General features: G+C 43.6%; 5 protein-coding genes and 2 long non-coding RNA genes across 17 annotated transcripts; 3 read left to right on the top strand and 4 right to left on the bottom strand.

The window, feature by feature from the left end:
- Positions 1–37,093: 37,093 nt before the first annotated feature.
- STXBP5L (syntaxin binding protein 5 like) lies at positions 37,094–816,404 on the bottom strand. 9 transcript variants are annotated; one of them, XM_029578332.1, is made up of 28 exons: positions 814,220–816,404; positions 739,893–739,990; positions 695,421–695,502; positions 684,669–684,769; positions 603,910–604,044; positions 589,711–589,774; positions 577,142–577,225; positions 531,583–531,706; positions 468,327–468,405; positions 425,506–425,660; positions 415,899–415,971; positions 401,694–401,841; positions 365,831–365,898; positions 337,484–337,524; positions 322,788–323,005; positions 312,777–312,955; positions 278,130–278,255; positions 258,494–258,645; positions 257,035–257,106; positions 237,749–237,814; positions 159,446–159,616; positions 133,693–133,794; positions 123,414–123,653; positions 98,763–99,120; positions 82,810–82,975; positions 80,505–80,616; positions 57,870–58,090; positions 37,094–39,658 (listed from the first exon to the last, which is right to left on the bottom strand). In XM_029578332.1, the coding sequence occupies exons 1-28, from the start codon at positions 814,445–814,447 to the stop codon at positions 39,617–39,619; spliced, it is 3,705 nt and encodes a 1,234-aa protein (XP_029434192.1). In that variant the 5' UTR covers positions 814,448–816,404; the 3' UTR covers positions 37,094–39,616. The 9 variants fall into 9 exon arrangements, with proteins under 9 accessions (XP_029434192.1, XP_029434191.1, XP_029434190.1 ...); XM_029578331.1 differs by having other exon boundaries at positions 133,693–133,791; positions 237,743–237,814; XM_029578330.1 differs by having other exon boundaries at positions 237,743–237,814.
- Positions 816,405–894,320: 77,916 nt separating this feature from the next.
- GTF2E1 (general transcription factor IIE subunit 1) lies at positions 894,321–1,004,222 on the bottom strand. The gene is made up of 5 exons (XM_029578162.1): positions 1,004,008–1,004,222; positions 970,650–971,110; positions 902,269–902,470; positions 899,131–899,360; positions 894,321–897,157 (listed from the first exon to the last, which is right to left on the bottom strand). The coding sequence occupies exons 2-5, from the start codon at positions 971,095–971,097 to the stop codon at positions 896,712–896,714; spliced, it is 1,326 nt and encodes a 441-aa protein (XP_029434022.1). The 5' UTR covers positions 971,098–971,110; positions 1,004,008–1,004,222; the 3' UTR covers positions 894,321–896,711.
- Positions 961,263–972,413, top strand: LOC115076575. 2 transcript variants are annotated; one of them, XR_003852801.1, is made up of 3 exons: positions 961,263–961,316; positions 971,719–972,060; positions 972,158–972,413. It is a non-coding gene; the product is annotated as an uncharacterized LOC115076575 (long non-coding RNA). The 2 variants fall into 2 exon arrangements; XR_003852800.1 differs by having other exon boundaries at positions 971,719–972,413.
- Positions 1,004,223–1,004,246: 24 nt separating the features above from the next.
- RABL3 (RAB, member of RAS oncogene family like 3) lies at positions 1,004,247–1,014,529 on the top strand. Of its 2 annotated transcripts, none has more exons than XM_029578164.1 (8): positions 1,004,247–1,004,657; positions 1,007,550–1,007,641; positions 1,008,234–1,008,363; positions 1,009,545–1,009,620; positions 1,011,287–1,011,437; positions 1,012,163–1,012,234; positions 1,013,319–1,013,357; positions 1,014,132–1,014,529. In XM_029578164.1, the coding sequence occupies exons 1-8, from the start codon at positions 1,004,612–1,004,614 to the stop codon at positions 1,014,195–1,014,197; spliced, it is 672 nt and encodes a 223-aa protein (XP_029434024.1). In that variant the 5' UTR covers positions 1,004,247–1,004,611; the 3' UTR covers positions 1,014,198–1,014,529. The 2 variants fall into 2 exon arrangements, with proteins under 2 accessions (XP_029434024.1, XP_029434023.1); XM_029578163.1 differs by lacking the exon at positions 1,009,545–1,009,620 and adding an exon at positions 1,009,680–1,009,794 and having other exon boundaries at positions 1,004,445–1,004,657.
- On the bottom strand, positions 1,006,903–1,025,802 carry LOC115076576. The gene is made up of 3 exons (XR_003852802.1): positions 1,025,609–1,025,802; positions 1,017,733–1,017,807; positions 1,006,903–1,007,430 (listed from the first exon to the last, which is right to left on the bottom strand). It is a non-coding gene; the product is annotated as an uncharacterized LOC115076576 (long non-coding RNA).
- A 10,825-nt stretch (positions 1,025,803–1,036,627) lies between these two features.
- On the top strand, positions 1,036,628–1,073,534 carry HGD (homogentisate 1,2-dioxygenase). The gene is made up of 14 exons (XM_029578845.1): positions 1,036,628–1,036,779; positions 1,051,689–1,051,760; positions 1,052,846–1,052,934; positions 1,054,333–1,054,438; positions 1,056,385–1,056,444; positions 1,058,342–1,058,433; positions 1,059,546–1,059,580; positions 1,061,312–1,061,391; positions 1,064,685–1,064,784; positions 1,066,460–1,066,584; positions 1,067,413–1,067,517; positions 1,069,469–1,069,595; positions 1,070,394–1,070,575; positions 1,072,470–1,073,534. Exons 1-14 carry the CDS (start codon positions 1,036,759–1,036,761, stop codon positions 1,072,611–1,072,613), a joined length of 1,338 nt encoding a protein of 445 aa, XP_029434705.1. The 5' UTR covers positions 1,036,628–1,036,758; the 3' UTR covers positions 1,072,614–1,073,534.
- Positions 1,073,535–1,082,739: 9,205 nt separating this feature from the next.
- On the bottom strand, positions 1,082,740–1,097,615 carry NDUFB4 (NADH:ubiquinone oxidoreductase subunit B4). The gene is made up of 3 exons (XM_029579274.1): positions 1,097,400–1,097,615; positions 1,084,774–1,084,920; positions 1,082,740–1,082,905 (listed from the first exon to the last, which is right to left on the bottom strand). Exons 1-3 carry the CDS (start codon positions 1,097,574–1,097,576, stop codon positions 1,082,843–1,082,845), a joined length of 387 nt encoding a protein of 128 aa, XP_029435134.1. The 5' UTR covers positions 1,097,577–1,097,615; the 3' UTR covers positions 1,082,740–1,082,842.
- Between the last annotated feature and the right edge of the window lie 12,638 nt (positions 1,097,616–1,110,253).

The raw sequence follows: 1,110,253 nt of genomic DNA on the forward strand, positions 1-1,110,253 counted from the left end.
AAAAAAATGTTACGTGCTTAGCACTGATTTTCAACAGTGGGCACCTAGCTTATGCCCTGATTCACTAAGACTTTTCTCCCATGCTGGGCCTGATTTTCAAAGCATTTACTCGCATAAAACCCATATCCCTTTATGTGCCCAGATCAGTCCAGATGCCTGAGTTTTGCCTCCCTGCCAGCAGATGGAGACAAAGTTTCACTGAAACTGTGCATAACCCAGTTTGCTACCTGCAGTCCCTCAGTATTTCTCTGTCTCCAGCAGATGGTAGATGGTGTAAAACCTGCAGTTTGAAGAGAAAAAATAAAAAAGATTACAAGACAAAATTTTTGGATCCTCCCAGGGGGCTGTGAGGTTCTGGGGGGGGCCATCCCTCCTGGTTTGAGTTGGATGAGCAGGGGGTTGGTGACCCTTCTGATAGCTCGGTCTGGTGGTCCGTGGTGTGGACATGTGGTGGTCCAGTTCCCTCATCCCCCATGAGACAGCGGTGGAATCTACTGGCAATTCTGCACTGCAAGCCCAGTGGAACAGGGAGTTATCCCTTTTATACGGTTTGTCCTGGGCTGGGTTGCTAAAGTTTGGTGAAAGGAGACTGATGTAGCCAGTGGTCTGGCTCTTTTCTGATCTGCCATGCTGTCTGTGCTTCCGGAACCTGAACCTCTGCACCAAAGGAAGGTATTGGTTTCTGTGTATCGTTATTTGTTCTCGGAGAGCTCAGCGATGAGGCTTTTCAGCAGCTTCTCTGCCTGCAGAGGAGACCGTGTGCTGACTTTGTGGCACCAAGGGACTGTTCCCTTGCTTGCCCTTGAGGTGCTGGTGGTGCCGCAGGTGCGGGGAGTAACAGCATGTACATGTGGCAAAAGCAGCATGGCGTTCAGGGGTCTGCGTCAAGCATGACTGCACTGGTAGAACAAGCCTTGCAGGTGATGGGGTCTACCGTTGAGGCTTTCCCGACAGCATGGAAACGGCAGCCATTTCCGATTCCCTAGCAGCATCGGCAGGAGAATCCCCTCTTCAACTGTCACCGGCGGTTCCCTGTCCCGCAGAGGCATTTGCACTAAGGAGGAGTCTCTGATTCTGTTAGAAGTCTCCTGCTGGTTTTAATTTGCTTATGCGCAAAGCATGTTTAGCGGGATGCTGGCTCTTGGCCCCAGTCTCCATGAATTCTCGGCCAGTCAAGAGGCCTAAGCTGTTAAGAAACTCTTCAGGCTGATGACTTTTGATGTGGGATGTTAAATTGGTCTGGACCTAAATGCACTGAAAGTGCAGGCAGGATTTGCTTACCAGTGTGGTAGGCCATGGCACAGTTCTTTTTCCGCATGCATAGGTGTGTGCATGCATTCCTGCTGCATGGCAGTTGCGTGCATAAGGCCGTGGCCTAGATTTAAGCGCATATGTCTGTGACCTACACCTGTATTCTTACCTGTGTTTTGCATCTGGTTGTTTTGCTTTCATTCCTGTACTCGCCTAACCCTGCTACTAGCTTTACTCTGTAGTGCAACAATGCCTCCTTTTCTCGGAGATTGCGCCTTAACATATCAAACAGAAGTCCACTCATATGTTTCCCTCTCATCCACTCATCAAACCACACACCACAAAACCCCTCACAAAAACAGAAGACTCATCCCTATACACACCATCACTCGCACTCAAGCTATCAGCCTCTCTCTCATTTCCATTATCCTTTTCAACGCACAATCTCTTCAAAAGAAAACCCATCTTCTACAAGACATTCTCACTGATTCTAATCCAGAAATATGCGCTGTCACTGAAACCTGGTTCAAACAACATGACACTCCCCTCATCAACCAATTACCCTTAGATATCTATGATGTTTTCTCAATCCCGAGGAAGAAGAAGAGAGGAGGCGGCTTACTCCTGGCTGTAAAAAAGGACCTCCAACTTTTGTCCCATAAATGTGACATCCCATATCAATACGAAATTGGCTTCTTCAAATCAAAATCACTCCAATTGTGTCTCATTTATACCCCCCCCCTCCGGTCTCCTAGAGAAAGATTCATCACCCCTTATTGAATTCTTTGCAAACGCACTATCACCTGACGTACCCACGATCCTCCTAGGAGATTTTAATTTACACGTGGATACCTCACCACAATCCCCTGCCTGTGAAGCTTTCCTTTCTTCACTCGAAGCTATGGGCTTCCAACAGATAGTGAACTCTCCCACACACAAAGCTGGCCACACCCTTGATCTGATTTTTATCAACTCCCCCATCAGCATAACCAATCCTCCATTATGTATGGCAGTACCATGGTCTGATCACTCCTTAATCAAGACTAAACTTACACTTCCTCAAAGCTCCATTTCCGCGCCCCGTCAGCCCATATCTTTCAAATTTCGTAAATCCTGCGATGTAGAGACCATCACACTAGCATGCTCAGACATAGACAAGCAAATTGACCTATCATCCCCAGATAATGCATTCTCCTCCTGGGTTAACCTCACCCTCAGCATTGCCAATGAACATTGCCCCCTAATAACAAAAACTGTCAACCCCAACCGTAAAAATAGGAAACCCTGGTACACGCCTGTCCTCAGAAATCTTAAAATCCAACTCAGAGCTGCGGAAAGGTCATGGCGCAAACACCAATCCCCCGCAACCAAAATTCTCTACTATCAACGTATGCACGAATATAGAAATTCCATCCTACAATCTAAACGGGAATACTACGTCAAAAAAATAAATGGTCTGCAATATAACCCCAAGGCTCTTTTCACTATGGTTGCTGACCTGACTTCTCCCACACACACGCAACAACCGGCTAACTCCTCTAAAAATCGTTGCAACGAGTTAGCACAATTTTTTAAAAACAAGGTATTTTCCATCACGGCATTGTGTGATGGCTGAATGAAGCCCTTGCTTCTACATACATTTGTGGGGGTTGCCCAGTTCCTGATGGTCTGAAGGCGCATTTGCTACGCTCTCAGGTGGCGTCTTGGGCCGAGAGTCAGTGTGTTTCACCTCAAGAAATTTGCAGAGCAGCGACTTGGAAATCTTTGCACACTTTTGCCAAGCATTATCATTTGGACGTTCGCGCTCCAGACGTGGACTCTTTCGGCAGTAGTGTACTGAGGGCGGGACTCTCCGGATCCCACCCCAATTAGGTTAGCTTGGGTACATCCCAGCAGTCTGGACTGATTCTGGTATGTACAGGGAAAGGAAAATTAGTTCTTACCTGTTAATTTTCGTTCCTGTAGTACCATGGATCAGTCCAGACGCCTGCCCAGATGTTCTGTTTCCGGAGAGTCCGCTATTACTTACCTTGGATAGGTTTTCTTATACTTCTCCTATGCAAGGTTTAGGAGACTCTGAAGATTGTTCGTTATCTGTTCTTTTCATGTATATAGTTGAACTAGTCCTTGATTATCCTTGTTCATGAGTCTCTGCTTTGTTATTCAAAATACTAGAGGATCGCAGGAGGCACCCTGGGATATTAGGAGGTGCCAAGAACTTTCTCTCTGACTCCACCTGCTGGAAGGGAGACATAACCCAGCAGTCTGGACTGATCCATGGGACTACAGGAACGAAAATTAACAGGTAAGAACTAATTTTCCTTTGCTGCCCTTACTATGTTATTTGATTGACATACCTGTTCCAACTGATTCCTCCAGCTCTGGTAAGTTTGTGTATTTTAATCAGCAATAGTGATTTCAAATTCCTAAAACTGATCTTCCTTGTATGCTTAATACCTATAAATTCTACACCTATTAATGTTTCCATAACGAGTATATCTTGTTTGAATATTAGGTGACTTAATGCATAGATATATTTCTGCATTCCTACTCTGTACTCTCCTTTCTTCCTCTTGGGTACTCTGACACTATTAAAAAGGTTTAATTGCCATGATGTGTCTCTCTAGGTTTCCATAATTGCTGTATCTAGCCTTCCTGTATTGTCTGTCAGTTCCAATTCCCCTTCTTTATTGGTCATGCTTCTTGTGATAGCACTCAAGCATGGTTAATAGTGTTTGTGCATCACTGAATAAATCGGGCAGCAGAAGTGAGATATTGCTGGAAGAGTTCGTTCAATTAACTGTATTAATGTATTATGGTGTGAAAGTTAATTTGCTTCAAAAAAGAGCTTCCTAGAAAGAAATAGTCGTTTCCTCAAACTAGTAGTAATTAATCCCTTTGTTTAATACTCTTCCTTTTTATTTTGCAAAGAAACTACCAGGTTTCTGCACAGGCTTCACATTGAACTCATCTGTTCTGCATTTTCAGAAGTGGGAAATTAAGATTGTGTTACTCTTCCAGAAATCGTTTTTTGATTGTTTTATTATAATGGCATATCTTTCTTTGGAACATTTATTTGGATTTCTATCAAATTTGTATGCCACCTGTACAAACAAATGCTCCGGAATGGTAACTGCAATACTGTAAACCACAGTAAAACAAAATTGAAATAATCACAATGTCAATGAAGAAACCTCATATGAACAAATAAACTAATAATTAATAAATAGTTAAAATAAATAACTCCAGAAATTACATACAACCATACTCCACACTACCCAAGTTCCATAATTACTCCTAAAAAGCTTCCTGAAACAAAGGCCGTCTTCCTTAGTGTTCGGGTAGGTCAATCCCAATATGTGGGTTATGCACCTCTGCCAGCAAATGGAGATGGAGCAAAAATCACGGTTATATAGTCCCACCCTGACATCAGCCTGCCAGTATTCTCCATCTTCCAAAGATGGTGGGCTTGTATTTCCCTTCAGGGGATTGCCTGTGATTAGAAAAAAAAAAAAGCAACAGGAAGACAGCAGGAGAAGGGTCTATTTCCTCAGCGTTTGGCTGTTCAGCTCATGTTTCTGGGTAGTTCTGTGAGGTGAGGAGAGAGCGCAGGCATAGCTGGTTGAGCAGCCGTTTGGCTATGCTGCGCTTACAGGCTTCTCCCATTTTGGCGTGCAATAGGTCATGGGGTACTTTTGTGCACTTTTTTGCTGCATACCATCGATGCTTGCGTGTGCCATAAGCGACCTTTAAAGGAGGACGCGTCTTAGTGGATTTATACCCCTTGGATACACAGGCCAGAGAGCAGTTGCGTTTCCTGAAAGTGGATACCTTGGTGTGTTTTGTCATGAAACATACCACCATTCTGGTAGAGGGAGGTGTGGCTCTAAAGGATGCTGAGGATAAGACATAAGAACATAAGAAATTGCCATGCTGGGTCAGACCAAGGGTCCATCAAGCCCAGCATCCTGTTTCCAACAGAGGCCAAACCAGGCCACAAGAACCTGGCAATTACCCAAACATTAAGAAGATCCCATGCTACCGATGCAATTAATAGCAGTGGCTATTCCCTAAGTAAACTTGATTAATAGCCGTTAATGGACTTCTCCTCCAAGAACTTATCCAAACCTTTTTTGAACCCAGCTACACTAACTGCACTAACCACATCCTCTAGCAACAAATTCCAGAGCTTTATTGTGCGTTGAGTGAAAAAGAATTGTCTCCGATTAGTCTTAAATGTGCTACTTGCTAACTTCATGGAATGCCCCTAGTCCTTCTATTATTCGAAAGTGTAAATAATCGATTCACATCTACTCGTTCAGACCTCTCATGATATTAAAGACCTCTATCATATCCCCCCTCAGCCGTTTCTTCTCCAAGCTGAGCAGCCCTAACCTCTTCAGCCTTTCCTCATAGGGGAGCAGTTCCATCCCTTTTATCATTTTGATTGCCCTTCTCCATCGCAAGTATATCTTTTTTTAGATGCGGCGACCAGAATTGTACACAATATTTAAGGTGTGGTCTCACCATGGAGGATTAATGCTATCCTGAAGCAAGCCTTTGAGGCAGTGACAATGTTGCAAATTGCTTCTTGTTGTGCCTTAGTAGCTTGGGCTACCTTGCGGCTTTGTTAAGAATCTGGTGGCATTGAGTTCAATTTAGGACCTATGATAGAACTGGAGGCCGCCTTCTTAGCAGATGCGGGCTTTGACTTGGTACCACAGCCGCCAGAGGAGCTGCTTCAGTTATTGCGGCCAGGCAACAGCTGTAGCTGTGCAACTGGTCTGCAGATTCTATTTTAAGGTCCAATCTGACTAAGCTGCCTTTCAAAGGATCACTTTTGTTTGGCAGTGAATTGGAAAGAATGGAAAGTAAATGAGAGACCCAGGTTCCGGGTTTTCTGGAGGATAAGAAGCCAGTTTCCCAGATTTCTCAGTTGAGTGGCCAGTCTTGATACTTTTAGCTTTTTCGGCCATTTAGGGGAGGTTTTCCCCAGAGATCCATTCCCTTCCGCAGATCTTAGTCCTTTTGCTCCCGAGGTCCTCGAAAGGATACGGTCTCTGGAGGCAGAGCCCTTCGGTCTTCCCAATGAAGGTTTGCAAGCTCACCTAGTGGTGTGGGGTATAGGTGGTCATTTATCCTGGTTTTATCACAGGTGGGCCCAGATTACTTCAGATTAGTGGGTTCTTGAAGTGGTTCGAAATGGCTATGCTCTAGAATTTCTTTGCATTCATCCAGCTGCCTTAATGGTCTCTCCATACAACTCCCCTCAGAAAAGGGTAGAAGTGGAAGCGACATTACAACAGCTGTTGATTCTGCGGTGATCCCCGTTCCTGAATCATAGCAAAATATATAGGCTGCTATTCCATTTATTTTGTCCTGCCAAAAAGGAAAGGTCATTTTGGTGCATACTGGATCTCAAGGGCATCAACCAACATCTATGAGCCACACATTTCAGGATGGAAATGGTGTGCTCTGTCATAATGGCGGTTCAAGCAGGGGAGTGCCTCACGTCTCTGGATCTGACAGAGGTGTATCTGCGTATTCTCATCCAGCCAGAACATCAGTAGTTCCTCTGATTTGCCATCCTGTATCATCATTACCAGTTTCAGGCCTTGCCTTTCGGACTAGCCACTAAGCTCAAAACCTTTTCCAAGGTCAAGGTAGTGGTTGTGATGTCCCTTCGTAAGGAGTGCACTCTAGGTCTCCCCTATCTGGTCGACTGGGTGATTCGAGCCAAGACATTGGAAGATTGTTTTTGCATTTCCCGCAGGGTGGTTTTCTTGCTAGGCTGGGTGGTGAATATGGCCAAGAGCAATTTGCAGCTGTCTCAGACCCTGGAGTATCCCAGGGTTTGATTCTATAGAAGGCAGGGAAGAGTGTTTCTGCCGGAGTTTCAGATCCACTCATTGATGCTTCAAGTCCGATTCCTGTGGAACTCTTCGTCTGACTGTGTGGTCTATCTGTAGGTCCTGGGGTTGATGGCTACCACATTAGAAGTGGTTCCCTGAGCAAGAGCACATATACACCCTCTCCACTTTGCTTTGCTCTCCTGATGGAGTTCATAGTCGCAGAACTATGTAGTGAGGCTTCCTTAGAGGTGAAATCCCAGTTGAACTAATGGTTACACGCAGACCATCTCAGGAAGAGAATTTCCCTGATGACACGACAGATGTGAGCCGCTGGGGGGGGGCTCACTGTCAGGAGCTGGTGGTGTAAGGGTGCTGGAATGCAGTGCAGCGGTAGTGGAACATCAACATACTGGAGGCACAAGCAGTTCAGTTGATGTGCCTACAGGTCGCTGAGCAACTAGAGGCTAGGCAGTCTGGATAATATCCAATAATGCAACAACAGTGACTTAATCATCAGGGTGGAACCAAGAGCTGGCAGGTGTCGGAGGAGATAGATGCGCTTATGGAATGGGCAGAGCAGTATCTCCTAAGCATATCCATCTCTCACATTGCCGGAAAGGGCAATATCGGAGCCAATTTCCTTAGCAGGAGAAACTTTGACCCAGGAATACAAGGCCTTTCAGCTTCTGGTAGACTGCTGGGGCCTACCAGATCTTGACCTGTTGGCAAACTTCAACAACACGAAAGTTGCACGCTTCTTCAGTTGCAGGTGGGACCCAAAAGCGATAGGCAGAGATGCTCTCATTCAGAAGTGGCTATATGGCGCCCTGCTGAATGCGTTCTTGCCTTGGCCTTTGGTAGGCATGCTGGTACAGAAGATTGCAAGTCAAACCAACACCATCCTTTAATGGCTCTGGATTGGGCACAAAGCCCATGGTACGCCGATCTCCAGAGTCTTCTGGTGGCAGTCTCCTCCAGCTATTGTCTCAAACAGATCTGTTATGTCAGGGGCCCATTGTGCATGAGGATCTGATTCGGTTCTATCTTATGGTTTTGTTCATTGAAAGGTTTCGGCTGTTGAAGCGCGGTTATTCGTCTTCTGTAATTTCAACTCTTCTTCGGGCCTGGAAATTTTCTACTTCTCTAACATACATTAGAGTTTGGAGGGTCTCTGAGGCCTGGTGTTCTGAGCGAGGTACTCAACCACTCAAGATGGATATTCCTTTGATTTGGGAATTTTTACAGGATGGCTTATTTAAGGGGTTGTCCCTTAATACCTTGAAGATTCAAGTTGCAGCACTGGCTTGTTAATGGGGAAGAATCACTGAAGTGCCTTTGTCTTCCCATTTGGACATGTGCTGTTTCTTGTGGAGAGTTAAACGTCTTTGTCCCCCCTTGCAGTTTTGGTGTCTTTGTGGGATTTTAACTTGGTTCTTGAGTTTCAACCGCTGCGTACTCTTTCCTTGTGGCTGCTTACTTTGAAGACAGTGTTTGGTAACAATCTGTTTGGCACATCGGGTCTCTGAGCTGCAGGCTCTTTCCTGCCGTGAGCCTTTTCTCCGTATGACTTCGGCTTTGACTTGCCTTTGCCCAAAGTGTTTTGGACTTTCATTTAAATCAGTTCATTTCTCTGCCTGCCTTGGACAGGGACAGAGATGAAGCTGAGTACCGCCTTTTGCATTTCTTGGACGTCAGGCGTCATTTGCTGCAGTACTTGGAAATGACTAAGACTGTTGGAAGTCTGATCGCCTTTTTGTGCTCCATGGTAGATGTCAGCAGGAGCACCAGCAATGCGGGCAATGATTGCCTGCTAGGTTAAGGAGGTCATTATGGCAGCCTATGTGGCTGCCAAGGTTTCTTTACTGAAGCAGATTAGACCACATTTCATGAGGGCTCAGGTGGTATCGTGGGTGGAGCTTTGTTGTTGCCTGCTCACATTTGCTGAGCGGCGACATGGTCGTCTTTGCACACCTTCGCCAAGCATTACCACTTGGATGTTAAGGCTAGGGAGGACGCCACTTTTGCCCAGGCAGTTTTGACTGGGCTACTGGCAGCCTCCTACCCTTTACGAGTTTAGGTTTTGTACATCCCACTCATTGGGATTGACCTACCTGAACGCTAAGGAAGGAGAAATTACTACTTACCTGTTATCAATCTGCTACCTGATGGGAGGAGCAATCAGATAGGAGTTAGCAATCTGTTATAGTTATGGTGGATCCTTGGGCAGGTGGCAGATGACCACGCACCGGGGGAAGATCCCAAGAGGGACCACCGGTCAGGCTCAGAGTTTGGAGACAGACACACACTAGTTCTTTTATTAAACCATATAAGGAACCACCAGAGGTGGCAGTAGTGAGCTGGAAAGCCCGGCTGGGCTGTAGTCCCTCAGATACTGGAACAGCGATCCCTGGAGGCTGAGCTGTAGAGAAACTGAGATATAGTGAGTAGGCAGGGTATGCAGATGGTAACACTCACACAATGTCCCAATAAAAGCCCAGGAGCTGGAATGTATAGGCCCTCGAGGAGCGAGTACCTGGTTCCAGGGAAAGCTCAGAGAGAACGATGGCAACTCACTGATGTAGTTGATATAGATGGTAGTGATGACTTACAGGCAGAAGAGTATATGAAGCAAGTCTGGGAACAAGGGCCCTTGAGGAGCGAGTACCGGTTCCAGACTGTCACCTGAAAAACAAAGGAGAGAGCGAGGCCACCGAGGAGCGGGTACCTCTGGTAAGACCGAGGAGGCAGAGTAGCTTAGGTAACGAAACCCTTGCTAACTTGATGTGTTAGCAAATACTGAGACCTTAAATATCCGTCATGGGTGACGTCATCTTCGGGGGACGCCTCCGAGGTTCGCGCCATAGCCGGTACTTCAGTCAGGGCTGTGCCGCGCGCCCCTAGGCCTCCAGGAACATGGCGGATGGCAGCATCGAGCTGGTCTGGGAATGCCCAAAGACTTGTGGCAGAACGACACGGCAGCCAATCTTCCCGCGGACGGAGAGGGAGGCACCAGAGAGGTAAGGAGGGCGGAGAGAGGGCGTCGGGCACCGACGGACACAACATTACCTTATAATTTCCTTTCCTTTAGTGAAGGTTAGGTTAATCCCAGACCTGCCTTCGGCTGCCAGAGTTGGATTTTGTGGTTAGCCTTCTCAGTGCGAGCTATACAGAGTATGATTCCTGCTCTTCATAATAACTGGTAAGTGTCTTCTCTAGCCCTTAGTTTGCTAGATATGTTCCTTCTTTTGGCTGAACTCAGTGTTCCTGTTGGTTGAGAAACACGAATGGTGGCCTGTTGCTAAGAGTTTAATCAGGTTTGTTCAGTTTGGCTTTTCCAGATAATACTGGGGGGCTGAGATCGGTGTTGGACTATATAGCTTTGACATCAGCTTTTGCTCCATCTCCATCTGTTGGCAGAGGTGCATAACCCACTCATTGAGATTGACCTACCCTTCACTAAATTCAGGTAAGTAGTAATTTCTCCATTGTTTTCCTAAAAACCAAAGAGGTAGATCCTAAAAAAGTACGTGCGCGCGTACTTTTGTTCGCGCAACCGGCGCCAACAAAAGTATGCCGGATTTTATAAGATACGCGTGTATCTTATAAAATCCAGCGTTGGCGCGCGCAAGGCTGCGCAAAATCGGCAGCCTGCGCGCGCCGAGCCACACAGCCTGCCTCCGTTCCCTCCGCGTCCCCCCACCTTCCCCTCCCTTCCCCTATCTAACCTACCCCCCCAGCCCTACCTAAATCCCCCCCCTACCTTTGTTGTGCAAGTTACACCTGCCACCTCGGCATCCCCCGGCACAGGCCGCAGTGCCGGGGAACTCGAGACTGCCCTCCTGACCCACCCCCGAACCGTCGCCATGCCCCCGGTCCGCCCCCTTACCCTGGACATGCCCCCAGACACGCCCCCCCGCCCCTTTTACATATGGTAGCAAAATCAGTTGCTAGCTCTGTTTCAACTTAAAAAAACATGTGCTGTTTAATATGCCTTTCAAACTTAACCTCGGTACTAGGGTGGGTGCGAGGGCAATACTCTGCTGGACAAAAAGGGAGATGGCAAAGGCATGCTGCTTCTTAAATTGCCAGCTGATGTCATCAGGAACTGCCAGGATTCCTCCTGCTGGACTGCATGGCCGGCCATGTCATCTTGACTACTCTTTGACGTGACGAGAAGGGGGAGGAGCCCTTGGGGGGGCTTCAGCAGGCCAGCCCCCCACCTGAGTATGGTGGGGTGTGGGAGGCTAAGAGCTTGCATGCCGCACCAAGCTAGCTACAGGCTCTGGGCAGGGCACAGGCCCGTGTTTTAACAATGCATTCAGTAGTCACTCTAATCTGCTTGTAACAAATGCATGGATTTTGGTAGCAAAATCAGTTGCTAGCTTTGTTTCAACTTAAAAAAACATGTGCATACCACAACCCAATGAGGCATAGAGTCCACCCTTCATCTACCTGAACCCCTATATTATGGATTTGATGTTTTGCTGGAAAAGAAACCCCTTCTATCAGTTGTACACGGTCTCATTTTAAAGACATGGCTAACTAAAGTGTAAAACTTGCATTTTCACTGTATTAAGTTTAAGCCAGCTTCTGACCATCCAGTCATTAAGAGCAGTCAAACAAGATGACATGTTCCTCAAGATTTTACCAAATGGTAGATAAAGACCAATTGGTCTATCAAGTCTGCTTAGTTTTTCTGGTCTATACTGCCAACGATATTAGGCTGCCAGCCATAGAAGCTTGACTGTCTGTAAGATAGTGCTCCTTATCCAAGTTTTATCTTCTTTGCTTCTCCACCATTTTGGGTAGATGAGCATACAATTTGCTATACTTAATCCTTTGCCATTCTATTCCCCATGTTCTTCCACCAAGTTTTATAATCTAAACAGTTACCAAAACTAGTGAGGCTATTGCCCTTACATCTGGCCACCTATCTCCCCATGGCCTTACTGGATGGTACCTGACCACTATCAACCCAGTTGGTTTCTGGGGCGTTATAGTCTAGTGTTTCCATTCTGGCTACTTTGTGGCCTACAGGGCTGCCATCACATTTTCTTTATCACTCCCCCTTGCCTCTGTTTTAAGGGTGTGAACAGTGGATAGGTCCCAAGCATGCTTCAGTTCAGTCTTGGTTGCCAATATTTCTGCTGGCAAGCTGTGCCAGGCATCTGTCACTTTCTCAGTAAATAAATATTTTCTTATGTTTTCTCTGAAACTTCTTTCCTGCAACTTCAGATCATGGTATCTAGTCCTTGAATTTCCTTTCTGATCTGTTGTGCTGTAATGTATTGCTTCCATCGTTTAGAGAGGTTAACATGTTACTGTAAACTGGGGAATGAGGCTTGAGGAGAAGATGCAGGATTACTGTAACAGCAGTCAAAACATCATGGGAGAAATTTTCAGGTTTTTTTGTGGGTAAAGTGTGTTGACTAATGGAAAATCACCTCCTTCTCTGTATGTGGGGAAAAGGGATGGGGTGTGAACAGGAATTTCATTTTGAACTCTCCATGTGTACTTAGCCCCTGCAAAGTATGCGGTATAAAGAATCCTTTTGACACCATGGGAGGGTTTCCTTTTGAAAACTGCTTTGCACCCACAGTGACTGAAAATGCCCCACTGTCTTTTCTAAGGGACTGATAGGTCACGTGCTTTCACATGCTTCATCCCGATTTCACTTATCAAACTTTAATACTATAGTTTTAATTCTTTCCTATGCTATATTTTACATGTTCATAAAATTTATGTTAAAGTGCAACACTTCTATTTGATCCATAATCTCGACATATGTTGCTCATGATATGACTGACAGTCGAACCTCAGCAAAATAAACAAATCCATCACAATTAAACTGCAGTTTAGAGCAAATGGGAAGATGAACGGCACTGGCCATGCTGGAGGCAGCTTATGTATGAATTCATTTTAAGGACAGCCTGATTCTTGCTATTTATAAGCCATTACATTTCTCTCGTGATTTTCTTAAGATATTGCCATGTCTGGGAATGAGAGTTACTTATTGCTCAGCTAGGCTTTAACTGATGTAGGGGAAGCAAGTTCGCAAAGAGTCAACATATTGACTGGATTGAAATAAACATGAATAAACATGAAATCTACATGAATTGCTTTGTCTTGCTGTTCCATAGCTGTAGCAATGCTTCTAAGTATTCCCTCTTTTCTTCTATTCTCGCTGTACTGGAAATAGTGTTAGTGGATCAGGCTTTCAGATTGCAAGCGCTTTGATGTAAGTACTTTGTTACCATGTGATTTATTTTGTACAGTGCCATGAAGAATGCATGCTATGGAAAACAGCCGTATCTCTTTCTCATGGCAATATTATAATAGTTTTGAATGCCCAGAAATTGTAGTTCAGCTCCGTGCTTTTTTTTTTTTCTTTTTCAAACCAGGCCTCCTTTTCCTCTAAGTGAGCTGACTTGAGGGTACATAATGGTGCATATTTCTTGCAGGGTCACATGGTAAATCATTCCTTGATCCATGCCTCCAGCAGTTAGACTGTAAATGAAAACATACAGGAACAATTTTTACAGTTTGGTTATAAACAGATTCTTTTGTTCTTGGGATCTGTTTAACTTTGAGCCCCCCGATTTACAGAGGACAATTAGAGAAATGCGCCAATTTAATTCATAGCCTGCAGTGTTTTGTTCATTCAGAAATCTCTAAATCGAAATAGGAAAATGACTTGGCTTTCCCTTCTGAAAGAGAACCGTGCTCTGCCTACAGGGTGCTCATCTTTCCCTTCCCTTCAGTGTCTTTGCTTCTTGTGCCTCTTGTACATTGGAAAGGGGAAACCGTAGGATTTTCAGTACTGTTATCTCTCTGATGTCAAATCTTGTAATGAGTGGTGCATTTCTGCTTTTCAAACATATAAACAGGGGTATACAAATCCATTTCTCAGGGACCACAAATGCATTTCATTTTCAGGCTGGCTGCAATGAATATTCATGAGCTAATTAGCATGCACTTGGATTAAAAAACATTGATTTGCATTGCTTGGCTATCCGGGCCTTATGCAGTCCTTCAGATCTGGAGTTGTGGTTCCTTTTTTATAAAGAAATATAAACAGTGTCTTCAGTTGTTACTAGAAGATGAGACAAATGTCCCAGGAAGATTCCTGCTATGAAATAGATTTCCCTTTACATCGCTGAGGATGAGGGAAAATATTTAAATTGGACTAGCCTTCAACATTTGATGAAAGATTACCAGATTGTTTGTTACTGGATAGCTGGTTTCATCATTCTTCCTTTCAATGGAAATTTGGTATGCTGTATTTATTTTTGCTGAGAAAGAAATGTATCTGTATCTGTAGCAAGGTAGGTCTTATAATCATCTTGCCTTCGTAGCGCAGGAAATCAAACAGCCAAGGCTATTTTATGTTTTTTAAAATCAGTTTTAAGGTAAGTTCTTTTCCCCCCACATACATGGCAAATCTTGATAGAAAGCATTAACATTATGCACTAAAACTTATACAACATATACAATACATATATATATATTTATATAGAACATTCTATGTACAAATATATACAATTTTATAGAGATCTCTACAGACTACAAGAAAATGGACAATTATAGTCACAGAATTGCTGAGCCTTAACAGAAAAATAGTAATTTAGAACTTTTGAAAATGATGCAGAATATGTAGTTATTAACAAGCTACAGAAATGATACAATTCTGAAGGGTTTTCTCATCATTAATCTGAAATGCTCATTACAAGAACAATTAAGGAAAAGCTGGGAATTTTGTCTTTTTTAAATGTACTTTCTTCCCACACTGATGCAAAAGATTATGGTCGGACTGACACTATTTCTGTTGTATTTTGTAGGTTTAGTGGCAAAAAGATGACTGGAATTAACAAAGTAATGATAACCTTGAGCTTCTAGTGCAGTCTTCATGTAGCTTTAAGCTAGGTAAGATCACAAATATTGAAATCTATTTGATATTTACTTTCCCTGTATTGTTTTGAAATGTAACTCCACTTTCCTCACTCCCAAAGAAGGCAGAGGTGCAGAGTGATGCACTTAAGGTAATCAGTGATAACTATTCTGAAAGGTCTGTTCTGTAGATTCCTCAGCTAAATAAATGAATCAATGTCTGGAGATTTTCAGCTTGTGACACTTTTTTTCCTGCTGCCAAAAAATACTAATCAGGACAGTTTGTGAGATTTAATCCTCTGCCTGATATTTTAAGAAGGGGCAAAATGTGTTTTCCATAACCCATGATGGTGGCCTTTTCAGTCAGATTAGGGAAAAACACTGTCTGAACTTTAAAAGTTCACAGTTTATTAATTTGAAAAAAAAAATGCAGCATGGTGTGGAAACAAGCCAATGAGATTTAATTGGAGACCTCACATTCACAGGAAATGGCATTCTTGCTCTGGAATATTTGTAATTTATCCTTTTCTCCTCCTTCCCTGCTATCACTTAATGTTTTGGTTTGTTTTTTAAAGAGGACGTGCACAGTGTCCTCATGTATGAAACATGTTGTCAATAGTACCCATTAAATGCACAAAATGGAATAAATTAACCTCTCTTCTTTAAAGAAGAGGCCAATCACCCATTGCAGAGATGGGTTCCAGAGCTTGAAGTGCTGTCTTAGGTATGTGCAGGATAGTATATGCCTCAGTTTGAGTTTTTCTCACCAAGATGTGTGGCACTCAACATTTTAAAAACGATTCTAGCATATTTACAGGTAAACCTCAGTCCTTTCTGCCTTGTCTAATTTCCTAGCTAGGTTTTATTTTTACTGTCATGTCAAATGGGTCTGTTTTGAGTTGTGGCCCCCTTTAGGCCCCCAGTCATATATATTTTTTAATTCAGATCCTTATCTTTTCATTTTTTTTTATTTCACTGCATCTGTTTTTCATGATGTCTGAAAAGAAGACCAGAGGTTTCAAATGTTGTCTGGCCTGCTGGCAGACTCTGCCCATCATTGATCATCACAAGACCTGCTACAAGTGTCTGGGAGAGGATCACAGTATGTCCCATTGTAACATCTGCTCAAGAATGTTACTAAGGGCTATTGAGATCCACAAGATGATACTCCTGTCTTATCCTGAAGACCAAAAGAAGTCTGATCCACTGAATTGATGTAAAAGGACCAAAAAGAAGTATCAGCTGTACTGGTGCTAAAGCCTAAGGATAGAAAAAGGATTGAAACCAATTTCAATCTCCCAGCCAGTGCTGAACATTAGGCTCCAATTACTTCAGCACAAAGTCAAAGGGATGTGTTGTCTAAGGCTCATCTAAGAAGATGACTCATTGACACTGATCCTCTCCTATGCACAGCTCAGAGAGAAGGGTGGTTGTGGAGCTGCTCCCTGACCCCTGCAGAGGTGATAATTCTACCTCTTATCCAGTGAACATGCTTTGGTTGCTGGAGGTACAGCTTCAAGCTTTCAGCATCCACTTAAGGGACCATGAAGGTCAGCCCATTTGTTGAATCCTGTAGTCTATTTGACTCTGAAGTTTTCAAGGAAAAACTGCAGAGAAGAATAACAGAAATGGATTGTCTAGCATATGAAGAGCACGGAGCAGTATGCATTGCTAACTTTATAGCACTTGGAATGTTGGGTAACCCTTCAACTGCTGACACTCCATCAGCACCAAGTGTCTCTGTATCATTGATCTCGTGATGCTAAGAGCCTAGTTCAGTATCAAGCACACAGAATCAAAGCCAAACAGGCTAAGATAAAAGCTTCCCCAGTGCTTTATAGTTCATTAGCCTGACAGCTCTGAGAGTTGGCCTTCAGTGTCAAGATGCAGTCAATTCATGGGTTAGCGTCATTTTAGAAGTAATCTCCAGTTTTTCAACAATGACTCTGAGAAGTCATAAGGGTCTCCCAACAGGTCAGAAGAATTACATTCTGAAAAATAAAACTCTTCAGGATATATGTAGGAGAATGTGAGAAACTCCATCCTCTGTATTCCCGGCTGGCAAGAAGGCAGTTACCAAGTATATCTAGAGCAGCGGATCTCAACTGGTGTGACATGACACAGCAGTGTGTGTTGCCAAGCACATGCAGGTGTGTTGCCACAGTTCCCAGTCTCCCGCTGAGCCAGCTGCTCCCCCTGCTCTAGTGAAATAGGAACTCATTATCTGCCCGGGCTTAAAATGCTGATAGCCCGGGCAGAGACCATGCTAGTGTGTGCAGCTTCGGCCCAAAGAAGAGACGTGCGGCCTGAAGAAGAGCAGCGGAGCAAAAGAGGAGCAACCTCAGCCCCCGCAGCCGATAGGACTCCTTTCTTGAGGCTGTGAGGGCTGGAAGTGGAGGAGGCTGCTACTGTCACTAGTTCGGTGATGGGAGAGAGAGAGAGTGTGAGTGAGCAAGCATATGTGTTTGAGATTCTATGTGTGTGTGAGAGAGAGACAGCATGTATGTAAGTGAGTGATTGAGAGCCTGTATGTGAAAGTGTGTGATTGAGAGCCTGTATGTGTGAGAGAGATCATGTGTATGTATGAATAAGAGCCTGTCAGCCAAATTTTAAATCCCCCCCCCCTCCACCGTGCTCAAAAAAGGGGGTTACGCGTATGGCTGGGCCTTGCACACATCTTCAAAAGGGCCCAGCCCCGTTACACACTGAAGTGCTGGGCCCAGTTAAAGGGGCGGGGCTGGAGGCGGCTGGTATAGCAGCTATTTGCCGCTGTACCGGGGAATGGAGCAGTAGCAACTTGCGCGTGCCTGCTGATCCTTCCCCCATTTGCTGCAACAACAACAAAAAAAAAAAAGACAGGTAGGAGAAAGGGTTTAGGGGGTGGGGTAGAGAGGGGAAGGGAGGTTAGGGTAGGGGGTAGGGAAGTTCCCTCCCAGTCCGCTCCTTAATTGGAGCGGACTGGGAGGGAACTGGAGAAGGCCTCGATGTGTCGCCGCGTGGAAATTGCAATTCTGTACACCCTCTTGCGCGCGCCGCTCATATTTTATAACGCGCGCAGGTTATAAAATATGCGCGTCCATAAAAATCTTCCCGAGTAAGCGAGAGAGCAGGAGTGTCTGTGTGTGATTGAGAGCCAGTGTGAGAGAGAGAGAGAGAGAGCTTGTGTGTGACAAAGTGAGGAGAAAGTTGCAAGCAAACCATCCCTCCTTCTGCTAATTCAAAACAATCTCAGGGCACCTGGATATCAAATGTTCCCAGGTCTGCAAAGCATTTTTTTATCCTTATTTTTCATTACTGTGTCTTTGTGTCTGCTATTTTGAAATATTTTATTGGTATCTAGAAATTTTTGATATAAGTTTTTAATTAGCGGATATTCCATTCATCAGCTATTTTGAAATCTGTTCTTTTTGTTAGTTTGGTTTTACTGCTATTGATTTTATATTTCTTGATTTGTTTTGAGGACTGGTGATGTTTCTTTTTTTCCTTTGTTACACTGCATACAGTCTCTCTGGCTTGTTGCGGTTTCCAATTCAGTTTTTGTTTGCATGCTTCTAGTTATGTGTTTTGGTCTCTTTATTCTTTGTTAGGTGAGGGTCTGCACATGTGACTGAGGTGAAGTATTCTGCTGGCGTGTAGTTTTAGGGCTCTATAGCAGCCTGACTTGGTCGGTTTTCCTAATAGGAGATGTATTGGTGTCTTAATACCTGGTGTAATATTTTCAGTGTTGCCTTTTCGTAGGTAAGGTGGGTACTGTTTGAGTGCTGGAAATTGGTGTTTTGGTATGGGATGTTTACTATTTATGAAATTTCTGTTCAGAGTTCTTGTCTTTCCCTTGTGTCATTCTTAATAAAAATAATACTGGGTCTTTATTTTTTATTTCTGCTATGAATTGTAATGAGCAGTGTGTCATACATGTGAGTGTGCTCTGTCAGGTGTGTCACAATGGGAAAAAGGTTGAGAACCACTGGTCTAGAGAACTGAGAGATGCAAGTGGCCCCAATTGCTGCATCAGTCTGTGGTGGTGAAATCTGTCCTTTAAAAGGTCTGAGAAGTCCAAATCACGTGCCTCAGTGCCCCCTGGGCATAGGGTTGCTAACTAACTGGAATGTAACCATCTAGTTAAAGAACATGCAACTGACAGGTAGCAGAATGGTAGCAACCCAGATTTAGAAGTGAAGGAAAGCAGATACAGGAGCCCAGTATCAGCAGCTACTTCCTCTGCCTGTGATGCCTGTTGCTGCAAGGACAGGAGTGGGAGGGATTGTAGTAGTACAATAGCAGTTTTCTGTGCTTCTAATACTTCACACTGTTGCCCTTAACGAGGAAGAAGAGAGCTACTCCAACATCAAGAAGCAAGCTGTGCGTTATTAGTGGAGAGGGAGGAGTTGAATACAAAAAGCAGGTGACATGAAGATGGGAGTGAATGTTGAATATTAGGAGGGTGACTAGAAGGGGGTAAATGCATGGGAGAGTGATGAGAAGGTGATGCAGGATAAGAAGTGTGAGGATAGGAGAACCTACATGTAACAGGTATTTTTCAAACAGGATGACCATAAGAAGCAGGGACATAAAACACACTGGCAAAAAAGCTGAGGCACCAGCTAAACCTTCGCAAGTGGTCCGTTAGTCAGAGTGTAGCATGATCTTTTGGTGGGGAACTCCTGAGCTAGGTGTGTTCTCAACAGCTCAGAATAGGAAGGTGCCAGCATTGTGCTCCAGAAGGATATCAAAAAACAAATGAGCATCAATGTCTTTTCCCTTCATTGGGGGAAGCAATTTCTGTACCTGTATTCTCCAGTCCCTCTGATGGCAAATGCAGAAGAGACTAGAGGACTATGATTCTCATAACTTCCTCTTGGCCAAGACAGCATTAGTTGCCAGTCCTGATTTCATCCATAAAGGAAACGACATTTTTCAGCTCCGAACTGAGAATTATTATTTAACCCTATTCTCTTGCTCTCATAGTCTGGATGTTGAGAGGGAAGTAATATTAGTCTCCAATAATATGACTCAAAACTTCTGGTTTTTAGAAAGGAATCCTCTAGATCATGATTGTAAGTGGAGGCAGTTTTCTGTTTGTTTATGACAAGATTCTAAATACTTTTTCCTATCTTATATAACAAATGCTTGAATTTCTTCTGGGAGTAGCCTAGTGTTTAGAGCAGCAGGCTACAAATCAGGAAAGCCAGGGTTCAAATCCCACTGCTGCTCCTTGTGACCTTGAACAATCTAATAGGGTCATTCATCATCATCATAATACATGCGATAATCGTATTATCACATGGCGCGAATGCAGATTTTTAGAAGGGGAGGGATTTGGGCAGGATTAATTAAAATGAGGGGCAATTTCACCCAGTTTTAACACTGGAAATAACTACATCTTTTTTCCCTGGCATTAAGCTGTGTGATATGCCCGAAATGGCCTTAACGCAATTTGCGATAAATTTTGCAAATTGCATTTCGGCCATTTCTGGGGAGTGGAGTGGAGGAGGGAGAGAGCGAACCTCTGGGGAGGCCTTGACAGTATTCAACTATTTATATTTCTATAGGAGGGCCAGCTAATAGCTCAAGGTGAGGTGTTGGTGGTGGTTTAGGGGCCAGTTTGACATGCAGAGCGAGACATATGAACTGCACAGTACTCCTCGGTAAAGATTTGACATCATTTGGAGTGAGGAAAGTCTCACAAAGATAAGATTTCTACAGTGTTCTCTCGCCCTAGCTTGGGATGTCAAATCTTCACCAAGGTGTACTGTGCAGTTCGTATGTCTCACTCTGCATGTCAAACTGGCCCCTAAACCCTAACCCACCACCATTACCTCACCTCGCGCTATTAGCTGGCCCTCCTACAGAGATATAAATAGGTGTCTACTATGAAGGCCTTATAAATAGTCTCTCTCAATAAATACTTAAGTGGAGTTGATGCATACCATCATCGTTTCTGTAAATTGTAAGATTTATGTGGGGCTTCCTTCATTTTGAAACCGCCTATCAGTCCACTCGCATTGTCTTGGAACCACATTATGGTATTAATATAATGGATGAAAGCCCCATTCAAGCCTCTGGCTTTTTGTGAACTAAAGTACATGACCTGGAAGGTTGTTTTTTTGGCAGTGGTCACTTCAGCATACAAAGTCAAGGAGTTTTTGGCTTTACATAGTAACACAGTAGATGACAGCAGAAAAAGACCAAGAAGCTCACCGGTTTGTCCACTTATTCACTCCACACTACTAAAGATACATCCCAGCTGTTTGCCATGGAGTGCGACAGCCTGCAAAATGTCTCCTTATCCAGGAGTGTTTTTTTTTTTTTTAATCTTCCTCAGTTGTATTCCATGGTCAAAGATAGATAAGCATACAAGATTGCCACTTAGTTCTCTCCAGCACCCCACCTTTTCATTGTCTAACCACAAAGATCCATGTGCTTAAATAGCCAGCAATACTAGCATGGGCATTGTTCGAATAGCCAGTTTCTTAGGTCCCCTATGTAGCCTGCCAGACTTGCTGCACGAGTACCTGAGTTTCCACTGGTCTTCTAGTTATTTCTGTATTTGCAACTTGCTGCCAGACAGACTCAGTTGCTAGTTTGATTCTATCATCACAATCTGATCTAAATAGCTGCCATTTCTAGTGAGTTCCTAGTCTCCTGCCTAGCCTGCCTGCCTGCCAGACAGACTCAGCTGTGCGAGCACCCAAGTTTCATCAGCATTTCTAGTTAGTAAGGTACTTAGAGCTTATCAGTCAGGCACAGCCAATAGTTCTATCATGGCAGTCTGTTAGATAAACCTGGTCCTGTGGTTGTCTGTTTTTCTGCTAGGATTTATAACTTTTCATATTAACCATTTTGCCATTCATTCTGGGTACCCCTTCATTCATTCTTTAATCAGCCATGTACAACTATTTAAACACCTAATCTCATGACACTAGGTTGTGCTTTCTGCTCTCTCTTCACTTATAGCAACTAAGGCTTCTTCTTAGGATGTGTGTGTAGCACTACCTGTTATGAAAAAATTTAGTATAAGGTGGATAAGATACTAAGTTCCTGCTTAAAATAGTGATGGACTTTCATGTTGAGTCAATCATCCTCCCAACAATTTTTCCAAGGTCACATGCTGATAAAGGTGAACAAGTTTTTGCACTTGGAATGAGATGGCTCTTTTGCAATTTAGTCTGAAGTAGACTAAAGACCTTTAGAAAGTCCACCCAGCTTGTTTTTTTCTAATTAAAAAAAAATGTAGCCAAATTTTTATATTTTATACTTTTTTTTTTTTTTTGGCGTGATTAGGCCATACAAAGTGGCTAATCATGTTTTGCTCCAATTAGCCTGGGATTACATCATCAAAAAGAACCTTTTCCAGCTGAACAAGAGATGACATCCTTCATTTATGTCCTTGCAGGTTTGACCTTAGATGGGCACATCAGGACCATAGCTGCAGCTATGGCCTTTCTCAGGTAAGCCTCTGTAGAAGAGATTTGCAGGGCAGAGAGACAAAGTTCTGTCCCCACATTCACACCCTATTACTCCTATATACTGACTCTCAATGTGAAGCAAGTTGGAGAGTTGATTCTTCAGGGTGTTTTTGAGGGTTAGAGACCAACTCTTCCTCCTAGCTCGTTTTTATTTTATTTATGTAGCTAAACTTACTCTGAATTTCAGCAAGAGCTTCCAAAGTACAGAATAATACTATTAAATAAAATAAATAAACACAATTAGCAGCCAATGTAATAAGCTCTGGTAAACCTTCTGTGGGTTTTTGCACAGGGTATTACGTGTTTTCCCGTGCTAATCTTATGCATATATGTAATAACTCATTTAGTGTGGAAACAATGCGTGCACAAACCTGCAAAAAAAAAGACAGCTGGTTTAGTGCAAGTCCATGCAAATGGCATGAAAAAGAGGGGCAATTAACTATTCTCAGGCAAAGCAGAGAGCTGCTCTGTCAGAGAGAAAGGTAAATGCGGGGTTTTTTTTTACACTGGTTTTTTAGCATCTGGGTCATTTACATTTATTGCATTTATAAACCACCTAACACTAAGAAGGCCTAGCTAGTGAGAGCAGGAGTTACGTTTAAGCATGTGTCTGAGATACATAAGCCATGCCAACCCTGATGCATATTTGAGTGAACATAAGAAATTGCCATGCTGGGTCAGACCAAGGGTCCATCAAGCCCAGCATCCTGTTTCCAACAGAAGCCAAACCAGGCCACAAGAACCTGACAATTACCCAAACACTAAGAAGATCCCATGCTACTACTGATGCAATTACTAGCAGTGCATATACATCAGAATATACCTCAGCGTAGTAAGCCATGCCAACTGTATAGTTCTGATTGCATATTTGCCTTTATCCATACCGACATATGAGGAGCAAGTGGGCACTGTATCGTGTGGAAGGTATACTGTGTGCCCTGATTTTGAAAGAACCTAAAAAGTGAAGTTACCTTTGGAGTAGAGTTTTAATTCTAAACAATGTATTGCATGTATTTTATCTTTTGTTATCTTTGATCCCATGCCTGTGTTCTAGGTTTGAAATGAAATCTGCAACAGTTCTATTAGCAGCTATAATTTAGTGTATATTTTTTCCCGCGACTGTATTGGGGCTTATGCAGGTATTGGTGTATTAGGTATTCCATGGGTTTTTTGTGCGTATCTCATTTGCATGTCATCCTCTTATTACATCTTGGAGGTGCCTGCTTTTGCCACAAGCACTAAAAAAAATACGTGTTGAAAAATAGCACCAATTTCACTGTGGGTCTTAGTACATCATCCCCCTAGTTGTCTTTTTTTAAAGGGACTTTTAACTCAACCATGTAGGTGAACTTGTTTTAGCTAGCGAGTCCCATCTTTGTGACCGAGGAACTGAGTTTTATGCTGTGTACCATACATGCTTAGAGAACTCTTCAAGAATTTCTTAGAAAGCTCTGGAAACCATTTCTCAATGCTGAGTTCTGATGGCTTTGCCCTTTGTCAGACTGGTGATTCTCCTATCTTAAGAGAACACCTGTTAAAGGTAAGCAACTTAATTTTTGCAGATAATCAGCTTAGAAAAGAGGATGAAACGCTACTTAAGATAAGGAAGTACAAGCTATAAATATAGAGTCCATCATTAACTCCTTGCAGTTAACTGAATGTAGAAATGTTATTTATTTATTTATTTAAAGGATTTATATACCGGAGGTTCCTGTATAATATACATATCACCCCGGTTTACAAGGAATGGTAATTATCGCTTCATATAGCGGTTTACATTGAACATGTTAGTTACCCCGTTTCTAACCTGCTGTGTACTCACAATTTGGCCGCGTAAGTCTAACCCGCGATTCACTATCTGTTATGTAAAATACTCACTTGGCCTCATTAAAGCCATCACTCTTGGATTATGCCAGTTGTTACAATCTCAGCTTTATTTTTTTGGATAATTGTAACCAATTTGGTTAAAAGTGCTATGTAAATGCATAAATAGATAAAATTACAATGCAGATATAGCAGCACTTTAGTTTGTTTTCATATTGCTCTCTATTAATGCTGTTGTGTGGACATTCTTCTAATTCAACAGAAAACAACAGAAAACTTCTACTTGCTGGATTTCCAGGTTAGCATTCTGATTAGCTCACTACCAATGCAAATGCTTTCCTTAGTCAGATTTGAGATCTGATTTTATTGCTCAGGCTGAGGAATCTATGATGTTAGAACTTGGGAAGATGAATTTATTGTCTGTCTGGCATTATGGAAACAAATGTGCCAGTTTCTGATCCTTGCTCAACTACCTTGGGAGCAAAAGGAGTTTTAAAAGAAGCTAAAAGCTATTGATGGACATGTCAGAGCCACAGTAGTGCGTTCATTCCAATTTTGCCTCTGTTGACACCTTAGGGTAGTTTGGATAGGGATAAGCTATAGCCGACTTTTCTCAAGCTTGGTGCAGAAGGCTCCTATAAATTTGTTTAGGTAGCTGGGTCATATATTCTCATGGACTGTGAAACACAGTACTTAGGGTTTTTTGCTGGGTACAGAGTGCCTAACTCCTTGCTATCAGGCCGATACAGTAAAGCGCGGCCGCAGTTACCCCGTTTCTAACCCGCTGTGTACTCACAATTTGGCCGAGTAAGTCTAACCCGCGATTCACTATCTGTTTTTACCGATCCTTACCGCTTCTTTAACTCGACGCGTTTCCCTTTCCGCCCGCGACATGTATATGTATGTAAACGATCCGATTACGGCGTGTGCGCATGCGCCTTCGCTGCCTTGAGCGCCCATATTGGACCTACAGGCGTGCACGTATTCACCTTCGCCGGCGGGACTGCTGAAGCCGCTCTCTCTCGCCGCCCTTCTACTTGTACTGCTGCTGCTGGGGGCTTGCGTGGCCGTGGCCCGGGCAAGTGAGCGGGGGCTGGGGGAAAGTTTGGGACTGTGAAATTTCATCTCTGTCTGCTGGGGCTTGGATTGGGTTGGGTTGGTTTGGGACTGTGAAATTTCGTCTCTGCTGGGGGTTGGTTTGGGACTGTGAAATTTCATCACTCTCTGCTGGGGTTTGGCTTGGATTGGATTGGGTTGGTTTGGTTTGGGACTGTGAAATTTCGTCTCCCTTGTCCGTCCGAAGGAGGGTGCTTTGTTGCCCTCCCTGCCTCCGATCGCCGGCTGCTGGGGCTTGCTGGCGTTGGGCGCTCAAGGCAGCGGGGTCTGTAGGAGAACCATCCACTTCCTGGTACCTATCATTTCAAACGACATTTGAAATGACAGGTACCAGCGCACCCAGGATACTGTATAGGCCCTGTATAGCACCTATACAGTAAAATGGATTGCGCTTCATGGACGCGCGTTGGATGCGGCTTGCATTTGCATGCTATTTAAATACAGTATCGAGCGGTAGGTGATCCGAACTGTGCGTGCGGCAAAAGTGGGTGTGCCGGGCACTAACGCACCTCTTTCTACCGCACCTTACTGTATCGGCCCGTATGAATGCCAATCTCACAGGCTGATACAGTAAGAATCGCGGGAGAGCGGGCGCTCCCATGTTCAGTGCCCACTCTCCCGACACACACCCAGCCACCTCTCCTGGGCACACAGTTCTTTAATTAAATGAGGGGCCTCACTAATAAGGAGGCGCTAGGGACAATAGCATGTCCCTAGCGCCTCATTAGCGTAGTGGTGGCTGTTAGCGGTTCCCGATAACTGATGCTGTATTTTACCGGTGTTGGTTTCCGAACCTGCTGACAGCCACGGTTAGGAAAACAAACGCCGGTAAAATTGAACGTCCGTTTTTCTAACCGCTGACCAGTGGGCAGATTTTTTTTTATTTTTTAATTTTTGGTTCCTCCGACTTAATATCACTAGGATATTAAGTTGGAGGGTGTACAGAAAAGCAGAAAATACTGCTTTTCTGTACACTTTTCTGGGTTACTCAGAAATTGGCCGCACATTTTACTTTCAGTATCCCAGGGACTAGCTAATAGCAACATCAGCATGCATTTGCATGTGATGAGCGCTGTTAGTTTTCAGGGGGGTTGGCAATGCGTTTTCGACACGCTAAACCCCTTACTGTATAAAGGATAATAGATGCGCATCAAAAATACGCAGTCCATCGCATGCTTAACAGTGCGCTCAGCTGAGCACACCGTTCTGTAAATGCAGTATGTTCAGATAGCTTGCTCAATTCTTAAGGAAAATTCTTTTGCAGAGAAAAGGAAGTTAGACTAATATTTTCAAGTACAGAATATAAAAGCATGTGATGGTATTCTTGTTTTGACTTTCAAGCATTTCATTACAGCCATATCAGCTGTAATGTTTTGTAATGTTAATTTGACCGATATAGATGTTGGAGGTATTTAAGAGCTGAGCTTAATGGATCTCATAGCCTTCTTGTGTTTATCTGTATGTGTGTGCATGCAACTGTATGCTTCATCGAACAGAGCATATTCTAAATATACAAAATGGCTGCTAAGATCCAGCTATGAATAAAATTAGGCCTTGTGACATTATAGTAGAAATAATGGATAGGTAGCTTCCTGTCGCTTCCAGTCCAATGCTATTTATTTGTTACAGTGAAATTTATTTATTTATTTATTTATTTGAAGCTTTTATATACCGAGGTTTAGCGCATGCCTTCACCCCGGTTTACATTGAAACGAAACAATGATACATAGAACAAATAGTGAAACAAAAGTATATATAACAGGTCATGGAGCAGGTTGTAACAGGAAATAACTAAAATAGTTTAAGCCAAATAACGAAAATGAATATAGAAACGAAAAACGAGGAAGGTTATATACAATAGAGGGGGAGGCAGTGGGAGGAGGAAGGGGTAAATATCTGCGGAAAAGAGAAGAGGGGAGAAGTAGGTGGAGGCTTAAGGCATCATAATTGTAATTTGCTTAAGTCATCATTGAAAGTCTGGCTGAAGATCCAGGTTTTCAGTTCTTTTTTGAATGCTTTATTATCGATGATATTGGTTAGGTAGTATGGTAGGGCATTCCAGAGTTTTGGCCCAGCTATGGAGAGAGCTCTATTTCTGGTGTTCGTAAGCTTTGCCATGGGATATGTGGGTATTTCGAGAAGTCGTTTGTCAGAAGTTCTGGTGTTCCGTTGAGGTTTGTGGGGGTGGAACATTTTACTGACTGCAGAGTTATCTGTATTGTGTACTGCGTTATGGATGATCGTCAGGGTTTTGTATTCTATTTTCTGAATGATTGGTAGCCAGTGTAGACTTTTTAATACTGGGGTGATGTGATCCGATTTTTTATTTCCGGTCAGTACTCTAGCAGCGGCATTTTGCAGTAACTGTACTGGTTTTATGGTGGATTTGGGGAGACCTAGTAACATTGAGTTGCAATAGTCTAGGCTGCTGAAGATCAGGGATTGTAGTACTGTTCGGAATTCTTGATGGTGGAGGAGCGGTTTTAGGTGTTTTAGTACATGAAGTTTATAGAAACCTTCCTTGGTTTTGGTTGCTATGTTTGTTTTTAGGTTAAGATCTTTGTCGATCCATACGCCGAGGTCCTTTGTTAAGCTTTTTAGAGGTATGGAGATGTTGATTAGAAGAGAGTTGAGGGAGATGGTTTGGTCTGAGACGTTTCTTCCAATGAGGATACATTCAGTTTTATTCATGTTTAGGCATAATTTTAACTTGTTGAGCATATTACTAATTGTGGTTAGGTGTTTGGCAGCAGTGCGGAGAGCGTCTTCTATTGAGTTGGTGATAGGGATGATGAACTGAATGTCATCGGCGTACAGAAAGAAAGTTATTCCAAGACTGGAGATGAGGTGGCAGAGAGGGATTAGGTAGATGTTAAAGAGGGTGGCCGAAAGGGCAGAACCTTGTGGTACACCGGTGTCTAGAGGGAGGGGTTTTGATGAGATGTTATTCATAGTGACCTTGAAGGATCTGTTATTTAGGAAGGAGGTGAACCATTTGAGGGTGGTGTCGGAGAGGCCGATGTTTGTGAGGCTAGATAGAAGGATTTTGTGATCAACAGTATCGAATGCCGCGGAGAGGTCTAGGAGTATTAGGAGGTGGTTAATCTTGATGTCAGCACTTCTTAGAATTTCATTGGATAGATTGGCGAGAAGTGTTTCTGTGCTGTGATTTTTTCTAAATCCGTGTTGATTCGCGTGTAGTATGTTGTTTGATTCAAGGTGTTCGTTTAGTTGGGATAAAGCAGCTTTTTCTGTCAATTTACAAATGACAGTACAAAACATTTGTCAGTTGAATCCCCAAATAACTTTGCACTTTTATGACATTAGATTTGGAAACAGGGTGGTCTTATTTCTCTTCATATCTGCCGCAGCAGAAGAAAAGATTGGTTTATATTTATACCCACCAGACTGAGGCACAAAACTTTGTGTGACCTATGTACTGAATATGTTTGGAAATTGACTATAAAAATGAAGATCAATCTGCTTACAAACTCTGATGAATAATTTGAGCTGCAACTGCGGTCAGGTAAGTGAGACTTGTTCTTCATGGAGAAGTAGGACGAAATTCATCCACACAAGTGGGCAACTTTATCGATTGCGCCAATGCAGGACATGCTTTCTGTGAGTATTCCCATGTAGCTGCTGAAGTGAAAAGATGTTTTGCTCTGTCTTAACCACTTGTGGTAATTTGTTGGATTTTGATTTTCAAATTATTTTCCTTGCATGTCATTTTCTCCTGAGTCTTTTTTAAAAAAAAAAATTGAAATTAGAATGTCTAGATTTTTTAGAATTAGTTTAACTCTTATTTTCTTCACTTTCTGTTAATCGTGTCAGGGAAGAGAACGTCCAATCTGTGGATAAAATGCAGCCACAAAATGTTCAGCCGCAACTTTCTTATCTGTCTTCACTACTTGGGTCCTTTGCATGATATGACTAATTGTGCAGCATGTGGAATAATGTTCCTCTTGAGTGCTTTGCTTCAGAGAACTCAAGCTAAAGCAGCGGTTCTAAATTGGTATGTTGTGACACACGAAGTCTATCACTACACTTCCCGGCCCCCGCTGGCTCAGCTGCTCCCCCTGCCCCAGCGAGATGCAAACTCTTCCTCCGCCTAGGCTTGAAATGCTGATAGCCCAGGTGGAATGTGGCAGGAGAGCTGGAGCCAGTGGCACCAAGCAGGATGCTCTTTTCTTCCCACCCTCCACATTCTGGAAGAGGTGTGCAGTGGTCGCACGCGCAGGAAGGGGAAGAGACCATGCTAAGGTACAAGTGCGTGCAGCATGGCCCGGAGCAATATTAGCTCCTGCAGCCAGTGGGACTCCTTTCTCTAGGCCAGGAGGGTTATAAGAAGAGGCGGCTGCTGCTGCCGCTAGTGAGTGAGAAAGCGAGCATGTGTGATTGAGAGCCTGTGTGTGAGAGTGCATGTGTGTGTGTGGGTGTGAGAACTTGTTTGTGTGAGAGAGAGCATGTGTGTATGTGATTGAGAACCTGTATATGTGAGAGAGAGCACATATGTCTGTGAGTAATTGAGAGCCTATGTAAGTGAGAGACCTTGTGTGTGACTAAGAGGGGAAAGTTTCAAGCAAACCCCTCTCCTGCTTATTCACAACAATGTCAGGGCACCTGCAAATCCAATGTTCCCAGAAATGGAGAGCAGAGCATTTTTTTAATCCTTATTTTTAATTATTGGGTCTTTGTGTCTGTTTTGAAATATTTTATTGGTGTCTATAAATTTTTTATATAAGTTTTTAATTATTGGGTATTCCATTCATCATCTGTTTTGAAATAATCTGTTCTTTTTATTATGGTTTTACTGCTATTGATTTTATATTTCTTGTTTGTTTTATGAGGATTAGTGATGGTTCTCTTTTTCCTTTGTTGCATTGCATACAGTCTCTGGCTTGTAGTTTCTAGTTCAGTTTTTGTCTGCGTGTTTCTATTATGCTATATATCTCTTTATTCTTTGTTAGGCGCGGGTCTGCACATGTGACTAAGGTGAGGCAAATTGTTGGCATGTAGCTTCTGTGTATTTTATCTGATGTTTATATTCCGCTTTTCAGCACTTCAGAGCGGTTTACATTCAGGTACTGTAGTTATTTCTCTGTCCCCAGAGGGTTCACAATCTAAGCTTGTATCTGAGGCAATGGAGGGTAAAGTGACTTGCACAAGAAGCAGCAGTTTTGAACCTGGTCTCCCTGTAGGGCTCTAAAGCAGCCTGGTTTGTTCTGTTTTCCTAATAGGAGAAGTATTGGTTACTGTTTGAATGCTGGAAGTTGGGGCTATTCTGGTATGGCAGTTTATTATTTATGTAACTTCTTTTCTGAGAGAGTACCCTTATCTTTCCCTTATGTCACTCTTAACAATAAAAGTAATACAGGACCTTTTTTTTAAACTTCCATCGTGGATGGTAAAGAGCAGTATGTCAGAGATGTGATGATTTAATATTTTCACCCTCAATGAACTATTACCACAGAGGTCCTCAAGATAATTCACAGATGATATCACCTAAATTTTAAACCTGTTTTTCACCCATCTTCGCTTTACCCAACATCCAATTTAACCAGACTAACTCCAAATCTGAGCAAACTGCTAAGGAGCAGTTCTAATTCAAGATTTTCTTATCCCAAAAAGGTCAGGGGTTCTTTGCCCTATTCTGTATCTCAGGAACCTAAACAAAAACATCAAAAGAGAAAAATTCAAGATTAATTCACTCAGCACCATCTTTCCTCATTGGAAGTTGACAATTGGCTAATGAACTTAGCTCTGAAGGATGCTTCTTAAATGCATATTTCCATTCACGCTGATAACAGGAGCTATCTATGTTTCTCAGTAGCAGAGAAACATTATCAACACTGCATTCTCCCATTTGATCTAACAGCAGCTCCAAGGGTATTTACCAAATGCCTTGCAGTTGTAGTTGCCTATGGCAGGAGAAAGAATGCTTTTGTTTTTCCATATTTAGACGATTGGCTAATATTCTGCAGTTCCTCAAAAGAAGTGAAGCCTAGTGGTTAGAGCAGTGGACTGTGAACCAGGAGACCAGGGTTCGAGCCCTGCTGTCGCTCCTTGTGACCTTGGGCACTTTACCCTCCATTGCCTCAGGTACAAAACTTAGATTGTAAGCCCTCTGGGGATAGAGAAATACCTACAGAACCTGAATGTAAACCGGTGTGATATCTCAATTTAGATCAAATGTCGGTATATAAAAACAATAAATAAATAAACTTCATATTATGTTCTACACCCTCCTATCACTAAGTAGTGAACTTCCAAAAATCCCATCGGAATAATCAATTTGATTATGTATTCAAGTATGCTTCTATACAGGACAAGGATTTCCTTCCCTCTTCCAAAGAGGAACACCCTATTCCTGCACAGTGCACATTCTTTGGTTAGAGCAGTGGACTGTGAAGAAGAGACGGCTGAGGGGGGATATGATAGAGATTTAAGATCATGAGAGGTCTTGAACGAGTAGATGTGACTCGGTTATTTACACTTTCGAATAATAGAAGGACTAGGGCGCATTCCATGAAGTTAGCAAGTAACACATTTAAGACTAATTGGAGAAAATTCTTTTTCACTCAACGCACAATAAAGCTCTGGAATTTGTTGCCAGAGAAGGTAGTTAGTGCAGTTAGTGTAGCTGGGTTCAAAAAAGGTTTGGATAAGTTCTTGGAGGAGAAGTCCATTAATGGCTATTAATCAATTATACTTAGGGAATAGCCACTGCTATTAATTGCATCAGTAGCATGGGTTCTTCTTAGTGTTTGGGTAATTGCCAGGTTCTTGTGGCCTGGTTTTTGGCCTCTGTTGGAAACAGGATGCTGGGCTTGATAGACCCTTGGTCTGTCCCAGCATGGCAATTTCTTATGTTCTTATGTTCTTTGTCTAACTGGGTATCAGTATGTGTCAGAACATTCATGAAAATGTTAGGCCACAAGTTGTGTCACACATTTGCAGATGAGGGAAGCACAGTGGCACCTGAGCTTCATTGGAACCAACATTGGCTGTCAATGTCTCACAGGTTATGTCTCGGGGCTTCATGGAGGGGGCGGGTCAGGGGCGGGCCGGGGCGACTCTGGGGGTGTGGCAATGGTTCGGGGTGGGCCGGGAGGGTGGTCCCGAGTCCCCCCGCACTGCGGCCTGTGTCGGGGGATGCGGAGGCGGCGTGTGCAAGTTACGCCTTCTTCAAGCAGGCGTAACTTGCACAACAAAGGTAGGGGGGGGATTTAGGTAGGGCTGGGGGGTGGGGTAGATAGGGAGGGGAAGGTGGGGGGACGTGGAAGGAAAGTTCCCTCCGAGGCCGCTCCGATTTCGGAGCGGCCTCGGAGGGAACGGAGGCAGGCTGTGTGGCTCGGCACGTGCAGGCTGCTGATTTTGCGTGGCTCGGTGCGCACAAGCTGCCGATTTTGCGCAGTCTTGCGCGCGCTGACCCCAGATTTCATAAGATATGTGCGTATCTTATAAAATCCAGCTTACTTTTGTTCTCGCTGGTTGCGCGAACAAGTACACGCGTGCGTACTTATTTAAGATCTACCTCAATGTGTGTTAATTCCAATGCACCAGGGTTCATGCTGTAGAAAAGGAGAGACATGTTTTTCTATAGTTCTCAGAAAGGAGCTCTTGAATATTTAAGAGCCACTGCTGGTGGAGAAGGTTTTCATGGGTAATGATTCAGATGGACTGAATCAAATCACGGTGAACCTAGAAGATGTGGTAGGCCTGATTGACAAACTGAAGAGGAGTAAATCACCTGGACGGGATGGTATACACCCCAGAGTTCTGAAGGAACTAAAAAAATGAAATTTCAGACCTATTAGTAAAAATTTGTAACTTATCATTAAAATCATCCATTGTACCTGAAGACTGGAGGATAGCAAATGCAACCCCAATATTTAAAAAGGGCTCCAGGGGCAATCTGGGAAACTACAGACCGGTTAGCCTGACTTCAGTGCCAGGAAAAATAGTGGAAAGTGTTCTAAACATCAAAATCACAGAACATATATAAAGACATGGTTTAATGGAACAAAGTCAGCATGGCTTTACCCAGGGCAAGTCTTGCCTCACAAATCTGCTTCACTTTTTTGAAGGAGTTAATAAACATGTGGATAAAGGTGAACCGGTAGATATAGTATACTTGGATTTTCAGAAGGTGTTTGACAAAGTTCCTCATGAGAGGCTTCTAGGAAAAGTAAAAAGTCATGGGATAGGTGGCGATGTCCTTTCGTGGATTGCAAACTGGCTAAAAGACAGGAAACAGAGAGTAGGATTAAATGGGCAATTTTCTCAGTGGAAGGGAGTGGATAGTGGAGTGCCTCAGGGATCTGTATTGGGACCCTTACTTTTCAATATATTTATAAATGATCTGGAAAGAAATACGACGAGTGAGAATCAAATTTGCAGATGACACAAAATTGTTCAGAGTAGTTAAATCACAAGCAGATTGTGATAAATTGCAGGAAGACCTTGTGAGACTGGAAAATTGGGCATCCAAATGGCAGATGAAATTTAATGTGGATAAGTGCAAGGTGATGCATATAGGGAAAAATAACCCATGCTATAATTACACAATGTTGGGTTCCATATTAGGTGCTACAACCCAAGAAAGAGATCTAGGTGTCATAGTGGATAACACATTGAAATCGTCGGTGCAGTGTGCTGCGGCAGTCAAAAAAGCAAACAGAATGTTGGGAATTATTAGAAAAGGAATGGTGAATAAAACGGAAAATGTCATAATGCCTCTGTATTGCTCCATGGTGAGACCGCACCTTGAATACTGTGTACAATTCTGGTCACCGCATCTCAAAAAAGATATAATTGCGATGGAGAAGGTACAGAGAAGGGCTACCAAAATGATAAGGGGAATGGAACAACTCCCCTATGAGGAAAGACTAAAGAGGTTAGGACTTTTCAGCTTAGAGAAGAGACGACTGAGGGGGGATATGATAGAGGTGTTTAAAATCATGAGAGGTCTAGAACGGGTAGATGTGAATCGGTTATTTACTCTTTCGGATAGTAGAAAGACTAGGGGGCACTCCATGAAGTTAGCATGGGGCACATTTAAAACTAATCGGAGAAAGTTCTTTTTTACTCAACGCACAATTAAACTCTGGAATTTGTTGCCAGAGAATGTGGTTAGTACAGTTAGTATAGCTGTGTTTAAAAAAGGATTGGATAAGTTCTTGGAGGAGAAGTCCATTACCTGCTATTAAGTTCACTTAGAGAATAGCCACTGCCATTAGCAATGGTTACATGGAATAGACTTAGTTTTTGGGTACTTGCCAGGTTCTTATGGCCTGGATTGGCCACTGTTGGAAACAGGATGCTGGGCTTGATGGACCCTTGGTCTGACCCAGTATGGCATTTTCTTATGTGCTTATGTTCTCTTGTTGCTATAAGTTGCTGAGGGCAGAACATAGGTGCTAATCTGGATTTGAGTATCAGGCAGTGGTGACGCTTCTGGCTCACATCTGATCAAGTCTAATGCCAAACGAGTTGGGAAATACTGCCTTAGTGGACGCAGTTGTCGCTTTCAACCTGATGGATGGTCTCATCACCCCATCATGGTATGGTTTCTCTTTCAACTCTAGGAAACAGTACAGGTGGATCTCTTTGCAGCTCTGTTCAACCACACACTCTCTTTCTACCTTTTAATTTCAAAATAATTTCAAGTTAAGAAAGGACATAAGGAAGATGATTTTGATAGCTCCCTTTTGTCCACGTCAAATATGGTTTCTATGGCTTCAAATACTATGACTCAACCAGTACATCTTCAAATATTCCCAAGTCTCTTAAAACAAAACAGTGGATCACTTCTCCCCATCCTTCAGTCTAGGCCACGATCTAAACATAGGCAACATCTGCAATTACAGGGGCACAAACTTTTGAAGGCACCAATTGCCTAAGCTGAAGAGGAACCCTGCTCGTGCTTGCTTTACAGTTGTGTGTCAGCACTACTTCAAAAACAAAAACTTGCCATGGCACATTTGGCCCTACTGTACTCTGCGAGGGGGGGAATCCTGTGCCTTCGTTTCCATCCTACCTATGGGTATAAAAATCTTAAATCCAGTCCTGCCTGGAAGGAAGTTAGCCTTAAAAGATCCTCTCCTATGCACCTATATTTTTCCCTCTCGGCTGCCTTTTTCCAGCCTTTGTAAAAGCTTCAGTAGGGATGAACTTGGAAAATGTCACATAAACTTAGTTTGTTGCATTGATCGTTGTCCTGGAGCCTCGCACACGAGCCGGCTGCCAGCATGCGCAACTTACTTCAGGGCCTGACGACGTAAGTTGTGAAATTTAAAAAAAAAAGAAAGGTAGGAAATAGGGGTTGGAGAGGGGAAGGGAAGTTAGGGTAGGGGATAGGGAAGTTCCCTCCCAAGTCAGCTCCTTAATTTGAGTGGACTGGGAGGGAACTGGGGAAGGCCAAAATGTGGCACCGTGCGAGGTTGGCAAAAATCCTACCCCTCTTGCGCACGGCCCATCGATTTTATAACCAAATCAACGCGTGCGTGCAGCTATTAAAATCTACCCCATATTATTTTTCATGATATTTATATAAAATTCTGTACACCTCTTAGAACATGTGGAATTTGTTGTATATAAACCTTGGAAATAAAATACTCAAAGTTCCTGCGCTGGTGTAAACTTCATGGGTACTTTTTACCCACAAGGTCCATACCAATAATCAAAGCAAAAAGTATGGGGGTAGGATTGCTTTGATTATTGGCCCTGGAAAAAGTACCCAGAAAGATTTATGCTTGCTTTTTCTGCAGGTACTTTTTTCCAGGCAAAATGTGCATAATTTTGAAAATCCAAAAATATGCACATTGTTCCTTTCCCTGATCTAACCCTATCCGCAGGAACACAACCACCGTATTCAGGTAAAAGTATGTGTGGTGATTAATAATGCACCTACTTTTACGTGCATAGAAAATGGATGATTTTCAAAAAAAAAAATCCATTTCTGCAGGGAAACATTCAGTATACAACTTTCCTATGAGAAGATTGTAAGATTAAAATATATTTTTTAAGATAAAATAGCAAGCAGAATTGTGGATAGTGATACATACTCAGATGTAGATATGTATTAAGTGTAATGGGTGAGGGGTGCTCACACAGTCTGTGGTTCTGTGCAACACACAGTAAAGCAAAATCTTTAGCAGTCTAAAAAAGCTCTGGACAATGCACAACAAAGGTAAATAACATAATATACAAAAGACAAATGTCCTTGGTGTCGTCTGATAATGTTGCCTAAATATGTGACTGACTTTCCTGCTGGTGCTTAGAGAGTATTGAGGCACTGATAAGTCAAAGGTAATTAAGACCTGGGAATGCAAATAGCATAGCACAATCTTTAATAAAAATGGGCTCAAAAGTTTAGTATAATTTCCTAGTATAACAGTACACTGGTGGTAGGCATTGCTGAATTATAGAATTAAAAAAAAAAGATTTAAAAAATGTTTTGCCTTGAACCTTTAAATTATCTGTAGAATAGCTGTTTCCCAGATGGTAACTACACACGTAGGGTTTTGTTTTTTTAATCTTAAAGATATATCCCATTCTCCACAGATGAGCACGATGAATCAATCATACTAGTGAGTGATGTCATCTGATGGCACCGTGTCTGCCTTAGCACGTTCAGTTGAAATCCGCTCTACTGTGGCTGATTATCCTGCTGGCTGTGGAGTACATCTCATTACAGGTAAGCAACTCTTTTATCCTTAAATGTTCATATGCAGCCTTTTCAAGCATCTGAGTTTGATTTCTGGCTCAATCTTCTTAGGATAACTCCAATTCAACACTCTGCTAAAATAGCAGAATGCAGTCCTAGCAGCCCAGTGGCTAGCAAAGTGGGAAGTATGGGGTTTATTTCTAGTGTGGGCTTAGAGTTCTCCATCCTGACACTGTTTCTAAAGTAGAAACACAATCCCCAGAATGTGAGGAGATGGTAGGCCAAGTAATACATAGGCAACATCCGGCTGGTTGAAGAGTAGATCTGGAGATTGTGTCCCCATACTATACAGACTACTGAAGAAGATAAACACTGTAAATTTTTTTAAATATGCATTTACATGTTAGTAGAGGTACAAATCAACCAGTTTACAACAGATTACAGAATTCTTAAAATTCCCTTCCTAATTTGCAATTTATTGTATCAATACTTCTGGCATAGTTCCAACTCAGTAATTTCTCCTGAGGAAAATCCCCCAATGTCTAAAGAGGAAAGAAAATTAGACCTGTAGGAATTAATCTCAGCCCAAATACATCTTTAATATATATATATATAGATTTAGACAATGTATACAGTAAATACCTTATCTAGGAAGTGGTGAAAAAGTGTGTGTATGTTAGTTTGCATATGTATTCTATCCAAATGAAATGGTACAGCACCTTGAGATAATTATATATAGTCAAATCTAATTTAAATTATTTTATACATATTGTATTGTTAATTCTATCGTGGTCATTCCTAGGATAAATGGATATCAGCAACAAACATTTCTTTGGTAGTCTACCAAATTATTTTCTGACCTGAATAATAAAGCTTGAAAAATGGATATTTTTCAAGCTTTATTCTTCAGGCATATTCTTGCACATGAGCTTAAGATGATAAAAGAAAGAAACATTTACAGACAAAGAACAGAATAGGAATGTTTAATAGCAAGAAACATTAGTTCCTGGCTGCCCTAACTTTTGGGCATCTTATATAAAGTAAAAAGGTGATAGGCAGAATGGAAAATGCATTTATATGAAAACTTTATAAATCCTTATGTTAACAGTAGGCTTAGATACCAGGAAATTTCTTGAATGGCAGCTTCAGTTCTGTTTTTACCTGCTTTTATTACTGAGAGCCACTAAGGGTACATAAATGTACTGCTATTTCAGTCTTTGGATTATGAATACTAATTTTCTACATGGTAGTCTGCCAGATATACAAATAAGACTAATATTTTTCTCTCAAAGAATAAGTTGGAATGTTCTTACTAGAGATAGCCACAAAGTGAGATACCAGACTGTACAAAGGCAAAAATATTAACTTCCACCTTCATACTTTCTTTTTCACCATAGCTATATAAAAACGTGATGTAAACCTTTTGAGGCATTCTAGCTGGTATAGCTGGTCAGCGAATAACAATTTGGGCTGGAGCCACTTCATCCACAGTTGATAAACCTTATGTTATGACAGCTACAAATCCTGAAATCTAGATACTGGAGGAAGCTTTAGTAATCAGGTTATCAGCATTGACCTGTAGCAGGACAGTATGATTATAAACTACAGTACAGTCCCTTTCAATTACTTCTTATATGCATAATTTCACAACTGTATATTGCCTTTAAATTTATGGTTCAGAGCATTTCCTAAATTTGTCAAACATGACTAAATGTTTAACATTCCTCTTACATGTTGAGATGCTATGACAAAATCTTTCCACAGGACAAGGAAGATGTTGCTAATTGCATTTAATTTTTGGTCAAGGAGTTCTGAATAATTTGTGGAACTTCATGTAGTATGTAAGTGCTGTATTTCTTCCAATGATATTCCAGCATATGACCATCTTTAGTAATGCAAAGTATTTTGACAAAAGCATAAACTACATCTTCCTTTGGAAAGGGGCACTAGGGAGTGGAAGCAATGGTTTCTCAGGAAAACAAAAGAACAGCAACTAAAGAGAAAATGTAAACCAAACTAAATTCTATTATGAATGATGGACATGCTTACAAAGTACTGATTGTTTGCAATGCAGATTTTAAAAATAGAACAATTTTCTTTTTTTTAATATTTTTTCTTAATCTAGAAATGAATCCCCTTTTTGTCATAACATGCTTTTTCTGAGATGACAATTTGTCATGCAAATTTTTTGAAACTTTGTTTTGTTTTCATAAGTGCATTAACATTCTACTTTGTACAAGTTTTTTTTTCTTTTATCAGAAATGATTCTTCATGGTTTTCAAATATAAATCCTTGGAAAATTGACATGCTCTGCTGACCATTCAATTCCTTTTGGAAAACAGGAAGAAACTCAAGAATTAAAGGATCCAGTCCTCTGCCCTTTAAACTTTTCCGTGCTTACTGTGTGGTAAGTTTCCTTTGTAGTGAAATCAAACAAATGCTTTATTGGAGAATGATGTTTTCCAGTCAGGTGATGCTTAGCTTCAGGAAAATCCTCCAATTCCTTGTTAGTCATTTTCAACAAAGGAAGTACCATGGTTGAAAAAAGTTTAAAATTGGTACCATTTCTTGTCTTTGTATTTCAGCATCAACTGTAGCAGATACAAAAGGAAACAATATCAATGGTGACTAACATTTACCTAACTTTTCTAACCCCTTTGATAGAATACCTTGGAGAATGCAATAGCTTTTATTGGATGAACCAAAAGAAATTTGATACATTAATTAATGTGCATTAGTTTTTGAGGCCTTGGAGATCCTTTCTTCAGCTATCCAAAGTATCAAGCCCTAAAAACTATGCTTTAATGCCATTATATCATTCTTGGCATTTATCTCAAACAATATCACAGTCACCAAAGTTTCCTGGGACCAATTTAGCAACACATTCTAGTCCAACCCTTTTCATAAAGTGTCAAGTTAAATTAGACAGAAAAGACGGAGGATGAGTGGTATTTACAATATAGGCATGTTAGTATATTCTGCAAAAAGCAACAGTAATGAGGGTGGGAAATATCAGTAGAAGAGGACTGGAAGGCTCATCTGCATACTGTTCCCAGCATCCTCCAGGAGAGAGGACGCTAGAGGTCACAACAAGCGATCCAGGTTTCAAACTGCACAGCCCCAGCTTCCAGAGACCCCGCACCCTTTGCAGTAGAAGAGGACTGAAAGCGCGTGCCATTAGGAGTGCGAATCTGAAACCTCTCAATCCTTTGAGTGAAGATCAACTTAATGGTAGTTGAAATAGCTTTGGGAAATCTGAGAACTAAAAAAAAAAAAAGTTTGTAGAGAGGTGTAATAGGGATATGTTCTTTAGAGTTTGTGTTTGAGATAATAAGCAAGGCAGAGGGAGTTAATTCTAGTATTTCTTTCCCTCCCACCTACCCCTAGCTCAACCCTTGATTTTTAGGCAAGAGACACTCTCATTAAAAATCAATCAGGCTCTTATCTTTCAGACACTTGAAAGGTTTTAATGATCCAAAGACTACGACAAACCTTTTCCATCGGAAAAAAATCAGCAGAACCAGGGGTCACGATTTGAAACTCCAGGGAGGAAGACTCAGAACCAATGTCAGGAAGTATTTCTTCACGGAGAGGGTGGTGGATGCCTGGAATGCCCTTCTGGAGGAAGTGGTGAAGACCAAAACTGTGAAGGATTTCAAAGGGGCGTGGGATAAACACTGTGGATCCATAAAGTCTAGAGGACATGAATGAAGAGTGGGTGGCTCACGGGAATGACGGCTACTGCCTGGAGATAATACCCTTATTCAATAAACATTCACACAGTTAATGCGACTCCAACAATGCTCTAAACTTCAACGGCAAGAGGAAAAGTGGAAAAAAGGATTTGCATTCACAAAAAAGTGGGGAGTAGCTTGCTTGTTACGGCGGTTACTACCCCAAACCAAATAAGCCTGATACTTCACTTTTAATACATATCCAGCATAGCTCTCTGCTTCAATGGCAGGGGGAATGAAGAAAAGTGGATCTATATCCAGACAACAACCAACAAGGACTGAATTACATAGTCTGAGTAAACAAAAGCATGGGTGTAGCTTGCTATTGTGTCGGTTACTACCCCTAGCTAAGCTAGATATTCATTTAGATGCAGTTCCAACACTGTTCTCTACATTAATGGTGGGGGTGGAAGGGAAATAGAACAAAAAGGTTACTAAGAGCCAAGACTAACAGAAGTATGAGGAAAAAAAAAAGTGCAAAGCTTGCTGGGCAGACTGGATGGGCCGTTTGGTCTTCTTCTGCCGTCATTTCTATGTTTCTATATTGCACCATCCCTTATTGAGAGTTTAATCATCCCCTTGTAGGTCACTAGCAGATTAATTAGTGAATACACCTATAAATTTAAAGTACTCTATTCCACCTCCCTTAACAACCTAAACTTAACAAGGAAGGCAACAAAATTAAGATGAAGGCAGCAGTCCAGCAGCATGATGGGGGCTTTCCAGTCTTTTGCATTGAGTGTCACATTTATGATTTTTTACCCACCGGTGAGAGGTTTGTATGTGTGCACCTGGTGCAAAGAGCTCCTGGCTCTCGGAGAATAAGTCTGATCACTGGAGGCTATAGTGGCAGACCTGGAGGAGCTGAGACAGTCAGAGAGGTACATTGATGAGATCTTCAGGGTCATAGTAGCCAAGACCCAAATCCAGTCTGGCAGCCCCAGATCAGAAAGGTCTCCCGGTTGGAGAGTATCACCCTGGTGTAGCAGGAAATGATCGTGTAGCAAGGATATGCTCTGCAGGTGATACGGTGTCCTCTTGCACTGAGGACACGTTTCCCAGGGCTATAGGCCAGGAAGGAAAGGTTAGATTAGCCATCATAGTTGGTGATTCGATTATTAGAAATGTAGAAGTCTTTCAGGGTCTTGAGCCTTATGTTATTAGATAAAAAACAAACACCCTCACTATCATGTTATTACAAGCAGCTACGAACCTGCATAAGATTTGACCCAAGCCCGCTGTTAGCTGAACGATGGAATGCTGACGGAGTTTTTAGCATCTCTGATACCATGATCCGATCCAGTTTCCTCTCAATATCTACAGTGTCACTTAACATGTACTTCCATGAAATGCAGTATAAGTTCCTATGGAGGGCGTTCATTTCCACCACACTTGCCTTTCACTCTCATTTGGTTCCCTCGTCATTGTGTGGGAAGTGTAGGTGGGTGGAAGGTTCGCTCTCCCATTTGTTCTGGGGATGCTGTCATATTAAATGGTTTTGGAATAAGATTGTACGATATTTGACGGAACTTTTGGGCATTACCATAACACCCTTACCTCAGTTGTTGCTATTTGACTGTATTCCACCCTCACTGGTCCGCAGCCTGGGCTTGTGCACCTTTGTTAAAAAAGCATGTTACGTAGGGAAGAAACTCATATTACTAAACTGGAAGGTTCCGGTTCCACCCTCCTTTTGGGCATGGCGAAATCATCTACATCGGATGATGCAGATGGACTGTATGACTTTGAAAGAATCCCCTGCTCTTCGACAGAGGTTCGTGCAGATATGGGATGCATATATCCAATCTTTGCCGCATCGACCCAAGAGTTTGATTTTAAACAATTAATGGTGTGCCTTATGCTATTTCCTTAAGGTGCTGGTGCCCCCTCGTAATACTGTATCGCCTATAATGGCTCCTTCCCTTGCTGGTCCCCAAAGGAAAAGGGGGGGGGGGGGGGGGGAGGAAGATCTGAGCGAGGGGGAAATGGATTGGTCACAATGCTACCTTTGTACGTTCTGCTATGATAATCTGTGTGGCTGCATAAGGATCCATGTATCTATTGCAGTGGTTGTAAGTGTTTTATTTGCAAAACAATAAAAATGGTTAAACAAAGAGCAGAAATGTAGATAGCCGGGTGGCTGGTGGACATGAGGACCACCTGGTAACTGGCCTGCCTGGTGCGAAGGTGGCAGACCTCATCCGTCACTGCTGGGGAGGAGCCAACTGTCATTGTAAACGTGAGCACCACCAACATAGGAAAATGTGGGCGGGAAGTTCTGGAAGCCAAATTTAGGATTTTAGATAGAAAGCTGAACTCCAGACCCTCCCTATTCCACATGCAGGTCCACAGAGGCAGGCAGAGCTATGGAGTCTCAATACGTGGATGACACGATGCTGCAGGGAAGAGGGATTTAGTTTTGTAAGGAACTGGATAAGCTTTTGGGGAAGGGGGGAGACTTTTCCAAAAGGACAGGTTCCACCTTAACCACAGTGGAACCAGGCTGCTAGTGCTAACTTTAAAAAGGAGATGGAGCAGTTCCTGGATGGAATAAATAACTGCTTCTTGGAGCAATTGGCTCAGGAACCAATGAGAGGGAGCTATTTTAGATTTATTTCTTAGTGGAGTGTGGGATTTGGTGTGAGTGGTGTGGGGCCACTTGGCAATAGTGATCATAACATGATCAAATTTGAATTAATGCTGGAAGGGGGATAATATATAAATCTACAGGTCTAACACTAATTTTTCAAAAGGGAAACTTTGATAAAATGAGGAAAATAAAAAAAAACTGAAAGGTGGGGCTGCAAAGGTTAAAAGTGAACAAAAGTGTAGACATTGTATAATAATATAATCTTAGAAGTGCAGTCCAGATGTTTTCCACACATTAAGAAAGGTGGAAGGAAGGCAAAACGATTACTGGCATGGTTAAAAGGTAAAGTGAAAGAGGCTATTTTATCCAAAAAAATCCTTCAAAAATTGGAAGGAGGATTCATCTGAAGAAAATTGGAAAAAGCTTAAGCATTGTCAAGTTAAGTGTAAAACATTGATAAAGCAGGCTAAAAGACAATTTGAAATGAAGTTGGCCATAGAGGCAAAAACTCATAATAAAAACGTTTTAAAACATATCCAAAGCAAGAAACCTGTGAGGGAGATGGCTGGACCATTAGATGACTGAGGGGTTAAAGAGGATCTTAGGGAAGATAAAGCCATTGCAGAAAGACTCAGTGAATTCATTACTTTCTGTTTACTGATGATGTTAGGGAGATACCGGTGCCAGAGATGGTTTTCAAGGGTGATGAGTCAGATGAACTGAACCAAATCACTGTGAACCTGGAAGATGTAGTAGGCTAGATTGACAAACTAAAGAGTAGCAAATCACCTGGACCGGATTGTATGCACCCCAGGGTTCTGAAGGAACTAAAAAATGAAATTTCAGATCTATTAGTTAAAATTTGTACCCTATCATTAAAATCAACCATTGTACCTGTAGACTGAAGGGTGGCCAATGTAACCCCAATATTTAAAAAGGGCTCCCTCTCCTTTTCTTGCTCAGTATATTATTAGTAAAACTGCATCTCAGTGCCATTGCCACTTACCACCTTCAAGAGGATGGAAAGCCAATCTACACATATTTTCTGGTACAGAAGTTCATGAAATATTTGTAGAATAAGAGACCACCAGTTGCCAAGCCACCAATGCCATAGGATGTCAATGTTGTTTTGGTGCAACTGATGAAGCCTCATTATGTTATGATTATGCCTGCTACACAGCCTTCCCTCCAGCAGCCTTGCTTACAGCCACTCTAGCCGCCTCCTTACTAATCATTTGACTCTGTATTTCAAGACGTTTTTAGCCCAGCCCCTCCAAGCACTCCTTGCATGTTCGAGTCTCCTTGGATCTTTGACCTGGCCATCCTTGCTTCTTTGTATTTTTGTGTCTTTTGGCCTTTTGGGCCTCCCGGCCTTGCTCTGTGGCCTTCCCAGCCTTCCTTTGTGGCCTCTTGGGCCTTTGTGTTCCACCTTGCAGCTTTTGGGCCTTCTAGGTTCACCTAGCCCTGCTTTGTGCCTTGTTTGGGCCTTCTTGTTTATTATTTTCTTGTCTTTGTCTAGTCATGTCCAGTCCAGTCCTTGACCTGCCCTGTCCAGTACAGTATCTGTCTCCAGCCGGTGCCTGGTTCCAACTCACAGCCTGTGCCTAGCTCCAGCTCCAGTCCTACTTCTAGGCAGGTTCCAGTTAAGTCTTGCCTGCCATGAGAACCCAAGGGCTCAATCTGTGGTAGAGGTTGCTGGTACAGGCAGAAGATCCAGTCTGGCCCTGATCCCAGCCTGCCTGACCGTGACACACTATGAGCCATTAGAGTCAGCTTCCATAAAGTTTCTTACCTGGAAAGTGGCATTTCCAGTTGCTATCACTTCGGCTAGAAGAATCGATGACCTACAAGTGTTGGTTCAGTACTCTCCATACCTACAGTTTTTTCACAACAGGATGGTGCTCCGCACTCATGCTGCCAAAAATGATTTTGGCTTGCCATTTAAATCAAGCTATTATTTTGCCACGTTCTTTCCAAGACCTCAAGCACATAAAGGGGAGAAGCCCCTCCATTTATTGGACTGTAAAAGGACTTGGCTTCTTATTTAAAGTGAACTCAACCACATTGGCAGACTTCTCACCTTTTTATCTCTTATGATGCTTACAAACTGGGAATAGTTGTTGCCAAGCACACATTGTCTAATTGGCTAGCAGACTGCATCACAGATTGCTATGCTGTGGCTGGTCTTCAGATCCCACACTCTGTCGAGATTCATCAAGAAAGAACCACAGTTACCTCAGTGGCATACTTAAGAGCCACTTTCAGTGAAGACATCTGCAAAGCTGTAACTTTGCCATCAGGTCACACCTTCATATCGCATAACTTTCTAGACCAGTGGTTCTCGACCTTTTTTCGGCCGTGACACACCTGACAGATGGTTCTCACTTGTGTGACACACTGAACATGTGACAGTCACGGGGCAAAATGTAAATATACATTCTGCATCCTCAGGAACCCAGTCGACCCCCAAAAATGGGTGCAGAGTAGAACTAGGGCGCATTACCCCTACAGCTCACCATACAAAAAAAGATATTCTGGATCTGATGACATCTCAGTAAGAGCAAAACAAACTCTATTGGCAGGCATAATACCCCTCCTTATGACAGTAATTTACCACTACAACTATTTAACCAGGCCCTAAACACTAATACACCTCCTATTAGGAAAACAGAGCAAGCCAAGCTGCTATAGATAGATACCCACTTAGAAATAATTGTAAAACTATACTAATAAATGTTACAAAACAGCTGATGGACAGAATAACATCCAACAATTAAAAACTCGTAAAAATGATTAAAAATTGTCCAAATATCAATGAAATATTTCAAACAGCAGACACATAACATAATACCCAATAATTAAAATGGCAGTCAATCAAGAAAAATAAACTTAAAAAGCTGCCTTCACTTACCCTCTCCAGCAACTCTCCTACTCCTTTCCCTTGCAGGCCAATAGCACTCACCAGAAGCAGCAGTGGCTGCTGAAGCTCTGTCCTCCAGAGTCCTCTTCCTTAGGGCCTACAACCAGTCACAACCAGTTTCTGTCTCACATAGACCAGTAACTTCCATAACTAGTATCTCTTCCTCACATACACACCAGTCACCTCCCTGACCAGTCTCTGTCTCTCTCTCACACACAGTTACCTCCCTGACCAGTCTGTCACACACACACCAGTCATCTTCCTGACCAGTCTGTCTCTCTCACAGAAACACATCACCTCTGACAAGTCTCTCTCTCTCTCTCTCTCAATCACACACATGCTCTGTCACTTACATACAAGCTCAAATTTACTCTGTCACTTACAACCACACACACACACACTGCCACTCATGCACCCATTGTACCACACACACACAAATGTGCCACTCACACAGCCAGGCACCCATTCTACCACACACACACACACACACGCTGTCACTCATGCACCCAGGCACTCATTCTACCATACACATACAAGCTCACATGGAGCCTCTTCTCATTGTTTGGCCCAATAAACCTGGCCTCCACTTATCAGCCGCCGCTGGCTTGACCTCCGGCGGCTTGCAGCGTCTCTCCAGCTGCCTCCGGCAGTGTGCAGGGTCTCTCCATTCTTCAGCCGCCGGCAGCATCTCACCATTATTCGGCCCCGCTGGCGGCAGCGCGCAGCGTCTCACCATTATTCAGCCCCGCTGGCGGCAGCGCGCAGCGTCTCACCATTATTCTGCCCCGCCGGCGGCGGTGCACAGGTCTCTCCACTCTTCAGCCGCCAGCAGCGTCTCTCCATTCTTCGGCCCCACCGGTGGCAGCACACAGATCTCTCCACTCTTCAGCCGCCAGCGGCGGCACACAGGTCTCTCTACTCTTCGGCCCTGCCGACCTGGCCTCTAACAGTGGCGCGCAGCATCTCTCCATTCTTCAGCCCCGCCCCTAGGGAGAAGGGAAGCACAAGCAGGGCAGTGGAACAGCGGGAGCCGCGACACACCTGCTGGTGCTTGGCGACACACCAGTTGAGAACCGCTGTTCTAGACAATCTGTCCAGAAATGACAGTAGCTTTGGGCAAGCAATTTGTGCAGCCTGTTCACCAAATAGTCCATTCTTCATAGAGGGGTCTGGATTGCTTTTTTTTTTTTTTTTTTTTAGTAAGCGCTTCATCACTCACCCGTCAGCTTGAGACTTTCCAAGTGTCATGGCTAATTCAGCCTTGCTTGTTGATGAAGAAAGCAAGTTTACTTACTATAGATGGGGTTCTCTGTAGATAGCAAGATGAACTAGCCATGTTTAATACCAGCCCACATCTCTGGAGAGTTAACTACCTAACTAAAACTAAGCTCTACAATCGACTGAGGGGCATATGAGGCAGTGTGCATGCAGGAGCTCCCATGTATGATCAGTAGTAAAACTTTACAGAGCTAAAGAGAGAGATCCATTTGGTGCCATCATCCAATCTTTGGTAAAAGAAAAATACAATCATGTCACCCCATTTCTTCTGGATTTGCATTGATTCTGTCTCCTTATGGATACAGTTGGGTGTTTAACGTTCAAGGCCCTTTGTTGGGGCATCTCCTCATCTCTTGACAGCTTTCAGGTTCCTTATTACCCTCAGCAATTGCTGCATTCCTCTCAACAAGCACTATTAGTATTACCTTCCCCAAAGGATATCAGGCTGGAAAGAACCAGGGAAGTCTGTTTTTCTTTAGCACCTAGTCTTTGGAACTCTTTTCCACTGGCTCTCCATTTGGAGAAAGATTATTTGAGTTTAGGAAGGCCTTGAGACCTACCTGTTTTTATTTTCAAGCCTTTCCCTTCAACTAGGAGCCCATACTCAGTACCTTACATTATGCTGATTGATGGATTGTCTTTTATTGTTTGTCTTTATTAATTGATTTTGAGATTTGATTCTTGTTTTTATTTTTTTTTATTCTTGCATTGGTTTATTATTTTGTTTTATTTCATACCTATTTAGGATTATGTTATTTCCTTTTGTTTTGTTTTTATTTCAGTGTATTTATTCTGTTACTTTATGTTTTTGAAAATTTCAGTTTGTACATGGCAGTTTACATGGGTACGATTTTCAATTAATAAAGTAATAAGTAAACTAAATTAAACTAAATGTGTCATGACTAATTCATCCTACTTTCTATAGAGACCCCCATTTATAGCAGCAAACTCACTTTACACTTCAGGCAGACCTTGAAGCCACTGGTCCACTTCTTTGATATGGTAAGAAAAATAAATATAGAAAAATCAAAAGATGAAGAAATCTTCAAAAAGATAGGCAACCAGAGAGCTTGAAAAAATTGTCTGAAATAGATTGCTAAGTGCTTGTGACTGGAAAAGAAACAAAATCCCTTATGACAACTAGCAGAATAATGTATAAGTAAAGAAAACTAAAAAAAAAATGCCAAAAAACAGTCTAAGATTTTTTTTGGGTGATAACACAAACATAGAAATTATGGCAGAAAAGGACCAAATGGGCCATTCAGTCTGCCCAGTAAGCTTATGGTTGTATCTGCTGCGCTGAGCAGGTTACCCCCATGCTTATCAGTCTTCCAAACCATAAAAGTCAGGGCCCTCATTCGTTACTATCTGAATCTAATTCCCTATAATTCCTTGCCATTGGAGCAGAGAGCAATAATGGAGTTGCATTAACAGTATGTAGGCTTATTGGTTAATGGTAGTAACCACTGCAACAGAAAGTTACTACTATATTTGTTTCCCCAGACCATAAATGTCGGGGGCCTCGTTGGTTGCTGTCTGAATCCCATTCCCCTTTTCACCTGCTGTTGAAGCAGAGAGCACTGATGGAGTTGCATTTACAGTATGTAGACTAATTGGTTAAGGATAGTAACCGCCGCAACAGCAAGTTACCCCCATGCACTCTTTTCTTCATTTCCATCCTTTAGTTTTAAAGGATCCACTGTGTTTATCCCGTGCCCCTTTGAATACTTTCACTGTTTTAGTCTTCACCATCTCCTCTGGAAGGGCATTCCAAGCATCCACCACCCTCTCCATGAAGAAATATTTCCTGGCATTGGTTCTGAGTTGTCCTTCCTCAAGTTTCATTTCGTGACCCCTAGTTCTACTGATTTCTTTCCAATTGAAGAGGTTTGATGATTTTGCATTATTGAAATCTTTCAGGTATCTGAAGATCTGTATCATATCTCCCCTGCACCTCCTCTCTTCCAGAGTATACATATTCAGATCCTTCAGCCTCTTCTGATAGGTCATTGATATAGACCCCACACCATTTTGGGTGCTCTTCTCTGGAGCGCTTCCATCCTATCTTTATCGTCCTTTAGATACAGACTCCAGAACTGAACACAGTACTCCAAATGAGGCCTCACCAAGGACCTGTACAAGGGCATTATCATCTCCTTTTTCTTACTGGCTATTCCTCACTAGGCAGCCCAGAGTTCTTCTGGCTTTAGCTATCGCCTTGTCACATTAACATAAGAAATGCCATACTAGGTCAAACCAAGGGTCCATCAAGCCCAGTATCCTGTTCCAACAGTGGCCAATCCAAGTCACAAGTACCTGGCAAGTACCAAGCATTAGATAGATCACAAGCTACTATTGCTTATTAATTACCATCATAGTAGTTTATGGATTTATCTTCTAGGAACTTAGCCAAACATTTTTTAAACCCAGTTATACTATCTGCTGTAACCACATCCTCTGGCAATGAATTCCAGAGCTTAACTATGTGCTGGGTGAAAAAGAATTGTCTTCGATTTGTTTTAAATAAGCTACTTGCGAACTTCAAGGAGTACCCCCTGGTCCTTCTATTATCTGAGAGAGATTTACATTAACTTATTCAAGTCCTTTCATGATTTTGTAGACTTCTATCATATGCTCCCTCAGTTGTCTGTTCATCAAACTGAGTTCAAAAACAACCAGGACGAGTAAGCTATAGAAATATCAAAACTGAAAGAACCCTTACACACACATTTATTGCGCCAATTTTTCTGAGGTCTTTTTTCCTCCTTAATAAGGATATTTTTAATTTTTGGCGCAATAAATGTGTGTGTAAGGGTTCTTTCAGTTTTGTTCTTCAAACTGAAAAGCCCTAACTTCTTTAGCCTTTCCTCATAGAGTAGCCATTCCATGCCCATTATCATTTTGGTCACCCTTCTTTGCATTTTCTCTAGTGTAGCTTTATCCTTTTTGAGATGTGGTGACCAGAACTGCACACAATTTTCAAGGTGCGGTCTCACCATGGAATGCTATAGAGGCATGATGACATCCTCCATTTTCTTTTCCATTCCCTTCTTAATAATTTCTAACATTCTGTTTGTTTTTTGTTTGCCACAGCACACTGGGCCAATGATTTCATTATCCACTATGATGCCTAGATCTTTTTCCTGGGTGGTAACTCCTAAGATAGAACCTAAGATTGTGTAACTACAGCAAGGGTTATTTTTCCCTATATGCATCACTTTGCATTTGTCCACGTTAAATTTCATCTGCCATTTGGAAGCCCAATCTTCCAGTCTCGCAAGGTCTTCCTGTAATTCATCATAATCTGCTTGAGATTTAACTACTCTGCATAATTGTGTCATCCACAAATTTGATTATCTCACTCGTTATATTTATAAATGATTTGGAAAGAGGTATATTAAAAAGCACTGGTCCAAGTACAGATCCCTGAGGCAATCCACTGTTTACTTTTCCATTGTGAAAACTGACCATAAGAACATAAGAAAATGCCATACTGGGTCAGACCAAGGGTCCATCAAGCCCAGCATCCTCTTTCCAACAGTGGCCAATCCAGGCCATAAGAACCTGGCAAGTACCCAAAAACTAAGTCCATTCCATGTTACCATTGCTAATGGCAGTGGCTATTCTCTAAGTGAACTTAATAGCAGGTAATGGACTTCTCTTCCAAGAACTTATCCAATCCTTTTTTAAACACAGCTATACTAACTGCACTAACCACATCCTCTGGCAACAAATTCCAGAGTTTAATTGTGCGTTGAGTAAAAAAGAACTTTCTCCGATTAGTTTTAAATGTGCCCCATGCTAAATAACTGATTCACATCTACCCGTTCTAGACCTCTCATGATTTTAAACATCTCTATCATATCCCCCCCTCAGCCATCTCTTCTCTAAGCTGAAAAGTCCTAACCTCTTTAGTCTTTCCTCATAGGGGAGCTGTTCCAGTCCCCTTATCATTTTGGTAGCCCTTCTCTGTACCTTCTCCATCGCAATAATATCTTTTTTGAGATGCGGCGACCAAATTTGTACACAGTATTCAAGGTGTGGTCTCACCATGGAGCGATACAGAGGCATTATGACATTTTCCAGTTTATTCACCATTCCCTTTCTAATAATTCCCAACATTCTGTTTGCTTTTTTGACTGCCGCAGCACACTGAACCGACGATTTCAATGTGTTATCCACTATGACACCTAGATCTCTTTCTTGGGTTGTAGCACCTAATATGGAACCCAACATTGTGTAATTATAGCATGGGTTATTTTTCCCTATATGCATCACCTTGCACTTATCCAAATTAAATTTCATCTGCCATTTGGATGCCCAATTTTCCAGTCTCACAAGGTCTTCCTGCAATTTATCACAATCTGCTTGTGATTTAATTACTCTGAACAATTTTGTGTTATCTGCAAATTTGATTATCTCACTCGTCGTATTTCTTTCCAGATCATTTATAAATATATTGAAAAGTAAGGGTCCCAATACAGATCCCTGAAGCACCCCACTGTCCACTCCCTTCCACTGAGAAAATTGTCCATTTAATCCTATTCTCTGTTTCCCGTCTTTTAGCCAGTTTGCAATCCATGAAAGGACATCGCCACCTATCCCATGACTTTTTACTTTTCCTAGAAGCCTCTCAAGAGGAACTTTGTCAAACACCTTCTGAAAATCCAAGTACACTACATCTACCGGTTCACCTTTATCATAGAAACATAGAAACATAGAAATGACGGCAGAAGAAGACCAAATGGCCCATCTAGTCTGCCCAGCAAGCTTCACACATATTTTCTCTCATACTTATCTGTTTCTCTTAGCTCTTGGTTCTATTTCCCTTCCATCCCCACCTTTAATGTAGAGAGCAGTGATGGAGCTGCATGTTTATTAACTCCTTCAAAAAAGTGAAGCAGATTTGTGGGGCAAGATTTGCCTTGGGTAAAGCCATGCTGACTTTGTTCCATTAAACCATGTCTTTCTATATGTTCTGTGATTTTGATGTTTAGAACACTTTCCACTATTTTTCCTCGCACTGAAGTCAGGCTAACTGGTCTGTAGTTTCCCGGATTGCCCCTGCAGCTCTTTTTAAATATTGGGGTTACATTTGCTATCCTCCAGTCTTCAGGTACAATGGATGATTTTAATGATAGGCTACAAATTTTTACTAATAGGTCTGAAATTCCATTTTTTAGTTGCTTCAGAACTCTGGGGTGTATACCATCCGGTCCAGGTGATTTACTACTCTTCAGTTTGTCAATCAGGTCTACCACGTCTTCTAGGTTCATCGTGATTTGATTCAGTCCATCTGAATCATTACCCATGAAAACCTTCTCCATTACGGGTACCTCCCCAACATCCTCTTCAGTAAACACCGAAGCAAAGAAATCATTTAATCTTTCCGCGATGGCCTTATCTTCTCTAAGTGCCCCTTTAACCCCTCGATCATCTAATGATCCAACTGACTCCCTCACAGGCTTTCTGCTTCGGATATATTTTAAAAAGTTTTTACTGTGAGTTTTTGCCTCTACAGCCAACTTATTTTCAAATTCTCTCTTAGCCTGTCTTATCAATGTCTTACATTTAACTTGCCAATGTTTATACTTTATCCTATTTTCTTCTGTTGGATCCTTCTTCCAATTTTTGAATGAAGATCTTTTGGCTAAAATAGCTTCTTTCACCTCCCCGTTTAACCATGCCAGTAATCACTTTGCCTTCTTTCCACCTTTCTTAATGTGTAGAATACATCTGGACTGTGCTTCTAGAATGGTATTTTTTCTCTTAGCATTTCACTGTCCTTCTCACCATCTTGACCAGGTGGATGGTAGTATACTCCTATCACTATAGTCTTCCCCGACACACAAGGGATTTCTACCCATAAAGATTAAATTTTGTATTTAGTCTCATGCAGGATGTTTATCCTGTTGGACTCTATGCCATCCCTGACATAAAGCGCCACACCTCCTCCCGGGTGCTCCTCTCTGTCATTGCGATATAATTTGTACCCCGGTATAGCACTGTCCCATTGGTTATCCTCTTTCCACCATGTCTCTGAGATGCCAATTAAGTCTATGTCATCATTCACTGCTATACATTCTAATTCTCCCATCTTACTTCTTAGACTTCTGGCATTAGCATACAAACATTTCAAAATTTGTTTTTTGTTTGTATTTTCATTCTGCTTTATAATTGATAGGGATAAGTTAGAATGTTTTAGCTCAGGTGAGTTTTTAGTTACAGGCACTTGGGACTATTTTTCTAATTATTGGAACCTCACTGTAGGGATGCCCTGATTCTAATGCATCATTAGTATCCTTTGAAGATACCTCTCTCCGAACCATGTGCTGCTGAGCGACTGTCGGCTTTCCCCTTTGTTCTAGTTTAAAAGCTGCTCTATCTCCTTTGTAAAAGGTTAGTGCCAGCAGTGTGGTTCCACCCTGGTTAAGGTGGAGCCCATCCCTTCGGAAGAGACACCCCCTTCCCCAAAAGGTTCCCCAGTTCCTAACAAAACCGAATCCCTCTTCCTTGCACCATCGTCTCATCCACGCATTGAGACTCCAGAGCTCTGCCTGCCTCTGGTGACCTGCGCATCGAACAGGGAGCATTTCAGAGAATGCTACCCTGGAGGTTCTGGATTTAATCTTTCTACCTAAGAGCCTAAATTTGGCTTCCAGAACCTCCCTCCCACATTTTCCTATGTTGTTGGTGCCCACATGTACCACGACAGCCGGCTCCTCCCCAGCACTGTCTAAAATCCTATCTAGGTGACGCATGAGATCCGCCACCTTCGCACCAGGTAGGCATGTTACCAGGCGATCCTCACGCCCACCAGCCACCCAGCTATCTACATTCCTAATAATCGAATCACCAACTATGATGGCCGAGACCTAACCCTTCCCTCCTGGGCAGTAGGCCTTGGGGAGATATCCTCAGTGCGAAAGGACAATGCATCACCTGGAGAGCAGGTCCTTGCTACAGGATCCTTTCCTGCTGCACCTGGTTGATGCTCTCCCATCATGAGACCTTCTTCCTCCAAGGCAGCACCAGGGCTGCCAGTCTGAAGTTGGGACATTTAATCCTACTTTCTGTTTCCTGTTTTTTAACCAGCTTCCAATCCACAAAAGGACATCACATCCTGTCGCATGACTTTTTAATTTTCTTAGAAGCTTCTCATACGGGACTTTGTCGAATGCCTTCTGAAAATTCAAATACACCACATTTACCGGTTCACCTCTGTCCATGTGTTTATTTACTCCTTCAAAAAAATGTAGGAGATTTGTGAGGCAAGACTTCCCCTTGGATAAATCCATGTTGGCTGTGTCCCATTAAACCATGTCTATCTAAATTAAATGTTTTGTGATTTTATTCTTTATTTTTCCCAGCACTGAAGTCAGGGTCACCGGTCTATAGTTTCCCAGATCAACCCTGGATCCCTTTTTAAATATAGGTGTTACATTGGCCATCTTCCAATCTTCAGGTACATCAGATGATTTTAATGATAGGTGAGAAATTAATTGAAATAAGTCTGAAATTTCATTTTTTAGTTCTTTCAGAAACCTGGGGTGTAAACCATCCGGTCCAGGTGATTTACTCAACTTCAGTCTGTCAGTCAGGCCTACCACATCTTCTAGGTTCACCGTGATTTGATTCAGTTGATCTGAATCACTATCTATGAAAACCTTCTCCGGAACAGGTATCTCTCCAACATCCTCTTCAGTGAACACTGGAGCAAAGAAGTTGTTTAATCTTTCCGCGATGGCCTTATCTTCTGTAAGTATCCCTTTAACCCCTTGATCATCCAACAGTCCAACCGACTCCCTTGCAGGTTTTCTGCTTCGGATATATTTTAAAAGTTTTTTTGTGCGTTTTTGCCTCTATGGCCAACTTCTTTTTACATTCTCTCTTAGCCTGTCTTATCAATGTTTTACATTTAACTTGCCAATGCTTATGCTTTATCCTGTTTTTTTCTGAAGAATCCTTCTTCCAATTTTTGAATGAAGATCTTTTGGCTAAAATATCCTCTTTCACATCACCTTTTAAGCATGCTGGTAATTTTGCCTTCTTTCCTCCTTTCTTATTGCATGGAATACTTCTGGACTGTGCTTCTAGGATGATATTTTTTAACAATGTCCATGCCTGTTGCATACTTTTTACCTTTGTAGCTGCACCTTTCAGTTTTTTTTCTAACTATTATTCTCATTTTATCAAAGTTTCCCTTTTGAAAGTTTAGTGCTAGAGCCATGTATTTACTTACTGTCCTCCTTCCAGTCATTAATTCAAATTTGATCATATTGCGATCACTATTGCCAAGCAGCCCCACCACCGTTACCTCTTTCACCAAATCCTATGCTCCACTGAGAATTAGATCTAAAATTGCTCCCTCTCTTGGTTCCTGAACCAATTGCTCCATAAAACTGTCATTTATTCCATCCAGGAACGTTATCTCTCTAGCATGTCCTGATGTTACATTTACCCAGGCAATACTGGGGTAATTGAAATCTCCCATTATTAATGCATTACCAGTTTGGTTAGCTTCCCTAATTTCTCTTAGCATTTCACTGTCCGTCTCACCATCCTGGCCAGTTGGTTGGAAGTATACTCCTCACTGTACTCTTTCCCCAACACACAAGGGATTTCTACCCAGAAAGATTCTATTATGCATTTAGTCTCATGCAGGATCTTTATCCTATTGGACTGTATGGCATTCTGGACATAAAGTGCCACCCCACCACGAAGATGCTCCTCTCTGTCATTGTGATGTAATTTGTACCCCGGTATAGTGCTATCCCATTGGTTATCCTCTTTCCACCATGTCTCTGAGATGCCAATTTAAGTCTATGTCATCATTACTGCTATACACTCTAATTCTCCCATCTTACTTAGATGTCTCGCATTAGCATACACAAGCACCACAGAGGAGCCAATGCTGCACTCCAACTATAATATCCAAGTCACCAGGGAGATGCAGAAACAAAGTCAGTCCCAAACTTCAAAATTTGTATGAACAAATATTTAATTCATTATATCAGCAACTCCATTGCTTAAAAGACGCAAACGTTTATTAACACGGCGTCCCCGGCGTGACTCGCATTAGCATACAAACATTTCAAAGTGTGTTTTTTTGTTTTTATTTACAATTTGCTTTTCAGATAACAGGGATAAATTGGAATCTTTTAGTTCAGGTTAATTTTTAATTATAGGCACTTGGACTACTTTTCTTATTATTGGAACCTCTCTGTATTGATGCCTTAAATCTAATGCAGCATTAGTATCCTTTGAAGATACCTACCTCCGATCTATGCGTTGCTGAGCGACTGTTAGCTTTCCACTTTGTTCTAATTTAACAGCTGCTCTATCTCCTTTTTAAATGTTTGTGCCTGCAGCCTGGTTCCACTCTGGTTAAGGTGCAACCCATCCCTTCGGAAAAGCTCCCCCTTCCCCTAAAGGTTCCCCAGTTCCTTACAAAACTGAATCCCTCTTCCTTGCACCATCATCTCATCCACACATTGAGACTCCAGAGCTCTGCCTGCCTCTGGGGACCGTGTTTGGAACAGGGAGCTTCTCAGACAATGCTACCTTGGAGATTCTGAATTTCAGCTTTCTACCTAAGAGCCTTAATTTGGCTTCCAGAACCTCCCTCTCATATTTTTCTTTGTCATTGGTGCCCACATGTATGACGACAGCCGGCTCCTCCCCAGCACTGTCTAAAATCCTATCTAGGTGACGCATGAGGTCCGCCACCTTCGCATCAGGTAGGCATGTTACCAGCCAATCCTCACGCCCACCACCCACCCAGCTGTCTACATTACTAATAATCAAATCACCACATTGTCTACATTCCTAATAATCAAATTGCCACATTGTTTCACCATCTTCAGATCTCTAGACACTATTACCCTAAGAGCTCTCTCCTGGTCTGTTCACATCAGTCTTATTTACATCCCTCACATACAACTCTTTTGGATTACCACACACCAGATGCATGACTCCCAGTTGCCAAATCTTCGACCAGTCTTCCACTGAAAGCTAACATTTCTAGTGTCTCCAGCAGACAAAAGTGAATTAAGCAGTGCAGGAATTCCCACACATAAGCATTAAAAGCCTTTTTAAGCCTTTCTAGTTAGATCTGGAACAGATATGTTTGTCACTGACTGAAACTATATAGCCCACCTATTTTGACTGTGGGAACTGCTTGTCTTCAGAGAAAAGTTAAAAGTTTTAAAAAATCATTCACATTTAGTAATTTCACATGCACATCAAACTGTTCTGCTGCTCCAATAAAGATTCCATACCTCGTGTGCATGTTTAGAAAAAGCTTCTGCACTAGCCATCATGGCAGCAGTCTTGTCTTCTAATTCTCCTAGTCTTTGCCCCCTTTCATCTAAAGCAATGCGAGCCCGAGCCAAATCTCCTACTGCTCCTGAGGCAGCTCCTTTCACACCTTCAATTCCACCTGGTCCTGGAATGTGTTGAGCAAGACTCCTGGAGGCTTTTCCTGCTGAAGCTTCACCAACTGTAAAGAAAATCAAACAGTTACACATCATCTATTATGAAATTTGTAAAAGTTTTGTGATTGATGCTCTAAGAGAGAAATAGCAATCAAAATTCCTGATTGTTAACCCTCTAATGGAAAATAGTACAATAGATCTTTTCATTATGATAATTAGTCAGCTGAATCCTGGAATAATGGGCAATAATTTATTAGCTATAATTTTATATGTTTGATGATATTCTGTTTTAACATTATAAACTATCTGCAGTACAGTATCTCCATAAAGACTCAGAATTGGAAAATAAATCACTGCACTACTTGAAAGCATATGAGGAGGAAAAAAACCAAAAGTAAAATAATTGCCAGCATTGTATATATTTTTTCTCCATGGATAAGCAAGACAATCAGCCACACATGTAGGCTACATCATCTGATGGCACTGAGATTGCAAGGCTCTCTCACAGTTCAGAAAAACTCGGGTGGTCTTTCTGAGCATACATGGCACTTCTCGCACAGTCACCACTACACATCTTTCCTTGGTCTTTGTTAGGTCCATATTCAAAAGCATTTAGCTGGCTAACTCAGAAGTTAAAAAAAAAAAAATATATATAAAAAAGTGGATGTCATTGGTTTTGAAGGAATCCGGGACTTTAGCATATTAAGAAAATTCAAGAAAAATACGGAGTTGGTTGGAAGTTAATGATTATACATGCATTACAGTGCTGGGGCACTATTAAATATATGAAACTGCTAACCCATCCCAAAAAGTTTTTTTTCATAAATATGCTAAAAGATTTTTCAAACTTTAAAGTATATCGGAGCCAGAGATTGCTAGTGAGTTAACCTTTTAGATCCTGCTCATTGAAGGAATTATTTCCTGATGCCCCTTTTTACATATCTTAGTTAATTAGACCAAAATATGGTATAAATATGGTATAAAGCAAAATTGCTTACCTTGTAATAGGTGTTATCCCAGGTCAGCAGGATGTAGTCCTCACATATGGGTGACATCGATAATGGAGCCCTATACAGAAAAACTTCTGTCAAAGTTAATATAAACTTTTGACTGGCACAGTGTGCCCAGTGAGCATGCTCAGCATGCCATGATATTCTCAGCCACAGGGGTATCCCTTCAGTAGCTTTTGTAGCAATCAGCATTAGCCAAAAATAAAATAAAACGTAACTGACCCAACTCCGTGGGGTGGCGGGTGGGTTTCATGAGGACTACATCCTGCTGTCCTGGGATAACACCTATTACAAGGGAAGCAATTTTGCTTTATCCCAGGACAAGCAGGATGCTAGTCCTCGCATATGGGTGAATAGCAAGCTAGAGGCTGAGTCATTTTGAAGTGAAGCAACAGTGAAGTACTGCTGTTGAAATGAATCAGCCGAAGAACACAGCAGATTGGATGTAGAAGGAGTTGGGATTAAACTGAAAACAAATTTTTTAAAGACAGATTGTCCATAGGCTGAATCTTGTCATCCTTCTTTATCCAGACAGTAATGAGCTGCAAAGGTGTGAAGAGAACTCCATGTTGCTGCTTTACATATGTCAAGAATTGGCACTGAACGATAGTGTGCTACTGAGGTTGACATTGCTCTTACTGAGTGTGCCTTTACTCGCCCTTGGAGAGGAAGGCCTGCTTTTTCATAGCAAAACTGTATGCAATCTGCTAGCCAATTGGATAGAGTATGTTTACCCACTGTTTTACCCAGTTTATTTGGGTCATAAGAAACAAAGAGTTGGGTGGATTTCCTGTGGACTAAGGTGCGGGTTAAGTAAAAAGATAATGCACGTTTACAGTCCAAGGTATGTAAGGTCCTTTCCCCTTGGTGAGAATGTGGCCTTGGAAAGAAGGTGGGTAAAACTATGGATTGATTCAAGTGGAATTCCGTAACTACTTTGGGAAGGAATTTTGGATGTGTACGGAGAACCACTCTATCATGTAGAAACTTCGTATAAGGTGCGTACATGACAAGTGCTTGTAACTCACTAACTGTGTTCTAGCCGAGGTAATGGCTATGAGGAAGATAGTCTTCCATGTGAGAAATTTAAGATGAGTTCGAAAGGAGAACGCATAAGCCTTGTTAAGACCAGATTCAGGTCCCATTCTGTGACTGGTGGCCGAATTTGTGGCTTAAGTTGAGTTAAACCTCTCATAAATCTACTGACGAGAGGTTGTTTTGAGATTGGTGCATCTCCCATCTTGTTATGGTAAGCAGAGATTGCACTTAAGTGTACCCGTACAGATGAAGTCTGGAGACAAGATTCTGAAAGATGGTATAAATAGTTTAGAAGAGAAGATGTGGAGCAAGTGAAAGGATCAGTATTTTTTTGTTTGCACCACAAGGTGAATAGTTTCCATTTGGAAGAATAATTCTTCCGGGTGGAGGGTTTACAAGATTGAAGGGTTGCAGGATCAAGCTTTCAACATCCATGCTGTCAGGGATAGGGATTGCAGGTTGGGATGACGCAACCGGCCTTGATCCTGAGTTATGAGTGTGGGAGCTATCCCTAGGCAAATTGGTTCTTTGATCAAGAGATCTAGAAGTATGGGAAACCAAACTTGCCAAGGCCAATATGGGGCTATGAGTATCATGGACCCCTTGTCTTGTCGTAGCTTCACTAGAGTTCTGGTTATGAGCGGTATTGGGGGATACGCGTATAGAAGGCCTGAGTTCCAGTGGCAAGCAAAGGCGTCCCTGGGTAAGTGGTTTGTCTGCTTGAACAGGGAACAGTAATTGCTCACTTTGTAATTCAGTTGAGATGCAAAGAGGTCTATTGTTGGTTGGCCCCAACATTGAAATATTTTGGTCGCCATTTCTGGATCCAGAGACCATTCGTGAGGCTGGAAATGACGGCTGAGGTGATCCGCCACTACATTGTGAATGCCTGCCAGATAAGTGGCCCGTAGAAGCATTGAGTGTGCTAGGGCCCAGTCCCAAATCTGTGCAGCTTCTTGACAAAGGAGATACGAGCCCGTACCTCCCTGTTTGTTGATGTACCACATGGCTACTGTGCTGTCCGTTTGGATTAAAACAGTCTTGTGTGACAGGCAGTCCTTGAACGCTTCATCTGGAATTAGTTTTTAAGGACTACTTTACGAATCATTCCCGCCGGAGACGATAGTGTAGACGTTGATGTTGAAGGGAGCAACTGAAGGCGAAATAGTTGCTGCATTTTCTCCATCCGGAGTCATCGTCCTTTTGGTGTCATCTCGGCGCACTTTTGACAAAATTGGACATCATGGTCCCCGCCAAGACAGAGCACACACTCTAAGTGTGGGTCTGTGATGGACATAGTTCTGCAACAATTAGGGCATTTTTTGAAGCCCGTAGCCATGGTTAGTCGGACAGCCGTCGACTACTAGGCTAAAAAAGACGGAACGGAACCGACGGCAAAAAGAAAAAACTTACCGTGATGGAATTTTATGGGAGACCCTTGCGGAAAGAAGTTTTTCTAAGCTTTTTATGAGGTATGGTAAATTTACCACACAGGACTCCAAATTAACCGCGAGGCTAACGGCTCCACGGAAAAAAGAAGACTGAAGGGAGACCCCTGTGGCTAAGAATATCATGGCATGCTGAGCATGCTCAGTGGGCACACTGTGCCAGTCAAAAGTTTATAGAAACTTTGACAGACGTTTTTCCATATAGGGCTCCATTATCGATGTCACCCATATGTGAGGACTACATCCTGCTTGCCCTGGGATAAAAAAATTTGCAAGTAATTAAAAGTATATGAAAAAATGTTCCACGTGTGGAACGTTGGTACCTAAAAGGTTAAAAACATTTCATGAAACTGTGTTTAAATCAATTTTTGTCTTGATATTGCTGTGATAGGACATTAGGGTTCTATTAGATTGATTATAACTCAGAAGTTAGCCAGCTAAATGAATATTTGGGTACATCTCTGGCTAAATTCTACCATCCTAAAGTTAGGAAGCTAGAATTTAGCTGGCTAAATTAGGGGCGTTCTGGGGGTGTAACTGGGAGCAGTTGAGTTAGCCAGCTAAGTTAACCGGCTAACTCCAATATTCAGAATTAGCCGGATGACATAGCCAGCTAAGTACCAGATTCACTAAAGGTTTTTCCCCATAGATACAAAATGAGAGAAAAGTCTTAATGAATCTGGCCTAAGTCTGGTTGGACCAAACAGCTGTTCTAATGTTAGATGGCTATAGTTAGCCGCCTGATAGCCGGCTTTATTCAGTAGTGCGATTTTACTACTGAATATACTTTCAAATCCAGCTAACTTTGCTAAAGGGACTGTGTCTGAATATGGACCTCTTTATTTCCACTCTTGTAAAGGGATGCATGTTTGCTCTTTTTTTCATAAGCCATTCATTAACATTATTTCCTCTCATACTTTATTTTTTCTTTCCTTGTTGATTTAATTTGTTTTTTATTTTGCAACTCTCAAAGAATCTTATTACTTTCAATTTCTCTGAAATTGAGTTCAACTTTGCTGTCTGTCATAGTGAAGAGAGCTGAAACTAACAGGCCTTTAAAAGATCTCTACACTATTCCTATAAGATATCTATCTGATTGCATCATTACTGTATTTGCTGCTTAGGACTGTCTCATGGTGTTTCTATCTGTACTCAAATGTCTCCCAAGGCCAAAAGATCCAGTGTTAAACTCAACAGAATTTTTGAATTCCCCTCAACGGTCCAGGCAGCGAAAGGGAAATAATCATTAGCTAGGGGACCATCAAATCAAAAAAGGCAAACTTCTCTCATGATATGACTTGCAGAAGTCTTGGCACCATGCCCCCTATTCTAAAGAGGGCGAAAACATGTGCACTTTGGTGTCAAAGGATTCCGGATTAAAATAGACCCTGGTGATGCTGACAAAACATCGGTGACATCATTCTTTGGTGCAGAATTTTCACAGCACCATCAACAAGCAAAGAACCATATATTTGTCAGCAACATAGTAATGACAGCAGAAAAGGACCAAATGGTCCATCCAGTCTGCCCAGCAAGCTTCTTATGATAATATCTGCCATGTCATATAGATTACCCCTAAGTTTCTCTTAAGGTAGTCTGTGCAGTTACAAGCAAATGTCAAACCCATAAAAAATTACTGCTAGCAACATTTTTACTGGGTCTGGAACCTGCCTGAAAATTCAGGCAATGTTGACTTGGCTATGGAAGTAGTCAAGTGCTTTTTGCCTTATGTCTGCATATCAGTACCATAGACCATAAAGATCGGGGCCCTTGTTGGTTGCCATCTGAATCCAATTCCCTGTCCTGCCCCCTGCCATCAAAACAGACAGTGATGTTGCATCAAAAGTATCAAGGCTTTTTGATTCAGGGTAGTAATCGCCGTGCTTCTGCTAAGGGTAGTAACTGTCGCACCGAGCAGGTTACCCCCCATGTACGCTTCATGTCTATCCTCTAGCATTTAGGGACCCACGGTGTTTAGCCCAAGCCCCTTTGAATTGATTGTTTTTGTCTTCACCACTTCCTCCGGAAGGGCATTCTAGGCATCCACCACTCTCTTTGTGAAGAAATATTTCCTGAAGTTGGCTTTGAGTCTTCCCCCCTGAAATTTCATTTCATAACCTCTATGTTTCCTTTCAAATGAAAAAGGTTCAAAGTTCATGCATCATTCAAACCTTTCATGTCTGTATCATATCTCCCCTGCACCTCCTCTCTTCCAGGGTACTTCAGCCTCTTCTCATAAGTCATTTGATGAAGACCCCACACCATTATGGTCGCCATTTTCTGGACCGCCTCTATCCTGTGTGTGAATGTATGAGAGCTAATATCCACTTTTCAGTACTGAGATAGAAATATCTGTCTTGATTAACCAAAGGTCAGTTTATTCTGAATCTACTTCTGCTAAATAATTCATGCCCATTCTAGTTCCAGAATTGAATAGTTCATCTGCAGCAGGGGTCCCTAAACTGTGGTCCACATGTTTCTTGAAGGGCAATCTTGCCCAGCCTGCTAGAGACTTGCTCTGCAGGTCAATTTAGCCGCAGCTAGGAAAGATTTACATTTTTTTGTGTTTTGTTTTTTTTCAACCATACTCAACAGCAGAAGAAGTAGGAAGAGCTGGTAGGGTCCCCCAGCCCCCATTAGCCAGACAGAGAGTCTTGCGTGGTGTCAAAAGCAAAAGTGCTGTTGGGATTCCCAACCTCCTGTGGTACTGGCCCCCTATTGCAGCAGGAGATTATGTTTGCTTCAGCATAACTTCTGCTGCTGCACACACCAGGCTACCATGGAGCCTATCGTGCAGCGACCAAAAAGAGGTAGGACCCAGCGGACCCCATCCTGCTGGTGGCTGAAGAAAAGATCCAGGCTCTCAGAGTCTGTGTGGGTGTTTGTGTGAGCCTGGGGCTGTGTGTGAATGTGTGAGAGCCTGTTTGTGTGCGAGAGAAGAGCCTGTGTTGTGAGTAGGTGTTTGAGAGAGAGGGTGAGAGGAGGAAAAATTGTGAGGGGAGAGAGGGTGGAGGAGAGGGGTGATGAAGCTGAAGGAAGAAGAAAGCAAGAGTGTATAGGCAGTGTGGGTGGTAGAGAATATGCCATGAATGCATCTCCCTACCATTCACCCCTTTTCCTGTCCCCAGGGAGCGATACAGATGGTGAAGAAGGGGGGGGGGGGGGGGGGGGGGGGGGGGGGGGGGGGGGGGGGTCGTCAGGCAGTAGGGTTGCTAACTTCCTATGAATATTTTTACCTTATCTGTCGTATCGCTGTGGGAACCTTGCTGCCCATCTCCCCTCTTGTGCAGCATTTCAAATCACTGAAAGAGCCAGATTCCAAGGGACAACCCCTTTTCAGCTCTCTCATATGGCAATCTCGTATATGGCACTTTGTTCAAAAATTCTGGGGACCACTGCTCTACAGGATTCCTTCTTCTAAACGGCCATCATCCCCTGTGTGGCTTGACTTTTTAAAAAAATATTTTATCAATATACCAGATTCTCCATCTTCTCTATCACAATTAGAGTTAATTTCTCCTGTTTTGGAATCCTGCAAACCTTTTTCACCTTATAAAGCCAGGCATGAAATCCTACAAACTAAATCACAAATAAAGTCTCAAGATTCACCTTCATCCAAAGAATCACCACCACCTATTCCAGTTTTATTTTATTCCTATATTGTTATCTGACTTAAGAAGGGTCACAATCGTCATACCATTCTGACAATAAAAGTTCTACTGGGTTTCCATCAGCTCCATCTCCACATATTCCCAGAAGTACATCTCTGCTGGAGTATGCGCTAAATTCTCCTTTTGTCCAAAAAACAGCAAAAAAAAAAAACATTCCTTACAAGAAGATGCAGAACTGAGAGAAGATATATTTGGTATACTAAAATATATTCAAGCTCCAAAATAAGTAGTGGCTGTTCTGGTTCATAGAGTACTACAAGAACTCCAAAGCAGAATGTAGGAAACTTCCTTGTCTACATTACCAGTAGCAAGAAAGTTGTGGAGGTACTGTTCCAGAGACTATTTTCAAGGGTGATGATTCAGATGAACAATCAATTCACGGTGAATCTTGAAGATGATGTAGGCCAGATTGCCAAACTGAAGAGTAGCAAATAGCCATACCAGATAGTATACACCCCAAGTTCTGAAAGAACTCAAAAGTAAAATTTCAGATCTGTTATTAGTAATTTTTAACCTATCATTAAAATGTCCATTGTACCTGAAGACTGGAGGGTGGCCAATGTAACCCTGATATTTAAAAAGGGCTCCAGGGGTGATCCAGGAAACTATAGACTTTTAAGCCTGACTTCAGTGTTGGGAAAAAGTTTGTAAACTAGTCTAAAGAACAACATCACAGAATGTATAGATAGGCATAGTTTAATGGGAAGCAGCCAGCATGGATTTTCCCAAGGGAAGTCTTGCATCAGAAATCTGCTGCATTGTTATGAAGGAGTTAATAAACACGTGGATAAAGTTGAGCTGGTAGATGTAGCATATCTGGATTTTCAGAAGGCGTTTGACAAAGTCCCCCATGAGTGGCTTCTAAGAAAATTAAAAAGTCATGGGATAGGAGGCAATGAACTCTTATGGATTGAAGACTGGTTAAAAGACAGGAAACAGAGTGTAGGATTAAATGGTACCTTTTTGCAGCGGGGAAAGGTAAACAGTGGAGTGCCTCGGGTCTGTTCTTGGACCGGTGCATTTTTAACATATTTATAAATGATCTGGAAAGGAGTACAATGAGTGAGGTGATCAAATCTGCAGATGACACAAAATTATTCAGAGTAGTTAAATCACAAGCAATTTGTGATAAAATGCAGGAAGACCTCACAAGACTGGAAGATTGGGTGACCATACGGCAGATGAAATATAATGTGGATAAGTGTAAGGTGATGCATATAGGGAAAAATAGCCCATGCTGTAGTTACACAATGTTAGGTTCCATATCAGGAGTTACCACCAGGAACAAGATCTGGGCATCATAGTTAATATTACACTGAAATCGTTGGCTCAGTGTGTTAGTATGTTAGGAATTATTAGGAAGGGAATGGCAAATAAAACAGATGTCATAATTTATTTATTTATAATTTTTATATACCGATGTTCCTGTATAATATACATATCACACTGGTTTACAAGGAACTAAAACTGTCGCATCAGGGGCGGAATTCATTGGAACAAATAGCAATAAAGAACATGCATAATGCCTCTATCGCTCCATGGTGAAACCGCACCTTGAATACTTGTACAATTCTGGTCGCCACATCTTTCAAAAGATAAAGTTGCACTGGAGAAAGAGCATGGAATGGCTCCCCTATGAGGAAAGGCTAACGAGGTTAGGGGTGTTCAGCTTGGAAAAGAGACAGCTGAAGGGGGATATAATAGAGGCCTACAAAATCATGAATGGACTTGAAAGGGTAAATGTGAATTGGTTATTTACTCTTGGATAATATAAGGTCGAGGGCACTCTATAAAGTTAGCAAGTAGCACATTTAAAACAAATCAAAGAAAATTATTTTTCATTCAACACATTATTAAGCTCTGTAATTCATTGCCAGAGGATATAGTTAATGCAGTTAGCTTATCTGGGTTTAAAAAAGGTTTGGACAAGATTTATTTATTTATTTATTTATTAGAATTTATTTATTTATTTATTTATTTTCTGGAGAAGTCCATGAACTATTAATCAAGTTGACTTGGGGAATAGCCACTGCTTATTACCGGAATTAGTAACATAAGATCTATAAGTTTGGGTACTTGCCAGGTACTTGTACCCTTGATTGGCCACTGTTGGAAGCAGGATGCTGGGCTTGATTGATCCTCGGTCTGATCCAATGTGGCAACTTCTTAACCCTGGTTTCTGTTTTCAGTCCATCTACTAGGCAGCGCTTCTCAACCAGTGTGTCGCCAAGCACCGGCTGGTGTGTCGCGTGTTCCCAGTCTCTCCCACTGCTCTTCCTTCCCTGCTGCCATTGCTGCCGGGCTATCAGCTCGTTCAAGCCCAGTGGGAACGGTAGCAGTGCTAAAAGAAGCTGTGGCACCCGTGGCTGGCCTTTTCTTCTTCCTGCGCCTGCCCCCCCCCCCGTGACCCGGAACAGGAAGTGATACGCGGTGCGCGGGAAGAAGAAAGAGCCGTGCCGCGTGATAAAGTAGCGGCGGCGGCTGCAGCATCGGCCCCCGAGCAATTGAAGCAGCCGGTAATTGAGAAAGGAGACAGCAGCATGAGCCTCCCGCGGCAGATGGGATTCTACTTTCTTGGCTTGCGGGGGCTGGAGGAGGAGGCTGCTGCAGCTACCATTTGTGCTGGGGGGGGGGGGGGGGAGAGGAAGTGAGTGAGAGAGAGAGAAGCAGCCAGCCAGCCAGTGTGTAAGTGAGAGAATGTATTTGAAAGCATGTGTGTGTGATTGAGAGAAACTGGTCAGAGAGCTGATGTGTGTGTGTATATTGAGAGACAATGAAAGTGACTGCTCAAGGAGATGACTGATGTGTATGTGAGAGCGTGAGACAGTCAGGGATGTGACTGATGTGTGTGTGTGTGTGAAAGAGAAAAAGCATGGAAGTGAGAAATCTGGGTATGTGAGAAAGCATGGGAGTAAGAAGCCTGGTGTTGTGGGGGTGTGTGTGAAAGAAAGCATGGGAGTGAGAAGCCTGATTATGTGAGAGAGAGCATGGGAGTGGGAAGCCTGTGTGTGTGTGTATGCATGAGAGAGAGACTGGTTGGTAAGGTGACTGTGTGAGAGAAAGAGACTGGTGTGTGTGAATGTGAAAGAAAAAATGTGATTCAGGGAATGAGAAGCCTGCAGTGGAGAGCGAGCATGGAAATGAGAGAGAGACTAGTGAGAGTGTGTGTGTGTGTGTGTCTAACAGAGAGAAAGTGATTATGGGAATGAGAAGCCTGTGCACGTGAAGAGAGTGAGCATGGGAGTGAGAAAACTGGGTGTGTGTGAGACACAGCATGGGAGGGAGAAGCCTGTATATGTAAGACAGAACATGAAAGTGGGAAGCCTGTGTGTATGCATGAGAGAGATCAGGTGACTGGTGTGTGAGTGTGAGAGAGAGAGAGAGAAAGAAAGAAAGTGATTATGGGAATGAGAAGCCTGTGCATGTGAAGAGTGAGCATGGGAGTAAGAAACGTGTGTGTGAGACACAGCATGGGAGTGAGAAGCCTGTAATATCTGAAAGAGAACATGGGAGTGGGAAGCCTGTGTGTGTGTATGCATGAGAGAGATCAGGTGACTGGTGTGTGTGTGTGAGAGAGAGAGAGAAAGTGATTATGGGAATGAGAAGCCTGTGGCGAGAACAAGCAAGATCAAAATCATAGAGCATATAGAAAGACATGATTTAATGGAACACAGTCAACACGGATTTACCCAAGGGAAGTCTTGCCTAACAAATCTGCTTCATTTTTTTTGAAGGGGTTAATAAACATGTGGATAAAGATGAACTGGTAGATGTAGTGTATTTGGATTTTCAGAAGGCGTCTGACAAAGTCCCTCATGAGAGGCTTCTATGAAAACTAAAAAGTGATGGGATAGGAGGCGATGTCCTTTCATGGATTACAAACTGGTTAAAAGACAGGAAACAGAGAATAGGACTAAATGGTCAATTTTCTCAGTGGAAAAGGGTAAACAGTGGAGTGCCTCAGAGATCTGTACTTGGACCGTGCCTTTCAATATATATATATAAATGATCTGGAAAGGAATATGACGAGTGACATTATCAAATTTGCGGATGATACAAAATTATTCAGAGTAGTTAAATCACAAGCAGATTGTGATACATTACAGGAGGACCTTGCAAGACTGGAAGATTGGGCATCCAAATGGCAGATGAAATTTAATGTGGACAAGTGCAAGGTGTTGCATATAGGGAAAAATATCCCTTGCTGTAGTTACACGATGTTAGGTTCCATATTAGGAGCTACCACCCAGGAAAAAGATCTAGGCATCATAGTGGATAATACTTTAAAATCGTCGGCTCAGTGTGTGCAGCAGTCAAAAAAGCAAACAGAATGTTAGGAATTATTAGGAAGGAAATGGTTAATAAAACAGAAAATGTCATAATGCCTCTATATCGCTCCATGGTGAGACCACACCTTGAATACTGTGTACAATTCTGGTCGCCGCATCTCAAAAAAGATACAGTTGCGATTGAGAAGGTACAGAGAAGGGCAACCAAAATGATAAAAGGAATGGAGCAGCTCCCCTATGAGGAAAGGCTGAAGAGGTTAGGGATGTTCAGCTTGGAGAAGAGACGGCTGGGGGGGGGGGGGGGGGGGGGAGGATATGATAGAGGTCTTTAAGATCATGAGAGGTCTTGAAGGAGTAGATGTGACTCGGTTATTTACACTTTCGAATAATAGAAGGACTAGGGGGCATTCCATGAAGTTAGCAAGTAGCACATTTAAGACTAATCAGAAAAAAATCTTTTTCACTCAACGCACAATAAAGCTCTGGAATTTGTTGCCAGAGGATGTGGTTAGTGCAGTTAGTGTAGCTGGGTTCAAAAAAGGTTTGGATAAGTTCTTGGAGGAGAAGTCCATTAATGGCTATTAATCAAGTTTACTTAGGGAATAGCCACTGCTATTAATTGCATCAGTAGCATGAGATGATCTTAGTGTTTGGATAATTGCCAGGTTCTTGTAGCCTGGTTTGGCCTCTGTTGGAAACAGGATGCTGGGCTTGATGGACCCTTGGTCTGACCCAGCATGGCAATTTCTTATGCTCTTCTTATGGGAGTGAGAGACTGATGAGTGTGTGTGAGACAGAGAAATTAATTATGAGAGTGAGAAGCCCGTATATGTAAATAGAACACGGGAGTGGGAAGCCTGTGTGTGTGTATGGCATGAGAGAAACTGTTCAGGAAGGTGACTGGTGTGTGTGTGTGTCAAAGACTGTTTGGGAGATGATTGGTGTGTGAGAGACAGAAACTGGTCATGGGGGCATGACTGGTATGGTGTGTGTGTATGTGAGAGACATGGGCACTAAGGAAGAGGACCATGAGTATAGAGCTTAGCCTCTACTGCTGCTTCTGCTGTTTGCTATGGCCTGCATGGAAGAGGAGTAGGAGAGCTGCTGGAGGGGGTAAGTAAAGGTGGGTTTTAAAGTTTATTTTTCTTGATTGACTGCCATTTTAATTATTTAATATTATGTGATGTGTCTGCTTTTTTTGAAATATTTTATTGGTGTTTGGAGAATTTTTAATAGTTTTTATGAGTTTTTAATTGTTGGATGTTATTCTGTTCATAGCTGTTTTGAAACATTTCTTCTCCTTATTAGTATAGTTTTACAATTATTTCTGTGTGGGGATCTATAGCTGATTGCTAGTTCTGTTTTCCTAATAAGAGGTGTATTGGTTTTTAGGGCCTGATTTAATATTTGTAGTGTTGCCTTTTCATAGATAGGGTTGCTCCTGTTGGAATGTATTCCACAATACAGGTGTAACTGTGTGCGGATTAGTTTATGTGCATTACTATAGATCCTGGGAGTATGTTAGGTCTGTTCTGTGTCTGTTACCGAGATGAGATATTTTACTAGCATGTAAGCGTTTTATCAGTCTTATTTGTTGTGTTTTCTCAAGAGGACATGCATTGGTGGTAAACTGCTGTCTTTTCATGAGTATTGAGCCTGGAAGTAGAAGGAGTTTGAGTTGCTGTTACTGAGATGATACCAGAATATCTTTTTTGTAGGGTGAGTTGTATGGGGAATGTCATATTGTGGGGGTTCCCGTGGATGCAAACTGTACTTTTACATCTAGCCCCGTGACGATCATGGGTCAGTGTGTCACGCATGTGAGAACCATCTGTCAGGTGTGTCCCGACAGAAAAAAGGTTGAGAACCACTGTATTAGGCTATTTCTCCAATCCATTGGCTCTTACACTCTACTAGCTTTACTCACTACCTTGTCCTGCTATCTGTTACGGTCGTGGACCCTTGGGCCGGCTGAAACTGTAGATGGTAAACTGTGGGAACCTACAGGAAGCATCACAGCCGGAAGTTCACCACTGGAAGTCCGTGGTCCCCCCAAGAGAAGCCCGTAGGAACCCAAACCTCTTGGACTTAGGCAGATCCTATGTGACCAAAGATCTGGGCAGCGGCCGACGAGATGGACGATGAGGCCGGCTGAGTCCAGGAGGCTGGATGGATCTTCACCCTCGGAAGTCCGTGGCTCTCCCAGGAGGAGGAGCCCGTGAGAGCCCGAGCTGCTGGGACTTAGGAGAATCCTCGGGGCCAGAAAGTACCGGATACCGGAGGTGATGGAAGAGGCTGAAGACAGAGTCCAAGGACGAAGCCGGGTCAGAAACCAGAAGTCAGAAGACAAACCAAAGCCAGGGGCGGAAGCTGAAGACGTAGTCAGGGAACGGAGCCAGGCCAGAAGTCAGAAGATAAACCAAAGCCAGGGGCAGAAGCTGAAGACATAGTCAGGGAACGGAGCCAGGTCAGAAGCCAGAAGTCAGCAGAGACGATCCAGAGTCCAAACGCAGCAACTAGTGACTCAGGGGAACTGAGCGAACCTCGTTGCAAGGCGAGGTTTAGGCCAAGCTGCAGGGTTTAAATACCCAACACAAAATTCAGCTGAAACGGAACTCTGGTGAAGTAGCGTTGAGCAACCTTCATAAATAGCCTCAGTATATTTGTGGCTTATTGGTTGAAGCCTGTAACATTCCGGGCAAGTATAATCATAGGTTGCAACACGCTTTAGTAGCACCAGTAGGTGCTGAAACTGTGACACTGACACTGTGCAATTTTAAGAACACTAGTGTGTGTGCACTTATCTTTGTTCGAACGCAGGAGAAGGGCAAGAAAGTCCTGAAGCGTGGCCTCCGACACCGTGGTGTTTCGGAGTCTGTTACTCCATCAGGGACCTTCAGGAAGAGATGAGCCTTCAAATATTTCTGCGTGTAAAGATAAAATAATCAGAGTTCTTATATGCTTTACTGCTAAAGATGCAAGGGCTCGGTTTGGAAATTGAAACTTACTCCGCTGTGTCCCGGTCAGTATGCAAATTCTGAGACGGCGATTATCTGTGCGCTGATGAAGGTCCCTGATGAAGGAGTAACAGACTCCGAAACACCACGGTGTCGGAGGCCACGCTTCAGGACTTTCTTGCCCTTCTCCTGCGTTCGAACAAAGATAAGTGCACACACACTAGTGTTCTTAAAATTGCACAGTGTCAGTGTCACAGTTTCAGCACCTACTGGTGCTACTAAAGCGTGTTGCAACCTATGATTATACTTGCCCGGAATGTTACAGGCTTCAACCAATAAGCCACAAATATAATGAGGCTATTTATGAAGGTTGCTCAACGCTACTTCACCAGAGTTCCGTTTCAGCTGAATTTTGTGTTTTGTATTGATTCTAGTTTTCAGCTGACATCACGGGTTTAAATACCCTGAAGCATCTGATGTCATCCTGAGGGCGTCCCCCGAGTTTCCCACGCTGGCCCTTTAAATACTGAACCCCTGCGCGTGCGCACGCTTAGGGGGAGGGGCCAGACGCGATGGGACCCTGCGTCTCCCTCGAGGAGGGAGCGCCGCGACTGAGGCCTGGGAAGGCCGAATCAGCAGCTCAGTGGCCCGGCTGGCATAGAGGTGAGTGAAGGACCCGGGGCACGGCCTGGGGCCGTAACAGTACCCCCCCTCCTACGCCCCCTTCCCGGGGGTCCGGGCTTAGCAGGGTGAGCCAAGTGGAACTGACGGAGGAGGGACTTGTCCAGGATATGAGAAGAAGGCTCCCAGGAATTTCCTCCGGGCCGTACCCCTCCCAGGAGAGGAGGTATTCCCACCAGAGACGGTGGAACCGAACGTCCAGAACATCCTTTACCGTATAGGTGACGTCTGCTTTGGCTTCAGTGGCGGTAGGTTCCGGAGGTTTGGCATGAAATATGGAGAGTACCACTGGCTTAAGCAAAGACACGTGGAACACGTTGTGGATCCTCAGGGTGGATGGCAGCCGTAACCGATAGGAGACTGCCCCTACTCGCTCCACTACCGTGAACGGGCCAATGTACCTGGGGGCCAGACGCATAGAGGGAGTCCGTAAGTGGATTTCCTGGTACTCAACCAAACTCTCTGCCCCGGAAGGAAGGTCGGAGCAGGCCGTCATGACCTATCTGCATATCTTTTGGCCTTGGCTGCCATCAAATGGAGTTTCTCCTGGGTGGAACTCCAGAGGTTGCACAACTGTCGCGCTGTAAGTTGAACTGCAGGGGACGGTACCGTCAAAGGCAATGGCAGGGAAGGCCTCAGGGTCTTCCCATAGACTAGCTGGAACGGGGACTGGTTGGTTGCAGAGTGCTTATGGCGGTTATAAGAGAACTCTGCCCATGGTAGCAGGGTGACCCAATCATCCTGGAGGTCCCCCATGAAGGGCCGGAGGAAGGCATTTAAAGACCTATTAGTACGCTCGGCTTGCCCATTGCCTTGAGGGTGGAAGGCTGTAGTTAAGTCGAGTTGCACACCAAACCTCCTGCAAAGGGCCTTCCAATATTTTGCAGTAAACTGCGGACCATGGTCAGAGGCTATGTGCAAAGGGAGTCCATGTAGACGGATGATATGTTGCGTAAAAAGGGTAGCCAATTTGGGCTCCGTAGGCAGCTTAGCAAGAGGCACGAAGTGGGCCATCTTCGAGAAGCGGTCGACCGTGACCCAAATCACAGTCTTCCCATCAGAGGCGGGCAGATCCACAATAAAGTCTGTAAACAGGTGAGTCCAGGGCTCAGTAGGAATGGGTAGCAGTTGGAGGAGCCCCCAGGGGTGTCCATGTAAGGGTTTCTGCTGGGCACAGGTAGGGCACGACTGGATATAGAGTCGGACGTCCTTCTTAACCTGTGGCCACCAGTAGAACTCCGTCAGATGTTCCAAGGTCCTGGCAGTTCCTGGGTGTCCGGCAGTCAGGGAATCATGGGCCCATGCTAAGACTCTCCTCTGGGAACGAGAGGGCACCACAGTCTTACCGGCCAGAAGAACTTTGGCCGGGTCCAGAATGTACTGAGGCAGGTTGATAGTATCGTCTGTCTCCGTCGTGCGGGAAAGAGCATCCGCTCGGACATTCTTGGACGCCAGTCGGTAACTGAGGGAAAAATTGAAACGGCTGAAAAAGAGAGACCAGCGCATCTGCCATGGGTTGAGACGCTGGGCGTGGCACAGATGCTCCAGGTTCTTATGGTCTGTGTAAATGATTACTGGGTGCTGGGCCCCCTCCATCCATTGGCGCCATTCTTCGAAAACTAGTTTGATAGCCAGTAGCTCTTTATCCCCTATGCCGTAATTCTTCTTGGCAGGCGAAAACTTGCGTGAATAGTAGGAACACGGCAGGGGTTTGCTTCCATTGGACAGCTGGCTTAGAACGACCCCGACTGCTATGTCGGAGGTGTCGACCTCCACGATGAACTGACGTTGAGGGTCGGGGTAGCGGAGGCAGGTGTCTTGGAGGAATGCGTCTCAATTCCTGAAAGGCTTGTAGAGCCGTCGTCTGCCAGTTCCTGGCGTCGGCCCCCTTCTGGTGAGGGCAGTCAGTGGAGCCACCATTTGAGAATAGTAGGGAATAAATTGCCGATGAAAATTGGCAAACCTGAGGAACCGCTGAAGCGCTTTGACTCCCACCGGTTGGGGCCAATCTTTGATGGCCGCGACCTTCTCTGGGTCCATATGGAACCCTGTGGAGGATACGATGTACCCCAGGAAGGGCAGTGATTCTTGCTCGAACTGGCATTTCTCGAGTTTCGCATACAGGCGTTTCTCTGGCAGTTTCTGCAGCACTTGGCGAACATTGTGACGGTGCATCTCCAAGTCCCTGGAATATATTAGTACATCGTTGAAGTAGACAATTACGGAGGTATGTAACATCTCCCTTAGGGCCTCGTTCATGAGGTTTTGAAAAACCGCCGGGGCATTGCAGAGACCGAAGGGCATGACCAAGTATTCATATTGGCCATTCCTTGTGTTAAATGCGGTCTTCCATTCGTCACCTGGACGAATCCTCACCAGATTATAGGCCCCGCAGAGATCCAGTTTTGTGAAGACCTTGGCCCCCTGAAGTCTATCCAGGAGTTCTGGAATCAAGGGTAGAGGGTACCGGTCACGGCGAGTAATGCTGTTCAGGCCACAGTAATCTATCCAGGGCCGAAGAGAGCCGTCCTTCTTAGCTATGAAGAAGAACCCCGCTCCAGCCGGGGATTTGGACGGTCGAATGAATCCCCAGTCCAGGTTCTCTTGGATATACATGGACATGGCCTGCGTCTCGGGGAGAGACAACGGGTACACCAGTCCTCTTGGCGGCGTGGTACCCGGAAGCAAGTTAATTGCACAGTCGAAAGGGCGGTGCTCCGGGAGGATCTCGGCTTTCTCCTTGGAAAAGACATCAAGGTAGTCCTGATAGTGGGGCGGCAACGCCAACAATGTTGTCAGGAGAGGTATCTGTGGTCGCGGAACAGCTGTCAAGCAAGAGCCGAAGCACAAAAGCCCCCAGGATGCCACCTGGAGGGTCTCCCAACAGATTACGGGAGTGATTCCACAGCCAAGGTAGTCCCAGGATGACCGGGTGCATAGACCTCTCCAGGATGAGAAATGAAATCTCTTCTACATGCTTGATACCCGTGCATAGCGTGAGAGGCCTGGTACGAGTAGAGATAGCCCCAGGGAGGAGTTTCCCTTGAATGGAGGACACACGAAGGGAAGGCCTCTGGGGTTGGACTCCAATCTGGAGTTGCTGGACTAAGTCCTTGAGGATGAAGTTTCCCCCGGCTCCAGAGTCTATCAGAGCTAGCATATCGAACTCTTCTTCGGGAAGGAGCAAGGTCACCGGGATGGTGCACGGGGGAGGCAGAGGAGGTGTGACCTACAGTTAGCTCCCCGATTGTCCCGAGCGTTTCCCGGAAACTCGCTACATCGAGCAAGGAAATGGCCCTTTCTGCCGCAATACAGGCACAGGCTCAGGGACTGATGTCTTCTCCTCTCTTCTTGAGAGATAGGCCCCCGGCCTACCTGCATGGGTTTGGACTCTAGAACCCCCGGAGAGGCCAAAGGGGAGTGCCCGCTTCGGAAAGGTGTGGTTCCAGAGCTCCCGGGTCTGTGAGCAGGCCTCCTCTCCCGGAACTGGCGTTGGACACCTCAATCCACGTGGCCCGCCAGATCAATGAGATCGTTCAAGTCGTCCGGGAGATCTCTGGCCGCCAACTCATCCTGAAGTCTCGGGGAGAGACTTTCCAAAAAGATGCCATGCAGGCTATAACTTCCCAAGTTCAATTCGGCAGCAAGGGTCTGGAAGTCCACGGCGTGTTCAGCCAAAGGCCTGTTACACTGACGCAGCTGGAACAGTTCAGATGCAGCAGTAGGTCTGCGGGATGACTCATCAAATATCCATCGAAAAGAGGAGACAAATTGTACCAGATTGGCTAGGCGGGAGTCCTGATGCTCCCACAGTATGGAGGCCCAAGCCAAGGGTCTCCCATCTAACAGGGAGATAATATAGCTCGTCTTGACCCGGTCCATCGGGAATTGAACTGGAAGCAAATTGAAGTGAATATAGCACTGGTTCAAGAACCCTCGGCAAAGCTTCGCGTCTCCTGAGTACCATGAGGGTGCTGGCATCTGTATGGGTACCACTGGTCCGGTATTGGTCTCCGCTCCAGGTACCGGGGAACTGGAAGCAGTGGCTCTGCCAATGCGGTTGGCTAGCCCCTGCACTGTTACCCTCAGGGAGTCGAGGCAAGTTTGCTGCTTTTGCAGCCTCTGTGCAATACCCAGGATGGCTTTCAAGCCTGCAAGATCAAGCGTCACAGCCGGGAGGCGGCGCTGAAGATACTCCGGAGAAGACTTCACCACTGGAAGTCCATGGTCCCCCCAGGAGGAGCCCGTAGGAACCCGGACCTCTTGGACTTAGGCGGGATCCTATGTGATCAAGGATCCTGGCAGCGGCCGACGAGATGGACGATGAGGCCAGCTGAGCCCAGGAGGCTGGATGGATCTTCACCCTCAGAAGCCCGCGGCTCCCCATGTGAGGAGCCTGTGAGAGCCCGAGCCACTGGGACTTAGGAGAATCCTCTGGGCCAGCAAGTACCGGATGCCTGAGGTGATGGAAGAGGCTGAAGTTGGAGTCCAAGGACGAAGTCAGGTCAGAAGCCAGAAGTCAGAAGACAAACCAAAGCCAGGGACGGAAGCTGAAGACGTAGTCAGGGAACGGAGCCAGGTCAGAAGCCAGAAGTCAGCAGAGATGATCCAGAGTCCAAACGCAGCAACTAGTGACTCAGAGGAACTGAGCTAACCTCGTTGCAAGGCGAGGTTTAGGCCAAGCTGCAGGGTTTAAATACCCTGCAGGTTCTGACATCATCCTGAGGGCGTCCCCAGAGTTTCTTGCACTGGCCCCTTTAAATACCGAACCCCTGCGTGCGCGCCTAGGGGGCGGGGCCAGATGCGATGGGACGCCGGCGTCTCCCTCAAGGAGGGAGCGCCGCGGCTGAGGCCTGGGAAGGCCGAATCGGCAGCGCAGCGGCCCGGGCCGGCCTCAAGGTGAGTGCATGGCCCGGGGCCGTAACACTATCTTGAAGCCATCAGATATAACAACTCTTGGATGCTACTATTTGTGGTCATGTCCTCCATCGTGCATTGCTCCCATGATTTGTATAACCTAAATGCACAAGACTGCATTGTGGCATTAAATCTCACCTATTACTTGAGGGAATCATTACAATACAAAAAACTCATCTTCTAAATTCAATAATCAATTAATGAAAGCAACTTATTAAAATATATCACAAAAATTTAATATCAAATGTACAATGAAATTGAACTTGATACATATATTGTCATATGACAAACCTCTGAGAACTAACTATTCTAAAAATCATTCACACACATGCATTCATACTTGCAAACACAGCTACAAAGTACAATTTGAGAATTACATTAACTGTGAAAACACTAAGTATTAAACAGGAAAAAAGCTCAAACTAGAACTCCTATTCAAGAAGAAAAAACAATTGTAATCACTTCACTGAATGACAGTTTTTCATTGGAAACTAATATGATTAAACTTCACCAAATAAACAATATAACAAATTGTAAACAATTTTTTAAAACATTGTAGCCTATTTTGCAATGTTACAAAATACTCAATGCAAAATTGAAAATAGATGTCCTAAATAGGTAAATCACATCTCGATGTTTGCAGCTGATAAATTGCATCCCATGTCTCAGTATTTCAAGTTGATGGATTACTGCCTACTGTTACAAACTGAGGTATGACATCCCAACAAAGAAATAATTCTCTTTATTTCACCACATGGGCCTTCCTTTTGTGATATATTAAATCTCACCTGCCACATTGTTGTCATGTCAAGGGGTTGTTTTTTTTTGTTTTAGATCTTTCATCTTTTTTTGTGTACTATCAATCTAGAATATTTATCTGTTTATTCAGGAAACTAGGAAATTAATATAATTATCATAAAATGTTTAAATTAGCTATTAAATAAGATAGCAATAATAAAACAGGGTCATATTTTCAACAATAACTAGTTTAGCAGCAGCAGATAAAATGGAGATGAAATGTATTGGAGATAAATTAATATGATCTAATTCATTCTCATAATACCAGTGTAGCTTAGATTTGGAAATGTAGTTCTACTTATTTTTATTCAGAAAGGAAGATTTCTGGTTTTCTCTGCTTTCTGTAACCCTAGGAGTTTTCTGTATCTTCATACAAAATCAGTAAATTAAAATATATGAAAAGTAAAATAGGACAAAAGAATTCATTGGCCATTCTGTTTAAGAATAAAGAAAATTTCTAGGCCCCTAGCTGGTAATCAAAATGCAAAAAATGTCTTTAAAATTAGAGTAAATATAAATAGTGCTCAGGGCAGCACCTGGAAAAAGTCTGAGAACAGAATACTAGCAACCAAAAGTTAAACATGAGTGTAAGTATAGCCTCCAGTTTCTCGATTCAACAGGAAAAAAAACTTTTGCAATGAAATTGCAGGAGATAAGTTTTAAATTGATATGAACTGTTCACTTGTACAAGTATAATAAAAGTACATCAAATTCTGCATGATTTGAATCTGGAAGATGATACAAAATATACATACAAGTAGATTTCCTAAATATTAGGAAGCCTTTTGTTAATGAATGATAATGAAAATAAAGGGGTAGATTTAAAAAAACTGCGCCCGTGCGTACTTTTGTTCACGTGACCGGTGCAAACAAAAGTACGCCGGATTTTAATAGATACGCGCATAGCCGCGTGTATCTTTTAAAATCCTGGGTTGGCGCGCGCAAGGCTGCGCAAAATCGGCAGCCTGCACGCGCCGAGCCGCACAGCCTGCCTCCGTTCCCTCCACTTCCCCCCCCCCCCCACCTTTGTTGAACAAGTTACGCCTGCCCGCACCGGCCGCTGGTGCCCGATTCCCCAGCCGGGAGGAGTTTCAGAGGCCTCAGCCACGCCCCCAAAACGCCCCGGACCAGAACCATGCCCGCGGCCCCGCCCACGAATTACATGCCGCCGTGACACGCCCCCGACACGCGCGTCCTGAGGCTTGTGCGCAAGGCCGAGCCTATTCAACATAGACTCGGTGCACGCAGGGGGAACTTGGGGCAGGTTTTCAGGGGGTATGTGCGTATCTTACGTGCATACCCCTTTGAAAATCTGCCCCAAAATACCGGTGAGTTTTTTGCTAGCTCTATCCTTTCACGAGCTTTACTTATTGCAGCAAGGTTAAATGTACTCAAACTGTGAATCAGCACAGATAACCCACAGCGAGGAAAGGCAATTTTTAGCCCTTGATTTTACCCAGGTAAGTACTTAGTTATCCAGGTAAAATGTTTTGTATGTTTGATATGCACATGTATGTTGTTGCTTAAAAGGTTTGAGTCATGCCGAAATACTTCTCATGGCAACAACTGAGAATCTGTTTTGTTAGGATCAACACTGCATTTAGATTTGGATGGTTAAGCAAAATGCAATTGTGTAGCATCAGTAAATATTTGAGAAAAAAACCACTTACAGAGCTCCTCTCTATCAAAAGTTTGTCCACTTCCACCAAACAGCCCCTTAAGAAATCCTCTATTTTGAGCTTCTGGAGTTTCTACTGGTGTAAACAAATCTGCAAGCATATCCTAAACAAAAGGAAAGAGTAAAGGAAATTGTAGACAAAGTTTCAAATGTTTGCAGTAAAACGTATTCATAGTTCTGTGGTACTGCCTTTCAGAACCCACACAGGTCCCTTTTTTCAGATGCAATGTCAAGAAGGGAGCTAACCAGTATCAAAAGTTGACATAGCATCTTTGAATACTTTTTATATTGGTCCAATAAACTGTTATCATAACCTGCAAAAAAACCCCCACCCCAAAACAAAACAAGTTTTCACCAGTATAAACAAGACTCCTAGAACTCTGCACTAACAAATGCTATAGTTTAAGGGCATTTCTGAAAATCTGAACAGTATCAAAGATCAAAGAAATCAATATTTTCAAAAGAGAGGCAAAGTAATCTATTCTAATAATTTCTGCAAGAGCTATGAACAAGAGTTTGACCATTTCAAACAAACATTGACAGTTGGGGGCTGGGAATCAGGCCCATGCTCCATGTTTTTTTGTTTAAAAAAAAAAAGAGGTTATCACCACTTAACAGCTATATTCTTTTGAATATAGCCAGTTAAGGCTAAAGTTATCTGGGACACATTCCCATATGACTTTAGACCTTCTCCTGGGCATGGCTAAAACTGGCCAATAAACTTACTCAGTTTATTTCCTAATATCAGAGTTAGCTGGATATGTTTCTCAGCTATCTCATCCCTGCCCTGTAATGCCCATTACTTATTTGGCTAACCTTTTAGCTGGATTATGACTTAGGATAAAAGTTAGCTGGATAAGTACAGGGTATATTGAAAATTTGGCATCAGGCGGGATATCTTGCAAGTTACAGCCTTACTGTTTCTAAATATAAGAACAGTGTGCCCATGGCCTACATAACTGTATTATGTCATTTCTTCTTTTGCCCTGAGAAGCCAGGAAAAATTAATTTGTGCCTTGAATGAGAAAAAAAAAACAAAGCTCCAAAATGTATTTGATTTTGGAGAAAAGAGGTGAAAATATATGAGAAGGTATCAAGTAATTAGAAAAATAAAAAATATGCCTATATATATATATACGAAAAACTCCCTACTTTATTATTTAAAGGAGGAGTCGTGTCATATGCTAGCTTTGATTGTCTCAAAGAATCACCAAAGGAAATATAAATGCCTATTTGATTATTAAAATGTATATATAAAATGTTGTTCAGGTGTTCACTGGAATGACAACTGTGGAGGATAGAAATTTAACACCTTTACAAATATGCAATCCATTCAAATATCTTAGAATGCACAAGCATTTTCCAGTGAAAAGGGAATAGATTCAAAAGGGAGGAAAAGATCAGGAGTAATATAAACAAAACATTTTTTCACAAGAAAGGGTAGTGGATGCATGGAACAGTGGAGGTGATGGCCAAAGCAATAGATTTCAAAAAAATATAGACTAATTACTGAGGATCTTTTAGTTGCAAGCATGTGAGGGAAAACCTTAGACTGGATAGGTTCTGCAGTATTGTATTAGGAACAGGCAATCTAGATGTTCTGTGCAATCCTTATCTGCTATTTTCTATAATTCTGTTTCAATAAAAAGGTAGATGCCAGGTGTATCAAATATTGTAAATGGTAAAATTATATTACATTTTGGTTATATTAACCTACTTGTACTGTGATTGATTTTCTACAAGCCTGCAATATATTTCAAAGTTTTATTATAACCAAATCTAAATTTCAAATTTAGCTTTAAGAACAAGGGGGAGAAGAGGAAAGCAAAATGGCTGGTATGAATGGATGCTTACAGAGGATGCTTCTATTGTGCATCTAAACTTCTATATAATACATTTGTCAGGCATCAAGGACAAGACTAGGAAAGGGAAGGTGGTCTACCTTTGAGCAATACTTTTTATCATCTGAAATCACAGGCAGGACATTTGCTTGAACAACATACCTGTAACAGAATTTCCACTTTAAGCTTTAACAGCAGTGCCCTCATTTTAAGTCACCCTGTTCTCCATATTTATAAACCACTACCATAAATGAGGAACATGTCATAGAATTATTACATTTAAATTAATAAATGTTTTGCAATCTATAAAATAAAATTCCCAGATAGGAAAAAGTAAGTTGGAGAAACAGGAGGAATATAATATTACATTAATTTAAATGTACACTTATAGACTAATACAGTATGATCTCTAAGCTAAAGACATATAATAAACATTAATACAAAAGCTATCCCTACCTGTAGATTGTCACACATCTCCTGACTGTAAGTTATTCGCTGGATTTCTGTAGGGGAAGTGAGATACAGTGCTTGTCCTTCGTTGGTGAAACAAAATGTCCGTGCTATCCTCATGTCTGTTACAGGCAAATAATTTACATCCAGCATTGGGCGAAGGCTTGGCAAGCTGGAAAAGTAATTAATGTACATGGAAGCTAATTTATTTATGTTATGTACATATTGAGACAATTCTTAAGTATATAATTTATTAAAGGTTTTAACACATAGTGCACCACATTTTAAAGATCTTCTGTTTTAACATTTGTCATTAACCTATTGATATGCAAAATATTCATAGATGGATTTCAATAGATTTTGAATTTTTCAAAATTGACTTTACTTTCCAGGGGGAAATTGACTGAACTTCATATAGCACATTTTTCGATGCCCTGGCGTTTCCAGGTTGCCTTGCCCCTTGGACAGTTTCTTTATATTTTACAAGATATACAATCCCCATCCAACTTCATATTTGGCACACACCTGAAGCTTGATTCTAACTAATGAGTCTCTTGGCTTGCCTTACCAGTAATTAAAAAAGTTGGTAAGATTAGTGCTACTTCACTAGTGACCCAAAGGCCTCCCACTCATTCAATGCAGGCCTTGCTAGCTGCCCAGAGTCCGGGGCTAGCCAGGCACGGCGTGCATGGTTGCTGCTCCCCACCCTTCCCTTTCCTACTGCCCTCAGTGCTGCATGGCCCTCCTCCCTATTTCCTGACACTGGTAAAAAGAAGGCACAATGATGCGCTTGAGGGCATGTGGCCAGTGGGAAGGGAGATGCCCGGTGCGTGTGTGTGTGTGTGTGTGTGTGTGTGTGTGGGGCGGGGGTGTTTAAGCTGCTTTGTGACCTACCAGCCCCCCCCCCCCCCTTTTTCACTGAGCCAGCTTCCAAGTCAGCTTCACAGCGATTTTCCATCATGACAGTTTTTTCAGCTGTAAACGACGCATTGTGTTCCCCTCATGCATTGGTGAGGAGTTGCGTGCATGTGCCAGAGTTGGCTGTGTCAGTGGTGTGTTGTCAGCCTGCTAGCAGCCCTGAATCGCCATTACTGAGGAAGAACAGTAGCAGCAACCCAATAGAGCCCAGGCAGCTTTCCATAGCAGTTCTGAATCAAAGCAGCATGTAGAGGGACAGAAGCAGCAGCCCCAAATCGCGGCAGCTGGAGGGACAGAAGCAGCAGCCAGAAGAGCAGCAGTTCAGAATTGTGGCAGCACAAGGAGAGACAGAAGCAGCAGCCCAGAATCATGGTAGCCTGTGGGACAGAAACTGCAGCCCAAAAAGGAATAAAAATATACATGGCTTCCAGCACTCTCTTGAGATCGGGTGGGCACCTTCACGACATCAAATGTACAAGACAGCACAACATCTTGGGGGGAGGTCCAAACCAAGCAGGGGTGTAAGGTGAACCAACCATTCCAGAAGGTTATGGCCGAACAAACAGACCAACCATTGGCTGCAATGCAACAGACCACAAGTGAACTGGGACCAGAAGAGGCCACATTATGAGGAAGGCAGCAGCGGCACATTATACTAGCAACCCTTCTTACTTCCAATCAAAGGCGATTTGAATAGGCAGTGAGCGGGCAAGCTACAGCCTCAATGAATGGGGATGCAGCATCTTATATCCAGGGTGGACCAGCACAGTGGATGGACCATGGCAAAAACAGCAGGTGGGCACCTACCATGGCAGCATGCAGTGGCCCTTGGGGCCAGAGTGGAGGCTCAGTGGCCCATCGACAATGCACTTGCCACCGCAGGGGCCACAGCATGGCCAACAAATGTGCATCCTGTGTACCTGGCCGTTTATCCCAATGAACCCCAGACTTTGGGACCATGGTCTGGACCCTCTCAATCAGGTCTATCCAGTAACGAGCGGTAGGAAGAGCTGCGTTAGTGCCCGGCGCACCCGGTTGTCTCACGCACAGTGCAGCTCACCTACCCCTCGATCCTGTATGTAAATAGCTTGCAAATGCAAGCTGCGTCTAAGAAGCGTCCGTGAAGCGTTAGGCCCGCGCAACCCATTTTACTGTATAGAGCGCCTATACAGTATCCTGGGTGCGTGGGCCTAACGCTTCACGGCCATGCTGGTATCTGTCATTTCAAATGTCATTTGAAATGACAGATACCAGGAAGTCGGGATTGCCAGTCCCCTCTCCCCTCCTCCCGAAGCAGGGCGCGAAAAGCTGCCTTGCTCCGGGAGGGAAGAAGGGACTGGCAGTACGAAGCGGTGAAGCGACTTACTTTTTGCAGCCCCCTCCGGACATCAGACGACCTCTCCTGCCTCCAGCTGCTCGCGAAGATGGACACCTGCACGGCCACTGAAGACGTGGCATCACGGCATGTGACGTCACGTCTTCAGCATCCGTGCAGGCGTCCATCTTCGTGAGCAGCTGGAGGCAGGAGAGGTCGCTTTACACTGCCAGTCCCTTCTTCCCTCCTCCCGAAGCAGGGCGCGAAAAGCAGCCTTGCTCCAGGAGGAGGGAAGAAGGGACTGGCAGTGTAAAGTGGCGAAGTGACTTACTTTTTGCATCCCCCTCTGGACATCGGACGACCTCTCCTGCCTCCAGCTGCTCGCGAAGATGGATGCCTGCACGGACGCTGAAGACGTGACGTCACGACGTTTGGCGTCACGGCATGTGATGTCATGTCTTCAGCGGCCGTGCAGGCGTCCATCTTCGCGAGCAGCTGGAGGCAGGAGAGGTCGTCCGATGTCCAGAGGGGGGTGCAAAAAGTAAGTCGCTTCGCTGCTTTACACTGCCAGTCCCTTCTTCCCTCCTCCCGGAGCAAGGCTGCTTTTCGCACCCTGCTTCGGGAGGAGGGGAGAGGGGACTGACATGGGGGAAGCCACGATGTCCGGAGGGGGGCTGCAAAAGTAAGTCGCTGAGCGTAGGATTGCCCGTCCTCTCCCCTCTCTCTCTTGCAACTTTTTTTTTCGCTTTTTTTTTGCTTCCGGAGGGGAGAGGACTGGGGCTGCCCCGGAGACCAGCATCCATGGACGCGGCCAGGGCAGGTGAGCGGGGGCTGGGGGAAAGCTTTCCGCTTACCCTTACCCCTGCCTCTAATGCAGGGGTAAGGGTAGGCGGTAAGTTAGCAGGTTAAACGCACGGCAAAACGGCAGGGTAAAATAGCGATAGTCGGGGCGCGGGTTACTGGATGCTAGGGAATAGCTAATTCGCTCATTTACATACAATATACATGCCGCGTGCGGAAGGGGTTGCCCGGGGATTTTAGGACTCGGTAAGGGTAGGTTAAAGGGGGTTGTGGATCGCAGGAAGGGCTAACTCGGCCGGAAAGTGAGTAGAACGCGGGTTAGGAGCGGGGTAAACGCGGCCGCACTTTACTGGATAGACCTGAATGGCAGTTGGCCAGCATAGTGCAGGAAGTTGAGGGTAGATCTCAGTCGACTATGAATGCAGTGCCAGGCATTGTCGCAACTCAGGTTAGCCACCAGACAGTTGGAGAGGATGAGTCCTCTTGGGCCGTAGACAGCAGCAGGCAAGATGTGACAGATGAGCCGGCCTGGCAAACACAGGGTGGACCTTGTGGAGCCGATAGACTGACAACCATTGTTATAACCAATGCATCGTTGAATCAGGAGAATGGAACCCTTAGTGGTGAGTTGGGGGGGGACGGGACCCGGGGGACATTGTGATAGGGCAGGCAGATCGTAAGAAGGAAAATGAGGAAAAGAGCCAGGTCAGGATCCAGTTTAGATAGCTCTTCGAACCCTTTAGACTCTGACATCACCTCTGATACTAGTCCAGCCAGACCCTCCAATGAAGCATCAAGAGGACACCCAGCCTTAACGAGCTTTTGCAACTATGGGAAAGTGTACCAAAGCACTGCGCAAAAAAGTTAGGAAGCATACATATATAAATTTATTCAGATTATTGGAGGAAAGGAGGAAGAGAGGCGATAGGCAGAAGGATAAGAAGGGTGGTCAACCACCAGGGCAAAACCATCCAATGTCATCAATTGGACGAGAGCTGTTATGAGTGATGAAATTAGACGAGAGCTTTTATGAGAATGTCAACTGTCATCTGCATAGATGAAGTGCTTGAGGTGGAGTTTTGAGAGGAGGGTGGTAAGGGGAAGCATGTAGATATTAAAGAGGGTGGAGGAGAGGGAAGAGCCCTGGGGAACACCTTGGGGGAGACTAATGGGTTCAGATTCATTGTTATCAACTAGGACGGTGAAGAAGCGATTTTGGAGATAGGATTGTATCCAGGATAGTGCGATTCCAGAAATCCCAATGCTACTGAGGATGTTGAGGAGGATAGAGTGGTTGACGGTGTCAAACGCAGCAGAAATGTCTAGCATGGCAATCAGATAGGAGGATCCTGAGTCGGTTCCTCTGATAAGAGTGTCAGAAAGAGAGAGTAGCAGGGTTTCGGTACTTAAATGCTTCCTGAAACCATGTTGGGTAGATGGGAGAATGTTATGTTGTTCAAGGTGGAGAGAGAGGCGAGAGTTAACTAGTTTTTCAAGAATTTTGGCGAGTAGGGGCAGGTTGGAAACCGGTCTGTAGTTGGACAGTGTGGCAGGATCGAGATTGGGTTTTTTGAGTAGCGGTTTTACTACTGCTTGTTTGAGGAAGTTAGGAACTGTGCCTTGCTCAAGGGAGCAGTTGAAAATGTTGGATAGGGGTTTGGCAATAACTTTGGGTATAGATAGGAGAAGCTTAGAGGGGATAGTTTCAGAGGGATGAGAGGAGGGTTTCATCTTTCTTAGTATGTTCTCAACTTCTAAGGAGGAAGTTGAGTCGAAAACGGAAAGATTTGCTGCAGAGCTGATACTGGGAAGAGGAACATTGTTGTTATTGTGTGAGAAGTGTGCCGTGATGAATGCAACTTTATCTCTGAAAAAGTGCGCTAAATCGTTGCATCGGTTCTTGTGGGGGGTTGCTGGTTGCTGGGTGTGGGAGGGAGTGGTAAGGTCCGTAACCATAGTAAAGAGGGCCTTGGGGTTGTGTTGGAGACCATGTATTTTTCTGGCATAATAATCGCGTTTAGTATGGAGGATGGCATTTCTGTATTCGTGCATGCGTTGGTAATAGGTGGTCTTGGCTGCAGGGGAGAGGTGTTTGCGCCAGCACCTCTCGGCAGCTCTAAGCTGAGTTTTAAGCATTTTGAAATCATGTGTGTACCAGGGTTTTCTGTTTCTACGGTTTGGGTTGAGTGTTTTAGTTATGATAGGGCAATGCTTGTTTGCAATGTTGTGTGTGATGTTAACCCAAGAGGAGAAGGCGTTATCTGGGGAGGAGAGGTCAATTTGACTGTCTAAGTCAGAGCATGCTTGTGTAATAGTTTCCACATTACAGGTTTTACGGTATCTAAAGGATATGGGCTGGGAAGGTAATGTGGGTGAGGCTTGCGGGAGAGTGAGTTTAGTAAGAATCAAGGAATGATCAGACCAGGGTACTGCCAGGCATGAGGAGGGATTGCTTATGTTGATGGGTGAGTTGATGAAAATCAGATCTAGGGTGTGGCCAGCTTTGTGTGTAGGGGATTGAACAATTTGGTAGAAACCCATAGCTTCGAGGGAGGAAATGAAGGCTTCACAGGCCGGGGATTGTGGGCGGGCATCCACGTGTAAGTTAAAGTCTCCAAGGAGAATCGTGGGTATGTCATTAGAAAGGGAATTAGCAAAGAATTCAATAAGGGGGGATGAATCTTTCTCTAGTAGTCCAGGGGGGGTGTAAATAAGACAGATTTGAAGTGACTTAGATTTGAAAAGACCTACTTCGTACTGTTTTGGGAGATCGCACTTCTGGGATAGAAGTTGGAGCTCCTTTTTTACCGCTAAGAGTAGGCCACCCTCCTCTCTTCTTTTTACGTGGGATTGAGAAAATGTCGTAGTTGTCAGTGGGCAGTTGGTTGATGAGGGGTGTATCATGTTGTTTAAACCAGGTTTCAGTAACAGCACATATTGCTGGCTTTGAGTCGGTGAGAATGTCATGTAGGAGATGGGTTTTCTTCTGAAGGGATTGGGCATTGAGCAAAATGATGGAAATGAGTGAGAGACTGATGGCTTGTTTGCGGGTGAAAGTGGGGATCATGATAAGCCTTCTTTTGTTGTGTGTGATCTTGTATTGTGTGGTCTGAGAGAAACTTAAGGGCGAATTTTTTGAGTGGTGTCCGATTTGGTAGGATAATGAGCAGTCGCAGATTAAAGGAGGCATTGTTAACTGAAAGGTTGGGCCAAAACTAAACACTTAGAAATTATAGATTATTCAAAACGTATGTTTTGAATATAGAATTGGTGCTGCTGGATTATATAGAATTGGTGGATTATATAGAATTATATAGATTATATAGAATTGGATTATATAGAATTGATTATATAGAATTATATAGAATTGGTGCTGCTGGATTCATGAAATGAGCATAAAACTCAAACACCTTGCAACCAAAATCATCAAGGATTTTATGGTCTTTTCCAGGAGGATTTTTGGAGTGTAGTCTAGTCTTTTTTGGGTTTCTTCATAGCAGATTTTACCACTACAGAGGCAGTTGTACCATTCTGTAATGAGGAGAATTTCACATGCAAAAGTTCAGATTTATTTTATGGGAAACTGGCAATCCTGAGAATGGGGACTCATGTTTTATCCATAATGATGACCAGCACTGAATTTATTTATTTATTTATTTCAAAACTCTTCTATACCGTCGTTAAGTTAGGTAACCATCACAACGGTTTACATAAAGGCATGATAAAGTAAAATATGAGTGGTATAGATTACAAATTAAACATGTGCCATCATATTACGGTAACATTTTAGTATAATAAACTATGTGTATAAGTTAAGCCTATCTGTTTGTTAGGAAATATTAGGCGGTTCGAATTTAACATTAAGATACATTTTTAGGTTAAAAACAACAACTGTTTGCTTGGTGCAACCATTTCAATCAACTGTATTTCTCCTTCTCTTTACAAAAAGCTTGTTTAAAGAGCCAGGTTTTCAAGTTGGTTCTGAATATTTTAAAATCTCTCTGCAGCCTTATCTCGAGTGGCATGGTGTTCCATAGCACAAGACCAGCCAGTGACATTGCTCTCTCTCTTACTTGAGTGAGGCGTGCTGATTTAACAGAGGGGACGGTTACTAGAGCCTTATTAGCAGATCTCAGGTTTCTGTGCGGGACATGTACGCGCAGTGCTGTGTTAAGCCAGTCGGCTTTTTCATCGTGGATTAGCTTGTGAATTATACATAATGACTTATATTGAATTCTTTGTTCAATTGGAAGCCAGTGTAGTTCGGCGAGTGTTCCAGTAATGTGGTCACTTCCTTTTTTGCCAGTCAAAATTCTAGCTGCGGAATTTTGCAATATTTGCAGTGGCCTAATCGTCGATTGTGATAGCCTTAATAGCAAGGAGTTACAATAGTCTGTAGAACTGTGCGAAAATTGTTTAGCGTTAGCAGGGGTTTCAGTCTTCTCAGGGTCATTAGTTTACCGTATCCTTCTTTTAATTTCTGTGAGATGTGCTGTTTCATGTTTAACTCATGGTCAATTATTACCCCTAGATTCCGTACTTTTATTGCTAACTCCACGGCTTGATTATTTTTGATTGTGATTGTAGGTTGTATAGGATGTATGTTTTTGCGTTCAAGGTGTAAGAATTCAGTTTTGTCGATGTTTATTACCAGTTCCCTTTGGTTTAGGAGCTGTTTGATTATTTCAAGATACATATTGGCTAGTTTCATTGTTTCTTCAATGGTGTATACAATCGATAACAGTAGTTGTATATCGTCTGCATATATGTAATGAATTATTACAAGTCCTGCTAGTAGATGGCATATTGGCTTCAGCTGTGTCAATGCTTCACTGGACTTTGTATCATGTGTCACATGTTCCGGTGCAGTTCTTGATGCACGTATATACTGGAACTTTGATGCTACCTGTGCCTGTTTCTGCATAGCTTTTAAATGCACGGCCACAGGTTTTTGAACAGCGCCAATCGTAGACTGGATCACAGCTTTTGCCATAGTGCTCAACTTATTGCACATCCGGCCCTTTTTGAAATCCTTCGTTGAGTTACTCTTCATCAGGTCTATCAATGATGCAAGCCTATGCCGGCTCGGATGATGGGTTTTTTGGCCTGGAGACAATTGTGTTGAGCAATTGTCTAGGGTTGGAGGTGATAGAGCATAGCTACCGGTTTGTGACAATGCCTGGTCCTTTTCCCTTAATTTAGCTATTTTTGCTGCCCATTGTCTTTAAGCATGTGGGGGGATCCATCCACAGTTGCGGCAAGAAGATTAGTCATGGTCAGTACCCAGAAAGATACAACAGTAATTATGTCCATATGATGACCACATTTGGCAGTATTTGAATCCAGGCACCTTCCTGTACATAGCAGCGATGAAAAGTGCTATTTTGAGGTTTGGTTTCATGAAGAAGTGAAAAAAGATCTGAGGAGAAGATACGGAGAGACATTCCCACACAATCATATGAAGTGAGGAATAAACGAAACTGAGGAGAATTGCAGGAATGCATGGGAACAGCTGCACATTCTCAGGACAGCAATGCTCTGCAGTCTTGGAGAGATAGCTCTGCCCCATGCATCGGATGATGTCACCCAGAAAGCATGCTAATGCCTGCTTATCAATGGAAAAACATTTGCTGCTTTAGTCATAAACATTAATGACAATTCCAGTTCCTTCTGGGGAGGATCCTGGGATGCAACTTTAACCTAGATGCATTAAGCCATGATGTTTTTTCACAGGAGTGTTCCCATTATCCAGGGGGAGGATCATCACAATGGGGGACCCCCTCCACCGAAAAAACATTGTGGTTGTCTTGTGGTGGTGGTCTGTATTGCAGCGAAATACCATGGGGCAAAACAATGCGGCATTGGCCCTTTAGGTGTGATGGTGACCCCAACCTCATGGGACTGCCATTACCTTAAAGGACCAATGCCAAAAAAAGGCAGTAAAAATAAATAAAAAAACTGGTGGGGGTCAAAGCTGACCTCCTGCCTAACCTGAGGCCACCACTCTAGGTGGCTCTGACCACCAAAATATTTAAAAAGTCAATGTTGTTGTGCAACATGCCCCCCCATCCAAATTAAAGTATGTTCCCCCACCCCCTTTCCTTAGAAATAAGAGCTGGCACTGCCCCCCCCCCCCCCAATGGCCAAACCAAATCCTTGGGGGTATAGGGAACTGCTGCCCCAACCCCCAAACTTATAAAAGTCAGTGTCAAGTGGCGCCCTTCCCTCCCAATCTCCCAAATCCACTCCCATTCCCCTAAACCTTAAAATGTTGAAATGGATCCCACATTTTTTTGCCATGGGTAGCTCTGGCAGTAGCCTAGGGCAATGCCACCTGATGTGAGCGATTAGGGGGCATTGCTCATAGATAAATGTCATCCTACCCCTAATGGTCAGCAGTGTCACACTATCTGCAGCAAGCCCCAGTAGCTTTTTATGCTCCCATATCCTAAAATAGTTCCATGCCCAACATCTTCCAGCAGCAGCAATGGTGGGTATATGACTGCTGCCTCGTCTTTCCAACTGCTACTGAATCACCCGTACTATTGGCTCAGTCTGCCCACTGCACCCAGCCACTTTCTCCTCAGCAGTAGCAACAGACATGGGTGGTAGTGCTGACACTTGCTTGATTAGGGTAAACCTGAAACAATTTTTGCTACTTCTCAGCAGACCAGCACTCCTTCCTCATTCTATTTAAAAATAAAAATGAAATAAGTCACCAATCTACAACAATAAACTGAAACAATCTTGCCCTCCCCCTTACTTTTACTCTTTCTAGCCATCTTTCTATGTATTTCCATCTCTCTACAAATAGTTCCTGGAAATGGGTCCTTTTATAGGCTCCATTTGTGCTGACATCAAATTTTTATATCAACTTTCTGCTGCAAGATTAATGAGCTCTCTAAACACTTTTTCTGGTACTTGGACTGGAAGCATTGAAATAAATTAATCAGATATCAGATTGTTTTGGGGGTTTTTTTGTAAAAATTGTGGACAACAGGCTCTTGATTAGAATGTTAACACATAAAATTAAATCTTTTCTGAAAGTAATGGATAAACCTCTGCTCCAAGTTCTGATATGGTATCTATCTTTCCTCCTTCCAAATTTTCTCATTTTCAAATACTAAAAAAATGCAAAGCTTTTTTCCTTTGAATTTTATCCTTTTCACTTTTCCAGTATTTCTCCATTACCCAGACTGAAATCTGTGCTTTCTAGTTACTCAAATATGCCACCCCACAATTGTTTTTTCCATTATTTGAACTTTATGGTAATTTTATTATATCTGCTATTGATAGTATAAAGCATTTTGGGATGTTCTTCCTGAAAGCATATAAAATGCTACATTTGCATTTAAATATTCTCTAATGGGCTGGATTTAAAAGCAAAGCAATCAATTCAAACTAGCTGTGCTTTCCATCTTACCTCTGACTTAAAGGCTAATATTGCATTTCCAGAAACTTCTGTTTTTGCAAGGAAAAAAAAGGACTTTTCAAATTTTGGAGGTGAGGTGACTATTAGAGGGCTTAGTTTGACTGCTTTAAAATGAAGTTTTCCATAGAGGATGATAGCTAAGTTGCTTACCTATAACAGGTATTCTCTGTAGATAGCATAAATAAATCAGCCACATAAGTTGGTGATGTCATCCAATGGTGCCAAGATGAAGTTCTTTCAGAGTTCAGAAAACTGAAGTTTTTTTGTAATTTACAGACCTACTAGTACAGCCACCCACCACATAATGTCTCCTCGGTCCTTTTACTAAGCTATTTGTTAAATCTAAATGGGAGGCAGGAGGGATTGTGTGCCTGATTTATCCTGTCTATGGAGAACAATTGTTACAGGTGAGCAAGCTAGTTTTCTCTGTGGACAAGTAGGATAAAGTCAGCCACAAAAGTGGGAACTCCCAAGCTGAGGGTTGTATATGATTAGTTCTACATTTCAATAGATCATTGCACTCTATATTTCTGGGTGGAGGGATGAGTTGAAGGAATATATTAAATAAGTTTTGAAAAACTGATGTCTTGATGGGAATCATTTTCTAGGCAGTCATGAGCAGTGAAAATATGGATGAAAGACTAAGCAGCAGCTTTGTGGATATATTTTATTGAAGCAGAGAAAATATATGCTAACGAAGCTGCAATAGCCTTAATCTGATGTCTTTTCACCATACTATGAAAGTTTAGTCCTGACTGATTGTTGGAATAAAATACAGAGATACAAATTGAGAGTCCTCCTTGTAACTGAAAAACTTCACTTAACTGGGTTAAAAGAAAACAGCTTTGAGAACTTCCTGTGGGATTTTGCTCATTCCAAATAGAAGATTAAAATTATTTTACAGTCCAATTTATGAGAGCTTGCTTACTCTTTTGGATGTATGGTCTCTTTCGCCTTTTTTCATAGGGGAATTGTTCCATCCCTTTATCATTTTGGTTGCCCTTCTCTGTACTTTTTCTAATTCTGCTATATCTTTCTTGAGATGTGATGACCAGAACTACATATGATATTCAAGATGAGGTAGCACCATGGAGCAATACAGAGGCATTATGATTCTATGTTTTATTTTCTATTCCTTTCCTAATAATCCCTAGCATTCTATTGGTATCTCCTCGAACAGCAGTCTTGTCTCCTATAAGGGTGGTGCTGACCCTCTCCAGAAGTAGGGAGTTGTTGTTTTATGGCAGAAATGCTTCCACTAGAAAAAATGGATGATTTTAGCCTTTCAGCAGCTATAGACTACAGTCTTTACAGGTAAGAATGCATATATTGAACCAAATGCAACACATGCTATTCTGGAGTTGAAAATGATTGCTTTAATACCTTCTTTATTATATTATCCAGCTTCTTGGCATTATTATCTAGAAGGGTGTTAAAATGTCTTACGGTGTTTAGCTTTTTTCAAAGCTGATTCTACTACTAGTGTTTGAGGTTGGAGCAGGACCTTGTGATATCCCACAGATATATTTGAGATCAAACTTTCTTGCTGCAGAAAGTATAAACAGAAGATAGCTGCCACATTATTTCTTGAAGTTCCTGAAGCAGCATATATACTGAAATTGCTATTTGACTAGGTACTTGGATGTATTTGGGCAAACAATATATCTTCTCTAGGTTTGATATTTTGTAATTTGAATGAATTTTTTTCTTTTTTTTTTTAGCTGAACACATTCTTGAAATTCTTTCCCTTTACAGCTTTGCAGCCTGAAAGATAAAAAAAGACTAAAAAAAAGAAAATCACCAAAAACCTATTTACTGCAGATTTCCCATCAGCCCCCTAACCAGGATTATGATCCCCCCCCTTCCATTAAGCAGCAGTATTTATCAGCATTAATCCAATATTGTTAACCTGTATTTTCATGTTTGTTCTTTACTATTTTGACATTAATGTGGTTTGATGCTGATGACTCACACACGCAGTATGATGTCATCACATTGCCAAAAGAGTGGGCTATTTAAGTTACCATCTTGGTTTGATTCGGTCTCTGTCCCTGACACATTTAAATAATTTGCTGAGACCTCGTGTCCTATAGAAGAGGTTTGCTGTTCCACCATCTCTGAGATAAGTAATTTATTTCTATATTTTCACCTGTAATTTTTGTTTTCTGCCTATAGAAATTTAGAGACTTTGCAGCAACACAATTGGGCATTAATGATTTTCCATAGTGACTCCTGAAGAAGCAACTTTGTGCTTGTGAAACACCGGCTGTTGTTGGGTCTACTACACTACAATACTTATATATGGACAGACGGACAGACAGACGGAAAATTTGCCTTTCATTAGACCCTTTTGGGCTAAATAAAAACTGATTTTTGAAACACCTCCTTGTTCTTTTTACAAACCGCAAATGATTGAAAGGTCCGGGCGGCTTTAACTTTTACAGTAAAGCACGCCGTCAGGCTTGCTGATGCAGTTTTAAAATTTATAATTTAAAATTTGAAGTGAATTGGAATACAGCTGGATTATAATTGTTAATTCAATCCTTTTGTTATTTTTGGTACAATTGATATACAAGATTGACTTTAGCTCCTTGTGGTGTTTGTTTGAAATTTTAGATTTAACATCTTGATAGCATTTTTTTACATTTTCAATTCTATGGTGGGTCACAAGCTATCTTGTAAGAGCACAGATTGAACATCAGACAATTTCTCCGTCTTTTGACTCAAATTTACAATTTGCTGAGATGGGCCAAAACAGAAGTTTCTTGGATTTGCATCCTACTGTTCATATTATTGATAGACAAAATCAAAGAGGACAAAGTATGCTCCATGAAGAACAGGACAGTCCAGATACTATCTGAAATGATAGGAGAGGGCTTAGGCATAAGTGGCCTTACAACTGCAGCCTCTGCAGACATACCTGAGCCTTGGATGGAAAATGAATCAGGCACTAGGTATAGGAGGCCTTACAAGTGGAGCCTCCACAGACATATCTGAGCCTTGGGTGGAAAATGACTCAGGCAAAGAAGACCACAGAACTAAGCCATACACTGCCATCCTCAAGGCTGTATTCTTTATCTCCTTCACTCTGAACTCCATTCCAGTCAGTATCTGGCAAAGATATTCCTTTGGTCATCAAAAGCCTCCCCTGTACTTCTTTCCAGACAGCAACTGGAGCCACTGGAGAAGGAGGGATTCTGCCATAAGGATTGAGAAACTTCCCCGAATGATTCTAGCCGCTGCTCTGCTCCTTCAGATGCAGTGACAATGAGACCCTCTCCTGATACCAATGGGGATGGAAGAAACAACTCTGGAATCACCACTTGATGCATCAGGCCTGGCTAAGGAGTAGTAGGTGAACATTCCACAGCTTCCCCTTGGTGTTATGTCATAATCAGGCCAAAAGGAAAAGGTAAAACAATTATCAGGCCAATACAGTAAAAGTCGCGGCGTGCGCACAGGCCACTCTTCTGTGCGCGCGATTCAGTATTCAATTGAGGGCCCGCAGTAAAAAGAGGCGCTAGGGACACTAGTGCGTCCCTAGTACCTCTTTTTTGACAGGAGCGGCGGCTGTCAGCGAGTTTGACAGCCAACGCTCAATTTTGCCGGCATCAGTTCTCAAACCCGCTGACAGCCATGGGTTCGGAAACTGGACGCCGGCAAAATTGATCGTCCAGTTTTCAATCTGCAAGCCGCGGGCTGATTTAAAATTTTTTTTTTAATTAAAAATTATTTTTTCTTTTGGGACCGCCGACTTAATATCGCCATGATATTAAGTCGGAGGGTGTACAGAAAAGCAGCTTTTACTGCTTTTCTGTACACTTCCCTGGCGCCGGCAGAAATTAGCGCCTACCTTTGGGTAGACGCTAATTTCTGAAAGCAAAAATTGCGGCTTGGCTGCACATTTTACTTACTGAATCATGCGGGAATAACTAATAGGGCCATCAACATGCATTTGCATGTTGCGGGCACTATTAGTTTTGGGGGGGTTGGCCGCGCGTATTCGACGCGCTATTACCCCTTACTGAATAAAGGGTAAAGCTAGCGCGTCAAAAACACGCTTCCAAACGCGTATTGTATCGGCCTGTATGTGATTGCAGATCTCCTCTTTACCAGTCTCTTGACCAGTCTTCTCACAGCACCATTTTGAGCAACTTTGATACTGTTTGTCTATATCTTAGTGTTCCTTTTATGTATGCTCTTATGTACCCTGCCTGAACTTTGGAGGCTGTGGGTTATAAGTAATTTTAAATAAAAATAAAATAAAATAAATGTCATGTCCTCAGGGGCAGATGAACTCTTAGTATGCTGAGAGAGATCTGATGAAAAACTGTTGGTTTCATAAGAACATAAGAAATTGCCATACTGGGTCAGACCAAGGGTCCATCAAGCCCAGCATCCTGTTTCCAACAGTGGCCAATCCAAGCTACAAGTACCTGGCAAGAACCCAAAAACTAAATATAATCCCACGCTACTGATGCTAGTAATAGCAGTGGCTATTTTCTAAGTCAACTTGATTAATAGCAGGTAATATACTTCTTATCCAAACCTTTTTTAAACCCAGCTACACTAAATGCACTAACAACATCCCCTGGCAACAAATTCCAGAGTTTAATTGTGTGTTAAATGAAAAAGAATCTAATCCGATTAGTTTTAAATGTGCTACATGCTAACTTCATGGAGTGCCCCCTAGTCCTTCTATTATCCAGTTCACATTTACCCATTCTAGACCTCTCATGATTTTAAAGACCTCTATCATACCCTCCCCCCACCACCCTAGCTGTCTCTTCCCCAAGCTGAACAGCCCTAACCTCTTTAGTCTTTCCTGATAGGGGAACTGTTCCATCCCTTTAATTTTTATTTATTTATAGAGTTATGTATACCATCGTTCGGTATTGCCATCACAACAGTTTACATGTTTCCATTAAGTTAACAATCTTATGAAACGTGATATGTGCAATGTAGTATTAGAGGAGTCATGGGGTAGTTAATATATTAACAGCGGTCTTTTTTTTTTTTTTTTTTTTTTATCATTTTGGTCGCCCATCTCTGTATCTTCTCCATCAGCTGAATGGAATGAGAGAAAGGCATAAGATGACAGTGAGCCTTCCTAAACTCAGACAATGGACAGTTATATGGGAAGGTCCACACATGCATTGAGAGAGCTTTTTCTCTCTCATACCATCTGAGGACATTACCCACTTGTGTGGCTGACTTTATCCTACTTATCTATGGAGAAGATGCAGTTACATTACAAATGTATGGTAATTTTTTCTTAGCTGTAATTAGAAAGAAGGTTTATTTAAGACATCTGCCATCAAGCATCAGTGACTTTATATTGCATTTACATTAATGTTTGAGTTTTAAAATTGAAAGATGGCATAACTAAATATTTATTAAAATACTAACTTGCTAGTGTTCATATAATATTCTTCAACCTCTTTAGAATTCTCTTAGTCTACTATCATTTTCAAATGATTACAAAGAGAATACCTCATTGTCATGATATGTCCATTGGCACAAAAGCATGCCAAGCAGATGTTGGTGCACATGGTCACTACATCTGCCCGTAGTATGAATGATGTTTCTGTGATGTTGTGCACATAAAGGCATGTCTGGGAAGGCAGCGAGAATACTTTGGCTTGTTTTTCTGAGCAGATGACTGCAAACTGATGTTCTCCCATATCCTGAGAGGAAGAAGGTGAAAATGTGACCAGTTTTCTTTTTCTTTTCTCATTGTCATCTGTACTGTTTGGGTCCCTCCAGACTTCATAGGGTGAGTGTATTATCCCTCCCAGGCAGTCCAAACAAGAGAATGTAAGTACTGCTCCTTTCAGCATCAACATTGTACCTGTAATAAAGAAGGTTACATTACATCTGCATAAGCTGTTTTAATGAAATTTCCCAAATGAGCTAAACCTCACTAGTACACAATGTAATATTTTTTTTTATCATAATAAACCCACTGAAGCAGGATAAGCATGTTTTCAGACTATATATTTTCTGAAGTATATAGTAGGGAATTAGTAATTAATTAGTAATTAATATCCTTGAGGGTCAGGGTGCTTGTATTGCCCAACCATAGCTTTAATCAGCTACTAATTGGTTCAGTTCCTGCTTGCCTCATTCTTTGTGAAGACAAAGCACATTCTTTTTTTTGCAAAACAGGTTGAGTTATGACTCAGGCTATTAAGAGTGCTTGTTATTTATGAATTTACTTTTTTTTTTTGAAAGAGTAAAACTATGATTCAAACATTTAAAAATAAGTGAAAACATTCATCAGGACAACAGCAATTGCATGAAAATAAAACAGTAATTGCAGTTTTACATCTACTTTCCATCTATAAATTCAATTGTTTACTTCCACTTTTGTGAAATGTTAAGGTTACACACACAAAAAAAGATTAAGACAGGTAACTGCCTCTTGGCTCTAATACTATTAATTATGCCACATTACATCACAAGTATAATTACTAAGCACTGAAAAACATTTTTTTAAATTGTAGACACCAAAATATTACAATTACCAGTAAAATACTCTAAAGCTAGGTTCAAATGGTCAGCACTGGGCAAAATCTATTGATATGTTTTAACAAGGGATTTTTCTACCAATTTTCAAAGCAAAAGTATATGTGTACTTTCACTTTGAAACTTGCTGCAGATACAAAGTACATACAGACATTTGCATGTGTTATTTCTGCAGATATATTTGTCATGGAAAAACACCACCTATACATTTGAAAATATAATCTATAGCTGCTATTTTCCTCCTGTGATCTAAACAAGCCTCTAAAGGCAAGTTGCCACTGAAGGCAACTTTCTATAGCTAATTTACATGGCCTTGAAAATGTTCCTGTATATTATTAGTGTACACTGCACAGAGGCATTGCCATGAGTGGGCCTGGGGTGGGCCACCTAACCAGAGCTGTCTGACCAGGAAGAGGGCCAGAGCCTAGAGCAGCAATGCCATCGTGGGATCCCATCCCCATGACGGCGAAGAGGAAGGCTGGAGCACTAAGGCCGTTGAGGGATCCCACCCCACGATGGTGAAGAGGGCCGGAGCAGTAAGGCCGTCGTGGGATCCCATCATCGTGCCAGCGGAAGTAGGAGTTTGGCTGTGCCTAATGAAAAGGCCCTGTGTGTGTGAGAATGGGAGCCTGGGTGTGGGTGTGTGTGAGTGAGAATGGGAGCCTGAGTGTGCATCTGCTGTGGGTGAGAATGGGAGCCTGAGTGTGCGTCTGTCTGTGGGTGAGAATGGGAGCCTGAGTGTGCATCTGTGTGTATAAGAATGGGAATAGAGGGTGGTGTTGAGAGAACAAGAGCTTGTTGTGGTAGAACATGTGAGAGTTATGTCCAAATTTTAAAAGGGCCTCATGCATAAATTTCGGGGGTTACGTACGTGGCCGGGCCTTACGAGCACAGCGCGTTTTAGAACAGGCCCAGCCATGAGCGAATTCCCTGATACACGCTGAAGTACCAGCCTGTCTGAAAGGGGCAGGCAGGGGGTTTGTTGGCAGCTGGCCAACTGGAGGAGCAGTAAGTATTGAAAAAAAAAAAAAGGAGTTAGGATTAGGAGTCGGGGAGGAAAGGGGAAAAGGGAGTTAGGGTAGGTAGGGGTAAAGGAAAGTTCCCTCCTAATCCATTCCTTAATTGGAGCGGACTGGGAGGGAACTGGGCAAAGACCTGATCAAGTTGCCGCGCATATTATAGAAAATTCCCCACCCTGCGCGCGCATGGATGTTAAAATCCAGTGTCCATGTGCGCGCGGATATCATATTTTATAACATGCGCACACCGACCCGCGCATGTTATAAAATGATCATGTCCATGTGCGTGCACTGGGAACCGCCCCATACGGATGCGTGAGCGCTCCTTTTAAAATCGACCCCTAAGAGTTTGTGTGTGTATGGTAGAGCATGCGAGAGTGAGAGCTTATGTGTGTGTATAGTAGAGCATATTAGAGTGACAGCTTGTATGTGTGTGTGTGTGAGTGTGAGGGTAGAGAATGTGAGAGTGAGAGCTTGTGTGTGTGAGGGAGTCTGTAAGAGAAAGCATGAGCCTGTGTGTGTGTGTGAGGGGAGGAAGGGAAGAAGATAGTAGGAGAAGAAACAGAACGAGAAGAATGACCCTGAAAAGGAATTAGGAAATGACTGACAAGGAAAAAGTGGGAAAAAAGAGATTGGGACCAACTGATTAGAAAAAATACAAAGAGATAAAAAAGGTAAAAAAAATATTTTGAGATTTTAGCAATTGGAATATGCCATCTTTGGGAAAGCAAAATTGCTTACCTGTAATAGGTGTTATCCCAGGGCAGCAGGATGTAGTCCTCACGTATGGGTGATGTCACTGGATGGAGCCCTATCACGGAAAACTTTCTGTTAAAGTTTCTAGAAACTTTTGACTGGCACACTGAGCATGCCATGATCCCTCGAACCACAGGGGTCTCCCTTCAGTCTCATTTGTAGCAATAAGCTTTAGCCAAAAAATAAAATAATAAAATGTTTTGGACCCAATGCCGCGGAATGGCGGGTGGGTTTCGTTAGGACTACATCTTGCTGTCCTGGGATAACACCTATTACAGGTAAGCAATTTTGCTTTATCCCAGGACAAGCAGGATGATAGCCTCACATATGGGTGATTAGCAAGCTACAGGCTGAGTCATCTTTGTTTTGGACCAACAGCGTACAACTTGTGCAACGGGCACAACAACTGGTGTACTTTTGGAAAAATGAGGAAGCCTGAAATCACAGCAGTTGGATGTGGAAGGAGTTGGGATTATACTAGAAATAAGTTCTTTAAGACAGATTGTCCAAAGGCTGAATCTTGTCGTCCTTCCTTCTCCAAGCAGTAATGGGCTGCAAATGTGTGAAGAGAGCTCCATGTTGCAGCTTTGCAGATGTCAGCAATCGGCACAGAATGATAGTGTGCTACTGAGGTTGCCATTGCTCTGAGTGCGCCTTTACTCGTCCTTGGAGAGAAAGGCCTGCATTTTTATAGCAGAAGTCTATACAGTCTGCTAGCCAGTTAGAGAGTGTTTGTTTGCCCACTGCCATACCCGGTTTGTTTTTGTCAAAAGAAACAAAGAGCTGGGTGGATTTCCTATGGACTCTAGTGTGGTCTAAATAATACGCTAGCGCGCGTTTGTAGTCCAAGGTGTGTAAAACTCTTTCACCTTGGTGAGAGTGAGGTTTTGGAAAGAATGTGGGCAAATTTACAGATTGATTCAAGTGGAAATCTGTAACCACTTTGGGAAGGAATTTAGGTTGAGCACGGAGTACCACTCGGTCATGAAGGAACCTGGTATAGGGAGAGTATGTTACAATTGCTTGTAACATACTCACAAATGCATGTTGCTGGCCCTATTAGGTATTCCCGCTCGATTCAGAAAGCAAAATGTGCAGCCAAGCCACACATTTTGCTTTCAGAAATTAGCGCCTACCCAAAGGTAGGTGCTAATTTCTGCCGGCACGGGAGGTCCCGAAAGTTAAAAAAAGTAAAAAAAAAAAAATTGAAATAGGCCCGTGGTTCGCGGGTTGAAAACCGGACGCTCAATTTTGCCGGTGTCCGGTTTCCGAACCTGTGGCTGTCAGTGGGCTCGAGAACCGAAGCCGGCAAAATTGAGCGTCTGCTGTCAAACCCGCTGACAGCCGCTGCTCCTGTCTGAAAAGAGGTGCTAGAACGCGCTAGATGTAATAGCTACTAGGAAGAGAACTTTCCATGTAAGAAATTTAACATCGCAGGAATCCATGGGCTCAAAAGGAGAACACATGAGCCTTGTTAGGACTACATTAAGGTCCCATTCTGTGACTGGTAGCTGTAATGGAGGTTTAAGCTGAATTAAACTTCTCACAAATCTACTGACAAGAGGTTGTGCTGATACTGGTGCATCCCCTACTCCATTATGGTAAGCTGAGATAGCATTCAAATGCACCCTTATGGACGAAGTCTGGAGACCAGAGTCTGAAAGTTGCCAGAGATAGGAAAATGGATCAGTACTTTTTTGCGTATACCACATGGTGAATCTTTTCCACTTACGACGATAGGATTTTCGTGTGGAAGGCTTTCGTGAAGCCACAAGCACTTGAGAGACATTAATTGAAAGATTGAGTGGTTGCAGGATTAAGCTTTCAACATCCAGGCTGTGAGGGATAGGGTCTGAAGGTTGGGATGGCGCAACCTGCCCTGGTACTGAGTTATGAGAGTGGGAGCTGTGCCCAGGCGAATTGGTTCCCTGATCGAGAGGTCGAGGAGTATGAGAAACCATACTTGCCGAGGCCAATAAAGGGCTAGGAGTATCATTGACCCTTTGTCCTGTTGTAGCTTCACTAGAGTTTTGGTTATTAGTGGTATCGGGGGATACACGTATAGAAGGCCTGAGTTCCAGGGGTGAGCAAAGGCGTTCTTGGCTAACTGGTTTCTCTGTTTGTGCAGGGAGCAGAATCTGTCCACTTTGTGATTTATTTCAGATGCAAAGAGGTCCATTGTTGGTTGACCCCAACGTTGGAATAGCCTGATTGCTACTGAAGAATCCAGGGACCACTCGTGGGGTTGGAACTGACGACTGAGGCAGTCTGCAAGTACTTTGTGAATGCCCACCAGATAAGTGGCCCGGAGAAACATGGAATGTGTCAGGGCCCAGTCCCAAATTTGTGCAGTTTCTTGGCAAAGGAGATAAGAGCCCATGCCTCCTTGTTTGTTCAGGTACCTCATGGCAACTGTGTTGTCTGTTTGTATTAGCACAGTCTTGTGTGAAAGGCAGTCCTTGAATGCATAGAGAGCATAACGTATAGCTCGAAGCTCCAAGAAGTTTATTTGGAAAGTTGCTTCGAGTGTTGTCCAAGTACCTTGAGTCTGAAGATCTCCTGTATGTGCTCCCCAACCAAAGGTGGATGCATCTGTAGTTAAGGTTACTTGTGGAACTGGTTGCTGGAAAGGTAGGCCTTCGAGCAAATTGTTCATGTTCGCCCACCAGAGGAGAGATGAACGTAACTGTTGGGATATTTGAATTGGAGACGACAGTGGTTGAATAGCTTGGAGCCACTGAGATTTCAATGTCCATTGAGTTATTCTCATGGCTAATCTGGCCATAGGAGTGACATGAACTGTGGAAGCCATGTGGCCGAGCAGAGTGAGGAACTGATGGGCTGTTGCTGTTCGCTTTGTGCGCAGAGCGTTCGCTAAAGTGGACAGTCTCTGCACGGTCTTTTGGGAGGAAGGCAATTCTGTTCTGATGAATTGTAGAAAGCAACATGGTAAGAGGTGGGATTTTGGGTAGTTTATTAGAAATCCCAATGAGTGAAGCAGATTGATGGTTAGTTTGAGAGATTGGAATGCTGCCTGCCTTGAATGGCTTTTGATAAGCCAGTCGTCTAGATACGGAAAGACATGTATTTCCATCTTGCGTAAATGGGCCACTGCCACTGCTAGGCACTTTGTGAATACTCTGGGTGCCGAGGCAAGTCCGAATGGCAGAACCCGGTACTGAAAATTTTGATGACCCACCAGGAAACGCAGGTACTTGCGATGAGGGGGAAAAATTGGTATGTGAGCGTAAGCATCTTGAAGGTCCAAAGAACAGAGCCAGTCTCCTGACTGAAGAAGGGGAAGCATGGTGTCTAAGGATACCATTCTGTACTTTTCCTTCCATAGAAATTTGTTGAGATTTCAGAGGTCTAAGATAGGACGCAGGCCTCCTGTTTTCTTTGGAATGAGAAAATATCGGGAGTAGAATCCTCTGCCCTGCTGAGGTCGGGGAACTGGTTCCACGACCCTGGTTCTCAGGCGGGTGGACAATTCTGCTTGCAGAAGTGTGGAATGATCCTTGTGTACCCAAAGTGAGCTTGGTGGAAAATCTTTGGGCATTGTGAGAAAATCCAGATGGTAACCTTGATGTATAATGGAGAGTACCCATTGATCTGTTGAGATGTTTGACCAATTGGGAAGGAAGAAGGAGATCCGACCTCCTACTGGTAGATTTGGGGCCAGTTTGGTGGAGTGGCTGCTATCCTCTGGCAGGTTTTTCAAAAACCTGTTGCAGGGTCTGTTTGAGGGGGAGGTTGTGGCCTAGGTGCCCTCGGCTGTCTAGATTGACCTCTCTGGGACGGTCTTGATACCCTACCGTGAGGTGCTGGAGGATAGTATTTTCATGGTTTGTAATAGGGTTTTCTAGTGTCTTTCCTGACTGTTCGTCGTGCAGAAGATGGTGTGTCTGTTTGAACAGCGGTGAGTTGCCGTAGAGTCTCAGAATGTTTTTTTAATTGTGCCACTGCAGCTTGTACTTTATCTCCAAAGAGGTTTTCTCCTGTACAAGGCAGGTCTGCCAATTTGTCTTGAATTTCAGACTGAGGTCAGAAGCCTTTAACTAGGCCCATCCATAGGCACTAATTCCTGTTGCAGCCATCCTGGACAATGTTTCAAAACAGTCATAAGCTGCATGGACTTAGTGCTTCCCTGCCTCTAGACCCTTATGAATGATGTTAGTAAGGGAATCTTGGTATTGTTGAGGGAGTGACTCAGTCAATTCTTGTATTTGTTTCCACAAACTGCGCTGATATTGAGTCATATACAACTGATATGACTCAATTCTTGAGACCAGCATTGACCCTTGGAACATTTTCTGGCCAAGAGTATCTAGAAATTTTTGTTCCTTCCCAGGAGGCGTCGACGAGTGAGGGCAAATTCTCTGATTTCTTTCGGGCAGATTCCACCACTACAGACTGGTGTGGGAGCTGAGGTTTCTGGAAACCTGGTATGTACTGAATCAGGTAAGTGGCTCCGTTTGTTTACTGGTAGTATAGAACAAGGGTGCTCCCACAACCTATGCTGAAGATCCACAAGTACTTCATGCACAGGGATTGCCAGAACTTCTTTAGGAGGATCTACAAATTGCAAAACTTCAAGGGTTTTCTGTCTGGTGTCCTCTTTTGCTTCTAACTGAAATGGTATGGTATCTGCCATTTCCTTCACAAAATTTGAAAAAGAGAGGTCCTCTGGTGGTGATTTTCTTCTCTCTTCCGGTAGGGATGGATCTGATAGAATATCCTCCGATGAAGAATCTGTGTTTTCTTTCTCCCAGATATCTGAAGAAGGTCGCCGTGAAGGAGTGGAGTGAGGAATAAAAAGACGCATTGAAGGCTTCATCGGCGGCATCGATGGTGGAAGGAAGGGAACTGATGGAGAAGTCGGGAGTCTCGGCTGTGAAATACCCGAGGGTCCCGGGATTGGTTCGGGCATCGAGGAATCCCTCGAGGCATCATCGTCCCTGGGGTTGGAAACAGGAGTTTTCATACCCGATGGTGATGGTTGCTTTGGAAAGGCACTGATAAGGGCGTCGAGCCTATCGAGTATCGGTGCTAACAGGGAAAGGTCCGGTGTCAGCATCAGTGTCGATGGTCCCAGGTCTCGCAGAGCATCTTTTACTGCCTGGCGGATTAAACCGTCCAGTTCCTCCCATATAGCTGGTGAGGTCAGATCAGCTATAGGGGGTGACAGAGAAGGCGGAACCGGCTCTTCCACAGATCCCTGTGGTGGCACGGTACCCGGCACCGATATCTATGGGGATCACCTTGGAGTGAGAGGCATCAAGGGTATCGATGGTTCTTCCACGCGAGATCTTTTTGGTGATGATTCGATGAGCATCGAGAGAGCTCTAGGAGTCGAACCGACATCGGGCGTCAAAGTTCGTCGATGATGGTGGCGATGTTTTTCTCGATGATTGGAGGTCTGCTTCTTGAGCCCTGATGTAGATTTTGTGGATGACCAAGACGGAGTCTGAGACGATCGGTCACCGCTGCCATCCGGACGACGTTTAGTTTTAAGAACTAATTTCTTCACCGCTCCAGCTGGAGACGTCTGAGTCGATGTCGATGTTGACAGAAGTAATTGAAGATGGAAGAGATGTTCCATCTTCTCCAGATGTGCCCGTCTGCCTTTGGCTGTCATCTCAGCGCACTCTGGACATGTTGTTACGTTATGTCCCTCGCCCAGGCACAAAACACACTTGACATGCGGGTCGGTGATGGACACGGTGCGAGGGCAATTCGGGCATTTTTTGAAACCCGTTGTTGTTTCAAAGGCCGGACAGCCGTCAACGGCCATGTGAAGAGAAAATTATCGACCAGAGGAACTTTTGTACTCAACGACTGGTAGTGAAAGGGAGACCCCTATGAAGGGGGAAATTTGAAAAATTTTGAAACTTTTCCTGTCAGGAAAAAATTGTGTGAAAACTATCACACAGGGCTCCTTCACTGCGAGGCTAATAGCAGCGCGGAAAAAAGAAGACTGAAGGGAGACCCCTGTGGCTCGAGGGATCATGGCATGCTGAGCATGCTCAGTGGGCTCCGTGTGCCAGTCAAAAGTTTCTAGAAACTTTGACAGAAAGTTTTCCGTGATAGGGCTCCATCCAGTGACGTCACCCAATATGTGAGAACTATCATCCTGCTTGTCCTGGGATAATGTGCATTTCTTATATTTTTGTATTTTGCTCTTTCTTCAGTATTCCACTGTTAAGAGTCTAGTTTCTCAGACTTTCTATTTCAGTTTTGCTGCATGTTTGTTTCTAATTTGTAGTCTCCTCTTTCTATATTAGGTAAGGGTCTGTCTTTGTTTTGCTTGTGTGTGACTAAAATGCAGTATTTCTGCTAGTGTGTAGTTTATCTGTAGTAGTTCAGCTTGTTCTGTTATTATAGGTGATGTATTAATGTTCTAAGGCCTGGTGTACTATTTGCATTACTGCTTTTTTTTTTATTATTTTTTTTTTTTATAAGGTTGCTGTTATTTGAGTCCTGAGAGTCAGTTCTGTGACTGTATGGTATGACAAGGTTCTAGATGTCTTTTTTTTTTTTTTTTTTTGCTGGAGTTTGTTACTTCACAAAATGTTTAGAAGTGGAGGGATATTTTTTGCTGAGATGACACCAAGATTTGAATATATTTTTTCATGTTGGTTGCAACGTGATTATGATTAATGTTCTGATAATTAATGCTATTTTATTGTAATTATGATGATTTCTGGCTTTCTTTTTATTACAGGATTGGATCTGTTTGTTTTCTTTGCTTTTTGCATGATATACTTGTGCATTTATAGACTGCAATAAATATAAAATAAATTAATACAGATTAATAAGGAATTTTGAATGCTGGTAAGTGCTTGAAATAATTGAGGTAAAATGTTTTAAAGTTTCATGCATCATGTATAATGGCTGTTGTAAACTACTTAGAAAGCCATTGTAGGGTGCAGTATATGGCATTATTTATCAATAAGAATACAACTAGTAGGTCTTAGACCTGCATGCCTACAGCCCACCAATGTTAATCTTGTGCTCACCCAAAAAATCAGTTCTGGCTACGCCATTGACAATGCATCTTATTTTGTGAGAAAGATATAGTCAACATCTGAAATAATGAACGTTTCAACTCATGACAGTAACCACTTAATATGTGTTGTAGGTATAGAAATTATTTTAGGACATAATTAAAAAAACACTTTTTCTAATTCTGTGCCTACAGAAAAATTATTTATTGAATAAGGTCCTTAAATTCTTATTGTCCTATTCCATTATGATCTCTCAATATGAATAGACTTCAAATGTTTAACCATATATTTCTGTCAATAACAAAGCCTGCCAAATATTGTCCAAATTTTCCCACAAAACAGGCTTATCAGCATCTGGTTAAAAATCTGTAAAACATCTGTAAAACTCTGTGTTCCTCATAGGGATAACCTGCACAGAGCGGCATTTACTACCCTTAACAGAAGGCATGGGGGTAACCAGCATGGAGTGGCAGTTACTACTCTTAACAAAAGGCTTGGAGATAAGGATAGTAACTGCTTCTCCATACAGGTTAACAGAAGGTATGGAGTAACCTACACAATGCGGCAGTTGCTACCCTTAACAGAAAACACAGGAGTAACCTGCAAGGAGCAGCAGTTACTATTTATTTATTTATTTATTTATTTAACGTTTCTTTTATACCGATGACCGTTCGCACATCGCATCGGTTTACAGTGAACAAAAAACCATTGGGCGGAGCCCTTACAAATAACAGATAACATAGTAAACTAGGCAACATATAAATAATATTTGGGAGGAGCCCTTACAAGAAATACAAACATCAATGAGTAAATGCTATGGGGATATGCTATGGGATTGAACTATAACAGAAACTATATACAAGTTAGTGCACAGTACCAAATCAGCAGGCAAAAAGGCGTTCATACCAGGATATCAGAAAAAACATCAGAAAAACATTTGTAGGGGGAAATTATGTGATAGGGGGTGAGATGGAGTAGGCTTGCTGGAAGAGCCAGGTTTTAAGTTTCTTTTTGAAGGCGGGGGTATGGGTCTCAATGCGAATATCATGTGGCAGTGAGTTCCATATAGTTGGGCCGGCAAGGGAAAAAGCTCTGTTCATGGTGGAGGAGAGTTTAAAAGGTTTGATGGATTGGGCATGGAGTGTTCCTTGGAGTGCTGGGCGGGTGGGTCTCTTGGAGGTACGGGGTAGGAGGGGGGGGTTAATCCAGTTGAGGTTGGAGTTTACTAGACTCTTGTGTATGATCGAGAGAGTTTTATAAATAATTCGTGACTGTATAGGGAGCCAGTGTAATTCAATAAGTGTGGGGGTGATATGATCACTTTTCTTTTACTACCCTTAACAGAAGGCATGGGGGTAACCAGAATGGAGCGGCAGTTCCAATCCCTAACAAAGCATATGGGGATAAGCTACAGAGCAGCAATTACTATCATAAGAAACTTGCTAGGCAGACTGGCTGGACCATTTGGCTTTATCTGCCATCATTACTATTTTACTATGTTATTCAAACAACACTGAGGACATTTTTCAAAGTTATTGACTAAGGCAAATTGTCTGAAAATTGCCCTTTCTGAATCTGGCTAAAAGTTCATGTGAGCAGGGTCAGTGCTTCCATTAGGAAAACTAAGCGGTAACCTAGCACTCCAAATTTTGGAGGTGGTAAAATCAAGCCAGTGCAAAGCCCAGAGCTACTGGTAGAGCAAATCCCACCAGCAGCCAAAAATTAGGAAGAGGGCAGGGCCACTGGCAGAGCTTCCCACCAGTGGCCGAAGAAGAGGCACAGGGCCATTGTAGCTAAAGAATGCAAGAGGCGTCCTGGAACCTTCACATTAGGAGGGATGAGAAAGAGTGAAATGAATGCTGGGAAAGTGCAGAAGAATAGACAGAGTTATGGACAGTTGGGGGGTGAGGCAGAGAAAAAGAGAAGGTGAAGTGGGTGGGGAATGAGAATGTGTGCTTCTAGTTGTGGTATGGCAAGAGTGTGTGTGTGCTGAGCAGGTGGGTGGAGAGTGTGAGTGGGTGACTGGGTACAGAAAGCGAGAAGGTGTTGACAGGGAGGGCATATAGAAAGAAGGTGCTGAGTAGTTAGAATTGAGAAAGATTGGGCGGATGAGAGTGAAGAGACAGTGGATGCTAGCACTGCAGAAAGGGCAAAGAGAATGGGATATTTCTAATATGCTTGGCATGGGAGTGGACATACGAGCATGCCATACTGGGTCAGACCAAGGGTCCATCAAGCCCAGCATCCTGTTTCCAACAGTAGCCAATCCAGGCCATAAGAATCTGGCAAGTACCCAAACACTAAGTAAAACCCATGCTACTGATGCCAGTAATAGCAGTGGCAATTCCCTAAGTCAACTTAATTAATAGCAGGACTTCTCCTCCAAGAACTTATCCAATCCTTTTTTAAACACAGCTATACTAACTGCACTAATCACATCCCCTGGCAACAAATTCCAGAGTTTAATTGTGCGTTGAGTGAAAAAGAACTTTCTCCGATTAGTTTTAAAATGTGGCATATTCTAACTTCATGGAGTGCCTCCTAGTCTTTCTATTATCCGAAAGAGTAAATAACTGATTCACATTTACCCGTTCTAGACCTCTCATGATTTTAAACACCTCTATCATATCCCCCCCTCAGCCGTCTCTTCTCCAAGCTGAAAAGTCCTAACCTCCTTAGCCTTTCCTCATAGGGAGCTGTTCCATCCCATTTATTATTTTGGTTGCTCTTCTCTGTATCTTCTCCATCGCAACTATATCTTTTTTGAGATGCGGTGACCAGAATTGTACACAGTATTCAAGGTGCGGTCTCACCATGGAGCGATACAGAGGCATTATGACATTTTCCGGTCTATTAACCATTCCCTTCCTAATAATTCCTAACATTCTATTTGCTTTTTTGACTGCTGCAGCACACTGAGTTGACAATTTCAATGTATTATCCACTATGACACCTAGATCTTTTTCCTGGGTGGTAGCTCCTAAAATGGAACCTAACTTCATGTAACTACAGCATGGATTATTTTTCCCTATATGTATCACCTTGCACTTGGCCACATTAAATTTCATCAGCCATTTGGATGCCCAATCTTCTAGTCTCGCAAGGTCCTCCTGCAATTTCTCACAATCTGCTTGTGATTTAACTACTCTGAATAATTTTCTATTATCTGCAAATTTGATTACCTCACTCTTCTTATTCCTTTCCAGATCATTAATAAATATATTGAAAAGTACTGGTCCAAGTACAGATCCCTGAGGCACTCCACTGTTTACCCTTTTCCACTGAGAAAATTGACCATTTAATCCTACTCTCTGTTTCCTGTCTTTCAACCAGTTTGTAATCCACGAAAGGACACCGAAACCTATCCCATGACTTTTTAGTTTCCTTAGAAGCCCTCTCATGAGGGACTTTGTCAAACGCCTTCTGAAAATCCAAATACACTATATCTACTAGCTCACCTTTATCCACATGTTTATTAACCCCTTCAAAAAAATGAAGCAGATTTGTGAGGCAAGTCTTGCCTTGGGTAAATTCATGCTGACTGTATTCCATAAACCATGTTTTTCTATACACTCTGTGATTTTGATCTTTAAAATAGTTTCCAGTATTTTTCCTGGCACTGAAGTCAGGTTCACTGGTCTATAGTTTCCTAGATCACCCCTGAAGCCCTTTTTAAATATTGGGGTTACATTGGCCACCCTCCAGTCTTCAAGTACAATGGATTATTTTAATGATAGTTTACAAATTTCAACTAATAAGATCTGAAATTTCATTTTTTAGTTCCTTCAGAACCCTGGGGTGCATACCATCTGGTCCAGGTGATTTTCTACTCTTTAGTTTGTCAATCTGGACTACTACTTCTTCCAGGTTCACAGTGATTTGATTCAGTTCATCTGAATCATCACCCTTGAAAACCATCTCTGGAACTGGTATCTCCCCAATATCCTCATTAGTAAACACAGAAGCAAAGAATTCATTTAGTCTTTCTGCAATGGTCTTACCTTTTCTAAGAGCCCCTTTAACCCCTCGGTCATCTAAAGGTCCAACCAACTCCCTCACAGGTTTCTTGCTTCGGATATATTTTAAAAAGTTTTTATTATGAGTTTTTGCTTCTAAGGCCAACTTTATTTCAAATTCTTTCTTAGCCTGCCTTATCAATGTTTTTCCTATTTTCTTCAGATGGATCCTTTTTCCAGTTTTTGAAGGATGTTTTTTGGCTAAAATATCCTTTCACCTCACCTTTAAACCATGCTGGTAATCATTTTGCCTTCCTTCCATCTTTCTTAATGCATGGAATACATCTGGACTGCACTTCTAAGATTGTATTTTTAAACATTGTCCATGCCTGTTGTACACTTAACTTTGCAGCTGCACCTTTCAGTTTTTTTTCTGTTTTCCTTATTTTATAAAAGTTTCCCTTTTGAAAATTTAGTTTTAGAGCTGTAGATTTACATATTGTCCCCCTTTTAGTCCTTAGTTCAAATTTGATCATGTTATGATCACTATTGCCAAATGGACCCACCACCGTTACCTCTCTCACCAAATCCTGTGCTCCACTAAGTATTAAATCTAAAATAGCTCCCTCTCTTGTTGGTCCCTAAACCAATTGCTCCATGATGCAGTCATTTATTCCATCCAGGAATGTTATGTGTCTAGCATGTCCTGATGTTACATTTACCCAGTCAATATTGGGATAATTGAAATCTCCCATTTTTACTGCACTGCCATATTGGTTAGCTTCCCTGGTCTATGTTAGCATTTCGTTATCTATCTGATCATTTTGGCCAGGTGGACGATAGTATACTCCTATCACTATACTTGTACCCAACACACATGGGATTTCTACCCTTATAGATTCTACTAAGCATTTAGTCTCTTGTATGATCTTTATCCTGCTGGATTCTGTACCCTCCCGGACATAAAGTGCTAAAGCCCCCACCAAGCTGATCTTCCCTATCATTGCAGTAAGATTTGTACCATAATATAGCACTGTCCCATTGGTTATCCTCCTTCCACCAGGTCTCAGATGCCAATTATGTCTGTCTATCTCATCATTCTCTGCTATACATTCTAATTCTCCCATCTTACTTCTTAGACTTCTGGCGTATAGACATTTCAAAGTGCATTTTTTGTTTGTATTAACAACCTTCTTTTCAGTTGATATGGATAATTTGGAATTATTTAGCTCAGGTAATTCTTTACTTATAGGCATATGGGCTACTTTTGCTTTTATTGGAACCTCTCTGTTGATATTCCCTAACTCTCCTCTTTCATTACATTCTTCCAAACCACACACTGCTGAGTGACTGTTGGCTTTCATAAGAACATAAGTAACATAATAACATAACATGCTTTCTCAATTGCAGGCCCGCTTCTATGGAACACCCTACCAATTGAACTTAGACTTGAATCATCCACACAAACTTTTAAGAAAGATCTGAAAACATGGCTTTTTATAAAAGCTTTCTCAATATCTTAAAAATAAATATTTACCTAATTCATTTTAATTATCTCTGATCATTTCTCTCTCTCTTCTATCTTCTTTAATTTTCTCCCTTATTTTATATAATTATTTCACATTATATTTTTTCTTCCTTTTGTTAAATGTGAACCGATGTGATGACTTTTGTTGAATATCGGCATACAAAAACTAATAAATAAATAAATAAGACATTGCCATGCTGGGTCAGACCAAGGGTCCATCAAGTCCAGTATCCTGTTTCCAGCAGAGGCCAAACCACGCCACAAGAACCTGGCAATTACCCAAACACTAAGAAGATCCCATGCTATTGATGCAATTAATAGCAGTGGCTATTCCCTAAGTACTTCTCCAAGAACTTATCCAAACCTTTTTTGAACCCAGCTACACTAACTGCACTAACCACATTCTCTGGCAACAGATTCCAGAGTTTAATTGTGCGTTGAGTGAAAAAGAATTCCCCCCCCTTCTAGTTTAAAAGCTGCTCTATCTCCTTTTTGAAAGTTAGTGCCAGCAGCCTGGTTTCATTCTGGTTAAGGTGGAGCCTGTCCTTTCAGAAAAGTCTCCCCCTTCCCCAAAAGGTTGTCCAGTTCCTTACAAAACTGAATCCCTTTTCCTTGCACCATCATCTAATCCATGCATTGAGTCTCTGGAGCTCTGCCTGCCCTGGGGACCTGCACGTGAAACAGGAAGCATTTCAGAAAATGTCACCCTGGAAGTTCTGGATTTCAGTTTTCTATCTAAAATCCTAAATTTGGCTTCCAGAACCTCCCTCCCTCATTTTCCTATGTCGTTAGTGGCCACATGAACCACGATAGCTGGCTCCTCCCCAGCATCGTCTATAATCCTGTCTAGGTCTCGCGTGAGGTCCACCACCTTCGCACTAAGCAGGCAACTTACCAGGTGGTCCTCACATCCACCAGCCACCCAGCTATCTACATTTCTAATAATTGAATCACCAGCTATGATGGCCAACCTAACCCTTCCCCTCCTGGGCAGGTGCCCTGGGAGACTTGTCCTCAGTGTGAGAGGATAACTCATCACTGGAGATCAGTTCCTTGCTATAGGATCACTTCCTGCTACACCAGGGTAATGCTATTCATCAGCTTCTGGTAACTTATTCTGGCTGTCTTACCCCTCCATAAAAATTTAAACATGGATTTGAGCAATGCCAAATCTGAATTACGCAGCCATCATGGCAACATATGTAAATTATATAATAGCTTAGATAATATTTTCAACAAGGCACCTCACCCCATAAGTGAGACAGGCAAATTGATCCATGTATTTAATTGACTCTGTATTGCCATTATATTCTCCACTATGTTTAAATCATTGTTTTAATATTTTAATCATTAAATTATTGTTATTGTTCAATGTTCAAGGATTGTATTATATTTTATTGTTCTATGTATTATATGTTATTGTTCAATGTTCTTTGTAAAAAAAACCCCGGTCTGACCTCCCAGACCAGGGCCATCTTTTCGTTTCATGTAAACCGGACTGATTTGTATTGTATACAGGAATTCCAGTATATAAAAATTAAAAATAAATAAATAAATATAATTTAGCAAGATTTCATGATATCCAAACCCCTAAATATTTAATCTTATCCATCGCCTATTGAAAGGGGAAGTCTCCATGCCACTCAGGTTTAACATCTCATCCAACGCTAGCACTTCAGATTTTTCACAATTAATTTTCAAACCAGCAAATTTTTGAAACTGATGAAATAGCGCCTGTGTTTTTGGCACACTTTTGTATGCATAGCTAACAAATAACAGCATATCAGAGAACATCACTATTTTAAACTCCTTCCCACCTATTTTTATCCCCTGAAATCAGAGTGCCTTCCTTAATTGTATAGCTATGGGATCTATAGCTAATACAAACAGCAAAGGTGACAGAGGGCAGCCCTGCTGCATCCCCCTTCCTAGTAGGAAACTCCTGGAAGCTGATCCATTGATAAGAATTCTAGCTGAAGGGTTACTATATAATATATAATATAACCATTTTACAACAGTCCCTGTAAACCTAAACTTCTCCACAGCGCAAAATATATACTCCCAAATCAATTAATCAAAAACTTTTTCCGCATCTAAGTTTAATATAAGGGCCCATTTAGTATGATCCTGCAATATGGCCGCTATCAGCCTGCGGACATTTTTCAAACCATGCTTCCCTCAAACAAATCCTGTCTGATCCTCGGCCACCAACACTGGAAGGACCAATCCAATACATGCTAATAAAATAGAGGCCAACAGCTTAAGATCAACATTAATTAATGAGCTTGGCCTATAAGATTTAACATCATGGGGATCTTTACCTTTTTTAGGAAGTACAATTACTAACAATTGATTTAATTTTCATTTCATTTATTAAAATTTATTAATTGCCTAACACAAGTAGGCCTAGGCGATATACAATGCATACATACATAATAAAAACATATAATTAACATATACATAACACACAATCTTTAGTTTCACAGAAACTAAAATAACCAATACCATATAAAGGTACTTAGGTATACATTAGCTCTAGATCGTATCTCCTATACCTCGCAGCTTAATATAAGCATTATTCTCACTTACATTTCTCTATCATACATTATAAGCACGAAGGAGCAAATACTCTTAATAGATATTAAAATTTTTTTACATCATCTAAAGACCGGAGTTCAAATGGAATAAGATTCCACTGAGCTGGTGCAGCGATGGAAAAGGAGGTCTCCCTAGTACAGAACAAGTGTACTTGTCGAACCAATGGAATTTCTAAAAGATTCAACTGGGATGATCTTAAACCTCTTACAGGTTTATAAATCTGTAATAAAGCGTTTAGCCAATACAAAGAATCTGAAGCAAGAAGCTTAAAGACAATCATAACAATTTTGAATACAATACGATCAGTTACTGGTAACCAATTAAGTCTACACAAGATGGGAGAAATGTGCTCAAAACGCTTTGAATGTGAAACAAGCCTTGCAGCTGAGTTCAACAAGAGTTGTAGCGAATGTAATGTCACTTTAGGTAATCCAATGTAAAGACTATTACAATAATCTACATGCAGGAAGATAATCGCTCGTACCACTGTAAGAAAATCATAATCATACAGCAAATACCGTAAACCTGCAAGCAACCGAAGTTTAAAAAAAACAGTTTTAATGAGAGATCTGATCTGAGGTTTAAACGAAAGTGTTGAATCAAGTAACACACCCAAACTCATGATAGGCTTAATAAGAGAAAATGAAATATTATCAATAGAAATCGAATCATGGAGAGGTGTAGAATGAGGCCGATGAATCAATAAGATATTGGTCTTATTCGTGTTTAGCAAAAGTTTATTTTGTCTTAACCAGCGCTTAATAGTATTCATATATAAATGAAGAGTGTCAACTGTTCCTTGCCACGAATTTTGAACTTTTATGTAAAACTGAATGTCATCAGCGTAAATCTTAAAGCCATCTGTAATGATGGCCAACAGTTTTGCAATGGGGGTGAGATATATATTAAATAACATTGCCGACAAGGCAGAGCCTTGCGGGACCCCAGCTTTCAACAGTTGAGGTGAAGAAGATAGATGATTGAATCTAATAGACTGAAAACGATCAGAAAGATAACTATTGAACCATGCAAGAACTGTTCCAGAAATACCACATTCTTGAAGATGATCCATAGAATCAAACGCAGATGTAATATCAAGAGAAACCAAGAGGAACTGTTGTCCTCCATCAAGACTCCGTTTGATGGAGTTAACCAATGAAATGAGAAGTAATTCAGTACTTAAGACCAAGATGAAATCCAAATTGATGGGGGCTCATTGATTCATATCAGTGGCAATATTCCACAAGTCCACTATAGAATTATAAAATTTTGCCAAAGTTTTCAATATTCCATACTGCAAAATTTTGTAGTATTCGGAGCCCAGCCCATTAAGGCCAGCTGCCTTCCCCAATTTCAATCTACATTATAGGGATATTTAAAGCTTCGGATTGGGGCGTAGTTTTGCTCACTCAAAATTAGAGAAAAATTCCTGCCAGATCCTCTCATCTACTCTCTGTGATCTATACAAATTCTGAAAAAATGACAGAAAATTCTTCTCTATGATTTGCGAATCACACCCCAGCTGACCATTCTCATCTTTTACTCCTATAAATTACTGACCTTTACTGCTTAATTTGCTAAGTTGGCAAGTAATTTGCTAGGTTTATTTCCATATTTGTACAGTTTAAATCTAAAAAATGTAAGTGATTTTTGTGCTTTTTGAAATAAGCTATTCAGAGCCATCCTATTTTGATCCCAGATTCTCTTATCATCCTCACATACCGTTTCTACATATTTACTTTGTTATGTTTGGACTAACTGAGACATTATGAATTTCTGCGTTTCTGATTTTGTTTGTTTAGAAACACATGCAACAATATGCCCTCTCATTACCATTTTACTAGCTTCTCACACCACTGCCTCTCTGTTCTGCTCATTGTCACTAAAATCTACATACTCCTTCCAGCATGTTCTTAAATATTCCTGGAATTTTTGATCATGGTACAAACTAGAACTCATCCTCCAGTTCATTGCCTTTTGCCCTGAATCTCCCAATTTGAGGCTAACCAGTACCGGAGCATGATCTGAAAAGCATATAGTCCCAATTTTAGAATCTTTTACTAAAGAAAAATAGCTCCTCTGAGATCAATAAATAATCTAGTCTCAAGAAGCTTTTATGTGGGTTGGAGCAAAACATGAAGTCTCCAGGATGGAGTGTCCACCAGATCTCTACCAGGGCCAGTTCTGCATTCATAAAGTTCACTCCCATGATATTATGAGCCTGTTTATGTACTCTTGTTGGTTTACAATAAATTCTTACATCCGCAACTGTGTTGAAATCTCCCCCCACTATTAATGTATAGTCAGAGAACCAAAGCAGTACAGAAATCAGCTCTTCAAAAAAGGTATGAGTATATATATATTAGGGGCATATAAATTACAGATACCCTCCATCTTCGACCTGGTAGTCTAGTTGAAAAGGTGTTTGCTTATATAGGGGAACAGCCACTCCTCTTCGTCTATGCATGTAGGAAAAGGAGTATCACAACCAACCCAATCTCTTTTCAGCTTAACATGTTCTTTGCTCAGGTGACTTTCTTGTAGCATAATATGCGCTTTGTGCTTCTTAAACATATCAAGCAGCTTTTCTGCTTCACTGGGGAATGGATCCATGTCCACATTTTACGTATACATATTCACTTCAGCCATATTTGTTAAAATAGCATAGAATGATACCTGTCTCCGCTACTACGGAGAAAGTGATGTACCAAAAGCTGTGCCCAAGTGCTGCTCAGCTTCGACACTTAGGAGAATGATAATGGGATTCCATTCTTGTGTGGCCAGTCTTTCTCCTCTCAACCTCATATACTCGTAAGCCTCCCTGCACCTCTGCAGCCCCTAATATCAACATCCACACCCATTTGTACAACCATTCACGCCCCCCTCCCCCGTTCCTCCCCTCCCATAAATCACATTGTTCCCCTGTGCTCTCCAAGGGATCACACCCCATAACAACATTCTTCTTCTTCCTAGGGTTGCCAACTGTTCAGTTTCGGAATGGACAGCCAGGTTTTCAGGCATTCTGTATAGTGTCCAGTCAGAGGTACAGACCGGATGCTAAGTGTCCGGTTTTTCAGGTGGATCCTCTTTTTTACCACAGCCTCTTAGTAAGAGGAAGAGAAAGACATGTCGGGGTCTATCGGAGGAGAGCTGTGCTGTATCCCTGCCTCCTTTCCCATGGTGGACAGCACAGCCCTCAGCTCCCAGTGGTTCTGCAGATACATAGATACACTGTTTAGGCAGTTCACTGGCAGGATTTAAAATGTATGCAAATGAAGGGGTAACATTCCCCACCCCCCGGTCCTCGTGTCCAGTCCTAGTCTATGGAAAAGTTGGCAACCCTAGTTGCTCCCCCTAATAATGAATGCTTAACCCAAAGTAATAACAAAACAATATTTCACATATCAGTAGATAAATCGAATGTCAGCTAGAGTAAAACAAAACTTCTTAATCAACTTCTCATAATTTAAGAATCCTCTGAAACAGTTCTCTTAATGCCTCAAGCCTCCAGAAACAAATTAAAAAAAAACAAAACACATATGTTTTGTATGATGGCAATCACACAAGAGTTCTTCGCTGTCTCCAATTATATAAGCTCAACTGCTGCTATGTTTTAGAAGCACAAGGACATGCAGGCCTCAATTGTCTCATCTGCTCAATCAGTTACTTGTATGCTCTATGGAAAAGCCTCAGCCGCCACTTTATCCAGGAACATCTGCACACGGTCTTCATAGTGTACTCTTAATTTAGCCAAGTACAATAAAGCAAACCTTATACCTTTTCCTTGTAGCTTGGAACAGATCTGCACCATTTCCTTCTCTGCTGCTACTACCTACTGAGAAAAATTGTTGAATAGGAACAGTTTGTGGCCATCTTGCTCCAGAACTCCTCTTTTATAGTAAGCTTGCATTAGTCTAACTTTGTGAGTCCAATTAAGAATGCGAGCGATTGTTCACAAACAATCTGGGCCTCCTGGCCAGCAAGGCCCAGCTCACGTGGCAGCCATACTTCAAACAACACTGCAAACTCTGCATCCTTTACAGATTCCAGCACCCCAATTAAGCAAATATTATTCTGTGGCCTTGATTTTCCTTATCCTCGATTTGATCTTCCAAGCGCTTGTATCAATTTTGTAAGGCAGTAATTTGCTGCTCCACTTGTGTCAAACTGTCATCTTGTGCAGATATTCTTTGCTCAGCCATCTCCATATGCTGTGACTGGGCCTCGAAATTTCCCTTAATTTCGTCCATTCCGGCCTGTAATGTAATCAATGGGTTGTTCAAGGCAGCTTCCACTGCTTTCGTTATCTGTTGCAGCATCTTGCCGACATGACAGTAACCACTTTTTCACCCGGATCGCTCATGGCCTAAGGCATGTCACTGGTTTGTGCTTTCTCTTTAATACCACGCTGTGGTTTGGCACTCATATCCCAGTCAAAATCTTAGGCCAGCCCAAACAGCCCACTTGTTAAAGGCTTCCACCAGCTTGACAAATTGCCACACTTCCAAAGATTATAGCCAGCAAAATGCAATAATAAGGGGGAAACAACTGGGAGCTCTCTGCAATCAAGCTAGGTAGAGAGTATATTGTACAAATCAATTCTTCTTTGACCTTTCATCAATCCAAATGACAGAAAATCTTCACTGATGTCAACTGTGCTTGTTCGTACCTCTGACTGTGCAAGTCAAACTGCCCCCCAAACCTACCCCACCCCTCAAACCTCACTCCAAGTTATTAGTGACCCCTCTTACAGTGGTATAAATAGCAAACTTATGTGTGAGCCTAGTCTACACAGTCTTTTTTTCTCCAGCAGCCCAAACAGCCTTGCTTATCAACAGAAAAAGTATCTGCATACTTTCCCTTTTGAAAATTATTCCACCAAAATTATCTACACACAGTTACACCTGATAAATTGTGCGTGAAAAAGTTTTGGGAAATTTTATACATCTACTTTTGAAAATACATAAGTATGCACGGTAAGAGTAAATCCTGCCCTGGGAACACCTTTACTCAGTCCCGGTAAATTTATGCATGAACAGGAAATATGTGTGCAATTTTACCTGCATCAGTAGGCAATTTTGTAAAAGGCCATTTCTGCACATAACACATTTTTACCCATAAACGTCCCTTAGAAAATTACCCTCAGGGATGGTAATTTTCAAATGGGCGAGCGGGCACACAGATACCCATGTGTGTCGGAGTGCACCCAGAGGTGCAGCAATTTTATAACATGCGTGTACAGAGGCGTGCATGTAATAAAACAGCCTAAGTACGGGTATCTGTGTGCCTAATTTTAAGCTTGTGCACACCCAGCAGCATAAGTCAGGTTATGGATGTGTAATTGAGAGTATTTTATAACAGACGCGCATCCAGCCGATGACCAGTTTCACCACTTCATCCACCAGTTTGCCCAGTGTTCAGCTAGGTCCTCCCAACCACACTAGTTCTTTAGCTGCCCTCCCCCCAGTTACCCCAGACTCCTTTTACACCTCATAGATGTCTGTAATTTTTTTTTTTTTTTTAAGACTTACTCCTCCTCTATAGCAGAAGTAAAAGAACACGGCACTGGATCTGGGAATGCGCTAAGGTGCGTAGGTACTTCCATGCACATCTCTTGGCCCACTCCTCACCCATACCACAATCACATGCTTTCCCCTTTTGCCTCCGATGCGTGAATATCATGCATCGGGACTTGTGCGCTCATGTGAGCAGCTTTTAAAATTGGGTGAACACGAGCATGTCCTGCATGCGTGCCCATCTACCAATTTTGGCGTGTACCCAGTTTTTAAAATTCACCTTTAAGTGTATGGTCATGGTTTATTTTTGATTCAGACGATTTTTCCAAGTGTCTGTTTTAGTGGTAATCTTTTAGCTATCTATCCAAGAGCAAAGTTATCCCAAGGTATCTAAACCTTTATCTCAATTTATATTTCAAATCATGATTTTCATGTTAGCTAGGTATGAAAGCATTTTATTTAGTAAATGACAGCAGATAAATACCAAATTGGCCAATCCAGTCTGCTCAGTTAAGTTTCTTCCACTTTGGGTAGACAAGCATATAAATTTCTATATTAAACCCAACACCAACAGCCCCAATCTAGTCTTTCACCTAACCTTTCAGCCCTTTTTCTACCACTGCCATCCATATCTGTTCCAATCATCCCTGCCAGTACCTCCATTGGTAGACCATTTCAAGCCTTCTCATCTTCAACTTTGATTCTTATAATATTTAATTCAACACCCAGGCCTCCCTCAATGTCTTATATCAAGTTTTGTAATAATCCCTACCGCCACCAAAATTAAGCTGTTTTAAAAAAAATCTAGCTTCTCCATATCATTGAAGTTTCAGTTTTAGCCTAATACAATGATGGTGAACTGCAGACCTCGAGGCCTACAAACAGACCAGGTTTTCAAGATATCTACAATGAATATGCATGAGAAAGATTTGCATGCACTGGCCTATTTGTGGCACTCAAATAGACCTGGCCTATTTGTGGCACTCAAGGACTGGAGTTCACCATCACTAGCCTAATACAATCTTACCACTGCTGTTTAGAATTGTAATCACTGCTCTATATAGGTTACCGTATTATAGTGATGGTGAACTCCAGTCCTGAAGACCTGACCTGTTTGTGGCACTCGAGGACTGGAGTTTGCCATCACTGCCCTATTATCTAATATCCACTTATATCATGACAGAGTATACTTAAATAAAACAGCGTGAATATAAATAATAGAAAAAGAGCTCTTACCACTGGGAGATACCATGACAGGCTCAAAGTACCTTTGCTCCTCTGTGGAAGGTAGGTTAAGGGAAATGATTAACACCATACCAAGGCTTGTTCCAACCCACAGACATGGCGAGACCACTGCTTCATTCTTACGTGCAAAAGACTCCGTGAAGCACAGCGCTGTAATGGCTTCCTTAGATTCCTTATCAATGCTGGAGACACTAGAGCTTCGTGAGCGACTAAAAGAGTTTTCACGGGTTTCTGCATAAATATAGGAAATAACACACACACATATATCAGTTTTGGAGCCTTAATAAAATATGTGCAACTGTGTATTTGAAAAGTATGGGGCAAATTTTAAAAGCCCTACGCGCACCGAGCCTATTTTGCATAGGCCCAGCGACGAGCGCAAGCCCCGGGACGTGCGTATGTCCCGGGGCTTGAGAAAAGGGACGGGGGCGTGGCCAGAGGCCTCCGTAGGGCCTCTAGGCCGAGGGATCGCGTGCTGGCACTCAACCAGCGTGCGCAACCTACACCTGCCCAGAGGCAGGCACAACTTGCTAAATAAAGGGGGGGGGGGGTTAGGGAGGGCTGGGGGGCGGGTTAGGTAGGGGAAGGTGGGCAGAGGGAACAGGGAAAGCCATCGGGGCTCCCCTAGGGCTCGGCGTGCGCAAGATGCACAAGTGTGCACCCCCTTGTGCGTGCTGACCCCGGATTTTATAACATGCGCGCAGCTGTGTGTGCATGTTATAAAATCAGGCGTAGATATTAAAAATGACTCTAGCGGGCAGATTCAGTAAAATCCGCGGGAGAGCGCACAGGCCACTCGCCTGTGCGTGCGATACAGTATTTAAATGAGGCCCGGCAGTAGAAATGGGCAAAAGGAGGCGCTAGGGACAGTAGCGCGTCCCTAGCGCCTCCTTTTTGACAGGAGTGACGGCTATCAGTGGGTTTGACAGCCAACGCTCAATTTTGCTGGCGTCTGTTCTCGAGCCCGCTGATAGCCACGGGCTCGGAAACCGGACACCGGCCAAATTGAGCATCCGGTTTTTGACCCGACAGCCGCCTTCAAATTATTTATTTATTTATTTATTTTTACTCTTCGGGACCTCCGACTTAATATCGCCATGATATTAAGTCGGAGGGTGCACAGAAAAGCAGTTTTTACTGCTTTTCTGTGCACTTTCCCGGTGCTGGAAGAAAGCAAATGTTGCTTACCTGATGTAACAGGTGTTCTCACAGGACAGCAGGATGTTAGTCCTCACAAATGGGTGACATCGAGGATGGAGCCCACCACGGAAAACTTCTGTCAAAGTTTAAACAGAACTTTGACTGGCCCCTACTGGGCATGCCCAGCAAGGCACTGACCCTGCAGCCAGCAGGGGTCTCCCTTCAGTCTGATTTTCAAAGCTACAGGCAGTGCCTAGAAAGTAAAAACAAAACGAACCCAACACCGCGGGGTGGCGGGCGGGTTTCGTGAGGACTAACATCCTGCTGTCCTGTGAGAACACCTGTTACATCAGGTAAGCAACATTTGCTTTCTCACAGGACAAGCAGGATGGTTGTCCTCACAAATGGGTGAGTACCGAGCTGAGGATGTCCTGACTTGCACCAAATGCACCCAACGACGTGCAACAGGCAGTACAAGTGGGGTGGAATTTGGGAAAGGGCATCCGCACCCTACCGGGAAGGTGGAAGGGTGTTGGTACATCAGGTTGGAAAAAGGTTACGCAAGACAGATTGGCCGAAGATGGAGTCCTGTCTTCCAGCTTTGTCCAAACAATAGTGGGCTGCAAAGGTATGGAGAGAACTCCAGGTTGCAGCCCTGCAGATGTCAGGAAGCGGCACCGATCGAAGGTGTGCCACTGACGTAGCCATGGCCCTCACAGAGTGTGCTTTGACACGGTCTTGGAAAGGAATGCCAGCCTGCTCATAGCAGAAAGAAATGCAGTCCGCCAACCAGGAGGAAAGAGCCTGCTTACCCACAGGTTGTCCTAACTTGTTAGGATGGAAAGAGACGAATAATTGAGTGCTCTTCCTGTGAGAAACTGTACGGTCTAGGTAAAAGGCTAGAGCTCGTTTACAGTCTAGGGTATGCAGGGTCTGTTCTCCAGAGTTGGAGTGGGGCCTGGGAAAAAAGATAGGTAGTATGATGGATTGATTGATATGAAACTCAGAAACTACCTTAGGTAAAAATTTAGGGTGAGTGCGGAGTACCGCCCGGTCCTGCAGGAGTTTAGTGTAAGGCGGATAGGTAACTAGGGCCTGTAATTCACTAACCCTGCGAGCTGAAGTGATAGCCAAAAGGAATAACACTTTCCATGTGAGATACTTTAACTCACAGGAGTGCAGAGGTTCGAAAGGAGGTTTCATTAGACGACCAAGAACCAGATTAAGGTCCCAGGATGGGGCCGGAGGCCGTAAGGGTGGCTTCAGATGGAGCAAGCCTTTAAGAAAACGTGTTACTAGGGGTTGTACTGAAATAGGGACACCCTGTACACCTTTATGGAAGGCGGCTACCGCACTGACATGCATCCTAATGGAAGAGGTTTTAAGACCTGATTCAGAGAGATGCCATAAATAGTCCAAGAATTTGGAAATTGGACAGGAAAGGGGATCAAGGGACTGAGAAGTGCACCATGATGTGTACCTTTTCCATTTGTATGAGTAAGACTTTCTTGTGGAAGGCTTTCGTGAAGCTATCAGGACTCGAGAAACGGAATCTGAAAGGTTGAAAGGCTGAAGGACTAACCTTTCAACATCCATGCCGTCAGGGACAAGGCTTGGAGGTTGGGATGGAGGAGGCATCCGTCGTTTTGAGTGAGCAGATGCGGGTCCTTTCCCAGAGGAATGTGCCTGCGGATGGAGAGATCCTGGAGTATTGGAAACCATACTTGGCGTGGCCAGTAAGGTGCTATCAGGATCATGGTTCCTCCGTCCTGGCGTAGCTTCACGAGAGTCTTTGACACAAGAGGAAGTGGGGGGAATGCGTAGAGCAGACCGGTTGTCCACTTGAGGGAGAATGCATCCCTCGGCCGAGAGTTCTGGCTCCGAATGAGAGAGCAGTAATCGTCCACTTTGTGGTTCTGAGGGGACGCAAAGAGGTCTATGCGGGGAGAACCCCACTTGTGAAACAGAGAGGTCGCTATCAGAGGATCGAGTGACCACTCGTGCGGTCGGAAGACACGGCTCAGCCGGTCTGCCAATACATTGTCTACTCCCGGCAGGTAAGTGGCCCTGAGGTACATAGAGTGGGAGAGGGCTTCCGCCCAGATCTGCGCAGCTTCCTGACACAGAAGGAAGGAGCCTGTGCCTCCCTGCTTGTTTATGTACCACATGGCCACTTGGTTGTCCGTCTGGATTAAGATTATCTGATGAAAGAGATGATCTTTGAAAGTGCGGAGCGCATAGCGGATTGCTCGAAGTTCCAGGAAATTGATCTGGTGTTCGGCTTCCTCGTTGGACCATAACCCTTGGGTTTGAAAATTGTCCACATGGGCCCCCCAACCGATGTGGGAAGCGTCGGTGGTTAGGATAACTTGCGGATCCGGTGGAAGAAAGGGTAAGCCCTGAAGGAGGTTGACCTGAGTCGTCCACCAAGTTAAGGATAGGCGCAGCGCTTGTGTGACTGTGATTATGGAGGACAGAGGCTGAAAAGCTTGAATCCATTGTTGTCGTAGAGTCCATTGTGTTACCCTCATGGCTAGTCTGGTCATGGGAGTGACTTGAACCGAGGATGCCATGTGTCCTAGGAGAACTAGGAATTGGCGAGCTGTGGCAGTGTCTTGAGACTGGAGCTGGTGAGCTAGGGACATGAGAGTTTGGACCCGTTGTAGCGGAAGGTAGGCCTTTGCCTGTAAGGTGTCCAAGTCTGCCCCAATGAAAGATAAGGTTTGAGATGGGACGAAGCAAGATTTCTCGTAATTGACAAGAAACCCTAAGGAAAGGAGTGTGTTGATTGTCAATTGTAGGGAGGACCGGGCAATCTGAGGGGTGGAGGCCCTGATCAGCCAGTCGTCCAGATAGGGGTATACGTGGACACCTTCCTTCCTGAGGAATGCTGCTACAACTACGAGGCATTTGGTGAAGACCCGTGGAGCAGATGCCAGACCGAAAGGCAGTACTCGGTATTGATAATGGTCGCGGCCTACGAGAAACCGCAGATATTTGCGATGGGATTGTGTTATCGCAATATGGGTATAAGCTTCCTTGAGGTCGAGGGAGCATAGCCAATCCCCTTTCTGCAGCAGAGGGAGTAACGTGCCCAGGGTTACCATCTTGAACTTTTCTTTTTGCAGATACTTGTTGAGGGCTCGAAGGTCTAAAATTGGACGTAGCCCTCCTGATTTCTTTGGAATTAGGAAGTATCTGGAATAGAATCCCTTGCCTCGTTGAGAGGGAGGAACGAGTTCTATAGCATTTGATTGCAGAAGAAGAGATACTTCCTGTTGTAATTGAGCCAAATGGCTGGATAGACTCCACGCTTGAAGCGGCGGGGAGTCTGCCGGAAGAGTTATGAAATTGAGGTGGTAACCCTGTGCGATAATCGCCAGCACCCACTGGTCTGAGGTAATCCGTATCCAATGCTGTAGAAAGTGGCACAGACGACCCCCTACAGGGATGTGGAGGAGTGGGATATGGCATGTGCTCCGAGTCGGGAAGTCAAAGGCCTGCCGCAGGCCCGGGGGGTGGGGCTACAGCAGGTCTTTGTTTCCGAGGTTGGCGTGGCTGAGGTCTGGTGGAGGATCGAGCCGGACGAGGCCTAGTCGACGGAGGGTAATAACGACGTGGCCGAAAGAATGACTTTTTGGAGTCCTTCTTAGGTGGTGGTTTGGAGGATACCTCAGATGGAACAGACGAAAGTTGTTTCAACGTCTCGTGGTGATCCTTCAATTCCGCCACAATTTGTTGAATCTGTTCTCCGAACAGATTATCCCCTAAGCAGGGTAAATCGGCTAGACGATCCTGAACCTCTGGGCGAAGGTTGGATGATTTTAACCAAGCCCAACGTCTGGCTGAGATGGCAGTAGCTGAGACTTTCGTGGAAGCATCGAAGATATCGTAGGCCGTTCGGATCTCGTGCTTCCCAGCTTCAAATCCTTTGTGAAGGAGGGCTTGAAGCTGTGGCTGGTATTGGTCCGGTAAGGTGTCAGCGTAGTCCTGCATTTGTTTAAGGATAGCTCTGTTGTACTGAGTCATATAAAGTTGGTATGAAGCTATACGAGATATCAACATAGCCCCATGATACACTTTCCTTCCCACACTATCAAGAAATTGGTTGTCCTTGATAGGGGGAGTGGAAGAGTGTGGCTTTAAACGCTTGGCTTTCTTTTGCGCAGACTCAACTACAACAGAGCGATGATCCAGTTGAGACTTCTGAAATCCTGGTGCTGACTGAACGAGGTAGGTTGAGTCAGCTTTTTTATTGACTGGTGACACAGATGAAGGTGATTCCCAGTTTTTCTTTAAAAGATCCAGAAATACTTGGTGAATGGGGATGGAAGCGATGATCTTGGGGGCATCCAGAAATTGGAGCAGCTCCATCATTTGGTGCCTGTCATCGGTCTCAGATTGCAGCTGAAAAGGCACAACTTCTGACATCTCCTTTACAAAATTTATAAAGGAGAGATCTTCAGGAGGAGATCGTTTTCTACTCTCTGTAGGAGATGGTGGGGATGGTAAATCTGTATCTGAAGATGAATCATCACCCCAGGTATCATAAGGATCATGTAAGGTTTGCTGTCCTGAAGGACCTGGTAGAGGATCCAAAGGCATCGATGGAACCGGTGCTGCAAGCGGAACAGTGAACGGCATCGAGGGCTTCGGGGCCACCGATGGAATCGGTGCCGATCTTGGAATCGATGGAGCCGAAGGATAAATCGGTGGAAAGGTATGTGAAGGCACCGATGGAACGACACCGGACGGAGGAATCCGGAACGGTGTTTCTCCTGTCGATGAATGTCCTTCCGGAGATGATGGTGTAGTCGGTGCTAATGAAATCACCGATGGAAGGGCGCGCATAAGTGCCTCCATACGATTTAGTATCGGTGCCAACGCTTCCACTATAGGCTCGGTGGTCGGTTCCATCCTCGGTGGCAGAGTCGGTGCTGAGGTCGGTGCCTGAGGCGGTGCCGGAATCGGTGCCGGAGGCGGTGCCGGTGGAGGCTGGAATCTTCGCATCGCATTCTCGATGGCCTCCTGGACCAGCCGGTCCAGTTCTGCCCGGAGACCAGGGGTAAGCATACCCGGCTCGACGGGAGAGGGAGGCTGAGGCAGGGCCGGAGGGACCACCGTAACCGGTGGGATCACGGCCCCCGCACCCCGGGAGGGTGAGGGTTTCCTCGGTGCCTGCGAACGAGACGTGGACGGTGCCAGGTCCGACCGAGGCTTTTTCTTCGGTGGCTCGGCCTGTTCAGAGGTCGATGGTTGCGGATCCTCGACGGGCCGAGACTTGTGCCGTCGATGGCGATGCTTATCCTTCCGATCTCCTCGGTCATCCGGGGAGGGGACAGGAGTCGACGGCCGAGAAGTCATCGATGGTGGACGGTCACCGGCGGGTTGGCGATGGTGGTGCAACTTCGACGGTGCCGGTTCCGATGACGTCGATGCTATCGATGGCGTTGGGGTGGGTGCATGGAAGAGGAGCCCCATCTTCTCCATCCTGGCCTTGCGACCCTTAGGTGTCATTAAGGCACATTTGGTGCAAGTCAGGACATCATGCTCACTACCCAAACATAAAACACAAACCCTATGGGGGTCAGTGATGGACATAGTCCGGGTACAATCCGGACATCGACGGAACCCCGTCGCCATGGCTTAAGGCCAAATTTAGGCGCGGGCTCAGTAAGTTCCCACAGGCCTCAAGGGCCAAAATCGACGGCCGCCGATTAAAAAAGGGAAAAAACTTACCGGTTTCCGCGAAAGTGACAAAAATTTGTCGAAGGGAGACCCCTGAGGGGCAAATTTTCTTCGGATAGAAAAATACCGAATTCCTGTCAGGAACGTGGTAAGAGAGCTCCTTTCACCGCGTGGCAACTGCTGCGCGGAAAAAAGAAGACTGAAGGGAGACCCCTGCTGGCTGCAGGGTCAGTGCCTTGCTGGGCATGCCCAGTAGGGGCCAGTCAAAGTTCTGTTTAAACTTTGACAGAAGTTTTCCGTGGTGGGCTCCATCCTCGATGTCACCCATTTGTGAGGACAACCATCCTGCTTGTCCTGTGAGAAATTAGCGCCTACCTTTGGGTAGGCGCTAATTTCTGAAAGTAAAATGTGCGGCTTGGCTGCACATTTTACTTTCTGAATTGCGCGCGAATACCTAATAGGGCCATCAACATGCATTTGCATATTGAGGACGCTATTAGGTTCGGCAGGTTGAACGCGCGTCCAGTGGCAGATTAACAGTGCGCTCCGTCGGAGCGCACTGTACTGTATCGGCCCATAGGTATGACAATTAGTTTTCAGTTTTTAAGCAACTTCCCTCAGTTCCTCTACATACCTAGGAGCAGCTTTGTTTTCAAGAATGTTGCAAACTCACTCTTGTACACCAGATTCCATATTAGATATATGTCATGACATCATTATGAAGGTCATGAACCAGCTGGGTCCTATTCTATCAGAGGTCATTTGTGACACTGTTACAAATATGATTGTTTCCACAGATTTACAGGTGCTGCTTAAATAATTAAAAAAAATAATGATTTAATTTGAATATTTTTAGTTGATAAAAGGTAAATTTTATTTTCTGTTGTATGCTTTTAAAATATTGCACATTATATGGCATAAACAGCTTAACAATTCTAAACTGTAAAGCTGATAGAAAAATCAGTATTCTGAATTGGATGCCGATTAGTCTTAAATTAGGAAAGAGCTGATCAAAGATGTGTTAAAAGTAATTAATTAGGCTACAGTCTATCAGTTACACTTCTTCAGCTGCCTCCTTGGTTCTATGATCTCAGTGCTATTTAGTGGACTGGACAGTGGCATCAGGTGTGGTGTGACAAGTGTTTATCTTTTACCCACATATATAAAATAGTGGTGCAGTGCAATTTACTTTTCATCACATCCAGGAAAATTACAATTTAGACATTCTAAATAACAGGTAAAAAGAAAAATATAAACATTTCAAAGTGCCAGTCACAAACAGCAGAGATATTTTCCTTCTAAATACAGTATAAACAAAGTAAAATAGGATGATACCATTTATTGAACTGTATAATGCTTGACTAGCTTTTGGGAGCTAGAAATCCCTTCCTATTTGGACCTGAAGAAGGGGGTGCAGCTCTTGAAAGTGAGTCAAGTATTGTATTGTTAGTACAGTAAAAAAGGCATCACTTTATATTATTTTTTGATCATTAACCTTTATTTCTGTGCATTTAAGTGGCTAACAGCAACTGCACTAATTTCTCCTATAAGAAATCTGCTGCATTGAGCTTTTACCTTTTTATTCAGGTCTTTGTGATGTATTGGTTTAAAACTACACAGCAGAGTAAGTTCTGATTTCAGGATGAATTTAAAATGAAATCATTTGAAACAAAGCTGTATAAATGTCAGCATTGGGCACGGATGTTAACAATTACAATAAATACAAAACCAATAAACCCAACCCTCAAAAAAAGTATATAATTTTTAATTTTCAATTAAATATATGAACAAGGTATATTTTCTTACAAAATTTTTTTTTGTGGATAGGGCATAACTCTCATTCAAATAGGCTAAATGTTGCATTGTTTTACAGCAATCTCCAAAGCCTATATATTTTTTTAATCATCAAGTTTTTGCCTCCACCCTCCTTAAAAATTTTTTTTATTTTTAGTCTCTGTGAAACAAGTGAATTAAGTGTTCATAAAAACAATACACTTATCATGAATGGTGAGTAGTGCAATCTCCAAAAATCTTAATAACTCAAATGTCACAGTAGGCGTTGGGGATGTGTTGGTGAGAGGCATGGAGTTAATATGGAGCTTGACTACAAAAACTTGGATTGAGTAAAAATTAAAATTACAAGTGGAAAAGTCAAGATAATAAGAAGAAAGAGGCTGTTCCCTGATGTAGAAGTGATGACTTCCGAAATGTGGACTGTGTTGGTTTAGTCCTCTTCTTTGAATTAAGATTTTTGGAGATGCACTACTCAACATTCAAGATAAGGAATCTAGTCTTTATATAACTTCTCTATTTTAGTTATTGTCAGTTCCCCATGTATAAAATACTTAAACTGTTTAGTTCAACAACATGTCAAAATTAAATTTTGAGATTAAAGTTGTTGCTGCTGAGAAAGAATCCAGTTATGCTTTTTACAAGACCTTTAATAATGAATCTGGAAATACTTTGAAAAGACCTCTTGCAGCCATAAGGATACTTTCTCAGAGAACTCTGCATTACTGGCTCTCTGCTACCTATGATATATGCTTAAAAGGCAGCTCAGTGATGGACTTAGTTTAAATCGAATCAAGATGTTGACTTAAAGTGGCGTTTACACCAAGACATTCCTGTGTATAAACTGTAACAATCTTATACTGAAGCAGGTTTACAGGACTTTTCTTTTGTTTCTTCATTATGCCCATCTAAAAATTGCTCTTTGTTGGGAAAATATCAATTTACCAGTAACATTGTATTCTACGGCAATGGTAATGTCTCCATCATAGAACTGGCAAAATTTACTGTCCCTGTTATGACTATATGGAGACAGAGATGCCATATTTGGAAATGGATCTAAATTTCCCATGTACTACAGTGTACTTATTCTCCTAGGCAAATAGGACAACAGCAAATATATTTTAAATTCATGTCAAACAAGAAATAAATGCATTTTTCTTGAATGTAAAACAACAGAATGCTTGCTTTTTGACTCAGTTGTAAATCCTTACTTCTTTCAGCTCAGCCGGAACTAGTACTAGATTCTAGCACTATGAGCCTTCACTGACAATTACTTAGGACTTTTTCACCTATTTTAATAAACTCTCCCATTGTCTGTTCAGTGCCTCATGGAAGCCATGCACTAGGAGTCCTCCAGGCCCTTTGAATTATGGATTCTAAATTCAGCCACCAGATGTCACCTTTGAGGACCATGACTTCCTTTGACCCAGGGGCTGATTTCTTTCCATTTGTGTCATTTGCTATGCTTCACGGCTTTGCTGTTATAGAAACATTCTCATTAGAAGCAATAAATAAGTAGAGAAGCACTTTAGAATTACTATTCAAGTCCTGTGGCTATCCCTTCACCTCACTGTGACAGAAAACACACAGTGTAACAGATAAACAGCTATCACACATGCAGACAGAAACAATGCAAGTGTTTTGGTCTTACCTTTCTCAATCCATGTGCAAGCAGAATAGTTGTACTCGTCATTTGAGAATGTACTGACTCCATGTAATTGCTGAAGCATTGCCCGTCTGGAAATGTAACCTACTGCCACAAAAATGCATGCATTGCAAAAGGACAGGAACAATTGAGCCAACCTTGTCATCACAGTTCTTTGAAAGTAGCCAAGCAGTTTAAAGTGCACTCTCTTTTTTACTGCCAGCAAACCTGAACGCAGGGCACTGGTGATTTTAGAAGAACAAGTTGTATTTATTATTTTACACTGAATGCTAGACATATTATCATAACATGATTAGACTATGAAGAAGAATCAGAGATAAAAAGGATGAAAAGAAGGAATTAAGCATGTAGATAATAAATATTTTTTAATGCTTAAGTAAAAAGGATTAAAGGAAAGTGATACATTTGACAAAAGTAAAAAAAACAAAAGGTCAGTTAAAATGAAAAACTGCTTTAAAATGTGGATGTTGCCAATTTTATGCAGCTTAAAATTTAATTATTGTGGGATTTGATATCATAAATACTTCATTTGCACAATAGGTAACTGAAAAGGTATTAAGTTTTCTTTTTAAAAAATACCTTCTCCAACATTAGGTTATTAGCACATAATTAATCAAGGCTTTAATTTTTTAAGATACATAAGGTAGAATTGACATAGATATCATAGGTAAACATTATTTTACAGAGTTTCTAAAAAAAAATCTTAATTTTTAATTATTTTTTTGTGGTAAAACAATTTCAGATCAATCAGCAGCTGAGAAAAAACTTTTTGTTCCAGAAACAATTAGCAGGCTAGCATTTAATGTTGAATGTTACTGCTTGCTATTAAGTCAAAGTTATTCAACTGCAATCCTTAAGGGCAACAAACAAGTATGGTTTTAATGGTAATCAAATATGCACATTAGTCTGGGCATTGGACCATGCATATGCAAGGAGCTGATGAATATTCAATATGATTATTCTGGAACCCTGACTTGTTTGTGGCCCTCAAGGATTGCAGCCGAAAGCAAAACTGCTTAACTGTAGCAAACATTCTCTGTAGACAGTGGGACAAAGCAGCACGAGCAGAATGATGTCATCTGACGGTATTCAAGATGGAAAACTCATGCACAGACGTTCCTGTACAGCTGCCATTACACGAGTTAACTTTCAACTCTACAGGGGAGGAAGTTGGGATTCTGTAGCAGATTTATCCGGCTGTCTACTCCTGTTACTGGTAAGCAACTTTGTTTTCTCCATGGACAAGCAGGACTGTAATCGGCCACACAAATGAAGACTCCCAAGCTGAGGGTTGCATGTAAATCTTCATTATGGGGGTAATTTTCAAAAGGATTAAAACTAAGTTTTACACATGTAAATGCACTTTACATGTGTAAGTGAGCTTTTGAAAATTGCTACAATTTATGCTATTGAATTGTCAATAGGTTTTACACACAAGTGTATTTTAAATGGGCAACTTTCAAATAAATGTGTGAGCACTCAAGTACACAGCTATATGGACACACGCTCATATATTGTATATCGTGCATGCAATTGCATGCAGACGATATAAAATGTGTAAATCTACCCAACAGGGTGAACAGGGGATGAACTGGTAAAACTGGGAATAGGATTGGCATGAACCCCTTTTAAAATCCCCCAATTTACACAGTAGAAGTGGGATTTGCACACCCATATGCATTCACTTAAAGTTTGGCATGTGTGTGTGGCCAGGCTAGTTTATAACATGTGCGCAAGTTACAAAACAGCTCGTCCCTAGGCATGGGCTCATGCCTGCACGACTGTTTGAAAATTACCGCTCTTATGAGCAGATATTGATTACAGAGTTGACTTGAAAATCTGTTTTTGCCATACTTCCTAGTAATTTTGCATCTTTACCAGGAGTATATGAATCAGATTTAGAATGCTTCGCTTTCTTCATAGCTAATTTGACCACCACCAATTCATGCAGGAGTTGTCCTTTTTGATGACTAGGACAGGGTTGTACCTTGTACTTGAGGTCCAACGTTCTTACAGGCAGTGTAGATAATGGTGTTTGCCACATTCTTACCTGAATTTCTTGCAGTAGTTTATGTGCTGATAGTGCCAACACCTGTTTAGGGGTTTGGAAATATTTTAGAGTACTAGAACTACGAACCAATTCTGGAACTAGAATTGATATAGACTCCTTAGTTTAAGAAAGAATTTATATATTTGTTTGGTTGGTACCAACGTCTGACTCTTGGTGTCAAGACATAAGTGGCGCTGACAAGCATGGGTCCTTTGTTGATGGTGCCAGGGAGGCCTCAGCACCGAGAAGCAGAGGTGTCTATTCTCTATGCCAAGGAGTCATTGGCATGGACAAGACCCATTTCAATTTGAGGAATGCAATTTCTCTCCTTCCTTGATAGAGGAGGAATGACTGCACCAAGACTTAAGAAAGTCATGACACTTAGCATGAGAGGACTCTGACAGTTTTGTTTTAGGCACTGGTCCCTCAGCTGGTTGCTTTCTCTGTTACTGTAGAAGCTTGAGGAAAGCTTAAATATTCTTTAGGTGTCAAACTTCTAAACTTTAAAGACTGGGTGACATTTGAGTACAGGCATGACAATGGGGGCTATCATTGGTTGGCTCTAAACAGTGAAGGCAATAGTCAATCCAATAAGGAGATTTTATAGAAACATTTGGGATACCATTTGAAGCCCCTTTTATTGTCTGCCATAGCAAACAGGACTGAAGTTAAGCCAAACTCAATTTTTCTAAGTTTAAAAAAAACAGGGCTTTTTCTTTTTTCTTTCAGGAGGCTCACAAAAAATAGAAAAACAAAATACAAAAGACTAACAATGAAAATAATAAATTGTACCAACTGAAAATATGATGAGCAGTTCATTAGCACAAAATCATGTCCTTTCACCAGAGCAGAAAAAAAAAATCTGAAGAGACTCGTGCAGTGGTAGCTGCATCGAAAACCTTGTGCATGCTCAGAAAGACCTCTGAGAATGCCCTGTTGAACTCAGGTAGCTTTTCCATCTTGGAACTGTCAGATGTCATCCTGTTTATGTAGCTGATTCCTGTCCTGCTTCTCCATGGAGAATATTCCTTCTCTATACACAGATATTACAGCACTGGCATTATTTATCCCCATGTCATAATTCTCCATTCCTTATGAAATAATAAAGTCAGTTTTTTGTTAAATGAAACTAGTGACAAATAATTATCAGACACAAATGAAAAGTTAGTTTCATGCCTAAAGAGTTTCAGAAATTTTTTCTTGAAAATCTAGGTTTAACTGTTACATTCATAATATATTATAATAGTATTAACACTGTTGCCATCCCCTAGAACCTTACATAAAAAGGTGTCCCTTTAATGTCATAGCAAAATTATTTCATCTTTTAAAGGCCCACTTTGGTTGACCTTTAAGGAACTTTTGGCTCTGGTATACTGACTTTTCCTGTAATGTTTATGGCACCCCTATTTTTACCATACCTATCCCTCTACTGAGCAGTTATCACCCTCTCTGTTAAAAACCTGTGATTCTAGAAGCCCCAAACAAAGTCTGGTTTTCAAGTTATCCACAATGATTATGCATGAGATATCTGCATGTATTAGATAAAAAAAGTTTAATTTGCATATTTTGGTTACTCTGAATACCAGAGCTGTTTGGGAGCCATATGGACAGTAGAAGAGAACAATGATTCATACTGCTTAGAGTAACACATTCAAAGTAATTTATCATTTAAGACTGCTAGTTCTGGGGGTCTTTCTTGTCCAGTTCATCTGATCTTGCTCAGCAAATAGAAAAAAACCCCCACCTCACAGCAGCATTCAAAGTAACTGATTTCCTATACTATTTCCAGGAAAAGTAGAAACTGAGGATGGATGCAGGAAAAATAAAAGAAGCAGAAAAATCTTTGTAGAGCATCATGAGTTTTTCATAGCATTGTACTATAATGATTATAATCCAGTTAATTTTGAAAAGAAAATGAAAACACATTGGAAACTAGAATATGCACATAATGGCCAAAAACACTTAAAAGTAGAATTGTCTACTTATCCATTTTAATATATATTTTATTTCTCACATTGGGCCTGATTTTCAAAAGTGTTTACATGCTTAAAACTGGGTGTAATATATATTACCCATATAAATGGGCTTTTAAAAATTGCTACAATATATACTATTGAATTATCCATCGGATTTACCCACATAAGTGCACTTTACGAGCGTAAATGGTTTTAAAAGGTATGTTGCATTTACATGCGTAACTCCTTTGAAAATAAAGGAGTTTGGAAAGCTATTTGGAAAGTCAATATTACATAGTTGAAAATGCCTATGTATTACAATTTATTAGTGACATATTTGCTTCATATGTATTTACTTTATAGGTGTTTAACTTCATGAACCTATGTTGTAATAGTTTATTTTGCAATATTCTTTTAGTAACCTTAAAACATTACTTATAATTTCAATGTTTGAAAAATGATTTTGACAAAACACAAACATTAAACAAAACCATCAAGGGCAATGCTTCAGTAACACAGAGGAGTGAAAGGATAGGATTGGACATCAAAGGGTATTCAGACATTAAAAGAACACTGCGCACACAGGTTAAGAAGGCAACACACTTTTGCTGGGTGCTATTCTACAGCTGCAGATTAAAGCAAGCCATTAGACAGTAGGAGAATTTTTAAACATGCATAGCTCATATAGAGGTTTAAATGCTATGAAAAACAATTAGTTATTAACTCTCCCAGTTTCAGGCAGAACTATAAATACAGTATCTATTTTAAAATAAGGTAATTGTGATTTTTGTTTTTTTTGCTTCAATATGGTTTACTGCAGCCTTAGTATAAAACATAAGAGATAATTTTCAAAGCAATCTATCCCAGATAATAATACTTAATGTAGTTAGACTTATTTGTGGTACACTATCTATCTGCTGCTTACCCCCCCCTCCCCCATCTCACGCCCCCAGGGTCAGATGCTGAGGAAGGAAGGAGGCAGGTAGTAGGGTTGGCAACTTGCTAGAAATGTGTTTACTGATATCCTATCTTCCATAGTTCTGTGGGAATCCTGCCCCCGATCTCCTCCCCCTTTTGTAGTATTTCAAATTGCTGAAAGGGACAGATTTCAAAGGGGAACCCCCTGATCAAAACTCCAAAGGGGACTCCCTCCTCACCCAGCCCTCAGTGATTTGAAATGTTGCATGTGAGCCTTTCGTTAAAAAAGGCGTTAGGGACAGTAGCACGTCCCTAACGCCTCCTTTTTGACAGGAGCGGCGGCTATCAGCGGGTTTGACAGCCGACGCTCAATTTTGCCGGCGTCGGTTCTCGAGCCCACTGACAGCCACGGACTCGGAAACCGGACGCCGGCAAAATTGAGCATCCAGTTTTCGACCCGACAGTCGCTGGCCGACTTCCAATTTTTTTTTTTTTTTAACTTTTTTTTTACTCTTTGGGACCTCCGACTTAATATCGCCATGATATTAAGTAGGAGGGTGCACTTTCCCGGTGCCGGAAGAAATTAGCGCCTACCTTTGGGTAGGCGCTAATTTCTGAAAGTAAAATGTGCGGCTTGGCTGCACATTTTACTTTCTGAATTGCGCGTGAATACCTAATAGGGCCATCAACATGCATTTAATCCTCCTCTTCATGCTCTCCTGATGAAACTTCCTTTTTCACCCCTCCCTGCTCTCTCACTTGATTCATTAAGTTCATTGAAAATGTTCTCCTCACTATTCTGTTATTCAACTACTAAGAAAAAATGTTTACTGTTCACAATACTCTACTGTTCCCAACTACCATGTTAACTCCATTTGATTGTATGCTAATTGCATATTTTGTAAACCGTTATGATGGCTCTACCGAATACCGGTATATAAAACTCTACAAACAAATAAATAAATAAATATGCATGATGAGGGCGCTATTAGGTTCGGCGGGTTGGACGCGCGTTTTCCGCCCTTTACTGAATAAGGGGTAAGGGAAAACACACGTCCAATCGCGGGTTAACAGTGCGCTCCGCCGGAGCGCACTGTACTGTATTGGTCTGTAACAGAGGCATGGGAGAGAGACACCCAAACTTCCAGAAGTGACCTTACTGTGCTGCTTTCCTGGGACCTTTTAACAAGATTATGGAAAGGATAGTCAACTCTCAACTCCTTGAATATCTCGATAACAATAACTTTCTGCATCGGCCCAGTTTGGATTCCGTAAGCACCTTAACACTGAAACTCTCCTACTCGCCCTCTCTGATCACATTATCAAAGGTCTGGACCAAGGCAAGTGCTTCCTCCTAATTCTCCTCGATATATCTGCTGCCTTTGATACTATCGTTCACAACCACCTACTCTCTCGGCTTTCTGAAATAGTCATCTCAGGTCTGGCCCTTCTATGGTTCAAATCCTACTTATCCAACAGAAAATTTGCCGTTAAAATTGGTAACTCGAGCTCAGCACTCTACCCTCTTTCCCAAGGTGTCCCACAAGGTTCCTCCCTTTCTTTCACTTTATTCAACATTTACCTTACACCCCTCTGTCGATTACTAACCGACCTTGGCCTTAAATTTTATCTCTACGCTGATGACATCCAAATAGTCATCCCCATTCACGACTCCCTAACCGACGCCTTGATGCACTGGAATAGATGCCTCACCTCCATAAACAACCTCTTCACTAACCTTCATCTCTCCTTAAATACTAACAAAACTGAACTTCTACTCATATCTCATCTCCAACCCCCGAAACCACTGATTTCCAATGACCCGGCCTTTACTGCCTTTTCCTCCCAGCCTTGTGTAAGAGACCTGGGGGTCCTCCTGGCCCAGCAACTAAACCTAAAAAAAAATATATCAACGCTATCCTCAAAGAAGGCTTTTTTAAGCTCAACATTCTCAAAAAACTCAGACCTCTGCTCCATTATCATGATTTCCGGACTGTCATTCAAGCCACTCTCACCTCCAAGATTGACTATTGCAACTCCTTGCTGCTGGGGCTTCCTTACTCCACCATAAAACTCCTGCAAATGTTCCAAAATGCAGTTGCCAGGGTCATTACTAACACGCGGAAATCAACACATATCACCCCTATACTCAAAGACCTCCACTGGCTCCCCATCCCCTCCCAAACCCTCTCTTATAATTCACAAATCCATCTACTCCTACAATTCCAATTGGCTAGATGATCCCTTCCACCTCACATGCTCAAACAGACCTACTATGACCAAAAATAAAGGAACCCTCCAAGTACCCTCCCTCAAAAAGGCTCATCTCTCATCCACAAGGGCTCGTGCAATCTCCATTGCAGGTCCTAAACACTGGAACGCACTACCTGCTCCACTCCGCCTTGAACCCTGTACCTCAAAATTCAGAAAAAAATTAAAGACCTGGCTGTTCAGGCAAGCTTTCCCCGACTAGTCATCACACACAGCACAGTTACCTAACTCCTTTTATACCTTGTATAGCTTAACCGCATCTCCTGTAGTTCTTTTCCTTTAGTTTTACCCCTGTACATAATTTAACCCCTGTACATATTTTAACCCCTACCATCCCTTATGCATATCTTGTACATATCGTTATTCACCATTTCTCGATATCATACGTTATTGTGTTTTGTTTTCACCTTATTTCTCACTGTCTTTTGGTTCGTATCCCCCTACCCACCCCTGTTCATTGTATTTTTCTACCTGTCAGTTCAATTGTAAACCGGTATGATGTGGTTCACTAATGTCGGTATAAAAAAAATTTTGAAATAAATAAATTAAAGGAAAAGTATTGAACTGCATTATTATTGTAACCACTGCTTTTGATATATCTCTGCTGCATTGCTTTCTGAAACATGACTGAGCACATAATAAAATTAGTTCTGGAATCTACAGTTGTATTGACTCAGGGTATGAGTGTAGCATTGTGTGTCTTGGGGTAGTGAAATGCCTGGGGAATACTGGCCTTGTCTTACCATACCTATACAATGAACTTTTAACAAATCCATTACAGGTAAGCAACTGTGCTTTAACTAAGTAGAAAAGTTAGAGAAACTGTAATAATTTTTTTCCCATAAAGAAAAAAAAACTTTTAGAGAACATTTTTTTTCAAATGCTTTAAAGAAAAGATGCTAAGGGGGTCCATTTACAAAGTTCAATTGAGTTGAATGCATGATAAGACCAATTATCATGTGTTCTAATTATCTCAATTCACTAAAAAATGATAGTATTCACCTGAATGTTTACACAATTTATACCCAGACATATTTGGTGGGAATGTCCAGTAGTGAAAGCTTACTGGGATATAATTTTGGATTTAATGCATGAAATTGGTTAAAAGTGATGAGAGATCTCTTGTTTCTGTTACTACATTGTTCTGATATGCAGCAGGATTCTACCCAGTTGATACTTCAACAGATTACTGTACTGGCAAGATGTGAAATAGTCCACAACTTGAGAAATATCGGGGCACCTCAGAATCACTAAAGGCTTATGGATGGTAATTAAGAAACCAATTAGCCTTGGTGCTTTTGATACAACTGCAATATCACTCTCCGCTTTGATGGCGGGGGAAGGGAGAGGAAGGGGTATTGGATTCTGAATACAGCCAATGCTGGGCCCTGACATTCACGGTCTGGTGTAATGATATGCTGACAGGACTGCTTTTACGGCCACATCAAAAAACAAAGCATGTTCAAGCAGCATTGTGTAATTTATCAGGAAGGCTCTCTGCTTTGGGTGGGGGGGGGGGGGGGGGGAGAGAGGGGAGAGGTGTATTGGATTCCGAAGACAGCCAATGCTCGTCTCCAACTTTTAGGGTCTGGGGTACTGGTACACTGACATTAGGGATAAAACACAGGATTGATTCTACAGCCAAGTCCAAAAGCAAAGCATGTTCAAGCAGCATTATCTGAATTATCAGGAAAGCTGCTCACCACGTAAAAATGTCATTAAAGGTAATTTGGTTATGGGTTTGACAGTTGCTTGGTTTTGAATGTAAATATTTCTATCCTTAACATAAGGCATGGGGGTAACCTGCATGAAGCAGCTGTTACTACCCTTAACAGAGACATGGGGATAATCTGCACGAAGCAGCAGTTACTAGCATAAAAAATTTGCTGAGCAGACTGGATGGACCATTTGGTCTTTTTCTGCCAACATTTTTATGTTTCTATATATGTTTCTAAGTAAGGAGCAAGTACTTCGTAGGTTGGAGAGAATATACTACCTGAACAAGTTAACAGCATTAAAGAGAGACACTTTAAAGAGATTGGAAATGAGCTGGAATTCTTATGAACTGTGGAAAAGTACAAAAGGCATAACAGGGTCAGATCAGAAGGAAAGCTGCAGTCAGGAGACTCAAGTACATTAAGATTATTCTAGGTTGTTTGTGAGAACAATATACAAGACTGCATAATAATGATGCTTAGGTCAGGAGGGAGAGGGGGGAGGGAGGGTGAGAGGAAATAGTCTTACAGGAAACAGTGTATTAATGGTTAATATATTGTGTTTAAAGGCTATTAAATGCTTATTACATGTACAGTATGTTGATGCACAGGTGCACTGTGTGGTGTATTATGTTTTTGTGGACTCAATAAAAATTGTCAGTTAGAAAAAAAATGATAGTATAGAAATACCTTCTACTAAGCTATTTTTGTTTTACACAACTGCAGTCTTATCATGACATACTATAACTTCCATTCAAATGAATGGAAATGCAATCAAACCCAAAATTACCACAAATTTAAATAGTTTATTGTTATTCATTAAAAAGCAAAAGATGAGAGATCACATGGTGCAATGTAGGGGATGGGTGTGATTTCCCTTCTCAGTGCTTGCCTCCAAAATCTTACCCCATCTGCACCTGTAAATTAACTTTTTTTCATAGCTTCCCTTGTCTAACAGACAGTCTCTCATTTCCGAGTTCATCCGAGCTTGGACCATGAGGTCTCACTTCACAAAGAAAGAAAAAGAGAAGGACAAGCTGCGGGCCTCAGAAACCCAGGCCACAATGTAAGCGGAGCCTCCCGACTTGCCTGCTCCGACGGCACTAGCGGACATTAAGTTGGCAGTTACTGAGGCTCTGGGACCCGTACTTAAGACTATCTCCACTAAATTGTCAGAGCTATCTGCTGCTATTGCGGGATACGAAACCTGATTTTCTGAGGTTGAGCGGCGCGTGTCTGACATGCAAGATGGCCTCCTCACTTCCCAGACAGACATCTCAGAGCGTAAGGAGTCTCTCACCAAACATACTGAGCAGCTAGAGGACCTCGAAAATAGATTGTGCAGGTCCAACCTGCACTTTATTGGTCTCCCCGAATCCTTGGAGGACCAGAGTCTCCCCTCCTTTTTGGAAACCTGGTTGAGTAACGAACTGGGCCTGTCATGTGCGCACACCGACTTGGGTCTAAGGCGGTAGCGGCATCGCGTCCATGGGTGGTCATTGCTAAAATTTTCAATTATGCCCATAAGTGTAATATTTTACAGGCGACTCGTGCAGGTAAAATGCTTACCTATGAAAACCACCATGGTGCTTTGTAATTTGTATGCTCCCAATAATTATAACCTGAGATTTTTTTTTAGAGAGCTTTACAGTCTACTTCTTCCCTATATGGAGGATGCTATTATTGTGAGGGTGGATTTTAATACTATTATAGACAGATCTCATGGCTCGCAGAAAGATGCCTCTACAGGAAAGGGCCCCTTATATATTTGGAACAGTCTTTGCACTTGCTGGATGCATGGCAAGTTCTGCATCCGACAGAAAAAGATTACTCATCTTTCTCGTGCCCATGCCACTTTATCTCAGTTAGATTATTTTTTTAATTAGCACCCATACATTTTCCAAACTTAGTGATGCAGGTATGGCTGATATAATTATTTCTGACCACGCCCCAGTCTGGGTGGATTTACAGATTTCCTCAATCCTGCCTTCTCCATCTCATCTGATGATCACTGGTGCTCAGCTGAGCACCCACCTGGACATTAGAGACATTATCCCTGTTAGTGAGCACTAGGTCAAGTATAACTCCCTCCCTCATGGTTTCCATTACCATTTGTTTGAGCAGTGCCCCTTGCAGGGCATCCACTAACTCTCTATTTCTTGTAAATTCCGCAGAAGGGATTCTCCAGTCTACATCCGACAGAATAAAATCTCTAAGCAGCAACACTTCTCCCTTCTTTTCCACCTTTTGGATGTCTTTGACCAGATCTCTGTCTAGTTTTGTTTGAATTGGAAGCTTATAGACTACACCAGTAAAAATAGAACCACTATCTTTTTTTTTTTTTTTAGGACTGTCTATGATGCTTCTTTTCCACCCCATGTCCCTTGCAATTCAGTTGCTTGGATACTGTTTTTGACACAAAGAGCTGCTCTTATGTTCTTATGTCCTTCCCCCTTGTCTGTCCTTCCTTATCAAGTTATAGTCAAGGATGGCCATGTCCCAATCATGAGACTTAGTGAACAAGGTCTCTGTAACAGCAACTATGTCCAGCTGAGAATTCTCAAATTGTGCATCTTTGTATAGATTCTCTACCAAAATTAATCGATTTCTAATTCCGAGATTGAGAGCCTCTTATTAGTACTAAGTCTCTTTTAGATCATTGTCCAATTTGGATTTTGAATAGTCTGAAGGAAGAGTTTATTAATCCTTTAACTGCATTAGTTAATATGTCTCTAGCTAAAGGTATTGTTCCTGAAATTCTGAAAAAAAATCTATTGTATGTCATGCTCCCATAAAGAGTATTTTATTTATTTAAAATCTTTTCTATACCGTCGTTTGGTCATGCGCCATCACAACGGTTTACAGAAAGGCACATATATTTAATGTTCAGCTTGTGTCATACTATCTTACAAAGTGCCAATATAGTTTCGGTTACATGTTTTAATAATACAATCTATATGAAAGGTGACATGGATCTTGTCCATATATATGATTAATAGGGTAAACTCCATTTAGATCAACCTTCAAGTTATCAGCAATTTCTGTTTAACTTTCATTGGGGAAACTTTTAGAAAAAGTAGTTATGACTCAATTGAATGATTATCTGCAAAGAAATGATGGCTTATATACATTTAATGTGGTTTCAGATTACATCATAACACTGAAACCTTATTAGTTTCTGTGAATGATTATTTGCTGCATAAACTTGTTTCAGGCATTGCTGTGATTGCAGTTTACCTTGATATCACTGTGGCTTTTGATTCAGTTAATCACTGGATATTACTTGCCAGGCTGCAGCAGCTAGGGTTAGGTACGGTTGTTATTCGGTGGTTTGAGTCTTATCTACAGAATTGTAGACAACAATTTAGATTAGATTCTTCAAGTTACTCTTGGTTTACCATTAATACTGGGGTTCCACAGCATTCTACCGTATCTTCTTTTTTATTCAATATTTATCTTTTACCTTTATATTTTGTATTGGATTCTTTGGATAACTATTTTTGTTGCTATGCAGATTATCTACAGCTGTATTTCCCAGCTGGTGTTAATCTGAGTCGGACTGAGTAATGCTGCTACTTTTCTTCAGGCCATCTCTGATTGGATGACTGAAAATGATCTTGTGCTAAATACTCTGAAATCAGAAGCCATATGGATTTCTAGAGCTAATTAACCTACTAATCTTGTCTCTCTTGATTTTATGGGTGGCAGTACTAAATTTGTTCATCGAATTTGCAATTTGGATCTTTGTTTTGATTCCAGGTTGGAGTATACCAATCAACTGAGGTCTGTATTATCCAAGGAGTATTTCAGTTCGAAATTATTATGACACATTAGACCTTTTTTAGATTTTTCTGATTTTCTGATTGTAGTTCAGCTCCCCTATGAGGAAAGACTAAAGAGCCTAGGGCTGTTCAGCTTGGAGAAGAGATGGCTGAGGGGGGATGTGATACAGGTGTTTAAAATCATGAGAGGTCTAGAACAGGTAAATGCGCATTGGTTATTTACTCTTTCGGATAATAGAAGGACTAGGGGGGTACTCAATGAAGTTAGCATGGGGCACATTTTAAACTAATCGGAGAAAGTTCTTTTTCACTCAATGCACAATTAAACTCTGGAATTTGTTGCCAGGGGATGTGGTTAGTGCAGTTAGTTTAGCTGGGTTTAAAAAAGGATTGGATAAGTTCTTGGAGCAGAAGTCCATTACCTGCTATTAATTAAGCTGACTTAGAAAATAGCCACTGCTATTACTAGCAACAGTAGCATGGGATAGACTTAGTTTTTAGGTACTTGCCAGGTTCTTATGGCCTGGATTGGCCACTGTTGGAAACAGGATGCTAGGCTTGATAGACCCTTGGTCTGACCCAGTATGGCATGTTCTTATGTTTTATTATGACAACTGTTTATTATTGTAATCCCTTGTATACTGGCCTGCCCAAAGCTAAATTGCCTGCTTTACAACTTTTGCAAAATTCATCAGCCTGCCTTATTACTAAGATTCTAATTCAAAAACACATATCTCCTATTTTGCAACATTTGCATTGGCTGCCTGTATTGCAGCATTTAAAATTTAAGGTTCTTATTTTTAGTACATCACTGCTGTGACCCTCATCAGTGCAAAGCCTATCTTAGAGAAACTGCAGCCACAAATTGCTTTGGCTAATAACTATGCCTGCATCAGCCTGGACAAAATCGAAGAGAAGCTGCCCATCCTCCTGCAGCCCACTAATAAGGCTATTGCTGACATGGTGGCTGGTGCAAAAGAAGCTGTGACAAGTGCCAAGGACACTGTTGCCCATACAATCACTGGAGTGGTGGACAAGACCAAGGGAGCTGTACAGGAGAGCATGGAAATGACAAAGGCTGTTGTGACTGGCAGCATTAACACGGTTCTGGGAAGCCACATGGTGCAGGTGGTGAGCACTGGGGTAGATGCTGCACTGAAAGTCTGAGGCTTTTGTGGATCACTATCTCCCACTGACTGAAGAGGAAGCAGCAAAAGAAGCTACCAGACTTGAAGCTGGCACCCAGAAGCCAAGTTATTACACCAGACTGGAGTCACTGTCTTCCAAGGTTTGCAGGCAAGCTTATGAGCAGGCCTTGACCAGAATCAAAGATGCTAAAGGCAGGAGCCTGGATGTCCTCTCCCAGCTCCACCATACCAGTGATCTGATGAAGTATGCATATAAAAACCTATCAAATGCCAACAAGAGATTGCATGAGGCCCAAGACAGGCCCATGGAAGAAAAGCACAGGACAGGATGGAGAAGCTTCCAGCACTGAGCAGATGGTGTCTAGCTTCTTGGCTATTGCCCAGGACCTGTCTCACCAGCTTCAAACCACCTCCCTCACTCTGGTATCTGGCATCCAAGATCAGGCCTATCACACTACCACTATGGCTAGAAACATCTACCAGAAGTTCCACTCTGCTGCCTCCTTCAGAGATGTGTCTGACCAACTCCTAACCACCAGCAAAGGACAGCTAAAGCAGCCAACCGCTCAGAATTTAAGAAACTACTAAAAACTCATCTTTTCTCCAGTGCATATAATCTATATTAAAATCTTCACACAACATTACAGTATATAACTTCAATTTGTTCAATCTTGTTTGTACTAAGTATTGTAATTATGTTTTAATATGTGACCAAATTATGTATGTTTGAATATGTGAACCGCCTAGACGGATAGTTTACCTTCCCATTGTGCGGTATATAAAACTTTTAAATAAATAAATATGGATGCCCCTATATATTTGTCAGAGCTTTTCCATCCTTATATACCCTCTAGAGTTTTATGTTCATCTAGCTCCCTTCTTCTTGAGGTCCCTGATTTCAAAGTGTTACATTTGCAATCCACTCGAATGCGTGCTTTATCTTCAGTTGGCCTGATCCTTTGGCATTCACTACCTAAGAAATTAAGGCAAATACATGATTTTTTTTTTTTTAATATTTAATCTTTATTGCATTTTGCTTAATTTACAGGAAATTCTTTCAATGTATCTCATATTCCATCCAGGTAACAATAAAGGAACTTATCCATACATTCTAAGAAATCAGTAACATATACAGAAAAACTTATACATTATGTTACCTGGTCATATGTACATTGAACCATTATTAATATTAAGAAATGTGGGGAGATCAAGGGTGATTATAGCGGATAATAATATAAGAAATTAAGCATAAGAAATAAGCTGATTAACTGTGATTAACACCGATATTATACCTATTTCCAGCTACCTTAGGATTCTCCCTAGGATTGTGACGAGGAATCTAAATAAGTACGTAATTGCACTGGGTCTGTAAATACATACTTTACATCTCCACAGTATAGTAAACAGCGACAAGGAAATCATAATAAAAAAGGTACTCCTCTCTCTACTACCTCCTTCCTCATTTCTAAAAACTTTTTTCGCTTTATTTGTGTCGTCCTAGCAATGTCAGGGAAGCTACGAATAGGCTGACCAAAGAATTTCATATTTTGAAATCTAAAATACTGTTTCAGGACATTATCCCTATCTAATCTTGATGTAAACTGGACCAATAAAGTGGTTCTCAAAGCTATATCCATTTCAAATGACTTTCCCAAAAAGTCAGTTATATCCAAACTTTCTTCCCCCTGTTTTTCTTGCTGTTTGAAATTTTCACTCTCACCAGATCGCTGAACTTGATAGTAAACTGTTGATATTAATGGAATTTTTTCCAATGGAAACTTTAATACGTTCACAAAATAACTCTTCAATAAGTCCATAGGCGATTGTAATTTAGTTTTGGGGAAATTCAGAAAGTGCAAATTTGCTCTCTTAGATAGGTTTTCCTGAAACTCCATTTTGTTCTCAAACAATTTCTCTGATTTTATAAGGTTTACTTGTACTACTTTGATTTTTTTCACTTTACCTTCCAAAATTAAAGTTCTTTTATCAAGCGATGTTATCTTTTCTTCCACTTCGCTGGTTTTATTCATAGCTTCTTTCATCGTTAAAGTGTTTATAGATTTCTGTATTACAATTAAGATATTCTTTATTTCCTCCAGGGAGGGAGCTAGAACAGAGGTAGTGTTAAGAAGGGATATATTGCTCATCGCAACTCCTACCTCCAAAGGGCCTTCACCACTCATTTTTCGATCTTCCAGGCATTGTTGTTGAAGCTCTTTTTCGCGGTCCCTGGAACCCGTTTCAATCGGGTTCACTGAGGAGTGATTTTCTTCTCCTCTCGGGGTTCCATTTTGTGAAGATAAAATTTTCTCAAAAGGATCCGCTATATTAATTGTTCTTATTGGTGGGTCCGGAGTCGCTGGATATCCCGGGCTCAGTGATGTTTCGAATGTCAGAGGGCTCAGCTGCTGCTCCATGCCTGCCCCAACGACAACAACTTCCGGGTCCAAAGTCGGCGTTTTTGCGAAAGCAGCTTCGATCTTCATCTGTCTCATGGATTCCGGCATAGAGGTAATTTCTTGCACCCGAGCTTTCCTCTTAGTATGTGGCATGTTCAAAATAGGCTCAGAGGAAATCTTTTGAGGTCTAGCTAGAGGAAAGTATTCAGAGATCAGAAGCTGCAATCCGCACGTCCTCACAGGTCAGCGGCCATCTTGATCTTCCAAATACATGATTTCAAGGTGTTTAGAAAGCATTTGAAAAGCATTCTGTTTTGTGAGGAATTTCCGTCATAAGCATATGGCTAAATGATGTTTAATGAATTTATTTTATGTAAATTGTAATCTGAGATTTGTTATTTTATTGATTGTAATTCGCCTAGTCTGATAGTATCATTACAGGTGAAACATAACTATTAAAATAAATAAATAAAATAAAGTCCACTTCCACCATTAAGGCCTGCAGGTCTGGAATTTTATTGCCCAGATTACTAGAATTTGTGGTTATAGCTTCCAACTTTTCTCTCTAGAATTGCTGCTCTTCTAGTCATCTTTTCTGCTATTTTGAGCTGATTGAATTTGTTGTTTTTGCCTCCCAATTCCTTATTGTCATGGCAATTTCTTTGGCCACCTCCTACCCCTGCCCTTCTAGTTTAAATGCCTGATAATGTATGCTCTGAATTTCTTGCTTAGCATCCTCTTTCCAGTCAAGAACAAATGTAGACTATCCTTACAGTATAACCTTTTACTGCTTCATACATGACCCCAGCCATCAATATAACTTGTTTTACAGCATGTTTTGAGCCAGACAAAGTTATCTATATTGCAGAGCCTTTCATTCCCCTTTTCATGAACAGGTAGTAATTCTGAAAATGCAATGGTCTTTGCCATGTGTCTAATCTTCTTCCCTAGGGTTTGGACTTCTTTCTGTACTTCAAAGATATCATGTCTAGCAAGGTCATTGGTTCCCAGATTAATTATAACATTGCTACTGGAGTCACTACTTTCTTCAGTAATTGTGTTGACTATCTGGTTGGTATTTCTACTGGTTGAGAATCCTGGAAGGCATTTAACTGTATCTCCATCAAAATTATTTCCCAAATTGGTTCCTCTGATGACAGGGTCTCCCAGCAGAAGCAGCTTCATTTTATGATCTTTGATAATGAGAAAAAGTTGTGTTGATGATTTTTTTACTGATTTACTCAATCGAGACATTTAATTGAATGTTTGAAAAGACTAAGCAGAAGAAAATATAGTTCTATGAGGTGATTTGTTGGTGAAACTTTGATATATTTTGGATCCCTCTGTAAAACATAATATTTTAGTGCGTTGGATAAGGGTTTCTGAGTACACTGGGTGACTACATACCTTTCAGCATCACCTCATTTTCCATTCCTGAGTTTCTTTATTATCCAATGCAGAAAAGGTATTATGTATGGGTAACGGTGAGGAGCGTGTTTTTTCATCACAGGCCTTATTCTGCCAGTGCCACTGTAATCCATTTATTCCTGGGTTTCTGAATCCTGGATGTCTGACTTCTCTGTGGGACTAGTGATGGATATTCAGGATGCTGCACAGTTGGGGAAATTGGGGGGTAGATTTTCATACATACGTGCAGGCGTACATGTGCATGCGCTACCCGGCGTGCACACATGTATGCCCAATTTTATAACATGTGCGCGCAAGTTATAACATGTGCGCGCAAGTTATAAAATCGGGGGTTGGTGCACCCTACACGCGCCGATGCCCACGGGCTTTCCCTGTTTCCCCTAATCTGACCTTCCCACCCCTTCCCCTAACCTATCTCCCCCCCCAGCCCTATCCTAGGGCTGGGGGTGGCAGCTCTGATATCCGGCAAGTTGAGAGACCAGGTGGTGTCCAACTGGCGGGGCTGATGTAATCTGGATATCATGTAATCTCCCACGGGAGCGTGAGCGGTAAAAGTCTTACCCGCATTTCTGTGTGCTGTACAAGAAAATGTTGAGACCTGTCGCCAGGCCTCGAGGTGGATTTGCAATTGAGGCAGTGTTTGCTGGATCTTGTGTTTAGCAGATCAGCGAATGCATCTGGGATTTCGGTCCTTAATTAGGAACCAGAAGCCAGAGTATTAATCAGTACAGAGTCTCGTTGCTGACAACGGGAGGATGTCCTCATGGAATCCCAAATGATTGGTAGAGAAGTTCTCTTGGTATTGTGTTCGACATAGCTGGCAATAGTGATATGTGACATTAATACAGTTCTTGGAAGACAAGACAACCTAGAACCTTTTGAACCATATGGCTCGATTTAGAGAACAGATGAAGAGTAAGGCCTGCTTTCTCATAACAAAACTGAATGCATTCTGCTAGCCAGTTTGACAAGGTATGTTTTCCTACTGCTTTACCTGGCTTGTTTGGATCATAAGATAGAAACAGTTGATTGGATTTCCTTTGGACTGTAGTGCAGTTTAAGTAGAAAGATAGTGCACATTTACAGTCCAAGGTATGTAAGGCTCTTTCTCCTTGGTGAGAGTGAGGCTTTGGAAAGAATGTCGGTAAAACTATAGATTGGTTTAGGTGGAATTCCTTGACTACCTTAGGAAGGAATTTGGGCTGAGTACGGAGGACCACCCTGTCATGTAGGAACTTTGTAAAGGGTTCGTATGTGACAAGTGCTTGTAGTTCACTGACTCTCCTAGCTGATGTAATGGCTATGAGGAAGACAGTTTTCCATGTAAGAAATTTAATGTGTCACAGGTGTCTATGGGTTCAAATGGGGAACGCATGAGCCTGGTTAATACTACGTTCAGGTCCCACTGAATGCTTGGGGAATGAAGTGGAGGTTTAAGGTGAGTTAAACCTTTCATAAACTTACTGACGAGAGGCTGTGTAGAGATAGGTGTGTCTCCTAGCTTGTCATGATAAGCTGAGATTGCACTCAAATGTACTCTTACAGATGAAGTCTGAAGACCAGAGTCTAAAAGATGGTATAGGTAATCTAGTAGTGAGGTAGTGGGGCAAGTGAAAGGATCTATAGATTTCTGAGTGCACCACAATGTAAACCATTTCCATTTGTAGGAATAATTCTTTCTAGTGGAAGGTTTACGTGAAGCTATAAGCACTTGAGATATAGTGGTTGGAAGGTTGAGTGGTTGTAAGATCAAGTTTTCAACATCCATGCTGTCAGGGACAGGGATTGAAGGTTGGGATGGTGCAACTGACCCTGATCCTGAGTTATGAGATTGGGAGCTACTCCCAGGCGAATTGGATCCCTGACTGAAAGGTCTAGGAGTGTGGGAAACCATACTTGTCGAGGCCAGTGTGGGGCTATGAGTATCATGGTCCCTTTGTCCTGTTGTAGCTTCACTAGAGTTTTGGTTATGAGCGGTATCGGTGGATACGCATATAACAGGCCTGAGTTCCAATGGCGAGCAAAGGCGTCCTTTGGTAGGCTGTTCTCTTGCCGGAGCAGAGAGCAGTAATTGTTCACTTTGTAGTTCAGGTGAGATGCAAAGAGGTCTATTGTTGGTTGACCCCAGCGTTGGAAGATCTTGGTTGCTATCGCTGGATCCAAGGAACTGACGACTTAGGCGATCTACCACTATGTTGTGGATGCCTGCTAGGTAAGTGGCTCGTAGAAGAATGGAGTGTGCTAGGGCCCAGTCCCAAATCTGAGCTGCTTCTTGACAAAGGAGGTAGCAACCTGTTCCCCCTTGTTTGTTGATGTACCACATGGCTACTGTGTTGTCCGTTTGGATCAGAACAGTCTTGTGTGAAAGGCAGTCCTTGAACGCATGTAGCGCATAATGTATAGCTCGAAGCTCCAGGAAGTTTATTTGAAAAGTAGCTTCGGCTTTTGTCCACGTCCCTTGAGTCTTGAGATGACCAATGTGTGCACCCCATCCTAAGGTGGACGCATCTGTAGTTAAGGTCACTTGTGGAACTGGTTGCTGGAAAGGCAGACCTTTGAGCAAATTGTCCATTGAAGTCCACCAGAGGAGGGAGGCACGTAGTTCCTGTGTTAACTGAATGGGAGTGGACAATGGTTGAATGGCCTGAAGCCACTGAGATTTGAGTGTCCATTGCATTAGTCGCATGGTCAGTCTGGCCATGGGAGTGACGTGTACTGTGGAGACCATGTGACCGAGTAGGGTGAGGCACTGATGAGCTGTAACTTGAGAGTGAGTGCGGAGAGAGTGTGGCAGGAGAACGAGTGTTTGAGCACGGTCTCTTGGAAGAAAAGCTTTTGCTGTGATGGTGTTTAAATCTGCACTGATGAATTGTAGAAGGTGAGATGGCGTGAAATGGGATTTCTGGTAATTGATGAGAAACCCCAAGGAGTGAAGCAAGTTGACTGTGAGCTTGAGGGAATTGAGAGCTCCTTCCTGTGTCTGACTCCTGATGAGCCAATCGTCCAAGTAAGGGAATACATGCACTCTGTCTGTGAAGATGTGCCACCGCTACTGCTAGACACTTTGTGAACACTCGAGGTGCTGAAGCTAGGCCGAATGGGAGCACTCTGTATTGAAAATGTTGTCCTTCGACCAGAAATCGCAGGTATTGGCGATGAGGAGGAAAGATGGGAATGTGAGCGTAGGCGTCTTGAAGATCCAGGGAGCAGAGCCAATCCCCTTTTTGAAGAAGAGGTAGCATGGTGCCTAACAATACCATCCTGAATTTTTCTTTTTTAAGAAATTTGTTGAGATTCCCGAGATCCAGGATTGGACGTAGGCCTCCGGTTTTCTTTGGCATGAGGAAATAGCGGGAGTAGAATCCTCTGCCCTGCTGAGGCCTGGGAACTGGTTCTATGGCCCTGGCTCTCAGAAGGGTGGATAATTCTGTTCTTAGGATTTTGGAGTGGTGGATCACTGTCCAAGATGTGATGGGTGGAGTTTCTTTTGGCACAGTGAGAAAATCCAATCGGTACCCTTGAGCTGTAATTGAGAGCACCCATTGGTCTGTTGTTATGGAGGTCCAGGTATGATGGAAATAGGTTATGCGACCTCCGACTGGTATTTGTGGAAGTGGATTGTGGGAGGGGTCTCTGCTCTCTGGTTGCATTTCAAAAGCCTGATGTTGATGCAGTCTGAGCAGGTGGTTGAGGCCTAGCAGGCCTTTGTCGAGACTGAGGACGCTGAGTTGGACGAGCTTGTCTTGCCCGGCTTGTTGGTGGGTAGTAGCGTCGTTGGCGGTAGTAAGGCTTCCTGACATCTCTTCTAGGAAGTCTTCTAGAAGGTGGTTGTGACTCTTGAGGAATCAGTGATAATTGCTTGAGAGTTTCCATGTGGTCCTTTATGGTGGCCACTGCTTCCTTAACCTTGTCTCCGAATAGGTTCTCACCCAAACAAGGAAGGTCGGCTAATCTCTCTTGAACTTCTGGCCGTAACTCAGAAGCTTTCAGCCAAGCCCATCTACGAGCCGTGATTCCTGAGGCTGACAATCGAGAAGCGGTCTCAAAGCTGTCGTATGTAGCTCTGACTTCGTGCTTGCCTGCTTCTAGGCCCTTATGCATGAGTTGTGAGAAAGGTTCATGAAATTGCTCTGGAAGATCCTGGGTAAGGCCTTCTACCTGCATCCAGAGGTTACGTTGATATTGATTCATGAATAACTGGTATGAATTTATTCTTGAGACCAACATAGCACCTTGAAAGACCTTTCTGCCTAGACTATCCAGGAATCGACTTTCTTTTCCTGGTGGTGTGGAAGCATATGTTTTGAGCCTTTTAGCCTTTTTCTGGGCTGACTCAACTACCACCGACTGGTGTGGTAGTTGAGATTTTTGAAATCCAGGAATTGGCTGGACTAAGTATGTAGCATCTGCTCGCTTATTGACTGATGCTACTGATCCAGAGTGCTCCCACAATCTGTACATGAGCTCCTGCAGCACCTCATGTACTGGTATAGCCAGTATTTCCTTGGGTGGATCTACAAACTGTAGCACCTCTAATGTCTTCTGTCTGGAGTCAATTTCAGAGAGAAGCTGAAAAGGTATAGTCTTCCGACATGTCTTTTACAAAACTGGAGAAAGAAAGATCTTCCGGAGATGACTTTCTCCTATCTTCTGGAGGTGAAGGCTGAGATAAGATGTCCTTGTCTGTAGAGACATCTGAGTCAGAGTCAGTTGCAGTGTCTCTTGGATGACCTGATGGTCTAAAAGGCATCGATGGAATGGAAGGAAATCCTGGAGATTGTGGTCTCCGAGGTGGTACAATGCCAGAAGGACCTGGTATTGGTTCTGGCATCGTGCCCTCATCCATATCTTGGGGCTTCTTGGATACAGCCTGGATTAGGGTGTCCAACTTCTCCATCAGAGGCTGAAGAATAGAGACCTCTGGAATCGGCATCGATAGTTTAATCGGTGCTGGCGGTGGAATCGGCATCAAGGGCATCGGTGTCGGAACCGGAATAGGCATCGAGGGCATCGGTGCCGGAATGGCCGGTGACATCGGTATCGAGGACGGAATATCCATTGGTACCGGAATCGGCGTCGATGGCATCGCTGGTGTCGAAGGTTGTGGCCTCTATCGCTTTGAGGAATGCGTCCCGTACCGCTTGACGTATGTAAACATTAAGTTCCGCCCACATGGATGGTGAGATCAGAGCAGCCATGGGGGGAGGCGGTAGTGGCGATGCCGGTACCTCCTCAGAGCCCTGAGAAGGTATGGTTCCCTGCACCGGTATCGGCGGGGATCGCCTTGGACATACAGGCTCCGAAGCCTGTACGTCCAACAGAGGTTTCTTAGCCGTCGATTCCGTCTCCGTCGATGGCACCACGGGTATCGGGTCGGTGGTCGACGTGTGCGGCCTTCGATGCCGATGGCGATGCTTTTCTTTTTCTTTGGCCTTTGCGCTTCCCGATGTCGATGCCCTTGACGATGGAGAGGGGGAGGAAAGAAAAGCATCTCCCAACTCATCTGGGACTCGCTTCTTTAACACCACCTTACGAATCAATCCAGCCGGAGACGATTGCGTTGAGGATGATGCTGCAGGTAAAAGTTGAATTTTGAACAGCTGTTCCATCTTCTCCATCCGGAGTCGACGTCCCTTCGATGTCATGGCGGCACATAAGGGGCAGGCCCTAACATCGTGGTTCTCACCAAGGCAAAGAACACAGTCTTGGTGGGGGTCTGTAATAGACATATTTCTGGTGCACTTAGGGCACTTTTTGAATCCCGAAGCCATTCTCAGGTCGGACAGCCATTGACGACCGATGACCAGGAAAAAAGACGGTCAAAAAGAACGGTACAGAACCACGAAATAAGGAAAAACTTACCGCGATGGTATACTAAAAGGGAGACCCTTGCGGCTGAAGTTTTTCGAACTTTTTCTAAAGTTTAATGTTGTGGAGAATTCTCCACAGGACTCCTAGTAACCGCGAGGCTAACGGCTCTGTGGAAAAAAGAAGACTGAAGGGAGACCCCTGTGGCAGGGAATATCATGGCATGCTGGGCATGCTCAGTAGGCACTCTGGTGCCAGTCAAAAGTTTCATAGAAACTTTGAAAGAAGTTTTTCCGTACATAGGGCTCCATTACTGATGTCACCCATATGTGAGACTAGCATCCTGCTTGTCCTGGGATAAGCCCAATACTTTTTTGCTGTTTTTTTAAAATAACAAACACAGCTACTTAATACAGACTTGCAATATCAATAGCTTGTTCATGCCATGGTAACCAAGTAACACAGCTACTGCAACACATTGTACAAGGGTCTAACAGACAAGGCACTCCGCAGACTCCAGATAATACAAAACTCCGCTGCACGGCTGATAGGATAAAAATTGCATGACCATATCATGCCTGTGCTACACAAGCTACGCTGGCTGCCAATATGGATACAAAACAAACTTCAAAATTTGGACCCTGGATCTACCTACTTGAGCAACAGGCTCTTCTCATCCATACCTTCCAAATTCTGAAGATCCTCACTTGCTCCATATCTACTCTGTTGCCAAAGGAAATCAAAAGAACAAATACACACAATAGATCCTTCTCAGCAGAAGTTGAACTCTCTCCCAGAATAGCTCTGACAAATACATGACTACTCTTACTTCAGGAAGCAAATAAAAACCTGGCTTTTCTATTAAGCCTTTAATGCTAACCTCGGAACTCAAAGCTGCTAAATTGACTATGGGAAACTATCTGGCATTCACCCTAAATGCCTTAAATATGCTGCTACAATCTAGAGTTTTGCTATGGAGCTATTTATTTTTGATGTTGGAGTTTAGCCATGATTGTTGATCTATTTAGAGTAAGGACTTAAGCGACCTTATTTTGTTTAACTGTATTATAATTTTGCTGTTTTTAAAATTTGTTTATACCTTTGTAATATGACGCTACAAATGACCCATTTGTAAGCTAATATCTTAATATGCTGTAACCTGCTTTGAATGAATGTAATAAATAAGTCCACAGTACTGCTACTATGCCACTGGGCCAGAGTAGCACAACTTAGTTTTGAAAAATACACAAAACAAGGATTTCAGATGTCTTTTTTTTTTTTTTGCAAAGATTTCTTAGGAAAAATCCCCTTGAATAGAAGTAAATGGTTGTAACCATGGCACACTTCCTTTTTTCTTTTTAATTCATCATACTCATGCCTTAATACTAACATCTAATCTTTAACTTTGACACTTTTACTCAATGAGTTAATGGTAGCTCTGCTGTAAATAAATTCAGATTGACCACCATGCACCGAGCAATAAACATTTTGCTGGGTATTGTTAATAAACAGGGATGATCAAAACTTTTATTATGATTTTTCTTCATTATTCAACAATGATATCCATAGGCACAGAATAGGAAAAACAAATTAGAAAATATGTCAGAAAAATAAAAATAGTAAAAATAAAATATTGACTTATCTTACAGAAAATCTGCATAACCTAGCATGGATTACTTTTCCCTCTTGACACAAGAATTATTTGGTTTAGGTTTCTGAAGTTAGGCACACTAACCCATCTCCCTTTTGAAATTCTTAATGTGATCCAGTATTGAAAGACTCAGCATGATAATATCCAACAGGAAGATTTGGGAACTGATTAGCAGTTAGAAGTCCACCTGTCACTTATGTAGCTAATACTGTTTTATGCAATTTTAGATTCATTTTTCTAAAATATTATTAGTAAAAATTGGTAGAATTAACTGATATATTCATATTTCATAAATAGGTAATAAGACTGGGACAGTTTCAGACAGTTCAATTCTAATCAAGACATTTTTGCACTTTAGTGAACACAGTAACATGAAATATATTCTAAACACTAGAGGAAACTGCTCTTCGTTAGGCATCATGCTACCTACTACTAAGAATGAATACAGTATTTTGGGTATTTTGGAGAGAAACACAGACAGGGATCATGGCAACTATAACTAGTTCAAAGCATGTATATTAATTTAGTGACAGAAGATCAGGGTAACTGGTTGCTAGTTTGCTTTTACAAATTTTAGGAGATTGACTCTGGATAGGCATATTGAGGCACCCACCTTCAGTTGTGACAGGGAGGGAAATCTCCATGCATGCAGCAGATTGTGCTTTTCGAAATGGAGGTCTTCCAGGTCCTCGCCGATTTGATTTTGTAACATCAGCACTAGAAAGGCGTTTTCCAGTGCTGCAGGTCTGGGAAGTTGGACTTGTACAATGCCCATTAACATGATCTGTAAAGAATATGATGTAGAGTAAGGCCCAAATTTCATAGCTGAAACAATTTTATGCAAACAAAATATTTAATTTCATTGTAACATCAATCTTATTGTATTTCAGGTAAGAGAAGAATTTCCATAATGTATCATTTTTGCCACATTTTTGGGGAAAAACTGTTTAATCAAGTTAAAAATCAAGGCAAGACTGTTGAAAGGTAAAGGATCTCTCTTTTCTGATGATGGAACTACCTTTATTTTTCAATATTTATTTAAAAATGAAATTATTTTAAAAGAAAAATATTTAAGTAAAAACAATCACCTGAAAGTAAGAAATTAATTTAAGGTCAACAACTGGCTGAGTACAGTTTGCCCTATAAAAAATCACAAAAAAAAAATCACAGAACACCACAAATAAGAGAAAAATGAAAATGTCACATATGTTTTATGGTAAGTAGTATGTATTAGGAAAGGAATGGAGAATAAAATGAAAAGTGTCATAATGCCTCTGTATAAAAACAAATTAAAACCTTTTTATTTAATTTAGCTTATTTTTAATATTTTATGTGATACATACTTCCGTTTTAATTTTATAATGTTATTGCCTTTTATGTTATTTTAACTAAGTTTTATTTTCAATGATTATTCTTATATTATTTTCTCTGCTTAACTTTGTATTTATGTTAATTTTATTATTATGTATGTTTTTATGTTCATCGCCTAGGCCTTTCTGTATTGGGCGATTCATAAATCCAATAAATGTAAATGTAAGTTCCAAGGTGAGGCTGCACCTGGAGTACTGTGTGTAGTTTTGGTTGCCGCATCTCAAAAAATAAATAGTTGCATTGGAAAAGGTATAGAGAAGGGTGACCAAAATGATAAAAGAGATGGAATGGCTCCCCTATGAGCAAACGCTAAAGAGGTTAGGACTATTCAGCTTGGAGAAAAGATCGCTAAGGGAGAATATGATGGTCCCACAAAGCAGACCAGAAGATGGTCTATCGAAGCCAGAAGACAAACAGAAGCAAGACAGATCAGTCGTTTTAGGGGGTCATTTATCAAAGTGCTATATGGCGTTTTCGCATGCGTTAAGGCATTTTTGCATGCAAAAAATGCATTTAACGCATGCGAAAACGCCATTAACGCGTGTGAAAGCACCATAAAACATGGTGCAATGCAAATGAGAAAAAGGGGAGGATATTGGAGCGGGATTTTTCGCACGGCTTTAACACAAATTTTAACTACACCTTTTTCATTTGCGTAAAGTGTGTGAGAGAGGAGAGAGAGAGAGAAAGCGAGAGCCTAGCCATAATCCCCTCACACTAGATAGGTATTTATTTCTCTATGGGAGGCCCACCTAGTAACAGGAGGTGAGGTTTAGGTAATAGTGTAGGAGTTAGGAGCCACTTTGACATTCAAAGTGAGATGTACAAACAGAACAGAGCTCTCTTGTGAAGATTTGATGACCTTCGGAGTGAGGAAACTCACCCAGAGTCTTCAGAGTGAGGTTTCCTCACTCCGAAGGTCATCAAATCTTCACAAGAGAGCACTATTCTGTTCGTACATCTCACTTTGAATGTCAAAGTGGCCCCTAACCCCTACACTAATACCTAAACCTCACCTCAAGTTACTAGGTGGGCCTCCCATAGAGATATAAATACATATCTAGTGTGAGGGGATTATGGCTAGTCTCTCTCTCTCAAAACTACTAAACATGGTCCCCCCAGTGGTTGTATGTAGGAAATACAATTCTGGCACTTATCACAATATGTGCTCTCTTAGCTGTTCCCATAGGTATTAGCGCAAACTGCGATAAACTGCCTATTACCATAAAACACGCCCCTTTTCCTATCGCATGCGATATTTAGTGCATTTTGATAAATCCAGGCCTTAGCTTGAAGATATGTATTGCACATATATTTAAAGAGAGGCCAACTCTGGCTGGGTTTCGCACAGCGGCTGCGTCATGGGCTTGTTTTTTGTTTTTTTTTTAGAAAATGTTGCACTTTTTTTTTTTTTTAAGTAGGTAAGAATCAAATTTTGCTAGATGCAATTTCTGATTTATTTTTTTTTATCACTGGATAGGTTTCCAGCAAGATTCAACTCCAAATATTGTGCTTTTTTCAACTCTGCCTTTCAAAAGATTTTGCACAACAGAAAGTATCTCTACCGTAGCTTATTTCTGTGGACTACCAATTTAAAAAAAAAAAAAAGGTACAACATTTTCTAAAAAACAAGCTCCTGACTTAGCTGTTGTGTGAAACTCGGCCAGAGTTGGGCTCTGTTTAAATACATGTGCCAATAAATATCTTCAAGCTAAGGCGACTGGTTTGTCTTCTTCTGGTTGCCTAAGGGAGAATATGATACAGGTCTATAAAATCATGAGTTGATTAGAACTGGTACATGTAAATTGGTTATTTACTCTTTAAAAAAAATACAAAAACTAGGGGGACACTCCATGAAGTTATTAAGTAGCATATTGAAAACAAATCAGAGAAAATTATTTTTCACTCAACCCACAATTAAGCTCTGGAATGCACTGCCAGAGGATGTGGTTAATGCAGTTAGCATAGCTGGGTTTAAAACAAGGTTTTGACAAGTTCCTGGAGAAAAAGTCAATAAGCTTATTAACTAAGTAGACAAGGACGGTAACTTTCAAACCGGTGCACTCAAGGATGTGGCCATTTTATAACATGCACATGTATGTTATAAAATAGACTGTCCGTGCACATATGTGTGACAAATTTTAAGTGGGCGTGTGCCTGTGCGTGCAAATGCCACTTCTACCATGTAAATCAGGGGATTTTAAAAGAGGCGCGTTTTACCAGTTCATCCCCAGTTCAGAGACAGGTCCTCCAAAACCCCTTAGTTTAAAAGTCTTCACTTCCCCCATTTATCCCTGACCTTTAAAACCCTGTAGATCTGCCTATTTTTCTTTTTTTTTTTTTTTAACTTTTAAGTCATTCATAGCAGTAGTAAAGTTACACAGCAGGGGGCCTCGGCGTGCACTGGATCACAAGTATTTACACATGCATCTCAGCATCACTCCCAGAAACACTCATACCCTGCCCAGATCACACCCATCCCTCACCTCTTTTTGAAAACTTTCGAGATGTGCGCACTGTGGGAGATATGCGTGTATCTGGGCAGCTTTTAAAATCTGTTCAGTGTGCACAAGCTCAACATATTCACGCATCCCCTGATTAATGCATGTGCCAGGCTTTTAAAATTCACCTTTTAGGGAATGTGTGTTTAGAATGGGAATACTTAATTTCTTTAGAGATGTTTACACATGATTTGAGATAAGGAAGACAGAACTGCACTCATTAGCATAAATATGCAGTAATAAAACTCAATTACATGATGATAATGAATAGAAACAGAGGTCCATATGGAGTAAGCTGGTCAGCAGAAAAGTTATTCAAGAAAAGTAACTTTAATCAGATATTCAGCAGATCTTACCTGGATAAATATTCCGTTGAATATACCCAACAAAGTTATCCAGGTAACTTTACATCTGGTATTTATCCAACCAGATTTACCTGGTTAACTTTGTCCAGGTACTGCCCTGACAAAGTAAAACTGTGCTCCAGGAACGCTCTTAGCAACACCTCTTTTAATCCAGGTAAAACAGTGATTTAACCAGAGACTGGAGGGAAATATTGAAATCTTAGGGCATGATTTTACTCGCATTTATGCAAGTAAAACTGGGTTTTATTCAAGTAAAAGCATTTTACTTGAGTAAGTGGGCTTTTGAAAATTGCTACAATATATGCCTTTGAATTGTCCATATGATTTACTCAAGTAAGTACATTTTATTCAAATGGCTTTTGAAAATTGCTATGATAGTATGTTACATTTACATGCATAATTCCTTTGAAAATTAACCCTTTAGGTTTTGTCTGGCTAACTCCAAAGGTTAGCCAGACATAACTTCAATTTTTTCATGTGACTATATAAAAAATATATAGTAACATGGAACTCTGTTAAATAAATAACTGAATATATGTAATAAACAAATTAAGCTATCATAGAAAATTCATAGTAGTATATTATAGGACATTTCAAACCAAAACTTATAGAAGCCTTTCATTTCATTACTTTTCAAAGAAATAACTGTCACATGAATAATTTTGTGAGTTATTAGTATGAGTTAAGTATTTTTTATTGCACTGGGAATATGGATGCCTCATAATTTCTATATCTTTTCCAACAGGACAGAAGAGTACATTGTACAGATTAATACTGAAGGGGTTACTGTATGACAACTACATGGGTGTGCCATTTAATGGAATTCCCTGTAATAATTACTACTGATAATTTCATATCCCTATTTCTTTCTAAGACAGTGATCTTCCACATCTACTCTGTAGATCTCCTATAGTTTCCTTTTATCATCCATTGACTAACACATTTTCTGCAAGTCAGTTGTAAAGAATTTGACTTCTGTGTCAAGGCTATTATCTCCATAACATGCCTGAGCCTTGACAGTAAGACCATCAGACAAGAGATTTAAACTAAGATTTCCTGTGCTGCAGCATGTAAACTAAACTGGCACAATTAGTATTAGTTTATAGCAGAGGTTCTCAACCCAGTGCTTGGGATACACCTAGCCATTCAGATTTATAGGATATCCACTATGAATATGCATTACATAGATTTGCATACAATGAAGGCAGTGCATGCACAGCTATCTCATGCATATTCATTGTGGATATCCTGAAAACCTGATTGGCTAGATGTATCCCAAGAACTGGGTTGAGAACCACTGGTCCCCAAACTATGATTTGCCACGCTTTTCCTTCCAGCAGCTAGATCCAGCCCGTGGAAGGTGTTTCTCCCTGCCCAAAGGCTGGTGGGATTTCCCAGCTTCTGCCAGTGGTAGAAGAGCATGACAGACTTGCAGAGATGAAGAGAGCTGCTGACAGGGAGGCTAGGCCCTGCTAGCAAAACTTCAAAATGATGTAGGCTGAAAGATTGTGAAGCGAAGGAAGAGGAGTAAAGGAAAGAAGGGAAGGAGGGGCAAGGTCTGAATAAAAGTGGAGGTGGAAGGGAAGGAAGGAGAGGACTGTCAGAGAGAAAGGCAGCAAGAGGAGGGGAGGAAGTGTGAGTGATGGGAGGGATAAGGATTGAATGAGAGAAGAGAGGAGGAGAGAGTACCCCACTGTATTGGAGATAGTAAGTAGGAAAAAAGAACATGAGGGTCAGGTAGTCCCTACATAAAATGGATCACTGCTAAGGGCCACACATATACTGCTTGTTTATATACAATGAAATATTATAGCTAACTATTTTGCTTAGTAAGAAACTGACAAGTACAGAATGAGACATTTCTTACATTAGACATATTAGACATCTTATGTGTTAGACATATGAAACTGCATTGAGATGTTAGGATAACATGGAGGCATTTTCCACTGACAGAAAGGCCATCTCTGCTACCATTTTAGAACTTAGAGGGATCAGAACCAGATAGTTGTGATGGCTAGGAAGTGACAGTGTCAGAAAGTCCATCTGCAGATTAGAGAAGACAGACACCATTGGCCACAAGCCCAGCCATGGACAATGGTTCATAATGGCCAAAGGTCCAGAAATGAGGAACTACCTCTGACCAAAATAGAGCAGAATAGAGTTTTTGTAGCTTTCTTAGAATATAAGTCGAGCGGCGAAGGTTTACTGAGCCGCGAGTATAACATGGGGGCAACTGCGAGAGGCTGGCAGGCGCAGAGAGGGATGGAGGGGGAAGGGTTGGAGCACAGGACAGAAAGTGCGGGAAAAAGGGTAGGAAGAGTTAGGGTAATAAGGGGTGGGGAGTAGAGGGGGCTCAGGGTGATTTAAATGTGAGGCATAGGATTGGTTAAAGCCTATGACGTGGGGTGATCAGGCAGCAGTTGCAGCGAGAGCGGCAGGGCTGAAGCATGAGTTCTTTAGTGCTGCGAGCAGTCAAGGAAAGTACCTTATAAGATACTTTGAGGGGAGGAATGAGGCGAGGGAGCGATAGAGGCCGGAGAGGTGCAGGAAAAGTTATGGCGAAAGCGAGCGGCAGCGGCACGGTCCGTGCTGCCGACCAGGCAGAGACGGAGCAGGCCTAGCCAGCCAGGAGCCAGGGCGGGGGACAGACCCAGTTAGGAGGTAGGAGGCGAAAGCAACTTTCCATATTTCCTGAAATACAGCTCAGCCCGGGGGTAAGCGGAGGCTTGCCCCAACGGAACTTTGAACATCTTCGCTGCTGTTGCCGGACGAGGGACGCTTCCTGCTTCCGGGAGGAGGCGGGACCCGGACTCTTACCTATAAATTGCAGTTTGTTGCTGAGCTCCACCGAGGTAGGAGGCGAAAGCAACTTTCCATATTTCCTGAAATACAGCTCAGCCCGGGGGTAAGCGGAGGCTTGCCCCAACGGAACTTTGAACATCTTCGCTGCTGTTGCCGGATGAGGGGCGCTTCCTGCTTCCGGGAGGAGGCGGGACCCGGACTCTTACCTATAAATTGCAGTTTGTTGCTGAGCTTCACCGAGGTAGGAGGCGAAAGCAACTTTCCATATTTCCTGAAATACAGCTCAGCCCGGGGGTAAGCGGAGGCTTGCCCCAACGGAACTTTGAACATCTTCGCTGCTGTTGCCGGATGAGGGGCGCTTCCTCCTTCCGGGAGGAGGCGGGACCCGGACTCTTACCTATAAATTCTCATTCTGCTGCGGCGCGCAGCAGAGCCGGCGCGCTGCTGAAGCCGCGCGCGCTAAAGGGGCACATGGTTAAGCAGGGCTTCGCCGGATTCGCTGGATTTCTGGACCTTGTCTATATGATCCGATAAGTATTGAACTTTGCAGATACCCTCCTATCTCCAAGAAGTGTTTATTCTTGTATATTATTGTTTATGCATCTTCCAACACATTTTGTGCTCTAAGTGTGTATTATCTTATCCCCGACATGCCACACACTAAAAGGAAGGCTAGGCTATGGCCTTCCAGTGATGTGGTAAATACAGAGGGTGGGCAAAAAACTGTGTTGGAATGGCTAGATCCCCAAATTCCCCCATGTGGGCTGGCCGCTGAAGGAGAGTCACTGGAACGGGGTGCCTCTCCTCTGGCCATAGAGGCATCATTAAGCCCGGGGGCTCCGGCACCACCATCTCCCCCCGGTAGAGAGGGTGTAATAACCACAACTCAGATAGGGGGTTGTCAAGGGGATATATTAAACTCACCAGAGGTAGAGAATAGAACCGCTCAGTTAAAAGGTATGTCCGAATTAAATCCGGAATATAATGAAAGACCTCAAGTTAGTTTTTTGCAAAGTTCCCCAAAGGAGTATAGTACACCAAAAGATGGTAAATCTGATAAAGAAAAGAAAGAAAGTATCAAGGTAGTTATTGATGTTGAGAAAGTTTTAAAAAAACCTACATGCATTACTCTAGAAACATTGTGGATGCGGGGGTTTTTATGTTTAGCTAGTGTGGTGGGACATTACCAGCCGGAATTACATGGGGCGCTTCTTGCTTATTGTGACAGTATTCTTGGAGCTTACAGGAAAGGTTGGGCATGGCTCAATTATGATGAGAAATTTAGAGAAAAAATGGCGGGAAATAAGTTAATGAGCTGGGGGGCACAGGATATTAACCTATGGCTCACCCAGATGACTAACAAAGGGTCGGTTACGGGTAGAGCAGGGGGAGGAGCAAGGGCAGGGGCAGAGGTAGCGGGGGAAGGTGGGGGTGCGGGAGCCGGGGGGGAGATAGGGCGCGGAGGTATAGTGGAGAGTAGGGAGGATAGGAAAGCAGGGGGCGGGAAGGATGTATGCTGGAGGTACAACCGTGGCTCCTGCCTTTTTCCGGTTTGTAAATTTAGACATGCGTGTGCTACGTGTAAGGGGGCGCATCCAAGTAGTAAATGCGCGCAGACAGCAGTTAAAGCGGCGGTAAGAGGGTCTAAGTAAATAAATAAATAAATAAGAACAAGTTAAATAAGAGGGGGGGGCATATATATATATTAAAAAAAAAAGGATAAAAGAGGGGAGCAGGGAAGGGAAAGGGGAGGATAGGGCATTCAGGGTGTAGAGAGAGAGACATTGCGAGGTCTTAACAATTCACTTTTCCTAAAGGCTGGGCAGAGGCCGAGAGATGGTCGGGCGCAGCGAACCGGTCGAGGAGCGTGGATGAAGAAGAATGGGATTTAATTCGGAGTTCGGTGGCGCCCAATACATGGGCAGCGTACGTCAAAGGAAACCAGAATGTGACAGAATATTTGAGTCAAATGGGGTGGCGGACAGGGCAAGTGTCGGAAGACATGTTAGTCCGATTCGTGTTGGGTGCAAGGAGGGATGGGTACACAGTGGCTTCCGTAAGGGCGTACTTAGCCGGCTTTACCTTTTTTCAGAAGTTAAGGGGAGCCGGAGAACCGTTACGCAGTTTTCAGATCAAAAAAGTGCTAAATGGTTGGAAAAGGTATTTAGGAGGGGGTAAGGATAAGAGGTTGCTAATTAGATATCAGTTTTCTACGGTATTAGGACGAGTGTGTTGGTCAAATTTCGAAGTTGTGTTATTTCAAGTGGCATTTTCATGGGCATTTTTTGGGGCACTGCGTATAGGGGAGTTGATAGCGAAATCCAGGAAGAGCACGGGTTGAGAGCTCAAAACGTGTACATTGGCGAAAGGGAAGTTGTAATATTCTTGCATAGGTCAAAAATGGATCAAGGGGGTAGGGGAAGTTATATACGGCTGTTGCCGGTATCGGAGGAAGGAGTGTGCCCAGTTACTATGACTAAGAATTATCGGCGTTCGAGGCCGGAGAGAGTTGGGCCTTTCTTGGTACATGAGGAGAGCTCAGGGCTGACACAATACCAATTTTCGCAAGTGTTGCGTTACGTAGTGCGGAAGATAGGAAAAGAGCCAGGTCTGTACAGTTCACACTCCTTCCGGATCGGAGCGGCTACCACGGTGGTGGAAGCAGGTGTCCCGGTGGTGGCCATCAAGAAGTTGGGTAGATGGAGTTCGAATGCATACAAGTGTTATATCAGGAGAGAGAACGTATAGCGGGGTATTGCGTGGGGGTAGGTTACGTGGCAAAGGGGTTCGCATTATAAAAAGGGGGGAAGGGGGAGAAAGGATGATAATTGATGATGTCTTTTCTACTGCAGAGCGCATGGGGAGGAGTCCTGGGATGGGATGCACCTGGATCGTGGGCCATTCTTTCATACGCAGAGCACAACGCCACGCCTTGAAACGCCCTTATGGTGAACAATTGGAGATGGAAAGGCTAGGATGGAAGTTAGCCTGTTACAGCAAGAGAGGCATATAGTGGGACGAGCTGCGGTCTTTTGTCAAGGACAGAGTGGAGATATGGGGGACACCGGATATACTAATTATTCATTTAGGGGGGAAGGATATGGGCCAGAAGACATGCCGATCTTTGCTCACGTGCATTAAAAAAGATTTGTCACAGTTTTTTGTTTTTTTTTTAATTTTATTTTTAATTGCATTTCAATTTTTACAAACAGAAAAAGAAACAATAGAATAATCTCACAATCGTCTGATCCATATAAGGAATTGCTTCCTTATACTAAAAGGTATTAAATATTATCCTATACAGGAAATTTGTATTTGAAATTAGAGAGCAATTTAAAGTTAAGTATACATATGGAGCACTATATAGAAACTATTAAAAGTGAAGTCACTTAACACCATTGTTGTTCCCACACTTTAAATATATTCCCCCACTTTGAACCTTTCATGAATAATCATGAATGAGTATCTAAATACGTTCGAAGCTGTTCTGGAAAGTTGAAGACATATCTAGCCTCTCTATGTTTAATGAAACATCTGCAGGGATACTTTAAATTAAATTGTGCATCTTTTTCCAACACTTCCTTTCGCATATCGATAAACTTCTTCCGTCTCATCTGCGTAGTGTGTACCACGTCAGGAAAAATTCTTATGGGGTATCCATAAAATTCACTTTTCTGATATTTAAAATGCTTTTTCAAAACAGTATCTCTTTCTATAATAGAGAGAAATTGAAATAGCAATGTAGCTCTAGCATCAATTTTTGATTCAAACGATTTCTCTAGAAAATCTGTTAGATTTAAATTATCTTTATCTTCCAAATTTTTTCCCTCCTGGAATTGCTGGATGTAATAAATTTTAGAGATAACAGGCAATGAATTTTCTGAGTAATTTAAAATATTTTTCAGGTAACTATTAAATAAATCAAGTGGTGTAACCAAATGAGTTTTTGGAAAATTCAATAGCCTGAGATTTAATTTCCTATTTTGATTTTCAAGCATTTCAAATTTTCTTTCATACTCTTCAACTGATTTAATCAAATTAGATTGAACCTTGTGGATATCACCCAATTTCTGATCAAAAACATTTGCATTTTTTTCCAAATGTACAATTTTTTCTTGTGTATATGTACTCTTTTTCAAAGCATCCTGCACAGTTAAAGTTAAACTATTAATAGACTTTTGTAAGTTCAACATCATTATCCCTAATTCTTACATGCAAAATTTTTGAGAAACAATGACTGAAATGTCCTCAATACCAGATAGCTGTAACTCTGCTCTTGAATGCTCAAAGGTTCCAGCAAGTCCTGCTGTCAGTGGTGGAGATTGTACCTTATGATCTTCTTGACTTTGTAGTTCTATATCAGAAGTTTTAGCCATATTCGGAGCATCTCCTTGATTATCAATTAAACATTGACCCGCAACAGATTTTACAGCAGGAGGGACTGGTTTCTCTGGGGCCCCGGGGGTTAACGACGTCTCATTAGCCAAATAGATCTTTTCTTGCTCCTGAACTGGTCTATTAGCGGCCCCCTCCGGAGTAAATGTGGAAGCAATTTGAAAACACTCAACAATACTAGGTTGTGTCATTTTGTTTGGAGTAGATGTTGTTGAAAGCTCTCTCAATTTCGCCTTCCTCTTGGTATAAGGCATGGCTACTAATTGTTACTTTACTTAAAATATTCCCAGCAACAGTTCAACCAAACAAAGTGTATTCAAATTAACAACATAATACTCTACTTAACTTTATCTTGTTCTCTGCGGCCGCGGAAATACGTTAGCCTCCGTTCAACTCCATCCAAATCCGGGCTAAGCCGGGCAAAGCCGCGTGCCCCTTGGCTGTGCACGGCTTAGCCGACGCGCCGGCGTAGGCTGGATTTTAAAGCCTACCTGGCTCCTCCTCCCGATGATGTCACCAATACCTGGATGTAGGAAGTAAACGCGGTCAGCAGACCGCTTAACAGCAAGGCTCACCAAGGTAAGGCAAAAGAATGTCACAGGCCTCTCAGCAGTCAGACCCCGATTTAGGAAAAGTCCTGGCAGCCAAAAAAGATTTGTCACAGTTTATGAGCTGTTGGCCGAACATGAGAATTGGTTGGTCAGACATAATAGTAAGATTAAAACATAAAGAGGAAACAATTTGGAACACAGGGGTTAAAAAATTGAACCGGCAGATGGGCAAGTGGATGGGGTGGGAAGGGGGTTTCTGGATTAGACATAGATGGTCATGGGAGTGCGAGGCAGGGCTTTTCAGTGGGGATGGGGTGCATTTGTCTGAGATAGGTATGGATTTATTTAACAATCAGTTACAAGAGGGGTTGGAACAGGTGATTAGGAAATGGCAATAGCCGCAGTTGGGGGAACGATCCGATAGTAAATCGGTCGTTTGTGGCGGAAAACCCGAGCCCAGTTTACGAGTTACATGTTTAAAGGGGGAGTTGGGGAGAGGGGGAAGGGGGGTACCCTGCGTAGCCAAGGGGGGGGGGGGCTGCTACGCGGGAAGACGAGAGCCCGGGGATAAAGGTTCTCAGTGGAGCCAGCTCTCGCTGGCCCGTGGCGGAGCAGGCGGGGGAAGGGATGCTCCACCATTGGGGTTTGAAGGTGGTGGAGACTGGGGCAAGAGGGGGGAAAAGACAAGAAGGGGACGTTGAGAGTCAGTTATTTTGTAAGGGCTCGGCTTATGTCTAAATTAATAAACTGCGGCCTATTTGAAAGCCATACAAGTGTGATGTGTTGTTATTGGGGGGGCGAGCCTGGACAGCAGACGAGTGTAAGTGTTGCATCCCATGTTAACAGTTTTATAATATTTCAGTTAAATACAGAAACTGTTCTGAAATCTTACTTTAAATGCCTTTCCTTTGAGTATTTTACAAGAGAGAAATATATTTTCCCTTACAATAAGAAGAGACTATGGCAGCTTGAGCGGTCAGTGGCTTGGGTACAACCAGAGAAAACCACCAGTAGACTCTGGCTGTGCTTCAGTGCTATTTTATTTACAGTGAATTTAAACATACAAAATGGCCACTGGACTTTACTTCGGATACTTCAGGACAAGAAATGCAAACAAAAAGCAGACAGTGCAGCAGTTCATTTTAATCTCAGGAGAGTGCAGGCAATACACAGTATTTTATAATAGCAGCAACAAGCAGCAGCCCAGCTTAACTGTGGTCTCAAAAACAATAGTACAGTTCACCTTAGTTTCAGGGAACAGATTGTCTTCAACATAGCAAGTCTTGGCATATGGGAACTCTCTCCAGGCTACCTAGGCCCTTACTAAGCCTTCTAGGCCCTGAGGTCCTATGCTGTGGTGAAGGGCACTTACATTCACCCAGGATTTCCTGCAGGTTTCACCCTTAAGGAGGACCGGGTGGGATAGCTGTGCCGGTCCTTTAAGGTAGACTGAGGGAGTCTCTTATATACACTCCCTCACATACCCTGCCCCTCAGCTCTGCTTTGCCAGGATGAGTGTTTGCCTGTATAAGGGACACTCTCTTAACAGGAAATCTGCATTCACATTTTCCTTTCCTGCAGTGTTGGATCTTGAAATTGAAAGGCTGCAGGGCCAGGAATCACCTCATCACTCTTGCATTGGATTCTTTGTTCCTATTGATCCATAAGAGCGGTTGATTGCCCATTAGAAGCATAAACTGCCACCCCAGCAGATAGTAGCACAAAACCTCTAAAGCCCACTTGACCTCCAAGGCCTCCTTTCAACCATTGAGTACCGTCTCTCACATGGCATCAGCTTCTGGCTGAAGTACACCACAGCATATTCTTGGTCATCCTTCTTCTGGGACAAAACGGCCTCCAAGCTGACTTCTGAGGCATCGGTTTGCACCATAAAAGGTTCGGTGATGTCCAGGCTGACCAGGACCGGTTCAGAACTTATTGCTTCCTTCAGGGTTCTGAAGACCTTCTCTGCTTCCTCTGACCACTGGACCTTCCCTGGTACTTTACCAGTAGCCTTGTGAGAGGCTCTGCCTTCTCTGAATAGTTAGGTATAAGCCTCCTATAATATCTAGTAAAGCCTAAAAACGCTCTCACTTTTACCTTTGTTTGTGGGATTAGCACCCATGTGATCTCCTTGATCTTTCTGGTCTGCAGATAGACCTTCCCCAGTGTATAGCCAATATACTGGAACTCTTGACCACATAGCACACATTTCTTGGGATTAACCATCAGCCCTGCTTTCTTCAGACTGTGTAATACAGCCTGGAGTTAGCTAAGATGGGTCTTCCAGTCGTGGCTGTAGATTACGATGTCATCTCGGTAGGCAGCTGCATATCCTTGATATGGGCGGAGCAGGCGGTCGACCAATCATTGAAACATGGAAGGGGTGCCTTGAAGGCCAAACGGGAAATACTGTCAACTGGATCAGCCCTATAAGTGTAGAGAATGCAGTCTTCTCTTTCGTCAAAGGTGTGAGAGGCACCTACCAATACCCTTTCTTAAGATTGAGAGTAGAGATTAACTGGGATGATCCCAGCTGCTCAATCAGTTTATCCACTCGTGGCATTGGATATGAGTCAAGTTTTGAGACCGTTAATCTTTTTGAAGTTAATACAGAACCTGATGCTGCCATCTGGCTTAGGCACCAATTCAATGGGTGAGGACCACTCACTGTTGGACTCCTCTATTACGCTGAGCTGGAGTTTCTCTTCACTTTGGCCTCGATGACATGGTGCCTGGCCTCGGGGATCCGATAAGGTCGCTGGTGTACCACCACTCCAGGGGACATATCATCATCAAGTTGTACCAGCTGGGTATGACCCGGCAGTTTCGAGAAGATCTCCTTGTTTTTCTCTACCAACTGCTTCAAGTCAGCTGTGTTCAGTGGACGGCTCTTCTCCGAAGGGTACTTGGGCTTGGTCCAGTTTTATTCCAATCTCTGGGCCAAATTCTCCTTTCTGAACCATGCCACACTCTTGGGGCACCCATTTCTTCAGGAGGTTTATGTGCTAGATTTAGTTCTTCTTTTGCTTATCAGGCTGAGCTATCTTGTAGTCCCCACAGGCCTTGTTTTCTCTAGGACTTCATAGGGTCCTTGCCAACAGGCTAACAGCTTGCTTTCTGATGATGACAAGAGGACAAGGACCCGGTCTCCTGATTGGAATATTTGCTGGAGTGTGGGGCAATTATAAGCTCGAGCTTGAGAATTATGAGCCTTTTCCAGACACAATTGAACCACCTTGCCAGCCTTCTTTAGATAATCTTGTACTCTGAGCACATAGTCCACTATGTTCTGCCTGGAATTCACTTCTGCTTCCCAGGTCTCGCAAGCTATATCCAGAATTTCTCTCAGTCTCCTTCTGTATAGTAACTCAAACAGGGAGAACCCCTCTGAGCTTTGTGGTACTTTGCAGATTGCGAACAGCACATAGTGTGTTAGTATGTCCCAGTTTTCCCCCATCTTCATTCACAAACTTTCTTAACATCTGTTTGAGCATCTGATTGAAGCACTCGACCAGGCCATCCATCTGTGGGTTATACACCGAGGTCTGGAGAGTCTTTATTTTGAGCAAGATGCAGAGTTGTTTAATGACCTTGGAGATGAAAGGGGTACCCTGATCAGTCAGGATCTCCTTGGATAGCTCAAGTCATGAGAAAACCTCTATTAAAGTGGTCACCCCCTTTGGTGTTTTCATATTCCGTAAGGGCACTGTTTCCGGATACCTGGTGGCGTAGTCCTGTATGGTGAGAATGTATTTGTTTCCTCGGGTCGTTCTCTCTTGAGGCCCTACAGGATCAATGCCCACCATTTCAAAGGGGGTCTCTATGATTGGCATTGGTATGGTGGTGCTGCTCGTATCCCAGCAGGCTTTGTGAGCTGACAGGTAGGGCAGGACTGGCAATACCACTACACCTGTTTATGAAGGCCTGGCCAATGGAATTGAGCCTGTATCTTTTCCCAGGTCTTTTCCTCTCCCAGGTGAGCCCCCAGAAGATAACTGTGAGCTAACTGCATGACCTGTTGACAATAGAGTTTGGGAACCAGGAGTTTTTCGATCATCTCCCCTTCCACACTTCCCTTTGTAACTCTGTACAACAGATAAGAACACAAGAAATGCCATACTGGGTCAGACCAAGGGTCCATCAAGCCTGTTTCCTGTTTCCTACAGTGGCCAATCCAAATCACATGTACCTGGCAAGTACCCAAAAATAAGCTGCTACTGCTTATTTATTACCGTAATAGCAGTTTATGGATTTAACCTCTAGGAACTTACCTAAACCTTTTTTAAACCCAGTAACACTAACTGTTGAAACCACATCCCCTGGCAATGAATTCCAGAGTTTAACTATGTGCTGAGTGAAAAATAATTCTTTGATTTGTTTTAAATGAGCCACTTACTAACTTAATGGAGTGCCCCCTGGGCCTTCCATTATCTGAGAGAGTAAATAACCGATTTGCAATAACTTGTTCAAGTCCTTTCATGATTTTGTAGACTTGTATCATATCCCACCTAGGGCATCTCTTTTCCAAACTGAACAGCCCTAGCCTTTCCTTATAGGGCAGCCATTCCATGCCCCATATAATTTTGGTCACCCTTCTCCGTACAGCTATATCCTTTTTGAGATGCGGTGACCAGAATTGCACACAGTATTCAAGGTGGAGTCTCACCATGGAGCGACATAGAGGCATTATGACATCCTCTGTTTTATTTTCCATTCCCTTCCTAATAATTCCTAACATTATTTGCTTTTTTGATCGCCACAGCACACTGGGCCAATGATTTCAATGTATTATCCACCGACGCCTAGATCTCTTTTCTGGTTGGTAACTCCTAAGATAGAACATAACATTATATCTACAGCAAGGGTTATTTTTCCCTATGTGCATCACTTTGCACTTGTCCACATTAAATTTCATCTGCCATTTGGAAGCCCAGTCTTCCAGTCTTACAAGGTCCTCCTGCAATTCATCACAATCCGCTTGATATTTAAGTACTCTGCATAATTTTGAGTCGTCCAAAATTTTCATCACCTCACTCGTCGTACCCCTTTCCTGATCATTTATAAGTATATAAAAAAAGCACTGGTACAGATCCCTGAGGCACTCCACTGTTTACCTTTTTCCACTGTGAAAACTGACCATTTAATCCTACTCTCTGTTTTCTGTCTTTTAACCAGCTTGCAATCCACAAAAGGACATCGCCTCCTATCCTATGACTTTTTAGTTTTCTTAGAAGCCTCTCATGCGAATGCCTTCTCATGCGAATGCCTTCTGGAAATCCAAATATAACACCTACCAGTTCACCTTTGTCCACATGTTTATTCACCCCTTCAAAAAAATGTTGGAGATTTGTGAGCCAAGACTTCGCTTGAGTAAATCCATGTTGGCTGTGTCCCATCAAACTGTGTCTAAATAAATGTTTTGTGATTTTATTCTTTATAACAATTTCCATGATTTTTCCCAGCACTGAAGTCAGGCTCACCGATCTATAGTTTCCCAAATCACCACTGGTTCCCTTTTTAAATATAGGGGTTACATTGGTCACCTTTCAATGTTTAGGTACATCGGATGATTTTAATGATAGGTTACAATTTTTTTACTAATAGTTCTGAAATTTCATTTTTTTAGTTCTTTCAGAACCCTGGGGTGTATACCATCTGTCCCTGATTTACTACGCTTCAGTTTGTCAATTGGGCCTACCACATCTTACAGGTTCAACATGATTTGGTTCAGTTGATCAGAATCATCACCCATGAAAACCTTCTCTGGAATGGGTCTCTCCCCAACATCCTCTTCAGTAAAGACTGAAGCAAAGACATCATTTAATCTTTCCACGATGGCCTTATCTTCTCTACGTGCCCCTTTAACCCCTTGCTCATCCAACGGTCCAACTCCCTTGCAGGCTTTTTCTGCTTCGGATATATTTTAAAAAGATTTTATTGTGAGTTTTTGCCTCTATGGCCAATTTATTTTCAAATTTTCTCTTAGCCTGTCTTATCTTATCAATGTCTTACATTTAACTTGCCAATGCTTATGCTTTATCCTATTTCCTTCTGAAGGATCCTTCTTCCAATTTTTGAATGAAGATCTTGTGGCTAAAATAGCCTCTTTCACCTTACCTTTTAACAATGCTGGTATTTGTTATGCCTTCCTTCCACCTTTCTTAATGCATGAAATACATCTGGTCTGTGCTTCTAGGATCGTATTTTTTTTTAACAATGTCCATGCCTGTTGCCTTTTCACCATAAAACAGGGAGGGACAGGGTCTGAACTCTGAGAACCCAGGACTACCTTCCCGTCCACCCATTGTATATGCTTGCAGGCCCACTTAAAGGGTTCATTCTCCCTCTGAGCTTGCCTAAAGTTCCCTGGATCACCCCGTTCCCACTCTAAGAAACCCGGTAAGAAGTTCTGGGTGGGTGATTGTTCTCCCTCTGACTCCTTCTCCCTGGCAGTCTCTAAGTTAGCAGCATAAGTATATTTGTCCTACCAGCATTGCCTCCAGGGCTTAGTAGTCAGAGTCTTTGTGAAAAAGATCAGGTCCTCCAATGGAAAGAGCTTTGGGAATGCCAACTCTTCAGGGTCATGACTGGATGAACTTGCATTAGGCTGAGTCAAGAGAGACTTGAAGTTTGGACAGTCCCATCCAATGTTCATAGGGTATGGAAGCCATGGGAGAACCCCACTTCCACTATTATCTCTTGACTGGCTGGGGTCTTCAGGCATTCCAGCTGGTGGGATATTGTTGTTGGTCCCCATATATACATGCCAGGCTCTCTACTTTATTATAGTCAATTTGGACTCGCTTCATCAGGTCCATCCGTATGAGCATTTTCACTCTCCTGGAGTCAACTAGCACATGTGTTGGGACACCATCCAACTCAACCAGGATCACAAACTTAGAAACTCCCTGGCTAGAGATATCTATGAAGTTACAACAGTGTGGACTACATTAACGTCCATTGCTTCATCTTCCCTGTGAGGACAGTCTTTGCGAAATGGCCTCTTTTGCCACAACTGAAGCATGGTGGCCCAACAAAGGATTGCAGGTGGGGTGAACCATCTAGCCACACTGGCTCTGCTGATAATCAAGACCTCTGAGACTCAGATGACCCCTATCCAGGTTGAGGAGTTTCTGTCAAGGACCTGGCGGTTTGGACACGGTTTGGCCTGATGATAGGCCTTTGCCTCTTCCTTGGCCATTTCAACCTTGAGACCAGGATGCCAGCAAACCTACTGTCTCATGGGTGGGTTGAGGCTATCCTGGAACTGTTCCAGCAGTACTGTATTCGCTATCTCCACTCCGGTTTTCCCATCTGGGTGCAGCCATTTCCAAGCGGCATCCTTAAGCCGGTGGAACAGGTTCGTAGGGTTCTCTCCCGCCTGTAGAGCTCCCTGTCAAAATCACTGTCGATATGCCTCTGGGGTGAACCCTACTCATTCTAGAATCACTGCCTTGACTTCCAGGTAAGTGGCTGTACCATCCGGATTAGTTTTTTGATAGGCATCTTGACTCAGTCCGGTCAGTAAATTCCCCATATATGTAGCCCACCGGTCTTCTGGCCATCCTTCCAGTCTTGTGGTGCGCTCAAAGTTCTTCAAAAAGCCATCTGGGTCTTTGCCTGGGGACATCTTGAGGAGTGTCGGTGCCACTGGAGGCGGACAGGTGACTGCCATTTGCACCGCTTGGGCTATCTGCATTAGGGCTGTATGCTGCTGCGTCACTTGCTCTTGCAATGCCTGCTGCTGGGTAATTTGTGCTTGCAGGGCAGTTTTGCAGCTGCTGCTGGCCAGTTGCCAGGATATGGACCACTTGCTCCATTTTAATTACATCTCCAGCGATAGGAGAGAAAAAAAAACCTGCTGGCCTCTCTGGCCCTTACTGACTCCTTGACCCCGACTGACAGACAGGGATAGCCTCCTTGGCCTGTGCACAAGCTGGGTTGGACCTGGGAGGCTCCAAGAAAAGAGGGGAAACCCCCCCCTGAAAAGGAGGGTTTTTTTTTCTGCTGTGTAGTTGTGGATCTTTGTGTGTGCTTCACGCTTTAGGCAAGTTATCCCACTTCTTACACTATATGTGGTAGCTCAAACAGTCAGTGGGTTTGGTACAGCCAGAAGAAACCTCAGTAGACTGGCTGTGCTTCAGTGCTCTTTATTTACAGTGAATTTAAACAAAATGGCCACCAGCCTTCACTTCAAAATCTTCAGAACAAGAAATGCAAACAAAAAGCAAACTGTGCAGCAGTTCCCCTTAATCTCAGGAGAGTGCAGGCAATACACAGTCTTTTATAACAGCAACAAGCAGCAGGCCAGCTTAAATGCAGTCTCAAATAGTAGTACAGCTCACTAACTTCAGGGAATAGTTAGTCTTCAGACATTGCAAGTTATAGCACATGGAAACTCACTCCATGTTCTCCGGGGCCTGAGGTTTTATCCTCTGAGGAAAGGCTCTTCCCTTTACTCAGGATTCCCTATGGCTCTTTATTTTAAGGGGAACCACGCATGATAGCTGTGCCTGGTCCTTTAAGGTAGATTGAGGGATATTAAGAAGACATACTGTTGTTCGGAAAGAGGAAATAACTACAGTGAGTTCAGACAGCTGAGGATTGAGGAAGTCATTTCTGTTTTAGTGAAAGATGAGCCCAAGATGGGTATAAGACATCTTGCATGTAGCTTATAGATCTCCTCCCTTTGCCCACTTTCTTCCTAGTTGGGGTGGTAATAGTATGGCCAAGAACAAAGCAAATTAAACTGCATCTGCACAGTCGGAAAGCCCTAGACTGTTAGCCCAGACGTAGCTTTCATCCCACATCTGGATGGTAGCACAGCATTAGTTCCACAATTAAGGGTATATAAATTAGGGGTCTGGAAGTAGCCTTTTGTACCGAGTGGACAACAGATCCCAATTACTGTTCACGTGACTACAGTGCCCAATGCATCACCTCCTCTCCAAGATCTTTCTTTTTAAACATTGCTGAGGGTGAAAGAGGGAAATTATTACTCAGAGAAGTGCCTACTGTATATATCTTTTTTTCCTGGTAATTCCTATAAGTGGTCAGGTGTATATATTCTCTTTCATATGTTATTGCATTTATTTACTCGGTTATTTGCTAGGCTAAGATATAATCTGAATGCTTTGCTGCTACATTGTTGATTTTCATTGCTATAATTTTTGGGGAAGTGTTTGCTGTGAGTTATGTTACTGCTATTAGTTCTTATGTAGAAATAAAGCTCACATGTATTCTTTTGACAATTTCTTTTAGTGTGTGTGCCTTTGTCCTGTATAATGTGGCGGATAAAACATCCCACCCCATGGCCACACTACACCCACATCACACACCTGCACTTCAAGGCAGATATAGGGGAATGCATAGGACAGGGTAGACAATTTAAGAAAAATCTAGAAATATTATTGTCACTCTGTCACACCACTGGGAACGTATCTGCCCTTTCCTAGCATTCCAAATCATCAAAAAGACCAGACAAGCTGCCCCTCCCAGCCAAAGTTTGAGAGTGAGAACCCCACCTCCCCCCAGCACTCTCTATTTGAATTGCTCTAAATGGCCCCTTCCCTTGAAAAGTTTTGGGACCTTTGGTCTACAGAGTTAGTCAACTGAAAATAGTAACTATAATGTCTTTACCAGTAGGGAGGAAAACTTTAAAACATGTGCGTGCACGTACCATTATATGTGTATATATGGGCACACACAAAACTGCTCCGGTATTTTATAACCTGTGCATATACGATGCATGAAAGTTTATAAAATAAGCGTAAATGTACCCAGGAACATGCATGTGCATGTAAAAAAATACGTTAATACATTTTTGCACTTGTCCGGCTAAATTCAGAGTTATCCGACTAAGTAGCGGCATTGATCCAGAGAAGCACTGATTTATTTGGCTGTCTTAAAAATGGCTCTCAGATTGCTGGATAAATCTACAAAGTGCTTATCTGGCTAAATTATATAGCAGATTTTGGGTGGGAGGTCTAGGTAAATGGGCAGGAATTCAGGTTAAAGTGCTAGAGGATCTAGGTGAACTGGAGGAGGATTTGTGAACTGGCAGAGGAATTGGTGGTGATTCCAAGTATGCACGCAAGTATTTTCTAAATGGTATACATGCATACTTTATAAAATATCTGATTCTGTATATAAATCAGGGATTTTATGCATCCATTTTTTTTAAGCTCCTAAAATATACATGCGTATGTTTATAAAATAGGTAAAGAAAGTATGCATTTACTTGCACTGGAAATATTCACACATACTGAAATATATGCATGTACTCTCAGAGCAGAAATACATAATATTTTATAAACCTTGCAGCTCATACTGCACAGTTTATAAAATACTAGTAATTAATCTCTGTGCATCCATCTAAACATATAAATACTGTGTCGTGGATAGGTTTTAAAGTTAGGCTTCCTATGCATGGATGAGAATATAGTGACAGGAAGAGTGCTTTAGATTTGTTAAGAACTGGGGAACATTCTAAAGAAGGTGAGGGGGCTGTTCTGACAGGATAGGCTCCACTTTAACCAGGGCGGAACCCAGCAGCTGGTGCTAACATTTAAAAAAGAAATAGAATAGCTTTTAAATTAGATCATGAGGGAAAGTCGATAGACATTCAGAAGCTCATGGTTCAGAGGAAAGTGTTTTCCAAAGATACTTGCAAAACAGGGAAGCTAGAATATCCCAGTGAGATTTTGTGTTTTCTATATATTTTTACATTTCAGTTTGTTCGTTGGTCATGAAATCGGCTAATCCAGTCCATGCATCCATCCATGGATATGTGATTGACAGCAATATTCCTGCCACTTTCCAGTTAAAAATGGCACAGTCTCAATCTGTTCTTGCTGACAGGAGCATTCAGCGTTTGTATGCCTTCTCCATCAGTTTGAGATGCCCTGCTGATCTTCATTACAACTATACAGTGGTAATATGTAAACCTTCTCTACATTATAGATTTTAATAAATGCAATAGACTTGGGTTGAGGTTTGAATTCATGTTTATTTGGAACACACACTTTCAAGTTCTCATTTCTTCACATTCCGTCAAGAGTAAGCAGCAAAATCAAGCCCAGCTTAACAGAAGTCAACATGCCTAAACAAGACGTGATATACATTCAAAGGTATCATTTTAATACAGTTTTTCAAACTTTTTTCAATTCTTTTCATGTTTATTCCATTTATACTATAGATAACTGTCACAAATAAGATTTGAAGGTATATAAACAATTATGTACATTAGAGATATATTTTCTTTTGGCTCTGGAATTGTGCTTACCTTATGATCTGTTTGAGTCAAAATACACTGCACTTCACTAAAATTTGTCACTCTGCTTGAGTCCTTTCATCATTAAAATACAAATTTTCATCAAAATCTATACTATCAAATAAGATTTGACAACGGGATCATTTCACTGAGGTTCGTGCGGCAGAGGCAGTCGGCAGGAACACAGCAGCTCAACAATGCCATTGAGGAGTGAGCTGATTTTTAGCAATAAAGTAAAGGTGCAGTTCATTGATTAAACAATTTTTTTTAATATCACTGTTATTCAATCTTCATAGCTAAGTTTTTCAACTAGATTTTGTAAAAAGTTTTTAGTTTAATTTAGTATGAACTCTCTTTGTTGGTAGGATTTGAAACAGAGTCTTTTCAAAAACAACAGTCTCCAGCTTAGCTTAGCTTGGGTGATTTGTATAATCAGTAGACTAAGGGCCGGATTTTAAAAGGGTTATGCTCGTAACCGGTCCTGCGCACGCCGGGCCTATAGCCCAGGGGCTTGCAAAAAGGGGCGGGGAATGGGGAGTCCGGGGGGGGGGGGGGGGCAGAGGCCTCTGACACAGCAGCCATTTGCCGCTATGTCAAAGGATTGCATGCCGGCAGGCGCAAAAGGTGAAATAAAGATTTGGGGGGGGGGGGGGGGGGAGAGTAGGGCTGGGGGGGGGAAAGGTTAGGAGAAGGGGTAGGAAGGTTAGCTTAGGGGGAGGGAACAGAGGAAGGCAGCACGGCTCAGCACACGCAAGGTGCACAATTGTGCGCCGATCCCTGATTTTATAACTTGCGCGCGCCTGCAAGTTATAAAATCGGGTGCAGATGTGCGCGTGCCGGGTAGCACATGCATGTTATAAAATCTATCCCTAAAGGTCTATTTTTCCATCTTATTGGCTAATGTGACAAATCTTCTCTTAACAATATCATAAAGCCCTGTCTAACAACTATGTTACTTTTTAGAAGCTTTGGGGCAGATTTTCAAAGGGATACGTGCATAACCCCCGAAAAGCTGCCCCTTCCACCCCCTGCGCATGCCGATCCAGGATTTTATAACTTGTGAGCGCTTGCAAGTTATAAAATTGGGTGTACATGTGCACGTGCCCGGTAGCACATGCATGTTGTAAAATCTATCCCTAAAGGTCTATTTTTCCATCTTATTGGCTAATGTGTCAAATCTTCTCTTAACAATATCATAAAGCCCTGTCTCAAACAACTATGTTACTCTTTAGAAGCTTTAGGGCAGATTTTCAAAGGGTTACGCGCGTAACCCCCGAAAAGCTGCCCCTTCCACTCCCTGCACGCCCCGAGCCTATCTTGCATAGGCTCGGCGGCGCGCGCAAGCCCCGGGACACGCGTAAGTCCTGGGGCTTTCCTGGGGGGGCGTGTCGGGGGGGGGGTGTTGTGGGAGGCATGTCATCGGGGGCAGGGCCGCGGGCGTGGTTCCAGCCCAGGGGACGTGGCCACGGCCTCCGGACCGGAACATGGTGCGCCGGTAGCTGGACAGTACACGCAAGTTACACCTGCCTTAGGCAGGTGTAACTTGTAAAACAAAGGTGGGGTGAATTAGTTAGGGCTGGGGGGTGGGTTAGATAGGGGAAGGGAAGGGAAGGTGGGGGGGCCGGAAGGAAAGTTCCCTCAGAGGCCGCTTGGAGGGAAAGGAGGATGGCTGCGCGGCTCGTCAAGCACAGGCTGCTGATTTTGTGCAGCCTTGCGTGCGCCGACCCTGTATTTTATAACATGCGCGCGGCAGCGTGCGCATGTTATAAAATCGGGAGTAGATTTGTTCGCGCCGGGTTGCGCGAACAAATCTACTCCCATGCCCACCTTTTAAAATCTACCCCTTTATGTTTAGCAATCAAAGAGGATGTATGTTTTCAGTGTACATTCCAAAGATTCAAGCATACATTTAGGAGATAATATATCTCATTTTATTTTTTAGAACTTTGGAGAACATTGAACTCATATCTATGTGACAGTTTGTTCTTCCAGAAGATATCTTTTTGGACTATGTCTTAAGCACAACCAATAATCAGTGGACATTCTCAGCATCCTATGTTACTGCTGATGAAGAAATGGTTATTTTGAAATTCTGGACCAGTGTCTGGGATGGTCAGCTTTGACAAAAGTTAAGTAATTAAGTTTTCATGTGCAATAATGGAAAATTCTTAAAAACAATATATAAGACCAAGTTATTGAAATCTGCTATAAAACAGATATATCAGCCAGGTAGCTCATGCATGCTGTCTGATGCATTATTCTGATAATCTATGTTAACTTATTTTAAAAAAAGTAGACTGCTTGAAACTATTAAGCGATCAGTTTTGTTCTAATATGGCTTTTGAAGTGCCATGTGAACTGTCATATCTCCCAATACAAGATTTAAGCAGTGGAAGTAACATGGAGTGAAAAAGGCTCAAACGTTGGTCTGAAGAATATGCGCCTGTACACCTCTATTTTTGCCCTTCATATTTGTCCCATTGTTATATTTCTATCCCCTACAATCACTAATTATAGAGGCCAAGTCCATCCAACATAACTATGAAAAGATTTGATAGCTCTTGTCCAGTTTTGTCAAACTGAAAGAAAGTCAGTAAAAGAATTTTATTTTCACTTTTTCAGAAATTATGTCAACATAACAAATCACTAGGTACATCTGTTCTTACTGAATTGAATTGAAAATGAAGTGAAAAATAACTGCAAAGTACCTTGAAGTCTGTACATTTTCAAGAATAATTTTTCTTCACCTGAAATGCCATCAATGAGACTTGCTCAATTTGAATATAAGGACCAAAATAATAGCAATGATCTTTTTCATTTTTGATTCAGGTATGCTCTTGCATAATTAATCCTAAAATGTTACTATTCTGAAGTTCATAAAGCCTTATAATTGTTTGATGAAATACAGAGTTATACTTAGCTAGGTACTACACAACTGCTATAGCATGTATTGAAACTAATTGTCAATATTCCTTTTTCATGTTAATTTCTCACAGCATGTACTCATCTATCATCTTCATTACAGACAATCTTCCCTTCATTTCAATTCATTTTGTTGAGTTTAATATATGCTTATTGTATAATCTGTGAGTATGCAATTTTTCATTGAGATACTTCCAGTAATTATAGCTTTTCTTTATTAATTTGGGTGCCATATCTGAGCTGTATAATTTGCAGCAGAATCAAAAAGCAGCATCAACTTTCTTTTTGTATACCAGCTAATTTCTTTTAACCCTTTTTCCATTGGGTAATCTCTGCATCTATAAGTCTTCTGAAAAATGTCAATTGTTATTCACTTTGAAAAAACTAACTACCTGATATTTTGACAGTACCTCTCTTCACTAAATTGTCAATAAAATCTGGCCAACTGGCAGAATCATATAGATCTTTAGTAGAACTAGCATCAGCTGAACTGACAATTTTAACAGCATGTACACATTTTGCACTATTGTCCTCTTTCTCAGCCTTGGCACAAGCTAAACAAATAGTACCACCACAGTCATTGAAGTCTATTAATTCATAATTTACCCCCTAAGAACATATCATAAGAACTGTCATACTGGGTCAGACCAAGGATTCATTAAGCCCAGTATCTTGTTTCCAACAGTGGCTAAGCCAGGTCACAAGTACTTGACAGGATTTCAAATATTAGATAGATCCCATGCTGCTTATGCTCAGGGATAAGCCGTAGCTTTCCCCAAGTCTGCCTGGTTATAACTGTTCATGGACTTTTCTCCAGGAACTTGTCCAAACCACTTTTAAACCCAGCTATGCTGACTGCCTTTGAAATCATCCAGCAATGCATTTCAGAGCTTAATTATGCATTGAGAGAAAAATACTGGTTGGTACCAAAGAAAGGAGTGAAGGCAAGTGAATTAGCTCATTCTATGTTTTCTGCAAATAGAACAAATTAATACATTTCTTGTGAGCTGATTGGTAGTATTATGTTAGATCTTGTGGGAGCACTGAGGAAAGGATCACCTTGCTGGTGGCTGAAGAAAATCAGTAAGTACTGCTTTGGGAAATTTTAGAACTTAAAATGTTTTGGGGAGAAGTAAACTACTGGGGCATATTCTATAATGTGTTTGAATGTCTGTATTAAATAGCTAGTCAGAAGGCAGGCAGAAGTCAGGAGTTTGGGTGTTTTGATTTCCCTCCCTCCCGCCCACCCCTCGCTCATCCTTTGATTTATGGGTAGGAGACACTTTCACCTAAAAAAATAATAATTGGCCTTTTAACTTAAAACAAAGGATTGCCCCAGGCCTTATCAAGAGTTTAATCATTCCCTTGTAGGTCAGTACCAAATAAATAGTGAATACACTAATAAATTTAAAGGACTCAAATTGTATGCATCCCTACCACAACAACTTAAACTTAATTAGGAACTGAACAAAATTAAGATGAAGGCAGCAATCCAGCAGCAAGAGGGGGGGCCTTTCAGTTTTTTGCATCAAGTGTCACATGTATGACTTTTTACCCGCCAGTGAGAGGTTGTATGTGTGCACCCAGTGCAAAGAGCTCCTGTCCCTAAGAGAAGAGTCTGATCTCTGGAGGCTAGAGTGGCAGACCTGGACGAGTTAGAGGCAGTCAGAGAGGTATACAGATGAGACCTTCAGGGACTTAGCAGCCAAATCCCAACTCCAGTCTGGCAGCCTTGGTGCTGCCTTGGAGGAGGCAGGTCTCCTGGTTGGAGAGTATTAACCTGGTGAAGCAGGAAGTGACCCTGTAGCAAGGACCTGCTTTCCAGATATATAAAAACCTTTCAAATAAATAAATAAATAAATAATCCACAGTATAAGTATACTTATATACCAGAGCATCCCTGTGTGTGCCTGTGCGTGTAAGTATTTATACACAAATTTCAAGGTTAAATCTAGGAAAGCTCATGCCCCACCGCTTTTTCAGAACATTTCATTTGTACATGTAGCAGATTTGTGCGTACATGGGCGGCTTTTAAAATCCACTCAGCACACGTAGGCTCGACTTGTGCCGGTATCTCTTGGTTTTGGCATGCGCCAGACTTTTAAAATTCATCTTTTAGTATATAGTATATGCTTGTGTGGTTATTTTATACACACTGGAAGTTGGATGTATTTGTTTTTTTGTTACTGTCATAGACCTAGGACCAGTCTTACTTGTGGCCTTCAGTCTGGCTCACAGGCTGACAAAAGTTGGTCTTCCCTGCTCTAAAGTAATCACAAGTAATTTAATTTGCATAATCATTTAATTTGACTTTACTAGCCTAATGATCTAATCTAGTGGTTTAGAAATGATTTGCAAAAAGTGTTCACATAAAATGAATATTAGACAAAATGCTGAATGCTGCCAACAGAGCTGTATGGATTAAAGCAGGGGGTCCCCAAACTACAGCCTGCTGAGTTCGTTCTACCAGCCCATCATTAATTTTCTTGGCATGGCCGAATGTGGCCTGTGGAGAATGCGTGTTGGGGGCAGAAATGTGGCATAGTGGTGCCAGCATTCCCCAAGCCATTAGAGTAGGTGGGATCTGCACCCTCAAAGAACATCACTGACAAGGAGGCCAGGCCTCACCAGCAGGACAAGAGGAAGACAGATGTGCCACTTAAGAAAAATGCTGGGCGGGGATGTGTGAGTGAAGGGAAGAGAAGGGATGTGAGAGAGGGATGAGAGTGAAGAGAGGGGAGGGGTGAAAGAGGGAGGGGAAGGGAGTGAATTAGAGGAAAAATGGGAGAGAGGTAATGAGAAGGAGAAGAGAGGGAATGAGAGGTGATGAGTGAGAAGGGAGGGGAAAAAGATGTATAGGAGGGAAGGGGCAAGGAATGAATGAAAGGAATGAGTGGGAAGAATGAGATGAGGGAATGAGAGGGAAGGGAGGGAACAAGTAAGATGGAGGGAAAGGGGGTGCGCAACATACTCACATATATATGCATCTCAGGGAGCAGATAAAGGGGGAAGGAGAAGTCAGGGTACTTGGTTTCTTGTGGTGTGGCAGAGTTGACAACTTCAGAGAAAGCAAAACTGCTTACCTTGTAAAAGGTGTTATCCCAGGACAGCAGGATGTAGTCCTCACATATGGGTGACGTCACTGACGGAGCCCTATTGCGGGAAAACTTTCTGTCAAAGTTTCTAGAAACTTTTGACTGGCCCTGTGAGGCCACTGAGCATGCCCAGCATGCCATGATATTCTCTGCCACAGGGGTCTCTCTTCAGTCTCGTATGTAGCAATAAGCTTTAGCAAAAATAAAGTAATAAAGGTTTGAGACCCAACTCCGCGGGGTGGTGGGTGGGTTTCATGAGGGCTAAATCCTGCTGTCCTGGGATAACACCTATTACAAGGTAAGCAATTTTGCTTTATCCCAGGACAAGCAGGATGCTAGTCCTCACAGATGGGTGATTAGCAAGCTAGAGGCAGAGTCATTTTGTAGTGAAGCAACACTGGAGTATTGTTGTTGAAATGAGGCAGCCGAAGATCACAGCAGGTTGGTTATAGAAGGAGTTGGGATTAAACTGGAAACAAGTTCTTTAAGACAGATTGTCCATAGGCTGAATCTTGTTGGCCTTCTTTGTCCAAACAGTAGTGAGCTGCAAAAGTGTGACGAGAACTCCATGTTGCTGCTTTACAGATGTCAAGGGTTGGCACTGAACGATAGTGTGCTACTGAGGTTGACATTGCTCTTCTGAATTTGCCTTTACTCGCCCTTGGAGAGGAAGGCCTGCTTTTTCATAGCAAAACTGTATGCAATCTGCTAATCAGTTAGACACTGTATGTTTGCCCACTGTTTTACCCAGTTTGTTTGGATCATAAGAAACAAACAGTTGAGTAGATTTCCTATGGACTGCAGTGCGGTCTAAGTAAAAAGCGAGTGCACGTTTACAGTCCAAGGTGTGTAAGGCTCCTTCTCCTTGATGAGAATGAGGCCTTGGAAAGAATGTTGGTAAAACTATGGATTGGTTCAATGGAATTCCGTAACTACCTTGGGGAGGAATTTTGGATGTGTTCGGAGAACCACTCTGTCATGAAGGAATTTTGTGTAAGGTGAGTACGTGACAAGTGCTTGTAACTCACTAACCCTCCTAGCAGATGTAATTGCTATGAGGAAGATAGTTTTCCATATGAGAAATTTAAGTTCTCAGGAATTCATGGGTTCAAAGGGAGAACACTTGAGTCTTGTTAAGACCAGATTCAGGTCCCATTCTGTGACTGGTGGCCGAATTGGTGGTTTAAGGTGAGTTAAACCTCTCATGAACCTAGTGACGAGAGGTTGCGTGGATATAGGTGCATCTCCCATCTTGTTATGGTAAGCCGAGATTGCACTTAAATGTACCCTAACAGATGAAGTCTGAAGACCAGAGTCTGAAAGATGACATAAATAGTCTAATAGAGAAGTTGTGGGGCAGGAAAAAGGATCAATACTCTTTTGCCTACACTACAAAGTAAACCTTTTCCATTTTGAAGAATAGTTCTTTCGTGTGGAAGGTTTGCATGAAGCTAGAAGCACTTGAGATACATTGGATGAAAGATTGAGTGGTTGTAAAATCAAGCTTTCAACATCCATGCTGTCAGGGAGAGGGATTGAAGGTTGGGATGGCGCAACTGACCCTGATCCTGAGTTATGAGAGTGGGAGCTACACCCAGGCGAATTGGATCTCTGATCGAGAGGTCTAGAAGTGTGGGAAACCATACTTGTCGAGGCCAATACGGGGCTATGAGTATCATGGACCCCTTGTCTTATTGTAGCTTCACAAGAGTTTTGGTTATGAGCAGTATTGGAGAATACGCGTATAGTAGGCCTGAGTTCCAAGGGCGAGCAAAGGCGTCCTTGGCTAGCTGGTTTTTCTGTTTGTGTAAAGAACAGAATTTGTCCACTTTGTGATTCAGGTGTGATGCAAAGAGGTCTATTGTTGGATGACCCCAACGTTGAAAGATCCTGGTCGCTACTGAGGGATCCAGGGACCATTCGTGTGGTTGGAATTGACGGCTGAGTCAATCCACTAGTATATTTTGAATGCCTGCCAGATAAGTGGCCCGGAGAAACATTGAGTGTGTTAGGGCCCAGGCCCAAATCTGTGCAGCTTCTTGACAAAGGAGATACGAGCCCATACCTCCCTGTTTGTTGATGTACCACATGGCTAATGTGTTGTCCGTTTGGATTAGAACAGTCTTGTGTGAAAGGCAGTCCTTGAACGCATGCAGCGCATAACGTATAGCTCGAAGCTCCAGGAAATTTATTTGATATGTTGCTTAGAGTTTTGTCCAAGTACTCTGGGTTTGGAGATTGTCTATGTGAGCTCCCCAACCCAAGGTGGATGCATCTGTAGTTAAAGTTATCTATGGGACTGGTTGCTGAAAGGGTAGGCCTTTTCGCAAGTTGTCCATGTTTGTCCACCAAAGTAGAAATAATCTTAGTTGGTGGGTCACTTGAATTGGATAATGTAGTGGTTGAATGGCTTGGATCAATTGTGATCTTAGAGTCCATTGGGTAACTCTCATGGCGAGCCATGCCATAGGAGTGACATGAACTGTAGAGGCCATGTGGCCTAGTAAGGTTAGAAACTGATGAGCTGTCGCTTGTTTCTGTGAGTAAATGGATTTTGCCAGGAGTGAAAATGTCTTTGCCCGATCTTTGGGTAGAAAGGCTCTTGATAGGATAGTGTTTAAGTCTGCACCTATGAATTGAAGTAGGTGAGATGGAGTAAGGTGGGATTTTTGATAGTTGATGAGAAAACCCATGGAGTGAAGTAGAGAAATTGTTCGACTGAGAGAAGTGAGAGCTCCTTGTTGAGATTGACTTATGATGAGCCAGTCGTCTAAATATGGAAATACATGGACACTTTCCTTGTGCAAATGACCTGCAATTACTGCCAAACATTTTGTGAATACTCTGGGAGCAGAGGCAAGACCGAATGGCAGAACTCTGTATTGGAAATGTTGATGACCGACCATGAAGTTCAGGTACTTGCGATGAGGAGGGAATATTGGAATGTGAGCGTAAGCGTCTTGAAGATCCAGAGAACAAAGCCAATCTCCTGTTTGAAGAAGTGGAAGCATGGTACTTAGAGAGACCATCCTGAACTTTTCTTTCTTCAGAAATTTGTTGAGATTTCTGAGGTCTAGGATGGGACGTAGGCCTCCGGTTTTCTTTGAATGAGGAAATAACGGGAGTAGAATCCTCTGCCCTGCTGAGTCCGGGGCACTAGTTGTATAGCCCTGGTTCTCAGAATGTTTGTACATGAATTAGCTGAGATTCTTGCTGTAGAAAAAATCTTGGTAGAGATTCTGGTGGAATTGAGAGGAAATTGAGTTTGTAATCTCGAGAGACTATGGAGAGTACCCATTGGTCTGATGTAATTCTTAGCCAATGATTGTGAACATAGGATATTCTGCCTCCTACTGTAGGTCTGGTCAAGGATTTAGGAGATGGATTTGTTCTCTGGTTTGTGTTTCAAAAGCCTGCAGCTGGCCCTGTCTGTGGAGGAGGTTGCGGGCAAGTAGTTCTTGGTTGCCTGGCCTGGGAACGTTGTTGCGGCCTAGTGGACCTGCCCCTGGATGCTTGGGGGTAGTACCTTCTTTGCCGGTAGTATGAGTGTCTGGGTTCTCGCCTAGGAGGACGACGAGGAGGCTGTGTAGAAGGTTCTTGTGGGACCTGTGATAATTGACGTAAGGTCTCTGTATGTTTTTTTAGTTGTTGCACAGCATCCTGGACTTTTGAACCAAAAATGTTATCCCCAAGACATGGCAAGTCAACAAGTTTATCTTGGACTTCAGGCCTAAGGTCAGAGGCCTTAAGCCATGCCCATCGTCGAGCGCTAATCCCAGCAGCTGCTGTTCTGGAAGCCATCTCGAAATTATCGTAGGCCGCCTGACTTCATGTTTCCCGGCCTTTATGAATTATGGCCTGTGCTGCTTCCTGAAATTGTGATGGTAAAGATGTAGTGAATTCCTCTATCTGCTTCCACAGATTCCTCTGATACTGTGTCATGTAAAGTTGATAAGAGGAAATTTTGGCATTCAGGATAGCCCCTTGATACACCTTCCTACCCAGGGAATCGAGAAACCTGTTATCTTTGCCTGGGGGGGTTGAAGAATGTGGACGAATATGTTTGGATTTCTTCTGGGCAGATTCCACTACCACGGATTGGTGTGGTAACTGTGATTTTTGATATCCTGGAGCAGACTGCACTAAGTATGTGGTGTCTACTCGTTTGTTGACAGCAGAGACAGAACATGGGTGCTCCCAGATACAATGCTGTAGATCCAGAAGTACCTCATGTATTGGGATAGCCAATACTTGTTTTGGTGGGTTAACAAACTGAAGTACTTCCAAAGTTTGTTGCCTTGTATCTTCTTCCACAACCAACTTAAAGGGTATGGTATCTGCCATCTCTTGTATGAAGGTGGAAAAGGACAAATCCTCTGGTGGGGACTTTTTTCTTTGTTCTGGAGGTGAAGGCTCTGACATGAATTCCTCAGAGGAGGTGTCAGTATGCTGATCATCCCAGGAGTCATTTTGATCTTCCCTATATGGAGATAGTGGGGAAGATCTGGGTGGAAGATGAAGGCCCGAAGGTCCTGGCTGTGGATCATCCGAGGGTATTACTGGAGAAGTGTCCTCTAATGTTTTTGGTGGAAGGGTATCGAGGACATCTTGGTATCTTTTCAAGAGACTTTGAAAAAATGCCAAATCATATTGTTCTGGAGCTTCAGATAGCGGCTGCATCGATGGCATGGAAGTTGGTATCGATGCAGGTGTCGATGGAGGTGCTAGCAATGGTGTTGAAGAAGTTAACGGTGCTGGCATCGAGATTGGCCTCGATGAACCCGTCGGTATCTGTGCATAAATCAACGTCGACGCCGTAATCAACCTCGGTGTGGGCATTGATTTCGAGCCTGGCACTGGCATCGACACCGGCAAGTTTACCAGCATCGGTGCTGCGGGCACCGGCATCGGCGGGAGCACCAGAGTTGTTTGTTGTTCCTGAAGAGCCTGGATGACTGCTTGTCTGATAAGGACAGACAATTCCGGCATTACAACTGATGGAGTCAGAGCAGTTGTACGCAGTGGCGGAGGCTGTGGTGGCAGATCCTGCACAGAGCCCTGTGGAGGTTCCTGTGTCGATGGTTCCTGAGGAACAGGCCCAGGTGTAGTAGGAACTGATGTATCTTGGCTCCGTGGCCGCTTTGCTGGCGATTCTTCTGGGGGAAGAGAAGACTCCGACGTTGATGGACATCGGTGTTTTGTCTTGTGTTGGTCGATGGACTTCAGTGATGCCGTCGATGACGCCAGGGAGGGATGGTCCCCTGATTCTCCCGGGCGATGTTTTTTGAGTAAGACACGTTTAGTAGCTCCGGCCGGAGACGATTTCGATGATGTCGAAGGAGATAGAAGAAGTTGAAGGTGGAACAGATGTTCCATTTTCTCTTGACGAACTTTTTTTCCTTTTACTGTCATCTCCATGCATTCTGGGCAGGTATTGACGTCGTGTTTTTCACCGAGAGACATCACACACTCGAGGTGTGGTCTGTGATGGACATTGTCCGGTTACATATAGGGCATTTTTTGAAGCCCGTAGCCATTTTGGATCGACAGCCGTCGATGAGAAAAATGAGAATTCTTGAGAAAAAAATTATTTTACTCTTAAGAGTAAAATATGAGACAGAGGTACTCACCAGCCGGTAGAGAACCCCGAGAGATCCCGATGGGAGAAAATATGTTTTGAAATATGTGACTTTTCAGTCAGAAATTGTTGTGAGAGACTCGCAATGGCTCCTGCTCCACGATGCCTACAGCAGCACGGAAAAACGAAGACTGAAGGGAGACCCCTGTGGCAGAGAATATCATGGCATGCTGGGCATGCTCAGTGGCCTCACAGGGCCAGTCAAAAGTTTCTAGAAACTTTGACAGAAAATTTTCCAGCAATAGGGCTCTGTCAGTGACGTCACCCATCTGTGAGGACTAGCATCCTGCTTGTCCTGGGATAAATATAAATTACTGGCACTACTACACACACTGGGAACCATTACCCCCTCCCTTTCCCAGCATTTCAAATGCCAGACATGCCCCTCCTCCTTCCCCCTGCCACCCCACTCAGCAAATCACTGACCCTCTTGGTGATTTGAAATTTCCTATGTGGACCTTCCCTTGAATTAAAGGGTGGATTTAAATGAAAGCCTTTAAGAAAACAAAGCCTTCAAAAATTAAATCTCGATATCTCATAGATCACTTGAGAAGGTTTTGCCAAATAAATATGGAAACTTAAAACTGCTGACTTTTGCCTACCGTACCAAGATCAGTCTTAAGATCTGTTGGCAGACTTAACTTTCTTGATCCTTTAACTGAAAAAACAGAAAAAGGAGAAAGGTAGTTGTTAAACATTAAAGGAAAATGAATAGACAGGATGAAGGAAATCAACATGACATAATATGTATACTTCATCATGTCGCAGCTCTGTGTACATTCTGGTAATATTTGGGTACATCAAAGGTGCCTCAGATGGTTCAATGAACATTAGAAATTGTTCCTCTCTTGTATTTTGCTGCCCATCTCCTGAAGCACTACTATAAGACATGTAGCACTAAGAATCTAAATGTATTAGGAAGGGATATGAATTAGAATTAAATACAATTATTCTGGTATTCATTGAGCTATTTTGGTTATTCTTGTGCATAAAAATATTGCTGAAAATTAAGTGCCTTTCAGCTTTCTGTTATCTGGATAACACATTGAAATCGTCGGTACAGTGTGCTGCGGCAGTCAAAAAAGCAAACAATGTTGGGAATTATTAGAAAAGGAATGGTGAATAAAACAGAAAATGTCATAATGCCTCTGTATCGCTCCATGGTGAGACCGCACCTTGAATACTGTGTACAATTCTGGTCGCCACATCTCAAAAAAGATATAATTGCGATGGAGAAGGTACAGAGAAGGGGAATGGAACAACTCCCCTATGAGGAAAGACTAAAGAGGTTAGGACTTTTCAGCTTGGAGAAGAGACGACTGAGGGGGGATATGATAGAGGTGTTTAAAATCATGAAAGGTCTAGAACGGGTAGATGTGAATCAGTTATTGACCCAGTATGGCACTCCATGAAGTTAGCATGGGGCACATTTAAAACTAATCGGAGAAAGTTCTTTTTTACTCAATGCACAATTAAACTCTGGAATTTGTTGCCAGAGAATGTGGTTAGTGCAGTTAGTATAGCTGTGTTTAAAAAAGGATTGGATAAGTTCTTGGAGGAGAAGTCCATTACCTGCTATTAAGTTCACTTAGAGAATAGCCACTGCCATTAGCAATGGTTACATGGAATAGACTTAGTTTTTGGGTACTTGCCAGGTTCTTATGGCCTGGATTGGCCACTGTTGGAAACAGGATGCTGGGCTTGATGGACCCTTGGTCTGACCCAGTATGGCATTTTCTTATGTTCTTATAGTTAAACAATTCAGTCAAAAGCTGAATTCTCCAAAGACAAGTAGGATGCTAAGCCCTCACATGTGGGTGATGTCATCTGACATATCTTCAGGAGAATTAAATCCAGTCTATTTGCATTGCGATACCCAGAAGCTGCATTGACTGCTGACGGCACATCGACAGTGGGAGAGCAATGATCACCTTCAACACTGAGCAGCCATAGGGGCCAGGGAGATAGGCCATTATCCAGCTTCTTCCACCTGAAGTAAGCCAAGCACTCCACTTCTTCTATTCTGGCATTGAGTGAAAGTTAAGAATCATTAGCACTTGCCTCCACCTGTGTGCTATGCTAGGAGAGGGGAAATTCTGGCTGCTGCCTTGAATCCCCAAAGCATTCCCATACAGAGGACAGCTCATTCTTGCAGCATTCTTGGGAACTGCAACAGATTCCAAGGGCAAGCCATTAATCTTCCTCAAATGACCCAGGAAGACATGGACTCTCTTCCTGCTTCCCAGGCAGTCTTGGTATCATCAGCTTTTGAGCAGGAAATGGACAGAAGAATCCAAGAAGTGCTGGATCAAAAGAAAGTGGGCAGGGGTGCATCAGCATCAGTAGCCTTACAGAGGACCAATCTCTGCTGGAGACTCTTAGAGCATCTGGTGGGAGAAGCCCCAATGCCAGTTCCCAGACCATCGAAGCAACATCAGTTGTATACATCTTACTTTCCAGAGCATTTCTGGGGCATTCATCAAGGTTTAGAGCCCAGCAGACAAGAGCTATCCTGAGACCTTGTCTGCTAGCTAGATGCAAGCTCAGGCCACACTACCATTCTGGTTCAAACTCTGAGTATTCTTGAGGGTACAATTATGATCTGGAGGCTTCTCTGAGTAGGAGTCAATAGATCTCCCTTCTGTCCCCTCTCCTTCACAGGAAAGGTAGTGGTCTGCTCCAGAGGACTTCTCCTTCTCTGACTTTCTAAAATGAGTAGCAATTACAATTCCATTCAATTTGCAAAATGAGGAAGAAGTATCCAGGGTCAAAATATCAAGAAGGCTCCCAGATTCAAGAAGCTACAACTGCTTCATCAGTCAACTGTGATAGAATTCATCCTCAAGAAGGCCAAGAGGCTTAGAAACCATTCTTTGATGCCCCTAGGGAAGGATTCCCATACCTTTGACCTTATTGGGAGGAAGATTTATCAGTGAGCTATACTTCATACTTGCATAGCTTCCTATTAGTTCCTTATGAGCCATTATATGCAAAACAACTTGAAAGATATGAAGGGATTATCATAGCATCTCCCTCACAAGTATGTTTCCTTGGAGACATTAGTGGAACAAGGGGATGGAGCTCGGAAAATACATGGTCCAGTTGACATTTGATGTTTTCAAGACAGAAGCAAAAGTGTTTGCACCCACAGACTTACATGACTGCAGGCCTCAGACAAAATGTCCAAGACAGGCTCACTAACATGCCTTACAAATAGTGAGAATCTCTTTGGAGATAAAATCAAGAAAGCAGTGGGTCAAATGGAAGACTACAGTGCTATACTTCAGACCCTCTTCATCTAGATAGTATTCAAATGAGGCATCAAAGAGTCCTTTCTATTTGACTGTTTGGTAGAATTAGATGCTATTTTATTTTGTGTTTACTGTTTTATTTTAATTTATGTATGTGTTTTATTCAGGCTGGCACATTTATTTATTTATTTATTTAAAATTTTTATATACCGGCATTCATGTTGCAAACACATCATGCCGGTTTACATATAACAGGGGTGTACAGTAAACAATTCAATAACCTATTTGTGTAGAAGGAAGCAGTTACAAATAACAAGGTAATAGAACTGGGAGGAGAGAAGAAAAGATAGAGAATAACATTAGGTATAGGTATTTACATTAGTAATAACATTTTTACATGTGGAAGTGGTAGAATCTGGCTGAATAGAATTAATCGGTGTCCGGGAAAGCTTTTTTAAACAGCCAGGTCTTAAGTCTCTTCCTGAAGGTTGGGAGGCTGGGCTCCTGTCTAAGGTCCGGTGGGATGGAGTTCCATAGAAGGGGGCCGGCTGTTGAAAAGGCCCGATCTCTCAAGGTAATGTGTTTGGTAGTTTTGGCTGGGGGCACTTGAAGAGATCCTCTGAGTGTGTCTCTTGTTGGTCTGGAGGAGTTATAAATTTGGAATGGGACTTGTAAGTCGAGTGGGGTGTGTTGATGGATGGTTTTGTATATTATGGAAAGAGATTTGTAGAGGATTCTAAAGTGAACAGGCAACCAGTGGAGATCTTTTAGGATTGGAGATATATGGTCCCTCCTCCTGGAGTTTGTCAGTAATCTTGCCGCAGCGTTTTGTAACATCTGGAGGGGTCTAGTATAGGAGGAAGGTAGGCCCAGAAGGATAGAGTTACAGTAATCGATCTTAGAAAAAATGATAGCTTGTAGAATGGTTCTGAAGTCCTGAGTGTGGAAGAGTGGTCTAATTCTTTTCAGAACTTGGAGTTTGTGGAAACAGTCCTTGGTGGTTCTGTTGATGTAAGCTTTAAGGTTCATCCGGTTATCAATTAATACTCCTAGATCTCTCACCTGTGTAGTAGTTGGGATAGTTGGAGGATTAGAGATGGCATTATTATCTGGGGAGATGAGAAGCAGTTCTGTTTTAGAGGAGTTTAAAACTAGGTTTAGGTTAGCCAGGAGATGTTTAATTTCGAAGAGACAGTTGATTAAGCAGATATTTTTTTAGGCTTTTAATAAGCTTTATATTGTGTTTCTTATAAGATTGTTTGTTTGAATTAAGATGGCATTTTATGTCATGTTTATTGTTTTGTTTTAATTTATTTGTCTTATTGTTTTACTAACCTGTTTTAATCTAGGTATTTTTCACATGTATATTGCCTAGCACCTAGGCGATTAATACATCTGAACAAAGATAATTAGAGCAAGGAAGTATCGTTCTCAAACATCTCATCCCTATCAACAGCAGGGACCACACTCTCATCCCAGAAGGCCCCAAAGCCATACACAAGGTTTTTGGCTGGATGGAGGAAGACATAGCCAAGATCCCAGTATCTATGTTGGAGAACTTTCTTGTCAGATAAAGGCTGAGGTTTTACATAAGACATTAACCCAGAGTAATCTCAGATACTTGGGTTCTCAGAATAATCAAGAACTGCTACAGAATACATCTATTGGAAAATCCACCAAATCACCTACTGAGAAATTCTTGATTTGCTTCGCAACATCAGGAACGGCTACAAAAGAAACTTTCCTCCCTTTTAGAGGCCAATGTTGTTGAACCAGTTACACCAGGGGAAAGATGGCAAGGGTTTTATTCCAAGAACTTCATGATACAGAAAAAAAGTGGGGAACTCTGTTCCATCCTAGACCTAAGGGCTTTGAACAAATTCCTGGTAAAGGAAAATTTCATAAAAGGGGTCATAAGAACATAAGAAGTTGCCATACTGGGTCAGACCGAGGGTCTATCAAGCCCTGCATCCTGTTTCCAACAGTGGCCAATCCAGGTTACAAGTACCTGTCAAGTACCCAAACATTACATAGATCACTTGCTACTAATGCCAGTAATAGCAGTAGCTATTCCCTAAGTCAACCTGATTAATAGCAGTTAATGGACTTCTCCTTCAGGAACTTATCCAAACCATTTTAAGCCCAGCTATATTAACTGCCCTAACTACATCCTCTGGCAAGAAATTCCAGAGCTTAATTTTATTTATTTATTTAAATTCTTTTAAAATACCGATGCTCAAGACAATGTCTTATTGTACTGGTTTACAATAGAACTAGGGGAAAACCAATAAACACGGAAAAGAAGGACAAAGTTACAATAAACAGGGGGTGTAAAACATGGCTGTTAGAAATGAAAGAATAGTTAAACAAATTCCACTAGAGGGAGAACTAAAGTAAGCAGAGAGCAAACTGATTCAATAGTAGAAATATGAATTTGGTTAACATAGTGGTGCTGTTTTAGCAAGTTGTTTAAATAAGTAGTTTCTAGCTTAACAGTTCCTTTATGTAGGGTGCATAGGACGCAAACGAGGGGGGCAAGGGAGGGCAGGGACTGGAAGGGGCGGTAGGGTGAGATAACTGGATGAACAGGGTAGGGAGGTACTAGGGAGAGGGGTGAGAGTCAGTGCTGGATGAAGAAAGGCTCCTTCAGCGGTATGCTTGGGCGAACAGCCAGGTTTTCAATTTCTTTCTGAAGGAAAGATGGCATTGTTCCTGGCGTAGGTCTGGGGGAAGTGAATTTCAATGATACGGTCCAGCAGTGGATAGTGCTCGTTTTTGGATGGAGTTGTGAATAGAGGATTTGTTCTGGGGAGCCTGGAGAGAGCTTTTGTATGCGGATCTGATTGGTCTTGAAGAAGAGTGGAGTTTGAGGGGGATGGTAAGTTGGAGTGAGGATTGCTGATAGATGGTTTTGTGAATGATGGTCAGTGTCTTGAAGAGTATTCTAAAGTGGATGGGTAGCCAGTGTAGGATTTTTAGAATCGGAGTGATGTGGTCCTTACGACGGGCGTTTGTAAGGATCCTGGCTGCGGCGTTTTGCAGCATCTGCAGTGGTTTAGTAGGGGAGGCTGGGAGACCGAGGAGTTGTGCGTTGCAGTAATCGATTTTTGCGAACAGAATGGCTTGAAGGACTGAGCGAAAGTCGTGAAAGTGTAGGAGAGGTCTTAGCTGCTTTAGGACCTGTAGCTTGTAGAAGCCTTCCTTTGTGGTAGAATTGATGAACTTTTTGAAGTTCATTCTAGAGTCAAGAGTGGCCCCAGGGTCTCTCACCTGGCTTGCTAGTGGTATAGTTGTGAAGCTGGTGAGGGGGTTGTTATCACTGGGGGAGATGACAAGGAGTTCTGTTTTGGACGTATTAAGAACCAGGTTTAGACTAGAGAGAAGGAGATTAATGGCATGAAGGCAACTGTTCCAAAAGTTTAGTGTATTGGAGATGGGATCCGTGATGGGGATTAGGATCTGCATGTCGTCGGCGTATATAAAATGGGTGAGGTTGAGGCTCTTGAGTAAGTGGCATAGGGGGACTAGATAGATGTTAAACAGGGTAGGGGAAAGTGAAGAGCCCTGGGGTACTCCTTGTTTGGAAGGAACGGAGTGGGATTCTTTATCGTTTATTCTTAAATAAATATTTGATCTTATTAGGATGGCTGTTGAGAAAGGATTTAAACCAGAGGAGTGCGGAGCCTGAGATTCCTATTTCCATCAGGCAGTTGATGAGGATTGTGTGGTTGACTGTGTCGAACGCCGTTGAAATGTCAAGAAGAGCTAGCAGGTAGGACTGGCCCTTGTCAAGGCCCATCAAGATGTTGTCCGTTAATGAGAGTAGGAGTGATTCTGTGTTTCGGCGTTTCTTGAATCCAAATTGAGAAGGATAGAGAATGTTATGGGAGTCAAGGTAATCTGTAAGTCGGATGTTGACCAATTTTTCCATTAACTTGGCTATAAAAGGTAAGTTGGCAATGGGGCGAAAATTTATAGGGTTCGCTGGGTCCAGGTTGTTTTTTTTTAGTAAGGGTTTCAGAGAAGCAGTTTTTAATGAGTCCGGGACAGATCCTTGAGTGAGGGAGCAATTAATGATGTCGGCTAGTGGTTTGGCAATAGTGTCAGGAATGGTGAGCAGTAGTTTGGTAGGTATTTGATCTGTTGGATGTGATGAAGGCTTCATTTTCTTGATTATAGATTCGATTTCCAAGGATGATGTGGGATCGAAAGATTCTAGTGACTGATTGTGGATCGTTGTGGAGTAGTTTTGGCTAGGTGTGAGCTGGGTGTTTGAAGTTGAGTTAGATATTATCAAAGGCGTGAGTAAGTTTTTTATTTTGTTGTCAAAGAAGACTGCCAGCTCTGTAGATTTGTTTTGGGCTTCATCTTCTGGGATGATTGGAGGAACAGGGGTGGTAAGGGCTGCAACATATGAGAAAAGAGTTTTCGGGTTGTATAGGAAGCCGTGTATTTTTTTGGCGTAGATGTCCCGCTTGGTGCAAAGAATGGAGGTCCTGTAATAATTCATTGCGGTTTTGTATGAGGCCTGTGTGGTAGGGGAGGGATCCTTCCGCCAGCGTTGTTCTTTATGTTGCAAGTCTTGTTTGAGTTTTCTTAATTCTGTTGAGAACCAGGGTTTTTTGTTAGTGCGGGCAGGATTGATAACTTTGTAAGACATGGGGCAGATTTTATCTGCTACTGATCGCGTGATAGATGGCCAAGAGTTTATGGTGGTGTCTGCATCGGTGAGGTCCACGTTAGTTAGGTCCTTGGCAAGGCCGTTGCTGAGGGCATCCATGGAACAAGGTTTTCTGAATTGGATAGAGGATTTAGGGATGATGGGAGTCTGTTTTTTCTTTATTGATAGTTCAGTAGATATCAGCGAGTGATCTGACCATGGGATAGGTGTGCAAGTAGGCGGGGAAGTGGGTGAGATGGATTCATTTATGAAAATGAGGTCTAACGTGTGGCCCGCTTTGTGCGTGGGTTTGTTTATAATTTGTTTGAAGCCCATGGCCTGGAAGGAGGAAAGAAGGGCTTCGCAACTGGCGGTAGGAGAAGGGGAGTCAACATGGATGTTGAAATCTCCTAAAAAGATAGCTGGGGAATTTGTATTGATGTGTTTGGCTACAGTTTCAATGAGAGGTGATGGGTCGGACTCTAAGAACCCAGGGGGGGCGTAGATGAGGCAGATTTGAAGCTGGGTGGATTTGAATAATCCGATTTCCAGTTTGCTCGTCGATGTAAAGGCTTGCTGGGATATTCTCAGATCTTTTTAGCGGCCAGCAGTAATCCTCCCCCTCTTTTTTTCGGTCTTGGGATAGAAAAGAAGTCGTATAGTTGTGTTGGTAGTTGGTTGATGAGGGCTGTATCTGTGTTTTTCAACCAGGTTTCGGTAATAGCGAAGAGGTCCGGTTGTGTGTCCAAGAGGAGGTCGTTGAGCAAGTGAGATTTTTTTGCGAGGGATTGGGAGTTGAGAAGAGTTAAGGTGATTAATGACAGACCTAGGAATTGGGTTAGAGGGGAGATCATGATAGGAATCAGAGAACTCTTTGAGCGTTGAAGATTGAGTCTATGTGGATTATTTCTGTTGAAGCGTGAGTGTGGGATAATAGGAATATGGTAGGTTTGTAGCATGTTGTCTTTTTGGAAGGGTTTTTGGAAGATAGTATGAACTGAGGAGAGAAATTAAGGTTTCTAGAAGCGAGGAGTACTGGATGGATGCTGGGGGAGATGAGCGCTGGGTGGTTTGTTGGTGGTAGGTTGTGGAAGGTGGTGGGACTGAGGACGATTTGGCTAGGGGGGCTTCTTAGCTCAATTTTGATTAGCTGTCGTGAGTTGTCTCCCGTCAGAGTAACTAGGAGTTCTTGTGTGATCAAAACGTACCTTGAGTAAGGTCTTATTCTCCGGATGTTGTTGGAAGTAGTGATAGCAGAGATTGCCTGAGAGATAGGACCGGATTGAGGTTAATGCATAAATATTAATTGTGGGAAATTGACTTTGCGGCGAAAGGGAGCAGCGGAAGGGTTTAAAGCGGCTTCTCTCAGGGGCTGCACAAAGGGGCGCACAAAGGGGTCTGCCCCTTTGACGCGTTCCTTCGGCGCGTGGCGCCTGTGGAGCCTTTTAATTTAAAGCCCCTCTCTGGTATGTGGTTGGTAGGCTGGAGGGCTCGGTGATTGGCCGGTTTTCTGGCGTCGGCGGGGCGATAGAAGGGCTGTACGGAGGGACGGCGCAGGCACAGTCGCCACGTGGTCGGCGTCGGGTTTGCCGCGGGTAGGGGAAAATTTTAATTGTGCATTGAGTGAAAATTCTTTTTCACAATTTGTTTTAAATGTGCTACTTGTTAACTTCGTGGAATGCCTCCTAGTCCTTCTGTTATCTGAAAGAGTAAATAACTGATTCTATTTACCCGTTCTACAGCTCTTATGAATTTATAGACCTCTATCATATCCCTCCTAAGCCATCTCTTCTCCAAGATGAACCGCCCTAACCTCTTTAGCCTTTCCTCATAGGGGAGCTGATCCATCCCCTTTATCATTTTTGTTGCCCTTCTCTGTGCAACTTCTTCTCCAGTGCAACTATACTTTTTTTTTTGAGATGTGGCAACCAGAATTGCACACAGTACTCAAGGTGTGGTCTCACCATGGAGTGAAAGAGAGGCATTATTTATTTTTAAACATATTTTACTCGCCCTTCCTATTGTGATGTGCAAAGGGTTTCTGAGGGGAAAAACCCGGACTCGATCACTTCAGGGAGAGCCCGGGGCAGAGACAGACAACAGAGGCTACAGGGGAATCAGGGCAAGACTACATTTCCCAGGTTCTTTGAGCCAAGGATAAGCCAATGGGAAAAAGGAGAGAGGCTTGATTATACACCTGAGAATGGCACTCGGGGAATGCACATACCTGAACCCATGATGACGGAGAAGCTCCTCAGAGAAGGAGGAAGTCATGGAAGTAGAGGTCCCCACAGTGGAAACTGCTAGCACCGACATGGAAACAGAGTAAGTGGGATTACTCTAAGTTTTGTTTGATTCTTTTGCCTGGTTTGTCTTTTTTTTTTTTTTTTTTTTAAGGACTGGGAGGACCATGGCCTACAGCACAACTGAGGGGAGAAGGAGAGTGTTGTGCTACTGCCTAGCAGGGCAGTTTGCTTGCTGGAAGGCTAAGCTCATTTGTCTCTCCCAATGAACTGTGGGGCTCTGGAAACTTGTGTAGGTTTTTTAATTTTTGAACTGTAAAGGTGTGGTGGACACAAACCTTTTGTTATTTATTTATTTAACCGTTTTATATACCGAATTTCTTGTAAGAGGTTACAAATCAAAACGGTTTACATTGTAACAGAAACAGTGCCTCAAAGAGTGCAATTACTTAAAACAAAGGAATACAGAACTAGGATCATGAAACTATTGAGCAAACCAGGGTATAAATCAAACTATGATACAAGGCTGGTAGGGTTATGGTTAGGTTAAGACCATGGTATTGGCTAAGGACCTTGGGATTGGGGCTATAGTAGGACATATAGTGATTTATCTATATCGAGAAAAAGGCAGGCAAGAGTCAATGGATTACTAGTGATAGAACTGATTTAATTCATCTGGCGACTGATTTAAGCAAAGGCCTGCTTGAAAAGCCAGGTTTTGAGTCTTTTCTTAAATGTGACCGGGCAGTGTTCCAGCCGGAGGTCTGGTGGAAGAGAATGCCAATGTGTTGGTCCAGAGGCTGAGATGGCTCTCTTACTTAATGAGGTTTTTAAAAGGGGGACCTGGAGTGTGTCTTTATATGCTGCTCTTACTGGCCTGGATGGTAAGTGCGGTCGGAGAGGGATCTCGAGTTCTAGTGGGGTGATGTTGTAGAGAGCTTTGTGAGTAATGGTGAGAGCTTTGTACAAGATTCTGTATTTGATCGGGAGCCAGTGGAGGTTCATCAGGATGGGAGTAATGTGGTCCCTTTTTTTTTAGTCCTGGTAAGAATTCTGGCTGCTGCATTTTGCAGCATCTGTAATGGTTTGATAGTAATGGCAGGAAGGCCGATCAGAAGAGAGTTACAGTAATCTACTTTTGAGAAGATGATTGCCTGGAACACAGTACGGAAGTCATGGAAGTGGAGGAGAGGTCTCAATCGTTTTAATACTTGAAGTTTGAAAAAACAGTCCTTAGTTGTGTTGTTGATGAAACTTTTGAGGCTCAGTTGTTTATCCAAGATGACTCCTAAGTTTCTGACTTGGGGGGAGAAGTTAGGAAGGGTTGTGGAATGCAGGTTGGGCAGTGTGATATTTCCGTCGTGAGAGATGAATAGGAGTTCTGTTTTGTTAGTGTTCAAGATCAAGTTGAGGCTTGATAGAAGGCTGTTAATAGACTTAAGGCAGGTATCCCAGAAGACAAGGGTTTTGTTTAATGATTCTGTGATCGGAAGAAGGATTTGAACATCGTCCGTGTAAAGATAATAAATTAGATTTAGTTTGGAGAGGAGTTGGCAGAGAGGGAGCAGGTAGATGTTGAAGAGGGTTGGGGATAAGGAGGAGCCTTGAGATACACCCAAAGTAGAGCAGACGGGGTGGGACTCTTTGTTGTTAATTTTGACCTTGTATGTCCTGTTTTGAAGGAACGACCTGAACCAGCTAAGGGTGGTGCCTTTGATGCCAATGTCCGATAACTGATCTAAGAGAAAGGAGTGGTTCACCGTGTCGCCGCAGAAAGGTCGAGGAGAATGAGAAGACAAGGTTGTTTTTTGTCTAGATTCATGAGTATGGTGTCTGTTAGTGTGATTAAGAGGGATTCAGTTTTGTGGGATTTTCTGAATCCGTACTGATTAGGGTGGAGGATTTTGTTGTTGTTCAAGTATTCTGTGAGTTGCTGATTTACTATTCTTTCCAATATTTTGGCTAGGAATGGAAGGTTTGCAATAGGGCGGAAATTGGCTGGGTCGTCCGGTGATAGATTAGGTTTTTTCAGCAACGGTTTTAGGATAGCAAGTTTAAGGGGGTCAGGGACATGGCCCTGTGATAAGGAACAATTTATAATCTCTGCAATACGTTTCGAGATGGTACTGGGTATGGAGATGAGTAGATTGGATGGCATTGTGTCCAAAGGGTGAGATGCAGGTTTGAGCTTTTTGAGAATGATTTCTCAAAAAGCTTTTTGTTCTTGCATTGTTGTGGGACAGAGCTAGAGAATCTTAATGTGGTGCATGGAGTCCTGCAGAGTGAAACTGCCTGGGGGAGTCTGACCTGCGGACAGCTGAGCTGGGGATTCTCCCCGACTGATGCCTTGGGACACTATATTGAGGGCAGGGCACAATAAAACACACATAATAGGTAACAGTTAAAAAACAACATTACAATAAAACTTAAAACGTGTTAGGAATACAAGTTAGCATCGCTTTGCTGACAGAGTTATGTACACTGGAAGAGGCTAAGGGTGAAAGAAGCCAGGGAGACTATATGTTGCTAGCCTGATTAAAAAATGATTTTTTGACTAGATATGTTTTTAGTGGGTTTTTTTTTTTTAATGAAGTTTCTTTCATGGAGGTTCCTCAATTCTTTTGGTAAGATGTTCCAGAGAAGTGGGCCTGCTGAAAAAAATGTACTCCCTCTTGTTTCGTCAAGATGGGCTATTTTTGGGGAAGGAACATCGAGGAAGGTTTGACTTGAAGATCTTAATGATTTAACAGGGGCATGGATTTTTAATACAGATGAGATCCAGGGAGAGTAAAAATTATGAAAAGAAGAGTGTATGATCATGGCCAATTTGTACTGAATGCGGTATGATATTGGGAGCCAGTGGAGGGATTCAAGTACATGGGTGATGTGATTACAAGTTGGAATTCCTGAGGAGCCTGGCTGCAGAGTTTTGTATAATTTGTAGTGAACAAATAGCTTATGCTGGGAGGCCAATGAGGAAAGAGTTACAGTATTCAGTACTAAAAAAATGAACGTGATTGCAGAACACAGCAAAAATCATCGTTTTAAGGAGTGGTTTGTGATGACAAAGAAGTCTTAATTTGCAAAAGGAGGTCTGAGTGACCATTCTGATATAATCACACATGGAAAGGGCAGGTTACGGATATTTTGGGAGAGAGTAATGGTCTGATTATCAAACTGAAAGTTAGTTGGAGTATTTGGGATTAGGAAAAGTGATAAAATGATAATTTCAGTTTTTGAAATGTTGATAATTTATTTTTATTAAGACAGGAAAGAAGAAATGATTCTGTCTGAGCCCATGTTTCTTTGAGGGGAAAAAAGAATGATATGTTGTCAGCGTAAAGTTTTAATGGACCCCAAGGTTGGCTAGGACCCAGCATAAAGGTGTTAGGTAAATATTGAACAGGGCTGCTGAAAACACAGAACCCGGAGGGACACCAGAATCAAGTGAAACCCAAGAGGAGGAATGGGAATTAATATGGACTTATTGGGTCCTATTGGAGAGATATGAGGTGAACCAGGATAGAACAGAACAGAGTAACCCAAAGGAGTGCAGTATAGAAAGAAGAATTTGGTGATCCACTGGGTCAAATGCAGAAGAAATATCAAGAAGACATAAGAGAAAAGCTGTATCCCAATTAAGGCCAGTGGAGTAACGAGGGGGGGGGGGGCTAAAGGCCCCAGGCGCCAGGCTGTAGGAGGCAGCTGGGGGCAAGGCATCCCATCCAGGAAGAAGAGGAGGCCCGCGGCCACCAGGGTAGCCTACCCTGACCAGCAGCAGAAGAGGAGGCGGCCTGCAGCTGCCTAGAGTGCAGGGGGGCGCCGCCAGCAGCAGTGAGCCAGGACATTCCGCATACTGTGGGGGAAGGTGCATGCAGCTGAACAGCCATTTCTTCACCCCCCAATACAGCACTTACTTTTAAGAACGCTGTGCCCAGGAAGAGAAGAGCTGTTGCACCTGTTCTGGGTGTCCCTTCTCTCAGGGCCTTCCTTGTAGGCCGGGAGGGGGTGGGGAGAGAAGGCAAATCCAGACAAATCTGCAGCCTTCTCTCCCCCCCCCCCCCCCCCCCCCCCGGCCTTTAAGGAGGGCCCTGAGAGAAGGGACACCCAGAACAGGTGCAACAGCTCTTCTTCTCTTCCCTGTGCAGCCCATATCCCCTCCCTCCAAGGAACAGCAGGCTGGAAGAAGAAACGTTTGCAGTGAGAACAGGGTGGCTGCAGGGTCGCCAGATGCAATGACCTCCTTTCACCTCCCCTCCAACAGTGAGAAGCACAACCACAGGCTGCAAGAAGCTCCAGCCTCCTTCCCCTTCCTCCCAGTGAGGGTCAGCATGATTGAAGGGCCACTAGTAATATTGGATTTCCCCCAGTTTGGCACCAGTCAGGAGCAACAGCCCACAGGGCTGCAAGAATCGTCGGCCTCCTTCCTCCTCCCGTGCATCACTGAGGAATAGCGCAGCCAGGGACCTCAAGAAGCAGCACTGCAACTCCCTCCCATAGGAGCAGAAAAAACACTGCTTGGAGGCTAGAACAATCTGGAGGGCCATGGGGGCTAAACAAAGAGGCTGCTGCTGCTGTCCCTTGTGCATCCAGACTTGAAAACAAATAGAAGAGCATATGTTTCTGTATATATGATTGAGAGCGAGCAATCCAGCGTGTGTGTGTATGATTGAGAGAGAGAGCAAACAAGTATGCATGTGTGTGTAAGACAGAGTACAAACAAACATGTATGATAGGGAGAGCATGAACAAGCATGTGTGTGTATGCAGAGCGTGAACAAGTGAGTGTGTGGGGGTGTGATACAGACAGTGTGAGCAAGTGTATATGTTGGTATGAAACAGAGCTTGAATAAGCGTATGTGTGAGAGAGAGAACGAGCATTGTGTGTATATGTTTGAGAGAGCATGTGTGTGTGTGCATATGATAGATACTGAATGAGCATGTGTGTATATGATTTGAGAGAAAGCACAAACATATGTGTGCAAGAGAGTGTGAACAAGTATGTGTGTATGACTGCGAGAGCGAATGAGCATGTCTGTGTGTATGATTGAGAGAGAGTGAACAAGTGTGTGGCAGTGTGTATATGAGTGAGAGAGAGCAAATGAGCATGTTTGTGTATATGTATGAGGAGCATGTGAGAGAGAGACAATCCATGACAATCTCATGGCATCTGGAAATCAAAAGTTCTCAGGTATGGAAAGCAGGGGAGTTTTTCTTATCCTTATTCATTATAATTCTTGGATGTTATTTGAGGCATCTGCCATTTTGATATTTTATAGGCATTTGGAAAAGATTTTATATGAGTTTTTAATTATTGGATATTTTGTCAGCTGTTCTGAAATATTTATTCCTTTTATTAGTATTTTACAATTATAATGTTTTATATTTCCTGATGTTATTGATGTTTTATGAAGAATGGTAATGTTTCCATTTTTCTATTTATTCACCATATACACAGTATAGCTTGTTTCAGTTTTCAATTCAGTTTTTTCTGTATTGTTTCTATTTGTACTATCCCATTATTCTGTATTTGGTGAGGGTCTGTCTGTGTTCTGCATGGATGACAGATGAGGTATTTTACTAGTATGTAGTTTCTCTTTAGGGATCTAGAGCAGTCTGGCTTGTTCTGTTTTCCTAATAGAAGGTGTATTGGTATTTCAGGGTCTGGAATAATATTTGCAGTGTTGGCTTTTTTGATAGATAATGTTGTTACTGTTTGAGTGCTGGCAGTTGGTGCTGTTTGTTATGGGAGGTTTACTATATGGTAATTGTAATTCAGTTTACTCATGGCTTTCTGAAGGCCATGCCCACACTCAACATGCCTTATTATAGGCTTGGAGATCTTCATTTAAAATTTTTATTTTATTTTTCCCAGGTATTTATCAGTATTATTACAAGAACAAAAATATTTACCCACATAATGAGTCATTTTTTCTCCAATTTTGTTTTTGTGGTAATAAATAATTCATGCCTAGGAAAAATGAAATAAATCTGAAAATAAAGGTCCTACATAGGCCTAATATGCCATATGGGATTTAAGTGTCTTTTGTTATTTATTTATTTTTTCAGCGTTTTCTGGTTGGCACTACAGCAGTACATGTAAATATAATTTTTATTTTTTTGGTATGGCATGGGATGTGGAGTCTGGTTTCTTGGGATTTCCAGTTCAGTTTTTGTCTGCATAATTCTAATTTGTAGTCACTTATTCTGTAATTGCTGACGGTCTGTGATTATCATCATGAATTAAAAGCCCATACTCCTTATTGCTTAACTGGGGATGTGTAGGTTTTAGTTGTATGGGTTGGGCGGTTTATTACCTGTAATCTGATGTACTATTTATGTTTTATGTATTGATGGATTAGTTGTTGTACCTTGCTTTAAACATTTGAGGAAGTGAGCAACACATTTTTAAATAGATATAAGGTAAAGATTACTAATCATTTGGATAGAGGTTAATACTCAGTTCTATTAGAGGATAAGGACTGCATCCATACAGATTGAAGGGTCACACATTTGAAACTGAGGTCACACTTATAGATTACAATAAAAATAAGAATAGTGTGTGTGTATGTGTGTGTGTGTGTGTGTTTTTTTTTTTTTTTTTAATAAAAATAATCCAGGGTTGTCCCAGTGGCCCAGCTGCTAAGTACTATTCACTGCCATGCAGAAGATACTTGGTTTGATCTTGGGGTCAGATCTTCTGCTCCTTGGGTTGGCCAAAACTGGGGATGTTGCAGAGGCCATGTTCATAGCCCCCAGAGAGGAAGGAGTCATGATCATTGCCTAAGGTGGACATCTAGGCGTAGATATTCAAAAGCCATTTAGACAGATAATGGGGGCATTCCCGAGGAAGGAGGTAGATATTCTGGAGAGGAGCAGAGTTAGCTGGTTAAGTTAGGGTAGAACTAAAGTTAGCCAGATAGACATAGCTGATTAACTTTAACATAGCCGAGTATATTCAGTGGTGTGGCTAGTTAAGCTAGCTGGATGTGTCTATCTGGCTAACTTACTGTTGCATCTGTCGGTCTCAGACGGCTTCGACCTCTGTGCCTCACCTTTCTTCCTTCTCTCTCCTCAAGCCTTGGGAAGATGGCTGCTGCTGCGTCTTATTGCCGCTCTCTCCAGCGTCCCCGGAACGGCAATGGTGTTCACCATGGATTTCTTGAGGGCCTCCTAGGGTGCACGTGTACACGACACCCACGTCTTTATCCACGTCATGGCAGGAACCTCAGGGGCGTCCCCTCCATCACGACATCCTGGTATTTAGCCTGCCCTTTGTTTGCTAACAAACAGGCCTATACAGTAAAGCGCGGCCATGGTTACCCTGCTTCTAACCCGCTTTCTACTCACAATTTGGCTGCGTTAGTCCAACCCGCGATTCACTATCCCTTTTAACCCATCTTTACTGCTTCTTTAAATCAACAGGTAACCCCTTCCGCCCGCGGCATGATTATGGTATGTAAACGATCGGATTAGCTATTCCCTCCCATACAGTAACGTGCGCCCCGATTATCGCCTTTTTAACCTGCAGTTTTGCCACGTGTTTAACCTGCTAATTTACCTCCTACCCTTACCCCTGCATTAGTGTGGAGCATCAGGTCAGAGAGACGAAATTTATTGGGCAAACGACCCTCTCACCCCCGGGGTCAAGACCTTTAGAGGAGCCAGGATCAGGCAAACTTTCCCTCAGCCCCCGCTCACCTGCCCTGGTTGCGTCCATGGGTACCGATCTCCCATGCGGGCGCGCTGACAGCTCCGGAGCAGGAAAGAAGGACCTGTTTTCCAAGCATAACCTCTAAACCTCCATAACTAAACTCTTGCCTGCCCAACCTAAAATCCAATGCACCGGGAAAGCCACTCTTCAGGATCGGGCAAATTTTCCCCCAGCCCCCGCTCACCTGCCCTGGCCGCGTCCATGGGTGCCGGTCTCTGGAGCAGCCCCAGTCCTCTCTCCCCTCCTCCTGGGGGCAGCCGGTGGCGAGAGCGGCTTCAGCAGCCCGGGGCAGATCGGATGCTCCCCATGTGAGGCGCGGCTTCCAGCAGCCCTCACCGGCGATGGTGAATGAGCGCACGCCGTGACCTGAGCGCCCGGCTGGATATCCGAGGTCACCGTGTGTGCTCATGGCAGCGAAGGTGCATGAACGCACGCCATGACCTGAGCGCCCAGATGGATGTCAGAGGTCACGGCGTGCGCTCATGTGCTCATTCACCATCGTCGGCGAGGGCTGCTGGAAGACGCGCCTCGCATGGGGAGCGCCCGATCCGCCCCGGGCTGCTGAAGCCGCTCTCGCTCTCGCCGCCGGCTGCCCCCGGGAGGAGGGAAGAGAGGACTGGGGCTGCTCCGGAGACCGGCACCCATGGATGCGGCCAGGGCAGGTGAGCGGGGGCTGGGGGAAAGTTTGCCCGATCCTGAAGCGTGGCTTTCCCGGTGAGTTGGATTTTAGGTTGGGCAGGCAAGAGTTTAGGCTGGCTGATACTTCTCTGATCCTTTTCTTTTGCTTTAAGTTGGGATCCACTTCCTGGTACCTGTCATTTCAAATGTCATTTGAAATGACATTTGAAATGACAGGTACCAGCGCACCTAGGATATTGTATAGGCGCTGTATAGCGCTCTATACAGTAAAATGGAGTGTGCTTCATGGACGGCTTGCATTTGCATGCTATTTAAATACTGTATCGAGCAGTATGTGATCCGAACTGTGCGCGTGGCAAACGAGCGGGCGGCCGGCACTGCCGCACTTTTTCTACCGCGTCCTTACTGTATCAGCCTGAAACTGAGTTAGCAAGGATTGGAATGCCTCTAGTCTAAGCTGCTCTGCCGCTTCCTAGCTGCAGCGGGAAGCTCTCTCTCTGCCCTTCAGGGTATTTCATCGCTAACCTAGGTACCCACTCCTTGGGGACCCTTATGATCTCTTATAGGTACCTATCTGGGATATCGGGTACTTGCTCCTCGAGGGCCTGCTCTTCCTACTCTGGTGCCTTACTAATCTACTTTTGCATGCCAGGATCATCATCAAATACAGCTATCTACTTCAGTGAGTAACTAGCCTTCAGGCCGATTCAGTAAAGACCGCGGGAGAGCGAGCAAACGCCCGCTCTCCCGGCGTGCGCACAGGCCACTCGCTTGTGCGCGCGATACAGTATTCAAATGAGGCCTGGCGGTAGAAACTGGCAAAAGGAGGAGCTAGGGACACTAGCGTGTCCCTAACGCCTCCTTTTTGATAGGAGCAGCGGCTGTCAGCAGGTTTGACAGATGACGCTCAATTTTGCTGGCGTCTGTTCTCGAGCCCGCTGACAGCCACGGGCTCGGAAACCGGACGCCGGCAAAATTGAGCATCCGGTTTTCGACCCGACAGCCACCGGCCGACTTCCAATTTTTTTTTTTTTAACTTTTTTTTTTACTCTCCGGGATCTCCGACTTAATATCGCCATGATATTAAGTTGGAGGGTGCACAGAAAAGCAGTTTTTACTGCTTTTCTGTGCACTTTCCCGGTGCCGGAAGAAATTAGCGCCTACCTTTGGGTAGGCGCTAATTTCTAAAAGTAAAATGTGCGGCTTGGCTGCACATTTTACTTTCTGAATCACGTGCGAATACCTAATAGCGCCCTCAACATGCATTTGCATGTTGAGGGCGCTATTAGGTTCGGCGGGTTGGACGTGCGTTTTCCGCCCCTTACTGAATAAGGGGTAAGGGAAAACGCGCGTCCAATGGCAGGTACTGTATTGGCCTGTTTATCAGTCTGTCTCACCTTCAGCTTCAGCGCTCAGAGCCTGCATCTGGGACTTTCCTCTACTCCCTTGTGCTGCCTACCATCTACTCGAGTGTGGGACTGGTCTCCTCTGCTGAGGAACCCTGGACTACTTCTACTGGGTTACCCTCACTGCTGCCTCCCCCTGGGCAGTACCACCAAGCTGTATAATAAATACAAATTCTCTGTGCCTGCGTGTATAGAGTCTAGCCTAGTACTGTGGTTCCTCATGGAGCTCCTCCCCTTGGGAATGTCCATCACCACAGTACCCAAGATTCCACTCTAACACCTCAAAACTATAACAGATTGCTAACTCCATGGATTCGGCTCAGCTCACTGCTTTGCAGGCCATTCCGGGTCTGGCCCAGTGAATCTCCGAACAACAGAATTCATTGGACAACTTGACTGTTGCCTTTAACCACTTACACGCACAGATGAATACACAGACTACCGCAGGTACAGAAGTTACACTGCCAGAAGTGACGGTCAAGACTACAGTGCCTCTATCTGCTCCAACATTTATTTATTTATTTGAAACTTTTATATACCGGCATTAGTATGCAAACATCATACCGGTTCACATTGTAACTAATAGGCTGAAAGTACAATCAACAGGGAGGGGAAACGGGAGGGATTAAATACATAGAGCAGAAGGCATTGAGAATTACAAGCATTAATATAAACTGTAACAGGCTATTTACAAGGTCTATATATATATATAAAGTCTTAAGTGTAACAGGCTAATTACAAAAGTCTATATACAAATGGGTTCAATTTAGGTAGGGGCTGTTCGTGGAGTGGAAGGGGGTGAAAGGGGGTGAAAGGGGGGGAAGATTAATCTGGGTAGGCTTGTTGGAAGAGCCACGTCTTTAGTTTTTTTCTGAACTTGGAGTAGCATGGCTCAAGTCTGAGTGTGGTCGGGAGGGCGTTCCATTGTTTAGGGCCTGCAATGGAGAGTGCGCGATCCCTTGTGGCGGAGAGGTGGGCTTTTTTTAAAGGGGGTATTGAGAGGGTGCCTTTGTTGACAGATCGAATGGGTCGTTCAGAGCGTATGGGACAAAAGGGTTCATCAAGCCAGTTAGAGTTGTAGGAGTAGATGGATTTGTGTACTATGGTTAAGATTTTAAAGAGAATACGGGATGCGATGGGGAGCCAGTGGAGGTCTTTGAGTATAGGGGTGATGTGATCAGCTTTCCGTGAATTGGTGATAACCCTGGGGATTGCATTTTGGAACATTTGTAAGGGTTTTGTAGTGGAGGAGGGTAGTCCGAGGAGGAGGGCATTACAGTAGTCTAGCTTTGAGGAAAGGGTAGCTTGGATGACAGTATGGAAATCATGATAGTGGAGGAGGGGTCTGAGTTTCTTTAGAATACTGAGCTTGAAGAAACCTTCTTTGAGGATGGAGTTGATCTGTTTTTTTAGATTGAGTTGCTGATCAAGAATTACCCCAAGGTCTCTTACAGTAGGTTGGGACGTTATGGTGCTGAAAGCTGGGTTGTTGGAGATCAGGGGTTTAGGAGGTAGGTGTGGAGAGATAAGGAGCAGCTCTGTTTTGGAGGAGTTTAGAGCAAGGTGGATGTTGGTAAGGAACATGCTTCGCGGGTGAAGTTTGGAAAGGTAGAGGATTTATCAATCAATATTGCATGCACTTTTCTCTGCAACCTAACCATTTTCCTACAGTGTATGCCAAGACCACCTATATCCTTTTGTATCTGGATGGAAGAGTGCTGGCTTGGGCCTCACCACTGTGGGAGCACCCTATCCTGAAGATCTTGCTGGGTTTCTTGAACTGTTGAAATCAGTATTCGATGACCCTGCCAACAGCAGGATCAACTTTGGTTCATCTACAACAAGGTATTTATTTATTTATTTAAAAACCTTTCTATACCATCGCTAAGTTATATACCATCGCAACGGTTTACAAATAGACACATAGACTAAGGTAAGTAAATGTAGGGTATCTTACATTCTAACAGGTGCCAATAAAGTTCGGTTACAATTTCATAAATAAAATCATTATTTGAGTAAACCTTTACCAGACTTTGCCATTGAATTCAAGACGTTGACTTCTGAATTACTTGGGACCCTAGGTGCCTAAAAACCCTCTTCTTTGAAGGCCTGAACTCCTGGTTGAAAGATGAGCTGGTAGCTCGTGAGATGCCTGGAACCTTAGCAGAACTGATGAAGTTGGCAGCAAAGATTGATCGTTGACTTCGCGACAAGGTTCAAGAGGTCAAGAATCCCAGAAGACCACTCCAGGGAGAGACTCGAGTCAAGTCTGTACCCCGGCCTACACTCCCAGGTCCTGTGGCTGGCGAAAAAGAACCAATGCAATTGGGCCACAGTCATTTGACTTCTAAAGAGAGACGAACTCGAAAGAGGTTGGGACTATGCATGTATTGTGGACAAAGTTGGTCATGCTGTCCAAACATGTCATATATGTCTGGGAAACTGGCAGACCTAAGCCCTGTGGGAGGACTCTTCTTAGGTCTAACTGCACCCTCTCCTCCACTCTCTCTTCCAGTATCCTTAATCTGCGGGCCTCTAGAATACCAGACCCTTGCCTTAGTGGACTCTGGGGCAGGGGGGAATTTCATTTTGAAACATCTAGTGGAACATTTTCGGATCCCCACCACTACCATGACGTCTCCATTACTTTTGTCCTCTATTCATGGAGAGCCCTTACCGGGCGAAGTAACCCTGCTTACAGAATTAGTGAGCTTACGTACCAGTGCTCTTCATACAGAGACTATTTCCTTCTTTGTCCTAGAGAAGGCCATGCATCCTTTGGTACTTGGGCTACCGTGGCTGCAGAAACATATGCCACAATTCAACTGGGCCACTCTGGAGCTTTCACGTTGGGGTCCAGATTGTCATGGCAAATGCTTGATCGAAGTCTCTCCAATACCATGTATGCCGTTGTTGCCTGGGTTACCGCCTCAATATGCATCTTACCAAGATGTATTCTCAAAAGAAGCTGCTGATGTGTTGCCTCCACACAGATCATACGACTGTGCAATTAATTTGAAGCCAAATACGGAACCACCCAAAGGAAAGGCTTACTCCCTTCTCCATGGTAGAGAATAAAGTGATGTCAGAATACATCCAGGAGAATCTCCAGAAAGGCTTCATAAGACCTTCCAAGTCTCCTGCCGGCGCAGGATTTTTCTTCGTGGGGAAGAAGGATGGAAAATTACGTCAATGCATTGACTACAGAGGTCTGAATGAGATCACCATAAAGGACTGCTATCCCTTACCACTCATCTTGGAGCTATTAGACAGGTTACAGGGAGCCAAGATATTCTCCAAGCTTGACCTCAAGGGAGCGTATAATTTAGTTTGCATCTGCTCTGGCGATGAATGGAAGATGGCTTTTAATACCTAGGATGGACACTTTGAATACCTGGTGATGCCCTTCGACGTGTGCAATGCCCCGGCTGTCTTCCAAAACATGATGAACGATATTCTGCGTGATCTACTCTACTAATGTGTCATTGTCTACTTAGATGGCATCTTGATATTTTCCCAGGACCTGCAATCCCGTCAGGAAGATGTCAAAAGAGTTCTGCAGAGACTTCGCGAGAACCATTTGTACGCCAAGTTGACTAAATGCGAATTCCATAAGGAATCCGTGTCCTTCATGGGATACATTGTCTCAAACAAAGGTTTCCAAATGGACCCTCAGAAGCTTGAGAATATAAAAAAAATGGACTCAACCCACTGGCCTAAAAGCTCTAAGACGATTTTTCGGATTTACCAACTACTACAGGACCTTCATCAAAAATTACTCTTCACTGACTGTTCCATTAACAGCAATGACTAAGAAGGGAGCCAACATTGCCACTTGGTCTACGGAAGCTGTGACAGCATTTCAGAAGTTAAAAGACGTCTTCTCAAGCAAACCATGTCTCCGCCATGCGGACCCTACATGACTCTTCATTGTGGAAGTCGATGCCTCTGATGTAGGCATGGGGGCCGTGCTAAGCCAGACCAGTGATGCTAAGATCTTGCACCCCTGCTCTTTCTTTTCCCGACACTTCTCGCCAGCGGAGAAGAATTACAGCATTGGGGATAAAGAACTGTTGGCAATAAAAATGGCATTTGAAGAATGGCACCCTTGGCTTGAAGGTGCACATCAGATGACTGTTTACACTGATCACAAAAATTTGGAGTGCCTCCGTCACGCTCAACCATAGACAGGCGAGGTGGTCCCTGTTCTTCAACAGATTTGACTTTGTGCTGAAATATCACCCTGGTGATAAAAATATCAGAGCAGATGCATTATCTCACTCTTTTCTCTCAGAGGACATACCTGATGAACCCCAACATATCATTGATCCGAAGAAAGTTATTCTCACAGCCACACATCCGGTACCCCCGAGCAAGACCATTGTACCCTGCAATCTAAGAAAGAAATTGCTAACATGGGCTCACGATTCGAAACTGGCCGGACACCTTGGTCAATGGAGAACTTTGGCTAAGCTACAGAAGTACTATTGGTGGCCCACCATGAAAGAAGACACTCTTGCGTATGTCGCTTCCTGTTCCAATTGTGCCAGACAGAAACCTCCGCCCGGATGTCCTTGGGGCCTATTTTAACCCTTGTCAGCACCGGATGAGCCCTGGACCCACATCGCAACAGATTTTGTGGTGGACTTGCTACTTTCTGGAGGTAACAATACCATCTGGGTTACAGTGGATTGATTTTCAAAGATGGCTCACTTCGTGGCGCTCCCTGGCTTGCCTTCAGCCACGCAACTTGCCTTCAGCCATGGAACTTGCCTACACGGCATGCCTAAATACATTGTTTCTGACAGAGGAGCTCAATTTACAGCTAAATTCTGGAAAGCCTTGTGTAAGAAATTCAACATCACACTTGACTTCACCTCAGCCTTTCTTCCTTCTCTCTCCTCAAGCCTTGGGAAGATGGCTGCTGCCGCGTCTTCATGCCGCTCTCTCCGGCGACCCTGGAACGGTGACTGTGTTCGCCATGGATTTCCTGAGGACCTCCTAGGGTACGCACGCACACGCCACCCACGTCTTTATCTACGTCAGGGTGGGAATTTCGGGGGCGTCCTCTCCAAGTGACATCACAACATCCTGGTAGTTAGCTTGCCCTTCGTTTGCTAACAAACTGAATGGCCAAACCGAGAGTCGAATGGCCAAACCGAGAGAATTTATTTATTTATTTAACAGTTTTATATACCGACCTTCATAGTAAATAACCATATCGGATCGGTTTACAATTAACAAGAATAAAAAACTGGGGTAACTATTCAAGTAAACGAAAGATAAACAGTAAGTAGGAATGAGTCAAAGTTACAATCAACAGGGAAGAGAACTTGGAAGCTTGCAACAAGCTGGAAAGAAGATAAGGCAGGAAATAAATATGAAGTGATGCCATAGGGCGTATGGGTTAAAGCTTAATGGTGCTTTAACCTGGGAGAGTCAGAGTCCATTCGTGAGTATAATCATCATAACGGGTAAGCGTGAAGGACAACTAGTGATTGTCTGGTGGGTCGGTGAAGGCTTGGTGAAAGAGCCAGGTTTTAAGTCTTTTTTTAAAAGTTAACAGGCAAGGCTCCACTCTGAGACTTGAAGGGATGCTATTCCAGATAGATGGGCCAGCTATCGAAAAAGCTCTGTCTTTGGTCATCGAGAGGCGTGAAGCTTTAGTAGGGGGAAATTTCAGGGTGCCTTTGAGAGTATCTCTAGTTGGTCTGTTAGAGGAGTGGAGTTTGAATGGGATTTCCAGGTCGAGTTTAAGATGATGATGGATAGTTTTATGAATTACGGTGATTGATTTATGAATAGAATATTTATGAATATTATTTATATTTATGAATATTTATGAATATTATAATATTTATGAATATTATGAATAGAATATTTATGAATAGAATGAATAGAACCCTCAAACAGTTCCTCCGCGCCTATGTCAGTTCTCGACAGATTGACTGGGCTGAACTGTTGCCATGGGCTGAATTCACCATCAATTTGCATCCAGCATCATCTACTGGATCTACACCTTTTGAAGTGGTCTACGGACGACAAACATTACCACCTTTACCACTTCCTCCTCGGCAGCTCAATCTACTGCCAAAGATATACAGCAGCTCTGGAAAGAGACTAAAGAGATGCTCCAAAAAGCAGGACAAAGAGCAAAGAAAGGCTATGACACTCACCAAAGCAGGGCTCCTGAATTTCAGGCTGGTGATTAAGTCTGACTGTCTACCAAACATCTGAGACTCAAGCTTTCATCTGCTCGATTTGCTCCACGCTTTGTTGGGCCCTTTCCTATTCTCTGATGATTGAGCTCACTCTCCTATAGTCTGAAACTTCCTCCAGCTATGAAGATTCATAATGCATTCCATGTTTCGCTGCTGAAACCGCTTGTTCTTAGCGAGTTTTCCACCAAGGCACCTGAACCTACTCCTGTTGATGCAGAAGAAGACTGAATACAATGTTGATGCCATCCTTGATGTAAGAAAGAGAGGCAGAGTTTGGGAATACCTCCTGTCATGGGAGGGATATGGACCTGAAGAAAACTCTTGGAACCATTGGCTAATATCATGGACAAAGAGATGCTTCGTCAATTTCATCGATCGCATCCTCAAAAACCTAGACCAGGTAGGGGGTCTGGAGGGGGCCCTTTGAAGGGGGGGTACTGTTGCGTCCATCTGTCTCAGATGGCTTCGACCTCTGTGCCTCACCTTTCTTCCTTCTCTCTCCTCAAGCCTTGGGAAGATTGCTGCTGCCGCGTCTTCATGCCGCTCTCTCCGGCGACCCTGGAACGGTGACTGTGTTCGCCATGGATTTCCTGAGGACCTCCTAGGGTACGCACGCACACGCCACCCACGTCTTTATCTACGTCAGGGCGGGAATTTCGGGGGCGTCCTCTCCAAGTGACATCACAACATCCTGGTAGTTAGCTTGCCCTTCGTTTGCTAACAAACTGAGTTAGCAAGGATTGGAATGCCTCCGGTCTAAGCTGCTCTGCTGCTTCCTAGCTGCTGTGGGAAGCTCTCTCTCTGCCCTTCAGGGTATTTCATTGTTAACCTCGGTACCCGCTCCTCGGGGGCCCTTATGCTCTCTTATAGGTACCTATCTGGGATATCGAGTACTCGCTCATAGAGGGCCTGCTCTTCCTACTCTGGTGCCTTACTGATCTACTTCTGCCTGCCAGGATCATCATCAAATACAGCTATCTACGTCAGTGAGTAACTAACCTTATCAGTCTCCATAAGACGCACATACATTTTCCCCCCACTTTTGGGGGAAAAAAAGTGCGTCTTATGGAGCGAAAAATACGGTAATTTAAAAAAAAAAAAAAAAGGTTTTTATTCATTTTCTAAAGGTCTTAAGAGAATCACACTGCTTGATGTCTATTGGGAATGAATTCCAGAGGGTTGGTCCTGCCACTGAAAATACACATTCACGAGTGATGTGGAGACGGGCTGTTTCTGGAGATGCAATTTCTAGAAGGCCTCGCTGAGAGGAAAATAGTAGTTGAGTAGGTTGATAAAATTTCAGGATAGTGTTTGCCCAGTGGCAAGAGTGGTCGTTAAGAAGTTTAAAAATTAGCATGTCTAAAGGAAAATTGGTTCTTATCTGCTAATTTTCGTTCTTGTAATACCACAGATTAGTCCATACAAGCGGGTTTTATTCATCACTACCAGCAGATGGAGGTAGAGAACAAAACTTTGGGTTCTGATGTACGAGAGTGCCACCTGCAGTCCCCTCAGTATTAATCAATACCCAAACCAAGATAAATAAAATAAAGAGCAAATGAGGCTCCCAACATGGATGCCCCTGACCAATTAGATAAAAATGCAGAAAACATTAAACTGAGAACTCAAAGCCAAAAAATGACAAATCTGCTTTGCAAATAACTACAATACAATAGAATTTCTGCTAGAATGGCTCTTATGGCATCATATATTAAAGATGTGAATGACCATCATATAATGTCTGCTGTGTCAATGGCTGTTTCAGTAAAGCCTTTTCTGGCACAGGGACCTGGTACTTATGGTGCAACTGGCTCTTATGGTAAAGCTTTAGAGCACAATATCCAGCTTAATCATCGGTCATTCACTGGAAATGTCCTTATAGTGGCTTATAAATAGCTGTAATTGCAAATATCACGGGATAGTGCACATATGAAAATCATATAATGTGCACTTATCTTCTTTGCTGTGGGCCTGAAGGTGATCCTCCTCTTTGCTGTGGTCCTGAAGGTGATCACCTTCAGGCCCACAGCAAAGAAGATAAGTGCACATTATATGATTTTCATTGTGCACTATCCCATGATATTTGCAATTACAGCTATTTATAAGCCACTATAAGGACATTTCCAGTGAATGACCAATGATTAAGCTGGATATTGTGCTCTAAGGGCCAGATTTTCAAAGGGGTACACGCGTACCCCCGAAAACCTGGCCCAAACTCCCTCTGCGTGCGCCGAGCCTATCTTGAGTAGGCTCGGCGGCGCGCGCAAGTCCCAGGGCTTTCCTGTGGGGGGGGCGTTCCGGGGGCGTGTCGGGGGGATGTGTCGCGGCCGGCGCGTCATCGAGGGTGTTCTGGGGGGCATGTCGGGGGGGCGTGTCGCGGCCGGCGTGTGGCCACGGCCTCCGGACCGGACCCTGATGCGCCAGCGGCCGGCCCAACGCGCGCAAGTTACGCCTGTTTTGAGTAGGCGTAACTTGTACAACAAAGGTGTGTGTGTGTGTGTGTGTGGGGGGTTTAGATAGGGCCGGGGGGGTGGGTTAGGTAGGGGAAGGGAGGGGAAGGTGGGGGGAGACCGAAGGAAAGTTCCCTCCGAGGCCGCTCCGATTTTGAAGCGGCCTCGGAGGGAACGGAGGCAGGCTATGCAGCTCGGCGTGCGCAGGCTGCCGATTTTGGGCAGCCTTGCGCGCACCGACCCCGGATTTTAATGGATACGCGCATATCTATTGAAATCCCGCGTACTCTTGTTTGCACCTGGTGCACGAACAAAAGTACACGTGTGCGCAAATTTATAAAATCTACCCCTAAGGCTTTACCATAAGAGCGAGTTGCACCATAAATACCAGGTCCCTGTGCCAGAAAAGGCTTTACTGAAACAGCCATTGACTCAGCAGACATTATATGATGGTCATTCACATCTTTAATATATGATGTCATAAGAGCCATTCTAGCAGAATTTCTATTCTATTGTTTAATTCTAAAGTTTCTGCTTTATATTGGGGTTCTTTTATTTCTTGTTTGCAAATAACTACAGCAGTAGACCAAGCAGTCTTTCGGCAGAGATCCTCAGGGCAGGCCTCTGGACTGATCTGTGGTATTACAGGAACGAAAATTAGCAGGTAAGAACCAATTTTCCTTTCCTGAACATACCCAGATCAGTCCAGACAAGCGGGATGTACCAAAGCCCTCTTATATTGGGCGGGAACCCGAAAGACCCGCTCGAAGAACACTCTCCCCAAAAAGGAGTGTTCCGGGGCCTGCACATCCAAACAATAATGCTTGGTAAAAGTGTGCAATGAGGACCACACCGTAGCTCTACAGATCTCCTGTGGAGACACCAGCTGACACTCAGCGCAAGACATCACCTGAGCTCGAGTCGAATGACCTCTAAGCCCCACTGGAACTGCTCTTCCTTTGGATACATAAGATGCAGAGCTTGTCTCTTTCAACCAACAAGACAAAGATGCCTTAGATGCCTTTTCGCCCTTCTTTGCTCCCCCAAACAGGATGAACAAATGATCCGAATGACGGAAAGCATTAGTGACTTTCAAGTAACGCAATACCACTCATCTCACATCCTAAAGATGAAGCTCCCGACCCATCGAGGGATCCCTATTCCAATCCAGAAACCCAGGTAACTCCACTGATTGGTTCACATGAAAAACCGACACCACCTTAGGAAGAAATGAAGGCACCATTTGCAAGGACACCTTATCTGACGATATCCAGAGGAACGGATCATGGCACGAAAGCGCTTGCAATTCAGAAATCCTTCTAGCCGAACAGATAGCTACCAAAAAGACTGTCTTCAGAGTAAGGATCTTCAAAGATGTCTGGCTCAGAGGCTCCTCGCAAAGGGCCTGCAACGCGAGATTGAGGTTCCATTCCGGACAAATGCAACGCAGAGGTGGACGGAGATGCTTGACTCCCCATAGAAAACGCACCACATCCGGATGGGAAGCCAAGGCCTTCCCCTGTATTCTCCCAGACAGCCCAAAGTGGAAACCTGGGCTCAAAGGGAACTATGGGCTAATCCTTTGGATAAACCCTCCTGCAAAAAGGACAAAATATGGGACACCAAAACATGAAGGGGGGGTCCAATCCCTGTTGTGTCCACCCAGGCCTCAAATACCTTCCATACCCTGGAATAGGCTCACAAGGTAGAAGGGCATTGCACTTGGAGAAGTGTGGCAATTACAGGTTCTGAATACCCTCTCACACGCAATCGCCTCCTCTCAAAAGCCAGGCCATGAGGCAGAAGTGATCCTCCCGATCGGAAAATATAGGACCCTGACTAAGGAGATCCGGTAGGTGGGTCAGGCGTAGCGGACTGTCCACTGCTAGATGCACCAGATCCGTGAACCACAGGCAGCGACGCCACTCTGAAGCCACCATTATCACTGACCCCGAGTGACCCTCACCTGAGCACCTTCGCTATCAGCAGCCACGGAGGGAAGACATACAGGAGGACCCCGGCGGCCACAGACATTCCAGGGCATCGAGCCCCATCGCCCCGGACTCTCTCCAGCGGCTGAAGAACCTTTGCATTTTGGCATTGACACTTGTTGCCATGAGATTGAACTGCGGGGTCCCCCACCGTCGCAGAGAAGCTTACAGGCCCACCGAGAGAGTTCCCACTCTCTCAGATCCAACTGTTGTCGGCTTAGGTAATCCGCTTGGTCATTGTTGACTCCTGTGACATGGCGATTCCCTCGAGATGAAGCTCTGCCCATTCGAACAGCAGCTGAGCCTCCTGCACTACTGCAGAACTCTTGGTTCTGTCCTGGCGGTTGATGTAAGCTACTGTGGTCGAGTTGTCCAAGAAAACTCGCACCATCCGATCGCGGATCAAGGGTAGAAACTGCTCTAGAGCTCTGCATACTGCTCTCATCTCCAGGTGGATGGACCACGCCTGCTCTGATGCCGACCAAAGGCCCTGAGCAGACTTGCCCAGACAAAACCGCTCCCCAGCTCTGAAGACTGGCATCCATGGTGACCACCACCCAATCCGGGCCCTCAAGAGGCATTCTCTTCTCCAGATTGCTCCGTGTCATCCACCAGGGCAGACTGGACCTGGCCGGCTCCGTCAGAGATAGGGGCAGAAAATATTGTTGTGACAGAGTATTCCAACGGGGCAACAGCGCTCTCTGTAGCAGCCTCAAGTGGGCAAACGCCCAGGGCACGAGTTCCAATGTGGATGCCATCGAGCCCAGGACCTGTAAATAATCCCAGACCTTCGGCGCCTGTAGATGTAGATCTGTCCCTGAATCTTGAGGCGACAGTTTTAGTTCCTTGTAAACCGGTGTGATATGTATTTTATACAGGAACATCGGTATATAAAAATAAATAAATAAATAAATAAATAAATAAATCAATCAATCTTGTTACCCTGTCATCTGTGAGAAACACTCTGCTCCGCTGGGTGTCAAAACGGGCTCCCAAGTATTCGAGGGAATGGGAGGGGACCAGATGACTCTTCTGCACATTTATGACCCAGCCCAGAGATTCCAGGAATGACCGAACTCGGTCCACGAACCGCATACACTCCTCTAGTGTCTTCACTCAGATCAGCCAGTCGTCCAAGTACAGGTGTACCAGAAACCCCTCCTGTTGCAGAGCCGCCGCCACTATTATAGTCACCTTCGTAAAGGTCCGCGGGGTGGTGGCCAGTCCGAAAGGAAGCGCTTGAAACTGATAGTGCTGTCCAGAACCATGAATCTGAACATAAGAACATAAGAAAATGCCATACTGGGTCAGACCAAGGGTCCATCAAGCCCAATCCAGGCCATACGAACCTGGCAAGTACCCAAAAACTAAGTCTATTCCATGTTACCATTGCTAATGGCAGTGGCTATTCTCTAAGTGAACTTAATAGCAGGTAATGGACTTCTCCTCCAAGAACTTATCCAATCCTTTTTTAAACACCGCTATACTAACTGCACTACCCACATCCTCTGGCAACAAATTCCAGAGTTTAACTGTGTGTTGAGTAAAAAAGAACTTTCTCCGATTAGTTTTAAATGTGTCCCTTGCTAACTTCATGGAGTGCCCCCTAGTCTTTCTACTATCCGAACGAGTAAATAACCGATTCACATCTACCCGTTCTAGACCTCTCATGATTTTAAACATCTCTATCATATCCCCCCCTCAGCCGTCTTTTCTCCAAGCTGAAAAGTCCTAACCTCTTTAGTCTTTCCTCATAAGAGAGCTGTTCCATTCCCCTTATCATTTTGGTAGCCCTTCTCTGTACCTTCTCCATCGCAATTATATTTTTTTGAGATGCGGCGACCAGAATTGTACACAGTATTCAAGGTGCGGTCTCACCACGGAGCGATACAGAGGCATTATGAAATTTTCCATTTTATTCACCATTCCCTTTCTAATAATTCCCAACATTCTGTTTGCTTTTTTGACTGCCGCAGCACACTGAACCGACGATTTCAATGTGTTATCTACTATGACACCTAGATCTCTTTCTTGGGTTGTAGCACCTAATATGGAACCCAACATTGTGTAATTATAGCATGGGTTATTTTTCCCTATATGCATCACCTTGCACTTATCCACATTAAATTTCATCTGCCATTTGGATGCCCAAATGGATATGATAGAGGTGTTTAAAATCATGAGAGGTCTAGAACGGGTAGGTGTGAATCGGTTATTTACTCTTTCGGATAGTAGAAAGACTAGGGGGGGCACTCCATGAAGTTAGCATGGGGCACATTTAAAACTAATCGGAGAAAGTTCTTTTTTACTCAACGCACAATTAAACTCTGGAATTTGTTGCCAGAGGATGTGGTTAGTGCAGTTAGTATAGCTGTGTTTAAAAAAGGATTGGATAAGTTCTTGGAGGAGAAGTCCATTACCTGCTATTAAGTTCACTTAGAGAATAGCCACTGCCATTAGCAATGGTAACATGGAATAGACTTAGTTTTTGGGTAATTGCCAGGTTCTTATGGCCTGGATTGGCCACTGTTGGAAACAGGATGCTGGGCTTGATGGACCCTTGGTCTGACCCAGTATGGCATTTTCTTATGTTCTTATGTTCTAATTTTCCAGTCTCACAAGGTCTTCCTGCAATTTATCACAATCTGCTTGTGATTTAACTACTCTGAACAATTTTGTGTCATCTGCAAATTTGATTATCTCACTAGTCGTATTTCTATCCAGATCATTTATAAATATATTGAAAAGTAAGGGTCTCAATATAGATCCCTGAGGCACTCCACTGTCCACTCCCTTCCACTGAGAAAATTGTCCATTTAATCCTACTCTTTGTTTCCTGTCTTTTAGCCAGTTCGCAATCCACGAAAGGACATCGCCACCTATCCCATGATGTTTTACTTTTCCTAGAAGCCTCTCATGAGGAACTTTGTCAAGCGCCTTCTGAAAATCCAAGTACACCAACATGTGGATAAAGGTTCACCTTTATCCACATGTTTATTAACTCCTTCAAAAAAGTGAAGCATATTTGTGAAGCAAGACTTGCCCTGGGTAAAGCCATGCTGACTTTGTTCCATTAAACCATGTCTTTCTATATGTTCTGTGATTTTGATGTTTAGAACACTTTCCACTATTTTTCCTGGCACTGAAGTCAGGCTAACCGGTCTGTAGTTTCCCGGATCGCCCCTGGAGCTATCCTCCAGTCTTCAGGTACAATGGATGATTTTAATGATAGGTTACAAATTTTTACTAATAGGTCTGAAATTTCATTTTTTAGTTCCTTCAGAACTCTGGGGTGTATACCATCCGGTCCAGGTGATTTACTACTCTTCAGTTTGTCAATCAGGCCTACCACATCTTCTAGGTTCACCATGATTTGATTCAGTCCATCTGAATCATTACCCATGAAAACCTTCTCCATTACGGGTACCTCCCCAACATCCTATTCAGTAAACACCGAAGCAAAGAAATCATTTAATCTTTCCGCGATGACCTTATCTTCTCTAAGTGCCCCTTTAACCCCTCGATCATCTAACGGTCCAACTGACTCCCTCACAGGCTTTCTGCTTCGGATATATTTAAAAAAGTTTTTACTGTGAGTTTTTGCCACTACAGCCAACTTCTTTTCAAATTCTCTCTTAGTCTGTCTTATCAATGTCTTACATTTAACTTGCCAACGTTTATGCTTTATCCTATTTTCTTCTGTTCGATCCTTCTTCCAAATTTTGAATGAAGATCTTTTGGCTAAAATAGCTTCTTTCACCTCCCCTTTTAACCATGCCGGTAATTGTTTTGCCTTCTTTCCACCTTTCTTAATGTGTGGAATACATCTGGACTGTGCTTCTAGAATGGTATTTTTTAACAATGACCATGCCTCTTGGACATTTTTTACTTTTGTAGGTGCTCCTTTCAGTTTTTTTCTAACAATTTTTCTCATTTTATCAAAGTTTCCCTTTTGAAAGTTTAGCATGAGAGCCTTGGATTTGCACACTGTTCCTGTTCCAGTCATTAAATCAAATTTGATCATATTATGATCACTATTGCCAAGCGGCCCCACCACCATTACCTCTCTCACCAAGTCATTGCTCCACTGAGAATTAGATCTAAAATTGCTCCCTCTCTCGTTGATTCCTGAACCAATTGCTCCATAAAGCTATCATTTATTCCATCCAGGAACGTTATCTCTCTAACGTGTCCCGATGATACATTTACCCAGTCAATATTGGGGTAATTGAAGTCTTGAAGAACAACAAGTGCAGATCAAATTCTTGGAGCCAAATGTTTAAACATTTCCTGTTCAAAGTGCAGTACCAGCCTGAGTGGTGTATGGGTAATTGAAGTCTCCCATTATTACTGCACTACCAATTTGGTTAGCTTCCCTAATTTCTCTTAGCATTTCACTGTCAGTCTCACCATCTTGACCAGGTGGACGGTAGTATACTCCTATCACTATAGTCTTCCCCAACACACAAGGGATTTCTACCCATAAAGATTCAATTTTGTATTTAGTCTCATGCAAGATGTTTATCCTGTTGGACTCTATGCCATCCCAGACAAAGCACCACACCTCCTCCCGGGTGCTCCTCTCTGTCATTGCGATATAATTTGTACCCCCGTATAGCACTGTCCCATTGGTTATCCTCTTTCCACCATGTCTCAGATGCCAATTAAGTCTATGTCATCATTCACTGCTATACATTCTAATTCTCCCATCTTACTTCTTAGACTTCTGGCATTAGCATACAAACATTTCAAAGTTTGTTTTTTGTTTGTATTTTCATTCTGCTTTTTAATTGATAGGGATAAGTTAGAGTTTTTTTAGCTCAGGTGAGTTTTTAGTTACAGGCACTTGGACTATTTTTCTAATTATTGGAACCTCACTGTCGGGTTGCCCTAATTCTAATGCATCATTAGTATCCTTTGAAGATACCTCTACCCGAACCATGCGCTGCTGAGCGACTGTTGACTTTCCCCTTTGTTCTAGTTTAAATGCTGCTCTATCTCCTTTTTAAAGGTTAGTGCCAGCAGTCTGGTTCCACCCTGGTTAAGGTGGAGCCCATCCCTTCGGAAGAGACTCCCCCTTCCCCAAAAGGTTCCCCAATTCCTAACAAAACTGAATCCCTCTTCCTTGCACCATCGTCTCATCCACGCATTGAGACTCTGAAGCTCTGCCTGCCTCTGGTGACCTGTGCGTGGAACAGGGAGCATTTCAGAGAATGCTACCCTGGAGGTTCTAGATTTAAGCTTTCTACCTAAGAGCCTAAATTTGGCTTCCAGAACCTCCCTCCCACATTTTCCTGTGTCGTTGGTGCCCACATGTACCACGACAGCCGGCTCCTCCCCAGCACTGCTAAAATCCTATCTAGGTGATGCGTGAGGTCTGCCACCTTCGCACCAGGTAGGCATGTTACCAGGTGATCCTCACGCCCACCAGCCACCCAGCTATCTACATTCCTAATAATCGAATCACCAACTATGACGGCCAACCTAACCCTTTCCTCCTGGGCAGTAGGCCTTGGGGAGATATGCTCAGTGCGAAAGGACAATGCATCACCTGGAGAGCAGGTCCTTGCTACAGGATCCTTTCCTGCTGCACCTGGTTGGTGCTCTCCCCTCATGAGACCTTCTTCCTCCAAGGCAGCACCAGGGCTGCCAGTCTGAAGTTGGGACTTGACTACTATGTCCCTGAAGGTCTCATCTATATACCTCTCTGTCTGCCTCAGCTCCTCCAGGTCTGCCACTCTAGCCTCCAGAGATCGGACTCATTCTCTGAGAGCCAGGAGCTCTTTGCATTGCATGCACATGTACATGTACAACTTCTCACCGGTGGGTAAAAAATCATACATGTTTTAGGTTGCTATGGGAGTAGGAATGTGTCTAACGTCCTTTAAATGTATTAGTGAATTCACTATGTGTCTGGTAGTGGCCTACCGGGGTCTGATCGAATTCTCAATAAAGTTTTTGTTGATTTTTTTTTTTTTTTTGAGAAAGTGGCACCTGCCTATAAATTAAGGGATGAGCGAGGGTTGGGAAATACACACAGTCTAACTTCAGTTAATCAGCTACAGTGACTCACTGCTCTCTTGATTAACAAATGTTGGTACCTATTCAAACCAAGTCACACTACCTCAACACCTTTCCAAGGTGAGTAACTGGACTGAACCTTTCAACCTTTTTACTTAGGTATACACTGCTCCTAGCTTATTTCTAGCTTCTGGCTACTTTTTTTGTTTTTTTCTAAATACACTCAGTTCTGCTTGCTAGCTGCCTTACAGACTTTTAGAAATAAACATACTACCTACTGCTTACTAGCTGCCTAACTGACTGACTATTTAAAAATACAGTCTAACTTGTTTATTCACTGTCTTACTGACTATTAAAAGCACAAACACACTAAATAGTATTCCCAAATAGTTAACTTTGCCCCAATACTTTTAAGAAAGATAATGTCCGAAGCAAAAACTTACTGATTCCTTTCAGCCACCAGCAAGGTGATCCTCTCCTCTCAGTGTTCCCACTGGAGTGCCTCTAACTTCAGTTAGTCAGCTAGAGTGATTCAGTGCTCTCTTGATTAACAAATGTTGGTACCTATTCAAACCAAGTCACACTACCTCAACACCTTTCCAAGGTGAGTAACTGGACTGAACTTTTCAACCTTTTTACTTAGGTATACACTGCTCCTAGCTTATTTCTAGCTTCTGGCTACTTTTTTTTTTGTTTTTTTTAAAATACACTCAGTTCTGCTTACTAGCTGCCTTACAGACTTTTAAAAATGAACACACTACCTACTGCTTACTAGCTGCCTAATTGACTATTTAAAAATACAAACAGTCTAACTTGTTTATGAGGATCTGTTATGGACATGGTGCAATTGCAGTCCGGGCACAGATGGAACCCAGACGCCATGGCCATGAAAAACTCGAACCGCGGTACGGTCGATAGCCAGTAGGCCGCAAGGGCCAAACTCGACGGGAATCGACCGAAAATGGCTACAAACTTACCAGAGTACCCCGGACTCAAAAATTTGAAGGAGGAACCCCTGTGGGGGTATAAAACATTTTAATAATTCCGTGAGGAAAATTCCTGTCAGGAATCTCTGTGGAGCTCCTTAACCGCGTGGCTACTGCTGCGTGGAAAAAAAGAAGACTGAAGGGGAACTGAAGTGGAACCCCTGCTGGCTGCAGGGTTAGTGCCATGCTGGGCATGCCCAGTAGGTGCCAGTCAAAGTTCTGGAAACTTTGACAGAAGTGTTCCGTGATTGGGCTCCATCCTGTGATGTCACCATATGTGAGGACTACCATCCTGCTTGTCCTGTGAGAACATTGATGCTTCTGGGATCTTCAGCGACAACCTATTGGTGCTGGAAGTGGATGGTCCCATTGTTTCTAATGCTGCTAGGGATTTGGCGCTATGCCTCTTCAATGTTGATGGCACTGATTGAGACCTCTTCCTAATTTTCTACTGTTCTGCATGGGAGCCAGGCCAATCGTGTCTATGGTGCTTAGGAGACTCTGACCTAATACCTTTTAGGTATTAGTCTGCCTGAGTTTTTTCTCTTTGAGGGGGAATACATTTGATATTTAACTTAAGCTCTCTCTATGAAAGCATTCAGGGGGACATTCTTCCACATACAGAAAAATTAGTTATATCATGTGTGGAATCAAGGCATTGATGCAGGTACAGGCTGGACATCTTGTGCATGCATTTAGAATAGAGTTGAAAGGGTTTTTTTTTAACCTGATCTGGATCTTTTCTCAGACAGTTTTAGATAAGAGACAAAAAGAAATGAATACATTTTTTTAGGCTGCTCAAAGAAAAATAAAAAGCTGAAAGAAAAAAGAAAACAAAAAATGCCAAATAAAATCTGCAAAAACACAAACTACAGCAGCAACTGAGAAAACAAAATATTCTCTTTCTCATCGGTGAAATAAAAAGGACTAAGGAAGCTCCCATGGTTGTAGCTGCGTGGGAACATCTATGCATATTCATGCTTTTAGATCTTTCAGAGCTCTATACAGAACACCTTACATTTCAGCGCAGTGTGGTGACATCACCCACTTGTGTGGCTGGATTTGATGGACTTCTTCACAGAGAAAGCCAATTTATGATTTGCTTTTGTTATTTTACCTGATTTCTTTTCCAAAATCTCTCATCCCTATGAATACATCCATCTCTACACCTCAAAAAAAATATAAACTACAAATATATGAACACAATCTGGAATTCAGAACTAAGTAGTATAACAGTAAATGTGTTGAGACAATAAAATCCCTACTGCCATCACCAGAGACATAAAAAAAAAAACAACCCACCACAGACTCCATTTTGTAAAATTTGTTTATTCCCTTTCTTTCGTTTTATGCTTCCAGCACACTACAAATATTAATCCTAACTCTTTCCATCTTGCTTATCCTCTTTGCGATTAGTCCCTTTAATGGTGGTAATTTTCCAAAGGATTTGTGTGTGTAAAACTGGGTTTTACTCAAGTAAGCACACTTTAATTGAGTAAATGGCTTTTGAAAATTGCTATGATAGTATATTACCTTTGGGGCGGATTTTAAAAAGCATTTACATGCGTAAATCTGGGTTTTACGCATGTAAATGCACTTTACTCGAGTAAGTGGGCTTTTGAAAATTGCTACAATATATGCCATTGAATCGTCCATAGGATTTATTCGCATAAGTGCACTTTACGTGAGTAAATGGCTTTTGAAAATTGCTACAATAGTAGTAACATTTATGCGCGTAACTCCTTTGAAAATTACCCCCTTTATGTGCATAATTCCTGTGAAAATTACCTCCAGGGACGGTAACTTTCAAACCGACGCACAGGCTCACAATAGCGCATGTACGTTGGCCCATGCCCAGGGATGCAGCCATTTTATAACTTGTACATGTATATGTGCGGATGTTATAAAATAGCCTTGCTGCGCGCGCATGTGTGTACCTAATTTTAAGTGTGCATGCACATAGGTGCACAAATTCTGCTTCTACCACGTAGGTTGGACGATTTTAAAAGGAATGCGCGCCCATGCCATTGCCAATTAATCAGTTCGTCCACCAGTTTACCCAGTTAACAACTAAGTCCTCCAACTCTCCTCCCGCTTTATTAGTCTACACTTCCCAGAGTTACCCCAGACACTTTAAACCCCTTAGAAATGGCTCGATCCTTTATTTTATAACTTACACGTAATCCATAGCAGAAGTAAAGTTATGTGGTGGGGACAATGGCGTGCGACGAGGCACATAAATATTTACATGCGCATCTCTTGGCCAGGCCTCAAAATCCCTTGCCCAGCCCCTTTTTAGAAACTTTTGAGATGTGCATGCAGTGGGATATATGTGCATATCTGGGCAGTTTTGAAAATACTTTCGGCATTGCGAGCCAGACTTCTTTGTGCATCCTCTAATTGATGCGCACATTGGGCTTTTAAAATTTTTTTAATTTAGCACACAAATGGGGCTTTGAAAATTGCTACTTTTATAAACATAATTCCTTTGAAATTTAAATGAATTTTCAAAAAGACTACAACTGCTATGATATATGCTACTTTTAAACAAATAAATCATTTTGAAAATTACCTCCAAAAAGGTTGACTATGGTAAAATTGCTGAGAAACATTAAATAGCCTGGGATAGAGTAAATTGCAACACCAGGAATCATCATGCACAATCTCTTGGTATTATATCTATTTTTTTAAAATAAATTATATATATATATATATATATATATTAGATGTGCATATTAGGAAACAAGTTATTTGGCTAAAGTTAGTCAGATAACTTGTCCAGGATATCCAGCAGAGATTGCCAATTAAGCACTATGCTGAATATACTCAGATAAAATCTTACTTAGCTGGACATAGTTAGCTGGCTAACTTTAGGACTGCTCTCCACACAACTAAACTCTGCTAGATAACCCTTAATATCAGAGTTATCTTGCTAATTTAACTCTATCCCAAAATGCTCCTAAATGCCTCCGACTTATCCAAATAAGCTTTCTCAAGCAAAGTCAGTAGCTGAATATACCTGGATTTAGTTGGAGGTATTGGCAGCAGCAGGAAATTTAAAAAAAAAAAGGGGTTTGTCTGGTTAAGTCAAGAACATAACTGAATAAAACCTGTTGAATGTGGACCTCATAGTATTTCTTAGACAGAGGTCGTTTTAGGAGACAGGAGAGAGAGAGGGGAGATATGATAGCAACATTCATATCCTCAAAGGTATAAAGGCACAAAAAGCAAACATTTTTCAATAGAAAAAGTTCTAGAAACATTTTTCTGAGGACTCAGAAATAACATTAGAAAATATTTCTTCATAGAACGTGTGGATGGATGGATGGAAGTAGAGGACATAAAAACAGCAAAATTTTAAAAAATTCAGAGTTAAGCACAGAGCAAGGGTGGCCAACTCCAGACCTCAGGAGCCACAAACAGGCCTGATTTTCAGGATATCCATAAAGAATATATATGAGAGATATTTGCAAACAATAGAGAATGTCCATGGAAATCTCTCTCATGCATATTCATTACAGATATCCTAATAACCAGACCTCTTTGTGGCTCCCGAGGACCAGAATTAGCTACTCCTGGCACAGAGGATCCCCTAAAGGAGTAGAGAGAATGAAAAATGATTTAAGAAAGCTTGAAGAGTGGTCGGGTATTTGGCAGCTGGCTTTCAATGCCAAGAAGTACAGAGTCATGCATCTGGGATACGGTAATCCAAAAGAGCTGTATGTGTAGTGAAAGATTGATGTGCACAGACCAAGAGGTAACCTGCACAGAGCAACAATTACTAGCCCTAACAGATAGCAATGGATTACTTCCCTTAACCAATAAGCCTTGATGCTTTTGATGCAATTACAATATCACTCTCCACTTTGACAGCAGTGGTGGTAGAAGAGGAATTGGATTCAGATGACAACTAACATGGGCCCGGACTTTTATGGTCTGGGGTACTGATATGCAGACATAAGTGAAAAAGTACAGGAGTGCTTCTAAGGCCAATTCCATAAGCAAAACACATCAGCACGGTCTGAATTTTCAGGAAGGCTCATCAAATAACTGTACGTAATGGCAATTGTTAAGAAAAATATAGGGTAATCTGCATGGCATGGCAGATACCACCATAAGAAGCTTGCTGGGCAGACTGGGTGTCCCATTTGGCCCTTTTCTGCTATTATTACTATGTTACTATGTTAATTGACAAGCAGGAAAGGAAAAGCTAACTTTGGTCTATGAAACTGTGAAAGAAAGAAAATTGGACTGACTACATGGAACTTAATGGCACTTTTATGCAATCATTTTCTATGGGTAATAAAAAAAAATTCAGAAACTACTTCATTTGCTGCTCTATAATTGACAAGTAGTTCTAAAAGCTGTTTCTAATAGTAACATGGGATGAAATTTTAAATCTGCAAATATTCTAGCTTCCAGATATGTTTGTCTTCATTATTTTGCAACACAGAGCTTTAAGACAAAAATCACCAAACTCATCTCTTATTATGCCTTTTGATTGTTTTAATTACTCCTTAGTTTTACTGTTTAAAGTAAGCCAGATATAGAAGAGATTCAGAAATACAGATAATTTAGATACAGTATGGTAAAAACTGACAAATGATTTATGAGACTTCATATAAAGTTGTAAAAAAAGAAAAAAGTTTTTTTTTCCCTCTCACTGAATTGTACTCATTTATCTTGGATGAAAAAGAAACCGTGAAGAGTGCTTTTCACATCTCCTTCATAACAGTTTGTGGCATACTTCCAGGTCATTCAGAGACTAATGTAAGGTGTTAGAGCTTTATCACATTGTCTCCTATATCCTGAAATAATAACTAGGAAGTTGACTATATTTAAAGCCGTATGTAGCTAAACTCTAGAATTTAGCTGCATAAGTCGGGGGCATTCCAGGGGCGGGTGGGAGGCATTTCTGGGTGGGCCGAGTTAACCACATAACTTATGCAGTTAACTCTGGTCACGCCATAGGGCTGTCCTAAAGTTGGCCGGATATACCTAACTGGCTAACTCTAAGATAGCTTGGGATATTCAGCGGTGCAGTAATGCCACTGAATATCCCCATTAAGTTAGCTGGATAGCTCCAATCAACTAACTTACTAGATTCCTCAAAAAGTGTTAATAATGCATCGGGAGTATCACGTGGTACAGTAAACTTAGCATGCCCTGCGATAATACCTATTTTCACATCTTGCGCTGAGAGAGAGAGAAAATCTATCTACAAGGCCCTCATAGTAGTGAAGTATTTATAACTCTATAGGAGGCAACACAAACAATAGATGCCAAGTAATGTCCGTTGATAATCTTTATTCGGAGACTTGTTAATCCAATAAAAAGACTCCCGACGAGTTTCACCCCCACACGGGGGCTGCCTCAGGGGCTGTATAAGAAATATCTAATATGCGTGTCATGATTCTCTCAAACCAATGAATTTTCAAAAGGACTGTGAATCAGAGTGGAATATCAACAGCGTGACTGGTCTTCTGCAGGATGTAATAGACAGTTTGATGAAGACAGTTATTTGAATGCACTGTGATGCACACCAAGGCTACTGACACTCAAGGCTAAGGACGTTTCCTACGCGCTGTTTGATATACTGTCTTGATCCACACGTCTTTAGCCTTGAGTGTTAGTAGCCTCGGCGCTACTGAACTGTCTATTACGTCCTGCAGAAGACCAGTCACGCTGTTGATATTCCACTCATTCACAGTCCTTTTGAAAATTCATTGGTTTGAGAGAATCATGACACGCATATAAGATATTTCTTATACAGCCCCTGAGGCAACCCCCGTGTGGGGGTGAAACTCTGCCTGAGTTGGGAGTCTTTTTATTGGATTAACAAGTCTCCGAATAAAGATCATCAACGGACATTACTTGGCATCTATTGTTTGTGTTGCCCCCACGGCTTTTTTTAGATCGCCTACCTCCTTGTTTTATCAACCCTAACTCTATAGGAGGGCCATCTAATAGGTTGAGGTTAGGGTTGATTTAGAGGCCAGTATTTATACTTGGCAGGAGGAGATACAAGCACTGAGTCACTGAATCAACCCCCAATATGTCAATATTAAAAAAAAAAAAAAAAAAAAAAAAAAAGTATTGTGAAACTTCTCACAAAATATTTTCAAAGGTTTTTTTCTGTTATGAAAATTACAAGAAGAAACTTAAAAATGAACATGAGAGATCTTAGCATCTAAAAGAACCAAAGATTTTATCACTATCCTAACTTAACTTTGAGTTATATTCAGTCTTCGCTTAGTTCACCTATTATTGTACTGGCTGACTGATTCTGTGCTAGATAGAGAGAAAATTCTTACTTCATTTGCTTGTCTTTAAGCTAGCAATTGTTAGTGTTAGAAATTAGTGAAGGATGAGATGAGTGGATCTTTACTGACTCCCTAAAGAGATGACAATCACCTTTACCTGAAGTTGGAGATTTGCAGCGTTCAAGCTCCAGGGAAACTGGACTGTCATTTAATTCAGTCAGGCCTGTAACAAAAAAAAATACATATTCAAGTTAAAATCTACTTTGACACTGCAGTGCTTCTGGATAACTTCACTGTATCTGTGTGCTCACAGAAATCCTGAAAGGTACATAAGTGTTCATACGAATCAAATACATCTATTCCACCTGAATACAAACAATATAAAAAATTATTTAGCATGTCTTCAGCTTCAGATGCAAGGAAACAGGGAAAAAGGCACACAAACACTGAAGTGAAAAGAAAGGAAACAGAATACTGTAGCTGATAAAATATTCTCTTGCACTAAAATAGCAAGGATTTTTTTTCCTCCCTTTCGTCTCTGATAATTCAAAGAAGTCCAAATGAAATAGAAAAATCCCAATAGATTAAAGATTAGATATTTTAACTCTGTGGTTCATAATACTGAAGCTTGGGGGTCATAAACAGGTCTGGTTTTCAGGGTAACCATGATATGCAACTTAACCTTAGCTCAAATAAATAAATACAAATATTCATTAATTGTATTAACATCTAGTAGCTACTATTTGTGCATTCTCCACCTTTGGTAATAGATTGGTTAAAGACAGTTTGATATCAAAAGATTTACTGATTTGGTTTGAATCCTTTCATAAAATTGCTAAGTGTACTCTTAATAAGAATATAAGATTTGCCAAAGATCCATCAAGCCTAGTATCCTGTTTCCAACAGTTGCCAATCCAGGTCACAAGTATCTGGCAGGATCCCAAGGGGTAGATAGATACCATGTTGCTTAGCACAGGGAAAAGAAGTGGATTTCTGCAACTCCATTTTAATAATGGTTTATGGACTTTTCCTCCAGGAATTTGTCGAAACCTTTTTAAACACAGTTGTACTAGTAGCTTTCAACACATCCTCTGGCAACAAATTCCAGAGCTTAATTATGCATTGAGTAAAAAAATATTTTTTCATATTAGGTTTTAGTGACGTTTAACTCATTCCACTCCACTCCTTATTTTATAGACCTCTGTCATATCTCCTTTCAGCCATCTCTTCTACAAGCTGGAGTCCTAACCTCTAGCCTTTCCTCATAGGGGACACATTCCATCCTCTTTATCATTTTGCTTGACCTTCTTTGTACCTTTTCTAATTCTGCTATATCTGTTTTGAGATGTGGTGACCAGAACTGCACACAAGACTCAAGATAAAGTTGCACCATGGAGCGATACAGAGGCATTATGATATCCTATGTTTTATTCTCTATTCCTTTCCTAATAATTCACAGCATTCTATTTGCTTGCTTGGCTGCTGCAGCACACTGAGCAGAAGATTTCAACGTAATATCAACAATGATACCTAGATTGTTTTCCTGAATGGCGACTCCTAAAGTGGAACCTTCCATTGTGTAGCTATAATTTGGGTTATTCTTCCCTAAGTGCATCACTTTGCACTTGCCCACATTAAATTTCATTTGCCATTTGCATGCCCAGTCTCCCAGTTTTGCAAGGCCCTTTTGCAATTTCTCACAATATTTAACAACTTTGAATAATTTGGTATCATAGGCAAATTTGATCACCTCATTCGTTGTTCCCATTTCCAGGTCATTTATAAATATATTAAAAAGCAGTGATCTCAGAATGGATCTCTGGGGCACTCCACTATTCACCTTTCTCCATTGGGAAAATTTACCATTTAGCCTTACTCTCTGTTTCTATCTTTTAACCAGTTCTCAATCCATTATAGCACACTATCCATTACTTTTTAATTTCCATAGAAGTCTCTCATGAAGGACTTTGTCAAATGCTTTCTGAAAATCCAGATACACCTTTATCAACTGGCTTACCTTTATCCACATGTTTATTTATGCCCTCAAAAAATGCAGATTGGTGAGGCAAGACTTCCCTTGGCCAAATCCATGTAGACTTTGTCCCATTAAACTATGCCTAACTATATTTTCAGTAATTTTGATCTTTATAATAGCTTCTACCATTTTGCCTGGGACAGTCAGACTCTCTGGTTTGTAGTTTCCTGGATCCCTTTTTAAAAATTGGCATTACATTGGCTACCTTCCAGTCTTCAGGGCAGAAGACTGGCAGGATCACAATTCTTGGTCTCTAAGTCAGCTAGTCTGAGAGGGGAGATTTGATTCTTTTGAGATTCTCAAGACAGAATTTCATTGATCTGCACCACAGTATTTATAGATGGTTACTGCTGAAACTGTACTTATGCCAGTGGAATATCTGAAGGACCTGAAGAAGTCATCTAAGGTATATCATTGGTATGATGTGGTCTTGGCCTCTACAAAACAGGCAGCGACTTTTTACAATTTAATATAGAAGGGTAATAATAAGCACTGTGTAAGAACTGAAAAGGTGTGGGAAAGAGAATTGTCTAAGGAATTAGAGGAGAAGCAATGGTCCCTTTTTTGGGTAAATCACTGAGAGTCTCAATTACTCAGTCTTTTTTTTTTTTTTATAGCACATCAAGATTGGGTAACTCTGATATTCAGAGTTAGCCAGATAACTTTTCCAGCTAAGTCTGGTGACACCAAAGAGCTGTCCTAAAGGTAGCCAGGAAACATTATTTGGCTAACTAGGATAGTTGGCTATATTTAATAGTACAGCTGAACTATTGCATATACCTCCAAAATTAGCCAGATAAGTTTCTTTGGTTAACTTTGCTATCCAGACAGTGACTGTATATGAGGTAATCAAATTTGCAGATGACACAAAATTATTCAGAGTAGTTAAAGCACAAGCGGATTGTGATAAATTGCAGGAGGACCTTGTGAGACTGGAAAATTGGGCATCCAAATGGCAGATGAAATTTAATGTGGATAAATGCAAGGTGATGCATATAGGGAAAACCTCCCCCCCATGCTATAGTTACATGATGTTAAGTTCCATATTAGTAACTACCACCCACGAAAGAGATCTAGGCGTCATAGTGCATAATACATGGAAATCGTCGGCTCAGTGTGCAGCAGCAGTCAAAAAAACAAACAGAATGTGAGGAATTATTAGGCAGGGAATGATGAATAAAACGGAAAATGTCATAATGCCTCTGTATCAATCCATGGTGAGATTGCACCTTGAATACTGTGTACAATTCTGGTTTCCGCATCTGAAAAAAGATATAGTTGCGATGGAGAAGGTACAGAGAAGGGCAACCAAAATGATAAAGGGGATGGAACAGCTCCCCTATGAGGAAAGACTAAAGAGGTTAGGACTGTTCAGCTTGGAGAAGAGACGGCTAAGGGGGGATATGACAGAGGTGTTTAAAATCATGAGAGGTCTAGAACGGGTAAATGTGAATCGATTATTTACTCTTTCAGGTAATAGAAGGACTAGGGGGCACTGCCTGAAGTTAGCATGTAACATTTAAAACTAATCAGAGAAAGTTCTTTTTCACTCAATGCACAATTAAACTCTGGAATTTGTTGCCTGATGTGAGGAGTGTGGTGTTCTTCCTTGTTTAGTTAAGTTTCCACTCATTCTGGACTTTTTGCAGGATGGGTTGAATAAAGGATTGGGCCTTAATTCCTTGAAGGTGCAGTTTGCGGCTCTTGTTTTAGAGACCCAGTGAATGGTGGTTCCTTATTGTCTCATCCTGATGTGGCCCGTTTTTTGAAGTGAGTGAAGCATCTTAGGCCTCCCTTGAGGTTACCATTTCCATTGTGAAGTCTTAATTTGGTGATGGATTTCTTGGCGGGTCCTATGTTCCAACCACTGCGTAGCATTTCCTTGTGGTTATTGACCTTGAAGATAGTGTTCCTGGTTGCTATATGTTCTGCGCATCAAATTTCTGAGCTGCAGGCCTTGTCTTGCCGGGAGCCATTCCTTTGGGAGACTCCAGGTGCATTACAGCTGCATACTGTTCCATCCTTCTTGCCCAAAGTGATCTCAGAATTTCATTTGAATCAGTCCATTTCCTTGCCGTCCCTAGATAAGGTCAGGGATGTGGAGGAGTATCGCCTCCTGTGCTCCTTGGATGTCAAGAGACTTATCGTGTGGTATCTGGAAATTTCTGAACCTTTCTGGAAGAGGATCGCCTGTTTGTCCTCCATGGCAGAAGTAAGCACGGTGCTCTAGCTTCGCGGGCTACAATAGCTCACTGGTTAAAGGAGGTGGTCACGGCCGTGTATGTGGATGCTAAAAAGTTGCTACCTACACAAGTTCGGGATCATTCCACTAGGGCTCAGGCAGTGTTATGGGCGGAGATTAGATTGTTGCCTCCCATCGATATTTGCCGAGCTGCAACGTGGTCCTCCTTACATACTTTTTCCAGGTTTTATTGTCTGGATGTGCCGGCCTGGGAGGATGCAGCCTTTGCACATGCGGTGTTGACTGGACTGTGGGCAGTCTCCCACCCTGTTGGGAAGTAGCTTTGGTACATCCCACTGGTCCTGAGTACATCTATCCACCAGCTAGGAAATGGAGAAATTACTTACTGATAATTTTGCTTTCCTTAGTGTAGACAGATGGACTCAGCTTCCCACCCTCGGCTGCCACATGAATGTGTCAATAGTCCTGCTGTTGGGCTCCTGGTCCCAAGGGATTACTGGTAAGTGCTCATCCAGTCCCTAGATTGGGGTACCTAGATTCTTATGTAAGTTCAATGTTTCTTGTAGGTTGAGTACAGTAATGCTTGCTTGCTTTTAATTAAATTTTTGGCTAGTCTGTCCACAGTTGCTTTTGAAGAGAATACTGGCAGGCTGGGATCACTGCAGGAGTATATATACTGTGACGTCAGCCCTCCCCATTTCCATCTGCTGGCAAGGGAGCATAACCCACTGGTCCTGAGTCCATCTGTCTACACTAAGGAAAATTAAATTATCAGGTAAGTAATTTCTCCATTAGAAATTGTGCTTTCAGGCCAAAGGTTGGTGGGGCCATGGCCCCTGCAGCCCACCCCATTCTGATGCCTGTGGTGCACATAAATGAAGGAATGTGATATACAAATGAGGCTTTACTTGGCGTGTGCTAAATTAATGCAGTATGATCTCCTTCACATGTTTCCTAAAGCTGAAAATTTAGAAATTTCTTCAGACCAAATGTTAGCTTTCTAGCATGTATGGTACAGTACATAAAGGGTTCAGCTGTCAGTAAGCATTGTGGGTTCAAGATGTGTCTGTGACAGAAATAGAGAACTGCACAGGGGAAAGAGAGTATAAGGGGAGAGCAAGACAGAGGCAGAATAGATGGTGGTAGAAATAAGAGAGAAATACAGACGGAGGAGGGGAGAGCTGAGAGGGGCAGAAAGGCATCAGGCAAGGTGGATGTGATCAGCAGAGAAAAGTAGGCAGCGTCAGCCATGCATTTTTAGGCTCAGGACAACTTTAATGGGGCCTGCAACAGGAAGAAGCAGAGGAAATAATAATCCATATGTTCCATTCTGCCATTAGAGCCCTATATCAGAAGATTAAATCTGACATTGATTCACAATCAGCCAGGTCTCATGTCATAGCTAAGCTTGTCAAATTGTTCAGCTTGTTACATTTTCTTGTCTGTGAGCCTTTTCAAAGCACAGTAGCTGCAGTTGGTGGAATGCAGCAAATCACTTTCTCCAGATCTTTTTACCAAGCACTGTAAACCCTGTACAGGAGGGATTATCTTTCATTGGAAATGAACCAGAAAATTACTATTTTGTTTCTTTTCCATTTTTTATTGAAAAAAAAAAAAGAATGAAATATTTATTTTTATTTATTTTTAAGCACTTCAGTTCCATCCCTGCTGTGAGAAACAACCCCTCTGGGAAGCCTTCTCCATCTTCTCCCACTTCCCAAATCCCCCTCCCTATCCTGCATCTTACTTCAACCTGGCTGGAAAAAAAGAGCAGGAGCGATCCCCAGTTACCATTTTGGTTTATGGCTATACTCCAAAATGGTGCCAGCCTCTGGCTGGCCAGCACTATTTTTGATTATAGCACCGGCAAAGCAAGAGCAACTGGGGATCACTCCTGTCCCTTTGTTGCCAACAGACAGTGCTGGATTTAGACAGAATACTTCATTTCAATCACACATACAGAACACAGACGAACCCTCATCAAATACAGAATAAAGCAATCATAAAACAAAAACATGCAGACAAAAACTGAAATGGAAACTGCAACAAGTCAGACTCTGTATGCAGTGCAACAATAGAAAACCAAACATTATCTTCATTCCTCAAAGCAAACAATAAAATAAAAAAATATAAATTAATATTAGTAGAATACAAATAAAAAGAATATTTCAAAACTGACAAATAGAATGATATCCAATAATTAAAGACTCACATAAAACTTTTCCAAATACCAATAAAAATTCAAAACAGCAGACACAACCACCATCTAATAATTAAAATTAATAAGGATAAAAAAAATCCTCCACTCCTCATATCTAGGAACTTCCATTTTCCAGATACCCTGAAATTAACAGGGGATGGGAGTGGGGTTGTTGTGCACAAATTTTCTCCTCTTTAACACACATGCTTCCTTTCACTCACATTTTTCTTACTCTGAAAGCACAAGTGGCAGCAAAAGCCTCCTTCAGCCCTTGTGGCCGACGGGACTCTTCCTTTATCTTTGGGCTGAGGTGATCTCTACTGTTTCTTTTATTTTATCTCTATAAGGATTATTTCCTATGCATGGAGCATATGCTAGCTTTTTATGAACATCCTCATGAAGACCCCCAAACCCAAAGCCATGCTATCCTTCTAGCTCCTTTGGTTATTGCAGAAGTCCTGGAGAAAGTATCATGTACATCATAAGCTGAACAAATGAAATACTTTTCACATGCCTCTCATTCCTCTAAAGTAGCTTCCTACAGATGCAAAATAGTCCATTGCCTCTGTAGGAAACTGGTGGGACATATTATGTAGCTTTTGCAACAAATTATACCCATAGTAGACCATGCAGAGTAGATGAACAACTATTCCTGATGTCAAAATAGCCAACTAGAAAATCTTTTTTTGCCATGCTATCTTACTAATTTTGCAACTTTACTAGAGTGAGTGAATCTTGAAATGTTTTGTTTACTTTAGAGCTGATTCCACTACCACAGATTCATGTGGGAGCTGAACATTTAGGTGACTAGAACTGGGTTATACTTTGTACTTCATGTCCAACTTTTTTGCCACATTTTTGCTTGGAGCTCCTGTAATACCTTATGTACTGTGCTACCTTAGGGCCTTGGATATATTTTGATACTCCAAAAATGTTTTCTCTAGACTGTTTCTTCCTGCAAATTAAGTGGGATAGCTTTTGCCATTTTTTTGCAGTAAAGCTGGATATACCGTTATTTATTTTATTTATTTATGAACTTTTAATATTCCAACATTCGTAGGACACATCATACCGGTTTACAATCAACTCATGTAGAAAGGAAAGAGAAATTACAAATAACAGGGAGGGGGGAAGGGGAGCAGAGATGGAAGGCGAGAGAGGGGGGTAGGGTGAAAGTAGGCTCATGAGGAGCGTGAAGAACATAGGAAGTAGAGAGAGAGAAAGGAAGAAATACATAGGAACTATAATAATGGAATTAACAATCATAACCTTCCAATAATTACATACTCAGAGTATCATATCATAACATATCCAATAATTACAAAGTCAATAATTACATCTATATAAATAAAAATGTTAAATAGTTTGGACAAAATCGCTAATCTCAGAAACCACTGAACCGATTGCTTTCAAATTTGGACACAACCTTCATTTCGCATACGGGAAGGCTCTTCTGTACTTACATTACAGATATGTCACACGTGTGACAGGTAAAATAAGTTTAAAGATTTTTTCGAGAAAACAGCGACATCTGCTGGACGTAAGCGCCATCTGTTACACCTTACACTAACACACACTACACTAACCATTTCGCCAGTCCAGGTCCACGTTTCACTTCCATTTTAACACATTCGTGCACTTTTTTCGCCGGATGATAACTATTTCACAAAACCTGACAGAAGTCCGGGAGGCCAGGACCGGTCCGGGACACATCTCTTGCACTATGGCCGTCGGCTGCTAGCAATCAACATGGCGCCGACAGCCCTTTCCCTTACTATGCCACTCGGGGACACCAATGGCAGCAGTAGCCCATGTGACATAGTAAGGGCAAGGGCCCCTCAGCGCCATTTTCAGGACTGGCAGCCAGCAGCCCTTTGCCCTTACTATGTCAGAGGACCTACCGCTGCCATTGCTCCCCCCCACTGACATAGTAAGGGCAAAGGGCCTTCGGAACCCGTTTCAGTGCTCACAGCCGACGGACCAACGCCAATACATCGCTCCCGGACCGCTCCTGAATTCCCGCTCCACCGACTGACATTTTTATCAGGTCTCGGGGGGTCTGGAGGGTGGGGGGTGGTAATGAATTTATTGTGAACATCTTGGGGAGGGGTCACGAGGGGGGGCAGGTTTCATTCATTCGGCAACTCTGGGGGTGGGCAGGCTACTGTTTTTCGCAGGGCTGGGGGAGGGGGGCAGGAGAGTGTGGAGTGGTTAGTTTAAGAGAACGTTTCTCATAGGGTTGTTTTTTGGGGGAAGGGGGAGGTTCACACACAAATACATACACTAAACTTGCATGATCTCTGGAACGCACCAAAATAGCCCTCCCCAGACCACAAAACAAATTTGGGAGTGCAAATTTGGTTAGGCACTCCCCTATTTGGCTACATAACACGCACAGACGCCCAGGGACAGACCACATGTAGCACCAACAATTTTAATTTCCCGGGTCTTGGGGGGGGGGGGGCAGGAGGGTGGGGGGTTATTATTTGATTTAAAGGGTTGGGATTGGGTTGGTTTTTTTTGGGATGGGGGGTTTCCACAGAAATAGAAAGACAAATGTTTTCTGATCTGAAGGGTAGGCAGTAGGCGGGGAGAGGTGACAGTGAGGGGAGGGAGAATGAGGGGGGAGGTGAGTGTCAGGGGAGGGAGAATGAGGGGAGAGGTGAGTGTGAGGGGAGAGAGTTGGAGTGGGGACAGGGGAGGGGGTGAGTGACCAAGGGGGAGGAGGATGAGTGACTGAGGTAAATGAGCAAGGGGGAAGGAGGGAAAAGAACCTGACTCTGCCACTGCAACGCATGGCAGGGTACCGCTAGTAGGCAATAATTACATAGTCAACATATCCGTAGGCTACATCATTGTTAGTGGATAACTGTGCAGGAAGCGGTTGTGGGGGGGGGGGTAGGAAGGGGGTTTAGGTTTGATTGGCATCAGGGTAGGCCTATAAGAAAAGCCAAGTTTTGATGCTTTTTTGAAGTTGTATAAGGAGAGTTCTAGGTGGAGAGATATGGGGAGTGAGTTCCACAGGGTGGGGCCAGCGATGGTAAATGCTCTTTCTCTGGTGAGGGAGAGATGAGCAGTCTTGAGGGGAGGTGTGTGGAGGGTGCTAGCGAGGGTAGCTCTGGAGGGGCGATTGGAGGCACAGAAGCGGGCATTTCCTTGAGCCATGCAGGGTTGTTTTTGTAAAGCACATTATGAAGAACGGTGAGGGTTTTGTATTTTATACAGAAGGGGATGGGAAGCCAGTGCAGATCTTTTAGGACTGGGGAGATGTGTTCTCTTTTGCGGGTGTCAGTGATGATTCTTGCCATGGAGTTCTGCAGGATTTGTAATGGTTTAATTGTAGAGTAAGGGAGACCTAGAAGAAGGGAGTTGCAGTAATCTAATTTTGATAGAATGGTAGACTGCAAAACTAGGCGGAAGTCTTGGGCGTGTAGGAGGGGTTTCAGTTTTTTGAGGATGTGGAGTTTATAGAAACCCCCTTTTAGTAGTGCTTTGATATGGGGTTTGAAGTTAAGATGTTGATCTAGTACAACACCTAGGTCTCTTACAGATGACAAGAGGGGGTGGGTAGGGGTGGAGACGTTGGATGCGAGCTGTGATGTGAGTTCAGGATTGTTGGATATGAGCAGGATTTCTGTTTTGGTTGCATTAAGTGCAAGCTGGATGTTGGCTAGCAGTACTTTGATGGAGGCTAGGCAGGATTCCCAGAAATGCAGGGTGTCCTTGAGGGTTTTTTGAATGGGGATGAGGATCTGCACATCATCCGCATACAGGAAGAAGTTAAGACCTAGGTCGGAAAGCAGATGGCATAGAGGGAGGAGATAGATGTTAAAAAGGGTGGAGGATAGGGAGGATCCTTGGGGAACCCCTTGCATGAGGGGGATGTGTGGGGATTCTGAATTGTCAATTTTGACTAGGTATTCTCTGTGGGTGAGATAGGAGGTGAACCATAAGAGCAATGTGCCAGAAATGCCTATCTTGGATAGCCGGGATAGAAGGATTTGGTGGTTGACTGTGTCGAAGGCAGCAGAGATATCTAGGATGGCGAGTAAGTATGAGTTTCCTTGGTCCATGCCTATATGAATGGTGTTGGTGATTGCTAGGAGGTGGTTTTCAGTATTACGACCTTTACGGAAGCCAAATTGAGATGGGTGCAGAATGTCGTAGTCTTCAAGATAGTCAGAGAGTTGTGTATTGACTACCTTTTCAAGGATTTTGGATACAAAAGGCAGGTTAGATACGGGCCGGTAGCTGGAGGGGTCGTTGGTGTCTAAGGTGGGTTTTTTAAGGAGGGGCTTGATGATAGCGAGTTTAAGGGGGTCTGGGACTGTGCCAAATGTAAGTGAGCAGTTGATTAGATCAGCTAGGAGTTTGGTTATGGAAGTGGGTATGGAGAGGAGGGTTTTAAAGGGTATGGTGTCAGCTGTGTGGGAAGAAGGTTTCATCTTTTTTAGAATAGTTTCTAAAATTGAATTGTTAGTTGTGGATTTTGGCTGCGTAGAAATCCTTTTTGGCTTGGATGGTGGCTTGACGGTAATTGTGCAATGAGTGTTTGAATATTGATTTGCGAGTGGGGGAAGGATGTTTTCGCCAGGTGTGCTCTTTCAATCTAAGGTCCTGTTTGATCATTTTGAGTTCATTAAAAGTGTACCATGGCTTTTTGTCTGTAATTGATATTGGTATTTTTTTGTGTATTATGGGGCAGATTTCGTCGGCTATCTTGGTGTTGATATTGTTCCAAGATTGCAAGGCTGTATCTGGACTGGTGAGGTCAAGGTTCTTATCTGCTTTGTGAAAGGCAAGGGTAAGATCCTCCGAAGAACAGTGCTTACGGAAGGCAATGGTCTTACTAGAGGCATTGGTTTTATTCTGTAAGCGCAAGCTTGTGGGTGAGGTGTGCATTAATAATGAAATGGTCGGACCAGGGGATGGGGGTGGCAGTGGGGGTGCTGGGTGATGTGATGTGAGCTTTGACAAAGAGAAGGTCGAGGGTGTGACCGGCTTTATGTGTGGGAGAGGTGATGAGCTGTCTGAAGACTAAGGCCTGGAAGGTGATCAAGAGGGTTTCACAGGCTGGTGTGATAGGGCTGATGTCCGCATGGAGGTTGAAATCTCCGAGAATGACTGCAGGGGTGTCAGATTTAATGTTGTTTGTTATGTATTCTATGATGGGGAATGGGTCATGTTCAAGTAGACCTGGGGGGGCATAGATGAGGCAGATCTGCAGGGCCTTAGATTTAAAAAGCCCAATTTCTAATCTGGAGGGTGGATGTGAGGGATGGAGTTTGAGGTTGAGGTGTTTTTTAGCCGCTAGGAGTAGACCTCCCCCTCTTTTCTTGTGTCGTGGGATAGAGAAGATATCGTAGGTCTGTAAAGGGATTGATGAAGACCTGATCTGTGTCTTTTAACCAAGATTCGGTAATGGCACATATGGCTGAATAATAAATTGACCATGTCCTTAGGCAAAAATGTACTTCCGAAAGACTTCAGTGAGAGGTCTGATGGCAGGCCAGTTGATTTGTCATTGCCTCAATGGAATGACAAAGATCCCCATGATGATTATGATTCTTCCTAAAAGCATGATAGTGTTATAGGTTGCTCCTCTGAGGTTAACACACCTTTGGATGAATGTGAACTTTGAAATTTGAAATGAGCATCAAGGTGTAAAATATTTTACTTGGTTTGATATGGTTGAATAATAAATTGAGTTTCAGACTCTTGGGCCCAAATATTGCAAAATAGGTGATTGGTGAGATGTGTGAGAATGTGGAGCGCTAGGAATGTTGGTTTCAAATTGTAAAAGCTCAACCAACCAACCAATCCTCAACCCTAAGTCCAGCTACATCCTTCTCACAAAAGGGATGGTGTTCCACCACTGGAAGAAGAGTCCCCATGGAATAACTATCTGATTCTGGAACTAGAATTGGCATAGACTTAGAATCAGAAAGGTGTACTGTTTTTGACTGTTTGGCACCATCAGAGTCTTTGCACTGATAAGTAGATGGTACTGACAAGGATAAAGATCCTTTGCTTGTTGATGGTGATGGAGATGATTCAGCACCGAGGAGCAGCAGTTTCTTAATTCTTTGGGCAGAGGAGTCATTGCTACAGACTGAGCCTGCCTTGGCGCCTAGTTACTTTGGTGCCGAGGGGTGCAGTTCCTCTCCTTGTTTCATAAAGGAGGAATGATGAATGTAAGGAGACTTCTGAGAGTCATGGCACTTAGCATGTGAGGACTCTGAATTTGTTTTTGCTGGTCCCTCAGATGGATGCTTCCTCTTCTCTGTTGTAGAAGTTTGAGGAGAATGCAAACATTCTTTAAGCATCAAACTTCTGAATCATAGAACTCTGGGTGACATTCAGACATACGCAGCACAGTTAGGGACATTGTGGAATGGCCACAAACAGCAAAGACAACAATAATGAAGATGAAATATAAATACTTTTATACGGACATTTGGGGCACCTTTTGAAGTATGGTTTCTTGCCTGCCATAGCAAAAAAGGCCAAAGGTAAATGAAACTTAGTTTTTAAAAATTGAGAGAAAGCTGATTTTTTTGGGGGGGGGGGAAGACTCTGTGGAAAACAAAACATAAGAAAATTCCAAAACAAGAATAACACTAAAATTATGAACATAATAAAACGATACCGACCAAAAAAACAAAAACAAAAGAAGTGTCTAGTTTGAAGAGAGCAAAATGTGCATCCTTTCACTAGAGCATACGAAAAAATATTGAAGAAACTTATAGAGGCAGCTACACAAAAACTTTAGCGCATGCTCAGAAAGACCACAAAGATCTGAGAAAGTTTTTACATCTCAGTGCCATCGAATAATATCACCCACTTGTGTGGATGATTACTGTCCTGCTTATCCATGGGAAAAAAACATATTGATGTGAGTAGTTTCAGGTTATATGACATTTAAAGCTTTTCCTCTTGTAGAGCACACTTTTAGCTTTCTTACATCTGCCTGAGTCCTGAATTATGACAATTTAATCACTATATCAAAGTGATTCCTCTCATGGTAAAATAAGACCAAGATAGGCATTTCAATTTGCTATTCATATATTTGCTCTAGGTTTGACTTTTCAGGTAGAAAATATATGAGAAAAATATTTTCCACTGGCTTCCTCACTTCCTTCTTACTGATCACTTAAAGTTATGCCTTGTTACAGTGGCTATTTTTCAGGGCAAATAGACAACTTGCTTCTTTAGCTCTATCTTAATTACTATTCTGTGATTCAGTTCCTCTGATAGCTAGTAAATAAATCACTGAGTTCACTTGGGGTGTGCACTAAATAAATTGTTTTTTGTTTTGTGTCATGGTTTCATTTTGTTTCATATTTATTTTTGTTTCATTTATTTGAAACAAAATAAGCATCAAAGGGACATCTAATTGGAAAAGAAAAAAGGCAACTAAGGGGCTGGGTTCCCCCCACCCCCAGCAACTCAAGTCATCAAAATTTTAAGATTGAAACCTTCTTCCTCGGCTTTCCCCTTTGACCCCCTCCCCAGATGCCTTTTACACCTGTTGGGTCTTCAAAGAGAAATTCAGGCAGGAGCAATCCCCAGTCACTCCTGTCCTGCTGGGCCTCATTTGAAAATGGCACTAGTTGAACATTAGCCAGCACCATTTTGTTGTAGAGCCATACAACAAGATGATACAGGCATTTTCAAATTGGGACCCAGCAGGGCAGGGATCCCTCCAGACCTATTTGGTCTTCAGAGTCCCCACTAAAGTGGTAAAAGACATTTGGGGGGGGGGGGGGGGTAGGGGTAGATTAGGAGAATTTCAATTTTTAAATTTCAGCAGCGTAGTTTGGATAGGGCTAGACTGAGCTGGGGCAGGTGCCTGATATTTTTTAAAATGAAACAACATTCAAGACATTTCTCTGGGAGTTCTGTTTCATTCTGAAATATGTAACAAAACAGGCTGCTTTGTTGCATTTTCCATGTAATTTAAAAAAGAATTCTAGGGCTATGCATTCAATCTCAAACACTACATCCCATGGGCAACATTCCTGTGGTTCTTAATGTACTTATGCATCTCTGCAATAAAAAATATTTACAATGAAAAACTACATGCATATTTGAAACCTGCAATTGTTTATTGCTTTAAAAGTATGTATTCTTTCTTGGTATACAAATGAGAAAAGTGATGATCATTTATTACAAAGTATATATGATGGAGCATGGATAACATTAATGGCCTGGGTAGTAAGCACTCCAAAAATACTTCCTGCTACCTCTTCCCCATTCCACAAAATATGTGTAGCAAAATCATTAAACCTGCAATTATCTGCATTCTGCTCTGTGTCCCAAAGATAATCACTCTGTTAGCAATGATACAAGAACAGATAAAAGACATTCTGCAGTAAACAAAGCGAGGAAGATATGCAAAAGCCATTTAGATGGATAACTGGCCATGCTGCTGAATATCCCCATTAAGTTAGCCGGATAGCTATATCCGGCTAACTTAACTAGCCACTCTGTGGCTGAATATTGACCTCAGCATTTTCAATACTAGGTAAATGATAATTTAATGCTCTCTCTGGCACCTATGTCTCAGGGAAATAGTGCACTAAGTTTGAGAACAAACATCTTAAGAAATGATATGTAGACAATTATCTGATATTTACTAAATGTTAATTGTGTTAACAGATTTCAAGTCATGCAATAAATATAGGTTTCCACTCTTAAGTTATGCTTCTATGGTTTTCCAAGCTTCTGCCAGAGAACTGAAGGTGCATCTTTTGGCTGATAGTTGGTGATGAAAAGAGAAACATTATAACAAAATCTCTTCTAAAATGCAGTTTGTTGAAAATAGCAGAACCCTAAAATGTACTTTAACACACAAAGGTCACAGATGCCAAATTTCAGGCTTTGCCAATCAATATGGTCAGACTACCAGTTAAATGATTTAGCATTTGACACCAGAATATTTATTGGTTTTACCTACCTTTCATAAAGTCTTTTAATATTTGCTTTAATATTTGCTTATCAATAGGTCTCATGTAAATCTAATCCTTTAGTAATGACATTTCTTTCACATAGTCATAACACTTCTATATGCAATTAGGTTAAGCAGAATTGTTTACCTGTAACAGGTGTTTTCCGAGGACAGCAGGATGTTAGTCCTCACACATGGTGACATCATTAGAAGGAGCCCAATACAGAAAACTTATGTTAAAGTTTCTAGAAACTTTGACTAGGTACAAGTACCATGCCCAGCATGCCCTGTAACATGCATCCACGCAGGGCTCCTCTTCAGTCTCGTAACCTAGAATTACGATTAAAATTAAAAAATAGGAGAAACTCAACTCTGCAGGTTGGTGGGCAGGTTTCGTGAGGACTAACATCTTGCTGTCTTTGGAGAACACCCGTTACAGGTAAGCAATTCAGCTTTCTCAGAAGACAAGCAGGATGGTAGTCCTCACACATAGATGAATCCCTAGCTACAGGCTGCTCCCCAACACAAAAGGGGACCAACAGACACCAACCAGGTGCTAACGGGCATACAACACCAGTGCCCCTGGTTAACAGAGGGGGAGACAACCTGAACCAGCTCCCCCAACAGGCCCTAGGTTGGGAGAGCTGGGTTCTACATCTCAAACAGGATCCAGAGGACAGACTAGCTGAATCTACTGTCATGTCGGCCATCCCTATCCAGACAGTAATGGGATGTGAATGTATAGAGAGAACTCCATATTGCAGCCTTGCAGATCTCCTCCATGGGAACTGCTTGTAAGTGGGCCACCAATGCTGCTATGGCTCTGACAGAATGAGCCTTGACATGACCCCCAAGGTGCAATCCGGCCTGGGTATAATAGAAGGAGATGCAATCTGTTAGCCAATTGGATATTGTCTGTTTGGCAATGGCAATGGCAATGCCCAGCCTATTCCTATCAAAAGAAACAAAAAGTTGGGTGGACTGTCTATGGGCTTCTGTCCACTCCAGGTAGAAGGCTAAGGCTCACTTGCAGTCCAAACCGTGCAGTGCTTATTTGCCTTGATCGCTCGAAGCTCCAGGAAGTTGATTTGACAAGAACGATCCTGAGCAGACAACAGTACTTAGGTGCCGAGCCCATCTACATGAGCTCCACACCCCAAGGTAGATGCATCCGTGGTTAGCACAATTAGAGTAGGGAGACTCTGAAAGGAAATCCCTCGTTCCGGATTGGAAAGTCCCCGCTACCAAGACAAGGAGTCCTTGGGACACGGGGTGACTCAGATGCAATCCTGGAGGCTCTGAGTGAACCGACGAAAGAAATAATTTCTTGGCCCCAGCCTCGACAGTCTCCTGGATGAGGACGACGGGTCTGGAGAGCTGGCGGAGAGTTGTTGGAGGGTTTCATGATGGTCCCAGAATTGGGCCACAGCATCCTTCACCCTATCTCTGAAGACATTCTCTCCAGTGCATGGCACATCAGCGAGTCATTCCTGTACCTCTGCCCTGAAGTCCAAGGCCTGCAGCCATGACAGACTGTGGGCACCGATTCCCACTGCAGAGACCCTTGATGCTGTTTTGAAAACATCATAGGTCACATGGACCTCGTGTTTCCCACAGTCCAAACCTTTGTGCACCAGCAGCATGAGGGTGTCTTGCTGCTGTTGAGACAGCTGCTCAGCCACTTCCTACACCTGTTTTCAGATGTCCTGTGAATATTGGCTCATGTAGAAGCGATGTGGGAAATTAGTATGGCAACCTGGAACACCTTCCTTCCAAGAGCATCGAACCCCGGAAGTGCTGAGGAATGGGTCCGAAAGTGCTTGGCCCTCTTGAGGGTGGACTCAAACTACCACCAACTGATGGGGCAGATGACACTTATCAAATCCGGCAGCCTTTTGGGCAAGGTAAAACCTATCTGCCTTCTTATTCACAGGAGGCATTGTGAGAGGGTGTTCCCAAATCCTCAGTAGCAACTCTATAAGGATCTTGTGCACTGGGGCTGCCACAATATCCTTAGGAGGCTCCATTAGTTGAAGAACTGCAAGCATTTTGTGCCTGGCATCTTCTTCAGTCAAAAGCTGGAATGGGATCGCCTCCGCCATCACCCTGACAAACCCTGCAAAGGTTATGTCCTCAGGTGGAGACCTGCTTCACTCCTTTGGAGGAGAAAGGTCTGTTGGGAGACCACCCAAATCCTCGGAGGATGACTCAGTCTGATCATCCCCCAGGGGTCATAGGGACCCTCTTCCTCACTGTATACCACAGGGTATGCAGGCACTGACAGGACTGGATGGGGGACTATAGGCCTCGGCATCTCCACCTGTCTCTACAGAGCTTCCTACTCAGAGGAACTGGCGATGAGCAGCGATCGGTAGGGGGAGGCCTCAATGCCCTGCTGGGCACCGGTGCCACCCTGTGAACCGATGCCAGCTGGATCGGTAAGGCACCCATGAGCACATTGAGCTTCTCCAGAAGCAGAATGAGGATGGGTGGCACCAGCTCTGCTGCCATCGGGTGCCACAGGACTGAAGCCCTGCATCGCCGCTCCACTATTGCTGGATGATGCTCAAGCTTTCTCAAACGTTGCCAATGCCAACATTGACTGGGAGGAAGGAGGGGTGGCCAGATTTTCCTCAGACCCACGAGGGGCATTGGTGACTAGCACCAGGACTGTTGGAGACCGTTGCAGGCTCCGGGCATCAATGGAGGTTGAGTGCTCTTCGCCACAAGGGTCACTTCGGGGGCATCACGGCAAAAGTCAATGCGTCTCCATGACTGGCATTGTGATTAGATAGGGACCAGTGCCGATGCTTTTTGGTCTTCCCATGATGCTCGTCCCAGTCTTTCCCTGGTTCAGAGGTTGATGAACCCGATATCCTCAGCTCAGAGGAGATTTTCAATGGTCAGTCTCTGGCGCCCCTATCCACTAGTGACCTATGGAACAGACTGTCCCCGCTGATGTCTATGGCGTGGAGTCCATCGGTGTGGCTCTGAGGTCCTCTGATGCAGATGCCGCTGATGGTGATGACTTGGACTTCTTCAACCCAAAGAGGTGGTTCATTTTGTCGAGTCGAAGCAGATGTCCCTTCGGGGTCATCTGGGCGTACAAGCGGCAACCCTGGACGTCATGCGATGCCCCCAGGCACAGGATGCAAACATCATGAGGATCGGTGTTCAACATGGTCCTCAGGCCTGGGGGCATCAGTAGAAACCAGACGCGGCCAAGAGGGGTGAAACAAATGGGAAAAGTCAGAACAATGGTGGTGGGCGTCGATGGAAGATGGGCACCGAGGCACTACCAGCATGGGGGGAACTAACTGCGAAAGGAAACTTACCCAAACATTGAAATCCCTGACCTGCGGCACTACGGGGAGGCACTGAGAGGGACCTGGTGACAGACCGAAGGAAAAAGATCATGAAAAACCACAAAACTGAAGTTTTCCACAAGGCAAAAGCCAAAATTTTTAGAGCTAAATCAAACTGAGAGGCTCACAGCTCTGTGGCAAAAAAACTAAACTGAAGAGGGATCCCGCGTGGATGCATGGAATACAGCATTCTGGGCATGCTCAATGTGCCTAGTCAAAATTTCTAGAAACTTTGCCATAAGTTTTCCGCATCAGGTTCTATCTGATGATGTCACCCATGTGTGAGGACTACCATCCTGCTTGTCCTCGGAGAATATTTATTAAGGATTTTTTTGTCTTGGTTGCACATTATACAGAACACACAGCAATATAAAAAAATCATCGTTTGTTATTATTGTAATTTATATATATTTTTAATTCAAGACACCTCTTTTTCAAAACAAAGGATGTTGATATCACTAGCATGTCACATTGAAAAGATGCTAGAAACTGGGCATACTATATCATTATTATCTCTTGCAATGTTTGTGTAACAAACATTTCTGAATGTAACACATCAAACAGAATGCATTTCTTTTAAAATTAAACAAAAAATATGCAGGCATGCTGAATGTGTTCATAGAAACACATTACTGTGCAGGCTTATCATGACCGTCATGGAACCTTGTGTCTAACTTTTATGAAACTTACTCTGATAGGAAGTACGGATCCGTTTCGTTAAATCTGGGTAAAAGTTAGACAGGCCACGCATGCAAAAGTTGTCTTTTGGAACATGCCAGAACATCAGCAGCAGCAGCAGCAGGCAGAGAAAAGAAAGAAAAACAGTCTAAAGTGAAAGGAGGTGATATTTATAACCAGCATCTTAAACAGCCAGAGGTAAAGATCTTTCTGCAGGGACTTCTCCTCAGGTCAGAAGACCATGTATGTCAAAAGAAAAGATAATCATAAAAAATTAAAGAAGTGGTGTGTGAATGGTGGGAAAGCAATTAATGTCTTAGAATATAATTGTAATTATGTATGTATGGTTTGATGAAGAACAGTGCAACTATAATTATAGAATCAATAACTTAATATTGTATGCTAGCGTGAATGACTATTAACACATTATTCTGCAACCCGAAATTCTCTAAAGTTTAACAGTAGGGGAGATAGCTATCATTGGGTAGACATTTCAGCTGTATAAACAATTATTCATTCATTTAAATTGTGTTTAAAATAAGTCCTCTAGCTGGTATAAAGATGGATTTGGAAGGTTAGTGCTGATTTAAAGTCAGTCTCTCAATTTAAAACTTAAAAAGCTTTATTACCTGAGCACCTTCTATTAGGATTCTAACAAAAAGATACATTTTAAATATTAAATCATTCATTTAACATCTGAAGATATAAAGAATTAATTTAATCTCTTGTAAAAATGTACTCTGTGTTGTACATTAACCAAAAGGATTGTAAAATATAATTTGAACCTTCTGTTAGAAATGCTGATTTATATATATTTCCTACAGGCAAAGAGTGAAAAATAACCTTTTGATAAATTAGTTTTATCCTACGATACACTTTGATGTTAGTTGAATATATTATTGATGGATTCTAACATGTAATAAAAAACACATTTGTAAGGACTGAGTAATACTACTACAGGTTAATTCGTTAACTCCTAATTTGTTTGTCTAACAGGAACCAGACTTACAAGAAGCATTTTTAGAAGTTTAACTTTATTAATGCTTAGGAACTATCACTTGCAATTTCATAACAATGATATTTTGGAAATGCTCCATTTCTTAGCCATCCACTACAATTCTGTACTTAGCCTCAAAGAATGAAGCTTGACAGATGCCACTTATTTCTTACAATAATGAACCTACATACTTAACTATATGAAGCATTCTGTAACCAAAAGACAAGTAATCGAGCAATTTTGCACACCCACAATATGAGGGAAGAATGCTCTAGTGGATGGCACTAGACTGTCAAATGATTTATATTTTTAAATGCTTCTTGTGGGATTCAACAGGAGATTGAATTTAACCTTCATCCCATGTTATATTGGGTTGGACCTGGCAGTTTATCATGCAATATAAAAGCACTGTAAAAAGCTGCAGGCAGGAAAGAAAAAGGGAAAAACAAATAAAGTCTTTGTGGTATACCTTACCTGCTGTAAACTGTTTGTTCTTGCGTGGAGAACGGGGCTGACGCTGGTAAGGATCACTTGAACCATACAGGTCAGTCGTTCCCATGCTCAACAATAATGTTTTCTGCATAAAATCCACAACTGCCAGCCCATTACAGTTTCCAAATGCAACTCTAAGAAAAAAACAAAAACAACCCAGTTATTAAACTACATATCTTATATAATAAATGAGTTGCCATTGTTAGCCAAAGTAATTCACTAATAATCTCACGTTCTTTTGAATTTATACACCATTTTCTTCTTCAGCCTACCCAGAATGACTATCATTTCAGATGTTTCAGAACCACTTAGAAGACTCCTCCCCCAGAGTGGAACTCTTCAGCTCCCTCCTGATGGCATCAGCTCTAAGACACATTTGTACCCTGCCAGACAGGAAGCCCACAGTTGAATGATCTGTGCATCAGTACTGCAACTACCCTTCTTTATTACCATTATATTGAAGATTTGCCATATATCACAGAAACTGAAAACACATATTAGCAAACTTAAATGTGAATATAAGACATTGAATTATTTTAAGGTAGAATACAAAATGTCATTTCATTAAGCTATATCCTTCTTGCAACATTTCAAAAGTGCACATAGTAAATAATATTCATAGTTGGTCAATAAAAAAAACAACAACCTGTACTGCTATGTCCCTAATTTTGTTTTTTTTAAGTGGTCCCTTCTAGGTCTCCTGAATACATGGAAGTAGGAGCAATGCCATAAATTACCTCACATGGAAAAAGATATGATTAATCAGTTCATCCAATGTGTGATGACTCAGATGAGCATGAAGTAATTTAGGTTAACACAATTGCTCTAAATGTTAGAATGGAATTGCAGGAAAGTTGCTTAAAGACTGAGGGATAGATATTCAAAATCCATTTAGATGGATAACGGGCTATGCTGATTTTTTTTCTTTTAAAAGCTTACCCAGCTATATTCTAACCGGAAAATTCATTATCCGGCTAAAATATAGCTGGTTAAGTTGGGGTGTTCCAGGGTGGGCAATAGGCATTCCCAGGAGGAGAGAAGTTAGCCAGTTAGGTTAACCACACAACTCCAATATTCAGAGTTATCTGGTTAATGTAACTGGCTAACTCTAGCCGTGCCGTAGGGCCGGTCTAAAGTTAGCCAGATACACCTATCCAGCTAACTTTAAGATATCCGGGTATATTCAGTGGTGCTGCTGCGCCGCTGAATATCCCACTTAAGTTAGCCAGATAAGTGTATGCGGCTAACTTAACTAGCAGCTCAGAGGCTGAATACAGACCCCTTAAAAAATAAGTAGCAACACAGGATGGGTATATTACTACCTGTTTTGTGTACTTCTGAAATACCATATTGGCCCAATAAAAAGATGGCCTTATATATAATACAACCTTTTTATATTTGGGCCAAAACAGAAATAAAGTTTGAGGAATTTGACCTTATGCTCAGGATAGCTGGCCCCCTTTCTGTGCACATTATACAAGTGGATATACCCAACTTGCAGACCCCAGAGTTCCTGGCAACAAATCTTCCTCTTTTCAATGCTCCAGGAAACTTTTCAAATTCAGGCTGTTACCTTTCATTTCCTAGCAACAGAGATGGAAATGGGGTGGGAAAGTAGTGGTGGCTGCTGTAGTCGGTGAGTAGAGTGGTTCTGGGATTTGTGAGCTGTTCCAGGCTAGCTTATTTATTTATTTATTTATTTATGGTTTTTATATACCGGAAGTTCCTGTATAATATACATATCACTCCGGTTCACAGATAACAGATAACTATCGCCGGGATGGCGGTTTACATGGAACATATCGAACAGTAAATCTATTATAAAGTAGAATACAAACTAAGATCTACTAAGAACACATAAATAAAGCAAATAAACATTACAAAATTGCTGTGGGATGGGAGGGTTGTTATTCTTCCTGCTCTTAGCTCTCTGGGAAAGCTTGTAGGAAGAGCCAAGTCTTGAGTTTCACTTTGAACGTGGAATGGCACGGCTCAAGGCGGAGGTCTGGTGGTAGTGAGTTCCAGAGCGAAGGGCCCGCTGTGGATAGTGCGCGTTTCCTCAGGGAGGATTTTGCTGGTTGGGTGATCATTCTGTTCTGATATGCCCTTCTGGTTGGCTTTTTAGAAGTGTGTAGTTGGAGCTGGAAGGTTAAGTTGAGTGGAGAGATGCTATGTAGGGCCTTATGAATCATCATGCTGGTTTTGAACTGTATCCTGTATTTAATGGGGAGCCAGTGGAGATGCTGGAGGATCGGGGTGATATGGTCCCTTTTTTTGGCGTTGGTGAGAATTCTTGCTGTGGCATTCAAGACCATCTGGAGGGGTTTGGTGGTGCAGGCGGGAAGGCCCAGCAGGAGTGAATTGCAGTAGTCCAATTTCGGGAGAATGATGGCCTGGAGTACTGTGCGGAAATCCCTGTAGCGGAGAAGTGGCTTTAGTTTCTTTAAAACTTGTAATTTAAAGAAGCATTCTTTTGTGGTGTTATTTACGAATTTGTTGAGGTTGAGTCTGTTGTCTAGGAGTACACCCAGATCTCTGACTTGAGGTGAGGTGGTGTATCCTCACCTCAAGTCAGAGATCTCTGACTTGAGGTGAGGTGGTGTATCCTGAGGTGTCTAGAGGATTGCAGGCGGTGGTTGGGGCAGATTGTTCCGGTGCTATAATAAGAATTTCCGTTTTGTTTGTGTTTAGAACTAAGTTGAGACTGGCTAGTAGATCGTTGATGGTTGAGAGGCATTTATTCCAGTAATCCATGGTTTTGTGTATAGTATCCGTTATAGGGATGAGTATTTGTATGTCATCCGCGTATAGAAAATGGATTAGATTGAGGTTAGTAAGTAGATGACAGAGTGGGAGGAGATAAATGTTGAAGAGGGTGGGGGAGAGTGAGGATCCTTGTGGTACCCCCATTTTGGATTGAATGGGGTGAGACTCCTTGTTGTTTATCTTGACTTTGTATGTTCTGTTCTCAAGGAAGGATTTAAACCAGTTGAAAGCTGCTCCTGTTATGCCGATGTCTGTTAGCCGTTGTAGTAGGCTAGAGTGGTTCACGGTGTCGAACGCTGAGGAGAGATCCAGAAGTGCGAGGAGGCAAGGTTGGCCTTTTTCCAGATTGAAGATAATGTTGTCCGATAGTGTGGCTAACAGAGATTCGGTGTTCTTTGTCTTCCGGAATCCAAATTTGTTAGTGGTGAGGATATTGTTGTCATCAAGGAATTCTGAGAGTTGTCTGTTAACCACTTTCTCCATGATTTTAGCCAACATAGGAAGGTTTGCTATAGGTCTGTAGTTAGCAGGATCCGAAGTGGGAAGGTTGGGTTTTTTGAGGAGAGGTTTGAGCATTGCCAACTTGAGTTGGTCGGGAACTTGGCCTTGAGCAAGGGAACGGTTAATGATGTCTGCAACTGGCTTGGCAATGATGTCGGGGATTGAACTCAGCAGGTTTGATGGAATATGATCTAGCGGGTGAGAGGATGGTTTTATCTTCTTAAGGATGTTCGCTATTTCTAAGGTGGACGTGGGTTCAAGAGTTTCGAGTGCTGCTGTGTATGTGTTGGGTTGAGGAATTTGTGGGCTGTGGTTGCTTGCGTAGCTTGTGTGCAGAGATGGCCCTTTGAGAGGGGCTACGAGTGAGGTGATTTTGTTGTCAAAGAATTCGGCTAGTTCATTAGCTTTTTTAAGAGCTTGGTCATCTGGGATGCTAGGTCCGGGAGGTTTGGTGAGTGCTGAGACATAAGAGAAGAGGGCTCTTGAATCGAATGAGAAGTGGTGTATCTTTTTGGAGAAGAATTCTTTCTTGGTTTTGTTGATTTCGTTTCTATATGAATTGAGGCATGCTTTGTAGGTGAGGAGGGTATGTTCAGATTCAGAACTCCACTCTTGCCAGACTGAAGGGGCCACTGCTTCCCCCCAGAGTGCTGCTAAAGACTCATTTTCTGCTGGATCCAGCACTGCACTGCTGCTTCCTCCCTGTGAATATGACTAGGTAGGTTCTGAGAAAAAAAATTCCAACCCTCTCCTCATTCCCATCTTATATGGGCCAATGCATCAGAATTTCCATGTAATAAATGTGACATCCCCCAGCCCTTATAAGGAGGTCAAACTTCTAAGTCCTGCTGAGCACTGATCCACTCACTGCAAGGCTGTAGACACAGTTTCTGTGATGGGGACAAGCTTAAACTGTAGGACCCTAAAGAGGACCACTCTCCAAAAATGAAACAGTCTTCACTCTAAAAGTTGTGTTCCAAACAAAAAAGATATTTACAAAGCCAAATTATATACAATAAAGTACACACAAAAATCAAAAGAAGAAGAAAAAAAAAACCCAGACCTTTAAATTCCACAAGCAACAAGAATGAAAGTCCAGTTCCTTATGCTGCTTAAGTGAATTTAAAAAAAAACACAGTTTTCTTGGTATTCCCAAACAAGACTTCTCCAATGGAATACTAGAGACTCTTCTCAAAAAGTACTCACAGATGACAGGATTGAGCAGAAAGATCCTCTTCTTGATGTCCAAGGTTTGAATATTCCTGGGGTTAACCAGTCACATGCAGAAAAGGATATCCCTCGTCTGCGAATCCAATGAAGTCCAAGGTATCTTATTTGAATGGTTTGATATCACGTATAAGATACAGAGAAGTCACACAAAGACCCAAATTTTGAATTTCAAAAATACATACTGACAAAATGGGGATGTACCTGGATAAAGAACTAGAAGACTGGGAGAAAATGGGCGAGGTGGAACAACAGTGGGCCAAATTAAAAGGAGCTATTACTAAGGAAACAAATCTATATGCTAGAAAAGTAAGCAAAAGTACAAGGAAAAAACCAATTTGGTTCTCAAAGGAGGTGGCTATAAAAATAAAGGCAAAAAGATTAACATTCAGGAAGTATCGATGTGGAAAATCCGGGGCGAGCCACTTTATCTTCGGTTTATAATTCTCTGATTCGTACTGAAGATAAAGGAGATTTTACTTGGGCAAAAGATCTGGGTATATTGTTACCCATGGCTACATTTACCACATGCATGGCCGGGGTAGCTAAGTTCAGGAAGTGTAAAAGATCCCAAAAAGAGGAACACAGGGAAAAATACCTGGTGAAACAGAGATATGAAGAAAGAAATCAGAAAAATAAAAGATCAAATGGAAGAAAGGACTGCCAAAGAGCTAAAGAGAGGTGACTACATTTTTCAGATATAAGAGAAAAAGAAGGAAAGCCTGACGTAGTATAGAGAAACTGAAAGATGACAAGGAGCAATGTGTAGAGACAAAGAAATGGCAGAAATATTAAACAAATACTTCAGTTCGGTATTCACTAAAGACGACCCTGGAGAAGGACCGTCGCTGGTTGACAAGACCGTAGAAAGGAATGGGTTAGACACAACTCCTTTTACAGAAGAGAACGTATGGGAAGAGCTAGGAAAACTGAAATGGACAAGTCCATGGGGCCGGATGAGGTACATCCCAGGAAACTATGGGAACTCGAAGATGTCCTGGCTGGTCCACTGAATGACCTGTTCAATAGATAAGAGTGGTTCTGGTCCTGCTTCATAAGAGTGGTAGCAGAGAGGAGTCTGGAAATTACAGGCTGGTTAGCCTCACCTTGGTGGTAGGAAAATTAATGGAGGCACTGCTGAAAGAAAGAATACTGAACTATCTACAATCCAGTAAGTTCCTGGACCCGAGGCAGCATGGATTCATCAGACAAATCTGAATGATTTTTTGGTTGGGTGACTAGAGAATTGGATCAAGGAAGAGTGCTTGATGTGATCTACTTGGATTTCAGCAAAGCTTTTGATATGGTCTCATATAGGAGACTTGTGAATAAATTGAGAAGCTTGGGAGTGAGCACGAAGGTGGTGGTATGGATTACAAACTGGTTGACTAATAGGAGACCGCGTGTAATGGTAAATGGAATCCACTCTGAAGAAAATGCCGTATTAAGCGGAGTGCCACTGTGATCGGTATTGGGACTGGTTCTGTTCAATATCTTGTGAGTGAAATTGCAAAAGGGATAGAAAGTAAAGTTTGTCTGTTTGTCGATGATACTAAGATTTGCAACAGAATGGACATGCCTGAAGGAACAGAGAGAAAGAAAAGTGATTTATGAAAGCTTGAAGAGTGGTTGAAGATTTGGCAGCTGGGATTCAATGCCAAGAAGTGCAGAGTCATGCATCTGGGATGCAGTAATACAAACAAGTTGCATGTTGATGGGAGGTGGGGTGGTGGACGATTTAAGTGCACAGGCCAAGAGAGGGATCTTGGGGTGATAGTGTCTGGGGGTCTGAAGATGCCAAAGTAATGTGACAAGGCAATAGCTAAAGCCAGAAGAAGGCTAGGCTGCATAGAGAAATAACCAGTAAGAAAAAGAAGGTGAATCTGCCCTTGTACAGATCCTTGGTGAGGCCTCACCCTGAGTACCATATTCAGTTCTGGAGCCCTCATCTCAAAAGGGATAGAGACAGGATGGAGGCAGTCCAGAAAAGGGCGACCAAAATGGTGTGGGGTGAATATCGGAAGACCTATGAGGAGAGGGTGAAGGATCTGAATATGTATATCCCAGAAGAGAGGAGGTGCAGGGCAGATATGGTACAGACCTTCATTTAAACCTCTCAGGTATCTGAAGTACAAACGTCACTTTTCTGTTGGTAAGAAATCAGTAGAACTAGGGTCACAAAATGAAACTCCAGGAGGATGTCTCAGAACCAACATCAGAAAATATTTTTTCACAGAGAGGGTAGTGGATACCTGGAATGCCCTCCTGGAGGAGGCAGTGAAGACAAAGACAGTGAAAGAATTCAAAGGGGCATGGGATAAACACTGTGGATCCCTAAAGGCTAGAGGATGGAAATTAAGAAAAGATTGCATGGGAGTAATTTGCTGGTGCGGTGGTTACTAGCCTTAACCAATAAGCCTGGATAGTGTTGATATAACTCAATCATTATTCTCTGCTTCAATGACAAGGGGGAAAGGGGATTTGGGTTCAGACAGAACTGAGAGCCCGACTTTTACAGACTGAGAAACTATTAAGCTGAGTGTAACTTGCTGGTGCGCCTGTTAATAGCCTTAGGGCCGTATTTTAAAAGCCCTGTGCGCGTAAATCCGGCTGGATTTACGCACGCAGGGCACTCGCGCTCCGGCACACCTATTTTGCATTCGCTGCCGGCACGCATAGCCCTGGGACGCACGCAAGTCCCGGGGCTTCGTAAAAGGGGCATGTCCGGGGCGGGACCAGGGGCATGGCGCCGGCCCGGGGGCATGGTCAAGGCCTCCGGACCAGCCCCCGGGTCGGGTGATGGCGCGCCAGCAGCCTGCTGGCGTGTGCAGATTTACACCTGCTTTCGGCAGGCGGAAATCTGCCAACAAAGGTAGGGGGGTGGGTTAGGTAGGGGAAGGAAGGGGAAGGTGAGGGGAGGTGGAAGGAAAGTTCCCTCCGAGACCGCTCCGATTTCGGAGCGGCCTCAGAGGGAACAGGCAGCGCGTACCGGGCTCGGCGCGCGCAGGTTGCACAAATGTGCACCCCCTTGCGTGCGCCGACCCCGGATTTTATAAGATACGCGCGTATCTTATAAAATCCAGCGTACTTTTGTTCGCACCTGGTGCACTAACAAAAGTACGCACGCGCATAAATTTATAAAATCTACCCCTTAATCAATAAATCCTGATACCTTTGATGCAACTCCAACATTGCTCTCTGCTTCAACAGCAAGGGGAAAAAGGGAATTGGATTCAGACAGCAACCAATGAAGGTCTGAGGAACTGATGTGCAGACATAAGGGAAAAAAATACAGGACTTTTTCTACAGCCAAGACCATAAGCAAAGCATGTTTAAGCAGCATTGTCTGAATTTTCAAAAAGGCTCATCACCCAGTAAAAATGTTGCTTGCAGTACATTTTTATGGGTTATCATAAGACTTGGGGATAACTGCACAAAGCAGCAGTTGCTACCCTGTATTAAGAGAAACATGGGGTTTTTTAAAACGTTCGTAGAATGACTCGTAGAATGGTGATTATGACTACTTTTTTCCAATATATGAATGTAACTATCTATACCTGTAGGATTATTGCCTCCTGTGTATAGGACTTTCTTTTATTTTCTTTTTTATTTTAATTTGCCACCTTTTCATAAGGTGAAACCAAGTGCTGAGGATTCTCAATCCTGATAGCTTGCATGCCTTGGTATTACTGATAAAGACTGATAGTGAGCTGGTCTCACATTCAAAATAAAAAGTGAACTTTGCCTTAGACTATTGAATTGGTAATCAAGATTTTTCTTAAACCAACAGATCAATTATTCCTCATCCCAAGAATTAGATCTTTCCCAGACAGAAGTTCTCTGATATATAGAACTAGGGATTCCCTTCTCTAGTAAATGTCCTTGTAAATATATAATTAACAGAGTGCTAGGTATATTTTCTATTAATCCTCCTAACATTCTCCCTTTATGTTAATGTTACATGAGCGGGGGAGGGGGGGAATTAGGAGGGATAAGCTAAGGGAAACTTGGAATTAAACTGATATACAATGTGATTGTACACTGGAAAGTTTCAATGATATGTACATATGCTAAAAAGTTCAATTAAAAAGATTAAAAAAAAAAAAAAAAGACTAATGGATGAGCTTTATTTATAGCTTGCTATGAGAATTTACCACTGTTTTTCCTTTCCTTTGTAGTTTATTTATTTACTTATTTTTTAATAGATATGATGTAGTGGTATCCATCTAACTTTGAAGATTAAATGCAGCATATTTCCTATATTGGAATATATATTATGTAATTCTTGATTCAATAAATAATCCTTGTACATATTGTATGCTAGTAAATATTACAATAAGACAGACTAATTTGAAATCCTCTCTTATAGAAGAGGAACCTTTGTTGCCCAGACTTGGCTCATGAATCTGATTAAAAAATGTTGTATTTGCACTCATATGCAGGTCACTGTGGCTGAAGGAACTCAGGTTCTTGGTTATTTCAAAGGCTATTTTAAGCATATCTGCTCACCTCTTCTATCATGGTATAGGTTAAAGAGAGAGAGAAAGGGCCATGGCCAGCGAGCAGCATTCTCAGGTACTTGAACAAATAGCCCCATTAAGCTGAAAGGGGAGATCCTTTTAAAAGCCCCTAGGCTGGAGCTTCCCTTCAGTTTCCAGAACCTGTAATGAGAATTTCAGCTTTGGTTGAAGCTATGGAGTAATCTGGATTTGCAGCCTCTCGACATCCATAGCATTTATTTTGGCTTCCTCTCCTGATGTCTACCAACATATTGAAACCTAAACTTATCCTAGCTCTCTTGGACTGCTGTGCTTGTTAAAACTGGAAGGAAATCATATTACTAACAGGAATCTATAGATATTTCCACTACATCTTGTTGCTTATGCAACACACAACACATCTGGTATAAATAAAGGAAAGGAAGCAGGTTAAACTGTGTCTAAACTTTCTGGTTTCCAAGTGTGTAGATCCTGTCTTTGGAAGAGGCTTTTTTTTTTTTTTTAAATTTTAAACAAAAGTGACTATGCTGTAGAGTGATCAGAATGTGTGGCTTTCAAAATGGCAGCTGCAATGATTCTACCATCAAGATCATGAACCCTTCTATGATGGGTAAGTGGCAATCTGATTTAAATGCTTATGCTGGAGTCAGTACTTCGCCTCATACTTGGCACAGCTTTTGAATGCTCACTAGATTTTCTTCCCCATGGAGAAAGACAGGGCAGGCTGCTGTTATCTCCTGCAGTATGAATGCTCGTACAGCCAGCACACCACTGAATTTACTCAGACATCGCAGCTGCATAGGGAATTGTGCTTTAACACACTTAAAGCATAAACTCTGAAACTCAAGTTAAAATCTTTTTTAAAAATGGAAAGTTTTGATGCTCTGATGGAGTCTTACCTTATCAAAGTACTGGCTCTGGCTTTATTGCTCATTAAACTTTTGTTTTTTTAGGGAGCAAAGCTTTCTTCAGACTGAGCAGAAGTACTGCTCAAATACAGTAAGGAAAAATCAGAGTTTCTTCTTTTTGCTTTGTTAAAGCTGAATTCTTACCAGAAAGCTCTGCTGAATCCTCTGCTATAAGATAGGGAGCATAACTTGAAAAGGGCTCACACATCCCTGTCTCGCAGGCAGTAACATGGCCCATGAGCTATAACAGTAGCCTCTTCTTTTTTTGGCTAAAAAAGTGAAAATCCAAAGTCTATCATTAGTTAATAAAAATCCTGCTGCACTATCAGGTGGTCTTCCAACAGCTGGTAAAGCCTTGAAAAATGTTTAATATGTTTTAGCTCAAAATCTGGCACTTTTCACTCTAGTAAAATCATTCACTTGATTTCTGGATGTAAGGTAAAGGAAAATTAGTTCTTACCTGTTAATTTTTGTTCCTGTACTACCACGGATCAGTCCAGACCATGGGGTTGAGCCTCCTGTCCAGCAGATGGAGACAGACCAAAACTGAAAGGGTATCCTATATCAGGACAGAGCCTACCCTGCAGCCCTTCAGTATAACCATTATCAAAGCAGAAAAGTATAAAGATACACAGTAATGGATCAAGCAAGTAATGAGAGAACTCGAGCAAGTAACAAGAGAACTCAGAAACTTTAACAATTGCAAACATTGAATGGACCCTGTAGGAGAACGCTCTTGTCTGAATGTCCATTGTCAAAGAGATGCTTCCGGTGCCTCTAATTAGAATCACGAATGAACAACATGCCGCATCCTGCACAAAGAGGAAGGAAGCTTCGGACGGACGGCAGGAAGTATAGGGAAGGGTGTCTGGACTGATCTGTGGTACTACAGGAATGAAAATTAATAGGTAAGAACTAATTTTCCTTTCCCTGTATGTACTTGGATCAGTCCAGACCGTGGGATGTACCAAAGCTTCCCTAAACAGGGTGGGACTGAGACAGTCCCGCTCGAAGCACCTGCCAACCAATGGAACCAAATACTGGCGCCTGGACATCCAGGCGGTAATGTCGAGCAAAGGTATTCAGGGATTTTCATGTAGCGGCCCTGCATATTTCCTGCGGTGAAACAGATTGACTCTCAGCCCAAGAAGTAGCTTGAGACCGCAAGGAATGAGCCTTTAGGCCCTCCGGAACCACCCGACCTTGGCAAATATAGGCCGACGAGATCGTCTCCTTCAACCACCGAGCGATCGTAGTCTTAGAAGCCTGGTTGCCCCTATTTGGACCACTCCACAAGACAAAGAGGTGATCGGAGACCCGAAACTCATTTGTGACCTGGAAGTAACGCAGGAGGACGTGCTTTACATCAAGGCGGCGAAGATCCCTCCCGACGGAACCCGCTATATTCGCAGGAGAGAACACGGGAAGCTCCACCGACTGATTGACATGAGAGGAAGAAACAACCTTAAGCAAGAAGGAGGGCACAGTCTTGAGAGAAACTCCAGAATCAGAAAACCGCAAAGAGGGCTCCCGACAGGACAATGCTTGGATCTCCGACACATGTCTGGCGGAGCATATAGAAACCAGGAAAACTGTCTTGAGCGTCAGGTCCTTAAGGGTAGCCCGACAGAGAGGTTCGAAAGGAGCCTCACAAAGACTCCACGAAGGACAAATGGCTCAGACGAGCGGCTTCAAATGCTTGACACCCTTGAGAAAACGGACAACATCCGGGTGAGATGCTATGGGGTGACCATCAACGTTACCTAAGAGAGCCGAGCGCGGACACTTGGACGCGCAACAAGCTGAGAGAGAGACCCTAGGAGAGGCCCTTCTGGAGGAAGGAAAGAATCATAGAAACTGGAGCAGAACGAGCCGAGACACCCGATTCTGCACAGATATTTTCAAAAACCTTCCAAACACGGACATAGGCGAGTGAGGTAGAAGTCTTGCGGGCGTGCAATAGAGTGGATATAACTTCTTCTTTGTATTCCTTCTTTCTTAGTCTCCGCCGTTCAAAAGCCAGGCCGCTAGACAGAAGCGATCCGCCTGGTCGAAAAATACGGGACCCTGCTGGAGCAGACACAGAAGATGACTGAGATGGAGAGGGCCGCCCGTCGCCAGATTTACCAGATCCGCGAACCATGGTCTGAGGGACCATTTGGGAGCTACAAGGATGACCGGACCCCTATGAAGTTCTACTCTTCTGAGGACCTTTCCCACTAGGGGCCAAGGAAGGAACACGTAAAGAAGGATGTTGCGGGGCCAAGGAAGGACTAGAGCATCTACTCCTTCCGAGCAGTGCTCCCTCCAGCGGCTGAACAGCCTGGGAGCTTTGGCATTGCCCAAGGTTGCCATCAGGTCCAGGTGAGAAGGGCCCCACCTGCCGACAATCAGCTCCATTGCTCCGGACAACTCCCACTCGCCCGGATTGAGACGCTGTGGACTCAAGAAATCAGCTTGCACATTCTCCTTGCCAGCTATGTGAGAAGCTGCCAGGCGCTCCAGGTGGCGCTCTGCCCAGGCAAAGAGCTTGCTGGCTTCTAGGGCCACCAGGCAACTCTTGGTGCCCCCCTGTCGATTGATATAAGCCACCGTGGTGGAATTGTCCGAGAGCCCTGCAGCGAATCAGCGGGAGGAAGGCTTTGAGAGCCAGACGAACTGCCCTGGCCTCCAGGCGATTGATGTGCCAGCGGGACTGGACTGGGGACCACTTTCCCTGATGAGATTGAGACTGGCAGATTGCGCCCCACCCGGAGAGGCTGGCATCTGTCGTTACTACAATCCATTGTGGAGTCTGTAAGAATATTTCTTTCAGAAGGTGCTTGAGCGATAGCCACCACTGTATGTCGCTGATGGTAGAGTCAGAGAGTGGGAGAGTCATCCAAAACCATTCCGAGACCGGTTTCCAATGGGATAGCAAAGCTTTCTGTAATGGACACATATGCGTAAAAGCCCAGGGGACCAGATTGATAGTGGAAGCCATGGTCCCCAGAACTTGAAGGTAATCCCACGCTGTAGGAAGAGGCATGAGAAGGAGATTCCAGACCTGGTCCATCAGCTTGCACGCTTGAACGTCCGGAAGGAATACCTTGCTGACTCAGGTAATGAAGTGAGCCCCCAGGAATTCCAAGACCTGGGAGGGCCACAGATTGCTCTTGGGAAATTTGACTATCCACCCCAGCGAAGTGAGTAGAGCTAGGACTCGGTCGACTGCCAGCTTGCATAGAGTCTCCGACATGGCCCGCACTAGCCAATCGTCCAAATAAGGATGGACCAGGACTCCTTCCCATTGGAGAGCGGCTGCCACCACCACCATGACCTTGGTAAATGTGCGTGGTGCTGTGGCAAGGCCGAAGGGCAGAACCTGGAACTGAAAGTGCTGGCCCAAGATGTCGAAACGGAGATACCTCTAATGCTCGGCCCAGATTGGGATGTGTAAGTAGGCCTCCGTCAAGTCCAGGGAGGCCAGATATTCTCTGGGGTGAACAGCCGCTATTACTGCCCTCAGGGTCTCCATCCGAAAATGAAGCACCTTGAAGGCTCGGTTGACCCTCTTGAGGTCCAAAATAGGGTGGAAAGAACCGTCCTTTCGGAACCATGAAGTCAATGGAATACTGGCCGGTGCCTTGTTCCTCCATGGGGACTGGGACTATGGCCCCCAGCCCTTGCAGTCTGGAGAGAGTCTGGGATACGGCAGCCTACTTCCGATGTCTGCATGGGGAGACTAGGTGCAGAACCAGTAGGTCTCGAACAAATTCTAAAGCATAGCCTTTCTCGATTATCTCGAGGACCCACTGATCCAATGTGATTTTGGCCCATTCCTTGAGGAAAAGAGATAGACGACCACCTAAGTTTGGAACGGAGGAACGGGCCAGCCAAATCTCATTGGGAGGTGGGCTTGGCAGTGGAATGCCGTGGGATGCCATCTTGGAAGGCGCAGTGGCCTCGAAAGGACTGAGACCAGGACTGAGATCTGGAGGAGTTTCCCCTAGAGAAAGCCCCTCTCGCCTGAGCATTATATCTCCGCTGACCCCGGAAGCGGGTACGTGTAGGGAAGAAGGCTCTTGACTGTTTCGGGCGGTCCTCAGGTAGTTTATGAACCTTGTTCTCACCCAAGGATTTAATAAGCTGCTCCAGGTCCTCGCCAAAAAGCAACTTACCTTTAAAAGGAAGCATGCCCAACTGCGTCTTGGAAGAGGAGTCAGCCGACCAATTCCAGAGCCAGAGGAGCCGTCTGGCCGAAACCGCTGAAGCCATCGCTTTCGCCTGGACGCGGAACAAGTCATAAAGGGCATCTGCCCCATATGCTATAGTGCCTTCCAACCTTTCAGCCTGCTCTGCCTCTGCAGATGGGAGGTCCTGGGTGCTGAGCAATTGTTGAACCCACCTAAGGCTTGCCCGCTGCATGAGACTGCTGCAGATCGACGCCCAAACTCCCAAGACCAAGACTTCTAAGATGCGCTTGAGAAATAATTCTAACTTGTGGTCTTGAACATCCTTCAGGGCCGTAGCACCCACCACCGCAATGGTGGTGAGCTTAGTGACTGCAGACACAGAAGAATCCACCTTAGGGATTTTTAGCATGTCCAGGCACTCCTCGGGGAGAGGATAGAGCTTGTCCATAGCCCTCCCCACTCGAAGCCCCGACTCGGGAGCGTCCCATTCCTGGAGAAGCATCAGCTTGTGCATGGGATGGAAGGGGAAAGTGTGCGGAAGAGCCCTGAGTCCCGCCAGGACCGGGTCCACGCAAGCCGGCATCGCGGCCGTTAGCACATCCACTGAAGGACTCTCAATTCCCAGCTCCTGAATGATAAAATGAATAAGCGGATCCAGTTCTTCTCTTTGAAATAAGCAAAGAACTCGCGGGTCATCCCCCTCCGGGGGTGGGGGTGGGGTGTCCCCGTCAACTCCGCATCCGGGGCCGGAACCTCCAAAGGAGCAGGAGGATCAGGGGGGGGGGGGCATCCGAGGAGTTTTAGGGGCAGGGTCCACCTCCTCTTGCAAACTAGCTAAGTAAGATTTGTGCATGAGAAGCACAAATTCAGAAGAGAAACGAGGTCTGGACTTCCCAGAGGGGGGGAGGGGAAGGATTGGGGAGGGGGGTTCAGTACCTTCACCAGGAGACTGCACGGGGCTCAAATCGGGGGCGAGATAGTAAAATCAGGCTCCTCTGTGTCCTGCAGCCCAGTAACAGGAGCTGCCGATATCCCCAAGATGGCCATCGTTCCCGCGGTTTGCCGACCCGGGAACGGCCTTGGCCATGCGTTTAGTAGACCTGCCCTGGGGTACTGATCTATTCGCTGCCGAGGAGGGGCCCTCTCCCCCCGGCAGACACCCCGAACACAGGCTCCCCGCAGGCAAGGTATAAGTTAGAATGCAGCATGAAAGGAACCGCAAGGCAGAGAGAAAAAAATCACAATCAGCTGAGCTGCAGTGCTTGAGGGAGCGGGAGCAGGAGAATGAACTTTGTTGGCTTCTGTCTCTCAATTACAGCTGCCGAGGTAAGACTTGCACCTGATTGACTAACTTTTTTTTTTTGTTTAACTGAGTAGTGCAGGGGAATGAATCGTCCCTGCTGGCAGTGCCGGGGAATAAAACATCCCGGGAGAGAGACAGCTGTGTAGGGGGGAGTGACTGGACCACCTGTATCACCCCCACAGCCAAGGTACACCGGGAATAGGGAGCCTAGGCTGTATCAAACAAGGGGCCAAGACCCCCTAAGCTCCCCAAGAGCGAGGAGACAGAACTGTCTCCTGAGAAAAAAAAACAGAGTCCAACTTTTTTTTTTTTAAACTTAATTTCAAGAAACAATACTACTTGCTTGATCCTGTCAGAATTAGAATAAGAAAAGCCCCACAAGCAAGGGCTAAGGAAGAAACCAGGGAACCGCAGGGTGAGCTGCCTGCATCTGCTGGAGACAGACAAATACTGAAGGGCTGCAGGGTAGGCTTTGTCCTGATTTGGATACCCTTTCAGTTTTGGTCTGTCACCATCTGCTGGACAGGAGGCTCAACCCCAAGGTCTGGACTAATCCGGGTACGTACAGGGAAAGGAAATTTGAGGCACTATTATACTTTTTATAATAGAATACGTATTCTCTGATAGCTCAGATTTTTGTTCTGCGAGTCATAGAGATTTATTAACCTGTGTAATTAAAGGTTATATTTCATATGGAATAAATTAATTATTGCCTTCTCATCTTTATCTGCAATATATTCTCCTTCCTCTGGGGAATCATAATCTCTCAGTATTTGGGCCTTTTACTTATTTAAAAACATAATCACTATTGGCTTTAAATCTTGTTCTTTTGGCTTGTTCGCTATGCGGAAAGGATAAGTATTAGATTGCACTGGGTTATTCAGCACAGTAATCTACTGAAACAAAACAATTAAATGTTGCCATGTTTTAAAGGCAAACTCAATGAAATCATAAAATTCTGAGGTCTGAAAATCTGAAGTTTTCTGGCTTGAACACAGATAATTAGGCCTTGGAATCTTCTCACATGGATCTATATTCTCAGTGAAAGTAGGCTGTATCCCTGCTGAAACAACATATTTTGAATTTAATATGGCTCCCGCAACTGTTTCAATGTCAGTGTGTTTAGATTTACCTGATTTTGAGGAAGATTGCTTTTTGCTGCTTATAAGGTGCTCCTTTTAAAAAATTTTTGTCTACCCTGATTTTGTTTGCACACCTGAAGTTGACTCTGAAGAAGCACAAGCAGTGCAAATTGTGGAGCTCTCTGAAGCAGCGCAATCACAAACACAACGGAAGTTTAATTCAGGCATTTCAGCCTCCTTCAAATATTTATCTTGAAAGCAGATAAAACTTATGTAGTCTTACCTTAAGGCAGGGGTCAGGAACCTTTTTGGCTAAGAGAGCCATAAACGCCACATATTTTAAAATGTAATTCCATGAGAGCCATACAATATGTTTAAAACTAAATACAAGTAAATGTGTGCATTTTATGTAAGATCACACTTTTAAAGTACAATAAGTCTCTGAAAATATTACACCAGGCCTTAAGACACCAATACATCTCCTATTAGGAAAACAGACCAAGTCAGGCTGCTATAGAGTCCTACACAGAAACTACACGCCAGCAGAAAACCTCACCTGAATCACGTGCTGTCCCTCACCTAACATAGAATAAAAAGACCAAAACGCATAACAAGAAGCATGCAGAAAAAACTGAATTGGAAACTGCAACAAGCCAGAGTCTCTGTATGCAGTGTAACAAAGGAAAAAAGAAACATCATCCATCCTTATAAAACAAATCAAGAAATATAAAATCATCAGCAGTAAAACTGTACTAACAAAAAGAACATATTTCGAAACAGCTGATGAGTGGAATATCCAATAATTAAAAACTCATATAAAACATTTCCAGATACCAACAAAATATTTCAAAATAGCAGACACAAAGACCCAGTAATGAAAAATAATAAGGATACAAAATTTTTTTTGCTCTGCATACCTGGGAACGTTTGATATCCAGGTGTCCTGAGATTGTTCTGAATTAGCAGGAGGAGGGGTGGTTTGCTTGGAACTTTCTCCTCTCTCAGTCACATACCAGCGCTCTCTCTCACACTGGCTCTCAATGACACACTATACACACATGCTCTCAGTATTCACATATACACATGTTTTTTCTCTCTCACTTATATAGGCTCTTAATTACACATTTACACACATGCTGTCTATCTTTTCACGCTTACACACACACACACAGGCTTTCAATCACATAAATACATGCTGTCTTTTTCTCTCACACACAGACTCTCATTCACATGCTTACAAACATGTCCTCTCTTTCTCTCATTTACACACAGGCTCTCAATCACATACTCACATGCTCCCTCACCTAAATCAGCTCTCAATCACACACAGACACACATGGTCTCTCTCTCTCATTTAAACACAGGCTCTCAATCACATACTCACATGCTCCATCACCTAAACCAGCTCTCAATCACACACAGACACACATGATCTCTCTCTTACTTATACACACAGGCTCTTAATCATACATACACATGATTTCTCTCACACACAAAGGATCTCAATCATACACACATACTCTTTCACACAAACAGGTTTTCAATCACAAACTTACACATACAGGTTCCCAATGGTAAACTTACATTCATGCTCTCTCTCTCTCTCACAGGCAGGCTCTCAATCACAGACATACTCTCTTTCACATGTACAGGCTCTCAATCATTCACATACATGCAATCTCACACACACATACACACACACACACATACGTCCCCCCTGTGGCCCGGAAAAGGAAGTGGAGAGTATCGGGTGCCTGCGCGGAAGAGGCCACGCTAGTGCACTCGGCATCGGCCCGAAGAAAAGAAGACTGCAGCGCGGCTCGGAGGAAAATGAAGAGCTTCAACCGCGGCCGATGGGACTCCGCCTCCGCGAGGGCTGAAAATGAAGGAGGTTAGCGTTGAGAGGAGGCTGCTGCTGCCGCGAGTTCCCGGGGTGGGGTCTCCCAACGCTAACCTCCTTCATTTTCAGCCCTCGCGGAGGCGGAGTCCCATCGGCCGCGGTTGAAGCTCTTCATTTTCCTCCGAGCCGCGCTGCAGTCTTTTTTTCTTCGGGCCGATGCCGAGCGCACTAGCGTGGCCTCCTCTTGCCGCGCAGGCACCCGATACTCTCCACTTCCTCTTCCGGGCCGCGGCGGGGGGGGGGGGGGGGGGAAGAAGAGAGCACGCCGGTGCCGCTGACTCCAGCTGTCCTGCCGCGTTCCGCCCGGGCTGACAGCATTTTAAGCCCGGGCGGAGGAGGACCGGGGAGCAGCTGGGTCAGCGGGAAAGTGTGGCGACTGTCTGCGAGCCAGATGCAGCCCTCAAAAGAGCCATATCTGGCTCGCGAGCCATGGGTTCCCGACCCCTGCCTTAAGGTATGTGTAAGCTATTTGTGGAAAATGTTTTTTTTTTGTGTGTGAAGGAAGGAAAAGCTCAAAGAGAGACTTCATTGATTAAATGGCAATAGAATTGAACTGTGCTCAACCATGTCCTCTGATGAGAGAGCAATTAAAAAGTGGGCTCACTTCTTAAGCTTTCTAGTTGGGAGCCTGGCCCTAATAGAGAGATGCCCAAAAAAGGAAGCTATCCTTATTAAATGTTTTAAAAGGGTTTCTGTTACACCAAGAAGAACCTCACAGCAGTTGGAATACACTACCTTAAGAGTTCCATCAGTGCTTAATAACACCAGTGATGTCAAACATAATTAAATGGACACTCTACTTCCAACAGCAGCGAGAGAAGGGATTAATCCCAAGCATTTTCTGAACAGATGTAGCACAAAGACAAGGTAATTCTTTTCTTTGTAAGCAAAATGCTAATAAATTACTAAATGACTAGAATAAGTCATTTTCTTTTAATCATTTTATTTAAATATACACTACAAAACTATTAAAGATCAAGTGAAATATTATCTGAAAAGAAAGAATGGAAATGCAGAATAACCATAAGGAAGCAACTTATCAAATACTAATCAAGACAAAAATCTAGGTTTCATGGTATTATAGTATATGACGGCAGAGAAAGGCCAAAATAGTCCATCTAGTCTGCCCAGCAAGTCTTTTAGTGTATTAGAAACTGCAGCTTTTCAGTTTTGAGGTTGCTGTCTACACTTCATGGGAACATCAGGATAAAATGAAATATAGAATAAATCCATATAATATGATCTTAAACTACTTACAGTCCGTAGGCAGAATTTACAGCAAGACTGGTGATTTGCTGTGGAGGCTCACCATCCACCCATACCAACTGAATTACTAGTTCTGCTTGGTATCCAGGAGGCATCCTTACAGAGCGAGTCTTAACACTATAAAAGAAAAATATTCATTTCTTTATTTAATTAGATGAGAAGGCATTCTCAGAGTCAATGGTGAATGAGGTTGAACTACAGGCAGACAGTCATAGTTTTTTGTAACAATTACAAATTAAATATTAAAAACCACCATAAAATGTAAAAGTTGTATAAGAACATAAGAAATTGCCATGCTGGGACAGACCAAGGGCCCATCAAGCCCAGCATCCTGTTTCCAACAGAGGCCAAAAACCAGGCCACAAGAACCTGGCAATTACCCAAACACTAAGAAGAACCCATGCTACTGATGCAATTAATAGCAGTGGCTATTCCCTAAGTATAATTGATTAATAGCCATTAATGGACTTCTCCTCCAAGAACTTATCCAAACCTTTTTTGAACCCAGCTACACTAACTGCACTAACTACCTTCTCTGGCAACAAATTCCAGAGCTTTATTGTGCATTGAATGAAAAAGAATTTTCTCCGATTAGTCTTAAATGTGTTACTTTGCTAACTTCATGGAATGCCCCCTAGTCCTTCTATTATTCGAAAGTGTAAATAACCGAGTCACATCTACTCGTTCAAGACCTCTCATGATCTTAAAGACCTCTATCATATCCCCCCTCAGCCGTCTCTTCTCCAAGCTGAACAGCCCTAACCTCTTCAGCCTTTCCTCATAGGGGAGCTGTTCCATCCCCTTTATCATTTTGGTGCCCTTCTCTGTACCTTCTCCATCGCAACTATATCTTTTTTGAGATGCGGCGACCAGAATTGTACACAGTATTCAAGGTGCGGTCTCACCATGGAGCGATACAGAGGCATTATGACATTTTCCGTTCTATTAACCATTCCCTTCCTAATAATTCCTAACATTCTATTTGCTTTTTTGACTGCTGCAGCACACTGAGCCAACGATTTTAAAGTATTATCCACTATGATGCCTAGATCTTTTTCCTGGGTGGTAGCTCCTAACATGGAACCTAACATCGTGTAACTACAGCAAGGGTTATTTTTCCCTATGTGCATCACCTTGCACTTGTCCACATTAAATTTCATCTGCCATTTGGATGCCCAATCTTCCAGTCTTGCAAGGTCCTCCTGTAATGTATCACAGTCTGCCTGTGATTTAACTACTCTGAATAATTTTGTATCATCCGCAAATTTGATAACCTCACTCGTCGTATTCCTTTCCAGATCATTTATATATATATTGAAAAGCACCGGTCCCAATACAGATCCCTGAGGTACTCCACTGTTTACCCTTTTCCACTGAGAATATTGACCATTTAATCCTACTCTCTGTTTCCTGTCTTTTAACCAGTTTGTAATCCACGAAAGGACATCGCCTCCTATCCCATGACTTTTTAGTTTTCGTAGAAGCCTCTCATGAGGGACTTTGTCAAACGCCTTCTGAAAATCCAAATACACTACATCTACCGGTTCACCTTTATCCACATGTTTATTAACCCCTTCAAAAAAATGAAGCAGATTTGTTAGGCAAGACTTCCCTTGGGTAAATCCATGTTGACTGTGTCCCATTAAATCATGTCTTTCTATATGCTCTACAATTTTGATCTTGAGAATAGTTTCCACTATTTTTCCCGGCACTGAAGTCAGGCTCACTGGTCTATAATTACCCGGATCGCCCCTGGAGCCTTTTTTAAATATTGGGGTTACATTGCCCACCCTCCAGTCTTCAGGTACAATGGATGATTTTAATGATAGGTTACAAATTTTAACTAATAGATCAGAAATTTCATTTTTGAGTTCCTTCAGAACCCTAGTATAAATTAGAGATGATGGGCTCAGTATTCAAAGATAATTTGAATACTATAATTTATCTGGCTAACTTAGAAGGGCCATGCTGCTGACTATAAAATGATAAGTTCTAGTTTGACAGATTAATTATATCCGGATAACTTTAGACCTGCTAATGAGCATAGTTGGCTATTCAGTCCCTATTTATCCAGCTAAGTATAACTAAATATATCGGCCTCATTACCATCACACAGCACTATCTATCCTAATAAACGAAGCTTGACAGACGTGCCGCAAATGCGCAGTAGAGAGCAGCTCTACTGCGCATGTGCAGCACAGAGAGCTCAGGTAGGGCACATCAGACAGAGGTCTCTCATCACGCGAGGCAGCAGCATAACTCAGAAAGAGTCAGAGCAGGGAGAAATCGAACGCGCGATGCAGACACAGAGTCAGAGCAGGGAGAAATTCCTCTGAGACCTAATCCACAACCCCTTCCCGCTTTCTCAACCCTTTTAAACTGTTTTTGTTTTGACTATCACCCAGGGGCATGAACGGGGGGGGGGGGGGGGAAGGGGACTAAAGCAGTGCATAAACTTACTTGCAGGGATCCCGGGTTCTCACAGGGAGAAATTCCTGCTCTGACTCTGTGCCCATGTCGCGTGTTCAATTTCTCCCTGCTCTGGACTCTTCCTGAGTTATGCTGCCGCCTCACGCGATGAGAGACCTCTGGCTGACGTGCCCTGCCGCATCGCTTTCTCTCTGCTCTGACTCTGCATGAGTTACGCTGCTGCCTCGCGTGATCTGTTTCTGCATTCTGTGGCCCTAAATGAGACCGCCACCGCCAGCACACGCATCAGAAGGCTGGAAAAAAATGACAGCCACAGCGAGAACCGGGATCCCTGCAAGTAAGTAAGTTTATGCACTGCTTTAGTCCCCTTCCCCCCCCCCCCCCCCACGCATGCCCCTGGGTGATAGTCAAAACAAAAACAGTTTAGAAGGGTTGAGAAAGCGGGAAGGGGTTGTGGATTAGGTCTCAGAGGAAAGAAACAGAAGATGACAGTGAATGGAAGTGGAATGACTCAGAAGTTTTGCTAAAGAAAAAAAAAAAAGGAAGAGGAGTAGGACTGAGGGAGACGGAAGTGGATGTGGATAAGGTGACAGGGAAAGGAAAGGGAAGATAAGATAAGAGGGAATCTATCCTAATAAACGAAGCTTGACCGACGTGCCGCAAATGTGCAGTAGAGAGCAGCTCTACTGCGCATGTGCGGGCAAGCACGTTGGTCTCAGCAAGCGTCAGCTGGATATCAACATGGCGGCGTCGAGCGTCAGCGACGAGGAATGGCAACGGCGGCAGCGAGCATGAGCTGGATATCAACATGGCGGCAGCAATGAGGAGCGGCGGCAGCAACGAGGAATGGTGGCCAGTAGCGAGGAAGGAGAGAGTGAGAGGGAGGGAAGTGAGGGGGAGGTGAGAGAAGGATGTGAATAAGTGGAAGGGTAAGACGTTGTGGAGCAGAGAAAAAGGGAGTGGAGGAGGGCTGAGGGAGAGGGGATGGGATTGAGAGAGGGTGGGGAGTGACTGAGGGAAGGGGAGGGAGGTGAGAGTGAGGGGAGGGAGGCAGTGGGAGACAGAGGGTGAGTAAGACTGAGTGGAGGGAAGGGGGTGAGTGAACGAGGGGAAGGGGGAGTGAGGGAGAAAAAGTGTAGAAGGGTGTTGTGTTCGAAAATGGACTGAAAAAAAAATTCATGTTGCCCGTTTTAACGGGCTTAACGGCTTGTTTACTAATAAAATATACAATTTGGGGACAATTTTCAAAATAGTTGTGTAATTGTAAGTTGCATGGGTACTTTTGTACCCATACACCTTCTAGTTCATTTTCAAAGAGAAAGTGCCTAAGTAGTTTATTTTTAAAAATGAGCCACAAGATATATGAGTAACAAAGCTGAGTACTTTGCACCTGTCTTATTTGTGAGCTAACTACATCCTGAAAAATACACAAACATTTGAAAATGAAATATATGTATGTATTTGCCCAAATACACTACCTGGAATGCCTATTTTTTCAGTGGCTAAATATAGCCATATTGTGAAATAGTACAGCTATATTTGGTGACTGTGCCCAGAGCAATTTAGGTATCAAGATCCCTTCGATATTTAACTTCCTCAAGAAGAGAAGTATGTTACATATTTGCAAGCACAAATTGAAATTAAGTATCCCATAGCAATTTACAATGGATTAAATTAATACTACTCTACTATACAAAAGCACACTATCCACCAAATAAAAAATACATTGAAATTCACAGAAATATTATGATAGGTACTGAATGCCACCATGGTAAAATAGATTGTTCAATTACTTTTGATGAACTACTCATTCCCATGGGCATGCATGTGGCCCAGCTCTGTTTCTAACCCAGGTTAACATATCCCAGTTCAGATATAGAACTCATATGGTTACAGATTCTGACCATAACTGATATGGAAGTCAATATTTAAAACAATTTGTCTGGCTAACTTTAAGAGTTAGCTGGACTATCTGGGGTTTAATTTTTAAACATTTTATTGAAGAAAAGCCAAAATACAAGCAAACAAACCTGCAGTGTGTGGTGATTTCTAACATGCACTACACATAACTATATTGGGTACAATGTTAACATTTTCACACAATGTAAAGACATTTATATGAAAAGATACAACAATCACATACCTCCCCCAGTCTCTACCCTCTCCAACCCCCCCCCCCCCCCTTTCCCATGGCTGATAATAAATCCTAGAAAGGAATTAGAATTCCATGTCCATTGCTGGTTTAGAGAAATACTAATTATTTATTTATTTAGTTAGTTATTGAGTTTTATATACCGTCATTCGGTTTCGCCATCATAAAGGTTCACAAAAATACGAAGGTTACAAGGTTAAGGGGGATAAACAGGGTTTCAAAAAGGTTCAAACTGTTGTTAAACATAGGGGTATCTTATGCAAGTTAGTTACTGTTCTGTTTTATGTTTCACTTCTTAGTTATAATACATAGTTGTGATGAGTTTCATTTATTCATTTATTCTTCAGGTTGGAGTGGAGGGAGATGTTGTGTTGTTCATTGGGTGAGTTGGTATGCTTTGTTGAACAACCATGTTTTTAGATCTTTTAGGAAGGTTTTTAGGTTTTCTTGAGTTCTGAGTTCAGTTGGGAGGGAGTTCCAGAGTTTTGGGCTACCTAGGGAAATTGCTTTCTTTTGGGTTGAGGTGAGTTGATTGGAACGCATAGGTGGTGTTTTTAGCAGTCCCTTATTTGATGATCTGAGGTTTCTGTTTGGGGTATGTAGTTTTATAGAGGAGCTTAGCCAATTTTCTTGTTTTTCATATATAACTTTATGTAGGATGGATAGAACTTTGTATTCAATCCTGAATCCAGTGTAGTGAAATAAGTGTTGGAGTGATGTGGTCGTGCATTTTAGATCCAGTGAGGATTCTTGCAGCTGCGTTCTGTAGGATCTGGAGTGGGCGAATAGTGTTTAGAGGTAAGTTGAAAAGGAGTGAGTTACAGTAATCTATGTTGGAGAAAATTAGTAATTGAAGGACTGATCTGAAGCCCTTGTTGGAAAGAAAAGGTTTTAAATGACGGAGTTTAAGTAGTTTATGATATCAGTCTTTGATTTTTGTTGTGATATGGTTTTTGAAAGAAAGTTCCCTGTCTATTACTCCGAGGTTGCGAGCATGATTGATTGGAGATATAACCGTATTTTGGTTCGTTAGGTTGAGTGGTGGTATTTGAGGACAGTTGTTCCTTCTGTCTAATAAGATCATTTCAGTCTTGTCGAAGTTGAGGATGAGTTTTAAGTTGGTTAGTATTTCCTTTATACTGTTTAGGTAAGTGGCTGTTAATTTGTATGTTTCTTCTAGTGATTTTTTTATTGGGATTAATATTTGAATATCATCAGCATAGATGAAGTGGGTCAGATTGAGATTTGATAGGAAGTGGCATAATGGCAGCCGATAGATGTTAAAGAGCGTCGCTGACAGAGCGGATCCTTGGGGAACTCCAGTGTTTAGATTGATTTTCTTTGAGAGGGAATCATTGAGTAGCACTTGGTAGGATCTTTGTGATAGGTAAGAGGAGAACCGTTGTAGGGTTGTTCCTTAGCTCCAATTTCAGATAGATAGTCAATCATGATAGAGTGGTTTACTGTATCGAAGGCTGCAGATAGGTCGAGTAGGATTAGAAGGTAACTGTGGCCTTTTTCAAAACCTTTGAGTACGAAGTCGTTCATTGCTAGTAGTAGTATCTCAGTGTTCAGTTGCTTTCTGAAGCCAAATTGAGCGGGTAGCAGGATGTTGTTTTCTTCTAGGTGGTCAGTGAGCCATGTGTGGACAACTTTCTCAATAGTTTTGGCAATGAATGGGAGGTTTGATATGGGTCGGTAGTTCAGTGGGTTTTCTAGATCAAGATTATTCTTTTTCAGAATGGGTTTGATGATTGCAGATTTTAATAATTCTGGGTAGTTTCCTTCCGTGAGGGAAAGGTTTACGATTTCAGTTATGGTCTTAGTTATTGGTGGTTCGAGATTTATCGTTGTAATGGGTATGGCGTCAATAGGGTGTTTGGCTGGGTTCATTTTTTTAATGATCATTTGGACTTCCAAAGAAGATGCTGTCTCAAAGTTGGGCCAGCTTTTTGTTTGAATGTTCGGAATTTTCTGGTCTTGTGAGTCATTTTTTAGGTTGTTCTTTATGAGGATTTTGATTTTTTCATTAAAGAAGTCTGCAAAGTCGTTACTGGTGATCTTTGGTGTTGATTGTGGCTGATCATCGCAAGATGACTTGGTTAGGCTTTTTACTATGTTGAAGAGCATCTTAGGGTTTTATTGGTATTTGGTTATTTTGTTAGTGTGGAAATCTTTTTTTGTTTTATGGATGAGTTTTTTGTATTCTGCTAGTTGTGCTCTGTATGCATTTAGTAGTGTGGTTGTTTTGTTTTTTCTCCATGATTTCTCTTTTTTTCTGAGTTTCCGTTTGGCTGCTCTGATGTTTTCATTGTACCAAAGGTTCTGATTTTTTGGTTCTTTTATAGTTTTCTTTATTATGGGATTTATCTTATCTGCTATGGTTCTCATTATGGTGATCCAGGATGATGTTGCATTTTCTGTGTTTGATAGGTCTATGTTTGTTAGTTCAGTTTGAAGATTTGCTTGAAGAGTTTTGATGCAGAAAGGTGGACCTTTCTGCATCAAAAAAGGATTTGGTTGTGCTTTTTCTTGTTGTGAGTTTACAATTTGAATATAAGTTTGCGTGGATTATAGAGTGGTCTAACCATGGTATTTTTGTTATCTTAGTTTGGTGGTTTGACCAAAAATTGGTGTTGATGAAGACTAGGTCTAGTGTGTGACCTGCTTTGTGCGTTGGGCCATTGATAATTTGATTGAGACCCAGTGATGATAGCGCATCAATGATTGAGGAGTAGGCAGGAGAGAGGGTGCAGTGTCTATGTGTAAATTGAAGTCACCAAGAATAATTATGGGTTTGTTAATTGATATTTTGGTCAGGAAAAATTCAATAAGTGGTGAGCAGTTTTTATCGAGAGTATTAGGGGGCAGTATACCAGACAAATTTGTATATGTGGAGAATCAAATAGTGCAATTTCCAGTGGAGAGCAGTTGCTTATTGTAATTAATTTCATCTGTAGGTTTTTTTTGATGATTAGCATAAGGCCACTGCCTTTCTTTTTAGGTCTGGGTAAAGAAAAAGTTCTGTAGGTAGAGTTATTGATTTGGTTGATTAGTACTGTATCTGTGTTTTTTGCCCATGTTTCTGTGATGGCTATGAAATCTGTTTTTTTTATCTTGGAGAAGGTAGTTGACAATTGGTATTTTTTTGATTATAGATTGAGCATTAAAGAGTAGGAAAGAAAGTATTAAGTAGCTGCTGAGAGATTTGTTGTTGTTGCGAGTAATGGTTGAGTGTTGATATTTATGTTTTATTTTTGTTTTCGTTCCTCTGTCGTTCCAATTGTTGTAAGCATTTTGGTCATTTCTGTTGATCTTACAGTCTTTGGGGGGTTGATGGTTTGCCATTTTTTGGTCATTCGGGTGGTATCAAGAGATTGAGTACTGCTAGCACTGAGGTTTGCAAGAAGGGGTGCAGAAAGGGGAGTCCCCCTTTTTCGCACCCCTTCGGCATGCGATGCACGGCGCGCGACGCCTGGTGGTGTCGCTCTTTTTGCGCTCTGGCGCTGGTGACGTTGGGTGGGTGGGTGGGCGGGGCTCCCGATCGCGGGCCTCCCGCTGTCTTTGTACAGTTTTTAAAAGGCTCCTGCCTTTCTCTTTTTTTCTTTTACCTGTTCTTGCCGGTTATTATTATATAATTATGATAAAATTATTATAAGTGCAGTTCATTCATCACAGAACTATGATCTCTGGCAGGAACTATCTGAAGATAATCATTCTATATCTCTAAAAAGAAACGTTTAATGCTGAAATGATCATCCCATTGCAACTTTTTCAATCAACAGATTATGAAAGGCATTCCTCCACATTCAGAATGAGGGAGCTTCTATTGATTTCTACATAGTAAGAACACTCTTCTTCCCCACCAGAAGAGCTTTATGCAAAAGAACCTTAGTGTTTTTGGCCCACACTTGAAAAGACGAGGTCTCATCAAGTAAGACCCCCTCAGAATAAAAAGACAATGGATTGTTCTGTTAATTCCAAGAAACCATGAATCCCATCCCAAAATTTACCTATTATCATGCATGTCCAAAAACAACGATCCAGCATACCTCATGACAGCTTAAATCAGAGACATACATCTGTATCCACAAAATCAGAGAGAAGCATGAGCAGGAGAAATATAAGACCTTTTTTAAAAATGTAAATTGCATTTCCCACAGATCAGCATTAGCAACAAAAGTAGGAAGATAGATTGTAATTGTAAATCCGTAAGCATGAGGGTTCGATCTCTCTTCCACTTCTCCAGTAAAATTTTGCACTGGGCGGAGCAATAACAAGGATATGAATAGTCTGGAGATTATTACCCTCTCAGAGTCTAACAACTGAGAGGAAGGTAGGCCCATAACATAGTGTCTCAATTACAGATAGGCAAAATAATTTTTGGCAATAAGTTCAAAAGATTGTTTGAGATCCTGAAATGATATCATCAATCCATCTGTATCAATCACCCGAAGTATATTTATCTATTTTTATTCTATTTTTTAGCACTTCAAAGCAGGGGCGATCTCGGAAACTACAGACCGGTTAGCCTGACTTCAGTGCCAGGAAAAATAGTGGAAAGTGTTCTAAACATCAAAATCACAGAACATATAGAAAGACATAGACATGGTTTAATGGAACAAAGTCAGCATGGCTTTACCCAAGGCAAGTCTTGCCTCACAAATCTGCTTCACTTTTTTGAAGGAGTTAATAAACATGTGGACAAAGGTGAACCGGTAGATGTAGTATACTTGGATTTTCAGAAGGCATTTGACAAAGTTCCTCATGAGAGGCTTCTAGGAAAAGTAAAAAGTCATGGGATAGGTGGCAATGTCCTTTCGTGGATTGCAAACTGGCTAAAAGACAGGAAACAGAGAGTAGGATTAAATTCATATTAGGTGCTACAACCCAAGAAAAAGATCTAGGCATCATAGTGGATAACACATTGAAATAGTCGGTTCAGTGTGCTGCGGCAGTCAAAAAAGCAAACAGAATGTTGGGAATTATTAGAAAGGGAATGGTGAATAAAACGGAAAATGTCATAATGCCTCTGTATCGCTCCATGGTGAGACCGCACCTTGAATACTGTGTACAATTCTGGTCACCGCATCTCAAAAAAGATATAATTGTGATGGAGAAGGTACAGAGAAGGGCGACCAAAATGATAAAGGGAATGGAACAGCTCCCCTATGAGGAAAGACTAAAGAGGTTAGGACTTTTCAGCTTGGAGAAGAGACGGCTGAGGGGGGATATGATAGAGGTGTTTAAAATCATGAGAGGTCTAGAATGGGTAGATGTGAATCGGTTATTTACTCTTTCGGATAATAGAAAGACTAGGGGGCACTCCATGAAGTTAGCATGTGGTACATTTAAAACTAATCAGAGAAATTTCTTTTTTACTCAACGCACAATTAAACTCTGGAATTTGTTGCCAGAGGATGTGGTTAGTGCAGTTAGTATAGCTGTGTTTAAAATAGGATTGGATAAGTTCTTGGAGGAGAAGTCCATTACCTGCTATTAAGTTGACTTAGAAAATAGCCACTGCTATTACTAGCAATGGTAACATGGAATAGACAGTTTTTGGGTACTTGCCAGGTTCTTATGGCCTGGATTGGCCACTGTTGGAAACAGGATGCTGGGCTTGATGGACCCTTGGTCTGACCCAGTATGGCACGTTCTTATGTTCTTACATTCAGGTGCTGTAGGTATTTCCCTATCCCCAGAGGGCTTACAATATAAGAAAGTAATTTAAAAAAGCAATTACATGCTTAAAATTGGATTGTTTCAAGTGTAAATGCACTTTATCCATGTAAGTGGGTTTTTGAAAATTGCTACAGTATATGCCATTGAAATGTCCATAGGATTTACCCTTGTAAGTGCACTTTAAGGGCCGGATTTTCAAAGGGTTACACTCGCTGGGCCTATTTTCAAAAGGCCCGGGGATGCGTGTAAGTCCTGGGGATTTACTAATGGAGAGGGAAGGGGGCGGGGGGTGGGGTCAGAGGCTCCAGGCACAGCGGCCATTAGCTGCTGTGCCAGGGATCACGCGCCAGCAGTTGGCCAGCGCATGCAACTTACTTCAGCCCCAGAGCTGAAGTAAGTTTTGAAACAAAACCAAGAAGTCAATAAAGGTAGAGGGGGGGGGGTGGAAAGGGCGGGGGAAATCGGGGGAGGTAGGGGAAAGAAAGGGAAGGTGGGGTGGGGGGAAGGGAATGGGGGAAGAGAGCACGGCTTGGTACGCGCAAGGTGCACAATTGTGCACCCCCTTGTGCGCGCCGACCCCCGATTTTATAATTTCCATGCGCCAGGTAGCGCCCGCACACACCTTTTTAAAATCTACCCCAAGGGTGTAAATGGCATTTTAAAATTACTACAACAGTATTTACATTAACGCATATAAATCCTTTTGAAAATTACCATTTAAGTAATGGTTTTAGAAGCACAGTCCAGATGTATTCCATGCATTAAGAAAGGTGGAAGGATGTCAAACAATTGCCAGCATGGTTAACAAGTGAGGTGAAAGAGCGTATTTTAGCCAAAATATCTTCATTCAAAAATTGGAAGAAGGATCCATCAAGAAAATAGGATAAAGCATGGATGACATCACCGGCAAGGACGGCCAGAATCTGAGGTCCGCGACCCCCCTCTCAGGTTTCCCCGATAGCCCCATGCAGCAGCGGCGATTCTCAAACATCTGCGCCGGGGCAGGCTTCTAAAAGGTTAGGGCCTCCGGAGACAAGCCTTCAGTGCCCCTGGGATGGTAGACGGTGGCGGCTGCAGTGAAGAAAAGGCGTGCATGGCGAAATGAGCACAAGATGGCAGCCGGCTGACCTTCCGACCTACCCCCACTACCCGCAAGTATAAGTCAGCGATTTGGCAGCGATTCCACCTGGGCGGCCCTTTCCAGCTTTGCGTCGCCACAGGAGACCCTCAAGGAGCTGCAGGCGCCAAGGATCACAGTCGGAGCCGGGCAGTGTGTGTTCCACGTGGCCAAGGTAGCGGCCGCCTCCGTGAGTTTTTCACCTTAATATACTGAGCGATCCAACGTCCATTGGGACTTGAGAAGGAGCCTGGGTGCCCTACTCCCAAGTATACTGCTACTGGCCTCACTCTCCCTTATTTCTTACCTGGACTTACATCTCAACGCTGAACCCCTGCATGGCTAGGATTCGCACACAGAATCGCCGGGGTCACTGGCACTGACAGGGCCAGGTCAACAGCTGGGGAACTGAGTCCCAAGGTTCTGCTCCCCCAACTAGAGAACCCATCCTGGTACACACCTATCGGAATCCCTTGTAACTGGTGCTCTAGTCCCTTGCTGGCCCGGGGGCCCCGGTCACACTTGTGACATGTGGGCAATACGACAGAGAAGCATTCGCAAAAGCATTGCCTGCTGTCCCCGCTCCACCACCACCTCCATGATGGCAGAGGCTCCTGCTGACAAAGGTACTGGACTCGCTTTCAGAAGATGCTCTGCTACAGATCTCCCAGAGTGTCACCACAGCCTTGGATCTTCGTCTCACCAAAATAGAAGCCTCTATGGAGGATATTAAATTGGCCTTGGAGGGCCAAACCAAAAGGTTGGATGAGGCAGAACATGTCTTGTCTGACCATGGCGACCACCTACTAGAGTCGGAGCGCCATGTGGCAGATCTCCAGACCACCCAGGGGCCGTTACTGGCCAAGATTGAGGATTTGGAAGACCGCAGCCAAAGGAATAATATCAGGATCATCGGCCTGCCCGAGTCAGTAAAGGAAGGGGAGCTTCCCGTCTTGATAAAGAAATGGCTACTAGCACAGATGGGCCTGGAATTCACTGCAGACCCTCTGATATGCGAGCGGGTTCACCGCGTCGGGCTGATGCGCGAGGGTGCTGCAAGGCCTCGGCCGGTGTTGGCAAGAATACTGAACTGGGCCCATAAAACCAAAATCATGCAGGCTTTCAAACAACAGGCAGGCATAGAGTATCAAGGCCACAAGATTCTTCTATTCAACGACTTCTCAGCTAACACGACAGCGCAGCGGAAAACCATGTCGCCGGCATGCACTGAGCTACATAAGCGGAGCATTAGGTTTGGCCTGCTCTACCCAGCTAAGCTGCATGTCTTTCATGACAACAAAGTTTTCTTTACTTCCAAAGAGGAGGCGGAAGGCTTCATTGCTACCTTGCCGTGCATCGGCGGAGAGTGAGGGAACCTACGTGCTTGACTTCGCCCCTTCAGCTATAGCTATAGAGATGTTTTCTGCTGGCGACTGAACTTCTACGGTTCTACGGTTTGTTAACTGCCAAATTGCAGATCCCACCTCATATCTACATGTTTGTAAGCTGATGTGGGAGGGGGGGGCCTATGATCCTCTGTATTGTTAATGTTTCCTACAGTTTAGGAACTTTAAGGGTCCAGGGTACAGTGGGTCTACATATGTTACTGACATTTTGAAATGTTGCACTATCTTATATTGTTGCTGTTGCATGGGGCTGATGGGAGGGTTGGGGGTGGGGTGCTTCTCTCTGCCCCTCAAGTTATATGGTGGGGGGGGGGGATTGGCTTTGAGCCTCTTGCATGAGTGAATGTGGGTTGGATAGTGTGTGTATCTGTGTGGGTGTAACTGGGAGGTATGCTTGGCGACTCTTGTGATCAGGAGTTACAGGGGTCCTGTGGGGGGGGGGGGGGGGGGGGGAAGGGAGTGGAGGAGACCTACTGAGACTAGGGAAGGTGGAGTATGGAAAATATTGGCACATGTTCTTGTAGCTTAGGCTGGAAAGCTACAGGACTGCGTATGGTACGGATTTCGGGCCCTATTTTAGGGCCCCGCAAGTAATGTTAAGCATGGTTGGTTGGAATGGCAAAGGTTAAAGTGACTACACTGAATGTGGATGGTATCCATTCCTCCATCAAGCGGAAAGACTCGTTACTCAATTTAACCGCATGCACTCACAAGAAGTATTTTTTTTTGCAGGAAACCCACTTATGCGATGCTGAGCACCAAAAACTTAAAAAAGAGTGGGTGGGCCAATGCCTTTACTCTTCTTACATGGCCTGTAAGCGGGGTGTGGTTCTCCTCTTCCACAAACAGCTGCCATTCCAAATCACTAGAACTTGCCATGACAAGGAGGGCCGTTATGTGCTAGCAGCCAGGGTTCTTGACCAGCAGAAGGTGGTATTTTGCAATGTTTACGCCCCTAACATTTATTCCCAAGATTTTTTTCTCTCACCTGGTGGGCTTATTGGCCAAATTTTCTGACGATGATCTAGTGATTGGGGGGGGGGGGGGATTTTAATGTAGTGGCCAATAAGCAGCTCGACTGTAAGCCGACTAAGCCTACCACTGCTAATGACCAGCACTTGGGGGTAAACTTTTTATGTACTGAATTGTAACTCATGGATGTGTGGCACGTCTTACATCCCGGTGATCTCGATTTTACCTTTTTCTCTAATCCCGATCAGATGTATTCCCACCTGGACTACTTACTGGTCTCAGACAGGTGGTTTTCCAGAGTGGAGGAGGCGAACATAGGGGTCATGTCCTTATCTGATCATGCTCCTGTAACAGTCCTTTTGAACTGTGGGCGGGGCCCAAGGCCCTCCTTCTCCTGGCACATGCGACCAGATCTCTATCTCAATCAGGAATTTCACACTCATTTACAGCGCTGCTGGAAGGAATATGCAACAATTAATGACACCCCCGGACATAACGGTGGCTATGTTATGAGAGGCCGGGAAAATGGTTATGCGTGGGGAAATTATAGCTTATGTAGCTAAGACTAATCGGCAGCGTAATGCTGAAATAGACTCACAAAGGTTCTCAAGGATGCGCAACAGAGACAAGTGGTTGATATGACCCCAGAAACTAAGGGCCAGGCTGACCAGGCGCAGGAAGCTCTAAATTGCCTTCTCCACCAGCGGGCATCTAAATCCCTTAGGTACTATCAATACCAGCTGTATAAGTACGGTAACCGCACTAGAAAACTACTGGCTAACTTAGTGCGGCCTCGAGATCATGGGAGGGCAGTTGTGGTTATCCGGGATCGGCATGGTCGCCATCGAACCGCCCATCTTGAATTTTATCAGTAACTATACGCGGAAAAGCCCCAAGACCCGGTGACTACCAAGGCCTTGTTCCAAATGCTCCCATGTCCGTGGTTGGCTCCAGAGCAACTGAGGACCCTTAATGTCCCTATTAGTGAACAGGAAGTGCATGCGGCCATACAAAAGTTAAAACTGGGCAAAGCAGCTGGTCAGGACGGCTTGGGCTCCGAATTTTATAAAATTCTTGCTACTGACTCCCCTTCACAAATTTTACAATGAATTGCTAAGACCTTAACTTGCTGTCCGCTGCCTTAAATCACTCGGACATAGTGGTTCTGCCAAAGCCTGACAAAGACCTGTCGGAAGTGGGCTCTTACAGGCCCATTTCCTTATTTAATATTGATATTAAACTATTAGCAACTATCTTGGCGGCGAGGTTGAGTGGTCTTCTTCCCTCTCTTATTCATGGGGATCAGACGGGGTTTGTTCGGGGTCGTCAGGGGATGCTCAACATATGGCGCCTGATTGCGTCTCCTAGTTACAATTCAAGAGAGGAGGCAGTGATCCTTAGTTTAGATGCTGAAAAGGCGTTTGACTCTTTCGAGGGAGTATTTGTTTTGGGTGTTGCATCAGTATGGGATCTCAGGAGCATTTCATGGGGGAGCGGCTTACTGACACTTACCACTACTGTGAGCCTGGTCTATTAAATCGAATGACCGCCCCCAGTCACCAATGAGTCTTATTCAAACAAGCGAGAGTGCGTGCCGAGCGCTGACCTTCCCCAGAATACTACTTCACCCCTGTATTCGCTCATGGCGGTGGCTACACTTGCAGGGAGACAGGCCGGGGATAGTCTCAATGTTGATGCCATTGTTGGGAAATGTGAGTTTTGTGCCGGGATGGGATTGTATCAATTTTGGGCTCAAAAGGGCGTAGTATACGCTTTTCATTTTTATGATCATGATGCATATGTATTGTTAGACTATGCTACTCTGAGTGCCAATTATCAGTTACCTAACAAACATTTCTTTGCATACTTGCAAGCACGGCACTACCTGTCATCTTTGCAGTGGACATCGGAGGCCCGGGCGGCTGAATCAGCATTTGCTAAGGTGTTTGACACAGTTCTTCTCACTAACACTATATCCGGATGGGTCTTACAGACGGAAAGTCAGCTAGAACACCTGGCAACCAAATGGTCAAACGAGCTCGCCATGCCATTCACTCCTAAGTACATGGAACAGTGTTTTACGGCAATACATAGGCAGGTTACGGACATCGGGCTTCGAGAAGTCCAGTTCAAAATCTTGCATCGCATTTACTGTACTTGGACTGGTGCTTTTCAATATATATATATAAATGATTTGGAAAGGAATACAACAAGTGAGGTTATTAAATTTGCGGATGATACAAAATTATTCAGAGTAGTTAAATCACAAGCAGACTGTGATACATTACAGGAGAACCTTGCAAGGCTGGAAGATTGGGCATCCAAATGGCAGATGAAATTTAATGTGGACAAGTGCAAAGTGTTGCATATAGGGAAAAATAACCCTTGCTGTAGTTACACGATGTTAGCTTCCATATTAGGAGCTACCACCCAGGAAAAAGATCTAGGCATCATAGTGAATAATACTTTAAAATCGTCGGCTCAGTGTGCTGCAGCAGTCAAAAAAGCAAACAGAATGTTAGGAATTATTAGGAAGGGAATGGTTAATAAAACGGAAAATGTAATAATGCCTCTATCGCTCCATGGTGAGACCGCACCTTGAATACTGTGTACAATTCTGGTCGCCGCATCTCAAAAAAGATATAGTTGCGATGGAGAAGGTACAGAGAAGGGCAACCAAAATGATAAAGGGGATGGAATAGCTCCCCTATGAGGAAAGGCTGAAAAGGTTAGGGCTGTTCAGCTTGGAGAAGAGATGGCTGAGGGGGGATATGATAGAGGTCTTTAAGATCATGAGTGGTCTTGAATGAGTAGATGTGAATCGGTTATTTACACTTTCGAATAATAGAAGGACTAGGGGGCTTTTCATGAAGTTAGCAAGTAGCACATTTAAGACTATTCAGAGAAAAATCTTTTTCACTCAATGCACAATAAAGCTCTGGAATTTGTTGCCAGAGGATGTGGTTAGTGCAGTTAGTGTAGCTGGGTTCAAAAAAGGTTTGGATAAGTTCTTGGAGAAGAAGTCCTTTAACGGCTATTAATCAAGTTTACTTAGGGAATAGCCACTGCTATTAATTGCATCAGTAGCATGGGATCTTCTTAGTGTTTGGGTAACTGCCAGATTCTTGTGGCCTGGTTTGGCCTCTGTTGGAAACAGGATGCTGGGCTTGATGGACCCTTGGTCTGACCCAGCATTGCAATTTCTTATGTACTGATGTTCTTCGCTTCCAGATGGGCTGCACGGACTTCCCTCTCTGTATAAAATGCAGAACAGATGAGAGCACGCTCCTGCATCGTCTCTTTCGCCGCTCTACTCTGACCGCTTTTTGAGGACCAATATTGGATGTTATCTTAAAATGCACTGCAGTCCCGGTGCTCGCAACTGGGCAGTTCTTGTTGTCTAGCCTACAGGCCTGTTCTGCTGTGGTCAATTGCTCGAAATTTAGCAGAGGGCCGTCCTTTTGGCCTGTTGCATCATACTCTCCGACTGGGCAGCACCGGACATGTCCCAGTCTATCTTAGCCTGGTTTCAGAGAATGGCTTCAATTCTCCAACTCTAATGTCTGGACTTTGTGCTGGGCAAATGTAAACCCGATAAACTGTACCAAGCTTGTTGGCAAGCTTGTGCTCGCCTGTTGCCAACGAATGTTCAAGAAGGATTACGAAACTAATGGATATGATTCTGGTTGGATGTAATCCCTAGTCGCTGTAGGAGGGGGGATGAGGGGTGGGGGGGAGGAGCCTGTGGCGCTATGAGTGATGTGAGGTCTGAATGGTGATGAATGGGTTAGAGGTGTTGGAAGGTATTGTGGGAAGGGCTGGGAGTAATGAAAAGGTAAAATGTGTTGGGAAGGATAAAGTATAAGCAGTAACAAGTTAAATGTAAATCATTGATAAGACAGGCTAAGAGAGAATTTGAAAATAAGTTGGCTGTAGAGGCAAAAACTTAAAAAAATATATCTGAAGCAGAAAGCCTGTGAGGAAGTCTGTTAGACCATTAGATGATTGAGGAGTTAAAGGGGCACTTATGGAAGATACGGCCACTGTGGAAAGACTAAACAAATTCTTTGCTTCGGTGGACAGTTTTCAAAGATGACGATTCAGATGAACTCAAGTATATCATGGTGAACTTGGAATGTAATAGGCCAGATTGCTGGAAAATATCAGCCCGGGGGACTTTTTTCAAAATGAGTCTGACCTCCTTGTGCACTTTCCCTGCAGCATGTGTTTCAACAGTTCCCAAAAGTATGCCAGACTAACCCTTCATAGATATCATGTTACCTGGAGCCTGGCTGAATTTAGTCAAAAAATCTTCAACATAAATGCCATATTTTTCCTAAATAACTAAGTAATAGAATACATGCTAGACCAGAGGTGAGCAAATGGAGCTGTGTGCCCTCTTCCATCCATGCAATCGGTTGCCATCTGCCTGTAAGTCTAGTTACATCTCTCATATATATCTTGGATTCATGGTCTAGTATTAAAGTCTCTTGCCAACCAATCAGTTCTTGAACCAAATGCCAAGTAATATGACAAACCACACTGTCAGCCAGTGTCAGACACACACACAGTCTCTCAGATACAAAGACGTTCTCACACACACACACACACACACACACACACACACACTCTTGCTCTCAGTGGATGGGTGTGTCAGAGAAAGTGTGTGTACTGGTGTCTTTCTGTGTCAGGAAGAAAGACACCCACTCTCTCTTTCTCTCTCTCTCTCTGAAACACACATTCTGCCATTGTGCTGCTGCTGCTCATATGCTCACACAGTGAGTGCCTCTGCTCCAGTACTGCCACATGATTCTCTAAAAAGTTTTTGCTTGCTGTCAGCCCTTCCCCAGCCTGCAGGTGCACTCATCCTTTCCCTTTCCCACCCAAACTCCAGGAGGCTCACTGTTTCCATAGCCAGGTGACCCTTTCAGGAGGAAAGCCCAGCCTACAGAAGTCTCCCCAACACTGCATAGGAACTTCCTCTTGGCTCACTTCATCCCATTTTGTGACTGAGGCTTGCCTCCACTTCTCCATACCTCCCACCACCATTCCAGTGCATTTCCATTGGCTTTTATAGTTCCCCAGGCTCTGCCCTGCCCACCCACCTATTACAGCAGGCCCTAAAACACAAATACATCTGATATTAGGATATCGGAACAAGCCAAGCTATTATAGATCCCTACATAGAAACTACACACTAGCAGAATACCTCACCTCAATCACACACGCAGAACACATAGACCCTCCCCAAATACAGAATAAAGAGACAAAGTTTAACTAGAAACATGCAAACAAAAACTGAATTGGAAACCATAACAAGATAGACTCTGTATGCAGTGCAATGATGGAAAAACAGAAACATCATCATTCCTCATTAAACATCAAACAATAAAATCAAGATTTATAAACCATCGATCATAATGGTAAAACCATACTCATAAAAAGATTAGATATGTTAAAGCAACTGATGAACAGAATATTGAGTGATTAAAAATATATAACTGGTTTTTTTTTAAATTTTCCAATCAATAAAATATTTCAAAACAGCAGACACATCAAATAATACCTATAATTAAAACTAAGGCTAAAAAAAAATCCTTTACTCTCCATACCTGGGAAGTTTAGATTCCAGTCATCCTCAGATTGTCATGGATTAGTCAGGGATAGGATGAATGCACAAACTTTCTCCTCTCTTATTTATACACACTTTCTAACATATATGATCATTCTCACACAAACTCCCTTATATTCTCTCTCACATACATACTATACTGACTGGCTCACAAACTCTGGCTCATATACATGCTTTGGAAAATACAGCAAGACTGACTATTATGCAGTGCAACAATGGAAAAACGCAGAAAAGCAAATGTTGCTTACCTGTAACAGGTGTTCTCACAGGATAGCAGGATGTTAGTCCTCACATATGGGTGACATCACAGGATGGAGCCCAATCACGGAAAACTTCTGTCAAAGTTTCCAGAATTTTGACTGGCCCCTACTGGGCATGCCCAGCATGGCACTAACCCTGCAGCCAGCAGGGGACCCCCTTCAGTCTTGTTTAAAAGCTACAGGAAGTGCCGAAAAATAAAATAAGAAACATAACGAACCCAATACCGCGTGGTGGGTTTCATGAGGACTAACATCCTGCTGTTCTGTGAGAACACCTATTACAGGTAAGCAACATTTGCTTTCTCACAGGACAAGCAGGATGGTAGTCCTCACATATGGGTGAGTACTAAGCTGAGGATATCTGAGAAATGCACCAAATGCATTGGTTTACGACCCCACCCACCAGAGAAATTTTGAGAGAGCCCTATGCATCAGGTACGAATACCTGTACAACCCCAAAGCGCTCTTTTGTTATGTCTCAGGCCTCACCAAACCCATCCCGCACACGATACCAGACTCTGAAGCCCCCGCTAAATGTGAAGAACTGGCACAATACTTCAACAGCAAAATAGCAAACTTCCTCTCTAGGTTCACCAACTCCTTGCACCCCCCATCATCTGGGATTGGCCGTTCTACTGCATCATTAAGCTCCCTGGACCTTACTTCCTCCAAAGAAGTTGAATCCAACCTAAATACATTTAAACCTACCTCCCACCCCACCAATACTATCCCCACCAAAGCACTCCTTTCTGTCCCTAACTCCATTGCCAGAGCAATATCTGACATCATTAATTGCTCCCTCTCCACAGGCATAGTCCCCGACACTCTTAAGCAGGCAGTGGTTAAACCCCTCCTTAAGAAACTTTCACTAGACCCGAAAGACCCTGCAAATTTCCGCCCCATCTCAAATCTCCCGTTTATAGCCAAAATTATGGAAAGAATTGTCAATACCCAACTCACGGACTACCTTGAGGACCACAAGATCCTTCGCACCTCACAATTTGGCTTCCATAAACATTTTAACACGGAATCACTCCTACTCACCCTTTCCGACCACCTCCTCAGAGGCATGGACCAAGGGAACAGTTACCTTCTCGATATTCTCTGCAGCACTTGACACCATATGCCATAACCACCTCCTCACCCGCCTAAAAGACATTGGCATTTCAGGCTTAGCTCTCCTATGGTTCACATCCTACCTCTCTAACAGAAAATTTTCTGTTAAAATAGGTAATGCCATATCCGCCCCTCACCCTCTCTTGCAAGGAGTTCCACAGGGTTCCTCTCTCTCGTCCACCCTCTTCAACATCTACCTCACCCCCCCTCTGCCATCTACTCTCAGATCTCAAACTAAAATTGTATCTATATGCCGTAGATGTTCAAATCATCATACCGATCCACACCACTATCTCAGACGCCTTAAAGCATTGGAAAACCTGCCTTACAATCAACTCCCTCCTCACCAACCTCCACCATGCCCTAAACACCAACAAAACTGAACTACTATATATTTCTCATCACACTACTCCTAAACTTTCCTTTGCTATCGACCCAGCCTTCAAGACCATCTCTGCGCAACCAGCTGTAAGAGACCTTGGAGTCCTCTCCTTGACCAACAATTAAACCTGAAGAAATATGTCAGCTCCATCCTTAAAGGAGGTTTCTTTAAACTCAATGTTCTAAAAAAACTCAAGCCCTTACTTCACTCCCATGACTTCCATACAGTGATCCAAACCACCCTCTCATCTAAACTGGACTATTGCAATTCACTCTTCTTAGGACTCCCTTATTCCACCATAAAACCTCTCCAAATGCTCCAAAACGCTATGGCAAGAATCATAACATACGTCCGCAAAACAGACCACATTACCCCCATTCTCGAAGACCTACACTGGCTCCCCATCCCCTCCCGTATCCTCTATAAAACGCTCACCATCATTCACAAAGCCATCTACTCTCAACACTCCAATTGGCTCGACCTTCCCTTCACTTCTGCACACCCGAATCGCCCCACTAGAACAATCAACAAAGGATCCCTTCACGTGCCCTCTCAAAACAGCACACCTCTCATCCACAAGGGAACGTGCCCTCACAATCGCAGGCCCCTCACGTTGGAACTCCCTGCCCTCTAATCTCAGTCTCGAACCATGTTACCTTAAATTTAGAAAGAAACTCAAAACATGGTTGTTTAAACAGGCCTTTCCTGATTAACAGCTTCTCCCCTCAGTAACCATCCATTTGACTCCCTTACCTAGATATTCTGTTGTACTTATACATTGTACTTACGTATGTATATAATTCCAAACAATTATGATTTTACCCATATCGATATGTATTGATAGTTACTTATGTTAAGAAGTTTCTCTTCAGTTGCTCTATCTTTCTATACTGACTTATGCATGCTCCCTGCCCTCATTGTTTTTTTAGTCCTTGTTACATGTATTTTCAAACATTTCATTACAATGTGAACGGGTGTGATGTACCCACTAATGCCTGTATAGAAAAGGTTTAAATAAATAAATAGATATATAGGAAGCAACTGAAACATATACTGCCATTTTGGAAAAATAACTATTTTGAAAAGGTTGATTCTACCCACCCGAGACAAGAGCAGTGATTGCCAATGAAATAATTTTGTTTTAGTTTGGGAAATTAAAGGAACAATATTTAATTTATATAGCTTCCCAGGATCATAAAGAAGAATAATCCCGAGGTATCGAAAAGAACCTTCAGACCACCTTAAGGGGAAGTTCCACTTCCATAAATTTCACACTGAGGGCAGGGTTCCAAGAGCTTCCAATTTTTCAAAATTTAATTTGAACCCTGATATCCCACCAAAAAGGAAAACTCCCTCAACAGTTCTGTACGAATTAAGAACTAGATTAGTGAGATGAACCAGATGGACATCTGCAAAGGCAGCATATCTTTAAATACAAATCTCTCCAAAGCTACCCCCTCAGTTCCCTCTGAGAACTGAATTCACTGTAGTAAAAAGAGAGAACAAATAAAAGTGGAGATAAGGGACATCCCTGATGTGTTCTCCTCTGTAATCCAAATTCTTCTATCCACCATTAATTAAAAGAACAGCTTGGCAATCAGAATATAACATTTGTATTGCCTTCCCAAAATTACCCAGTAAGCCCACTTTTGTAGAACCACAAAAGGGTAACATCAGTCCACTCGATCAAATACCTTCTCTGCAACAAAGTTCACCAGTAATGATTCCTCATGAGACTGTTGTACAGTACAATAAGGCTAATATTTTCCTTGAAATTTGAAATCTACTAGATAAGGGAAGCCCTGACCGACGTGCCACAAATGCGCAGTAGAGAGCAGCTCTACCGCGCATGCGCGGGCGAGCACGTCGGCCAGGTTTGCCTATTTACAAAAATGGCGCTGGGAGGACCCGTAGCGGCAGCGGCGGCGAGGACCAGGACCTGTAGTGGCGGCGGCGCGCACGCGCGCACCATCCAAAGGCATTGTGAATGAGGAGGGGAGTTGACTGAGGGAGGGAGGAGAGAGTGAGGTGAGAAGGAGTGGGAGGGAGAATAGAGGAGGAGAGGGGGAAGGGAGAATGAGGGGGAAGTGGAAGGGAGAGGGGAGGGAGAATGAGGGGGGAGGGGGAAGGGAGAGGAGGGGGAGGGAGAATGAGGGGAAGGTTGAAGGGAGAATGAGGGGAAGGTCGAAGGGAGAATGAGGGGAAGGGAGAATGAGAGGGAGGGGAAGGTGGAAGGGAGGGGAAGGGAGAATGAGGGGAAGGTGGAGGTGGAAGGGAGAATGAGGGGAAGGGAGAATGAGGGGGGAGGTGGGAGGGAGAATGAGGGGGAAGGAAATGGACTGAAAAATTTTTTTTTAATGTAGCCCATTGTTACGGGCTTAACGGCTAGTAATAAATATATTAGTCACTGAATATTTATGTCTCACGAACCCAACCTGATTATCTAAAATCAAGCCGGGGAGCATAGGAGCCACTCTCTCTGCCATTATCTTGGCTAGTAATTTCAAATCTAAATTGAGAAGTGAAATGGACCGATATGATTCAGGCTTATACAGATCCTTGCCTGGTTTAGGAATTAAAGCAATTAATGCTTTATTTTGATCATATTGGAGTGTCCCTGTTTCTATTGACTGTTCATACATAGAGGCTAAAGGTGAAACTACTTGTCCCTGAAGGAACTTAAACTCCTAAAAGCATCCGGTCTGGGGGGCCTTATGAAGCTGAGCTTGTTGAATTCTCAATTTAATTTTTGGACTGTAATAAGGGCATTAAGACTAGCTATTTGCAGTTTCAATAGATGATGTATACAAATACCATCTAAATATTGCTTAATAAGATCTTGATTCACAGGCTTAAGTGAAGAGAGTTTGAAAACATTTAAAAAAGATCTCATGAATTTGCTTTTTCATATGAACTACTGTGCCTGAATGATCTTTAACTGCCACTATAAAGTTTTGCACTTTCTGCTTCTTAATCAGGGAAGTAATTTTACCTGATTTATTCCCATATTGGAAAAGTTTAAATTTATAGTGGAAGAGCGATCTCTTAGCCTGTTGATGTATATATGAACTGAAGGCTGCTTGTGAGGCAAGATAACTTGTCCTCACTGCCTCTGTACATTGATCGGCCAATAACTTCAATTTCTGAAATTTTTTCTCTAATTTAGAATTTTATTATCTAGATCTTTTTTATACTCTACCATGAATACAATCATTTCCCCTCTCATAACGGCCTTGGCCGTATTCCAATAGAGAAGCAGGGTGCACCTGTGTTCAACTTTGTTTCTGGAATTTCGCCAACTTTTTCAGAGAAATATTTCATGACATTGGTTCTGAGTTGTCCTCCCTGGAGTTTTATTTCATAACCCCTAGTTCTTCTGATTTCTTTCTAATGGAAAAAGTTTGTCGTTGATTGTGCATCATTAAAACCTTTCAGGTATCTGAAAATCTGTATCATATCTCATCTGTACCTCCTCGCCTCCAGGGTACAAGTCATTTGATGGAGACCCACCACCATTTTGGCCACCCTTCTCTGAACCACCTCCATCCTGTCTCTGTCCCTTATGAGAAACGGTCTCCAGAACTGAACACAGTACTCCAGGTGAGGCCTCACCAAGGACCTGTACAAGGGGATTCTCACTTCCTTTTTCTTACTGGTTATTCCTCTCTCAATGCAGCCCAGCATACTTCTGGCTTTGCTATCGTCTTGTCACATTGCTTCGCAGTCTTCAGATCACTAGACACTATCACCCCAAGGTCTCTCTTTTGTTCCATGCACAACAGCCCTTCACCAACATCACATACAGCTTTTTTGTATTACCATACCCCAGATGTATGGTTCTGCACTTCTTGGCATTGAATCCCAGCTGCCAAATCTTCGACCACCATTCAAGCTTCCTTAAATCTCTTCTCATTCTCTCTATTCCTGCCAGTGTGTCCACTCTGTTGCAGATCTTAGTATCACCCGAAAATAGACAAACTTTACCTTCTATCCCTTCCACAATGTCGCTTACAAAGATATTGAACAGAACCGGTCCCAACACTGATCCCTGTGGCACTCCACTTAACACCATTTTCTCTTCAGAGCAGGTTCCATTTACCATCACACGCTGTCTTCTATCTGTCAACCAGTTTGTAATCCACGCCACCACTTTGGCGCTCACTCCCAAGCTTCTCATTTTATTAATGAGTCTTCCATGTGGGACCATATCAAAAGCTTTACTTAAAATCCAAGTAAATCACATTGAGCACTCTTCCCTGATCCAATCTAGTCACCCAATCAAAAAAATCAATCAATCAGATTCATATGACAGGACCTTCCCCTGGTGAATCCATGCTGTCTCAGATCGAGCAACCCACTGGATTGTAGATAGTTCACTATCCTTTCCTTCAGCAGAGTCTCCATTAATTTTCCCACCACTGAGGTGAAGCTAACCAGCCTATAGTTTCCAGCCTCCTCTCTGCTCTCACTCTTGTGAAGCAGGATCACCACTACTCTTCTCCAATCACTAGGCACCACTCCTGTTTCCAAGGATCTATTGAACAGGTCACACAGTGGACCTGCCAGCACATCTCTGAGCTCTCTTAGTATCCTGGGATGAACCTCATCAGGCCCCATGGTTTTGTCCACTTTCAGTTTTCCTAGCTCTTCCTATACATTCTCGTCTGTAAATGGCGTTTCGTCTACTCCACCCCCTTCCACAGTCTTGTAAACTAGCGACAGTCCTTCTCCCGGGTCTTGATTAATATTTCTGCCATTTCTTCACCTCTCTCCACACATTGATCCTGGTCACCTTTCAATTTCACTATACCTCTTCGGACCTTTCTCCTTTATCTGATGTATCTGAAGAATGTTTTTTCACCTCGCTTTACCTCTTTGGCAATCCTCTCTTCTGCCAGACATTTTGCTTTCTTGATTACTTTCTTTGTTTCCCTAAGTTTTACTAGATATTCTTCCCTGTGTTCCTCTTTTTGGGATCCTTTTTAATTCTTGAATGCTGCTTTTTTTGCTTTTATTACTTCAGCCACCTCCTTCAAGAACCAAATTGGTTTCTTATTTCTCTTACTTTTGTTTACTTTTCTAACAAATAGATTTGTTGCTCCCTTTAGTTTGGTCCACTGTTGTTCCACCTCTCCCATTTTCTCCCAGTCTTCTAGTTCTACCTCCAGGTATGTCCCATTTCAACAAAGTCTGTATTTTTGAAAGTCAAAAATCAGGTCTTCGTGTGACTTCTCCGTATCCTATTTGCGATGTCAAACCATACTAGTTGATGATCACTGGTGCTGAGGTGGGCACTCACATGGACATTAGAGACATTCTCCCCCATTAGTGAGCACTAGGTCGAGTATAACTCCCTCCCTCATGGGTTCCATTACCATTTGTTTGAAGAGTGCCCCTTGCAGAGCATCTATCTCTCCATTTCTGGTCAATTCTGCGGAAGGGATTTTCCAGTCTATGTCCGGCAGATTAAAGTCTCCAACAATCAACACTTCTCCTTTCTTTCCCACCTTTTGGATGTGTTCTACCAGATCTCTGTCTAGTTCTTCCATTTGAGTCAGAGGCCTGTAAAACACACCAGTAAAAATGGATGCATCCTCGGTGTACTTCCCCACTTAATGTTATGGTTTTGAGGTGTTGGAGTAGATTCTTGGGTACTGCGGTGATGGCCACTCCCACAGGGAGGAGCCCCGTGAGGAACCGCAGTACTAGGCTAGACTCTATACACGCAGATACAGAGAATTTGTATTTATTATACAGCTTGATGGTACTACCCAGTGAAAGGCAGCAGTGAGGTAACCCAGTAGAAGTAGTTCAGGGTTCCTCAGCAGAGGAGACCAATTATATCTTTTTTGAGATGCGGCGACCAGAATTGTACACAGTATTCAAGGTGGGGTCTCACCATGGAGCGATACAGAGGCATTATGATATTTTCCATTTTATTCACCATTCCCTTCCTAATAATTCCTAACATTTTGTTTGCTTTTTTGACTGCCACAGCACACTGAACCGATGATTTCAATGTGTTATCCACTATGATGCCTAGATCTGTTTCTTAGGTGGTAGCACCTAATATGGAACCTAACATCATGTAACTACAGCAAGAGTTATTTTTCCCTATATGCATTCACCTTGCACTTGTCCACATTAAATTTCATCTGCCATTCGGATGCCCAATCTTCCAGTCTTGCAAGGTCTTCCTGCAATTTATCACAATCCACTTGTGATTTAACTACTCTGAATAATTTTGTATCATCCGCAAATTTGATAACCTCACACTCATCGTATTCCTTTCCAGATCATTTATATATATTTTGAAAAGCACCGGTCCAAGTACAGATCCCTGAGGCACTCCACTGTTTACCCTTTTCCACTGAGAAAATTGACCATTTAATCCTACTATCTTTTTCCTGTCTTTTAACAAGTTTGTAATCCACGAAAGGACATCGCCTCCTATCCCATGACTTTTTAGTTTTCTTCGAAGCCTCTCATGAGGGACTTTGTCAAACGCCTTCTGAAAATCCAAATACATTACATCTACCGGTTCACCTTTATCCACATGTTTATTATTCCCTCCAAAAAAGTGAAGCAGATTTGTTAGGTAAGACTTCCCTTGGGTAAATCCATGTTGACTGTGTTCCATTAAACCATGTCTTTCTATATGCTCTATGATTTTGATCTTGAGAATAGTTTCCACTATTTTTCCCGGCACTGAAGTCAGGCTCACTGGTCTATAGTTACCCAGATCACCCCTGGAGCCTTTTTTAAATATTGGGGTTACATTGGCCACCCTCCAGTCTTCAGGTACAATGGATTATTTTAATGATAGGTTACAAATTTTAACTAATAGATCAGAAATTTCATTTTTGAGTTCCTTCAGTACCCTAGGATGCATACCATCCGGTCCAGGTGATTTGCTACTCTTTAGTTTGTCAATCTGGCCCACTTCATCTTCCAGGTTCACAGTGATTTCATTCAGTTCATCTGACTCATCACCCCTGAAAACCATCTCCGGAACTGGTATCTCCCCAACATCCTCATTAGTAAACACAGAAGCAAAGAATTCATTTAGTCTTTCTGCAATGGCCTTATCTGCCCTAAGAGCCCCTTTAACCCCTCTGTCATCTACTCACCTACTCACTCACAGATTTCTTGCTTCGGATATATTTTTAAAAGTTTTTATGAGTTTTTGCCTCTGTGGCCAACTTCAATTCAAATTCTCTCTTTCGCCAGAGATAGTCCAAAAACTTCATGGTGGAACAGGTAAAGGGATCGAGTGACTGAACAGAACACCATGATTTAAATCTGTTCCATTTGTAAAGGTAAGATTTTCTCGTGGAAGGCTTTCATGAAGCAATAAGGACATGGTAAACTGGCTCCGAAAGGTTGAGTGGCTGAAGAATCAACCTTTCAACATCCAGGCCATCAGGGATAAGGCCTGAAGATTGTGGTGGTGCAAGCACCCATTGTTCTGAGTGATCAGAAGTGGGTCCGTTCCCAAGGGAATGCGCCTGCAAATGGAGAGGTCCTGAAGAATCAACACCTCACTGGCCATGCCAAGTGTGATTTCCATCAGGATCATGGTTCCCTTCTCCTGACTTAGCTTCACAAGAGTCTTTGAGAGAAGCGGAAGTGGAGGGAAGGCATATAAGAGACCGGTTGCCCATGAGAGGGAGAATGCATCTCTTGGGTGTGAGTGTTGACTGCGAGTGAGAGAGCAAAAGTTCTCTACTTTGCAGTTTTGAGGTGACACAGAGAGGTCTATGCGGGGGTAACCCCAACGTTGGAATATTGAGTCCGCAACAGTGGGGTTGATGGACCACTCGTGCGGTCGAAAGGCACGACTCAGCTTGTCCGCCAACACATTGTCCACTCCCGGCAAGTAGGTAGCCCTGAGGTACATTGAGTGGGAGAGGGCCTCCGCCCATATCTGTGCCGCTTCCTGACACATTGGGTAGGAGCCCATCCCTCCCTGTTTGTTGATGTACCACATGGCCACCTGGTTGTCCGTATGAATCAGGATGACCTGGTTGGAAAGATGATCCTGAAATACCCTGAGAGCATATCTGATTGCTCGTAGCTCCAGGAAATTGATTTGGTGTTTGGATTCCTCTGGAGACCAAGCTCCTTGGGACTGCAAATTGGCAACATGTACTCCCCAGCCGAGGTTGGAAGCATCGGTGATGAGAATTATTTGAGGGTCTGGAGCCTGGAAGGGTAGGCCTTGGAGGAGATTGATCTGATTTTTCCACCAGGCTAGAGACTGACGAAGTGGGTCAGTGATGTGGACAATGGTCGACGGTGGTTGGATGGATTGAGTCCACTGTGACCTTAGAGTCCACTGCATGACACTCATGGCCAAGCGGGCCATTGGAGTAACCTGTACTGAGAACACCATGTGTCCCAGCAGGATGAGGAAGTGGCGTGCAGTCGAGCGGTGCTGAGACCGTAGCTGGTGTGCGAGAGAAATGAGAGTGAGAGCTCGCTCTTGAGGCAATAATGCCTTTGCTTGAAAGGTGTCCAAGTCTGCCCCTATGAAGGACAAAGTTTGAGTTGGGACTAAGCAGGATTTCGTGTAGTTGACAAGAAATCCTAGCGAAATCAGAGTGTGTAAGGTGAGGTGCAGGGATGACCGAGCAGCCTGCTGAGTGGGAGCCCTGATTAACCAATCATTGAGATAGGGGTAGACGTGAACACCTTGAGTCCTAAGGAAGGCTGCTACTATTACGAAACACTTGGTGAAGACTCGTGGTGCAGTTGCCAGGCCGAACGGTAGCACTCTGTACTGATGGTGCTTGGGGCCTACCAGAAATCTCAGAAATCTGTGATGAGATGGAGTTATCGCAATGTGTGTGTACGCATCCTGGAGATCTAGAGAGCAGAACCAGTCTCCTCTTTGCAGAAGAGGAAGGAGGGAACCCAAGGTTACCATCTTGAACTTTTCTTGCTGGAGGTACTTGTTGAGGGCACATAGGTCCAGAATTGGACGAACACCGCCTGACTTTTTGGAGATTAGAAAGTACCGGAAATAGAATCCTAGGCCTTGTTGGGAGTAGGGCATTGGTTCTATTGCTCTGGACTGGAGGAGGAGGGAAACCTCCTGTTCCAGGAGTGGTGAGTGGTCGATGTTCTCCACATCAGCTGAGGTGGGGAATCCAGTGGGATGGAGAGAAAGTTCAGGTGATAACCCTGAGAGATTATGGCAAGGAACCACTGGTCTGAGATGATTGCGTGCCATCTGTTGTTGAAATAGCACAATCGACCCCCCACTGGTATCTGAGGCAGTAGAAGCTGGCTGCTGCTCTCTATGCAGGAGTCAAAAGCCAGAAGCAGGGCCCAGCTGAGGAGCTGGTTGCGGCTTTTGTTTCCAAGGCTGATGAGACTGGGCCTTTTGGAAAGGTCTCGTGGAACGAGTTCTAGACGGTGGTGGATAGTACTTCTTTGGATGGAAGAATGACTTTTTAGTATCCTTCCTGAATGGTTGTTTGGAGGAATACTCAGAAGGCATCAGAGAGAGTTGGTGAAGGGTCTCATGATGCTCTTTGAGTTCAGCCACCGTCCGCTGGATCTGTTCGCCAAACAGATTGTCCGATCTGCCTTGCATAGGAGACAATCTGTCTTGTACTTCAGGGTGCAAGTCTGAAGACTTAAGCCAAGCCATCTTCTTGTAGAAATGGCAGCTGCAGGTACCCTGGAAGCGGTGTCGAAGATATCGTAAGAGGATCTTATTTCATGCTTCCCTGCTTCAAAACCCTTGTGTACCAGGGTTTGAAGCTGTTCCTGGAATTGCTGAGGCAGGGACTCTGCAAAGTCCTGTATCTGTTTGAATAAGACCCTATTATACTGGGTCATATACAGCTGGTAAGAGGCGATCCGAGAGATGAGCTTTGATCCCTGGAAGACACACCGGCCAATGGCATCCGAATTTCTTTTCCTTGGGGGGAAGGAAGAGTGGGGTTTTGAGCATTGTGCTCTCTTTTGGGCAGACTCAACTACCACGGATTGGTGATACAGCTGAGGTTTCTGGAAACCTGGGGCTGACTGGACCAAGTAAGTGGTATCTGGTATTCAACAGGTATTCAACCTTATTATCTTCTCCTTCTCCTCCTCCTTTAGCCAACTTCCCCTTTGGATTGAATCCCCTCAAGGCCACCTCTTTCTACCTGCACACTTTGTTTCTTTCCTAGTTATGTTTATTCCAAGTTATTCTCCTCCTTGTTCTTTGTAAGACATATTAATGTCATTATTTATTGCCTGTTAGAATGTAAACCGGAGTGATAAGTAACTCTGTTACCTGAACCTCGGTATAAAAAAAGTTATAAATAAATAAATAAATAAATCTGCCTTTCGGTTGACTGGAGCTACTGAACCAGGGTGTTCCCAGTTCTTTTTGAGAAGATCCAAAAGAACCTGATGAATAGGGATGGAGATTATTTCTTTGGAAGCATCCAGGAATTGTAACAGCTCCAACATTTGGTGCCTATCATCTTGTACAGTCTGTAATTGGACGGAACCAACTCAGACATTTCCTTCACAAAATTTATGAAGGACAAGTCCTCTGGAGGAGAATGCTTCCTGCTTTCCGTAGGAGGAGGAGATGGTAAATCATCGGTGTCTTGAGATGAATCGTCAGTCCAGTCATAAGAATCAGCACCTGTCCCTCTAGGAACCTGAGAAGGACGGGACGATGGTATTCCTGAAGGTCCTGGTCTAGGCTCTGAAGGCATCGAGGGAAGTACTGGAGGCACCGATGAAGGCATCGAGGGTACCGATGGATGGATCGGCATTGATGGCTGAGGCATCGGCAGGACTCCCGATGGAGGAATACGGAATGGTGTTTCTCCTCCCGATGAAAGAGTAAGTGGAGAAGGCACCGGAGCCACTGGTGACCCAGGATCCATTGGTGGAAAAGCGGCTATAAGCGCTTCCATCTTTGAGAGCAGCGGTGCCAATGCTGCTGGAATGGGATCGGTGGTCGGTTCCACAATCGGCATCGGTGTCGGCGGAACTTGGAACCTATGCATCACCTTATCTATGGCCTTCTGAACCATCCGGTCCAGCTCTTCACGGAGACCTAGAGCAAGCAGCCCTGGTTCCGGAAGGGAAGGAGGCAGAGGCATAGCCGGAGGGACCATCGTTAAAGGCGGAGTCGCGGCTCCTGATACCCGTCCGGGTGGGGGTTGCCTCGGTGACCCGGTCCCAGAAAGGTTCGATGCCTTTTCTGGAAAGGGTTTCATCGATGGCAGCTCGGACGATGGCGAAGTCGATGATTTTCCTTCATCGATGGTCTGAGGCTTTCGGTGTCGATGCCGATGTTTCTCTCTATGATCCCCTTGATCTTGAGGGGGAGTAGAGGTTGTCAATGGCCGGGAAGTCGTTGATGCCAGACGGTCACCGGCCGGTGCCCGATGCTGGCGTGAAGTGGACGGCGTCGATGCAATGGGCGTCGGAGTTTGGGAACAAAAGAGAAGTTCCATTTTCTCCATTCTGGCTTTGCGACCTTTTGGTGTCATTAAGGCACATTTGGTGCAAGTCAGGACATCATGCTCGCACCCAAGGCAGATTACACAGACTTTATGAGGGTCTGTTATGGACATGGCATGAGTACAGTCTGGGCACCGATGGAATCCCGCCGCCATTGCTTTTGAAAAAATTGAACCGCTGTGCGGTCGACGGTCAGTAGGCCGCGAGGGCCAAACTCGATGGGAATCGACTGGAACCAGGTAAAAAACTTACTGGAGTACCGCGGAAGCAAAAATTCAAAAAGGGAACCCCTGTGGGGTCTGAAAGTTTGTAGTAGTTCCGTGAGGAAAATTCCTGTCAGGAATCTCTGAGGAGCTTCTTAAACTGCGTGGCTACTGCTGCGTGGAAAAAAGAAGACTGAAGGGGGACCCCTGCTGGTTGCAGGGTTAGTGCCATCCTGGGCATGCCCAGTAGGTGCCAGTCAAAGTTCTAGAAACTTTGACAAAAGTGTTCCGTGATTGGGCTCTATCCTATGATGTCACCCATATGTGCGGACTACCATCCTGCTTGTCCAGTGAGAAATATTTTTACACTGTTCTATATTTGTCTGTCATTCATCACACTGCCTGTTCCTGTTATAAACCAACAGTTTAAAAAACAGTTTTACTATAAAATCATACATATAACCGAGGATCAAGTTTGCAGGTAGGCATTCAAGTTTTGACTAATAACAATCACATTCCTTTCCACATACAGTGCTACTAAATGCTATAAAAAAAAAAAAAAGTATAATGTAGCAGAGCATTAATTAAAATAAAACAATAAAACTTGCTATAAAAATTGTGCTTAGAATTTGGCTCAATATAAGGTAATTATTGTAATATAGCTAGAACAGTACTTGTACCTTAGCAAACTGGCAATCCCAGGGCTGGTTCTTCCATTAGACAAACGAAATAATCCAAGAACAGATTTTCGATTATGGTGTCCATAGGCAGAAAATCAGAGGCAGAGAGCAGCAGGGAGTCACGGTTTTTAGGCACCCTAGCATGTGATTATGTTGCTCATGTCTAAGTCCAGTCATGAGATGGTCACTTACAATGCTACAATTTTGGGGGCAGCAGGAGTGGGGTGGCTTATCTTAGGCAGCAGAAAACAGCTGTACTGCTTACTGTTCCAGTCCCTCCCCACCCCAGACAGTGAGCAGAGAACAGAAGGGAAGGGAGGTAAGTCTGGAGTGCACAGAGCACAGCACAGGAGTGCTACACTACTCTCTAATCCATTCCCTCCCTTCCTATTGCTGCCCACCCTCTTCCCCTTTTGTCTACAGGGAACAGGAGGAGAGGGGGTGAGGATGGAGTAGACAGCAGAGCAAAGTAGCATTCAGGTTTTGTCTTATATTTCAATTCCTAATTTGTGGTCACTTATTTTGTATTTGGTAAAGTCTCCATCAGCAGCAGCCCATCCCCCAGCTCCAGGTGAGTATCATTATATGTATGCGCACATGCAGACACAAACCATGATGCTCTCCCAGAGTCCCTAATATATATATATTTTTTTATTACAGGCAGATGATAATTCATTCTCTAAACCAATGGTATTCACTCTTAGCCCTCAGGGCCACCAACAGTTGGTTTTCAGGGTATCCCTAATGAATATGCATGAGATAGATTTGCATGCACATCGCCTCCATTGTATGGAAATCTCTCTCATACATATTCATTAGGAATATCCTGAAAACTTAACCAGTTGGCAGTACTGCTCTAAATCAATAACAATACTACTTTCTCAAACATTCTACCAAATGGTAGATTTTAAAACATATTTATGTCCACTTGTTACTAATGACCCTTTCCTAATATCTAATTTTTCAGATCATAAATAGGGATAAAAAATTTATCTTCATTCAGTTTATCAGATAGGCATTAAAATACATTCTGCTAGTATTCTTCCAAATTAAATCATCTACAAGTTAAGAAATTATAATTAAAATGGAAACATAAATCTCTAGATAGATGCTTGTTCTTACTTGAGACATGGGACACTGTCTTTCATCATTCCTTCACATGTCACAGCATTTGCACTCCCTGAAAGGTTTTGACTCTTTAAAGACAAAGGTTGAAAACAGGGTTCTGGAAAGGGAGGAACTGCATCAGGCTCAGGAGTGATGATGTCTTCTACATCACACTGCAGTCGCACCTCTAAGGACTTAATAAAAAAACAAACAATAATTTTTCTGTTTATTTTCAAACAAGATTTTGCATAAAAGTAAAAATAAAGATCAAACAAGTTGTAAGTGATACCATTTTATTGTACAAACATATTGCCCGCAACTTGTTTTTTACATTTATTACTTTTATGTAGAAAGTAAAGTCAAATATATATAATACTGCTCTAGTTACCCTAAGCACCAACAATCCAGAGTATTTTCTGATATTTTACAAAATTAAGGTTAAGCAAATTTATCTTTTTTAAGAAATCACAATACATAAACAGGTGAATTTTCAAAGGAGTTAAACGTCAATGTAAAATACTATTATAGCAATTTTCAAAAGCATTTACCTGTTAAGTGCATGTAACGTAGATAAAATATATTGACAATTTATTGACATATATTGTAGCAATTTTCAAAAGCCCACTTACACAGAAAAAGCAAGTGTTGCTTACCTGTAACAGGTGTTCTCTCAGGACAGCAGGATGTTAGTCCTCACATATGGGTGACATCAAAGATGTTTAAAATCATATTTAAAATCATGAGAGGTCTAGAACGGGTAGATGTGAATCGGTTATTTACTCTTTCGGATAATAGAAAGACTAGGGGACACTCCATGAAGTTAGCATGGGGCACATTTAAAACTAAGCGGAGAAAGTTCATTTTTACTCAACGCACAATTAAACTCTGGAATTTGTTGCCATAGAATGTGGTTAGTGCAGTTAGTATAGCTGAGTTTAAAAAAGGATTGGATAAGTTCTTGGAGGAGAAGTCCATTACCTGCTATTAAGTTCACTTAGAGAATAGCCACTGCCATTAGCAATGGTAACATGGAATAGACTTAGTTTTTGGGTACTTGCCAGGTTCTTATGGCCTGGATTGGCCACTGTTGGAAACAGGATGCTGGGCTTGATGGATCCTTGGTCTGACCCAGTATGGCATTTTCTTATGTTCTTAAAGGATGGAGCCCTGAACGGAAAACTTTTCTGTCAAAGTTTCTACAAAGCTTTGACTAACACTGGCACACTGAGTGCACTGAGCATGCTCAGCCTGCAATTATCCCTGTGACTACAGGTGTCTCCCTCAGTCTCGTCTTACAGCTAAAAGCGCAAGTGAAACTAAAATAAAAGTAAAAACATATACAGACCCAACTCCGCGGGGTGGGTTTCGTGAGGACTAACATCCTGCTGTCCTGTGATAAAGCAAAATTGCTTACCTTGTAATAGGTGTTATCCCAGGACAGCAGGATGTAGTCCTCACATATGGGTGACATCACCGATGGAGCCCTATTCCGGAAAAACTTCTGTCAAAGTTTCTAGAAACATTTGACTGGCACAGTGGGGCAGATTTTATAAATCTGCGCACACGCGTACATTTGTTCGCACACCAGGCGCGAACAAGAGTACGCGGGATTTCAATAGATATGTGCGTAGCCGCGCGTATCCATTAAAATCTGGGGTTGGCGCGCGCAAGGCTGCCCAAAATAGTCAGCCTGCGAGCGCTGAGCCGCTCAGCCTGCCTCCGTTCCCTCCGAGGCCGCTCCGAAATTGGAGCGGCCTCAGAGGGAACTTTCCTTCGCCCTCCCCCCACCTTCCCCTCCCTTCCCCTACCTAGCCCCCCCCCCACCTCTATCACGAAAGTTACGCCTTCTCGAAGCAGGCGTAACTTTGCACGCGCTGGGCCGGCTGCCGCGCTCCATGTTCCGGTCCGGGGGCTGGTCCGGAGACTGCGGCCACACCCCCGGGCCGAAACCATGCCCGCGGCACTGCCCCCGGATGACGAGCGGATCATGACACGCCCCTGAAACGCGCCCCCCCCCCCAGGAAAGCCCCGGGACTTATGTGCGTCCCAGGGCTTTGCGCGCGCCGGAAGCCTATGCAACATAGGCTCGGCGCACGCAGGGGGTGTTTGGGCCAGGTTTTCAGGGGGTACGCGCGTATCTTACGCACATACCCCTTTGAAAATCTGGCCCAGTGTGCCCACTGAGCATGCTCGGCATGCTATGATATTCTCAGCCACAGTGGTCTCCCTTCAGTCTCGTTTGTAGCAATGAGCGTTAGCCAAAAATAAAATAATAAAACGTATTGGCCCCAACTCCGCGGGGTGGCGGGTGGGTTGCGTGAAGACTATATCCTGCTGTCCTGGGATAACACCAATTACAAGGTAAGCAATTTTGCTTTATCCCAGGACAAGCAGATACTAGTCCTCACATATGGGTGATTAGCAAGCTAGAGGCTGAGTCATTTGTAGTGAAGCAACAGAATGTATTGTTGTTGAAAATGAGGCAGCCGAAGATCACAGCAGATTGGATGTAGGAGTTGGGATTATACTGGAAACAAGTTTTTTAAGACAGATTGTCCTTAGGCTGAATCTTGTTGTCCTTCTTTGTCCAAACAGTAATGAGCTGCAAAGGTGTGAAGAGAACTCCATGTTGCTGCTTTACATATGTCAAGAATTGGCACTGAACGATAGTGTGCTACTGAGGTTGACATTGCTCTTACTGAGTGAGCCTTTATTCGCCCCTGGAGAGGAAGGCCTGCTTTTTCATAACAAAATTGTATACAATCAGCAAGCCAATTAGATAGAGTTTGCTTGCCCACTGCTTTTCCAGGTTTGTTTGGATCAAAAGAAACAAAAAGCTGGTTGGATTTCCTATGGGCCGTGGTGTGATCTAAGTAGTACGCAAGCGCACGCTTACAGTCCAAGGTGTGTAAAAGCCCTCTTTCCTTGATGAGAGTGCGGTTTTGGGAAGAAAGTAGGCAAGATGATGGATTGATTCAAGTGGAATTCCATAACTACCTTGGGGAGAAATTTTGGGTGTATACGAAGTACCACTCTGACATGTAAGAATTTTGTGTAGGGTGAGTATGTGACAAGTGCTTGTAACTCGCTAACCCTTCTCACAGATGTGATGGCTATTAATAGTCTTCCAAGTGAGAAATTTATCATCACAGGAATCCATGGGTTCCAAAAGGAGAACGCATGAGTCTTGTTAAGACCAGATTCAGGTCCCATTCTGTGACTAGTGGCCGAATTGGTGGTTTGAGGTGAATTAACCCTCTCAAAAATCTATTGACAAGGGGATGTATGGATATTGGTGCATCTCCCATCTTGTTATGGTAAGCTGAGATTGCACTTAAGTGTACTCTGACAGATGAGGTCTGTAGACCAGAGTCTGAGAGATGCCAGAGATAGTCTAACAAAGATGATGTAGTGCAGGAAAAAGGGTCCACACTGTTTTGTGTGCACCATGTGGTAAACTTTTTCCATTTAACACGATAGTTCTTTCGTGTGGAGGGTTTTCGTGAAGCTACAAGCACTTGAGAGACATTAGTTGAAAAATAAGTGGTTGTAGGATTAAGGTTTCAACATCCATGCTGTGAGGGATAGGGATTGAAGGTTGGGGTTACGCAACCTGCCCTGATCCTGAGTTATGAGAGTGGGAGCTACACCCAGGCGAATTGGTTCCCTGATCGAGAGGTCTAGAAGTGTGGGAAACCATACTTGTCGAGGCCAGTACGGGGCTATGAGTATCATGGACCCCTTGTCCTGCTGTAGCTTCACTAGAGTTTTGGTTATGAGCGGTATCGGAGGATACGCGTATAGAAGGCCTGAGTTCCAAGGGCGAGCAAAGGCGTCCTTGGCTAGTTGGTGATTCTGTCTGTGCAGAGCGCAGTAACTGTCCACTTTGTGATTCAGGTGTGACGCAAAGAGGTCTATTGTTGGTTGTCCCCCAACGTTGAAATATCCTGGTCACTACTAAGGGATCCAGGGATCATTCGTGTGGTTGGAACTGGCAACTGAGTCGATCTGCCACTACGTTATGAATGCCTGCCAGATAAGTGGCCCGGTAAAACACTGAGTATGTTTGGGCCCAGTCCCAAATTTGGGCAGCTTCTTGACAAAGGAGATATGAACACATACCTCCCTGTTTGTTGATGTACCACATGGCTACTGTGTTGTCCTTTTGGATCAGAACAGTCTTGTGTGAAAGGCAGTCCTTGAACGCATGCAGCGCATAACGTATAGCTCAAAGTTCCAGGAAATTGATTTGAAATGTTGCTTCGAGTTTTGTCCAAGTATCTTGGGTTTGGAGATTGTTTATGTGAGCTCCCCAACCCAAGGTGGATGCATCTGTAGTTAAAGTTATTTGTGGGACTGGTTGTTGGAAGGGTAGGCCCTTGCGCAAATTGTCCTTGTTCGCCCACCAAAGTAGAGAAGAACGTAGCTGGTGGGTCACTTGAATTGGAGAAGACAGTGGTTTAATGGCTTGGATCCATTGTGACCTTAAAGTCCATTGCGTTACCCTCATGGCTAACCTTGCCATAGGAGTGACATGAACTGTGGATGCCATGTGGCCTAGTAAGGTTAGAAACTGATGAGCTGTTGCTTGTTTCTTTGAATGAATCGAGTTTGCCAGAAGGGAGAGTGTGTCTGCCTGATCCTCGGGTAGAAAGGCCTTTGAGAGGATGGCGTTCAATTCTGCTCCTATGAATTGAAGCAGGTGAGATGGAATGAGATGGGACTTTTGATAATTGATGAGAAAGCCCATGGAGTAAAGTAGAGTAATGGTTCGACTGAGAGATGCCAGAGCCAGTCGTCTAGATAGAGAAAAACATGGACACTTTGTTTGTGCAAGTGTGCTGCTATTACTGCCAGACATTTGGTGAATACTCTGGGAGCAGAGGCGAGTCCGAATGGTAGTACTCTGTACTGGAAATGCTGATGACCCACCATGAAGCGCAGATACTTATGATGAGGGGGGAATATTGGAATGTGAGCGTAAGCGTCTTGAAGATCCAGAGAACAAAGCCAATCTCCTGTTTGAAGAAGTGGAAGCATGGTGCCTAGAGAAACCATCCTGAACTTTACTTTCTTCAGAAATTTGTTGAGATTTCTGAGGTCTAGGATGGGACGTAGGTCTCCGGGTTTCTTTGGAATGAGGAAATAACGGGAATAGAATCCTCTGCCCTGCTGAGTTCGGGGCACTGGCTCTACCGCTCTGGCTCTCAGAAGGGTGGATAATTCTACTTGTAATTGGGTTATGTGATTTTCGGTTAGAGAAAGAAATTTTGGAGGAGAATCTTTTGGATTTGAGAGGAAATTGAGTTGGTCTGTTATTTGTAACCAATGGTTGTAAAAAGAGGATACTCGATCTCCTACTGGAAGTTGTGGATGAGGATTGGAGAGATGGCTTCGGTCTCTGGGAAAAATCTCAAAAGCCAGCAGCCGGTCCCGTCTGTGGCGGAGGTTGAGGCTTGGCTGCCCTAGGTTGTCTGGGCTGAGGTCTTTGTTGCGGCCTAGAAGATCTGCTCTTAGATGTTGGAGGGTAATACCGCTTCTGTCGGTAGAAGGGTCTTCTAGGTTCTTTCCTTTGAAGCCTACGAGTTGACTGTGTAGTCAGATCCTGCGGAATCAATGAAAGTTGTTGCAGGGTTTCTGTGTGCTCTTTTAATTGAGCAACCGCATCTTGTACCTTGGAACCAAAAAGGTTATCACCAAGACATGGGAGGTCAACCAATTTTTCTTGGACTTCAAGCCTGAGGTCCGAGGCTTTAAGCCATGCCCAATGTCTTGCACTTATACCCAATGCAGCCACTCTGATTGCTGTTTCAACGCCATCATAGGCAGCACGGACCTCCTGCTTGCCTGCCTCCAGCCCTTTGTGGATAATTGTTTGGGCTGCTTCTTGATGATATTGTGGCAATGATGGTTTAAGCTCCTGCATCTGCTTCCATAGATTTCCTTGGTACTGAGTCATGTATAATTGATAAGAGGATATATTAGAATTTAACATGGCTCCTTGATACACCTTCCTTCCCAGGGAATCCAAGAATCTGTGGTCCTTTCCCGGGGGAATTGAAGAATGTGGTCTTATCCTCTTTGACTTCTTTTGTGCAGATTCTACCACCACCGATTGGTGTGGAAGCTGTGACTTTTGGTAGCCAGGAGCAGACTGCACCAAATATGTTGTGTCCATTCTTTTGTTTACAGCAGGCACTGAGCATGGATGCTCCCAAAGCCGATGCTGAAGGTCCAGAAGGACATCATGGACCGGTACGGCTACTACTTGCTTTGGATGGTCTACAAATTGGAGAACCTCCAATGTTTGTTGCCTTGAATCTTCTTCCGTCACAGGGATGGTGTCCGCCATTTCCTGGATGAAATTGGTGAATGATAAATCCTCCAGTGAAGATTTCTTTCTTGGGTCTGGAGGTTAAGGATCTGACATGAAATCCTCAGATGAGGTGTCTGTGTGTCCCTCGTCCCAAGTGTCATATGGATCTTCTCTAGGAGATGGAGAAGATCTAGGCGGACGAGGAAGTCCTGAAGGACCTGGTTGCGGGACATCGAAGGGTGACCCTTCAGGCTGTTCTTTGAGGCTTGGAAGAGCTCCGACTACCTCATCAAATCTCTTCATTATGAGCTGATAGAGTGCCAGTTCTGGATGTCCTGAGTCCCCAGATGAGATTGGCATCGGGACCGGAATCGAAGATGGCATCTGTATCATCGGTGGTCATGCCAGTATTACTTTCGCTGGCATCAGTGTAGGCACCGGTATCGACGGAATCGTCGGCATCGGTATAGGTACCTGCATCGATGGAATCGTCGGCATCAGTGTAGTCACCGGCTTCGGTGCAAGCAACGGCATCGGTAATGGTACCAGCATCGGTTCGGGAACCGGCATCGGTGAAGGCGCCGGAATAGGCATCTGCTCCTTAAGGGCCTGGAGCACCGCTTGCCGGATAAAATCCGACAATTCCTGCGGAACAGCTGGTGCAGGCAGAGCAGCTGAACGCGGTGGCGGTGGAGGCGTCGATACCCCTTCCACAGAGCCCTGTGGAGGTTCAACTATCGGTATTTCTTCAGAAGGTGAAGGCCCCAGCGCCGAGGGTAGCGGTGTTTCCTGAAGTTTGAGCCACTTAGCGGTCGGTTCCTCTGGGGAGAGAAGCGCCGCTGGAGTTGATGTGTGCCGATGTCTGTGATGGTGTTTTGGTCAGTGTTCGACTACTGACCTTGTCGATGCCGATGGATGATCTCTGGACCCCTCCAGACGACGTTTTTTCAATATTATTCGTTTTGAAACTCCGGCTGGAGACAATTTTGTTGATGTTGAGGGAGAAGGCAGAAGCTGAAGGTGAAAAAGATGTTCCATCTTCTCTTGGCGAAGTTTTCTTCCTTTGGGAGTCATCTCTGCACGTTTAGGGCAGGTTGAGACATCATGTTTGTCCCCCAAACAAAGGATGCACTCGAGGTGTGGATCTGTAATGGACATTGCCCGATTACAGACAGGACATTTTTTAAATCCGGTAGCCATTTTCTATCGACAGCCATCGATGAAATGAGGGAAAAAGTTATGAGAAAAAAGTTTTTACTCAGGGAGTAAAAACGAGACTACAATTACTCACCAGCCAGTGGAAATCTGAGAGAGATCCCTTGTGGGAGAAAAAGAATGAGAAAAAAAAGTGACTTTTCAGTCAGTAAACACTGTGAGAAAACTCACAAGGCTCCTTGCTCCATGATGCTTACAGCAGCGTGGAAAAAACAAAGACTGAAGAGAGACCCCTGTGGCAGAGAATATCATGGCATGCTGGGCATGCTCAGTGGCCTCACAGGGCCAGTCAAAAGTTTCTAGAAACTGACAAAGTTTTCCCTCATAGGGCTCCATCAATGATGCCACCCACATGTGAGGACTAGCATCCTGCTTGTCCTGGGATAAATGACATTATTGAAAGAATCCTGGAACTGTTGGGTAAAAGATTCAGATAATTCTTGCAGTTGTTTCCACAGATTACGTTGGTACTGCATCATATAAAGCTGATATGATGCAATTCTGGAAACCAGCATTGAGCCTTGGAACATCTTTCGTCCAATGGTATCCAAAAATCTGTGCTCCTTCCCAGGAGGATTAGATGAATGTGGCTTGATTCTCTTAGATTTCTTTTGGGCCAAATCTACTACCACAGATTGGTGAGATAGCTGCGGCTTCTGAAACCCTGGAATGTGCTGTACCAAATAGGTGGCATCAGTCCGTTTATTGACAGGTGGTATGGTACAAGGGTGTTCCCATAACCTATGTTGTAATTCCACTAGCACCTCATGCACTGGTATTGCAAGGGCTTCTTTCGTAGGATCCACAAATTGAAAAACTTCCAGTGTTTTCTGTCTGGTATCTCCCTCCGATACTAACTGGAAAGGGAGGCGAGGGATCTGATAGGACATCCTCTGATGAAGTATCAGTGTCTGCATCATCCCAGGTGCCCGAGGATGGAATTGACCCTGGCATCGATGCCCATCGATGGAATCGACCTGGCATTGATGCCATGGACAATGGCATCGATGGAAATGTCCTGGGCATCGATGACATTGATAAAATAAACAATGGCATCGATGGAAATTACCCTGGCATCGATGGAAGTGCCCTGGGTGATGATGGCATCGACGACACAAAGGTGTGGGTCGATAGCACCCATTCGGGTGATGATGGCACCGATGAAACCCAAGGAAACATCAGTGCCATGGATGAAAAACATGGATGGCACTGATAGAAACGATGCAGGGACCGATGGCATCAGTGTACCGTGGGGGGAGGGGTACAGACGGCATCTAAGAATCCAGGATGGTCTGAAGGGGGTACCGACGGTAGCGATGGGGGCATCGACTGCGCGAGGGTACCGAGGAAATCGAAGGACCTGAAATCGACAGGGGCCCTGGCGGCAACGGAAATCATGGAAGTCCCTGTCCCAGTAGCGCTAATAACCAGGCAGAGTGTCACAGAGGGACACTCGCAGGCTATGTGTGGCTAATTGAAAACATAGGGAGAGGGAAGGCCGCAGTCGGTTGGCAGGCCAGGGAAGTGACAGGAACCGACCGAAAAAACAGGGCATAGTACTCACCGAGCGTCGAATAAACGTACACGAAGGGAGACCAGTGCAGGGAAAAGTGTTTGTGAAGTAAAAGTTTAAGTGTTTTCGTAAGGAAAAAGTTTTAGAATTTCTCACAGAGCTCCTAACCGCTATGCTTACTGCAGAGTGGAAAAAAGAAGACTAAGGGAGACACCTGTGGCTCACAGGGATAATTGCAGGCTGAGCATGCTCAGTGCACTCAGTGTGCCAGTGTCAGTCAAAGCTTTGTAGAAACTTTGACAGAAACGTTTTCCATACAGGGCTCCATCCTGTGATGTCACCCATATGTGAGGACTACCATCCTGCTTGTCCTGTGAGTAAAATGTAGCTGCGGTACGGTCGATGGCCAATAGGCCGCAAGGGCCAAACTCGACGATAATCGACGGAAAAATGGGTAAAAACTTACTGGAGTACCACGGCTTGGAAAAGTTAAAGGAGAGACCCCTGTGGGGCAAATTAACTTTTAGCAATTCCGTGAGGAAAATTCCTGTCAGGAATCTCTGCAGAGCTCCTAAACCGTGAGGCTACTGCTGCGCAGAAAAAAGAAGACTGAAGAGGGACCCCTGCTGGATGCAGGGTTAGTGCCATGCTGAGCATGCCCAGTAGGGGCCAGTCAAAGTCCTGGAAACTTTGACAAAAGTGTTTCGTGATTGGGCTCCATCCTGTGATGTCACCCATATGTGAGGACTACCATCTTGCTTGTCCTGTGAGAATGTTTTATTCTTTATACACATTTTAAAACCCTACATATACATATATATTTTTATTGATAAAGATATGCTTGGTACTCTAGCAGGAATTCTGGATTTAATTATGTAAATAAACTCAGCCTATTGGTTTCAAAACAAAATCTTAATTGTTTATTTAATTTCTATTCCATTTAGTGTTTTAAGGTCAACAAAGTATATTTCAAAAGACTTACCACTATTTCTGTTGTGACTTCATGTCTGCTAAATCTGTAAATGATAACATAGGCAGAAACTCCTGCCACACAGAATATTCTGCTTTCAGGGCACAAAGAGATCATCTGAATAGCAAACGGATCCTCTTCTACAATTTCTGCTGTTTGCTTTCCTTCTCCAGGCTTTTGTTTTTCAAATACCTTTGAAGTTTTCAACTTATACAACATTTGCAGAGTTGCTGTAAAATAATGAAAAATATTTCAAATATTACTTTCCAATAATAAAGTCTTCATTTTTTACTGGTTTTCTTTTTTCTGATTAATTCCACAAACATAACATCATCTACAATTTTAATTTTTATTTATTTTTTACTTTTAGAAGTTACAAAATTTTGAGCAAAGGCATTGCTAGGAATTTGGGTCCATATGGTCTCCCCTGAGATTTTGATAACTAAATTTTGATAACGGTGGTCCACCGTTATGGAACTCCATCCCTCCCGACCTCAGACAGGAGCCCTGCCTCCCCACCTTTAGAAAAAGACTTAAGACTTGGCTGTTTAAGCAAGCTTTCCCGGACTCCAATTAATAAGAACATAAGAACATAAGAAAATGCCATACTGGGTCAGACCAAGGGTCCATCAAGCCCAGCATCCTGTTTCCAACAGTGGCCAATCCAGGCCATAAGAACCTGGCAAGTACCCAAAAACTAAGTCTATTCCATGTTACCATTGCTAATGGCAGTGGCTATTCTCTAAGTGAACTTAATAGCAGGTAATGGACTTCTCCTCCAAGAACCTATCCAATCCTTTTTTAAACACAGGTATACTAACTGCACTAACCACATCCTCTGGCAACAAATTCCAGAGTTTAATTGTGCGTTGAGTAAAAAAGAACTTTCTCTGATTAGTTTTAAATGTGCCCCATGCTAACTTCATGGAGTTCCCCCTAGTCTTTCTACTATCCGAAAGAGTAAATAACTGATTCACATCTACCTGTTCTAGACCTCTCATGATTTTAAACACCTCTATCATATCCCCCCTCAGTCGTCTCTTCTCCAAGCTGAAAAGTCCTAACCTCTTTAGTCTTTCCTCATAGTGGAGCTGTTCCATTACCCTTATCATTTTGGTAGCCCTTCTCTGTACCTTCTCCATCGCAATTATATCTTTTTTGAGATGAGGCGACCAGAATTGTACACAGTATTCAAGGTGCGGTCTCACCATGGAGCGATACAGAGGCATTATGACATTTTCCGTTTTATTCACCATTCCTTTTCTAATAATTCCCAACATTCTGTTTGCTTTTTTGACTGCCGCAGCACACTGTACCGACAATTTCAATGTGTTATCCACTATGACACCTAGATCTCTTTCTTGGGTTGTAGCACCTAATATGGAACCCAACATTGTGTAATTATAGCATGGGTTATTTTTCCCTATATGCATCACCTTGCACTTATCCACATTAAATTTCATCTGCCATTTGGATGCCCAATTTTCCAGTCTCACAAGGTTTTCCTGCAATTTATCACAATCTGCTTGTGATTTAACTACTCTGAACAATTTTGTGTCATCTGCAAATTTGATTATCTCACTCGTCGTATTTCTTTCCAGATCATTTATAAATATATTGAAAAGTCAGTGTCCCAGTACAGATCCCTGAGGCACTCCACTATCCACTCCCTTCCACTGAGAAAATTGCCCATTTAATCCTACTCTCTGTTTCCTGTCTTTTAGCCAGTTTGCAATCCACGAAAGGACATCGCCACCTATCCCATGACTTTTTACTTTTCCTAGAAGCCTCTCATGAGGAACTTTGTCAAACGCCTTCTGAAAATCCAAGTATACTATATCTACCGGTTCACCTTTATCCACATGTTTATTAACTCCTTAAAAAAAGTGAAGCAGATTTGTGAGCAAGACTTGCCCTGGGTAAAGCCATGCTGACTTTGTTGCATTAAACCATGTCTTTCTATATGTTCAGTGATTTTGATGTTTAGAACACTTTCCACTATTTTTCCTGGCACTGAAGTCAGGCTAACCGGTCTGTAGTTTCCCGGATCGCCCCTGCAGCCATTTTTAAATATTGGGGTTAAATTTGCTATCCTCCAGTCTTCAGGTACAATGGATGATTTTAATGATACGTTACAAATTTTTACTAATAGGTCTAAAATTTCATTTTTTAGTTCCTTCAGAACTCTGGGGTGTATACCATCTGGTCCAGGTAATTTACTACTCTACAGTTTGTCAATCAGGCCTACCACATCTTCTAGGTTCACCGTGATTTGATTCAGTTCATCTGAATCATTGCCCATGAAAACCTTCTCCATTATGGGTACCTCCCCAACATCCTCTTCAGTAAACACCGAAGCAAAGAAATCATTTAATCTTTCTGCGATGGTCTTATCTTCTCTAAGTGCCCCTTTAACCCCTCGATCATCTAACGGTCCAACTGACTCCCTCACAGGCTTTCTGTTTCGGATATATTTAAAAAAGTTTTTACTGTGAGTTTTTGCTTCTACAGCCAACTTCTTTTCAAATTCTCTCTTAGCCTGTCTTATCAATGTCTTACATTTAACTTGCCAATGTTTATGCTTTACCCTATTTTCTTCTGTTGGATCCTTCTTCCAATTTTTGAATGAAGATCTTTTGGCTAAAATAGCTTCTTTCACTTCCCCTTTTAACCATGCCGGTAATCGTTTTGCCTTCTTTCCACCTTTCTTAATGTGTGGAATACATCTGGACTGTGCTTCTAGAATGGTATTTTTTAACAATGACCACGCCTCTTGGACATTTTTTACTTTTGTAGCTGCTCCTTTTAGTTTTTTTCTAACAATTTTTCTCATTTTATCAAAGTTTCCCTTTTGAAAGTTTAGCATGAGAGCCTTGGAGTTGCACACTGTTCCTTTTCCAGTCATGGTGTAGGGCATTAATGCCCTACACCATCATCATACATTATACAGTCAGCTCAGTGTCACCTCTTTGTAAATCATTTTTGACGTTATTAACCTTTTCTTTATTTCCCTCTTCTCCCAGTTTAACAGTCCTTGTTATTTGTAACTGCTTTCTTCTGCACTATAGTTCCAGTTCGATGTCTATTTTTGCACACCTGTTCAAATGAAAACCAGCATGATGTGATTGTATCATGAGTGCCGGTATATAAAAACCTTAAATAAATAAATAAAATAAAAATAAATAAATTAAAGGATCATGATTAGCAGGTGCACATTTCTGCAGCAATTTTCAAAAGAAAAATATGCTTTTACTTCCCCTTTGAAATTGGTGCATAGCCAGCCCATAGGTAAAAGTACATATTGACTCTCCAACAATGCAGGCAGATTTAAAAATTGTTCCAGTAATAAGCATCAAATTTGACAATCACTACAGTGAGCAGACATGTTGCTAGGTACTTGAAAGACATGGGGTACAGGCCCATGGAGTTTCAGCCCATATGGTCTCTCTCTCAGATTTTGATAATTAAATTCAGCTTTCATGAACAGCTTCCCATCCCCACCTCTATGCTGAGAATAATTCTGTAAAACTCAGGACATTACTGTTACTCAGATCTTGCTGGTTTTATGGGGAAAATTAAAAAAATTGTTTTTTGTTTTTTTTATCAAGGGACTCACACCAGCTCTGTTCCATTTGGTGAGGCATGCCTTGTTTTTATAAATGTATTTAATTTTCCACTACCTCTCTCCATACAGTATAACAATAAACTACAGAGAGAACATACAACAATACTTACAACTGTTGAAGTCATTCACAGCCCGGTCCACTGGGTAAGAGAGATTGTGTATCAGTCTGAAGTTATCATCTTGTCAAAGAGCGGGAGGTTGAAGGGACCTGCTACCCTGCCTAGACTAATTTCCACCCCCAGATTTTCTCTCACTATCGGGCCGATGCAGTATGGTGCGCTTGACCGAGCGCACAGTTAGGCCCCGTTTGGCCGCGCGTTTTCAATGCGCTATTTTTACCACTTATACAATAAGGGGTAATAGCACGTGGAAAACGCACGGCCAACCCCCTGAAACTAATAGCACCCGCAACATGCAAATGCATGTTGATGAGCCTATTAGTTAGTCCCGCGTGATCCAGAAAGTAAAATGTGCTGCCAAGCCGCACATTTTACTCTCAGAAATTAACTCCTGCCAAAGGCAGGTGTTAATTTCGGCCAGCACTGGGAAAGTGTACAGAAAAGCAGAAAAAACTGCTTTTTGGGAGGCCCCAAAAATAAAAAATTATATATAAAAAAAAAAAAAAAGCTGCAGCTCGCAAGTTGGAAGACAACAGACGCCAGTAAAATTAAGCGCCGGCTGTCAAACCCGCTGACAGCCGCTGCTTCTGCCAATAAGGCGGCGCTAGGGATGCGCTAGTGTCCCTAGCACCTCCTTATTACCATGGGCCCTCATTTGAATACTAAATTGGGCCCAGGAGAGTGGCCTAGGCACGTGTTGGGAGAGTAGGTGCTCGCCTCGGAGTGTCAGCTCTCCTGCGCATTTTACTGTATCGGCCCGTATGTCAGCGAACCTGTTGCGGAGTGTGCATTTGCATGTTGGGCAGGGTTCACAGGACCCTCATATGAGATTCTAAAGCCCTCCTTGAAACCTTGGTGTGAAGTAAAGGCTGCATATCTATTGGGATAGAGGCTAAGACCCGAAGCCAATCACTCCTAAATGACTGGAGTCGGGGCTCACGATTAAGGGCTACTTGCCCCTGCCGCTTGGGGCTTTCTTGGTACACTTAGTGTCAGGGTGACCAGTGGCGCGGGTGGAGCAGATGTGCTTGTACTTGCAATCCTTTGTTGTACTGCCAACAAGCTTCCGCCGTGGGGTCGACTGCCCGCCCCCGCCCCCTGAGCACAAAAGGAGCGATTATGTGCTTGTGTTTCCAAATTGCGTGCTATCATGTGTCAGCCACTACTCGACGTCTTGTTCACCCCATGACATGCATGGTGTATCGGCCATCCTTTCTCTGAATAGCTCGTCATAATTCAACCAAATACCTTGTAGGTGGAGTGGGTACTGACAATGGTGTCTAAGACCACAAAGCTAAGTTCTGCAAGGGATAGAAACATAGAAATGACGGCAGAAGAAGACCAAACGGCCCATCCAGTCTGCCCAGCAAGCTTCACACATTTTTTCTCATACTTTTATTTTTTATTTATTTGTGTTTTTCTATACCGGCATTCACGGAAGTTCGTATCATGTCGGTTTACATAAAACAAGGGGTGAGCAATACATTATAACGTACATAGCTAAAACGTAAGAGTATACATTACAAAAGTATAACAAGTGCATAGAAGAAAAAAGTTACAATAAAACAGGGGTTATTCTAACTGGGATTAGAGTTAGAGGAGAGATAAAAAGTTTAACAAGAAGTAAAACCTTGTAGTGATTGGTTGGTATTATCTGTTTCAGTTTAATAGAAGATGCTCAGTGTTGCTGCATTTGATGGAGTGAATCATTAAGGGTCCGGAAATGCTTTCATGAACAGCTTTTAAGTCTCTTCCTGAAGGTTGGAAGACATGGTTCCTGTCGTAATTCTAAGGGGATTGAGTTCCATAGTGGGGGACCTGCTGTGGAGAAGGCCCGATCTCTCAATGTTATATGCTGGGTGGTAATGTTGTGAGGTACTTGTAGATATTCTCTATATGCTTCTCTGATGGGTCTGTTGGAGGAGTGTTTTTTGAGAGCTATTTGTAGATGGAGTGGAGCCAGTCCATGGATATTTTTGTAGATTGTGGTGAGGGACTTATGAATTATTCTGTAGTGGATTGGTAACCAGTGAAGGTCTTTGAGGACTGGTGTAATGTGATCTCTTCTCCTTTTGTTTGTTAGAATTCTTGCTGCCGTGTTCTGTATCATTTGGAGAGGTTTAGTGTGGGATGATGGGAGGCCTAGTAGGATAGAGTTGCAGTAATCAATTTTCGCAAATATTATTGCTTGGAGCACTGTTCTATAATCATGGAAATGAAATAGGGGTTTTATTCTTTTTAATACGTGCAGTTTGTGGAAGCAGTCTTTGGTTGTTTGGTTGATAAACGATTTTAAATTTAGCCGGTTGTCTATAGAAACTCCTAAATCTCTTACTTTTGAGATTTGCAAGTTGGCTGGCGGGTTTGTAGTGATTTTGCAATTATCTGGAGAGATTAGCATGAATTCGCTTTTTGATTGGTTTAGAATAAGATTTAAGCTGGATAAGAAATCGTTAATTTCTTGAAAACAGTTTTCCCAAAGTTCTAGAGCTTTAGTGATGGATTCTTTGATGGGGATCACAATCTGGACATCGTCGGCGAATATGAAGTGTTTTAGGTTCAATTTGTTTAGCAGTTGGCAAAGCGGGAGAAGGTATAAGTTGAAAAGTGTTGGTGAGAGAGAGGAACCCTGAGGAACTCCTTGTGAAGATGGGTATCTGGGGGATTCTTTGTTGTGGATTTTAACTTTGAAACCTCTGTTTTCTAAGAATGTCTTGAACCATGTTAGTGCTGATCCTGCAATACCGATGTTCGCCAGTTGCTTTAGTAATATGGCGTGGTTAACAGTATCGAAAGCTGCCGATAGATCCAATAAAATCAGTAGGAAGGCCTGTCCTTTGTCGAGGCCCAATATAATGTAGTCAGTCAGTGAGATTAGAAGGGATTCTGTGCTTGAAGCTTTTCTGAAACCAAATTGAGTAGGGAATAGAATTTTGTGTTCTTCTATGTATTCAGATAGTTGTGTGTTAACTAGTTTCTCCATCACCTTGGCAATGAAAGGCAGATTGGAGATTGGACGGAAGTTGTTAGGATCTTTGGGGTCCAAGTTAGGCTTCTTGAGGAGCGGTTTAATGGATGCTAGTTTGAGGTCGTCTGGATAGAAACCCTGGGTGAATGAGCAGTTTATGATGTCCGCTAGGGTTTTGGTTATGGTGTCCGGGATTAGCAGTAGTAGTTTAGATGGGATCTGGTCTAGTGGATGAGATGAGGGTTTCATTTTCTTAAGAAGTGTTTGGATCTCTGAGGAAGTGGTGAGTTCAAGAGACTGGAGGGAGATGTCTTTATTATGGAGTGCGTAATTGCTGGCTGGTGTGCCTGTATTAGGCTTTAATTGTGTTAGCAGGTTTGTGATTTTCTTACTGAAGAAGAATGCCAGCTCATCAGCTTTTGTTTGAGCTTGGTTAGGTTTCTCTTATCTGTTTCTCTTAGCTCTTTGGTTCTAACCAAAGAGCTAAGAGAAACTTATCTGTTTCTCTTAGCTCTTTGGTTCTATTTCCCTTCCACCCCCACCATTAATGTAGAGAGCAGTGATGGAGCTGCATCCAAGTGAAATATCAAGCTTGATTAGTTAGGGGTAGTAGGGGAAGTAACCGCCGCAATAAGCAAGCTACACCCATGCTTATTTGTTTTACCCAGACTATGTTATTCAGCCCTTATTGGTTGTTTTTCTTCTCCCCTGCCATTGAAGCAGAGAGCTATGCTGGATATGCATGAAGTATCAGTTTTTCTTCTCCCCTGCCGTTGAAGCAGAGAGCTATGCTGGATATGCGTGAAGTATCAGTTTTTCTTCTCCCCTGCCATTGAAGCAGAGAGCTATGCTGGATATGCGTGAAGTATCAGTTTTTCTTCTCCCCTGCCGTTGAAGCAGAGAGCTATGCTGGATATGCGTTGAAAGTGAAGTATCAGGCTTATTTGGTTTGGGGTAGTAACCGCCGTAACAAGCCAGCTACTCCCCGCTTTGTGAGTGCGAATCCTTTTTTCCACATTTCCTCTTGCTGTTGTAGCTTAGAGCGATGTTGGAGTCACAGTAACCATGTGTATGTTTATTGAATAAGGGTATTATCTCCAGGCAGTAGCCGTCATTCTGGCGAGCCACCCACTCTTTATTGACGGCCTCTTGATTTTATGGATCCACAGTGTTTATCCCACGCCCCTTTGAAGTCCTTCACAGTTCTGGTCTTCACCACTTCCTCCGGAAGGGCATTCCAGGCATCCACCACCCTCTCCGTGAAGAAATACTTCCTGACATTGGTTCTGAATCTTCCTCCCTGGAGCTTCAAATCGTAACCCCTGGTTCTGCTGATTTTTTTCCTACGGAAAAGGTTTGTCGTTGTCTTTGGATCATTAAAACCTTTCAAGTATCTGAAAGTCTGTATCATATCACCTCTGCTCCTCCTTTCCTCCAGGGTGTACATATTTAGATTCTTCAATCTCTCCTCATAAGTCATTTGATGAAGACCTTCCACCTTTTTGGTCGCCCTTCTCTGGACCGCCTCCATCTTGTCTCTGTCTCTTCGGAGATACGGTCTCCAGAACTGAACACAATACTCCAGGTGAGGTCTCACCAAGGACCTGTACAAGGGGATAATCACTTCCCTTTTCTTACTCGATATTCCTCTCTCTATGCAGCCCAGCATTCTTCTGGCTTTAGCTATCGCCTTGTCACATTGTTTCGCCGACTTCAGATCATTAGACACCATCACCCCAAGGTCTCTCTCCTGCTCCGTGCACATCAGCCTTTCTGCCCCCATCGAATACAGTTCATTCGGATTTCCACTCCCCATATGCATGACTCTGCACTTCTTGGCATTGAATGTCAGCTGCCATATCTTCGACCACTCTTCCATCTTCCTTAAATCCCATCTCATTCTCTCCACTCCTTCTGGCGTGTCCACTCTGTTGCAGATCTTAGTGTCATCCGCAAAAAGACATACCTTACCTTCTATCCCTTCCGCAATGTCACTCACAAAGATATTGAAAAGGACCGGTCCCAACACCGATCCCTGCGGTACACCGCTTAAAATCGCTCTCTCTTCAGAGAGAGTTCCATTTACCATCACACATTGTCTTCTGTCCGTCAACCAGTTTGCAATCCAGGCCACCACCTCGGCACTCACTCCTAAGCTTCTCATTTTATTCACCAGTCTCCTGTGCGGGACAGTGTCAAAAGCTTTGCTGAAGTCCAAGTAGATGACATCGAGTGCTCTTCTTGATCCAATTCCTTGGTTACCCAGTCAAAAAAGTCAATCAGATTTGTCTGACAGGATCTTCCAATGGTGAATCCATGCTGCCTCTGGTCCAGCAATTCTCCCGACTGTAGATAGTTCACTATTCTCTCTTTCAACAGTGACTTCATTACTTTTCCCACCACCGAAGTGAGGCTAACCGGTCTGTAGTTACCAGCCTCTTCTCTGTTCCCACTCTTGTGAAGTGGGACCACCACCGCTCTCCTCCAATCATTCGGCACCACTCCCGTTTCTAGGGATCTATTGAACAGGTCACACAGCGGACCCGCCAGCACATCTCTGAGCTCCCTCAGTATTCTGGGATGAACTTCATCAGGCCCCATGGCTTTGTCCACTTTCAGTTTCACCAGCTCTTCCCATACATTTTCTACTGTAAATGGAGTTACATCTACTCCATTCCCCTCCAGTTTCTTGTTAACTAGTGACGGTCCTTCTCCAGGGTTCTCTTTAGTGAACACAGAACTGAAGTATTCATTTAATATTTCTGCCATTTCTTCGTCTCTCTCCACACATTGATCCTTTCCACCTTTCAATTTCACTATACCACTTTGAACTTTTCTCTTTTCACTGATGTATCTGAAAAATGTTTTGTTACCACTCTTTACCTCTTTGGCAATCCTCTCTTCCGTTTGACTTTTTGCCATCTTGATTAATTTCTTTGTCTCCCTCAGTTCTACCAGATATTCTTCTTTGTGCTCCTCCTTTTGGGATCTTTTATATTTCTTGAACGCTGTTCTTTTAGCCTTTATTTTGTCAGCCACCTCCTTTGAGAACCAGATAGGTTTCATTTTTCTTTTGCTTTTCTTTACTTTTCTAACATATAGATTAGTTGCCTTGGTAATTGATCCTTTTAGATTTGTCCACTGTTGATCCACATCTCTCTCGTTTTCCCAGCCTTTTAGTTCTTCCTCCAGGTACTTCCCCATTTCATCAAAGTCTGTGTTTTTGAACATCAAAACTTGGGTTTTTGTGCTTCTTTTCAGTGTCCTTTTTGTGATATTAAACCATACCGTTTGATGATCACTGGTGCTGAGGTGGGCACCCACCTGGACGTCTGAGACATTATCTCCATTAGTGAGCACTAAGTCGAGTATAGCTCCTTCTCTCGTGGGTTCCATTACCATTTGTTTGAACAAAGCTACTTGCAGGGCATCTACTATTTCTCTACTATTATTAGATTCTGCAGATGGGATTCTCCAGTCTACATCTGGCATATTAAAGTCTCCAACGATCACCACTTCTCCTTTCTTTGCTATCCTGTGGATGTCTTCAACCAGATCTCTGTCCAGCTCTTCCTTTTGGTTTGGAGGCCTGTAAACCACTCCAATAAAAATGGATGCCCCATCTTTTTTTAAGTTGGCCCATAGTGCTTCTTCTTTGCCCCATCTTCCTTGCAGCTCAGATGCTTGGATATTGTTTCTGACATAAAGAGCCACTCCTCCCCCTTTCCTATCCTCTCTGTCCTTCCTTAACAAGTTATAGCCTGGTATTGCCGTATCCCAGTCATGAGATTCCGTAAACCACGTTTCCGTGACAGCAACAACGTCCAAGTCCACCTCCACCATTAGGGCTTGCAGATCTGGGATTTTATTACCCAAACTACGAGCATTTGTGCTCATAGCTTTCCAGCTTTCTTTGTTCAGGTTACTGCTGTTCCTGGACTCCTTTTGTGACCTATTTAGTTGAGTTTTGTTATCCACTTTTCTCTTTGCATTTGTGCAAGGGAAGAGATTAATGCCTCTGATGACAGAGTCATTCATCACTGTGAGCTTTTTCCTTTGGTTTCTGATCTGGAATTTCTGTATGCACTGGGTTTTTTCTCTCTTTTCCGATAACATTTCAATCTTTTTCTCAAGGACTTCTTCAGAATTCAATACGGCATTTTGTACTTGTTGCACTTGATACAGTGTGTGTCTACGGAACACAGGTCTTATTCTACCAGAGCCCACTGTAATACTTTTTAAGTTCCTTAATGGCCTGTGTGAGTGGGGGGATAGAGTTGTGGGCTGCACAGCTTTCAATAATGGGTGTCTGTGGGTTACAGGTCTTATCCTACCTGAGCCCACAGTAAATCTCTTTTTTCTTGAGTTTTGGTTATTCAGTGGTAAGTGGAAATTATTTCCTGAATAATGTACCGTGGCTGAGACTCTCTTTATTGAAGGTAATTGAGCTTTAAAGTCATCCAGCTCCTTTTCCAAGGTAGAGAGTTTTGAACAAAAGGGGCAAGCCTTAAGTTTCCATATGATTACCCTCAATATAAAGGCTCCACAGCAGTTGCATTGAATAGCACTCATTTAGGTATGTTATTTGATTGGTACACCTAAGGAATAATCAATTTACTAATTTATCTGGTTGCCTATTATGAAGTTAGGATGACTACATTAGAAATACAAACCTAGGGGTGGGTGGGCAGAGGGGTAGGGTGGGAGGGAGTTAAACAGTTTATACCTAGGTCAAGCTGGGTAGGGGGCAAGACACTTTCTGAAAGTTTACTTGTCCTTTAGCTAGTAAATGATCCCACAGAAACAGATTATAATAACAGCTATATAATTAGAGAGATACAGGGAATTTATTTTTTTTTTGTGTGTGGGTTTTTTGAATTTTACAATAATCTAATATCAAGAAACCAAACAGATCAGTATACAATATAATCAAGAAACCAAACTGATTAGTATAATAGAAAGGGATTTGAAATCACAGAGCAGTTTTCTACACAGAAGCAAACCAATATCAAGGAACCACAGATTAATATACAATACTAGAATAAAAAGGGATTATGAAACACAGAGCAGTATTTCCAAAAACTAGTATCTTATCTGCACTGAAACAGTTGGCTCTTCTCCTGGGCTGTGCACAGTCTGTATTGTTTCTGCTGGCTCACAAGTTAGCTACCTCTAGCCACTGAGTGAGCCACACCCAAACTGGCTATATCTGGACTCTTCTGGAACTGGTCCTCTAGCTAGTAAATGTAAAAGATCCTGGAACTGGTCCTCTAGCTAGTAAATGTAAAAGATCCCACAGCACTTATAATCCCAAAATGAAACAGTTTATACCTAGGTCAAGCTGGGTAGGGCAAGACACTTCCTGAAAGTTTACTTGTCCTTTAGCTAGTAAATGATCCCACAGAAAGATTATGTTAGGCATGCAAAGGATGTTAGGATGTTAGGATATTAGGCATGCAAAAGATCGCACCCAGTTGTTAATGTTCCTCAGGACCCGCAGAAGCTTTTGTGCAGTTTGTGATCCTTGTGTGACCCTGTCACCTTCTTACGCCCTTCCAGCAAGCTAAAAATATCAACATACTGGCGATGGTGTATGCAGCATCAGAATGAACACGGAAGGCCCTGTTACAACTGCTTTGTCATGTTTAGTGCTGGCAGGCTGGTATTAATGGTAATGGCGCTCCACAAGCACTCTGCTACTGATGACCCCCGGGAACTAGGGGAAGATGTAGATGAGGCACTCCTGTTGCCCGAGGAGTCAGAGTGACAGGAGTGCATCCTACTCTATCTTATGCCTCCTTTCGCTTTTGTCATGCTCCACAGGGGGCTTGGCCTTAATGGCCTCTGCCGGAGGATGGGACACCCTCTCAACCCCTGGCAGATGTTCAGGGGATTCCTAGCCCTGTGCGCTGATGTGACCCTGCTGGACTCACTTGCAGCAGTCAGCGGCGCCGCAGGCTGCACACTGGGGCATGGTCCAGATTCTCAACTGTGACACTCTGTAGGGCCAGTTGGTTCGGGGTACTGGAGCTCTCGAGTGCAGGGTAGACCAGGGCAGAGAGCGGGGAAACTGACGTCATGGGCTCTTGTGGTTCTGGCACACTGGTTCCCATGGCGTAGCTGGAGTTCCATCGACTAGTACCAGGAGGGATACCTGGCTGCCAATGTGGTTGGGCTCCCTGGTAAAAACTAAGAGGTCCTGGATATAGCCAGGCTGGCCATGGTGGAGGGACTGCCTCTGTGGTCCTCCATCCTGGTGCCTGGGGGCTATATGGGAACGCAGTGAGCTGTGCTGTTCGCTAGGTCACTGGGGTTTGGCGTCGGGCTGAGGTCTCCATCTGGCTCTTCCTCGGGCTGCCCTGGGTTTCCCCCATCCCGCACCCCCTCCCCCCAGGGGTTATCAGCCGGTGGAGCACCTGGAAATTCCTCCCCATGTGGTACTGGGCACCCCGGATCCCCTCATTAGGGTGGATGGCACGTCGAAGCTCTAGTCCTGCAACCATGACCATATGCCATGGCTGAGCTAAAGGTGCTGCGACTCTTAAAGGGCCCCGGGAAGAGCCAATACAGATAGGACCTACCTCGTTGAGGTCTGGCCACAGGACATTGGATCTCCTTCTTGGCTACCACCCTTGGAAGGAACAAAGGTGGAGAAATTGGCCCGCGGTCTCGAAGAACAGGCAGCGGGATATGAACCCTGGTTCCCCTTGTTCGTAGCCTGTCCCTTTACCACTAGGATACTCCTTGCTTCCTCTTGCTGCCGTCTCTTTTTTTTTTTTTGCCAAATAACCAAATTGCAAATAACCAATTGTTAGGCAGCAGTTCCCAAGCGAGGCAGCCATGAGGAGGGACAGGAAGCAAAAGGGACTAGGGCACTGTGCCCCGGCCAGATGCTTTCCCTCCGCACAGCTGCCCCTACCGCGTGGGACGGCCCGGGGCCAGAGTTGGCCAATGAGCCATCCCCAAGATACCTCACGCCCCTCCCCCCCCTTCTACGAGACCACCCTCCGTTCCCCCCAATGACGCGGCTGGGACCGGGCATGCTCTCTTTGGCTGGGGCAGACATCGGCACGCGTGGGCCGCTTCATCGGCCCAGTCGATGTTACGCGTGGGCATGCAGGCCACGTCTTCCTTCCACCCCCCTGGCGTTCAGGGTGCCAGATTATCGGCGGCGTCTGCGCATGGTGCAGCACCGCATCTTTTTCTTTTTACTGTAACTTTTTTCTAGTACCTTAACTATAGTACTTACATATACTGCTAAAGAGCATAATATTTACAGTACTAATAATGAGTAATTAACACTGCATTATGGCCCAGATTTTAAAAGGCCTACACGTGCCAGGTCTATTTTAAAAGTCCCGGCCACGTATGTAAGTCCCGGGGCTTCGAGAAAGGGGAGGGGGCGGGGAGGGTGTAGAGGCCCCCGGCACAACAGCCATTTACCGCTGTGCCGGGGAAATGTGTGCCGGTGCATGCAAACTGCGCCTGCCCCAAGGCAGGCGTAAGAGGTAAGAAATACATTTTAGGGGGGGGGTTAGATTAGGGCTAGGGGGCGGGAAGGTTAGGGGAAGGGGTAGGAAGGATAGATTAGGGGGTAGGGAAGTTCCCTTCCTGGCCGATCCTAAATTGGAGCGGCCTGGGAGGGAACGGGGGAAGGCTGCGGGCGGCGGCACGCGCAAGTTGCACTAATGTGCACCCCCTTGCACATGGACGCGCTCGCGCACGGCTTAAAATCTACCCCTATATATGCAAACTCAAAATCTTATTGGAATTGTTTACAAACATGTTAGCAGGTGGAAGGATTTAAAGTGAATCTGGCTGGGAGCTTGAAGTTATTCAGAGTTTAGCATACACAATATAATAAAATTTAGATCACGTAAAATATCTTCAAATTTACTAGCACATTATGAGAAATAACCTTATTTTGTCTGCTGAAGAAAATAAAAACTCAACATAAAAGGAACATACTAAAAAAAACCAAAAACAAAATACTTACTCGCTGAAGCATCCCAAAACTTTATCGATCCATCTGCATGTCTAAGTAAAACAAAAAATACATTAACATTTAATTAAAATAATACTATTTCAACTGCATGTTTTATGGTTAATACTGATGAAAGATTGCATTAGTCTATCAGGTTTAGTTTTCTTATTTTGATACAAGTCAAAATCAAGATTACATTTCAAACTTTTATCAGTCATCTCCATTCTTCCTAGCTCTTTTTTTCCTTACTTGAAGATTCCAATACATCCATGGACTGATTTTCCAACATGTTCTCACTATTAAGCCTCACAAATCTTGTTTCTACTTTTCCACTGTGTTATGCTAAAATAATGGTCATGGGGCTTTTCAGTTTCTAGAGCTCCTACCTGGAAAAAACAGAGTGACCTCCCTCCCAATTTTAACTTTTTACATGATCCCATTAATCTATTCTTAAAAGCATCAGAGTAGCTCATATCATAGCAATTTTCAAAAGTACATTTATACACATACTGGTTGATTTTTAAAACCCGTAACTCACGCTGAAGCCAGGAGATATAAGCGTGACTCGGCATGGCGCACGCTATGCAAATTTTAGAACCTGCGCGGGTATGCGCATATCTCCCACTATGCGCACAAATCTTAAAAATCAAAAAAGCGTGGGGTGTGGGAGAGGTTGGGTGGGGCATAGACGGGTCATGGGCAATCCAAGTCTGTAAAATGAAGTCAGCACGTAAGTATTTACATACACAAGCATATGCTGGGGTCCCCTACCGTGTAACTTTACTTCTGCTATGGATGGCATGTAAGTCATGTAACAAAAAAATATAGGCTAAATCAGCAAGGTTTTAAGGGTGAAGGCTATTAGGGTACAAGGGATGCAAGTTAGCTAGAGGGATTATTAGGAAATTCTCTCCTTTACTGGGGTGAACTGGGAAAAAGGGCTATTCTGTCAGCAGCATTAACTACTAAAATTCTTCCAACTTGCGCGCTTAAGGCGGCATTTGCACATCAATATAAAATGATGCGCACATGTACGTGCATACAGCCATTTTTATAACACACACCCATATGTTATAAAATTGCTGCATTCATGTGTGTGCGTGCGGGTCTTAAGATTCACTTCATAAAACCTTTTCTTTTTTTTTGTGTGTTTTTCATTTTTGGAAGTTTTAATTTTTTTTTTTTGTTTTTTCATTCTCATTTGTTTTTTGTTTTTATAAAGTATTGCAAATAATGCAAACTACTTGCAAACAGTGCACACACTATTTGCAATACTCTGCCGAAAACAAATGAGAATGAAAATTTTCATTTTTGGAAGGTTAAATTAATTTCATTTGATACAAAACAAAAATGGGCACATTTGTCCCATTTTCTATTTTTGTTTCAAACAAATGCATAGCCCTATTGTTTTGTTGGGCATCTCTAGTTTATCCAGCCTAGTTTTTCCACCCTTCCTTCTTGGTTACACTGGGGAGTTTTGTCCTCAAAATAAAATAGAAATAAAATTTCTCCTCCCACCCCACCTCTTTTCTGGTTCTACACCTTATTCTTTTGATGTATACCTCTAGGATCCCAATCTAGTTCTCCCACCATGTTTTCTTATTTACACTGGGGTGTTTTGTTCCCAAAAAAATAATATTAAGAAGAAAAATACAAGTTTCTCTTCCCACTCCAACTCTATTCTTGTTCTAACACATAGTAAAACAGTAAGTGATGGCAGAAAGAGACCCAATTGGTCCATCCAGTCTGACCAACAAGTTTGTTTTTATTTTATATAATTAATTTTATTCCCTATGGTGTTTTAACTACTACTTCGTGAAGGTCATCCCAATTAACATGGGTTAACCCTTTTCTTCATCCTTGTCCTTTAGCCACTAGGCATCCCCTGAGTTTATCCCATTATCTCCAATCTTCACAAGTACAGATCACTAGAACCTCAGTGAGAATCTGGAAGGGCACACGATATTACCAAAAAGTCACACAGGATACTTCCTCTTGCTCTGACTGGAGAAAAAAGTACAGGAATAAATGCATCTCAGAAAAGACACAAACATAATTCAGCATGACAGCATGAATTCTCCTGTGTATGAGCAAAGTGCTAGTAACATCATGCGCACAAGGGAAAAGCAGAGAAATCATACAACAGAAGAAAGATGTGTACATGATGTATGTGAAATATTCCTCAGGGATCCTGTAATTCAAATTACCGTGGAAATCTGATACTGAAGACAGACAATTATATATATATATATATATATATATATATATATATATATATATATATACACACACACACACACACACACACATATACATACACACACACATCAGGGTAGATTTTATAAATTTGCGCACACGCGTACTTTTGTTCGCGCACCAGGCGCGAACAAGAGTATGCAGGATTTCAATAAATACGCACTTAGCCGCGTGTATCCATTAAAATCCGGGTCGGCACGTGCAAGGCTGCCCAAATCAGCAGCCTGTGCGCGCCGAGCAGCCTGCCTCCGTTCCATGTGACAGGGGCTATCGGTGCCATTGGTCGGCCCCTGTCACATGGTAGGTGCACTGGATGGCCCGCTCCATTTTTAAAGATGGCGCCAGCCACCCATTGCTCCTACCATGTGACAGGGACCGGCCAATGGCACAGATACCCTGTCACATGCTAAGGGCAAAGGGCCATTGGCGCCATTTTGTTTACTGGCAGCCGACGGCCCGAGCACGGGAGAATGCTCCCGGGACCCTCACTGGACCACCAGGTTTTAAAAATTATTTTTTTGGGGGGGGGGGGTCCAGAGGGTGGGGGGATACTAACAAACTCATTTTAAAGAGTCGGCTGTATTTTTTGGTTATCGGCTCGGGCGCAACCGATAAAAAAAAAAACCCGGACTACAAGATAAAAATTTCACGAAGTGAATCGGAACTGGAATCCGAACCGATACCAGTTCCGATTCACATCTCTAGCTGCTATATTCCCTGATCCTACATCTTAAGAGTCTTTCTTCTTCTCAGCACTACTACCATACCCAGAGACCTTTCACCTTGAAGGTCTTGCTGTCACTCTGCCTTGTTGTCATACCCTAAGCTCTGCACCCTGGGGTGCTCTTGAAATTGTGGGGTACTGCTTTGTACCTCTCATGGTGCCTTGGTGTGCTGATGCGGTGTTGCTTTATCCCTTTAACGGTGCCTTGGAGTTTTTCCTGCCACCTTTTCTGCTTTGTTTTCCCTTCACAGTGCCTTAGGATTTTTCTGCCACTTTGCATTTCATGCTGCCTTCAAGGGTTCATTCTACATTCAATATCCTTACCTGCACAGACTGACTGAATACTCAATCTTTGTCAATGTCATTCCATCCTTGAAATGACTCCAAATTACAGCAGGTACACAGTATGAAATAGCCTTTGGCCATCTTGCAAAAGTCCAAATAGTCCTCCTGCAACCAGCACTCTTTAGTAAGATTATTAAGAACATAAGAACTTGCCATGCTGTGTCAGACCAAGGGTCCATCAAGCCCAGCATCCTGTTTCCAACAGAGGCCAAAACCAGGCCACAAGAGCCTGGCAATTACCCAAACACTAAGAAGAACCCATGCTACTGATGCAATTAATAGCAGTGGCTATTCCCTAAGTAAAATTGATTAATAGCCATTAATGGACTTCTCCTCCAAGAACTTATCCAAACCTTTTTTGAACCCAGCTACACTAACTGCACTAACCACATCCTCTGCCAAAAAATTCCAGAGCTTTATTGTGCGTTGAGTGAAAAAGCAAAATCGTTAACCTGTAATAGGTGTTATCCCAGGACAGCAGGATGTAGTCCTCACATATGGGTGACGTCACTAACGGAGCCCTAGTGCGGGAAAAACTTCTGTCAAAGTTTCTAGAAACTTTTGACTGGCACTGTGAGGCCACTGAGCATGCCCAGCATGCCATGATATTCTCTACCACAGGGGTCTCACTCTAGTCTCATATGTAGCAATAAGCTTTAGCAAAAACTAAAATAATAAAAGGTAACATACCCAACTCCGCAGGGAGGCGGGTGGGATCTGTGAGGACTACATCCTGCTGTCCTGAGATAACACCTATTACAAGGTAAGCAATTTTGCTTTATCCCAGGACAAGCAGGATGCTAGTCCTCACATATGAGTGACTAGCAAGCTAGAGGCGGAGTCATTTTGTAGTGAAGTAACACTGAAGCACTGTTGTTGAAAATGAGTCAGCCGAAGATTACAGCAGGTTGGATGTGGAAGGAGTTGGGATTAAACTGGAAACAAGTTCTTTAAGACAGATTGTCCGTAGGCTGAATCTTGTCGTCCTTCTTTGTTCAAACAGTAATGAGCTGCAAAGGTGTGAAGAGAACTCCATGTTGCTGCTTTACAAATGTCAAGGATTGGAACTGAGCGATAGTGTGCTACTGATGTTGACATTGCTCTTACTGAATGTGCTTTTACTCGCCCTTGGAGAGGAAGGCCTGCTTTTTCATAGCAAAACTGTATGCAATCTGCTAGCCAGTTGGATAGAGTATGTTTTCCCACTGCTTTACCCGGTTTGTTTGGATCAGAGGAAACAAAGAGTTGATTGGATTTCCTGTGGACTGCAGTGCGGTTTAAATAAAAAGACAGTGCACGCTTACAGTCCAAGGAATGTAAGGCCCGTTTTCCTTGGTGAGAATGAGGCCTTGGGAAGAATGTGGGTAAAACTATGGATTGGTTCAAGTGGAATTCCGTAACTACCTTGGGGAGGAATTTTGGATGTGTTTAGAGAACCACTCTGTCATGTAGGAATTTCGTGTAGGGTGATACGTGACAAGTGCTTGTAACTCACTAACCCTTCTAGCTGATGTAATGGCTATGAGGAAGATAGTTTTCCATGTGAGAAATTTTAGATTACAGGAATCTATGGGTTCGAAAGGAGAACGCATGAGCCTTGTCAATACCAAATTCAGATCCCATTCTGTGACTGGAGGCCAATTGGTGGTTTGAATTGAGTTAAACCTCTCATAAACCTGCTGATAAGAGGTGGTGTGGAGATTGGTGCATCTGCTATCTTGTTATGGTAAGCAGAAATTGCACTTAAATGTACTCTTGCTAGGGATGTGAATCGTTTTTTGACGATTTAAAATATCGTCCGATATATTTTAAATCATCAAAAATCGTTAGGGCCACGATACAATACCAATTCCCCCGATTTATCGTCAAAAAATCGTAAATCGGGGAAGGGGGAGGGCAGGAAAACCGGCACACTAAAACTCCCTAAAACCCACCCCCGACCCTTTAAATTAAATCCCCCACCCTCCCGAACCCCCCCCAGATGCCTTAAATTACCTGGGGGTCTAGCGGCGGTCCGGAACGGCCTCCTGCAATTGAATCGTGTTGTCTTCAGCCGGTGCCATTCTGCGCCGCCATTTTGCAAAATGGCGGCGGCCATAGACCAACACGATTCGACTGCAGGAGGTCGTTCCGGACCCCCGCTGGACTTTTGGCAAGTCTTGTGGGGGTTAGAAGGCCCCCCCCAAGCTGGCCAAAAGTCCCTGGGGGTCCTGCGGGGGTCCGGGAGCGATTTCCTGCCGCGAATCGTTTTCCGTACGGAAAATGGCGCCGGCAGGAGATCGACTGCAGCCGGGGTCTGGACCCCCCGCTGAACGACCTCCTGCAGTCGATCTCCTGCCGGCGCCATTTTCCGTACGGAAAACGATTCGCGGCAGGAAATCGCTCCCGGACCCCCGCAGGACCCCCAGGGACTTTTGGCCAGCTTGGGGGGGGCCTTCTAACCCCCACAAGACTTGCCAAAAGTCCAGCGGGGGTCCGGAACGACCTCCTGCAGTCGAATCGTGTTGGTCTATGGCCGCCGCCATTTTGCACAGCCATTTTGAAAAATGGCGGCGCAGAATGGCGCCGGCTGAAGACAACACGATTCAATTGCAGGAGACCATTCCGGACCGCTGCTGGACCCCCAGGTAATTTAAGGCATTGGGGGGGGGGGGGGGGGTTCGGGAGGGTGGGGGATTTAATTTAAAGGGTCGGGGGTGGGTTTTAGGGGGTTTTAGTGTGCCGGTTTTCCTGCCCTCCCCCTTCCCCCGATTTAGCTACGGACCGCCGCTGGACCCCCAGGTAATTTAAGGCATTGGGTGGGGGATTTAATTTAAAGGGTCGGGGTGGGTTTTAGGGGGTTTTAGTGGGCCGGTTTTCCTGCCCTCCCCCTTCCCCCGATTTAGCTGCGGACCGCCGCTGGACCCCCAGGTAATTTAAGGCATTTGGGGGGGGGTTCGGGAGGGTGGGGGATTTAATTTAAAGGGTCGGGGGTGGGTTTTAGGGGGTTTTAGTGTGCCAGTTCACGATTTTAACGATTTTCACGATATTCTAAACACCCAAACGGCGACGATACGATTCCCTCCCCCTCCCAGCCGAAATCAATCGTTAAGACGATCGAGGACATGATTCACATTTCTAACCCTTACAGATGAAGTCTGGAAACCAGATTCTGAAAGATGGTATAAATAGTCTAGAAGAGAAGTCGTGGGGCAGGGGAAGGGATCAATATTCGTTTGTTGGCACCACAAAGTAAATCTCTTCCATTTGGAAGCGTAGTTTTTTTTGTGTGGAAGGTTTACGTGAAGCTATAAGCACTTGAGAGATATAGGTTGAAAGACTGAGTGGTTGTAAGATCAAGCTTTCAACATCCATGCTGTCAGGGATAGGGATTGGAGGTTGGGATGGCGCAACCGACCCTGATCCTGAGTTATGAGAGTGGGGGCTACTCCCAGGCGAATGGGATCCCTGACTGAGAGGTCTAGAAGTGTGGGAAACCATACTTGTCGAGGCCAATATGGGGCTATGAGTATCATGGACCCCTTGTCCTGTTGTAGCTTCACTAGAGTTTTGATTAGTTATTAATTTATTAATTATTTTTATATACCGACATTTGATCTCAATTGAGATATCACACCGGTTTACATTCAGGTACTGTAGGTATTTCTCTATCCCCAGAGGGCTTACAATATAAGTTTTTGTACCTGAGGCAATGGAGGGTAAAGTGACTTGCCCAAGGTCACAAGGAGCGACAGCAGGACTCGAACCCTGGTCTCCTGGTTCATGGTCCACTGCTCTAACCACTAGAGGATACGCGTATAGTAGGCCTGAGTTCCACGGGCGAGCAAAGGCGTCCTTGGCTGGCTGATTCTTCTGTTTGTGTAGAGAACAGAATTTGTCCACTTTGTGATTCAGGTGTGATGCAAAGAGGTCTATTGTTGGTTGTCCCCAATGTTGAAAGATCCTGGTCGCTACTGAGGGATCCAGGGACTATTCGTGTGGTTGGAACTGACGACTGAGTCAATCTGCACTAAATTGTGGATGCCTGCCAGATAAGTGGCCCGGAGAAACATTGAATGGTTCAGGGCCCAGTCCCAAATCTGTGCAGCTTCTTGACAAAGGAGATACCAGCCCGTACCTCCCTGTTTGTTGATGTACCACATGGCAACTGTGTTGTCTATTTGTTTGAGAACAGTCTTGTGTGAAAGGCAATTCTTGAATGTATGTAGCTCATAACGTATAGCTCGAAGCTCTAGGAAATTGATTTGAAATGTTGCTTCGAGCTTTGTCCAAGTTCCTTGAGTTTGGAGATTGTCTATGTGAGCACCCAAACCCAAGGTGGATGCATCTGTAGTTAAAGTTATCTGTGGGACTGGTTGTTGGAAGGGTAGGCCCTTGCGCAAATTGTCCTTGTTTGCCCACCAAAGTAGAGATGAACGCAGCTGGTGGGTTACTTGAATTGTAGAATGCAGTGGTTGAATGGCTTGGATCCAATGTGATCTTAAAGTCCACTGGGTAACTCTCATGGCGAGCCTTGCCATAGGAGTGACATGAACTGTGGAGGCCATGTGCCCTAGTAAGGTTAGAAACTGATGAGCTGTTGCTTGTTTCTGTGAGTGAATTGAGTTTGCCAGTAAAGAAAGCGTTTCTGCTCGATCTTCGGGTAGAAAAGCCCTTGAGAGGATGGTGTTCAATTCTGCTCCTATGAATTGAAGCAGGTGTGACGGTGTGAGATGGGACTTTTGATAATTGATGAGAAAGCCCATGGAGTGAAGTAGAGCAATTGTTCGATTGAGGGAAGCTATTGCTCCTTGTTGAGATTGACTTCTGATGAGCCACTGCTCATGGACACTTTCCTTGTGTAATTGTGCTGCTATTACTGCCAGACATTTGGTGAATACTCTGGGAGCAGAGGCAAGTCCGAATGGCAGTACCCTGTATTGGAAATGTTGATGGCCTACCACGAAGTGCAGATATTTGCGATGAGGAGGGAATATTGGAATGTGAGCATAAGCATCTTGAAGATCCAGAGAACAAAGCCAATCCCCTTTTTGAAGAAGTGGAAGCATGGTGCCCAGAGAAACCATCCTGAACTTTTCATTTTTGAGAAATTTGTTGAGATTTCTAAGGTCTAGGATGGGGCGTAGGCCTCCGGTTTTCTTTGGAATGAGGAAATAACGGGAGTAGAATCCTCTGCCCTGCTGAGACCAGGGCACCGGTTCTACAGCCCTGGATTTCAGAAGGGTGGATAATTCTACTTGTAACTGAAACATGTGAATTTTGTTGAGGTGACCGTGAGTCGGCGGAAATTCTGTGGGGATTGAGAGGAAATTAAGTTGGTGTCCTCGAGATATTATGGACAGAACCCATTGATCCGTTGTTATTGTTATCCAATTGTTGTAAAATTTGGATAATCTGCCTCCTACTGGGAGTTCTGGTCGAGGATTTATGGAAAGGCTGAGTTCTCTGGATATAGTTTTAAAAACCCGCCACAGGACATGTTTGTGTAGCAGGCTGGGGCCTAGGTGCTCTCTGCTGACGAGGCTGTGCTCTTTGTTGGGTTCTGGATTGTCTGGGCCTAGTTGCAGGAGGATAAAATCTTTTTTGACGATAATAGGGTCTTCTCATGTCTCTCCTTTGAGTTCTGTGGGTGGCATGTGCAGTGGGGTCCTGAGGGAGGGAGGACAGCTGTCGTAAGGTCTCATTATATTCTTTTAATTGAGACACCGCTTCTTGTACTTTTGTACCAAATAAATTGTCCCCTGTACAGGGGAGGTCCACCAATTTATCTTGGACCTCTGGCCTAAGGTCTAAAGCCTTAAGCCAGGCCCACCTCCTGGCACTTAAGCCCAAAGCTGCAACTCTTGATGCTGTTTCGAAAGAATCATATGCAGCTCTTACTGCGTGTTTACCAGCTTCAAAAGCTTTATTTATGATGTTTTGTGCAGGTTCTCTATATTCTTGTGGAAGAGATGGGATAAAGTCCTCCATTTGCTTCCAGAGGTTTCTCTGGTATTGGGTGATGTATAATTGATAGGAGGCTATCCTAGAATTGAGCATTGCACCCTGAAACACCTTGCTTCCTAGAAAATCTAGAAATCTGTTGTCCTTTCCAGGAGGATTGGAAGAGTGAACTCTTGTCCTCTTAGCCTTTTTCTGTGCAGATTCTACAACTACTGAAGTATGTGGTAATTGGGATTTCTGATAGCCAGGCGTGGCTTGAACCAAGTATGTTGAGTCCATCCTTTTGTTGACTGAGGGAACAGAACAGGGATGTTCCCACAGTCGGTGCTGAAGCTGTAGGAGGACATCATGTATAGGTATTGCCATGATTTGTTTAGGAGGGTCGACAAATTGTAGCACCTCAAGTGTTTGATGGCGGAGATCCTGTTCTGACTAACTTAAAAGGGATAGAGTCAGCCATGTCCTGTACAAAAGTAGAGAAGGTAAGATCCTCTGGAGGGGATTGTTTCCTAGGGTGTGGTGGGGAAGGATCAGACATAAAGGTTTCAGAAGTATCTGATGCAGTATCACTCCATGTGTCATAATCTGGAGTGTCCTGTAGTGTCTTCCCAGTTGTTGGTGGAGGAGGCAATCCAGAGGGCCCTAGTAGGGGGTCCTGAGGAGAAGAGTCCTCTTCCTGTGGATTTGAGGGCAAAGAGTCCAGTAAATCCTGGTATTTCTTTTGTATTACTGAATACAATGCTGCTTCAGATGACACTGGGGGTCCAGGAGGAAGCGGCATAGTCTGTGTTGTGTGCGGCATCGATGGTATCGAGGATTTCGATGTATGTGTCGATGGTATCGTCGATATTCCAGTTCTTCTATGAGACAGCGCCGTAGTAGCAATAGGCACCGATATTTGAACAGAGGATGTAGTTAGCATCAATGTAATCTCCGAAGAGAGAGAAGGCATCGACATCGGTATCGATGGAATTTTTGATGTTCGTGGCATCGATGATTCTTGTGGCATCGGGAAGGTTCCTGGCTTCAGGAAGGTTCCCGGTATCGGCGCCGTCAATGGCAGTATATCGGTCACTGGCACTGGTTGTACCGGCATCGGTGACGTCGTAGGTAAGGGAGACGTCACCGGCATCGGCGATGTCGCCGGCATCGGTGTAGTCACCAGTAGGTGCTCTTTTATGGCCTGCAGTACCGCTTCCTTGATAAATTATGTCAAGTCTTGTGGTACCGGGGAAGCAATCGACACCGGTGGAGGCGGAGACATCACTACCTGTGGTGTAACTGATTCTACTGAGGTAGGCCTAGTAGGCATCGAGGTGTCTTTATGCTTAGGCATTTTTCGCTCGGTTCATCGTGGGAAGATATGGTCGGTGATGTCGAGGCATGCCGATGACGGTGTTTATGTCGAGGCCTTACCTCCGTAGCCGAACGTATCGATGCAGTCGATGGTGTGGGCGAGGATCTGTCTTCCGAACCGTCCGGTCGGTGCTTTTTTAATAAAACTTTTTTGGGAGCTCCTACCGGTGATGACTTCGATGAAGTCGATGGTGAAGGAATCAACTGTAGACAGAAAAGTTGTTCTATTTTTTCCTGTCGCAATTTTTGTCCTTTGGGTGTCATCTCTTGGCACTGCTGGCAAGAAATGTTGTGTTTTTCACCCAAGCAGTGTACGCATTCTAGATGCGGATCTGTAATCAACATAATTACAAGTCGGGCATTTTTTGAATCCCGACGCCATAGTGTCACCGACAGCCGTCGATGACTGAGAAAAATCGAAAAAGCGTTGTTAATAAAAATAAACGCTAGATTACCTCACCAGCCGGTGAAGAAGAGAATCGAGTGAGATCCCATGAGGGAGAGATTGTGAAAAAATGACTTTTTTTAGTCAAAATCTGAGAGTAATCTCAGAGGGCTCCGGTAACCGTGATGCTGACAGCAGCGCAGAAAAACGAAGACTAGAGTGAGACCCCTGTGGTAGAGAATATCATGGCATGCTGGGCATGCTCAGTGGCCTCATAGGGCCAGTCAAAAGTTTCGAGAAACTTTGACAGAAGTTTTTCCCGCACTAGGGCTCAGTTAGTGACGTCACCTATATGTGAGGACTAGCATCCTGCTTGTCCTGGGATAAAGAATTTTCTCCGATTAGTCTTAAATGTGCTACTTGCTAACTTCATGGAATGCCCCCTAGTCCTTCTATTATTCGAAAGTGTAAATAACCGAGTCACATCTACTCGTTCATGACCTCTCATGATCTTAAAGACCTCGATCATAGCCCCCTTCAGCCATCTCTTCTCCAAGCTGAACAGCCCTAACCTCTTCAGCCTTTCTTCATAGGGGAGCTGTTCCATCCCCTTTATCATTTTGGTTGCCCTTCTCTGTACCTTCTCCATCGCAATGATATCTTTTTTGAGATGTGGCGACCAGAATTGTACACAGTATTCAAGGTGCGGTCTCACCATGGAGTGATACAAAGGCATTATGACATTTTCCGTTCTATTAACCATTCCCTTCCTAATAATTCTTAACATTCTATTTGCACAATGAAGGAGCTACCACATAGAATGCCCTTGACCAAAATTTCTGCAGATGTTCTTTCACAGTTGTAACAACTAACATCTTGCAGAGAATGTAAGTTCTGCACCAGAACATACAGCACCACATTTGCTATTTGTTGTGTTTCCCGGCTGCGGCAGGGCTCGTGGCCGGCTTCACTCACCCCCGATGCCCAGGTCCCAAACCTGGCCCTTCCTCCTTGTCAGCGGTAGGCAGTCACCTATGCGCTTGCGCTGCTGCTACGCTTCCTCGCTCCTCCGGCAGCTCCGTGGGCTCCGGTCCCAGTCAGGTCTCCCCACGTGCGTCGAGGGGAGACACCGCAATCTCCTAGTTCCGGCCTGCCCACCTTAGGTGTGCGGGCACCTTCGCTGATTTTAAAGGGGCCGTGGGAAACCCTCCTGCAACCCCAGATTATGTCTCTCAGCCTTGCTATATAAGGCGGGCTCTGCCATTCAGTCTTTGCCTTGCCAACAGGTCTCCACACTTCCTGTTATGTACTTAGTTTCTGCTTGTTCGTGTTCCTGTTTCAGTACCTGCTGCAATGTTTGTGTTCCTGCTCCAGTACTTGCTCCTGTGCCAGTGTTCATGTTCCAGTACCTGATCCTGTTCCAGTCTTTGTGTTCCAGTTCCAGCTTCCTGTTCCCGCTACCCTTTGAACTGATTCCTTGGCTTTGACCCTCACTTATACCTGACTACTCTCTGGATGGATTCCTTGGTTTTGACCCTCAATTGTACCTGACCTTGTCTTCAGCCACTTGTCCTGACCTCAGCTTGAACCTGACCTTGTCTTCAGCCGCCTGCCCTGACCTCAGCTTGAACCTGATCTCGTCTCCAGCTAATTGTCTTTGGACTTGGCCTACTTTTAGGCACCTGCCTACTCACAAGCCTGGACTTAACCTTGTTCCTAATCGCTTGCCTGCTTCTGTCTGTCCGGGCTTCTGGACCCTGGCCTTGCCTTCGACTTTGTTCCTTCAGAACCTGCGCCTCTGCTGCTTCCTGGCACCCTGCCTTGGACACTCTCTCTGGGATCAACCACACAGAGGCCCGCCTAAGACCAGCCGGCCCCAGTACCCAAGGGCTCAACTTGCGGGGAACGAGGGCTGGTATTGGCGAAGCTCCAGTTGGCCTCCGCTTCCCGTTCGGACCCACCTCCCAATGGTAGGGACCTGTGGGAGTTTCCCCATAGGTAGTACCAACACCACCTTGGGCTAAGGGTCCACCTCTGCAACACTACTGACAGGATCTTAAACTGGATCCACTATTCTACTGGCAGCCAATGCGATTGGATTAACAAGGGAATCACATGGTTTTTGTACAATAACTCTCCTAAAATCTTTGCTGCTGTGTTCTGGATTAGCTGCAACTTTTGTTTTCTCAGGTGTAGTCCTCAGTTGGGGAATACCTAGCTACAGGTTGCGTTCAACTGAAAAAGGGGAGGGTGGTGTGACATTTAGAAAACAATGCCAATAGGCAAAGTGTTTTTGATGCAACAGGCAAATTCCTCATTTTATCCGTATTTTTTCTTAAGGCAGCCTGGAAACAATAGACCCAAGGGGAATGGAGTTAGAATCTAAACCTCAAATAGACTTCTCAGTACAGAATGACCAAATCTACTGCCACACTGCGAGTCTATCTATACAGTAATGGGATGTGAATGTATAGACTGAACTTCACATTGCAGCCTTGCAGATCTCTTCCCTGGAGGTTGATTTTCGGGGGCCACAAACACCTCCATGGCTCTATTCTACAAGTCTTGACATACCCATCCAGAGTCAGATCTGCCTGGGCATAACAAAAAGAGGTGCAATCTGCTATTCAATTCAATAGACTGATTGACAACAGCAGTACCAGATCTGTTGGGATCAAAAGACATAAAAAGCTGGGTGGACTTTCTAAGGGGTTCAGTCCTCTCTAGATAGAAGACTAAAGCTCTTTTGCAATCCAAACTATGCAAGACTTATTAACCTTTGTGGATATGTGGCCTGGGAAAGAATGTTGGAAGGACAACTGACTAGTTAAGGTGGAAGTCCAACACTACCTTATGCAGGAACTTAGGGTAGTTCTAGCCACACATTCTATGATGAAAAAAAGCTTAGTCTAAAATACTTAAGCCACTAGGGCCTCAGCTTACTGACTCTGCATGCCAATGTGGCTGCTATAAAAAAAAAGACCTTCTAGCTCAGGTACTTCAGCTCACAAGAGTCTAATGGCTCAAAAGGAGTTTTTATCAACTGGGCCATGGTGAGGACCCAAAACACAGTGGGAGACTTGAGTTCAGAATGGCCCCTCTTACAATGGTATGAAAAGTTGACTAATATGCGTGCCTCCCCAGAAGCTGGCTCTGTCTCTCACTCCCCCTCTCCTTCCCTTGAAATGGGATTGGTGATAAATATTGTAAGTCCCGTTTTGGGCACAACACCAGGAAAAAAGGTGTAGTTAAATCATGCGATAGCATGTATTACGTTATTGCATGCAACATTAAACACCTCTCATTTTCATAAACTCTTTTGACTAAATTATTAGAATTTGCATATGCATCTCGCAATGAGTTATCACAACCATTATGGCGTTATCGAGGACGTTGGGGGCCTAACACCTGCGATAAGGCCCTAACGCGATTTGATGAATGACTCCCCCCCCCTTAGATCATCAAACACAGGAGGTTATTTTTAATTTTCCTTTTAAATACAAAGTCTCCAAGACTCCTATCTAGCAAGCTATGGTATTCACCCTCTAGCCAGAGTTTCTCGATCCCATCCCATGATGAGAGCAGAGTTGTTTTCATATTTTTTTGTCATTCCCCTAATAGTTTGGAGATACTTTTCTAAAAGTGGTATTTGACAAATTCTAATTATATCCCCAGAGCCCAATGTGTCAGCTCTACGGGCTCACTAGCTGCTGAAAAATCTAAGGAACAAAGAGAAAGCAGAGTTGCTTACTTGTAATAGGTGTTCTCACAGGACAGCAAGATATTAATCCTCACATATGGGTGACATCATCAGGATGGAGCCCAATCACGGAATACTTTTGTCAAAGTTTCTAGAACTTTGACTGGCACCTAACTGGGCATGCTCAGCCATGCACTGACCCTGCACCCAGCAGAGGTCCCCCTTCAGTCTCATCTTATAGTAAAGAGTACGTGCGAAAAATAAAATAAGAAATGTAAACGAACCCAACTCCGTGGGGTGACTGGTGGGTTTCGTGAGGACTAACATCCTGCTGTCCTATGAGAACACCTGTTACAGGTAAGCAACTCTGCTTTCTCACAGGACAAGCAGGATGGTAGTCCTCACATATGGGTGAGTACAGACCTGAGGATGCCGAACAATGCACCAAATGTACCCAAGCCGTGCAACAGGCACAACAACAGGCACAACAACAGGGGTGGAAATTTGGAAGGAGAGCATCCTGGAAGGATGTTGGGAAGTTAAACAGAAAACAAGTTGCGTAGGACAGACTGGCCAAAGATGTGTGCCAGCCTTATCCAAGCAATAATGTGTGCCAGCCTTATCCAAGCAATAATGGGCTGCGAAGGTATGGAGAGAACTCCAGGGAGCAGCCTTACAAATATCAGTAAGTGGCACCGACTGGAGATGTGCTACTGATGTCGCCATGGCCCTAACAGAGTGTGCTTTTACATGGTCTTGTAGAGGAATGCCTGCTTACTGGTAACAAAAAGAAATGCAGTCTGCTAACCAGGAGGAGAGTCTGCTTTCCCACAGGATGTCCCAATTTGATGGTTTCGAAAGAAACAAATAATTGAGTGGATTTCCTGTGGGCAGACGTGCAGTCTAGATAAAAGGCTAGGGCACATTTGCAATCCAAGGAATGCAGAGCCTATTCTCCTAGGTTTGAATGGGGCCTGGGAAAAAAGGTAGGTAGGATAATAGATTGATTGATATGAAATTCTGACACTACCTTTGGTAAAAATTTAGGGTGAGTGCGGAGCACTACCCTGTCATGCAGAATTTTAGTGTAAGGTGGGTAGGTAACTAATGCCTGCAATTCACTAACTCTGCGAGCGGAGGTGATAGCGAGAAGGAAAACTACTTTCCACGTGAGATAACGGAGATCACGTGAGTGGAGAGGCTCAAACTGAGGTTTCATGAGCCGTCCCAAAACCACGTTAAGGTCCCATGCAGGGGCCGGAGGGCGCAGTGGAGGTTTTAGGTAGAGCAAACCTCTCATAAAGCGTGTTACTAAGGGTTGTGTCGAAATAGAAACATCCCCCCCCCCACTTTTATGAAACACGGCTACCGTACTGATATGCACCCTGATGGAGGAGGTCTTTAAGCCTGACTCCGACAAGTGCCAGAGATAGTCCAGAAACTTCACTGTGGGACAAGTGAAGGGGTCTAAGGACATAGATGTACACCATATTGTAAACCTCTTCAATTTGGAACGATAAGACTTTCTTCTGGAAGGCTTTCATGAAGCTACGAGGACTTGGGACACAGAGTCTGAAAGGTTAAGAGGTTGGAGTATTAACCTTTCAACATCCAGAGATAGCGCCTGGAGGTTGGGGTTGCGCAGGCATCTGTTGTTCTGAGTTATCAGAAGCGGATCGTTCCCCAGAGGAATGTGGTGGCGTACTGATAAATCCTGGAGGATTGGAAACCACACCTGGCGTGGCCAGTGAGGGGCTATCAGAATCATTACGCCCTTGTCCTTCCATAACTTCACGAGAGTCTTGGATATTAGTGGAAGTGGAAGGTATGCACAGAGGAGACCGCTGGTCCATGAGAGGGTGAAAGCGTCTCTCGGTTGCAAGTGGTGACTGCGAGTGAGGGAGCAGAAGTTTTCCACTTTGCGGTTGTGGACTATTGTAAAGAGGTCTATGTGAGGGTAACCCCAATGTTGAAATATGGAGTCCGCTACTGTGGGTTGAGAGAACACTTGTGTGGAAAAAACATGTGGCTCAACCTGTCCACCAACACATTGTCCACACCCGTCAAGTAGGTGGCCGTGAGGAAAATGGAGTGGGAAAGGGCCCACGCCCATATCTGTGCAGCTTCCTGACACAGGAGGTAGGAGCCCGTTCCCCCTTGCTTGTTGGTGTACCACATGGCCACCTGTCGGTTTGAATCAGGATGGTCTTGTTTGAGAGACAATCCTGAAGAACTCTGAGGGCATATCTGATTGTCCGAAGTTCCAGGAAATTTATCTGGTGTTTGGCTTCCTCTAGAGACCAGGTTCCCTGAGTCTGGAGGTCACAGACATGAGCACCCCACCCTAGGTTGGAGTCGTCTGTCGTCAAGGTAAATTTGAGGATCTATAGCCTGAACTGGAAGGCCTTGAGTTAGAATGGAGTATTGCCATCCACCAGGCCAGCGATAGTCAGAGCTGTTTGGTAACGTGAACAATGCTGGACATTGGCTGACAAGCTTGAACCCACTGGGATTTTAGAGTCCACTGCATGAGTCGCATAGCTAGTTGTGCCATCGGAGTCACATGCACTGAGGATGCCATGTGGCCTAGCAGTATGAGGAAGTGACGAGCAGTGGAGAATACTCGAGTCTGCAAGAGATGCGCTAGAGAGGCTGGGATGAAAGCCCGATTCTGAGGTCGCCCCTATAAAAGAGAGGGTTTGGGATGGAACTATCTTGGATTTGGTATAGTTAATTAGAAACCCTAGGGAGATCAGGGTATGGAGAGTGAGACGCAAGGACATCAATGCGGCTTGCTGAGTTGGGGCCCTTATCAACCAGTCGTCGAGATAAGGATATACATAGACACCGTGACTCCTGAGAAAGGCTGCAACTACTACGAGGCATTTGAACACTCGTGGAGCTGACGCCAGGCCAAATGGCAGTACTCGGTACTGGAAGTGTCTAGGGCCGACCAAGAATCGCAGGAATTTGCGATGAGACAGAATGATTGAAATATGTGTGTATGCGTCCTGGAGATCTAGAGAGCATAGCCAGTCTCCTTTTTGAAGAAGAGTAAGTAGTGAACCCAAAGTTACCATCTTGAACCTCTCTCTTTGAAGGTACTTGTTTAAGGTGCGAAGGTACTTGTTTAGGGTGCAAAGGTCCAGAATTGGATGAACGCCACCTGACTTTTTAGGATGAGGAGATACCGGGAATAGAACCCCTGCCCCTGTTGGGAGAGGGGCACCGGTTCTATTGCTCAGGACTGGAGGAGGGTTGAAACCTCCTGTTCCAGAAGGAGTGTGAGGTCGGATGATCCCCACTTGAGTCGAGGTGGCGAGTCCGCCAGCACAGTCAGGAAGTTGAGGTGGTAACCATGAGTAACTACTGCCAGTACCCACTGGTCGGTGGTGACTGTGTGCCAAATGTTGGTAAAATGGCACAAGCGACCGCCAACGGGTACAGATGGAAGAGGAGGTTGGCTTATGCTCTCCAGGAAGGAGTCAAAACCCTGATGCTGGACCCAGCTGAGGAGCAGGCTGGGTCTTCTGTGGTCGGGATTGTCTGGACTGACCTTTCTGATAAGGTTTAGAAGGTTTACCTCGGGAAGCCGGAGGGTAATACCTTCTTGGTTTGTAGGCTGGCCGCTTAGAGTCTCGCCTGAATATTCTCTTAGAGGTAGACGAGAAATCAGAAGGCATTGAGGAAAGTTGACGCAGTGCCTCATGGTGGTCTTTTAGCTGTGCCGTCTCCTGGATTTTTTCTCCAAAGAGATTATCTCCAACACAGGGCAGATCAGCCAATCTGTCTTGTACTTCTGGCCTTAGGTCGGAGGACTTCAGCCAGGCCCACCTTCGTGCACTGATTCCTGCTGCAGACACTCTGGAAGCAGTGTCAAAAATGTCATAGGCAGCACGGACCTCATGTTTGCCGGCATCCAGGCTTTTCTGAGCCAGAGTATTGAGTGGATCCTGGAATTGATCTGGCAAAGACTCAAAAAATTCTTGGATCTTCTTGAACAGGTCCCTGTTATACTGGGTCATGTATAATTGGTAGGCAGCAATGTGAGATATAAGCATTGAGCCATGGAATACCCTTCTGCCAAAAGCATCTGGGGATTTCCTGTTCCTTCCCTGGAGGTATGGAGGAATAAGGTTTGGAACGCTTTGCTTTCTTCTGGGCTGACTCCACAACCACAGAGTGATGATCCAGTTGTGACCTTTGAAATCCAGGAGCTGATTGCACAAGATAAGTGGCATCTGTTTTACGGTTTACAAGCGGAATGGAGCCTGTGTGCTCCCAATTCCTCTTTAACAGATCAATAAGGATTTCATGAATTGGAATAGACATGGTTTCCTTAGGAGCATCAAGGAACTGGAGTACTTCCAGCATCTTACACTGTGAATCTTCTGTCTGAAGTTGAAAAGGAATAGTCTCAGACATTTCCTTGATGAAGTTAATGAAGGAGGAGAGGGTTCTGAAGGGAGATCATCTGTATCCTGGGAAGAATCATCAGTCCAAGGATCATAAGGTTGATCACCAGCTTCCTGAGGATCTTCAAAGGGGAGAAATGGAGTTATTCCCGAAGGTCCAGGTCTAGGCATCGATGGTATCAGATGTGGCATCGACGGCATCGAAGGAGGCACCGATGGAACCGGCAACATCGATGGATGAGTCAGTGGTAAAACTCCAGACGGTGGAATGGGAATCGGTGTTTCCTCGTCTTCTGATGACAAAGAAATTGGTGCCAAAGGAAGTGGACATTCTGGTGTCCTTGGTTCCAACGGCAGAAGGGCACCGATCAATGCGTCCAGTCTCCCTAGAAGCGGTGCTAGCGCTATAGGAATTAGCTCGGTGACCGGCGTGGGCACCGGTACTGGCGATGGTGGCTGGAAGCTCTTCATTGCTTTACCAATGGCCTCTTGGATCATCCGATCCAATTCCTCATGGAAGCCTGGGGCATGTAACCCCGGTTCCAGAGTGAGAGGCAATAGAGGTGTAGCCGCATTACAGATGTATCTTGAATAAATAATGTAGCGCTTAAGCTTCTCCCGGTTCCATTCTCAAATGGCGCTGCATACGTGTTTCTGCGTGTGCCGTCTCCACTTAGTACAGAGTACTAAGGATGTTGTTGGAATTAACTAATAGTTATTCAGTGTGCTCTCATTTAAGCCCCTGAGGCAGCCACTGGAATGTGGCGAAACTCGGCGCGAGTCGGGCACTTTTAATTAATCACATACGTCTCCACCAATTAAAGATTTGGAAAAAGACCCTTGGGCATCTATTCTTTGTTGTTATCCTTGGTGAGAGTGATGCCTTGGAAAAAATGTGGGCAAGACAATAGACTGATTTAAGTGGAAGTCAGAAACTACTACCTTGGGAAGGAATTTTGGGTGAGTACGGAGGACCACTCTGTCATGTAGGAACCTGGTATAGGGTGAGTATGTAACAAGTGCTTGTAACTCACTAACTCTTCGAGCAGATGTAATGGCTACTAGGAAGAGAACTTTCCATGTAAGAAATTTAACATCTCAGGAATCTAGAGGCTCAAACGGGGAGCGCATGAGACTTGAAAGTACTACATTTAGGTCCCATTCAGTGACTGGTGGCCGTAAAGGGGACTTAAGCTGTAATAGACCCTTCATAAATCTACTCATAGGGGTTGCGCTGTTACTAGGCATCTCCTATTCCCTTGTGGTACGCTGAGATGGCATTCAGGTGTACCCTCACTGAAGAGGTCTGGAGACCAGAGTTTGAAAGGTGCCAGAGATAGTCTAATAAAGATGGAGTGGGGCAGGAAAAAGGGTCTATTCCTTTTTGCGTGCACCATATGGTAAATCTATTCCACTTAGAACGATAGGATTTTCGTGTGGAAGACTTTTGTGAAGCTACTAGCACTTGAACATCCAAGCTGTGAGGGATAGAGTCTGAAGGTTCGGATGGCGTAACATGCCTTGGTCCTGAGTTATGAGAGTGGGTGCTGTGCTCAGGCAAATTGGTTCTCTGATCGAGAGGTCTAGAAGTATGGGAAACCATACTTGTCGAGGCCAATATGGGGCTATGAGTATCATTGACCTTTTGTCTTGTTGCAACTTCACGAGAGCTTTGGCTATCAGTGGTATTGAAGGATACACGTATAGCAGGCCTGATTTCCAGGGGCAAGCAAAGGCGTCCATGGCTAACTTGTTTCACTGCCTGTGCAGGGAGCAGAATCTGTCTACTTTGGGATTCAGTTGGGATGCAAAGAGGTCTATTGTTGGTTGACCCCAGTATTGGAAGATTCTGGTCGTTACCACAGGATCCAGGGACCACTTCTGGGGATGGAACTGTTGGCTGAGGTGATCTGCTATCACGTTCTGTATGCCTGGCAGGTAAGTGGCCCGAACTAACATGGAATGTGTTAGGCCCCAGTCCTAGATCTGCGTGGCTTCTTGGCATAGGAGATAAGAGCCCATGCCCACCTGTTTGTTCAGGTACCACATTGCAACTGTGTTGTGTGTTTGTATGAGAACAGTCTTGTGTGAAAGGCAGTCCTTGAACACATAGAGAGTTTAACATATAGCTCGAAGCTCTAAAAAGTTGATCTGAAATGCTACTTTGAGTTTTGTCCAAGTACATTGAGTTTGAAGATTGTTCACATGTGCTCCTCAACCTAGGGAGGATGTATCTGTGATTAAAGTGACTTGTGGAACTGGTTGCTGGAATGGTAGACCTGTTAGCAAGTTGTTCTTGTTCGTAACTGATGGGATATATGAATTTGAGATGACAGTGGTTGAATGGCTTGGAGCCACTGAGATTTCAAAGTCCACTGCGTTATTCTCATAGCCAGTCTGGCCAGAGGAGTAACATGGACCATTGAAGCCATGTGGCCCAGCAGCGTTAAGAATTGATGGGCTGAGGCTGTTTTCTTTGTGCGCAGAGATATAGCTAGTCTGGAGAGTGTGTCTGCGTGGTCGTTGGGCAGGAAGGCCTTTGCAATGGTGGTGCCCAAATCTGCTCTGATGAAATGCAGGAGGCGAGATGGAATCAGGTAGGATTTTCGGTAGTTGATGAGAAATCCCAAGGAGTGTAGCAGACTGATAGTGAGCTTGAGAGTGTCGAGAGATCCTTGCTTGGATTGGCTCTTGATGAGCCAGTTGTCTAGGTAAGGAAAGATGTGTATGCTTTTCTTGCGTAGGTGGGCTGCCGTTACAGCCAGTCACTTTGTAAATACCCGGGGTGCCGAGGCAAGACCGAAGGGCAAGACCCGGTACTGAAAGTGTTGATGTCCCACTAGGAAATGCAGGTACTTGGTGAGGTGGGAAGATTGGATGTGAGCATAAGTGCCCTGAAGATCCAGAGAACAGAGCCAATTTCCTTTTTGCAGAAGGGGAAGCATGGTGCCTAAGGACACCATCCTGAATTTTTCTCTTTGTAAAAATTTGTTGAGATTGCGGTGGTCTAAGATGGGGCAGAGGCCTCCTGTTTCCTTGGGAATGAGAAAATAGCGGGAATAGAATCCTCTGCCCTGCTGAGGTCGGGGAACAGGTTCCACGGCCCTGGCGCCCAGAAAGATGGACAATTCTGACTCTAGAATAGTTGTGTGATCTTTGCGTATTCACAGTGGGTTGGGTGGTGAATCCTGGGGTACCATGAGGAAGTTTAGATGGTAACCCTGGGTTAAGATGGAAATAACCCATTGGTCTGTGGTGATGTTGAGCCAATTGGTCATAAAGTCATGAACTTGACCTCCCACTGGCAATTCTGGCTTTGGATTTGTGGAGGGGCTGCTGTTCTCTGGAAATGCTTCAAAACCCAGATACTTGGCCTGTTTGTGGAGGAGGCTGAGGTCTGGATGCTTTAGGCTGCCGAGGATGTCCTCTCTGAGATGGCCTAGTTGTCCGCCCGCAAGGTGCAGGTGGGTAATACCTGCGTGGGTAATAAAATGGCTTTTTAGGGTCTTTTCTGGATGACCTTCTGGCAGAAGGGACCTCTGTAGTGACCATGGATAATTGGCACAGGGTCTCGTTGTGGTCTTTCAGTTGAGCCACTGCATCTTGTACTTTATGACCGAATAGATTTTCACCGGTGCAAGGTAAGTCAGCCAGTCTGTCCTGGACTTCAGAGCTGAGGCTTTTAACCATGCCCATTTCCTGGCACTGATTCCTGTTGCTGACATATGAGAGGCTGTTTCGAAGGAATTATAAGCTGCATGGACTTTGTGCTTTCCAGCTTCAAGGCCTTTATGTAAAATGGCATTGAGACTGTCTTGGTGCTGTTGAGGAAGAGTGGCTGCTACTTCCTGACCCTGTTTCCAAAGGTTCCTCCGGTACTGCGTCATGTAGAGCTGGTATATGGCAATTCTTGACAGCAGCATTGAGCCCTGAAACATTTTACGGCCTAAAATGTCCATGAATTTTTTATCCTTGCCAGGAGGTGTTTATGAATATGGACAAAGTCTTCTCGATTTCTTTTGTGCTGACTCCACAACCACTGACTTGAGTGGCAGTTGTGGTTTTTGGAATCCGGGTGTTTACTGAAGAGGATGTTGGGGAGGTACCCATACTGGAGAAGGTTTTCATGGGTAATGATTCAGATGGACTGAACCAAATCACGGTGAACCTAGAAGATGTGGTAGACCTGATTAATAAACTGAAGAGAAGTAAATCACCTGGACCGGATGGTATACACCCCAGAGTTCTGAAGGAACTAAAAAATGAAATTTCAGACCTATTAGTAAAAATTTGTAACCTATCATTAAAATCATACATTGTACCTGAAGACTGGAGGATAGCTAATGTAACCCCCATATTTAAAAAGGGCTCCAGGGGAGATCCAGGAAATTACAAACCGGTTAGCCTGACTTCAGTGCCAGGAAAAATAGTGGAAAGTATTCTAAACATCAAAATCACAGAACATATAGAAAGACATGGTTTAATGGAACAAAGTCAGCATGGCTTTACCCAAGGCAAGTCTTGCCTCACAAATCTGCTTCACATTTTTGAAGGAGTTAATAAACATGTGGACAAAGGTGAACCGGTAGATGTAATGTACTTGGATTTTCAGAAGGCATTTGACAAAGTTCCTCATGAGAGGTTTCTAGGAAAAGAAAAAAGTCATGGGATAGGTGGCGATGTCCTTTCGTGGATTGCAAACTGGCTAAAAGACAGGAAACAGAGAGTAGGAATTTTCTCAGTGGAAGGGAGTGGGCAGTGGAGTGCCTCAGGGATCTGTATTGGGACCCTTACTTTTCAATATATTTATAAATGATCTGGAAAGAAATACGACGAGTGAGATAATCAAATTTGCAGATGATACAAAATTGTTCAGAGTAGTTAAATCACAAGCAGATTGTGATAAATTGCAGGAAGACCTTGTGAGGCTGGAAAATTGGGCATTGAAATGGCAGATGAAATTTAATGTGGACAAGTGCAAGTTGATGCATATAGGGAAAAATAACCAATGCTATAGATATTAGGGATGTGAATCGTTTTTGAACGATTAAAATTGTCAGATAATTTTAAAATCGTCCAAAATCGTTAGAGTGCACGATACAATACAAATGCCCACGATTTATCGTCAGGGGCATTTGTATTGTATCGATAAACAGGGGGCGGGAAAACCGGCACACCAAAAAAACCCTAACACCCACCCCGAACCTTTAAAACAAACCCCCACCCTCCCGAACCCCCCCAAAATGTTTTAAATGACCTGGGGTCCCGGCGCGATGTCCCTCTCTCTGGCCACGACTGCTGTGAAGAGAAATGGCGCCGGTGGCCCTTTGCCCTTATCATGTGACAGAGCAAAGGTAGCGCCGGCGCCATTTTGATTCCTAGCTCCCGACGTCACGCGTCCAGGAGATCGCTCCCGGACCCCGGCTGGACCCCCAGGGACTTTTGGCCAGCTTAGGGGGGCCTCCTGACCCCCACAAGACTTGCCAAAAGTCCAGCGGGGGTCCGGGAACTACCTCTTGCACTCAAGCCGTATTGCAAAATGGCGCCGGCCATACGGGATCATCGCGCCGGGACCCCAGGTCATTTAAAACATTTTGGGGGGGTTCGGGAGGGTGGGGGTTTGTTTTAAAGGTTCGGGGTGGGTGTTAGGGGTTTTTTTTGTTGTGGCCAGAGAGTGGGACATCGCGCCGGGACCCTCCCACTGGACCCCAGGTCATTTAAAACATTTTGGGGGGTTCGGGGGGGTGGGGGTTTGTTTTAAAGGTTCAGGTGGGTGTTAGGGTTTTTTGGTGTGGCCAGAGAGCGGGACATCTCACTGGGATCCTCCCACTGGACCCCAGGTCATTTAAAACATTTTGGGGGGGTTCGGGAGGGTGGGGGGTTTGTTTTAAAGGTTCGGGGTGGGTGTTAGGGTTTTTTTGGTGTGCCGGTTTTCCCGCCCTCCCCCGATTTACGATTTTTAACGATTTCAAAACAAAACAAAACACGACGATCCGATTTCCCTCCCCCCCCAGCCAAAATCGATCGTTAAGACGATCGATCACACGATTCACACTTCTAATAGATATACAATGTTAGGCTCCATATTAAGTGCTACTACCCAAGAAAGAGATCTAGGCGTCATAATGGATAACACATTGAAATCATCGGTTCAGTGTGCTGCGGCAGTCAAAAAAGCAAACAGAATGTTGGGAATTATTAGAAAGTGAATGGTGAATAAAACGGAAAATGTCATAATGCCTCTGTATCGCTCCATGGTGAGACCACACCTTGAATACTGTGTACAATTCTGGTCGCCGCATCTCAAAAAAGATATAATTGCGATGGAGAAGGTACAGAGAAGGGCTACCAAAATGATAAAGGGAATGGAACAGCTCCCCTATGAGGAAAGACTAAAGAGGTTAGGACTTTTCAGCTTGGAGAAGAGACGGCTGAGGGGGGATATGATAGAGCTGTTTAAAATCATGAGAGGTCTAGAACAGGTAGATGTGAATTGTTTTTTTACTCTTTTGGATAATAGAAAGACTAGGGGGCACTCCATGAAGTTAGCGTGTGGCACATTTAAAACTAATCGGAGAAAGTTCTTTTTCACTCAATGCACAATTAAACTCTGGAATTTGTTGCCAGAAGATGTGGTTAGTGCAGTTAGTATAGCTGTGTTTAAAAAAGGATTGGATAAGTTCTTGGATGAGAAGTCCATTATCTCCTATTAATTAAGTTGACTTAGATAATAACCACCGCTATTACTAACAACGGTAGCATGGAATAGACTTAGTTTTTGGGTACTTGCCAGGTTCTTATGGCCTGGATTGGCCACTGTTGGAAACAGGATGCTGGGCTTGATGGACCCTTGGTCTGACCCAGTATGGCTTGTTCTTATGTTCTTTTGGATAAGTTGCATCTGTTCTTCTGTTCACTGGAGGAACAGTGCAGGGATGTTCCCAAAGTCGATGCTGTAGGTCTACTAGTACTTTGTGTACTGGAATAGCCATGACTTCCTTTGGAGCATCAACAAATTGGAGTACCTCCAATGTCTTGTGTCTTGTATCCTCCTCTGTAATTAGATCGAAGGGGACTGTTTCTGACATTTCCCTTACAAAGTTTGCAAAGGAGAGGTCTTCTGGGGGAGACTTTCTCCTTTCCTCTGGAGGAGAGGGTTCTGACAAAATATCTTCTGTAGAAGAGTCAGTGTCCACGTCTTCCCATGTGTCTGAGAAGGTCTCTGGGTTGAGATCCTGGACGAGGAAGGAAGACTGGTGTTGTAGGACATAAAGGCATCAATGGCATCGATGGCTTCGATGGATGTTTCAGTGGCATCAATGGCAGTTGCGGTGGCACCGATGGCATCGATGGAAATCGCGGGCATCTCGATCCCGAGAGCCCTGATGGTCCAAGCATCGATTGAGGCATCCGTGACAGTGGACTGGAATCGGTGCCCTCTTCATCCGATGACCCAGGAATAGGAATCGGGTCCGTCGGTGGCTGCACAGGCTGCTTTGGCATTGGTAGACCTGATTGTGTTGGCAGGGCACCGATTAGTGTATCCAGCCTGCTTAGCAATGGTGCGAATATTGATGGCTCCGGTGTCGATGCCGGTATGGGGGCCGGCACCGGTGGCTGTAGTTCATGGAGGGCATAGAGCACTGCCTGGTGGATAAAACCATCCAGTTCCTCCCTGAAAGCTGGAGTTGATATCGCAGCTACAGGGGGTGATAGGCTAGGCGTAACTGGCTCCTCCACAGGTCCGTGTGGGGGCTCAGTACCCGGCATCGATATCGGTGGGGAATGCCTTGGTTGTTCCAGCGTAGAGGGTATAAGCAGCAACTCTACCCGTGTCCTCTTTGCAAGCGGCTCGGTGACTATCGAAGTCGATGCGGTGTCTGTGCCAGCACCGGGCATGGATTCCAGTCGGTGCCAGTGTTTTCCTCGGTGCTCGGCCCGGTCTTTCCCCAGCTCAGAGGTAGATGTTGTTGATGACTTCGATGGAATCGGTGACGGATGGTCACCGCTACTCTGATGTTCCCGGTGGGTTTTTACGATCACTTTTTTCGATGCCCCTGCCGGCAACGATTGTGTGGACATCGATGGAACTAGTTGTATTTTGAACAGGGTTTTCATTTTATCTAGGAGAGCCCGCCTACCTTTCGGAGTCATCTCGGCACATTTTGGGCAAGTAGAGACGTCGTGTGCCGAACCAAGGCACAGCACACAAACATCATGTGGGTTGGTTATCGACATGGTTCGGGGGCACTCCGGACATTTTCTAAAACCTGTTGCCATAATGGCAAAGGTTGAGGCCCAAAAACAGTCGACTGTTTGTGGACACCGAAAAAACGGTGGGACGGTACCGACCGGGAATAGTGATTATTACTCACTGAATTAAAGAAAAATATTTACCGATGGGAGACCCCTATAAGGGAATATTTTTCTGAAGGAATTTTAAAGATGTTTCCGTGAGGAAATTTGTGTGAGAATTCTCACAGAGCTCTTAACCGCAAGGCAAACTGCAGCATGGAAAAAAAAAAGAGACTGAAGGGAGACTCCTGTGGCTTGAGGGATCATGGCATGCTGGGCATGCTCAGTGTGCCAGTCAAACGTTTCTAGAAACTTTGACAGAACATTTTCCATGATCGGGCTCCGTCCAGTGATGTCACCCATATGTGAGGACTACCATCCTGCTTATCCTGGGAGAAAACTAACATATGACAAAGAAAAGTGATATTTATTAATGCACAGGCACAAATAAAGTATATCTTTTATTAGAGATGGTCCAAATTGCTCCATATTATTCAGAATTCACTGCTGAACAATAATCCTTGAATCCCCAGATGGGATCCCCCCCCCCTCAAAAAAAAATAAATCCGATCACAGGATTAGAGATTCAGGATTATGACCTGTGGATCTCAGAATTTTTATTTGCATTTTATGAGTGACATTAAAATACTACTCAGGAAGAGTCAGAATTAGAGATACTTTGATTCCTTCTGGTTTGTGGTTTCAATATATCCCAAGGACCTGCTTCTCAGTAAATTACTCACAAACTGACCAATATTAATCATTGATTATGATCTCTGAAGTACCAATCGCAATCCATGAAGCATGATTTGTGGATACAGGGAGAACTGCATATAAAGGTTAACAGATCACTGCCATACAAACTTTACCTCGGCCCATTTTTACCTAATGTGTCAGCTCACTATATATATTTTATGAAAATCTTCATGTGTCTGCTTACCCTGTAATAATAATTTCAGGATATGTCTGTGTTCCAAGGTTCCAAGTTCCTCCACCAACTGGCCATTCCTAGATACAATTACAAAAAAATAATTCATTTGCATTAGTACTGCATGCACAGCTGTGGTACAGATAATCATATAGAGAAATTAAGACAGCTAATAAAAAAGAGGCAATTTTAAAAAAGAAAATTATTCCTAACCTGCTAATTTTCGTTCCTGTAGTACCATGGATCAGTCCAGATGGTGGGTTATGTCCCCCGTCCAGCAGATGGAGTCAGAACGAAACTCGAGGAGGGGGAGGTCCTATATAACCTCACTGCCCTTACCTCAGACCTCAGTAACTAGCCTAGCAAAGCCAAGAGGAGAAGAGGCGGAGGGATCAAGTATCCAATCATTCTCAATGCAAAGGAGAAACACACTAGATAGGTGTCCCATGACAAGAGCCTCCTGGGGGACTTGCAAACAGAACTGGGAAACACAGGACAGCCCCTGAATCCCCTGGGAGATCATAGGTGTATCAGAGAGTACAGTCGAGCAGAGGCGAACCCCCGAACAACCCCTCACCGGCGCATAGGGAGGGTTGTCTGGACTGATCCATGGTAATACAGGAACGAAAATTAGCAGGTGAGGAATAATTTTCTTTTCCCTGTACGTACCAGGATCAGTCCAGACGGTGGGATGTACCAAAGCTTCCCTCCTATGGGTGGGCTGAAGACAGCCCTGCTCGAAGGACACTATTCCCGAAGGAACCAAAAATTGGCGCCCGGACATTCAGGCGGTGGTGCTTCGAGAACGTGTGGAGCGACTTCCATGTAGCTGCCCTGCAGATTTCCTGCGAAGAGACCGACGTACTCTCCCGCCCAGGATGTAGATTGCGAACGAAGGGAGTGCGCCTTGACTCCCAACGGTGGAAGCCGACCGGCTCCAATATAAGCGGAAACAATCGCCCCTTTCAGCCAATGCGCGATGGTAGCCTTGGAGGCCATGCGACCCTTCCTAGGGCCCGACCAAAGTACGAACAGATGATCCGAGAGCCGAAAGTAATTGGTGATCGCCAAATATTGCATCAAACAGCGCCGGACATCGAGCTTGCGAAGATCTCTGGAGTCCGAAGAGGAAAATGAAGGAAGCTGGACAGACTATTTGAGATGAAAAGATGAGACTACCTTAGGTAAGGAGGGCACCGTACGTAAGGAAACCCCCTCCTCCGTGAAGCGTAAGTATGGCTCCCGGCAAGACAACGCTTGAAGCTCAGAGACGCGGCGCGCCGAGCTGATCGCTACCAGAAAAATAGTCTTGAATGTGAGATCTTTGAGGGTGGCCGCTTGAAGAGGCTCGAAAGGTGGGCCACTGAGGGCTCGGAGGACCAGGTTGAGACTCCAGGAAGGAAAAGGTGGTCTAGAAGGAGGCTTCAAGTGCCATACCCCCCTGAGAAATCGCATAATATCCGGATGGGAGGAGAGCAGCGAATCATTCCCGTTGTGGAGTAGGGCACCCAGAGCTGCCACCTGAACCCTGATGGAGTTATACGCGAGCCCCAAGTCCAGACTGCCCTGAAGAAACGAAAGTATCTGTGCCACAGAGGTGCGCGACGGTTGAATGGACCGAGAATCACACCAATTCTCGAACACTTTCCAGACCCTCACATACGTAACTGAGGTGGACGTCTTGTGAGCCCGCAAGAGGGTCGTAATCACCGGCTCTGGGTAACCCCGACGTCTCAGCTTACACCTCTCAAAAGCCAAGCCGCAAGACAGAAGCGATCTGCCTCCATGAAAAATATGGGACCTTGTCGAAGGAGGCGTGGAAGATGCCCGAGACGTACCGGGCCCTCCACCACCAGGTTGAGAAGGTCCCCGAACCACGGCCGCCTGGGCCACTCCGGCGCCACCAGAATTACCAGACCCTAATGAGACTCGATTCTCCGAATCACCTTTCCTACTAGGGGCCACGGAGGGAAGACGTACAAGAGGACCTGACTGGGCCACGGAAGAACCAGAGCATCGACCCCTTCCGCGCCGTGCTCCTTTCTTTGGCTGAAGAAGCAGTGCGCCTTCGCATTTTCCGCCGTGGCCATAAGATCCATGTGGGGGGTCCCCCAATGGTTCATGATCAGACTCATTGCTTCCTCGGAGAGCTCCCACTCTTCCGGGTCGAGGCGCTGACGGCTGAGGAAGTCCGCCTGTACGTTGTCCCCGCCTGCAATGTGAGAAGCCGCCAGGTGGAGCAAGTGGATCTCTGCCCACTGCATCAGCTTGTCTGCTTCCCATGCGACGTGTCGGCTCCTCGTACCACCCTGGCGATTGATGTAGGACACAGTGGTTGTGTTGTCCGAGAGTATCTTGACTGCTCGATGATGAACCAGATGAAGGAAACCCTTCAGGGCTAAACGGACCGCTCTGGTCTCCAAGCGGTTGATGGGCCACTGTGCCTGAACCGCTGTCCAACGGCCTTGAATGGAGCTGGATCCACAAACCGCCCCCCAGCCTGCCAGGCTGGCGTCCGTGGTGACAACTATCCACTCTGGAACCTCCAGGGACACACCCTGAGCCAGATGGTGAGGATTCAACCACCAGCTGAGACTGAGGCGAGCCGGTGCCGGGATCGGGAGTACTGCCTGGAAGTCCCGAGAGACCGGTTTCCACTGGGACAGCAGGGCCCTCTGGAGGGGACGGAGGTGCGCAAAAGCCCACGGGACCAGGTCGATCGTGGAAGCCATGGTTCCCAGAATTTGCAAGTAATCCCACGTCGTGGGGCCCTGGAGCGACGTGAAGCGAAGAATCTGCCCCCACAGTGCCTGGGCTCGCTCCGGCCGAAGGAACACCTTGCCCGCCTTTGTGTCAAAGTGCGCGCCCAGAAAATCCAGCGACTGAGATGGTGTAAGGTTGCTCTTGCCGAAGTTGATTATCCACCCCAGGGACCGCAAGCGTTGCACTACACGTCCCACCGCCTGGAAACCCTGGGCCAGAGATTTCGCCCGAATGAGCCAGTCGTCCAGGTACAGATGGACCAGGACCCCTTCCCTGCGAAGCTCCGCTGCCACTACAACCATGATCTTCGTAAACACCCGTGGGGCTGTCGCCAGACCGAAGGGCTGGGCTCGGAACTGAAAATGCCGCCCCAGGATCTTGAAGCGAAGGTAGCGCTGGCAATCCCAATGAATCGGAATATGAAGGTACGCTTCCGTGAGGTCCAATGAAGCGAGGAATTCCCCAGGGTGGACCGCAGCCAGCACAGAGTGGAGGGTTTCCATGCGAAAACGCGGGACCCAGAGGGACTTGTTTACAGTCTTGAGATCCAGGATGGGCCGGAAAGCGCCCTCCTTCTTCGGCACCACGAAATAGATGGAATGATGTCCTCGGCCCAGTTCGGAGGCGGGAACCGGAACTATCGCCCCCAGCGCCAGAAGGCGCTCGAGTGTCTGGCAGACGGCCCTTCTCTTGAGAGGAGATCCGCAAGGAGAAAACAGGAACCTGTCCCTGGGCACTCGGGCAAAATCCAACACGCAGCCGTGTCTTAGAATATCCAGGACCCACTGATCCGTCGTGATACGGAGCCACTCTTAGTAGAATAGAGCAATCCGGCCCCCTATCCATGGGGTCGGATCGTGGGCCTGCCTGGCGTCATTGAGTCGTCTTCGAGGAGGAACCCGGACCCCGGCTTTCCTTGCCGGGCCTGCGCCCTCGAAAGGACCGGTTCCAGTTATGCGAACGGGATGATGGAGCCCGGGGAGGCTGCTGCTGCCTTGCAGTGCGCGCCCGACGCTGGTTCCTGTACCTGTTCCTTGTGGAGCGACCCCAGGCGAGCCTTAGATGAGGCATCTACCGACCAATTTCGGAGCCACAAGAGACGGCGGGCCGTGGCCGCTGCTACCATAGAGCGTGACAAGACTCGGAGAAGGTCATATAGGGCGTCCGCCCCATAGGCCACCACGGCCTCCAATCTATCCGCCTGCTGAGCCTTCACAGCCGGCAGGCTCTAGGAGGTGAGGAGCTGCTGTACCCAGCGAAGGCCCGCTCTCTGCACTAAGGAGCTACAGATGGCCGCTCGCATTCCCAGCGCTGAGACCTCGAAGACTCTCTTAAGATATACCTCCAGCTTTCTGTCCTGAAGGTCCCTTAGTGCTGTGCCGCCCGTAACCGGGATCGTGGTACTCTTTGTGACTGCCGACACGGCGGAATCCATGGCCGGTACCTTGAGCAGCTCGAGGAAGTCCTCCGGGAGGGGACATAGCTTCTCCATAGCCCTACCGACCTGGAGCGTGGCCTCTGGCGTATCCCACTCCCGAGAGATTAACTGCAAAAAGGTGGGATGTGTTGGGAAAGCTTTAGACAAAGGCTTGAGACCCGCCAAGAGCGGGTCCCCCTTCTTCGCCCTGGGATCCGCTTCGATGAGCTCCGGGGGGGGGGGGGGGGGGGGGGAATCGATTTCCATCTCCTGTAGTATGTAGGGGATAAGGTCATCCAACTCAGCCGCCTGGAAAATGCGAAGAACCCTCGGATCGTCACCCTCCACCTGGGACGCCAGGGCGGGGTCATCCCCAGCCAGGGAAGGGTCTCCCCCTGGGGGGCAAGGGGACCACCTGAAGCCCCAGGGGGGTCCCTGGGGGGGGGGCACGGCATCAGCGAGGATGGCTGGGCATTGTCCAGCGGCTGCAGCTCCCCGAGGGAGGGTCCCATGGGCACCAGCTTGGGAGGAGGGGGTCCCATAAGCAAATCCGGTGAGAGGTTCCTGCTCTGCAGGAATGCCTGATGCATCAACACCACAAACTCGGGCGAAAACGAGGGTAGCCCCGAGGTGGTGCCACATGGAGTCCCCCCCCCCCATGAGGGCTTGCTTCCTGCTCCATGACCGGCCCTAAGGTTGGAGGCGCCACCGAGATCGGGTCCCCAGAGTCCTCCTCCGAAATGCCGGCCTCATCTTCCAAAAGCAAGATGGCCGCCGTTCCCGCGCTCAGCAGGAACTGGGCCTGCCTTTTTCGTGCCACGTGGTCCTCCCCGCGGGCGTCTGAACCGTCCCCCTGGAGCGAGCTGCCGTCGTCGGCCGGCAGACAGCTAGTGCAGAGACCCTCTCGCGAGAGCCGGCTCCCCTACCGGCCGCAAGCGGAGCAGGGCGCAGCTCTTGGCATCGCCAGTCGCCGGGGGGGGGGGGGGGGGGGAAGAGTGGGTGTGCAGCAGGCTGACGCGGCTCAAAGCCTCGGTTCTGACATGGCCGGCCCTCGCGCTCGCGGATCAACCCCCCACCGACCGGAAGGAGCCGCCGGGGAAACAGACCTCCCAGCGGCTGGCGGCCCCGGGGAATGGAACGTCGCGGGGCCACTGGTCAGGAGCATGGGGAGGGGGGGGGGGGGGGGGGAGTGGCTAGCCCCACTAGCATGCACCCCAGGGATCCGGCGCGGTCCGGATCCAGCTGGAACCAAAAACAAGCTGTAGAGGAAAAAACAACAACACTTACCCCAAAAACCGTCAGAGAACCGAGAGAGGAAGCGAGAGGGGAAGAAGAAACAAGACAAACTGAACAGCAGACCTGTCAGCAAGACCCCGCTCCCTTAAGGCAGGTAGCTTCTTCCCTCTATACTTCAAAATTCTATTTTTTTTTTGATCCCTCAAATTAGCGTAGAAAGCCTAATCTCAGGTGCTGGGGACAAACAGTCCCCTGCTCACATCTGTGGGAGTCAGAAGATACTGAGGTCTGAGGTAAGGGCAGTGAGGTTGTATAGGACCTCCCCCTCCTCTAGTTTCGTTCTGACTCCATCTGCTGGACGGGGGACATAACCCACCGTCTGGACTGATCCTGGTATGTACAGGGAACAAAGGTAATTGCTTACTACTAATTGTTGTTCTCTGATGATAGTAGTATGAGAAGCCAAACCGATGGGTTAAGTGATGTGTGCTGTGTCAAGTTCGAGGATCCTCTAGCAATCTCAAGGAAAGCTTTTAAGCATGCACTGGGCTTTCCTGCATATTGCTGAGCCTACTGCTCTTCAGTTGTCTGTATAACTTTGTTAAACAGCTAACTTGTATAACTGGAATAAAAACCACCTCTAACTGATGGGGGGGGGGGGGGGGGGGGGGGAGAAATGGGCAGGTTATATCATACTGTTGCCATCAGAGAACAATAATTACAGCGAAGCAGTAACTTAGTAACTTTTGTCGAGAAGCATAGCTTCTAAAGAGGTAGATAGACTGGCATCTTACTTAACCATGGTTCTGACACCATGAGTTTTGACATACCTGCTAGGTTTTAACAATGAGATATACAATCTGATATCCAATTAGAAATAGTATTGTTCATGCCTGAGAGGTCCAGCCCATTGGGATCAGAAAAGAAAATGACGAGTTGACAAACTACAATCTTTAGTCTGCCCCAAACAGATGACAACAGTGTCCTTGCTATTCAGTATGTGAAATGCCACGCCACTCTTATATCCATGTGGGCATGGGTAGAATACTGAAAGAACAAGAAACTAATTAAACGGGAAATTCATCACTACCTTAAGCAGAAATGAACCATTTAGGAAGCCCCTACACATACTCAAAGGCTAAAAAAGCTCTATAAAAGTCCTCAGATTCATGTGATGTGTGTATGTTCTTTGTAGCTACTTGTCATTAAAATATATATTAGAGTATATAGAATACATATATAGCTACAAGAGAAAGAATTAGGTGTATGCTTTAATTTTTAAACGAAATGGAAAATATGCTGAAACACTAAATTTTATTGTATGGCCATAAAGCAAATGACCACTGGCCTCAGGGCACAAAACAAAACCTCCCTGAAATCAGTTATTTTCCATTGATTTGTCTGGAAAAGTCAATGAGAAAAAAAAAAAAGACTAAAAGCAGCAAAATATACCCCACTCCCCCCATCTTCCTCTAAGCCTCCACCACTTTCCACCCACTTAGACCAAGCTTACCAGTTCTACATGGACTCTAATGTTGAAAGGGGCAGGACCAATCCCCACCTGTGCCTGCCCTGCTAGCATCAAGTAAAAAAAAAATAAATAAAAAAAATAGCACTAGCCTGCCCTGAGGCAAATACAATTGTGTTATATGGTACACAACTATACCAGAAAATGGTACCAGCCTCAGGTGGAAGTTCAACAATAACCTTGGGCAAGAACTTAAGATGTGTACACAGAACAACCTATTTACAAAAAAAAGAGTAAGGTGGATAAATCTCAAGGGCCTAGAGCTCATTGACACTGCGAGCCAACGTGAACACCACCAAAATTAGGACTTTCCATGTCAGGTACTTCAAATTGCATGAATCTAAAGCTCAAAAAGTTTTCATCAACTACCACACTGAGGTCCAAGACCAAGAGTCTCTATGGCAGGCATAACTTGAATCAAACTCCACATGAATCAGACAGATGGGTTACTTTCTACATATTGGTAATAAGCACCAAATGCACATAGATGAAATGGAGTTGGTCTTCAGACCGGACTGAAAAATGTAGAATGTATTCAAGCAGTTTTTGTGTGGGCCTTTCCCTCACACCAGAAAGGAAACCTCAGTTTAAAACATAATTTCACTACGGAATCCTGTATAGGGGACAGAAGAATTTAAGACATCCTCAAATTCAGAGAATTCCATGCCAACCTCTAAATATCCAGGCATGTTTGGGCTAAAGACCTGATGCTTACATGAAGCGCAGTTCTCAGTTCTGAGTGATGAGAATTAGGGAATTCCCCAACCTGATTGATTTCTTGATAGATAATTCCTGGATAATGGAAAGCAAACCGGTCTCAGACACAAGTGAATTATGTGGATCATGGTTGCCTGGTCACTTCTATGTTTTAGTAAGGTTTTGCCACTAGAGAAATTTTAGTTCAAACATAGAGATTACTCAATTTAAGGAAAAGGAATACAAGGTAAGGTGAAAGGCTATTTTAGCCAAAAGATTTTCATTCACAAATTGGAAGAAGGATCCATCAGAAGAAAATAGGTTAAGCATAAGCATTGGCAAGTTAAATGCAAGACACTGATAAGGCAGGCTTAGAGAGAATTTGAAAATAAGTTGGCCAAAGAGGCAAAAACTCACAATAAAAACTTTATATATATCTGAAGCAGAAAGCCTGTGAGGGAGTCGGTTGGACTGTTGGATGGTCAAGGGGTTAAAGGGGCACTTAGAGAAGATAAGGCCATCGCAGAAATATTAAATGATTTCTATGCTTCGGTGTTTACTGAAGAGGATGTTGGAGAGATACCTGTTCTGGAGAAGATTTTCATGGGTGATGATTCAGATCAACTGAACCAAATCATGGTGAACCTGGAAGATGTGGTAGGCCTGATTGACAAACTGAAGAGTAGTAAATCACCTGGACTGGATGGTATACACCCTAGAGTTCTGAAAGAACTAAAAAATGAAATATCATGACCTATTTCAATTAATTTGTAACCTATCATTAAAATAATTCGCAGTACCTGAAGATCGGAAGATGACCAATGTAACCCCTATATTTAGAAAGGGCTCCAGGGATGATCCGGGAAACTATAGACTGGTGAGCCTGACTTCAGTGCCGGGAAAAATCGTGGAAACTATTATAAAGAAAAAAATCACAAAACATTTAGATAGACATGATTTGATGGGACACAGCCAACATGGATTTACCCAAGGGAAGTCTTGCCTCACACATCTCCATTTTTTTGAAAGGGTAAATAAATATGTGGACAAAGGTGAACCAGTAGATGTGATGTATTTGGATTTTCAGAAGGCATTCAACAAAGTCAGTCCTGCATGAGAGCCTTCTAAGAAAACTAAAAAGTCATGGGAGACGAGGCGAAGCAAAATTGCTTACCTTGTAATAGGTGTTATCCCAGGACAGCAGGATGTAGTCCTCACATATGGGTGACGTCACCGACGGAGCCCAGCGCGGGAAATCTGTCAAAGTTTCTAGAAACTTTTGACTGGCCGTGTGAGGCCACTGAGCATGCCCAGCATGCTATGATATTCTCTGCCACAGGTGTCTCTCTTCAGTCTGGTATGTAGCAAAAATGTTTAGCAAAAAATAAAATAATAAAAGGACAGAAGCCCAACTCCGCGGGGTGGTGGGTGGGTTCTGTGAGGACTATATCCTGCTGTCCTGGGATAACACCTATTACAAGGTAATCAATTCTGCTTTATCCCAGGACAAGCAGGATGCTAGTCCTCACATATGGGTGAATAACAAGCTAGAGGCTGAGTCATTTTGTAGTGAGGCAACAGTGGATTTATGTTGTTGAATATGAGTCAGCCGAAGATCACAGTAGGTTGGTTGTAGAAGGAGTTGGAACTATACTGGAAACAAGTTCTTTAAGACAGATTGTCCATAGACAGAATCTTGTCGTCCCTGCTTATCCAAGCAGTAATGAGCTGCAAAAGTGTGAAGAGAACTCCATGTTGCTGCTTTGCATATGTCAAGGATTGGCACTGAACGATAGTGTGCTACTGAGGTTGACATTGCTCTTACTGAATGTGCCTTTACTCGCCCTTGGAGAGGAAGGCCTGCTTTTTCATAGCAAAATGGTGTGCAATCTACTAGCCAATTGGATAGAGTATGTTTACCCACTGCTTTACCCGGTTTGTTTGGATCATAGGATACAAAGAGCTGTGTGGATTGTCTGTGAACTGCAGTGCGGTCTATATAAAAGGCTAGTGCACGCTTACAGTCCAAGGTATGCAAGGCTGTTTCTCCTGGATGGGAATGAGGCCTTGGAAAGAATGTGGGTAAATTTATGGATTGATTCAAGTGGAATTCCTTAACGTCTTTGGGAAGGAATTTTGGATGTGTACGGAGAACCACTTTGTCATGTAGGAACTTAGTATAGGGTGGATATGTGACCACTGCTTGTAACTCACTAACCCTTCTAGCTGATGTAATGGCTATGAGGAAGATAGTTTTCCATGTGAGAAATTTAAGATCACAAGAATCTATGGGTTCGAAAGGAGAACGCATGAGCCTTATTAATACCAAATTCAGATCCCATTCTGTGACAGGTGGTCGAATTGGTGGTTTGAGGTGAGTTAAACCTTTCATAAATCTGCTTACGAGAGGTTGTGTGGAAATAGGTGCATCTCCCATCTTGTTATGGTAAGCAGAGATTGCACTTAAATGTACTCTTACAGATGAAGTCTGGAGACCAGATTGCGAAAGATGGTATAAGTATTCTAGTAGAGAAGTTGTGGGGCAGGTGAAAGGATTTATGTTCTTTTCGGAGCACCACAAAGTGAATCTCTTCCATTTAGAAGAATAGTTCTTTTGTGTGGAAGGTTTACGTGAAGCTATAAGCACTTGAGATATATTGGATGAAAGATTGAGTGGTTGTAATATCAAGCTTTCAACATCCATGCTGTCAGAGATAAGGATTGAAGGTTGGGATGGCGCAACCGATCCTGATCCTGAGTTATGAGAGTGGGTGCTACTCCCAGACGAATTGGATCCCTGACAGAGGTCTAGCAGTGTGGGGAACTATACTTGTCGAGGCCAATATGGGGCTATGAGTATCATGGACCCCTTGTCCTGTTGTAGCTTCACTAGAGTTTTGGTTATGAGCGGTATCGGAGGATACGCGTATAGTAGGCCTGAGTTCCAAGGGTGAGCAAAGGCGTCCTTGGCTGGCTGATTCTTCTGTTTGTGTAGAGAACAGAACCTGTCCACTTTGTGATTCAGATGTGACGCAAAGAGGTCTATTGTTGGTAGTCCCCAATACTGAAATATCCTGGTCGCTATTGCAGGATCCAGGGACCATTTGTGTGGTTGGAATTGACGACTGAGTCGATCCGCTACTACATTGTGAATGCCTGCGAGATAAGTGGCTCGTAGGAACATTGAGTGGTTCAGGGCCCAGCCCCAAATCTGTGCAGCTTCTTGACAAAGGAGATACAAGCCCGTACCCTCCCTGTTTGTTGATGTACCACATGGCAACTGTGTTGTCTGTTTGGATCAGAACAGTCTTGTGTGAAAGGCAGTCCTTGAACACATGCAGCTCATAACGTATAGCTCGAAGCCCCAGGAAATTGATTTGAAACGTTGCTTCGAGTTTTGTCCAAGTCCCATGAGTGTGGAGATTGTCTACATGAGCTCCCCACCCCAAGGTGGATGCATCTGTAGTTAAAGTTATCTGTGGGACTGGTTGCTGAAAAGGTAGGCCTTTGCACAAGCTGTCCTTGTTTGTCCACCAACGTAGCGATGTTCTTAGTTGTTGGGTCAAGAGTTGGATAATGTAGTGGTTGAATGGCTTGTATCCATTGTGATCTTGAAGTCCATTGGGTAACCCTCATGGCAAGTCTTGCCATAGGTGTAACGAACTGAGGAGGCCATATGACCTAGCAATATCAGAAACTGATGAGCTGTCGCTTGTGTCTGTAAAGAAATGGAGTTTGCTAGTAGAATGAGGGCATCTGCACGATCTACAGGTAGTATGGCCTTTGCTAGATCTGTGTTCAGTTCTGCTCCTATGAACTGAAGCAGGTGAGACGGAGTGAGATGGGATTTTTGATAATTGATGAGGAATCCCATGGAGTGAAGTAGAGCAATTGTCCGTGTTAGAGAGGTAAGAGCTCCTTGTTGAGACTGACTCCTAATGAGCCAGTCGTCTAGGTATGGGAAAACATGGACACCTTCTTTGTGTAAGTGACCTGCTATTACTGCTAGACATTTGGTGAAAACTCTTGGAGCAGATGCCAGTCCAAAAGGTAGAACTCTGTATTGGAAATGTTGATGGCCTACCATGAAGCGCAAGTATTTGCTTTGAGGAGGGAATATTGGAATGTGAGCATAAGCGTCTTGAAGATCCAGAGAACAAAGCCAATCTCCTGTTTGAAGAAGGGGAAGCACGGTGCCTAGAGAAACCATTCTGAATTTCTCTTTTTTCAGAAATTTGTTGAGATTTCTGAGGTCTAGGATGGGACATAGGACTCCGGTATTCTTTGGAATGAGGAAATATCGGGAGTAGAATCCTCTGCCCTGCTATGACCGAGGCACTAGTTGTATGGCTCTGGCTCTCAGAAGGGTGGATAATTCTATTTGTAGTTGATGAAGTTGAGAAGTTTGTTGTGGGCAGGAAGTTGGTGGAAATTCTGGAGGAATTGAGATGAAATTTAGTTTGTAGCCTCGAGACACTATGGAGAGTACCCATTGGTCTGATGTTATGTTTTGCCAATTTGTGTGAAAGTGAGATACTCTTCCGCCCACTGGTAGGTTTGGCTTGGGATTGCAAGGTTGGGTTTGTTCTCTGGCCTGTGTTTCAAAAGCCTGCCGCAGGGCCTGTCTGTGCAGGAGGTTGTGGCTGAGCAGGCCTAGATTGCCTGGCCTGGAAGCGTTGTTGTGGTCTGGTAGACCTACCCCTAGAAGTCTGGGGGTAGTATCTGCGTGGCCTGTAATAAGAACGTCGGGTTTCTCTTTGGGGAGGGCGACGAGAAGACTGAGTAGCAGGCTCTTGTGGGGTTTGAGACAGTTGACGTAGAGTCTCAGTGTGGACCTTAAGCTGTTGTACTGCTTCCTGAATCTTGTCCCCGAACAGATTGTCACCGAGACAGGGCAGATCCACAAGTTTTTCCTGCACCTCAGTCCTGAGGTCAGATGCCTTGAGCCAGGCCCATCTACGGGCAGTGATTCCAGCTGCTGCTGCTCTGGAAGCAGTCTCATAATTATCGTAGACTGCTCTCACCTCATGTTTACCCACTTCTAGTCCCTTGTTGATCACAGCTTGTGCTGGTTCCTGGAATTGTGTGGGTAAGGAGGTAACAAATTCTTCCATTTGTTTTCAGAGGTTCCTCTGGTATTGTGTGATGTACAGCTGGGAGGCAGAAATTTTGGTGTTTAACATGGAACTCTGATAGACCTTTTTGCCTAATGAGTCCTTACCAGGTGGGGTCAATGAGTGTGGGCGCACACATTTGGATTTTTTCTGTGCAGACTCCACTACCACAGACTGGTGTGGTAATTGCTGTTTCTGGTAGCCTGGAGCTGGCTGCACTATGTAAGTAGTGTCTACATGCTTGTTCACTGCAGGAACAGAAGATGGATGTTCCCAAATTCGTCGTTGGAGATCTAAGAGAACTTCATGGACTGGCACGGCCAGTACTTGGTTTGGGTGGTCAACAAACTGTAAAACCTTTAGGGGCAATCACTGAGAGAAAAAGAGACCAAAAAGACCAAAAAAAATTGAAAAATCACTTCGTGCTAAAACTGAGAATGCTGTGAACTCAGGGATGAAGAGACCTGCCCCCCCCTGACGTTATCACGCTCAGCGGCGAGCCGGTAAACGGCCACATTCCACCAGGCGTCGCTCGCCGAAGGGGTGCGCCAAAGGGGCACTCCCCTTTGTGCACCCCTTCGTGCAATCCTTTGTGCTACGCTTATTTTAATTCCCTTAAGTTTTCCTTTGTTAATTAACCTTTTTCATAGTGTTTAGTAATCCTTTGTTTATAAAATATGTTCAATGTATTTGACTTAGGAAACCTATTTTCCTGCATACTCTGTTTTTAATGTAAACCGGTATGATATGTATCTGATACAAGAATGTCGGTATATAAAAATGCTAAATAAATAAATAAATAAAGGGTTTGTGCCCTGGTATCTTCCTCTGCTGCGAGTTTAAATGGAATAGAGTCAGCCATACCTTGGATGAATGAGGAAAATGATAGATCCTCTGGGGGGTGACTTCTTTCTCTGATCCGGAGAAGAAGGGTCAGACATGAATTCCTCAAAAGAAATTACAGAGTGCTGCTCATCCCAAGAATCCTCAGAGTCTTCTCTGTAAAGAGATTTCGGTGTTGATTTAGGAGGGAAGTGAAGGCCTGAAGGGCCTGGCTGTGGATCATCGGTGGAAAATACTGTAGAAGTGTCTTGTGGCTTCGTAGATGGTAGGCTATCGATAACATTCTGGTACCTTTGCAAAAGGCGTCAATAGAAAGCCTGATCCTGAACTTCTGGAGGCTCGTATAAAGGTTGCCTCGATGGTATCGAGGTTGTCATTGACGTTGTCATCGGTGGAAGTGTCACAGAAGTCATCGACGTCGATGGAATAGATAACTTCATCGAAGGGCCTGATGGAATATGGGCGAAAATCGATGTCGATGACGTCAAGAGCCTCGGTGTAGTAGTAATGGAATCGATCGGTGTCATCGGTGCCAATGAAGGCACCGGCATCGGTGGGCCCACTGGCACACCGGTACTGCTGGAGGCATCGGCATCATCGCCGGAACAGCTTGCTCTTGAAGAGCCTGGATGACCGCTTGTCTTATTAAAATAGACAATTCCAGCTGTACAACTGATGGAGTCAGCGCAGTTGTAAGCGGTGGCGGTAAGGAGACATCCTGCGACGAAGTGTGAGGAGTGTCTGGAATCGACGGAGATAATGGCCCAGGCGCCGAAGGTGCCGGTGTTTTCTGTTCTCGTGGCCGCTTCGCCATCGATTCGTCTTGGGACATCGATGTGGAGGATGACTGACGTCGATGTCGATGTTTGGACTTTAGATGGTCCGCCGACTTCGTCAATAGCAACGACGATGGTGAGGACGGGTGATCATCGGATCAGTCAGGACGCGGCTTTTTAACTAGTGCTCGTTTGGTCGCTCCAGCCGGAGACGACCTCAATGATTTGGAAGGAGAGGGAATTAATTGGAGTTGGAACAAATGTTCCATCTTTTCCTGTCTGGCCTTCCGTCCTTTAGTTGTCATCTCCGCACATTTGGGACATGTACTCACGTCGTGTTTTTCTCCGAGGCAGAGTACACATTCCAAATGTGGATCGGTTATCGACATATTTCTATTGCAAACAGGGCACTTTTTGAAGCCCGTCGCCATTTTGGGATTGACGGCCGTCGATGGATGTGAATTCGTGAGAAGGGATTTCTTGAAAAATGAGAAATCAAGGAAACGGTACTCACCAGCCGGTGAGAATAAACCGCGAGAGACTTCTATGAGAGAGAATATCAAGGATATCGAGAAATATGACTTTTCCAGTCACAAAAGACTTCGTGAAGAACGCAACGGCTCCAGTCCCGCGATGCGTGAAGCAGCGCGGAAAAGCGAAGACTGAAGAGAGACACCTGTGGCAGAGAATATCATAGCATGCTGGGCATGCTCACTGGCCTCACACGGCTAGTCAAAAGTTTCTAGAAACTTTGACAGAAAGATTTCCCGCGCTGGGCTCAGTCGGTGACGTCACTCATATGTGAGGACTAGCATCCTGCTTGTCCTGGGATAATGTCCTTTTGTCGATTGCAAGTTAGTTGAAAGATAGGAAACAGAGAGTAGGAGTAAATGGTCAGTTTTCACACTGGAAAAAGGTAAACACTGGAGTGCCTCCTGTATCTGTACTTGGACCAGTGCTTTTTAATATATTTATAAATGATCTGGAATGGGGTACGAGGAGTGAGGTGATCAAATTTGTGGATGACACTAAATTATGCCGAGTAGTTAAATCTCAAGCAGATTGTGATGAATTGCAGGAAGACCTTGTGAGACTGGAAGATTGGGCTTCCAAATGGCATATGAAATTTAACAGTGGGCAAGTGCAAAGTGATGCATATAGGGAAAAATAACCCATGCTGTAGTTACAGAATGTTAGGTTCTATCTTAGGAGTTATCAATCATGAAAGATCTAGGCGTCATAGTGGGTAATATATTGAAATCAGCGATTCAGTGTTCTGTGGCGATCAAAAAAGCAAACAGAATGTTAGGAATTATTAGGAAGGGAATGGCAAATAAAGCGGAAGATGTCATAAAGCAGAGTTGCTTACCTGTAACAGGTGTTCTCCCAGGATAGCAGGATGTAGTCCTCACATATGGGTGATGTCATCAGGCGGAGCCCTATTACGGAACACTTTTGTCAATGTTTCTAGAAATGTTGACTGGCACACTGAGCACACTGAGCATGCCCAGCATGCCATGATCCCTGTGTCCACAGGGGTCTCCCTTCAGTCTCGTTTGTAGCTAAAAGCGTGAGTGAAAAAATAAAATAATAAACGTAAGCGGACCGTACTCCGCAGGGTGGCGGGTGGGTTTCGTGAGGACTACATCCTGCTGTCCTGGGAGAACACCTGTTACAGGTAAGCAACTCTGCTTTCTCCCAGGACAAGCAGGATGGCAGTCCTCAAATATGGGTGATTAGCAAGCTACAGGCTGACTCATATTACAACAGGCCAATAGCAGACAACTCGTGCAGCAGGCACAATAATTGGGGTGCTATTGGCAATGATGAGGCAGCCTGAAATCACAGCAGGTGGTTGTGGAAGGAGTTGGGGATTATACTGGAACAAAGTTTTTCAAGACAGATTCGCCAAAGGCAGAGTCTTGACGGATTTCCTCATCTAAGCAGTAGAGGGCTGCGAATGTGTGAAGAGAGCTCCATGTCGCAGCCTAGCAGATGTTGGCGATTGGTAATGAATGATAGTGTGCTACCGATGTTGACACGGCCCTTACAAAATTTGCCTGCACTCACCCCTGGAGAGGAAGGCCTGTGTCCTCATAGGCAGAATTCGATAGTCTGCTAGCCAGGTGGAGAGAGTTTGCTTGCCCACTGGAACTTGCAGCTTGTCTTTGCCAAAGAAGCAAAGAGTTGGGTGGATTTCCTTTGAAGTGCAGTGTGGTCTAGATAGAATGCAAGTGCACGCTTACAGTCCAAGCTGTGCAAAACCCTCTTGCCCTGGTTAGAGTGAGGCCTTGGGGAAGAGTGGGCAGACTATAGATTGAGTAAGGTGAGAGGTTGTGTCCACTTTAAGAAGAAATTTAGGGTGAGTACGGAGGACCACTCGGTCACGGAGGAACCTAGTGTCGGGTGAGTATGCAACAAGGGCTTGTAACTTACTAACCCTTTTAGCAGAGGTGATGGCTACAAGGAAAAGAATTTTCCATGTTAGAATTTTAACATTATAGGAATGCAAAGGCTTGAATGGGGAACCGCATGAGCCTTGTAAGCACTAAGCACTACATTTAGGCCCCATTCTGTAACCGGTGATCGTAAAGGATGCTTAAGTTGTAGAAAACCCATGATAAGCCAACTAATAAGGGGTTGAGCTGTTAACAGGGCATCCCCTACTCCCTGGTGGTACGCTGAGATGGAACTGAGGTGTAACCCGTGCGGAGGATGTCTGGGGACCAGAATCGGAAAGGTATCCTAGATAGCCTAATAGAGATGGAATGGGGCAGGGCCATTGGTGACGGACGGTTAACGTGGCAGTGACAATGTTCCCCTCGGTGCTCGGCCTGGTCATTCTCTAGCACCGAGGAAGATGCCCTTGCTGTCCCGGATGGCATTGGTGACTGACTGTCACCATGCCTCTACTGCTCCTGGCATTGTTTCTCGCCCAAGGATTGCATGGGGCTCTAGTTGAGAACCCGAAGAATGGAGCATTTTCTTTAGTTAAGGGCATCGATGGTGGCTTCAAGTTTCGACGGCAGCACCAATGGCCTTGATGGGGGCATCGACGGCGACTGCAACGGGAACCATTGACATCCCAATCCCTCTAGCCCTGGTAGGAGATCGCAGCAAGGACACTCGTGGGCATTGTGGAGCGGACTGAGGGCGATAGACATAGGGAGAAAGAGGGCCGCAATTTGGTTGGTAACCCGGGGGGAACCGATAGTGAGGTGACAGGAACCAACCGGAGAACAGGGCATAGTACTCACCAAGCGTCGATGAAATGTAACCGAAGGGAGACCCGTGTAGGGAAATTATTTGTGAAATAAAACTTCAAGTGTTTCCGTGAAGTAAAGAAGTAAGAAAAATCTCATAGAGCTCCTAAACACGAGGCAAACTACAGTGCGAAAAAAGAGAGACTGAAGGGAGACCCCTGTGGACACAGGGATCATGGCATGCTGGGCATGCTCCGTGTGCCAGTCAAAATTTCTAGAAACTTTGACAAAAGTGTTCCGTAATAGGACTCCGCCTTATGACGACACCCAAATGTGAGGACTACCATCCTGCTTGTCCTGGGAGAATGCCTCTGTATCGCTCCATGGTGAGGCTGCATCTTGAATACTGTGTGGAGTTCTGGTCACCACATCTCAAAAAGGATATAGCTGCACTGGAGAAAGGACAGAGAAGGGTGACTAAAATGATAAGGGGCATGGAACGGTTGCCCTCTGAGGAAAGGCTAAAGAAGTTAGGACTGTTCAGTTTGGAGAAGAGATTGGGGGGGGGGGGGGGATATGATAGAAGTCTACAAAATCTTGAAAGGACTTGAACAAGTTAATATAAATTGCTTATTTACTCACTCAAATAATAGAAGGACTAGGAAGTTAGCAAGTAGCTAACTTCCTGAAGTAACACCATGAAGTTAGCAAGTAGCTCATTTAAAACAAATCAAAGAAAACTCTTTTTCACTCAGTGCATAGTTAAGCTCTGGAATTCATTGCCAGGGGATGTGGTTACAGCAGTTAGTGTAACTGGGTTTAAAAAAGATTTGGATAAGCTCCTAGAGAAAAAAATCCATAAACTGCTATTACAATAATTAATAAGCAATAGTAGCTTGTGATTTATCTAAAGTTTAGGTACATGTGACTTGGACTAGCCACTGTTGAAAGTATATTGGGCTTGATGGACCTTTGGTCTACCCAGTATGGCATATCTTATGTTAGGCTAGTTTGTCTTTAGTCTCTCTCATGGACTGATACATACATTTTTAGCATTATTACCAGAGTAATGCTAGAAGCCACTGGGTTTGCATTGCACAGCGATCCAGCATATAAAGAGGGGGAACTGATGGAGGCATGAGGTGGGAGGACTTCTGGGGAAGGGTGTTGACCTAGGGGGAAGATGTTTGGGGGGAGAGAAGACGCAATTTCTTGATATATTTAGCGGGGAGGGCTGGAGGCCCAGGCCCAGCAGCACTAATATCTCCATATTAAAAAACATTTCTAGGGGTTGGGGGGGAATTGGACTGGGAAGCCCACAACATTTTTTTTTGTATTACAGCAGTGCTACTTACCCAAATAGTTTTGAAGCAGGTCTAAAGTTATCTGGCTAAATTAGCCAGTTATAGTTCAAAATCAGCTAAGTAGGCCGGATAACTTTATTCCACTGAACATACAGGACAAGTTATCTGGCTAACTTTAACTGGATAACGTAAGACTGACATACTGGGTCAGACCAAAGGTCCATCAAGCCCAGTATTCTGTTTCCAATGATGGCCAATCCAGGTCACTTGGCAGAATCCCAAAGGTTACATAGATTCCATGCTTCTTATCCCAGGGATAAGCAGTGGATTTCTGCAACTCCACCTTAATAATGGTTTATGGACATTTCCTCCAGGAACTTGTCCAAACCTTTTTTAAATGCAGCTACATTAACAGCTTTCTCAATGAATTCCAGAGCTTATTTATGCATTGAGTAAAAAAATATTTTCTCTTATTAGTTTTAAATGTGTTGCAGATGTGGACCCTTAGGCTGAGGGCGAGCTGGTGCTACCTGCAGGGAAGAACCCCTCAGGTCCACACCATTGGCAGGCAGAGCTGGCTGAAGCAAAGGCCCAGCTGGAGCTTCGACAATACCAGCCCATGTTCCTCTTACATTGAGCCCTCAGATGCCAGGGCTGGCTGGTCTTAGGTGCAGGCCTCTGTGGAGGTAAAGATCCATCAAGATGAAGTGGTTGTAGGCCAGCACGGAGAAGGAAGAGGTGCCAGGGCAAGCAGTGGTCAGGATGGGCAGCAGTAAAAAATGTCAGGTTCAGGCTGCGGTCAGAGGTAGGCAATATTTTCGCAGAGACATGGTTCAAGTGATCTTGGCAGGCAGCGTTCAGAAAGAAGCGGAAACAGGCAGTGGTGAGGGGCAGGTAAGGGTCAAGCAGCATCGAGGTCCAATCTGAAGCCAGAAGTCCAATCCAAACAGATGAGGAACAAGGAGGGAAAAGGAGAATGAAGGAACTCCGGGCAAGATGCTGAAGACAGACGAAGGAAAGGCAGACCACAAAGACACAAACTCAGGAGTCGACCAGATTGCCAAGGAACCAAGAAGAGGACACAGGAACAACACACAGTGGAAACAAGGAAGCAGGAACAGGCAAAACACTTCTCCAGAAATCAATCTGTTGCCAAGGCAAGAAAAGGCTGCAGAGGTGGCCTCTTATAGGCCTCTGCCGGTGATGTCATCTTAATGCACCTTTGGTGTTTTCCTGCCGTGGGCCCTTTAAGAGGGACGTCATCAGTTAGTGCACACCCATAGGAAGGACCTGAGGCAGGAGCAGTACCAGCTGCAAGGCAAGTGCAGGGACCTTCTGCACGACCAAGGGAAGTCAGCCTGGCAGCAGGGATAGCAGACAATATGTCTGGGAGACTATGCAGACGGAAAATGTGGTGCGTGAACAGGCAGGCCAATTCGGGTGCTGAGAGAAGTCCGGGCAGAGGAACAAAATGAGCAATCTTAGAGAAAAAGTCAATTACGTCCCAAATGATGGTGTAACCATTAGAAAGGGGAGGTCCACTATGAAATTGGTGGACAAATGGGTCCAGGGTTCCCTGGGCGCTGGCAACAGCTGTAATAGCCCCCAAGGTAGTTCTGACAAATGTTTCTGCTTTGTGCAGGTGGGACAGAAATCCATATAGGCTCGGACGTCACGTTGCATCTGGGGCTAGAAGTAGTATTGTTGAAGAAGGGTGCGTGTCAGAGCCTGGCCATCTTTTCTTGGAGTCTGCATGGGACGATTTTCTTTCCTGGTGGAATGGTGTTATTATTTGTGATAATTGTAGGTGGATCCTTGGGCCTGTGGCAGATGACCTCCACTGAGAAAGATCCCGAGAGGGACTACCGGTCAGGTTCAGAGTTGGGAGACAGACACACACTTAGTTCTTTTATTAAACTATTTTAGAGAACCACCAGAGGTGGCAGTAGTGAGCTGGAAGAGCCCGGCTGGGCTGTAGTCCCTCAGGCACTGGAACAGCGATCCCAGGATAGCTGAGCTGTAGAGAAACTGAGATAGTGAGTAGGCAGAGTATGCAGAGTTCAAGAACAGAACCTTGATGGTAACCACTCACACAATAGTCTCGTGGAACAGCCCAGGAGCTGGAATGAAGTAGGCCCTCGAGGAACGAGTACCTGGTTCCAGGGAAAGCTCTGAGAGAGATATGGTAACTCACTGGTGTTGTAGGCAGCGGTGACTTCCTGGCAGAAGTTATATTCAGTAGCAGGTCCAGGAACGTGGGCCCTCAAGAAGCGAGTACCGGTTCCAGACTGTGACCTGAAAAGCAAGAGAGAGAGCGAGGCCTCGTGGAGTGGGTACCCCTGGTAAAGTCCGAGGAGGCAGAGTAACAAGGTATGCGGAGAGCGAATCCCATCTGCAGTGATACCTGGAGGCAGATAGGTAGGAAACCCTTTGCTAACTCGATTAGCTAGCAAAACAAGAAACCTTAAATATCTGGCGATGATGTCATCTCAGGGGGACGCCCCTGAGGTTTGCGCCACAGTCGGTACTTGAGTCGGGGTCACGCCGTGCGCGCACCCTTAGGCCTCAGGAAAACATAGTGGAAGGCAGCGTCTAGCCGGTCCGGGAACGCTGGAGGAGGTCGGCAAAATGACGCTGCGGCAGCCAAACTTCCATCAATCAAAGAGGGAGTCGCTAAAGAGGTAAGGTGGGTGGAGTGGAGACATCGGGCAGTGACGTTCGCAACAAATGGTTGTGATGGTGTGATCGACATCTCAGCTGCGTTCGACACGGTAAACCATGCAATCCTCATCAACCGCCTAATGGAAATTGGCATCACAGGCTTGGCACTTAAATGGTTCGAATCATTCCTCAATAATAGGAAATACAAGGTGAGAATAAATGATAAAGAATCCCAACCCATACACTCCAACCACGGCGTCCCACAAGGATCCTCGCTATCTCCCACTCTGTTTAATATTTATCTGTTACCTCTATGCCAGCATCTAGAGAGCCTCAACCTAACTCATTTTGTATATGCAGACGATGTACAGATCTTAATCCCTGTCACGGATCCCACCACTAGCTCCCTACACTTCTGGAATAACTGCCTCAGCTCCATCAATAGTCTACTCTCAAGTCTCAAGCTTGTCCTTAACACCTCCAAAACAGAACTTCTATTCATCTCTCCTAAGGTCAACAACCCCCTTACTCTCCATCTCTCACCATTTGTAAACCACATGAGAGATCTAGGAGCCATGCTTGACTCCAGAATGGACCTCAAAAAATGCATTAATACCACCAGGGAATGCTTCACGTCCTGAAACAAATAAAACCTCTCCTTCACTTTCAAGACTACCGGTCAGCACTACAAGCGATACTATTTTCTAAGATAGACTACTGTAACGCGCTCCCCTCCTCGGACTTCCAGCCGCCTCAACGAAACCACTACAGATGCTGCAAAATGCCGCAGCAAGGATCCTTACTAACTCTCGGCGCAAAGACCACATCACACCAATACTAAAAAACCTACACTGGCTACCTATAAACCACAGAATAATGTTCAAGACCTTAACCATCATCCATAAAAACATATATCACCGATCTACTCTACAACTCAAAATACCTCTCAAACTTCAGGTGTCCACAAGACCGATCAGATCAGCTTACAAAGGATCGATCCATGCCCCCCCTAATAAATCCACTAATCACACTTCCATCCAGAAACGAACCTTGTCCACGGCCGGACTGTATTATTGGAATCTTCTCCCCCCAGAACTTCGACAGGAACAATGCCCGTTTTCCTTCAGAAAGAAACTAAAAACGTGGCTGTTCACCCAAGCCTTCCCTTAATGGACACCATTCTAACAGCACAGCTATGCAATCCTTTCCCACTTATCCCCCCCCTCCTCCTCCCTCATTCGCGACTGCAGTGTTAGAGACCTATAGACTTATTTATTGTTTAAGCTTGTTACATTCATTCCTATGTGAAACTTCATTATGTTAAAACTTAGTTATTTATATCTTATTTTGTTAATCGTATGCTTTTGCTCTCTACTCTCCCACTCTGTAAACTCCCAGTTCATTGTAACTCTATCTTCATAGATTATTGGTTACCCCTCGTTTCAATGTAAACCGGTACGATAAGACACTAGTCTTGAGTATCGGTATATCAAAAGTATTTAAATAAATAAATGGTGGTCAAGAGAACCCTAGCTGGATCAATGATCTGCTTGAGAGGTTCCAAGATGTCCTCCCGTCTGGAAGAAGCGACAGAGGGCATGTGCCCAAGCATTCTTGAGCGCCAGATAATATCTCAGCTAAAAATCAAATCGGGCATAAATAGAGACCAGTAGGCTTATCAAGCATTTAAATGTTGGGCATGATGGAGGTGCTAGAGATTCTTATGATTGGTGTAAATGGTTATGCAGTATTGGGCACCCTCAAGCTAGTGGTGCCATTCTTCTAAGGCTAACTTAATTATGAGGAGCTCCCTATCGCCAATTCCATAATTGCATTCAGCTGGGAAGAATTTCTTCAAGAAGCAGCATGGGTACAGGGTGCCCTTGGGGGACAGCTGACTTAAAATGGCCCCTACCCCCACCAAGGAGGCATCCACTTCGATGATGAAGGGGTGTGTAGGGTCCAGACGATGGAAATATGGTTCTCACAGAAAGGCGTCTTTTAGGTCTCAGAAGGCCATAGCTTGATGTTACCCCCTTTTCTCGTGAGGGCAGTGAGAGGAGTGGCGATCTTGGAGTAGTTGGCAATGAAATGTCTGTAATAGTTGGTGAAGCCAAGGAATCTCTGTAGGGTCCATAACCTGCTTGGCTGAGGCCAATCACGTATACTCTTCGGTTTGTCTGGGTCCATGGCGAACCCATTACAGGAGACGATGTACCCTAGGAAGAGACGACTCTCTTTCTCAAAAAGCCACTTCTCCAGTTTGACATATAACTGATTGCCACGGAGGCACTGAAGTATTCGGCGAACATCTCAGCAATGAGAGATGAGATCCTTAGAAAAGATGAGGATGATGTCTAGGTATACCACAACACAGACGTAAAGGTGGTCACTGAAGTTTTCGTTCATCCATGGTGAGACCGCACCTTGAATACTGTGTACAATTCTGGTCGCCGCATCTCAAAAAAGATATAATTGCGATGGAGAAGGTACAGAGAAGGGCTACCAAAATGATAAGGGGAATGGAAGAACTCCCCTATGAGGAAAGACTAAAGAGGTTAGGACTTTTCAGCTTGGAGAAGAGACGACTGAGGGGGGATATGATAGAGGTGTTTAAAATCATGAGAGGTCTAGAACGGGTAGATGTGAATCGGTTATTTACTCTTTCGGATAGTAGAAAGACTAGGGGGCACTCCATGAAGTTAGCATGGGGCACATTTAAAACTAATCGGAGAAAGTTTTTTTTTTACTCAACGCACGATTAAACTCTGGAATTTGTTGCCAGAGGATGTGGTTAGTGCAGTTAGTATAGCTGTGTTTAAAAAAGGATTGGATAAGTTCTTGGAGGAGAAGTCCATTACCTGCTATTAAGTTCACATAGAGAATAGCCACTGCCATTAGCAATTAGCTAATTAGCCTGTGAGGGAGTCAGTTGGACCGTTAGGATCGAGGGGATAAAGGGGCACTTAGAGAAGATAAGGCCATCGCGGAAAGATTAAATGATTTCTTTGCTTCGGTGTCTACTGAAGAGGATGTTGGGGAGGTACCCGTAATGGAGAAGGTTTTCATGGGTAATGATTCAGATGGACTGAATCAAATCACGGTGAACCTAGAAGATGTGGTAGGCCTGATTGACAAACTGAAGAGTAGTAAATCACCTGGACTGGATGGTATACACCCCAGAGTTCTGAAAGAACTAAAAAATGAAATTTCAGACCTATTAGTAAAAATTTGTAACTTATCATTAAAATCATCCAAGACTGGAGGATAGCAAATGTAACCCCAATATTTAAAAAGGGCTCCAGGGGCGATCCGGGAAACTACAGACCGGTTAGCCTGACTTCAGTGCCAGGAAAAATAGTGGAAAGTGTTCTAAACATCAAAATCACAGAACATATAGAAAGACATGGTTTAATGGAACAAAGTCAGCATGGCTTTACCCAGGGCAAGTCTTGTCTCACAAATCTGCTTCACTTTTTTGAAGGAGGTAATAAACATGTGGATAAAGGTGAACCGGTAAATATAGTATACTTGGATTTTCAGAAGGCGTTTGACAAAGTTCCTCATGAGAGGCTTCTAGGAAAAGTAAAAAGTCATGGGATAGGTGGCGATGTCCTTTTGTGGATTGCAAACTGGCTAAAAGACAGGAAACAGAGAGTAGTATTGAATGGTCAATTTTCTCAGTGGAAGGGAGTGGACAGTGGAGAGCCTCAGGGATCTGTATTGGGACCCTTACTGTTCAATATATTTATAAATGATCTGGAAAGAAATACGACGAGTGAGATAATCAAATTTGCAGATGACACAAAATTGTTCAGAGTAGTTAAATCACAAGCAGATTGTGATAAATTGCAGGAAGACCTTGTGAGACTGGAAAATTGGGCATCCAAATGGCAGATGAAATTTAATGTGGATAAGTGCAAGGTGATGCATATAGGGAAAAATAACCCATGCTATAATTACACAATGTTGGGTTCCATATTAGGTGCTACAACCCAAGAAAGAGATCTAGGTGTCATAGTGGATAACACATTGAAATCGTCGGTGCAGTGTGCTGCGGCAGTCAAAAAAGCAAACAGAATGTTGGGAATTATTAGAAAAGGAATGATGAATAAAACGGAAAATGTCATAATGCCTCTGTATCGCTCCATGGTGAGACCGCACCTTGAATATTGTGTACAATTCTGGTCACCGCATCTCAAAAAAGATATAATTGCGATGGAGAAGGTACAGAGAAGGGCTACCAAAATGATAAGGGGAATGGAACAACTCCCCTATGAGGAAAGACTAAAGAGGTTAGGACTTTTCAGCTTGGAGAAGAGACGACTGAGGGGGGATATGATAGAGGTGTTTAAAATCATGAGAGGTCTGGAACGGGTAGATGTGAATCGGTTATTTACTCTTTCGGATAGTAGAAAGACTAGGGGGCACTCCATGAAGTTAGCATGGGGCACATTTAAAACTAATCGGAGAAAGTTCTTTTTTACTCAAGCACGATTAAACTCTGGAATTTGTTGCCAGAGAATGTGGTTAGTGCAGTTAGTATAGCTGTGTTTAAAAAAGGATTGGATAAGTTCTTGGAGGAGAAGTCCATTACCTGCTATTAAGTTCACTTAGAGAATAGCCACTGCCATTAGCAATGGTTACATGGAATAGACTTAGTTTTTGGGTACTTGCCAGGTTCTTATGGCCTGGATTGGCCACTGTTGGAAACAGGATGCTGGGCTTGATGGATCCTTGGTCTGACCCAGTATGGCATTTTCTTATGTTCTTAACATGGAATAGACTTAGTTTTTGGGTACTTGCCAAGTTCTTATGGCCTGGATTGGCCACTGTTGGAAACAGGATGCTGGGCTTGATGGACCCTTGGTCTGACCCAGTATGGCATTTTCTTATGTTCTTAATATTTCAAATGCTCACCCTTTCTGACTGGGCTTCATATAGTACACTGCTGATGTCAGCTTACTCGGCAGCAGCATGTCAGTAGAACTGCATTGTATCAGAAAATGATGTAATAAACTCTGGATGATGTGTGCATGATGGTATTATGCAATATGATGCAATATTACATCGTTCTAGGCTTATTTACAGTCCTACTGGATAAATTTACATGACTAAACATAGAAAATGAACTATATTAAATATCTTCATAACGAGAGCCAATAAAAATGTTTCATGGTCATATTCATGTTCAGCACATCAAGATACTACAGAGTATGACCTTTTTAGGTCAGTAACACTTTCATTGTTGCCCAGTGTTTCAGAAGCCGTTTGACACAGTTCCTCATGAGAGGCTTCTAGGAAAAGTAAAAAGTCATAGGATAGGTGGCGATGTCCTTTTGTGGATTGCAAACTGGCTAAAAGAAAGGAAACAGAGAGTAGGATTAAATGGACAATTTTCTCAGTGGAAGGGAGTGACAGTGGAGTGCCTCAGGGATCTGTATTGGGACCCTTACTTTTCAATATATTTATAAATGATCTGGAAAGAAATAGGACGAGTGAGATAATCAAATTTGCAGATGACACAAAATTGTTCAGAGTAGTTAAATCAAAAGCAGATTGTGATAAATTGCAGGAAGACCTTGTGAGACTGGAAAATTGGGCATCCAAATGGCAGATGAAATTTAATGTGGATAAGTGCAAGGTGATGCATATAGGGAAAAATAACCCATGCTATAATTACACAATGTTCGGTTCCATATTAGGTGCTACAACCCAAGAATGAGATCTAGGCGTCATAGTGGATAACACATTGAAATCGTCATGTTGGGAATTATTAGAAAGGGAATGGTGAATAAAACGGAAAATGTCATAATGCCTCTGTATCGCTCCATGGTGAGACCGCACCTTGAATACTGTGTACAATTCTGGTCGCCACATCTAAAAAAAGATATAATTGCGATGGAGAAGGTACAGAGAAGGGCTACCAAAATGAAAAGGGGAATGGAACAGCTCCCCTATGAGGAAAGACTAAAGAGGTTAGGACTTTTCAGCTTGGAGAAGAGACGGCTGAGGGGGGATATGATTAGGGATGTGAATCGTTTTTTGACGATTTAAAAAAATCGTCGATATTTTTTAAATCGTCAAAAATCGTTAGAGTGCGCGATACAATACAAATTCCCCCGATTTATGTCAAAAATCGTTAAATCGGGCACGGGAATTATTTGGGGGGAGGGTGGGAAAACAGTCACACCAAAACAACCCCTAAATCCACCCTGACCCTTTAAAACCAATCCCCCACCCTCCCGAACCCCCCCAAAATGTTAAATTACCTGGTGGTCCAGTGGGGGGGGGGGGGGCCCGGCACGATCTCCCACTCTCGAGCCATCGGCGCCATTTTGGCTGCCACTAATATAAATGGCGCCAATGGCCTGATAAAAAAAACCCCCACCTGACCCTTTAAACCGACCCCCCCCCCCAACCTTTTAAAATTACCTGGTGGTCCAGGGAGGGGCGCGGGGAGCGATCTCCCGCTCTCGGGCCATTGGCTGCCACTCATAAAGATGGCGCCGATGGCCCTTTGCCCTTACCATGTGACAGGGTATCCGGGCCAGTAGCTGGCCCGGATACCCTGTCACATGGTAAGGGCAAAGGGCCATCGGCGCCATTTTTTTTAGCGCAGCTGATGGCCTGGGAACGGGAGATCGCTCCCTGCGGCCCCCCTGGACCACCAGGTATGTGTAAAATGTTTTGGGGGGGGTAATTTTAAAGGGTCGGGGGTGGGTTTTTTTGTTTCTTTTTTTTTTTTTTTTTTTTTATCGGCGCAGGCCTCACTAAAAAAAGTTAGTGATGTGAATTGGAATTGGAACCGATCCCAATTCACATCTCTAACAATCAGATTTCCCCCCCCCCAGCCGAACCCGATCGTTAAAACGATCGGGCACACGATTCACATCCCTAGATATGATAGAGATGTTTAAAATTATGAGAGGTCTAGAACGGGTAGATGTGAATCGGTTACTTACTCTTTCGGATAGTAGAAAGACTAGGGGGCACTCCATGAAGTTAGCATGGGGCACATTTAAAACTAATCGGAGAAAGTTCTTTTTTAGTCAACGCACAATTAAACTGTGGAATTTGTTGCCAGAGGATGTGGTTAGTGCAGTTAGTATAGCGGTGTTTAAAAAAGGATTGGATAAGTTCTTGGAGAAGTCCATTACCTGCTATTAAGTTCACTTAGAGAATAGCCACTGCCATTAGCAATGGTAACATGGAATAGACTTAGTTTTTGGGTACTTGCCAGGTTCTTATGGCCTGGATTGGCCACTGTTAGAAACAGGATGCTGGGCTTGATGGACCCTTGGTCTGAACCAGTATGGCATTTTCTTATGTTCTTATGTTCTTATGATCCTGCAGAAGTTTAGTGTAAGGTGGATAGGTGACTAGAGCCTGCAACTCATTAACTCTGCGAGCCGAAGTGATTGCCAAAAGGAAGATCACTTTCCATGTGATATAGCGAATATCACAGGATTGGAGAGGCTCGAATGGTGGTTTCATGAGCCGACCAAAAACCAGGTTGAGGTCCCAAGAAGGGGCCGGAAGACGCAGAGGAGGCTTGAGGTGAAGCAAGCCTTCAGAAAACGTGTTACAAGGGGTTGTACTGAAATAGGAATGTCCCCAATACCTGTATGGAAGGCGGCTACCGCACTGACGTGCATTCTGATGGAGGAAGTTTTAAGACCGGATTCTGACAAGTGCCAGAGATAGTCTAGAAACTTCGTGGTAGGACAGGTAAAGGGGTCAAGGGATTGAGAAGAGCACCATGACTTAAACCTGTTCCATTTGTAAAGGTAGGATTTTCTCGTGGAATGCTTCCGTGAAGCAATCAGGACATGGGAAACCGGTTCCGAAAGGTTAAGTGGCTGAAGAATTAACCTTTCAACATCCAGGCTGTCAGGGACAAGGCTTGAAGATTGGGGTGGCATAGGCACCCGTCATTTTGAGTGATCAGAAGTGGGTCCTTTCCCAAGGGAATGTGCATGCCAATGGAGAGATCCTGAAGTATTGGAAACCACATTTGGCGTGGCCAATGAGGTGCTATCAGAATCATGGTTCCCTTGTCCCGACGTAACTTCACAAGAGTCTTTGAGAGAAGTGAAAGTGGAGGGAATGCATATAGGTGACCGGTCACCCATGAGAGGGAGAACGCATCTCGTGGCTGATAGTGTTAGCTGCGAGTGAGAGAGCAAAAGTTCTCTACTTTGCGGTTTTGAAGTGACGCAAAGAGATCTATATGAGGGTAACCCCATTGTTGGAAGATTGAGTCTGCCACTGAGGGGTTGAGAGACCACTCGTGTGGCTGAAAAGTGCGACTTAGTTTGTCTGCCAACACATTGTCCACTCCTGGCAAGTAGGTGGCCCTGAGATACATCGAGTGGGAGAGGGCCTCCACCCATATCTGCGCAGCTTCCTGACACAGAAGGTAGGAGCCCATCCCTCCCTTCTTGTTGATATACCACATGGCCACCTGGTTGTCCGTCTGAATCAGGATAACTTGATTGGACAGGCAGTCCTGAAATGCCCTAAGAGCATATCTGATTGCTCGAAGCCCCAGGAAATTGATTTGGTGTTTGGCTTCCTCTGGAGACCAAAATCCTTGTGTCTGCAGTTCGGCCACATGGGCTCCCCAGCCGAGATTGAAACATCGGTGGTGAGAATTATTTGAGAATCTGGAGCCTGGAAGGGCAAGACTTGGAGGATTTGATCTGATTTTTCCACCAGGCTAGAGACTGACGAAGTGAGTCGGTGACATGAACAATGGTCGACAGGGGCTGAATGGATTGAGTCCATTGTGACCTTAGAGTCCACTGCATGACTCTCATGGCCAAGCGAGCCATTGGGGTAACCTGAACTGAGGACGCCATGTGTCCCAGCAGGATGAGGAAGTGGCGTGCAGTCGTGCGGTATTGAGACTGCAGCTGATGTGCGAGAGAGACGAGGGTGAGAGCTCGCTGATGAGACAGAAAAGCTTTTGCCTGCAAGGTATCCAAGTCTGCCCCTATGAATGATAAAGTTTGAGATGGGACTAAGTAGGATTTGTCGTAGTTGACAAGAAATCCTAGCGAAATCAGAGTGTGTAAGGTAAGATGTCGGGACGACAGAGCAGTTTGCTGAGTGGGAGCCCTGATCAACCAATCGTCTAGATAGGGGTAGATGTGAACACCTTGAGTTCTGAGGAAGGCTACAACTACTACGAGGCATTTTGTGAAGACTCGTAGTGCAGATGCGAGGCCGAATGGAAGCACTCTGTACTGATAGTGCTTGGGGCCTACCAGAAATCTCAAGAATCTGCGATGAGATGGAGTTATCGCAATATGTGTGTATGCGTCCTGGAGGTCTAGAGAGCAGAGCCAGTCTCCTCTTTGCAAAAGAGGAAGAAGAGAACCCAAGGTTACCATTTTGAACTTTTCTCGATGGAGGTACTTGTTGAGGGCATGGCGTTCCAGAATTGGTCGAACGCCTCCCGATTTACATAGAAACATAGAGACATAGAAATGACAGCAGAAGAAGACCAAATGGCCCATCAAGTCTGCCCAGCAAGCTACGCACTTTATCCATTTTTTTCCCTTTTTCTCTCTCCCACCTGTTACTATTGGCTTCCAGTACCCTCCAGCCCTAATTCCCCTCCACCCAATTTAGAGAGCAGCTTTGAATCTGCATCCAAGTGACATCCAGCTCAATTGGGGGTAGCAACCACTGCAACAAGCAGGCCACCCCCTTGCCCCATACTCTTACCCACCCCTGTTTTTATTTTTTTGTTTTGTTTTTTTTTGGAAATAGCAGCCCTCCATCCTTCCGCTCCGTGAAGGTGGAACACCAACTACTGGCCACTGGCATCCCGCACCGTGAACGCCTCTGTGGCTACTGCCGCTCCGTGCAGTGTTTGAATGCCGCTGTGGCTACTGCCGCTCCGTGCAGTGTTTGAATGCCGCTGTGGCTACTGCTGCTCCATGCAGTGTTTGAATGTCTCCACTTTATTCACGCCCTCTAGACTTGATGGATCCACAGTGTTTATCCCACGCCCCTTTGAAGTCGTTCACAGTTTTAGACCACCACTTCCTCCGGAAGGGCATTCCAGGCATCCACCACCCTTTCCGTGAAGAAATACTTCCTGATATTGGTTCTTAGTCTTCCTCCCTGGAGCCTCAGCTCGTGACCTCTGGTTCTGCTGATTTTTTTCTGATGGAAAAGGTTTGTTGATGTCTTTGGATCATTAAAGTTTTTCAAGTATCTGAAAGTCTGAATCATATCACCCCTGCTCCTCCTTTCCTCCAGGGAGTACATATTTAGAATCTTCAATCTCTCCTCGTATGTCATCCTGTGAAGACCCTCCACCTTCCTGGTCGCCCTTCTCTGAACCACTTCCATCTTGTCCTTGTCTCTTTGTAGAAACGGTCTCCAGAACTGAACACAGTACTCCAGGTGTGGCCTCACCAAGGATCTGTACAAGGGGATAATCACTTCCCTTTTCTTACTCGATATCCCTCTCTCTATGCATCCCAGCTTTTGCTATCGCCTTGTCGCATTGTTTCGCAGACTTCATATCATTAGACACTATCACCCCAAGGTCCCTCTCCTGCTCCGTGCACATCAGCCTTTCCCCCGGGGATAGAGTAGGGCACTGGTTCTATTGCTTTGGACTGGAGGAGGAGGGAGACCTCCTGTTCCAGGAGGAGAGAGTAGTCGGATGTTCTCCACGTCAGTAGAGGTGGGGAGTCCGGTGGGATGGAGAGAAAGTTCAGATGATAACCTTGATTGATTATCGCTAGGAGCCACTGGTCTGAGGTGATTGAGTGCCACCTGTTGAAATGGCATAATCGACCTGTCATTGGTATGTGAGGCAATGGAAGCTGGCTGCTGCTCTCTTTGCAGGAGTCAAAAACCGGAAGCAGGGCCCGGCTGAGGAGCTGCTTGAGGCTTTTGTTTTCGTAGATGACGAGACTGGGATTTTTGGAAACGTCTCGTAGAATGAGCTCTAGACAGTGGTGGGTAGGATTTCTTCGGACAGAAGAATGACTTCTTAGTGTCCTTTTGGAGAGGTTGTTTTGAGGAATACTCAGAAGGCATCAGAAAGAGCTGTCTCAGGGTCTCATGATGGCCTTGAGTTCCGCCACCGTCCATTGAATCTGCTCGCCAAACAGGTTATCACCTACACAGGGCAGGTCAGACAATCTGTCCTGTACTTCAGGGCGAAGGTCCGAAGACTTGAGCCAGGCCCATCTTCTTGCTTAAATAGCAGCTGCAGATACCCTGGTAGCAGTGTCAAAGATGTCGTAAGATGATCTTATCTCATACTTGCCTGCCTCAAAGCCCCTGTTCACTAGGGTTTGAAGTTGTTCTTGGAATTGTTGAGGCAGGGAGTCTGTCAATTCTTCTATCTGCTTAAATAAGACCCTGTTGTATTGGGTCATATAGAGCTGATAAGAAGTGATTCGGGAGATGAGCATTGAGCCCTGGAAGACACGGCGACTGATAGCATCTAGAAGTTTCTGCTTTTTGCCTGGGGGAAAGGAAGAGTGGTGTTTTGCTCTTCTTGCCCTCTTTTGGGACGATTCTACAACCACAGATTGGTGATCCAATGGAGGTTTTTTAAAACCTGGGGCTGACTGTACCAAATAAGTGGTGTCAGCCTTCCTGTTGACTGGAGTAATAGAGCCAGGATGTTCCCAGTTCTTTTTGAGGAGATCCAGAAGAACCTGGTGAATAGGGATGGAGGTTATTTCCTTGGGAGCATCCAGGAATTGCAACAGCTCCATCATTTGATGCCTGTCATCTTGTTCGGTCTGTAATTGGAAAGGAACCAATTCAGACATCTCCTTCACAAAATTTATGAAGGAAAGGTCCTCCGGAGGAGAACGCTTCCTGCTTTCAGTAGGAGAAGGTGGTGAAGGCAAGTCATCGGTGTCTGGTGAAGAATCATCAGTCCAGGTATCATAGAAATCAGCACCTGCCCCCCTAGGAACCAATTTGGGATGGGGCGGTGGAACTCCTGAAGGGCCAGGTCTAGGCTCCAAAGGAATCGAAGGAAGAACTGGAGGCACCGATGAAGGCATCGATGGATGGATCGGTGGCGCCAGACACATCGGCAACAGAAGGGATGCGGAACGGTGTTATTCCTTCCGATGACAAGCTAAGCGGAGAGGGCACTGGAGCCATCGGTGACCCGGGATCCATCTGTGGAAAAGCAGCAATAAGCTCTTCCATCTTCGAGAGCAGCAGTGCCAACACTGCTGGAATCAGGTCGGTGGTCGGTTCCACGATCAGCACCGGTATCTGCACCGGAGGAACTTGGAATCGATGCATCGCCTTGTCGATGGCCTCCTGAACCATCTGGTCCAGTTCTTCATGGAGACCTGGAGCAATCAGCCCCGGCTCCAGAAAGGGAGAAGGAGGCAGAGGCATAGCCGGAGGGACCACCGTTAAAGGTGGAGTCGTGGCTCCCGATACCTGTCTGGGTGAGGGTTGCCTCAATGACCCGGTCACAGAAAACGTCTGTGCCTTTTGTGGACGGGGTTTTTGAGACGGCAGCTCGGACAATGGCGAGGTCGATGATTTTGCTCCCTCGATGATCCGAGACTTCCGATGTCGATGTTTCTCTCTACGATCCCCTCGGTCCTGAGGGGGAGTAGAGGTAGTTGAAGGCCGAGAAGTCATTGACGCCGGCCAGTCATCGGCCGGTGGTCAATGCTGATGCAAAGTGGAAGGTGCCGGTTCAGACGACATCGATGCAATGGACAGCATCGGGGTTTGAGCACGGAAGAGAAGTTCCATCTTCTCCATTCTGGCCTTGCGACCCTTTGGTGTCATTAGGGTACATTTGGTGCAGGTCAGGACATCGTGCTCACATCCAAGACAAATTACACAGACTTTATGAGGGTCTGTTATGGACATGGTGCAGCTACAGTCCGGGCACCGACGGAACCCCGACGCCATGGCCTTGAAAAATTTGAGCCGCGGTACGGTTGATGGCCGTGAGGGCCAAACTTGACGGAAATTGACCGAAAACGGGTAAAAAACTTACTGGAGTACCGCAACTTGAAAAAGTTGAAGGAGGGACCCCTGAGGGGTAAGAAAGTTTTCAGTAATTCCGTGAGGAAAATTCCTGTCACGATTCTCTGCAGAGCTCCTTAACCGCGTGGCTAATGCTGCGTGGAAAAAAGAAGAATGAAGGGGGAACCCCTGTTGGCTGCAGGGTTAGTGCCATGTTGGGCATGCCCAGTAGGTGCCAGTCAAAGTTCTAAAAATTTTGACAAAAGTGTTCCGTGATTGGGCTCCATCCTGTGATGTCACCCATATGTGAGGACTACCATCCTGCTTGTCCTGTGAGAATTATCGTTACAACATTTTTATGGGGAAAATTAGACTACTTCACAAATCAAGCACTATCATAAAAATCATATAGCACACACATTTACAAAAATTTGACAGCAGAACATTTAAATATAAAATATTTCCTGCCCCTTTATAGTGTATATAGAAGACAACAAAGCTGCTTACATCTAATTCTTTGTGGATAATAGGATAATTCAGTCACACCAGTAATATCATTGATGATATCCCCACAAGTAGGATTAATCTTTCTTCTTGTCCATGGAGAAAGAAGAAATTATGGTTTCTAATAGTATCTACTTGGACAGACTGGATGGGTCATAAGGTTCTTATCTGCTATCACCATGCTACAACCATCATGTTACATCCCAGCACTATGTATATAATTGTTCCTGTTTTTACTCCTAAAACTACTCAGGCTTCTCTTCTTATCCCAGTTCCAGCTTCCCCTGTTTTATTGTAACTTTCTTACTTCTCTCCACCTGTTAAATGTTAGGTTTTTCTTCACTCCCTTTACTTCTTGTAAACCGGCATGATGTGATTCTATCATGAATGCCGGTATAAAAAAACCCTTTAAATAAATAAATAAATAAATAAATAAATAAATATTCTATGTAAGCCTTTCCATTTCCATAGTATTGCATTTATTACACATTTCTGTATTCTTTCATGATTTTATAGAAAGCTGAGAGATTTTTATACTTCAACTACCAGAATTTTCCGCAGGTAAGTAAGTGTGTGTTATGTGCATTTGGTATGTGTGTGTGTGGCTGCGGGAGCAAAGAGACTGGAAGGTATTAAAAACTAGCTATCCTTCCCAGTTCACTGAGTCTCATCAACCAATCAGCATGAAAGGATTTAGAGTATTCATGATGACTGGTTAGTGGGACTTTATGACATCACAAACTCTCCATCCAGGAACCCAGAGCAGCTCCAGCCAGCCACACAAAACCCTCTACCATTTTATACATAGAGTACATTTTCCGAAATAATGTAAAATTATACCTTATTACTGAAACCTTGCTTTTTATGCTTGGCTCCTATGGAATAAAGCACTGGAATCAAATCTGGAGGGCAGTCAGCAAAATATTCTGTGCACGTCACTGGAGATTCATGGATGTCCATGGGATAGGGATTTTCAAAGATCGGAAAACTAATTGATAAAAACAGTTTGTTAGTATAATTGTGTTGTATGGATTTAAGAAAATGAGTTAAAATAAAACAATTTAACCATTATCAAAAACATTTCAAACACTGAATCATTAAAATATGATTTCTATATTCTGTAGTGAACAATTTTGTACTGCTGTTAAACACTGTTATGCCTTTTTATTTGATAATATAGTTTAAAAAAAAAAATAAAATATATGATCTCTTTCCCTCTTCTTTTTCAACCCAGGATGAGAAGATACTTGGAGAGGGAATGGGAAAAGGGTATCCTGTAAATTTATTTTTTAGTTTGTTTTGCAGCAAGGGATGACATTTAGAATTAAATGAAAATAAAATTCAATTTTTTATATTTTGTTTCATTTTAATAATTAAGTGAAAGCACAACTCTATAATATAACCTCTTCCATGAAAATCAATGTAAAGAACTACTAAAATGTTGCAGATTTCTAGAAATGTGTACAGGCAGTTGTATGTAATGCAACAACATTTACTGTGAAGGCATGCAGGTATCCACAGATTGCCTACAGCAGTGATTCTTAACCCAGTCCTCAGGATATTTCCAGCCAATCTGGTTTTCAGGATACCCACAATGAACATGCATATGATAGATTTAAATACAATGGAGGCAGTGCATGGAAATTTCTCTCATGCATATTCATTGTGGATATTCTGAAAAATCAAATTGCCTAGGATTGTTTCAAGAATGGGTCAAGAACCTCTGGACTATAGGAATCCAACTTAGCTGCTTCATTAGAATTCATCCTAGTGAAAATGTGATTATAATCAGGGCAATTTCATGGGTAAAATGGTTCAACTGAAAATACTCTATTGAAATGCAGCTAAAAGTAAACGTCTTCCATAACTGGGGCAACCAAGACAACCCTGGGAACCCTCCCCTCTTTTTTTCACCCAACATGAGCCCAATATAACATAACAAAAATAACCATAACACTCAGAATGGATGTAATGGCCGCAGCCGTATATTAGATTCCCTAACAATGAGATCTAATAGGGTACTGTCTATAGACAGTTAGCCTGTCTATGTCCCTGCAGGGTAGGAGCCCACCGCCGTGTCTTCACTTTTGCTCTAGCAGATCTCTCTCAGGTCTTGCATCCCCACAAGCCTTGCTGATGTTAATGTCCCAGAAAGGCCCTTCGTAAGCCACCACTCAGCAAGCCTACTGGGACCTCCCCACTATTTGTTCATCTGTGAACAGTAGCCCAAGCCACCATTTGGTAGTGATCCTCCCTAACTGCCTCCACCTAGCATTCTGGACTTGGCCACCCATAGTACAACATGGATAACAAATCGACAGTGCACAATTACTAAGCTAACAAAACTCCACCTACCTATCAACTGGGCGGGAAAGTTCGCATCGAGACCGCCAGGGAAAAGGAAGTGGGGTAGATGCATGCAGGACTTTAAACCTCCCAATGGTCCCCCCCCCCCCCCCCCAACCATCATCATACATGGCCCCATGCCAATCGGATGGGTCCGCCACAGAGTTGTGTCCCGTTGATGCAATCGTGCTCTGTGTCCAGTTCAACCAAGTCGCTGCCATACTGCATTGGCCGATTTTCTATTACTAGCAACAGTAACATGGAATAGACTTAGTTTTTGGATACTTGCCAGGTTCTTATGGCCTGGATTGGCCACTGTTGGAAACAGGATGCTGGGCTTGATGGACCCTTGGTCTGAACCAGTATAGCATGTTCTTATGTTCAAATCTTAGTATCATCCGCAGAAAGACAAACTTTACCTTCTATCCGTTATGCAGTGTCAGTCACAAAGATATTGAACAGGACCAGTCCCAACACTGATCCTAGTGGCTCTCTTCAGAGAAGGTTCCATTTACCACCACTCAACTCACTGTCTTCTATCTCTCAACCAGTTTGTAATCCCAGGCTTCTCATTTTATTCACAAGCCTCCTATGCAGGACCGTATCAAAGCTTTGCTGAAATCCAAGTAGATCACATTGAGCGCTCTCTTCCTCGAACCAATCAAAAAAGTCAATGAGATTTGTCTGACAGGACCTTCCTCTGGTGAATCCATGCTGCTTCTGGTCTAGCAATTCTTCTGACTGTAGATAGTTCACTATTCTTTCAGTCAGCAGCGTCTCCATTACTTTTCCCACCACTGAGGTAAGGTTAACTGGCCTGTAGTTTCCAGCCCTCCTCTCTGCTTGCACTCTTGTGAAGCATGACTACCACTTCTCTTCTCCAATCACTCAGCACCACACTCGTTTCTAGGGATCTATTGAACAGATTGTGCAGTGGACCCACCAGCACCATCTCTGAGCTCCCTCAGTATCCTGGGTTGAACCTTATCAGGCTCCATGGCTTTGTCTACTTTCAGTTTTCCTAGCTCTTCCCATACATTCTCTTCTGTAAACGGAGTTTCGTCTACTCCACCCCCCTCCATTTTCTTGTTAATTAGCGACGGTCCTTCTCCAGGGTCTTCTTTAGTGAACACTGAACTGAAGTATTTAATATTTCTGCCATTTCTTTGCCTCTCTCTCCACACATTGATCCTTTTCACCTTTCAATTTCACTATACTACTTTGGACCTCCTTTCTCTGATGTATCTGAAAAATGTATTGTCACCTCGCTTTACCTCTTTGGCAATCCTTTCTTCCGCTTGACTTTTTACTTTCTTGATCTTCCTCAGTTTCACCAGATATTCTTCTTTATGTTCCACCCTTTGGGGTCCTTTTTATTTCTTGAATGCTGTTCTTGTTTTTATTTTATTAGCTACCTCCTTTGAGAACCATATAGGATTCGTATTTCTCTTCCTTTTGTTTAATTTTCTAACATATAGATTAGTTGACTTTGTAATTGCTCCTTTTAGTTTGGACCACTGTTGTTCCACCTCTCTCATTTTCCCCCAGTCTTCTAGTTCTCCCCTCCAGGTACTTCCCCATTTCAAGAAAGCAAATGTTGCTTACCTGTAACAGGTGTTTTCACAGGACAGCAGGATGGTAGTCCTCACATATGGGTGACATCATCAGGATGGAGCCCAATCATGGAAAACTTCTGTCAAAGTTTCCAGAACTCTGACTGGCCCCTACTGGGCATGCCCAGCATGGCACCAACCCTGCAGCCAGCAGGGGTCCCCCTTCAGTCTTATTTAATAGCTACAGGCAGTGCCGAAAAAATAAAACAAAACGTTACGAACCCAACACCGCGGGGCGGCGGGCGGGTTTCGTGAAGACTAACATCCTGCTGTCCTTTGAGAACACCTGTTACAGGTAAGCAACATTTGCTTTCTCACAGAACAAGCAGGATGGTAGTCCTCACATATGGGTGAGTACCGAGCTGAGGATGTCCGAACATACACCAAATATACCCAACGGCATGCAACAGGCACAACAACTGGGGTGAATTTGGTAGAGGACATCCTGAACCCTACCGGGCAGGCGGAAGGGTGTTGGTACGTCACGATGGAAATAGATTACGCAGGACAGATTGGCCGAAGATGGAATCTTGTCTTCCGGCTTTGTCTAGGCAATAGTGGGCTGCGAAAGTGTGGAGAGAACTCCAGGTGGCAGCCCTACAAATGTCAGGAAGCGGCACCGATCTTAGGTGTGCTACTGAAATCGCCATGGCCCTCACAGAGTGTGCTTTAACACGGTCTTGGAAAGGAATGCCTGCTTGCTGATAGCAAAAAGATATGCAGTCCGCCAACCAGGAGGAGAGGGTCTGCTTACCTACAGGTTGCCCTAGTTTGTTGGGATGGAAAGAGACGAATAACCGAGTGCTGTTCCTGTGGGCAACTGTACGGTCTAGGTAGAACGCTAGAGCCAGTTTACAGTCAAGGGTATGCAGAGCCTGTTCCCCTGGGTTGGAGTGGGGCCTGGGAAAGAAGATAGGTAGTATGATGGATTGATTAATGTGAAACTCCGAAACTACCTTAGGCAAAAACTTAGGGTGAGTGCGGAGTACCGCCCGGTCCTGCAGGAGTTTAGTGTAAGGCGGATAGGTAACTAGGGCCTGTAACTCACTACCCCTGCGAGCTGAACTGATAGCCAAAAGGAAAATCACTTTCCATGTGAGATATTTTAGGTCACAGGAGTGAAGAGGTTCGAAGGGTGGTTTCATGAGCCGCCCGAGTAACAGATTAAGGTCCCAAGAAGGGGCCGGAGGACGTAAAGGAGGCTTGATATGGAGTAAGCCTTTAAGAAAACGAGTTACGAGGGGTTGTACTGATATAGGGACATCCCCGACACCTTTATGGAAGGTGGCTACCGCACTGACATGCATTCTGATGGAAGAGGTCTTTAGACCTGATTCCGATAAATGCCAGAGATAGTCCAAAAACCTTGGGATTGGACAGGAAAAAGGATCAAGGGATTGCGAAGAACACCATGATGTATACCTTTTCCATTTATAGGAATAAGGCTTTCTTGTGGAAGGCTTCCGTGAAGCAATCAGGACACGAGAAACCGAATCTGAAAGGTTAAGTGGTTGAAGGATTAACCTTTCAACATCCATGCCGTCAGGGACAAGGCCTGAAGATTGGGATGGCGTAGGCATCCGTCGTTCTGAGTGATCAGAAGCGGGTGCGTTCCCAAGGGAATGTGCCTGCGGATGGAGAGATCCTGGAGTATGGGAAACCACACTTGGCGTGGCCAGTGAGGTGCTATCAGGATCATGGTTCCCTTGTCCTGACGGAGCTTCACGAGAGTCTTCGAGAGAAGAGGAAGTGGAGGGAATGCATAAAGCAGACTGGTTGCCCATGAGAGGGAGAATGCATCTCTGGGTTGAGAGTGCTCGCTCCGAATGAGGGAGCAGTAATTGTCCACTTTGTGGTTCTGAGGGGACGCAAAGAGGTCTATTTGGGGATAACCCCATTGTTGGAAAAGAGAGGTTGCTACCGAGGGGTTGAGTGACCACTCGTGTGGTTGGAAGACACGACTCAGTTTGTCTGCCAAGACATTGTGTACTCCCGGCAAGTAGGTGGCCCTGAGGTACATCGAGCGGGAGAGTGCTTCCACCCAAATCTGCGCAGCTTCCTGTCACAGAAGGAAGGAGCCTGTGCCTCCCTGCTTGTTGATATACCACATGGCCACCTGGTTGTCCGTCTGAATCAGGACAACGTGATTTGATAGAGAATCCCGAAAAGCTCTCAGAGCATATCGTATCACTCGAAGCTCCAGGAAATTTATCTGGTGTTTGGCTTCCTCTGGAGACCAAAATCCTTGTGACTGCAGATCGTTCACATGAGCTCCCCAGCTGAGGTTGGAAGCATCGGTGGTGAGAATGAGTTGAGGATCTGGCAGATGAGAAGGCAGTCCCTGGAGGAGATGGTTCTGATCTTTCCACCAGGTGAGAGACAGACGGAGTGCGTCGGTGATGTGAACAATGGTTGACAGAGGCTGAGTCGCTTGAATCCATTGTGACCTCAGAGTCCAATGCATGACTCTCATGGCCAGGCGGGCCATTCGTGTAAGATGGACTGAGGACGCCATGTGTCCGAGAAGGACAAGGAATTGTCGAGCTGTTGCTGTGTGCTGAGACTGCAACTGGTGAGCGAGAGAAACGAGGGTTTGCACTCATTGATGAGGTAGAAAAGCTTTTGCCTGTAAGGTGTCCAAGTCTGCCCCAATGAACGACAAGGTTTGAGATGGGACTAAATAGGATTTCTCATAATTGACGAGAAATCCTAGAGAAATTAGAGTGTGTAGGGTCAAATCCAGGGACGATTGAGCGGCTTGCTGGGTTGGGGCCCTGATTAACCAATCATCTAGATAAGGGTAGACGTGAACACCTTCTTTCCTGAGAAAAGCTGCGACAACCACGAGACATTTGGTAAAGACTCGTGGTGCCGATGCTAGGCCAAATGGAAGCACTCTGTATTGATAGTGCTTTGGGCCTTCTAAAAATCTGAGATACTTGCAATGAGCTGAAGCTATCGCAATGTGGGTGTACGCGTCTTGGAGGTCCAGAGAGCAGAGCCAGTCTCCTCTTTGTAGAAGAGGTAGAAGCGAACCCAAGGTTACCATCTTGAACTTTTCCCGCTGGAGGTACTTGAGGGCACGTAGGTCCAGAATTGGACGAAGCCCCTCAGATTTTTTGGGGATCAAAAAGTACCGGGAATAGAACCCTAGGCCTTGTTGTGAAAGAGGGATGGGTTCTATAGTTCTTAACTGGAGAAGAAGGGAAACCTCCTGCTCCAGAGGGAGAGAGTGGTTGTTTACTCTCCACGCTTGTAGAGGTGGTGAATCCGGTGGAAGAGCAAGAAAGTTCAGGCGGTAACCCTGAGCAATGATTGCTAGCACCCATTGGTCAGTTGTGATTGATTGCCACATGCTGTGAAAATGGCACAATCGACCTCCCACTGGTATGGCTGGCAGTGGGATCAGGCTGCTGCTCTCCAAGGGAACGTCAAAAACCTGAAGCAGGCCCCAGCTGGGGAGCTGCTTGTGGCTTTTGCTTCCGGGGCTGGCGGGGCTGAGATTTCTGATAAGGCCTCGTAACTCGTAACCGACCTCCCTCTCCGCTTACAAACTCGCTCTACACCAATACAAAAACGCCACATTAAAAACTAAAAGGGACTTCTTTGCACAGAAGATCCACCACATTATTTTCGATTCCAAAGCCCTATTTGCCTATGTATCTAACTTAACACAAACCATTACTCCTGACATCCCGGCAAACCTAGCACAAGAAAAAGCTGAGGAACTGGCCCTCTACTTTAGCAATAAAATCTCCAACCTGATAACACAGCTGAGACCCAATACTTCAGATCCATCAAACCTATACTTCCATCACAACAAAGACACTTCTCTACAATCCTTCGAACTATTCTCTATATCAGAGATACTCTCTGCATTGAAGAAAATGAAACCCTCATCACACCCATCAGACTACATCCCATCCAAACTTCTCCTGCTAATACCAGACACCATCTCTACCGCTCTGACAGACATCATTAACTGTTCACTAGCACAAGGAATCTATCCTGACGACCTGAAAATTGCATCCATCAAACCGCTCTTAAAAAAACCTAACTTAAACCCCAATGATCCCACCAATTTCCGTCCTATATCAAATCTCCCGTTCATAGCCAAGGTAATGGAAAAATTGGTTAACTCCAGACTATCAGACTACCTCGAAGAACATAAAATTCTGTTCCCGACCCAATATGGTTTCAGGAAATCCTTAAGTACAGAATCACTACTAATCTCCCTGACTGACTACCTTATCATGGGCCTGGATAAAGGTCAAGCTTACTTGCTAATCCTCCTGGACCTCTCAGCTGCCTTTGATACGGTTAACCACTCCATCTTACTAATTCAATTAGCAAATATTGGAATAACAGGAACAGCTCTATCGTGGTTCAAATCGTACTTAGGGAACAGAAAATACAAAGTTAAACTACACAACAAAGAATCTCAGCACTACGCTTCCTCTTCAGGAGTTCTGCAGGGCTCCTCCCTCTCACCAACGCTCTTTAATATCTACCTGCTCCCTCTTTGCCAACTTCTAAACAAGTTAAACCTTAAACACTATCTATATGCAGATGACGTCCAGATAGTCATCCCCAAAGAATCCTATACTAAAACTCTTGAATTCTGGGAATCTTGTCTTCAAAAAATTGACGGACTCCTCTCCAACCTAAATCTAATACTAAACTCTTCAAAAAGCGAACTCCTCCTAATTTCCACCGAAAACAGTAATACAGACACAAATCCACCACCGAATTTACAAACCCCACAAGTAAGAAACCTAGGAGCTATCTTTGATAATAAGCTAAACCTTAAATCATTCATAAATCAAACTACTAAGGACTGTTTCTATAAACTCCAAGTCTTAAAAAGAATAAGACCACTGTTTCACTTTCAAGACTACAGATCAATTCTTCAATCAATAATATTCGCTTAACTAGATTACTGCAACTCTTTACTATTAGGTCTTCCCTCTTCTCACACTAAACCCCTTCAGATGGTTCAAAACACGGCTGCAAGAATATTAACAAACACCCGGAGAAGAGATCACATATCACCAATTCTCAAAGACTTACATTGGCTGCCAATTCACTACAGAATTATTTATAAGTCCATAACCATTATCTACAAAACCATACATCAACACTCTCAGCTCAACCTTCAAATTCCTCTCAAAAAATTTACTTCAAATAGACCAATCAGAGAGTCCTACAAAGAATCCTTACAAATACCACATTCCAAAACCATACGACACATAACAGCCAGAGACAGGGCTTTCTCCACCGCAGGACCATCACTGTGGAACTCCATCCCACCAGATTTGCGACAGGAACCCTGCCTCCCCACTTTCAGGAAAAGACTCAAAACATGGCTTTTTATGAAAGCATTTCCTGACCTAAACTGAACCTTAATCAGTCTTTGACTAATCACTCTGACTTTACCTTAACATAGCAATTAACTCCACAGCATTAGGGCAATTCGTTATTACCTCAAATGCATTGATATGCATATATGTATCATATGTATCTAGTTAAAAACCCCAGCTTCTTTTCTCTGTTCCAAGTTATATTACTACCTTGTTTTATTGTAACTGCACCCCTTAACTTTCACTTGTATATTGTTACTATTATTACTACCTTTTTAATTTATGTTATTTATTGTTATTTATGACCTCTTGTTACCTCTTCACTTGTTAATTGTAAACCGACATGATGCGATACTCATCGCGAATGCCGGTATAGAAAAACTTAAAATAAATAAATAAACAAACTCGGGACCTTGTTGGTGGCTGTCTAGAAGGGAAGTCAGAAGGTATCGATGAGAGCTGTTTGAGGGTCTCATGATGGTCTTTTAATTCAGCCACTATTTGCTGAATCTGTTCACCGAACAGATTCAGCAAATAGTGGCTGAACAGGGCAGGTCAGAGAGCCTGTCTTGTACTTCTGGGCGAAGGTCAGAAGACTTGAGCAGGCCCAGCGTCTTGCCGAAATGGCAGCTGCAGACACTCTAGTGGAGGTGTCGAAGATATCTTAAGTTGTTCTTATCTCATGCTTTCCTGCTTCAAACCCCTTGTGAACAAGGGTTTGACGATGTTCTTGTAATTGGTCAGGCAGGGTTTCAGAGAAGTCCTGTATTTGCTTGAAAATGACCCTATTGTATTGGGTCATATACAGCTGGTAAGAAGCAATCCTGGAGATAAGCATGGCCCCTTGAAACACTCGACGACCAACATTGTCGAGGAACTTGTGTTCTTTGACAGAAGGTGTAGAAGAGTGTGGTTTTGTCCTTTTTGCTTTCTTTTCACCACAACTGAGTGGTGGTCAAGCTGAGATTTTTGAAAGCCAGGGGCTGACTGTACCAGATAAGTAGTGTCAGCCTTTCTGTGTACTGGGGCAATGGATCCAGGATTTTTCCAGTTCTTTTTGAGGAGGTCAAGAAGAACTTGATGAATGGGAATAGAAGTGATCACCTTAGGGGCATCCAGGAATTGGAGAAGCTCCATCATCTGGTGCCTATCATCTTGCTCCGTCTGAAGCTGGAAAGGGACCAATTCTGACATTTTCTTCACAAAATTAATGAAAGAGGAGGAGAACTAATGAAGAGGAGAACGCTTTCTACTTTCAGTAGGAGAGGGAGGTGAAGGTGAAGGTAAGTCATCGGTGTCTGAGGAAGTATCATCACCTGTAGGATGAGAAGGGGGTTGGATACCTGAAGGCCCCGGCTGAGGCTCCGAGAAAATCAAAGGAATCGCCGGGGGCACCGTGGACGGCATCGGTGCCGGTATCGAAGGCATCGATGGCGCCAATGTGTGTATCGCTCCCGATGAATGAATCGGTGGCGAGGGACGACATGGCATCGATGGCTGAGGCAGAACTCCCGAAGGAGGGATGCGAAACTGTGTTTCTCCTCCCGATGAGGCTGTCATCGGGGAGGGCACCGTAGCCATCGGAGACCCGGGAATCACCGGTGGAAGGGCAGTCATGAGCGCCTCCATCTGGGATAGCAGCGGTGCCAGCGCTGCTGGAATCGGGTCGGTGACCGGTTCCACTCTCGGTACCGATGTCGGTGCCGGAGGAACCTGGAGCCGTTGCATCGCCTTGTCGATGGCCTCCTGGACCAGCCAGTCCAGTTCTTCCCGGAGACCTGGGGCAATCAGCTCCGGCTCCATGACGGAAGAGGAAGGCTGAGGCACAGTCGGAGGGATCACCTTTACAGGCGGAAATGGCGACTCCCAAACCCCGATCGGGTGAGGGTGGCCTCGATGTCCCGGTCGCAGGAGTGGTCGGTGCCGTTCCTGGATGGGGCTTCTTCGATGGTGGCTCGGACGGTGGCTCGGTCGATGATTTCGCTCCCTTGACGGTCCGAGACTTATGATGCCGATGTTTCTCCCTTCGATCCCCTCGATCTTGAGGGGGAGAAACGGGAGTCGATGGCCGTGAAGACGTCGATGGCGGGTGGTCACCGGACGGTTGTCGATGTTGGTGTGACTTCGACGGTGCCGGTTCCGATGACGTTGATGCGATGGACGGTGTCGGGGTGTGAGCACGGAAGAGGAGTCCCATCTTCTCCATTCTGGCTTTGCGACCTTTTGGTGTCATGAGGGCACATTTGGTGCAAGTCAGGACATCATGCTCATGGCCTAAGCACATTACACAGACTCTATGAGGGTCTGTTATCGACATGGTGCGAGTACAATCTGGGCACCGACGAAACCCCGACGCCATGGCCATAGAAAAATCAAGCCGCAGTACGGTCGACGGCCAGTAGGCCGCGAGGGCCATACTCGACGGTAATCGATGAAAAACAGCGAAAAAACTTACCGGAGTACCGTGGCCAGAGAAAGTTAGAGGAGGGACCCCTGCAGGGCAAAGTTATTTTAAATAAGTCCATGAGGAAAAATTCCTGTCAGGAATGTGTTCAGAGCTCCTAAACCGCGAAGCTACTGCTGCGTGGAAAAAAAGAAGACTGAAGGGGAACCCCTGCTGGCTGCAGGGTTGGTGCCATGCTGGGCATGCCCAGTAGGGGCCAGTCAAAGTTCTGGAAACTTTGAAGGAAGTTTTCCGTTATTGGGCTCCATCCTGATGATGTCACCCATATGTGAGGACTACGATCCTGCTTGTCCTGTGAGAAAGTCTGTATTTTTGAAATGCAAAACTCGGGTCTTTGTGTGACTTCTCTGTATCCTATTTTTGATATCAAACCATACCGTTTGATGATCACTGGTGCTGAGGTGGGCACCTTCCCGGACAGAGACATTATCCCCATTAGTGAACACTAAATTGAGTATAGCTCCCTCGTTCTTGGGTTCTATTACCATTTGTTTGAACAGAACCCCTTACAGGGCATCCACTATCACGCTACTTCTGTTATTATTCTGTAGAAGGGATTCTCCAGTTTATGTCCAGCAGATTAAAATCTCCAACAATACCACTTCTCCCTTCTTTCCCACCTTTTGGATGTCTTCAACCAGATCTCTTTCTGGTTCTTCCGTTTAATTTGGAGGCCTGTAAACCACTCCAGTAAAAATGGATGCACCATCATCTTTTTTTAGGATGGCTCATAAAGCTTCTTCTCTACCTCATCTTCCTTGCAGCTCAGTTGCTTGGATATTGTTTTTGACATAAAGAGCTACTCCTCCCCTTTTTCTTTCCTCTCTGTCCTACCTTAACAAGTTATAGCATGGTATGGCCATATGCCAATCATGAGATTTTGTGAACCAGTGTCCAAGTCCACCTCCAATGTTAGGCCTTGCAGGTCGGGAATTTTATTGCCCAGATTACAATCATACCTTTCCAGCTTTTTCGTTCAGGTTACTACTTTTCTTGGACTTGTTCTGTGACTTATTGAGATGACTTTTGTTATCCCCTTCATCCATTTCCTTTGTATTTGTATTTGGGGGGTGACATTCTAATTTCCTTCTGCCAGCCCTGTTGTCTAGTTTAAATGCCTTATATACATGACACACACTCTTTCTCAGACACACAGATAAACCCACAAACTAAGAGCAAGAGTGTGGGTGTGTGTGTCAGACACCCACACATGCGCTCTCCCTCTGACAGAGACATAGTATATGTATAGATATGTGCCGCTCTCTGTAACAGCTACTATTGTGCTGCTGCTTATGTGCTCATATAGTGCATGCCCCCACCCCATCCCACTGCATCTTAGTGTAAAGTTCTTGCTTGCTACCAGCCCTTCCTCATTCTGCAGCAGTCTTTTCCTTTTCCAACCCACTGAGACTTACTGGTTCCACAGCTCCTCTCACAGCTCAGTCCAGTCACCTCAGACAGAAGCCTCCCCAAACTGCATAGGTACTTCCTTTCGACTCATTCTTTCCCTTCCTGTGCCTGTAGCTTGCCTCCACTTAAGAACATAAGAACATAAGAAATTGCCATGCTGGGTCAGACCAAGGGTCCATCAAGCCCAGCACCCTGTTTCCAACAGAGGCCAAACCAGGTCACAAACACCAAGATGATCCCATGCTACCGATGCAATTAATAGCAGTGGCTATTTTCTAAGTCAACTTGATTAATAGCAGGTAATGAACTTCTCTTCCAAAAAGTTATCCAAACCTTTTTTTAAACCCAGCTGCACTAATCACATCCCCTGGCAACAAATTCCAGAGTTTAATTATGCACTGAGTGAAAAAGAATTTTCTCTGATTAGTTTTAAAATGTGCTACATGCTAACTTCATGGAGTGCCCCCTAGTCCTATTATCTGAAAGAGTAAATAACCGATTCACATTTACCCATTCTAGACCTCTTATGATTTTAAAGGCCTCTATCATATCCCCCCTTAGCTGTCTATTCTCCAAGCTGAACAGCCCTAACCTCTTTAGTCTTTCCTCATAGGGGAGCTGTTCCATCCCCTTTATCATTTTGGTCGCCCTTCTCTGTACCTTCTGCACCGCAACTATATCTTTCTTGAGATGCGGCAACCAGAATTGTATACAGTATTCAAGGCATTATGACATCTTCTGTTTTATTCACCATTCTCTTCCTAATAATTCCTAACATTCTATTTGCTTTTTTAACTGCCGCAGCACACTGAGCTGACGATTTCAATGTATTATCCACTATGATGCCTAGATCTCTTTCCTGGGTGGTAGCTCCCAATATGGAACTTAACATCGTGTAACTATAGCATGGGTTATTTTTCCCTATATGCATCACCTTGCACTTATCCACATTAAATTTCTTCTGGCATGTACTAATATTTTATTCAAATTTGGTATAGATAAACTTAAAAGAAAATTTTGGCTGAATAAATGAAGAACTTGTATAAGGAAAGTTATTCAAGCAGATGGTCATTTGTGGTCTTCCAAAAAGGTAAAGTCTGACATTTCAGACTGGGAAAAGAGAAGCACTATAGAGGATTCTAGAATGTTAATTCTTGGGAATGGAAAAAAGGAAAGCAATTATTGTATACAGGGACAGAAAATATAAAATATAAACACATCTCAAGGAATATATAGGGGCAATTTTGAATGACCTGCATTAGTTGCAACTTTTTTATATTGTATTGTATTTGTCTTGTTTCATTTTGTCAACCTGATTTAATTATGGATGTTTTATTATTCACTGCCTAGGTCTTAGATATTGACATGATAAATAAATTTGAATCAGTCTGCATACATTGCAGTTCATTTCCGATGTGTAGTCACCAGCATTTTTTCCCTTTGGAAATTAGGAGCTTCAAAATGTGTGCTAAAAACAACCATATGTCCTGTGAATACTTTTTAACAGGCTAATAGAATGTGTGTACCGTAGCTCACAAGTCCTTTAGCTAGGAAGAAGATGACAATTTTCAGACGGAAAAATTTATCCACATATATAATTTTGAAATTGCCATCATATTACATAGAAGTACACAGAAATATAGTTTTACAACTCTTGCCAGAACTTTGTTCAAGGTGTGAAATACCCCATTGAAAAAGAATAAGCTGACTCCAGGCAGATAATGATTTTGTCCAATAAAAAATGAACTAGCTCCTATTCTTTTAGAACAGCATCTCTGCATTTCTGCAGTGGCCAGACAGTTTTGAAACATACAATGCTTAGTTTTAACTTGGTTAAATACATTATACTTACTTGCTCTGTGTCAGATCAACAACTATTAGATCTTTTTCCAACAGTACAACCACAGCATAAGGTTCCTGGAATTCTACAAATTAAAAGCTAGTTAAATATGTTTAAAATGAAGAACTTTCCAATTTTAAACATCATCCTAACCAAATTTTATAATAATTTGACATACAGTTAATAAATAATGTATGATAGAAGTCTTATATATGACTAGGAATTACTAGGTTATAAAGTAATGCATCTAAATAATTAGTGAACACTGAGAAATGATGAATTGTGTCCCATGTATATTGGAAAGTATACAAAGAAAATAATTGAGGTTTTTATATAATAGACTTTCTTCAGACAAAGGTAGTATACTACCAACATGGATTACAAAAACGGCTCTGTTTTGTTCCTGAAATATTAAATAGGGAAAAATCCACAGCAAATAACACATCTCAGTCAGTTCATTATATCCAGCTTTCTAAGTATTTGTAAAAGAACCACTCATTTGTTACCATTAATGTAATGGAATTTCTGAACATAGAGTGAAGGCAGCCTAGTGGTCAGAACTGGTATTGAACTGGGAGCTTGCTTCTCTCACTGACATACACTGTGATCTTGGGCAAGTTATTTGATATCTTATTTCCTTAAGAATACAATTAGAAGTAAAATTTAAGACTTGCGCGCGTGCGCACATATATGTGTTTTTGCCGGCACGCATGCAAGGACATGCCAATTTTATAACATGTGCGCATAAATGCGCACATTATAAAATCTGCGAGTATATGCATGTATGATTTTAAATTGACACACGCATATGCACGTGAATGCAGTCTAAAGCGCATAAGCGGGTGGAATTCTAGTAGGTATGTGCGGCGAAGCAATAGGCCTTTTTCACAGTTTGCTTCCAGTTTGCCTCAATAAAAGAACTTCCTAAACGCGCTAGTTAGCTTGTCTCCTTTTCACTCTATTACCCCCAACCCTTAAAACCCCACTAACTAGCATATTTATTTTGTTACATGACTTACACGCTGTCCATAGCAGAAGAAAAGTTACGCAGTAGGGACCCTGGTGCGCACTTGTGCGCATAAATACTTAACACGCTGGATTCATGCTACAGACCCGGTCCGTCCATGCTCTCCCTGGACCACGTCAAGGCGTATCCCCTTTTACTTAGAAAATTTTTTATGCACATACCGGGAGATATGCGCTTACATGCACTGATTTTAAAATCTGTGTGGTGCACACCAGGCCGAGACACATGCATATCTCCCAGCTTTGGTGCACGTAGGCTTTTAAAATCAGCCAGTTAGGTTGAATACTCTCTGGTGCTAGAGACCCTGTATATGCAGGGTCATTCTTTAAACTGCAATGTGCCATCATCATGGCGATACAACTTAAATCAGGGGAAGGGGAGGAGCGTGGGCGGAGTTTAGGCAGGATTATGGTCCGGCAGCACTGAGAGCAATAATGTTTTCCACATTATCACCAGCAATACCGTGGGAAATAACACCTTTTCCCGTAGCGCTCTGGGGGTGAAAGTGTGCGGCCTGGCCGCAACTGCGGCAGGCAAAAACGTACCACCTCAATGTGGCCGGCTGCATTCTTTTGCCCCTCTCGCCCCTTTTTTTTCCATGGGCCATCATTCTGCTATATTTATAGTGGAAAGATGAATCCTGGGGATAATTTGCTAGTTTAGGGCACTTTATCAATGCTAAAGTAAAAATAAAGATAGGCATTTGTTTTAAACTAACAAAATGTTTCAGCAGTTTAGCAGCATTTTATACATTCACAATTTGTTATACGGTACTGCTATAAAATTCTTTATTTTAAGATAAAACTTGGGGGTTTTTTTGCCAATAGGTCACATTCTTCCACTTTTGCATCCTGTTATGGGAAGAAGAAAAGTGGATTCTGAATGGTCTTCTGAACTTGAGGCTAGATGAATTTGGCAATGTTGTGCACCCCACCTGCAATAAGCTCTAATCTTTTCCGCTTCCCCAGTGCACCCTAGTATCATATTAGCTGATTAAATGCTGTCAGGTTGCTTCTCATTCTATTCTCAAACTACATGATGGAGCATGAGTCACCCCTGCATGGGAACTATAACATTTTCAGCAAATATTTTCCATATAGGGTGAATTACAACCTGTCCTGTCTTTTATGTCATGTCTTTTTGAATGTTTATTTTAGATTTACCTCATGCCTTTTTCATTGGTAGCTCAGAGCGAGTTACATTTAGGAACAGCAGGTATTTTCCCTGCCTCCCTGAGGGCTTACAACCTAAGACAGTAACTTTCAAAGTGGGCACAGGTGCACATATGTGCACATTCATTGGCCTATACCCAGGGGCGGCTATTTTATAACATAAGGGTGTATATATGTGCATGTTATAAAATAGCCTGGCTTCATGCATATGTGCTCAATTTTAAGTGGGCGCACACCTCTGCGTGCAAATGCTGCTTCTACCGTGTTAGTGGGGGGATTTTAAAAGGAAGCATGCTGAACCATTGCCCATTTTACCAATTCGTTCCCAGTTCGCCAAGTTAAGGAATAAGACTCCCAAACTGCCCTAGTTTAATAGCCGTCCTTACCCCCGTTAGTATTGATCTTTAAAACCCCACTAATCTGCCTAGATTTTTAAGTATTACATGCAAATTTTAGGTTAAAATCCCAGAACGCCCAAGCCACACCCAGACCATGCCCATACCCCACCCCATTTGAAAACTGTCATTTGTGTGCACAGTGGTATTTATGTGCATATCCGGGCAGCTTTTAAAATCCTCTCGGCACGAGTTGGGCTTTTAAAATTCACCTTTAAGGATTTGTAACCATTTTTTCCATAGACATAAAATGGGAGAAATGCTTTGGTAAATCAAGCTCTAAGTTTGTACCTGAGATAATGGAGGGATAAGTGTCTTACCCACACAGTCACAAGGAGTGTACTATCACTTCCCTGGTTCTCAGCCCACTGCTTTAACTACTGGGCCATTCCTCCACTCTGATATGTCTTCAGTCTTTATTTCTATTTTCATTGCTAATTTGAACTGTGATACCAGTCTGGTGAGACTGAATATATTTTTCCACTTTCAGTTGCACCATGACATGCTGGCAAGCCAGTGGGCATATTAACTGGAACAGGAGCCAGAAAGGTAATCACCCTAAGTGGGCTTGTTCCCCTTAAGGGGACCCAAAAATTGCTGATATTTATTTTTTTGTATAAATGATCTTGCAGATCATTCCATCTATGTGTGTGAGTATGACTGTTAGTACGTCAAAGTCTGTATATACAGAATGGGTCGGATTTTAAAAGGGTTACGCGTATAAGGTACGCGCGTAACCCTTTTAAAACGCCCCTGCGCGTGCCGAGCCTACATTCCATAGGCTTCCGGCGCGCGCAAAGCCCCGGGACGCGTGTAAGTCCCGGGGCTTTCTTAGGGTGAGCGTGTCGGGGGGGCGTGATGTGGTCGGCGCGACGCGGTCGACGCATCATCCGGGGCGGTGCCGCGGGCGTGGTTTCGGCCTGGGGGGGCGTTCCGGGGGCGTGGCCGTGGCCTCAGGACCAGCCCCTGGACCAGAACATGGCGTGCGGCAGCCGAGCAGGCGTAACTTGTGCGACAAAGGTAGGGGGGGGGGGGGGGAACGGGCAGCGCGCGCAGGACTCAGCGCACGCAAGTTGCACAAATGTGCACCCCCTTGCGCGCGCGACCCTGGATTTTATAAAATCCGGCGTACTTTTGTACGCACGCGCTATGTTTTAAAATGTACCCCAATATGATCTCATTCCAATCGATAAGGAATCACAATCATTAAAGGATGACCATCATATCTGCACAGAACTAACACTGATACAGCATTCTATTTGTTTTTTTTGGTTGCTGCTGCACAGTGAGCAAAAGATTTCAACGTATTTTCAAGGATGACACCTAGATCTTTTCCCCATGAAGTGACTCAATGTGGAACCTTTACATTGTATAGCCATAATTTGGGTTATTCTTCCCTAAGTGCATCACTTTGCACTTTTTCACATTAAATTTAATTTACCATTTGCATGCCCAGTCTCCTAGTTTTGCAAGGTCGTCTTGCAATTTCTCACAATCCTCTTATGATTTAACAACTTTGAATTATTTTGTGTCATCGGTAAAGTTGATCACCTCACTTGTATTTCCCCATTCCAGGTCATTTAAAATATATATTAAAATGCAGAGGACCCAGAACAGATCCCTGGGGCACTCCACTATTCACCTTTCTCCATTGGGAAAATTTACCATTTAGCCCTATTCTCAGTTTTCTATCTTTTAACTAGTTGGCAATCCACAATAGGACATTGCCCCCTATCCCATGACTTTTTAATTTCCTAAGAAGTCTCTTATGAGGGACTTTGTCAATTGCTTTCTGGAAATCCAGATACCCTATATCAACTGGCTCATCTTTATCCAAATGTTTATTTACGCCCTCAAAAATGTACTTGATCATTTAATTTAGAAGAATTAGAGATTTAAGTAAATATGCATTTAATATATATATAGATCACTATACAGTTACAAATTACTGGGATTTCAAAATAATATTAATGAAGTGTTCAATAGTACATACTGTCAACTTAGAAAAACAATTATGAACACAAGATATACTATAAAAAATATCTGAAAAATATCTATCTCTTTTTATTTTTTACTATCAAAAAGCTATTTTTATAGTACAAAAGTTAATACAATATACCTTGATAAAGAATTAGACATTGATCAATTAAACCTTAAAAAAAATGTCCAAGTGGTTCCTCTATAAGGCAGTATCAAATGCTCCATCAGAATTCTGGCAGCATGTCTGCTCAAGTTTCAATAAGTCCATTTAACACTGGAGAGTCTTCTCATACATCATAAAAGGGTCAGAATCAATCCATTAGTAGCAGTTTCTTGAAATCATAGAAGGATTACCCAGCTTTTATCCCAATTTCAACCTCTTATCCACATTAGCAGTCTAGACCAGTTTGCAGATCAAACTTGCTTCCTTCCTAACATTGGCAGCTCGCATCTTCGTTCCCACTCCCCTCACCCCCTTGTAACAGTCCCCAAATCCCGCCATCAATAAAACACTGAGACATGCGATTTGGGAGAAAACAAGCTGCAGCTTTATTAACTGGTAACACAAACCAACTCTAACAGTACCTGGAGTTGCTGCTGTATACTACAAGCCCCGAGTCCAGGCATCATACTGGCATCCACAGTGTCGAGCAAGACCACCATAACCTTCCGGTTACCCGCCATGCCTCCCAGCAAGGGGGCACATCCGGGCAGCCCATGCCCACTTTAACTACTACACTGTCCCATAGGACCTGCAGTTTGACCACACCCTGTCATCCACTCCCAATTGGCCTAACAACTCGGATACCCCTGTCCGCCCGCAATTCCAGCTGCGACAAGATATACATAGGTCAAACATGAACTTTCTAACAACTGCCACTAACTACCAACCTTGCCCAAGCCTTTGCCCAACTGCAAAAGAAGTGAAGGGTGTGTGGGTTGGGAACGCGGGCACTGGCCACAGAGCGTGCTGGGTGCCCGCGAGAAAGACAATGGGACTGTGGTCTTGCGATAAGTGCGAGATCAATGTCAGCCCCACCCCACTGAGGTAATCACGAACTCCCTCCCCCCTCCATGCCGCACCGACGTTCAGCCACGCAAAAGGCGGCGTGAGAGGAGAGGGAGCTCGAGCTCCCACCATGTTAACAATGGTTTCCCGGGCAAACTGCGCGGAATCCCTCCCTTTCTTGGCATGGTCAGAGACAGAGAATGAATTAAAGATCTTTATTTCATGCCTTAATACTAGAAATAGTCATCTGCAGTTTACCACATAATACCATCCAAGTCAGATATCGTGCTAGTGTATAAAAATGAGGGGAGGCTTGCCTCAGCCATTTTCACCAACTCACTGATAGGAATACTTTACTGCATTTTGAGAGTTTCCATCCCAGCAATCTATGCATTAATATTCCTGTGGGACAATTTCTGAGATTGAAACATTTATGTGCTACTCCAGAAGAATACAAAGACAAGCACAGTGATGTGACCACACTTTACAGCTAGAGCGGATTATATGCTGACAGAGATTTATTATTACAAACTACTTGACCAGTAAGCAAGAGACCAATATGTATTATACCTTATTCCAACATATCTGAGATGGTCCATCGCATTATTTTGAAACACTGGCATGTTCTTGGACTTTAAAATATGTTTCAGCAGAATGGACTCGAGTGACTTGGGACAGTTTGAATACACTCACGCATGGTTTGTGCCAACATACAGCAAAATTGCGTACCTGTAATAGGTGTTATCCCAGGACAGCAGGAACTGTTGAGGAAGTGAATCGGACAGCTCTTGCATCTGCTTCCACAAATTGCGCTGATACTAAGTCATATATAACTGATATGACGCAATTCTGGAAACCACCATGGACCCTTGAAACATTTTTCGGCCAAGAGTGTCCAGAAACTTTTGATCCTTCCCAGGAGGCATAGATGAGTGTGGTTGGATTCTCCAATTTATTCTGGGCCGACTCCACCACCACAGACTGATGTGGAAGCTGGGTTTTCTGAAAACCTGGAATATGTTGCACCAGGTAAGAGGCATCAGTCCGCTTGTTTATTGCTGGTATGGTACAAGGGTGTTCCCATAGTCTGTGCTGGAGATCCATGAGCACTTCATGTACAGGGATTGCCAGAACTTCTTTAGGAGAATCCACAAATTGTAAAACCTCTAGGGTTTTTTGTCTGGTTTCCTCTTCTGTCGCTAACTGAAAATGAATGGTATCAGCCATCTCTCTTACAAGTTGGAAAAAAAGAGAGGTCCTCTGGAGGGGACTTTCTCCTCTCTTCCGGAGGGGAAGGATCCGATAAAATATCCTACGATGAAGTATCGGTGTCTCCCTCATCCCAGGTGTCCGAAGAAGGTCGTCGAGGAGGAGTGGAGTGAGGGTGGGATGGTGGCATCGATGGTTTCATCAGTGGCACTGATGGAAGCAATGGAGAAAAGGAAGATCTCAGATGTGATATGCCCAATTGTCCTGGTATTGGTTCAGGCATCAGTAAACTCTTCGAGACATCATCGTCGCTAGGACTGGGAAACAGAGTCTTTGATCCTAGTGGTAAAGATTGAACTGGAATGGCACCGAGAAGAGCATCTAGCTTGGTGAGTATCGGCGCCAATAGTGTCAAATCAGACGTCGGTGCGGGCATCGGTACCGGTGATGGAATCGGCGCTGGTGCTGGCAATGGCATCGATGGAATCTCCCATAGAGTTTCTCTAACCACCTGGCGGATGAAACCGTCCAGTTCTGCCCTTATAGCTGGTAAAGTCAGAGCAGCTAAAGGGGGTGGCAGTGGAGGCAGAACTGGCTCTTCCACAGATCCCTGTGGTAGCATAGTACCTGGCACTGAAATTGGTGGGGATTGCCTGGGAGTGATAGTCTACCTGAATACATACTAGTCAACTATATAATCTGGTAAGTTGATAATTCCTTAAGTGTTATCCATCAAATTTATCAAAATGAGGACTATTCAATGCAACTGTTGTGGAGCCTTTATATTGAGGGTAATCATATGGAAACTTAAGGCTTGCCCCATTTGTCGATTTAGGCAATCTGCTACTACGTTTTGTGTGCCTGCCAGATAAGTGGCCCAGAGATGCATGGAATGTCAAGGGCCCAGGTCCAGATCTGTGCAGCTTCTTGGCAGAGGAGTTAAGAACCTGATCCTCCCTGTTTGTTCAAGTACTACATTGCAATTGTGTTCTCTGTCTGTATGAGAACAGTCTTGTGTGAAAGGCAGTCCTTGAACGCATATAGATCATAATGTATGGCTCGAAGCTTTAGGAAGTTGATCTGAAATTTTGCTTTGAGATGTGTCCAAGTCCCTTGAGTTTGAAGGTTGTTCACATGAGCTCCCCAACCCAAGTTGGATGCATCCGTGGTTAAGATGACTTGAGGAAGTGGTTGCTGGAAGTGTAGACCTGTCAGCAAATTGGCTCTGTTTGTCCACCAGAGAAGTGACAGGTGCAGCTGGTCAGTGATATGGATCAGGGATGAAAGAGGTTGAGCGGCTTGAAGCTGCTGAGATTTCAAAGTCCATTGAGTTATTCTCATGGCTAGCCTGGCCATAGGAGTGACATGGACCATGGAAGCCATGTGGCCCAACAATGTGAGGAATTGATGCGCTGAGGCTGTTTTCTTTGTGCGCAGAGATGTAGCTAGTTTGGAGAGTATGTCTGCACAGTCGCTGGGCACGAAGGCCTTTGCGACTGTGGGGTCCAAATCTGCTCCATGAAGGTAAGGAGGTGAGATGGATTCAGGTGGGATTACTGGTAATTGAAGAGAAACCCCAAAGAGTATAGCAGATTGATAGTGAGCTTTAGAGCATTGAGAGCTCCTTGCTTGATTAGCCAGTCATCCAGGTAAGGAAACACATGTATGCTGTTTTTGCGAAGATGGATCTTTATCGAGGAAGCAAGTTTAGTCTGCGAACCGGTCTAGACTGCTAACGTGGATAAGAGGTTGAAACTGGGATAAAAGTAGGGTAACCTTTCTACGATTTTAAGAAACTGCTACTAATGGATTGATTCTGAGCCTCTTATGATATATGAGAAGACTCTCCAGTGTTAAATGGATTTATTGAAACTTATTGAGCAGACATGCTGCTAGGATTCTGATAGAACATTTGATACTGCCTTATAGAGTTACCTATACTGAGGAACTACGTGGACATTTTTAAAGGTTTAATTGCTCAATGTAGAATTCTGTATCAAGGTATATTGTATTAATTTTTGTACTATAAAAATAGTTTTTTGATAGTAAAAATAAAAAGAAATAGATATATTTTTAGATAGCTTTTATAGTATATCATGTGTTCATAACTGTTTTTCCTACATTGACACTATATTTTATATATATATATATATATATATATATATATATTTTTTTTTTTTTTTTTTGGCTTTTTTATCTCATTAACACACACAATAGTAGCTGTACCTAGCTCTGAACTTTGGACTGGTGCAGGCTATACATTTCTTAAATAAATTGTTATGGGTGTGGTCTGAACATTTTTATTTGTTTTGTTTATTTAAAATAAAACAAAAAGCAAGAAAAATAAAACAAAAAACAAAACAAAGAAAAAATGTTGAGTCTGCCCTATCCGCTAATCCTCTGCTGCCAAAATAGCCCCTCCCCTCTCAAGATCACCTTCAATTACTTACCACATATGCAGGTCTAAGGGCAGGAACAATCCAAAGTCCCTCTTTTCCCACCAGATCTCCATTTAAAACAGTACCTTGGGGCCTTGAGGTCACTATCATTTTGTTGTCTGGAGGTACTTTTGTAGAAAGGTGCAGATATACCTCCATACAATAAAAATGATGCCAACTTATGCCATTTTGAAAAGGAGATCAAGCATGGCATGCATGACTGGGGGATCTCTCCTGTCCTTGGACCTATGGATAAGGTATGTGTGGTTGGGGAAGGGCAAATGTCCTGTTGCACTTAGCAATGAAACAAAAACAAATAAAGAAGTTAGGTTTTCAAAATGAAATGAAAGCACATCCCTAAAGTAGAATGTTTTATATACAGAACTCACCATTTGGGTATGGTGTTTCACAAAGTGTTAAAAAGTCGACAATCGGATGATCCATTTCAAGAACTGTAATTGCTTTTCCATGCATTATGGTAAGACTTGGTCTTCTACAAGCTTTATCATATGACAACCCATCAGAAAAGATTACAAATGGTTCACTGTAAATAAAACACAACATCTTTATGGGTAATCCAATAACTAGACAAAATAAAAAGATGAAAAATATTTGAAAAAATTATTAAATGAACTTCCAGTGTTGTTTTTCTGTAAATGTTCATACTACATGGCTATTTCATATTACCCAATACAGTGAAAGCAGTACTTTTAAGTATTAGTTTTATAGTACTTTCTTCCAAATGACCAGATTATTGCATTACTAAGTTCTAGTGATGTGCTTAAATTTCTGAATAAAACATTTAATGCTTCTTGAAACCTTTCGTAATCACTGTTTCAATAGAAAGTTTATATTTATTAGATCGACATCTTGGGTTTCTATAGGAAAAATATGGTAACTAATTCTTTATTGAATAAAATATGTATTCATTTTTACTTATTTATTTCAAAGTTCTTGTAGGCCACCTAAATCACAGCCTTTAAGTGGCTTACATAAAATAAAACATACATAATAGGTACATCAAACAAAACAGGAATTAAAACAAAAACAGAACAGGGCTTTTAAGACTTCTAAATGGTGAAACCCAGGAGGGTCTTCTGTGTAGAAGAAATGCCCAACTGCACATATGGTGCAAACAAGAGTTACAGGTTAGCTGGTGCCATTTTGAATTCCATAGCCAGCAGGGCAGGAGTGATTGTGATTGGGCACATGGAATGCTCTTCCAGAGTGGCTGAAGACTAAAACAGTAATAGACTTTATGAAATTCATTTTCTCTCTCAAGGGATATAGACTTTGAATTTTGCAGTACCTTACAAAATAATATGCAAATATTCAAATCTATAGAATTGATAAGAAGCTATGTGGGTCTGTAGCATAGCATTTCAATAATTGTGCTTCCCAGTAAGGTCCAGAAATTAGGGATCTGTAACCTCAAAAAATTAATTTAGGTTCGTTTATTCATTTCATAGCTCACACTCATTCGTCAGTTTTGTCTCAAATGTTGCTAGTTTTGTTCTTTGTAAACCGACGAGATGTTCCCAACGTACGTCGGTATATAAATGCCATTAAATAAATAAATTTTACATTGAAATCAATGAGGGAAGCAATCCATAGGCTCCACTGACTTTATTGTACAAGAAAAAATTACATGGGCCAAGGCCTGAGACTGAATCCTGTCGCCAAGGCTGGGACCCAATCGCCAAGGCCTGGAGCCAGGCCAGAGGCTGGGTCTAGTCGCCAAGGCCCGAGGCTGGGTCCCATCCTCAAGGCCTGAGCCAAGGCCCAATACCAGGTCCTGTCATTGAGGCCTAGGCCTAGGCCCAGGCCCAAAGCTGGATCCCATCACTGAGGCCCAGGCCCAGGCCCAAGCCTGGAGGCTGAGGACCAGGTCTTCTGGCATCTTGTCTCTTCTTCTGTCGATGAAAAATTGCACCATCAGCTGGAAGAATGCACGTTACAGAGGCGCCTTCTTCCTAAATGGACGACACCATATTGCTGTACAGCTGGTGAAATCTATGGCCATATATCAATATGGTGCCATTCGTTCGGGAGGCCAGCACTGCAAAGACATCACTGAGGCGCTTCCTACCAGGGGAGGGTGCCATTTTTCACCAACAAAAGAAGAAAGCCACCACTGGAAGGCCTGGTCCTGGGTGATAGGACTCAGTGTTGGGTCCAAGTCTATTGGACCAAGCTCTGGCAACAGGCTAGACTGAAGCCTTGTTGCACCAGAGGCTTGTTCCGTTAACCGTGCTGCCTATTTGCTAATAGGGCACACTATTTCTTGAAAACAAAAAATTCACAAATTTTTTGTTTTTTTGGGGGGGAAAACTGTTTGTTTCAAATGAAACAAAAGCAGGCTCATTCATCACATTTTTCATTTTCATTTCAAATGAATGCAATCCGAACCAGAAATATTATGCTAAAATAAATAAAAGCTGGGGCAAGAAGGATAGATCTTGAAACTCTTAAGACTTAAAAAGCAGATTTGATCTCCTCACTTTGGTGTGGCATTGGGGGTTTGTTGAATACTGCAACTGCCTCGATGCAATACTTCACATTTTTGCATATTTCCCAACCAAAATGTGCATAGTGTGGGGTTTTCTACATCCTCCTCCATACATCCTGGAAAAGAGGATGGATAGAACATTGAGGCACTTCAGACCACTAAGTATAAGTTCTTTGAATTCCCCTTCTATCTGCAAATCCAACAAGATGGCCTAAGACATCCTTTGAATAAAACTTGGGAAGAAAAGATCCTCAGGTGAATAACATTTTCTCCTTTTACAAAGAGGTTTTCAAAACAGAACTCTGGGGAATAATCCTCTTCAGGGTTACTACCAATACTGAAATGCCTGAAGCACAAGCATTCTTTTAACTCAGTCCTTTATTCATCGAGGAGCTAAAGAGTGTTGAAATGGTGCCAACCCAGAAATCAAGAGGTCTCATCTTGGATTGACTGTTCTTAGGACAAAGGTCAAGGGACACATTGTCTCAGCTTACTGGGCCAATATTGCTGTCTTGAACCTTGGAGTGGCTTAAGAAACGCTTGGAAAGTTGAGTCATTGTTGGTGTCAGAAAACTCAGTGCTGATGCGGATAGAAACAAATCAGTTGGTGGGTTGTTTGATGCATTCATCTAAGCTGAGGGGCTTGATGCTTGAATCTTAACACCAATAGTGCATCAAGCAAATTTCAGCAAACTTTTCCTATCCAACTTCATGTTGAACAGTATGGATGACAAAAATGAGGTAGCCCTCATAGGACACTGTACATTTCAGATAGCATTGCCAGGAAACAACCAGATGGTAATGAATTGGCTCTTGCTGAAAGCCTTTGGAGTATTTGGAGAATAAGATTTGACTTTAGATTCTTAAGCCTATGCATGAAGTGAGGATCTAAAGAGGCTGAGGAACTCTTTTGGCAAGGCCTGACTACCAGTACAACACTGGTAGGCTTCCTGGGCCAAGTCTTGTGCCTCAGTGTCAGCTTCTTAGAGATGGCCTTAAATTCACTGGCAAAGAAGGCACAAATCCTGTCCTCCTGTGACTAAACCTCTATAGGTGTCATCCTGGAGCAGATCACAATTATGGTACTTTCCAAGACAAATGCAGCATGGACATCTGTGTGCACCTGGGATAGAAATTGAATCTGCTAGTTAGATTCTCTAAGATAATGAGAAAAATGATAATCAAAAAGAAAAAAAATTTCTTCAGAGAACAGATATCTGCAAAAGAAAAAATGATTGGAGATTTGCCTGATGCCTCTTTTCTGCATAAAAAAATCAATCAATAAATAAATAAAAATAAAGGGGATCAATTTGACAGAACATCAAATAAGAAAATTAAACTTTTAGAAGGGCTCATTGTCTAAAACCCTGATTAGGTAACTAAGGAGATAAAATAATACATTTCTGGCCCAGTTCAAGAGAAGAAGTACAAATGCTCAACTAAAAACCACAGTGCCTACTGGGATACGTCTGACTGGATTGATGGATAAAAGGAAAAAGACGCATTTCATTCTGCTTAGTGCTATATACACTTATAAACACTCAAGGTAGCTGAAAATCAGAAATGAACAAAATGTACAATATTCAGCTATTAATAGAACTCAATCTATGATGTTTTCTAGCAACCGTCATAAATGGCCACAATTGCTAATGGCTTATTTGAATCAAGCCCTTAAAGCACTGGGCTTGTATAATCATAGGTTGCTGAAAATGGACAGGGCAAACACTGTGTAAAAACGACTAATGTTTGCACTTAGCTTGTTCCACCAGACAGCAAATGAATATTTTTCAATTCCTGAAGTACTTGCTCCAACACTACAGTGTTTCGGAGTTTCCAACTCCTTCCTCAGGGAACTTCAGGGAGGCAGTGTGCTGGTAGGAAAATTCTGTGTGGAAAGACAAAGCAAAACAGAGTTCTGAACATTGCCAAAGGCTAATGAACCAACAAAAGGCTGAGAGCTGGAGTCGGGAGACTTACTGTATAGCAGAGGCTGAGGTCATTCAAAACGCTGAAAAACATTTGCTGTGAATGCTGCTATAAGTAACACAAATTGGTTATATCCTCCTTATTATGCCGACAAAACAAATATTAGAAGGCTGGAAGTGTGCAGACAACGTGAAAGAGTGTCTTTTTAGAAGTAGTATACCTCTGCGCTGAGATCTATAATCGGACATCGCGCTAAACTTCTTTGAATTAACAACTAAAAAGTATCAAAGTCTCTTGAAAGTATAGAAAAATGCCACTCCGGTGCAAAAATGTAAAAAACGTACGTGTACTGCAACTGTACAGCCTTGCTGTGATTTGTGCCGCTGAATGACAAGTAAACGCGGGAAAAACTGCCGGCTTTAAAGGAGACCCGCCGACCAAGTTTGTTGGTAGCAGGAAATGACGTATACGACTCAAAAATAGAGGTGACATATTAAAGGAACCATTAGCCAAATTCACGGACATTTTCTTACGTGCTCCTGTTACAAATGCTACCTCATACATTCAAGACACTTCAGACATGCTTAATAAACTCTCCACGGTCAGTCACACATCCACCAGTCATTTTTTAGTTAGCCTTGATATTGAGGCGCTTTACACTAACATTCCGCAATCAGAAGCACTTCTCCTCATTCAAGACACAGTAGAACATAGAATGAGACCACATCGTATTCCATCTGAATTTTTGATTGAATTAACAGAAATTATTCTTAATAATAATTTCTTTTCTTTTGAACAACGATTTTATCTTCAAACGCACGGCGTAGCAATGGGTTCGCCCATTGCCCCGGATGTTGCCAACCTCTACGTAACTAAATTTGAGGAAGATTATGTTTACCGGTCCCCACATTTTCAATTTGTTCAACTATGGTCACGATATATAGACGATATATTTTTTATTTGGACTAATACAGAAGCACAATTATTACAGTTCCATCAATGGCTCAATCAGGTCAATTCACACCTCAAGTTCAGCATTGTCTACAATCAACATTCCATTTCATTTCTAGATATACAAATTATGAAGACTTCTCAGGGTATAAGCACCACATTATTCAGGAAGCCTACCGATCGTAATAATTATCTTCGGTTTCAGAGTCATCACCCTAGAAAATTCAAAGGTGGTTTACCCGTGGGTCAATTTTTTAGACTCCGGAGACTGTGCTCAGATATCAAAGATTTTCATACACAAGCAGAGTATCTCCATAATAGATTTCTAGATAGAGGTTATCCTACCCATGTGATACGCAGAGCTTATAAAAGAGCCACATTTTCTGACAGAAGTCAACTACTAATATACAAACATCGTGATGAAATCCCTAACCTGATTTGTGTTTTACCATACACAGAGCTCACTTCACAAATTAAGCAAGCCATTTTGAACAACTGGCACGTACTTAGCCCTCATCTACCTTTTAGCGAACCCCCTTATGTTCGCCTATACTCGTGGTCACAACATCAAACAAAAAGTAGTCAGGGCTGCTCCCTGTTTTCAATTAGGCTCAAGACAAGGACAATTAACTACTTGTGGGAAATGCTCTTGCTGTAGTCTTGCTATGACTGGTTTTCAGTGGACTGACCCACAAACAGGCTTTCAAATCAATCATAAACACACAGTAAATTGCAACACTGATTTTGTAATTTACGCATTACAGTGTCCTTGTAACAAAATTTATATAGGAAGTACACGTCGCAGAATTCGGATTAGACTCACAGAACATCACAGCAGAATTAATAATAAGGACATAAAGGCTCCCTTAGTCCAACACAGCATGACACACACACATACATTCGAAGATTATAAATGGACTATTTTGGAACACATTCCCCTGCACTGGAGAGGAGGAGATAGAACATCACGGTTAAATTATCAAGAGAATCGTTGGATTTTCCAGTTACGCTCCACAGAACCTTTGGGGCTAAATGAGAAGGTGGAATGGTTTTCCCTTATTTAATCATCCAGTTAATATAGTGTTCCTCTGCTGCGGTGTGTCCATTCTCTCTCTGCCATTATGTAATTTTGTTTTGTTTTTAAAAATGGCCGACTTATGACATCATTGCCCTTATTTGGATCACATTTAGACAAGGATTCCCTTCTTCTACAGCGGGGTGTCCATTCTTTGACTGCAGCCTCGTTTTTCAAAATGGCCGACTTATGACATCATTGCCCTTATTTGGATCACATTCAGACAAGGATTCCTTTAATATGTCACCTCCATTTTTGAGTCGTATACGTCATTTCCTGCTACCAGCAAACTTGGTCTGTGGGTCTCCTTTAAAGCCGGCAGTTTTTCCCACGTTTACTTGTCATTCAGCGGCACAAATCACAGCAAGGCTGTACAGTTGCAGTACACGTACGTTTTTTACATTTTTGCACCGGAGTGGCATTTTTCTATACTTTCAAGAGACTTTGATACTTTTTAGTTGTTAATTCAAAGAAGTTTAGCGCGATGTCCGATTATAGATCTCAGCGCAGAGGTATACTACTTCTAAAAAGACACTCTTTCACGTTGTCTGCACACTTCCAGCCTTCTAATATTTGTTTTGTCGGCATAATAAGGAGGATATAACCAATTTGTGTTACTTATTGCAGCATTCACAGCAAATGTTTTTCAGCGTTTTGAATGACCTCAGCCTCTGCTATACAGTAAGTCTCCCGACTCCAGCTCTCAGCCTATTGTTGGTTCATTAGCCTTTGGCAATGTTCAGAACTCTGTTTTGCTTTGTCTTTCCACACAGAATTTTCCTACCAGCACACTGCCTCCCTGAAGTTCCCTGAGGAAGGAGTTGGAAACTCCGAAACACTGTAGTGTTGGAGCAAGTACTTCAGGAATTGAAAAATATTCATTTGCTGTCTGGTGGAACAAGCTAAGTGCAAACATTAGTAGTTTTTACACAGTGTTTGCCCTGTCCATTTTCAGCAACCTATGATTATACAAGCCCAGTGCTTTAAGGGCTTGATTCAAATAAGCCATTAGCAATTGTGGCCATTTATGACGGTTGCTAGAAAACATCATAGATTGAGTTCTATTAATAGCTGAATATTGTACATTTAGTGCTATATACAGCCATGATCTCCAAATGTGTGAAATGATGAACCTACATGTCTTTAGAGAATTATTGCTCTCCAGTTGTAGAACTGACATGTATGAATACCCACTATAGATGTGCATTTCTTTTAAGTGAACTAAATCTCCAAATTGAAAAAGGCCATTAAATATGGCCTTGCACAAAAACTACCCAAAAAGTTTTGGGTATTTTCATTTTAATTAAAAAAAAAAAAATGGGTTTCCCCAAGGCACTCCAACCCATTCCCATCCCACAAAGACAAACCCAGAGCACAGACCTACCTGGCTGAGCTGACCCTGGCCAATCTAGAGCTTCCCTGAGGCCCTCTGACCTACATTCCTGCCCCATAAAAATTGCTAGGGCTGGGAACCACCCTGGTTCCCATTAACCCCATCTGCAGGGGTCCACATAGTCCAAAGTGCAGGAGCAATAGTAATGTCACTTTAGCACCACCCGAGAGCTCTTGGGATTTTTTGGGTAATTTTTATTTTGGCTTAGGAAATGAATAAAAAAACATTAAACAAACTGAAGAATGAACACCACCCCTCCTCCTGAAACAAATATTTTTTACTTCCATATCCCTAGTACCCGCTTCCCCATGGGGAATTATACACTTAATTTTGTCTAGAGCTATACACATTTTTCTAGATCAAAACAGAAGATTGGAGCAAATGGATGTCAATTGTCAAATAGGCAGAACTTAGGAATTTAAGTAAGCCTTAGCCAATTTTGTAGAACAGCTCACACAAAATACTACTCTACAGGCCAAAATAAAGTGTTAAAATATATAGTAGTTGTGCCTTTATGCAAAAATATTCTAATTTGGCATGAAGTCAATTATGCAGCTCTGTTAAGTTTATAGGATGCTAAAAATAATCATGTACAAAGTTAGATCTGCTTTTCCTAACATCTAAGACAGTGACTTTCAAACAGCTGGATGCACCTACATATACGCACATATGGCAGCTCACGCCCAGAGATGTGGTCATTTTATAATATATGCGCATATGATATAAAATCAGCTGTGCGCGCATACATGTACATACAATGTCATATGTACGCACGCATGTGTGTGCAAATGCTGGCTCTACCACTTAAGTGGTTGGATTTTATTAGATACGCATGCTGATAACAATTACTAGCTTCCCCAGTCTGTTCCTGTTCACCCAGGTAAAGGATAGAACTTCCTAACCCTCCTAGTTAATACGCCTCCCTTTTACCCTTTTAGCACTAACCCCTAAAAGCTTGCTAATTAGCTTTGTTGTTTTATTTCATTACTTGCACGCCATCCATAGCAGAAGTAAAGTTATGTGGTAGAAGATCCCAGCGCGTACTTGTGCACGTAATTATTTATGCGCATGTATCTGGACCGCCCATGTCCCAACTAGACCCCACTCATGCCCTGTCCTTTTTTTGCCTTTCCCATTTGTACGTGTACCAGGAGATACGCGCATAACTTGAGCATTTCTTAAAATTGATGCGACACACACCGGCTCAAGATACTCTTGAATCTCCCGGCTCTGCTGCACACAGGGCTTTTAAAATTTGCCTTTAAGAGTTACATTTGCTATATGATTTCCTTTTATCTTCTACCTGGACAAAAGGGGAACACAATCAGCAATGGCATGATCCAGACAATCTGAGTGTTCTTTGGTATGTCCAGCATAATTCCCAAGGCTTTCATTTTTCTCTATTCCACTATCATAAATTATGTAGAAGCATTTTGAATTGATCATCATGTGTTACTATTTAACTGCTGATATGTTAAAGCTTTGAATTGTTAGAAAAATAATCATTCTTTGAATGCTGTTCAGAGACATCATACTAAATACCAAAGGAAACAAACACCACTGTGCATACAATATCTAAAAGGAAAGAGTAAAACTTCAAGTTATAGGTTGACACTACAAACCAAAAATCAATATATTTTGCAAAGACATACATACATAAAAAAATGTCATGATATCTTTTCAAATTGCTGTGGTAAACAAGTTGTTCCTAAAAAAGTTTCAAAGGTAGTCTTCACTGTTAGAAAAGAAGAGTTGCTTACCTGTAACAAGTGTTCTCCCAGGACAGCAGGATGTTAGTCCTCACATATGGGTGACATCGGATGGAGCCCTATCACGGAACACTTTTGTCAAAGTTTCTACAACTTTGACTGGCACACTGAGCATACCACCAACCCTGATCCAGCAGGGGTCCCCCTTCAGTCTTGTTTGTAGCAAAAAGGTACGAGTGAAAAATAAAATAAGAAAACGTAAGCGAACCCAACTCTGCAGGGTGGCGGGCGGGTTTCGTGAGGACTAACATCCTGCTATCTTGGGAGAATACCTGTGACAGGTAAGCAACCCTGCTTTCTCCCAGGACAAGCAGGATGGTAATCCTCACATATGGGTGAATAGCGAGCTACAGGATGCCCAAATAGAGTGAACCAAAAGCACCCAACGATGTGCAACAGGCACATCAACAGGGGTGTTGTTGGTTGTGAGGGCAGCCTGAATTTTACAGTGGGTTGTAGGTAGGAAGTTAGGTTTTTAAACTGGAAACAAATTACATAGTACAGACTGGCCAAAGACACAATCTTGCCTGCCAGCCTTGTCGAGACAATAATGAGCTGCGAAGGTATGGAGAGAATTCCCATGTGGCAGCTCTACAGATTTCAGCAATAGGTACGGAGTGGAGGTGCGCCACAGACGTTGCTATGGCTCTAACCGAATGCACTTTCACACATCCCTGTAGCGGAAGGCCTGTTTGTTGGTAGCAGAATTTAATACAGTCCACCAGCCAGGTGGACAGGGACTGTTTGCCCATCGGAACTCCCAGTTTGGTTTTATCAAAGGAGACAAAAAGTTGGGTGGACTTCCTATGGGCTGCAGTGCGGTCCAAAGAAAAGGCAAGCGCATGTTTACAGTCCAAGGAATGCAGTGCCCGCTCACCTGGGTGTGAATGAGGTTTTGGGAAAAAGGTAGGAAGTATTATGGACTGATTTAAATGGAAATCAGAAACTATCTTTGGCAAGAATTTAGGGGAGTGCGGAATACCACATGATCGTGGAGAAAGTTTGTATAAGGTGGGTATGTTACCAGTGCCTGTAGTTCACTGACTCTGCAAGCCAAAGTTATAGCAACCAGAAAGATCACTTTCCAAGTGAGATGTCTAAGCTCGCAGGAGTGTAGGGGCTCAAACGGAGATCGCATGAGCCATGTTAACACAACATTGAGGTCCCATGCTGCAACTGGGGGACGCAGTGGAGGCTTCAGTTGGAGAAAGCCTCTCAAAGCGTCCTACAAGGGGTTGCGCTGAAAGTGGGGCATCTCCTACACCTTTGTGGTAAGCAGCTATGACACTTATATGTAGTAGAATGGAGGAAGTTTGTAGGCCAGACTCCAAGAGGTGCCAGAGGTTGTCCAGGAATTTTGTTGTGAGGCAGGAAAAGGGATCTATTTCTTTTGTCGTGCACCACAAGGAGAATCTTTTCCACTTGGAACGATAAGATTTTCTAGTAGAAGGCTTTCGTGAAGAATGAGGATCTGGGACACATTGTTAGAAAGGTTAAGGGATTGTAGAATCAACCTTTCAACATCCATGCCATCAGAGACAGGGTGTAGAGGTTTGGGTGATGCAACAGTCTGTTGTTCTGCGTTATGAGAGTTGGATCTGTGCCCAGGTGAATTGGTTGCTGGACTGAGAGGTCGCTTAGGATGGGAAACCAAACCTGTGGTGGCCAGTAAGGGGCTATGAGGATCATTGTGCCCTGGTCTTGTTGTAACTTCACAAGAGTCTTGGTGATGAATGGAAGAGGAGGGTATGCGTATAGAAGACCCGTTTTCCACAAGTCTACTATACGGTGGTGTTTCGCGGCTGCGGTGTAGAGAGAAGAATTGGTCTACTTTGCGGTTGTGAACTGACGCAAAGAGGTCTATGTGCAGGCAACCCCACTGGTGGAAAATGCTGTTCGCTACAGTGGGATTTAGGGACCATTCATGAGGATGAAAGGTCTGGCTGAGATGGTCTGCCATCACATTGTCCATGCCTGCCAGGTAGATTGCTCTCAGTTGCATGGAATGAGAGAAAGCCCAGGCCCAGATCTGTGCCGCCTCCTGGCATAGCAGGTAAGAGCCTGTGCCTCCTTGCTTGTTGAGGTACCACATCGCTACCTGATTGTCTGTTTGAATCAGGATTACCTTGTTGGACAGGCAATCCTGAAATGCGAATAGGGCATAAAGTATCACCCGGAACTCCAGAAAATTTATCTGGTGATTTGCCTCTGCTCTGGTCCAGGTTCCCTGGGTTTGTAGGTCGTTGACATGGGCTCCCCAACCCAGGTTGGAGATATCTGTGGTCAATGTAATCTGAGGATCTGGAGTTTGAAAGGGTAGTCCTATCCGAAGATTGGACTCCTGTATCCATCAAGCTAGTGAGAGGCTAAGCTGGCTGGTTATGTAGACAATATATGACAGATTTTGGTTTGATTGGGACCACTGGGACTTTAAATTCCATTGTGTTACTCGCATGGCTAGTTGAGCCATTGGAGTAACATGAACCGTAGATGCCATGTGCCCTAGCAAGGTAAGCAGGTGACTAGCTATAGCGGTTCGCTTAGTCTGCACTGCTTTGGCCAAGTTTGACAGTTTGCGTGCTCAATCCTTTGGGAGGAACGCTCTGGCTTGAATGGTGTTTGTTTATTTATTTATTTTTATTTTTTGTTTTTTTTATACCGATCTTCCTACATTAGATGCAAATCAAACCGGTTTACAAAGAACAAAAACTTGCCTGACGGCATTACATGGAACAATGAACATTTAAGCAACTTTAAGTAACATAGTCAAAGAGAAGAAAAACCAAGTATACAATTTGAATTACATAGTAATCAGGGTAAATAAGAATTGGATTACATAGTAATGAAGGTCATAAGTAATAAAAGTCTAACAAATGAATAATCCAAAATTTGTTGTGCTTTTACTAGGCTTAGTTAGGGAGAAGGAACTAAGAAGAGATGTAGAAAAAGGAGTGGAGAAAAGCGGAAGAAAAAATAAAATGGAATGAAATAAAATAAAAAATAAAAATAAAATAAAAATAAAAAAATAATAAAATTGTTTAGATCTGCTCTGATGAACGAGAGGGTGCGTGATGGAGACAGATGTGATTTGGGATAGTTTATGAGAAACCCCAAGGACTGTAGCAGGTGTATGGCAAGACGGAGGAATTGAAGTACTACCTCCTTGGATGGACCTCTGAGCAGCCAATCGTCTACATACAGATAGACATGGATACTGCGCTGCTACTACTGCCAGGCATTTTGTAAATACTCGGAGTGCTGACGCCAAGCCGAACGGCAGCACCCAGTATTGGAAATGCCTTCGACCTACTATGAATCTGAGATATTTTCTATGAGGAGGGTATATGGCTGTATGGGCATAAGCCTCCTGAAGATCTAGAAAGCAGAGCCAATCTCCCTTTTGTAGGGGAGGGAGCATGGTGCCCAAGGTAACCATCCTGAACTTTTCCTTGCGGAGTTGTTTGTTTAGGGTGCGGAGATCCAGTATAGGACATATGCTGCCTGACGTTTTTGGAATTAGAAAATATCGAGAGTAGAACCCTTTTCCTTGCTGCAGCCGGGTAACCGGTTCCACGGCATTGGACTGCAGGAGGATTGAGAGCTCTGCCTCGAGAAGTGGAGTGTGGTCGGTTAGACTCCATGCCGGACATGGTGGAGAGTCCAGTGGTAGTGTAAGGAAATTTAGATGGTAACAGTGGGCAACTACAGAGAGGACCCATTGGTCGGTGGTGATTGTGTGCCATTTGTTGGCAAAGTGGCACAGGTGGCCTCCCACAGGAAAGATGGTTGGGGTGGGGGTGGGGGGGGGGGGGGGGTTTGACTGCTGCTCTCTAGAAGGGAGTCAAATCCCTGAGGCAGGACCAGTCAGAGGAGCTGGTTGGGTTTTTGGGGGTCTATGCTGACGAGCCTGACCTCTGTGAGAGGGCCTGGTCGGATGAGTCTGGGACAGAGGAGGGTAATACCTATGTGGTTTGTAGGTTAGCCTTCTAGGTTCTCGTTTAAATGTTCTTTTGGCAGTAGACGAGTAGTCTGATGGGAAAGTGGACAGTTGGTGCAAGGTCTCGTGGTGGTCTTTGAGTTGCGCTACTGTCTCCTGAATTTTTTCGCCAAACAAATTGCTCCCTGTGCATGCTAACCTGTCCTGGACTTCTTGTCGTAAATCAGAGGATTTGAGCCATGCCCAACATCTGGTGCTTATTCCCACCGCTGACACTCTGGAGGCAGTACGAAGATGTCATATGCTTCTCTGACCTCGTGTTTCCCAGCATCGAGACCCTTCTGGAGGATGGTAAGACAATCCTTCTTGAAATTGTTCAGGCAAGGTCTCCGGGAAGTCTTGGACTTGTTTACATAGATTTCTGGCGTATTGTGTCATGTATCGCTGGTAGGCTGCTATATGTGCCATTAGCATAGATCCCTGGAAAACTCTTCGGCCAAAGGCATCCAAGGACGTCTGCTCTTTGCCAGGAGGGGCAGAAGAATGAGGCCAGAATCTCTTAGCCTTTTTCTGGGCAGATTCTACCACTACTGAGTGGTGGGGTAGCTGACTTTTTTAGAAAACCAGAGCTGACTGAACAAGGTATGTAGCGTCAGTTTTCCTGTTGATTGGTGGCACTGTTCCAGGGTGTTCCCAGGTATGATGTAAGAGGTCAAGCAGAACTTCGTGGACTGGAATTGCCATTACCTCTTTGGGGACATCCATGAATTGAAGTACCTCCAGCATTTTTTGCCTGGCATCCTCTTCTGTTTGCAATTTAAAGGGGATGGCTTCAGACATCTCCTTTATGAAGCTGGCAAATGATAGGTCCTCCGGAAGGGAGTGGCGTCTTTCTTCCGGGGGTGAAGGTTCTGATAGAAGGTTGTCAGTATCTTGAGAGTCAGAGGAATCATCACCCCAAGGGTCGTAAGGTGGGTCTCCTCCAACCTGCGGGCCTTCAGATGGAGGCAGAAGTCCAAATCCAGGCGGATCAGGTGGCAGCACCGATGGAAAAGATGAATGCACTGAGATAGTAGGAGGTGGCACGCCAAGGACGGTGGTGGCACCGATGGAATCGGTGTTTTCGATGGCCATTGGGGTGGAATTAAACCCGATGGCCCAGGAATCTGTTCAGGCATCAGTGGCTCTCGGGAAGGAGAAGAGGCACGATCCGGCTCTTCATCATCCAAAGACAAAGGAATCAGGATCGATGCCGGTGGAGGAATCGATGGTCTTGGAGGCGCTGTTGGTCCGGAAGGAACGGGCACTGATGGAAGTGCACCGATCAGGGTATCCAATCTTTCGAGGAGTGGAGCCAACATTGTAGGTACCGGGTCAGGCATCGGCATGGGAATCTGTGCCGGTGGTGACTGAAATCCTCGAAGCACCTGAAACACTGCCTCTTGGACCATCCGGTCCAATTCCTCCCGGAAGGCTGGTGTTGGTAACACAGCGGCCAGGGTTGGAGGCTGAGTAGGCATTGCCGGAGGATCCACAGGAACTTGTGGAGTCTCGGCTCCTGGCACTGTTGCAGGTGGGGAAACCTTTGGTGTCCTGGGTCCAGAAGACGATGGGGTCTCCTCTCCTCAGGACTTCTTGGACAGCGGCTCAGCCGATGACTTGTCGGTGCCAGTACCAGATGAAGCTTTGCGTCGGTGCCGATGACTGTGCTTCTCTCGATGCTCGGCCTGATCCTTCTCCGGCGCAGAGGGCAAAGACGTCGAAGCCTTTGAGCGGGACGATGCCGGTGACGGTCGGTCACCGGCATATCGATGTTGCTGAGACGTCGATGGAGTCAATGAAGGCGGCTTCCGACTCAGGGCGCTCTTGGCCGGAGTCAATGGAGTTGAGCGCTTAGAGGCTAACAGGTGCTCCATCTTCTCTAGGCGGGCGCGGCAGCTTTTAGGGGTCATTTGGGCACAACTACTGCACCGTTGGACATTTTGGGAGGCCCCAAGCATAAGACACAGACATCATGAGGGTCCATAATGGACATAGTCCTCAGACACTTGGGGCACTTCCGAAAACCGGTGGTCATTTTGAAAAAAAAGGGTGGCGCGCGGTCGGTGGTCGTCGGGCACTGATGGAAGTACCGCCGGGAACAGACCGTAAAGAACGTGGTAAACTTACCGGCATTAGCGGAGGTCGGCGGTTGATGGGGGACCCCGGGATGGGGAAATATTTTGAATTTGAGAAAAAGTTCCATGAGGAAAGATTTGTGAGAAATTCTCACAGAGCTCCTAAAAACTGCGAGGCAACTGCTGTGCGGAAAAAAAGAGACTGAAGTGGGACCCCTGCTGGATGCAGGGTTGGTGGCATGCTGGGCATGCTCAGTGTGCCAGTCAAAGTTCTAGAAACTTTGACAAAAGTGTTCCATGATAGGGCTCTATCCGATGATGTCACCCATATGTGAGGACTACCATCCTGCTTGTCCTGGGAGAAACAAACAAATACTATAAGAAGCATATTTAGTGTTTCCTATTAATGAAGCACAATATGGTACATTCTTTCACTAAGACCAGGTCTTCAAGAATGGTTGGAAGCTCCACCATTATTTCATGAAGAAGCTAATCCCTCAAATGATTTGACTATAATCTTATTCTGATGTGGTGTGAACAAAAATGGATATATAGTTGTCAGAATTGAGTGAGGTGTGTATAACCAAAATATGTCCTGTGGGATATTCTTTCATTCTGATATGGAAGAAAGAAGTGGTGTGAAGTGGATGGCATATTTAGATATACCTGGGCAGTTTTACAACTTCCTTGCGTGGAGGTATCAAATAGTGAATGCCTCCTGTTGAGGTTAAATCTAGAAGTATCTGTTGGTATTCTGGTACTTTATTGCCCACCCTCTTTGAAGATTTCCATTATGACAAAGGTTTATGAATTGATAGTCGAAGTTAATTCTCAGTTTTCTTCCTTGCTGATTGTTCAAGTTTTTAATATTCATTTTGAGGTTGTTAATTTTAGAAATTTGCTGCACTGTTGTGGTCTTACACAGGTAATGGCGGCTCCAACTCATCATGGCCGTGTTCTAGATTTAGTCCTAGGATCAAATCAACTTTTTTTTTCTCATAAATTATGTTGGATGGGTGTGGACTTAGCTTCTTAACTCTATCATAGGGCAGTATTCTTTACTTTTAATAGGGTGAGGAAGAGTGGAGGGGTTAAAGGAGGGAAGAAGTGGTATGGGGGCTGATGGAGGATACAGCAGTTTGTAGCTCCTATTTAGAGGAGGGGAGTTTGGATGATCAATTTGCAGATTGACATTATAAAGTTACATCTGTATTGGATGTGATAGCACCTAAGAAATGGTTAGAACAAATTCTCATCCTATTAAGTGGCTTCATGTGAGTTTGCATAAGGAGTGTAGTAAAGTAAGGAGTTTGGAGAAAAAATGGAAGAGGATTAGATGTGTTGAATCATTTAGGAATTGGAAGAGATCTGCCAATAATTACAGAAGGTTGTGTTGCCTAAGAAAAGGGAGGTTTTTCAGATCATATAAAAATCAGCAAATAATACCACTAGGGAATTATTTATTGTTGAGGATAGGCTTTTGGTTAAGCAGGAAAGGGTGTTGTCTACTGGTATGCCTACTGCCACAGATTTGTTTTGGAATAAGGTAGATGTTTTTCCAGGGAATGCTAGATAATAAGCAAACTGAATTAGAAGTTTCAGATGGAAATTATGGTCAGGGTAGATTGGAGAAGTTTTCTGTAATTAGTTAGTTTTGTTGAAAGATATGCAATCATCAGGTAAATTATTGGATCCATGTCCTCCGGGTTTGGATTAATCCTTGGGGCAAAGGGGCGTAGAATGGTTGACAGATATATAGAAACATAGAAACATAGAAATGACGGCAGAAGAAGACCAAACGGCCCATCCAGTCTGCCCAGCAAGCTTCACACATTTTTTCTCATACTTATCTGTTTCTCTTAGCTCTTTGGTTCTATTTCCCTTCCACACCCACCATTAATGTAGAGAGCAGTGATGGAGCTGCATCCAAGTGAAATATCAAGCTTGATTAGTTAGGGGTTGTAGGGGAAGTAACCGCCGCAATAAGCAAGCTACACCCATGCTTATTTGTTTTACCCAGACTATGTTATTCAGCCCTTATTGGTTGTTTTTCTTCTCCCCTGCCGTTGAAGCAGGGAGCTATGCTGGATATGCGTGAAGTATCAGTTTTTCTTCTCCCCTGCCGTTGAAGCAGAGAGCTATGCTGGATATGCGTGAAGTATCAGTTTTTCTTCTCCCCTGCCGTTGAAGCAGAGAGCTATGCTGGATATGCGTGAAGTATCAGTTTTTCTTCTCCCCTGCAGTTGAAGCAGAGAGCTATGCTTGATATGCGTGAAGTATCAGTTTTTCTTCTCCCCTGCCGTTGAAGCAGAGAGCTATGCTGGATATGCGTGAAGTATCAGTTTTTCTTCTCCTCTGCCGTTGAAGCAGAGAGCTATGCTGGATATGCATTGAAAGTGAAGAAACAGGCTTATTTGGTTTGGGGTAGTAACCGCCGTAACAAGCCAGCTACTCCCCGCTTTGTGAGTGCGAATCCTTTTTTCCACATTTCCTCTTGCTGTTGTAGCTTAGAGCGATGTTGGAGTCACAGTAACCATGTGTATGTTTATTGAATAAGGGTATTATCTCCAGGCAGTAGCCGTCATTCTGGCGAGCCACCCACTCTTTATTGACGGCCTCTTGATTTTATGGATCCACAGTGTTTATCCCACGCCCCTTTGAAGTCCTTCACAGTTCTGGTCTTCACCACTTCCTCCGGAAGGGCATTCCAGGCATCCACCACCCTCTCCGTGAAGAAATACTTCCTGACATTGGTTCTGAATCTTCCTCCCTGGAGCTTCAAATCGTGACCCCTGGTTCTGCTGATTTTTTTCGTACGGAAAAGATTTGTCGTTGTCTTTGGATCATTAAAACCTTTCAGGGGAGTGAGAGGAGAGAGACCGGAAGGCCGAGGCACTTACCAGCACTGGAGAGAGTCCCCGGGACATTCTTATCGGGACTTTAATTTCAACAACAGCTCTGTGGAGGTCTTCAGGGCGTCCTCCTGGTGACGTCATCGGGCCGCGTCGCCGCTACTTAAACAAGCGGCAGATGGCGCGTGGTGCCGTCGGCACGCTGCCTAAGCCGCGCGCTCCGTAAGGGGCTTTGACCGGCTTAGACCGGCGAAGGCGAGGAGGTGAGAATCCCTGGTCCACTCTACATGTTCGGAGGTATTTACATCAATTTTCTTCGTTTCTCTCTTCGCAAATTTGGACTGATATATATAAGGGGAGAATATCCGGCTGGAAATATTTGATATATGTTTTATTGTTCCGGAGTGAGTGGCCTCCATTTTAGGAATGCCACACACTAAATGGAAGGGGATGGTAAGGCAGGATGCCTCGACCCCAGCTCGACCTAACCCTATCCAAACCACTTTGCCAGGATTTTATTCTAAGGCAGGCAAAGAAACCCCGGAGAATCCCGCTGTAATGTTGAGTGTAGAGCAAGAACTCACATTACTGGGAGATGTGACTCTAAGTCCCGGGGCTCCCAAGACACAGACCCCACCAAAGAGTATTACGTCAGAAAATGAACCAGGCCTATTTCAGAGACGGTTGGCGTCAATGGAATCAAGCCCGATCGAGGAGGTGAAAAGTCTATTGACTGTAATACAAGAAGAAGTAGGAGGGAAAGACCCTCTTACTGATGAAAGGGGCCTCTGTCCCTTGAGTGACAGAGAGATAACCGGCATAAGAACTGAACCGGTTATTGGATTGGAAAAGTCCCCCTCATTAGATGGCACAGATAGCGCTGAGAATTCTAATGTTCAGCCAGTACAGAGTGATGGTGATTCATTTAGAAGAGTGTCTGAAAATGTGACATTGGAAATGATATGGAAAGCAGTTAATGTAATTCATAAAGATATTGGGAGGTTAAATTTAAATGTAAATGATATGCAAAATGTAATAACTAATATGAATCCATTGATAGTAAATAATGAATTAGTAATTAAAAAAGTAGAGCAAGAAATAACTCAGCTGAAACAGACCCAGGCAACTATTATACAGGTTGAAACTATCCTCTCTAAAAAAGTAGAAATGATAGAAAATAGTTTACGACAAGTAAATTTGCGGATGGTCAACTTCCCTAAGTGTAGAATGACATCTCCAAAAGAACAGTTGAAAAATTATTTCCAGGAGATTTTATTACTCTCTCCTGAGAAAATACCTAAAATAATTAGCGCCTACTTTATTAATTGGAAAAACAATGAGGTAATTACAGATCAGGTGGAAACAACTCTGAATGTAACAGCATTAATAGAAGGGTCTTTTAGTGGTCAAGTTGAAAGGAGGGGCACTTTATTAGTAAAATTCTCCCTATCGTCAGAAAGGGAAAAAATATTTAAAAAAATTTTGGAAAAAAGGTCCTCCTTATATCTTGGCCAAAAGATATGGGTATACCCTGATGTTGCCAGGGAAACTCAGCTACGAAGGAAAAAATTTTTGGTATTAGCTAATCAGGCAAGAACATTTGGAATTAACATTGCTGTAAGATTTCCATGTAAAGTAGTGATGTTTGTTGATGGTAAGAAATACATCTATTACGAGTCTGAACATTTGGAGAATTTCTTAGGAGAATATCGTAGCCACAGGAGGGAGGATCAGTCCTAATCCTAGAAAATTGGGTTTATAGTTAGGCCTGTAATACCCTTATATTTACTTCTTTGAAAGTTTAATCTTTTTCCTTTTTTTACATTACTTGCTTATGATCTCCTCCTGAAGCATCTTGTTTAGTACATTGGAAACAAGAAAGGGTAAAATGTAAAAATGATTTAATTTGATGTTTGTAAACGAAATTTAATTTCTTGTTTGATGTTCAATTGTATTATTGAATTATACATTTGAAATTCAGAAATAAATAATAATTAAAAAAAAACCAAAACCTTTCAAGTATCTGAAAGTCTGTATCATATCACCTCTGCTCCTCCTTTCCTCCAGGGTGTACATATTTAGATTCTTCAATCTCTCCTCATAAGCTATTTGATGAAGACCTTCCACCTTTTTGGTCGCCCTTCTCTGGACCGCCTCCATCTTGTCTCTGTCTCTTCGGAGATACGGTCTCCAGAAATGAACACAATACTCCAGGTGAGGTCTCACCAAGGACCTGTACAAGGGGATAATCACTTCCCTTTTCTTACTCGATATTCCTCTCTCTATGCATATATGTTTAACATCTCATTGCAAGAGATATTTTTCCAGGAGTTTTAAACAAGCAGTAATTATCCCTCACCTCATGTGAGCCCTTGCATTGTGGTGAGATTGGCGCTGCCCCACTGGTGACCCAGCAGAGCCCTCACCAACAGTAGGTAGACTCGTAGGACAGGAACAAGATCTACTTCACCTATACTAGCTCCTTCCTCCGCAGGTTGAGCCCTCGGATTCAAGGGCCAGCAGGCAAGGATCCCATAGTGAACAGAGGTCGAGGTCCAGGCAATGGTCATGGTAGATGGCAGACAGGCATAGTTGGGGGTCCAGCCAATGGTCATGGCAGGTGGCAGATGGGCACGGTTGAGAAACAGGCAATGGTCAGGGCAGGCAGCAGACAGGCATGGTCAAGGTCCAGGCAGGGGTCATACACGAGAGATCAATCTGAGGGAGAAACAAGGCAGGATAAAGGCAAAGCAGGACAGGGGCAAGGCAGGCAGGAGAAAGACAGGAAGGAATGGGCAAGATAGGAACAAGACGAGACAGGTACAAGCAACACGCACTGCAGAGCAGAAGGACCTGTTGCTGAGATGCCGGCTGAGAGCCCAGGCCAGGTTTAAATGCCCAGTTGGTGCCAATGTCATCAGTGTGTGTTTCCTGCCACAGGGCCTAGATAAACCATGAAGCTGTGTGCACCAGAGGATCAATGGAGGCATCCCGGGGGGAGTACAGGCTGGCCAAGATGTGGTGTTTGCGGTCGGCCCAGCAATACAACAACTTGTCTTGTTATGAGAATTATCACCCTATAGCCCATCTGTCATTTATGTCTAAGATTTTTGGGAAGGTAGTAGTCTCACAGGTATTACATTTTTTTAGAAAAAATTTGGGGTTTAGCAGATTTCCAATCTGGTTTTAGACCAGGCCACAAAACTGATGGGGTGTTAGTGTCCCTAATGGATTATGTGTTGAGACAATTAGATGTGGTAAATTCTGCTTTTTTTTGGTACTGCTAGATCTCTCTCCTGTGCTTTTGATTTGGTAGATTTTGATATTATGGATGATAGATGCCAACAAATGAGTTTAGGGAGCAAAGTGCTGGATTGAATCCGCTTTTTTTTTAATTGACCGTGTTCACTGGATCCAGATCAGAGAGGAATGCTCTGTAGAGGAAATGGTGAAGATGTGGGTGCCATAAGGATTCATCCTCATATTGTTCATTATTCTATCCCCCTATTGGTCATTTTTGTGTGACCACTGATGAATCTTTGTCAGGCACTGGATATGCTGAAGATATCCAGTTCCTGATTCCAGTGGATCAAGGTCTGGAGGAAATAGTTGGTAGATTAAATGTCTGTTTGGATAGGATCTCAGTTTGGTTAAAATCTAGTCAATTGGTGTTAAATAAATCAAAAATGAAAATTTTGGGTATTGGGAATATCTTTAAGGAAGCTATGGTATGCCCAATTAAGCCATCTTTGGGTGATGTCAAAATTCCTACTTCATCCAAAGCCAAAAGTCTTGGGATCACTTTTGACTCAGCCTTGTCACTGGATGTTTTTGTAGGTCAGACTTATAAAAAGGCATGCTTCAATTAAAGAGGATCTTTCAGTTAAAACCTTTGTTGAATGATTCTGCAGTTAAAATTCTGGTTATTGCACTTTCCATTGTGGTGTTAGATTAATATTTTGACAAGGAAATTATAATTGGTTCAAAATAGCGCTGCTAGATTGGTGTGTGGAAAGTCTAGGAGGGAGAAGGTTTCTCTGTTGCTAGCCTATCTGCACTGGCTTCCAGTTGCAGAAAGGGCTAAATTTAAATTGCTATCTCTTATTTTTTGATGTATGAGGGTGGATGGGCAAGGTATGTCAGCAAAAATGGCCTGGCATAAGCCTGATCAGGTCCTTAGAGCTTCTCAAGGCGCTCAACTAGAGTTTTCATTTGAGCATAAATTCAAATCTGGCAAGGGAAGGAAGAGGGCCTTTTCATCAGTAGCACCTCAAATCTGGAACTCTCTCCTGGATCTTATTAGGAGCGAGGTTAAATATTCCAAGTTTAGGAAGATGGTTACAATATTTCTTTTTCCATCTTAGTTCATGAAGTGAGGGTAGTGTATTGCATCTGCAGTTTGATAGGGGAGGGTGGTAACAAGCAGATTTTGTTTTGTTAGTGCTGTATTGATTTGTGTTTTTATTATGTACATAAAATTGTGAACAGTTTTTCTTGAAGGTTAAAATAAGGAAATTGAGTAGCATATATTTGTTTAATCAACTCTGCTCTACATTGGTTCAGACAGGTTATTGGCTGCACAGGAATTTTTAGCTTGTTCCTGATTGGTCTGCTTCTAATTGGGAGTATCTTTTTAAACTGTGACCATGAGATCACGTGACACTGTGGGGAGATCATGTGATGCCATTGCGATTTTGGCCGCTGCGCAGCCTCCTCTCCACCAGAGGACCCTCACTGAGCCTGGCTCTGAACTGATCTCCCACATTCTCTGGCTTCTGTCCTCAGCCCGTGCTTCTGCCTCCATGCCAGCAGGGGACCTCCATGAATTCATTCCCCTGGCTTCTCTCTTGCCTGTGCCACACCCAGACACCAGCCCTATTTAATAGAGATGTGAATCGTGTCCTCGATCATCTTAACGATCGATTTCGGCTGGGAGGGGGAGGGAATCGTATTGTTGCCGTTTGGGTGTGTAAACTATCGTGAAAAATCGTTAAAATCGTGAGCCGGCACACTAACCCCCCTAAAACCCACCCCCGACCCACCCCGCTGAACGACCTCCTGCAGTCGATCTCCTGCCGGCGCCATTTTCCGTACGAAAACGATTCGTGGCAAGAAATCGCTTCCGGAACCCCGCTGGACTCCCAGGAAACTTTTGGCCAGCTTGGGGGGGCCTCCTGACCCCCACAAGACTTGCCAAAAGTCCAGCGGGGGTCCGGAACGACCTCCTCCGTCGAATCGTTTTTGTCTATGGCCGCCGCCATTTTGCGGCGGCCATTTTGAAAAATGGCGCCGGCTGAAGACAACACGATTCTATTGAGGGGGCCGTTCCGGACCGCCGCCGGATCCCCAGGTAATTTAAAGCATTGGGGGGGGGGGGTGCGGGAGGGTGGGGGATTTAATTTAAAGGGTCGGGGGTGGGTTTTAGGGGGTTTTAGTGTGCCGGTTTTCCTGCCCTCCCCCTTCCCCCGATTTACGATTTTTTAACGATAAATCGGGGGAATTGGTATTGTATCGTGGCCCTAACGATTTTTTGACGATTTAAAATATATCGGACGATATTTTAAATCGTCAAAAAACGATTCACATCCCTACTATTTAACTCTCTTTCCCCCATGCCTCAATGCTTCAGCATAGAATACTTCTTGGATCCCTGGTCTAGCCTCCTCTGCCTTGCGGCTTTCTCAAGCCATTCCTAGCTTTGTCTCTTGGCCTCCGGGCCTTCTGACTCCAGCTTTGCTTTTCCCTAGCCCAGTGGTTCCCAACCCTGTCCTGGGGACCCCCCCAGCCAGTCGGGTTTTCGGGATATCCACAATGAATATGCATGAGAGAAAATTTGCATGCACTGTCTCCATAACATGCCCCTTTTTCCTCATGCATGTTCATCATGGATATCCTGAAAACCCGACTGGCTGGGGGGGTCCCCAGGACAGGGTTGGGAACCACTGCCCTAGCCCCTGGTCTCCAGGCCTTCTGTTCCCAGCTTACCTTGGTCTTGCCTCGTGACCATCTGACCTTCTGTTCCAAGACTTGCTTTGTGGCCTGAGGGCCTTCTGGTTTCTTCCTTGTCTTGCGGCCTACTCCAGGCCTCTCTCTGATTCCTGAGCTTACCTTGCCCTGAGACTACAGGTCTCTTCCTTGCTTCTAGGTCTCCCTGCTTTGCTTTGTTTATGCTACCTTCAGGCATTCTATGGTCCTTGTTCTGGGTTTGTCCCGTCTTGCCCCGTCTTGCCCTAGTCTCTGTCTATTTCAGCATTCCAGTTCCATTTCAGTATACCTGCAACCACTCCACTCTTAACTGCAGCCAGATCCAGTCTGTTCCTGCTGTTCTAGTCCACACTTACCCGCACTCAGATCCAGTCTGTTGCAACGTTCCAGTTTCATGTATACCTGCATCCAGTTCCATGCTTACCTCCGCTCTGTTCCTCTACCACCCTTACCAACACAATCTCCAGTGTTCCAATTCCACGCTTACCTGCATCCAATTCACACTTACCTCCACTCTATTCTGTATTCCTGTACCACCCTTACCAGCCCTCATCTCTAGTACTCCAGGTCCATGTTTACCTGGATCCAGGTCCACGCTTACCTCACTCTGCTCCTGTGGTTCCAGTTCCACCCTTACTAGCACTCAGTTCCAGCATTCCTGTGCCCAAGCCCATCCTGCACCTTGTTTCAGTGCTCCAGCCTAGCTTGCGCCTTGTTCAAGTGCTACAACCTCACTGGACCATCTGCAATTAGTTCCAGACCTGCGCCACTCCAGATGGTGGTGCATACAACACCCCTTCTCCAGCTGCCCTTCATTCATATCAGCTTTGGGCAAAGTAGGATGTAGGAGAGATTTCTCTGGGGGGGCTATCCATATCCATCTGACTCCTTTAAAACTAGCCAACATTTTAAAGTGTGCATATAGCTAAGAAAAGTAAGGTGATTATCAGTTTGGAAGTTTTGTGAGCAATGAGAACCCATTCAACAAAAATAGAGCGAGAGAAAGCAAATGTTGCTTACCTGTAACAGGTGTTCTCACAGGACAGCAGGATGTTAGTCCTCACATATGGGTGACATGACATCACAGGATGGAGCCCTGTACGGAAAACTTTTCTGTCAAAGTTTCTACAAAGCTTTGACTGACACTGGCACGCTGAGTGCACTGAGCATGCTCAGCCTGCAATTATCCCTGTGAGCCACAGATGTCTCCCTCAGTCTCGTCTTATAGCTAAAAGTGCAAGCGAAACTAAATTAAAAGTAAAAACGTATACAGATCCAACTCTGCGGGGTGGCGGGTGAGTTTCGTGGGGACTAACATCCTGCTGTTCTGTGAGAACACCTGTTACAGGTAAGCAACATTTGCTTTCTCACAGGACAAGCAGGATAGTAGTCCTCACATATGGGTGGGTACCGAGCTGAGGATGCCCAAGAGTGCACCAAATGCACCCAAGATGCACGAAAGGCGCAATGATGGGGGTGGAATTTGGAATGGAGGGCATCCTGAAACCCTTAACGGGTTGGTGGAAGGATGTTGGGTAGTTAAACCGAAAAGAATAAGAGTAGACAGACTGGCCAAACAGGGAGCATGCCGGCTAGTCGTATCTAAGCAATAATGGGCTGCGAAGGTATGGAGAGCACTCCAGGTCGCAGCCTGATAAATATGTACAAGCAGCAGCGACCGAGGGGAAGCCATTGAGGCTGGGACGGACGCAAGAGAGTGACAGTGTTGTAATGAAATGCCTGCTTGTTGGTAGGAAAAGAGATACAGACCGTTAATTAGGAGGAATAGGTCTGTTTGCCCATTGGAACTCGCAGCTTGACTCTTGCCACATAAGGAAAGTGTTAGGTGGCATTCTTATGGAATGTAGTGCGATCTAGATAGAATGCAAGTGCACTATTACTGTCCAAGAAGTGGAAAAACCCTCTCGCTTTGGTGAGAGAGAGGTGTTGGGAAAAATGGGCAGAGTATATTCTGAGTAAGGTGAGATGCAACGTCTACCTTAAGAAAGATATGAAGTTGAATACGTAGAACCACTCGGTGACAGAGGAACGCAGGGTTGGATGAGTATGTAACAAGGTGTGTAACTCACTGACCCTGTTGGCAGAAATGACATTTATGAGGGAAATAATTTCCCATGTCAAACTCTGAAATGAGAGGAATGGAAAGGCTCGACGGGGGACGTATGAGACTTATAAGGATAAGATATAGGTTCCACTCTGTGACTAGTGAAAATAGAGGCGGCTTGATCAGTGGATAATCCATGGTAAGCTGACTCAGAAGGGGTTTACCATTAATCGGGTATCCCCATTCCCAAACGATACACCAATTGGAACAGAGGTGTACCTATGTGGAGGATGTCTGGGGAGCAGAATCTGAGGGAGCAAGAGAAAAGAGTGGTGTAGAAAAAGAAAAAGGGAAATACCCTTTTGTATGCGTCATGTGGTAAATCATGCCATTTTGAAGGTTTTGTGACGCTACCAGTACCCTGAGAACATCAGTGAGTCTACGATTTGAGACTGACTTGTGAGAAGGCAAATTGGTTACTGGTGTGATAGATTGAGAAGTATGGGAAGCATACTGGTCTCGGCCAGGATGTGGGTCTGAGGAACAGTTGAACCAGGACGGGGTTCACATTAGAAGAATGCTGGCTATGGCTAAGAGAGGCAGCAGAAGAGACATATTTAAGAGGCCCTTGATGGAAGAAAGGCATCTATGGGATCGCATTGGAAACGTGTAGGGAGTAGAATCTGTGCACCGTATGGTTCGATTTGGACGCAGAGGGCAAGTTTGGTTGACCTCAGCATTAGAAGATCTTTCCCGCTACACATGTAGTCCGAGACCATTCAAGAGGATGGAGACCTACATGGAGAAGGACTGCTAGTGCGTTCAGTAAATCTCTTAGATAAATGGCCCGAGGATACCTGGAGTGAGCAAGGGCCAAGGGTAGAGCTGCGCAGCTTCCTTGCAGAGCAGCTAAGAGGTTGTGCGTGCTTGTGTGTTGGAAAGCACATTGTCCCTATGCTGTCTGTCTGTATGCACAAAGATTTGTTGCAGAGGCAGTATTGGAAGGCATAATGGTGTAACGCATGGCTACAAGCTCCAGGAAGTGCATGTAAAACTGTGCCTGGAGTGGAATAGATGCATACTGGGTTGAGAAGCTTTTAGGTCAAATTTTACAACCCTGAGTAAATGCGAGCATGAGCAGAATCAGACTAGGTTTTGGTTCTAGATCTGCAATATGGATGAGGGACGAAAGCGGTTGAACAGCTTAGACCCACTGATAATGGAATTTCACTGAATCTAACCCATAGCAGTTTTGGATCTATGAGGAAAGTGTTGCAGTCTGATACTGCAGGCGAAGTAGTGGACCCTTGGGCCGACCTACCTCGAGTGATAGGGTAGGCCAGGAGGTGGAGCCAGAGGCTCGAGGTGTTCACCCGGGAACCAGGAACCCCCCAGGAGGAGCCCGTAGGGTTCTGGCTCCTTGGGACTTGGGCAATAGAGAGAGTCCAGTGACAGGGATGAGAGCAAGGAAGTCCAAAGGTACTTGGTAGGCAGGAGACCGGATACTGAGGCAAGCGGAGGATAGTAACAGAGTCTCTGTGGCCAGCGGGAACAGAAGCAGGCGTAGCCTGAAACAAAGTCTGTGACAAGCAGGAGCTGGCGCAAGCTGTAACCTGGAACGGGTTCCGCAGCAAGCAGGAACTGGAGCAAGCTGAAGACTGAAGCAGGACCAGAGACGAGCCGAGATCAGTGGCAGGCAGCAGGCTGAGCAAACAGGAACAAGCCAAGATCAGGGCAGGCGGCAGGCAAAGCGTAGTCAGGAATAAACCAGGGTCAGAGGCAGGCAGCAGGCAAAGCGTAGTCAAGGCAATCCAAGGTCAGCGACAGGAACTCAGAGAAGACGAAGCGCAAGTCAGAACTACAAGGCAGTATTGAACCTCGTTGCAAGGCGATGAGACGGCGTCCGGGCGCCGGTTATATTGCCCTGGGGCGTGACATCATCGCAGGCGGAGCTCTACTTCCGGGTGCTGGATGCACAAAGTGAGCACGCGTGCGCGAGGCCGCGGCGAAACAGGCAGGAAATGGTGGCCGCCACGTGGAGCTATCGGCGTCTTGGGATCCTGGGGTTGCGGAGCGCAGCGTCTCCAGCCGCGAAGGTAGGCACTGGTCAAGCACAAGGGAGAGGAAGCGGTGCAGACCGCAACAGAAAGTGCATAGTGAAAAAACCCCATGGCCCAACAATAAAGAATTGAGGGACTGAGGTTATGGAAAAATGCGCTCAGGGACATGTAAGAATTTATTAGAATGTCTGCGCGTATGCTGGACAGGAAGATCATTATGACTGTGGTGTCCAGAAGTGTTATATAAGGGATTTATGGCAGTGACAGTAATCCCAGTTAGTAAATGTCATGAAGAAGTTAGAGCTCCTTGCGTGGACTGACTGTGGTTATGCAGCTGTCAATGCAAGGAGAGAGTGAATGATGTTGCACTCCGCAGAGAAACAGCAGTCACCGATAGTGATTCAATGAAGACCCCAGTTGCCAAAGCTGGTGCAACCAGCAGAGCTTGGGATTGTAATATTGTTGACTCACTATGAAGCACATAGAAAGATTAGAGGTAATGTACTTACTGCGATATGGAAGCATGGTGACGGGAGATACCATTTTACCTGTGCCTTCTGAAGAAAGTTGGTATTTCAGAGGTCCAGGATGGGCGGAGAGTAACTACTTTCTGTTGAAAGAAAGAATAGTGTAATTAAAACTCCCCAACCCCCTTCCCCGCTCTGCGCTTTATAGCGTCTGGGGGAGTGTACCAGGAACTTTGGTACAAGGTGGGGTGGCCGCTCTGATATCCGGCCAGTTGGGAGACCAGGAGGTGTCCAACTGGAGGGGGTGATGTAATCTAGATATCATGTAACCTCCCAGGGGAGCATGAGCAGTAAAGTCTTACCCGCATTTCTGTGTGCTGTACTAGTGGACACCACTTTGAGGTGGACTTGCACTTGAGGCAGTATTTGCTGAAGAAGGGAGGATGCCCTGATGCAATCCCAAAGAAATGATAGAGAGGTTTCTCTTGGTATTGTGGCTGACATAGCTGGCATAGCGATATGTGACCCTAATATGGTCCTTGGAAGGTACATGACCTAGAACATTTTGAACATGTGGCCCGAATTAGAGAACACATCGCAATGGGAATGCTGCAGAAACGGGTACTTACCATCAGACATGGATCGCCGAAGGACGAGCCGGTGAAGATTGCTGGCTCAGTGGATTTCAGGAGTCATCGAGGGAGTAGACGCCCGTCTCAACTCTGATGCCTGGTATAGTGGCGCAGGTATAGAGGAGACAGGCTGAGCGTGGCCAGCACTACCACGGTAGTATTTTGTGGAGGGCCACAATCCCCCACCGATGGCGGTGGGGCACACCTCGGGAACAGGGGAGCCGATTAACAGCTCGTGAACCCGGCCCTCATCGCTGCGGCTTGATGTCTCGTGATGCCAGTGCAGAATTCTTCGGAACTCGTTCCGGTGTTTCTGGAGCAGCAAGGACTGCCAACACCGTGCGGAACAGTGTCGATGGCAGTGGTGATGTTGCTCGGCCCGAGCATTGTCCAGCATTGAGAAGGATAGCACCAATGTGCTGGATGGCATCGGTGGCAGACGGTCACCGTGTCGGTGACGATGCATGCCACGGTGCTCGGCCCGGTCTTTCCCCAGTGCAGAGATGGATGCCCTCACTGTCTTGGATGGCAACTAATGATGGACTGTCAGCATGCCTGCACTGCTCCTGGCACTATGTAGTGTCATAGGCTAATACGAGGCTTTAATAAGAACCTAAAGCATGGAGCACTGTGTTCAGGCGAGGGCATTACATGGCAGTGGTTTGTCAGTATTGACGGTGCCGATGGCGGCTGAAGCGGCCTCGAGGGTATAGTCAAAAATATATATGAAAAAACGTAAATGACTCAGCCAGAGCAATGACGACAGTGACAGAAGCACTGACAGCATCGGCATAGGCATCTATGAGAACGAATTGGCATGGAATAATCCAAAAAGCATTGTTGGCATCGGAAAAAATGATACCGGCATCAACGGAGTCGATGACCGCATCGAAAGGAACGTCGAAGACACCGATGGAAACGACGTGGGCGTCGAGGGTATCGATGTATGGAGCCGGGCGCCAACTGCATCGGTGGCATGGCCATGGGTATCGATGGTATTGATTGGATCGACTCAGGCACCAATGGCATCCATGGCCATTGATGCAATCGATCCTGGCATCCATGGCCATCGATGCAATCGATCCTGGCATTGATGGCCATACATCCTGTGATGTCACCCATATGTGAGGACTACCATCCTGCTTGTCCTGTGAGAAAGAAAAACTACCACTGCAGGATTATAAGATGGTGATTTCTCTGAGACTCCTGCTGTAAACATAACTGTGGCTGAAATGTTACAAGCAGTTTTGCAAGCTTTGGAACTGCATTTTGATAAAATAGATAAAATGTATGAAAAATTAGAAGATATGGCCCATACCTTTGGAGAGGTTAACAAGCAGGCAGCAGATCTGGAGCAGAGGATTTCAGATATACAGGACGAGGTGCGCAACCATGTGGGCAATATCACTGCCATGCGGGAAGCCACACGCCTGTATGAAACTCATCTGGAGGATCTAGAAAATAGGTCATGCCGTAACAACCTCAGATTTGCTGGCTTGCCTGAAAGCCTGCTGGAGGGAGAGCTCCACAGATTCCTGGAGGACTGGTTTCCTTCTGAATTATGCCTGGGTAGCCCAGCAGCGGGTTCTATAATAATCAAACAGGTGCACCAGCTTGGGCAGAGGAAATCGGCAGAAGTCAGGCCACGGGTTATCGCCCAATTTCTTAATTATGTGCACAAGATGATCCTGCGGTGCGCTCTGGTAAATAACTAATCTTGAAAGAGAAGATTCTTCTTTTTCAGGACTACTCTACTAAATTATTGGCCATGCACCACAAATTTCTCCTGGTCTGTTCAGCCCTGCATAAGATAAACGTGTAGCGTTTACTTATCTACCCAGCAAAACTACGTGTAGTGCATAATGGAGTTGTCAAATGGTTCAAAACTGCTGTGGAGGCTCAAGACTGTTCTCACATTGGAGGGGAAAAGGAGAAATGCTGATGAACCCTGAATGTCTCAGAACTCAGCTTTTGTTAAGTAGGCCTAAGGTCCCTCTCTTTTACATTCACTGCAAGCAGAAATGTTGCTCTCATAAAGGAAAGCGTATGCACCTGGATTTTGCTATTCTGCTGAATAAGAGTGGAATGCTTGGCTTGATGCCACTATCTCAATGATATGAGTTTGTTATGGTTTCCAAGTTGTAGTTAATATTTGAGGAGACTGGCATGGCAGTTCAAGGTACTATTTACCTAGCTGTTTCCAGGATCATTGAACGTCAGATATCTATATTTGTCTGCCCGGATTGTCAATTGAAGCTGCAAGCGCCTGTCGTGAACAGTTTTGAGTTCTGGACTCTATAAAGTCAATCTGGACACTTGGTTTTCTTAACCATAATAGTTCCTTTTTTTTTCTCTCTGACCACTATTAATCTGGTCAATTCCAGTAAATCATATTACTTCTCATTTAGTTTTGAGTTTGCAAGGAAGGAATGGTGGGTTGGAGGGAGGTATGGGAGGAATGGGTAGCATCTTCTAGCGCCTAGAGTGATCTCTAGCCACTTTATAGGTAGTAGGAACATATGGAATTTTGGTGTGTAGCAGGAAGGGATGGGGAAGGTGGAGGGATTTTAGAGGATAGGAAAGGCGGATATGGGGAAGATTTTTGCATTCAGACTGCGGCTTTGGGGGAGGGAGGGAGAGGGAGTGGAGGTTGTTGCATCAAATATTTGAGAGGGTAGTCGAGATTGTGGGATGCTATGGTTGCTTGAGAAAGCGGATGCTCCTTACAAAACAGGATTGGGGAGGGGGGTTCTAGGCTGGGGGGATCCCTTCTTGAATTTGTGTATTTTCTGGGTTATATTTTACATGTGGTGGTTTGTTTTTTTCATGAGTAAATCTCAGTTACGTGTGGCTTCAAGGAATGTTGCCTCCGGTTAAGAGGCATAAAATAATAAGGGCTTTGGCCAGGCAAAAAAAAGAAACGCATCTTTCAGATCTAGAACACTCTAAACTTAAGAGGGGTTGGGTGGGAGAAGTAATTGGGGCGTCATCAGGGACCAAGAAAGCTGGGGTGGTACTCCTTTTCAATAAATGGCTGTTATCCCTTACAAGATAGTTAAGGATCCCATGGGACTATTTTTAATTTTTCACGGCTCTCTTATGGGGAAACCCTTGGTATTATGTAGTGTATGTGCTCCCAATCATTATGACCACCATTTTTTTCAAGGGATAATTGACATACTGCATGATTTTGAGGCAGGGGCAACTGGTATTGCTCAGACACTGGGTCCCCACCGCGACAGTAGATCTCTCTGCAACGGTGTCAGGTGAGCAAAGGCCCAAGGCACCAATTCCAAAGTTGAAGTCATGAACCCCAGAACATGTAGGTAATCCCACAATCTGGGGATTGGAAGCTGTAACAAGAGACGCACTTGTTGCTGCAATTTCTACATCCTGTCGTTCGTAAAAAAACACCCTGTCCTGGAGGGTGTCGAAACAAGCTCCCAAATACTCCAGACACTGTGACGGAGTCAGATGACTTTTCGCTTCATTGATTACCCAGCCTAGGGACTGGAGACAATGGATCACACGAAGAACCATCTGCTCGCCTTCCTCTTCAGACTTGGCTCAAATCAGCCAATCGTCGAGGTAAGGATGGACCATTATCCCTTCCTTCCGGAGGGTCGCCGCCACCACGCCCATCACCTTGGTAAAGGTGCGCGGGGCCATCGCTAGTCTGAACAGCAGTACCCAGAACTGAAAATGCTGACCCAGGATCTTGAATCGTAGGAATATCTGGTGAGCGTTGCAAATCAGGATATGTAGATAAGCCTCAGTGAGATCCAAGGAGGCGAGGAACTCTCCCTTTCGAACCGCTGCAATGACTGTTCGAAGTGTTTCCATTCGAAAACGGGGCACCTTCAAGCAGTGATTCACCTTCTGTAGGTCCAGGATGGGTAGGAAAGTGCTCTCCTTTTTGGGAACCACAAAATAAATGGAGAACAGTCCCCTCCCCCATTCCTCGGACAGCACGGGAACGATTGCCTTCAGGGCCAGCAATCTTTGTAGTGTCTTCTACCACGGCATGCTTGTTGTGGGAAATGCATCGCGATTCCACAAAGGCCGGCATGAGAGGCCGAGAAAATTCTAAGGCGTAATCTTCTTTTACCACCTCCAACACCCAGCGATCGGAGGTGATCCTGGCCCACTCCTCGTAAAATTGGGACAACCTGCCCCCGATCATCCTGTCCGAGGAATGGACGGCCCTGATTTCATTGGCCAGGCTTCCTAGTTCCGGTTCCCTGACCGAAACTACCTCTGGAGGGACGACTGGAGCCGCAAAAGGACTGTGTATGGGAAGAGGTCTGTCTGGAACCAGAGGGTGGAACACTCCTCCCCAACCTGCTTTTTCAGAAATCCCGAAAACGTGATCGAGGACCAAATGATTTCCTGCAGGGTTTTCTATCTTCCGGCAGTCTATTGCCCTTGGAATCCCCCAGAGTTTTCATCAGCTGATCCAAATCCTCTCCAAACAGTAAATTCCTTCGAAAAGGCAGATTGCACAGTTGCAACTTGGAGGAAGCATCCGTGCCCAATTGCAGAGCCATAGGAGTCGCCGAGCCCGAACCGAGGAGACCATAGTCTGGGCCACCAAACACACCAAGTCACATAAGGTATCCGCCACAATTGCTACCGCCGCCTCCAGACGAGGCGCCTGAGAAGCTGACAAAGTCCCAGAAGACAATGGGTCTTGCGGTTTTTGAATCCAACATAAACACGCTCTTTGGTTCATGCTGGCACACACCGCCGCCCGAAGTCCAAAGGAGGAGACCTCAAACACCCACTTCAGATGCAGCTCCAGCTTGTGGTCCTGTACATCTCAGAGCAGCCGCTCCCGCCACTGGAATGGTCGTCTTCTTGGTCACTGCTGATACAGCGCATCCACCTTAGGTACCATGAGGCATTCTAAATGTTCCTCCATTAGTGGGTAGAGTTTTTGCATCGCCCGGCTGACCTTAAGCCCCAGCTCTGGGGATTCCTATTCCCGGCTGATGAGCTTTTGAATCTTCTTCGGGATGGGAAAAGCACTAGGTGGACCCCGGAGACCATCCAGGACTGGGTTCACTCCCTGGCTGTCAGAATCTTCCAGGGAGGGTCTCACCCCCAATTCCTCAAGCACCTGGGGAATAAGGGGGCGCAATTCCTCCCTCTTAAACAGACGGACTATGCGGGGGTCATCCCCCTCCACACTAGGTTCTACTGGATCCTCATTGTCGTTACCCGTATCTACATCGGGAGGGACCTCACCCTGATCTGCAGCGGTGACCCGCAGGGGCAGAGTGGAGTCGTTCCCCTGCTGGTTGACTGCATCCACTAGATCCTCCCGAGCCAAAGTTGCCCGGGATGGACGACCGTCAGTTCGCAGATGGGGATGCTTGGGAATGCTTCAAGCATGAGCAGCACAAATTCCAGTGAAAATCCCCCCAGTCCTGTCTCATCACTGCTAAAATCAGTGTCCATGTCTCTCGATTCCTCTGATCTCGGAGTCCGCGCAGTGGGACACAGCGGGGGAGTGTCATCCTGGGACACCTTTTCCACAGGGTGCACAGTGGGGGTTGGGCTCCTTCAATTAGACCAGCCGCCGAGCCTGACCTGCGTGCAGACTTTTTAGGTTTGGTCCTCTTGTCTGAGGCCCCTTCCCCACCCAGTGCACAGTTCGTGCACAGTGACAGGGGGGTCTAAAAAAGCTGACCATATCCGGCAAGCCTTACAGGGTTCCAGCAGAGGAGTTTCTGCTATGTTCCTCCTGCAAAAAGGGACATATAACTCCCCCCTGGAAGAAAACAGGTACTGCCACCCAGCCCTGGCGACTCCCACCAAAAACGCCGCAAAAAAAATCGGCCCCAGGAATGCTGGGGAGCTGCGTGGGAGGTCGAAAAAAACAAAATGGCCACTGTGGTAAAAATAGCTCTGGAGCCGGTGGTAAAAACGTCCTCGGAGGTTCTTACCAGGGCTGAAACACTCTCCCCTCCTCTTCAGGGGTCAGCCTGGCTCTGCACCATCAGGCAGACTGATTTACCCCAGGAGCCACGGTCAACTTGGAGCTGGGTTTTTTTTTGGGGGGGGGGGGGGGGGGGGGGGGGGGGTTTACACAAAAACTTCAACTTCTAGTAACAGAAAAAACAAAGCCTAAGCTAAGAATAATAGAAAAAAATCCCCAAAGTGGCTACTTCCCTGTACTGCAAACACCGAGGGGGAGCCTTCAGGTCGCTGAGGGAGCCAGACCCCTGGCTATCAGGGGACCCAGAACCACATGGGGTAACCAACCCCCCCCCCCCCCTCGTTCACCTGGCTCTACCTGAGGGACACTGAACCTAGCACCTCAGGGAGCAAGAAAAATCCATCTCACACAGAGCTGCAGGTATACACGACCATCATCTGCTGGAGTCAGAGAAATACCGATGAGCTGCAGGTGGCACACTTGGGATACCAGTGCCTCGAAGCTTTGCTCTCTGACTCCATCTGCTGGTGGGAGTGCATAACCCACTGGTCTGGACTGATCTGGGTATGTACAGGCATGATTTTTGACAAAGGAAACTAAATCAAATTTACCATCTAAATATGAATAACTTCACATGTTTATTTACTACATGAACAGAATCAGTTATTTGTGTAACCAATATATATACCCACAGGACACCAAGATGGAACCAAGGTAACTTGCCTGATTCAGCTTTTGTAGGCTCTATAATCTGAACATAAGAACATAAGAAAATGCCATACTGGGTCAGACCAAGGGTCCATCAAGCCCAGCATCCTGTTTCCAACAGTGGCCAATCCAGGCCATAAGAACCTGGCAAGTACCCAAAAACTAAGTCTATTCCATGTAACCATTGCTAATGGTAGTGGCTATTCTCTAAGGGGCGGATTTTCAGAGCCCTGCTCGCCTAAATCCGCCCAAAACCGGGCGGATTTAGGCGAGCAGGGCCCTGCGCGCCGGTGAGCCTATTTTACATAGGCCTACCGGCGCGCGCAGAGCCCCGGGACTCGCGTAAGTCCCGGGGTTCTCCGAGGGGGGCGTGTCGGGGGTGGGCCCGGTCGTCGCGGCATTTAGGGGGCGTGTCGGCAGTGTTTTGGGGGCGGGTACGGGGGCGTGGCTACGGCCCGGGGCGGTCCGGGGGCGTGGCCGCGCCCTCCGTACCCGCCCCCAGGTCGCGTCCCGGCGCGCAACAGGCCTGCTGGCGCGCGGGGATTTACTTCTCCCTCCGTGAGGCGTAAATCCCCGGAGAAAGGTAAGGGGGGGGTATAGACAGGGTCGGGCGGGTGGGTTAGGTAGAGGAAGGGAGGGGAAGGTGAGGGGAGGGCGTTAGAGGATTCCCTCCAAGGCCGCTCCGATTTCGGAGCGGCCTTAAAGGGAACGGGGGTAGGCTGCGCGGCTCGGCGTGCACCGGCTATACAGAATTCATAGCCTTGCGCGCGCCGATCCAGGATTTTAGTGGATACGCGCGGCTCCGCGCGTATCTACTAAAATCCAGCGTACTTTTGCTTGCGCCTGATGCGCCAGGAAAAGTACGCCTATTCGTGTTTTTTGAAAATCTACCCCTAAGTGAACTTAATAGCAGGTAATGGACTTCTCCTCCAAGAACTTATCCAATCCTTTTTTAAACACAGCTATACTAACTGCACTAACCACATTCTCCGGCAACAAATTCCAGAGTTTAATTGTGCATTGAGTAAAAAAGAACTTTCTCCGATTAGTTTTAAATGTGCCCCATGCTAACTTCATGGAGTGCCCCCTAGTCTTTCTACTATCCGAAAGAGTAAATAACAGATTCACATCTACCCGTTCTAGACCTCTCATGATTTTAAACACCTCTATCATATCCCCCCTCAGTCGTCTCTTCTCCAAGCTGAAAAGTCCTAACCTCTTTAGTCTTTCCTCATAGGGGAGTTGTCCCATTCCCCTTATTTTGGTAGCCCTTCTCTGTACCTTCTCCATCGCAATTATATCTTTTTTGAGATGCGGCGACCAGAATTGTACACAGTATTCAAGGTGCGGTCTCACCATGGAGCGATACAGAGGCATTATGACATTTTCCGTTTTATTCACCATTCCTTTTCTAATAATTCCCAACATTCTGTTTGCTTTTTTGACTGCCGCAGCACACTGCACTGACGATTTCTTTTTTTTTTTTTTTAAATTTTATTTTTATAGATTTATAACATTCAAACAAATGTAATAATCCAGGAATTTCCAGAAAAAAACAATTATAAGTACAATTTCAACACATAATTCTCATAATCCAGCCCACATCTAGGAGGAGAAGGGGTTCCTATTGTTGGGTGTCTTTATCTCTTATACAACCTGAAACCTAAACAACACTTATTATTCCTGTTTTTTATCTTGCAAAAAGCGCTCCAAGTGTGAGGGATCTACAAAAATAAACTTATTGTTCTTATACATTATATGGCATTTGCAGGGAAACTTAAGAAAGAAACTCGCTCCTATTTCTAGGACTTGTCTCTTAAAAGAGAGAAATTGTTTTCTACGCGCTTGAGTTGCGCGAGAAACATCAGGAAATACTAAAATCTTTTGCCCGCAAAATAAAAAATCTTTGTTTTGAAAGTATTTTGAGAAGAATAAGTCTTTATCCTTTTTTAAAGAAAAGGAAACCAATAACGTTGCCCTAGTGTGAATATTGTCCATGGAGTCTTCCAAAAAAGTGGATACTCCTGGACTATTCAGACTATCTAGCCCTCCCTCCTGGGCTTGAAGCACTCTTTTTGTAGGCAAGTAGTATAACTTTGACATAACAGGAATTTTTTCCGTCTCAAAAGCTAATATCTCTACCACATATTTATTGAACAATTCGATAGCTGACATTAATCTTGACTGTGGAAAATTCATCTAGGAGGAGAAGGAAGGAGCAGCTTACTTGTTGGGAACCCCGGACCAGACGCTGAGGCGTTGAGGAGAGAAGCGAACGAGACCAGCTGAATCCCTGGTCGAGGGAGGAGGGAGGTTCGTGCCGAGATGACGCCCCCCTTGTGACGTCATAACCAGGTGCCCCGGGACAGCACTTAAGAGAGGGCCCTGCGCCAAGTAAGCTGAGAAGGAAGGAGCAGCTTACTTGTTGGGAACCCCGGACCAGACGCTGAGGCGTTGAGGAGAGAAGCGAACGAGACCAGCTGAATCCCTGGTCGAGGGAGGAGGGAGGTTCGTGCCGAGACGACGCCCCCCTTGTGACGTCATAACCAGGTGCCCCGGGACAGCACTTAAGAGAGGGCCCTGCGCCAAGTAAGCTGAGGAGAAGGAAGGAGCAGCTTACTTGTTGGGAACCCCGGACCAGACGCTGAGGCGTTGAGGAGAGAAGCGAACGAGACCAGCTGAATCCCTGGTCGAGGGAGGAGGGAGGTTCGTGCCGAGACGACGCCCCCCTTGTGACGTCATAACCAGGTGCCCCGGGACAGCACTTAAGAGAGGGCCCTGCGGTGCGCAGCAGCCGGCGCGCAGCCAAAGCCGCGCGCCAAAGGGGCGCGCCCCTGCACCGACGATTTCAATGTGTTATCCACTATGACACCTAGATCTCTTTCTTGGGTTGTAGCACCTAATATGGAACCCAACATTGTGTAATTATAGCATGGGTTATTTTTCTTTCCCTATATGCATCACCTTGCACTTATCCACATTAAATTTCATCTGCCATTTGGATGCCCAATTTTCCAGTCTCACAAGGTCTTCCTGCAATTTATCACAATCTGCTTGTGATTTAACTACTCTGAACAATTTTGTGTCATCTGCAAATTTGATTATCTCACTTGTCGAATTTCTTTCCAGATCATTTATAAATATATTGAACAGTAAGGGTCCCAATACAGATCCCCGAGGCACTCCACTGTCCACTCCCTTCCACTGAGAAAATTGCCCATTTAATCCTACTCTCTGTTTCCTGTCTTTTAGCCAGTTTGCAATCCACGAAAGGACATCGCCACCTATCCCATGACTTTTTACTTTTCCTAGAAGCCTCTCATGAGGAACTTTGTCAAACGCCTTCTGAAAATCCAAGTATACTATATCTTCCGGTTCACCTTTATCCACATGTTTATTAACTCCTTCAAAAAAGCAGATTTGTGAGGCAAGGCTTGCCCTGGGTAAAGCCATGCTGACTTTGTTCCATTAAACCATGTCTTTCTATACATTCTGTGATTTTGATGTTTAGAACACTTTCCACTATTTTTCCTGGCACTGAAGTCAGGCTAACCGGTCTGTAGTTTCCCGGATCGCCCCTGGAGCCCTTTTTAAATATTGGGGTTACATTTGCTATCCTCCAGTCTTCAGGTACAATGGATGATTTTAATGATAAGTTACAAATTTTTACTAATAGGTCTGAAATCTCATTTTTTAGTTCCTTCAGAACTCTGGGGTGTATACCATCCGGTCCAGGTGATTTACTACTCTTCAGTTTGTCAATCAGGCCTACCACATCTTCTAGGTTCACCGTGATTTGATTCAGTCCATCTGAATCATTACCCATGAAAACCTTCTCCATTACGGGTACCTCCCCAACATCCTCTTCAGTAAACACTGAAGCAAAGAAATCATTTAATCTTTCCGCGATGGCCTTATCTTCTCTAAGTGCCCCTTTAACCCCTCGATCATCTAACGGTCCAACTGACTCCCTCACAGGCTTTCTGCTTCGGATAAATTTTAAAAAGTTTTTACTGTGAGTTTTTGCCTCTACAGCCAACTTCTTTTCAAATTCTCTCTTAGCCTGTCTTATCAGTGTCTTACATTTAACTTGCCAATGTTTATGCTTTATCCTATTTTCTTCTGTTGGATCCTTCTTCCAATTTTTGAATGAAGATCTTTTGGCTAAAATAGCTTCTTTCACCTCCCCTTTTAACCATGCCGGTAATTGTTTTGCCTTCTTTCCACCTTTCTTAATGTGTGGAATACATCTTTACTGTGCTTCTAGAATGGTATTTTTTAACAATGACCACGCCTCTTTGACATTTTTTACTTTTGTAGCTGCTCCTTTCAGTTTTTTTCTAACAATTTTTCTCATTTTATCAAAGTTTCCCTTTTGAAAGTTTAGCACGGGAGCTTTGGATTTGCACACAGTTCCTTTTCCAGTCATTAAATCAAATTTGATCATATTATGATCACTATTGCCAAGCGGCCCCACCACCGTTACCTCTCTCATCAAGTCCTGTGCTCCACTGAGAATTAGTTCTAAAATTGCTCCCTCTCTCGTCGGTTCCTGAACCAATTGCTCCATAAAGCTATCATTTATTCCATCCAGGAACGTTATCTCTCTAGTGTGACCCGATGATACATTTACCCAGTCTATATTGGGGTAATTGAAGTCTCCCATTATTACTGCACTACCAATTTGGTTAGCTTCCCTAATTTCTCTTAGCATTTCACTGTCCATCTCACCATCTTGACCAGGTGGACGGTAGTATACCCCTATCACTGTAGTCTTCCCTGACATACAAGGGATTTCTACCCATAAAGATTCAATTTTGTATTTAGTCTCATGCAGGATGTTTATCCTGTTGGACTCTATGCCATCCCAGACATAAAGCGCCACACCTCCTCCCGAGTGCTCCTCTCTGTCATTGCGATATAATTTGTACCCCGGTATAGCACTGTCCCATTGGTTATCCTCTTTCCACCATGTCTCTGAGATGCCAATTAAGTCTATGTCATTATTTACTGCTATACATTCTAATTCTCCCATCTTACTTCTTAGACTTCTGGCATTAGCATACAAACATTTCAAAGCTTGTTTTTTGTTTGTATTTTTATTCTGCTTTTTAATTGAAAGGGATAAGTTAGAATTTTTTTGCTCAGGTGAGTTTTTAGTTACAGGCACTTGGACTACTTTTCTAATTATTGGAACCTCACTGTCGGGATGCCCTAATTCTAATGCATCATTAGTATCCTTTAAAGATACCTCTCTCCGAACCATGCGCTGCTGAGCGACTGTCGGCTTTCCCCTTTGTTCTAGTTTAAAAGCTGCTCTATCTCCTTTTTAAAGGTTAGCGCCAGCAGTCTGGTTCCACCCTGGTTAAGGTGGAGCCCATCCCTTCGGAAGAGACTCCCCCTTCCCCAAAAGGTTCCCCAGTTCCTAACAAAACTGAATCCCTCTTCCATGCACCATCGTCTCATCCACGCATTGAGACTCCGGAGCTCTGCCTGCCTCTGGTGACCTGCGCGTGGAACAGGGAGCATTTCAGAGAATGCTACCCTGGAGGTTCTGGATTTAATCTTTCTACCTAAGAGCCTAAATTTGGCTTCCAGAACCTCCCTCCCACATTTTCCTATGTCGTTGGTGCCCACGTGTACCACGACAGCCGGCTCCTCCCCAGCACTGTCTAAAATCCTATCTAGGTGACGCGTGAGGTCCGCCACCTTCGCACCAGGTAGGCATGTTACCAGGCGATCCTCACGCCCACCAGCCACCCAGCTATCTACATTCCTAATAATCGAATCACCAGCTATGACGGCCGACCTAACCCTTCCCTCCGGGGCAGTAGGCCTTGGGGAGATATCCTCAGTGTGAAAGGACAATGCATCACCTAGAGAGCAGGTCCTTGCTACAGAATCCTTTCCTGCTACACCTGGTTGGTGCTCTCCCATTATGAGACCTTCTTCCTCCAAGGCAGCACCAGGGCTGCCAGTCTGATGTTGGGACTTGACTACTATGTCCCTGAAGGTCTCATCTATATACCTCTCTGTCTGCTTCAGCTCCTCCAGGTCTGCCACTCTAGCCTCCAGAGATCGGACTCGTTCTCTGAGAGCCAGGAGCTCTTTGCATTGCATGCACATGTACAACTTCTCACCGGTGGGTAAAAAATCATACATGTGACACTCGATGCAAAAGACTGGGAAGCCCCCCCTCTTGCTGCTGGACTGCTGCCTTCATCTCAATTTTGATCAGTTCCTAGTTAAGTTTTAGGTTGCTATGGGAGTAGGAATGTGTCTAACTTCCTTTAAATGTATTAGTGAATTCACTATGTGTCTGGTAGTGGCCTACAGGGGTCTGATCGAATTCTCAATAAAGTTTTTGTTGATTTTTTTTTTTTCCATCATCTTGGAATCCTAGTAAAAGGGCTCATCTGTGGGCTCTTATTAATCTTTTCTCTTACAATAGATCCTTTAAATTCACACCATAATAGTAGAATATAGATACATTCTCTTAAACATTATTACAGTATGCAAGTTATTTCTCAAGAGAATATATTTTCAGAATTTTGACAAGTTTACAATAGTTTGGCATTAATATTGAACAAAATATGGAACTTCTATTTTGTCATGCTCAAAGGAAAATATTTCCACAGCTCAGATTAAACAGCTATCTGGAGCAATTTCAAATTAATTGAATGATAGGTAGGAAAATATGGCCTAATAAGATGAAAACAAAAGGAATCTCTTTAGTATGCATAGTTTTGCTGTTACATTGTAAATTAAGTTTGCATATTTTAGAGTGGGGGTGGGGGAAGGTTGTAATATATATGTACCTTACCTGGTCTTGCATGTCTTGTATTCTACTTTAAGAATTGGTTTACATGACTCAAGTTTCTTCCCATCTCTTTGATTTTTGCCTAAGGAAAATAAAAACATATTTCATGTTAAAAAAAACACAAAACCCAAAAAACTGCACATTAACTTTACTACTAAGTGAAATAGTGGCTATAAGTTTTCATTTTAAACAAAACAAATTATACTAGGTTGTTTAAGAATGTTATCTCTTTACAATTTTCATATTTATCCTACACAAAAAATGGTTCATTTAGCATTATTATTTTACATGTAACTATGAGTCCAATATGTGCAGTTCTACAACTCTTACTTCTTCAAATTCTTAATCGGTATTTTATTTTATAAGAAATGGGTGAATTAGATATTTTTAGTAAACCAGTTTGCTTTAACTTATCTTACATAAAATTTAGGGTTAACAACTTCATGGGACTGTAGCCAGAAGTTAAAGTTGAAAAATGGCCAATTTGGACAACACTTGAGCTTTGAGTTTCCACATTTATCAGCTGGTCAAAAATATATAACCAAACTGCAGATATTAATAAGGATCTGTCTCGCTTCAGCTAGAATGTGAAATAAAAACTATCCTGATGTTCCTCTTAATTCTGTTAATCTTTACCTAAATAACTTATTTTGCTTGTAATATAAAATGAAATTCCTGATTTATCCCCTGTTTAGGACAATGCCATGAATTCACAGTTTTGAACCTAAGAGTACTGGAACTAAAAAGTGATCCTCAAGAAGAAAGATATTAGTATTAACATGTTAACTATTTACCATAATAATAAAAATACATAAAATAAGAAAGAATTAAAAAAAAAACCATTCACCTCAATAAGAAAATTATTCCTTACCTGCTAATTTTCATTCCTGTAATACCATGGATCATTCCAGACGATGGGTTATGTTCCCTATCCAGCAGATGGAGTCAGAACAGATTTCTAGGAGGAGGTGCTACATTACCTCACTACCCACGTCACCATCCCCAGTATCTAGCCTAGCAAAGCCAAGCCCAAGAGGAAGAGAGGGATCAAGTAACTGTATTGAAACAAACAACAAAAAAAAATTTTTTATTTTTTTTTTAATTAAATGTTAAATAACCAGAATAATAACCTCCACAGAAAAACTTGCTAACATATAAATATTGAACAAAACAACTTTGAGTGCTAAAACAAGCAGAAAAATGAGACGAGCACAGTAGAGCAGAGATAGCCCACCCTAATTAATAACGGGAGGGTGTCTGGAATGATCCATGGTATTACAGGAATGAAAATTAGCAGGTAAGGAATAATTTTCTTTTCCCTGTACATACCAGGATCATTCCAGAGGATGGGATGTACCCAAGCTTCCCTCCTATGGGCGGGCCGTGGATAGCCCTGCTCGAATGACTCGATCCCCAAAAGAACCGTCTGGTGGTGCGGAAACATCCAGACGATAATGTCTTGCGAAAGTATGGAGAGACTTCCACGTCGCCGCTCTGCAAATCTCCTGGACTGAAACAGAGCTAGACTCTGCCCAGGACGCCGCCTGAGCACGAACAGAATGTGCCTTAACCCCTAAAGGAGGTTGCTTACCAGAACCAATATAAGCCGAAGCAATCGTCCCTTTCAGCCAGCGAGCGATAGACGTTTTGGATGCCATGTGACCCTTCCTGGGACCCGACCAGAGAACGAAGAGATGGTCGGAAAGACGGAACTCATTAGTAACTTCTAAGTAACGCAACAGGCATCGCTTTACATCCAGAAAACGCAAATCCCTGGGTTCGTTTGATTTGAAGGAAGGCAACTCAACTGACTGATTAAGGTGGAAGGCCGAAACCACTTTAGGAAGAAAAGATGGAACCGTGCGGAGAGATACTCCGTCATCAGAAAAACGGAGATACGGTTCTCGACAGGATAGCGCCTGTAGTTCTGAAATGCGTCGCGCTGAACAGATTGCTACCAAGAAAATAGTTTTAAAAGTCAGATCCTTAAGAGAGGAAAATCTTAAGGGTTCAAAAGGTGAACCGCTAAGTGCTCGTAGAACTAAGTTCAGATTCCAGGAAGGAGGAGGACGTAACGGAGGTTTCAAGTGACGCACTCCTCTAAGGAAACGACCCACATCCGGATGAGAGGAGAGACGCGATCCCTCACCACTATATAAGAGGGCGCCCAGAGCCGCGACCTGTACTCGTAGAGAGTTATAAGCGAGACCGAGATCTAGTCCTTCCTGAAGGAAGGAGAGAATTTGCGATACGGACGCATTGGTAGGCTGAATGTCATGAGACCCGCACCAATTTTCGAATACCTTCCAAACTCTTACATAAGTAACTGAAGTAGATCTTTTACGAGCAAGCAATAGAGTCGAAATGACCTCTTCCTGGTAGCCTCTATGCCTCAGTTTGCGCCTCTCAAAAGCCAGGCCGCTAGACAGAAGCGATCGGCCTGCTCCAAAAATATGGGCCCCTGCCGTAGTAGTCGTGGAATGTGGCTGAGACGTAAAGGGCCTTCCGTGGTCAGGAGAAGAAGATCCGCAAACCACGGTCGGCGAGGCCACTCCGGTGCCACGAGGACCACTGGACCGTGGTGATTCTCGATTCTTCGAACCACTTTTCCTACAAGAGGCCACGGAGGGAAGACATAAAGTAGAATGTTCCGCGGCCAAGGCAGAACTAGAGCATCGATTCCTTCCGCGCCATGTTCTCTTCTGCGACTGAAGAAACGTGGAGTCTTTGCATTGCTTGCTGTGGCCATGAGATCCAGGTGGGGAGGACCCCATCGGGAGATTATCAAATCCATCGCCTCCCCCGAGAGTTCCCATTCTCCGGGATCCAGGCGTCGACGACTTAGGAAGTCCGCCTGTATATTGTCTACTCCCGCAATGTGAGAGGCTGCCAGACGCGACAGATGTCTTTCCGCCCAGTGCATTAATTTGTCCGCTTCCAAGGATACTTGAAGACTTCGTGTGCCTCCCTGTCTGTTGATGTAGGACACTGTAGTCGCATTGTCGGAAAGAACCCTGACCGCTCTGTGACGCAACCGAGAAAGGAACCCCTTTAACGCCAGACGTACCGCTCTGGTCTCCAGTCGGTTGATGGGCCAGCGGGCTTGTTCCACCGTCCATCGACCTTGTAGGGAGCTCTCCTGACAGACCGCTCCCCATCCTGATAGACTGGCATCCGTGGTGACCACTATCCACTCCGGTATGTCCAGAGAGACTCCCTGAGCTAGGTTTCGGTATTCTAGCCACCAGTGAAGACTGTTGACGGTAGCCATCGAAATTGGGAGTACCATCTGGTAATCTCGTGAAGCCGGCTTCCATCTGGAGAGCAGAGACCTCTGAAGAGGACGGAGGTGGGCAAAGGCCCACGGGACAAGATCGATAGTGGAGGCCATCGTGCCCAAGAGCTGAAGATAATCCCATGCTGTGGGTTCTCGAAGATCCAAGAATCGGAGAACCTGATCGCGAAGGGACTGAGCCCTTTCTTTCTTGAGGAATACCATGCCCTGTTTCGTGTCGAAATGTGCCCCCAGAAATTCCAGGGACTGGGAAGGAACTAGGTGACTCTTGGCATAGTTGACAATCCACCCGAGAGACTGGAGCATGCGGAGCACTATTCTGACCATCCGGCAACCCTGGTCCCATGACTTCGCACGTATGAGCCAATCGTCTAGGTAAGGGTGTACCAGAACGCCCTGCCTGCGCAAGGCAGCTGCCACCACTACCATGATTTTCGTAAAGACCCGTGGAGCCGTCGCGAGACCGAAAGGTAAGGCTCGGAACTGAAAATGTTGACCTAAGATCTTGAATCTTAGGTAGCGGTGATGATCCTTGAGAATAGGAATATGCAAGTAGGCCTCGGTGAGATCCAAGGAAGCTAGAAATTCTCCTCGATGTACCGCAGCTAGAACTGATCGAAGAGTCTCCATGCGAAAACGGGGAACTCGAAGAGACCTGTTCACCATCTTGAGGTCCAAGATGGGACGAAAAGTACCCTCCTTCTTTGGGACAACAAAATAGATGGAGTAATGACCTCGACCCCAATCGTAGGGAGGAACAGGTGATATCGCTCCCAGTCTGGAAAGTCGGTCGAGAGTGGAAGCGACAGCTTCTTGCTTGCAACTGGATCCGCAAGGAGAGAAAAGGAACCTGTCTCTGGGAGGATGGACAAAATCCAATGCGTAGCCGTTCTTTAGAATATCCAGGACCCACTGGTCCGATGTAATTTGGACCCACTCGCTGTAAAAGAGAGAGATCCGGCCCCCCAGCCGGGGAACCGGGTCGTGGGTCCGACTGGCATCATTGATTTGCCTTGAAGGAGGAGGAATTAGAGGAACCCCGTCCCTGACCCTCCCTGCCGGGACGGCGCCCTCGAAAGGGCCGGTTCCAGGAGACTGAACGAGAGGAAGGATTCCGAGGAGCTTGTTGACGAGTGTTTCGTGTCCTCCGCTGATTCCTGTATCGCGATCTGGAAGAAGAGTAGGAAAACCTTGAGGATCGTGGACGATCTTCTGGAAGCTTATGAACTGAATTCTCATTCAAAGATTTAATGATCTGATCCAAATCTTCCCCAAAAAGAAACTTACCCTTGAAAGGAAGGGATCCTAGGCGCGTTTTAGAGGATGCGTCCGCAGACCAGTTTCGCAGCCAAAGTAGGCGTCGAGCTGAGACTGCCGCTACCATAGAACGGGCGAGGACTCTGAGAAGGTCATAAAAGGCATCAGCCCCATATGCCATCACGGCCTCCAGCCGATCCGCCTGTAGGGCCTCAGCATCTGGTAACTCCTGTGAGGTAAGCAACTGCTGTACCCAGCGCAGACCTGCTCTCTGAGCAAGAGCACTGCAAATGGACGCTCGCATACCTAGTGCGGAAACTTCAAAAATCCTTTTGAGAAAGACTTCCAATTTTCTATCCTGAGTGTCTTTCAGAGCCGTACCTCCCGTGACCGGTATGGTAGTGTGTTTGGTCACTGCTGATACTGCCGAGTCCACGGCAGGAACTTTGAGGATGTCCAGAAAATCCTGTGGGAGTGGATAGAGCTTCTCCATAGCTCTACTAACTCTGAGGGTGGCCTCAGGAGTATCCCACTCACGGGAAATGAGTTGGAGAAAAGAAGGATGAGTTGGAAAAGCCTTGGCCAAAGGTCTTAGACCAGCAAGGAGAGGGTCACCCTTCCTAACGTTTGGTTGTGGTCCAACAGGCTCTGGTGGAGGGTCGATGTCCATTTCCGTCAGAATATGAGGGATCAAGTCCTCTAATTCTTCCGATTGAAAAATGCGTAGGATCCTTGGATCATCTCCCTCAAGATGGGAAAGCAGAGTGGGGTCATCGCCTGAAGGATCTAACGAAGGGTCACCCCCTGGACACCCAACCGGAGCTGGAGGAACCTTGGAAGGTTGAGATGGAACAGCAGAAGGAGAAGAAGTTCCTTGAGAGGGGGAACCCCCTAAACGAGCCAACTTCGGAGGAGAGGGACCAGGAATGTCCGAAGAAGCATCCCTGAAATGAAGAAAAGCTTTGTGCTTTAAAACAATAAACTCCGGAGAAAAAGCAGAGAAACCTCCGGAAGGGGCCCCCGAGGCCTCACCCTCCCGGTGTCCAGAATCTGCTAAGTTCCGCTGACTCCTCGAAGGAGGTGGTGGAATAATTGGAGAATCCTCCTCTGATAACCCCGCTTCGGAGTCTGACATTAAAATGGCCGCCGTTTCTGTGCTGATCGGGAACGGGGCCTGTCGTTTTCTTGAGTCGCGGTCAGAAGTTCTCTCGGCGTCCCCCTCAGTAGGACATGTCTCCCCGTCGGGGAGGCAGTCCGAACAACGCCCCTCCCTGGTGATTTTAACTCCCTGCCGGCCGCAGGCCACACAAGCTGCCGAGCGCGGCATTGAAAAAAACGCTGAGGGGAGAGAGGGAGGGGCGAACAAGCGCGGCAAGATTTGCCTCGCGCTGAGAAAAGCTGCGAGAAGTGAAGAAAAACTCCCCCCTGTCGACCCGAAGGACTGCCGGGGAATCTCCTTCCCGGCAGCCGGCGGCCCCGGGGAATGAACTTCGCGGGACCGCGGGTCGAATAGAGAGCGTTGTGGAGGGAGGAGGGGGAAGTATGGGGAGAGGCTGGACCACCAGCATGCACCCGCGGTCGAAATTTCGACGAAGAATACGCTGAAGTAACCTAGAATTTAATAAAAAAGAAAACACTTACCCCAGCCGAACACAAGACGAGAGAAAAGAAAGAAAGAAAGAGAAAAAGGCTTGTAAACAAGCCCCGGTGAGGTAACAAACCGTCACTCAAACCGTAAGTTTTGTGAAAGAAAAAAAAAATTTTTATTTTTTTTTTGACTTTCCAATTAAAGAAATTAGTAACACAATAAATATATAACCTTTTACTTGATCCCTTAAAAGAAAATGAGAGAAAAAACCAGTAATAACTAAGACAAAGTTGTGGAGAACTTAAGTCCCCCACCCGCATCTGCTGGAGTCAGAAAGATACTGGGGATGGTGACGTGGGTAGTGAGGTAATGTAGCACCTCCTCCTAGAAATCTGTTCTGACTCCATCTGCTGGATAGGGAACATAACCCATCGTCTGGAATGATCCTGGTATGTACAGGGAAATTCAGATTACATGCTGGAAGGAAAACTGACACTCGACAGCATGTTGGCTGCTCAAAACAGGAAAGGCAGCCACATTAAATACCTGGTAGCAATAAGAAATAAGATTACAAGAATCATTTTAGCCATAAAACCATAAGGCTCTGAAAATAATAAAATAAGTAATCTTGTTTTTGATGCCATATGGCCATTAAGGTTTCATAGCTAAAACAGAATATGCAGTCTTATTGTCCTCTTAACACGGAACATCCATTCCCCTAGCAGAAGTGTATGTACATGGATTATTCACACTGAAGAAATTAAGATGTGCCATGCTGGGTCAGACCATAGGTCCATCGAGCTCAGCATCCATCTTAGACACTGGACAATCCAGGTCATTAGGAAGTACCCAGCAGATCCCAAAGAATAGATCCAATTATGTGTTATTCACTCCCAGAGATAAGCATTGGGTTTCCCTGAAACTGACTGGCTAATAATTGTTTGTGGACTTTTCCTCCAGGAATTAGTCTATACCCCTTTTAAAGCCAGTTATATTAGATACCTTGACCACATCCCCATCAACAAATTCCACAGCTTGACTGTGCATTAAGTAAAAAAAAAAACCTCTCTCCAATTTGTTTTAAATCTGTTACCTGCTAGTTTCATAAGGTGTTTCCCTAGGCTTGATACTATTTGAAAGGGTAAATAACTGTTCTCTATTTACCTATTCCATTCTACTCAGTATTTTATAAGCCTCTATCATACGCCCTCTCAGTCATCTCTTCTCCAAGCTGAAGAGGCTTTCTTCATAAAAGGAACTGTTAATTTTTGTTGCCCTTCTCTGTGCCTTTTTTTTTTTTTTTTAATTTCTGCTACATCTGAGATACAGTGACCAGAACTGCACCATAGACCTATACAGGGGCATTTTTATATTAACAGTTTTATTCTTCATTCCTTTCCAAGTAATTCCTAATAATGGTAACTTTTAAACAGCCACGCGGACACATATGTACGTGCAAATGGCAGCTCGCACAAATGGACACGGCCATGTTATAACATACGCGCATATGATATTAAATCAGCTGTATACGCGTACATGTGCATGCAACTTTGTATGGATGTGCACTTGTGTGTGCAAATGCCGGCTCTACCATGTAAGTGGGGGATTTTATTAGATATGTGCGCCAATGCAATTATCAGTTTCCCCAGCGCGTTCCCAGTTTGCCCAGATAAGGCTCCTGACTTCTTAAGCCCCCTAATTAATCTTCCTCCCTTTTACTCTATTACTCCTGACCCTTCAAACCCCATTGACTAGCCATATTTTTATTTTAAAATTTACATGCCATCCATGGCAGAAGTAAAGTTACATGGTAGGGGACCCCAGCATGAGGTTGTGTGCATAAATGCTTATGCACACATTTCAAGCGACCTTCCCGGAATGTCTATGTCCCGCCCATGCTCTGCCCAGATCACGCCCACACCTCACCCCTTTTTTTTTAAATTTATTGATGTGTGCATGTACTAGGAGATACGCACATACTCGAATGCTTCTTAAAATCCGTGCAGCACACACCAGCCTGAGACTCGTGCATATCTCCCAGCTTTGGCATACATAGAGCTTTTAAATCTCACCTTTTACATTCTATTTACTTTTTTGAGAATTTCAATGTATTGTCCACCATGATTCCAAGATCCTTTACCTGGTGGTTACTTCAGCATTGTGTACCAGTAATTAGTAGTATTTTTTCCTATGTGCATCACTTTGCAATTGCCTACATTAAATTTCATAGGAAAATTAGTTCTTACCTGATAATTTTCGTTCCTGTAGTACCAAGGATCAGTCCAGACAGTGGGTTATGTCCCCTGTCCAGCAGGTGGAGACAGACCAAAATTGTGAGGATATCCCTTTAAGGGGAGAACCTGTACACTAACCCCTTCAGTATTCGTCTGTCTCCAGCAGGTGCAACAGCTCCCCTTCGGCTCTCTGTCTCTGGCTAGTCAGCTTTTTCCATTTCTTCTTAGGTTCAAGCAAGTACTTCAGAAAATTTACATTTCTGTTTCTATTCTCTATTTCTGGGGTTTTTTGGTCCCTAGTATTTTTTCTTTTTCTTTGGGAGATGCCTACTTCCCTAGTCTTGCAAGGCTCATTTGCACTTCCTCACAGCCTGCTTGTGTTCCAACAACTTTGAATATTTCTGTGTCATCTGCAAATCTGATTGATTCATTTTTTGCTCCCTTTTCCAGATTGTTAATGTTAAAACACCACTGGTCACAATATAGATACTTGGATCACTGCACTGTTTATCTTTCTCCATTGGGAAAACTGACCATTTAGTCTCATTCTGGAAATTGGTTAAAAGATAAGAAAATATATAATAAGACATTGCCTCCTATTCCATGACTTTTAGTTTTCTGATGAGACTCTCCTGATGACGTTTATCAAATGTCTTCTGAAAATCCAAACTCACTATTTTAATCTGTTCACCTTTATTTACATGCTTATTCACACCTTCAAAAAGGAGCAAGCAGGGAGGATTGTATGTGGATGCCATTTTCCAAGAAAAATTACATGTACACAACTACCCATTGTCTGTTGTGAAAACAGCACCAAAAAAACAAAAGAAAAAAAACCCCAAACAAACACAATTGTGTGTTAAGTTCTTTTTAAGGGAGACAGACACAATCCTACAGAAAACGTATAAGTGATGAAAATCAGGTGTTATTCAGAGAACAAACTCTATAAATTGTAAAGATTTTTTTCTGACTTTATTTATTTATTTAACAGTTTTATATACCGAAGTTCTGGTAACAGAGTTACTAATCATTTCGGTTTACATTACAACAATTGAATTGACAGTATATAGAATAATGTCTTACAATGAACAAGGTAAATTGAACTTGGAAAAAATAAATAATAATAACTTAAATGAACAAGGAGAGTATAATTTAAATACAATATATTTTGAGGAAAAGTGAACATAATTGCTGGTACTGATTTTGTTGAGACTGAAGTCGGCGGTCATGGAGATTCAAAGCTTGGTTATTGATATTAAGAGAATGCTTGGTTGAACAACCAGGTCTTGAGTCTCTTTTTAAAGGTGGGTGTCGATTGTTCAATTCTAAGGTCAGGAGGGAGTGAGTTCCAAAGTTTAGGGCCAGCGGTAGAAAGAGCTCTTCTACTTAGTGATGTTTTGAGAGGCTTTTTTTAGGCTACAACAGAACATAAGAACATAAGAAATTGCCATGCTGGGTCAGACCAAGGGTCCATCAAGCCCAGCATCCTGTTTCCAACAAGCCAGGCCACAAGAACTTTGCAATTACCCAAACACTAAAAAGATCCCATGCTACTGATGCAATTAATAGCTGTGGCTATTCCCTAAGTAAACTTTATTAATAGCAGTTAATGGACTTCTCCTCCAAGAACTTATCCAAACCTTTTTTGAACCTAGCTATACTAACTGCACTAACCACATCCTCTGGCAACACATTCCAGAGCTTTATTGTGCATTGAGTGAAAAAGAATTTTCTCCGATTAGTCTTAAATGTGCTACTTGCTAACTTCATGGAATGCCCCCTAGTCCTTCTATTATTCGAAAGTGTAAATAACAGATTCACATCTACTCGTTCAAGACCTCTCATGATCTTAAAGACCTCTATCATATCCCCCCTCAGCAGTCTCTTCTCCAAGCTGAACAGCCCTAACCTCTTCAGCCTTTCCTCATAGAGGAGCTGTTCCATCCCCTTTATCATTTTGGTTGCCCTTCTCTGTACCTTCTCCATTGCAACTATATCTTTTTTGAGATGCGGCAACCAGAATTGTACACAGAATTCAAGGTGCGGTCGCACCATGGAGCGATATAGAGGCATTATGACATTGTAGCTAAAGCTACAATATTTGCTGCCAGGCATTCAAAGTTTGAGGTGGCATCCTTAAGTAGATCATATATCCAGACATAAAACTATAAAAATAAACTTCTCCTCTACTACCACACAATAGTAGAATTTGACCCACCCAATAAAAATATCCTCATATGATGACAGAAAACAGAAAAACACTAAAAAAAAAAAAAAAATTAAAAGTAATAAGCCAATTGAAATAGATGTGCTTTCAAAGCTTCCTAAACGTGAGCAGTTGCTTCTCAAGACTCAGTTTTGGCAAGGTTTTCCAGCAAATTGGCACATTAGAAGGGAAGCCCTGAGCCCATAAACACAAAAGATCCATAGTAGGGATGTGAATCATTTTTTGACGATTTAAAATATCGTCTGATATTTTTTAAATCGTCATTAATAGTTAAAGAGTGCAATACAATAGAAATTCCACCGATTTATCAAGAAAAAACGTTAATCGGGTTAGTGCACACTAACGGGAGTTAGGACACAACCTAAAAACCCACCCCGACCCTTTAAAACCGTTCCCTTAGCCTCACCATCCTCCTGACCCCCCCCCCCCAAAAACGTTTTAAAATTACCTGGTGGTCCAGTGGGCCCTGGGAGCGATCTCCCGCTCTCGGGCCATCGGCTGCCACTAATAAAAATGGCTCCGATGGCCCTTTGCCCTTACCATGTGACAGGGTAACCATGCCATTGCCCGGCCCCTGTCACATGGTAAGAGCACTGGACGGCCGGCGCCAGTGCTCCTACCATGTGACAGGGGCCGGCCAATGGCACAGTTACCCTGTCACATGGTAAGGGCAAAGGGCCATCGGCGCCATTTTTATTAGTGGCAGCCGACGGCCCGAGAGCAGGAGATCGCTCCCGGGACCCTCGCTGGACCACCAGGTAATTTTAAAACGTTTTTTTTTTGGGGGGGGGGGGGGTCGGGAGGGTGGTGGAGGCTAAGGGAGTGGTTTTAAAGGGTCAGGGTGGGTTTTTTGTTTATCGGATCGGGCGCAGCTGATAAAAAAAAACAAAACCGATCGGGCCGGACGAAAAAAAAATGCATGATTTGAATCTGAACCAAACAGATTCCGATTCACATCTCTAGTCCTTAGTACCTGATCTCAATTGTCTATCTGGAACATATCTATGTAATTTTCCCATAAGGCACACAGGAGCCTGACCTGCAAGGCCTTAAACTCAAGAAAGATAATTCTAAATTTAGCTCTACAACAGGATGGAAGTGTTACGAATCTGGAGGTGGACCCCTGTTCCGAGGTAAAGGTAGCGCTACCAAAGAGAGAGTCAACCCTCTCTTGTCCCTACCGTCAGAGGGCAAGGCTTGAAGGTTCAGCAGTTGAATGAAGACTTCGCCCTGGAAGCTCGTGGTTCCCCCAGGAGAAGCCCATATGTACCCGGCCGCTGGGACTAGACTCCATGAAGACTGAAGATTGGTCTGGATACAGGCGCCTCCTGCAGGTTGTGGATTCCAGATGGCTGGCGCCTCCAGCAGGTCGAGTCAGTCCAGGAGTAGAAGCCAAAGAGTGGTCAGGAGCCGTTCCGAGGGTCGAAGCCAGGAGAAGAGTTGAATCCGTTCTAGAAGCAATTCAGGAGAATGGTCTGAAGCCAGTCCAAGAGTAAGCCAGGAGAAGAGTTCGCAGCCGGTCCAAGGTCAAGCCAAGAGAAGAATGACAGCTGGTTCAAGGGTCAGAAGCCAAGAATCAATCCAACGAGGAAGGAGAACAGTAGCGGGACGAAGACCAGGAACGAGGAACACCAGCACTGAATCCAAATAACCAGAAGCCTCATTACCAAGGCAAGGTCTGCTCCTCAGATCTTGCCTTAAATACCCAAATAGGAGGAAGAAGTCCAAGGGGGAACCATGACAACTTCCTGTCGTGGTTCCTTTAAATTCAGCCTGCAGCCGCGCGTGCGGCCCTAATCAGACCCCAAGGGGGGCAGAGTCAACCCGGCAAGGAGAAAGCCATGCGGCCAGATGCCGTCAGCGGCAACGGCCCAGAGAAGTGCAGGAGAGGACCGCCTGCGGTCGCCGGAGTCTAGAGGACCGTCTGACACCGCGGGTAGGCTTTTGCCCTGGTTGCGGTCTGCCGCGACCAGCGGCCATGATGGTCGGTCCCAGCCGCGGACCACCGCGGCCGGTGACCATAACAAGAAGCCCATGCAAATCAGCTTGTATCAGTGTAATATGTTCCCTTAACCTACATCCTGAAATAATTCTTGCTGCTCCATTTTGGAACAATCTTCATCCCCTCTTAAAAATTTTCATAGGGAGCCCAATAAACAGGGAATTGCAGTAGTCCGTAGGAATTAAAACTAAAGACTGAACCATTATATGAAACTGATGACTGGATTTAAAAAGGCTTCAAAGAGTAATCTAAGGAAATATTTCTTTACAGAGGATGGGGAATGCATGGAACAGCTTCTCCATGGTGGAGATGAGAACAGTACCTGAATTCAAGAAAGCATGGGATGAGTACAGGGGATCTCTGATGGAATGGTACTATAATAGAGATGGGCAGATTAGATAGGTTGTATGGTCTTTTTCTGCAGTTATATTTCTATGTGAGGGTTTGTTCCTCTTCTGTCCATCTATATTTTTACCATAAGTAGTTCCTGAAGATGTCATCCAAACAGGGCAACAACTCATCCATGAAAATAATTAAAGTCAGAGCAAAAGAAATATTTAAGAAAATGCAAGCATTTAAAGCCAGAGAAAGAGGCTGAAAAGTCTGCATACTTCCCTCCCATCCCCCATCATGCCCTCTCCCTAAATAGAAGCACCAAAATGTCTAAACAAGACAAAACAAAGAGGAGGAAGAAGCACAAGCATTTATGGAACTCAAGAAATGATAAAGAGGAAGAAAGTCCAAAAAAGACTCCACTAAGAAAAGAACTGAGAAATTTTGCTACAGTGGCACTAATGCTACCTAGTGGCATGTGAACATTAAAAAATGTTACAGAACTGGGAAAAGATTTTCTGATCTAGCACATAAAAGATCATGTTACCCATCAGTATGATTAATCAGAGATGTTGATGTTTGGAGAACTTGTTACAAATGCTTTACTGTTCTGGGTTATATGAATTTTTCTTTTCTACTAAAATTTCTTTAACGTGTATTAGCATTAACAGAATATTATTTAGATTGTACATAATAGTTTGTTTTATATGTAACCTCCTTTTCAGGGACCTCCCAGAATGCAGGGGCACACAACAGTTCCCAGACCCACTGTCTCTCCTGGATCTCCTTTCTCTCTTGCTATTACAGTCCAAAAATCCACAGTAGGCCAATGGGGTACCAGGGTTCTTCCGACGGGGAGGACAAGTCTTCGTGGTCCTAGGCTCACAACGAGACCTTACTCTTAGTACTCACAGCTCAGATGTACAGCTTGAGGGCACGTCCTTGTTGAAGCAGACTTGACACAGATGTTGGTGTTCAAAATTAAACTTTATTTTAACCAAGAAAAATTGCTCAAAGTCCAATTTGCAAATTACAAATGTCAAAATCTCTGTACAAATATAATAAGTCCAAAGTAACTGTTCCTCTAAAAGTTATTTCTGAGTTAATGTCCTTATAGGTTGGGGACACCTGAAAAAAAACACCTCACTCTCCTTGGTGACCAAAATGTGGGCTCTTGGTAGATAGATCTGAGTCAGTACTCCCTAATGCTGGACTTCAGGTGGCAAAGTCCAAAATACTTCCAAAAAAAGCCTCCTCTCTCCTTCTGGTGGGCAGAAAATTGGTTTTAACATCCTTCTCCATCCCTCCACTGCCTTAGGTACAAATTTAGAGGTGAATTTTAAAAGGCCTACGTGCCAAAGCCAGGAGATACGTGCACAAGTCTGGCCGGCACATGCTGCGTGAATTTTTTAAAAACGTGCGATTATACACGTATCTCCAGGAACATGCACAAGAAATTTTTTACAAAAAAGGGGTGGGGTGTAGGCAGAGTTTGGGCGGGGCATGGGCATTCCAGATCTATAACCTGAAGTATGTGCATAAGTATTTACTCGCACAAGTGTGTGCCAGGGTCCCCTACAGTGAAACTTTACTTCTGCTACGGATGGCATGCAAGTTTTAAAATAAAAGTCAGACTAGTCTGTGGGGTTTGAAGGGACAGGACTAATAGGGTAAAAAGGAGGAAGGTTAATTAGGGAGGTTAGAAAGTCGGGAGCCTTTACATAGGCAAACTGGGAACAGACCAGGGAAACTAGTAATTGCATCGGTGAGCATATTGAATAAAATCCCCCCCCCCCCCCCCCCCACACACACACACACTTACCCAACAGAGCCGGCATTTTGGTGCCCAAGCTCACATCCATACAAAATTGAATGCACATGTATGCAAGTATAGCCGATTTTATATCATACGTGCACACATTATAAAATGGCCACTCCATTTGCGTGAGCCGCTATACGCGCATACATGTATTCCTGTGTGGTTGTTTAAAAGTTACAGTCTTAGATTTTAAGCCCTCTGTTTTTCCCTATCCTATGGTATCTGAACGTAATCTACTTTGAAGTATCATGAAAGGCTGAATATAAATTTAAAAAACTGTTACTGAAGCATGCTATATATAGGAGACAATATATGCTATGCCTTGTTATGTGCTTTAAAATTGAATAAAAAGATCTGGAAATATTTTTCAGATGGTGGATTTAAGGCAACCCAAACATAAAAATAGGCACTGAGGAGAATGAAGTTCCACCTCTCAAACGACCTGGCAGGATTCAGTGACCAAACCTACTGTCACATCACGAGTCAGTATCCATACAATGTGTTGTGAACGTGTAGCCTGAACTCTACATTGCAACCTTGCAAACCACCACCATGGAAGCTTATATGTGATGGGCCACCAACACTGCCATGGATTACACATTATGGCCCAGGATATGCACCTTTCTAGAGTTAGGCCTGCTGGGCATTACAGGAGGAGATGCAATTTATTATTCAATTAAACAGTGAGCATTCGATATTCAGAGAACCAACAAGCAGGCAAGCTATCCAAGTAACGTTATGCATGTAGCATTATCCAGATATTCAGCAGGACTTATGTGGATAAGTCTGCTGCTGAAAATATCTGAATAAACTTTACCTAGATAACTTTAGGACAGCTATTTATCCAACTAATCTTCTATACATTAGCTTAGTTGGGCATGCTCAATATGTGTATTCACTGGCTAAAGTTCAGTCCCAACCCTGAAATGACCAAGAATTGCCCGTTTATCTGGATACATTTTGTGCAATCGAGTTGTGCACACAAAATTTATCTTCTCAGTAGGGGGAAATACTCAGTTCTTGGCTTTAGACTGACTAACTCCAAAAAATATCTAGACATAGCTTTTTAATATCTATCTCTGTTCATTTGGCTACAGTGATACCAAGTCTCTGAGTCAAAAACAAACAAAAAAACAACTAGGAAAATGTTTTGTGGGCTTCACACCACTCCAGATTGAAGTTCTTTTTAGACCAGACAGTGCAGGGCTTGTTCATCTCTGAACATGTAGCCTGGGAAAATGTTGGAAGGATGATTGACTGGTTAAAGTGGAAATCTGATACCACCCTTAGGCAGAATCTTAAGATTTATATTCTGCTGAGATTTTCAGATTGGCAGACTATACATTGGTTTAAATAAATGTGTGCACACAACCACCCAATCATGATGACATTTTGTATAAGATAGATAGGTCAATTGGGCCTGCAGCATACTAATTCTATAGGCTGATCACAAACAAAAATATGACCTTCTAGGTTCATTAGTGCACATGAGTTCACAGGCTCATAAGAAGTTTGCAACAACTGGGTTAGAAAACAATGAAATCCTATAACACAGCAGAGGCTTAATTGAAGGCTTCACTTCAAGCAAGCCCCACATGAATCTGTACAGAAATGGGTTTACTTTCTACATGGTGATAAGTGCCAACTGCACTGAGAACCTTGACAGAGTTTGTTTTTAGACCAGACTCCAAAACATGCAGCAAAGTATTCAAACAAGTTCTGTGCTTAGCAACAAAAGAGATCAATGACCTTACCCTCATACCAGATGGCAAACCTCCTTCATTTGAAACCATAAGATCTTCTAGTGGAATCTTTTCTAGAAGTCAGAAGGATCAGAGATACTCCTTTAGAAAATCTAACAGTACAAATTACTTCCCTTTCAACATGCAGCCCATGAGGACTAGAAATCAAGTGTTGGGGTGAAGTAACATTTCCCAATTCTGCTTTATGAGGGTTGGAGAATTCTTCATCAGAACTGGTTCTCTGATGGATATCTCCCAAAGGAGAAACCAAATCTTGATCCAAAATGAGCCATAAGAATCATAATTCCCTAGGCCTTTCTGAGATTTATGCAATTAAAAGAATTTGGGGATATGCATAAGTAAGCCTTTCCCCAATCTAGGGAAAAGGCATCTGATTCTATCCTGTCTTCTGACCCCCATTCTGTTCAAAGAAGTCAAACAGATCTATCATGGCTGTCCCTCACTCAAGAAATATGTTTACCAACTCCCTGTCCAAAGATCCAACAGAGTCTGCCCTTCAGGACATTCTTATTTCCTGCCAGATGTGACCTTTAAAGTCATCCTTTAAGAGATTGCCCAGTTCTAGGTTTTCACAGTCTCTCAACACAAAAGGAAAGATCCCTTTCCTCCCTTCTTGTTCAGATTAAGCTAAATTGCTCATCTGTAACAGGTGTTTGTGATAGAAAGGATAAGTTGGTGACATCATCTTATGGCATGAGATGGAAAATGCTCTGAGTTCAGAAAGACTACTACCTTTTCTGCAAGTCTCATCAGTCTTGCTATCAAGCTACACCTTCAACTCTAAGAGGAAGCAAAAGGAATTGTGTGGCTAATTTTTCCTGCTGTCTATGGAGAACACCCATTACAGCTCAGCAACTTAGCTTTCTCTGTGGATAAGCAGCATAAATTCAACCACACAAGTGGGAACTCCCAAGCTGAAAGCTGTATATGATTGGTTTGTTGTTCTGCATTTCAGCAGATCATTTGCCACCTGTATTTAAAACAAGAGAATAAAGGGAAGAGTTGAAAGAATTTAATAAGTGTCATAGAACGGCTTAACCAAAATTGCTGTCTTGCTGGGAACATTTTCTAGGCAGTAATGAGCAGTGAACATATGAATTGAAGATCAAGTAGCAGCTCTGCAGATATCTTCTATGGAAGCAGAGTGACAATGTGCTGAGGAAGCTTCTGTAGCCCTAACCTGATGACTTTCACCTTACCTTGAAGATTTTGACTTGACTGATAGTAGAAGAGATGCAATCAGAGATCCAAGTTGAAAGAGTCCTTTGTAACTGAAACCCCCCTCTTTACTGGGATAAAAGAAATGAACAGTTGTGAGAATTTATTTAGGATTTTGTTCTTTCCAAATATAAAATTAATGGTCTTCTGCAGTCCAATGTGTGGAGAGACTACTTGCCCTTATGTGAGAGAGGTCTTGGAAAAAAATGTTAGTAATACAATGGATTGATTTAAATGAAATTGGGAAGCTATCTTTGAGAGAAATTAAGGAGGAGTGTTCAAAATTACTCTGTTGTGAAAAAAATAACGGATAGGACAAAAGCAGGGCTTGTAATTTGCTTATTCTTCGGGCAGAAGTAACTGCTGTTAAAAACAAAACTTTCTAAGAAGTGAATTTTAGATCTGCAATTGCCAATGATTTTAATGGTGGTTGATCAAGAGCTACAATTAAATCGCAAGGGCAATCTTTTATTGAAGACTTCAAGTGTGTGAGGTCTTAGGAAGGAGCCTAGAGGCAACAGATGGTGAAGCTGTTTATCTGTAACACTTCCTGGGGAGGAGAGAGGGATTGTATGGCTGTTTGTTCTGCTGTCCATGTTGCATACCTGTTACAGGTAAGCAACTTTGCTTTCGCCTTAGACAAGCACAACAGTCACACAAAATAGGATTCCTCAGCTAAGGGTTGCTTTAAACTTGTTTTGACTTTCAACGATTTCTTGGCAATACATTTTGTGTATCATGGGGAAGTTTGATTTGATTATTTAAAAATTTTCTTAAGCACTGCTTGTCCAAATGAATTGTCATTGCGTGAGTCCTCATCCAGACAGTAATGCTTTATAAAAGTAAGTATAGTTGACCATGTGGCAGCATTGCAGATATCTTGGATTGATGCCAAATTGTCATGTGCTATTGATGCAGCCATTGTTTGTACCTGATGCACTTTTATTATGCACAGTATTTCCACCCTCATGGTTGCATAGCAATGAGAGTGAGATACATTGTGTCAACTATCTTGATAAAGCAGAGTTGCTTACCTGTAACAGGTGTTCTCACAGGACAGCAGGATGTTAGTCCTCACATATGGGTGACATCATCAGGATGGAGCCCAATCATGGAAAACTTTTGTCAAAGTTTCTAGAAGTTTGACTGGCACCTACTGGGCATGCCCAGCATAGCACCAACCCTGCATCCAGCACAGGTCCCCCTTCAGTCTCGTCTTATAGTAAAAGTACATGCGAAAAATAAGAAACGTAACGAACCCAACACCACGGGGTGGCGGGCGGGTTTCATGAGGACTAACATCCTGCTGTCCTGTGAGAACACCTGTTACAGGTAAGCAACTCTGCTTTCTCACAGGACAAGCAGGATGGTAATCCTCATATATGGGCGAGTACCAAGCTGAGGATGCTCGAGCAATGCACCAAATGTACCCAAAGACGTGCAACAGGCACAACAACTGGGGTGGAAATTTGGTTAAAAGGGCATCCTGAAACCTGATGGGTCAGTGGAAGGAAGTTGGTATATTAATTGGCAAATAAGTTGCATAGGACAGACTGGCCGAAGATGGAATCTTGTCTGCCAGCCTTGTCTAAGCAATAATGGGCTGTAAAGGTATGGCACCGAGCGGAGGTGCGCTACTGAAGCCGCCATGGCCCTGATAGAGTGTGCCTTGACACGGTCTTGGAGCAGAATGCCTGCCTGTTGATAGCAAAAGGAAATACAGTCCGCTAACCAGGAGGAGAGGGTCTGCTTTCCCACAGGTTTACCCAATTTGATGGTATCAAAAGAGGTAAACAATTGAGTGGACTTTCTGTGTGCGGCTGTACGGTCTAGGTAGAAAGCTACAGCAAGTTTACGGTCGAGAGTATGCAGAGCCTGTTCTCCTGGATTTGAATGGGGCCTGGGAAAGAAAGTGGGTAGTATAATGGATTGATTAATATGAAACTCCAATACTACCTTAGGCAAAAACTTAGGGTGAGTGCGTAGGACTACCCTGTCATGCAGAAGTTTAGTGTAAGGCAGGTAGGTGACTAAAGCCTGCAACTTACTATCTCTGCGAGTGGATGTGATCGCCAGAAGAAAAATCACCTTCCAGGTGAGATAGCGGAGATCACAGGATTGGAGAGGCTCAAACGGCAGTTTCATGAGCCACCCCAAAATCACGTTAAGGTCCCAAGAAGGGGCCGGAGGGAGCAATGGAGGTTTTAGGTGCAGCAAGTCCCTCAAAAAGCATGTTACCAGGGGTTGTACCGATATGAGACATCCCCGACACCTTTATGGAAGGAGGCTACCGCACTGACATGAACTCTGATAGAGGATGTTTTCAGGCCTGACTCTGACAGGTGCCAGAGATAGTCAAGAAACTTCGCTGTGGAACAAGTGAAGGGGGTCGATGGACATGGAAGTACACCATACCGTAAACCTGTTCCATTTATAGCGATAAGACTTTCTTGTGGAAGGCTTTCGCAAAGCTATCAGGACACGGGAAAATGGCTCTGAAAGGTTAAGAGGTTGAAGTATTAACCTTTCAACATCCAGGCAGTCAGAGATAGTGCCTGGAGGTTGAGGTGACTTAGGCATCCGTCGTTCTGAGTGATCAGAAGCGGGTCCTTCCCCAGAGGAATGTGCCGGCGAATTGATAGGTCTTGAAGTATTGGAAACCACACCTGGCAAGGCCAACGAGGGGCTATCAGAATCATTAATCCCCTGTTCTTTCGTAACTTCATGAGAGTCTTCGAAATGAATGAAGTGGAGGGTATGCATAAAGGAGACCGCTGGTCCACGAGAGGGAGAAAGCGTCTCTTGGCTGCAAGTGTTGGCTGCGAGTGAGAGAGCAGAAGTTTCCTACTTTGTGGTTGTGGATTGACGCAAAGAGGACTATGTGAGGGTAACCCCAGCATTGGAATGAGTCCACTACTGTGGGGTTGAGGGACCACTCGTGCGGTTGAAAAGTGCAACTCAGCTTGTCTGCCAACACACATTGTCCACTCCTGGCAAGTAGGTGGCCCTGAGGCACATCGAGTGAGAAAAAGCCTCCGCCCATATCTGTGCAGCTTCCTATCACAGGAGGTAGGAGCCTGTTCCCCCTTGTTTGTTGATGTACTACATGGCCACCTGGCTGTCGGTTTGAATCAGGATGACTTTGTTGGTGAGGTAATCCTGAAAGACCCTGAGAGCATATCTGATTGCACGAAGCTTTAGGACATTTATCTGGTGTTTGGCTTCCTCTGGAGACCAGATGTCCTGAGTTTGCAGGTTTGCAACATGTGTACCCCAGCCGAGGTTGGAGGCATCGGTTGTCAAGGTTATTTGAGGTTCTGCAACCTGAAATGGAAGGCCTTGAAGAAGATTGGATTGGTTTATCCACCAACCAGCGATATGCGGAGTTGGTTGGTGATGTGGACAATAGTGGACATTGGCTGAGAAGACTGAATCCACTGGGATTTTAGAGTCCACTGCATTACTCTCATGGCAAGGCGGGCCATCAGAGTGACATGCACAGAGGAGGCCACATGACCCAGTAAGATCAGAAAGTGACGTGCAGTTGAGTGTTGTCGAGACTGTAGTTTATGGGCCAGAGATTCGAGAGTGAGAGCCTGAACCCAGGGTAGGAATGCTTTCGCTTTTAAAGTGTCCAAGTCAGCCCCTATGAACAATAGGGTTTGAGATGAACTAGCCTGGATTTTGGATAGCTTATGAGGAACCCTAGGGAGATCAGGGTATGCAAAGTGAGACGTAGGGACGTCAGCGCAGTTTGATGAGTGGGAGCCCTGATCAACCAATCATCGAGATAGGGGTAGACATGGACACCTTGAGTCCTGAGGTAGGCTGCTACCACGATGAGACACTTTGTGAAGACTCGTGGGGCAGATGCTAGGCCAAATGGCAACACTCGATACTGGAAGTGCTTTGGGCCTACTAGGAACCTCAGGAATCTGCGATGTGACGGAGTGATTGAGATGTGCGTGTAAGCGCCATGGAGGTCTAGAGAGCAGAGCCAGTCTTTCCTTTGCAGAAGGAGAAGTAGAGAACCCAAGGTCACCATCTTGAACTTCTCTCTTTGTAGGTATTTGTTTAAGGCGCGAAGGTCCAGTATTGAGCGAATGTCACCTGACTTTTTTGGTATTAGAAAATACCGGGAATAGAATCCCTCGCCCTGCTGAGAGAAGGGTACTGGTTCTATTGCTCGGGACTCGAGGAGGATGGAAACTTCCTGATCGAGAAGGTGAGAGTGGTCGGATGTTCCCCATGTCAGCCGAGGTGAGGAATTTGGTGGAATGGTGAGGAAGCTGAGGTGGTAACCTGAGTCACTACAGCTAGTACCCACTGATCTGTCGTGATCATGTGCCACATGCTGGTGAAGTGGCACAATCGACTTCCTACGGGTATGGAAGGAAGAGGAGGTTGGGCACTGCTCTCCAGGAAGGAGTCAAAATCTGGACACTGGGCCCGGCTGAGGGGCTGGCTGTGTCTTTTGGGTCCGAGGTTGTCTGGATTGGCCTTTTTGGTAAGGCTGGAGGGTAATATCTCCTTGGTTTGTAAGCAGGCCTCTTGGAGTCTCTTCTGAAAGATCTCTTGGAAGAGGAAGAGTAATCAGAAGGTACTAAGGAGAGTTGGCAGAGAGTCTCATGGTGGTCCTTGAGCTGCACCACTGTTTCTTGAATCTTTTCACCAAAAAGATTATCACCAGCACAGGGTAAGTCAGCTAACCTATCCTGTACTTCTGGCCTGTGTTGCATTCGTGCCTCTTCTCGCCCCTCGCTCCACCCTCTCTACCTTGGAAGCAACTCCCTTCGGCTCTGATGGACAGATGCAGCCGCGGCTTTTCCCTGCCTCTTGGTCCCGGTGTCCCCGGGCTGGCTTGACGCTACGGATCCGCCATGTTCCCGAAGATTGAAGGGCGCGCGTGCTCCAGACTTTGTTCTAGCAAGGGCGCAAATGTCGGGGACGTCCCCCCATAGTGACATCATCCATTTCCACTTTAAAAGGTCTTTGTTTGCTAACCTCTAACGAGTTAGCAAGGTACTTCAACAGGACTTGCTTCGGCAGTCCACGCTACTTGCAACAACGATCTGAGTCAGCCAGGGGAATCCTTCTCTACTGTTCGGCCTTTTCAAACTTACCAGGAGTACCCGCTCCACGGGGGCTCCGCTCTCTCTTCTTGATTTCAGATTGCCAAGACAGGATCCGGTACTCACTCCTCGAGGGCCTACGTTCCTGAAGACTCCTCATTGCCTGGAAGCGATCGTGGACGTGAACACAGTGAGTTCTATTGTACATAGGAATCGGTACTCGCTCCACGAGGGCCTACATTCCTATAGCTCTGAAGACTCCCTTCCGTCCAAGACATTATCGCAGGAACGGAGATCAAGAGTTACATTGGCAAGATTATAGATAGGAACCAGTACTCGCTCCACGAGGGCCCATGTTCCTAGAATCTTTTACAGACTCTCTTCTACTCTAGTAGCCATTTCACATACAGCTATGGTGAGTTCTTATTACAGACTGTTTGGAACCAGTGCTCGCCTACGGCATCTATTCCTGAATGTACTGAAGACTCTCTGTGGCATATAGACCATTGCAGACATCTACTATTGTGAGTGTACCATCTTGTATCCAGTATACCCTGCCTACTCACTACTTCTAGTCTCTCTCTACAGCTCAGCAACCCAGAGATTATATTCCAGTATCAGAAGGACTTCAGCCTTGCCGAACACATCGACTCACTACTGCCACCACTGGTGGTCCAGCTTCCAGTCTAATAAAGAACTATTTGTGTTATTTCATATTCTAGCCTAGCTGGTGGTTCCTCTCAGGATCTCCTCCTGGGGGCACTGTCATCTGCCATCGGCCCAGGGATTCACCATTTCCTCCAAGTGATCATTCCTTACACTATTATCACTCTGTGGGAGCCAACCACTACAGACCACTACCACTGCTTACGGAAGTATTATATAGCTAGCTAACCTTTCTTTCTATGGGACTTGCCAGCAGCCTATAACAGATCGCTACTGAGATAGCAATCTATCATACCTCTGCTACGGAGTAGCAAAGTACAATATACCTATTGTTAGCTCCTCTCCTCAGTAGAGTATCATTGAACAAGATTGCCAATTCCTCTTCCCTGAGAGAGTTGATCCATAACAGCTTGCTACCTCCTTTCTTACAGGAGTATCTAACAGCAGTTCGTTAACAGATCTACAGATAGCTAACTCCTCCCTTCTGGAGGTGCAGGTCATGTCAGATCGCTATCTCCTCCCCCTTTCAGGAGAACAGCAGAACAGATTGCTAGCTCCGCCCTCCTGGCGGGGTGAGCGATGACAGATTGCTAACTCCTCCCCTCTGGAGGAGGAGAGCGTAACAGCCTGAGGTCAGAAGACTTGAGCCAGGCCCATCTTCTTGCACTTATTCCTGCTGCAGAGACTCTACAGGCAGTGTCGAAGATGTCATTATGCAGCATGGACCTCATGTTTTCCAGAATCTAGACTTTTTTGAGCAAGGGTATGAAGCTGGTCTTGAAACTGTTCCAGTAGAGATTCAGAAAAATCTTGGATTTTTTCGAACAGGTCCCTATTATACTGAGTCATGTATAATTGGTAGGAGGCAATGCGAGAAATTAGCATTGAACCATGAAATACACGTCTGTCCAATGCAACCAGGAACTTTTGTTCTTTTCCTGGAGGTATAGAAGAATGAGGCTTGGACCGTCTTGCTCTTTTCTGGGCTGACTCCACAACCACTGAGTGATGATCTAGCTGTGATCGTTGAAAACCAGGAGCTGACTGTACTAAGTAAGTAGCATCTGTCTTACGATTGACAGGTGGAACAGAACCTGGATGCTCCCAATTTCTTTTCAATAGATCAATAAGGATCTCATGTACTGGAATAGACATGATTTCCTTAGGAGCATCAATGAACTGGAGTACTTTCAGCATCTTGTGCCTGGAGTCCTCTTCTGTCTGAAGCTGAAAAGGAATTGTTTCACACATCTCCTTTATGAAATTAATGAAGGACAAATCCTCTGGAGGAGAACACCTTCTTTCATCAGGAGGAGAGGGCTGTGAAGGTAGATCATCAGTGTTCTGGGATGTGGGACGTGTCAGCGGTGGCTCAGACAACATCGATGCCAAGGGCTTGCCTGTATCGGTGGCCTGAGCTTTTCGATGATGGTGTTGAAGTTTTTCAAGGTGTTCTCCCCGGTCCTTTTCACGCGGAGAGACAGAAGGAGTTGTCAATCGCGGAGTCATCGAAGTCGGTCGGACAGCAGCGATTTCACAGTGCTGGCATGAAGTAGATGGAGTCGGGGTTTTAGACCAAAAGAGAAGTTCCATCTTCTCCAGCCGAGCCTTGCGACCTTTTGGTGTCATTTGGGCACATTTAGTGCAAGTTAGGACATCATGGTCGGACCCCAAACACATCACACAGACCGTATGAGGGTCAGTGATGGACACTGTTCGAGTGCAGTCGGGGCACCGACGGAAACCCAATGCCATGGCCTCAACAAAATTTAGCCACGGTGCGGTCAATGACCGGTAGGCTGCGAGGGAAAAAACTCGAAAGGAATCAAGTGGAAGCAGGTAAAAAAAAAACTTACCATTTGACCATGGAGTAAAATTATCGATAGAGGGATCCCTGTGGGGTAAAGATTTTTAAATTTTATTGAAGAAGTTCCGTGAGAAGAATTCCTGTCAGGAAAGCTGAAGAGCTCCTTAACCCACAGGGCTACTGCTGCGCGGAAAAAAGAAGACTGAAGGGGGACCCCTGCTGGCTGCAGGGTTGGTGCTATGCTGGGCATGCCCAGTAGGTGCCAGTCAAAGTTCTAGAAACTTTGACAAAAGTTTTCCGTGATTGGGCTCCATCCTGATGATGTCACCCATATGTGAGGACTACCATTCGGCTTGTCCTGTGAGAAAGTCTGTTTTTTATTTTTAATAGCTGACCCGTTTTTAGTTGTGTCATATGATATGAAAAGTTGGGTCAATTTCCTGTGTGTTTGTATTCTGTCCAAGTAATATAGGATTGATGGCAAAAAAGAATCAAAATGGTCCATCTAGTCTGTTCAGCAAGCTTCTTATGGTAATATCTGCCAGCCATGCAGGTTACCCCATATTTCCCTTAAGGGTAGTAACTGCTACTCCATGGAGTTAGCAAATTTTGCTTACCTGTAACAGGACAGCAGGATGTTAGTCCTCACATATGGGTGACATCACAGGATGGAGCCCAATCACAGAAAACTTTTGTCAAAGTTTCTAGAACTTTGACTGGCATCTACTGGGCATGCCCAGCATGGCACTAACCCTGCAGCCAGCAGGGGTCCCCCCTTCAGTCTTATTTAAAAGCTACAGGCAGTGCCGAAAAAATAAAATAATAAAACGTTACGAACCCAACACCGCGGGATGGCGGGCGGGTTTCGTGAGGACTACCATCCTGCTGTCCTGTGAGAACACCTGTTATAGGTAAGCAACATTTGCTTTCTCACAGGACAAGCAGGATGGTAGTCCTCACATATGGGCGAGTACCGAGCTGAGGATGTCCGAACATGCACCAAATGTACCCATAGGCGTGCAACAGGCACAACAACTGGGGTGGAATTTGGTAGAGGGCATCCTGAACCCTAACGGGCAGGCGGAAGGGTGTTGGTATGTCATGTTGTAAACAGGTTACAAAGGACAGACTGGCCAAAGATGGAATCTTGTCTTCCAGCTTTGTCCAAGCAATAGTGGGCTGCAAAGGTGTGGAGAGAACTCCAGGTGGCAGCCCTACAAATGTCAGGAAGCGGCACCGATCGTAGGTGTGCTACTGAAGTTGCCATGGCCCTCACAGAGTGTGCTTTAACACAGTCTTGAAATGGAATGCTCGCTTGCTGATAGCAAAAGGATATGCAGTCCGCTTACCAGGAGGAGAGAGTCTGCTTACCCACAGGCTGCCCTAATTTGTTAGGATGGAAAGAGAGGAACAACTGAGTGCTCTTCCTGTGGGCAGCTGTACGGTCTAGATAGAATGCTAGAGCCCGTTTACAGTCTAGGGTATGCAGAGCCTGCTCTCCTGGGTTGGAATGGGGCCTGGGAAAAAAGGTAGGTAGTATGATGGATTGATTGAGGTTAAAATCCAAGACTACCTTAGGTAAAAATTTGGGGTGAGTGCGGAGTACCGCCCGGTCCTGCAGACGTTTAGTGTAAGGCGGATAGGTAACTAGGGCCTGTAATTCAATAACTCTGCGAGCTGAAGTGATTGCCAAAAGGAAAATCACTTTCTATGTGAGATATTGAAGTTCAAAGGAGTGAAGAGGCTCGAATGGTAGTTTCATGAGCCAACCCAAAACTAGGTTAAGGTCCCAAGAAGGGGCCAGAGGACGCAGTGGAGGCTTGAGGTGAAGCAAGCCTTTTAGAAAACATGTTACAAGGGGTTGCACTGAGATACGAACATCCCCGATACCTTTATGGAAGGCGGCTACGGCACTGGCATGTATTCTAATGGAAGAAGTTTTTAGACCTGACTCTGATAAATGCCAGAGATAGTCCAAAAACTTCGTGATTGTACAGGTAAAGGGGTCAAGGGCCTGAGAAGAGCACCATGACGTGAACCTGTTCCATTTGTAAGAGTAAACTTTTCTTGTGGAAGGCTTCCACAAAGCAATCAAGACACTGGAAACTGCTTCAGAAAGGTTAAGTGGCTGAAGGATTAACCTTTCAACATCCATGCTGTCAGAGACAAGGCGTGAAGATTGGGATGATGGAGGCACCCATCGTTTTGAGTGATCAGGAGCGGGTCCGTCCCTAAGGGAATGCGCCAGCGAATGGAGAGATCCTGCAGTACTGGAAATCACACTTGGCGTGGCCAGTGAGGTGCTATCAGGATCATAGTTCCCTTGACCTGACGTAACTTCATGAGAGTCTTCGAGAGAACAGGAAGTGGAGGGAATGCATAAAGCAGACCGGTTGTCCATGAGAGGGAGGAATGCGTCTCTGGGCTGAGAGTGTTTGCTGCGAATGAGAGAGCAGAAGTTCTCTACTTTGCGGTTTTGAAGGGACGCAAAGAGGTCTATCTGAGGAAATCCCCATTGTTGGAAGATGGAGTTCGCCACGGAGGGGATGAGAGACCTCTCGTGCGGTTGAAAGATGTAACTCAGCTTGTCTGCTAACACATTTTCCTCTCCCGGCAACCAGATGGCCCTGAGGTACATCGAATGGGAGCGAGCTTCCGCCCATATCTGCGCAGCTTCCTGACAGAGAAGGAAGGAGCTCGTGCCCCCTTGTTTGTTGATGTACCACATGGCCACCTGGTTGTCCATCTGGATCAGGCCAACTTGATTTGAGAGGCGATCCTGAAATGCTCTGAGAGCGTATCTTATTGCTCAAAGCTCCAGGAAATTTATTTGGTGTTTGGCTTCCTCTGGAGACCAAGATCCTTGTGTCTGCAGATTGGCCACATGGGCTCCCCAGCAGAGGTTAGAAGCATCGGTGGTGAGAGTTATTTGAGGGTCTGGAGCCTGAAAGGACAAGCCTTGGAGGAGATTGTTCTGATTTTTCCACCAGGCAAGAAACTGACGGAGTGAGTCTGTTACGTGGACAATGGTTGACAGGGGCTGAATGCTTTGAGAACATTGAGACATTAGAGTCCACTGCATTGGTGTGACCTGAACTGAGAACTGCATTGGTGTGACCTGAACTGAGGACGCTATGTGTCCCAGGAGGATGGGAATGTGGCGTGCAGTCGCTGAGACTGCAGCTGGTGTGCAAGAGACACGAGAGTGAGCGCTCGCTGTCGAGGCAGGAAAGCCTTTGCCTGCAAGGTGTCCAAGTCTGCCCCAATGAACGACAAGGTTTGAGATGGGACTAAGTAGGATTTGTCGTAGTTGACGAGAAATCCTAATGAAATTAGAGTGTGTAAGGTTAGTTTGAGGGACGCAGAGCAGCTTGCTGAGTGGGAGCCCTGATTAATCAGTCATCTAGATAGGGGTAGACGTGAACACCTTGGGTCCTGAGGAAGGCTGGAACTACTACGAGGCATTTTTTGAAGACTCGTGGCGCAGATGCTAGGCCGAATGGATGCACTCTGTATTGATAGTGCTTGGGGCCTACTAAAAACCGCAGGTATTTGCGATGAGATGGTGTTATCGCAATATAAGTGTATGCATCCTGGAGGTCCAGAGAGCAGAGCCAGTCTCCTCTTTGTAGAAGAGGAAGAAGCGAGCCTAAGGTTACCATCTTGAACTTCTCTCGCTGGAGGTACTTGTTGAGGGCCTGCAAGTCCAGGATAGGATGAACGCCTCCCGATTTTTTGGGGATTAGAAAGTACCGGGAATAGAACCCTAGGCCGTGCTGAGAGTAGGGTACGGATTCTATTGCCTTGGACTGGAGAAGTAGGGAGACCTCTTGATCCAGGATGGAATGATCGGATGTTCTCCACATCGGTAGAGGTGAGGAATCTGGTGGCAGGGAGAGAAAGTTCAGATGGTAACCGTGAACAATTATCGCCAGTACCCATTGGTCTGAGGTGATTGAGTGCCATATGTTGTGGAAGTGGCACAACTGACCTACCCCACTGGTATGTGAGGCAGTGGAATCTGGCTGCTGCTCTCTAGGTGGAAGTCAAAAATCTGAAGCAGGCCCTGGCTGAGGAGCTGCTTGTGGATTTTGTTTCCGTGCCTGGTGAGACTGGGCTTTTTGAAAAGGTCTCGTGGCACGGGATCTGGTTGATGGCAGGTAGGACTTCTTTGGCTGGAAGAAGGACTTCTTAGAGTCCTTTCGGAAGGGCTGTTTTGAGGAGTAGTCAGGAGGAATCAAAGAGAGCTGTCAGAGTCTCATGATGGTCCTTAAGTTCTGCCACTGTCTGTTGAATCTGCTCTCCAAATAGGTTATCACCTACACAGGGTAGATCAGATAACCTGTTTTGTACCTCAGGGCGAAGGTCAGAAGACTTGAGCCAGGCCCATCTCCTTGCCAAAATAGCTGCTGCAGACACTCTGGTAGCAGTATCGAAGATATCATAGGATGATCTGATCTCATGCTTGCCTGCCTCAAAACCCTTGTTTACTAGGGTTTGAAGCTGATCTTGGACTTGTTGAGGCAGGGTATCTGTCAAGTCTTGTATCTGCTTAAAAATGACCCTATTATATTGGGTCATATAGAGCTGATAAGCGGCAATCCAGGAGATGAGCATTGAGTCTTGGAATACTTGGCGTCCAATGGCATCTAGAAACTTCTGTTCCCTGCCAGGGGGGAAAGAAGTGTGAGGCTTTGATCTCTTTGCTCCCTTTTGTGCAGATTCAACAACTACAGATTGGTGATCCAATTGAGTTTTCTGAAAGCCTGGAGCTGACTTCACCAAGTAGGTAGTGTCAGCCTTTCTATGCACTGGAGCAATGGATCCAGGATGTTCCCAGTTCTTCTTGAAGAGATCTAGAAGAACCTGGTGGATCGGAATGGAGGTTATTTCTTTAGGAGCATCCAAGAATTGGAGCAACTCCATCATCTGATGTCTGTCATCCTGTTCAGTCTGCAACTGGAAGGGAACCAATTCAGACATTTCCTTCACAAAATTTATAAAGGAGAGGTCCTCTGGAGGAGAACACTTCCTACTTTCAGTGGGTGAAGGTGGTGAAGGTAAATCATCTGTGTCTGGCGAGGAATCATCAGTCCAGGTATCATAAGGATCAGGAAGTAGAAGGGGACGGGATATCATAAGGATCAGGAAGTAGAGGGGGACGGGGTGGTGGAATACCTGAAGGTCCTCGCCTAGGCTCTGAAGGAATCGGAGGTCCTGGCCTAGGCTCTGAAGGAATCGGGGTGGTGGGATACCTAAAGGTCCTGGCCTAGGCTCTAAAGGAATTGGAGGAATTATCGGAGGCATCGAGGGCATCGATGGATGGCTCGATGGCGCCGATGGTCGTATCGGCACAGATGGTTGGATCAGTGGAGAGGGATGTAGCGGCATCGATGGCTGAGGCAGAACTTCCGATGGAGGGATGCGAAACGGTGTTTCTCCTCCCGATGACAATGTAAGCGGGGAGGGCACCGGAGCCATCGGCGACCCAGGGTCCATCGGTGGAAAAGCAGCAATGAGCACTTCCATCCTGGAGAGCAGCGGTGCCAATGCTGCCGGAACCGGATCGGTGGACGGTTCCGCAATTAGTACCGGTGTCTGTGCCGGAGGAACTTGGAATCATTGCATCGCCTTGTCAATGGCTTCCTGAACCATCCGGTCCAGTTCTTCTCGGAGACCTGGAGCAAGCAGCCCCGGCTCCAGAAGGGGAGAAGGAGGCAGAGGCATAGCGGGAGGGACCACCATTAAAGGCGGAGTCGCAGCTCCCGATCCCCTGTCGTGTGAGGGTTGCCTCAGTGACCCGGTCGCCGAAAAGGTCAGTGCCATTTCTGGATGGGGTTTCTTCGACGGTGGCTCGGACAATGGAGAGGTCGATGATTTTGCTCCCTCGATGGCCCGAGACTTACGGTTTCGATGGCAATGTTTGTCTCTATGATCCGCTCGGTCCTGAGGGGGAGTAGAGGGTGTCAAAGGCCGAGATGTCGATGCCGGTTCTGACGACGTCGATGCAATGGACAGAGTCGGGGTTTGAGCATGGAAGAGAAGGCTCCATCTTCTCCATTCTGGCCTTGCGACCTTTCGGTGTCATAAGGGCACATTTGGTGCAGCTCAAGACATTGTGCTCGCATCCTACACACATTACACAGACTTTATGGGGGTCTGTGATGGACATGGTGCGATTACAGTCCGGGCACCGACGGAACCCCGACGCCATGGCCATGGAAAAAATCGAGCCGCGGTACGGTTGACGGCCAGTAGGCCGCGAGGGCCAAACTCGACTGTAATCGACGGAAAATGGGTAAAAGCTTACCGGAGTACCGCGGATTGAAAAATGTAAAGAGGGACCCCTGTGGGGCAAATAAACTTTCAGTAATTCCGTGAGGAAAATTCCTGTCAGGAATCTATGCAGAGCTCTTTTACCACGAGGCTACTGCTGCGTGGAAAAAAGAAGACTGAAGGGGGACCCCTGCTGGCTGCAGGGTTGGTGCCATGCTGGGCATGCCCAGTAGGGGCCAGTCAAAATTCTGGAAACTTTGACAGAAGTTTTCCGCGATTGGGCTCCGTCCTGTGATGTCACCCATATGTGAGGACTACCATCCTGCTTGTCCTGTGAAAAATCCCCAAGCCTTATATCATACCATAAAAATGTAATAACATTTTGAGCCTTTTTGAAAATTCAGACAGTGCTGCTTGACAAGATTTGCTTATGGATGTGCTTATGGTCCTGTGTTTTTTTTTTCTTATGTCTGCGCATCAGTTCCCCAGATCGTAAAGGTCAGGGCTCTCGGTTGCAGTGTGAATCCAATTCGCCTTTTCCCCTTGCTGTTGAAACAGAGAGCAACACTGGAGATGCATCAAAGGTATCAAGGCTTATTGGTTAAGGGTAGTAACAACTGCACCAGCACGTTAACACTATGCTTAACAGTTCCCGAGACCATAAAAGACAAGCCCTCATTGGTTGCTGTCTGAATCCAATTCCCCTTTTCCCCTTGCCATTGAAGCAGAGAGCAATGTTGGAGTTCCATCAACAGTATCAAGGCTTACAGGTTAAGGGTAGTAACTGCCGCACCAGCAAGGTATCCCCATGCAGGGGCGGATTGGCCTATCGGGGGATCGGGCTTCCCCTGGTGGGCCGGTCTAGATGGTCACGTGGTCTCGACCGCGTGGCTCTTCCTCAGCCCAGCCTCAGCGCCTCCCAGCCAGCCCCTGCCAGAGACCAAGCCGGCATGGGCCGAAGAAATACAAATAGAGGCTGGTGGAGGCCGAAGAAAAGAAGATCAGCCAGCGCGGGCCGAAGAAATGAAGATGGGAACCTCCCAGCCAGCCCCCGCCGGAGAAATTAAAATCGAGGTCAGTGGAGGCCGAAGAAAAGAAGATGGGCTGGCGCCGCCCAGCCAGCCCCCACTGGAGACCAAGCGGCGGGGGCCAAAGAAATAAAAATCGTGGATGGCGTAGGCCGAAGAAAAGAAGATGGGCCGGCCAGGCACCTCCCAGACAGCCCCCGCGGGAGACCAAGCTCACAAAAAAATGAAGATTGGCGCCGCCCAGCCAGCCCCCGCTGGAGACCAAGCGGCGGGGGCTGAAGAAATAAAAATCGTGGCCGGCGGAGGCCGAAGAAAAGAAGATGGGCCGGTCCGGCGCCTCCCAGACAGCCCCCGCGGGAGACCAAGCCTGCAAGGGCCGAAGAAATGAAGATGGGCGCCGCCCAGCCGTCCCCGCCAGAGACCAAGCGGTGGGGGCCGAAGAAATAAAAATTGTGGCCGGCGGGGACGAAAAAAAAAAAGCTGGGGGCCTAAGATCGGCAGAGTGCTTGTGTGTGTGTGTGTGTGTGTGTGTGAGAGAGAGAAAGGAATGGTGCCTTCTGTGTGTGTGAGAAAGGAATGGTTCTTGTGTGTGAGTGTGTGAGAAAGGAATGGTTCTTGTGTGTGTGTGCGTGTGAGTGTGTGTGTGTGTGTGTGTAAGGAATGGTGCTTCTGTGTGTGTGTGTGTGTGTGTGTGTGAGAGAGAGAGAAAGGAATGGTGCTTGTGTGTGTGAGAAAGGAATGGTGCTTCTGTGTGTGTGTATGAGAAAGGAATGGTGCTTCTGTGTGTGTGTGTGAGAAAGGAATGGTGCTTCTGTGTGTGTGTGTGAGAAAGGAATGGTGTTTGTGTGTGTGTGTGTGTGTGTGTGAGAAAGGAATGGTGCTTGTGTGTTTGTGTGTGTGTGTGTGAGAAAGGAATGGTGCTTGTGTGTTTGTGTGTGTGTGAGAAAGGAATGGTGCTTGTGTGTTTGTGTGTGTGAGAAAGGAATGGTGCTTGTGTGTGTGTGTGAGAAAGGAATGGTGCTTCTGTGTGTGTGTGTGAAAAAGGAATGGTGCTTCTGTGTGTGTGTGTGTGAGAAAGGAATGGTGCTTCTGTGTGTGTTTGTGTGTGAGAAAGGAATGGTGCTTCTCTGTGTGTTTGTGTGTGTGAGAAAGGAATGGTGCTTCTCTGTGTGTTTGTGTGTGTGAGAAAGGAATGATACTTCTGTGTGTGTGGTGTATATGTGAGAGTCAGGAAGGGTGCTTGTGTGAGTCAATGTGTGTGTGCGCGAGAGAGAGATGGAGCATGTTTTTGGCTGGCTTGTGGCTGTGAGAGAGAGGGCATGTGTGTGATTGAGAGCTTGTGTGTAAGTGAAATAGAGAGAGCATGTGTGTGATTGAAATCCTGTGTGTAAGTAAGGGGAGTGAGAGCATTGTGTGATTGAGAGAGACTGGCCAGAGAGGTGACGTGTGTATGTGTGATACTGATCAGGGAGATGACTGGTGGTATGTGTGTGCTTGTGTGTGTGAGAGAAAGATACTGGTTGGGGAGATGATTGGTGTGTGAGACAGAAACTGGTCTTGAGGGTGTGACTGGTGTGTGTGTGTGTGAGAAAGAGAGAGAGAAGAGACTGGTTGTGGTCCCTAAGGAAGAGGACCATGAGGACAGCTTCAGCAGCTACTGCTGTCCTACTTCTTTCCCTGCAAGGGAAAGAAGAAGGAGAACTGCTGGAGAGAGTTAGTAAAGGTGGCTTTTTAAGTTCATTTTTCTTGACGGACTACCATTTTAATTATTGGGTAGTATGTGATGTGTCTGCTGTTTGAAATATTTTATTGGTGTTTGGTAAAGGTTTCAAAATTTGCTTGAGTCTTTAATTATTGGATATTCTATTCATCAGCTGTTTTAAAATTATTTTATTAGTATGATTTTATAATTATGATTCATGATTTATATATCTTGATTTTATTGATTGTTTCATGAAGAATGGTGTCATTTTTGTTTTTCCATTGTTGCACTATATAGAGTCTGGTGTGATACGTTTTACAGTTTAGTTTTTGTCTGCGCATTTCTATTTATACTTTATGTGGCTTTATTCTGTATTTGGTGAGAGTTTGTGTTCTGCATGCAAAGACTGAGATGAACCATTCTTTTAGCATGTAGGGATCTGTAGTAGCTTGGCCTGTTCTGTTTTCCTGATAGAAGGTGTATTGATATTTTAGATTCTGGTATATTTATGGTATTCTTTTTCATAGGTGGGGTTGTTATTCTTTGAGTTTTGGCAAATAGTACTGTATTGATACAGGAGGACCATGCCGAAATATAGGGGTGTGTACATATATATGTAAATTATATTGTATATGTAATTGGGTACCCATGGGCCAGTATGGAGAAAAATCCCTCAGGCCACTATTTTCCCTCAATCCGCCCCTGCCCCCATGCACTCTTTTCTTTATTTCATCTTCTAGCCTTTAGGGAAGGACAGTATATATCCCATGCACCTTTGAATTCTTTCACTATTTTCATCTTCGCTACCTCCTCCAGAAGAGCATTCCATGCACCCAGTACAACAAGAGGGCTTTTCTGCAGTCCAGGGTATGTAATAATGCCTGTTCAGCTGTTATGGCATTAATTCTTGATTTAAGTGGAATTGTGATAATGCTTTTGGAAGAAACTTTGGGTGAGTGTTGAGGAGTACTCTGTTTCTGAAGAGGGTATGGGATACTAATGCTTGTAGTTCACTGACTCTTCTGGCTGATATGATTGCTATTAGAAATAAGGTTTTCCATGCCAGGAACTTCCTATCTGCAGTAGCCATTGGTTCCAATGGTGGTTTCATAAGCTGTGTCAATACAATATTCAAATTCCACTGAGGGGCAGGTTCTTTTAGTGGTGGTCTAAGGCTCTATATCCCATTTATGATTCTAGCCACTGTTGGTTGCTGAGAAACTGGTTTCCCTCAGTTGTTTTGTGATAAGCTGTTACTGTGCTCAAACATACTCTGATAGAATTTATTTTTAGTCCATTGTTCATAACATGAATTAAGTAGTAGAATATTTTTAAAATTGAACATTCAAGGGAGTCACATGATGCTGTGCACGGGAGTGGATGTAGCATGCCCTTGCTGGCTCCCTGCTTAACCATCCAACCCCATCTGTGGCTCCTAAAGCATTTTTTCTTGGGCTTTGAGTGTCGAATACAACTTCTGTGCCATTCGGGAGGCAATTGAGAGCGGCTATGTCTACAAGAACATCTAAGAAGGAGAGGGAGAGAGATAAAGAGAGAACAAGGCCTGCAGACCCGCTGTCTGAGGATGAGAGCGGGACCGTTGACTCTTTGGTGCCGGCGAACTGGGCCGATATCTGAACCGCTGAAGTGGAGGCTTTGGAGCCGGAATTTAAAAAGCTTTCACATCAAATATCTGACCTAACATCCTCCACTGCCGGCTATGAGGCTCGTTTTACTGAAATGAAATAGCGAGTATCTGGGGCTGAAGATGGCCTCCAGACCACGCGGGCCGAACTGGTTAAACTACAGACGATGATAGCGCAACACACTGACCGATTAGAGGACTTGGAGAATCAGTCCTATTGGTCAAATATCCGTTTTATAGGGCTGCCAGAATTCTTAGAAGAGCGGGAACTTCCGAAACTTCTGGAGGCCTGGCTGACGCAGAAGCTTAGCTTGTCAGGGGTGCGCGACTCTCTCCGAATTGAGTGCGCACATCGGCTAGGCCAGCACCGGGTACAGCAAGACCGACCACAAGTAATCATAACGAAAATACTGAATTTCGCGCATAAAGAAGCTATTTTGCAAGCAGTGCATAGTGGAAAATCTCTCTCCTTCGATGGTAGGAAAATACTAGTATTCCAAGACTTTTCGGCAGCCCTCTCTGCTCAGCGGAGTGCGCTCTCTCCCCTCTGTGCCCAGCTGCATAATCTGGGGCAGTGCACCATTCTTGTCTATCCCGCCAAAGTACGTGTCTCGACCCCGGGTGACCCCTGTTGGTTTTCGGAGGTGGGGGAACTTTGTGAATACGTTGCAATGCTGGAGCGGCCTGCCACGTGCGCCGGAGAGCTTCCCTGATTTAAGATTGCTGGCGCCGAAGTTCCTGTTTAGTCAGATCTCTCTGCCGGTATTCAGCGGAGTACTGCGATATGGCTGTTTTTATTGTTCCTGTTTAATCCATGGCAGTATTTTTCAAATTGGGCTGCTGTGACTTGGACAGCGTTGCAGAGACAGTAAGCATTTCAACTGCCTATAGAGCCGGTCTGGGATGCTTGTAACCCTCACCCCCATGTTCCATGTAGCCTCCCGGGTCGACCGTTGTTGGTTGTCAGTACTGTTGGAAACCAGCTTCTCAAGTTTATGTTTTCAGGGTGTGTGTTTTTTTCTCTATGCCCTGTTTCTCTCTCTTACTTAGGACCTTTGTCGAGGTCTCTCTTTTTCATGGGATGCGGGAAAGGGTTGGATTGGGGGGGGGGGGGGGGGGGGGGTCTCTAGCGTCTTAGATGATTCACTAGGAAGGGTCAATATGAGCGGGTTATGGGAAGAGGGGACTGGGGGACGGTGCTGGGGGGAACGAGTTTTGGGATGTGAGTGGAGGGGGGGGTAGGATGGGAGGGACAGCTGCGAATGGGATGGGGGAGTAGGGGGGAGGATTGGGTTGGGAAGGGTCTACTTCATTGGTATGTTTTGGGTCCACGAGCAGAGGGTGATCAGTTGACAGGGGGGTGGTCCTTGCTGGGACGGCCATCTCTCTTTCTATGATGGCAGTGTACTGTTCAATCATTTCTCTTTGCAGTTACTGATGGCTAGTTGGGGAACCATCTTGCTGTCCTGGAATGTTTGTGGTATTAACTCCCCCCATTAAAAGGGCTAAGATTCTACAGGCCCTGAAACGGAAATCAGCGGACTTGGCTTTCCTCCAGGAAACTCATCTGACTGATGTGGAACACGCCAAATTATGCCAGGGTTGGGTGGGAGCAGTACATTTTGCGTCTGCTAGTTCTAAGTCTGCAGGGGTGGCCATCTTAATTCGAAAAAATCTCCCATTTAAAATATTGAAGGAAATTAAAGACCCTAACGGTCGGTACCTGATTCTAGAGGCCGAACTCAAATTCCCATGGTGTTCTGTTGTGTCTATGCTCCAAATACACATCAGTCCCCATATTTTCAAACATTACAGCGAGTGCTCCTTCCCTACATTGATCAGGCATTGGTGGTTGGGGGAGATTTTAATGCCCTGAGAGACCCGGGGTGGGATCGGACATAGACAGCCTCTACCACGGGAGTGCCCAGTAAGGGCCTCCGTGTATTAGAAAACACTTTACACCTGATCGATTTCTGGAGAATTTCTCCAGGGCGCATGCGACCCAATCGCGTATCGATTATTTTCTGGTTAGCGCGCATTTCTTTTCAAAGGTCTCTTCGGCCGGGATTGGGGATATTATTCTCTCTGACCATGCTCCAATCTGGCTAGAACTGACTGCGGTGTGCACTACCCCTTCCATGAAGCAATGGTGCTACCCATACTTCTTGGCAGAAGATAGTTCCTTTCAAGCATTTTTGAGGGAGCGATGGGCAGATTTTGCAACACTAAATGCTCAACATAGTGAGGATCCTATTTTGTTTTGGCACACTGCTAAGGCGGTACTGCGCGGAGATATAATCTCTTATTTGGCATACCGGAAGAAATCCTTAGAGGCTTCTGACCCTCAGTGCGTAACTTCAGAAGGCTAAATGAGACTTACTGACACGGCCATCTTCTCATCATAAAACCTCTTTTGTCGCTTTAAATTCCCTTTTACATCAACAGGCCAAAAAGAGTGTTCTATATTATCAATTTCAACTATACAAATTTGGGAATAAGGCAGGGAAGATGCTGGTTAATCTGGTCAAGTCGGCCAGGAGTTCGCGTTACATCCCAGCTATTAGGTCAGTGGGGGGCCAAGTGGTTAACACTATTCCTGACATTCTGGAGTCTTTTCATACCTATTACTCATCTCTTTATGAGTCTGAAGGATGGAATTTTGACACCTGGGACACATTTTTGGAATGCTTCGATCTTCCCTCCATAACTGTAGAACAGCAACGGCGATTGAATGAGCCCATTAAACCTGCGGAGGTGCGTCTGGCAATCTCCAAAGCCAAGAAACTGAAGGCGCCAGGGCCTGATGGTTATGGCTCAGAGTTTTATAAATGCCTTGTGGAGCCTCTTACAGACTTACTTCCTTTGGTGTTCAATGCCTTAATAGATCGGGGGTCCTTCCCCCCTTCTGGTAATAGGGCTCACGTGACTCTTATCACGAAGCCTGGGAAAGACCCATTGTCGCCGGCGGCCTATCGCCCCCATCATCTCCCTGTTAAATGTTGATTACAAACTTCTGGCCAAAATTTTGGCTAATCGACTTGGGGATATCTTACCGCATCTGGTTAAACTGGGTCAGGTGGGCTTTGTTAAGCGGTGGTATGACCTAATATCCGGCGGGTCGTTGCAGCTATGGCGCTCTGTCAACGCTCGGATATTTCTTACCTTATGGCTAGCTTAGACGCTGAGAAAGCCTTTGACCGGGTAGAGTGGGGCTATATGTTTCGGCTGCTTCATTTAATGGGGTTCGAGGGTTTTTTCTTTCAAGCCATTCAGCTTCTCTACCACGACCCGGTCGCCTTGCTTTTGGTAAATGGGATGTTGTCCTCTCCCTTTCAGGTGCTACGAGGCACGCGTCAAGGTTGTCTACTCTCCCCCCTGCTTTTTTTTACTCACTATGGAGCCCTTGCTACTGGCCATACAGGAGTCACCGCTTATACGGAGTGTGCAGTTTCATTCTAGGACCCAGAGGGAGATTTTCAAATATGCCGCCTTTGCGGACGATGTTTTAGTATTTCTCACTGCCCCACAACGCTCGTTGCCGGCTCTTTTGAACCTATTTCAAGCTTTTGGCACTTTCTCAGGTTTGCGCATCAATTGGGACAAATCAGAAGCCTTGGCATTTCCTTCCGCTCTTCAGGAGAGCTGGACTGGTCCCTTTCCTTTACAGTGGGCCAGAACTTCTGTTAAATATCTTGGGATCCTTCTGTCCACCGACTTGGCAGCCATTTACTCGCTCAATATATCTTGCCTACTTACACTTACGCGTGATAAATTGACTCATTGGCGAGAACTCCCTTTATCTTTGGGGGGGGCGAATCAATTTAAACAGATTAATTCTCCTATCCAAGTGGTTGTATGTGTTGCAGGATTTTCCACTCTCCCTCAAGCGCAGCGATCTGAGGACCCTTGACAAGCTCATGCGTGTTTTTCTATGGTGGGGTAGGAAGGCACGAATCCCGTTGTTGTGGCTCAAATTAAAATGGGGTTCTGGGGGGATGGGAGTCCTGGATCTTTTACGCTATAATATTGCCGCTAATTTACGAATTGTTCAAGATTGGTTGTTGGGTGAGTAATTTTGTGAACTACCTCGCAGAAAGCACATTGGTGGCTCCGTTGGATCTCAAATTTGTCCTTATGTACACCCGGCAGGCTTCTCCATAGTGCCTTGCTCCAGGACCAGTTAATAGCTCCGGGGCGTGGTGATTCCTGACTGCGCAACTACATATTCCCACCCTATGCGCATATGTGCTACCCTTAAAGGGGAACCCTGATTTTTCCCCCGGTTCTCACTCCTTCAGTTTCCGAGAGTGGCAACTAGAGGGTATTGTTCAGTTGGGTCATGTGTTGGTTGTCATGGACACGATGCTCTCCTTTGCGGAACTCCGGAGTTTGTACGGGCTAACCAGTGGTCACTTGTTTAGTTATTTGCAAGTCCGTCACTACATACACTCTCTGTCACCTTCCACTAAATTGCCTTGCCATTTTCAGGCCCTTAATAGTTTCTTTAAACTTGAACGCCAACGAGCGCCCTCCCTCTCAATGTTTTATCAGGAGCTGCTTCGAGGTCTCGCCACAGATACCTATCACACATCAGTGGAACGCTGGGGGCGAGATGGAGATTTCACAATACCTGTAGCTACTTTTACTGCCTGTATGAAGAGTTTAACCAAAGTTACTGGTCACATGTATTATAGGGAAATGCAATTCAAATTCCTGCGAAGAGCATATGTCACCCCACAGCTCGCCTTTCATGCTAAATTGACTCCAACAGCGGCATGTCCGTGCTGCACTTCTTCCCCAGGGACTTTGTCCCACACATTTTGGACCTGCCCTTGCATTCAAAATTACTGGGATAAGATTGATATTCAAAAGCTGCCACAGGTAGCGCATAATCTCCCACTTTCTCCTTATAAGCTCTTATTTCCTCAAGGAACTTATCCAAACCTTTTTGAAACCCAGTTACACTAACTGCTGTAACCACATTCTCTGGCAATGAATTCCAGAGCTTATCTATGCGCTGAGTGAAAAAGAATTTTCTTCAAATTGTTTTAAATGAGCTACTTGCTAACTTCATGGAGTGCCCCCTGGTCCTTCTATTATCTGAGAGAGTAAATAACTGATTTACATTAACTAGTTCAAGTCCTTTCGTGATTTTGTAGACTTCTATCATGTCCCCCCTCAGTTGTCTCTACTCCAAACTGAACAGCCCTAACTTCTTCAGCCTTTCCTCATAGGGCAGCCGTTCCATGCCCCTTATTTTGGTCGCCCTTCTCTGCACTCTCTCCAATGCACCTATATCGTTTTTGAGATGCAGTGACCAGAATTGCACACAGATTTCAAGGTGCAGTCTCACCATGGAGTGACATTATGACATCCTCTGTTTTATTTTCTATTCCCTTCCTAATAATTTCTAACATTGTTTGTTTTTTGATCACCACAGCACACTGAGTAACAATTTCAATGTATTATCCACTATGACACCAAGATCTCTTTCCTGGGTGGAAACTCCTAAGATAGAACCTAAGATTGTTTAAATACAGCAAGGATTATTTTTCCCTTCATGCATCACTTTGCACTTGTCCACGTTAACTTTCATCTGTCATTTGGAAGGCCAATCTTCCAGTCTCGCAAGGTCCTCCTGCAATTCATCACAATCTGCTTGAGATTTAACTACTCTGCATTATTTAGTGTCATCCACAAATTTGATCACCTCACTCGTTCCCCTTTCCAGATCATTTATAAATATATTAAAAAGCACTGGTCCAAATGCAGATCCCTGAGGCACTCTCCACTGTTTACCTTTTTCCAGTGTGAAAACTAAGCATTTAATCCTGGCTCTCTGTGTCTTGCCTTTTAACCAATTTGTAATCCAGAAAAGGACATCGCCTCCTATCCCATGACTTTTTAGTTTTCTTAGAAGCTTCTCATGCGGGACTTTGTCAAACACATTCAGAAAATCCAAATACACCATATCTAGTGGTTCACCTTTGTCCACGTTTATTCACCCCTTCAAAAATTGTAGGAGATTTTGAGGCAAGAGTGTCCCATCAAACTATGTCTATCAAAATGTTTTGTGATTTTATTCTTTATAACAGTTTCCACAATTTTTCCCGGCACTGAAGTCAGGCTCACTGGTTTATAGTTTCCTGGATCACCCCTGGATCCCTTTGAAATATAGGTGTTACATTGGCTTACTTCCAATCTTCAGATACATCGGATGATTTTAATGATAGGTTACAAATTAATTGAAATAGGTCTAAAATTTCACTTTTTAGTTCTTTTAAGGTGATTAACTACTCTTCAATTTGTCAATCAGGCCTACCACATCTTCCAGGTTCACCGTGATTTGGTTCAGTTGATCTGAATCATCACCCATAAAAGCCTTTTCTGGAATGGGTCTCTCTCCAACATCATCTTCAGTAAACACTGAAGCAAAGAAATAGCAAGTGTTGCTTACCTGTAACAGGTGTTCTTACAGGACAGCAGGATGTTAGTCCTCACATATGGGTGACATCACAGAATGGAGCCCAATCACGGAACACTTTTGTCAAAGTTTCTAGAACTTTGACTGGCACTTACTGGGCATGCCCAGGATGGCACTAACCCTGCAACCAGCAGGGTTCCCCCTTCAGTCTTGTTCAAAAGCTAAAGTAAGTGCCAAAAAATAAAAGAAGAAATGTAATGAACCCAATACTGTGGTGTGACGGGCGGGTTTTGTGAGGACTAACATCCTGCTGTCCTGTGAGAACACCGTTACAGGTAAGCAACACTTGCTTTCTCACAGGTCAAGAAGGATGGTAGTCCTCACATATGGGTGAGTACCGAGCTGAGGATGTCCGCATATGCACCAAATGTACCCAAAGACGTGCAACAGGCACAACAACTGGGGTGGAATTTGGTAGAGGGCATCCTGAACCCTAACGGGCAGGTGGAAGGGTGTTGGTACATCAAGTTGCAAAAAGGTTGCGCAAGACAGATAGGCCGAAGATGGAATCTTGTCTTCCAGCCTTGTCTAGACAATAATGGGCTGTAAAGGTATGGCGAGAACTCCAGGTAGCAGCCCTACAAATATCAGGAAGCAGCACCGAGCGAAGGCACGCTATAGAAGTTGCCATGGCCCTGACTGAGTGTGCTTTAACACGGTCTTGAAGTGGAATGCCTGCTTGCTGAAAGCAAAAGGAAATGCAGTCCGCTAACCAGGAGGAGAGAGTCTGCTTACCCACAGGTTGACCCAATCTGATGGAAGCAAAGGAAACAAACAATTGAGTACATTGCCTGAGGACAGCTGTATGATCTAGGTAGAATGCTAGAGCCCGTTTGCAGTCGAGGGTATGCAGAGCCTGTTCTCCTGGACTGGAATGGGACCTGGGAAAGAAGGTGGGTAGTATAATGGATTGATTAATGTGAAACTCCAATACTACCTTAAGCAAGAACTTCGGGTGAGTGCGGAGTACTGCCCAGTCATGCAGAAGTTTTGTGTAAGGCGGGTAGGTATCTAGGGCCTGTAACTCACTAACTCTGCGAGCTGATGTGATCACTAAAAGAAAAATCACGTTCCATGTGAGATAGCGAAGCTCACAGGATTGGAGAGGCTCGAATGGTGGTTTCATGAGCCGACCCAAAACCAGGTTGAGGTCCCAAGAAGGGGCCGGAGGGTGCAGTGGAGGTTTGAGGTGGAGCAAGCCCTTTAGAAAACGTGTTACAAGGGGTTGTATCGAAATGGGAACATCCCCGACACCTTTATGGAATGCAGCTACTGCACTGACATGCATTCTGATGGAAGAAGTTTTCAGACCTGACTCTGACAAGTACCAGAGATAGTCTAAAAACTTTGTGGTAGAACAGGTAAAAGGATCTAGGAACACCGAGGAACACCATGATTTAAACCTGTTCCGTTTGTAAAGATAAGATTTTCTCGTGGAAGGTTTCCGTGAAGCAATCAGGACACGGGAAACTGGTTCCGAAAGGTTGAGAGGCTGCAGGATTAACCTTTCAACATCCAGGCAGTCAGGGACAAGGCCTGAAGATTGGGGTGGATTAGGCACCTGCTGTTCTGCGTGATCAGAAGCGGGTTCTTCCCCAGGGGAATGTGCCTGCAAATGGAGAGGTCCTGAAGAATTGGAAACCACACTTGACGTGGCCAGTGAGGTGCTATCAGGATCATGCTTCCCTTGTCCTACGTAGCTTCACGAGAGTCTGAGAGAAGTGGAAGTGGAGGGAATGCATATAGGAGACCGGTCTCCCATGAGAGGGAGAACATATCTCTTGGCTGTGAGTGTTGGCTGCGAGTGAGAGAGTAATAGTTCTCTACTTTGTGATTTTGAGGTCACGCACAGACGTCTATGTGAGGGTAACCCCAACGTTGGAATATTGAGTCTACTACTGTGGGGTTGAGAGACCACTCGTGCGGTCAAAAGGTGCAACTCAGCTTGTCTGCCAACACATTGTCCACTCCCGGCAAGTAGGTGGTCTTGAGGTACATCAAGTGGGAGAGGGCCTCCACCCATATCTGTGCAGCTTCCTGACACAGGAGGTGGGAGCCTGTTCCTCCTTGTTTGTTGATTTACCACATGGCCACCTGGTTGTCCGTTTGAATCAAGATGACCTGGTTGGAGAGGCAATCCTGAAATACTCAGAGCATATCTGATTGCTCGTAGCTCCAGGAAATTGATCTGGTGTTTGGCTTCCTCTGGAGACCAGGACCCTTGAGTTTGTAAATTGGCAAGATGTGCTCCCCTGCCGATGTTGGAGGCATCTGTTGTAAAGGTTATTTGAGGATCTGGAGCTTGAAAAAGAAGGTCTTGGAGGAGATTGGCCTGATTCTTCCACCAAGCTAGAGATAGACGAAGTGGGTTGGTTATGTGGACAACAGCTGATAGTGGTTGAGATGACTGAATCCACTGTGACCTTAGAGTCCACTGTAGGATTCTCATGGCGAGATGAGCCATGGGAGTGACATGTACTGAGGACGCCATGTGTCCTAGCAGGACTAGAAAGTGACGTGCAGTGGAGCGTTGTCGAGACTGCAGCTGATGGCGAGAGAGGAGATGAGAGCTGGTTCTCGAGGAAGAAATGCCTTCACTTTGAAGGTGTCCAAGTCTGCTCCTATGAACGACAAGGTTGCAATGGGACCAAGCTGAACTTTGGATAATTGATGAGAACCCCTAGAGAGATCAGGACGTGCAAGGTGAGATGTAGGGATGGCAGAACAGCTTGCTGTGTGGGAGCCCTCATCAACCTATCGTTGAGGTAGGGGTAGACGTGGACACCTTGAGTTCTGAGGAACGCTGCTACTACTACAGGCACTTGGTGAAGACTCGTGGAGCCAGAGGCTAGGCCGAATGGTAGCACTCGATATTGGTAGTGCTTTGGGCCTAAGAGAAATCGCAGAAATCTGCGAAGAGACGGCGTTATTGCGATGTGTGTGTAAGCGTCCTGGAGGTCTAGAGAGTAGAGCGAGTCTCCCCTTTGTAGAAGAGGGGTGGAGGGAACCCAAGGTCACCATCTTGAACTTTTCTCATTGTAGGAACTTTTTAAGGCCCGAAGATTAGTATGGGGTGAACGCCACCTGACTTTTTGGGATTAGGAAAATACTGATAGTAGAATCCGAGGCCCTGTTGGGAGAGTAGGGCACTGGTTCTATTGCTCTGGACTGGAGGAGGAGGAGGGAAACCTCCTGTTCCAGGGCAGTGAATGGTCTGACGTTTCCCGTCAGCCGAGGTGAGGAGTCCAGTGGAATGGCAAGAAAGTTGAGATGATAACTTTGCGTTATTATGGCAAGAACCCACTGGTCTGTAGTGACTGAGTGCTAGATGTGGCTGAAGTGGCACAATCGGCCTCCCACTGGTACATGCCTTAGGGGGTCATTTCTAAGGAGTTACCGCAGGAGATAAATTCGCAAATCGCGCTAACAGCCGTTAATGCGATTTGCGAATGCAAATTCTTAATTTAGTATTCAGGGGGTGGAGTTGGGGCGGAGTTTATGTAAAGTTTTGGGCAACGTTCTCTCAACCTAGCTTGATGGACACTCTACCTGGGCAACAACAAGCTAGGTTGAGAGGATGTTGCCCCAAATCTCTTCTTGGAGTGAGTTTCCTCACTACGACGGCCAGCAAATCTTCACTAGAGACCACTGTTCTTTCCGTAGGTCTCATGTTGAATGTGAAAGTGGCCCACAACCCCCTACGCTCATACCTAATCCCACATTGAGTTACTAGGTGGCCCTCCCATAGGGAACAAATACCTGTCTAGGGCATAGGCATTATAGGAAGTCCCTCTCTCTCTCTCTCCCCCTAGGATACTGAAACGGGCTGTCTGGGAATATCGTGGACCACAATACTCCTGGCAGTACACTTTCGTGTACTGTGATGATTCATTGGTTGTTTTATCACGATGTTTTCGCGATTTGCGACTCCAGTTCCGCGAATGGCGAAACATCGCGTGCGGCGATGTTTTCCCCACTGCACGAAAAATGCCTATTTGCATAGGACACGCCCCCTCATGCGTTACCACTGCGATATTGGGAAAATGAGGCCCTTAGGTGGAGTCTGAATGCTGCTCTCTAGAAAAAGCCAAAATCAAATGCTGGACCTGGTTGAGGAGTTTGTTTGCGGCTTTTGCCTGCGAGGGTTGCCTTTCTGGTAAGGCTTAGTAGAGCAACCTTTGGACAGAGGAAGATATTTATTTATTTAGCCTTATTTATATACCATTTACCAGTGAAAAACACCAACCAAAGCGGTTTACAATAGTAATAATAAAATAAACTTTAAAACCAAAACTATATTAGAAATTAAATTGGTTGAATAAAATAAAATTAAAAAATTAAAACAAAGTAAGAATAAAAATACAATATATTACGTAATCAATAAAATTAAAGTGATATCATAGAAAGAGTTGGCCACTTACAATTAAAAACTTAAAGATCAGAAATAAGTTAAGCAGACAAAATCATTTTACATATTAGTGGTATTCAAGACCTGAAAAAAGGATAATTTGAGCGTTACCTGACCTTACTTAATTTGGCTATGGGGTTCGAATTCCTTAAATGCTTCCTGGAAAAGGTAGGTTTTCAATGCCTTCTTAAACTCTTTTCAACTGCATATTAACCTTAAAGGATCTGCAAAACATTCCATAAGATGGGACCAGCACTGAAAAAGTTCTATTCCTTGACACGTTCAGCCACAACGTTTTTTAATGAGGGAATTTCTAAAAAATTCTTGCCTGTTGATCTGAGCTCTCTCTGAGGTTTATATAGTCATAATGTGGAACAAAGCCAAGTGGAGTCAGTGCTGTTTAACAGAGAGTGTATCAACATGATAATTTTATATTGAATTCTATATTTGACTGGTAGCCAATGTAGTTTTATACAAGATTGGTGAAATATGTTGTTTTAAAGGAGTACCAGTAAGAAGTCTGGCGGCAGAGTTTAAAGACCAGTTGTAATGGCCTGATGGTGTTTTCTGGTAGTCCTATATATAAACCATTACAATAATCTAGGCCTGACAGAATCAGCGCTTGCAATACTGAACGATAATCATTGAAAAATAACAGAGGACGTAAGCGTTTTAAAACGTGCAACTTGAAAAATGAATTTTTTACCACTTGGAAATATGTTGCTTTAAAGAAAGATTAGAATCAATCCACACTCCAAGATTACATGCTAACTTAGTGACCTGAATCACTTCTTTACCTAAGTTACACTGGTCGGAGGAACATTGGTGGGATTTGATATAAAACTTAGGCAAGAAGTTCTGTTTTCTTTTTGTTCAACTTTAAATGGTTATGGGCCATCCACTGTTCAATTGTACCAATGTATACTTGAATCAGAGAAAAAGTATCAGACCAGGAAGATTTATAAGGGATAAACAGCTGAATGTCATCAGCATAAAGTTTAAACTGGACATTCAGTGATGCTAGAATCTGGCACAAAGGCAAGAGATAGATGTTAAACAAAATTGGGGACAATGAAGAACCCTGTGGAACACCTGCTGATTGAATATATTTTTGAGAAGAGCAAGCGCCTATATTAATTTGGCAAATACAATCTGAGAGAAAAACTCCCAAACCACTCTAAACCGTAGATTTTATACCTATAAGTTGTAGCGCAGACATCAATAGTTTATGGTCCAGCGTATCAAACGCTGCTGAAATATCTATTAGAATGATTACATAGTCAGTGTAAGTATCGAAACCTCTAAGTGGAGTGTCCTTTCCTAAAGCCATGCTGGTTCGGGTTTAATATGTCAAACTCTGATAGATAGTCTTTAAGTTGATATAAAACTACAGATTCCAAAATTTTTGCTAAGGAGCATAGGGAGGCGATAGGTCTTAAATTTGAGAAATCCATAAATGGAGAAGTTTTGTTCTTTAAAATAGGCAAAATTGAGGTCTGTTTTAATGAGTCAGGGAATTTCCTGATTCTAGAGATTGATTAATAATTGAACACAGGATACCTTTCAACACAGGATACCTTTCAACAATATTTTTTAATAATGTGCCAGGACATGGATTCAAAGGAGAGTTTGAAATTTTTTGCTTACTTGTGATCTTTTGTATTACTTTAGGAGTAATGGAATGAAACTCAGTCCATTCCGAATTTACTAGATGTTGTTTGTAATTTGGATACGGTAAGGAGACAAATTCCTGAGATATGGTTTTGATTTTTTGTTGAAAAAAATGTGGATATTTGTTCACAAATATCATTTGTAATTTCGGGAGGAGCACTTGCATGATCAGTTGTTAACGATTTCACAATATTAAACAATGTTGCCAGATTGTTGTTTGCAAGTGCTATTTGATCCGCATAATACCTTTTCCTTGTTAACTTCATTTTTATATTGTTTTAGCATATTTTGGAAGTCATTCATTGTTACAGAATTCTTCTGTTTTAACCAAGCACGCTCTTTTTTCCTTAAAGCAGTCTTCATCACACGTAAGGTGCTATTGAACCATGGAAAGTTCAGTTTATTTTGGGAATTTTTCTGTTACTAATCTAAATGGAACAACAGCATCTAAAGTTGTCAAAATAGCAGAGTTTCATTCTTCTAGTGATTTGTCAACATTCTCGGCAAGTTCAGAAGGTATATTTTCGACAAAAGCATTTAAAAATGATTCTGCAGTTATAGGTTTCCTTTTTTTAAGTTGTTTAATTGTATCGCTAGATCGCTAGATAAGATTTCCTTTGGCGGTAAAAAGATTTCTTGGGCTCCTTTCTGAATGTTTGCTTAGCAGGATATTCAGAAGGTATCAAGGAGAGTTGACGAAGAGTCTCATGGTGATCCTTGAGTTGTGCCACTGTCTTTTGTATTTTCTCGCCAAAAAAATTATCTCTAGTGCAAGGCAAATCAGATAATCTATCCTGGACTTCAGGCCATAGGTCCGACGACTTTAGCCAGGCCCACCGCCTTGCAGAAATGGCTGTTGCTGAAACCCTGGAAGCGGTGTCAAAAACATAGGCAGATCTTCTCATGTTTGCCCGCTTCTAAACCCTTTTGAGCTAGGGCGTGTAATTGGTCTTGAGACTGTTGAGGTAGGGACTCAGCAAAGTGCTGTATTTGTTTAAAGAGGACCCTGTTGTACTGGGTCATATAAAGCTGATAAGAGGCGATGCGGGATATAAGCATTGCCCCTTGAAAGATACGGCAACCTATAGCATCCAGGAATTTTTGTTCCTTTCCTGGAGTATAGGAAGAATGAGGCTTGGATCTTTGGGCCTTCTTTTGGGCTGACTCAACAACCACTGAATGGTGGGTCCAATTGGGACTTATGGAAACCAGGAGTTGACTGGACTAGGTATGTGGTGTCAGCTTTTCGACTGACTGGTGCCACAGAACCAGGATGTTCCCATTTTCTTTTCAGAAGATCCAGGAGGACATCATGGATGGGAATAGATGTTTATTTATTTATTTATTTATTCAACCTTATATACCGGCTTTCAAGTTCATTTCAAGGCGGTTTACATTGATTGAAATTGCAGTAGCAACATTCAAACACATATATACTAAAAACATATTATACATATTGCATGGCTAAAATACATTAAAACAAAAAGGCTACCTGGCTAAAAATACATTAAAACTAAACCCTTTCAAGTCCCAACAATTCTATCACATCTTCCCAGGTTTACCCCCCCTTCCCTCCACCCATCCATCTACCCTCCTCCCCCCCATGCTTTAGGAGCATCTAAAAATTGAAGAAGCTCCATCATCTGATGACTATCATCTTGTTCTGTCTGAAGTTGAAAAGGAACCACACTTCAGACATTTCCTTCACAAAATTAATGAAGGACAAGTCCTCTGGCGGAGAACGCTTCCTGCTTTCAGTAGGAGAGGGTGGCGATGGCAAGTCATCGGTATCCTGGGATGAATCAGTCCAGGTATCGTAGGGATCATCTCCAGCACCCCCAGTATCCTTGGAGGGACGAAAAGCTGTTATACCTTAAGGTCCTGGGCGAGGCACCGAAGGCATCGAAGGTGCCACCAGTGGCACCAAGGGCATCGATGGACGGGTCGGTGGCACCGATGGAAACAAAGATGCAATCAGTGAAACCGATGATCTAGGCATCGGAAGGCCTCTTGATGGCGGAAGGAACGGTGTTTCTCCTTCTGTCGATGAAAGAGGAATCTGAGAGGAAGGCACCGGGTCCATTGGTGTCGTCGGATCCATCGGAGGTAAAGCAGCGATCAGCCCTTCCATTCTCGTGAGTAACGGTGCTAGTGCTGCAGGAATGGGTTCAGTTACTGGTTCAGGCATCGGTACCGGTATCTGTGTCGATGGAACCTTGAAGCCTTGCATCACTCTGCCGATGGCCTCCTGAATCATCTGATCCAGTTCCTCCAGAAACCTGGAGCACGGAGCCCCGATGCCGGAGGAGGAGACGGAGGCGTAGCCAGGAGGAACCACCGTTCGAGGTGGAATCACGGCTCCTATCACCGGTCCCAGTGAAGGTTGCCTCGGTGACCCTGAACCAGATAGGGACAGTGCCTTTTCTGCACAGGCTTTCTTCGATGGCGGTTCAGATGATGACGACGTCGAGGCCTTGCCTGCGTTGACGGTCTGAGACCTGCAATGTCGATGCTTTTCTCGACACTTTCCTCGGTCCTTTTCCTGAGGGGGAACAGAGGGTGTCGATGGCCGTGGAGTCGTCGATGCTGGTAGGACACCGGCTGGTGCCTGATGATGGTGCGACGTAGACTGTGTCTGTTCAGACGACGCTGATGCTATGGACGGCGTCGGGGTTTTTGACCTAAAGAGAAGTTACATTTTCTCCATTCTAGCCTTGCGACCTTTAGGTGTCATAAGGGCACATTTGGTGCACGTAAGGACATCATGCTCGCTACCCAGACACATTACACATACCTGGTGAGGGTCAGTAATGGACATTGTGCGGGTGCAGTCCGGGCATCAACGGAACCCAGACGCCATGGCCTGTGAAAAAATTTAGCTGCGGTGCGGTTGACGGCCAGTAGGCCATGAGGGCCAAACTAGACGGGAATAGACCGGAATCGGGTAAAAAGCTTACCGGACCACCGCGGGCGTAAAAATGAAAGAGCGGGACCCCTGTGGGGTAGAAAGTCGAATAGTAATTCCATGAGGAAATTTCCTGTCAGGAATCTCTGTGGAGTTCCTTAACCCGCGTGGCTACTGTTGCACAGAAAAAAGAAAACTGAAGGGGGACCCCTGCTGGTTGCAGGGTTAGTGCCATCCTGGGCATGCCCAGTAGGTGCCAGTCAAAGTTCTAGAAACTCTGACAAAAGTGTTCCGTGATTGGGCTCCATCCTGTGATGTCACCCATATGTGAGGACTACCATCCTGCTTGACCTGTGAGAATGTTTAATCTTTCTGCGATGGCCTTATCTTCTCTAAGTGCCCTTTAACCCTTGATCATCCAACGGTCCAACCAATTCCCTCACAGGCTTTCTGCTTCGGATATATTTTGTAAAGTTTTTATTGTCAGTTTTTGCCTCTATGGCCAACTTCTTTTCAAATTTTCTCTTAGTGTGTTTTATCAATGTCTTACATGTAACTTGCCAATGCTTATGTTTTATCCTATTTTCTTTTGATGGATTCTTCTTCCAAATTTTGAATGAAGATCTTTTGGCTAAAATAGCCACTTTCACCTAACCTTTTAACCATGCCGGTAATTGTTTTGCCTTCCTTCTACCTGTCTTAATGCATGGAATATATCGGGTGTGTGCTTCTAGGATGTTTTGGGGTTTGTTTGTTTTTTAAACAATGTCCACGCCTGTTGCACTCTTTTTACCTTTGTAACTGTACCTTTCAGTTTTTTTCCAACTATTTTTCTCATTTTATAAAAGTTTCACTTTTGAAAGTTTTACTTACTGTCCCCCCCTTTCCAGACAATTCAAATTTGATCATATTGTGATCACTATTGTCAAGTGGCCCCACCACCGTTACCTCGCTCAACAAATCCTGCGTTCCACTAATAATTAGATCTAAAATTACTCCCTCTCATTGGTTCCTGTACCAATTGTTGCATAAATATCTTTTATTCCATCCAGGAACTTTATCTCTCTAGCATGCCCTGATGTTTCACTTACCCAGTCAATACTGGGGTAATTGAAATCTCCCATTATTACTGCACTACTAGTCTGGTTAGCTTCCTTAATTTCTCTTAGCATTTCACTGTCCGTGGATGGTAGTATACTCCTATCACTATTCTCTTCCCCAACACACAAGGGATTTCTACCCATAAAGATCCGATTGTGCATTTAGTCTCATGCAGGATCTTTACCCTGTTGGACTCTATGCCATCCCGGACATAAAGTGCCACCCCACCACCGAGATGCTACTCTCTTTCATTGCAATATAATTTGTAACCTGGTATAGCACTATCCCATTGGTTATCTTCTTTCCACCATGTCTCTGAAATGTCAATTAAGTCTAGGTCATCATTCACTGCTATATACTCTAATTCTCCCATCTTACTTCTTAGACTTCTGGCATTAGCATACAAACATTTCAAAGTGTGTTTTTTGTTTGTATTTACGTTCTGCTTTTCAGTTGAGAGGGATAAATTGGAATCTTTTAGCTCGGGTGAGTTTTTAATTATAGGCACTTGGACTACTTTTCTTATTATTGGAACCTCTCTGTTGGGATGCCCTAACTCTAATGCTTCATTAGTATCCTTTAAAGATACCTCCCTCCGAACCATGCTGAGCGACTGTCTGTTTTCCCCTTTGTTCTAGTTTAAAAGCTGCTCTCTCTCCTTTTTAATGCTTAGTGCCAGCAGCCTGGTTCCACCCTGGTTAAGGTGGAGCCCATCCTTTCGGAAAAGACTCCCCCTTCCCCAAAAGCTTTCCCAGGTTCTTACAAAACTAAATATCTCTTTTCTTGCACCGTCTCAATTGGACCAGAATTATAATCTGGTCTAAAGCATTTCAGACAAAGAGTATGCAAAATCCAGTATGGATATTTTATAACCACATTGTTTACATTTCTTGAACAGGTTTTTCCCTTTCTTTTCCAAATACATTCCAAAATTACGTGATGAACCTGAGAAAGAACAGGTTTCCTGACTCTTTGCTGAGCAGATGAAAACAGACTGAGGAGATGAGCGCTGGGACACTAGCATGAGAAGGCCCACACATGCTCAGATAACAAAGTTGAACTTTCTGGGCTTTTAGAGAAAAACGACATGACTTAGCACAGTTATATGACATCATCCATCTTGTGTGGCTATTTGTTGTGCTTGTCCACAGAGAAAATTTCAGATTTCAGGTGCAAGGCTGTCCTTGGGCCAATAAGCCTGTAACATTTAAAAACTTTGGGGGGGGGGGGGGGCTTAGAAAGGACAGGGGAAGTTCAAGTGATGTGCCAGTTGTAAGTCTGAGTTTCAGTGGGATGGGGAGTGGCCCTGCAGGCCCTCACAGATTGTTTTTCCTATAGTAATCCAGCTATGCTTTAATATAGCCAGTTAAGTTTGAAAAATTTCTCAGACTATGTATACCTGGATAATATTTGGCAGGAAACTTGTTCTGCTGAATATCCCTGACAAATTATTGGTTAACTTTAGCACTTAGAATGAAATTTTACTAAGAAGGCCATTGGTTGTACAAAGGATGTCGCTTAATGTGAAAGACTTCTTGTGAAGACTTCTGCTTCAGTTAAGTGGTAGACTTGCCCAATCAGAATGTAACTGAATATAACACAATAGAAACAAACATCTGCAGTACCCCACACCACTGGGAGCATGGTACAATTGTTGATCTCCCAGTGGCCTCAGCATTGCTGTCAGATAAAACATTCTGACAGCAATGCTGGAAGCTGCCAGAAACACTATGACTGTACTGCACTCCTGGCTGCATGCGGTTTTTGGGGGATGTCAAGTGGGGCAGGAGAGTTCCATCAAGTGTTCGCACTGTTGTGGAAAAAATGTCTTGACCATCTATAACTTGAAATATGTCTACCACGTCCATTCTATCATCACTCTGTTCCACCCCTTTAAGGAAGTTTACCATTAAAGATGCTTCTGAATGCAAAGATATCTTTCTCAAACTCACAACATAATCTGATTTATTTTACCTTAAATATGACTGGCAAAAGCATTACACAGTAAGAGTTGAGATCAGTTTAAAAAATAAATAAATAAATAAATAAATAAAATAAACATGGTCCTATATTTTACAATCCCACATAATTCCCTTGATTGACTGCCAGCTATCCTAACAGAATCATGCTAAAAGGTAGAGATGTGCAGGCAAAAAGTTTTCGTTGCGTACGCATTGCGTACGCAATATGTATTCGTGGGGGGTCAATTCCGTTCAATGCGAACGTATGGCGAATTCAATAAGTTGTCGATCTGTAAATACGTTACTACTAAATTAACTACACCCCCCCAAACCTCCTGACCCCCCCCCCCAAGACTTACCAAAACTCCCTGGTGGTCCAGCGGGGAGTCAGGAAGTCATCCCTGCACTCGTTTGCAGTTTCCTCACGGCGCCGATAGCCTGTGTCACAGGGGCTGCCGGTGCCATTGGTCAGCCCCTGTCACATGGTCACCGGCGCCATCTTGTGCTCCTACCACGTGACAGGTCATGTGGCAGGAGGTCACTCCGGGACCCTCGTTGGAACCAACCGGAACTTTTGGCCAGCTTGGGGGGGGGGGGGGCCTCCTGACCCCCACAAGACTTGCCAATCTATATAGAGATATATATATAGATATATAGATATAGAGAGAGAGAGAGAGAGAGAGAGAGAGAGAGAGAGAGAGAGAGAGAGAGAGAGAGAGAGAGAGAGAGAGAGAGAGAGAGAGAGAGAGAGAGAGAGAGAGAGAGAGAGAGAGAGAGAGAGAGAGAGAGACAGACATGTTGAGGATCGACCATAGCCACGGATGGTGAGGTGTCGCAGCACGCCAGCATGTTTTTGATAATTAGTACGAAGCCTCGATAGTGAGCGAGATGGAGGCGTATAATAGGAATGAGGCTTAAGGTCCTCTTCTGTTTTTTTTTTCCTTTCTTTTTTTTTTGTTGTTTTAATGCTCGGCAGTGGGCCGAGGTTGAAATCAATGTCGTGACATAGATGGACGTCGATGCCATGACACGTCCTTAAGCCCTGTGAATGGTTCAGTGAACTGAAATTAGAAAAGGGCTTCCAAACTGTATGTTAGGTTTCCGATATGTAGGGAACCTCGCCTCCTATGACTGTGGAATGTCACCATGCAAGACGACTAGTTGTCTAAGCCTTTGCTGAAGCTGTGGAACACACAGGCAACCCTTTGGAAATGGACTCCAGAAGTATCCACATCAGTTTTTTTTTTTAGGGATGGCCTGGAGGAGGAAAGTGCTGTCTGTCAAGGCCCACTGGACATGTGGTTTTAGCCCGTAGATTAGGAAAAAATATGCGTGATGTTCTGAAAGGAGGCTTCGAGTATTCCAGATGCAATGTCTGATACGTCCATGCCTTTTGTATTTTATTATTATAACATTTTTTATTTATTTATTTTAAAGCCATCCTGTGATCCATTAGCATCAATCGGTGTGGCTTGGACTGACTAGCTGTTATCAGTGTTGATGTAACCAACAGGGAGTGATGGAACAACAGCAGCATAGAAGCTTAACTTTAAGGCCGTCAACTGGTTTACTGTAGTAGGGTACTGGTTCCACAGGTATACCACTGACGTGAAAGTGGAATCAGCTTGGTGGCTGTGAACTGTATGTGACCCGAATACCCAGCTCGCCTTGGAGGTAGAACGAGGTCGAGGACTCAACGGGTTGCCGCATGCTAGACTTTGTTCGTGTTTCCTTTTTTTTTTTTTTTTTTATGCATCGGTGTAGAAAATGTGGGGAAGAGCTAAAGAACCTTAAAGTGGACAAAGCCATGGGGCCTGATGGGATTCATCCAAGGATATTGAGGGAGCTCAGAGATGTTCTGGCGGGTCCGCTGTGTGACCTGTTCAATAGATCCCTTGAAACGGGAGTGGTGCCGAGTGATTGGAGAAGAGCGGTGGTGGTCCCGCTTCACAAGAGTGGGAACAGGGAGGAGGCTGGCAACTACAGACCGGTTAGCCTCACTTCGGTGGTGGGAAAAGTAATGGAGTCACTGCTGAAAGAGAGAATAGTGAACTATCTACAGTCTGGAGAATTGATGGACCAGAGGCAACATGGATTCACCAGGGAAGATCCTGTCAAACAAATCTGATTGACTTTTTTGACTGGGTAACCAAGGAATTGGATCGAGGAAGAGCACTCGATATCATATACTTGGATTTCAGCAAAGCTTTTGATACGGTTCCGCACAGGAGACTGGTCAATAAAACGAGAAGCTTGGGAGTGAGTGCCGAGGTGGTGACCTGGATTGCAAATTGGTTGACGGACAGAAGACAATGTGTGATGGTAAATGGAACCTTCTCTGAAGAGAGAGCGGTTTTAAGTGGGTACCGCAAGGATCGGTATTGGGACCGGTCCTGTTCAATATCTTTGTGAGCGACATTGCGGACGGGATAGAAGGTAGGTTTGTCTTTTTGCGGATGACACTAAGATCTGCAACAGAGTGGACACGCCGGAAGGAGTGGAGAGAATGAGACGGGATCTAAGGAAACTGGAAGAGTGGTCGAAGATATGGCAGCTGAGATTCAATGCCAAGAAGTGCAAAGTCATGCATATGGGGAGTGGAAATCCGAATGAACTGTATTCAATGGGGGGGGAAAGGCTGATGTGCACGGAGCAGGAGAGGGACCTTGGGGTGATAGTGTCTAATGATATGAAGTCTGCGAAACAATGCGACAAGGCGATAGCAAAAGCCAGAAGAATGCTGGGCTGCATAGAGAGAGGAATATAGTAAGAAAAGGGAAGTGATTATTCCCTTGTACAGGTCCTTGGTGAGGCCTCACCTGGAGTACTGTGTTCAGTTCTGGAGACCGTATCTACAAAAGACAAAGACAAGATGGAAGCGGTACAGAGAAGGGCGACCAGGAAGGTGGAGGATCTTCATCGGATGACGTACGAGGAGAGATTGAAGAATCTAAATATGTACACCCTGGAGGAAAGGAGGAGCAGAGGAGATATGATACAGACTTTCAGATACTTGAAAGGTTTTAATGATCCAAAGGCAACGACAAACCTTACCATAGAAAAAAATCAGCAGAACCAGGGGTCACGATTTGAAGCTCCAGGAGAGGAAGATTCAGAACCAATGTCAGGAAGTATTTTCTTCACGGAGAGGGCTGGTGGATGCCTGGAATGCCCTTCCGGAGGCAGTGGTGAAGAAGACCAGAACTGTGAAGGACTTCAAAGGTGCGTGGGATAAACACTGTGGATCCATAAAGTCAAGAGGCCGCAATTGAAGAGTGGGTGACTCGCCAGAATGATGGCTACTGCCTGGACACAATACCCTTATTCAATAAACTACACATGGTTACTGTGACTCCAACATCACTCTAAGCTTCAACAGCAAGAGGAAATGTGGAAACAAGGATTTGCACTACACAAAGCTTGGGAGTAGCTGGCTTGTTACGGCGGTATCTACCCCCAAACCCAAATGTGCCTGATACTTCACTTTCGATGCACATCCAGCATAGCTCTCTGCTCCAACGGCAGGGGAGAAGAAAACTGATACTTCACGCATACCCAGCATAGCTTCACACGGCAGGTGAGGAGAACAAAGGATTCACACTCACAAAGCGGGGAGTAGCTGGCTTGTTACGGCGGTTACTACCACCAAACCAAATGTGCCTGATACTTCACTTTAGATGCATATCCAGCATAGCTCTCTGCTTCAAACGGCAGGGGAGAAGAAAAACAACCAATAAGGGCTGTATAACATAGTCTGGGTTAAAACAAATAAGCATGGGTGTAGCTTGCTTATTGCGGCGGTTACTTTAGTACCCCTACTACCCCCTAACTAATCAAGCTTGATATTTCACTTGGATGCAGCTCCATCACTGCTCTCTACATTAATGGTGGGGGAGGAAGGGAAATAGAACCAAGAGCTAAAAGAAACAGATAAGTATGAGAGAAAAAATGTGTGAAGCTTGCTGGGCAGACTGGATGGGCCGTTTGGTCTTCTTCTGCCGTCATTTCTATGTTTCTATGTTTCTATGTAAGTGTTACCGGTGAGTAGGCGTGCGCATCATCTCTGGATTGCTTCATGTGCAGTTACACCATAATCCGTTGTGTGGGCAGTTTGGCGTGTACATGGTTGGTTCTGCTCTTTTTTTTTTTTTTTTTTTTTTTTACTGCAAACGCCATGAGTATAGCAGGCAGTTGGTGTGCCAAAGCGCATGATTCCTTGCCTTTGTTTGTATTGTTGTTGTTGGTTGTTGTTTTCTTTTTGTAGTTGCGTCCATGTTCCAAAGCGATTGGCGCTTCACAGATGGTGCAGTACACTCAGCGGCCTGCACCGATGCTGAGGCGCGTTCGGCGTCCTAGCGAGGTGTGGTGCGTCCGCGTCTATGCTGATAGTCAGTGCGGCCGGCGTATGTGCCAAGCAGCAGCACAGCCGGCTATATGCTGATATCCAGTGCGCCCGGCGTCTGTGTCAGCCTCTGCGCGGTCTGCGCTCATGCTGATGACTGTAATAGGTCTCGGCACGTCTTTACACCTCGGCGGGCCGGTTTTGCGCTTTTTCTGTTGGCGCGTCAGTGCGCACGTTGATGTGCTCCTTCGTGCATCAATTATGGATGCCAGGGCGCGCCCGTTAGTGGGCCTATTCGTTGATTTTTTTTTTGGCTCATCAAATTTCGACACGCCAGTTCCCGTGGCGCAAGGTTCAGCACGCCGGCTATCCCGGCACACGCGCCAATGCGCCGGCCATCCCAGCGCATGCAGTGTTGTTTTTTTTGGTGCTTTGGCACACTGAAGGATTGTTACTGCGCTCCGGCACAGTTATTGGCGCTCTCGGTAGCAATCTAGGTGGCGTGTCGGCGCGCGATCTGATGGCTTGGCACCCTGGCAGCAGTATGGCGTATGCCTTGATTTTGGCGCAATTTCGCTCCGCAGACCGGTGAGTACATCAGCGGCTGCGAGCGCGCCCCGCCCCCCCCCCGGCTCTACTCGGTGCCAGCTGGTGTAAAACAAAAACGGGAGGGTGACTGAGGAGACGCGACGTAATTAGCAGTCAGCTGTAAGGAGGGGGGAGGGGGATGCCCCGAGATGTTTAGATGTTCTCGTAAGGGCAATGTCTTGAAGAAAACATTTCTCTTTTTTTTTTTTAAATCTTGTTTCTTCTTTATTGATGTAATATACATGGATGTCGATGAATCATTTTTTTAAGAGAAGTAGAGAGCTCAGCGCGCTCTGTTGCGTGGAAAAATTCAGACTGAGGAGCCCGAGGCGATCCTGTCATGATACAGGATGGAGGGAGTACCTAGCTAAAAGTCTTTGATAGACTTTGAGAGCTTCGCCACCTAGTGGCATGGAGGACATACCCATACAGCATGGCTAATTCAGCTGCTTATCTACATGAAAAAACAAAATTCATGCCCTGCTGAATAGGTAGCAACATTCATTAGCTGATCAAAATTCAAAGTTCTCATTCTCTTTACAAATGAGGGTAAATTATTCTGCTCTCCCAGATCTATCCACAAATTAAAATCTCTCAAGACCAGCAAATTGGGAAAAGCCGGGTCTACTTCATATACTATAATTAAACAATTCTCTAATAACTGAGTATTCAGAGAAGTAAGCAGCTTCTAACTTAACCAACAAACAATCAGCACCTTATAAGGCACCTAATGCTTGTCATATAGGTCTAAATATGCTCTTTAAAGACCAACAAAACATCTCCCCCTTTCTTACCCATCATGGGAGTAGTAAAAATGAAAAATCCTGTGGACAAAGATGACTTAGTATCCTCAGCTTTTTCTCATATAGCCAAAATGTTTTGTGGATCATCTGATTTAAAAAACAGAGAGACTTGCACTGTTTTTGCACAGTAGAATATATTTGCCATTCTACTGCATAAGAGTACAGAACAGCACACAAATTTATAGTTCACTTAGCATTCTAATAGCCCTATAGGCATTTTATTTTATCTGATTTTTATATTCTGCTTTTCGGCACTTCAAAGTGGATTACATTCAGATACTGAAGGCTGTCCTTCATGAAAAATTAATAGTCAACTATATTATATCTAACAGATAAACAGAAAAGTTATCTTAGAATTGGAGCAATACTATTATACTTCTTCCTATAACATGACCTAGGAGGATGAGTTAAGAAAAGGTCAAGGATAGAAAGAAGAAACTTTTTTATATCGTAACAGATAATGAGACAGATAAAGACCAAAATGATCCATCCAGTCTATTTTTATCTGCAGTCATTCACTCGACTACTATATAGAAAAAAATGTTTATTCTTTCTATCCTTGACTTTTCCTCTAATTTTTGATTACTAATATGGCTTCAACATCAAATATAAAATTATTTTTTTAATTTATTTATTAATTTTCAGATAAACATACAAAGCATCCACTTTGAAAACAGAAATTTGGTATTTCAGAGAAACAGAAATAAAACTTTCAAATATCACCACAACATATCAATCTATTCTACTGTTAATACCCATTAGATCACTAACATCCGGGGGGGGGGGGGGGGGGGCAGATATTCATACTAGGGAGATATAAAGAAACAGTTTGCAAATACAGAAAGGCGTTCCTGAAAAACCATTAAACTTCCTTATTAATCAGATATTGGTATTTATTTGAAGGGAGATCTTTTTCCCTTCAACAAAGCTTTTAAGATGCTCTGGTTGAAAAACAATATGTGTATTTTCTTTGTACTTCACTATGCACTTGCAGGGAAAGCGTAGGAAGTAGGACACCCCCAGGGCCAAAACTTCTGTTTTTAACTCTAGGAAGGCCCTCCTTCTCTGTTGAGTCATTTTAGATACATCTGGGTATATACCAACATTTACCCCCATGAAGTTCTTATTAGGCTGCTTAAAATAAGCCCTCATTAAATCTCCCAAGTCCTTATCATTAAAGAAAGAAATCAGGAGAGTAGCTCTCTCTGCCACCTCATACGCTGACGATTCCAGAAAATCTGTAAGGTTCTCCAGAGCATTGGTAGATATTATTTGTTCTTGTTGGGATTTGCGATTAGGTAGGAAATAAACTTTATCCAGTGGGGGAGATTTATCTGTGGAAATATCCAAAACTTCAGAGAAATATCTCTTAATTATAGATCGAGGAAACTCTCCCACCACTCTTGGGAAATTTAGAATCCTAAGATTTAAGTGTCTATTCGCATTTTCCAAGTATTCAATCTTTTTATTCATGGTTCCAAAGTTCTGCACCATAGTAGTCTGTACTAATTTCACTTGTTTCAGTTCTTCTTCCATCTTTTTCAGGTTTTCTACAGTTTCAGATTTCCCAAAATTATCATTCATCATGCATAACTGAGAAGACAAAATACTAATATTTGCCAAGCATTCATTTAAAGACTTTGCCATTGAAGATGTTAATGTCCACAAGGACTCCATAGTAACTACCTCCGGTTTATCGATGTTTAAAGTTTCACCAGGAATAAGAGGAATAATAGAAGTCGGAGACTCACCGCTTCTATTGCTCTGACTCGATTCCTCATTCAGCCCAAGGCCTCCGGGTATAAACTCTCCAGCATACCTGGGATTCTGGGCATTCTGACCTCCCAACACTTCCCCATTGGCTTGAACAGTCAGGGCACCCGCTTCGGATCCTGTATTCAGGCGGTGTGTTGGGGGTTCCCGCTCCGCAGGAGGTAGTCTCTGATCCAGCGGGCTTAGAGAAAACAATTCCGTAGTTGGGTCTTGTGCTCCCTCCACCGGTCCGACAGCCGGATTAGCCAGCCCGCTCTCACCGGTTTTTGTGGCGCATTGTGCGATGGTCCGCTGCCCTGGAGGTAATGGAGGCGTCGAGGGGTACGATCTCTGTTTACCCTTGCGTTTTGGAGGCATATTTTCGATAAATCCAACAGGAAATCTCAATTTAAAACGAAAAGACGCCAGAGCAGCTTCACAGTGCGACCTACGGCGACGCCATCTTTAACTCCGCCCCCCTGCTTCTCCATAAAAATGTTTAAAAAATGACTGAAGACATGCTTTGAAGTCAGCGGTTAAAGAAAAAGATATGATCCCTTTGATCAAAAGCGCGGGATAATGAATGACTCTAGGATCAGCCTTTGTTAATATGATGCTTGGGTTTATCATACTGATACATTGAAATTTAATTTCTTTCTTTATTTTAAGTCTGTTTCATGAAAATATTATGTATGTTTTAACTTTGCAAACCACTTGAATTGTCTCAAAGTATGCGGTATATAAAAACGTTTAAATAAATAAAACTAACTATCATGACAACATGATTTTTTTGTCATCTATTTCATTCCAAGCTCTATATTCTCTTACTGTTCCCATCAAACATTCTAAGTGCTTCGAAACATTTATGGCAGGGATCAGCAACTCCAGTCTGAGAACCACAGCTTACTATGGTTTTCCAGATATTGATAGTGTTTAATCAGACCTATTGTATACATCTGACCTGTAAACAAAATTAATTTTCATATTTTAGTTATTTCAAAACTGGCCCAGTCTGTGAGTTTCAACTTGTATAGCTTTGATTTATGGGGTACAGATACTTTTCAAAGGTGACAAAAGGATATGTGTATGTGGACTCCTTTTAAAAGGTGAATGTGATTAAATTGCATATACCTTATGCAGTTCAACATTAAGATTTGGGAAAGAACAGAAGACACAAAGCTGTTTAGGAATCTGGCATAGTTCACAAGCTGCCAGCATAGATGATTAGAATTGCCAGATATTTGAGAATTCACTCGTTTTTCCATGTAAAATATTGGTTTTACATACCTACACTTAGAAACATCACCCTTACCATGTGGAATTGTAACCTGGAATGGTCTACTGGGGTTTTTCAAGTTCCAAAGAGTCAAACTGCCATCGGAGTGGCTGCACATGAAATGCCTCCCTTCATGATGCCAAGAGACAGAATGAATAGCCTAAATAAAATAAGAGTGCAAATATTAAAACTATGAAAACAAATGGATGAACTCAACTCCTATCATATCATCTTTTTAACCTCCATAAAGATTAAGAATAAGGGAATGAACATAACAAAACTGAAAACACTAAACATGATTATTTACAAGTACCCACTTGGTAAGCTGCTCTGATCTAAAATGTTGTTAGCACAATTCTTTTAAAAATTTTTGAAAATGAATATCCTTACTCTCCCAATAGGTAGGATCTCATCAGGAGGGCACTTCCCTCCCCTATCACCTTTATTTTTACACTAGGCCATAAAAGCTTGTCAACTACTGATATAAATTATCCATGTATGTATATACAAATAAATATACATATACAAATAAATACATACATATATATATATATATAAATCAAGGGTAATTACTTATCTGTAATTGTTCTCTGTAGATAATCTAAGGACCTCATTTACTAAGGTTTTTTCCCATTCTGTAGTAAAATGAGGACCCAAGAGTTACACTGATGGGCGATATGGCCTGTTGCATTACTAGTGAGACAAAAAACTTTTCCCATTTTGTAGAATTTGTTATAAGTACATATCCCCTGTTTACTATTAGAGCCACTGGAATCCAATAGTCTTCAGATCCTTTTTGATAGTGATTTACATAAAAGAAAATGAAAAATTACTACAAGGTGATAGTCGGTGAGCTATGCAACTAATAAAATACTATCTTCAGAGAACAACAATTATTGTGGAGATTACTTACCTGATAATCTTGTTTTCCTTAGTGTATGCAGATGGACTCAAAACAACTGGGTATAGCGTGCTCGTGCTAGCAGTTGGAGACTGATCTGATGTCAGCACGGGTACATATACCCCCGCAGGAAGTGCAGCAACTCAGTAATCTTCCTTGCAAAAGCTCTATGGCTACATGTGTGACTGACCGATCGATTAAATGAACATGATTACCCCGACCGATTGATAGTAGCTGGAGACCGCCAGTGTTCTCAACCGGAAGGCGTCGACACCCGGTAGGGTGGATGTCCTATGTAAGAAAAACATGGCTTACCGTGAGTCGGTGAATCCCCATGTGTACCGGCAGCCGGGCGGGATGCTGAGTCCATCTGCATACACTAAGGAAAACGAGATTATCAGGTAAGTAATCTCCACATTTCCTAGCGTGTAGCAGATGGACTCAAAACAAGTGGGATGTACAAAAGCTACTCCCGGACTGGACGGGAGGCTGCCCGAGGTCCGTTCAGGATTGCCCTCGCAAATGCTGTGTCCTCCCTGGCCTGGACGTCCAGACGGTAGAACCTGGAGAAGGTATGGAGGGAGGACCACGTCGCCGCTTTACATATCTCTGCAGGCGACAGCATTCTAGTTTCTGCCCAAAAGGCCGCTTGCGCTCTGGTAGAGTGAGCCTTGACCCGTAGAGGTGGTGGTTTTCCCGCCTTTACATAGGCTGCCTTGATAACTGCTTTGATCCAGCGGGCGATGGTTGCTCGTGAGGCCGCTTCCCCTTGCTTCTTCCCACTGTGAAGGACGAACAGTTGGTCCGTCTTTCGTACTGCTTCTGACATTTCCAGGTATCTGGACAGTAGCCTGCCGATGTTGAGATGGCGCAGTATTCGACCTTCTTCCGACTTCTTCAAACCTTCTGTGGTGGGCAAGGATATGGTTTGGTTGAGGTGGAAGTGTGAGACTACTTTGTGTAAGAAGGAAGGAACCGTGCGAAGATGGATAGCCTCTGGAGTGATTCGGAGAAACGGATCACGGCAGGACAGCGCCTGTAGCTCTGAGATGCAGAGTGCTGAGCATACGGCCAGCAGGAACACCATCTTCAAGGTCAACAAATGGAGGGACAGGCCTCGAAGGGGTCTGAAGGCAGGTCCCGCTAGGAATTCCAAAACTAGGTTGAGGTTCCACAAGGGCACTGGCCACTTCAGTGGCGGGCGAATGTGCTTGACTCCTTTCAGGAAACGCGAAACGTCTGGGTGTGTGGCAATACTGTTGCCGTCACTCCGGGGACCGTAGCAGGATAGCGCTGCCACCTGAACCTTGATGGAATTGAGGGACAGACCCTTCTGAAGTCCATCTTGCAGGAAATCCAAAATAATAGGGAGTTTAGCGGCATGTGGACTGGTGCCGTGAAATTCGCACCAGGCTTCAAATACTCTCCAGATCCGTATATATGTTAGTGATGTGGAGAACTTGCGTGCTCGGAGGAGTGTATCTATTACCGGCCTTGAGTATCCTCTCTTCTTTAGTCTAGCCCTCTCAATGGCCAGACCGTAAGAGATAATTGAGCTGGATCCTCGTGGAGGATGGGACCTTGCCGCAGCAGGTCCCTGTGTGGAGGCAGTGGCAGTGGATTCCCCGCCAGTAGTCTTCTCATGTCTGCGTACCAGGGTCTTCTTGGCCAGTCCGGGGCCACTAGAAGAACTAGGCCTCTGTGCCGCTGAATCTTGTGTATGATGGCGCCCAGCAGGGGCCATGGAGGAAAAGCATAGAGCAGGAACCCCTGAGGTCATGGCTGTACCAGGGCATCAATCCCCTGGGATAGAGGATCCCGCCTGCGGCTGAAATACCTGGGAACTTGAGCGTTGGACCTGTCCACTAGTAGGTCCATGCCCGACATCCCCCACTGATCCACAATCATCTGGAAAGCTGTGGGTGACAGCTGCCATTCCCCCGGGTTTAGGCTTTCTCTGCTGAGGAAGTCTGCCGTGGTGTTGTCCTTCCCGGCGAAGTGGACGGCGGAGATGTCCTGGAGATTTGCTTCCGCCCAAGTCATCAGGGGGGCTATTTCTAGGGATACCTGTCGGCTTCTGGTTCCGCCCTGCCGGTTGATGTATGCCACTGTGGTGGCGTTGTCCGACATCACTCTGACCGCTCTGTTTCGAAGTCTGTGGGCAAATCGCAGGCATGCTAGTCTGACTGCCCGTGCCTCTAGTCGATTTATGTTCCACCCCGACTCTTCTCTGTTCCACCGCCCTTGGGCGGTGGGTTCTTCGCAGTGTGCTCCCCATCCGTTCAGGCTGGCATCTGTCGTGAGCAGGATCCAGGTTGGGGAGAACATTCTTGACCCCCGGCTCATGTGGCCGGGCTGCAACCACCACCGTATCTGATTCCGCACTCTGGCTGGTAGAGGTAGGTGTACGGTGTAGTTCTGTGATCGTGGGCTCCATCGAGATAGGAGGGCGCGGAGACGGTTGTATGCTATGCTGTATTGCATTTGGAAATTTCGTGTACAAGTTGATCTTGTACTGCTGGCATACTAATTGATTGGATGAAACAGCTTACTGATTAGAAGAGTGGAGCCCCTGAGGCAGCGGCTGTAAAGCTGCGAAACTCGGCCTGAGTCGGGCGATTTTATTTGACATGTCTCTGCATCAATAAAGTGTTGGAAAAGATCCAGGCATCTATTTCTTTGTGTTTACCTGCCGGTATCATAGATCGCCTACCTCTGTGTTTTCTTGGACCAAGTTTACTACCCATCCTAGGCTTTCCAGAAGAGCTATAACTCTGTTGGTTGCCTGGCGGCTCTCCTCTGGTGACTTTGCCCTGATCAGCCAATCGTCCAGGTAGGGATGGATGAGGATTCCTTCCTTCCTGAGTGACGCCACCACTACTACTATGACCTTGGTAAAGGTCTGTGGCGCGGTGGCTAACCCGAAGGGTAAAGCTCAGAACTGGAAATGTTGGTTCAGGACTTTGAAGCGTAAATAGCGCTGGTGATCCCGATGGATTGGGATATGCAAGTAGGCTTCCGACAGATCTAGGGATGTGAGAAACTCCCCTGGCTGTACTGAATTTTTGACAGACCGCAGAGTTTCCATGCGAAAGCTGGGGACCCGTAGGTGCCGGTTGACTGACTTGAGGTCCAGGACGGGCCTGAAAGTGCCCTCCTTCTTGGGCACTATGAAATAAATGGAATAATGCCCAGAATTTATCTCCCCTGCAGGCACTGGGATTATGGCTTTTAGGGATAGGAGCCTCCGCAGGGTAACTTCTAGTGCCGTCCTCTTGAGGGGTGAACAAGGAGATTCCACAAACTTGTCCAGTGGGAGCTGAAGAAAGTCCAGGTAATACCCTTCTCGGATGATGGCGAGGACCCATTGGTCCGAGGTAATCTCGACCCACCTGTTGTAGAAGAGGGTTAGCCTGCCCCCTATGGCTGCTACCCCCAGATGGGTCGGCTGATTGTGATTGTGGGGTACGGCCGGGACCCGAACCCGAGCCGGTTCACCTCTTGCTGCGCTTAGTCCGAAAGGACTGGTTCCCGGCCTGCGAACGAGGAGCTTGGTAGCGAGTCCTGTAAGGGATGAAGCGCTGAGAGTTTCTAGCTCTGGATGGTCTAGGAAAAGGGCGCTGGCTCCTCCTTGACCTGTCTCCCGGTAGACGGGGTAATGGAGAGGCGCCCCATTTATTGGCCAGTTTCTTGAGGTCGCTGCCGAACAGGAGAGATCCCTTAAAGGGCATTCTAGTGAGACGTGTCTTGGAGGAGGAGTCGGCCGACCAATTACGTAGCCAGAGCTGTCTCCTGGCTGCCACTGAGGATGAAACTCCCTTGGCTGCCGTACGGACTAGGTCGGAGGCTGCGTCAGTGAGGAACGAGAAAGCTGATTCCATCTCTTCTCCCGGGGTGTTGTTCCTAGCCTGTGATAAACAGGAATGCGTCACCACGGTGCAGCAGGTCGCAATTCGTAGGGACATGGCTGCCACCTCAAAGGCGTGTTTCAGAATGGCGTCCATGAGCCGGTCATGTGTATCCTTGAGGGCCGCCCCCCCTTCCACTGGAATGGTGGTGCACTTCGCAATTGCGCTAACTATGGCGTCCATCTGAGGGCATGCCAGCATCTCCTTGGTTGCCGGGTGTAAGGGGTACATGCCAGCCAAGGCCCGACCCCCTTTGAATGAAGCCTCCGGCGCATTCCATTCCAGATCGATGAGCTGCTGTGCTGCTCGTAGGAGGGGAAATGGTGAGTCGTTTGGCGCAGGCCCTCTAACAGGGGGTTCATTCTAGGTTCCCCTGGGGTGTCATGGCCCGGGAGAGCCAGTTCCAACAGGCATTGTGAGATCAGGCCTGGGAGATCCTCTTTCAGAAAGAAACGCCTCATGGTCCGATAGGGTTCCATCCCCGAGGGAAGTTCTCCCTCCTCGGGGAGTTCGTCTTCTTCCTCAGAGTAATCTGAGTCCCCATAAGTGGGGCTTCCAGGTGGCGAGTGGCCGTGCCTAGGCCTTGAGGGTCCAGGGGCCGGGTCATTCGGTACGTATGGACCCGTTCGGGGAGCCGACTACATTGTGACAAAGGCATGAATCCCCTTGAATAATTCCACCCAGGAGAGCGAAGCCGGATCTGACCTTAGGGGCACCAGATCTCTCGGGTTCCCTGGCAGCTCACCGCTGCCTGCTAGGTCCGGGGTGTTCCCTGAGGAACTGGCAAGTACGTTGGGCTGTGACCGGTCCTGGCCTGGAACTCCCAGGGCCTCTTCACACTGGGCACATAGGGAGTCTGCTTCCTTGCTCTGAGTGGCTCTAAGGTTGCATGCAGAGCAGAGGCTTTTGCCTGCTTCTGGAGGTGCCGGCTCTGCTGACGCATGGGCTCTCTTACGCTCCATCTCGTCTGTGAACCCAGCTGGAGTCTGCGCTTTGTAATATGCGCCTGTCCACGTGTGCGTATCAACGTGCACCTGTGATCGTGCGCCTAGGAACGTGCGCCTATCAGCGGGCGCCTATGAACGGGCGCCTATGAACGTGCGGTTAGCAACGGGCGCCTATCCACGTGCAGTGAGCAACGGGCACCTATCCACGTGCAGTGAGCAACGGGCGCCTATCCACGTGCGCTTAGCCACGGGCGCCTACCAATGTGCGCTTAGCCACGGGCGCCTACCAATGTGCGCTTAGCCACAGGCGCCTATCTTCAGCGATGACCCAAGGGCAGAAGGCGAGCAGGTAGGCAAAAATGGCGACCCCCTTGGCGGGTTGCCCCGTAGGCAGACTCCGCTAATCCTCGCTTCCTTGGAGACCAACAAGTAAAGATGTGTGCCTTACCTTGTCTTCGGCGCTTCCCGGCTGCGACCTGGGCGGTCTCTGGCTGCGGGGGGAGAGGGTAAGTGCCGTCACCGCCGCGCTCGAGGAAGTGCACCCGCTGCCTCTAGGCCGCGCCCGAACTCGTCTCGCTCGGGGGCCAAGTCCACGCCGGGACCGAGGCTGCCTCTATGCCGCGCCCGAGCCCTTCTCACTCGGGGGCTAGGTCCCTGCCGCGAGTCGGCCACCGGACCGAGGCTCTTACCTCCGAGGGGACCACGGAAATCGCCTCGGGAAACTCCACTGGGGGAGGGACCGAATGGTATCACCGCAGGAGTGCGGGGCTCGTCTTCAAGTAGGTTTCTTCTATAAATTTAGTCGTTAGAATTCGGAAAAACGCTCAGCGAGCGTGAGGTAGCTCCAAACTGCTTTGGAGACGGAAATTACTGAGTTGCTGCACTTCCTGCGGGGGTATATGTACCCGTGCTGACGTCAGATCTGTCTCCAACTGCTAGCATGAGCACGCTATACCCACTTGTTTTGAGTCCATCTGCTACACGCTAGGAAAATGTACATTAACAGCTGTTTTCATCTTTGGAGAAAAAAGTTAGAGTCATAATGATGGGACAATTTAGCCAAGGGTTGCCTAGCAAACACTAACAGGTTGCAAGCAGGAATAGATAGAAAACATAAGAAAATAATTGTGTGCTTTATATTGTACTAGCAGTTAAGCCCGTAACAACGGGCTACATTTAAAAAATTTTTTTGGTCCATTTCCTTCCCTCTCACCTCCCCCCCTCTAGTCCCCCCCCCTCCCTCTCACCTCCCCCCCTCCCTCTCACCTCCCCCCCTCTAGTCTCCCCCTCCCTCTCACCTTCCCCCTCTAGTCTCCCTCCCCCCTCTCTCCTCCCCTCTCTCCTCCCCTCACCTCACTCTCTCCTCCCTCCCCCTCAGTCACTCCCCCTCTCTCAATCCCCTCCCCTTTCAGCTCATCCACAACCGGCAGATGGAAGATCTCCGAGGGGGGGGGGGGGTCCCTCCCTCCCTCGCGCGCTGCCGCTCCTGCTCCTCCCAGCGTCATTTTTTTTTTCGGGCACGCTCCGCTCTGACCGACGTGCTCGCCCGCACATGCGCAGTAGAGCAGTGCTCTACCGCGCATTTGCGGGCTGTCGGTCAGAGCCCATTTATAAGGTAGATTTAGGAAGACCAGTTGTGTTTGTTTATATCAAAGACTGTGGGTTTCTACTTGGGCTAATTCAGGGGTGGCCAACTTCTGTCCTCAAGAGCCACAAACAGGCCTGGTTTTCAGGATATCCACAATGAATATGCATGAGATAGATGTGTATGCAAATATTCCTCATACATATTCAGTGATAAAGGGGATGGAACAGCTCCCCTATGAGGAAAGGCTGAAGAGGTTAGGGCTGTTCAGCTTGGAGAAGAGACGGCTGAGGGGGGATATGATAGAGGTCTTTAAGATCATGAGAGGTCTTGAATGAGTAGATGTGAATCGGTTATTTACACTTTCAGATAATAGAAGGACTAGGGGGCATTCCATGAAGTTAGCAAGTAGCACATTTAAAACTAATCGGAGAAAATTCTTTTTCACTCAGCGTACAATTAAGCTCTGGAATTTGTTGCCAGAGGATGTGGTTAGTGCAATTAGTGTAGCTGGGTTCAAAAAAGGTTGGATAAGTTCTTGGAGAAGTCCATTAACGGCTATTAATCAAGTTTACTTAGGGAATAGCCACTGCTAATAATTGCATCAGCAGCATGGGATCTTCTTGGTGTTTGGGTAATTGCCAGGTTCTTGTGGCCTGGTTTGGCCTTTGTTGGAAACAGGATGCTGGGCTTGATGGACCCTTGGTCTGGCCCAGTATGGCAATTTCGTATGTTCTTATGGTGGATATCCTGAAAACCATACCTGTTTGTGGCTCTTCCCTGAACCAGTCCAAGTAGAAACTCACATCCTTGGAGATAAATCAACACAACTGGGTCATGTTGTACCAAAACAAATGAAACTAAGTATCTTAAAGAAAGTCAGTGAATGTGAGATGCTACTTCTTCATGTAGCCTTCTCTTTCTAATTTGTGGTCACTTATTCTGTATTTGGTGGAAGTTCATTTATATTCTGCATGTGTGACTAAGATGAGGTATTCTGCTAGTGTGCAGTTTTAATGCAGAGATTTATAGCAATTCAGTTTGTTTTCTTTTCCAATTTGTATCTCTCAATAAGAAGTGTATTAGCATTTTGGGGCTTAAATTGTGAGACACCCAAGCGCCGCGCGCCGAAGGAGCACGACAAAGGAGCCTGCTCCTTTGTGCGCTCCTTCGTGCACTCCCGTTGTGCACTCCCTTTATGTTCTACAACCTCATTAAGTGACTACAACCTCATTAAGTGACTCAATCCTCCTTGACCTCCCCTGAAACCCCCCACCACCCTAAACTCCCGACCCACCCTCCTCCATCCACCCTTCACCCTATCTATTGAAATCTTCTATGCATCGCTATACTAACAAAACTCTCCACACAACATTATACAGTCACGCAGCAACCAAACAGGCTCTCTCGCACAACAAAAACACACGCTATGGATCTAACACAATGCATTCCCAAACTTCCTCACCACTACAACCAATACCACCCTCCCAAATTCACTCCATCCACTAGACGTCTCACCAAAATCCAAACTAACCCTAAAATATACTTTAATACCCTCACACTCATCACTCTACTACTCATCAATGCACAGTCTATCACCAAAAAAATCCCAATCATTCATGACCTGCTCTCAGACTACCACCCAGACATATTCTGCATAACTGAATCATGGCTCAAACACACTGACACAGTCCTACTCAATCAACTGCCCAGAAACACATACAACATATTCTCCATACCTAGGAGCAAAAGAAAGGGAGGTGGACTACTATTCCTAGCCCACAAAAAACTTAAATTCTCCTCTTTCCCCCTAAACCTACCCCCTCCTTTCGAGACTAACCTATTTAAATCAAAACATCTACAAATACTCCTCCTCTATGCTCCTCCCGGCTGCCTACAACACAACCTCTCCCCCCTGATCGAAGCCATCACATCACACATCAACCTACAAGAACCAGCCATCATACTAGGAGACTTCAATCTCCATATTGACACCCAACCAACAACTCCCACCTGCGAACTCCTCCTATCTTCCATGACAGCTCTCGGATTCTCCCAAATCATTACCACCCCCACTCAGAAATCTGGGCACACCCTTGATTTAATTTTCATTAACAATAAAATATCTGCAACTGAATCACCCACTACTACTCCAACTCCATGGTCCGACCACTACCTCATTCAAGCCAAGCTCCAACATCAATCGAACACAGCAAAAACAGACTCCTGCTTCATTGAATACACCAAACCTTGCTCCAGTGAAGACCTAGCAGAGCTACTCCCGGAAGCACTAAAAACAATCAACCTACATGATGCCAACTCAGCTACAGACTTCCTGGATCTCCATCAACGCTGACATAGCCAACACATTATGCCCCACAATAAAAAAGGAAATCAGATCATCTACTAAACAAAATGCTCCTTGGTACACCCCCGAACTGAAAACATCCAAACGAACGCTCAGACAAACCGAAAAACAATGGAGACGAACACCTACACCAAACCTGAAAGACAAATATAGAACACTTCTACACAAATATACAGCTGACCTCAACACAGCAAAGCGCAATTTCTACACATCCAGAATTCATGAATACCAATTCAACCCGAGGACCCTCTTCTCATACGTCAAAGAACTCACCAACCCAATCCAGAATGACACAATGCCAAACTCCAACAACATCTCCAGTGACAAACTAGCTCAATTCTTCAAGGACAAAGTCGACAACATCATTGCCAAGATTCCCCATTCCCACAACGACTCAACAAATATCCCTCCTCCCATCCACATTTGGACCCAATTCACTCCTGTTGCATCTACAGAAATTGAACCCTTCATCAAAAAAACCAAACCAGCATCCCACCCCGTAGACTCCATCCCCATCAAAACCCTAAAACTCATCAGAGAGATTATTGCCAAACCTATAACCCAAATCATCAACCTATCCCTCGAACAAGGAATCTTCCCAGACAAACTCAAAAACGCCATCATCAAACCAATCATAAAAAAACCGCAACTCGACAAATCTGATCCTGCAAACTACAGACCAGTCTCCAACCTCCCATTCCTAGCAAAAATCATCGAGAAAACTGTCAACAATCAACTCACAGACCACCTCGACGCCCACAATCTTCTCCATCCAACACAGCACGGCTTCAGAAAACTCTACAGCACAGAAACTCTCCTCCTCTCCCTCACCGACACCATCCTCAGAGGCCGAGACAGTGGCAAGACATTTCTACTGATCCTCCTCGATATATCAGCCGCATTTGACACCATCAACCACAGAACTCTCCTCACCAGACTTAAAGAGATCGGTCTGCAAGACACTACACTCAACTGGTTCAAATCATACCTCTCTAACAGATCCTTCATTGTCAAGACAAACTCTTCTGAATCCTCCCAAGTGCCCCTCACCCATGGCGTCCCTCAAGGTTCTTCACTATCCTCGACCCTCTTCAACATCTACCTCCTCCCACTATGCAAATACCTCTCTGATGCCAACCTCACCTACTTCGTTTATGCAGACGACATTCAAATTCTCCTCCCCATCACCAAATCCATTGAACTCACCATGGAAAGATGGAACAAACTCAGTTCAAATTTATCTCAACTGCTATCACAACTATCTCTCTGCCTCAACCAAGCCAAAACAGAAATCATTCACATCCAGGACGACCGTCCCGCTTCCCCCCTCGAGAGCACCCCCTCAAACAACACAGGAAGCGCAAACAACACTGGGATGCCAAACTTATCAAGAACCTCACTCACACCATCCACAAAAAACCTAGGAGTAATCATCGACAGCCAACTCAACTTTAAACGACACATCTCCAATATAATCAAAGATGGATTTTTCAAACTTCAAACACTTAAAAAACTCAAACCTCTCCTCCAACCGCATGATTTCCGAACAGTACTACAATCAATTATTTTCTCAAAACTCGACTACTGCAACTCCCTCCTCCTTGGACTTCCTGAAATCCACATCAAGCCCCTCCAAGTTCTACAAAACGCCGCCGCCAGAATTATCACCAATCACAGAAAATCCTCCCACATCACACCCACTCTCAAAGACCTCCACTGGCTGCCCATCACACAAAGAATCCAGTATAAAACCCTCACCCTTCTTCACAAAAAAATAAACAACAACAGAATGGTCTGGCTAAAGAACAACATCCAACCATATTTCACACAAAGAAATCTCAGATCCACCAACTCAGGTCTCCTCTCCATCCCAACTCTTAAAAATGCTCACCTCAATACAACACGCAAACGAGCCATTACAATAGCTGGCCCTACCCTCTGGAACTCCCTCCCCCCACAGCTCAGAAACGAACCCTCACCGCAAGTCTTTAAAAAACAGCTCAAAACATGGCTGTTCTTGAAAGTATTCCCTCCTGAACCCCAACATCCTATAATAAACGCTCTTGAAAGCCTTACCGCATAACTTCTACTCTGCATGAACGCATAACCCCTCCCCCCTTCTCTATCCTCCCTTTTCCCTGTCCCCCACCCTTCTCGTAACCTCCCTTTTCCCTGTCCCCCACCCTACTCATAACCAAGTCATATTGTACATATTGTATATAGGCTATATGCCATTTCTATATACCCACATCTAATATTTAATTTTAATTTTATTCATATGTTACAATGTTCCTTATATTTATTGTTTAATCAACTGTTCTCTTGTTACAATGTAAAATAGGGCAGTTCCGGCTCTATTCAACCTGTTTTCTGGAAACCGATGTGATATCTCGATCGAATGTCGGTATACAAAAGAAATAAATAAAATAAATAATAAATATTATGAAAAGGCAGCATTGCATATATTATAGATAGGGTTGTTGCTGTAAGAGTCCTGGGAATTAATGCTGTTTTGGAATATACAACCAGTTTGCTACATATGCGATGAGTGGGGTTTTTTTTTCAAGGTTTTGTTTACTTCAGAGTACCTTGTAGTGGAGGGAGTTTGTGTCATTATTGAGATGACACCAGAATTTAAATATTATTTTTTATTTGGTGAATATTAAGCAGCACCCTAGTTCTGCTCTACACCTTTTACTGTGGGAGTTTCTGTGGAGGCAGTGTCCATTTTTAGAACCAGAGATGCAGGGTTTACCATTTCCATCTTCAAAGAAAAAAAGACACAGATTAGTAAAGTAGCCATAAGTAAAGAACTATTACTGAAATGTATGATATGTATTTAACCCAAAGAAGAACCCTAGGTGTATACACATTCGTTAAACTTAATTCCTATCTCTGCTTACATAATTTCAGACCTCATAATAGGCTCTACCAGCACTCAAATGCTTTCTTAGCCTTATAATTAATCATAGGTCCAGTCTTATTTTTTAATTTGTTCTTGTTTTGCAATTGAAATAATAGCATTCTTCTTGTTTAGGTTGCTAATAATTCCCCTTGGTATTTGACATCACTATTTTGCAAGGATTAATTTAACCTTACAATTTTCAGGCCCCGTGGAACAATCTAGCTGGTTATTAGAATGAAACAGATTTTCAGCTGCATCCTAGTGGCTCTTTTGGGATAGTCCAGAATTTGGTAACTATATTTAGCTACTCAAAAGCATAAAATTTTCAAACATAGAAACTAGCCATTTAAATCTGTAGTTAGAGGGCTAGTTCAAGTTTAATATGTCTCATTGTCTTCTATTTGTGTTGAGTCATCCTGTCTAATGTACCGGTATTTATTTATTGGATTTATATCATGCCTTTTCCAATATGCAGTTTACAGCAAATTAGAAAATTTAGCATACAAATACATCATTTGTAGTTTCACATTACAAGGAGTAAGCAATTTAAAATAGTAGCAAATAAACAGAAGTGGATAAAATAAAGTGTGCCACAAGGCCAAACTCTAAAAAAAATCAACAAACAAGTCTAAGTTCTAATAGAAACATAGTACTAGTGATTTCCTCAAAAAATTAGCAGCTATTTAAGATATTTAAGGTGAATGCCAGATAGTTCTCATGATAATTAGCATTTAAAACCAGGTGTTTATTTGCTTCCTGAAATGAGTAGTCATCCAGTATTTATCAGAGCTCTTATGGGAAGGATTTCATAAGACAGGCGCTGCTCCTATGAAGAATATATTGTGGGTGTTTGTTCTTTACATTTCTTTTGTCATTGAAGTGGTTAAGGAAGCCCCAAGAGAGGTATGGAAGGCATGAACGTGATAGCCTTTCATTCAAGTAGGTATGTTCATCTCTTTTAGGGCTTGAAATTCAGAGTCTGTTTTGAATTTCATTCTGTATGGTATCAGCAGCCAATAAGGTTTGAACGAGGTAGGAGTGAAATTGTGTGGTTTTCATCCAAACTGCTGCGTTCTGTATTATCTGAAATTTGTGCAGGGCATGTCTGTTAGGCCCTTATAAAGTGCAAGCGGAAGTCCAATCTTGTGGTTACTATGGCATGAACAAATGACTAAGGATGTGCATTTGTTTCAAATGAATTTCAAAAACGCAACAAATAAAGTCAATTTGTTTCATTCAGGGGGGCTCTGAAATTAATCGAGGTCCCCCTGAATGAAACAAACCTTACTCATTGCATTTTTTTTTTTTTTAAAGAATGCAATGGGCCTAAGCCTAGTCCCGAAGCCGGGGCCTCGCCTAAGGAATAGGCCAATGCCCAAACAGATGTCACGGTCTACGCCCTAGTGCAACACTGGCACCTCGGCCTAAGCCTAGGGCTGAAGCCAGGGCCTTGCCTAGGGCATAGACGGAGGCCCAAAGTAGAAGCCATGACCTATACCTGAGCACAACGCCAGGGTCTCAGCCTACACCCAGCCCGATGCTGAGCCCTCGGCCAAGACCAAAAAAAGGTCTTATCTGATCCTTCAGGTATCCAATGGCTAGGCTGGGCCTTGGCCTGGACCCAGGCCTGATGCCACAACCCAATCCAGAGAATGGGTCCCAACATTGGGGCCCCAGGCTGAAGCCTGGACCCAGGCCCCAACGCCACAACATGGCAAGGAGGCCGGGTCTCAATGCTGGAGCCTTGGTCTGGACCCAGGCCTGATGCCACAACCTGGCCTGGAGGCTGTTTCCCTACACCAGGGCCTCTGCATAGGCTGGAGCCCGGATCCAAGCCCGACGTTGCGACACGGCCTGGAGGCTGGGTCCCAAAGCCTGGGTCTTAGCTAGAACCCAAATCCAGGCCCGATGCCACAACCCGGCCTGACACCTGGGTCTCGGCTGATGCCTGGACCAAGGTCAGATTCTGTGACCCATTCCGGAGCCTGGGTCCTGACGCTGGGGCCTCAGTCTGGACCCAGGCCCGACAACACAACCCAGTCCAGAGGCCAGGTCTGAAGCCAGGGCCTCAGCCCAGACCTATCCACAATGCCAGGGCCTGGCTTGGAGTTAATTAACTCTGGCGCAACCCCAGCAGAAGGCATCAGGAAAAAAAAGAATAGGACAAATAGGAGCAGCCGCGAGGCCTGGGCTCCAATCCTTGGCCAAGGCTGAGGCCCAGGCGACAGGACCAGTCTCCAGGCCAGGCTCTAGCATCAGGACTGGGTCCAGATTGAGGCCCCAGTGTCAGGATCTGGCCTCCGTGCTGTGTTTGGCCTGGGTCTAGACCCAGGCCCTGACGTCTGACCCCGGCATACTGGCTAGGTTGCGGCTTCGATCCTGGGTTTGGGCCAAGGCCCCGGCATTGGCCATTCATTCAGCTGTGCTCTGACTGATTTTTCTATAAGTTTTCCATTTAAAAAAAAGGGATATTTAACACTAGGGCAGTAGTTTTCAGGTTCATCTGTCTCCAGGTTTGGCTTTTTTTTTTTTTTTTTAATTAGATTGTCTGTTTTCAACACTAAACAATACTCTTAACTGGAGCGTGTATGCCATCTATATTCCAGGTAGCTATCTTAATATCATCCATTATGTATGTATATAGCAGCAATTCTACTGCCAATTTCACAGGAAACCGACAGATTCACAGTATATGCTATGGCATGCAGTCCTCAACCTAAATGCAAGGCATCACTATTAACAACTATTAATAGAGTAATACAAGGTCTTTCCCTATAAGTCATCACATATAGCCTGGTTTGATAATTCCCCCCCCCCCTATTCCTCCATGCAGTTCTCAGATGCCCCCCCATCACCATCCCCAGATCCCACCACATTCACACAAACACACTCCCAGACACACATCATCCCATACCCACCCAAGAACAACATGAATGCCACCACTTCTTATCGAGCTTTGAGGACCACCATTTCCAATCACCCTCATCTACGCCCCTCAATAAGAAGATGCACTCATGTGGACTTTCCCAACATCCCCCAATTAAGTAGTGTAATTACAGGTCATGTTATCAAACAACAACAGGAACTATGCCTCAAACAATAGGGTAAATACTTAACAGTGAGCACCTCTCACAACTGCCACAATAGAGAACATGTTGAACCAAATAAAAAGCAAAATTGCTTACCTTGTAATAGGTGTTATCCCAGGACAGCAGGATGTAGTACTCACATATGGGTGACATCATTGATGGAGCCCTATTGCGGAAAACTTTCTGTCAAAGTTTCTAGAAACTTTTGACTGGCACTCTGAGCCCACTGAGCATGCCCAGCATGCCATGGATATTCTCTGCCACATGGGGTCTCCCTTCAGTCTCGTATGTAGCAATAAGCTTTAGCAAAAATAAAATGTATCGGACCCAACTCCGCGGGGTGGCGGGTGGGTTTCGTGAGGACTACATCCTGCTGTCCTGGGATAACACCTATTTCAAGGTAAGCAATTTTTCTTTATCCCAGGACAAGCAGGATGCTAGTCCTCACATATGGGTGATTATCAAGCTAGAGGCTGAGTCATTTTGTAGTGAAGCAACACTGCATCATTGTTGGTGAAAATGAGGCAGCCGAAAATCACAGCAGGTTGGATGTAGAAGGAGTTGGGATTATACAGGAAACAAGTTCTTTAAGGCAGATTTGTCAATAGGCTGAATCTCGTCGTCCTTCTTTGTCCAAACAGTAATGAGCTGCAAAGGTGTGAAGAGAACTTCATGTTGCTGCTTTACATATGTCAAGAACTGGCACTGAACGACAGTGTGCTACTGAGGTTGACATTGCTCTTACTGAATGTGCCTTTACTCGCCCTTGGAGAGGAAGGTCTGCTTTTTCATAGCAAAACTGTATGCAATCTGCTAGCCAATTGGATAGAGTATGTTTACCCACTGCCTTACCCGGTTTGTTTGGATCATAAGATACAAAGAGTTGAGTGGATTTCCTGTGGACTGCAGTGTGGTCTAAGTAAAATGCTAGCGCACGCTTACAGTCCAAGGTATGTAAGGCCCGTTCCCCTTGGTGAGAATGAGGCCTTGGAAAGAATGTGGGTAAAACTATGGATTGGTTCAAGTGGAATTCCGTAACTACCTTGGGAAGGAATTTTGGATGTGTTCGGAGAATCACTCTGTCATGTAGGAATTTTGTATAGGGCGAGTACGTGACAAGTGCTTGTAACTCACTAACCCTCCTAGCCGATGTAATGGCTATAAGGAAGATAGTCTTCCATGTGAGAAATTTAAGATCACAGGAAGTCATGGGTTCAAAAGGAGAATGCATGAGCATTGTCAAGACCAGATTAAGGCCCCATTCTGTGACTGATGGCCGAATTGGTGGTTTAAGTTGAGTTAAACCTCTCATAAACTTACTAACCAGAGGTTGTATGGATATTGGTGTATCTCCCATCTTGTTATAGTAAGCTGAGATTGCACTTAGGTGTACTCTGACAGATGAAGTCTGGAGACCAGAGTCTGACAGATGGTATAAATAGTCCAGCAGAGAAGTTGTGGGGCAGGAGAAAGGGTCAATACCCTTTTGCATACACCACAAAGTGAACCTTTTCCATTTTGAAGAATAATTCTTTCGTGTTGAAGGTTTACGTGAAGCTATAAGCACTTGAGACACATTGGTTGAAAGATTGAGTGGTTGTAAGATCAAACTTTCAACATCCATGCTGTCAGGGATAGGGATTGAAGGTTGGAATGGCGCAACCGACCCTGATCCTGAGTTATGAGAGTGGGAGCTACACCCAGGCGAATTGGTTCTCTGATCGAGAGGTCTAGAAGTGTGGGAAACCATACTTGTCGAGGCTAATACAGGGCTATGAGAATCATGGACCCCTTGTCCTGTTGTAGCTTCACTAGAGTTTTGGTTATGAGCGGTATCGGAGGATACGCATATAGAAGGCTTGAGTTTCAAGGGCGAGCAAAGGTGTCTTTGGCTGGCTGGTGTTTCTGTCTGTGCAGAGCGCAGAACTTGTCCACTTTGTGATTCAGGTGTGATGCAAAGAGGTCTATTGTTGGTTGCCCCCAACGTTGAAATATCCTGGTTGCTATTAAGGGATTCAGGGACCACTCGTGTGGTTGGAACTGACGACTGAGGCCATCTGCCACTACATTGTGAATGCCTGCCAGATAAGTGGCCTGGAGAAACATTGAGTGTGTTAGGGCCCAGTCCCAAATCTGTGCAGCTTCTTGACAAAGGAGATATGAGCCCGTACCTCCCTGTTTGTTCAGGTACCACATGGCTACTGTATTGTCTGTTTCAATGAGAACAGTCTTGTGTGAAAGGCAGTCCTTGAATGCATGTAAAGCATAACATATAGCTCGAAGTTCCAAGAAATTGATTTGAAATGTTGCTTCGAGTTTTGTCCAAGTACCCTGGGGTTTGGAGCTTGTCTATGTGAGCTCCCCAACCTAAGGTGGATGCATCTGTAGTTAAAGTTATCTGTGGGACTGGTTGTTGGAAGGGCAGGCCCTTGCGCAAGTTGTCCTTGTTCACCCACCAAAGTAGAGATGAACGCAGTTAGTGGGTTACTTGAATTGGAGAGGACAGTGGCTGAATGGCTTGGATCCATTGTGATCTTAAAGTCCATTGGGTTATTCTCATGGCTAGTCTTGCCATAGGAGTGACATGAACTGTGGAGGCCATGTGACCTAGTAAAGCGAGAAACTGATGAGCTGTTGCTTGTTTCTTTGAGTGTAGCGAGTTTGCCAATAGGTTAAGTGTCTCTGCCCGATCGTCGGGTAGAAAGGCTTTTGATAGGTTGGTGTTCAATTCTGCTCCGATGAATTGAAGCAGATGAGACGGAATGATATGGGACTTTTGATAATTGATGAGAAATCCCATAGAATGAAGTACAGCAATTTTTTCGATTGAGAGAAGTTATTGCTCCTTGTTGAGATTGACTTCTGATTAGCCAATCATCCAGATAAGGGAAGACGTGGACACTTTCCTTGTGTAAGTGTGCTATAATTACTGGCAGGCATTTGGTGAATACTCTGGGAGCTGAAGCCAGTCCGAATGGTAGTACTCTGTACTGGAAATGTTGATGACCCACCAAGAAATGCAGATATTTGCGATGAGAAGGGAATATTGGAATATGAACGTAAGCATCTTGTAGATCCAGAGAACGAAGCCAATCTCCTGTTTGAAGAAGTGGAAGCACGGTGCCTAGAGAAACCATCCTGACTTTTCTTTCTTCAGAAATTTGTTGAGATTTCTGAGGTCTAGGATGGGACGTAGGCCTCTGGTTTTCTTTGGAATGAGGAAATAAAAGGAGTAGAATCCTCTGCCCTGCTGAGTCCGGGGCACCGGTTCTACCGCCCTGGCTCTCAGAAGGGTTGATAATTCTGCTTGTAGATGAATTATGTGATTTTCGCTTAATGGAAGAGGTTTTGGAGGAGAATCTCTTGGAATTGAGCCAAAATTGAGTTTGTAACCTCGAGATATTATTGAGAGTACCCATTGGTCTGGGTTATCTGTACCCAATGGTTGTAGAAGGAGGAAACTCGGCCTCCTACCGGTAGCTCCGGTTGTGGAGATGACTTTGGTCTCTGGTGATGGCCTCAAAAGCCTGCAGCCGGTCCAGTCTGTGGTGGAGGTTGAGGCCTAGCAGCTCTAGGTTGCCTGGGCTGAGATCTTTGCTGCGGTCTAGAAGATCTGCCCCTTGATGCTGGAGGGTAGTAACGCCACTGCCTGTAGAAAGGCCTTCGAGATTCTTTCCTAGGAGGGCGGCGAGATGAAGATGCAGCAGAGTCCTGTGGAACTGATGACAGTTGACGCAGGGTTTCGGTATGTTCTTTTAACTGGGCTACTGGCATCTTGCACCTTAGAGCCAAAGAGGTTGTCCCCTACACATGGCAAATCCACCAATTTTTCTTGGACCTCAGGCCTGAGGTCCGAGGCCTTAAGCCATGCCTAGTGACGTGCACTTATGCCGGAGGCTGCTACCCTGGAAGCAGTTTCAAAATTATCGTAGGCGGCTCGGACTTCGTGCTTGCCAGCTTTAAGTCCTTTATGTATTATTGATTGAGCTGCTTCTTGATACTGCTATGGTAAAGAAGTTGAAAGATCTTGCATCTGTTTCCACAGGTTTCTCTGGTATTGCATCATATATAACTGATATGACGCAATCCTTGTATTTAGCATGGCTCCTTGATAAATTTTCCTGCCCAAGGAATCCAGAAATCTGTGATCCTTGCCCAGAGGCGTGGAGGAATGAGGTCTTATGAGTTTTGATTTCTTTTGTGCAGACTCCACAACAACTGATTGATATGGCAGTTGTGATTTCTGGTATCCGGGGACAGATTGTACCAGATAAGTGGTGTCCACTCTCTTATTTATAGATGGCACTGAGCACGGATGCTCCCAGAGTCTGTGCTGTAAGTCTAGGAGAACTTCGTGGACAGGTATAGCAAAGACTTCTTTTGGAGGGTCCACGAACTGAAGGACTTCCAGTGTTTGCTGTCTTGTGTCCTCCTCTGATACCAAAGTGAATGGTATGGTGTCTGCCATATCCTTAACAAAATTTGTAAAGGATAAATCCTCCGGTGGAGATTTCTGTCTGTCTTATGGAGGAGAAGGATCAGACATAAACCCTTCCGAAGAAGTATCTGTATGTCTTTCTTCCCAGGTATCGTACGGATCATCGTGACGTGGAGACGTGGGAGAAGACCTTGGTTGTCGAGAAAGCCCTGAAGGACCTGGCTGTGGATCATTGAATGGATTCTGTCCAGGGACATCTTCTTGTGGCTTGGTGGGAATTGATGGTAAAGCACAGACTATTTCGTCGAATCTGTTCATCAAAAGTTGGAACAGTGCTAATTCCAGCTGGCTTGGAGCCCCAGGTGGCATCGGCATCGATGGAATTGGTTCCAGTATTGGGCCGGCCATCGGCATTGATGGCCGCCTCGGTATCGGTGCAGACTTCAGTGATGGCACCGGTCTCAGTACAGGCTCCGGCATTGGCGGGAGCGCCGGCATCGGTGCAGGCACCAGTATGGATGTCTGCGAAGGCATAGACGGTTGCTGGTCCTTTAAAGCTTGAAGCACCGCTTGACGGATGAAATCAGTCAATTCCTCCGTGATAGCTGGTGGACGCAGAGCAGCTACACGTGGTGGCGGTGGAGGTGTCGATGGTCCTTCAACAGGGCCCTGTGGAGGTTCGATGATCGGTGCATCGATATGCGGTGAAGGCCTCTGTGTTTCTCGGAGTCGAGGCCTTTTCACGGTCGACTTCTCTGGGGAGAGAAGCACCTCCGGGATCGATGGGTGTCTGTGCCAATGGCGATGCTTTGGTCGATGTTCCGCCACTGACCTAGTCGATGCTATGGAAGGGGGTCGGCAATGAACGATCCCCCGAGCCTTCCGGACGACGCTTTTTAAGGATTAAACGCTTCGAGACTCCGGCCGGAGACAATTGCGTAGATGTCGATGGGGAAGGCAGAAGTTGTAGATGAAATAAATGCTCCATCTTTTCTTGGCGGGCCTTTCTACCCTTCGCGGTCATCTCAGCACACTTGGGACAAGTTGTTACGTCGTGTGTTTGACCTAAGCAAAGGACACACTTGAGGTGCGGATCTGTAATGGACATTGTCCGATTACAGTTGGGACATTTTTTAAATCCCGTGGCCATATTTTCGCCGACAGCCATCGATGAAAATGAGAAAATTTGAAAAAAAATTATGTTTACTCCAAGGAATAAAAGAGACTAATTTTACTCACCGGCCGGTGGTAAGATGAGAGACCCTGATGTGGGAGAGAATAAATGCTTTTTAAATCTGATTTTTAATCAAACTGTGAGAAAAAACTCACACAGGCTCCTGCTCCGCGATGCCAACAGCAGCGCGGAAAAACGAAGACTGAAGGGAGACCCCTGTGGCAGAGAATATCATGGCATGCTGGGCATGCTTAGTGGGCTCAGAGTGCCAGTCAAAAGTTTCTAGAAACTTTGACAGAAAGTTTTCCGCAATAGGGCTCCATCAATGATGTCACCCATATGTGAGGACTAGCATCCTGCTTGTCCTGAGATAAAGGCGAATACTAGAAAAGAAAAAAAGAAGCCAGAATAGATAAAAATAAAAAATCCCCATCACAGTGCCTAACCCAATTGTATATCAGTTAAAGCAAGCCCCACCCTGTCAGTGCTCATGAATTAAGAAACACAAAAGAGCAATTCAATGTGAATGTTCCAACTATATACTGCAGTTGTCCTTCTCAGCCATGCCTATCCTCCAGAGTAATCCAAGTGAGCCCCAAAGCACAATGAGAACCAGCGATATAGGGCATCTGGAGCAATTTCTACTCACAGTAACAAAAAAAACAGAGCTGTAGTGCCATGAAGTAGTCATCAGTGGTTACCGACTATAATGATGCAGATACAAAAGAAAAGATAAGAATCCAAACCCTGGAGTCACAAAGTTCACATCTGCATTCATTAAATGCTCAGTGCCACCACAGGAGATGTATTATCAGTAAAAGAAGGAATTCACAAGAGAGACTCACAGAAGACCTCTGCTTGGCACAATTCGAAAAGTCACAAAATAGACCAAGCAAGCATCTCCTTTCACCTTACAATACTCACGTTTCTGTGACCATCACGGATATTGCTGACAGGGATGATGGCTTAGCTCAGTAATGTAAGGCTACTCACTTTCTCACCAGGAAAGAAATTAACTTGTTACAATGATTGTGGCAAGAAACACACTCAAACAGTGAAAAGCAATTTGCCACCCTTTGATGCCATTATTGCATATCCTCAGGCTATTGAGGTAGCATGTTCATAAAATGTTGAATTTCCGTTTTTTATTAGACAAAAAAAAGTGGATTCCCATTGCGGATTACTCACAGCTTCGCAGGATACAAAATAGTGAAATGCATATCTCATTTTTGCAACTCTGCACATGTCGATGAGATCTCCTTGCGCTGCAGTGCAACTCGGGTTGAGTAATCATTAAAAAGTAAGATTTTGGCCCCTTCATATTTAACATTTGCATGGTAAGCCACCAGCATTTTTGTTTTATGAGCCCAATTTAGAATGCGACAGATAACAGATCGGGGCCTCTCAGCTCATTCTCTAAAATATTTGACCTGATGTGCTTATTCACAAACAGGGAACTCTGACGGGTCTAGGCCATGAGCCTCAGGCAGCCATTTATAAAAAAAAGTGAGGATGATCTGTCTTTTAGAGCTTCTGGCAATCTGATCACTCAAGTTGTTGCAATGGTTCCTATTTTCTTGATTTTTTCTCCAAAGCTGCATTTTATTTTTGCAGCGTCGAGATCTAGGCATCCAGCCTTTCAGCATGATCCTTTTGATCATAGAACTCACTGTTCTATCTCAGATATCCTTCATCCTTGTGAGCCGAAGCCTTCCTTAATTTCATCTGTTATGGACTGTAGCTTAGATAGTCTATCCTCCAAAGCAGCCAACACACTTTTGGAGATGCTAAGGATCATTTCTTCTGATGCCACAGCTACTACTGATTCTTGGGTGCTTTGTGGTATTTCTGAAGCCATTTTGAGCTGTACTAGTAGGCCTCTCTCTTTGGTAGCACGAGTCATCTTCACACTCATACACAGAAAAAAAAAACCCCAAGAGGGGGACACCCACCGATGCATAACACCAAAAGGTGATAAGTAAGGTATGCCTGTTTGTTAAATTGTATTTGGGGATATTCAGGGAGGCCCTCGGAGCTCACCCTACACACATCCATCCAGGCAGCTCCTATAACCGGAAGTCCACCTTCCCATCTTTCTAAACACCAATGGGAAAAAAAGTTGCTTTATGAATACTTTGACCAATTAGTCATATCTGTATTTCAGGTTGTTCCAGCCAGTCATCTTCTCTGTCATTTTCCAAAATTACAGTCCCACTAATACAAGTACCCATGAGCATCTAAAATTATTGAGGCACATCTTCAAAAGTTTAATTACAAAATTAAGATGAGGAAGACAAGGTGACAAGGTTCACTGTGAAAATGGAGTAGATAATGCTCAAAAGATTTGTATCCTATACAATTATTCAGATGCATTGTGCAGCACATTAAAGAGTGAATCAATCATCAGGAGTTTACATACTGTGCGACTGACACCAGTAAATGTTTATGTTTATTATACTTGATTAATTGCCTTTCTATCATAGCAAATCAAGGTGATGTACAATAAAAATGTTTTGGAATGAATGACTATAGAATATTCACATCCCAAAAAAGACCTTGTGGTAGATGTATTTAATCACAAAAAATAGTGAAAATGGAGGATCAAAATCAGTCTGGTCTCCAATCAGGCAAAGTTATACTCACAGTGGGATGATACCATTAATCATGCCTCCAAAAAAGCACCATTTCAAATGCAAAGTTTTTGTGATAGTGATTAAAAATCCCAATCTGTACAGATTTCAGCATTTAATCACTGTGTCTGTATCAAGAGAATTATGACTTATCTATAATAGAACACCAAGATATCTTTCCATGAAACATGGGGCCATTTCCAGAAGTTTTTCTGAGATACATATCAATTTGGGGTAAGATGAGAGAAGATATTATTCAGACCAAAAAATTATCTCTCTGATAAAGATACACTGTTCAACTGTTGAAACCTGTACAGATTAAGATTCTTCATCACTCTCATGCTTGCAAAACGTTTCAGCATTATAATTTGTTAAAAAGACATATTTGACAAGTTGGAGGTTCACTGGTGACAAGAGGATGGTAATGGCGCACTGGCAGGGCTGGCTTAACCATTAAGCAGACCAGGCAATCACCTAAGTCACCAGCTTCTGGTGGGGTAGGGTGTAGCAAAGACTCAGCAGCAGAATTGTTCTGCGAGAGGCGGTGATGGGGGTCATCATGACTTGAGTTTATGGGCATGCAGCTTCTTTCTTCCATGGGCTCTTTAAAGCTGGGGGGTGCCGGGCGCATGTGCACCTAGGAGGGAGAAAGGAGCAGTAGATATGGCAGCATCCTGCCATCTTGAGCCGAGGCTGGCAGAGTTGGGGGTAAGAGACATGGCTCATGAGGCTGTCATGTGCGCCGCAGAGCATAACAGTCTGGTTGACCAGGATTAATTTTGTCTAATAAGACCCTGTTCAGAATTCAGAACTAGATTTAGCGTATGGCCTACAATATGAATCAATGAGTTAACTAATTGAAGCACCTTAGGATATGGTGGTGTTGAAGAGTTTCTTTACAAATTGTAACACATTTCCAAGATTTGTTACACAGAAACATAGAAGATCTCAGCAGATAAGAACTATGTGTTGCACCCAGTCTGGCCTGTTATTTTTGCTGTCACAGTTCTTAATCTATCAGTGCTTTCTTCCCTCCTGCCTAATGTCCCTTTATGTCTCCCAGCCATGCTATCATGTCTGCTGGAGTCTATTCCAGGTGGTCCCAAAAAGCAAAGAGGTAGGCGATCTATAATGGCCGTCAGGTAAACACAGCAGAGACTGTATTCTGAACGGTGAATCGCAAGTTGTTTTGCATTGCTGACATACAGTTACTTGTTGCTTGATGATACTACACCATTGTATTTCTTTCAAGACCTTGGATTGTCTAAGCCCCTGAAGCAGCAGCTGTTGAGCTGTGAAACTCGGCCTGAGTAGGGCGGTTTTATGAATACGTCTCTACTTTAATAAATATTTGAAAAAAATCAAGGTGTCTATTCCAGGTGTCCATCACCTTCTCAATGAGAAGGTATCTTTCTCACATGGTGATTTATTTTCTTTGTATATCTATTTTTTACAATATGTATGTACTGTATGTATGAGCTTTGTATGTGAACTGCTTGGATTCCTTCGATTACAAGCATGCATTAAGTACAGTAATATCTAAAAATTCTTTAGCCACTGTATTACTTATACTTAGGTATTCTGCATGTATATTAAAATCCCCACTAACCACTAGCTTCTTGCTAGAGATAGCAAGGTCAGAGATCAACTTATTGAGCTCATTCAGGGAATGGTAGTCCTGTCCTGTGGGCAGACCTTTCCTGCCTTATTAGAGTAGTAGAGCATCTCTGACACACAGAGTTCATGATAGAACCATTTGGGGCCTCAAGCCTGAGTACAGGCATGCTCTATTCTCTGGCTGGTATGAGTCTGATATATGTAGATTTGGTCCCTGGAATGGTGACAATGTTCTATTGGCCACTGGGGTTCCCCTGTCTCAGGAATGTCTCCTCTTTCCTCTACAGACTCAGAGACTATACAGATCAGGCCACCATGCAAGGAACACCAGAAGGAGCTACAACAGCCAGAATATTTGGAGCAAAGGAAGATGAGGCATTAATAGCTCAGGAAACAGGTAAAAACTCCATGCAGATTACAGGTAGGGCATAACACAGGGTTAAGCGCAAGTGCAGGAATAAAAGATGATCCTCTTCCTCTAGCTCTAAAAATAGATTGAGGAATTCTTCAGATTCTCAGTTCTTGAGGGGTTCCTCAGTCATGGGCAACCTATTCATGGAACAACCTTCTCCTAATAGCTATCCAGTCCTCTAGGACATTTAGGCAGGCAACAGTATTTGATATATTCTGCCTGAGAGAAAGCTCTAGGCAGGTGGGACAAACAAAAAAAAGAATGGAAATGCGAGGAAAAGAATAAAAAAAAATGCTCAGCAGGAAATAGTTCATTGGGTAAGTTCAATGGTTCATTCTGATTAGCATCTGTGTTATGCCGTGCCAAACCACACTTTTGTAAACACTTAGATTTATTGAGCAATGCCATCCTAAAAGCCTATAAGCTCAATGAGAGCTTTACAAGGCTCAACTACAATGAAGTCTTTAGGGAAAAAAAAAGGCAGGCAATCTGTCACATGGAAGACATAAGATAACTTGTGGCTAATGGCCATGGTCAGAGCATAGCATAACAAAACTGTTCACTCCTTTCAGGAAAACAGCAGCTCATACACGCCGGTGCACAAGGTCCCTTCCATTTTTATGCATCCAAGTGCCCTTTAGTGTTTGACCTTCTAAGCGAGTGCATTGAACTGTCTTTAACAGACTTTCTGCTAGGGCCTATCAAATACCAGTGGTTCATAATTAGATTGCCGACTCTCTCATTGTAAGCAGTCCTTGTTCATGAAACTAGCCCCAGAAATAGACATCAAAGGTCACAAGATTCCAGCTCATTTGTAGTCATTTGGAGCCTAGAAACATTGAAGGTGTTGCGATCCTCATCATGCACCTTGGGGGTAACAACATTGGCTATGTTTACTGTCAAACAGTGATGAACTGTTGTGCTTGGCGGTCCGCAGCATGGGGCCGAGGACCGCCATTCTTATCTCCAGCCCTGACCCATGATCAAGCTCGCCCAATACTGCGGCAACCCCCCTAGTAGCCCATGTGGCCATCTGCCATGTCCAACCAGGCCCAATGTACACCACAGGAAGACACTGCAGACTTCAGCAGAGGCTGCCCCTAGGCGCATGAGCACACGAATAACCCCAATTTAAAGGGCCCATGGCGGGAAATTCCCCTTGGTGCCCCCTGATGACGAGCTCCTGCCTATTTAAGGCCACCTCAGCAGCACTTCCTTGCCTCAGCAATAGGTCAACTTCCTTTGAAGTGTGCTTTGCCTCAGCGTTCCTGTTTGTTCCATGTTCCTGCTTGTGTTCCTGTAGTTTCTGTTCCTGGTTTCCTGTCCCTCATCTTGGCAGTCTGGTTCGTGCTCTTCAGTCCTTTTCTTCCTAGTCAGTCCTCACCCTTCGTCTCCTAGTCTTCATTGTCTCCTCACTTGCCTGTGCTGTTCCTCACCTCCTTTCCGCCTCTCCGTTACTCGTTTCTCAGATGGATCTCTGGTATGAACCTGCTTGGACACTAACAGTGATTGATCTTTGCCTGCCACTGACCACTGCCTGGACACCAACTGATTGTCCTCTGCCTACCACTGACCACTGCCAGATCTCGACTTCACTGCTACCCCTTCCGCCTTTGACCCTGGCCTGCAACTCTATTGTCTCAATGAACCCTCACCTCATCAGCAGAGGCCTGAGCCTAAGTTCAGCTGGCCCCGCACCCAAGGGCTCAACCTAGGTGGAACAAGGGCTGGTATTGGTGAAGCTCCAGATGGGTCTCTGCTTCAACCAACTCCACCAGCAGACGATGGGGACCTCCAGGGCTCCTCCCTGCAGATTGCACCAACTCCACCTCAGTTCAAGGGTCCACGCCCACAACATGGACAATATAAGGACTGACTTGGTCATTCTTATTACCTTTTACAAACATAGACTGGTTGAAGATTATACTTTGGAGGTAAGCTATGCACTCCAAGTTATGGAAACAAGGGGTGGCCAAGATCAGTAATCAAGTGGGCAAATTTTTAACATTGCTAGGGAACAGACACCTACAATGCAATTGATTGGATACATCCTGATCTAACATGTTCAGGCCAGATGGGGTTTACCTCTAGGATAAAGGCATAAAGTTATTCATAGATGCCCTGTGAGGTGCCAAAGGTGAGGTTTTATATGGCAGGAAGTTGTAACTGGATGCTTTATGTAAATGCTATACCCAAGGTTTTGTTTCTCAACCACCCTGGGACTACTGCCCCTTGTATAGACACCATGTGAATAGGAGAGATGACCCTATGGTGGGTTATCATTTTATTTCTTGTTATCCTGACTCAGACTCTTTCTTAATCGTTGCAGATGATGACTTTAAAACCTGGAAAATTTAATACAATCCGTAGGTTTTCTAAAAAGTCAATTTGAAACATTACGTCCTTTCCTTACCAATATATCTAAAAATGGTGATTTCACCCAATCATAATGAAAAGAAAATTTGAGATTGGAATCCAGGGAATTTAACCAGTTTACACAAGTCTGTAAATCTGTTATAGTCGAAATGAAAAAAAGATGTCATCAATATATCTGTGGATAAGTTTCATTTATCTGAAAAATATACCTGGGATTTCATAACACATTTGATGAATTTGACTTGAGGCTTTCATATATGCAGGACAAATCACTAGAGCTACAGATCTTTTATAAAATCCAGTATCGCTTGTATTTTAATCATAGCCTCCTCCTTTTTTAAATTAGTGATGAATCTAATGTGACTGCAACAGAAATATCAAACGTGAAAAAAACCCTGCGTCTCCTAGATTTTTTTTTAAATTACCAAATTCAGCAGTTTTACCATAAGCTAAGCAGCCACATGAAATTACTTATCTTAGAGATGGTTGAAATATCCATTGGTGCAAGGATATGTAAATGTTCATCGATCCACATTGTTCATACTTTGGATTCATCGCTAATACGAAAAAAAGGAGGCTATGATTAAAATACAAGTGACAGTGGATTTTATAAGGGCTCTGTAGCTCTAGTGATTTGCCCCATATGTAAATGAAATATATGCATGGTATTAGTTAGTTTAGACCTTAATTCAGGTGGATTATTCATGTTCGTCCCATTGGGGAATTATAGTCAATATATCTGCCACAACTTAATACGTTGAAACTATCATGAATCATACAAAAAATTCTCTTCAGAGTTTGACACATGCAGAATAGCCATACAAATTAGGTTTTATTGTCCCATCAGATTTTTTCTATTCCTCTACAAGTAGCCCGAGCTCAAAATATCAAAGATGTGATTGTGAGATCTTAATTGCTAGAATTATCAACAAAGGAACATGGCATTCTGGGACAATGGGCATGTGGAAGGCATGCTTTTTGTCATCAGACATTACAAGGTTATGAATTGAAACATCCAATTACAGGAAAAGTGAAGACTTTGAAAAGAAGAATAAACTGCAGTTCAGCTTGGTTGTATCAATCATGTGGCCTTGTCAAACATTAATCATTGGCTGCACTAGACTGATGGTTAGAATGTGACTTTTAGAGTACTATAGTTGCATTTATACAAGAGAAGTTCAAGTACCATTAGTTGCTCATTGTATTGAATTTGGATGTACTTTTGCTGAATTATGATGGACTATTGCAACAGGATTTTTGAGGGAGACGTGGTAGTGATCAACAAACTGTTAAATTTGCGGGAACAATTTAGGATCTTCACATTAAATACAATAAATCCTGGGGGACTTAATGAGGAATTGGCATGGCATACAATTATTTAAAGTTATATTAACAGATTGATAATTATTAATAATGTGAACTCAGTTTTCTCCAAGCAGTGAAATGCTAATGTTCATGTGATGCACTTACATATCATGCGGTGTGCTTTCCTTTTTAGAAAATGACACTTGGGAAGAGTTAAAATGGAATCCTAAACATAACAGTTCCCCTTATGCAAAAAATATCGAAACATGGTCCCATATCAGGGTAGGAGTAAAGCCATTTTGAGCATGCAAGGTTTCAGTTAAGTACAATCAAGTGGTCTTAAGTGCAAATTGATTGAAAAATTAAAAAATAATATTGACAATAATTGAATAGGACTGATGATTATAATATTGAAATCGTGTTATACAAATATACATATAACCTTACTATTAGTGCTTGGCCTTTTGGTGTAACTTAGTACAAAACTAGCTTTAACCACATTTTCTAGCAACAAAGTCAAGCTTAATTGCAAGTTGACTGAAAAAATATTTTCTTACATTTGTTTTAAATCTGCTATCTGTTAGTTTCAAGGAGTATCCCCTTGTCCTAATAATAGTATTTGATAGTATAAATAACCATTGCCTATTAACCTGTTCCATACATGGGGTTCAGAGTGAACTGGCATTTTGTGGCCTCTGCCTACCGTTGCAATGATTAGTCAGGGATAGAAGTTATCAAAATGGGATGGAAATTCCCATGATAAAAGAAGAGCAAATAAAATGAAACTGTTGTGTTTTATGATAGTTTCACAAATCTTGGGTGCCCATGCTAGTTATAACATGGCACCAATTATTTCAGCCTTGGGAGCTGTGCTTCTTGCTGAGCTCTCTACAGCTAGCTAGGAAATATACTGGGTGTCCAATAGTCATGGAGAACAGAAAATAGAAAAGTTAAGAGTGAAAAGTGGGAAATTACAGTACTAATCATATCCACTACATATAATTAGTATAATCTCCTCTGTAATATAGTACAATTATACTGAAAATACATTTACATTGCTTAAATAATAAAACTTAATGCTAACAGAAAATTATATTCTTAATAACCAGCAGATTTTGAATAGAAATATGCCTGTAAAAAAAATTGCAGGTTTACAGGAAGAGATCACAAGCAGCGGTGTCTTTACAGATTTCAGAATTATCTTTTTATTAGAAACAGAAAAGCAATTTATTCTTAATAAGCTCAAGTATAAGTAGCCAGACCCAATCACTAGAACACTGAAAGGATTAAAAAAATATACAAATGGATTACAACTCCCTGAAATTAAATATTACAGAACCTTTATAACCAATTAGTTTTCCTAATTCATTTTCAGATTTTTTATCTAGGTTTTGAAAATACACAGGTACTACAAAACTGCATCCTTCTATTTCCTAGGTACTAGAACATGAGCTTGCTATCAGGAGCAAAGAGTACAGAAAATTAAGTTTGATATTTTATGGCACAATCAGAATATACTTAGATTACTAACATATGGGGGGTTTATATTCTACTGCAGGCATTCAATTGATTTAAAGACATTTATACACAATGTCCCTTATTAGCAAAAATTCTGCAGCTTTTTAATCAGAACAAATTGCAGTGTAATGTTGACATGATAACTTCATAGTAACAGAAGAGAGCAGTAAGCCTAGACATCTCTCAATTACCTTACTCGAGATCATTCTGTGAGTGATGGGTATGTCACTTAACTTCCCACATGTATAATTTAAACTAAGCTCTTTGCAGGATAAGGCATTAAAACTAGTAATTATATCTGTATACAGATGTTATATTATAAATATGGGGAAATGGAGAATGATTTTGCAGACTAATTCAAATAATAATTTGGTATTACTGTATTCAAAGTCCTTTACATACATTCCAATACATTTTACGGTCAAAAATATAGCACTTCCAATGTGACTTACTATGCAGACTTTCTAGCATTTTAACACTATACAACAACCAGAACCAAAGCTGTATTTGAATCACGAGCCAGAGCAAATTAAATATTAAGTGGTACATGTGCATATGTGCATGATTGCATTCATTAAATATTTCCAGTACATTCACAGCATATACTGTATATCCATGTAGTAACAGATTTCTTTTGTTTGGATTTATATTGGTTCATGAAGAAGTCTTGAATTATTTGTGTTTGTTTTGCTTATCAAAGCAGAGTAAGTGGATTTAATTAATTCTGTATGCCTCTATGTGAGATTGCATAATATCACAAAAGCATTGCCCTTACCATAGTATCAAGGGTTCTAGAAATACTTAGATTATCTAATTAATGGGTAGATTACAGCACAGTAAAGTGACCTACCCACAAATACAAACAGAATAGCTGAAGAACTCAAGATCAGAATAGAGACTCAATTCACTGAAATTAATCTGCCCTGAATTGAAGTTAGAAAGATTCACCAGTTATTGTGAATGAAAATCATATCCAATGTTTAATCATGCATCATAGATCCAATGTATCTCAGAAAAGCCACATACAGCCTCTGTACATAGGTGTTTAGGCCAGCACCTGCTTCCAAGAACTAAATACATTATGAATTTAATTACAATATGCATGACCTCTTATTATTCATTTTCAGGTATGCAGAGTCACTTTCATAATGTCACCAACATCTAGAATTGGGTGAACGAAACACACAGAGCATACTCTCAGTGTGATGTCAATATAAAATAAGGGCACGTAGCCAACAAGGCTTGACTGCACTTCAGTTCTGTTGTGAATGTGGACCTTTGAGCCGAGACTAGGTTGGTGCTACCACCAGGAGAGGGCCCCTGGTGGTCCTTGTCAGGAGGCAGTGCAGGCCGAGAAGACCCAACTAGAGCTTCACCTTTACCAGCCCACGTTCCCCGAAGGTTGAGCCCTTGGGTATTGGGGCCAGCAGGACTTAAGTGCGGGTCACTCACAGCATGAAACCAGAGGAGGAGACTGAAGCAGCGTCGGGCAGGCAGGAGTCAAGGCAGGTGGCAGACAGACGGAACCAGAAGCAGACCAAAGGTCAGGATGGGTAGCGAAGAGGCGAGTATGGAGAAACTGGCTGGAGGTCAGGGCAGGCGGAGGTCAAGCAGAGTCGGGTTACCAGGCAGAGGTCTGGCAGAGTCGGTGTACAGGCAAGTCTAAAAGCAGGAAGTCAGTCCGAGGGGCTAGGAGCAGGAAGCAGGGAGTAAGGCAGGAACGCAGGAACAGGAGTCAGGACCGGAATGCTGGATCAGCAGGCAGGACAGGAATGCAGAATCAGAAGGTAACGTAGACTACACACTCAGAAGCTGAGCAGGACCCGTTATTAATGCAAAGTGCTGGAGTCAGGGCTGGGTATATATACCTGCCCTGACTGATGTGATCTTCCCGGGCAAGTTTCCCCACCGCGGGCCCATTAAATTGCCGGCGACGGCGCGCGCACCTAGAGGGGCAGACACGGAGGCCGAGCCAGTGGTGTATAACGCCGCGAGAACAGGCCACATCGGCGGGGTTTGGCGTCAGCTGCAAGCGGTAATGGGGGAGAGCCAGGGCTCGCCTCCTCCCGGAGAAGGTAAGGGGGCCCGGCTGCAGCCACCCACGGCCGGGAATCCTAAAAATACCCCCTTCCTTTACGCCCCCTCTTAGAAGAACCAGGCTTACCAGGATGGCAATGCTGGAGGAGCGTCTTGTCATGGATGTTCAAGGTGGGTTCCCAGGTATTCTCCTCGGGACCGAATCCTTCCCAGCTGATCAAGTTCTCCCAGCGCTTATGATGGCGTCTTACATCCAGAACCTCCTTCACCTGGTATATTTGGTCTTCTTCGACTGCCACATCTTGGGGTTCAGGTAGCTTATGTTGAGGCCAGGACAAAACTAGCGGTTTCAGGAGGGAAACGTGAAATGTGTTGTGGATTTTTAGAGACAAAGGTAGTCGCAGACGATAGGTGACTGGTCCCAGATGTTCAGTGATGGAAAAGGGGCCAATGTATCAGGGAGCCAACCACATTGAGGGTACCTGGAGGCGGATGTGGCAAGTGCTCAGCCATACTTGATCTCCTATCTTAAAGAGAGGAGCAGGGCGGAGGTGTCTATTGGCCCCTTTCTTAGCTGCTTCGGCTGCCCACAGTAGGTTGCTCTGGGTGCTGTTCCAGAGGGACTGGAATTGTTGTGCAGTGAGTTGAGCCGCGGGAGAGGGCACTGAGAGAGGAGTGGGTAGTGGTGGAACCAGCTGCTGACCATATACCACCTGGAAGGGTGAAGAGCCGGTTGCAGAGTGGGTGTGAGTTGTGCAAAAACTCTGCCCAAGGTAGCAGGGAGGCCCAGTTGTCTTGTCTGTTATTGACAAAGGAACGGAGAAAGGTCTTTAGGGTCTGGTTGGTGCGTCGGCTTGCCCATTCCCCTGTGGATAGTATGTAGAAGTAAAGTTGAGTTTGATCCCAAATTTTTTACACAGTGACTGCCAGTACCTTGCTGTGAACTGGGTTCCTCGGTCAGAGGCTTTGTGCCATGGCAGCCCATGAAGATAGAAAATGTGCTGCGTGAATAGTTGCGACAGTTCTGGGGCCAAAGGGAAGAGTGATGAAGTGTGCCATTTTAGAAAATCCGTCAACTACCCAGATGATGTGGTTGCCATTTGATGGGGGTAGCTCCACGAAGAAGTTGGTTGAGATATGGGTCCATGGTTCCTCGGGCACGGGCAAGGGCTGCAGAAGGCCCCAGGGATGCCCGGGCAAGGGTTTCTGCTGGGCACAAATCGAGCAGATGTAGGCCCTGGCGTCTTGTTCCATCTGTGGCCACCTGTAGGATCGCCGTAATAACTCCAGCGTACATGCTCTTCCGGGGTGCCCGGCGGTGAGGGAGTCGTGAGCCCATGCCAGGACCTTCTGTCAGAGACTGAAAGGTACCACTGTCTTCCCCAGGGGAACCATCTGGATGGCAGCCAGGAGGACCCTTGCGGGGTCAAGGATGTATTGGGGTGTTGCTGGAGTATCGTCCATCTCGATGGCTCTGGACAAGGCATCGGACCTGGCTTTCTTGGATGCTGGTCTATAGCGGAGGGGGAAGTTAAAGCGACTGAAAAATAGTAACCAGCAGGCTTGGCAAGGGTTCAACCGATTTATTTATTTAAAGTATTTATATACCGTTTTACCAATACAACAATAATAACAAACAGAATCAAAAGTTCAAATAATAAATAAAATAGTAAGACAAAGTTTGAATAAAAATACATTCTGCATCATGATCAATATAAAATAAAAAATTTTAAAACTATAACAAGAAAGAGTACTAACATATTTAACTATTATTTTAAACAAAAGTAAAGAACAGAAGGAGGAGATGTACTATCATAATAAAGAATCCTTTGGTATTTAAATTGAATCTAAGGTATCCATGTGAGTGGTTTAGGTTGATGGCTACTGAAGGAGATCAGATTTTCCAAATGCTTGCTTGAAAAGGTAAGTTTTTAAACGCTTTCTTAAAATCATTTGTGCTAGATATTTATTTGTCTTAAGGAATCAGGCAAAGAGTTCCACAGAATAGAACCGGCCACTGAGAAAGCTCTATGCCTAGTAATGTTTAAAGCGGCCATTTTTACTGAAGGTACTTCTAATAAGTTTTTTGCAGCAGATATAAGATCTCTAGTAGGCTTGAATACTCGTAATGTAGAGCATAACCCAGTAGAATCTAGATTATTTAGTAAAGAGTGCATCATCATCGCAATTTTACACCGAATTCTGAATTTAACTGGTAGCCAATGTAGTTTCTGTAAAATGGAGGAAATATGATGCTTCATAGGAGTAGCCGTAAGCAGCCTAGCAGCCGAATTCTGAATAAGCTGAAGGGGTCTGGTGACAATTTCAGGTAGACCCATGTATAGCCCATTACAATAATCTAGACCTGAAAAAAACAGTGCTTGCAAATCAGACTGATAGTTGCAAAAAAACTAAAGTGGGTGAAGTCGTTTTAGTACGTGCAGTTTGAAAAACAAATTTTTAACTGTTTTTGATATATGTTGAGTTAATGATAGATTGGAATCAATCCAAACACCTAAGTTTCGTGCTAATTTGGTGATTGGAATAGCATCTTTACCTAAAATTATATTTGCAGGGAGAGCATTGCTGAGATATTCGAGGTTCTTGTGGTCTTTGAGAACCGTGATGGGGTGCTGTGCTCCCTCAAGCCACTGTCACCATTCCTCAAAGGCCATTTTTTGATGGCCAGTAGCTCTTTGTCCCCGATGCTGTAGTTCTTCTCTGCTGGGGTGAGAAGTAGAAGCACCTTTCTCGGAGTGCTGGCTGAGGATGGCTCCCACTGCCATATCTGAGGCATCCACTTCGAACACGAATGGGCGTGAAGGGTCTCGACGTCTGAGGATGAAGGCATCCTTCAAACTTTTGAAGGCCTCAATCGCCTCAGGCGGCCAGTGTTTGGAATCAGCACCTTTCCTGGTAAGAGCAGTGAGGGACACCCCCAGGCGCGAGTACTGGGGAATAAAGTGCCTGTAGAAATCGGCAAAGCCGAAGAAGTTTGTAGGGCGCGGAACCCAGAGGATTGGGGGCCAACCTCAGATACTGGCTACCTTTTCCGGGTCCATGTGGAAGCCCGCAGTCAAGACGATGAACCCCAAGAAGGGGAGCGACTCTTGTTCAAATAGGCACTTTTCCAATTTAGTGAAGAGCTTGTGCTCGCGCAGGTGTTGCAAAGGGCACCTGACCTCCAGGTGATGTGAGGCAAATCCTTGGAGTAAATAAGGACATCATCCAAGTAGACGATGACACTAGTATGTAGCATGTCCCGAAAGACTTCGCTCATGAGGTTTTGGAAAACCATTGCGGTGTTGCATAGGCCAAATGGCATCACCAGGTACTCATAGTGGCCGTCTCAGGTGTTGAAGGAGGTTTTCCACTCGACGCCGGGCTTGATAAGTACAAGGTTATAGGCCCCTCGGAGGTCCAACTTGGTGAACACCTTTGCCCCCTCCAGATGGTTTAACAGCTCTGGGATGAGTGGAAGTGGGTACCTGTCCCTGTGGGTGATAGCGTTTAATCCCTGGTAGTCGATACAGGGTCTCAGGGTCCCATCCTTCTTCACCACGAAGAAGCAACCGGCACCAGCAGGTGAAGTGGAAGGGCGGATGAACCCCCTGTCAAGGTTCTCCCGGATGTACTGGGATATAGCCTGGGTTTCCAGGAGTGATAGAGGGTATACTCGGCCCCGTGGAGGCATGGAGTCCGGAAGGAGGTCTATGGTGCAGTCGAACGGACGATGTTCCGGGAGTGTCTCTGCCTTCTCCTTTGAGAATAAATCTGCAAAATCCACATACGGCATGGGCAGAGCCAGTGGCATAGTGGCTAGAAGTCTAGGGCAAGGCACTTCGAGGAGACAGGAAGTGTGGCAATAGGGACACCAGGAGCCAGCTGCAATGCCTCCCAGTTGATAAGGGGAGAATGTTTCTGAAGCCAGGGGAGACCTAGGACCACCTAGGTCCTAGGTCCTAGGTGTATGGCCTTCTCCAAGACAAAAAATGAGATCTCCTCGTGGAGGATCCCAGTGCGTAGCTTCACAGGGGTGGTCACTTGGGTAATCTGGCCTGGTAGAGGATCCCCTCAGATGGAAGAAAACATCAGAAGTGGTGTTCTGGGCACTACGGAAAGGCCCGGTTGCCTGACCAAATCCAATAGGATAAAGTTCCCTCCAGCTCTGGAGTCTATGAAGGCCTGATTAGAGAAGGTGCCTCCAGGATGGATAAGAGTCACAGGAGCAGTGCATTTGGGAGCAGGGTTAGTGTAGCCTAGGGTCATCTCCCCAGTGACACCTAGGCTCTGGAGTTTCCCGGCCTCTTGGGACATTGTGCCAGCATGTGCCCCTTGCCGACACAGTAGAGGCACAAGCCTAAAGTCCACAGTCGTTGTTTCTCTTCCGGAGTGAAATGGCTCTGGCTGAGTTGCATGGGTTCCTCTCTGTGGGATTGGGTAGGCTCAGCTGGCGGAAATGGAGCCAAAGGCCGGGAGAAGGTAGGTGCCAGGAGGACTGGCTTACGGCCCAGTTTCAGCTCCCACAGACATTGTTGGAGGCGACTGTCAATACGCCCAGCCAGGTCAATGAGGGCTTCCAAGTCCTCAGAAAACTCCCAGGCAGCCAGTTCATCTTTGATCCTTGAGGACAGGCCCTCCAGAAAATGCTTCAGAGGCTGTCCTCATGCCACTCCAGTTCAGAGGCTAGAGTGTGAAACTCCACGGCATACTCCGCCAAAGGACGTGAGCCTTGGCAGAGATGGAGAAGGTCCAAGGCTACTGTGGGCTGTCACCCTGGTTCATCGAAAACCTGTTTGAAGGTCTGCACAAAGCGGGGAAGATCCTGTACCAGGGGGTCACTGTGCTCCCATAAGGGAGAGACTCAGGACAGGGCTTTGCCATCCAGGAGTGATAAAATGAAGGTGGTCTTGATCTGGTCACTGGCAAATTGGGCTGGCTGAAAATAGAGAAATGCATGAAGCAATGGTTCAGGGCCCCCAAACACTGTCTTGAGTCTCCTGCATAGCGAGGAGGTGCCGGAAGATGGAGAACTGCTGCAGAGATAGGTGCTGCTACGGGCGAAGGTGGAGGAGCACCGGGCATGGGCGCAAAGTCCAGGCGATTCGCCAAATGTTCCATCGAAGCGGCTAGCACATCCAGGCATTGTTGTTGCTGCTGGAGCCCCTGAGCCAATCCAGGGATTACTTGAAGGCCGCTCAGGTCTGCCGGGTCCATGGCCTCAGCAATCTGTTGCGAATGTGGACCCTTGAGCCGAGACGAGGTTGCCGCTACCACCAGGAGAGGGCCCCTGGTGGTCCTCATCGTCGGGAGGCGGTGCAGGCTGAGAAGACCCAACTGGAGCTTCACCCATGTTCCCCACAGGTTGAGCCCTTGGTTATCGGGGCCGGCAGGACTTAGGTGCGGGTCTCTCATGGCGTGGAAACAAAGGAGGAGGCTGAAGCGGTGTCGGGCAGGCAAGAGTCAGGGCAGGTGGCAGACAGACAGAACCAAGAGCAGGCAAAAGTCAGGACAGGTAGTGAAGAGGAGAGTACGGAGAAACAGGCTGGAGGTCAGGGCAGACGGAGGTCAAGCAGAGTCGGGATACTAGGCGGAGGTCAGGTAGAGTCGGTGTACCAGGCAAGTCCAAAACCAAGAGGTCAGTTTGAGGGGCTAGGAGCAGGAAGCAAGGCAGGAATGCAGTAACAGGAGTCAGGACCGCAATGCTGGATCAGGAGGCAGGACTGGAATGCAGGATCAGAAGACAACGCAGACTACACACACAGAAGCTGAGCAGGACCCGTTGCTGAGGCAAAGTGCTGGAGTCAGGGCCGGGTATATATACCCGCCTTGACTGACGCCATCTTCCCGGGCTGCAGGGAAGTTTCCCGCCGCGGGCCCTTTAAATTGCCGGCGACGGCATGCACGCGTGCCTAGAGGGGTGGGCGCAGAGGTCGAGCTGGCGGCATGTTACGCCACGAGGGCAGGCCATATTGGCAGGGTTCAGCATCGGCCGCAGCGAGCGGTCAAGGGGGAGAACCGGGGCTGGCTGCCTCCTGGTGAAGGTAAGGGGGCCCGGCTGCAGCCGCCTGGAGCCGGGAATCCTAACAAGTTCTTCATTTAGATGTGATCAAAAACCTTAGGTGACAAGATTCCATAGAAGTCAAGAAGGAAAATGAATAATGAAAAGTAAAATAGGAATATAATTTTAACACTGCAAAAAAATAATTTCATATCTATAAGGAAGTAACTGACATTATTATACAGGGGCAAAGGAAATATAATGTATGCTGAAGTCAGGGAAAAGAACAAAAAAGAGCCTCATGAATGTTGCCCTCACAGACTTCACTCTTCTCAAAAATACCAAATCTCTGTATTCCATAATTATAAAGCATTATTCTGTAGAGATGTGAATCGTGTGATCGATCGTCTTAACGATCGATTTCGGCTGGGGGGGGAGGGAATCGGATCGTCGCGGTTTTGTTTTTGTAAATATCGTGTAAATCGTAAATCGGGGGAGGGCAGGAAAACCAGCACACCTTAACATCCCTAAAACCCACCCCGACCCTTTAAAATAAATCCCCCACCCTCCCGAACCCCCCCAAAATGTCTTAAATTACCTGGGGTCCAGAGCGGGGGTCCCGGTGTGATCTTTTACTCTCGGGCCTGCGGTGCGTTGTAGAAATGACGCCGGCGCTACCTTTGCCCTGTCATATGACAGGGCAAAGGTAGCGCCGGCGCCATTTTGTTTTTTGTCCCCCGACGTCAGGAGCGTAGGAGATCGCTCCCGGACCTCCGCTGGACCCCCAGGGACTTTTGGCCAGCTTGGTGGGGCCTCCTGACCCCCACAAGACTTGCCAAAAGTCCAGCGGGGGTCCGGGAGCGACCTCCTGCACTCGAATCGTTTTGCCGTACGGCCGCTGGACTTTTGGCAAGTCTTGTGGGGGTCAGGAGGCCCCCCCAAGCTGGCCAAAAATCCCTGGGGGTCCAGCGGGGGTCCGGGAATGACCTCCTGCAGTCGAATCGTGTTGCCGTACGGCCGGCGCCATTTTGCACAAAATGGCACCGGCTGTACGGCAACACGATTCGACTGCAGGAGGTCGTTCCCGGACCCCCACTGGACTTTTGGCAAGTCTTGTGGGGGTCAGGAGGCCCCCCCAAGCTGGCCAAAAGTCCCTGGGGGTCCAGCGGGGGTCCGGGAGCGATCTCCTACGCTCCTGACGTCGGGTTACAAAAAACAAAATGGCGCCGGCGCTACCTTTGACCTGTCATATGACAGGGCAAAGGTAGCGCCGGCGCCATTTCTACAACGCACCGCAGGCCCGAGAGTAAAAGATCACACCGGGACCCCCGCTCTGGACCCCAGGTAATTTAAGGCATTTTGGGGTGGTTCGGGAGGGTGGGGGATTTATTTTAAAGGGTCGGGGTGGGTTTTAGGGTTGTTTTAGTGTGCCAGTTTTTCCGCCCTCCCCCTTCCCCCGATTTACGATTTTTGACGATAAATCGGGGGAATTCCTATTGTATCGCGCTTCTAATGATTTTTGACGATTTAAAATATATCGGACGATATTTTAAATCATCAAAAAACGATTCACATCCCTATTATTCTGTACTAACAAAATAGGTCACTTACTCATCCTTCTCAACCTTTCTGCGGCATTTGACACAGTTGATCACAAAAAGCTAATATCCAGTCTAGCTAACATAGGACTATCAGGCAAAACTCTTGATTGGTTCACTTCCTATCTAAAAGACAGAAATTTCAAAGTCTCCGTCAACAACAACGCATCAGAAGCAATCCCCCTGGAAACAGGAGTACCACAAGGGTCCGCTCTTTCGGCCACACTCTTTAACATCCATCTACTTCCCCTATGCCAACTCCTATCAAGCCTAGGCGTCACTTACTACATGTATGCTGACGACATACAACTCCTCGTTCCAATTACATCCACCACAGAATATGCACTGTTAATAGCTGCCTCTCACCTTGGTTCGATCAAAAATATGCTAAACCACCTAAAATTATGTCTTAACATGAGCAAAACTGAATGCATCGTAATCGAAAGAAAAAACTCTGGACCCAAAACCAACCCATCCCTCCAAATAGATAACATCCACATACAACTTAAAGACAACGTAAAAGACCTCGGAATCTGGATTGACAGTGAATTAACCTACAAAAAACACATCTCAACAAAAAGAAAGGAAGGTTTCCACAAACTCCAAATACTTAAACAACTTAAACCGATGCTTCACCACCAAGATTTCAGAACAGTCTTACAATCTCTCATCTTCACCAGCCTTGACTACTGCAACTCTCTCGATAGGTCTACCCAAAGTGACCTTAAAGCCACTTCAACTACTACAGAATGCAGCAGCAAGAGTACTAACTGGAAAAAAGAAATCAGAACACATCACACCCATACTCAACAGCCTACACTGGCTTCCAGTTGATAAAAGAATTGAATTCAAATTACTTACAGTCCTACACAACGCAATTTACAAAGCAGATAACACAGCCCTTGACAATGTCATACATATTCACAGATCACAACGTACAACTAGAACAACCAGAAAATTACAGCTAGAAATACAATCACTCCCACTAGCCAAGCTATCCACCACAAGGAACAGAGCCATAATCCATCGCCTGTCCAAAATTATGGAACTCACTACCAGAGCACTTGAGCTCACAAAGCAACATTAAGTTATTTAAAAAAGAGCTCAAAACATGGATATTTAGCCAAACAGTCAAAGATGGTATTGGTTAATCTCTCATAACATAACAGACCCCATGTATAACCTTTATTGGACATGCAATGGAACGACTCAGACTATGACACAGAACGTTTTCAAGTTATAAATTACTTGGCTAGATTACAGATATACCCTATTTAGCATTTGAAATTTTTTGCTTGTATCAAGTTTAGTTTAATGTTTTCCTAAGTTTCTCCTTTCTCTGTTAATTGTAATAAGTTGTTATAATTATAAACCGGAGTGAAGGCTGCTAGCTATACCTCGGTATAAAATTTTTTTTAAATAAAATACTACACCCTTACAGGTGAATTTTAAAAGCCCTAAGTGTGCCAAAGCCAAGAGATACATGCAGATTTTAAGAGGTGCCCGTATACATGCGTATCTCCCGCGTAAAAATTTTTTTCATAAAGGGGGCAGGGCATGGGCATTCCAGGAAATATGAATGAAATCAGGGCACAAGTATTTACTCACACCAATACACACCAGGGTCTCTATCCGCATAATTTTACTTCTGCTATGGAAGGTAAGTCATGAAACAAAAAAAAAAAAAAAACTAGGCTAGTCAGCGGGGTTTTTTAAGGGTTGGGGCTATTAGGGTAAAAGGGAGGTTTACCCAGTTTGTTCCCAGTTTACTCCTTAGTAAACTGGGAACAAACTGGGTAAACAGGAATTGAGTTGGCGCACGTATCTACTAAAATCTTCCCTCCAAACCGATTTGAGGTGGCATTTGCACGCAGATGCGCACGTCAATGTAAAATCGTGCGCACAAGTACGCGCATATAGCCAATTTTATAGCATGCACGCATATGTTATAAAATCAGTTTTCCCAGTTCGTTCCTAGGTCACCGAATTAAGGGATAGTTCTCCCAAACCATCCTAGTTTAATAGCCTCCCCTATTGGACCCAACCCTTAAAACCCTGCTAATCTGTCTAGAAATTTTTTAGTACTTATGTGTCATCCATAGCAGAAGTAAAGTTACTTAGCAGGGGACCCCAGCATGCAAATTTTATGGTTAAATCCCGGAATGCTCTTGCCCCGCCCAGACCACACCCATGTCCCACTCACTTTTTAAAATTTTTTCATTTGGGCAAGCAGTGACAAGTATGTGTGTATCCAGGTGGGTTTTAAATTACGCATGCGAGCTCGACTTGTGCACATATCTCCCGGTTTTGGCTCACGCCGGGCTTTTAAAATTCACCTTTTAATGTTTTAAATGCTGTGATATTTTAAAAGTTTTACTTTTTTCAGAAAAACACAGGTAACATTAATACCTTACAAGTAAATTTTCAAAGGCCCGCACTCGCAAATACTAGCGGTTACGCGCATGGCTGGACCCTGCATGCGCCGCACGCATTTTCTAAAGGGCCCAGCCACGCGTGTCACCACCAATACGTGTGCGAGTGCCGGGCCTTTCAGAAAGGGTGGGCTGGGACAGCGCCATTTGACGCTGTACCAGGGAAGCGTGCACCGGCAGGTGGCCGGTGTGTAGAATCTACTGCTGCTCCAGAGGAGCTGCAAGGTAAAAAAATTAAAAAAATGTTAAGAGTTAGGTAGGGGTCAGGGAAGAGAGGGGAAGAGGTAGGAAAGGTAGGGTTAGGCACAGAAAGGTTCCCTCCTGGCCCGATTGTGTCAGTGCACATAGGTTTTAAAATCCTCCCCCCCCCTGCGTGCGCAAGTCACGGGCCACCCGCACATGCACGTGGCCATCGGATTTTATTACATGCATGCACTGTTATAAAAACATGCATGCGCATGTTATAAAATCAGTGCATCTATGTGCATGGGTCTTAAAATTGACCCCATATGCTAGGAAAGGGCAGAAATGAAAGGTCCCTTCCAAATTTTTTTTAAAAATGCAGCACTGGGCAGGAGCACAGAGGCCACCGATAACCCAGCGCCATGTTTGTAGTATAGGGGGAGGAACAGCAGGAGTGGACGAACTTCCCATGGCGTGCCCCCAGTGCTGGAAGCCTCCCCGGCACGGGCGATGTCGTGCATTATCAATGTGACAGATGACAGGAAATGTCCACTGAGGGCACCTCGCTGAAGAACTGGGCCTTGCTTGGCTGTGGTGGGCCCCACGTCCTGAGGTGATGCACTGCTTGCCAATGGGTCTCATAGCCAACTCATTTGTTATGGCTTGGGTACTTAGGTCTTTTTAGTATATTTGTAACACAATAAAGACGTGGCCATATTTTGTTTCCAGTGAGTTGTCTTTATTCATTTAGCTTAGGACTCATTGATATTGAACTGCCATCCCCCCTCTTGTGATGAAGCTGTCATGGCTACCCAGGTTATATAATCTACCTTGTGCTTACCTTTAGGAAATATTAACAGTTTATAAATAAATACACATACACACACACACACACACACACTTTAACAATGATGTGCTGGAGGATAAGAGGGAAATTCAGTGGTTCTGTGTGTGACAATGAAGGTACTGGGCCATAAATGGACATGTGTGGCATGTCCTGTCATTTTGAGTACTTTTCTTGTATACATTCTGGAGTACATGCATGGCTGTGTGTGTGCTTGCTACTTTATTTTTCATGTCATACTTCTTTTTAGCATTCATAAAGCAAAAAGAATGAGCACTATGATCAAGTTGTCTACACAGATTTATACATTCTGTTCTGGTATAAGATTTTGTTCTATGATTTTCTTGTGCTGCAGTAATGCAATTATGTTTATACTCAAGTTCTTTGTAGTTATGCATTTTCATGTTCAGGTAATTGTCAGCCAGGGTTTGACATAGCAGCACACTACAGATTATTATACTGGTAGGCAACTCTGGTCCTGGAGTGCCACAAACAGGTCTGGTTTTCAGGACATCCACAATGAATATGCATGAGGTATATTTTGCATACAATGGAAGCAGTGCACCCAAAATACCTCATACAGATACATATTCATTATGAACATCCTGAAAACCAGACCTGTTTCTACAAAGCCAAGACTAGAGTTGCCTACTCCTGGTTTTGTAGCAAAGCTAGGTGTACATTGAGACTTCAGTTTAGGGTTTGTTAGTCATTAGAGTTCTTATGTTACTAAGCTTGCAAGTTCTCTTTATGCTATAGCATTCACACATGCCCTTCTGTGTCTCTTGCTCTACCTTCATCTGACCACATTACATATTCTGATATTGCCATGATCTATTTTTATTTGATTTATATTTCTCGTTTGGGCACTTCAAAGCATGATCTATATCATGGTGTCAGACTTCTAGCTCTAATCCCCAATTCCAAAGAGCCTATGGTGCAGAGATCACTACCTATACTTTATTTTCTCTAGAAATGGGGCTCTCTATAATGGAAACCAATGTGGGATGCAAGTACAAGTAGTAATTACAGAATCTAAAGAATATAGGTCAGCCTTTTCATGTATTCTTGATAAAAGATGCTTCTTCCCGCCATTACATTCCTTTCTCTTAGGAAAACTCCCTTGACATGTTCTCTAATCCATTTAAAGCAGCAATTTTAAACACATGAAAACAAGTCAGCTATGTTGAACCCATTCTGCTACAGTTGTTTCATAGAATTAAAATAACATTATACACTATTTTGAAGTAGACATTCAATTTATAAGTACTAATTATTTATTTCATTGTATTTTCAAAATGTCCTTTTCCAAACTAAAATGACTTACCTCATCATAGTAAAATCTTAAGTCTGCCCTTTTCGATCGTAAATCCCACTGAACAACAGTTCCACTTTCATAACCTATTAGTAGCTGAAAGAAAAGAAACCCAAACTGTGTTTCCAGGATTATATTTAAAACTGAAAACTTAAATTATGTTTATGAGAACATCACAATAGAAATATGTGTTAACCATCTTGCTAACACTGGTTGAGAAGCCAATGTGCTCAATATTGACCCATTAACCTACTATACTATAATCCACAATTAAAACAAAATATCTTCCATACTTATAGAAGGATGATTGTCCATTGTTGAAGTTTATTGATTTTATAGGACATACTTTTCATAGCCAGTATCTACAAGATTTGTCAAGTGCAAATTACATGGCCATAAAGTTCATACAAGCTTCTCTATGAGATATTGTGTGACAAAAAAAAAAAAAAAAAAGAAGATATTTGAAGGGGGAAAAAATCAAGATAGTTAAATTGACTGTGATTCAATTTTAATACAATGTATTAACAATTATACACTTAAGCATGTGTATTAGTGACAGACAATTAGGGGATGACATGGGTCCTCACAATCAGGCCGATACAGTAAAGTTCGTGGGAGAGCGGGCGAGCGCCCGCTCTCCCGGCGTGCGCACAGGCCAGTGTCCTGTGCGCGTGATACAGTAAAACAAAATATTTAAATTAGGGCCCGCAGTAAAAAGAGGCGCTAGGGAGACTAGCTCATCCCCAGCTCCTCTTTTTGGACAGGAGTGGTGGCTGTCAGCGGGTTTGACAGCCGATGCTCAATTTTGCCGGTGTCGGTTCTCGAGCCCACTGACAGCCACGGGTTCGGAAACCGGACGCCGGCAAAATTGAGCGCCTGGTTTTCATCCTGCAAGCCACGGACTGATTTTACATCATTTTTTTTTTTTTAACTTTTTTTTTTTTTTAAACTTTTGGGACCTCAGACTTAATATTGCCATCATATTAGGTCGGAGGGTGCACAGAAAAGCAGTTTTTACTGCTTTTCTGTGCACTTCCCCAGCGCCGGCAGAAATTAATGCCTACCTTTGGGTAGGCGCTAATTTCTTAAAGTAAAATGTGTGGCTTGGCTGCACATTATACTTACTGTATCTCACGGGAATGACTAATAGGGCCATCAACATGCATTTGCATGTTGTGGGGGCTATTAGTCTCAGGGGGGAGGGGGGGTTGGACGCCCGTTTTCGACACGCTATTACCCCTTACTGAATAAGGGGTAAAGCTAGCGCATCAAAAATGCACTTCCAAATGTGGGTTAACAGAGCGCTCCGGTGGAGCGCACTGTACTGTATCAACCTGAATGTCTCAGAATTTACTACAGTTGGATTGTCTTTTGTCTTAGGAAAAAAGTTATCACAAAATAGTATACCTGACAAGTTGTGTTTATGAGGAATATCCAGCAGCTAAAGTTAAATCAGTTTGAAATATAAATGTGCTCAGAAAAGCTCTTTAAAAGAAATTAGCTGATTTGATGTCTTAAATTCTTAAAAACACAAAACATATAAAAGCAGCAGAAAACTTTCTTAAATAGGTTTTTCTGATCACATCTACTCCATTTGAAGCCAACGGAAGAATGTAAAGCTTGGAATTTGACTGACATTTTTCAAACTGCTTGTCTTATATAATAAAGAAGCGCTTAGGCAAGACGGGAGATAGGGTAAAGACATTCAAATATCTGAAAGGTATTAATAAATACACAAGAAGCAAACTTATTTCAAAGGAAAGGAAGTTCTAGAATAAGGGATCAACAGGGTAAACTAATGGGTAATGTTACAAAATATGTTTTTGAAGAAAGAGTGGTAGAAACGTGGAATAGCCTCCTAGCATAGTTGGTGGCAGCTAAAACCATGACAAAGGTTAAGAGAGCATGGGATAAGCACAAAGGATCCTTATTTACTAAAAGTGGGGAAATCAGAAAGTATGACTTAGCAGCATTGTTTAAGAAGGTAACTTTGAAACGGCCACTCGGGCATATGTATGCCGGCTGGCGCCCAGAGACATGGCCATTTTTTTTTAACATATGTATGTATATGCTTGTAAGCAGACGACCTACAGTTCTACATACCACTCCCTAGATCATATGAAAATACAGCAGCGATAATATCTACATACATGAAAACAATACAAATACTCTTGCACTTAAGCTAACACTAAAGCCTAAAAAGACAAATAACTTGGCTACGTGGAAAGCAAAATGTTGCTTACCTGTAACAGGTGTTCTCACAGGTCAGCAGGATGTTAGTCCTCACATATGGGTGACATCACAGGATGGAGCCCAATCACAGAAGACTTTTGTCAAAGTTTCTAGAAACTTGACTAGCAGCTACTGGGCATGCCCAAGATGGCACTAACCCTGCAACCAGCAGGGGTCCCCCTTCAGTCTTGTTTGAAAGCTAAAGTAAGTACCAAAAATAAAAATAAGAAAAACTAACTAATCCAACACCATGCAGTGGCGGGCAGGTTTCGTAAGGACTAACATCCTGCTGTCCTGTGAGAACACCTGTTACAGGTAAGCAACATTTGCTTTCTCACAGGACAAGCAGGATGGTAGTCCTCACATATGGGTGAGTACCGAGCTGAGGATGTCCGAATATGCACCAAATATACCCAAATACGTGTAACAGGCACAACAACTGGGGTGGAATTTGGTAGAGGGCATCCTGAACCCTAACGGGCAGGCGGAAGGGTGTTGGTACATCAAGTTGCAAAAAGGTTGTGCAAGACAGATTGGCCAAAGATGGAATCTTGTCTTCCAGCCTTGTCTAGACAATAATGGGCTGTAAAGGTATGGAGAGAACTCCAGGTAGCAGCCCTACAAATATCAGGAAGCGGCACAGAACGAAGGTGCGCTACAGAAGTTGCCTTGGCCCTGACTGAGTGTGCTCTAGTGTCCTGAAGTGGAATGCCTCCTTGCTGATAACAAAAAGAAATGCTGTCCGCTATCCAGGAGGAGAGAGTCTGCTTACCCACAGGTTGACGCAAGCTGATGGAAGCAAAGGAAACAAACAATTGAGTACTTTGCCTGTGGGCAGCTGTATGGTCCAGGTAGAATGCTAGAGCCCGTTTCTAGTCGAGGGTATGCAGAGCCTGCTCCCCTGGATTGGAATGGGGCCTGGGAAAGAAGGTGGGTAGTATAATGGATTGATTAATGTGAAACTCAGATACTCCTTAGGTAAGAACTTAGGGTGAGTGCGGAGTACCGCCCGGTCCTGCAGAAGTTTAGTGTAAGGCGAATAGGTAACTAGGGCCTGTAACTAACTCTGCGAGCAGATGTTATTGCCAAAAGGAATAACACTTTCCATGTGAGAAAGCGAAGATGACAGGATTGGAGAGGCTCGAAAGGTGGTTTCATGAGCCGACCCAAACCAGATTGAGGTCCCAAGAAGGGGTCGGAGGATGCAGTGGAGCCTTGAGGTGAAGCAAGCCTTTCAGAAAATGTGTTACGAGGGGCTGTACCGAAATAGGAACGTCCCCGACACCTTTATGGAAGGCGGACACTGCACTGACATGCATTCTGATGGAGGAAGTTTTTAGACCTGATTCTGACAGGTACCAGAGATAGTCTAGAAACTTTGTGGTGGAGCAGGTAAAGGGAACAAGGGACTGAGAAGAACATCATGATTTAAACCTGTTCCATTTGTAAAGATAAGATTTTCTCATGGAAGGCTTCCGTGAAGTAATCAGGACACGGGAAACTGGCTTCGAAAGGTTGAGAGGCTGCAGGATTAACCTTTCAACATCCAGGCTGTCAGGGACAAGGCCTGAAGATTGGGGTGGCGAGGGCACCCGTTGTTCTGCGTGATCAGAAGCGGGTCCTTCCCCAGGGGATCGTGCCTGCGAATGGAGAGGTCCTGAAGAATCGGAAACCACACTTGACGTGGCCAGTGAGGTGCTATCAGGATCATGCTTCCCTTGTCCTACGTAGCTTCACAAGAGTCTTCGAGAGAAGTGGAAGTGGAGGTAATGCATAGGAGACTGGCGTCCCATGAGAGGGAGAACGCATCCCTTGGTTGTGAGTGTTGACTGCGAGTGAGAGCAAAATAGTTTTCTACTTTGCGGTTCTGAGGTGACGCAAAGAGGTCTATGTGAGGGTACCCCCAATGTTGGAATATCGAATCCGCAACTGTGGGGTTGAGAGACTACTCGTGTGGTCGAAAGGTGCGACAGAGCGTGTCTGCCAACACATTGTCCACTCCTGGCAAGTAGGTGGCCCTGAGGTACATCAAGTGGAAGAGGGCCTCCGCCCATATCTGCGCAGCCTCCTGACACAGGAGGCGGGAGCCTGTTCCTCCTTGTTTGTTGATGTACCACATGGCCACCTGGTAGTCCGTTTGAATCAGGAGGACCTGGTTAGAGAGGCAATCCTGAAATACTTGGAGAGCATATCTGATTGCTCGTAGCTCCAGGAAATCGATCTGGTGTTTGGCTTCCTCTGGAGACCAATTCCCTTGAGTTTGTAAATTGGCAACATGTGCTCCCCAACCGATGTTGGAGGCATCTGTTGTAAGGGTTATTTGAGGGTCCGGCGCTTGAAAAGGCAGGCCTTGAAGGAGATTGGCCTGATTCTTCCACCAAGCTAGATATAGACGAAGTGGGTTGGTTATGTGGACAACAGCTGATAGTGGTTGAGATGACAGAATCCACTGTGACCTTAGAGTCCACTGTAGGATCCTCATGGCGAGACGAGCCATGGGAGTGATGTGTACTGAGGATGCCATGTGTCCTAGCAAGACCAGAAAGTGACATGCAGTGGAGCATTGTCGAGACTGCAGCTGATGGGCGAGAGAGGAGATGATGAGAGCTCGTTCTCGAGGAAGAAATGCCTTTGCCTTGAGGGTGTCCAAGTCTGCTCCTATGAACGACAGGGTTTGCGATGGGACCAAGCTAGAATTTGGATAATTGATGAGAAACCCCAGAGAGATCAGGGTGTGCAAGATGAGACGTAGGGACGTCAAAACAACTTGCTGTGTGGGAGCCCTGATCAACCAATCGTCGAGATACGGGTAGACGTGGACACCTTGAGTTCTGAGGAACGCTGCTGCCTCTACTACGAGGCACTTGGTGAAGACTCGTGGAGCAGAGGTTAGGCCGAATGGTAGCACTCTATATTGGTAGTGCTTTGGGCCTATGAGAAATCGCAGAAATCTGTGATGAGACGGAGTTATTGCGATATGTGTGTACGTGTCCTGGAGGTCTAGAGAGCAGAGCCAGTCTCCCCTCTGTAGAAGGGGGAGGAGGGAACCCAAGGTCTCCATCTTGAACTTTTCTCTTTGGAGGAACTTGTTTAAGGCTCGAAGATCTAGTATAGGGCGTACGCCACCTGACTTTTTTGGGATTAGAAAATACAGAGAGTAGAATCCTAGGCCCTGTTGGGAGTAGGGCACTGGTTCTATAGCTCTGGACTGGAGGAGGAGGGAAATCTCCTGTTCCAGGAGTGGCGAATGGTCTAATGTTCCCCACGTCAGTCGAGGTGGGGAGTCCGGTGGAACGGCAAGGAAGTTGAGATGCTAACCTTGAGTTATTATGGTGAGCACCTACTGGTCTGTGGCACAATCGGCCTCCCACTGGTACATGCTTTAGTGGAGTCTGAATGCTGCTCTCTAGAAAAAAAGTCAAAAACCAGATGCTGGAAATGGTTGAGGAGTTGTTTGCGGCTTTTGCCTGCGAAGTTGCCTGGACTGGCCTTTCTGATAAGGCTTAGTAGAGCGACCTTTGGACGGAGGAGGATAAGATTTCCTTTGGCGGTAAAAGGATTTCTTAGGCTCCTTTCTGAATGTTTGCGTAACAGGATATTCAGAAGGCAGCAAAGAGAGTTGGCGAAGAGTCTCATGGTGATCCTTGAGTTGCGCCACTGTCTTTTGTATTTGCTCACCAAAAAGATTATCTCCAGTGCAAGGCAAATCAGATCGTCTATCCTGGACCTCAGGCCGTAGGTCGGACAACTTTAGCCAGGCCCATCGCCTTGCAGAAATGGCTGTTGCTGAAACCCTGGAAGCGGTGTCAAAAACGTCATAGGCAGATCTTATCTCATGCTTGCCTGCTTCTAAACCCTTTTGAGCTAGGGCATGTAATTGGTCTTGAGATTGTTGAGGTAGGGACTCAGCAAAGTCCTGTATTTGTTTAAAGAGGACCCTGTTGTACTGGGTCATATAAAGTTGATAAGAGGCGACGTGGGATATAAGCATAGCCCCTTGAAAGATACGATGACCTATAGCATCCAAGACTTTTTGTTCCTTTCCTGGAGGATAGGAAGAATGAGGCTTGGATCTTTGGGTTTTCTTTTGGGCCGACTCAACAACCACTGAATGGTGGTCCAATTGGGACTTCTGGAAACCAGGAGTAGACTGGACTAGGTATGTAGTGTCAGTTTGAGAACGGGAGAGAAGTTCCATTTTCTCCATTCTGGCCTTGCGACCTTTTGGTGTCATTAAGGCACATTTGGTGCAAGTCAGGACATCATGCTCGCATCCGAGACACATTACACAGACTTTATGTGGGTCTGTTATGGACATGATGCGAGTACAGTCCGGGCACAGATGGAACCCAGACACCATGGCCTTTGAAAAATTTAGCTGCGGTACGGTCGACGGCCAGTAGGCCGCGAGGGCTAAACTCGACGGGAATCGACCGAAAACAGGTAAAAACTTACCTGAGTACCACGGAGTCAAAAATTCGAAGGAGGGACCCCTGTGGGGTATGAAAGTTTTTAGTAATTCCGTGAGGAAAATTCCTGTCAGGAATCTCTGTGGAGCTCCTTAACCCGTGTGGCTTCTGCTGCGCGGAAAAAAGAAGACTGAAGGGGGACCCCTGCTGGCTGCAGGTTTAGTGCCATGCTGGGCATGCCCAGTAGGTGCCAGTCAAAGTTCTAGAAACTTTGACAAAAGTGTTCTGTGACTGGGCTCCATCCTATGATGTCACCCATATGTGAGGACTACCATCCTGCTTGTCCTGTGAGAATATTAGGTAATTTGAATATCCATGTGGATAGTAAACCTTGTATGGTTTTTCAGGATTTTCAATTAGTGTCAGAAACTTTACAATTATCACAGATAACAGCTTCTACTCATAGGGCAGGACATATTTTGAATCAGTTGTTAATCCCCTCTTATATTAGTTAGGGTGTTATTAACAATCTTATGATTACTCCAGAACTTTGGTCAGACCATTATTTGATCACATTTACTATGTTAATGGATTGTAAGTTAAAATATTCTCGAACAGCAGTATCAAATCTGTATCATACTTCGGATGACTCTTTTTTTAAACAGAGTAGGTAAAGATAAAGCAAAATTGCTTACCTTGTAATAGGTGTTATCCCAAGACAGCAGAATGTAGTCCTCACATATGGGCGACGTCACTGGACGGAGCCCTATCACGGAAAACTTTGTCAAAGTTTCTAAAAACTTTTGACTGGCACACTGAGCATGCCCAGCATGCCATGATCCCTCGAGCCACAGGGGTCTCCCTTCAGTCTCGTGTATAGCAATAAGCGTTAGCAAAAATAAAATAATAAAACGTGTCGGACCCAACTCCGCAGGGTGACGGGTGGGTTTTGTGAGGACTACATCCTGCTGTCCTGGGATAACACCTATTACAAGGTAAGCAATTTTGCTTTATCCCAGGACAAGCAGGATGCTAGTCCTCACATATGGGTGATTAGCAAGCTACAGGCTGAGTAATTTTGTAGTGGACCAACAGCAACAACTTGTGCAACGGGCACAACTGGAGTACTGTTGGAAAAAATTGAGGCAGCCTAAAATCATAGCAGGTTGGATGTAGAAGGAGTTGGGATTATGCTGGAAATAAGTTCTTTAAGACAGATTGTCCGTAGACTGAATCTTGTCGTTCTTCTTTGTCCAAACAGTAATGAGCTGTAAAGGTGTGAAGAGAACTCCATGTTGCAGCTTTACATATGTCAGCTATTGGCACTGAACGATAGTATGCTACGGAGGTTGACATTGCTCTTACTGAGTGCGCTTTTACTCCCCTTAGAGAGGAAGGCCTGCTTTTTCATAGCAGAACTCTATACAATCTGCAAGCCAGCTGGAGAGAGTTTGTTTGCCCACTGCTTTACCAGGTTTGTTTTTATCAAAAGAAACAAAGAGTTGAGTGGATTTCCTATGGAATGCAGTGCGATATAGGTAATATGCAAGTGCACATTTACAGTCCAAGGTGTGCAAAACCCTCTCACCTTGATGAGAGTGAGGTCTTGGGAAGAATGTTGGCAAGACTATGGATTTATTCAAATGGAATTCCGTAACTACCTTGGGAAGGAATTTTGGGTGTGTACTGAGTCCCACTCGATCATGTAGGAATTTTGTATAGGGTGAGTATGTGGCAAATGCTTGTAACTCACTAACCCTTCTAGCAGATGTAATGGCTATTAGGAATATAGACTTCCATGTAAGAAATTTAATATCGCAGAAATTCATGGGTTCAAAAGGAGAATGCATGAGCCTTGTTAGTACCAAATTAAGGTCCCATTCTGTGACTGGTGGCCGTATAGGAGGTTTTAGACTTATTTATTTATTTATATATTTTAATATACCGACATTGATGTCACATCAGTTTACAGATAACGGAACAGAAATAAGTGGGGGGGGGGGGGGAGACTTATTTCTTACAGTGAAATGTATTTCTAACAATGAATTAAACCTCTTAGAAACCTACTAACAAGGGGTTGCACTGATATCGGTGCATCTCCTATTGTATGGTTGTAAGCTGAGATAGCACTTAGGTGTACCCTTACTGACGAGGTCTGGAGACCAGAGTCTGAAAGCTGCCAGAAGTAGTCCATCAAAGATGTTATGGGGCAGGAAAAGGGGTCAATACTTTTCTGTGCACACCACGTGGTGAATCTTTTCCACTTCAAACTGTAGTTTTTTTCGTGTGGAAGGCTTACGTGAAGCTACAAGCACTTGAGACACATTAGTTGAAATAGAGTGGTTTCAGGGATTGCAAGGACCTCCTTAGGAGGGTCCACAAACTGTAGAACCTCTAAGGTCTTTTGTCTGGTATCTTCTTCTGACACTAGTTGAAAAGGAATAGTGTCAGCCATCTCCTTTACAAAATTTGTAAAGCAGATTGATTGTGAGCCTGAGAGAGGTAAGAACTCCTTGTTTTGATTGGCTTCTGATGAGCCAGTTGTCTAGGTAAGGAAAACCGTGTACACGTTCCTTGTGCAAATCAGCCGCTGCTACCTCGGGGGGTGACTTTTTCCTGACTTCAGGTGGGGATGGCTCAGACAGGATGTCCTCTGAAGATGTGTCGGTGTCACTATCTTTCCAAGAGTCCAATGGAGGGCACCTTGGAGGGGAGACACATGAGGAGGCATTGATGGCTGTTGTGGGGGAAAGAATGGTATCGATGGGGAGACCGGGATTCTCGACCGAGAAAGTCCAGATGGCCCTGGCATGGGTTCAGAAGGCAGAGAAGCACCCGAGGCATTATCGTCACAGACTGGAATCGGAATGATAGGCTGTACTGGAAGATCACTGATTAGAGTGTCGAGCTTCGACATCAGTGGTTGGAATATTGAAAGGTCCAGTACCGGTATCGGTGAAGGCACCAGCTTCGGTGACGGCACTGGCATCGGCTCCAGTGGTGTCGATGGACGAAGATCCCGGAGAGATTCTCTTACTGCCTGGTAGATAAATCCGTCCAGTTCCTCCCTTATAGCTGGTGAGGTCAGAGCAGCTATAGGTGGTGGCAGAGAAGGCGTCATCAGCACTTCCACAGGTCCCTGTGGTGGTTCGATGCCCGACACCTTTGCAGGTGGGAAACGCCTCAGAGTAGTAGGTCTCGATGGTTCTTGTAGACTACATCTCTTCGGCAATGGCTGTCTCAGTGACAGTAAGGCCTCTGGCGTCGACGTCCGTCGATGCCTATGACGATGTTTTTGTTTATGTTCCGTGGCCTTTTCAAGCCCTGATGTAGATTTCACACCGATGCCGTGGACGGAGTCTGTGACAGCCGGTCTACAGAGCCGTCAGTGCGACGTTTACTAACGACTAATCTTTTAGTCGCTCCAGCCGGAGATGATTGAGTCGATGTCAATGGTATAAGCTGGATATGGAAGAGATGTTCCATCTTCTCTTGCCCTCCTGCCCTTGGTGGTCATTTCTGCACATTGAGGGCAGGAAGAAACATCGTGCGATTCTCCCAGGCACAGAACACACTCTACATGCGGGTCGGTAATTGACATTGTGCGAGGGCAATTTGGGTATTTTTTGAAGCCCGTGGTCATGATGAAGGCCGGACAGCCATAGACGGCCTTCTGACCAAAAAATTACTTTAACCCGGATCGAAACAGGGAAAAATTGTACTCACCGGCTGGTGGAGTAGGGAGACCCCTATGTAGGGGATGAAATGAGAGATTTTTTTTTTAACTTTTTTATCTCACTTAGATGTGTGAAGAATTCACACAGGGCTCTTTCACCGCGATGCTAACTGCAACACGGAAAAACGAAGACTGAAGGAAGACTCCTGTGGCTTGAGGGATCATGGCATGCTGGGCATGCTCAGTGGGTTCAGTGTGCCAATCAAAAGTTTCTAGAAACTTTGACAGAAAGTTTTCCGTGATAGGGCTCCATCCAGTGACGTCACCCATACTTGAGGACTAGCATCCTGCTTGACCTGGGATAATGGATAAAATTAATTTGCAAAGTTGTTAGCAGATGATTTTTTTTTTTAAAGTCCTGCGTGTGCCAAAACCTGGAGATACGCGAATATCTTGGGCCGGTGCGTGCCGAGCAGATTTTAAAAGCCGCCTGAGTACATGCATATCTCCCACTTCGTGCACAAAAATGTTTTCTCAAAAAAGGGGCGTCTGAGTGAGGCATGGGCATTCCTGGATTTCTCAATGAAACCAGCACAAAAAGACACATGCACAATCGCGCACCAGAGTCCACTACCGCATAACTTTATTTCTGCTATGGATGGTGGTAAGTCGTAAAAAAAAAAAAAAAAAAAAGTAAAGTGAGCAGGGTTTTAAGGGTCAGGATTAACAGGGTAAAAGGAAGGCTATTTAACTAGGTGGGTTAGGAAGAACTATCCTTTACCTAAGCGAACTGGGAATAAACTGGGAAAGTGCCAATTGCATCTGCATGTGTCCCTTATAAAATTCCCCCACTTATGCACTGAGGCAGCTTTTATGTGCATCCATTATAAGCTTGTGCACACATGTATGTGCGTTCAGCCTATTTTATAACATTCACGCATATACATACGTATGTAATAAAATGGCCGCGTCCTTTTGCGCGAGCCGGCATACGTATATATATGTGCGCACTGCTTTTAAAATTTACCTTTATTGCATTAGCTGAGACTTTCACTTGACAACTGGAGATAATTACTAGTTTGGTTGCCCCTTTAAAATGTAAATTTATTTTTACAGTAGAATTCCTTGGTTTAACCTGGAACTAGTAAATTAAAAGCAATGTATGCATAGAGCCAAAAGAAAATAGCATAAGGATTCATCTCTGGTATATAGGAATATGTTTTTTGCTATTTAAAAGGAATATAAAGATTCCTTTAAAAAGTTTAGGAAAGAATTCTAACAAATTACCAGTGTAACATGAATACTGAATTTACATGGGACAGATGCAGGATGTTAATAGGTCAATCCAATTATGAGCAGCAGAGCTGGGAAACTACTTCATAAAGGCTCCCAGGACTTGTGGCATCTCTTGCATAAATTCTGCATCACATCTTAAGATTCTACTGAAATTCTAAGCATATTTGCTTACAATTGTATATCAATTAATATGAATATAAAGAGATTTTGTTGAAAAAATTTTCAAGTTTTAAATAATTTTCCTTTTAAAATGAAAAATAGGCTGGAAAACTTGTGTTTTGTGAGTGAATTTTTCTCTTCATTTTTTTCCTCCACTTTTTTCTTAGCTTATTTCATTTGCCATTCTTTTCCTCTCTCTTTTTCTACCAGCTTTCCCTCACCTAAAGAAGTCTCTCTTCATACCTGGCTCTACTCCCTCAATGTGGTTTTTTTTCAGCTTGATCTCTGTTCATCTCTTCCCAATGACTCCAGACTCCCCTTTACCCTCTGTTCCAGACTCTACCATTCTTCAATCTTTCCCACCAGTTTTTTCTGATGACTATAATCCTTCTATGCAGCTCAGTTTACTGAGAGACATTCATGTTCTAGAAACGCTGTGGGTAGGAATATTTGTGAAAGCAGTGGTGACTACAGATGAGTAGGACAGAGCAGTACAAGACCCAACAGCAAAACGAGTACCGTAAGATGAGAAAAGAGGCATCAGCAGGAAGAAGTATCACTGGTCATCAGTAGTGCAATAGGTGGAAACTACAGCAAGGAAATAGAGGCAGTAAGTAGAAAATTGCCAACAATTTCATGGCAAAAGTATATTTTGTGGATGCTATGCCACTAATTATGCAAAGTTCTCTTAGCACATTTAAAAAGCATATCCTTTATGACTAAGTACAGAAAGAATGACCAACTGAAAAACCTGAATTAATGAAGAGCCATAAAATCCTGTAATATTTTACAATAACTATGATACTCACTTTTCCTTCATCTCTTGGAGTATCACTTAAATGTACAACAGGACCAGGGTGAGTCTTTGTAGAGCTGCATAACAAACCAGTTTAAAAAATATTAAATTGTTAAACAAGAACATTTTATAAAAAATGAATTCACACACTAAAAATATAAAATCTTATATGAAGGTGATATGAAGCTACAAATAGAAATAGTTATCTCCCACTGAATTTCATTTGACTTGAAGAACATCTGGGTTAGGGCTTCCCACAGCTAAATCCAGTTTTCAGGATATTAATAAATGTATGAGATTAATTTGCATATACTGAAGATTCAGTATATGTAAGTTTTAGGGATATGTATGGAGAAAAAAAAAAGTTTGTTTTGTTGGTTCCCGAAAAACAAAAATAAAACAAAACAAAAGGAAACGGGGCTAGGTTCTCTCCTCCCACCACCAAAGTGCTCCCTCTGCATAGAAATTAAACTGCAGTCCCTATTATTCACAAATCCCACTCTCCCCTACATGCAGAACTAAGAAAATGGAATTCCGCACCTTACCCTCCACATCCCTAGGATGTACCTTACATCTTAGGGGTCATATAACAAAATGGCACCGGCCTCAGGGCTGGCTGGCACCATTTTGAAACAGAACTCATTGGAGCACGATGTATCTAGGGATCACGCCTGTCTTATTTGGACAACCGAACCCCATGATGAGATAAGCTGTCGGGGGAGGGATAGTGGATCAAAGGGTTTTTTTTCCAATTTTTAATTTTCTGCATGTTGAGAGGGGGGAGGAAGGTTTGGCAACATTGGCATTCAAAAATTAAAAAATACCCAAATTGCATTGGTTTTTCCTTATTTCATTTTTCCATTCCCCTAGCAAATTTTCATATGCATTTTCATTGTGAATATCCTGAAAACCCATTTGGTTGTGGGGTTTCCAGGACCAGTTTAGGAAGCCCTGACTTAGGGGAGGAAGCTGAAGAATGGCCAAGCTACTTGCCAAACAAGAGTCTCCCTCTATCAGAAAAATAATGGTCACCTAGTTATTATATAATACAACCATATAATTGTCTTCTGTTTTTGATCCCCAGTGAAAATTCTCACAGCCCTTCCTTTCTACCTTTCACTTTAACCATTATGTATTGCTTTCTCCATGTTCCAAGTTTTCTGACACTTACTAACCTCCTGTAGCTAAGGAAGCAGGCTGTATACCTGTCCAATCACTTTAAAGTCTATTCTTTAACTGGCCAGCAGTTGTTGATTATATAAGCAACATTTGACTTCAGACATCCTACTGAGTCCGAAATTTCTGCTTCAGCATTGTTCCCAAACTCAGCCATTTTAAAATAAACAAATGTAGGTCATGCAACAATTTACTGCATTGCTAGTATTAACCTAACTGTATTTTCATGAGTTGTTTTATTTAGATTAAGTGATATTTAAATCTCTTGTTTTAATGCAGGGGTGAGCAAATTGTGGGGCTTGAACAAGCTTGAAGAGGGGCATACTGGCTGCCCAATCAGGAAAGAAAAAAATGGCTATACTATCTCAATGCATTGGAGGCATTGCATGCTCATAATGTAGAGAAATCATTGAAAGCAAGCCATGGCTTAGCCATGAGTTTCTTTCATTGGGCCAGGGAGAGGATCTGCTTCTACTGTGGTGGGCCCAGATAGGTAGCTGCTTACTCTGTGGCAAAACTGAATATAGCCACTGTGGTGTTCCACAACCCAGTAAGAGCTGTCACCCTCAGGCCTCAGCTCGGGAGGAGTTCCTGTTGCTGCTGGGTCCCTACTCAGGGAGAGGGATCACAGCTGTTGCCTCCTAGGGGAAAAGAAATGCAAAGGTTGAGGAGGGGAATGGGCAAGGAAGCCAGAGAGAATGAAAAAGAGAGGAGAAGAGAGATCAAGGAGGTGGGGGAAGGGAGAATAAAGACAAAGTATTAAAAAAAAAAAAGACAAAAATGACAAAAAAAGACAAAAAAAAAAGAAGACAAAACACCCCCCAAAAAACCTCCACTTTACAAATAAGTAATCCATTACAAATTATTTCCTGGAATGTTAACAGGCTGGGAACACCGTTAAGAGGAAGAAAGTTCTGCAAAACTAAATAGGCAAAAGGTCTCAATAGCCTGCTTGCAGAAGATGCACTTTTCTGAAATAGTAAAAAAACTAGCTAGAGAATGGGTTAATCTATGTTATTTCTCAGCAGCCAAAGGGTTAAAAAGCAGGAGTAGCCACCCTTTTACATAAAAGTGTGCACTTTCAGAAAGAACAAGAGATACAAGATACAAAGGGTAGATTCAACATACTAGTGGGGAAATTCATGGAGGAGATATTACTATCTGTAATTTATATGCCACAAATGAATATGACCATAGTAAAAATAAATAAATAAATAAATAAATAAATAAAAAACTAAGTTGGTTAATTTACTTCTCCTCAATACAAGAGAAGCTTTGTTTATAACTGGGGACTTCAACTGTGTACATGAGGCCCTGTTAGACAGGTTGTTTGTTACCAAAGGTCCAGAAAAGGTAGAAAAGAAAGGAATTTCTTATCTATGTAAGGAACTGCAGTGGTGTGATATCTGGAAAGTTCTGAATCGTGAGGTTAAGGTGTTCACACATGTTTCCAGGGCACATACTTCCCTGTCAAGGATAGCTTTGATTTTGGTCTCTCAGAGCTTCTTCCCAAAAGTAGATGGGGTGGAAATAGGACTCCCTGTAATATTAGATCATTCCTTGATGTGGGTAGACTTTAAGCTATTGGAAGAAGGGAGAGGAGAAAGATTCTGGAAATTTCCTAGCTATTTAAGGCGAGATATCGAATTCCAAGGGTTCCTGGGTAAGAAATGGTCTGAGTTTACATGTAATAATGAACAAATAGAGCCCCCAATGCTCTTTTGGGAAACAAGTAAAGTAGTCCTAAGAGGAGAAATAACTTCACATGAACTTGGAAGGAATGCTAGACTGAATAAATCTATTTTTCAGCTTGAAGAGAAGCTTAAAATGGTATAGAAAAACTTAGAAGTTCAAAATATCAAGAGAAATAAAGATGAGTATTTTAATATTTTAGCGAACTTAAATACATACATACACCAAAGGACACAGCAAATGTTGCAATATACTGAGCACAATTTCTTCATTTTGGTAACAAAGGAGGAAAATTTTCGGCAAATGCAGTGAAGGTTTGGAGAGGGAAAACATTTATTGAACGGCTTAAGAACAGACAGTTCCATGGTCACAAAAAGTACAGATATATGTGAAGTGCTGAGAATATTCTACGAAGTACTGTACTTAGAAGTTAGAACAGGAGGTCAAACAGAGAAAGATGATGTCTTTAAGGATTTACAGTTGCCTCATGTAAATAAACAGCAAATGGAGTTTTTGAACAGACCTATACAAACCTATGAGGCTTCTAGGGTCATTAAATCCAGTAAATCCTGCAAAGCCCTGGGACCTGACAGAATCTTATAATAATCATAAGTAAACCTAAGTCAGCAACTTGTTGGAGCCTTGGATAATTTTTTCCTGGAGGCTCTGAAGCAAGACGCTTTTCCTGCAGATTTTAAAAAAGTCTGTATCATGATACTGTCCAAACCAGGGAAGGATCCAGGGCTGCCTGCTTACTACAGACTTCTCTCTCTTTTAAATTGTGATTTAAAGATACTTGCTATTGCCGAAAGGATGAGCTTGATATTTCCCTCTATTATCTCTAAAAGATCAGGTGGGGTTTGTAAAAGGCAAGGGCAAGTACACATAGTGAAACTGATAACAGCCTTGCCCTTGTGTAAACACTAATATCCTAGAGGTGGAGGTAGGCTTTCACTCTGAGAAGGTCTTCAATAGGGTCTCCTGGCCATATATGTTCTCTCGGCCCAATTTTAAAAAGCTCGTGCATGTAAAAAACTACATATATTCATAGGGATCCTTATCCCTAAATATCTCATTTCCCCTTCCACCCATCTTAATGGAAAGCCTGTGCCCCATTTGTCTTTCAAGGTACCATGAACCTCAAGGGCTTCAGATATATCCTGATTGATTTTTTACCCTGCAAATTCTCCGAATTTACTCTGATAATGTAAAACTTTCAAAAAAGATTCCCTGGGATCCATGAGAAAGACCAAAATGTCATCTGCAAAGGCAGCTATTTTAAACAAGTGATTCTTTCTAGCAAAACCCTGAATTAAAACATCACTGTCAATTTTCTGTAGTAAAGGATCTATAGACAGAATATATAGAAAAGGGGATAAGGGGCAGCCCTGGTGCACCCCTCTATTTATATAAAAATCAGAGGACTTATACCCATTAACTATAATATTGAAAATTGGGGATCTGAACAGAAGAGATATGTACTTTACTACATCTCCCGTAAACCCAATCTTCTTCAAAACAAAGGGGTTGATTTTTAAGACCCGTGAGCACGGTTCCCGGCATGCGCACATGGACGCGCCAGTTTTCTAATATGCACACACTGGCACTCGCATGTTATAAAATCCAATAGCTGCGCACACATACATGCCAGATTTTAAAATCTGCACATGCATGTGCGGGCGACCCATGACGCGCGTGGGGGGGGGGGGGAATTTTACAAATCAACATGCGGTGACGTAAGTAGGGCTTCCCCAGTTCCCTCCCAGTCCACTCAAATTAAGCAGTGGACTGGGAGGGAACTTCCTTATACCCCTATCTAACTTTCCTACTTTTTCTCCTCGACTCCTATCCCCTACGTAACTTCAGCGCATAACAGGGGTTACACGCATGGCCAGGCCCTTCGTAAAATGTGAGCGGCATGCGCAGGGCTTGGCCACATGTATAACCCCCGAATTTATGAGGCCAACGTTACTCCTTTGTTGCAAAATATGGTAAAATCTCTGCATCAATGGAGAGCCCTACCCCTATCTTTACTAGGTAAAGTTCAATTGTTAAAAATGATGATAATTCCTAGATGGCTATACGTGCTGCAAATGCTCCCTATTTGATTGCGCAAAAAAAGATCTTCGAGAAATTAACAAGAATCTTAGTTGTTTTTATGGAATGGGAAAAAGGAGAGAATACCATTAGAGGTTTAGTAAATCCTGTCAATTTAGGAGGTGTCAGCTGTTCAAATATGCAGCTACACAACCTAGCATGTATGCAGAAACATACTGTAGATTGGTTGGGACCTCTCTCTTTGAACTCTCTGATTCAGATTGCTGACTGAGATGTCCCCGGATAAGTAAAAGAACTTTTAATAGTGAAATCCTGCTGAAAGGCTTGGGACCTTTTATGTAAATTAGCACAAACTCCGGGCAGAATTACTTCATACATCTCTACACATGGTAATCAGCAATTTGACCTGGGCTTAGATAACCCAGTTTTTAGGGTCTGGAATACGAAGGGTTTCAAACAGCTTCAGCAATTATTTATTGGGGACTCTAATGTCATATATATAGCTTTCAGGAGCTGCAGACACAGTATCAATTGTCACATAGAGATTTTTATGCCTATTTGCAAGTTAAACATTATGTAAACAAGAATATCAAAATCAACCCAGACATACAAAAGCACAGAACTCTGGAAGAAATCTTGATTGGTAGTAAAAACAAACACAAAAAAACACACAACTCATGTGCTAAGTTTAACAGGGTATTACAGCTAATTAAAAACAATGGTGATTTCATAGACATCTTTGATAAGTGGAGTAGATGGCTGGATTTTCAGTTGATGTTGCCAGAGCTGGGGAAATGCTTTCAGAATATTAATAAAATTACTGAAAATGTGATATTAAGAGAAATGCAATTTAAGTTTTTAAACCAAGCATATATAATCACAAGAAAAAGCATTCCATGCAAAATTATGTGAATCTGCAACTTGTTTAAAGTGTAATTCAGAAAGGGGTGATTACATTCATGGTTTCTACGGCTGCCACAAAATCTAGACATTTTGGGAAGAGAAACAAGAGAGTTGAGGGTGTTCTTAAACTTTCTCTACCATTTGACTAAAAAATTTGGCTTTTTTTTTATTCATCATTTTTATCGATTTTCACAATACACCACCACCTTTAGGCAACATACTTCGAGATGTAGTACCACTGTAAATCAGTCGGTACTGCTAACCAATTATAAAGCAGACCATTGGCCATTAAACTTGCATGAGTTTGTAGCTCCTTCCTCATTACAGTACATTCATGTGCACATATCCCCTAGCACCCACCCTCTTCAAGCCTAGTGGCACACCCTTCATTAATTTTCAGGGTGAATCACCATCACATGTGTAGTATGACAACAGGTATTCTTGCCTTTTACAGTCACATTCACCGGCAGCATGGGAAATAAAGGCCTCCAAATTGCCTGAAAGTTATTAATTGTATTAATGTGTGAGCAATCTACGGAATGGAATTCCAGCAAAAATAATTCAATCATAGCCCATTTCCATGCTTCCAGTTGTGGTTAGCACTATCAAGTAGAGATGTGCATTCATTTTAAATGAAAAAGATAATGGCAACGAAATTGTCTATTTTGTCTCTTTTCAGAAGCGTCACGAAACGAAAAAAAAATGATGACATTTTGTAAAATTATTTTGTGTTAGTGTGCACTAACTGAAAATGTTAGCAATCAGTTGAAAGTGTCTATTGGGGGAGCAGTTTGTTAGCTAGAGCTATGGGTATGCATTCCCATAGCTATTGTTTGTGTTGCCAAGGTTGCAAGGTGGTATTTGTGGGGGGATGGCCAGTGCCTGGTAATAAACATAAGCAAACAATTGATATAATAAATATTTAATACCATCACGTTTCTAGTCAGCAAATACAAAAGCATGTATTGCAAATGCATATTTTGAATTTGCCAATCCCTTTGTATTTTAGGAAAGGGGCCCTGGCATTTTAGTACATAAATACTTTTAATTCCCCTGGTGTCTGTGTGTTTGGGTGGCGGTAACTGGTGAGAGGGGAAATGACTGGGATGAATGTATGGGATGGTGGGTGGGAGAGAGTCTGGTTGGAGTGGTGACTGGTGAGAGACAGCCTGGTGTGTGTGTGTGGGGGGGGGGGGGGGTAACTGGTGAGAGGTGGAGTGACTGAGGTGGCAATATGGGGTGACAGGCAGGAGAGAAACTGATTGGAGTGATGAGTGGTGAGAGGGGGTGAATGGGGTGACTATAGGGTGACAGAAAGGAAAGATTGGTTGGGGTGGTGAATAGAGAAAGAGAGGCAGCCTGGTGTGTGAGGGGATGACTGGTGAGAGGGGAAGTGACTGGAGTGATTGTATGGGATGACATGTGGAAAAGAGAGGCAGCCTGGTGTGTGTGTGTGTGTGTGGGGGGGGGTGACGGGGTGTGATGGGGTTTACCCCCCCCCCCAAACACACCAGGCTGCCTCTCTCTCCAGTCACCACCCCAACCAGACTCTCTCCTACCTGTTACCCCATACATTCAACTCAAGTCACTTCCCCTCTCACCAGTCAGCCCCCCCCCCCCCCCAAACACACAGACTCACACTAGGGGAATTCAAAGTATGCATATCCCAAAATGCCATGGTCCCTTTCCTAAAATACAAAAGGAATGGTGAATTCTAAATATGCATTTGTGTTGCATGCTTTTGCTGACTAGAACTTGATGCTATAAAATTACATCACTTGTTTGTTTACACTTGTTACCCCTACAAACACCACCTTGCAATCATAGCAAAACAAAAAAGTACCGGTAACTAAGGAGGCAGCCAATAGAATGCAGAACTATACCTCTAGCTAACGAATTCCTCTCAAACGGACACTTTTTAACTGATTGGTAACATTTTCAGTTAATGCACACTAAGTCCCATTAATGCGCACTAACTCCGAAAGAAGGAAAACACGAAATAAATACCTCCCAAACCATTTAAAAAACGAAATCTAACAGATAACGACCCAAAATGAAAATCAGTGCACATATCAAGCCAGACTTTTAAAATTCCCTTTTTGACTACCAAACATTTGAGAAGTAATACCTTGAGATGCACACAAATCTCATCATTGGTGCCGATATAATCAAGTATACAAAAGGAGGCAGACCAAACAGAAGTAGAAATATTCAGCTGAGATTAGAATGACTTAATAGATACCTAAAAGGTTTGAATATTGGACAACCCCACAGGCAATGCACCAAAGTAGCCGCCTCTGTTACATTTAGAGCAGGAACTGGAGGGTGCAATACCTACTTTAAAGGCTTTGAGTGCCCAGTAATAAATGTGATGAATAATATAATACTACATCTATCTTACACTCTGAGCGGCCTTGGACAATGTTATTGAAGCATTCACAATATCATTGTCGGTCAAATCAATTGTCAAGTCAGTGCTCCAGACACTGGCCAAGGTTCTCAAAAACACAAATTTGATGTGATCAATAAGTATTTGTACAGCATTGACAGCGATACACACCATTTCTTATACAAATTACATAGTCTTTGAAAAGAGACAGAAGAATAACAATCCTCGGCACATCAAGCACTTTTCTATATATCTCTTCAATTGCAAATAGTATAAGATATCACCCTTATGAAACATCAAAATGGATATTAAATATGGAAGGGGTATATACATACGGCAACATTATCAATAAAGCAGGAGATATCTCTTGCTCCCTTATCTCTAAGTTCAACGGATCACCGGTGCATGTTACCTGGGACAAAATTAGTGTTACCTACCAATGGGAGAAATGGTGAAATTTCCCAGGAGAACTTTAAAAGATTTCTCACAAATCTTCAGTTAGATCTATTAACACGCACTAGCAATGACTGTGTAATATAACTAGGCATTTGCCCCTCTCGATATGCAGGATAAAAGCTGTGTCTATTGGACTGACAAAACTACGCTCATAGAGGAGACTTGTAGATCTCTGTTTGCCACTAAGCCATTCCCCCACCAACAATAAATTGCAGGCCATATTGTAATATCACAAATTCAAGAAGCCAAACCCCCTTCCTCCTTTGGGACCATTAATTTAGACATAACCAATTTTGGTTTGTGGTTTTGCCACAAAAATCTGGTAAATAAACACAGCAACAGGTCTAGGTCCTTCTGGCGTAGAATGAGAGGGACCATTTGCAGTAAGTATAACAATTTTGAAATTAATACCATTTTAACTAAAGCTACCCAACTCATGAGAGATAAAGGGAATTGTAGCCAAGAATCCAATTTGCGTTTGGGTGGCACATTATAACCGTACCAGTATGCAGGGTCAGAGTGAATAGAAATGTCCAAATAGCAAATAAATTAGTTGGCCCACTTCCATGGGAACGCCTCCCAATGATGTTGCAGTGTTCCACCAATATCTAGACCCTCTGACTTGTCAAGATTCAATTTTAACCCAGAGGAACTACCAAACTCTCTAATAATTTCTGTAAAGTCATTATCAGCATATCATCAGCAAATAATAGAATTTTCAAAGTTTTCCCTCCTATTGACATTCCCTATACCTCCGTATCAGCTTTTAACTTCCTAATTAATGGCTCCAGAGTCAGTATAAAGAATATAGGAGACAATGGACACCCCTGCCTGGTACCCCTTGCCAAAGCAAACGACTGAAATTATGCCATTAACATTTATAAATGCCTTTGGTCAAGAATATAAATTTGTTATAGCATTAAAAACAGAACCCACAAAACCTAACTGTCAATACATTGCACAACAAATTCCATGAGACGCTGTCAATTGCTTTTTCTGCGTCAAAACTAACCACTATACGGTCAACAGGTTTAGGGTGTTTACTATATTCAATTGCTAGTAACAATAGTCTGATGTTCGCATTGGGTGTCCTTCCAAAGACAAAACCAGATTGTTCTGGAGAGATCAGGTCAGGCATTATATATTTCAATCGATTAGCTTTAGCATATAATTTAATAGTGAAATTGGGCGGTATGAAAAGGGATAGAGGGTTTTTTCCCCACGTTTGGGTAGTACTATTAGGCATGCTTCTCACATTGTAGGTGGTATCTGGCCTTTTTGAGCCATGTAATAAAAAGAGTAGTAAGTGTGTCACCAAGAGAGGATATTAATGCCCTATAAAATAGAGCTGTTATTCCATCTGGCCTTGGTGATTTAAGATTAGGCAGCGCTTGAATGCATGCTATAATTTCAGATTTATTAAAAGGCAAATTTAACTGCTGTAACTATTGGCTACTCAAATGGTCTATATGCAACCCTTTCATAAAGCGTTTACATTGCTCGTCATCCTCTTGCTCTGCCATGTGTAACTTCATATAGTAAGCCTTAAATATATCAGTTATGTCTTGTGACCCCCATACAATGTTTATTTGATTCTGATAATAAACCCGCAACAAAGCGCAATCCCTCCTGTACCCTGGTTAGGTTCGCCAATAGGCAACCTGCCTGTTACCAAACCTGAAGAATTTATGTTTTTGAACAAATAATGAATACGTGGCTCTCTTATGCAAGAGATTGTTTAACATTTTTTGTATGGTGCGATATTTAAGTTTGGCTTCCACGTGCATGAGCCATCTGTGGCTACTCGAGCGGCTGCTAATTGTCTCTCCAGATCAAGTATATCCCTATTAAGCTTTTTCTTGACATGCAACACAAAGCTAATAATCTCTCCCCATATAACTGCTTTCGCTGTTTCCCAATATAATATGGAGTTAGAGATGTTGCGTATTAGTGTCAGCATATTACTGCCATTTGGTTTCTAAAAATGTCTTAAAGTTAATGTCATTGAGTAGCCACAGAGGCATATTCCAGGCTACATACCCACTACCTATATTGGTCGGGTATAGTGAGCAAATAACTGGACTATAGTCGGAAACCACCAAATGATCAATAGAAGCATCTATCACTTTAGGGAATAGTGATTCAGAGATCAAAATATAGTCAATGCGGGACCACGCATGGACATGCGCTCTAGCTAAATGGGTTAATTCTTTAGACCCAGGGTTTAGTGTCCGCCAAATGTCTATAACATTCAGCATCTTACATAAAAAGCCTATTCCCTTCTGGTCTGACATCACAGTATATATACTCCTGCAGTGATATCAGCCTGCCATTATTCTCTTCAAAAGCCAACTGAGGATAGACTAGCAAAAACTTGATTAATAACTGATAACCGTTTCAATACTCAGCCAATAGGAAACACTGAGCTCAGACAAAGAATACATCAACACTAGTCTAGGGACTGGACTAACACCAGTAACCCCTGAACCATGTAGCCACACAGAAGGACCATAGCACAATCATTCGGCAGCCAAGGGCTGGAAGCTGGATTAATCTGTCTCTCCTAAAGAAAAGAAAATTATCAGATAAGTAGTAATTTTGCATTTCTTAACGTCTAGACAGATGAATCAGGAACCAGTGGGATATACTCAAGCTACTCCTGAATAGGACGGGAGGCTGCCCACAATCCAATCAAAACCATATGTCCAAAGGCTGCGTTCTCTCAGGCCTGCACATCCAAATGATAAAACCTGGAAAAGGTGTGTAAGGAGGACCACGCTGTAGCTCAGCAAATGTCGACGGGAGATAACAATCCAACTTCTGCCCATAACACTACCTGAGCTCTAGTGGAATGAGCCCTAACCTGACTAGGCAACGACTGTGCAGCATCCAAGTACGCAGCTGTGACTACCTCCTTAATCCAGCAAACTATTGTAACCCACAAAGCCAGCTCGCCCTGTTCACTACTACTGTGGAGTATAAACAGGCAATTCATCTTCCAGAAAGGTTTAGAAACCTCCAGATAGCTCACAATATGTCTCTTGACATCTAAGGGTCGCAACAGGCAGCAAGTGGTGAGATAAAATAATTTTGGTACCTAGGTAAGGGTTAGGGGTCAGGGTGGAGAGGGGAAAGGGAAGGAAGGTTAGGCAGGGGGGTAGGGAAGTTCCCTCCCAGTCCGCTCCTTAATTGGAGCGGACTGGGAGGGAACTGGGGGAGGCCCAATTGCATCGCAGTGCATAATATTACAAAATTCACCCCCATTGCGCCCGCCGTCCGCACACGCATGCACATATTTTAAAATCCGGCACGCTTATGCACGCAGCCAACAGATTTGATAACATGTGCGTGCACATGTTATATAATTTACGTGTCCGTGTGCATGCACCAGGAACTGCATGCACATGGATGCACGCACACTCCTTTTAAAATCTACCCCTAACTCTTCTAGCAGAGGTAATTGCAATAAGGAATATCGCTTTCAAGATTCAATAGCTGAGATGACAAGTTCAAAAAGTGATCTCATGAAATGACTGAGAACCACATTAAGATCCCTGGACAGTGCAGGTGGTTCCAGGAAGCATTAGATCTAGTTCCTTCCCAAGCTCTTCAGGACGCAGCTAGGGAAATAGGAGGAAGAAAGGGGTGAAGTCTGAGGTAAATATACCACAACCCTGAGCAGTGGCATAGTACCTGAACCAGGAATGGTTGGGAAAAACAGGTTTCATATAGCCAGGAGTCATTCTTTAGTGTCTGGCATCACAGGTGGGAGGGAAGGATGTTTGACATGTGAGGGTGCAGTTGCAGCTGTGGGAGGATGCTTCATAAAGAACACCCAGCTGGAAGTTCAAGGAGTGTGGGAAGACCTGAAGAAACTGCATAGCATGAATTGGATTCAGCCATGCTGAGGGAGGGCACCCTAGTTGGGCAACACAGCACAGTAGAGTGATAAGATGAGTCATCCTAGCAGAAGCTACAATAGGCATGATGACGTGGGGCTCTTAGACTACCTAGCTGAAGTTATGGTGGGGCACATGAAGAGTGTTTTTAGTATTGGCTTTGGTATACAAATGTAAATTATTTTATCCATAAAAACTGAGGCCTTTATTATTCCACTATTGGCTTACTTGATGTCTCAGTGGAATAGGGGGAGGGAATAGAGGAAGAGGGGATCAAGAGAGTATGGCTACTTATGTTAAAAAGGAACATAAATTGGAACATCTATTTTATTGACACAGGGTGAACAGTATGCAGAACCAGAGGAATACTGGTTTTAGTCCTCGAGTTTCATTGTGCCTTTCTCAGGGTGTCTTAAGTGAGGTGTAGGGAGAGGGAGGATGACAGTGCTAAAAATTAAGAAATGGACATGGGTGAAATGCAAGGGTTGGAAACAGAAGAAAAATCAATGTCCCTCCTTTTCTCTCTCTATAAAAATCATGTGTGTTTATATACATAGCAAACATATATAGGAGAGAAAAGCCTACATTTTGTTACTACATCAGATCGCTAGCCACAGGAGAAGAGCCAGAAACAGCATGCACACAGGACTTGCTGTCAGCAGTGTTGCAAGATCTACTCAAATCCAGTTGCTGACAGTGGAAGCAACCTGTAAGAGCCCAGGAAAAAGGGGCTGCATCAAGATCATCATCTCACTTTTTCTTCCTCTACAGTATTAAGCCTTGGTATATTTTCCTTAATGAGGAAGGCTGTGCATTTTATTTTGTTAACCTATTATGTCTCAAATTTTGATAAGCTGAGCTCTAAATAGGACACTGGGACATAATGGGTTAAGAATGTTACTATGAATAAACCATACAACCAATTACCATAGGAGACTGTGATTTTGGCAACAGTTTTATTTTAAAAGAGACAGTCTTATTTTTTTAAATTTAATTTATATTTATTTTAACAACCCACAGCTCAAATTTGATTCCACTAGTATTATGCCAATTGAAACTTGGCTGCTGACTGCAATGCAGGAATGCACTTCCCTATATGGTACTGCAGCGATGTCATGGGCTAGGATGAAGGTGAAAGGTGGTAGGTTTAGGAGTAATCTAAGGAAACATTTCTTCACAGAAAGGGTAGTGAGCATATGGAACAGCCTCCCTGTAAAGTTGGTGGAGGCAAGGACATAATAATATAGTAAATGATGGCAGAAGTCGCCCAGTATCAGAATTCAAAAAAGCATGGGACAAGCAGAGAGGATCTAAGGGAAAGGAAAGAACTATATCTCCATCTCTCATTCAGCTTTAAACTGATTGAAATTACTATATGGTCTTTATCTGCTGTCAGGTTCTACATTTTTATGTTTCAAAGTGGAAATATGACTTCTAAAATGTGATTAGCACAAAAGTACATTAAAAAATTCTTACATAAATTTGCAGTAATTATGTTATGATTTTTCACTATGTCCACAAATATCGACATCAGACCAAAATGCTTATAATTGCCTGTTTTTTTTATGTTTCCAAAAGAACCATTATGCATTATAAGATATGAAAACATTAGTGAAGAACATAAAGTACTAGCACTTACAGTTCTATTGCCTTGTTCCACATGATAACATATCCAGAGAGAATAAAGGACTCAATATTTACAATGTGTGTATTTCCCCTCTCTGTTCCAACATAAAGCCATTTACTTTGGAAAGGTATATGACAGAAGGTAATCCTGAAATAAAAAATATACAGCTTAGCAAGTATAAAATTCAAAAAGTACACCATACAACGTATTGTCAGCCTTCCATTCAGAAAAGGACATATTTTCACAAATAGTTTCCTAGCTTTTCTTTCATACAAAATACTGTCTAGAGGGCAAAAAATTTAATATTTTTATACAAAAAGGAACAGTAAGCCAACATCTAAATAATAGAACTATTATACAACAGCTCTATATCAACTACAGAGTAACTCTGGGAACTGAAGCTGGAATCAGCAATATAGGGGGTTATTTTCAAAAGGATGTGAAATAATTTTTGCTACTTACATATTTTTTAAAGGCATTACATATATAAATGTAACATGCTATCATATCAATTTTCAAAAGCCCATTTACACACAAACAGGTGAATCTTCTAAGGAGTTATACATGTAAATTTAACATACTATCATAGCAGTTTTTAAAATCCATTTACCCACGTTAAGTGCACTTAATGTGGGTAAATCCTATGCACAATTCAATGGCATATATTGCACCAATTTTCAAAATTCACATAATGGGTGTAAAGTGCATTTGTGTGTGTAAAACCCAGTTTTAAGCATGTAAATCTTTTAGTCAGACTTACTAAGCAAGCAATAGTATTCATTAAAACAAGCTCAAAGGAGTATTTGTGGCCATAACTTGTAGCAATTTAAATGAGGATTAGAGGTTAAAGTAGTTTAGGTAATATTCAAGAAATCAAAAATAAAATACTTGTGGGAGAATCAGAAGATGTGCAAGATAATCAGGCCGATACAGTAAAGCGCGGCCGTGGTTGCGCGGTTTTTAACCCGCTTTGGACGCACAATTCAGTATCGGCTTTTACGCATCCTTAGCGCTTGCCGAAAAAGAATTGTATCCTTTCCCGCCCGCCGCATGTATATGGTATGTTAATGATCGGATTAGCTATTCCCCCGCATGTATATGGTATGTTAATGATCGGATTAGCTATTCCCCCGATACAGTAACGCGTGGCCAAATTATCGCATCTTTAGCCAGCTTATTTACCACGTCTTTAACCTCTATATTTACCGCCTACCCTGACCCTGGCGTTAGTGTGGTGTTCAGTCAGTTCAGACCGGACAGCATCATGGACAACAGGTATATATTGGCTCTGGTGATCTTTTTCATTCGGTTGAGAAAGCAAGTGTTGCTTACCTGTAACAGGTGATCTCACAGGACAGCAGGATGTTAGTCCTCACATATGGGTGACATCATCAGGATGGAGCCCAATCACGGAAAACTTCTGTCAAAGTTTCCAGAACTTTGACTGGCCCCTACTGGGCAAGCCCAGCATGGCACTAATCCTGCAGCCAGCAGGGGTCCCCCTTCAGCCTTATTTGATAGTTACAGGGAGTGCCGAAAAAATAAAACAACAAAATGTTACGAACTGAACACCGCGGGGCGGTGGGCGGGTTTCGTGAGAACTAACATCCTGCTGTCCTGTGAGAACACCTGTTACAGGTAAGCAACACTTGCTTTCTCACAGGACAAGCAGGATGGTAGTTCTCACATATGGGTGAGTACAGAGCTGAGGATGTCCGAACATGCACCAAATGTACCCAAGGGCATGCAACAGGCACAACAACTGGGGTGGAATTTGGTAGAGGGCATCCTGAACCCCACCGGGCAGGCGGAAGGGTGTTGGTACGTCACGTTGGAAATAAATTACGCAGGACAGATTGGCCGAAGATGGAATCTTATCTTCCGGCTTTGTCCAAGCAATAGTGGGCTGCAAAAGTGTGGAGAGAACTCCAGGTGGCAGCCCTGCAAATGTCAGGAAGCGGCACCCATCGTAGGTGTGCTACTGAAGTCGCCATGGCCCTCACAGAGTGTGCTTTAACACGGTCTTGAAAAGGAATGCCTGCTTGCTGATAGCAAAAAGATATGCAGTCCGCCAACCAGGAGGAGAGAGTCTGCTTACCCACAGGTTGCCCTAATTTGTTGGGATGGTAAGAGACAAATAACTGAGTGCTCTTCCTGTGGGCAACTGTACGGTCTAGGTAGAATGCTAGAGCCCGTTTACAGTCAAGGGTATGCAGAGCCTGTTCCCCTGGGTTGAAGTGGGGCCTGGGAAAGAAGATAGGTAGTATGATGGATTGATTAATGTGAAACTCCGAAACTACCTTAGGCAAAAACTTAGGGTGAGTGCAGAGTTCCGCCAGGTCCTGCAGGAGTTTAGTGTAAGGCGGATAGGTAACTAGGGCCTGTAACTCACTAACCCTGCGAGCTGAACTGATAGCCAAAAGGAAAATCACTTTCCATGTGAGATATTTTAGGTCACAGGAGTGAAGAGGTTCGAATGGTGGTTTCATGAGCCGCCCGAGAACCAGATTAAGGTCCCAAGAAGGGGCCGGAGGACGTAAAGGTGGCTTGATATGGAGCAAGCCTTTCAGAAAACGTGTTACGAGGGGTTGTACCGATATAGGGACATCCCGACACCTTTATGGAAAGTGGCTACCGCACTGACATGCATTCTGATGGAAGAGGTCTTTAGACCTGATTCCGATAAATGCCAGAGATAGTCCAAAAACCTTGGGATTGGACAGGAAAAGGGATCAAGGGATTGCGAAGAACACCATGATGTATACCTTTTCCATTTATAGGAATAAGACTTTCTTGTGGAAGGCTTCCGTGAAGCAATCAGGACACGAGAAACCGAATCTGAAAGGTTAAGTGGTTGAAGGATTAACCTTTCAACATCCATGCAGTCAGGGACAAAGCCTGAAGATTGGGATGGCGTAGACATCCGTCGTTCTGAGTGATCAGAAGCAGGTCCATTCCCAAGGGAATGTGCCTGCGGACGGAGAGATCCTGGAGTATGGGAAACCACACTTGGCGTGGCCAGTGAGGTGCTATCAGGATCATGGTTCCCTTGTCCTGACGGAGCTTCACGAGAGTCTTCGAGAGAAGAGGAAATGGAAGGAATGCATAAAGCAGACCGGCTGCCCACGAGAGGGAGAATGCATCTCTGGGCTGAGCGCTTGCTCCGAATGAGGGAGCAGTAATTGTCCACTTTGTGATTCTGAGGGTCGCAAAGAGGTCTATTTGGGGATAACCCCATTGCTGGAAGAGAGGTCGCTACCGAAGGGTTGAGAGACCACTCGTGCGGTTGGAAGACACAACTCAGTTTGTCTGCCAAGACATTGTGCACTCCCAGCAAATAGGTGGCCCTGAGGTACATCGAGTGGGAAAGCGCTTCCGCCCAAATCTGCGCAGCTTCCCGACACAGAAGGAAGGAGCCTGTGCCTCCCTGCTTGTTGATATACCACATGGCCACCTGGTTGTCAGTCTGAATCGGGATGACGTGATTTGATAGGCAATCCTGAAAAGCTCTGAGAGCATATCGCATTGCTCGAAGCTCCAGGAAATTTATCTGGTGTTTGGCTTCCTCTGGAGACCAAGATCCTTGTGTCTGTAGATCGTTCACATGAGCTCCCCACCCGAGGTTGGAAGCGGCGGTGATGAGAATGAGTTGAGTATCTGGTAGGTGAAAAGGCAGTCCCTGGAGGAGATTGTTCTGATCTTTCCACCAGGCAAGAGACAGACAGAGTGCGGGGATGTGCACAATGGTTGACAGAGGCTGAGTCGCCTGAATCCATTGTGACCTCAGAGTCCAATGCATGAGCCTCATGGCCAGGCGGGCCATTGGTGTGAGATGGACTGAGGACGCCATGTGTCTGAGAAGGACAAGGAATTGCCGAGCTGTTGCTGTATACTGAGACTGCAACTGGTGAGCGAGGGACATGAGGGTTTGTACTCATTGTTGAGGTAGAAAGGCTTTTGCCTGCAAGGTGTCCGTCTGCCCCAATGAACGACAAGGTTTGAGAAGGGACTAAATAGGATTTCTCGTAATTGACGAGAAATCCTAGAGAAATTAGGGTGTGTAGGGTCACATCCAGGGACGATCGAGCGGCTTGCTGGGTTGGGGCCCTGATTAACCAGTCGTCTAGATAGGGGTAGACGTGAACACCTTCTTTCCTGAGAAAGGCTGCGACAACTACGAGACATTTGGTAAAGACTCGTGGTGCTGATGCTAGGCCGAATGGAAGCACTCTGTATTGATAGTGCTTTGGGCCTACTAAAAACCTGAGGTACTTGCGATGAGCTGGAGATATCGCAATGTGGGTGTATGCGTCCTGGAGGTCCAGAGAGCAGAGCCAGTCTCCTCTTTGTAGAAGAGGTAGAAGCGAGCCCAAGGTTACCACCTTGAACTTTTCCCGCTGGAGGTACTTGTTGAAGGCACGTAGGTCCAGAATTGGACGAAGCCCCCCGGATTTTTTGGGGATCAAAAAGTACCAGGAATAGAACCCTAGGCCTTGTTGCGAAAGGGGGACAGGTTCTATTGCTCTTAACTGGATAAGAAGGGAAACCTCCTGCTCCAGAAGGATAGAGTGGTCGGTTACTCTCCACGCTTGTAGAGGTGGTGAGTCCGGTGGAAGAGCAAGAAAGTTTAGGTGGTAACCCTGAGCAATGATTGCTAGCACCCATTGGTCAATTGTGATTGATTGCCACATGCCGTGAAAGTGGCGCACTCGATCTCCCACTGGTATGCTTGGCAGAGGAATCAGGCTGCTGCTCTCCAAGGGAAAGTAAAAAACCTGAAGCAGGCCCCGGCTGGGGAGCTGCTTGTGGCTTTTGCTTCCAGGGCTGGCGAGGCTGAGATTTTTTATAAGGCCTCATAACTCGGGACCTTGCTGGTGGAGGATAGCACTTCCTTGGGCGGAAGAATGACTTCTTAGAGTCCTTCTTGAAGGGCTGTCTAGAAGGGAAGTCAGAAGGTATCGATGAGAGCTTTGTGAGGGTCCTTTAACTCAGCCACTATTTGCTGAATCTGTTCTCTGAACAGATTATCTCCTATACAGGGCAGGGCAGAGAGCCTTGCATGTACTTCTGGGCGAAGGTCAGAAGACTTGAGCCAGGCCCAGCGTCTTGCCGAAATGGCAGTTGCAGACACTCAGGTGGAGGTGTCGAAGATATCGTAAGCTGTTCTTATCTCATGCTTTCCTGCCTCAAACCCCTTGTTGACAAGGATTTGAAGATGTTCTTGGAATTGGTCAGGCAGGATTTCAGAGAATTCCTGTATTTGCTTGAAAATGACCCTGTTGTATTGGGTCATGTACAGCTGGTAAGAAGCAATTCTGGAGATGAAAATGGCCCCTTGGAACACTCGTCGACCAATATTGTCTAGGAACTTGTGTTCCTAACAGGAGGGGTAGAGGAGTGAGGCTTCATCCTTTTTGCTTTCTTTTGAGCTGATTCTACCACAACTGAGTGGTGGTCGAGCTGAGATTTTTGAAAGCCAGGGGCTGACTGTACTAGATAGGTAGTGTCAGCCTTTCTGTGTACTGGGGAAATGGATCCAGGGTTCTCCCAGTTCTTTTTGAGGAGGTCAAGAAGAACTTGATGAATGGGAATAGAAGTGATCACTTTAGGGGCATCCAGGAACTGGAGAAGCTCCATCATCTGGTGCCTATCATCTTGCTCCATCTGAAGCTGAAAAGGGTACAATTCCGACATTTCCTTCACAAATTAATGAAAGAAAGGTCCTCTGGAGGAGAACGCTTTCTACTTTCAGTAGGAGAGGGAGGTGAAGGTAAGTCATCGGTGTCTGTGGAAGTATCATCACCCTAGGTGTCATAAGGATCAGCAGGCTGACCTGTAGGACGAGAAGGGGGTTGGATACCCGAAGGGCCCGGCTGAGGCTCCGAGAAAATCGAAGGAATCACCGGGGGCACCGTGGACGCCCAGGGGGTATCGGTGCCGGCATCGAAGGCAATGATGGCGCCGATGTGCATATCACCCCTGAAGAATGAATTGGTGGCTAGGGACGACATGGCATCGATGGCTGAGGCAATACCCCCGAAGGAGAAATGCGGAATGGTGTTTCTCCTCCCGATGAAGCTGTCATCGGGGAGCGCACCGGAGACCTGGGAATCACCGGTGGAAGGGCGGTCATGAGCGCCTCCATCTGGGATAGCAGCGGTGCCAGTGCTGCTGGAATTGGGTTGGTGACCGGTTCTACTCTCGGTGCCAGTGTCTGTGCATTGCCTTGTCGATGGCCTCCTGGACCAGCCGGTCCAGTTCTTCCCGGAGACCTAGGGCAATCAGCCCCGGCTCCGTGACGGAAGAGGGAGGCTGAGGCACAGTCGGAGGGACCACCTTTATAGGGGGAATCTCAACTCCGAAACCCCAATCGGGTGAGGGTGGCCTCAATGTCCCAGTCGCAGGAATGGTCTGTGCCATTCCTGGACAGGGCTTCTTCGATGGTGGCGAGGTCAATGATTTCGCTCCCTCGACAGTCCAAGAATTACGATGCCGATGTTTCTCCCTATGATCCCCTCGATCTTGAGGGGGGAAACAGGAGTCAATGGCCGTGAAGACGTCTATGGCAGGCGGTCACCGGAAGGTTGTCGATGCTGGTGCGACTTCAACGGTGCCGGTTCCGATGACGATGCGATGGACAGCGTCGGGGTGTGAGCACGGAAAAGGAGAACCATCTTCTCCATTCTGGCTTTGTGACCTTTTGGTGTCATGAGGGCACATTTGGTGCAAGTCAGGACATCATGCTCACTACCTAAACACATTACACAGACTCCATGAGGGTCTGTGAAAGACATGGTGCGAGTACAGTCCGGGCACCGACGAAACCCCGACGCCATGGCCATAGAAAAATCGAGCCACGGTACGGTCGACGGCCAGTAGGCCGCGAGGGCCAAACTCGACGGTAATCAACGAAAAACGGTGAAAAACTTACCGGAGTGTGGAGATATAAGCTTTTTCTCTTTGGCTGGCAAACCACAATCTGAATCTGTTTGCATCAACATTCTCAGTATTTACTTATCTGAACAGACAGTGAGCCTGCTTGTATCTGCATTCCTACAGACCTTGCTCTTAGCACAAACAACCTTTGCCCTAAGCACAGAATGCCTGCTTTCTCTCACGAAGATAGTAACATGAGTTAACCATAATAATCTGTAGCAGCTATGTCTCTGAGAATATTGTTGTCATCAAGGATGTGATTGTATTCACAAATAATATGTAACGCAGGACAATAAAAGGGCTGCCTGAAGTGATTTCAGGATGGCTTCCTGGTTTCCTGAGAATCCTGTCTGACGTCTCTTCTTTCCATGCGTCTCCCGTCGCAACATCTGGTGACCCCGAGACGTGCAGCCCCCTACTCATCCGGGCTGGAATAGCCCAGGTGCACCGCCTCAGCAAACTCGCTCCCGCAGATATAAGTATATTCCAGCGAGTTTTGCTCCCTCATTCATGAGTATTGGGGGCGGGGGGGGGGGGGGGGGGGGGGGGGGGGGGGGAAACTGTCAGCTCAGCAGATGTGTCATGCACAAGAGTTGCAGCAAATAGTAAGAAATCATTTCTTGGTTACGAGAGGAGAGGCTATTAATGTCAGACTAGGAGATATAAAACATATGTTGAAAGAAATAGCAAGCCGGTGCTCGTGGTATCCAGAGGCTGGTACTTTGGATATCCAGGACTGGATCAAACTAGGGCATGCCTTGCACACAACCCCACGTGCCTCAATAAAACATCTATTACTTTGGCAGAAATGCACAGAAGCGATAGAATATCTAGGACCACACACTCACAAGGCACCGTTCCCAACCGAGACTTCCATGGCATCCTCTGAGTCTGCCTCGGGGGAAGAATCCCAGGAAACCACAGAGACTGAAATCAAAAGCACTAACTTCCCTCCGCCTTCTCCTCCAACCCCCTCACCCCCCACCACCTCCCTGTACCCCCAGCTGCCATTGCCTGTGACAGTCGTTGATTCTGCATCTCCAACTTGTCCAGATAAATTACCATCTCAACATGCCGCTCCCAGTAACGATTTATGTGGTGCGGTCTGCATGGGGTTTCACCAAGAACAGGTGAATGGAAATCTCACAGGGGAGGAATTATTGGAGGGGCTTCAAGCATTTCCCATCACGGTGGTACCTAATGCCCAGGGTGGGATTCAATATCAGTGGTCAGCACTACCTTATACTATTTTAAGGGAACTTCGACAGAGCATCACAGACACAGGTATTCATTCCACCTATATTCGCGGACTGTTAGAGGGAATTGCGAATAGCTATAAATTAATTCCCCAAGATTGGAAAGATCTGACACGTATGCTCCTTACCCCTGCTCAGTATGTGGTTTGGGACTCAGAATATCAAAGGGAAGCCCTCAGAGCTGGAAATGCCCCAGGAAGGGAAGCATACAAAGCAACCGATTCTTGTATGCACAGGGACGCTGGGTGACCAAGTTTACCCCACCCCTAGGAATGCCATTATCTCAGTACTAGGGGGGGAAAAAAAAACAAAAAAAAACTAGAAGCAGAATGTATTACAGAGCAGACTTTGATACGTCACCGTTTGACCCGCTAAGTAACTTCCAGGAAAACTATCTTTCCTGAAATTCTTCTGACTTTTCCTTTGCTTTACTATAATAAAGAGTATTATTGAGAAGTATAAAGACTGCGAGTGTTTTCTATAGTAAATTAAGGTTAAGTGCCGGCCTTCTTTGAATTCTCTGTGCGCATGGGGTCCACAGATGATTATTTGAACTCCCTGCAAAAAGCAGGTAATGATACCTTTGAAATCTCAGAGTATCGCAGCGCTCTGATAATGAACATAATATCCTTACTCCTTTTGTCTGATTTTCTCTTTGTATCTGTGTTTTGTTATGCCTTACCCAGATGCAGTTTTTCTTGATTGTATGTACCTTTACATGTGATAATTGATTGTCATATATACCGAGTCAATATGACTTTTTGCAGATGCCATTGTTTGGATTTTCAAGTTGATGATGCAGTTTTATTAGTCCCTACATTCCAAGTGTGTTGCAGCATTTTAAAGCTAGTCTGATAATGTTTAATGTCCCAAGAATGGAATCTAGATCACTGGAGACCTATCCCAGCCCCATGTTAATATTCTCCAACCTAGTGCCTGCCCAAGCAACAAGCCTTAGTGATATAAGCTCAGTATTAGAAGCGAGTGCCTTCATATTAATTTGTGAAGTATTTCTGCATGAATGAATTGTGTGGGCGGAGCGGAATGTGTTTACAAGCTGGTATGAAAACGGAAGTTTTTTTCAGCTTCAGTTCTACAACAATCGCAGCAGTTTATTAAGCATAAAAAGACAGGAAAATCTCCAACATAATATTTGCATTATTTTATAACAAAACATGAAAGCATGAGATGAGTACAGGATCAGATTCCCAAGTGGCAGTATCAGTCCTACACTCCCATCCTCCTTAGGGGAGTCAAGTATCAGAATTTAACCCTTGGATAAGCTATAGCACAAGGAAGCCTGTCTCTTATAGAAGTAAAAGATTTTCTTTTTCAAATTGTCCAGCATACTTAATGAATGTTTATTCAGAAGTGATACTAGTTTGTTTGCCATGTTTAGATTTAATTTGAGTGTCTTTCTGTTGGCAGAGTTCTGAAATGAGTTAATGTTTTGGCAGATGTTTGGCAGAGTTCTGAAATGAGTTAATTTCTTTTTACTTTTTCTACTTTCTTCCTATTTTGTTTAGTGTTCCTGTTTTGCTTTCTGCCCTGCACTATGGAATTGTAAGAACGACTAGATTTAATTTCAGGCATTGATTGATATTGACAAAGTACTTACTAGTGTTAAAAGTTTAGAACTTGAAAATGCTAAATTTGTTAAGGGTTAACAGCAGAAGATCAGTAGCAAGAGAGAAAGGGGGGGGTCGAGCCAGTGTGGGTAAATGCTGAGAAGTGCTTTCTCTAGTGAGCTGATAGAAAAAAAAAATTAAGTTTCGTTTGGTTTAAACAGAACAGGCAGTTTATGTAGAGTTAAAGCATGAAGCAAACGTAACGCTTGCATTAATGACGCAATTCAATAATTGAGATACTTATTTTATATGCATGTAATCTGTCCTTTATTTTTTTTCTCATTTCCCTTTTGCAGAATTCTTGTTTCAGTACTGGCTGTTAGCTTTAAGTTGGTAAATTGTTTTTCCTAAAGCATTCTACATTTAAATTTATTATATCACAGATACAGGAACGTTACAAGCAGTACTAAGTATCAGGGTTTTTTTTCTCTTTTCAAAAGTTCTCCTTTCCCCTTACAAGAGGCAATTAAGGGTTAACAGCAAGACAGAGTGAGAGGGAGGGCTACTGTGGGAATGCAGACACAAGCAAGGGCTAGTGTAGGAATGCAGAACAGCGTTTCTCAAGAGAAAGTAAACAGAGGAAATGAACTCCATTCAATGAATTAATCCTTTAAGTTTAGAAACTGATTTCTGAAGAATTTAAAGATATTAAGAATAATAATAGCCATAGCCATAATTTAGCAAGAAAGTTTAATTTTGTTTACAGTGAATAAAAATTCTGTCTTGCCAGTACAGTAAGTGTGGAGTTGAAAAAGTTTTTTTTAAGACAAAGAATTGAGATTGTTTTGAAAGTACAGAGAGACATTGAAAAAAAGTTATGATTCCTATTCTTTGACAAGCAATTACTGATAGGGGTTGGTACATCTAAAGCAACCCTCCCCCCCTCCCAAGCCTTTTTCTTGCAAATCCAAATTGATTTTATTAAATTGTATAGTAAAATTGATTCTCCAAGGTTACAAAATAAAAATTTCACTTTAATCATTACCTTAATTCTTTGCTGTGTGCCAGATTTTAATATTTTCCAGATTGACAGCCTTCCCACCATGAGAGATGTGAAGATGAACACTTTGCACCTTATTTTCTTTTTCATTTTTAAACAGAATTCTGATTTTTGTTTTCTACTGGATCGATCCAAACATTTATTTTTTTTTTTTAACATTTTCCAACCACTTTTTGGTTTAATTTTTTTTTTAGCTCATACATATGTGTTCATTGTTTGTCTTCTGTCTTTTGTGCTCTGTGTATGTCCTGACACCTGAAGAATGCTGTGAGTAAAATATATGTTTTTATGTTATTGTCTGTACACTTAAGTTGTTTCTTCATTGTTTCTAATAATAAAGTGGGAAAACATTATATAGATTAGTAATAGTAGAGTTATAGCCATGTTGAAATCTTCTCATTAATTAATTTGAATCAGGCTATGCTTCAATATCCAAGAAATACTGAAAGAACTGAATACACCATTGATTTTCAGAAATCATCCCATCAAGCCTTTTCCATGTCTTTACCACAGAAGTCATGCCTTTGTCATAGAGGACATCCTGCAGCCATCATTAGGAAATGAACTGTTGCTACTTTTTGCCTGCTTTTCTCTTTGCGCTTGTTTTGCTCTAGATGTGTTTCCCTTGCCTAGATGAGAACCTGTTATCCCTCTTTCTGACACTACAATCAGCCCTCCTAGGTCGCACACACCAACTTTACATTGCCCACATTAGGAGCCACTTACATGCTAATGAAATCCGGCAAATGGATGTTACTCAATATCCTCCTTTTGCCCCCTGGAAATTTTTACATGTAACCATTGACACCTTCTCGCATTTTCTATGGGCCACCCCCAAAAAGGGGAAGCTACCAAGAATGTTATCAATCACTGTATAAGAACCTTTTCGGTCATGGGGTTGCCTTCTGTTTTAAAAACTGATAATGGCCCCGCTTACAGCAGCCATTCCTTTGCTGACTTTAGTCAACAATGGAACATCAAACACATATTTAGCATCCCTTACAACTCCACTGGACAGGCTATTGTGGAGCGAGCCAACCTTACTCTTAAGACAGCTCTTGATAAACACAAACAAAAAGCAGGAAATGCCCCTGGACTCCACTCCAAACAGGAATGGCTGAACAAAGTACTGTTTACCTTAAATCATTTAAATATATTACATTCCAATCAGGCCACAGCTGTGGACAATCATTTTGGGAACAGGATTAGCAATCCACAACCATCAGTTTTGTATAGAATGTTGCCTAACCCTGTTTGGCATGGCCCTGTCCCCTTGTTAACATGGGGACGAGGATATGTGCTGTGCTTGCTCCCTCAGGTCCAGTCTGGGATCCGAGTCATTGTATTAAGCCGTGGAGAGATGGCATGGCACCAAGGCCTGCAGAATCCGATTCCAAACTTCTCCCTGAGTCTTCACAACCCCCAGAAGGACCGAGATCGGGCTCCTCGCCAGCACCATCAGATGACTTGGGGACAAATTAAGGCACTATCCAGTCAATCCACACAGCTCCTGGAACAGCAGGGACTTGAAAAAACTCCAGAGAACTTTTTGCTTGCTACATTTTCTTGCTTGAATGCCAATTCATTGACAATTGTGATGTGCATCTTCTTATTCTGCATTCTCCCTCCTGCCATGGCGATCTCTGAACAAGGACTATGGCAATCCAATATGTACATCACCGATGCACAGACATTATCACAACTATTGAACCAAACAGATTGCTGGGTTTGCATGCACATGCCAACCCATTCCAGAGGAGGACTATTGATGCATGCAGTTCCTTTTAACCTAACAGGATGGACTACATACCCGTGGGTCAATGGGGTCTTTATAAATTCACCAGTCAATTACATGGTGATGCATTTGGGTAGTAGGGTACAAGAGAACACTGCTTTTTGTTGGGAATATAATAATGACAGTATCACAGGACTCAGGGTAGGGAAATACCCATATTGCAATCAAACATTCACCCTGCAACACAACATGTTTAGAAAACACCCCTTCCTTAATGTAACAATCACTGAACACCTGCACAATTTCACAACATCTCCCAGCTCCCTGACTTGGCAGGTTTCAGAAAGACAATTCTCATTGTATTACTTTGTATTGTTATTTTAATATGTTGCTGTTGCTGTATTCAATGCTTGCCCAACCTTGCTAACATACTTTTAAAATATATAAAGGAAAAGATGAGATGTGGAGATGTACGCTTTTTCTCTTTGGCTGGCAAACCACAATCTGAATCTGTTTGCATCAACATTCTCAGTATTTACTTATCTGAACAGACAGTGAGCCTGCTTGTGTCTGCATTCCTACAGACCTTGCTCTTAGCACAAACAACCTTTGCCCTAAGCACAGAATGCCTGCTTTCTCTCACAAAGATAGTAACATGAGTTAACCATGAAGAACGCCTCACCATCAGGCGCCGGCGAGCGGGGAGGCCACCCTCCATCCTGGGCCCCCGCGAGAACTGAACATCAAACTGAATGGCAGGGGGGAAAAAGATATGGAACTAACAGCAGGAGATGAGGGAAATGAATGACTGTGATGCGATGTGTGACCACGCCCCCCCTGACGTCACTGGGAGCTCCGGCGACGGTTGAAGAGCGCCTCACCATCAGGCGCCGCGTGCCAAAGGGGCGCGACAAAGGGGCTCTCCCCTTTGTACACCCCTTCGTGCAATCCTTGTGCTTCAAAAAAAAAAATCTTTTATATTTTTCTGTTATTTAACCTTTATTCCAATTCTTTACCTTTTCTTTTCGCTTAACAATTTTAATTAGAAATGTTCATTGTATTAGACTATGGAAATTTATTTCCTGCTATTCTGTTTAATGTAAACCGGTATGATTTACATCGGATGTAAGAATGTCGGTATATAAAAATTAAAAGTAAATAAATAAATAAATAATAAATAATAATCTGTAGCAGCTATGTCTCTGAGAATATTGTTGTCATCAAGGATGTGATTGTATACACAAATAATATGTAACGCAGGACAATAAAAGGGCTGCCTGAAGTGATTTCAGGATGGCTTCCTGGTTTCCTGAGAATCCTGTCTGACGTCTCTTCTTTCCGTGCATCTCCCGTCGCAACACCGGAGTACCACGGCCTGAGAAAAGTTAGAGGAGGGACCCCTGTGGGGCAATCTAATTTTAATAATCTACATGAGGAAAATTCCTGTTAGGAATCTCTTCAGAGCTCCTAAACCGTGAGGCTACTGCTGCGCGAAAAAAAGAAGACTGAAGGGGGACCCCTGCTGGCTGCTGGGTTAGTGCCATGCTGGGCATGCCCAGTAGGGGCCAGTCAAAGTTCTGGAAACTTTGACAGAAGTCTTCTGTGATTGGGCTCCATCCTGATGATGTCACCCATATGTGAGGACTACCATCCTGCTTGTCCTGTGAGAAGCAGAATAAGAAATGCTCGGCAAGCGAATTCTAGAAGGCAGATTGGAGATGCCAACAGGGGAGCCCAGCAGCAAGGAGAACCCAGCCAACAGGAGAACCCTGCAGCAAGACCGGAGGAGGTATGCGTTCAAAGGTACCATCTATCTCTGGGTGTCTCTGAGGCTCCGGGGGTCCAGCGGAGACATGGACACCTGTACGAATGCCGGAGAGATGGGAGCTGCACAAGGTCTTCCTCCGGCGTCTACTAGGCGTCCTGAGGCGTCTAGGTCGGGCCTCCGATCATGGACACTCGGAAACGTCCATGAACAGAAGGCCCAACTTTGGACATCCAGGCGGGCGCTCAAGGAAGCGGCCATGGACGTTGGAAGGCAGCGTTCTCATCTCCTTACGGGCGTCCATGCTCGGAGGCCCCGACCTTCAAAGACGCCCGGACGTTCTTGCACATCCTTAAGCGCACGGACTTGGAAGGTTGGGGGTGGCCTCCGATCAAGGACGTCCGGATGCTCAGGGCAGCGGCCCCAGTGTCCATGCGGGGTCTGTAGAAAAGAACCATCCACTTACAGGCTGAAATGACATTTGAAATGACAGGTATGGTGCCAGCACACCCTGGATACTGTATACGCGCTGTATACCGCCCTATACAGTAAAATGGATTGCGAACACCTACCGCTTCATAGGCGCGCTTTTGCCGCTCCTTTGCCGCCACTTGGATTTGCGTCTAATTTGAATACTGAATCGAGCAGCTTGCGAACCAAAATGTGCGCGCGTCAAACGCACGGGCGCCCGGCACTGCCGCACTTTTTTTTTACGCATCAGTACTGTATTGGCCTGATAAAGAGTTCAACTCCAATCAAAGCATGTTTAGCTTTCCACTCATCCACATTTGTTTTATACATACACACACATATATAAATTATATATGCAGAGAAATTAGCATATCCCAATTACAGTAGCTCTTAGGTACTTATTGAAATATCTTAGCAAATGCTAATATTGCATGAGGAGTCCAAGAAGGGTAATAATAGACAGAATCAGCAATAATAAAAATGTGCAGTTGTATAAGTATGCATGCATTGGATATATGTTATGTTAATCTAGAGAATTATATACTGCATATTACTATACTACTTGGATAATGTTTGGCCAAAGCTACCATCATTGTGAGAATGTTGTTTCAAGCAGTAATGCTTAGTAAAAATACATATGGATGTCAAGGTAGCAGCCTTCCAAATGACTTGAATGAAGGCTTGAAGTCAAAGTTATCAGGCTAAGATTAGCCTGATAACTTGCCCTGAATATTCAGTGGGATAAACATCCCACAGGCTAATTTTCAGAAGCCCGCATGCATAAAAACAGGGGGTTACACGTGTGGCCGGGCTTGCGCACCCTGCGAGCATTTTCGGAAGGGCCCAGCCACACGTGTAATCCCCTTAATTGAGCCCTTAATTGAGTTAGGAGATTTGAAATTATTGGATGGTGGACAGGAGGAGCCACTGCTAATTTTTGAAGCCATGGAAACCAAATCTGTTCAGCCTAAAAGGGGCTATCAGAATAATTGTCCCTGAATCCTTTTGCAACTTGAGTAATGTCTTTAAAATGAGAGGAACTGGAGGAAAAGCATATATCATGGCATTGCCCCATTGGATAAAAAATGCATCCAATGCTAAGGAGTCAAGTGCTGGTGGTTTGGAGCAATAAATGGGTAGTTTGCGTTTCCATGGGCATGCAAAAAGGCTATAAGCGGCATCTGTTGCGGTCCCGGGCCGTGCCCCGGTCCCTCCACCTACCTCGGGGGCGGCCCGGGCCATTTCCACACTTCCCCGGCCTGTTTCGGACTTTCCTCGGGCTCACAGGCCCTCCAGCACGTCTCTCCCTCCTCGGGAGAGACGCCGATGCTCCGGCGCGGCAGGCCCCGTCCCCTGACGTGCGGGGAGGAGCCCCATTTAAAGGGGCCAGCGCGGGAAAACCTCAATCTGGCCCTGCAACTAGATGACTCCAGTGCCTTGCAACAAGGTTCCCGGTCTTCGGCCTGCTGTTACTGTGTTCCTGATTGTTCTTCGTCCCGCTTCTGCTTTGCCCTCCTCGCTGGATTGATTCTTCTGGACTCCGACTTCTGGACTGGCTTTTGGACTGCTCTTCGGACTTCGACCCCTGGCCTGGCTGCGGACCGCTCTCTGGACACCGACCCCTGGCCTGGCTGCGGACCATCCTTTGGACTCAGACTCCTGATCCGACCCTTGGATACCCTACGTCCTGCTGGAGGCGCCAGCCATCCGGAACCCACGACCTGCAGGAGGCGCCTGCATCCGGACCATCTTCCATCTTCAGGGAGTCGCCTAAGTCCCAGCGGCCGTGTCCCTATGGGCTCCTCCTGCGGGGATTTCGGCTTCCAGGGTGAATCTCCAAAAGTCCCAGCGGCTGGACTCCTAAGGGCTCCTCCTGGGGGAGTGCCGGTCTCCAGGGCGAAGATTCTTCCTTCATCAGGGTCTGACGGCAGCCATCCTTCCAGTGGGTACAGCGTCCTTGGTCGCATAGGACTCCTCCGAAGTCCAGTATCCCCGCTTGCTTCGGGTCTCTGAACCGCCTCCTGGTTGGGACGTGTGCTGTACGCCATCTCAGCCTTTTCATCCTCTGTCCCAACCAGCCCAAGGGTCCACGAACATAACAGCATCTCCCAAAGTTTAAAAAGGTCATATTATACTAGGATGAAGCGACCCACTCATGAGGTTGAAGATGGTGACAGAGTGTCTGCTAAAATATTGTCCCTGCCTGGAAGGTAAATGGCAGAAAGATGAAGGTTTCTCAAAACTGCACAAATCCATATGTTGACTGCTTCATTACATAGCCTTGTGGAACTTGTCCCCTCTTATGTAACATATTGCTACTTGATTGTCTGACTCTGAACTATCAAGTGTTTCATCCAATTTTTGAACACCAGGAGAACTTTGTAGATTGCTCTAGAAAATAAGGTGGAGATTGGCTTCTCAAGTAGACCAGGTTCCTCGAGAATGAATATTGTCTAAATAAGCACCCCATCCATGAGGCTACCACACGAACTTGTAGAGGATGAAATGATTGACCATGAAGATTGGATGGCTCTGTCCACCATCATAAGGCATGAACTAGATCATTGGAAATCAGAATCTTTTAGGAGGATGGATGAAAGTGTTGCTTCCAAAGATATCTGAGGTGTCACTGCACTTGCCTCAAATTTAAACATGCACATGGAATGACATGGACTGTAGATGCTATGTGACCTAGCATCTGCATGAAGGATCTTGCTATTACTGATGAATGATTTGAGAGAGTGAACAATTCTTATTAAGCTTTGCATCCTTTGAATTGGAAGAAAAGTCTTTCCTTGCTCAGTGTTCCACTGCACTTTTATAAACTCTAGCTCATGAGAAGGAACAAGGTGAGACTTCTCCGAATTTACTGTGAATTCTAGAAGCTGCAATATATTGAGAGAATAAAGCATATTGCTCCTGGATCTTATGCAAAATGTGCTTGATACCAGTCAATCATCTAAATACAGAAAAACTAGCATACTGTTTTTTTTCTGAGATGAGCAGCAACAAATACTAAGCATTTTATGAAAACTCTGGGAACTCCTGCTAGACCAAATGGAAGAACACAAAATTAGAAGTGGTGATTTCCCAGAGTAAACTGAAGATACTTCCTGTGTGATTTGTCAATTTGTATATGCAGATAATCATCCTTGAGGATCAATCACCCACCTCCAGATGAGGTAGAATAATACTTGGGAAGTTCCTCCTGAATTTTTCCCTCTTTGGATATGTTTTTAATTTCCTGAGATCCAGAACTTGATGAAGGCAACCTGATTTTGGGGGGGGGGGGATGATGAAATACCTGGATTAGAAACCTTTTCCTCTGTTTGTAGGACCTGGTCTATTCTACAAGCTAGTAAAAGGATTTTTACCACTTCTTTTAATATCAAAAGTTGATCTTTGGAGTGATGATGATGAGGAGAAATGACCAAGGCTGAAAGTGATGGTAATTCTCCTTGATAATTTTAAAATCCATTGGTCTGATATGATGAAGAACCATTGATGAAAGGAAAAAAATTGAAGCTTGCCCCCCCCCACTGGAAGGGTCTGGAAAAAAAAAAAGGTTTGGCAGTCAAAAGCCCTGGCAATTGGTGAGTATCTTTGCTGAGATCTGTCCAGGTTTAGAAGTCAGTTCTGTTGATACTGCTGAAGAGACTGATGCTGCTAAGAAGGATGTTGTTTATAAATAAAAATATGAATAATTTCTTCTAGAATAAGCTTTTCTAAAAGAATGTTGTTGGTATCTTCGAGGGAGCTAATCTGTTGTAGCTCTTGATAGGGTTTACAAAACAGTACAATGCTCTTTAACATCCACTGTCTCCTTTAACTTTTTCTCCAAATAAATTATCTGCTATTTTGTCATGAACATCTTTCAAGACCAGATGCTTTTAGCCATGCAAGTCTTCTAATCACTATGGCTATCACTGAAGACCCAGAGAAAGTACTATACAAGTCAAATAAATATAGCCATATGCTTCCAACATTCTTCAGCCATCATTCAGAAGTGGAGTGAATTTATCTTGATCTTCCTGCTATGAAGTCTGAGAGGTTTTCTTTATTTTCTGCAAGATATTATACAAACATTGTACCATTTGCAACTGATGTGCTGCTATTCTTGATTGAAGCATTGTTGTTTGAAATTGTTTTCTTCTCATGGTATCCAATAATTTTGGGTCCTTTCCTGGAAGAGCTGAGGAAAGAGCTTTTGGTTTCTTCACCTTCTTCATACTGACTCTACCATCAGGGAGTCAAGGGGAAGTTGCATATTGGGTGCCTTAGACATTGCTGAACGCTGTCTTTTATATTTATATTTTTTGCTACAAAGGAGCTTTCCACACTCTAGTCTGAAAAACCCCAATGATGATACTGTGTCAAAGTAGACCAGCTGATAGATGGATCGGAAGGAAGTGATATGGTGTGTTTAGGAGAGGAGGCTAAATTGTTTAATATGTTATGAATTTTATCGATAAAGAAGGTGGCAAATTCGTTCGTTTTTTTTTTGTTTTGTTTTTTGTTTGTTTGTTTGTTTGTTTTTTTTTAAGAGTTTCCGGGTCCGGAGAGGAAAATATTATTTATCAAGTGAAATTTTCTAGTACATATTTATGACTGATCTAGTACATAATGCAGGTAGTACAGAAAATTAAAATAAAATGATAATTTCACATCTTATTCAGTGGGTTGTTTTGAGAAATCTTACATTCTCTCGTTTGATTTATTCTTCATGATTCGATTATCATCTTTTGTCCTTCTTGTCTTTGTGGCTCTGTATATTCTGATGTTGTTAATTTATATGCGTTTTTGAATAGCCATGTTTTAAGCTCACATTTAAATCACTTTCTATCTGTTAAAATATGAAACATGTCAGGCAGAAAATTCCAGACTGTTGGACCCATTATGGAAAACCTTCGGTCTCTTATTTGCTTCAGATGAGAGTTCCATATTGTGGAAATAGTCAATAATCCTTTATTTTGAGATCTTAGTGTTCATTGAGGATTGTAAGGTTGTAGTGTCATTCCTAACAAGCCAGTGTTATTGGAATGAATGATGTTGAATATTATCATTAATACTTTATAGTAGATTCTGGATTGTACTGGTAACCAATGCAGTGGCCCTCACTGGAGGGTGTAATGTGATCATATTTCCTAGATCCTAATAAGAGTCTAGCTGTGGCATTTTGTAATAGTTGTAGTGGTTTTAAGTGACTTGCTGGAAGACCTAGTGGTACGTTTGTGCTTCTTAATTCATCACTGTACCAGGGCTTCCTATGTTTGGAGTTATTCCTTTGTTTGGTAATAACAACAACTTAACCAGGGCTTCCTTTGTTTGATAATAACCAACAACTTAACATCGGCAGGAGCAATTCATCCATACAGCAGGAACTCTACTCCTTCTCAACATATTGCCCCTCGTCTTCATCACAAAGATGTACCCCCTCGCTATACCCAAAATCTGGAACAAAGGCAGAATGCTTACAAAACCTACATCTCATCCCTTTATACGACAACAAAGGCTTATTCCAATAATGATATCTCCAATTACACAATTTCTGGGTCTCTCACTGTTTACACTAACTTTATTTAACGCACAGTCGCTCTCCAAAAAAATGCACATTCTCAACGATTATCTTACAGAAGTGAACCCAGACATTTGTGCAATCACAGAAACATGGCTTAAACCTACCGACACAGTACTAATGAACCAGCTTCCCCACTCAATTTTATGACCTCTTCTCAGTCCCCAGACCCAAAAAAGAGGAGGGCGGCTCCTCTTGGTGGCGAAAAAAGGATTAGGCCTAACCTTACAACAAACAAATACTACAACCAAAATCGAATTCTCCCTCTTCAAATCGGAACAACTACAATTAGTCCTCATCTACGCCCCACCAGGAACTTTAGAATCAGACCCCTCTCCTTTGATTGAGCTAATAGCCAAACACATTAACACCGATAAACCTGCCATAATCTTAGGAGCCTTCAAATTGCATGTAGACCCTTACCCTCAATCCATCAACTGTGGAACGTTTCTCTCCTTGCTCAGTTATATGGGTTTCACTCAAATTGTCAACAGCCCCACCCATAAAGCAGGCCACACATTAGACCTCATCTTTATTAAAGATAGCTTCCCCATCCACTCCAACCCCACTTGCTCCCAAGTCCCTTGGTCGGACCACCGAGTCATCTACACGACACTTAAGATCAAAAATCCCCCACCTCAAGCCTCCACCAAAACACCATCCATTTCAGGAAACCATGTTCACTAGACCTACTCAGTGAGCAGCTATCCAAAGAACTAAACAACTAGACCTCGCAGATGTAACCACAGCCACCACCTCATGGATCAATATCACCAAGAAAATTGCGGATCAAATCTGCCCGCCCACCAAAGTCCTACAACCCATGCTGGACAACAGAAAACCTTGGTTTACCCCTGAACTTAAGTCCCTTAAACAAAAACTAAGAAATAAAGAACATAGCTGGAGAAAAAAACCCACTTCGTCACAAGCCAACTACAAATCCCTCCTCAACACCTACAGGAACGCTATCCTTAGAACAAAGAAAGATTTCTACACAAAAAAAATCCACAACTTCATCTTTTATGCAAAGGCACTTTTTTCCTCGTCTCATCACTTACCAAACCTTCACCTCCCACCATTCCAGACTACCAAGCACACAACAAAGCCAAGGAACTTGCCAATTACTTCAAGAAAAAAATCTCCAACCTAACCCACCCTCTTACAACTCTCAGCCTTCCTCCAATTCACCCTTTCATCATCCCGCCTCAGCAAAACATTAGTCTGGAGTCCTTCGAGCCCACTTCTTCTCTTGAGATAGAAAATACCCTCAAGAAAATCAAACCATCGTCCCACCCATCGGATCCTCTACCGACAAACTTGCTCATCGCCATCCTGAATACCATCGCTAAACCAATAGCGGAAATTATAAATACTTCTTTATCTCAAGGCATGGTACCAAACCAGTTAAAATTAGCAATTCTTAAACTGCTCCTAAAAAAACCCAAACCCTTCTCCAACGGATCCTGCTAACTTCCGCCCCATTGCAAACTTACCACTGATAGCCAAACTCGTAAACAAGCAACTTTCAGAATACCTCGAAGATAACAACATACTTGCCCCGGCTCAATACGGCTTTCGCAAATCTCTAAATACCAAGTCCCTACTTCTATCACTCATGGACACTATCCTCTTAAACCTGGATAAAAAACAATCTTACCTTCTGGTTCTTCTAGATCTGTCTGCAGCATTCGACACGGTAAAACACACAATACTCTTAGATCAACTAGCGAACATAGGCATCAAAGGTTCAGCACTCAATTGGTTTAAGTCCTTCCTATACAACAGGTTCTATAAAGTCAGGATAAACAATAAAGAATCTCATCCAGTCCTCTCAGACCCGGGAGTCCCTCAAGGATCCTCACTCTCACCCACTCTCTTCAATATTTACCTTCTCCCGCTCTGCCACTTACTCTCAAACCTTAAGCTAATTCATTACCTCTACGCGGACGACATTCAAATTCTGATCCCGATCACAGAGTCCCTTCAAAAAACTCTCCCACTGGAATGATTGCCTTCAGCCAATTAAGGACCTTCTCTCCAGCCTCAACCTAGTTCTTAATGCCAACAAAACGGAGATGCTCTATATCTCCCATGACGACAATTTCGCCCCTATCAACCCAGTAAGCCCCTCTCAACCTACCAGCTTAAACATTAATCTCTCACCTGACGTCAGAAATCTAGGAGCCTGGCTCGATAACCATCTAAACCTAAAATTTTTTTATAAAAAACACCACAAAGAATTGCTTTTACAAATTGCAAGTCCTCAAAAACCTAAAACCACTCCTTCACTTCAATGACTTCCGTTTGGTGTTACAATCCATCATCCTAACCAAGATCGACTATTGCAACTCCCTTCTACTCAGACTCCCTACCAGCTCCATCAAACCTCTACAGATGGTTCAGAACGCCGCCGCTAGAATTCTCACAAACTCCAACAAAAAACAGCACATCACACCTATCCTCCGTAACCTACACTGGCTGCCTATCAAATACAGGATCCTCTTTAAAGCTCTCACAATTATTCACAAAGCAACACACAACCTCTCTCCCATAATGTTAAGCACACAACTCCGACCGCATACTTCATCAAGACCCATCAGAAGTGCATACAAAGGGACACTGTATGCCCCTCCAGCTAATATATCACTAAGGAAGCGTGCACTATCTACAGCAGGCCCCCATCAATGTAATGCGCTCCCCCCAGATCTACGACTAGAACCAAGCCACCTGGAGTTTAAAAAAAACCTAAAAACCTGGCTCTTGATCCAAGCTTACCCTGACACTTAAAACTGCCATGGTGTGAGTACAGACTTAAGTTCATCTTCCCATCGGTTATACGTTCCATATTCTTTCACTGGTTAGATTTTTTCATTCACTGGCTATTATGTTCCATATTCATTATACAGCTTTATGTATTCAGGCACTTGTTACATGTTCCCTATTCATTCACTGTTATATGCACCGTATTCATTCTCTCTTGTTATATGCACCGTACTCATTCTCTCTTGTTATATGTAAGCATTTAACATACTCTACTGTTCTATGTACAGCCTCTGGCTACTGTACAGTTTTAATCACAGCCTTTGGCTAAGTTACAGTTTTATGTAAACTGGAGTGATTTGTATTTCATACAGGAACCTTGGTATATAAAAATTAAAAATAAATAAATAAATAGTTTTCGTCTGGACAGGACTAAGGTTTTCAGCTGTGTCACTGACTGTCTTATCCAAGGAATCAAATGCCAATGTGCAATTAGTTTGATTTATTTCATGGAGCTTATTTTCAATTGCTTCAGTAAGTACTTCCATTTCTATCTTTTTCCTGAAGGTAAAAGTAAACATTATCTTTACTATTATGGATTTGATTGGTGAGGGCAAAATAAAATAGAATAAATAGAATAAAATAAAATAGAATTGAATAAAATAGAAGAATGTACCAGCTTTGCTACAGTACCCCAGCTAGAGGCTGCTGTACTGATTTATTCCTGCTTACATAAAAGCAAGTGAGTGCTAGTGTCTGTGTGGATTTTTAATCCATTTTTCCTATCCATGAAAATGCAGAGATGAAATTTTCTTTTTTTCAAGTCGTATTGGTGCCCCTCAGTCCCAGGGATTCCTTTGATCTTCCAGCCTTTGGTGAAGTAGTTTCAGAACCCAGGAGGAGAGAGAAAGGAGGAACTGAGCCACCATGATGGTGCTCACAAGCAGCAAACAGCTAAGAAGGTGTTCATAAGGAACAAGAGGAAAAAAAAGAAGAAAACTGAACAATTCAAGAGCAAGTAGTTGATCCCCAGGTATTTCAAGGAGAGCTCTTAAGGGAAGGAGTACCCAATCCAGTTTATCCATGGATAAAGAAGGGAACCTGCTGGAACACCATACCATGTCTAAGTTCTTTTCAATGGTACTCTAGAGATATGTCTGCTACTAACATGACTTGATGAGGCAGACAATGTGGGGCGCTCCTCTCTCTTTTTTTTTTGTGTTTATAATTATAAACAATACTGCCAAAGTGAAAGCAGAATTGCTTCCCTGTAACAGGTGTTTTCCCAGGACAGCAGGATGTAGTCCTCACATATGGATGACATCATTAGGCGGAGCCCTATTACAGAACACTTTTGTCAAAGTTTCTAGAAACTTTGACTGGCACACTGAGCATGCCCAGCATGCCATGATTCCTGTGTCCACAGGGGTCTCCCTTCAGTCTCCTTTGTAGCAAAAACGTGCGAGCGAAAAATAAAATATCAAAACTTTAGCGGACCCAACTCCATGGGGTGGTGGGTGGGTTTCGTGAGGACTACATCCTGCTGTCCTGGGAAAACACCTGTTACAGGTAAGCAACTCTGCTTTCTCCCAGGACAAGCAGGATGGTAGTCCTCACATATGGGTGATTAGCAAGCTATAGGCTGACTCATATTACAATAGGCCAACAGCAGACAACTCGTGCAACATGCACAATAATTGGGGTGCTATTGGCAATAATGAGGCAGCCTGAAATCACAGAAGTTGGTTGTGGAAGGAGTTAGGCATTATACTGGAAAAATATTTTTCAAGACAGATTGTCCAAAGGCAGAGTCTTGACGGCCTTCCTTATCTAAGTAGTAGTGGGCTGCGAATGTGTGAAGAGAGCTCCATGTTGCAGCCTAGCAGATGATGGCAATTGGTACTGAACGATAGTATGCTACTGACATTGCCATGGCCGTTACAAAATGTGCCTTCACTAACCCCTGGAGAGGAAGGCCTGCTTTTTCATAGCAGAATTCGATACAGTCTGCTGGCCAGTTGGAGAGAGTTTGTTTGCACACTGTAACTCCCAGCTTGTTTTTATCAAAAGAAACAGAGTTGGATGGATTTCCTATGGACTGCAATGCGGTCTAGATAGAATGCAAGTGCATGTGTTCAGTCCAAGGTGTGCAAAAACCTCTTGCCCTGGTGAGAGTGAGGCCTTGGGAAAAGAGTGGGCAGACCATAGACTGAGTAAGGGGAGAGACTGTGTCCACCTTAGGAAGAAATTTAGGGTGAGTACGGAGGACCACTCAGTCACGGAGGAACCTAGTGTAGGGTGAATATGCAACAAGGGCTTGTAACTCACTGACCCTTTGAGCAGATGTAATGGCTATGAGGAAAAGAATTTTCCATGTTGGAATTTTTAATGTCATAGGAATGCAAAGGCTCAAACGGGGAACACATGAGCCTTGTGAGCACTACATTTAGGTCCCATTCCATAACTGGTGATCGCAGAGGAGGCTTAAGTTGTAGAAAGCCCATCATAAGCAGACTCATAAGGGATTGAGCCATTATCACGGCATCCCCTACTCCCCTGGTGGTAATGCTGAAATGGCACTGAGGTGTACCTGTGCAGAGGATGTCTGGAGACCAGAATCTGAAAGGTACCCTATATAGCCTAATAGAGATTGAGTGGGGCAGGAAAGGGGCCAATACCTTTTTGTGTACACCATTTGGTAAATCCTGTCCATTTCGAATGGTAAGATTTACGTGTGGAAGGTTTTCGTGAAGCTATACGTACCTGAAAAACATTAGTGAAAAGATCTGAAGGATTGTTTGGTATAAATTGCCGTGATTGTGTGTTATGAGATTGAGCTGTGTACAGGCGAATTGGTTCCTGGATTGATAGGTCGAGAAGTATGGGGAAGCATACTTGTCGAGGTCAGTACGGGGGCATGAGAATCATTAAAACCCTGTCCTGTTGTAGCTTCACGAGAGTTTTTTGGCTATGAGCGGTATCGGAGATGTATATAAGAGGCCTTTGGTTCCAGGGGCGAGTAAAGGCGTCCATGACTAACGCGTTTCGTTGCCTGTGTAGGGGAGCAGAATCTGTCCACTTTGTGGTTCAATTCGGACACAAAGAGGTCGATGGTTGGTTGACCTCAGCGCTAGAAGGTTTTGCTCGCTACACATGGATTCAGAGACCACTCGTGGGGATGGAGACATCTATTGCGATGGTCTGCTAGTACGTACGGTGTATGCCTGTTAGATAAGTGGTCCAGAGATGCATGGAGTGTGTAAGGGCAGAGGCCCAGATCTGCACGGCTTCCTGGCAGAGCCGATAAGAGCCTGTGTGTCCCTGCTTGTTCGAGTACCACATTGCCACTATGTTGTCTGTCTGTATCCACACAGTTTTGTGTGAGAGGCAGTGTTTTTGAAGGCATAAATGGCATGACGTATGGCTTGCAGCTCTAGGAAGTTGATGTGAGACTCTTCATTGAGCAGAGTCTACACATCTTGGGTTTGGAGGTTGTTAACACGAGCTCCCCAACCCAAATTGGATGAGGCTGTGGCCAAGGTCATCTGAGGAATTGGTTACTAGATCGGTGACATGGCTCAGGGACGAAAGCACTGAGTTTTTCCCATGGCTAGTCTGGCCATAGGAGTGACATGGACCGTGGAAGCCATGTCACCCAGCAATGGGAAGAATTGATGGGCTGAGGCTAAGTTGCATGCGCACAGAGATGTGGACAATTTGATAGGATGCTTGTGCAGTTGTTGGGCAGGAAGGCCTTTTGGACTATAGTACCCAGATTTGCTCCGATGGAGGCAAGGAGGTGAGATGAATCCATATGGGATTTATGGTTGTTTATCAGAAATCCCAGCAAATTTAGTAGATTTATAGTGAGTCTTAGAGAATTTAGAGCTCCTTGTTTGGATTGACTCCTTATTAGGCAGTCATCCAGGTAAGGAAATATGTGAATGCTGTTTTTTTGTAGATAAGTGGCAATCACTGCTAGGCATTTGGTGTAATACATGAAGTGTCGAAGCTAGTACGAATGACAGATCTTGGTATTCAAAATGCCGTTGACTCACTATGAAGTTTATTGAAGGTCATGAGAATAGAGTCAACCTCCTTGTTATAGTAAGGGAAGCATGGTGCCAAGAGACATTTTGAACTTTTCTTTCTGAAGAAATTTGTTGAGATTTCTGAGGTCCAGGATGGGCGGAGGTCGCCTGTTTCCTTGGAAGTAGGAAATAGCGGGATTAAAATCCTCTGCCTTGCTGTGTCCGGGGAACAGTGTCCCGAGCCCTGGTCCTCAGTAGGATGGACTGTTCTGTTCTCTGGCAAGGTTTCAAAAGCCAGAAGCCTGCTCGACTGGTGGAGCTGGTATGATCTGGGTATCAGTTGTTGATGTGTACGTGCTTTTTGAAGTGGACTGGTTGCTCTCACGCGGGAGCTGGATAATACTCGTGTGAGCAGTAAAAGGTCCTTCTAGCCAAGGAGGGAGGATTTGCAAGAAACGTAGAGAGCTGTCACAGGGTCTTGCGGTGGTCTTGCAATTGAGTCACTGTCTGCTGGACCTTGTGCATGAAGAGATGATCTGCGGTGCATGGCAGATCAGCTAGTTTATCTTGGACTTCGGGCCGTAAATCAGGGGCCGTAAGCCAGGTTCACCATCTAGCACTGAGTCCTGTTACTGGCAATGGGAGGACGTTTCGAAGCTATCATATGTTGTTCGAACTTCATGTTGATGGCAGTGAGGTTCCCTTGGTGTTGTATCAAACATAGCTGGTAAACAGTAATATGTACCACCAACATGGATCCCCGGAAGATTTTACGACCTAGACCCTCAAGAAAACTTCTGGTCCTCATTAGAGACCAGGTCGAAAGGGATGTCATTTGGAGGCATCGTCTCCACTCTTCTGGTGGAGAAGGCTCTGAGAGGAGGTTGGTTTAGGTCTCGATGGAATCAGTGCTGAAGCGGGATTAGATTCCCCATCGCCCTTCGAGGATCCTGGGATAGGTATAGAGGCCTGTGGAGGCTCAGAATGACGAGTTGGTGTCAATGACTTAGGCTGTCGTTAGTAGGGTACCGATGAGGGCAGCAAGGCGGTGCCGCAATGGTGCGAATATCGATGGCTCCGGTGTTGGTGCCGGTATGGGGCCAGCATCGATTGAGGTTATAGATTCCGGAAGGCACAGAGGACAGCCTGGTGGACAAGAATGTCCAGCTCCTCCCTGGAGTTGGTATAGGTAATGCAGCTACAGAGGGAGGGAGGCAGGCTAGGCGTTACTGGCACTTCCACATGGATCTGTGGTGGCTCAGTACCCAGCACCTGTGTCGGTGGGGAACGCCTCGGTGCCTCGGGTGCAGAAGAGCATGGAGACTCTTGTACCCGGGCCTGCTTTGCAACCGACTCGATGGACATCGATGTGGTATCTATGCCGGCACTGAATGCGGAACCTTGTCTGTGCCGGCAACAATGTTTCCCTCGGTGCTCGGCCCGGTCATTCTCCAGCACAGAGGAAGCTGTCACCGATGTCCAGGATGGTGTCTGTGATAGACAGTTACCGTGGCAGTGACAATTATTCCCATGGTGCTTGGCCTGGTCATTCTCCAGCACTGAGGAAGGTGCCACCGCTGTCCTGGATGGCATCGGTGACGGACGGTCACCATGCCACTACTGCTCCTGGCATTGTTTTATGCCTAAGGTTTACACGGGGGCTCTGGTTGAGGTCCCGAAGTATGGAGCATTTTCGTTAGTTGAGGACACTGAGACATCAAGAGAGGTATTGATGGCGTTGTAGACGGTGGAATCAATGGTGTTGACAGCCTCAATGGCACCATCAATGGCATCGACGGCAGCCGCGACAGGATTGATGGCGGTCTCCATGGCATCAATGGGAACCGTGGACGCCCCGATCCCTCTAGCCCCGATGGAAGATCGCAGCAAGGACACCCGCGGGCATTGTGTGGCGGACCAAGTGTGACAGACAGGGAGAGAAAAAAAGAGGGCCGCAAAACTGTTGGTAACCCGGGGGAACCGACAGTAACAGAAAGAACACAGAATAGTACTCACCGAACATCGATGAAAATGTATGTGAAGGGAGACCCGTGTAGGGAAATTATTTGTGAAGTAAAACTTCAAGTTTTTCCGTGAGGAAAAGTTGTGAAAAAAATCTCACAGAGCTCCTAAATGTGAGGCAACTGCAGTGCGGAAAAAAATAGACTGAACGGAGACCCCTGTGGACACAGGGATCATGGCATTCTGGGCATGCTCGGTGCGCCAGTCAAAGTTTCTAGAAACTTTGACAAAAGTGTTCCGAAATAGGGCTCCACCTAATGACATCACCCATATGTGAGGACTACCATCCTGCTTGTCCTGGGAGAATGATAAGAACAATTGCTTGTAAACTTAGTAAAATAATAGTGATGATCATGATCCTGTTAAAAAAAAAAGTAACCTATGAAATATCTTCGCTCCAAGGTAATTGATATACCATCTGTATATAGTCTATGTACCATTTTAAATCAGCGATGTATAATAAACTACAAAAAGAAAGAAAAAAAACCATCTTGTGTGGTTCCCTTATTTATAGTTCCTCCCCATACTTCCATCCTCCCTCCCCTGCCCACCCCACTACTCCAGTGATGTAGAAATGTAATGTGAACAGAGTACTCCAAGCATGGAGATGTATGGAGACCAAGGAATATTAAAAAAAACTTTAAGGGGTAGATTTTAAAACATGTGTGCACACTGGCATAAATGCGCGCAGGGCAGGACGTATCATGAGCAGCATGTATTTTGCAATATTTGTGCATATGTGCGCAAACTATGCAAAATAAGCACGTTTCACCCGTGAGTTGTGCGTGTCCCTTGTGCGCAGATTTGCATGCAAGTATTTGCACGTGCCAAGCACTCGCGCGCTAATGTTTGCCCAGATGCACGGAAACACAATGGCGGGACTTCCTGCTTCTTTTCAGTGCGTGCAAAATGGCCGGGAGAGGGAGGCAGCCTAACTTCATCACCAGAGACGTTGCTCTGCTTGCATCCCTGGTGTTGGAAAAGGAGAGGTACCTCTTCCCGGTCCAAGGTCACCGCACTAACTTCCCACGCCTCAGGAGGGCCTGGAGGGAGCTCCAAGCTAAGTTCAACCAGCAACCCTCTCACCGCTGTGGTGTAAGTTGACAGTCTTTACAGTTATGTAAGCTACTGCAGATGGGGCTCTGTGGGAGTGTGAAGGTCAGGTTAGGCCTGGGGGGAGGAAAGCAAGTGAGAAACAAAGAGTGTTATAATATAGGGTTATGGATAGAGACTGTATTGTTAACACCAAAGATTATTTGCATGGATGATCATACAATGAGGTCATACTAGGTAATAAAGACATTAGGCGTAATTTACATGGAAAGGTTCAAGCATTACTGCTGTAAGTATTGCAAATGCTGTAAGGAACATTGAAATATTAAATGGTTTCCTGCTATTGTGCCATCAATAGGTTTTACACTCAGGACTGGCTTGCACCTAGGTAGTCAGCTTTTCTGGGTAGTTACAATTACTGTGATTGAGCCACTCTGCTATCCCAGCCGACTGAGGGTCTCGTGAGCTGTGCCTATACAGATATTGAGCTAAGAAGGGTCCATTTGGCGCTGTCAAATAGTCACCCACCACATGTCATGGCCAATTCAGCCCTGCTTGTCAATGGAAAATTATAGCACTTTGCATCCAGTATTAGGTGTGAACCCTGCAAATCATTGAGGTTTACCCAAGTCACGGTTACTTACAGAACAAAGTTGTAACTCATTTTGTTAATTGCAATTGTATTAATTTTACTAGTACTTGAAGTATTTTGGTTAAAACTGCTAAATAAAAATAGCATTTTCACTTGGCCATCTAATATTACAATGTCTAATAAAACAGTCCAATTATAGCTATTATCCATCAGCATTCATACTAGATTAGAACAGGGGATCCCAAACTGCTGCCAGTTGGGATTTCAGGATATGCAATGAATATGCAAATTTATCAAATGCAGATTTCATTGTGGATATCCTGAAAATCCAAATGACTGGAGCTCAGAGGAGAAATTTGGGAACCACTATAGTAGAACAGACAATCAGAACACCGAACTTTCATAAAAGCAATAAATAAAATAGATGGCAATATTCAGTGGCACTGTATCCTGAAAAATTAACTAGATAAACTTATCTAGCTAACTTATGCAGGATATTCTGCACTACAGACATGCATCGAAATATACCCACCTAACTGCAGGTTAGCCAGATAAGTGTATCCGACTAACTACAGCACTGCCATTCAGCCACTGAGCCAGCCCACATATCAAAAAACTTAATAGAACTGGGTTGTCTGTGATTAACTCAATCAGAAACTCAAGATATGTACAGCTATTACCTTATAAACATTATCCTTACATCCTCAATTATAACAAAATGTTCTTTTTAAAATAACAAATGAATTTGACAATTATTATAACATTTTCAACCCAAAAAGTATATAGTCCATTTTTCAAAATTCAGTCACTATTTTGAAACCAAGCTTTATTTATTACTGTCATCTATGCCAGTCAATTTAATCAAATGTGGTGACTTAGTATAATTTTTCCTTCTGCCATGCTAAGTTCTGGGCACTATGCCAAAAAAATCAAAAAGGGAGTGCAAGAAGGTAATGGTAAATCTGCATTACCTCATTATGCGGCAGAGCTCACTTGAGCAGGCAAAAGAAAAAGACATCTGATAATACACGCTGCAAGGCACTGACAATAAGAAAACCTGAAAGCCTCTGTCCACTCAAATATGAAAAATGAAAAATTTGTCCAAGGCATCTTTATGAATTTATTAAAAAATGAAAAATATTTGTGGGGTTCTTGGCCTTCAGATAACCAGAATACAATATCCTTTATCCCTCTATGTGCTATACTTCGTGCTCCATTAAACAATCTCTGTTCTAATGAGCTATCACTTTGAAGAAATGAGTTTTGAACTAGAAGCTGCAATTACTACAGAGCTTAGGATAAAACAAAGAATATAATGGGAGCATTACACTGGCAAGAAGTAGAGGAAATGAAAAATACCAGAAAACAAAAGCTACTCACCTGTAAATAGGTGTTCTCAGAGGACAGCAGGATATTTGTTCCATACACATAGATGACATCAGAGTCCATATCAGATCTTCCTTGAAAAGCTTTCCAGAGTTTTATATACACTCCACTGATTATGTTCAGGTTGTTCCTTCATCATCAGCATCTCATGGTGCTCCCTCCAGTTAAATATTTACACTTACATAGAAGCCAGCTCCTACATTAAGGCAGGTAAATTTGTATGGAATGAAGATCCTGTTGTCCTTGGAGAGCACCTTTTAAAGGTGAGCAAGAAGGCCAACTAAAATATGTATTCCACATGTAAGGATTCCTCTCTATACATTTTCCTAAAATAAAAAAAGGGTAAAAATACAGAAAAAAAAAGCAAGTTTGCTTACCGTAAATGGTGTTTCCATAGATTGCAGGATGAATTAGCCATGCTGTCATGGAATCTGTCAATCAGGTCCGGGAGGCGGAGCTTTATTAAGCAGAGGTTAGTCTTTTCAGTCTCTGCGGCTGCGCGTGTGTTCCCGCGCAGGAAAGTAACAGATTCTCCTCAGTCTGTGATAAAGCTGTAGTTGAGTTGGAGAGACAGTGACTGCCAGGGAGGAGGGCGGGTCAGCATGGCTAATTCATCCTGCTATCTATGGAAACACCATTTACGGTAAGCAAACTTGCTTTTTCTCATTGATAGCAGGGCTGAATTAGCCATGCTGTCATGGGAGTCCCAAACTCCCAATCACATTATTTGTGATATGTATGGTTAAACGTGATCTGTAGTAGTGTGGTAGTCACCGTGGATCAGAGGATAGAGAGTGCAGGATTGCTTGCCCTATCTTCGCATCTGTGGTTGCTTCTTGATCAAGGCAGTAGTGTGATGTGAAGGTATGGAGTGATGACCATGTAACTACCTTAGAAATGTCTATGGGTTGAATGTTTCGAAGGTGTGCCCATGACGTTGCCATTGCTCTGACTTGGTGAGCTTTGGGAATAGAAGATAGATATAATTTCTTTTTGTCGTAGCAAAATTGTATGCATTGTACTATCCAGCTAGAGATGGTATGTTTGGTTACTGGAAGTCCAGGTGCTTTCAGATCGAAAGAAACGAATAGTTGAGAAGTCCGTGAATCCAATTTTGTTCTTTCTTTGTAGTAAACTAGTGCTCTTTTACAGTCTAGTGTATGGAGTAACTTTTCCCTATCATTGGAGTGAGGTTTAGGGAAAAAGATTGTTAGTTCTTTATTTTGATTGAGATGGAATTGTAACACCACCTTCGGTAAGAAAGATGGGTGAATTCTGAGAACTACTTTTTGATGATAAAACTGCAAGTATGGAGAATAATGGACTAAGGCTTGTAATTCACTGACTCGTCTAGCTGATGTTACTGCTACTAGAAACACTACTTTCCAAGTAAGGTACTTTATATGTGCTGAGTCCATGGGTTCGAAAGGGGAAAGCAAGAGTTGTTCCAGAACTATGTTGATATTCCATGAAACTGGAGGTTTTGAAATTGGAGGACGAAGATGAGTTAATCCTTTGATGAAACAAGATAATAAAAGGTGATTAGATATAGGGATATTATTAATCAGTCTATGATATGCCCCTATGGCACTGAGATGAACTCTAATGGAAGATGTGGTTAGTCCAGTTGTGTACAGTGTATGAAGATAATCCATGAGGTTTTCCGGTGGACAGTCTACTGGTGATACTCCCTTGGATATGCACCAAGTAGAGTATCATTTCCTTTTGTAGTTGTAATTCCTTCTTGTTGAGAGTTTTCTGGATTCTAACAAAATGAATTGTGTCAAATCGGAAACTCCTTGTTCTGTTAAAAGGAGCCGTTCAACCTCCATGCTGTCAAATGGAGAGATGAGTGTAACGGGTGTAGAAGCGTCCCTTGATCCTGTAGTAGTAGATCTGGATGGTTCGGTAGACATATTGGTTCTTTGAGAGATAGGTGGAGAAGGAAATTGTACCATGGTTGTCTGGGCCAGGCTGGAGCTATTAGTATCATTTGAGCTTTGTCTGCTATGCACTTCTGAATTGTCCTTGTTATAAGTGGAATGGGAGGAAAGGCATACAGGAGGTCTGTCGTCCACAAGATGAGGAAGGCATCCTGAGCTATCCTGAGTGGACTGCGATGTATCGAGCAGAAGTTTGGAACTTGAGCGTTGATCTCCGTTGCGAAGAGATCTATTGAAGCTGTTCCCCATTGAATGAAGATGTTTTGGGCTATCTCTGCATTGAGTGCCCATTCGTGGGGATGAAAAATTCGGCTTAACCTGTCCGCTCTTGTGTTCGCCACTCCCGGAAGATAGGTTGCTTGTAAATGTATGCAATGTTGATGAGCATGTTTGAAGATGATCAAGGTCTCTTTGCAGAGGGACCATGAACCGGACCCTCCTTGTTTGTTGATGTAAAACATTGCTACTTGATTGTCCGTGTAGATCATGACTCTGCATCTTTGAGGTAGACTTGAAAAACTTGTAAAGCCTTTCGGATCACTCTGAGTTCCAACAAATTTATCTGCAGGGTTTGCTCTGCTATTGTCCATAATCCTTGTGTTTCGTAGATCTCGAGATGTGCTCCCCACCCCTTGCGAGATGTGTCTGTGGTTAGGACTGCATTGTGAAGAGGACTGAATAGTGCTCCCTTGGAAAGGGTAGAATGTAAGAGCCACCATGTTATGTCCTTCCTCATATCGGCTGTTAGCGATATTTTCTATGTTAACGGTTGTGTGTGCTGTTTCCATTGTTTTAATCCCCACTTTAGACATCTCATGTGTAGTCTGGTATTGGGAACTGTAAAACTGGCTGCCGCCATGTGACCTAAGACTACTAGAATTTGCCTCGCTGAGGGTCTTTGAGTGTTGTGCAAGAGATAAAGAAGTTGACGTAGCTGTGTTATTCATTTTGCTGGGAGGTATGCTCTGCTCAGAGTGGTATCCAGGCATGCTCCTATAAACTGCAGTTTCTGTGTTGGTTGTAGATGTGATTTTTGGAAATTGATCACTAGTCCTAATGCTTGTAAGCACTGTATTACTTTTCGGAGATGATCGATCAATATATCCGGAGTCGAGGCTATTATTAGCCAGTCATCCAGATATGGAAAGATTGTCATACCTTGTTGTCTGAGATGAGCCACCACCACTACCATGCATTTGGTGAACACCCTGGGTGCAGCAGACAGTTCAAAGGGGAGCACTTTGTATTGGTAGTGCTGATACTTGTACCGAAAACATAGGTAATGCCAAGAGGAAGGATGGATTGGAATGTGAGTGTATGCATCCTTCAGGTCGATGGAGCACATCCAGTCAATGGGTTGAATGAGAGGTAGGATGGCTAAAAGACAGGAAACAGAGAGTAGGATTAAATGGACAATTTTCTCAGTGGAAGGGAGTGGACAGTGGAGTGCCTCAGGGATCTGTATTGGGACCCTTACTTTTCAATATATTTATAAATGATCTGGAAAGAAATACAACGAGTGAGATAATCAAATTTGCAGATGACACAAAATTGTTCAGAGTAGTTAAATCACAAGCAGATTGTGATAAATTGCAGGAAGACCTTGTGAGACTGGAAAATTGGGCATCCAAATGGCAGATGAAATTTAATGTGGATAAGTGCAAGGTGATGCATATAGGGAAAAATAACCCATGCTATAATTACACAATGTTGGGTTCCATATTAGGTGCTACAACCCAAGAAAGAGATCTAGGTGTCATAGTGGATAACACATTGAAATTGTCGGTTCAGTGTGCTGCGGCAGTCAAAAAAGCAAACAGAATTTTGGGAATTATTAGAAAGGGAATGATGAATAAAATGGAAAATGTCATAATGCCTCTGTATCGCTCCATGGTGAGACCGCACCTTGAATACTGTGTACAATTCTGGTCGCCGCATCTCAAAAAAGATATAATTGCGATGGAGAAGGTACAGAGAAGGGCTACCAAAATGATAAGGGGAATGGAACAACTCCCCTATGAGGAAAGACTAAAGAGGTTGGGACTTTTCAGCTTGGAGAAGAGACGGCTGAGGGGGGATATGATAGAGGTGTTTAAAATCATGAGAGGTCTAGAACGGGTAGATCTCAATCGGTTATTTACTCTTTCAGATAGTAGAAAGACTAGGGGGCACTCCATGAAGTTAGCATGGGGCACATTTAAAACTAATCGGAGAAAGTTCTTTTTTACTCAACGCACAATTAAACTCTGGAATTTGTTGCCAGAGGATGTGGTTAGTGCAGTTAGTATAGCTGTGTTTAAAAAAGGATTGGATAAGTTCTTGGAGGAGAAGTCCATTACCTGCTATTAAGTTCACCTAGAGAATAGCCACTGCCATTAGCAATGTTAACATGGAATAGACTTCGTTTTTGGGTACTTGCCAGGTTCTTGTGGCCTGGATTGGCCACTGTTGGAAGCAGGATGCTGGTCTTGATGGACTCTTGGTCTGACCCAGTATGGCATTTTCTTATGTTCTTATGGACTTTAAGGATACCATTTTGAATTTTTCTTTGCTCAGAAATTTGTTGAGTTCCTGAAGATCCAGGATAGGGCGGAGGCCACCTGATTTCTTGGGTATCAGGAAATTTGGGGAATAAAACCCAGAGTTCTGGTGTTTCGTGGAAATTAGCTTGATGGTCTGTTGACTGTGCAGGAGTGCAATCTCTTCCGCTAGTTGTGACTGAGATCTCTGAATTCTTATTGTAGGAAGGTAGGGTAATGTGGGTTTTGTTGTAAATTGCAGTTGATATCCCTGACGTAAGAACATAAGAACATAAGAAATTGCCATGCTGGGTCAGACCAAGAGTCCATCAAGCCCAGCATCCTGTTTCCAACAGAGGCCAAAACCAAGCCACAAGAACCTGGCAATTACCCAAACACTAAGAAGATCCCATGCTACTGATGCAATTAATAGCAGTGGCTATTCCCTAAGTAAAATTGATTAATAGCCATTAATGGACTTCTCCTCCAAGAACTTATCCAAAACACTATCTCCAAAACCCATTGATCTGAAGTAATGTGCTCCCACACTGTTAGGCAAGAGTGGATTCTTCCCAGTGGCATTAAATGTTGTGGTGGTGGCTGTATGTTTAAAAAGTCAGAGTTGTTTTTACAGTAGTTGCTGGTTGCTGATTTGGTTGTCTGATTTCGAGGTTCACCCCTGCGTTGAAGAGGGGTATGTTGTTGTTGTGGTCTTTGGTACGACGGGTATGTCTGCGGACAAAAAGATTGATAAGACCTATAGGGTCTACGGTTGTACGAGGAGCGACGATGGTATGGGAAATAACGTCGTGTGCTAGAGTGAGCAGGTTGTGATTGTAATGATTGCACTGCTATAGCTCCGTCTTTTAGTTTTCCCACCGTCTCCTGAAACCGGTCACCAAATCAATTGTCTCCTATACACGGTAGATTTGCCAATTTTCATGCAAATCCTCTCTGATGGTGCTCGAATGCAACCATGCCATCCTACGGGCTGCTATGGCCATTGCCGACGCTCTAGATGATGTTTCTAATCCTTCATATACTGAATGGAGGAAGTGTCGGGAACACTCCTCCATATCATGGAGCATGTGTGGAGTTTGATCTGCCGTGGAGGAGAGCATATCCTTCGTGGCCTGGATACATTCATATAAGTACTGTACCATATAAAATTGATGATGCATAATTCTGGTGTTTAGCATTGCATTCTGGTTCATTTTCCTGCCAAATTCGTCCAAATATCTATTGTCTTTGGTCGGTGGGTATGTGGAGTGTGTCTTTGATTTCTTGAAGCGTTGCATCGCCGATTCTACCACTATGGAACCATGAGGTAATTGTGGTAGCGCATATTGCAAGGTCTTCCACATACGAAATTTAATGTCGGTTTTTCGTGAGACCTCCGTGAGAGAGTGAGGGGTTTCCCAGGATTTTTGGAGAACACTATGCAGCAACTCTCATGGTGGTAAAGATGTGGGTTCTCCTGGAACATCAAATATCTTGAGAAGACCCAAGGTCTCTTATCTAGGATCTGATTCCTTTTGCACATCTAAATGTAAGATGGTACCCAGCTTCTCTAAGAATCTTGGGTATGAAAGATCTTCTGGTGGAGAATATGGTTCCTGTGGTTGTTCCTGTGGATCCGAAGGAAATCCCTTTGAGGATGAAGGAGATGTTGGAGGAGATGTGTCATCCACAGGTGTGTTCTGTTTTGTAACTGGATAATGTGGCTGGTTTGGTACCGGTGATGGAGGTTCCACAGACGGTTCTCTTGATAGACGGACACTCTGTTCTCTGGAACTTGTCGATGGTTGATTTGTCATTTTGAAGGAGGCTTTAGGGTCTCATAGAAACCCGCTAGAGACTGCAATAGTTGCCAAAAAGCCTCTTTTGTTTTAGGAGGCATGATAGATTTACCAGTTTGGTTTAGTGAATGATGTGGTCTCGGCTCTGCCGGAATTGGCGGAGGCAACGAAGGTGGGACATGCTCTGGTTTGTGAGCTTTATCTCTTGTTCCTCTAGAAGAGGTGCTTGAAGAGGTGAATGCATTAGAAGATGTTAGGTGTATCACTGACCTATGTGAAGGTGCCTTAGGATGTTTACTCCTGGAAGAGATGGAGGTAGAGGGGCTAACGTGCCATCCTGGAGTCTTATGTGGGAATGTTTTATGATGTGAATGATGTTTGGGTTGATGAGTAAGTACTGGCACCACATGAGGTCTATCCCTTGTTGGTGACCATCTCTTATGTTTTGGTCTGGATCCCCTTGATGACGTCTCAGAACAACGTGACGTAGAATCACGAGAGGTTGAGTGGGATAATTGTGGAGATTGATGCCTCCATTTTAGGCCTTCTCGGCTTGGATGTTTCAAGTTATGTATCTTTAATGCCGGAGGTGTTCGCCTATCCGGTGATGGAATCTTTGACCCGTTTCGGGGTTCTTGTTGTTTACTAATTGATGTTATCGGCGCCGTATTGTGCGCCGACGTCTTCAGCGCCGCGATCTGCGGGGCAGTCGTCCGCGCCGGTATCTTCGGCGCCGTGGCGCTTGATAGGGTTTTCGGCTCCACGGCTCGTTCCGGAGACAGCGGTGCTGACTGCTCCGATATTTACAGTCGCGGTCGCCCCCTTTGTGTCGCATCCTGCGCCCATTTCGAGCGATCATGCGGCGCCATTCATTTTGACGAGGCCGATCGGTCCCAATCGGTTGGATCAGATCCCTGATCCAACGGCCTCGAATGCCTTATTACCTCTTTCCCTCCAGGCCTGGAAGGATGCGGATCCCACGATGCCGCTCTCCTGTGAGAGGGAGCGGGTGACATTGAAGGTCCCGGTGAGGAGTGAGCCTCTGACAGCTCCGAAGGCTGAGCAACTCCATCTTATAGGCCCGCTGTCTCTGGGCCCTAGGGGACATGCGAACACAAAACTCGCATTCCCCCCACTGCGGTTGGTACCGAGGCAATGTTAACATCGGTCATGGCCATCCGTGACTGACATTACCTTGCCGCAGCGACAACGCTTAAATCCAGACTTCGACATTTTATTTTTTCCCCTGAGGAGAAAGTGAGCTCCGCGTGCGATCGCACGCGCGGAAAGAAACAGACTGAGGAGAATCTGTTACTTTCCTGCATGGGAACACACGCGCAGCCGCAGAGACTGAAAAGACTAACCTTTGCTTAATAAACCTCCGCCTCCCAGACCTGATTGACAGATCCCATGACAGCATGGCTAATTCAGCCCTGCTATCAACGGGAAAAGATATTGCCAACAAGCAAACATATTTTTGCTGGCAACAAGCTGTTTTCTTTTGATATGTATATATTTTTGGAAAAGAATTCAGTCAAGCCTCAACACATGCAACAAATGTGACTTAGACTTAGTTACCATTCATAATAGGCACTACCGGCCAACACAAAGTAGCCTTCATTGCCTTTTTATAAATATAGATATATATATTAATTAATCAGTCACTTATTAACCCAATGCTTTATATCAAGTGCTCATTTTTTGCAATTTGTAGCTTTTTTTTTTTTATTTTGCATATAAAAACCAATTAGCTTTTAGCACCAAATTTCTTCATCCTTCACCAATAAACTGTTTGCTACCCACGCTGTCCAGATATCACTTGTGGGAGTATAGGAAATGATAGTTTGTCTGCCAGGACATTCTCTTTTCCTGCCAGATACATTGCCTTTTTTTTTTTTTTTGGCAAAATGATTTTTATTGACAAAAAGGAAGAGGATGCAATCCACAGTAAAGGGATATATAGACAATGTAGCAGATTAAATATATAGAAACAACTCCTTGTCTGCCATACAACATAACAGAGAACTACTCCTCCTTTCCATTTTATACCCTACAAATATATACATAACCTTTAATATCCCTTGTGAGATGGCCCAGTTCCAAATTCTGACAGCCTCTAGAAAGAGGCGATAAGAGCCCGTTCTTCCCTGCTTGTTCAGGTAGAACATAGTCACCTATCAGTTTGAATTAGGACCATTTTGTTAATTGATTGGTCTCTAAAAATCTTTAGAGCATTCAGAACCATCCTTAACTAGAGGAAGTTTATATGATGGCATTTATTTTTATTTATTTAGATTTAACTCATTCCTTTCCAATGGTAGCTCAAGGAAACTTACATTCAGATACAGTAGGTATTTTCTTGCCTCAGAGTGTTTACAATATAAGGGGGAGATTGACTAAGCCACCCCAGAGTTCTGAAGGAACTAAAAAATGAAATTTCAGACCTATTAAGTAAAAATTTGTAACTTATCATTAAAATCATCCATTGTACCTGAAGATTGGAGGACAGCAAATGTAACCCCAATATTTAAAAAGGGCTCCAGGGGCGATCCGGGAAACTACAGACCGGTTAGCCTGACTTCAGTGCCAGGAAAAATAGTGGAAAGTGTTCTAAACATCAAAATCACAGAACATATAGAAAGACATGGTTTAATGGAACAAAGTCAGCATGGCTTTACCCAGGGCAAGTCTTGTCTCACAAATCTGCTTCACTTTTTTGAAGGAGTTAATAAACATGTGGATAAAGGTGAACCGGTAGATATAGTATACTTGGATTTTCAGAAGGCGTTTGACAAAGTTCCTCATGAGAGGCTTCTAGGAAAAGTAAAAAGTCATGGGATAGGTGGCGATGTCCTTTCGTGGATTGCAAACTGGGTAAAAGACAGGAAACAGAGAGTAGGATTAAAAGGACAATTTTCTCAGTGGAAGGGAGTGGACAGTGGAGTGCCTCAGGGATCTGTATTGGGACCCTTACTTTTCAATATATTTATAAATGATCTGGAAAGAAATACGACGAGTGAGATAATCAAATTTGCAATGATACAAAATTGTTCAGAGTAGTTAAATCACAAGCAGATTGTGATAAATTGCAGGAAGACCTTGTGAGACTGGAAAATTGGGCATCCAAATGGCAGATGAAATTTAATGTGGATAAGTGCAAGGTGATGCATATAGGGAAAAATAACCCATGCTATAATTACACAATGTTGGGTTCCACATTAGGTGCTATAACCCAAGAAAGAAATCTAGGCGTCATAGTGGATAACACATTGAAATCGTCCGTTCAGTGTGCTGCAGCAGTCAAAAAAGCAAACAGAAGGTTGGGAATTATTAGAAAGGGAAGGGTGAATAAAATGGAAAATGTCATAATGCCTCTGTATCGCTCCATGGTGAGACCGCACCTTGAATACTGTGTACAATTCTGGTCGCCGCATCTCAAAAAAGATATAATTGCGATGGAGAAGGTACAGAGAAGGGCTACCAAAATGATAAGGGGAATGGAACAACTCCCCTATGAGGAAAGACTAAAGAGGTTAGGACTTTTCAGCTTGGAGAAGAGACTGAGGGGGGGGATATGATAGAGGTGTTTAAAATCATGAGAGGTCTAGAACGGGTAGATGTGAATCGGTTATTTACTCTTTCAGATAGTAGAAAGACTAGGGAGCACTCCATGAAGTTAGCATGGGGCACATTTAAAACTAATCGGAGAAAGTTCTTTTTTACTCAACGCACAATTAAATTCTGGAATTTGTTGCCAGAGGATGTGGTTAGTGCAGTTAGTATAGCTGTGTTTAAAAAAGGATTGGATAAGTTCTTGGAGGAGAAGTCCATTACTTGCTATTAAGTTCACTTAAAGAACAGCCACTGCCATTAGCAATGGTAACATTGGGTACTTGCCAGGTTCTTGTGGCCTGGATTGGCCACTGTTGGAAACAGGATGCTGGGCTTGATGGACCCTTGGTCTGACCCAGTATGGCATTTTCTTATGTTCTTATAAGGCTATAATGCAGATAAAACATTACCCCTATCACGTGAAAGGGATGGAGGCCCTCTATAGGTGCGTGATGAGCACAAAGCAGTGCTTCTTCAATATCTGATGGTCCAGTCCCCCTCCCACCCCCCCCAAAACATGCAGTTTTTGTTCTCAGCATAGAGAGGTTCTGAGAGAAGGGACCATGTCCCCTATGACACTGCCTGCAGCCTGTCGTCCCCCCCCCCCCCCACCCCTTCCCCCCTCCTTGTGTGCTCCTGCGGGCAAGGACCTGCAACTTCTTTCTGTTTTTGTGCTTCAGGAAAGTCAGGGTGTTGGAGACGAGTATGCTGTAGGTCTCCTGGGGGCGAGTGCTGGCCAGAAGGCAGAGCAGGTGCAAGGCGCAGGCTGCCTCAGGGTGTACATGAAGCAGCCAGCTTGGTCTCTCATCCAATTTGATTTAATCAATCTGTGGAGATCACGTGATGTCTTGAACGGGGTGAGATGCGATTCTTCTTGCTCCGCTTTCCCTCCTGTCCCATCTGCCTCCTTCACCCTCCCTGAGCACATTAATAGCTTGGTGGAAGAACAAATTGCTTCATTTTTATTTTGTGCGTCTGTTCTGGGATGTCAGCTCATCTGACAAGGCGCGATAAAGATAAAGGAAAAGAAAAGATCAAGATCAGCGCTAACAAACTGGCAGACATGCCTCAATTGCAGGAGGCCCCAACTCTGTCCAGTGCAATGATCGCTGAGTTGAAAGCAGCAGTGGTTGTCGCTTTGAAAACGGAGTTTCACAAAATATTCGATAAATTGACTGTAGTAATTGACCGAATGGTATCCTTTGAGACTATTTGAAGAGCTGGAACATAGAATTTCCACAAATCAGGATGCTACTGCGGCTTTGGAGACAGAGGTGACTGGTCTAAAAACAGCTCTCATGAGGAGTGGATTTGTTGGCTTCCCTGAATCCTTGCCCAAAGTAGGTCTCACGCCCTTTCTGGAATCGTGGCTGGCAAGTACGTTGGGCCTAGATACTGCATGGAGACCGCTGCACATTGAGCAAGCACATCAGTTGGGAGCTCGGCGGGATGGCTTCGACAGACCACAGGTAATTGCTGCCAAATTTTTGTCCTTTGTACACAAAATGGAGATCTTGCAAGCCATGCATTCAGGGAAGAAACTTATGATAATAAGAACATAGTCTTTCAAGACTATTCATCCAAGCTCTCTGCACTTCGGAAGGATTTCTCACTGCTCTGTACTCTATTATATAAACTGGGCCTACCGTTTGCTTTGGTCTACCCAAGCTAGTCTTCGTGTTCAGATGCCAAAGGAAGTCCACTGGTGTCAATTGGTGTCAGAGGCAGCCAGTCTGGTCTCTCGATTGGAAAAGGCAAAGTTGATTTCTCAAGCTGGCTCATAGCAATCTTTCCTTGTTCTTCTAGGTATTATTTCTATATTCATTTTGTTTCATGGGCGACGTTAGTCTCCCCTGATTAGTGTTGCAAGAGATTGCTGGACTTGTCAGCCTTTGTACTGGAAACACAGGGTCTTTGACTTCATTATGCCTTGGCTAATCACAATTTCCATGTTGTTTTGTGGTGCTTTGCTTCTTTCTACACTCTGGCTGACTAATGAACTGGCGCTAAATCTCCTGTCTAGTACTGCTGGAGTTAATTGGACTTACCAGGCTTTGCACCGGGAATGCAGAGTCTTTCACCTTCATCTTGTACCTCGGAGTCTCATGGAGCTTGGAGGACTTTTTTTCCTGCAGGGACAGGTCGGATGAGTTATCCGTTCCCTTCATAGACAGGGGGTGTTAAAAGGCGGAGGCGGGTTGGGAGGATTGTGGCATACATTGCTTTTCTGTTACACAACTGCTAAGAAAAATGATTACTTTCATAAACCGTTATGATGGCTCTACCGAATGACGGTATATAAAACAATAAAACAATAAATAAATAAATAAATAAATAAATAAGTGGTGATCTCACAACTTAGGGTGTTGGTTATAGGACTGGAAGTGGGTTCGGTGAGGGTGGGGTTTATTTGATTTGTACAGAAAATTCTAGTTTGTGTGAGTTGTTCTTGGGCAAGACTCCAACTGGTTAATATAGCCCCATGGGGGTCACCCTAGCTGGGGGGGGTAACCCCCCTAGGATGTTTTCTCTTTCGCATTCTCTAAACTTGGATCTTAGTAGTGGGTAAATCCATTTTAAAATTGGTTTCTTGGAATGTTTGGGATATTCATACTCCAATACGTCGGAAAAAGATTCTCGATGCACTAAAGAAACATTCTGCTGATATTATGTTTCTTCAGGAAACACATTTAAATGATAGGGAACATCTGAAGCTCAGGAGGGATTTGGTTGGGCAACTGCATTTTGCTTCCGCTACCACTAAGTCTGCAGGAGTTGCCATCTTGACACACAAAAATGTGCCTTTACAGATTACTCAACCCTATAAAGAACCTCAGGGAAGGTATATTATTTTACAGGGAGCCATAGCTGGTCACCGGGTCACACTCTAATATCTATACTCCTAATCAATATGATCATTCCTTTTTTTGTCACATTGTCCAGCAACTGTTGCCTATTATGGATGGAGTAGTAGTAGTGGGCAGAGATTTTAATCTCATTGTGAATCCCGTACTGGATAAATCACAACCCCAGAGGGTACGAGGTTGGGAGCTCAAAAGGGCATTCCTTTCTTACTTTCTGAACTATAGCTTTTAGATTCTTGGCGTACATTACACACTTTGGAGAAAGATTTTACTCACTTATCTAGGGCCCATGCTACATATTCTAGGTTAGATTATTTTTTAATTTCCAAATCTAGCTTTGCACAGGTAGAGGATGCTGGTATTGGTAATATAGCAATCTCTGATCATGCGCCCATTTTGCTTACATTCTGTGGGTTGAGGGGTACGCCCTCTAGATTGAGGTGGAGATTTCCTTATTATTTGTACACAGATACTTCTTTACAGGATTACCCGGGGCAGAGGTGGCTGGACTATGTGTTGAACAATGGCAATCATTTTGAAGACTCCCCAATTTTATCCTGGTATACCACTAAAGCGGTTTTAAGGGGGGATATCATTTCTTTTTTTAGCTTGGAGATGTAAGGCTATGGCCAAACAAATATTGGTGTTAGAAAAAGCGTTAACCTATCATAAAAAGTCTTGTTGCAGAAGAGTACTGTAGCTAATAGAGAAGCATATCTCTCAGCACAAGTAGCTTTAAATACAGTCCTCCAAAGAACCAAAAAAAGTATTCTCTATTATAAATTCAAATTATATCAACATGCTAATAAAGCTGGGAAAATTTTGTCAAAATTGATAAAGGCAGATAGAGATCCCAAGTATGTTTCTCATCTCTGGAGACCATATGGGGGAAGGCTTCATTCCAAGCCTGAAATTATGCATTCCTTTGTAGATTATTACTCTCAATTATACATAACTGGGGTCATAGATTTGGATAAATATCAAAGATTCTTGGGAAGATAGGTTTGAAGTCTATAACAGCAGCGCACTTGTAGAAGTTGAATGGCCCGATTAGTGCCGGAGAGGTAATAGTGGAGATTCAATCAGCTAAATTATTGAAAACCCCAGGCCCCGATAGGTTTAGCGCAGATTTCTATAAAATATTAATTGACCGTATTCCCTCTCTACTTAGCAAAATGTTAGCGGCTCTTATAGAGTGGGGCAGTTAACCTGAAAGAGCTAATAAAGCCATTATACAATGCTCCCCAAACCTGGCAAGGATCCTACTTTGGTCACTTCTTACAGACCTATATCTTTGTTGAATTTTGATAAGAAATTATTAGCAAAAATTCTGGCTAATTGACTGGCTATGATTCTGCTGGAATACATTGGGCCTTGTCAAGCTGGTTTTGTTTGAGGTAGATATGCTACTATTGACTGCCATTTCCTCCTGCACTAATAAATCAGTGTCTTTTATGGTTGTCAATTGTGACGCAGAGAAGGCTTTTGAAAGGGTGGAATGGCAGTATTTGTTTACACTTTTTCATATTGTGGGTCTGAAGGGTTTATTTTTGAACGGGATACGGCTGTTATATAATAACCATCTAGCTGTTGTGGTTAATAGGGAGACTTCTATGGACTTTTCAGTTCATAGAGGCAAGAGACAAGGGTGCACTCTTTCTCCATTGTTGTTTCTTTTGTTTCTAGAACCCTTACTGATGTCCATACAACACCATGTTCACATTCAGGGTTTGGCAATGGGGCCTTCAACTTAAGTATACTGCGTTCGCTGATGATTTGTTGGTGTTTCTTCGGGATCCCTTCACCTCACTTACGCATTTACTACATCTCATTCAAGAGTATGGGGAATTCTCTGGGTTTAAACTCATCATGGATAAATCAGAGGCCATGATATATCCTGACAACCTTAAAGGAGATTGGGTTGGGGACGTCCCATTGAAATGGGCAGAGGGCTCTTTTTGGTACCTGGGGATTATCATATCTTTGAATTTGGACCAGTTATATGTTCTTAACCTCTGATCCCTGCTTACTGGTACTAGGGATAGATTAGCTGTGTGGCAGAATCTTCTCTTATCTCTGGGAGGAGAGGTGACTCTCTTTAAGATGGTCATATTCCCAAAGTGGCTATACGTCGTTCAGATTTTGCCCATCCATCTCTCACAAAATGACAAAGGCCTTAGATAAGAAGCTCACTACCTTCCTTTGGGCAGGAAAGAAACCTAGAATTCCTCTTACCAGACTGAAGAAGACTTGGATACAGGGAGGGTTGGGTCTTCCAGATATGGAGGGTTATAATTTGGCCAGTTTATTGCAAGTGGTTAGGGATTGGATTTATGATGGTTCTGTTTTCACTGATATTGTCAGTGACCAATCACTTATAGCTAATTTAGATTTGAGATATGTTCTTCAAGCCCCTTTAGCTAGTCTCCCCAAAGAGCTGGCCAGCCACATCTTACTGACTCCTTTACGCTGGGCCTGGAAATCTCTTATAATGAGGCTAAAAATGTCAACATATACCCTGTTCTTCCGACTCAAGGGAATTCCAATTTCCAGCCAGGCTCTTCTTGGTTTTTTTTATTTTGGAAAGAGAGGGGAGTTACGCAGCTTCAGCATGTACTGTCAGGGGAAGGGACTACTCTCCCTTTTCAGATATTACAGACCAGATATGGACTAAGACTCATGTTTTTTCTTACTTGCAACTGTGCCATTATACTCACTCCTTAAGATCTGCGGATCTAGCCTCTTCGATAATAGATACCTTTTTTCATGTGGAACAGAGGAAGCTTTTTTATCTTTAATTTGATCAGGTTGGATGGATTCATTCATTTTGGGAACGCTGGAAATTGGAGGGCAGGTTTCAAATAGATTGCAATCCTTTGTCAGCCTGCTTTCAGGCTGTACAGAGTTTATTTACTAATAGTTACGAGAAATGCACTTCAGATTCTTACATAGGGCATTTTTCTCCCAACAAGTGGCCTTTAAGGCAAAACTGTCACTTACAGCGATGTGTCTGAAATGCAAGTTAGATGTGGGTTCCCTTGCCCATGCTTTCTGGGGTTGCCCTATTTCTCATTTTTGGAAGAAGATATTGTCTTATATCAATCATCTGCTGGGATGCAATTTGCCTTTGCAGCCCGCAATATTACTATTTGAAGTGTGTTTATCCACATATATTAGGAAGATAGGTGAGAGGATTCTTGTGTGGAATTTATTAGCTCAGGGGAAGCGTTTGATCTTGCTGGTTTGGAGGGAAAACAAACCTCTGTCCTACTGGCAATGGAGCAATGCTGTTCATTCCATGATGAATATGGCGTCCTTGGCAGCTCACTCGTCTTTTAGATCCAAGAACTGGTTTTTGGGAGTATGGGATCTGTATATCCAAAATCTTTCAGGTAGAGCTAGGAGCTTAATTCTGAATACTTTGTATAGAATGCTGGTTATTCACACACTCAGAGGACTCATGGGAGGGGGAGGGTAGGACTGGAGGAGTAGGAGGGTTTGGGGTTTATATGCAGGGTCAGACATACAAAAACAAAAGGTGTCTGACTGGTGAAATTATTAATCATAATTGGTGTATGGGCTTTATTTGGGATGGAGGAAGCCATGAAGTTCATATTCACACTTGTATGGCCAGTTTTGTTCTTAAATTGATTTGTTAGCGCAATGGTGCTAATATGATTACTATTCTATATGGCTCTTTGTTTTTGTGACAATTTAAAATATGTTCCTTCTCCTGGATTTGTTTCTATTCTTGATGTTAATAAAATGTATTTAAACAATTTAATTAGTCCATATGACATCTTTTGGGCACTGCTAGGAAGATCGCATTCAGGTACTGTGGGCATCCCTATTAGGCTCACCCAGGGGAATGGGAGAGGACATCTTCTGTACGTCCCCAAAACAATAACATAATCACATGGTAAAGGATGGCAGTTAAAGACCATGGTCCACCCAGTCTGCCCAGCAAGTTGCTTAGAGTAGAAGCTGCTGCTCTATGCTGGTTAGCCCCATGCTTGCTGTAATACTTCATGGAGCAGAGAATCTCACTCTTAAGCCAACTCATGTTGGGCACGATCGCAATCCCAAATTTTTGACAGCTAATATCCTTCTTAATACTCCTGCCGCAGTTAATAAGTTGTAATGTGTACCAAAATATATCATAGTATGCTATAACATTCTTATTCGTCAAGCACCTTGACAGCAACCTTGAGCATTCAGGACATATGCATGCAAAGGGTACACCAGGCTGGGTAAGTGAACAGCCAGCCTTAATAAGGAGCATTTACAGGTTTTTTTTCTTTTTTGTTTGTTTTTAAATTCTCTATTTATTGATTTTCAACAATGTTTACAAGACATGCAATCTTGGAAAGCAAAAGAGCTTAGTACAAGTAATGAAGAAACAATATATTTATTTATTTAACATTTTTATATACTGCAATTCATGTAGCAGAGTTACATATCATTTCGGTTTACATTATAACAATAACAGGCATGTAAGAATGCAATTACATTAAAACAGGGGAGTGAACTAGGATAAGAGTGAACAGGGTAAAAACCATAGCTTATAAAATCATAGTTATATTGTGAGTCTTTTGAGCGATTGGCTATAGCTCTGGGTGAGAAATTGGGTTAATAAATTTTTACGGACTATGGATCATTCATTTGTGATGAGGAAAAAGAGATGGAGTGTTACTCTAATATGTAAACAGGTTGATAGACTGGTGGGTAGTCTATCACTATTACTGGTGGGTAATATATATATATATATATATATATATATATAACATAACCAGATGACAAAACAGGAAAAAATATCATACTAAATTACAAGAAGAAGAAAATACTATAAGGCTAAGCGGCCGCGAATTCTAATTTTAGGACAGATTATCAAACTAACAGAGAGTCAGGAGGAGCAGTCTCAGCACCTGTAGTTTGAAGCAACGGTTTATCACATAAGAATGTAGAGAGTTGAGAGGGAACAAAAAATATGTAACTTAAATCCTTGTATCTAACTAAACATTTGCATGGAAATTTTAAAGTAAATGTTCCTCCTATTTGCAAAATTCTCAAACGCATCAAGAGAAACTGACGTCTTTTCTTCTGGGTTTGACGGGAAATGTCGGGATAGACTGACTTTCATTTGAAGAAAAGATTGCAATCGGTGCTTGAAGAAAAGGCGAAGGACCCACTCCTGATCTGCTTCAAAAAACAAAGGTGACTACCATAGTAGCAGGTTGAGCTAGAACTGTATCTGATATTTCTAGTAGAGTAGAGATATCCAAATTGGGAGACAAAATGTCCAATTCCTTGTTTATCCTGTTCTTGTCTTCTATATGGCGGCAAGTAGAAAATCTTAGAAGTAGGAGGAACAGCTTCATCAGGAATTTTAAAATGTTCAACCAAGTATTTCTTAAACATATCTTTAGCTCCTACCTGAGGGAGTTTAGGGAAGTTTATGAAACGCAGATTTCTACTGCGAGTTATATTCTCTAAATTTTCAATCTTGAGCTGTAATAAAGAATTTTCTTTAATCCAATATTCATGAACATTAGCAACATGTTGAGACTCTTGCTGTACTTTTACCATGTCTTCCTGGGTTTTATTTTTAAACTGTTCCAGTTTAAGAATTGTATTCTCTACCAGACTGATTCTTTGTATCATAGGGTTCAATTGTTGAGAACAGAACTTCCTAAATTAGTTATAGCATCCCAAATATTTTCTAAGGTAATATTTAAAGATCTTACCAGAGTTAGGACTACAATCTCTCTCAAAGGAGTGTGTATGTTAACTTGAGAAAGTTCCGCCTGTGTCTCAAACTCTCCAGTAGGAAGACTGGCTAAGCCCTCAACAGGTCGCCAATGGCTCTACCCCCAGAGTTTTGGCATCTCCTGTCCCTGCTTCGGCAAGGGAATGCTCCAAAGCAACTGCAGCCCCAGCCAACAGGTGTTCGTGATCTCTGGTAGCAGACGGGTTTGCTGGAGGATGTCTGTCAATCGGGGAAAGAGGTGTTAAAGAGTCTGGAGAATGGGCAGTTAAAGCCATTTCCGCCCCTATCTCCAAGGACAATTCACCCGATTTTACCATCCGCACCACATGTGCATTCATCAGCCCCGAAAGTGGGGAGTCCGGAGGAGCCACGGGGTTAGCTCTTTCCTTCGCCCATCGTTTGCATGCTGAATGCAGCATCGCAACAGGAAATAGAGTTCAAAGGTAGAGTCAAAATGAGCCGAGTTCATGCTCGGCTCATTTTGGCGCCATCTTGGGTGGATCCCGAGCATTTACAGGTTTTATGGGGTGCCACAACTAGACTACTTCTCAAACCCTGGGCCTTAGCACACCCACAAGTATCTTTGCGAATAACTGATTCCTGAAATAGTCGCTGTTCTGTGCAATGTCTGCAGTGGCAGCTATATTGCTCCCTTACATGAGATGGGTGACTAACCTTTATCACTTATGTTAGCCAAATGATAGCCTCCTTTTGGAGTTTGTAGGGTCTAACTGGTATGGCCAAGTCATTTATTACACTCAGGTGAATGCACGCACATTTGAGTCATTTGCACTGGGCTATTATTTGAAAGCAGCCATCACCTACTTTATTTACCAAGTCCTGGTAGCATCCAGGTACCTGATATCTGTTGTGGTGCCTGTGTTGGAAGTGCTCATGCCTTCCAGACAATGTATGAATGTCAGGTCTCTATATATGGTGAGATCTTCAATTAGTCATTTATCACATTTAGAGATATGTTGCCTACCCATCTGTTCTGATGTCCGCATTCCTAGCATTATTAGGCACCTTCTATAAATCCATAGTCTTTGAAGACTGTTCTGTCCCCAAGCCCTAACTTATATTCAACATGCAGTTAACATTGATAAAGCAGACCACGCTGCCACAGATTCCTTGAGATAAATAAACAGTTTCCAGGTTACCTGCCTTTTCTTCTCTCAATTAATAACGGTCAGTAATCAGATCTCCTCGCTGGACAGCATTAAGCGCCCCACATACAGCACACTTATGTTGGTTCCTGCTGCACTTCATCTTTCTTCAGCAGGTCATTTAGGGCTTTAAGGTGTCTTGGAAAAGATGGCTGCATACTCTCGTGCTATTTGTTACACAGGTATTCCTGCGGCGAGTATAGTGAAGTGCTAGTTTGTCAAATGTTGAAGATGGCATTTAAATGCTCAAGACTGATACCTACAACACTTCATAGAAGTGTTCCATGATGGCATTCAACTGTAATCGCTCTTTCAGCCATTTTCTCTTCCACAATATGTTGCCTCCACTAATATTGGTTGAATTTTCCAATTAATACGGACACGTACTTCAAAAACAGCACAAGCAGAGCTCAAATGAAACTTAATGAACTGAGAAAAATTGAGGGTGAAGCAGGAGTGGTACACACAATGGTGCAAACACAATAAATGGAGGGTTGTGCAAATATGCATGTAGATCCTTAAGCTTCAATTGAAACTTCAGTCAATGTGATAGGTGTCAAGTTATAATTGTTTAATGAGAAGTAGGTATAGAAAGTAAACAAATGTCGGTCCCCCAAAACGGACCATGTTTTGCCACTCCAGCTATATCGAGAGGGACAAGAGCCCAAGACTAGTCAGTAAATATGTAACAAAATATTAACAGCACATGGCTTCTCCAAGCAACATACAGGAAAGTCAAAGTTCAAAATGGAACAAATTGTTCCCAAGGTCCCACAAACATTAAATTAGGAGTTCAAAGGAGTTAAAAAGCAGTTCAAAAAATACAGGAGAACCTGTGGGATAAGAAGAGCCTGAATCCCAGCACTCTGAGTCGGCACTAGGACTGCAACAAAGCATTTTTATATCTTATGTCTACTTAAATGATCAGTCATTAAGTTTTTAGAAAAAATTATTTACAAAAAATGTTTATGCAACTTAAAATATATTGCAGTCCCTTTTAAATGATTTCTTGTCAGAAAAGCAATTAAGAACTTTACAAAAAGTGTTCACCAGAAGACACTTATTTCATAGTATCATTCTTGCATATCCAGAATTATAACACTTACCTTAATGGAACAGGGTTTCCGATGTCAACAGTGAGAGGACCTGATGTGTTCATAAATATAGCCCAAATATTGTGGAAAAAAAGTGCAAAAGCACACTTAAAAATCAAAATGATAGATTCATATGTGCGCTGCGGAAGTTCTTGCAAATGGTCTGTGAGCAAGCGATAGGTTGATAAAGTTGATGTAGATCGAGCTGATCAAATCAGTTTAAACACAGTCTTCCTTATAATGTAGGCATAGCAAACTTTAATTCAGGAGTAATAATGTATAACTCCTGTGTTGGGGGGACTTAGCTGTAAATTTTTACTTCTGATTTTCTCCATGAAGTTAGCAAGTAGCTCATTTAAAACAAATAAAAAAAATATTTTTCACTCAGCACATAGATAAGCTCTGAAATTCATTGCCAGAGAATGTGGTTATGGAAGTTAGTGTAATTGGATTTAAAAAAGGTTTGGATAAGTTTCTAGAGAAAAAAAATCCATAAACTGCTATTGATCAGTAAGGAATAGTAGCTTGAGATCTATTTAATGTTTGGGCACATTCCAGGTACTTGTGACTTGGATTGGCTACTGTTGGAAACAGGATACCGGGCTTGATGGGCCCTTGGTCTGACCTAGTATGGCATATCTTAAGCTCCTGAATTAAATTTTGCTATGCCTACATTATAAGGAAGACTGTGGTGTTTAATCTGATTTGATCAGCTCGATCTACATTAACGTATTGCTTATTCACAGACCATTTGCAAGAGCTTCCGCAGCACACATGTACAATTGACCTCATCTTTGTCAACACGGAAATCTGGAAATCAAACTCTACTCACACCTCAGAGATACCCTGGTCTGACCACCACCTAATCCAAGCTAACTTACATACCAACCTCAACCTTAAAGCTCCTCAAATCACCCCAAACAAAATATCCTACCGACTACCATTCAACATAGAACTTTTACAAAAAACTCTTCAATCCAAATTAAACAACATTAATCTAACTCCGAGAATGCTACCTCATCATGGCTAAATATCACAAAAAAAAGTAGTAGACAACATCAATCCCATTATTACAAAGACTAAACAACAACCCCAAACACAACAACCAGAACTGCCAAACGTATACTCAGAAAAAAAGAAAGAGAATGGAGAAAAAACAAAAATACTACCACACTAAATAATTATCGGAACAACTTAGCTCAATATAAAAATATCATCAACAATGCGAAAAGGAATTCTTCTCCAACAAAATCTCCAAATTTCATCATAACCCCAGAATGTTATTCGCAATAGTTCAGAAACTTACCAAAACCACCCAAGAGTCTACATGCACCAAACATGGAAGCGATGACTTTGCTGATTTCTTCTACAACAAAATATCTCATCTAATCCAATCCAACATAACCAACAACCAGAACACCAAACTTAACAACAAGATATCCTCATCATGGTCAAAGTTTGACATTGAATTTCAAGGGTGGAGGCAATCTATTATATAAATGAGGCTTGACCGACGTGCCGCAAATGTGCAGTAGAGAGCAGCTCTATTGCGCATGTGCGGGCAAACACGTCGGTCAGAGCAGAGCGTCAGCTCTTTGAAAACATGGTGGCGGCGAGGAGCGGCAGAGGTGGCGAGAAGAGGCGGTGGCGCGGAGTGGCAGCGAGGAGCAGTAGTGGCGGCAAGCGCGAGGGAGGGAGGGACCTCCCCCGGAGATCTTCCGTTTGTGCCATCCGAAGGGGTTGTGAATGAGGGGAGGGTAGGGAGTGATGGAGGAGGGAGTGACTGAGGGGAGGGGGAGGAGAGATGGAGGGAGACTAGAGAGGGGAGGTGGAAGGGAGAATAGAGGGAGAGGGGAGAATGAGGGGGAGGGGGAAGGAAATGGACCGAAAAATTTTTTTTAATGTAGCCCGTTATGGGCTTAACGGCTAGTCTATAATAAATAAAATTAACCCCGCCAGCCATCCATTAGACAACATCCCAATAACAACCCTCAAAACAATTGAACCTACCATATCTAAAACCATCACCAAAATTGTCAATTTATCACTGACCGATGGCAATTACCCCAAATGCCTCAAATCTGCTGTCATCAAACCAATCCTTAAAAAGAACAACCTAGATCCGGAAATCCTTACCAACTACCATCCCATATCAAACCTTTCATTCATAGCCAAAACCATTGAAAAAGTTGTACACACTCAACTAGATGACTATCTGGAGACAAACAGCATCCTACCTCCATCACAATATGGATTTAGAAAAAACCTAAACACAGAATCTCTCCTCATCTCCCTAAATGACATTATTATAAGAGGCTTTGACAAAGGTGAAAAATACTTGCTCATACTCCTTGACCTCTCAGCCGCCTTCGACACAGTAAAACACAATATACTGTTGGAGCGACTATCCCAAATTGGCTTAACTGGCACTACCTTACACTGGTTCTCTTCCTATCTATCTGATCGAACATACCAAGTATTAATCAACAACCCATCAAAAATAATCAACCTCAACACTGGAGTCCCTCAAGGATCAGCTTTATCCGCCACCCTTTTCAACATATACCTTCTCCCCATCTGCCAACTACTAAAAGAATATGAAATCACACACTTCCCTCTATGCTGATGACATTCAGCTTCTAATTCCCATACAAGATTTGATCGAAGACACCTACAAGAAAACCTCAGATCTACTTATCTCAAAAGTCTCCTAAATTCTCTGAAACTCATAATCAATTTCGACAAAACTGAAATAATACTCATGGATAAAAAACCCAATACAATTCCGCCACCCCTGACAATACTAGACAAACAAATTATATGTATACTCCCTCCCACCCACACCAGGAACCTCGGAGTTATCATCGATAAAGAACTTTCTTTCAAGAACCACATATCAAATAAAATTAAAGAAAGATACCACAGACTCCTAACCCTAAAACATCTGAAACCATTTCTCAACCCTTACGATTTCAGAACTGTCCTACAACTACTTATTTTCTCCACCTTTGACTATTGCAACTCCTTACTAATTGGAATACCTTTTTCATCCCTCAAACCACTCCAAATACTGCAGAACTCAGCTGCCAGAATCCTAACAGGAACAAAAAGAAGTGAACACATAACGCCCATATTGACCTCACTTCATTGGCTCCCTACTACCGCACGTATTGCTTACAAATCAATGACCATCATTCACAAAATTCTAAACAATGATCATCAAGGTCTTAACACCCTAAACATAATTCCTCAAAATCCTCCAAGAAACCTACGCTCTAATAAGACAGGTTACCTAAACATCCCCCCTATCAAAGATGCGCATCTGTGGCAACCACAAGAGAAAGAGCCTTTTCAATTGCCTCCCCTAAACTTTGGAACACTCTACCTAAAGTCCTGAGAACCCAGCACAACCTAAAAACATTCAAAAAAAGACCTAAACACACTAAGGGGTAGATTTTCAAAGGGGTAGATTTTCAAAGGGATACACGCGTACCCCCCGAAAACCTACCCCAAACCCCCCCTGCGCGCGCCGAGCCTATTTCGCATAGGCTCGGCGGCGCGCGCAAGTCCCGGGGCTTTGCAAAGGGGGCGTGTCGGGGGCATGTCGGGTGTGTGGCACGAATTTCGGGGCGGGGCGGGAGGCGTGTCGGGGGGTGTGATGCCAGCCCGGGGCGTGGTCGAGGCCTCTGGACCAGCCCCTGGGTCACGTGATGGCGCGCCAGCAGCCTGCTGGCGTGCGCAGATTTACACCTGCTTTCGGCAGGCGTAAATCTGCCAACAAAGGTAGGGGGAGGTAGGTGAGGGAAGGTGGAGGGAACAGGCAGCGCGCGCAGGTTGCACAAATGTGCACCCCCTTGCGCGTGCTGATGCTGGCTTTTATAAAATCCAGCGTACTTTTGTTCACGCCTGGTGCACGAACAAAAGTACACGCGCACATAAATTTATAAAATCTACCCCTAATGTTTTGCAATTTCTACACTGACCTTCAGACGTCTGATCATCCCAACTCTCAACTGAACTCTCAGCTATAAACCTCTTAATACCTTCTCTCCATCCTGAACCTGCATACCCACCTCATCCAACCTAATAATGCTTTCTGGACTTGATATGTTTATTTCTGAAAATGTTCACATTGTTTTACTGTTGCACAACTGCTAAAAAAATATGCATACTTTGTAAACCGTTATGATGGCTTTACCGAATGACGGTATATAAAATGCAATAAATAAATAAATAAATAAATCTATCACTAATATAGCCCAACGCTGCAGTATTTTGAATGTCTTCCTCAGGGGTTATGTGGATATTTTTTAATCACTTTTCTCTCCTAACAGAAACTTCTTATATGCAAATCTGATGAAGGGATATGCACATTAAGAAAAATAGATGCTGTTTAATTTGCAGATAAATACTCGTTTTAAATCACACTACTAGTGCATAGATGAATTAGCATTTGCACACCACATATTAGTAATACTGACAAACTCAATCGAGTAGGTAATATGGAAATGATATTGCAAAGGCTCATCTACAGTATTTAGAAAAGCAATGCTAGAAATAAAGTTCAACAAGTAATTACACGATACCATGATATGCATAGAGCTCTGTTTCAGTGCCTATATGACAGTAAGGCTGCAAGTGCGGCTGACAGTCGCCATTTTTAAAGAGCTGCTACAGCAGGAACTGTGGCTGTCAATCATTATCACTAATACTGCACTGAAAACAATATCTGAATATGATGAAATCAAATAAACAGATCAGAGGGAATACAAATCAATATTGTCATTCAGTACAGAGGAGACTACAGATATTAAAATAAAAATCCAAAAATTTTTGCAATGGCGTATAATGTTTCCTGTTGATGGATGGCACCAGACCATGCCACACATATCGACCGATGATATGGGAAATCACCCTGCAATTATCCCTGTGAGCCGCAGGTGTCTCCCTCAGTCTCGTCTTATAGCTAAAAGCGCAAGGGAAACTAAAATAAACATAAAAAAGTATACAGACCCAACTCTGCGGGGTGGCAGGTGGGTTTCGTGAGGACTAACATCCTGCTGTCCTGTGAGAACACCTGCTTTCTCACAGGACAAGCAGGATGGTAGTCCTCACATATGGGTGACTACCGAGCTGAGGATGCCCGAGAGTGCACCAAATGCACACAAGACGCGCGAAAGGCGCAATGACAGGGTAGAAGGAAAGAGTTAGGTGGAATTCCTATGGAATGTAGTGCGATCTAGATAGAATGCAAGGGCACTATTACTGTCCAAGAAGTGGAAAAAACCCTCTCTCTCTGGTAAGAGAGAGGTGTTGGGAAAAAATGGGCAGAGTATAGTCTGAGTAAGGTGAGATGCAACATCTACCTTAAGAAAGATAGGAAGTTGAATACGTAAAAACCACTCGGTAACGGAGGAATGCAGGGTCAGTTGAGTATGTAACAAGGTGTATAACTCACTGACCCTGTTGGCAGAAATGACATTTATGAGGGAAAGTATTTCCCACGTCAAACTGTGAAATGAGAGGAATGGAAAGGCTCGAACAAAGGACGTATGAGACTTATAAGGATGAGATATAGGTTCCATTCCATGACTAGTGAAAATAGAGGCAGCTTGATCAGTGGATAATCCATGGTAAGCTGACTCAGAAGGGGTTTACCGTTAATCGGGTATCCCCACTCCCAAACGATACACCAATTGGAACAGATGTGTACCTATGCAGAGGACATCTGGGGAGCAGAATCCGAGGGAGCAAGAGAAGAGAGTGGTGTAGAAAAAAGAAAAAGGGGAATACCCTTTTGTATGCGTCATGTGGTATATCATGCCATGTTGAATGGTAGGATTTATGTGTGGAAGGTTTTGTGATGCTACCAGTACCTGAGAACATCAGTGAGTCTATGATTTGAGACTGACTTGTGAGAAGGCGAATTGGTTACTGGTGTGATAGATTGAGAAGTATGGGAAGCATACTGGTCTCGACCAGGACGTGGGTCTGAGGAACAGTGAACCCCATCCCGGTTCAACATTAGAAGAGTGCTGGCTATGAGAGGCAGCAGAAGAGACACATTTAAGAGGCCCTTGATGGAAGAAAGGTGTCTATGGGAACGCATCGGAAACATATGTAGGGAGTAGAATCTGTGCACCATATGGTTCGATTCAGACGCAGAGGGCAAGTTCGGTTGACCTCAGCGTTAGAAGATCTTTCCCGCTACACATGTAGTCCGATACCATTCGAGAGGATGGAAACCTACATGGAGAAGGTCTGCTAGTGCGTTCAGTAAATCTCTTAGATAAGTGGCCAGTGGATACCTGGAGTGAGCAAGGGCCAAGGGTAGAGCTGCACAGCTTCCTTGCAGAGCAGCTAAGAGGTTGTGAGTGCTTGTGTGTTGGAAAGCACATTGCCCTATGCTGTCTGTCTGTATGCACAAAGATTTGTTGCAGAGGCAGTATTGGAAGGCATAAGGGTATAACGCATGGCTACAAGCTCCAGGAAGTTCATGTGGAACTGCGTCTGGAGTGGAGTAGACGCATATTGGGTTGAGAAGCTTTTAGGTCAAACTTTACAACCCTGAGTAAATGTGAGCATGAGCAGAATCAGACTAGGTTTTGGTTCTAGATCTGCAATATGGATGAGGGACAAAAGCGGTTGAACAGCTTAGACCCATTGATAATGGAATTTCACTGAATCTAAGCCATAGCAGTTTTGGATCTATGAGGAAAGTGCATAGTGAAAAAACCCCATGTCCCGACAATGAAGAATTGAGGGGCTGAGGTTATGGAAAAATGCGCGCAGGAACATGTAAGAATTTATTAGAATGTCTGCGCATATGCTGGACAGGAAGGTCATTATGACTCTGGTGTCCAGAAGTGTTGTATAAGGGATTTATGGAAGTGACAGTAATCCCAGTTAGTAAATGTACAGTGAGACATGAAGAAGTGAGAGCTGCTTGCGTGGACTGACTGTGGTTATGCAGCTGTCCATGCAAGGAAAAGCGTGAATGATGTTGCACTCCGCAGATCACCGATAGTGATTCAATGAATACCCCAGTTGCCGAAGCTGGTGCAACTGGCAGAGCTTGGGATTGTAATATTGTTGACTCACCATGAAGCACATAGAAAGATTAGAGGTAATGTACTTACTGCGATATGGAAGCATGGTAACGAGAGATACCATTTTACCTGTGCCTTCTGAAGAAAGTTGGTATTTCTGAGGTCCAGGATGGGCAGGGAGTAACTACTTTCTGTTGAAAGAAAGAATAGTATAATTTAAAAAACTCACCAACCCCCCCTTCCCCCCCTCTGCGCTCTGTAGCGTCTGGGGGAGTGTACCGGGAACCTTGGTACAAGGTGGGGTGGCCGCTCTGATATCCAGCCAATTGGGAGACCAGGTGTCGTCCAACTGGAGGGGCTGATGTAATCTGGATATCATGTAACCTCCCACGGAAGCGTGAGCGGTAAAGTCTTACCCGCATTTCTGTGTGCTGTACAAGGAGACACCGAGACCTGTTGTCAGGCTTTGAGGTGGACTTGCACCTGAGGCAGTATTTGCTGGATCTCGTGTTTAGCAGATCAGCAAATGCACCTGGAACTTTGGTTCTAAAGCAGGAACCAGAAGCCAGAGCATTAATCAGTACAGAGCCTCGTTGCTGAAAAAAGGAGGATGCCCTGATGCAATCCCAAAGAAATGATAGAGAGGTTCTCTTGGTACTGTGGCCGACATAGCTGGCATAGCGATATGTGACACTAATACGGTTCTTGAAAGGTACATGACCTAGAACTTTTCGAACCATGTAGCTTGAATTAGAGAACACATCTCAAGGGGAATGCCGCAGAAGCAGGTACTTACCATCCGACGTGGATCGCTGAAGGACGAGCTGGTGAAGATTGCTGGCTCCGTGGATTTCAGGAGTCAGAGGGAATAGGCGTCCGTCTCAACTCTGATGCCTGGTATGGTGGCGCAGGTATAGAGGAGACAGGCTGAGCGTGGCTGGCGCTACCATGATAGTATTTTGTGGAGGGCCACAATCCCCCACCGATGTCGGTGGGGCACACCTCGGGAACAGGGGAGCCGATTAACAGCTCGTGAACCCGGCCCTCATCGCAGCGGCTCAATGTCTCATGATGCCAGTGCAGAATTCTTCGGAACTCGTTCCAGTGTTTCTGGAGCACCAAGGACTGCCAATACTGTGCGGAACAGTGTCGATAGCAGTGGTGATGTTGCTTGGCCCGAGCATTGTCCAGCATCGAGAAGGATAGCATCAATGTGCTGGATGGCGGTGGCGGACGGTCACTGTCTGTGATGATGCATGCCACGGTGCTCGGCCTGGTCTTTCCCCAGCACCGAGATGGATGTCCTCGCTGTCTTGGATGGCGACTGATGATGGACTGTCAGCATGCCTGCACTGCTCCTGGCACTATGGAGTGTCGTAGGTTAATACGGGGCTTTAATAAGAACCCAAAGCATGGAGCACTGTTTTCAGGCGAGTGCATTATATGGCGATGCTATGTCTGTATTGATGGTGTCGATGGCGGCCGAAGCAGCCTCGAGGGTATCGTCAAAAATATATATGAAAAAACATCGATGACTCAGCTAGAACAATGATGACAGTGACGGAGCACTGACAGCATCGGCGTAGGTATCTATGGGAATGATGTGGTATCGAATAATTGGAAAAAACATCGTTGGCATCGGAAAAATGATACCGGCATCCATGGAGTTGATGACTGCATCGATAGGAACATTGAAGACACCAAAGGAAACTACGTGGGCGTCGAGGGCATCGATGTATGGAGGCGGGCACCGATAGCATCGGTGGCATGGCCACGGGCATCGAAGGCATGGCCACGGGCGTCGATGTTATCGATTGGATCGACTCGGGGACGAATGGCGTCCATGGCATCGATGGCCATAAATGGAATTGACCCTGGCATCGATGGAAAAGTCCTGGGCATCGATGGCATCCATAAAATAAAGGATGACATCAATGGAAATGAACCCGGTATCAATGGAAGTGCCCCGGGTGATGGTGGCATCCATCCGGGCAATGATGGCACCGATGAAACCCAAGGAAAAATCAGTGCCATGGATGAAAAACATGGATGGCACTGATAGAAACGATGCGGGGACGATGGCTTCAGAGTACTGCGGGGGGAGGGGTACCGATGGCATCTAAGAATCCAGGATGGTCTCAAGGGGGTACCGACGGTAGCGATGGGGGCATCGACTGCGAGAGGGTACCGAGGAAATCAAAAAACCTGAATCGACAGGGGCCCTGGTGGCAACGGAAACCGTGGAAGTCCCTGACCCACTAGCGCTAATAACCAGGCAGAGGGTCACAGAGGGACACTCGCAGGCTATGTGTGGCTAACAAACATAGGGAGAAGGAAGGCCGCAGTCAGTTGGCAGGCCAGGGAAGTGACAGGAACTGACCAAAAAAACAGGGCATAGTACTCACTGAGCGTCGAATAAACGTACGCGAAGGGACACCCGTGCAGGGAAAAGTTTTGTGAAGTAAAAGTTTAAGTATTTCCGTGAGGAAAAAAAATATTAGAATTTCTCACAGAGCTCCTAACCGCTATGCTTACTGCAGAGCGGAAAAAAGAAGACTGAGGGAGACACCAGTGGCTCACAGGGATAATTGCAGGCTGAGCATGCTCAGTGCACTCAGTGTGCCAGTGTCAGTCGAAACTTTGTAGAAATTTTGACAGAAAGGTTTCCGTACAGGGCTCCATCCTATGATGTCGCCCATATGTGAGGACTACCATCCTGCTTGTCCTGTGAGAATACAAATTATTCTTATCTTACGGATAACTCCTTCTCTGTATTGTACACGCAGTGCTGTGTACCATATCACAGAACTCCAATACAGTCATCAAGCCAGCAGCAGATAATGGTCATGGCATTTTTATCATGGACACCCAAGATTATATATTGGAAATACAAAGACAGCTACCAGCTATAAGGCTCTTGCCATGGGCTCCCTGGTAGTTCCCAACGTGGTTAATTTATATGTCACTTACTCTGAGGAGTACTATGGGGCAGATTTTAAAAACCCTACACGCATAGGGGGGGTTACGCGCACCGGGCCTATTTTCAAAAGGCCCAGCGGCACGTGTAAAGCCCTGGGACACGTGTAAGTCCCGAGGGCTTGAAAAAATGGGCAGTCCGGGGGATTGCATGCTGGCAGTTGGCCGGCAGGCATAACTTATTTATTTATTTATTTTTAGATTTTTATATACCGGTGTTCCTATATGAAATAAAGATCACATCGGTTTACATTGAAACAGAACATGAAAATTGCCAAAAGGCATTACATAGAACAAGGTTATGAAACTTGGAACAGTGTACATAAGTTCAAAATTTAACAATAACGTTGTAACATTGATGACCAAAAGATAAAGGAGAAAAAAAAAAAAAAAAAAAGACTTAAACAATTAAGTTGACAGGTCTTATTGAGCATAAAAATTATAACGTATAAGTGAGAAAGTCTCAAGTGTCCTGCAGCAAGAGATTAGATACCGAAGTAGGTAGTGGTATGGAAAATGGGGGTTTGTGAAGAAGATATGTTCTTGCTGGTTGGAGGGGAAAAAATGATGATCATGGTCCTGGAAAAGCTTGGCTAAAGAGCCAGGTTTTAAGTTTTTTTTTGAATGAAGAGTGGCAGAACTCAAGCCGAATGTCTGGTGGGAGCGCATTCCATTGAATGGGGCCTGCTGTAGATATGGCACGTTTATGATGCGAGGATTTTGTTGAAGGTACATAGAGTGTGCCTTTATATGCTCCTCTGATGGGTCTAGAGGAGGAGTGAGGGCGTAGTTGGTTACATAATTGAAGAGGAGAGATAACTTGTGAAATAAAGGTACGGGGGGGGGGGGGGAGGAAGTTCCCTCCGAGGCTGCTCCAATTTCGGAAGACCAGACAGTACGTGTCATACGTTACTCAAACATGGTTCAAAAGATAACTGCTTTGATCAAATACACTGGTATGTCTTGCGGAATCATCCAATATTAGACAAACCACCTGCTATGTCATACATATGTCAGAGCTCCTGACAGCCCAAGAACCATAGACCAATATTCAGGGTCATTTCCCATGTTATCGGTGCAATATGTGTGGGACCACCTTCAATGGCATGATCTGGTGTCAAATTACAAACAGAAAGAGCCGATAGATTACCCACAACAATAGCTACAAGGATAAAGGGAACCAGAATATATATTCATGAAGGAACGGGTCAATCAAAATATACAAGTATCAAAATAAGGTGTCAGCGAGCCTAACGGCATGTTCAAAAGATATGAACCACCCAGACATTTCAATCATCCACCTTATAGCAAACATTTTCATGTACAACTATTGTGGAAAACATTTTTTTAAAAACAAATTTTTGAATTTTATATCCACTCCAAACAAACCCTGATGATGAAAATCCAAGCGAAAAGCCCAACATGGCTGGTGTTTTGCTTAGATAAACTTCAGAGGTAAACCATAATCCAAAGTGTGATGACATCAAAACTGCAAAAATATAAAAGATAACAATAGAATCTCCTTATTAAAAGTATATCCATAGAATACTTCTGTATACCCAACAGAAAATACCATCAATTCAGACCAACAGGTCTCACCATTTCAGAATGATATGAGAATGTAAGGAAGTTCGCACTCCTTTTTACGTGATGACAAAGATGTAGCATCTGACATAAGAGGACCTGAAAGAGAAATGAATACTTGTATTGTGTATGAACATCTCACAAATAGAGAAACAGGATGTGAAAGAAAACTTCAACAATCAATTCAAAAAAATGGTTAAATCCCAATCTGCATTGAGTCCAATAGGTGTAACCAAATGTAGCTTGTAAATCCAGCGTTGTTATAAACGCAAAAGTTGTAAGTTCAAATCACCCCCCTGCCGCCCAATCCTAAGTTGATCAATGACACAAAAGAGTAAATCATCAAAATTATGTGGCATTGCATCGCAACGGGCAACCAACGGAGCATTTTCTTCATGATGTAGAAGAGCAGAACGGTGTTCTATCATGTGGGTTTTGATCATTCTTGAAGTTTTCCCAATATATATTTTTTTACACAGATATTCAAATCAGATAAATCAATGAAGATGAGACACAAGTAGTCGTATATTTCAAATTAATGGCTACATTTATTGCATGAACCATAACTGAAGAGGTATTCATAGATATATGGCAAACTGAACAATTGCTGCAAAGGCCATGAGTCCCAATAGGTTCAATACGATCCTCTTGTTTCGAAAAGTCCGACTTAACTAACAAATCTCATAGATTTGAACCTCTAGTATAGGTAATACATGGTAAATCTTTAAAGATGTAATGAGTCTGTAGCCAATTCTGCAGAACAGAAGTTCGTATATGATGAATTTGAGGAGAAAAAGATAAAATACAGATAGTAACAAGTGACGATGGTGTAGCAGAAGATAGTAAACAAAAAAAAAGCCATTCATAATGGCAGTATTTTGCTCTAAGAAAAGCCTTGCAGAATGGAGAACAAAATGGCCGCCATGAGAGAAAGACGCGCTTAGAGGGCTCTCCTGACTAGTCTTCCTTCTTTTTGTTTGCAACCGAATATGCCTCATACTAAAAGGGAAAGGTGAGGGAAGGATCCTCGACTCCAGACGCCTACCCTACAACAGACTAGAATAAGGGAGTTCTTCACCGCAGCAGGAATAACTCTGGGAGAGCCGGCTGTGGTGTTGGGGGGAGAGTAGGCTCTGACGCTACTTGGCGAAACAACTCTGAGCCCCGGCAACTCTTTCTCCTCCTGTCCACTGAAGCCCGCTTGGCCCAACTCCAACTCACGGACGGATGTCGTTCGTTGGGGATGAGGTTGTCGAGGGGGCCCTAGCTGTCTGCCCAGTGCGGCAGTCCCAGGGCGAGGAAATTGTGGCCACCCTGAGTGAGGCTAATATTGGAGGATTAAGTAAGGCCGATGGAAGTTTTCCAGCGGGGCCTACGCAAGAAAGGAGTTCGATAGAACATCCCAAGGAACCCACGGACTCACAAAAAGGTTTGCCTTTAAAGTTATTAATAAAACCTACGGTAGTGACTCTTGAGACAGTTTGGAGTGCCTTAACTTTGTTGGAAAACGCAATAATGTCCTTAACAACAGTGATTAAAGACTCACAAATTCAACTGAACACTGTAAATCCGTTGGTGTTAAGTCACTCAAATAAGATACAAGAAATCGATACTCAAATCCAACAAATTAAAACTGTGCAAGTTAATTTAATACAAGGAGATACCAGGATTGAAAAGCGTATGGAGATAATGGAAAATAATGTGCATTATAATAATCTACGAGTATTACATTTTCCAAAATGTAGATTAATATCTCCCAGAGAACAGTTCAAAAAGTATTTACAAGATGTGCTGTCCTTTCCTGATGGAGAATCTGACTATTTCCTAAATGAGCAAAGACAAGATGGTATAACTGTGAATACTCAAGTGGAACAGCTTCAGATGGAAGCATCGATAAGGGATTTAACAGGATTCTTAGAAACTACACAAGAAGAAAAAGAGGGACATTAATTGTCAGATTTCTTACACCTATGGAACGGGACAGTGTCTTAAGATTATTTCTTAGGAATCGTATAAGACATACTTGGGAGAAAAAATTTGGGTATATCCCGATATTGTGAGAATGACGCAAGTACGCCGAAAAAAATTTCTGGCATTATGTCCTAGAGCCCGCCAGTTGGGAGCTTTGATAACTATTAGATTTCCCTGCAAATGTATTATGAAAATAAATGGTGCACGTTATGTTTTTATGGAACCAGTTCAGTTAGAAAACTTCTTGAGCTCACGTGGGGATAACGGGGATAGTTCAGTTAGAGAAGCCGGCATATGATAATTACTGCATTTCTCTCTTTCCTCTATTTTTCTTATTGAAAATATACATTGTATGATTGCTCCAATTCCATTTTGTTCTCCCTATTACATAGTAACCACAGGGGGAGTTAAAATAACATGTGTATGTTTCTCTTCTTTTTTCTTTTTATTGAATGTTCACTGGAAAATTATGTGAATTAGCATCCCCTGGAACTTCTCAGACATGTTGGATATGACTTGTTGTTTATTGAAAAACTTAATAAAGATTAAATTGAAAAAAAAAAAGAAAAGAAAAGCCTTGCTAATCACTTTTTTGGGATAACCTCTTGCCAAAAATCTATCAGTCATCAATTGTGCCTGAAATTGAAAATCAATAATGGACGTGCAAACACGAAGTCTTAAAAATTGACTGACTGGAAGGCTCTCTTTAAGAGAACGAGGATGTGCACTAGTAAAATATAACAAGGTATTATAAGAAACTGATTTTGAGTACAAGGTAGTAGAAAAATCAAACTGTAGTTTCTTAATCAAAATGTCCATAAAGGAGATTTTGGAAACTTGCATATTAGCTGTAAAATGAAGTGGCAATTCAAAGAGTTAAGCCAATGCAAAAAATGATCAAATAAAGATGTGGTGCCCCTCTAGAGAATAAAAACTTCATCTATATAGCATTTCCACATGACCACATTGGAAGAAAAAGAATAGTCTTAAGAAACTATCTTCAAACATGCCGACAATTACATTTTCTATAATCAGGGGCCATAGTGGCACCAATTGCAATACCACAAATCTACTGATAAAATTGGTGGTCAAAGGCAAAAAAAATATTCGTTAAAGCAATTTCCAAAAGTTGACTCAAGAAAAAAAGTAGGTACTCTATGCGGATGCAGGCGTTGTTAAAAAAAAATGAATAGCTATATCAATAGCCTCATCATGAAGGATGTTGTTATATGAAGACTCCACATCAAGAGTAATCAAAAGTAAATCAGAGGTGTCAAAATGAAGTTGTTCTAGAAAAAATCATCATATCTTGAGAATCACATATTTAAGATGGCATTATAGGAACCGGTGCTTTTATATATATATATATATATATATATATATATATATATATATATACACACAACTACAAATCCTACTCGTCTACGCCCCTCCGGGCCTCCTTGAGACAGACCCCTCCCCCTTAGTAGAGGAAATCACAACCCTCATCAAACTGGACGCTCCAGCAATTATCCTAGGAGATTTTAATCTGCATGTGGACAACCCTACCCCATCATCCAGCTGTGAATCCTTTCTCTCAGCCCTCTCAGCCCTGGGTTTCAAACAATTAGTTACCAAACCCACACACAAAACAGGCCACACGCTGGATCTTATCTTTATTAACCCAGGCATCAAACATTCTTCACGCCTCAAAAGCAAGAAGGTCCCTTGGTCTGATCACTCACTTATCTCAACCGCATTCTCATTGAAAAAACCCTCCACCTCCAAAGGGCCCTCACCATCTTTCCCATACAGAAGATCCTGCTCTACAGAAGACCTCAGCTCCCACCTAGCCTCTCAACTTCCATCCATTGATCTCTCAAACCCGAACACAGCTCTCCGCTCTTGGAAAGCCATCACAGATTCCATAGCCGACAAGCTATGTCCGCTAGCAACCAAAAAATCACTCCCAAACGCCTCCAAAAGACAACCATGGTTCACGGAAGAACTAAGAAAGCTAAAACAAAATCTAAGACAGAAAGAGAGCGACTGGCGCAAATCCCCAAGCACCAATACACGATCCATCTACAAAGCCACCCTCCATCAATACAAGTCAACTACCTCTAAATCCAAAAGGGACTACTATGCAACCAAGATTCACCACTTAATCTTCGACGCAAAAGCCCTCTTCGCCTATGTCTCCAATCTCACCCAAATCATCCCACAGGAGATTCCCAACGACCTAGCACAATCCAAAGCTGAAGAACTTGCTCTTCATTTTCACAACAAAGTCAACAGCCTTCTAACTCATCTGCCTTCTAATCCCACCGACCCTGCTCTTTACCAGTCTCTTCAACAATCATCCCTCAACAACAATGGTCTGGAAACACTTGAACCCATCTCTATCTTAGAGATACAAACTCTTATAAGAAGAATGAAACCTTCCTCCCATCCTTTGGATACTATCCCCACCAAACTGCTCCTGGCCATCCCTGACTCCATCGCTAAAACATTGTCGGACATCATAAACTGCTCACTCTCCCAAGGACTATATCCTGACGACCTCAAATTGGCCTCCATCAAACCTCTACTCAAGAAACCCAACTTGGATCCTAAAGACCCCAACAACTTCCGTCCTATCGCCAATCTTCCATTCATAGCCAAGATTCTAGAAAAAGTTGTCATACTCAACTCTCCGAATACATAGAAGAAAACAAAATCCTATTCCAATCACAATACGGATTTCGCAAATCACTGAACACAGAATCCCTCCTCATCTCCATGTCTGACTTCATATTAATGGGCCTTGACAAAGGCCAATCCTTCCTCTTAATTCTACTGGACCTATCAGCCGCCTTTGATACGGTCAATCATTCCATTCTCACTTCCATTCTGGCTTCTATAGGTATCTCAGGCACCGCTCTCTCATGGTTTAAATCTTTTCTCTCCAACAGAGGCTTCAAGGTTAAGATACAGAACAAAGAATCTTCACGAATGGACGCATCCATAGGAGTCCCTCAGGGCTCCTCACTGTCACCTACACTCTTTAACATTTATCTTTTACCCATCTGCCAACTCCTCTCCAACCTTAACCTCAAACATTTCCTCTACGCAGACGACATCCAGATCGTGATACCCATTAAAGAATCCTACACAAAAACATTGGTTCACTGGGAAAACTGCCTCTTCGAAATTAAACATCTCCTGGCTAACCTAAACCTAGTTTTAAACTCCTCTAAAACAGAACTGCTTGTCATCTCCCCAGATAACAATGCCATCTCTAATCCTCCAACTATCCCAACTACTACACAGGTGAGAGATCTAGGAGTATTAATTGATAACCGGATGAACCTTAAAGCTTCCATCAACAGAACCACCAAGGACTGTTTCCACAAACTCCAAGTTCTGAAAAGAATTAGACCACTCTTCCACACTCAGGACTTCAGAACCATCCTACAAGCCATCATTTTTTCTAAGATCGATTACTGTAACTCTATCCTTCTGGGCCTACCCTCCTCCTATACTAGACCCCTCCAGATGTTACAAAACGCTGCGGCAAGATTACTGACAAACTCCAGGAGGAGGGACCATATATCTCCAATCCTAAAAGATCTCCACTGGTTGCCTGTTCACTTTAGAATCCTCTACAAATCTCTTTCCATAATATACAAAACCATCCATCAACTCACCCCACTCGACTTACAAGTCCCATTCCAAATTTATAACTCCTCCAGACCAACAAGAGACACACTCAGAGGATCTCTTCAAGTGCCCCCAGCCAAAACTACCAAACACATTACCTTGAGAGATCGGGCCTTTTCAACAGCCGGCCCCCTTCTATGGAACTCCATCCCACCGGACCTTAGACAGGAGCCCAGCCTCCCAACCTTCAGGAAGAGACTCAAGACCTGGCTGTTTAAAAAAGCTTTCCCGGACACCGATTAATTCTATTCAGCCAGATTCTACCACTTCCACATGTAAAAATGTTATTACTAATGTAAATACCTATACCTAATGTTATTCTCTCCCTTTTCTTCTCTCCTCCCAGTTCTATTACCTTGTTATTTGTAACTGCTTCCTTCTACACAAATAGGTTATTGAATTGTTCACTGTACACCCCTGTTATATGTAAACCGGCATGATGTGTTGCAACATGAATGCCGGTATATAAAAATTTTAAATAAATAAAATAAATAAATATATATATATATGATCTGGAAAGGAATACAACGAGTGAAATTATCAAATTTGCGGACGATACAAAATTATTCAGAGTAGTTAAATCACAAGCGGATTGTGATACATTACAGGAGGACCTTGCAAGACTGGAAGATTGGGCATCCAAAAATGGCAGATGAAATTTAATGTGTACAAGTGCAATGTATTGCATATAGGGAAAAATAACCCTTGCTGTACTTATACAATGTTAGGTTCCATATTAGGAGCTACCACCCAGGAAAAAGATCTAGGCATCATAGTGGATAATACTTTAATCATCGGCTCAGTGTGCTGCAGCAGTCAAAAAAGCAAACAGAATGTTAGGAATTATTAGGACGGGAATAGTTAATAAAACGGAAAATGTCATAATGCCTCTGTATCACTCCATGGTGAGACCGCACCTTGAATACTGTGTACAATTCTGGTCACCGCATCTCAAAAAAAGATATAGTTGCGATGGAGAACGTACAGAGAAGGGCAACCAAAATGATAAAGGGAATGGAACAGCTCCCCTATGAGGAAAGGCTGAAGAGGTTAGGGCTGTTCAGCTTGGAAAAGACACAGCTGAGGGGGATATAATAGAGGTCTTTTCATGAGAGGTCTTAAATGAGGAGATGTGAATCGGTTATTTACACTTTTGGATAATAGGACTTCCATGAAGTTAGCAAGTAGCACAATTTAAGACTAGTTGGTAGGGATGTGAATCGTTTTAGGACGATTAAAATTATCGTCCGATAATTTTAATATCGTCTTAAACCGTTATGGAACACAATACAATACAGATTCTAACGATTTATCGTTATAAATCGTTAGAATCGTGAGCCGGCACACTAAAACCCCCTAAAACCCACCCCCGACCCTTTAAATTAAATCCCCCACCCTCCCGAACCCCCCCCCAAATAACTTAAATAACCTGCGGGTCCAGCGGCGGTCCGGAACGGCAGCGGTCCGGAACGGGCTCCTGCTCTGAATCTTGTCGTCTTCAGCCGGCGCCATTTTCCAAAATGGCGCCGAAAAATGGCAGCGGCCATAGACGAAAAAGATTGGACGGCAGGAGGTCCTTCCGGACCCCCGCTGGACTTTTGGCAAGTCTCGTGGGGGTCAGGAGGCCCCCCACAAGCTGGCCAAAAGTTCCTGGAGGTCCAGCGGGGGTCAGGGAGCGATTTCCCGCCGCGAATCGTTTTCGTACGGAAAATGGCGCCGGCAGGAGATCGACTGCAGGAGGTCGTTCAGCGAGGGTTCCGGCGCCTCGCTGAACGACCTCCTGCAGTCGATCTCCTGCCGGCGCCATTTTCCGTACGAAACGATTCGCGGCGGGAAATCGCTCCCTGACCCCCGCTGGACCTCCAGGAACTTTTGGCCAGCTTGTGGGGGGCCTCCTGACCCCCACGAGACTTGCCAAAAGTCCAGCGGGGGTCCGGAAGGACCTCCTGCCGTCCGATCTTTTTCGTCTATGGCCGCTGCCATTTTTCGGCGCCATTTTGGAAAATGGCGCCGGCTGAAGACGACAAGATTCAGAGCAGGAGCCCGTTCCGGACCGCTGCCGTTCCGGACCGCCGCTGGACCCGCAGGTTATTTAAGTTATTTGGGGGGGGGTTCGGGAGGGTGGGGGATTTAATTTAAAGGGTCGGGGGTGGGTTTTAGGGGGTTTTTTAATGTGCCGGTTTTTCGATTTTTCGATTTTTTCACGATTTTTAACGATTTTTCACGATATTTTACCCCCCCAAACGGCAACAATACGATTCCCTCCCCCTCCCAGCCGAAATCGATCGTTAAGACGATCGAGGACACGATTCACATCCCTACTAGTTGGAGAAAATTCTTTTCACTCAATGCACAATTAAGCTCTGGAATTTGTTGCCAGAGGATGTGGTTAGTGCAGTTAGTGTAATTGGGTTCAAAAAAGGTTTGGACAAGTTTTTGGAGAAGTCCATTAATGGCTATTAACCAAGTTTACTTGCGGGCAGATTTTAAATGCCCTGCTCGGTAAATCCGCCGGCGCGCCTATTTTGCATAGGCTGCCGGCACGTGCAGAGCCCCGGGATGTGCGTAAGTCCTGGGGGTTTTTTAAGGGGGCGTGTCGGGGTGGGGCCAAATGACGTGGCGTTTCGGGGGCGGGCCCGGGGGCATGGTCGAGGCCTCTGGACCAGCCCCCGAGTCGGATGACAGCGCGCCAGCAGTCCGCTGCCAGGCGTAAATCGAGGGACAAAGGTAAGGGGGGTTAGATAGGGCCGGGGGGGGTGGGTTAGGTAGGGGAAGGGAGGGGAAGGCGAAAGAAAGTTCCCTCCGAGGCCGCTCCGATTTCAGAACGGCCTCTGAGGGAACAGAGGCAGGCTGCGCGGCTCAGCGCACGCAGGCTGCCCAAAATCGACAGCCTTGCGCACGCCGATCCAGGATTTTATAATATACGTGCAGCTATGCGCGTATCTTATAAAATCCAGCGTACTTTTGTTTGCGCCTGCTGCAAACAAAAGTACGCGATCGCGCTCTTTTTTAAAATCTACCCCTTAGGGCAGGGGTCGGGAACCCATGGCTCGCGAGCCAGATATGGCTCTTTTGAGGGCTGCATCTGGCTCGCAGACAAGTGTCACCACACTTTCCCGCTGACCCAGCTGCTCCCCGGCCCTCCTCCGCCCGGGCTTAAAATGCTGTCAGCCCGGGCGGAATGCGGCAGGACAGCTAGAGTCAGCTGCACCGGCGTGCTCTCTTCTTCCCGCCCCCCCCGCGGCCCGGAAGAGGAAGTGGAGAGTATCGGGTGCGTGCGCGGCAAGAAGAGGCCACGCTAGTGCGCTCGGCATCGGCCCGAAGAAAAGAAGACTGCAGCGCGGCTCGGAGGAAAATGAAGAGGTTCAACCGCGGCCGATGGGACTCCGCCCCCGCGAGGGCTGAAAATGAAGGGGTTAGCGTTGGGAGGAGGCTGCTGCTGCCGCGAGTTCCCGGGGTGGGGGTGGGGGAGAGAGAGAGTGAATGAGCGCTCATTCACTCTCTCTCTCCCCCACCCCGGGAACTCGCGGCAGCAGCAGCTTCCTCCCAACGCTAACCTCTTCATTTTCAGCCCTCGCGGAGGCGGAGTCCCATCGGCCGCGGTTGAACCTCTTCATTTTCCTCCAAGCCGCGCTGCAGTCTTCTTTTCTTCGGGCCGATGCCGAGCGCACTAGCGTGGCCTCTTCTTGCCGCGCACGCACCCGATACTCTCCACTTCCGGGCCGCGGGGGGGGGGGGGGGCCTGGGGGGGGGGGGGGTTGTGTGTGTGAGAGATTGCATGTATGTGAATGATTGAGAGCCTGTACATGTGAAAGAGTATGTCTGTGATTGAGAGCCTGCCTGTGAGAGAGCATGAATGTAAGTTTACCATTGGGAACCTGTATGTGTAAGTTTGTGATTGAAAACCTGTTTGTGTGAAAGAGTATGTGTGTATGATTGAGATCCTTTGTGTGTGAGAGAAATCATGTGTATGTATGATTAAGAGCCTGTGTGTATAAGTAAGAGAGAGATCATGTGTGTCTGTGTGTGATTGAGAGCTGGTTTAGGTGATGGAGCATGTGAGTATGTGATTGAAAGCCTGTGTTTAAATGAGAGAGAGAGACCATGTGTGTCTGTGTGTGATTGAGAGCTGATTTAGGTGAGGGAGCATGCGAGTATGTGATTGAGAGCCTGTGTGTAAATGAGAGAAAGAGAGGACATGTTTGTAAGCATGTGAATGAGAGTCTGTGTGTGAGAGAAAAAGACAGCATGTATTTATGTGATTGAAAGCCTATGTGTGTGTGTGTAAGCGTGAAAAGATAGACAGCATGTGTGTAAATGTGTAATTAAGAGCCTATGTAAGTGAGAGAGAAAAAACATGTGTATATGTGAGTACTGAGAGCATGTGTGTATAGGTGTGTCATTGAGAGCCAGTGTGAGAGAGAGCGCTGGTATGTGACTGAGAGAGGAGAAAGTTCCAAGCAAACCACCCCACCTCCTGCTAATTCAGAACAATCTCAGGACACCTGGATATCAAACGTTCCCAGGTATGCAGAGCAAAAAGATTTTTGTATCCTTATTATTTTTCATTACTGGGTCTTTGTGTCTGCTATTTTGAAATATTTTGTTGGTCTCTGGAAATGTTTTATATGAGTTTTTAATTATTGGATATTCCACTCATCAGCTGTTTCGAAATATGTTCTTTTTGTTAGTACAGTTTTACTGCTGATGATTTTATATTTCTTGATTAATTTTATAAGGATGGGTGATGTTTCTTTTTTCCTTTGTTACACTGCATACAGAGACTCTGGCTTGTTGCAGTTTCCAATTCAGTTTTTTCTGCATGCTTCTTGTTATGCGTTTTGGTCTCTTTATTCTATGTTAGGTGAGGGACAGCACGTGATTCAGGTGAGGTTTTCTGCTGGCGTGTAGTTTCTGTGTAGGACTCTATAGCAGCCTGGCTTGGTCCGTTTTCCTAATAGGAGATGTATTGGTGTCTTAAGGCCTGGTGTAATATTTTCAGAGACTTATTGTACTTTAAAAGTGTGATCTTACATAAAATGCACACATTTACTTGTATTTAGTTTTAAACATATTGTATGGCTCTCATGGAATTACATTTTAAAATATGTGGCGTTTATGGCTCTCTCAGCCAAAAAGGTTCCTGACCCCTGCCTTAGGGAATAGCCATGGCTATTAATTGCATCAGTAGCATGGGATCTTCTTGGAGTTTGGGTAATTGCCAGGTTCTTGTGGCCTAGTTTGGCCTCTGTTGGAAATAGGATGCTGGATTTGATGGACCCTTGGTCTGACCCAGCATGGCAATTTATGTTCCTAAAAAAAAAAAAAAAAATCAATGAAACAAGACAGGGGTTCAAAAAAGAGAACCTCTACCAGACACTACTGGATGTACTGGAGGGTCAACCAGCCTTTTATGAATTTTTGGTAGAACATAAAATGCTGGAACACATGGATGTTTTTTTTAATAAGAAAAGTAAATTATTTCATAGTAATGAAACCAGTATCAAAAGCTGATATAACAACTTGTAAAATCTGCTTTTGCAAGTCCAAAGTAGGATCTTGTTTCAAAGGTCTATAAAAATGATTATCTAATTGTCTGTGTACTTCCCGCTCATAGTCACAGCGATTTAACAAGACAATCTTTCCTCCTTTATCAGCCGGCTTGATAAGTTGATCATTCTGATGTAATTCTCGTAGTGCCTGAAAGCCCAACCGATCGATTTGTATAGGCATACATCAAATGAATGAAGATCTTGTAATACTAACTGATGGAAAACTTTGATCGCTGGGTCTTCATTGCTTGGTGGAAGCCAACTAGAGGGGTTACATATAATCAACTGATCCTGTGAAAAAAATAGTGTCACAACGAAGTGTTCGTATAAAACGGAACAAATTAATTTCAGATTTAAATGAATTAAACAAAGGAGTGGAAACAAAATAAAGACCTTTTTCCAAAAGGGATCATTGTGAAGTGGTAAAGACATGTGTAGATACATTCAATATCAAGGATTCCTTTGAGCATAGGACTGAGTAATCCATTGTGAATAGGACGGTAGATCTTGCGGAGGCCATGTTCAATGAGTAAATTGTTGAGATTGCAGAGAATCTAAAAAAAGGTTATTCATAAGAAGGTGATCTAGATGAAATACCACGAGTATGAGAATCATCGTCACCAGAGGAATCATCTCCACTGAAGTCAAAACTAACTCATAGTCTATTCATCTGGAAATCATGGTGTTCTGTCCAAGGGTAAATGGACCCTTTTGAATCATCTCGGCAAAATTTCTCAAATTTGATTTTTTTCAAATCTGCACATTTGTCAAGAGACACAATTTTTTAATTGTGAAGTGTAGCGGTCTAAATCTGTAGTAGTCAAAGAGGTTTTGATTGTCTCAATCTCAATGTGTAAAGATTCATCTCATTTTTGAGCCATCTTAATAATAAGGATCATAAGATCTAAACTATACTTGAGTATAGCATTCCAATCAGACTAGCTTTTGTGTCAGTGATCAACTTAGGATCGAGAGGTGGGGGTAGACAATCTGTACTTTCAACTTTTATTTTTAGAACAATGCTGATTTACAAGCTATATTCAGTTACACCTCTTGGACACAATGTAGATCGTGATTTAACCATTTTTTTGAATTGATTGTTAAAGTTTTCTCTCACGTCCTATCGCTCTATTTGTAAGATGTTCATACACATTACAAATATGTGCATTCATTACTCTTTCAGGTACTCTTACGTCAGACGCTACATCTTTGTCATCACATTAAAAGGAATGCAAATTTCCTTCTGGTCTCACATCATTCTGAAACGCTGAAACCAGTTGGTCCAAAATGATGGTATTTTCTGCTGGACATACAGATAAGTATTCTATGGATATACTTAGATGATTCTATTGTTATCTTTTATAGTTCTGCAATCTTGATGTCTTCACACGTTGGATTATGGTTTACCCCTAATGAGATTTGTCTAAGCAAAACACCGGCCATGTCGGGCTTTTCTCTCATATTTTCATCATCAGTGGATATAAAATTCAAAAATTTGCTTTTTAAAAAAAGATTTTCCCACAATGTTTGCACATAAACATGTTTGTTATAAGGTGGATGATTGAAATGTCCGGACAGTTCATATATCTTTTGAACACGCCGTCAGGCTTGCTGACACCTTATTTTGATTAACCCATTCCTTCTTGAATATATTTTTTGGTTCCCTTTATCCTTGTAATATGATCTGATGTCATCCATCAACAGGAAACATCGTATGCCATCGCCAGTACACAGATTGCAATTCATGCAATATAGTATGTGGTATACAATGTCCCTGTGAGAAAATGTATTTTGGCCACACCGCAAGAACAAACAGACTTCGTTTAATAGAACATCGGAGTAGACTTAACACCAGACACCTTAATGCGCCCATGGTGACTCACTGTGTCACTTTGAACCATTGCTTTACCGATCTCCGCTGGACTATTTTGGAGCAAATCGAACAGTTACCACAGAATGGTAGTAATAAGACACTGCTAAATAAAAGCGATTTTTTAAAATTTAAAATCCAAAGCCCACTCAGGACTGAATGACAAAACTGACTGGTATTCCCTCTGATCTGTTTATTTTATTTTGTCATATTCAGATATTGTTTTCATCACAATATTGGTGATATTGATGACTGCCACAGTTCCCGTGCTAGTAGTTCTTTAGAAATGGCGGCTGTCAGCTGTGCTTGCAGCCTTAATGCCATACAGGCACTGAAATGGAACTCTAAACATACCATGGTACCTTATAATTACTTGTTGAACTTTATTTCTAACATTGCTTTTCTAAAGACTATAGTATAGATGAGCCTTTGCGATATCATTTCCATATTACCTGCTTGATTGAGTTTGTCAGTGTTACTAATGTTTGGTATGCAAACACTAATTCTTCTATACACTAGTGATGTGTTTTAAGAAATGTATCTATCTGCAATTTAAACAGCATGTATTTTTCTTAATTTGTATATCCCTTCATCAGGTTTGCACATAAGTTTGCCCACCTCTTTATCTGTTACCTGTTTGAAGTGTTTTTCTCGTTTCAATGTAAATCGCCCTGCGAGGCGTTAGTTTCATTTCCTTGTAAACCGAGGTGATATGTATTTTATACAGGAACCCCGGTATATAAAAACTAATAAATAAATAAATAAATAAATAAATAAATAAATAAGAGGTTTCTGTCGGGAGAGATAAGTGACTCGACAATATCTACTTAACCCCTGAGGAAGATATCATTCAAAACACTGCAGTATCAGGCTATATTTATGAACACACATTGAGTCCTTTCAATATTGACGTCCGAAACCCTATTCCATTAAGATAAGTGTTATAATTCTGGATATGTGAGAATGATACTATGAAATAAGAGTACCTTCTGGAGAACACTTTGTGTAAAGTCCTCAATAATAATTGCTTTCCTGACAAGAAAATATTTAAATGGGACTGCAATTGATTTTAATTTACATAAAACATTTTAAAAAATAATTCTCTCTAAAGGCTTAATGACTGCTCATTATACTCACAAGAGTACTTAAGTAGACATAAGACATAAAAATGCTTTGCTGCAATCCTAGTGCAGGCATTTGAGATCTCTTTGTGCTGTTTTTGAAATGAGATTCCATATTGATTGTATAGTTTTTCTCAAATTCAAAGGTTTATACCATTGGTTGTTTTTTTGCAGGCAGGAGAGATATGATCAAGTGTTCAACATCACTGCAGCAATGCAAAGCTTGCACGGCAATGGTCCTATTTTGTGGTCATTCTCTTCATACTGTCAAATGAATTTGGGTATGGTTAGTATGCACTCCCAGTCAATAAGATGGACTTGTCACCTTCCTTCAATTTTCTACTGCATGCCAATTTCCCTATGTTCACTGAGATGGCTTTTTGATCTTCCTGCAGCACCCGTGGCTCTTGCAACTTCGCACTATTTAATAGTAATTATAATTGTTATTGCATGGTCTCTAGACACATCATGATGCAATTGGTAAATCTGTCCTGCACACTTCCTTACATAAATGGTTTTGCCTTTGTGGTCTTCTCTCCCCATTCCTCCCCCCCCCCCCCCCCCCCTCGAGTACCATAGTTTTCCATTTGGCTGGATGATGCCAATTACATAATTTTCTTCCTTGCCATGGCATCCTTCCAGAAGCATAATGCTACAGCAGAGGTCAGCACTTGTGCTGTATACCCAGTATTCCAGGTGTCATAGCCTTGGTGCCCTCTATTCCTGCTGGGCATCTTGCGACGGGAAATGGATTGGACATAAGGCTGCTAATATGGGCCTAGGTCTGACATCAAGCTGCACGATGCTGACTGTTAATTCCCACTGAATTTTTAAATAGTTAAAATGCATCAGAAAACTCAAAAGCAAATAAGAAACCAAATATGAAAGAGTGGTATACTTAGAAATAAGTGCCCTTTATATCTGAAACATTGTCATGTAGGAAAACAGTCATCAGCACACATTAAGAGTCTTGTAATATTTGGTGTTTGAAAAAGTGAATTTTCATAGTTAAACCACTTGCATTTATAAGCTAACCATACTTTCAAATAGTTCAGTTTCAGCTCTATAATTTATGACAATTTTTTACATAGTTTTATAAACTGCAAACAAATTCATTAATTACAATCATAATTTAAAGCTTAAAGAAAAGTTTAAGGCAATCACTGTAACTACTGAAAATATATCAGATAATCTCTGTAGAGTTTGATGTCAAAAAAGTCGAGCAGGAAAGTTAAATATTTATCTAACTTTATATATAGTACAAAGTTTCAGAAAAAAACAAAATCATGATTGCTCCAGCAAGTGTTTCTAGGATAGATTGTATTAGGCAGGTAGGGACTTTGGGAGATCTGAAAGAAAAATTGGTGAATGAAGGAGGATAAGGGGGAGGATCTGGATAAGGATGGTGAGATGGAGGTTGGGATGACCAGGGGTGATTTGGAGAAGAGAGGGTGAGGAATAAATCGGGGTGGGGAGGAGTTTATATATTATAATTTTAGAAATATGATTTTGTATTTTTGATTCATCATTTATTGTAACCTGCTTTGAGATTTTCAGAGATATAGCAAGAAATAAAGTTTAAAAAATAAGCAGTAACTGAAATTTTCATGCTAGAAACCACTATTGGTACAGTTTTATGTGCAAATCTAAGCAGTACTACAATATAGTTCCAAATGTTTTAACCCTTTCTGGACCACTTTCAATAAATTGTGGTACCTCAGTAGTTTCCTGATAGAAGTTAGTAGAGATGAGCATAGCAAATTAGAAAAATGCATTTTGGATTTTTTTTTCCTAAACAACTAATTTTTCTCCAGAATAAGGAGGGTATGTATTTAAATCAGCTGTATTAAAATATTGGTTTAACTGGATTAAAGAAAAACATGAAAAGAAAATAAATATTATTATTTAATCAATTTTCTTTAAATGTCTACAAAGCACAAATTCCAAATAAGACTTTGAAGAATGTACAGTTAGATTTCTTATACTTCCTTACCGTTCTCTGTTAAATTTGAGAGAATGAAGAATAGCTGGCCGTTTCTGTCTCAGATTCCACAAGTGAAGTGTATCATCTGCACATGCACTGACCAAGGCACCCTTCAGCAAAAATGAGAAAAAAATGTAAGCACTGAATTCAGATTTCTGCCAGATCATGTATACCTGAAATAAATTATGAATTACAATAGTTAAAAGTCTGAAAAGAGGCAATAAAGCAGAGCAAGTGCACCAGACTATAAAGTACAATACAAAGACAATACAGATCCAATCAATGAATAAAGAGGTTTTAATTTGTATTTCTAATTCCCGAACAATCCCAGAGGCCCCAAGACATGGGGTGCTACTTTCTGAGCAGCTAATTATTTCCACATCACACAATGGACAGAAAAAGGGACCACCACCTAGGATTAAGAAAATCTAAGTGTAAAGCGGCCAATGATCCCTTTACTAGGTCTGTGCTCCTCCTAGTGGGGGACAAATTAAGGTGGATCATATAGTGAATGTAGCAGAGCTTTTTGTCATGGCACTTCTCTCTAGGCATGGCCATAATGGTGCAGACTCCATGGTTTGGCCAGAGAAGCCCAAGAATGTATTAAATCAGCTTTAAATCTTTTGATCAACACCCATGAACTGTTTTTACACATTTAGTTTCTCTTTAAGTCGTCTTGAGAGAGGCCCAGTTGGATACTGTTGCTTTACATCAGCCATGCTTAAGCAGCAATACACATGCTCAGTAGCTGGAGAAACTACCAGTGGAATAAATGCATATAGCCAGCAGGAGGGTGGGGTTTTCTCAACCCTGGAGGAAACAGCAAACCTGTGCTACCAAAAGAATAGTTGTAGGCCTGAGGCCAGTGGAAATCTGAGTGGTTTGCAAGGCTCAAGTTTTGGAAACTTTCTTTTCAGATGAAGTAATAAACTCCTAAAAGCTGTGGAGCCAGAGGAATACTCCTTCAGGAACTAGACCCCTTATCAAGGAAGACAGAATTCAGAATTTTTGTTAATTGTAAGGAAAGGGACTGGGCAATTGGGAAATCTGTTTGTATTTCCTGTTACAAGAATCAGAGAGATATTTGCAGAAAAATTGTTTGTATTCTTTTAATGAATATTTGCTTTAATATTATATTCATGATTGATGAACATTTTTTTAAGCATAAGTTACAAAAATAAAGTTATATCTTTGGTTAGAGCACAGAGAGGAGAGAAGCATGTGGTGTGCGTCTTATAAAAAGCAAGTCAAAAGCTTAGAGTTTGTAAGTGTTTGCCTTTCCCTCCCACCCATCCCTAGCTTATCCTTTGATTTATAGGCAAGAAACAATTTCACATTAAAAATCAATGAGCTTTTTATCTAAAACACAGGATTGCCCCAGCCCTTACCAGGAGTTTAATTATCCCGTTGCAGGTCACTACCAGATTAATAGTGAATATACCAATAAATGTAAAGGACTAATTATATGCATTCCTACTCCCATAGCAACCTAAACTTTACCAGGAGCTCAATAAAGTGGAGTGGAGGAGTAGCCTAGTGGTTAGAGCAGTGGGCTATGAACCAGAAGACCACGGTTCAAGTCCTGCTGTTGCTCCTTGTGACCTTGGGCAAGTCACTTTACCCTCCATTGCCTCAGGTACAAACTTAGGGGGTTATTTTCTAACCCTATCGCATGCAAAAAGTTCCTTTTCAAGTGCAATAGCTGGATTGGGGCGGACGCTGCGAAAACTTTGCTGGCAGCAATAAGGTAAGACCCCCTTATCGCTGCCAGTAGCACCACCTTTTAAGATAGTGCTATTGGGTGCGAAAGCCGGCAGCGATAACACTGCCCCCCCCCCCTCCACCCCCCGTTACCGTGTGATTCAGGAAGGCGTGCAAAGAAAGAAAACCCAGCCCTTAGAGTGTAAGCCCTCTGGGGATAGGGAAATACCTACAGTACCTAATGTAATCCACTTTGAAGTGCTGAAAAAAGTGTGAAAAGTGGAATTAAAAAAAAAATTAATATGAAGGCAGCAGTCCAGCAGCAAGAGGAAGCCATCCCAGTCTTTTGCATTGAGTGTCACATGTATATTTTACCTGCCAGTGAGAGGTTGTATGTGTGCACCTGGTGCAAAGAACTCCTGGCTCTCAAAGAACGAGTCCGATCACTGGAAGCTAGACTGGTAGACTTAGAGGAGCTGAAGCAGACAGAGATATACAGATGAGACCTTCAGGGACATAGTAGCCAAGACCCAACTCTAGTCTGACAGCCCTGGTGCTGCCTTGGAGGAGGAAAGTCTCCTGGTCAGAAAGTATCAAACTGGTACAGCAGGAAGTGATCCTGTAGCAAGGACCTACTCTCCAGGTGATGCATTGTCCTTTCACACCAAGGATATGTCTCCCAGGGCTACTGCCCAGGAGGAAAGGGTTAGGTTGGCCATCATAGTTGGTGATTCAATTATTAGGAATGAAGACAGCTGGGTGGCTGGTGGGATCACCTGGTAACATGCCTACCTGGTGCAAAGGTGGCGGACCTCACGCGTCACCTAGATAGGATTTTAGACAGTGCTGGGGAGGAGCCGGTTGTCATGGTACATGTGGGCACCAACGACATAGGAAAATATGGGAAGGAGGTTCTGGAAGCCAAATTTAGGATCCTAAGTAGAAAGCTTAAATCCAGAACCTCCAGGGTAGCATTCTCTGAAATGCTCCCTTTTCCACGCGCAGCTCCCCAGAGGTAGGCAGAGCTCTAGAGTCTCAATGCGTGGATGAGACGATGGGGCAAGGAAGAGGGATTGAGTTTTGTAAGGAACTGGGGGAACCTTTTGGGGAAAATGGAGTCTCTTCTGAAGGGATGGGCTCCACTTCAACCAGGGTGGAAAAAGACTGCTGGCGCTAACCGTTAAAAAGGAAATAGAGCCGCTTTTAAACTAGAACAAAAAGAGGAAAGCTGACAGTCGCTCAGCAGCACATGGTTCAGAGGGAAGTATCTTCAAAGGATACTAATGACGCATTAGAATTAGGGCATCCTAATAGTGAAGTTCCAATAAAAAGAAAAGTAGTCCAAGTGCCTGTAACTAAAAACTCACCTGAGCTAAAAAATTCAAATTTATCCCTATCAATTAAAAAGCAGAATGAAAATACAAACAAAAAACAAACTTTGAAATGTTTGTATGCTAATGCTAGAAGTCTAAGTAGTAGGATGGGAGAATTAGAATGTATAGTAGTAGTGAATGATGACAAACTTAAATGGCATCTCAGAGCCATGGTGGAAGGAGGATATCTAATGGGACAGTGCTATACTGGGGTACAAATTATATCACAATGACAGAGAGGAGCATCCGGGAGACAGTGTTGCACTTTATGGCTGGGATGGCATAGAGTCCAACAGGATAAACATCCTGCATGAGACTAAATGCACAATTGAATCTTTATGGGTAGAAATCTGTTGTGTGTTGGGGAAGAGTATAGTATAGGAGTATACAACCATTCACCTAGCCAAGATGGTGAGACAGACAGTGAATTGCTAAGAGAAATTAGAGAAGCTAACCAAATCGGTAGTGCAGTAATAATGGGAGATTTCAATTACCCACGTAAACATGGTGCAGGAAAGAATATACAGTTCCATCGAAATTTCAAATATACTTTTATTATATCTTCAGGCATTCAAAGTTCAGTTAAGTGCGGCAACTCCATTTCGAGTAAACAAACAGAAATTTTTAAAGTCCCCCGACACGGTCCGTGTTTCGGGTAAGCTGTATCAGGAGGGACCACAGCGGGTTTATAATCTTTGTGGCGTCAACCACAAAGATTATAAACCCGCTGTGGTCCCTCCTGATGCAGCTTACCCGAAACACGGACCGTGTCGGGGGACTTTAAAAATTTCTGTTTGTTTACTCGAAATGGAGTTGCCGCACTTAACTGAACTTTGAATGCCTGAAGATATAATAAAAGTATATTTGAAATTTCGATGGAACTGTATATTCTTTCCTGCACCATGTTTACGTGAGTACTTGCTTATGTGCAAGGTTTGCTTCGGTTGATTTTTGGAGATTTCAATTACCCCAATATTGACTGGGTAAATGTATCATCGGTGCATGCTAGAGAGATAAAGTTCCTGGATGGACTAAATGACAGTTTATAGAGCAATTGGTTCAGGAACTGACAAGAGAGGGAGCAATTTTAGATCTAATTCTCAGTGGAGCACAGGATTTGGTGAGAGGTAACAGTGGTGGGGCCACTTGGCTATAGTGATCATAATATGATCAAATTTGAATTAATGACTGGATGGGGGACATTAAGCAAATCCTCAGCTCTAGTGCTAAACTTTCAAAAGGGAAACTTTGATAAAATGAGAAAAATAGAAAAAAAACTGAAAGGAGCTGCTACAATGGTAAAAAGTGTGCAAGAGGTGTGGACATTGTTAAAAAATACCATCCTAGAAGCACAGTCGAGATGTATTGCACACATTAAGAAAGGTGGAAGGAAGGGAAAACAATTACCGGCATGGTTAAAAGGTGAGTTGAAAGAGGCTATTTTAGCCACAAGATCTTCATTCAAAAATTGGAAGAAGGATCCAACAGAAGAAAATAGAATAAAGCATAAACATAGGCAAGTTAAATGTAAGACATTGATAAGACAGGCTAAGAGAGAATTTGAAAAGAAGTTGGCCGTAGAGGCAAAAACTCACAGTAAAAAGTTTTTAAAGTATATCCAAAGCAGAAAGCCTGTGAGGAAGTCAGTTAGATGATCGAAGGGATAAAGGGGCACTTAAGATAAGGCCATCGTGATTTCTTCGCTTCGCTGTTTACCGAAGAGGATGTTGGGGATATACCTGTTCCAGAGGTTTTCATGGGTAATGAATCAGATGGACTGAACCAAATCACGGTGAACCTAGAAGATGTGGTAGGCCTGATTGACAAAATGAAGAGTAGTAAATCACCTGGATTGGATGGTATACACCCAGGGTTCTGAAGGAACTCAAAAATGAAATATCAGTGGAGTGCCTCAGGGATCTGTACTGGGACATGTGCTTTTCAATATATTTATGAATGATCTGGAAAGGAATACAACGAGTGAGGTAATCAAATTTGCAGATAATACAAAATTATTCTGAGTAGTTAAATCACAAGCGGATTGTGATAAATTGCAGGAAGACCTTGTCAGACTGGAAAACTGGGCATCCAAATGGCAGATGAAATTTAATGTTGAAGATTTAGGTTAATTATTGCTTTAAGAAAAATGCCTCATGTTGACTAGTAATTGGAATAACAAGGCCTGAAGAGGGAAAAAAAGTGTAATTGTCAGCCCAAGGCTGGGAATGGCGTGAGAGTGCAGAAATGAATGTGAGATAAGGAAGGTTCCAAGGAAGTTAAACAAGAAACAAACAGGCCGATACAGTACAGTGCGCTCCGGTGGAGCACACTGTTAGTCCGCGTTTGGCCGTGCTATTTTTACCCCTTATACAGTAAGGGGTAATAGTGCGTCGAAAACGTGCGGCCAACCCCCCCGAAACTAATAGCGCCCACATTTGCATGTTGTGGGTGCTATTAGTTTCGGGGGGGTTGGCCACGCGTTTTCGACGCACTATTACCCCTTACTGTATTTCCTGTGCGATACAGAAAGTAAAATGTGCAGCCAATCCGCACGTTTTAATTTCTGCTGGCACTGGGAACGGTAACAGAAAAGCAGAAAAAACTGCCTCTCTTTACACCCTCCGACTTAATATCACAGCGACATTAAGTCGGAGGCCCCAAAAATTTAAAAAAAAAAATAAATTTAAATGTGCCCAAGGCCCGCGGGTCGGAAGACGGACACTCAATTATGCCGGCGTCCATTTTCTGAAACCGTGGCTGTCAGCGGGCTCAAGAACAGATGCCGGAAAAATTGAGCGTCGGCTGACAAACCCGCTACAGCCGCCGCTCCTGTCAAAAAGGAGGTGCTAGGGATGCACTAGTGTCCCTAGTGCCTCTTTTTATCACGGGCCCTCATTTAAATACTTTATCGCACGCCCAGGAGAGTGGCCTGGGTGCACGTTGGGAGAGTGGGCGCTCACCTCGGAGCACCGGCTCTCCCGTTGGATTTACTGTATCGACCCGAAAGTACTGGGTAAACAGAATGTTTGACGTCTGAGAGGCACATGAAGGAAAAAGTACCAGCAAACGTAGGGGATGAGCGAGGGGAGGGGTAGAAGCATATGAGAGCCATGTTTAACAGTGTATAAAAGGGATATGCAAATTTAAAACAATGAGCAAACAGCATGGCACAAGAAGCAGTATATTCTGTAATCGACTCTGTTTACTCCCTGAAGGAAGCACAATTTCGTTCTTCAGTTTCCGCTATCTTGATTTTTCTGTGTATGCATGAAATAAACAGATACTGCCAATTCTTTTAAGATCTCTAAGCTACTTAATAAATGTTATGCTTTTGAAACTGAAAGTCTGTTTCATCACTGGTAACTCTGGGGAGGAGAAGGCAGGGTAAGTTTCAAGGTATTTTAACATTTTTAGTAGTAGAGGATTGTTGAAACAAGCCACTGTTAGGCAGATAGTGAACTCCCTGAAAGTTCAGGTAATGATTCTTTGAACTCCCTGAGTAACGCAGCCCTCAGGTAATGAACATTATGGCTAAGTGCAAGGTAGAGGTGTGCATCCGTTTTCCACGTATTTGTAATCCGTAACTTATTTTTTGCTATCTGTTAAATACGTGGGGAGGCGAAACGCATCACGACTCCCCGCGTATTAAACAGATTTCTGTTTTATTCGGCCTCCTAAATAAAAATTTAAACCCCCCACCCTCCTGACCCCCCCCAAGACTTACCAAAACTCCCTGGTGGTCCAGCGGGGAGTCAGGAAGCCATCGCTGCACTAATTTGCCGGTTTCATCACGGCGCAGATAGCCTGTGTCACAGGGGCTACCGGTGCCATTGGTCAGTCCCTATCACATGGTCACCGGCGCCATCTTGTGCTCCTACCATGTGACAGGGGCTGACCAATGGCACCGGTAGCCCCTGTGACATACTATGGGCAAAGGCTATCGGCGCCATTTTGAGTCCTGGCGTCGGACAGCAGGTCGCTCCGGGACCCCCGTTGGACCCACAGGGACCTTTGGACAGCTTGGGGGGGCCTCCTGACCCCCACGAGACTTGCCAAAAGTCCAGCAGGGGTCCGGGAGCGACCTCCTTGCACGCCGGCCGTCCGACGCCAATACTCAAAATGGCGCCGATCGCCTTTGCCCTCACTATTACGGCGATCGGCTCTCAAAATGGCGCCGATCGCCTTTGCCCTCACTATGTGTGTCATAGTGAGGGCAAAGGCGATCGGCGCCATTTTGAGTATTGGCATCGGACGGCCGGCGTGCAAGGAGGTCGCTCCCGGACCCCCGCTGGACTTTTGGCAAGTCTTGTGGGGGTCAGGAGGCCCCCCCAAGCTGGCCAAAAGTCCCTGTGGGTCCAACGGGGGTCCCGGAGCGACCTGCCGTCCGACGCCAGGACTCAAAATGGCGCCGATAGCCTTTGCCCATACTATGTCACAGGGGCTACCGGTGCCATTGGTCAGCCCCTGTCACATGGTAGGAGCACAAGATGGCGCAGGTGACCATGTGATAGGGACTGACCAATGGCACCAGTAGCCCCTGTGACACAGGCTATCGGCGCCGTGATGAAACCGGCAAACGAGTGCAGCGATGGCTTCCTGACTCCCCATTGGACCACCAGGCAGTTTTGGTAAGTCTTGGGGGGGGGGGGTCAGGAGGGTGGGGGGTTGTAGTTAATTTTAATTTTAGCTGGGACAATAATTTAACTCGCCGTAGTAACGTATTTACAGATCGACAACTTATTGAATTCTCCATACTTCCGCATGAAACGGAATTGACCCCCCACGAATACGTATCACGTACGCAACTAAAACTTTTTGCCTGCACATCCCTAGTGCAAGGTGATGCACAAATAGGGAAAAATAACCCATGCTATAGTTACACAATGTTAGGTTCCATATTAGGAGCTACCACCCAAGAAAGGCGTCATAGTAGGTAACATATTGAAATTGTCTGTTCAGTGTGATGCGGCAGTCAAAAAGGCAAACAGAATGTTGGAAATTATTAGAAAGTGAATGGTGAATAAAACGGAAAATGTCATAATGCCTCTGTATCGCTCCATGGTGAGAGACACCGTTAATACTGTGTACAATTCTGGTCGCCACATCTCAAAAAAGATATGGTTGCGATGGAGAAGGTACAGAAAAGGGCGACCAAAAGTTGCCTAAAGACCCTGGTGGTCCAGCGGGGGTCCTGGGAGCAATGTCCCCCTCTCAGGTCGTTGGCTGCCACAAATCAAAATGGCGCAAATAGCCCTTTGCCCTTACCATGTGACAGGGGCTATCGGTGCCATTGGCCAGCCCCTGTCACATGGCAGGAGCAAATTTTTTAAGATGGCTCCGACTGTCCATTGTTCCTACAAAAATGCCGATCCGCGGGAATACAAACTTTTCCCACGGCTACACGAAACCGAAAGCGGAAACGATTGGGCACCCGATGCACATCTCTTGTGGTCAGTCTCTCTGTCATTTGTCTTCAGCATCTCCTCATGTTCCTGTGGTCACTCATCTTCTTCCTCTTCATTATCTTCCTTGGATTGATCTTCTGGCTTGACCTTGAACTGGACCCGATGCTGTTTGATTTCTGCCTGCCACCGACCACCGCCTGTACTTTTTCTTCAATTGAACTCTCCCTCCCCTCCAACCTCAGTCTTTTCCAGATTCTCCTGCCTGTCACCTTGATTGTGCTTCCCGTTGTACTGGCCTGCCTCATCTACCAAGCATTGGATCTTCACCTCCTCAGAGGCCCGCGCCTAAGTCCAGCCAGCCCCGGCACTTGAGGGCTCAACCTAAGGGGTACGAGAGCTGGTATTGGTGAAGCTCCAGTTGAGCCTCTGCGCCTGCTAGCTCCACTTGTTGATGGTGGGGACCTGCAGGGCTCCTCCCTGCAGGTTGCGCCAACTCTGCCTCGGCCTAAGGGTCCACTTCCACAACAGTGTGATTGAGAGCCTGTGCGTGTGAATAAGAAAAAGAGAGAGCATGTATAAGTGTGTGATAGGGAGCTTGTAAGTGTAAGAGAGAGAGCATGTATGTAAATGTGTGATTAAGAGCCCATGTGTGAGAGACAGCGTGCTTGTGTGTATGCGTGTGTGATTGAGAGGAGAAAGTTGTGAGTAAACCACCCCCCCCCCCCCAATTGCTAATTCATGACAATCTCAGGATACCTGGAAATCAAAGGTTCTCGGATATGGAGAGCAGAGAATTATTTTTTATCTTTATTAGTTTTAATTATTGGGTCTCTGTTTCTGCTGTTTTGAAATATTTTACTGATGTCTGGAAATTTTTATATAAGTTTTTAATTATTGGATGTTCTACTCAACAGATGTTTTGAAATAATTTGTTCTTTTTATTAGTAAGGATTTGCTACTATTGATTTTATATTTCTTGATATGTTTTATAACAACTGGTGATGGTGATGTTTCTGTTTTTCCATTGTTGCAATGCATACAGAGTCCTTGGCTTGTTGCAGTTTCTAGTTCAGTTTTTGAATGCATGTTTCTGTTTATAAATTATGGTCTCTATTCTTTGTTAGGTGAGGGTCTGCATATGTGACTGAGGTGAGGTATTCTGCTGGCATGTAGTTTCTGTGTAGAGATCTATAATAGCTTGGCTTCTTCTGTTTTGCTAATAGGAGGAATATTGGCGTTTTAAGGCCTGATGTGATTTTTGCAGTGTTACCTTTTCTTAGATAGGGTTGTTACTGTTTGAGTGCTGGCATTTAGTGCTGTTCCGATATGGGAGGTTTACTATTTATATAGTTTTTGTACAGAGAGACTACTCTATCTTTCACTTATGACATTCTTAACAATAAAAGTAATACTTAGAGTTTTTTTTAAATTCCCACCATGAATTATAATGAGCAGTGTGTCACACATGTGAGCATAGTCCATCAGGTGTGTCATAATGGGAAAAAGGTTGAGAACTACTTACCTAGAGGAAAGGCAAAATAGAGAAGATATGATAGACATTTAAATAACTCAAAGAATTCTGGGCACAGGAGGAGAACCTTGTTCAGCAGAAAGAAGGCTCTAGAACAAGGGGTCATGGGATAAGGGTGAAAGGAGGTATACTCAGGAGTAACCTTAGGAAATATTTCTTTACAAACAGGGTAGTGGATGCATGGAACAGCCTCTCCGTGGAGGTTGTGGAGACAGTAACAGTATCTGAATTCTAGTCTTTTTCTAGTCTTCTAATCTTTTTCTGCTATCGTGTTTCTATTTATTTTACAGTTCAATCTTCTGCAGCAGTTACAACAAAGGAGGGTAATGTTATAACAACTTGCGTCAGGCTAAAGTCTACGTGTAGAAAGTATACACACACTTTAGCCCAAATTTTCAAAGCGGACTTACATGCATAAGTTCACTTTGAAAAGTAAGGGGCTATACGCAGAACCATGGTGGCATGTAAGTAAGAAAGTATAAATTTATTCATGTAGATTTATGATATACTTTCCTGCCCCCAACTCTGCCCTAGAATGCCTCTTTCTATTGCACGTAAAAGAACACGCAAAATTGCTTCTGCACACTTTTACTTGTACAACCCCCCCAGGCAATTTTCAAAAGCTTATTTATATACATAAAGCCATGTTTTATGCATGGAAATTCTTTTGAAGATTCACCCCATAATGTGTACAATTGCATTATTTTAATGTACAACACAAAGAACAAAAAATGATATTTTAAAACCTTACCTCATTGATTAAGAACTGTAGATGCAGTACAGCTGCACCAGTGTCATGCTGGCAACAGCAGTCTACTCCAGGTCTGCCCAAACTGTCACAATTGAAAGTCAAGGAAATTGGCTTTTTTTTTTTTTTTTTTAAACTCTTTAACCATTTTTGGCATACCATATAAATGAAGACGACAATGTTCTCAAAGATAGCAAGATTGACAAACTTGGACAAACTTACAACCACCAGACAACTGAGTAATACATGATGATTATGAGGTGATAAACAGTTATTGCTTACAATTCTTCTCATAGGGTTATATTCGTTCAAATTTAAAATGCACATTTTTGCATCAAAGTACAATTGCTCAATATCCGCAACCTCCTATATTTGAACATGCTAATAATCCAAGTTTGGATTCATTTTCCAAAACCTGGCAATTGAAAATCGAGCAGCTAACAATAACTGCCTGACCAGCGGCCTGTGTTTATCTGAGATTGAAGAACCTGTCCATCTACCTAACAATCCCAGGCAAGGTCCTATGGAAACAGAATACCCCAAAATATTTGCCACAGCCCATGTGACTTGAAACCAGAAAAAACGGATACTTTGACAATGCCACCATATGTGTATGAAGGTGCCAATCTTCCCACACCCTCTCCAACACGTTTCTAAAACAGGGTATTTTTTTAATAGAAAAGTAGTGTCCAGTAAGTTCTGTGTAGTAGTCTGAGCATTAGGGCCACTCTCTGAGCAGAGATATGATGAGCAGATGTCCATATAGTTTTCCAGTCTCTACTAACTAGAGCCATATCAAGGTCCATATTGCAAATCTTAATGAGGTTGGAAGGAGTCACTGTACCATACTTGCTTTGCAAAATACCACAATAAATAAGTGCAACACCTCTTCGTCATGCTCCAGGGTCACTCAGAAAAGATGCCATACCATTCAAGGGCCGTAGAGGACTTTCCAGATCTATCACGTTATGTTATTTGTAACCCACTGCCCATCTCCCATTTGATGTAATTTTCAGTCTGCAGTTTGATGTAAACAGATATGAGATAACCACTAATGTCGGTATAGAAAAGTTTATAAATAAATAAATCTATCCGCCCTGTTAAAGCTGATGCAACTGCAGATACTGAGCCTGCGACCCCAAGTGAAATGACACCATCCCCTCCCCTCTCCCCACAAATACACCAAAGAGACCAAACCATGCTCCTTCCATGCTTTAAAAGTCGGAGAAAATGTGCAACTAGACAGGAGTGAATTGCAATATAAGGGAGTGATGGGAGAGATTTCCTCTCCATCCATATGAAGAAAATGAGTTACTTGGTGCCAGACCTGCAATGTATGCACCAAAATAAGACATTCTCTACAAACTTTATGACACAGAGTCATGTGGTATTTTCAGGTATAAAACGTATTAACTATTAAGAGTGAACTATTAGCCATATTAACCTAGCAACTACCCTAAATATTCCCAAATGCTCTTATATAAAGGGAAAACAAAACAATGAGTTAGCTGAAGTTCAAAATGAGCTAAAGTATCCAACATACTTGCACATTTTAACCTTTTTAAAATAAAACAAATTTCAAATGTGTGAAAAGATAAAAATGTCTGGCTTTAACCTCTAAATGACTTTGAAAAGTCTAGAAATTTAGATAGGCAGAAATTACTTAAAACTCCTTCCTGCAGGTTGTGCCAACTCCCCTCAACCCAAGGGTCCACTTCCACTACAATAACAACACACTTCTATGGTAGCATGCAAGGATGCTTTACTTGGGAAACTGGGATCAAAAAATAATGAACATATATATGGTAACTCAGTACTTTTAATGAGGAACTGTGCTGATATAAACAGATACAATAGCAAGGAAAGAGGGGCAGTAGACTCGGGCTAAATTAATACAGGTTATAAACTATCTAGGTAATCCTTACAGTCCCACCTCTTCCCAGTAGGGTCAGGTGACATAGCCGGGGAATATTAAACCTTTGCTATCTGGTCTGCTGAATGACTTTTTTGCTGTCAGTCCCAGAACAGTTCTTACACTTATATTGTTAAAGTGGAACAAATCTGCTAATTAATATTATATTACTACTTTTATCATTATTACTAAAGCATTATTAGACATATACACTCCTAATTTTGAAGTCCAAATTTTAGATTATGCAAAAGCTATATTTTAATTCTATTTTAATGTTGCATCCGGATTCAGACGGCTTTGCCCTGTATGCCTCACCTTGTTCTCAGCTCCTCCCGCTTACCTTGGGAAAATGGATATCGCCATGTCTGCAAGCTGCCCCACTCCGGCGTCCCCGGAACGGCTATGGTGTTGCCTCCCGCCATGTTCCTCCCAAGGGTCTACTAGGGTGCGCGCGCTACCCAAGTCTTTATTCCAGCAATGGCGTGAACCTCAGGGGCATCCCCCTCAAGTGACGTCACGCCATCCGGGTATATAGCCTGTACTTGTTTGCTAGCTCATTGAGTTAGCAAGGACTGGATTCTTCCAGTCTAAGCTACTCTGCCGCTTCCGTGCTGCCGCTGGAAGCTCTCTCTCTGCCCTTCGGGGTATTGACTAACCTGGGTACCCGCTCCTCGGGGGCCCTCTACTTTATTTCAGGTGCCTTACTGGATCAGGTACTTGCTCCTCGAGGGCCTGCTCTCCCTGCCTCGGTGCCTGTTACCATCTACTTCAACCTGGTGGAATCGCCAACCTACAGCTACCATCTAGTGAGTATTCTAACTCTCAGTCTGTCTCACCTACAGCATTGCCTTGCCTGGGAAATCTACACTGGAATCCCCTATACCAACGTGGTGAGATGGGTTCCCTCTGCCGAGGGTCCCAGGACTGCTACCTCTGGATTACCTCACTACTGCCACCTCTGGTGGTACACATCAAGCTGTATAATAAAAGAACTAAATTCTGCGTTTGTGTGTCCTGAGTCTAGCCCAGTACTGTGGCTCCCCATGGGGCTCCTCCTCGTGGGCATAGTCATCTGCCACAATACCAAAGAATCCACCCAAACACTGCTAAACCATAACATTTAAATGTCCAAAACTGAGCACAAAGTCCATCATCAGGATCAAAGGAATTCAAAAACATAAAATAAAATTCCACGTGAGGACTATCAGCAATCATGAACACATCATATAGAAAATACTGCAAAGCAAAATTGCTTACCTTGTAATAGGTGTTATCCCAGGACAGCAGGATGTAGTCCTCACATATGGGTGACTTCACTGACGGAGCCCTATTGCGGGAAAACTTGTCAAAGTTTCTAGAAACTTTTGACTGGCACTGTGAGGCCACTGAGCATGTCCAGCATACCATGACATTCTCTGCCCCAGGGGTCTTACTCTAGTCTCGTATGTAGCAATAAGCTTTAGCAAAAATAAAATAAAAATAAATGTGACCCAACTCCGCTGGGTGGCGGGTGGGTTCTGTGAGGACTACATCCTGTTGTCCTGGGATAACACCTATTACAAGGTAAGCAATTTTGCTTTAACCCAGGACAAGCAGGATGCTAGTCTTCACATATGGGTGATTAGAGAAGCAACAGTGAAGTATTGTTGTTGAAAATGAGTCAGCCGGGAGAGAATCCAATAAATCCTGGTATCTTTTTTGTAAAAGAGAATATAGTGCTGCTTCTGAGGATCCTAGAGCCCCAGGAGGAAGTGGCACCATTGATGTAGTCTTTGGCATCGAAGGTATCGATGTTTTCGATGTCTGTTTAGTGGGTATCTTTGATGTACCACTTTTCTTTTGTGACGGTGCAGCAGTAACGATAGGCACCGAGACTGGAACCGATGACGTCATCTGAATCGATGTAAACTCCGAAAAAAGAGGAGGCATCGACATCGGCATCGATTGTGTAGTCTTGAGTGGCATTGCTGCGAGCGGCATCGGGGATTTCCCCGGCATCGGGAGTATACCCGGCTTTGGTGTCATTGCCGGTACTATAGCAGTCATCGGTATCGATTGTACCGGCATCGGTGACGTCCCAGGTAGGGAGGAGGTCACCGGCATCGGCGATGTCGAGGCATGATGCCTATTGCCTATGTTTAGGCCTTACCTCGGTCTCCAATCGCACCAATATCGTCGACGGTGTTGGCGAGGTTTTGTCCCCAGAACCGTCCGGTCGACGTTTTTTCAAGAGAATTTTTTTGGTACCTGCCGCCGGTGAAGATTTTGATGAAGTAGACGGTGAAGGAATAAGTTGCAGGTGAAAAGGTTGATCAATTTTTTCCTGCCGAAGTTTTCTTCCTTTCGGTGTCATTTCCAGACATTGCTGACAGGAAGAAATATCGTGGTTTTCACCTAAATAGACGATGCATTCTAGATGCGGGTCTGTGACCGACATGGTCCGATTACAGGCCAGGCATTTTTTGAAGCCTGAGGCCATGGTGATATCGACGGCCATCGATGAATGAGAGAAAAATTTTATTAGCGTTTTGAATAAAAACGCTGAAAAAATATCTCACCAGCCGGTGAGAGAGAAAACGAGTGAGATCCCGTGACGGAGAGAAAATTTTTAAACAATGACTTTTCAGTCAGAAACTGAGTAAAATCTCAGAGGCTCAGATGACTGCGATGCTGAGAGCAGCGCGGAAAAACGACCCCTGTGGCAGAGAATATCATGGCATGCTGGGCATGCTCAGTGGCCTCACAGTGCCAGTCAAAAGTTTCTAGAAACTTTGACAGAAGTTTTCCCGCAACAGGGCTCAGTCAGTGACGTCACCCATATGTGAGGACTAGCATCCTGCTTGTCCTGGGATAATGCATTTACCATTGCTGCAATAAAAGTTTACTGTTAAAACAGAATAATGCATGTAAATGGCACATCACTTTTCTTTTGTGCATGATATACAAACAGAGGCATGATAATTCTAAAGATATTTGCATTTCAGTTACATAATTGTGTTATTCTTCTATCTGATATCAATCACAGGCATGAGAGCTGGGCATCTAAATGGCAGATGAAATTTACTGTGGACTGTGGATGTAGATAGGAAAAAATCTTTACTACACGTACAAAATGCTAGGTTTTGTATTAGGAAGCCACCACCCAGGAAAAGCATCTTAGTGTCACTGTGGTTGAAATTTTCAGCTTAGTGTGTAGCAGCAGATAAAGCAAGTTTGATATTAGGGATTATTTGAAAAGGAATGGAGAACAAAAAATTAAGACTACTATAATGCCTCTGTATAAATCTATGGTACAACCAAACTTTCAGAATTGCATTCACTTCTGGTCGCCCCCTCTCAATAAAAGATAGCAGAACTAGAAAAGTTACAGTAAAGTACATAAAAAATGATAAAAGGGATGTATCGGCTCCCTTAGGAAGAAAAGCTAAACAGGTGAGAGCTCTTCTCCTTGGAGAAGAGATGATAGAAGGGATATGACAGAGGTTTATAAAAGCATGAGTGGAGTGGACCAGATAAATAGGGAATGGTTATTTACTCCAACAGATAGTACATGGACTAGGGGATATTACATGAAACTAAACAGATAGATATAAAACTGCAGAAAGTATTTTTTCACTCAATACACAATTAAGCTGTACAATTTGTTGCTGGAAAATCTGGTAAAGGCATTTAACATAGTGAGTTTAAAACTGTTTTGGACAAATTCCCATAAGAAAATGTCCATAAACAATTATCAGTTAAGTAGACTTAGGGAAAGCTACCACTTATCCCTGGGAGTGGGTAAAAGAAATTGATCTACTCTTTTGATCTGCCAGGTACTTCATAGAGATACAGATTAGCTGTTGTCAGAGAAAGGATGTTGGGCCTTTGGTTTGACCCACACAGCACTTATGTTCACAGTGAGGTGCATAAAAAGAAGCCAATGTGCATTTATCAAAATGAACTGCAGTAAAATAAGTGCATTGAGGAATGATATTCATTAATACAACATAAAATCTTGCATTTCAAGTTCCAGTTTAATCTAAAACACTGAAAATATGTAAATATGGAAGATTTTTGTACTTTATGTATTAGGTAAGAGAGTTCAATATTGGCTCTCCCATAATTGAATGATCTATTCTTGTTAGAGGAGAAGAATTGACATAGGTTATGGAAGTTTTCATTTTAGAGGCAAAGCTTCCATCAAATTCTCCTGCTTTGTCTGTTTGGTGTCAAAACATGTATCAGGATGCTGAAATGATTTGGGCACAGACAAGCCTCTAGCACCTGTATTAACAAATTCTGCTGATAGAATATCTATATTAAAAAGATTCTGTTGATGGCATCTGTCCCCATGCCAATCTCCTATCATGCACTGAAGACATTGTCCTCACCTGCACTGATCGTCTGTGGAGGCACAGCACCCATATCTATAAACACCAAAAAGTACAACTTACCTCCTCCTTTACTAGAGAGGTAATGGTGCCTGTGCCGAGATTGCACCAAATCATGGTACTGAGCATGAGAGGTCTCTGCCTTTTTAAATATTGACAAAGGTTCTTCAGCTGATGATTGTTTCCTCCTCTTCCTTGAGGAAGACTCTGAGAAGACTAAGAAGTTCCAAAGTGTATGGCTCCTTGACCTTCTGGCCCAAGTAGACATACAAGCACAGGCAGCACAATTTGATATGCTGTGAGCAGGGACCAAACACCTGACACACCAGTCATTTTGGTTTGTCAACATAAGAACATGCCATACTGGGTCAGACCAAGGGTCCATCAAGCCCAGCATCCTGTTTCCAACAGTGGCCAATCCAGGCCATAAGAACCTGGCAAGTACCCAAAAACTAAGTCTATTCCATGTTACCGCTGCTAGTAATAGCGGTGGTTATTATCCAAGTCAACTTAATTAATAGCAGGTAATGGACTTCTCCTCCAAGATCTTATCCAATCCTTTTTTAAACACAGCTATACTAACTGCACTAACCACATCCTCTGGCAACAAATTCCAGAGTTTAATTGTGCATTGAGTGAGAAAGAACTTTCTCCGATTAGTTTTAAATGTGCCACATGCTAACTTCATGGAGTGCCCCCTAGTCTTTCTATTATCCGAAAGAGTAAAAAACCGATTCACATCTACCCGTTCTAGACCTCTCATGATTTTAAACACCTCTATCATATCCCCCCCTCAGCCATCTCTTCTCCAAGCTGAAAAGTCCTAACCTCTTTAGTCTTTCCTCATAGGGGAGCTGTTCCATTCCCTTTATCATTTTGGTCGCCCTTCTCTGTACCTTCTCCATCGCAATTATATCTTTTTTGAGATGCGGCGACCAGAATTGTACACAGTATTCAAGGTGCGGTCTCACCATGGAGCAATACAGAGGCATTATGACATTTTCCCTTTTATTCACCATTCCCTAATAATTCCCAACATTCTGTTTGCTTTTTTGACTGCCACAGCACACTGAACCGACGATTTCAATGTGTTATCCACTAAGACGCCTAGATCTCTTTTTTGGGTAGTAGCACCTAATATGGAACCTAACATTGTGTAACTATAGCATGGGTTATTTTTCCCTATATGCATCACCTTGCACTTGTCCACATTAAATTTCATCTGCCATTTTGATGCCCAATTTTCCAGTCTTACAAGGTCTTCCTGCAATTTATTACAATCTGCTTGTGATTTAACTACTCTGAACAATTTTGTATCTGCAAATTTGATTACCTCACTTGTCGTATTTCTTTCCAGATCATTTATAAATATATTGAAAAGTAAGGGTCCCAATACAGATCCCTGAGGCACTCCACTGCCCACACCCTTCCACTGAGAAAATTGTCCATTTAATCCTACTCTATTTCCTGTCTTTTAGCCAGTTTGTAACCCACGAAAGGACATCGCCACCTATCCCATGACTTTTTATTTTTCCTAGAATCCTCTCATGAGGAACTTGTCAAATGCCTTCTGAAAATCCAAGTACACTACATCTACAGGTTCACCTTTATTCGCATGTTTATTAACTCCTTCAAAAAAAGTGAAGCAGATTTGTGAGGCAAGTCTTGCCTTGGGTAAAGTCAAGCTGACTTTGTTCCATTACACCATGTCTTTCTATATAGGTTCCATTCCGTGACTAGTGAAAATAGAGGCGGCTTGATCAGTGGATAAACCATACTAAGCTGACTCAGAAGAGGTTTACCGTTAATCGGGTATCCCCACTCCCAAACGATACACCAATTGGAACAGAGGTGTACCTATTTATTTATTTATTTATTATTTTTATATACCTATGTTCATTTCAAAAAGAGATATCACATCGGTTTACAATAAGGTACAATAGATAATTCACTATCCCCTAAAAGGGCTTACAATCTAAAATTTTTGTACCTGAGGCTAAGAGATTACAAAAATAAAATCATCAAAATCAAAGTTCTTAACAATTAAGCAAAAGGTATAACAAGGAGCATATTAAAAAAATAACACAAAGGGGTGGACAAAGATCAGCACTGGTGGGTAGCCCTCCCCATCACAAGCGCCTGCTGGCTTGGCGCCTTTCAGACTGCCCGGATCAGTTTGCGATGATGTCAGGGGAGGGGGCGGATCTCAGAATCATGGCTTTCCCCACAGAAATCTCTTCTCAGTTTCAAAGGCAGTTTTTTCAATTTTTTTTTGTCTTTTTACCTTGGATGTTAGCTGTTACAAGGTGATCAGCACTGGTGGGTAGCCCTCCCCATCACAAGTGCCTGCTGGCTTGGCGCCTTTCAAACTGCCCGGCTCCATTTGCAATGATGTCATTATTATAATAATATGTGGAGGATGTCTGGGGAGCAGAATCCGAGGGAGCAAGAGAAAAGAGTGGTGTAGAAAAAGAAAAAGGGAAATACCCTTTTGTATGCATCATGTGGTAAATCATGACATTTTGAATGGTAGGATTTATGTGTGGAAGGTTTTGTGACGCTACCAGTACCCTGAGAACATCAGTGAGTTTACGATTTGAGACTGACTTGTGAGAAGGCGAATTGGTTACTGGAGTGATAGATTGAGAAGTATGGGAAGCATACTGGTCTCGGCCAGGACATGGGTCTGAGGAACAGTGAACCCCATCCTGGTTCAACATTAGAAGAGTGCTGGCTATGAGAGGCAGCAGAAGAGACACATTTAAGAGGCCCTTGATGGAAGAAAGGAGTCTATGGGAATGCATTGGAAACATGTGTAGGGAGTAGAATCTGTGCACGGTATGGTTCAATTCGGATGCAGAGGGCAAGTTCGGTTGACCTCAGCGTTAGAAGATCTTTCCCGCTACACATGTAGTCCGAGACCATTCGAGAGGATGGAATCCTACATGGAGAAGGTCTGCTAGTGCGTTCAGTAAATCTCTTAGATAAGTGGCCTGAGGATACATGGAGTGAGCAAGGGCCAAGGGTAGAGCTGCGCAGCTTCCTTGCAGAGCAGCCAAGAGGTTGTGCGTGCTAGTGTGTTGGAAAGCACATTGTCCCTATGCTGTCTGTCTGTATGCACAAAGATTTGTTGCAGAGGCAGTATTGGAAGGCATAATGGTGTAACGCATGGCTACAAGCTCCAGGAAGTTCATGTGAAACTGTGCCTGGAGTGGAGTAGATGCATATTGGGTTGAGAAGCTTTTAGGTCAAACTTTACAACCTTGAGTAAATGCGAGCATGAGCAGAATCAGACTAGGTTTTGGTTCTAAATCTTCAATATGGATGAGGGACAAAAGTAGTTGAACAGCTTAGACCCACTTATAATGGAATTTCACTGAATCTAACCCATAGCAGTTTTGGATCTATGAGGAAAGTGCATAGTGAAAAAACCCCATGGCCCGACAATGAAGAATTGAGGGGCTGAGGTTATGGAAAAATGCGCGCAGGGACATGTAAGAATTTATTAGAATGTCTGTGTGTATGCTGGACAGGCAGGTCATTATGACTGTGGTGTCCAGAAGTGTTATATAAGGGATTTATGGCAGTGACAGTAATCCCAGTTAGTAAATGTATAGTGAGTCATGAAGAAGTTGGAGCTCCTTGCGTGGACTGACTGTGGTTATGCAGCTGTCAATGCAAGGAAAGAGTGAATGATGTTGCACTCCGCAGAGAAACAGCAGTCACCGATAGTGATTCAATGAATACCCCAGTTGCCGAAGCTGGTGCAACCGGCAGAGCTTGGGATTGTAATATTTTTGACTCACCATGAAGCACATAGAAAGATTAGAGGTAATGTACTTACTGCGATATGGAAGCATGGTGACGAGAGATACCATTTTACCTGTGCCTTCTGAAGAAAGTTGGTATTTCTGAGCTCGAGGATGTGTGGAGAGTACCTACTTTCTGTTGAAAAAAAGAATAGTGTAATTAAAACTCCCCAAACCCCCCCCCCCCTGCGCTTTGTAGCATTTGGGGGAGTGTACCGGGAGCTTTGGTACAAGGTGGGGTGGCCGCTCTGATATCCGGCCAGTTGGGAGACTAGGTGGTGTCCAACTGGAGGGGCTGATGTAATCTGTATATCATGTAACCTCCCACGGGAGTGTGAGCGGTAAAGTCTTACCCGCATTTCTGTGTGCTGTACAAGGAGACACAGAGACCTGTCATCAGAATTCAAGGTGGACTTGCACTTGAGGCAGTATTTGCTGGATCTCGTGTTTAGCAGATCAGCAAATGCACCTGGAACTTTGGTTCTGAAGCAGGAACCAGAAGCCAGAGCATTAATCAGGACAGAGCCTCATTGCTGAAGAAGGGAGGATGCCCTGATGCAATCCCAAAGAAATGAGAGAGAGGTTCTCTTGGTATTGTGGCTGACATAGCTGGCATAGCGATATGTGACACTAATACGGTTCTTGGAAGGTACATGACCTAGAACTTTTCGAATCATGTGGCCCGAATTGGAGAACACATCTCAATGGGAATGCCGCAGAAGCGGGTACTTACCATCCGACATGGATCGAAGGACGAGCCGGTGAAGATTGCTGGCTCCGTGGATTCCAGGAGTCATCGAGGGAGTATACGCCCATCTCAACTCTGATGGCTGGTATGGTGGCGCAGGTATAGAGGAGGCAGGCTGAGCGTGGCTGGCGCTACCACGGTAGTATTTTGTGGAGGGCCACAATCCCCCACCGATGTCGGTGGGGCACGCCTCAGGAACAGGAGAGCTGATTAACAGCTTGTGAACCCGGCCCTCATCGCAGCGGCTCGATGTCTCGTGATGCCAGTGCAGAATTCTTCGGAACTCGTTCCGATGTTTCTGGAGCACCAAGGACTGCCAATACTGTGCGGAACAGTGTCGATGGCAGTGGTGATGTTGCTTGGCCTGAGCACTGTCCAGCATCAAGAAGGATAGCCCCAATGTGCTGGATGGCATCGGTGGCAGACGGTCACCGTGTTGGTGACGATGCATGTCACAGTGCTCGGCCCGGTCTTTCCCCAGCGCTGAGATGGATGCCCTCGCTGTCTTGGATGGCGACTGATGATGGACTGTCAGCATGCTTGCACTGCTCCTGGCACTATGTAGTGTCGTAGGCTAATACGGGACTTTAATAAGAACCCAAGCATGGAGCACTGTGTTCAGGCGAGGGCATTACATGGCGGTGCTATGTCGGTATTGACGGTGTCGATGGCGGCCGAAGCGGCCTCGAGGGTATTGTCAAAAATATATATGGTGTTTCTTGGGCTGGCTGAGGGCTGGCTGCATCGACTGTGCACCGATGCGCGTTATTTGCGTCAGCGGTGCGCCGATGAGTCTAGGGTGCGCTGGGGTGGTGCCTATGCGTCAATGTGCTGGATGCTTCAACGATGCGCCGGTATGGTATAGCTTCGGCATGTAAGCCTCCTTGCGCCGGTGCGTCAACTGCTTGGCACTGCTTTGACGTGTCGACACATCAAAGCAGCTTCGGCACGTCTATCTTCAGGGAGCTGATGTGTCTGAGGCATGCGGCTGTGATGCTGCCGATGCATCTCCCGCGCCGTGCTCCATTTCCTGTCGGGTGAACAACAGCAGGTGTCCTGATCTAGGAGGGTCCACAGAGGAAGCTCTCAAAGAAGGAGTGGTTTTCTTTCTTTTTGGGCCTGGGGAGGAACACACCGAGGCCTCAGAAGGGGCATAAGAGCCCGAAGCTTTTAACTGTAGATCTTGCAGTTTGGCAGCCTGCTGACGCTGGGTGCGTGGGGACATGCGTCCGCACAATTTATTTGGTCATGGGAAGGTCCCAGACAAAGGTAACAAAATGTGGCCATCTGTGGCCGACATTTGCCAGGAAGTGGCATGTCTCTGACTGCTGGTGAAATTTAACCAAACCTTGATGTTTAAAGCTGGTTTTCTTTCTTTTCTTTTTACTTTACAAAGTTCTCTCACAGGAGAGAAGAGCTCGCGTGCTAACTGCCGTGCAGAAAAAAACTGACTGAGAAGCCAGAGATAAATCAGAGAAGATATAAGAGGGAGCACCTAGCTGAAAGACTTTACTAGACTTAGAGAGCTCCGCCACCTAGTGGCACGGAAGACGTACCCAGAGAGCATGACTAATTCAGCTGCTTATCTACATGAAAATGAATGCACATAGTCCCAGATTCCAATCCTGGTTCTGAATAAGTTTATAAAACGATCCCTTTTCACAGCTTTGAACCAAGTCTTTCTGGCCTCCCAAATTCACATTTCTACTCTCGAAATTTCCAAGCAAAACATGTTTTCTCACATAATGCAGGATCAAACAGGGAAGAATGCATTTGACACAGTCACTGTGAGGTCAATATTCAAATGATTTGATTGAGTAGCTTGAGTTACCCAGACAAAACCAGAGATTTAAATATACCTCCCTGCTCCCCAGCTAAATTTTGTGAGGCAACTCATTATCCAGCCAAAATTTAGCCTGGTATAAAGTGCTTGGCAAGTTCCAGGGGTGGACCTAAAACTAAGCTGGTGAGCGCTGATATTCAGCATTACCCAGCTGAAGTCAGGAAAGTAGCTATCCTAAAATTACCTGGATAACTTTAGCCAGGAATATTCAGCAGCACACTTATCTGAGTATATTTGTTACCTGGGCAATGACCTGCTGAATATCAACTTCTACATATTGATTACTGAAAACTGTTTGTTACCTAGAAACATAAGAAGTTGCCACACTGGGTCAGATCAAAGGTACATCAAGCCTAGAATCCTGTTTCCAGCAGTGGCCAATCCAGAATAAAAGTACCTGGCAAGTACCCAAACATTAAATAGATCCTATGCTACTAATGTCAATAATAAGCAGTGGCTTATTACTGGCATTAGTATCCGGTAATAAGCCACTTGACTAATAGCAGTTTATGGACTTCTTCTGCAGGAACTTGTCCAAATCTTTTTTAAACACAGCTAAGCTAACTGCCTTAACCACATCATCTGGCAATGAATTACAGAGTTTAATTGTGCACCGAGTGAAAATTAATTTTCTCCAATTTGTTTTAAATGTGCTACTTCATGGAGTGCCCCCTAGTCCTTCTATTATCTGAAAGAGTAAACAACCAATTCATATTTACCTGTTCTAGTCTTCTCATGATTTTGTAGACCTCCATCATACCCCCCCCCCCCCTCCAGCTGTTTCTTCTCCAAGCTGAACAGTCCTAACTTCTTTAGCCTTTCCTCATAGGGGAGCCATTCCATCCCCTTTATCATTTTGGTCACCCTTCTCTGTACCTTCTCCAGTGCATCTATTAGAGATGTGAATCGGAACTGAAATCTGAACCGATTCTGGTTCCGATTCACATCTCTAGCATCTATATCTTTTTTGTGATGCAGCAACCAGAACTGAACACAGTACTCAAGGTGTGGTCTCATCAAGGGGCGATACAGTGGCATTGTGGCATTCTCTGTTTTATTCCTTCCTAATAATTCTTAACATTTTGTTTGCTTTTTTGACCGCCTCAGCACACTGACCCAACAATTTCAATGTATTGTCCACAATGACACTTAGATTTTTTTTCCTGAGTGGTAACACCTAACAAAATCTAACATTGTGTAAATACAACATGGGTTATTTTTTCCCAACATGCATTGCCTTGCACTTGTCCAAACAAAATTTAATCTTCCATTTAGATGTTCCATCTTCCAGCCATACAAGGTCCTATAATTTATCACAATCTACTTGTGAAGTAACTACTCTAAATCATTTTTTGTCATCTGAAAATTTGATCACCTCACTTGTTGTTCCCCTTTCCAGATCATTTATAATTATATTAAAAAGCACAGGTCCAAGTATAGATCCTTGAGGCACTCTACTGTTTATCTTTCTGCACGGAGACTCCTTTTCCTGTTTTTTAACCAGTTTGTTCAATGCTTTCTGAAATTCAAATACACATTTACCAGCTCACCTTTATCCACATGTTTATTCACCTCTTCAAAAAATATAGCAGATTTATGAGGCAAGACTTTTCTTGGGTAAATCCATGCTGGCTGTGTCCCATTAAACTATGTCTAGCTATATGTTCTGTGATTTTGTTCTTTAGAATAGATTTTATGATATTTCATGGCACTGAAAACAGGTTCACCAGTTTATAGTTTCCTGGATCACCCCTGGAACCCTTTTTAAATATTGGGGTTACATTTATTTATTTAAAATAGTTTGTTAATCACCTGACTGATAAAATTCTTCCTAAGCAATGTACAACATATTTATTTATTTATTTTATTTATCACTTTTATATACCGAGGTTCAGGTAACAAAGTTACTAATCACTTCGGTTTACATTCCAACAATTACAATGACAGAATAATGTCTTAACAATGAACAGGATGAATAAAATAAGGATATACAGAACTTGGTAAACGATGTGTATAATCGTGGGGACTGGACTGGCGGGGCTTAAAGCCAACTGAAGTGAAATTCAGTGGGAAAAGGAGCTACTGCGGATAGTTTATTTGAACGAAAGGAAAACTTGGAGATTTGCCAAGGGCGGGGTCTACCAGTGGGATCTGAGCTGGGAATATTGAGTTATGAGAAGGCTTGGTTGAACAACCAGGTCTTAAGTCTTTTTTTTTTTTTTTTTAAAGGTGGTTGCACATTGTTCAAGCCTGAGGTCTGTTGAGAGTGAGTTCCATTGTTTAGGGCAAGCGGTGGAAAGAGCTCTTTTCCTTAATGTCGTTTTGACAGGAGGGGCCTGTAGAGTACCTCTCTGTGCTAATCTCAATGGTCGGGAGGTAGTGTGAGGCTGCAAAGGAATCCTGAGATCCAGTGGGGTGGGGTTGTAGATGGCTTTATGGATGATTGATAATACTTTGTAGAGGATTCTAAATTTGATTGGGAGCCAGTGAAGATTCTTTAAAATGGGTGTTATGTGGTCTCTTTTGTTGGACTTTGTTAGAATCCTTGCTGTGGTGTTTTGTAACATCTGTAACGGTTTCAGAGTGTTGGCTGGTAGCCCGAGTAACAATGAATTGCAATAATCTATTTTCGAGAAAATGATTACTTGTAAAACAGATCTGAAATCTTGGAAGTGGAGTAGGGGTCTTAACCTCTTTAAAACTTGGAGTTTAAAGAAGCATTCTTTTACGGTGTTGTTGATGAAACTTCTGTAGTTTAGTTGATTATCCATGATGACCCCAAGGTTTCTAACCTGGGGGGATAAGGCTGGTAGTGCAACGGGGTGTGAGTTGGATAGCGGGTAGTTGCCGTCTGGGGTGATGAGAAGGAACTCTGTCTTGTTGGAGTTGAGTATCAGGATGTTGTTGATGGAGAGAAGACAAGAATTCCAAAAGAGCAGGGTATTTTGCAGTGAGTCGGTGATAGGTATGAGGATTTGGATGTCGTCTGCGTATACGTAATGGGTTAAATTAAGTTTGGATAGGAGCCGACAGAGGGAGAAGTTAAATGTTGAATAATGTTGGTGATAATGATGATCCTTGAGGGACTCCTAGGGTGGATCTGATAGGTGGTGACTCTTTGCTGTTGATCTTGACTTTGTAAAACCTGTTCTGGAGGAAAGATTTGAACCAGCTGAGGGTGGTTTTTTTGATGCCGATCTCGGCTAGACGATCTAGGAGAATCTCATGGTTCACTGTGTCGAATGCCGCAGTTAGGTCGAGAAGGATGAGCAGGCAAGGTTGTTTTTTTTCGAGGTTCATGAGGATATTGTCTGTTAGGGATAAAAGGAGGGATTTGGTGTTTCGGGATTTACGGAAGCCCAGTTGAGACGGAGAGAGTAAGTTGTTGTTGTCCAAGTATTCAGAGAGTTGTTTATTAACTATTCTTTCCAAGATTTTGGCGATAATCGGAAGATTTGCTATAGGGCGGAAGTTGGCTGGGTTGTCAGGAGAAAGATTTGGTTTTTTTTAGCAGAGGTTTCAGGATGGCGAGTTTGAGGGGGCTCGGGACTAGGCCCTGTGTTAAGGAGGGAATATACAACTTAAATAAAACATCATAATCAAATAAACAGTAACATAATCAGTAATCTAAAATCAGCAAAAACTCAGTTTTTCAAATAAAAAGTCATTGGCCACCTTCCAGTCTTCAGGTACAATGGACTATTTTAATGATATTTTACTAGTCATTTGTAACCTAAATGAAATTTCATTTTTTAGTTCTTTCAGAACCCAAGGGTTTATACCATCTGGTCTGTCAATTTTCTACTCTTCAGTTTGTCAATCTGGCCTATTACATCTTCCAGGTTCACTGTGATTTGGTTCAGTTCATCTGAATTATCACTCTTGGAAACTCTCTCTGGAACAGGTATCTCCCCAATATCTTCATTAGTAAACACCAAAGCAAAGAATTAATTTAGTCTTTCCGCGATGGTCTTATTGTCCTTAAGTACCCCTTTAGTCCCTGTCATCTAACAGTCCAACTGACTCCCTCGCAGGATTCTGATATACTTTTTAAAGTTTTTATTATGAGTTTTTGACTCTATAACCAGCTTCATTTCAAATTCTCTCTTTGCCTGTCTTATTGATGTTTTAAACTTAACTTGACAATGCTTATGCTTTTTCCTATTTTCTTCAGGTGGATCTTTTCCAATTTTTGAAGAAAGATTTTTGTCTAAAATAGCCTCTTTCACTTTGCCTTTTAACCAAGCTGATAGTCATTTGGCCTTCCTTTCACCTTTCTTAATGCATAAAATACATCTGGACTGCATGTCTGGTGCATTTTTAAACAATGTCCACACCTGTTGTACATTCTTAAACTTTGTAGATAGGTCACAATTAGTAAGCCCTTGGGCTATGGCATGGTTGATGCAGCCTGATAGGCAGTAACATGCGGTGACTTTTATATCAGGGGATTTAGTCTCACTCCCCGTTTTCACACATGCCAGCCAGTCTCCCCACCCTTCCTCCCCGGTCTACAGCAATCTTGGTCCTTCAACCCCTCTCCCCCCTAGAGCAGAGTTTCTCAACATTTTTTATATCAGAGAACAATTTCAAGTTTGCTTGATCATTGCGGTGCACACATATTCAAACCACCTGCTCACGTGACTGAAAATGCCAGAAAATGTACTTTTAACTAAATTGAACAGAACTACCTTCCCGCCCCAAGGGCCAACCCAAATAGCATTTTTTTTCTCTCTAAGCACAAGATCCAGTACCAATCTCCTTCTCCCCAATACTCAGTATTCCCTTTAAGGATTGGTTTCTTGTGTACAAAATTGTTTGGTTACATTACCCTGGTGAGCACTACTTTGTTTGACGCAAAAAGTTTATCAATTTTATTCTCACAACAACTCAGTTTTTAAAGGAAACATTGGCTAAGGCCATCCCATGCTTAAAATAATCACCTAATATCTACTAACAGCAGTGAAAATAATAAGTGTATGAAAAAATATTTTCAGCAATATCATTCAAAACAGCTTTCTACATGTTGCTCGTCCCGTCCGCGCTAGGCCTGCGCCCGGGCCTGCTCACCTTGCTCCTGCGCTGTCAGGCCCTGGGTTGTTCTCTCCCGCTGCCACTGCCTCCTGTCTGCGCTGCTCCGCAGCGGCATCTCTCAGGCCCTCCACGTTGGGCCTAGCTCCACGCCGGGGCGTGGCATCCTCTCCAGCGCCAGTCCCTAGGCGTGCGCAGACCGCCCAGCCCTTTAAAGGGCCAAGGGCGGGAACCAGCTCTGCGGCGCAAACTGATGACATCACATAGACTTCATATAAAAGTGAGGCCCTGTTCCCCAGGACCTCGCCTTGGCATCTGGGTCAACACCGTGGTGTTATTAGTTTGCCTAACTCCATGTTCTAGCATCTCCTCGTTCCAGCGTCTCAGTGTGTTCCTGCATCCTTCCCAGGTAGTATCCCTACGGACTGATCTTTGGAACTGACCTCTGCCTGCTTGTGACCTTTGAGTGTGGAGCCCCAAGGCCCAATCAGCCTTCCATGCCTTAAAGGAGGCCTTCTATACCGGACCGTGTCTACGTCACCCGGATCCTAACCGACCCTTCGTCGAAGTCGACACATCTGCCATCGGAGCAAGGGCAGTCTTGAGTCATACTCCACCAAGGGAACACTAGTACCATGTTCCTTCTATTCACATAAATTCTCCTCCACAGATCAAAATTATACCATAGGGGACCGTGAACTCCTAGCAGTGAAATTTGCCCTCCAGGAATAACGTCCCTGGCTTGAAGGGGCGCAACACAAATTCACAATCTTTACTAACCATAAGAATCTAGAACACATAAAGGAGGCCCAGTTACTTAACCCAAGACAAGCCCGCTGGTCTCTGTTCTTTGAGCGCTTCAACTTCGAGCTCCACTATTGCCCAGCGGCGAAAAATCTCCGTGCGGATGCACTCTCTTGCTACCTTAAACCAGAAGACACACCTGAGACACCCAAGCACATTATTGATCCAGCTTGCATATTTATTCCAGTCACCACCACGATACCAGCCGGAAAGACTGTGGTCCCCCACCGTCTCCATGAGCGCGTGCTCCGTTGGGCTCATGACTCCAAACTGGCCGGCCACCCTGGCCGAGCTCAGACTCTCAAGATGCTCCGAAGGCACTACTGGTGGCCTGGTATGGTAAAGGACTCCCATGAATATGTAGACTCCTGTCTGGTGTGCGCACAGCAAAAACCCCCGACTGGCCACCCATTGGGGCTTCTCCAGCCACTTCCTGTGCCCACCAAACCCAGGTCAAGTCTCTCCACAGATTTCGTGGATCTGCCTCCTTCAAAAGGAAATATGGTAATCTGGGTCATCATTGACTGCTTCTCAAAAATGGCCCACTTTGTCCCCTTACCTGGACTTCCGTCGGCTCCAGAGTTAGCTCAACTCTTCTTGACCCACGTATTTCGTTTACATGGACTACCACAAGAAAAAGTCTCTGATCGTGGTCCCCGATTTGCTGCTAAATATTGGAGGTCTCTATGTAAAAAGTTCAATATTACATTAAACTTAACATCATCCTATCATCCACAAGCAAATGGCCAGGCCGAAAGGACTAATCACTCTTTGAAAACCTTCCTACGATCGTATGTCAACGACCAGCAAGATAACTGTGCTAACCTCCTGCCATGAGCAAAACTATCCCATAATACTCATATTGCCTCTGCCATGGAAGTTTCACCCTTTACGGTGGTCTTTGGCCATCAACCACGCCTACCTCTGCCGGTTCCACTTAGTGTACCCTCACCTGCAGCCCAATCTACAGCACAAACCATACACTGGCTCTGGAATCAAGTAAGAGAAAGACTCTGTCAAGCAGCTGACCGGGCCCAAACACTTCAGATACCCATCGTCGGACCGTGCCCCTGTTCTGGCCGGGTCAGAAAGTCTGGCTCAGTACCAAACACATCCAACTAGCGATTGCCATCCCAACAGCTAGCCCCCAAGTTTATTGGTCCTTTCCCCATCCTTAGACACACAGGAGCAGTCACCTATCAACTCCAGCTTCCATAGGGATTCACAACACATTCCACGTTTCGCTACTTAAACCTTTGGTTCTGTCCTGGCCTTCTCGAAAGCCTCCTCCACCTACGCAACACGCACCAGAACATACCCTGCAAGTCAAGGAGGTCCTGGATGTACGACACCGGTGAGGCCACTGGGAGAACCTCCTATCGTGGGAGGGCTTCGGACTGGAAGAAAACTCCTGGGAGCCCTCCCACCACATTTTGGATAAGACACTACTCCAGGACTTCCACCGTGACCCATCCTGAGAGACTCAGGCCGGTAAGGGGGAGGCCTAGAAGAAGGGGTACTGCTGCAAGCCCTGTCCACGCTAGGCCTGCGCCCGCTCACCTTGCTCCTGCGCTGTTGGGTCCCGGGTCATCCTCTCCCACTGCCTCCCATCTGTGGCCCTCTGCAGCGGCATCGCCCAGACCCTCCACGTCGGGCCTAGCTCCACACCGGGGCACGGCATCCTCTCCGGCGTCAGTCTCATCCCTAGGCGTGCGCATGCGCGCGGACAGCCCAGCCCTTTAAAGGGCCAAGGGCGGGAACCAGCTCCACGGCACAGGCCAATGACATCATGTAGACTTCACATAGAAGTGAGGCCCTGCTCCCCAGGACCTCGCCTTGGCAATCGGGTAGACACAGTGGTGTTATTAGTTTGCCTAACTCCGTGTTCCAGTGTTTCCTTGTTCCAGCATCTCTGTGTTTTCCTGAATCCTTCCCAGGTAGTACTCCTACAGACTGATCTCTGGAACAGACCTCTGCCTGCCTGACCATTCTCCCATCTGCTGCCTGGAATTGACCTCTGCCTGCCTGAACATTCTCTTGTTTGCTGCCTGGAACTGACCCTTGCTTGCCTTGACTACATTCGGACTGACCTTGGTATTGACCCCTGCTTTGGCTGACCACTTCTGGACTGATACTCTGGCTCTGACCCTTGCGCTTCTCTCGGACAATCTCTTCTGGCCTACTGTGACTACCAGACCAACCTGCTGGGAATCCGCTCGCGGCTTCCACCCGACTAGACCTGCAGGCGCCACCTGTCTTGCCCGGAGAACCTTTCTGAACTGTGACCTTCCTGAGGTCTCCGGAGCTTCCAGTTCGGGTCTAGTCCATCCTATCTGCATCAGCCACGCACCCTTGTTCGTGGTGGGCACACCCCTCCGCTACCTCTCCGGGAGACCATCTGAGGCCCACCTAAGTCCAGGCGGTCCAGGCACCCAAGGGCTCAACCTGCGGAAACCCCGGACTGTTATTGGTGAAGTTCCAGCTAGCCTCTGTTTCCTCCTTGCTCCTCCTCCTGGTGGCAGGTGCTCTCTGGGTCCGACCAGAGGACTGTACCAATCCTGCACCAGGCCAAGGGTCCACCTCCAGCGCAACACTACATGCAGGTGAAATTAATAAAGAGCAAACTTTTGTTAAAATAGAAATGAAGAAGGGATGACCATAATACAATAAAAGCCAGTGATAAGTACCATCATTTCAACAGCAAAAATTAAAGCTACGTAAGACAGATCCTCACCAAAACAAAATAGAAAGGCCATAAAAGTATAAATAAAAATGTGCCAACAAAAGCTGAACTGGAAACCATAAGCCCGACTGTATTATGCAGTGCAACAATGGAAAACCAAACATCATTCCTCATAAAACATCAAGACATAAGACATTCATGATATTAAAATCATACTAATAAAAAGAATAAATGTTAAAACAGTTGACAACCAATAATTTAAAAAAAACAAACAAAAAAAAAAACCTTGTTATAAAATTTCCCAAATAAAATATTTCAAAACAGCAGAAACATCAAACCACACAATAATTAAAATAAAAAGGATTTTAAGAACTCCTGCTCTCCTTATCTGAGATCTTGATTTCCAGTCACTCAGATTGTCATGGATTGAGGGGAGGGCTGCACAACTATCTTCTCTCTCTCACACACCCACACAACACATTCATTCTTACACACTCCCTCTCGCATATACATGCCTATGCTCTCACACACATTCCCTCTTTTTCACCTACACAGGCTTTCCTCTCCCCTCAGACACATTATGTTTGTGAACCTTTGAGAGCCTGTATGTAACACAATACTTTCTTCACAGACACGCATGCTCACACAGGCAAACACAAGCAGGTTCCCAGTTTCTCTCTCATAGGCACACACACAAGCAGGTTCCCAGTTTCTCTCTCATAGGCACACACACAAGCAGGTTCCCAATTTCTCTCTCATAGGCACACACACAAGCAGGTTCCCAATTTCTCTCTCATAGGCACACACACAAGCAGGTTCCCAATTTCTCTCTCATAGGCACACACACAAGCAGGTTCCCAATTTCTCTCTCATAGGCACACACACAAGCAGGTTCCCAATTTCTCTCTCATAGGCACACACACAAGCAGGTTCCCAATTTCTCTCTTTCTCAGGCACACACATAAGCAACTATCCCAGCCCCACCAGGCCTGTTTCTTTTTTTGGCTGCAAGAGGAATGGGTTCCACTCACTTCTACACCGGGTGCCTTTTTTGGCCATGAGCAGGATGGGTTCTGCTCATGGTCTCTCTGAGCCTTTTATTTCTTCTTTGGCCACAAGTGGGATGAGCTCCACTCACAGCCCCACTGGGCCTCTTTTTTTAACTGAGAATGGGTGGGCTCCACTTGTGGACTTGCCAGGCCTTTTTTTTTTTTCCTTTGGCCTCAAGCAGGTAGGCTCCACTTGCGCTGCCGCCAGGGCTTTTTCTTTGGCTGTGAGCGGGATGGGATCCACTTACGGACCCGCCAATTTGTGGGGTGGATGGCAACAGGAGTCACATTTAGCCAAACAAACATCATCTCCTACTGCTGCCGGGTTTATCTCATGATAAGAGCTGCAAGACTGGCTCTGCAGCAGCAGGAGATGACATTTGGTAAAACATGACTTCTGCTGCCATGGGGAAGAGGGTTAGGGTAGGCAGGTGTGTCACCATTGATCGGATTGGGCAGGGGTTTGGTTTATCTCTGTCCAATCCAATGTTTAAAGTTGGGGTATCACTTGCCACCTAAATCGAAGCCTATGAGCTGGGGATTAGAGGTTGAGCGGGTCGCTGTAGCCTCTTTACCTGTCCGCCGACCTCGAAAGGACCGATTCCAGCCTTGTGAGCGATAGGAAGGAGTCCTTGACGCTGGTTGTTGTCTGTTAACACGAGTGTGTCGCTGGTTCCGGGATCGGTTTCTTGAGAAACTAAAGGATCTAGCTGAACGAGGCCTGTCCTCTGGAAGCTTATGTACCGCATTCTCATTCAGGGACTTGATTATCTGATCCAAGTCCTCACCAAAGAGGAACTTTCCCTTAAAAGGTAAAGAACCCAGATGTGTCTTGGAAGAAGAGTCCGCTGACCAGTTACGAAGCCACAGAAGACGGCGGGCCGAAACTGCTGCAACCATCGACCGAGAGAGAACTCTAAGGAGGTCATAGAGTGTGTCGGCACCATAAGCAATCACGGACTCTAACCTATCTGCCTGTTGAGCCTCAGAAGTAGGGAGGTCCTGCGAGGTGAGTAGTTGTTGAACCCAACATAAGCCCGCCCTCTGTGCAAGAGAGGTGCAAATAGCCGCTCGTACTCCGAGAGCCGAAACCTCAAAAATTCTTTTCAGAAAAACTTCTAACTTCCTATCCTGTAAGTCCTTCAAGGCCGTACCGCCAGTGACAGGGATGGTGGTGCTTTTAGTAACCGCAGAGACTGCAGAATCCACTGCCGGTACCTTAAGGAGGTCCAGAAAATCCACCGGAAGAGGATATAATTTTTCCATAGCTCTGTTAACCCTGAGGGAGGCCTCAGGAGTTTCCCATTCCCTAGAAATCAGTTGTAAGAAACTGGGGTGTGTAGGAAAAGCTTTAGCCATGGGACGAAGACCCGCAAGGAGGGGGTCTCCCTTCTTAACCTTGGGGTCTGAAGGAGTTGGATCGGGGGAGGGTCAATGTCCATCTCCTGGAGAATATGAGGAATGAGACCCTCCAACTCCTCTAATTGGAAAATGCGGAGTACTCGTGGATCGTCTCCTTCAACCTGAACTGATAGCGTAGGATCATCTCCTAGTGGGTCTGGAATCACATTTCCCTGTGGAATAACCGGAGAGGTCCGTGGTGGAGCCATGGGAGGCTTAGAAGGAATCGGAGTGGAAATTATAGGATGGTTCACACCCTGTGCCAAAGGTCCCCCTAGAGGGGGATCCAAACGTGGTATCTTGGCAGGAGGAGGACCCGAGGTCGAAGCTAGAGGCTGACCGCAGCTCTGTAAAAAAGCGCGATGCATTAAAACCACAAACTCCGGGGAAAAACCTGGCAAACCTGGAGGAAGCCCTCCCAGGGGTTCCCCTACCTTAAATTGCTCTCCTGAGCCGACCGTAGGTGTTGAAACGGCAGCTTGACGAGGAACTGGGTCCCCCAGCTCCTCGCAATCTGAAGCGCCAGTTTCCTCCTCAGAGAATAAAATGGCCGCCGTTTCCGCGCTCAGCGGGAACGGGGCTTGCCGCTGACGAGAAGTGCCATCTTCCATTTGGTGTCCTGTGCCTTCCCCCGATGGCGTGCCAACTTTTTCGGTGGGTTTACAGCCAGAGCACAGCCCCTCGTCCGAGAGGCGGCTCCCCAAACGCCCACAGGAAACACAAGTCGACGACCGCGACATGGAGAGAAACCTTCCCTTGGGGAGGCAGGAACCAGACAGCGCGGCAGAGACCTAAAAAGGTCGTAGTTTTTAGCAAAAATGCTAAGACACCCTCCCTCTTCCTACCGAAGCAAGCACTGCCGGGGAAAGGACCTCCCAGAAGGCAGCAGCCCCGCGGAATGGCGCTTCGCGGAGCCGCGGGTAGGAGAGCCGGGAGGAGGGTGTTCAAATGTGACAGGAAAATTAGTTAGAAACGCCGCCCTCCAGTGCCGCCAGAAACGGCAAGAGGTGAAATGTACTGTCTCTGAAATAAAAAACTTAAACACTTACCCCAAAGAAAAGAGAAAGTGAAAACAGAAAACAGTAAGCCAACAAGGTCCTGTCAAAAAAATTACCAGACAAAAGTCTGAAACAAAGGCTAAATACTACTTTTTTTTTTTTTTTTTTTAAATTATCTTGATCCCTCAAAAGAAACAGGAAAAGGCCTAAAACCTAGAAAACCTGTGCTGGGGACCGTTAAGTCCCCTGCTCACACCTGCTGGAGTCAGAAGATACTGAGGATTGAGGCATAGGGGGTGACGTCATATAGACCCCCCCTCGAGTTTTTGCTTCTGACTCCACCTGCTGGACTGGGAGCATAACCCACAGTCTGGACTGATCCTTGTACGTACAGGGAAGGTGGAGATTTCTTTTTTCAAAAATGGAAGGAAAATAACCAGGATAGTTGTGCATGAAGGCTCATGGAACTGTAACTCAAGTAGAGGCTAGTTCTGTCTGAACTGGAAGCCAAATAGAACAGGAAAAACAAATGCTGAGCCAAAATAAAATTCAATAGTTTTTTTGTATATTATAGGCTTTTTGAGTAAAACTAACAATTACACAGAAAAATATTGCAGACTGAGAAAATTACAGAGAAGTAGTAACATAATGAAAGTATTATAGAGCTATCAACCAGAGGAGGGTTTTCAAGATAACATGCAACAACATATAATCTACCGGTAGTTAAAGTTAGGCAAGCCATATTGTTTACATAGCCCTGTCACACTAATGCCAGATACTTCAAAGTGTTTTGTGGGTTGTACAGCATCATGTTGTGCCTTTATGTCCTTGCTAGTCATCTTGTAAGACCCCTGATTTGTGTGCACATATCAAGTCTGCAGGAAGAGACTGAAGAGCAGGCATCAGTTATGCTGTGCTCCAATTTTCAACATGCAAAATTCCAGTTCACCTCCCTCCTCCTACATTTTGCCAGCAACAATGCTTCTAGGAAATTCAGACATCACACTTATTTTATTTATATGCATTTAAATTCCACTAATCCAAGATACCTGCTCATAACAGATTACAATCAGGTATAAATACATCAACAAAAAATATTCAACAAAAGACAAAGCACAAGCAAAAACAGAACAAAGATCTCAAAGTATAAGATACCACAAAGAAATCACCCTAAGATGTGCAAGTCTCTGTCATTCGTGAAAATGGATGATAAAGCGTTCAGACAAACATAGTGGAGACGAGAAGCTCTCATTATTCAGCTAAAAACCTTGGGAAATTCAGTTTATTCTCCACTGCCTCAGGTACTAAAACTTATAGGGTCATTTACTAAACCATAGTATTTTATCATGGGAGGAGCAAAATATTATTGGGGGGCAGTCCCAATGATATTTAGCTCTTCCCTAACAAAATATCGTGTTGCTATCACCATGAGATTTTTTATGGTGAGACAAGCCAGGGCTGATAAGTTACATCATCTGTAAATATGAAGACTTCTACAGATGTCCACATTTTTTTGCATAGTATGCTCATATTGAATGATACAAAGTGCACATCTTATGTAAAACAGTACATGTGCCCTTCTTAGCATTTATACTTATGTCTTCTTTGTTTCCATGTATCTCACCCAGGAAACCCCTGGTCCCAGCAATGAAACCCCAGGGACCAGCAGCACAGCCCTAGGTCTCAGCGACACCTTTCAGCTAGATGCTCAGACACTGCAGAGTGAGAAAAAGGAGAAGCAGCAGCTGTTACTTCAACCCCTTGGGTCACTCTTACCTCATGACGCCAGCCTAAATGTCCCTGGCTTTATGGAGGAAACTGTCCTGCCATGTGCCTCCAACACACCTCGTGACCAAAGGGATGTCTAAGAGAGCCAGCCAGCTCATCTCTGTGCCAGAATTGGAGGCATAAATGGCACAGACTACACCTCACTACCTGCAGCACCAGCACTTCACTTCAAAGCAGATTACATTCAGATACTAGAGATGTGCATTCGTTTATGACGAATTAGGCAATTTCAACTAAATTGCCTAATTTGTCGTGGTTCGAGGGCCCCGCCCTCGAAACAGATTTTCCCCGAACTACGAGAAAAATTTGTTTTTTGGGTTTGTACGGGGGGAGGGGCACATTTTATTTTTTTAAATAAAAAACCACCACAAGCATTAAAATTTACAATAACACATTAAATACAACCTCCCCCCCCACCATCCTGATCCCTCCCCAAGACTTACCAACATCCCTGGTGGTCCAGCGGGGTCCCGCAAGTGATTTGTCCCTCAGTGCTGTCGGGCTGTGTGGCCTGCCTCGCATCAAAATGGCACCGATAGCCTTTGACCTACTATGTCACAGGGGCTACCAGCCATTGGTCAGCCCCTGTCACATGGCCATCAGTGCCATCTTGTGCTCCTACCATGTGACAGGGGCTGACCAATGGCACCGGTAGCCTCTGTGACACAGTATGGGCAAAGACTATCGGCGCCATTTTGATTACTGGCAGCCGACGGCCCAAGTGCAGGAGATCGCTCCCGGACCCCCCTGGACCACCAGGGACTTTTGGCAAGTCTTGGGGGACCCTCCTGTAGGCTATGCCTCCGCATTGAGCGGAGGCATAGCCTACATCTTCACCATATATGGGCAGAGATGGTGCAGTTGAGAAGGCGTCAAATCAGCCACACCAACAGTGTGCAGCAGCAAACAGCAGCTCTTACACAGGGCTTAACCACAGTATCCATTTCAATAAATAGCTTGACCACAGCAGTTACCCAACTCATTCAATGTTTGCCAGAGCCTGCACCTGTGCCATCCCCATCCTCCCAGGAGTCCACTCCACACAGCAGTCCCCAGATCTCAGGAAGGCCCAGGGACAGGGCCCCCCCCCCCTCCAAAGAAATGCCACCCCCAACCAACAAAAAGCTCTGGGAATAAAAAGGCCCATGAGGCACACCGTTGTAAAGGCTTCAAAAATTCACTCAAAGATGACTTGTCCAAACAAGCCAAGCCAGACTTCTGTATAGGGTTCCTGTGCCAGCTACATGGAAGAAGCCTGCTGGGCCCATCCTGACTGATGAGACGGCCTACTGACTGCCTGTGTTGTCCTGCTCCTTTTTTGCCCTCCTCTATGCTCTGCCTGTGGTCCTGCCTCCTTGATGAAGTCTCTAGTCACAGTCCTGCTGGTGTCTCTTCTGATCATGTCTCATCTCCTGGTCCTGCTGCTGGTATCTCTTCTCATCTCATCCTGCTGCTGCCTCCATGCTGCGCTCTCCAGTCCTGGTTCTGCTGCCTCCATGCTGTGCTCTCCGGTCCTTGTCCCGCTGGCTGCTACTTGAACTTTGCTACCGTGACCCTTTTGCAGCCCTTTTCAGTGCATTCTTTCAACATGAACTGCCTGGGTCTTTGCTTGTCATCACATTGTTATGCTGGCATCAGCTCTAACATTAGAGCTCAACTGTTGCCACTTCCACTTTCTAGGCTATTTGCTGTAATCATCATTTTGCTAAAGGATAAGATCATATACTGTATAATCATGTTGCCATTTGTAATAATGTATTTATATGTCTCCACAAAATGTGCTGGTAATTTCAGTAACAATATCATGTGCTATTTGATGTGAGTGGATTACCTTTATTTCAAACTCTTGTACACTCACTATAGTTCATCTACCTTCTTATTTAGCACTGATGAAGAAAATATTGTGAGCCTATAATTATTTTGGGATGCAGCACAAATGATATTTGGGAACTTGCCAGGTTCTTATGGCCTGGATTGGCCACTGTTGGAGACAGAATGCTGGGCTTGATGGACCCCTTGGTCTGATCCAGTATGGCATGTTCTTATGTTGATAACTTGTCTTAGCGGAATGTGATTATCAAAGATGTTGAATTGCTTTGAATGTTGTAACCACAAATGTGGTTTAATAAAGTGGTCACATATTTTGAAACTTAACTATCTGGTTGAATCTTTTTATTGTGTGGTTTCTGTCTTAACTTTTGATTAGGTTAGAGATTTGGGACCCACATGACCTTGCATACTAGAGTGCCATTGGCCATTCCAACTAGGCACATTTCTCACATGCAAGACAATGTGGCCTAGGCCTTAAAAATGAAAGCTCATCATATGCTCCCAAGGAAGACAGCAAGAGCAAAACATGAAACTCCTTACTGTGGAGCTTCACAAGTGGCTTGTGTTGTCTTTTCCAGAGAGCATACTCTTAGCTATTGGGTATATGGGCATTATATGAGAAGGGCACTATCTAGCTAGTGTTCACCTCCATATGCTGTCAAATGGAATAGATGTAGAAATGCTAGGCTAGAGGAGAAGTAGCAAGGTCTTCATTCTGTTGATGACCAGTAGGTTGTAGGCTTTGCTAATGTCATAGTGCAGCTATAACAAACCATTGGCCTCTTCCATTGTGAAGATATATTATCTCTGACCAAACAATGGGCCTTCTCTCTGGATCTAGCACCTAATGCTGTCATCACATAATTCTTTAGTCAGAAGCCTGCTTGAAAAGTACTTAAAGCTCTTGGTCTTGTTTATCTCTAATGTGCAGAAATTTGCAGCTGCAGGTGCCAAGCCCAGAGAATAGATAGTGTACATGTAATTCTTCACTTAAGACCAGACAAGAAACACAATTGATCCCACAAAAGATAACAATGGAGTCCTTACACTGGTTCTCACTCTACCAAAAAAAATTATATTCACTTTTTGAGGTATGACAGTTTAAAATATATGTACTCAATTTTCAGCCTGCTAGAATACTGTCAGCCTAGAAAGTAGCCTCAGTGTAAAGCTTAAAGAGCCTCCTGTGTGACAACTGAGGAGTCAAAGAGGTGTTAAGGATAGAGAGAGAGTCAAGGTGTGGCTACACAGTGCCAACTACAGGCAGATATCAACTCATCCGACAAAGTGGTACTGATTATCTGAGCTCATTATGTTGCCAATGTTCTCAACCCCATCTCAGCTGAATTAGTGTCAGGCCAAGGTGGAATGTTATGTTATAATGCGTGAGGCCATTATCTTCCCACCTGCACATTACCATACGGAAGGAAGGCAAAATGATTACCAGCATGGTTAAAAGGTGAGGTGAAAGAGGCTATTTTAGCCAAAAAAAATCCTTCAAAAATTGGAATAACTATCCATCTGAAGAAAATAGGATAAAGCATAAGCACTGTCAAGTTAAGTGTAAAACATTGATAAGACAGGCAAAGAGAAAATTTGAAATGAAGTTGGCCGTAGAGGCAAAAATTCATAATAAAAACTTTTTAAAATATATCCGAAGCAAGAAACTTGTGAGGGAGTCTGTTGGACCATTAGATGACAGAGGGGTTAAAGGGGCTCTTAGGGAAGATAAGGCCATTGCAGAAAGACTAAATTAATTCTTGCTTCCATGTTTACTAACGAGTATTTTGGGGAGATACCCGTTCCAGAGATGATTTTCAAGGGTGATGAGTCAGACGAACGAACTAAATCACTGTGAACCTGGAAGATGTAGTAGGCCAGATTGACAAACTAAAGAGTAGCAAATCACCTGGACCGGATGGTATGCATCCTAAGGTACTGAAGGAACTAAAAAATGACATTTCTGATCTATTAGTTAAAATTTGTAACCTATAATTAAAATCATCCATTGTACCTGAAGACAGGAGGGTGGCCAATGTAACCTCAATATTTAAAAAGGGCTCAAGGGGCGATCCAAGAAACTATAGACCAGTGAGCCTGACTTCAGTGCCAGGAAAAATAGTGGAAACTATTCTAAAGATCAAAATCGTAGAGCATACAAAAAGACATGATTTAATGGAACACAGTTAACATGGATTTACCCAAGGGAGGTCTTGTCTAAAAATCTGCTTCATTTTTTAAAGGGGTTAATAAACATGTGGATAAAGGTGAACCGGTAGATGTAGGGTATTTGGATTTTCAGAAGGCATTTGACAAAGTCCCTCATGAGAGGCTTCTAAGAAAACTAAAAAGTCATGAGATAGGAGGGCGATGTCCTTTTGTGGATTACAAACTGGTTAAAAGACAGGAAACAGAGAGTAGGATTAAATGGTTAATTTTCTCAGTGGAAAAGGGTAAAAAGTGGAGTGCCTCAGGGATCTGTACTTGGACCAGTGCTTTTCAATATATTTATAAATGATCTGGAAAGGAATACAATGAGTGAGGTTATCAAATTTGCGGATGATACAAAATTATTCAGAGTAATTAAATCACAAGCGGATTGTCATACATTACAGGAGGACCTTGCGAGACCGGAAGATTGGGCATCCAAACGGCAGATGAAATTTAATGTGGACAAGTACAAGGTGTTGCATATAGGGAAAAATAACCCTTGCTGTACGTACAACAATGTTAGGTTCCATATTAGGAGCTACCACCCAGGAAAAAGATCTAGGTATCATAGTGGATAATACTTTGAAATAGTCAGTTCAGTGTGCTGCAGCAGTCAAAAAAAGCAAACAGAATGTAAGGCATTATTAGGAAGGGAATGGTTAAAAAAAAAAAACAGAAAATGTCATAATGCCTCTGTATCGCTCCATGGTGAGACCGCACTTGAATACTGTGTACAATTCTGGTCACCGCATCTCAAAAAAGATATAGTTGCGATGGAGAAGATACAGAGAAGGGCAACCAAAATGATAACGGGGATGGAACAGCTTCCCTATGAGGAAAGGCTGAAGAGGTTAGGGCTGTTGAGTTTCGAGAAGAGATAGCTGAGGGGGAGATATGATAGAGGTCTTTAAGATCATGAGAGGTCTTGAATGAGTAGATGCAAATCAGTTATTTATACTTTTGGATAATAGAAGGATTAGGGGGCACTCCATGAATTTAGAAAGTAGCACATTTAAGACTAATCAGAGAAAATTCTTTTTCACTCAACGCACAATTAAGCTCTGGAATTTGTTGCCAGAGGACGGGGTTGGTGCAGTTAGTGTAGCTGGGTTCAAAAAATGTTTGGATAAGTTCTTGGAGAAGAAGTCCATTAACTGCTATTAATCAAGTTGACTTAGGGAATAGCCACTGCTATTAATTGCATCAGTAGCATGGGATCTTCTTGCTGTTTGGGTACTTGCCAGGTTTTTGTGGCCTGGTTTGGCCTTTGTTGGAAACAGGATGATGGGCTTGATGGATCCTTGGTCTGACCCAGCATGGCAATTTATGTTCTTATGGTTAAAGACTGTGTGATAAAATTGGGTGCACACAGTGAATGCTCTGATATATGCATTGTTATGGTAAGGAAGAAAACTACGAGCCCTACATCACCCTCAGACACACAGATATAGACAGAGGCTAACACAGCCATCACTCACAGACACACATCTGTTGGGACATTGTAGTTTATAGACTACCTCCAACATTTTGCTAACCTACCCAGGCACAAATTTGCTGTTCCTGCCCTGTTCATCATCAACCATCAATGATGTCTGTGCCAAGCTTGTCTCTACCTGCTAATGAGGTTGCCATAGTCATTACTACTCTCACAACATTGTTTACACTAGGCAGCCTCAGAGACATCTGTTGGAAGCATATATGCTCAATAATTCTTCTTTGTTACAGACATGGGCACTTCCAGGTCTCAGGTGCCCAAAAAGGAATGTCTTTCTACAACATTCCCATTCACAACGCCATATCAGACGCTCTGGAGCACTGGGAAAATTGCCTAGCAGCTATCAACACCCTCCTCACCAACCTTCAGCTTGCACTCAACACAAATAAAACGGAACTCCTCTACATCTCCTCGCATCCCCCTGACCTCCCGCCTAACGACCCTAAACTTAACCTCCTCACAGCCCAACCCTCCGTTAGGGACCTCGGAGTCCTTCTCGATCCTAACCTCAGCATGAAACCTCACATCAACTCTATCCTCAAAGCTGGTTTCTTCAAACTCAATGTTCTAAAGAAACTCAGACCCCTGCTTTACACCCATGACCTCCGTACAGTGATTCAAGCCACCCTCACCTCCAAACTTGATTACTGTAATGCCCTCCTCTTAGGGCTCCCCCTATCTTTGATAAAACCCCTCCAACTATTGCAAAATGCAACTGCAAGACTCATCACGAACACACACAAACACGACCATATCACCCCCATCCTCAAGGACTTACATTGGCTCCCTATCCTGTCACGTATACACTACAAAACCTTGACCATAATACACAAGTCCATCCACACTCACAATTCCAACTGGCTCGACCTCCCGTTCACAGCCTCCCTTTCCACCCGAGCCACTAGATCTACCAACATAGGCACCCTTCATGTTCATTCCCTAAAAACAGCTCATCTCTCCTCCACCCGTGACCGTGCCATCTCCATTGCCGGTCCGACCCTCTGGAACTCCCTACCTGTCCACATGCGCCTTGAACCCTGCGCAATCAAATTCAAAAAGAAACTAAAAACACTTCTGTTCAACCATGCCTACACAGAATAGCATTCCCTTCTTCTCCTTAGCCCGCCCCCCCCCCCCTTCCAGGTGACTGCCCGCTCCTTACATTAAGGAGTTATTCAATGTAAATTGTAAATTGTTAATTTGTTAAATTGTTAATTGTTATTCTCCGGTTATGATTTCCTTGTTTTCTATCCTTCATACTGCCTTTTGGTTACCCCCGCGCCCAGTTACTCTCCCTGTTGAAATGTACTTTCCAAACCTTGCAGTTATTATGTGAACCGGTATGATGTCCCCACTAATACCGGTATATAAAAGTTCCTAAATAAATAAATAAAAATAAATAAACACAACAACACCAGAAGTGCATCCTGCCTACCACATGATACCTCTGGGAACAGTTTGGCTATACAATTTGCATAGTGACAGGCTTCAGAAAGAGGCTTGTTGCTGGCTCATAAGGTCATCAGCTAACACCTTCTCTTGCTTTAATGCTATACACAGAGCTGATGATGGAGAGTCTATCAGCACACCTACCTTGGTTTCTATATCCACAAAGTGTAAAATGAACCACCACCACAGGAGACTCATCCTACAGGACAGCAACTCTGCTATGTTGTCCATAAGTCATGGCAGCCATGCAGACAAGGTCCTCAAACCTGAAAGGTGGCACCTCTGCTTGGAAAATGACCATTCTGATAGCATATCTCCCTTGCAGTCCTCAGCCTTTGTGCATTAAGGGTGGCAACATATTGATTAAGGACTGTAACTGCTGCTAGCAATCAGAACAAACTACTCTGCAGATTTTCCATGTACCTATATAAAACAGGACAATATGACTAGCCCTGAACTGGACAGGCAAAGGGCCTTGCTGCACCCTGACATATCAATATTTTCCAATGTCTACCTATGACATGTCACGATAGGTTAAATAGCTTCTATCACAATTTGCCTTGGGTTCAATAAGGTGAGCCTTTAGTTCTGTCACATGTGTGAGCTGTTATCACTCACACTAGGACCTATACATTTTAGAGGTGACTTTCTACACCCTGTGAAGGCATATCACCATCCATCATGTCCAACACATATCTCTAAAAGTAAGGGAAGGGTACGCCAAACTTATGATTCTTAGAAGACTAAAACCACTGCTAACACCAACACACTTCCGATCAGTGTTATAAGCTTTAATTTTTGCAAGCACTACTACTGTAATACCCTTCTACTGGTTTTACTTTACACCATGATAAGACCACTCCAGATACTACAAAACACGGCTGCTAGAATTCTGACTGGTAAAAGAGACCATATCACCGAAACCCTAGCTGAGCTACACTGGCTACCCATTGAACAAAGAATACAATACAAAACACTATGTACCATACATAAATTAATACATAACGAAAAAGCAGAATGGCTGAACACAGCCCTTCGTGTACACATTCCTCACAGGAACCTGAGATCAACAAACAAAGCACTGCTAACTATTCCTTCAGTCAAAACAGCAAGACTAAGGTAAGTAAGGGAAAGGGCTCTATCCTTAGCAGGACCTATAATATGGAACACCATGCCGTTAGAAATCAGACTGCAAAGACACATTAAAACATTCAGAAAAAGTTTAAAAACATGGCTATTTAAGCAAGCGTATCACAAAGAGCATGGAGAATCCAGGGAAGTGTAGAAGGTGGTCAGTAGGACATCCACACACATCACCTTACTCAATATGTGTGTATTTTATTTTTATTTTCTCGTTTCAACACCAAAGATAAGATTTAACTATTAATTCAGTCTATAGCTGATAAAGATAGAAATGAACATGTTTTATCACAACCAACAATTCATATTTTTATGAAACTATGTTACTGTACCTTGATGGCACTTTTTTAAGTTTATATAATTTAAAACATTTAGCAACATTAATTTATGTGCCTTATTGTGAATCGTTGTGACGGCACCTAGCTTAATGACGGTATAGAAAAGACGTTAAATAAATAAATAAATCCTATTCCAAATCCAACCTTCAGATAGTCAGATAAGCATCCTTCAAAGCCTTCCTGTGCAGCTAACATAACCAACATGGTGAGGGCCCTGGCCCTCACCATCTCATGGTGAGGGCCAGGGCCCTCACCATCTCTGTTTAGTTATACAAATGTAGCAGGGCCCAACTGTGCATGGTCATGTGCAACCCTAAGAGATATGCTAGCTTGCAATGAACTGGGAAAGCCACGATATTGGCCATATGCTTCCCCAAAAGTTCTAAGTAAAGGCCTGCTTTGTGAGCATTCCACTGTCTGCACTGCCTCAGAAACTGATGAGGCAGTGCTGACTCCTGTGTCTTTGCTGGCCCATGTGGGTCTGTGGATCTAATGTACATATATTCATATGCACACTGATGTCAGCTAGGGAATCTGGCTGTAAATATGTAGAATGTGTGATTGATGATTGTAGCTGTCAACTTGTAGCTTCAGGCTGTGCCTTTAAGCAGCTGAGCTACTTGAAGTATTTAACTTATATAGCCTTGGCTCCATATCATAGGCCAACATGTGAAGGCTAGGACAGAGTCAAAGGCTAGCCAAGGCTAGCAAGAAGGCGCAAGCTATGCCAAGCTATGTGCATTGCGTTGGCAGTCCTTCATGAATGCTATGGCGACACGTGATTCTTTTTGACAGACAATCACTATAAATACATTAGGACAACTACATCTCTTTGTTAGATTTATTTGGTGCCTCCTTTGTCTACTACTGTCAACTGTACCTATTGCTCTAGGATCATGATGTTGCCTAACTAGGCAGTGTTTTCTGTTACACACTAACCAAGATAGAGAACTGGTGAGTAAAAGAAAGATACTAGCTGGAACTACTCTGCTAGGCTCTTTTCCTTGCAAGTGGAAGGTCTAGATGATGACTAACAGGCAAAGTAGCATTGTGTAACTCTTTGAAGAAACTGGCTGCCAGTCCATGTGGTCTCCCTGGCTTCTGCTGAGGGACATGGGGGATCATGAGGTAGATCTGGAACATCTAATGGGATGCCATAACATAGTGCTTCTCTGGCCCTATCTCTGCTACTCTGGGTGGGGCAGACATTAAAAGCTCCCCCCGTTTTGTCCAAACAACAAAACCTACTTTTGAGAACTCCAGAAGAGCATTCAATGATATAGTAGGTAGAATATAAGACCTCGTACCTCATCTCTGCTGGCATGTTTGGATTAGCAATGGGTATGAGAAGCCAAGTTTTGCACCCAGATTCAAAATCTCCTGAAGCAAAAAGAGAATGGCTGCATCAGTCACACCCCTGTGACTTTATCATCTCGCTGCCAAACCATAGCATGCTATAAGACACTAAGCTACGCTATAGTTTGATGTGAGAAATAAAAAGCTATTTCCAAACCATAAGTCCATGCCACATTTTACTTTAACACTATATGTATGCTATAGCACTTTGTTTTAGTGTGTCAGATCTTCATGAATGGAAAAATTCATCTAGGGTGCATACAAAATATGTATGTGTGTCACTCACAAGCAAGCAATCTCTACCCAGTTCTAGCACTCCTATAACACTGAAGCTGTACATCTCATCTCCCACATGTCATTGCAGAAAGACATCAACTTCGTAGTATGATTGTTCATGTCCCTGTCTGTTCTGCAGTATGTCCTCCAGAGATACACATTTGTCAGACATGACACACTAAAATAGGATTGGGCCAAATGGCACATTTCAGGTACCCCTGTAATGCTGAAGACAAACTGTGGCTGACTTCGTAGCTGTTACAGCAGAAGCCCTGCAAACCGGATACTGATATGGGCATCATTAGCTGAGGGTTGACCTGGCACTATCAGGGCATGCCTGACCTAGGAGTGCCTGCACTGTGTGCCCAAAAAGGTCTGGGTAGACAAGTGACATTTCAACAGCTCCATGAGAGAGAATTTGATCTGCCAATTGTTTTAAGCTGACAAGTTGAAAATCTGTGGTGCTTGGTCACACACTGATCTTAGTGGAAAGTGCTTTGATTGAAAACATAACATTAGCAGGTCTCTATAGCATGGAGAGAGAAACCTGGGCTCTGGCACAATGGCTTGTTGACCTAACTATGCGAGCCACTTGTCGTGTAATTGATGCAGTCACATCCCTGACAGCTCCCCATATCACTGCTGTTTCATAGAAAGAAGCACTGCTCTTACCTATGAGTCAACCGTCACCACAGAGGCCATCTTCAAATTGTTCAAAGAGGCCAGATTGCCTAAGTATAATTTGCAGCTCCCAGGTACCTGGTGATCACTGAGAATGTACAGTTGTGAGACACAGACCCCTTGAACATTGATGGAGTGGAAGGCTTTCTGTTGTGGTATATGTCCTCCCTGCCACGGAGTGGAATAATGGCTATGTGAGTGCAGTCAATAGCTCCCACAACATTTGGAAAGTTGGCAAAGGCATAAAAACCTCTCTTCAAATCCAGCAAGTCCTGCCTTTCATGAGAGAACCTTATGTAACAATTAAAGTGGCTACATACAGATGTTATGACCTGGTCCAGACAGCAGGAAAAAAGATGTTTGGAACATTCCTACGATGACCCCGACTATTGTTTGGAGTGAACCATATGCCATAAAATGCAAGGCGCACAATAGTTTGGTGAGGCCTGGTATAGCAGGGGATCTTTCTGTGACTGGATCTAGATCCCCTCTGAGTTCTTCATATAATTCCACGATAGCCTGAGTGCTGAAGTGATACCTCAACCATATGGTATTCTGGCATCCCCAGCAATGTGGTGCACGGATGAAAAACAATCCCTGAACCACCTGCGTGCGCTCCTGCGTAACAAGCTCTGACATGGGCCAGAATGCTCCACCGGCATGGCTTGCAGCTCTGGCTTCAGTGTGGGTACTTCCCTAGGAGGCGACAACCTCCCTTGCCTGTTGTAGTAGTACCGTATTTTTCGCTCCCTAAGACTCACTTTTTTTCCCCCCAAAAGTGGGGGGAAAATGTCTGTGCTTCTTATGGAGCGAATATAAAAAAAAAGTTAAAAATCTAACAAAACCCCAGCCCCCTCCTGACACCCCCCCCCCCCAGACCTTCCCAATTAATTTACTATAACCCCCCCCCCTCCTGACCCCCCCCCCCCAAGACCTGCCATAAGTCCCTGGTGGTCCAGGAGTGGTCCGGGAGCGATCTCCTGGACTTGGGCCGTCGGCTGCCAGCAATCAAAATGGCGCCGACGGCCCTTTGCCCTTACTATGTCACTGGGATCAACCAATGCCAGCGGTAGCCCCTGTGAGGGCAAAGGGCCGTCGGCGCCATTTTGATTGCTGGCAGCCAACGGCCCAAGTCCAGGAGATCACTCCCGGACCACTCCTGGACCACCAGGGACTTATGGCAGGTCTTGGGGGGGTCAGGAGGGTGGGGGTTTGTAGTAAATTAAATTTAGAAGATCTTGGGGAGAGGTCAGGAGGGTGGGGGGGTTGTATTTAATTAAAGGGTTGGGATGGGGTTTTTTTTTTGGGGGGGGGGGGGGGGGGGGGAGGTTCCCACAGAATTAGAAAGACAAAAGTTTTCTGATCTGGGGAATGGACCCAAATGGCCCTCCCCAGACCCGAAAACAAAATGGGGAGGGGGAGAACGGCGTCTGTTACCCCCTGCTTCAGCCCGGAACATCACAAGGCCCACGTGAGGGGAGGAGCCGGAGCGCAGTGAAAACCTGAGCGCTTGCCGAGACGTTCGGGAGAACGGCGTCTGTTACCCCCTGCTTCAGCCCGGAACATCGCAAGGCCCATGTGAGGGGAGGAGCTGGAGCGCAGTGAAAACCTGAGCGCTTGCCGAGACGTTCGGGAGAACGGCGTCTGTTACCCCCTGCTTCAGCCCGGAACATCGCAAGGCCCACGTGAGGGGAGGAGCCGGAGCGCAGTGAAAACCTGAGCGCTTGCGGCGCCCCGCCGACGCGCCGCCAAAGCCATGCGCACCTAAGGGGTGCGCACGGCTTGGTCCGGCTTAGTCCGGAGTAGGTCGGACAGGAGGAGGAACACAGCTGTTTTTCAAATCACTGAGCCACCGACTGAGAAACAGCTCCGGTAAAAAACTTTTTATTTCAATTTATATTTCAAAGTAAGATGCCGGCAAAAAGAAAAGGGAGGGTTTGGGTGTTTCCCTCTGAACTTCTGCCCCCCCTATTACAACTTGAAATAGATCGTTTTATACAGCAATTAGAAAAGGAGGGTCCCAGTGAATCCGCTGGAAGTATCTCGATAGAGGAGCGAGGTGCCCCCTTGGATGAGGCCTCCCTCAGCCCTGTTTCACGCCCTCCTCCAGTCCAATGGTCCATAAACGAAGGAGCAGCAGCATTGCCTACCGATGAGGTTGGTCAAGAGCTAGCTATTGAGGGAGCTACCTCCGGTTTGGCCATGGAGTATAATGCGGGAACAATAACACAGGCAGTAATTAATACTAGCAATCAACAACGTGAAGTTCCTCAAAGAGAACTACTGGAGGACACAAGGCAATTAACAACTAGACCGGAAACGGTAACTTTGGGAGCATTGTGGGATTTAGTTAGTGGGTTAAGCGTGACTGTTAACAGATTGGAAAAGAAAATGGACTCTGTGTCCTCAAATTTGTCTAAACAGAATGATGGTATACAACAACAAGTAAATGAATTAGATGCAAAAATTGTTACGGTAGAAGGCAATATTAAAGCTGTACAAGCAGTTAATATTGCCTTGATAAAGGATCAGTCTTTATGTTCAAAAAGATTAGAAATAATTGAAAATAGTACTAGACAATTAAATCTAAGAGTTATGAACTTTCCCAGAATAGCCGGGGAAGTACCATATGTTTCTTTCAAAAAATTTCTAACAGAAGTTCTTGGATTTACAGAGAATAATATGATATCAATTAACTCTTGTTTTTTCTTGAAAAAGAGAACTCCTGCTCCAGTAATATCTATCCCAGCTAATTTAACAAGTTTTCTGGAGAATTCAGCTATACAAGTTTTAGAAAGAGAAACCTTAATAGTATCTTTGATTTCCACAGCTGATATAAGTTCCTTAATGAGAACATACTTTCAGAAATTTCCCATAGAATATCTTGGACAAAATATAAAAATTTTTCCAGATTTATCATTAGTTACCCGTACTAAATGGCGACAGTTTCTAGAATTAAGACAAAGGGTTTTGACACTAGGATTTTCTTTTACACTAAAATATCCTTGCCGATGTGTATTAAAGAGGGGCACAGAATCATTTGTATTCACTCAAATTGAACATTTAATTCAATTTGTTGAATCACGATTACCTGCAACTTCATCCCCGGTAGAACCATGAAGAAAAAGGGATTAGAAATAGATTAATTGCAATACGGAGCTGATTATCTAACTATTATGGTTTTCTTTAAAGCATTCCTCTCTTTGTATCAGTCAGGATGGTATCAGATTTATAATTTAATGTTTTTCTTATAAATGGATAAAAGTTTATATTAACCCTTTGAGATTAAGTTTTGCCAAAGGTAAAATGTTTATTGATGAGAATATAGAGAAGATTTTTTCTTGTGTTTGGTAAAACAATGTTGTACACACATAATGTATATTGAAATACATTGAATTATGTAAAATGGAAAATTTAATAAACAAATTAAACATAAAAAAACAAAATGGGGAGAAAAAAAATGTTATGCTAGGAAATTTGCTCCATAAGACGCACAGACGCCCAGGGACAGAGCCGGTTTAGCACAAATTTTTTTTTTTTTTTTTCCCCCTCTGAATCCTAGGTGCATCTTATGGTCAGGTGCGTCTTGTGGAGTGAAAAATATGGTAGTTCTTGTTATTGAGCAACCTGAAGCAGCCAGTTTCCCACTACTAGTACACTTCCCCCTAACACTGTAGCTTTATGAAGACAGGGCTAATAAAACAAAACAAAACACCTTTTGTTATTGGCCCACCAGGGCTGTAAAGGTGTGTCCAAAAGAAGGCCTCTATTTTACGCAATATTCATGATCCGCAATAATGACCCATTGTCGCACGATAAAAACTTCCCCACCCCTTCCACCACAAATCAAAAACATGGGCCAGAATGCTCCACCGGCATGGCTCTGGAATTTGTTGCCAGAGGATGTGGTTAGTGCAGTTAGTGTAGCTGGGTTCAAAAACCAATCAAAAAGTGAATTCATTCTAATCTCTCCAGATAATTGCAAAATCACTACAAACCCGCCAGCCAACTTGCAAACCTCAAAAGTAAGAGATTTAGGAGTCTCCATAGACAACAGGCTAAATTTGAAATCGTTTATCAACCAAACAACCAAAGACTGCTTCCACAAACTGCACGTATTAAAAAGAATAAAACCCCTATTTCACTTCCATGATTATAGAACAGTGCTCCAAGCAATAATATTTGCGAAAATTGATTACTGCAACTCGATCCTACTAGGCATCCCATCATCACATACTAAACCGCTCCAAATGATACAGAACACCGCAGCAAGAATTCTAACAAACAAAAGAAGAAGAGATCACATTACACCAGTCCTTAAAGACCTACACTGGTTACCAATCCACTACAGAATAATTCATAAATCCCTCACCACAATCTACAAGAATATCCATGGACTGGCTCCACTCCATCTACAAATAGCTCTTAAAAAACACTCCTCCAACAGACCCATCAGAGAAGCATATAGAGAATATCTACAGGTACCACACAACAATACCACCCAACATATAAAATTGAGAGATCGGGCCTTCTCCACAGCAGGTCCCCCACTGTGGAACTCAATCCCCCTAGAACTAAGACAGGAACCATGTCTTCCAACCTTCAGGAAAAGACTGAAAACATGGCTGTTCATGAAAGCATTTCCGGACCCTTAAAGATTCACTACCATCAAATGCAGCATTACTGAACATTTCCTATTAAACTGAAACAGTCTCTATCTACCAATCATTACAATGTTTTACTTCTCGTTAAACTTTTTATCTTTCCTCTAACTCTAATCCCAGTTAGAATGACCCCCGTTTTATTGTAACTTTTTTCTTCCATGCACTTGTTTTACTTTTTAATGTATACTCTTATGTTATTAGTTATTTACGTTATAATGTATTTCTCACCCCTTGTTTTATGTAAACCGACATGATACGAACTCCGTGAATGCCGGTATAGAAAAATACAAATAAATAAATAAATAAATAAAAAAGGTTTGGATAAGTTCTTGGAGGAGAAGTCCATTAATGGCTATTAATCAATTATACTTAGGGGTAGATTTTCAAACAAGGCGCGTTGGCGTACTTTTGTTGGTGCTCCAGGCGCAAACAAAAGTACGCGGGATTTTAGTAGATACGCGCGGAGCCGCGCGTATCCACTAAAATCCTGGATCGGCGCGCGCAAGGCTATGAATTCTGTATAGCCGGCGCGCACCGAGCCGCGCTGCCTACCCCCGTTCCCTCCAAGGCCGCTCCGAAATCGGAGCGGCCTTGGAGGGAATCCACTAACGCCCTCCCCTCATCTTCCCCTCCCTTCCTCTATTTAACCCACCCACCCGGCCCTGTCTACACCCCCCCCTTACCTTTCTCCGGGGATTTACGCCTCCCGGAGGGAGAAGTAAATCCCCGCGTGCCAGCAGGCCTCCTGCGCGCCGGGCCGCAACCTGGGGGCGGGTACGGAGGGCGCGGCCACGCCCCCGGACCGCCCCGGGCCGTAGCCACGCCCCGTACCCGCCCCCAAAACACTGCCGACACGCCCCCAAAATGCCGCGACAACCGGGCCCGCCCCCGACACGCCCCCCTCGGAGAACCCCAGGACTTACGTGAGTCCCAGGGCTCTGCGCGCGCTGGTAGGCTTATGTAAAATAGGCTCACCGGCGCGCAGGGCCCTGCTCGCCTAAATCCACCCGGTTTTGGGCGGATTTAGGCGAGCAGGGCTCTGAAAATCCGCCCCTTAGGGAATAGCCACTGCTATTAATTGCATCAGTAGCATGGGTTCTTCTTAGTGTTTGGGTAATTGCCAGGTTCTTGTGGCCTGGTTTTGGCATCTGTTGGAAACAGGATGCTGGGCTTGATGGACCCTTGGTCTGACCCAGCATGGCAGTTTCTTATGTTCTTATATCCCACGTTAAATCCAGGATTATTATGCAATATTTTTCCACAAAATGTGGAAAACATCTCTTTTGCATAATTTTCCTGGTTTTGCGTATTTATCTTATTTAAATACTAACACACAACACGATAAATATCACACTTCTATCACGTTAGACCCGTTTATCGCGCAATGAGACCCTAACGCGGATTGATGAAGAACCCTATTAGTTTACTATGTCCATGCATGACTTAAGAGTATTTTCAAATGTGCACATCTTGTTCCTAGTACTCACTCATTAATGGATTTGCATTAAGATCAGTGTCATTACTCAAAACTAGACTGCTGCATTCTAAAGAAGCTGCAGCTGAACATATAGCTGTGGTCTTGCTGCCTATATAAGACAAGAGCATATGATAGGCCTGAAATCCCTCCCTATCATAGTCACATCCACAATGAAACGTACCAATTTATTCTTTGTGGTTCCAAGGTAACTCTGCAAGCAAACTGAGCATGTTTTATTCAGTCACATAGAGCCCTATCCTTAAGAAGCTTTGAATGGTCACAAATTCAAAATGCCGGAAGCAGATCTGGGCAAAAATTGTTTGGTTTTACTGATTTATTTGTTGATATTATTGTAAAAGTATTTAATGTGGTGTTATGTTTTGTACATCAATTCGGGCAATTTTTAATCAGAGAAGTGATCAAAAAATATGAAATAAAATAAATTAAGCATTTCACTGGTATATGTTGGGTGTTTATCCAATTGTTTGGCTGTAAGACTTCCAGAATTTTCTTTTTTTTTTTTTTTTTTTTTTTTTTTTTTTAATTAAAAACAAACCAGCATACACTTTTTTTTTTTAATCCGAGTCAGTCTGTTAATCTATTTCAAACCTACTAATGCACCTTAGAGAAATCCTTCATTGGTTACGAGCACTGCAACCTGAATTAAAGCAACACACAACTCAAAATATCCCTATCTCCCCATTACCTTGTAAAAAGGGCATTCATTCCCCACCACTTGAGAGAAACAGCCCCACTGAATAGCTGTAACCCCCTGCCTACCATTTGTAACCTTATCATAAAGATATTCAAAAGCTGTTGTATACATGTTTTCAGTCAGCTAGCACCAAATGTATTAAGCAATTTCCCATAGACACAAAATAGTAAAAACTCTTTAGTCCATCAACCCCATAGGGTAAAACAATGCAAGAACAGCAACTTAAAAGGTCTACATTGATAACATTAGTTTTTCTTCAAATGATGTATTAAAAAAGCTTTTCTGTACAAAAAAATATTGATAAGCTGTAAATTATTCCTTACCTGAAGTAGGTTGCTCAAAAATATAGGACTTCATGACTTTTTTTTTTTTTTTTTAATTTAAAAGAAAATTAAAAAGGATACATTCGAATTGCTCCTGTCCGTGTCCCAATGGCTAGGATTTTCTGAACTGGGTCAAAAGCTAAGGCAGTTGGCTGATAAGGGAAACCATGCCGAACAGTCTGAAACAAAATAAAAAAAACAGAAAGAAAAACAACCCTGTAGTTTAAACTGATTAAAAAACTAAAATGATTCACTTTTAGTATTAGTAAGTTTTGCACAAGTAATTTTAAAATAATTTCAAAATGGTGCAATTCCTAATGTTTAGGGTTTGATTTGCCCAAATTCTGAACTTAGAAATATTTCTGACAGAAAGATTTTGGTCAAGTTTAGCAAAAAAAGTATCATTTATTACATACTTCTCCAACTAAACAGCTCAAAGCTTGTTTCAAGCTATAATCTATGTGAAGATACATATTAGATCCTAATGTATTGCATACTATGTTAGAAAAAAAAACAGCTCAGTATGGAAAGTGAGATCTGACTTATGGCAGACTAAAGGGATACACTGTATAATATACTTATATAATGCAGACAAGTTTGTATTGCTGACATTCCAACAATTGAAAGATAAGTTTTCTCTTCCAAATACTAATTTCTTTGTACATCTACAAAAGGCAATATGTATTTTCTTTAAAATGATCTCCAACTATACTCCTGGGAGAGAAAAATTGGTTTGAGGAGCTACAATTAGAAATAGGAAATACAATTCTTTGTATTTCACATTGGCATAAGTTATGCAAACAAAAGACTTATGAATATGTTTTGGTGAGTTTAAATAAGTATTGGAGCAGGGAGCTATATAGCGATATCACGACTGAGGATATTCACACTTTGCATAAGGCAAATATAGATGTTACAATGAAAGAAATGAAGCTTAAATTGTTACATCATGCTTATATTGACAATGTTAGACCATATCATCCCTGAATTGCAAAAAATGTCAGAATGAGCATGGTACCTTAATTCATAAACTTTTATTATGTCTTGTTATTCCTTTTTGGGACCAAAACTTTCAATAATACAAAATTGTACTGGGAGATTGGTACCTCAAAGACGAAATTGTACTTTCTGGGGATTTGTCAGATATGCATGACATGGGTACAGGAAAGAAAAAAAAAGTTTACTTTAACATTACAAAATTGTGTGCAGATGTATATTGGCCAAATGGCTAGATGATATACTACCCTCTCTGACTGTTTGGCAATCTCAGATGTTGGAATTTATGCAAAGATATATGAAGAATATGTGGATGTGTGAAGTCCTCCTTTGACTCCTTGCATTCAAATGCACAGCAATCATTGTCCGCTTTCATTTATTCTTCACAATGGTGTTCCTGATCAGTAATTTAAACAATCATACATGCCTATGACGTGTTGTATAGAGAAGGTTATGAATGTGAAAGTGGTGCGTGAATGTTGTATGGATGGATTCTAGGTAGGTTGGAGGGGAAGGTAGTTTTCACAGTAAAAGAGGGTTCATGCTAAGGAATCAGTTTTCAGATGATAAAATATGGGAAACATGATACTAGTCTGTGGTTTGTTTTTATTAAGAATTGGGATGATGCTTTGGTTTCTTTTAGACAATTGTACTGTTTGTAACAGATGTCTTGCTAATTATGCTAAGCCCTATTGCCTGTTCAGATGTGTTTCCATTAATAAAAATTAATTTTAAAAAACAGCTCAAATGCCCTGCATCTGCAAAGGAAAGAAAAAAGTTCTCATTTACATAGACTTTAGATCAGCCCTGCTCAAAATCATGTTAAATATCAACTTCATTTCATTATATATGACCCTCAATATCTCTTCCACAATATACACAGTTGCTCTTCTCACATTAACATCTTGAATTAGGAGTAGAAAGTATGCAAGCAAGAAGTCATATATATTTAATCACACTTCAAATCAAGCTACCATAGTTGAATATACTCATACTCCACAGGACTCAATGTTCATCTATCTGGGCCACTACTGAGGCATAGGTTAATATTAGTCAATCCATATCCACACATATTGGGAACAACTTTCTTTCTATCATGTACAATAGATAGATATAAAACATAATAGTAATAACTTACAGATTGTTGAGCTGCCTTATCTTTGAAAGAGAACAATGAATATTTAGATAATGGGCTGTTCATAGCTTATTAAGTGGTCAAATGCTAAACATTTCCCTTCCTTTGTGGATTTTTCTGAGAAGTAAAAGTGAAGCCAACTTCCTAAGCTTGTGTGCTACATTGGTACAGGTCTGCCGCCACCAGGAGTGCAAACCTTGCAATTGCAGAGTGTGGCACACCTAAGGAGGAGGTGGTGCAGGAGCAGGGAGAGGTCTGTGTAGCCACTGGTGGCACCAATCCCTATTTTTTAATCCTTTTTAGTTTTATTTTTTGGGTGTTATTTGATGTCTCTGCTCTTTTGAAATATTTTATTAGTGTTGGGACATTAAAAAAAATTTGCATATTTTAGTTATGTGATTTGTCAACTATTTTTGAAATATTAGTATGTTTTTACTATTATAATTATGCATTTATTATATTTCTTGATTTTGTTTGAGGAATGGTGATGGTTCAGTTTTTTCATTGTTGCACTGCAGAGAGTCTGGCTTCTTGAGGTTTCAGTTTTTGTCTGCTAGTTTGTATTTCTTAATGGTTTCTCTATTCTGTATTTGCTGAGGATTTGTTTATGTTCTGCATATGTGACTGAGTTGAGGTATTCCCCTAATAGGAAGTATATTAGTGTTTTAGGGCTTTCAGAGTGTTAAGCCCACCCCACCACACATTAGAATAGGCCTAATACCATCTGGGTTCCAAGAGTCTTTTTTGCAGAGATTTGTGGTTGGCATCACAGCAGTGCATGTAAATATAATATAAGTGTTATTTTTACTTCAGAATACTGTACTTTGATATTTTCATGTAAAATATTATTATAAATGTATAACTCTTAACTGTGTGAGTGGAGAGGGCTGAAGGGGAGGCGCGATGTGTTGTGCAAAGCTATAACGTCCGCCTAGTCACCTAATATCCTTGCACTAATCATGGATTCTGAGGTGAGGTGAAGACCCAGGGGATAAAGGTGGTGTCAGTTTTTAAAGTTTGTATCACTGGAGGAAGCTGGGCTTTATTTTTGGTTAGCCTGGGACAGAGAGGCAGGAGTCAGCATGGTAATTGTTAGCACAGGGCAGCAAAAATGCTTGCACTGACCATGCATTAGTAGTAGATTCCTTCCGCTCCATTCTCTCCCTCTTACTTTAGGTGCAGAAGGCATAGCCATCAACAAAAGTAAGTTAACAGCATTTCATCTCTTGAGGCATGTGCTTACTGTTTGGAAGGAAGTACAAATACAAAGAGGTTTCAGCAGCCTTACCATTTTAAAAATGTTCCAGGCAATTAGATTAATATTAGATTAAATTTAAAATTGCCCTTAACATCACACAAGTTAAGACATTTAAACATCGAAACTTGACATTACCCTTTGTTCTACAGGGTTTATGACTAGTGAATCTGATTATTAGTTATGTGGTTATATGCCCATGCAGATTATTATACATTGCGAAACTAAGTTGTGCTTGTGGATACTCATGGTAGAACACTTTAGCTGTATTAATTCAAAGCATTTGGAGACATCAGTAGTTTGCCACTGTATAGAAAAGGAAATTACTTGCAAGCAGTTATGCTGCTTTGCCATTGATCAAACTGCTGACTTTTTATCATGGATGAAAATTTATAAAAACTTCTAACACAAAAATGCTTGACATCAAATACAATAGTAAAAAAAAAAACCAAAACACATCACGTAAGATACCTGGCTGCATGAAATTATCACTCCTCCAAAGCCATTTCACCAGATGGCAGATCAATATGAACACTGTCCAAGCAACAAAAGCAAGTTTGCTTACCGTAAACTGTGTTTCCGTAGATAGCAGGATGAATTAGCCATGCTGTCATGGGAACTGCCAATCAGGGCCCGGGAGGCGGAGCTTAAGAAGCAGAGTGTAACTTTTTCAGACTCTGCGGCTGTGCATGTGTTCCCGCGCAGGAAAGTAACAGATTCTCCTCAGTCTGTATCTAAGCTTGAGCGTAGTGGTTGGAAATGCGACTACCAGGGAGGTGGGTGGGTCAGCATGGCTAATTCATCCTGCTATCTACGGAAACACCGTTTACGGTAAGCAAACTTGCTTTTTCCTGTTGATAGCAGGGCTGAATTAGCCATGCTGTCATGGGAGTCCCAAGCTCCCTGTCACACTTAATCAATTGTCCAGTGCGTGATGGATAAATGTGGTAGTCGCTTGTGTCAAGTAGGCAATGTGTGTAGAATCGTCTGTCCCAGCTTCGCATCTGCTGCTGTCTGCTTGTCTATGCAGTAATGAGAAGTAAATGTATGAAGGGAGTACCATGTGGCCACCTTGCAGATGTCCACTGGTTGCACATTTCTCAGATGTGCCATGGATGTAGCCATGGCTCGAACTTGATGAGCTCTTGGAAGCAAGGGAAGTGGTAAATTCTTCTTGTTGTAACAAAACTGGATACATTGTACAATCCAGCTTGAGATTGTTTAGCCACCGGCAATCCTGGGGCATTCGGGTTGAAGGAAACAAATAATTGAGATACCCGGTTCATAGAGTGAGTTCTGCTTTTGTAATAAGCCAGTGCTCGTTTACAGTCCAAGGTGTGCAACAACCATTCTCTATTGTTTGAATGAGGTCTTGGGAAAAAAATGGGTAGCTCTATGGATTGATTGAGGTGGAAAGCCAAAATCACCTTTGGAAGGAAGGCTGGATGAGGACATAGGATGACCTTATTGTGATGGAATTGTAGGTACAGTTCGTAATGGACTAGTGCCTGTAATTCACTCCCCTACGTGCAGATATTACTGCTACTAAAACTACTACTTTCCAGGTGAGATATTTGAGATGTGCTGACTCCATGGGTTCAAAGGGTGGTAGCATTAGTTGTTCCAGAAGTACATTGAGGTTCCAAGGAACCGGTGGCTTAGTTACTGGTGGGTGAAGATGCAGTAAGCCCTTGATAAACCTGGATAATAATGGGTGCTCAGCAATAGAGTGATTATCAATCAGTCAGTGAAATGCTGCAATTGCGCTGAGATGAACCCTTATAGATGATGTTGCTAACCCATCCTGATACAGGGAATGGAGATAATCTAATAAAAGGGTTGGTGAACAGTCGATGGGTGGGACACCTTTCTCTGTACACCAGTTTGAATAGCATTTCCATTTGAAGGTATAACTGCATCTAGTAGAATGTTTCCTTGATTCTAGAAGTATCGCTTGTGCTACAGCAGAAACTCCCTGTGCCGCTAGTAGTGCCCGCTCAATCTCCATGCAGTCAGATAGAGGGAAGAATGGAGTGGATGGATGAGCACTCAGTCTCCTTGAAGTAGAAGATCTGGCCTGTCTGGTAACCGAACCGTGCTGTCTATCAACAGGCGTAAGAGATAACTGTACCATTGGGCCAGGCTGGAGCAATTAGTATCATTTGGCTGTTGTCCAATATGCATTTTTGGAATGTCTTGGTGATTAGTGGAATCTGTGGAAAGGCATATAGGAGATTTGTCGTCCATGGAATTAGGAATGCGTCCTGAGCGATTCGTAATGTGCTTGGTCAAATCGAGCAAAATTGTGGAAGTTGTGTGTTCGCTTCCGTGGCAAAGATCTATTGTTAAGGGTTCCCCAACGAGCGAAGATCTTCTGAGTCACCTCTGGGATGAGTAACCATTTGTGCGGGTGAAAAAAGCGACTTAATCTGTCCGCTCTGGTGTTTGCTGGTCCCGGCAGGTAGGTCGCTTGGAGATGAATGGAATGCCGGTGTGCATGATGAAAGATCTGAAGGGCTTCTCTGCAGAGAGGCCATGAACCGGACCCACCTTGCTTGTTTATATAAAACATTGCCACCTGATTTTGTAAATTTGTTAATTTTTTATTCTCAGTTTTTTTTAACACAGTTCCTATCAATTTCTCTCTCCCCTAGCACTTCACTACCTTTCTCCTTCCCGCAACTTCTGCGCTTACTGTCACCTGACCCCCTTCCTCTCCTTTTTCCTTCACTGCTCCACCTCCCCCCTCCCTGTTATTTGTAATTTCCTCTTCCTCCTTTACAATGTTGATTGTGAACCGGCATGATATGTCCTATGAATGTTGGTATATTTTAAAAGCATTTAAATAAATAAATAAATAAATAAATAAATAAATGTATATCTTGACTCGTCGACCTTGCAGGTATTTCTGAAAGGTTTTTAGGGCATTGCATATCGCTCTTAGCTACAGAAGATTGATCTGTAGATTCTGTTCGTTGGGTGACCATAGACCCTGTGTCTCCCAGAGATCTAGGTGTGCTCTCCAACCTCTTCGGGATGCATCTGTCGTGAGGACTGCATTGCGTGGCGGAGGACTGAATAATGCTCCTTTGTCTAACGTGGGTTGTAGGAGCCACCACTCGATGTCCTTCCTCATCTGAAATGTCAACATTACACGTGTTTGTAATTGTTGTGAGTGCTGTTTCCACTGTCGTTTGAGACCCCACTGCAAGAGTCTCATGTGAAGTTTCGTGTTCGGCACCGTGAAATTTGCTGCCGCCATGTGACCCAACGCTGTCAGAATGTTTTGAGCCGTTGGGCGCTGCATGTCTTTCAGTGATCAAAGGAGAGAATGGATTGTCAGCTTCCTGTCCTCCAGAAGGAATGCTCTGGTGCAAATGGTGTCCAGTCGAGCTCCTATGAAGTGCAGTAGCTGTGTATGTTGTAAGGTGGATTTTGGGTAGTTGATGATCAACCCCAATTCCTGGAGGCAACTGATTGCTATGGTGAGATGATCCTTTAGTGGAGTTGGGTCCGACGCTACTATTAGCCAATCGTCCAGATATGGAAAAACTGTCAGACCTAGTTGTCGAAGGTGGGCCACCACTACTACCATACATTTGGTGAATACCCTGGGTGCTGCTGAGAGACCAAAGGGAAGGACTTTGTACTGGTAATGTTGATTGTGGTATTGAAAACAGAGGTATTGCCAGGAGGATCGGTGGATTGGAATGTGTGTGTAAGCATCCTTCAGAACTATTGAACACATCCAGTCCTTGGGTTGTAATAAGGGAAGAATGGACTTCAGAGAAACCGTCTTGAATTTTTCCCGCACTATCCATTTGTTCAAGTCCCTTAGGTCCAGGATAGGTCAGTTTCCCCCCGATTTCTTTGGAATTAGGAAATATGGGGAATAAAACCCCCTGCCTCGGTCTGCTCGAGATACATACCGGATAGCCCCCTGTTGGTGCAGAAGGGTTCTCTTGGGTGAGCTGGGGATGTAGAGTTTTCGACCCCCGAAGTGTTAGATGTAGAATTTGGGACTTGGTGATAAACTGCAGTTGATAACCATTCCTCACTATTTCTAGCACCCACTGATCCGATGTTATGGACTCCCAAGCTGTGAATCGTTCTGTAATCCTTCCAGGAGGTGCTTCTGTTGGGGGCGGTGGTGGCCTGATCCTTAAAAAGACTGTGAGGATTTTACTGGGGCCGCTGTTTATTGTGGTTGTTGTTGTCTTTGCGACCGTGGCTTTCCCCTCCTCTGCTGGTGTTGTTGAGGGGTTTGGGTCTGCTGTCTTTGAAATGTATTATAAGACTGTGGTCTAAAGGGCTGATAATTTCTATACGGTCTCCTAGAAAAGGTTTGTCTACAAGCCGTCTGATAATATCTTTTGGAAGATGTTGTTGTTAAGGATTGTACTGTGAGCGCTTGATCCTTCAACTTGCTAACTGTATCATAGAATTTCTCCTCTAACAAGTTCTCCCCCAAACAAGGCAGATTAGCTAACTTATCTCTTATAGCACTGGCTTTTAACCAAGCCAATCTGCGTGCTGCTATTGCTGTGGCTGATGCTCGAGAGGAGTTCTCAAATCCTTCATAGACTGCCCGAAGCAGATGACATGAACATTCTTCCATGTCTAAAATAGGAGAAGGGATGTTATCCCCCGTCGAGGTAAACATGCCTTTGGTTGCTTGTATGCATTCATACATGTACTGTACCATGTGTTTTTGACTTTCTGGACCTCTGTAACGCTGATTCCACGACGATGGAATCATGCGGTAATTGTGGAGTGGAATATGTAGAAGGTTTTTGTAACTTAAAATTCAAGTCCGTTTTCCTAGACACCGCTGACAATGTGAACGGTGTCTCCCATGATTTTTGAAGAACACTATGTAACACATTGTGTGGTGGAAGCGATGTAGGCTCCCCTGGTGTATCGAAGATCTTTAAGAGGCCCAACGTTTCCGCCCTAGGCTCTGGCAATTTTTGCACTTCCAACTTTAAAATCGCTCCCATCTTGTCTACAAACTTTGGGTACAAAAAATCCTCCAGGGGAGAATACGGTTCAGGTGGTTGCTCTGGCGGATCTGAAGGGTAGCCTGTGGATGAGGAAGGTAAAGATTGTGACGATACTGACTCTCTCTGTGAGGAGTGAGAGCGAGCTGGAGATGAGGGCTGTGGATGTATTGGAGCAGGTGTTGGTTCTACCGGGAATAACTGTGGCTGTTCAGTCAGTTCCCATGGATTAGATATGTCTTCCGGTGGCAAAATAAATGAAGACTGTAGCGTTTCCCCTGCAAGGGATTGCGAGAGCCCCCAGAACGCCTTTTTTTTTGTTTGTTTGTGGTGACATCGAAGGGCGTTTATGAAACGTGCCCCATGGTGGTGGGTCATCCAGTGAAACTACTGGCTGGGCAGGCTGCGGGGTAGGAGGTCTCGAACTAGTATCCCCTATTAACTTTATCGCCTGATTCCCCGATTGGTGTCCGGCTGATTCCCTGTCAGTAGACTTGGAGATGGAACGAGATGAGGTAGAAGATGAAATTGGTATTATTCACCTCTGTGAATGTCCTGACCTTCCTGAATGATGGAGGATGATGAAGCTGATGATTTGCCCTCTGGGTAGTAAGAGGGGCGGTGACGTTTATGCCCGTGACCCCGTGTATGGGAGGGAGGAGAACCTTTACTGTGGTGTTTCCTTTTACGTCTATATGAATGCTCACTATCCATTGGATAATCTCTCCCGGATACTGATTGTTTTGATGATGTATGGCTTCTGACTATCGAGGACTGTCTTTCGTACCTCGATTGGGGTTCTTCTGGAGGCGGTCTCCGCTCGTGATGTGCTCGGTGCCGGCTCCGGAGCCCGTGTTACCGGCGTTCACTGCTTCGACGTCGGTCTGGTCGGCGCCGGCTCCGGCCCCGACAGCGCCGGCTCCGGTGGCGCCGACTTTGCTGGCTCCGTGATCTTCTGTGCCGGCTCAGGCTCCAGTGGTCTCGGCGCTCTCTTCGATGCATGCAGCTGCGGCTCTGGTCTCTTTGGACCCGTTGAGCAATGCTGCTTCATCGATGCCGCGTGCGTTGGATGGGCCTTTGGTTCCATAGAATCTGCCCTCTGCGTCAATGGATCGCGGTGTGACCGTACGTGATTGGATGGCCGCCTGCGCTCTCTTTTCTGTGTTGGAGGTGACTGGTCCCTCGAATCCCTCTGTTTTGACCCGGGCTTATGTTTATGACGAGACCCAGATCCCTGGGTTCTCTCCTGGTCCATAGGCCGCTGGACCTTACCTCCGGTCCCGGAGGCATGCGGGTCCCATGACAAGGCTCTTTTGGTGTGTGATACCACTAGCGACGCCAGTCCTGGCGAAGAGTGAGTCATCGATCTACCCGACTGAAGTTCCATCATCCTGTAGGCCCTATGACGCCGGGCTCGCGGGGACATTCATCCGCAAAAATCACAATCGGATTGATTGCGATCGGGTCCCAGGCAGCGGTAACAGCGATCATGTCCATCTGTGACAGACATGATCTTACCGCAGGGACACTGTTTGAAGCTCGAAAGCTTTTTCGACATTTGTCTCAAAAAATAAATGAAGTATGATGAGAAGATAGCGCTGCGTGCGCTCCCGCGCATGGAAAGAACAAACTGAGGAGAACCTGTTACTTTCCTGCGTGGGAAAACACGCGCACAGAGTCTGAAAAAGTTACACTCTGCTTCTTAAGCTCCGCCTCCTGGGCCCTGATTGGCAGTTCCCATGACAGCATGGCTAATTCAGCCCTGCTATCAACGGGAAAAATTACTAACCACTCCAGTCATTACACAATCAGACATACCGAGGGTCTCTGGTGCCTAAGGGCCAATACATTTGTGCTGCATCCCTCATTGCCTCCCCAAGAAGTGGGACATTTTCCCTTACTATTCACCATACAAAAATATTCTGTTGTCATCTCAGTAACTGCAACACAAACCCCTTCTGCTAACATTGTTGAGCAATACAAAACCTTGCAAAGAACACACACTGAACCTATAGAGCAAACTTGCCATACCATAGCACACCAACTGCCAGACTTAAATAGAAAATCTTACCCATGAAAAAGTAGCACAGTACAGTAAATATTGCATCAGGCCCTTGAATAGCAACACGCCTCATATTAGAACACCACAACAGCTGGACTGTTATACATTCCTACATGGAAATTATACACTAAACAATTATTAGCCAGGTAAACATGGGAAAGCCAGCATTTATCCCTGCAGTAAAATATGAAAAATAGATCAACTATTGGGGATCTGATGGGTACTTGTGGCCCAAACTGGTCATGGTCAGACAGAATTCTGGACTCCGTGGACCTTGGTCTGACCCAGCATGGCACTTATGATCTCTTACTTTATTTATTTTTAACATTTTGCAGGTAACTATCGCTACCAAAACACTGAACTTTTAGCCAGTCCTAATCAGTTGATGAAGTTATCCTATTCCAGTTTCTTAAAATTAAATTATTCTCCTGCCTACTAACAGTTGGGGCTGATGCAATACAGTGCTCTCAGCCGAGCGCACTATTTAACATACCCGTCAAAACTAATAGTGCCGCATCTCAAAGATATAATTGCGATGGAGAAGGTACAGAGAAGGGCTACCAAAATGATAAGGGGAATGGAACAACTCCCCTATGAGGAAAGACTAAAGAGGTTAGGACTTTTCAGCTTGGAGAAGAGACGACTGAGGGGGGATATGATAGAGGTGTTTAAAATCATGAGAGGTCTAGAACGGGTAGATGTGAATCGGTTATTTACTCTTTCGGATAGTAGAAAGACTAGGGGGCACTCCATGAAGTTAGCATGGGGCACATTTAAAACTAATCGGAGAAAGTTCTTTTTTACTCAACGCATAATTAAACTCTGGAATTTGTTGCCAGAGAATGTGGTTAGTGCAGTTAGTATAGCTGTGTTTAAAAAAGGATTGGATAAGTTCTTGGAGGAGAAGTCCATTACCTGCTATTAAGTTCACTTAGAGAATAGCCACTGCCATTAGCAATGGTTACATGGAATAGACTTAGTTTTTTGGGTACTTGCCAGGTTCTTATGGCCTGGATTGGCCACTGTTGGAAACAGGATGCTGGGCTTGATGGACCCTTGGTCTGACCCAGTACGGCATGTTCTTATGTTCATCACATGCAAATGCATGTTCATGAGGCTATTAATCATCCGAAATGCAAAAAAAAAGAGTGTGCGTCTAAAACACACAGTTTTACACTCAGAAAGAGCAAGTTTGCTTACCGTAAACGGTGTTTTCCGTGGATAGCAGGTTGAACTATTCTTGCTTTCTGGGTGTGCCCCCTGGCGGCCCAGTGTGGAACTCCTCTTAGAATGTTGAAAAAAAAAAAACAACCTGTCTCGCTCCTGTGTGGCAAGTTCCCACGCAATTGACTCCTTTCTCTCAGTTTGTAATATAGCAAAGGCGTATAGAGAAGAGAAAATTTAAAATAGGGTTAAAAAGGACAAATTGTCCAGGGAGGTGGGAGGGTAAATATAGCTAATTCATCCTACTATCCACGGAAGACACCGTTTACAGTATGCCAACTTGCTCTTTTCTGCAGATAAGCAGGATGAATTAGCCATGCTCTCTGGGAGTCCTTAGCCGGAATTTGAAGCATAGGATACTCCTTAAGGAAGAAATATATATTTGTTACCTTTATTTCTTCCCTTAATTCTGTTTGGGGTTTTTTTGTATCCTTGCGAAGGATGGACAGTTTATGAATTTGTTGCATGGTGCAATATCTGTTTTCCCATGAGTGCCTCAGATTTTGCCTGATCCTGAGACAATAGTAAGACTCAAGATGGGGGCACTCTCCTCCACCTCTTCAGTCAGCACGTTTGGATCTTGACAGAGATCCCAAGGCTCTTTTTCAGAATACTGTACTAGATAAGCCAATTGGGTGCTATGACTTTCATTCGAGATATCGGTCTTGAATCAATTTCTGTACCATCCTTGATATGAGAAGAATTGGAGGAAATGCATAAAGGAGTCAGAGACCATGAAATCAAGAAAGCATCCTGCTGGAATCTGATGGGGCTGGGTTGTACTGAACAAATGGAGAGATTACTTACCTGATAATCTCGTTTTCCTTAGTGCAGGCAGATGGACTCATTACAAATGGGTATAGTGTGCTCGTGCCAGCAGTTGGAGACGGATCTGACGTCAGCACGTGGTACATATACCCCTGCAGGAAGTGCAGCAACTCAGTAATCTTCCTTGCAAAAGCTTCATGGATATATGTGTGACTGACCAATTGATTAACCAAACATGATTAACCTGACCGATTGATAGTAGCTGGAGACCGCCAGTGTTCTCAACCGGAAGGCGTCGACACCCGGTAGGGTGGATGCCCTATGTAAGAAAAACATGGTTTACCTCGAATTGGTGAAACCCCATGTCTATCGGCAGCCGAGCGGGATGCTGAGTCCATCTGCCTACACTAAGGAAAACGAGATTATCAGGGAAGTAATCTCTCCATTTCCTAGTGTGTAGCAGATGGACTCATTACAAATGGGATGTACAATAGCTACTCCCGGACTGGGTGGGAAGCTGCCCGAGGTCCGTTTAGGATTGCCCTTGCAAATGCTGTATCCTCCCTGGCCTGGACGTCCAGACGGTAGAATCTGGAGAAGGTATGGAGGGAGGACCACGTTGCCGCTTTACATATCTCTGCAGGTGACAGCATCCTAGTTTCTGCCCAGGAGGCCGCTTGGGCTCTGGTAGAGTGAGCCTTGACCCATAGAGGTGGTGGTTTTCCCACTTCTACATAGGCCGCCTTGATAACTTCCTTGATCCAGTGAGCAATAGTCGCCCGTGAGGCCGCTTCTCCTTGCTTCTTCCCACTGTGAAGGACGAACAGGTGGTCCGTCTTTCGTACTGTTTCTGACATTTCCAGGTATCTGGACAGAAGCCTGCCGATGTTGAGATGGCGCAGTCTTCGACCTTCTTCTGACTTCTTCAAACCTTCCGTGGTTGGCAAGGATATGGTTTGGTTGAGGTGGAAGTGTGAGACTACTTTGGGTAAGAAGGAAGGAACTGTGCGAAGATGGATAGCTCCTGGAGTGATTCTGAGAAACGGATCGCGGCAGGACAGCGCTTGTAGCTTGGAGATGCGGCGTGCTGAGCACACAGCCAGCAAGAACACCATCTTCAAGGTTAACAAACGGAGGGACAGGCCTCGGAGGGGTCTGAAGGCGGGTCCCGCTAGGAATTCCAAGACTAGGTTGAGGTTCCACAGGGGCACTTGGCCACTTCAGTGGCGGGCAAATGTGTTTGACTCCTTTCAGGAAACGTGAAACATCTGGGTGCGTGGCAATGCTGTTGCCGGCACTCCTGGGGCCATAGCAGGATAGCGCTGCCACCTGAACCTTGAGTGAACTGAGGGACAGACCCTTCTGAAGTCCATCTTGCAGGAAATCCAGAATGATGGGGATTTTAGCAGCATGCGGATTGGTGCTGCGAGTTTCGCACCAGGCTTCAAATACTCTCCAGATCCTTATATAAGTTAGTGATGTGGAGAACTTGCGTGCTCGGAGTGTGTCTATTACCGGCCCCGAGTATCCCCTTTTCTTCAGTCTAGCCCTCTCAATGGCCAGACCGTAAGAGAGAATTGAGCTGGATTCTTGTGGAGGATGGGACCCTGTCGCAGCAGGTCCCTGTGAGGGGGCAGGGGTAGAGGATCCCCTGCCAGTAGTCTTCTCATGTCTGCGTACCAGGATCTTCTTGGCCAGTCCGGGGCCACCAGAAGAACTAGGCCTCTGTGCCGCTGAATCTTGTGTATAATGGCACCCAGCAGGGGCCATGGGGGAAAGGCATATAGCAGGATCCCCGGAGGCCATGGCTGCACCAGGGCATCGATCCCGTGGGATAGAGGATCTCGCCTGCGACTGAAGTATCTGGGTACTTGAGCGTTGGACCTGTCCATGCCTGGGGTCCCCCACTGATCCACAATCATCTGGAAGGCCTTGGGTGACAGCTGCCATTCCCCCGGGTTTAGGCTTTCTCTGCTGAGGAAGTCTGCCGTGGCGTTGTCCTTCCCAGCAATGTGGACGGCGGAGATGTCCTAGAGATTTGCTTCCGCCCAAGCCATCAGGGGGGCTATTTCTAAGGATACCTGTCGGCTTCTGGTTCCGCCCTGTCGGTTGATGTATGCCACCATGGTGGCATTGTCCGACATCACTCTGACTGCTCTGTTTCGAAGTCTGTGGGCAAATCGCAGGCAGGCTAACCTGACTGCCCGTGCCTCTGGTCGGTTGATGTTCCACCCCGACTCTTCTCTGTTCCACCGCCCCTGGGCGGTTAGCTCTTCGCAGTGTGCTCCCCAGCCGCTCAGACTGGCATCTGTAGTGAGCAGGGTCCAGGTTGGGGAGGACATCCTTGACCCCCGGCTCATGTGGCCGGGCTGCAGCCACCACCGTAACTGATTCCGTACTCTGGCCGGTAGAGGTAGATGCAAGGTGTAGTTCTGTAATCGTGGGCGCCACCGAGATAGGAGGGCGCACTGTAACGGTCTCATATGAGCCCGGGCCCATGGTATCACTTCCAGAGTGGAGGCCATTAGGCCGAGGACCTGTAGGTAATCCCAAGCTGTGGGCCGAGTGGAGCTCAGCAGATTCTGCAAGCGATCCCGGAGTTTTGATTTCCTCTTGGAGGTCAGGCTGATCTTGTCTTCCTGGGTGTCGAATCGGACTCCTAGGTATTCCAGCGACTGCGAGGGCTGTAAGGAACTCTTGTTTATGTTGACTACCCATCCTAGGCTTTCCAGAAGAAATATAACTCTGTTGGTTGCCCGGTGGCTCTCCTCCGGTGACTTTGCCCTGACCAGCCAATCGTCTAGGTAGGGATGGACGAGAATGCCTTCCTTCCTGAAGGACGCCGCCTCCACTACTATTACCTTGGTAAAGGTCCGTGGTGCGGTGGCTAACCTGAAGGGTAGAGCCTGGAACTGAAAGTGCTGATCCAGGACTTTGAAGCGTAAGTAACGCTGGTGATCCCGATGAATTGGGATATGCAAATAGGCCTCTGAGAGATCCAGGGGATGTGAGATACTCCCCTGGCTGTATTGCACTCCCCTGGCTGTATTGCACTACGGACTGACCGCAGGGTTTCCATGCGAAATCCTGGGACCCGTAAGTGCCGGTTGACTGACTTGAGGTCCAGGACGGGTCTGAAGGTGCCCCCCTTCTTGGGGACAATGAAATAAATGGAGTAATGCCCAGAATTTATGTCCTATGCAGGCACTGGGATTATGGCTTTTAGGGACAGGAGTCTCTCCAAGGTAGCTGCCAGCGCCACCCCCTTGCGGGGCGGACAAGGCGATTCCACAAACTTGTCCGGAGGGAGATGAAGGAAGTCCAGGTAATACCCTTCCCGGACAATGGCGAGGACCCACTGGTCCAAAGTAATCTTGACCCACCTGCGGTAAAATAGGGTTAGCCTGCCCCCTATGGCTTCTTCCCCCAGATGGGCCGGCTGATTCTCATTGTGGGGTGCGGCCGGGGCCCGACCCCAAGCCAGTTCCCCTCTTGTTGTGCCTGGTCCGAAAGGACTGGTTCCTGGTCTGAGAACGAGGTGCTTGGTAGCGAGCCCTTTAAGGAGTGAAGCGTTGAGAGCTTCTACTTCTGGATGGTCTAGGAAAAGGGCGCTGGTTCCTCCTTGACCTGTCTTCCGGTAGACGGGGAAATGGAGATGTGCCCCATTTATTAGCCAGTTTCTCGAGGTCGCTGCCAAACAGGAGGGATCCCTTAAAGGGCATTCTTGTAAGGCGAGTCTTGGAGGAGGAGTCGGCCGACCAATTTCGGAGCCAGAGGTGTCTTCTGGCTGCCACTGAGGATGACACTCCCTTGGCTGCTGTACGGACTAGGTTGGAGGCAGCATCAGTGAGGAACGAGAGGGCTGATTCCATATCTTCTCCCGGGGTGTTGTTCCTGAGTTGAGATAAACAGGAACGCGTCACCACGGTGCAGCAGGTCGCAATTCGTAGGGACATGGCTGCCACCTCAAAGGCTTGTTTCAGAATGGCGTCCATGCGCCGGTCATGTGCATCCTTGAGGGCTGCCCCTCCCTCCACCGGAATGGTGGTGCGCTTCACAATTGTGCTAACTATGGTGTCTACCATCGGGCACGACAGCAGCTCCTTGGTTGCCAGGTCTAGGGGGTACATGCTAGACAAAGCCAGACCCCCTTTGAATGAAGCCTCCGGTGCATTCCACTCCAGATCGATTAACTGTTGTGCTGCTTGTAGAAGGGGAAAATGGTGAGCTGTTTGACGCAGGCCCTCTAGCAGGGGGTTCATCCTAGGTGCCCCTGGGGTGCCCTGGCCCGGGATAGCCAGCTCAGACAGGCATTGAGAGACCAGGTCTGGAAGATCCTCCTTAGGAAAGAAGCGTCTCATGGTTCGATATGGTTCTATCCCCGAGGGGAGTTCTCCCTCATCGGGGGGCTCGCCATCTTCCTCAGAGTAATCAGAGTCCCCATAAGTGGGGCTTCCGGGTGGCGGGTGGCCATGCATAGGTCTTGAGGGTCCCAGGGCAGGGTCATCCGGTACGTATGGGTCCGGTCGGGGATCAGACTGCATCTTGACGAAGGCATGAATCCCCTTGAATAATTCCACCCAGGAGAGGGAAGCAGGTTCTAGCCATAGGGGCACCAGGTCTGTGAGATTCCCTGGCTGTTCACCGCGGCCTGCTAGGTTCAGGGTGTTCCCTGAGGAACTGGCAGTCAAACTGGGCTGAGACCGGTCCTGGCCAGGAACTCCCATGGCCTCCTCACATTGGGCACATAGGGAGTCTGCTTCCTCGCTCTGTGTGGCTCTGAGGTGGCATGCTGAGCAGAGGCCTAGAGCTCTTATGCCTGATTCTGGAGGTGCCGGCTCTGCGGCCACATGGGCTCTCATACGCTCCATCGCGTCTGATCTCCTATCAATGTGCGCCTATCAACGTGCGCCTAGGAACGTGCACGTAGCGCGTAGGAACGTGCGCGTAGGAACGTGTGCTTAACAATGCGCTTAGCAATGTGCGCCTATCAAGCAATGGGCGCCCAAATGTTTTCGGGTGCCTAACATACGCGCCCGTCGCCCCGCTTAGATCGAGGCAGCGAACCAGGGCAGATGGCGAGCAGGCAGGCAAAATGGCGACCTCCTTGGCGGGCTGCCACGTAGGCAGACCCTGCTAATCCTCGCTCTTCGGAGACCAGTAAGTAAAGATGTATGCCTTATCTGATCTTCGGCGCTTCCCGGCTGCGACCCGGGCGGTCTCAGACTGCGGGGGGAGAGGGTAAGTACTGTCACCGCCGCGCTCAAGGAAGTGCACCCGCTGCCTCTAAGCTGTGCCCGAACCCGTCTCGCTCGGGGGCTAAGTCCTCACCGGGACCGAGGCTGCCTCTATGCCGCACCCGAGCCCTTCTCACTCAGGGGCTAGGTCCCTGCCGCGATCCTAGGCGCTTACCTCCGAGGGACCACGGAAATCACCTCGGGAAACTCAACTGGGGGAGGGACCCGAGGGTATCACCGCAGGAGTGCGGGGCTAGTCTTCAGGTAGGATTTCTTCTAAGAATTTAGTCGTTAGAATTTGGAAAAACGCTCAGCGAGCGCAAGGTAGCTCCAAACTGCTTTGGAGACGGAAATTACTGAGTTGCTGCATTTCCTGCAGGGGTATATGTACCACGTGCTGACGTCAGATCCGTCTCCAACTGCTGGCACGAGCACACTATACCCATTTGTAATGAGTCCATCTGCTACACGCTAGGAAATAGTCAGATTTTCCGATTCTGTTCCATTGCGAAAAGGTCTATCCAAGGGTAGCCTCACTGTAGGAAAATCTTGTTTGCTACTGATTGGTTGAGTGACCATTCATGGGGATGAAATATTCTGCTCAGTCGATCTGCTAGTGTATTCGCCACACCTGGTAGGTAAGTTACTTTTAATATTACTGAGTTTGAGAGCCCATTCCCAGATCCAAATTGCTTCCCTGCAAAGAGTCCAAGAACCTGACTCTCCTTGCTTGTTTATACAGAACATCACAACTTGATTGTCTGTGCATATCATTAAGATCTGACCTTGTAAAAGATGCATGAAAGTTTTTAGAGAATACTTCATTGCCCTGAGTTCCAAGAGATTTATTGGAAACATCCTTTTGAGTTTTGTCCATAGACCTTGTGTCTTATAATTTAGTAGATGTGCTCCCCAAACCTGCATAGAGGCATCTGTTGTAAGGATTAAATTGTGGGCGCGCTTCTTGAAGTGAAGATCCCACTGTCAGACCCACTGGATTTAACCACCAGTGAATGTCTTTTACCATGGAATTCGTAATTGTCACCACTGTACACACTGACATCAGGAATTGAATCCACTATGCTTTTAAGTCCCACTGAAGACTATGCATATGAAGGCGAGTGTAGGGAACTACATGAATTCCAGCCACCAAGTGACCTAGAAGAGTCAGAATATGGTGGGCAGTTATTTTTGTCTTTAAGAGTAAGTCTGTACCTAGTTGATGAATTTGATTGATCCTCACCTGGGGGAGGAATGCACAAGCTTCAATCGTGTTTATCTTCGCCCCTATGAATTGAATAATCTGAGTCGGTTTGAGTACAGATTTCTCATAATTGATAAGGAAACCTAGAGATTCTAGAAAGGAAATTGTCCTCTCCAAATGTTGAGATGAGTTCGGGTTGGGAGAGACTATTAGCCAGTCATCTAGGTAAGGGAATAGATGAATTCCTTGACGTCTTAAATGGGCTACTGCCACAGCCAGACATTTGGTGAAGACTCTGGGAGAGGAGAAAAGACCAAAGGGCAGAACTTTGTACTGGTAGTGTATGGAGTTCACTTGTAAGCACAGGAACTGTTAAATAGGAGGGATGTATCGGGATGGGAGTGTATGCATCCTTGAGGTCTAGAGAATACATCCAATTGCTCTCTTGTATGAAAGAAAAAACTAATTTGAGGGATGTCATCTCGAATTTCTTTTTCTGAAGGAATTTGTTCAGGAAGCGAAGATCTAGAATAGGACGGAGACTCCCGGAGAGTTTCAGGATGAGGAAGTATTGGGAGTAAAACCCCAAATTGATTTTGCTCCTTGGAATTATTTGGATTGCTTGTTGGTGGAGCAGAATCTGTACCTCTTATTCTAGAAGATGAATATTGGAGATATCCCTTATCCTGGTAGTGAGATGAGGGAGATGAGGTTTGGACAGGAAATTGAGATGAAATCCCTCCTTCACAATTTTGAGAATCCATTGGTCCATGGTGATTTGTCATTCTGTGTAATAATTTTGGATTCTTCCTCTAATCGGAGATTCCAGCTGTGACTGAGATATCTTCAAAAAGGCTGTGGATGTTTTTGGAGAGGGGCCTGGGCTGGTTTTTGTTGTTTCCTCTCCCTCGGGCAAGGTCTGGCTTGAGCTGATTGGAACTGTGAGTGAGATAATTGATAAGATTGGAATTGCTGAGCTCTATATGGTATATAAGTTTTGTACAGCTTTCTTTTATTGTAGGTAGGTTTTCATTGGTAATAGCACCTGATTAAGGACTGAAGGTCTAAATATCCTGAGAGAGACTGGACTGCTACATTCTGCTCTTTTAATTGAGCTACTGTATCCTTAAGTTTCTCTCCGAATAAATTGTCCCCCAAACAAGGAAGATTTGCTAGTTTGTCATGAACATCTTCTCTAATGGAATTTGAACGGAGCCATGTCACGCGACGGGCCACAATGGCTGTGGCTGAAGTTCTGGAGAATATTTCAAAAGATTCATATACTGTGCATAGAAGATGTCCGAGACCTTCTTCAATATCGTAAAATGGTTGAGGTGAAATTGGCTTTCCTATCTCCGTACGGAGAAACGGCTTTAGTAGTTGAAGGGATTCACAAAGGTATTGGACAATGTAAAACTGATGCTGTTGTATGCGAAAAGTTAGCATCACACTTTGAAAAGATTTTTTAGCATACTCATCAAGAATTCTATGATCCTTTATGGGAGAAGTTGAAGAATGTAGCTTGGTCTTTGCTCGCTTCATCACTGATTCCATGACTACTGACCCGAGGGATTAGACTTTTGCAGTCTGAATTTGAGATCCAGTTTCCTAGAAACAGGAGGAATTGTTTGGGGTGATTCCCAAGTTTTTGAGAGAACGGAGTCTAATAGTTTGTTTGATGGTAGAGCTGGTTCAGTAGGAACATCTAAAATTTTGAGAATTCCAAAACCTTATTCCTTAGGGTGGGGTACTTTTATCTCCACTCCCAGGAGGTCTCCCCTTTTTCGATAAATTGAGAATAGGTGAGGTCTTCAGGAAGTTTTTCCGGCGGATCAGAGGGTATGCCTGTAAAACGTTTTGGGGAACAGTCACCTGAGGAATTTAAAGGTATCGAATGAGGCGAATGAAGTTTGTCCCCAGGCCTCTGGGTTGGGAGAGGGCGGTGAGTTAGGGAAGGTGTGTGGAGAAGCATCCCCTGCTGGAGTTGAAGAATGAGGCATGATAACTGAGGATGCAAGGATAAGAATAGATTTGCAATGATTGCAGAGATGTGGTTTATGGCTTCTTGAGAATGAGATGTATTTGTATCTTCATGAGGTTTTTGTGGCTGAGGTTTTGACTGTAAAGAATGGGAGGACATCTTTTGGCGGTGCATGCCCGCAGCTAGAATTTCCAAAGAAGGTTAACGTGTCCAAGATCCCTGTTCTTACTGAGGAGGCAATCTTCTCGGGGAAAGTTCCTCTTAAAATGAGATGTTTTATGTTGAGAACAAAAAAAGTCCCGAGCACTCTGATCAACCACTTAGTGAGGAAGCTGAGCTAATGGAAAGTGGTTTTGGAGGGGAAACCCAGGGAAGATGTGTTAAAATATCCAACATGGGATCCCTTGCGTGTTGAGTTTTAGGTGGAGAACTTTTTGTTCCTCTGTTTGGATAATGCATGTGTTCCTTATGCATCAAAGAGACTGAGTGATTTATTTTATTTTTATTATTTAAGAGTTTTTTTATACCGAGGTATAGCTAGCAGCCTTCACTCTGGTTTACAATTACAACCTATTACATTTAACAGTAAACTGAAAACAGAAAACTAACTTATTACAAGCAACTTCAACATTTATAACAGGGTATATCTGTGATCAAACCATGTATGTTCTAGCTTAAAACGTTCTGTGTCATAGTCTTAGTAGTGCCATTGCATATCCGAAAAAAGGTTATGCATGAGATATGTTATGTGATATTAACCAATACCATATTTGAATGTTTGACTGAATATCCATGTTTTGAGCCCTTTTTTAAATGATTTATTGTTGCTTTGTGAGCTCAAGTGTTCTGGTAGTGAGTTCCATAATTTCGGACCAGCGATGGATATGGCTCTGTTCCTTGTGGTGGATAGCTTGGCTAATGGGAGTGATTGTATTTCTAGCTGTAATTTACTTGTTGTTCTAGTCATACGTTGCGATCTGTGTATATGTATGACATTGTCAAGGGCCGTGTTATCTGCTTTGTATATTGCGTTGTGTAGGATTGTTAGTATTTTGAACTCAATTCTTTTTTCTACTGGTAGCCAGTGTAGATTGTTGAGCACAGGTGTAATGTGGTCTGATTTCTTTTTCCCAGCTAGGACTCTCGCTACTGCATTCTGTAGTAATTGAAGTGGTTTTAAGTTCACTTTAGGTAGGCCTATCAAGAGAGAATTGCAGTAGTCAAGGCTGGTGAAGAGGAGAGATTGTAAGACTGTTCTGAAATCTTGGTGGTGAAGCATCGGTTTTAGATGTTTAAGTATGGTGCGAATGCATCGATGTGTCCTGAGTCGTGTGGCGAGAACGTGTTGATGCATTGTGTTTGGTGGGACGTGACACAATGTGCATCAAGGAAGAATGCTTAGACTTGTGAGCACTTGATGGTTTCAATGTATCATGTGTCATTTTTGGCGCAGCATCTGGCATCAATGGTTCTTTCGGCTCCTACGACATGTGCTATTTTGCGGTGCAGACAGCACATTTGAGTTGGATCCATGCATGGCTCACCCAGACTTTACCTTTATTGAATCAGAGTCAGAGCGGTGTTTCTTGGGCCTTGATTCTGCAGAAGAGGACCATTTAGTCATGTTTTAAGACTTGATCCTCCGCTCCAGAGACAACTGGATGGAACATCCCGGAGTGAGAGCATAAGAACCAGATGGGTGACAGACTCTCGAAGGCTGGCAATCTTTGTGGCCCTTTGTCTTTGGGCTCTGGAGTCCTTGCGTCCGCAGACCTGATATGACATTTGGTCATGGTCCGGGCCCAAACATATATAACAATAATTGTGATTATCGGTGACGGACATTATGGGTCCACACTGACAATATTTAAAGCCTATTTTTGAGAGGCCATTTTAGCACTGAAAAGTGCTGTTTTTAAAGTCGCTAATGCGATGTAAGAAAAACACTGAAGAGAGTGAAAATAATGACCATGCCCAACGTGGAAAAATGTAATTGAAGAGTGACTGTGAGCAGGAAGTGCTGCGCATGTGCAACACAAAAAAGACTTTGAATCTTGAATAAAGTATCTGATAGAGTGCACAGTCAGTGATGTCACCCAAATAAGCAGGCTGAATTAGCCCTGCTATCGACAGAAAATGTTTTTGCTTTTAACTATGTATGCAATGTTGTAAACCACTATGAACATTTATGGAAAAGCAGTATATAAAACTTTTTAAATAAAAGTAAATACATAAGTGACATCAAGAAGCAAGAAAATATTTTTAGGAATAAATCACAGGAAATAAATATACATTAGTTATATCAAATTAACAGAAAAAAATAGAAAAAAATGACAGGGATACAAAAACCCCTAATCAAAAATTTCTAAGCAAGAGAGAAAGTAACTCATCTAGATTTTGTCCTGCCCTTTCACACTTATAAGATTAAAAAATACCTAGTAGCTTTAAGCATCAACTGGAATTTGCTTGACCTCTTCGAGAACTGTTCCTTCACTCACTTATGTAAATAAACAATCACCAAATCAAGCTTACTAGCTATTAAGAGGTCGGCTTCTTGCCTCCCTCCCTTGTATATAGTACTTATCTTCGTTCACCCTCTCTATTTCCTACTCCCAGTTAAGGCTTCCTTGTTATAATGTAACTTTAATGCTCCTTAAATTGTCTCTTGTTGATTGGTTATTTATAGTTACTGCTTAGTTCTATGTAAACAGAGTTGATTTGATTTGTATCAAGAAAGTCGGTATATAAAAAAGCCTTCAATAAATAAAACTGTTCAGACTCAAAAAACACTAACTTTACCACTATATATCATCTTGCATTTAGCTGGAAGGCGACAAGCTTTTCAACAATCTTCACTAAAAGGGGATGTTGGAAATGGATCCGACTTTGCCTTTTTAACACTGGAGTGATAACTCGATTCCTTGAGCTGATACAGCAGATATCCCTGTCTTAAAGATGCATTCACAATCTTGCATATCGATTCCATAACAAAATCAAACTATTCAAGAAACACCCTGGAGGGCCCAGGGTCAATATCACAATAACTTTCCCTAACCCTGTAATTTATGCAATAATGGTTTGTACACCAGCTTTGTCTCCCTGAAGCAGATCATATCAAATCATGCACAATACTGGAGACTGGCAAATTTGTTTAGTGTAAATCAGTATTAGTGTTAGCCCTGTTAATTGTTCCTTCCTTATCGATGTAATTTCCAACTTTGTTTTATGTAAACCGACGTGATATGTACCAGTACATGAACATCGGTATATAAAAGCCTTTAAATAAATAAATAAATAAATAAATAAATAAATAAATCAGTCTGGCTTTTGATGAGTTGCATCATGACCCTGTATGTATGGGGCCCAGGCATACAGGGTCATATGTGTGAAACAATGAAAAGGATAAGTTCATATTGTATTTGTAGCAGGCTGCATTTATTTATTTATTTATTTTTAACTGCATACAAAATTTAGGATTTTTTTTTATTGCACATGGGCTAATGATTATAACACATTATATGAGAATATGAATTCATACTGATTTATGAGATCCAAAAAATTTATCATTTTTAGGGAAGTGCACTTCAAATATTCTCATAGAAACTGGACAGCAAAAAAAGACCATATGGCCCATCTAGCCTACCCATCTGTCCAATTTATCTAGCTCTTACAATTCCCATCACTTCCTCAGAGATCACCTGTATCCATCCCATCCTTTCTTGAATTCAGATTACCATTTTTGCCTCCACCACCTCCACTGGGAGGCCATTCCAAGCATCTACTACCCTCTCTGAAAAGAAATATTTCCTAAGATTACTCCTGAGTCTATCCCCTTTCACCCTCATCCCACAACCCCTTGTTCTAGAGCTTCCTTTCCACTGAAAGAGGCTAGCCTCTTGTGCATGAAAACCTTTGAGATATTTAAATGTCTGTATCATATTTCTCCTATCTTACCTTTCCTCTAGGATAATAATGGGACCTTGGGGTAATAGTGTCTCGCAATCTGAAGGCAGCAAAGCACAATGACAAGGCAATAACTAAAGCCAGAAGAATATTGGGCTGCGTAGAGTGAGGAATAACCAGTAAGAAAAAGGAGGTGATAAAGCCCTTGTACAAGACCTTGGGGGGAGGCCTCACCTGGAGTACTGTGCTTAGTTCTGGAACCCAGATCTCCAAAAAGGACAAAGACAGAATGGAAGTAGTCCAGAGAAGGGTAACCAAAATGGTGTGGGGTCTGTACTGGAAGACGTATGAGGAGAGGCTGAAGGACCTAAATATGTATAACCTGGAAGAGAGTAAGTGCAAGGGAGATATGATACAGAACTTCAGATATCTGAAAGGTTTTAATGATATACTAATTTTGAACCTTTTCCATTGGAAGAGACTGTAGATCTATGGGTCATGAAATGAAACTCTAGGGGGGGCAACTCTGAACCAACACAGAGTCTGGCTTTTTCAGCTGCAGGCCCTCATACGTGGAATGCTTTGCCTGAGGCCCTTAGGCAGGAGAAAGTTTTAGGGTACTTCTGAAAGAAACTGAAGACTTATTTACAGAAACATTCAGTATAGGTCGATGAAGCAACTTTTAGTCTTATTCTTTACATATTTTGGTTTTAACTCACTTTATTCTGGCAATGTCTAGTGCAGATGGAGAAGGTACAGAGAAGGGCTACCAAAATGATAAGGGGAATGGAAAAGCTCCCATATGAGGAAAGACTAAAGAGGTTAGGACTTTTCAGCTTGGAGAAGAGATGGCTGAGGGGGGATATGATAGAGATGTTTAAAATTATGAGAGGTCTAGAACAGGTAGATGTGAATCTGTTATTTACTCTTTCAGATAGTAGAAAGACTAGGGGGCACTCCATAAAGTTAGCATGGGGCACATTTAAAACTAATCGGAGAAAGTTCTTTTTTACTCAATGCACAATTAAACTCTGGAATTTGTTGCCAGAGGATGTGGTTAGTGCAGTTAGTATAGCAGTGTTTAAAAAAGGATTGGATAAGATCTTGGAGGAGAAGTCCATTACCTGCTATTAAGTTCACTTAGAGAATAGCCACTGCCATTAGCAATGGTAACATGGAATAGACTTAGTTTTTGGGTACTTGCCAGGTTCTTACGGCCTGGATTGGCCACTGTTGGAAACAGGATGCTGGGCTTGATCTTGGTCTGACCCAGTATGGCATTTTCTTATGTTCTTAACATCAGGAAATATTTATTTACAGAGAAGATGGGGATGCCTGACATGCCCTTCCAGAAGAGGTGGTGAGGATGAAAACAGTAAATTAATCAAAAGGGTATGGGATAAACATTGCAGATCCCTAAAGGTTAGAGGTTAGAAATGAAGAAAGGGGTACATGGGGACAATCTGCATGGAGCAGCAGTTACTACCCTTAACAAAAGGCATGGGGATTACCACTCTTAAACTAGTTAGTCTTGATGCTTTTGACACAAATGCAACATCACTCTCAGCTTCGACGGCAGGGAAGAATAAGGAGAATTGGATTCAGATGACAATCAATGCTAAACACTTTTAAAGTCTGGGGTACTGATACACAGATCATAGAGGAAAAGCACAGGACTGCTTCTACGGTCAATCGAAAAGAAAAGCACATTAAAGCAGTATTGTCTGAATTATCAAGAAGGCTGCTCATGCCATAAAAATGTTGCTAGCAGTAATTTTGTAATGGGTTTGACAGTCACTGTTTTGATTGTAAATATTACTACATTAACTTAAGGCTTGAGAGCGTCCTGCACAGAGTGGCAATTACTACCCTTAACAGAAACATAGGGGTAACCTGCATTGAGCAGCAGTTACTACCATAAGAAACATGCTGGGCAGACTGGATGGACCATTTGGTCTTTTTCTGCCATCATTACTATGTTAAGTCTATCCCCATATGCTTTAGAACAAAGACTACTGATCATTTTAGTAGCTGCCTTCTGGACTGACTCCAACCAGTTTACATCCTTTTGAAGGTGTGGTTTCCAGAATTACATATAGTATTCTAAATGAGGCAGGGGGAAAAGGGGAATTGGATTCGTACAGTGACCAACGAGGGCCCCGACTTTTACGGTCTGAGGAAACACGTATGGGGGTAATTTGGTGCGGCAGTTATTACCCTTAACCAATAAGCCTTGATACTGTTGATGCAATTCAAACATTGTTTTCTGCTTCAAATGCAAGGCACAATGGGGAATTGGATTCAAACAGCAACCGAGGGCCCTGACTTTTCTGGTGTGGAAAACTAATAAGCATGGGGTAACCTACAAGGCACAGCAGATAGTACCATAAGATTACTGGGCAGACTGGGTTTGGTCCTTTTCTGCCGTCATTTTTATGTTAGGTCTCCCCAGGGACCTATATAGGGCCTGTGCTCCCTTGCTAGGGAGCTGACCTCTGTTACAGGCATCTCTCATCTGGCTCCTCAAAAAAAGGGCTGTCCCCAGGGCCTGTGTTTTTCTGGGCCACTGTCTACTAGTGCCCCCTCTCTGTGGCATTTGCTTCTGTCCTCTGGCAGCCTTCTCTTTAGCTTTTCCAGATCCTCTCCAAAGGGTAATTTCCCCTTGAAAAGAAACTTACTCAGCTCAGCTTTTGATGCCGAGTCTGCTGCCCTTCCTTTTCCTGCTGACCATTCCTCCCCCTATGCAGCCCAACATCTGTCTGGCTTTTGCCACTTTATCCACCTGTTTGGCCACCTTAAGGTCATTTGATTTTATATTCCACCTTTCAAGCACTTCAAAACAGATTACATACAGGTTCAGTAGGTATTTCCCTGACCCCAGAAGTCTTACATTTTAAGTTTATACCTGAAGCAATGAAAGGTAATGTGAATTGCCTAAGGTTACATGAAGCGGCAATGGGATTTGAACACTGGCTTCTCTCGTTTGAAGACCACTCCTCCACTCTAAAAGGCTTACTCCATCTGTTACAAGTTCACTGTGTGGGTGTGGTAATACACAAGGTCACTATTCCCCAGGCACCTCCTTGGTAAGATTTGTTACCCCAAGACACAAGACGCCACACTCACACCCTGGGTCAGTACAACTTTATATTCCCAAAATAGGATTATGTGCTTGGTTACATTTCAGAAAGCAATGCAGCAGAGATTATAAGTAGATACAGCAAAAACAATGATATTAGTAATATTATTATTAGTACATTATAATACTATCCTTTACTGTTGTTAAAAGGACTCAAGAAAGCAGCACAGCTCTGTCACTTCTGGAAGTTCAGGAGTCTCGCGCCCATGCCTCTGTTAATTATACCCTTTTTTGTCTGCACATCTAAAAGGGACAATTAGATTTTAACCTGCTAATTTTCTTTCCTCAAGTCCTGATAGACCAGTCTTCACAGTGGGTTTCGTCCCCCTACCAGCAGATGGAAGCAGAGTTCCTCACCTTTTCCCTGAGGTCCCTCTACATAAGTTGGTTCAGCAGGGAAAAATAAAATCAGTAGATTCTTAATCAAGATGGTTCTTAAGACCTTTTCATCTTCCTTCACCATCTATTCCTGCCCTTGTCTGTTTCTCTCTCTCTTTTTTTTTTTAATACTTCAAATAAGAAAGGAAAAAGAAAAAAGTGCTTTGGACGCTTTTGCGTGGGGGATCCTTCTTGGGTGGGCAGACCTCCTGCTCTCCCCTTGGATACTTATCTTTGCTAAGTCAAAAAAAGGGCAACTAGACAAAATGCAAATTTATTAAGCCAAACAATAACTTACAAATGCAATCAAAAGCAAAAGATAAGGAGACAGAATAGGTGCGCCCTTATCACCTGCCCTGAGGGGCTATACTAATTTTGCCGTCTCCTTTTTTGGATCAGCTAGGTTTCCTCTTGTGACCTTAATGATTATTTGGCAAAAGATTATTCTTTTATATTCTCTCATTTTTTCCTTTTTCTTCTTTTGTTCCTATCACTCTGAGTGGGATTTTGGACTGGTCTTTCAGGACTTGAGGATAGAAAATTAGCAGGTAAGATCTAATTGTACCTCTCTCTCCATCTTGCCAGACCAGTCTTCACAGTGGGGTGTACCTGAACTGTATTCATCCCAGGTGGGAAAGTCCCAGGGCTGCTTCCAAGACTCTCATAACAAATTTTGTTTCCTCTCTTTCATGGAGATGCAGCCTGTAATGCTTTGTAAATGTGCATGCTGAGGACCATGGAGCTGCCATGCAAATGTCGATGAGTGTTACTGATCTAAATTCAGCCGAAGAGGATGCTTGCACCCTTGGCTGAGTGTGCTCTTAGGCATCACAGCACCTCTTTACCATTTACTATGTATGCTGAGGTGATGGCCTCCTTGATCCATCATACGATAAAGGTTTTAGATGCTGCTTCTCCTTCTTGTTAACCTGACTACAGAACAAATAGCCTATCTGACTTTCTGAAATTGTTTGAAGCTTTTAAATATTTTATGAGAATTCTTCTGACATCCAGAAGTTGGAGGTCCTTCTTTTAATCAAAACAATCTGCCTTTCTGAATCCCGATAGGGAAATTGATTGGTTGAGGTAGAATTCTGTCACCACCTTGGGGAGAAAGAATGGGACTGGCCTAATCATTAACTTTTCTCTTGGAAAGGAGAGATATGGTTCACGGCATTATAGGGCTTGGAGCTCTAATCCTTGCTGAACATATTACCACCAAGAAGGCTGTCTTCAGAGTCAAGTTTCTTAACTGGATTTTATTGAGTGGCTCATAAGAGGCTTTTGCTAATGCCCTTACAAATGAGTTTCAAATCCTAGGCCAGTATCATAGGTTTATGTGGGGGCCATAGGTGTTCTGCTGCCCCCTTAGGATCCGGACAATGTCCCTGAGAGATGAAATAGATGAGCTGTTTACTTATCCCCTGTAGCATGGCTTGCTACCATCTGGATTCTCAGAAAACTTACCACCAGACCCTTGTCTGGGCCATCCTATAGGAACTGCAGTATCACTGCCATATCCACCTTCCTCAGGCGCATGCCCCTTTATGTGCATCGATGCTCAAAGAGCCTCCACCCTGTGGTGCAGGTTAGTGACAGATCCCCTTCTTGCTCTAAGTAGGGTTGAAATCATTTGTATAGAGTATCCTCTTCTCTTGAACCTATCCCTCTCAATGCCATAAGAGAGAATTGATTTGGGTTCCCATCTTGAAGTATCACTGCTTCAGGAGCCCTGGAACTGGACTAAGCCTTATTGGTTCATCTGCTTTTAAATTTCATCAGCTCTGCATACCATGGCCACCTCGGCCAGTCTGGCACCATCAGAATCACCTGTCCTTGATGCCCCGCAATTTTGTTCAGGATTCTCCCCTATCATGGGCCGGGGGGAAATATGTACAGCAGTGGTTCGCTGGGCCCTTGGAACCCCATTCTCTTGGCCAGGACGTGGGTCTTAGAACAGTGAACCCTGTCCCGGTGCAGCATAACAAGAGTGCTGGCTATGAGAGGCATCGAAAGAGATACATATAAGAGGCCTTTGTTGCAGCAAAGGCATCCATGGGAACGCATTCCGAGACATGTGTAGGGAGTAGAATTTGTCCACTGTATGGTTCAATTCGGATGCAGAGGGCAAGGTCAGTTGACCTCAGTGCTAGAAGATTTTTCTCGCTACACATGTAGTCAGAGACCATTCGAGAGGAGAAGGTCTGCCAGTGTGTTAGGTAAGTCTGTTAGATAAATGGCCCAGGGATGCATGGAGTGTGCAAGGGCCAAAGGCTAGAGCTGCGCAGCTTCCTAGCAGAGCAGCTAAGAGGTTGTGCGTGCTTGTGTGTTGGAAATACCACATTGACACTATGCTTGATTGTCTGTATGCACAAAGGTTTGTTGCAGAGGCAGTATTGTAAGGCATAAAGGCATAACTCATGGCTCGAAGCTCCAGGAAGTTGATGTGAAACTCTGTATGGAGCGGAATAGACGCATATTGGGTTGGGAAGATGTGGATTCGAACTCATCAATCCTAAGTAAATGCGACCATGAGCAGGACCAGCCGAAGATTTGGTTCTAGATCAGTAATATGGATCAGGGACGAAAGCGGTTGAACAGCTTAGATCCACTGATAACTGAAAATTCCACAGAGTCTTACTCATAGCGAATCTGGACATATGAGTAAAGTGGATAGTGAAAAAATCCCATGGCCCAGCAATGAAAAAAAATTGAGGGGCTGAGGTTATGTTGCATGCGCGCAGAGATGTGTAGGAATTTGTTGAATGTCTGCGCGGTTGTTGGACAGGAAGTTTGTTGCAACTGTAGCGTCCAGAACTGTTCTATATGGGATTTAAACAGCAATCCCAGGTAGTAGATTTATAGTGAGTCGTGGAGAAGATAGAGCTCCTTGCTTGGATTGACTGTTAGGCAGTTGTCCATGCAAGGAAAAACGTGAATGATGTTTTACTCCATAGAGAAACAGCAGTCACTGCTAGTGATTTGATGAAATACCCAAGTTGCCGAAGCTTGAGCAACTGGCAGAACTTGGGATTGTATTATTGTTGACTCCCTATGAAGCACATAGAAAGACTAGAGGAGAGAGGCAACCCTCTTACTGCGGTAAGGAAAGCATAGTGACGAGAGACATCATTTTACCTGTCCCTTCTGAAAAAAGTTGACATTTCTGAGGTCCAAGATGGGCAGAGAGCATCTGCTTTCTGTTGAAAGAAAGAATAGTGAGATTAAAACTCCCCACCCCCCGCGCATTGTAGCATCCGGGGGACTGTACCCTGAACCTTGGTACTAAGTGGGGTGGCTGCTCTGATATCCGGCAAGTTGAGAGACCAGGAGGGGTCCAACTGGCTGGGCTGATGTAATCTGGATATCAGCTAATCTCCAGGAAAAGTCTTATCCGCATCTCTGTCTGCTGTGCAAGAAAACTTTGAGAGCTGTCGCCAGGTCTTGAGGTGGACTTGCAATTGAGGCAGTGTTTGCTGGATCTTGTGTCAGCAGATCAGCTAATGCATCTTCGGGCCTTAATTAGGAACCAGAAGCCAGAGTATTATCGAGTACGGAGTCCCGTTGCTGACAACTGGAGGATGTCTCGATGCAATCCCAGGTTATTGGTAGAGAGGTTCTCTTGGTATTATGTCAAACATAGCTTGCAGTAGTGATGTGTGACACTAATACAGTTCTTGGAAGATAATACGACCTAGAACCTTTCAAAACCATGTGGTTTGATTTAGTGACCAGGTCTCGATGGGATTGTTGCTGAAGTGGGATTAGAATACTTACCGTCCTTCGTGGTGGATTACAGAAGGACGAGCCAGTGGATTGCATCAGTGGTGGATGGTCACCGTGCCGGTGATGATTGCCACAGTGCTCGGCCCGGTCTTTCCCCAGCGCAGAGGTGGATGCCCTCGCTGTCTTGGATGGCGAGTGGTGACGGACTGTCAGCATGCCTGCACTGCTCCTGGCACTATGCAGTGCCGTAGGATGATACGGGGCTTTAGTTAAGAACCCAAAGTATGGAGCACTGTGTTTAGTCGAGGGCATTGTGTTTAGGTACTAAGTCAGTATTGACGGTATCGATGGCGGCATTGAAAGTGGCCTCGAGGGTATTGTCGAAAACATCGATGGAAATATCGTTGCTCCGCCTGGGCTATCGACAACATTGACAGAGGCACCGATGGCATCGGCATAGGTATCGAAGAATCGAAGACACATCGATGGCATCGGCAAAATAGATACCGGCATCGAAGGAAATGGACATGAGCGCCGACGGCATGGGTGAAACTGACATGGGCGCTGAAGGCGTCGACCCAGGCATGGATGGCACAGATGGCACCAAAGTGAGCATCGACGCGGGCATCAATGGCATCGATGGAATCGATGTGGGCATCGATGGAATTCAAGGAGAAATCAGTGCCATGGATGTGAACATCGATGGCACTGAAAGAATCGATGGGAGGAATCGATGGCATGGATGGACCAAAGGGGGGGGCGGCATCGATAGAGGCACAGACTGTATCGATGGGGGGCATCGAGCACACAAAGGTACAAAGGGAATCGATGGAGGCATGGATTCGACAGCGGCCCTGGCAGCAATGGTAACCATGGATGTCCCTATCCCACTAGACCTAATACCCCGGTGGAAGGTCGCAGGAGGACACTCCCAGGCTTTGTGGGGCTAACTAAGGATGAAAGCATAGGGAGAGGGAAGGCTGCAATTTGGTTTGTAGGCCAGGGAAACAGTTAGTGAGGTGACAGGAATAGACTGAAAAACAGGGCATAGTACTCGCCGAGCGTCGATTAAATGTACGCGAAGGGAGACCTGTGTAGGGAAAAATTATTTGTGAAGTAAACTTTTAAGTGTTTCCGTGAGGAAAAGTTGTGAGAAACTTCTCAGAGCTCCTGAAGCGATGCTAACTGCAGCGTGGAAAAAAAAAAAGAGAGTGAAGGGAGATCCCTGTGTCCATGGCATGCTCAATGCACTCAGTGTGCCAGTCAAAGCTTTTTAGAAACTTTGACAGAAAGGTTTCCGTGTTAGGGCTCCTTCCACTGACGTCACCCATATGTGAGGACTATCATCCTGCTTGTCCTGGGATAATGGGTGATATGAACTGTCTTTTTTTCAGGACTATGAAATATATAACATATGTCCCTCTTCCTCTCTCATGGTTAGGCACTAGAACAATTGCCTGGAGGTCAGGCAGCCTGGCCACCAAGTCTTGAACTGCCTGTCTTTTTGCCTTGCTGCATGGTGACAGGATAAACTCTTCCTTTATGGTGTCCTTTAGCTCCAGGTAACATCCCTCTCTTATGATGCAAGGTCCCAACAGTCTCATATCACTCTGGCCCACTTGTGATACAACCCCTACCTCTGACTTGTGGGAGTACCAACCGGGCCTGTGCTCCTTTGCTAGGGGGCTGACCTTTGTAACAGATATCTCATCTGGCTCCTCGAAAGGGCTGTCTCCGGGGCCCTGTTCTTGAGTTTTTGGGTACTTGCCAGGTTTTTATGGCCTGAATTGGCCACTGTTGGAAACAGTATGTTGGGCTTGATAGACCCTTGGTCTGATCCAGTATGGCATGTTCTTATGTTCTTATGATAGGCTGGGGCCTTGACAATTTAAGCTTGTGTTTCTCTGGGATGCTGTCTACTAGTGCCCCCTCTCTCTGTGGCCTTTACTTCTGTCCTCTAGCAGCCTCCTCATTAGCTTTTCCAGATCCTCTCCAAAGAGTAATTTCCCCTTGAAGGTGAGCTTACTCAGCTTAGCTTTTGATGCTGAGTCTGCTGCCCAATGTTTTAGCCATAACAATCACCTGGCCATTACCCTTGTGGTGGCTTGTTTGGCTGTAATTCTAATTAGATTGTACAGGGCATTTACCACATAGAAACAGCCCATGCAGAGTCAGTGACAGCCTAAATTACTGATGTAGGCCTCCCTTTGCCTAGAATATATACTGTATTATCCCAATGAGTAGGGATAGAGGTACCACATGAGAAAATACAAATACCATATGAATTACCTTTGGGTCTGTTACCTGAGGGGGTGGAGAAGATGTCCCTATCACCCCGATACCATACCAGTATTGATCTTTGTGGCCCCTTACGTATTTTAGTACTTGTAAATAACATTCACCACACACATACAAACAGAACAACCTCTTTTACTTAGCTACAAGAAGTAATTCTGGCAGAACATAGGGACACAGCAATATATATATATATGCTAAAAAGACTTGATGAAATTGGATTAAAAGAGAAAACCAAAGCATGGTTCAGATCATACCTAAGTAGTAGATATTATCAAGTTCAAATAAAAAACACATTGTCAGAGAAAATAAATCTAGTAACCGGAGTACCACAAGGATCAGCACTCTCCGCCACACTCTTTAACATCTACCTACTCCCACTATGCCATCTGCTAGCGGGCATGGGTATCATACACTACATATACGCTGATGATATTCAAATATTACTACCAATCGACGAATCACTGGAAAAAACACTAAACCTAGCAATCATGTACCTTGACATCATCAAACAACTACTAAATCAAATGGAGCTAGTCATAAACATTGAAAAAACAGAATTCCTCCATCTAGAACGAAAAAACATGACAGTCATTCAAATCACCGATAATACTAAAAAACAATCAGAAAATTGAAATAGACAAGAAAGTACGGAACCTCGGTGTAATAATAGACACTGAACTCATAGAAACATAGAAATGACGGCAGAAGAAGACCAAAACGGCCCATCCAGTCTGCCCAGCAAGCTTCACACACTTTTTTCTCATATACTTATCTGTTTCTCTTAGCTCTTGGTTCTATTTCCCTTCCACCCCCACCATTAATGTAGAAAGCAGTGATGGAGCTGCATCCAAGTGAAATATCTAGCTTGATAAGTTAGGGGTAGTAGGGGTAGTAACCGCCGCAATAAGCAAGCTACACCCATGCTTATTTGTTTTACTCAGACTATGTTATACAGCCCTTATTGGTTGTTTTTCTTCTCCCCTGCCGTTGAAGCAGAGAGCCATGCTGGATATGCATCGAAAGTGAAGTATCAGGCACATTTGGTTTGGGGTAGTAACCGCCGTAACAAGCCAGCTACTCCCCGCTTTGTGAGTGCGAACCCTTTTTTCTTCTCCCCTGCCGTTGAAGCAGAGAGCCATGCTGGATATGCATCGAAAGTGAAGTAACAGGCTTATTTGATTTGGGGTAGTAACCGCCGTAACAAGCCAGCTACTCCCCCCTTTGTGAGTGCAGATCCTTTATTCCACATTTCCTCTTGCTGTTGAAGCTAGAACGATGTTGGAGTCACAGTAAGCATGTGTACGTTTATTGAATAAGGGTATTGTCTCCAGGCAGTAGCCATCATTCTGGCGAGTCACCCACTCTTCATTGGCGGCCTCTTGACTTTATGGATCCACAGTGTTTATCCCATGCCCCTTTGAAGTCCTTCACAGTTCTGGTCTTCAATCTCCGGAAGGGCATTCCAGGCATCCACCACCCTCTCCGTGAAGAAATACTTCCTAACATTGGTTCTGAATCTTCCTCCCTGGAGCTTCAAATCGTGACCCCTGGTTCTGCTGATTTTTTTCCTACGGAAAAGGTTTGTCGTTGTCTTTGGATCATTAAAACCTTTCAAGTATCTGAAAGTCTGTATCATATCGCCTCTGCTCCTCCTTTCCTCCAGGGTGTACATATTTAGATTCTTCAATCTCTCCTCGTACATCATCCGATGAAGATCCTCCACCTTCCTGGTCGCCCTTCTCTGTACCGCTTCCATCTTGTCTTTGTCTTTTTGTAGATACGATCTCCAGAACTGAACACAGTACTCCAGGTGAGGCCTCACCAAGGACCTGTACAAGGGAATAATCACTTCCCTTTTCTTACTCGATATTCCTCTCTCTATGCAGCCCAGCATTCTTCTGGCTTTTGCTATAGCCTTGTCGCATTGTTTCGCAGACTTCATATCATTAGACACTATCACTCCAAGGTCCCTCAGCCTCAAACACCACATATCATTAAAAGTCAAAGAAGGATATGCCAAACTAATGGTCCTCAGGAAACTTAAACAGTTACTAAATCAGAATAATTTCCGAACTGTCCTACAGGCTTTAATATTTGCCAGCACTGACTACTGCAATGCCCTACTATTAGGATTACCATACACGACAATAAGACCACTCCAAATACTCCAGAACGTGGCCGCAAGAATCTTGACAGGCAAAAGAAGGAGAGATCATATCACTGAAACACTGGCCGAACTACACTGGCTGCCAATTGAATACAGGGTAAAATATAAAACCCTTTGCATTATACATAAACTAATCCATGACCAGAAGGCAGAATGGCTGAACACAGCGCTCTGCGTCCATGTCCCACACAGGAACCTGAGATCTGCCAACAAAGCCCTCCTAACCATCCCCTCAGTAAAAACTGCAAAACTAACACAAGTCAGAGAAAGAGCACTATCATTGGCCGGGCCGATACTATGGAACACCATGCCCACAGAGGTAAGATTACAGAGAGACTTTAAGACTTTCAAAAAGAGCTTAAAGACATGGCTCTTTAGAGAAGCCTTTTTGCAATGCGAGCGAGATAGAGAAAAACGCTGAAAGCTGTACACACAAAATCCTTATACAGCACTAGCACTTTTTATGTAAGTACGTCATGGTTTGTCACGACAACATTAATTGAATGTAGAAACTAACAACCTTTATTATTGTCACAGGTCAGATTGAACAACACGGAACACCTAGCCATTATTATGAAACTATGTTACCGAGTCTACAAGGCACCCCCATCTAATTATAATAGGAACATATACATGTACAATTTACTATATGTGCCTCTATGTAAACCGTTGTGACGGTAGTACACTGAACGACGGTACAGAAAAGAATTTAAATAAATAAATAAATATACAACATAAGCTTAACCAGAACTTACCAATAAAACTCCCCCATACCAGTCAAGGGCAGTAAGAATCATAACAATGGTGTACAGAGCAAACACAGATGGTTGTAACAATTTAATCACTTATTGTCATCATTAGCCAGAATATTTCCAACAAGATCCCCAACCCCAAATCTAGGTATATCCTCAAATCACTTGACCCAAGAGTGCACCCCAAGAGGGAATTCAGGTAAGAGAAAAAAAACAATATAATGTCCCATAAAAATTTAGAAAGAAAATTATGTCTCGTTGGGGCCTTTGTCAAGATTAATGAAGTTGGGCTGAATAGGGTCCAGAGGAGGAAGATTGTTTATTATCTCTAGAGAGATGTATCCCCCCTCCAAGCAAGGTATTAGGAAGAAAAATCAGATTACACTGCTGCCTATGCACCAGTTATTGTCTGGAAGGCTATGCCTCACTGAGTCTGTGGTGCTTCAAAATCAGGCCAAGACATATCAAAAATGTAAGCCAGCCCTCAGAAAGTTTCTTTTTAAACGCTGGTTAGACAGTTTGAAAGTACTTAGCTCTCAGAATTGCAGCAGACCATACAGCAGTAGGATTTCTGGAGGGTCACTGCACTCTGGAGTGTCTTGTGCTGAAGGTTTCTGTCTCTCACTTGTGATTTCTCTCCAAACTCTGGTTTCTGAGACTGTTGCATGAAACAGCCTGGCTCCTGGGATCTCCAAAGAACACTGGTCTCCACTCAGTCTACCTTCTGCTAAAACAGAAGGCACACATCACAAAAACCCCAGAAATGCTCTGTCTCTAGGTGGGAAAAGAAAGTAAGGACAGCAACCAAAAATCTCTTTGTTAACACAACTCTCAAAGACAGAAACCTCTGATGTTCCTCCTTCTCAGTAAGAGGTCCTGATTGGGTACTCAGGTCAGGCATTCTCTAGCCAATTGTAGGGCAGCATAGTCTTTGCAAAGCCAGCTCTTGCAGCTGCCTGTGTGTTGTCAATAGATGCTATCAGGAGATTTTCTGAAATAGCATTCTCTGAGTCCCAGCTCCCAGCAAAGGAAGAAAACAGCACATGACAGTCCATCTGTGGCACCCCCTGCAGTGTTCTTAACCTACTGTTATGGTTATTGATGTTTGGGTGGATCCTTGCACACTGTGGCAGCTGACCATGGCCACGGGGGACAGTCCCATGAGGGACCACGTGTCAGGCTAGACTCTGGACACACAAACACAGATTGAATCTTTATTTAAACAGTTTTGAAAACCACCAGAGGTGGCAGTAGTGAATAGTAGATGTTGAGCCCGGCTGGGCAAGTATCCCACAGGACGCTGGAACAGTGAATCCTCTGCTTGGCTGTGCTGTAGTGGAAAGACAGAGTTATGAGTACACAGTGAGAAACATACAGAGTCCCAGGTAGAATAGGAGAAGCTCCGAGAAAGGGAGAGCAGGCCCTCGAGGAGCGAGTACCTGATCCCTTAGAGCAGGGAGACTCAGTGGTATTGTACTCACTCAACGATTCCACTAGATAAGAGGTCTGGCACTGGAACAGAGGGCAGGCCCTCAAGGAGCGAGTACCTGGTTCCAGGGAAGCAGTACTGTGGAATAGATGGTAGTTGTACTCGCAGATGGAAACTGTTAGTGAAGTCTTCCAAGTAGAAAGGGTTGTAGATGCAGGCAGCGATTCAGGGAACATGGGCCCTCGAGGAGCAAGTACCGGTTTCCTGATAGCACCTAAAAGAAGCAGAAGAGGCCCCCGAGGAGCGGGTACCCCATTAGCAGTAAGAGTTCCAGATAACACTGGAGTGGTAGAGTAGCTTCGGTATGGAGAGGGAATCCCATCCGTAATATTCTGAGAGAGTTGCTAACTCAATTAGCTAGCAAAAGTGGTAGGCTTAAATATCCGGGCAGCGTGACGTCATCTCAGGGGGTCGCCCCTGAGGTTCGCGCCAACAAGGAAATAAAGATGAGGGTGGCGAGCGCGTGCGCGCCCTATGGTACCTTGGAGGAGTATGGCGGGAAGCAGCATCAAAGCCGGTCCGGGGACACCGGAGAGGTCGGCAGACACATGCCACGGCAGCCAGTAGACCAAGGTGAGCAGGAGGAGCTGCAAGAAGAGTAAGGTAGGCGGGGCGAAGCAGTCGCAGCCCGATGGTTGCAACACCCACCCCAACACTCAAAAAGTTCATCATTAATCGGCAACTTAGCTTCCAGGTTAGCTCCAGGGGGTTGGGATAGCCATCCATGGTGACCCTGTCACATCTCACCCCCACTTAAATGGGTGAGCTCTCAGGCCTTTGAAAAGGAAACTAGTTAGACAAAGCATTTCTGCCTAATATAGTCACAAGACTAGCTAAAGAAACACAACAATACTGCAATCATAAAGTGTATTATGATAAGCCCAGTGTCCATTTTATATTTGCTACTACTCCCAGGGAGGATATTGACCATGGGATCTCGGAGAGTACCTCTAAGGTATCGTATGTAAGTTCCTGCACTGGCTTGATGGCCCGTTTTCCTAAAGGGTCTTCTCTTTTCCCATCATTCTCATTTTTGAGGATCACCATCAACTCTATAACTTGGTTGGGGAACCTCAGTAGCATCATGAGGCATCTCATTGGGTCTATCAGGTTTCTGTGTGCCTTCCCCCTTGTACCTTCTCCATTAGGGGACTGCGTATCATTATATTTGAAGGTACCACCGATCCGTCTGAGAGGGATTCCCCTGACCTATTGATAGGTTGGGGAGCTGTTAGTGAGGGTAGTTCTTGAATTGGTGCAAGGGGAGAGTTAGCTGGACCTTTGGAGGGCCTAGGGCAGGTTGCATCAGATGGCTAATCTGCTGGTGCTTAAGTAAATAACCACACCAACTCAATGGGGTCAGAAGCCTCTTTTCCAGAACATGCAACAGAGTAGTTCATTTTGCTCCAAGTTCTCATTGTCAGTGGGCTTGGATAACTGACTGGAGGCAACTCTGATATTGATAGGTGCATTAATCCTCTGCCTCCTCAAATCAGCGACTTCCTCTGTGATGGAGGCTCAGAGGTAGGAACAGATGCAGTGAAAGCAACCATACCAGCTGCCCTATGGGAAGCTGATGGTTTCAGTATAGAGTTCTTTCAGGCCACACCCTGTACATGGGTAGTGCTGGAAGCTTAGAGGAAATAATATATGATTCTTTGAGCCACCAATTTGCCAGCTTATGCTTCCCTAGGATACCCAAGGCTTTCACTAGGACTTGATCTCCATAATTCAAATTCTTGATTTTTTGACCCTGGCATTATTTCAGCCATTGTTACTGGTATTTCAGCTACCTGCAGACTCAGTAGCCGCCTGGTAGGCCAGGTTCAATTGCTCTTTGAAATGCCACAACCGCTGTGTCTACTCTGAGTAGGGACAGCAGGCTGTCTTCTCCCTGCCTGGTCCATCATATACAGTTTCTTCATATTTTTTCTATTATGCAGTCTCATATCTGGGTATGTCCATTCTTCTGCAATCATATCCTGAATTGCCAAGTGGATAGGAAAAACCTTTGGGGTCTTCTTAATCCCTGTGAGAATAAGGTTGCTTTTCAGTCTTGATTCTTTAGGCTGCCTCTCTGTCAGCCTGATGACTTGAGAGACCTTAGAGATAAGGGCTCCTAGCTTTTCTGCTCTGAATAGTCTCACGGCTGTTCTGTTTCCAACTATTCCTCCTCATCTTCCTCCAAGGGCCTGTGAAAAGTCCTCTGGCACATTTGAGGCCTGTTCCTGTGACCGACTGGGCTTCCCCCCCCGGGTCAAGCTTCTGCTTCTTTCCCCTGGAGGGCTCCATTTCAGGGGATTTCAATGAGAAGCTATCCAACCAGGTACAGCTTGCCCTTCATTTTGCAGTCAGCTTTTTGCATCAACAGCACAAGTTCAATTTAAAGATTTCTCCCCTTTCTCTCAGCTGTCTCCTCCTCTGAAGCAGCTGGATAGTGGATGAGGGACTGACCTGCAATGATTTGAGGCCCCAGGGCTGTCAATAATGCTGGGCTACCTAGTGGGAGGAGAACCACTGGGCCTTCCCCCCACTGCATTCTCCCGCAGCCCCCTTCACACACCATCACAATTGCAGTAGTACAATTCTGCTATGGTGGGGACATGCCACACTACACCTGTGATGCACTTCCTCCCCCTCTCCACATCACCGCAGTTTACCTCGAGTGGGGGGGATTTTCAGGGCTACGGGTCAGGTCTTTGACTTCTGAGGCCTACTTACTGCCACTGCTTATACAACTTCCTGCTCCTTTTCTTTTTCTCAGTCAGAAAATGCAAGGCCATCAATCTGATCACCTGGGAGAGGGAAAAGTGACCCTAGGAGGGCTGCTGTTCCAGGGAGGATCCTCCAACCCGGCCCTGGCTTCTCCTGGGAAAAGCAAAGCAATCTCATGGAGGCCATCGCCCCTGCCAATTCCTCCTGCTAAACCAGCTCCACTTAACATCTGCTAGAGAGAAAGAGAGAACTACATTCCTGCTGATCAGCCTATATAGAGGGACCTCAGGGAATAGGTCGGCAATGGTTTCCATCTGCTGGTAGGGGGACAAAACCCACTGTGACGAGTGGTCTGGCAGGACAAAGAAGCAGCATGTTTTGAGAGATGCATTCAATCTCATAAAACATAGGCCAGAGAAAGAAACAGCTTGCTTTCTCTTGTGACTAAACTCCCTCACAACAGAATCTGTACATCTGTTTATCTCTCCCTTTCCCACACCTGTTTTACAATGACATGATATAGTGCCAGTGGGAGACACTAAAGTCTACTTTTCCAAATATATATTTAGCCAAGCTTGTCAAACTAAGGATAAGCAATCCAGCAACCACTATGGATGGTAATGGAAGTCCAAAGGATGCAGGAGCTATTCCCAATCACTCATACCCCACCAGGTCCCTATTAAATGGTGCCAATGAGCTTTGAGGGCAACATCATTTTGTTGTACTTCTCCCCAGCAAGGCAGGATTGCTCCTGCACCCTTTGGACTTCAGCATTCACTTTGAATGGGGTATGACTTTCAGTGGAGCAGACCTAGCCCAGTGTAACATAGGGTCTAGCCAGTCAACTTAAAAAGGAGAGAGTGTGCAACTGTGAACCAAACTGAGTGCAAGCCAAGCAACATAAAAAGGAAGCCAAGTAACATTTGATAGTCCCTGCAACTTTAATATGAATGCCAATGAAGCAGCACTAAGAAACCTGCAATTGTTTTCCATATAGAAAAATCTGTCTTCACCTTACAATTTAACTGGTACAAACTAGACGCAAACTTGTCAAGTTTTGTGACCTTGACAACTTTTAATCCAGTCAAGATGCCCATTTTGGTTGACCAGATCAGTGTTTCAACCCTCTCCTGGGAGACACTCCTAACCAGATTTTCAAGTTATCCATAATGAATATGCACGAGATAGATCTGCATACATTGGAGACCCAGGGTATGCAAATCTCTCTCATGTATATTCATTGGGGCAATCCTGAAAACTAGACTGGCTAGGTGTGCCTGCGGAGAGGGCTGGGAAAACCCTGGACCAGATGTCTTCCAACACACATCACCATCCATTGTGAAATCTGTGTGCATGTACAAGAGAGGAAGAAGCAGTACTGGAAGCCCACCGATCCTATACTAGGGGACTGTGGTAATATCCAGTTGCAATATTGTATCTTATGCAATGCATGCAGTCCTTACAATAGCCACAAGAGGAAGTCTTAAAATTTGCTGAGTAACAAAAGGCTTCTGGCCCTGAGCTTCTAGCCCAAGCTTCAAGACTGAGCTTTCCACTCAGCCAGCACTGCTCAGCTAACTTTGGAGTACCTGCAGAATCATCCTTGCAAGTGATTTTGCAGGTCAAGCTAATGTTTATTCCTGCCTCTTATCTGCTTACAACTTACAGATCCTTCTGTAAGTTCTCTGGAACTGCTGCCCTTGGAACTGTGGTGTTAACCTTTTGCTCATCAACCCTGGCTGCCCTCAATGTTACAACAGGACTGACCTGATTCTCCAGAGGGATGACTGGAACCACAGCAGCGAGTGGCAGACTCTTCAGATACCTATACATTTAAGATTGGCTAGTTGCATTATCTATGCTGGGTAGTTAAACAGCAACATGTCTCTAAAAATTCATGATTGAAAAGGGGCAGAATAGGGTGTTTTCAAAGTACTTTAATAATTGTAATTTACTCTACCAAACCACAAAGTTAAAATAATATCTACCTATCTAAACTCATCATGTATCTTATGCTGCTATAATAAAAAATTCTTATCTTCCTCAAAACTGTAAGATTATCTGACCTCCATATGAACTGGCTCATATGTTATCCAATATTAAAAAGTCAGATTATCTGTAAAACTAATATTATCTATAGTAGCTTTAATTTTTTTAAATTTTGGTAGTAGTGAGGAGGTTGGCTGCTAAAGAGGACAAGGCATGATGAGCAAAATTTCATTTGTTTTCCTTTCATTTTCCAAACAGGAAATTGTGTTGAACTTTTGTATTTCATTTTAAAGAAAAGCACATTCCTACCATTTTGTTTAGTTGGTGCTGAAGATTTTTAAAAAGCTATTTTCAAATTTATAAATTAAACAGCAAAAAATAGGATATTGTAACAGAAATTCAAAAAGAAATACAAAATATAAAAAAAAGAGAACTGAAGTAATGTCATAAACCACTCATATTTAGTTCACTATGGGGCAGATTTTAAAAGGGTTATGCGCATCAGTTACGCGCGTAACCCTTAAAAAAAACCCTGCATGCGCCGAGCCTATTTTGCATAGTCTCGGCGGCGGGCGCAAACCCCGGGACGCACATAAGTCCCGGGGCTTTGCTAGAGGGGGGGCGTGTCAGGGACGGCACGATGTTCGGGGCGTGGTGCCGGCCCGGGGGCATTCCAGGGGGGCGTGGTCGAGGCCTCCGGACCAGCCCCAGGGTTGGGTGATGGCGCGCCAGCGGGCCACCGGCTCGCGTGAGTTACACCTGCCTCGAGTAGGCGTAACTTTTGCGATAAAGGTAGGGGGAGGCAGAAGGAAAGTTCCCTCTGAGGCCGCTCCGATTTCGGAGCGGTCTCAGAGGGAACGGACAGCTCACGCAGGGCTCGGCGTGCACCCCCTTGCGCGCGCCAACCCCGGATTTTAAAAGATACGTGCAGCTATCTATTGAAATTCGGCGTACTTCTGTTTGTGCCTGGTGCGCGAACAAAAGTACGTGCTCGTGCTTTTTTTTTTTTATATATATGTACCCCTAAGGGAGTTAAATAAAAAAAAAAAAACCCGGAGCTTGACATTTAGGAATAAGGTGATCAGAAAACTATTTTTAAGAAGAGGGATACAGCTGGATTACCAATACAGAAAATTAAATCTTTGTCCAACTGCGTTAATGATAGCCTCATTGACCCCCAGATGCAATGTCCTCAGAGTCCTTCTAGAAACAAGGAAAAACCTACAAAATGAATTTTCAAAAGTTGCATGCGTAAAAATCAGCATATTCACTTATAAATAGTATATACTTACTTTATGCTATTTTAGAAACCTACGACATACACTTGTAAGTAAGGATGCATAAGTAATAACGATGGGCAAGTATTAACTAACAGATGAAACTAACAGTCACTACATAAGATTATAGATGATGTTACAATATGTTGCATGTTTATGTAAACCGTTCTGATGGCGAAACAGAATGACGGTATACAAAACACATTAAATAAATAAATAAAATAAATAAATAAGTACATCTATGCAGATAAAAAAAAGGAGTGGTCAAGGAGCGTTTCCAGGTGGGGCCAACATTTACACATGTAATTTGCTATTTATTGAGATTTATGTGCATAGATTTGGCAGTTTACTAGTGTATATTTATAATTGCTCTTTATCTAATCATAAACCTCTTTAAAGTAAAATAATGAATAGGTGGGGAGTCTGAGTGAAATGGGAGTAGGGAGGTCAGGCTAAGGATTCAAGAGGGTCTTGATGAGCTGCAGATAGTCTACCAGCTCGCCCACTCTAATTGGTAACACTGGTAATTTCATTGTTGTATGCATGTTAGAAAATCTCCCAACTAACGTGTAAAATTTGGCTTACAGGGGGGTAAATGAATGTAAAATGAATGAAGGTAAAATCTCCATGCATATATTTTTTAAAATTGGAAGTAAAAATACACGAGTGAGGTAATCAAATTTGCAGATGATACAAAATTGTTCAGAGTAGTTAAATCACAAGCTGATTGCGATAAATTGCAGGAAGACCTTGTGAGGCTGGAAAATTGGGCATCTAAATGGCAGATGAAATTTAATGTGGACAAGTGCAAGGTGATGCATATAGGGAAAAATAACCCATGCTATAGTTACACAATGTTGGGTTCCAAATTAGGGACTACAACCCAAGAAAGATCTAGGCGTAATAATGGATAACACATTGAAATAATTGGTTCAGTGTGCTGCGGCAGTCAAAAAAGCAAACAGAATGTTGGGAATTATCAGAAAGGGAATGGTGAATAAAACGGAAAATGTCATAATGCCTCTGTATCGCTCCATGGTGAGACCGCACCTTGAATATTGTGTACAATTCTGGTCGCCGCATCTCAAAAAAGATATAATTACGATGGAGAAGGTAAAGAGAAAGGCTACCAAAATGATAAAGGGAATGGAACAGCTCCCCTATGAAGAAAGACTAAAGAGGTTAGGACTTTTCAACTTGGAGAAGAGACGGCTGAGGGGGGATATGATAGAGGTGTTTAAAATCATGAGAGGTCTAGAACGGGTAGATGTGAATCATTTTTTTTACTCTTTCGGATAATAGAAAGACTAGAGGGCACTCCATGAAGTTAGCATGTGGCACATCTAAAACTAATCGGAGAAAGTTCTTTATCACTCAACACACAATTAAACTCTGGAATTTGTTATGGTTAGTATAGCTGTGTTTAAAAAAGGATTGGATAAGTTCTTGGACAAGAAGTCTATTACCTGCTATTAAGTTGACTTAGATAATAACCACACTATTACTAGCAACGGTAACATGGAATACATCTAGTTTCTGGGTACTTGCCAGGTTCTTATGGCTGGATTGGCCACTGTTGGAAACAGGATGCTGGGCTTGATGGACCCTTGGTCTGACCCACTATGGCATGTTCTTATGTTCTTACTATTTATCTAGCTTTTTGACATAGCCAGTCAAGTCTCAAATAGAGCTTCTTATCTGGATAAGTAGCACTTTTCAGATTTATCCAGCTATCTGACTTATTTTATCTATTTAATATCATTTATAAATTGCCTTCCAGATTTTCAAAAATCATTTAGCTGGATAAGTAGCACTTTTAAGACTTATTTAGCTAAGTAGCAGCAAAGCCACTACTTAGCCAGATAAATCAGAACTTATCCAGAAAAGCGAATATGTAGTCTTGCATATATAGGCAGATTATAAAATATAGGCGCAGATTTCCATATGCCCTATACATGCATATATGACATGCGCACAGGTTTAAAGTTATCCTCCCTATTGGGGAGTTTAGTTACCAAAAACCAAGGGTATAAGGATACTCTAACCAATCAGATAAACAAAAATAAAGGAGTTCCTTATCACTCCCAAAATCTGTCTGTTCCCAGAATAGAAACATAGAAATGACGGCAGAAGAAGACCAAACGGCCTATCCAGTCTGCCCAGCAAGCTATGCATTTTTTTTTCCTCTTACTTGTTACGCTTGGCTCTTAGTACCTTTTAGTTCTATTTCCCTTCCACCCCACCATTAATGTAGAGAGCAGTGTTGGAACTGCATCTAATTGAATATGTAGCTTAGTTAGGGGTAGTAACCGCCTCAATAAGCAAGCTACACCCATGCTTTTGTTTACTTGACTATGTAATTCAGTCCTTGTTGGTTGTTGTCTATATATAGATCCTCTTTTCTACATTGTCCCTGCCGTTGAAGCAGAGAGCTATGCGTTGAAAGTGAAGTATCAGACTTTTGTATTATTGTTCTTCATGCAACATCTATAAAACTCCACACTTATAATCACTTTTAATTTATTGAACCAATATGTAATTTTTAGTTTGTTTTAAAATGCTGGAAGAAAAGACTTCAGAATCTAGCTTAAACCACCATAGCTTGAATGAGACTGAATAAGCCAATCACAGGCCAGAAAAATCTCCAGACTAATGTCTAGTCTTCTTTAGTTTGTTTTAAGTTACAATGTTGACATATATTTCACAGTACATTCAGCTTCCCAAGATATTACAATGTTACCATGAGCCATTTCACTGCCTCTTATTCTATTCCTCATCTGACTACACTAATAGATTTGATGTAACCAATGTCCACTTTGTAGCCATTACAGACAAAGGTAGATTTTATAAGTGCTGAATGCGAAAAAAGTCAGAGATGCGCATATAGCACTCATTCACGTCAGGGCAATTTAATAAATCTCGTACATACATGCGCAAGTACTAATAAGTGAATATCTAGGATCACGTAAAAAGGGAAGGAATAGGGGCGATAAAGGGCATTCCGGGGTGGGGCCAAAATATACGTGTGTAAGTTATGAATTATATTCTGCAAACACAATGGGGCAGGTTTTAAAATGATTTAAGCACGCAGGGGGGGTTACGTGTGCCAAGCCTATTTTGCATAGGGCAAAAGTAACTAGGGCGCCAGGTATTAGGGTGTGCCGTGAGCAGTGGTATCCCGAGGGGAGACAATGCCCCCGGGCGCAGGGAGGCTCATGCGGCCGCCGGTGGACCTCATCCCACTGGCGGCTGAGCAGCGACACATAGCAGGCAGATCGGCAGGGCCGTGGTGGAGCTCACATCACCACGGCCCGAAGAAAAAAAAAAGTCGCATTTAAACGTGCAGGTGCTCCTCCTCCTTCCTGCCTGTGCAACCCCGGAAGAAAAAGTTGCCGGAGCCATGCGGGCAGGAAGGAGGAGGTGCATCAGCCGCGTGCTGTGCTGTGTGCCGGATACACACAGCAAGAAGATCGGCAGGGCCTTGGTGGAGCATGGCCCGAAGAAAAAGGTCACGTCTACACGTGCAGGTGCTCCTCCTTCCTGCCTGTGTGGCCCTGGAAGAAAACATTGCCGGAGCCGCGCAGGCAGGAGGAGCATCAGCGCGTACAGAAGAGGAGCAGCGCTTACGGGCCGCTGCAAATCCCAAGTCGCAGCGGCCCGAGAAGAGGAAGAGGCCCGGTAGCAGGGCCGCCACGGATCCCACATTGCGGCGGGCGGCCCGAGAAGATCAGGGCCGCGGCAGAGCCCATCCTGTGGTGATCCATGAAGAGGAGGCCCAGAGGTAAGAGAGAGACAGAGGGTCTGTAGCCTGTGTATGTGTGAGTGTATGAGATGAGTTGAGAGATGGTATGTGACAGTGAGTTGAGAGACTGTGTGTGGGAGTTAGGACCTGAATGTTTGCAGAGACAGCATGTGAGGAGCCTCTGTGTGTGTGAGAGAGACAGCATGTGCCAGTGAGAGACTGTATGTATGAATGATTGCATAAGAGAGAGCATGTGACAGTGAGAGCGAAAGCATGTGAGAATGAGAACCTGACTGTGTGTTTGAGGGAAGAAGATGGAGAGAAAAGAAATAGAAAAAAAAAAAACACAATATAAAAGGAATTGGCAAAAAAAATAAGAAAGGGAAGGTGAAAAAAAAAAAAAGCCTGTGACCAACCAATTAGAAAACTAAGATCAAGACAGCAAAGGTAAAAAAGAAAAAAAAATTACTTTAGTGATTGGCACATGTAATCTTTAGGAATGTGCAAGAGTAGCACTTTCTCTATGCGGATCTCACAATGTACGAGATCAGCATGGAGGAAGTGGAAGCCCACAGGGCCTGCACAGAGGAAGCAGCAGAATGGCTTCAGTGCCAGTAGCAGCAATCTGCGCCTCCCCAATAGCCATGCAGCAGAGTGACAGTGGCAGCAGAGGAATGAGAGAGGTTCCGAGGTTACTGGCAAAAGAGAGGGGGGTCTGCCTTTAGTGTGTGCATGTGAATGCATGGGTGCCTGCCTGGGGGTCTGTGTGTGAGAATGCATGTGTGCATGCCTGGGGGATGGGGAGGGAGTGGTGTGAAAATGAATTGGGGGGGGGGGGGGTGAGAGTGAGAGAGAGAGAGAGAGAATGACTGGCAGCTTGCCTGGGTGATTGTGTTTGTGTGTATGTGAGGGAGCCAGTGAGTGTGTATGAGAAAATCCAGGGGAGTAAGAGTTTGTGTGGGGAGGGGGTGTGTGAAGGGGGAGAGAGTATCTTAGAGCCTGAGAGAGTGTGTCAGTGTCTGTGAGAGCGAGAGGTTATGGTGAATATAAGAGCATGAATGTGTATGTATGTGACAGTGTATGTGTGAGAGAGAATTGACATGTGAGTATGTGTAAGAGAGAGAGGATAACCTTCTAATCCTCGACAATATCAGGGTGACTGGAAATCAAGAGCTCCCACAGAAGGGGACAGCAGGGGCTTTTTAAAATCCTTATTAGTTTTAATTATTGGATGTTATTTGATATATGTGCTGTTTTGAAATATTTTATTGGTATTTGGGAAATTGGACCAAGAAAACAAACCGGTAATCGATCCAAGATGGCTGTCAGCAATGAACACAAGTAGTTTGATTGGTGTAAAACAGGACTTTATTGAATCTTGCCCGACTCAGGGGCTAATATAAACAAATAAAATTCCACACATACATATAAAATTGAGACAACAGATAAAATGAATGACAAAAAGATTATATAAAAAATAAATAAAAATAATAATTGAATAATTAAAATTGAATAAATCATAATATCAACCCAAATGTACTATAGTGTTGACAACAATAGAGTTAGCCACTAACAAGACACTGTTATTGTATTGTATTGTGTATTGTATCCATACAAACATGATTTTAGCATGCATATGTGTATACAAACAATAGGCATACACTTGAAACAAGAAAAGATCATGTGCACATATAGACAATGCAACGAATCTGTAAAATATGTATAATGAAAGAAAAAATAAATTAAAAAAATATAAAAAAAATAATAAATATATAATTGTGAAAAGGAGTGTGAAGAAAGTGTGAGATATCGGATGATTAAATAACATTCTGTGTGGATAGTTCTAGCAATAACAATTTACAGTAAAAGCAAAAACAATTAAATACCTTAAAAGCCACTTGAATTGGCTTAGATCACCTCAAAACTATCGCGTAGCAAAGTCGGAAAAGTATTTCACAGCAGGCTTTTGAATCGGTTTTCAGATCAAATACTTTTAAAAGCAAAGCTTTAAAAGTAGTGATATTGCATTTCTTCCAAAAAGATAAAAAATATGAAAATACAGTTCGATAATGCTAAACCATGTGTCAAACTCCTAATTAAAAACTTAAAAATGAAAAGTTATATGTGCCTCGTTTTTATATATCACTGAGAACGGTTGTTTCCACCCAAATTGATAAAGCGTCTATGAAATGTAAACAACCAAAATCACTCTAAGGCTCTCTAAAAACTGTATACACCTCAAATAATCTAAAAAATAAAATGTATATTATAGGGATTTAGCAAGTTGTCAATAATCTGAGCGGGTAGTCTTCTAGACAGTTAAAAAACCTTATTTTTCTTACATGCAGACATGATTAATTTTGCTGCCAAATGTCGGCATCTGGACAAACCTCTTTGCTCTAAGAAACTTAACCTATCTGTATTCACAGGGGCAGATTTTTAAAAAATACGCGAGCGCGTACTTTTGTTCGCGCACCAGGCGCGAACAAAAGTATGCTGGATTTTATAAGATACGCGCGTAGCCGGGGTCGGCGCACGCAAGGGGGTGCACATTTGTGCAACCTGCGCGCACCGAGCCCAGAGCGAGCTGCATGTTCCCTCAGAGGCCGCTCCGATTTTGGAGCGGCCTCGGAGGGAACTTTTCTTCCCCCTCCCCCCACCTTCCCCTCCCTTCCCCTACTTAACCCACCCCCCCGGCCCTATCTAAACCCCCCCCTTACCTTTGTCGGCAAAGTTACGCCTGCTTTCAGCAGGCGTAACTTTGAGCGCGTCGCCGGCAGCCCCGCTCCGTCCTCCGGTCCCGGGGGCGTGGTCCGGAGGCCTCAACCACGCCCCCGGGCCGGGGGCACACCCCTGAAATGTCGGGGCACGCCCCCGAAATGTCGCGTCATTTCGGACACGCCCCCCAGACACACCCCCTCCCACCCCTTTTCGAAAGCCCTGGGACTTACGCGCGTCCCGGGGCTTTACACGTGCCGGCGCGCGAGGGCCCTGCGGGCATAAATCCGGAAGGATTTACACGCGCGGCCCTTTTAAAATCCGCCCCACAGTGAAGAAGTAGACACATAATTAAATCTATCTATGTAAATTTCTTAGAAATGTGCAAACACACACATATTTAAAATGTCAAACGGAAGAAAAGCACTCACCCACTCGCCGCTCAGCACTGGTTAATGCAAAGGTGAGCTAGACAACCTAACCAGATGTTTTATACATGAGCATCACGCTCCAAATCTCACGATACAATGCGAACTTCATGTACAAAAGTAGCCATTAGCTACTATAGTTGGAATTATATATATTTTATATCCAAGATACGTGCTCAATGCTATATATATATATAAAAAATGTTTTTGTCTTACCGAATGTTATATTTAAAAAAAAACAATTTGTGATATAAACGTCATCCATATTTTATTAAAATCTTTGGACAGCCTCTTATGTCTTAAGTCATAATAAGTGATTTGCAAAAGGGGGGGGGGGGGGGGGACAACAGGAAGGAAAAACGGGAGGGGGGAAGGGGATTGTAAGGGAAGGAAAAGGGGAAAAACGGGAACAAAAGGAAAGGGGGGAGGGAAAGGAAAAAGGAGGGGGGAAAGAGGGAAAGAAGGGGGCGGGGGAAGGGGGAAGAGAAAGGAACAATGGTGAGGGATTAAGTGGGTAGAGGGTGAAGAGGATACGAGTGCATATTAAATAATGAATATGAAAAGGGGGTTGTGTGTGAAGAAAAACAACATGTTAAAATGTACGTTTATATCACAATTTCAAAACTAGTGTAACAATTAAAAAGAATCTTTATATCGATTAAAAACTTCGAATCTTACCTAGAAATACCATCTGTTTATCTAAAAACCAATTAGAAACTCTCTCAACTTGCTTGTAAATGTATAAAAAAAAATATATATAAAAATATATATAATACAATTTTTAATATTGTCGTGCCCAAAATCCATCCACCACACGATTATTCATCATAATCACTAAAAAAAGTGTAAATGATGTATAGAAAAATAAATAGATAAAATAAAATAAAAAATAAATAAAAGAGAATTAGTGAAAATTGAAAATATTGAAAGGAATTATGTGGTGTGTAACATGAGACTATTTGACATAAAAAAGTTAAAAGCAAAACATTTGTAAAAACCAGATGTGATATAACAATTGTATATCAGATGTATAATAATGTAAGTTGTCTATAGGTACACACTAAGATCAGTCTCTCCATTGAGACCAAGGGGAGAGATGGTCATAAAGTCAAAGATATACTGTTGTTCCAACCTCAATAAGAAATTATCAAAGTCACATCCTCTCCAGTTTTTAGATGGTTTAGTGATGACGCTGAATCTATAATCATTAAAATTATGATGCATTTGTACAGAATGTGCAACTAACGGTTTTCCTTCTGCTTTCCTATTGATGGCACTTTTGTGTTCCATAATCCTTCTGTTAAACTAATAGTTTTTCCCACATAAAATTTGTTACAGGGGCAAATAGCCACGTAGATGACGCCTACACTTTTACAGTCAGTTAAGTTTTTAAAGTTTAAAAGTCTTCCCAGTAATGGGAATTGACAAAGACTGAACTTTCAAATTAACTGAACAAACACAGCAGCTACCACAAGGACTATGTCCAGTCAAACTGTTATTAGTAGATTTGACAATTGGTAAAGCAGATGGTGATAGATATTCCTTCAGATTTTTATCTCTTTTGTTAGTTATCATTACATCTTTATATTTGAATACAGGAAATGACTGTACTATATGCCAATGCTCTCTAATAATCTTTGTTATGTCATGGGATAAACCAGTGAAGGTAAGAAGACAAATAATCTTCTCATTTTTTGCTGGTTTCTTACTAAGTTTTAGCAGTAGTGTGTGTTTCTGCTCTGGAGAAACAACTATTGACACAAGCCGGTGGATAACCTCTTTCTATAAACCTACTCTTCATTTATTTTTTTTTTATTTATTTAACAGTTTTATATACCGAAGTTCTGGTAACAAAGTTACTAATCACTTCGGTTTACATTACAACAATAGATTGACAGTATATAGAATATTGTCTTACAATGAACAAGGTAATTAGAACTTGGAAAAATAAATAATAAAAACTTACAAAGGGCAAGGAGAGTAAATATATACAAAGTAGTGGACTGTCATGGAGATCAAAGCTTAGATATTGAGTTTAAGATTAAGAGAATGCTTGTTTGAACAACCAAGTCTTTAGTCTCTTTTTAAAGGTGGGAGTCGATTGTTCAATTCTAAGGTCTGGTGGGAGATCTGATCTCTGTCTGAATGTATCATCATCTGTGCATAGTCTTCTTAAACGGAGAAATTGGCTGTAAGGAAGGTTGCATATTAACGATTTGTTATGGCAGCTATCATATGCTAGAAATTTGTTCATATCTGTTGGTTTGCGGTAGATATCTGTCATGAAGCCAGTTGGTGTGTTTCTAATCAGTATGTCTAAAAATATCTTATTCCTATTAAATTCCATTTTGAACTTCAAATTAGTATCTAGACTGTTGAGCCAAACCTTAAAATCCATCAGAGACGACGCGCTACCTTCCCATAATAAAAATACGTCATCTATATAGCGTCTCCATAGTTTAATATTTGCACCAAATTTATTGTTACTCAGAAACTTCTCTTCAAATTTTGCTACGTACAGGTTAGCAATCGATGGGGCCATAGCAGACCCCATCGCTACTCCCTTGGTTTGGATATAGAATTGTTGGTCAAAAACAAAAACGTTCCTTGTCAGGGCAATTGTGGCTAATTCTAAAATTAATTGAGTTGGTACTCTGGTAAATATATCCCTGCCATAAATGGTTTCTTCAATAATATCTATGACCCTGTCTTGTGGTATGTTAGTGTAAAGTGATTCTACATCAAGTGGGAAATTGTAAAAAATGTATATGATTTTAATTAATAGAAATTTTATTTATCAGTAGTTTTAAAATATTCTTTTATTATGGTTTTACTATTATAACTGATGCTTTATGTTTCTTGATTTTATTTGTTTTATGAGGAATGGTGGTTCTGTTTTTCTATTGTTAATACACAGAGTCTGGCTTCTTGGAGTTTCCTTTTCAGTTTTTGTCTAATTTGTGCTCCTTTATTTTGTATTCTGTATTTGGTGAGAGTCTGTCTCTGCTATGTGTGTGCGTGACCATGATGAGAGATTCTGCTAGCATGTAGTGTCTGTATAGGGATCTATAGCAATCTGGTTTGTTTTGTTTCCTCAGTACGTGGTGTATTGGTATTCTAGGACCCAGTGTAATATTTACCCTTGCTTTTTTACAGGTAGGGTTATTGTTGGAGTCCTTGGTGTTATTACTGTTATGTTACGATGGGATTGCAGTATAGATTTTGGGTGTCTTTTTTGCAGGGTTTTGTGTTAGTTCACAATATGCCTGGCAGTGGAAGGTGTTTGTGCTGCTGTAACTGAGGTGACACCAGAATTTGAAAATATCTGTTAGTATGATGAGCTGTAAGGGAAACATCCAAGCTCCATTGTTTGGGGGAATTTCAGTGGATGCACAGAGTTCGAGAACTGGAGGTGCAGAATTTATATTGACATTCTGTCCCTTCCTATATATTCCAGACTTCATTCTCATAGCCATATAGAATTAGTTGAATGAGGCTATCAAATAATTTTATAGTAGTTTTACTAGAAGTGTGAAACTGGCCAACTTTTTAAAATTACGCAGACCCCCCTTTGGACTTTAACACTTTTTTTTGTAACCAATTTTAAAGCAGGATCCATGCTATAGAGGTGGGTGTGATGAAGAAATGTCATTTTGGCTCCCCCCCCCCCCAAAAAAAATTCTTCTGTCTACAGATGCCACTGATTTTCTGTGACCTTAAGCATTAGTACAAGAAGGATTAAGGGGGGGGATGCTGGAGAGGCACACAAATGCATTAGCCCCGGACGCCGGAGACCCTTGGTACGCCACTAGGTGTGAACCATATGGGGCCGCAAGCGGCGGCAAAGAGGAGTGGAGATTTGGCAGGTCGCGAGCAGTGCCCAACCTGCTCACGACCCAGAAAACCACACAGTCTGTGGGCGTGATCGAGAACGATGTAGGAGTCGGAGCAGAGACCAGGGGGGTGCAAGGGAGAAGGCTCGCCTAGGACGCCTAATCCCCTTGCACCGGCCCTGCGCATATATGGGCGGGTGTGCACATGCTCTTTTTAAGTTTCCATCTTAGGTTTCATAAAGGTTCAACATTTTCTTGCAGTAACTGAATTTCTTGTTTTTCCAGTTATAAAATAAATATCCTTGGGCTCAGAAAGAAAAAACAGCAAAAGTTCCCCACACCATCAGAAGCAGATGACATGTGATATACCAAAGTACTTCTACTTTCCTCACTATATTACAGGAAATAAAAAATATTTTTAATTCATAGGAAGTAAATATATTATCTGATATTTTGTATAGTCAAATCTAGATCCCTTTATGCCAACATGCAAAATAAGCATTTCAAAGTAGATGACTGCCGGCTCGTTCTGCTACTCGGCTGCGGCAAAAGTCAGGCAGCAGGATCCGCCATTTTTGAATCCTAGTTATATACCCAACGTTGCAGGCAAAAACAATTAATAATGACGTCAAATCAATTGACTGAAACAGATACTGTGATTGGTAATAAGTTAAAGAAGGGATGACCATTCTACAGAGTCATTGAGACCTGAAGGTGTTTGGGATTCTAAAGTGAAAATCCACCACTGTTCCCGGATGTTCAGCAATTGTTTAAAATCTCCCCCGCGCGGGCTGGGAGTGATTTGTTCAAGGACTGTCCACCGAATTTAATACAATGGTCGACCATGGGTGCCTCTAAATTTGCCGTTTTTAAACGGCTACGATGTTCAAAGAGGCGTGTTTTAATTTTCCTGCTAGTGCGTCCTACATAGGTTAATAGGCATGGACACTGGATGAGATATATCACACAGGTGGAGTTACAGGTAGTCTCTGATCTTTTGTAGTAAGTGTAACCTGTACGGGGATGTTGCCATGAGGAACCTTCCATAGTGATGGCACACATTTCACAATTGCCACAACTTGAATGGTTGCCATGCTGTCTTGCCGGGTTCTGCAGGGTGACAGCTGTATGAACAACAATATCTTTTATGTTCTTGCTTCGTTGATATGCAAAAAGTGGGTATTCGGAGAAAATATGATGCAATTGGAGGACATGCCAGTGTCTTTTTATGCTTTGCATGATCAGGTACGATTTGTCTGTGTGAGTAAGCACACAAATATCTGTCGAAACAGGATCCCGTGTTTTGTATTGCAGGAGGGCTGTCCGTGGTGAATGCCATGCTCTTTTAAAAGCTTTATATACTGCAAGTGATGGAGCTCCACAAACAACTTATAAGATCACAACTTCATTCAGCTACTCTTGTATTTATTACCAATCACAGTATCTGTTTCAGTCAATTGATTTGACGTCATTATTAATTGTTTTTGCCTGCAACGTTGGGTATATAACTAGGATTCAAAAATGGCGGATCCTGCTGCCTGACTTTTGCCGCAGCCGAGTAGCAGAACGAGCCGGCAGTCTTGGGAATAGTAGGTTATAGCTGCCACCAGTTCACGAATCAGTTTAAGACAGGATGCATTAATTTTGCCTTATTATATTCACAGTACTGGCACACTGCAGCCCCTGAAGAAGGTTCTCCAGAAACACGAGCCGTGTCGGGCCAATACGCCAGTGATACATCCCTACTGCATAACCTGCTACGATAAGTGTTTATCCTACTTACTGCCTATACAATACTTGTAACGGACACAAAGTGTCAGTACTACAAATAGACAGCGAGACCAATGATTATAAATGTTCAGACGGTGCAATACTGAGTTTATCACCGCACGATTAAACTATTGGCATTGAGGGGCATATGTTTAATAGCCTGCCGTAGTACATATGAGGTCTCACCGTCTGTTAATTAAACAGGCCTCGGTAAATTCTGATGGTAGAATATGATGGTTGTTTGAATATTTACTTGAAGAATTCATCATAAAATCAACAGTTCTAAATTTAAACATGCAAAATAAGTCATCTACTTTGAAATGCTTACTACCATATACCAGCCTCTGTCAATATATTTCCTATACTTTCAGAACAGTTTATATTTAAAACATATTATATATGACTGATGTTCAACGGGGTGGGCCATGGCCAGACCAATGTGTTCCACAAGGCATCAGCAACTGGGAGCTAGAAATGCATGGGTAGAGGTAGTTTCATTTGGGCTCCCCCCCAAACCAAAAAGTGTTTTGCTGCACCTGGAATAAGGAGTTAGGATTCCAAACTTGTAGTTTCTGCATTGCTTTCAGTAACATACAGTATATATCTTTTGTTCTTTACTACATAAGAGGGTGGCCAACTCCAGTCCTCAAGTGCACCAACAGTTTTTAATTGTTTTCAACTGTTTTAATTGTTTTAATTCGTTTTGAATTGTTTTAACTGTTTAACTGTTCCTTGTAAAGCCCTTGGGCGTCCACTAATGCCTTTGGCGTTTTCTCTCTAACATGTAAACCGGATTGATTTGTATATTGTACAAGAACTTCGGTATATAAAAACTAAAAATAAATAAATAAATAACAGGCCTGGTTTTAAGGCTATCAACAATGAATATGCATTAAATAGATTTGCATACAGTGGAGGCAGTGCATGTAAATCTCTTTCCTTCATCTTCATGGTGAATAGATTGAAAACCAGCCCTGTTGGTTACTCTTGAGGACCAAATTGGCCATCTCTGGTATATACGGTTGTAAGTGGAAAGTAAGAGCAATGTCAAGGGCTCCTAAACTAAATCCTATGTTACTGGAGTATTACACTCGGAGAAATTCTGGGCAGATGGAGTCCTTTGTTCTCTACTTGTAGTTTTGGTGAGGGTTAATATGCTATTCATCTTTTTGGTATTATAAGAATGTAATATTTAGACCATGGATATGTTGTAAAGATTCTTCATGGTCATCTCTATTCAATGACTTGCAAACTGATGTGCCTCAGTTTGTGTGCTTTGTCAGTTACATAAGTGTGATGCCCTTGGAGCAGTCTATGGCTGGGGTAGGCCGCAGAACAGACCAGGCTGGAGAATGGTTTGCTTTTCATCAGTTTATTTTCAAAAGTACATAACAGAAGAGGACAAAAATGGCTGCTTACCTCAGACGACTGACAAGCTACGAAAATGTCCAGAACACACACAGCATTGGATTACAGCTTCCTTCTTCTCCCTGGAGCCTCTCTAACTCTCTCAGGGCCTCACCTTTGTATTCCTTTCCTCAGAGAAACGCCCCCACCCAAGGATCCCTTTCCTGTCTGTCTTAAGGTGGACTGGGCCAGATAGCTGGAGCCGGTCCGTTAAGGCAGTCTGAGGCTTTCTATCATATACTCTATCACAATAAGACTATCAAGAGAAATATATCACTATGGCCCCTGCCTCGCGGAAATTTCTTGTAAATTTTAATGTTTGAATATCTGATTTAAAAAAAGTTTGGTTTTATGAGAGAAAAGGACCGATGCAGCTGGTTAACCTGACAGAGTAGAACATAAGAACCCATCCTCAAAAGAAACATCAGGTGATGGTATTCAGCCACAGCAAAAAATGGCTGTCTCTCTTGGTGAATATGATGTGGAAACATTGGAACAGTCAGTGTAATATCATGTGATATTGGGGGCAAGAAGAAAGTATATGAAATGTTATTTAACCTATAGATATATGTTAATTAATGAGAGGATCATGTTTAGGAAGGTGTTTTATATGTTCTGCCATGTATCCCCTTTAAGTGGCAAAGGGAAGAGGTTCCACGAGAGGAAGTAATATATCTAGGATTCTTATAAATCTGTGCTCAAGGTATGGCAAGGGAGGATAAAGGGTACCATCAGAAGGCTAATGGGTTTGGAATGTCTTTTAAGGACAAGGCTTGATCAGGAGTTGGTTATGAAGACTGACTGAGTTGGGATTTCACAGTACATGAAGAGGCCAAGGCTTGGGACTACTGGGGATCCCTTGCTTATAGTCCCCAGGAGGATACTGAATGGTCCCAGGTGATAAGAACAGTTTCCCGTCGATAGCAGGGCTGAATTAGCCATGCTGTCATGGGATCTGTCAATCAGGCCCGGGAGGCGGAGCTTGTCAAAGCAGAGAACAGAGCTTTGCTCTCTGCGGCTGCGCGTGTGTTTCCGCGCAGGAAAGTAATGGAATCTCCTCAGTCTGTTTTTTCCGCGAGCGGGATCGCATGCGGAGCTGATCTCTCCTCACCTAGAGCATTAAAACAAAGGGCCTATAGGCTTCAGGAACTTTTTGCCTCAAGAGATCCATCGGAGGCTCATTCATCGCCTGGCCCGCTAACTTTATCAGCTCCATCAAGGAAAAGAACTTTGTCGCTGGATCCTAAATCCTCCACTCTGGGAGGTAAGGGAAGCACAAAAAAAAAACGAAGGCCAATGGATTCTCAGAAATCCTCAGAGCCTATAGAGCTGCAACATACCTAGTCAGAGAAGGAAACCTCGGCGCCGAAAACTTCCGAGACTACGGCACCGTCTGCGCATAACAACACATCGGCGCCGAGAAAGGGATCTGCGCACAACCTAGCACTTCCGGCGTGCATGGCGCAGAAGAAACCACCGTGCGCAACACATACGCACACGGCGCCGGGAAAATCTGTGCGTACGGTGCCGATTACAGAAAAACTTATGCACACGGCGCCGATAACCCTGGTGCGTTCAGGATCAGGAACATATGCGCATACAACTACAAACGCGCACAGATCTACAAGCGCGCATAAGTCTACAGTCGCGCATACGCGCGTATCTGCGCATAAGCATGTATCCGCGCATAAATCCAAATCTGCGCATAGATCACAATCTGAGCGTATAAGCCTTAATTATTCACCACAAAGATTAAAGGCTCAGTTGAAGCGACAAAGATACCCTTCACACAGCTCTTCTTCGGAGGCTGATGCCACAGACACTGACTCATCGTCTGACAATTATCATAAGCACTCAGGTCACTCCCACCTTAAAAAATTGACAAAGAGGAGTACTACATGGGAGATAAGTCCTTCCACTTCTAAATCTTCTCGTAGAGTGCCATCTAGTACCTGCTCAAATAGAGAGGTGGTACAAATTCTTTCCTCTAATACTTCTTCAGATTCGGAAGACTTAAGAAGTACTTCATTCAATAAAAAACAAAAAGGACAGAAAAGTTCCTACTACTTCACCTCAAAATAACTCTATGGACCTTAAAGCAGGTACCTCACAACAACAAGACAATCGTATGATAATGTACTCTCATACAAGAGAAGCATTTCATCAATTGTCTCAGTCTTTAGCAGGTTTTTATGAAACGCTGCAATCATCATTAAAAATGACTAATATTGCTAATGACAATTCTACGGAACATAAGCACAGTCTAAGGAAGAGCAGTCGGCAGAACCACCTATATCTCCCATGGTAAACCGACCAGCCTGCCAACTCATATACATGATACATCTTTTGATTCTCCTTCAATACAAACATCCCCATCATCATCTGTGGGATGTCTGTCGGATTCGCAGGATCAAATACAGGAGCCGTATTCCCCTCCTGAAGACCTTACATACCCAAAATTCCTAGAAAAAATGGGTACCATACTACAGCTAGAGGTCCAAAAAGAAACAGACCCTAGAGCAGAAACTCTTGGTCTTCTAAAGATTTTTGATACTCAAGTGGAACCAACATCTCTTCCACCACAAGACATCCTGCATTCAGTCTTACAAAAATCCTGGGAGGCACCTTATACAATTGCAGCTGTTTCCAGGAAAACAGACATTAAATTTCGAATGAAGAAAGCATCACCATACATTCTACCACAACTACCTCACGCTTCAATTGTAGTAGAGTCGGCAATGCAAAGGTTCAAGAAAACAAAGTCACATACCACTTTCCCACCAGGGAAAGACAACAAATATTTAGATGAGGTTGGCAGGAAAATATACCATAACTCGATGTTAACTGCACGAATTATGCAACATCAATTCTACATGGTACAATACCTATATGAGTGCATACAAGCCATGAAAGGTATGCTTTCCTCCACTGCTGATCAGATACCTCCACCTCTTCATGACATGGAAGAGTGTTCTCGACATCTTTTGCGGTCAATCTACGAAGCACATGAGGCATCATCCAGGGCATCAGCAACAACCATTGAAGCCCGCAGACTAGCATGGTTACGTTCCAGTTCAATGCGTGAAGACTTGCACGAGAAACTTACAAACCTTCCATGTACAGGAGATAACCTGTTCGGAGAAAGATTCCAAGATGCAGTCAGCAAATTAAAAGAAGAAGCTCTAGCAGTACAATCATTAACATTACATCCTACTTATTCGACTACACGTCATTGTATGGGATTTACTCGTAGGCAAACATATGCCAGAAAACCTTATAGATCTTATCAATCTTATTGAAACCAACCATACCCTACTTACCAACGTCCTGCTCCGCAGAACAATACCTCAAACCAACATAGGGGTAAACCACGAAACCAGAGGCAGCAGGCACAACAACCTGCTACTGCAGCAAAACAGACTTCCTCTTTTTAGTTACTCAGCCGCCACCACAACATCAAGCTCCACCAGGCAGAATTCGTTCCTGCCTGAAAGCCTGGGAAAGAATAACATCAGATCAATGGGTATTGGAGATTGGAGTTGGTAACCTTGACGTACTATTTCTCACAAAACCCATATTGCCTCATCTTTCCACACTCACAATTCACAATTCCCATCCACAACTAGGGGAGGAAATTGCTTTACTTCACAAACAACAAGCGATTCGACAAATTCACCCAAACTCCAATTCAGCAATATTTTATTCCCCATATTTCCTCATACCCAAGAAGTCAGGGGGACTTCGCCCCATACTAGACCTAAGGGAATTGAACAAATTTCTCATCAAGGAGAAATTCAAAATGGTGTCATTGAAGTCAATTCTTCCTCATTCAGACCAACGATTGGATGTGCTCCATCGATCTGAAGGAGGCTTACACGCACATTCCAATCCATCCATCCTCGTGGCGTTACCTATGCTTTCGCTACAGGCATCAACACTACCAGTACAAAGTTCTTCCCTTTGGCCTTTCGGCTGTACCCAGAGTATTCACCAAATGCATGATAGTGGTGGTGGCTCATCTCAGGAAACAAGGTATAACCATCTTTCCATATCTGGACGATTGGCTCATAATCGCCTCAACTCAAAATGTCTTGCGGGATCACCTCCATCGGGTGATACACTGTTTGCAAGAACTAGGGTTGGTGATCAATTTTCAGAAATCACACCTAAAACCAACACAACAGTTGCAGTTCATAGGCGCATGCCTGGATACTACGTGCAACAGAGCATACCTCCCAGTCGACAGAATATCACATTTCTGTCAACTTCTACACACCTTGAAACATACTCAGAGGCCATCAGCAAGACAAGTCTTGGTAATTCTGGGCCACATGGCAGCGGCGAACTTCACGGTTCCCAACACCAGGTTACACATGAGACGCCTACAATGGGGTCTAAAGCGCCAATGGAAACAACATTCACAGCCATTGACTCAGAGGGTATCCCTAACCGCCGAAATGAAGAAAGATATAACATGGTGGCTCCTAGATTCCACCCTGTCCAAAGGAGCGTTGTTCAGCCCCCCTCCTCACAATGCAGTCCTAACCACAGATGCGTCTCGCAAGGGATGGGGTGCACACCTCGAGATTTACAAAACCCAAGGGTTATGGATGATCTCAGAACAGAATCTACAAATAAATCTACTGGAACTCAGAGTGATTCACAATGCATTGCGAGTCTTCCAAGACCACCTGAAAGGGCGCAGGGTCATGATCTACACAGACAACCAAGTAGCGATGTTTTACATCAACAAACAAGGAGGGTCCAGTTCATGGTCCCTCTGCAAGGAGACCCTGACAATCTTCGAACACACTCACAAGAATTGCATACATCTCCAAGCAACTTACCTGCCTGGAATTGCAAACACAAGAGCGGACAGACTAAGCCGCATCTTTCATCCTCACGAATGGACACTCAATACAGAACTAGTCCAGGACATATTTCTGCAGTGGGGAACACTTCGATAGATCTCTTTGCAACAGAGACCAATGCACAGGTTCCCAACTTCTGCTCTATACGACCAACCCAATTCAGGATCGCCCAAGATGCCTTCCTCATTCCGTGGATGACAGGCCTTCTTCTATGCCTTTCCTCCCATACCTCTCATAACAAGAACAATTCAGAAGTGTATAGCAGACAAAGCTCAACTGATACTCATAGCCCCGGCCTGGCCGAGGCAGCCAAGGTACAGTTTCCTGCTTCGACTATCCATCAAGGATCCAATTCTATTACCGAATCGTCAAGATCTTCTCAGCCAAGATCAAGAAATACTCCTACACCCGCTACACTCATCTCTACACTTGACAGCTTGGAGATTGAAAGGCTCCTTCTGACAGAACAAGGAGTTTCCACTTCAGCACAATTCATTTTGTTAAAATCAAGGAAACTCTCAACCAGGAAAAATTATAAACTATAAATGGAAACGCTACTCTGTCTGGTGCACTTCCAAAGGTGTACCACCATTGGACTGTTCCCCGGAATTGCTCATTGATTATCTTCATACACTATATGTAGCTGGTCTAGCAACATCATCCATCAGAGTTCACCTCAGTGCCATAGATGCCTATCATAGACCAATCAATGACATTCCTATATCCAATCACCCATTACTGACTCGTTTCATGAAGGGTTTAACACACATTCGTCCTCCGATATCCAAACCTCCATTTCCATGGAACCTCAACATAGTTCTGGAACAGCTCCCGCTTTATCCCTTTGAACCCATGGACTCGGCACACATTAAATACCTCACCTGGAAGGTGGTATTCCTGGTTGCAGTAACATCAGCACGAAGAGTTAGCGAGTTACAAGCTTTGGTCCATTATCCTCCATACTTGCAATTTCATCACCAGAAGGTAGTTCTACGGACTCACCCGTCCTTCCTACCCAAAGTAGTTACCCCATTCCATCTCAGACAATGGAATTACCAACCTTTTTCCCTAAACCGCATGCAAACGATAGGGAAAAACTACTGCACACACTAGATTGTAAGAGAGCTTTACCACACTACAAAGACAGAACGAACTCGGAACTCCCGTGTTTCTCAACTCTTTGTCTCCTTTGACACAAAGGCACCTGGACTACCAGTGGCTAAACACACCATCTCCAGTTGGATAGCGCAGTGCATCAAATTCTGCTACGACAAACAGAATTTACATTTACAGTCTACTCCTAAAGCTCACCAAGTTAGAGCAGTAGCAACCTCCTTAGCACACCTGAAGAATGTGCAACCCATAGACATTTGCAAGGCAGCTACATGGTCATCACTGCATACCTTCACATCTCATTACTGCCTTGACCAGCAAACAGCCACTGATGCGAAGATAGGGCAAGCAATACTGCAATCTCTATCCTCCTGTCCACGGTGACTGCCACACTGTCAAAGATCACGTGCAACACACATATCATAAATCACATGATCGGGAGCTTGGGACTCCCATGACAGCATGGTTAATTCAGCCCTGTTATCGATGGGAAAAAGCAAGTTTGCTTACCGTAAACGATGTTTCCGTAGATAGCAGGATGAATTAGCCATGCTGACCCACCCTCCCCCCTGGCAGTCACCAAGTCTTCGACTACACTACAGCTTAATTACAGACTGAGGAGATTCCGTTACTTTCCTGCGCGGGAACACACGCGCAGCCGCAGAGAGCAAAGCTCTGTTCTCTGCTTTGACAAGCTCCACCTTCTGGGCCTGATTGACAGATCCCAGGATGAATTAGCATGGCTAATTCATCCTGCTATCTACGGAAACATCGTTTACGGTAAGCAAACTTGCTTTTATGCTGCATCTAAGACACAAGTAATGATTTGATTATCCTTTGAGAACCTTGAGAGGAATGTGATGTAACCTCATTCTTACTGAACAAGAGGGGGGGGGGGGGGGGGGGCATAGCTTTCACATTTTCCCCTAGTAACTTTATGATATACAGATTTGAGGGGAAAAAAGGTTTTGGTGTTTTTGTTGTTGCTGACACTATACAGCCCTGCTGCAAAAACCAGTGAACCTGATTACAAAACATATTTTAAAAGGCACTGAATTAAATTGCTGGAGAAAAGTTACAAAATTTATTTTTTTTAAGTTGTGTTCTTTGAAGATACTTCTGCAGCATGGCCTCCTTTAACTGAGCTGTTAGGTATATAAAAGTCCAAAATAAATAAATAAATACATACATACATACCTCCCTCCCTGAAATAGCAATAGATATGTTAGGCAGAGTTATATTTCTTCTTTACTTTATTAGGGGTGTTAATGTCTGTATTTCATTGGTTTAATGATTGCATTACCATATTTTGTGGTGGATTTTTGTGAGATGAACCTATAAAAGCGTTTGTTTTTTTATTGTTTCTTTTTTGGTTGCCAGTTTTGTATGCTTTTTCTAAGAAGACATTTTTGCATTGTAGATGTAGAAACTTAAACTTAAAAAATGTAGACTCTATGGGCTGCTGCCTGCCTTTCACCATTGGTTTCAGGTTGTGGAGGAAGGATGGAGTGGTGACAAACCTTGTGTAAAACAGCAAAGAACACTGGCAGCTATGCAGTCTGTCTTGTTTTGGTGTGTCTGGTCTTTCAGGTTGGAAAGGTACTAGGAGAATGTACTGTAAGAGGGCATTGCTCAATGCATATTCCTACACAGCTTAGCGGAAAATCCAAATTATGTATGCAGCACCAATTACAACATGCAGATATACTAATGCTAATGCAGGAGTGGCCAGCTTTGCTTCTCAAGAGCCACAAACATGTCTGATTTTCAGGATATCCATGATGAAGATGGATGAAATAGATTTGCATATAATATAGAGGCAATGCATGCAAATCTACCTCATATATATTCATTGTGGATATCCTGAAAACCAGGCCTGTTTGTGGCTCTTGAGAACCAGAGTTGGCCACCCTTGAACTAATGCAATAAAGATACCAACCTAGGAACTTTTCATCTTTTGCCACCTTGTAGGATATGAACTATTACCAAATTTGGTGTTAGGATTTCGCCTGCTACTCAGTCTTATCCTACCTTCTTGTCTCCCTGCAATGTCACCTCCCCACCAAGAAAGGCCCTCAGTAAGCCTCACCTCTAGCCTTGTCAAGCTCCCCCTCGCTGCCCTTGCCATGCCTCAGCCCTATATAGAACAGCCTTGCCTGTTTCTCCTTGTCTTCTCATGGTGTCACTTCTGGCTCCATGACCTGATCCTTGTTCTGCCTTGCGACCTATAGGCCTTCTGCCTTGCCTTGAGGCCCTTGGGCCTATCCTGCCTTGTTTCCTGTATTGAGGTTATCTGGCCTATTCTCTCTTGTATCCTGCCTTGAGATCTTTGGGCCTATTCTAAGCTTTGCTGCCTTCGAGCTTCTTTGTTCGATGTTTCCCTTGTCTAACTCCTGCCCTAGTCCTGTCTGTTCCAGTATCCTATCCAGTCCTGCCTGTACCAGAGTCTTGTCTTTCCTTTGCCTTACCCTGTATCTTATCTAGGTCCATGTCCTGTCCAGTACTATGCCTTGCCTGACCTGTCAAGCCTGCCTTCATCCAAGCCTTGCCAGCCTTGTCTTGCCTGCCAAGCCTGCCTAAGCCTTGTCTCCAGCCTTGCCATGCCTACTCATGTACCTGCCCATGTGGACTCACCATCATGATGTACTGCCACCGCAGAGACCTACTGGCCCCCAGAACCCAAAGGCTCAACCTGCAGGGAAGGTGGCTGGCTAGGTGAAAGACTGGCCCTTGTCTTGTCCTAAGTCCTGCCTTGCAGTCTCGTGCCACTCCCCAAGTGGGTTTCCTGGGGCCCATAAATTTGGTTATTTATTACATATAATACTGATGGATATTATATTTCAATTTTTTCTTTTATATCTATTTTCCAATTGTATAGTATTGCTGCTGTTCAAGAATATTCTTGTTTGATTTTTAAAACATCAATAAATAAATGATAAAATATACTGCTGATCCTGGCAAAGGGCAATGTAAACAACTATTCCTTTATAAGTCAAATTCAATAAGAAATAGATGTACAAGCTGAATTTGTAAAGCTCATTAAGGCACCCTGTGTGATATTTTTAGCTTGATTAACAGGGAAACTATGTGTTGTTTACTGCAGAAAGTGCAGTTTGAAGCAATAAAAAACTTCAAAAGCAGTTCACTGGCTCAACAGGTTGAGCCAGCCCTGATATTTTAATTTGTATAATTATGCAAACAAATCACTAAAGAAAACAGAGAAGCTAGAAGCAAGAGCATAAAAGATTATATACACTCTTTTCCCCAGAACATGGCAGGAATTTTATTTAAATTTTCAAAGAAAATCAGGTATAATCTGGAATGGAAAGTGTTTACAGTGACAATCATTTTTTATAAGATTATACTTATTCCATCTTCTGCTGCAAAAATAACCAGACTCAAGCAACATGATGGTACATCACACTGAAGGTCAACCAACTCTCCAAAATTAAACAAATGCCAGCCATTGTAGTGTGGTACACTAAACCTGCAATTCTTCCAAATTTATATCATAGCATAGGGGATAAATACAACAGAGCTAAAATATAAATGCTTCTTCTCAAATATTTCTCTCTTCCACATTATACCAATCATATCAGTGGCCATTCAAACCATAGGAGATCAATTCATACAATTTGTGCAGACATTCATCATCTCTGCATCTTTGTATTATTTGATAGCAACAGCCAGAGAATTCAATGTAGCTGGCTCAGTCATTTCTGCAGAAAACCATTGAGAAGCATAGCTGACTGGCAATCATGCAAATGCAAAGTATGAATTGACCCTTAGGAGTCGGCTGCCATTTTGTTTCTATGCAGAAAAAAACCCAATTATGATTAGAACTTATTGCCTGATTTTCAAAAACATTTACATGCGTAAAAATGCACTTTACCCGTGTAAGTGGGCTTTTGAAAATTGCTACAATATATGCCATTGAATTGGCCACATGATTTATCCACATAAGTGCACTTTACGTGCACATATGGTTTTTGAAAATTGTTATGATAGTGTGTTTACGTGCTTAACATTTGAAAATTCACCTGTAAGGTTTCACAAATGTAACAGTCCCTCATCAAGAACAATTTAGTCACAACAGAAACACTATATTTTAAATATTTAAATAGTCCTGTTTATCATTTTCATGATAAAAGTCACTAAAAGTATGATTATAGTTAAACATACTACATTTTATCAAGACAATTAAACCAAGCTAAAAGGTAGGACTAAAAACGTTCCTTTACTCTTTTTAAAAATCCAGAGAGGGAGAGAGTATAACAACTAAAGGCCAAGCATTCCATTAACTGCATCAAAAGTTGCAGCAGTACAAATTTCACACTATGTACATTTAAAAGCTAAAGGACCTCAGATTTTAGGGCTTAAAATGAAAAGCATACATTCAGAAGGAATGAGATAAAATGGCCCAAGATCAGCAAGTATTTATGAAAGTAAGCATAACCTTGACAAAATGTAAATTAAAGAATTTTGAACCATACCCCCCACACAAATGCATTATCAACACCTGACAACTGCATTTAAATCCTTTAATACACACCATGTAATGTATTACTGTCCTTTAAAAAAAAACAACACACTCACCCTGCCAGAGATTTTACTTTTAAATATACAACAGTTGATTGATTAACTGGATTACTTAACTTTTTCCATTGAATTTCCAATGAGACTAGAACATATAAACCAAGTGCTCACTGGTTAATGTCTCATGTTAATTGTCCTTCAAACGATTTATAGGGTCATAGGGTGCTATCTGAAATAAAATTAGTTTTTCTCATTCTATAAAAAAGGAAACTTTTTTTTTAAACCTATATGATACTTAATGGTAATGGGCATTATAAACTTTGCAGAAGTGTCTGGAACAATGAGATAAAAAAAAATCAAGAGTTCCAAGCAATTAAATAACCATCATTGGGCTTTTCTCGAATGTCTCTCTCCTTATTGGTAAGGACCTATAATTTAAATAGAATATTCAACATTAATATTTTAAACTGTTTCAGAACCATTAACTATTTTAAATAAAATTTGGAGCAGTAGTTTAAAATAACAATGACATTGCTTGTTTAAGGTAGTCTCTAAGGCACTTTGCTAAAAAATACGAGACCCATGGGCTGTATACATGCTGCTGTTCTAGGACTATTAGGTCATAACTGCTCCATTTAGTGCTTCAAATTACTTTTTCAAACAGATGCTGAACAGTAAAATGCATTGGGAAATTTTCAGATTTTCTCAGAAATTGACATTCATAGATCATTGCCATATTTTGATTTAGGTGTATTAATTACTAGCAGAATCTTCCCGAGCTTTGCATTAGAACATAAGAAAATGCCATACTGGGTCAGACCAAGGGTCCATCAAGCCCAGCATCCTGCTTCCAACAGTGGCCAATCCAGGCCACAAGAACCTGGCAAGTACCCAAAAACCAAGTCTATTCCATGTAACCATTGCTAATGGCAGTGGCTATTCTCTAAGTGAACTTAATAGCAGGTAATGGACTTCTCCTCCAAGAACTTATCCAATCCTTTTTTAAACACAGCTATATTAACTGCACTAACCACATCCTCTGGCAACAAATTCCAGAGTTTAATTGTGCGTTGAATGAAAAAGAACTTTCTCCGATTAGTTTTAAATGTGCCCCATGCTAACTTCATGGAGTGCCCCCTAGTCTTTCTACTATCCGAAAGAGTAAATAACCGATTCACATCTACCCGTTCTAGACCTCTCATGATTTTAAACACCTCTATCATATCCCCCCCTCAGTCGTCTCTTCTCCAAGCTGAAAAGTCCTAACCTCTTTAGTCTTTCCTCATAGGGGAGTTGTTCCATTCCCCTTATCATTTTGGTAGCCCTTCTCTGTACCTTCTCCATCGCAATTATATCTTTTTTGAGATGTGGCGACCAGAATTGTACACAGTATTCAAGGTGCGGTCTCACCATGGAGCGATACAGAGGCATTATGACATTTTCCGTTTTATTCACCATTCCCTTTCTAATAATTCCCAACATTCTGTTTGCTTTTTTGACTGCCGCAGCACACTGTACCGACGATTTCAATGTGTTATCCACTATGACACCTAGATCTCTTTCTTGGGTTGTAGCACCTAATATGGAACTCAACATTGTATAATTATAGCATGGGTTATTTTTCCCTATATGCATCACCTTGCACTTATCCACATTAAATTTCATCTGCCATTTGGAGCCCAAATGGCAGATGGTCTCACAAGGTCTTTCTGCAATAGTTAGGACTCCCATTCCGTTATAATGACAATCTGGAACTAGGGCCTACTGAGATAAGGACCCTGGGCATCACTTAGAGCCCTTCCCCAGCTTCTGCCACTAAGATGTGCCATTCTGTGTCAGATCAAAGGTCTATCAAGCCTAGCATCCTGCCTCTGACAGTAGTCCAATCTGAATCAAAAGTACTTAGCAAATCCCAAACAGTAAATCAATTCTTTACGTGCTCATTCCCAGATATAAGCAACTGTTTTCTACTAGCCTTTACCATAACAAATTTCATTGTTTACTTACATGTTGACCAAAAGACTGCTTTCTAGAATTTGTTTTAAATCTGCTACTAGTTAGTATGAAGATGAGGGCAAAGAGTAATGATAAATATTCCTTTATAAACTAAACTAAATTCAATAAGAAATAGTTTAAACTTGTACATCTGAAAGGTAAATAACTATTCCTTACAACTTATTCCACCCCACTCATGATTTATAAACCTCTATTAAATCCTCTTTGTCTCTTCTCCATTCTGAAGCATCCTAATTTATTTAGTCTTTCTTCATAAAGAAGCTTGTCATCCCTTATATCATTTTTGTTGCCTTTCCCTGTACTTTCTCATTCTGCTATACTGTATATTTCTTGAGATGGATTAACTAGAGCTGTACATGGATCAATACAAAAGGCATTATGATATTCTCAGTTTTATTCACTATTCCCATCCAAATAACTCCTAACATTCTATTTGCTTTATTTAGCTGCCACTGAACACTGAGCAGAGAGTTTCAATGTATTATACACAAAGACATCAAGATCCTTTTCTTCAGTGGCGAGTCATAATATGGAACTCAGCACTTTCTACCTATAGTTAGGATTATTTTTCCCCTATTTGCATTACTTTGCAATTATTCACATTAAATTTCATCTGACATTTATATACCCAGTCCCATAAAGTCCTTGTGCAACTCCTCTCAATCCACTCATGTTTTAACTACTTTGAATTGTGTCATCCACAAATGCTCACTGGGACATTAACTGCCAAGAAATGCCCACACTGACATCTGAGGGTCTCTAGCACATTTGTTGTTGTTTTTTTATTTTTTATTTTTTTTTAACAGAAATTTGAAAATCTAAACCATATTATCCCAGCATTTATAGTATTTTTTAGCCTTTACCTGATTTTTTAAAACATTTTTAATGAACATTGAAAGTTTTATGAGCATGGTAAATTATACGATAGTAAGTAACATCTGTTTGCAGCTGTGATAATTAGAAATAAGGAGATGCAAAAATGTCTTGCCCGCAAGCAGAAGCAATACTGTTACTTCAAATTGCACAGCTTAGCTACTGTTCCAAACTGATAAAAAAAAAGTCCTTTAAATTCACTCCAACTTAAAGTTTACTATCATCTTAAAATCATTAAAATACAGTGATATGTTACCAATTTGTTATCAAGGATAACAAATTGCTGCTACCAATTTCATGTTAAAAGCACTCTCTCCAAATTGGTGTGACTGTTTACATATAAATTATTTAACATGGGCTCCTGGGAGCCCCCAAGAACTCCCTCCAGCAAGTCACTGATTAATGATTGCCATATCTCTTTTTGAAGCATGCCACAGTAAAGTGTACTTTCCCCAACTAAGAATATCATAATAAACAAATAACCATTTTTTCCAAAAATCGATAGTTCAGGTTCCTATATAGTGTTTCCCATAAATCTGTATTAGCAGTATCAAAAACATCTCATCTGCTATCTCTCAAATACATTATTGAAAACAATTGTTGCCATAACAGATTTATGAACTGGTTTTAATGCTCTCCAAAGATGTTTAAAAATGATTTTTGCTGGAAATGTACTGGTTTTATATTTTATAGTAATACACCCACTATAATATAGTTTGTTTTGCTATACTGTCAAAGCTGACGGTTACAAAATAATTCAATTTGCATGCATGTGTCTGTGGATGAAAATAGTAACAAATACATGCTCATAAATACAATTTGGTAAAATTGGCTGGCATTATCCCTTACTGCCTGTTTTCTTTGCTAAGAATATCCTTTGTCCCAAGCTGAAATGGAAAAAAAGTTATACAAAAAGATCTGCTAGAGCAAGATGTACTTGTAAATAGAAGCTACTGCAAAGGCCTAGCCTATAGGTAGACATATACTGACTTTTTTTTAATTATTTTCAACTCAAAATATTAAAGAACTAGTATACATTTATCTTGCAGGTAGGTTTGAGGAAGAACAAATATAAAAATACATTGCCTATAGGTACAAATATCTCTGTCCTACATTTAATGATGTTTTCCTTGGTCACCTAAAATTAACCAGGAAACTCATATTCTAAAGACTATGGCTTTATTAAGCAGCCCAAATGTTAAGCCAAAAGGCAAATGAGGATTAGTTTGATTTGAAAATAAATCTATTTATTAGCATTATAGGTAAACTAAGTTTGCAATAATTACATGGCATGAAAACATGATTACTTTCTTGTCTTTCAAAAAAAAAAAAAAAAGTGTTACAATCCCATCTTCTTAAAAAAGGGTTATGCTCGAATCTAGCCAAAAGTAATTTTATAAACAAAAGCTATCACTCATATTCGAAAATCATCCCATTGTCAGTACAGTGCACACTGCACAGTACAGCACTTATCACTTTTAGTTATCAAAACACCTTCCCTACTAATGATCAGTGTAAATAAAACCTTGATTCTCTAGCTTACACATCCACCCCTTCAACATATTTGTCTGCCTTCACCGAGTATGTATAAAATTCAGTAGTTTTTCTCTTTAAAAAAATATGTTTAAATAAAAATAGAGATACCATAATTAGAAAGTTTCCAGATCACTTCATTTCTGTTAAAAAAAAAAAAAGCTTCCAGCTTCAGCCTGTCTATGCAGAGATATGAGAGAGCTCATCCTACGAGTATGTAATTTACCTGAAATCTGCATATATTTCAACCAAATAGGTAAACATGAAACAATATACAAGCAAAGCAGACGGGAGAACAGGGCTCCGATGGATTCAGACCATTTGGAGTAAAATAATTGCAAATAAACAAATCTGTTCTAATTCCAATAGGTACATCTTTTAACATCGAAATAGAATAGCCTAGTGGCTAAAGCAGCAGGCCAAGAACAGGGGTTTCTCCCACTGCTGTTCCTTGTGACCTTGGACAAGTCACTTCATCCTGCAATGCTTCAAGTGCAAAAACTTGGCTTGTACACCCACTTGGGCAGGGAACTTCCGACAACAACTGCCTTGAGGCGCCTTATCAAATCCAAATGTACCTATGTGCAGCGTTTTGGTGTTGCAATATAGCCCCCTTTAGATTTAAAATTGGTGTCAACCTACTCCTGCTACCACCCCTCCCCCATTTAATAAAACAAAAGTTACTGAATAAGAATAGATGGTCACTAGATCATCTCATACATTAAGCCAGATGTACTAGTAAGCGTTCTCCTCAGATACAAAATGGGCGGGGGGGGGGGGAGCCAGTATCCCTTTACTTAGTACAACTGGCTGCTTTCCCAGCAGCAGCAAACTGAAAGTAATGAGCAGGTTTGGTCCACCCTCTCCCCATACCTTGCAAAGATGGAAGTACTCGGAGGTTAGGGTCTCCTGGATTTCAAGGTCCCTGGGGGACACTGCGGCCCCGACGGAACTTCCTGGGTAGAGAGAGCCGCCGCCGCCTGCTGTTCCTCCACCGCCGCTGCCGCAGCCTCCGCCGCCGCTGCTGCTGCCGCTGCTGCCGCCACCGGGCGAGGACGCCGTCAAACCATCCAAAACTTTACGAAAATTAAATTTCTTCATTTTGTTGGGGAGTGTGTTATTTCCCCCTCCCCCCCCCCCAAAAAAAAAAGTATTTATTCTTCAAAAGTCTTGAATTCGACAACCCGACGCCTTAATATATTCAGTCTCATCTAGTCAAGATATATTTTTTGGGAGGGAGGGGGTAAAGGAGGGAAGACCAAAAAAAAAAAAAAAAAAAAAGTATTTTAATTCCGCCTAAGGAGCTGCAACAGTCTGTCCCTCCGAGAAGAGGCTGCGCTCGCCGGCGCGGAATCAGAGAGCATCCGGTCTCCCACCTGGGCGAGGACTGAGAGGGAAAGGCAAAACCCTCATCGTGCGGCCCAATCTAACGCAGGAATCCAAAAAAAAAAAAAAAAAGAAAATCTATCTAAAAACATCAACAACAAAGTCAAAACTCCCGCAGGACAACTCGGGGTTTAGCCGCAAAGAAGGTTTTATTATTATGATTCGGTTCTACTTGTCCTGCGTCCAAGTCAAAATATGCCTCGCTGTAAAAAAATAACAAATAAATGTACTTATCAAATACAAAAGAGTCACAACATCCGTCGGCTCATCGCGCTGTCTTAGAAGCAGCTGCTCGTTTTTTCTTGTTTAAAAAGAAAACTCGAAGCGCTAGAGAGCGGCGCCTCGGAAAGACACGAACACATTTTTTTTTCCCCTCCCTGGAAGATTCTCTCTCGCTCTCTGCTTGTATTTACATGAATTGTTTAAATTGCTGGTGATTTCCCTTCCTCGTTTACTTGCTCAGCGCCGGCCGCTCCTCAGTCCCCGAGGTAAAACAGCGCCGCGAGGAAAGGAAAAAAAAAAAGCTGTCTCCTTTAAGAAAAAAATCCGGATGAGCTGCTGCATTATTTTCCCAGAAACCGGAGTTCTTATTTTATGTACATAAATATATATATAGAGAGAGGTGTTTTTTTGTTGTTGTTGTTGTTGTTGTTTAATCTTCCCTCATTCAGTATTAATTCGCGGCTTGCCTTCCCCTCCGCTCTCGAGCGCGCGCAGTCTCTTCTCAGACTCTCACGAGCCACGCGCGGCTGTCCGAGGTGCTGAAGAGAGAGGGGCGGGGGAGGAAAAACGGAAAAGTCACGAGCCCCGCCCGCGCACGCGACCAACGGACTCCTCCTCCTCAGGCCCCGTCCTTCGTGGGATTAACGTTCCTTTCTGTCCAATAACATCCGCGGGGTGGTCGAGTAGCGGGGTGGAAGGGTTTTCGGCGTTTCGCGTATCTTACGGCAGTTCGACTGGCCAGAACGGTGGCTCGGTTACCCGGTTCCCACCTGCCGGACCCGGGCGAGGGAAGAAGGAAGGGATCTAGCTAAAGCAGAAGAATCTGATTGGTTGGGACTGATGCGAGATTGGCAGCTGCGTTACCCAATCAATCGACAGACGCGGAAAGTGAGTCCCGCACGGCTCCCTCTAGCCCAGTGATGAATCCCACCTGCATTGTGCGAGGTTGGCCGCTGATGAACAGCTGTGCACCACCGATTGCGAAATAACACAGTGGCGTGGTGCAGGACTTCAATGCACAGTTGTTACCGTGCGGGCCGAAGGGCAGTATGGCAACGTAGACTATTAAACAAGACTGTCAGCAGGAAGTGCACGAAGGAATTCAGCTAGATAATATGTGCAAGGGTTCCCACCTCCTTCCCATTTTGCCTCTTAACGAGTCCTACATAAGAGAAATCGAGGAGGAAAACTCCTAGCTGCTTGAGCCGATACTGTCCCGTGAAAATTGCACCACAGTCGCAGAACCTGCTGGCGTTGCACAAATGCTTGCACAAAAAGGTTCTGGGGGGAAAAAAAAGTGATTTGGGAAATTATTCTATGTACGGTTTGCGATGCAGTACGGAAAACGTGTAGTTGGGAATAATAAGGCTGCCCGCACAGGAAATGGCCAAGCAGGCTTTCATATCAATTAGCAAGACCTAAGAGTTCTTATGATTCAAGTCATGTAGTGGGTGAGGGTGACTAGACGATGCTGTGTAAAGATGTCTCGCAAAGAACACAGATGAGATTCGGTATAACAAAGAAACTGAGGACAGATAAAGACGACATGGCCTATCTAGTCTTGCCATGTTTATTTCCTCTTGTAATGCAATATACATATTTATTTATTTATACATATCAGCTGGTCTCAGGATTTTGCTTCATGTCTTCCCAAAATAAGGATTCTGTGTGCTTAGCCCAAGCTTTCCGGAATTGTGTTACTATTTCCGCCTCCACTGGAAAGCTGTTCATTCTTCTGCTGCATTTTTTTTCAGGGTTAATCTGGGGTATCTTTATTTGTCTGAATAGAAACATTCCCTTTCCTAAGGCTCCACTGCTGATGAGTCCTTAACAGGGGGCCTCCTCTGTGACAAAAAGACCTGGCCTTTACTGCTATTCAGGATTTCTAGAAAACCCATTCTTCCAGTGCTAGACTGCAGGAACTCCAGACATTTCTTTGATTGGAATCAAGAAACTTCTTTGATTGCCCTCAATGTAGCTAAATTAAATGGCTCTTGGGGGCTTTGACCCTTCTTAAACAATGATATCCTTTTTAGGCATATTTCCTTTCAGTTAAGAGGCCTCCTACGGACATAACTGACGTTTTGCGAGTAGAAAGTAGATTGAATCGTTTGCTATGATGCCTCTAGGAGTTGCCACCAAGGTGTAGTCCAGGTGTTGAGAATATTCGGTTCAAAGAGTTTGGAACTGAGTGAGAGAGAAATCTAGTCTCTCATCTGTCTGCAGGATTTTGTTGAATGCCTGCCTTCTGTCCCCATTGTCTTCAGAGAAGAATCCCTGTGGTGGTGCTTCTGATATTGCACTATATATCAGGCCAATACAGTACAGTGCGCTCCGACGATAGGAAAACCCCACAAAATTGTTCGTGGGGGTTCTCTTATCATTTTGGGGGAGGGCAGGAAAAACGGCACACAAAAATAACTCCTAAACCCACCCCGACCCTATAAAACTAATCCCTTAGCTTCCTCCACCCTCCTGACCCCCCCCCCCCCCAAAAAACTTTTTACAGGTACCTGGTGGTCCAGTGGGGGTCCCGGGAGCGATCTCCCGCTCCTGGGCCATCAGCTGCTACTAATCAAAATGGCGCCGATGGCCCTTTGCCCTTACCATGAGACAGGGTATCCGTGCCATTGGCCGGCCCCTGTCACATGGAGGGAGCACTGGATGGCCGGCGCCATCTTTAAAAATGGCGTGGGCCAGCCAGTGCTCCTACCATGTGACAGGAGCTGGCCAATGGCATGGATACCCTGTCACATGGTAAGGGCAAAGGCCATCGGCGCCATTTTTATTAGTGGCAGCCGACCACCCGAGAGTGGGAGATCGCTCCCGGGACCCCCACTGGACCACCAAGTACCTGTAAAAAGGTTTTGGGGGGGTCGGGAGGGTGGGGGAAGCTAAGGGATTAGTTTTAAAGGGTCGGGGTGGGTTTTTTGTTTATCGGCTCGGGCACAGCCGATAAACAAAACCGCGATTGGGCCGGACGAAAAAAAAACAACATGATGTGAATCGGAACCAGAATCAGAACCGATTCCGGTTCCGATTCACATCTCTACTGCATACCCTACCTACTCACTATATTCAGTTTCTTAACAGCTCAGCCATCCAGAGATCGCTGTTCCGGTACCTGAGGGACTACAGCCCTGCCGGGCACTCCAGCTCACTACTGCCACCTCTGGTGGTTCCTTATATGGTTTAATAAAAGATCTAGTGTGTGTCTGTCTCCAAACTCTAAGCCTGACCAGTGGTCCCTCTCGGGATCTTCCCCCGCGGGCGTGGTCATCTGTCACCTGCCCAAGGATCCACCCACAAATATCCCTATCTGTTTGCTAACTCCCTAACAGATTGCTAACTCCTAACACTGACATCACTAGCGTGCAGCAAGGAGCTGTTCCCACCGCAGGACCTTTAAGAGGGCAGGAAGTGTGTATACGTCTAAAGCATGGTTTGAGGCAGGAGCGTTGGTGTTCCCAGCAGTGGTAGCAGCGGCCAGGAGATGAGAGAACACCGAAGGCAATATGGCAACCATGGACAGCAGAGTGTTATCGGAATATCAACCTTTGTGTGCGTGTTCTCCTTTAAACCATTTATATTAAATATCTTGGGTTTTGGAGGTTAATAAACCTTCCCCCAACAGAAGAATCCAGTCTGGAGTTTGGGAGAGTGAAACATGGGCTCAGCCTTGTGATCGAATGCACCCCCAGCCTTAGGTGTTCCGGGAGGGGGGATGCATAAGGAATAGCATTTCTTTGCAGCACAGTGTTATCCATCTGCAAGTGTCAGGGCACACTCAGTGGATGAATTTTAATAAAATGTTGTGGAAGACTAAGATTCTAGCTAACCTGAAAAGCTTCAGCAAAATCAGTCCATGGAGAATGGCTGTAATACTTCACAGACTGTCACATGATGCTGTACTGATCTTGTACATAAGAACATAAGAAGTTGCCATACTGGGTCAGACCAAGGGTCCATCAAGCCCAGCATCCTGTTTTCAACAGTGACTAATCCAAGATACAAGTACCTGGCAAGTACCCAAACAATAAATAAATCCCATGCTACTAATGCCAATAAGAAGTGAGTATCCCTAAAGTCAACTTGATTAATAGTTTATGGACTTCTCCAGAAACTTGTCCAAAACGTTTTTAAGCCCAGCTACGCTAACTGTCCTAATCATATCCTCTGGCAATGAATTCCAGAGCTTAATTATTTATTCTTTCAAAGAGTAGAAAGATTAGGGAACACACAATGAAGTTACTAGGCAATACTATACATTTAAAACTAATAAAAGAAAATATATTTTTACTCAAAACATAATTAAGCTCTGGGATTCATTGCCAGAGTATATGGTGAAATGTATTAGTGTAGCTGTGTTTAAAAAAGGTTTGGACAAATTAATGGAGGAAGAGTCCATTAACAATTATTAAGGTGGACTTGGGAAACTTCACTGCTTATCTCTGGGATAAGCAGCATGGAATCTATCTGCCTCTTGAGATCTTGCCAGCTACATGTGACCTGGATTGGCCACTGTTGGAAACAGAATACTGGGCTTGATGGACCTTTGATCTGACCCAGTATGGCAAGTTTTATGTTCTTATTATGCATTGAGTGAAAAATAATTTTCTCTGTTTTAAATGTGCTACTTGCTAACTTCATGGAGTGCCCCCTAGTCCTTGTATTATCTGAAAGAGTAAATAACCAATTCACATTTACCTGTTCTAGTCCTCTCATTATTTTATAGACCTCTTTTCTTCAAACTGAACAGCCCTAACTTCTTAAGACTTTCCTCATAAAGGAGCCAGTCCATCCCCTTTATCTGAACATTTTCCAATGGTGACCAGAATTGTACACAGTACCCAAGGTGTGGTCTAACCATGGAGTGATACAGACTAGAGGCATTATGACATCCTTTGTTTTATTTGCCATTCCTTTTCTAATAATTCCTGTTTACTTTTCTGACCATGCAGCACACTGAGCCAATGATTTCAATGTATTATTCATTATGACACCTAGATCTTTTTTCTGGGGTGGTAACTCCTAATATAGAACTTAATCGTGTAATTACAACATGAGTTATTTTTCTCTATGTGCATCACTTTGCACTTGTCCACATTAAATTTCATCTGCCATTTGGATATCCAATCTTCACGTCTTGCAAGGTCCTCCTGTAATTTAACTACTCTGAATAATTTTGTATCATCCGCAAATTTGATAACCTCACTCGTCGTATTCCTTTCCAGATCATTTATAAATAGATTAAAAAGCACCAGTCCTAGGACAGATCCCTAAGGCACTCCACTGTTTACCTTTCTCCACTGAGAAAACTGACTATTTAATCCTACTCTCTTTTCCAATCTTTTAGCCAGTTTGCAATCTACAAAAAGACATTGCCTTGTATCCCATGGCTTTTTAATTTTCTTAGGAGTTTCTCATGAGGGACTTTCTCAAACACCTTCTGAAAATCCAAATACACTGAATCTACTGGCTCACCTTTATTCACATGTTTATTAACCCCATCAAAAAAATGTAGCAGATTAATGCAGCCTGTCTGCCAGTTTTGAAACATTTTCACCACCAGCCACACAATAATGCCTCAGCAAAGAGGAGCCGGTTTGTCAGGGTAAAAAAGTGCTTTAGCAAGCCTTGGACTGGGACTGCCTAGTCAGAGGTTGATGCCTTTCACAGAACGTCATGCAGTGGCTCAGAAGACTGATAGCCTGGTACATAGCCCCACCCTTGAGGATGTGGATTGGTCCTCTGGGGCTTAAAAGGGATTACTGGGAGGCAACTTGAGGTCTAGAAGCGGCGATGAGTTGAGCTATTAGACTTGAAGAGCCCCCTGAGTGCTCATACCGATATATCTGTTTCTATAAGTAGAAGAGTACTGAAAGAATCTTCTGAAGTCTAACAGAGTGTGGTATGCAAAGGACCTATAATACCTGTACTGGACCTTGGACCATGTTGCATTATTCCTATGCTGTATAGTTTACCCTGTAGAAATGTAATTCATCCTACTTGAACACCTGTTGATTAAAGTCCTGCATGTATTTTACACTGCAGTTGATTCATTTATTACATGAACATTCTCAACCTGTCAGTTCGTGCAAGGAGGGAGAATGATGGGATTATTGGTGGTTGTAGGAGTGCAAGGGAATGGCTTGGAGGGGGAAAGGGAGGAGAAGGGAAAGGGATTAGAGGTCATGGTGGGGAATTGGAGGAAGGGAAAATATGCATATGTATCATGCTCCTTCTATGCACTTTTCCAACTTGTTTGTTTGCAAGTAAGGTTTTCATTATATTGTACACTTGGCAATGATAATGTAGTCAAACTGATTAAAGTGTAATATATGCAACTGAGAACAAAAAATAATTCTTAATATCTAGTAAGAGAAATTATTTTATGCACCAAACAAATTAATTAGCTCCTCTAAAGATAAAACCCATTATGTGAAAAGATCCACTACACTCTTCCACTTCAGTGTACATCTGAGAAAGGAAGAACTGTTCCTCTGTTGAGGACTATTGTTCAGTCACTTGTTCCAAAAATAACTGATGTGGCTGATCCAGGGTCGACAAAGGCTGTCACAGCTTGGGAATGTGTTTCCAACTGGAAGGGTGGTCCTGGGTTTTTGATTCAGCCCACAAGCCATTCCACTGTTCCCGCTTTTCTGCCGCCTAGTGCTGTTGTACAATTTCAACCTTCTGAGGTCCTCATAGCAGACCCATGCTTCATCTGGAATTGTCCTGGGCAATAGCAACCTATTTATTTACTATGAATGAATAAAACAAGGATTTGGTATGGAGTCAGGTTTCCAGTTGGCATTTAAATGAAAGGCAAGAAACATCAGCTGGAATTGAGTGTGGCGGACATCTGCATATGAGCAGTGTGTAGAACTTACACTGTTTCATGCTTCATCTCCAAAGTGCCGCTGGTAGCATAGTTTCCAGGTAATTGTGGCCTTAGGCTGGGTAAAATGCATACCTCTTAACCTGCTAAATCAGTAAAGACTGAGAGTTTGGCAAGTCTATTATTTAAGACAGTGATTCATACCAGCCCCTGGCATAGGCTGTAGCGCTATACACTGATGCAGCAAATTTGGATTTGCGTCTGCTGTCAGTGATGGCTGGAGTCAGGATTTCTCTCTCTTGCAATAAAAATTGGTGAGGTCACTGAGCATCTTTCATGAAAGGGGCACTTGAGCGTCAACACATTTGAACCAGATTATTTTTAGGTAAATTGCTGATTTGACAATGGTATATATTTAAAAGAATGTGTGTCCTGCACCTCCCAAAGTTTTGGTGCAGGGAACAATAAAACATGCATAACACTGCAAATCAACAAACCCATTGAATAAAGCATAATCACGATATTACAAAAACAGAAACAAATGATGCCATCTGCAAAAACATTTTCTTCACATTTATGTCGTTCTTTATTTCAACAAAGTATTTAGTCAAAATCTTTTTCTCTACTGTGTTTCTGTGCAAACAAAATTAATTTGGGGTGATATTCATATTTCTTGCTAATTGTTTAGCAAAGACTGGGGCTTAGTGGCAATGTTATACAATGCCACCCAGGAGGTCAGGTCTCTTCCTCAGGATGGCTGGGGATGCTACAGAGGCAGGATTCACAGCTCCAGAGAAGAGAAAGTGGGGTGTTTTTTTTGGGGGGGGGGGGGGGGGGGGGGGGGGGAGAGGGGAGAGAAATCCTAGTCATTGTGCAGCGGTGACACCTGGTGGCAAGGCTTAGTGCTCATGATTGCAGAGTTCTAGGAGCTCTGCTGCATGGCCCCCAGTCAAGGACTGTCATTGCAATGACTGGGCTGAGCTGGATATAAAATAGGGGAAGAATGCATGGGTAGTTGGTGTGCTGGATCCTACTCCCCCCCCCCCCCCCACCCCCAGTTCTGATTAAGCCGGAAGCTCAAAGGTTCAAGAGGAAATTGCTGGGCCAAAACAAAGACCATATGTATACAACTATACTCACCTTAGTGACTTACGTAAGCCATTGTATTTCTATATTTAAATTAATAACCTACAAATCTATGAAGACTGATAACTGCTGTGGTGTTCTTTCAGCTATCTGGTAGCACTTTCATTGTCTGATAGCTAGCTATTGTACTTCAGCGCTGCTGCCATTAACAGCATGTCAAAATTGGAAAGACCAAATGGATAGATCTGTGAGGGAAGTACCTGGGCCTTGAGGATGCAGAAAAAACAAGATTTAAAAAAAAATATTCATGGGCTGGCTGGATGCAGAAATAGTACCAGTTACCCCCTCCCCCCTCCCCAAGAATTGGTGAGGATGAAAATAGAGAATGCTAGGAACTTAGGAAGAGAGACAACTGGAGATCAAACAGGGTCTGCAGTGACATTGTAAAAAAATAATCTGGCAGACTGGGAGGGCCAAGTGGTCCTGTTCAAACACAAACTACTATTCTAGTAAAAATGAAAAATTCACCGACAACCAAATGGAAAGCAACATCCTGGGGTTTCTTTTTCCCAAATTCACCCGATTGTAGCTGGGTTGCTTTGAAATATAACTTTGTGTCACATTCTCTCTAAAAAGAAGTTGGCAGTGTGTATGCTGTTGTAAGAGACATGGGGTGGGTAAGTAGGCAGGACAGCTCAGCCAGGCCAATAATTAATTCTTAAAAAAAAAAAAAAGAAAAGGTTGATTTCAGAAGCTTTCAGCAGCATATAAAGCACAGCTTGGACATCATAATCAAAGAGGCACAAATAGATTCCCTTCGGCATATCACAGAAAGAGCAAGCAGCTTTGTCATGGTCTTGGCAGGCGTCCCGGGCTGGCGCAAGGGTATTAGGTACCCTAGATGAACCTTCAATCTTGCATCTTCTCCCTTACACACCTGCCTGTTGGTGATAGCTCTAGCACAGCATCCCCTCTCTCTCTCGCCCCACTCAGCACCCACCTCTCTCTCTCTCCTCTCACCCTTTGCCAAGTCCTGCATCCCCTGCCCACAGTGCAGAGCATCGCTCTTCTCTCCTCCCAGCATCCTCTTCTAACCCCCTTCACAGCACAGCAGCATCACCCCAATCTTTGTCTCTCCACCCCCAATCTGCCCTGCATGCTCTCCAGAACTCCTCCACCTACCAGCTTACCCTTTCTCCACTCCCCAACATTCATTCCTTTCTCTTTTGTGGTGCCGTGCCCAGGGCCGGTGCTAGCTTTTTCGCTGCCCTGTGTGAAAAATTACTATGCTGCCCCCCCCTTCCTATTTATTCAGTGTCTGTCCCAGGCCCATCAAATGAAGCCCAACTCCATCCTGCACTCTATATTTTTAAAAACTGACACGCCACCCCCACCACAGAACCCATGGATAGGGAAGGGTATTAGGTACCCTAGGCAAATCTTACAGCCTTACAAAAATGCCATCCCACACCCCCCCACATCCTTTACAGACACACACAAATTATGGGACAGATTTTAAAACATACGCGCGTGGCGTACATTTGTGTGCGCAACCTAGTGCGCACAAATGACGCCCAATTTTATAACATGCGTGCGCAGCTGCACGCATGTTATAAAATCAGGGGTTGACGCGCGCAAGGGGGTGCACCTTGCGCTTGCCGAGCTGCGCTGCCTTCCTCCGTTCCCTACCCCCCCACCCCACCTTCCCTTCCCTTAACTCTCCCGCCCTCCAGCCCTAAGCTAAACCCCCCTAAAAAACTTTCTTACCCAGTTATGCCTGCCAATGGCCGGCCCACGATCCCAAGCACAGCAACAAATGGCCGCTGTGCCTGGAGGCCCCACCCCCATCCCCAGATCGCCCCACCCATGCTCCGCCCCTTTTTTCAAGCCCATGGTCTTACATGTGTCCCGGGACTTTACGTGCGCCGCCATGCCTTTTGAAAATAGGCCCAGGGGGCCTAGGACTTTGAAAATCTGCCCCTATTCATTTATAAAAGATTTTATATGAAAAAGAACATTCAAAAGTAGTCTGCTGAGCAAAAATAACACAACATGTATATTATATTTGCATACACTCCTATGGTGCCAACCAGAAAACTCTGCAAAAAATGACACTTGGAACTCCTATGGAATTAGACCTTTTTGTAATGTGTTTTGGGTGTGTGCTTGGCCCTCAGAAAGCCATGAACTAACTGAATTACCATTACAATATAGTAAACGTCCCATACCAAAACACCATAACAACCTCATCTATGAAAAGGCAATGCTGCACATATTACACCAGGCCCTATAACACTATAAAAGCTCTTATTAGGAAACCAACCTGCTACAGATCCCTACACAGAAATTACATGCCAACAAAATACCTCATCTCAGTCACATATGCAGAACACAGAGAGACCCTGACCAAATACTGAATAAAGAGATCAGAACGTATAAACAGAAACCTGCTGAGAAAAACTGAACTGGAACCCAGTTCGGAGAAAGTTCTTTTTCACTCAACGCACAATTGAACTCTGGAATTTGTTGCCAGGGGATGTGGTTAATGCAGTTAGTATAGCTGTGTTTAAAAAAGGATTGGATAAGTTCTTGGAGGAGAAGTCCATTACCTGCTATTAATCAAGTTTACTTAGGGAATAGCCACTGCTATTAATTGCATCAGTAGCATGGGATCTTCTTAGTGTTTGGGTAATTGCCAGGTTCTTGTGGCCTGGTTTTGGCCTCTGTTGGAAACAGGATGCTGGGCTTGATGGACCCTTGGTCTGACCCAGTATGGCATTTTCTTATATTCTAACAAGCCAGCATCTATATGCAGAGCAACAATGGAAAAATAGAAATATTACCATTCTTCATAAAACCATTAAATAATAAAATCAAGAAATATAAAACAATCATGAGTGAAATCATATTCATAAAAATAATAAATATTTCAAACAGTTAATGATTAGAACATACAAAATTTCCCAAACATCTGATGAATAAAAAATCCAATAATTAAAAAATGTTCTATTCCCCCCAAAAAAAATATTTTGAAAGAACAGAATTATCAAAATACATCCAATAATTAAAACATATAAGGATTAAAAACAATCTCCTGCTCTCCAAACCTGTGATCTTCTGATTTCCAATCAATAACAATTCATTCTCTCACACAGGCCTTAGGCAAAACCTCAGCCATGTGCGCCCCCCCCCATTCAATCCCAGAGTCTTTGCTCTTTCCTCCACAGACATCCTCACCCCATCTCATCACCCAGTCCGCACTACGTTACTGCTCTCCCACTCAATCCTCCAGTCCTCGCTCTTGTCCCCACCCCCAATCCAAATACCTACTCTCCCATACCCAGGCTTCTCTCCCACCTGGGCCACTCTCTCTCCCTCCCTTCTGCTCGCTTCCTCAATCCCGACCTCACCCACACCCAGTCTCAGTCCCTGCTCTCCCTTCAATCTGCAAATTTCCACTCTCCCACTTAATCCCTCAGTCCCTCTCCCCCTCCTCCTTCCCATGCACCCATTCCTGCTCCTACTCTGTTTCTCCTTGAGTGTGCACACAGCAGATAGCACGAGCTTCTCTGTTGCATGCGCACTCGAGGATTTCCTGCCTTCCATGTCAGCCTTGGGCTCCCTCTGCAGTTCAAACACCTCTCAGGCCCCTGCCCCCCCCCAGAATCATCATCATCATTGGGAGCCTGAGGCTGGAATGGAAGGCAGGCTTTCACCGACCCTGTCCATCACAGCCCCACGGGCCTTCCTGATTGGGGGGGAGGGGGGAAGAGCGGAAGCTGTGCATGCGCGCAAAATGAAACATGGATCTCTCCATCGGCCGCTTGCAGCCTCTCTCCATCTTCAACTGCCGGCGGCCCCGGGCCTCTTCTGCTGCTGCCGGCTCGCTGCCTCCCTCAGGTGTGCCGCCCTGTGCAAATGCACTGTATGCACTACCAGTCGTGCCGAGCCTGGCTGTGCCTTAAAAGTGGGTAAGCAGCATCTGGCATCTTCCAGGGTTTTTACTGAACCCCAACCCCCTCCTCTCCAAAATGTTGGTGTCCTAGGCAATCCCTTAGTTCACTTAATGGAAGAACCAGCCCTGTAGCAGTCAGTTTTCTGCTTAGCTCAGTGTGGGTGGGGGCTCTTTGCAGAATGCAGCCTCTCCTTTTCTCTTCCTTTACATATACAACTATGCACAGAGTTTTCAAGAAAAGACAGAGAAAGATTTTTTTTTTCAATATATTTTTATTGGAGGACACAGAACAATACCAGCAGAACAATGAACAATATAAACAATCAGTAGTATCTCCCCAATGAGAGTTTTTCCAAATACACCACGTCCCTCCCCCCTCCCCCCCCTGTTACCCCCCCCCCCCAGTAGAGATTCAACTCGGAAGTATACATTCCAACTTCTTAACACATAGTCAAGTCGCTTAATGTCACCACAACACAGTCTACTATTGCTAAAGCTCACCCAGTAAAGTCACACATAGACTATTTATTCATTTCCGAAACCCTTTTTTCAAAATTCACTAAATCTGCAATTGAGAGAAAGATTTTTATTATTATTATTTCATTTGAAATTGAAAGAAAGTTATAATATTTTCTATGAACAAAAGTTCATTTACCCTCAGGCTGCTCATCCAATAAAAGGAGAGAGTCAGCTCAAATGAAAACATAAAAGTTTCTAAATTAAATGAACAAATATGTGCTTTCTTTCATTTTTTAATGCGGGCGGGTAAGAATGGGTGGCACTAATTCTTGCTGGAAGTTTACTAATTTCATTCTAAAATATCATTGGCTGTTATAGAACTCTTAGTTACATATTAATAGTGTTACACAGTGAAACCCTCTTATGCAGCCATGAGTGGTCTTGTGCTTTCTTTTTAACATGAGCAGGTCTGCCATCAAAAAAAGACAACTGGGACATCCTGTCAATGCGAGAAAATTACACAACGTGTCATTAATATAAGAATAGAATATTGATCAGGGTCTTCATTCATTCATCTATTACACTATTGACATTACTGATGCTATAGGCAATGTACAGCATAAAATAAATCACCAATACATTAAAATAATTGAAATTGTAACTAATATTGTTAAGATTAGAGGGTGGATCCTTGGGCCGACCGTCGAGTGGACAATCGGGAGGCAGAACGCCAGGCAGAGGCCTGATCTTCACCTGGAAACCCGAAACGCCCCTGGAGAAGCCGTTGGCGCCCGGATCGCTAGGGCTTAGGTGTCTTCGCCCTGGAAGTCCGAGGTCCCCCCAGGAGGAGCCCGTAGGGACCCGGACCGCTGGGACTTAGGTGAACCGCTGGCGAGAAGGATCAGTCCGTGGTCTTGGTAGGGAGCAGGAAGCAGAACGAATAGACAGTCCGTGGCTCAGGGCAGGCAGCAGGAGTCAAAACGAGTAGGCAGTCCGGGGTCTAGGCAGGCAGCAGGAGTCAGAACGAGTAGGCAGTCCGAGGTCTAGGCAGGCAGCAGGAGTCAAAACGAGTAGGCAGTCCGGGGTCTAGGCAGGAGAAAAGAACGCAGGAACTCTGATACTGGCGAGCAGGAACAGGGATTCCCGGAACAGCAACTTACTCACAAAGTGACCGCGTTGCAAGGCAATTTCAAGGGGACTGGTGCCGATTTAAATCTCCCGCAGGTGCTGACGTCACTCGGGGGGGCGGTCCAGCACATCCGGGTGCTGGACCGTGAAAAGCCCGACCCTCGCGCGCGCGCGTTCCCCCGAGGGGGAGGAGTCCCGCGGAGCTTGGCGGCATCTCGCACGCGGGGAGGCCATCACCATGCGGCCCGGCCGACCCTGAATCCCGCGGATCGCGGCAAGGCCCCGGACCCAGCAGAGGAGGTAAGGGCTCGGGCGGTGCAGTGGCGACCGAGACCGCAACAAATATATAAAAAATTCCAGATGAGTATAAAATCTCTATATAAATAGTTCAGGATGGAGAGGGTCATACATATATGAGCCAAACAGCACCTATTATCTTGGTGAATTATTTTCATTCCTCATTATAATCATTTGTCCCATGAAAATTCTGAATCCTTGGCCCTTATTGATTTTATACTATTGGAAATGCAAATAAAATAAAATTCAGTGATACTTAAAAGCAAGCTGATCTTCATTAAGCTGTCCAACCTTGAATAAGGCCAATTTATATCAATCATTACTTTGACATATTGTGTAGATCCATGTTTTGCTTGAATGTCTGCTTCAGCAGGGGTACTGATAGAGAGTGATGGCTGCTATAATTTAACAGTGCTGACTGCAAGTATAAACAGGTCATTATTTTAAAATCCTCTGTGATCATCTAACTACTAATACCATAATATTGATGTCACAATAAGCCAATCAGGGATGATCTTGAAAATACAAATACTTTTATTGACTGCTGTGCTATTCCGTCTCTACATGCATGCCAAATGTGTTTCAGGATATTCACAAAGACTACACATGAGGAGGAGCCTGGTAGTTAGAGCAGTGGATTAAACCAGGGAAGCAAGGGTTCAAATCCCATTGCTGCTTCTTGTGACCTTGGATACGCCACTTCACCCTCTATTGCCTCAGGTACGAACATAGAGGATAACCTTTAAACAACTCTGTGCAGTCCCTCATGCACATGTGGCCACACTGAGATTTCTAGAGCATTTTATAACCTGTGCGTATCTGGTCCACGCAGATTATAAAACACGGGTGTGTCTGGTTACGCGCCAATATCAGCAATGCATTGAAAGCGTGTACTTTTTCTGTTTTCTAAACATAAGCAAATATATTTTATGGGCGGAAAAAATATAACTTGCTTGTATAAAACTGATTTATATGCAAGGGTAGGTATATTTTTAAAATATGCATATACAATTTAAATCATCAGTTGTCGACACCTCCACTTTTTCACCCAGTCCATCTCCAGGTCATTGATACCTTCCAAGTTCTTCACCCCTTCCGCAGACTTTCCACCCAACAATAGCAGACAACAAATGAGTTGTGAGATAATTACCAGGTATAAAATTGCAGAAATAAGTTGCCCAATGTATTCACATAACTCTCTTATAAAATAGCAACTTACGTGTGCTCTTCTTGGCCTTTTTTTGTGCAGGTAAATGTGTGCACAAAACCTCAAAATATGCACGTATTTTTTTGTATTTGTAGAACAGCACTTGCATGAATACAAGCTACTTCTGTACGTGTATGCCGATTTTACACGTTAAATCCTTTGAAAACTTGCCTTTTTGATTGTAAGCCCTCTAAGGACAGGGAATACTTACTGTGCCTCACCCAAAGCTACCACAGAAAAATGTGGATCTAAATAAATAAATAATAGGGATCTATATCGGTATTGTTCTCTTGTGCTAAGTAGTGACCATCTGTTCTGCCCCCTACCTCTCCCATCCCCTACATTTTGAGCCTTGTGTAAGGTTGAAATTATGGGAGGACCTGAAAGATTGCAACACGTTCTACAGAGGGAAGGTAATTTTTAAACATCTTATATAACTTAGGCCACACATACCTGTAGAAGTTGCACCAGTTTTTAAAGCAGACTTACATGCATAAGTCTGACTTTGAAAATTATCCCACAAAATCTACCATGACTGTACATTTTCAGGAAAGGTTTGCACATTTGGCGGAATTTTGCAAAGTATTGTAAATGGGGTAAATAAAAAATGCTGCCTTTGCCAGCTTAAGCCAGCAGACAGTGTCAGGGCTGCATGATTACAGTGCAGGCCAAGGGGTCCTCACAGACTTGGGACAGTGATGTCAGCGAGAGGCTACCTACATAGTGCCTGTAGGAAAATTAAAGTTTAAAAGTTAATAAAAACCTGTCAGAAACTGTGGTTTCTTGGTGGTGGTCACCAGGTGAGATCATATAAATATGGATTTAACCCCTGGTTTGGGAAAAAATGTTTATTATGTAAGTTAAAAATATAATTAGCTGTAAAAATGTTAAAATAGCTAATATGGTCATGAAAAGACTCAAGACTACTGTTACATTTATTTAGAAGCTAACATGAAAGTTTGGTGTGATTTTGTACTGTGCAAGTAGAGTTTTCTTATTGGTTTCATTTTTCAGCTCTTAGAGAAAATAAAAGATTCTTTGCTATCCCATAGACAATGCCATGGTAACACCATAGTAATGCTAGTCCATCCCAGGGTCTATGCAAGGCAGCTGGGTGATCAGGTCTGCATAATAACACAAAGTTGAGGCAAAGCTCAGAAAGATTTGAGAAATTATTTGCCTTAAAAGAAAGTTTTGAACATACTGCAAATTCTTTTGAAAGCTGTGTTCCTTAGTGAAGGTGTTTTCTTGGTGGATAAGAATGTTTTTTAAAGTAGATGAGAACTATTTCTTGAAGAGACTTCAGAAGAGTAAGGATCTTACTGAGGATTTTTTGTTCTCAGAGAACACCTGTTTCAGATAAACGACTCTGCTTTCTCTGAGGACAAGCAGGATTTAGTCCTCACACATGGGTGAATCCCTAGCTACAGACTGCTCCCCAACAAAAATGGTGGACCAACAATCACCTAACCAGGTGCCAATGGGCACAATAACACTGGTGCTGTGTGTAACAGAGGGGGAGACAGCCTTAAACCAAACAATGGGCCCTAGGCGGGAGAGTTGGGTTCTACACCTTGAACAGATTTCGATGGACAGATTGGCCGAACCTACTGTCACACTGGCCATTCCTATCCAGACAATAATGAGATGTGAATGTGTGCAGAGAACCCCACATCGCAGCCTTGCAGATCTCCTCCACAGGAACTGCTCGCAAGTAGCCCACCAATGCTGCTATGGCTCTGACAGAATGAGCCTTGACATGATCCTCAAGATGCAGTCCTGCCTGGGCATAACAGAAGGAGATGCAATCTGCTAGCCATTGGATAGTGTCTGTTTGGCAATGACAATGCCCAACCTATTTTTATCAAAGAAACAAGAAGTTGGGTGGACTGTCCTATGGGCTTCTGTCCATTCCAAACAGAAGGCTAAGGCTCCATTGCAGTCCAAACTGTGCAGTGCTCATTCGCTTTGGTGTGAATAGAACCTGGGAAAGAATATGGGCAGGATGATTGACTGATTAAGATAGAAATCCATCATCACCTTAGGCAAGAACTTAGGGTGCGTACACAAGACCACTCTGTTGTGATAAAACTTAGTATAAGGTGGATAAGTCACTAAGGCCTAGATATCACTGACCCTGCACTCTGACATTACTGCCACCAAAATGATGATCTTCCAGGTCAGGTACTTCAGCTCACAGGTGCACAGTGGCTCAAGAGGAGCTTTCATCAGCTGAGATAATACCATGTTGAGGTCCCAAGAGACAGTGGGAGGCCATAGAAGAGGTTTCAATTGAAGTAGGCCTCTCATGAAACATACAACTATAGGCTGTACAGAGATGTGCATACCATCTCACCTTGGTGGTATGTGCCAATTGCACTAAGATGAACTCTAACAGAGTTGCTTTTTAAGCCAGCTTCCGATAGGTATAGAAAGTAATCAAGCAGTTTTTGTGTGGGGCAAAAGAACAGATCTAGGACCATCTGCTTACATCACATGAAAAATCTCTTCCATTTCAGTCCATAGGACTTTCTATTGAAAGACTTTATAGAAGCCACCAGGAACCAAGACACATCCTCTGAAAGATCAAGCGACTGCAGGATTAACCTCTCAACATCCAGGCTATGAGTGACAGGGCCTGAAGTTTGGGATGCCGTAGACTGCCTTGGTCTTTTGTGTTGAGACTGAGGAAGTCCCCAGACTGATTGATCTCCGGAAGGACAACTCCCAAAGGAGTAGAAACCAGACCTGTCTCAGCCAATGAGGGGCTATGAGAATCATAGTCCCCCTATCCTCACAAAGCTTCAAAAGAGTCTTCGCCACTAAGGGAATCAGAGAATTCGCATACAGAAGACCCTTGTCTCAGTGATAGGCGAGGGCATCCGAGGCTAGTTTGCTGTCTGCCTGTGCAGGGAGCAGAACCAAGCCACCTTCCTGTTACAGGGGGATGTGAACAGATTTACGTCTAGGCACCTCCAGAGGCAGCAGAGAGCACCCAAACTTCTGCCAGCTCCTCAGTCAACTCTGGGGATGGTGTTTTGACTGGGCCATAGGGAGCATAAGCTGTCAATTTTCCAGTTAGTGAACTTAAAGCAGCTGCTGTAGCAGAAAAGGGAAATCTTCTCCAGTTTTCAGGAATGTACCCACATAGTCCAATATGATATCATTACACTACCTAGGGTGATTGGATGTAAATGACCATACTGGATTCCAGAAGCCAGGCATTGCATTATCAAGGCAGAAGTGAAAGAAATGCTCCAGCTTGGAGTCAAGGAAAAATCTAATAGTGGCTGGTCTTCACCCATAGTCCTGGTACCAAAATTGGATGAGAGAATAAGATTTTGTACAGGCTTTAAAAAAAATCACAGAGTCTCTAAATTGGACACATACTCAATGCCTAGGGTGGATGAGCTGATTGAGCACCTCGGATCAGCTCAGATCATCTTGACCCTGGACCTCACCAAGGGATACTGGCAAGTACCCTCACACTAATTGCCTTCTCATCACCGATGGGGCTCTTCCAATTTACTGTCCTCCCATTTGGCTTCCATGGTGCCCCTGCATCATTCCAGTGCTTCATCGACCGTATGCTCTGTCCACACCAGGGCTATACCACCCCATAGCTGGATGACATAGTGGTATATAGCCCAGAGTGGAGGACACACTTGAGCCAACTCCAAGCTGTACTATCCACTCTGAGAAAGGCTGGGATGATGGCAAACCTGAAGAAGTGCTTGTTTTCAGGACAAGAATTTCAATATCTAGGTTATACTTTGGGGAAGAGTCAAGTCAACTCGCAATCCAGGAAAACTGAGGCGATTACCAAGGTACCAGTCTCACAAACAAAAGGGAAAGTATTTATTTTTTGTAACATGCTCAGTTCAAATTACAGTTCGCTTTAGTTGTTCTTGCCCCCCCCTGTATTTTTTACATCCCTTTTATTGTTCAACTTTATAAACATTGTTCATTGTTCTCTGTAAAGCTTGTTTAGCTGCACTTTTTGTTCACTGTGAACCGATGAGATGTTCCCAACGTTCATCTGTATATAAAAGCCTCTAAATAAATAAATAAATAAATAAATAAATAAAGTGCATTCCTAGGCCTGAAAGGCTACTATAGAAGGTTTATACCTAATTAGTCCAAGAAGGCAGAGCCTCTCATGAGGTTCTTATTGAAGTAAACACTGGAAAAAGTCCAATGGTCAGCTGAGACAGAGAAAGCCTTCTGGGAACTATAGGAAGCAATATGCTTGTACCCCGATCCTAATAAGTCCAACTTTATGGAACCCTTCATTGTTCAGACGAATGCCTCAGAGATAGGACTGGGGGCAATCATCAGCCAAATGAAGGATGGCCAAAAGCATCAGGTGGTCTATATAAGTCAGAAACTCCTACCACAGGAGAAGAAGTGGAGAAGGAGGCCTTAGCAGTAAAATGGGTTCTAGAAGCCTTACAGTATTACCTCTTGGGATGGCAGTTCAGCCTGGTGATGGTCCATCAACTACTCATATGATAAACCGGAACAAGGAAATCACCCTGAAGTTGATGAGATGAATTCCTAGCCCTGCAACCTTTCCATTATAAAATTCAACATAGGACTAGGAAAAAGATTGTCACTGCTGACTTTCTGTCAAGAGAGGTGTCCCTGACATAGGCAGGTGCTCACTCAATTAAGGGTGAGCTGAGGGGGAGGATATGTGAGGGAGTATACAAAAGACTCCCTCAAACTAGCTTAAAACATAGACTAGAGCCATCTATCCCAATCTGCCTTAAGGCACAGACCTGCAAAGGATTGTGGGCCCCAGAAGAATCCCTTCCTAACTGTATAAAGGATTAGGGCCCAGAAGGGTTAGGAAGGCCCCAGGGAGCTGCTTTGAGGCCATGGTATGTATGTACAATGTATATATAACTGCTTTTGATGTTTAAAGCAAGGTGAGCTACTGTTTTGTTTTGCTGTTTCTTTGAACTCCTGTAAATAACCTTTGTTCCTGATCAGAACAGCCAAGTCTTACTGTTTTCCTTAGTTGTTCCAGACGCCGTGGCCGGCCCAAACGCTACAGGGCCCATGCACGTTGAGATTCAAAAGGCTGTCCAACTGCAATAATCAAGGGCTGCAAACCAATCTGTTTTATTTTTCAGTTGTTACAAAAATTTCAAAAGTATATTATTCCATATACTTTTATAAAGAAATACATAAAATCATATTCTGATTTATTCACGGATAAAAAAGGAAATGGACTCTCGGAACTAGTGCCTCTTAGTCCGCCACTATGGGAGACTCTAAATCACAGCAAATCATTGTGGGGAGTGGGAAGAGGGAAAGAAAACATGACAGGGGTGCCTCCTTCTCCACCCCCACAATCCATTTTGAGGTGGAGAGCTAGTATGAACTGGCAGAGGCTCTGGGACAGCCACAGACTTATTTCTCAGAAATGTTTTTAAAATGTGGGGGAATCGTAAAAGCAATATCTGATATTGTTTAAAAAAAAAATAATTGACCTCGTTTATCTTAATACTGCACAACGGTTACAGAGAAAATGGAAAATATATTGAGCACCAAAGGCGAGTGCTTCCTGGTGCAACAAAAGAAGCTGTTTACGTCTCTCTTGGGTGGCCTTGGAGACATCGAGAAACAAATAGATCATTTCCTCCATAAAAAGTTTCTTCTTTTGTGGAAATAATTCATGATCTTCTCGGAAACAGAGACCAAGAGGGTAGCTATTGCAATATCCTCTTCCTCTGGCCTTGCTATTATAACTCAGGTATATTGTGTGCAGTTCTGGTTACCATATCTCAAAAAGGATATAGCAGAATTAGAAAAGGTACAGAGAAGGGCGACCAAAATGATAAAGGGGATGGAACGATTCACCTATGAAGAAAGGCTAAAGAGGTTAGGGCTCTTCAGCTTGAAGAAGAGACGGCTGAAGGGAGATATGATAGAGGTTTATAAAGTAATGAGTGGAGTAGAATGAGTAAACATAAATTAGTTTACTCCTTTAAAAAGTACAAAGACCAGGAGACACACAATAAAGTTACTAAGTTGTACATTTAAAACTAATAAGAGAAAATATTTTTTTACTTAATGTATAATTAAATTCTGTAATTCATTGCTCGAAGATGTGGTGAAAGCTGTTAGTGTAGCTGGGTTTAAAAAATGTTTGGACAAGTTCCTGGAGGAAAAATCCATAAACTATTATTAAGGTGGACTTGGGGAAATCACTGCGTATCCCTGGGATAAGCAGCATGGAATCTATTGACCTTTTGGGATCCTGGCAGGTACTTGTGTCCTGGATTGGCCACTGTTGGAAACAGAATCCTGGGCTTGCTGGACTTTTGGACTGACCCAGTATCAAATCTTAAGTACGTGGACCTCTGAGTAAAAACATAGTTTACATTAATAATACCACCAAAACTGTCTCAGTATCATATTGTATGTTATGAATTTAGATTAATTTACCTTTTATTTTCTAGAAAACAAAATGTAGTTGCTTAGTTGCAGCTGTGCCTGGAAGGATTTTCATGATTATCTGCCATGAACAGAATACAAACTGGATACTGAAATCAGTGTGTTTAAACTTAATCATTTGAGCTTGCAGCTTTGCTGTCCGATGAGTCAGTGATTCCAGCTGCCCAATTAAATTATTCTGATCATGTGCAAATGGGAGGAATTAAAAATGCATATGGAGAGCCAACCAAGCAGCCTTCTGGACGCGCACTCTCCTGTATGCCAGTTTATGGAGCAGACTCTCCTAAGCCCAAACCAGAATCTGAATGTACAATATGATTAAAGTAACGCTGTTAAGGAAGATTCACAGGAAGATAGGACAACCATTTTGGACAAAAGCAAGGAATGGCACATCCGATGACACTGAGATAATTAAAATCTTCATCCTTTTTTTTTTCATAATGAATGAGTATATTCGGCTGCTGCTGTGTAAGATTAAACAAAACATTTCATGTACTGCATAGAAGATGGGAAGGCTAGCAGGCACAATCACTATATTCTGAACCAATGAATCTTGTACTTCAGGCCATGGTATTTAGCTAGATTCCTCAAACTGTCAACTTGCTCATTTCTTGATTCTGATGCTTCCTTCGCTGGGTCTTGTTCTACATCCAGACTCCATATTTTTTAAATCACCTTCCCTGAATCAATTCTTCAGTTGCTGCTATGGTATTGCTACTTTGAGTGTCCACATAATGCCTGCAATAATTACCATAATGCCTGATTCATGGCAGTGGGAACTGCCAAGTCAGAAGAATTTTCAAAAACTTCAACCAATAGTATTGCCTCAGGAATTGAAACAAGATCAGAATGAAAGCAGGGGTAGCTTTAATGATTTTAATTATTTAAACTGCCAAAATCAAATCGTCTACCTAAAAATATTTCTTGAGCACTGCTTTTACTATCTTGCAGGTGAACAATGTTAAAAATAACAAACCCAAAACCTGAAAAATGTAATTTATGGGACTAATTGTGGCACGTGATGCGTGACCTGCCTGGGATAGGTGGATGAGTGGAGAATAGCACAAAAGTTAACCATGGAATGCTGACTTGTAATGTATTTTTATCACTTAGCACAGTAGTCTCAGCAAGTAGCTGTAAATATGAGATTAAATTGAAGGACTTATATAGGCATGCCCTAGAGGAGAGGAGAGATGGGATTTAGGATAGAGACATTTAAATATCTAAAAGGTATTAATGGTGCGCCAGAGGTAAAACATTTTCTCTGGCAGGGAAGTTGAAGTAGGGGTCATGCTGTGAAATTCCAAGGGGGAAAACTCAGGAACATCAGGAAATATTTGTTCACTGAAAGGGTGATGGATTCCTGGAATGCCCTTCCTGAGGAGGTGGGGAGACGTGCTGGGGAGAAAGCGCAGAGGATCCATAGTGGGCATGGGATGGAAACGAAGCACATTGGGGTAATCTGTACAGAGTGGTAGTTACAAACCCTAAACAATGTAAGAGAACAGTGGAGCTCCTAGAAAGCACAGGGTAGCCATGCTAATACATTTTGGCCTTGCTTGGGACAGATCTGAGAGATCAGGTGGAAGATCCAAGGGAGGGGGTTAGCATTAAGTTGCATTTGGGGTAATTTTACATGCACATCTTCCAAAGGAGGGGAATCTCTACTGGGCAGACTGAATGGGCCATTTTGGTCTTTATCTGCCATCATTTACTATGCTAACAGAACTATGTAAAAAAAAAAAAAATCCCACATAAAGAAGACGCTGGGATTTGCATACATATGTTTCTTCTTCTGGCTCACGTCATGCTTCCTTGGTCTCTTTGCACAGTTACTCAATTGCTGCACCAGCCTAGCTGGTGAAGATTTAGCTGATTGCTTATGATCATTCTCGAACAGCAAATATTCAGACAATTTACTTCATCATCATCACCTTAATCTTTACTTATGAAACACCTTCCATTTAAAACATGTTCAAGACAAGTTATAACAAAAGTATAGTACATTATATCCTAACATACAAATAAAATAACTTAAGTAATACACATAAAACAAAAATACACATAAAACAAAAATAGTTAATATACATGACATTGCTGAAAGTATGCTAAAAATCAGGGAGGTGATTATTAATCACAGCATGTAAAAATAAACATGATAAAATAGATGGGCTGAATCAGTGAATTAGGATATTAGCAAAACTGCTTGGAAATTGACCATATACAGCATGAAAGTTTTGTGAGAAGAAAATATATTGATATAAGATCTTGAGTGACTTATTGTACTGTACATCTGCCCTCAAGGAAGATAAGAGTGAAAGACATTTGGGTTTTTTCTGAGAAAGACTGTGGATTTAATACAGAAGAGACTAAGAACATCAAGGTTTATTTTACACTTAAGGGCAGATTTTAAATGCCCGGCACGCGTAAATCCCGGCCTTTACGAGCATGGCTGGGTCTTAGGTGCGCCGGGCGAATCTTCCAAGAGGCCACACGCATAAAGGCCGGGGCGCGCTCAAGTGCCAGGACTCTTGGAAGGGGCGGGGCCAGAGGGGCGGGTTTTGGGCAGGGAGCGGCGGGGCGGGCCGGGACAGCACCATTGTTTCGCTGTCCGAGCATCGCGCACAGGCCGGCTGCCAGCGCGCACAAGTTACTTCAGGTCGAGCCCTGAAGTAACTTGAAAAATAAAAGGTAAATAAATTTAAAAATGGTTTTTAGAGGGTGGGGAGGTTTTGGGGAGGGGAAGGGAGGTTAGGGTGGGGGTAGAAAGTTCCCTCCCAGCCCGCTCCTAAATTGGAGCGGACTGGGAGGAAACTGGGGAAGGCCCCGATGCGTTGCCGTGCAAATGTGTACAAAGTAGACCCTCCCCTTGCGTGCACCGCCGCCAATTTTAGAACATACGTACGCATGATATAAAATCACGCGTCCATGTATGCGCGCCGGGTAGCACATGCACATGGACGTGTGTGCGTATTTTTTAAAAATCTACCCCTTAGAATTTACATTCCTGATAAACCCCAGGAGCCAGCCAACATCTCTTGTTTAACTGTTTCCAGGGGACTTCAGGACCATATAATCAGCATCCCAGCAGACCTGCTCTACCATACTACAGCTGCTGAAGACACGCACAAGAAACCTGCTGACACTCCGCAGATATGGGGGGTTTTTTTTCTTTTTAAATCCCAATATTAGAAATGTGATATGGTGAACCAAACAATAAATCACATAAGAAAAGTTTAATGCAATTTGTTGTCTCGTTGACTGTCATATCCATATAACTTTTTAATTAAAAAAGAAAGCTCTATTGATTTTTAGTTTACTGTTTGAATAAAAAAGAACTTCTATATTGATCATACTGAAAAAGTTTCTTTCCTAACTAGACATGCACTGAACAATGAGGCAGCTGTTTGGGGGGGAGGGGGAGGGGAGGGAGAACATATCACTGTTGCCCCTTTATAGGAAAGGGCTCTGGCAGGGCCGGTGCAAGGGTATTGGTCGCCCTAGGCGACCCTTTTGCTGCCACCACCACCCCCCCCCCCCCCCCCCCCGGTCGCACCCCCACCCCACCTGTTTCGGCGCCGACTGTGTCGCGCCCTCCCCCTCCCTGTTTCGGCGCTGACTGTGTGCTTCTCAGGGCGCCGAGCCATAGGGGGCGCCGAAGAGCAGCCATGTGGTGCAGCAAGCGGGGCCTATCCCGCTCGCGGCAAAGAAAAATAGAAACAGCGCCGAAACAGGTAGGGGCGGGGGGGGGGCGCGACACTGTGTGTTGCTCGCGGCCCTGAGAAGCACACAGTCTCTATTTCTGTTTGCCGCGAGCGGGATAGGCCCCGCTTGCGGCACCACGTGGCTGCTCTTCGGCGCCCCCTACGGCTCGGCGCCCTAGGCGACCGCCGAAGTTCACCAAATGGACATGCCAGCCCTGAGCTCTGGAATGGTGTGGGTCTTGCAAATGGGTTTCTGTCCCATCTTTCCCAGTCAGTGTGACCTTGAGCAAGTTTCTAACCTTGCTAAGATGTCTCCATTGCTTTTTTTTTTTTTTGCCTCCTCAAAGTAATGTCATGCTGGGATGCACAAGCAGTTATACTTTCAGTTTGGAAGGGAGAAGGGGTTCTGGATTTTGAACTTTAGATTAGGCAGGATAGAAATTGTTTTAAATAAATAAAGCCCTTTAAATTGGTGGTTCTCAAGGACCATGTGGTTCATCTGGTTTTTAGAATGCCCCACCATGAAAATGTATGAATTTATTTGCAGTGCATACAATAGAGGGCCGTGCATACAATATCTCCTGCGTGTTCATTGTGGAGATTCTCAAAAACCAGATGGATCACATGGTCCTAGGACTGCGTTGAACATCATTGTTTTTCCATTGTGTATTTGGAATACATTGTTAGACTACCACTATAACTAAAGGAGACTCTTGTCTTTTCGCTCACAAACTAGAATTACTGGGTTTGGAGACAAACGGGCCGATACAGTAAAAGTCGCAGGAGAGGCAGCAAGCGCCCGCTCTCCCAGTGCGAGCACAGGCCAGTGTCCTGGAAGCGCGATTCAGTATTGGCCAGTATGCAAATTAGGGTCCGCGGTAAAAGGAGGCGCTAAGGACACTAGCACGTCCCTAGTGCCTCCTTTTTGACAGAAGCGGCGGGTGTCAGCGGGTTTTGACAGCCGACGCTCAATTTTACCGGCGTCAGTTCTCGAACCCGCTGACAGTCACAGGTTTGGAAAACAGACACCGGCAAAATTGAGCATCCGTCTTCCAACCCACAGGCCGTGGGCAGATTTTTAATTTTTTTTTTTTTAATTTTCGATTTTTTAAAAATTTATTTATTTATTTATTTATTTGATGAGTTTTATATACCGTTATTCGGTTGAGCCATCATAACGGTTTACAAGAGTGTACATTATCTTGTAACAGAGCATTAGTAAGAAACAGTAAACAGATTCTTAACAGATGGGTAGCAGTACAAAACCATTTGAACTATTAAACAATATCAGAGAAATGGATATCAAGTCCAGAATGATTTAAATTGGGATAGAGGGGGAGGGAAGGAGGAAAAGGGAGAAGGGGTGAATTATGCGGTAAACAATTGGGAGTTCAGTTGGAGGTCGGGATGATTAGATGATTGAAAGTCAGTGAGGAACTTGCAGAACATTATTGTTTTTAAGTCCTTTTTGAATATTTTTAGGTCGTGTTGAATTCGTAAGAATTTAGGTAGTGTATTCCACATTTTGGGTGAGGCAATTGAGAAGGCTCTTTCTCTTGTGGTTGCCAGAATGTGCATCTTTGACAGGGGGGATGTTCAGGTAAACCAGAGTTATTGGATCGTAGGTTTCTTGAAGGTTTTTGAGGGATTATGTTTAGTGAGTTAAGACCTTATGTTTATTTATTTATTATTATTATTATATGTTTAGTGAGTTAAGACCTATGTCATAGGGGCCGACCGTCGGCCCCTATGACATAGTGAGGGCAAAGGTAGCGCCGGCGCCATTTTGAATACTGGCAATACGGCCGGAGTGCAGGAGGTCGCTCCCGGACCCCCGCTGGACTTTTGGCAAGTCTTGTGGGGGTCAGGAGGCCCCCCCAAGCTGAGCAAAAGTCCCTGGGGGTCCAGCAGGGGTCCGGGAGCGACCTCCTGCATGCTTTTCCTAGCTTAAATATCATATGGAAAATAGCACACCACTTATCGCGCTCTTTAGAACATGTCAGTGGAATGCTTAATTAGCTCTTTATTCTTCATTGGCATGATCATAATCATATTTATAAAAGCAACCAAAATAAATGTTATTTACCATGTCGTAAGAGGTGCAATAAATAATTAGTACATAAAATGAAGTATTTATCACATGGTAAAGCTATTTACCATGTGATAAACATGTTATTGTACCTTAGTTTATCAGCCCCTAAATGGTTTATCTGAGTTATAATGCATTAGTAAATGGACTACATCCTGTAATTATTCAGAACATGTTTCACTCTAAGCCATTTTCTTATTTCTTTTCCTTGGTTATTTATGACTAAGCTCAGATTAACATTCAAGGGCATCATTTACGTAAATGGATGAATATAAAAAGATGGCAGAAAAGGAAAATAATGCTGCTTCATTTGAAGTACTTTATAGGGAATGTCATATGTATGTGTGTGTGTGTGTGTGTGTGTGTGTGTGTACAGTGCACATTTTTTTTTTATTCATCAGTTTTCTTCTGCTCCTTTGGGCCTCCAGCTCAAGTCAGAATTAGGGCTGGGATCTGGTACTATGAGCCTTCATTCACAACTACCCTGAGATTTCAGCCCCCTCCTCTTTTATATCCGACCCCACCCCATGTACGAAGTCTGATCATTGCCTTGATGGCTCTGGGTTGGAAGCCACTCACCATGCTCTTTCAGAACCCTGCCACCTTGGGACCTGAATCAGGCCACCAGGTGTCACCCTTGAGCAATGACCATGAATCCCTCCCCTCTCCTCCTCTCCTGCAGCGTTTGTGAGCACTGCCTCCACTGCATCCCCAGCCTCAGCCAACCCTGGAAGCAGAATACCTGATCTGGATAGAACTGGGGCCCGTCTACACACATTCTGTCACCAGGCTGATCCAGGTGCGAGGATGAAACTGAGAACATTTCTATGCTACAATTTACCTAAATAGGGAGGATCCTCTTCATTAAGCATTATATGTTTTATATTCATTTTGTAGCTATAACAACTCAATCATTAATACCTTCAGACCTTAGAATAACTAAGCAAGTGCAGTAATTAGTGAGGAGAAAGGCATGTACAAGGAAGAAATTTACCGTTACTGATTCTTATCCATATGGGTACAGAATGCTATAGACTAAGTATTTATTCATTGAATCCAAAAGATAAAGATGAAATTCTACAAGGATCAGTTTCAATTTCAGCACGTCGTTCTACACCAGATTACCACACAAATCCATCAGCCTTCTGGATGTTTAAGAAAAAGCAGTCACCAAGTGTATCCAATTGATGACAGTTCTAGTATTAGGAATGTACTCAGCATTTTGTATGTTTATCTCACTGGAAAAAAATAATTATGTTAATTTAAAAAAAGAAAAAAAGGATAGGGCAGTCACCTCTCCGCAAGTGTGCTTGAAAGATGATGGCAACAAAGTAAGCTAGAGAAACCTGAAATACAAAACCCAACCCTAGGAAATCAACCAAGAATGCATTCTGAATTCAGTACAGGAGCTGATTCATGCTCCATTGTATCCAGCCAAGAAAAGGCATTGCATCAGGGCATATCAAACATCCTGATGCTGAATCCCAGACCAAGACAGTCGAAGATAACTGTTGTCAAATGGTATTATCAAATAGATATAAAATATAAAATGAAATGTATGTGTGTCTACTTATAATTCAAGAACAGACAGTCCTATCTACTCTGAACTTAACAAAATTACTGAATACCACTCGAAGAAAAGATAGGTGGGTCATTGTTGTTGACTTGACCCTTCTTGGGGATGTCCACTGACCAGAATTACTGTGCATTTCAGACAAATAAACAGGTACTATTATGTTCTTTGAAAATAAATAATATTTTTTCACCTAAATATGCTGTATTAAATTCTTTAAAAATTAATAATGATTGCAATTACAAAAATAACCCAGGCAAAGAGCAAGTTCTTCAACTATCTATATCCATATCTATTCATTTTTTTTGTAAGATTTATATTTTTTATGATGTAATGAATTATGTATTTTATGATATGTGGAGGGGGTATTATTTTTTAGTTATGTAAATACTGGAAGTATGAGATATTATTGTATTTGTTTTATTATGCCATTTTAATGTATTTTATTATTATGTTAACATGCTTTCCTACTTTTACATGTCGACTGCTTTGGGTGACCTTTTGGTGGAAGAAGGCAGTATGTAGTAAGCCTAAAAATAGAATAGGTTTGCGGTAAATCTGTGGCTGGCAGGATTTTGGGCTGGGCTGAATGAGAAGCAGGGAGAGGCAAGCTTTCTAGTGGTTCCTTTTCGGACGGGTAGGGGAGAGAGGCAGGTCTTCCTCTGGCTCTTTGGGGTTGGGTAGCAGGTCTTCCCGGGGATCCTTGAGGTGGGGAGAGAGAGAGACCTCCATGCCAGGCAGTCTTCCTTGCCTCCTCTTGGAGGGGATGCAGACCTTCTCAAGACTTCTGGGAGCCAGATGGGGAGGCAGGCAGGCCAGTTATCCCCAGTTCCTTGCAGCCAGCCAGAGAAGGAAGCAAGGCTTCCCAGGGCCCATAATTCTGTTCAGGCTATTTCTGCATAGAACCCTTAGTGCTTCCTCTAACCCCAGCTGAAGAATGTGTATTTCTGTTAGTTCACTTTATAAATATAATGAATTTGTGTATATCCCAGTAAGAACTATGAAAAGCATAAAGACTATGAAATATTCCTTTCCTAACTAATTAGTTCATGAGGTAACAAAAATATTAAGAACTAATTTTCACATTTTGGAGCCCAGAGGTTCCGAGTTCCTGTCTAGAGTTCTAACACATTTAGCAAGCTTGAAAGTCAGCACGCCAAGCAGAAGAACAGTAACGATAATAAAGTTAATTAACTAAAACAAAGAGAAACAACTGCTAATTTTCATGGTGCTTCAGATGCTAGTTTCGAAGCTCTCAATGAGCTGCTCATTTATGCCTCTACAACTGTATTCTCTCTTAGACATTTCAGCAATTCTCCAGCCAATGTTTCCACAACTGACCGACCACTCCCACCCCTCTATTCTCCCCCAACAATGATACAGTAAACCATGTGATCTATGCAATAAAAACACAGCTGCACATCAGGTGGTTTAATATCTCCATTATTAATGCTTTCTTTGGAAATGTAATTGGACTTCATCTTATGTTTTAGCCCAGGAGGGGGATAACACAAGTGCTATTGCTTACGCTCCCTGTCCTGTATGCTATTACTGGTTACAGTGCTGAGAGTGCAATAAAGTTCTTGCAGCATTCCCATGCTTTGCTATATTGAATTTGATTGAACAGTATTAGGCATGGGACCTTACCACTAAACAGTCTTGCAGTCGGGTGTGGGCAGGTGCAGGCAACGCCTTTCTACTTATCCTGACCAAATCTGCAAACCTGCAGATGCCAGCAGAGAGCCCACGTCTCCTAGACCTTCTGGGAGACTCCCAGGATAACTGGCCTGCTTTCCAGATCGACTGCTGGGTCTCCCAGCGTGGCACGATCTACTGTGGCATGGCGCTGGTAAGCAGGCAGCGCAGAGTACAGACACTCTGCAAGAGTGTATTGGCTCTCTGTCCCCTGTGGTAGCCATTCTTCCTGTTCTTTCTCTTCCTGATTGCTTGCATGGATCTTCAGTTTGAACCTGAAGCAGTATTCGGGAGGCTGAGGTACGAGAGTGGGTTTGAGTTTGGTGGGGGAGGGGAGCTGAGGGGAGAAATGGAGCCAAGACAGGAGAGGGGGCTGAGAAGGGAGAGCAAGAGTGGAGTGGAGAGGTGCAGAGGGGAGGGAGGACTGAGAGAGCAGGAGCCTAATGAGCAAAGAGCTCTACCTGCAACACCTTGAGATTCTGAACGGGTAAACATTTACTTTATTAGTCTGTATTTGCTTAGCTGGGGAGAAGCTATATTAGTTCATTTTGCTGCCAGGAAACATTCACTAAAGCTGTATATTTGGTCTTGTTTCTGTTGCTGCCAAGAAGCTATACTTTCATTCCTGCTCGAGTGGCTGCTTGATGAGCTGCATCTGTTTTGGACCTGCCAGCCACAGTGAGTCTCCTTGAACTGTTTCCTGGCACGGCTGGCTCTCCTTGCGTCTGCCCCAGTCTACCGCATGAGATGCAGGAGAGCCAAAGGCGGCATCAGGCAGGGAAAAGCGCACACCAGATTTGTTTTGCGGGAGGTGAAACTCTGAATTGCTCGTAAAATGGAGCCGTCCAGATGATGGATAAGGGAACAATCTATGGCCCAACAGCAACGAGTCCAGCGCCAGTTGCTAGTGTACCTTGAAGTGGCTGAATGGAAACTTCCCCCTTGCAAGAGGGTTGGCTGAGCAAGGTGGGACCTGCCGATGACCTTGTGGCAATACCTGCTGGTGTCTGAGCGAGTGGCCACAGAATCTCAGTGACCCAAGGACCAGAAGGTCCCATGCCTTGCACCTTTCCTGACAGGAGAGGCACAGGCTGCCTGGGCGGCAATACCCTTGGAGGTTAGCGCAGATTATGGCCAAGTGAAGGCCACCATTCGGGACAGATTGTTCCTTAAGGAAAGTAGCTACCACAGGAAGTTCCGGGAACTAAGCTACGAGGCAGGGGTCTGTCTAGGGACCTTGACTGCACAACTACATGAATTCTGCTACATGGGGAAAGCAGATTATGAAATTGTACAACCAGGGACTATGAAAGGGGAAGCATTTATTCCATGTAAATCTCCTTATATTTTGGAAAATGCAAGAAAATCTCTTTACTCCATAAAGCCTAAAACCAAGGTAGGGTTTGAGATTTGGGGAGAGTAAAAGTAGCAAGTACAGAAATACTTCTAGGTAAGAACTGAACAAGAGATCAACAGGTACAGCTAACAAGGTTTATATCCCAGTTTGACAGTCGACAGCAGGAAGAACGGACGCTTGGACTGAGGTCCGGAAATCGGACTTTTCCAGTAAGTGCTTGAGACCGCACAGAACCTCGAAGCTTAAAGAAGTCAGACTTTACTTGACACGGGGGCGAAAGAATAGCAAAGGATCAATTAGCACGCCGAGGGCCTGTCCAGGCTTCTGCCTTTGTGGAGCCCCCTCCCCCTCAAAGCCCTTGTGTTCCTCTTTCATTTTTTTTTGGGTTTTTTTATGTCATGTGGAGATTATTTCCTGCCATTTCCCCCAAAAAAGGCAGCAGATCAGCTACCTGTCGATGTCATGTTGTTGCCAAGCTGGACTGGGAAGAGGCATCTGGCTGGGAAAATGCCCGTCTCCATTCCCAGGAGATTAATGAGGCTTTGTGCTAGTTGCCGACATCCTACAACGTTTTTCATTTACAGTCCACTAATAGAGCCCATGGGATTATTGTTCTGTAATAATCACTTATACTGTATTACAGTGATAAGCCACAATTAATATGCATGAGATATATTTGCATAGTCAGAGAGCAATATGCAAATATATCTTTTATTTATTTATTTATTTTAAAACTTTTATATACCGGTGTTAGTGGGGACATCACATCGGTTTACATATGAACAGAAGGTTAGAAAATTACATTTTAACAGGGCATGGGAACTGGGAGAGGGAAAACACAGCGCAGCATAGAAAGATAGGATACACCGATAACATTGAACGAACACTAAAGCACTAGTAACATTAAATACATCAGTAACCTTAGGGGTTATTTAATATATCTCACGCATATTCATTAGGCGTATCCTGAAAACCCAACTGGCTGTGTGATTATGAATTATGAAAATCTTGAGAGGGGGGGGGGGGACCAAGGTGACACCTCTGGGGGTGGGGAGGAGGGATTTGTAACAGGACAGAGACCAGATTTACCCAATGCTACAGGAAAACTGCATGCATGTTTAATTCAGGCCGGGGTCTGCACCCTTCCTGCTTTGCAGGACAAAAGGGCCTGAATAAACAGCAGCAGGTTGCTGGGGAACAGGGCAGGCCTTTAATTTGTTGGGGGAGAGCCTGGAATGCAGTTCCACCACTGCTTTTCAGACTTAGGAAGCAGAGCGGCGGGGGGGTGTTCTGCTCCGGCCTTTCCACTCACAGTGGCCTACAGGGAAGGAGTTGAGCACTGATGGGGGATCACTGGGACACAGAGGGAAAACAGTGTGAAGAGCACGTTTGCATATTTGTGCGTGTGAGAGAGAGCTCATAGCCCAGCCGTAGGCCCTGCTCCACAATTCCACTTCCTCTTTGTCTACAGATTAAGCCCTGAGAACAAGCCCCACCCAGGAGCAGACACATCCAAAATAAGGAGGACTCAAACCCTAGCTAGCAGACTGAGACTTGTTTACTACACACTTCCTCCCATTTCATGTCTATGGGAAAAATGCTGAGTAAATATGGCCCTCTGAGAGAGTTCTGGCCTGCTGTAAGGAGCGCTCCCAGAGACCTTCAGATCCTGAACTTGGGTAAACATTCACTTTATTAGTTTGTATTTGCCTAGCTGAGAAGAAAGTATATTTGTTTACTTAGCTGCAAGAAGATGTATTTTTTTTGTTCCTGCTTGTGCTGCTGCTGCACGAGTTGAGTCCGTTTTGGACCTACCAGCCACAGTAAACCTCTTTATCCTGCCTCCTGCTATGGTTGAGTCTGGCTGTTCTTACAACCTCTCCCCCCACCCCGCGTCTACTACGGGGGTTTTATCGATTGCCTTCTGAAAATTCCTGATACTCTGTGGAGGCAACATTAACACTCTGCATTGGGCCAAAGTCCACAGACTTTGCATGAAATTTCAAAGAGAAAGCATACGCATGCATTTATTTTGAAACTTGCCAAGGGTAAAAAGTATTCCCGGGATGTTTGCACCAGCGCTTTGTACAACTAGATTTTCTTTAGAAAACAACACGTGTAGACTTGAAAACACAAGCTATCTGCATCATTTTCCAAACCTATCCAAAAGGTGCCCATCCCCGCCACCACCATCATCGGGAGCACCTTCTCTACATGAGGTCTAGCGTGCATGCATTGTTTCACGTTGCACGTGTTTTGAGCCCTGTCGAAGAAAGACAATTCTCAGATTTACTCCCGTAAAATGCTACTTACCCATGTCAATGACTTTGAAAATTATCCTCTGTGTTGACCAACTTGCCCTTATCCAGGTGTTTATTCACATCTTCAAACATTTCCAATAGGCTAGTGAGGCACACTGTAAGATTCGTGGACCCTTGTTGCTGTGGTGAGGTTGACTCATCCTATGGGGATGGCCCCATAGGCACTCACCGACAGCTAGTGGAGCTATGCGGGGAAGAGACAGTTCAGGAGTTCATCTATTCCTACCCCTTTCCCCTTGGGTTGAACCCTTAGGTTCTGGGGGCCAGCAGGACATAGGCGAGAGTTTCTATGGTAGTGGCATATGCAAAGGGCCAGGCTAGGGTCAGAGATAGGTGGCAAGCTAGAAGGGTCAATGTCCAAGCAAGGGTTAGAGGCAGGCAGCAGGCAAGGGTCAAGGGTAGGCAGCAAACAAGAGTGGTCAAGGTCCAGGCCAGGGTCAGATTCAGAAGTCAGTCCGAAGGCAGGCTTAGGAAACATGGAGGACTGACACAAAAGGAGAGGCAGGAAGGCAAGGGCTGGATAAGACCAGGCAAGCTCAGGATCAGGAGTCAGGAAGCAGCACCTCACACTACACATAAGAAACAGGTGACCTGTTGCTGAAGTGTTTGCTGGGAGTCTGCAGTGGCCTTTTATACCTGGAGCGGGTGATGTCATCAGCAGGCGCCAAGCCTGGTTTCCCACCTCTGGCCCTTTAAGACACGACATGGGCTGCACATGCTCGCCTTTTATAAAAAAACAAAACAGCATCACAGTGGCCACCCTTTGGTCTTCAGATTTTAAGGATGACATAACAGCAGTGAAGCATCACTGATATGAGGATAAGCACTTTTTGTTCCTTCTTTTTTTTTTTTTTTTTTTTTAATTCTTTATTTCTCAATTTTCATGTCATAATACATTACGACAGATATACAGTAAATTTTTTCAGTCCTTATTTCAACATTTGACAATACTGTTTAGATTTCCAAAGAAATAATTTTTAACTGAAAAATATACACCATAATCGTACAGCAAATGTTGCAAAACCACTCTTTTGTATAACTTATTTTAGTGATAATTTAAAGGAATTTAAACCTGGGATCAATGGAAATCATTATTTAGGAGATTAAATAGGATAAACTAATTTCTATTACATATAGTACAGTTATTGCAGTTTCATTACAAAATGCCTGATACTTCAGGGTATTATTGGGGAAGAGGCAGTTGGCTCTCTTGCCCCTACAAATTGGGTTAGATGTTCTAATTGGGAGAAGATAAAAGTTTCATTTCCCCGCTTAATTATACATCGACAAGGGTATCTGAGCATATAGGAAAACCCTAGTGCAGTTACCCTTGATCTTAATGCCAGAAATTCTTTTCTTTTAATACGTGTAGAGGGAGCCAGGTCTGGGAAAATTTTTACATCTTGACCACAATAATTAACAGGAAATTTCTGAAAGTAAACCTTCATTAAATTACTCACATCAGCTGTAGTAATTAAAGAAACAATCAATGTACTTCGTTCTATTACCTGTAAGGTAGAGTTTTCTAAAAAACTTGTTAAATTGCTAGGTATTGATACAACAGGATCTGAGGTTCTTTTCTTTACAAAAAAGCAAGAATTAATTGATGGAATACTATTTTCTGTAAATCCCAGAACCTCAGTGAATAATCTTTTCAAGGACGTAAATGGGATTTCTCCCGCTATTTTAGGAAAATTTACAATCCTTACATTTAATTGTCTCATATTATTTTCAAGGATTTCCAAACGCTTTAAACATGCAATCTGGTCCTTTACAACTAAATTATTAACAGACTGCACAGTTCTTATATTATTTTCAACTTCATCTACTCTTGTTGACATTTCAGTAACTTGTCTTTGTGTACCATATAATTGTTGTTGTAAATTAGAGGATACCGAATCTATTTTCCCCTCCAACCTATTTACAGTGGCATTCAAACCACTTACCAGGTCCCAAATAGCCCCTAATGTGACCGTTTCTGGCCTAGTTGTTAAAGAAAGTCTATCCACAGGGTTCTCAGTTTGGGGGAAGTTCAGATGTAAACCTGTAGACAATATAGCTGTTTCTTCTCCTCCAATGGAGGCAGGCTCAGTGGGATTCATCACTGAGCTTTGTCCCGGAACAACTTCCTCAGATGTTACATTTTGCACCACTTTATCAGTGGGCGAAATTACTGCACCTCCTTCTGGATCGCTTTGAGGTGGAGGCGGTCTGTAATCAGGACTGAGGGAAATCTCATCCTGGGGAGTCTCCTGTTCTCCTTTCGAGGAGCTCCCAAAGGACTCACCGGAACCCTCTTTTCCTAACTGCTGCATAAAACGGTCTATCTCAAGTTGAAGTAATGAAGGTAAAGGTTCTGAGGGGAAAACCCTCACTTTGCCTTTTCGTTTAGCTGGCATAATAATACTTAAAGAAATTTATACCAGAATTCTAACTGAGAAAATACACGTTTTCTGTACCTTTATTTTCCTTGATCCCAGTCGTTGGAGTCCGTCTGCAGGGCTTCCTCTGTTAGTCCGTCCAATCCGGACTAAGCCGGACCAAGCCGTGCGCACCTAAGGGGTGCGCACGGCTTTGGTGGCGCCGGCGGCTGCTGGGCGCCGCACTCGCGCCGATTTTAAGGCGCGTCTGGCTCCTCCCCCTCGGGTCGGTCCTCACAGCTGGTAGGTGTTTCCTGGCCTGACAGAGGCCCTGCACGGCACGGCAAGCTCCCGGCAACCAGCCTCTCTCGCGCCGGTTTTAAAGCGCGTCTGGCTCCTCCCCCTCGGGTCGGTCCTCACAGCTGGTAGGTGTTTCCTGGCCTGACAGAGGCCCTGCACGGCACGGCAAGCTCCCGGCAACCAGCCTCTCTCGCGCCGGTTTTAAAGCGCGTCTGGCTCCTCCCCCCTCGGGTCGGTCCTCACAGCTGGTAGGTGTTTCCTGGCCTGACAGAGGCCCTGCACGGCACGGCAAGCTCCCCTTTTGTTCCTTCTTAATCATTTTGTCTATTTAAAATATTACCTACAAACTAGATGGTTTCAAGAAGATGAAACAGCTGGAGCAAGCAGATGTTACTGAATAGGGTAAATATAGCCAGGATCAATCAGAGGAGGGGGGGGGGGGGCAGGAAGGCCATTTGGCTTGGACCCCAAGCTCAAAGGGGGCCTCAAAACATTTTTTTAAGGTGCCTTAATTTGTTTTCATGAGTCTTTTTTTTTTTTTTTTTTTTATGGCTAGGGGCCTCAAACGTTGGAAGTGGCCTGGTCTTACCAGGACCTCTGTGAAGTCTTGCATATGTTGTACTCACAAAAAATAATAATAATAAGCAGAAAGCGAAAATTAGAAGCACAGGAAATTCTATCTAATGTCATTCATTCTTCACTAGGCACTGAATCACCACACTCAGATCTCCTTAATTCAGAGGCCTTCAGATGGGAAGAAAGCAATCTGTTCAAAGAATTACAATTAATCTAGATCATCTTCTAAATTAAGCCCTTAAAAATTAGCAGGAAAGGAAGTAAACGTCAGAGAAGAGAGGGAGAGAAGATGCTAAAATCTCATGCTAAAAGAGATCTGAAGTCGGATTCACAGTGAGTCAGATCAATGTTGACTTGTAGCAAGCAGGTAATGCAAGCTTTGCTTACATTAATTAAAACATTTGCTTGTTCGTTGGAGTGCCCAAGCTACCTTTATCTGCCCTTCCATTCTGTGCAATAAAACTAAAAGGTAGTAATCAACCAAAGAGAAAAATCAGCATTGCAAATCCACAGTTTGGCGGCAATGATTAGTTCCAGCTACTAACAGGCTCTGCAGATTTTGTTAAGTAAACATATATTTAAAAAACACAAACAAGAACCTTAACTGAGGCAAAGGTGGGTGAAAGTTTGAAAACAAAAGTCAATCAAATTTAAAAAGAAATACTGCGGCAAAACCAATTCAGGGACAGCCTAAAAAAATAACCGAGACCGAAAGCTGAAGCAGAGCTCAGAGACATGGAGTTGGAAGACATGACTTCGCTCTAGCAGGAAAGGAAGAGGAACATCACGGTGAGAAGGTAAAAAAAAACAAAAAACCAACAACCCCAAACAAACCTGCAAATGCAAACCGCAGCAGGAGGATTGTTTCAGAGCTGCCCATGCAGGATGCAGGAGCAGCTTGACCTGACGCTTGCAGAGAAAGTAATTAGGAAGGAGCAACCACGTTTGCCCTGTGCTGAACAGGCAAGTGTCGAGACCTTCAGAAGTGCCACAGGCTGCCTTGGTGGCATTGAGTAGTTATTCAATGGGGGCATAACACCTAGAGCCAGAGGTAGATCAGTGAGGAGCAGACAACAGAAAGTAATTTAGTGAGATCAGGACCTGAAACTGAAAAGGAGGAAAATTTACACTCCGTCTCAGCCCAGGGAGAATATTACACAGCAGGTTATTTCAGAATTCCTACTTTGTTATTCCTGAGGAGTGAACAATTGAGATTTGAAAAACTTTACAGATATAGAACAGTATAGTAAACACAATAGGGTAATACTAACTGTAAGATATGCAAGAAAAAACACATTGTTAAGTAAATATTTAAAAACACCTCGTTTGTTTGTTTCATCTTAAAGGGTAGGTCAGCTTAAGTGCTCCCCATGGATGTACAGCAGTAAAATGTATTTCAGCAACAATCATCCTCAGAAGGCGAGAACAGGTTTGAAACTAAGTTATTCATAAACACTTTCCTGAACACAGAGAGATACTGATGAATACAGTACTGGATTAATCAATAGGAGAGTCATAGTCTACAGACTAGGTTATTGTACCCTATTTCTAGTTCATGGCTGAAGAAAGAGTAGGTTTGTTATCATCTGTAAGACATTATAAGTTGCTCTGAACATTATACAAATCTTTACTAAGGCTACCTCGGTCATCTTTTATAGATGACCATCATGGTAGCCCTCAAGTTGCAGTATGGAAAAGAATGGCTACAGTGCTTTCCAGAAGCATTTGATCCTTAAGAGCATCAACAGGCTTCTCAGGCTTTTCAAATTTTCAAGTCCCCCCCCCCCCCCCCCCCACCACCACCACCACCCCCCCCTCCCCACCAGTTCTACTACCAGGCGCTTAAGTTCCTTTCGGGCCGATACAGTAAAAGTCGCAGGAGAGCGGGCGAGTGCCTGCTCTCCCAGCGCGCACACAGGCCACTCTCCTGTGCGTGCGATTTAGTATCAGCCCGCATGCAAAATGAGGGCCCGCAGTAAAAAGAGGTGCTAGGGACACTAGCGCATCCCTAGCGCCTCCTTTTTGACAGGAGCGGCGGCTGTCAGTGAGTTTGACAGCCGACATTCAATTTTGCTGGCGTCGGTTCTCAAACCTGCTGATAGCCACAGGTTCGGAAACCGGACACCGGAAAAATTGAGTGTCCGGTTTTCAATCCGCGCGCTGTGGGCCGATTTTACTTTTTTTTTTTAAATTATTTTTAACTTTTGGGACCTCCGACTTAATATCGCCATGATATTAAGTCGGAGGGTGTACAGAAAAGCAGTTTTTACTGCTTTTCTGTGCACTTTCCCGGTGCCGGCAGAAATTAACGCCTACCTTTGGGGAGGCGCTAATTTCTGAAAGTAAAATGTGCGGCTTGGCTGCACATTTTACTTTCTGAATCGCGCGGGAATAACTAATAGGGCCATCAACATGCATTTGCATGTTGCGGGCGCTATTAGTTTCGGGGGGGTTGGATGCGCGTTTTCGACGCACTATTACCCCTTACTGAATAAGGAGTAAAGCTAGCGCGTCAAAAACGCGTGTCCAAACGCGGGTTAACAGTGCGCTCCACCAGTGCGCACTATACTGTATCGGCCTGTTTGTGTGCTGTTACTTTTCAAATTTCAGCATTAGCACTTAACTCAAACCAAAATTGGCACAGAAATCATGAAGACAAAAATTCAGCCTCAACACTGAGGAATCAGCAAGAGTGAAGAATTGTTTGGTCTCATAATGTTGTCATCCTAGCAGGAGCTTATCATCTTTGCTGTTGTGCAGCAAAAGCTTCTGGACCACAGTGAAACTGAATGGTCTCAGTTAGCTGATGGTCTGCAATAAAATAAATAAATGAAATTTGCATCTTCCTTAAATATACCCATGCTACTCCTCATAGTGATAACTACTATTGTTGTATTGCTCATTCTCTTTTTTTGCTTTTTTTTAACTTATGTTTGGCAGGCAGTGGATAGATAATTTGCAACTTGTGGAGATGTTGGTGGATAACCTTTCAACACAGCTTCAAGGAAGGGACTGAGTTAAATTAATAATAGGAACTTCACATTAGAAATTTCTAGTCTGGGCTGGCCTAGTAGCTCAGTGGCAAGAGCTGGGCACATCCACATCCAGTTCATTTCCTGGATCAGGCCTTGACCACTGGGGATACTGCAAAGCTGGCCTCTGGGCAGGGGGCGGGAGTCATGGTTATCATTAAGGGCAACATCAGGTGGCTGTATTTCGATCCTGAGATACACAGCTCCATAAGGAGACTTGTTGCATGATTCCTTGTGTCAGGACTGTTGTTACAATTGTAGACCAGACTAGAAACAGGGGTGGGGACGGGTCTATTAAAATAGGAGGAAAATCCCCATTGAGTTGTGAATAAAGGTTTATGGTACCAGGATCCCAATGCTGGTTCTGAGCTGAAAGAACAAGGAGAACAGAAAACATAATGGACCAAATAAAAAAAAAGAAAGAAATGTCTAGATCAAATATCCTTTACACATGGAAGAGGAGGGATACATGTTACAAATAAAGTGACCGAGGCTTTAAATACATCCTTTCTATTCAGTCTTCTCCTGTTCATGTATCAGGCAATGTCCTATGTCCCTGGCTTCTGCCATTTGTGTGTGCTTTCACTTCACATGTAGGTTTTGAAAGCTATTTCTGAATAATTAAAAGGTGTCTTCACATAAGTATGCCATCCTTTAATTATCATTTCCTCTGTGGTACCTGTCCTCTCTAGCATTGTTTACGTTACGATGACATCGACTTGAATAAATTCTTCATTAGCAAGGACTTTGGACGCAGAGCAAAAATTAAAAAAAAAAAAATCATAGCCTTTCCTTAGTGTAGCTCAGAATTCTGTACTGTAGCAAAGTGCTAATGATGCTGAGTGATGGACCGTTCATCACAATTTGGCTGGATAAAACATTTCTAAGCAATAAGGGTCCAAAAGCAGCACTAGCAGTTCATATTCTCTGGGGTTAGAAGGACCCCTTTCCTTCCTTTACCTTCTTCTGTAGATTCTCTCAAAGTCCTGGATTTAACAGACTGCTGGAATGATTTCTTAACATAAGAAGTGCCATGCTGGGCCAGTCTCCAACAGTGGCCAGTTCAGGTCACAGGTACCAGTCAGATCCCCAATAATTGATCTGTCTCTTGTATCTCACTCCTAGGGATAAGCGCTGGCTTTCCCAAGTCCACGTGGCTAGTAATGGTTTATGGAGTTTTCTTCTTTTCCTTCAGGAACTTGTCTAATCCTCTTTTGAACTCCCTTATGTTAGTTGCCTTGACCACGTCTTCTGGCAACAGATTCCACAGCTTGATTGTGCGCAGAGTGAAAAAATACTTCCTACGATTTATTTTAAATCTGCCAGTTGCTGGTTTCATGGAGTGTCCCCTAGTCCTAGAGTGTTTGAAAGGGTGAATAACCATTTCCTATTTACCTATTCCACATCACTCATTATTTTATAAATCTCAATCATACACCCTCTTACTTAACTTCCTGACAAGTATGGTGAGGGGAACACTAAGAACAGCTAAGTCTTATAATTTTATTTCCCAATTTTATCATTTATTGGGATTCACAGATTGAGTGTTTGGCTATCTTGGCTGGCATTCAGAGCACAGAACTTTGGAAACTGGAGGTCTCTGGTTCCAGTTCCTTCTCCACCTTTCATTGTTCAAATGTGAACAATGCACTTTATCCTCCAATTCAGATTACATGCACTGTGGAAAAAGTATATTATTATAATTATACACTGTGCTGAAAAGAATAAATCACAGAGCCTCATATTAATAAGAAATATCTTTAGCCAAATCAAACATGATGCTTTATACTGCTAGCAGAAAGAGGAACGCCAATAGGTACCTTGCTTTCTGATGCTATTCTGCACCTTTGTTTGCTTGGCTGTTGCTATGAGATAGCTTTTTTTCCCATTACTGTAGGAAATAATGCAGCTTGAAAAAATCGGTATTAAAACTATTCTGAAGACAGAGATCAGAGGATTGAAATCTTGTTGGGCACAAATCCAGGCGGATGAATAATAAATGAGTGGTAATGTATGAGCAAGCGAGCTTGCGATGGAAGAAGAGGTGTCCTCAGTCAACATTTGAATGAAAAAAAGCAAAAGAAAAAAATATATATATTCTTATACATGACTTCCAACAATGCACCACTCTAGAAAATATGAAGTTGCATGGTCAGATTCTATGATGTGTTTCACATTAGCTTTACATCAAAGAAAATGTATAACCACTCCAAAATTCCATATCTATGTTTCGGTACATACACATTTTTTAATGCAAGGATCTGCATAGAAGTACGCATATATATTTTAGGCATTAAATAATTGGAATGTGTATGTAATAACCCTCAGGTTATGTACCGTGGCAAGTATTTTAAGCTGATTTATGCGTATCTCGCTTATAAAAATACTTACTTGTGCATGTACTTCTGAGAACTGATTCGCTGAGATCTTCACCAGTTGCCCTTCACCCTCCAGAGCCCCCCCCCCCAAACAAAAAACCGCAGATAAAAAAGAAGTCAAAATATAATATCTGTGATTTGATTAGCGGGCATAAAAGCATGCATGCGTGTTTGATGTATGTGTGTCTTTTCTTTACAAAATACACATATGTGCCCTTACTTCCAAACCCCACCCTCAAGCAGCCTCAAAACGGACTCTTTGCATGTGCACACTCCTCCATGTGGCAACATCAGCCGGGTGTCCTCCTGCAAGTCTGAAAATCTACATACTGCCCACAGAAGCTCCTTAAGCACAAATGTGCTGATTTTACGCACACAATTCCCAGGGAAGTCTTTGAGAATTATCCCTGTGTTTCACTTTCATCTCATGGGGCCTAGATGGTTCGGGGGAGGGCAATAGTCACAAGGCCAATTGGTTCGCATCCAAGCTAAGGTGGCCTATGTGAAATGAAACAAGGGTCATTGCGGTTCCTGTCAAATTCCTATCAATCTGTGAATTCTTCTGCACGCCTCATCAGTGTTAGGCGTTGGCAAAAAAATGGGAGAAAACATGCTATTGATGCAGCAGAAAGGTGCCCTGGGGTCAATTTGTTCATTTCATGACTTAGACAAATTTCTAGCAAAAATGTATTCCCTCTTCCCCCCCCCTGCCCCCCCCCCCCCAACAGCAAAATTGTATTTCAACTTTGGTTTATACTTGATTTACACATTTTATTCTTCTTCTCAGCATATTGGATTCTTTCTAGATTGTGATACCTTTTTTTTTTATTTGGATAAACAAAAAATCAATTCTAGTCCATGAGCTTTCAATGCTATCTGAAAAAAAACAAAACGGGCCTGTGAGGTCTGGAAAATTCACGTGGTCCAATAAAAAGACATCACTGCCTGCAGCGAATTCAATCTTCTCCAGGACTAATACTACATGTCGAGCTCTCCTTCTCAGTATAGAGGTTTTCAAAGGGAAGCGTTCCCTTTATACATGACCTACCCCCCCTCCCCCTACGCCTGCCACAGATCTGAACAAATTAAGGGCTGTCTCCCCATTCTGTAGCTAAGTGGCAAGCAGCTTCCAAATTAACCCATTTTATGGTTGGATTCATTCCTTATAGATTTGAAAGAGGCTGTACAAAAATCGTGTGGACGGCACTGAGCACAAATACATAATTTGCTCTCATTCTCTGCTCCTCTGCAGCCAGACCATTCAGAATCACAAACCTGGCAAACAAAATGCAATTTTTGAAAGGACAACAGAAGGAAGAAGAAAAGAGCCAATCCTCCTATCTAGAAAGGGGGAGGGTGGGTCAGCCTGAGTATTGGCAAGACAAAAGGAGTAGGTGACTGTAGTATTAGTAGGAGGGAATGGCTGTCACCTGGGGATGTGTCTTTCCTTGAGCTAAGGAGAACAATCCCATTTCTCACCTATAATTTACCACTCGATAGGGTTTTATTAAAAAAAAAACAAAGGGAGAGGAAGGGATCTCACTGGAGATGATACAGGCACAGAGTAATCTGTTAGCTATTTGATGTCATAATAGAGAGGTGCATGTTCTGGATCCCACCTTTCAGGGATATAAATACAGGTTATTTGCATGCAAAGAGAGAGGCATCCACCAGAGCCACTTTCAGAAATATATATATATATCTATATACAGAATGTTATAACAGCTAGTGCAGGGCTGAATTCCACATGCTTCAAAGAGGATTTGCACATGTAACAGGTGTACACGGAATCACGCTGTTTATGTTTATGCCCACCTGGGAGAAGATATAAATGTGTACACGTGTATTTATATGTCTGCTTTTCGAAAATCAAAGTATATGCATAAATGGTTTCCCCACCCCCAACTCCACTCCCCCTGGGAATGCCTCTTTCAAATATGTGCAAAAGTACGTGCACATCGCTGCCATGTGTACTCTTTTATGCACACAACAATCCCGAGGGTAATTTTGAAAAGCTCATTTATACACGTAGATACTTTTGAAAATTACCCTCACACAGGATATATATTTATATTTATCCCCTTAAATGAATCAGCTCATTTTAGACCAGCTAGACACAAACATGTGAGGGCGTTATTACAACATACAGCTGCTTGGTTGTACACAGGATGCACTGTACACTGTTGTACTTGTAACAGGTTTTTCACAAGTCGTGACCCAAGAAGAAGATGGCGACCCATAAAAATGCCTGATAGAGGGGGGCATTGCTGCAGATATAAACCTGATCTCAAACATGTGTTTCCATGCTAGTTCCAATGCCTATGGCAATATTAGTTATTACTCCTGCAAAGATGGGGGTGGGTGGGAGAAAGTAGGGGAAAGGAAGAATATTACTAAACTGATCTGACCTTATTGGTGACTTATAAACCTTCCCTCTGCTGTCCTGCCCCCTCATTGGGCGTCACAAGCACCTTCTTACCCCCTACCCCATCCAGCACATGAGGTAAACCATGACGAGTTCATCATTCTAATAGATACACGCAGATTTGATTGACACATAACAGACACACAGGTCCCAACAACACAGGCGGATCCCTGCCTTTGCGTCCACCCCAGGCATATGCTTGCCTATAAATCATGTTGCATGCAGCCATATACATAACATAGACAAGCGCTCACGCATGCATATCCATGCATAGCTCCACAATCATGAGAGAGAATGCACACAGATACACATTTACCAAAAAAAAAACCCATGCAGATTCAGGCATCGGTGCAAACGTGAACAAAGATACCCTCACAAGTGTACTCATCCGCATGTACACAAATACACATAACAGGCAGGCTGCAAACAAGTCTTTATGTGCGTGCTTTTGTTTAGTCGTTTGATTATTTTATGTTTTGAATGCATTATTTTAAATTATATATGTTGATTTGTACATCACTTAGTGCTATATAGCCTAAGTGATTCATAAATCCCAATAAAGACAAAGATGTGCACCCTACTAACTTTGTATATTTTCTAAATTCAATAGGTTGAAGAAGAAAATTGAGGAGAAAATAGATTGAGCATTTGTGCAGACCTCATCAACTATTCTTCTCATGCATCCATTTATCGGTCTTTAGTCAAGCACCTCTGACAAGGTCACTTCAGAAATGGACTGATTTTATCTATTGCAGGCTGAATGCAAGGCAGGAATACTTATGGGTACACAGACACCACAAGTAAAGTTTTTCTTTGTTACTTTTGTTAGTTTTCACCCTTAGGCCCTGGTGATTACTTCCTCTCCCAGCAATAAGTTGAATGTTAGCTGGCACCCAGGGAAAGTTGTAAGCTGTTTATTGCTGCCAGGTGAAAAGTACTTAAACCCTCATGGAGGTGTTTATAGACTTTGATTTAGATAACGGATAACCTGTCTATTGGGGAGCACTGGGGGACAAACACATTGCACTGTTCAGAGAGGTTGAAGGCTAGAGGAGCAAGATGTTTAAACTCAAACATTTAATTCATTTAAATGGCAGTAATGCCCTTTTCCACAGGAGATTATTCGCTTTCTAAACTAAAATGTGTTTTCTATTGGGTATCATGGAAATATGATGAGAGAAAAACACCTTATGGCCCATCCATCCAATTAATTTAGCATTATAATTCCTATCACTTCCTTAGAGATGCCCGGTATTCATCCCATGCTTTCTTGAATTCAGATACTGTTTTGGTCTCCACCTTCTCCACTGGGATGCTGTTCCATGCATCCACCACCCTCTCTGTAAATAAATATTTCCTAAGAGTCTACCCCTTTCAGCATTATCACATGACCCCTCATTCTAGAATGTCCTTTCTGTTGAAAGAGGTTTGCCTCCTGTACACAGAAACCTTTGAGATATTTGAATATCTCAATTGTACCTCCCCTATCTTGTCTTTTCTCCAGGGTGTACATGTTTAAATCTTTGAGTCTATCTCCATATGCTTTAGAACGAAGACCACTGACCATTTTAGTAGCCAGCCTCTGGGCAGACTCCATCCTGTTTATATCTTTTTGAATTGTACACAGTTTTCTAAGTGAGATATTACCAGGGACCTATACGGGGCAATTTCACCTCCCTTTTTCTGGATCATTCCTCTCCCTATGCAGCCAAGCATCTTTCTGGCTTTTTCTGTTGCTTTATCCATCTTTTCGACCACCTTAAGATCAGCAGACACAATCACCCCCAGCTCTTTTGAGCTTAGAAGAATTTCACTTCCAATACTGTACCTTTCCCTTGGGCTTTTGCATCCTAAATGCATTACCTTGCACTTTTTAGCATTAAATCTTAGCTGCCAGACTGTTATGTTTTGTAAGGTTTGGGTGGACCCTTGGACACTGTGGCAGCTGACCACGCCCACGGAGGGAAGTCCCGTGAGGGCCACAGGTCAGACTCAGCTCTGGACACACAAACACAGATTATATCTTTATTTAGACAGTTTGTGAAGCCACTAGAGGTGGCGGTAGTGAGTAGAAGATGGAGCCCGGCTGGGCTAGTATTCCTCAGGGCGCTGGAACAGCGGTTCCTCCGGTAGCAGTGCTGTAGTGAAAAGAACTAAGAGAATGAGTACACTGAGATATTCACAGAGTCCCCAGTATGGAGAAGCCCCGAGATAGGGAGAGCTGGCCCTCGAGGAGCGAGTACCAGATCCCTGGGCACAGGGACTCATTGGTAAGTACTCACGCAGTAGTTCTCCGTGGAAGATGGCACTGGTGCTGAATGGAGGCAGGCCCTCGAGGAGCGAGTACCTGGTTCCAGGGAAACAGCTCTGAGGAGTAGATGATAGTTGTACTCACAGATGGTGTCTGTAGCGAATTCTTCCAAGTAGAAGAGGAGATGGACTCAGGCAGCAAATCAGGGAACATGGGCCCTCGAGGAGCGAGTACCGGTTCCTGATAGTGACCTGAAAGAAGCAGAGAGGCCCCCGAGGAGCGGGTACCCCGTTAGCAGAAAAGAGTCCAATAGAAGTTGGAGGCAGAGTAGCTGGGTACGGAGAGCGAATCCCATCCTTAGGAATCCCCTTGCTAAATCAAAGGCTAGCAATAAACAACAGGCTTAAATATCCAGGCAGCGTGACGTCATCACAGGGAGACGCCCCTGAGTTTCGCGCCATAGAGGAAATAAGAATGAGGGCCACGCGGCGCGTGCACCCTAAGGTACCTGAGGAGCATGGCGGGAGGCAGCGCCCAAGCCAGTCTGGGGACACTGGAGAGGACGGCGGGCAGACGGCGCAGCAGCCAGACGTCCACAAGGAGCAGGAGGAGTCGCAGAAAAAGAAAGGTAGGCGGAGTGAAGCTGTCGGGCAGCGACGGTTGCAACATAGACCTTAGATCATTCCTCAAGCTTCACTAGATCTCTTCTCATGTTTTCCACTCCTTTCTGGCTGTCCACCTTGTTACAGATTTTGGTATTATCGGCAAAAGACAAACCTTTCCTGACAATCATTCTGTTATGTCAACAAAAATGTTGAAAAGAACTAGTCCAAGGACCGATCCCTGAGGCACACTGCTAGTAACCCTCTCTCCTCAGAGAAAACCCAATTTACCATTACTCTTTGTCAGTCAGTTTCTAACCCAGTCAGTCGCTCTAAGTTCCATACCAAGGGCGCTCAGTTTATTTATGTCTTCTCTTACTGAAATTCAAGTAGACTATATCTAGCCCTCTCCCTTGATCCAACTCCCTGGTCACCCAAAGAAACTGGGCAGATTCATATGACAAGATTTACCTCTGATAAAACCATGCTGCCTTGCACTATCCTCATATTTTTAAAGTGCAAACTCCAGAACACTTCAAGCAGCTGGTTTCATTAAACAAGATATGTTTACAGTGTTAACACTGACTTCCAAGCAATGATATTTCTAGGAATCAAACAGAAGATTCCATTTATATACTTATCCATTATAATGAAGACCCAAAATATATTTATTTTTATTTACTTATTTATATTCTCCTTTTTCAGACACTTCAAAGCAGATTACATTCAGGTACTGTAGATATTTCCCTATCCCCAGGGGCTCACAATCTAAGAGCTAGATTTACTAAGCTGCAGTAAGGTGATATTGCACATTACACGGCATATAACACGTTACATGCAGTTTAATGTGTAATATTGCCTTACCGTAGAACAATTGCACAATATTTACAATGTATTCCTCCCCTATGAAAATAAGCTGTTTTGCATGCATTTGCATGCATAAAACGGGCTAATGCATGCAAAGCAGCTTATGCATAGGCAATTCAATATAAATAAAATAATGTGGCTGCCTTAGAAAAATGTCAACCCCGTTATTTTATCACATTTCAGGGAGGTATAGATAAACCAATCATGGGGACATTGAGACACTAACATGCCTCCCAATGCCCCGTGATAAAGGACCAAGCAGCCCAAATCTACACCCCCCCCAAAAAAAACAAAGAAAAGACTCCATGGATCTTTTGTGACCCCCTCCCCCCACCACCACCATTTGTAGAATTGGCAGTGCAACAACACCTTACCCCTTTCCCTATTTCCTCCCCTATGTATACAACACAACCCCCAACTGAGACAAATACCTCCTTTCAAAGCCCCCGCCCCCCAGCATCAACCCACCTCTGCCCTGCCTCATCCCCCTCTGGTCTAAATACATTCATATCCCTGGGGACTAGTGGTCGTTCCCCCCCCCCCCCCCCCACCCCCTCCATTCTGATGAAAGGATCTGGTGATCCATGAGGAGGCAGTTGGATCCCCACCCCCTTTAACTCTCCTTGTACTCCCAAATTTTAGCTTGGGGTTTCAGTTGGGGGCCTAGAGCACCCCCTAGCTCCGGGGTCAAACTGGCCCCGACCTGCCATTTCCCCTGTCACACAGTGTCTGGTGAGTCATTCCCCCTTTCTGGAGAAGCTGAAGGGGGCTTTTATGAGACTCTGCCTCCCATTGGATTCCCCCAGTTGGAATTGAAGACAAAAACTATGGCATGGGAGCCAACTTTTCAAAATGATTGGGGATGCTAAACAGTACAAATTATCCCTCCCTGGACACAGTGAAGAAATGTACTCAATATTGGGGGTGCTCAAGCACCCACAGAGCTGCCACCTCTGGACTACACAAGGGGTGGGGATGGCAATGTACCTGGAAGGTTATTTCAGGTATCAGACATAGATGAAGTTTCACTGCTAAGTGATGCTTGTAGCCAGTTGCCCAGGGTAAAGCCTTTTTACTGTGGGCCATTCATCTAACTGCAGAAGCTGTCTCCGGGCTGATGGATCACTTCTACAATCCTTGAGTAGAAGTCCCCTGCCTGAATGTAAAAGGAGTCCAGAATGTGACTAATGCTGAACAATATTTGCATTCCAAGGCTCTGGCATCAGCTCTGATAGAGATCGATGCTGTCCTCCATTGTTTGCAGCCTGTCCCTGCATCCGAGATATGAAATGACAGTGGAGTGGCTGCAGTATGAAATAATCGTCTTTGACAGCTTTCTGACTTCAGAGCTGGGCATATATCATGCAGGCATTTTGCCAAGTACATATGAGCTGGGTGACTGGCTTAACCCTTGGGCTGCCACGGTGCTTCCCACAGAACTTGCCAAATGCAATGAATGAGGAAGATGCCCCTGATAGCCAGAGGGTTAAGCTGTTTTGGAATAAGCAAACAGGATAGCTGGGCCCAGGAAACTGAGCCATTAATGAAAAGGTCAGAGCAAATAATTATTTGATATGACATTTTAAATGTCCTCTTCATCTCTTTCCCTCCTACTAATATGTTCTATTAAAGTCCTGTTAGATGTAGAAAATATAAATTTTCTGTAGTGTGTGGGCCCCCATATTTAGCAGACTGCTGTACTTTTCTTACTGCTCCAAAAATCTTTGGAAATTAGTTATGCGAAACTGAGCTATTTACATGGACAGAAAAGATCCCTAGTATAGTGCAAGAAGAACTATGAGTAACTGATTTTAATTTTTTTGTAAATGGCCCACATATTTGAAAGCAGAACACATATCAGTAAAAGGAAAGTAACTAAAGAGTTTCTAAAATCATGTGTAATGCCCTGGGTGATCCCCTTTGAGCTAGGAATAGTGGAATAATGAGGGGAGGATCCTTTCGGGACAGCACCTCCATTTGAGAGGGCTGGAATGGCAGTCCCCTTCTTAGGGTTTTATAAGCCGCTCTCTCCTGAGAGCTCTGGGGGCAGTTTTGGAGGAGTTTGCAGTTTTGGAGGAGTTTGGAGAGTTTGTCCTCTGATTTAGTTTTGACCTACCTGAATGCTGTGGCTCCAACTAGCTTGGGCCCTTTGGGTTAGGTCAGGGTCTTCACTCCTGCAGCCCACTCCTTAGGTGCAGGGTAGTTGTCTTGGGTTGTTTTGGGGGACTTTTACCTTTTGTTGTAAGAGGACTATGAGACCCCCAGGGTTTTTGGCTCAGGGAGAGGTCTTGGGGAAACCCAGGGGGTCCTGGGTAGGGAAGATCTGCCCTGCTGTGACCTGGCCAGGGAGCAACCCTGATGGTGACCCGCTACAGCATCTTCTGCAGCTGATACTGAGTTAGGGAAGAGAGGCTTTTTTTGGTTGCTGCCCAGGAGGAAGAGTTTTGCCCCCTTCCTGTCTGGGACCAGGAACAGCTGGAGCTGCTTGTTCCAGAGCAGATCCCCTCCATCAGAGAAAGAAAAATATCAGAAGAAAAATCTACTAACTGTGAGAAAGAACATTGAGGTCACCCATCTGGAGCCTGCATCCCATGGGGAGAGAGAGGGTTGGACTCTGTGCAGAGACTATGATTTACCAACTTTGGAAGGGGTTTTTCCTACTCAACCACAGGATACCCAGTACACCTGGGAACTCTAAGCCCTGGAAAGTGGAAGTTTTCCTTGCCCTAATATTAGAGACCCATGTAGAGACTGAGGAGACTCTGTGGTACTAAGGATTGAGTTGCTGTGCCATTCACCCTCTTGAATCAGCTTCTGTGCAGACATTTAATTTTGGACACTAAATCAGTAGCTCTAGTCTATTTCTTGGTACTAACAACACCCAGTGAAGGAAAAGCAGAGAAAACCCCTCTTGCAGGAAAGGATAGTCAAGTGGAAGTCACTCCTTGCATTCTGGGCCTCGAAAGGGAGACCTTTACCCCCACCAGCAAAGGATGCATCCTGGGGAAAATGGACTTGTGTGTAAGAGCTAGCCAGGAGTGGCTCCAGCCCCAAAGAGACTATTAAAATCTTTGCATCCAGGGATGGGGTTACACATAAAAATGATTGTAACTTTACGTGTGAAATATTTATGTGTGCAATTGTAATCTGCTATAAACATATTAAGGAATTTGTGGAATATAAATCTGTTAAATATATAGGATCCATGCAATTTTGTTGCACAACTGCATATTACAGGGTTGGCCAACTCCAGTCCTCGAGAGCCACAAACAGGCCAAGTTTTCAGGCTATCCGAAATGAATATGCAGTTACATTTGCATGCATTGCATGCATTGTATGCAAATCTATCTCATGCATATTCATTGTAGATATCCTGAAAATCCAACCTGTCTGTGGCTCTCAAGGACCAGAGTTGGCCACCCCTGACCTGTTATGTAACACTGCAAAAACACTTCACCCTGTTCAGCCAATGAGACTGCAACTGGTTAAACACAGTAGGCCATCTTTTGCAGACGGAGAGGTCTGCTCCTGCAGTGGGTCATTGGCAGAACATTCAGTTGCTATGGAGAGAAGAGGGAGAGGATCCTGACAATCTGGTGGCACTCCTGGGAATCTGCTTCACTTTTTCCCTGGAGCTGCTCACAGATTTCTGCAGAAACCTGCACCTTTTTAGGGTCTGTACGGTGTCTGCATTAAACACATAAAACAAAACATTTCCTGCTGTAATAATATGTATGCGTGCCCAACTGGCAGCCCTTCATAATATGGCAGGAGAACAAGATCTGCATGTCCTTTTCTGAGAGACTAAGCCCATCAGGGTAATACCAGGGAGATATCACAACACATCATGCACCAGATCGAGACAGGCTTGACGCAGCTTCAGACATACAATGCCAGAAATGTACCTGAATCTGAAATTCACAGGCACTGAAACATCTTATTGTATAAGAGAATGCTGGAGATTTGCATTCCTAGTCTTCAAGTTCTCTCACTCACATTTACATGAAGTGACTTATGCAATAGATCAGGGGTTCTCAACCCAGTCTTTGAGAAACACCTAGCCAATCAGGTTTTCAGGATGTCCACAATGAATATACATGAGAAAGATTTGCATGCACTGCCTCCACTGTATGCAAATCTCTCTTATGCATATTCCTTGTGGATATCCTAAAAACCTGACTAGCTAGGGAGAACCACTGCAATAGGATATCTCAGCTGACCTATTAACTTTCTGTGTCTCCTAGACAGGGCTGGAATATCTTCTCAAACTGATCTAGGGACCTTGTCCATCCCCTCTCCATCCACTGCTCCTTTGGCCCCACCAACTGCTTTCCAACCCACCACCTCTTTTAGCCCACTTCCCACTATCGGCCCCCATTCACCACTCTCTCTCATGCATAACCTACTCTTTACCTTCCTGCCTGGTCCTGACTGGTGATGACTGACAGTCCTCCACTCCCTGGGCAATCCCTGTGAAAGCTCACAGTGCTGCACTGCGTGGCTGCTCTGCAATGGGGCTCACTGGCTCCAACATCAGTGGGCATGAATGATTACATCGGAGCCTGGGAGAACAGAAGGCAGATTTAAGATAAGCACAGCTATCACATTAGCCTGCAACTGCTGGTAACTGAGACTGAGAGGAGGGAGCAGGTGCTCCCCAGCCCCAGCCTGTGTCAAGTGCTGCTGATGGCTGGCATATTCCTGAATTATAGTCGCAGTCCTAAGTGAGCAGCACTGCATATAAACAGCAAGCTCCTTCCAGCAGTCTACACCACCAAGAGAGTTAAAAGTAAGTTATCGGAGCAGGTTATCTTCACTGCACCAGTTCACCAGGAAATTTCCTGTCCAGTAGTCCAACGTTGCTCACAGGAAGAGCTGGAGGAAAAAAGAGGACCTATACTCCTTGTGATATCTGGTTTCAGACTTTAACTTGAACATACACAGTGATGAGTGCAGAGCATAAGTAAACAGTGAGAAAAGCAATAGCCTAAGAGATGCCACATGTACATGGTTATATGTGAACTGGAGGCAAAACCAAGTAGCTGTGTAAACACACCATGATGCTGGAGACCATAAGCACCAACTAGCTTTAAAAATCCTTTGTGTACTTTGAATGCCCTGAGAGTTCAGCTGAACTGAATTGGCCTGTTTCCCTACATAGGAAAGAACAAGCCTACAATTGCATGGGAATTTAAAAGAGCCCATTTTATGACTCCATGTCCCACATGTGTGTCAGTGTGCTAAAGGAGCTCTGGAAGAGTGTGTGTGTGTGTCTTGTAATTGCTTGGGGGCAGAGGAGAGGGTATAGTCTGGGAGGGTAAGTGAAGGGATGTGTGTGGCTGGGTTTTGGAAAGGGATGAAGGTGACTGAGAGTTTGGGGGGGGGGGGGGGGGGAGGTGGAGATGTGCAAGTAGGGCCATGAGCAGAAGGCTCAGGGCAAGACTGGGTTTCAATGGCCTCCTCTAAGTTGCTTATCTACCACCTCCATCTCATCTTCTGCTGGCTGGGTATGGGGAAATCCACCAGCCTTACTGCTTCTGCCACTAGAATGCTACTGCAGCGGCCTTTCCATCACAGGCAGTTTTCGCATGACTTGTTACGGCGGTTACTACCCCAAACCAAATAAGCCTGATACTTCACTTTCAATACATATCCAGCATAGCTCTCTGCTTCAACGGCAGGGGAGAAGAAAAACTGATACTTCACGCATATCCAGCATAGCTCTCTGCTTCAACGGCAGGGGAGAAGAAAAAAGGATTCGCACTCACAAAGCGGGGAGTAGCTGGCTTGTTACGGCGGTTACTACCCCAAACCAAATAAGCCTGATACTTCACTTTCAATGCATATCCTGCTTCAACCGCAGGGGAGAAGAAAAACTGATACTTCACGCATATCCAGCATAGCTCTCTACTTCAATGGCAGGGGAGAAGAAAAACTGATACTACACGCATATCCAGCATAGCTCCCTGCTTCAACGGCAGGGGAGAAGAAAAACAACCAATAAGGGCTGAATAACACAGTCTGGGTAAAGCAGATGGACATGGGTGTAGCTTGCTTATTGCGGCGGTTACTACCCCTACTACCCCTAACTAATCGAGCTTGATATTTCACTTGGTTGCGGCTCCGTCACTGCTCTCTACATTGATGGTGGGGGTGGAAGGGAAATAGAACCAAAGAGCTAGGAGAGACAGATAAGTATGGGAGAGGAATGTGGGGCTTGCTGGGCAGACTGGATGGGCCGTTTGGTCTTCTTCTGCCGTCATTTCTATGTTTCTATGTTTCTATGTCTGCCTGCCTCTACTCCCTACCTGTGACATCAGGATCACAGATGGACAAACAAATAAAAAAAAATAAATATATATATATATGCGTTTTTTATTTTCACAAAAAGTGCTAAAATTAAACAGGGATTCTTAGTATTTGGGGTATCTAGGCTACCTGAAAATTGTGACCCAGAGGTCTTTGGGTGCTCTACTATTTGTGACACACATATGAATGAAATTGGATGAATAGTCAATACATTATTTGGAGAGTGGGGACAGACAGACACACAGACATGGAAGTTAGGCTAATAAGTGAGCACACAGTCCTAGCTGACACACAGTGAGTTGGACGAGACTGTCATTCATCATAAAATAATTGTGGCTATTATTAGCAGCAACAATAGCAGTAACAAACTAATTGGCTTCTTCTGGCGATAAGAGCTGGTTCAGTTTCATTTCCCAGACCTGATCTTGCCTGGACTGCCCAGGAGATAACAGTCTAATTCCCATGCCTTCCCTTCGGGGCCAGGTATTCACAGAACATTGCAGTATTGATGAGGCCCCCGCTGGCAGAGATCAAGCAGCAGGCACCGCCAGTAATAGTGCCAGCACCAGCTTGTGCTCCAAACAAGCTACTTCGGGCATTATCACAGCACAATTCGATGCAGGCAGCAAGACGGATACAAATCTTGTTCATTTGGTTTTCGTTTTGTTTTTGTGTTTATATATAGAAAGATATATATATATATATATACAGTATAATTTCAAGTAACAAGAGGTCGAGGAGCAATTGCTGAGAAGTGAAGAGTGACATAAAAGTATGGCATCGAGTGACACAGGAATAATGAATGGAGCTTTTCCTGGAAAGAGAGGTGAGACAGGAGGCAAAACTAATTTATTTCCTGCATGCCTGTGGCTGCTTTCTCGCCCTCTCCTGATAATACAATGGAATGACTTGTTTGTGTCAGAACATTGCACCTTTCACCCTCTGTCCCATTACTGCTGGGCCATCTTTATTAAATTCAGCAGGTAATTGGATTATGCATTCTGACCCAATGAAAATAGGAATTAATGAAGAGAGAGGATTCCTTCCTTCCTTCCACATCCCCTTTCACCCCAAGTCAGACGGCATGAAGGCCATAGTTCTGGGTTACATAAAATCTCCAGTTGTGAAGGTCCTGAACTTCTGGAATAACAACTTTGTCAAGCTGCAGGAGTACCTTAGAGAGATACTAGTAAGGGAGGCACTAGCAACATGGAAATTCCTAAAGTACCTGATTGTAACTTACCAAAGATAAGGCATGAGCTAAATCTGAAAAATAAAATCTAGGCAGAATAAAAGAACAATAGGTGAAACTAAAAGGAACCATTGTAAGGGTAACAAATATTTACTCTGGGGTAGATTTTCAAAGGGTTATGCATGTAAGATACACGCGTAACCCCCAAAAACCTCCCCCTGCCTCACCCTGCGTGCGCTGCCAAGCCTTTGCAAGATAGGGACGCGTGTAAGTCCCGGGGCTTGAAAAAATGGGCATTCCGGGGCCGGGGCTGTGGGCAGGGCACCGGCCCAGGAACGTTTCGGGGGCGGGACCGAGGCCTCTGGAACAGCCACCGGGCTGGGGGATGGAGAGCCGGCGCGTGCAAGTTATGCCTGCCCGGAGGCAGGCGTAACTTCTTCGACAAAGGTCAGGGGAGGGGTTTAGTTAGGGCTGGGGGCGGGTTAGATAGGGGAAGGGAGGGGAAGGTGCGGGGAGGGGGGCGGAAGGAATATAGTCTGGGAGGACACTCCGATTTCAGAGCGGCCTTGGAGGGAACGGAGGAAGGCTGCTCTGCTCGCGCATGCAAGTTGCACAATTGTGCACCCCCTTGCATGCGCCGACCCTGGATTTTATAACATGCGTTATAAAATCGGGCGTAGATTTGTTCGCGCCAGGTTGCGTGAACAAATCTACGCCCGCGCACATGTTATAAAATCTGGCCCTATATGTTTTCATTTGTACTATTACTAGATCTTGTCTCAAACCTATTGGCCAACTTCTCTATGTACAGATCATAAAAGACTAAGTAGCTTTTTTTTCTCCATCCAAGTTAAAGTCTGGAAGCAGATATTGCAAGGAGCATAGGTCCTCTTTTTCCTCCATCCCTTCCTGTGAGCAGTGCTGGACTACTGCATAGGAAATTTCCTGGTGAACTGCTGCAGTACTTGGGACTTGGACTGTGAAGCTAACCTCGGATAACTTACTTTTAGCTCTCCTGGTGGTGTGCTGTAGGAGGGAGATTTTTGTTAGCTGCAGCGCTGCTCAGCTGAGGACTGCGGTTACAATTCAGGGCCATGCCAGCTAGAAAGTTATATAAAATATAATACAATAGTTATACTTTCTTATTATTATATTTCTTTTTTTAATTTATTCCTTTGTTGAGTAATTTTTCTGGACAAGTTGGATGCTTGTATTTTGATTGAAAATATAATAAAATAATAAAATGCAACCATAATTACATCACATAACAATAAATGAGATCAAAACTATATAACCTAATAAATTTTTTGCAATGACTGTGAGTCATGGGGAAGGAGACACAGACACAGGAGATCAGTAGAAAAGTGACTTTATAAAACAGTAGTATAATACAAATATGTGCAAGCAAAAATATATCAGGATGGAGGAAGTTACACTAATAGGTGACACAGGCAGAGACTATAGCATATGTGCATATAGAAAGATAACAGAAGAAAAAACAAACTATTGCTAACATAAAGGGGCAGATTTTTAAAAAGTACTTGTGCGCGTACTTTTGTTCGCGCACCTGGTGCAAACAAGAGTACGCCGGATTTTAATAGATATGCGCGTAGCTGTATCCACGTAGCCGCGTAGCCGTATCCACACATATCTTTTAAAATCCGGGGTCGGTGCGCACAAGGCTGCGCAAAATCAGCAGCCTGCGCATGCCAAGCCGCGCAGCCTGCCTCCGTTCCCTCTGAGGCCGCTCCAAAATCGGAGCAGCCTCAGAGGGAACTTTCTTTCCGGCACCCCCCACCTTCCCCTCCCTTTCCCTACCTAAATATCTAAAAACCCCCCCACCTTTATTATAAAAGTTACGCCTGCCTCAGGCAGGCGTAACTTGCGCGCGCCGGCTGGCTGCCGGCGAGCGATTCTCCAGCCCAGGAGCAGTTTTGGAGGCCTCGGCCATGCCCCCAAAATGCCCCTGGGCCAGAACCATGCCCGTGGCCCCTGCCTCCGGAATGCCCCCCGATGACACGCTTCCGCAACACGCCCCCGACACCCCCCCAGGAAAGCCTCGGGACCTACGCGTGTCCCGGGGCTTGCGCAACATAGGCTCGGAGCGCGCAGGGGTTGGGAGGGGCAGCTTTTCGGGGGTTACGCGTGTATCTTACGCACGTACCCCTTTGAAAATCTGCCCCTGTGTGTATGTACTGATTAACAAGAATAGAGAAAAGATAACACACACTAAATCACAGGCTCACAGCCCTTGTTCTGATCCCTGACCGGTATATGGTGCAGCCTGGTGTTGTCCCCATAAGGAGTTGGCATAAGGTTGGAGGAAGTTTCCTCCAGGTATGAGGATGAGAACTGTGCAGGGGACAGATCTGCTTTTAGCTGTGTTCAATCTGTTCCAATGATTTCAGGCTGGAGACGGGGCTTTATACCATGTAGCCACAGACACGTGCAGCTTAGATTTCTTTGTTTCAAGCAGTCCTAAACCATAAATCATATTGCTGGTTCTCAGTGTTCCACTTTTTGGTTGAGGCTATTTTGTCCCTGCACTTATATTTAAATTATTCTGGGCTACTATCCCTAATCCTAATACACTTGTGATTTGTTCTTTTCCACTCATATTTTTGTAGATCTCAGTCTTCACTTTTTAAGCTAAAATGTTCTTTTTTAGCCTTTCTTCATTTGAGAAAGGGTGAAAGAGTTAGAGCTTTTTAGCTTGAAAAAGAAACGGCTGAGGGTGGGGGAAATGACAGAGCTCTACAAGATCATGAGTGGAAAAGAACAAACAAATTGGGTCTGGGTGCTATTAGGCAAAACCAGTTATCATCTTGATAATCATATGCCTTATACCATAAAATACATTCATTCAAAATCACTTCTATTATGGCTGGGGGAGGGAACATGTCAGGTTACCACTTGGTGAAGTATTATGCCTGTCTTGTCGTAATGGGCTGAATTCTGTAACAAATGCAATGAGAAAAATGCTTGTAAATCAGGCCCTTGTAATGTTCAGATTCCTCACCCTCCACTGCCTCAGGCACAAACTTAGGGCCTGATGTGCTAAGGCTCTTCTCCCATTCTGTGTCGATGGGAACCAACCATGCTTAGTAAATGAGGCTCTTATGTTGCAAACCCTCTGGGGATAGGGAAATACCTACAACACCTGAATGTAATCCGTTTTGAAGTATCATGAAAGATGAAATACAAATAAAATAATTTATAATGTGTCCACTGTGGGCCTCTTCCATCTTCTTCTGTGGCAGACCTGACTCTCACCAGCAAAGTTTTATTCAAAGCTCTTGTTTGCCAGTGATATGCTGTGAACATGCTCTCACCAGCTCTGCTTCATTTTGTGAGATGCTGTTTGTTTTCATAAAATAATTTAACAAAGGACTTTCAATAAATGGTCTCTGAAAAGTTCACCTTTGTCCACATGCTTATTTACATCTTCAAAGAATTCTAATGGATCAGTACAGCATGATTTTGCTTAGCTAAATTTATGCTGGCTCTCTTCCATTAAGCCATGTTTATCCATATGCCCAGTAATTCTGTTCTTAACAATAGCTTCTACCATTTTGACCAATTGTCAGAATCACTGGTCTGTAGTTTCCTGGATAACACCTGGAGCCCTTTTCAAAAATAGGCATTATATTGGCTACCTTTCAGTTCTTAGGTAAAATGGCAGATATTAATAATAGATTACAGATTACCAGTAGCAGATTTGCAATTTCATATTTGAGTTCTTTCAGAACTCTGAGGTGAATGCCATAAGTTCCTGGTGATTTGCTACTATTTACTTTGCCTTAGCATATCTTCCAGATACACAGTAATTTGCTTCAGTACCTCTGAATCATCAGCTACACAGAATGGTTCCAGTGTGAATATCACCCCAACCACCTCTGCAGTGGAGAGTGAAACAAAGAATTGATTTAGTTTTTCTGCAATTACCTTATCCTCTTTGAATACCCCTTTTACTCCCTGTCATCTAATGGTCCAACTGAGTCCCTCACAGATTTCTTGCTTTGGACATATTTGAAAAAAGGTTTTATTATTCATTTTTACCTCTTTGGCAAGTATCTTCTCTTATTCATTATTGGTCTGCTTTATTAATCGAATTTGCCATGGTTTATGCTTCATCCTCTTTTCCTAAATAAGATCTGCTTTCAATTGTTGGCTTTAATAACCTGTTTCACAATGTCATTAACCATGCTGACAGTCATTTGATCTTCTTTCAACCTTTTTTTAACTTGTAGAATACATTTTATCTGGGCTTCCAAGACTGTATTTATAAGCAATCCTTCACCTTTTACAGACCTTTAACTGTCTTCTAACTGGTTTCTTCATGTTAATATAGTCTCCCTTTTTTAAATTAAATGCGATAGTCATAGCTATATTTATTATTTTCCCTGCAGTGATAATGTGAAATTTGATTGTTCTGTGATCACTATCATCAAGGGGCTCCATTATCCTTGCTACGAGGTCCTGCAGATGGGTGGCAAGACTCGGTGGTTGCAAGTACAATTTATTATTTATTTATTTAGAGGTTTTATATACCATCTTCCACGTGAAAATCACTAGATCACCATGGTTTACAGTATTGACATTCACAAATTATATACCACATATCACAAATTTTTAATTCCAGCAGTATCATTCACAGTCATTAGTGACTAGACAGAGGGGATTGTGTTGTTTAGCACTGCACATTTTGTAGCACTGTACATGTAATACAGTACACTGTGCATCACAGCAGGATACAGATGCAACATAGTATATATCTCAGTCAGTGCAGCAATGTCCCAAGGAGGTACAGCATAGCATGCTGACACAGTCTTCCTGTAAGTCATAAATTCAGCACATTGAATCCGTGCTCTAGAAAATCTTCCTGCTCTGCACAATGAAAATAAATTTTGATCTGCTAGCTGAATAAATTGCTAAGAAATAAAGCATGCATACCTCTTCTAAAAATCCTTGCAGTCTAAGAAATGCCCTTTAGCCACAGCTAGTGAAGCAAGGTCCCCTGAAACTCCCATTACTGTGAGAAATGAGAGCTATTCCTTGATATTTATTTAAACCTCTGACAAGTCGTACAGCAAACTGTATTTGGTAGTTTGCTGGAAATCATGAGAAACCTTTATGCCATGCAACAGATGTATGGTAACAAGCTGTACCAGCATAAAATCTGGTAGGAAAACAGGGGACATTGAAATGATGGAAAGGAACAGTTCAGTAAGATCAGAAAGATAACAGGGCAACCACCGAGCTTCAGAGTATTCAAATGATGAAAGAGTTGGCAAACTCTGCTCCTTGAGAGCCTCAAACAGATCTGGATTTCTACAATTCATATTATATTGACATTCATTTGATCCAAGAACCAGGTTAATTTGCATAGGCTGGCAAGCCGAAAAAGCAGATCTGGCTGCGGCACTGGTAGACCAGAAACAGAGAACTTTGACTTTCAGTTTTTATTGTATTTTTCCCAGGAGTTTCTCAGCATTTATTATAACGAACAAAAATGGGAGAAAATCAGCTGGGGAAAAAGACAACTCATTTCTTCCAATGCATGTCTCCCATTTTTGTTCGTTACAATAAACACAGAGTTCATCATCAATGGTCTAAGTTATTAGTAGGGATGAGGAAAACTCACATTGGTTAATCTTTAATAGGATGTTCAAAGAAAACCTATCTACATGTCACTCACTTGAATTTGTGGACGTGCTGGATCGTGGGGTGGATGGGACAAGTTTCAAGGGCCTAAGCTAGAGTGGAAGCCATAATGTTTGAATTATGGAAGTAAAGGGGTCCATGACATCTTTAATCTGTCCTTGTTTATGAAGCCAGTTTTGGCTCAGAACCTCTAGGACAGCATCAGTGGCCACTTGTTTGTGTCTCTCAGTAAATCACCACCATAATAATTTATAAGATCAGAATTGTTGTTCAGTATACATATAGTGCATGCAGTGAGACAAGTGACAACTGGCAAAAAAACCCCTGCAGATTTCTCCATGAATCTGCAGGCAATGCATGTCTGGTTGTGGGCAGTCTGCATTTAAAGGGGGAAAAAAGGCTGTCTGAAGGTACCTGCAGAGAGTTAGATTTCCATTGGGAATCCGATCTTCTTGTATCTTTCAGCAAAGAGAGATGCTTTGATGCTAGAAAAGAGGCAACTCATGCTTTCCTACCATAGATTAACAAAAAGCCATGCTGCATCCCTTCCATCAGCTCAAATTTAATGAATTGTTTTATCAATCACAGTTAATTGACAAGTTCTCAGGCAGTGAAGGGTGGACTGAATGCTCTGCCAGTTTGGAAGGGCAATAAGTTTGTGTTTACATCATAAACTGGGATTGAAAATGGTATGGAATGCTCATGTTTGAACTAATTACATGGAGAAATACCCAGAAAAAAGCTCCCAGTGTAAAGAAACTGCCTATATTTTTTATCATTTCTATTTTATAAACCATTTTCAATAACAATAATCATCTCCATGTTGCACTTTTCTTTTTATTCAATAACCAAAGAAAGAACTTCTCAGCCATTGCCTGCTAGGAAATGCCCTAGCAATCATCCTTGCTTAAGTCTGTTGGTGATGTTGTTGTAGTGTAGTCAGGGCTGCTGTGGCCTCGAAAATCGTCCAGGCCTCCTGCTGTATCTTGGGACCTCAACGTGGTGTTAGCTCAGCTGATGAAAGCTCTTTTTGAGTCGCTGCATGCCTGTAATCTGAAATACCTGTCCTGGAAGGTCATATTTTTGGTGGCGGTCACTTCAGCATGCAGTCAGCAAGCTCCAGGCCTTGGTGACTTATCCACCTTACACTAATTTTTTTCACAATAGGGTGGTCTTGCATATGCACCCTAAGTTCCTGCCTAAAGAGGTGATGGGATTTCCATTTTAATCAATCATCCTTACCATATTCTTTCTCAGGCCCCATTTGCACCAAGGTGAACGAGCACTGCACAATTTGGATTGCAAATGAACCTTAGCCTTCTATCTGGGGCAGACAGAAGCCCACAGACAGTCCACCCAATGTTTTGTTTCTTTTGATAAGAATAGGTTGGGCGTGGGCGTTGCCAAACAGACACTATCCAATTGGCTAACAGATTGCATCTCCTTCTGTAATGTCCAGGCGGGAGTGCATCATGAGGGCCATATCAAGGCTCATTCTGTTAGAGCCATGGCAGCATCAGTGGCTCACTTGCAAGCAGTTCCCGTGGAGGAGATCTGCAAGGCTGTGACTTGGAGTTTTCTCCCCACATTCACATCTCATTACAGTCTAGATAGGGATGGCTGACATGACTGTAGGTTTGACTAATCTCTCCTTTGGAACCTGCTTGATGTGTAGAACCCAACTCTCCCACCTAGGGCCCATTGTTTGCGTTCAGGCTGTCTCCCCCTCTGTTACCAACAGCACCTGTGTTGTTGTGCCCATTGGCACCTGGTTAAGTATCTGTTGTCCCCTTTTGTGTTGGGGAGCAGCCTGTAGCTAGGGATTCACCCAAGTATGAGGACTACCATCCTGCTTGTCCTTGGAGAAAACAGAGTTGCTTACCTGTAACAGGTGTTCTTCAAGGACAGCAGTCCTCAGAAACCCACTGCCATCCCACAGAGTTGGGTTTCTCCTATTTTTTATTTTATCATAATTCTTTGTTACAAGACTGAAGAGGGATCCTATGTGAATGCATGGGCATGTTCAGTGTGCCTAGTCAATGTTCTAGAAACTGTGACATAAGTTTTCGGCATCAGGGCTCCAACTGATGATGTCACCCATTTGTGAGGACTAACATCCTGCTGTCCTCGGAGAATACTGTTACAGGTAATCAACTCTGCTTTCTCCTTTTATGTTGTGCATGGAAAGGATTAATGATAAGAGTTGCAGTGATCCCCAGTTAAAGGGCAATGATAAAAAATGGTATTCCGCTAGGAAGGAGACTGGAATAATTTCGTAAATAAGAAGCTAGCATTACTCCTGCTTGGAGTAACGTCTTTCTTATTCTTTTACAGTAGTGTATGCACATCTTCAGCTGCAATTACTGTTTCAGCTAATTCTGATTTTGGAATGGACTGAAAACATCTCTTCTCATGCCCCATTCCAATATGGATATGCACAGAAACAAATTTCATTTCTATTCATGTTTTCATTCGGTTTGGGTTTGGTTTTTTTTGTGTAAGGTTTAATTTGGTTTGGTTTGTCTGCACAGTGTCTAATATATATATTAAAACATTTTTTTTAATGTATTTGCACACTGCTCAAGTAAGTGCAACCAAATTTGGCAGGGGATACCTTTTCATCCAGAGGAAAGTCATAATCCGCTTTTCGACCCAAAATATCCAGTCTCCTCTCCCACTATCGGACCTTACTATGTCTATGGAAGCAGGAGTCCTGCTTTGCAACTACCTAGGATTTACTCCTTTGATTTTTTATATCCTCTTTTCCTTTCTGTCAAGCCCAGTCATTGCAGCATCAATCCTTCAACCATAGGCCACGCTCCACGGCTCCCTGAAAATCCAATATGCATGCACCCTGAATCTGACCATTAAGTATCACATGGGGTGATGCCTCCATATGGGTTAATTTTGCATTCCTTGACAGGAGTGAACGAAGCCTTAGGGGAGGCTTCAATTGAAGCAGGCCCCGTATAAAATGTACAAATTATAGGCTGTACAGAAATGGGCGCACCATCTACATCTTGGTCATATGCACCAATTGCATCAAGATGTACTCTAATGGAGTTGGGTTTTAAGCCAGCTTCCGATAGGTGTAGAAGGCAATTAAGCAGTTTTTGTGAGGGGGAATGGCAAATAATGCCTCTGTGCAATTCTGGTCTCCGCATCTCAAAAAACATTTAGTTGCACTGGAGAAAGTGCAGAGAAGGGCGATCAAAATGATAAGTGGCATGGAACGGCTGCCCTATGAGGAAAGGCTAAGGAAGTTAGGGCTGTTCAGTCTGGAGAAGAAACAACTGAGGGGGGGATATGATAGAGGTCTACAAAATCATGAAAGGACTCAAACAAGTTAATGTAATTTGGTTATTCTCTCAGATAATAGAAGGACCAAGGTGCACTCCATGAAGTTAGCAAGTAGCTCATTTAAAACCAATCAAAGAAAATTCTTTTTCACTCAGTGCATAGTTAAGCTCTGGAATTGGTTACAGCAGTTAGTGTAACAGGGTTTAAACAAGGTTTGTATAAGTTCCTAGAGGAAAAAATCCATAAACTGTTATTAATTAATAAGCAATAGTAGCTTGAGATTTATTTAATGTTTAGGTACTTGTGACTTGGATTGGCCACTATTGGAAACAGGATACTGAGCTTGACTGGTCTGACCTAGTATGGCATCCTTAGATTTTTTTCTGCATTGTCAAGAAAGTTGGTGACTGACCTGGCTATAACAATCTACATCCGTGAGGCCATCTAATATCAAACTCTTATCGAAACTTCTGAATAAACCTGGTCTACTTTTTGAGTAGAGGGAAGCCCTCTGCAAGTATCTGCCTCCTTTCTGCTACCTTAACTCCTTTTGTGCAGGTTTCATCTATGCTCATAGCATTCCTTAACCTGTCAGATCTGAAATAAAAATGTATTTGTATAGGCAATTCAGTGCAATTTCACCTGCTTGGGTGGAGCTGTGATGATTCCATGGGAGCGGCCAGGGGGTAGTTGCTCATTGACCTGCTCATGTTGTTTGATCTGATTTTTTTATTTAAAGAATTTATAGAACTGTAGAGAGTGTTAGCTCCTGGAAGCTAGGCAAGAAATGTCAACAAAAAGATAATCACCTTATAGAATATTTATTGACCTTTATTTCTGCACTATTAAAAGGTGGTAAACAAAGCTCAGACAGGTTCAGTCGCCCATCATGCTCAACTCTTTCCTAATCTGTTTCTGATAATCCTTTGGTGAGCTCTTTATATTACAATTGCTCAACTGATTATGTCTTCTTGGTCACAGACAGCAACTTGCTGCATACCAGAGGTTTTGAAGACAAACCTGACTCTACCGCCATTAAACAAAGTGGTGGAGTAGCCTAATGGTTAAAGTGGCTGGCTACAGACCAGGGCTCAACTCCCACTATTGCTCCTTGTGACCTTTGCCCTCAGGTACAAACTTAGATTGTAAGCCCTCTGGGGATAGGGAAATACCTACAGCACCTGAATATAATCTGCTGGGAAGTGCCAAAAAGCAGAATATAAACATCTAAATAAAGAAGCATTTATAGAGCACTACAAGGTGCATGCAGTGCTATACAAAGAAGAGTCAGGCATGAGCAACACCGCTCTCTTATCCTTCTTACATATGTACTCAACCATGGCCGAAGAGCTCCCAAGTGGTCCAGCTTACAGACACATTGGGCCAGTCATGGTGTTTTGAACCTTGGGTGTAGGTTAAAAAATCAAGCAAACAAAACAGGAATAACCAAAAATCTCCTAGCAGAAACTGCATCTCACGGCAGCTCTGAGGATGGAGGAAGGAGACCAAAGAGTAGGGACAGAGTGACCGCAATTTCAGATATAATTCAGAGCTGGGTACACAGAATTTAAAAATATAAAATAGTATAAAACAGAAGAAAAGGCCATCCTACAGTAAGCAACCCAGGTGAAGAAGTGAAGAAAGCATGCATGAGTGTTTACACCAAAATGCTAGGTATACGTTTATTTAGCCATGAAATGAACAGTAGAGGTAGAGAACAAGTAATAAAAGTATAAAACCTTTGTTGCATTAGAACTGTAAAACAATATTATTACTTCCATGACGCACATATCAGACAATGTCTAACTGTAAAAAGGCTTCTGTAAAGGAAGCAACAGTCTGAAAATAATGCAGTACTTCCCTCATCTACCAGACTCCTCTCCTCTCAATTATAAAAGTATTGTTCAGTGCAGGAGAGTGTCTCCACACAAGCAGCATCTCTGGCTGAAATGAGCTTTAGCTTATTTTTGTGTAATTGCTGAGAGCAGAAGGGATGAGAATGAATCTGTGCCTACACAGGGTGGGTTGATAGATAGGTATTTGTGTTATGTGAATGGGTAGCAATTAATTGCAAGGCGACTCGGCAGCGCTAAAGCACATTCTGTGGGAATCGTGTGGGATCCTGACTCAATGTAAGTCTTTCATAGCTATGATAGCACAGCCCACACACTGCTGTCAATCTTCTTTCCAGGTAAAGTGCATGTAAGCATGGATGTATGGAAGCCTTTTCTTTTTTCCATCCTCCTTTCCCATGTCCAGCTCGCTTTTCCCAGCGTTTTCTTAGTCCTAGGACTGCCTACTGTCCATACTTTTGCTTGCTGCTAGTGACTTTCTCCTTCCTTTTTCTCCACATCAACCTAGGATCAGTCCTTTGTCCCTAAGTTAATAGATGTATGTTCTGATAGAGATACATGACCAGCAGCTGTTGCACAGATTAAAAGGATAAACTCATCTGCAAGGACAAGATGACATTTGTATTCAAACAAGAAATGAGAAAGGATTGGGAGTGTATTATTCCAAAGCAAAGTATTAATAAAGCCTTCTCTAGTAGACTGGATAATTTGCTACAGGTAGAGCAGCAATGTGCTGGAAGGCTTCAGGAAGCTACTTGTTAAATTATTTTGTAGAGATCCTTTGTCCCTGCTAAAGAGTCATAACCTTGGTAAAGAGTACAAGGTATTCTTTAGCATACAGAATGTTCTAGCTGGAGAGGAAAATGGTGTGGCTGAGTTCTGCCAGTAGGTGGCAGAGTAGAACCTTACTGAAGAAATGTGGAGTTTGTAGTCTTTCCCTTGGTGGGGGAATGAACTATTTTGGAATAGTTCCTGTTTTCCCACTAGAGAGAGAGAGAGCTTTTCAGGCCCTGAGCCTGCAGTCCTGGAGAGAGGATGCAGTTTGGGGTTGAGTCTCTAAGAGGAAGAGGAACCATGAGCTGTGTTCCAGTGGGGAAAACTTGGTGTATGAATGGGATTTCGTGGAGAAAGGAATCCTGGGACCTAATGAGAAGGGAGCTAATCCTAAATCTGGACTTCCAATAAATGAGAGTCAAAGATTGAACTTTAAGAAAGAAAAGTGATTTCTAATGCAGCTTTTAAAGAAGGGCAAGCAATACAACTCTGACATCCCTGATCCCCTGCAGAGAAGAACAGAATTGTCTTTTCTGTGTTCATGTGAGAGGAAAGACTGAATCATTTTTTGCCTGCTTATCAATTCACACCATCAACCTGCTCTGTGCCAGTCACAGCAATGAGAGTAATGGAACTGGATTGTGGAACTATTGCAAGAAGTAGATGTTCTTAAAGATGCAGTTTGTATTGTTGAGATCTTACTTTTGGAGTTAGAGCTTTCCAGAGATTATTTTTTTCAGTGCGATTTGAATGATTCATGCCCTCTACCTACATTGTATCCGGAGGCAAACACCCCGGGATATGTGTTCAGCGGTGCTACGTTAGTTCTGGTAAAATCCCATACCTCTTCTTCACTGCCAGGCTTTATTTCATTAGGTACCACAAACGGATTCTAGCCATGGTCTGAACATTTTGGTACCGTAGCTGGCAGAACCCGATTGCTCCCTGCATGGTGGATGGATGGATTGGCCGGCTAATTTGCATTAATAGTGAAGCAACCCAGGAAGCCCTACATCTCAAAGTCAGGTTAAAAAAAAATGATCTAGCTCTGGAGAAATGTAACTGGGATGTCCATCTGGGCATCTCTGGAGGAGGGGGGAGGGGAGATTATGACTGCATGGCCTTTTTCTTTCCTCTTTATATCAGTTCTTTTGTGAGAGAGGTATTTCTCACCCAAGTTTTATAGAATCTGCATTGAAATCTGCGAATTGTGCTGGATAGCCCAAAGAGCCTGGGTAAAATCAGAATCGAAGTAGACTTTTCATTATCTTTCATTTTACTGTCTTGGGCTACGTACTTTAACAAGTTGTTTTCATTTATCGAAGTGCTTAAAATGGCAAACGCAAGCATATACTTAATAAAATGAAAGGCACAAAGGGGCCATAATCTGAGGTTGAAAGACGGCAGGACTCAGGAGTAATCTGAGGAAGCATTTCTTCACATAAAGAGCGGGGGATGCCATGGGACAAGCTTTTCCCAGTGGAGGAGGTTAGGGCAAAGTGAAAAGGGAAATCAGAAAAGCATGGGATTAGTGGCAGGAACTCAAACAGAGGCTGCAGGTAGAGAAGGAGAGCAGACTAAGCAGGCTTTATCTCCGATCCATTTTTTGTGTTTCTAAATGGTTCTTTAAAATTATCTTTCTAAATTGTATTTTTTTAAATTAATTTTTGGATTTATTACCTACCTTTTTGAATAAGAAAGTCACCCAAGGCGGGGTATAACATATTAGTAAGGCAGCATACTATATATATGTATGTAGTAAAGCACTATAGATAGATTGCATAACCCTAAATTGCTTATACTACTTTCAAACAAATTTTTCAAATAAAAATCCTTTTATTACATTTCTTATAAATATATTGCACATGCTATTAGACCATCACCCCTATTAAAAACCATTCATACCAATCATACTGCACCATATTGCAACAACAATGCTCTTCTAGTTTCCTGTGCTGGTGTTGCTCCAGAGTAGCTGCTTTTTTGGGTTAGTAACCAACCCAGTTTGATTTAAAAAACACTTTTCTGGCAAGAGGAAGCTCAACTAGGGTTTTTTTTTCCCCCTCCCTGTGACAGTCAACAGATATCATATGTTACACAAATTCTGCTACAAGCATTTTAAAGCCAGAGAGAGAAAGAATCATAGCTTTATTGCAGGAATCTCTGCTCTAGAACTGCACGCCATGAAAAATGGTGGTAAATGGAACCTACTCTGTGGAAAGAAGGGTGATAAGTGGAGTGTCTCAAGGACTGGTTCTGTACAATATCTTTTTGAGAAACATAGCAGAAGGGTAAGGAGGACACTAAGATCTGGAACAGAGTGGACACGCATGAAGGAGCAGAGAGAATGAAGAGTGATCTAAGAAGGCTTGAGGAATGATTGAAGGTTTGGCAGCTGGGATTCAATGCCAAGAAACACAGTCATGCATTTGGGGTGCAGAAAGCCAAAGGAGCTCTATGTGATGAGGGCAAAAGACTGATGTGCACAGACTGAGAAAAAGACCTTGGGATAATAGTGTCGGATGGCGGCGAAGCAATGTAATAAGAAGAATGCTGGGCTTCACAGAGAGGGGCATAATCATTAGGAACAAAGAGATGATAATTCCCCTGTACAGGTCCCTGGTGAGGCCTCACCTGGAATACTATGTTCACTTCTGGAGATCATAACTCAAAAAGGATAGAGACTGGATGGAAGCGGTCCAGAGAAAGGCAACCAAAATGGTTTGGGATCTGCACCAAAAAACGTATGAGATGAGACTGAAAAGAACTAAATATGTATACCCTGGAGGAGAGGAGAGACAGAGGAGATATGATACAGACTTTTAAATACCTGAAGAGTATTAATGATGCACAAGAATCATAGAGCTCATAATATGAGGCTCCAAGGGGGTAGACTCAGCAACATCAGGAAACATGTCTTCATGGAAAGGGTGGTGAATGCACAGAATGCCCTCCCAGAAGAGGTAGTGGGATAAACACAGAGGATCCCTAATGGCTAAAGGATGGAAATGAAGAAAAGGGATAACCAGTGTTAACCAGGTTTTACCTGTATGGAGTGTCAGTTAGTACCCTAAATAGAAGGTATGGGAGGGGGGGGGGGGAGGTGGATAACCTGCATGGAGCAGCAGTTATTATCCATAAAAAAAAGTAAGGGGAGGGAAGGAGGTATCCTGGGGGTAACCTGCACGGAGCGGCAGTTATTACTATAAAAAAACAAATCTTGCTGGGCAGACCGGATGAACCACTTGGGTCTTTTTCTGCCATCATTTGCTACCTTATTGTATGTAAGAGCTCTTCCAAGGAATCCCAGTTCGGATATTCTGCTCTCCTAATCCTGGATCCTACACAGCTCTGACAACACGCACTGAAACTCCACCGACTTGCTCATAAATTTTCTGCTACAACTACTTAGCACAAGGAAGGCAGAGAAAACATAATGGCAACGCTCATCCCTCCCTGCTGCCGCCACAAGGATCTGCATCCTGAGTGCCCACTACTGTCAAGGCGGCGCACAGAAATAATTGTGAATGATCAATGCAGGTGCACCAGCACTCCCGCTGACTCTTCTCCAAGTACTGGTAAAGCTTCCCACATGTTGTACATCCATTATAAATTTGCACTAAGCGATGAAAAAGTCTTAAAACAAAATGATACCTTGTCAGGTAGCGCTAAAACCGCGGTCAGATTAACACTTCACTATCCTGACTGGCAGCAGCATCTCCCGAGCCTCCAGCATGTACAATCCCTGCTGGGGTTTTCAGCATGTCCAGCAGATCTCCATTGGAACGCTGAAAGCTACTGAATTTGGTATGACACAGGTTGCCAAATGGCTCCTTCCACCCCCCCCCAGGATAAAAGCTGGTCTTGGTGGCTTTCTTAGGAATATTAAAACCACAAGACCATAGATGCAGTATGATAGAGCTGGGAATGGATCAACTTATCCAGGAAAAAGAGAACCAGCTGTGCAGAACTGTCGAATGCTATTATAGCATGATTTACCATAACCCCGTTCCTGCAAGTTTATACTTTTCTCTTCTCACCCTCTTCCCTGCAAGCTTCTGTCAAGATACACAAAGAGGCGCTTAAGACTGGCTGTAGGGTTGAGGGTCCAGACAAGTAACTCAAGAACAGAGTCAAATGCTCCAGGTGAGGTAATTGCTACACGTCCCATGCTTTTTGTCTTCAGCAGAGAGTTTCAGATGGGACACCAAGGACAGTCAGGAAAAAGTGACCCTTTCCAGCAGCCCTTAACCAAAGCCTGCTAAGGAAGGGCAAGTGCTATGCTTTTTGCTGCCCTGTGACACTTACTGTGCTGCCCCTGCCCCCCCATTCAGTTTCTATCCCAGGCGCATCAAAAAAAAAAAAAGCCCAGCTTCCTCCAGCAATTTATATTTTTAAAAACTGACCTCTCCCTCGGAAATCAACTTTACAGCCTTGCACACAATTAAATTGTAACACCCTTGCAAGTAAAAATATTAAAAAATACAAACTTCTGAGGCAAAAGTATCACTTACCACATGCATATTATATTTACATGTACTGCTGTGGTATCAACCAGAAAGCTCTGCGAAAGAGACACTTGGAACTCATATGAAACTAAGACATTTTATAATGCATGTTGGGTGTGGGCTTGGCCCTCAGAAAGACATGAATAAACTGAATTACCATTACAATATAGTAAATCTCCCATATCAAAACAACCCTAACTGCCAGCACTCAAACAGCGACAACCTTATTAATGAAAAGGCAACACACAAATATTATACCAGGCCCTAGAATACCAATACATCCCCTAGTAGGAAAACAGAACAAATCAGATCTCTACACAGAAACTACATACTTCGGTCACACATGCAGAATCCAGACAGGCCCTAACCAAATACAGAATAAAGAGAACAGAAAGTATAACTAGAAATGTGCGGTGAACTAATGAAAATGGAACCCTCAATAAGACAGCCTCTATATACAGAATAGAAAAACAGAAACATTACCATTCTTCATAAAACAAACAATAAAATCAAGACATATAAAACAATCATAATAGTAAAGTCATATTCATAAAAAGAATATTTCAAACCAGTTAAACAGAAAATCCCAAATTTCCCAAACACCAATAAAATATTCCAAAACAGCAGACACATCAAACACCAAGCAATATTTAAAACAAATAAGGATAAAATAATCCCTCTTGTCAGATGACCTGAGATTGTCATGGATTAATGGGGGAGAGAAGGGGAAGGCTCACATACATACACAACCTAACCAGGCTCCCATTCACACATATACATCCAAGGCAGGATCCCATTCATACACACACACACATATCCAGGCAGGCTCCCCATTCACTTACACATGCACCCATATCCCAGGTAGGCTCCCATTCACACACACAGCCAATCAGGCAGGCTCTCTCTCTCATACACATATGCAAGCAGTCTTCCTCTCTCTCACATTCACAGGCAGGCAGGCTTCTTCTCATGAATGCACACACAGACAGGCTTCCTCTCACAGAGGCAGGCAGGAAGGCTTCCTCTCTCACATACACAGGCAAGCTAGTCCATGGCCACCAGTGATGCTGCAGCCTCTCCTTTTTTTCAGCTTCCTTTTTTTTTTTTTAGCCCCAGGGACTTTCTTCTTCTCCGGCCTCTGGCAGGTTGGGCTCCGCCGACGGCCCCACAGTCTCTCCTCTTTTTCGGCCGCTGTGAGTCTCTGCTCCATCATGAGTCAAACTGGCAGTCCATCATCAGTTTACCTCCACCTGCTGCCGCCGCCCCCTCCAGGTGTGTGGCCGGATGCAAATGCATCATGCCGGGTCTGAGGGCAGGGAGCCCTCTATCTGGCAGATAAACTGACAGCTTTGTTAGGTTCCTAGATACTCCCGATTCAGCTATTCCCAGGTATTCCTGATGCGGCATTTTATTGTATTTCTTTTAATATCCTAGGATTATTTCCGGATAGCAAATCAAAGGTTACAAGACATAGCACGCAGTAGGGTTTAAGCAATTAATAACAGCACTGGCTCCTGAGAGTACATCAAGATCCACGCCTGATAACTAAGGGCTGCTGCAATCAAACTTACCATTTAACAAAAAATAACAAGTGCAGTCATAAATGAGCCCCTGATTGCAGAGAACAAATTCACCTTTATTTCCCATGCAATTTCCTTTTCTTTCTCTGACAGCTCCTGACATTAGTCCTTTGTGCATGAGACGTGCTAAAGATAAGGAGAGTATTATGCACCAAGGAATGATAGCATCCGAATGACTAATGCCTTTCAAATGATTTTTAAAACAAGGTTTAAAAAAATAAAGGGCACAAAGCTCATCCCACAGGCAGGATTGCTAATAAGCAAAACAGAAACCAGGAGGGCCTGCATGTCAATCGAGGCTTCCCAAAACCTGTCCTGGTGACCCCACAGCCTGTCTGGTTTCCCAGATCTCCACAACTAATACGAATGACAGCCAGTGCATGCACATTTGTCCCACGCAGATTCATTGTGGGGATCTGGGAAACCAGACTGGCCGCGGAGGTCATCCTGCAGGGCACCTTGCTTTAGTTCTAGAGATTCCATACTTTCTTCATACTTCACTTTTGTTAATATCCCTTCTGGGATGAGCATTGCTCTTCCTTCTGTGCCCCTGCTACTCCTTGAAAAAAGAAATGGCTGCGTAGGAGCAGGGGTGGTGGAGGACATTTGGGGCAAATGACCATGGACATTTTCTACTTGTCCTGTAAAGCATTCTCAAGAGAACCATGTGGCCACATTATGGCACAATGCCCTGGACGGAGCCTGCAGATTTCGACAGTAGGGGAGACTTCTATTGTCTAGTCTGCGCAGCTCCTGTAGGAAATGATAAAGTGAAATATACGTAAAGTGCAGAATGTTTTATTCTCTGGAGTGAGACCTCAAGGACTTGTATTGCCATCCTGTGCAGATCCCATAAAAACAACAGCTATCGACTAGGCAAACATGGAGGAAGATGTATGCATCAAAGGAAACATCTCCAGTGGTTTAGAACTTAAAACTGCAAAATGTTAACCTAATGTGATCAGGAGATATAAAACCTCCAGCGGCAGGTGGTCCACTGACTTGGTATGCTGGTCCATTATTGGTCTGAAGTGTGTTGCTAACTCTGGACATTTTTCATCCCCCCCCAATATAGAGCTGAAATTGCTAGGTTTCTATCATTCTTTGACTCAGCAGCTGATGGAGTTTTTATTTTCTTCTGTACCATGCAGAACACTCCACCCATTGCTACGGCCGGTGCTCATTTTCTGCCAGCGCACTGAGCTCATTTCCTTTTCCTCATTGCAGCTAGAGTGAAAGGTGGAGCTCACCACTGCTCTTGACCTACTACCTTTTTTTTAATTAGAAAATTACCACTGCAGAAGGCACATTTCTCATGCAACATGCTAACTTCCCCAGCAGCAGAATATGAAAACCGATTCAACCCTTGACAGGTAGCCAGTAAAAGAACTTCAAAAGTGCAGATTTTATTTGCAAGGAGCGTGCCTGCTGCATTCTAAATGAGCTGCAGTCTCCAAGGAGAACCTCTGAGTAGGCAGGCCAGCAGGGGCCTGCAGTCGTTCAAAACAAGAAAGGACAAAAGCATTGATAAACGCTTCAAGGTCAGTTGAACTAAGTATTTGACGCAACCTGGCAAGGATCCTGAGATTAAAAAAAAAAAAAAGTGATGACTTTGAGGTGACTAATGTTCAAAAGATAATTCAAAATCAAGAGCATCGTCACAGTCTTAAAGGGAACTAAACCATAGCAGTATATCATCAGCAAATGGTTGGAAGTTAGCAATAAACTAATGTATTCCCCTCTCTGGTTTAGAAATATAGAGGGTTTGGGTAGCCCTTTTCTACATTCTGGAAAAAGCTTTTTGGGATGGTTCACCTCTCCAAGGTATCTGCTGCCTCTAATACGAGTGTAACCTTGTGAGTCGTGAGTTCACTTATTGTCATGATTGGCTCAACCCTTTGTCCTCCCAAAGTAGGAAAACTGAGCAGGAGATTTCTAATCATATTATAGAAATTGTGCATTATGTCTGTAGAGTGCGGCCAGCCAGCCCGAAGCTGTGATCTATTCCACCTTCAGAATTTCTGGAACAATTATTTAATTGAGGTGCGGTCCAATGCAAACATAAGTGACAAGCAACGTTTTGGTTCCATGAAGCAGCTTCCCTGCAGGTGCATACATGGTTTAAGGGCCTCCCCGCAGGTTTGGCTGGTTAGTAATTTTACCCTGAAGCTTGGCAGATTTGGAGCCTGTCAGAGAATGCGATGAATGCCTGTGCTAAATACAAATTAGTGTGCAAGTTTGGCTCTGGTAATGTGTGTCATGGGACAGAGAGCATTTTTTTTTTTTTTTTTAAAGTGCTTTGGACAATGGAATTTTAAATACAATTATTCATCACCAACCTAACCAAGCAGTAGAACCAGCACTGGGTGTTTAGAAATTTAACATGGGCCAAAAGTACAATACTGTAAAAGTTTAGGTGCCTATCACAGACAGTGAAATAACAGAAATACTGTGACACTTGTACTGTACACCACCTGCTTGTGGATATTGTAGGGCTCTAGTGAAGAAACATCTCAGCTGGGACCAGAACCCTCAACCTTCTGATCTTGAGGCAACAGCTCTATGGCTTAGGCCTCCTACTGGGCCAAGTAGTGAATCCTTTGTTCTCTTCTCACCAATAAAACAGGCCCATTGCATGTTATATTGCCTCACTCATTTCCAGAATACCAGCCATACGACACACAGCACTTTGCCCTTTTCATTCTTATATTCAAAGTCAAATGATGGTTATTATGATGAATTATTATGTAATCTGACAAAGGTAACAGAAACTCCCAAAATTTTAAACTAATAATGTATTTTCTGAATTGTAATCTCTCATGTCAATTCTAATTAGTCTCCTAGACATCTCAACTTGCCATTTTAATGGGCATTTTATGTATGTTAGACAGTACTAAATCTTAAAGTCACGTATGTGTGTGACAAATTGTCTCTTTAAGAACTGTGCATTCCTGTTTCCAAGAGAATGGGGAACACCCGCTTTAAGGCCGAGTCCAAAAACCTGATATGAGGTATTAAACAGAAACAATTATGACCTTGGAATTTTATAACTGATCCTACTTTTTCAAAAGAATCTGCCATTAAAAAAAAAAAAAAAAAGAGATCTAGGCTGGCCCTATGATACAGCACCACCAGAGTCACACACAGAGTGTGGCTGAGGCTAAGGGAGACTGAGCAAGGGAAGATGCAAGACAGTGCAAGTATGAGGTAGGATTAAGAGACCCCCCCCACACATCAGAAGAGACTTGTGGTCTGGAAAGTGCATGTACTATATCATCCTCTCTCTTTGTCCAGTAACAGGAATCACAATCTACCAAGATTCCTGTTTTCTCAGTGCCAACGTGGCTACTGAGAGAGCAAATAAGGAGGAGGAAGAGAAGGGCAGACAGCAAGGAAGAATGAACAAGAGGGGAGGGAGTGAAAGTGAGAATGAGGAGCAGCTTTGAACTCTCCTCACAGCTGTCATCAGCCATACCACCTAGCAGTCTGCTGTGGGTGATGTGTTAACCTGGCAAGTCTTTCAGATAGGCAGGAGGCATTTTTCCACCTTCCCTTCAGGGGTGATCTCGCTGCTTCCTATCTCCAGTGGCGCAGTGTCTGTTCATTTTGGGACTGTTTGAAGAACAAAGCAAGGAAAAAAAGTTGAAAGAACAAAAACTGCAGCCACAGGAAGCTTCCCTGGGGGATTATTGAAAATCAGTATGAAAAACATTTCGCTTTTCCAGCTAGGATAAAGCAAAAAGGTTCTAGCTGCCTTTCAAAGTAATTAGCCTGTCTGTGGGAGGTAGATTAGTTTTATCTAAGGAGTCCTAAGCCTGATACCATTGGGAATTAAGCTTTCTAAAACCAAGAAACTTTCTTGAGTTGGCTTGAATCAAGCCAGTCTGCTGTTCAAGTAACAAGAGGCTTTGACTTCGCTTCCTGGTCTGGTTTCAGGGCATTTCTCTTAACTGTTGTCCTCTTTGCTATTTCCTTTTGCAAGATCTGGAGAGCCTAGATGCTAATGATAGCCTGCCATGGATACAGTCCTCACCTTTCTGACCTTGAGGCTTACTGCAGTGCTTTTCAGCTCTGCTTTTTTCCAGCCTGATATTGTTTGCAAGCTACCAATAATGAATATTCATTCGCTGTATTTGCCCTGATAAACAAAACCTGCAGTTTAACCTGAAAACTATACCTGTTTTAGGAGCCTTGAGTTGAACTGAGGACTGGAGTTGAAAATCACTGGCCTAACAACTTTCCATTCAGGTGTCCCCTTACCCCCCGGGTTCCATTTTTGATCTCTCTATGGATTTTTTTTCTGTTTATTGCAGCTCCCGTGCGCATCATTTCATTTATTCATTTATAAGAATTTGATATTCCACCTTTTTCTAAAGGTAGGCCCAAGGCGGATTATATGCTGTTCTCCTAAGCAGCTGCTGTTTCTACATTGTCAAATACCAATTACTTTAACTACTGCTACATCTGGAGTTCTTTTCCCGTTTCCAGGGCACGAACCTGAAACTTAGTCTAAATACTGTTATTTACAACAGTACAAGGGGTAAGCAGTAACTGTGGGGGAACGTCAAAGCACACTGGAATGACACGGGGGGAGATACTAATGTTTTGTAACGAAGGCCACTTCATTCCATCATTTCACGTGATCCTGGCTAACTGACTCCTGAGACTGTGAGCCCTGGAGCAGAGATGAAGTCAGCAGTTATCAGCACCATGGTTTCTACATCAACCACATGCAAGTTCAGCACTTTTATTCTGCAGGTCGGTTATCAATGCAAGTGCACATTCCTCCAGGATCCTAGTGCTGTCAGGAAGAGACAGGAAAATAAAAGTGCACAGCCAGAAGACTGGCTGAACACATTAGGCTTTTTGGAGAGATTCTTGCCAAGTATTTGTAAAACAGAGAGGTGATGAGCTTCCAAACACTAAATCCAGTGCTGCATTTATTAAGAGAAGCTACCTTCCCTCCCCTACAAAGTCTTGCATTAGAAACCCCAACCAACAGGAGATGCACATACATGGAAGGGTACCTCAAATGACAGCAATTAGCCATAATTTTATCCTCTCTGTAAATGAGGTAATTTGTTTCATTTAAACATTACGCACAAATAATCAGACAAAGCCTTGAAGCAAAATTTAACTTTGAACATATAATTTATTTGTTCAAAAACAAATCAGCCCTCTCCCAAAACACATTTTTAAAAAATCAGACTTTGAAATACAAAGTTAAAACACTTTAATTGTCTATATGAATTTATAAAAGATAAAACTATTCAGAAGCTGATACAACAGTAATAGCAACAGCAAATGTGAAATGCATTACATTATGAAATAGCTTTCAATGTAAATATTTAGCAAATCAAAGGTGTTTCTTTGAGGAACATCACTTATACCATGATTAGTTCTGACAGCCAGTGGCTTTTAACACTGTTATTAATCACTGCATGTAAGGGAAAACATTACACAACTACTGCTCGAAGCACCAGTTTAAAACCTATCATGCTAAATATCAATTAAAAACTGTACATAATACCAATTAAAATATACAGCCCTCTTGTATACATGAGCGGAATTACTTTCTTAGGGTGGCTGACCTGCATGATAGCTCAGTTCCTGTTGATCCAAGCATTATCAAGTCTGTAATTAATGTGAATGGAGGAGAATAGGCCTCACTAATCTTAACATATCCCCTCCAATGAACACAAGTTGCTGCATCATGGGGAATCTGAATGTCCAACTTTTACAGAGTGCTCAAAGAGGGAAGCAGCAGGAATTACAGGATCTGCAGCTCTCCTCAAGATCCTCAGAGCCCTCTTGTAGTACACCCAGCACTTCAAACCAAGCATGTTCCCACTGGGTGCTTGTTAAGACCACTTTACAGAGTCAAACACTGCAGAAAGAGGAATTGAATAGAAAGCTCAGGATATTACTGTAAAACAGCAAATTATTAGTCACCTCAGGAAACCATCTTGAGCATTATACATCCTATTTACTGTACAGTAGACGATGTATAATGTAAGTGATCTTAACAGAATACAAAGACAATTTACCAGGTCAAAAACCAGCCATGAAGACGGCCTAAAGGTCTTACTTTTATACTGATTTATCAGCAGAGGGTAATCCAGAAGTAACCTATATTGAATCACTTTCACATTATTGAATAGCACACAGAAGTCAAGCATTTTGATAGGTGGAATGTGTAGCAAAATTATCTTACTGACTGCATAACACATTGCCCCAAATATCAGCTTGCTCCAGCTTGTTTTGCTGATAAAATGAACAAATAGTTAGCAGACTTTTTTCTTTTTAAACGAGACACATTCATGAACATACTAGGCTGTTTCAGGGAGTGAAGTAAAATAAGAGACACCACAGATCTTCTGTTAGTGCACAAAGCAAAATGATTTCCATTTAAAAACTGACTGGCCAACAACTTTTGGCCACTAAATACAAGGTAGCTAAAAGTTTAGAGATGCAGCACCTCCCTATCAGCTTTGGAATGAGCACAAATAATTAATTTTAATGGGAAAAACCAACTCTGAACCTTACAGAAACTTACTGCTTTGCTACCTGTTTACCTGCCTTTAGTTATGTCAAGGACTATCCTTCTGTACTCTTAAAACCATACACAGACTCCGCAGCTCTTTCATGCAAACCAACATTAATCAGGACCGAACTCAAGATGCAGGATGTGACATCATCAAATTTCATCTCTTGATCTTTTCTGTTCTGGTTTCTTCCAGTTCAGAAGGGACCATAGGGGCACTGTGCTAAGTGATTTCAATCACTGCTCATGGTGGATGATCTTAAGCAATAAGCAATGTGATGACAATGGTTACCCGGATAAGGGAAAGAAACACACAAAAAATGCTAATAAAATATCACAATAAAAGGAACAGCAATAAAACACTTGTATCAGTTAAAAACAAATGGCTAGAAGATTTCACAGTTTGCAAAACCCTAATGTCTATACTGCCAGCCCCTCCCCATCCTTTTTTTTTTTGGCACATGTGCACCTTTAGTAGGCAACACCCCTGAGATTTCAATTCTTTTTTGCAGGTCGCTGCTCCCATATCACCTGACAGATGTTATTGCAAGATACTGCCCACTTCTCTTTAAAGCAGCAATTCATGTTAGCTGAAAATCTGGTGGGGGGAGAGGAGCAGGGGGTGTTTAGTGAGTGAGCGGTATGGGGAGGGAGCTGGAGGACTAACCTGAACATGGTAGTTAGATATCTGGGACATTAAATGATGGTTAAATGGCTCACTTTCTCTTCTCCATCCAGACAGACTTGTACATCATCAAACCTGACAAAACAAAGAATTCTGTCTGGAGATCAGTCTATGAGCTAAGAGCTGTTCCCGTCTCTCTGCAGGCTCTAATGAAAGCAGTTCAGGGAAGATAGCGAATGCAATGTTGTGTTACTTACAGTTCAATAGAACAATTCTCCAACCTCCTCCTACCTACCCACACAGAAGCATATGGAGCCCTATACATCTAACCACACAGTTCACCTTGTATCATTACTTTGGCTAACATGAAATTCTGCTTTAATATGGGACCTTCCCTATTGCACTTCAGTTATGGGAGCTGTAATTGGGCTTGCAGAACCTTAGTCATACATGTCCTGAAACATCCTTTGCCCCATCTCTATATACACCTCCTTTTCCTGTGGTGTCATCTGAGCAACAAGCTCAGGCCGCTGGCTGACTTCGCTGTACAAGAACAAGCGCCCTGCCACCATCAAGGTGGGATCTGCTGCCACCTCCTCAAATTCATCCTCATCTTCTTCTTCCTCCAGCCCATACAAGGTGGACACAGCGGTTGGCTGGCGAGGTGGAGTCTCGTTGTCGGATTCGCTGGTCTCACTCTCCGAATCACTGGCGTTGGCTGCAGAGATGGGTGTGGCTCCTCCTCCGCCGCCTCCTGCTCCTCCTGCAGTGGCCAGAGAGGTGCTTTTCTTCTCGTGAATAAGCAGAGCACGCATGACCTCTTCGTTGTCATCCAATGGCACTCTGCCCTCTTCACGCTCCTGAAACATGTCCATGTCCAAACCACCTTTCAAAACAGAATGCACAAAAAAAAAAGATGGCTGATCATAATTTACATCTACACGCCACTCTACAAGATTCACCAGAAACACACATGCAGCTCCTCTTGTACTCAACACAGTCCTACCTCACCTCACCTCTCACATCCAGTTAGGACAAGTGTGTTACAGCATCACCTGCTGAATTCAGGAGACTGAGATTTGTCTGAGATTTTCACTGAAGAACCATTGTTTCTTCCTTCCAGTTGTGTCAGCGTGAGTCACATACAAACTCACACTCTCAAAGTCATTTGTGTTTCCATTGTTTTGTGGGCATAGTGTAGATGCAGTTACAAGGGGTCACGGGGCCTGTCCTAATTTTGATATTCTGTTTCTTGAGCGACTCTCTCTAAAGAAGAGGATTGTCTGAAGCAACAGGAGGGAGCAAATGAGATCACAACAGCTGATAAAAGAAGAACTGGTAAGAGAAGCTATTGTTCTGCTTGTGAGACTAGTTCCATGTATCTGTGAACTGTGAGGAGGTGGACTTCAATAGGGAGGAATTGCTATAGGACCCCAAGGCTCAGGGATGTGATGAGATCCCTCAGCCCCCTCCCCGAGAGCTCGGAGTGTTCTGCACCACATGCTGGTGGACCTGGTGAAATGTGAGATAACATAGCTTAGCTCTGAAGAAGTGATTCTTTCCCAAGGTAAAAAAAAAACAAAGAGTGATAGTGCGTGGAAGAGGCAGAGCATAAGCACATTAGGCCTCTGAGCTTCTCTTTTTTGGCCTTCCACTGGGAGGGACCACCAATATTATAAAGGGAGTTGCTCCGACTCCGAAAGGAATGAGGTCAGTCAGAGGTCTAACTATTTTTAATGACTCTGATATAAGCGTATTAATAAGAAAAGCGGTCTTGGCCTCAGAACTACAAAAGGGCAGATCCTCTTAAGCCCTTCTAGATGCAAATAGTAATTTCCTATTCATCCCATTATTGAAGACATTTTTGAGAAAGAATGGGCTCATTGCATTTTTAGACATGTAAGCTCATTAGACTATCGAGGGAGAACAGGTTCAGCCCTTAAGGTGGATACCATTCTTTCAGGCTTGTCAACCCATTCAGCTATTCCATACCAGGACATGTTATCCCTGAAAAACAAAATATGGATGAACCCATGGAGAAAGCTCTTACAGGAGCTTCTGAGAGGAATACTGCTTCGTTAGTTTATGTTTTCAGAGCCATTGTCAAGTGAGCACAATTAATGAACAGGCTAGGCCCTGGGGCTGACGAGGACTAACAGTCTTGTAAGTCTTTCCTACCTCTCATATTTTTGGAAGCAGAGTTTCTGCAGCTGCGGTTTATGACTTCACAGCCAATCAACAGAGACCATGGCTGGTGGATTGTCCGCCAGGAGAGATTTATGGCTTAAAGTAGTGGTTGGTAGATTTTATATTGAAAGCTCATTTAATAGGGTTGTTGTTTGAGAGCAATCAGCTGTCTGGCTTTCATCTGGACAAAATTACAATGAGAGTGGACAGGCAGAAGAACTTTTCAATATACACCTCATCTTAGAGGGGGGGGATCATAAGAAAAATAGGGATGTCAATGTCTTATCCTAACATGGCAAATGCTTTCATCTCATTGCGGGCCTCTTTGTACCAGAGTCTGCTTACAAACTGTAGACCTCTTAACAAGATCAACAGGAACCCTCTCCTTGAAAAGAAGGGCAACAGGAGAATTCCCAGGAATTGGCACAAATCCTCCTCCATGCCACATCTTTCTGCATCTCCCCTTGGAGATCCGCTGCAAGGCAGAGAACAGTAGGGAAAGACGTAGCAGCCACGAAGGAACAGACACACACAAAGCAGCAAACAAATGTAAGAGTAGCGCCAATGTCAGGATGAGCCTGCTGTGCAACCAGCTGGTAGGATTATGGAAATATGGAGAAGGAGGGCTGCTTCCTCTCCTCTCTCCCAGCAGCACTCCTCTTTTTCTCTTACTTTCTTTCATATCCTCCGGGTCTGTGAATGCCCCTTGGACCGTACTCTCCCTGAGCCAGATGGGTCTCTCCTTGGCTGGCTTCCCCTCGGCTGCTGCCCGCTGGAGATCCTCCTGTTCCTCCAGGCTGATGACTACATTCTGGGTGTAAAGGTCCTCGTAGGATGGACCCTTTGTTGTCCATGCTTCCCGGTGAGGACCACCTGCTGCTGCGGCAGCTGCTCGCTCTTTGCTATAAAATGGATTAAGAACAAAAACCAAGAAGAATAAAAGTAAATACTGTGAAACTTGACCCTGACAAAACAATCTGTATTCCAGCAGTTGGTTGTGTGGACGGCTGGGCTGTGTAATGTGTCCTACAGCCAAATTAATGTCAATTCAAAAGGCTGGCAGAGTGGCGCATTAAGGCTCAGAAGGTAGAACTGATGACTGCAGATAGCCATGAAACTCCCTGCTGGCTCTAGCCTGATACAGATGAAGGAAACCTCTAGGGAGATCTCATGTAAATATTTTGATACCTTTTGAAGACTTGTCATTATTTAAAACTTTCTCCACACATAACTAATATAAAACACTGGAGAGTCAACAGTTATAGCATTCATTTAGAAGATACTGTAAATGGTTTCTAAAATATTGTTACTTTTAATGCTATACCAAAACTTTTAGTATTTGCTTCTCCCCACCAGCGAAATAAATTCTTTTTTCTTTTTTTTTTTTAGGAGAGAATGCTTTGGAGCTGCATAGTTTCAAGACATTTTCCTTAGCAAATATTTACACACAAAGACTTTCAAAACTCTTTAGAACATCCAAACATTCCTATGCAATTATTTGTCTCATTTTCTTATTAAAAATATTGATGTTAATGAAAATGCATTGGTCTGTCTCAACGGTTTGGTAGAAGGGTACAGGTTTAGCTCCCGAATCCAGCTTCTACTTGTCAGGCCAGCCAGGGCTGGGGGATGCAGTAGAGCAGTATTCACATCCCGCTGGCGCTGGGAGAGAATCCTTGTCATTATGCAATGGCATCACCATCCCATGTGCACAGGATTACAGGCTGGGCTGGAGGAAGGGGGAGGTGAGTTGGAAGAAGAGTTTAGAAAGATGGGGGGAGAACTCAGGAAGGTGCAAATGAAGGCTTACAGCACCACAGTTCCAAATACAGGCTGGTTCCACTTGAACTAGAAGATGCTGAGCAAGGAGAAACTGCTAAGTCCCATTACTATCCACAGTACATAAATCACTGAATCAGAAAGCAAACATTGTTTATCTCTATGAACAACTGGTGCTATATGCTCAATCTCACTCTATAGATAATATCATTACAGTTGCATTTAAGGTACCTCAAGACTGGCAAAAACTACCATCATTTTCTGAGCAGTATGATACAGCACCTTGAGATTTATTTAATAACCATTGCTGGAACATTATGGACATGCAAAACTGTGGGTATTGCTTTTCAATAGAGGATCGCTGCAACCTCTACTAAATAAACTCCCAAAAAATAGACAAAAAACAAAGCATGTGGAAATGGATTGTATAATAAGTCTCTTGAGGCAGTGAAGAGAGAGAAAGTTGGAGGCTAGGACAAGGAGTTTGATTTTTCCTGGGCCTGGTTTCTAAGCCACAAGACAGGCAGAAGAATGCAAAGCAAACTGTGGAATTAGTCGTTCTGGGGCCTCTTCAGTCTGAAACAATAGGTCAAGATGAACTCCCCAGAGTGTCCCCTTGCTCCTAAAGCATTTTCTCATATAGTTTAGTGTTTGATTGGTCCCAGTGAAATACACACTGGGTAGATGCCAAAATGGGCTCCCACTGAGACCTAATTATACAGAACGTTTCTCACATCTTCCAGTCATTTTAGCACATTATCCACAGAACAGGCCACATGTATGTTGTTAAGAAGAGAATCCTTCAAATAGTGGTGCTCAAAATTACAGTTATATGAAACAAAGCTTCTACTTGTATTCTGGGATTTGCTCGAAGAATTTTTTCATTTTTTTGCAGTCAAATGCAAGTGGCTTAGGAGGACCTCCTTAAGCATTCTTCATTGCAAGTTTTTCAAAGATCCCTCTACTTAGCCCTCCATCATCTTGGATTTAAGTAAACTGAGGGGAGACAAACTTAGGAGGTCCCTGTGATATTTAGCTCCTCTGGGGAAGGTTCCCAGTGATATTATATCTTGTGGAAAAGGACTGACACAAAATATCGCAATGGAGGCTGCTAAAAGGAACAATGGCAGCCACTGTAATCAAGGATCATGTGGACCGAAACTCTCTCTCCTTCCAGGGGTCAATTGAGGCCCAAATTACACCCCCCAAAACGGGTAAAAATGCCCCCCCCTCCCGGGGTCTATTAAGACCCCTGTCATCCCCCTGCCAAAGAGGTGTGGACCCTCAAAATAAAAAAAGTGCACAAAGTTGTGCAACATCCCGCCCCCTTCACACACCCCTTCCCCCCAGCCCAACAAACTTCCCCTTCAACCCTTTCCCATTCCACCCCTCCCCAAAATACTCATAATACCTGGTGCCTGGAGGGCCCCCCTCCTTACAAAAAAAAGGGTTTAGTGATCTAGGGGGGACCCCCCCCCCACCTCCAGGTAATATAGGGTCATCCCAGAGCACCCCAACTCCAAGATGGTCGATGCCATCTTCCAAAAGTCTACTTTGTGTACTTTTTTTTTAAATGTATTTTGAGGGTCCGTGCCGCCTCAACAGGCAGCAGGGGGTGAGCAGGGGTCTCGATAGACCCCTCCCCCCCCAAGGACATTTTGACCAGTTTGGGGCGAGTATAATGTGGGCCTCAGTGCCCTTTAAATTTTGCATGGAAAGCCACTTATTGTAATAGGGGTGTGTTTGGGGCTTAAAAATCGTAAAATATAATATTGTGCGATAAACACTGTTTAATACGCATTATAGCCAGAATGCAGTAAATCTGAGCCTCAGTCAGCAAAATTGGCATTATATGTTAACAGATCAGTGTATGAACACAACATAAGTGATCAACTATTTAATATATTTATTTGGTGTGTTATCAAACGAGTGTTGTCCCAAAGCATGGTTTATTTAAAACTTAATACCCCCACCCTCCCCTGCCCTCTCTCTGAATTTATATGCCAGTCTAAGTTATGCAAAACAACCCACCTCTGTTTAAGTGCAGGGATCTCTGTGGGTTCTGGCTCAAGGATTTCATAGGACAGGTTAATGTCTTCTGTTTCTCGCAACAGAGCATAGATCGGCTCAATCTGCTCGTTAAACCTCGCCACAAGCATCCGTGCATCTTTTTTGGGCATTGCTGACTCATCCTCCTCCACTTCAGTCTGACAGAATGTGCACCGGAATGTTCCTAGATGGAAGAGGAAGAGGACTCTCTTAACCGAGTGAACACTTGGGACTGCTGAGGTGATGAAAACAGTGAAGGCAGGCACTAAGCAAGAGCTTGCAAAACAGTTGTGATAACAGCACATACTCTCCCATCAAGAAACAGAACTCATTAGGGTCATGTCACACAAAGCAGCAGCTCCCAACCATATCATTTCAGATGTACTCAATAGCTAGGACAAAACTAGATTTATAGAAAATCTAAGCAGATGATAATGCTTCAATTAAAACTACTGAAGTGGCCTTTTATTTTACATTTTAAAAAACGTGAACTGGCTGTCCTTTTTTAAACTGATTTTTTTTTAATGGTGTTTTCATCTTATGACCCACTTATATGTTTGCCTGAAATCTGTAGCTGGAGCACTGCTTGACTCGTGGCTAAAGCATGTCACTAGAGTTCAGGGCTCCGATGGAAACCCATGGGTTCTAGCCTTGGCTCTGCCACTCATCTACCTGTAATTGTTTGGGCAGTCCTTTTTTGGAGTGGAAAGGAAAGGTATAAGCTGAAATGAAATTGGGTAATACACATGCTTGCCTTAAATGGCTGTGTCTCAGAACTGGAATAAGAAGCAGAGCAATGCCACCCACTTCAGAAATGGCTGCATCTATGACTGAAAAGTGTTCCAAGGTCTTGATCAAATGCATAGGTTTATATAAAGTTAATTCTTAAAATACAGAATGATTTCCATTTTCATTGACAAATTACTGCTCGCTGATTACTGAAAATACATACAATCTAATAGCATTAGACTAGCGATTTAAAAGCCAAGGTAAACGAAAATAGACAAGTATCATGATACACAGCAGATGTGAACATAAATATGCATGTTACAGAGTAAGAATATATAAATTCTTAGTATGAAAGTTGATTATTGTTCTATACATGCATTTCTCTGTTTCATATAAGAAACATTCATTGTGAGCATGCATAGTCTACATACTGAAGTGTCTTATAGCTAAAATATGAGTAGTATATTCATTTTACATTCTAATACCAATAGTTTGGTCCTGTACAAACCATCCTTAGGCTAAACCCTACCATTTTTCTATTTGCTTCCTTCTGAAGGTTTCTTTACTGCAATGAGGTTTGATGAGGTATATAAAGACATCTTTTTCTCTCTCCTTCCTCCCCCCCCCCAAAAAAAAAAAATCTGTATAGTGCGTAACACCATGCAAAAGTTTGTATAGAGTACCATGAATGCCTTGGGGTTACAATATCAGCTCCTCCTGAAAGAGTGCTAAACATGACTAAAATGGACAAACTGACTTAAACCCAAATGTATCCAATTTATATCTATTTTTATGCATCACTTATACCAAATATACCTTACTCGCAATCTACCCCAATGTTCTTTGTATATTTTATGTAATCTGCCTTGTGCCTACCCTTTAGGAAAAAGGTGAAATATCACATTTTTGTAAATAAACAGAGCAGCAAAATGAAGCAAATTACAGGGCAACAAAATTCAAAAACATAGAAATTTATTTAAAAATGTTTATATTCTGTAGCTTCCAAAACATCATTGAAACACTGTTCAGCAGATTTCAAGCTGAACAATCAAACCATAGCACATATAACAAATACAATTATAAAATAATAAATAAATCATACAGTTGCAACAATAAAACCACAAATAAAACAGAATCTGAGCACCTATTCACATAGAAGCCTTTTTATAAAACAGAGATTTAATCTGTTTTCTAAAAAGCTTCACACCCTGCACCTCCCTCAACTTTACAGGCAACATGTTCCAATGTGTAATAGCTGTGAATGAGACCGCTCACTACTGGCTGCTCTAACCTGTAATTGGGAGCTAGAGGCATCTGCAGTAAATGAGCTCCCGCTGAATGCAAGGGTCTGGGCTAGGTTATATCAAGTAATACCTTCACGTAACAGACATGGCTGTTCAGAAGTAGGTAGTTTAAAAATGATAACCAACAGCCTGAATTTTACAGCTTCACTTAACCAGCAGTCAATGAAGATCTCTCAAAGCTGGCGAAATATGCACCCTCCATGTTTCACCAGTAAGCAGCCACGCAGCAGATTGATGAATAAGCTGTAGAACATGTATAAGCTTATCAGGCAACCCAATATACAATGGGCTGCAATAATCTATATGACTTAAAACCAAGGACCTGTACCATTGACGGCAGAAAAAGACCATGCAGCCTAGTCTGCCCATCCACACCAACTATTCAGCTTTATAATCCCTACCACTCTCTTGAAGACCTCTGTGGTTATCCTATGCTTTCTTGAATTCAGATACTGTCCTCATCTCTATCATTTCCCTGGGGAGGCTGTTCCATGCATCCACCACCCTCTCTGTAAAAACATATTTCCTAAGATTATTCCAGAGTCTACCCCTTTCACCCTCACCCCATGTCCCCTTGTTCTAGAGCAGGGGTCAGGAACCTTTTTGGCTGAGAGAGCCATAAACGCCACATATTTTAAAATGTAATTCCATGAGAGCCATACAATATGTTTAAAACTAATACAAGTAAATGTGTGCATTTTATGTAACATCACACTTTTAAAGTACAATAAGTCTCTGAAAATATTACACCAGGCCTTAAGACACCAATACATCTCCTATTAGGAAAATGGACCAAGTCAGGCTGCTATAGAGCCCTACACAGAAACTACACGCCAGCAGAAAACCTCACCTGAGTCACATGTGCTGACCCTCACCTAACAAAGAATAAAGAGACCAAAACGCATAACTAGAAGCATGCAGAAAAAACTGAATTGGAAACTGCAACAAGCCAGAGTCTCTGTATGCAGTGTAACAAAGGAAAAAAGAAACATCACCCATCCTTATAAAACAAATCAAGAAATATAAAATCAGCAGCAGTAAAACTGTACTAACAAAAAGAACATATTTCGAAACAGCTGATGAGTGGAATATCCAATAATTAAAAACTCATATAAAACATTTCCAGATACCAACAAAATATTTCAAAATAGCAGACACAAAGACCCAGTAATGAAAAATAATAAGGATACAAAAATTTTTTTGCTCTGCATACCTGGGAACGTTTGATATCCAGGTGTCCTGAGATTGTTCTGAATTAGCAGGAGGTGGGGTGGTTTGCTTGGAACTTTCTCCTCTCTCAGTCACATACCAGTGCTCTCAAAGACACACCTATACACACATGCTCTCAGTACTCATATATACACATGTTTTTTCTCTCTCACTTATATAGGCTCTTAATTAATCATTTACACACATGCTATCTTTTCACGCTTACACACACACACACACACACAGGCTTTCAATCACATAAATACATGCTGTCTTTTTCTCTCACACACAGACTCTCATTCACATGCTTACAAACATGTCCTCTCTTTCTCTCATTTACACACAGGCTCTCAATCACATACTCACATGCTCCCTCACCTAAATCAGCTCTCAATCACACACAGACACACATGATCTCTCTCTTACTTATACACACAGGCTCTTAATCATACATACACATGATTTCTCTCACACACAAAGGATCTCAATCATACACACATACTCTTTCACACAAACAGGTTTTCAATCACAAACTTACACATACAGGTTCCCAATGGTAAACTTACATTCATGCTCTCTCTCTCACAGGCAGGCTCTCAATCACAGACATACTCTCTTTCACATATACAGGCTCTCAATCATTCACATACATGCAATCTCTCACTCACACACACAGGATCTCAAACACACATGCCTGCTCGCTCATTCACTCTCTCTCTCCCCCACCCCCACCCCGGGAACTCGCGGCAGCAGCAGCCTCCTCCCAACGCTAATCTCCTTCATTTTCAGCCCTCGCGGAGGCGGAGTCCCATCGGCCGCGGTTGAAGCTCTTCATTTTCCTCCGAGCCGTGCTGCAGTCTTCTTTTCGTCGCGCACCACCCGATGCTCTCCACTTCCTCTTCCGGACCGCGGGGGGGGGGGGGGGGGGGGGGGGAAGAAGAGACCACACTAGCATGGTGTATTCTTCCCCGCGCACGCACCCGATGCTCACCACTTCCTCTTCCGGGCCGCGGGGGTGGGAAGAAGAGAGCACGCCGGTGCCGCTGACTCCAGCTGTCCTGCTGCGTTCCGCCCAGGCTGACAGCATTTTAAGCCCGGGCGGAGGAGGACCGGGGAGCAGCTGGGTCAGCGGGGGACTGGAAAGTGTGGCGACACTTGTCTGCGAGCCAGATGCAGCCCTCAAAAGAGCCATATCTGGCTCGCGAGCCATGGGTTCCCGACCCCTGTTCTAGAGCCTCCTTTCCTTTGAAAAAGGCTCACCTCCTGTGCATGGAGATACCTAAATGTCTATTATCATATCTCCTATTCCGCCTTTCCTCTTGGCTATACATGTTTAAGTCTGTCTCCATACGTTTTAGATCTAAGACCACCAATCACTTTAGTAGCCATCCTCTGGATTGAATCCAACCAGCTTATATCCCTTTTGAAGATGTGATCTCCAAAACTGAGACTACACCCATCTAAGAAGCTACCCAACAGTATGTAAAACAGAAGAAAATTATGAGACAAGTTTTCCATGTGAAATGTCTTACCTCGTTAGACTAATAAGCTCTCTTCATGAACGTCCTGAAGGTTTGGTTTATGCATTGTCGATATAATAAATGTTAATGAGGAATGAAGCTGAGGGGGCAAGTCCCCCCTAATTTCCAGATAACCTGCAATATTAGACCTTCCCGAGAAGAAAGATGCCTGACCTCTGCTGCTGTTTCACAGTATAAAATCTCAGGGGCCTTTTCAGGCCTGTCAAGAGTTGCCACAAATACTTAACATGAACAAAAGAAAAGGGAAAACAAAAACATTTCCTGCTCTCCACAATAATGTCCTTAAGCTAGGCAAATTCAAAATAGCAAGTGATCACTGAAAGGTGACAGTAACTCCTAGAAATGCTAAGTGACAGGAAAGCTGCTTAATGCCAATGTCTTCAAAAACCAGGCTCTACTGTGTCCCCAGAGACTTCAAACCAGCAGACCTAGCAAAAATCCATTTAGATACTGGAGCTGACAGTTCAAGCAAACAAAATCATTAAGATCTGCCCTTTTCAGTCTTTCTATTTCATTCCTAAGGACATTAGCACTTACAGTTTCCTGATCCACTCGTGACATTATGGATCTAAATAAAAAAGGGTTTCTGATGGCTGGCCCGATGACACTGCTGCGCGCTGCCATGCAGAAGGCCCTCAATGTGCTGGGGATGCTGCAGAGGAAGCATTCATAGCCTTCAGAAGGAAAGGGGGAGGGGAATGTCATAATCATCATTAGGGGTGATACTGGGGGCTGGATTAGCGCCTGAGATAAAAGGTTCTGGAAAGGGACCTGGTGCGTGGCTCCCGGCATCAGGACCATTGCTACAGTGACCAGACTAGGAAGAGTGAGAGGGAGGAACATTTCTGGCAGTTCTGAATGATGACCCATGGAGCCAGGATGCCCATACTGGCTGCAACTGAGCTGGAAGAAAAAGGAACTACTGGGCCAAAAGGAAAATGGTGTCCTAACCCCCCCCCCCTCCCCCCCGTACATGCATTGCTCCTAGACATGGTGAAGGAGGAATAGTTTGAAAAACTGAAGAGTGGATTTGAGGAAGGGAGCTTAAAAAACAAAGCGGACATGGCAGAAAAAGATGTGAAAATATTAGGCACTAAATACATTAGGGCACAAAAAGAGAATCTCAGAATAAAATCAAGAGCTGCTAATAGATCAACAAAATAGGCAAGTGGATATTTTAAAGGAACTAATTAGCCCTTTAAAAATAATAACTTCCAGATGGCTGTCAAGCAACTTGCCCTTTAATGTCACTGCTTCAAAAAAATGACAATCTGGAGTCAAGTTGTTTTCATTTCACAACAAGGAGCATCACTTAAAGGATATTGGGGGGGGACGACACGGGACACGCTACTTGGAGTCAACAGAGGGATGCAGAGTCCTCGCTCTGTCTCTCCAATGCAGTGATAGCAGCCTTCAGGATAAAAGCTCTGAGGATAGTATTTGAAGCCAGAAACATGCAAGGATTGTGTTTGCTTTTAGTCTTATCAACTTGATGACTGACTAGGTCTTACAGTGACTTAAAATTATTGTAGAGTGGGCAGACAGCCCTCCAGGCACAGAACAGCTGTATTTGAGTCTCCTGACTGCGGGGCTTGGACTTGTCACAGGGCGTCAGGCATTTTTTTTCTCCCAGATTGCTTCAAAATTTCAGATATTTTACATCTGTACCCAAGACTATAATACTGTGAATATAAACTAAAAACTGCAAAAATTCAAGCTTGAGGGTCCTAGGATCTATTAACAGCACTCCGAGACTCTGCTTTGCTGATAAGTGGTCTCATACTTTGCCTCCAAAGAAAGCAAGTTAGATGACAGTTCCTGGTATTATAAATTCAAATGGAGTCACTGATTACTCAGAGGGCCCTTTCCCAATGCAGCTGTTATCGTCAGATAAGCAAAGAAGAAGGTAAGGACCATTTTGATGTTTCCTAATTTTTTCAGCATTCAAAAGCTCAGACTCCTCCCCACTGATTTATTAATGGCTCTCAGATGGGTTTCTTGTTGGGAGTCTGCTCCCCACACATTCTGCACCCTTGGGTAAAGAAAACTTACAGGAGCGTTATAAAAAATTGAATTCCATGCCTTGTTTTATTCAGATGAGGTGCCTGAACTAGCAAACTTTTCATTAGAATATTATTTAAACCCACCCCTGCCTCATTAACTTTCCCACATTACAACACAGCAGCTGTTTAAAACTTTTGGAATCTTAGAAAAAAAAAACTGCAAAAAAAAAAAAAGAAAAAGAAAATATGGTACTTGTTTAAATACCATTATCTGCATTAACGTGGACAGCGAGAAGGCAGTGTAATTTATCCTTCAGAATCTGACACCATACTTGTCTCGGGATGCACAGCCCTACGGAGATAATGGCACTGACACAAGCACCATGGCAGTCTTAAAGCTAACTTCTTTGAACCACAAAACTCCAATGGCCCTGCAGATCCATCAATTCATTCCTTTGAACAGCATCAGCAGCCTTAGTATTTGCCATATCTTAAAAGACAAAAAAGGTAGATTTAGAGATGTGACTATCCACAGTACATAAACAAACCCTGATAGTTGCAAAAGGCCAAACATGCTTCTTGGACTGCTGTCCAAAACTGTTTTATATATATATATTTTTTTACGTTTCTTGCTGTAGGCTCTCATCAAAAAACTGTGGTGGGAAGCTCTGCTCTAAGGTGCACAAAAAAATCTCCACTCGTAGGGTTAACACGAAAACCAAAAAACCTTTTAACCTACTAGTTATAATAACAAACCTATGTGGAGGGCACTACTTTATCCACTTCTATTTCTGAAAATATGTAAATAATGGACAGTGGTAGTAGTTTCATATAGTCACTAATCAAGGTAACATCCCGGTTACTCTTTAGTCAATAAGTTATAATCATTAACTGGCCACCGGCCATCCTTATCTAATAATTGCAGTTCCACAAAAATATTTTTTGGTATCTAAAAAATGTACACCAATAGTGTCACTTTGTAAATTTCTTACAGTATCACCATTCAGAAACTGTAATGTCTATCAACTACTACTATTTGCTCGCTCCAATTTAATTGTTGAAAAAGCCATCTACATAGACTTAAATTTTGTATATCTTAACTTCACCTGTAATTACTTAACTTATTGTTACCCAACATGGCCAAGTTTCTGAAAACGTCCTTCATCAGGGGAACAATTGTGATGTTAACATCTATATGTTGCTAAATAAAACTCTTCCATGTATCCGGCAACTTCCTTCTTCATGCAACTTCAATGGTCGTTTTATAAAATGGCGAAGAGAAACTGTATCAAACACTCAGTGTTTAAATATACTACCAAGTGATTTGGAACTACCAATGAATTGTTAGGAAAGATGTCATCAAACCAATGACAATCAATCGAGTTCTTCATTTAAGCCCTTAGGGGACTCCGTTTGTAACCTATAAATCCAGTATTGCTCTTGGTAATTTAATCGCAACAGGTAATCACCGCCATGAATAGTATGTTCAGTTTGTTCAGTGATTGCCCAGTGCAATTGACCAAATGTGTGTTTTTTTGCCAAACAATATGTTACTATAGGAGCTGCTGTTGTTGAAGCATTTATTCCAGACTGATGTTCAATCAATCAAAATTTTTGTGGAACTGCAATAATTAGATAAGGGTGGCCTGTGGCCAGTTAATGATTATAACTTATTGACTAAAGGGTAACCAGTATGGTATCTTGATTAGTGACTATATGAAACTATCACCGTCCATCAGTTACATATTTTCAGAAATAGAAGTGGATAAAGTAGTGCCCTCCACATAGGTTTGTTATTATATCTAGTAGGTTAAAAAGTTTTTTGGTTTTCGTGATAAGGTGCACATGTGCATGGTTGCACATGCTGCTGTGAATCTGTGCCAGCACTGCAAACGTCAAAACTCAGAGCAGCAGCAGAAAGTACCACCCATAACTTTTAGCTCTCGCCATCTCCATGCAGTTCTCACTGCTGCACTCTGTGGTCAAATTAAATAAAACAGGCTCTGAGCTCCCGGCGTCAGAGCTGCAGACTTCCAGGTCCTTAAAGGGCCAACACCACAGAGTAATCTTTTACACTCCTGCAGCAGAGAGCACTTGAGGCAGTGGGCCAAGAGCAGGGATGCTAGAGGTGGTGGGGAGAGGGAAGCAGATGCTAAAGAAGTGTGGAGAGGGCTGAGAACCAAGAGGCAGGGGGCTCTGCTGCTGAGAGGAGGCAAGGGGAAGATGCAGATAGGAGGCAGCAGAGGACAAGATAGGGAGAGAGAAATGGAGTGTTTGCTAATGGCAAGGGGTAAAAATGGAAAAGGAGGCATACGGATGAGGGATGATGTGGAGAAGGAAGGGATGGGAGACAGAGCATATGAATTAAAGTGTATCAGAGAGAAAAATGGAGTGGACAGGAGAAACATGAGGAAAGGTAGGAAGGAGTAAGGAGATGGTAATGAAGAGAAAGATGGAGAATACAAGGGATAAAGACAGAGCTTGTTGGGTCCCTGGTGGTGGGCTAATGGCACCAGTAAGTGGTGGTGCTATAGTAGAAACAGCTCACAGGATGGACGTGGGGCTTGAAGGAGGTCCACCCACCCCATGCCACTCACTTACAAAAACTGTATCCCCAACAGTAGGGCACACTCCTCAGAAAAATTAGAAGCAAGAATGGTAGAAGGTTCCCTCAAAGAGGAAGACTACAGTTTTTTAAAAAAGCATAGGAACAGATTATGACCACAAGGCCCATCTAACCTATCCTAGTGCAATGCCACAAACCACAAGTCTGCTTCACAACTAGGGCTCCCAGGCTTTACTGAATTCTGTTACTATTTTGTCTCCAACCCCTCTACTGGGAGGCCATTCTAGTCACACTTCTTCCTTTGTTTTACTAGCATCAATTACTGCAGTACCCATCAATCTAAGAAACAAAACCTATGCTCTCTTTATTTTACACATTACAGAATGTAAATGTTTCAAAACTGTAATATTGTTTTCTAACCACATACAGCTTTTCCACTGGCCAGTTTAGCTCCATATCCTTGAGTAAATGACAAATTTACTATACTTCAAAGTATCTCATTTTAGTTTATCCTGGTATAACTTTTTTTTTTTTAAATTTTGCTAAGTTTGCATTTATATTAAGTACAATTTTATATTATTGTGTTTTTGCAGTTTTGGTTGCATTTGTATTATCTAAGTATGTTTTTCCATTATTGTGGTCTGTGTTTTTGTAGTTTAGTTGTTTTAATTGACTGGGTATATTGTCTAATGTTTTCCCCACTTAACATAGTTGTACTAATATAGGCGGAATATAAGCAATTTTAAATACCTACCTATCTGGCAAAAATAAAATTAAAATTAAAAGTGTTACATTGCAAAAATCATCTGGGTGTGATTGATTTAAGTTTTCGCTGCAACATTCATGTCATGGTGACACAATTAGCAACTTTTGTTCCCTTTGCTACTAGAGAGGTAGCCCAATGGAAGAACAGTGAGTTGTGTTCTCTTCCATTTTCACCTCCATAACCATTTCCAGCAATAAACACCTTGTTTTCCTTTGACCTGAGATAGAAGCATGATGGCAGTCATTGAGCCTAGTGGGAGCTGAGCACAAAAAAGATTGGGATTATAGGAGACACCACTCCTTTAAGCCAAGACAGTGACCGTAACCAATGCGAACGTCTCAGAAGCCAAAGCCTTCGTGTTTTGGTCATACAAGCATAAGAGTTCATTTAGATTTTTATTAAACTGTTTTAATGCTTGCAGCAATTTCATTAGTGTGCCCATGTATTTTCAGCTTATGCTGATTAGTACTGCTTGGCAAAGAAGTCAATTGCTCAGTTAATCACAGTAATTCAAGCCCCATTATGAGACCAGAAAAAAAAGGAATACAGCTTTATTGAAAAGAGATTTGGGATTCTGAAGACAGTACTGAAACTAGATTTTGGTCAAACCTATACACTCTGTAAATATCTTCTAGGAAGCTTATTTTACAGTATTTTTTTAAGCCTCCATAGACAGCACCTAAATTCTTATATGACTGCAATAAGGAAAGTCTGTCATGGCTATCTATTCCATGGCTACTAAGAACATTGATGAGGCTCCAGCTGGAACATAAGCACAGTCACAGAGATCATGGGATAAGCGCTTAGACTGGTTTTCAGGATATCACAAGAAACATGCAAGAGGTATGTCTACATATTCTGGAAAACTCAGTATGGGCCGGATTTTAAAAGTTTACGCGTGTGGCCGCGCCTTACGCGTGCTGGCCAATTTTCAAAGGGCCTGGCCAAGCGCGTAAACCCCCAGGACACGTGTAAGTCCTAAGGCTAGCGGCGCCCGGCACAACAGCCATTTGCGGACTGGGAGGGAACTGGGGAAGGCCCTGATGCGTCGCCACGCATAATTGCATATCTGTACCTCCCCTTGCGCGCGCCTACCAGGCATTCTATAACATGCCGAATTGATTAATGTAATTCCCTATTTCATAATCTAACCTCTAACCCAGATCAGGCAATTACAAATTGTTCAGAACACAGCTACCAAGGTAATCTTCAATAAGAGAGAATTTGATCATGTCACTCTTCTGTACAACCATTATTGGCTTCCAGTTTCTTTTACAGTAGTATTCAAAATAGGGTGTTTGAATTTTAAGGTCTTGTGATTTGAAACCAGTTATTTAGCACGTCTTATTGTCTGTCCATCAGCACACTTCAATCTTCACAGGAAGAACTTTTGGCTTTCCTATCTCCTAGACAAATCAGGTTACACTGTACATGAGAGATTTGTTTTTTGGGGTTTTTTTTCGCTGGCACCTAGCTTGTGGAATACGCTGCAAATACAACTACGCCTTGAGAAAGACTATTTGAAATTCAGGAAGGCCCTAAAATTTCTCAAAACAGGTTTCTAATGGCCTTCGTTATATTTACTGATGTTTTATTCTGAATTTGTTTGTATATAGAATTTATTTGGTTTTGTCAATTGTATGAATTTGTTTGCATTTGTTTTATATTTATTTTATCCAGATTGTTCTCCATGTTTCTTGCTCATTTTAGGCAGGTTTTTGTTGTTTAAACTTTATTTTTTATATTTTTTTTATTTATTTTATGCTGTTTATACTTTACACATTGCTTTGATTTTCTTATAAGAAATGTGACTCATTAAGAAATAAAAAAATTGGAATTGCTTGCTGCCAGAGCCCACTTTCAAAGGCCTGCTGAGTGGAATGTGACAAGGAACGACATCATGGCTACATGCAAGTCCCTTCAAGGAAGGACGCAGTACCTGCAGCCAATTCGTAGCTCTTTTCAACTCCATTATAAAACTATTCCTTTCTTCATCACATATGCCTTCCCACTGCCATGTAAATGCTTTTGCTCCTGAGCAGTTTTCCATATAAATGTAGCGTGCTATACATCACCTCCTCCTCCTCCTAACATGCACTGTAAGTTTGCCGCTGCAAACGATTCCCTCTTGGAGTGAGAAAACTCAATGTGGGTCCCATGTGGTACATAAACAGCAATTTAGACATTTTATCCCCTAGATTCTCACCCCCCTTTTACTTGCATGCAGCTAAAACCTGCCAGTTTGGCTTTTATTTACTTTAATAGATGCTGCATTTTAAAAAGACCAAACGCCTCCAGTTAAATTCACAAAAGATTCCATAAGCAGAAACTGTACTCTCTCCCTACTGCCGCCTATTGTATGTTTACCTTTTGTACACTCCTATGAGCCTAATGTTGGACTGGCAAATGAGAACTGCTTTAATATAAACAAATACCTGCAGTAATGGCCATTCTGCCTCAGTTATAAATTATATTAGCCTTCTTGAAATTATTTAAACCTCTTCCATGAATCTGTCTTACAATCCCCTTGAAGCAGGCATGGTCAAAGGGTGCCACAAATTATAGCACACATACTAGATCAGATTGTAGCATGTTGTAAACATCAAAAAACAAACATACCAGTCAGACACCACTGTGTGTTAAGTAATGTACCACTATTCACAGAGAAGCATGTTAAAGAAATGTAAAAATGACTAATGTACTGCCATGCATTACAATACTCGTAAGGTATATAATCAGTACATAATCCTTTGAAAGTGTGCTGGCAGATCTAGCAGCATCAATGGGCACCATTTGGAGGGATTATATCCTCTGTTTTCTTTCCAACCATTGAATGGCAAGTTAACAGTTACTGCATAAGACATTTTTGATTTTCTGCCCATCGGGAATGGTGCATTATGTACTGCTACCCTAAGATTCAAAATATGCAACCCCACTGGCTGCTCCTCACCTCCACTATCCCTCCCTGCCATCCACTGATTCTCCAAAACCCCCTCATCCCATGCATATACACACACATATTCAACTCGTGCAGCTGCAGATTGTGCCCCCTACCTGGGTTTTAAGTTTCAGAGGGTTCTCCATCCACCTCTTCTTTGCAGCCATTGTAATTTCTCCAACTGCAAAAACTATTCTCCCTGCTATGGTAAACTCTAGTGTCCCCTGAGCTCCCATTCATAGGCTGAGCGTGGCAGAGAATAAGTGTCAATAAATCAAAACAGAAAGGCACGTGAAAACAAAATGTACACACACAAAAAAAAAAATTCACCACCAAAAACTGAAACACCAGTGCATGAAAAAAATTACATCTAGACATATAGAGCTGCAAAGGAAAAGACCTCAGATATTTTTATTTATTTAAAATCTTTTCTATACAGTCGTTAAGCTAGTCGCCGTCACAACGGTTCACAATAAGGCACATAACTTCATGTTTCATAAAATGTCTTAAATTATATCAACAGGTGCCATCAAAATACTGTAACAGTTTCATAATAAATATTAATTGGTGTGTGTTATAAGTCAATTATTTATTTAAGGTTTTATTTATACCGACATTCGTTGTTGGACATCATATCGGTTTACAGGCAACATGGAGTCAGCAACAGAGCTTTACAGTGTAACCAAGTCATGTCCAATTCTATCTGTATCAGCTATAGGATAAATTAATACTTAACTCTAGTCCTTTGTTGTTGAAAAAAAAAAAAGAATGAAAGAAAAAAAATGAAAAATACACACAAAAAAAGGTGTGTGTGTGTGTGTGTGTGTGTGAGTTCTACTGACCACATCCTACAGTTCCCTGGATTCTACTCTCCATTCTCTTTGTGGTATGCTTGCTTAAACAGCCATGTTTTTAAACTTTTTTCTGAAAGTTTTGATGTTTCTTTGCAGTCTGATTTCTAAAGGCATATTGTTCCATATTATAGGTCCCTGCTAGGGATAGGGCCCTATCCCTTACTTGAGTTAGTCTTGCTGTTTTAACTGAGGGAATAGTTACAGTGCTTTGTTTGCTGATCTCAGATTTCTGTGGGGGACGTGTACGTGAAGGGCTGTGGTGTTCAGCCATTCTGCTTTTTCGTCATGTATTAATTTATGTATGGTACATAGAGTCTTGTATTGTATTCTTTGCTCAATGGGTAACCAGTGTAGTTCAATTAGGGTATCGGTGATATGTTCTCTTTTACTTTTACCAGTTAGAATTCTTGCAGCTGTGTTTTGTAATATCTGTAGTGGTCTTATTGTGGTGTACGGTAAACCCAGTAGAAGGGCATTACAGTAGTCAGTACTGGCAAAAATTAAGGCTTGTAATACTGATCGGAAATAGGCATTAATAGTGGTTTTTGTCTTCTAAGAGTCATAAGTTTGGCGTATCCTTCTCTTACTTTTAGAGATATATGTTGTTTCATAATTAGTTCTGTATCGATTATCACTCCAAGGTTTCGTACTCTCTCAGCTAGTTGTATGTTTTGATGTTATTGAGTGTGATTGGGTTTTGAATGATCGCTATATTTTTTTGTTCTAGGTGTAAGAATTCTGCTTTCTTTATATTAATAACTAGTTCCATTTGGTTTAGAAGTTGTTTTATTATATCTAGATACATGTTGGCTATGTTTAATGTTTTCTCAATTGTGTCATCAATTGGAAGTAGTAATTGAATATATGTATATGTAGTGCGAGATGCCTTAACTAGCTAGCAGGTGACATAAAGGCAGCATGTATATGTTGAATAGTGTGGCAGATAGGGCTGATCACTGCGGAATCCTGTTTGAAGGTTTATTTTCTCTGACATTACGTCCTTGATTTGTACTTGAAAGTATCTGTTATTTAGGTATAATTTGAACCATTTGATTGTTTTGTTGCTTAATCCTATTTCTTCTAATCTATTTAAAAGGATGTCATGATTTACTGTATCAAATGCCGCTGATAGGTCTAGCATCACTAAAAGCATCACATGATGTTGTCTGTTTGCGCAAGCAGTAGTGTTTCAGTGCTAAAGTTTTTGCGAAAGCCATGTTGTGATGGGTACAGGATATTATTGCTCTCTAAGTATTCTGCTAGTTGATTTTGTATGGTTTTTTTCTATTAGTTTTGCAATTAGAGGTAGATTTGATACTGGTCTATAATTGCTCAGGATGAGTTAGTCGCTGTTCTTTTTCTTTAAAATTGGTTGTTTACTATTGCTCTTTTTAGTGAATCTGGCATGTTTCCTTCTTTTAGGGATAGGTTAATGATTTTTGTTAGAGTCGGAGAGACTGTGTTGGCTAATTTTTTTTAAGTCTATGGTTGGAATTGTGTCAGGTGCATGTGGGGCGGGGTTTAGTTTTTTGTTTTTTTTTTAGCATCGATTCAACTTCTGTTTCAGATATTTCATTGAATGTCTCCCATTGTTTAACCTCTCTTTTTTGCATTTTGATTTTTTGTTTGGTTATTTTTGGAATCTTTGTTTTTAGATTTGTAATTTTGTCGTTAAAGAAAGTAGCTATTTCATTACATTTATTTACTGGTAGGTTCTGTGAAGAGTCAGATTTGACATTTGTGAGATTTTTTACTATGGTAAACAGGGCTCTTGGGTTATTTGCGAATTTCTCTATTTTAGTGCTGTAGTATTGTTTCTTTGCGTTGAGAGTTACTTGTTTATACTAGGCTAGTTGTTTCCTGTATTTAGTCAGGTTTTCTGTTTTATTTTTTTTCCATTCCTTTTCTATTTTCCTCAGAATTCTTTTGACTACCTATATCTTTTCGTTGTGCCAGGGGTTTGTTTCTTTGGGTTCCTTGATCCTAATATATTTTATTGGGTTTATCTCGTTGGCTAAGTTTTTGGTTGTTTGCATCCATGCTGTCGTAGCCGAGTCGCAGTCGGTGCAATGTATTTGTATGCCAATACTGAAACAGTATAATCATTGGTCAAAATACTTCCAACCCTCCTTTATTAATTGACTGAATAGTTCATATATATATATTTTTTTTTAATGTTTTAGAAATTTATTTAAAAAAATTTTTGCAAGCAGCAATTTTTTTAAAAAGATTTTCACTCAATCACAGACACTGGCCCAGGTTTTGCTTTCGGTGCTTCAGTGAAATAGCACATTTAAAATGGCGTAACACTCTCAGATGAATTGGAACTCTATACCTCTAATTGGAATTTTTCCATGCCCTGGTGTTTCAAATTTTGGTGAAGCAATTTTTTGTGGGAGAGAATACAAGCCAATAGCTTCTAACGAGGCAGACCGCCAAGGAATCACCAACACATTCCCAAACACATTTGAAAAAAACATGGATACCCCCCCCCCCCCCAACACACAGTAGAGGAGGACTAGGAGGCAATAGAGCAGCAAATGTTGGGCGGGCATAGCCTTGGAATCTCCATAATTACATTTAATTTGAGCAAACTGCCTGTGCTTAGGGCTAGTGCTTTCTAACTTTGCAGTAAGGAGGCTGAGGTATTCTCTTGCCACCTCAGAATCACCAGCAGATATTGCCTAGGTCATCGCTTGCATCTTCCTATGAAACCGCTGCAGTCTACACTTTCTTTTCTTTTCATATCATGAACAAACAGAAGTAATTATTTATCACAAGTGGCAGAATCATATGTAATGCATCTATACACAACAGGTTTACATAACTTCTAGGACAAAAATCTATCACTTTAAAGTTTGTAATTCATTTTCCCCATGTAGATGTTATGTATAGGGTGCACATACAGAGTTTCATGGGACAGAAAGAAGTCCAAGGCCTGTATAATGGCAATCTGCCTTGTGGGTGATTACAGACACACATCTAACAAATATACACACACAAACAGATTACTAGGACACTTTGTGCACTGTTTTCACCTATGAGGATTAAGCATTTAATAAATAATTTCAAATGGTCAGTGATATATGAAGCTGTGATGAATTTCAGTCCGCTACTGACTGAACCGAATCTGAAACAGAGACTGTTAGATGAAAGGTTTTGCATCACAGCCCCTTTCATTGAGCTAGCCTGTCCAAGGGTTGCAGTTTATGCTAATTAATGCAGAAGAAATAACTGCTGAAAACATATCAAATAAGATTTAAATCATGCCCAAAGTATATCCTGAAGCATGAGGGGGCTCTATCATGCTACCTAATGACTAAAGGACCTGCAAAGCAATGAAATTAAGGCTACAACTGACTAAAAATGTCTTTATTACAGGGATGGGTTGCCATTTAGATGTAACCAGCACTAACTCTAGAGGTGAAATGCATCCCACCTCTCCTCCTCTAATGATGTGCATGTTTGGAAGGCAATGGGATCAGTTCTGAATCCAAACATTTTCTATTTTTCAAGATTCTGCATTGTACTTTAAGCTATCAGGCATTTAATTTACTAAGAATGGTGAGCATCATCTCAGATTAGCATTGGTTCAGATGAAACAGTGGTTTACTTATGTTTTACTTCTAAGCATATCTGCGGCTGGTTTACCATTCAGAGGCAACACAAGAAAGGGAGGTTAAAAAAGTAGACAATGTAAAAAGGCCTCATAACAAACCTGATGCACATTCTTAATGGAATCGCTGTTAAAGAAAACACCTCATCACACCAGGTGGACTGGATAGTAAAATCCAGTGTAGAATCTTGGAAACTGGAAAGGTTTCTACATTTACTACACTGTCGTGTCAATAGCCTTATATGACCACCTGCATGCTCAAGCCTGATTCGAAGGCCAGAGTCTTTGAAAGAGGATGTTTATTTAAATTTAAACAGAATTTTAAACTGCAAAATGACATTTACCAGCCCACCTACCAGGGGAAACTAGCTTGCATTCCCCTTCCCTTTATAAAGGTAGCTGAAGGGGACAGAAAGGGGCAGGGAACAATGATTGATCATCACCATGAAAGTAGGAGTGATCATGGTGACCATAAAATCTCTTTTGAAAAGTCTGGCGCTAAATGCGATAAAGGAGGAATCAGAATGAAAATAGATATTACCTCTCCAAAACAGTCCTCAGCTGGAAAAAAAATAAAGAGATTGAACTGTTGGAGATTTAAACCAAATGCTATCCTAATCTTCAAATGGACAACTTACCAGAGCATCACTTTGCTCCTTTGCTGCTCAAACTCCGCTGAAACTGCAAGTGAAAACAAAAAAGAAAAATCTCTGTTGGAAATGAGCTTCTCCAACCCTCTCGACAAATTATAAAAAAGTTGTGTACAGCAGAAAGCACTGCACAGAAATACCAAAAGTTGAAGGACTGACTGCCTTTCCCTACTCTTTCACATGCTTCAAGTTGGAAAAGTCAACATTTTATTTTTTCAAAAATATGGATGGAAGTAGCATTCACCAATTAAAAGGCATCAGTGGCCAAAATACTGAACTAGTCAAACAGCAAAACCACTAATTAGTAATGCAGTATGAGATTTTCCAAGCTGAGGAGCTAATTTTTATAGCTGGTGACCTAGTGTTAAGAGGAGCTGGCATTTTTAGGACCCAAGCAACAGGGTTAAGACATAAAATCAGCCCCTAAGAAAACCATTCAACTTTCAAATTACCACAAAAGCCATTACAAATATATTTCAACAATTTTTCTGGAATACCAGACACTTCAATTTAAAGCATACAATTTGAGGCTTTTGAGGAGAAAATGCTACAAGAATGCGAAAAAAAGCTTTTTCTCATCTGACAGTCTTGACAAAATGTCTTCATTTCATATCTATTGTCCTCAAAAACGTACCAGTTTCTGGTATTCAAACAGGTATAATAAAATGTGTAGCCGTCACTGAATTTCTGATGAACGGCCTTCTTCTGGGTTCATTGAGATTCATCTTGGACTTTATAGAGCATGTTCTTTAACAGGCTTAAGAAACTCACTTTGGTTTGCTAACAGCAAAAGGAAATCGGAATATAGTACTCCCTCAATTACTTCCACCTCCACTACCCACGTCTCCCACGATGGCCTTACACACAGTACCAATGTTATTTCCCACCTGGGATACCCAAAGAAAGGAGTTGTTCTACCTGTCCTTTATTAAGTGCATTTCAGAGTCCTCTGGAGCCTTTTCTTTATTAACAGATTCCCTACCACATTATAATTCCTAATGATGACAAATCCAGATCTCCTTATAAGGCCAACACAAGATGATTTTTTTGTTTGTACTTTAAAACAGGCATTACATGACATCTATTGATTTGACTAAGATTTTAAGTGTCATGCAGGATATTACTAAATGGCAAGTGTAATTCTAATAACTCATTGTAAGGGTAGACTAATGCATTTAAAAAAAAAAAAAGAATTGTTTTGGAAAACAATACAAGGTTGGATCAAGCCCTCTTACCTAGTGACATAGGAATAACAAAGATTCCCTTTTACAGATTTTACAAGTTATTCCATGAAAGTTTTACCAGACACTATAAAATGCCATTTTGTCTTCTGGCAGCTCTTCGTAAAGGGCCATTTTCCATTCTGCAGTTTCACAGAGGCCATCAGTATAAATATGGGACAGGTTTGATCAATCCCTAAATCAGGTTTTCCAATAAAGATAGAGGCCTTAACAGGTTCAGCAAAGGCACTGCAGTGTCAAGACCAGCTTAACCTTTTCTTCCATCCCTAGACCCAACTCCACATTGATTTGTTGTTTTAGTTAATTTAATATTATCGTGTATATTGTAATTTGGAAGCTAGTTTATTACTGTTTTGTTCTTATATATTTTATTCTGGGGCAATGCTTTTATTTCTGTTTTATTTTGTTTTATCTTATTTTATTGTTTTTTGAAGAATTATTTTATGAATTATTTTATGATGAAGGTTGTTTTATATTGTAAACCGACATGAAGCTAACACAAATATTCGGTATATGAAAGTGGCTAAATAAATAAACAGAACTGCTGCAACAGCAAACTGGCAAGAGGCAGAGGGCTCAGATTTCTATATTGCTTTTTTGGGTTCAAAATGTTTGCTATAATATTAATGTGATGAAATGTACATTCTACATGGGCTGAGATGACAGGAAAACCTTCAGAGAACTAATAAGCAGATCCTGTTAGGCTATAAAAGCCGCTAGGGAAGTGCAGACCACCTACATTATACTAAGCAAGCATGCATAGAGGCAGTGCATTCAAATCTATCTCATGCATATTGACTGTGGATATCCTGAAAACTTAACTGATTAGGTTGAGAACCTCTGGTATAGTGGAAGTACTTAAAGACAACCCACCCCAAGAGGTGGAAAGCAGACTACCCAGTGAACAGGCTGCGCAAAACTACTTGTCCAAAGTTACTGTCTTCTCGGGACATGCTGTCCAGACAGAAGTGGGAGGTGAAGGTATAAACAGACTATTAAGTAGCAGTTTCACAAATGTCTTCAATATAAATGAACTTGAGATGAGCCACTAAAATCACAATGGGTCTCACTTGATGAACCTTGACAAAGTCTGTCTGTAAGCCAGCTAGTGCATAATAGTGCACTATTCAGACCAATAGTCAAATGGACCAAGTTCGTTTGGCATTTTCCCTTCCTAATCTATTGGTATTATGAACAACTGAGAAGCTTGAAGGTGATGCTGAGTCCTCTTTAGGTAATATGCCAGGGCTCTTTTATAGTCAAAGGAGTGAAAAGCCTATTCTCCTGTGTTTGCATGAGGTCTTGGAAAGAAATTGGGCAGCACGATACCTTGAATAAAGTGGAATGCATACACCACTCTCTAAAGAAACTTGGGGCGAGTTCATAGACCTACCTTATTATGAAAAAACTGAAGGCATGGTGAATATGAAACCAGAACCTGTAGTTCTTGTACTCTTCATGCCAAAGTGATAGCCACAAGAAACAATATTAACATAGTAATATAGCAAACAACAGAGATCCATTCAATCTGCCCAGCAAGTTGTTTATAGTAGTAACAGCAACTCCATGCAGGTTATCCCATGCCTTCTATTAAGGGAAGTAACTGCCGCTCAATGCAGGCTGTAGGAATGTTACACCTACTCGAGTTACCCTGTTTCTTCATTTCAAACTTCTAGCCACTGGGGATCCTCTGTGTTTATCCCATTCGCTTTTGAATTTCATTACTATTCTTGTTTTTACCACTTCTTCCAGGAGGGCATTCCATGTATCAACCACTCCTTCCATGAAGAAGTATTTCCCAAAGTTGTTTCTGAGTCTACCCTCTTGGAGTTTCATATTATGACCCTAGTTCTACCACTTTCTTTCCATCGGAAAAGGTATGAGCCTTTTAAGTATTTAAATATCTATATCATATCTCCCGTCTCTCCTCTCCTCCAGGGTATATACAATTAGGTCATCCAGTCTTGTCTCTTAAGTCTTTTGGAAAAGAACCCATACCATTTTGGTGGCTTCTCTCTGAACCGCTTCCATCATTTCTCTCTCTTTGTGGAGATATGGTCTCCTGAACTGAACATACTAATCTAGGCGAGGCCTCATCAATGAGGCATTATCACTTACTTTCTCCTTCTTATGTCTCTCTTTATGAGCCATGGTGAACCTCTTCTTCCCCATTGCTTTCTTTCCACCCAGGAGTACTTTTCGTAAAGTAACTTTACGCACCCACCAAAAGGGAGTAGTAGTAATAGCTGGCAAAACTATCATTACTTCCTTTTTGCTGTGGCTAGTCTGTTGAAAAATGTGGTTACTGTATTAGGCATTCAGATTGATGCTAATCTTACTATGGGAAGTCAAATTGCTAATTTTAGTGACAGCACCTTTTCAGATGACGTTATATTCGGTGCCTAAAGCCATTTTTTTGAGACAAAAGATTTACAATTATTGTACATGCATTTATTCCAATTACTGTAATGTGCTATTCCAGAGCTTTAAAGAGCTTCAGTTTATTCAAAATAATATAGCTAAAGTTATTTTGGGGTATAAGAAATTTGACCACGTTTCTCCTTTGCTTAAGCAATTATACTAGCTACCTCTACTAGATTTTGTGCTTAGCCTTTAAGGCAACCAGCATAAATTTCTAACATGTTAATATCTTATAAGCCAGCGAGAACATCATGCTTTACATATCAAGATCTTTTGAGAGTTCCTTCTCCTACTGAAATAAGACTGCAAGATATTAGGTATACCTGTTTTGCATATCAGGCACCTTATCTGTGGAATGCTTTACCGCATGAAAATGAAGCAAATTACTTGAAATTTAGAAAAGCTATGAAAACTTGGCTATTTCAGAAAGCATTTAGGAAGATCTAATTAAATTTTGGTTTATGGCAAATGATAACTATCAAAATTCCATCGCTAGTGATTTTATGCAGAAGCTGTTCATCATTTTCAATTGGAAAAATATGGATAAAATTTTGAATAAAGTTTAGCAAGTGTTTGTGCTAAATGAAGATTTTTCTCCTACACAGATGATTTCTTTGAGACATTCTAGACATGTTTACAACTAAGTGCACTGGTGTGTGGATTTTTTTTTCTTTATTTCTCGCGAGGATTATGGCCACATATAGCATATTTGGAGCGATTTACCTTGATAAATTATTACCTTGACTCTCATATCACTATGCCATAGTAATATTATGTTGATAAGATTTTGTCCCTCTTATTTTGGACAAAGATTTTTGCAATATTTTTTCTCCCTCTTTATGTTGGAATCTCCAGGAAGAAAACCTGGTTTTGCTATTTAACTGATAATGCTAATTATACTACTACTCTGTTTTGGAGAGAACTGGAAATTCTTAAATAATTGTTACAGAGCAATGAAAATTCCTAAATTGTAAACTTTGCTCTGAATACTGATTGATTTAGAGATACAGTGTGGCAATTTCTATATTCATTTTTTTTCTGATTTCTATGTTTAATAGCTTTCCTTTTCAGTTTAAGGGTGCGCACAGGGAGCATCTGTAGCTCAAGGACACAGAACGGATGGAGACTGAGGTTCTTTAGAGCTGTAATTTCTGTTTAAATGATAATATGTATTTTGTGGATGAAAGTTTGTGTGTTTGTAGCAGTGAGTGTATGGGTGCAGATGAGTGCTGGTACATGCACTGGGAGTAGTTTTATATTCTAATATTAATGCTTTTTTTTTATCCCTTTATTTATATCATTTCACAAAATAATTACAAGCAATACAGCTTGATCAGCAAATAAGACACTGCAGATTACAGAGACTAGGAAGAAGTATAAACAATACAAAAGAAAATACTTTAAACTGCAATGGCAAATACATAACCACAAAAATAATGGGGTGAAGGAGCCAGTGGTGACATTATCTCTTCAAAGGAAAATAGACAATCAAGAAAGACTGCAAAATAATTGCCAATTCCACATTCCAGCAGTCTTAAAGCTAAGGGGTAGATGTGGGGTTTACAGTAATCTTACTATCCAATAAGGATTTTAACTGGTTGGGTTAAGAAAAGTTTATATCTATTTCCATCTAACTTAGACACTTTGAGAGATAATGCAAAAAGAAATCTCCCCCGAGACCAAGATCAGTTTCTCTCAACTGGAGAAAAGCCTTGCGCCGGTTTTGAGTCTGTCTTGAGACATCTGGGAAAACCCAAACTCTTTGACCCATGAACAGGATATTCTTATTGGTAAAAAAAAAAACAATCTCAAAATCAATTTCTTCTCTAATACAGAGGAACAAGAGATCAACAGGGTTGCCCATTCAAGAATCACTTCCTCAGATTGTTCTAAAAAAATTAGTCAAATTTAGAGCGCCTGAAGAAATCTGAAACATATCAGAATTACTATTAACTACCTCTACACCCCCCCCCCCCCCCCTTTTTAACAGTAACATAAAAACATCTTAGTAAAGGTAGGTAAATGATTTTCAGACATACCAGGAATCTCCTTTAAATATTTTTTAACTAACTCTTTAGGACCAATTGGGGGGGGGGGGGGGGGGGAAACAAGGAAAATTAAGCAGACAGATTAGAAGACCTCAAACAACTCAAGACATTTATTAATATAGAAACATAGAAACATAGAAATGACGGCAGAAGAAGACCAAACGGCCCATCCAGTCTGCCCAGCAAGCTTCACACATTTTTTCTCTCATACTTATCTGTTTCTTTTAGCTCTTGGTTCTATTTCCCTTCCTCCCCCACCATTAATGTAGAGAGCAGTGATGGAGCTGCATCCAAGTGAAATATCTAGCTTGATTAGTTAGGGGGTAGTAGGGGTAGTAACCGCCGCAATAAGCAAGCTACACCCATGCTTATTTGTTTTAACCCAGACTATGTTATACAGCCCTTATTGGTTGTTTTTCTTCTCCCCTGCCGTTGAAGCAGAGAGCTATGCTGGATATGCATCGAAAGTGAAGTATCAGGCACATTTGGTTTGGGGTAGTAACCGCCGTAACAAGCCAGCTACTCCCCGCTTTGTGAGTGTGAATCCTTTTTTCTTCTCCCCTGCCGTTGAAGCTATGCTGGGTATGCGTGAAGTATCAGTTTTTCTTTTCCCCTGCCGTTGAAGCAGAGAGCTATGCTGGATATGCGTGAAGTATCAGTTTTTCTTCTCCCCTGCCGTTGGAGCAGAGAGCTATGCTGGATGTGCATCGAAAGTGAAGTATCAGGCACATTTGGTTTGGGGTAGTAACTGCCGTAACAAGCCAGCTACTCCCGGCTTTGTGAGTGCAAATCCTTTTTTCCACATTTCCTCTTGCTGTTGAAGCTTAGAGTGATGTTGGAGTCACAGTAACCATGTGTATGTTTATTGAATAAGGGTATTGTGTCCAGGCAGTAGCCATCATTCTGGCGAGTCACCCACTCTTCATTGGCGGCCTCTTGACTTTATGGATCCACAGTGTTTATCCCACGCCCCTTTGAAGTCCTTCACAGTTCTGGTCTTCACCACTTCCTCCGGAAGGGCATTCCAGGCATCCACCACCCTCTCCGTGAAGAAATACTTCCTGACATTGGTTCTGAATCTTCCTCCCTGGAGCTTCAAATCGTGACCCCTGGTTCTGCTGATTTTTTTCTTATGGTAAAATTTTGTCATTGCCTTTGGATCATTAAAACCTTTCAAGTATCTGAAAGTCTGTATCATATCTCCTCTGCTCCTCCTTTCCTCCAGGGTGTACATATTTAGATTCTTCAATCTCTCCCCGTATGTCATCCGATGAAGATCCTCCACCTTCCTGGTCGCCCTTCTCTGTACCGCTTCCATCTTGTCTTTGTCTTTTTGTAGATACGGTCTCCAGAACTGAACACAGTACTCCAGGTGAGGCCTCACCAAGGACCTGTACAAGGGAATAATCACTTCCCTTTTCTTACTCGATATTCCTCTCTCTATGCAGCCCAGCATTCTTCTGGCTTTTGCTATCGCCTTGTCGCATTGTTTCGCAGACTTCATATCATTAGACACTATCACCCCAAGGTCCCTCTCCTGCTCCGTGCACATCAGCCTTTCCCCCCCCCATCGAATACAGTTCATTCGGATTTCCACTCCCCATATGCATGACTTTGCACTTCTTGGCATTGAATCTCAGCTGCCATATCTTCGACCACTCTTCCAGTTTCCTTAGATCCCGTCTCATTCTCTCCACTCCTTCCGGCGTGTCCACTCTGTTGCAGATCTTAGTGTCATCCGCAAAAAGACAAACCTTACCTTCTATCCCGTCCGCAATGTCGCTCACAAAGATATTGAACAGGACCGGTCCCAACACCGATCCTTGCGGTACACCACTTAAAACCGCTCTCTCTTCAGAGAAGGTTCCATTTACCATCACACATTGTCTTCTGTCCGTCAACCAATTTGCAATCCAGGTCACCACCTCGGCACTCACTCCTAAGCTTCTCGTTTTATTCACCAGTCTCCTGTGCGGAACCGTATCAAAAGCTTTGCTGAAATCCAAGTATATGATATCGAGCGCTCTTCCTTGATCCAATTCCTTGGTTACCCAGTCAAAAAAGTCAATCAGATTTGTTTGACAGGATCTTCCCCTGGTGAATCCATGTTGCCTCTGGTCCATCAATTCTCCAGACTGTAGATAGTTCACTATTCTCTCTTTCAGCAGTGACTCCATTACTTTTCCCACCACCGAAGTGAGGCTAACCGGTCTGTAGTTGCCAGCCTCCTCCCTGTTCCCACTCTTGTGAAGCGGGACCACCACCGCTCTTCTCCAATCACTCGGCACCACTCCCGTTTCAAGGGATCTATTGAACAGGTCACACAGCGGACCCGCCAGAACATCTCTGAGCTCCCTCAATATCCTTGGATGAATCCCATCAGGCCCCATGGCTTTGTCCACTTTCAGGTTCTTTAGCTCTTCTAATAGAAGAACAATCATTAATTGAGGATGATCTAAATTCCTGATTGCTAAGATCATGAGCTTCAAGGTTCTTCAACCTTTTATAATGTTCTACAGATGTTATATGGGAAACTACGAACTGTCCCTTCAAAGAATCCAAAGAAGATGAAAAAGAATCCATTTTCTTAGTCACAGAGCTTTCCTAAAGCCCGCCACACATCTTCAAGCCCAATGCTTGCTAGCCTCTGCAAAATGGGGTCTGAGGGGGTTTTCACAGTCTGACCAGGTCCCTCTCACAGTCTCCTCGACAGCAAACCCATTGGAAGGCTGAGAAACCCTATCAAAAACCAGAGCAGGAAGGGAAATGCAGAGCTCAAGGCTTAAAGATGTCTCAGTCTCTAAGCTGGCCCTGCGTAGTCCCATTAACATAGAAACAAAGAAATGACAGCAGAAAAGGCCAGATGGTCCATCCAGTCTGCCCAGCAAGCTTATGGTAGCACCAACCGTGCCATACAGGTTTCCCTCATAATGGTATCACCAGGGGGTGGCAACTGCCGTGCCATACAAATTACCCCCTTATTTAGTTTCCCAAACCATTAAAGTCAGGGCCCTTGTTGGTTGCTGTCTGAGTCCAATTCCCCGTTATCTCTTGCCACTGAAACAGAGATCAATGTTGGAGTTATATCACAAGTAGAAGGCTTATTGGTTAAGGATAGTAACGGCTGCATCAGCAAGTAACCCCCATGCTTATTTGTTTTCCCAGACTGTAAAATTAATGTCGTTAGCTGCTGTCCAAAACTAATTCCCCTTTTCCTTGTGCCGTTAAAGCAGAGAGCAACAATGAGCTGCATCAATGTTACCCCCAGCAACAAGGAGCTCACCTGAGTATGAAAATTCCTGGTGTCCTGAGAACATCTGGGGGAATAGTAGTTTCCTGAGAAAGGGAAGGAAAGGTACAAACCCATCCTCTCCTTTTTCCTATGCAAGAAAGTATGATTAAGAAAAAAATCTTGACAAACAGAAGGAGCAGTCAGTTACGGCGGCCTCCACAAAATTATTAATGCTTTTGACATGGTTCCGCATAGGAGATTTATAAATAAATTGTCATTCTGGTATGGAACCTAGAGTGACTGATGGGATTAGAAACAGGCTGAGTAGAAGGCAAGAAAAGGTAGTGGTAAATGGAGTTTTCTCTAAGGAGGGGGATGTAACTAGTGGCGTGTCTCAGGGGTCTGGCCTTGGACTAGTTCTTGTCAACATTTTCATAAGCAACATAGCAGAAGGATTGTTGGAAAAGTTTTTCTTTTTGTCAATGATACCAAAATCTGCAACAGGGTGGGCAGCCAGGAAGGTGTGGAAACCATGAGGAGGGACCTAGTGAAGTCGGTAAAATGGTCTAGGGTCTGGCAGCTAAGATTTACTGCTAAAAAAATGCATTACTCTGCATCCTAAATGCAGAGTAATGCATTTAGGATGCAGTAATGGAGGTGAAATTCTTCTAAGCATGAAAGAAGTGCAGGATCTGGGGGTGATTGTATCTGATGATCTTAAGTTGGCCAAACAAGTGGAAAAAGACAGGGGAAAAAAAAGAAAGATGCTTGGCTGGATAGGGAGAAGAATGGTCAGTAGAGAAAGGGAGGTGATATTGCCCCTGACCAGGTCCCTGGTGAGACCTCATTTGGAATACTGTGTACAATTCTGGAAACTGCACCTTCAAAATGATATAAACAGGATGGAGTTGGTCCAGAGGGTAGCTCCTAAAATGGTCAGGGGGGTCTTCATTCTAAAGCATATGGGGATAGACTTAAAGATCTAAGCATGTACATCTTAGAGGAAAGGCGAAATAGGGATATGGTAGAGGCATTTAAATATCTCAAACATTTTCATGCATAGGAGGCAATCCTCTTTCAAAAGAAAGGAAACTCTAGAATGAGGGGTCATGGGATGGGGGCTAAAGGAGATAGATACAGAAATAATCTTAGGAAATATTTCTTCATAGAGAGCGTGACGGATGCATGGAACGGCCTTCACAATGGAAGCAGTGGAGACAAAATCAGTATCTGATTTCAAGAAAACATAGGATAAATACAGGGGATCTCTAAGAGAGTGATGGAAATTATAAAGCTAAATTAATTGGGTAGATGGGCAGAAGAGATGGGTCATATGGTCTTTTTCTGTCATCATGTTTCTATGAACTGAGGTGTCTAGGCTGGGGTCATCCAAGTCTCTACAAAAGGTTTACTGGTGGTTTGATATGTACTATTGGTATGGTAATGGGTGGTTTAAAAATATTCTCTCTTAAAAGCTTCTTTCACTTAATAGGGGAGTGAATACCACTAATATTAATGCTGTTTAAAAAATATAAAGTTCAAATATTTTTACAAGAAACTCACCTCACTGATGATGAGATAAAAGTTAAAAGGGATTAGGTTGAACAGTGTTATGCATGCTATTCGAGTAGACAACGTGGGGTAGTAATATTGTTTCATAAAAGTCTTTCTTTCGCAGTAGATAAAAAAAAATCTGTGATAAAGAAGGCCGCTATGTAATAATTAGTGGCATTCTTTTTTATCAAGTTTTTTTTTGTAACACATATGCTCTTAATGTTTACAGTCATGCCTTTTTCACCAAAATAGTTTCTGAATTAGGTCAATTCCTCCATCACACAGTAGCTCTAAGAGGGGAATTTGATCTAGTAGTAGACCCACAAAGGGATACTAAGCTGGTTAAATCTACTAGATCTATGAAGTTGTAGGTATTCACGTCATCATAAGAGAGCTGTAGTTACTAGACATTGTATATTTTGCATCCCACCGAATATGATTTTTAATTTTTATTCTAAGCCACATGATAATCAGTTCGGGAATAACTATTTGCTCCTTTCAACCTCATCCTTTTCTAAAGTTAGTGTTGCTGACATTGGGGCATTTTTGTTCTTGGATCACCTGCTTCCATAACTTTAACTTTCAAATCCTTAACAGCTAAAGCATTTAAATGGAGACTCACTCCATCCTTAATATTATGATAAAGAATTTCATGAATATTTGAAGCTGAAGTGGAAAGACTCTCTCAGTTTTAATAAAACACTGCTGATGGCTCCTGATAACCTCTGGGCTGCCAGAAAGGCAGTGTTGAAGAGGGACATTATTGCTATGTGGCTAACAAAGCTAAGACTAGAAATGCAGAAAAGTGTAAATTGCCTGCACAGCTGATTAGCTCAGTAGTTTGGCTGAAAGGCAGCTGAATTGTAGGAGTAGGGGTGCAACTGTGTATGCTGCCTCTTCTGTCCTGAAACAGAAGGGAGCAAAGAAAAAGAGGTAATCCAGCCCTTGTTTTTTTCTCTTACTCCTGCTGTCTCTGGGACATTGGTCTCTGCACAGCTGAAACTGAAACACTCCAAGCTGTCTTACTTTATGAAAAGCCCCAAGTCTCTTATACTATATGTTTGTCTTATTAGGTTGTAAGCTCTACTGAGCAGGGCCTGTCATTTTTTTCTTTTGTGTTTGTACAGCACTGCATATGTTGTGTAGCACTATAGAAATGTTAAGTAGAAGTAAATCCAGGTATGTGTGTCGAATGAGCCCGATATTACAATTCAGATGGCTACTATTAAGAGATATCTAAATCAACCTCTCTATCAGAAAAAGGTGAATTCTATCTTGAATTTTTGTACTTAATTGTTCAGGTCTGGCAATAAGGCCAGTAGGTTACTGACCAGATTAATAAAAAAAAAAGTTAAACCTAAACATTATGTTCTGAAGTTGAAAAATAAGAAAGGAATCATACACATTACCATAAATCAGATCTCTTCAATTTTTGTAGATTACAACAAGGAATTATTGTATATGCTGCTACATACTCCTTGGAAAGAGATTTTATGGAATTTTTACAGGGTTGCATTTACCTCAGGTAACATTCTCACAATTACAGCTGGTCATCTAGCAAAAGAACTGGGATTAGATGATCTTGATCAGAATTTTACAAAATCTAAAAAGAGAATGTTTGTGACCCATTACAGCAAATGGTTTTCCTTCTGAGACTAATCAGGCTTTAATAACTGTCTTCACTAAACAAGGTAAAGATCTAACATGGCCAGGTTCTTCTTCAACCCACTGTTTGGATAAATGTTAACATTAAGATTTTGGTATCTATACTGGCAAACAGATTGAGCTTGATTTTACCCACTTTGGTAGCATCAGATCAAATTAGGTTTTGTGAAAGACAGACATGGTGCAACCAAAGTGTGCAAGCTTATTGAGGTGCTAGAGTCAAAGGATCCGGATAATTCTCAGGGGGTGATCATCAGTCTATATGTAGAAAAAGCTTTTGACCAGGTCCAGCGGGATTGTGTGTATGGGTTTCAAGATTCTCGTCTCAGTTGGATACAATTATATACAAGTCTTCAAGCAAGAATAACAGTTAATGGTGCTGTCTAGGATTCTTTTGACATACAAGGTGGTAACAACATGGGTGTCCCCTTTTTTGATTATAAAATCACCAGTCATTAAAATAAAATCATCTTCTAAGATTCAAGGTTTTGAAATTGGCAGCAATGAGTACGGAATATGCTTATTTGCAGATTATATGTTATTTCTTAGGAAACCTATTTCAGCTCTTTTAGAGACAGATCTATTTGAGAAATTTGGTAATTTTGCAGGTGTTAAAATAAATTTCATCAAATCTGAGGCTATGCCATTATCTTTACAGACTAAAAAGCATTGGGCTGATAGCTTCATATTGCATGGACAGCTACTCAAATTAAATATCTGGAAGTATATGTGCCTTATGACCATTCTTTGCTGTGTAAACTGAATATTTGTAAAACTGACGATATGCAGAAGCAGATTTCTGCTTGGACTGAATTGCCTCTTTCGCTCTTTGGTAGATGTGCCTTATTCAAAATGACCCACTTACCTAAATATCTATATACATTGCAGCTGATTCTCTATTGGTTGACCAGGAAAGATGTGGCTCAGTTGAGATCTATGGTAATTACATTTCTTTGGAAAGGTAAAAACTAGAATTGGATCCACCACTTCAAGGCAGGCACAGAAATAAGGAGGATTTTTGTTTTTATAATATGGCATGTCAATTATGCTTGTACTGGGAGTGGCGGTCTGGGCTATTTGATATCCCACATTGGATGGAATCTTTAGCTGTGCCATTTTTACCCATGGGTTTATTACATTCTAGTGACAGCTGAGTTGCTTACCTGTAACAGGTGTTCTCCGAGGCCAGCAGGATGTCAGTCCTGACACATGGGGGACATCATCATATGGAGCCCGGCACAGAACTTTGATCTCAAAGAATCTAGAACTTTCAAACTTGCCCTACTAAGCATGTGCAGCTGTAGTCATCACCCTGCCCCTAGGCAGAGTCCCTCAGCTAATACATGGAGAAACCAACTCCCAAGGGAGGTGGGTTTGTTTTGTGAGGACTAGAATCCTGCTGTCTTCGGAGAACACCTGTTACAGGTAAGCAACTCTACTTTCTCCAAGGTAGGTAGTCCTCACATCTGGGTGAATTCCTAGCTATAGGCTGTCCGAGCAGGACAAAGTGGGAAACCACACAATGCTGAAAGCACTACCTGTCTCCCTTTTGCCTGTGAGGCAGCCGACCCTCAAGGAATCCAGGCTGGAGAAGAGTTGGGTTCTACAACCACAGAAATGACTGACACACAAAACCCCCATGCTTAGCAGGGGTGCCTAAGGCAGAGGAGCGATGTGAGTGCAAGCAGAAGCATACTCCGCATCATGGAAAACATTACAAGCAGGGTTTTGGATCAGTAACCCTGACAATGATAATAGGTCTAGAACCTCCTGGGTACAGGGAAAAGCTTAGTGATGTAAACAAGAGAAGGACTCTTGGAAAAGACCGCACAGTTTCCTTCGGTGTTAAAAGAAAACCCAATTGAGGCCAGAGAACTTCCCAGAAAGAAACTGCAATCCACCGGCATCCGAAGGACAGAATGTCTCTGCAGAAGTGTGACCACGTGTGGCTGATAGGCATAATAGGAAGAAAAGCCCAAGCAACGCGTGGAGAAAATCAGCAACAACGGCAGGGCCTGAGACAGATCTTACGTGCCAAAGCACCAGACCTAGCTGACCATGCAGGACAGCATCAAGTTTTTTAGGGGATAAAAGGCAAACTCCAGAGCAGGGAAAGAAGTTAGGCCTGAAGCTCACCCATACTGCACCTTGTCAAGGGCAGGGATATCCATCCTGTCTATAGGATAGGTCAGCTGAACCAGAGCGAATTCCCCAGGGAAGAAATCCAGAAACATTCCACTAAGACAGGAATCCGGTGTGCCGCAATTGCAAACCCTGTCAAACAGGATTTCTTCACTGACCCTAAGATTACTAGGGCAAGGCGACCTCGGAACAGATTTGAAAGCACCTTGCTTAGGTATTAATACCTCAGATTGCAAATACTTCCCCCAAGAAAGCATTCGGTCCAGTAATGCAACAATCTTTGCATGAACCAGGACTCCCCTGTCTGCAGACAGGGTTATCTCTAAAATTTGGACATAGAGCTTGCAAGCTATATTGGGCTTCCGAATGGTAGATGAAATTTAATGTGGACAAGTGCAAAGTGATGCATATAGGGAAAAATAACCCATGCTATAGTTACATAATGTTAGGTTCTATCTTAGGAATTACCATCCAGGAAAGAGATCTAGATGTCATAGTGGATAATACATTGATTCAATTCTATTTTATTGATTTTATATTTGGTGGTGTTTATATTAAGATTTGTACCAATGTTAGATATTTTTATCTTAGAGATTCGGGTATTTTACTGATTTTTTAAATGTTTTATGTTATTTAAATGTTATTTTATTGGAAACCGCTATGATTATATATAAAAGAGTGATATATTAAATTCAATACACAAACATACTGAAATGTATACCATGTAATGATATAGCAATGAATATTGTATAGTAATGATTTCAAGGCCTCTCTTTCTGCTGGCAGCCCCTTTTCCTGCCACGTAGTACACTGCATTTCAAGCTAGGCAGAAATATTCACTTGAAACTTAGGATTCTAAATCAGATTCCTCCCTCACCATTTTGTCCTTTGCAAGAAATATTCTATTACTGAAGGATGGAAAGTTTAATCATCTAGCAATAAAATCATTAATTCTCTTATCTAAACAGACAGCACAGCTGGAGGAAATCTTGTTTATTAATATAACAGCAACATTCTAGGTCTCTTCATCCTACGTCTTTATCAAGTAAGCATTTATTCAACAGCATTTTCCCTATAGTTCATTAAAATTTCATTTTTCTCAGCAAAATGTTTTCAGATGGCATGCAGCAAGAGGTATTGGTCCTGCATAACACCAAGGGAACATGAGGTATCAACTGTGAATAGAAGGACAATATTCAGTGATTATAATACTTGGTACTATATAGAAAAAAATAAAAAATAGAAGTAAATAGCATTCTTTTCCTATTCTAATTCTTCTTCGACTGGCATACTACAGCTAACCCCTTTTATTGCAGGCTCTCTTGTTTTTATCCAGAGGGACTGTCTCTCTAGCAGTCAGCAGCTCTATAACTAAGAATTTGCTACAATTCTCAGTGACTGCTATACAAAACGCATAGGCCTATGGAAAAGGAAAGAGGAAGACAGCATACAGCCCACAGTTACAAGCATAAGAGTACAAAACGCTCAGAGAAGAAAGAGGGGGACTGGGAGAAAGGGATTGCAGCTCCAGCCTCTGCCAGCCCCCAAGAAAAGGAACTATACAAAGGAGAGCGAAAGGGGGTATATAGCACAAAAGGGCACCGCAGACCTTTACTCCTGGGGGAATTCTGCGCACAAAAATTTTAAATTCTGCAAACTTTATATTGGTCAAAATAACAATTTACATGACAGTCTAAGTAATTACATTTCAAATTAATACAGAAAAAAGTTATTACTTAAAGATGCAGAATTTTAAATATTTTGAGCAGAATTTCCCTAGAAATTCACTGTAAGAATGTCATTTCCACTCTCTCTCCCTACTCCCCTGGCCACTTTGCCCTCTCAGGCCCCAACTCCTCCACAAGCCAGTATCTCTCCCCTCCACCTCTAGACTCAACCCCTTCCATTCTATCGCCAGTCCCAGAGTTTGACCCCATTCTCAGTACTGCCCCTCACACAGGCTCCCTCTGTCCCTCTCTCTCTTACACAAATGCTCTCTCTCTAGTGCACACACACACACACACACACCCTCATACAGGCTCCCTCACTCTCTCGCGCACACATATCCCCTCATACAGGGTCCCTCTCTCTATGCATGCACACCCACATAAGCTCCCTTTCTCTCTCATGCATACACCCTCACACAGGCTACCTATCTCTCTCTATCACACACTCCTTCACATAGGCTCTCTCTCGCATACACAATCCCTTTACACAGGCTAGCACCCTTACAGACACTCGATCCCTTTTTCATATACACCCAATCTCTCATACACACTCCTTCACAATCCCCTCATATAGGCTCCCGCTCTCTGGCACCCACACTCAAGCACTCCCATGCTCTCTCTCATCCCTCCCCCTTGCTTACCTCCCTGCTCTCACCCCCACCCACTGCTCTCACACCCCCCCCTCCCTTCTCAAACACAGAACTCTCTACACACACTCACTCTCACCGGGGGCCTTCATCTTCGCCGCAACATGGCACACTGGAGTCTTCATCTTTGCCACTAATGGCACGCGCTCTGTTTGCGGCATGCTAGGGTCTCCTCTGCCATTTTCTGCACAAAATCTGGCAATTTTGCGCAAGGGGGAATTCTGCGCAGAATTTCCCCATGACTAAACCTTGGTACATGCCAAGAAGAAAGGAGGCAAGAAGCAGTAACCACTGCAGGAAGAGGTGAGAAAACCAGGGGAGAATCTGCCAGAAGGAACTGCTCTATCATAACCCAAACCATAGGGAAGGTGGATCCAAGATGGTGGCCAAATGGGATTAGCACAACTACAGAGCTACTGAGATTGCCTGTGAATCTCAGCATTTTTCTACTTTCATTTAGCCTACAATGGTTAAGCATAAGGGCAAGGTTCAGACCTATCCCTGAGTTCCTTGTCTTCTTCGTCACAGGCCTTTGTGCTTCAGAGAACTGATGGATTTGTAGACAGCGTCCAACGCTGGGACTAGTAGGGAAACAGCCACTCAACTGGAGTCAAAGTCTCTTAAGACTGCCTGACCGTGGTACTCTATCACTGCTGGGGGATATACAGAGTGGCAATTAGACAAATGCACTCGAGTTCTAACTATGCAAACTCCAGCACTGTCTTTGAGGGAGCTGTGACTGTTTTCTTCCCTTTTAGGTGAGTTTGTGGGAGCTGCAGAAGCCAGCAGTAGAAGCTGATGTGCCTGTTGGCAATCTGGGCCTGATTGTGGGCCTCTTGGAGATTTCCCTGGCTTCTTTCACTGCACACCAGGATGGGAGAGTTCCTCTTGTCAGACTGGCAGTGATTACCCTCAGTAAGCTTGAAGTCTTCTGTTACCACACATTCTAGGGATATTCTTAATTTATTTACCAGTGTGAACTCTCACAAAAGGAGCTGTCTCTTCTATTGGAGCTCGAGGAGAAAACTGCTAGGCTTGAGCAGAGTATAGGACCTGTACACTTTCAATGTAGTAATGGTCTAAAATAAAGACTACTCACTTTAAAACCAAATTTCTTTAAAAATCAGTCTATGTTCTTAAATCTGCGGGTCCTAAATTTTCCCAGAACAGCCTCCCTCTCCCCAGGAGATATATCTACTACTGAAGATTCCATTTGAAGCTATGCCCCCTGTAAATACCATTTTTTTAAACACCTATGGGGGGAGATGTAAGAATGTGAAGGGAAAAGTACAGGAGGAAACCCAGTAAATTCTGCAGAAATCCAAAGGAGATGTATGTGATTGGGGAGGGGGGGGGGGGGGAGGTGAGAGACTAATGTGCATGGGCAGGGAGAATCCTTGGGGTGAAAGTCTCTGATTATCTGAAGGTATCAAAGCAGTGTAAAGAGGCAGTGAATAGGGCCAGATGGATGGAAGGCTGCAGAGAGAGAGAAAGAGGCAGGAATAACCATCCGGGATAAGGAGGGGAAAATGCTTATTGGTTATTGGTGAGACCTCATATGGAGTACTATATGTAGTTCTGAAGTCCATATCATCATAGGATAGAAATGGTCAAAAGAAAGGCAACTAAAACGGTTCGGAGTCTGCACTGAAACACAAGAGATGAAGACCTAAATATGTATACCATAGAGAAGAGAGATGGGAGGGATATGATATGACTTTTAAATACCTGAAAGATATTAAAAATACAAGCCTTTTCCAATGGAAAGAAAACTGTAGAACTAGGGATCATGAGAGGAAACTCCAAGGGACTAGACTCAGGATTGTCAAGAAATATTTTTTCATGGACAGGGTGGATGACACCTGGAATGACCACCAGGAGGTTATGGTGAAAACAAAAATGGTAAGGGAATTCAAAACGATATGGGTTAAATATAGAAGATCCCTAGTGGCAAGAGGATGAACATGAAAAACCAGGATGACATTTTGCATGTTACAACCCTAAACTCTTGCCGGGCAGACTGGTCTTTATCCACCATCATTTACTATATTATTATAAATGTTACTAAGCTCATTTGAATTCTGACCTAAAGAAAAGAGTATTAGCTCTTGAAAGCTAGTCAAGAAATGTATTTAGTCCAATAAAAAGGTATCACCTTATATATATATATTTTTTTTTGCTTTTATTTCTTAACCTTTATTTCTGTCCATTCAGGTGGACTAACACAGCAGCCAGTTAAGATTAGAGGACTGTCTCCATGAGGAGGCACACAGGACTATTCTTAGATGCAATTGTGTTTTAACAAGATTGCAACTCAAGTCTGCACTATTCCCCCACCCCCCAACCAATAAACAGGATTTATTTTTGGATCACAGCCTGGAGGTAAAAACTTTACACACAGAAATGTTTCTATGATATCCCTGCAAATGCTTTACTAAATTGGATAACATGAGATTTGGGAGTTTTTTGGGGATTTTTTTTTTTTTAACTCACCTAGACTCTAGAAAGACACCAGGGACAATGTGAAGCCTAGTAATGTTTAACCACTGCTTCATTTGGGGTATTATATCTGGTTGATGTACTAATCTGACTCAGTCACTGAACTTTAGGCCTGTTGTATGCTAATTTTTGCAAAGTTTTCCTTTTAATGTTTCCTTTAAATTCTTGGCTCCCAGGTTTTCTTGACTGGACCTCTGAATCTATTTTAGTGAGCTAATATAGAAGTACCATAAAATGCTACTTTTCCCTTTCCCCTCCCTCCCCCCTTGTGTCATTATGTGCACTTACTCTTCATTTGTATCAAGTTTATAAATGCAAAACAAAATTTAAAAAAAAAAAAAAGACCCATTGTTGGGTTTATCTGCATTTTGTATGAATAAACTAGGATTTTTTTTATTTTATTTATTTATTTATTTATACCGACATTCGATCTCAATCGAGATATCACACCGGTTTACATTCAGGATGATGACTAATCCCAAAATGTTTAAGCAAAAGAGTTTAAAATCCATGACCTGCTTGCAATATCCCCTTGAACTAGAAGCAGTGGGCAGTACATGCAGGGAAAGAACGTTTGATGATAATATTTGTTACAGATATGAACCCTTGGGCTGAAGCATGGTTGACGCAACCTAGCAGGTAAAACTACTAGGCCCATGATGACAGCAGGTGGACTTGCTCTTACTAGGACTGGAGCTTCACCTATACCAGCCCCATTCCCCGCAGGTTCCCCGCAGGTTCCCAGGGGCAGGCAGGGCTTAGACAAAAGTTCCATAAGAAGCGGCCTGACAAAGTCAAGTCTTGGGCAGAGGGCAGGGCTGGCAGCAAGAAATGGTATCTGGGTCCATGCCAAGGTCAGGCCAGGCAGCATGCAAATAGTTTCCAGGTCTAGGTCAAGGTCGGGGCATGCAGCAAGCAGGCAGGTTGAGGTCCAAGCCAGGATCAGGGCAGGCAGCAGAGGTCAGAATCAAGAATAAGGCAGAGAAGATCAAACAAGAAAGGACAAGGCACAGGGGACCAAGACAGACAGGGTGGACAGGGCAAGGTAATAGAGAGGCAGGGCAAAGCAGGTAAGGTAACAGCAAGATAGGAAAACAAGGAGGCAAGACAAGGCAAAGAGACAAGTGGCAAAACACAAAGCAAGGAAGAAGGATCAGTTGCTGTGATATCATCATATGGCACCGCAGAGCTTTCCCACCACAGGCCCTTTAAGCTTCATCGTATGGCGTACGTGCGCATATCTAAGGAGGCCCAGGAGGAGGAAGAGGAAGCATGGCGACATCCCTGATGCGAGAAGGCATCAGTGTCAGGGTGAGTGAGGCCAACTGTGGGATCATCCTGCAGGCAGCCAAATGTTACAATATTCCAACTACTGACTGCCTATATACACTTCATAAAAAAAAACTGTTTGTAGACTTGTCTCCACCACTGAAGAATCTTGTTCCAAAATGTGTTACAATTTTTTGTACCACATCTACCACCCACATTAAAAAGGATCTTTTCTTTTCAGTAATGAGGCATAAAAAATACTACTAATATAATGCAGACCTTGCATGGCAGTTTCCTGCAGATGCAAAATAAAATCCATTTGGCGATAACTGCCACAAAAAAAAAAAAAAAAAAAAGGTCCCATACCCTGTACTAATTTAGGAACTGGTTACAGTCTTAATCTTTCAGAAAACACTGACTCACTGATTATTATGAACTACTGCTTTCAGTGTGTATAGGACTTTAGTAATAATAGTTAAGCCATGCAAAGTGGTTTAAACATCAAAGGACAAAAGTGACTATTTAAAAACACTGATGAGCCAGCAGGCCCAGAGGGCTCGCCCATCGATCCAACTGTCAACGTTCAAAGACACCACACACAAAATGTTTTCTTCTGTTCAACTAATAATCATATTACAGCCACAATCATCCTTTTCTTGCACTGTTTACAGCAGTAATTGCTGCTAGTTGCAGAAATGGAAGACGCTACCAGTAACTGGTACTCTCTGAAGACAGTTCACCATGAGAAGGGTGGGTCATGTGACTGTGCTTGGTGTTTCACTGCTGTGGCCCCACTGCGCCCTTCAGTTCTGACAGCAGAGTTTTAATTGGGCGAAAACAAACTCCAAAGCGGAGGTGATATGACAGATGAACTGCTTTCTTCAGAGAAATCTATTACAGGTCTGCTTTCTCTGGAGAAAAGCAGTTTCATTGGGATTCTTTAGGTAAGGGATGCCTTTAACGAACGCAAAACATGGTATGTGTGGGGAACCATAAGACTGCCGATATTTTTACTGGGAAACAATCTTGTGATTTGACTTATTTTAATCTTTTTTTTTTTTTTTTTTACATTTTATAACATGAAAGAGAATTCAAATTAATAAAGTAAAATGGATCCTTGAAGGTCTAGTGTTGGACTCTACCTCTCAAAGAGGCCATAAAGTACAGTCCAATCTTATATTCCTGCCAAGAGGCCGACTAAACAATAATGGGCTATGAACATGTGAATTGATCTCCAAGTTACAGCCTTGCAGATCTTGTCATGTCCTTAACATAGCAATTGATGAGAAAAAAGATCATCCAGTCTACCCAGCCTGCTAAGAATATATCCCAATTGTCAGCCACAGAGTTAACCACCTACAAGATTTCTCCTTATCCTGGGCAATATTTTTGTCTTCCACCATCTTGGGTAGAAAAGCATCTTATCATTCCCATGCTCAACCACAAGGCTCTGAATAATCTAACTAGCCAGCGGTACCAGTGTGGTCCCTGCCCAAACATCTGGCCTTCTAGGGTCCCTGCACAGACCGCCAGACACAGCCAGCTATCAGGCCGATACAGTAAAGTTTGCGGGAGAGCGGGCGAGTGCCTGCTCTCCCGGCGCGCGCACAGGCCAGTGTCCTGTGCGCACGATACAGTAAAACAAAATATTTAAATTAGGGCCCGCAGTAAAAAGAGGCGCTAGGGACACTAGCGCGTCCCTAGCACCTCTTTTTGGACAGGAGCGGCAGCTGTCAGCAGGTTTGACAGCTGACGCTCAATTTTGCTGGCATCTGTTCTCGAGCCCGCTGACAGCCACGGATTCGGAAACCGGATGCCGGCAAAATTGAGCATCCGGTTTTCACCCACGAGCCGTGGGCTGATTTTAAATTTTATTTTTTTTAAATTTTTAACTTTTTTTTTAACTTTTGGGGCCTCCGACTTAATATTGCCATGATATTAAGTTGGAGGGTGCACAGAAAAGCAGTTTTTACTGCTTTTCTGTGAACTTCCCTGGCGCCAGCAGAAATTAACGCCTACCTTTGGGTAGGCGCTAATTTCTTAAAGTAAAATGTGTGGCTTGGCTGCACATTTTACTTACTGTATCGCGCGGGAATGAGTAATAGGGCCATCAAAATGCATTTGCATGTTGCGGACGCTATTAGTCTCGGGGGGGGGGGGGGGGGGGGTTGGACGCGCATTTTCGACGCGCTATTACCCCTTACTGAATAAGAGGTAAAGCTAGCGCGTCAAAAACGCGCATCCAAATGCGAGTTAACAGTGCGCTCCACTGTATCAGCCTGTATGTTAGCACCTGAGTTTCTGCAAGGACTTTTAGTTAATTATAGAACGTGCAGCCTGCCAGACAGACTAAGCTGCTATTCTGTCATCACTATATAATCTAAAAAGCTACTATGACTACTAATTCAGTAAATGAAAGCAGATAAAAGACCCAAAAAGCCCATCCGGTTTGCCTTAGCTCAAACTCATCCTCTTTTGGTAAATGTGTATATGAAATTCCCTACATGCAACCCACTACCAACTCCACCCTTGAGTCTTCCAACTGATCTCTCAACCCTCCTGTCAAACCTGTCCCAAGCATGCCTTTACTTACCCTTTGATCATTTGAGCAGTTATTTTACATCCCTAAATTCAAGTCCTTTGTGTCTTTTAACATAAGCACAGGGTTTGGTTTTTTTTTCCTGTCTTACTTTTCAGGTGAGAGGTGAAATAGACCAGAAGTTCATGGCCTTCCTATTCTGGTGTGTTTTACTTCCATCTCTGGATGTATTCTAATATTCAAGTCCTGCTTAAAAACTTGCCCTGTCATGATAAACATGTTTTATTGTAATAGTTATTAGGGATGTGAATCGGATCCGATATTGGATCCGATTCACATCCGATATCGGATCCGATTCACATCTATAGAGATGTGAATCGGAACCAGAATCGGATCCGATATCGGATCCGATTCACATCCCTAATAGTTATGCAGTTACAGCCTCCAGGACCCCTTTGTGCAGCTTACCAGATAGATGCAGCTCCATGAGCGCCTTTGTTCCACTAGAACTTCTAATCATTAAAGAACTTGCAACCTGCCAGACAGATCCAGCAGCTAACTGATTATACCACTGCAGCCTGTCAGACAAAGCAAATGCTTGCATTACTGCCAGGACTGCCAACATTTCATATCACCCTCTTTGTCATACATTTTGGTAGCCCCAATAGCTGTTATAACTTAATTTTTATAAACATTTTTTGTATTTTTAACTTGCTTTTCCAAAGGATGCTCAAGGCAGCTTCCAGCATTATTTGAAATCAGGTACAATAGAGTCCCTTCTGAAAAGAGCTTACAATCTACTGGATACCTGAGGAAATGTGAAATAAAATGACTTGCTGAAGGTCACAAGAAGTGTCAGTGGGTCAAGTGGGATTTGAACCCTGGTTTCCAATTCATTGCTCTAACCATTAAGCCCCTCCTCTTCCTGTTCAATCAAGCAAACATGGCACTATGAACTCTTTAAATATGCTACCAGATCACACTTTCTCTTTGCATTTTTAGCAACTAAGGATCATCTTCCTTTATTCCATTCCCTCTTAAAATACTTAACTCTTTTAGCCACCACCCACCCACCCCAGGAAGGCTTTCTATGCTATCACCCTTTTTGTGAAAAAGATTTTCTGACTTCGCCTCAAATTTATGGCCTTGATAAGCCCCTCTAACTAAGGTCAGGCTTTTCTAGGCACAGTAATGGATGCAATTTGTCATCAGTTCAAAATGGTAGATTTGGTCACTGCATTGCCAGGCCTACTTGGGTCAAAAGAAACAAAATGTTAAGGCGTCCTTCTTTAGGCACATGTCTGCTCTAGGCAGAAGATGATAGATCTCTAACTGCCCAAAGAGCTTGTTTGCCGCTGGGAAAATCTGGCCTTGGAAAAAAATGCTGGAAGGATTTTTGACTAGTTAAGATGAAATCTGACACAACCTCAGCTGTGCTATTTCACCAGGCACTGTGTGGAAGCTTCCTTGCTATTAGTTTGCTTTTATGATCTAAAAACTGTTTTGTTTTGTATTAGCACAACAGTAATTTGATCTCTCCATCAACAAATCCAATTGGATTACCTTCTAATTCCTTAGACTTATTCTCTGGGTTTATACCAGCACAACCCTTTATCACAGTTAATCACGTTTACTATAAACGAAGCCCTGCGGGTGGCCTGCATGGAGCAACAGTTGCTATCATCCTAAAAATAAGTAAATAAATTGCTGGGCAGATTAGATGTTCTTTATCTGCCATCATTCACTCTGTTACTATGACTGTATAATTTTCTTATTAGGATTAACTTCCAGTAAATCCAATTCCAGTCTCTTAGGAAACTTTTGCAAGATTACCCTCTCCAAGAAACCAAACACCTGACACAATGTTTGAATATGAGGGCAAGACAGACCAACTCTTCCAAGTTATTGTATTGCTTTCTATGATGTTAACTGCTTTGGACCCTCTTTTTTTCCGGGGGGGGGGTATGGGAGACGGTGGTACATAAGTCTGAACTAGAAAATTAAATGAACATGCATTTGCATGATAGTGAAGCTTTGAGCTATCTTATGGGGAAACAGTTCTATATCCAACTTGAATTCTTGCTTCCAAAATCAGCAAGATTTCATGTTTTGGAGGGAAAGCAATATCCCCTTGTTGACCATGTGCCAGAACTGGGTTAGCTCAGAGAACTATTCAGTCATCCCCAGGCTGCCACCTGGGAAAAAGACTAGGAACAAAATCCACAGAACTGGAATGAAGGCACTAAAATAGGGTTATTCAATATAATTAGTTGAGGGCCACAACCAGGTATGCTTTTCTTGTTGTTGTTGTAACCAGATATATAAATCTGATTTTTAGCCCAAATGTATGTGAATGTGTCTGAATGATATTCTTTGCAGAGGGCCCGAAAGCCAAATCAGTTTGAAGCCTTTGGGAATGGGAGGTGGATACCTATTGTCCTAATGTTGAGTCAGCTGCTCCCACCTCTGCCCTAATCCTACTGAGCAACAATGTACAGGATATGCTGGTGTGAGGGACTGGAGCTAAATTTTCCTAAGGCTGCAAAGCTGGAGGGCAAAATAATTAGCCAGGGTGGAAAACAAACAAGAGTGTAAGGGAAATCAGATGAATACTTCCAAACCATCACAACAATGGCTCCCAAATCCAGTTGTCAAGAACCCTCATTAAGTCTGGTTTTCAGGATACTAACAGTGAATAATTGCTATAACCAGATTCAACTTAATAATTCTTGGCTATCCTGAAAACTAGGGAAGTTATGAGTGTTTCAGGACAGAACTGGAAACCAAGGCATAACACCACACTTGATATTTTGCCCCAATTTTGGTTGCCAGGTGGCACCCCTGCCAGCAGGGGCCCTCACTGGGACCCACTCTGGCCTCTGCCTTGAAGGTTATATGATGCAGCAAGGGCAGTCCTATAATAAGCCTGCCTCAGTTCCTGTTTGCCTTGTTTTGTCTTTACCTTGTCTAGCTATTGGTTTTGGTTTGCCTATGTCTGTATATACCTTGTTCTGTTCTTATGTTTCTGTCTGGGCCTCCCTGTGGCCTTCCTGCTTTCTTTGGGTCTCCCGGTGGCCATTCTTGCCTGTGGGTCTAGGTCTCCCAGTGGCCTAGCCTGTTTGCATATCTCTTGCTTTATCCTTACTCTGATTGAGTCTCCCGGTAGCCCTTTCTGCTTATGGGTACCATGTCTTGTTTTGTCCTGTTCTTGCCAGTGTTTTTTTCTTGTCTCTCCATGCTCCTTCTCTACCCAGCCTTGTTCCCATTGTCCTGCTTTTGTCTTGCCTTCCCATTCAGCCATCTTTGGACTGCCTTTGGCCCTTGCCTCTGTTTGGCCTCTGCCTACTCTAACCATTACTTGCTATGCACTCTGCTAAGCCAGACAGGCAGAAGACACTGCCTTGCTCCACTATAGGGCCCTGTACTGCTCCTGCTGGGGAAATACCTGTATCCAGCTGTGTCAGACCATATCTTAAGAAGGTCTCTCAAGCTAGGGATCCAGCCTACCAACACTGTCAACTGGATAAACCAATTACAGTAAACTCCTGTATTTCCACTGGTTTAAAGACAGCTATGCATTTTTTTTGTTAAGAAGATTACCATACATGAAACCTGTAATCACTCCCAGTAGTAGGCTATAATTTGGGAAACAGTATCTTTTGAAAACATCATTTCTCCCTTTTTTTATACTCTTTAAAATAGAGCTTTTAACTGATTCCCACAGAAGTATGACAGATCTGTGCTTGTGATAATATTGTAGGAATTTCATGCCTGACATGATGATAAAAATCAAGAATCCAACATTAGAAAATTACTTTAAAAATTACATATACTTTTTTTTTTTATATATAATTTTTTTTAAACTGACGGTTCCCAAATTTACAGCCTCAGGTGCCTACTGCAATGCTAGCTTATAGTACTGTGCACCCAAAACTCTCTGCAGTAGTCCTCTTTTAAAACATGCCAGTTTCAGACCTCCTATGAATTAATTCGTCCAAGCCAACCTAATTTACAATAGGAACGGGCAAGGCAGGTAAAATCATGACAAAGGTAACAGAACACATGCCATAACACAATCTTACACAGGAGAATAATGTCCATAAAGAAGTTTATGTTGTTTTTCTTGATCGTGCAGCACATCTCTGAATTTAAATTAAAATTCAGCTACTGAACATGTTGAGCAGAAAACAGATGTTGGCAGCATAGGTCCACCTGAGGAAGTCAAAAAGCTTTACTGTATCTCTCTAGTCAATGTAATGTAATACAGTTCAATTTAGCTAATAGCGTTCTTTTATGATTTATGCTATGCTTGCTGTGAACAAAGATAGAAGTTATTATTTAGAGTATAATAAGAATGAAAGACATGTAACCAAATTTGTATAAGGTTGTACATCAGTAGACGTTTTGGCTCCATGGACAAGATAAGAGATAATTAAAATTGGTAGAAAATAGATATTATACTGTTGGTGACCTTTCCCTATCAGTAATAAAATGGGTTGTGCTTGTAGGTAATTGCAATTAGAATTTAGGTCAGGCTGACCTGTTGATTAGTCAGGACCTAAAACCTATGGTATTTGAATAAAATGCAGAAATATAACTAATTGGTCAAGATAAAATTATTTTAATGTTTAGTTTTAATATGCTGACCTTGTGTTTAGAAACACTGTATAAGACTGATTGTAATTACTAGATTTTGAGACTGCCAACTGAGAGCCTGTTCGAAGTGTGGTTTTCTCCCATATGATATTTTTACTATGTAAATATTACATGTCAATTAAACTTGGTAGATATGTAGTGCAACAGATTCATTTTTGTCTATTTTAAAAGTGTGGAAAGAATTACCAGGGACTTTAAAAAAATTAGAGAAAATAGTAAAAATCTCCACATCTACTTTCTGCTAAAATATCTTAGGGATTCCATTTTATGTGGCCATTTTAGAGTTGTACGACTGGGTATATAGCTTCACACCCTCACCTACTCCTCCTTTGGGCTATTTGTGGGAAACTGAAAAAAAGGAGTTTGAAAGAGAATACTGGGTTGGGAGGATTATAGCAGAGGATTAAACTTCTTTTTGTGCAAGGATGCTAGGCCAAAAGTATAAATTTACAACAGACTAATATTCAACTGCCCAATGAAATCCAAAAGCAATTAATAACTGGCATTTTTGTAACCCATTTCAGAGCATTAATTATCTGATACAGACTGTTTCTTTGTTTGGCTTGTCATGCTGGAAAGCAACTTCAGATGCTGCAGTGAATCATCCAGGCACCAGGCTTGCATATGAAAGAACAGCCCTTCTAAATGGCCAGTATCTACCTAGGGAGAAGTCCTGAATCAAGTTCATTATGGTTTTTGTTGTTGCGTGTGGTTTAAAAAAAAAAAAAAAGAATCATGTCACAAATGTAAATAATGTGAGCAGAAAGAAGTGATAAACTGGCTGCAAAATCTCAGAAAAATGATGGTGGAGGTGGAGAAAACCCCCCAAGTCTGGATTTTCAGTGGAATATATTTGCCACCCTGAACCACTGTTTAGCATCTACCCCACTATTTTAGAGATCCATCTACACAGGATACAGATTTGCTTTATTAAATGTGGTCCAGCAAAGTGTGATCAATAATATTTGCATAAAAAAAGCTTGCAATCTTCAGTCGGTAAACATAGGGAGATTATTGCTCTGGAGAATATACAGAAATATTTTTTTTCACTCCCCTGGTGCTATTCAGAACAAGAAATATGAAGATAAATCTGGAGACAGTAGAAACGTCAGATCAAACCTGCTCCTCAGCTTCAACGTATCTGCGAAACTGGCAGCATGGAAACAGAAAAACAGAAGCTCGTCTGCCAAGCTCAGAAAAAAGGCAGGAGGAAAGAAGGGGATGGCAATAAGACAACAAACCTACACAGTGGCCTTCCTTTTGATTTTACTAACCAATTGCACTGTGGTTAGAAGTGTCATTTAACACCCCCCCCCCCCCCACGCAACGCACACTGCAGGAAAATAAAATCACACAAAACCCACCTAATGAAAATTATACATGCAATGTCATCGTTCATATAATAAGGTTTCATTAACCAGACAGCATGAACGAGGAACACAGATAAAACAAAACAAAAAAAACCCCAAAGGGACATGCGTTAAAAAAAAAAAAGATACTCTACCATGTTTTGAGGGGATTTTAACACAAATTAGAACAGAACAAAGAAACATCTTTATTGAACATCATTCTCGGTGCAGGAGTTCATTCTTCCAACTGAGGATTTATTTTCCATTCAGCTGCTGTGCCTGGAACCATGCAACAGTATGAAGAGAATAAAATCTGGCAATCTACCTCGAATCCCCTCTCTCTGATCTCAATCATATAATTATTCCTTCATTGTCATTTTCTAGGTCAATGTAACGTTACTGCAATTCTTGTAGAGACAGATGTTAATATATATATATATATACTCCTACACGAACAACCAAAACCCTGATTTGATTCTAATTTCAAACCCAGCTGAATCTGGGGAGATTGTTTTAATTTAATCTGGAAAATATAAGAAAGCAATGACATTCTTAGTGCAATCAAGATCTGTTATTTTTAAGTCTAAAATTTTCCAGTTTTTTTAAATTCAATCTTGGCTTGCAATGTAATAAAATATTGCCCATCAATATTATTTATTTATTTATTTTAAGTTTTTCTATACCGGCATTCACAATAGATATCGCATCATGTCGGTTTACAATTAACAAGTGGATAGGTAACAAAAAAGGTAAAAACTAATATTTATCTTAATAATGATAATAATAATAATCGTAGTAATAATAATAAAACATTAAACAAGAAAAGGCTAAGGTATGCAGTTACAATAAAACAAGGGAGTAATACAACTTGGAGCATAGAAAAGATATATCTTATATATCTTAGTAAGGGGTGGGGGTTTATGATTGTGATCCAACATCACAAGGTTTTGATATCTCTCTGCTTTCTAGGAGTAAGCCACAGAAAGACATATGTCGCCCTCCTAGATCTAATGAACCTGAATGGCAAAATGTGTAAACGTAACTGATGCACTATCCTCCTGTACACGTGCAACATAACTTTATAGCTTATAAACCATTTTTCTCCTTGTTTAAAATTCTAAAAGCTCTGCCAAACCATTCATTTTCTTTATTATATATGCAACCGATTATAGGTCTCTAGAGGCATGTGCCCAGGAGGGAAGGGTTAGAACGGCCATTGTAGTTGGTGATTCAATTATTAGGAAGGTTGATAGCTGGGTGGCTGGTGGACGTGAGGATAGTTTGGAAATTTGCCTGCCTGGTGCGAAGGTGGCGGACCTCACACATCACCTAGATAGGATTTCAGACAGTGCTGGGGAGGAACCGGCTGTCTTGGTACATGTGGGTACCAACGACATAGGAAAGTGCAGGAGGGAAGTTCTGGAAGGCAAATTTAGGGTTTTAGGTAGAAAGCTGAAATCCAGAACCTCCAGGGTAGCATTCTCAGAAATGCTCCCTATTCTATGTGCAGGATCCCAGAGGCAGACAGAGCTCCAAAGTCTCAATGTGTGGATGAGACAATGGTGCAGGGAAGAGGATTTTAGATTTGTAAGAACTGGGCTTCATTTTGGTGAAGGGGAGGGACCTTTTCTGAAAAGATGGGCTACATCTTAACCAGAGTGAAACCAGGCTGATGACACTAACCTTTAAAAAGGAGATAGCGCAGCTTTTAAACTAGATGATGGGGGAAAGCTAATAATCGTTCAGAAGTGCATGGTTCAGAATGATTTATTTTTGAAGGATACTAAGAGAAACCAAAGGGGACCAGGTGTTTTTAAGTAAAGAGAAGAAAGATTTCAAATTACCCCTGTCAACTGATGAGCAGGTTGTTAATACAAATAAAACACTTTGAAATGTCTATATACACATGCTAGAAGTCTAAAAAATAAAATGGAAGAGTTAGAGTATAGCACTAGATGAAGAGACAGATATAATTGGCATCTCAGAGACCTGGTGGAAGGAGGATAACCAACGGGACACCGTGATACCAGAGTACACATTATATCGAAATGATAGAATGGATCAAATTGGTGGAGGCATTGCACTATATGTTAAAGAGAGCATTAAGTCAAACAGGATAAAAACTCTGCAGGAAACAAAATGCAAAGCTGAATCTTTATGGATAGAAATTCCAGATTTAAAAAGGAACAAAATAGTAATGGGGTGTATTACCATCCACCTGGCCAGAATGAATTAACAGACGAAGAAATGCTAAAAGAAATTAGGAAAGCTAACAAAATCAGCAGCACAGTAATGTAATAATGGGTGATTTCATTACCCTAGTACTGACTGAATGAATGTTACATCAGGATATTCTAGAGAAGTAAAATTCCTAGATGAAATAAATGGCTGCTTCATGGAGAAGCTGATACAAGAAACAAAAGGGGAAACTATTTTAGACCTAGTCCCTCGTGGAACACAGGATTTGGTGCAAGAGGTAACAGTGTTGGAGCCACTTGGCAATAGTGATCACAACATTATCAAATTTGATTTAATAACTGGAGGGAGTGCAAAAAATAAATCTACTATGACAGCATTTAACTTTCAAAAAGGTGACTGATAAAATGAGGAAAATGGTTAGGAAAACACAGAAAGGAGCAACCTCAAAGAGTAAGAATTTAGCTCAGGCATGGAAGCCCAGAAAAGATGTAAGCCACATATTAGAAAAGGTGGAAAGAAGGCTAAACTACCACTGGCATGGTTGAAAGGTGAGGTGAGAGATGCTGTAATATCTAAAAGTCAATACTGCTTAATAAACCCAAATGTATAGCATGTAAAAAAAAAAAAAAAAAAATCACATAATATGTTTGGACCTGCTATGTGGGAAAACTCATTGTTAGTACAAGTTTACCTTCATACGATGCATATAATAGCTATCGTGGCGATGAGTCTAAAAAAACTTTTAAATCATTAGGTAACTTGTTATTTGCACATGTCTGGAGTGTGATGAGATCACTCTTATTGGACTTTAATGTTTTCTGCAATAAGATTAGTGCGATAGCGTGAGCTAAGTCAAAGGCATTAATTATAAAAAAAATTTTCATCGGACTCCAATAAGAGTGATCTTATCACACTCCGGACATGTGCAAATAACAAGTTACCTAATGATTTAGAAGTCTTTTTAGACTCATCGCCACGATAGCTATTATATGCATCGTATGAAGGTAAACTTGTACTAACAATGAGTTTTCCCACATAGCAGGTCCAAACATATTATGTAATATCTAAAAGAACATCTTTCGAGAAATGGAAAAGAGATCCAAATGACGAAAACAACAAACAGCAGAAGCACTGGCAAGTCAGATGCAAAGCATTGATAAGGAAGGTAAAGAGAATTTGAAGAGAAGATTGCCATGGAAGCAAAAAGTCAAAATAAAAATTTTCAGGTATATTCAAGATAAAAAAATTAAAAAAACTGTGGGAGTCAATTGGACCATTACATGATCAAAAAGCACTTAGGGATGAAAAATCCTTAACAGAGAGACTAAATGAATTCTTTGCTTCAGTATTCACTGAGGAAGATGTAAAAGATATACCTATGATCACTTAGCAAACCAGGGTCACCTGCAATTTTTTCAGTTGGACCCTTAGGTAAATATGTGACAATTATATAAGAAGTACCATAAAGTCAGAAAATCCCTTATTATAGACTCAACAAACCTGTGTTAAATTGACCCTCATAATAGGCTTCATTGTATAGTCTTGAAAACAACTTTAAAACTCCGCCTTATATTTAATCATCGGTCAATCACTTCAATTTTTTTGAGGTTTTTTTTCATTTCCCATTATTAGTGCAAATAGACTGTAGTCCATACAATATTACATGTGCTATATATATATAGATAATCACTTGTAACTGGAAAAAATCTTCAAATTGCTTTACCACATCACTTATCTTAAAACTGTGATTTTCTCCTGCGCCGATATAGAAGCCTTCTGCTACAAAGAAGCTGCCTTCTGCTATGAAGAAGCTCTGCCCAACACAGGACCATATTTTGGATTTTTTCAATCCTTTCTCAAGGGCTTAAATCACTAAAAATAAAAAAGGTTCAATTTAGGAGGTTTTTAACAATATTTCTTTTCTCTCAAGATGCTAGCATTTAAGTTACATTTCAACACTCTGATAATTTCTCCAAGCACTTACTATTGCATTGGTCAATGTTCAAATATGGTGCGGTGGTGTTCCATTTCCGGTATCAGCGGAAAGACGCCATCAACTTACAAGTTTTTAAAGGGATTGAACTGGCAATCAACTGCCGATGTGATTGAGAACTACTTGTTCCATAAGACTGAATAAATGCGATGTTAAACTCGTTACACTGACTAGACTGAAAACTGGTGATCATTTTTGCGTAAACACAAATGTACAACTGGCTCAAATTAGGATTGCAATCCTGCTTGTAATGGCCCACCTCCCTCCTCCATGACTGAAATGAAAAATTAAATTTTGAGAATTAAATCAAAGAGTACCACTCTACTGCTACATTAAGGCCTCTGGTAATCGAAAAATCCACTGTTGTTCTTTTAGGTTTAAAGCTATCTTGGGATCTCCTCCTCTCAGGTTGGGATGCACCACTTCTATAATGCGCCATTTCAATTCTGCTAAAGTTACTGTGAACAGCACGTAACCCAGGTGTTACAAGGAGCACTACTGCTTGATGATACACCAGACAATACTGACAATAAATAGTGGACCCAACTAGCTGATCACCAAAAACGTTTAATTCGATCTGAATTACATTCCGCAACACTTTTACAGTATATAAAAGATGAAAGAATTCCCAGAAGACTACGTATTAATTTGGAGCCATCCATTTACGCTGATAACGAAGAATTTGTTAACAGGTGGATCTTGATCCTCAACAAGTGTTCGCTGGACATCATGTTGCTTTTAGTGGAAACTACTAACAAATTGTCTGATACGGTCAAAGTTTCCTGTGAAGAAACTAAAGCTTTTCTACAAGCACATGAGTCTTTAGAAGACTTTGATAAAAAATTACACGAACACAACAAAATGTTGGAGAAATTTTGTCTCGACTTAAAACAAAATAAAATAGTAAAATTCAAAAGAGATGAAAAAGACTATACCACTGGTTATGTATATTCATGGCAATGACGAACCAACAACCAATCAAAAAAAGTTGCTTTCGCAGGTTCCTCAGATGATTCTGCCTCAAGTTCAGATGAAGACCAATTCAACGTGGTGAATACCCACAATACAGCTAGAGGATCCGATCAAAGACGGGGAAATTTTCTCCCTTTCAATAGATATCAAGACCGAAGGAATTTTCGGTATTCTCGTCAACCAGCATGGCCAGACCCGGAACAACGTCCTCAGACGAGGTCACAAAGCAGATATCCAACATAATTAACATTTTGGGACGTCTTCTTTCTTCTCTTCAGTTACAGGTCTTAGAAAAAGGATTATCTTTCATCCCTTATCAACACTGTGACTCATTCCAAAGTACGAGAAATTTATTTCGTTTTTTTAGGAAATTACAGGTGACATTTTTTGTACAACAAGCTCCCATAATTGATTGTTCTATATTCCACCCAAAATCAAATTGGCTACCCCCAGGAGCAATTGTTCCCCACATCAAGACTTACATGGATTTGGTTCTAGAAGATCTCAACACAGTGGAACAGTATACCTCCCCACCGTGATATAATTTATCCAAAGTGGAGAATTAAGCTCTTAAATCTCTAAAAGAGGATCACTTCATCATTATAAATCCAGCGGACAAAGGAGGAGTGATAGTTGTGTTAGAGAGAGACAAGTATATTCACACAGTACTCGCTCACCTTTCGGATCCTGTAAATTATGAAATTTTGGAGCAAGATCCTGGCCCATTGTTATACAATATCATCAGCCAGCTAGTAGATGATGGAAGAGCACAAGGCTTTCTCACAGCAAAAGAAGCCAGATTTTTAGTAGTAGAATTTCCGAAAACTCCAACCATTTATATGGTTCCTAAACTACACAAAAATTCAACTGACCCCCGGGGAGACCAATTGTGACAACTATTGGTTCAATACTTGAACCACTATCCACTTTTGTAGACCAATTTTTGCAACCTTTTGTAGCTTTGGCCACTTCTTACCTAAAAGATACAAAACACGTTATCTAAATTGCAAGCTATTACAAATGTGGGATCTGCATTTCTAGTCACTATGGACATACAAGCCCTTTATACTAATATCCTACAGGAGTCGACTCTAGAGATTATCCAACACACATTAGATAAAAGAGCGTCCACACAGAATACCTTCGGAATTTATTTTGGCTTTGGCAAAATTGGCTGTGTGTGAAAACTTCTTTGTATTTGAAGGGATCTATTATAAACTAATTCAAGGTACAGCGAAGGGCGCCACTATGGCACCTAGCTTAGCCAAATTGTATGTCGCTAACTTCGAAGAAGCATTGGTATATAATTCCAGTGAGTTTCAGCATGTAAGATTCTGGACCAGAAACATAGATGACATCTTTTTATTGTGGCAATCAGATGTGCTTGAATTACAAAATTTTCAGAGTTGGATTAATTCTATAGATCCTCATCTTCAATTTACCATGAGTTATTTTGACACCATGAATTTTCTTGATATTTGCATCAAGAAGTATGTAGGTTCTTTAGGGACCACTATTTACAGAAAACCTACAGATAGTAACACTTTACTGCACTATACCAGCTTTCATCCGTTACATCTACGAAAAAATCTACCAGTAGGGCAATTTCTACGTCTACGGAGGTTATGCAGTGAAACAGTTGAATTCATTTCTCAATCTGATCTTCTATTTCGCAGATTATTAGACCGAGGTTATCCAATAGCGACCATAAAAAAAAAAAAAGCATATAAGAGAGCAGCGAATGCCGAAAAGACAATGGCTACTGTTGAATAAAGAACCACAGACTTAGATTCCTTTGGTATGCACGCTGACTCATTCTGCAAAAGCATCAGCCATTGCGTCAGTTGTTTTATATCACTGGCCAATTCGTCAGTTGCACCAGGCTTTCAAGGAAAAACCTGTGATAGCATATAGCCGAGGAATGAACATCAGGGACCATGTGGTCCATTCTTTTTTATCACCAATACCATCACGTGATGTGCCCAAATAGGCCATTGGTCATGGGAACATTGTGATCTCTGCACGTAGGCTATCACAGGATCCAGTTAGACTGATCAAATAGGAAAAATCCACCAAGTACGCCATTACTCTGACTGTTCAACCACTAATGTGGTTTATTTAATTGTATGTCCATGCAATCTATATTATGTTGGACAAACCAAACGTGCTATAAAAACACGACTTATTGAACACCGAAGTTGTTTGAGGACAGTCAAAGTACAAGCCCCAATTGTTGCTCATTGTACCCAATTAAGTCACACTTTTGCAGAATTGAAATGGTGAGTTATAGAAGTGGGGCATCCCAACCCGAGAGGAGGAGATCCCAAGATAGCTTTAAGCCTAAAAGAACACTAGTGGATTTTTCGATTACATACCTCTCATCCCAGAGGCCTTAATGCAGCAGTAGAGTGGTACTCTTTGATTTAATTCTCAAATTTTAATTTTTCATTTCAGTCATGGAGGAGGGAGGTGGGCCATTACAAGCAGGATTACAATCATAATTTGAGTCAGTTGTACATTTGTATTTACACAAAAATGATCACCAATTTTCAATCTAGTCAGTGTAACGAGTTTAACATTACATTTATTCAGTCTTTTGGAACAAGTAGTTCTCAATCACATCGGCAGTTGATTGACAGTTCAATCCCTTTAAAAGCTTGTAAGTTGATGGCGTCTTTCTGCTGATACCAGAAATGAAACGCCACCGCGCCCTATTTGAACACTGACCAACGCAATAGTAAGTGCTCGGAGAAATTATCACAGTGTTGAAATGTAACTTAAATGCTAGCATCTTCAGAGAAAAGAAATATTGTTAAAAGCCTCCTAAATTGAACCTTTTTTATTTTTAGTGATTTAAGCCCTTGAGAAAGGATCGCAAAAATCCGAAACATGGTCCCGTGTTGGGCAGAGCTTCCTCGTAGCAGAAAGCTTCTATATCAGCACAAGAGCAAATCACAGTTTTAAGATAAGTGATGTGATGAAGCAATTTGAAGAATTTTTCCAGTTACAAGTGATTATCTATATATATATCACATGTAATATTGTATGGACTACAGTCTAATTGCACTAATAATGGGAAATGAAAAAAAAACTCTAAAAAAATTGAAGAGTGATTGACAGATGATTAAATATAAGGCGGAGTTTTAAAGTTGTTTTCAAGACTATATGATGAAGCCTATTATGAGGGTCAAACTAACACAGGTTTGTTGAACCTATAATATGAGATTTTCGGACCTTATGGTACTTCCTATATAAAAGATATACCTATGCCAGGAATGATATTCAAAAGGTGATGATTCAGAGCAATTGAAACAAATCTCAGTGAACCTGGAAGATGAACTTGGGTAAATTGACAAACTAAAGAGTAGCAAATCATTTGGACAAGATAGTATATATCCCAGAGTGCTGAAAGAAATGAAATTGCGGACCTGCTACTGGAAATTTGTAAACTATCAATAACATTATCTATGGTATCTGAAGACTGGAGGGTTGCCAATGTAATGCTAATTTTTAAAAAGGGATCAAGGAGTGTTCCAGGAAATTACAGACCAATGAGTCTGATGTCTCTACCAGGCAAAATGAATGGTAGAAGCTATCATAAAGAACAAATCGCTGAACATACTTATAATCATAGTTTAATGGGACAAAGTCAACATGGATTTAGCGAAGGGAAGTCTTGCCACACAAATTTGCTATATATTTTTTAGGGCGTAAATAAACATCTGGTTGAAGGTGAGCCAGTTGATAGTGTATCTGGATTTCAAGAAAGCATTTGCAAAGTCCCTCATGAGAGACTTCTTATGAAATTAGAAAGTCATGGGATAGGTGTCCTAATGTGGACTGTCAACTGGTTAAAAGATAGAAAACAGAGAGTAGGGCTAAAAGGTAAATTTTATCAATAGAAAAAGGTGAATAGTAGAGTGACCCAGGGATGTGTTCTGGGACTGATGCTTTTTAATATATTTATAAATGACATGGAAATGGGAACAACAAGTACATAAGAACATAAGAATTGACATACTGGATCAGACCAAGGGACCATCAAGCTCAGTATCCTGTTTCCAACAGTGGCCAATTGAATTTGCATCTATCTGGCAAGAACCCATACTTTAAATAAATCTTTTTGAAGAAGTTAACATGTGGATAAAGGTGAACCGGTAGATGTAGGGTACTTGGATTTTCAGAAGGCATTTGATAAAGTTCCTCACGAGAGGCTTCTAGGAAAAGTAAAAAGTCATGGTATAGGTGGCGATGTCCTTTCGTGGATTACAAACTGGCTAAAAGACAGGACACAGACAGTAGGATTAAATGGACAATTTTCTCAGTGGAAGGGAGTGGGCAGTGGTGTGCCTCAGGGATCTGTATTGGGACCCTTACTTTTCAATATATTTATAAATGATCTGGAAAGAAATACAACAAGTGAGGTAATCAAATTTGCAGATGTTACAAAATTGTTCAGAGTAGTTAAATCACAAGCAGATTGTGATAAATTGCACGAAGACCTTGTGAGACTGGAAAATTGGGCATCCAATGGCAGATGAAATTTAATGTGGATAAGTGCAAGGTTCCACATTAGGAGTCACCACTCAGGAATAGGATCTAGGTGTCATCGTTGAAAATATGTTGAAATCTTCTGCTTGGTGTGCAGCAGCAGTCAAGAACTCAAATAGAATGCTAGGGATTATTAGGAAAGGAATGGAAAATAAAACAGAATATCATAATGCCTCTGTATCGGTTCATGTTGAGACATCTTGAGTATTGTGGTCAGTTCTGGTCACTACATCTCAAGAAAGATATAGCAGAATCAGAAAAGGTACAGAGAAGGGCGACAAAGATGATAAAAGAGATGGAACAATTCACCTATGAAGAAAGACTAAAGAGGTTAGTTAGGACTCTTCAGCTTGGAGGAGAGACAGCTGAGGGGAGATATGAGAGGTCTATAAAATGATGAGTGGAATGGAACAAGTAAATGTTAATCAGTTTATTCTTTCAAAAAGTACAAAGACCAGGGGACACACAAAGAAGTTACTGGATAATACATTTAAAACTAATAAGAGAAAATATTTTTTTTACTCAATGCATAGTTAAGCTCTCCAATTCATTGCCAGAGGATGTGGTGAAAGCTATTAGTAAAGCTGTGTTTAAAAAAAAGGTTTGGACACATTTCTGGAGGAAAAGTCCATTAAGGCAGAGTTGTAGAAATTCACTGCTAATTCTTGGGATGAACCGCCTGGAATTTATCTACCCCTTGGGATCCTGCCAGGTACTTGTGACCTGGCTTGGCCACTGTTGGAAACAGGATTCTGGGTTGATGGACCCTTGGTCTCACCCAGTATGGCAAGCCTTATGTTTTTATGTATATTCCTATGTTCTAAACTCATTCCATTTTCAAATCCTACTACAGCAAATGTTTTTGCTTTTGAGTGAGAAGCAAGCTCAAGAGCTGTATGTGATGGGGGGTGAAAGGTTGTTGTGTACGGACCAAGAGAAGGACCTTGGGGGGATAATGTCTAGTGATCTGAAGATGGTGAAGCAATGTGACAAAGGGATAGCTAAAGCCAGAAGAATGCTGGGCTGTATAGAGAGAGGAATAATCAGTAAGTAGATAATCCCCTTGTAAGTATAGGTGTGAGCAGTACAGCACGGTAGGTGCTGCCATGGGGTTTCTGGGCCGACTAGATGGACTGTTTGGCCTTTTTCTGCCATCATTTCTATGTTTCTTTTATTTGTATGTAAAGGAAAGAAAACAGCTGCAGCTCTAGAAAAAAATCACTTACAAAAACTGTGAGGAAAGAGCAAAGATGAATACCGTGAGACATACGGCTCCTGCAACCACTCGGCTCTGTGGAAAAATAGACTGAGTGACTCTGCCTGGGGGGGGGGGGGGGGGGGGGGAGGGTGATGAATACAGCTGCACACGCTCAGTACGGCATGTTTGAAATTTCTAGATTCTTTGAGATCAAAGGTCTGTGCCGGGCTCCATCCGATGATGTCACCTATGTGTGTGGACTACCACCCTGCTTGGTCCTCGGAGAAAGGCCACTGCAAGAGGAAGCACGACAGAAAATGCTATTATGCTACTTCAAAGTGTTTGTCCCCAAACAGCAGTGCCCACAAGTCATGACTGCTGAGGTATCCAACAGAAATGAAGATTAGTGCCCAATGTCTGAGGCTTCATATTGCCAGGTATCTGACACGTCACTGAAACACTATAGGATTATTACATCACCAGGATTTTTCTTTTTTGTGTTTAGTTTGTGCCTTTTCATTGCACAAGGTAAGTTACATTCGGTATCATAGGTATTTCCCTGTCCCCAGAGGGTTTACAATACGTTGTACCTGAGGCAATGGAGAGTGAAATTACTTGCCCAAAGTCATAAAGAGGGTTAGCAGGAATTCAACCCTGGCTTCCCTGATCTCAGCCTGCTGCTTCACTAGACAATAAGCTATGCTAACAACTTAATATCTTCTAGGAGAAATGTGTGTTTTCAAAATGTTTATAACAATGTAAATCATACATTAAGACCTACAGAATATTTGCAAAATAAAAAATGATCAGCCTGCCAGCTGTCTCCCTGTCTTTCACTTGCACACCCTCTCTTGGTGCATTGTGATGTAATCTTACTGCAGTAACAGATTCTTACTGACACAACCCTGCAAAGCATACAGACATGGTTTGGACTACATTATCAAATCAGGAGGTAAATACTTTAAATACTTCTTTTCATTCTAAACGAGTCATTTTGTTATTTTGACTGATTTATTCACAGTTTTTTTCATTATCCAATAAGTATATATGATCCTCAGGAGGCATTTCTTCCCATCAGACTGCTACAGATATTTTCAGTATCCTAAACAGTCCAGATCCAGAGAACTATATAAATATCACAACTGCTTTCAGGAAGTGATAAGACCAATCCTGGTGAAAGAATCCTTCTTTTATATATGATTTCTGTAGTACACAGTAAGAAGCATCTGTCTCCTTTCCATTTTTGCAGTGTTGCAGTTTGTGGGAATGTGGGCTTATCATTAACACAGACTGTGTGCAAGGCAAACACAAAGGTCAACCGCTTGACTGCCAGTTTGGTGCACTTTATTATTTTTAGAATCTACTTAGTAGCTTTTAGATTTTGGCAACAGTCAGCATTATGTTTTCCCTCTCCCTATAAATTACTGTCAAACCAAAAGTAGCAATATCTGAGCTCCAAGCAGGCTTTTTTTGCAACAGGTGGGATATAACACTGAAAATATGAAAGTCTGACATCTCACTCATAGTCACCAAATACAAAATGGAGAAATTAATTACCTGATAATTTCGTTTTCCTTAGTGTAGACAGATGGGACCAATGGGTATAGTGTGCTCCTGATAGCAATTGGAGATGGAGTCAGATTTCAATCTGACGTCAGCACCAGTACATATACCGTGCAGGAAACTCTGGTCTTCAGTATTCTCCTCGCAAAGCAATTGTGGATATATGTATGTCTGGATAATTTGATTAACTTGGTTAACTTTGTTTAACTTGAATAACTTGAGAAACGTAATCAACTTGAACTGGTTGACGTAGACTGTAGCTGGAGACTGCCAGTGCCCTCAACCGAGAAACGCCGATACAGGGTAACTATGGGTGTCCTAGCTGAAGGGAAGCGTGGTTTGCCTGTGTTTGTCTTGCTCTCGGGCATTGACTCCAGAGGTTTTCGTGCATAGTGGCAGCCATGGGCAGGATACTGAATCCATCTGTCTACACTAAGGAAAACTAAATTATCAGTTAAGTAATTTCTCCATTTCCTAGCGTGTACCAGATGGATTCAGGACCAATGGGATGTACAAAAGCTACTCCCGAACCGGGTGGGAGGCTGTCTGTGGCCCACTTAGTACTGCCCTTGCGAATGCTGTGTCCTCCCGAGCTTGAACATCCAGGCAGTAGAACCTGGCGAAGGTGTGAATGGAGGACCATGTCGCCGCCCGACAGATCTCAGTGGGTGACAGCACCTTTGTTTCCGCCCAGGACACCGCCTGGGCTCTGGTGGAATGGGCCTTGACTTTTAGCGGTGGAGGCTTGCCTGCCTCTACAAAGGCCACCTTAATTACTTCTTTGATTCAGCGAGCTATGGTTGCCCGCAAGGCCGCTTCTCCTTGTTTCTTCCCGCTGTGAAGGACGAAAGGGTGGTCCGTCTTTCATACGGGTTCCGACCTTTCCAGATATCGGACTAGGAGTCTGCCAACGTTAAGGTGGTGAAGACTGCGAGATTCTTCCGAGCCCTTGTGCTCATCTGGAGATGGCAGCGAGATGGTTTGGTTTAGATCAGGGGTCAGGAACCTTTTTGGCTGAGAGAGCCATAAACGCCACATATTTTAAAATGTAATTCCATGAGAGCCATACAATATGTTTAAAACTAAATACAAGTAAATGTGTGCATTTTATGTAAGATCACACTTTTAAAGTACAATAAGTCTCTGAAAATATTACACCAGGCCTTAAGACACCAATACATCTCCTATTAGGAAAATGGACCAAGTCAGGCTGCTATAGAGTCCTACACAGAAACTACACGCCAGCAGAAAACCTCACCTGAATCACGTGCTGTCCCTCACCTAACTAGAATAAAGAGACCAAAACGCATAACAAGAAGCATGCAGACAAAAACTGAATTGGAAACTGCAACAAGCCAGAGTCTCTGTATGCAGTGTAACAAAGGAAAAAAGAAACATCACACATCCTTATAAAACAAATCAAGAAATATAAAATCATCAGCAGTAAAACTGTACTAACAAAAAGAACATATTTCGAAACAGCTGATGAGTGGAATATCCAATAATTAAAAACTCATATAAAACATTTCCAGATACCAACAAAATATTTCAAAATAGCAGACACAAAGATCCAGTAATGAAAAATAATAAGGATACAAAAATTTTTTTGCTCTGCATACCTGGGAACGTTTGATATCCAGGTGTCCTGAGATTGTTCTGAATTAGCAGGAGGTGGGGTGGTTTGCTTGGAACTTTCTCCTCTCTCAGTCACATACCAGCAGCGCTCTCTCTCACACTGGCTCTCAATGACACACCTATACACACATGCTCTCAGTCACTCACATATACAAATGTTTTTTCTCTCTCACTTATATAGGCTCTTAATTACACATTTACACACATGCTGTCTATCTTTTCACGCTTACACACACACACAGGCTTTCAATCACATAAATACATGCTGTCTTTTTCTCTCACACACAGACTCTCATTCACATGCTTACAAACATGTCCTCTCTTTCTCTCATTTACACACAGGCTCTCAATCACATACTCACATGCTCCCTCACCTAAATCAGCTCTCAATCACACACAGACACACATGGTCTCTCTCTCTCATTTAAACACAGGCTCTCAATCACATACTCACATGGCTCCATCACCTAAACCAGCTCTCAGTCAGACACAGACACACATGATCTCTCTCTTACTTATACACACAGGCTCTTAATCATACATACACATGATCTCTCTCACACACAAAGGATCTCAATCATACACACATACTCTTTCAAACAAACAGGTTTTCAATTACAAACTTACACATACAGGTTCCCAATGGTAAACTTACATTCATGCTCTCTCTCTCACAGGCAGGATCTCAATCACAGACATACTCTCTTTCACATATACAGGCTCTCAATCATTCACATACATGCAATCTCACTCACACACATACACACACAGGATCTCACACACACATGGCTTGCTCGCTCATTCACTCTCTCTCTCCCCCTCCCCCCCCCCCGGGAACTCGCGGCAGCAGCAGCCACCTCCCAACGCTAACCTCCTTCATTTTCAGCCCTCGCGGAGGCGAAGGCGGAGTCCCATCGGCCGCGGTTGAAGATTTTCATTTTCCTCCGAGCCGCGCTGCAGTCTTCTTCCCGTCGGACACTAGCGTGCCTGCGCGGGTCTTCCCGCGCAGGCACCCGATGCTCTCCACTTCCTCTTCCGGGCCGCGGGAAGAAGAGAGCACCGTGCTCTCTTCTTCCCGCGGCCCGGAAGAGGAAGTGGAGAGCATCGGGTGCCTGCGCGGGAAGACCCGCGCAGGCACCCGTTGACTCCAGCGCTGGCATCCGGCTGACACACGATGACTCCCGCGCAGGCACCCGGATGACTCCAGTCGGCGTGCTCTCTTCTCCTCCCCCCCGCGGCCCGGAAGAGGAAGTGGTGAGCATCGGGTGCCTGCGCGGAAGAAGAGACCACGCTAGTGTGGTCTCTTCTTCCCGCGCAGGCACCCGATGCTCTCCACTTCCTCTTCCGGGCCGCGGGGGGGGGGGGGGGGGAGGAGAAGAGAGCACGCTGGTGCCGCTGACTCCAGCTGTCCTGCCGCGTTCCGCCCGGGCTGACAGCATTTTAAGCCCGGGCGGCGGAGGACCGGGGAGCAGCTGGGTCAGCGGGGAACCGCGAAGTATGGCGACACTTGTCTGCGAGCCAGATGCAGCCCTCAAAAGAGCCATATCTGGCTCGCGAGCCATGGGTTCCCGACCCCTGGTTTAGATGGAAGTGAGAAACCACCTTTGGAAGGAAGGAGGGGACAGTGCGTAGCTGTATGGATCCTGGTGTGAACCTGAGAAAGGGTTACCGACAGGATAGTGCTTGAAGTTCGGAGATGCGACGGGCCGAACATATTGCCACTAGAAATGCAGTCTTCAAGGTTAGTAGTTGTAGAGACAGACCACATATAAGTGTGAAGGAGGCTCCTGTTAGGAAGTCTAGTACTAGATTGAGGTTCCATAGGGGTACCGGCCACTTTAAGGGTGGACGAATCTGCTTGACCCCTCTCAGGAAGCGGGAGATGTCCGGATGAGATGTTAGACTAATGCCTTCCACTTTGGTTCCGAAGCATGCCAACGCGGCCACATGAACCTTGATGGAGTTGAGGGACAACCCCTTCTGTAAGCCATCCTGTAGGAATTCCAGGATCATGGGAATTTTGGCTGTCTGCGGAAGGATGTCGTGGTCTTCGCACCAGGCTTCGCATATTCTCCATATTCGTATGTAGGTTAGCGATAAGGAGAACTTGCTTGCTCGGAGCAAGGTGTCAATTACCACCCTCAAGTATCCGCTCTTCTTCGGGCGTGTCCTCTCAATAGCCAGACTGTGAGAGAGAATAGAGTTGGGTCTTCATGGAGGATCAGGCCTTGCTAAAGCAGATCCCTGTGTGGAGGTAGAGGGAGAGGGCTCCCCATCACAAGTCTTCGCATGTCTGCGTGCCATGGCCTTCTTGGCCAGTCCAGGGCCACTAGAAGTACTAGTCCCCTGTGGTGCTCTATCTTGAGGATGATCCCGCTCAGTAGTGGCCATGGGCGGGAAGGCGTATAGCAGGTCTTCCTGTGGCCAGGTCTGGACGAGTTCATCGATCCCTTGGGATTGTGGTTCTCGTCTGCGACTGAAGAAGTTGGGAACTTGGGCGTTGGACCGGGTTGCCAGGAGATCCATGGCTGGGGTTACCCAGCGGTTTACTATCAACTGGAAGGCTGTGGTCGACAGCTTCCATTCCCCTGGGTCTAGACTTTCTCTGCTGAAGTAATCCGCAGTGACGTTGTCTTTTCCCGCGATGTGGGCGGCGGAGATCCCTTGTAAGTTTGCTTCCGCCCACGCCATTAGGGAATCTATTTCCAGGGACACCTGTTGGCTTCTGGTTCCTCCCTGGTGGTTGATGTAGGCAATTGTTGTGGCGTTGTCAGACATGACTCTGACAGATTTGTCCTGGAGTCTGTGACGAAACCGTAGGCAGGCTAATCTGACCGCCCGGGCTTCCAGTCGGTTGATGTTCCACCCCGACTTTTTCTTGTTCCATTGCCCCTGGGCCATCAGTTCCTGGCAGTGGGCTCCCCACCCTCATAGGCTCGCATCCATGGTGAGCAAGACCCAGGTTGGTGGAGATAGCCTTACTCCCTTGCTTAGATGGTCTTCTTGTAGCCACCATTGGAGCTGGTTCCGCACTTCCTCCGGGAGCTGGAGGCGAACAGAGTAGTCCCGGGACATCGGGTTCCATCGTGACAGTAGGGAGCACTGTAGCGGTCGCATATGGGCTCTTGCCCATGGGACCACTTCCAGGGTTGATGTCATGAGGCCGAGGACATGGAGGTAGTCCCTTACTTTGGGGTGGGGACCTCCTAGCAGGTTTCGCAATTGGTTCATCAGTTTTCTTCTCCTTGTAGGAGGAAGAATGACCTTGTCTTGTTTGGTGTCGAACCAGACTCCCAGGAATTCTAGAGATTGGGAGGGCTGCAGACAGCTCTTGTTTGTGTTGACAACTCACCCGAGGCTCTCCAGTAGAGTCTTGACTCTGGTGGTCGCCTGGTGACTTTCGTCTGGAGATTTTGCCCTGATCAGCCAATCATCCAGATATGGATGTACGAGGATTCCTTCTTTCCTCAGTGTCGCCGCCACTACCACCATGATTTTGGTGAACGTGCGGGGGGCTGTGGCTAGCCCGAAGGGTAGCGCCAGAACTGGTAGTGGTAGTCTAGGATCGTGAAGCATAGGAATCGCTGATGCTCGTGATGGACTGGAATGTGCAGGTAGGCTTCTGACAGGTCCAGGGATGTAAGGAATTCTCCCAGCTGTATTACCTTTATGACAGAGTGAAGGGTTTCCATGCAGAAGTGTGGTACCCTCAGGTAGCGGTTAACCGACTTGAGGTCCAGGATGGGCCGGAACGTTCCCTCTTTCTTGGGGATGATAAAATAGATGGAATAATGCCCAGTATTTTGTTGTTGCGTGGGCACCAGTGTTATGGCTTTTAGGGCGAGCAATTTGGCCAGTGTGGTTTCCACTGCCGTCCTCTTGGAGGGTGTGTGGCAAGGAGATTTCACGAACTTGTCCGGAGGGATGTTGTGGAAATCCAGATAATATCCCTCTCGAATGATGGTTAGGACCCACTTGTCCGCTGTTATCTTGACCCATCTTTGGCAGAATAGGGCAAGCCTGCCCCCTATGGCTTCTTCCTGTGGACGGGTCGGCTGATTCTCATTGTGGGGTGCGGCTGGGGCCTGTGCCAGAGCCGGCTCCCCTCGTGTTTTTTCCAAAAGGACTGGCCCCTGCCTGCGGGGTCTGAAGCGCTGTGATCCTCTGCCCCTAGGTAATCGGGGAGAGGGGCGTTGGTTTCTTTTGTTCTTGTCCTCCGGTAGCAGAGGTACTGGGGGGATTCACCCCATTTGTCGGCTAACTTCTCCAGTTCGCTTCCAAACAGGAGAGCTCCTTTAAAGGGCATTCTCGTGAGTTTCATCTTGGAAGTCGCGTCGGCTGACCAACTTCAGAGCCAGAGTTGCCTTCTGGCTGCCACTACGGATGAGACGCCCCTGGCTGAGGTGCGTACCAGATCAGAGGTCGCATCCGTGAGGAAGGATACCGCGGGTTCTAGTACTTCGCCAGGCATGGCGGCATTCCTGGTCATGGATAAGCAGGCGCGTGTTACCACGGCACAGTAGGCAGCAATCTTTAGTGACATAGCTGATACGTCGAATGACTGTTTAAGGATGGATTCCAGACGTCTGTCCTTGGCATCCTTGAGTGCCGCTCCTCACTCAACTGGGATGGTAGTACGCTTTGTGACCGCGCAGACCATGGCGTCCACTTTGGGGAACACTAGTAGATCTTTGGCTGAGGGTTCCAGTGGATATAGGGCTTCCAGGGCCCGCCTCCCTTTGAAACTGACCTCCGGGGCATCCCATTCCAAGTTGATCAGCTGTTGTACAGCTTGCAGCAAGGGGAAATGGCAGGAGGCCTGACGGAGCCTTTCTAGGAGAGGATTCGTCTTTGGTTCCTCTGTGGCACTTGTGCCTGGAATGGCAAGCTCCTTCAAGCTGAGAGCCACAAGATCTGGTATCTCGTCTTTGGAAAAGAAAACACCTCATGGTTCGGTAAGGTTCTGTTCCTGGAGGTATTTCCCCTTCCTCCAGGGGGTTTTGATCCTTGTCCGAGGTGTCCATGTCCCCTATAGAGAGGCTTTTGGCCGGGGGAGCACATCACTGGAAGGCCTGGAGGGCCCTGGGAGGCAAGGGTCCTCTGGTGGCGGATGTGTCTGTGCCATCGGTGGTGGCTGCATGTGGACCAAAGTGTGTAGACCCTTAAAGAATACTACCCAGGAGAAGGATCCTGAGTCTAGATTAAAGGCCGCTGCGTTCCCGAGGGACCCCGTTTGGGGAAGGGTTGTGCTGGGGATAGAGAGGTCCGGGGTACTATAGGTGGATCTGGATTCCTGTACTGGCTGGGGAGGGCCTTGTCCAGGTTCTCTCAGGGCCTACTCGCACTGTAGACACAGAGCTGTGGCCTCCTCATGCTGTGCCGCTCTTATGTGGCAGGCTGGGCAGAGGGCTTATGCCTTGGTTTTCTTGGCTGGTGGTGCCATGGTTTTGTGCGCGTAGGTCGTTGAAACCCTGGTCTGTGCGTTTAATGTGTGCGCCAGGAGGCTTAGCTATGCGCTCCGGGTGTGCCCAAGATGTGCGTATAGGCCGGGATGCACGCTCACTGAGATGCGCGTGCCGCTGTGCGCACGGTCTTAACTTGTGCGCTCAGCACAATTGTGCGCGTAGCTGTGCATATGGCACCTATGCAGCGCGCGCCGCTGGGCGCACAAGTAATTTATGCGCCCGGCTCGTCCCTGTGCGCATGGTTCAGTTAGGCGGACAGAGCGGCAAAATGGCGTCGGCGACCACGCGAACAAGATGGTGACCACCTCAGAGAGTCTCCACGTGGGAGGACCCTTGTATCCGATCGGGGTCTAGCCCAGCCTGGGCTGATCAGCCCGATGGTACAGATGCCGGCAGGTGATCTGTGCAGCTATCCAAGCCTCAGAGACTTAGAAAAAGTTTTCTACATTACCTTGTCTCAGCGTTTCCCGGTTTCGTTCCGGGCGGTCTCCGGCTGCAGAGGGAGAGGGAAGTACCTTCACCGCCGCGCTCGGTATTGCACCTGCTGCCTCTCAGCCGCTCCCGTTGCCGGGGGCTAAGTCCACACCGGGAACTGGCTACCAGACCAAGGCCTACCTCTGAGGGATCTCGGAAATCACCTCAGGAAGTCTCAACTTAGGGAGGGGACCCTTAAGTATCACCGCAGGAGAGCAGGGCTCGTCTGGAGAGGTAAGATTTCTTCTTTGTTTGGAATTTTCTTTCTTCTTTGGTTTGAATACTTTAACGCTGAGCAAGCGCGTATAGGGTCCCGAACTGCTATGGAGACGGAAAATACTTAAGACCAGAGCTTCCTGCATGGGTATATGTACTGGTGCCGACATCAGATTGACTCCGTCTCCAACTGCTATCAGGAGCACACTATACCCATTGGTCCTGAATCCATCTGCTACACGCTAGGAAATATAAAGTTATGGTTTCCATATTACTTTTTGAAAAAAAATGGTACCTTGAAAAGAGGATTTGAATTACATATTGATATTCTGATGCAGGACATTTCCCTTCTGTTTTTGGGAAAACTGCAGAAGGTAATGGAAAAAATATCAACTATCAAATTCTAATATGCTGTTGCGATCAATACCTTTCGGGATGGGTGAAATATCCCACTGAAACCTAGTGACTGGATGACTACCTGGAGAAGGTAGAAGAAAATTAGGTTCTCTTATTCACTAATGGATTTCTGTCACACTAGAATTAACTAATGTTCAGAAGTGATGTTTCACTAATAAAATTAACAAGTTGCCTGGCAAAAAAATAAAATAAAATAAAATAAATATCAAAAAGTAAATATCAAACACACAGGAGGAACAGAAAAAAATTCAGTAGCTAGATGCTAAAGGCAGTTACATATCTTAAGCAGCCACTGGTTCTAAATAGGTCTTCTGTTACTTTGACTGCATCAAAAAACAACCACCTCCAAAGTGTGGAGCACAATATCACATGGCCATCATTCTCCAAGTTTAAGAGCACCAAAGACCCAATAGCGGACTCCCTGTGTGAGTCAAGGTTTTCCCATGTAGCAAAAGGGTCAGTAAGACCCCCAAAAAATAAAACAGTAGAGATTAAGAATGTTCCTATTGCCTTACCTGTCACAGGATCAAACAGCTGATTGGCTTCCAAGTCTGTAAAGGTGTTGGAGCAGTTGGGACACTTGAAGGAGGCACGGTTAGTGGAGTCCCTCTCGTCTGTCTCAATCCGCCTTCTCATGTGATCCAACTTGTACTTCACCACATTGACCAGAAGGCGGTAGTTGATAAAGTAGTAATTGTGACGCGTGGTTTTGCCATCAGCGGCCGTCTCTACCCTCATCCTACACTTGATAAACTTGTCCCCCTTCAAGGTATTCAGAACAGCACGAAGCTGCTTGCGGTCAAACTTCAGCAGTTCCAGCATGTCCTCCTCTTTCACACAGGGGTTTCGAATCAGGATATCCAAGGCCAAGGCATGTTCGAGGCCATAAAATCCACGCACTACATACTTGGCAAGCCGCTTCAGGGTGGCAGGGACTTCTGTAACAACATCTGGGTCTGTCATGTCAGGTGCTGGGCTGCAGGAGGGAAAAAAGTTCACATTATCTCCTTATTATCAAGTTTGACTCAATCATAATAGTTGTGAAACTGATACCCCCTAAAGCAAAGGAAGAGGATTTCATCTTGAGAATAGGGGGAATAAAATAATCCTCTCACTATAGTGCTCCAATTTAAAGAGAGAAAATGGTTTCTTCTCTTTTTTCTTTCTAGCCTTAGTCCAGCAGTTTTATCCTGATCCTTTGGGTTTCCAATTCTTTCACAACCAACCCCCTAAACTAGACTATGGTGGCTTAAAATAATGTCAGTCTAGTGGCCCAGTTCAAGCACAGTATATCAAAAATTTGTAACAAAACCCCACTCACAGGGGAGCTTCATGGGTGGCCAAGCAGGCTCCCTTTGGATAGTGCATCCAACACTGAAAAACAAATTCCAAGCACTCCCAATGTAAAAAAAATAACCGAAGGAAAATTTAATCAGAACAGATACATTAGTTTCATAATTATATTATTTTTTGGTATTGCTAATGCCTGGATTTTATTTTCTATAGCACCGTGATTCTTTCTTTGCACCTACCCAGTGGAGGCGGGTTCCCACCATTATTTAACCCTCTCTTCTTTCCATATAGCCTAGCCATCACAGCAACAGTCCTTGATCACAAACCCATGACCTCTTTTCAGGAAGTCTGACCATTATGTGCTACTTGTGTGCAAAGGCTGAGACTCCCTCTCCTCTGGAGGCTGTGAACACTGCCACCAGAGCAATCCCAGCCAGCGCAAGGAACAGAAGCAAGTTTCTTTACGGCATCAAGAAATCACCCATTTGTAGAACACATAGGTGGTGGCATCGCTAAACCTAAGATACACACGGCCCTCCAAACGCTGCTGCTGCAAAAATGCTTGGTTTATGTGGGGAAGATGGGAATAATGCTGCCCCAGCTGCTACTATATAAGCTTCCTTCAAGGCACTGGTATGCATCTTAGATTACCATATGTTCTTCTCTTGCTCTCTCTCTGATTCATCCTCAACATCTCACACATATGTTGCTCTCTTGTTTTGCTTTATAGAATTTAAACTGTTGCCATTTTCATCCCTCCTGTCACAGCCTGTGGGCAAAACATGGGACCGTGTTGGGGACTTATAAAATCACAGGAGTATTTGAAACTTGGTAACAGGAGCCTTCAACAATAAAATCACATGCAACTGACCCTTTATGAGAGACTCTATCCTTTATGAGGACTTGAAGAAAATTACAATGCTTTTGCGTATTTCACTTTAAAGTACTACAGTGAAACAGTGAAAAATAAAAAGCCCTAACCAGAATTCACAGGGTAGAAGCTCAAGAGAACAGATGAACAAACCATTTTGGAAACACCAGTCTTGCAAATAAGAAAATAAACTTAAATGGGGAAGGGTTGAAGCGGGACAACATCCTTTTAAATCTTTTCAACAGCTGTAACCTGACCATGGCCTGGAAAATTAAAGATGGGAAGAGAACCAGAAAAGCCTTGGAGCCTCTGTAAACTCCAAGGAGAATCTGCCTGTCATAGCTTCCATTCTCTGCATTTTCCTTTGAAAATCTATAAAGCAGAGCTGTCCTTATGTAACAAACACTGATACCCGGTGAATTGATGGGGAATGAGTCACCCAAGCGTTGCTTAGTAGCAGGGATGCATTGTCTGTCTGAGTGGGGGAAGTGGAGGGACTGTTCATCATGAGCTTCAATAGTGTCCTCGCTGGCTGTCAGCTATTTCTGGTAGCAGCTTGGAGTCACAGTTGTGACCGTGGGTGTTTTGTGGATCACGTGCTCCGGATTGGCAGCATATGGAGATTTTATAGCCATGGTAATGCTGTTCAGTGGGAATGGGATACAGCATAATGTAGGGATGTAATGTTAGATAGGATAGAGAGTTTTTTGACTTTTGTTATTTTAGTGTAATTTCCTAGTTACAGCAAGTGTCAATGGCAGAAGCAGAAAGGAAACTTGGGTCATATGGTTCCCAAGCACTGCAGTATCATTAGGTCATGCCATCTGGTATTTTACCATATTCAGTTTTAGCATTTTCTTATTCAATTTAATGGGATTTGGTTAAGGGAAGTCTTGCCTCATCAATCTGCTACATTTTATTGAAGACAAACATGTGGATAAAAGTAAGCCAATTGATATAATGAATCTGGATTGCCGGAAAGCATTTGACAAAGTCCCTCATGAGAGATGTCTTAGAAAATCTTAGTGAAGGAGTAGTCTAGTGTTAAGAGCAGCAGGCTATGAACCAGGGAAACCAAGATTCAAATCCCACTGCTACTCCTTGTGACCTTGGGCAAATCACATTACCCTCCATTGCCTCAGGTACAAAGCATAGATTGTGAGCCCTCTGGGGATGGGGAAATACCTACAGTACCTGAACGTAATCTGATTTTAAGTGCCAAAAAGCAGAATATAAATCATATAAATAAAAATTCACGTGATAGGGTGCAGTGTCCTACTGTGGTCTGGGAACTGGTTAAAAGACAGAAAACAGAGAATAGGGCTAAACAGTAAATTTTCTCAGTGGAAAAAGGTGGCGTGCCCTAGGAGTTCTAGGACCACTGCTTTTTAACATTTTTATAAATTACCTGGAAATGGGAACAACAAGCAAGGATCAAATGTGCTGATGACATACAATTATTTAAAGTTGTTAAATCACAAGAGGATTGTGAGAAATTGGAAATGGATGTTGCAAATGGTAAATGAAATTCCCTATGAGGAAAAGCTAAAGAGGTTAGGACTCTTCAGCTTAGTTAGAGAAGAGGGGATAAGGGGAGATATGATAGAGGTCTATAAAATGAGTGGAGTGAAATAAGTAAACATGAATCGGTTGTTTACTCTTTCAACAAGTACAAAGATTAAGGGACACACAATGAAGTTACTAAGTTTATTTATTTATAAAATGTATAAACTGCTGATCTGTAAATCTCAGTAGATTACAAGCAACATTCACAATAAATCACAGTAAGATACACAGTTCAGAACAACATTCACAAAGTGCAGACCAGCAAAACGATGGCACAATTAAGCAAACATCATTCTGAAAATGAAAGGGCAAAAAAGTGTGCCTTGAGAAGCTTACGAAAACAGAGGTCATATTCGGCTCTAATTTCACCTGTTCCAAAGCACAGGCCTTGCAATGTGAAAAGATTCCACCAAGCAAGCATGCCTAAGTGATGGAACTTCTAATAAGCACTTGTTTGAGGAGCGTAGCGAGTGAGTAGGTTATCTATGACTTGCGGAAACAATATAAGAATGGCAAGATTGTGCAATGCCTTAAAGACAAGCAAGGCAATTTTAAATTTAATTCACCACATGATCTGTAGCCAGTGTAAGTTGGTCAAAACCGGAGAGATGTGTTCTCGCAATGGAGTACTAGAAACCAAGCAAGCTGTTGCATTCTGAATCAACTATAAGGTTTTCACATATGAAAGTGGTAAGCCGAGAAGCAGAAGATTACAATAGTCAGGTGAGGATAGAATCAATACTTGCGTTATTGTACAAAAATCTGAATATGATAGTACAGATCTCAGAGGGCACAACATGCGCAACTTATAGTAAGACCCCTGGACAAGAACGTTAATGTGTGGGCAGAGGGTCAAGGCTGAATCATCTACTATCCCTCGGTCCCTAGCTTGCAGTTTAATAGAAAACGAATGTTCCCCAAAGCAAAACATGAGTGGATAGTCAACTACACTAGCTCTAGAAAAAAGCACTGTTTCGATATTTTTAATATTTGGTGCTGGTTTGTTATCGAATAGCCAATCTCTTATTTTAGCCAGCAGGAAGATAGCTTTGAGAAAACAAGATCAAATGTAGAAGTTATAGAAAAGAAAATTTATATGTCATCAGATTACAATTTAAAGGAAATATTTAAACTAGCAGGGATAGAACATAAGGGAACTATTTAAGTACTAAAAAGAGTGGCAGAGCGCGATGAACCCTGTGGGATACCTGTTGAAAGAGTATAGCTTGGAGGCAGCATCCCCAAAAGTGACCCTAAAGAAATAATCAGACAAGAAAGAGGGAAAACCAGGAGAACACAGTGAAGATATGCTAAGGACCACTAAGTGGCATAATAGTATTTCATGGTCCAGGGTGTCGAAGGCCGAGTAACACCAAAAGAAACTTGGTACCAGTATCAAAGCCTTGACGTATAATATCAAAGCTTGACAAAAGCAAAGATTCTGCATTGTTCAGATAGTGAAACCCAAATTCAGTGCTGACTAAAATGTAATTTGCATCTACAAAACCCTGCAATTTATTGAGAACAACCTTTTTGACAACTTTAAACAAAGTGCTTCATTAGAGGCTTCTAAGAAAACTAAAAAGTCAGGAGACAGGAGAGGATGTCCTTTTGTGGATTACAAACTAGTTAAAAGACAGGAAAGTGAGAGGAGGGGGAGGGCTTGTATCTCAGAAGGGATCTTCCAGTCGGGATCTGGCAGAAGGCGGCTCAGATTCACCACAGTCAAGACAGTATATTCAGGGCTCAATGGGCCCAGGACTGACATAGCAAGGCACTTTTTACGTTATGTTCTTATCCTGTTGGGAAGGGATATGAAATAGGGTGAAAAAAAAAAATCCTCGGGCAGTTGCAAATGAAGGCTCATTGCACCAGAACCCAAGTTCTTGGTTCCAACCGAGCTGGAAGCCCAAAGTAAGAGGAGGAAAACTGATGGGTCAAACAAAAAAAAATAAAATTCATAAACATTGTGTATTAAGGTGAGTAAAATTCACACTGCAATAAAATAAGATGGTGCACCACAACCATTTTAAACCTGCTACATATAATCAAGGTAACAACTGTTGCAAGTAAATTCATTTAGAGGATAAAAGGTTTTAGATCTGAATCAGTTAAGACATCTAGAGCAAAAAAATAAGTTAGACATTTCCCCCAATCTTATGACAACAGCCCTGATTTCCAATGTCAATTTTCCTTTCTTTCTTTGCTCCCTAAAATGTAAATAATTTTCCAGGCACCCCCCCCCCCCCCCATCATCTCTCCCAGTGCAGCTATCTACCTATTTATCTCTTATCTCTCAACAACCTTATGCCACTATGCTTTCTGCTCTTCTCCAACACTACAATTGCTTTTAAATGCAAATGCATCTGATGACTATTCATTAAGGAGGTCCTGAGAAATAGACCAGTTTATGGACCCCAAGGACTGGGCGTGAATACCACTGCTGAACTCTGAGGTTATTAAGCTTCAGTTTCCAACTCCCCTAGATGAGAAAGCTTTTTGCATTCAATCTATTTCGCAGCAGGATAGCACTATGGCCAGCTCTGCCACTGCTCATTTTCAGGATGGTCGGCTTTTCCCTTTAATGCAGGGCCTCTCATTTTCCTCTCTACTCCAGATAACATGGAAACAAACTCATGAATCTACAGTATAAAATGCACCCGTGGTTTTGATTTATATCTTTTTTTTTTTGATTCAGCAATTTCTTTCTGCTTCTTTCGACTTCCAGCTTAGTCAGAACTACCAATAGGATCTGGTGCCAGGAGAGTCTTCACTCATAACTATCCTGAGATTTTTCTTCAATTTATATCCCTCCCTACTGAGTGCTGTCACTATAGCAACAGCTCTCTGTCTGGAACCATGCACTAGGGGCTCCTTCTGGAACCCTGCCATCATGGACTCTAATTCTGGCCAGTAGGCGTTTCCATTGCCCAATGACCCTTCCCACTAGCCTCATCAGTCCCAGGTGGGCCTGAGAGCAAAAGACCCAAGCCCAGCACTGAATCCAGGTCCCTCTGCATGGCAATAGCATTGTCAATGAGCCATCAGGCTGGCCCACGGAATTCTTATTTATAAAAAAATAAGACAAAAACCTCCAAAAAGGGACCAACAACTCCAGTGGTGAAGAGAAACATTGCTCCTCACGTAAGTGCCAAGGCAAGGCCCATGGTTTTATCCCTGGGAAAAAATATTTTCCTTCTTGAATTCTGTTGCATTGGTGTGCATCTGGTCTTTATCTGTGAAGAGCTGGAGACTAAACGTATCAATAGCTCTCCTTAAACGGGAAGCCTCATACCAAACAAACTTGCAGCTGTCCCTGCTCACCTCAAGGAATTTGATTCTTTGTGAATGCTAGTGGTAAAATGTTTGCTAGTCAACTAGCTCCAAACTCTGATGGTGCATATCCATTTGATTAAGCGATGGAGGAGCTGAACATTCATTCCTTGCCACATTAAGGCCTGTGAATCTAATCTTAAAGGACAAAAAAAAGATTGCCTGAGGTTCTGCTCCATCCTCAGCTCCATCTGCATTTTCTGGGAAATGCATCACTATCAGAATAATTTCCTGAAAATCAGCCTGCATGTCAAGTCTCACTCGCCCACCTCCACCTATTAAAATACTTTTTCTTTCTCCTTCACATACAGACATCATATTTCAGGCCTGCTGTCACTCTGAAAAGCCTCAGCTATACATTTTAGATTAAAAAGGAAAAATGCAGTTTTCTGATTGGATAAAGATCACATATCCATATAGCATTGCAGGAGTGAGATCTTGTTTCCTATACACCTAGACTTGCCACTTCATCTTCAAAAATATCATTTTTGTATTAAATATGTTTATTAGTAATTGAGCTTGGCTGATAAGCAAAACAGTCAAAAGTTGCTGTAGGTAGCACAATGGGGGTTTGTACATTAGTTCAGCTACCCAAACAAGCTTACCAACAAGTATATCCTCAATGAAGTGACATATTTAGAAGGCCAAACTGACTAAGATATGGCCCTGCATCTTATGTTCCAAATATCATCTCCAATGGGACTGCAACACAACATGCAACAACAGTTTCAGACTGAGATTTTCATCTAGAAATGCAATGACAAGGAATCATTTGACACTATTTATTGATCTGACAATATGCAGGGGAGGGGCAATAAGTTTGCTTTGACAACTCAAAGCACTTGTACTCTATCTGCTGCAAATATTGGAAACATGGGCAAGGGAGATCTGCAGAGGCAGGGTAGTTAGCATTTAATCCAGCCTGGGCAGAGAGGCTGGGGAGCAGGGGAAACAAGAGCTGCAATGAAAAGAGGACCACATGGGACAAATGGGAGATCTCTTTAGCTACAGCAATGTAGACAGACACAACTGGACAGACTGGATGGTCATGTGATCCTTACCTACTGTTATCTACTACAGTGGTGAGCAAACAGAGGGGAGGGGGCATGAAGGATCCAAAAGTGGGCACCTTGATTGCCCTATCAGGGAAGAAAATATGACTCTTCTGTTGAGTCTTGGTGTTGTGGAGGCACTGCAAGCTCAGGAGAAAGACAGCTGCCAGAGCATAGAAACATCACTGTAAGCATGCCACGGCTTAACCCTGCGTCTCTTTCCAGGCCTGGGGAGAAGAGCTGCTTCCATTTTGGTGGATCTGGGCGGGGAGTTGCTTGTTCTGCAGTGGATGTTCCACAACCCAAGAAGAACTGCCACCCTCAGGCCCCCAGCTCGGCAAGAGTGCCTGCTGTCGCTGGGTGCCTACCTAGAAAAAAAAAAGAGATCACAACTGTTGCCTGCCCAGGGGAAAAGAAGTGGTGAGGTAGGGGAGGGAAATGGAAAAAGAGGCCAAAGAGAATAAAAGTGGAGGGGAAAGGGAGGTGGTGGGGAAGGGAGAATAGAGGCAAAAAATGTAATAAAGATAAACAGGCAAGTCAAAATATGGAAAAAAAAAAACCCCAAAAAGATGAGCATAGTATTAAATATACAAAAATAGAAAGGGGAAAAGTGTCGTCACCAGGGGAGATAGTGGCTTAAGTCTGTAGCTCCTTCCCTGATCCAGCTATCTTTCACCATTCACAGCACTCCAATCCCTTCGCAATCCCCCAAAGATGGTGCTGGTTGTGTGGGAAAGCTCCAAGATGTCACTGAAGAAAAAACAAACTGACTTGAAGCACTTCTCCTTTACCAATCGTGAGGCAGTGCGAGCGGCCGGTCTCGAGGAGGTGGAGGAAAATGGCCACAAGGAAGCAGTTGCAAGCTGTGCTCTGGATATGGACATCGCTGACCTGAACTGGGACGATTCCAGCATGCCGCCCGAGCCAACTTCAAAAATGGTTTGCAGAAGTCAGGCAAGATATGGCAGGCACTAAGGCCGAATTCGGGGCGATGATAGCATAATTGCGGGGGGAAGTCGCAGAACTGGGGCAGAGAGTGGAGGAAATGGAAGCCCACTTAAAAGATCAGGCCATGGACATGATCAGCTGCCGAGAAGCGCTAGTAGAACTAACCAAAGCCTCAGGAAACTTGGAGGAGAAATTAGATGACCTGGAGAACTGGTCCTGCAGGGCAAATCTCCATTTCCGTGGAATACAGGAAGCAGTTGAATTTGGAAACTGCTTTCAAATTGTACATAGTATTTGCTCCACAATTATGGACACTGAGGGGACGCTGGAAAGTGAGCCCCCAATCAAGTTGGAAAGGGCACATAGGGCACTCAGCACACAATGTGGAAATTTGTCACGCGATATTGCATGCTTCCACAATTTTTCAGTTTAAAAAAAAAAAAAAGATCACTCAGTTGGCCTGAAAACTGGGGCCAATACAATGGAGAGACCAGAAAGTTGAGGTTTTCCAGGATTTGTCACCTATAACCATTAGGAAATGCCAGGAATTTAAAAATATAATTACAGTTTTAAAAAGAGAAGCTGTAAGTTATCATTGGCTTTTCCCCTTTGGCAAAACAGCAAAAGTGAAGACGGCGGCGGCAATCTTTCTTGCAGAAATAAGAACATAAAAATATAAGAAATTGCCATGCAGGGTCAGCCCAGCTTCCTGTTTCCAACAGAGGCCAAACCAGGCCACAAGAATCTGGAAAATGTCCAAACACTAAGAAGATCCCATGCTACTCATTTAATTAATAGCAGTGGCTATTCCCTAAGTAAACTTGATTAATGGACTTCTCCAAGAACTTATCCAAACCTTTTTTGAACCCAGCTACACTAAGTGCACTAACCACATCCTCTGACAACAAATTCCAGAGCTTTATTGTGCGCTGAGTGAAAAATAATTTTCTCCAATTAGTCTTAAATGTGCTACTTGTTAACTTCATGGAATGCCCCCTAGTCCTTCTATTATTCAAAAGTGTAAATAACCGAGTCACATCTACTTGTTCAAGACTTCTCATGATCTTAAAGATCTCTATCATATCCCCCCTCAGCCGTCTCTTCTCCAAACTGAACAGCCCTAACCTCTTCAGCCTTTCCTCATAGGGGAGCTGTTCCATCCCCTTTATCATTTTGGTTGCCCTTCTCTGTACCTTCTCCATCGCAACTATATCTTTTTTGAGATGTGGTGACTAGAATTGTACACAGTAATCAAGATGTGGTCTCACCATGGAGCGATATAGAGGCATTATGACATTTTCCGTTTTATTAACCATTCTCTTCCTAATAATTCCTAACATTCTGTTTGCTTTTTTACTGCTGCAGCATACTGAGCCGACGATTTTAAAGTATTATCCACTATGATGCCTAGATCTTTTTCCTGGGTGGTAGCTCCTAATATAGAACCTAACATCGTGTAACTACAGCAAGGGTTATTTGTCCCTATATGCAACACCTTGCACTTGTCCACATTAAATTTCATCTGCCATTTGGATGCCCAATCTTCCAGTCTTGCAAGGTCCTCCCGTAAAGTATCACAGTCTGCTTGTGATTTAACTACTCTGAATAATTTTGTATCATCCGCAAATTTGATAACCTCACTCGTCATATTCCTTTCCAGATCATTTACATATATATTGAAAAGCACCGGTCCAAGTACAGATCCCTGAGGCACTCCACTGTTTACCCTTTTCCACTGAGAATGGTAGTGATGTCTCATTGACTGAGGATCAGCATATTGATCATAACATAGAAACAAAAAAATGACAGCAGAAAAAGGACCAAACGGTCCATCCAGTCTGCCCAGCAAGCTTATGGTAGCATTTGCCGCTCCATACAGATCACCCCTATAATTAGTTTCCCAAACCATCAAAGTCGATTGTTTCTGAATCCAGCTCCCCATTCCTTCCTGCTGTTGTAGCAATGTTGGAGTTGCATCAACAGTATCAGTCTTATTGGTTAAGAGTAGCAACTGCCGTATTAGCTGGTTATCCCCATTCTTGTTTTCCCAGACCGTAAAATTCAATGTCTTTGTCGGTTGCCGTCTAAATCTAATTCCCTTTTCCCCCTACCTTTGAAGCAAAGAGCCATAACGGCATTGCATCAACAGTATGAAGGCCCATTGGTTAAGGGTAATAACTGCCACATCAGCAAGTTACCCCATTGGTTAAGGGAATAACTGCTACACTAACAAGTTACCCTCGCGCATTCTTTTCTTCATTTCATCTTCTAGCCTTTAGGGATCCACAGTGTTTATCCCATGTCCCTTTGAAATCTTTCATTGTTTTTGTCTTCACCACCTCCTCCAGAAGAGCATTTCAGGCATCTACCACCCTCTCCATGAAGAAATATTTCCTGATGCTGGTTCTGAGTCTTCCTCCCTGGAGTTCAGACTCTGAGGAAACCAGGCACTGCTCATCACCTAGCAAATACCATCCCTATGGTGAAGCATGGTGGTGACAGCATCATGCTGTGGGGATATTTTTCAGCTGCAAGAACTAGGAGACTAGTCAGGATCAAGGGAAAGATGAACAGAGCAAAGTACATAGTCATCCTTGATGAAAACCTGCTTCAGAGCACTCTGGACCTCAGACTGGGGTGACGATTCACCTTCCAAAAGGACAACAACCTTAAGCATACAGCCAAGACAATGCAAGAGTGGCTTTGGGACAAGTCAGTGAATGTCCTTCAGTGGCCCAGCCAGATTCTGGACTTGAATACAATTGAACGTCTCTGGAGAAACCTGAAAATAGCTGACCGTCAACACTTTCCATCCAAGCTGACAGAGCTTGAGAGGATCTGCAGAGAAGAATGAGAGAAAATTCCCAAATACTGGTGTGCTAAGATTGTAGCATCATACCCAAGACGACTTAAGGCTGTAATTGCTGCAAAACATGCTTCAACAAAGTAATGAGTAAAGGGTCTGAATACTTTTGTAAATGTGATATTTCAGTTTTTTGTATTTAAATTAATTTGCACAATTTTCTACAAAATGTGGAAAAAGTGAAGGAGTCTGAATACTTTCTGAATGCACTGTAGATGCAGAATATAGAACTGCTTTAATTAAATAAAATGACAAATGTGGACTATAAGACTTTTAAATAAGCAAAATAAATAACCGATCCTGGGGGTACCTAACCGACTGCATGAATGAAAGGGGGCTGCAGCTCAAAATGTTTGCTCACCTCTGATCTACTAGGTTACTATGTCTTTTCTTCTATGAAAGGAAAGACCCCCCATACCCCCACTGCCCAAACACAAAACATCAGGATGAGATAGCAGAATGTTCGGTCAGTGTGTTATGCTCTCTTCTATCTTCATTACTAAATTATACTAAAATCTGGGGGAGGAACGGAGGGCTAGTCTGCAAATTCTAGTTATTAATCACTGAAAACAGCAATAATCTGCTATTTCATTATTTATTCATATCTACAGCACTGCTATGTCAAGGTAGAGCAACTGCTATATAATTAAGAGGACGTGAGGATTTTTTTTGTAACTAATTAGAAATTTCACAGTGCATGGAAATGCATGGTCTTTTTTTTTTTTTTCTTTACGTATTCATACACATACACACACACACAAACTCAATGCACAGGCCCAAACTCCCATCCCTGACACCAATGGTCCTCCCCCTTCTGCAGCTTCTGGAGGGCACCAAAGAGCAGCTGCAGTCAAAGCAAAACAATGCTGCTGATATGGATTTCTTTTAATTAATAAATTTATATAATTTGATTTTATTTGCAGTCTAACCCCAAAATCATATATGATACATTCAGACATGGTGACATGATTTCTGAAATGTGTGTGTGTGTGTGTGTATATATATATATATATATATATATATATATATATATACACATATATATACACACACACATATATATATACTGCATAAATGAAAAAGTTCAATATTTAAAAAGCTGGTGTCCAATTATGTGTTTTTACAGGATCATTCTGAAAGCAGGTGATCATGATTGTTGAGTTTAATTATCAAAATCTCTGGGGTGGGGGGGAGAGATGGCGCTCTAGTCCTGAAAATTAATTGAAATGGGGGTTGCAAGGCTGAAGAATCACTTAGGGCACCCAATACCATTGCACTGGGCCTGCTAGCCCTCTGCATAGCCCCTGGCCAAGACTGTAGCTGCAATGACTGGGCTAAAGTAAGTTTGCCCAGCCCCGATACCAATGGTCCTACTGCACTCTACTGCTATGCTCTCTTCTACCTCCCAATCCCCACCATCCCTCCTTCCAATCTCCCTCTCCCCCGCTGAGGTGTGCCAGGTGTCACACTCTACAATCCACAAACTTTATACCGTACTTGGGATGATATATAGAGTTTGTTTTAAAATTTTCCTTCCTGGGGGACAAGATTGTTCAAGAGAATTGGCAAAGTTAAATAACCTTTCAGCTTCAAATCAAGCTCTGGTCAAGTGACTTGACAGCTATTTGGAGGCCTGTGTGTGAAATGTTGGGCCGACAGTGGTTCCCATGCTGCGGCTGGCCCTTACCTGAATGCCTGCAGCTGGCCCTGGCACTCCCTGCGGCATAGACGCTGCCATTCAGCTCCTCCCCTCTAGGTGCACACGCACATCAATCTAAGATGACCCCACAGCGGGAACCAAAGCCACAGCATCTCCCGATGACATCAGAATGGCAGAGTATTTAAACCCCCTCTATATCCCTAACTGGTGTCTCATCAATGAGTCTCCTGTTTTGCCATGTAGCATGTGTTGTTCCTAAATTCCTGCTTGCTTTGTTCCTGTTCTTTGCCTCCAGCCTTGCCATATATCCTGCCTTGTCTCCAGCCATGTTCTACCCTGCTTCAGCTTTCCCTATCTTGCCATGCCCTGTTCCAGTTCTGTTCCTGCCCCTGCCTTGTCTCCTTGCTGTGTAGCATCCCGTGTCCTGCCTTGTCCCAGTTCTGTCCCTGTCTGTTGGTTGTTGTCTTGTCTGTCTCTGTCTGCAATTTTGGTTCTGACCGCTTCTTGATTTCTGCCTGGATCTTGACACTTCTGACCGCTGCCTGGACCTTGATGCTGCTTGATCTCCACCTGCTCTGATCTCAGCCTGCCACCAGACCCTGCCTTACCACTCTTGACGGGATACTCATCTAAGCCTTGCCAGTCCCTGGAACCCAAGAACTTAACCTGCAGGGGAAAGGGCTGGTACAGGTGAAGCCCAGACCATTCCAGTGAAAGCATATCCACAAAGCTGTTGATGTGGGCCTAGTGGGTTCGCCTACTAGGCAGCGTCAACCATGCCACAGCCAAGGGCTCACACTCTGTTACAGGTTGCTGAGGCCATGAGCTCAGGGATCTACCCTTGGCTCAGGCCATACCTGGATTGACCAGAGTCCAGCAGCAAGAGCAGCTCAACCAAATAACTGGTTTGTTCCAGAATCTTGCCATAAACATGGACACTATACAGGCTCAACTACCAGCACTAGCACCTGTGGCACTTCCCCCAGCCATGTCCGCCTGTGTCCCGGGACCTATGCTGCAACTGGTGCCTCCTCCCAGATACGACAGAGATCCTAAAGCCTATAGGGGTTTTATCATTCAATGCCTCATTCAATTTGAATTACAGGCCACCAACTTTTCCTCAGATCGGACCAAGGTGATCTATATGCTCTAGCTTTTGGCCGGCTCGGCCCTAGCTTGGGCCTCACTCCTGTGGGAGAGAAATGATCCTCTCCTGAGGAACTTGCAAGAATTCTTGTAGTAGTTCCAAAGGATATTCGATGAGTCTGGCCAAGCCTCTTCCATGGCTACCCAGGTACTCTGCCTCAAGCAAAACTCAAGTTCACCCAGAACTACTCCATACACTTTCGGACCTTGGCCTCCGAACTACAGTGAAATGAGGAAAGTTTGGCTGCCAATTTTTGGCGAGGCCTTGTGGAAGGGATAAAGGATGAACTGGTTAGTTCATCCATATCCATATCGATATCTACTTCCACGAGTGAACCTGAGAGAGGGAGCTTTCCTGGCAACACTTAAAACTTGTGCCCAAGTTCCAATGCCCACTGATGACCCAAGTTAAAGAACCTACCATGGCATCTGCTGCCGAAGAACCTTTGCAGTTCAGTAGAGCCTGGCTCACCGAAGAGGAAAAGCAAAGATGACAACTTTTGCTTGTATTGTGCTGGGTATATTTCACCACCCAATGTCCCGAAAAGATGGGAAACTCCAGAACCTTGGGATGGTTGGAGAGGCAGCTCCATCCTTACCTCAACTACTTGTGCCTGTCTGTCACATTTCCACTGTCACTGAGATCCAGATAGAGACTTCTTGGATTCCGGTGCTGAAGGTAATTTCAATGAGGAAGCCCTGGTGCATCACTACAACCTCCCAGTGGTAAACCTTGAGAAACCCATAAGCATGTCTTCAGTCTACGGAGAGCCTCTTCCAGGTCTCCTGCCCCAAAGACTCTTCATATAGGGGCTCTACACAAGGAAGAGAATACTCGATTTGTCTTTTCAAAGGCAGTAAATCCCATTTTTCTTGGTCTCCCTTGGCTAATCCAACATAACCCTGTTACTGACTGGCAAACACTGGAGTTCGCTAAAAGGGGATCCTATTGTCAGCAACAATGCCTTCTCCAGGTTGCCCGGATTTCAGCCTCAAGTTTCCCTGGACTTCTTCCACAATACACGGCATTTACAAATGACTTCAGTAAAAAGTACACAGACACTGCCTCCTCACAGATCCTATAGACTTGCTACCAGGAAAAATGCCTCCCAGGGCAGAATTTACCCCTTGTCTGCTCCTGAAACCAAAGCTCTGACGGAATATATCCAGAACCTGGAATGAGGATTCATCTGTCCATCCTCTTCTCCAGCGGGGGCAGGTTTTTTCTTTATAGGGAAGAAGGATGGGACCCTCATGTCATCACCTGCAAGAACAAGTATCCCCTACCACTGATAACAGAATTGCCTGATCACCTGCAAGGAGGCAAGATATTCTCTAAACTGGATTTCAAGGGAGCCTACAATCTACTCAACATCCATGACGGAGACGAATGGAAGTGGCCTTCAACACCCAGGATGGGCATTATGAATATCTGGTGATGCCCTTTGGCCTCTGTAGCATGCCAGCAGTGTTTCAAAACATGGTTAACAAAATTTTCAGAGACCTCCTTTATTCCCATGTCCTCGTCTACCTAGGTAACATTCTTATTTATTTCCGTTCCTGGCCCAACACAGGCAACATGTTAAACAACTCCTCCAGAGACTCCATGAGAATCGCCTTTATGCCAAGCTTGAAAAGCGTACATTCAAGCAAGTGGAATTGCCATTCATGGGCTACATCATTTCCCATCATGGCCTTTGGATGGATCCCAAAAAACTAAAGTTATTCAGGGATGGCTCCAGCCTGTGGGCCTCAAGGTTCTGCAAAGATTCCTAGGCTTTGCCAATTACTATCAGCAATTTATATACAGATACTGTACTTTGGCAGATCCACTTCTTTTATTAAGAAGGGCTCCAATACTAGGAACTGGCTAGAGGAGGCCATTCATGCCTTTGCCAACTTGACCGCCTTTCTCAAGGCTCGTCTCCAGCATCCAGACCCTTCACGGTCTTTCGTTGTAGAGATAGATGCCTCCGCCACCAGGGTTATAGCAGTTCTCTCCCAATGACCAGGGAACACTCATGTCTTGCTTCATCTATTTAAAAATTTACTCCAACATAAAAGAAATATGTCATAGGGGACAGGGAACTCCTGGCTGTCAAACTTTCCTTAGAAGAATGGCACCATTTACTGGAAGGAGTTACATTTCCTGTTACTATTTATACAGACCATAAAAATCTCCAATACCTCCAAGCAGGCACATCAGTTGAATCTCCAACAAATGTACTGGCCTTTTTTTTTTTTTTTTTTAACTGATTTGACTGGCCCCGGGAGAAAAAACAGGGTGCAGATGTCTTGTCCAGATCCTTTAAAGCAGAGGATATGCACAAAACCCATCACATCATCCATCCTGCCAAGATTCTGGCAACTGTTGCTGTCCTGCTACCTCCGGTAAAAACTGTGTTTTCAAACGCCTTCAAGACAAAGTACTGCAATGGGCACATGACTCCCCGCCCAGTAGGTCATCTGGGAACCACAAAGACATGATGTTCAGAGCTATGTGGAATCCTGTCCTAATTGTATGGTCAACAAATCTTACCACGCCTGTTCTTGTATTACTAGAGTCACTACCATGGACTTTGTCATGGTCCTCTCTTGATCTAACAGATATACCATTGTTTGGGTAGCAGTGGAACACTTCTCAACGATGGTGCACTTTATACCTTTCCCCAAACTTCCATTGGTCCTGTAACTAGCACGTCTCTTCTTCAAAAACATTCAGCTTACCTGAACATATACTTGTGGACCGTGAAGTACAATTCACTGAAAAACTCTGGAAAAGCCTTTGCCAGAAATTTAAAATATCTTTGGAATTCTCATCAGCATACCATCCTGGAGCCAACGGGCACACTGAAAGGACCAACCAAATTCTCAAAGGCTTCCTAAGGGCCTACACGATCAAAAGACAAGATGACCGGGCTGCTTTATTACCTTGGGAAATCATACTGGGGAATCTGTGGGCTTTGCCCTTCAAGACTGTATACGACAGACATCCACAAGTTCTTCTTCCAGGTCCATTGACAGTGCCCTGTCCCACTTCCGATGCCATGGGCCAGAATCTATAGAACCTATGGCAAAGAACGCATCAGCTCCTCACTGCAGCCGCAGAGAGGTACAAACAACAGATAGAGAAGAGACATCACCCAGCTCTTCTTTTCAAAGCTGGGGACATAGTATGGTTGAATACCTACAAACTGCATTTGAAAACTCCTTCTACAAAGTTTTCGCCACGATTCATTGGTCCATTCCCAATAACTCGCCAAACTGCACCAGTACTCTGAAATTACTGACAACATTTAAGTCCCACAATACTTTCCAAGTTTAACTACACAAACCTTTGCTCTTGTCTTGGTCCATCTGCTCCATTCCAGAACCCATCAATATGGTGACAGAAGTCACACAGTACACAAAGTTGAAGACATCCAAGACAAGTTATAATATCTTATCGCCTGGAAGGGATTTGGCCTTGTAGAAAACACAAAGAACCTGCAGCTTACAATAAAGCCCCCCCCCCCCCCATCTCACCAAATATTTCCATCAATGTTTTACCCAGAGGGCTGGGGAAGGGGCTTAGAAGGGGGGTACTATAATGTTCAGCCAACCGCAGTTCCCACACTATGGCCAGCTGGCACTTAACCCAATGCTCCCTGCGACATGGATGCTGCCTCTCATGTGCCTAGAGGGGAGGAACTGTACATGCTCCGTGTTCATCTAAGAAGATCCCGCGGCGGGAACCAAAGCCGTAGCACCTCCAGATGATGACAGCACGACAGGGCATTTAAACTCAAGACATATCCCCAAGCCAGTGTCTCAGCAACAGGTCTCCTTCCTTGCCATGCAGTGTGCTGCTCCATGTTCCTACCTGCATCCTTCTGTGTTTCCTGCCTTGTCTTCCTACCCTTCCTTGCCATGCCCTGCTCCTGCACTTTCCTTGTCTCCTGCTGTGTCTCACCCCGTGTCCTGTCTTGTCCCAGTTCTGTCCCTGTCTATTGGTCATTGTCTTGTCTGTCTCTTTTGCCTTCCGGTTCTGACTTTGGCCTCGGATTCTGACAATGCTTCTTGATCTCTGCCTGCTCTGACCTCTGCCTGAACATTGACACTGCTTGATCTCCGCCTGCCCTGATCTCAACCTGGACTTTAGCACTGCTGGCTTGCTGTCTGCCCTGACCTCAGTTTGCCACCAGACTCTGCCTGACAGCTCTCGACAGGATACTCACCGTAGCCCTGCCAGCCTCTGGAACCCAAGGCTCAACCTACGAAGAACGGGGCTGGTACAGTGAAACTCAGACTTCATTCCAATCAGAGCGTATCCACCAGCTGTCGATGTGGACTTAGTGGGCTCACCTACCAGAATGTGTCAATCATGCCACAGCCAAATGCTCACAGTCCGTTACACTGTGAAATAAGTTAATGGTCTCAGTCCATTTCCCAATGGGTAGGTGTCCACTTTATCCCCAAAAAATCATTACAATTTGAGAATGATTGGGATAGTCAGAAAGGGTGGTGGTAGAGAGATGACCAAGACAGAGGGTCTGTGATGGTAGTAGGCAGCCCAAGACATCCTTATCTGCCAACTACTTAAAAAAAAAAAAATTATTTCCTAGAATATGCCCTTCAGATTTTCTTTACTGAATGCATGAGTACTCTAATTAAAAGTTCTGTTTAATATTGCTAATTTAAATAATTGCCCAAGGCAGTGCTACTTAATTTGTAAGAATTGCGGTCATACATGAATTTAACCAAACCTCTTTTTGCAAATCCAAAAAATCAATTCAGAATGTTATCCTCTCATCCAAGATCCCCACTCTATTCCACAGCAGGGATAACTAGAGCAGATAAGTCTGTAGATCACACAAATACCAAAGGGGAGATAGCCTGATGAGCAGAAATGCAGACAGTGGGGTACATGTTTTAATGCGAGAGAGAAAATGTGTGCATGGAAATAAACAGGCAAATTAAAACTTAGGTCTCATGAAACCCAGGATATGTTTAAATGTAAAGCAATTCAGTTTCATCATCAAATAAAAGAAAAGCATTTTTAAAAATGGTATCATTTAGATCTCTTTTCACACAGAAAATAGTGGACAACCTTCTTTTTAAGATGCCAAACAGGGCTTGACGTATTAATACTACAAAGACATTCCATTACAGTATTAACAAGACACAGATGAAATTATAGAGCAAGGCTCTAATTAGCAATCTTCCTACATGATCAAGCACAGCCCAAGCAGCACGAATGGTTCAGATGGACACAAGGTTATTACAAACAAACCCAGGGGCATTCCTGTGGCTAAATGGCCAAGGCATATGCTCAAAAAAGCAGGAACCTCATCAATTAGAAAGCTAATTTGATCCCATCCATTAAAATGGGGCAAGATCTACATTTCAGTTGTTGTTGGCAACAGATTCACTGTATAATCATCATCTAACAGCATGTTGAACTATTCTGCAGGAGGATGTAACCTGAAACAATGAATATTTTATACTGTACTGAACTAAATGGCAGTTCTCCTCAGGGGACTGGAATATGCAAAACCACTGTCGCTACAATTTGTGGGCAAAAATTGGCAACTTAAAAAGACAGTAGACGAACTAAAAGACCAGCCACACTGGAGGGGCCAACCCCAAGCACTCAGTGCTGACAGACACAAGAGGTGGTCTATCACCCAGTTGACAGCTGGCAAGCCTACTGAGCTATTACAAAAATAAGCAACCTAGGCAGAAGTAGAATGCCCACTTCTACTCATTTTCAATCCAGAAAAGATTAAATCATTTGTTTCTTGGTTCTCTTTCTTTCTTAAGCTACTATTTTCTGCATTTATCCTTTTATAAATAAACAGCTACGTTTCAAACAAAATCATCCTGTGGCAGTCTCTTAAAGTATTTAAGCTATAACTGTGCATTTTATTAGGGTGCCAGTACAGGTGTCCATTGGTGAACAGCATTTGCTGTTAACCAGAACGGTGGGAACTGGGAAGGCAGTAGGGCTGCTTTTTTTTTTTCCTTAAAACCATATTTTTGTCTATGTATGTCCTCAGCAGATTTAAAAACCCTATTTCAATTCTGAAATGAATAATAGAGTTGCACTACCATACCCCATAAAAGCAAGTTTGCTTACCGTAAACTGTGTTTTCCATAGATAGCAGGATGATTTAGCCATGCTATCTAGGTGTCATCATCCGGGCGTCACACAGTGGAGCTGTCTCTCCAAGCTTGTAGAGTTTTCAGCTGTATGGCTACGTAGCTCTTTTCACGCATAACTTGCAAGTCTCCTCAGTTGATGGTCAAGCTCACTCATGCAGAGCAAATTTAGTTGGCTATCCAGGGAGGAAGGCGGGTTTGCATGGCTAAATCATCCTATCTATCTACGGAAAACATTGTTTACGGTAAGCAAATTTGCTTTTTTCTGTCAATAAGCAAACATTTATCCATGCTGTCTGGGAGTCCCAAGCTAAGGGTTGCCTTGGGGGAAAAAAAAAAAAGTTAAATTTGTTTTTACTTGTATTTCCTTTTCTGTGTTTTGTTTTTTCCCGTCGATAGCAGGGCTGAATTAGCCATGCTGTATGGAAACTGTCAATCAGGGCCCGGGAGGCGGAGCTTTGTAGCAGAGTGTAGATCTTTGATCCTCTGCGGCTGCGCGTGGGTTCCCACGCAGTAGTCAACGGTTCTCCTCAGTCTGTTTTTTTTCCGCGAGCGGGAGCGCACACGGAGCCTTCTTCTCCTCAGGAAGAAAGCGTATCTAAGTAAATATGTCTAAAAAACAGTCGGGATTCAAGCTGTGTCCGTGCGGCAAGATCATGTCCGTCACTGACGGACATGATCGATGCTACCGCTGCCTAGGGCGCGACCACATCCAATCCGACTGCGAACACTGTGATAGAATGTCTCCGAGAGCTCGTCGGCATAGGAGCTACAGGTGGCTGGAACTCTCGACGGGAGACAAAGCGTCCACGACCCATTCTTCTCCGGGACCAAAATCCAGGACATCAGCCTCCAGTAAGAGAGCGGCTTCCTGGGACCCACAGTCCCCGAAGGTATGTGACGCAAAGAGGAAACCCAAAGAGGCGGTAGACCAGGGATCTGGTCTTCACCCCCAAGGTCCGGAGTCTGGGAAACAAGGGCCTTACAAATTGTCTGAGCCCAGTACCCAAACGCTAATTAAGAGCAATCCAGTGCAGTCCTTAATGCTATCACAGCACCTGGAGCGGGACAGAGACTCGGAGCCGCTGCAAAAAATCCCAAAAACGGCACCGAAGGGATCCGGATCGGCACCAAAGAAGGCCGAAACGGCGCCAAAAACGTCACAATTGACGCTAGGATCGCAGCCGGCGCCGAAGTCTCACTCGGAGCCGAAGTCACACTCGGCGCCGAGAATTCAGTCGGAGCCGAAAACACACTCGGCGCCGAGAATTCAGCCGGCGCCGAAGTCACGATCGGCGCCGAAGAAGAAAAGAGTAGAATCAGCATCAAAACATAAATTCCATTCAAAACAGGACTCCCAGGACCCCTTGCAGGGAAAGGACAGCACCGCAGTCCAACCCAAACAAACAGAACAACTGGGTCAAGTCTCGGAGAAGTTGCCACGGGCAGTAGTATCCCCACCCCAGACAAGTACTGAACCTCAGGAGGGTAAACGACAAGATAGCCATTCCTACAGAACAGAACATGCGGACAGACGGTCACGAGACAGTAGACATTCTTCGACAAGGAAGAGACATAGACACCATTCTGATTCTCCCCCCTCCTCGAGTAGGGACCATGGTCACTCAAAATGACATCACGTCTCCCATCACAAGGGAGTGATGTCTTCATCTTCATCTTCCTCCCATTATAAGAGTAAATCTGATCGATCTCACTCTAAGTCTCATGGAGTTATTCCACTTTCGTCATCTCCATCCTCTAGCACATCAAGAAGTATACAGTCCACTCGTCAACAGGCAATGGAATGGAGTGATCCATCAGAGGATGAGAGAGATTCTAATCCTCCTCCTTCAGAGTTAACGTACGAACCAGCTCACTTGGAAAAACATCCTGCAATGCCACCTCAAACCTCAAAAGCCTTTTGGGACCTAACACAGTCCTTAGCGGGCTTTTTTTAAACTCTACCTCCCGAGTCTACTTCCCAGGGGGACGACACTAAACCTACTCAACAGCAAACACAACGAGATATACCGTCTACACTATCTCCTTCTCCACCTGTCTCTCTGGCCCGTTCCCCATCTCCCCCAGGAGATTCCATATCCATACACTCCTCACCGCTGTCTTCTACTGGGTACCCATCTGATCCTCCGGATCAGCCAGCGGAACCTTATTCCCCTCCAGAGGATCTCACCTATCCTAAGTTCATAGATAAGATGAGAACCATTCTAAAGTTGGATGTCCAAAAGCTGCCGGAACCGAGAGCGGAAACATTGGGGTTGCTAAAAATTTTCGATGCGCCAGGGGAACCGTCGGCTCTTCCACTGCACGCGATTCTACACGGGGTCCTGCAAAAATCATGGGACACCCCCTTTGCTCTGCCAGCCGTATCCAGGAAAACGGATTTAAAATTCAAACTTCAAAAGCCTTCCATGTATGCGATCCCTCAACTACCACATGACTCCATAGTGGTGGAGTCCGCTCTACAGAAGTCCCGGAAACCGAAGACTCATGCATCCGCCCCTCCAGGGAAGGACAATAAGGCTCTGGACGATTTTGCGAAACGCGTCTATCAGAACACAATGCTTACGGCACGAATTCACCACCATAACTTTTACATGGTACAGTATATGTATGAATGCCTACAAGCCACCAAGGGCATGTTTACGTCATCAGGAGAGACCATTCCGTCCCTAATATCGGACATGGAAGAATGCACTCGTCGTATGCTAAGGGCAGTCTACGAGGGCTTCGAAAACTCTTCGAGAGCTTCTGCCATGGCTATAGCGGCCAGACGTCTTGCCTGGCTCAAGGCCAGTGCTATTCGAGAAGAGCTCCATGAGAAACTAGCTAACTTACCATGCACAGGCGATAACCTCTTCGGGGACCGCCTCCATGATACAGTAAGTAAACTAAAGGATCAAGCACTAGCGGTCCAATCACTCGCTGCCCCAGTGTCTGCCAAACGATTTTTCTCTTCCTTGCGCAGACAGCCTTTCTCCAGGAAACCATACAGGAGTTATCAGAACTTTCGACAACAACCCTATCTACCCTACCACAGGCAACCCAATAACAACCCTCCGCAACAACAACAAAGGAGGGGAAGACCTCGTACACAACAGTCAGCAGTTCCGGCAAAGACCACACAGTCTTTTTGAACTCATTGCCACCACCACCACACATGTTACCGGAAGCTCCCCTGGGCAGAATAATGGCTTGTCTGGCCGCATGGCAAGCCATCACGACAGATCAGTGGGTACTCGACATCGTAAAGGACGGATATCAGTTACACTTCCTATCCAAACCCATCACTCCTCACTTCCCCCTGACAAAGAGAAATCCATCACAAAACCAACTGGCCCAGGAGTTAACCGTCCTTCTTCACCAAAAAGCTATCAGACCAATTCCTCGGGCATTACAGGGCCAGGGGTTCTATTCTCCATATTTCCTCATTCCAAAGAAGACGGGGGGCACTCGACCCATCCTAGACCTCAGGGAGCTCAACAAGTGCCTAATTCGGGAGAAGTTCAAGATGGTGTCTCTAAAGTCCATCCTACCTTTAATACAACCCAAGGATTGGATGTGTTCTATAGACCTCAAGGATGCGTACACACACACATTCCAATCCACAAATCCTATTGGCAGTACCTATGTTTCCAGTACCACAATCGACATTACCAATACAAGGTCCTACCCTTTGGACTCTCGGCAGCCCCCAGGGTATTTACCAAATGCATGGTGGTGGTGGTGGCCCATCTTCGCTTACAGGGGCTAACTATTTTCCCTTACCTCGACGACTGGTTACGAGTAGCATCGAATCCGATCACTCTGAAATCGCATCTCAACATAGCAATAACCTGTTTGCAACACCTGGGGTTGATAATCAATTACCCAAAATCCAAGCTACAACCCTCGCAGATCCTACAATTTATAGGGGCTCGACTAGACACAATTCGAGCCAGGGCGTTCCTGCCGGAAGACAGGAGATTAATGATGTGCTCATTGCTCCAAGCCCTACAGAGAGCAAAATACACCACAGCCCGAACCATATTGAGACTTCTCGGACACATGGCAGCAGCAAACTTCACGGTCCCAAACACCAAACTCCACATGCGACTTCTACAGTGGGGACTAAAAAGACAATGGTCACAACACTCTCAACCATTGCACAAACGAATTCAAGTAACCAACCCGATGCGACGAGAAGTCGACTGGTGGCTCAGAAAGTCAACTCTGGAAAAAGGTGCACCCTTAACCCCCCCCCTCCACACAATGCAATCCTCACAACAGATGCCTCTAGGACGGGATGGGGGGCTCATCTAGACCTCCTGGAGACACAAGGCCTTTGGTCCCCATCAGAACAAGGGTTACAGATAAACCTCTTAGAACTCAGGGCAATTCGCAATGCCCTGCTCACCTTCCAGGACTATCTTCGGGGTCGGAGAGTAATGGTTTACACGGACAGCCAAGTGGCAATGTTCTACATAAACAAACAAGGCGGGTCCGGTTCATGGCCCCTCTGCAGGGAGACTCTCCAAATCTTCGCTCACGCTCACAGACATTCCATTCACCTTCAGGCCACGTATCTCCCGGGTATAGCAAACACCAGAGCGGACAGATTAAGCCGCATATTCTACCCGCACGAGTGGAGGCTGAATCCAGAAGTCCTGCAGACGATCTTCAACAGTTGGGGAACACCGATCATAGATCTCTTTGCCACGGAAGAAAACACCCAACTTCAGCAATTCTGCTCCATCCGACCCAGCCCGTCCCGCTTGGCGCAGGACGCCTTTCTAATTCCTTGGTCGTCGACTCTTCTATACGCCTTTCCGCCAATTCCATTGATAACAAGAACGATACAGAAATGTATCTCAGACCACAGTCAGCTCATACTCATTGCTCCGGCTTGGCCTCGGCAACCGTGGTACAGCTATCTCTTGCGTCTGTCAGTGGCAACCCCAATCCGCTTTCCAGACCACCCAGACCTTCTCTTACAGGACGATGGCCTCCTCATTCATCCACTCCTCTCCTCCCTCCATCTGACTGCATGGAGATTGAGCGGGCGTTATTAACAGAACAAGGAGTTTCTAGCACGGTGCAAACCATTCTTCTTGAGTCTAGGAAGCCGTCCACCAGAAAATGTTACTCTTTCAAATGGAAGCGCTACTCCAACTGGTGTACAGAAAGGAGTATTTCACCTATGGACTGTTCACCAGCATCCTTACTGGATTATCTACAGTCTCTCTATGAGTCTGGGTTAGCAACCTCCTCAATCCGAGTGCATCTCAGTGCAATTGCGGCTTATCATAGGCCAATCAATACCCACTCGGTGGCAGAACACCCATTACTTTCTAGATTCTTCAAAAGTCTTCTGCTTTTACGATCACCGGTTTTTAAACCTCCAATTCCATGGAATCTTAATGTGCTTCTCGAACAACTCACACTGCCTCCGTTCGAACCCTTGGAATCTGCACACATGAAGTACCTCACCTGGAAAGTAGTGTTTTTGGTAGCCATAACCTCAGCACGCCGAGTCAGTGAGTTACAGGCACTAGTTCACTACGAACCGTATTTACAGTTTCATCGTGAAGTTGTCCTACAAACTCACCCATCGTTCCTTCCAAAGGTCATTTCCACGTTCCATCTCAATCAAACTATAGACTTACCTATATTTTTTCCTAAACCGCATGCAAATGACAGAGAGCGCTTGTTACACACCTTGGATTGTAAAAGAGCGTTAGCATACTATAAAAGAAGAACACATTCTCCAAACAGGACATCACAACTGTTTGTATCATTTAATCCAAATGCTCCGGGATTGGCAGTAGCAAAGCGTACAATATCCAGTTGGATCGTACAATGCATCCAGTTTTGCTATGCCAAGAAAGGGACTGCTCTTCTTTCACGGCCCAACGCCCATCAATTAAGAGCCATGGCAACATCGGTGGCGCATCTACATAAGGTTCAACCAGTGGATATATGTAAAGCAGCCACTTGGTCTTCGCTACATACCTTCACATCTCACTACTGCATAGATAAACAATCAGCAGGGGATGCGGTTCTGGGACGAACCATTCTGCACACAGTCTCTAAGTAATCAACGACTGCCACAACTTGGCACGCTAAAGAAAGTTATGACAGCGTGTACTGGAGCTGGGGACTCCCATACAGCATGGCTAATTCAGCCCTGCTATTGACGGGAAAAAGCAAGTTTGCTTACCATAAACGGTGTTTCCGTAGATAGCAGGATGAATTAGCCATGCTGACCCACCCACCTCCCTGGCAGTCGTGACTTCCGCAATACGCTATTGCTTAAATACAGACTGAAGAGAACCGTTGACTACTGCGCGGGAACCCACGCGCAGCCGCAGAGGATCAAAGATCTACACTCTGCTACAAAGCTCCGCCTCCTGGGCCCTGATTGACAGTTCCCATACAGCATGACTAATTCATCCTGCTATCTACGGAAACACCGTTTACGGTAAGCAAACTTGCTTTTTTCATGCAACATGTCCTTTTCGTGGACAGCTCTTAAGTTCCTGCGACATGATGTAACACTGCTGATCTCAGTGTGCTGTCAGTCGCTGACTGTTGGTTGAGACAGCAGTGGGATGTAAATGTATGAATTGATGACCATGTCTGTCGCTGCTTTGCGAATGTCTTGAACTGGAACATTATATAGGTGTGCTATTGAAGCAGCTGTTGCTCTCACTTGATGCACCTTAATGGCATCAAGCAGATTGTCTGAATGTAATGCACAGCAGAACTGTATATAGTGAATTATCCAACTCGACAATGTCCTTTTTGCTACTGCTTTTCCCAGCTCATCTGGGTTAAAAGACGAAAAGTTCTTGTCTTGTAATAGGCTAAGGCTCTCTTGCAGTAGTGTGAAGTGCCTTTTCTCTTTCATTCCCATGTGGTTTAGGAAAAACTGGGGGCAGAGAAATAGTCTGATTTAAATGGAATGCAGAGACTACCTTCGGCAAGATTTTGTCATTGTGGAAGAGCAAGTATGGGGAATAGGTTACTAGTGCCTGAAGTCCACTCACTCTCCTTACAGAGGTCACTGCAACAAGGAAGAGTACTTTCCATGTTAGGTGCTTTAAAAATGCAAACTTCTAAGACTACCATTATGTCTCATGGAACAGGAGGCTTTTTCACCGGTGGGCGAAGCCAGAGCAGGCCTTTCATAAAGCTGGATATTAGTGGATGAGAAGATATGTAGGGTTGTTAGAGGGAGGGAGGAATGCACTGAATGAGTGAGTGTCCCGTCTTCCTGGGTTAGCAGCTGTGCACTGTCCACCAGCAGTATTGGCGGATGACTGGAAAGCTGTACTAGATAGGCATACCAGGGTTGTCTTGCCATGCCGGAGTAATCAGAGTCATGTTTGCTTCGTCTGTGATACATTTCTGCACCATTCGAGATATTAAGGGAATGGGTGGGTATACGTACAGGAGGCTGGTCGACCAAGGGATCAGGAAAGCATCCTGGGATATTTTTTTCTTGCTAGGGAGAAAGGAGAAAAGCATGCTTAATTTTGCGTTGTGTTCTGATGCGAATAGATCTATCCAAGGAATTCCCCAGCAGCTGAAGAGATTGTCCACTACCATTTGGCTCAGCAACCATTCGTGTGGCTGAAAAATCATTCTGAGCCTATCGGCCTCTGTGTTTGCCAGTCCTGGAAGGTAGGAGGCTTGTAGCACAAACGCATGCCTCTTTGCAATTACCAAATCTATACCCCTTCTTTGCAGAGTTCTGAAACCGGACCCTCCTTCCCTGTTTATATAAAACATGGCTACTTGACTGTTCGAGTGAATAATCATGCATTTCCCTTGAAATGTTGATGCAAAAGTATTATTGCATGTTTTATAGCTCTAAATTCCAACAGACTCATTTGGAAATGTATTTCTGTTGGGGCCACAGGCCCTGTGTTTTTAAGTGGAGTAGATAGGCTACCCAACCCCATATTGAGGCATCCATCGTGAGAATTAACTGATGAGTCGGACTTCTGAAAGAAGCGCCCCTTCATGACTGAGGGAGTCAGCCACTAAGATATGTCTTTTCATGGAGGCTGTGATACAAATCCTTTGACATGGGCTGTGCGCACTGATTCCATTGTAACTTCAAACCCCATTGTAAATGTCTTATGTGAAGATGGGTGCGAGGAACTACTTGTATTTCTGCTGTCATGTGACCAAGCAACACTAGAATTTGTTGCACTGTTGTCAGAGACTGCTGTTGAAGCTGTAGGCACAGTGAACATAGCATCTGAGCCCTGTCATTGGGCAAGATCGCTTTGCAGAGGGGCGTTTGGATCCTTGCTTTGATGAATTGAAGAATTTGACAAGGACTGAGATGCGACTTCTCGTAATTTCTGAGAAACCCCAGGGCTTGTAGGCAACAGATTGTCTTGGTTAGATGCTCTTGCAGAGTTTCCAGACTTGGAGAGACGATGAGTCAGTTGACTAAATACAGGAAGATTCGGATCCCTGTTGCTGCAAATGCAAGACATTTTGTGAAGAATCTCGGGGCAGAAGAGAGTCTGAAGGGGAGAACCTTGTATTGGTAATGATGATGGGCCACCTGGAAGCAAAGGCAGCGCCAACAGGAACGCTGGATGAGTATGTGAGTATAAGCATCCTTCAATTCCAGAGAACACATCCAATCATTGGGTTGTAGGAATGGAAGAATTGATTTCAGGGAAGTCATTTTGAATTTGTCTTTTGGTGTGCTTGTTGAGAGAACATAGGTCCAAAATTCGGCGAAGACCCCCCATTCTTTTTTGTAATGAAAAAGTATTGAGTAGTAGCCCTTGTTGAGATAAGACCCTGGCAATCTGGGAGGGATCCCATGTGGGCACCACCAGATGAAACGTCTGTAACCTTGAAAGACTATACTCAGAACCCATTGATCCGATGTGATTGTTGACCAGGCTTGGAAAAACAAATGTTAGTCTGCCCCGACATGTGATGGGTGTTGTGGCAGAGCGTGGCTCAGAAGCCTTGCTGCAGATTTTGGGGCTGCATTTGTTGTGGCTTTTGTACCCTCTGACCTCTTGCTGATTTCTTTGTTGAGGCTGTTGGTTTTGAAGTCTTGGAGGCACTTTGTTTGGCTGAAACTGCCAGTAGGGTCTTCTCTAATAAAAATGTCTTTTATATGAGGAATAATACTTCCTAGTCGTATGTTGATCTCCAGAAGAAGTCAGTGATCGCACTGCCACATTCTATTATTTTATCTGAGAAATTGTTTCTCTCAGTTTGTCGCCAAAGAGGTTGTCACCCTTGCAAGGCAAGTCGATTAACACTTTAGGAGTCACCAGTCAGGAAAAGAAATCCTCTGCTCAGCGTGCAGCAGCAGCCAAGAAAGCAAATAGAATGCTAGGGATTATTAGGAAAGGAATGGAGAATAAAACAGAGAATATCATAATCGCTCCCTAGTGTGACCTCATCTTGAGTATTGTATTTAGTTCTGGTTACCACATCTCAAGAAAGATATAGCAGAATTAGAAAAGGTACAGAGAAGGGCAACCAAGATGATAAAAGGGATGGAACAATTCCCTATGATGAAAGGCTAAAGAGATTAGGACTCTTCAACATGGAGAAGAGATGCCAGAGGAGAAATATGATAGAGGTCTATTAAATGAGTGGAATAGAATGAGTAAATGTTAATCAGTTTACTCTTTTGAAAAATATAAAGACCAGGGGCCACACAATGAAGTTACTGGGTAATACATTTAAAAATAATAAAATATGTTTTGACTCAACGCATAATTAAGCTCTGGAATTCATTGCCAGAGGATGTGGTGAAAGCTATTAGTGTAGTTGCATTTAAAAAAGGTTTGGAAAAGTTTCTGGAGGAAAATCCATTAATTGTTAAGGGAGAGTTGCAGAAATCCACTGCTTATTCTTGGGATAAGCAGCATGGAATCTATTTACCCCTTGGGATCCTGCCAGGTATTTGTGACCTGGCTTGGCCACTGTTGGAAACAGGATTCTGGGCTTGATGGACTCTTGGTCTGTCCCAGTATGGCAAGTCTTACATTATGTTCTTAAATGCCTCTCCTCTATCTTCATGATGAGATATACCTGTCTCGCTAGGGCTGCGCTCTTTAGTGTCCCCCTGCTTGTTCACATAGGCCGCTGCTGAAGCACTGTCTGAGCAGGCCCCCCTAAATTGGATTGAAAATGGCCTTGGGCCAACCTGATTGCTCTTAACTAATACGTTTGCAGAACTTAGAACCATTTGGTGTGGCCAGGACCCCTGAGCAGTTTGGCCCTGAGTGTGTGTTCCCCACTCCCAACTCGCATCTGTGGCTACTATTGTCTACTGTGGGGAATCCAAAAGGGCTCCTCCGAGAATGTTGCTCGAGTCTAGCCGCCACCACCACCACAGACTCTGCCTGCTTCGATATGTCAATGGCAGAATTTTGTCATACTGCTGACTTCGTGGCAACCAGTTGTATAATAGGTGCGCCTGAAGAGGGCACATGTGTGCTCTCGCCCCTGGCAGTACCCAGAGTACCGCTGCTATGGATTCCAAGACCTGTAGATATCTCCACATATATGAGAGTGGGGCTTGTGACAGGGCCTGCACTTGCTCCTGCAACTTCCCTATCCTTCCGTCTGTTAGATACACTCTCCCTAACTTGCAGGCCGATACAGTAAGGAGGGGTAAGAAGAGCTGCGTTAGTGCCGGGCGCACCTGCGGTTGCCGCAGGCACAGTCCGGCTCACCTACCGCTCGATACTGTATTTAAATAGCTTGCAAATACAAGCCGCGTCCAAGAAGTGTCCATGAAGCGTTAGGCCCGCGCAACCCATTTTACTGTATAGAGCGCTATACAGTATCCTGGGTGCGCGGGCCTAACGCTTCACAGACACGCTGGTATCTGCATTTCAAATGTCATTTCAAATGACAGGTACCAGGAAGTGGACGGTTCTCCTACGCTCGGGATTGCCAGTCCTCTCTCCCCTCCTCCCGAAGCAAGGCGCAGGGAGGGGGGGGGGAAGAGAGGACTGGTGAAATGACATGTAAAGTGTAAAGCAACGAAGCGACTTACTTTTCTTGCAGCCCTCCTCCGGAGACGGACCGTAGCTCCCCTGCCTCCCGGGGGGCAGCCGGCGAAAGCGGCTTCCATTGGTCCCCCGCGCAGGTCCCGGTTCTCCTGGCTCTCGATGATGATCCAGCAGGTACTCCGCGGCGCGGTTCGGGCTCTCGGCTCCAATGGCTAGAGCCAGCGAAGCGCATGACGTAACGGCGCGAGTGAAGCGAAGCGTACTTTCATTGGCTTGAGCGCCCATCAATTTGGGCGCTCAAGCCAATGAAAGTACGCTTTGCTTCGCTCGCGCCATTACGTCATGCGCTTCGCTGGCTCTAGCCATTGGAGCCGAGAGCCCGAACCGCGCCGCGGAGTACCTGCTGGATCATCATCGAGAGCCAGGAGAACCGGGACCTGCGCGGGGGACAATGGAAGCCGCTTTCGCCGCCAGCTGCCCCCTCCGGAGAACGGCAGAGAAGGCTGAAAGGGCTGAAAAAGCAACAAAAGGTAAGTTGGTACATGTCGAGTCGCTTCGGGAGGAGGGGATTTTAGGTTTTTAGATTTCTTTTCAGGGGAAAGTTTGCAGTCTACCCTTACCCCTGCCTCTAACGCAGGGGTAGGGGTAGGCGGTAAATTAGCAGGTTAAACGCACGGCAAAACTGCAGGTTAAAAAAGCGATAGTCGGGGCGCGCGTTACTGTATGGGAGGGAATAGCTAATTCGATTGTTTACATCTAATATACATGCTGCGGGCGGAAGGGGTTACCCGGTGATTTAAAGAGGCGGTAAGAATGGGTTAAAGGGGATAGTGTATCGCGGGTTGGACTAACGCGGCAGAAAAGTGAGTAGAAAGTGGGTTAGAAGCAGGGTAACCGCAGCCGCACTTTACTGTATTGACAAGTATCCCTAAATACACCAGTATACAAGACAGCTGAAATTGGCTCTCTGCCCTGTTCACCTTCCAGCCCAATTTCTCCAGGACATGAACTGTTCTCTCTGTGGCCTGTCGACCTTCCTACCTGACTTTTACGATTTGGGAAACTGATAAGCATGAGAGTAACCTACATAGTGCAGCACATACTGGCATAAGCTTGGGTGGATCATTTGATCCTTTTCTGTAGTAATTTCTGTTTTCATGACTAACAGACTTCCAAGAGGACTGGACTAACTAGCAGGGACCAGTTTTGAGTGATCGTTAGGGTAAAATACAACTGCATCAAGTTTCCAAGGTAGCTGAGATAAAGCAACCATGGTTAAAATCCAAACATCACTAAAAATAGGGAAACTAGATCCTTTGGACCAGGGATTCTTAACCTAGTCCTCAGGATATACCCAGTCACGTTCAGGATACCCACAATTAATATACATACAATAAATTTGCATGCATTATCTCTATTGCATGCAAAATTTATCTCATGCATATTCATTGTGGATATCCTGAAAACTTGACTGGAAGTCAATAAAATGGAAACATGGAAAAAGGAGCTCGGGTGCTGGATTAAGTGTAGTATTTGAAAGAACCTCAGAGGCCTGCAACTACCTACCAGTGGAGTGGTGGAGGGCAGTGATAGAACAGAATTTGGACATATAACGGAGAGGACGTGGGGATGGTCTAAGGATGGAAAGTTATATGTTCATCTTCTCAAAGTGACAGGTAAACAAATAAAAAGCATATCAACTGGACTTTGTGTGACCTCATTTACTACGTTATTATGTAACTAGAGTCTCAAATCAAACGTAGCCGGTGAATAATCACCGCGGACGTGCTGAACACCGGTCCTCGAGTGCGGCTCTCCAGGACCCACATTAGCCCAGCACCCAGGGCTCCTCCGGGAATGGGGTGGGGGGGGGGGGGGGGAATCCGTTTGGAAACTTGGCCGCCTCCTCCCAACGAGCGAACAAACCCAATGGGGAAGGCAGGGCCGCTGCCCGGCGGCGCCGAAGCGTTTAACGGCCCAGCACTGACCTGTGGCGGCGGTGAGCAGGTCTCGCGCTCCCTCATTCACCGACCACTTTCCACGCCGGGCCGGCAGCATATACGCATGCGCACAGGCGGTGGCGCGTAGCCTTCCCTAGAACAGCACTACGGCGCTCGCCGATGACGTACACCCCCGTCATCCTCTACGAGCCCTAAAGGTCTGCTCGCTCTCTTTCTTCCTTATTATACATTTTTTCCGGCTCTTTCACCCTACTGTTAGGGACCTTATACCATCTATTAGTCGCCCCTGGCTCCATGACTGAACAGCTAGAAAGATTCGCCTGCGGTCTCGTAATCTTAACTGCCCTCCCCGCAACGTTACTGGTAGATGACAGCTAGGCGTGGAACACCGCTTTTTTCTCCCCCTCCCCCCTTAACCGCGGCATTATCGCGCCTGTAGGCGTCAACGATTTTGTTGACTGACGCGAGTGTTAAGCAATTGCATTCGAAAAAGACTGCGCTCGACGGGTGGCGTTTCCACTAATCGGCATCCTAAGGCGGCTTTGTTGCTAGGGCGGAGAGGAGGCAGGAGAAAAGCTTGTTTCCTACTGGCTGAGGCGGGGAAGGAGGAAGTTGTCGCCTGGCACGTAACATGGCCTCACTGGACAGGGTGAAGGTACTGGTGCTGGGAGATTCAGGTGGGGTTACGTGTGTGTGTGGAGTGACAGGGAAAGAGCTCTCGTCACTGAAAAAAATAAAACAAGTGCAAGTTTGCGGGAAAATCATTGCTAGAGGACGTTACCCGTATGGCTGTCCAGTTGCCCGTTCATCCACCTTTTCCACGTAGTTCTGTTCGCATATTTTCTATTCTCTGTATATGGTCATACGGCCATAAAGATAGCTTTGTCTTTGCTCTGGGAATAGTCACTGCCATTGATTGCATCAGTAGCATGGGATCTTTTTGGTGTTTGAGTAATTGTCAGGTTCTTATGGCCTGGATTGGTCACTGTTGGAAACAGGATGCTGGGCTTGATGGACCCTTGGTCTGACTCAGCATGGCAATTTCTTATGAAAATTTTTACATTTATCTGTTCGGGGAAGGCCTTCACCTTTGGCATGCCCTCTACACTAAATGGAGGGAGAGCTGGTTAGAATTATGGACTAAGAACCAGGAGGCCTGCGTTGTCAGGCTTCTGCTGCTGACACTCCTTGGGAAAGTCATTTTAGTTCCCATTTCCCATTGTAAGTTCTCAGGGGAAGGGACCTTTATGTAATTTGTTGTAATTTGTCATGTGGTTGAGATTCCCTTTTAAATAAGCTATCTCTGATCTCCTTTCCTTGTTATCTGAGTTGTTTACCCATCTTGAGTGCTGGACTGGAAAGGTGGGCTATAAATCTCAGAATTAAATTGGCCTCTAGTATGTTTCCTGGAATTGATTTTTGATTAGCAGGTCTACGTATTGTGAACAACCATACCTGTATATTTTAATACACACTTCATACAAGTATTCCAGCATATGCCATTTTACAATAGCAACACATACTTTTAGTAACATAGCAACATTTGTAATAGCACAATTGGCACTTGTCAACTCTTGCTTTTTTTCTACTGCTTGACTATAATCAGACTATACAAGGTGACTTCTTCTTTTCTGTGGATCATTATTAGACAAAAATAGTGCTAACTCTTTCAGCTTTTCAAAAGATTTAATTCTTATTAAGGAAGTGATTCATGCTCATGGTAGAAAGAAATGATTATCAGGATTCTGCAGAGCTTCAAGAACAGGTTCTATTTGACCAAAAGTAGAGTTATTTAGGGAGAGGGGGTTAGGTTTTAGAAGGTTTGTTAGTACATTTCATAATCTCCATTCTGTTGAGACCTTTGATATGCCTCATTTAAAAGACTGATTTTCAGAGAGAACATATGTGAGTGGGTAAAGTACTAATTGAAGAGAAGGCTCCAGCATGTCATAATTAATAGTGCATATGCCTCTTCAACTATGGTGACAAATTGTGTCCACCACAGACTGGGACATAGAGCACTCTTATTACATATTATTTTGAACAACTTAGTGGGAGAATAAACAATGTGACCTTGCCATATTTGCAGAAGACACACGTTATGTCAAGACTTGCAGATTTTTTGGTGGGATTTAGGCTCTGTAGGCAAGTTGATAGAGAGGAGTGATAGGCTAATTTAATGTGGACCTCTTGGCTCAGGCGTGAGGTGCTAGAATGAAAGCTATGCTGTGCACTGGGCAGTATTTAATAATAACAGTCAGAAAGAAAAAGGCACGGGCATATTAGTTGATAACAAAATGGGCGATGAGTGTACAAGATTTGGCAACAACAGACCAACTTAGGCATGTGTTGGCTAGCATTACCAAGGGGCGAAAACACATGCCAAAGCTGTCATTCTGTTTCTATGCCATTTTTAGAGCAGGAGCTGCCAGGGCCTTTATCTCATTATTAGCCCTCTTTGAATCCGGTCTCAAGGTTTCACATCTTCTCCCTTGACAATGTGTTAGTTGGAATTTGATCATGTACTGCTTTATTGTATTATACAGTATGTTGAACTGTATTTGAGGTTCATATACATGGAAGATAAACATAAAATATGATGACAGATAAAGGCAGCAAGGTTTTTCCCTATCTACTGCATTACTGCAGACCCTATTTAATTTCTGGCTTTCCAATGGCTAAGAATCCTCTAACTGTGATACATACTCACTTTGTTCTTGGAAGGGCCATTTTGCTTCTTTCTTTACATTTTATTATTGTCAAAATGTTATTAATAGTAATTTAGTAAAGAATAGATTAAATTAATGTTAAAATAAAACCCTGTGAGTTTAAAAATATTCCTTCCTTTCCTTTTTGTATGGTTCCTACTGGATCAGTTAGTGCTGATCAATGAAAGTTTGGACATGGTAACATACAGTCTTATTTATTTATTTTGTTTGTTTATAGACATTTAATATTCTGCTTTTTACCAAGAATAGCCTCAAGGTGAATTAGAACAAATTTAAAACAGACAATACAAATTGAATTACTACACTTAGTATCAAATTCACAGTAGGTTTTTTCACAGTTGGCATAGCAGTAAGAATCCAATGTTGTGTAACTTATGGCCTTCAAAATAGGTAATTATGTGGTTCAGATGCATTGGACTCTGCCGGGAAGATCTGAGTGAAGAGTCATGTTTTAGCAGTATCTTGTTTCAGATATTTGGTGTATAGCAGCTGAAGGCTTGAAGTCTTGTACAGGACAATCTGGCAGAGTCCCAATTCTGCTAGTGATGACACAGTATTAGTGATATTGGACTGTGACACAGCTCACATCCATGAAAAGGAAAATGTTTCAAACATTGTCATCTGATGTCCCCAGAGGAACCAGACTTGAAGATATTGCCTGTATAGCAGATTAGTTCACTTGTGATATTTCTTCTAGTGAGATCCGTGAGTTACAGGACAACTGGAAAATACATGACAGCAAATGTTTTTGTCATCAGCAAAAAAGAGTGGAAAAAACAGCTTAAAATAAGCACTACTTTATGTTGATCAGGTTATGTAATATACCTGTGTGTTTTACAGGAGTGGGGAAATCATCACTTGTTCATCTGTTATGCCAAAACCAGGTGCTGGGAAACCCATCATGGACTGTGGGCTGTTCCGTAGATGTCAGAGTATGTGAATCTTTGCATTTGTAATGTATAGTGTGTCTGTGTGGTGCCATAAAATAAAAATATAATTGCTTAGCTTTTTGAGGCTCTGCGATAAGTGGTAACTGAAATTTTGCACCATTTAAATTACCCTTTTCCAAATTCAAGTCTGATTGTTGTATTTCTGTTTCTATTAGATCAATATGGTACTTCTCAGTCAGGAATTGCCAGACACATAGTGAAAGTTAGCTGCAGTTAAATAATTAAGAAAAGGTCACTGACAGTGGGGACACATCTTAACTAAAAATCTTATTTGATGGGTATCAATATACTGACAATATCTGACCTATAGGCCATTACTTCTATGCTGATTTTCAAAGTCTTTGTAATAGGCTAAAAAGACCACCATATTGTTGTCAGATGGGAAATGTCTTGATAATGTTGTTAATACCTACTCTGACAGTCCATCACAAGCCGGGGTTCTGTCCCCAGTGTTGGAAATCAGATGGTCTATCATCTGCCAAGTCTAAGTAGCACATCACCCTTTATCCATCGCCCCACCCCCACCCCAAGATCCATAGCTAAGTATTTAGCTATTTGGTTTTCTCTTTGTTAGATTCATGATTACAGAGAAGGAACACCAGAGGAGAAGACATATTACATAGAATTATGGGATGTTGGAGGGTCTGTGGGCAGTGCCAGCAGCGTTAAGAGCACAAGAGCTGTGTTTTACAATGGTGTAAATGGTAAGAGTCTCTATTGAGCCTGTTCAAAGTACAGCAATGCATTGTTTATAAATTACATAATGATAATTCCCATGCTCATTATCCATCCTAAAATTAATCAATAATAGCAATGGCCTGGGATTTTTATAGTTCTTTTCATCCAAACAGTTCCCAGTGGACTTTCCAGGTAAAGTACTTCAGAAGCATGCAGCCAGCTCTTGGGGGTGGGGGGGGGGGGAGTTATAAACACCTCTGTACCAGCTTCCAGAAATGGTGGAGGAGGAGAGCAAAGCAGGATCACAGAGAATAAGTGACCGGGCCGGGAATCTCGGGAGTCCGAGAGACTCAGAGGGATGCCAGACTCCTTGAAAATACAGTCTTCACCTTTTATTCCTGTCCCCAGCTGAGATGTGTCACTTGCCTGGTGGTTGTGGATAATGCCGTTTTAATTGAGTAAATAATGTATTCTCTGACATGTTCTGGCCTTTCAGTTCCTTAAAGCCATTAATTTACAGTTGTGACAAAGCTCCTTGATTTTTCCTAGCAATGGTTTGTGGCGAAGGAAAGGCAAGTTTGCAAAATAAACAGAAAAGTCATGAGGTCAATATTTGAAGCATTTATCCGCTAAACTTTTGAGTTATCCGGATAAATGCCAAGATTTCAGTATCCACAATACTTACCAGAATACGTGGGAGGCGTTTCAGGGGTGTTCTTGGGTGGAGTTTAGTTATCCAAATAATTTAGCTATATTAGTTATTCCGCTAACTGTAGACGTGGTCAAGTGGAAGGCTAAAGCTGTCTGGGAACATATTCCCAGATAAATGTAATCTTAATCACCTTATAGTCAAAAGAATGTAGCAGTTTAAGTGGCAACCATCTGTCAAAAAAAAAAAATCCAGTTGACTAGGCCTACCGGCCCCAAACCCTACCCAGTGAGACAAAAGTGGGACCTGCTGGTCCAGTTTCCTCCAAGCACCCTGCCCAAAGATTTTTCTAAAGTGAAAGATTTCTGGGGCCAATACTCTCCCCTCCCTAACCCTTACCCAAATTTGGTCATAAAAAAATTACCTCTGGCCCCCTCCTATACACTCCTACCACCGTAACCCTCTGCAACGATAAGATGGCAGTACACTTTTTAGCTACATGAGCTATCAGTCTTCCAAGATTTTAAATATTGACCTCAGTGTTTCTTGACTCTTAAGTGTTGAAACTGCAGTCTGGCTCCAACCTTTCAAACAACATTCAGGTTGTGTGTTATTCCTCTCCTGGAGTTTCTAGGTAAGTGTACACGGTCTCAAAAATACTAATTATACAATATGTTTGTTTGTTGAACTTAGGCATTGTATTAGTTCATGATTTAACAAACAAGAAGTCATCCCAGAACCTGTACCGCTGGACATTAGAAGCTTTAAACAGGGACTTGCCACCTACTGGAGTCCTGGTGACAAATGGGTGAGTGGGCAGTACCCAGAGAAGCAGCAATGCGTTTTTCCCATTACAAGAGCAATTTGTTACTTATCCTCTACGTTGTGTCTGCTGAAATTATCCAGCAGCAGCCAGCCTGATGGTCCAGGTGGTTGAGCTTTGTGCTGGACGTAACTGTAGAATGAAATTCAGCGTGTGCCTTCTTAGCCGTAGAAGGTTACTGCAGCCTTGACCTCTGTTTGTAGTGGGAGAATTCAAAAGAAATAATGGAGACTAATACAGCCAAGTGGCTTCCTGATGGGAAAGATTAGAGAGAGAAGCCTGGCAAAGTGGGAAAATAAAACAAGACCTGTCACCTCACCATTTTGTATAGATCCAGTATGCTTAGGTTAAGCTTCTTTCCTCATGAATGTAGGAACTTTTGTCCATTCTGAAGCTAAGTGCAAGGCTGGGTAGTTAGTGGTGTTCACTAACCTAGTGAGAACCCTAGGTATACGTTTTACCCTAGATCCCTGCTTGGACTGCAGAATCCCCGGAGACAGGAAGCCTGTTTCCATTCATGCCTCATCACCTGCTTGATGTCTGGCTCCTGGGAGGCACAGTAGTAGCATCATATGAAGATGATGTCATGTCCCAGCCTGCCGGGGACTTGGATTTTATAAGGGAAGGATGCAGAATGTGCCTCAAGTCTGCCCAGCTCCTGGTCACCAGACTTCTCTTTATACTTGCTGGATATTGTCAGCAAAGAGCCTCTTAAATTCAGATTTTCCCCTCAGTTAAATTCCCACTTTGCTTTTCCTTTTTGTCCACTGCTAAAGGCGGTTTATTTTTACAGATGTCCTATGATTTTCTTGTTTGAGGTGCTGCACAGAGCAATAGTGCGCTCCCCCAGGGTTTTTAAACAATATTGTGTTGCTCTGTTCTCATCACTCCCAGGTTCCTGGGAATATTTCAGTCTGTATGTGGGCTAAGCTGAAAAATCAAAATGCTGAGCATGACAAAAGTACAGGAGGATAGATAGTGCACTGACAAAGTAACACAAGGGACCCTCTTCAAGAGCCCAGTAGTAACTTTTTTAGTTGTCGGGCGGGATTACTGAGTTTGATTTAAGGGTCAGGCTCTGGCTTTTACAAGAGAATGATGTAGGGGTTTGCATCTTTAGGATGGGTTGTCAGAGGCCAGCTCTCAAGCTCTGCCCTGGCTTCTAAGCCCCAGGAGGCTGCTGTTGGTTCATGCCTGAAAATGGAAAAGCCCAGAGGCTGGCTGTGACATTTCGCAAAGAACCAGAGGTATAAGGGATTATCTTTATAGAATCCTTTATTTTAATGTAATTGTTATTGGGAAGTGCTGAATAGAAACACACCCTTCCTTTACCCCAACATGGCGTTAGCAGACAGAAAGACTTCCAACCCAAATCACTTTAAACCTTCCCCCACCAACTAAGGGGAAGACTGTCCAGAGTAAGTATGCTGAATGAGGGCTTTGGATCGTTAATGGCCATGTTTGCTTTTATGCACAGGGACTACGACCGAGAGCAGTTTGCAGATAACCAGATTCCATTATTGGTGATCGGTACCAAACTGGATCAGATTCCAGAGAACAAGCGCAATGAAGTTTTGAACAGGACTGCATTTCTGGCGGAGGACTTTAATGCAGAGGAAATTAATTTGGTGCGTGCCAGCTTCCCGGCTTTGTTTTGTTCTGAGTTTCAAGCTGCGGTTGCTTCAGAGGCCATGCCTTTGGCTGCCTGGAGTTTCCCTGATTTGGTGACTGTTCAGAGGTTTAAGCCCTTCAAACTACATGCTACTGCTTTTTGAGGTAGAAGTCTGTGAGGTAGCTTTACTTTCTCTCCCTCACCAACTCCCTTCATAGCAATATTTTGCAACCAAAACTGTAGGAGTACTGGTGCAAGAGATATTATCTAGGACTTGATTTGTCATTACTTGCTATTTAAAGTTTCTTTTTAACCAAATTACATAAACTTAGTTTATTTCTTTAAGTGAGCAGGGAAAAGCCAGATGAGCTCTTTTGTCTATATATTTATTCTCCCTCTCCTTGCTCCCTGCTTTATATGCCCAACAAACCACTAAGCAGGAATCCTCACTGATGGCAGCTAACATCGCCCAGGCTTTCCCCAGAAGCCTCACTCCTGTGATTCACACAGACAAAAGTCCCATATGCAGCTACAAGAGAGTTCAGTAGTTATTTCAGAGATGTTTCAATCCTTTTGCATGTATGTTGTTGCCTTGTGCTTTTTTTTGCAAAGACAGTCGAATGTCATGGACAGTTAAATGGATGAAGCAATGCAAGCAGCAGCTCTGCCCCTGGCATCACCCTGGAAGGAAATGCTGTGCAATATCTTGTTTCCCTTGCTTATGGCATTTTCTGTTTCCAGGACTGCACCAGTCCTCGGTACCTGGCCGCAGGCTCATCAAATGCTGTCAAACTCAGCAGGTTCTTTGATAAGGTAACGTCTGGGGGGCTTGGATGTACCGGAGCTAATTTCAAAAGTCTTTCCCTTCCAGAATCCTGGGAATGGATTTGGCATGGATCACAAAAGTGCTCACTTTGCCCCTTTCTAATTACCTCCCAGCTGTCTCTGCAAGGTAACTGACAAGGAAGAATCCCGCCTTTTTTGGCCAATTCCTCAGCACAGTGAAAAAATCTTTCCCTTTAGCCTGGGAGGAATTCCCTTTTTGGGTTTATTGCATTTATTTTTCAAGAACCCTGGAGGGGCCCTATTGATACATTTGTAACCCGATTATGTAAATGGTTTCCAGCCCAGCTCTACCAAAGAGCATTTCTACGAGGATATGTATTCAGATAGGTTTCTGAGAGCAGTATGTGTGTGTGCGCCTTTTATGGTAAATGAATATTACTGGTTCTTAAGTCTCCTAGCAAATGTGGGTAACATCGTGGCAGTAACTCAGGTGGGAGAGGAGCTGGCGGTGATCTGTTCTTAGGAGGACCCCTGTGGCGATGGAGAGAACGGATGAGCTGCTTTTCCATCCCCTGGCCAATACTCCAGTCAGGGAGTGACGGAAGGGATGAGAGAAAACGGGAATTGTTAACAGTGACTTCTACAGAGTGCTGAGTGTGTCTTTAAGAGAGAGGGAAAACATTATCCACACACATTCCAGAATGCTAGAGTAAAATGGGAACAGTCCCTCATGTAACAGCAGTAACCTCCTACCTAGCAATAAAGGTCCCAATTGCTGAACTAATTAAGGTCCACACAATGCAGATACAATATTTGAAAACTGTCGCTCTGGATCGCAGGCCATTTCCTAAATGCTTGAATAGTCAGCCTGTGTTTCGATAATGAATGCCCACACTGTTGTCCAGGGAGAATTTTACTTCAGCACCATATACAAATACACTTTTCTTTCATGCCTACAAAGTCTTGAGTTTGGTTAAATGTAAAACTGGATTGACTGTGTATTTTTCCAAATGGCCTCCCACATGTCTCTGTTCCTCCTCCAAAGATTTAACTCCATCTCCATTCCCCATGTGATGGTTGATGCTGAATTTATATCTGATTGCTCCCCTAGGTCATAGAGAAGAGATACTGTTTCCGAGATGGTAATCAGGTTCGTTTCTTTGTCTTGCTGTGGGGGATATTAACTTTGCACCAGCAGGGACAACAGTCAGCTCCTCTCTTTACCTTCATACATTTTCCACCAAGTGGATAAGTAAAGGAGATGACTTATTTAATTTTATTTTTTTGAGAAAGGAGTCTCTTTTTTGGAGGCGGGGGAACCTGGATAATTGTGAATTAAGGCTTGTGGCACCAGGGCCTCATAGACCAGTTTCAGTTGAGCTGGAAACCCAAAGTACCAGGCCAAAAATAAAAAAAAGAAAATACAAGGATCATATTTTGTGGCTGAATTTGGGGCCCATGATTGCAGGGTTCGAGACGAAGCCCTGGTGCACGGCCCTGGGTTCAAGACTGTCACTGGCCCAGATTGAGCTAGGGAATATACAAGTGAGGCTCACAGGGCCAGATCCCAGCCCCAGCTGTGACTGAACTACAAGACCAAAGATGGAAGTAACCACCGAGTCTCCCAACCTTCCACCTGCCTCCCCCCCCAAAAAAAATCAAATACAATAAAGGTAGCATCTGCCATACTTGTTTGAAACCCACTTTTGTCATTGGGGATTTCTTATACTTATTTAAAAAATGGTCGTCTGTTAATAGGAAATGTATGCTTCCCATGCATGGAGACATTGTAGATGTGTAAGGGCACTGATCTGGTTCCCCTAACCCATAGGAGTCACTCTGGAGCCCTGGGCAACAGCATAAGAAGGGGGGAGAAGGTGTTCTTGCTGCTTCTACCTTGACATCTCGCCTTGTCCTCTTGCAGATCCCATGTTTCTCAGAGCGGAAGCGATTTGGGGGCGGTACATTCAAGAACCTTCATCACGACTGAGCAGCTCCCCTCTCAGCAGAAATGGACCTTTCCAAGGAGAAGGGATTTGAAAGGCTGATGAGTCTGGAACTCAAAATACCTTCTGCCAATTACTCTGACCTTGAACCCTGTCAGCCATGAACTAAGAGAGCCTGTAAAAAACAACAAACCAAAGGAGCTGCAGGGAAGACTAGAAGAGACCTGGCTAGGACTCTGAAACTCTTTTCAAACTGTGCTGGAGAAGATTAATGATGAGTTTGGATTTGTGCAATCAACTTTAGAGCTGTGAAAAACTTTTAAATGGTGTAGTAGTTTGCTTCATATGTAGTAAAGAAATTTATTTTTATAATGTTTGGTTTTGCCCCTTTTTTTTTCTTTTAGATGAGTAAGGCCTCATTAGTAAATGGCTTTATTTTATTTGCCTTGAAAGATTAAACCTTTTTAACTCTTTTTATTCTGGATCTCCTGTTTACTGCTATGTAGACAGGTAAAGGGTAATATCGTGCTGGTGTAGGCAGGTAGTGGTATCTCCCACATTCTCTTAATGCCAAGCTTGACTCCACTGTTTATCTACTCCTCTCCCATCTTAGAATGGTTTCATCCCTTAGAGAAGGATGACTGATCGCTGGTAAATATAAGCTCAGGTTAATAATTAAAAGGAGAGAAAAGGTGGTTGATGAGATGAGGCGTTCTAATGTGATAGAAGTCAATCCCTAACCAATAGGAAACACCCATGTAATCCATGCATGCCTGATTTATTTTCTATGGTGATTGCCAAGAAAGAAGCCAAGCACTGCACCAACGTTGGTTAAGAGAGGACACTTACTTTGATATCATCACCAGTTGAAAAATACAAAGGGCCTGATTTTTCAAGGGCTGTCACGCATTCTTTGCTGAGAGACCACTGATATATCAGACTCAATGCAATGTAGCAGGGTATCCCAGTTGCCACCCACATTAGAGTAAAGCCATGGAAATGCTGCATTATAAGTGGTGCCAAGGGTGTTCCTAGCCTGGTACATCCTAGAAATTGTGTCCTTTAGTGAATGCAAAATTGTGTTGGGGAGGTGCAGGTTTATTCCTTCATCAGGATCTCAGTAGGAGAGAAATGCTTCCATGGGCATAGCATCGCTTAGCTGGCCTATGTCCTGAGGAGGAGAAAACAACGAAATTTGCCTGTGTTTTTCACAACAGCAAAACCTCTCCATTGTGATCCCCCTTGCCCTGCAATAGATTCCCCGCTTCCAGGATATGATGCCTGACTGCACAGATTGTATTTTTTTACTGACAGGTAAGGTTATTTCTTTTTAGTGTTTCCTTATTCCCAGGTTTCACCTTGTCTTCCCCTTCCTCTCACCACCCACGTGCCATGCCCAAGGGCGTATGTACCTTGCCAGGCTGGAGGGAGCTCTCCTCTGAGATTTAGCCTCAGTGCTGCTTCTTTGCAGCAGGGCTCAGCATAGTAGCAGCAACCATCCAAACCCTGGGTTCAGCCCTGGTCCTTCGAAGGTGCCCCCGAGTCACAGGCCCAGCCATTGACATAACATTAAAGGAGAGCCAGCCTCAACATGTGAGTTGTGGAAAACAAATGAAGATGGCAATGAACACTGCAATCTGACTAGAACTATTTAAACATCTTTATCTGTCCTCCTAGCACGGAGGCACCCATTTTCTTCCTTCATACAGGCTCCAGCACCATTTTGTTAGCCTCCACCCCCGGCCTTTGCTTTCACATATGCTTCAACAATTTTCTCTGTTCATTTCCTTTATCCAGGTCCATGTTTTCTGGCTCAGGGTAAACTTAGGAGTAATCTTAGGAAACAGTTATTTATAGAGAGGGTGGTGGATGCATGGACTAGCCTCCCGGTATGTTAAGCCCCCTTTCCTCTGCTCCAAAGCAACTTCAGCATAGCCTCCAGCAACTTGCTGTTCTTAGGACTCTGAACACAACTTCCTCTTTACTCTGGACTGCCTTTATAGATCTCTTAGCCAGGTTGTCCTGCGGCACTGGCTGACTATGTCACATCCTCCAGTAGTATATAAGGAAGACTCTTGCAGTCAGTGCCTTAGCAACAGGTCTCCTGAGTAGCCCTCCTCTTACTGTGTGGTGCTAGTTTGTGGAACTGCTCCTGGCTTGGCTAGTGGCTGCTCCTTCTCCTGTCTTGCCTTCTTGTGTGTCCTGCCTCTGGTTTTTCTTCCGCCTGCCCTGCTTCTTCAGACTGACTGCATGGACTTGACCTTGGCTTAGGATCTGACTATTGTTTGTGCTGTCTGCCCTGACCCTGGTTTGTCTCTTGGATTCTGCCTTCTTCTGCTAGCCCCGACCTTGCTTCACTCTCTGGATTTCCTTGGGTTGCTGCCTGCCTTGACGTCTGCTTGGACCTGGACATTCTCCCTTGTCTTGCCTCTGGGACCTGCATAAGTCCTGCTGGCTGTCAGCACCAAGGGCTCAACGGGTGGGAATGACAGTTGGTATAGGTGAAGATCCAGTTGGTCCATAAGAACATAAGCTATGCCATCCTGGGTCAGACCAAGGATCCATCAAGCCCAGCATCCTGTCTCCAACAGTGGCCAATCCAAGTCACAGGTAGCCAAAAATTAAATAGATCCCAAGATACTATTCCTTATTGATTAATAGCAGTTTATGGACCTCCTCTAGAAACGTATCCAACCTTTTTTAAACCTAGTTATATTAACTGCAGTAACCACATCCTCTGACAGTTAATTCCATCCCTTAATTATGCATTGAGTGAAAAAATAATTTTCTCTGATTTATTTTAAATGAGCTACTTGCTGACTTCATGCCCCCCCCCCCCCTAGCCCTTCTATTATCTGAGAGAATAAATAACCAATTTCCATTAACCTGCTCAAGTCCTTTCATGATTTTATAGACCTTTAACATATCCCTCCCTTTCTGGCACTATTGCCTGAGTCCTCATTGCTACCAGTCAGTCTGAAAGAGCACATGGAGTTGCCAGAGGGCTACCTCCCTAATACAGTGGAGTTGGTTGAGACAAAAATAGTATCTGAATTTAATAAAGCATGGGATATACATGGGCACTCCAGGGACATGATGGGAATTATAAAGCTAAATTAATTGGGAGGATGGGCAGACTTGATGGGCCATATGGTCTTTTTCTGCTGTCATGTTTCTCGTACATGCTCCTGTCCTGGTATGGTTAAAGGAGCTTCAGTGGAAATGTTAACATAGGTCTGCAGTGGACGTGAGCACAGTACAATGACTGATCTCCCATTGCAAAGCATTGAGAGATGTTAGTCTTGCTTTTCCCATTACGACAACGGCACAAGTGATCTCAGAATGCTTTGTCATCAAAAGCTTAAGCAACAAAAAAAAAAGGCCCTGGTGTGTGTGTGTGTGTGTGTGTGTGTGGCTATATTATGTATATTTTGACCTGTTAAACGTGATCCCTCAATGTGCAACATGCAGAAATGGAATGGAAAAGGATAGAAAAACAAGAAGTGTTGTGTAAGATCCATATTTACAGTTGTTGGTGTAGATTGAGTCATCTAGTTCTGCAGTTGGTTACCTGCTTACCTATCCTTCTCATGCGTTATTTCTTTCTTTCGTTCTCTTTTTGGCTAGGGTTGTCTTGTACATTCAAAACTCAACCTGTATTTAAAAATATATGGACAAAAGTGAGATCAGATGTAACCATCATATTCAGCACAGTATAAATATGGTAAATGAATGAAACAAATGACAGAGGCATTAGTTTGATCTCCCACAGTTCTCGGTGTTCCTTCCTACTGGTTTCCAAGAGTAACCATGGCTTCTGTTAACTTTCTTTAGTAGATTGGGATGGCCATCAACCTTCGTCACCAGCTACCATACACCTAGCTTACCTTGCAAGAAGGATCCTGTCTTTCAAACTGCTGGTAGCAGAGGGGGTGAGTAAGACATGAAATTTAGGTGGAATGGGGGGTGGGCTTAGGAGACTTAGTTGATTGATTATAGGCAACGTAGAGTCCATCGTAGGTCATGCATTTGAAGTGGCAGGATCAGCAGCGGTGCCATTTGGAAGGTGTTTAGTGGCCAGTGTAAAATGAGTTGGTGGTTTCAGGCTGGTTCCCTCATGGATGTTTCCATATCACTGGAGGAAAAAAACCGCCAACACATTTGGCATGAATCAGGAGGATCGACTGAGCAAGGAGACTGCATTAACCTCTCAGCACAGAAATGGACCTGCCAAGCAGGTTTGATGCACTTTAAAGGGCAGGTTGGGGGTAGTCATACTGACACTAATGGTGCTGTAGTTGTCTATGTAAAAAGGAGGGGATTAATATTTAAGGATATTTAGCTGGATGACTCATAAGTTATCTGGCTAAATGGCAAGTTTTGTATATACCTATATATCAGGGTCACTTGTAATATTGTGCATGCACAAAGCAATCCAAGAAACGTTCCTGTTTCTTATATGTATCAGTAATACTTAAATTTAAATTGGACCATAATCCTAAGCACTACCGATCAAACACCTTCATTGCTTTTCTTTTACTCATCGGTCCTGTTACCACATTTTTTTTTTTGTTATCCTTTTTGCATATAAAATTATCTTATAATGCCCCTCTTGTGTTAAATCTTATCCAGTTCTCCTGACACGTGCCGTATTTCAAGACTCTCATCTGCATCGGGGGATATTCCATAAGTTTTTGTAGTGCACAGAGAGCCAGAAATGCTTCTGTTAACTTTCTTTAGTAGATTGGGATGGCCAGAAATGCTCTCTGTGCACTACATAGGAATGCTACAGACCAGATAAAATGCTGCACAACAAACTTGTGGAATATCCCCTGAACAGCCCTAACCACTTCAGCCTATCCTCATAGGGCAGCCATTCCATGCCCTTTTATCATTTTGGTCTCCCTTCTCTGTACCTTCTCCGGTGCAACTATATCTTTTTTGAGATGTGGCGATCAGAATTGTACACAGTGCGGTCTCACCATGGAGCGATATAGAGACATTATGACATTTTCCATTTTATTAACCATTCCCTTCCTAATAATTCCTAACATTCTGTTTGCTTTTTGACTGCTGCAGCACACTGAGCCGACGATTTTAAAGTATTATCCACTAGGACGCCTAGATATTTTTCCTGGGTGGTAGCTCCTAATATGGAACCTAATATCGTGTAACTACAGCAAGGGTTATTTTGCTTTGGATATATGCTAAAAAGTTTTAATTACATACTTGGGTGAAATCATTGGAAAGTGTGTTTTTTCTCTCTCTGGTTTCAATCTTGTGAGACTTTTAAAGTTGACCTAGAAAGTACATCTGCTCTTCAGCAGTCTTTGCTTAAAGAAAATCAATTTCTATCAAATTTATTAGAGCAAATGGAAAATCAAACTTGAAGGAGAAACCTTCATTTTATTCATTTTCCAAAGGATCCACTTATTTCTCCCAAAATCATGTGGCAAAAATATTTAATGGATATCCTTAAAATTCCCAAACAAGCTTTACCATTGGTTTCAAGGGTATACTATTTACTACCTTTTTAAAAAAGATTTTCCTGACCAAAAGAACATGTAGGTGCACTCTCTCAACCAGCTAAGTTGGATCTTACTGCAATTTTGGAAACTTCTGAGAATGAACTGGTTGCTCCGGCAACTCTCATTTTTTCATTTCTCCTGGAGTTGGATAGAGATTGGATCCTTAAAATGTTCTTTCATCATCGTCTGGAAACCTTCCTAAATCTAAAAGTTCAAGTCTTTCCAGAACTTGCCAGACAAACTCAGAAGATGAGGAGCCAATTTCTGTTAATGAAGCCCAAGCTTTTAGAGTTGGGTGCTTTTTTTCTTCTTAAATTCCCTTGTAAATGTCTTTATTAAATATCAGAATGCCTCTTAAATCTTCTTTTAACCATGACAACTCTTATCTTTCTTGAGAGATAAGTCTACTCCTATCTTAAGTTCTTCTTCTATTTCTGTTAGCAGAGCACCGGATGTCCGGTTATGAGTCTGTTCATTTATATATTAATGTCCCCTATCTTTTCTGCCAGTAATTGCTTTATAAAGATTAATGTATTATCCCTGGGGTTGTGTTCTTGGATCCCTTAAAAAGAGGACTGGGATTGTATGAGACATGTAATTGTTACTAAGAACATAAGAACATGCCATACTGGGTCAGACCAAGGGTCCATCAAGCCCAGCATCCTGCTTCCAACAGTGGCCAATCCAGGCCATAAGAACCTAGCAAGTACCCAAAAACTAAGTCTATTCCATGTTACTGTTGCTAGTAATGGCAGTGGCTGTTTTCTAAGTCAACTTAATTATAGCAGGTAATGGACTTCTCCTCCAAGAACTTATCCAATCCTTTTTTAAACACAGCTACACTAACTGCACTAACCACATCCTCTGGCAACAAATTCCAGAGTTTAATTGTGCGTTGAGTAAAAAAGAACTTTCTCCGATTAGTTTTAAATGTGCCCCATGCTAACTTCATGGAGTGCCCCCTAGTCTTTCTATTATCCAAAAGAGTAAATAACCGATTCACATCTACCCGTTCTAGACCTCTCATGATTTTAAACACCTCTATCATATCCCCCCTCAGCTGTCTCTTCTCCAAGCTGAAAAGTCCTAACCTCTTTAGTCTTTCCTCATAGGGGAGCTTTCCATTCCCCTTATCATTTTGGTAGCCCTTCTCTGTACCTGCTCCATCACAATTATATCTTTTTTGAGATGCGGCGACCAGAATTGTACACAGTATTCAAGGTACGGTCTCACCATGGAGCGATACAGAGGCATTATGACATTTTCCGTTTTATTCACCATTCCCTTTCTAATAATTCCCAACATTCTGTTTGCTTTTTTGACTGCCGCAGCACACTGAACCGACGATTTCAATGTGTTATCCACTATGACGCCTAGATCTCTTTCTTGAGTTGTAGTACCTAATATAGAACCTAACATTGTGTAACTATAGCATGGGTTATTTTTCCCTATATGATGCACCTTAAACTTATCCACATTAAATTTCATCTGCCATTTCGATGCACAATTTTCCAGTCTCACAAGGTCTTCCTGCAATTTATCACAATCTGCTTGTGATTTAACTACTCTGAACAATTTTGTATCATCTGCAAATTTGATTATCTCATTCGTTGTATTTCTTTCCAGATCATTTATAAATATATTGAAAAGTAAGGGTCCCAATACAGATCCCTGAGGCACGCCACTGCCCACTCCCTTCCACTGAGAAAATTGTCCATGTAATCCTACTCTCTGTTTCCTGTCTTTTAGCCAGTTTGCAATCCACGAAAGGACATCACCACCTATCCCATGACTTTTTACTTTTCCTAGAAGCCTCTCATGAGGAACTTTGTCAAACGCCTTCTGAAAATCCAAGTATACTACATCTACTGGTTCACCTTTATCCACATGTTTATTAACATAATATTATAACTATTAGTCTTAGTATTTTCTGTTGTTGTCTCATGGTTTGCTGTTCAAGTGGATTCTTGAAAAAATTCTTAAATAAATAAAAGTTTTTATTATGAGTTTTTGCGTCTATGCCCAACTTCTTTTCAAATTCTTTCTTAGCCTGTCTTATCAATGTTTTTCATTTAACTTGCCAATGCTTTTGGCTAAAATAGCCTCTTTCACCTTACCTTTTAACCATGCTGGCAGTTGTTTGGCCTTCCTTCCACCTTTCTTAAAGCATGGAATACATCTGGCTTGCATGTCTAAGATGATTTTTTTTTTTTTTAACAATGTCCATGTCTTTTGCACACTCTTAATCTTTGTAGCTGCCCTTTTCAGGGTTTTTTTAAACTTATTTTTCTCATTTTGTCAAAGTTTCCCTTTTGAAAGTTTAGTGCTAGAGTCAAGGATTTACTTATTATCCCCCTTCCAGTCATTAATTCAAATTTGATCATGTTAGAATAACTATTGCCAACCAGCCCCACCATCATTACTTCTCTCACCAAATCCTGTGTTCCATTAAAAATTAGATCTAAAATAGCTCTCTCTCTTGTCATTTCCTGAAGCAATTGCTTCATAAAACTGTCATTTATTCCATCCAGGAACTTTATCTGTCTAGCATGTCCTGATGTTACATTTACCCAGTCAATATTGGGATAATTGAAATCTCCCATTATTACTGCACTCCCAATTTGGTTAGCTTCCCTAATTTCTCTTAGCATTTTGAGTAAATTATATGGCTAACTCAAGATATTCCTGCTAGTGAGTCTAGAGTTATCTGATCTCATGTGGCCGGACAACTGTAGCCCTTAACCCCACACACTCAAGTTGTGGCAATAGCCCTACTAGGCTGTGCATTCCAAACCCCAGAATCCCTAAAAAGGAATTAAACAAATAAATAAGTGATCCAGCACCAGCCAGCTTGGTCCTCTCCCTTGCTTGCTACCTGTTCCACATCTTAAGTTAAGATGCCTCAGGCCGCTCACCCTCCCCATCCTACTCCACCTCCATACCTTTTGATACCTTTAAATATGTTATTCTTCAGCCTGGATCACAGTACTCTGATTCAGGCCTGATGCCTCGGCAACAGTTGAAATCTACCACTTTCCACTAACTAACCAACCTCCCCAACTGTTGCACCTTGCTTTCCACCTCAATCCTTTTGCTGGTTTATCTGTTCCAATGAGGTCACAGAGGGACAGACACGCTCTATCCATTATGCGTTCCCTCTTTTTACCTGATGGCATCCCTGGGGATGTATCGAAGAAGATCCTCCTAATGAAGTGATAGTGCAGCTTTTATCACAGATGGGGTGGTTGGAATAACCCTTTCCCTTCCTGAAAACGTTGCAGGATTAAACATGATAAACTGTGATGAAAGCATGAACCAACAACATTCCCCCAGTTCTCCCTCTTCCTTTTCATTCCACCCCCACCCCGTGGCTCACATCCAACTTTCAATGTTAAAATAGGATGTCATAGGAAAAGGAAAGCAAACATTTTCATATGTTCATGGCTGAACAGTAGTCATTTGTTATTTTTTTTCTAATTAGGATTTTAGTATTTATTGTGTACTCTATATTATTAGTTATGCTTTGTTTTTAGGTTTCTTTTATAAATTTTACATTTTGATTTTATTTTTAAGTAATTATTTGATGCATTTTATTTTATTATTAATATTTATTATGTTATTATGTTAGTGTTCGAAATGTAAACCATTGTGATGGTACTACTTAAGGACAGTATAGAAAAGCTGTTAAATAAAAAAGATAAAATAAAAATAACAGAAGGCACAGCAATATTCATCTCCCCCTTTTCTCCCATGAGGTCTAAAGGCTTTGCAGGCTGTCTTTCTGAGATAATGGTGTCTGATAAGAGGCTGGTGCATTCACGCTCACTTGGTTGCCATTCTGGCAGCACAAACATGGCATGTGTGAATCCCACGGAAAGTCTGTGCTCAGAAAGAGACGCTTAGCAGTCTGCCTCCTCCATTTCGATGGTTTTGTTCCTGTTTCAGCCCAGAGCACACCAGGGAAATGCACTTGCCTATGGGGACCTGCCCTGCTCCCCTTGTTAGAAAGCTCTCTGCCTTGATTCTTCAAATCAGTTCCTCAGACTGTGAATACCAGATCCATCACTGCCAGGAAACTCTCGCCGCTCCTGATGCATCCATCAGCCTCTGACAGGTATTGGACTCAGCTTAGAGGGAAGTCTTTCTCTGCCATGCTTTGGAAAGTGTTCTTTTTCTACCGGTGGTGGTGATGAGCGTAAATAAATTCATTTGCATTGTTATTGATGCTAACTGGAAGCGAATATTATTATTCAGCTGAAAATCCTTGGTCTCAAACAGAACCACTGCAAAGTCCCCATTGGGTTAACATGGCCCCAGCCCTATTTGTTCAGCCTCTGCTTCTCTTGGCAATGCATGGAATTGACTTGCAAATGCCATGGCTGCAGATAGTTAAGGGTGTTGCAGAGCAACTGAATTATGCAAATTAACTCTCTTCTTAGAGCAGATGTATGCAAATGTAACTCATGCATATTTATTGAAAACCAGAACTGTTTGGGGACCATTAAAATTGAAGACTGATGGCACAACATGGGGTATAGGTAACATTATTTGCAGCCGCTAGTGCTGATATATCAGAACTTCAGCAGTTAATGTTGGCAAGGGAGATGCAACAAATGGAGGTTACTTGCACACCTCTAGAATTATTTTATATATACTATGTATGTGTATATGTATACATACAAAAATAAGTATTGTGTATTTATATATAGAGAGAGTTTTATTAGCTTGAGTTTCTTATAGCTTCTTTCAGCATAATCAAAGACAGTCCTACAGTGCCATAAGCCTCTGTTAGCAATAAGTTGTTGGCGGGGCAGGGGGGGGGGGGGGGTAGGGTCCCATTTGTAATCCCCTTCTATGGAGTCCAGTCATTGCAGCAACAGTGCTCAGCCAGGAGCCACAAATCCCAGTGCTCTCTCTCGGAAACCCAGTATGTGCACGCCACAAGTCGGGTCAGCAGGTCTCTCTTTCATCTCCCTGCCACCCAAACCCCCATGGGGGCCAAGGCTGGAACCTCTGCAGCATCCCCAGGCCTGGTCAGAGTCTCTATCATTTGCTAGGTTTGTGGGTTGCTTAATCTGTAACTCGCGCTCAATAAAGCATTCTTGCCTTGCCTTTTCGGGCCATTTAATGATTGATTTAGTTTCACGGAGAGAGGTAATTATGTTATCCACCTGACATTGGCCCTTAGAAATCATAATTTAAAGAAGACATACAATTTATAAAATGTTTTTGTCTTCCCGTGAGTGCTCACATATGAACGTGTGTAGGCCATGTCTGGGCATTGCTGTGTAACCATTTACATGTGCACGTTAACCCCCCCCCCCCCCCCCCCCGAATAAATACGTGTGTTAATTGTATGTGGCATCCCCGAGGGTGGCTACGCATATATATATACCGTATATATATATATATATATATATATATAGATGCCATTCTTCTTGTCATTTTTGATGGGCCTTTACACTAGTACTATTATAAAGTGAAATAGTAATTCCTGCCTTTCTTCTAGGCATCATTAGATTTCATGTTGCTGTTTGGCTGTCATCATTATATTAGCTGTTACCTTGTCAGTCATTTCATGGTGTCCAAATGGAAGGGAGTCCAGAGCTGTCAGAAACTGGCAGTCTTTATAAACAGCATAATTATAACAAAAGCCGTCCCACTGCTCCATCACCCGTCAGCTGCCTGCTCATCTCACCTGCTCTACCCTTACTGAAGCACCACATAGAGCCCTGGGGCACAGACTGGCAAAGACATTCCAAAGAAAAGCTTTTCATGTGAAAATAAGATATATTCTTGGCTGTCTCTTGAGCAATGTGGTGAGAGGAAAAAAAAAGGAAGATGACTCAATCCTATCCTGATGAAGGGGTAATTATAGGAAGAAAACAGTGGAAAACTGGGAAGATCATTGGATAAAGGAACCTTACCTTCCCCTAAATAGGGAGAGTTGGCAACCCCAGGGCAGAGGCAGATTAGTTGGATCTGTTCAGCGCATTCTGATTTCTGACAGTTTCCTGTCCATTAGTAGGACATCCAGGTACCCAGCATACATTCAGTAGTGCTAAAGGCCAACAGGATGGCTATTTTAATCTGTCCCTGGTACCCACAGGAATCTGCATGTGCTTGTACAGGAATGCTGGAAGAAAAGTAAATAGTAATCTTCAGAGTGGGAACATTACTTTTGGTAGTGAAGAAAATGCATTTTTTTACCCATTTTATTATGCCCAGTTATGGTAGGGGAGCTTCTTCATCACGAAAAATGGAGATTTGATGCTATACATATACTGATGTAAAGGCTTGCTTAGATTAGTTTTTCCTGGGCTTTGATGTGCAACAAATTCCCTGCTTGAGGCCCATTCTGACCTTAAGCAGATGTTTGAAGGTCGGATCATGTGACTGCTTCTTTGTGTTATGCTGACCTTCTCTCTAAATATCTTTTCTTGTTTCATCTCTATACCACAGTGTTTCCCCCACAGCTATCTGGATTTTCAGGATCTCCATGACAACTATGTATCAGATAAATTTGCATATATTGAGACTCCAATGTATGCAAATATAGCTCTTGCATATTCATTTTGGGTATCCTGAAAACCTGATTGGTTATGGGGTCACAGGACAGACTTGGGAACAACTGATGTAGTTCTGTAGATGTTACCTCCAAGCTCAAAGAGTCAAAAGTCATCTACAGCCTGACCCTGATGCTTGACATTAGTCTACCTCCTTGGGTTGTGGTTTAAGGAACATGAATAAAGCAAAATAAGTTTGAATTTTTCCAACCGTTCTATTGCAAAGCCCCCACCATGCTTCAGCAAACGGTTCTTATTTGAAGAATTTGGATGTGTGTGAAAATTCCTACAGAAGATGGGACAAAGCTGAACGGTGCAGAAAATAGGCCTCTATACATATTTTTTCTATTCTGCTACCCATGTTGGTGGTCAGAATATACAGTCGGCCTCCAGGAATCATAGTTAGGTATTTATTTGTTTGCATAGTTGAACTTTGCCATAGTCAGGGACCAATTCTTTGGGGACAGCAACGACATGCTTGTCTTGTCTTGGGGTGAAGAGGCTGTGGCAATAGCTCAGCTGCTTCAGCAATGCTTCTGGCGGCAAGACTGGGATTTTACTTTTTTAAACACTAAGGTTGATTTTCATGATTTGTCATCAACAACTTCAACTTTAGTGAAAGTTGGAGGGGTTTTCACTGCCACAGTATAATCTGGTCCCTGGTCATAGTGCCAAAAACATGATTGCATTAAGACTGGTAAATGTCCCAGTGCTTTGAGTTCCTGCAATGACTGTCCCAACGCCCACGTTTTTCCCTTACAAACTCATTTTAATAGTCTTACTCTTAATTATGTATTCAAAAAGGTAACTATCCCTGACCTACCAATTTACACACTTGAAGTATTTCATTGCGCTAGCCAAGGAAAGAGAAAAGGTGAAGAATAAACACTATAATATTACTCAGTAAGAGTGGAGAAATAGGAACACAGAGCAGTGACTTGCCTCATGATGTGCAGCCAATCATGATCAGATCCAGAAAGACAGTCCATAGCGTTGACAGCCTTCCTTCATGTTGCCATGAGCTTTCAGTTCAGTCCTCCATCAATGCTATTGTGTTCTGGTCCTTGGAATCCTAGTATTACTAACAAAGATGTAGATAAGCAAGGTGCAGAATGCATGGAGTAAAGCTGAACTGTGCAGAAAATAGGCCTAAATGGTATGATTACAGAACTGTGCTAGCAACCCCAAGCCAGGGATGGTGTTAAACACACTAGGGCCCAGGGCAGAAACTAAGAAGTGGGCCCAGCCAGGCCAGGTACCCTAAAGCCAATCAGGTCGATACAGTAAAGTCCGCTGGAGAGCGGGCGAATGCCCGCTCTCCTGTGCTTAAATGAGGCCCGGCAGTAAAAACGGGCAAAAGGAGGCGCTAGGGACACTAGCGCGTCCCTAGCGCCTCCTTTTGGCCAGGAGTGGCGGCTGTCAGCGGATTTGACAGCCGATGCTCAATTTTGCCGGTGTTGGTTCTCGAGCCCCGTGACAGCCATGGGTTCGGAAACCGGACGCCGGCAAAATTGAGCATCCAGTTTTCGACCCGACAGCCGCCGGCCGACTTCAAATTTATTTATTTTTTTTTAAACTTTTGGAAAGTTTCGGGACCTCCGACTTAATATCGCCATATCGACTCAAATCCCCCAAAGAACTATCAGGTCATCTATGAATCCTTGGCAGTCTAAAAATCAAATACCCAGCCTTACAATCAAATCCTTGGCAGTCTAAAAATCAAATACCCAGTCTTAAAAATCAAATACCCAGCCTTATACCTATCACCCATTTCCTTAGCCAACATTTGGCTCCGTAGCATTTACGTTATGTTATTAACCCCATATATCTGTATCCAAGTTCCTGCTACCTGTTCATTGTAAGACATTAACTTGTCAATGTTTCTGTTTAGAATGTAAACCGAATTGATCAGTAACTCTGTTATTGGAAAGTCGGTATATAAAAGTGCTAAATAAATAAATAAATAAATGATATTAAGTCGGAGGGTGCACAGAAAAGCAGTTTTTACTGCTTTTCTGTGCACTTTCCTGGTGCCCAAAGAAATTAGCGCCTACCTTTGGCAGGAATACCTAATAGCGCCTACCTTTGGCAGGAATACCTAATAGTGCCATCAACATGCATTTGCATGTTGCGGGATTGGACGTGTGTTTTCGGCCCTTTACTGAATAAAAGGGGTAAGGGAAAACACGCGTCCAGTGGCGGGTTAACAGTGCACTCCGTCGGAGCGCACTGTACTGTATCGGCCTGTTAGTGATATTAGATCCAGACCTTTCAATGAAAACACATATTAAAGGTCTTATAAAAGCTGGATATTATAAATTAAGAATGCTTCAATGCTTCAAACCCATTTTGGAACCTAGGGATTTCTGCCCCATCCTCCAAGTTCTATTGTTCACCAGGATTGATTATTGTAACTCGTTTATGCTGGGTCTTCCAGAAAGTGCTTTAAGATCTTTGCAAATTTTTCAAAACTCTTCCACTTGAATTTTAACTGGCAGAAGAATCTGTGACTTTTTATACCCATATTGTATTTCCTACATTAGTTACTGATCCATTGGAGAATTAAATAAAAGGTCCTAGTATTAATATATAAATTACTTAATAATGTGTCAACTTCTTGGTTGGCTTTACTTTTACAAAATTACATTCCATCACATTGCCTAAGATCAGGAAATAAAGGATTGCTCTAAGATCCTTCCTCTTGTCTAGCTCATTTGGTAGAAATGAGAGATTGTGCATTTTTCATCCTACTCTTTGGAATTTGATGCTCGAGCACTTACATGTTATGTCAAATATCAGCACATTGGTTTAAGCAAGCATTTAATGTGAATTTTTTTTTGTCAGGGTCCTAGCAGCAATGTGTTTTCTTTTAAGATCTATAGTCCTCACAAGTGAATAGCCCCTCAATTTCTTTTGTTTGTTCTTTGTTATGATTTTAAATTTGTACATTTGTGGCTTTAGTTTTTGTAAATTGATTATATATGTTTTATTGTAAGCTGCTATGTTCTTTGGAGTGTTATGGTTGATAAATCCTCTTAAATAAATCATTCAATGTCACCAAGGAGGCTCTTTGCGGCACTGGAGCCTTGGGCAGTTGCCCTGCTTGCTCCCCAACCCTCCTCAAAACTGACCCTTCCCTGGACCCACAAGTTCTCAAATCTTGACCCATGATCTATTACATCAATCTCCCTGAGACATACTGCATGCCTGCACCTAGTTACCAAGGGACTCCAGACCAAAAACCAAACGGAACTCCATTACCTTGAATGGGTTCCCCTTGGCTTGCCGCAGGTGGGCACTGGTAGGGTTGGTAGGGCTGCCTGTTTTGTTTTTGGAAGGAAAATCAAGTTTGCTCCCACTCTATGCTAAAAAAAAAAAAAATAAAAAAAAATCAATCCAGCCCAATATATTTCAACGAGCACATCTGACATGGTCCTCCTCTCTCATCGAGCACATTCCATAACATCCCTTAAAATGCATTGGAAAGCTGACTGCCCTAGAGACAGGTTCCAAGCAGTTAGTACTGTAGGTTAAGGTGCAGGGGAATAGCAGGCACAGTTCTACTGTACAGCTCTTAGGAAGAAAAAGTTTACTTTAAATACAGTTTTATATTTTTTCACATTTCAGATACTAAACATTCCCTCCCCAGTGGTGATATACCTCCTGGGAATGGGGGAGTGGGTGTTAGGAAAAAGTGCAATCCCTGATAACTATGCAAAGATCTGAAGGCTGTGGCACCTGGCAGAGGCCCAAAAACACCAGGGACACTAACATTTAGCATTGTACACTAATAGAAGAGCATTGCATTAGAACTGGTTTACAAGCCAGCTCAATTGACACATTGCTTTAAAATTGACTCTTTGCAGGTAATTGGATTTGTATTTGACCAACATATAAATTCTCCAAAAATGCTGTTAATTGCCTAGGACTGCTGATAATGCCAGAATATAAATGTTTGAAAGAAATAAATAAATAGAATACATGGGCTTTTGAGACCATTTGGGTCTCTTCTTCCAATGAAGATGTGTCCTAAGTACTCTGAAAAGCTCATGCCCACCACCTGAAGCGATGTTTCGGAAAAGTGGCTTGTAAATCAAAGATAGAGGAATATACAACACCAGAGGTCTGGACAGTTCTCACACTGTCCCACAGGCCCCCCAGATGTTCCGTCATATGCGGGGCACGCCCGGCAGAAACTGGGGAGCAGGCATTTTCAGTGGCTGCACCTATTTGGTTTTTTTTGGAACTCTCTCCCTGTAGGTCTTCGGTTGGCATCTTGCACTGAAATATTCCAAGCTTTGCTTTAGACCTCTCTCTTTTAGCAGGGCTTTCTTGTAAGTTTATTTAGTTAACCTGTCAAAATCCGCTGATCTGCCGTCGCAGTACATTTTGTTTTATTTGTGTTTGTCATTTTATGTTTTATGAATGTTTTGCCAATGTAAGGTGCCTAGCGTCTGGCACCAGGCAACTAATAAAGAACTAAAAGCCTGGAAAACACACTAGTTTTGTCCAGGACCCATACAGTTACTGTACCTCTGCACTTTAAAACAAACAAGCCAACAGAAGCTGAATGCACAAGAGTTAAACCCAAGGTGCCCAGGATGTACATGATGAATTGTGACCAAAAGGGAGGTCATGTCTGGGGAGAAAAAAAAAAGCAAGCTATGGAATTGTAAACTGTTTCTTTAAATTATCTCATTGGAGTAATTATTGCTGAAGTGTCAGTGGGACAAAGAAAAGCAGTGCTAGAATCTATAGCAGCTGATTAGTCTGTACTCCGCTGGGGCCTTCATGCCATGATGATCATCGGGTCAATAACTCAGAAGCTGCAGCACTGATATGGCATTTGGTCATGAGTCAATAATGAAATTAGTGTGAGTGGCTTTTTCTGTGTTAGCAGTGCAGGGAGAGCGAGGGATGATTAATGAAGTAACTGTGGATGCATGCAAGGATTTAGCTATTTTTTTCAAGCTAAAACCAGTTTAAGCCTGATTCACTAAGGCTTCTCTCTCATTCTCTGTCTATGGGGCAAGTAAAGATTAGGTAATCAGGCCTGACTGTCTGCAGATCTGGAAGTATTCTCATGTTTTTGGATGTAATAATCATTATAAGGTTCCAATAGTTAAGAGAAAATATTTTATATGTGGATTACTTCCACCCTCTGATTTCTGGCAATTCTTTTATATGTTTTTGGAAGTAAATCAAGTTACTAAATCAAGGTTGTAGACATAAAGTTGAGGTTTGTGGTATCTATCATAGTCTCAACTTACTGTAAAAAAGGCAAATACAGAAAATGGTACTATAACAGCATTTCCAGATTCCACTGGGATTTTTTTTCAAGCCCCTTCCCATTTGCAGGGCTGATCTTCTACCCAAGCAATCTGGAAGAGATATGTATTAATTTAAAATTAATGGGCATTTTGAAATGATGGGACCCTGTTTATTTTTTTCATGGGTCCTCAAAACAAATTGAAATCTATGGGCCCTACAAATCAATTGGAAGCAGATGTCAGTAATTGTAACTCTATAGCAAGTTAGCAGCCAGGCCTTCCCACTGAGCCATATGTGAGACAGTGAGCTGTTATTAAGGAGACCACAGCACAGAGACAACATATCACAGTGATCCAGACTATTGCTGTTTTCTGGATCCAGTGATGATGATCTTGAAAACAGAATATGAGATGTACTGTGCATTTGCCATACCACCAATACCACCATAGGGAACTTGCTGCTTTATGCCAAACTGCCATGTCCCTAATTCCACCATAAGGGACTTGTTTCCTTGTGCCTACCTGCCATGCTCCTTATTCCACCATAGGGGACTTGCTACCATATGCCTACCTGCCATGCCCCTTATTCTACCATAGGGGACTTGCTACCATGTGCCTACCTGCCATGCCCCTTATTCCTCCATAGGGGACTTGCTGCTATATGTCTTACTGCCATGCTCCAGAAAATCAAGAAAACCGGAAAATCAAGAAATGGAAGAGTCTGAGTTCAGCTACAGAATATGGGAAAAGCCCACAAAAAGCCTCAGACAGACAAGCATGAAATAAAAGATGCTGAGAAGAAACCATTTTGATGCTTAGAATGTGGTAAAAGCTTCAATAAAGAAATCATGCAAAACCAGAAAATCAAGAAATGGAACAGCCTGAGTTCAACTACAGAATATAGGAAAAGTTTTCTTAATAAAGCAAGCTTCCCAATTTACCAGTAAACCCACCCTGATTAGAAAATGAAACCATTTGCATGTTCCGAATGTGATAGAAGTTTCATTCTGAAAGTACATTTCACAAGAGACCCACATAATTTCATCTATTAGTAAGATCAAACTTGAGTAGAAAATGTAATAAAAGCTTATGTCATGAATTTATGCTACCTTAGCAGGGATCTGGTCCAGAGAATTAAGGATTACCCTGGAGGAAGATGATATTGACTGTGATCTTTTGGTTTGGCAGGCCATGAAATATATTATAGTATGGGAGATCCATTTTATGATTCTTCATAGATCTGTATTTTGGCCAAGCAGAACTTTTGCAGCAAAACTAGATTCTTCTGAATTGTTCACAACTCTTGGCCTCCTTAGTACACTGCTTATTGGACTGTGGTCCTATACAAACTTTTTGGCAATATGTGAAAGGATACTGTATATATTTGGATGCCCCAATCTTGGACTGGTCAGCAGCATTTTGTTTACTGGGCTATTTGAGTGTGTCCTCAAACTTTAAATTTTCCCATAAATTGTTGTTAATTAAAGGGTTCCTAGTGGCATTACACCTTATACTTTACAATTGGCTGGAACCAGTGGGTTTGACCTTAATATTATGGAAAGCCTCTTTCATGGATGTATATTTATTAGAGAGGAAGATGGCAGGAGGAGGCTCAAAAAAAGCTCAAGTTCAGATGGAACAAATATGGGCACCATATGTGAAATCAGTCCCTTCTGACCTTAAGTCTAAAAGTGGCCTCAAATTTGGTAATATTTGAGGAGTAGATAATCTTGAATTATGATTTGTAATCCTCTGATGTACATTATAACATGACTACATTTAGGATAGAGGAGATGGATGTAAAAAGGGGTTTTGAAGGGTGGGAGTTGAGATGGATAATGTTTATGTTGTCTATAAACATTACTGTTGACAATATTGCTTGAAATTTGTTAGCTGTTGAAAAACCAATACAAATATTACAACAAAAAAGCTTATGTAATGAAAATTATACTTATCACAGTTTATTCTCTTGCACTAAATCTGACAAGTGGCAAGTGCTTCAACAGAATGACTGACATCTCCTATGCTGCCTTGCTGCTATACCCCTCATGCTACACCTTTGGAGTCTCTATGGCATTCAGACTTGCTGCCATGCCCTGAATTTACACCTTAGGGTTCTTTCTGTCATTTTACCTAGCTGCCATTCCCCAGACCTTACACTATAAGGTGTTTCTGCCACTCTGGGGGACTTCTTTGCACCTCTCATGTTGCTTTGGTGTGTTGATGTGCCTCTCAGCCCCTTTATTAGTGCCTTGGGGTTTTCCCTGCCACCTTTTCTGCTTCATTTCCCCTTCATAGTGCTTTAGGATGTTGATGCCACTTTACCTCTTGTGCTGCCTTCAAGGTATCATGCTACTGTTGGTGCCCTTTTTTGAAGCCTTGGGGTGTTCTTCTCACTTTAGTTTTGTTCTTTGTTATACTGGGGTGTTTTGTCCCCAGAACAAAATGTGAAGAAGTAAGAGAAACTTGTATCTTTTAGTTCTGCATCTGTTTTATAGTTCTTCTCTTTCTTCTATCCATCCACATTCTCAGTCTGGTTTTCCAACTGGTGTGGGATTATACTGGTGTATTTGTCCACTAAAGCCTTCAGTCAGAAGAAATACTGGCACAAGAGAAAAGATGCTAAGGAGAAACCATTTTGATGTTCAGAATGTGGTAAAAGTTTCAGTAGGGTAAGAGAACTCATGTAGAACCAGTTTCATTTGGAAAACTCATTCAAGTAGGGAATGAAATAAAAGTTCATATCACAAAAATAATACTAATTTTTGCCATTTGTCACTAAATCTGACAAATGGCAAAAACTTTCATAGGAAGACAGACATCTCTCATGCCACTCTGCCTTGCTGTTATACTCCTCATGCTACACTTTGGGAGTCTCTATGACACTGCCTTACCCAGATTTTACACCTTGGGGTTCTTTCTGTCACTCTGCCTTACTGCCATACCCCAGACTTTACACCTTGAGGTGTTCCTGCCAATCTGCGGGGTGGGGGTGGGGGTTGCTTTGCATCTTTCATATTGCTTTGTTATGTTGATGCCATGCTTTATGCTGATTTACCCCTTTATTGGTGCCTTGGGGGTTTTTCTGCTTCATTCTCCCTTCATGGTGCCTTAGATGATAATACCACTCTTGGTGCTACTTTGCCTTTCATGCTGCCTTCAAGGGTTCATGCAAAGTTGGTGCTTTCTTTTAGAGCCTTGGGGTGTTCTTCCCCCCCTTGCTGCTTCTTTGCTCCTCTGATGATATCTTGGAGAACTCCTGCCACTGCTAGTGCCCCTTTGCTCTTTTAAGGAGCCTTAGGCTATTCATGCCACTTTTGGTGCCACTTTGCCATAGTTTAGGTACCTTGTTCTTTTCCCTTTCTGATGATTTCTTTCCATAAGTTTCATGACATTTGATGAGAAAACCCCAATTCTGGACCCAATATAGGCTGCAGTGTTTCCCCCATTCTCTTTAATGGCAAATGAAAAAAAATGAATTAAAGAATAAACACTTGGTCCAGATGAAATGAATAAATTAAACAAAATGAATTTTTTTTTCTTTGCATTCCTACAATCTGGTAAAATTAGGAAGCAGGGAAGAGGGAAATGAGAGACAAAAGAAAGCGAGAGCGAGCAAAGTGAATAAGGGACCCAATCAGAGGATCCCTCATGCTAATTTAGATTGGGGGCCCAGATTTTTCTAGTCATGCTACCATATTTGTCTTCATTAACTTGTGATAAACTAGAAATAAACAGATTTGTCTGAGGCGCCTTACAGCAGTAGCATGGGGTCAATGTTCAAGAAATGCTCTTTGCCCAAATTAGGTTCCTAAATTTAGGGACGTACTCTCATTTGCAAACAACATGAAAATATCAACCATATTTCTCATGTACTTTGTATCATTTTGCATCTGGAACAACATGAATGACATTCTTGAGATCTCATCACGTAGTTTGGCATTTCAGATGCCTGACACTTTTTTTTTTTTTTTTTAATTTGGTTCAGTTCAGAGTCCACCCACCCTTTAAAAAATAAAACTGTGGGGGTCCCAGGCTCACACAATCTTGGTAATAAAAGAAGGCAGTTCAAGGCATTCTGCACACTACCCCCTCCTTTCCTCTCTGAATTGCCCAGAACTCCTCAGACAGAACCAGAAGCAGGACTTCTCTTCCCCCCTGAGTGTCTAGCATGGGTCTGACAACTCTACCCTAACTACAGTCCTTTTTTTTATTGCCTTCTTTATCTGTACTTCACCATCCTGGAGAAGGTCAGAAAACAATATAGATCCAGTATACTTTTGAAACTGCTTTGAACACAGCCATGCACGTGGCGGCCTAAATGCCACTCAAGCCACCCCTACAACGCAGGAAGCCCAAAGAAGAAGGGAGCCAGCTTGCAACAGACCCCAAGATCTTCTGAGTCTCCCCCCAGCTCTGCAGGCCCTTTCTGAAATTGTCACTTAGGGACCTTTAATTTGAATTTGTTACTATGTACACTTTTTTTTTTTTTCCAAGAATGAACAGTAAATATATAATACAAATACATTTTTACTTTTTTTGTTCTTGAACTATGGTGACAATATTTATTAGTTATGTAACATTATATATTATTTGTTTCAGCACTGGAGGGGGAAGAGAAAGCCAAACTGCAGCCCTGGAAGCCAGACTAGCCACAGCTCTGTTTGACATCTGGCTGGTAGAGATTTCAACTACCTCAAGTTAACTTTTTAAGAAATCCACTTTTAGTCCAAACTTGTGAGTTATTACTGGGCATTACCCAGAAGCCCAGTAAGAACCTGTAAAGAGCTTTTAGCATGAAGAATCCCCTTGAAAGCTAATTTATTCCATTGTTATCACTAGGAAAAATCAAAATATTAGAAACAGCAAGAAACATCACATACAAAATAACAAGGGATTGTTGGAAATGTGTTTCTTATCTTCCCCTGGGGTAAAAAGGCGTTATTAAAGGTTCTCCCAATAGTCAGCTCCCTATAGTGATAAAAAGTTTAACCGCTCCCAGGTTCCCTGCCTTTTAGCCCTAGTTTTCTGGATTGGCCAAGAGGCGGGTTAGACCTATGTTTAATTAAATCCACATTGAGTAACAGTTGAGGCTCCTCCCGGAGAGTTGAACTCCACAGTAAAGCTGCGGTCAGGGCCAAAAGATCTTTCTTTACCTTTCACTTTCTGGCAGAAGAAAAGCGTTGCAAAGTCAGAGCTTGCAATTCTTTCCGTTAGAGGAAAAGCCAGCATCCGAACTCTATGGCCATGGCAGAGCTGAAGGTACCTGGATTTTATTTTTCTTTTATAGTAGGCTGGGATTTGCTTCAGTGGGATCTTGTTTTCTGTTACTTTTCTCTTTGTCAGGGAGTAGCCCTGATTTCTTCCTCTCTCTCTGTGCTTGCTTCGGTATCTTTGCAAAATGCCTTTAGCCATGCACCTCATGTTTATTGTTGGTGGTTTGTTCGATTGATCTATTTATTTGTGGGGTGCAGGTATTTTTATTTGTAGCTGCTTTTTGTTTCTTTGTAACCTGTATAACGTATGATAATGTAATCTTCCACCCACAGTACACCCTGCTGCCTCTCTAGCTGTTCGTGCAGGCTTAAGGGGGGCGTTCATGAATCAGCCAATCAGCTTTGTCTGGACACATCTGCCCAGCTGCTGTGCCGCCACGACTCGTTTTTAACCCTAACGCGACCTGAAAGCTGTGGAAAGAAGGCTCTCACAATACCGTTAGCTTTTAAGTGCTTTTCGCTGCTTATAGCTTGTTTTTTTTTTTCATGACTTGCAGAACCCTTAAATTTACAGCTAAAAAAATCTATTAAGGTTTCAGAGCTGAAAACCGTAAAGAGAAGGGGGGACACAAAGAACTGTCTGGCAGTGTGTGTGCATGCAATATCTTCTCCTGATTACTTGTTCACTTTCACTGTGTCCCGGCCACAGCCTGCAAAGAGCAGGGCTTTCTGCATCTGCAGAGCCAAGAAGGTAATTCTGTATTGAAACGTTGTTCCAGGCTCTAGTACTGCCTGTGGGGCATTTTAAACCGAATGAGTTTACCAGTGTCCCTCCATTTCAAAGAAGGAAACGGTTCAATGCTGACCACCCCCAGCTATTCTACCTTTCACTTCTGGAAAATCCCAACCTATCCTATTTCTTTATCTTTCAAGGGAGCCTGTCTTAGGCATTGAGCTAATTATGAAAACCTTTAAAAGCAGAAGCGATTATTTTCTCACAGTTTTGCATTTAGCAGATTACACAATGCCCTTCAGATTCACGGTAATGTCAGTGGGCTTGATTCACTCCTATTTAAGAATGCAAATCATTTTGTTTTAAAGCTTAGAGGCTCTGCCTAGCTTGAGAAAAGTCACCTAAACATTATTTGCCCTTCTTTCTAGGCCAGTCCCCTCTTCTAATCGCATATTAATACATAATGCAAAGTCTCTATCCTAACTTCCTCCAACATCTGGAACTGGGTGAAGGAAATGCACTGAGCATCTCTTAGGAAGTGAGGGAAGCTGACCAGGCACTTACAGCTGAATAGTATGGCAAAAATCAGGATGCACAGCGCAGGCTGAAAGTGCTGGCCCAGAGACTTATGTTTTATTCATCTGTAGGTGAAAGCACCAGGGAGCTTACACTGGAAATGCAATTCCTCCTTTGGTCTGATTTTTATTTATTTGCTTGCTTGCTTTTGTACACCGACATTCATTGGGGTACATCACATCGGTTTACATGTTGGCATGGAGAAATAGTAGGACGAGTGTGTCTTACTATTTTACATGGAGGAGGCAAATCAACAGCTATTGCTGTGCCCACTGCGGTAGAACTAGCTAGGCACTACCACCACATGGGCACGGCAATAGACTACTATGGCCACTAGAAATGTGGATTAACTCCTTGGCTTCAGGTAGAGTAAAAGTTAACAAAACACAGGAATAAAGAGGTAAGTGCTTGAAGCTGGGAGAAGTGTGGCCAAAATGATCTTATGTGTAAGACTGGCACTGGGCATCCCAACTTGGGCCCAGTCTCACATGCCCGGCCGTTTGGGCAAGGCGTGCAAAGTGACATGAAAGGTAAGCTCTCTGGAATGGACGGTTACAGCCATTAGGGATGCCCTGCAGCAAAGTGCATACTGTTCAGTTGTAGGTGCCACCGTTTGATTTCAAGTGGCACGTCTTACCCAAATGGCCTTGCATGGGGATGCCCAGTGCAGGTCTTGCATGAAAACTCATTTTGGTCATATTCCCTCCAACCTCAAGCGCTTACCTCTTTACTCTTGTTTTCTTAAAAGAACTTTTCTGCTGATTTTTCAGGATACCTCACATTTTAATGTGTGGGGTTTTGTTGTTGTTGGTTTTTTTTTTAGCATCCTTTGTTTACTCCTGTTTGATTTGCATCCCATTAGCTTACTGCATCCTGCGGGAATCCCTATTTGTAGCGCACGTGCTAAGTAAAACCCTTGCTAAAATTGAGTTTTATAATTTTAGCACAGATTTTATTACATCCACCTCATAAAAGAATGGACACTGAGCATGTTTGGAAGCTTCATGGAAACTTCCAATAAATTCCTTTTTATAATCCTTTTTAATTAAGATACAGGAACATTGATTTTGTAATAAATGAACATTGACATTTTCATAGTCCATCTAACTCTCTATTGCAAAAAAAAAAAAAAAAAATCCCAACAACAAAAAAACAATAGCAGTAATACAGATGAATCCATAACCAACCATCCAGGTGGCCTCCATCTATCTCTGCCTAGGGAGTAACTCATTTATAAATAAATCATTGTTGGAAGTGTCAACCTATGATAATTATATAGAAAAATAAATTATGCCAATCCTTCAGCTCAAGCACTAATTATACTTCTGTGTGTATTAATATTTCAAAGGTCTTTCTTTCCCCTTGCCTGCTGTCTTATCTCATAAAGAAAAGGTCATAGGAATAGGTCAGCATATGGCTTCCAGCAAGTCTGCCCAGCATTGCAGCAGATCCTTTCCAATTGATAAACATTGCTTAACGTTTCATGTTTCTTTTGGCTTTTATCAGAGTGCAGTGTTTTGTTTTTTTTTAACTTTTAAAGAAAAATAATCTACCTTTTTATATGTAGGTAAGAAATAGATAGTTAAAAGGAAATCCTAAGAGATTATTTTGAAACACCCCTCCCCCCTACACATTTTCCTAATCTGTGCCATTTGATTCCATCTTCCATCTTTCAGACAGGTGCAGCCAAAACTGCTTTAAAGTTACGAGAGATGCAACAAATACCAGAAAGAAATAGTTCATAACTGTTATGTAAACTGCTTAGAAATAATTTATGTATGGTTAAGTGCAGGATTATTGAAATGTTTTTTTAATGCTGATTGTCACTATTGGGGAATTACCCTAGTGCTACTACTAGGCTTTGAAGCACTAGCCATACATAGCACTGTGCAGACACACATATTGAACAGTAAAGCAGCAGTATTTTCTAGTTCTTTGTTTTCATAAGCAAGTGAAAAGAACCATGCATGTACATGGATTTAGAGGGCTTTTCAACCTTTACACTGTTGACAATGACCTTGTCCTTTATGGGATCTAGGTCATATCCAATAGGATAGATGCCAGGTCCATGCTCCACCTGCCCCCACCTCCTCCACACACAAAAATGTGACCCTGGTTGGTCCGTAGGCATGAGTTGTCACGCTAGCAGACAAATGCACAAATTCAATTAGTGCACAAGCACATTTCAGCACCAAAGATAACTGCTTAAAAGAATATGCTTAGGGGCTTCAGCAACTTTCTTTTGCTTGTGTGCAGAGATGACAGACTTCCTTAGGGTTCTATATCCGTAGGTGTAGGGTCCATGGTCTGCAATGGTGGCCTGAATCAACAAGAGAAGGAATGGATAACCTCTGTTTTCTTCATAGAACCTATATCTTGCAGACCCAAGGCTGCATCTCAGCATTGAGAAACACTGCCTTGTGCTGGGATAATGTATTTCTCCCAGCCTCCCACTAGCCCTTGGCTCTAGGACTTCCTTTGGAAGTGGATGCCCTGGCTAGTAACATCTCTAACCAGACCTTGTGCAGTACCCCTGCTGACACACACACACACACACACACACACACTCTCTCCTCCTCTTTTTTTCTCCCCTGGACAGATATCCAGGACTTGCTGAATGTGAGCAGTGGGTTAATCATCTGTAATCAGCGAGCAGAGGAAAAGGCAAGGAAGCCAGAGCTTCCAGTGTTTCATTGTGGGACAGTGCTGCTGGTGTGCAGGGAATGCAATGCCATGTCTTGATGTCCTATTGCAGCTGCAGGTGCCAGGCACCTGGAGGAGAGCGACTGCACTGAAGCATGATACGTTACCAAAACGCTTTTCAAGGGACGTCCTCTGTGGCTGGTTCTAGTCCATGCCCCTCATGATCGGCACAGCTAGTGGAAGAAAAAGGCAGTGCCATAGACATGGTCAAGGAATCCAATTTCAAAACTACAACAGGAGGGTCTCTCTTGAAATTATCTCCCAGAGATCTCTGTTTGCTGGTTTGAAGTGTCATTTATAGTATTGTCACTTTCAGTTATTTGGCAACATTGAAGCAAGTTCAGCCTACTAAGATGCAGACTGTAGGAACATCCAATACCCACATGCAAATGGAAACAGGGAGGGATACAATTTTCCATAGGGAATTAAGCTTAAGCCCTTATATGCTTTTAGCCGAACTGAGGGGGCCATTTTCTATCCCTATCGCACGCAATAGCTAGATACAGGCGGAGTCGGGGTGGCGTCGGCACCGGAAGAGGAGGAGTCCGGGCGGATGCTGTGGAAACTTCATTGGCGGCGAAAAGGTAAGACCCCTTATCGCCGCCAGTAGCCCGCCCAATAGCAACACCTTTCACGGTGGCGCTATTGGGTGCGAAAGCCGGCAGCAATAACACAGCAGGATTCAGAGATGTGCACAAAGATAGAAAACCCAGCCCTGTGATAAGTATTTACCTGAGTAAAAGTGGCCTTTCTGAAAATCGTCCTTTCTAGGACTAGAGGTGGATATATCATTTGTAACATAACAGGTGCTAGCCAATAAAGACCATTTGGCCCAACTATTCTGCCTGATGGTTCCCACCTACACTGTTCTAGCAAAAGATATTACCCAGCTGTCAGCCTTACAGATTTGACCACCTGCAGGAGTTTATTCCTCATCCTTTAATTTCTTAGCTGGGAAATGTAGTCATCAGTCCTTTGACTGTAACTGAGACTGTACCAAAGTTGAGTCCTCCAACCTCTTTGCAGGAGCCTGATGCCAGAGAAATTCTGTCGAGGAAGAGCTGAAGGAACAGGAGGAGAAAATGGGGGGGGGGGGGGGGGGGGGGGAAAAAAAAGAAGATTGGGATAGGTGCTCTGTTCCTGAGGACTGGAAGCAGGAAAATATCAGCCCGGGGGGATTTTTTTTCAAAAGCAGCCCACTTGGAATCAGTCTGCCTTCCTTGTGCACGTTCCCTGCAGGATGTGTTTGAACAGTTCCCAAAAGCACCCCAAACTGACCCTTCAGAGGTACATCATGTGACCTGGAGCCTGGCGGAACTGAGCCAAAATATCGTTAACATACATTTCACATTTTCTCTAAATAATTTAGTAGTAGAACACACCCTAGACCAGGGGTGAGCAAACAGAGCTTCAGGCCCTTTTCCATCCATGCAATCGGTTGCCATCTGTCCCCAAGTCTAGGGACATTTCCCATATATATCTTGGATTCATGGTCTGATCGTAAAGTCTCTTGCCAACCAATCAACTAGTTGCCAAGTAATGTGACAACCACACTGCCAGCCAGTGTCAGCTACATACAGTCTCTCAGTGCTCCTGCCCCCATTCCAGTGCATTCCCATTGACTAAGTGCTACAGAGTCTGCGGCTGCAGTGCCTACCTACTCCAGGAGCGGGGTGGAAAGATCAGAAGAATGTCTGTTCCTCCAGGGCTTAAAAAGAAAGATGAAACCCTGGCTGAGACTGGAGAGAGCCACAGGACCCAAAGCGGTACAGCTGCAGAATCCCGCTTTCCCACGTGGATCCAGCACAGCCAAGGCTGGTGCAAGGGTATTAGGCATCATAGGTAAACCTTACAGGCTTGTACCCCCAGCCTCTCCCTCCCCACGCACAATTAAAAATTATGCATTTATAACTTTTTACATTAAAAAGGACATTCAAAGTACAGTCTTTTTAGGTAAAGGTATCACAGCATGTACATTAAATTTACATGCACTGCTGTGGTGCCAACTAGAAAACCCTACAAAATAAAGAGACATTTGGATCCCATCTTGCATTAAACTTATTGTAATAGATGTTGGGTGTGGGCTTGACTATCATAAAACCTTGGGTAAACTGAATTACAATTAAAATGTAGTAAAACTCCAATACCAAAACAGCAATAACAGGGTTGTCACTATTTGAATGCTGGCGGTGAAAAGGCAAAGCTACAAATATTACACCAGGTCCTAACACACCAATTTAGAAACTAGAATAAGCTAAGCTGCTATAGGTCCCTACACGGCAACTACATGCTAGCAGAGCACCTCACCTCTGCCATACATGCAGAACACAGATCAGCTATCACCGAATACAGAATAAAGAGACCATAAAGTATAACTAGAAATGTGCAGACAAAAACAGAATTGGAAACTGCAACAAGCCAGCTCCTGTGTAGAGCGAGCAATAGAAAAAAGAGAAACATCACCATTCCTTATAAAACATCAAACTATTTAATTCAAGAAATATAAATCAGCAATATTAAAGCCATACTATTAAAAGAAAAATTACAAAATAGCTGAAAATCTAATAATTAAAATTAATACTTTAAAAAATTTCCCAAAAACTAATAAAATATTTTAAAACAGCAGACATCAGATAACACCTAATAATTAAAGCCAATAAGAATTTAAAAAATCCCCTGCTTTTTGTACTTTCTGGTCATCCTAAGATTGTTCTGGATTAGTGGGGGTGAGGGAGTGCACAAACTTTCTGTTCCCTTACATGTATGCTGACACACTCACACACACTGACACGTATACACACTTGTTCCCTTTGCTGATGCTGACACACACACATACGTATGTCAGTCACACTCACTGGCTCAAATAGACAAACACGCACATGCTCGAACACGCCCGCTGATGCATACACACGTACACATGCTATCTTGTACCCTCCGATACACACGCATACGTGCAGGCTCCCTCACACACTCCCACTCTCTTTTCCTCGCCACCTCTGAAAATGTCAAAAAAAAAATTACTTACACTGGTGGGCAGGAGGGATCCAGGCAGGGCTACCAGCTGATGCCCCTGCTTTGGGAAGAGGTAGACAGGCTGAATGCAGTGGTGTGGGTTATTTTAGAGGGGCCATTGGCAGATACCAGTCAGCGACCTCTAGCTGTGGTGAGGCAGCCGCAGGAAAAGAAAAATAACCAAAACCAGAAATGAGTGAGTAGAGAGCCTCTGTGGAGGTTCCTGTTCCGCCAGAACAGCTGCTGCAGGCCGGGTGTTAATTGCAGTGGCTCCGCGAACATGGGGCCACTGCATTCAACACCAGTGTCACGTGACGGCCCTGGCCTGAAGCCCCAATAGGCCAATCCACCCCTGACTGGAAGGGGCAGCTGTGGTTCATGCATACTGTTTAGACTGTGTTCAGGAGGCATACACAGGGGTTATCTCCTCAAAATGGGAAACCGTGTTAAGAGCAGGAGGTGCTCTTAGATGGGTACTTTTGAACATAATAAGTTGGTTAATATCTGCTGCCTCCACTTAATATTCCACACAAGGGATGTACAGCCCCAAAATGCTCAGTTCGCATCATTTTTAAAAAATGTTTCTTTGTTAAATGTTATGGCAGCCCTGGCTGCTTTTTCTACAAAACTTCCCCAGACTGAGGTATGGCCCCGGGGCCTGTCCTGAGCAGACCAGGGCCGAGTCCTTAAAGTGCAGTAGCCAGGGAGCTCCCATCCTGGCTCCCTCTTACCCCGTCCCATCTCCCGTGTTGGGGGCAGCAGTGATGCCCTGTTGCTCCTGTCCATGTCCCAGCACTTCAAAAATGGCACCATCTGCCTGAGCATGGCACCAAAGTGAGACCACCTCAGTGCCTTCCTCTGGTGCAGCCACCACCATTTTGTTGTACAGCCATACTATCTACAGCTGTACATCAAAATGGCACTGTTTGCTCCAGAGGAAGGCACAGAAGTGATGTCACTTTGGTGCCATCCTCCAGATGGACAGCGTCATTTTTCAAGCATAGAGACATAGGCAGGAGTACTATAGGCCCCATCCCATCCCAGCCTGGACCTAGGCCTCAGCACTGCAACTAGGCCTCCGTGCTGGACACTAGTGTTAGGTCTAGGCCTCGATGCCAGGCCCCAAAGCCCAGGCTGTTGGAGGCCCATTTTTATTAAAAATGTAATGAATATGAAAATACCCCCAAAGATTTGGGGGTATTTTCATCAAAGGCTATTTTCAGTTTGTTTTATTTGTAATATACCAAAAATGGCCTCATTTATCGTATTTGTTTAAAAAAAAAAAAAAAAAGCACATCCCTATTCTACACCTATTTTCTGATGATGAGGATGGGATCCTGCTTCTGTTGATCTTCCCAAGCAGCAGGAGTGTGCAGTTCTTGATCAGTGAGTCCAGCACGATCAGCCAGCACTCAGAGGGCCGGACCATGCTTAGAACCTTGAAGACTGCTGTATTTATATATACATTAAAGAAAGAAATGGAAATAGGAGCAATGCATTCACCTGCAGTTATGGCCCCTGTTATTCACATTCAGGAATTCGATGGCGGTCAGCCCAGTGCCTGGGACTCTTAAGCAGAGAGAGACTGATTCTAATTGACGTCCCTGAACAGAAATGGGCGCTTCCCTGCCTGCGTGTGGGGGGCATTGGGAAGGGGAACATATGATGGCATATGTTCACTGCTCTAGCCAGCCTTGCCAGTCTTTAAGAAGTGAGAAGACTGCGGTGTTGCTAAAGGCTCGCGTCCCACCTACCCCATCCAGTCGTAGTGCAGAGGTTGCAGTTCCAGAAGTGGCCCTGCAAAATTCTTAGACGACCTGCTTTGCTTGTAGGATCCAGGATGAAGTAGGTCGGTGCCATTTCCTTGCTAAGCCAAATGTCACCTTTGCAGGGAAAGGCTTTTGGCAGCTGAAAGTGGCACTACAGCACCGGAAAAAGAAATCCGGGTCCCAATGACCAACGTGGGCATTAAGAAACTCGCTCTGCAGCCATTCCCGAGGGCCTGGGCTTCCAGACTCTCGAGGCTGCCCATGCTTCTTCTGAAGATGCCTGGTGCAAGGACCCCGTGGCCCAGCGAGATTACTGAAACTGCCCCCGATGGTGCACGCGCCTGCTGAATTTAGTAATCTTGTGGCCTGGTCCTTCATCTAACGCATTAACGTTTTGTACCCACTAGCACAAGGGCACGAGTTCGTCTCCTCATGGCCCTCAGGCTGGTCTTCCTTTCATCCTTAAGACTGCTGTCTATCCCAGGGCCTCAGTAATGAGAAGTGGATTTTTTTTTTTTTTTTTTTGCTTTTAATGCAGCTCTGTATTTTTTTGACCAGATGGATTTAGACACGACATCTGAGAAACAATGACTCAGCCACTGGGTCCTGCCAATGCACTGCAGGCAGCCTGCCACAATGACACAGTGCTGCTTCCGAGTGACAGACTCTCATTCTCTCTCCCCCGGCCTTTTCCCTGTGCTGCCTGCTCGCCAGCATCCTTCCGCTCTACTGTATTATGCCTTCCTCCGTCCCAAAGAACCCAGGGATGATCTTGGCGTTGTTGATGAGTGTCCGCATGCCTGTGTAGCAGAAGAAGTGCCTCTGTCCCCAGGAGACATATCTATCAAACCCTGCAGCTCTGAGGAGAGGGTAAACGCCTCCCCCTTTGGTGCAGAGCTGGTTTTGAGTACTGTTTGTACAGCAGAAGTGCAAGGTAGGAGCTTTCTGCAGAGCAGCCTAATGCCATTCACGTTTCACCCTGCAAATCCTTCTGGTGCAGAGAGTGGGCTCTCTCTGGCAATTGCTGCATCATGCATGAAACATATGGACGATTAGACCGTATGTATTCCTCCAAAATGCAATATTGACTCTCTGGGAACGTAAAGCTGCCTTTACTGCTCTCCATTCCTAAACTGGTTAAAGATTTCTTGCCAAACTGATGAGTTTTGCTCTTATTTACAAGTGCCACCCTGCACATACAATTCATACACACTATGACAGTTTGGGGGAGGGGGGGGGGGAGAATACGATAACTTTCCATTTCATTCTAATAAATCCTCCTCCTTATTTCATGTGAACTTCTGCAACCCATTCCTTTTTTGCTTATGATTTTACAGCATCTCCAGTTGTCGTAACCAGCCAGCCTGCCACTCTCACTCTCATCTCATGAAGGCAGCTCTGTCCATGGTGTTAGGCAGCAGACCTCAGATGGGACTGATAAGTGCTGCGAATGAATGTTTTGGCCCCGACGGTACCTCCTTTCTGTGTGGCAGGTTGTGCAATTTTGAGCAGGAGGAATACCTCCAATGCTGTTTTAAACCCTTTATGGCCTGAGAAGAAAAAGCAGTGCGCTAAGCCTAGTGCACTCTGACGCACTGAAGGGGCATGAAGCAAGCCGTGCCAAAAGCCTGAATGCAAAAGGGTACGATTGCACTTTTTTTTAATTCTTAATAAACGATACCTCCATTCACTTTCCTGATCCCCTGGGAGCGGTCACTTTGGAAGAATGTCACAGATTATATTGCCCACTCTGGGCCCAATTGGTTTGTATTGATTAGGCGTGAGATCTCTTCTGTGCGCGTTGTCACGGGCCGCGATCGGACTGGTCCAACTGACTTCTCTTCAGACATTTTTAAAGGGTCAGGAGAGCCGGTCCGGTGGCACGTGTGGCCTGAGTATTCAATGTTAGGGGTTCAGTGTGGGGTTAGCAGCTGCTGACACACATGGGATGTGAGTTCAAGGATTCCCTTTGCCCTGGGGGACTCGTCGTGTGATCTTTAGGGATAGAAATAAAAATCACTGTCCCGCTGCTGCCCTTTGTCCTTGTTCTGCTCAGGACAATGATCGATTTTGTTGTTTTATCTGCCCACTGAACCACCTGCCGAACATCCATGACAGCCAACCAAGCCAGCGTCCTCTGCCGCCATCAGACAGAAAGTGAAATACCAGAAGGATCAGCTCAGCTGTAGGACGCATCAGCCTACAGGCACAAAATAAAGCAAATGCAGTACTGATCCCAGTCTATTAAGGGAAGGTTCTGTTACATGTTCCCTATCCTCCCTGCTTTATTTAGATTGTTAGATAACTGCTGTTACACGCCTTGAGCATTCACAGGAAGACGTGAAAGAAGAAATGCATTATTACCCATCAGTCTGGTTCCATTCGAAGGTCCCTCTTTTTTTCTGTTAACAAACAGCTTCCCTATGTCCTAGACTGCCAACTCTCAGCCTGACCTTGTACCCCCAAAAGAGGAGATCTTGGGTGCCAGGAGGGCATCCAGGCATGCACAGAGTTAAAGTCAGATCAGCCAAGTGTGGAAACCCAGCTGCAGTTTCAGGAAAGAGAGGCTTTTGAGAAAATATCTATGTCTATTAGCTGCTGATCAGCAACTTAAAAACTACTACTTGAATACATTTGTCGCATTCACTAAGGCAGCAGCTGTCCGCTGAGAAATCCTCTATTTCAGGTTATGGTAGAGAGTAAAGTTAGCCAAAAAAAAATTACTCAGCCTAGCAGGTGCCATGACATTTTAGTAATTTTAATTTTCAAATATTTAGGAGATGCTTGCAGGGATCATACAAGATATGACCTTTTTTAAATCAAAACAGAAACCATACTCCAGTCCGTCTGATGTAGCTACTTGTTGGCTTTCCCAGTCATCACAGAAAGCCTCACTTAAAACGACCCCACTCCATATACAGGGAGTGGAACTGAGCCAGCTCCTAGGAAGTTACACTGGCCAGGACAGCAATCTGAGCAGTCAGGAAGAGTTTCTAGCATCAAAACAGACGTGGCACAACAAAGTCTGATACTTTTATAGCAGCAGACAGTTCAAGGCTTGGCCAGGCTTGCACATCAATGTATTGTCCTAGGCACTCGGAATGATACGGCAACGCCGTATCGGTGATGGCAAGACAAGGGGTTTGGGTTCATCTTTGGAGAATATGCCCAACAGTGGCCTGTGGCATATACGGATATCAAAAGTCTGGCTGCATGCATAATTATGGAACTTTTTAACCCCCAGCTACCAAAGCGAGCACGCCTCTATCACTATCTGAATGAGCCGTTCAGATGGCGACAAGGTTTGAGAACAGTAGGCAATTGGTACCTGCATGCCATCTGCCAAAGTATGGCTCAGCACGGCCCCAAGGGCCAGATTGAAGGTTAGATTATGGTGCTGAGAGGCTGAGGATTGGGGATGAGGGATCTTGCACTTAGAATTCAGAGAGCAGCTAGGCAAGACCCAGTTTATGGGTGCCGTCAAAACTTGGCACCCTAGGCACGTGCCTATGTTGCCTATGCGTAAATCCGGCCCCATATCATGAGGCCTCTGTTCATCACCGTGAATGAGTGCAGAGTTTGCTGGCAGAGGATTTTTGTAATATTTCAGAAAGCATCTGCATGTCAATAGATCCACTTCCAAGGTACCCTTTTTATGGACAAGGCTGTGGAGCAATTCAGTGAGTGCTGCCTTTTCTAGAAGAAACACATGATAGAACGTGGTTAATCTTTTAGAAGTCTGTCCTAGGGCCATCACGGATTGCCTTTCCTTCTGTTGGATGAATTGGAGAAAATAGTTTTTTCACTCAACACGCAGTTTAAACTTAACTGAGCAAAGGAAATACAGAGGGATACAATTTAACCTTTTTTTTCTGATTTTGTAAATTAGATTAGTCAAACTGATATCATGCTCTGCAGTGCGGTTACACTCTTTAACAAGAATCCATGTTAGCTAAGAAAAATATCCAGCCAGCATGAAAAAGCAGCACATTAAAGCAAAAGCATGGGGGAGTATGACTAAAATCCATAAAAATGCCGTCTTTTGTAGATGGGATAATGTGTCAATCCCTAGTTGTAAAAAAAAGTGAGAAGAAAGCCAGAAATCAACTGGGGTCTATGACACTGCACCAGGAATGAAAACGGAAAATGAAATGAAGTTCAAGCTCCTTCACTGTCATCATATTCTATGCCAGGGGTGATCAAGCTGGCCCTCAGGGGCCACCCCCTCCAGACCGGTTTTCAGGATATCCCTAATTGAATATACATGAGGTAGTGCATGCAAATAAATCTCCTGCATATTCAATAGAGATATCCTGAGTGGCTGGAGTGCACCCCTGCTCTATGCTTCTATATAGATGTTCAATGCTGCTCCCTCAAGGGGAGGAGCTAGCAATTTGTAATACTCCAAAGGCGGAGTTAATGATCTGTTGTGGGTTGACTCCTACGGAGTGGCAGTCTGTATGATACCGCTCTGGTAGTGTAAGGAATAAACACTTAATGGAAACTGGTGAATCCTTGGGCAGATGGCAGATGACAGCGCCCCCAGGAAGATATCCTGAGAGGGATCACCGTCTAGGCTGGAGTATGGAGACAAACACAGATAGTTCTTTATTAGACAGGAAGTAGAACCACCAGAGGTGGCAGTAGTGAGCTGATGTGCCCAGCAGGGCTGAAATCCCTCAGATACTGGAACACTGATCTCTGGGTTGCTGAGCTGTAGAGAGAGACTATAGATAGTGATTAGACAGGGTATGCTGGATACATAACCAGTAGTAAATGATACACTCACAATTGTAGGTATCTTGTAATGGCTTCAGTGCAACAGAGAGTCTTCAGTATATTCAGGAACAGGAGCCACAGGCGAGTACTGGTTCCTATATGCAGTCTGGAATAAGAACTCACAATATCTGTGTATGAGGTGGCTTCTGTAATAGAAGAGAATCTTTGGAAGGTTTTAGGAACATAGGAACCGGCACTCGCTCCACGAGGGCCTATCTGCAATATGAAATAGTAATGTACCAGATATAGGTATACAATAGCTTCTGAGATTAGAAGAGAGTCTGTGAAGGGTTTTAGGAACATGGGCCCTCGTGGAGCGAGTACCGGTTCCTATCTGCAATCTGCAATGACAACTCACGATCTCCGTACCTGCGATAACATCTTAGAAGGGAGTCTTCAGAGATTAGGAACATAGGACCTCGTGGAGCAATTACCGATTCCAATCTGTAATATAACTCACGGTGCTCACGTCTGCGATCGCTTCCAGGCATTAAGGAGTCTTCTGAGCATTCAGGGACGTAGGCCCTCGAGGAGCGAGTACCGGATCCCATCTTAGCAGTCTGAAATCAAGAAGAGAGTGCGGGGCCCCTGAGGAGCGGGTACCCCTGGATAGTACAAGAAGGCAGAGTAGTTTGGGCAAATCGTAACCAGGAAAAGTAAGATTCGAGCCCTTGCTAACTCGATTCATAGTAGCAACAAAAGACCCTTTTAAGTTGGAAGTGGATGACGTCACTACGGAGGGACGTCCCCGAGGTTCGCGCCCTTGCCGGTACATCTCTGGAGCTCGTGCGCGTGCCCTTACGTCATCAGGAACATGGCGGATCCGCAGCATCAGGCCAGCCCGGGGATTCCAGTAAGACACGGTGAGGAGAAGCCACGGCAGCATCTGTCCGTCAGACCCGAAGGGAGTCGCCACAAAGATAGAGAGGGTGGAGCTAGGGCGAGAACAGGCATGAACGCAACAATAGATTCTTTGATTGTGATGAATTTTATTGGTTCAACATAAGAATTAGCCAAAGCTAGTTCTCTGCATCAGGAGTGGCCAGCTCTGGTCCTCAAGAGAGACAAACAGGCCCGGTGTTCAGGATATGCACAATGAATATGGATGAGATAGATTTGCATGCACTGCCTCCATTGTATGAAAATCTATCTCTTGCATATTCATTGCAGATATCTTGAAAACCAGACCTGTTTGTGGCTCTTGAGGATCGGAGTTGGCCATTCCTGCTCTATATGAACTTTCCAGACCACCATAGTAGGTCCCTTCTTCAGATGAAATATAGTGATGCATCTGTAGTCCTGTTTCTTAAGAATGTGATAAATTATATAACTTCATATATTTTAATAAAAATTAATAACTTTTCTGCTTTTTCTTTTTTTCAGTACCTGTCTGGATTTGGCAATGAGCTGAGCTCGGAGGATCCGCGCTGTCCTGGAGCCTTACCGGAAGGACAGGTGCTGCTGGTTTCTTACAACTATTCCTGCATTTTTTAATCTAATCTCGCAATGCTTGGCAGGAGAGATGATTTAATAAAGTACAATTCTTAGTGCCACAAACAGGCCTGGTTTTCAGGACAACCACAATGAATATGTTTGAGCTAGATTGGCATACAATGGAGGCAGTCCATAATAAATATGCATGAGGTATATTTGCATGAATGTCCTCCATTGTATGCCAATCTAGCTCATGTACATTCATTGTGGATGTCCTGAAAACCTGGCCTGCTTGTGGCACTACAGGATTGGTGTAGGGGATTTCGCTATAAACGGTTTAGAGATGGCTTTATTCGCATGTTAAGAAATAATTTATACTGTTCTGGCCTATATCCCCTTTCTGACCACTCCTATAAACATGTTAACAGCATTGCGTGTGGGCGTAAACTAGAGCAGTGGTTCCCAAACCCATCCTGGAGGACCCCCAGCCATATCTATATCCACTACCTCCACTGTATGCATCTACAGCTCTTGTATATTCATTGTGCAGATCCTGAAAACCCGACTGGCTGGGGGTCCCCCAGGAAGGTTTGGGAACCTCTGACCTAGAGTTTTGCCAATCAGAATTATGTATGAGTGGAACCACAGCAGAGTGACAGGACTTGCCTGCAGCTAGAGGCCAAATACCACATTTTGACATCAGCACAGAAAAATATAATTTTGCATCCTTCCCTCACAAGGAGCATGAAAGAACTGGATCCTGCCTCTGCTACACAATTAGATTATTAGAGATATGCTGTCTTTTTTTTTTTTTTTTTTTTAATGACATGAAAACATCAAGAATATATGTTCAATTGTTTCATGTTATCTCTCAACCCAAACAGCCCAAAAAACTAATGAAATATGGTTTGTCATTTTGTGGCAAAATTTACTTAAAATACATAGGTAGTAATAATATAATGTGTACTACACCAAAATAAGCAATATAAATGGGAAAATGAAATTATATGCATGAGACCAAAGCAATCTTTTCTTTCCTAGGCACCCACTATTGATTCTTTTCTAAACGGATTAATAATGCAGAGCCGCCTTTTTTCTTATTTCAGAATAATCCACAGGTCTGCCCCTATGGCCTGTATGCAGAGCAGCTCTCTGGCTCCGCCTTCACCTGTCCCCGATCCACCAATAAAAGAAGGTAGAGTAATCTTCTCAAACTCTTCCACTGGTCTGCTGTCTAGGAGCCATAACAAAAAAAAAAATATCAGACCACTTACCCCAAAGTAAAATGCCTCACACTGCAAATTGAATTTCCAGTGGGAGTTTATCTCAGAACCCACCTACAAGTTCTCTGGGATCTGCTAGTAGAGATCCAGTAATAAATTACACCTTCAGCTAATCAGATGCTAGATAGCAAGCTGCCAGGGGCACAGACAAGTTTTAAAAGCCCTAAAGGGGATGGCACAAATGGACTGGTAGACTTTTTTGTGTGTGGACATAGAACAAGGGACCCCAAACTCAGTCCTTGAGGGTCACCACCCAGCTGGGTTTTCAGGTTTGCCACAATGAATATGCATGAGATCTATTTACATACAATGGAGGCAGTGCATGCAAGTAGATCTCATGCATATTCATTGTGGCAATCCTGACAACCTGACTGGATTGAGTACTGCGTTTGAAGACTCCCCCGATGTAATGCATGCACTTACAGACCAAGGAAGTGATGACCAAAGGTTAGAGAGCATGAGCCAACCCAAGGAAGAAAACTTCAGGTATTTGCAGCTACATTCAGCTTTGACATTACAGCATTCGTTACAAAGATATCTGGAACTTCCCTGTACTCCAAAACAGAGCGCACGCAGTGATCCTCAACTCAGTCTGGTTTTCAATAGATCTGCAATGAATATGCATGAGACAGGTTTGCATGCACGGCCTCCCTTTTGTATACAAATCTATCCCATGCACATTTAGTGAGGATGTCCTAGGAGCTCTTCTAGGACTGGGTTGAGAACCACTGGAATACAACTTTCAAATTTGTATTGACTTTGTTTGACTGTGTAGAGATGTCTCTTTTAGGTCAATGATCTTGCTGTCATAATGATGCATTTGGAAGTTTATCTGATGGTTTCTGGCTAACAACTGGCTCCACTTTATCAAGAACAGGCTGAGACAGTCCTGATTTTATCGCATTGCATTGCATGAAGTTCCAATTTCTCTAACCTAGTCAGAAGTAGAAGCCCAGAGCTGCAATTGAGATAAAGCCAGGACCAACTCAACCAGAAGACAGTGTTCACTTTCTCTTCTTGTGTAACTGACGTATTCTTTTTTTTTTTTCTACAATAATGTTCTCTTTTTTTGGGAAAAGAGGTTTCATGAAGTAGATTTATTTTCAAACTTAAAGCTAGAAGGTACAGCTATAATTTTGTGGAAAAATTTGAGAATTCTCACTGAAAAGCAGGATGAGATCACTTGCTCCTTGCTCCACTAAATAACAGGGAGTACTCCCCATGGCTGCTGAGTCGAGCAGCTCCAGTTTGTCGATTTGGAGAACCCATTGCCTTCAGTCTCACTCTGTTACTGTCTCTACTCTCTCCAGCTGGCTGTATCGCATTCTGCCCTCCGTTTGTCACAAGCCCTTTGAGGCCACGGATCAAGGTCATCTCACGAATAACTGGAATGAAATGGCGCCCAATCCCAACCAGGTAACCCTTCCTTGTGAGAGAGCGCATCTTTCCAGCAAATTAAGATATTGCCGAGGACCAGGGGAAGCTGCATTGCTTGTTTTCAACGTACTGTTTTTGTGGAAAATAGTGGCTAGGCGGTATCTGCTCTGCCATCATTCCCTGTGACTTTTTAAAGGAGGATTGTTGCTGGGCAGTCATGGTGGGGTGGTAGGCTTTGCTGCCACCTTGCTTCTTCCCTCTCACCATGTGATTGGCAGTAGTTAACTTCCTGCCCAGTCTCCCTCGTTTATGCCTGGCTGCATTGACCATTGCAAACAGTGAAAGGAATGCCACATCGTCCGTCCAGGCACACCTTCCAAAATCTAAGACCCTAAACTAATTCCAGCGAGCAAGCACCTCAAGCTACAGCCAGACAACAATAAGGCAATTTTTTTTTGATATTTGGAATACAGTTTGTTTTTGTTTTTTTTAAATAAAACTATACAGAAAGAGCCAGGAGAAGATTGGAAGGGCAGCTGAAGGGATGCAGCAAAATATTGGTTATTTGATCTTTCTTGATGCCACTTTCCCTTCTTCATCAATTCCACCCCAGACTGCATAACCGAGTGATCCAAGAGTAATGGACAGATGTCGCTGATGAGAGATTTACTCTCTATGCTGTCGGATGACCAGCAAGAATAACTAGTGATTGCAGGTTCTACCTTTTTCTCTCTGGGCTCGACCAGACCCCACCAGCTCTCTCGGGCAGAAGCCTGCACCCCATATAACAGGATAGCAGCCAGTCCCAGTTACCTACAATGTTCATGTTGTTTCCTTTCAGACCACGTTCCATTTAGCTACTAATAATCCACAGAATGAGTGGCCTAGTGATTAGTACAATAGATTGCAAACTTCTCCCACTGATGGCCACTGTAACATTGGGCAAGTTTCCTGTTGCCTCCATGTACCCACTTAAACTATAAACCCTTTGGGCCAGGAAATTATTGTACCGGAGTCCTAAGTCACCTTGGAACATTACTTGGGAAAGGTGAGTTAAAATCCAAATTTCTCTTTCCCTTCTTCTCCAGAAAAGACCCAGATGGGCTTGCGATCAGTGCTAGGCACAGGTGACTGGACCCTGAGCTATTCTCTGCCCGCTGAAAGGCCCTGGTGGGGGTGTTTGTTAGAGCTTGTTGCTGTGCTGGTCCATTTGGCAGCAAGATCAATGACTCAACTTTACAGATCTTTGCAAGTTTTAGCTATATTTTGCATGTTGTAAAATCACTGGGGAGGGAAGAGCAGAGAAATGTATGGGCTCCCCTATCGCTAGTATTACATCTTTCAGAGCGATAACATTGAAAATCATTTGCCAGAGGACCTGAATAGGGAACATGATTTGTGGATGCAGGTAATAAAATAATAATGACAGGATATGAACTCTGAGGTCTCCTACTGCTCTCAGCCTATCATTGTCGTGTCTGCGGTAAGGTCCTGCTGTGCCGAGGCCTGCCGGGGTCAGCCTTAGGATACCATGCCTTGCTCTGTAAGGTCCTGCCCTGGAAAGTTTGGGGCGCTGTACCTTGCCTCCGCTGGGTGATCCTTGGCAGACTGTGCCTTGCTATCGGCCCAATCCTGCCTGCTCCTGCGCTCCGTCCACTTTCTGCAGCTCAAGCAGCCTGGCAGCAGATGGCTTGTCTCCTGCATCAGCGTCTCTGCTGATTTCAACTGCTCAATAAATCATGAGCCACGGCACCTTGCAGCCCACAGCCACATCTGGCAAGCCCAGCAGCCCGATGCCAATGCCCTAGGGCTCTCTGGAAACTGTTTCCTCAACAATGACAAAATCGAAAAAATAAATAACAAACATGCAACAACATAAAAAGGACAAAATTAGGAGTGTCAACATTTTTTTTTTTTTAATTGGCATCATTTAGTGCATAATTCATGATTTTTGTTGCTTTAATAACTTTCTGCTGTGTTTGCAGCTGAGGTGGAAGCCATTTGATATCCCTTCAGCTTCTCGGAAGAAAGTTGACTTTGTGATGGTGAGTTATTGGGTGGAAGAATTTGGGGTTTATGGTCTTTCTTTTTTTCTTTTGTTTTTTTTTAATGAAGTTTAGTAGAGTTTACTTATTGGCGCCAAGTCATCAGAGAAGGGCTCAGTCAGTCCTGATTTTAATCTTACTACATGCATGGGGATAGAATTCTTAAGGAAATCAATGGGAAATCAGAAAATCCAAACTACAATTCCCTGCATGCAGTGGGGCAAAACCAGGACTGGATTAGCCTATGCTTGAGAATGTGGAACCCTAAGTTTAGGACAAAGGAAGACAAGGAGGTGGCACAACCCAATTTCTGGAGAGGGATTTCAGGACAGCCTTGGCTTTTCAAATAACTCTCCTAATGAATTCTGATACATGTAATATTGACTACAAATGGAAAAAAGCAAAACTACAAATACCAGAATGCATTAGGGAAGACGTTCACAAACTAGGATTGATCCAATCCAAAATCTCCCTTCAAATACTGAGTCTTGTGACATGTAAGGTAGGGCTTCCCAGACCTGTCCTGGCGATCTCCCCTACCTCCAACCAGTCCGGGTATCCACTATGACTATACATGAAACACATTTTGTTTACATTGGAGCCTCAGTATATAGAAAGTTATCTCATGAATATTAATTGTCGATATTCTGACTGGCTGTGGGGGTCAGCAGGAGAGGTTTAGTCCTGATTTAGGCTTATCTCACCCAGGCCATCCCAAAGAAGCTGATTTAGCTTTAATCTTGTCCCACTGCATGCATGGATCTGTAGTTGCTACTTTTCTTATGGTAATCGGAATCGGAACTACAAGTCCATGCATGTACTGGGGCAAACTCAGGAGTGTCAGCCTCTCCTGGTTGACCTAGGTGACGTGGCAACCCTAGTGGTGACATCTTTGTGAAGATACTCCATGCATGAACCAAGTGGAAATGAAGGATGATCTGATTCCTCTTTTTTTTTTTTTTTTTTTTAATTTTAAGCAGGCAACTATCAAAACTAATTTTCTGTCCCCCAACAAGTCTCTAAATTTCATCTTTTGCTGGAGGAGTAAATTATAGCATGGCAGAGAAAATATGTGCCCTAAAAGAAGAATACACTACAATAAGCCACCTGTAGCAACAAAAAAGCCCCTCTTAATATCTGGTAGCTTGGACAGCTCCCTGGCTAAGATATGTGTTTATACTTACATTCACCTAGCAACACTACCCTAGGAGAGCTTGCATTTGTCCAGTCTAGTACCTGGATGGGAGAGCGCCAGGTACTGTAGGCTGCAGAAGGTAATGGCAAACAGTGCAGTATCCTGCCAAGAATGCTAGTCAGTGTAGTGGGGCTGTGATCACCTCAGTCTGTAAAGAGCAAGATACCACCACCAGCTTATATTCTGTTGAAAACACTCATCCACTGTATGTTCTCCAGTTTGCACTTCTGTCTTGAGAACATTTGTAACAAAAGACAAGAATGTTCCCACACCCTAAAGCTCTCATCCCTTGCCTTTTATGAGATGTGTCTAAGATCTGAATTTTATTAGCTCCAAGAACATTGATCAAGCCAGTGTCATTCTCTAAAGCTAAGGCTCTAGGGGTTACTCCTTGGCACCTAAGACAGAATGACCCAGTTCTAGTTTTACCTCATTGCATGCAAGGAGAAACATTAGTTCCGGTTTCCATAAGAACAGCGGGAATGACCTCCTCATGCTTGCAATGTGGTAGAACCAGAGCTGACTCAACCTGTCCTCCGGAACATGGAGTCATCTGCTAATCGAATGTCACAGCTTCTTCCACAACTGGTTGGTTGAAGAATACGGCAACGCTTTGAGATTGCTTTGGGAGCGTTCTCTCTCTCTCTCTTTCTCTCTCTCTCTGCTGCTGATGCCTCTTCTAAACTCTTTTGGTCTCTCTAGGGATTGCACACAGTGTGTGGAGCTGGAGATGTTAAATCTCGCAATGGTATTGCCATCCACATTTACACTTGCAACACTTCTATGCTTGACAAGTAAGTGCTTGGGTATCTCATATAAAAATCCCCATAGGAATTCCAAGTATTTATTGTCTAGTATTAGATATCATATGACCCATATTCAGATACAGTTTCTACCTACAGTCCATGATGAATCAGCCAGTATTAACAAAGCAGTTAATTAATAACTAATGGACTCCTCTACGTTTGACATTATACCTGGACTCCTACTGCTTTTGGGTGCCCTGAGCAATTTTCAGAGCTGTGATTGTGAGTTGCTCACCACCCTCCCCTAAGCATGCTGAAACCAGTGGTAACATCCAGTAACTTGCTAAGGAAAGATATTGTGGCTTTCAGAAGCTGAATGGGAAGGCAAGGGGCATTAAAGTGAATGCAGTAGACCCTTGGCCATCTCTGGGGGGAGGGAAGCAAGTTACTTTCTACTGCCTTCCCTTTAACATGGGAATACAAGTACAAGAGGGAAGAAGGTACACTGGTGAGGAATATGCAACCCCTCCAAGATGCAGAGTAGGATCAGCTATCAAGCTGCGGCGCTCCTGCAGTCTCACACTGACTTGTGCCTCTGGCAGGCTGATTTTTTTTTATTTTTTTTTCTATTTATGTACTGTCCTCACTTGTGTGGTTGGACACTCTTAAGCAGATCTCACATCACAAACGTTTCTTGCTGCTTCACCAGAACATGTACATGAAAAGGGAGCGGCTTCTCTTTCCTTCTTACACAGGTTGGGTGCGAATTCAGTGTTTCGGAGAGGGCTTGAGAAGGGATCTTGGCGTTCCTGGGTTCTAGGTGCTCTGCCATCTACTCCATGTGACCTTCAGCACCTCAATTTTGCTCACTGTTCATCAATTTATCCAGCTGAAAGGGGGGGGGGGGGATGATGATGATGATGACTTTCATCATCATCATCATCATCCCCCCCCCCCCTTCAGCTGGATAAATAACAGGATATCTTTCCTTCTTCCCTTCAGAGGGAAGAAGGAAAGATATCCTGATATTTGTAGGCCAGTGAGCAGAACTATTCATCCCAGCACTGCTTGCACATATATTTCTGGGTGCAGAATGTTGGAATCCTGCACAGACAGAAGAAGCTATGCAAATACTTATTATTATTATTATTGTATTACAGGTGCTTGTATAATTCAGATGGTGATTTTCTAATTGGTAAGTTATTGCTTTTAGCACCATATTCACCCTTTTGATTTTATTACTAGCACTCACTCCTCCCCAGATACAGTATTGTTCCCATTCAAAATGATAAATATTTTATTTTTTTAACGCTCTTGGTTCAAAGGAGCGTGGACAGATGGTTGTCTCAGCAGATGACACCAGGGCCATTTCTGGAACAGCCAACAGGAAACATGGGGTCTGTAGACCTGGTTCCCTGCATGTCCTCAGACTCTGCCAAGGCCTGTCAATCCCAGGCCCTAATATGTGAGTCTGGTCCCAAGTCCAGGTCTCCTGTCCAGCCATGTGTCCGGGGGCAGGTCAGGGTACCTGCATGAATCCTGAGTGCCAACCCTTCTGAGGGAGATCTCGTTCCTGTGTAACACTCCACATGGTAGCAATGATCATGGGAAGCTCTGGGTCATAGGACATGTGATTCTCAGCCCTGTCCTACTGGATTCACCAGCTGGCCTGCCTTTCAGGATATCAGTAATGAATACGCAGAAGATTGGAGACCCCCGTGCATATTCATAGCGGCTCTCCTGAAAACCAGACTGGTTAGGTGTGACTCCAGGACAGGGCTGAGAACCACTACCATAAGATAGCTTGCTCTGCTATCTGGATTGGATTAAAGCATATCTCTTAGTCATTGAGCATTGATTTCGGGGGAGGGAGGGTTTGAAGGCTGCAAGGGATATAGAGTTGGAACTATATATCTGCTCTTTTGGATCCAAAGCAATAATAGTAATAAAAAAAGAAAATACCCAGAGAACAGACAAGTTTCAGAAACCTGAGAAATGGACCGCACTGCCATGCAGAAGGACCTGGGTTGTGATTCTCAGCTCAGTCTTCCACTCCCTGGATTAGCCAGAGCTGAGGATGCCACAGAGGCAGTGCTCACAGCCCCTGGGTGGGAGGGACTCATTGTCATTGTGCACTGGTGACACCTGGTGGCCAGAATGTTTGCAGATTTCCAGAAGGAGCCCCTGGTGCATGGTCCCCGGCTGAGGACTGTCGCTGCAGTGACTGGGCTAATGAGAGAGAAAACAGAAAAAAAAAAAAAATCAATGGGTGGTGCTGGATCCCAGCCCTGGTTGTGTCTGAGCTGAAAGTACAATGGAGCAGAAACAAACTGCCAGATCAAATACAAAAAAAGAGAGAACTAATTTGAAATGATTCCTGTCTGCTTACAGTTTCACAGTCCTGTGATACAATGGGACTCGCAAAGAGAGAGAAACAGAGAGGCCTCGTATTTTCTGAATGAGCCCGCAGTAACAGCGAGCACTCAGGACCTTTTTGAAGAAACCACAGTGAGCTTGGCACTGGGGCTTGTGGTCTGTACGCTCTTTGGTCCATGGGATACCCCAAGCACTCTGAGCACGGAAACCTTCCACTCTGCCTTGGGGAAATGACTTTTCCGTGGCTGAAACACACAGATGGCAGCGTGGCCTTGCTTCGTAGGCCTTGCCTCAGTTGCACGTGTGGCACGCCCTGCATCTTCTGGCAGATAGTATGCAGGGAGGGCGTCTTGCATGTCCAGCCTTGCAGGTTGAATCTTTTTGCCATTCCTGCAGCCCCTTTCCTCCTGATCGCTGTGCGTCTACAGTGCGGCAGAGCACAGATGGAGGTGTGGTGCATCCCCCGAGGTGAAAGGACTGGTCCTCTGCATCCACTTCCAGCTCCAGGGAAAGCTGAGTGATCAATGAGTCCGTCTCTGTTTTATTGCAGTGCCCCAGCAAGGGAAACTCCTCCTGACAACAGAGTTTGGCAAGCTGCTGGTGGAGCCCAATGAGATCTGTGTCATTCAGGTGAGGGCTGTGGCTTTCTTTCTATTTTAGTGCCCACTCAAGTCATTGGGTTTCCAGGGTTTTCTGCACCTGCTCCCACAGTGATTCAGGACCCCAAGCCTCCCTGGATGGCAGCAGCCACAGCAGACTTGCCTGCCGCCAGCCAGTGAAAAGAAAGAGGGAGGGTGGGCAGTATGCACGGAGCGTTTTGTTTCCTGGGAGATTGCATGCTCACACCTGGCTCCATTTGCTCAGGGTCAGGTCGCTGCACACATGCATTTGTAATTTTGATTTTCCTAATAAATGCAGGACCTTGGTCTCCATGTATGTAAGAAGATAAATCTAGGGCTGGATTAGTCTGTCTTGGGGGGGGGGGGGGGGGGGGAGCCTGTTGGCAGCCCCAGAGCAGAGATTGCTCAGGAATCAAACTGGCTTTAGAAGGAATGGGTTGGCTGCTTTTGCTAGAAATGATCCCCCAACCCTTGACTTCAGTGCTGATTCTTCTGCCAGCTCGCTGACCAGGCACCTTTTTGAACTAAAGCAAAATTTGCTGCATCTTCTCCACTGCAGCCCGAGTGGGGGAGGTGAAGGCCTCCGCTGGCCCCCAACCTGGTGCCTTATTTATTTATTTTTAGTAAATCGAATGGCTGCCTCACAAAGAATGCAAGAGCTTGTGAATTGCCTGTGAAATGTTATCACCTGTCAGAATGCTAGATTGGGATCCTGCCCATTTCAATGTCTTGCCAAGGTCTACGCATGTGCAGGAGGAGCTAGTAACTTCCAATTTTTGCATCTTCTGTTGTTGCTATAGTAATAATAATAAATAATTCAGATTTGGTTTAATATAGCATCTTTGAACCAAGCTTTTACAAAATGAAAGCATGAAAATGTGCCCAGAGCCACTTGTAAAAGTAGGTGCCTGCTTTGTAAGAAATAACAAAACTGTTATAGTTGTGATTATTGGCCAATTGCAGCTGGGCAAATGGAGAGAGAACGTGACTAAAACAGGGCTTCCCACAGCCAGTCGGGTTTTCAGGATATACACAATGAATATGCATGAGATGCATTTGCATATACTGAGTCTCCATGTATGCAAATTTATCTCATGCATATTCATTATGGATAGCCTGTAGTGTATTTGGATTTTCAGAAGGCATTTGACAAAGTACCTCATGAGAGCCTTCTAGGAAAAGTAAAATGTCATGGGATAGGTGGCGATGTCCTTTCGTGGATTACAAACTGGCTAAAAGACAGGAAACAGAGAGTAGGATTAAATGGGCAATTTTCTCAGTGGAAGGGAGTGGGCAGTGGAGTGCCTCAGGGATCTGTATTGGGATCCGTGTTTTTCAATATATTTATAAATGATCTGGAAAGAAATAGACGCGTGAGATAATCAAATTTGCAGATGACACAAAATTGTTCAGAGTAGTTAAATCACAAGCAGATTGTGATAAATTGCAGGAGGAACCTGTGAGACTGGAAAATTGGGCATCCAAATGGCAGATGAAATTTAATGTGGATAAGTGCAAGGAGATGCATATAGGGAAAAATAACCCATGCTATAGTTACACAGTGTTAGGTTCCATATTAGGTGTTACCACCCAGGAAAGAGATCTAGGCATCATAGTGGATAACACATTGAAATTGTCAGCTCCGTGTGCTGCGGCAGTCAAAAAAGCAAACAGAATGTTAGGAATTATTAGGAAGGGAATGGTGAATAAACAGAAAATGTCATAATGCCTCTGTATCGCTCCATGGTGAGACCGCACCTTGAATACTGTGTACAAATCTGGTCGCCGCATCTCAAAAAAGATATAATTTCGATGGAGAAGGTACAGAGAAGGGTGGTCAAAATGATAAGGGGAATGGAACAGCTCCCTATGAGGAAAGACTAAAGAGGTTAGGACTTTTCAGCTTGGAGAAGAGACGGCTGAGGGGGGATATGATAGAGGTCTTTAAGATCATGAGAGGTCTTGAACAAGTAGATGTGAATCGGTTATTTCTCTTTCAGATAATAAAAGGACTAGGGGGCACTCCATGAAGTTAGCATGTGGCACATTTAAAAGTAATCGGAGAAAGTTCTTTTTCACTCAACGCACAATTAAACTCTGGAATTTGTTGCCAGAGGATGTGGTTAGTGCAGTTAGTGTAGCTGTGTTTAAAAAAGGATTGGATAAGTTCTTGGAGGAGAAGTCCATTACCTGCTATTAATTAAGTTGACTTAGAAAATAGCCACTGCTGTTACTAGCAACGGTAAAATGGAATAGACTTAGTTTTTGGGTACTTGCCAGGTTCTTATGGCCTGGATTGGCCACTGCTGGAAACAGGATGCTGGGCTTGGACTGACCCAGCATGGCATGTCATTATGAAAACCCGATTGGTTATGGGATCCTCAGGACAAGCTTGGGGAAACTCTATATTAAAGAGGTGTGGGGGGTTTTTTGTTTTTGTTTTCTTATAATCCATCTATGGAAAAAAAAATGCTTCATACGTTTGGCCACAGAGTCAGTGGGAGGACTGGGAACTCCTCTGGTCCACAGTTCAGAACGTTACTTCATCTTTTCCAAGAGTGGCCCGGAGCACAGATACCTCTCTCTTTCATGCTGCTTTTATTAATAAGAATGGCAAGCATGTTTAATGTGTGTTGGAAGCTTGTAACGTTATCTGCGACTCAAAAAATGGATTTCCAAGAAATACATGGAAGGGAAAGAGTTTTCAGATCTCCATGCCCTCTCCTTCCCTTTCAGGTGGCTACGAAGGTAGCAGTAGGCTTTCCTCATAAGTAGACGGTAGTATAGAAGCAGATCCTTTGCGGTTCCTTGCCGTACCTTCCTCTAGCGTTGTCTCCAGCCGGGAAAATCTCTCTCTCACCTAAAGAAGAGAAGCTTGAATCTGATTTCCAGCAATAGCCACAGACACCATCTTTTCAGACCCTGGTTGAAGTGTCTTTGCTTTGCCCGTCATAAGCAAGATGTATCGCCTTGTCCCCGGGGGGGGGGGGGGGGGGGTACTAAACGGAAATGCGGTAGACCCCTGATGTCATGCCTGAAAGAGGCAGCCCAAGCGCAGGATCTGAGCCATGAGTTAAGAACAGTCCCATCTTGACCATTTGGCTGAAATTAGGAACCAGTGGGAGATGATGGGGGGGGGGGGGGGTTTGAAGCTCTGCCACCTGACCACTCTTCCACCCCCCCCCTTCCCCCGGTCACTGGGGACACAATTATGTTACGACCATTACCAAAGCTTGAGGATCCAACCTCCTGTCTATAACCAGAGACCTCAGAAGCTCCTGTCACCGCTTGTTTCTTATGCAGCAAGGGATGCATTTCAGCGTGGAGGTGTTCGGGGAGACCAGGGGCTACATCCTGGAGCTGTTTGGAGCACATTTTGAGCTACCTGACCTGGGACCTATTGGTAACAACTTTATTTATTTGTTTGTTTTACCTTTGCCCAGCTGATAGCTTTACAAAACAGTTCGTAGAGTCCATTCAGGAGCACAATGCTCACCAATGGACAATTCTGGCTGCTACTAAATTCCCCTGGGCAGGGTCCCACATTTCCGCTGTGCACAGAGCAACCAGCATTAACTTTTAAAATTAGCATATACAGTATCTGCGTAAGCAGCTTGTACTGACATACGTGCTATTTCATAAATGTAAAAACATGTACATTTATCTGCACAAAATAAGTGGTCTAGGGACATTCCAGGGTGGGGCCGACACACGGAAGTTGCTATTTTATAATGGGCCAATACAGTAAAAATCACGGGAGAGCAGGCGAGTGATACAGTAATTTAATTTATTTAAATTAGGGCCGGCGGTAAAAAGAGGCGCTCGGGACACTAGAGCGTCCCTAGCGCCTCTTTTTGGACAGGAGAGGCAGCTGTCAGCGGGTTTGACAGCCAACACTCTATTTTGCTGGCATCGGTTCTCAAGCCCACTGACAGCCATGGGTTCATAAACCAGACGCCGGCAAAATTGAGCATCCGGTTTTCAAGCCGCGGGCCTATTTCAAATTTTTTTTTCTTAACTTTTTTTTAACTTTCGGGACCTCCGACTTAATATCACCATGATATTAAGTCGGAAGGTGCACAGAAAAGCTGGAGCGCACTGTACTGTATCAGCCTGTAAGAGATTTATACAAATACATTAGGCAACATATTTGTGCAATATTACACTTGCATCTATCTAGTGCAGTAGGTATTAGATTTGTCTGTTGTGAGCTACGGTGGGGAGACTTCAGGATGAAGCACTAGGAGGGTCTCAATAAATTGGAGATGGACTGGGTGAACTGGTGACTTCAATTATGTGCACATTTTTTAAAATACCCCTGCTTATAAATCAGGGTTTTATGTACATAAGTTCTATTTTTTTCGCACGTAGGTTTATAAAATAGGTAGAAAGTTTGTGCTTTTAATGCATTGCTGGTAATGAACCATGTACATATGTTGGGGGTGGGCAAGACATATGTATTACATGTGCAGGTTATAAAATGCTGTAGTAGATCTCTGCCTGCCCATATACACACGGATATGAGGTGGCGCGAAGTTGTTTGAAAGTTAACCACACGGTCTTAATAAATTCCATAAAATGACTCCTAAAATGGTAAACTCACTAGTCTCTGGGAGATATAAGAGGATGCTTTTTGGTATAGCCCTTGCTACAATGCAGGACCAAATATTGGGAGACTCTAAAGGTAAGGGTCAGATGAGTGGGAGGATTGCATTCAGCAGAAGTAAAGCTGTTTTTCTCTGTGTCCCAGACTTGTGACCTTTTGAGCCACATGCATCAAGGAATGAGAAGTATTTTTGTAAAGCAGCCTCCGCCTGGGAGGAGGTAGTATTAATGTCTGCTCACAAAAGGACTGTACCGTTGCTGCAGTATAAAAAACGTATCTGTTGATAACTTTATAATCTAAAAATGCTATAATTGTTGAGGAATGGAGGGGGCCTTACTGTGTTTTCACTCCAGCGTGAGGACTTGTGGAGCTTGCTTTGGTGAATAAAGGACATGCTTCAGTGGTCACACTCGCTGCGTCACTGCCCGAAACTGACTTTTTTTTTTTTTTTTTCCTGCTTTCTCCATTTCAGGATCCAATGGGTTGGCCAACCCCCGAGATTTCCTGGCACCTATGGCCTGGTATGAGGACCGCCAAGTACCCAGCGGTTACATGGTCATTAACAAGTACCAGGGCAAGCTCTTTGCAACCGAACAGGTAGAGGAATTGTAGGTCTCTTCTCAGATGAGACTTAAACTTACTGTCTGCAAGAAGGTCATAAGGAGCCTGACAGACTGGAAGCAGCAGTTGAACTTTTCAGTTGCTTTTGAAGAAATCTCTCTTGTCATTTGTTGGTACGCAAGGCGATTTATTTAAATTTTCCATGCAGTGGGTAATAACATTCCTCCTGTATGATACTGAAAAACAGATTTGCAAACTGTAACTCTCCACTTGCAGTACAAGCGACTGCTGTGAGCGTATCACATCGTACACTCTTAATCAGATTTGTTTGCCAGCATGGCCCATGGTACAAATGTAACTGCCCGTGCTACATGGACCGATTTTTGGCTACTGCTCCAAGTAATGTCATTTTGACCCTTGCAGATGAAAGGTGGGAAACTGCTCCCACATATCGAACAGTACTTTGTAAAAGTCCCTGTTTCAGTTTGGCACGTGGCATGTGAATATCTGTATTGTATGAGCCCCTCTCCTAGGGATGCAGATATGTTTATCTGGAGCTGCAACGTTGGTCTCAGCTTCCAGTTAGGTGCCTCCAAAATGGCAAGAAGACTTGACGCCATAGGCTTGAATGATTATCTTCGTTCATACGAGCTGTCTCCATCAATCATGCTTTATTTCACAATCAAGGTTCCAGTTTCATGGTGCACAAAGGATATAAGTTCAGGGTGGGGTCCTTTTATCTCACATGCCTCGTGACTATTCTAAACATTTTAATTTTGAGTCTAATAGGTTGATATCATTCTAAAGAAATGCAGAGTGGATTATAACAATTACATTTTTCTTTCTGTTTGGTTTTTTTTGTAGCTCTTCTCCCCATTCAACGTTGTGGCCTGGCATGGGAACTACACACCTTACAAATATAATCTGGAGAACTTCATGGTTATCAACTGTGTTGCCTTTGACCATGCTGTAAGTTCTGATAACTCGTCTGAGCGTGGTCTACCCCAGTCCAAATCAATTAGTAAAATGGACTTGTAGTCCACACACAACAGCAGAAGGCAGAGTCCTGGGATGGATCTGTAAATGGTCACCAGATGGAAAATGAAAGGCACTGAAGATCAAAGGGCATTGACAAGGGAGAGAGATGACTGGAGATTTGAGTAGGGTTTGTGCCAATAGACCATGCCAATATGGCAGCCTGGATAGGCCTTATCTGAAGACAAGTAATTTGTGCAGTGTGGCAAGGCCATAGAGAAAATCTCAAAATCTTATCTATTTTGAGCCATCACATGTCTAGAGATGGTAGTGAGACTCGGTAGATGACTGCATCGCTGAAGAGCAGGATACTGGCTGCTGGTGATGTCTGCTATGTGCAGAGAAAAAAAAGGCAGAGAGAGTTCTTTACCACAGCAGGAAGGAGGAAAATGGCTGGAAGAAATGAGACACAGGATTCAGTGTGAAGCCTCAGCAGGAATAGCATTATCCCAGAAAGGAAGTGGAACCGTAGACGACAGGACGTGGACAGGTTTTTGTAGGACTGCGGCAAGTCAGAAGTAGCTGGGCTGAGAGAGAAAATGGGGATGATCTTGAGCACTAAACTTGACTGTGTAGCAGAGTTGACCCCAGTTACCTATGGTAACTACTGCTTTCCTCCCTGTACCTTTTGGATGCAGGAAGAGACCATGAAGCAAGGCCCCATTGCCTGACACATGCACTGCCAGTGAGCTGCTGGTACAGACTAATCAGAATTTTTCACATGATCCTTTCCACTCATGCTGGCAGAAGAGTAGGTAGTAAATAATCTGTGCAACGCGTGGATTGATGGGCTTGCAATCCCGATGGTTAGACGACGAGTCTGTGAGAGTATGCTATGCTCCTTGCATTGCCCCCATGCACTGGTCCATGGGCACATCACAGGACTGTGCTTCTGAGCACAATTGCTTTGGACAAGCAATTCTGTGCGTCTGCTGTCTGAGAAAAGTAACAAAGGAATCAATTTGGGCAACTTTCCTGAATATGGGGGCAGCTCCAGGAGACAGAAGCAATTGGTGGGATGTTGTCAGGCCACTGTTTCTAGGACAGAATGCAAAGAAAATCTGAGCAACTCTGTAATCCACCCCCCAGGAAATGTCTGTCAGGCTGCAGTAGGAACAAGCCATCACTGATCTGTGCAGCAGCAAAAAAAATAATAAATTGTCCATACTTGCTTCAGAGGCAGGGAGACCATCTAGCTCCTTGCTCAGGGGAGGGGGAAGGTCAAGCTGAGCCAGTCCTGGTTTTCTCCCATTGTATGCAGGGAGATGGGAGTCTTGCTTTTCTTAGTGAATATAATTGGCAAAAAATCAGAACTACATCTCCCTGCATGCAATGGGGTAAAACCAGGCTCACCGGGCAACCTATTCATAGTGCACTGTGCTAGTCATGTGTGTGTGTGTGGGGGGGGGGGGGGGGGACGACACGTCATTTTGAAATGCTGCATCGTCTTGCCCCTGCAGTTCCTGAAATGAGGAGAAAATTTCACAGAAACTATTATGCAAGCAAGACTCAAGCTTTTTGCTTACATTATTTTAATTAGCCCTGGGTGGGGGCAAATGTCCCTTAGCACTATTTAAAAAAAAATAAATTTTGGACCCTAATATCAAAATGTGCCTGGTATCTAGAATTGCCGAGTCAATGGGTGTCCATGTTAGAGGTCCTTCACTTGTCTTCAGTGGCATCACCCGGGAGCATCTTTGGGGTCGGAATAGGCTGACCATGCCTGTGCACATGGCCATGAACGTGAACAGAAGTGCAATGGACCTGCACATGTCTATCCGCATTAAACAGACACAGTCAGGCTGCCTTGGTGAAATGGCCCTGAATCAGCCTGGCGGTGGCTTGGTTGTGTTCACCTTGGTTTCTGCTTTGGTTTTCCTCTCAGGATCCCTCTATTTTTACTGTACTGACTGCCAAGTCCACGCGTCCTGGGGTGGCCATTGCCGATTTTGTCATCTTCCCTCCCCGCTGGGGGGTGGCCGACCACACCTTCCGACCTCCTTACTATCACAGTAAGTTACTGCCTTGTGCTGAGCCGCATCATAAAAAAAATCAAAAAGCGTGCGGCTCCGCGCAGGGTGAATTAGTCCGATAAGCCGAAGATATGAAATGTAGTCACTTGCATCCTTTTTTTAATGGCTTTGATTAGCAAATGTGATTTCGATTTATGTTCTTATTCAAGGAGTTGAACTGATGACCTCCACACTCTTGTTTTGCTGACCTGGCAGTTTCCTCTTGCTTCTTCTTTTGTACTTCCAGCTCAGTTGGAAACAGGGCTGGGATCTGGTGCCTTGAGCCTTCAGTTGCAATTATGGAGGGATATATTTCCCCCCCCCTATATTATAACCCCCCTCCCAGTTTTTTGTCCAGTCATTGCAGCGAGGGTCTAAGGCAAGGAGGCCATGCACCAGAGCTCCTGAATCCCTTCCCTAGGTGTCACCCTTAGTCAATGACCCTAACACCCCCTTCCTCCTCAGGGGCTGTAAATGTTGCCTGAGCAGCAGCACCTAAGCCAAGGACCAACCCTCTTTTTCCAACAACTTCAAAACCCATGAAGCATGGGCATAACTAGCCTAAAAAATGTTCTTAACGTCACACAGCTATTGCCCCCAAACTACCCAAATCAGTCTCAAAAACCTATGACACTTATTCCTTGGCCACTGTTGGAAGCAGGATACTGGGCTTGATAGACCTTGGTCTGACCCAGTATGGCAAATCTTAAGTGACCAGGCAGAGAGTGCCATTGAAGCTGTACCTGTTCTTCTGCATGCTCTGTGGTGAGATATGAGCCCTTCCCTCTCTATTCATAGGGAACTGTATGAGCGAATTCATGGGACTGATCAAAGGGCACTACGAGGCAAAGGAAGAGGGGTTTCAGCCTGGAGGGGCCAGCCTGCACAGCATGATGACCCCACATGGACCAGATGCAGACTGCTTCGAGAAGGCCAGCACGGCCAAGCTGACGCCACAGAGAGTTGCAGAAGGGACCATGGTTAGTATGATTTCAGGACAAGCTCTTGTACCTTTTTTCTGTCTGCGTATCTCGCCTTATGAGTTGTAAAATCAAGCAGCCGGTAACAATTTAAAAATGATAGAGATAATGAAACAAGAACACTGCCCTACCAAACTGCAAAAGGCTGCCGCATGGTAATAATGACACCATGGGGTGTTTTCTCTTCTCTGATTCTAAGGCTGTTCCTAGGCAAGAGATTATTCCCTTGTTGGTGTGAAAGTGCAGCTGTAGTGAAACAAAGAAACAATGGCTCCAACCCCTTTTATTCTGAGATCATACAAATGTTAAAGCAGAGCCAAACCTCATTCTTCCTCCTACGGTGAGCCAGCAGAAACAACCGCTAAGTCATTCACCGTCTGGTCTTGTGCTGCTGATCATGGCAATCCAATCAACATTTTCTCATTCAAAACATCCAGGTACCTCGCAGTCGGTCACCAAACCACCAGCTCTTTAATTGGGTCCCTGGAGCTTTGAACAGCTGGCAGTGTTCTACGTGTCCCTAAGGGCTTTCTTTTCTCCCCTGTCGAATTTAGTATATCTAAAGACTGTTCTAGAATGGTGAAGATGATCTGGGCCTTTGCTGTATTGGGAGGCTCCAACAAAAGACCAAACCTAATGTTCTTACAACAATGAAAATACCTAGAACTGTAGTAAGGTGACATTCCCCCAATGGCAGGTGCATGACCCAACCCCTTCTCCAAGAAACACATGCAGGAAGTAATTTTGATTGGATGACTATTTTCCATTGCCATATCATCCTTTTTCCTTCTCTTTATGACCCTGCCCCAGGCGGCTTGACCATTGCCATTAGAACTCTCGCCGGCTTGGAGGGCTGAAGGTGTCTTTCAGACTAACACATCAGCATTGCTCTTTGGTGAAGGTCACTACTATTGGTGACTGTCGTCTTCCTTCCATCCTAGCGTTCAGGCAATCGAGTCCCACCAGCCCTGTCAGACAGGAGCCTTCTGTATCCAGCACTAGAACACAGTGGTTTTGGTTGAATTCATTGATTTATATATTGGTTTGTTTGTTTTTTTGTTTGTTTATTTGTGAGACAAGAGCTTGTACAAAGCAGTCTACAGCAAAATTTAAAAAATCAATCAATTAATAACAGATAATTGATATTGACAAAAGTTAAAGAATTTAAAATCACAAACACATTAACAAAAAAAAACAAACAAAAAACCCAAAATAGTAACAAATACGCTATTGCTTTATGATTAAGTGTTTAATAGTTAAAGCACATGGCTGGCCCTACCTCATTATTCTATTTAGCACACCTCCATTAACATATGCTTAATATTGCATATATTCATCTCACTTTAAGAAGTGCCCATGACCCAATTTTACTCTTACACAAGGTTTTATTTTTGGGTTTTTTTTTTAAACAAACATTTCAAGACTGTCACATACTTAAGACTTTTCCCGTCAACAAGAGAAGACATAGGCTCAGGAGATTCTGAATCCTCAGTGGAGGGAGTTCATTACATAGTGAACCAACTAACAAAAAACAAGCCTGTTTACTTCCTTTTCTCTCCTGGCTGAAGCAGAATGTACCATAGGCATAATAATCATTTGCTATCTATCTAGCAGAAGAAAGGGCTGCACGCGATAATTCAAATGGTTTCAGTGTCCCTACCTGGCAGAAGACGTTTGAATGCAGGGTGCTTTGCAGCAGCTGAGGGAGGCACAGTGCCAACCTCGGGCCTCTGGAATGGTAGCTGCATGTGCTAAGCACCATGGTTTGGATTTAGCTGTAAATTGCTCACCTTTTTCCAAATTCAAACTCTAGGCGAGTTAACAATTGAGGTACGGTGGCTACTTTGCCAGAGAGGAGAATCCCGCATTCATCCCAGTCTCTCTCTTCCAACAGGCGTTTATGTTTGAGTCATCTCTTAGCATGGCAGTAACCAGCTGGGCTCTGGAGACCTGCAACCTTCTGGATAAAAACTATCACAAGTGCTGGGAGCCTCTGCAAAGCCACTTCAACCCCAGCTGGACCCCAAGCAGCACATAACGGAGGGCAGCGTCCCATGTCGTCTTGGGTGTTAATGGATGGCAGGGATTTCATAAAATTATGCATTGCATATAATTGATACTGTAACTCATCCAATAATAGAATATATTGTATAGGGTAATGGATACATTGTTAACAAATCTTACATAATTCTGTAAGAGCATGGAGCAGACCCTTTAACAAATTAGAAACTTTATTATAAAGGCCACTATGGTGGATTACCCCCCGAAGACCTAGACCTAGATCTAGAACCCAAGCTATAATGACAAAGTGTAACACTTATACAATTAGCAGGCTCAATTGGCCAGATTTAATCCCTTGGCTGTCTTCCTTTTGAGAGCTGGGGAAGTGCCATGATCTATAAGATTTTTCTACTTCCTGTATAAGAAATGCCATATAGAGACAGACCAGGTCCATCAAGCCCAGCATTCTGTCTCTGATGGGTGCCAGCCCAGTCCCAAATACCTGGTAAGACACCATAGAATAGATCCGATCCTTCCTGTTCATAACCAGGGCTAAGCAGTGTCTAACAGTGGTTTCCGGTGATTGGAAAAAGGAAGCCAGCTTTCGATATTCTTCAAGAGCTTGATTTAAAACATTTGTATTTAAGATTGATCCATTCAGTCTTGTCTGATGAATAAAGCCCTTTTATTCAGGTACTTTACTCCTCACCATTAAAAAATGTGCAGCAGCCCAGGTTCCTGTCACAGTGAATCTGTTCTTTGTTTGGCATCAGGTCCTAAGGAACCAAAACGTCAATCCTGCCTTTTCAGCTGCTGTTTCACAGACATTTCTTATCCTGTAACATTCCTGGCACACTCTGAATCAGGTACTGAAAAGATGAATTCAGCTCTTCCTTGTGAGTTGAAGGAGGGATGTCAATTGGTCTCATGTCATACAGAATAAGCTGATCTAATCTTGGCTTTTAGTGTGATGCATGCAAGGAATTGTACTTCAGATTTTCTTAGGGAAATCAATCACTGGCCAAGATAAAACCAGGACTGGATTAACCTGATCCTTATGACATGAAGGCACGTGGCAAGCCTACCGCAGGAGGCTTTTCCCCTGTCTGGTGTAGGGGGAAGTCAATGCGGTTCCTCATCCCCAGACCATAGCAGCCCTGCAAGATGAATATCTGCAGTCCAAGGTAGGTTCCGGCAAATTGCATATGACCTCTGACCAAGGTTCTCTCTCTGGTCCTGCATACCCATTTAACTAGATTATTATTATTATTTTTACTGTTTTTTTGCTTATTTGTTTCCAAGTCTGCTTCAGTCCCAGAGATATGAAAAGCCTGTCTGAAGCACAGCAGGCATCCTGGCTGCTAGAGGGGGGTGGGCAGGATGGCCTACCCTGAAACAGGGAAAAATGAAATTCAATAAATAGAGCAGTGCATGTCCAAGAGCTGGGTTTCACAAGCAGAGATCTCCAGCCTCCTCCTTTAACCAATAAATTGCAGAAATGTCAAACCAGGCATGGGCAAACTAATTTCCATGTAAGGTCTAAAGATAGACACCACCCTAATTACTGATATGCATCACTGTGAGTGCCAACAGAGCTAGCTTACATGGATGCAGCTGCAAGTGAGATTTCAAGATTGCAAATTCTTCAGCTCCAATTAAGAGAGAAAAGGGTATCCTCCGCGAACATATTAGTCTGTGGCAGTGTGGCCTTCACTAACAATTTAGCGGTTGCAGAGAAAAAATAGACACACTTATTCATTGTCTGGGCTTCCAGCTACCTTGCAAAAGGGTAAAGTCTGAACTCTAAAATGTTTGTGCTCTGCACAGGGCTGGTGCAACTATTATGCAAACTTGGTGGACACCTAGAGAGGCACAATTTTGGGGATGGCTCCTGCAGTGTCTGTCTTGGCCAGCCTAAACACTTCCTTTACCCCTTTGTTCTTACCATATAAACAAGAATTAAAAATGATGCAAAACACAACTTATGGCCTAGATTCAGCTTTTAGGCAAAATTCTAGTGCGTGCCGGTATTTTGCTTTGCTCAGTTATGAAACTGCATGTCTTTATAAACTTCCTTTCCTGCACTTTCAAAAGTTAACAAGGACAGAACAACTTTGCTGTCCCAAAAATATGCAAAAGCGCTAAGGGAACTAGTCTTGCCCAAAAGTGTTAAATTTAAGAATCTGGCAAAAATGCCACAGGACTTTTTGTAGGAGATTTTCTTGGCATGTTTTTTTGCTGTGGATTTATTTTCCCTTACAGAGGCTGTAGCAATAAAATCCTTGAACATAAGAAACTGCAAAGCAAATGAACCATCTTTTGGATTTTCATATATATGTATGTATTTGGATTTTCGTGTGTGTGTATGTATATTTATTTATTTATTTATTTAGGGTTTTTATATACCGGCATTCGAGAACGCAGTCCCATCATGCTGGTTCACATTAAAACAAGTGTGCATCGTAAACAAAACTAAAACAATGGTGCGGAAAAAGGCAGTTACAAATAACAGGGAGATTAGAACTTGGCAGAGAGAGAAGAGAAAGGACAGGTTTGTGTGTGTGTGTGATCAATGTGATCAGCACAAGCAGAGAAGCTGGCTCACAAATTTAGAAAATGCTTTCTTGCTGTCAGTCATTGGGTCAAAGGATGACATGAAAGATACAGGTGGGGGCTAGTGAAGTCCACGCCAGTCATCACTAAGGAGCAGCTGTTATCCTGAGCACTGCAGCCACACCAGCACGTGTCTGCGTCAGTACACCATGGTGGTGGTGTTGATGGCCTCTGCCCTTCTCCACTCCTCTCTTCGGTCAGGTAACAGCATATCTTCACGGAGGGCAGGGCCTAGGCGCTAGCAGGCAGTCACAGTTCTGCCCTTCGCTTCTACGCTGACAGGAGTTTCCTGTGTAAACCGGAGGCAGGCAGGAGGGGCACCATGAGTGCATATAGCTTACAGTTTCCACACTCTCTGTGAAGTGTTGCTGCCACCCACTGCAGAAGGGCTGAGTCCAAGGCCACTCCACATAGGAAGATGAGTGGATGCGGGCAGTGGGTGGTGGTATCACCTGCCATTCATATCTGTATATGCAATGCATGTGCGTATATGACTTGTTCCTATTCAGCTGCTCAGAGCCACTCCATGCCTTGAGGCTAGAGCTCTAGCCTCTTGCTCCAGCAATTTGCTGGCACAAGGCCAGCATGCACTCCTTTGTCCTCTGTTCATGCCAGGCTACTGCTGAACTCAGCCTGGGTGCGGAGAGCCCTAAAGACTGTAAATGATGTTGTCTATGTCGTCCCCTGAATGAACACTGTATTTGTGCCTCCAGATGTTCATCCTCTGCCCAGATTGCTAGCATCTGATGGAATAGGCTTCAGGGGCCCCTGAGAGTGTCTCCTGAGAACCAAAGAAATAACGGCAATGGAAATAACTGTTTGTTTGCTTTCCCCTGGATTTCCATCTACAGAGACTGCTGTGAGGCTATCAGAAGCTCAGATTGCATGGCTTTCTGGTTTTCTTTCAACCTATTTAGCTTCTCCTTATGAACTTATCTGCCAGCATTTGGGAGTTACAAGTGATATTTTGAAACAGAAAATAGATACTGTACACCTTAGCTATCCCTCCCTCATCACCTAAGAGTTGCTGGAGAATCATAATTTCATCTTTTGGTGAGAAATAGGGAAAAGTGTCATACTTTTGCAGAATATCAAAATCTGCAGCTTCTCCAGTAACAGATGGCAATTCTTGACTTTTCAAAGCTGGATAAACAAATGCAATGAGTTATTTTTCCCCACAAGCACACCATCGCTCAATTCCTGTGAATCCACAGTGCTCTCCAGTGGTTGCATGGATACTGGCAGCTCATGGAAAGCAGCGTGGTCCGAAAGATGAATCCTTCATCACGCAGCTTAGTAACGAGTAAATGCAGGGACTTCAGAAACCAACTGCAGCGAGCAGAATGTAAACCAAAACAGCTTCAATATTACCACTTCTATCAGATGAGAAGGACAAGCAGATGCCCCTCTGCAGCCCAGAAAGCACCAGCCAGGGATTTATCACTGGCCACAGTCATCAGAGCTGCAGAAAGATTCAGGGCAAAGAGTAGGAGAGGTTTTATTTATTTATGTATTTATTTTTTAAAGGGAATGCATCATCTGATCTGTTCCATGCTGTTCACCTTCACAAGGCCATCAGCACCCACCCCTGAGCCCCCAAAATGTGTCCAACTCAGTCCTTGGACCACATCTAGCTAGTCACATTTTCAGGATCCTCACAATGAATATGCATAAGAAAGATTTGCATGCACTGCCTCCACTATACCATGGCTGAGGCCCCATAGCATTAACAAAAACATGCAAAACTTGAAGTTTAGTAATTGTTTTATACTTGGACCGTCGAGACACACACACACACACACACAAATAAGCTGAGGCCAGAAGCTATAGTTGAGGTACCTTGTGCCTAAATCCAACAGTGTGCAAAAGCAATGTATCCAGGTGCTCACAACCCCTGGGGTTTGACCTCCACAACAGGATGCAGCTCAAATTTATTTATTTTATTTTTTTTTAATGCTACGGTGCTTTAGAAATTGGGAGCAAGTTTGAATATTATTGAAATTGTGTTTAGTGCTTGTGTATCTCTTGCATAACATTTAATGTAGTGTTGTGGACACTGGACAGCTATTTGAGTAATACCTGGGGGAAAAGAGAAACCAGTTGTAAATGTCAAAATGTTTTAAAGATGTGCATTCTGTTAGATTACTGGAGGGGGGAGAAGTAACACCATTTCAGTCTGTGAGCTAATACTGTGCAATAATGGTTACAGCGCTACTAAAGGGGACTGACAGGACATCTACCCCAGCAATGGTTTGCAAGAGTTGCTGAAGGACTCACAGTAACAAAATTTTGCCTCTGGGACACAGAAATAAATCCTCAGGCTGGGAAGCAAAGTCCAGCTGTAAAGCAGTGGTACTCGAATTGGTTTCTCCCTCCACCCTAGCCAGTCAGGTTTTCAGGATATGCTTAATGAAAATGCATGAGAGAGAGAGTGGCGTACAGCAGAGGCCAGGCATGCATATTGTGGTGTGGTGAGGAGGCAAGGTACAGGCTGAGAATCCCAAGAGCAAGGAGACTTTGGAAGGAAACTACATATCCCAAGGTGCACGAGACAGACAGTGAGCAATGGGGCTCTGGGGAGGGAGTTCTTGACTGCAGGGAAGGTGGGGAACTCTAGTACCCTGCAGCCATCTGGGAGGAAATGCAGGTGGAGGAAAAACCATTCCCAGCCAGTGAGGAGTTTAAACTACATGCAGAGGACCCAGCGATGGAAGCCTCTGAGAAGCAGTCAGGTATGGAATTGGATTAAGGGTGCTGTTCTCTAATTTCTTTTTATCTTGGGTTAGAAGCTATGGACTTTTATCAGTCCTGAAAGCCTTGTACTGCAGTTTTACCTTATTTTTTTTCCCTTTTCCTTGTCCTCTGCAAGCAAGAGCAGAGGGTTTGCAGCCTATGGCACAATTGTGGGGAGAATGGGGTAAGACTTCTTAGTGCTTTTAGAATGCTAGAGTTTATTATATCTTCAAGTCCTGGTGCTTTAGTTCAGAGGTGACCAACTCCAGTTCTCAGGAGCCCCAAGCAGGCCAGGTTTTCAGGATATCCATAATGAATGTGCATAAGATCTATTTGTTATCATTGGAGCATGCAAATTGAGCTCATGCATATTCATTATGAATATCCTGACAACGTGGCTGGTTTGTGGCTCTTGAAGACCAGAGTTGGTCACCCTTGCTTTAGTTTGTCAATTGAGTAAATCTTCCACACTTGCCCTTTGCTTCAGTTCCTCTGACTCAGGGCTTCCCAAACCTTTCCTAGGGACCCTACAACCAGTTGGGTTTTCAGACTATCCACAATGAATATTGCATGAAATGCATTTGCATACCATGGAGACTCAGTATATGCAAAGTTATCTCATGCATATTCATTGTGGATAACCTAAAACCCCAACTGGCTGTGGGGTCCCCAGGACAGGTTTGAGAAGCCATGTGCGAATCATTGCCCTCAAAGTATGTGTCTAGTTTAGGTATCTCCCTGCTATCCTCCTCAATAAATACCGAAGCAAAGAAATCATTTAGTTTTTCGGTTATGGTGCTTTAACTGCGCACCCCTTTTTATCCCTTAGTCATCTAGTGTTCCAGCTGATTCCCTCACAGACTTCTTGCTGCAAATATACTTGAAGTCTGTTTTTGAGTTTTTTTGCCTTTCTGGCACGCTTCTTTTCAAGTTCTCAGTCTTCTTAATGCTTTATTCCACTACTTATACTCCTCCCCCTTTTCTTCATTTGGATCCACTTTTCAGGTTTTGAAAGATGTTCTTTTGGCTGCAATAGTCTTTCACCTCACCTTTTAATCAAGTTGGCAGACATTTTGTCTTAATGCTTATCTTTTCTAATGGACAAAATATGTCTTGGGGTTTTCAAGACTGTGTTTTTAAACAGTATTCAGGCCTTATGCAAACTTTTTTAAACTTTGCAACTGCACCTTTTATTTTGTTTTCTAATTAATTTCCTCATCATAGTCTCCTTGTTTACAGTTAAATGCTACCACAGTAGTTTTCTTTAATGTTATTATGTTAAATTTGATTAGGTTATGATCACTATTGCCAAGTGGCCCCTATCAGTTATCTCTCGCACCAGATCCTGCATCATAGTGAGGATTAGATCTAGAGTATTTGCCTGTCTCGGTTCCAGGATCAATTGCTCCATGAAGCAATCATTTATAGAATTCTAGAAAATTTACCTTCCTAGTATGTCACAACAAGACAGTTACCCAATCAGTACAGGGATAACTGAAATATAAATCACGGTGTGATCTATATTCTTTATAGGAATATTGGTATATAAAAATTCAAAATAAATAAATCTCCCATTATCTGCCTCTTCATCCTGGCCAGGTTGATGGAAGTTTACCCCCACTGCTATGCTTTTTTTTCTTATCACAGAGGGAATTTCTCTCCAAAGAGATTCCACAATGCATTTTGTTTCCAGCAGAACTTTTATATTTGCCTCTATGCAATCTTTAGCAATATTAACATCACTCCTCCACCAATCTGGCTTAGAAATATTTTAAATAGATTTTTGACATTCAATAGTTTCAAGGAATCAGTTTTGCTTTAATCCAGCATTAGGTGCCAGCTGGCTTTCATGTCTCATTCTGTGTTTTTTTATGGGGCAAAAGGTAGTTTTTCTGTATTCTTCTACCAGGGTGGTATGAGCAGTATATAAAAAGCACTCACCATGGTCTTTAGATTAAAGTAGTGATGGCAACTCTAGTCCTCAAGTGCAGGCCAGATTTTTAAGATATCTACACTGAATATGCATGAGAGATTTCCATCTACTGCCTCTATTGTATGCAAATCGATCCCATGCATATTCATTGTAGACATCCTGAAAACCTGGCCTGTTTGTGGCACTCAAGGACTGGAGTTCACCATCACTGGATTAAGGCTTATTATATAGAATTCAGAAGTTAGAATTGTTTATTTTACAGTTTATAGAGACAAAAAGCAAAAGGCAGCATACAGATAAAATCATAAGGTTTACTCCTGTCTTTATACTAATAAAAATCAAAGTTTTGTATATCTACCCTATGGTATGGCAGATCACAATTGTCAGTAGGTTTCAAGATGAAAAAAGTGTAAATTACTCAGCTGCTACTAAACGGAGAGGTCTGAAAAGCCAAGGAATGGATTTGTCAGCAAGTTGTTCAAACCTCAATAGCACATACCCCCGCTTCCTATTAACGTCCCAGCTCTGCTAGACTGAAATATTGCCAAATGCTGCAAAAAGTCAATGTTTGTAATAAAGGAAGAGATGTTTATTAAAGCTTATTTTTAGAGTGAATGCTGGGCCTGTGAGCTGCATAAAGAAGCAGGGTGTTGATCACAGACATCTTGGGCCTCATGGTAACTTTACCATTGCACAGTACCCAACTCTGTTTGAGCTGTGTTATGTAAACAATCATTCCAAACATGAAGCAGAATATTGTACACAGCTCTTGGAATTTTTTTCCCTCTTGATCTTCTCATTCAGTTTGAATCAGGGCTGGAGTCTGGCACCATGGGCCTTCAGTCGCATCTCCCTGGGGCATTCCCCCCCCCCCCTCCCCTTTGTTAGTGCCATTGTTGCATGGGCAGTCCTCAATAAAGGGCCACACAGCACCAGGACACCCCCCCCCCCCCTTCTGCAACCATGGGACCTAAACTCTAGCAAGAAGGGGTCACCGATGCAGCATCTCAACTTCCGGCTGGCCAGAGGGGAAACCCATGGCTCAGGTAACCCTGGTAGGCACTGCTGCCACAGCCCTGCATTCTGAAGTTTACCTTACATTTAATGGCAGCTTTGCAGCATGCCAACTCTGGGCAGCTGGAGGGACTGTGCAAGTCTGCCTCGTTGTTTAATTGTATGGATGCCGCCATTTCAGAGGCCAAGTTCTCGTTTTTTCTGCTCAGCAGCTTCCAACCAAAACTGGAACCTTCCCCTTACTCAGGCTACAGCACCACGACCTTTTGATAGCAGCGTCCCATGCTTTCCTCATTCCTTCACCCTAGTCTCCCTGTAATGCGAGGTGGTGCAGCGACAGTCCTTGGAAGGAGAAGAGGTGCAGCAGCTCAGTAGGCAGGGGTCCTGCATCACAGCTGTAGGTTCCCTACCCTCCTATAGGTTGTGATAATTACTACTGCTGCATCTCCCTCCCCTAGAATGAAGAAAATGTTTTGCTATATTCTCTCTTTAGGATAGTTGTGGATGAAGCATCTGGAGTCAGTCTTTTGGCACTGGCCTATTACCTGAACCACTGTGAATTATAAAAGATTCGATACTGACTACAGCACAGTATGTGGGCTGAAATATACTGTATATGTTCCCTTTAATATTGCTCAGAAGTGCTAATATAGCAGTGTGCTAAAGAGCTATTATTGCCATAGTAAGCATTGGTTTTATTGCTATGAGAACATGGTTCTATATGCTATAATATTTTGCCTTTATTTCTATGATTTTATTGTAACTGAACAGCTTTTCCACTCTTGGAATAGTGGATGCCTTAAATTTTAAATTTACAATTTCAAAGTACCTGCTATTCCAAAATCAAAGTTTTACTCGAGGCTGGACACAAGTGTATTGCATAATCTACGCTGGCCTTTTCAACATAACTTCCTGGTTTTGAGAAACAAAGCACAGAAACAGATTTCTGGGGAATTGAGAGTTCGAGCTACAATAAGATGACTCTATGCTTCCCCTATCTGGGGATTATTAAGACCTCCTAGCACAGATGCAATGCACGTTAAACAAGCAGGACTGATATGTCTTAAGCATCACTAATATAATCACATAGGTCAGCAAAAAGGGGGTCCATTTTTTTGGGTGGAGGACAATCAAAGCAATTGCAACCAAAAATATGCACACTTCTTTTACTTGTGTGCCTGTCGATGTTACCCACAGCCCGACACTGGCAAAAATACTTCCTACTATTGTTTTAAATCTGCCCATTGCTAGTTTCATGGAGCAGCTCCTAGTCCTATTTGAAAGAGCAAACAATTGTTCAATTCCACTCTATTTTTTAAATCTCAATTATACCCACTCCTCTCTCTTCCGAACTAAAGAGGCTGAAGCTGTTTGGTCTTCATGCCGAAAGGAGCGTCTCCATCCCCTTTAGCATGTGTTACTCTTTTCAATATCTAGGTCTTTTTTTGAGATGGGGCGACCAGCACTGCACACCATATGCAAGGGGCAGTCGCAGCAGGGATCTAGAGAAAGACATTATGATGGTCTCAGTTTTGTTCTCTATTTAGCCACCTCTCACTGCGCTGAAGATTAAGGGATTGTGCACAAGACCGGAGAGGTCCAGTTACTTATGCAGCAGATTCTGGAATAGAAATAAAGCAGTAGGTTATTCGGCTAAATTCCAAGCCTAAAAGCTTGCACAGATGATACGTAGAGGCTGTTTGATGTATTGTTACTATCTAGCATAGCGCCAGAGGCTTATTCCTTGCAACAGTAGTGCAGAGTAGTACTGAAGTAGGCCTCAGTCCCCTACCTGTGTGCATCTGAATTTCCACCAACACCCACTGGTAAACCACATACACCAGGCTGAATCCAAGAGAATGGAGACTGGTAAACACACACAAGAACCTTTATTTTAAGAAGAACTCAATTCTCTTGTTATTATACATAAAAACACAGAGTGGTCGTGCTACAGTCCTGTTGCTTCCAGTGCCTCAGTAGGATATGGCGTATGGCCGTTCCCACTTGCCCTCTTTGATCAGCCTTTCTTTCCGGTCCTGAGTACACAAGGTGACAGGAGAGAATATTTGTGTGTCAGTGATGATGCAAATGTAAATCAAACCAAAACAAGAAGGGACAGGAGAGAGCAGACAGTGATGGAAAAGCAACTTCGATAAAGTACAAAGTTAGGTGTGAGCTGCAAACAGCTGGATGCTGATGAACATCCAGATGTTGCAGCTTTCTATTCATCTCTGGCCAAGTCTCCCCCCCCCCCCCCCCAAGAGATTGAAATTTCAGCTCTACCCCGACCCAGCCTTAAAGGGTTAAATGATGGGCACAGCTGTGGCTTATGCTGCTGGCTGTGTAAATGAATAAAGATTACATTTAATGTAACACTACAAGTTGTACTGTTAATACTCCATCACCTAAGGAAGTCTTTCCTGAGCATAATAGGCATCTCTCTAGGTAGCAGAATGCACGGACAAGTTTTCTGTTTCTTCACTGAAGCTGCAGCAAACATTTTCACAATATTCTCGCTGCATGGGTCATTTTCTGCAGTGGATCTACAGCAAAGCCTTCATTTTCACAAAAACAGGAAACCCTACTTTGTACTGACAGACCTCGCCTATTCAGAACCAAGAGGTGGGTAGGGGCGGAAATCACAGCCATATTTACAAAGTCTGGATAAAAGCCTTGGACTCATTCATAAATAGCTGGAAGCGCAGAGGCAAATACTGTATCAGACTGCAGCGGGACCTGGAATCCAAATCCTAGCTGAAGGGCACAGCCAAATGGCTTCTGCAGCCTTACTGCAAGTTACAAAATTCTTGGCTAATTAATACCCCAAGGACCTGTGCAGAGTAATAACACAGGCGCAACAGCTCCTGCAGCATCAGAAAAGCTTCCATTTGCTCTGACAGGGAGAGAGGGCAGGTGCATTAGTCTGAAATGTTGTTGACTTACAACTCCACACAAGAAGAATATTAAAAGGGTTGCTCTTCCAGCATGAAAGCACTAATGTGGTTTTATTCATTAAAAGATCTCGCCCCACTGTTTGATATCATGTGAAAATTGGTATATAAATATAAAACTGCCACCAAACAGCTATGTGGTGTTAAACAGCCATTGTAGGCAGCATAAGCCATTCATTGGTGCACAGCAAAAGGCACATGCCCCAGCTATTATCAGGCTTTCGCACCACTGCTAACAAAAGTCAACCAATCTTATTACACCGCTAGCTGGCTTATTCTCTGTAGCCAAAAAATATCTTTTTGTGAAGGAGAAGCTAAGCTTTCTACCCATTGATTCTTGTGTACGGTGCAAGATAAGGTGCCAGGAGCTGAAAAATGGGCCCGAGCTTTATAACAAGCTAGAAGAGGTCAAAGCTCAATTAACCCCACTTCACATTTCCCACCCCAAAGTCGATCATTTAAGCTCCTTTAGCTGCACACTGATTAGCAGGGTCAAAGCAGACAGAAAACTACAATCGGCCACAGACTGCTCCTCTCAGGCATAATCTGAAACTATAATTTATCACATATGCTCTAACCCCGAGCTTGAGAGCAATCTAAAACCATTAGCAGCTTTAGAGATGTGCAGTTCTATTTTGCCAGAAGTTAAAAGGATTTCTGTTTAACCATTAAGACTCACGTTACTTGACCTTTTCAGTTTGGTTTGGTACCAAAATCATATTTCCTTTTCTCAGCTTTCAAGGGATCATTCTGAGAAACTCACAAGCATTTTAATGTACTTTTAGAGATTGCTACATCTACCATATAATCTTCTTGAATCTATCCACCAGCCCCTCCAAGTATCCTAGAAACAGATTATTTTATATAAAACTCTTATGATCTCCTGGTTTCCTCCCTAGTCTCTCCAAAGAGCTAACCCAAAAGTAGATGTGTTCTCTTGCCAGAAATCTTACCCTATCATATTTGAGGACAAAGTACCAGAAAAGAAGGGGTCCAACCCCACACACGAAACCAAGCAAGGAAGTCTTGGGCGTAGGCCTGAAGTTTGGGTAGACGTTTAACATTCTGGCATAGGTCCATCGGGTCAAGGCAGGATCTTCCTAAAACACACACACATTAAAATGTCATCAGTAATACCAAATATCACACATTTGTAGAGCAGGATTACAGAAGGGCAGGTAACGTGACAAAAGCAAAACTCCATGAGCAGGGTGGAAAACCAGAAAGGTGTAGAAAACATGAGGAGGAATCTAGCAAATCTCAAAAAATGGCCTAGGGTCTAGCAGCTAAGATTGAATGCCAAAATATACAAACTAATGCATTTAGGATGCAAAATCCCAAGGGTACAGTATTGTACGTAAAATGTTTCTAAGCAACAGTAAAGCCAGAAAGATGCTTGACTGCAGAAAGGAATGGTCAGCAGAAAAGGGAGGTGATAATGCCCCTGTACAGGTCCCCTGGCGAGACCTCGCCTGGAATACCATGTACAATTCTGGAGACCGCACCTTCAAAAGGATATAAACCAGCTGGAGATTGGCCAGAGGGTAGCTACTAAAATGGTCACTAGTCTTCATTCGAAAGCATATGGGGATAAAGACCAAAACATACCATACCCTAGAGGAAAGGCGAGATTTTATTTTATTTAGATTTTTATATTTCACCTTTTGGAACTTCAAAGTGGATTACATTCAGGTACTGTAGGTATTTCCTTATACCCACAGGGCTTAGGATCTAATTCTTTTTTTTTTTGTACCTGAGGCAATGGAGGTAAAGTGACTTGCCCAAGGTCACATGGAGCGACAGTGGGATTTTATAGACATTTAAATATCTCAAAGGGTTCTATGCACAGGAGGCAAGCTTCTTTCAACGGAGCTCTAGAATGAAGGGTCATGCGACTAGAGTGCAAAGGCTTAGACTCGAGTAATCTTAGGAAATATTTTCTTTACATAGATGGCAGTAGATACATAAAACAGCTTCCCAGTGAACATGGTGGAGACAAACTGTATCTGAATTCAAGAAAGCATGGGCTAAAAGGTGAAATTTAGTGTTACCTGTAAATTTCCTTTCCTTGAGTCCTAGCAGACCAGTCTGAACTCCTGGGATTTCCCCTTTTACCAGCGGCTGGAGGCAGAGAACTTCCTTTTTCTTCCATGCTATATATACTGGGATAGCTGGAAATCCTTCAGTAGCTTACTGCCCTAGCTCGAACAAACTACATACATACATATATATACATATACACATACATACATATATATCTTAGGAGGCAAAGAGGCAGCAGATTAGTAGAAGTGAAAGTACGATCTTGAATTTATGGACTCCACATGTTCCTCCCCCCCCCCCTTTCTTTCTCCAAGACACCTAAGGAACTAGCTTGAGTTGCCTTTATGGACATGTTTCCATTTGGTCCCTGTCTGCTTCCCAATTGTCCTCTTACTCTTCTTTTCCCCTTTGGAAGGGATGTATACTGGTCTGCTAGGACTCAAGGAAAGGAAATTAACAGCTAAAACTAAATTTGTCTCTCTTTTCATCCTGCAGACCAGTCTGAACTCTTGGGATGTGCCAGAGTAGTATTAAGCTGGGAGGAGTAGTGTCTCTATCGCTGTCAGCACTTTCCTGCCAAACCCCTTATCCTCCTTTACCTACATATCCAGTTTATAATTCTTTACAAAGGAATGCAATGATGCTCAAACCACCACCCTGCAGATTTCTAGTGGAGATGCTGCCTTGTACTCTACCCAGGTCAACATCTGGGCTCTGAGTGAGCTGTTAGGCCTACCGACACCTGCTTACCTCAGCGCATAGATGCTACCACTACTGCTTCCTTGATCCATCTTGAGATGGAAGCTATGGAAGTGGCCTGCCTCCTCCTTAGACCCCCAAACAAAATGAACAGCTATCTGACTATCCCAGTATATAGGGACCTTCATTTTCAGTTTTTATTGTTCTTTATTTTTCCCAGGAATTTATCAGGGTTTATTAGAACAAGACTAAAATCAGTTGAAAAAAAAAAAAAAGCTCCATTTTTCCAGGTAAATATTGGAGTTTATTTTGGTGACAAAAGCCAAGACAATATTAAGTAGATTCTCCCATTCAGCAGCAACCCCATATCTACACCCCCCACCCCAAGAATCTCCCTATTTTCAGCACCCACTCACTACAACAGCTTTTATCCCTTGCCAGCAGTGGCTCCTGGCTTCTCCTCTCACCTTCGGCAGATACTCACTGACGCTCCCATGCTCTGCAGCGCTGCATGTCTGCTTTTGTGCGGGCCAGGAAGTGCTTCTGGCGATTTGGCCCACTTCAAATGCATTCACGGCACCAGACGGTAAGCACTTTAGCTGCTTCAGGGCGAGGAGGTGGGACTTGAAACACAGCATGCGCTTTGGCCTTGAAATGCTGCATCTGCAGCTCTGGAGAAGCTTTTTAATCAGCCTAAAATTAGGGTGAATATCTGTTTAAACAGATTGTCACCTGTGGGGAAAATCCGTGAATTTATGGGTAAAAAAACCCATCAGTTTAAACTGAAAACAAAGGACCCTAAACATAATACTGAAGAAAAGTTCTCTGCCTCCACCTGCTGGTGAAAGAGGGGAAATCCCAGGAGTTCAGACTTTTCTGCAGGATGAAGAGGAAACTGGGGATCTCTAAGGGAGTGATGGGAATTATAAAGCTACAGGAATTGGGCAGATGGGCCATATGGTCTTCTTCTGCTATCATGTTCCTATAAAATTGGGTGCATAAGACAAGCAGTAGATGTTTCAGCACAGGAAGTCCCACACATTCCTCTTAAACAGCACAAGTGCGAAGGTCACAGTTCCCAGCTCTGTGCAGTATAAGCCAATGTTAATCTTCCAGAACACAGTCTGGTGACCAAGTTAATCCTCTTGGATATGCAGAAAAAGGCCAACAAGCAAGCTCCAATCCCCATCTGTAGGGCTGATAAAATGTGTTACAAGAGTACTACTCCCTTCAACCTGCAATGTACAGGTATAGAAACATAGAAATGATGACAGAAAAGGACCAAATGCTCCATCCAGTCTGCCCAATACGCTTATGGTAGTTTGTGCTGAGCCATGTAGGTTGCCCCATGCTCATAGGTTTCCCAGACCATAAAAGTCAGGGCCCTCTCATTGGCTGCTGTTTAAATCCAGCTCCCTATCTGTTTCCCACACTAGCCCTTCTTGATTGCTGTTGCATCCAATTCCCTGTTACGCCTTGCCATTGAAGCAGAGAGCAATGGATGAGCTGCATCAAAAACAGTTATTGGCTAAGGGTAGTAACCTCCACATCAGCAAGAAACCCCCATACTTGTTGCCCCAGACCGTACAAATCGAGGCAAATGATGAATCTAGGTCTAAGTTTGTACCTGAGGCAATGGAGAGTAAAGTGACTTGCTTAAGGTCACAAGGGGTAGCAGCAGCAGGATATGAACCCTGGCTTCCCTGGTTCTCAGCCTCCTGCTCTAACATCATCTTCATCCTCTACATACTTTGCCTTGACCTGATGAAGAGAACATCCGTGTGTGTGCCTAGCACTGAGGAACTAAGTTAAACCAGTAAAAGTGTCATCTAAAGCTTTGGTCATCTTTGATTCTACCTGCCCAAGAAACTACTGTAAAGCCCAGACTAGGTAAATCAGTTGGATGCTTTCCTCCAAATGCATGCAAGACCTTCTTTTATACAAGTAGTTTGTTTCTTTATTATAATCTCCCTTGCATTTCCCTCCAGTACTGATTTGTTCACTTCAAGACCTAATAAAACCTCACTCTTCCATTTTGCACCTCCTGAACTGATCCATGCGAGTTCTCAGAAGCTAGAGGGGGGGTTGCCCACTGCACATCATAACATTCAATTAGACGGTTGAGTGTTACATCTTACAGCACAGGGGTTTCCAGACCTGTCCGAGAGCCTCAGCTAGCTGTGCTTTCTGCATATCTACAAGGAATCAGCAACTCTCTCATGCAAATTCCTTGTGAACATCCTGAAAACGGGTCCATCTTGGGGTCCCTAAAGACTGATTTGGGAACCATTATTAGTGTACTCTCAAACTGCAATAGCAATCTACTTTTTCACCAGACAATTAACTGATTAACTTTCCAATTATTGGGATGCCATTGTCTTTAGGAAGCACTTAAGATAATCACCAGGTTTTTGGTTAAAAAAATTATGCTACAGCATACTTTTTATTTACTAGTTTTATAGGTTCCACAAGTGTGAAAGTCAAAATAATTTAAGACTAAAAAAAAGTCCCTTCTGCCTTTGTTACAGGTTGCATACAGCTTTCACAAAGCTTCTAATGGGTTTGCAAGCCCATGCTTTCTGCTTCTCATCCTGTCTGCCAAGAGAGTCAGGATTCTGACAGCACCCACCACCACCACCACCACCACAAAGAATTACAGTAGCCAGATAAGCAGGGCTCAAGGCAGGTACAAAAACAGAAGGAACATTAATGCAACAGCACAGGTCTGACCTGCATCTGGGGACAAAGGTAAGCAAGCGGGAGGGAGTGGTGTTAACACCAAACCAAAACCATGCCCTTATTCATTTCCCTAATCCCACATCACTGCACAAAATGTCAAGCTGAAATGGCTCCTGCTGTAAAACAAAACTAAAAAAAAATGAAGTTACTGGATTCTGACTCACTCTAATCGCTGCAAGATCGCCTAGAAAAAAGCAGCCCGTGCATTCCGAAATGTCACACCTTCCTCGGTCCTCATCTTCTCGCAGGACGGCTGAGCTTTCATTGATTTTGTTGTTAGCAAAAAAAAAAGCTCTGCATCATTTTGGCATAACAAAAACCAAAGATGCAAAGCACGTTTCCCGTCCCAAGAGGAAAGGAATCTGAGCACAGGCCTCCAGTACTGCAAAATGCAGAGATTTACAAAAAAAAAAAAAAAATTCATGAAGGGGAGTAACTTCACAAGCCTAAGTTAAATATCCCTTAGAGCCAGCCCAGCCTGAGAAGAAAGGCCATAGGATGGAGCTCTCCATATACTGAGCAGTTTATGCAGCTCAGGAATTTTACAGGACTTGAGAAGCACATTGTATGTTAGAAACATGTTTATCTAACCAATAGTCCTCAGGAGAAGATGGTAGGACTTTCACTTCCATCTCATAGTAGACGAAGGCTTGGGTGTAGCATCCATAGGAGCAGATGCAATAAATATGCGCAGAAAGCGGGCGCTGAACAGTCAGCACCCACTTTCTTAACGCAACCCCACCCCCACGGGCACCATGCAATATTTAAATTAGGGAGTCGCGTTAGCAAGGAGGCGCTAGAGTCGCTTGCTCACCCTTAGTGCCTCCTTGCTAACGAGAACCCGACTGGCATCGGCCGTCCGCCGGTTTCGAAAACTGACGCTGAGTTCATCGGCGTCTGTTTCCTAAACGCCGCACTGCCAGGGGTTTCATAAAATGGACGCTTGTCAGTTGAGCATCCGTTTCCTGTACCCAACTGCCGGCGTTGTTTTTTTTTGGGGGAGGGTTAAAAAACTTTATTTAGGTTTTTTTTTTCCTTCTACTTAATATCACAACGATATTAAACAGGAGGCAGTACAGAAAAGCAGTGTTTTCTGCTTTTCTGTACTAGTTTTAAGAGCGCTGAGCTATTAACACCTGCTCCGGGCAGGCATTAATTTCTGATCGCTAAAATGTGCATCCTACATGCACATTTTTATTTTTTTTGCATCGGGAGTGAATACCTAATAGCCTCATTCACATGCATTTGTATGTGATGAGCGCTGTTAGATTCACCCCGCTTGGGACGCGGATTGTATAGGGGATTAACGCCTCTACAACGCACGTCCAACTGCGGGTTATATATTGCATCGGCCCCATAGTGTACAGTGGTGCACAGGCATCACCAACTTTGAAACAGGGTGAGCCGTACACCACCAACTGCTTGCCCATACAGGAGAGCGGCGGCCGCAAAGAGGAAGAGTACCACTAGGCCGCCGGTGAACCCTAAGTTGTTGGCAGCCAAGAACAGGAAGAGGCCCGTGAGGCCACCGGTGAACCCCATTTCACTGGAGATGAAGAAAGAAGAGGTCCGGCAGGTTGCCAAAAAGAGTAGCAGGTCCGGGAGGCTGTCAATGGCGGAGAAGAGGAAGAAGCCTGTTCTCCTGCTTCTGTGTGCCGGCCCTCAAACCACGTGCAGCTATTATGTACCCTATGCTGATCTTGTGTATTGCAAGATCAGCAGAGAGGAAGTGCTAGCCCTGCAGATTTTGAATAGTGTGGGGCAGGCACACTAAGAGAAGTGGGAAAATGGATTCCTTCTTCTTGGCCACCAGCAGCCTCCCAGGCATGCTCTTCTCGGCCACTGGCGACCTTCAGGACCCGATGGAGAGCCTGCTTGTGTTTTGTCTTCATGTATGTGAGTGAGAGGGAAAGTGCCTAGGTTTGAATGTGTGTGTGCATGAATGAGAGCCTGCCTGGGAGCGAGTGTGCATGCGGGAGAGAGCATGGGAGCCTGCCGGGGAGGGGGGGGGGTGGGATTTGAATGAGAGAGAGAGAGACCAAGAGAACAAGTGGGAGTGAGAGCCTGTGTATGGGTTTGAGGGGTTGAGTGGGAGCCTGTATGTGAATGTATACATATGTATGGGAATGGAAGCTTGCACGTGAGACAGCAGGTGAGTGAGCGCCTGTGTGTATATATGTATGGGAGTGGGAACCTGCATGTAAGAGCCTTGTATGTGTGTATCTGCACAAGAGAGCATGTAAGAGTGAGAGCCTGTGTACATGAGACAGCATACAAGAGTGAGAGCCTTGTATGTTTGTGATAATGGGAACGTGTGTAAGAGCATGTGAGTGAGAGCCTGTGTGTGGGAGGGAGTAGGAGCCTGTAAGAGCTTACGTGTGTGTAGGAAAGGGAGCTTGCATGTGAGAGCCTTCATGTGAGAGAGCATAAGAGTGAGAGCATGCAAGAGTGGGATCCCTGTGTGAGAGCACGCATGAGAGTGTGTGTGTATAGAGGAAGGGAAGAAGACAGGAGGAGAGAGAAAAAAAAACAAAATAAGAGACCCTGAAAAAGGAATAAGAAAAACAGACAAGGGAAAAAACTGGGACCAACTGATTAGAAAAGTAAGATCAGACAACAAAAGTTATTTTGCCTTTCTGCAATTAGAATATACCACCTTTGGAATGTGCATTTCTTATATACTTGTATTTTGCTTTTTCTTCAGTATTCCAGAGATCACAGAGTCTGGGTTTACCTGCATATTTCTGTTTCTAATTTTGAGCAAGCCTACATATGTGAGGGCACTGGCATGTATATGAGAGGGAATGTGTGAAAGAATGAATGTGTTAGTGGGTGTGAATGAGGTGAGAGAGTTTGTGTGGCCTTACCGCCCCCAATCTATGATAATCTCAAGATGAGTAGAAATCAAAAGGTCCCAGGATTGGAGAGTTTTTTTTAATCCTTATTTTTAATTATTGAGTGTAATTTGATGTTTCTATTGTTCTGAAACGTGTTGGTTTTTTTTTGGGGGGGGGGGGGGAATATTAGAACTTTTTTTAATTATTGGATGTTTTATTCATCAGATGTTTTGAAATATTTTATTGATGTTTCAGAAACATTAGAACAAATGTATGCAAGGGGTTTTTTTGTTTTTTAAGTTACTAGATGTTTGTCAGCTGTGTTGACATTTATTCATTTTATCATTATGGTTTTAATATTATGAATGTTTTATAATCTCTTGATTTTATTGTTTGATGTTTTGCAAGGAATAATACAGTGTGGTTTCCAGTAGTTTATGGTGGCATATTTCTATTTTGTATTTGGTGAGGTTCTGTCTGTATTTTAAAGACTCAGTTCTTGTGTAACTTGAATTTTTGCTGATGTACTTATTACTGGCTTTTATGGCATTATGATCCTCTCTTTCTCATTTCTATTTTAAAACAGAAGTTTGCTCTTTATTAATTTCATTTGCATGCAAAAAAGTGGTTTTGAATGTTCTTGCAGAACATTTTTTTTTTCATTCACATTTTATTGTAACTGATGTTAGTAGATTAGGCAATTATTTTAAGGGTTGGCTTTACCTAATTTTCCCTCTAAGGATTGGATTGCTGTGAGCATACAATTGATAGGCTTTTTGCATCAAACAAAATAGTGCTCACAAGATAATGTAGGAGGGAAGACTGTGTCCTAGGACACCTGACAGCAGCAAATTTTCTGGTGCACCACCAACTTCAGCAGCACCCTATGCCCGGGGGAAGAAAATCAGATTCGGCATTTCCCATTACCCAGTTACATAGCTGCTCACCATAAGCATGCAAAATATTGGTCTTCCCTCCCACCCTCTCACCTAGTCCCCAGTTCAGCAAGCGCAAAATGTTAAAACCAGCAGCCTAAGACCATTTATTCTATAAGCCTCTGGCTTATAGTAAAAGAACAGTACAAACTCAAAGCCCAATATATCTCACATTCCTAAAACTCGTTTTGTTTTACTGATGTCTCCTCCTGACTATAAATGAGTAATGACTTTTACTATTTCCAATGCTACCAACTTCAGATTGCTTCCTCATACAGTATTGTTACCATATTATAGGGAACCCACAACCTCCTGAAAAATCAATACAGCTTCTGACAGCAAACTGTAAATAAAACTGCAGCAGAAATCTTCTAAACCTTTAACATGGAGATTAACAGTATTCTCCAATAAGAGATTCAACTAAGGTGGTCAACTAACATCTCCTCTCTTAGATATCCTTTTCACTTTAATAAGTCTCTAATCAAAAAAATAGCAAGTCAATTTGATATATTTTGCATAGGACATAGCTTACGATATTTGTTTTAATGCATCCCGAAACATGAGGTGAAGGTGTTTTACTGCTGCCTCAGCTTACCCAACCTATGGCTGGGACTCCATTCTTAAAGACTGCTGACATCAGCCTCTTGCATTTGAATGCTTTAAATAAAAGGATAAACAAATAACCTATCTGTATGAACAAGAAACCAACGGAACATTTAGTTCAAAGTTATACAAAACACAATGGAACAGCAGTGACCATTAACTTGCAATTTTATTGCGAGTGTTGTGTGCTGAAAGGGCCTCTTGGAGAAACTTTGTTAAATTACTTAACAGGCATAGCTGGAGAGAGTTCTTTGATAAGAAAAGTGATAGTACACCACTGATAATTATGGTATGGCCAAGAAAAGCGAATAGTTCTGATCTTCTTGTATCTGTAGTGCAGTTCCTAATCATCTCTTTTCTCCTCCACAGACTGTAATCCCTTTGGGAACAGGAACTGGTTTTTTCTTCTTCTATGGGTGTGTAAATGAAACAGTTTATTTCCAAGCATTTAAGTGGGTTAACATGACAACCACTCTATTTTTCTATCAGGCCAATTCAGTAAACATTGCGGGAGAACAGGCACTCCGTGTTGAGCGCCCACTCTCCTGACACTCACCCAGCCCCCCCTCTCTCCTGGGCGCGTGATCCTATATTTAAGTGAGGGTTCGTGCTAAAAGGAGGCGCTAGGGACAATTACGCGACCCTTTTGCCTCTCCTTGGCCCAGGAGAGGTGGCTCTGTCAGTGGGTTCAGGAAACAGATGCTCAATTTTACGAGAGTCAGTTTTCTGAACCCGCTGACAGCAGCCCATCCAATCTATCCAAATTACATCATGTTGTATACCATGACCTAAGCCTTCCCAAACCTGTCCTTTGAACCTGTGGCAAGTTGGGTTTTCAGGATACTCACAATGAATATACATATAATAAAATGCTCATACAATGGGTTTCCTGTGTATGCAAATTCTTCTCATGCATATTCATCAAGGCTGACTGGCCATGACCAGGTTATGTTTGCAAAACCATGCCACAGACCAGGGATGGGCATGCCCAGTCCTGGAGTGCCATAACAGGCCAAGGATTCAGGACATCCATAATGAATATGCATGAGATTTACATGCAAACAGACCTCATGCATATGCATTGTATATATTCTGAAAACCAGACCTGCCTGTGGCACTCCAGGACCAACACTGCCTACCCCTGCCTTAGACGATTTCACATTTCTTCAGGCCTGTGGATTCCCTCTGCTTATCCAAGGTTTTCATAAAATTACTGATTGTCTCCATTGCCTCACCTGGGATATTTATTTATTTATTTGTGGTTTTTTTCTTGACCGACCATCAGAGATATCATGCTGGTTTACATGTAACAGGGGGAAAACAAAGCAGGAAGAGAGCAGTTACAAAAAACAGGTTAAAGAAGAACTGTGAGGTGCAGAGGAGGGTGCACGTAGGAAAGATAGCTTAAGGCTTGAAAGCGGTATAGCAAACATATACATAATATGTGTCCCAACATTTAAGATAGGATGAAGGAGTGCAAATATCCAATAGCACGTACAATGTGTGGACAGGTTAAATGAGCTATAAATTTCACAATATTTGGATGCTGAGAGGCAGCACCGGATGTAGAGACAAAGCTTTACATACAGGCGAACCTATCCAGGTTGAAAAGGGGGGAGAAAAAGGAGGAGAGGGGATCTCTATGGGAAGAAGGTAAGGTCGATAGAAGGAGATAGATTGAAAGGTTATAGAATAGAGGATTTAAGGGTAGGTTTGTTTAAAGAGCCATGTTTTGAGTTTTGATTTAAATTTAAGTGCACACTGCTCTAGTCTGAGTTCAGGTGGCATGGCGTTCCGGGCATAGGGGCCGGCGATTGAAAAGGCACGCTCTTTTGTAGATTTGAGGTGAATATGTTTCGGGGGGAGGGTGTGGAGGGTACCCTTGTAAGAGGATCTAGTAGGTCTGGTTGAGGCGAGGAGGCGAATAGTGTCTTTCATCCAGTGCATGTTTGTTTTTGTTGTGGAGGGTTTTGTGCATTATAGTGAGTCTTGTAAGTTATGTGCTGTTGAATGGGGAACCAGTGCAGGTCTTTGAGAGTATAGGGGTGATATGGTCACATTTGCAAGAATTTGTGAGAATTCTCGCAGCTGCATTTTGTAGGAGTTGTAGGGGTTTAATTGTGGCTTTGGGTAGACCAAGAAGGAGGGAGTTGCAGTAGTCTATTTTGGACATGACCGTGGCTTGCAGGACAGTACAGAGGTCACTAAGATGGAGGAGGGGGTCTGATTTGTTTTTTTTTCCCCAAAGAGTATTGAATTTAAAGAAGCACTCTTTCATGGTGGCACCGATGAATTTTTGTAGGTTGAGGTGATTATCAATTGTAACACCTAGATCTCGGGCTTGGAGTGATAAGGAGGTGCTTGCAGAAGGGGCGCTCTGGGCGAGATTGGGGGGAAGAGATAATGAGAAGTTCAGTTTTAGATGTGTTAAGGGTGAGGTTAAGAGAGGTGAGGAGGCTGTTTACAGATGAGAGTGCGTTTTCCCATCTTTTCATGGTGGCGGCTAGGGAGTCTGTGATAGGGATAAGTATTTGTACGTCATCTGCATAAATGAAGTGTGTGAGGTGAAGGTCAGAGAGGAGTTTGCAGAGGGGAAGTAGATAAATATTGAACAGAGTGGAGGAGAGAGAGGAACCTTGTGGGACGCCTCTGGAGAGGTGGATCGGTTTCGATTCACAATTGTCAATTTTTAATTTTGTAGAGTCTATTGGTAAGGTAGGATTTAAACCAAATAGATGGGGTGCCAGTAATGCCAATTTCACTGAGGCGCATAAGGAGTATGTTGTGGTTCACTGTGTCAAATGCCGCTGAGATGTCAAGAAGTGCTAGTAAGTGTGAGTGACCTTTGTCAAAGCCTCTTAGAACGGAGTCAAGAGAGTGAGAATAGGAGGGTTTCTGTATTAAAGAATTTTCAAAAACCGAATTGGAAAAAGATGTTATATTTTTCCAAATGGTCAGAGAGTTGAATGTTGACAAAATGGGAGGCTGGAGATGGGCCGGAAGTTGGAGAGGTCATTGGGGTCGAGACTAGGTTTTTTATCATCATCATTCCAAGCATTTAGCATCCTATCAATAAATATTTGCTGGTGTTACTCATAGTAAAGTCTACATCCCTATCAATGGCTTACACATCCTAGTGAAATTTTAAAGAGTTTTTTTTATCCTCAAAATCCACAAAATTAGTTTTTAAGATGGCTGAGAGTCCAGAATACTACAGATCTCATGGGTAAGAGTAGAAGACGATAACCACAATAAGTTAGAGACAAGAGAGGCTATTAGGATGCTGCTGACAAACAGCAACTCCTGATCACCAGCGATTTAGACTAGCCAAATACCTTCCTTTTTTCAAGCCACTGATTCAGTCCTACGCCATCAAAAGAATGAACTCATAGCTCTGATTTCCATAAGAAAAGCAGAACTTCATGCCCATGCATGCAATGGAACAAAACTTGAACTCCATCAGCCTGTCCTGCGAACATGGACCCATTTAGCCAGCCTATTCCTCCTAGCCAGAGCTGGCAAATGGCCCGAGCGCCAAAAGAGGGCACTACAGACCACGTCTGGCTTTTTTGACCTTCCTCTCTCTCCAAGGGGCATTCTGGTACTTACTACGAAGATTTCATGGAAGAAAAACTACAACTACCCACAATGCACTGGGGCTGCTCAGGCCCAGCACGAAGGCTCCGGCTGCCGCCCTGACCCCTAGGACTGGGCAACACTCACTACTAGCGTCCGGCGGTGAGGGTCGTTCAGCTGCAGCTGGTACTGCCTCTTGAGTCGGGCCCGCAGCGCCAGCCTCTCCTCCGCCGCCTTCCGTTGCTCCGGGGTCAGGTTGTAGTACTCCCCGGGCTCCAGTGTTTGCGGCCGACTGGCCAGGGGTGCCTCCTTGTAGTCCGCCATCTTGGAAACGAGCCGGGGGGCGGGGGAGGCGCATGCGCCTCCACTCAAGCTTTATTGAACACGGACAAGAGCGAACCTACGGTGTCAGCGGAGTGTGCGCGGCTTCCAGGGGCGAGGAGTGTTTTATCAGGCTGGAAGAACTTGGTCTTGTAGTTTTTTTCTTAAAAAAGAAAAAGGCCCACATTTTTTCATTCTAGGTTTTGCAAGGAAAACCCCCCAAACAGTGGATTAGCAACAAGTTAAAAGAAAGGAAAGAGAGCCTCGGACTACATAGACAGTTTTCCAAATTGAGAAAGGTCAATGGTGAAGTGCCCAGGAATCTGTACTGGGATCTGTGCTGTTTAACATATTCGTAAACGATCTCGAAAAGGGAACGAGTGAGATAATCACATTTCCAGATAACGCAAAATTATTAAAAGTTATTACAAATGAGCAGACTGTGAGGAAGAAGGACCTTGGCAGTCTGGGGAGCTAGGCATCTAAGTCAGGGCCAGTGCTAGCTTTTTTGTTGCCCTGGGTGAACAATTACTGTGCTGCACTCCCCCCCCCCTCCTTCCCCAGTTCATTCATTCTCTATCCTGGGCCCACCAAAAAGAAGCCTAGCTCCCACCCGTGTTACAAACTTTAAAAAAGCTGAAGAGGTTAGGGCTGTTAAGCTTGGAGAAGAGACGGCTGAGGGGGGGATATGATAGAGGTCTTTAAGATCATGAGAGGTCTTGAACGAGTAGATGTGACTCGGTTATTTACACTTTCGAATAATAGAAGGACTAGGGGGCATTCCATGAAGTTAGCAAGTAGCACATTTAAGACTAATCAGAGAAAATTCTTTTTCACTCAACACACAATAAAGCTCTGGAATTTGTTGCAAGAGGATGTGGTTAGTGCAGTTAGTGTAGCTGGGTTCAAAAAAGGTTTGGATAAGTTCTTGGAGGAGAAGTCCATTAATGGCTATTAATCAATTTTACTTAGGGAATAGCCACTGCTATTAATTGCATCAGTAGCATGGGATCTTCTTAGTGTTTGGGTAATTGCCAGGTTCTTGTGGCCTGGTTTTGGCCTCTGTTGGAGACGGGATGCTGGGCTTGATGGACCCTTGGTCTGACCCAGCGTGGCAATTTCTTATGTTCTTATGTTTTGGATTTTCAGAAGGCATTTGACAAAGTCCCTCATGAGAGGCTTCTAAGAAAACTAAAATGTCATGGGATAGGAGGTGATGTCCTTTCGTGGATTACAAACTGATTAAAAGACAGGAAACAGAGAGTAGGATAAAATGGTCAATTTTCTCAGTGGAAAAGGGTAGAAAGTGGAGTGCCTCAGGGATCTGTACTTGGACCGGTGCTTTTCAATATATATATATATATATATAAATGATCTGGAAAGGAATACGATGAGTGAGGTTATCAAATTTGCAGATCATACAAAATTATTCAGAGTAGTCAAATCCCAAGAGGATTGTGATAAATTGCAAAAGGATCTTGCAAGACTGGAAGATTGGGCATCCAAATGGCAGATGAAATTTAATGTGGACAAATGCAAGGTATTGCATATAGGGAAAATAATCCTTGCAGTAGTTACACAATGTTAGGTTCCATATTAGGAGTTACCACCCAGGATAAAGATCTGGGCATCATAGTGGATCATATATTGAAATCGTTAGCTCAGTGTGCAGCAGTCAAAAAAGCAAACAGAATGTTAGGAATTATTAGAAAGGGAATGGTGAATAAAACAGAAAATGTCATAATGCCTCTATATCACTCCATGGTGAGACCGCACCTTGACTACTGTGTACAGTTCTAGTCACTGCATCTCAAAAAAGATATAGTTGCACTGGAGAAGGTACAGAGAAGGGCGACCAAAATGATAAAGGGGATGGATCAGCTCCCCTATGAGGAAAGGCTAAAGAAGTTAGGGCTGTTCAGCCTGGAGAAGAGATGGCTGAGGGGGGATATGATAGAGATCTTTAAAATCATAAGAAGTCTAGAACGGGTAGATGTGAATTGGTTATTTACACTTTTGGATAATAGAAGGACTAGGGGGGCACTCCAAGAAATTAGCAAGTAGCACATTTAAGACTAATCGGAGAAAATTCTTTTTCACTCAATGCACAATTAAGCTCGGAATTTGTTGCCAGAGGATGTGGTTAGAGCAGTTAGTGTAGCTGTGTTTAAAAAAGGTTTGGATAAGTTCTTGGAGAAGTCCATTAACTGCTATTAATCAAGTTGACTTAGGGAATAGCCACTACTATTAATTGCATCAGTAGCATGGGATCTTCTTAGTGTTTGGGTAATTGCCAGGTTCTTGTAGCCTGGATTGGCCACTGTTGGAAACAGGATGCTGGGCTTGATGGACCCTTGGTCTGACCCAGTATGGCAATTTCTTATGTTCATCCCAGGCAGGCTTCCATTCACACCCCCACTCATCCCAGGCAGCCTCCCATTCAAACACACAAACACACACATTCCAGGCAGCCTCCCTTTCACACACATACACATGCAGACCAGGCAGTGTCCACAGGTCATTCCTATTCTACTTCTTTGTGCGGAGCAGCTGTTCTGTGGCTCCGCTTCATGTGCTAGCCCCGAGATAATTCAACACTCAGGGTGTTAGCACTTCCTGAATTCTAATCTCATGCATTGCAAGATGAGAGTACATGAAGTGCTAGCACTACATTGAATACCACGGGGCCAGCAAATGAGGAAGAGCTGCTGGACAGGCTTCCTCTTCTGCTGTGGCCTCCTGCATCTTCTACTGCTGGTGGGATTAGACTAGCAGCAGCACAGGTCTTTTGCTTCTGCCGCCAGTGGGATTGGGTTCATCAGTGGCAGCACAGGCCTCTCCCTGCTCCCAGCGCCACCCCACCGGGTGTGCTGCCCCGGGCAATAACAGAGTTTGCGCACCCAGTGGCGCCAGGCCTGATCTAAATGGCTGATGACATTTAATGTGGACAAGTGCAAAGCAATGCACGTAGGGAAAAATAATCCCTTCTACAGGTACACAATGCTGGGTTCCTTATTAACAATCATCACCTAGGAGAAAGATCCTGGAGTCATTGTGGACAGTAAGTTTAAATCCTCAACTCAAGTGTGCAGGGGAAGTCAAAGAAGCAAATAGAATGCAAGGAATGATCTGAAAAGGAATGCAGAATAAAACAGAAAATTATATTGCCTCTGCATCAATCCATGATATGACCACACTTTAAGTATTATGTGCACTTCTGGTCGCCTCATTTTTAACAAAGCTGTAGCAGAACTAGAAAAGGTACAAAGAAAGGCAAGCAAAACGATAAATGGGATGGAAAAGCTACCCAGTCATGAGAGACTACACAGTTAGGGCTATTCAGCTTGATAAAATAGAGGTTTATAAAATTATGAGTAGGGTGGAACATTTACATTTTCAAATAATACTAAGACTAGGGGATAGTCTACGAAACAAGTAGCAGATTTCAAACCAATCCGACACTGTGTTTTCACTATTGCTCAACCAAGCCGTGGAATTTGTTTCTGGTAGATGTGGGCTTAGGCATCTAAGTTTATATTGTTATCCATACTGATCAATTTTGTAAATGGATTTAGCGAACTACCAAGTACTTAAATAATGTAGCTGGGATTGGACAAGCTCCTGGAGGAAAAGTCCATAATCGATTATTAGCCAGATAGATTTGGGAAAGCCAGTGCTTATCCCCGGGTGTGAGCAACAAGGAATGGATCTACTCTCTGGAATCTGCCAGGTACTTCCTAGTGATCAAAAACTAACAAAAAGATTTCACCAGCAGACTATATGAATATAACCTGACTGATTGATATGAAATGTTATTATAATAGACAATCATAATGAGACAACTCCTGATCATGCAATTGAAAGTGCACAGCTGATCAGTTTAATCCCAAAACCGAAAACGTGTATTTGGTTTGCTATGTGTAAACAACTTTCCTAATATCAGAAACTGCAAACATATCTTGTATCAGCATGGAAATCTTCGCACAAAGTACACAAAGGGGTAGATTTGAAAAAACTGCGCCCACGCATACTTTTGTTCGCGCGACCAGCGCAAACAAAAGTACACCGGATTTTAATAGATACGCATGTAGCCACGCGTATCTTTTAAAATCTGGGGTCGGCATGTGCAAGGCTGCACAAAATCGGTAGCCTGCGCGCGCCGAGCCGCGCAGCCTGCCTCCGTTCCCTCCGAGGCCGCTTCGAAAATGGAGCAGCCTCGGAGGGAACTTTCCTTCCACCCTCCCACACCTTCCCCTCCCTTCCCCCTACCTAACTCACCCCCCCCCCCCAGCCCTATCTAAACCCTCCCCTACCTTTGTTGGAAAAGTTACGCCTGCCCAAGGCAGGCGTAAGTTGCGCGCGCCATGTTCTGGTCCAGGGGTTGGTCCAGCCATGCCCCCGGGCTGGAACCACGCCCGCGTCCCCGCCCACAGAACGCCCCCAATGATCCGCCGGCTGCGACATGCCCCCGACATGCCCCCCAGGAAAGCCCCAGGACTTACGCGCGTCCCAGGGCTTTGCATGCGCCAGCAGCCTATGCAACATAGACTCGGCGCATGCAGGGGGAGCTTGGGGCAGGTTTTCGGGGGGGGGGGGGGGGTACGCGCGTATCTTACGCACTTACCCCTTTGAAAATCTGCCCCAATAGGTCTAGCGAAAGAAATCATTAGAACTAGGGGTCATGAATTGAAACTCAAGGGAGGACGTCTCAGAACTAACGTCAGAAAAGATTTCTTCATGGAGAAGGTGGTGGATGCCTGGAATGCCCTTCCAGAGGAGGTGGTGAAGACAAAAAAAGAATTCAGAGGGGCATGGGATAAACACTGTGGATCCCTAAAGGCTAGAGAATGGAAATGAAGAAAACAGTGCATGGGGGTAACTTGCTGGTGCGGTGGTTACCACCCTTAACCAGTAAGCCTTGATGCAATGTTGATGCAATTCAAACATTGTTTTCTGCTTCAACAGCAAGGAGAAAAGGGGAACTAGATTTAGATTCACCCAGCGTCTCCAATACCTATTGCACCATTTTCAACATTACACCACTGTTCCCAACCAATTGAGCCACAACAATGCACCTCTGCACCATACCTAAAATCTGGCACAAAATCAGAAAGCACACAAAACCAGCAATTCATCACATCACACGACAACAAAGACTATTACCTATAATAATCTCACCGATAACACAATTCCTAGGACTCTCTTTATTTACCTTAACACTATTCAACGCTCAGTCGCTCTCCAAAAAAATGGACATCCTCAGTGACTACCTCATAGAAGCCAACCCAGATATCTGTGCAATTACAGAGACATGGCTAAAACACACAGATACTGTACTCATAAATCAACTGCCCATACAATCTTACGACTTATTCTCCGTCCCAAGACCCAAAAAAAGAGGTGGAGGTCTCTTTCTTGCAACAAAAAAAGGTCTCAATATTACCTTACAACTTACCAATTCCTCCAACAAACTAGAATTCTCCCTCTTTAAATCTATACAAATCCAAATAGCTTTAGTCTACGCACCACCAGGAACCTTAGAATTGGATCCCTCTCTACTGATAGAACTTATAGCCAAACACATAAACGCCGACAAACCTGCTATAATCCTCGGAGACTTTAATTTACATGTAGATGCTTCTCCACAATCCATCAACTGCCAAACAGTTCTTTCCTCTCTCAAACATTTGGGCTTTACTCAAATTATCAACAGTTCTACCCACAAGGCAGGCCATACTCTGGACCTCATCTTTATTAACGAACCCTTTAACATTCATACTAACCCAACTTGCTCACCAGTACCATGGTCAGACCACAAAGTTATCCCCACCACCCTCAAGATCAACAACCCACCACCTCAAACCACTAACAAAACCACCATCCACTTCAGAAAACCATGCTCTCCAGACATACTCAGTGAAAAGATGTCGGATGCATTAAAGCAACTTGATCTCACAGACGCAACAACTGCAACTACCTCTTGGATCAATATTAACAATAAAATTGCAGATCAAATCTGCCCAACTACAACCAAAACCATACAACCCACACTAGACAATAGGAAACCTTGGTTTACACCCGAACTTAAATCCCTTAAACAATCTCTTAGAAAAAAAGAACAAAGCTGGAGAAAAAACCCAACCACTTCAACACATGCCATCTACAAATCCATCCTCAACAACTATAGGAATACAATCCTTAGAACAAAGAAAGAATTCTACGGAAAAAAATACACCACTTTATATTCGATTCAAAAGCTCTTTTCTCCTACGTCTCCTCTTTAACCAAACCATCTCCTCCTACTATCCCAGACCACCAAGCTCTCAACAAAGCAAACGAACTAGCCAGCTACTTCAAAACAAAAATCACCAACCTTACTCAATCAATCACATCCAACAGCCTTACCCTAACACACCATCTCACATCCTTGCCGCAATAAACCACAAACCTGGATTCATTCGAGCTCACTTCTTCACTGGAGATTGAAAACACACTCAAAAAATTCAAACCTTCCTCCCACCCATCTGACCCAATACCAACAAATCTCCTCATCGCCATACCAAACACCATCTCAAAACCAATTGCAGAAATTATCAACACATCCCTTTCTCAAGGTTTAGTTCCTAACCAGTTAAAATTGGCAATACTAAAACCATTACTAAAGAAACCAAACGCTTGCCCATCAGACCCAGCTAATTTTAGACCCATCGCAAACTTACCACTTATCGCCAAACTGATGGAAAAAATTGTCAACAAGCAACTGTCAGATTATCTGGAAGATCATAACATTCTATCCCCAGCCCAATATGGATTCCGAAAACGCCTAAACACCGAATCGCTCTTACTATCTCTCACTGACACAATCCTCGTTAATCTGGAGAATAAACAATCTTACCTGCTCATTCTTGTGGATCTTTCCGCTGCATTTGATACGGTAAAACACTCTACTCTAATAGACCAACTAGCCAACATAGGGATCAAAGGCACAGCCCTTAGATGGTTCCATTCCTTCTTAAGCAACAGATACTACAAAGTAAGGATAAACAACAAAGAATCGCACCCAATCCTGACAGAGCAAGGAGTCCCACAAGGATCATCACTTTCACCCACCCTCTTCAATATCTACCTCCTCCCTCTCTGCCATCTACTCTCAAACCTTAAGCTTACCCATTACCTCTATGCAGACGACATACAAATCCTCCTTCCGATCACAGAATCCCTTCAAAAAACCATCACGTACTGGAACGAATGCCTACAGCCCATCAAAAACCTACTCTCAAGCCTTAACTTAGTATTAAATGCTAATAAAACCGAAATGCTCATTGTCTCCCAGGATCCACGCACAATCTCTTCCAGCCTTTCTCTACCTAACACAAACAACTCATTCTCATCTGACGTCAGAGACCTTGGAGCATGGCTAGATAATCATCTAAACCTAAAAAAGTTCGTAAACAATACTACAAAGGACTGCTTTTACAAACTGCAAGTCCTTAAAAAACTTAAACCCCTCCTTCACTTCTCCGACTTCAGGCTAGTACTGCAATCCATCATTCTTTCCAAGCTCGACTACTGCAACTCCCTGCTACTAGGTATTCCCGCCAACACTATCAAGCCATTACAGATGGTTCAGAATTCAGCGGCTAGAATTCTAACTAGCACTAACAAAAAAGACCATATCACCCCAATCCTTCGGAGCTTACATTGGCTCCCCATTAAACAAAGGATACTCTATAAGGTACTCACTATCATCCACAAAGCGACAAATAAACTAGCTCCCATCTCATTAAGCTCTCAACTACAACCACACACCTCCTCCAGACCAATCAGAAGCGCATACAGAGGAACACTGCATGCTCCGCAAATAAAATCATCATTGAGCAAACGTGCGCTATCTTCAGCAGGCCCACACCAGTGGAACACGCTTCCCCCAGATCTTAGACTAGAACCCAGTCATCAAGAATTCAAAAAAAGACTGAAAACTTTTCTCTTCCAACAAGCTTTCCCAGACGCTTAATCTTACTATGACTGACAGACTTCCATCCCTTAACTATGGACACTGTATAAAGTACTACTTTTAAGAATCTGCAACTGGACAATTATCTGTGAGCTCAAAAATTCACTTTATTTCATATATATATTAGGCATTGCCTATATTTATATTTATTGCTACGTTAAATAGTTATACTTCTTATATAAAATATTATATTTCTTTATTTATTACCAGTTAAACTATTATTACTTTATTTAGCACTATGTTAAATTGTCAACCAGTTATACTGTTCCATATGTTATACGGTTCCATGTAAAGCTCCGCTCTCTGTTGAGCAGTTCTTCGTTTTATGTAAACCGGAGTGATTTGTAGTCCCTACTAGAACTTCAGTATATAAAAATTAAAAATAAAGAAAGAAATAGATTTAGACAGCAAGCAAGGAGGGCCCTGACCTTTACGGTCTGGAGAACTGATAAGCGTGGGGGTAATTTGCTGGCGGGGCTGTTACTACCCTTAACCAGTAAGCCTTGATACTTTTGATGCAACTCCAACATTGCTCTTTGCTTCAACGGCAAGGGGAATTTGGATTCAGACAACAACCGAGGGGCCCCGACTTTTATGGTCTGGGGAACTGATGCGCAGACATAAGAGAAAAAACCCAGGACTGCTTCTATGATCAAATCCATAAGCAAAGCAAGTCAAGCAGCACTGTCTGAATTTTCAAAAAGGCTCATCACCCAGTGAAAATGTTGCTAGCAGTACATTTTTATGGGTTATCATAAAGCTTGGGGATAACTGCACAGAACAGCAGGTGCTACCTTTAAGAGAAACATGGGGGTAACCTGCACGGCGTGGCAGATACAACCATAAGAAGCTTGCTGGGCAGATTGGATGGACCATTTTTGGTCCTTTACTGCCATCATTTCTATGTTACTGTGAAAACTGTCCCATACTGGTCACTGGAAATGTCCTGACATGGTACTATGTTTTGAAATTGCTCTGCATCAGGGTTACACTGCAATATGGTTCAGGAGTCCTGATCCTGCATTTTTAGTTTAGGTTCATTTTTTTTTTTCATTCTGATTTAAAAAAAAAAAAAAAAACACAAACCTGTGGAACCCTGATATCACCTCCTTTCAAGACGTTTTGTGCATCCATTGTCTTTTCTGTGAATAATTATTTCCTCGCATTACTCCTGAGCCATGTTCTCTGTAAGATGCCTGCACCCCATGCATCAGACCATGGAGGGGCAGCAGATGCCTGTCCTGCAGCTGCCAAGCTCTCTGTCCCTTCTGGGCTGGCACATCCTGCTTGCTAACCTTGTTTAAGGGGTGGGTGAAACAGTAAAAGTGCCACTGGAAGGGAAGAGGCAGCAGCTTTTTTGCTGTGGCGCGATCTTCACAGGGTGACCAGTGTTTGCCACATCTCCATTCTCTCCCCCCCCCCCCCCCCTTTTGGTTCCGATATTCTTGGAGGCTGAAACCACTCCCCCACCCAGTTCTCTCGCTGAGGGGTATCGTGAAAGCAAATCCGGCCCTGTTCCCCAGACCCAGAGGTTGTAGGTCATTTTAGTCTCATGGGGTTTATGGTGCAGAGCAACTGCAGCTTCAGACTGTGGCATTCGTCTTCCCTTGATTTCCAGGGCCCCTTCTCCTCTTCAACCTGCTGTTCCCTTTGAATCTATTTATTTAGTTTCGACTCCATGGGCACTTTCTTATTAGCGCAGTATGGATAGTGACAGGTGAGCTTTTTGTATGCTGCTCAGACTGTGCCAGGGAGAGTGAACAGATGTCTGAGGCTTCATCGGGGACCATTAATGTATGAAGAAGTCAAACTGCTCCATTGTAGAGCTGCGTTTCAGTCCTGCATGCTTATGATTACTGCCGAACCTGGGGTCTGGGTTTATACTGCACTGCTGCTGACTAATGACAGTAGAGTTGACACCATCTCCTTAGTGTCAAGGGGCCAGGCTCAAGAACTAGGTATTCACTGAGTGACCGCTATCCAACTTAAGTATTCCTGGTGTTTTTGCAGGGACCTTTGTTTTCAGCTTTTATTTTATTTTTCCTGGGAAGTTCAATGTTATAACAAAAAAGGACTTTTCCACTGATTTTTCTCCTGGGCGCTGTACAGTCATTTTTCCACCAATTTGTTTTTTGTTATAACATTGAACTTCCCAGCAAAAATAAAATAAAAGCTGAAAACGAAGGCCTCTAGATTTTTGTTAGAAATTCAGTTTGCAACAGTTACAGTAAAGAAAATAATTTGTAAAAACATTTCTTACTGAAATAATAATTGACAAGATGACAAATCTCTTATAGGAGCTGATTAATTGTGGTGGGGCTTCAGGAACGTGGATCCCAAGCTTCCAAGCTTTAGGGACAATGTTCAGAGTGACAATAAAGAAACTTTCCAGTGTATTGAAGTGTGGGTGCCTGTCTGACTGCAAAGTGGCTTTCAGGCTAAGTAGTCCTTCAGCAATCTTGCCTGGAGCCTGAGTCTCTGCACACAGAAACGTGAATTTTAAACGCCCGACGCATGCCAAAACTGGGAGACAGGTGGAAAGGTCGGGCGGGCGCACGCCAAACGGATTTTAAAAGTCGATCTCCTGCTGCGCGCATAAATGAAAAGTTCCAAAAAAAGGGGGCGGATGTGGGCGGAGCAAGGGCGCTCCCGGGTTTAAACTTCAGATTAGCACATAAATACTTACGCCCACAGCCGGGGTCCCCTGCTGCATAACTTTACCTCTGCTATGGAGGACAGGTAAGAAATGAAATAAAGATAAATAGATGAGTGAGTGAGGGTTTGAAGGGTTGGAGCTTAACAAGCAGCCAGGGTAGCAATGGGATTTCCATCCCAGTTACACCTCTAAACAGAAGGCGCATGGGAGGAGGGTGTAACCCGCCCAGAGCAGCAGTCACCATGGCAGTGCTCATCATGCCTAGCCGTCCCAAGTCAGTATCTTCAGGCCTGCTGCTAGCACAGGCCTACGGCAGCACCAGAAACCTCTTTAGCCATGTTAGAGTGTCAGGGGCTTAGCAAGAATGTCAAACCCTTCATTTTCCTTTCAGCGGGAAATAAAAGCCAGAAAGAAAAAGAGGTTTCTGTCTTGTTGATGTGATCTTACCGTTGCAAGCAAATTAACTGAAGACCCCAAAATGTTACGCTCTTCATGGAATTGTAATCATTATTTGCTCTGTGGGTGCATTAGTTCTGGTCACATAGGGCAGCGTTTATTAGCGGGCCTGGATATGGCTGTGCATGAGCTCACTAGCAGCTCATTTCCTATGTAATGGGGTTGGAGTCTCTGCTGTGATAACATCTCTAGCGGGGGATGACAATCCTTGAATATATCACAACCAGGAATGGGAGTTTCAGATGTCATTTGTCTCTGTTATTGGGTATAATGGGTAACTTTTTTTTTAAATCTATGATAGCTAACAGTTGCCAGATTCCAACACAGCCATTCTTTGGTACAGAAAATCTTGACACATGCAAAGCTACTTTCAGAAAAAGCATTTAAAAAAAAAAATTTTTTACCAGCACTGCTAACCTATCTAGCAGTAATTTTTTAATTTTGTTTTAATTCCAGAAGCCCGATGCACTTCAGCAGGATGCATGCTATGTGTGCATCAAGGCAGGAATGCCTCCATGGTGGTCACCTCTCCATGCTTCATGCTCCTAAACCTATGTGCGAGTGACAGCTGTAGAAACCTGACATCATCTATTTATCCAAGACCCACTGTCTGGCCCCAGAAGGAAAAGATGAGTCAACCCAGAGAGGGAGGGAAGTTTCAGCTCTTGCAAAGGGAGTTGTTCAATAGAAAAGTCTTTAAAGCAGAAGTTCCATGCAGAACTAATGGAGCCTAGTTTCAGGGATGTGTATGGACACATGCAAACACTATATGTGTGAATGCCTAGGAAAGAAAATGCCCTGGTTAGGATCCTTTTGGACCACCTGACACATTCTGAAATCCTGGTGTGGATAGAACACGAAACCCAAAAGTTATTAGGGGGGGGGGGGAACAGACACCCACACCTACACAAACATGATGATCTCATAAACCTACTTTTCTTCCTTTGGCAAGTAGGATAAAAACTAAGACCAGCTCAACCGTGCACCTCCCCTCCCCCCAGTTCATTCTCTGGGCTCCCTGCTTAGATGTCACATCCGGACGATGAATGTTGGCTTCGAGGTTGATTCTAGTGATGTGAAGACCATAGAAGTCTGCTCTGGAGACTACCATGTCTCTACATTGAGGTGCTTCCAGCATTTACACAAAGAGCCCTCTTCCATTATAAGGAGAAACAGCCAGGCACTCAGCTCTTCATCGCTCTGTTGTATTAGTGTAGTGCCTACAAAGTGGTGATTCGGCTCCTTTAATGGGATCTTTGCCAGGGAATCACCATGATATGGATTGCAGTGCTGGAATCAAAATGTCATCGTTTTGTAAATAACACGCTTTGATGCTTTAATTGAGTAGAAATATAAGCAATTGAGTGCCTGGTGTTTGCAGTTGTTCTTGTGATTTGAACACGTCCAGTACAAGCAGCACTGAGTCTTGGTAAAATGATTTCTCACAGGCCACTGAGCAGCCATTAAATGCTTATGATTTTGTATTAACTGTCGAAACGCTGACTTAAAATGAATGGATCCTCTTCCTGATAATCCATTTGCAGTAGCTTGGGG

This window comes from Rhinatrema bivittatum, chromosome 15 (genome assembly GCF_901001135.1).
Source record: "Rhinatrema bivittatum chromosome 15, aRhiBiv1.1, whole genome shotgun sequence".
Classification (NCBI taxonomy): domain Eukaryota; kingdom Metazoa; phylum Chordata; class Amphibia; order Gymnophiona; family Rhinatrematidae; genus Rhinatrema; species Rhinatrema bivittatum.

Excerpts from the sequence above, each read along its gene's own strand:
- STXBP5L (XM_029578330.1), bottom strand. The coding sequence starts at position 814,447 with ATGAAGAAATTTAATTTTCGTAAAGTTTTGGATGGTTTGACGGCGTCC. Across the intron at positions 468,406-531,582 it reads CCAGGTTACAATTCCACATG|GCAAAAATCAAAGAGATGGG; the intron begins GTAAGGGTGATG and ends TATTTTCCTTAG. Across the intron at positions 82,976-98,762 it reads GGACATATCATGACAATGAG|CTTGCCAAGCCTTCGCCCAA; the intron begins GTATTCTCTTTG and ends TTACTTTTCCAG.
- GTF2E1 (XM_029578162.1), bottom strand. The coding sequence starts at position 971,097 with ATGACAGACCCAGATGTTGTTACAGAAGTCCCTGCCACCCTGAAGCGG. Across the intron at positions 902,471-970,649 it reads GCTGTTTGATCCTGTGACAG|GAACATTCCGGTGCACATTC; the intron begins GTAAGGCAATAG and ends TCTTCCATCTAG. Across the intron at positions 899,361-902,268 it reads ATCCCTGCACTTAAACAGAG|CAAAGAGCGAGCAGCTGCCG; the intron begins GTGGGTTGTTTT and ends TCCATTTTATAG.
- RABL3 (XM_029578163.1), top strand. The coding sequence starts at position 1,004,612 with ATGGCCTCACTGGACAGGGTGAAGGTACTGGTGCTGGGAGATTCAG. Across the intron at positions 1,004,658-1,007,549 it reads ACTGGTGCTGGGAGATTCAG|GAGTGGGGAAATCATCACTT; the intron begins GTGGGGTTACGT and ends TGTGTTTTACAG. Across the intron at positions 1,007,642-1,008,233 it reads GCTGTTCCGTAGATGTCAGA|ATTCATGATTACAGAGAAGG; the intron begins GTATGTGAATCT and ends TCTCTTTGTTAG.
- HGD (XM_029578845.1), top strand. The coding sequence starts at position 1,036,759 with ATGGCCATGGCAGAGCTGAAG. Across the intron at positions 1,067,518-1,069,468 it reads GTGTTGCCTTTGACCATGCT|GATCCCTCTATTTTTACTGT; the intron begins GTAAGTTCTGAT and ends TTTTCCTCTCAG. Across the intron at positions 1,070,576-1,072,469 it reads GAGTTGCAGAAGGGACCATG|GCGTTTATGTTTGAGTCATC; the intron begins GTTAGTATGATT and ends CTCTTCCAACAG.
- NDUFB4 (XM_029579274.1), bottom strand. The coding sequence starts at position 1,097,576 with ATGGCGGACTACAAGGAGGCACCCCTGGCCAGTCGGCCGCAAACACTG. Across the intron at positions 1,084,921-1,097,399 it reads CTCACCGCCGGACGCTAGTA|GAAGATCCTGCCTTGACCCG; the intron begins GTGAGTGTTGCC and ends TGTGTGTTTTAG. Across the intron at positions 1,082,906-1,084,773 it reads TTGTCCTCAAATATGATAGG|GACCGGAAAGAAAGGCTGAT; the intron begins GTAAGATTTCTG and ends TTGTGTACTCAG.